General features: G+C 33.9%; 52 protein-coding genes, 1 long non-coding RNA gene and 1 pseudogene across 83 annotated transcripts in view; 24 read left to right on the plus strand and 30 right to left on the minus strand.

The window, feature by feature from the left end:
* LOC149491198 (ras-related and estrogen-regulated growth inhibitor) overlaps positions 1-2,209 on the plus strand; it is a 12,860-nt gene extending 10,651 nt beyond the window's left edge. Inside the window, exons 4-5 of the mRNA XM_089699105.1 lie at positions 1-82; positions 1,076-2,209. The exon at positions 1-82 is cut by the window's left edge and continues 95 nt beyond it. Coding sequence (XP_089555231.1) covers positions 1-82; positions 1,076-1,309 — 316 coding nt within the window. The 3' untranslated portion in view covers positions 1,310-2,209. The remainder of the gene's footprint in view (positions 83-1,075) is intronic.
* Positions 2,210-14,287: 12,078 nt separating this feature from the next.
* tll (nuclear receptor subfamily 2 group E member tailless) lies at positions 14,288-19,483 on the plus strand. The gene is made up of 4 exons (XM_089700180.1): positions 14,288-14,312; positions 18,100-18,336; positions 18,434-19,173; positions 19,295-19,483. Exons 1-4 carry the CDS (start codon positions 14,288-14,290, stop codon positions 19,481-19,483), a joined length of 1,191 nt encoding a protein of 396 aa, XP_089556306.1.
* A 13,668-nt stretch (positions 19,484-33,151) lies between these two features.
* Positions 33,152-61,178, plus strand: SCaMC (Short Calcium-binding Mitochondrial Carrier). 2 transcript variants are annotated; one of them, XM_089714356.1, is made up of 8 exons: positions 33,152-33,537; positions 34,718-34,841; positions 34,933-35,020; positions 36,675-36,786; positions 56,105-56,263; positions 56,718-57,294; positions 58,653-58,762; positions 60,562-61,178. In XM_089714356.1, exons 1-8 carry the CDS (start codon positions 33,364-33,366, stop codon positions 60,634-60,636), a joined length of 1,419 nt encoding a protein of 472 aa, XP_089570482.1. In that variant the 5' UTR covers positions 33,152-33,363; the 3' UTR covers positions 60,637-61,178. The 2 variants fall into 2 exon arrangements, with proteins under 2 accessions (XP_089570482.1, XP_089570490.1); XM_089714364.1 differs by lacking the exons at positions 33,152-33,537; positions 34,718-34,841; positions 34,933-35,020; positions 36,675-36,786 and adding an exon at positions 49,974-50,277.
* LOC149491201 (uncharacterized) lies at positions 47,103-48,169 on the minus strand. The gene is made up of 3 exons (XM_089714489.1): positions 47,999-48,169; positions 47,584-47,688; positions 47,103-47,367 (listed from the first exon to the last, which is right to left on the minus strand). The coding sequence occupies exons 1-3, from the start codon at positions 48,110-48,112 to the stop codon at positions 47,131-47,133; spliced, it is 456 nt and encodes a 151-aa protein (XP_089570615.1). The 5' UTR covers positions 48,113-48,169; the 3' UTR covers positions 47,103-47,130.
* A 5,661-nt stretch (positions 61,179-66,839) lies between the features above and the next one.
* On the plus strand, positions 66,840-81,315 carry LOC149491202 (ATP-binding cassette sub-family F member 2). Of its 2 annotated transcripts, none has more exons than XM_089714328.1 (12): positions 66,840-66,921; positions 67,145-67,312; positions 67,505-67,711; positions 70,179-70,367; positions 71,484-71,627; positions 73,711-73,834; positions 74,467-74,665; positions 75,501-75,680; positions 76,026-76,166; positions 76,615-76,806; positions 79,004-79,207; positions 79,736-81,315. In XM_089714328.1, exons 2-12 carry the CDS (start codon positions 67,165-67,167, stop codon positions 79,868-79,870), a joined length of 1,863 nt encoding a protein of 620 aa, XP_089570454.1. In that variant the 5' UTR covers positions 66,840-66,921; positions 67,145-67,164; the 3' UTR covers positions 79,871-81,315. The 2 variants fall into 2 exon arrangements, with proteins under 2 accessions (XP_089570454.1, XP_089570458.1); XM_089714332.1 differs by having other exon boundaries at positions 66,853-66,921; positions 67,150-67,312.
* A 13,012-nt stretch (positions 81,316-94,327) lies between these two features.
* Positions 94,328-95,652, plus strand: LOC149491203 (ADP/ATP translocase 1-like). Its single transcript, XM_089714414.1, has 4 exons — positions 94,328-94,523; positions 94,602-94,863; positions 94,940-95,174; positions 95,410-95,652. Exons 1-4 carry the CDS (start codon positions 94,328-94,330, stop codon positions 95,650-95,652), a joined length of 936 nt encoding a protein of 311 aa, XP_089570540.1.
* A 415-nt stretch (positions 95,653-96,067) lies between these two features.
* Positions 96,068-195,836, minus strand: Dhc1 (dynein axonemal heavy chain 1). Its single transcript, XM_089700618.1, has 48 exons — positions 195,804-195,836; positions 195,595-195,732; positions 195,236-195,507; positions 194,873-195,057; positions 194,234-194,394; positions 194,042-194,158; positions 193,582-193,863; positions 193,176-193,500; positions 192,771-192,994; positions 192,524-192,671; positions 183,638-183,819; positions 183,022-183,225; positions 182,386-182,659; positions 182,169-182,223; positions 181,947-182,086; positions 181,046-181,191; positions 180,248-180,380; positions 148,746-148,762; positions 110,942-111,094; positions 109,832-110,060; positions 109,534-109,733; positions 108,990-109,271; positions 108,643-108,902; positions 108,178-108,397; positions 107,908-108,107; positions 107,342-107,817; positions 107,002-107,213; positions 106,612-106,836; positions 106,359-106,531; positions 105,986-106,141; positions 105,421-105,631; positions 105,137-105,331; positions 104,752-105,048; positions 104,544-104,662; positions 104,112-104,473; positions 102,976-103,962; positions 102,272-102,764; positions 101,546-102,188; positions 100,680-101,474; positions 100,334-100,582; positions 98,693-100,261; positions 98,426-98,594; positions 98,178-98,330; positions 97,134-98,109; positions 96,900-97,056; positions 96,674-96,826; positions 96,438-96,570; positions 96,068-96,356 (listed from the first exon to the last, which is right to left on the minus strand). The coding sequence occupies exons 1-48, from the start codon at positions 195,816-195,818 to the stop codon at positions 96,103-96,105; spliced, it is 13,719 nt and encodes a 4,572-aa protein (XP_089556744.1). The 5' UTR covers positions 195,819-195,836; the 3' UTR covers positions 96,068-96,102.
* A 6,577-nt stretch (positions 195,837-202,413) lies between these two features.
* Positions 202,414-218,452, minus strand: RhoGAP15B (RhoGAP_ARAP and RA_ARAPs domain-containing protein RhoGAP15B). Of its 2 annotated transcripts, XM_089712225.1 has the most exons (12): positions 218,250-218,452; positions 216,643-218,161; positions 216,354-216,549; positions 214,833-214,950; positions 212,830-212,951; positions 212,544-212,667; positions 210,903-211,115; positions 209,565-209,755; positions 208,983-209,219; positions 208,083-208,442; positions 207,633-207,757; positions 202,414-206,417 (listed from the first exon to the last, which is right to left on the minus strand). In XM_089712225.1, exons 2-12 carry the CDS (start codon positions 218,154-218,156, stop codon positions 206,285-206,287), a joined length of 3,333 nt encoding a protein of 1,110 aa, XP_089568351.1. In that variant the 5' UTR covers positions 218,157-218,161; positions 218,250-218,452; the 3' UTR covers positions 202,414-206,284. The 2 variants fall into 2 exon arrangements, with proteins under 2 accessions (XP_089568351.1, XP_089568264.1); XM_089712138.1 differs by having other exon boundaries at positions 216,643-218,452.
* A 12,532-nt stretch (positions 218,453-230,984) lies between these two features.
* On the minus strand, positions 230,985-300,073 carry DIP2 (disco-interacting protein 2). Of its 3 annotated transcripts, XM_089713708.1 has the most exons (18): positions 299,868-300,073; positions 283,708-283,785; positions 264,273-264,353; positions 257,623-257,751; positions 257,085-257,294; positions 255,707-255,828; positions 254,331-254,631; positions 253,694-254,005; positions 249,477-249,669; positions 245,451-245,663; positions 243,408-243,577; positions 238,419-238,622; positions 237,431-237,652; positions 236,116-236,324; positions 235,637-235,868; positions 235,395-235,504; positions 233,709-235,315; positions 230,985-233,607 (listed from the first exon to the last, which is right to left on the minus strand). In XM_089713708.1, the coding sequence occupies exons 1-18, from the start codon at positions 299,959-299,961 to the stop codon at positions 233,355-233,357; spliced, it is 4,740 nt and encodes a 1,579-aa protein (XP_089569834.1). In that variant the 5' UTR covers positions 299,962-300,073; the 3' UTR covers positions 230,985-233,354. The 3 variants fall into 3 exon arrangements, with proteins under 3 accessions (XP_089569834.1, XP_089569888.1, XP_089569964.1); XM_089713762.1 differs by lacking the exon at positions 264,273-264,353; XM_089713838.1 differs by lacking the exon at positions 257,085-257,294.
* A 2,199-nt stretch (positions 300,074-302,272) lies between these two features.
* Positions 302,273-349,421, plus strand: Mbs (Myosin binding subunit). Of its 7 annotated transcripts, XM_089714285.1 has the most exons (20): positions 302,273-302,931; positions 317,478-317,608; positions 319,368-319,486; positions 319,847-319,995; positions 322,811-322,966; positions 323,286-323,472; positions 323,688-323,852; positions 324,632-324,710; positions 325,439-325,597; positions 326,295-326,411; positions 326,941-327,039; positions 327,965-328,172; positions 329,781-329,921; positions 331,757-331,901; positions 332,326-332,492; positions 334,914-334,970; positions 343,440-343,595; positions 344,410-344,493; positions 344,687-344,785; positions 346,636-349,421. In XM_089714285.1, the coding sequence occupies exons 1-19, from the start codon at positions 302,692-302,694 to the stop codon at positions 344,783-344,785; spliced, it is 2,658 nt and encodes an 885-aa protein (XP_089570411.1). In that variant the 5' UTR covers positions 302,273-302,691; the 3' UTR covers positions 346,636-349,421. The 7 variants fall into 7 exon arrangements, with proteins under 7 accessions (XP_089570411.1, XP_089570388.1, XP_089570359.1 ...); XM_089714233.1 differs by lacking the exon at positions 326,941-327,039 and having other exon boundaries at positions 302,274-302,931; positions 346,636-346,887; XM_089714262.1 differs by lacking the exons at positions 325,439-325,597; positions 326,941-327,039.
* A 3,800-nt stretch (positions 349,422-353,221) lies between these two features.
* fw (CUB and Sushi multiple domains furrowed) lies at positions 353,222-406,132 on the minus strand. Its single transcript, XM_089714165.1, has 18 exons — positions 405,820-406,132; positions 373,862-374,044; positions 372,751-372,960; positions 369,571-369,666; positions 365,374-365,496; positions 365,047-365,210; positions 364,556-364,682; positions 363,738-363,887; positions 362,959-363,135; positions 361,613-361,911; positions 360,160-360,394; positions 358,318-358,491; positions 357,726-357,905; positions 356,619-356,855; positions 354,812-354,991; positions 354,464-354,649; positions 353,949-354,237; positions 353,222-353,793 (listed from the first exon to the last, which is right to left on the minus strand). Exons 1-18 carry the CDS (start codon positions 405,902-405,904, stop codon positions 353,517-353,519), a joined length of 3,372 nt encoding a protein of 1,123 aa, XP_089570291.1. The 5' UTR covers positions 405,905-406,132; the 3' UTR covers positions 353,222-353,516.
* Positions 380,967-826,790, plus strand: LOC149491209 (uncharacterized). Its single transcript, XR_016318327.1, has 3 exons — positions 380,967-381,563; positions 802,051-802,447; positions 826,641-826,790. It is a non-coding gene; the product is annotated as an uncharacterized LOC149491209 (long non-coding RNA).
* On the minus strand, positions 414,086-433,230 carry LOC149491210 (type-1 angiotensin II receptor A-like). Its single transcript, XM_089712347.1, has 5 exons — positions 432,982-433,230; positions 428,218-428,309; positions 417,313-417,516; positions 415,292-415,461; positions 414,086-415,171 (listed from the first exon to the last, which is right to left on the minus strand). Exons 3-5 carry the CDS (start codon positions 417,500-417,502, stop codon positions 414,470-414,472), a joined length of 1,062 nt encoding a protein of 353 aa, XP_089568473.1. The 5' UTR covers positions 417,503-417,516; positions 428,218-428,309; positions 432,982-433,230; the 3' UTR covers positions 414,086-414,469.
* On the plus strand, positions 440,108-442,373 carry LOC149491211 (solute carrier family 66 member 3). The gene is made up of 4 exons (XM_089699117.1): positions 440,108-440,300; positions 440,432-440,660; positions 440,740-440,860; positions 441,900-442,373. Exons 1-4 carry the CDS (start codon positions 440,116-440,118, stop codon positions 442,085-442,087), a joined length of 723 nt encoding a protein of 240 aa, XP_089555243.1. The 5' UTR covers positions 440,108-440,115; the 3' UTR covers positions 442,088-442,373.
* LOC149491212 (uncharacterized) lies at positions 443,070-446,759 on the minus strand. Its single transcript, XM_089712443.1, has one exon. The coding sequence runs from the start codon at positions 446,490-446,492 to the stop codon at positions 443,070-443,072; it is 3,423 nt and encodes a 1,140-aa protein (XP_089568569.1). The 5' UTR covers positions 446,493-446,759.
* On the minus strand, positions 447,983-450,641 carry LOC149491213 (LETM1 domain-containing protein 1). Its single transcript, XM_089712503.1, has 4 exons — positions 450,381-450,641; positions 449,754-450,113; positions 449,390-449,678; positions 447,983-449,309 (listed from the first exon to the last, which is right to left on the minus strand). The coding sequence occupies exons 1-4, from the start codon at positions 450,479-450,481 to the stop codon at positions 448,986-448,988; spliced, it is 1,074 nt and encodes a 357-aa protein (XP_089568629.1). The 5' UTR covers positions 450,482-450,641; the 3' UTR covers positions 447,983-448,985.
* Positions 459,314-460,499, plus strand: LOC149491214 (uncharacterized). The gene is made up of 3 exons (XM_089712595.1): positions 459,314-459,491; positions 459,727-459,865; positions 459,938-460,499. The coding sequence occupies exons 1-3, from the start codon at positions 459,314-459,316 to the stop codon at positions 460,485-460,487; spliced, it is 867 nt and encodes a 288-aa protein (XP_089568721.1). The 3' UTR covers positions 460,488-460,499.
* LOC149491215 (rRNA-processing protein UTP23 homolog) lies at positions 462,409-463,547 on the minus strand. The gene is made up of 2 exons (XM_089699127.1): positions 463,428-463,547; positions 462,409-463,051 (listed from the first exon to the last, which is right to left on the minus strand). Exons 1-2 carry the CDS (start codon positions 463,545-463,547, stop codon positions 462,425-462,427), a joined length of 747 nt encoding a protein of 248 aa, XP_089555253.1. The 3' UTR covers positions 462,409-462,424.
* On the minus strand, positions 473,699-487,196 carry LOC149491216 (band 7 protein AAEL010189). 2 transcript variants are annotated; one of them, XM_089714451.1, is made up of 8 exons: positions 487,096-487,196; positions 486,673-486,782; positions 481,076-481,148; positions 480,957-480,970; positions 480,057-480,125; positions 478,543-478,802; positions 474,993-475,173; positions 473,699-473,887 (listed from the first exon to the last, which is right to left on the minus strand). In XM_089714451.1, the coding sequence occupies exons 1-8, from the start codon at positions 487,115-487,117 to the stop codon at positions 473,789-473,791; spliced, it is 828 nt and encodes a 275-aa protein (XP_089570577.1). In that variant the 5' UTR covers positions 487,118-487,196; the 3' UTR covers positions 473,699-473,788. The 2 variants fall into 2 exon arrangements, with proteins under 2 accessions (XP_089570577.1, XP_089570568.1); XM_089714442.1 differs by lacking the exon at positions 487,096-487,196 and adding an exon at positions 486,851-486,959.
* On the minus strand, positions 489,685-511,295 carry LOC149491217 (uncharacterized). 2 transcript variants are annotated; one of them, XM_089712709.1, is made up of 8 exons: positions 510,979-511,292; positions 509,714-509,866; positions 507,084-507,219; positions 506,079-506,206; positions 501,927-502,052; positions 501,527-501,691; positions 493,322-493,546; positions 489,685-489,814 (listed from the first exon to the last, which is right to left on the minus strand). In XM_089712709.1, the coding sequence occupies exons 1-8, from the start codon at positions 511,181-511,183 to the stop codon at positions 489,693-489,695; spliced, it is 1,260 nt and encodes a 419-aa protein (XP_089568835.1). In that variant the 5' UTR covers positions 511,184-511,292; the 3' UTR covers positions 489,685-489,692. The 2 variants fall into 2 exon arrangements, with proteins under 2 accessions (XP_089568835.1, XP_089568917.1); XM_089712791.1 differs by lacking the exon at positions 509,714-509,866 and having other exon boundaries at positions 510,979-511,295.
* On the minus strand, positions 516,331-540,405 carry TrpA1 (Transient receptor potential cation channel A1). Its single transcript, XM_089712906.1, has 21 exons — positions 540,238-540,405; positions 526,774-526,930; positions 525,682-525,772; positions 525,475-525,544; positions 524,251-524,376; positions 523,702-523,998; positions 523,344-523,583; positions 523,110-523,217; positions 522,640-522,818; positions 522,173-522,452; positions 521,855-522,024; positions 521,486-521,630; positions 520,221-520,319; positions 520,056-520,163; positions 518,591-518,864; positions 518,220-518,455; positions 517,895-518,101; positions 517,405-517,677; positions 517,118-517,277; positions 516,905-517,035; positions 516,331-516,766 (listed from the first exon to the last, which is right to left on the minus strand). Exons 1-21 carry the CDS (start codon positions 540,361-540,363, stop codon positions 516,632-516,634), a joined length of 3,612 nt encoding a protein of 1,203 aa, XP_089569032.1. The 5' UTR covers positions 540,364-540,405; the 3' UTR covers positions 516,331-516,631.
* LOC149491219 (otoferlin-like) lies at positions 589,068-605,432 on the minus strand (annotated as a pseudogene).
* LOC149491220 (LIM/homeobox protein Lhx2-like) lies at positions 615,240-636,990 on the minus strand. Its single transcript, XM_089699141.1, has 7 exons — positions 636,881-636,990; positions 628,419-628,660; positions 627,859-627,993; positions 625,528-625,761; positions 624,975-625,126; positions 616,409-616,644; positions 615,240-616,137 (listed from the first exon to the last, which is right to left on the minus strand). The coding sequence occupies exons 2-7, from the start codon at positions 628,499-628,501 to the stop codon at positions 615,907-615,909; spliced, it is 1,071 nt and encodes a 356-aa protein (XP_089555267.1). The 5' UTR covers positions 628,502-628,660; positions 636,881-636,990; the 3' UTR covers positions 615,240-615,906.
* LOC149491221 (protein apterous-like) lies at positions 691,844-743,755 on the minus strand. Its single transcript, XM_089714390.1, has 6 exons — positions 743,609-743,755; positions 736,492-736,814; positions 710,875-711,048; positions 709,690-709,946; positions 699,773-699,975; positions 691,844-693,596 (listed from the first exon to the last, which is right to left on the minus strand). Exons 1-6 carry the CDS (start codon positions 743,642-743,644, stop codon positions 693,390-693,392), a joined length of 1,200 nt encoding a protein of 399 aa, XP_089570516.1. The 5' UTR covers positions 743,645-743,755; the 3' UTR covers positions 691,844-693,389.
* LOC149491222 (putative NADH dehydrogenase [ubiquinone] 1 alpha subcomplex subunit 12) lies at positions 744,384-749,574 on the minus strand. The gene is made up of 4 exons (XM_089699151.1): positions 749,461-749,574; positions 747,399-747,524; positions 745,772-745,964; positions 744,384-744,433 (listed from the first exon to the last, which is right to left on the minus strand). The coding sequence occupies exons 1-4, from the start codon at positions 749,572-749,574 to the stop codon at positions 744,390-744,392; spliced, it is 477 nt and encodes a 158-aa protein (XP_089555277.1). The 3' UTR covers positions 744,384-744,389.
* On the minus strand, positions 748,447-749,367 carry LOC149491223 (uncharacterized). Its single transcript, XM_089700204.1, has 3 exons — positions 749,335-749,367; positions 748,894-749,127; positions 748,447-748,641 (listed from the first exon to the last, which is right to left on the minus strand). The coding sequence occupies exons 1-3, from the start codon at positions 749,365-749,367 to the stop codon at positions 748,477-748,479; spliced, it is 432 nt and encodes a 143-aa protein (XP_089556330.1). The 3' UTR covers positions 748,447-748,476.
* LOC149491224 (inositol polyphosphate-4-phosphatase type I A) lies at positions 758,574-779,772 on the minus strand. Its single transcript, XM_089712998.1, has 19 exons — positions 779,380-779,772; positions 779,150-779,305; positions 778,872-779,063; positions 777,649-777,800; positions 777,367-777,528; positions 776,802-777,157; positions 776,529-776,719; positions 776,148-776,304; positions 775,778-775,971; positions 775,586-775,701; positions 775,077-775,514; positions 771,996-772,155; positions 771,200-771,384; positions 770,597-770,808; positions 769,273-769,369; positions 766,039-766,225; positions 760,101-760,223; positions 759,496-759,631; positions 758,574-758,761 (listed from the first exon to the last, which is right to left on the minus strand). The coding sequence occupies exons 1-19, from the start codon at positions 779,495-779,497 to the stop codon at positions 758,629-758,631; spliced, it is 3,465 nt and encodes a 1,154-aa protein (XP_089569124.1). The 5' UTR covers positions 779,498-779,772; the 3' UTR covers positions 758,574-758,628.
* Positions 787,447-798,615, plus strand: msk (importin-7 msk). Of its 3 annotated transcripts, none has more exons than XM_089713098.1 (14): positions 787,447-787,606; positions 788,538-789,089; positions 789,162-789,346; positions 789,426-789,599; positions 789,678-789,823; positions 789,913-790,716; positions 790,800-791,023; positions 792,120-792,296; positions 792,462-792,598; positions 792,708-792,910; positions 793,188-793,333; positions 793,682-793,793; positions 795,119-795,262; positions 795,512-798,615. In XM_089713098.1, exons 1-14 carry the CDS (start codon positions 787,523-787,525, stop codon positions 795,565-795,567), a joined length of 3,144 nt encoding a protein of 1,047 aa, XP_089569224.1. In that variant the 5' UTR covers positions 787,447-787,522; the 3' UTR covers positions 795,568-798,615. The 3 variants fall into 3 exon arrangements, with proteins under 3 accessions (XP_089569224.1, XP_089569334.1, XP_089569283.1); XM_089713208.1 differs by having other exon boundaries at positions 793,188-793,327; XM_089713157.1 differs by having other exon boundaries at positions 793,191-793,333.
* LOC149491226 (uncharacterized) lies at positions 800,501-801,865 on the minus strand. The gene is made up of 2 exons (XM_089713286.1): positions 801,654-801,865; positions 800,501-801,522 (listed from the first exon to the last, which is right to left on the minus strand). Exons 1-2 carry the CDS (start codon positions 801,672-801,674, stop codon positions 800,995-800,997), a joined length of 549 nt encoding a protein of 182 aa, XP_089569412.1. The 5' UTR covers positions 801,675-801,865; the 3' UTR covers positions 800,501-800,994.
* On the plus strand, positions 803,785-813,584 carry Prp4k (Pre-mRNA processing factor 4 kinase). Its single transcript, XM_089714220.1, has 10 exons — positions 803,785-804,032; positions 806,394-806,428; positions 808,829-809,918; positions 810,181-810,321; positions 810,409-810,678; positions 810,906-810,994; positions 811,094-811,240; positions 811,351-811,619; positions 811,747-812,123; positions 812,370-813,584. Exons 2-10 carry the CDS (start codon positions 806,418-806,420, stop codon positions 812,574-812,576), a joined length of 2,601 nt encoding a protein of 866 aa, XP_089570346.1. The 5' UTR covers positions 803,785-804,032; positions 806,394-806,417; the 3' UTR covers positions 812,577-813,584.
* Sdhaf3 (Succinate dehydrogenase assembly factor 3) lies at positions 814,656-815,603 on the plus strand. Its single transcript, XM_089699164.1, has 2 exons — positions 814,656-815,040; positions 815,113-815,603. Exons 1-2 carry the CDS (start codon positions 814,864-814,866, stop codon positions 815,311-815,313), a joined length of 378 nt encoding a protein of 125 aa, XP_089555290.1. The 5' UTR covers positions 814,656-814,863; the 3' UTR covers positions 815,314-815,603.
* CalpC (calpain C) lies at positions 816,495-830,532 on the minus strand. 3 transcript variants are annotated; one of them, XM_089714299.1, is made up of 13 exons: positions 830,417-830,532; positions 825,294-825,442; positions 824,025-824,094; positions 822,928-823,039; positions 822,570-822,710; positions 822,219-822,441; positions 821,723-821,820; positions 821,243-821,475; positions 820,099-820,318; positions 819,390-819,729; positions 818,632-818,896; positions 817,786-817,844; positions 816,495-817,285 (listed from the first exon to the last, which is right to left on the minus strand). In XM_089714299.1, exons 2-13 carry the CDS (start codon positions 825,429-825,431, stop codon positions 817,259-817,261), a joined length of 1,926 nt encoding a protein of 641 aa, XP_089570425.1. In that variant the 5' UTR covers positions 825,432-825,442; positions 830,417-830,532; the 3' UTR covers positions 816,495-817,258. The 3 variants fall into 3 exon arrangements, with proteins under 3 accessions (XP_089570425.1, XP_089570435.1, XP_089570444.1); XM_089714309.1 differs by having other exon boundaries at positions 825,294-825,438; positions 830,417-830,502; XM_089714318.1 differs by lacking the exon at positions 817,786-817,844.
* A 2,681-nt stretch (positions 830,533-833,213) lies between these two features.
* Positions 833,214-841,662, minus strand: LOC149491230 (adhesion molecule nephrin-like). 2 transcript variants are annotated; one of them, XM_089699185.1, is made up of 14 exons: positions 841,594-841,662; positions 839,695-839,769; positions 839,240-839,393; positions 838,768-838,940; positions 838,414-838,527; positions 837,830-838,030; positions 837,267-837,421; positions 836,856-837,000; positions 836,290-836,441; positions 835,610-835,823; positions 835,118-835,333; positions 834,769-834,933; positions 834,556-834,647; positions 833,214-833,525 (listed from the first exon to the last, which is right to left on the minus strand). In XM_089699185.1, the coding sequence occupies exons 2-14, from the start codon at positions 839,759-839,761 to the stop codon at positions 833,424-833,426; spliced, it is 1,950 nt and encodes a 649-aa protein (XP_089555311.1). In that variant the 5' UTR covers positions 839,762-839,769; positions 841,594-841,662; the 3' UTR covers positions 833,214-833,423. The 2 variants fall into 2 exon arrangements, with proteins under 2 accessions (XP_089555311.1, XP_089555305.1); XM_089699179.1 differs by having other exon boundaries at positions 834,769-834,936.
* A 6,561-nt stretch (positions 841,663-848,223) lies between these two features.
* Positions 848,224-884,698, minus strand: roq (RING finger and CCCH-type zinc finger domain-containing protein roquin). Of its 3 annotated transcripts, none has more exons than XM_089714189.1 (17): positions 884,597-884,698; positions 883,026-883,188; positions 881,947-882,133; positions 881,458-881,618; positions 879,807-879,944; positions 878,694-878,801; positions 877,911-878,244; positions 877,421-877,579; positions 857,429-857,564; positions 855,178-855,374; positions 853,455-853,569; positions 852,291-852,886; positions 851,974-852,065; positions 851,596-851,655; positions 850,364-850,426; positions 848,909-849,028; positions 848,224-848,531 (listed from the first exon to the last, which is right to left on the minus strand). In XM_089714189.1, the coding sequence occupies exons 2-17, from the start codon at positions 883,185-883,187 to the stop codon at positions 848,463-848,465; spliced, it is 2,697 nt and encodes an 898-aa protein (XP_089570315.1). In that variant the 5' UTR covers position 883,188; positions 884,597-884,698; the 3' UTR covers positions 848,224-848,462. The 3 variants fall into 3 exon arrangements, with proteins under 3 accessions (XP_089570315.1, XP_089570305.1, XP_089570325.1); XM_089714179.1 differs by having other exon boundaries at positions 853,455-853,581; XM_089714199.1 differs by lacking the exon at positions 848,909-849,028 and having other exon boundaries at positions 853,455-853,581.
* A 724-nt stretch (positions 884,699-885,422) lies between these two features.
* On the plus strand, positions 885,423-889,719 carry LOC149491232 (putative protein 2). Its single transcript, XM_089714477.1, has 6 exons — positions 885,423-885,743; positions 885,816-885,940; positions 886,691-886,805; positions 886,984-887,112; positions 888,357-889,385; positions 889,582-889,719. Exons 1-5 carry the CDS (start codon positions 885,687-885,689, stop codon positions 888,396-888,398), a joined length of 468 nt encoding a protein of 155 aa, XP_089570603.1. The 5' UTR covers positions 885,423-885,686; the 3' UTR covers positions 888,399-889,385; positions 889,582-889,719.
* A 153-nt stretch (positions 889,720-889,872) lies between these two features.
* On the minus strand, positions 889,873-892,137 carry LOC149491233 (uncharacterized protein CG1161-like). Its single transcript, XM_089714466.1, has 5 exons — positions 891,958-892,137; positions 891,622-891,737; positions 891,313-891,427; positions 891,114-891,239; positions 889,873-890,019 (listed from the first exon to the last, which is right to left on the minus strand). The coding sequence occupies exons 1-5, from the start codon at positions 892,009-892,011 to the stop codon at positions 889,873-889,875; spliced, it is 558 nt and encodes a 185-aa protein (XP_089570592.1). The 5' UTR covers positions 892,012-892,137.
* Positions 892,138-913,445: 21,308 nt separating this feature from the next.
* Positions 913,446-943,360, plus strand: acj6 (abnormal chemosensory protein 6). 2 transcript variants are annotated; one of them, XM_089699197.1, is made up of 4 exons: positions 913,446-913,587; positions 933,356-933,412; positions 937,684-937,866; positions 942,638-943,360. In XM_089699197.1, exons 1-4 carry the CDS (start codon positions 913,465-913,467, stop codon positions 943,358-943,360), a joined length of 1,086 nt encoding a protein of 361 aa, XP_089555323.1. In that variant the 5' UTR covers positions 913,446-913,464. The 2 variants fall into 2 exon arrangements, with proteins under 2 accessions (XP_089555323.1, XP_089555329.1); XM_089699203.1 differs by having other exon boundaries at positions 942,653-943,360.
* Positions 943,361-955,944: 12,584 nt separating this feature from the next.
* On the minus strand, positions 955,945-976,785 carry LanB2 (laminin subunit gamma-1). The gene is made up of 29 exons (XM_089714513.1): positions 976,629-976,785; positions 966,145-966,263; positions 965,868-966,016; positions 965,664-965,781; positions 965,379-965,562; positions 965,082-965,287; positions 964,902-965,005; positions 963,861-964,046; positions 963,488-963,713; positions 963,151-963,365; positions 962,847-963,061; positions 962,348-962,711; positions 962,090-962,275; positions 961,599-961,796; positions 961,342-961,511; positions 960,864-960,988; positions 960,442-960,597; positions 960,168-960,288; positions 959,896-960,080; positions 959,694-959,811; positions 959,359-959,600; positions 959,075-959,279; positions 958,686-958,923; positions 958,348-958,550; positions 958,186-958,267; positions 957,980-958,068; positions 957,561-957,690; positions 957,254-957,347; positions 955,945-957,103 (listed from the first exon to the last, which is right to left on the minus strand). Exons 1-29 carry the CDS (start codon positions 976,758-976,760, stop codon positions 956,953-956,955), a joined length of 4,911 nt encoding a protein of 1,636 aa, XP_089570639.1. The 5' UTR covers positions 976,761-976,785; the 3' UTR covers positions 955,945-956,952.
* Positions 976,786-984,673: 7,888 nt separating this feature from the next.
* On the plus strand, positions 984,674-990,404 carry Tmc (Transmembrane channel-like). The gene is made up of 12 exons (XM_089700632.1): positions 984,674-984,769; positions 985,341-985,512; positions 985,589-985,727; positions 985,808-985,912; positions 986,007-986,195; positions 986,284-986,516; positions 986,663-986,854; positions 986,998-987,246; positions 987,329-988,583; positions 988,667-989,263; positions 989,410-989,626; positions 989,713-990,404. Exons 1-12 carry the CDS (start codon positions 984,688-984,690, stop codon positions 990,384-990,386), a joined length of 4,104 nt encoding a protein of 1,367 aa, XP_089556758.1. The 5' UTR covers positions 984,674-984,687; the 3' UTR covers positions 990,387-990,404.
* A 1,195-nt stretch (positions 990,405-991,599) lies between these two features.
* Positions 991,600-1,020,911, plus strand: LanA (laminin subunit alpha). The gene is made up of 62 exons (XM_089714526.1): positions 991,600-991,837; positions 993,600-993,746; positions 995,263-995,390; positions 995,471-995,579; positions 995,693-995,863; positions 996,161-996,377; positions 996,809-997,018; positions 997,168-997,361; positions 997,675-997,750; positions 998,116-998,253; positions 998,348-998,459; positions 998,723-998,898; positions 1,000,925-1,001,101; positions 1,001,269-1,001,391; positions 1,001,699-1,001,857; positions 1,002,077-1,002,330; positions 1,002,557-1,002,693; positions 1,002,968-1,003,106; positions 1,003,350-1,003,538; positions 1,003,821-1,004,162; positions 1,004,498-1,004,650; positions 1,004,780-1,004,954; positions 1,005,166-1,005,326; positions 1,005,424-1,005,583; positions 1,005,736-1,005,969; positions 1,006,233-1,006,395; positions 1,006,475-1,006,637; positions 1,006,746-1,006,868; positions 1,006,952-1,007,129; positions 1,007,225-1,007,528; positions 1,007,703-1,007,931; positions 1,008,044-1,008,171; positions 1,008,319-1,008,443; positions 1,008,737-1,008,910; positions 1,009,513-1,009,714; positions 1,010,350-1,010,429; positions 1,010,614-1,010,722; positions 1,010,954-1,011,068; positions 1,011,152-1,011,313; positions 1,011,419-1,011,638; positions 1,012,019-1,012,128; positions 1,012,211-1,012,332; positions 1,012,412-1,012,685; positions 1,012,844-1,013,005; positions 1,013,133-1,013,320; positions 1,013,488-1,013,684; positions 1,013,778-1,013,911; positions 1,014,073-1,014,270; positions 1,014,414-1,014,562; positions 1,014,658-1,014,936; positions 1,015,170-1,015,383; positions 1,015,596-1,015,919; positions 1,016,142-1,016,325; positions 1,016,518-1,016,656; positions 1,016,800-1,017,032; positions 1,017,473-1,017,577; positions 1,017,779-1,017,970; positions 1,018,050-1,018,222; positions 1,018,417-1,018,656; positions 1,018,901-1,019,062; positions 1,019,578-1,019,809; positions 1,020,490-1,020,911. Exons 1-62 carry the CDS (start codon positions 991,643-991,645, stop codon positions 1,020,750-1,020,752), a joined length of 11,025 nt encoding a protein of 3,674 aa, XP_089570652.1. The 5' UTR covers positions 991,600-991,642; the 3' UTR covers positions 1,020,753-1,020,911.
* A 2,886-nt stretch (positions 1,020,912-1,023,797) lies between these two features.
* Deaf1 (deformed epidermal autoregulatory factor 1) lies at positions 1,023,798-1,030,289 on the minus strand. 5 transcript variants are annotated; one of them, XM_089714568.1, is made up of 6 exons: positions 1,029,343-1,030,289; positions 1,029,156-1,029,221; positions 1,028,890-1,029,084; positions 1,028,646-1,028,678; positions 1,025,045-1,025,277; positions 1,023,798-1,024,146 (listed from the first exon to the last, which is right to left on the minus strand). In XM_089714568.1, the coding sequence occupies exons 1-6, from the start codon at positions 1,030,088-1,030,090 to the stop codon at positions 1,023,958-1,023,960; spliced, it is 1,464 nt and encodes a 487-aa protein (XP_089570694.1). In that variant the 5' UTR covers positions 1,030,091-1,030,289; the 3' UTR covers positions 1,023,798-1,023,957. The 5 variants fall into 5 exon arrangements, with proteins under 5 accessions (XP_089570694.1, XP_089570686.1, XP_089570679.1 ...); XM_089714560.1 differs by lacking the exon at positions 1,028,646-1,028,678 and having other exon boundaries at positions 1,029,156-1,029,215; positions 1,029,352-1,030,286; XM_089714553.1 differs by lacking the exon at positions 1,028,646-1,028,678 and having other exon boundaries at positions 1,029,352-1,030,286.
* Positions 1,030,290-1,033,159: 2,870 nt separating this feature from the next.
* LOC149491239 (putative peptidyl-prolyl cis-trans isomerase dodo) lies at positions 1,033,160-1,033,849 on the minus strand. Its single transcript, XM_089699217.1, has one exon. The coding sequence runs from the start codon at positions 1,033,743-1,033,745 to the stop codon at positions 1,033,275-1,033,277; it is 471 nt and encodes a 156-aa protein (XP_089555343.1). The 5' UTR covers positions 1,033,746-1,033,849; the 3' UTR covers positions 1,033,160-1,033,274.
* Positions 1,033,850-1,034,632: 783 nt separating this feature from the next.
* LOC149491240 (protein RCC2) lies at positions 1,034,633-1,047,047 on the plus strand. Its single transcript, XM_089714576.1, has 12 exons — positions 1,034,633-1,034,843; positions 1,038,660-1,038,846; positions 1,039,465-1,039,611; positions 1,039,719-1,039,794; positions 1,040,209-1,040,340; positions 1,043,185-1,043,284; positions 1,043,465-1,043,568; positions 1,043,702-1,043,868; positions 1,045,552-1,045,732; positions 1,045,914-1,045,991; positions 1,046,299-1,046,399; positions 1,046,787-1,047,047. Exons 2-12 carry the CDS (start codon positions 1,038,667-1,038,669, stop codon positions 1,046,955-1,046,957), a joined length of 1,437 nt encoding a protein of 478 aa, XP_089570702.1. The 5' UTR covers positions 1,034,633-1,034,843; positions 1,038,660-1,038,666; the 3' UTR covers positions 1,046,958-1,047,047.
* A 2,503-nt stretch (positions 1,047,048-1,049,550) lies between these two features.
* On the plus strand, positions 1,049,551-1,051,206 carry LOC149491241 (KIF-binding protein-like). Its single transcript, XM_089699229.1, has one exon. The coding sequence runs from the start codon at positions 1,049,551-1,049,553 to the stop codon at positions 1,051,204-1,051,206; it is 1,656 nt and encodes a 551-aa protein (XP_089555355.1).
* A 1,667-nt stretch (positions 1,051,207-1,052,873) lies between these two features.
* On the minus strand, positions 1,052,874-1,060,206 carry LOC149491242 (solute carrier family 35 member H1). Its single transcript, XM_089714589.1, has 5 exons — positions 1,059,793-1,060,206; positions 1,058,872-1,059,159; positions 1,057,125-1,057,377; positions 1,056,648-1,056,814; positions 1,052,874-1,053,710 (listed from the first exon to the last, which is right to left on the minus strand). The coding sequence occupies exons 1-5, from the start codon at positions 1,059,976-1,059,978 to the stop codon at positions 1,053,387-1,053,389; spliced, it is 1,218 nt and encodes a 405-aa protein (XP_089570715.1). The 5' UTR covers positions 1,059,979-1,060,206; the 3' UTR covers positions 1,052,874-1,053,386.
* Positions 1,060,207-1,060,482: 276 nt separating this feature from the next.
* On the plus strand, positions 1,060,483-1,061,812 carry LOC149491243 (uncharacterized). The gene has a single exon (XM_089714617.1). The coding sequence runs from the start codon at positions 1,060,643-1,060,645 to the stop codon at positions 1,061,396-1,061,398; it is 756 nt and encodes a 251-aa protein (XP_089570743.1). The 5' UTR covers positions 1,060,483-1,060,642; the 3' UTR covers positions 1,061,399-1,061,812.
* A 178-nt stretch (positions 1,061,813-1,061,990) lies between these two features.
* On the minus strand, positions 1,061,991-1,078,070 carry LOC149491244 (pyruvate dehydrogenase phosphatase regulatory subunit, mitochondrial). Of its 2 annotated transcripts, none has more exons than XM_089714601.1 (16): positions 1,077,632-1,078,070; positions 1,076,547-1,076,759; positions 1,075,242-1,075,405; positions 1,074,950-1,075,083; positions 1,074,772-1,074,874; positions 1,074,548-1,074,649; positions 1,072,061-1,072,233; positions 1,070,304-1,070,496; positions 1,069,861-1,070,010; positions 1,069,343-1,069,497; positions 1,068,829-1,068,977; positions 1,067,980-1,068,277; positions 1,067,353-1,067,532; positions 1,066,801-1,067,001; positions 1,066,345-1,066,451; positions 1,061,991-1,063,129 (listed from the first exon to the last, which is right to left on the minus strand). In XM_089714601.1, exons 1-16 carry the CDS (start codon positions 1,077,877-1,077,879, stop codon positions 1,063,000-1,063,002), a joined length of 2,700 nt encoding a protein of 899 aa, XP_089570727.1. In that variant the 5' UTR covers positions 1,077,880-1,078,070; the 3' UTR covers positions 1,061,991-1,062,999. The 2 variants fall into 2 exon arrangements, with proteins under 2 accessions (XP_089570727.1, XP_089570735.1); XM_089714609.1 differs by lacking the exon at positions 1,077,632-1,078,070 and adding an exon at positions 1,077,358-1,077,504.
* Positions 1,078,071-1,083,814: 5,744 nt separating this feature from the next.
* On the plus strand, positions 1,083,815-1,085,833 carry LOC149491245 (enkurin). The gene is made up of 4 exons (XM_089699241.1): positions 1,083,815-1,084,093; positions 1,084,173-1,084,463; positions 1,084,878-1,085,094; positions 1,085,428-1,085,833. Exons 1-4 carry the CDS (start codon positions 1,084,008-1,084,010, stop codon positions 1,085,596-1,085,598), a joined length of 765 nt encoding a protein of 254 aa, XP_089555367.1. The 5' UTR covers positions 1,083,815-1,084,007; the 3' UTR covers positions 1,085,599-1,085,833.
* A 3,599-nt stretch (positions 1,085,834-1,089,432) lies between these two features.
* On the minus strand, positions 1,089,433-1,099,875 carry LOC149491246 (uncharacterized). Of its 3 annotated transcripts, none has more exons than XM_089714629.1 (10): positions 1,099,771-1,099,875; positions 1,097,245-1,097,462; positions 1,096,955-1,097,160; positions 1,096,436-1,096,544; positions 1,096,123-1,096,340; positions 1,095,850-1,096,042; positions 1,094,254-1,094,343; positions 1,090,674-1,090,787; positions 1,090,271-1,090,456; positions 1,089,433-1,089,728 (listed from the first exon to the last, which is right to left on the minus strand). In XM_089714629.1, exons 1-10 carry the CDS (start codon positions 1,099,846-1,099,848, stop codon positions 1,089,719-1,089,721), a joined length of 1,422 nt encoding a protein of 473 aa, XP_089570755.1. In that variant the 5' UTR covers positions 1,099,849-1,099,875; the 3' UTR covers positions 1,089,433-1,089,718. The 3 variants fall into 3 exon arrangements, with proteins under 3 accessions (XP_089570755.1, XP_089570765.1, XP_089570770.1); XM_089714639.1 differs by lacking the exon at positions 1,099,771-1,099,875 and adding an exon at positions 1,097,543-1,097,701; XM_089714644.1 differs by lacking the exon at positions 1,094,254-1,094,343.
* Positions 1,099,876-1,106,728: 6,853 nt separating this feature from the next.
* Positions 1,106,729-1,110,217, plus strand: LOC149491247 (uncharacterized). Of its 2 annotated transcripts, none has more exons than XM_089714656.1 (3): positions 1,106,729-1,107,021; positions 1,109,106-1,109,196; positions 1,109,968-1,110,217. In XM_089714656.1, exons 1-3 carry the CDS (start codon positions 1,106,902-1,106,904, stop codon positions 1,110,144-1,110,146), a joined length of 390 nt encoding a protein of 129 aa, XP_089570782.1. In that variant the 5' UTR covers positions 1,106,729-1,106,901; the 3' UTR covers positions 1,110,147-1,110,217. The 2 variants fall into 2 exon arrangements, with proteins under 2 accessions (XP_089570782.1, XP_089570789.1); XM_089714663.1 differs by having other exon boundaries at positions 1,109,106-1,109,193.
* A 1,515-nt stretch (positions 1,110,218-1,111,732) lies between these two features.
* Positions 1,111,733-1,125,086, minus strand: LOC149491248 (uncharacterized). The gene is made up of 6 exons (XM_089714826.1): positions 1,124,991-1,125,086; positions 1,115,194-1,122,985; positions 1,114,370-1,114,722; positions 1,113,909-1,114,253; positions 1,113,529-1,113,834; positions 1,111,733-1,112,486 (listed from the first exon to the last, which is right to left on the minus strand). Exons 2-6 carry the CDS (start codon positions 1,122,981-1,122,983, stop codon positions 1,111,801-1,111,803), a joined length of 9,480 nt encoding a protein of 3,159 aa, XP_089570952.1. The 5' UTR covers positions 1,122,984-1,122,985; positions 1,124,991-1,125,086; the 3' UTR covers positions 1,111,733-1,111,800.
* A 570-nt stretch (positions 1,125,087-1,125,656) lies between these two features.
* Positions 1,125,657-1,126,747, plus strand: LOC149491249 (uncharacterized). The gene is made up of 3 exons (XM_089699253.1): positions 1,125,657-1,125,865; positions 1,125,953-1,126,129; positions 1,126,618-1,126,747. Exons 1-3 carry the CDS (start codon positions 1,125,657-1,125,659, stop codon positions 1,126,745-1,126,747), a joined length of 516 nt encoding a protein of 171 aa, XP_089555379.1.
* A 3,021-nt stretch (positions 1,126,748-1,129,768) lies between these two features.
* On the plus strand, positions 1,129,769-1,131,121 carry LOC149491250 (tubulin alpha-1 chain-like). The gene has a single exon (XM_089699263.1). It carries the CDS (start codon positions 1,129,769-1,129,771, stop codon positions 1,131,119-1,131,121), a length of 1,353 nt encoding a protein of 450 aa, XP_089555389.1.
* Positions 1,131,122-1,134,893: 3,772 nt separating this feature from the next.
* On the plus strand, positions 1,134,894-1,137,539 carry Blos2 (biogenesis of lysosome-related organelles complex 1 subunit 2). Of its 2 annotated transcripts, none has more exons than XM_089699273.1 (5): positions 1,134,894-1,135,043; positions 1,135,151-1,135,213; positions 1,135,294-1,135,424; positions 1,136,112-1,136,223; positions 1,136,828-1,137,539. In XM_089699273.1, exons 2-5 carry the CDS (start codon positions 1,135,171-1,135,173, stop codon positions 1,136,965-1,136,967), a joined length of 426 nt encoding a protein of 141 aa, XP_089555399.1. In that variant the 5' UTR covers positions 1,134,894-1,135,043; positions 1,135,151-1,135,170; the 3' UTR covers positions 1,136,968-1,137,539. The 2 variants fall into 2 exon arrangements, with proteins under 2 accessions (XP_089555399.1, XP_089555407.1); XM_089699281.1 differs by having other exon boundaries at positions 1,134,937-1,134,960.
* Positions 1,137,540-1,142,353: the final 4,814 nt, after the last annotated feature.

Raw genomic sequence — 1,142,353 nt, forward strand, 5'->3', positions numbered from 1 at the left:
TCGTCGCGCGAAACAAAGCTTGCAGCCCGATGTGCCCATGACTCTTGTCGGGAATAAAGCCGATATGGTACATTTACGGCAGGTAAGTCGATTCCCAAACTATGTATTTATAATGGGCAGTGTTGATAGTTTGTGTAAACAGCGTTGTTGGATACCGCAATGATTGATTCCAATATTTTGTAAAGATTAAAAAGTTTGAGATATTTTGTAAATTTTATTATTTTTAATTCCAAATTTTCCTGATTTTAATCTGCTTTTTTTAACAATGTTTGTTGACCTAAAATTAAACTGCTGAAAGTAGTAAACAAAAATCTTAAATCATAAAGGAAACAAAGCAACGAACCTGAATAGAAAATAATCCATTAAACCAATAACCATATTCTTTTTGAAGTGAAACTTCTTGGGGCGTTGAAAGTCAAATTTCAAGGTCGCGTCATGGCAATACCGTCACGTCATGGAGTAAGGCGACGATATTTTTAACTTTGAATCTTGCCAAAGAAGTTTCAGTTCTGACATGCACGTGTGCTCGGCACACACGCTTTTTTTAACACGCTTTTTTAATACAATCTTTGTCCTATCCTTGTAAATTGTAATATAACCCACTGACCACGCTAATTGGGTCATCAATATGGGCCAACCTGCTATATAGGACACAAATTAAAAAAAAACAACATACGATTTAATTCTCAATAGGTACTTATTTATTTTATGCTTCTGCTTTAGCCTTTACATAAGTGATTTAAGCTGTTACGACACAAGATCACGAGAGAAATCTATAAACACGTGATCCCGTTTAGTAGGTACGTACCTGCGCACTTCAACGATTTTCCAGAACCCGTTATTATAAAATGGATTTTCCTAATACCCAGTAAGAAGAAATTGAAATAAATAAACATTACGGAGAATAAGCATTAGGTACATTACTAAAATCTATTAAGAATAACATAAAACTTCAACCTCTCTCATTCGTAGAATTCTTTTAAAATACGACATTATTACCTGTTTCGAGTACACGACATTACATTTCTCGGAACGTCCTGAATAAATTTAATACATTATATGATTTGCGTTTCAGGTGAGCCCAGAAGAGGGAGAAATTCTCGCAAAGGACTTTGAATGCAGTTTCGCTGAGGTTGCGGCGGCCGAGCAAGTCAATCAAGTTGGCGAAGTATTCCACGAGCTTTGCCGGGAAGTTCTCACTCATAGAAGGAGAGCAAAACATAGCCTTTTGGACAGAATGTTAGGTTCGAAAACTGCTTATCGCGTATATTCACGCGGGAAAAGTGACAGCGCTCTACCAAAAGATTAACTTGGTCGCGGGCATTTAACATGATTTCAGTCATGATTTGGGTGTCGTTGGAGACTGATATATTATTATGATTATTGTTGTAATGACATGTTCACTCTCCCAATCAGAAACATTTTTCTGTAAGTGTGTTAAAAGGTGAACGTCGAGAAAAGATGAAATAGTACATAAAAGAAAAAAATGTTAATAGTTATTATCTATGCATTATATAGAACACGCTTCACATAGACAAAAGACGCCCTTTATAAACCATTTCCTTAGATACTTACTGTAAAGACCGAGTCTAAATACTTTATTAGTTTAATTATTGTAACTAGCTTTATGACAAAGAGTAACGAGAATTTTCTCTTCCTTAATGGAAGAAAAAGGTACATAGAAAACTTTTAAAGTAAAAAAGACGACATTCTATTATGTGTGACTTTATAAGGTATATGCATGCATATATTTATAAATACATTGAGATAATTATAATGTATCGGAATTAAAAAAGCGAATGTGATAACGGAATACGGATGGTATCACGTGCTGTGTGCATTTGGTGATTGGCATGATTCCTTAAAAGTATTTTCTTTTAGTTATTTTTGTCGCGTTAATTGCGTTGTTCATTATATTATGTTGTATAACAATAGTATAATAGCGAATGAATGGTGTAAATTAGTATACCAGGTGAAAGGTAAGACGTCAGACGAATTTAGACAGGAGCTTCTACTCATGAAACTGAACAACTTTTGTTCTACAACTTTGCTGAATTCGTAAAAAAAATTGGACTTTGTAAGGAAACTTCGCTAATCAGCTGACCGATTTCCATACAAAGTCCAAATTTTTTTCTACGAATTCAGCAAAGTTGTAGAACAAAAGTTGTTCAGTTTCATGAGAAGAAGCTCCTGTCAAAATGCGTCTGACATCTTACCAGTCACCCTGTATATGTACACTACACTACGTGTCATTGCGTGTATACCAAATCAGTACGTACTGTTACTGATTTGGTGTAAGAATGCAAATAAATGATACCATCGTCACCAAAATACGCAATTAGTACCCTATTCATTTATCCACGGGGCTCGTCCAATAATAACTAGAACAGAGTGCGTTTGTATCCGTTGTAAATGCATAGATATTATGTATGAGATTTTTCTTGTCAAGTTCATCGTGTAATGTGAAATGTGAATATTCGATATTTATAACGACTTAGTTTAATTATAATAATATAATAAATGTATTATCCTGAATTTATCGTTTCATTCGTTTCATCCTTTTGTTTACACAAAAATAAATCTGATTCAAAACATTTTAATAACGACAATAAAATATAATGAACTGCGATTAAAAAATGACTAGCTCACAAAAGGCAACCCCAGAGTCAGATAAAGAAAGGGTAATCTGTAAGTGGCCCCAAGTTAAAATAAAAGCGCCTCCCTTCGCTGCGGGGCGCACTCAGGCGCCGACCAATGGGGGCCCAATTTTGATTTGCGTTATAGATTTGACAGTTGTCATTATGTCAGATTCAAAGATGGCACCGCGACCGCTATTAAATTGTCTGTCCCTACTATTATTATTCAGTACTGACATGATAGGGTGTCATACTATACTTTTAGGAGGGAATTGAATGTTGAAAAGGACTTTCGCATTCATCTGAGTTGCGGTATTAAATAAAAATAAATACGTCCATTTTTAACTAGGAAATAGATACCTAAGTAATAAAGCTTTCTCGTTTTAAAAATAAATACTTTTATTAAATCTCCTCATTTAAAAATCACTAAAAGCTATATTAAAGCTTCCATAGCGTGTAGCTTTTATCTAAAAATGGGACATTTAGACCAGTGCCAATCCATTCCAAAATGAAAAGAACCTAAAAAAAGCTCCCCCCCTCCCACTTCCCGAACTCGGATTGTCTGTAATTTATTTTTCCTTTAATTTTTATCACATTCACCTCCTTTTCTAATGGGTTTCATCCTACTGTGATTTTTTTGTTTCAAAAATTATCGGCACTGGTCTAATTACAACGTAAGCCGTTTAGAAATTATTAATTACAGTATATACACTTCATTAATATCATATATGAAATGCACATTAGTAGTTTGAAAGCTTAATGAAATTTTGTAATGCTTTTAAAATATGTCCTCGAGACCGAGATCCAAGCACCGAAAGCCAATGTTAAAGCGTAGAGCAGGCACTAGTTATCGGGATAGGTGCGAACAGAGTGCACGCGTGAGTGGCCCCAAAATTAATAATTTTACATTGTTGTAAAATTACATGTAAAATAATCAAATTCTTCTTTTACATTATATTTTGTAGAATATATATTAATTCCGAGAGGCCCATTAAACTTTTTTATTTTCCGTTACGATATTTCAGAATTTATAATTGGCAGGATTAAAAATTGTTAAAGTAGCCATCACCATACGCTTTAATTGACCTTTTAAACCGATAACAGAATAAAAGCTTAAAAATAAATGTAATTAAGTTATTACAACAAAATTTAATTGTGGCTTCTGTTTCATATTAAACGTTTTCGCGGATTAAAAAAGGATATATGTACATATAATAAAACATTTATATCTAATTCTATGAAAAAAAATGTGCTGAATAACAAAGAAGATGTTTATTTATTATGAGTTTCTCACAATGGTATTAATAATTGCTCTCAAAAACTTCTTTTCGTTATTTAATTTACCCCAAGTGTCTAATAAATGTTCTTTAAGACATTGGGAATAACTTTAAATCCACTGATGAATTTTTCATAAAAAGCTGTCATTCAAAACCAGAAACAAAAGATTTCAAATTTTACATTACCTAAACATAAAAGCAACTAACGGCTATTGCAATTGAACGTAGCTCTCCAACATTTAATGCTTTTAGTATCGAAGCAAAACAAACACAGTATTTGAAAGGTTTTACCAAAGGGAAAAGCGTTTACATTCAATAATCCGAACCTCAGTAACGGTAATAGAGAGGTGTTAGTGGAACCGGGTGCACGCAATGTTCACAGAATTAGCAATTCAAATCTCTGTAAACCTATGAAAAATACTAAATATGAAAAATATTACTTGGTTGAAAATGGATAAACATACTGCGAAGCCCATCTCAAATCAATATAATGCATTTACCATAGTTGGGAAGAGCGCGCACGGTCGAAATTCAGTTTACAATATTAAAATATCGGTAATGCTTCCACAGGGTTTCACAAAACTGTTGAAATTATAAATTGGAATAACACTTAATAACATATCGGCTCTGTATCAATTAAATAACATTAAAGTTTTTATTTAGCAAAATAATTATAATCTTCCTCCTTAAATATTTAAAACTCTACATAGAGTTTTCTGCAGTCAAATAAATAAACATTTAAATAATGTATTAAAAACTCTTTACTGTTTTTCACTTTAATGTACAATAGTAAATTATATTACTTACTATACAATCATATAATAATACAAAGAAACTGGCCGTCCGCCCCGGCTTCGCCCGTGGTACATAATATTGTTTCTAGCACTCAGGGATCACGTAGATAACCAACCGTGAAATGTTTTTTGAAATCAAGTTACTATTTCCTGAGATAAGCGTGTTCAAACAAACAAACTCGTAGCTTTATATGTACATGTTATTACAAAAGTATTGATTAAACTCTTGAAAAAATCTCCAATTAGGACAAACACGTCATGTAAACAGAGAGACATAATCCCCATACAAGCCCTTACACAAAGAAATATACGTGAAAACAAAAACCTTGCGAAAACAATAGAATTATCGTGAAGAAAAACAAACAAACGCTAAACAATTTCATGAAAGCAATTCATTAAGACCGATCATATTTTTCAATAGCTTCACGGGAATTTCGTCGAATCTTTAATTAATTGTCGAGAGCTTGAATTCGAATAATAACAAACAACAACAAATAAATGTTGTATATTTCCATTTTCAGTCGTATGTAATACCGCGTTAAATAACTCGCAAAGGAAATTACATGTTTATATATTTTCATCGCTCTGATCTTCGGTGTAAAGGCAGCCTAACAGTTGACGGACGCTCGGGCGGCCCGACGGGCCCGCAATTCCACCCCTACCGTCGTCGCGGTAGCTCGCTGTTCGTCCCGACCGTGCTGCTGTGCCGCTGTGCGCCGGATTCACTTCGACACTGGACTCTCGCCCGACAGTAGCTTGTCCGTGGCAATGAAAATTCAATAAACTTACAAGTGATAAAACAGTGATAAAGAGTGCTTACTTCTTTGTGTCCAGGTGAGTTGTATCCCTTTGTAACGCGACTACGCAATTGATTTCAGCGCACTTTATTGCATTTGCGAAATTATTTATGAAAAATTTTGTAATGCGATGGGTTTCAAATTTTTAAATGTGGTTATTTTTTAATAATTAGTAATAAATATATAGGCAATATAATTAATAAGCATAGATTAAATTGATGTTGAAATATTTCAAATTACGACTATTCTAGGTGGTTACTTTTAGAAAATATTTGTTATGCTTGAATTCACACACTTTTTAGCAAATTTATAGCACTTGATTATCTTTCTGTTTAATAACTTTGCGGAGCTGTAAAGTTCTACCGACATTTTCACATGAAACTAAACGCCAAATATTTAAATAGAGCTATTCATAATGTATATAAGTAAATACATTTGGAAATGTAATATTTGTTTTGATGTTATATAATATTTGTTTTGTTTCCGTGCAAAATATGAACAGCTTTTAGTTTTATTAACTGCACAAAAGCTTTTTAAATTAAATATTGAATTTCTATACTGAAGTTTATACGGATTTTTAGATATTTGTATTTTACAATATATGTTCTGTGGAAAAATACTGATACTTCAGTTGGAAGAATTTACAATGAAAATGGTTTAATTAGAATCAATATCATATTAATATAGCATATTCATATATCTATATTGTGTGTATTTAGTGATTTATTTAAAAGTATGGGAGCTACGTATTTAATAATAGAGCGTTACGAATGTTTTAAAATATATATCATCGATTTAGATACTGTAATATACCCGTTTATATATATATATTTCTTTTTTAATATTCAGGACAATTTTCACACACGGCACGATCTGATCCCATAAGCTTTCGCTTGTGTTATGGAAACCAGATGGCTGATAAACAAACATATATATAATTTTAAATAAATACTTATATAATACTAGCGGTCCGCCCCGGCTTCACCCGTGGTACCTACATGTTTAAACTATCCTATCTCTCAAGTTGGATCGAACTGCACATGGTGTGCGAATTTTATTATAATCGGTTAAGTGGTTTAGGAGTCCATTGAGGACAAACATTGTGACACGAGATTTATATATATTAAGATAGATAATTAACACCGATTATGCATTCTAATTTGATTTTTTTTCTGAGCGTACAATCTTTTGGTATAATGTCCATTAATTCATGAACGTGATTTCGTGTGTCTACGCGTTGTGGTAGGTCGTAGCCGGCGTAGCTCGAATGTCAACAGCACTTAAAGCTCAAACGATGCGGGTTCGACAGTTTATAAAAAAATATACTTATAAATAGCAATATGCGATTATAATAATGTTCATATTAACTTATTTCGGCTCGCTCTGTGGAAAGAACGGGGTTTTTAAATTTAAATTCCGCGCAAACTTATTTTTTGTTGATGTTCAAAATTGTTATATAAATAGGGCAAGCAGCTTATTAGATACTAGCTTACCACCCGCAGCTTCCTCGCTTTGTCTAAAACCTAATAAATTATATACTAAAGCCTTCCTCTTGAATTACTCTATCTATAATAAAAACCGCATCAAAATCCGTTGCTTAGTTCAAAGATATAAGCATACATAGGGACAGAGAAAGCGACTTTGTTTTATATTATGTAGTGATTATTAAATCAATGTTAAATAAAATAACATTTTTGAAGGGTAGATATGTTAATAGAAATAACTAGTTTAAATAAAACTATATAAATAAAGTTATTAGGATATAAATTATATTATGAAGGCCGTATAAACATCGGTTAAACATGTATGCATTAATTTCAATAATTACACTTGAAATTATATGTTGAGCTCAACAAAATTTAGCGGTTAAAGGTTTCATGTTTTGTGGTTGATACGCTTTTTAACCGACAAGGCATAAAGAGAGAGGCACAAAGAGAGAGGTATTTTAACAAACTGTCTAGTGTCTAGGTACCAACAAGAAAAAAAGCCTATATAAAACTGCAACTTGATAAAATTACTAGTTAAAAACCCTGTCAATTTGATAAAATTAGGTACCTATATTATCAATTTTAATGTTCAAAATAATGCTTTGAATGCATCTCAAATGTAACTGTTATTCAATATAAAGTGTAATTATTATAGAAAGTGATCCAATATCTACATTTTTGTTTTCCTAAACTGCAAATAAAGTACCTATAAACGCAAGGTATCTATATTACACGGTGAAAAGCTTCGACAATTTGAGATTTATTCAATAACTAGCGACCCGCCCCGGCTTCGCACGGGTGCAATGCTGATACTAAATATAGTTAAATACACTACAGAAAAACTGTGAACGTTGTACATATATAAAAACATAGCGGCCCGCTCCGATAGATAGCCGGGCGGCTGGCCGGTACCGCCGCAAACGGTACGTCCCGCAATTTTTAAATCTGTAATATCTTCGAAAATATTCACTTAAATCATACGGTGTAAAGGGCCATATAGATCTATATTAAATGAACAATGTATTCAAGGTATTTAATTGGTTAAGGATTAATGCTGTATTGGTTAAAATCGCTTCGAAAATTAGCCATTATTTGTCGTAAAAAGTAAATGACAAAAAAAAGTTATTGTGGGTTATCCATAAGAGATAGACATATACCATCGCGGACTTTTCTGTAGACCTTTTCAATGTGTAAAATACTTAGTACATTATTTTGATAAAACTCGTAGGGATGCGAGTAAGTAGTAGTAGTTTTAGTTTTAGTTTTTTTTTAGTTTTAGTTTATTTATTTATTTATTTATTTATTTATTTGGTAATCCAACAGCTTTACATTTAACAAGACCACTATTTTGCTGATTAACTGAACAAATAGCCAATAAGGATTACAACATAATATCATTTTCAAGAATAGACTATAAACTAGTAACAATAATATTAATAAAAAACATAACATACTGAGTGTGTGTGTGTGTGAGAGTATGTGTGTGTGAGTGTGTGTGTGTATGTGTACGTGTGCGTGCGTGTAGGTGTGTGCGTGTGTGCTAGTGCTTGTTTAAAAAACCATTTATTTTAGATATTTCATTAGCAAAGCGTTGTTTAGAGAGTAGGAAAATGTCAGCACTTGTGTACTCTGCGTTGTATACACGCATAATGCGATTTAACACACCGTTTCGTGCATAATTAGTATTAACTTTAGGGATGTAGTTTTTTTTTTTTTTAGTAGTTTTTGCCTGCGTTTGCAATGTAAGCGGAAAAAATGTAATTTTTTACGACATCACTTTAGAAACCTCAAAAATAACAGTACTTCTCCACTATTTAATGGATATTATTATACATATAAACCTTCCTCTTGAATCACTCTATCTATTAAAAAAAACCGCATCAAAATCCGTTGCGTAGTTTCAAAGATTTAAGCGTACAAAGGGACATAGGGACATAGGGACATAGGGACAGGGAAAGCGACTTTGTTTTATACTATGTAGTGAAATAACTCCGCCTCTCGTGAAGTACGTACCTACAATAGATAAAGTTATTTGAAAATCCCTAACACTAAAAGACTAATAGACAACAAACAGCGTTAACGGATATTGAATGTTTTCGTAAAAATACGCTACGAATTAAGAACATCCATCGATTTTGGGATCATTGATTTCAGTTGCTATTGTTGCGAATGTGTGCACTATGAATCTGTGTAGTCTGAATAGCCTTTGAAGCGATTTATTTCATAAAATTTCAGTCTGGAAGAGATCGCTAGTAAGCGATAAGGCCGCCTTATGTACCTACCATATTAATCCTCGTTGTATAATTGTAAATATTACTTGATGTGGTATATTAAATTGTTAAATAAATAAATAAATAAAATTTCTACTAATTTGTCTTGTTCTGATTAGGTGTTCGTTTGTAATGTGTTTGAAATGATAGCAAAAAATACAAATCCATTACATAAAATCGTAAGTTCCATAATCTGTCGACGCGCTCTACAAACAAGTGAATGGGTTACTACTTACTATACTAGTATTTTACAGGTCGACGAGAGGGATTACAGTGAATTAATGCAATAACACGAACGTATAGGAAATATTATTTATGAATCCTAAAATCACGTTTCTATTGATACTAACTACTTTATCAGTGGCGTTAAATTAATTTAAAATTAAAATCGATAATGGCTCCCTGTGTTAATGTTATAAATTAATTTTCACTTACTTGTTAACTCGTAAAAATTTCGCCTTTAATGTGTTTCGGACACGGTAAGCGAGAGTTAATATTTGTTGCTTCTAACACCTGTAGCTTGTTTTTAAACTGTTGATTCTCGTCGCATTTATTGGCTATCTTACTTTTGTTTTTCGTGACAAGAAAAATAATACAATTATATTTTGACTGGGTATGCAACGTTTTGTACTAAACTATATTGCTTATGTATTTATTATTCATTGTTGCTATATAAGAAAAATTTATGCATATAGATACAGCCATATTCTTTAAGTTTTTTTCTAACATGTTATGGTTTTATGTGACGAATTTTATTTAATAATTGCCATTTTAAAACAATATTCTTAAAAATTAAATGCATTTGAGACGAATTATGTTCGTTTGTTGTTAATTGTGAACTCAATCGTTAATAACTAGTTGTCAATAACAGAAATCGTGATGCAAATAGACAACTTGTTTTGTTTATTAGACAGATTGAAATTTTGTACGTTCCGTCGCAGATATAATGAGACGCACACAATGAAGACAATCCATTTAATTGATTACCCTATATTTAGAACTAGCTGCTCCCCGCGGTTTCACCCCCATCATCACGCTACGACCAACAGGAGCGGATTCTGTTGGTCGTAGCCTGATGATATACCTATAGCCTATAACCTTCCTTCGATAAATGAGCTTTCTAACACCGAAAGATTTTTTTAAATCGGACCAGTAGTTCCCGAGATTAGCGCGTTCAAACAAACAAACAAACAAACAATCATTTAAGCTATCACCAATTTAATTAGTTTTGTGTTTCTTAAATAATAGGGTTTGTCCTCAAAATAGTAGATCTGTCACCAAAATGTAGTCACCAAACAATTCAAAATCAGTTCCACAATAAATCACCTAAAATCCTGAGATATAAGGTCTAGTACCAAATAAATGTTTTTGTATGTATTATAATAGGTGTGTCCTAATAAGTATTTAAGCAAACTAATTTAAAGAGATCACCAATAAATCATATTATGTTACTAGAAAATTGCATTAAGTTCAAATAAAAAATTAGGGTTGTCATCATCGTTTCAACCAAAAGATTCTGCTACTTAACTAGACTCCCAAGGTTCTAAATTTCCACTGGTAGTATAAATTATATTTAAATAAAATTTTTAGCAGAGTAGTAAATAAAACAATTAAAGTCAAAATAATCAATATTTATTGTTTAAAATAATTAATTACCACTGAACAATCAGCGCTGGTTTAAAATATCTGGCTTATGGCTAGCAGAATAGTAGATAAAACACTTAATTAAAGTTAAAATAATCAATATTTATTCTTAAAAATAATAACCACTGAATAATCATTTGGTCATCATTGGTAAATTTTTAAAGCGCGCCAATTTGTCTCCGCCCCTTTGATCATTTTTTCATTAAAATTATAAATTGATGTATTAAATTGGTAACGAATACTATTAATTTAATATCTGAACGAAATAAAATGTTACTACTGTATTGGTGACAAAATCCATACTAATATTATAAATGCGAAAGTAACTCTGTCTGTCTGTCTGTTACTCAATCACGCCTAAACTACTGAACCAATTTTCATGAAATTTGGTATGGAGATATTTTGATACCCGAGAAAGGACATAGGCTACTTTTTATCCCGGGAAAATGACGCAATCCCGGAAATCCCACGGGAACGGGAACTATGCGGGTTTTTCTTTGACTGCGCGGGCGAAGCCGCGGGCGGACACCTAGTATCAAATAAAAAGGAGTCGCAGTCAGGGATCGATAATCGATTTATTTGGTGACAGATCTACCATTCTGAGCACAGAGCTATTATTTAAGTAACAAAACTTTTATTATAAGAACGAAGTTTATATTCATGTAATGCAATATAATTTTATTGGTTATCGATCTCTTATTTTACACATTAATTTGATAATTCATACCTGGGAACAATTTATGTTTATCTGAGAACGAAAATATTTCGTGGTGATAGATCTATTTATTAGGTGATACAACTTGATGACAAATATAAATTTTGGTGATAGAAAATATACGCATATCCCATATAATATTACGTTGATCTATCTTTCGAAGATCTTATGTGTATTTAGGTCTTTATGTATCAATTTGATAATTTCATATCAGTGAGTATTACTATGGGGTCTTTTTATAGTCTACTTTCCGCACGCGGCTTTCCACGCGCTGTCCAAAACTTAAAAAAGTTAGTTTAGTACCTACCTTCCTTCCTCGAGAATCATGCAACTTATCAATTGGTGAAAACAGAATGAAAATCAGTGCAGTAGTTTTTGAATTTATTGCGAACAGACAAACAGAAGAGGCTTTGTTTAATAATATGTACCTAATTACTGAAATGTTTGTCAAAACCACAGTCAAAACACCTCATTATTTGCAGTTTTTTTGACGAGAGCTGAAATTAAGCTCTATAAAGGATATAAAAGCTGTAACCACTTTTAGTTATTAGTGGCTGATATAATTTATTCATCTACAGGTAGAATTACATTAAATTAGTACCTATACTCTGCTGCTTGATGAAAAGTTCTTTCAATTTAATTATTATAAGAGCTTTAATAAGAAAAGACGACGCTAGTATCTTTTAAAGTAGATTTTCTATGGATAATCTATTTCAGATGCTCATCGTTCGATGATACATCTGATTTCATTTAAAAGTAAACGAGTATCTATTACTTACGTTGAGATACATCGAAAGGGGATGTCCCCTTTCGATATATCTCAACGTAAGTAATACGATGCATCTCGGTCATCTTTGCTGGAATTCACAAGCTAATAAAATCGTGTCCACATGGTTTACGAATGAATATCAATAAACTGTGTATCTACTTATGTTTATGTGGCATCAGTAGGTATAGGAATATCATTTGATTTCTATCAATTGTATCTATTTGTACCATTTACCTATTTAACTTTAATATTAATAACGATAATATTTGAATACAAACGTTTGTTATTATTAACTTTTACAACGAGATACCTACGACCACATTACCGAATAAAAAAACATAACAAAAGTGCTCGGATATGTGAAAAACGTATTACCTACGAGGATTTTTTGCATCCCAATTTTAAAAGCAAGAAGCTACCGACTTTCCGATGTTATTATTGAAGTTGCCTTTGTTGACAACCCTCCGCTGAACACCGGGCCTTTCGATCCCGGCCGGTTCATCCGCACCATTGTCCGTCTCTACTTACAGGGATTATCCTCGGGTAATTACCTGTTTTGCGAAACTTAATAATTATGTCGCAAAAAATGCAACTTTAACATCTAAATGACCGACAAACAAACAATGAGTGCGAAGTCCATTGCTACTGTGGATGCATTGTTCTGTTTACGCAAACCTAATGCTCAATAACTTATAATCATTATTTGAATTTTCTCCGAATTCTTACTGATCTTTTGGTTACGTGTATAAGTATTGTACCATTTCATATATAATCATTCTTAAGTTTTATAATTATAAAAGTTAGAAACTGTTAACGTAATCTTATATTTTATATCTCACGATAATAATATGGTTTATACTATGGAGCAGTCCTTTTAATATTAGAGCAAATTTTAAGTCCTACAGTTTTAAATATAAAGATTTTTACAAATACTCAATTGTGAAATTGGCGCTTTAAATAGCAACGTGTTTGTCGAAGAGCACTCGACGTAAAAGCCGTTTAGTTTAACAAGTATTGTCGAACAATAAGAATAATTAATAAAAAATAAGTAGTGCTTCGCTTTATGCCAAAAAAGATGTTAGGTGAAATAAACAATAGTGCTTTATTTCTTACATTTGTTGCAATTATTTGCGATTCTTTACTTTTTCTTTTACTTCGTGAATGAATTTGAAGGGCCCTTGTAAAACCACAAGTGACTATCCGGCACTTGAGGGTTAAATTCGCACGTAGAGCAGTGTGAGAAAATTGGTTTACATTAATTTAGTAACAAATGAAGATGGCGAACTATTTTAATTCCATAAAATTATAAATAAATTAAATACAAAATATGCATTCCTGATAAATGTAGAGCTATGTGTATATATGTATTTTAAAGTATGAGTGAAACTATGAAATTGTTATTATTGACTCATATAAAAAATCATTATATTAACCGTTTATAGATATACATTAATTCATTATGCTATTTTGAAACTAAAATTTTATATTGGTGGCTATATATTACGTAATATGTATGGGATGATAGTTATTCTACGAATGTTTCGCCCTTTGTGTTAACAATAATGAACCCATCTATGCAGAATGCACGGGTAATTACATGAGAACAAAAAGACAAACATGATGTTACGTAACGTAAAATATTAATTGTATAATAAGCATAAATATTTCAAAACAACAATTTATATTGTAATCTTGTTTTAAATAAAAGTTAAAACCTGTATGATGACCGGCAAGATATTTTTTTATTTCCTATTTTATTGTACTTATTATATTAATATATATTTAATAATTAATTATGTTAAAGATTTAATATTATAGTATGTACCTAATTATATTATGAATTTATGTGACACTAAATATTTCTTTTTTTTCAGGCCTGCTCTGACGAGTGACGCAAAATGCACTCGGTTCCAAGCACGTCCAGTAAGTATAGATGTTCTATTTATTTATTTATATTTAGATATATACAATTTAATATATGTATTACGTCTTATGTTAATAATAAAAAAATAATACATACTTTATTTATTTATTTTACTACCTATTTATTGTACCACACCATTTAATATTACAGTAGGTACATATATTATAATATTGTCGTATCTAGATACTTTAATATTTCGTATTTAAAATTAAAAAAAAGTATTACCTTGTTGACTAATGACCAATGATAAATTGGTTAGATAAATAGTGGGAATGGAGCAGTGTTGAGATGACGTGTTACAGCTAATTTGGGCTTCAAAACAAAATGCTATTCCCACGCGTGCATATACACGCATCTGCCTCCGTTCACACCACACCATCCCGGCGAATTACCATGATACCGATAGTCAATTACAACATTATTAGTTCAACGAATGCTTATTAATAATACGTATCAATGTAATATCATTTGTTTTATTTAATAGTTAATTTAGCGATAAAAAATTTAGCTTAAAAAGTAGATTCTGCAAACCTGTAATATAAGAATTAATTATGTATATATTAATTATATTTAGATGGATCATAATTATGTTTGTTCTGTTACTTTTTGGCATTCAAGTGTAATTTTTCGGAACATTTAAGATTAATAACTAATTAACTAGTTTTCTATACTTCTGCTTGCAATCGGTAGTGAAATATACAAATGTAACTACATACCTATAATATGTATGTCTTATGTTGTTTTGTGTTTAAGATTCGATGGTTTTAATAAATAAATCAATCGATGAACAGAAATTAACTATGTACAAGAAGAATAAAGATTCAATATTGAGAAAATTATTGATGTTGCATAAAAGTGCGCTCAAAATAATTTTTAGGAGAGCTTTAATGAAAAGCTTGATTCAATTTCACGAAAACGTATCACTGCAAATTACATTTTCTGAAACAAATTGGAAATGTTATTCTCGTTAATTATGCAGATATTTCTCATTTATAACAGAATATTAACATGTAGGTATGAATTTGTACTGGAATAATTACGATGTTTTCAAACATCGTTCTTATAAAGGGCGGAGGTTCTCATTTCGTAGCGTTATTCTACTCTACTTCTCTAGCAGGATATTTATGTTATTCAATCTCAAGTGTATGTAAGTATATTATTCATATTATTATTATGTGTGTAATGTGTATAATTTATTATTATATTTTTAAGGTGTTCCAATTTGGTGATTATAAAAATATACCTAATTACCTAGTTATTTTTATCTATCCGTGTTGGTTTATATTGGTCAATTTTAAAACAATAAAAAACGATTCATAATTAAAAACCGACCGATGTCGTTATCAGTCGATTAATAGTCTCTCGTTAAGAGTTTTAACCCTGCGTACGAGTCACGCAATACTGGTCACAGGTGACAGGTCGCACGTTAGGGTTGATATTTATCGTTAAAAGGGATGAATGTTCCATACCCATCCGCTTCTGTAGACTAATAATAAAACAATAGATTTTCTATTTCCAATCTCTTTTACAACGCAAGAAGCTTTTAAAAATAAACTAGGTACTTTGTCAACTCAATAACAATGGCCGGTTCTATTTATAAATTTAGAGTACCTACAACACGAAATACTGGATATGGCAAAAAGAAAAAAAATAAAAGTCGGTATTGGTTTAATTGGAAATATTTCAACTATTATTAATAAAGTAGGTAAATACCTACATAAGTAAATACGCATCAAAAGGTACAGATGATTTCAGCTGTCCTACATGAGTGAAACTACGATTATACGTGGGTAGAATTGTAATTATATTGTAAAAGCGTGTCTTTTTGTTCCCATGCTAGGTATCTGTTCGAAATGTATGTAAATAAATCCTCTAATTTACCCTATTCAGTAACTTCAAACCTATACAATTTCAATGTACATGTTGCATGATCATAAATCAATATTTTCATCGACGTTTACTAGGAATTGCATTGATTTGATACACATTGTAGGATACTCGAACATTGATAACATTGAAACGTTACACCGCATCTCGTAAAGTTCTTTATTGAGAACGCATCTACATGTAAAATGTTATAAGTATAGTAATATACAATATGTAGATAATAAATCCAATGTTTTCACATAACTGCCCAATGTTGGAACCTGTCATTACCTTCAGTTGTATTGAGACGTCAATGTTCCCAAACCCCACTTCTTGGCTTTTATCCTATTGTCTATACTTACTCAGAAGTTTCGTGATTTTTTTATCATCATCATACATTCGACACCGCGTTTCCTGCTCCGCAAGTGTAGGCATTCATGTGCACCGTTTTATTCGGTATGTCTTATTGAATGGAAGTGCCTTTGTGCCTTTTCGACTGGGGTTACGTTTGGAGGTGTATTAATAAAAACGTTATTATCTCCTGATCTCTTTCTGCTAAACGGTTTGTTTTGTGCCGTGGGATAGTAGGTACTTTGGCAATTACAATTCAAATAAAAAGGGATGTTCTATGTACTTAGTGGTACTTACGTTAAAAATCTTGTCGTTAATACCGGCAATCTTACTTTCAATAATTGTTAGCCAATTAGGTAGGTAGGTACTGTAAAAGATATTCTATACGGTGTTCGTTACTAATGCCTGCATAATGGCGCAGAATAGTTGCCGTTAATTTACTCGTGTCCTAGTATTCATGTAAGTAGATACCTACATGTGAAACGCCGCGGAGAAAATCTTTGTTTCGCTATATTTTTTATTTCCTACAACGTTTACTGAGTAAAGGATAGAACTTTATTGTTTATCGCGTTCCTATTTAATATTCTATGACCAAGTAAACTTTTAAAGATTATAATATCTTGACAGAAAGGCCAATAAAGTAAAGGCGTGAATGCGGTTGTTAAATGTCGGGTGGAGTCACCCTTGCAAAGGGCGGAGTTTCCCGCAGCGGGTCCAATACAATTACTTTTCGCCTCCAACTTGACTTCAAAAGTTGGAATCGTCACGCTCTTGTAGGTCTTTGATTTATGACTAGTACCTACTACATTTAAGTAAATACCAATATTTTATATTTGCATCGCGCGCAATTATAGCATGTACCTTTCTTACAGTATTTTACCTAAAAATTGCAATCAAAGTAATTTTCTTGAAAATGTCAACTGTTGTTGTTTAGATAAATAGGTTAGTTTAGGCAGCTATTAAATGTAAACATACATAGGTAGGTATTAGCCGTGCGGTTTTCGAAATGCAGCTGCGGTTAGTTGAATTTCACCGAGGGCGGTAAAGCAATTTTTGCCGTGCACGTGAACAAATCGGAAGGTCGTCAATGGGACTCTGGGCAAAGAATTTTTAATCTGTACTCATTGAGCTTTCACCAATAGTTTACTCTTGGAAATTAAATTATATCGTATATTGGGAATGATGATTAGGTTTATATTTTCGACGTTTTCGAGCATCAAAGCGTGTGTAACCACAAATATTGGATATGTTATATTCAATATTGAAATTAAATTATCTGCTAGTAGATAATGGGAAATTATTAATTCAGATTTATAACAATTATGAAAAAAGTCTCGATGCATGACTTCGCAACAAGTGGTTATAGCTACTAAATGTAGCCTGACCTGCCTGACAAAAGCTTTTGTATCATGATACGGTGTTGTCAGAATAATTAATTCATTTAAGTAGGTCTATTTATTTATGTAGAAACGGGATTCGAATTTAATTTAAACTGCAAAGGATTTGTTCTGCATGTAAAAGCTTACGTCGTATAACGCTTAAACATAAATTTCCCCTGTTTTGTTGCAGACCGCATATTATTCGACGTGCCTTGCGTTGTTTGCAAGGATCACTCCTCCGGTAAACATTATGGAGTGTTTGCTTGCGATGGTTGCGCTGGATTCTTCAAAAGATCAGTGAGAAGAGACCGCCAATACGCTTGTAAAGCTCGGACCCCAGGCATTTGCCTCGTCGATAAAGCTCATAGAAATCAATGTCGGGCTTGTCGTCTGTCAAAATGTCTCAACGCCGGCATGAATAAAGATGGTGCTTACAGATCTTAATAATTACTTAATTACTAACAACAAGAGGGCCATTTGATTGAAACACTTCGGTGTTTATTAATGTATTTTTTTTGTTACAGCTGTGCAACACGAACGTGGGCCCAGAAATTCAACTCTACGAAGACAAATGGCGTACTACTATGTAGACCCAGCGCTCCCTCCCACAGATGTGGGCATGCCTCCACCCCCGCCGTTGGATTTGGTAGTGAACACACCACCGACTCCCGCTACTTCACATCCGGCTAATATGTTGCCTCCGCCACCGCCGCAACCTGTGCCTATACCAGCTGCTCCTATGGTCCCAATATATAATCCTTATGGACCTCTCTACAATGGTATCAGTCCGTGGCCTGCACCACCTCCTGTCGTATTGAGGGCGCCAACTCCACCTCCCATCTCGCTGCCCTCGATGTCGCCGGAAGCCTTAAGAGAAGCTGGTGCAAAAATAGTTTTCTTGAACGTCAACTGGGCTAGATATGTACTTGGCTTTGAGGGTCTGTCACTTTCCGACAGAACAATTCTTTTGGAAGAATCTTGGAAAGATCTTTTCATATTGGGTTTAACCCAATTTATAGAACCCATAAGCTTAAGAGCTCTTATAGGCCCGAACCATAGTATGTTTAATATGGTTGCGGTTGATGAATTTCAGTTAATCCTTAACGATCTGTATACCATTCGTCCAGATGGTAATGAATATTCTTGCTTTCGAGCAATAACTCTATTTAATTACAATTATCTGATCACTCAAAGGACAAGGCAGTTCGAAGATTTAACTGCCATATCTGCAATTTCAAGCTTTTACCAGCTCTCCTTGCATCAGGTAATTTTTTAATAAGCTATTTTTAACTTTTAAGTAATAAATTAAAAAAAAAAAATTATAAATTTATTATTTTCTGAACCTGCCTAGTATAGTGATAATTAAAAAATTTAATTTGTTACAGTATGAACTGAGCGTTCACCCATACGACGTGAGCCGGCTCAGTAACTTTATGCATATATTAGTTAAAATGAAAAGAGTAGAGTCCATCATCATCGAAGACTTGTTCCTGCGTGCCACAATTGGGCATACTTCAGTTGAAAAACTAATCATTGAGATGTATACTACGAAAAGGGAACTACAGATTTTCTAGAACTGTGGACCATTTTGGTACTTGGATGAAGAAGGGCGGTATTAGAGCAGAATCCCCTTCAAGTGCCAAAATAGTTACATGGTGGCATGTAACAAGATTTTCAAATGACGTCATGTCAAGTCAAGTCACTACGACTTCTGTGTAATCTGCTAATATTATGACGTCGTTGGCTAATATAGACAGATCACTGTAGTGCAAAATTATTAAAGCTGACATTTTTTTTCGGTTTTATTAGATGAAGAATATCAACTGATTTACCGTGCAAATATTATGTTAAAATAAGTACACTTAATTTATATTGCATGCATTTCTTGTTGGTATGCTTGTTATATTATTGCTTATAGGAGCTAAGTAATGTTCTAAATATAAGTGTTATCAGATGTTTTAACCGGCTGTCCTAAAAACGACAGGGGTTCCCATTTTTTGTGTAATTTGATGTACTCACTTATTTTCTTGAACTCGAACATTATCTTAGTACATATATAAATTAAATGTATTGTGTCAATTTAATCATGATAAAAAATATGAGTATTCATTAAAATAAACTAAAAGTATTGTTATCTAGTCAATTTATTATATATCTAAAGTTATATGGATGATTATATGTTAAGTATCGACGCATTTTATCAAAATTTCATCGTCTCACTTCTTAACTAATTATAAATTATTTATTAACGGTGAAATATCAGTCACTTGATATTGTAAACCTATTGTTATTGTTATTTTTCGTAAGACATAATTTAAATAGATATGTAGATGGTTGAGTATATACTTCATAAATAAACGTCTTCTAAGTTCTAGTGAATTATAACTTAACCATACCTAATAATTAATAATCATTAAATAGGATAACTAGTGAATAATATGCTATTTGTATGCTATTATAAAGCTCATCTATTACCTACATTCATCATTTTGAAATGCACTTTATGCAGAAGAATGTATTCTGTCAATTAGCTATTAGTAATGTTATCATTATAATAGTATACAATATTTTGGTGCAAATTATTTCTGTTGAAACTTAGAAATTCTTCAGTGTGACTTTTAAATTATATTTTAGAATACATATTTTTTGATCAAACAATCAATATTCAACTTAATTCAATTAGTTATGTTCCTCCTTTTCTTTATATCCTGATGAATATAATTTATGAATGGTAGGTACCTACTTATTATAATAAATATTAAATTACAAATTTGTTCTTTTCAATGGAGATAATTATTATGTATAACTACCTAGTGAATATATTCCAGAAATTCGATGTTATTGATGTTCCAATTACATTCCAATAAATGTTATGTAGTGAATATTTGTTTTATTTGTGAACATACCTAAGTTACTAACATTGAGTTTTTTTCCTCAAAAAGCATAATTAATGCAGGCAATGTCTCTAGTTTTCCACATTCACTTGTGTGGCGGCCAAATTAATTGAACGATAATAATTATTCATGGTCAAGACGCTTACCTTTACACAACAACGAAGAATTTTTTTTATTAATACATTGAACTTATATGATTATTATCTTAATATATATATATATATATAAATCTCGTGTTACAATGTTTGTCCTCAATGGACTCCTAAACCACTTAACCGATTATAATAAAATTCGCACACCATGTGCAGTTCGATACAACTTGAGAGATAGGATAGTTTAAACATGTAGGTACCACGGGCGAAGCCGGGGCGGACCGCTAGTTTTATTATAAAAGTATAAAGCACGCTTATGATTACAAGTTATTACAATTACCTAGTTACCGATCAAAGTGTAATTTCAAATCTATTTTTATGATGGATTTTATAGCAAGTATGTTAAAACTAAAAAGCCTTTATTTGAATCTCTCTATATCTACCGACCTTGTAAGTTGTAACGTACTAGTTTATTTAGTAAAAGCGAATAGTTTAATATTACAAATAGACAGTCCAATTTTATTATGATGATGACCATTTCCTTAACCCGCTTTGTGCCATAACATTTTCTAAATTAATTATCTGTGCATAGTCTGAAAGCTCACGTAAGTTTATGGTTTACATCGTGCGCCGATCACGCGTAACAATTTGCGTAGGTTCACCGAATTGCGACTATAGGATTTTCGTAGTGGATCAACACAAAGACAGTGTCCGTCGGCCGTCCGTAGTCCTGCAGGTGAATACGATCACACGCGCACGTAACATTAATGAAAACCTTTGTATAGAGTTCAAGTTTATACAAAGGTTTATAATAGAAGAAAATATGACATTGTAATTGAAAACCGGAAACCAAATATTATGTATTAATTAATAAACGCAAAAAAGTCCCTGAGTAGTAAATAATTACTTTGCGTTACTATCACTCCTCATTCCGTTGACAACGATAAATAAAGCTATAGGATCATCAGATCTTCTGCCCTGACATGTGTGCATCGTCCATATTGTGTGTAAATCCCCGATTAATCTACAACTTTTATAAGCTTTTGTTCACTCCCTTTCAACATTTTTTTATATCACCCCGATTTTGTAACAATGATATCACTGCGATCATTCTATTTGTCACTTTATGTAGTCCATTTAGAAGCGATTTTAAAATATGTGCATGTATTTGTAAAGTCGCGGGACTTTTTCCCTTAATGACGACTCAATAGGATTGACTTCGCAATAAACTCCAAGTGGTGGAGCCCGCATTAACTTCTAGAGTTTAGTCTTTCGGTCACGTCAGTCAATTTTTGTATTGTCATTTTGACATAATAGCAATGCCATCCCCGCGGATTTATTGGTTGGCATTTGACGAAACTTACCTCAGCTTTAGGGGCAAATAGTTTGGCTCTCGTTTTTACAAGTAGGGTTGTTCGCACGGGTGTACGGGATGGGAGACATAATATGAATTTGAAAAGCCTACTTAACTAAATATGGCCCGATTATTGAGTGAATTTAATAAAGGATAATAGAGCGACAGTCCTTTATGTCACATCATAGGGTTTGACTACGTGATGATATTTCTCAATGAAGTCACGATGTCTATTGTTGCAAATATAAGAATTTACTTATTCGTATTTTTAATACTTAACATTTTATAAACGTAATTATTTCAAATGGCTTAGATTACAAAATAAAAGGCAGATGGAGCATGTCAATCGTCCATCGCCTTTGTCAAAGAAAATACGAAATCAAAAACGAATACGAACCTCCGCCAGTGCTATAGCGATTCTAGTGTCATGCAATACGTCAAAAGGAGTTTGATATTTTAGTAAAAAAATGCTGTCTTGTGATATTAAAACGCTGTAAAATTTGTTCCCGAAAACAAACAAAAAGATAGAACATCGTTTTACAGGTTTTCTGTAGATTATTTGGCTTATTTAATTTTGTATACAAATTAATAATCCATACTAATATTACCTAGGAAATAATGGTAATACTGTGCTAATATTATAAATGCGAAAGTAACTCTGTCTGTCTGTCTGTTACTCAATCACGACTAAACTACTGAACCAATTTGCATGAAATTTGGTATGGAGATATTTTGATACCCGAGAAAGGACATTATAGGCTACTTTTTTATTGCGAAATATGTACCACGGGCGAAGCCGGGGCGGACCGCTAGTTTTACATAAACGAAGGAATTCAAAACTTCAACGTATGCTGCCAGTATTTTGAAAATGAATTTGCCATTTTTAGGGGTAAAACGGTAAAACGGTTAAAAGATCTTCGGGGTAGTGCTGTTGGATTTTTCGATCGTGAATATGATTATTTGTATAGTGCAATAAAGGTTCATGATCATTATTAGATTATTTTAATAAGCATTATACATTTTTTTGTTACCTACTTTTATAAAAAGCGTCAGTCGTTTTCGCTCGCGATTTAATTCATGTGAACTCCATGATGGATATGATGAAAATAAAATGTCCCGCATTCTCATACTAAAAACTGCCGCTATTCGCATTCATATGTTTTGAAAAATAAAAACTTTTTTTTAATGTAATTTATTTAATTAAAAATTGAATAAAATTATTTTGTCCATATATAACTTTAGTAGATAGGTGCTTTATGTAACAAAATATTTTTTACAATATCTATACTAATATTATAAAGAGGAAAAGTTTGTAAGTATGTATGTAAGTATGTATGTATGTATGGTTTTCACGCAAAAACTACTGGACCGATTTCAAAAATTCTTTCACCATTAGAAAGCTGCATTTTTACTGAGCAACATAGGCTATATTGCATTTTCAAAAAAATTAGAGATCCTTACCAAAAATGCAATAATGTAACCCAAGGTGTAAAAAAATCCTCAATAAAACTTCTGTCATCGCGTGCGCTGCGGAATCTATTGAAGATAGAACAAAAAAATGTTCTACAGTATTATAGAATGGATCAATATCTACAAGAAAGTCCGCGATACCATATGTCCATCTTCAGTAGTTATGTTACTACAACAACTTTTTTACGTTTTCAAAGTAAATAGAAGTGCCGACAGTAATCAAACCATGTTATCCATACACATATATTAATCCTTATCCCATTAAATGATGTTTTATTACAGACTGTTTCAATACCAGCAAAATACTTTTTAAATGAAAAGAATTGGATATTCCATTCAAAAGATATAACGAATTTGAAAGTGTCAATCTACAGAAAATAGTACGTATACTGTTCGAGCAGGCCGTAGTGCGGGGGTCACGGAGGAATTCTACCAATATGCGTCTTGACGGAACACAGTGGGGTTTTGGTCGGTAGGAATCTGACATAACCCACGGCCCCTCCCCCGGAGGCTGTGGGTATCTATGAAAGATTTCCCCACTAAAACAAAAAAAAAAAGAAAAAGGCCGTAGTGCGGGACGGGGTAAAGGTGATTTTCATGTGATTAAAAATTAAACCTATAGTCCGACCTATAGTAGACTTTTCACTGTAACGATATCGCTATCTATGCGGGTGAAACCGCAGGGCATTGCTAGTTATAAAATAATATCATAAACCCGAATTTATATTAAAATTAAAATTAAAACATGACTGCTAATTTATGTAGCCTACGTCACTACCACCACTACCTTCATAATTCAGATGATTGCAATGACACCTCACAACTCAAAATCGATCTAACAGTTTATACTGCAGGGCGTGTCAAAGAAATATTATACATACATACATACACTCGAAAAACATAACCCTCTTTCTTCTGTAGTCGGGCAAAAATTTGGGAAATTTTTCAATATCTGGTAACATAACACGCACACAGAAGCACCGTGTTCGTACAGTGCAGCGGCGAAATGACAGCACACATAGCTTTATGGAAATGACTTGGAAATGACGATATATCATTCGGTTTAGTTCGGCAACGCTCCATCTGTCTTTTATTTTGTAATCTAAAATGGTTACATAAATAGTAAGTACCTATAAGTAGCTATTAACAATCCCTGTAGGCTGTAACCACTACATACATATTTAAATAAACCTATTTTTTAACCGACTTCAAAAAAGGAGGAGGTTCTCAATTCGACAGTATTTTTTTTTTTTTTTTGTATATTTGTTACGCGATTACTCCGGCAATTATAAACAGATTTGAATAATTCTTTTTTTATTTGGTAGATCATACGTCAGAGGTGGTCCCATTGGCACCAGGTCAGGATCTGATGATGGGATCCCGGGAAAATCGAGGGAAACCCTCAAATTTTGTAGGCATATACAATATACACTGTTTATCAGAAATTATTTAAATTTGTACAATGTACATATAGGTATAGTCTTGAAGTCGGTTTTTGTTTTCTAAGCTAATATCGAATTAAAAAAATGTTATTATTGAATCTTTATTAATAGGAATTAAAAAATCTGAGTTTTATTAGGTATACCTATAGTCGTGAAAAAAAATATTTTGGAGAGATCTATATCACAGTTGACAGATATATACGTACATACTACATACAGTTAGGAAACTAAGCCCCTGCGATGAAATTATGCCGTTAACACTGTTATAGCTATAGGGCTGTTACCTTTTTGATATTTAACCGACTTCAAAAATAAAGGAGGAGGTTATCAATTCGGCCTGTATATTTCTGTTTGCTTTTTTTCACAGTCGATTTTGTGGTAATTTTGAGATTAAATTAGGTGTGCCAAGTTAGGTGTGAAAGGGACAAAAAACAAATAGGCGTCATTCAAACCTTCCCGTGACAAGTAAACGTTCATAGTGCAATCTCCAGTGTATTAGATATAAGCTTCTTGCTAGGTACCTATCTTTGTCATTCAAAATCTGTGGATGTGTCACCCGCTACTATCGATCCCCCTGAATACCCTTAGGCGCGGGACATATACAAGCGGCGCGGCGCGCCGCGGGCGCGCTGCCGGCGTGCATCGGGTGCGCTATTGGCATTTTGTATGAAAGGCGCAACCTTGGCGCAACCTTGGCACAACCGTGGCGTGCCGTCTCGACGCCTGTCCAAAATTCTTTCATACAAAATGTATAAGAAGGACGTGGTGCAAAACAGATTCAAGAGGTGCGCTTATGGCACGCCCGCGCCCGCGCCACTTGTGTTTGACCCGCGCCTTATGATTCTCGTAAACACGCTTGCTTGTGTGCGTGTGCCATTTCGAACGTTTTGTATGAAGTTTCCTTACTGTTGTGTCTATTTCAACTTGTCCCCTACATGATTCCAGAAGCTAATTTAGTACAATATTTTGCGCTGAAATAGGTACAACATAGCCGTGAATTTACTTTCATTGGAATTTGATTAGTTACCTTTGTCTGTTTACCAACCCAATATTTTAGTGTCCGATTGTTGTGAGCAATTTTCCAATAATTCGATGCTGAATTTATCGAAAACTCGCTTTTCATACCGGCTCCATTCTGCTTGTTATTTTTTATTTGTTTTTAAAATTTTATCAGTTCTATATCCTATAATCCCAGCGAAGATGAAGCTACTGAATCATCATGATGATGATATTTTATATATTTTAGCCCATATACGTTCGCACTGCTGGGACACGGGTCTTCTATGAGGGCACAGGCCATAATCCACCATGCTGGCCATGTGTGGTTTGGCAGATGCCACAATCACCTCGTCGAAGTTTTTGAAGGCTGATTTACGCTACACCGTGTCTCGACCGGGCCGTGCCACGTTTGTACCCCGGGGCTTGATCAAACATTATTGCAACTATACTTTTGTATGAAGTGATTCATGCCTGAACGTGGCGTTGAAATGTGTACATCCATATACATAGTCCATCTAAGTATATGGATGTTGTTTCGTGTTTAAAAGTCGTATAGCAGTTCTTGTTTTAATAAATAACTGTTATAGAAAATTAATAGGATGGTAGGTTTCACTGATTACTACCTATTATATGTGAGCCTTTGGCAAACTTGACTTTGGGCATTTTTTACAAATATAAAATCGAAGCGAACTGCGATATACGCTTTAATTACTTTAGTGAATTATTTTACAGCTATTACAGGCGATGTGCTTCCGACGAAATGTGGAATATCGATTTCTGGTGAGAGTGATACCTTACATTTTTACTTTTTTCACTAGATTTCAGCTGACGCCATTGTTTCTCTCACATCAAATTTTGTTTTCCCCACAAATGTGTACTAAGTTTATTCCCAAGTCTACCTCTATGCCAAATTTCATCGAAATTGTTTACCTAATGTAACTTACCTTCTACGCATTTATAATATTAACAGCCGCGAGAAAAAAAACAAACATTCAAAATATAATATAGGTATTCAATAGGTAAGCCGGCAATGATATTTTGTATATATAATACCATTGTAAGCCGGATTGAAACTTGAAAGATGACACAAGAAAATATTCACTTATAATACCACAAGAGCTTCAAAATTATCGGGTATTTTCCGATAGGTTCGTTGCAAACAAATGAAGGAGTCAAGTTTTTAGTCAAGGTTAAAAAATCACAAGCGCGAAGCGCGAGTGATTTTTCCTGAAAAACTTGACGACTTTATTTGTTTGCAGGGAACCTTGAGGGAAATGCCAGATAATTTTGAAGCTCGTTTGGTATTCGGGAGATTATTTTTCCGTCCCAAATGTCGGCCAATAATTTCACAATTGAATTGAACCTGTCAGTTTGACGTCAACGACCAGAGAAAATTTTCAAAAAATTATCAGTATAACCATGTATCAGTATTTTCCGATAGGTTCGTTGCAAACAAATGAAGGAGTCAAGTTTTTAGTCAAGGTTAAAAAATCACAAGCGCGAAGCGCGAGTGATTTTTCCTTGAAACTTGAAAGATGACACAAGAAAATATTCATCGTAATAACCAAGAAGCTTATATTATATCTGTGTTTAGATATAAGCTTCTTGGTAATAACGTAAATAAGTATAGATAGAAGAAGAGATAAATTTCTAACATAATATCAAGGTTTTAAGTTTTAACTTTACTTTGATAGGTATATATATAGGATATATTCTTATTATAATATGTATGTGTAGGTGATGTTTATGTCGCAAGGAAATTAGGTTACCAGCGATTTTACGATATCCCTTTATACTACGGATGTTGTCGATACTCTTGCTTATTACCTACGTCCTTTTACTATAAAGTTTAGTAACGTAATTGTAGTGAAATTACGAAGGAAATTCTAAAAAAATCTAATCGCTTTTCAGCAGTATCTTTAGTTAGTTAAGCGTAATACGAATAAACAAAATATCAAATACGAATAAACAAAATATCAAATATTTTCTCTTTTTAATATTAGTTTAGTTAAGTACCTACAATATTAGGTAAGGTATTTGAATTATATTAAGTACTATCTAATATAATAATATTTTTTCAGCTCATTGTATAAAGAGGTAGGTATAACCGTATAAATTATTTGAAAAAGCGTCTGAATCGCGCAAGCGAAATGTTTTCGCTACAGAGCTATATATACAACTTTCCGACATCATCAACAGGGGCCTTCTCGGCCGGCCAGTCGAGTAGATTGGTCGAGGATCCTCCCTTATTCGACGGAGGAATTCCACCTTCCTTCCTCCATATTAGTGACCCCGACGTGATCAACTCCTTCTGTCCATCTATGATGTCCATGCTCACCCATCCCTACGATCGCCGCCCGCCAGCCAGCGCACTCGGCTTCAAATGGAGTCCTGTCCACTAGCATGTACGATCGCGCATGCCTGGTCAGCTCCACAGCCATCCTCACTGCACACTCCGACTCACTGGAGCATTACACGCAGCATCACCGCACTCAGTTCCGACTCACTGTGAACTAGCGGCTTCCTGTTCCGACTCACTGGAACACATCTGGCATTGGCAAGGCAACTCGTTCTACGACCTCCGGTCTCGGAGGGGAGTGCTGTAGCGACAACACCTCGCTCTGAATCGCGCAAACGAAATGTTTTCGCTATAACAGAGCTATATATATACAACTTTCCGACATCATCCATTGGGGCCTTCACGGCCGGCCAGTTGAATAGACTGGTCGAGGATCCTCCCTTTTTCGATGGAGGAATTTCACCTTCCTTCCTCCATAAAGGTTACACAAATTAATACTTTCTACCTGTGCTTTCTACGTTATTTAAACATGTTGTCAGACCGACAGTTTGTTTCATAGGACCGTACTATGTAATTGAGTGACTGTAAATTAAAATTTTACTTGCAAAATATAACGCTAAGATATAACGTAACTAAGCGTGCGACTGACTGCGAGTGACGACAAAAAAGAACAGCATATTACAAAAATTCATTCGCGTTAAATGAGAAGTTTCATAATATTGAGCGAACTAGATAATAATTTGAGTTTCCATATTCCCTACGTCCTGCATTTTTCAATATTAGTATTTATAGTCTAAGATGCGGGACTAGGATAATATGATCATAATTATCTATTACTGGGAGGTAACTTTTTGAAGAAAAACTTCTTTAGGCGCCTTGAGAGTAAAATTTCAAGTTCGCATCATGGCAATACCGTCACGTCATGGAGTAAGTCGACGATTTTTGTATCTTTGAATCTTGTCAAAGACGTTTCACTTCTGACACGTGTGCTCGGCACACACGCTCTTTTTTATGTGATCTTCGGCAAAGGAGCTAATGGGGGCGTCTTTTGCTAAGCGCTAGCACCGCAAATGCACGTTTGCCTTATGCCTCTACAAATGGATTGCCGACTTTTATAGGTAAGGCATAATGAAAGGATTGATGATGTTACAGAAAAGGATCCGATAAAAATAAAACGATAACTACAACAGACTTATAGTAGCAGAGAGTAACTAAATATTTTTATATATTCACTAGCGGCCCGCCCCGGCTTCGCCCGTGGTACATATGAAAAATAGATGTTGGCCGATTCTCAGACTTACCCGATATGCACAGAAAATTTCATGAGAATCGGTCCACCCGTTTCGGAGGAGTATGCAGACTAACATTGTGACACGAGAATTTTATATATAAGACTAGCGGTCCGCCCCGGCTTCGCCCGTGGTACATATGAAAAATAGATGTTGGCCGATTCTCAGACTTACCCGATATGCACAGAAAATTTCATGAGAATCGGTCCACCCGTTTCGGAGGAGTATGCAGACTAACATTGTGACACGAGAATTTTATATATAAGATAATATTGAAATTAAAACCTTTATATGTAGGCAGTTTCAGTAATTAACAGATGAGAGTCTTATATTTTTCTAATACCAGATCTTAGACCATAATATGATTATTATTTGTAAGGATGACCTATATACGGCGTTTTATCACAGTATTACCATATTTCCTACAGTAGTGCGACGAATGTACTTGTGCAGAGAAACGGAGGGGAACTGGCGGGGGTCGGGCGAGGCGGGTCGCGTAAAGCAATCACGCTGAGATTGCTTTACCTATCGCGAAAGGACGACGCAGTCGTATTTTTTGTGTAATAATTTTATTATACATAGGTACTTACATATTCTATTATGGCGCGCACAAACTGTTCCGTTTACGGATGTAAATCTACATTGAAATCCCAGAAGGAAACAATATTTCAGAAAGATTGTATTAATTGTATCTGTTGAATTAAAATCAAAGCTATGTATATTATGTTGTCCTCATTATTTTCTAATCAGATTGTACATCCCAATGCGAATGCATTACTTAGTTACATGTTATAATATACAATTAAGAACATCCAAAAATAAAGTGTCCACGTAAATAATATTTAGCAGTGCAATATCTGTAATTATATATTAATGAACAAATAATTACATCAGATTTAATAATCGCAATTATTTTGAATGTACATATGAATAAATGATTTCATCATAATATTAATACATAATCACAATTGTTTTATTTCCCATTTGTTGCAACCCTAGCGTATTTTCGTGTGGCAGCGTAAGTACCTACGCTGGCGGCGGCATCGCGCGACATCAAAGGCGATTCCTTACTGTGTGGTTTTATCTCAAACGAAGTTTTTCTATTAGAAAATTCGATTTATAACACAACAAGATATGTAAAAATACTGACAGTTCGACTGGTCCACCAGGCACCAACTCAAAGTCACTCAGCGGGCTATGGAAAGAGCTATGCTCGGTATTTCTCTAAGGGATAAAATCTGGAACGAAGTCATTCGACAGAGAACTAGGGTTATCGACATAGCTCACCGGATTAGTAAGCTGAAGTGGCAGTGGGCTGGTCACATTTGCCGCAGAACGGACAACGGCTGGAGCACGTGTTGTAGAGTGGAGACCGCGTCTCGGCAAACCCAAGACACGATGGAGCGATGGCTTACGTAAGATAGCAGGCAAAAACTGGCGGCAAGAAACCAATAATAGGGCTAAGTGGCGTGCCATCGGTGAGACCTACGCCCAACAGTGGACGAACACAGCTTGAAAGAGAGATGCTACACCACAAATCTAAACTCCGACCTATGATCAGAAATTCTGAGAAATGAAATGTATCTACGCAGCAGCCATAGCATGATCAATATGGAATTATACCTAGCTCCGCCCGGATGGATGGACAATGTTGTACTTACTCACATTTTTTTGTAAGCTTTTTATACACAAACACAAGTATACCTACAACAAAACAAATCATTAAAATTCGCTCAATTGATATTGAGTTAAAGTTACATCTAACACGACTTACTTCCTTTTATATAGCCCTAAGCCCTATAGGTATATTCATAATCTCTATGAAAGTTAGGTATTCGCTGGTTTAGAGTTATAATATAATATATTATTACGAGGTATTTCGTATTATTGTAATAAAATATAAACCACCTGTTATTTTTATAACACCTACCTATTTCCTATATTTTCTTTTTACCTTGTTACAAAAGTAAACGCGTGAGTGTCGAATCGAGGGGTCCTGGGTTCGATTCCCGGAGGAGACGAGGAAAAAAAAGTCTCGGTCTGGCAGGAGACAGAAGCCTGATCAGTGATCACCTACTAATTGTCTCTACAGAAAATCGATTAGTGAATCAGGAACTCGCTCTCATTTTTCACGTTCTCGCTTTTCTCGCTTTTCACGTTACTAACAAATCCGTTCTTTGAAATGATGCAGTAGCTAAGATGTTTTGGATGCATCATTTTTAGTTTTAGGCTGCGTATACAAAGAGCAAAGCGGGAATCCTATTATTATTAACGGTTCGCTATTTGTCTGCCTATCTGTCTGTCCTTCGATCTGTCACGACTCACGACTCACCAGACATATCTCATGAACTTGTGAGATGAGATTAAGTATTAATTTATTATGTATTTCTGCTGCGACTATAACAGATGAGTGCGTAGGTAATTACTTTTTGACTGATTTTATATAAATAGATAAGGCCCATAAATAGTAGCTACTTATAGTTTATACCTACATAAAATATTTAAAGTACTTCGTATCACCCGATACTTCACTACATAGTATAAAACAAAGTCAAGTCGCTTTCTCTGTCCCTATGTCCCTTTGTATGCTTAGGTAAATCTTTAAAACTACGCAACGGATTTTGATGCGGTTTTTTTTAATAGATAGAGTGATTCAAGAGGAAGTTTTTAGTATATAATTTATTATTAGGTTTTAGACAAAGCGGGCGAAGCCGCGGGCGGTAAGCTAGTATCATATAAGTTTCTTACCGTCTACTGATATGGCGGAGTGCAGTATAGGTACTTATAAAAGAGTTTCAGTTACATCAAGTGGTGACAATATTATTCATTAAGAATGTGAATTAGTTACACCTTAGAGTATATATTACAAAGTTACACCCTTAATACGCCTATGTAGAAATAATTCTAAAATGGAGTTTTTTTTTTTCTGTTGGCAAGAAGATAACCATTTGCCAGCTTTTTGCCAGTGTCAAGTTAAAAAAAATGGAGTTTAAATTTACCGCCTTTTATTTCATTTTCTTTCTCTCAAATGGCAATTCAGGTATATAACATTCCATTTCACGTTTTCAAGGTGATTTTAAATGACAGATGGCTTATTCACCAATTCTTATATCGTAAATTATGAACTTTTAAATTACACACTAAAATATGTACAACTATCATCCTATAATAAATTAAAATATTTTAGAAAAAAATTAAATTAAAAACACAAAAATGATTTTTGTTATCTATTGTATTTCGCGTCTATGGTATTTGCAGAAAATGACATGAAAACAACAAACTGCTCACAGATGGCGCTATATCCTTATTGCAGATTGTTCATGGCCTAGAAAATTCAGCGCACTGCCGATGCCGTATTGTAAAATGTCTATGTGTGAATATGTTAAAAGTCTATGCCACTTTACTCACACTAAGATATTAGTCCGCATCCGCAAGTTGTAGCCGACGGCAGCTGTCAAAATTTCTCTCGGATGGGAAACGAGTAGAATCAATTAAAATGATTTTTTACAAGCCACTATTTTAGTTAGATTAAAGTTATGTATGCCCGCACGAGTTCGTACATAGAGTCATTATCTCGTTCCCTCAAAAGTAGTACTTACGCTAACTACAGACACCATGGTGCAGTGTCATCCACCGTTGGAATTGGAAGAATTGCCAAAAGAAGACGAAGAAAGACTGGAAAAATTGTTTTCTAAACTTGACGCAGACGGGAATGGCAAGATCGACATTCACGATCTTTCTGTAGCCCTCAAGGAATTGGCTCCACACATCAATCGAAGTTACGCAGAGGTTAGAATTTAAAACATCTATAAAAACTTAACGGTATTTTCACCGTATGGTTTATATCACGAGTGAATCACGCATTTGTTATAAACTCAAATTTAGAATATCGTCATGTAAATCTATGATGACGAACACTTTTCATACAACCTTTTTGTCTAAAGAAATTTGAAATAACTTTAAAAGTTTTGATGTTCTTTTTAAAAACTTTTTAAATTAAAAGTACTTTTAAGGAACTGTTTTTATGTAGTTAGAGTACTGATATAAGTGAAATTTGCTTCAATGAAAATAGGGAAATACTCAAATTGAAATTTTAAAAACATTTATGTAATGTATCTGTTCCATACATCACAATATTATCTTGATCTGTCAGTATTTTATCAATAGAAACATAAAGAGTTTAAAAATAAATCAAACATGTATGTATTTAATAAATAAAAGATACTAGTTATTATGCAATACTTAATAATATTGACTGCATTCTTGGTACAGTGGTGAATGCGTGAGGGTAGATATGAGAAGCCCTGGATTCACTTCCATGGTGCCTTGCAAAAAATATTTTTCGGTCTGGCAGGACACAGAAGATATTGATCACCTACTTGTCCATTAAAAAAAAGATCATATATGTAGAGGGTATCTCCCCATATCTCACAAAGGGGATGGGGCATCGTTAAAAATGATAGGATGAAATTTTTATTGAAATGTTATTTCTACTGCTGCTTAGAATATTAATGTTAATTACTTTAATTCATGTAAATGCACTGTGTTCAATTAATGTATCCTGTATTCAATTGGTTTTCTTGTTTGCATTATATAATATTGTTATTGCTACTGTTTGTGCATTTCTGGTTCAAATAATATTTCCATTGAACATTAATTATATTATGGATTATTATCATAATTGATGCAAAAACAGTGTAGCTCTTCAATCTTATTCAATGTCTCTTATATAACAAGAGTACATAACAGTTATATAAGTGAAGGTAAAATGATATTTTACAGTACATAAAACAATAAACAGTATATTTCTTTGTAAATTGTATGTTCACAGTCCATTTCTTAGCAAATGGATAAAAATAATGCTTTATAAATTGGCTATTTAAAATTAAAACTATATTTTTGCAACAATTAATAAAAACAATTATTACAAATCCTCATATATTCAACAAAAATCCATTTTATTTTACAGAAGTTTTTGGCACAAACAGGAAAAGACGCCGGTGATGTCACTCTGTCAGAATTTATTCATTATGTACGGGAACATGAGAAAAATCTTAAGCTTCAGTTCTCTCATCTTGATAAGAATAAAGATGGTATGTTCATATAATATATTGTGTATTTCCTTATTTTATAACTTTTATTTATTGAGAAATGTATGATAATAATTGACTGTTTTGATTACAGGAAAAGTTGATCTGGAGGAGCTCATATCGGCATTTGCTGATTTGGGAATCGCAATTGGGCGAAGCGAGGCAACAAACCTGCTCAAGAGGTAAGCATTGCATGCTCGTTAGGCAATGTCCATAACTACAACTGTGGTATATAGTTTTAGTTTCATTTTGTACAGTTTTGTTGCTACTCAGAAATAAATTAGGTTGTATAATAGTACTTAATACTAAGTGTATAGATATGGCTAGATTGTAGTAAGTTACATACCATTTAAAATTCATAATATGTATCAGTAATTCACAAATGTTAATAGGAATTCATTACAAGAATCTGATCCTTTACTCTTGAAACATCCCCAAAAGAGACATAAATCTAACCATAAGACAAATAAAATGTTTCAGAAGAGCTGTTTGGCCAATTTTAAAGTGGTAAGTGAAAAAATCACGTAGACAACAGCTTCGCTAATAAATGATGTACATAAAAGAAAATGGATATATTTGTTTTGTTGTCTCAATTACTAATCAAAGTACAAGAAGTACGAATGATTTGTCCAGTGTTGTTTTTAATTAGGTAATTTCCTTGATGTGTTCACGAAATACTAATAAATACATTTATGAAGAGTTTTTGTACCTAATTGTTTGTGTTTTATCTATACTAATATTATAAAGCTGAAGAGTTTGTTTGTTTGAACGCGCTAATCTCGGGAACTACTGGTCCGATTTGAAAAATTCTTTCGGTGTTAGATAGCCCATTTATGGAGGAAGGTTATAGCTGGCTATATATCATCACGCTACGACCAACAGGAGTGGAGCCACGGGGGTGAAAACGCGCGTAGCAGCTAGTTAAAAATATGTCCAGACAAGTTCTACAGCATTTGTGAATTGATTTTCACCTTCAGCACATGTAACATGTAGAAGTTTAATCTTCCTAGATTTCACCTAGAATTAGATTAACCTTCTTTAGAGATTATAGTTTATAGATGCAGCCATGATGTAGCGTTAAATGTTGAATGCTTTTGCATGTTACATGGTATGATCATAATGTATTGCTTTATTCATATTGTTTTTCAGCATACTGTCCATCGTGTGTTGCCAAAAATTATATGTTTGATGTTTCGTGTTTTTTCTTGGAATTTAAATGTCTTTGGCATTTTTGTTTAGAAATCAAATTCTATTCATCGAAATTCCACCCAAACTTGAAATTTAAGTATAATGAAATACTTGACTTCATTTTTGTCTAGAGCAAAGGCTTTTCAATTTTCATTATCATGGCTCTTTGAGAGTTGATATTTTTTGAAGTTAACTTTTGAATTTTTCATCAAAGAGTAGTCATTTCATATAGCACGTCTAGTTCGAAAGAAATAATCGCTAATCAAAAAGTATAATATGTTCCTTTTGTTTTTAAAATAGTTGACAAAATATTATATAACTCTATTTGGCATTCTCCTAGTATTCTGAATTTTTAAATAAGGATCCCTTATTTTAAGTACGTTTTTCTTTTACAACACTCTTCGTTTTTTGCGTTTTAGATAGTGTATGAAACAACCTTCTCAAAACGGTACATCAACATCAACTTAAAAACTGCAAAATACCTAAATTAAGATTTCTCACCGCGTTTTTCGTCATATTTTGGTTCTAAATTTGAATCATCCAAGTTTCGATCTACGAACATCTCGAATTTAGTGCGACGGATAAAAAAAAAAGAAAAAATACATAAATAAAAAAACGCATTATTAAGTTAAATCTATTTGTTGGCAGGATGGATCAAGACGGCAGTCTGAACATCAGCTACGACGAATGGCGCGACTACCTACTTTTGGCACCGGCTTCGGACATACACGCCCTAATCAGCTTCTGGAGGCATTCCACGGTAAGTTTTATATAAGTAAATACCATTTATTATTTAGTTTTCCGTCCATGGTTTGCTTATACTTTTTTAATGTAAGTAGGTACTAAATGAAAATAAACTTAACGAAGACAAAATAATTGAGTTTTTTGAGAATTTAATATAAATATATGCTGTAAAACTTGAAAATTAATAAAACCTTATTTGGCCTTCGTAAAATTTTATTTTCAACGATGAAAACTGTGTAATTAATACTCCTTAAATTTTATTTAGTTGGAAAATTCATATGAATCGATTCTGAACTAACGGAGCGTAAATATTAATATAGATTCTATTGTAATAGTATTACTGTGCATTTAGATCAAACGAGCGAATGCTCATTCTAACCCTACTAATTACTATGTAAAATTCTAGTAGTGTTAATAGGCGTAGAGCATTCTTTCGTTGTTCTTAGTGCGTTCAAAAAGATTCTATGCAATGTTCTAATACTGAACAACATTGAATACTAGTTTCCGTTTATACTAAAAGATGACGAAATAATGCTCTTACTCTAGCTCTAGCTTTATGTTCGTTTGGTCTAAATACACCGTTAGAGAAATGACTTGTAAAAGCGATTGCGATCTGCAATATTTATATATATAGCCGTTACACAATACCTATAAAGGAGGAAGTAAATTATTATTTAACATTTATCTTTCCTAAAATGTTGTGTAGTCGAAAGATATCCGAGAGTTGAATAAGACTACGTGGCGTGCCAAGTTTTCTGTAGAAATAGCAAAAGCCAAAGTGTGTGATTATTACGTTTTGTATACTGCAATCTCATCTACAAGTTTAATGTAAAGCTATTTAAATTATTATGTAACCTATTTAGATTTTGAAAATCATTTGAGGAAAATAAATATGGTTACAGCTAATAATGCGTGGGTTTTTGGATTTATGGTTATAGAAAAAGGTGACTACAATTGGTTTTATATGCAATTGATTTTAAATTTTAATTATGTAATGTAAAACTTTCTTAATTAAGACGTAATACAATATCATCACTATCATTTAACGTACAACTATATTTTGAAACGTTAACTTACGTATTTCATTAAAAAGGACATGCCAAGTAAGAAAATCATCAAGTTAATTCCAAAACCTAATTAATATTATCTATTTTTGGGCTCCATACACATTACACAAGGGGTACTAACGGAATCCTTACTGACTCCGCTATCGGTATATCTGTAAGATATTTGGATATGGAGTCAAAATTTAAAACAACCATGCCCTGTGTTTAAATTTCATAAACACACTGTAAAAACACTACAATAATTGACGTTAAGGGTCATTATACAAAAATGGGGTAACTTTTGAGGATATTTTGTTTACTATATTTTTTATATCAGATTGTTACAAATTAGGGTGTATATGATAGCTAATCTAATGAATATATTGTTCCAAATCGGGCCAGCCACTTTTTTAAATAGATTGTGAGATATTTTAAATTTTCTGGATTTGGCCTCCAGGGGACTGACGAGGCTAACATGGTACTGATAAAAAACTATAACTTGTAATATTCTTAAAGAAATTCAATGAAAATTACTACAAATCTCTCAGTTTTAATAATGGCACATGTATTTTACGTACTTAACATGTTTAAAAATGATAATTTATAATATTTGATACTGGGAAAAACAATGTCTCAATTTTCAAAACAGCCTTCTGACATTTAACGCAACGTGAATATTCTTACTCTCTTACTTAACTTTTACTACTTTGAATTAGTTTTACTTGATATTTTAAGTAATTCACAAACAATAGAAACAAAAAAACGGCCAAGTGCGAGTTGGACTCCTAACAAACCTATTGTTTATTATGTTTGTAACTTAAAATTTACACTTTTAGCAATTTTTCCTTTATCTGTGTTATAAGACGTTGCTATTTACCGAGTAGAAGTAAACTATAGTAGACTGTATACACGGCAAGCATCCTGTGTGTTTTTTTATTCCCTTGCGAATATTGAATTTTGTGGAAATTTGCAGTATTAACGGATGTACCGATGTAGGTATCTTTTGATTGCGTTGCGTTATAAGTTTGATTATTTTACATCCCCAAGGGTTCTTAATCTTGAGTATCCAATATAAATTTCAGATTGATACCTCCACGCGTTCCAAAAAAAACGTCTTAACAGACAAACGGACAACAAAGTGATCCTATAAGGGTTCTGTTTTTTCCTTTTGAGGTTCGGAGCCCTAAAAATCTACCAATATTTATGTTAAAAGTACTAATTATTATAAAATTAAAAACCAAAGGCTCGAATGAAAGTCTCATCTGAGTTTTCATAAGAGCCCCTTGACATTTTTATAATGTTATTAAGTATATTAATTAACTTTTATGTTATTTTGAGGTAATTTTACTTCACAGTATTATACGTATACGTATTTATCTGATAAATATAAAAAGCTATGCCCTGAAAGCATCAAAATCAATAATTAAAAGAAAATAAGATCTTTTTAATAAAATTATTAGTAGTTTGTTTCAATAGCTCTTTTCTTTGCTACTCTTTTTTAAATGTTTCTTCCCTAGTCAAATTCAGTTTCTTTTAGCGTGGCGCATGATGTTTTTAACTGAAATATAATATAGAAATGCTTATACCAATAGCAATCAAGATAAAAGTTCTCAAAAATGATAGAGTCATCAGTACTATGGGGCCCCGTCAGTCCTCTGGCGCGATATCTGACAAAGGACTGATGCCAGCGGATTGATGAATAGGGACTTAATATGAGGTTATAATCACAAATTAGGTTTTTTTGCCTAATTTCTAATATCAACAAACTATATTTTTACAAATCATAGTTAACCATTTATAAATGAAAATAAAAATCGGATTAACAATAAAATAACGACTCACCATAGGACTGAAATGTTGACTGGCGCAGCAAGATTTTAGAGGACAAACACAACCCTAGCGCTGGTACAGTTATGACGGCCGTCAAAATATGCGGTGCACAAGTAACTTCATTACCAACATTAATACTTAGACAGGGATTTGACCTCGACTTGGTGATATTTAGCGAGAATTTCGAATTTAAAAAACACACAACGGACTGACTAGTGAAAACGATGACAAAGTTTAATTTTATTTTTTAAATAAAATGGAAAACATTGCGTTATGAAAGTTGTAGTATATAATACTATGTACATCAAAGATTGTAGTGAATTAGTAAGTTTTCTTAAATCGATGACAATGTTTAAACGATAGTCACTTGATTGTTGGATTTCGGAGTTGTGACATGCCAAAGTACTGACGTTTGAGGTATTAATTTATTATTTTTATTCATTTGTATTTTAAATAAAGAAGTGAAATTGAGTGACCAAATAAAGGACGCTTCATTGTTTTAAAATAGATTGTTATTTGAATAAAATATAATAAGACTTTGTTTAAATTGGCTGATGACATCGAGTTACCCCATTTTTGTATAATCACCCTTAAGTATATTGACTTAGCGTTTTGGTTTAAAGTCCAAAAATCGACCTCAGTTCATGATTTTTTTCCAAAAAACCTGATTGTAAAATAAACAAATTAAAACAACCATGCCCTTTATCATTTTCGAAACTTTAATATACATTTTTTAGATATGTACATTAAGAATCTAAGAAGAAAAACGGTTATAACTAGTGTTAATTTTCGGTATTAAAAGGGAATTCTACCCGATTCAGGCCTTAATATTAAAAATAAAATAAAGTACCTACCTAAATACCTATTTAAGGATCGTTTCCATAAAGTAAACGTTATTTATAGAATATTATTAATAATATGCAACCTTTCGAACGCGGGTGTCTCGAATCTCGTATTAGTTATTTATTAGTGGAACACATTATATTTCAAGCTCTGTTGTTTATATTTCAATCGATATTGTTGTTTTTTTTACAATTTTTGTGCGTGTTAGAGACGACCTTGTCGCTACAAGAGATCTCTTCCAAAATAGTAGACGTTTTGAAAACTGTTATTTTTCGACTAAGTACTTTTCTTTCAATTAGTTGCTAAAATAATATTTACAGATTCAAAAAATTAACCATCTATTCAATTACGAGATTTTGCTTTATAATTATTAGAATAAATAAGAATAACAATTATATTTCAGACTTATTACAAGATTATAAAAATTGTTACGTTACATAACGTAGGTAATATTATTGTGTAATACGATCACTGAAACCTCTATAATGCGTGACCTCGACATTGCTAAAAAGGCATATATGTATTTTGAAATAATATGAAAAAAATCCAAATCACTTAAATATTTCCGACCTTAGTTTCCGACTTTGATAGCTTATCGATCATCTACTATCACATTTTCGTATGACAAATTGGATTACATCAATCATTTTCTTAACTATCATATGAAAAAATGTTTTTAAGAAAATTATCTCTGGTCATGAAAATGAAATACTATACATGAAAATACTCTCTAATGATAAAATTTTCTCTCGTATGGGTCATACTTTTTCACATAATAATTGTAACATAGCTGACGTAGACTAATGTATTTATTGTTTTTAAAACTTGGATACAAGTTTTTTGTTCATACGACTTTAAGCAATTAAGCATTTTATTAATACTGCGAAGAAGTCAGCGTCGTCTCATCATATTACGATTGTTTTGTCTACATCAGTACGCAAGAAATGTAGTATAAATATGCACAATTGTCTTCCTTTAATAAGGCAAAAAATGCAATGGAAAAATCCTGCATAAAATATTGCTTCAAACATAACGCAATAACTTCTATTTTCAGTTGTTATCTCATGCATTTATTGAAACATCTCTATTGTAAAGTTTGTTGATCTAGTTGAGATCGTTAATCTTGAAGGTTCTCTCCAATGTTACTGTTAAAATATTCACACTGCGATGTATCAGTGTGGGGATCAACGTAATAACAAGACTGACCTCCTTGAACTATCGCGTGATACTTTTCATGTAGGGTTGATTGTTTTTAAACGTTCTTATGTACTTTAAGCTCACACGTGCATTTTCTAATTCACTGTATTGCTTGCTATCTATATTCTATCTATAATATTATGTTCGAATAGTTAAAAGAGTCTTCGATCGATTTTTTAAAGTCTCCTTTTACATTGTGTAGAAGTGTAGGACGTAGGTAATTGTTTGAATTCTTTCAGTTGTAGAAAATAGTTGTGGGATGCGAAATTATTAACAGAACATTATATCGGTTTATGGTAGTAACGGAGTTAAATTGTACTTGTAGTGCCTTTTTGCGTTTTAAATTTCTCTATATAATATTATGTTGTAAGATGATTATAAAATTATATTTTATTTACGTGTAACGGTGTACGCCTGGTTTTATATGAATTTTGTTGACTCATTTTATAAAAAATTATCTTTGTATTATCTCATATTTTTTAAGTTCAGATATTGATAATGAATTTATTGCAAACATGAATGATGCAACTACTTCTAGCTTTAAGAGTTAGTTTATTGAAAATAAAAAATATTATTTACTAGGTTTCCGCCCGCGGCTTCGCCCGCGCAGTCAAAGAAAAACCCGCATAGTTCCCGTTCACGTGGGATTATCGGGATTGCGTCATTTTCCCGGGATAAAAAGTAGCCCATGTCCTTTCTCGGGTATCAAAATATCTCCATACCAAATTTCATGAAAATTGGATCAGTAGTTTAGGCATGATTGAGTAACATACAGACAGACAGAGTTACTTTCGCATTTATAATATTAGTATGGATTAACTATTGGCTCATATGATAGGCAACTTTAATTTTTGAGACTCCTAAACATGATGGGTCTGCGTTAGCGTACCTTTTCCTCGATTTAGATATTGATTGATTTAAAGGACTCATAGGAAATACATAGATGTTCAAGTAATATAATTTTACAGTAGAAGAAAACGACGATACTTAGAATGTGTCGATGGTCAATATATATTTTTATTATTTTTTTGTCTTGGATACATACCTAGGGTATATTGTAACGTGCTATTGATTCGTTCTATCAATCGGTATATCCGTTTGCGCACAAGTAACAACCCTGGTTCTTGTAATTCGATAATTGGATCATCCATTAGATTCGCGGGCTCGTCTGTGGGCGTATCCATACGTAGTTGCGTCGCGGGCGATACGTCACAGCGAACGAGTGACGGGCTAGCTCCGAATTGCGTATGAAGGCAATAAATTGAACACCGTTTATTTAGTACTCAACATCAGCTAGATTGATATGGTAGTTGTTAAATGATTGCATGATCTACACATTTTGCTTTGTCGATGTTAGAATGATGCAATAATGCCCTTGGGAGATTTTATGCTCATTTTTTGAAACAAGAAAATACCAAAGTATTTAGTCTTTGTACGATCCAGTTGATCTTGTATAACTGATTACAATTAGGCCAGTATATTCAAGTTTAAACCAGTTCAGCTTAACATTTTAGTGCAGTTAAACCACTGTGATAAAATGGGGATCAAAAACGAAAATAGTTGTCGAATCTTTCTCTTTAAACAAGGAGTATGATTAGTGCATATAGGTACTTCAATTAATTGGATTTACTACTAATACTGAACCTATAATAATGTAACATTGAATTTTTGTTACAATTAATACCCAAACTTGGTTTTATCAAACCAACAAAAGAGAATAAATACGTAAGAACCTAGTTTAGTAATGAGAAGTTTTAATTTCCGTTTTAAAACTCTACATAGAATTTAAATGAACTTTCACTGTTACGATATCCAATTTAAATCGAACTGTGTCTTAATTTGAGACCAATGTAAGATATAAAGTGCTAATTTTGAACTTACTGTTACCCGGATACATAGTAGACCTTATCTAACAGTCGGGTTTCTTTCCACTCTCAGAATATAACTATAAACATAACATTTAATGTTTTGTTTGCGTCTAAACCTCCCTTTGGTCTCATAAACGTTAACGTGTGTCATCTCTGTTCAATCCGATTGCTTTCCATAATCACCTAACCAATCATATTGTATTCTATAGCCGCTAATTAAACTATCGCGTCATTTTACTAAAGTCTAAAGACACACTGTTACATAGTTGCTTATTTTGTTTGAAAATTTTATATACATATGTAGTATAAACAAAATATGATGGTTAGAGAATGTGTATTGAATCGCATCATCTGTTTTTTTTTCTTTGAAATTGATAATTAGTACTATAACTTTTTGAAAATAATATCAAACGACCATTCTTTTCTTGTTAAATACGCACTTTCGAGAAGTAATACGATCTTCATGTAGTAAATAAAATTATCTGTCTGTATGTTGTCTATTTATTTGGAAAGATTTATAATTATTAAAATTAAAATAAAAAAACAGCACAGGTCTTCGATGTTATCATACTTCAGCGAACTTCAGTGTCATAAAGTGCCTGTGTCGTGATTACCTTATCGTTTTTATAATTGTATAAAATAACAGATAATATAAGGAATATGACATTATATTTTGTTCAATACGTAATGTTAATTTATTTTTTGTGTTAAGTCGAAGTCCATGCGCAGATTTCTGATATTTGTTTTTATCAGATTTAGCGACATTATGACATATTATTATAAGGGCCGATTTTGCAATGCTTGAATAAAACTTATTCGTCGAATAATGTATAAAACTACCATTTTAAAAACGTATTTTAATTGCCTTTATTTGACAATTTACGTGACATTTTAATATTATCGTGTAATACTTTATTGGACGGATAAGTTTTATCCAAGCATTGAAAAATCGGCCCTAAAGCAAGTAAATACGCATGTCCGAATTATTTGCAAAGACATTGTAATAATTACTCTGGGCATATTGGAGTTTGGAGCTCCATAATTATTGCTTACACGGGCTAATGATGATATCGCTAAAGTACGTTGACATAATTAAATGACACGTAGTTTTGATCTTGAACTTAGCCTTGTGATACTCGTACCTACATGATATAAAGATTAGCACATAAAAGACTAGCATAATATAAACATTGAACCTTAATATTACGCAATATCATATTATAACAAGAGTTATACAGATTCCGATAAAAACTATACTCTGCTCTTGTAAAAGCTAAATTCAACCTTGTCATTTGTAAATTTAACCTAACCTAGGCAAATGTAGGTGCATAATGATTACGTTTTCCAATTTATTTAAAAGATAACAATTTATACAGACTGAATAAATTAAAAACAGTAGGTATGTAAATGTATATTTATATTTGAGTAAAATATACAAGGAAATAAACGAAATAATTGCATTCATTTTAATTCTAGAAATAATAAAATCCACAATAAATTACCTCTTTCGACATTTGTTGGATTAACGTCACGTTTCTGGAAAATTTCTTATTTTACATAGCCCTATAATAATTCATTAACAATTGATCATGTATTTATGTTTACAATATCCTAATTTTATAAAATATGTTGAAGTCCATCTCAAAATTCATATTAAAATTATTGTAATTAATTGCTAATTGATATGAAACTATTAGAAATACATATGGAATAACCAATACAGATAATAATAGAGCTCGGAACAGTACAACTATTGATGTTGATAGCGGAAATTTTCTATTTAATTATGCCCAGTTGAGCCCTACTTATAGAAATATTCATTGAACATTTTATTGTATGTGTGGGAGCACACTGAGGAAATTCGAATAAGACTTATCAAATCTGGATAATTCTAGAACCTCCGAAAAGAAAATATACAAACGTTTCATTTCTTAGTTACCTTATACTTTTACAGGGATCTTTTACGTAGTTAATGTAACAATTCAATAAACACTTGTACAAAGACTAGTAAGTACACAGTAATTCAAGATGATGGTCGATACAAAACGTAATAAAGACGTCATCGATATACGCAGCTGTTTCTGTGTCAAGAAGCCAATTATCGCTTGTTATACTAGACATTATGTATGTCGGGCTATTGTTTGACTATTAAATTCTTATTAAAAAGGTATAACACCTTCATTAGTTTAAATATTACACCGTCTGAGATATAGGTATCATTTAAACAATATCACGGTGATAACACGTGTCCTAAAGATGTCGTTAAAAACAATTTAGTTTCGAATTAATTGTATGTACTATGAAGTGTGACATTTTTAATGAGGGCTATTCCGAGCTTTTATGGAATGTCTTCAAAAACAAAATATGTTTATATAGAAATTTTCAAACGCTATCTACGTATCGAACTTCACTTTTCACTTCTTGAAACATATTTAAAAGTGATTATTAATTACTTTCATCTCTGTAAAACAGCGCACACGATGTCTTTATTTATTTTACACATTATAAACAAAATAACATTTTTAAAACATCTAGAAAGATCTTATACATCATTTTAGTGTCGACTCCGAGATAATACCCGATATAGATATATACAAAACAAACTACAGTGTTACTGATTGCTATTCTAAACATAATTGTGTACAAATTATTCTGTAAAATAACAGCTAGGTATCATATTATTGTCGTAAAAATATATAAAATATTGCTACATGAGTACAGTACATAAGGTAAACATTTTTATAAAAATTAGTAATTCTACAAAGATAAATTATGAAACAATTTATTATAAATAATATAAAGGAGAATGGCGAACTCCCATAGGACTTTGGGCCTGATCGTTACACTGATGATTAATGTCGGGTTAAATAGATAAAAATATACAGATTCTATAAATATAACAATTAAAGATCTGTTCTATGGGATAGCAGAGATATTGAGCATGTAACGTCACTAAAATTGAGGTTAGGTTTGCTCGAGTTCAATGAATAGCTTTGTTTCTTTCTAAGTAGAGGTAAGTTTATATCCTATAATATATCTACATTATTTAGATAAAGAGTGTAACAGAAGAACAGTTAGGTAATAGAGATATTGGATCGAACTTTTATTCTTTTAGAGTACCTACCAAAACATCGTAGGCACTTATACAGGGTGTCCCGCTTTCGGTATACTAAGCGCGAAAGGACTTGTAGTTTTGCATACACTGATCACATAAAAAATACTTAAATAACAAAATTACGCGAAAAATTTTTTGCTAAATTTTTCCTTAAAATCCATGTACTCGTCTCTAGCTTCGCGCAGCCGGCATATACCGCTTCGCTAATGTGAGTATTTTGTCTATGAAAACATAATCTTAAACGATAGCTCGCATGCGGGTGGCAAAGTTGGGCGGTTTGCTTGTTGGGGGTGTACACATGGAATTTTAAGAATTCCTCTATTTAAAAAAAAATGCGTCTGGAATTTTATAATTATTTTTTACGTACTCAGCGTATGCAAAACTACAAGTCCCTTTGCGCTTAGTATACCGAAAGCGGGACACCCTGTATATAAAATAAAACACGTTTTTTCATAAATCGTTTATTCATCATTATCATCATAAACAATTAACACATCATCCAGAAACTGTGCTGGCGGCATTAAATCTGGTTGATACCTTGCCCAGCTAAGGTACCATATTATGCACATAACGTGACAGCAGCAACCTACAGTTCTTCTTCCTACTAAACAATTACAATAATAAACTGTTATTGCTTCCCTTCCTATGAGAGCCCTCACCCAGCAAGAATGACATAGATATGTTGCTCTATTTCCAATCTGTAAAGAAATACTTTGTTAAAACACCTTTCATTTTTACTTTGAGATTTAAAAAGAAGATTATTGGCAACTTTTTACTTAAAATATTATCAAAACACTCAATAACTTAAATGACGAGGTAATATCCACTGCTCTAATTCTTTGATCGCGTTGAGAATCAGTTCTTAGTAAATGAAACCGTGTGCGCAATACAGAACGTCCACAATAAATGCATACACGTTGATGACCCAGAGTTACAGTGTCATCTTCATGATTTTCAATCCTCAAAGAATCATTTGCAAGTTTCCAGCATGCATCACATATGTGATCAGAGTGAGTGATCTACAAATAAAGAATTAATATTACAATTGGACAAAAGAAAGTGAATATATATTATATTAATATAATATATAAATCTCGTGTCACAATGTTTGTCCTCAATGGACTTCTAAACCACTTAACCGATTATAATAAAATTCGCACACCATGTGGAGTTCGATCCAACTTGAGAGATAGGATAGTTTAAACATGTAGGTACCACGGGCGAAGCCAGGGTGGACCGCTAGTATATATATAAAACAATGTGTGTTTACGTTTTTGTTTGATTTCAATAGCTAGTACTAAATACCTTAGATAATACTAATCCACTAACCGTTAGAGGAGCAGCCCACCGTTGTATAATTGATAATATTGCGTTATCTTGTAACAAATGCATACGTATAGCATTGTTACGATTAGCATTAATACCACAGTTGATGCAGTTCATATTTGTAAATGAAAAATCGGATGCAAAGTCGGTGTCCAGGTAGGGTAGCAGTAGTGAGTCGTAAAGGTAGGTAATCAAAGTCCGGTGTGCAAGCGTTGGTTGGTTATAGTAATAACAGAGATCGTCAGTGTCCGTAATACGTAGCGAAAGTCGATAAAGATGAAGAAAATAAGTTAACCACGAAACGAAAAACCTCAATCAAATGTCAAAAGTCAAACGACAAACATGACATTGTAATTAAAATTGAAGCGGCCAGCTACATTTCAGAAATATTCTTACAAAGTGCGGCCGCCATGAGTAAAAATGTATAGAATTACCTAAATAAATAGCGTGCTAAAAAGTTAAAAATAAAATATGTAACGCAGTTAACTTATATTTATAAAACATTTGAATTTTATATAAAACTAAAAATAAAAATAAATATTCATTCGTTTTAATCGATATATCGACTATTTTACTCCTGACAGCACTGACAATCTCTGCTTGATAAGACCGGTAGTCATAGAAATCTAAATAACAATGCCGTTAGTGAACACATTATCTTTTTTTTTCAAACATTTGTTTTCCCATAGAATCAGTAGTCAATATTTTACCAAGAATTATTAAAAATAACATATTGAATTTTAAATATATTATGATTTCTGTAAGGCCCTAATTTTGTTAGGCCCAGTTTCGCCATTCTCCTTTGATTTCAAATAAAATGTTGTTTCTAAAACAAATGATGAAATATTTACGAAAGAAAATACAGTGTAAAGTTTTATCAATGTCCTTTGAACACGTGTCAGCATTTCAATGACATTTGTTTTCTTGTTGGGCAAGCTTTCAATTGTTTCATTTAATTACATTTTTTTGTAAGCATTCACTTTTCACGTGTCGGTAGTAGATGGTAGAATATTTGTGTATGTTTCGATTTACTATATTAGAATTTTTATTGCAATATCTACTTTTTCTACGTGATTAAACGTTCGAGGGTAGAGAATTAAAAAAAAATCAATGTCATAGCACAGCATCAATTTATAAAATACACAATGGATACGTCACACGGCCTTGCTCTTTCTTTGAGATTTCCTGGAGTTCCGTTTCCTACGCAGTGTTTAAACAATTTAAATACTGTTGTAGCATTGTATTGTATTGTAAAAGATATCATAATTCATATGCACCTAAGGTCACCCCCTGAACTTGTCTTGTTCTAAATTTGTGCTAATATATTCTGCCTTTTCACTAACAATACATATAGAGTGAAATATCTATTTTAAGAACTAAATAAAATTTACAACGTCTTTTTTAGGGTTCAATGCAAACAAGGGATTCATGAAATTCTTGGTAAAATGAAGATATATCTCACGCTTGAATGAAGAAATATTGAATTGGAATTACGATTCCACTTACTGCGTATAATGCTAATTAATAGTTATTTTGTGAAAGAATGACCTAGTTACTTGAATTAACGTTTGTAGAGATCTTCTATTATTTTAAAATATATAGCTTAATCTGAACAGGAATTTCCTCGAATTTCTTACTATGGTGCCAAAAAGAGTGCATAGAGTTAACGAAAAATTCATATAAAAATATTTATGAGTGATGTTTGAACTATGTATATGTTATGTACTATTTATTTCTACGAAGATAATGGTATGTACTTGTTTGTCAGGACTTCGTATTTTTTAATATGAAGGTCTCTTAAATTCTTATGTTCTCTGGCACGTATAATGTACTTCTAGTACGGAACCCTTTACTTCACATGGTCTGCTTTGCTCTTGGCCGACTTTTTATCCATGTGCCGGCAATGGTAAAGCGCCGTTTGCTACTTTCAGGCGACGATATGCGGTTTAAGCACGATGACGTCTACATCAGGTTTAGTCACTGCTCAGTGTGAGAATGTCCGTTGGCATGTCTGTACGCGTGCACGGTGTCGTTATCGCGCTCCTACATACTCGAATTAGTTAACTAAAGTTTAAATATTATATATTTATTATAGCTCGATCTGAAAAAGTTCCAAAGAAGCAATCCAACTGTGATTTATTTATTTTAGTTAATTATTTTATTTATCTTATTTGCGTTATTGTAAACTAGATAAAATGTCTCTGGAACTGGAAGAAGTGACGGGGGCTACGGGCGATGTTTTCGAGGATTTTCTGTTCGTGTTTCGTCGATGTTTGGCAAAGGTAATTATATTCTAAATTCGGGTTACCTAGACTGCACTGAGTTGATGCCAATTTATTCATCGCGGCGATTTCGCCTCGTACAGATCGAACTGTTAAAACATATTTTAAAAATGGATTTCCACGTGTATGGTGATATTTGGGATTGGATAATAAAGGTACTGAATGTTTCCATTTTCCAAATGTCTTTGTGGACTCTCACCGATTCATATTTTCATTCATAACCCGCGTACATAACCTACAAGGAAAAAGATTTACACACAGTGTGTGGCCACATGCACGCTGTTGCCAAGGCAACGACGAAAATTAAGTTTCTAGAATTCCTAGTTGATTCATTAAAATAATTATGTAATTATGCTACGATATTGAATGAATATTTTTTAAGTGACCTTATCTACGAGGAATCATGATAAATATTATTGCAAATTTATTTAATTTGATATTGTTTCCAATTTAATTATCATTTGAAAAAAGTGACTCAATTTTTTTTCTTATACAATATAAATCAAATACCTATATGTACTTTCAACATTTTTGCATAGCGAATTGCATGGCATGATTATGTTGAGCGAATTTTGTTTGACACTTGATATTCCATTCATGTCTTCCATTTACTTTCACTTCAATTATATATAAGTAAATTTTTAATTTCAAATATTTAATCATTGACAAATACCAATTGCTATGCGACTTTTAACCCGTTCACCCATAAATTAATGTTAGTGGATAACCGTGTTCATATACTATTTTAAGAGAAGCTACAATGCGTGCAAAGATTTATTTTTATCCAACCTCACGACACTTATCTAACAGCTGTATGTGGCCTCTCTGTCTTCCTGGATTGTGCACGTTACAAAGAACGCCACGTATAAACAATTAGGACAAAAAGACTAGACTACATAGCGATAAAGTGTAAATCCCAATATTTCGCACCATATTCGTCATCAATTTCGGCCTTATCGCTGACGTTGGCGAGTAGTTTTGGTAACAGAAACGAGGACACGGCGACTGTCTAACACATTCTAGGTGACATCCGGCCTATATATTTATATATCGTGCATGACATTCTTAAACATTTTACAATTTTCGTTATCTATATCTACTCCTCTAGAAGATGATATATGTAGGTAGCGACTAAGGAAATAGAAAAAAAGGAAGTCTCTTATGTACTGTACTGTAACTGTCATATGCAGTTAAATATGGGTTTTCTGATGGTAGACTTTGCCTTCTAATCATCGCCCTATAATAATATTATGTACCGGTGACGTAGCTGCGCACGCGCCGCGTTATTGGCGAGTTGCGTCATTCATTATGCTCGTGACAATATTATTTGATACGAGTACGGGGAAATCCTTTTTGATTTTTATCCGAATTCCAAGATTTAATGACTAATTTGTTTTTGAAGTCAGCTCTCTTAATTTTTTAATGGAATCTCTATGATAAACCAATATTACAATTGGATTTATAAGAGAAATTTTTTATAAATTTATCCATTGTTATAAAAAGATACACGTGTATTTATAGTTGATTAATGTACGTATTACTCTATCTGGCATCCTCGTGATTCTCAATGTTACATATTAAACATTCAGTTCAATACATACTAAACAGTACACGAAGCCAATTTCGAATTATTATTCTTCATAATCACCTAGTGACCGTTTTTGACATACACCTATCGAGTTCCTATTCAAAGCGATGAAGTAAATACTGACTCTTGTAAGTTGTAACATGTAAGGCAACATATTTTAGACTCGTGATTTAAATGTCATTGCTTCCTTTCTAAATTCAACATTTTTATTAAGATTGATTCAGATTTTTTTATCTACGTCTTGTGGTGCGGATATATTCAATCTGTAGGTATAATAATTATTATAGAATTTGTAATGCCAGACATTCTTATCAGATAAGAGTAAGGGCGCGGGCACACGATGCGTTGCGGCGCCGCACCGCAAAGATTTCACCGTGTCAGTGAGCACACGAGTGGTGCGGCGCCGCAACGTTGTTATGTCGCAGCGGCGTCGTAGCAGCGATGCACAGCGTGTCCTTCCTTGTGACGCAAAACAACTGAGCGGTGCCGCTCCGACGTCGCACCGCATTCACCCCTCCCCGCCTCGTCTTGGTGGTTACAAGTCTGGTGCGGCGCCGGAGCGCATCGTGTGACATGCCACAGATATTTCTATGTAAGATGACGCAGCGACACCGCTCCGGCGCCGCACCGCCGCCGCAACGCATCGTGTGCCCCCGCTCTAAAACATCATGGATAATTTGACTTGATAACGTCATGAAGTACCATTCAATGTTCTTTAAAGACTGATGATAACATGAAATTGGCACTATAAAACTAACTTATAAATTGAAACAAAACACACAGAAACATTTCATGAATTCAATTTAAATACTTAAGTTACTGAAAGTTTTTTGTATACCTATTTATAGTCTTTATTATAATCTAAAATCTTATATATAAAATTCCCGTGTCACAATGTTAGTAACATAGAGATCTAGAGAGATGCCAATCGCTTGCGCTGAGTACGAAACCTGGTGTCTCATTACAAATTTACGCACACAACAGTAAACAAAATAAAAACAATACTTCGCGTTGTGTGCGTGTCATCACACAAAAATTTGAGAGCGACTATTCGTTCGCACACTAGATTGTAAGTGACGTACGTATATAGCACCACTACAGCCGCAAGATATGCGTTTATGATAGGGATTGCTTGTCGATAAAATAAGAAATGATAAAATTAAAACAATTTATAGGCAATACAGTAACTAGGTAGAAATGGACACCTTGGTCCTTGATGGTAGCATTCATGGTGATGAAGTCCATAAACCATTGCCTATTGACTTATTGTAAAGTAAAATAAGTATGAAATAAGTGACTTCTTTTTTTAATCCATGTATAATAATTACTTAATACTTACTATAAAATTATTGCTCGAGTACCTATCAAATAATAATAATACAATCAGATATTAAGCTAATAGTAATACATTTTGATATAAAAATAAGGTAGTAAAAATCCGAATCTTATCGACATGGACACACTCGATTTGCATCCTTAACTAACGACCGCGAGCAGCGGCCGTACTACACGATTGTTAGCTTTAGTATGTTCATTATACACTGCGGTATTCGAACTCCGCGTTTGAATAGAACACGTACAGAAGAAGCATTGTAAACTATTTACATAAAGTATTGTGACTGTCGTTCTGTCACATAATATAAAAGATAATAAATCAAGAAATCAATCACTCTACGTAATATTGTTTTTGAAATTTTAGTAAGAAAATCGTATAATTTTCAGTGCTTACCGATGGTATGTGATTCCATTTGACTCAAAGATGCTGGTTTCACTTCGGTTTTTACAAACTTTAAGGGAACAACACGGCATTGTCAAATAATACCCGGCCGACGGTCGAACGTCAACTGAATGCAACAAACAGCATGTGTTCTTTTTTTGGGCATATTGCTGTGACACGGACTCCGCCCCCTAGCCATATCTCCCTTTAGTTTCTGTGATCTGTGGTTAGTAACCATACTCCTCCAAAACGGCTGGACCGATTCTCATGAAATTTTCTGTTTATATCGGGTAGGTCTGAGAATCGGCTAACATCTATTTTTCATACCCCTAAGTGATGAGTGAGTAAGGCAGAACAACGTTTGCCGGGACAGCTAGTTGTATATAAAATTAGATATCACTACATAGTATAAAACAAAGTCGCTTTCTCTGTCCCTATGTATGCTTAAATCTTTAAAACTACGCAACGGATTTAGATGCGGTTTTTTTAATAGATAGTGATTCAAGAGGAAGGTTTTAGTATATAATTTATTATGTTTTAGACAAAGCGGGCGAAGCCGCGGGCGGGAAGCTAGTAATATATAATTCCAAAAGTTTGTATATGCATGAATTCTACTCAGTACCGATAATGTTACGTTGCTGTGCGATTATTCTACAATTTATATCAGAATATAAAAAAATCGTTAATGTTTAACAGTTTTGTGTTCATAATTACAATAATTATCTGTTCCTGCAAGGCATTGACCTCGTTACGAACCTGAGAGAGTGTATACGATAGGTTGTTAAAGTCAATTAAAATTACATACATGTAATATATTGTTCATACAATAAGAACATCAAAATGCATTTGATTTCCTAGTTGATTTCGTCAACATGTCTGCCTTACGTCTCCTGTATTGCATGTTATTGTTAACTCGTAGGTAATAATCAATTGGGCTAGCAACGTGCCAATTAGACCGAAACACTAACGGAGAATGTAGTTATTAGCCAAATACTGAGCTATACTACCAAATTGGGTTTAATATCTATTAGTATACCACTTCCATTCAATTTATACTACTTATATGAAGTAGTTTTGGTCTTGTCATTTGAAACGACCTCGTCGCGTTCATGCAATCGTTCAAACGAATAGTTAGGCCACTATTAAGTCCTTGACATCAATTTTGGAACCAAACGTTAAAGAATTCGTGAAGCTTTTTTATTTGACCTCTGTAGACCCTGAATTTTCTTATGTTTAATTAAGCACAAATTAAAAAAAAAGTTAGTAGTTTTTTTTTTTTTTTTATTTGTGATAGGCGGACGTTTAAGTACTCATGTAGAGAACATTTATACCTATTTTAATTTAAATGCTACACAGAGGTTAGTTTCCTAAAATAATACATGAATAATACTTTCTATGCTTAGAAATTAAGATAAGAATTTCACTTTCTAATTATGACGCAGCGGTATTTTAAATCGCACGCAAAAATTTCGCGTATCGAAAGCGTCAAAACCGGAACTATGTTGGAACAAGGTTATAGGCTGTAAGTGTAAGTGCTTGTTCACACTAGAACAAATGATTTATACGTTTAGTACAATGATTAACGCTAAGATTAATGCTAAGAAATAGCTAATAAATTTAATCTAATCACAAATGATTAGATTAAATTTATTAGCTATTTCTTAGTTAATATTATGTGAGATGATAAGGTTTAATATTAGGTTAACTATAATATGAACCTCATTAGACCAAAGAGAGGGAAAATAATAATAAAAAGTACAATATGACACTGTCATACTTTGGCCATTAGGAACAGAAACGGATTACAAAACCAATTACTAAAGTTTTAGTTGAAATTTCAGGATTTTTTAACTATGAAAGCCACAGCACAAATCTTTATAAAATTTATCATTAATTCAGGTTTAATTAATATCAAATTTATGTATTGGAAGTACCTCGTAACCTTTCTAGTTATGTTGTTCGATATGGAAAGAAACTTCTTTTTACCCATGACGGTAACTAACTTTCATATAAATCAGTCATAATACAATACAATGGTAAATATAAGAAATTTAATTACCCAATTGAAATGAGAAACAAAAATTTATTTTATGAATTTAAATTATTGTCAGAGCGAGCAGTTAACCCTAAAGACGAAAGTATGGACCAGCAAAATAATGAAGCGTAAAAAACATAAGGAGTGTTCAAAGGAAGATGACCATCTGAACCCCGAATTAGTTAATAAGTTTTTATTCTTATAACACGTAGTATATATATTATTTGCTGTGTCATGTTTACGATACTAACCACTTTCGTCATGTATGTATCATTTTATTTCTACTTGTAGTATTTTCGAATTTTTGAAAGCGATAGACATCTAACCAAATCCAAAAACTGCGCATTAAAGATGACCGTGCGATTAACACGTAGTGATCTAATCTTTTTCGCAAGTTTAATTACGTTTGCTCTCGCGTTCGTTGTATTTATTTGATGAATTATAAATAGTTGCGGTAAATAGTAATGAATTTGTTATCTATTTACAGTACCTCGACATCGGGGAGGATATGAACGTACCCGATGACTTCACACAAAGTGAACTACAGACTGGGAAGTGGTGGCGACATTTGTTAGCTGGTGGCATCGCGGGTGCGTTCAGCAGAACGTGCACGGCCCCTCTCGATAGACTTAAAGTATTCCTGCAGGTAATTACATTACATTTGGTTACACAATGTGCAAATAATCAGAACGCGTCGTTTTTTCTTATAGATTCTTGCTTTTGATTACAACGTACATGCTACCTAAAAATAAGTCATTATATGTAAACAAATATCATCTTTGACTCTACTTAAAATTAATGAAATCATTCCAGTTATTTAAGGCTCATTTACACGACGCAAACTTTTTGCCTGTTCGAAACAATCATGTTGAAGCAATAAATGACTTGCGCAGTCTAAACAAAACGTAACATTATTGATTTCTTGGTGTTATCATTTATTTATTTTTATTTATACCTGTGTGTAAACAGTTGCTTACCATTATACATTACAATGTAAAAGAAAATGGCATCGTGTCACATAATTAACCAAATTAACTAAAGAGGTGTGTAACAATTATCATTCATAATATATATAATTTATCTAATTTCCATCGTTTTAGGTGAATCCAACCAGGGAGAACATGTCGAAATGTTTAGCAAGAATGATCAACGAGGGTGGCGTGACGGGGCTCTGGCGCGGCAACGGGATCAACGTGATCAAGATCGCACCGGAGTCCGCCATCAAGTTCGCCGCGTACGAGCAAGTGAAGCGGCTCATAAAGGGAGACAAGAAGAATCACCCGCTCGCTATATACGAGCGGTTCGTGGCCGGCGCGTCGGCCGGAGCGATTAGCCAAACTGTGATCTACCCACTAGAGGTGCTAAAGACGAGATTAGCTTTAAGGAAAACGGGTCAATACCACGGTATCATGGACGCGGCGCGGAAGATGTACGCGCGCGAGGGACTCAAGTGCTTCTACAAGGGATACATTCCAAATATCCTGGGGATAGTGCCTTACGCGGGCATCGACCTGGCGGTGTACGAGACGCTCAAGAAGAAGTACATTAGCAAATACCAAGCGAATAACTCGCAGCCGGGCATTTTGCTGCTGCTGGCGTGCGGCAGCGCGTCGTGTACACTGGGCCAGGTGTGCTCCTACCCACTGGCCTTGGTTCGCACCAGACTGCAAGCTCAAGGTACATTATTTGGCACAAGAATTTTCACTTTATTCATAGGTTACACGCTCAGTCTGGCGTCAGTTCAGTCCATCAGTTTGATCCGGTTTAGACTGTTGCCGGAATGATGGATGAAAAACACGGGTATTCTGAACCATCAGTCCGTCAGTCAACCGGTTAGACGATAATTCTCCCGTCATTCTGAGCAGACTGATGGACTGAACTGACGCCAGACTGAGCGTGTAACCTATGTCTTACATTCAGATTGCGATCTAGATTAGATATCAGTTCTGCAGAAATAGTAATCCACAAATACATTAATAAAATATAAGTAACATGTGTATTCGCTCACTTCCTGTACATTGCACGGTATCTCCTTTTCTAGAAATTGTAACACGTTTCCGCGTTTTTCTTAATCACTTATCGCAAGCGCTGCGTAGATAATTATTATTATGAGTCATCTATTTCTTCATAGCAGTCGTTAATTTCTTCTTATGTTTAATTGAGTAAGTTTTTTACGTATTTCGTATTAAAATAAATTGATATCTTTGCACTCAACACGATGATAATATTATGGAAAAATAATAAGTATCATTCGAACATTGAAACGAAATTTTAGGTACAAACGGGGTAAATGTGCTTCATAATGATGACATTATAATTACCAATAATGTCCAAGGCTAATGCAAATATTGCAAATATTGTGTAAAGAAATTCACGTAAATACCTACCGTTAGGTTTATTCACCGACACAAAGAAAGATATTCTTATTAGTCTGTTATAGACATTCTTTATCATACTTATATAAATACTAGGTTTCCGCCCGCGGCTTCGCCCGCGCAGTCAAATAAAAACCCACATAGTTCCCGTTCCCGTGAGTTTTCCGGGATTGCGTCATTTTCCCGGGATAAAAAGTAGCCTATGTCCTTTCTCGGGTATCAAAATATCTCCATACCAAATTTCATGAAAATTGGTTCTGTAGTTAAGGCGTGATTGAGTAACAGACAGACAGACAGAGTTACTTTCGCATTTATAATATTAGTACTTATAGATTTTTACATAGCTTCTATCGCGGGCCTTGAGCGCGGGGACCGAATCCAGAAATTGCGTAACGAAAAACCTCACGCTCCCAACTCCGACGGGCACGGAGGTGTGGCTTGAAGGCATAGCATGCAATAGCTTTACCGCGGCAGTCCCCGAGTGCCACACGTCTTTTTTATTTTCTATACCTAATCAACTATTGCGCAGCCGTGGCTTATTCATACAGTAATTGAAATTAAAAACAATAATTGACCATTTTGAATTATACATACATATTTTCCTTGTATGTATAAAAATTTATTCTTTACCTATTCAATATATGGTATATAATTTTACAGAGCGATCAGCAAAAGGCGCAGAGGGCACAATGAGCGGCGTGTTCAGAGACATTGTACAGCGCGAGGGCTTCCGTGGCCTTTACCGCGGCATTACGCCTAACTTCATCAAGGTAATTATCTATGTCAATACCACTAGGGGATTAAACAAATACATACGCGTTGTTAATTGTATTTACTTTTATGAAGGGTGAAGGAATAGTAAAGGTTTTGTGGAATTTATGGTAGTTATTGAAATGTATAGATATTTTTCGAGAGCAAATTGTTTTTTAATGCTTGACATTGTTCATAGATTAAAAGGATTTTACCGGCTAATGTAATAATCACAGAACAGTAAAAACATATAGAAGTGCTATAATGTCATAATTAGTATGAAAACCAGTGTCGCCAAACCCACACATTTAAACCGATAGTTATACAGTACACTACAAGTAAACTATGCCTTTGATTGGACAGCTTAATTTGAGTAAAAACTGACTTAGGTTATAAATTCAGCATTTCAATATGTACCCTAACGCACCATGTTACGGTTTATTTTAGTATAACATCCCTAGGTATATTAGCTGTTTTGTTTCTCATTGCACAGAAATTCCAAATTCGAAAATATTCAGCTACTCCACAACAGAGGGCGTTAGTTTTCGATAGATATAAATTTGAAACGCATCACATAGAGATAAGGTTGAAATTTGTGTCACTCAACATTAATGACATTAACTTGATATTTATCTGATGCTATGCCCTGAGGGATGTCAGCCTTGTTATCGATAATTCACAAATAAATATTTTTTGTGTATTTTTTTTCTTTCTTATATATGAGTATAGTATAATGTGTCACATTTTGGAGTATGTTTATAACTACTAAGTACGTCTCTTTATATTATTATTATTAAATAAAAAACGGAATAGAATAGTATTAATCTATATATTTTACAAAATACAAACAGAAAATATGCATTATTTTAAATCTTGGAACTGCCGTAGGTTTGCTGTATCGGTGGCCTTTGTTAGACCACTTAGTGCTGTTCAGCATCCAGTTAACTCGTCACGTTGCATTTATCCATTTCTCTTTTAAATTAGCCTCTTTGGGAAATCTATAAATAAATTGGACAAATGAAAGCTAAGGAAAAATAAAATAAAATTTAATATTTATAATGTTTGTCTTTTCTAAAGTATCGATACTGTCGATATGCGCCACAAGCATCACTAAAGCGACATTCGTTTGTTTATTGCAATAATATTCCAGAAAGTCTTGTTTGCTGTTCGATCTATAATAGTATTAATTTCTTACGGATTAAGGTTCATTTTGACTAGATATTTGTATACAATTTTGACAAATTACGACAAGCGAAGTTATAACATAAAATATAATTAAAATAAATAAAAATAAGACTTACCGATGGTATAAAATGCCTCCATTGCTGATATTATTTCCACTGCTATCATTTTTGCACTCTAATATCGAACAACACGTCCTAATTAATGAATAAATATGGAAAAAAGGTTTGACAGCTGACAACTGACTCGAATATTTTTCTGCGCATAACTGAGAGCAAGTTAGGTGATCTTACCTTACTAGTGACACGTGGGCCACGCCAACATCACACTTCTATCTGCTTTACTGTTCTGTGGTAATAATTGATAAGCGTCCGTGAATATCCGCTTCAAAGAGGATTTTGTTTGATATATATTTTTTTATCTGCTAAAACAATATTTATACATTTCAATTAATATATTTTTTATTATTTATTCAATTCATATTGATCGACATATCAGAGTAAGGTTAGCATCGATGTTATTGACAAATTTCGCATCAGTCAATTAGAATTTAAAACTATTTGCCGTTAATCGAATCTTACTCTGATATGCACGAAGCATGTGTAGCTCGTACTAATGATGTAAAAATGAACAAAAGGTGATCCCCGCCGTGTCGATCTCGTACGTGGTGTACGAGTACGCGAGCCGCTCGCTCGGCGTCAACATGACGTGATTCCCGCGCCGCGCCCGCTGCACTCGACCCACGGACCGTCGTCCACTCGCCACGCGGCCGGTTATATCGCTCTATCGAAACATCGCTTGAACGTGGACGCCCCACGCTGATTGGCCGACACAGCGTACGCGTCGCCGCAACAACGCTAGGCGCTGATTGGCTGAGCCGACACAGCGTACGCGTCGCCGCAACAACGCTAGACGCTGATTGGCTGAGACGGACGCGCTGCCGCAGTAACGTACGCTGATTAGCCAACGCAACAGTGCGCGTCACACCGCCATACCGCGCCACATCCGACCGGTGCCTCCTTAGAGCGATATCACTACTATCGACATTCTAATCGCATTAGCAAATTTTGCATTTGTAAATAGCTCTCCTCTACTCTAAGACTATTTATTGAATTTGTGACTCTTCGATTCCATTAGTTTTTGTCTCTTGACGTTGAATGTTATTTAAACGAGAACTTCAATTGGTCTGACTTTGGAATCCAGCGCAGTGCTGGATAATAATCTGTGATTATAATAAATTATGTATTTTTTTTAGTTTTTTTCTTTTTATTTATTGTCCTTGTCCCTTTCTAGCTTAAATGCCGTTTTATATTGCAATTTCGGCGTTAATTTAATTTTATGCTTGTTAAATATTTTGTTACGAATTTGTAAGTCTTATTTAACTGGTTTACGGTTTTGGCTGTTACTAAAAAATATATTAGCATTTCCTTTACATTATAGATTGAATTTATTAATAAGTAGTAGCGGTTGATTTGTTCATTGTCTACTGTATTAAACTGCCAACATTTTAGTTTTCGTCATTCCGTTTAAGTTAAATTAAAGAAACTCATATGCCACGTATACGTTATTTTGTATAACATTATCGTCGCGGTAAAAGCATGCTTTTGTTATAGTTATATATCGAACCATTGACCTTGGTCATTGAATCGCATTTAGTAACATTGAGCATGTAATATTGATAGTAACTTAGCCTGATTAAATGCTCTCTAATGCCTTGATTTTCATGTTAAGCAAATTGAAAGACAAGTGCTTCCGCGTCAAAGTAACCTTATAGAAAGAGCTACCCCAAAGAATCTCTTTTCTCTTAAATTTAGGTCTTAAGTAATGCATTAGATGCTAGTGAGACATTTAGTTAGAAATAAATTGAAATAATCTTAATAACTTATTGTGATTACTGTAATAAAAACTGTTTTGTTTCATTGTAGGTACGTACGTATTTGTTTATATAATTGGCGTTGAATTCGTTTGCAAAATATAATATCTTATTAGATATCTAATATTTTTATAATTCCTATTAAAAGGTGTAATATTAAATGTTATATACATATATATTTATAATTATAGATATTCAAAGAAATTTAGTGTGGAAGCTATAAGTTATAACAGTCATGAAACATTTGCCTGAATTAGATAAAAAAATAGAAACGTCGATATTTTCAATACTTCAGTCTCCCAATGGCCTGAAAAGCGCATTTCCATGTTAAATTAGTACAAAATGAAAGCATTCAATTCTCTCATGTGACTTATAAATATCGATCGATCGTCATAACGATTCCGTATTCTGATATTTTATATGCATTTTGCTATAATTTGTAGCCTAGGTACTATATAATTCATCAAAGCAATAATTACATTACCATGGTCTGTTATCGTCTCTAGCAACATTTTATAGCTTTTGCTGTCTTATGAGATATACTCGTTTAATATATATGGTGTTATTATACTGTAGTTATTAAGTGTGATATTTTGTGTTGTATTTTACTGTTTTTAATTGGAATCAAGGTTGTTTTATAGTACTTAGTAACGAACGAAGGAATACCATAAATTTGATTACGTTTATACTAAGATAAAACAAACAGTCCAAATTAAGTAAGAGTATACAATTAAAGAACTAAATTTTCTTGTAGCTAGGATGAAAATCGGTCTAGTGATATTAATTGAATTACTCAATTTTCTATAAACAGAAGCAATATAAAACATTTACTAAACATCGAACGCCAGTTAAAGGATGTAATCAAAATAACGTTTTAATATATGTATACCTAAAACAATTAAATTATTGAATGAGAGCGTATTTTTAATATGATTAAGCAATCTGCCTGATTGTGTGTATGATTTGACTGTTGTCTGTTATCACCAAATAAAGTTATAAAAATATATAAAAAAATATTTATCATTATATAGCTCATTTAAATGTGTGTTTTAAAGAATATTTATGAGAAGACCCTATTTTAATAGTTAATAAAACACTGTTGAAGATTAATGATACCTAGTTATTGAAATAGTCTCGTTGCTTAACTTTTTCTCATTCTTAAAATCTATTTCAAATTTTTATCTTCTCACATAACAAACGCAATTTACGGTGTCCCTCATAAATACCATAGATGTACCTATTTAAAAATAAAAATAAATAAATGTTTTGTTCCATACTGTATCAGAATAAGTGGGAAGACATCCTGAGCAAGAATTCCATTATAAGCGTTGCATGGCTATTTCAACTACTTAATCAGGATGTAATAATTATAGGAGCATTTACCACTGTATGGTGCCTTTTAAAGCATATTTTAAAATGTATCTCGCTTAACTCCAAAATTTCAATATGCAGTAACGGTGGAATCAACAATAAGAAACAATGATTAACCCATTTCAAATTATATAATGTTAACATGTGTACGAAATAATTAATTGCTTGGAAACTATTCAATGATAAGCTTATCCTTAGCTGTAAGTGCATACTGTAACTTATTACGTTTGTTGAAATGTTTCAATAAATTATTGTTTGTTGATTAAATCAATTTTCCTCTAAATGTTTTTAATTGTTATATCCCAAGACGTTTTAAACGTACCCCAACTATGAATCCTAAATCCTACATAATATACACACCTAAGCATAACAATATACTTTTTTATATTCTAAAGCTATATAGAATTGGAAAAGAAAATCATCAGTGCCAACGTTTATAAGAAAATAAAGCTCTTACATATTTATTGTCTAGACACAGAATACATAATAGTAGCTAAACGCTACAGAACGGACACTCCGCCTCTCGCCAAAATTAAACACCTCACCCCGCACGATCAGGCTAAAAATGGTCCGCATTTTTCTGCAAGGACGATACCCAACGAAGATTGACAACCTAAGCCTACATACATACTATAAATGTAAAGCACTGAATAGTCTGTCTATTCTTAATATATATAAATCTCGTGTCACAATGTTTGTCCTCAATGGACTCCTAAACCACATAACCGATTATAATAAAATTCGCACACCATGTGCAGTTCGATCCAACTTGAGAGATAGTTTAAACATGTAGGTACCACGGGCGAAGCCGGGGCGGACCATTCATAATCTATATAATACATATTATGTTTGAGCAAATACGAGATTGATTCATAAAATAAGATCTCTGTGATATCTCTCATATACCTACCTATTTATGTTCGCTTTTTCCGTTAATAAATGGTTCATTAATGTGGCCCTGCATTTCCAGCCGGAGCTATCAGAAAACCAATTATTGTCACATAATATACATGTTAAAGAAAACGATTTTTTTTTACAAACAATAATGGTTTCCGGCTGCTGGAAGTGGTGAGGGGTAACATTACCCCTCTTCCATCCCCACCTTCATACATTGATAGAGATAAACTACGGCTAGCCGCACACACAAAATAATATTGTCAATGCAAGATTGTCAAAAATCTTCATCAATATATGGTCCCCGCACACTACGCAATATTATTGGCAATTTTTCATGGTACAATCTGACTCAGTCGTTCCGCAGCTAGATTACGTGCGCACGTTTAACATAATGAATAGAAAGAAAAGAATCGAACAAGTGCATTGAGTATTGCATTAATTTTACTATCTAAAAAAAAGCAATCAAGAAAGAAACGATGGATTAAGGACTGGATGAGAAAAAAAATAATAATTTAATTTAATTTAATTAATTAAATTATTATTTAATTAAATTATTATTTAATTAAATTATTATTTAATTAAATTATTATTTAATTTAATTAATTAAATTAAATTAATTTAATTCAAAATTCAATTGAATTAAATCTTTAAGCTTTCCGAAAATTTGTTCGTAGGGAATTAATTTTTTTCTTTACGTCTTCTCTCGTGCTATTTGGTTTGATTTTTTGCTGTGATAACGTCTTTAAAATCATTTTAGTCGGGTGACATGTTCAGAAACTTGTGTCACACCAAAACCTCACGAGCGCGATCGCAGGTATAACGAGAGAGAGACGGACCGATCTCCCGTCTCATCTCGAGCGCTGCCACCAATAAGACGTTATCACGTAAACATCTCGATCGTAAACCTACTTTACAAACAACCAATTTTTTTATAATTAATATCGAGCAACTAGCATCATTTTTCGCGCAAGAGCGCATTATTTTTCTTAACTGTATCGCAATATGATTTGCAGGATGTATTCCATAATTCTGGATAAGTTTCCCATGTTTTAATAAACACTGACAAATAGTGTTTTTCCGTGAGACTGCTATCATCAACAATATTAACATTATTTTCGCTTTGGATACTGTTTTCGTCCTCCATTTTGAACAAAAAAACACGAACATCCGCCTGCCTTGAAATCTTTTTCTCAACTAAAATATTGCCGCGCGCCCGCACACGTCAATATTATTGTCAATACCCCTGCCTCCCCCCGATATTGACGTGACAAAATCTGAATTTCTGGATAATCCACAATAATATTGAACAATACCGCAATACAGGTCGCACACACACAATAATATTGACAATACGTACTTTATTGTCAATATTATTTTGTGTGTGCGGCTAGCCTACGATAACATGGCGCGCCCCTCCAAAATTCAAAACGTTTGAAAGTATTTGTGAAAGTATTTACAATGCACCACCAAGATTCACAACGCATGTGTGCGTAATGTGACGGCCGTCAAACAAAAACAAATCCACGGATTTGTTGCTCGACTAGTCACGCTCTAATCGCTCATTATTATTAGTAATGGCGCTGCACTGACGTATTCTATGAAAACGACACGTGCGTTGTCTTGGGCGCTCGGCAACTTATGATTAGTTGACCAACAAATCTGGACGTAAAGTACACACATTGAAACAGTAATTTGGAGGGGCGCCATGTTATCGTAGTTTATCTCTACATATAACCCCCAATAATGGCAACGTTTTTCTGTATCCTTTTTCGTTACCTACTCAAATATTATATAAGAATAATAAATCAATATGTTACTTATGTAATTTGTAAAATTGTAAAACTGACATGATTAAAAAGAGCAACTATGGAGTTTCTTGCCGATTCTTCTCCGTAGATACTGCTTTCCGAATCGGTGGTAAATGTTAAAAATATGTACCTAATGACGTTTAAAAAGTGCTTCTAGAAGAAGTATAATTGAATAAATAAATGTTTGAGTTTTGAGTTTGAATATTAATATAATCAATAGTTTCAATATCTTCCGCTTTTCCCAACAGAAGAATTCCAAAGGACGTGATAATGTGCTGTGATACTTGATTTAAGTCTGTAATTTAAGTCACGTAAGTAGTAAACTGATCTAGCTGTTTTTTGTCTAATGATATATTATTAATGAATTATTTACACAGTTAAATGTACCTACAAAGGACACAAAATACACCCAATGCATTATTTGTAGTTCTCCTACGCTTTATATATTACTAGCTATCCCCCCGCGGCTTCGCCCGCGTTTCCAAAGAAAAACCCGCACAGTTCCCGTTTCCGTGATATTTCCGGGATAAAACCTACCCTATGTGTTAATCCAAGTTACCCTCTATATGTGTGCTAAATTTCATTGCAATCGGTTCAGTAGTATTTGCGTGAAAGAGTAACAAACACACACACACACACACACACACACACACACACACACTATCCACACAACTTTCGCATTTATAATATTAGTAGGAAGGATGTCTGATAAAAGACCTAACTAAGCATCTGTGATCACAGATCGTGACCGAGGCCCCTTTAGGAAACCAAATTGTTTATTTTTACTTCTCTAATAATATAATCTCCAGTGTATTAGATACAAGCTTCTTGGCACTAATGAATGCAGCGCCCACAATTCAATTTATATTTTGTGATCCATGTTTCATAAAAATATATTCTGTGGTAATATACACTGTTGTCCATGGTAAGTTAGACATTTAGATTTGACAGTTAAATGACAATTCAGTGACTTTGTTAAATTGTCTTTCTTTTATAAGCAGCACGTGTAGACGCGGTTGACTTCATTATCGTCGCATGAAATTAATAGGTATTCAATTAATTTACAAGTTATAATGAGAAAAATATAAGTTTGGTGTTAATTTGAACTAAGAGTGATCTAAATTTTAAGTAATCAGTATCATAAAATCTAAAATCATGAATCATCTGAACATTGTTTTAAGTGTGTAACGAGCTGTGTAATGCGGTTTCAAGTAATCTTAAAACTAGCATGAAATGTTCACGTGCAACTTTTAATAGAAATCATTTTCTAGTTTAGGTTACATATATAACAATGCCATCTGACGCGAAGAAACGAGCACAGCAAAAGAAAAAAGAACAAGCGAGCAATAGAAATAAAAAACCCATCGCGAAAGTAAACGCGGATCAGAATGGTGCAGACACCAACGGTACTAAAGAAGAACGTGAGCTCACCGCTGAAGGTAATTTAGTCACGCCTTATGTTTTATTTTGAATTTAAAAAAGCGAAATAAAACACTTCCTTAGCGTATATTTTATTGATTTTCATTGTACCCACCTGAAATGAGTAGAAGTGTTTGAAAACAAATTGTTAAAAAAAAAAATAAACAACATAAATTGCTGATGAATTGACTTATTGTCTTATTGTTTTGCAGAGGCATTATGTCTCAAGTTGGAAGCTGAAGCAAAGATGAATTCTGAAGCAAGGTCATGCACTGGTACTCTAGCCGTCCATCCACGATCTAGGGACATCAAGATAGCTAATTTCTCCATCACTTTCTATGGGAGTGAACTGTTACAGGACACCCTGTTGGAATTGAACTGTGGCAGAAGATATGGCCTTGTGGGATTGAATGGATGTGGTATGTATATTCTCATCAACATTCTGAGTTAATTATCTTTTAAACATATTTTATGTTAAGTTATTGAAAATTGTAATGATCAATAATATTTTTAACATTGATTTTAATTACTTATATGCTATTGCAAGTTAGTCCATCTTATCATATTAAAGATAATATAATTAATTAATTACTTCAAACCACTACAGTATTAACTGTATATGTTAAACATGAAAATACAATTAATTTTGTCTTCAATATTCAATTTTAAAGATGTATGTAACTGCAACAATTTAGTTTTATTCTGTGACAAAAGCGCTACTTTCTAATATGATGACAGAAATGATTTTACAATTTGTTCTATAATTGTGTCAGCCTTTTGTGACCACTGAAGCATTGAACTCATTTTTAAAAGGTTGGTTTAAATTGTCATGATTATGCCCACTTATCTTTTCTCTCTTGTAATAATATGTCTTATTTATAAGACAATAAATATTATTTATTTATAGCCTTTATTGCCAATACAGGTTACATTTTTACTTATTAACTAAAATTAAATTGCTTTGTGTGTGTTGGCGTGTCCTTGTGACACAAAGGCCTCTTCCAACTTCTTCCACTCGCCACGTTCTTTTGCCTTCCGTAGCCAGAGCGGCCCTGCCACTCTCCTTATCTCATCCGACCACCTTTTTCTTTGTCTTCCTCTTTTTCTTTTAGCATCCACCCTGGGAGTCCATTCGGTTATCACCCTTGTCCATCGGTTTCCCTTTTCTCTGAGCATATGCCCTACCCACCTCCATTTAAGAATCCTTGTCTTTTTCACAACATCTTCTAGTTTTGTTATATTTCTTATATCTAAAGCTCTTTTTCTATGTTTTTTTGTATAACCTAGTATACTCCTCTCCATAGCTCGTTGGCATGTTACCAATTTTGTGTCATGCTTTTTTGTTTTAGCCCAAGTTTGGCAACCATAAGTTAGTATTGGCAAAATGCAGGTGTTAAATAGTTTTCTTTTAATTGTGATGTTGTACTGTGTATTTTTAAATATTTCTTTCAGTGTCCAAGTGTGACAATAAATATATGGCTATGCAAATGAATAATTTAACCTTTGTGTGTTTTGGCGAAATGTTCTATACTGTTAAAAATAATTTTTGTAATTAAAAAGATATACTTTTTTTTAGCTCAAAAACTTTTCATTTAATTTAGCAAATATATTATGATAAGTAATGTTGAGAAATGAAGTCAGGATCTATTTATATTATAATGTTACTATATTGTTATTGTTAATAATTTCTGGAAGCAATTGTGTCCAATTAGGTTAAATTATAGATCTAGAATGTAAGTACAATGCACAAAGGGTCTATAAAATATATGGTATATAGATAATAATTGGCATGTGGGTTGAACTGTGGAACATGAAAGGTTATATAAATTAGTATGGGGACTTATTTTAAATGTGCAGCTGTATAAGTGTGGTAAAACTCCCATGTGTCCATTGATTATCTTGTAGAGTTGTTGAATTTTAAATGCATTGCTTTTCAATAGGTTTCAAAAGAAATTTAAATATATCCTATCCTACTATATTATTAAAATGCGAAGTATGGGAGGTTGGATGTTTGTATGTTTGTTACTGTTTTACAAAAAAACTACTGGATGAAACTTTATAGTAACATATATAGGTTATATATATGTATTAGGATATATTAGTATAATACATGAGCTATATAAATTCTTGATTTTGAAACTGCACAGCTCAGCTAGTGTTTAATATTTTTATAGCTATAATTTGATTGTTTAAATATAAAATTTGGTATACTATGTAAATAATATTGTGTTTGCACTGCAAATTTAAAAATTTAATTGCAATTGCTTTCTTCATTTTGGTCCCTTGTGTAGGACTGAGCAAATGTACTTAACATCTGTTTCACTGATCAATTTTGTTTATGGACATGTCCAAGGCTAATCACCTTCTGTACCATCTGCCAGTTCAAGACCATTTTGTTTGTTTGCAACAGGAATCAAAACAAAGACTTGTTGGTTCTACACTCATGCATTAACTACATCACATATCCTATTCTATGTATATCCGATTTGCTTGCGAATTATTTTTTCTGGTTTTATATGTTCATAATTTGACATCTTAGTCTAGTGTCTAGCCCAGTCTAGTCATCTTGGCTCAAACTATACTTAATTTACTTTGTTAGCTTTATAGCTTAACTAGCGGTCCGCCCCGGCTTCGCCCGTGGTACCTACATGTTTAAACTATCCTATCTCTCAAGTTGGATCGAACTCACATGGTGTGCGAATTTTATTATAATCGGTTAAGTGGTTTAGGAGTCCATTGAGGACAAACATTGAGACACGAGATTTATATATATTAAGATGAGAAATGTATTGTATGCTCGATTAAGTAATATTTTTTTTATTATTTACTTTACTGCATTTTTCACGCGACAGGCGAATAATGAAACTAATGAACATTCATTTACAGGCAAGTCGTCCCTGCTCGCCGCGCTCGGTCGCCGCGAAGTGCCGATACCGAACCACATAGATATATTCCACTTGACGCGCGAGATGCCCGCGTCCGACAAGACGGCGCTCGAGTGCGTCATGGAGGTCGACGAGGAGCGCATACAGCTCGAAAAGCTCGCTGAGGAGCTAGCCCACTGTGAGGATGATGGTGAGGAAATTTATATCATCAAACTCAAACTCAAACATTTATTTATTAAAGTGAAACTTTTATTACATCGTCTCAAACTTTTTGGTCTGTGTAGCGCATGTCGCGTGACGGTCGGCTGCCGAGTAGGTATAAAGCAGTGTTCGGAACCGTACGATAATAATTATCGTACAAATACGATAATTTTGTGCCTAAGTTTCACTTTTACCGTGGTTTCATAAAACCACACAACATTTTTCAATTAGACTTCTTCTAGAAGCAATTTTGAAACGTCAATATGTACATATTTTTAACATTTACCACCGATTCGGAAAGCAGTATCTACGGAGAAGAACCGGCACGAAACTCCATAGTTGCTCTTTTTAATCATGTCAGTTTTACAATTTTACAAATTACATAAGTAACATATTGATTTATTATTCTTATATAATATTTGAGTAGGTAACGAAAAAGGATACAGAAAAACGTTGCCATTATTGGGGGTTATATGTAGAGATAAACTACGATAACATGGCGCCCCTCCAAATTACTGTTTCAATGTGTGTACTTTACGTCCAGATTTGTTGGTCAACTGTGTGTAACATCATATTTTATCGATTATAATGAATATCAAAATTAATTGAGAGAGGGTTGATTCGGGTAATCAGATTGACTTGTAATAAAGAAAATGAAATGACCCAGATAAAAAGCTTTGTTAAATTTAACATAGTTAAACAATACTAGATGCATTTGGTTTTTTGGAAAATTACAATGGGAATCAATTCTGCTAGGTAAAAGATACACTTAAACGTTATTTTTAAATAGCTATTTATCTTTTCATTGCTAGATAATACAATTTCCATTTACAAGGGCAAACAGGAAATATATTTTATCTTGATTATAAATACAATAAAAAAGGTTTGGTAGAACAACTTTAGAAATATGACAGGTATTTTCTAGTTTTATTTAAATTCTGTATTATGATGTATAAAACAACTTATCCACATAATATGTTTTTTTATCACTTATATAAGGCTAAATATATGATTAAATAGTAACTGAGGCCTATTTATGTTATTGTATTTTAATGGTATGTTTTTTTAGTGCGTTGGTATTAAATTCATGAATGTATTGTTGCAGAATCACAGGAACAATTGCTTGACGTGTACGACCGTCTTGAGGACTTGAGTGCCGATACCGCGGAGGCGCGTGCTGCTAACATCCTTCACGGTCTTGGCTTCTCTAAGGAAATGCAGCAAAAGGCTACTAAGGACTTTTCTGGAGGTAATTATGTCACTAACTATAACAATGTCTAATAGTAAAGGAGTATAACAATAATTATATTATGAACAATATGTGACTGTAAAGTAAGTAAGATATAGTCTTAATCATGTCAGTTTTTGCTTTGTGATGAATGAAAACTAATGAAACTTGGAAAGTATATAAAATTTAGAAAATAAACTTTCTTCAGTTAACAAATTAGTAAAAAAGGTAGGTAAGGTTCATATAATTAAGTAAATGCGAAGTAAAACAAAGCCTACACTTCAACATAGAAAATGTTGTTTAAAGTTTACAATACAGTTTATATAATATCATTGAATCTTAGAAATTTTTAAAAGAAATAATTAACCCTTAGAAAACAAACTTTGTTTCCCAAGGTTTCAACCAACAACCAAACTCTTAACTTAATTGATATAGTATACTGGCACAGAATACATAATAGTAGCTAAACGCTACAGAACGGACGTCTCCGCCTCCCGCCAAAATTAAACACTTACCTCACCCCGCACGATCAGTCTAAAAATGGGCCACATTTTTCTGCAAGGACGATACGCAAGATTGACAACATTAATCAAATTGACTTAAAGTAATTTTATTATTTTGGATTTGTGATTATCGTTTTTCGTAGAAAAAGGTTAGGTATTGTGCTGTTTACGGATGTATTTCATCAGAAAAACGCGAATTTTTTTTTTACGCTAGTCACAAATGTGCCAACCATAAAGCGTTAACACACACATTTGCAGTCTCTACAGTGTGACCAGAGGCGGCTCGCCCTAAGGAGCGCTGGTGCAGTGAACTCCCATAAATAATTATAATAAAATCATACTCCTTAATTTAATTATTAACATTAATTATTACTATTTAAAATCAATCGTAATCTTTAAAACTACTGTTAATACCAATGAATATATCCATCATTCCATCATCCCATACACCTGTATAATACCTACTGTATTATGTAACGCGCGAAGCGGAGCGCTCACGATTGCGCTCCAATGAAAAAAGATTTAGTACATTTCCTAATACGAAATCCAATAGGAGTGAAAGAGAGGGTTTTGCCAGAGCCCTGCGCGTGAAACAAAAGATTTTCTATGGAAAAGTAGCAAAATTCGGAGCGCCGCACCCGCAAACGTTGCCGGTTCGTTTTTACCGCCCGGCAGGACAGCGATTGCGCGCGACGTTGCCATTTGCCACTTCTATAATAATATAAACAAACACTCGAGTCAACTTCAATGCACGCGCGCGATTCATGCAATTTTCTAATTAAAATAATTATAAAATACGTGTTGAAATAGCCTGTAGTTATCAGTATTACTTGTGAGTGTTAAAATGAACAATAATTATAATGTGGCGTTCATTAAAAAGTGTGATAAAACGTTACAAATTCGGCTTGAATGTAAAGCTAAGGGACCGCCACGGCCTGAACTTGATCTTACGCAAAAATGTACGACAAAAACGAAAACATATACGCGTGTGTTTAAATCTGAACAATATGTGAAAACACCGTGGTTGTGTGGTTGTGATGAAAGCAACAAACTATTTTGTTTTCCGTGTCTTTTATTTAAAGCGGGCGCGGCCGGCGGAGGTGAGAGTGCTTGGACTGAAACGGGCGTTGACGACTTAGCTCATCTTTCAATCAAGATGAAAAAACATTCACAATCTCGGTACCATTTGTTGAATGAACTGCAATTGGCGTCTATCGGACGACAAGACATTCGTAAAGCACTAGATTCCGCGTACCGAAAGTCAATACGCGAGTTCAATGACCGTGTCGATGAAAACAGACATATTTTACGAAGGTTAATAGATTGTGTCGTATTTTGTGGTGCATTTCAAATTGCTTTAGGGGGCATGATGAGTCTTCGGAATCCCTGAATCCCGGAATCTATATATATATTTTTTTTAATAAATTGTACTGATTTACACCATGTATTTTCAGTGTTTTATTTCAAGTGAACACCCATAAAATTTTGTCACGAGCCGCCTCTGAGTGTGACTGTCAAAACGGTAATTTTGTATGGAGTGTCCGGGGTGTGATACTGTCCTAAAATCGAATACAAACCAATAAAATAACCATATCCCACAGGTTGGCGTATGCGTATCGCTCTCGCGCGCGCTCTGTACGTGAAGCCTCACCTCTTGCTGCTCGACGAGCCCACCAACCATCTCGACCTTGACGCCTGTGTGTGGCTCGAAGAGGAACTCAAACAGTAAGTCATATTAAACTCAAACTCAAACATTTATTTATTCAATTAGACTTCTTCTAGAAGCACTTTTGAAACGTCATTAGGTACATATTTTTAACATTTACCACTGATTCGGAAAGCAGTATCTACGGAGAAGAATCGGCAAGAAACTCCATAGTTGCTCTTTTTAATCATGTCAGTTTTACAATTTAATTTTACAAATTACATATGTAACATCATAATTTATAGTGATATGCCAAAGAACTGTCCTGTGGTTTTTACGCAACAACCCTCCATGGGTTTTTATCGTCGTATTACTAAGAGAATGACAATAAGTTACACAAATAATGTTATTATTGTCATTTGTTTGTAGTGTTGTCTTTTAAATGTCTGTCTATGTATGTAGGAGGTATTGTTATATTAACTTATTTAAAATCTATTTAACATGCAAACTATCAATTTCGCAGTCTATAAGCTTAAAGTATTGATATACCTATATTTAGTTGACCTATTTAAATATTTTAAAATTAACTCGGATATTTTCGAATTTGACGACTCAAACATTATACACCTTACGTTTATGAACACAATTACTTTATTAATACAGTCTATATGGAACAAACTAAACAACTAAATAAAACTACTCATTCTTCCAGATATAAAAGGATCCTAGTACTGATCTCACACTCGCAAGATTTCCTGAACGGCGTGTGCACAAACATTATACACATGAGCAAGCGCAGGCTGAAGTACTACACTGGTAACTACGAGGCTTTCGTGCGCACGCGCATGGAACTGCTCGAGAACCAGATGAAACAGTACAACTGGGAGCAAGATCAGATCGCGCATATGAAGGTACAGATAATAAAGTGGTATTTTGACGTGATAACGTCTTTAAAATCGTTTTAGTCGGGTGACATGTTCAGAAACTTGTGTCACACCAAAACCTCACGAGCGCGATCGCAGGTATAACGAGAGAGAGACGGACCGATCTCCCGTCTCATGACTCATCTCGAGCGTTGCCACCAATAAGATGTTATCACATAAACATCTCGATCGTAAACCTACTTTACAAACAACCAATTTTTTTTATTTCATCTTGAAATTAACACATAGACATACACAAAGATACAATATTTTAAAACGAGATACATTCACAGTGTAATTTCTTAAATTAGTGAACATTACATGCAATATTATTGTACAATTATAAACACTCTGTTTTGTACGGAGTGGATGGAATTAATACATATGGATATTGTCTGTCTGTGTCTTGTATGTTTATGATTGTATTCGAAGTTCGGTACAGTTTATGAAATCAAACACAATTTATTTAAAATATTTTTATGTAGTGTGTAATTAATAATTATTTTATGAGTTTAACAACATTAAAACAACTTTTGTATTTCCATCACAGCATTTAAAAATAGGGTTAAAAAAATTGGTTGCCTGTAAGGTCGGTATACGGGTGAAAGTTTTTCGTGACAACGACTTTTTATGTCTGTCTCTTTCGCTCTTAGGCGGGCTAACCATGCCCGAGTGGAAGGGACGCGTGCCTCTCACTCGCTCTCAATGTGAGCGCATAACGTGAGCGGAGCGTAACGCAGTTTCTTGAAGTGTCACCCGGCAAACCAATTTATAAGACGTTGTCACGTCAATAAGCGTCATTAATCCGATTTTATTCCCGCAGAACTACATTGCTCGGTTCGGTCACGGTTCAGCGAAACTGGCTCGTCAGGCGCAATCCAAGGAGAAGACTCTCGCTAAGATGGTGGCTCAAGGCCTCACTGAGAAGGTGGTGGACGACAAAATCCTTAACTTCTACTTCCCATCCTGCGGCAAAGTGCCACCACCCGTTATTATGGTCCAGGTAAATTATTGTAATAATGCTTTTGTTGTACATAAAAAATGAAAATTAAGTAAGTTCAAGTGTCGTTAGAACTTTTGTAAAATTTAAACTTGCACGGAATTATTATGTATAATTTAATGTTCTTTATTGATTCACTGATGCAAAAAAATAATTGAAGAGTGACGTCATGCAGTAAGACGACGATTTTTGTATCTTTGAATCTTGCCAAAGAAGTTTCACTTATGACACGTGCTCGGCACACACGCTCTTATTTTGGTCAACATTCTATATTTCAAATTATCTGCGTTGTTGATTTTATCATCTTATTAAGTTATTAATATGTTGTTAATGTTTTGTATTGTTTAGAATGTGGCGTTCCGTTACACGGACGAAGGGCCGTGGATCTACAAGAACCTCGAGTTCGGTATCGACCTCGACACGCGGCTCGCGCTCGTCGGCCCCAATGGGGCTGGCAAGTCCACGCTGCTCAAACTCCTGTATGGAGATGTGAGTGTTTATTAGAATTAATTTATGTACATTGAAGCACATAACTCGTTTATGATTTGAAAATAATTAAAAATTTTTTATTGTTTTACAATTTTGAAAAAATGGCTAAAAAATGCCTGCCTATTCAAACCGGAGACTTATCCACAGTATCCTTTAGGTATTCATCTTTAATATATATAAATCTCGTGTCACAATGTTTGTCCTCAATGGACTCCAAAACCACTTAACCGATTATAATAAAATTTGCACACCATGTGCAGTTCGATCCAACTTGAGAGATAGGATAGTTTAAACATGTAGGTACCACGGGCGAAGCCGGGGCGGACCGCTAGTTTGATTATATTTAGTAGATAAAAAATTTTTTTTACTACTTGTCTCCCATATAAATGGACCCAAAAGACAAAACTTCTATTCCAAATTCGAATACTAAACTAAAACCCGTTTCCAGCTGGTCCCGACCACGGGCATGATCCGCAAGAACTCCCACCTGCGCATCGGCCGCTACCACCAGCACCTGCACGAGCTGCTGGACCTCGACCTGTCCCCGCTGGACTACATGATGAAGGAGTTCCCCGAGGTGCGCGAGCGGGAGGAGATGAGGAAGATCATCGGACGCTACGGGCTCACTGGTAGACAACAGGTAATTTGTTGGAATAATTTCATAATTCTATTGATACAATCTTAATCTATACAAATATTATAAAGAGGAAAGGTTTGATTTTTTGTTTGTTTGTTTGTTTGTATGAATTGAATAGGCTCCGAAACTACTTGGCAGATTTGAAAAATTCTTTCACTGTTGGAAAGCTACATCATTTCTGAGTGACATAGGCTATATTTCATTTTCAAAAAAAATAGGCATCCTTACTAAAATTACGATAACGTAATCCAAGGTGTGAAAAAAATATCAAAAAACTACCTTACATCGCGTGCGCTGCGAAAACTATTGATGATAGAACAAAATGATATACTACATTTTTTTAGAACACACCATTATCTACAAAAAATCAGCGGCAGCATATCTCTAACTATTACAGTCATGTCACAATAAGCGTTTTTTTATTGAAAAAAAGAAATTAAAATACCACCGCTACAAAAAGCTCTTTATTTGTACCTTGGTATTAACCCTTATCAAAATAAACGATGTATTATTTAAGACTGCTTCAATATCTTTATATTACTTTTTGAATTATTCGATTCTGACAATCCATTCAAAAGATATCACGAGTTAAAAAAAAATTAATAAATAAACTGTATTCGGCTAGCTATGCGTTGTAGGCGTCACTCGGGCAGGGGTACGGGAGGGGGGTTAAGATCACGAAATAAACTTGCCGCGCGGCCGGCGGCTTACTCGCGCGGTCGGCTCCCTACGTGATGGACGTGTGCGGAATTTACGCTTGATAATAATTCGTTTAGTAAGTAACAAAACCGATTTAAAAAGTTCTTTTCAGAACTAAACCCATTTATATAAAACTAGCTTCCGCCCGCGACTCCGTCCGCGCGGATGTCGGTCTTCGCGTGGATGGTTTATTTCTCCATTTTGAGTAACTCTGACAATGACATCTTATAAATATCTATTGGACCCAAATACGGCTAGGCCTATAATAATACGGAACGTGTGTTCGCGGTTCTACACTCTACAGAACAACGTCTATGGATAAAACTGAAGAATTAAGATTAATTTATTTTCTACGTATTTTTCCAGGATAAAAAGTATCCTATTTTACGCCCAGGATAATAAGGTATAATTATACCAAGTTTCATCGAAATCGAACCGTCAGTTTTCCCGTGATGCCTTCACATACAGACAGACAGACAGACAGACATTTAATGCCCGTGCGAAGCCGGGACGGGCCGCTAGTACTATTATAAAGGCGAAAGTTTGTATGTATGGATGTTTGTTACTCTTTCACGTAAAAACTACTGAACCGATTACAATGAAATTTAGCACACATATAGAGGGTAACTTGGATTAACACATAGGATAGGTTTTATCCCGGAAATCCCACGGGAACGGGAACTATGCCTGTTTCCCTTTGAAAACGCGGGCGAAGCCGCGGGCGGAAATCTAGTCTAAAATAAAATAATGAGTGATTTAACCGATATTAAACACTTTGTGTCAAAGTGCTCAACCATACCGTCATTTCTTATTTCTCAATTAGTAGGCGTGTCCGTGCGGTAGGACTCGATTCGATTCACGTTAAACCGTGCCGGGAAAGGTCGTGAAACAAATGAAACAATATCCATCCACATGGCCAGTCTGTGCCATGGTCAGGCATGAATCACTTCATACAAAACGTAAACAATAATGTTTGAACGAGCCCCGGACAGAGTACGGCCCGGTCGCGACATGGTGTAGCGTAAATCATCCTTTACGGGACTAGGTGTTCAACATTCCATAAATCAACTCCAATACTAAACTCGTCCCCCACATTCCAGGTGTAGCCCACATACTAATTAAATAAATGAACATTATTAATTCCATACAATACAGTTAAATTACAATTAGGTACAATTTTTTTGAAGTGAAAACTTCTTTAGCGGCGTTGAGAACTTTTTCTGTAATAATGGGTATAAAATCTTAAACTCGCGTCAGGACACGTGACCTGATCGAAAAAGCGTAAGACGGATGGAGAGTAGACAGCTATCCCCTCTACTACGCGCGTTTTCACTTCTGCCGGCACTCCCGGAGTGCAACCCGTCTTTTTTTTATGGAACCTGGTCTTTGGCTGAGTGCGCCAATTTCTGCCCGCAGTGGCTACTATTTCGTCGGAGAAGACAATAACCGTTTGAAGTTCAATCACTAGATCTTCTATACTAAACTCGTGTCCACATTGCAGGTGTGCCCAATGCGCCAGCTGTCGGACGGGCAGCGGTGCCGCGTGGTGTTCGCGTGGCTCGCGTGGCAGACCCCGCACCTGCTGCTGCTGGACGAACCCACTAACCACTTGGACATGGAGACGATAGACGCTCTCGGTGACGCCATCAACGAGTTCGATGGCGGCATGGTGCTGGTCAGCCACGACTTTAGACTCATCAACCAGGTGTGTATAGCCAGCTGTATGACTTAGAGCCCACGAAACACCTGGACATGGAGACAATACACATAGTGACATAGAGAAACATGGCGCTGTTCAGCCATGACTGACTCATCAACCAAAAATTTTTGTTATATTATCATGTAATGTAAGTTTCTTACATTAACATTATGTTTTCTATGATTTGTATGCTTGAGAAATAGAAAAAATAGTAAATACCCAATATGTATTATTATGTTTATGTAAAATACATTTTATTACGTGTAAAATATGGTTGAGTTTTTTGATCCGGTGTCAAAACTATTTCAAATGGCTATAGTTGATCTATTGTCTAATTTGGCAAATTTTTTAAAAGGAGTTTTTTTAACATTACATCATTTAAGTCAACATAAATCGCGCAATTTTTTTCTCAGCTGTATAAGTAGCAGGAAAATATTAATATTTTAAGATTGGTATTGACTATTGAGTTCTATCCCTTTCAAATCGATATTTTTGTATTTGTCACGATTTTAATTGCTTCCTTGAACTTTCTAGGTTGCCGAAGAGATTTGGATCTGTGAAAATGGAGCTGTTACGAAATGGGAGGGTGGCATCCTTAAATACAAGGATCACCTCAAGTCGAAAATATTGAAGGACAACGCAGACAATGCGGCTAAAGTGCGAAAATAAACTTACTTTCAAAACCATCTCAATATTTCCCTAACAAAAACAATTAACTTGATCATTTAGATTCAATTATTATTTTAAGTAAAAAATCTGACTTTTCATGACTTTTTTTAATCCAGCCTGTAAAGGGTCTTATGAATATTTATCCGCTTGCTATTGCTTACAAACTTTAACAGTTTTAGATTGACATTCATTTTGATATTGAACGTATGTGCTATTCATAATATGCCTTTTTTAAATATGACAAGCATTTTTTATGTATTGCGGCGTCCTCTGCTTTAATAATATGAATTCTGTAAAATTATTTTACAAGCAAGCGGATTTTTAATTGCTTTTCACAATGATTATTCACTCAAAAATTGGCACAATTACGGCGAATGTTCGTCGAAACATGACTTTATTAATAAAAACGGTGGGATATCTTTTTGATATTTGAGAGCGACATAAAATCGAGCCTTTAATTGTTATAATTAGATAGCTAGCACTAATTATAATGCACTAAATTCTCGCTTGCACTGTACCGTGCAATATGTATACTTACAAATGGTGCACCAATTATAATTAATTGTTATGTAACTAGAAAATTTAGCCTCAAATAACTTACAGACGAAGCGAAATAGAAGTATTATAATGATAGTGATATTGTTTGTTTACTGTTAATGCTAACAACAATTTTTAGTAAAATATATACACGTTTAATCGATTAATTTGAGAGATACATAATATAGCTAAATGGGGATGTAGTAGTCGGTCCGTATTCTCTTAGTGTTTCTTGTTGAATGTCAATAGTGCGGACTTGGTGTGAATCCAGGTGAAAAATAATGTAGTTTATATACATTATGCAGTATCCGATGAAGGGTTTTTATAATTTTCGTCAATTGATTTCATTTTGATTTGAGTTAATCGTTCATATTTCAGTTGATTTGTTTGATTGTGATTTAATTTCGTCTTGATATTTTGTCTTCATTTATGTGCCTTATAATTCATGTTCTCAAATTATTATGCCTATACAATGTTGTATGCCTTGCGCGAATTACATCATGGGCCGGCTATGTTATGAAGTGAAGCGAACGATTAGAGCCTATACATTAAATTATTGTTCACGTTGGCTCTCTCGGCTGTAAGCTTTGCTTTCCCTTTTGTATTTACAGTGACATTGGGTTTTTGAAATATTTTAACACACGCTTTAGGTACCTAACCACGTGATTTTGAAATAAGTATATTATTTATGTTTTATTTATATTACTTACAATACAAACGACTGTAAAGCAATAATAGGTGATTAGATAAATATTTATTGTTAATTCAAAAACCCAGTTGTATTACTTATAGCTCCGATACATCATTTAAATAGTAATTGTAATTGACCAATACAGTGTGATCTAGGAACTAATTGATTTATTTGTGAATATAAATGATTGTGATTTCAATAAATTGATCAAACGGTGCATTTTTTTTTTAATTTCCCCTTGTGTTATACCCATCACAACTATCTTTAGAACTAATAACTACCTATTTAAAGAATTAGGTTTTTTATACATAAGTTTAAGTACCTATTTGAGATTTCAAAATTGTTATCCCGCATATTTCATCAGATGATTACTGTGTTTAAGGTGATTGCAACGATCTGTTCCCAGCCAATATCCCGCTAGATGGCGCTGAATTCTACATTTCTAGTTTATTTGAGTTTTTGCGTAATTGGAATAGTCATCAAACCTAGGAATAGTCATGGCGGTTACTGAATATTATATTTTATTGAAATATGTTATATCATTGCCTTAAAATCCACCCAATTCGGTAAAATTATGCGTTTTAACATCTGTCATTGCATACAGGGTCGTTTACACACACAGACGTATACAAAAATGATAAAGATTTAACTCTAGATGGCGTGAATGTAAAGCGCGTCACACACGGTGAAGATACTACCTATAATATTTTATCTAATCTAGTAATATTTTATATTACAGTATCTTAAGGTATCCGGTATCAGCGTTCTGACCATCATTTTTCTTTTTTCGCTGTAGAACCGCCATCCTGTTACAAATGACCCACAAAGGAGAATGACCACGGGTGGTATCGGTAAAATTTTAGTTGTGCCACGTATTCGTTATATTGTTAATTCCTATTTGTATTTATAATGATCATATGTATCAATATTAAGTCTTAATTAAACCGGATAAATTGAAATAATAGTAAAAGTAAAAGTTTTTCTTTTGAAACATGTATGACTACGTATGGAATCGGTAAAATACTAGTTGTGTCACGTGTTCGTGATATTGTTAATTCCTATTTGTATTTATAATGATCATATTTATCACTATTAAGTTGTAATTATACCAAATAAATAGAAATAAAAGTAAAAGTTTTGTTTTGACACATACCTATATCTATCTCTCTTGCAAACGTCATATGTCATAGTTTCTATTTGAAATGTCAAATGAATGTGTTCGACGCATTGTTCGATGTTATTTTGAAATAATGTTTAAATTACGATTTACTTTTCACATTTGTCTTGTAAATTAAAATATTACCTATGTAATAAATGTAAAACTTAACGTTCATCGTTAGTTTAAACTCGATTAAGTAGTTTTTTTAAGTGTTGAATAAAACTATTGTTTTATTTTTATTGTCGCGAACTGCGGCTTATTTACATAAAAACTTTAATCATATCTAAAAGTACTAACATCAAGCTTTAAATTGAGCTATATTTCATCTTGACACAATAAGTTTGATTGCGATACCAAGTGCCATAGTCACTTGGGCAATCTCCTGTGGTTTTCATTTTTCTGTATGGGTAGACAAAACTTCAAATCGCCACCTGCTACGGTTTATATTATTATGAACGATTAGCTTTCCGCCCGCATTTTCAAAAAAAAACCCGTATAGTTCCCGTTCCCGTGGGGTTTCCGGGATAAAACCTATTCAATGTGTCCAAGTTACGTTCTATATGTGTGCTAAATTTCATTGTAATCGGTTCAGTAGTATTTGCGTGAAACACACACATACACATCCTCACAAACTTTCGCATTAGTAGGAAGTAGGATTGTTATAAAAATAAAAGTTATATTTGTTGGCGTAAACTATTTTATTGTAATTTTGGGAAATAAATAATGTCAAAATTGATTACCTACAATAAAACGCAGTTTTATTTTATTACCTACATTACACTATTGTTTTTTTTTTATCAAAACATGTATTTGAAGTAGCAAATATGATATTATGCTGATCCAAGCATTTTCACTCAAAACTAATATCACTAATGATTTGTAAAAGTAAATTATTTCAAAATACATTTCATAACCAACAAGTAAGAATAATTATTCATACAACAACAAATCAAAAACACTATTTACTATGGAAAAAAAACCAGGAAGGTGAAAAACATATTTACGATTTCGATGCACTCGACTTTTAGTAAAATAATAGGTAAAAATATTATTATGGTTTTGATCACAGACATATCTGTGGTTTTGATTTTAGCTACTAGCACAGACTAATAATAATATACTACGTATAGCTACTAGTATCAGAAAGCTGCGTGTTCAATGCACGTCGGGGTCCCACAACTGTGGAGGAAGGAAGGTAGAATACCTCCATCGAATAAGTGAAGTTTCTCGACATACTCGATTTGCCGGCCGGCCTCAATGAAGATTGTCCGAAAGTTGTATATGTGCTCTGTAACGAAAAAATTTCGCTAGCGCGATTCAGAGTGAGGTGTCGTACAATATACCTAATGAAGTTTTTCATCTTTTTATTTTACTGCAAATACAAAATAAAAATTAAACAATGGTAATGTAAATTCTAAACAAACTACTACCAAAATACAATTAGAACAAAAATCATTTGACTTGTTTATTTCACCCAGAGGCCAGAGGCGGCTCGTGACAAAATTGTATAGGTGTTCACTTGAAATAAAACAACGAAAATACAATAGCGTTCGGGATGATTTATTACAAAAAAATGAGCACCACATTTTATAAATGTCTATAACACTAAAAATTACAAAGTACAGGCTATTTCAAAACGAATTCAATGACTAGGTATCAATAATTAGTAAATCACCGAATTTGCATTCGCGAGCGTAGGTATCCATAGTGTTTGTCACTGACGGTCACTGACCTCTATAACTTATAGTTATAGAGGTCAGTGGTGTTTGTTGTGTAAACATGTATGTATTTGAGTAGTTAGTAGCATATTATATTCTGAATTTCTGATCCATGCCTATTCACTCAAAACTAATAACACTAATGATTTGTAACAGTAAATTATTTCAATAGGTAGGTATTTGAACATTTCCCAACAAGACGTAAGAATAATTATTCGTAGGTATACAAGATACAATAACAAATCTAATACACTATTTATTATTTTATTATTTACTAGCGGTCCGCCCCGGCTTCGCCCGTGGTACATGTTTACGTTTTCTCTCCATAAGAAGTAATAGCTAGAGAGCTAGCGCAAAGCTACCTGTATGTATTTGACCAGACCTGGATTTTTGTGTGTTGATTCCCCTATACCTACTATACATGAGATGAGGAGTCACTAAGCCCAGAGTGGTGGACGGAGCGCGCGCTTAGGTAAGACAGGTGGAAATTTTTGGCGAACTTTGAAACCATTTGACCACGTCTGCCATTTTGATATTTGAAAATAGATTATTATTACTATCGGAAAATAACAATGGCAGACCATTATCACGCGGATAACATTCTGGCAGACACTTATGAAAGTGCTGAAAAAAATACAATTTTGAAAGTATTTGACCAGATCTGCCATTCATATATTTTATTTATTAGGGTCTTAAAAACTTATTTTCGAAACGGCAGACATTTTCATTGCGTACAGACTTCAGCAGACAACAAAACTTTACAGACTTCAGCAGTCAACAAGACTTAGCTTCTACATGGTCAGATGTATATATGTATTACGTTCCCTGACCTTACATCAATGATTTACTTTATTAATGTTTTTATGGTCATTTACATTTAATTTTGAAAACTATGGAATAAAATTTATAAATTTGATGATACAAAACTAAATATACATTTGTAAAGAATCTCAAATATAAAGTTGTGTTGCAAATAACAAATCATCATTTAAATATTTAGTTTATTTCTTTATTTAAGAAACAATTAACAATTACAAAACAACATAAAAAAACACGCATGCATTTATTGAAATGTTCATTCATCATCACTATCGTATGGCGTTGTGTGACTCGTCTTCATAATCCATTGAATCGGATTCTGTAAAAGTAAAACGTAAATTATATAATAAAAGAAATGAGTCATTATAAACTTACCTAGTAAGGCAATGCCTTTGATGTCGCACGATGCCGCCGCGCCGCCAGTGTAGGTACTTCTGCTGCTACATGAAAATATGCTAGGGTTGCAACAAATGGGAAATAAAACAATTGTGATTATTACTATTATGATGTAATCATTTATTCATATTATGTACATTCAAAACAATTGCTATTATTAAATCTGATTTAATTATTTTTTCATAAATATATAATTATTATTAATTACATAATATATTGCACTGTGAAATATTTACGTATCACTTTATTTTTGATGTTCTTAATTGTCTTTTATAAAATTTAAGTGACGCATTCGCATTGGGATCAACAATCCGATAAGAAAAGAATGGAGACAACATATACATAGCTTTGATTTCAATTCTACAGATACAAAATATACAATCTATCTAAAATGATACAACGGATGTTTCCTGCGTTTTCTCGTCAAAATACCGAAACAACGTAATTATTGTATAGTACATAGTTGGGCGTGAAAGTAAAAAAACAAATGAAAAGTGTTTTCCATATGATTATTTATTAAATTTACGCGATTAAGAATAATTTCAACGATACAATTTAGTAACCGAGAATTCAGAGGATTAAAGAAAATACCTGCCTGATCATTTTATCAAACTCTAAAAGAATTATGGTTATTTCGCATCACTCGGTTTATTAGTTTGGTAATAATTATTAAAGGTAGTTACAACCCTAGCCATTGAGTCGAACGGTAGGCAACACAATATCGACTTTGTTCGGGTACATATGGTACATTTCTTCTTGCTGTGAAGCGTAATTATTATTATTAAGATTTTTTAGGCTATTTTGAATCAGCTGTTTTAATTTAATTCTAGAAATTTATTAAAACGTGATTTTTTTAAAAGTATATTATGAGTTTATAAATACCTCAACCAATAGTTATTGTGTCCTATCCTCATTTCTTTATATCTTGGTAGTTAACTAAAGTGTTAAATTTACATAACCTCAACAACAACATTTACACTGCCACTGCACTAAAACTAAACTAACTAGCTCTCTAGCTATAAGAACCATCCTCGTACTTCAAGGGATATAATAAAAAAAGAATTATCGAAATCGGTTCAGCCGTTCTCGAGTTATGCGCTTACCAACACATTTTGCGATTCATTTTTATATTAGACTAGCGGTCCGCCCCGGCTTCGCCCGTGGTACATGTTTACGTTTTCTCTACATAAGAACCATCCTCGTACTTCAAGGAATATAATAAAAAAAGAATTATCGAAATCGGTTCAGCCGTTCTCGAGTTATGCGCTTACCAACACATTTTGCGATTCATTTATATATATATACTAGCGGTCCGCCCCGGCTTCGCCCGTGGTACATAATATTTACGTTTTCTCTACATAAAAACCATCCTCGTACTTCAAGGAATATAATAAAAAAAGAATGATCGAAATCGGTTCAGCCGTTCTCGAGTTATGCGCTTACCAACACATTTTGCGATTCATTTTTATATATAAGACTAGCTGGTGCGTTGTGCGCGGGCTGCAAGCAGCCCGCGAGCCCCTTTTGCCCCTGGGTTGAAGCAATAGGGCAGTCATTAGAAAATGTGTTAGAATTCCAAGTTAATTTGTAATTTTCTGCTAACAGCAATTCCACAGTCAATCGGAAGAACTTATAAATTCCCAATTCAAATATTTTCTATTTTGAAATGCTGTCGACCTTCGAGGGTGCGTGGTGCGCGGGCTGCAAGCAGCCCGCGAGCCTCTTTTGCCTCTGGGTTTAAGCAATAGGGCAGTCATTTGAAAATGCATTCGAATTTCCTGTCCATTTGTTACATCTGCTAACAGCGATTCTACAGTCAGTCGGTAATGCTTATAAATTCTTCATTCAAGTATTTTCCACTTCGGGAGGCTGCCCACCTTCGAGGGTGCGTGGTGCGCGGGCTGCAAGCAGCCCGCGAAGCATCCCAGGGCAGAAATCTTCAGTCAGTTGAAAATGCATAAAAATTCCCCGTCAATTTGTTAATATCTGCTAACAGCGATTCCACAGTCAATCGGAAGTGCTTATAAATTTCCCATTCAAATATTTTCTATTCCGGGGGGCTGTATACCTTCGAGGGTGCGTGGTGCGCGAGCTGCAAGCAGCTCGCGGCTCATCCCAGGACAGAAATCTTCAGTCATTTGAAAATGCATTTGAATTTCCTGTCCATTTGTTACATCTGCTAACAGCGATTCTACAGTCAATCGAAACTGTTTATAAATTACTTATTCAAATATTGGTTAAATTCTTGAAACGTGATCCCCGAATTTCATCATTTTGAGGTGTCTAATCGATAGCGGGCAGTGACTTTTCATAATAAACTGTTAAAGAGTTTACTTAACACGCTCGTCGCTTCGCTCCTCGCTACCTATTTGAATATTTACGCTGGCCTCTGACGTGACTTGCTCGCTTCGCTCGCTTGGCTAGTGCGGTAGTTCAAAAGTAACCTAACTCGCTCGTCGCTTCGCTCCTCGCTACTTCTTTGAGTATTTACGCCGGCCGCTGACGTGACTTGCTCGCTTCGCTCGCTTGGCTAGTGCGGTAGTTCAAAAGTTAACCTAACTGGCTCGTCGCTGCGCTCCTCGCTACTTCTTTGAATATTTACGGCGGCCGCTGACGTGACTTGCTCGCTTCGCTCGCTTGGCTAGTGCGGTAGTTCAAAAGTAACCTAACTCGCTCGTCGCTTCGCTCCTCGCTACTTCTTTGAATATTTACGCAGGCCGCTGACGTGACTTGCTCGCTTCGCTCGCTTGGCTAGTGCGGTAGTTCAAAAGTTAACCTAACTCGCTCGTCGCTTCGCTCCTCGCTACTTCTTTGAATATTTACGCCGGCCGCTGACGTGACTTGCTCGCTTCGCTCGCTTGGCTAGTGCAGTAGTTCAAAAGTTTACCTAACTCGCTCGTCGCTTCGCTCATCGCTACTTCTTTGAATATTTACGCCAGCCGCTGCCGTGATTCGCTCGCTTCGCTCGCTTGGCTCGTGCGGTAGTTCAAAAGTTAATAAATATTTTCTACTCCGGGAGGCTGTCGACCTTCGAGGTTGCGCGGTGCGCGGGCAGCAAGCAGCCCGCGGCGCCGTCTTTTGCCGTTGCTATTCAATTACCCTTCCTACTATGGAAATTTCCATACAAAATTTTCGAAAAAAAAAAATTCGCTTTTTACCAAAAATTTTTATATGCCTGGAAGCGGACCAGGTTTTGAAGCATTTTTTACTTCGGCGACCCCGACCTACCTGCCACCGGTTCAGAGAGCCGTTGAATTACGTGATGTATGGAAAATGGAAACCGGGGGTCGGAGAGAAATTCTGAGTATGCAGTTTTGTAAATCTGGCCGTTCAGAGCACAAAAGTCAATTTTCAGACCGATCGTAAAGTAACCGGCGCCACCATCTTGCTTTGAAAAATTGGCCATTTTTGAAAAAAAAATTGCGTCCAATTTGAAATTTCTCCATTGCCCTGGTAGCGCCCCATGTTTCTGATCATTTTTTAGTTCTACACCCCCCACCTATCTGGCGCCGTTTCGGAGAGCCGTCGAATTTCGCGTTGTATGAAACTCGGAAACCAGCGACGGAAACTCGATGATGAGTATGCCAACTTAATATGCGGCTCGATTAAAGCCCCTGTGCCAAGTTTCAGCGCGATCGGACCAGCGATGGCCATTTTAGCATTTGTATGGCGGCGGCCATTTTTTCCGCCATTTTGAATTTTTTTCACTATCTGTGGTAATTGCTCGAGGTCTACTCCAAGTTTGGTTCGAGCACCCCAGATGCAGCTGCTACCGTTTACGCGGGCCGTTGACCGTCTCCGCGGGTTGTGAGAAAGTTCAAAATTTCGGATTTTTCTGGATATCCTGGGAGCTGGGCGAGTATGAATGCATCATTGGTGTGTTTCTCCGTTGCGCCACCTCGTCTAAATTTACGTTTTTATGTTTGCGCCAAAAATGGAAAAATTCCAAAATCGAGCGTCCCACTATGGCTCCCTGGTAGCGTCCCAGGGTGGTGATCATTTTTAGTTCCGACACCCCCCACCCTACTCGCACCGTTTCCGCGGGCCGTTGGATTTTCCAATGTATGAAAGTCGGAAACGGGGGCCCGGAGCCACTCGAACGGGGCACCGATCGATTCGCCGGCTCGAACAGAGCACGTGTGCCAAATTTGAGACGTAAGGATTCATAAACGGCGATTTTGGCAAAGTACGGCGGCCATCTTGTTTTCGCGAAAATCCCCATTTTTCCACCTCCCCTGGTAATCGCCACCAGTTCCGAGCATTTTTTGTTCAGACACCCCCCCTCCAGTTACCACCGTTTTTGCGCACCTCCAGGGGTCCACTTGGTTTTCGAAGATGATCGAGATCGCTATATTTTTCCTCTGGTCACTCGGCGCACCTCTACACGATCACGTCGTTATCCCCCCCACTTTCCACGTAGTTTCCGAGAAAAGCGATGTCAGTGAGTCAGTGAGTCAGTGGTAGTGTAGCTTTATATATTATAATAAGATTATGTGAAAATAACCAGGAAGGTGAAAAACATATTTACGAAAACATAGTAACATAATATGGCTGTCGCTACAATAATTATATTTCAATTTTATCTTTTTATACCTAGTAGAACTGGCCGACGAATAAAAAAAATCGTATTAGAATAAATACAATAAATTACGGAACAAAAAAAGGATTGTAACTGAATTAGGTATGTTTGTTTCTGGGCGCACCGTTTTCGACGACGCGACGCGCGACGTAAGCGTATAGGTATAGGTACCTACTTTGCTAAAACAAACTAATAAAATTGTGTGTCTGTCTGAAAATTCGGAAAAGCATATTTTGCAAGTTTGTAATTACTTTGATAGTTTACCGATTTATAATAATTGTAATTGTAATTGTATAATATATAATTTGCAATGTGGTGAAATTTCATAAAAATCACGGGCCAATTTTTTGTTTTGAATCCCACCGAAAATATAATTGCGTTATTAGAATAATTAATTACTATACCTACCCACGATCAATTATTACAATATAGTCTCAAATGCATACTAGAGAAATATTGCAATTTGATTCAATTAAAATGCATAGCATACAAAAATAAATTCACAACACAAGAAATTCCGCGCGTAAATCATAGCGCGTGTCAATGAAATCAAGAATGTTTTATATCAAGCCGACGCGGACGACGACGCGACGCCGAACAAAAGTACCTACGACGGACGACCACGCTTCGAGTTGCCAAACAACATGAGTAATAAATTGTTTACAAAAAAAACAAGTTTTCCATTTTTCTGTATGAGTAGACAGAACTTCAAAACGCCACCTGCTACGGTTTATATCTGTGGTTTATATTATGAACGATTGTTATAAAAATAAAAGTTATATTTGTTGGTGTAAACTATTTTATTGATCAATAATTTTGGAATTTAAAATTGTCAACATTGATTACAATAAAACGCAGTTTTATTTTATTACACTATTGTTTTTTTTATCAAAACATGTATTTGAAGTACCATATAATATTATGCTGATCCAAGCATTTTCACTCAAAACTTATATCACTAATGATTTGTAAAAGTAAATTATTTCAATATACATTTCATAACCAACATGTAAGAATAATTATTATTATTCCTACCTACAACAACAAACCTAAAACACTATTTACTATGGGAAAATAACCAGGAAGGTGAAAAACATATTATTATTTACGATTTCGACGCACTCGACTTTTAGTAAAATATAGTAGGTAAACATAATATTATGGTTTTGATTTTTGCTACTAGTATAAGAAAACTGCGTGTTCAAACTACTTGTTTGTCTGTCTGAAAATTCGGAAGTACTTTGGTAGTTTACCGATTTATAATAATATTGTATATATCGTTGTTTAAAAAATATTCAAACACAATAAAATATGATATACTGATTTATCACTGGTTTCAGTGATGAACTGATGAGTCAATTATAGCCACTATACTTTCGTCATACGTGTGTATGATTGATGTGATTTGCAACGTGGTGATATTTCAGAAAAATCACGGGTCAAATTGTCCCACCGAAAATATAACTGCGTTATAAGAATAACTATACCTACGATAAATTATACATAATACAATATAGTCTCAAATGCATACTAGTGAAATATTTTATTTGAATCAATAAAATAAAAAAAAAATAAAAAATAATAATAATACAAAAATAAATTCACAACACAAGAAAATCCGCGCGCAAATCATAGCGCGTGACAAATGACAATGAAATCAAGAACTTTCGAGCCGACGCGACGCGGACGACGAAGGAGCCTAACAAAAGTACCTACAATCATAGGCGGCTCGTGACAAAATTGTATGGCCGTGTTCACTTGAAATAAAACAACGAAAATAGGTACCTACAATAGCGTTAGCAGTACAAAAAAAATGAGCACCACATTATGTAATGTCTATTTATACACTAAAAATTATAGAGTATTTCAAAACGAATTCAATTATTATTTAGCATAGTACATTCTATCTCGATGTTATTTAGCAATAATTAGAAAATCCCCGAATTTGCATTCGTGATCGTATTCATAGTGTTTGTCTACACTAATATTATAAAGAGGAAAACTTTGTTTGTTTGTTTGATTGTAATGAATAGGCTCATAAACTACTGGACATTTTACCAATGTTTGCAAGTTTGTGATTACTTTGATAGTTTACCGATTTATAATAATTGTATACTTATATCATTGTTTAAAAATATTCAAACACAATATGATATAGGTACTGATTTATCACTGGTTTCAGTGATGAACTGATGAGTCAATGTTAGCCACAATACTAATCACTTTCGTCATACATGTGTATGAACTATGATTGATGTGATTTGCAATGTGGTGAAATTTCATAAAAATCACGGGCCAATTTTTTGTTTTGAATCCCACCGAAAATACATATATTACTAATTGCGTTATTAGAATAATTAATTACTATACCCACGATCAATTATTACAATTTACAATATAGTCTCAAATGCATACTAGAGAAACATTGCAATTTGAATCAATTAAAATGCATAGCATACAAAAATAAATTCACAACACAAGAAATTCCGCGCGCAAATCATAGCGCGTGTCAATGAAATCAAGAATGTAATTTTATATCAAGCCGACGAGCGACGACGCCGAACTAAAGTACCTACAGTACCATTTACCTTCAGTGTACAATATAGTTTACAGACCTACGACGGACGAACAATAATGAGTAATAAATAAAAAAAAACATAGTTTCTAAGATCATTAGTTTTATTTTATTTTATTGTTATTTTCTTTGAACGATTGGAAATGAAATTACTCAATTTTTACACAGAACTTTGATTTATTAGAATTATGCTCATTATGCATAAGATAACGAACGCGAATGCACGACATCTAGCGCGTCAATGTCTAAACATCGCCTTTCGTTTAGACATTGACGCGCTAGATCTGTAATAAGTATATAGTCTATGCGCTAGATGTCGTGCTTTATGTCGTGTTTCGCTTGGCAAAAGTCACGCACACTACTGTAGAAGTGTCAAATTTTTCCGGTATTTTACTGTTGTTTTTCTAAGTAAATATTGTAAATTATTGATTAAAAAGGTCGAACGCGCACACATTTCATTATAGAGAAGTGATAAAATGATTAGTTTTAAAGAAATAGTGTCTGTGTTAAGTGTTTAGAGGTAATCAAAAATGTATGGAGGGACGGTCGGAACATCAACCTTAACTGAATACTATAACATTTTCTTATTAATTTTCCTCCGTCTGTCTTTCTAATTTCTAGCAAATTTATTATTAATCAATAAGATGCCTGAACCGATTTTAATCGAACTGTCATGATAAAAGTAGATAAAATCTTAGGGCGTATTCAGAAAGAAAGCTTGAAACTTATAAGCGCTTATCGGCGCTTGTCATGTTCATATATTTTCCTGCGCGGGTTACCAGCACTGACAGGAAAATATATGAACATGACAAGCGCCGATAAGCGCTTATAAGTTTCAAGCTTTCTTTCTGAATACGCCCTTAGGGTCAGCTCACACCGAGACGCGACGCGGCGCGACGCTGCGCGCACTTTTTTCATAGAGCGACTCAGAATATACTTTATTCACTACACGAAAAGATACACATTACATTGTGAGAATTCAGATTACGTTGCACCACGCAGCGCTGCGCCTCGAGGTGCCTCGCGGCGTAGCAATGTGTATCTTTTCGTGTAGTGAATAAAGTATATTCTGAGTCGCTCTATGAAAAATGTAAGCGCAGCGTCGCGCCGCGTCGCGTCTCGGTGTGAGCTGACCCTTAGATTACTAACGGAATGGAATCTTCGTACCTTTAGTTCATTATCCGATGTATATTATCAAAATTGTGCACATTCTACTAATAATAAAAATCCAAAACTGAGGACGGATGGAGAGATAGACCGATGGATGTTTTTTATTCTTTCACGTGAAAACTAGTGAACCGATTACAATGAAATTTGGTACGGAGGTACCTGAAGACCCAGAATAAGAGATAGGCTACTTCTAATCCCGGAAATCCCACAGGAACGGGGACTATGCGGATTTTTTTTTAAACGCAGGCGAAGCCGCGGGCAGATATCTAATATTCCTACTTATATTATATACTTTTACGAGTATTACATAATTTTTAATCTAGGCTCATTTTCAACACTCATTTGGAGAGGTATACTCATTAGTCACAGATTAGTAAAGTGCCAAAAATTAATTTAAAAGGTGTAACGTGGTTATAGATAATTGTTATAAAAATAATTTTTGGATATGATGTCCGAAAAGTAACAAAGATTATCTTCAAGAAAAACCAAGATAATATATCTCTGCTGACTAAAGACTTCTTGATGGAGTTCTAATTTCAAACAATAATGAACTTCTTTTATAACTCATAAAATCTGCCAAAGGCTGATGACAGAATTTTTCACAATAATAAATTAATGATTTCATTTTGAATTTCTGTTAATTAGTTTTCATATAAATAATGGATTTTGACAATGGTATCTAAAAGTGCGGTGTAATAAACAATAGTCGCCGCGGAATGTTCATGTAGCTCCTCGTAGAAGTGTTGAAGTATCGATTGTTTTGCAAGTTATTAATAGAAAAAAATCCATTAAGTATTTGGCAAAGAAGACAATATGTCAAAAGATGGCAAAGGTAAAGATGGTAAGGATGGTAAAGCTCACGATCCAAGCGCTTTCATGAAAGATTTCATAGCAGGCGGAGTTTCCGCCGCTGTATCAAAAACTGCTATGGCACCAATGGAACGGGTGAAACTTATTTTACAAGTACAACACGTCTCCAAACAAATAGCAGAGGATAAACGCTATAAAGGTAAACTTACATAAAGTACGAATTGAATTAAAATAAAATAGTAAAAGTAATAGAAAAAGTAAACACTTATTTTTGCAGGCATTGTGGACGCTTTTATACGTATACCAAAAGAGCAAGGGATAGGATCGTTGTGGAGAGGAAACCTAGCGAATGTAATTCGATATTTCCCCACACAAGCTCTGAATTTTGCGTTTAAAGATGTGTACAAAGGCATGTTTTTGGAGGGCGTTGATAAAAATACACAATTTTGGAGGTATTTTGCTGGAAACTTGGCATCTGGAGGTGCGGCTGGTGCGACGTCTTTGTGTTTCGTCTATCCTTTAGATTTTGCACGAACAAGGTTACATAATTAATATTTAATTATTTTCTTTATAATATTAATGCCTGATTGATATACTTATTTCATTTGACAACAGATTAGCTGCCGATGTCGGTAAAGGCAAGGCGAAAGAATTCAATGGACTCGTGGACTGTTTAATGAAAACGTTGAAGTCAGATGGTCCCATTGGCTGGTATCGGGGTTTTGTTGTATCAGTACAAGGCATTATAATCTATCGAGCTACATACTTCGGTTTATACGACACAGCTCGAGGTGTACTCATAACAGATCCAAAGAATACTTCTATATTCTTTTCATGGATTATAGCTCAGGTAATCTTTGATTTTTGTTTATATTTAACGTTTAATGTTATGTTCATAAAATCTACTAATACATATTACGACGTCATAGGTTCTTATAGATCTTACCTATCTTTGTTAATTAGTTAGTAATAGCGATCGGTTAAGTAGTATGTTCAGATGGATTCGTTATCTAAGAGGTAACAGCAGTGTAGGTGATGGAAATAAAACACCAAATTACAACATATTTATGCTTTATTTCTTACAGACTGTCACAACAATTGCTGGTATTGCATCGTACCCCTTGGACACAGTGCGGCGACGCATGATGATGCAGTCAGGTCGACCAGTAAACGAGCGCCTGTATAAGAACACGCTTCATTGCTGGGCTGTCATAATGCGTACAGAGGGGCCTGGTGCGTTCTTCAAAGGTGCCTTCTCTAACGTCCTTCGAGGCGCTGGTGGTGCATTTGTGCTCGTTTTGTATGACGTCATTAAAAATCTTCTCTAAAACGTGGTGTTCGATTTGGAAGTTATTTTATAAGTAGTTTTTTACTTTTGTTTGTTATCGAAGTGTTGTGGTGTTGTAAAATTCGTAATAGACTATTAGTACCTAATAGATATTAAAATTTTATTTGACTAATCTTCGAAAGGTTGAGGCTTTATTAGCACTGAATCACGAACCAAGTTTAATAAAAATATTATTGAACATGACGTGTGTTTTATTTTATAGTCGGTACCTAACTCATACCTCATAATATTTACCTTAGAAGGCTTAGAATTTATAGAGAAATCAAATTATTCTTAAATTGAAAGAGTTCAAAAATTTATTAGGATAATGCAACATAAGCAGGTGAATTAACATTTCTAGAGACAGATCATCAGATGTGCAACTTTACTTTAGGGAACTTTTCTTTTTGAAGCAAAAATTAAATTTTTTCCTTGATTTTTTTAATATCTTTTATTTAATATCACACAATAATGCCACCCCTCGTAATGTCCAATGTCTAGGATTGCTGTCTGTCTCAAAATCAATTGAGCCCACATATTTGGCATCGGTCCTTTGTGGCTTTCTATATATTGGACATTCATAGAGTCTGGGATCCTTTCCTGCTGTTGTGTTTATAGCAAAAATGTAGATGACTGGCATTTGCTCATATAGAACTTTCGGTTTTGATTCTATTAGCTTCCCAGTTTTTCGGTCCAAAGATGCTCCTAGAATTAAACATTTAAGAATTAACGTTTGGAAAGTGTAGTTGTATAAAAATATTTTTCTATAAGGAACGTTTAATTTACCTTCAAGGAATAGTCCGTACACATAGACCCCTTCAGTTGGTCCCTCATGAACATCTTCTCGATTCAATTTAGTTATGTGATTTTGTAGTACCACTGAATCTAATGCCCATCCTTTATGGCTACGCGTTACTTCCTAAAAATGTAGGGAAAGTAAATGAGGATTTGAGCATTGATTCGAGTCACCTCATGTTAATTGGGTCCATTAATTAAGTTTAATAAATATCTCAGCATTATACCTGTCTCATAGCTGTCAAAAACCCTTGAGGATTGAAAAAGCCCGTCATCCAAAACGTATTAGGCCTCCCGTTACGTAACCAAATACGGTACTGTTGCTCACGCTCCAAAAGCTCTGTGTACCAGAAACCTAAAGTCGCAGATTCCCAAGAGACCTGATTAAGAAAAAGAAAGTGTCAATATAACTTTTAACACTATTAAGAGACAAAAAGAAATATTTGATATGACCTTTAACCACTGTGATGGTATACGTGCGTCGTACATGGCATCTAGAGATTCCCTCAAACCTTGACTCATCACTATAGTACCGTCAATTGCCAATTTAAGATCACAAAGAGTTGTGAAGACGGTCTTAATAACTCTCTGTATTCGATCAATTTCTTGCCTAAAATAATATTTTTATTAGACTTAATTTCCAGGATGATATACTTAAATTGCATTACATAAAGCTATTTTCAGTACCTTAAGAAAATATTCATTGGAAGAAAAGCACCCATTTTTTGGAGAGCTTCTCGTACTTCAAATGTAATATATTGCTTGGGCAGTTTTTCTAACATATCATCTGCTAGACGATAAACTATACTTTCTCTAGTTTCTCCACCTTGGCTGCCCCCTTCTTTTGGTTGTACGCTTAAAATGGTATCTAATATGTCTTTAGCGCTGTTAATTTGATACGTAATATCTGCATTACCATGAAGACCGAAAACTTCTGGAGTATCAGTCAATGGTAGTTGGTTAATATAATCCACATATCCCTGAAGATTTCTCGTTTGAGGCACTTTATAGCCTTTATAGAACTCAAACCCGGGACGTAGGAGAACATCACAAAACCAAACGTTAGTAAACGTAGTCAGTAAACGCTTATCAAAATCATCTGTCACCCGACCACCATATTGCACTTCACCTAGCATGTAGCAAATCGTTGGCCAAGATATTCCCTTCTTCGGGTCGATTTCATCCAAGTGATTCTGTATGAACTGTACACTTGCAGCGTAATCCGCTTGGTTAAATTCGTACGGAATATTCCAACCCAACGGACCAAATTTTCTTCTCTCTTGTACTATTGTATGTAAAAATGCGACGGCGTACAGTAACGGTGGCCATTGTGGCAAAGATGAATAGTCTAATGTATCTTGAGTTATATTTTGGTACGTTCTCTTCATGCTAGCTCTTATCCCTTGAGGTGGTTCATTCGTAAATTTGATGGCCATTTGCAGTAACCCTATTGGGAAATCTGTATGCACTTCTGTGGTTAACCAAAGACGGAACGATTCTTGTATATGCTCAGTTTCAATCAAAGCATCCATGGCTTCCACACAAAATGGAAGAGACAGATGAATATTTTGAAGTAAAACCCAACCACCTTCATTCATGGAGTCCGAAATCATTTTACGTGCGACGATTTCTTGTCCTTGTCCCATTGAAACGGCCTTAAGAACTGTAAAACGAAAAAAAATAAGGATTGTTTTACTGGAAAAAGTAACTGTTCGTAGATTTTATGCTTACCAATTTCTTTAGATTTTGCAAGGGATGCGATTTGAGCTGATGGATCGGATCCAATAGACAAGATACAAATGAGTGGCGTCCTTGGTTCAGACTCCTCCCATGTTATCTCCAAGTTCAAAATGCGGCCTTCACCATATTCAGCACCGAGTGAATCTAAAGCACAATATATTTTTCAAGTCTTATCTATCTTAATGGATGAATTGCATTTTAAAACTATTATTTACGCGAATAAGATTGAAATAATTTACCGACAATATACTTTCTAGCTTGCGAAAGTGTTCTATCTGGACTCCAAGATCTAATGAGCAGTAATTTACGAAATACATCGAGACTTTCGTGGTAACCACTAGGAATTGTATCTTCTTCTGGTTTAGCTTTTTCGTACCATGTTCGCCATTCTTTTTCGTTTGTTGATATCTATCGAATGCAATATAGATGTACAATTGTAGGTACATACAAGAAAACACATAGAAAAGGATTTGAATGTTAGATAAATTGTTATGAATACTACTTACTTTACTAAGAACATCGGAAAATGTTTTCAATTTACTTATTTCAACCAAGTTTAGCCATGTTATATCTAGAATCCATTTGAATGGTTTAGGTGTAACTGCATTTAAGTCAAGTGATGCACCTCCTTTAACAAATGCCATGAACTCATCGTGTGATATAAGGCCACGATGACAATCTATTTTCATAGCCAACATCAGTGTAAATAATGCTTTATGTCTTTCATACAAACTTCGAAGTGTAAAAGCCCATACTTCGTGGGTTAAGTATTTAAGAATTATATTTATACGTTCTTCAGTAACGTTGCTTTTGGCCGATTTTGTTATAGAATTGTCGAAAATAGTCAAAAATTGTTTTAAGGAATTTTGATACATGATATTAACGTTACTCATTTCTACTATCAAAAAATATAAGATCGAGCCGCGAGCGGCGACTGCTCGAAATTCTTCTCTTGCTTTGATGATTTTCTTTTCTGTAACTTCAGCCACCTTCAGCTTTTCATTGACTTCTTCAGCAGTCGTTTTTGTTATTTGCAATACTTGTATCAAAGCTTCATCATCAACTAACGATCCTTCTGAAGATGTTAAACGGCAAAGTAAATTGCTTTCTAGTTCCTTCATACTCCTTTGATTTTTCATAACTGATTCAAATAGAGCGACACGTTCTTCTTCTAAGTCCGATTTTTCCATTAAGATAACACGACCGAGTAATTGATCTTCAAGCCCTTGCATTGTCACTGTGAAGTCGATTATTGAGGTTTTTGCGCTTATCTCAGGTGAATAAGCTGGGTTTGGTAACTTCGTAGTAATATAAAGCATGAAACCAGGCATTACATCGCATTCTTTATCACCAACTATTACTTTTTCGATCGATCCCGATTTGATAAAATTCTTTTCTAATACATTGTCAATAACTGGATCTAATTCAACTCCTACATCCTCAATTAAAAGAGGTCTGCCTAACGAGAGACTGTCTTCAAGATGGGTACGAAAATACTTATGATTTAATGAAGTTATTTGAAGTTCATTAGAACTTTCTTTATTTTTAATCCAATTTTTTCCTTGACTTTGTGGATCTACTAAAAGTGGATAGGAGCTAGATTTGGTGACGATTAGCGCATTTTGTACGGATAATTCATCATTGGGCAAGCCTTGAAGCGTCCATTCAGATATAGTTGCACTTTCTACTAACATGTTCGTTATATTTAAATTATCTGTAACAGGTATTTGTTTACTTTTTAAAATACCCATCCACGTATTGAACAGATTGTTTCTAAATTCCTGATTATATGGCCCACAATATGATAAAAATCCCGTAGCTAATACAACATCTCCAACTAATCTCCCTAATTGTTGCTTAAAATCTTTACTTTGCTGAGTCCATCTTATTTTTTCTCCGCCCAATCCATTAATTAACTGGGTTGCCGCAGTCATTTTTCTTAAACAAACATTTGCAGCATCTGTTAGTTGTTGTTTCTCGGAGACTGCAGATTCATATTGTTCCTTCACTTTTCTTAACGACATTTCACGTTCTTCCAGCTGTCTTTCAGCAGATGCTAAATCTTCCATAGCGACCTGAAAATTAAATTATATTATAGACTGTACATATATAAATCCTGTATAAATATAAAATTTTAATAATCATACCTTCAGCCTTGCTTCTTGTAGCATCAAGCTAGCTTTCAACGGCAATACTTCTTTATTTACACTGTGGAAGAATGCCATAGCTTTAGTCCATGAGAGCAGACCCGCCACATCACCACAAACACGCTTCGCTGTATCCATATTATAGTCTTCCATTTCAAAATAAGGTACAAGGTGCTCTACCATTTCATTGTTAATAATATCCTTAGGGTAATTTTGTAATTGCAGCAAAAATGTAGTACTTGCCATCATCTAAAAGACAGATGCAATACAGTCGAATACTTTTAAAAGGTCTCTATCCTTTTAAAAGTATTCGACTGTATATATATATTTGTAAAATAAAGTTTACCTTTAACGATTCAGCCCAAGAAGGTTTTGGACATGGTGCCGCCGTATCTGGAATGACTGGATGAAGTCTTCTTTGAAATAAGATTAAAACGCAATCCATAATCCTCATAATGAGGTGTGGAGGTCTACCCAGCTTTCTAACTGTAGCTATATGTGCTGGTTTTATTGTATTAAGGGCAGCTTCAGCTTCTTCAAGAGCTGGTTTCGCAGCTTCGAGTTTTCTTTCAGCTTTTTCTTTTTCCTCCGCTATATATGCAACCAAAGCTTCAGCCTTTTCTTTCACAACTTGGACTTGATTCTTTACTATTTCAGCTTGCATGGCTCTTTCAGTCACTTCAGTAAGTACGCGATCTGCTTTTTCAGATGCTAATGCTAAATCTTGTTCCATTACCGCTAAGTCTTTTTTTAAGACTTCTACTGATATCGACGCTTCACGTAACTTTTCTAAACCAGTATCCATGCGAAGTGCACCATCGCCTAATTCTTTTTGTTTCATTTGGTATATTGTTTTGTAGCCTCCTATGAAGCTAAGGTAAGACTTTGGCGTAACGTGTGACGAACGTCGAAATCTTGAGAAGTATTCTGTGGAAACTTGGGAGACCACATCTTGTATTGTACCAAGAACTGTTACTAACTCTTTTTTTACTTCTTTAGTACATTCGATCTCAAATTCAGCTAAGAAATGATCAGCTACTGAAACTAGAGCATCTTTTGGCCATGGTTGGAACCAGTCTATCGTGCAACCTGATATTAGTGCCGGGAATCTTAAAGCTCTATAACGGAAGGCTTCACTAACCTTAAAAAGTAAATGAGTATTAAAATATATAAAAAAATCTACAATATTTGTTTTTTTACTAATGTACTTACAGGTGAAAAACATAAGACGACATGCAAATTTTGGCATGTCCTATTGAGAAAATATTCCATAACCAATTCATTAGTTAAAGACCGCTTCTGGTTTTCTCTTTTCATAATTGGCGTTAATTCAGATATGATTTCCTGTTGTTCATCTTTGGTAAATAAGTTTGATATAACTCCAGAAGATAGTATATTATTTAAATATTCTAAAAATCCTTCTTCCTTTATGTCCAAATCAGTAAAGATGAATGTAGTGCCTTTACCTTGTACCCCACACGATCGGTATAACAGTTTTAAGTCTTCTAAGAAATTACCAACATTATACGATCGCGTCAACGCAATTTGGAAAGAACGATATCCAGCGATAAATGTAGATAATTTTGTTAAAGATTGTTTTCCTGAACCACCAACACCTACAAGCATTACATTTCCACGAGGATGTCTTATAACACGTGATATTTTTACTAAATGTAACATGGCGTCTGGGAAAAACACAAGATCCATTCCCGAACCTCGAACCATTTCATTAAATTGTGATAAGAACATTTCTAGACGATCCCTTAATTCACTGTAGTCAAAAACTGGTTCATATACTTTTGGCAATTCCATATCAGCATCCTCACCTTCCTCTCCAGTCGGCTCAGGAGCATCTCTAAAATAAGAAAATGATATGAAGTATTTAAAAATCTTGCTTTTAAAATTATATTAAAAAATAATGATTATATAGTTACTTACCTCATAAAGTCTACAAAAACAGGATCTTTTTCCATCATTTTCTTATACTCCGGTCCTAACATTTCTTCAGTGATGTCATATAATGCTTTGTTAAACCAGTTCTTATCTGTTTGATGTGTAAATCTATCCGAGAAAACCCTAGAACACTCATGTTTCCATAACAACATTAAGCATTTTTCGGATTCTATCACAGTGGGTAACGTACCCACCATACCTTGCCATACTCGCGATAGGTCTCTTATAGAAAATACATAGTGAAATTTAGCAGGCGTAGGAAGTAGATTAACTCTTGTTCTAGCCCACAGCTCTCGAGTTAAAGGGATTATTTTCTTTATGAGTGAGCGTACTTCAATTGTAAATCCACGTTTAGCATTATAATGTCCCTCTCCAATCACTTTAAATATTTTATCAATGGAGTCATTGTTTGGTAGGGGACAGTTGAAAATTGAGAATTGTCTTTTTAGCCTAGCTGGAATATCATTCCTACCACCACCTGTAAATTATTAGAAAGTAATAATTAGAAGATAATTTTTCGGTGTGATAATAATAATTGATTTTATAATTTATTTATTTTCATCACAAATCTTTTATTTATGACAAACATCTGTAAGAGACTGGTGCCCGAGACTTTAAACTATTTATGTTACGGGTCAACAGAGATTATGAACTGTTATACAAAACATGAGTTATAAGATGTCGTTTACCAGGTTGACCCATAGCTCCCAAGAATTGTAAATCAACAATGGTCGTGAAATCTCCGGGCTTCTCCAAGCTATAGAAACCTCCCATGCTCATGGTTTGTCGCACTATTTCATTAGTGATTTGATCTCCCCATTCATTGATTTGAGGCAAGTTAATATCATCAATGAACACAAGCATTCGTTTTCCCCCAGGAGGACCAAATGTCATTCCACTCCGTTTTTCGACGTAACTTTCTATAGTTTTTTGAAATTGATAAGGACTCGTAGCTGATGAAAAATTGAACGAGCGCCCCATGAACTGTTCTGGATTTGCATTTTTCATATAGGCTTTCATCATTACAGTTTTTGCAGAGCCCTGTTCTCCAAGAAGTAGTACAGCTTTCCCTTGTTTTGCTATGCAATGTATCAGGTAATTTATTCTGACATTATCTACGATCGGAACAAGAATGTTCGCGTAATCGGGAGTAGCTGTATCAGGGTATTGGTAATTTGTCATTAAGTCTTCCCATAATTCCCACTTTCCATGTTGCTTCACATAGAAGTCGAATAGTATACTGGGCTTGTTGTTTGGATGTTTGGGTATGTCCAATATTTCATTGAAAGTTGTTTTGATGTACTTATCATACTTATTTCGGTCATTTGTTTCTAGAAGAGAACCAAAACCCCAAACTAAACAAAAAACGTAGATTTTGTGCAGATGTTCAGGCGTGTAAAGAACGACTTCTTCTGTTTTTTCTTTCTCCTCGTCATCTTCCATGTCTCCATTGACCGATTTGCTTGCAGACGGATCTTCTGTTTCTACTATTTGTGGAGGTACAAGACCTTCCAATAAATTAAGCATTTGAAAAACAATGTTACTTTGAAGAACGCGCATGCTAAATAGGAGATTCTGAGTACACCAAGTGTATGTATTTGGAAAGGTTTGTTCAAAAAGTGAACTAAACACCTCCATTTCTCTTGCCGATCGTGTTTTTAACCAGGCATTTAAAACTGAAAGTAAATTAGTAGAATTAAGCATGTTTAATTACTCATATTTGTTTAATTGTGTTTTAATGGTGTAAAATAAAGTATTTTTCTTTCATTCATTAATTAATGATTAAAAAGTTATTTAATTCTTGTTTAATAGGATGTAATCTTACCAGGTTCCCAATCTAATCCCGAAGAACTCATGTATACCATTCCGTTTCTAGAAACAGTTGCAGGTGATGCATTATCGATGTTTTCTGGTTCAAATATTATTTTGGAAGTTGGGGACATAGTTAAACGGTCACCGTTTGCAAGAGTCAGAGTCTTATTATCGTCAAGCACTGAATTTAAATTTTCAATCCATATGCTGTCTACTGGGCCATCTAAAACTAGCCAAATATGTTCTCCAGTTTTAATTTTAAGCGTTTTCCGCCATAAAGCTGAGAAAATTCCGTCCGTCCAATCATTTGTAGCAACATCTAGTCGTCCGAACATTTGGGCTGCTGTTATTGCTTTTGGATTCATTCTCATTTCTCTGTAAAATACAATTTAAGTTAGAGTAATATATGTTTTCTGTACAAATTTACTTTAAGCTGTATAAATACCTGTGAGGATCCTCTGTGTCTGATAGAGCGCTCATAACTGTATGGATGCATGTTGTTTTTCCAGCTCCTGGTGGACCTAATATCATTATACCATGTCGTACTCTCTGAGTTTCGTACAACTGAAATTTCGTAAAAATGAATGTGAAAGAATGAGTGAGTACACAAATATACATATTAAATTATTTCACCAATACTTTATTTAACGTACTTGTATAATTTTTAAAACCCAAGGAGGATGATAAACTAAACCACTTGCGTCAACCTGTTTTCTAATGGCTTCTTCCAAGCCAGGGTAAGTTGTTTTCTCCAGAACTTGGTTAGGGAACAAATCGGCAACTAGAGAAATAAAAAGAGGCTCATCTTCATCGATTAGTTTTGATAAATTCATATCTCTTAAGACCCTCATAACGATAGTACTTTCGTTGTCTTTAGCATTCACTCGTTTAACAGCACCAAGAGTTCTTAGAACGGATAAAATATTTCTAAGCCCAAAGTCGTAGTGAACCTAGAAGTTAAAAGTATTATTAAGGCAAAACCTTTTCAATAATACCGTTATAACAGTAAGAGTACCAATGTGAGAAAATGGTACTTACCTGTTTAGTCAATTGTTCCTCACAGAGTTTGTATAGCGTGTAAAACTTTCGAGCAAGAGTTATGTTTTCTAAGAAACCACAAGAGGCGAGTTTCACACGAATAATGATTTGACGATCCGGCACCATCATAGCAACAGTCCTAAACTGTATTTTTAAGTTTTCTGGTAATTCTTTACGCCCAGCATATCCTGGATTCTTTTGTATAAAACAAAACACGGATAAATTATCAAATCACACGGTCTGAAAATTTTAATTTACTTTTGCTAAGCAAGCTAAATTCTCACCATAGTAATAAATATACCAAATTCAGGACACATTTCAGACATATCACCATCTGTGAATAGGAACGTCTTCTTCTTTTCTTTCTTAGCAGCCAACACAACAGCAACTTGTTGTGCAGCTACCGACAGCACGGGCAGCTCGATACGATTGAACTCATCGAAACATCCCCAGGAGCCAGACTGTGCAAGACCTTTGTAGATTCGACCTAGTCCTCTGTAAGAATTCACTTTAATGTTTAGGAATATATTTTTATTTTATCAGTACTTATAACTTTTACAATTTAACGCTTAGTTTTAACATACGCACAAACAACAAATGTTTAAAAGGGGAATTTACTCAACATAAATTCCACTCAACAAATAATTTTGTAGTTTATAACAAGATAAGAAACAAACAAATCATATATTATCATGTCTATCAAATGTTAAATTCCATAGCGTGGCATATCTAATTTGCAACTAATAAAAATGTGTCAGTAGTTTGAATATTTATTTATTACAATTAATGTTATACTCAAGAACTGTCTACAGACCAATTTGCGCATAGTAAATATCATAATCATTAGACCTATAATCCATTTGGTCTGAACAATTGAAGACCACCACGTATTTCGCAAGGGTCTTTCCCATGTCCTTCACAGTTTCCGTTTTACCCGTTCCCGCCGGTCCGCATGGAGCTCCTCCCATACTCATGGCTAATGCTTGAGCTAGTGTTATATAACATCTGGAAAACAAATCGTTCTTTTCAGTATCTGAATTATACATTGATACCAAACATTACAAAGTTGAAGTAGTGGGAATGTGTTTTAATTAAAGAGTAATATATCTTAAATATTAGCACGACTGGTCCTTCAATTTATTGATATTATAATTTTTTATTCATCTAATGCTGATCAAAGCATCAAGTATTAAAAATTCAATATAGCAATCTTTTAACTTACCTGTCTGTTAAAGGCGTAATTACGAGGCGTTCTGTACATCCCAAGTATTCGTTTTGATATGTAAACGTAACATCAGTTACGGATATCCAAGTTTTATCTGCATCTTCTTTGAAATAAAACCTACATTGCTTCAACCATTCGAAATCATTCGCTGAACGAACATTTAGGCGACACTGGAAGAGCAATTATTCATTTTACTTGATTACATACCACTACTAATAGTACTATTATTTTTAGTTTTCGTATACTTTACCAGCATGTCGAAAATATCTCGTTGATGTACATGAATGGTGATAAGAGTCTCAAATTTAATTCGCTCAATCTTCGTAAGATCTCTAGTAGTTTGGTCAATCAGAGTGTTGAGTAACTCCAAAAATTTGTTATTAGTTTCCAACATTATCTTTTTGTCTTGTCGGGCTTGCATCAAAGCAAGTTCTGCATCTCTTGTCCAAATGATTTGTATACCAAGAAGGCCAATCTAATTAAAATTTGATAATAACAATACATATTTTTATAATCATAATTCAAAATAAGTTATAATAAAATTCAAAAGCTTTAAAATTCAAAATTACAAAAACAATTAAAGCAATCAAAGCAAAATTCAATATAGATGATAATAAACATAAATGAATCGATTTCAAACCTGGGCCGGCATTTTATCGAGAAACATAAGAAGGTTAAATGTCGGATCATTGATGAATGATACAGCGTTACGTATAATGGAATGTAGGCTGCTTTGGGCAGATTGCAGTAGTGACGTCAGCCAGGTTTCCACAGAGCCCTCCGCTCGCACCGGCCTCTCTAGCTTTATTTCTTCACCCTCTGAAGATACTATTGATACCATTTTGTTGTACTCTAAAACATTTAGACATGTTTAAGCGAGGTATCAAATAAATAAGGGGCTTTATATTTGATGTTTGGTCCTAAAAAAATCTGAATGCATATAACAAATAGAACCGTTAATCTTAATATCGACACATTACCTATATCATGGAACTTAACATATCGTATGTTATCAAATATAGATAGCAGATGGTTTTGAATCGTATGAGAGTCAGAAGCTTGGCCGAGAATTTCAAGCAATGCTGGATCTGAGACAAAGAAGAAGCGCGGGAACATTGTCCTTTTCTTCTCTAAATATCCACTCAAACTTTTCTGGCAAAGTTCGAGTTGTTCTTGTAGATGTGGCAACAGTTGTTTCAAGAGATCATCTCCCACGCAACAAGACACGACCCCAGGAGTCTCGTGTGCTCTCTGCATGATCTTTTGCCAAGATTTATCAATCTTTGAGAAACGCTTGGCTTCTTTGGGCAACTGTTTGGCGATATCACCTCCAACGAATACAGCTTCTAAATAAACCCACATGTTTTGTACTAGGAGCCATCTTTCTAGAATTTCGTTGGTGCTTTGTAGATCGTATAACCATTGCTGGATCTGTTTTCTGAATGGTGCATTGTATCTGTAGAAATAAATATAATATGATGTAACATGACAATGATGAACATAACAGTATTTAAATAAAATAATTTTAGAGAATTGGACTTGTTACCGATTTGATAATAAGGAGCCTAATATCATAAGACTGTCCTCAAGCTGTCCAATAGTTTCAGCAGTCGTATCACCCCTCAATAGTAATTCACCTCTGTTATTGAAGGTTTGGAAGGTCAGTTCATGTACAGACCATTCGTTAGTCACTTGGCGAAGTTTCGCCTCTATATCTTTTTCTTTCATAGCTGAGATACAAATGTCCTATGGGATAACAATCGTGTTAGGGTGTTTCATGAATGAAAATTGTCTACTTTTTAGTTTTAAGATATACCTCAATGTCTTCTTTGTTTTGCAGGAGTGGAGCTTCAAGAATATTCTTTAAACAAAAGTCCTCATTGTCTAATTCGAATATATACTTTGTGACTTCCATAATTCGTTGCCAATGACGGGGTTTCATTGCCTTGTTGGCCATGAGCTCAAGTAGAGGACACATGTCGTTGAAGTCGTCAATGGTCTTTTTGAGTGCGTAGAAGGCAGGCCATTCTTTAAGGCTAAGAGTTTTTGAAAATCAGTATATTTTACGATATATAATGTTAGTAATATTTTTTAATACTTTATTCTAACAATGGTTGTTTCTTGGAAAAAAAGAATCCAGAATAAATTTTTTAAAATGAAAAAAAATTAGTAGTTTATGGACAGTTTTATCACATATGCAATACACCGGCTGACAAAAAAGTTGCCATTTGTTGAAAGTTTGAGATTAATAATATAAAAAAGAATGTCCTTAGTAACGTACCCCTTAGGAAGTTTTCTACATCTATTCTGGAACTCCATCAGTTCATTGTTTATTTCCTCAATATTAACTTCTCCCCATGGTATGTCATAGTAACTGCTTACTCTATCTATGACATCATTATAAAGCTTATATAGTTTTTGTAGAAGATTTAGTTCTTTTCTAATTTGAGCCAGCTCCGGATATTCAGTATGAGGAAGGCCAAATAGCTCCTCACCATTTTGATATGTTTGTAATTTGCGCCACATTCCATCAAATCTATTCTGTAAATTACCTCATAATTATGGATTAGGTAATAACAAAAATATACAAGAAATTAGTTTTAGCAATCTTGTTAATTGAAATCAAACCTGGAATAATATTAAACGATCGGATGCTTCTCTGGGACTAAGTCCCGATTGCATCGGACCTGCATGTCGGTATTCATGACAATAATCAGCATTGTCATCTCTGAATTTATCCAAATTGTTCTTCAAGTCTTCTTCGAATTGCGGCTGCATCTTGAGAAGCTGAACATGAGACGCTAGAGCAGTGGCTTGTAACTGTTGCCAGCTATACCTTAAGTTGTCGACTTGTTCCATATCCTCTTTGCTCACTGGCAGCTCATATCTTGTTATTACATTGAATGCTTCCTATGAATTAATATACAGTCAAGGTTAACGAATAGAATTATGAATATAAATCAAATTTGGTTATATTTTATTCAAAGAAATTATTATAGCATATTTTTTTATCGATTACATTTTGAAAGATTATTCTCAACCAATACTATTTATTGAGGAACATTCAGAAACAATTTTGCCTACTGAACTGTCGTTAAACTGGGAATAAACTTAAAATTGGACATTAATAATAACGTATAATAAATATCATACACTATTATAAGAGAAATACCTCGACTGGGTCTATTTTCAATTCCATATCCACTTCTTGTTCCCTTATCTTCTTTAATGTTTCCATGACTGTTCTTACATCATCCAAATCTCGTATCGGCCTTTCCAATTTACGTTCTAAATCGTTCATAATAGCGTAAACATAATCCATCTCTCGCTTGTATTTTTTTCGCATTGCTTGACTTATTCTATGTGTGCCATCTGAAAAGAATCATTTTCATTTAGTTTTGAGAAGTTATCCTCTTTTCTTCTAGATTTTACAATTTTAATATATATTTTCCAATATTAAATGTTCTTACTCTTTAATTCAGTTATAAGTCCTAGTTTAAGCTTCTCCGTAGAAACCGCGAGACAATTGCCAATGATTAGAACATCAGGTTCAGTGGTCAATTTAAGTTCAAGCTCACTGTGCCTCTTCAAAGCAAGCTCAAAATCGTTCAAATTCCAAGTTAAAAGTTGTCTTAAGGTCTTCTCACATTTCCACAAGTAATGGTAAGGTCGCCACCGTTTTACTAGTGTATTCAGTTCCTAAAATAAATCAATAACGTTAAAACAAATTCAAATATGAAGAACGAAGAAGGCTTTTCCATAAAATAAAAACCAACCGTTTTAATATTTTGAGTACACATCGACAAAAGAGTCAATGTCTTTATAATCTCTTTATTTTCCATAACGTGACTGTAAAAGCTTTTCTGTTGAAATGGGAAAACAGGTTTCTCTTCCGATTCCAATCTGTAATATTTCTTCTTTCTCATTTTCGCTGCTTCTATCATTTTCATGGATTTGGCCATGTTCACTGGCGCGACAGTTTGAACCTGTTCGTCAAGTTTTGTGACTACTTGGAAGAGCTGATTTGACTGGTGGCCTGTCAGTTTCTTCCAGCTAACCTATACATTTGGTCAAGCGTGCACAAAGGAGGGAGCGCAGCAAATAAACGAACAGTTAAATTATAATGGTTGTGTTATATACAAATGACCAACCGATAAAGCGACACCGAGTGTTTTGCAAACAAAATTGTACAAAAGCGTTTTAGCAAGAGGTAATATTTGCAGACGACATCACCGTCAGATCACATAGTTTGTGCATAGTATAGACACGACACAACAATGAACACCACAATTTGGAAAAAAAAGAAGTTTCTTATAAGTTTCTGTGATTTAGGTACATTCTAAATTGGTTAGACTAAATTGTATACACCTAGTAAAATGATAATTCACAGGTGAATAGTTTTGTTATCACCGACCTGGGTCGAATCTGTATGGTGAGCAGAAGGCTAAAATAAGAATCTTACTATAATATACAATCATTTATAAAACTTAAGACAACTGACAAAAAGTTTTGTAGATAATTATATATTTAATACAATGCTAGTTACTAACATCACTCACTACATTTTGTTTTTAACATACCCTGGAAGATTTCCCTCCAGTCCACTGGGCTACGCCTTTAGACAGGCCTGAAATGTGTTTTCCAGCTAGCACGAGCACTTCTTGTATTTCTTCAAGTGTGGGCTTGACGAGAACATTTGGTATTACCAAAGCAGCATTTAGCAAAAACATCGGCTTTTTTTGATATCCTGAAAATATAAATATTACATTATCATTATCAAGGGATGATGGCTTAGTGATTCAAAAAAAAACTTCCTTCTCAACTACTTCCTTCCTTCGAGAATCTTCAACAAGCTTTGGGGAGTTTGTTTGTTTACTCAAATCTACGAAAATCAATCGAATCAAAATGATTTTTACTAATGGATAGATAGAGAAGAATAACTTGATAAATAATCAAAAGTAGGTAACTTAAAATAAGGGTATAGAATTATTAATTAATTATTTTAAGTATTAACTTACTGATATTCTAAGATAAAACTTTAAATATGAAGTATTTCATATTCATATAAAAATTGTTGCAAAATGGAAAAAAATATTCCTTTTGAGAACGAACGAAGCTCAAAACTGCGTGTTATTTTTAAATTGTGTGTACCGGATATACACATATTTTTATGTAATTATAATTTTATAACTCTTATTTCACAATTAATTAAGTAGGTGGCACATCATAACTATGAATTATCTAAAAATATAAAGTGTTAATTTTGTATACGTCAAGCCTTTCCTTGTGTGATCGAATGTAATTAGGTATAACAATATGAGATAAATATTATATTATAATTGGTATCAATATAAATCAATAAGATTAAAATAATGAAAACAAAAACGCAATTATCTTAAATTCAAAACATACAAAATTTTCATATAAAAAAATAAAAACAAAAAATACACAACGGCCTACCGAGAAAATTTGTACGTGAGTGTACTAGGACATCAGAACATGATAGAAATTGAATTCCCATTATTTCCTATTACGCATGTCAGGATTTGAGACATGCGCATTCGATTCTAGAACCATGTTAGTACCTATTTTGCATGACTTTTGTCTTTCATTGTGTCAAATTGACGTGGCATTACACTCTTTCGTGCAATTTAGCGCAAGCGCTGTGGCAAATAGAGCTTTTGCGATTCATAACATCCTGGTACACGTGCGGGTATAATTTTCTAGCCGCAGATATCCCAAACCCTATTTTGTATGAAGAAATTGCCGCACCAAACAAACAAAATTGCGGAAATAGAGTACTATATAGTAGTACTCTAAACAGGAAATTAGTTAAAGCACAAAAGAAAGTGAATATTTTAATTTTTAATTTTCTAATAATTTATTTTATTCATTATGTGTGAAATAAGTACAGATTAAAGTGTTATTTTTAATTAATTATTATTATCTATTATTAATTAAGTAATTATTAAATTAATATAATTAGAACCCATTATTAGGTTAACATATTGTTATTGTTTAAATTGAAACAATTACCCAACTTGTAAAGTAAATTTGATGGACAAAATAATAATAAAACTTATAAAAATAAAGGTATGGTTTATATAAAATTTCATAAAATTAGAATTTAAAAAATAATATGAAAAATCTATTGTTCAAACTATTTTAACCTTACAACGTTATCATAACTAAACTAATAATTTAGGTAGGTACTTACCTTTAAATAGCAAAAAAAGAAAATTAAATAATATTATATTCTATTTATTATTAGTATTTATTATAATTTTGTTCGATATTGCAATTATTAAATACCTGAGGTTTTATAAAACAATATATTTGATTCATATGGCTTAGGCTTTGTCAAATAGAACGCTTCGGAGCGCTAACCAGATGCCGCGCTATGACGCTAAAATGTGTTATTACGCCGTAACATCATACCTTCCAACAGAGTGCTTATACGCAACGCTCTGTCACGGTGTTAGGATGCGATGACGTCGAGCATTGTATTTAAAAAGGTAATGGTTTAGCGTCGGATTAAAGGGTTAAATTACTCCATAATGAGAAGAAGATAACTCCACTATAATTATGGAAAACAGATAGAATTCGTAAGAAAACACCTATAGATATGTCACAATTCACAAACGAAGATATTCTCCTATATCTTTCCTCTTTTATTTGCGTCGTGCACCCATACTTTTGTCTATGACCAAGATAATCCATACTAATATTACAAATGCGAAAGTAACTCTGTCTGTCTGTCTATTACTCAATCACGCCTAAACTACTGAACCAATTTGCATGAAATTTGGTATGGAGATATTTTGATACCCGAAAAAGGACATAGGCTACCTTTTATTGCGAAATATGTACCACGGGCGAAGCTGGGGCGGACCTCTAGTGATATATTATAATTGATATAGAAGTAATAATACCTCCATATCCATAACAAACTTTTTTCAGTGATAATCCATACTAATATTATAAATGCGAAAGTAACTCTGTCTGTCTGTCTGTTACTCAATCACGCCTTAACTACTGAACCAATTTGCATGAAATTTGGTATAGAGACATTTTGATACCCAAGAAAGGACATAGGATAGGTTTTATCCCGGAAATCCCACGGGAACTATGCGGGTTTTTCTTTGACTGCGCGGGCGATGCCGCGGGTGGAAAGCTAGTATACAATAACTGAAGAAAATTAAGTTAAATTTCCTAAAAATTGGATGATCAGTTAAATGCTTTGTTTGTAAATTATCTGAAACAACGGAGATTTTTGCGTCACCAAACCTTATTTCACACCAAAGCCCTTCTGAAAGAGTTCATCCACAGGCCATATTACTGTTATAATGTGTGACATAAAAAGAGCGTGACATACTAGACGTTATATCACCGTAACATCGTGTTAAAATCTAATAATATTATTAATATTATTAATTTATATTATATTATAATTTATATTATTTATATTATATTATATTAATTTATATAAGGGCCGATTTTTCAATGCCCAGATAAACAGCTAGATAGACTTTATTCTTCAGTTAACAAAATATTCAATTTTTCAATAGACGAATAGGACTTATCTATCCAATAACTACGTTATTTGAGGAATAAATCTATTTGCCGCTCCAACGGCCAGATAGCGCGCTATTCGACTGTTAGGCGTTTGAGTTGACATCAAATTTGAGATATTTTCGTATGTCATAACATAGAGCGTAGAATTATTAACAATTAAACCTCTTTCTATATAATTATTATCAATTAAAATCATATTGAAATTGGTGTTTTTGATAGTACTGATGACCATGCCATTGAAAATTTGCCGAACGCTGCCTTTAAGTATGTCGTTTCCATCGTAAAATATATAAATTGAAACACAAATTAAACCAAACTCTTTACTCGAATCAAAACAACAATCAACAATCATAGAAGACAAGTGCACTCCTGACGTGAGTCATAATGACGGTTGTTGACAAATTGCAAGATTTGACTGTATCCCGCTCTAACTTGACTAATTTAATATGTTTGTTTCGCCACTCCGAGAGCAGTGCTGCCAATATGGAAATATTTGGTCAGATAGTTATTCATCAAATAAATCACGATTGAAAAATAGGCGAGCCGTAATGAGTTAGATAAATAATTGAATAAATCTATTCGATGGGTATCTATTAGACTGTTTATCTCGCGATTGAAAAATCGGCCCTTAGTAATATTATTAAAGTACGCGATCTATCTGACAAAGCATTTACTTGACTCAAACTGAGCGAACTTTAGCGCAAGCGCTGTGGTATGAGAGCTTTTGGGACTCATAACATCCTGGTACACGTGCGGGTACTATTTTCTAGCCGCAGATATTCCAAAACCGTATTTTGTATGAAGAAATTGTCGCACCATTAAAAATTGCGGATTACAAAAAATTAGAATAAATAAAAAACGTGAATATAAAATAATTTTGAATTTTTTCGACAATAATTTCATTAAAACCATTATTAATTTGGGGTTTTAAACAATCCACAAAATTTATACGCAACAGTGCGCCGCACGGAAAGCGATGTGGAAAAGATAAAGAAAAAAATGGATTTCATAAAATTATCATTTGAAATATGTAAATACTGATTTCTAATTTCTAATATTTATATAAATTATCTTTTATTAATAATTAATATTTTATTGATTGAAATAATTATTTATTTAACTGCAGGGTTAAAATAATTATTTGACATTCGTAATTTATAATGAATGTTTTCGTGAATTGCTAGCAATTCCTCTATTTTTTGTGTCATTTCACCTATTTTTAAATAAAAAAACCGTCATAAAGGTTAATTTGTTTTTGAACTGTAAAATGATTCATATCATGAATTATTTTAAAGTGGCCTCTTTTTACCATTTCGATTCAGATCCTATGATCATATTATGATTTACCGAAAATTATTAAATTATTAAATTTATTTACCATTTTAGCGCCGCACATAGACATAAATCTAAAGCAATGTGGTTAATATAAAAATTAAAAAAAAATATTGCATTAGACTTTAAATTAATTTTATGACACATCTATAAATAATTCGTCAAACAATTTTTATTTTATAAAGAAATACGCTATAAAAAATATTAGATATAATTTTTATTTCTCCGTTGGCATTTATTTCCTTGCGGCAAACTTGCGTATAGTTATTTTTGCGAAAATCCAAAAAACTTGAAAATCCCAACAACAAAAAAAAATTAATTAATGAAGTTTTTGTTTTTTAGTTTTATTTATCATTGTCCCATAATTTTGTGTTGCGGCCAAAATTATTCATGTGATTTAGAACGTTTGCGGATGGAAAACTATTGCCGCACGTGTACCAGGATACTATTAGTCACAAAAGGTTTTTACAACGCATGCGCTTAAATTGACTTGTTGATTTGTTTAGTGTGAAAATTCTCATAAAAATGATTTATATTTAATTAATATAATAAAATATTCATACACTTCAACCACATAAGTAAATATAAATAATACAGAGACAGAGTTTCAAAGAATAGGAACGTTCATGACCTTTATGTCTCAAGACATTTGAAAAATACAATTAAGCTAAAAATCCTTTTTGTTTTTTTTTTTCATTTATTCCATTATTATTATTAATATAAGTTTCATATTATATGAATTGGATCTGATTAGGTATTATTCTTCCTTTCACAAAATTTTCAGTACCTACTATGAAAAACATGCGTGTAATTTCTAACGTATGGTTATAACTAATTTATTATAATTTATCAACGATAAAGCATATATTTTTTCAGATGATTAAAATATATGTTTCTTCTTATATTTTATTTATTAACATATTATTATACCTACTAGGTTTCCGCCCGCAGCTTCGCCCGCTGTCAAAGAAAATCCCGCATAGTTCCCGTTCCCGTGGGATTTCCGGTATTGCGTCATTTTCCCGGGATGAAAAGTAGCCTATGTCCTTTTTTGGGTATCAAAATATCTCCATACCAAATTTCATGAAAATTGGTTCAGTAGTTTAGGCGTGATTGAGTAACAGACAGACAGAGTTACTTTCGCATTTATAATGTTAAAGTATGGAATAATAATTTATCAACGATAAAGCATATATTTTTTCAGATGATTAAATTATACCTATGTTTCTTTTTATATTCTATTTATTTACATATTATTATATGCTGCGGACGGCTGTATTGTGGCTGTATCATGAATAAAGCATATTCATAAAAAATTGCTATTATTTTAAATATTTGATTTCAATATTATTTCATAAAAATATATTTCTTCGTAGAGCTCTGAAATATCGAAAAACCTGATTTTTCAATATTTCATTAATTAAATAATTATCGGTGATGCCTACCTATCGAAATGTAATTGATAGAATTAAATATTTTATGAATAAATGTTTTTTTTCTACAATCCACAATTCTGTTTGGAGCGGACAAGGAGCGGACGTTCTCCATACAAAAGTGATTTTAGAACGTCTGCGGAAAGAAAATTATACCCGCACGTGTACCAGGATACAATGAATTTCAAAAGGTTTTATTTAAGAAGTTATTACAGCGCTTGCGCTTAAATGATCGAAAGGGAGCTAAAGTTCTGTTTCAAGTGGGCGGAGCTTTTGATGTTCGTAGCACGTTCGTAGACCGCTGAGACAGGAATATATTATATTTGTCTCTTCATTCATTCTTATGGTTTTAATTCATTTGTAATAAATAATTATCAATGTTGAATGAAGCATATATTTTTAGTGTGGATTGAATTATATGTTTCTTTTATATTTTATTTATAATTTATCTACATATTATATAGTATGCTGCGGACGGCTGTATTGTGGCTGTGTCCGAAAAATACGTAGCGAATAAAGCATATTGATAAATAAAAAAATGCTATTATATCAAATAAATTTTTTGCAAATATTAACAATACTATTTCAAAAAATATGCCTTCGCTATAATATTTTCCGTCCGTGCGTGTATTAATAATTTCTGTAGCCAAAAACCTGACATTTTTCAATATGTCATTAATTAAATAATTATCGGATATGCCTACCTTGTCCAACCTATTTGAATGTTTGATAGAATTAAATTAATGAATAAATTTTTCCTTTTACAATCAACAATTCTGTTTGGAGCGGACAAGAAGCGGCGGACCTTTTTCGCCATACAAAAGTGATTTTAGAACGTCTGCGGAAAGAAAATTATACCCGCACGTGTACCAGGATGTAATGAATTTCAAAAGGTTTTATTTAAGAAATTATTACTGCGCTTGCGCTAAAATGATCGAAAGGTTGCTACTAGTTCTGTTTCAGGTAGGCGGAGCTTTTGGTTTTCGTAGCACGTTCGTAGATCGCTGAGACAGGAATATATATTTGTCTCTTCATTCTATTGGTTAGTAACCGAAGTTTTTACTAAGTTAAAAAAAAATTATAATATAAAGGATATAAAATTAATTAATTCAGACCATAATTCCTGAAACTATGAGAGTTGGTACAGTTATTTCTTGAGGTGTCCAGATGAATACACAAGAGGGACAGGCCAGTGGTGAGAGGGGCGGGGAAAAACTTTCAAGTTTTTACATTAACCTATGCTTAGTAAAATATGTCATTGAATATATGTATTTTAATATTTTATAATAGCTATATCTAGCTATTATAAAATATTATCATATTTATTGCAAATATTAAGAAGCTATTATACATAAAAAAATATATAGATATAATTGAAATAAAAAATTATTATAATTTGAAACGATTTTTGTTCAAACATTAGTAACTTTCTTTTAACAATTATTAATTTCCCTTTATTCCGAAGTCTTTCGTGCTTGCGTGTATGTAATGGCTGCGGATGGTTAAAAATAAAAACCCGAAAAACTCACAATTCTTAACATTTTTCATGTTTAATCAATAAAAATATATTTAAAAAAAATTGTATGTTTTTCTTAAAAAAATAGTTCTATAATTTTCATATAATTTTCAAAAATCCATAAATTGGGATGAGACGACGACGCACTGATAAATCAAAATTTTATTGAATAAAAATTATTTACTTACCACAATTTAAAATAATTTTATAACAAATTTTATGTACTAAATTTTGCCTTCCTACTGAAGTTTTCCGTGCGGTGTACCTACTTGCATTTTATAAGAAATAGCTGCGGATGACTAAACACTCACAATTATTAATAATTTTATATTAAATCTATAAAAAAGAATCAGCAATATTAAAAAAAAAATACATATTAAATTTATTGTCTAATGATTATTAAATTTTATCTTTTTAAGTTATTTTAAATCCCATCATAATTGGGGACGACTCGCTACAATTTATTTGGAACGACTACGGATAGTTATACCCGCACGTGTACCAGGATATTATAAATATTAAAAGGTCTAGTTATTAGAGCGCTTGCGCTAAAATGATTGAAAGGGATATAGAAGTTCTGTCTCAGATAGGCGAAACTTTGATGTACGTAGCACGTTCGTAGACCACAGAGACAAATATTTAATTCTTAATTATATTGTTAGCTGAAGCTTTTTTTACGATTGTTATAAAAATAAATATGAATAAATTGTTGAAAATATTTGTATTAAAATGCAGCCATTTTTTGTGGCAATATAAAGCCAATTTAATTTAATAAAGCAAAGAATATGTGGAAAATAGTGTATAAATACTTTTTAAAACATTCCATAAAAAATACTTAATTATATAATGTTATTGCATATTTTCACAATGAAATTAATTTGGTAGTTATTTAAAAATACAATAAATTATTATACATATCAACAACAATTAATTTATAAATTTCCGTTCCATATAGCACACTCCATGCGGCACTCCTCACTCTTTTCTTATTTCCAGTTCTGAAAAACTTAAAAAAATCCTGATTTTTCAAGATTTAAAAAATAAAATAATATTCAGCAAAATTTAAAATAAGTTAAATCCACAATTTAGGAATTTTCTCTACTAAATTTTATTTGTAGCGGCAGTTTCTCCCATCCTAAAATAATTTTAGAATGTCTGCGGATAGAATGTATATCCGCACGTGGACCGGGATATTATAAATAGCAACAGGTGTAGTTTTTACTGCGCTTGCGCTAAAATAAATGAAAGAGAGCTAACGTTCTGTTTCAGGTAGGCAGTACTTATAACTTACTCATAAGGTAAGCGTCCACAGGCCCGCATCGCACGCAGCGGACGGATCGCATCAAGCGGATTAATTTTTCTTAATGCGTCCACTGTATCGGCAGCGATCGGATTTGCCGACGTAAGTACCAGCAATCTGTATGCATCGGAATGACGTCATCGGCAGGCATCGCAAAAGTTGCCTCTCGGAGCAACGGTGTCGGCATTGCCGATGTGTGATGCGTACGATGCGGACAGGTGGACGCACTTATATGAGTTTCTATACAAATAAAACTACGATCCGTTGCGTGCGATGCGTCCGAAGCGTACGATACCGACAAGTGGACGCTTACCTATAACCTTGTAGACCGCCTATAGAGAACTCTCTTACAAAATTATATTCATGAGAACCGAAGTTACTTCAAATAGAAAATAGAAAATATGTAAAGTACAACTTAATAAAATCCAAAACAGATTTTAGTACAAAATAAAGTAGGTAAATCATTATCGCAAACTGATTATAAACATCGCCATGACCAATTTGCTGCAAATGTTCATAAATTTCTTACACAATTGAATCAAAAATATGAATTGTTAGTGATAAGTGATAACAAACAGCTCATATAATATTTGTCCATGACAAAGAAAAAAATTAACAAAAATCCGACTTTTTGATATACTAATCCTACTAATTTAATATGGACTTCATCATTCCCTTGCTCACCTTCTCAAGTCAGGGTAAAATATAGGTAGGACTGGACAGTTTGTGTAAAATTAAAGGAAAATATATTGCATTAAGTAAATGTAGGAACGATTTTCCCCGGGGCATTTGGCCATTAATCCATACTAATATTATAAATGCGAAAGTAACTCTGTCTGTCTGTCTGTTACTCAATCACGCCTTAACTACTGAACCAATTTGCATGAAATTTGGTATAGAGATATTTTGATACCCGAGAAAGGACATAGGATAGGTTTTATCCCGGAAATCCCACGGGAACGGCAACTATGCGGGTTTTTCTTTGACTGCGCGGGCGATGCCGCGGGTGGAAAGCTAGTAAATAATAACTCAATAATTTAATATAAATGATTTTGTCTTTGATATTTAAATAATTATTATTAACCTTAATTATTATTATACAATTGAATAAATTATAATTAACTTTAATTTTCTTAAATCTACATAATATTCTCCAGCCGACAGTTTTTGATGCATGTTAAAGTTGAGAGACAAAATGAACAAAACTGATAAATAAACAATTTCATTGAATAAAAATTACTCTCCACAATTTAAATAATATTATTACAAAAATTTAGGTACCACACTTTCCCTTCCTACTGAAGTTTTCCGTGCGGTGTTGTAGTTTGCATATTATAAAAAATAGATGCGGATGGCTTAGTACTCCAAATTCTTAATAATTTTATATTAAATCAATTAAAAAAATATACAAAGTTATTTTTTTATAATTATTAATTTTATCCTTTTAGGATATTTTAAATCCCATTATAATTGGGACGACTCGCACTGCACGTCTATAAAATTGATTTGAAACGATTGCGGATACTTTTACCCGCACGTATACCAGGACATTAGGAATTACAAAAGGTCAAGCAATTGAAGCGCTTGCGCTAAAATAAACGAGAGGGTGCTAATGTTCTATTTCAGGTAGGCGGAGCTTTCGCTCTTTGTAGACAGTCTAGACAGCAATATAGGCTTTTCAGTTTAAGCACAGAATACATAAAAGTAGCTACAGAACGGACACTCTCCGCCTCCCGCCAAAATTAAACACTTACCTCACCCCGCACGATCATGTTATAAATGGGCCGCATTTTTCTGCACGGACGATACGCAACGAAGATTGACAACATTAATCAAATTGACTTAAAGTAATTTTCTAATTTTATTATTTTAGATTTGTGATTAACGTTTTTGGTAGAAAATGGTAAGATATTGTGCTGTTTACGGATGTATTTCATCAGAAAAACGCGAATTTTTTTTACGCTAGTTACAAATACGACCATAAAGCGTTAACACACACATTTGCAGTCTCTACAGTGTGACTGTCAAAACGATAATTTTGTTACCTACAACTTGAAAAGTTGCAAACAATTATCAGTAGAAAATATTCAGAATATTTATTACAGCAGCATATAAACATTGAAAGCGTGTCTTTAAGGTGGTTTTTCTAAGAGGCACTATTTCTGATATATAAAGAATGATTCCAGCTACACCGTGCCGGGGACGAGCAGGGCCGGAGCCGGGAAACAAATGAAACAATATCCACCAACATTTCTGCGCCGTGCCCCAGCCGGTGTAGCGTCATCCTTGATGATTCAAAAACTTATATGGAAAGCTATGGTCATAATATGAATACGTTTCCACATTGATAATCAAAGAAAACAACAGAAAAAACACAACAAAGAGTACTCCTCTGTGCTGTCATGAGTCAAGTGGACTCCTCAGTAGGAATATTTCCACAAGTTTATTGTGATTCTGAATCAAAAATTTCTTTCATTTTAAACTAATTTAATTTCATGCATATGCTGGTTACTACAGAACGGACTTACTACAGAACGGACACTCTCCGCCTCCCGCCAAAATTAAACTTACCTCACCCCGCGCGATCGTGATTAAAATGGGCCATATTTTTCTGCAAGGACGATACGCAACGAAGATTGACAACATTAATCAAATTGACTTAAAATAATTTTATTATTTTGGATTTGTGCTTATCGTTTTTCGTAGAAAATGGTTAGATATTGTGCTGTTTACGGATGTATTTCATCAGAAAAACGCGAATTTTTTTTTACGCTAGTCACAAAATGTGCCAACCATAAAGCGTTCACACACATTTGCAGTGTCAGTGGCTGTCAAAACGATAATTTTGTATGGAGTGTCCGGGGGTGTGGTTTAAACAATAAAATAATTTCAGAAAAAATAAACGTAAATAGGCTTTAAATGTTTCAATTTTATGTCTGAAACCAATTTTTCTGGTGCGGTAATTTTTTCGCCATTTTAATTTTTAAAGTGAAACTTTTATTACATCGTCTCAAACTTTTTGGTCTGTGTAGCGCATGTCGCGTGTATCGCGGCTGCCGAGTAGGTATACCTACTCGGCAGCCGACCGACACGCGACATGCGCTACACAAAGCAGTGTTCGGAACCGTTCGAACAGTTTCACTTTTACCGTGGTTTCATAAAACCACACATTTTTTTTTTAGTGATTTTAGAACGTCTGCGGATGGAAAATTCTACCCGCACGTGGACTAGGATATTATGACTTTGAAAAGGTCTCTACACAACAGCCCTTGCGCTAAAATGTACGAAAGGGTGCTAAAGTTTTGTTTCAAGTGGGCGGAGCTTTTGATGTTCGTAGCAGGTTCGTGTCTACGAACGTGCTACGCTGAGACAGGAATAAAATATATTTGTGTCTTCATTCTATTGTTAGTAACCAACTTAGTACCTAACCGAAGTTTTCAGTAAGTTTAATTCAGACCATATTTCCTGCAACTAAGGTGGGTATCGACTTCGCGCTCCAAGAGGTCGAACATTGGCGCGCGCTCCAGCCGCGTGAAATGGATACCAGTTTGGAACGCGCGCCAAAATGTTCGTTGGAGCGGTCGAACGCGGAGCGGTCCGTTCCGTCGGGTGTCGGTTTTTTACCGCGCATCAAACGTGGCGCGCGCGCCAATGGAGACGGGTTTGTCGTATTTTTTGTGTTTGTTGCGCTCCGAGTAATAATTATTATGGATAACCAAAGTTGCCGTAAATTAATTCAGCTATATGGTACGAAAGAAGTTTTGTGGAACAGTAAAATTTCTTCGTATCATAATAAATCGCTTAGAGATCTTCTCTGAGCGATTTATTGGTTGGTGAGAAATCAGTAGTGAAATGGGAGTCCCTGTGCCGGATTTAAAGAAAAAAATGGTGCTGCTGCTCGTACACGACTAGCTTCCATGATGAACGGTCAAACACTGGAACAGTTGCCACGCGCGCCAGGCGCGCTTAGTTGATATACTTCAATTATTTGGAACGCGCTCCGCGGAACGCACTCTCGGCGCGGTCATTCATGGCGCGCGCGCCAGGAGCGCGAAGTCGATACCCAGCTTCAAGAGTTGGTACAGTTATTTCATGAGGTGTCCAGATGAATATTATCTAATCACTAATGAATTGAATTAATATACCTCTATTTATGGTACAGTACAAATTTTGAGATATTCTCTCTTATAAAAAAAATGTTGTGTGGTTTTATGAAACCACGGTAAAAGTAAAACTGTTCGAACGGTTCCGAACACTGCTTTGTGTAGCGCATGTCGCGTGACGGTCGGCTGCCGAGTAGGTATACCTACTCGGCAGCCGCGATACACGCGACATGCGCTACACAGACCAAAAAGTTTGAGACGATGTAATAAAAGTTTCACTTTAAAAAAAAAACAAATTAATAAATCTAAAATTTAATACAAGAAAAATTACTACAATTTGGAAGGATTTAATATGTACTAATTTTAGGTACTTTTTTTAAACAACGAAATATTTCATGCGGATCTTATGTGTAAGTATCCAGGCTGCAGACGGTTAAAAATAAAAACCCCATACTACAACTCATTCTTCATACTTTTAAATTCTTATTTTTATGTTAAATCCACAGTTAAATCAAAGCAAAGTTAAAAAAATACGTAATAATATTTTTTTTATTAATTTTTTGTTTATCTGTCAAATCCATATTGGGGTGAAAGACGCGCACTGCGGGCTTTTGGATTTTGGAACGACTGCGGCTACTTATACCCGCACGTATACCAGGATATTATGAATTTCAAAAGGTCTAACTATTAAAGCGCTTGCGCTAAAATAAACGAGAGAGAGCTGAAGTTCTGTTTCAGGTTGGCGGAGTTTTTGATCATTGAACACCGCCTAGATAGCAATATAATATATATTTGTCTCTTTTATTACAAGTCGGAACTTTTAAAGACGAATCTAATTAAGAAGATTAGATTAGATAGCAATGCTGGACATCTGAAAACTGATTGCAGTTTTCAGATGTCCAGACATTGCTACGCTGGTGTATTAGGCATTCAGTAAATTATAGGAGCTTGTATATTTGATACGAATAGAAATACTAGGATAGAACAACTCAACAAAAAAAATCTATAAACAATAAAAAAAATACAAGAAATAACTGACCGTCTTCTATGTAGATAAAACTATACCTCTAGTCTGTACGCCATACGCTCATCCTTTTCAGAAAATTCATGAACTTTGTTTATTCATAAATGATTTTTAATTTCATTTTCATTTTTTCAAATAAAGTCCCAGTGGACTGTGAAAACTGTATGTACAATTTTACATTACATAATTTAAATACATATTATTTAAAGCAAGTACTCATAAACTCAATCCAAATAATATAAGAAGGCCGGTCGGGTAACAGGAGGCCCCTTTTTTCAAAAATAGGAGGAAAGAAAATCATTATTAAGAATACATTTTTATCAAATATCAAGAATAATAAATATATTTTATCTCTATGGATATTAACTATATTAGGTTGAGTATTTTTGTTTATCTGCAACATGATATTTTACAGATGTAGATTCCAATGCATGTAAATTAAAATTCATACAATATAAAACACCAAAGATTTTAGATAAATAAACAATAATTATTTAATATTATAAAAAAAATCCTTTATTTAAACCACTAAACGTTTACCGTGCGGCAAACTTACGGATAAAATGTTAAGTTCCAAATTTCATGTTTTTGACGTTTCACTTATTAAATAACATTTATTAAAATTACAAATAAATTAATATTCATTTTTTTTAATTTATTTTTCCTTATTTTTACTTGTGGCAATTTCTACGTACAAAATAGGTTATATTATTATACGACTGCGGATATAAAATTATACCCGCATCTCTACTAAGACATCATGAATCGGAAAAGTTCTAACTATTACCGCGCTTGCGCTAAAATGAACGAGAGGGTGCTAAAGTTCTGTTTCAGCACGTTTCAGGTAGGCGGTGCTTTTGATGTTCGTAGACCACCGAGACAGGAATATATTTGTCTCTTCTTTCTATTGTTAGTAACCCAAGTTTTTACACATTCTTACTAAGTTTAAAGTAACTTTAGATGTCCTTTTATGTAAAGGATCAATCAAAATCGTCGCCTTACTCCAGGAGTGCTCCAGGACGTTCCCGGTGTCCGGTTGCCATGACGCGACCTTGAAATTTTACTCACAACGCGCCTAAAGAAGTTTTACTTCAAAAATATATTATTGATTCCCTGTACAAATTTTTTGTGCGGCACATTGCGTACAATTTCTGTGGAGATCTCAAACAATACCTATACTATACGAATTCCTGATATTATTCAAAGTTATTAAAATACTAATATTTAACAATTTATAAATAACGATTAAATATATTTCCTTTTTGGCATAGAATTTTGTTAGTTGCACGTTGCACTATTTTTCTCTTACTACTTCCACAATGATAAATCTAAAATTTAATTGAAATAAAAAATTACTGTAATTTGAAATTTCCTTTCCTACCGTGCACTTGCGTGTAAGTAATGCGGCGGATGGTTGAAAATGAAAACAGACAAAACTCACAATTAAAAAAAGAACAAAATAAATATTGGCAAGACAAACGACATGATTACGACGCCGCACTGCGGCGCCTTCCCTATAAAATGGGTACTAGAATGACTGCGGATAGAAACTTATAGCCGCACGTATACCAGGACATTATGAATTAGAAAAAGTCTAGACTATTACAATTTACAGCGCTTGCACTAAAATAAACGAGAGGGTGCTAAAGTTCTGTTTCGTAGGCGGAGCTTTTGATGTTGATGTTCGTAGCATTTCCGTAGCACATTCGTAGACCAAAGATTCTACGTTGTTTATAGAAAATACATAAAGGACATCACAAAAGATCTTAGTTTTTTGTAATTATCGTTAAACTAATTCATAGTCCCGTCTTGAAAACAAACAAAATAATGATGCGATTTGAAAGAAGTATACATTGGACATAATTTTTTATCTTCTCTTCTCATAAACAATTTTGACTACTACCGAATTGAAATAATAGCATTTAAATTAAATGAAATGCTATAATTTCAATTCGGTAGATATATGAAAAATAAATTAAATAGTGTGGAAATTTACGATGGGCCCTGGAGGGAAAGTACTTGAATTACCAAAAGCGAATTTTGCTGAAAAGAAACATTCCTTTATTTTTAAAAAGAAATAGAACTGCATTCAAAGATTTTCGAAAAATTTCTTGCTTCGACCGAGAATCGGCACTAAGTGGAATTTCTGTGCAGTTTTGAATAATTTCGAATTTCTTTAAATAATATTCCACAAAATTTAAAATAAAATTATCTTAACTTTTTGGTACTAAAAAATACAAATTTTGTTTGTTGCGGCGATCTCTTCCATAACCAAAGTGATTTAAGAACCTATCTGCGGATAAAATTTATACCCGCACGTGGACCAGGTTACTATAAATATTGAAAGGTCTCTAGCTATTACAGCGCTTGCGTTAAAATAAACGAAAAGGGAGCTAGTTCTGTTTCAGGTAGGCGGAGCTCCATATCTTTGTAGACCGCCTAGCCAACAACACATTTGACAATAAATTGTATTCTTGGAAAGCGAAGTTTTAATTTTAATTGAAAAAAGTTACATAAAGTACAACGTCAAATGCATAATAAATGAAAGATAAATAAAGTCGTACTAATTAACCGACTTCAAAAAAAAAGGAGGAGGTTATCAATTCGGCCGGTATGTTTTTTAAACACTATTTCAGAAATTAAAGAAATATTTGCTATTGGAATAAAACCTAGTGGAATGTGTAAACTGTCCATATAAGTTTTACACTACACTGAGAAAATACCTATTACCTAGTTAAATATTTAGAAATTCCGTCACACAGTCAACATGCTCTAAATGCCGTGCTCATTACGTGCCGAGTAACACAAGTAAACGAGGAAACTAAACAATTATAATAATAAAAAATATATTTTATAATAATAACATCCAAGAAAAATATTTCATAATATAATAATTGATCAACTTAATTATTTTAATATTTTAAGTTTATTTATGACCTATTGAATCGTAAACAATGGACTATTGTTAATTATTTAAAATAATAATTTAAAAAATATATTCATGAGTTTTCAATCTATAGTGGTTTAAAGTTAACTCAAAAATGGAGCATTTTCGTAAATTTTCTAAAAAATCTTAGAGAAAGTGTAAGAAATGTTACAGTATGCTATATATTCGTGATCTACTCAATAAGCTCTTTCATTTGATACCCCATACGGCATGTTTTGGAAATTTTTATTTTTTTCTTTGTATGCCATATTTAATTACCGTTGTGGGGAGAGGGGGACCACAAAACTGGTTGGCAACATCTGTCTATAGGATGTCTGGGATCTATACAATATATATCAGAAGTCAGATTTAGGTCCGCTATTTTTGCAAACGAAACTCCACTGAGAGTCCGGTCTATAGCGTTGGGCGAGTAGAGGCAATCACGATAGAGTCAGAATAATTTTAACTACGTGTAGAAAAGCACCTTATAAAGCACATACCTTTTTAAAATATCTTAAAATGTAAGTAATCAAAAAAATGCTTTATTGTATAAAATTAATATGAAATATTTTATCTCTTTTTAAATTGATATGAAAAATTGTCTTCATTTATTTATTTATGATTCTATTATATTTGCCAGATAATGTGTAATTTTAAGCTGATAGGCAAACAAACAGTTAATAAAATATCTCATTCAATAAAATTCATATATTTTAATTGCAAATAGTAGACAGTTAGTTCTATGAAAAATTCATGATTTATAAACGAACTAGGTTTCCGCCCGCGGCTTCGCCCGCGCAGTCAAAGAAAAACCCGCCTAGTTCCCGTTCCCGTGGGATTTCCGGGATTACATCATTTTCCCGGGATAAAAAGTAGCCTATGTCCTTTCTCGGGTATCAAAATATCTCCATACCAAATTTCATGAAAATTGGTTCAGTAGTTTAGGCGTGATTGAGTAACAGACAGACAGACAGAGTTATTTTCGCATTTATAATATTAGTATGGAAGTATGGATTTCAGCTATTAAAATTTTAAAAGTATTAAAATGAATTTAACTAATTTTTTTTTAATCAAGAACTATTCTCGAAAATTTTTTGTTAGTGCGGCATGCATTTTTGTTTTAGAACATCTGCGGGAAGAATTTATACCCGCACTTAGACCAGGGCATCATGAATCGAAAAAGGTCTTGGTTTTACAGCGCCTGCGTTAAAAGAAACGAGACGTCAAGTGTAGACCGCTCTACGCGGATCTTTTAATCTATGATGTAGACCCACGTAGAGCAGTCTACACTCGACGGTAATATATTGGGCTCTTTTGCACATTAAAAGGCTCAAAGAATAGCTGATAAAACGAGAACCATCACCCACAATGTTAAAGGATAGCACATTTGCGGAAATGATTTCAAGAAATATATATCTTCTTAATATATATAAATCGTCGTCGTCGTGTCGTGTCACAATGTTTGTTCTCAATGGACTCCTAAACCACTTAACAGATTATAATAAAATTCGCACACCATGTGCAGTTCGATCCAACTTGAGAGATAGGATAGTTTAAACATGTAGGTACTACGGGCGAAGCCGGGCCGGACCGCCAGTATATACAGGGTGACTGGTAATTCGACGTGATCCTTCAAAGGGGTTATACTAGAGGTCATTTGCAACAAATTAAGTCCAGTTAACCAGGGGTCAAAAATGGATGGTTATTGAGCTATGACGGATTTTGATTTTTTTAAATTTTCTGCCTTTCTACTAAAAACAATTAATTATGAAAAAACTACTACACTGTTAACATTCAATTGATATTTTTTTGAAAGCCGAAGAATGAGCGATCACTCAAAAAAAAAAAACTTGCCCAAAACTTGCATCACCTCAAAAAGAAAAGGGTCATAGCTCAATAACCACCCATTTTTGACCCCTGGTTAGCTGGACTTAATTTGTTGCAAATGACCTCTAGTATAACCCCTTTGAAGGATCACGTCGAATTACCAGTCACCCTGTATATACAGGGTGTCCCAAGAAGTATGGATGAACTGAAGCCAGGAGGTGGAGGACCTAGAGGGCTATCCCATACACCCCCATGTATGTTATGCGATTTTTCGTAGTTTCGGAGTTATGACTTTTTTTCAATTTTTCACTTATCGCCGAGTACGATGAGATTTTTACTCACGGTGACATCAATTATTGCGGTAGATGCTTGCTTGATTTTTTTTGTGTGCTAAGCTGAACAATAGGCCAATTCAGTATGGTAACATTTACTATCGTAAGATCTTTGAATGGAATAAAAAAGAATTAAATGCCAAGAAAGATAAAATTACTCAGTATTTTCACAACTTCAAGGGCTCGTAAAAAAATAAAATCACATAAAAAAGTTTTCCGTTTGGCTTTTAAAAACTTGCACTATCTATCAGGTAGCTACCCTAAAAATTTCATTTTATTATTCAGAAGGCTTCAATCGAAAAATTGAAATCTAAACGTGGTAAGTGCAAAAATTTAATTAACATACAAGGTGTTTAATTACCAGAAATTTTTAAAATAACCCCGATGTTGGTCAATGCAAGTGCGACATCACCGTAAAAAGTTGTCTTTTAAATGACTGAATGCCCTTTTATCATTTTTAATGGTTTCTTTTGCTATTATGAATTTCGGGGTTATTTCGTCCAAATTGTGGCATTATACTTCTCCATTTATCTATGATTATTTTACACTGAAATAAAAAAAAATACTCGTAGTATGTATTCGTTTTTTTTAATTTATTTCCTTTTTGTATATGAAAATCCGCAATTTGTTTTTTTTTCATCATTAATTGAACGTCTGCGGATGGGAGTTTATACCCGCACCTGTACCAGGACATTATGAATCTTAAAAGGTCCTAATATATTACAGCGCATGCGTTAGAATAAACGAGATGGCACTCAAGTTTCATTTCAGGTGGTTGGAGCTTTTGATTGTACACCAAATTGAAACTAAAGTTTCTATTATAGAACTAAACTTGAAGTTACTGAATTAGTTTAAAGTTCCGATTCCAGGAGGCGAAATTTATTATGATCTCCATAAAAATAAGTACAATAAAAAAAAATATTACAAACTGTTCGCCCCGATTCCGCTCGAGTTGTCATTTGTTTTTGTTTTTCATAATTTTATCAAACGATTTTATTATATAGTTTTTAAAAACTTATGAGGATAAAATATAATGAAATGAAATCATGGTCCAACTCACTTTTTTATCGATATAAGATTGTACCTAATTTTTATTATTTTACTTTGTCTTGATAGCTTTACCTAGTTCGGTTTCCATGCGGCACTTGCGTGTACTTATTATCTGCTAAGTTTTAAAACTCCAAATTCCTAATGTTTTTCCAGGTTTTGTTAATTTTAATAATTTCATCAACATTTAAAATTATTGCATACGTATTATTTTTTTATTTTTATAAATAAATCCGCATTTATATTGGTGCGGCAAACTCCCGTGATTGCAGGGTCTGCGGATGGGAGTTTAAACCCGCACATGTACCAGGATATTATAAAAATTAAAAGGTCTAGCTATTAGAGCGCTTGCGTTAAAATAAACGAGAGAAAGCTAAAGCTCTGTTTCAGGTAGGCGGAGCTTAAATTGATCTTTGTACGCGGTATTGAAACGAAGTTTTTGTACTAGCTCAATGTAAGGTTAAAGTTGAAATATTCATAAGAAATAACTTCAATTATAAATAATTATCTTAAATAAAGTATTATCTACTATTTATTGTGAAACAATTGACTTCCTAGTACAGTTTCTATCCGGGACACAATTACGTGTTTTGCAGAAACAAACACAAACAAATCCTTTTTTTTCCATGCTTCTTTAATGAAATTAAATTTAGAAAAATTTAAAAAAAATATATAGAGGTATACATCCTAGTCTTTTTTTATTTATTACTTTTTCGCAATTTCCCATAAAAAGTGATTTCCGCAAGTCTGCAGATGAAAATTTAGTTAGATTGTCGAGCAATAAGAGCTAGCGCGCACGAGCAACTTTGTCTCCGCAACTATTTTGTCTCCGCAACTATTTTGTCTCTCCCACCTATGGGCCTTGGAATAAGGGTCTTCTGATTACTGTCCCGAAGAAAGGGGACCTCAGTCTATGTAACAATTGGAGGGGTATCACTTTGCTTTCTACACCATCTAAGGTTCTTACCAGGATATTACTTAATAGATTGATCAAAGCTGTAGAACCTATCCTGCGAAGAGAACAGGCTGGATTTCGCCCTAACCGCTCATACTGGAGGAAGCATCAGAATGGCAACGTGATATTTATCTCACATTCGTCGATTTCGAAAAGGCTTTCGACACAGTTAAATGGTCCAGCATCTGGTGCCGACTCAGCGAAATAGGCGTCCCAGATAAAATAATAAACTTGGTGAGAGCTATCTACAAGCGTTACGTATGTAAGGTCACACATGACGGACTTATCTCGGATGACATTGGTGTGAGTGCAGGTGTGAGACAGGGCTGTTTGCTATCTCCCTTGCTTTTCCTGGTGGTACTAGATGGCATAATGCATAAAGTCAACGAAGGTAAGCGACGCGGTATAGAGTGGGGGTTGACCGACCAGTTGGATGACCTAGACTACGCTGATGACCTGTGTCTGCTCAGTCACAAACACGTTGACATGCAGTCCAAGCTCGATGACCTTCAACGTGAAGCTGCTGTTTGTGGACTAAAAATTAACACCCTAAAGACCCAGGAAATGCGCACTGAGGGGAGAAATCCACAACCACTGACTTTAGGCCCACAACAAATAAAGCGTGTCCAGCAGTTTACGTACCTCGGCAGTATAGTGTCTAATTCCGGTGGAACCGAAGAGGACATCACTTCGAGAATCGCCAAAGCAAGGGCAACCTTCGCGCAGCTACGACCCATATGGCAATCGGAGAAGCTAGGGCGTGGAGTGAAATTTAAAATATTTCGCTCCAACGTAAAGAGTGTCCTTTTATATGGGAGTGAAACGTGGAGGGTGACCAAAGACATCACGCATAGACTTCAGGTCTTCGTCAACCGATGCCTCCGCCAAATACTGCGAATCCACTGGCCAGACAGGATTTCCAACGACAATCTATTGGAACGCTGCCACGAAACTCCTATATCCCGTCAAATCTTACGTCGAAAATGGACTTGGATCGGCCACACCCTCAGAAGGAATACCTCACATATACCTAGGCAAGCCCTGGAATGGACTCCGCAAGGAAAAAGGAAGCGTGGCCGTCCTAGGCAATCCTGGCGACGATCGGTGGCGGCGGAGGCTAGGGCGATTGGGTTGACGTGGCAGGAGGTGAAGAGCGTAGCCCAAGACAGAACGCAATGGCGGCGCACTGTGGACGCCCTCTGCCCCACATAGGGGCCACAGGACACTAAGTCAAGTAAGTCACCTATGGGCTAGTATGAAAGTGCGCGCACGTAGCGACGCAACTCCCCATACAATTGATGGAAGAGACAAAATAGTTGCGGAGACAAAGTTGCTCGTGCGCGCTCGCTCTAACAGCTAGAGGTTCTATTTCACTCGTTTTGATCTTAGTACACCGATGTCCGAACATGTGTCCGAAAGGAAGTCGAAGTTTTTATGTAAGTTTTAAGTTAGTTTAAAGTTCTGTTTCAGTCTTTAGGGTAGCAAAGTTTTTTTATCTTCGTTGCAATTTTAATGATAAAACTAATTTCTATTCTAAAAAATAATGCTATTAGAAATGTAGTACGGTTTCCGTCCGGAAACACTTGTGTTAGTTTTCTGCGGATAGTTTAAAGTTACAAATTCCTAAAATTATTTCATGCTCCATTAATAAAACCGTTGCAGCAAAATAAAAATAAAATATTTAAAAATCAGTATTTTAAATTTATTAGTTTTTAGTTATTAAATTCTCAATTTTATTGGGTGGCAAGGAAAATTTTCATAAAAAATGATTTCCGAAACGTCTGCGGATGTAAATTTATACCCGCACCTATACCAGGACGTTATGAATCTTAAAATGTCTAACAATTAAAGCGCTTGCGCTTAAATAAACGGGAGGATGATGGTTCTGTTTCAGGTAGGCGGAGCTTTTGATGCTTGTGTCGTGGCCATATCGTAGATTTGCTCATTTCATGAAATGGCCAATTTAGTTTGGCCAGATCGTTAAATCGTCAACGTTTCACGATTTGGTCATCCACATTTGGCCAGATCGTCGATCTGGCCAAACGTGGATGGCCATTTCACGAAATGTGACCATTTTTGTTTCTTTTTTATAAAACGATTCGCTTCTGGCACTCGCCGGCCGCTGCCGCGGCACGCTCGCTTTGCTCGCTCGGCTCGTGCGTTGTTTATTAAAGTCTAACCTAACCTAACCTAACTGTTTTCTATTGAAAAAACCATTCGCTTCTGGCTTCTGGTATCGCCGGCGCTACCGCGGCACTAACTTAAATGACAATAAACAGGTTCTTAAAATATTCTGAATTTTTTAATGTTTTATGGACTCTCTAAGATATTTTATACGATCTGGCCAAATGTCGATGACCAAATCGTGAAACGTTGACGATTTAACGATCTGATCAAACTATGTTGGCCATTTCATGAAATGAGCAAATCTACGATATGGCCACGACACTCGTACACCTTTGTACACCGAACGGAAACGTAAGTTTCATATTTGTACATTAAAGTTAGTTTAAAGTTCGTTTCAGAAAGTCTTGATCTTTTGATCTTCAAAAAAAAGGTACTATAATTTAAAATAATTATTTTATTACAAATATATTTATTTATTTATTTAATTACTCTTTGTTGTACAACATATTACAATGAAAGTACATAAAACAAAACCATTTAAAATGTACAAACGGCGGCCTTATGGCTCAAAGCCATCTCTGCCAGGCAAAAATATGTAATATATGTATATACCTACCTACTTTAAATTTCAAATAATAATAAATAATTTAGTATTTTTTTGTACGGTTTCCGTAAGACACACTTCCGTATTTTATGCGGATATTTTATAATTCCAAATTACCATTTTTTGTAGTCAATTATTTTTATATTTATTATTATAGAAAAATTATAAATACTGAAATATAGATTTTTAAAATTTATTTTTACTTTTATGTTATTTTTTAATTCGCATTTTTTGCATTTAAGTTCTTTCCCTCACCTCAGAAAACGTTTGCGGATAGGAAATAATAGCCGCACCTGTACGAGGACGTCATGAATCTCAAAAGGTCTATATGTCTATTACAGCGCTTGCGCTAACATAGACGAAAGGGCGCCAAAGTTCTGTTTCAGAGCGGAGCTTGGGATCTTTGAAGACCGCCGCAAAACCGAAGTTCGCTACTAGAAAATTCATAAAAAATACACCAATAAAGATTTAAATCAGTTTTCATATCAGTGCAGACATTGCAACGCAGATGCAGAAATATTCAGCACATAATAGGAGCACATTAATCGTTTGCGCAAAGTTACAATAATGATTCACCACTTCTTACCTGCTGAATACATTTGAATTTTGAAACACGGACTTAACATAATATTATCATTCTCAAGGCAGCATAGTACAAAAATACTGCATAAATATATAATATGAATAAAACAAAATTAGTTAGTCGTTGTTTGTTACTTATCATGGGTTTTTTTCCAATGAAATTTGGTGAGCCTATTGGGTAGATAGCGCCAATAACATTGTAATTTTTAAACAAAAAATAAAAATTGTTTTTTTCGTAATAAATAAAGTTTCTATAAAAATATATTTAGAAACTTTATTTATTATCTATCAATGACCAAATTACGTAAATATGCACAACAATGTACCTACAATATTATTGACGGATATTTCAGTCGCGTGTAAATTAAAGTTAATGTAATACAAAAATAAATACCGAATTAAATATATCTATATATATAAAATGAAACCCGTTTTCCTTGGGCACGGCATCACGCGTGAACGGGTGGACCGATTTCGATAATTCTTCTTTTATTATATTCCTTGAAGTACGAGGATGGTTCTTATGTAGAGAAAACGTAAATATGTACCACGGGCGAAGCCGCGGCGCACTGCTAGTTTATTATAATTATCGATGAATCTACAATTTCATTGAATAAGAACTACTATAATACAAAGTAATGTACATTAGAAATATAAGGTAGTTTTTATTTAAATACCTACGTTTGCCGTGCGACAGCTTGCGTGTAATTTCTGCAAGTACAGAATACTTCAATGTCTAATATTTTTCAATGTTTTATGTGGAAATGTGGGTTTTATCAATAAAATAATTTCAGAAAAATAAAAACTAAAAATATAATATTTAATTTTTCACCTTGTAAAATGATTATTTTTGATTGGTGCGGCAGTTTTTTTTTTCATAGAAAAATGGGGTTGTACAACATCTGCGGATGGAAAATTATACCCGCACGTGCACCAGGATACTATGAATTTAAAAAGGTCTCGATATAACAGCGCTTGCGCTAAAATGTACGAAAGGGATGCTAAAGTCCTGTTTCACTTTTCAGGTAGGTGGAGCTTTTGAACTTTAGAAACCGCCTACCTAGCTGAATATCGGACTAATGATTCTATTCTCAAAAAGTTTTAAAATAATTGATAAAAGACTAGTGTCATTGCAACAATCCGCCAACTGAGAATAATAGAGTATCTCAAAAAAAGCTGGGGAATTTCTATTAGCAAAACTGTGGAGGAAGGAAGGTGGAATTCCTCCATCGAAAAAGGGAGGATCCTCGACCAGTCAACTTGACTGGCCGGCCGTTAAGGCCCCATTGGATGATGTCGGAAAGTTGTATATATAGCTCTGTAGCGAAAACATTTCGCTTGCGCGATTCAGAGCGAGGTGTCGCTACAGGACTCCCCTCCGAGACCGGAGGTCGTAGTACGGAGTTGCCTCGCCAGTGCCAGGTATGTTCCAGTGAGTCGGAACAGGAAGCCGCTAGTTCACAGTGAGTCGGAACTGAGTGCGGTGATGCTGCGTGTAATGCTCCAGTGAGTCGGAGTGTGCAGTGAGGGTGGCTGTGGAGCTGACCAAGCATGTGCGATCGCACATGGTAGTGGACAGGACTCCATTTGAAGCCGAGTGCGCTGGCTGGCGGGCGGTGATCGTAGGCGGGGAAGGGATAGGTGAGCATGGACATCATGGATGGACAGAAGGAGTTGTGAACTGTCAGGGGTCCCCACTGTGGAGGAAGGAAGGTGGAATTCCTCCATCGAAAAAGGGAGGATCCTCGACCAGTCAACTTGACTGGCCGGCCGTTAAGGCCCCATTGGATGATGTCGGAAAGTTGTATATATAGCTCTGTAGCGAAAACATTTCGCTTGCGCGATTCAGAGCGAGGTGTCGCTACAAAACGACTACAAGACAAAGTTATTATTTCAAAATATCATAACGACACATTAAATTTATTTCTAGGTTATCCTTGCGAACATCTTGCGTCTAATTTCTGCGCATACGTAATATTTGAAAGTCTAATTAAGATTTTTCAATGTTTGGTGTGGTAAACAATAAAATAATTTAAGGAAAAATAAACGTAAATTGGTTTTAATTTTTTAAATTTGATTTTCCGTAAAACCACTTTTTGCCATACAAAAGTGCTTTTAGAACGTCTGCGGATGGAAAATTATACCCGCAAATATATTTTTCATTGATTTACAATATAAATAATTATTATCATTTAAGTTGGCTGTATATTACAATTTACAAGATGGATTTCGTACAAAAATAAATACCGAATGAAATATTATATGTATAAATTCACAGCATTGATGAACCTACAATTTCATTAAATAAAATCATAAACCAAAGTTATTTCATTAGAAATATTAGGTAGTTTTTATTTAAATAATGCCATATTAAAATTCCTTTCTACAATTTCCTTGCGACATTGCGTGTAATTTCTGCAGATAAGTACTTTCAAAACTTTTAATACCTATTTCAGTTTTTAATATTTTTGATGTTTTTAATAAGTGTTTATTTAATCGATAAAATAGTTTCAGAAAAAATAAAATAGATTTAATTTTTTTGAAGTGGAAACTTCTTTAGCGGCGTTGGGTATAAAATCTTAAACTTGCGTCAGGACACGTGGCCTGATCGAAAAAGCGTAAGACGGATGTTTTTTTTTTAGCCCTTTTATTCCATGCGTAAGACGGATATCATTCCAAAATATCAAACATACTGAACGTTAATAATCAAGTTTTCACTTCTGCCGGCACTCCCGGAGTGCAACCCGTCTTTTTTTTTATTCAATTTTCTTTTTTTTCACTCCTAAAATCAATATTTTTCTGGTGCGGCAATTTTTTCATAGAAAAATGGATTTTAGAACGTCTGCGGATGGAAAATTATACCCGCACGTGGACCAGGATATTATGAATTTGAAAAGGTCGCGTTGTGACAGCGCTTGCGCTAAAATATACGAAAGGGATGCTAAATTTCTGTTTTACTTTTAAGGTAGGCGGAGCTTTTGAACTTTTGAGACCGCCTACCCAGCAATTTATCCGCGAAAAACTGAAATAAAAGCACTTTTATCTAGCGCGTACTGATTACGAACAGTTGAACATCCTAGCTTCTAAATATATTTTAGACTATAACATCGATTTACACTATAAACTCGACAACCTCTAGTTAGTTATGTGTATTCTAGAAATAATATTTTAGAAACTTTATTTTTTAGTTGCTTTCGTACAAAACTAAATACTGAATAATTAATATATTATCATTTATCAGTATTGATGAACCTATAATTTCATTGAAAAAAAAATACCTACTATAAAACAAAGTTAACAAAAAATTTAAGATATAAATTCCTTTAGCTGCGTTTGCCATGCGGTAACTTGCGTGTAATTTGTTTAATCAAATAAAATAATTTCAGAAAAAAATAAAACTAAATTGCTTTAACTTTTTTAAATTTATTTTCTTATTATCACTTCCTAAAATTTTCCTATTTTTTCCGGTGCGGCAGCTTTTTCTGTTTTTTCATACAAAAATGGATTGATTGTAGAGTCTGCGGATAGAAAATTATACCCGCACGTTGTCTAGGGTACTATGAATTTGAAAAGGTCTAGTTATTTGCGCGCTTGCGCTAAAATGTACGAAAGGGATGTTAAAGTTCTGTTTCACTTTTCAGGTAGGCGGTGCTTTTGAACTTTATAAACCTACCGGCAGTATATCAGGTTCTTGATTCTATTTTCAAAAAAGTTTTAAGGTGAGCCATGATACTTAGATTGGATATTATAACTAATGAAAACTTTTTATTTTTCATATAATTGATCATATATATGACTTAACTTACAACAAAACTTTACGAGTGTAAATTAAAGTTAATTTCGTACAAAAATAAATATAGAATAAAATATTATAAGCATTGATGAACTATAATTTCATTGCATAAAAACAATTATAAAAGTTAGTATTTTAAGTTACGTTAGTAGGTATACTATTTTATTAAAAATATTAGGTAGTTTTTATTTCAAATCAAAGTGACTCATTAAATCGCTTTGATGCAACAACTTACGTGTGATTTGTGCAGATACGTTTTACTCAAAAGTCTAATAAGTATAAATCAATCTAAATATGGTTTAATAAAAAAAAAATATTAAGAAAAAATTACAACTAAGTACCTAGTTATAATTTTTAAATTTATTTTTCTTTTGTACATTTCGTAAAACCACTTTTATCTGGTGCGGCAATTATTTTTTCGCCATACAAAGAGACTTTAGAACGTCTGCGGATGGAAAATTATACCCGCACGTGGACCAGGATATTTAGTCCATTGAAAAGTTACATTTGGGGTTGCATTTTTTAGAGGACGCAATTTTATTTTTTTGATGTGTAGGGGGGGTCAGTTTGAAGCTATCACCAAGTTTGTGGGGTCGCCACCCTTGTCCCACGGCCGCCATCTTGAAAATAGCGGTTGATATCGTTTTTACGATAAATCTCTTAAACTATTTATTTGATATAAAAAATTTGTTAACATTATTTGTTGCAAATTAAATTCTCTACAACTTTGGTCCTGCTACTTTTTGTCTTAAAACTATAAATAAAAAAGTTATAAGCGAAAGTGTTCAGAAATTAGAGATATTTATATTTTTCAATAAAACTTTTTTTAATCATTAAGTAAATAGCTAAGGTTTTACAGCGCTCCGAAGTGAGTAGGTACTAATTTTCAGTACTGTGAACTATACAGTATACTTATATTATGTGTGTACTAATAATAATTTGTCATCAGTAATTGTTTTTTTTTTGTTATTATAATATTTTATTAATAATTAATTATTGAATCTTTTCCCCACCACCCAGGAGGTAGAGTCTGGAAGCGCGTTTTTTTTGTTACGTCGAAAAGCAGGGCTGAAATGTTCTGCAGTGTGCTTCCATTGTTCTGGAGTATGGGAAGAGCGAATAGCCAATATATGTATAGTTTAAGAGTACTGAAAAATAGTACTCACTTCAGAGCGCTGTAAAACCTTAGTTATTGACGTAATGAAAAAATGTTGTATATAAAAGTTGTTCCTCGAAAAACAATCTACAAAAATGGTCTGATATCATTTCTTCGTAAAATGATAAAAAAAGTTTTATTGAAAAATATAAATAGCTATAATTTCTGAACATTTTCGCTTATTACTTTTTTATTTATTGTTCTACGACGAAAAGTTACTGCACCAAAGTTGTAGAGAATTTAATTTGCAACAAATAATGTATACGATATTTTTTTATCAGGTAAATAGTTTAAGAGATATATCGTAAAAACCATTTCAACCGCTATTTTTTTTTTACCGCGGCCGTGGGAAAATGGTGGCGACCCCACAAACTTGGTTTTAGCTTCACACTGACTGACACTACATATCAAAAAAACAAAATTGCGTCCTCTAAAAAACGCAAGGTTAGGCCTAAAAAAATGTAACATTTCAATGGACTAATTATGACTTTAAAACACTTTTTAACAGCGCTTGCGCTAAAATATACCGAAAGGGTGCTAAAATTCTGTTTCAAATGACACACACAGTGGCGGGAGAAGTTTATTAAAACTTTTTCAAGTTTTTACATAGAATAATTAAAAATTTATCAATTTTTTGTCATTTACTAAAATTTTAATTATTTTGATTGAATATTAGGTAGCTATTATAAAAATAAATAATAATTTCCCTTTACAAAGTGTTTCGTGCGGCATACTTGCGTACAATTTCTGTGGAATTCTGAAAACCTAATTCCTGACATCCAGGTTTTAACTTTTAACAAACTTATGTTTAATAAAATGAAAAAAAAAAACATATTATTTTTTCTTTACTTTTCGCCATACTACAAATTTGGTTAGTTGCGACAATATCTCTTAATAAAAAAAAAGCAAACTGATAATCAAAAATTTTATTGAAATAAAAAATAACTACAATTTGGAATGATATAAGAAAAAATTCATGATTTTAATTAAATTAAATTATAGGTCAATTTTAATCACTAATTTTTTCAACTATATACCCACCTATATTGTCCCACATTGAGTGCAAATAGACCATAAAATTCTACTCATGCACGTAAATGCCGCGCATAGGGCACATCAAATAATCTACTATATACGTATAAAAATAAGTCGGGTTTTCCTTCCTGACGCTATAACTCCAGAACGCACCAACCGATTTCCACGGTTTTGCATTTGTTGGAAAGGTCTCGGGCTCCGTGAGGTTTATAGCAAAGAAAAGGTGTCTCTGGTGGCGAAACAGAGTTCACCGGGTTTGCTAGTTCTTTATATTTCAAACAATCTAATAAAGGTTAGTTTTCAAAACTTTACTTCCAAACTAACTGAACTTCCCGCGCGGTGTACTTTAATAATCATTAATAGAATACGCAACGTCAAATAATAAACTAAACATTTATATTAAAACTAGTGGTCCGCCCCGGCTTCGCCCGTGGTACATATTTCGCAATAAAAGGTAGCCTATGTCCTTTCTCGGGTATCAAAATATCTCCATACCAAATTTCATGCAAATTGGTTCAGTAGTTTAGGCGTGATTGAGTAACAGACAGACAGACAGAGTTACTTTCGCATTTATAATATTAGTAAGGATTTAAAATTAATATCAACAAAAATTTTAAATTAGTCAATTTAATTTTTAAAAATCCTTTTTGCTTTGTAATAAAATCAATTTTGGTAGTGCGGCAATTTTTCTCCATGCAAAAGCGATTTTAAAACGTCTGTGGGTATACATATACCCGCACGTCTACTAGGATATTATGAATCTTCGAAGGTCTATTTATTACAGCGCTTGCGTTAAAATAAATGAAAGGGTGCTAATGTTCTGTTTCGGGTAGGCGGAGCTTTTGATCCATTTGACCGCCTACCAGTCTACACTGGAATCCTTATTCTGTTCTCAGACACTTTAAATTTTATTGCGGAAATTCAAAAAGCACACTTGAAACTATTCCAATCAGTTCGCTTTATCATCCACTTGTTAAATGAATTGTTATTATTAATCTATCCCTTTATATGCATGGCCTAGGCCGCGTATAGTAATGTCACACCCCGAGCACTCCATACAAAATTATCGTTTTGACAGGCAAACTGTAGAGACTGCAAATGTGTGTGTTAACGTTTTATGGTTGGCACATTTGAAACTAGCGTAAAAAAATCGCGTTTTTCTGATGAAATACAGTAAACAGCACAATATCTAACCATTTTCTACGAAAAACGATAATCACAAATCCAAAATAATAAAATAACTTTAAGTCCATTTGTTTAATGTTGTCAATCTTCGTTACGTATCGTCTGTTTAATTTTGGCGGGAGGCGGAGAGTGTCCGTTCTGTAGCGTTTAGCTACTATTACCTATGTATTCTGTGGTAATGTGGCCCAGGGACCTGTAGGATTAAAAATTTCTCAAGTAGAGGACGAAAAGAAATAATATCTATCTAATATAAATCGGAACATCTTTATGTTTAGTTTATTTATTATTTTTTTATAAAATTCTCCAAACTATATAGTTTTCGAATTGTATACAAGTTGACACTTAAAAACAATAATAAACAAAAAGATGAATGAATACTGCTATCATCTCAAATAATTAAATATCCGCTATAAATATTACTTTTTATTTCAAACCATTATTAATTTCGTGTCGTGTCGTTTCGTGTGATTTCCCTTCAAGTTTTCCGTGCTTGTGTTGAGATATCTGCAGATAGTATAAACATTCATTATATTTTTAAGGGCTGATTTTTCAATCCTTGGTTAAAACCACAGAAATCTAAATAACAAGACACTAGAAGTCGTAAGCGCGCGTGACCTTGTCGCCACTCAGGTGACTTTCACAACACCAGCGTGTTCGTCACTGTTCAGTTGCTCTGGAGACGTATGTGTATAAACATGGTGTGTTTCAGCATATCCCATTGCGGAAATTCTTCCACAAGTTGTAATTATACTAATAAAGGAATAATATTTCATCGGAAAATATTTTTTTTTAGAAATAATGCCGTTTTTCCTTAAAATTATAGAATATTTACAAGTATTACGAGTGTCACCATAGTAATCGAAATAACAATGAATGACACAGTCTACCATTCTTATTATCACGTTTAACACAAATTTCAACCTTATTTCTATGAGTTTATGTTCAAAGTTATATCTATTGAAAATTGACAACTTCTGTTGTAGAAAAGCCGAATTTTTTCGTATTGGAACAAAAAGAAACAAAACGTCTCATATACTTAGGGATGTTATTCTAAAATAAACCGTAAATTCGTGCGTTAGGATACATAATAAAAAGCTTAATTTAATATTTAAGTTAGTTTTCACTAAAATCAAGCTGTCCAATAAAAGGCATAGTTTACTTGTGTGTACTGTTTAGCTATCTGTTTAAATGTGTTGATTTTGGCGACAGCGGTTTTCATATGAATTATGACATTATAGCACTTCTATGTGTCTTGTTATTTAGATTTCTATGGTTAAAACTTATTCGTCGAATAATGTATAAAACTACCATTATAAAAACGTATTCTAATTGCCCGTATTTGACAGTTTACGTGACATTTTAATATTATCGTGTAATACTTTATTGGACGGATAAGTTTAATCCAAGCATTGAAAAATCGGCCCTAAATAGTCAGTCAATTAATAAAATAATATTTAAAAAATGAACATTAATATAGCGTTAGGAATTTTTATAATACATATTATAAAGTTGTAAATTTTTGTGTGTGCAGCATTAATTTCATACTGAAAAGCGAGATCGTTTTCAGATCGAAAATTATACCCGCACGTATACCAGGATATTATGAAACTCGAAAGGTCTAGTTATGACAGAGCTTGCACTAAAATGAACGAAAGGGTGCAAGTCCTGTTTCAGGTAGGCAGGCGGAGCTTTTGATTATTTGAGACCACCTACTCAACAAGATAATTCTCTTTATTCCATACCCCAAAAAAAAAATATCGTGAGCCACACAGACAAATTAATGCCATAAGGGAATGCAAAAAGTATTCGTGAAAAGATTTCAATCAGTTCGCTTCATCATCCACTTACTAAATTAATTATATCCCTTTGCATGCATAGACCTGTGTATAATGTGGTCTTGTAAGCTTCACGTCTCTCAAGTAGAGGAGAAAAAGAAATAATACATATCTTATACATATATATATATATTCATCATCATATATATATTCATCATATATATATATTTCGAGGAACATCTAATTATATATTTTTTTGTTTAGATGAGGTATTTATTCTTTTTTCAGACTTCTCCAAACGATAGTTTTCGAATTGTGTTACAAGTTGATACTTGGACAAAGCAATAAACAAGAATATGTTTGAACAAATACTGATTAATAATAGGAATAGGAAATTTTAATAATATTAAAGTTAAGTAAAGTTGTAAATAAATTTTGTGCAGCAGCATTATTTCATACTGAAAAGCGAGATCGTTTTCAGATCGAAAGTTAAACCCGCACATATACTAGGATATCATGAAATTCGAAAGGTCTAGTTATTACTGCGCTTGCGTTAAAAGAAACGAAAGGGTGCGTAAGTCCTGTTTCAGGTAGGCGGAGCTTTTGATTATTTGAGACCGCCTACCCAAACAATATTATGTTGGTCCCTTTATTCCATTCTCATTATCATAGGTACTTTCATTATTATTAGTTTATTATTCTTTTAACAAAATTCTCCATCCATAGTTTTTTTAAATTGTATAGGTACAAGTTGATAAGAATTAAAAATTGATGATTGAATGAATACTGCTATCATTTCAAATAATCTTATAACACAAAAATGACTTGCAAAATTTGTCGATAACTGCACATAAATCGAGAACGGCTGAACCGATTTTTATTTCTTACCATAGTTAATTTCCCAGAAAGTTTTCCGCGATTTTAATTTATACTATAGTTGCTATAGTGGAGCCATTTTTATAGGCAACATTTCAACAAAATTCAACAACGTAACCTAATAACGACGTCATAAAATTTAAATAATATATTATATTTTCGTTTTGTAAGAACCACATTTGCATAACTTTTAACGAATGCGGATCTAGAAACGAACTAAATGATTATTTGTGAATAAATCCATACTAATATTATAAATGTGAAAGTAACTCTGTCTGTCTGTCTGTTACTCAATCACGCCTAAACTACTGAACCAATTTGCATGAAATTTGGTATGGAGATATTTTGATACCCGAGAAAGGACATAGGCTACCTTTTATTGCGAAATATGTACCACGGGCGAAACCGGGGCGGACCACTAGTATCACCATAAATAAATAATTACGCGTTGTGATTATAATAAAACAGAATTATAGGTAATTTGATATTCCTATAATTACCAACCTATAAAGTTAACTATAAAGTACACCTGAATAAATGCAATTTTTTTAAAGTAGGTATGTAGATATTTGTCTTTATTTTGCTCATTAAAGAACAATGCCCATTTTTCACCTGAACATGTATAGAAATGAAACAAATCTTAAAATTTAGCTTATTTTATTGTGAACTCATTACGCTTATCATTTTTTTATCAGAGACGTAGGAAAAAAAGATTTTTGTTATTTTTCTAAACTCGTACAAACTTCTTAAAAAATGAAATTATGGTTTTTGAACGTTATCTGTAGAGTTGCTACGTTCCGTTTTACTTGCTGGCGAGTGACGACTGGAGACTGACTTTTACTATTTTAACTAGTTTTATTACTGTTTGTTATATTTTAAGTACTTAATTCTTTTACCTAAATAGTAAAATATTATGAACATTTATTAAAGTCAAGTAAAAAATAATACGAACATTATCAGTTTACGTTTAATTATGATGATGATAGAGTGAAACGGATTGTTTTGACGTTTGACAGCCGCCTGTCATATTCGAATCGGCGCAGTCTCTTTCGTTTTGCGTTTGCGTCTCGTTGTGTACTGTGCGATTTTGTTTTGCGTTCCTGTTTTTTACGACCCATTTTACCGCCCTTGGACTCCGATACCTTCCCCACCTGACGACCTTTGCTTTTATTAATGGATTAACGATGCCGCCACTACGGAAACCTGACCGTATACTTTGCATAAACTGCAATGTTTGTGTCAATACATTTCGACGTTACCTTGTTCTCGAGCTCAACACAAGAGTAATTTCATTACTTAGCGAATGGATATCTGATATGATATATACTGCTGAACGGTTGGATGATGTTGTAGTAAGAGATATAGATTTCGATTTATGAATAAAAATATACCTTCTTATATTAATGTTTCATTTATGATTCCTGTTTTACCCAGATAAGAAAGTTGCTTTACTGTAGGCAAGACTGTAGGTCAGTATTTGATCCACATTATTTTCTTCGCGAGCGAATAACTAGTTCAGAATAAAGTATTGCAATCCTTTTAGTGATTACTCATAAAAATATATTTTTACTAAAAGTAGGTAGGTTCTTTACAAAATGTAGTGATTACCTAACCTACATACTCATTGGCACTACCAGCATAGGTACATTTTGCCTGAGTGAAAGCTCTCTGTAATTAATAGGTAGAATGATATAATTAATTAACTTTTAAATACCTACTTGGTACATATGTACTGCCTACATATTTCCATAGCTATTTGTGTTGATAATTTCCCCGCGACAATTCCTAACCTACAAAGTAGTAATTCGTATTTTTTAAAATTCCTGGCGTTTAACTGGTAAAAGTGAAAACAGGGAATTATTCCCTAATCAAGCACGCAGTATTCCTGCTATACTTGCGGTCTATACATAAACTTTCTTTATCAGGTTTTCAAATGTATGGAAGGTGGGCATTGTCATTTACAAAGGAAAATAAAGGGAAAATACTACTGAGAGAGTGATTTGCCTGATGATATGTCAATTAATAAAATAATAACATAAAAATAAAAATTAATAGTCCAAGGAAAATTTTAAAATTTATTTTTAGTTTGGAAAATTATGTATGTCTTTTTTTTTATTTTGTTTGTGCAGCTAGCTTATACAGAAAAGCGAGATCGTTTTCAGATCGAAAATTACCCGAACGTATACCAGGATATTATGAATCTCGAAAGGTCTAGTTATCACTGCGCTTGCGTTAAAATACACCCGCTTACCCGGACTGTATACTGGAATCCTTATTCTACCTCCCTCCGCCTACCCAACAATTTATTGGGCTCTTTATACCATCCTCAGAAACCGAAATTTATTTTTTAATTTTTAATTTCTCATGTTAGTTACATGTAGTAAGTTAAAACCGTCAATATTCTATATTATATATAGGTAAACCAGAATCTGATGGCAATTAGGAAAATCAAAATTTTGAGTGTGCAACCCTAGGGAAAATGGACTGAACGATCTTGATACTGCTTATTTTTTATTTTGTCCTCAATATCATTTAGACTACAAGCCCGCATAGGACAAAAATATGGGTCAAATGAACCACCAGGGGACATATCTAGAACGATAGCAGAGCAAAAAATAATAAGATTCATCACTATGCCGTCACTTGTAAGCTGTCCAACTGAGTGCAGATGAGAATTGAAAAGTACAGGTAGACTCGGTAAATTTTGGTCATATATTTTTGAACGGCATTCTTAACCATCGATAGATCCATTAAAAATAATAAGAAACCGCTCAGTGCCGTACAAAAATGGTGGTCCACCAAGTCGGAATTTTTATTTAATTTCCGAGAGTTACCGGGGGTAAATTTGGTCATTTGACCATGTACGGCATCTGTGTCATACTATTGCTATACTGCTTTTAATCCATTATTCCGCAACGCCGTACAAAAATCATGGGGACAAGGGGAAAAAATCGAGAGCTGTAATCCCCTCTCTTTCCCCACTCCAGGGGGTCATTTGACACAACACGAAATAAATTTATTTTTAAAGTATTTTATGCATAGATAATATTTTTTCATGTGCCGTACATTTTCGTTGGTTCAAAGGGGAAAAATCTGAAAAAGAAAAAAATCCATATAACGAAATGTTTGCTTTATATTTTTATAATAAAATATAAATATACATTAATATTAAGAAGCTCGAGGTGGTTAATTATCACCTTGGAAAGTCGGAGTCAGGTGGAATGGACTCCGTTAAATTGATGAACTAATAAAAAAGCTATGAACGAAAAGATGTGAATTATATGCAATCAGTCCATGAATACAGGTAAAGTCACAAGCAAATGCTAGTAATATATACATATTCAAAATGTACAAGTAAAGCGCTTTCAAATGATACCAAACACTGCATATTTATCTTAACTTTATTTTTTTACTCTGTATGTTTTGTCCGCTAGAGGGCGCCACATTAGATTTTGTGAAACCCCATATAGCCTTTAGCTAGCTGGTCGCTGGTTATCCAGTGAACAATTCAGACGCTTCTTATGATATGTCATTTGTCGAATTCTGATAAGTAGTTTAGAAGTTACGAGGGAATAGATGAACATACATACATGACCTGTAAACAACCATAACCCTCCTTTTGCTTTGCCGTAGTTGGGTAAAAATATGTTAATGCCGTACTGTATCAAATGGCCATAAAGCACCCTTAAAATTGTAGCTTTCGTCGCTTTCATCAGCCTAAAAGATGTGGTCTGCACAAAAATGTACGGCATCGTTTTTTCCTAATTTATCTATGTTAATACTATTTAAAACAACGGATAAAGTGTAGAAAACTATTATATTTCATTAATCTACGATGTTTAAACTTTAACAAAATTTCTGGTTTTGCATTTCTCTATAACTTTTTTTAGAACGGTTTCTTTTGAACGGCAATACTATACAACAATTGAATTTTACAATATCATGTTAAAAAAAAAGTTCCCGTACAGGGTCAAATGACCTTACAAGCTCTTTATATGAATTCGATGAAATTAAGATGATTATTGGTATACATTTAAAAGAACAATTATTTTTTGACGGCATTGCTTTTAATAGTACTTTTGAGTGCTAGATAATGTTTTGGAACCGAAGCCGTACTTAGTCAAATGACCCCCTGGAGTGGGGAAAGAGAGGGGATTACAACTCTCGATTTTTTCCCCTTGTCCCCATGATTTTTGTACGGCGTTGCGGAATAATGGATTAAAAGCAGTATAGCAATCGTATGACACAGATGCCGTACATGGTCAAATGACCAAATTTACCCCCGGTAACTCTCGGAAATTAAATAAAAATTCCGACTTGGTGGACCACCATTTTTGTACGGCACTGAGCGGTTTCTTATTATTTTTAATGGATCGATGGTTAAGAATGCCGTACAAAAATATATGACCAAAATTGACCGAGTCTTCCTGTACTTTTCAATTCTCATCTGCACTCAGTTGGACAGCTTACAAGTGACGGCATAGTGATGAATCTTATTATTTTTTGCTCTGCTATCGTTCTAGATATGTCCCCTGGTGGTTCATTTGACCCATATTTTTGTCCTATGCGGGCTTGTAGTCTAATTAGTCACATTACATAAGTGGACAATACTATACTTAATAATGAGATATCCACTTAATATTATGTAGGTACATACTTACATGTATAATATACATACATATTAGTTTTATATGTATATTAGACATATTATTATTTACACATACCTATATTTGTATATTCATTATCAGTATGCCATGTGAAAATATCGCTATAATGATAATGTAAATCAAAACTAGACTGCTTATAATTTTTTTAAAAATAAAATAAAACTATGTTTATTTTCGTAAGTATTAACAGATACACACATTATAAAATTGACTTGGACAGCTTGGACTTGACGAATAGCCGTATTGGAAACTCCTGTAATAAGTTTTCATAAAATGATATTATAATCAACACTATTATAGTTACCTATATCCTATATATAATATTTTTTAATTTAAAGTATCAAAACGGGTAAGTCCAATTTACCAATAAAATCTTCAAAATTGAAAATTGTGATGTGTTTGACCCTTCTTCATCGAATGTTTTTCTATACACATTATAAACTATACCTCTTGCTTGTGATCGCAGCGGCTTTTTCGACATTTTCGAAGATTTTTTAGACAAAATCCTAAAAATTATTCATCAATTGCAAAAAAGACAAATAATTTGACAACCAATTTGATAGTTGTCAAATAAGTTGCCACATGAAAATCTTTTATTTCTTAAATATAAATATGCCATCAGATTCTGGTAGACCTTATACCTCACTTGTACCTTAACATGTAAAATGTGACATAAGAAAGTAAAAATTATAAAATAAATTAGTTGTTAATTAATTAATGACTATTAATTGCAGCAGGCTTATTATGGCAGAGGTTATTTTTATAAATTCATGATGTTGAAATCAGCTTATAATAATTGTTTCATCTAAATAACAGATGAGGGTATATTTTTATAATCCCGGATCTTAGACTTATAGGAGCACGGCTTAGGCCCGCGTGTATTGTCCGAGATACACACACATATTTCAAATAAAGGATTAAAATATATAAAGTACATACTAGCTTTCCACCCGCGGCTTCGCCCGCGCAGTCAAAGAAAAACCCGCATAATTTCCGTTCCCGTGGGATTTTCGGGATAAAAAATATCCTATGTCCCGGGGTAAAAAGTAGCCTATGTCCTTTCTCGGGTATCAAAATATCTCTATACCAAATTTCATGCAAATTGGTTCAGTAGTTAAGGCGTGATTGAGTAACAGACAGACAGACAGAGTAACTTTCGCATTTATAATATTAGTATGGATTATGACAAACGAATGTTTTGTTTTGAATTGAATTGAATTTTAATTAAAATTACAATATTCACAAATAATAATTTACTTTCCTTCCAATGTAAGTAATAAGTAATGGCGAGTATATTTTCAAGTTTATGCCAGAAATAAAGGCCTAATACAAAAATATCGGTGTCAGGGCTAAGAATAATTATCTCTGCACTGTCTTTGTGTTTGACAGAATGAAAAATATGGCAGAAAATTCTTGAATCAGCCTCTGTGTGATTAGATTTGGCATAAACTTGAAAATATACTCGCCATCTTTGGATGCTCCCCCCACTCCCCCATGCAACTATTTCACTGTACGAACTATTGAATCGTAAACAATGGACTATTGTTAATTATTTAAAATAATAATTTAAAAAATATATTCATGAGTTTTCAATCTATAGTGATTTAAAGTTAACTCAAAAATGGACTATTTTCGTAAATTTTCTAAAAAATCTTAGAGAAAGTGTAAGAAATGTTATAGTATGCTATATATTCGTGATCTACTCAATAAGCTCTTTCATTTGATACCCCACGCGGCATGTTTTGGAAATGTTTATTTTTTTCTTTGTATGCCATATTTAATTACCGGGGTGCGGGGAAGGGGACCACAAAACTGGTTGGCAACATCTGTCTATAGGATGTCTGGGATCTATACAATATATATCAGAAGTCAGATTTAGGTCCGCTATTTATGCAAACGAACATCTCCTTGGAGCCTGCTCTATTAGGTTTTGTTTCAGGTAGGCGGAGCTTTTGATCTTTTGGACCGCCTACCTAATCGAAATCGTGTTTTAACGTGAACCACACAGGAATGGAAAACACAAAGTTAAATACACTATAAAAAGATCCGTCAAGTTGTAGTAAATTCGGGTTAAGGGCTAACCTAAGAACAAAATATATTGCTATGTTGGTGGACTGTAAAGATCAAAACCTCCACCTACCTGAAACAGAACGAAAGGGCCTTTCGCTTATAGCAAGCGCTGTTCGTTATATATATAGACCTTTTGCGATTCATAATATCCTGGTATACGTGCGGGTATAACTTTCGATCTGAAAACGAACTCGCTTTTCTGTATGAAGAAGCTAGGCTAGCTAGCTAGCAGCTGCATATAACTAACATAATTAAATCAAACATAGGTACTTTAATTTTCCATAAAGAAATTAAATTTAAAAATTTCCTTGCTCTATTAATTTTCATTTTAACACTATTATTTTTTTTAACAGATCATTGAAAAATATAATGAATATTTAAACTAAGCGCAGAAAATCACAACGGAAGCGCGGAAAACTTGAAGAGAAATTAATTATGGTAAGAAAAAAATAGTCATGTTTATGGATTACAAGCGGGTCACCCCGGCCTCGCCTGTGGCACATTTTTAGGTTTTCTCTCCATAAGAACCATCTTCGTACTTCCTTAAATATTAAAAAAAAAAGAATTAATGATATCGGTTCAGCCGTTCTCGAGTTTTGCGCTTACCAACACATTTTGCGATTCATAAGGAATAAGGTAGTTTAAGGGTAGGTTACAAAATTCCCTACTTCGTTTTCCGTTCAACATTTGCGAGGTATTTCTGCAGATACTTTAAAATTGTAAATTGTTAATGTTTTATTTATAAAATAATTGTATAAAAAACAAAACAACATAATTTTATTTTTTTTAAATTATTATTCTTTTTTTTTTACTCTGTTAAATCAGTTTTTTTTGGTGCGGCAATTTTTTCATACAAAAGTTAGACGTCTGCGGATAGAAAAGTATACCCGCACATGGACCAGGATATTATGAAATTTAAAAGGTCTCGTTATTTCAGCGCTTGCGTTAAAATAAACGAGAGCGTGCTAATGTTCTGTTTCAGGTAGGCGGAGCTTTTGATCTTTGTGGACCATCTAGAGTCTAGACAGCAATATATTTGGCTCTTAATTCTGTTTCACATTTTGATACGAAGAATAGCTCAAAGATCAATAGCTATCATCACTACATAGTATAAAACAAAGTCACTTTCTCTGTCCCTATGTCCCTTTGTATAATAAATCTTTCAAACTACGCAACGGATATTGATGCGGTTTTTTTAATAGATAGAGTGATTCAAGAAGGTTTTAGTATATAAAGGGTATCCGCCGGCAGATTTTACACTTTAAAAAATAAAATAAAATGAACCATGAATACTATCAAAGTCATTTATTAATTATCTTACAGAAGAATAATGCGGATTTTATTTTTTTAAAAGCACTCCACTCATATGGCGTCCTTCTAGCTGCAAACATTCTTGTAACCTTTCCTTCATGTTGGCGAAAACTCGCTTACAAAGTTCCGGATTGATCGCCGTAACCTCGCGTCGTATATTTTCTTGGAGGGCCGGTATTGTTGATGGTGAATTGCTGTATACGCGAGACTTTAAATATCCCCATAGGAAAAAGTCGCAAGGTGTCAGATCTGGTGATCTAGGGGGCCAGGCTATGTCGCCAAAGCGACTTATTAATTTTCCGGGAAAAAGTTCTCTCACTTTTGCTATTGAGTCCCTAGCAGTGTGTGCCGTGGCCCCATCCTGCTGAAAATTGGTCCTATTATTGTCACTAACATGACGATGCAGCTCCGGTATAAAAAAGTTGTCTAGCATTGCGCAGTAACGTTCAGCAATCTTCCGAATAGACTTACGCGGATTACGTAAAATTTCTCTTCTCACGTGTTCTACGTTTTCAGGCGTAGTAACAAACGTTGAAGGTCCAGGCCGAGGCTCATTTTGAGTGAGCCAGAACCTCTAAACTTCTGTACCCACGACCCTACTCAATCAGCCCTTTATGTTTTTGCAACGTCTGCGTATAGAACCTTGTAGCCGCACTTGTACCAGGACATTATGAATTTCAAAAGGTACTTTACTGGGTGCTGAGGTACTTCAGTTCTGTCCCTGTGGCGGAGCTTTTGATATTCGGACATCGAACCTTGTGACTGCTGTGACCGAACTGAAGCCGAAGTCATTTTGATGCGAGCTTAAAATTAGTTTAAAGTTTATATTATAAATATTTCGGTTTTCAGAAGACACCCTTCAGAATAAACCTAATTTTTTTTCAAAAAGCAAACGCGACCGATGCGCACGTCGTGTATGAAAATGTATGCCTCCCATAGGCTTTTATTTTTGATCTAGTTTCGTTTGGAATAAAAAAGTAGTAGTTTAACATTTGTTAATGTTTTCAATTATTAATTATTTTGCCTTTCTAGTATTGTTTCTGGTATGGTTTTCATGCGGCAAACTTGCGTTTACATTTTTACGTATAAATAAATAGGTTTAAACTCCAAATTCGTAATATTTTTCCTTAGATTTTTCCATAGTTCGTCAATTGTAATAATTTCAGTAAAATTAAAAAGTAATACCTATTCGTCTTTTTTATTTTTTTTCCTTTAGTTTTATTAAAATCCGCAATTTTGTTGCTGCGGCTTTCTCCCCCTTCAACGTCTGCGGGTGGAAGATCATACCCGCACCTGCACCAGGGCATTATGAATTATAAAATGTAGACATTTTCCCACTCTGGCTATTACAGCGCTTGCGCGGAAATAAACGAGAGGATACTAAAGTTCTCTCAGGTAGGCGGAACTTTTAAACTTTCACGGCTTTTTCTAGGCCAACTTAATTCTACTTTTAGAAATCGAAGTTCTTATGGAGAGTCTTAAGAAAATTCATAACGTTTTGACATCTGTGCAAGATGATTGTAATGCTGCTTCGCTGGTGCAGAACAGATTCAGAACACTCAAGTAGCATAATTAAAAAAAAAAAAATTGAAAAATTATTATTCATATCGGCATGGATAATAAGGCAAAGATAAAAGTTGAACTATATTATCATAGAAATCTAAATAACAAGACACATAGAAGTGCTATAATGTCATAATTCGTATGAAAACCGCTGTCGCCAAAATCAACACATTCAAACCGAAAGCTAAACAGTACACACAAGTAAACTATGCCTTTTATTGGACAGCTTGATTTTAGTGAAAACTAACTTAACTATTAAATTAAGCTTTTGAATATGTATCCTAACGCACGAATTTACGGTTTATTTTAGAATAACATCCCTAAGTATATGAGACTTTTTGCTCCAATACGAACAAACGTGATAATAAGAATGGTCGACTGTGTCATTCATTGTTATTTCGATTACTATGGTGACACTCGTAATACTTGTAAATATTCTATAATTTTAAGGAAAAACGGCATTATTTCTAAAAAAAAATATTTTCCGATGAAATATTATTCCTTTATAAGTATAATTACAACTTGTGGAAGAATTTCCGCAATGGGAATTGCTGAAACACACCATGTATACACTCATACGTCTCCAGAGCAACTGAACAGTGACGAATGCACTGGTGATGTGAAAATCACCTGAGTGGCGACAAGGTCACGCACGCTTACGACTTCTAGTGTCTTGTTATTTAGATTTCTATGTATATTTAATATATAAACCAAACCGATAAATGAAAAATTTCAATGCATAAAAAATTACAAAAATTTAAAATAATTTTGTATTCTTACTGAAGTTTATGACTGCGGATGATAAAAAACTTCCAAATTAATTATTAATTATAAATGCCTATATTTAAGCATAATAAAAAAATAAAAAATATTTTCCTTTTAATATAAATAAATAGCAATAACTTTTGAAAATCATAAATAAATTGGAGCAAAAATCCATACACAAAATTAATGTTTGGAGGGTCTGCGGATGGAAGCTTATACCCGCACCTGTACCAGGACATTATATGAATTAAAAGGTCTCTAGAAAGCTGTGTTATACAGCTTCCGCTAACACGAGAGGGCGGTAAAGTTCATTTTCTAGACCGAGCTTTTTCTCTTTCTAGGCCATCTAGATGTCATCTAGAAAGCAATATACTTATTTCGCTCATCATTTTACATTTAGTTTGTAAGAAACTGCTTACATAAAGAACAACTTAAAAGTGACAGTTACCTGATCCATATCCGCGATAATAATAAAAACACGCGCTGAGTACCGTCAAATGTGGCTACTTGACCTTTACTTGGCAACTTGACCACACCTTCCGTTTAACAACAAAATATCAAATTTTGTAGAATTGAAAGCAAATTGACCTAACGTATCGATGTTGGTAGGTTTTTAAAACATTAATTGGCAACATATTTTAATTTTAAAGCGGTAACGCTGTTGGTTCTCGCAATATAACGTATCGAAGTGTGACTGTGACTAAGGATCTTTTGCCGGTGTCAGTATTATTATGTTTGTAGAGCTTAAACTGCACATCTCAGGTGAGTACAGTTTTGATATGTTGTGTAATAAACTCTAGAGATTGATTTTACAGTGGGAACTATCCAATTTTAGGCTCATCTGTCGAAATATTTGCTTGGGCATTGATGCCTCAGGTTAGGTCAAGTTGCCATTGACCGCTGCGTGGCAACTTGACCGACGCCTAGGGTTGACACAAAAAATAACGTGACTGCATTTTTTCCTTTTTTTATCTGTTTCGAGTTTTGCATAGTAAAATCAATAAATTTGCTGCAAATTTCGGACAATCCAGATACTTATACTCTCTTTGATGACAACGATTTAGCATATTTATAATGAAAAATAAATGTTTCCTTACCTATTAATAAATACCTATAAGTATTAAGTAATATACATATACATATGTATTAAATTTAGTTTAATAAATAAATAGTTCATTAAAATTTGTGTCTTATTTGTGACAACCCTATCCGACATGTAATGCTTTGTATGAAATCATTACAAATCCCGTGGCAACTTGACCAGATAGCCAGAGCCTAACAGTTTATTGTAAAGCTTCGGGCTGCAATATTTAAAAAGTCGAAGACTTAAAAAGTAATAGCAACTTAGCCTAAAACAAGAATGTTAAGCATCTACCTATGAAAACTGATGTGCAAGGTCAAGATACCACATCAGTGTCAACTTGACCTGTATTACGTTTATTTGTAAATAATGTCAGATTCAATATATTTTAAAGAAATACCTAGTAAAAGTGAATGATGAAATCATTCATGACATGAACAAATCATAAAATGTTAATAAAAGTTTAACATAAATAAGTTAGCTAAGAAAAAGTAAAAAAAATGTGGTCAAGTAGCCACATTTGACCGGTACTTACTCAGCGTGTTATTTCATTTTTTTTATTATTACAATAATTTAATTACCAACTGTTATGTTAGTTACTGTTTCGAAAAGTATCTTTCACTCGCATGTAGTGAATCTGTAAATCTGAAAAACTTAAAATTCATATTTTTTCAATGTTTCTTTAGTTAAATAATTAATTATTATCAGTAACAACCACATGTTATAGCTATTGAAAGATAATAATTGATTTATATTTTTATATTCTTGCATTTCAGTATTTATAATCCACTATTTTGTTTGTTGCGACGCGGTTGCGGCAATTTTTTCATAACTTGAGTTGCGTACAAAAGTATATAAAATAGTATCTATAGAAGTAATATTCGCACGTGGACTAGAATGTTATGACTCTCAACAGGTGTTTCTATTACAGCGCTTGCGTTAAAATAAATGAGAGAGAGCTAAAGTTCTGTTTCAGGTAGGCGGAGCTCCATGGCTTTGTAAACCACCTTGATAGATATACGTATGACTCTTTTCATGGAAACAAAGTTGATGGTAAGTTTGTAGAACAAAAAAAACATATAAAGTACGGTACAACTTTAAAAGATTTCATAACAAGATTTCAGTAGAAAACATTCCGCGCAATACCGGTACAAGGAAATCGTTACCACACGAAAATATAAAAAATAAAGTTGATTCAATTATTTTTTTATTTTTATTTACATAATATTATGTAGTTATGCTGCTGAAAGCAGTATCTGATGCGTATTTATAGACGAAATAAAAAATAAATAGCAATTAAATTAAAAATTCCTCTGATTTCAAACAATTTTTTGCCAAATAATTATTGAAAAAAAAATCTTACCTACAATGTTTTTCGTCCGTGTAATTTCTGTAGAGAATAAATCTTATATATAAAAATGAATCGCAAAATGTGTTGGTAAGCGCATAACTCGAGAACGGCTGAACCGATTTCGATAATTCTTTTTTTATTATATTCCTTGAAGTACGAGGATGGTTTTTATGTAGAGAAAACGTAAATATGTACCACGGGCGAAGCCGGGGCGGACCGCTAGTAATATATGAATAAATAATATAAATCAAGTTCCGGATATTTTTCGATATTTCATAAATTAAATAATTATATCAGTAACACAATTTTGTTTGGAGCAGACAAGGAGCGGACAAGAAGCGGACCTTTTTCGCCATACAAAAGTGATTTTTTTAGAACGTGTGCGGAAAGGAAATTATACCCGCACGTGTACCAGGATGTAATGAATTTCAAAAGGTTTTATCAATCTGTTATTACAGCGCTTGCGCTAAAATGATCGAAAGGGTGCTAAAGTTCTGTTTCAGGTAGGCGGAGCTTTTGATGCTCGTAGACTGTTCGTAGAACCCTGAGACAGAAATATATATTTGTCTCTTTATTGATTTTGGTTATGGCACTACTTAACAATAGAACCGTAGTGCCGTAACCATGCCGTAACCGTAGTTACTAACAATAGAATAGTAAGGCCCTTCGCTCATGGAGCTACTCAAAAAGAACTAGTCACAAACTCAAATTACTAACGAGTTGCCTGAGCGTCACAGCCCATACATGTTCTATGGAGATTCGCACACGACGCAACTGGTTACTAACTGGTGAGTAACGCGTTAGCAACAAATCACGCGCGACGCGTCGTGCCGGTCTCCACGCTACTGGTTTCCCGAGTTTCTTTGTTTTTTATGATAAAAATGAACGAGCAAACATTGACAAGTGACTGAAACCTTTAACTTGAGTAGCGTTGTATGCGAGATACAATTTGTAACTGGTTTGTAATCGTAATTACTGATTAGTTCAGTCATTTTTGAGTAGCTCCATGAGCGAAGGGCCTAACTCTAAAGGAGTTTTCAAACACTACGATGGTAATTCAAGGTTTTATTAATAATTAATATATTTGAAGCTTATATATTAAACAAAACTATAAAAAAATACTCATCACTTTTTAATATTATGTCATTCATTTATTATGGTAGTTGCGAAATTCTCTCTGTTGAAAAAAAACAAACTGATAAATCTAAAATTTTATTGAAATTATAGTAAAGAAACACACAATTCACTAGTACTTTACTATAAAGTTTATTTAGGCAACGAAAAGCAAATTTCATGTTTAAATAATGAAGAAAATAGGTGTACTTATTAAAACATTCCTTAAAATAAACTTAATTATATAATATTATTGTTAGTTACTATTTAGTTTATTATTCAGTTAAAACATGATTCATTAAATCATCAATTTCCGTTCCACAATCCACATAGCTTTCCGTGCGGCAGGCACACTCACAATTTTCTTATTTCCAGTTCTGAAAAACTCTCAAATTCTTGATTTTTCAAGATTTAATAAATAAAATAATATTCAGCAAAATTAAAAATAAATAAAATCACAATTCTGGAGTTTTCCCTACTTTTTGGCAAATAAATAATCCAAATTTTATTTGTAAGCTGCAGTTTCTCCCATACTAAAATTATTTTAGAATGTCTGCGGATACAATGTATATCCGCACGTGCACCAGGATATTATGAATAGCAACAGGTGTAGTTGTTACTGCGCTTGCGCTAAAATAAATGAAAGAGAGCTAAAGTTCTGTTTCAGGTAGGCAGAGCCTCATAACGTTGTAGACCGCCTAAACAGATATACGTGGATTGTCATTTGTCTCAAAATTATATTCTCGGGAAGCGAAGTTTACGTCAAATTAAAACAAAATATGGAAAGTAGAACTTAAAAAATCCAAATCATATTTCAGTAGAAAATAAATTAAATCGTTATCGCAAACTGATTATAAACATGGCAATCCATGTTGCAGCAAATATTCATAAATTTCTTACACTATGAATCACAAAAGTCAATACGTACTGCAAATACAAATGAAAATCAGAAATCGTTAGTTATACCAGTAAAATTTCAAATGAAAAGTGATAGATTAAAAATATAAGACAAAGAAAACTCATTATAATAATTGTACAAGACAAAGTTCAAAAACCTTAGATTACAAAATAAAAGACAGATGGAGCGATGCCGAACTAAACCGAATAATTTAAGGTGCACTCACACACATCAGTCACCGTCAAGTCACCGATGACTGATCGGTGACGGTTTGTGTACGTATCCACAAACACCAGTCACCGTCATGTTGTCCGTCAGTCACGTCGCCGGTTTGACTGAATCATTGAACACATACATCAGGTTAGTCAGTGATTAGACGTGTGTCACGCTAGAGAACATGTAGCAATTGACGGTAGCACGACGCTGACTGAACTGAGACGTGACGGCACCGGGTGAGTGGGGATAAAAGTATGATACATGTATGGTAAGATTATTTGACGTGCCTGACCGGTGACGTCAATGATAGATTTCGTGCCGGCGACTGTCGTGTGGGAACAGAGTCATACTAGAACTATTGATACATATTTTTTTTTAATCCTGTCCGGTGACGTGCCGTGACGGTGACTGATGTGTGTGAGTGCACCCTTATCGTCATTTCCATAAAGCTATGTGTGCTGTCATTTCGCCGTTGCACTGTACGTACACGGTGCTTCTGTGTGGGTGTTATGTTACCAGATATTGAAAATTTTCCCAAATTTTTCCCCGACTACGGAAGAAAGAGGGTTATGTTTTTCGAGTGTATCTATGTATAATAATTCTTTGGCACGCCCTGCAGTATAAACCGCTGAACCGATTTTGATTTATGAGGTGACATTGCAATCATCTGAATTATTATGGTAGTGGTGTTAGTGACGTTGCAGTTGGCTACATAAATTAGCTGTCAGGGTTTAATTTTAATTTTAATATAAATATTTGTTTATGATAATTTTTTATAATATTGTAAAAATTCTTTTGTTACAAAAACGATAAATTTTTAATTAAATAAATTACATAAAAAAATGTTTCAAAATTACAATGATTACCTATATTATTTTTTATTTTCAAAATATATATAGATAGCGGTAGTTTTTAGTCTGGAACACGGGACATTTTATTTTTAGAAAGAAAGAAGGAAGAAACCATTTATTCCAATATGTACACACAAACACACAACAATAGCATTGTAAATAATTATTTATAATAGGTAATAGAAAACATAAATTCATGTATGGTTGCTTGCGCTAAAAGGACTCAGGATACCTGAGGCATAATACCTTAACACTGATTTTCAGTGACACCTTACGACATCCACATTGTCAGCTGCATTACTGAATAATAAATAAATATAATTCATGAATAATAATAATTTTGTCATATCCATCACGGAGTTCAAATGAATTAAATCGCGGGCGAAAACGACTCTGACGTTTTTAAGCTATATAAAAGTAACAAAAAAAAAGTATTATGCTTATTAAAATTATCTTATAATCATCATGAACCTTTATTGCACTATACAAATAATCACATTCACGATCGAAAAATCCAACAGCACTACCTCGAAGATCTTTTAACCATTTTACCGTTTTACCCATAAAAATGGCAAATTCATTTTCAAAATACTGGCAGCATACGTTGAAGTTTTGTATTCCTTCGTATATGTAAAATTATTATTTGTATACAAAATTAAATAAGCCAAATAATCTACAGAGAACCTGTAAAACGATTTTTTATCTTTTTGTTTGTTTTCGGGAACAAATTTTACAGCGTTTTAATATCACAAGACAGCATTTTTTTACTAAAATAGCAAACCCCTTTTGACGTATTGCATGACACTAGAATCGCTATAGCACTGGTGCAGCGACGTATTTGCTTTTGATTTCGTATTTTCTTTGACAAGGGCGACGGGCGGTTGTCATGCTCCATCTGTATTTTATTTTGTAATCTAAGTCAAAAACTATATAAATAATAACAATTGCTGTTCGTTTGTTTTGCGTAAGTTCGAGAATGACTGGACAGAGTTTGTGTAAAAGTAATGGAATATATTATATTAATTAAATGTGCGAGATACGAAGTTTACGTATACGGTACGGCAATTGTGTCATGAATACGATTTTTATACAGCCGTCCATCCATCCATTATTCCGCAACGCCGGACAAAAATCATGGAGACAAGGGGAAAAAATCTCTACCTGTACTGTCGAATTCTTATCTGCACTCAGGTGGACAGCTTACAAGTGACGGCATAGTGCTGAATCTTATTATTTTATGCTCTTATATCGTTCTGGATAGGTCACCTGGTGGTTCAAATGACCCATAATTTTTTCAACATGGGCCTGTAGTCTATCAAGTTTAAGAGGGTGCTGAAGTTCTATTTCAGGTTGGCGCAGCTTTCCCTCTAGTCGGATAGTCTGAACAGCAATATATGCTTTATACTTTGTATTGTTACTTCTTGATGGAACTACTTGGATGGAATGGATGATTTTATAGTAATAGAAACACACAATTCACTAGTACCACTTTATTAATATTTTTATTCTTTTATATATAAAAATGAATCGCAAAATGTGTTGGTAAGCGCATAACTCGAGAACGGCTGAACCGATTTCGATAATTTTTTTTATTATATTCCTTGAAGTACGAGGATGGTTCTTATGTAGAGAAAACGTAAATATTATGTACCACGGGCGAAGCCGGGGCGGACCGCTAGTTACAAATAAACATAAAGTGGAACTAGTGAATTGTGTGTTTCTATTACTAGCAATATATGCTTTAATTTTAAAATAAATTTATTACAAAACACAAAGTACTCCTTGAAAAGGTGCAAACAATTTTCAGAAGAAGATAATTATATAGAGTATTTATTACAGAAGCATATTATAAATATTGAAAACGTAAAAATTTCTTTTAGATTGTAAAAATGTAAATCAATACCTTTTTCGTAAGAGATAAAGAAAGATTCACGCTACACCGCGCTGCCGTCCTTTAACTAAAAAGCCGTTAACCAACAAATGGTCAATTTTCAGTTTTAAATGTAGGGTGACAGAGTTCAAAATTCTCTATCTTTCTGTCTAAGAATCATTTCTCTAGCGTTAATAGTTATAGAGATATAAAAATATTGTAAGCCGTTAAATAACACAATTTTCAGCGATTCCATAACTTGAAAGCGTCTAACCAACACTACTTCGCTAAATTTCCTTTAAAGTACCTTAACCGCCAGATTTAATAATTATTTTTTAGCTTTTTACTTGACTAAAAGTACGTTATCAGATTATACTTGACTATCGGGACGCAAAAGGACTATAACTGCTTTATGATAAGCTTTCATATAACTATTCCAATGGAAATCCTTACCTTATTTGCAGTTACTCGCCCTTAACGCTTTTTTAGTTAAGTAATTTTATTTAGGACAAATTCTAATAACACTTTTTTGCTTAACTACAAAGCAGCTAACCCTCATTTTTTAGCTAAAAGGCAGTTATCCGATTCTGGTGATGCATCAGTTTTGGGGATGAGAGTGATGATGAAATAATGTCGCCCCCAAGCGGCGTACCGATTGCTTTTGATTTTCTTTTACAAGACGTATTATTTCTGATCAAGTTTACTAAGTTTTAAACAATCTAGCAGCTAAATTACGGAAAATATAACAAGTCAAAGTTACGAAAATTTGGTAGATAATGGTTACGACATTGCGAACTTTCAATCGTATTTCTCTGTCTAGACTCTGATTTGTCTCTGTAACCGAGAAAGAGGACATAGGCAGTCTATACTATTTAATTTTTAAAACTATTTATTAATAATGTAATTTACCCCTTGGGTGGAATTAGTAATCGACTGTCAAGCAATGTACTAGAGATGGTGATACAAAAATTGTTATGAGTACACTCCCTTTAACCCGCTGACGGGGAGACCATTTTGCCACTATTGCTATTTTTTCTTTTCTTTATATTAGATTATTAAGATTTGTATTTTTTTACATGGTAGCAAATAAAAAGTTTTCTACCTCCTGCTATTTTCCACATATTCTGGTATATTATATTTTCTAAATGTGGATGAAAGAGTCTTCTAATCATTTGATAAGCGGTTCTACATTATTTATTAAGAGCATCCCACATGTAAGTCGAGCTTGAAGCCCTATTGAAACCAGGGTGTTTTTTTCAAAAACCTCGTGCACATCTTAATTTTTTTTCAGGAAACGATTTATGTTTACATTGTTTGTGGTTATATATGTATGTACTCACATATCCGTGACTCGTATGATGGCTTCGCAGAAGAGTATTTATAAAATAACGTTATAATTGCAATTCTAAATGAAAATACGGTTCCAAAAAGAAAAGCGAGAAGATTTATCTATAATCTTAACCCCTTAATGAGCCTCTGTAATGAAATAAACGTGAACATGACGAGAAATAAAGGTTAATTTTATCAACAACTTAAAAGAGTCATTTAGTAAAAGAGTTACAATACTTGTTTCTCACAAACAGACGCAAGAACCATTAATTTAGATAGTGTTTAAATCCTTAATACTTAAACCTAAAAGCTTTTGATCCTTTTCCTTTCCATTGGTTGACCTAGAGGATGTAATTCCCGAGAGCAAAGCCTAAGACAGCAGCAAATTTTTAACATTAGTAAGATTAAAATTTAGTACAACTATATAGAATCATAGTACAAAAGCATCTAAAAGCCCTTAACCGTTTATTATAAAGTTTTTGAAATTTAAATTAAAGCGAAAGTCATAGCTTAAAAGTAGTTATAGTAGCTTAACGACGTTTTAGGTAAGCATTTTATTACTAAATAAAAAAAAATCCCAAAATGAAAATAAAAATACTAAATTACTTAGCTAAAAAGTCGCTTTGGTATGTTAACGGCCGTCTTGTCCAGTAAATAGTTAAAATTTTCAGATTATATGCTGAACTAAACGAGAAAAATTGAATTTAAAAATAAATTATAACAGTTTATGGGTAAAAACTATTATTTATATATAATATAATTAAATTTCGATCGATGTATCTCACAATAATTATTCTAAGTGTCATAATTTTTAAGAAATAACGATTTCCGTGTTTTTTGCCATTTACTCGAAACTCACTTCGTGGGCTTAACGGCTTTCTAGTTAAAGGACGGCAGCGCGACCGTGCCGAAGCCGACGCGCCAGAGAGTTGTGATTCTGTATAAAAAATTTTTTACAAACATAATCTGGTTATTATTCCAAAGTTCCCTTATCCATGTGACAATTTTAAATGAAAATAGAGCAAAAAAAGCTTTCATGACGAATTTTGAAAAAAAATTAAAAAGAAAATTAAAATTACGTTAAAAAATTTAATTTCATTATTTTTTTTACGTTTATTATAATTATCAGTTATACCATTCTATTGAAAAAGAATTAATTAATGCAATATTTTTAAAATTAATATTTCCTTTTTGGTACATATTTTTAATCCACAATAGAGGGTGCGGTTATTTTTTGCCATACAAAACTTAATTTGCAAAGTCTGCGGATAGTAAATTATACCCGCAGGTATACTAGGATGTAATAAATTTGAAAAGGTTGAATAATTACAGCGCTTGCGCAAAAATAAACGAGAGGGCGTACAAGTTCTATTTCAGCACAGTTTCAGTAGGCGGAGCTTTTGATGTTCGTAGCACGTTCGTAGAGCACCGAGACAGATATTTAGTTCTTAATTTTATTGTTAAAAACTGAAATTTTTACAATTATTAAAGTTATAAATAAAATATTTCATTCACAGTAATTCAAAGTTTCTGAAGGATATTTCTAGTTGTAGAAGTTACTTTAAAAAAAATATTCTAAAATTATCTTAAATGTAATCATATATTTTTTTGGACAGGAAAAATAAATAACTTATAAATAACTTAACGTATAAAATACGTAATTCGATTATTATTTTTTGTTTTAGCAATAAGGAGGTATTTAATTTAAAAAAATGTGTGCGTGTACTATTGTACACACGTAAGAAGTGAAACTTCTTTATGACCTTTTTTTTTCAAAAAATAGTTAACTATATGCAACTTTACAGAAATACCTACGTCGAATCACGCGTGATAGGGATAAGAAAAAGATGGCGCGTAACGGAAAAATGTCACGCGTAACGGAAAAATGATACACTTAATTTTTTTCCAACCCCGATAAAGAAGTTTCACTTCAAAAATATATTAATTTCCCTTCACAAAGTTGTCCTTGCGGCACACTTGCGTGTACTTTCTGAATCCTAATATTTTTCAAGAGTTTAAAAAAAGAGCGTGAGTGCATGTGTTAGAAGTGAAACTTCTTTGGCAAGATTCAAAGATACAAAAATCGTCGCCTTACTCCATGATGTGACGGTACTGACATGACGCGACCTTGAAATTTTACTCTCAACGCGCCTAAAGAAGTTTCATTAAAAAAAAAGAATTTAGCAGAATTAAAAATATAGATTATAATTTATTTCAGTTTATCTATTTTTCTTTACTTTTTATCATTCAAAAATGCAAATTTTGTTTGTAGCGGCAATCTTACCGGGGGTACAAAGTGATTTTAGAACGTCTGCGGGTAAAAATTTATACCCGCACGTGTACGAGGATATCATGAATTTCAAAAGGTCTAGCTATTACTGCGCTTGCGTTAAAATAAACGAAAGAGCAAGTTCTGTTTCAGGTAGGCGGAGCTTCATAACCGTGTAGACCGCCTAGGCAGAAATATATTTGTCTCTAAATTAAATGGTTTGCAATCGAAGTTTACGCAAAGTTTACGTCAAGTTTTAACACACATATAAAGTACCTACAACTTAAAAGTCAGAATTAGATTTAAATAGAAAATATTCAGAATAATGCCGGAGCAAGAAAATCGTTATCGTAAAATTCTTAAGAAGCAGCAGCAGCAACAAATTGTATACAAAATTATCAATTTTGCTGGATTTGGAGAAGCTGGTGTCTGAATTGTGTTTTAATCGGCATCAAGATCACCAGGTTTTAATATATAATATAATAACCAGATTACAATTACAAAAAAAATTGTTTGACATGATCGAAAAGTTTGTGGTGAGGTAGTTAGCAGATTAAATTATATTTATTTTATTTGTCTACATAATATTCTCCAGACGGCACTTTCTGACGCATGTTAATAAAAATAAACCAAATTTGTTCAATAAACCAAACCGATAAATAAAATTGAATAATAAATTAATAAATCATTGAATAAAAATTAACCCCTATTACAAATGTTAGGTAACTTCACTTTGCCTTCTGCAATTTTTCGTGCGGCATAATATAATTAATATCTGCGGATGGCTAAAAACTCCTAATTCTTAATATTTGTATATTAAATCGATAAAAAAAAACAGTAAAATTTAAAAATACATATTTTAAATTTATTTTCTTATAATTATTAATTTTATCTCTTTGAGATATTTTATTTATCCCATTATAATTGGGATGACACCTCACACTGCATCTCCGCGATAAAATTTATATCCGCACGTGAACCAGGATATTATAAATATTAAGAGGTCTGGGTGTAACTGCGCTTGCGTTAAAATAAAGGAAATAAAACTAAATTTCTGTTTCAGGTAGGCGGAGCTTCATAGCCTTCTAGACCGCCTAGACAGCGGTCAAAGCTTCAAATTTTGGCGGTCACTTACGATAACAAATGGAAGTCGTCTTTTTTTATTGGCGAATATTATGGGCAGAAATAAGCTTTTTTATTTCTTGAAATTTATTCAATCCGAGCACGAATTTTGTTGGGTCATACATGTCCCCTGTGATTCCTCCCCTTCCCCTTTTCAAGTCGCGCATGCTAGACTGCAATACATTTGATTCTAAATAATATTCTTGAAACCGCAGTTGTACGTCACGTTTTAAGAAAATACATAGAACACAAACAAAAACTCCCAATCAGAGTTTCAGTCTATAATATTCAACACAATGCCGGAGCAAGTAAATCATTATGGGCCCACGCTTCCCATTGTGAAGGGGGCCCATTATTACAAACTTATTGAAGAAAAGGAAGCTATCCTTTATTCCTGAAAAGAAAAAACTGCATTCAAATGTTAGTGTCAGTCATATTAGTTAAACAAAACTTATAACTCAATCAGCTTAATGGATTTTAATTATTTTGGTGAGTTGGATTTAGCTTCGAAGGATTTAGGGTACAAAACTGTCAAAATGACAAAAAACTAAATTTTGCGGGGTCGGGGCGAACTGCTAAACAGATAAGTGATACGACACCCATTTACGTTCAATAAATCATTAATAAATACTACGGTATTAGTATAATCATTATTTAAATTATTTTGTATTTAATATGATTGATAAATACGATTATTATAATTACTAACTCACTTACTAACTCGTTTTATACATTTGATTAAGGGCTAATTTTTCAATCCTTGGTTAAAACTTATTCGCCGAATAATGTATAAAACTACCATTTTAAAAACGTATTCTAATTGGCCGTATCTGACAGTTTACGTGACATTTTAATATTATCGTGTAATACTTTATTGGACGGACAAGTTTTATCCAAGCATTTAAAAATCGGCCCTAAATTTTTTATGTTATTTTTATTTTGTTTATGAATACAATATCATAGACAATATTCTCCAAATAACAGTTTGCATGTTAATAAAAGTTGACAGACAAATCAAAACAAACTGATAAAAAAATTCATTGAATAAATATTTACTTTAATAGTAGTAGGTATTTTTACAAATATTTTTTTTATTTCTCCTCCTACAACTGAATGAAGTATAATAATTAAAATATATAGTTGCGTATAAATAATGGCTGCGGATGGTTAAAAACTCATAAAGCCTCCAATTTCTTAATATTTTCTGTGTTTATTTAGTCAATTAAGTGCCGATTTTTCAATGCTTGGATAAAACTTATCCGTCCAATAAAGTATTACACGATAATATTAAAATGTCACGTAAACTGTCAGATACGGCCAATTAGAATACGTTTTTAAAATGGTACTTTTATACATTACTAGCTGCTCCGCGCGGTTTCACCCCCGTGGCTCCACTCCTGTTGGCCGTAGCGTGATGATATATAGCCTATAACCTTCCTCGATAATTGGGCTATCTAACACCGAAAGAATTTTTCAAATCGGACCAGTAGTTCCCGAGATTAGCGCGTTCAAACAAACAAACAAACAAACTCCTCAGCTTTATAATATTAGTATAGATTCGACGAATAAGTTTTAACCAAGGATTGAAAAATCAGCCCTAAAAAGATCAGCAAATCTTTAATTATTTAAACAATTTTCAACAATTTTTTCCTATTACATCTATAATTAAAACTAGACAGCAATTTTTTTTTCTCTATAAAATTGAGTTTGGAACGTCTGCGGGTAAAAGATTATACCCGCACCTGTACCAGGATTTAATGAATTTTAAAAGGTTGAATTATTATTTCTATTACAGCGCTTGCGCTAAAATAAACGAAAGGGAGTACAAGTTCTGTTTCATGTATAGACCGGGAGATACTGACAGAAAATATTGGGTTATTTGTACGGCGGTACCAGTATGGCGGTTCTTCAGGGGTCAGTACGCAATGACAAAAAGAAAAATGATGTTCAGAGCGCTGGTACCGGCGGCCCAGTCGTTAGTCCAGGACGTTAGTCGAACTTGTCGGATAAATTACGAGTGTCAAACCATTTGTTCCACAAACATTTTAGGATTTTTCGTAGGCGGTAGTGTCATTATTATACACATTTGCCACCTCCCACAGGTATGGAATTATCATATCATTGTTTAAATTGTTTAAAATTTGTTTGGGGAAAAAATTGCTGATTTTCGGCGGTATGGCGACCATTTGGAACCGCCCGAAAACTGGGTCGCCGGTACCAGCGCTCTGACCATCATTTTTCTTTTTGACATTGCGTACTAAGAACCCCTGAAGAACCGTGATACTGGTAAAAATTACCCAATATTTTCTGTTAGTATCTCCCGGCCTAGTAGGCGGACCTTTTGATGTTCGTAGCATGTTCGTAGAACGCCGAGTCCGGTATATAAGTTTTGGTTCTTTGTTCGAACCCAAAGTTTTTACTTTGTAAGATAACTAACTATATCGAGTATATACCTACAATAAGGAAAGTAAAATTTAATGTATTTAACAAATAATAATAAAAGATAAAGTTAAATGTGTTCTTGGTAGATAAAGTTTATACCTAAAGTAGAAACATTCTTATAATTAAATTATTCTTAATGATTTTACTTATCGTAGAAATTACAGGATCGTACCTTTTTTTAAATCTTAATAAATAAATAAACATGACAAATATTTTCTAAAAAGCCAAACACATTTTTTTTGAGAACACAAAAATAAATAAATTAATAAAACATAATATGTTTTCGATTATTTTTCGAGTTTATTAAAAAATATATTAAATCTCTTCGTAAAGTTTTCCGCGTAATTTCTGATTTTTGGTTTATTTCAAGGTTTAAATAATAAAATAATATTTACCAAAATTTAAAATAATCCTTTTTTACTTTATAGCATTCAAAAATACAAATTTTGTTTGTGGCGGCAATCTTTCCAATACCAAAGTGATTTTGGAACGACTGCGGATAGAGACTTTTACCCGCACGTAAACCAGGATATTATAAATATTAAAAGGTCTAGTGATATTACAGCGCTTGCGCTAAAATAAACGAGAGCGTGCTACTGTTTCAGTTAGCCGGAGCTTTTGCTCTTTGAAGACCGTCTTAACAGCAATTTACGTAAAATTTTAAGAAAATAGACAAAGTATTGAAAACATTTAAAAGTTTTCGTCAATTAATTATTATCAGGAGAAAATATACACAATATGAAAAAAATAAAATTCTAGCCTAATACTTCCAACAAACATCGCCGTGACCAAGTTGCAGCAAATTTTTACAATTTTTACGCAAGCATCCATACTACAAAATATCTATAAAATCAGTAATCACTACTTATAGTTTATAACAAAATCGCTTTCTCTGTCCTTATATCCCACGGGCGAAGCCGGGGCGGACCGCCAGTTAAAATTCCTTTTTTTATTTTTAGTTAATTCGATTCCCGGTAGAAGCAAGTGAATTTTCGAAAATCTTTGAATGCAGTTCTATTTCCAATTAAAAATAAAGGAATATTATAAATTTTATAAAGAATAGAAAAAATTCGATCACGAGGCGGGACTCGAACCCGCATCCTTTCGCGCCATTCCGGGGCGGGCATAAAGGAATATTTCTTTTCAACAAAATTTGCTATCTCCAGTATTTCAGTTCTTTCCCTCCAGGGCCCATAATTTTGAGACATTTTTACAATGAATTGGAAGTATTCGAATCCGCGTTTAAAAATGTCTGATTAATTACAAAGAAAGATTTAAATGGCAATTGAAAAAAAATCACATAAAACTAAATAAAAAAATATATTTAACATAATATTAAATTTATTTTTCTAACTAGCTTCCGCCCGCGACTCCGTCCGCGCGGATGTCGGTCTTCGAGTGGATGGTTTATTTGTCCATTTTGAGTAACTCTGACAATGATATCTTATAAATATCTATTGGACCCAAATACGGCTAGGCATATAATAATAAACGTCTATGGATAAAACTGAAAAATTAAGATAAAAAGTATCCTATTACGCCCAGGATAATAAGGTATAATTATACCAAGTTTCATTGAAATCGAACCGTTAGTTTTCACGTGATGTCTTCACATACAGACACACAGACAAAAATTTTTTTAATCACATATTTGGGGTTGGTATCGATCCAGTAACACCCCCTGCTATTTATTTTTTCAATATTTTCAATATACAGAATTGACCCTTCTACAGATTTATTATATGTATCTTCTCTTATATATAAAAATGAATCGCAAAATGTGTTGGTAAGCGCATAACTCGAGAACGGCTGAACCGATTTCGATAATTCTTTTTTTATTATATTCCTTGAAGTACGAGGATGGTTTTAATGTAGAGAAAACGTAAATATGTACCACGGGCGAAGCTGGGGCGGACCGCTAATAGATAATAATAATGTATCATTTTGTATTATAAATCAAGTTTAATAGTAAATCTCATCATAATCGGGGTGACATTCGCACTGCGGCACCCCTATGAAATTGATTTGGAACGACTGCGGGTACTTATACCCGCACGTGTACCAGGACAATATGAATTACTAAAGGTATGGGTATTATTACAGCGCTTGCGCTAAAATAAACGAGAGCGTGCTAAAGTTCTGTTTCAGTTAGGCGGAGCTTTTGATCTTTGTAGGCCGTCTAGACAGAAACAGAATCCTCATTTTACATTAATTTTAAGAAAATAGATTAAGGACTTAATTAGTGTTTTTGCCATTACCAAAATGCAGCTATTACTTCCAAATTCCAATTCTTACACAATTGATTCTTAAAAGAAGATCCATGCTACAATTATAAACCAGATGTCATATGAGATAAAAACAACTACAAATTAATGAATATAAGAGGATAGAAAAATAATAAAATACAAAATAGTTCATTGCAATGCAGTTTTAGTACGACAAAGATCCAATAATCTTCTTCTTGATTGATACCACATTGATAGGCAACGTCCAATTTATAATCGACTTCTTTATTCCCGGACGCTTTAAGAAGAAGTAAGCACTATTATTTCTCAGGTTATATAACAATTTAATTACAAACATAGGCTTATGATATTTCAAAAAGTTATATTTTCCCTACAATATTTTCCATGCGACTCTTGCGTGTAAATTCTGTAGAATTAAAAAATTTAATTCATTGTATTTTTTAAGGTTTTATTTTTTTAAAGTCCAATTAAAAACCTATTATAATAAAAACAGATGTAAATTTACAAAATAGTATTCTCCAAATATATATATAAAACCATCATACAAATTTAAGTTAATAACTCTAATCTTTAGTTACCTTAATATCATCTGGAACATGTCTAGCTACCGCTCAGCAAGTTTCATACGCACGCGGTACGCAACGAGATTCTTCTGAGAACCTAATATGTAATAAGTTATTTTAAGAATTTTACAAACAAAACCTTGTTATTTCAAAGCATTATTATTTTCACTACAATATTTTTCATGCGACACGCTTCCGTGTAAATTCTGTAGAATTAAAAAATAAACAAAATTCATGATTTATTAACATTTCATCTTAATATGTATAAATCTCGTGTCACAATGTTTGTCCTCAATAGACTCCTAAACCACTTAACCGATTATAATAAAATTCGCACACCATGTGCAGTTCGATCCAACTGGAGAGATATCCCACGGGAAAGGGAACTATGCGGGGTTTTCTCTGAAAACGCGGGCGAAGCCGCGGGCGGAAAGCTAGTTTATTTATAAATTAACTAGTTTATTAATATTATCAGTACCTACCTATTGAAAATAAATTAATGCATTTTTTAATTTTTCCTGTTTTTAATTTTTTTTAATCCACAATTTTGAACAGAGTGCGGGAAGAGTGCGGGTTATTTTGCCATACAAAATTAATTTTGGAACGTCTGCGGCTAGAAAATTATACCCGCACGTGTACCAGGATGTTATGAATTCAAAAAGGTTGAATTATTACAGCGCCTGCGCCAAAGAGAACGAAAGGGTGTACAGTTCTGTTTCTGGTAGGCGGAGCTTTTGATGTTCGTAGCACGTTCGTAGGTGTTCGTAGAACGCCGAGACAGCAATATATACAATTCAATTTTATAGTTACAATCCAAAGTTATTAACTAGTTAAGTTTAAAACATCACAAAAGATCACTTTTCAGATGCAGACAGCATTCACTGCAATATACGAATATAAAAAATTAAAATTAAATATTTTAATATACTCGAAAAATTAAAAAAAATATTGGTTGTCTGTAAAGTCGGTTTACTGACGATAGTTGAATGTTACAACGTCCGATTGTGAGTCTTGGTCGCTCAATCCGCGCTCTCGCTTGCGCTTCAAGCATTACATGGAACGCCTCAGAGCGAGGTAACGCCGCATGAGTCATGTTTTTTCGCGCGTGCAGCCGGCTCTATCGAATTATAAGACGTTGTCACGTCAAAAAAACTGTGTTATTAATAGATAAAAAACTCAACCTTATAATTCATTTCTGAATGTTGTTTTCAACTCAGTAGAAGAAAACACAAGTCCGTACATACCTTTTTAAAGAAATTTATGTAATAAATATGAAAAAAATCTCTGCAGCTGGCATCAAATATGCTAATTTAAATTTTATTTTTTACTAGGCTTCGCCCGTGGTACATATTTCGCAATAAAAGGTAGCCTATGTCCTTTCTCGGGTATCAAAATATCTCCATACCAAATTTCATGCAAATTGGTTCAGTAGTTTGGGCGTGATTGAGTAACAGACAGACAGACAGAGTTACTTTCGCATTTATAATATTAGTATGGATGATAAGGTACCTTACAGCTAGTGATACAATTTTTGAGATATATAAATACTAAGCTACGCCAATTAAAAGGTACACCAATAGGTAGTAAAAAATAATATACGTATGTGAACAAAGACTAGTATAAGAATTTTACAAATGATAAGAGAAAAGATATAAATAAGAAAAAAGATATAATATTAAATTAAATATGGATTGTAAATTTTTCCCATCACTAAGTTTTCCTTGTAATTAATTTATTTTAAGTATTTCTGATTCCTGATTAAGGGTTAATTAAAACACATATTTAGCAAAAGTAAATAAGATAATAACTTATTTCAATTTATGTACTTATCTTTTTTTTTCCTACTTTTTCGCGTCAAGTTTGCAGCGGCAATCTTACCGGGGGCACCCGGGGGTACAAAGTGATTTTAGAAAGCTGCGGGTAAAAATTTATACCCGCACGTGTACTAGGACATCATGAATTTTAAAAGGTCTTGCTATTACTGTGCTTGCGTTAAAATAAACGAAAGAAAGCTAAAGTTCTGTTTCAGGTAGGCGGAGCTTCATAGTCTTGTAGACCGCCTTGTCAGAAATACATTTGTCTCTAAATTTTAAAGTGGTCTGAAATCGAAGTTTACGCAAAGTTTTCGTCAATTATAAGAACACACATATAAAGTACAACTTAAAAAAAGTCAGATTTATGCATAAAATATATTCAGTACAATGCCGCCGCAAGTAAATTGTTAGCGCAAACTGATTATAAACATCGCCATGACCAAGTTGCTGCAAATATTCATCAATTCTTACACAAACGTCCATAATAAAATATAAACTAGTGATAAGAAGTAGCAAGCAACAGTGTAACTAATTAAATACATTTAGTAATATGAATTTATCTACATAATATTCGCAGTACGGCAGTTTTTCATGCGTGTTAATTAAATTGAGAAGTTCCAATAAATCAAACCAATTAATCAAAAATGTCCTAAAATAAAAATTACCATCATCATCATCAGCCCATATATTATGTTCCCACTGCTGGGACACGGGCCTTCTGTGAGGATACAGGCCACAATCCAACACGCTGGCCAAAACTTATCATAATAAAAATGAATAAAATGTGACAGCTTTGACACAGGTTGTGACAGGGTTTAACAATTTACGCGAAGACGACGGACGTCTGATAAATGAAATAAAATTCATGATATTTTTAATATTTCATAATTTTTAAATTATTATCAGTAAGTACATTGAAAAATAATTCCTTAACGTTTTTTTTAAATAATTTTTCCTTTTTAATTTTTTAATCCACAATTTTGAATGGAGTGCGGTTATTTTGCCATACAAAATTGATTTTGGAACGTCTGCGGCTAGAAAATTATACCCGCACGTATACCAGGAAGTTATGAATTCAAAAAGGTTGAATTATTATAGCGCCTGCGCCAAAACAAACGAAAGGGTGTACTTACAGTTCTGTTTCAGGTAGGCGGAGCTTAATGTTCGTAGCATTGTCATAGGTGTTCGTAGAACGCCGAGACAGCAATACATATTAGGTACAAATCAACTTTATATTAGTTAGGAACCAAAGTTTTTAAGTTAAGTTTAAAACACCTATAGATCACTTTTTAGATCAGTGCAGACAGAATTCACTGCAATAAACGAAATATTACTCAAAAAAGTTTAACAAACTGTGTTCTTGATGGATAAAAACTCATCCTTAATATTCATACTTATAATTCAACATTTCTGAATGTTGTTTTCAACTTAGTCGAAGACAATGCGTTCCTTTTTAAAAAATCTTATGTAATAAATATAAAAAAAATCTCAGCAGCTTGCATCGAATGTTTTTTCCTTTTTTGGTAAATTTTCCCTTCAGAAAGTTTTCTTTGCGGCACACGTGCCTGTAATTTCTGATTCCTAATATAAGCCTAATATTTTTCAAATATTTTTAAATAAATAAGATTATAACTTATTTCAATGATTCTATCTTTCTTTACTTTTTAATCTTTTAAAATAGATACAAATTTTGTTTGTAGATCTTACAATAATTTTTAAAGCAATCAATAATAATAAATATTCTAAGATCTCATGGCTCTATCTCACCATAATCGAGGGGACATTCCGCACTGCGGCACCTTCAATATTGATTTGGAACGACTGCGGATAGAAACTTATACCCGCACGTGTACCAGGACAATATGAATTACAAAAGGTCTAGCTATCACATCGCTTGCGCTAAAATTAACGAAAGGGTGCTAAAGTTCTGTTTCAAGTAGGCGGAGCTTTTACTCTTTGTAGACATAATACGGCAATATCTTCGTTCTTATATTTGGCTCGTCATTTTACGTTAAGTTTTAGACAAAGCACTTAATTTGAAAGTTTTCAATTAGTTTTAAGTAGAAAATATTCAGAACATTGAAGGAGCATATAAATCATAAGATTTGCCATTCAAAACAAACATTTCCATTGCCAAAATGCAGTAATCATTAAATTCTTACACACTTGAATCCCAAAAGCAGATAGGTAAAAGAGTCCAATGCAATTCAGTATTAGTACGAAAGAGATCAAAAAATCTCTATACGCACCATCCCATTTAATATCTTATAAAATCCCGGACGCTATAAGTAGAAGTAGTAGGTACACAATTATTACACAGGTTTGAAGTGATTTTATATTAAACTAGCGGTCCGCCCCGGCTTCATATTTACGTTTTTGCTACATAAGAAATGGTTCCTCGTACTTCAAGAAATATAATAAAAAAAATATCAAATGTTGAAATCGGTCCATCCGTTCACGCGTGATGCCGTGAGAAGACGGGTTTCATTTTTATATATATAGATTTTTTATTTTTAAGTGAAACTTCTTCAGGTGCGCTGAGAGTAATATGACAAGGAGGGACAGGACCTTCAGGACCTTCACATCATGGAGTAAGGCGACGATTTTTGTATCTTTGAATGTTGACTAAGAAGTTTCGTTTCTAACACGTGTGCTCAGAACACACGCTCTTTCTTTTAAGAATAATTTAATAACAAACAAAACGTAGTTACTATTATTTGCAAAGAATTGTTTTTATTTTCTCTACAGTATTTTTCATGCGACACACTTGCGTGTAAATTTAAAATACAAACAAAATTATTCAAAATTTTATCAGTAAAAGTAAAGTGTAATCTATTGAAAAATAATTAAAGCATTTTTAAAATATTTTTTTTCCTTTTTAGTGTATTTTTAACACAATTCTGAATGAGCTACGGGTTATTTTGCCATAGAAAATTTATTTTGGTACGTCTGCGGCTAGAAAATTATACCCGCACGTGTACCAGGATGATACGAATTCGAAAAGGTTGAATTATTACAGCGCCTGCGCCAAAACAAACGAAAGGGTTTTGTTTCAGGTAGGCGAAGCTTCTGATGTTCGTAGCACGTTCGTAGACCTCCGAGACAGGAATTTATATTTTAGTTCTTAAATTTATTGTTGTTAGAACTCAAAGTTTTTGTTAAGTTTAAGCAAAATAACACTTTTCAGAACATTGCAATAATACAAACATATAGTTTACTTGAGTAAACTTCGACATTTTCAGATTCGAAATTTCAAATTCACATTGAGATAAGTAGAACAATAATAAAAGGCAAAACAGTAAATTTTAATTATTGTACACGACAAAGTACAAAAAACCGTCTTCTTGATAACACGCCGTCCAATTTATCACCGAGTTTTTAATTCCCATAAACGCTTGTACGCACGCAGTTTTCTTTCATTTAAAATAATGGAATGTTTTCTTTGAGTAAAAATATCTACCTACAGTATTAAGAGTAAGTTCTCTTTAGGAGATGTGACAAAATACTACTCTGTAGTCTGTACCTATACTTATAAAAATCTGACTCGGCCGATTGAGCTAAAAGTAACAGAATGTATTTTGCTCATAGATATTATTCTAAAAAAAATATATTCCTTCTCTACATTTTTTTTCTGTGCGTGTAATTTCTGTAAGAGTTCTTAAAAATCCTTATTCATGATTATATACATATAAATAATAATTATTTATAATATTTCCAATAGATAATTCTATTGAAAGATAACAATAAATTAAAACAACATTTTTTTTAATTACATTTTTCTTTTTTGTAATTTTCAAAATCTACAATTTTGAATGGGGGTCATTATGCCATACAAAATTGATTTTGGAACGTCTGCGGAAAGAAAATTATACCCGCACGTGTACCAGGATGTTACAAAATTAAAAAGGTTGAACTATTACAGCGCTTGCGCTAAAATAAACGAAAGGGTTGTACACTGTACAAGTTCTGTTTCAGTTAGGCGGAGATTTTCATGTTCGTAGCACGTTCGTAGACCGCCGAGACAGGAATATACATATTTTGTACCTTAACTATATTGTTAGAAACATAAGATTCTACGATACCTTTTAAAAAAATAATAATTTAATTTAAGTATCTATAAAATCACTATTCTTAATAATAAAAGCCCACAAGCAATTTTTTTTAGACAATGTAAGCTGCATACTACAGCTACCTAGATGTACAAAAGATCAGTGCAGAAATTGCTACATGGTATAAAAGAAACTTGCTGTCCCTGTCTATCTGTTTGGAAAAGTTTTTTTCGATACCACTGTCTATTTACAAAAAAAAACTTTTCTTTGCATCTAATTTGCTAAGTTTACTACAAAGCGGACGAAGCCGGGCGCGAGAAGTTAATAATAAATAAATAGGATTTTTTTTAATTGCAGCTATTTTGAAGTATTTTAATATAGCAACCATAACTAAGATTTATAAACATTATATGTATAGAATAAGTATATTGATAAATACACTTATAAATAATTGATAAATGAAATATAAATAATATAAAGTAATTGAATAAAATTTGATTATTTTTGTTACAAAAATTTCACAAAAATAATTATTGTTTTCGTCGTTTCGTTCTATCGCATAATTTCTGTAGAGTTCTGAAAATGTTTCGTTTAAAATCAATTATTATTTTTTTTTACTAATTCATTATCATCCCGTTTGGCATTTAACAACACAACTTTTTTGTGGCACGCAAATTTCTACGTGCAAAAATTATTTTAAAACGTCTGCGTATAGAAAGTTATACCCGCACAAGTACCAGGATATTATGAATTTCGAAAGCTTTAGTCATTAGGGCGCCTGCGCTAAAAGAAACGAGAGGGTGCAAAAGTTCTAGTCTAAGATCCCACAGCTGGATTAGTGCGTTCATAGTTTTTTTGATAAAACCAAAATTTTATGTATATTTATAATAAGGAAAATATATATCGACTAGGTTGCCAGTCAAAATTTGAACGAAATGTTTCCGAAAAATTGATTAGAATTTTTGAAGTGAAAACTTCTTTAGCGGCGTTGAGCACTTTTTCTGTAATGGGTATTAAATCTTATACTCGCGTCAGGACACGTGACCTGATCGAAAAAGCGTAAGACGGATACCATTCACAAATATCAAACATGCTCAACGTTAATAATCAAGTTTTCACTTCTGCCGGCACTCCCGGAGTGCAACCCGTCTTTTTTTTTATTTAAAAATGCTTGGGGCCAAATGTTGACTGGCAACCTAGTCGATATAATATATTCTCTTTATCATAAATATAAATAAAATTATGGTACTAATAAGCAAAAAAACTTTGAACGCAGTAATCCTACTGTGGGATCTCGTACTATTCTGTCACAGGTAGGCGGAGCTCTTCATCTTTGTAGACAGCCTAGACAGCAATATATTGTGTTCTCTTTTTCATGCCGCACCTTACCGCTTTTATGCCGCATTTAGTTTATACCAATATAAATTAAAAATACGTAAATCTTTAATAAATATCACTTTTTCATTTAATTTTAATGTCACAAAATTATTTGGGACTTATTTTATTATGTGTTTCACAATAAGAATGTCCCTAGCGATCGTATAACGGTAATTTTCAGAATAATTTTTAAAGAAAAGCCGCAAATACGCCGATAAAGTACGGCTTGTTAGCTACTGAGTTATTAGGAGAGTATGACAGCGTAGAAGATGGAAAAACAGGGGTGGGAGGAGCTTTTCACATGGAAGTTAAAAGGGCTTATGTTAAAATGTAGTTAACATGCTAAAGTGTGACGTATTGATAATTATGAAAAAGGTAATAGTTAAAAAATGGTAATAGAAGTTTATCGAACTTACCAGCAATTTCATTGTCTTGTGAAAATTGTTTGATAATGAGGTCCAAAGCCCGTCTTGTGACTTTGATGAGCACGTCGACAACTTTGCGGCTGTAGTAACGACGCATTTCGATGACAGCATTCTTGACCATCTCCTACGTAAAAAACAACACTCATTAGGAATATTTAATAGTTTAAAATTATCATTTATAGTGTGTGCATAAAGCTAAATCAAAATTTACTGTAATATTTGGTTAATTTTTATCTTTATATTGTGCTTGAAAATTGTCGCATGTAAAAATGTTTATTTCAGCACAATTTTATGGATTTTTTAAATATTCGTCATGTGCTTAATGTTAAAATTTATAAATAATGGTGACATTTCGCCACATCACTAAAAAAATATTTTTGAAGTGAAACTTCTATAATAGGCGCGTTGAGAATAAAATTTCAAGGTCGCGTCATGGCAATACCGTTACTTCATGGAGTAAGGCGACGATTTTGTTACTTTTGAAACTTCCCAAAGAAATTTCACACTGACACGCTCTTTTTAGGGTTCGGTACCCAAAGGGTAAAACGGGACCCTATTACTAAGACTTCGTTATCTGTCTGTCTCCAGGCTGTATCTCATAAACCGTGATAGCCAGAAAGCTGAAATTTTCACAAATGATTTATTTCCGTTGCCGCTAGAAGAACAAACACTAAAAATTAAAAAAAGTAAAATATTAAGGGGGTCCCCATAGCATGGAACCCTTCATGCGCGAGTCCGACTCGCACTTGGCCGGTGTTTTTTTCTATTTTTTTTTCTTTTTTTTGTCACCTGCATGCTCTTAGACAGCCCGCCAGCAGGTATGGACAGCAGGCGGTGCGGGCTCTCGAAGCACTCCCAGACCGCCGACCAGTCCTGCTGACCGCTGCTCGTGCTCTCGAGGGTGGACGCCGTACCGCTGCCCGTGTGCTGCTCGTCTATAGGGCATTTAAGGGTTGATTTTTCAATCCTTGGTTAAAACTTATTCATCGAATAACGTATAAAACTATTATTTCAAAAATGTATTCTAATTGTCCGTATATGACAGTTTACAGGTGACATTTTAAAATGTTCGTGTAATACTTTATTGGACGGATTAATTTTAACCAAGGATTGAAAAATCGGCCCTAAAAAGAGTAGATTTCAATTAATAGAACTTAATGGTATTTATTACCACAAAACAATTTACACGCAGTCTAAACCAGGTATCTGTCACTTTAATAGTTGTCTATGTGAAATACGACAAAACTAGATTAAAGAGAACTCGCGCTTAAAGATAAACCATGTCTAAAGATTTTTGTGATAAGACAGTACAACATTGGACATATTTCATTGAACAATGGAAAAGGAACATATTCCGAAGAATAGAAAAAAAATCGATCACGAGGCAGGATTCGTACCTGCGTTTTTCGTCTTGCCGGGGCGATTCACCTCGTGATTGTTTTGTTTCTCTTCTTTATAAAATATAATTTATAGTATTTGAATGCTATAAAATTAATTATTATCAGGAATATATTACAGTTTTATTTAAAAAAAAATATATGCGAATGACTAAGAAAAAGGGTGAATTAAATTGTGATTAAAAATATTTAAGTAAAAAAATCGGTGTTTATTTTGATAACCTAAATGATAAAATTAGCATCAGTTATTTTATAAAGTTGTTAAATTACTTATAAGTTGTTAAATATATTACCATCAGCAATAAGAAATTCGAAGTCGGGGTTAATTTCGGCTGGTTTTATTTGATGCGCCGCTTTTTTAACAAGATCCAGTACTTCCTCCACAGCTTCTTCTACCATTAAGCTTTTTCGGTTTAACTCCACACACGCATTTCTATTTTAAAAACCAATAATTCAATTTTAATTCATAATTAATACTAGTTTATCAATAATTTTAGAAATCAGTATTCACTGACCTGCAGTTAGTTTCAACGTATTCAATAAATTCCTCAACTGCCCACGGAGTTTCTTCTAAAAAAAATTACATATTTATGATAGAAAATTTTAGGTAATCTAAATCGATTAAAAATCCATTTTTTATGACTACGCCTAAATAACTTTAACATGTACTAATCAGGTATTATTAATTGATGTAATGTTTAACGACTACAATAAATTTTAATCAAAAATTACCAGGCAAATTAATCAGCGTGACCTCTTGCATCCCGGACAGGACGTAAATAATCCTGTTCGAGTATATATCATGTACCCTGGTTACCAGGACATCAAAGCTGTTGATAGCTGCGTTCGCTTTATCTATGAACAGTTTCCAGTCCTCACTCGTCCAGGTGACTGACTTCAAGCCGGGCAGGAGAAGAGACGAGAGACGAACAACTTGAGGTAAGAGGAGCGGACGAACTTCTAATTTTACTTGGCGGACACTGCGTAAGTAGTCTTCTAGCAGGAACTATGGGTATGGGACATGGGTATAATTTAATTATATCTGATTTTATTTATTCACTTATTTAAGCAAAAATAAATACAACAGATCACGATCTTGTTGGACCTATAGGCGTTACCAAACGCGAACCCAACAAAATGTGTCCAATTATTATATCATTGCGATACAGTTTAAGACGATTCAGGTGATACAGTGATTAAAATGATATGAAGAGTGTATGGTATAAGGTATGTGTGTCATTCAATTACGCTTAAGTGATCTTGCAGTAATGCAGTTGTATTAGTATTAAGTAAGTAAATATTTAAACATCTGAACCTTCAAATTCACTGTTTAAAATTAAACTTCACATAAATATTATATTTAATTACCTGCAGAGAATCATTAACTAGTGTGAAATAATGTTTCTTAGCGTACAAGGAATGGCAGACAATCGGTAAGTCGACGCCCATCTTGACGAGGCAGTCAGATTCACGTATCAACAATCTGATGGTGTGATCCAAGTTCACGCTTATTAGACCCGAGTCGTCGATTTTTAGCAAAGTATTGTTCAAGCTGTCGTCTACGTCCCATAGCTGCAACGTATACAGAATAATTGTATTGTATTGTATATTGCATAAATAATATAGTAATTTTCAGATGCTTAATTTTTATCTAAGAAAAAATTAAGCATCTGAAATGCTTAATTTTGCTTGATGCTTAATTTTTTTAAGAAAAAATCTTCTTAACTTTTTTTGTATTATTTTTTATAATTATTAACAACGTAGCTCTGAAAACTAATGCATAATCTGTATTGGACCTTTTTAATCATCTTATCTTTTTTAAACCTTCAAAATTATTACTTTTGCAATACTTAGGATAATATTTGTCTATACAATTAAATGAATAAAAATAAATATTTATTTTGCTCAAGTTCAATATAAGAATATTTCGTTTTTCGTTTAGTAATATTTTAAACAACTTTGAACTACGAGGAAGTAAACTAACATTCTGATTCATCCACACCGCGCTCATGGTGCCCTCGTAGTTGTGTATCAAAGTTTTCGTAGCCTGGTACTTCCGTAGCATGTCCGCGGCCGCCGGCAGCGCGCGTAGCACCGGGTGCGCGCACACGCTCTCCACCGTCTCCGTCATGTTGAACATCAGACATCGGGCCCATTTTATACGACCTGCATATTTGTTTTGACAAATTGTTTAAAACTTTGATAACTTTAGTACGTGGACGTGTGTAGTAACTGGAACTTACTTATAACTGGAACATTTAACAAGTTTGCTTAGAAATAAATATTCAGAATTATAAATTATCAAGATTCAGCACACCCTTACCCTTACTACCAATTAATAATATCAGTAATTAATTAATAAAATATTGCTTTAACTGATGATATAGCAGTAAGCTACGCTGCGAGTGCTACGACAAGGGTACGGTCTACGATAGTCTTTATTTCAAACATTTCTCGCAATAATTTATATTCGTTTGTATATCATTTAAGTAGAAGTCAGAAGTGTAGTAAGTAATAAAACGAGATATTTTTTAAATGACATAGCATTATTTGGGGGGGGGGGGGGCAAGTATCTCGCCTCGCGGCGGTGTGAAAAAAAGCTCCGGCTGAGTGGCCAGACGGCCGGAGTCTAGGGCGACTGAGTGAGGAACCTTCGGACTATCCGAGCGTTATCCAGAAGGACTGCCCGCTGTATCCGCACTGTCATGGGCTTTACCGGTAAATCCAACCTCCTTAAATATTGTTTTAAGGAGGCAGGAACCAGCCCATAGGTGGACACAACTATAGGGATTATCTCGGCAGATACACCGTCCCACATCTCGACAACCTCGTGCGCCAGATCCAGATATTTGAGCCGTTTATCTGACTCGGCCTTAACAAGATTGTCGTCATGTGGAATAGTGATGCATATAGCATTATTATTATTATTATTTGTAATTTGCTTGAGTTACATACAACCTAATAATAATTCATAACAAAAACATTAGACTTAAAAAATGGTACCATATAATTTGTAATATGGTTAGGGAGCCAGGTGCAAATTTGGTTAACTATTTCCTCTCAAGAGATAATTCGTCAGACGCATGAGAGTATAGTATTATAAAGCCTCGTGAACGTCAGCTGGCGCTCGGTTGGGGGGGTGAGCGGTTGTAGCCTCCCACGTACATAGGAAAAAAAATACATTCATTCATTCATTTCCTCTCAGCTAAAAATTTGTCAAATTGTAGCTAACCCAATATCTCAACGAAAAAAAATAGTCAGCTGGTTACAACATGGTGTATTATACGTCAGCTGGTGTCTCGAACATGAAAGTTAAATTTAAAGAAAAATTTATTTTCCGTTATTTCCTCTCAAACAAAAATTTACCTGATGATAGCTTATATGTAACTGTGGATAAATATATATGTCAGCTGGCTGTATCTTGGTGGAAAAACCGTCAGCTGATACGGAAGGCTACAACCGCTCTTCCCCCCAACCGAGCTCCAGCTGACGTTCACGAGGCTTCATAATACTATACTTTGATGCATTTTACTAATTACCGCTTGAGAGGAACTTGGTCATAAAATCTGCTGCTGGCTCCCGGACCAATAGAATAATACAAAAAAATTCAAAACGCCGGCTACATACGTTGGTTTCATACAACGCTATACGTAGGAGATATAGCTGTAGCTACATTTCCTACACGTGTAAGTACTAGACACGCAGAAACACATGGAGGTGGACTGGTGGAGGTATGTTATGTGAACATTGCGCGTTGCATGCAGTTATTGATTAATTTCCGGTGTTACTAAACAATCTATCCCAAGCCAAAAGTTACAACCATAGATGAAATAAACAATTGATTTATTGTCAAAAATGTACCCTAAATATGAGATTATTTATTTCGGACTTCATTAATGGTTATCGCTAAGCTAATATGTAGTATTAGCGGAAAATTTTCGAAAAGCACGTGTCGTCAATATATGTTCTATGCAACAACAATTTTTTTGTGGATTCGCGTTTATAACCACAACAGCAGCGCATAAGCCGTAGTGCGTAGTAGTACTGAACTTAATTAAATATATGAAACACACACTTCTTGCTATAAGAAAACAAAGACTTGAAATAAATTAACAATTGTGTAACTAACTGGGGTAATAACTAATATTATGCTTGGAAAAACTATTTTTTTCCAAGGGCTTTATTTTAATAATTCAAGCAACTTTCTGGTAACTGCAATAATGCCATAAATTATTAAATTTCTTAAATTAAATCATATTTGTAAGCATAATAAATTAATATTCATTATCTGTTTGTTACATGGTCGGTGGTGGCAGTACCTACTCCCAAGTCGTAACGACCTGTTTTCACCGTTGAAATAAAATTATAAATTATGAACGTAGAATTTTGTGCCTAGGACTATTTAATCAATTATAAGATTCTTCCTTTTTAAGTACCGTCAAATGTGGCTACTTGACCTTTACTTGGCAACTTGACCACACCTTCCGTTTAACAACAAAATATCAAATTTTGTAGAATTCAAAGCAAATTGACCTAACGTATCGATGTTGGTAGGTTTTTAAAATATTAATTGGCAACATATTTTAATTTTAAAGCGGTAACGCTGTTGGTTCTCGCAATATAACGTATCGAAGTGTGACTGTGACTAAGGATCTTTTGCCGGTGTCAGTATTATTATGTTTGTAGAGCTTAAACTGCACATCTCAGGTGAGTACAGTTTTGATATGTTGTGTAATAAACCCTAGAGATTGATTTTACAGTGGGAACTATCCAATTTTAGGCTCATCTGTCGAAATATTTGCTTGGGCATTGATGCCTCAGGTTAGGTCAAGTTGCCATTGACCGCTGCGTGGCAACTTGACCGACGCCTAGGGTTGACACAAAAAAATAACGTGACTGCATTTTTTCCTTTTTTTATCTGTTTCGAGTTTTGCATAGTAAAATCAATAAATTTGCTGCAAATTTCGGACAATCCAGATACTTATACTCTCTTTGATGACAACGATTTAGCATATTTCTAATGAAAAATAAATGTTTCCTTACCTGTTAATAAATACCTATAAGTATTAAGTAATATACATATACATATGTATTAAATTTAGACAGTTTATTGTAAAGCTTCGGGCTGCAATATTTAAAAAGTCGAAGACTTAAAAAATAATAGCAACTTAGCCTAAAACAAGAATGTTAAGCATCTACCTATGAAAACTGATGTGCAAGGTCAAGATACCACATCAGTGTCAACTTGACCTGTATTACGTTTATTTGTAAATAATGTCAGATTCAATATATTTTAAAGAAATACCTAGTAAAAGTGAACAAATCATAAAATGTTAATAAAAGTTTAACATAATTAAGTTAGCTAAGAAAAAGTAAAAAAATGTGGTCAAGTAGCCACATTTGACCGGTATGTACCTAAATTTTATAGAAATAGCCGCAAACATGTGTACTTTGTCTGAAAACTGTCTGAAGGTTGACGATGCGACCCTTTTTGGGGTAACGTGGATAAATATATAAATTTTACCTTAAAATAAAATTTGTATTATGTTTCCTAAGACGTCCGTAGTCCATTATGAGAGAGTACATCGCCTTTTTCCCCGTGAAGTCGCTAGATGGTGCTAGTTTTAAGCCCGTCACGTGGTACCGCCGCCAGCGCCGCGAGTGGTGGGAGACAAAACTCACCACAGTCCCGGCAAGCCACCAGAAATATTCTCATTGTTCGTCTCATAAATGATACGGAATGAATGGTGCAAAAATAACACCAGGAAGACCTTATCTGGACTACGGACGTCTTAGGAAACATAATACAAATTTTATTTTAAGGTAAAATTTATATATTATGTGTTCCGTTTGACGTCCGTAGTCCATTATGAGAGAGTTGTTTGATATCTCCTGGTGGCTTGATAAATAAGATGCAACAATGTGATAGAGTAATGCCCCAAAAAGCTTATATACATCCTATAAACAAAGTATATAATGTATAAAATCATGACTTTGATAATTATTGAAAATTTGTCTCAATACCATGCATAAAATACATCCATAAAATAATATACTACAAGTATATCTTGTCAACATTTTAATCAGTATAATATGCACTTAAACCTGAGTAGGCTGAAAAATCTCGATTGTGATTACTAAGGACTTCTATTTTGATTAGTATTAGATACACTACGACAATAATATAATAATAATTCCACCCTGTGGCGGAAAGACGGGGGTTCGAATCCCACCTTGTGATCGAATTTATTATATTCTTTAAAAATTTGTAAGTAAATAATAATGTTTATAAACATATCTAGATATAACTAGATATTTCTCCAAATAGATTGATGATGCTACTATAACTATGTAACATTACCCAGATTTCAAACTCGACTCTAAAAGAGCTCACTTTACCCTGCCACCTATGATAGCCGCTGTAGCTGGTCTCACCGGATGCTGTGTAGTAATAAACAGATTAGTCAGAGAACCTCTTATGGATTGGAAAATGCGCTCGAAACTGGATTCATATTTACATAATATGTAATAATTTAGCTAACTTGCGGAATGCGAGGTAAACGCGTCTTTACTCTCGACCCATTGTTTTGAATTGCAATGTAAACAGGAATAAATAGAGAACACGTCCAAAAGCTAATAACAGTATAGTAGCTGCGCGTTAATAAATGCAAACAATTTTTTATTAATTTTATAAATCACATAGTTAAATAATTATTTTTATTATGCTGATTTATTTTAAAAAAAAATCTCGATAAGAGTTTTTGAATAACCTTCCTTGCCTTCCGGATTTGTAATTTTGAAAGATTTGTTCTAGCTAAGGTAATGTTTGCTTAAATGATCAGATGAAATTTTAATATAATTTTACTTTAATACAAACCGACTGATTTTATGTATAAGAATAGTGTACTAAACCGTCAGTTATACATAATTTAGCTAAGTATATTTAGCATCCTTTTATAGCCTGGTCAGTGGCCACCAGCAGTCTATGTATGTTTATTTTTTTTTTTTTTAAGCTGCCCATCAAGGTGTACAACAGGTTGACCAATTCAAAATGAGCCATACTTTCAGCTGTAGGTTCTGTATTTGCTTTGGAGCTGAACCTGTGCCTGTTTGTCGGTGAACGATTGAGAGGACTTATCCTGATAGTAGCACGCCTCTTGAGGCCTGGGTGCAAAGAGGGTTTCTTCCACTTGGGTACTATTATAATGAACTCGAGGCAATAGAGCCGGTCGTTTAAGACTGTCTTACTTGAAATAACCTGTTTGAGCTGTGATTAAAATTTATTTGTAGAATTCCCCTCTGAATGGAAATGTTTGTGTAGATTGTTCGAGCACGTTGTAGTAGGAGCCGGTGCAATTGCGCGAGAATTCGGCTTCCTAGCTGTACAGCCCTAGAAGGTTGTGAAGTGTTCAAATGTTCAAACTAATAACTCTTGTCAAAGAGATTTCGTTCTGCCTTTGAATGAAATTTTTTCTTACTACCTCGACAGTCAAGATTAGGAAAGCTATTACTGCAAACATTTCAATGGCACTGGGTCCAAGGTCCTTTCATTCACTTCCAAGACTATCCTGTGAATTGGGTACGGCTGGTAGATATTATACTTGTTTTTTCACTTACTTGCTTTTAAAAGATGTTTTTGAACTAGATCTTTAACAAGAGCGGCAGTTCATTCTTCCCCGGAGGGAGACAAAGGTTTCAAAGTTGATTAACCCAAAGAGGCGTTTCTGTAGCGCTGTGGCGTGTGTCAGTACATCCTTCCCCGGAGGGTAATAAAATTTGCAACGATGACAAACCTTGATAGGCGTTCCTGTGGCGCTGCAGCGTGCGTAAGTGCTTCCATCCCCGGAGGGTGATGAAGGTTTCAAAATAAAAGGCCTGAGAGGCGTTCCTGTACCGCTGCAGCGTGCTGCGCCACTGCATCCATCCCCGGAGGGTGATGGAGGTTGCAAAAATAATAATAAGCCCGTGGGGCGTTCGTGTAGCGCTGCAGCGTGCTCCAGTGCATCCTTACCCGGAGGGTGATAGAGGTTGCACAAGTGATAAGCCTGTGAGGCGTTTCTGTAGCGCTGCAGCGTGCGCCAGTGCATCCTTCCCCGGAAGGTGATGAAGGTTGCAAAGGTAATAAGCCCCGAGAGGCGTTCCCTTGGCGCTATAGCATGCGGCAGTGCATCCTTCCCCGGAGGGTGATGAAGGTTGCAAAGTTGAGAAACCCTAAGAGGTGGTATGCCTGCTTGAGGGACCAACTGCCTGCTATTAAGCCTGTTTTTAGGCACTGACACTTTCAATTTAATTTCCATCGCCAATTTCAAATTTGCTTCCGTGCTCCAAACCATTCGTAGAAAATCTTAGCAACGCTCGGGTGTCAGAATAGATTCTATCGGATTGATATTCCAAAGTAGGTTAGAGACGAACTTTATTTCGAATTGAAATGAGTTGAATTGCAATTCCAAAGTCTCTGCAAGCCAATCAATTGACGATTTGTGCGGAATAATGAAACAATATAACATAATATGTAAATTTTTCACATTTCTTGCAAAATAAATCATTTCATTTCATTTCATTTCGTTTCAATGTGGTGTACATGCTGTTCTGGTGAACGCAAATCATTGCCCATGTAAATCACCAAGTAAAGGCCACAGTCCCTTGGTTCTTCAGCAGTCCAGTTTGTGACTGTTGCAAACATTCTTTGAGCTGACGCTAGCCCGAAGGGCTGATACGTTATCTTAAGTAATTGACCTTCGTTTATGATGTATTTATAATTATAATATCGATATGGTATACAATAGTGATACAAGGATATAGGAGGCGTCGATACGTACGGGTAGTCGATAGCCTCGCAAATACAAAATTTTATGATTTTATGTTGAGTATGTCATGTCACAGTTAACAGTGGGTGTGAAATTGAAAATTACTCTGAATTTGCAGAACTTGCTTTCTTAATTATGAAAAGGGGTGATTAACAATAGTCATGGTGTTCGTTTGACGAACCCCTGATTTTCAATAGTGACTTGAATCTTCAAAGACATAAAGTATGATGTCAGAGTTAAAGAATAAATAAGTATTATTACCTCTTAAGTGAAAACTATGGCTGGTTTTCGAATTACATGGTATTCGAGGGTGACGAGATTAATTTGAGCTTTTATTTGTTGAAAATCTCCCCCCCCCCCTTTTTTATTCTTTTGGTGTTTCCTTTTGTATTCATGAAATGATTTGAAACGACTTAAAAAGTCGATCTTAACGGTTATTGAATGTACTGGTAAAAACTGATTGTGACGAGTTTTAAACCAACTTATCAAATCCGCCTATCTGCATATGCTACTAATCATGTTAGTAAGTTAAAAATTCTTTCCACAGCGGGAGGAATTTTATATGACTTTAAACTTATCAATAATCCCCTTCAAAGCATCTCTATTAATTCTTAAGTTTATTTGTATAGAGAATAGAAGTCGCATTTAAATTTAGCTGTAATTAGGCACAGAGTCGCGGACTAATTTAATGCGTCAGGCAAAAATTATTAATAAATTTGTAAGAATTCGTAATAATTTACCTATTTCTATTGTGCTTACAAGATATAGGCAACTACATTCTACTTGATTCGACTCGTATCGGATGAATTTTCTAATCTAACGAGATTAAGAATTCGTTTTTGATATTTACCCTCACATACATTTAGAAAGTCCGCGAATACGATTCAAGGAGGAATAAAATCAAAAGATCGAAACACGTTTCGAATCTGCTTTCGGCAATTAATATACTATCTTAAAACCGATATTTGTGAAAATAGGTTATCTAACGCGTAACATCCAGTAATAACCATTAACGTTGAAAGATTTGTATTGAAATCATCGTAAATCACGTATAATGTATTAATAACATGACTCACCGTGTTGAGACAAAATCTCAAACCTGAACGCTGAACGCGCGCTGGCGGCGCCATACACGCTGCGCCGGCTCCTCGTCGTCGCTGGACTCCGAACAAGAAGAACTCAGCTCGGAACACGTAGAAAACGCGCTGTTAAGACGCTCGACACGATTCGGTAGGCCCTTGGCCTGCGCTATAGACTTATGGTCGCGATGCCACGCTCGTGGTTGCAGATTTATACTTCAAATAAATCCGATTTTCGTTATTCGTTTGAAATAACGATAACGCAGGTAACACTTGAATATTCATTTCACTATGAAACGTAACGGACTTAAATAAAAACTATTTAAAAAGAACAAACTGAACTTTCTACTTCAATCTCGAAAGTTCGTATAAGATTATTATTTAAATTTAAATTATGTATATATGTAATTTAAAATACAGTATTTTAAAATTACATATAATCTAACGACTTGCGTACGGTTTGAAAAACGACGCAACAATGAGAATATTTCTGGTGGCTTGCCGGGACTGTGGTGAGTTTTGTCTCCCACCACTCGCGGCGCTGGCGGCGGTACCACGTGACGGGCTTAAAACTAGCACCATCTAGCGACTTCACGGGGAAAAAGGCGATGTACTCTCTCATAATGGACTACGGACGTCAAACGGAACACATAATATCATTTTTATTAAATTTCCATGTGTCCCGTAGGTTGCGGATATTTTTCTACCGTCAACAGCCGCACCTGTACTAGGCTTACAGGAATGTTTAAAGGTACATATTTCTATCGTCCGTGCGCACGCAGCCACATTCTGCGCATGTGCAAAGCTGGACACAATCGACCAACGACGCGCCAACAATTACCAGGAGAGAATAAATATGAAGAGCTATCCATTATCGATTACACAGGCCGAGACAACGACGTCATAAGTTATGACGTCGCCATGAGCTGCAATAAATTCTTATGAGATCTTATGTATTAAATGCGAAATTAAACTTCGATTTACCAGCTACAGGTGAATAATTCCGCGGTAGTGGCGGGTCATCTTTTTGTCTTTTGAACATTTTCATTATTTTGTCAACCTCTTTCTCGCTATATTTTAACACTCGATCATACTTCTCACTAAGTTTAGTAATTTGGATCTTCTGGCTGACCTAAATTAAACAAACATGTAAATTTAATTCAAATGTACCTAAAGTTTGAATTATAGTGTATTTTTTCAAATCAAATTAAAGTTGTGGGGATTGTTTTACCTTTTCAAACCTTGTTAAAAATTTGATGCCTTGTGGCGTTTCCCAAACACTTGCGAAGTTTAGTTCAATCGTGTTACCGATAGATTCACGGAGGGCATTGGTTTTGTCCTGAAAAGCTCGGTAATCTTTGTCGAAGTCATTGTTACGATAATCGAGATAATCATATTGACAAGTGGTCACTGCTTTCTTTGCTTCTTCGAAAGCGTGCATTGCGTCTTCTAAATCTGAAGGATGAATGATAATGATGAAGGATTACGATTATTATGTATTATTCTTTACGATAGATATAGATTTATATGTAGATATAATTACTACCTAATGCTTGTAAAATAAATGACGTTTCTTTAATAAATTAAATTAAAATTAATAAATTAACTGTAAACACATTCAAATTTATACATTTACCTTCTCCAAGTAGCAGTCCTTCCATTCGCTTTTCAAAGAGATGATTATAATCATCCATTAAATTGAACATAGTTATAATTTTATTGAGACGTTTGCAAAAGGTATCAAATTTCCCAAACACATAATTTTCTGAGAAACTGAACTGTTCGGTGTTCGGCAGAAAGGGTTGGTTTTTGACGAAAATGTAAGTATCTCTGTATGTTTTGTTCAGATTGATGCAGTGCGTTAATTTGTCTCGAACCAAATCTCGCTCTTGGGACCAAATTGTTTCTTTGAAGCGACATGTTATGTACTGCTTGCATGTTTCGATCATTTGATTTGTAATCTATAAACCACAAAATTATAATTTAGACTTTGTATTTAAAAGTTATCTTACAATATTTAAATTGTCTTGATGGGATTATACCTTAACCATGAGCGAAGATATTCTTTCTGAAGTGTTATAAAACTGCGATACACTGTGAATAAGTCTTACAGTTTGCAACAAACTTAATATAGAGTCTTTGATTTTCACAGGATCATCCAGATACAGCGAATGACAACATTTCTCCATGGCTTGCACGAATTTTGCATTGTCCTTAGCTTCGTTGTAACAAAATGTAATTTTATGGTCAGTGTCGCGCCAGGTCTTTATTACTTTTGAATTCGCCAGTTGAAGACATGTCAATGTGAGTTGCACTTCTTGATCCTAAAAAGGATTGAATTTAGTAAACATTATAATGATTATATTTAAGCACTTTTTTATTGTTGTCCAATATAATAAGGTTAGAGGATTCATCCCGTTTATCAAAATTTTTCTTAAATTTATATGTATTGATAAAATGAAAAAAAAACGAAAAAATATCGCTAATACTCATATAAATTACCTGCAGATAAGACACGAGTTGCGAGAATTGAGCGCCTCTTTTCTTCCAATATTCAAGTTCGTCTTGAGGTCCACTTGAGTCTACTTCGCGTCTTAGTTGTTCACTTTCACTAAGAATCTTAAAATATAAACCAATTTATAAAATATGCCTTATAACAGTTAAAATATATTTTATTTCCAGAAAATCCTTTACCTCCATAATTTTTTTTATCCACTCGTTTACCCGGTCTTCTAATGTTGTAACTGTAGTGGGATTTTTTATCATTTCCTTTAATTCTGTATGATCTTGTAGCTTCGCCATCAAGGCTTGTCCATCATCGAAGAGGTTCACTTGGTTACAGACATCTTCGCACACTGCATGTAGAATAATAGTACTTTTGCTTTAATTACATTTACGGACTTAATAAAAGTTTAATTTTAATAACCGCCTAAAATAAATAAAACTTTTATCCAAGGTTCTTGCGTGCTTTAAATGTTTTAGAATGTTCTACTTTTTGGCGCACTTTGGTGATGAGTTGTTGATGGTGTCATGTTGAATTAAAATACCTATAACTTATTAGGAAAGAAAAATATTGTCAGATAAACGATAACATATACGATAACAAGATAAGAAACATACTATATACAATATCTATATATATAAATATAAAAATGAAACCCGTTTTCCTTGGTCACGGCATCACGCGCGAACGGGTGGACCGATTTCGATAATTATTTTTTTATTATATTCCTTGAAGTACAAGGATGGTTCTTATGGAGAGAAAACGTAAATATGTACCACGGGCGAAGCCGGGGCGGACTGCTAGTATTATATACTTAAATAAACCAGTACCTTTCAATGCGCTACAGAACGACCTCAATCCCGGGAGCAGTTGGTTCTTCACGATCGGGAACTTTGTCTCATCTTCATCACCATCAGTGCTGGGGTGAGCTAAGGCGTTCATATAGACGTGTTCCATAACCCGCTCGATCGCTGTCACCAGCCCCACTTTTTCAGCGTTTAGGATACCGCAGAATCTTTTGGAATTACATTGATAAATATGAGTAATTGGGGATTGTATTTTTATGTCGTATCATGACATTCATATAATATTATTAAAATTGGCGGAATTTATCTCCTAATAAAACCAAGATTGATCATTAAAGTTACGCTGAATTAATAAAAATTTCACTTCGATCCTATTAAAGTACTTACAAGTCTTTATGAAAGCCTTCTTCAGGCAACTGCTTACTGACATTTATCCTGAACATGTAAATACATACTCCAGTAAACTTTACGTCCCATCCATCAGACAAAAACAATTTTTTCTTAAGCGTGACTTGCGGTGGCGGTTGTTTCCCTTGCCCTTGTTGCCGCGGCTTCGTACCTTCGGGTACGGGCCGAGCTTCTATTTCTTCAACGTCTTGATAGTACCATAGTAACTTATTTCTCATATGCGGAAGAAAGAGTTGATTGATGTCATCCAACTAAAATAAAATAGTATTTAAACTATCTATAAGGATAATCCAGTTATTTGTTAGTTATTTTAAACTTTAGGCAATATCTGATTTTACCATATTGCCCTCGAAGACATGGTCCATAATAGCATGTCTGGGCAAACCAGTCCCATCGATAAGGAGCTGGAAGGTGAACTCCAGACGGGGGTCCATCTCCCCTCTCCTTGCTTTGCGCTCGCATTCTTCTCGCCTTTTCTAGAAGAAGAAATAATTTCTTAAACATCGGTTCGCTATATTTCGTTTCAGGTACACTTATTAAATTCAACCTGAAGGATGTCCATGACATCCTCCTCCTCTTCTTCCTCGCTGGAACCGGGTTTAATACCGTGCACGAACATTTTAAAGAGACCTTTTCATGTGACTTATCTGATCTTATAATGGCTGGTAATTTATGTTAATTAATAAAACTCGCTTAATTAAATCGGAAACATTAATCGGAATGGCATGATGACTCGCTTTCTGCACAGTCAAAGTTGAACTATGAGAAGACTTTAGTCAAAGCTATTAGAATATGTAAATTAAACGGACAAGTGACGGGGTGTCATTAAGAAGGGCGGGGACGGAGCGGCATCGTGCTTGTTCGTATTACCGCTGAAGACACGCAACATTTAGCATCCATCGGCTGCCACGGAATTCAGTTATAAACAGTGCCATTGTTCACCTTTTGCTATAAAGCTTTTATACCACAGTCTTTTTATGAGAGACTTGGGTATACGAAGGTGTTATTTTACTGCAAGGTGTTTCTTTTTCTATATCTCATGAGTGCGGTAATAATGTTAATTTCATCTAATTTAGATCGATAGTAGGATCAAAGCTCTGAGGTTTTTATTCCAAAACGCCTTTTTTAATGAATGCATACAATTTAAATGAACAATTCATTTTGCAGTTTGAAAGTATTTTGCACTTTATTAATATAATGAAAAAAAAAACAGAAAAAAATTGCATTTGAACAAAAAAATTAAGAATTCTTGAACTTATTGAGTATACAAATTATACATTATTATAATATTAACAAAATAATGTTAGTCTTCGTGCTCTATAATATAATTATACACATTACTTGGCTACTAGGGACAAAATATGATTTCGGTCCCAGCTCATAACATCTCGATAACACGCTATACGCAAGTTAAATGCGTATCTAGTATTAGTAGTTTCAAATATTATGTACCGTACCTGTTTAGTTTCAATTTTAAAGCATTGTTACAGTTTAAATTTAATTAAATGAATTAAAAAATTGAAATATTAATTTAAAACATATTTTTTAAAGACTACCATATTTATCAATTACCATGATATTATCATAAAGTAGTAAGCATTCCATAAAAATGATGTGTAATGATTGATTCGATTATAAATGTGCTGTTGTTTGTCAATAGTGGAATTACAACAAATTCATTATTAACTTTAATTGTTTAAAATGTTTTAATAACTCAGGCCCCGGAATCACAGACACAATAGAAAATCTATTGTGTCGTGGACCGATCGGGCCGTTCGGGGCTCAATAGGTTAAGGGACATGAATTAAGCGAAAATATCTATTTATTTATAGTAACATATGTTTTTATATAAAGTAGTGAATCAGGCATTGGTTTTATTCAATAATTTCAAATAATATACGTTATTTCATACGTAAATTATTACTATATTATAATAAATGTAAACCTTATTTAGTTTTTCATTAAATTAATCATCACTAAAGTAAAGAAAACATAGTAAAAAGATGTTATTAAGACCTAAATATAAATGTTAAAATTATACTTACAAAGTTACTGATGACTCTTCCTACCATAGACAAATCCATTTTTGTTGTTTCAAAATATTTGTTTTGTAAAGAACGTGATAGCTCAACAAATTTAAGTACCAAGGGTATCTAGAGAATTAGGTGTTTATATTCAACTATGACGATGGTATTTTCTTCTCTTGTTTTAGGCATATTTAAGTAAACTAATAACTACGAAGATTTTCCGTATACTATTTCATTTTATCAAGTCAACAGACCAATAATATCGTTGAATGCGTGCGAAAGAAATCTGTGAACTAACCGCTAGGAATAGCGACACAGCACGAAATGTATTCACATTTTATGCTCACATGACGAAAGATAAAAATCTATCGTGCTTTCTGAAAATAAAGTGGCATTTATCACGAATACAGTAAAAAAGTTTCATCAAAGATATGTCTTATAAGGCCCTATAACGGCGAAACTGTCGCAGTATTTATGAAATTTCTTTTTTCTCTACGGCTATTCATTATGTTGAGCCTAAACAATAAAAACTACTTCGCTACAGCGGAACGTAGCTGTAGACATTTGTAAATATTAGCTACGACGTAGAGGTAAACTACGCTCATGTAGAATGCTCATACTATTAATAAAGTATCTAACTAGTAAACTGTACATAAATTAGTGTTTTGAAATAAAAATACATATACAATATACGCTGATGTCCAATACATCGTAGACGAAGAATTAACTTTGTAACTTGTGAGTAGAATATTTAATTCTAAGATATGTAAATAGCGGATTATCCTTTTATATTAATATTTCAGGCATATATGATACATTCCTTTCATGTTGTGACTGAAAAGTTTCATTCAATATCAATCAAATAAAATTACGGACAATGGAAAATATCATGATAGAATGTATCCATCAAAACAGTTCTTACCTGACCAAATACAAAAGTTATGCAACTTCTGCAGTATAAAGTGATATAAATTCCATAAACACAAATATAACAATATCAATCGCATAAATATTGTTCACATACATCTAGGTATAATATAGGTAAGATTTAATACAGTACCTGCACTACCGTAGAATCGACCATTTTGCTAGTACCTACACTGTACACTAAAATTATTTTATGAAGAAAACAAGTGAATAATCGTGATCTGATTTCCGTGTTCAGCACATGTCGTGGAAAGGCCCCGTGTATTTTTTGACTGACTACCAAGTTGATTCGTATCATTTGTATGACAGGCCATATTCGATATTGCTGACATAAAAAGTACCGAGGTACGTTAGATTATCAGTTTTGGGCCAAATAATGAGATATCCAAGGCAATATGTCGTGTTTTACTGCGAGAGTCAAGGTCATATAAAGCATTTATGTTCGTTACATTCAAACAGATATTAGGTACCTACAATTGCTCTCAAATTGAAAGCAGTAGACGAGTCATGTTAGTGAAACATTGCAGTGTATATAATTATTAACGTTATAAACATTATATTTTTTTTTTACTTCAGAATACTCCATTTAAAAAAAATAGATATTAGTTTTGTTATTTGTATGCCGAATAGAGTAAACGCTTACTACTTATGTACCTCTGAAAACAGAACAGAGCAGAACGTACTTGGTGTTAAAAATTCTGCAAAGCACCTATCTACGTTCAAAAATCTAAATAGCTTACGGGCTACGGCGTTATATAAAGAGATTTGATTCGTGTATTAGAGCATACAATCAGATATTATATTGCAGGACTTTATAAAAACCTATTTGTTTATGATCGACAGGATTCTGGAGTTCCTCTGGTATGAGCAATCTAACCAGATCAGGCGTATTGCTGTAGGGGCTCTGGTGCGTTCTATAAGAGATCCCGGAGATTCTGGAGTAAGAATCTCACATGCTCTGCTTTTCCCTCAAAAGACGATTTCCTAAATCTTTAGATTATTTCCTCCCCGTACCTTATTTATCGTGTATAGTCCATGGGAGCAGCAACAGCGACCTGACTGCTTGGCTACTACTAGCAGGGAGACGGTAGTTCTCCGTTATGTGGTTATATTGATTTGCTCAAAAGGTTATATCATCACTTTTACAATGCTTATGAAATTTGTTTAGGGATACTATCTGGTTTTACAGAACTACTAGTACATCAAATCCGTAATGAGATACTAGTTAAAGATGAGGAATATTAATTAAAAATGCTTGCGGCCAAATCTTGACTGGAAATCTAGTCGATATATTTTATTCTCCTAATTATAAAAATTTTGGTTTCATCAAAAAAACTATGAACGAAGTAATCCTGCGGTGGAATCTAGTACAATCTACATCTAGTACTAGAAACAAATTTTATTTCGGTCTACTAAAAATCTACTATACGCTAAGTACTACTTTACAATTTACATAAAGATTATTTTCAAAAATCTAAGCCAATCAAAGTTTACTCTTTATTCGGAAATAGCCTGGACTATGAATATTTAGGAAGGGACTCTATGCATATCTCATACAATTTTTTAAGCATTTCCAGGTATTATATCATAATTTACAGACCTCCGTGTTATCTTCTTCGTCGTCTACATAATCATACTTTATGAACGCATATCGCAGTTGGTTCTCGAACTGCTGCCGCGCTTCCGCTTTTTCTTGCTTGCTTTGTTTCTCCATTTTATTCACGATTCTCTTACTAACATCACTTAAATGAAGCTCCATGCGAACGTTCTTAATACCATCACAATAACGTACACGGTAACTTTATTTTAAGCAGGATTATAATTTATGCAGAACGACATTTAAAACCCTTGTGTTTTACACTGTAAGTGTGAAACTATCGATAAAACAAGGTGTTAACGTATAGCGGCGCGATGGATATACATAACATGGATACACCTCAATTTAAACTCCCATTCGGAACGGTGTTATTTTGATGGACGTAAAAACTAGTTCGTTGTATGAAGCTACCGCTCACGAAGAAATATAAAGACACGACTCAAGAATCCCAAATGTTCATATGAAAGTACGTACCTAGCTATATTTAATTCGTATAGGAATCACTCATGAGCAATAAGATGCTGGTTTTTATTGTGATTCGGATACATAAAGATCCTACATGATACCCACGTATTTGTTCTAGATATGATAATTCAGCTGTCTTCAGCTCATCCATACTAATATTATAAATGCGAGATTAACTCTGCCTGTATGTCTATTACTCAATCACGCCTAAACTACTGAACCAATTTTCATGAAATTTGGTATGGAGGTATTTTGATACCCGAGAAAGGACATAGGCTACTTTTTATTCCGTGAAAATGACGCAATCCCGGAAATCCTACGGGAACGGGAACTATGCGGGTTTTTCTTTTATTGCGCGGGCGAAGCCGCGGGCGGAAACCTAGTAATAATATATTTTAGGTATTAATAACTTATATAATACAGTTGAAAAATGTGTAAAGTGGTGTGATTGTGATATGCATAGAGCATGCATAGAGACTACGCATTCAGATTAACGTATTTTTTATGTTAAAAAGATACTTTCGTATTCCAAACTAATTTGATTTGTGCAGTGCTAAATTAGTACCTTGGATTTGATAGTCAGTACTCAGTAGTCACCATTGGAATAAATAATAATGATTTTTTTAATAGTTGTTCCCTTACATAATGCATGCATTAGAGGTAGGTATGCATTTCTAATGTCCATGCCAATTTTGGACATTACATCCGTTTATCTGTTTTTTTAAATAACAACTGTATACCTACTAACGAATTAGTCGGAGAATAATATTTCGCCAACAGATTCCTATTACAGAAAATATTCGATTCAGTAGTATTCCAGGGAATATCAGATACCTACCTCTTATCTGATATTCCCTTGCCTTCTCAAATGATACGCGAAACCAAGACAGACAAAACCAATATACATATATTAAATAAAACGACAAACCATACCAAAAAGGACTTCTAAGCGACAGGCCAAAGCATGTTATAACACACCGAATACTTTCTTTTCTTTCGGTTAAATTGTACATCTTTTTGCGTCAATTAGGGACAGACAGAAGACAGGTTTATTTTTTATGAAGAGACTATAAACAACAATTCATTGAATCTTATCATAAAATAATTATTTTTGAAGTAACGAAAATTTTAAACAAATGAATTGGCGAAACGACTTTATCATGGCAAAATCTGGTAAAAGCTAATGCCAGGGGAACAAACAGTACAGTTAAATTAATAAATAATTAACGGAGCAATCGAGATTTCAGTCTCGGCACAAGAATAAAATCTAAGATCTAAATTAAGTATCAGGATTTAGTACGGTTGTTGAGTTCCAAGAATTTCAAAGTTAAATTAGGTACCTTACATTCAAAGATCAAACCCACCACTTCTGATCTTCAAAACGACGGAGGAAATTCTATATACCTCTAGAAATCGTAATAACATTTTTTTACAAGCTTTTATTTTTGTTAATTAACGACACAAACTATTAAATATAAATCTACGCTAAAATACTAAAATCAACATAACATTTCAGTATAATGAGTACCTACTCGAAGTTTTGAAGAAACTAAAAGCGTTTAAAATGGTAATGAATACAATTATTTCATAGCTACGTACCCTATTAATTTCTTCCTCAGAAATCATATTGGAGCTATGAGCGTCTCTATTATCCATCGCTAATTTTCAGTACCCACCGTCACGAAAACTTAATGTGCCTTAATTAAGGTACATGACAAGATTGTTCACAAAACCAATTATATTAAGTGATCGAACGAAAGCGAAAAATAAGTCAGCCGATGTTATGCGGTGGTAAAAAACAACTGGTACACATTACGTGAACTTTTCAAAGGTTTATTAAAAAGAAAGTAAAGGCAAATTAGAGTAATATGGTTTATTAATGTTAAAAGTAATTTTGTTAGGATGCTCCGTCTCCTGGCGTGCGGGCACGCTCGCGGCCTGGCACGACCCGGTACAGTCCCCGAGATATTATGCAAACTTATTTTAAATACCACCCTGTCCCCATGTTTACTGCCCTATTTTACAGCAAATTGTGCTTGTGAACTTGAGTTTTACCTAACAACGATTTTAGTAGTCAAGTAAACACAGATTCATTCGTTTTTATTACGAAAGGGGAGTATACTTTAAATAAAACACATTCATTTCAATTATATTTTATTGACTATAGACAAAAACACATGAGTATAATATTTCATACTTACATTTATGCTATTAGATGCACATAATATTTGCTGAGATATAATACTATCTTATGTATATTAAATTCAACGGAATGATAAAATATGAAAAACATAAATTGGTACATAAGATAACTATTTAAATATTTTATAAAATAAAAAGTAAAAAGGATCAGAAATACTTCATTTGCGGATATAAAAAAAAATACTACACTAAATATATGGGAACCCAGAACGAAAATCGGCTTAAAATACATCACATTCGAATCTTTTGACAAAATAATACTACACAATATATTGACAATCAAAAATAATAATATTGGTGAGTATACATACTTACATACATTTTTTTTTCATAAAATTTATATATTATATATTTACATTAATCGTAATAATAATATGAATTGACTCTAGAAATTGTACGAAGTCTTTTTTTAAATTGACCGGATAGTTAAATCTTTTAAAGTCATTATCTTGTATAGGTACTTTATACATGATAATGACTTATTATTCGGAAAGTTTCCTTTATACTTATTACCTAATAGTTCACTAATACCTGCGAATATGTATTTTTAATATTATAATTAACTTCCCTAAAGGACAGTTAGTTATCATTACAATACCTATTTCTATATTTTTTATTCATACGATATTTTTTATGTTTCATACATAAATTGACATTATTTAATTCCTGCAAGTTTTTATTTTTAACTTATCACGTGCTCAAATTTTCTAACTACTTCCTGGTTTCACAAAAGGGAATTGAAAATATCTAAATTCAGAAATATAATAATACATAAATTAATACATATAAATTAATACAATTAATACATAAATTTCAAATTCATTAGAATAGCAGAAAAATAATCTTTAAATCAACATTTTACCTGCAATAGTGTTCAAATTATGTATGTATATTGTATAATAATTAGTAAAATTTTATTAAAAAAAACTTCTTTTTACTGAACCTAGACTACGTATTGTTTTATTTTTCTTGTTTATCTTTTTATTTTGAGTATTGTGAAGTAAATATAATCATGGTTTCTTGACCTTAATTACCTATAGGTTAATTAAGAACACAATGATAATAATTTTGGTGGTTGTGTTAATTTTTCTTTGGTTCATATATATTTAAGTTAAACAATTTTAAACTATTTAGTTATTTTTTTAATAAAAATGAATATGCGTTTATATTGCTCCGTTATCTCTTTCTTAATAATGACTATAGAGATAAATTGGAGAGATTTTAGCGGTTTGAGTGGTATTAGTTATTTCACTAAAATTTCAATGTTATGTTCGCAGTAACCAAGTATATTTATTGTATTTGCGAATTGCGAAGGTGACTAGCCTTTAACTTATTAGAATCCATGATTACATATTACTTCATCTATCTCAATTTTTATAAATTTATATCTTATCGAGCCTACCATACACCTTACATTATACGAATAATTATTATTACGAATTTTTGTCATTAAAATAAACAGTGGATTGATTTTGATTTGGGAAAGAAAAATGTTTTGATAATTGTGATCTGCATTTTGAAAATAAAATATTCGTTAATAAAAAATTTATCTGTGCATGTATATAAAAAAAAGATATATAAAATATTAAACTTTAACGTCCATTTGTGATCAGAACAGTTAATATTATTTTCTGTTGGTAATCTATACGTATCATAATTATAGTTAATTCTACTACATATTTTAAAGGTATTTTATTATCTAACGTACATTAAATTGACATAATGTTCTGGGAGTAGAAGACAGCGCATGACTGGTTATTATACTGTTTTTATTTAATGAAAACACAGACAATAAAAAGAAACCACGTATAATTTAAACTTAATGAAATTTTAATAACATGTGTACTGACTCGATTTTTAGTATGTGTACCATCAAATGTTTTTTTATAGAATTAAAAAAATAGGACTTATTACAACTGAAACGCAAAAATTCATATAATCATATACAGACTTCGTTTAGAAATGAATATTCGTCAAGATAGTGAAAAATAATAACCTCAACCGTCAGTAAATTCCGCCGTAGTGAGATAAAATTCAAATTATTCAATATTTTGAAGATAAATTTTTATTGAATTAAAAACAACAACAAAAATGTTAATGTTGGAAAGAAACAGGGTTTTTGCAGTCATGGCTGTCTATAAATTGTTGTCTTATTTAAAAGGCACGCTTGTGAGTGACCCTTAGATAAGTAACTATCATGTACTCTTAGTATACTACAATCTAATTTAATGTAATTAAATAAAATTGTGCACCTAAAATGTAAAAAAGTCATAAACATTATATAACCCATTGAGCCCCGAACGGCCCGATCGGTCCACGACACAATAGATTTTCTATTGTGTCTGTGATACCGGGACCTGAGTTAATAATATGAAAAACAATAGGGAACAAATTAAACAAATGTAAACTTTCTCTGTGGATATTTAGTTTATAGTACTGATATAATTGAAAAAGATAAAATAATACATATATATTATATAACCTTGCTTACGATTATAACTCTTAATTAAATGATAATAATATATTATTACGTTATACACGTATAATAATTACACAGCAAATTAATAAAAATAACTATTCAATATATAGAATATACAAATCTACAGAATAATACATACTAAACCTACTGTTTAACTATGGTAATAAACTTCTCACATATAAACTTTTCAAAAGTAACAAATCATATAAAATATTATATATATTTCATGTATGCAACAAAAATAAAAAAATTGTGCTTGGCTTCAAAGAGAATTAATATTTATTTGGAGGTACGATCACAGGAATGTTAGATTTGTGCTACGTGGATTGAAAACCATCACAGATTTGGTTTTTATTTTTAATATTTATATGAAAAACAAATATTACTCTCGGTAAAACAATATTTCATTCATAAATTCAGCTGTTAAATCTTGCTATAAGTAAATTACAAAGCAAGATTATTCCATTTCATATTTTACAAATAAGTACCTAACACAATATTTGTGATATGAAATGATCTTTCAAATCATTTATGAAGGTGTAAAGGAAATACTAAAAATACTTAAACTGATTAGGAAATCATGAAAATATTACGTACTACATTTATATTCTACACTTATGTATATTTCTAAATAACTACTTACTTATATTTCTAAATAATATATCTATAATAATATTGTTATTAGTAGTCTTACCTCAGTTAAGAATAGTATTTTATGATAAATTGCCTGCAATTATTTTTAACCGATTCCTCCAGATTTTACCGTATTACGATAGATATAGTAGAACCGTAAAAACTTTTAATTTGAACCTTAATACAAAGAGAAAATAGGAATTCTTTTTCGATTGTAAAAAAAGAGTATGATGGTTCCGATACGCAAAAGAACATACAGGAAAAGTCTAGCACAATGACTTATACTTTATAGATACACGTTTTATAGTGGTAATACGTACTTAATTGTTAATTACTATATAATCTAAACAAGTGTCATACAAGCCACATCACATGGAGTCGAAACAGAGTGCATTTCGCTCCTTAAGTATCACCCACAACAATCACTTTTATTATAAACTAACAAAAATAATTTCGAGACTACACAAATAAAATGGCAAGTTTTTAGCGCAAGTTTTTAGAGAGTAGGATTATCTTTCAACACAGAATGCTACAAGACTAATTTTGATGTCACTTAATATGTAATAAGCACAAAGAATTTCAATTTTCTCAACTACATTTTTTCTACAAGTACATAATATTTCAACTGCAATTTTCTACAAGTATTAGAGAACAAATTCGATATTTTTGAATAATTCATATTGTAGTACCTTTTAAAGTTATGGGATAACAAGCCTAGGTGTGGGCAGAATGTTAGAATGTTCCCCGAACATTAGGGCGGCCATCCATTTCAGTTGATCTTCAGTGACCGCCCCTGCGATAGTGCATCCAAACCATGGACGATCTTTACCTCTGTAAATAAATAATTATTGAAAAAAAAAGACGGGTTGCACTCCGGAAGTGCCGACAGAAGTGAAAACTTGATTATTAACGTTGAGCATGTGTGATATTTTGGAATGGTATCCGTCTTACGCTTTTTCGATCGTCACGTGTCCTGACGCGAGCACAGAATACATAATAGTAGCTAAACGCTACAGAACGGACACTCTCCGCCTCCCGCCAAAATTAAACTTACCTCACCCCCGCGCGATCAGACATAAAATGGGCCATATTTTTCTGCAAGGACGATACGCAACGAAGATTGACAACATTAATCAAATTGACTTAAAGTAATTTTATTATTTTGGATTTGTGATTATCGTTTTTCGTAGAAAATGGTTAGATATTGTGCTGTTTACGGATGTTTTTCATCAGAAAAACGCGAATTTTTTTTTACGCTAGTCACAAATGTGCCAACCATAAAGCGTTAACACACACATTTGCAGTCTCTACAGTGTGACTGTCAAAACGATCATTTTGTATGGAGTGTCCGGGGTGTGACGCGAGTTTAAGATTTTATACCCATTACAGAAAAAGTGCTCAACGCCGCTAAAGAAGTTTTCAGTTCAAAAAAACCTTAAAATTTGTCCAAATTATAATGGGATCAGGAAGCCTGTTTAATTAAAAAAAGGATTATCTAAATACGATCACTCAGTCAAAAGTTCTGCATTAATAAAACCCAAAGAAACAGACAAATTGATCTACTCCTTTTTAAAGTCGGTAAACAAATTTTCAATGACAAAATTGATAAGTACTGTTTTTTGAACTCATAGAATACTTTTTGAAATATATTTTATAGACAACCTGATTCAAATATCATGTGTGTAGGTGCATGAGAACACACTTTACTACAAATTTGGCGTCGTTATAATTATTATATTATTTTTTTGGCTTTTAGCATAGTCTATCATTAAACATGTTATAATAGATACATCCTAATCCTAATCCTAATAAAGGCGAAAGTTTGTATGTATGGATGTTTGTTACTCTTTCACGCAAATACTACTGAACCAATTACAATGAAATTAAGCACACATTTAGACGGTAACTTGGATTAACACATAGGATAGGTTTTATCCCGGAAATCCCACGGGAACGGGTTTTTCTTTGAAAACGCGGGCGAAGCCGCGGGCGGAAAGCTAGTATTTATATATTTCTGTCTTTATATAAGTTTATTGGTAATCCTACCTCTTTTGTTTGTTGTTCTTTGGTATGAATGTGATCGCCCATCGCGACTGCGGGTTCCGTTTCGGCTCGTGCCCGTTGTACCACAGAATGTCCTTTATATTCCATTCTTCTAGCTTGTGTGATCCCTGTATTATGGGTAAAATTAGTACTTTGCTATTTTCAAATATATTTTCAAAGATAAATAAAGACTTTTCAAATCTATTTTCAAAGAGAAATAATAAAAAAAGATTAATATTATTGTCAATGATTTTAGTTAGGTAAAGCGCCTATAATATAACATAGCTGCATCATGATTAAGTAATCAGAAATAAGAAACGAAATAGAATACACAATGACATTTATTATTATTATTTAAAAAGACCAAAAAATGAAATCAAATTTTATCAATTTTTTTAACTAATATGCTTCGTGTACCTATATAATTATTCATAAAAATCACAAATTACTCACTTGTTTATCCTTAAAATAGCATAACTTAGATTTACCGCACTCGAACATGTGCGTCTTGAAGGTTTTAGTCGTTTCGTTAGCGATTCGCAGTTCGCCGCACACCGACGCCGAAGAATTTTTCAGATTATCTATATCGTAGAGAGTTTTATTATCTTTGATTATTAGATAATTATCTTTTCTGTCCTCTTCGTCCCAGTATCCCCAGCGTAATACAACGTCTAGCAATATTTCGTCCTTGTGAACAATTCGACGCAAAGACTCGTTGCAAATTACTTCTTCTATCATCATCAAATGCGACTCCATTTTGGCTTTTTCAGCGAGCTCTATGCAAATATCGGCGCTCGTTTTGCTTGGTGTCAACTGTAAGGAGATATAAATAAATAAAGAGATAAGACAATAAATAAAAAGCAAATACTGCAAGGTTTTCATTGCTTTAAAATAAAAAGGACACTGGCCGCATAGCATTAAGGCGTAAAAAGAGGGTATTGTCCTGACCGGTGCGTTTACACAACTTGCTATGATTAAAGGTGCGCTCCGCTCGCTTACAAGGCAGCATCACGTCACGTGGAGGAGAGTGGACAATCGTCCGTACGGAGCGGTCTGCATTACTCTAAAACGCTCCTTAGACCGGTTGCAGAGCTTCACTGACCATCAGTGGAAATGGAATGGATGAATGAATGGAATGGAAATACGCGTGCGTATGGTCGGTCTAGCTATGAACGGTTTTATGAATTTCCATACATATGACAAGCGCGACTGACGTACGCACTGATGGTCGGTCAAGCTCTGCAACCGGCGTTAGGGCCGGCGCTTATGCGTGCATGCGTGCGTGCATGCGTGCGTGCATGCCACGTAGGGGACTATAATAATCTATATAATAGTCTATATACTAAAGCCTACCGCGACGTGGTGGCAGTCGGAGCGGTCGCGCACGTAGAGCCAGGCGCGCAGGTCGCCGGCGGCGCGCGGCGCGGGCGGCGCGGCGCGGCCCAGCACGGCCGCCAGCACGCGCCGCACGGCCGCCTCGCGCCGCACCTCCTCCTCCGTCGGCTGCCACACCGCCGCGTACCGCGCTATCAGGTCGCGCACCACTTGCTGCTCCTTCGCCGACCACGCGGTTTGCAGCGTGTGGCTAGTCTGTTGAAAATGCATCGACTTTAGTTAACCCACGGTGAGGACAGAATCTATATTGTAATTTAAAAACTAATTCATCATCGCCCCATATATTTTGTTCCCATTCTCTCATAGGGAGCTGAGTTCCCATAGTTCAAACCATTTTACACCACGCTAGCCGAGTACGGGTTATATTTCGATAATTTGTAATACTGATGATGTATGAGCGTAGAACCGAGAAGATCTGAGTTATACAGTAGGGAACAGCTCACACATATCTGTATTTTTAAAAGAGTGAAGAACTGCTTAACTATGGCTATGGCCATAAAATTTTCAAAGCCAACACAATTTTTGACAAAAAATCCTCACCAAAGCCGTGGGCATGACAGTGGGCGCCCACACGGAGGCCAAGTTCTCCGCGTTCATCTTGTTCACATGCGCCATCGTGTGCAAAAAGTGCAGGTGCGCGAACAGCTTGCGCGCCGTGTTGCGTGCGACCAGCGGCAGCGACAGCATCACCTCCTTGTACGCTGCGTTGCGTTGCTGGTCGTCTTTTATGTCTGATGTAAATATAATAAGTAATTATATATTTTTTTGTTTTAATAGTTGAAGACATTATAGGTCCCTAATAAATTACTTCATTAAAGTAAAGTACCTCCCATACGCAAAGAAACGGAACGGAAATACATCCCAACTATCTTTGAAACTACTCATCCTATTTGACTATATATTTTGATAATATGATGTCGTTTTTTTTTAACATACGTTTTTAACGTTATAAAAAAACACGGCGAAACATATATGACGAAAATATTGAAATAATAAATACATATATGTCATTATATTAGACAGGAAATGTATAATCAATTGATAGGAAGATTCAAGAGCAATGCGTCTCAGATAATAAAATTGACACTGGAGATCAGAGGGCGATGTCTATTTTCGAATTAAGAGAAACCATTCTTAAATAACGAGAAAATAAATTGCAATCGTTGAATACTTTACAATGCGATATTGTACCACTCTATTATACATATATGTACTTACATGTATTCAATAATAAGCCGCTAAGTAGAACTAAAATTATTACATGAGCTCATCTATTTCGTAAATTGTTTCTTCAAGATATCCCCCAGATTAGGTATTATTTACATATACTCTATCGAAGTACATATTTCAATTCGTTTTTAATTGCCTGTTATATAACAAAAAAACGGCAATTAAAAGTAATTTTAATACTTTGAAGCAGTTGCCTTCTTTGTTAATTAACTCTGCTATACAAACCGAGTCTTGGCTTCCGACACGAGATTAGGTGATGAATGGATTTTATGTATATGATTAATACTTTGAAGAGATCACTCTTTAGTGATAAGGCCGCCCTCTGTGCTAGTTTAGCTATAAGTTTTAGTTTTAAGTAATTTGTATAACTAGCATAGTAAAGTGTTATAAATAAATAAATAAAAATACTTTATATTATGTACTCGTCCCAAAATTTGTCTCATGATTCAACGACATTTACACTTTTATATAATACCAGCATAAAGAAACGTTTGACACCTGTGACGTCATTATTTTCAGTAATTCGTGTACTTCAAAGGACAATTTTTTTTAATTTTTTGTTAAATATTATTGATTTTTTTCAGGTGTTTGATTGATTTTACTTCATTTTACTTAATTTATCCATATAAATGTCTCCATTTTACATACCCAAAGCGGCAGTCAGCGCCTGATGTTTGTCCTGCGGTACCAGGGCCTCAGGAAGGTCGCGGAAGAATCTCTTCAGCACTCCAGCCACATCGTGCTCCGAGTGCTCCGCGGGACTGAGCACTACTGACCACGCATCTCGTCTGAACCGGCCCAGTAGTTCAGACAGTACTAGACTACTGCCCGCTCTACGGTATATACCCTCGGAGAGGCTGCCTGAAATATCATTATAAGTATTTTACCATTTTATGGGAATAAATGTCTTTCTATTCTGTTCTAGATTTCTGTAGTATAGAAGTACAACCAGAAAGTATAATTTTACGATTTTTGATTGACTCATCTCTTCTCGCCGCCCGAGTAGACAAAGAAAGCCATATGCCATTCAAAAATAAAGTAGTGTAGGTGTGAGCTAAAGTGGTGAAGTAATTTTGAAATGACAAGCAAATTTGCAAAAAACAAAATATTTCTTGTCTATTGACAACGGACCACTTTGGTCACGACACCTGGTGTTCAAAAAAAGAACTAGTTTTAGTGTGCACTTAAGTACACAAGTATATTACCGAATCTATTAAAAAGAAAATTTTTTTTAAATTAATAAAAATTCTTTAAAATTTCGTACTAAAAATAAAAGTAGAGTTTATTGTGCGGTGAACGGTTGTGGTAGTAAATCTCATACGAATTTAGAAGTTAGTTTTCATGCTATACCTAAACCTGGTAGCAGTTTTGTTTATGTTGAAAATTATTTCGGAAAAAAGAAAAAGTAGATCGATGTAAAGCCTGGCAGCGTGCTTTAAAATTGAAAAATATAAATCCGCATATGAGAGTGTGTTCATTACATTTTCAAAGGAATGATTTTATTGTACCAAGTAAGTTGACAATGTTTAACCTCAAATATAAATGTAAATATAAATCTAAAACTAATTGAAAAATTTGTTTTTCAGGTGTTATTACTAAAAAGATGACTTTAAAAAAAACATGTGTTCCATCGTGTAATCTACCAAGCTCTGCTAGAGAATCAAATAAAGCTAAAAAAAATATAGAGGCACGACATCAGCGTCTAGTAAATCGGAGTTTAAAGAAGGATACTGCGAAAAAACATAATGATATTAATGAGGATTCATTAATCCATTCATGATCCAACAAATTGAAAAAAAACATTTATAGAAAACATAAATAATTAAAATTGATGACACTAATTCAATGTAAACTTATGGTTAATTCTTTTGTTGCACACAATACGTAGCCATGTTTTTTAAGCCCCGCCCACTGGTCCGTTGTCAATAGTATTGTTAGAGATAAATGAGTTTACATTTTCTCCAAGGTTTTCCTATCTATTTTACAATTGAATGCAGTCAATGGTAAAAAAAATATCTAACAATACAACAATAAATCTTCTTTGATACTTATATTTTAAAAAATAAATTTTAGTGAGGATACAATGTTACTTTCATTTTTATTTTCCCTTATTTCTAACGCTAAAGGAATTTTAAAAGATAAATTTAAAATTGTCGTGATATATTCTCGCAAAAATTTAAAAAATTACTGATATATACAAATCTACATAGCTTTGTCCAGAATTTCATCGAGTAAAGTAGAACTCGATACAATACTTGAATTAATGTATATTTAAAACTCAATACATACCATGCGCATAAATAAAACTAATACATTTGTCGACGATGGCGGGCACATCGTCTTTAGTAAGCTGCTGGTGGTGCAAATATGCCCCATTGTTATGTGCTGCTAATTTTAGCATATACTTCCAACCCTAAAACAGAAGCAGAAAGTTACTTTGCAAATTCAAAAAAAAAATAACAAATTTAAATTAATTTAAATATATTAAAACAATTGAATAGAAAACAACACAAAAAATCAAGAACACCTTTTGATGTTAGTCATATTTGACAAACAAAAAAACATTTTTTATTACCTTGAGTTCCTTTTCATGGTGAAAGTGTAAATATAGAGTGGCGTGTGGACAGTCTAGTAGCAAGTTCGGGCTGCCGTCAGAAGGACATTTCTGTTTCGTCTCTTCATCCGCATCTTGAGTGACTGAAAAATAGATTTTTTATCACCAAAGTGCACTGGCTGAATCTATCAAATCTTCATACAAACTTTGAACCTAACCTAAAGAACACCTAAGGTTTTAAGTTTTTTTAACCTTACTTGAAAATGTAGTCTTCATTAACTCCTCTTTATAATAAATTAGCGCAGCGGTCCGCCCCGGCTTCGCCCGTGGTACATATTTCGCAATAAAAGGTAGCCTATGTTCTTTCTCAGGGTCTAAAGATTGTCTGTGCCAAATTTCATCAAAATCGGTCCAGTAGTTTATGCGTGAAAACCATACATACAAACCTTTCCTCTTTATAATATTAGTATAGATATCCATACTAATATTATAAATACGAAAGTAACTCTGTCTGTCTGTTTGTTACTGAATCACGCCTAAACTACTGAACCAATTTTCATGAAATTTGGTATGGAGATATTTTGATACCCGAAAAAAGGACATAGGCTACTTTTTATCCCGGGAAAATGACGCAATCCCGGAAATCCCACGGGAACTATGCGGGTTTTTCTATGACTGCACGGGCGCGGGCCGCGGGCGGAAACCTAGTTTATATATATTTTGGATTATATTAGTAGCATTGTTACTACGACTTCAACATTTTTTGTACATTACATACGATGCGTCATTAAAATTATAATATAAAATATTTGAGATTCAATATTACAATATTTACAAATTGAATAAACAATATGAAAGGTGATATTTAGTGTCCACCGCCACCATTATCATTTTGTTATAACATTTCTTATCATTTGATTACATTTGCAATTGCATCGTTAACAACGTTGCATTATAATCGTAACTGTACTCATTCTGTGTATGTGTATTTAGCATTGCTATTCATCTATACCGTTGTCCGTTATGGTTTCAGTAAACACTAGACCCATTCTTGATAACAATGCGTCATTGTTGGACAAGAGCTGGTCTAAATAAATAAAATGCTGACAGGCGAATACGATACGCAGGATGAATCAACGGAGTACCGACATTTTCTGAGAAATCCTGCGTGACACAGCTTCCTATGTTTGTTTCCTATTAAGTCGCTAGTTATGTAAAGGCGTATCGCATTTTCCGTAGTCGACAATGATGTAAATCGATTCTTTGTTCTTTAAAATTAGAATTATGCTCATTACTTCAATTTGCTTATAAACAACACTTAACTCGTTATTTCATCTCAACGTTTTTAAAATTATCATTTTAAATTAAAAATTATCCGAGATTTTTTAATGATTTATTAAAATCTCTTATCGTTGAAATCAGAAGATAGAAGAATTATTATTATCTAGATTCTAGATTATATCTGATATTGTAAAAGAAGCCCTTAAAGCATCAATATAAAAGTAAATTCGAGAAAAATTCTCCAATTTACCAAAATTAGCATGCCACCCACGATATTATGCGTTTCCGTGTGATAAAATTATCATTTCAATGCAAGGTCACGCATGGAAAAATATTTACCGTGATCGTATTTAACATGTAATAAAGGAATTTTGGTCGCTAATAAAATATACTTTATAGTAAACGAAATATGTAACTATTTAGCCTGATAATAATTATAGATGGGACTATTTATTAAGCACATCATGTACGCTGGTTTCATGATGGGCCATTCAAGGATCATACGCGAAAGAATTTAGCTGAGGATATGTACTTTATGAATGATATCAACCAACAAGAGGAAAAAAAGGAATCATAATGAATACATAATACACATTTCCTTATTATATTCTTATCCTAATAGGGATTTAGGGATTTTCTATACACTATAATACAGTGGTAAACATGCAAATTGCGATACCTATTGTTATATACTAAAATAAACACCACACTATAAAATTGGCTTTAAATTGTACAATACATACCAACACATCTAGTTTTCCTCAGGTCTACGATACACAAGGTGTCAGGCCCCGTGCAATACACGAGCACTCGTCTCACCAACATCAACCAAGCGCCGCGCCACTCGCCTGTCACACCTTCCTATTGGCCAATGATTTACAATTACATTGTTTGTAACTAGATAATCCAAAAATTCGGATATATTTGTAACTAATTCCAAAATTGTCGGGTTGTTTTACAAAGGTAATATAGAAAGATAATGTTACATAGGTCGAAACTTGGTCGAAAAGTATACAGAACAAAGCTATATAATTTGCAGTATTTTCAAGAAAATATATGTCAACTAATGTACTTTAAAATAGAAAAATACGAACAACTTTTAGCATATAAGAGGTACAGGTAGCACAACATATTATTATGTAGGTATTCAAACGCCGGAAAGAGTAATTGCGCTAGTTTAGTGATATAATGTCAGGTGATGCATGACAGTTTGCATCATTATCAAGAAGTCAATATAAACTGATTTTCAAATCATTAATTTTTATATAAAGTTAATAAACTCGTATTTTTATTAAAAAACATTTTTCGGAAATAAAAATATTTAGATTATATTTCGTTCGCATTTCTTTATTATATATTCGCAAACGCAAAGTGTTTATAGCACTGACAAATATTTTATAAGCCAAAGCAATATTTCTCCCAATAAATTAAAACAAAATCTTTAAATTGTTTAGGTAAATTATTTCTTCTTGATTCCTTCCTTCCTGAATAAAATATCAAATTTAAATTTCTATCATCACTCAATCAGCTGTAGATCAAACAGACAATGAATCATCATTTCTGTATATATAGGAAACATATAAATAGGAACATAATAACAAATATTTCATTCATTCGCATCAGCAAATAATATGATAAGTATGAATAAAATATGTACATATTTTACAAAGACTAGCTTGTCAGCAAGTTCAACTTTAGATCTTGTATAGTCAGTGAAGTATTATTGTGTTAGAATGCTGTGCTAATTGAGAAGAATTTACAGTTACTGACACAGATTTTAATTCGCATTTTAGATAATAAAAGAAAACAGTTGCATGGCAATACATAGATTATAAGATTAGCCATAAATATTAAGGGCAGCATTTATGGTTTCATTTTCAAAAATTCAATGTTATGTATGTATTCAAATTCAATGACTGATTGTAATAAATCTCTATATTGTAAAATGATATAAGAACAACATTTTTGACATTTATATTGGCCCTTTCCTTCCTTTCTAATTACATATGAATTGAATAACTGTAAAGTTAAAACTAATTACCAGTAAATGATAAAGCACATAATTTTATTACAATAAAAATAAATGATGAGATAAGTGAAACAGTTGTGGGTAAAGTAAAATCAATACCATAATATCAGATACAAGATAAGACCTTATACAAATAAATGATAAATATAGCATTATAACTGCATATAAGATATTTCACTGTGTAATTAGAGCAAATCTAATTAAATGTATTAAATAACAGTAAAATAATAATTACCTTCATGTAACACCAGCCACATCTAGTAAACTCAGACATGTATTTGGTTGGGAATCCATTTGTCAAATGTTCAACAATCTTTTGTCCCCAGTTTCTCCTTTCTGAAGCACTACCGCAACCAAATAATACCTTTCTTGGAGTACTTTTTATTCCCATTGATATTGATAGTTCAAAACAGTAATTATTATTTGTAGAACTGAAAAAGATTATTTTATTATAAACTCATTTATGTAATCATGTATGCAATGCTAAATAAATAAAATGAAAATAAAATATAAATCATACTAACCTAGATGAGAGAGGTAAAGCTATTTGTACAGAGTTAATACTATCCAAAGTATATAATTCCTTTACAATAGAGTTGGTTGTGTCCGTGTAGCACATTAGTTTCTGATCGGACAAAACACAGTATCGTGACTGTGAATTTTTAAAGAAATCCTCAACCCCTCCTAACACTTCTTTATTTAATATTCCACTGAAATAAGACACTGGTAATTTATTGATTGGGGGTCTCTCTACTGTTTCAACCTTTGTAACAGTTTGTTTCGATGATTTATTAAGAACATTGTCCAGTTTCAACATATGTGAAAACCGTTGCATAACAGAATTGTTTGTTTTGACTTCATCTACAGTTTCAACAACAGAAGTGCTGTCAACTCCAACATACCAATTTGAATTATTATCTTTGTCATTTTTTGGGGCAGGTTGCTTAACTGAAGTTTCACCAGTAACCAGGCTATCAAAACGTTCAGGGGGTGTTGGTGGGTTAAAATAATCACTTTCCACAAAATCAAATGTTTCATCGTTGGCAATATCATTAGATACAATTGTTCCATAAGTATCTCCTATAAGAAACGATTCAAGCAATAACAACTCATTACTAACTCCGTCATACTTCTTTGTGGTTGGAGTTGTAGAAAAATTTAAGGGATCAAATTCATATATTGTACTTTTGCTGGGTCGTTCAATTGTTTCTGGACTTGGAGGTGGAGGTCTAGTGGGTGGATGAGGCAGAGTCCAGTTTTCATAAAGTGAGTTTTGTCTCATAAATTCAGCCTGACTAGCACGTTTTTTTCTTCTACCTGGTACTTCTGGAGCTGACCGTACACTTATAAAACTGTTTGCTCGTGATGGTTTTGGTGTATCATATGTTTCCGAATCAAAGTTGGAAATTGAATCATTTTGATCAAACTCTGTACCATCCTGAGAGATGTTACTTACACTATCATCTATAGAATCTGAATTGTTTGAGAGTAATGATTGGTTATCTAAAGGATTATGATGGGATGTTGGATTGTCCTTTGTAGATGGCCCTTCATCAGCTTGTAGTCTCTTCTGTTCCAAAAGGGGAGAATGAAATTGAATATTATCAAACAAACTTACGTCAACCGCCGGCATAGAGACACATCTTTGTGGATCTTCGTCTTGAGCATTGTCAAATTTTTTCGAACGTCTAATTTTTAACCCAGCTGTCTTTGTGCCTTCAATAACTGATTTGGTAACTGATGCTCTAACAGCTTTCGATGTATTTATCGTTTTCTCTAAAGTATCCTTGGCAAACTTCGATCCATCCATTATAGATTTTTCGATCTTTTCATTCGCTGTTTTAGCAGAACTGGTGACTTTATGTGCAACGTCTTCGGTAATCTGTTTTGAAACGGAACCAATAGATTTGAATAGTTCAGAAGCTGTAACTCTTTCATTATTTTGCACCTTTGTTCGCGGCAACGGTATCGGTCGCTTCAATGGGTCAGTTTGGGGATATGCTGTAGAACGTGGTTTTGGGACTGGTGGCGAATCCATAACTCCTAGACGAAATAATTGTATTATTTTACATGAAACCAACACATTGTTATTGCCCAAACACAAAATAAAAATAAACAAAACACTACCAACAGGGCAGTATATACGTGAGTCACACCATACATTTACAATTATTATTTGTTCTACTTAATCTAACATTAAAATATGATAGTGGTAAGTAATCATAATCAATTATTAAATAAATAAACAAAAGAAAATCATAGGGAAACTAAAAAAAAACTAAAAAAAACGAAGATCGAAGAACACAGTAATAACACAAACTAATCAAACCATAGAGCAAATAAAAATTGCAAAGCCAACTGCCAAATGTCAAAACCCTCGGTCAAAACCAGAATAAAATCCGTAGACAATAATAGACTCAAACGAAAATAGATCTGTGTAGACTTGGGCGATGACAGATAAATAATTATCAATTATATTATTTTTCGACACTATATTTTTTGTTGGCCATATTGTGGTGCAAGTGTGGGACCTGTGGGACCCTAAAAATTATAATAAATTTTTATTTAGGTACGCATAATGCATAATATGTCAAGAAGCTTATAATATGTAACACTGGAAAATATAGCGTCTAGGAATGTCGACTGAGCCCTGGGGACAAGTTCATTGAACCTTACTTATGTTTTTTATCCCTTTCACTTGCCAACAACATCATTTGAAGCATTATTGGATAAGACAATTATTATTTATGCTGAATTATTCAAGTATCTAAGCCAACCATTAAAAAGTCACACTCACACTCCCTTATTATGGCTACTCTCAGTTTGTCAATCCATACTTAATATTATAAATGCGAAAGTAACTCTGTCTGTCTGTCTGTTACTCAATCACGCCTTAACTACTGAACCAATTTGCATGAAATTTGGTATTGGTACGCAATTTGCGTGAGAAAGGACATAGGATAGGTTTTATCCCGGAAATCCTACGGGAACGGGTTTTTCTTTGAAAACGCGGGCAAAGCCGCGGGCGGAAAGCTAGTATGGCATAAAAGTGATAAAAGTGTCAAAAAAAATTGCGTCGCTTCCGTAGACAGAGAAACCGTCGCTTAGAATATTTAAACTTAAACAAAAAAGAAAGAATATTTAAACTAATGTTGCGTATTTAGTCAAGTTCCAGCGACCACGGGATGTCTTTCAAAAAAAAATATTATAATTGAAATGAATTTAATTGAGGTCTGTAATTACCTACAATAAGATGGTTAGTGTATTACTGATTTATTCTATGTTTAAACCACAGGTTTAAACAGTACCACGATCTGGAGATCGCGTCTTCTTAGAAAATGATTAGGGATGTCGTCGCGACGGTTGAGTGAGCGATTCTCCGTAATCACTTCCTTAGTTCCAGTTATTAACATAACTATTGCAACAAAGTGGATACATTGTTGCAAGTAAGTATTAATATAATAGGTAAACTACTAAAATATGGATTCAGCGGGTTTTGGATGTATAACTCCTCCCTCTGTAAGTTCGAGATTATCCATGGGGTTGGGGATGATTTCGAACATCGAATTACATTTTTATACGATTTCTGGCTAAACTGTACATTAGGGCGTGGAGTTGAGAGTTGTAAATTTTTTTGTGGTTAGCTATAATAATATTGTCCTATGGAACCTAAATCTGAAATTTCACTCTGAGGAAACTTTTAGTTTTTGAGTTACGAATTTTTGAAAATCGTAAAATTACTATAGAAAGTTAGTCCATCTTGTTTTTGTTACGCATATTTATTAATTCTCAATATGTAAAATTATTATTTTCCACTATTGAAATTTACGTCATGTATGTTACATATTACCAAAATATTAAGTACTATCTAAACATCTTTCATACCAAATGCCATTCTTAAATTTTTAGTCTATGAAAAATGACGCAAAATGGCGCCCGCCAAAAATTTTGCTCGAACCAAGTTTTAAAAATTAATAATTATCATGTAGTTACATACTTACCGATGAAAAGTTATTCCTTTGCACTTTTCCGTATTATTTGTGCAATATCGTAACACACACGAAGGCATATTTGATGAGTTTCACTTTAAAACAAACAAAAAATGAGCGTGAAATTCGCGCCAATGAGCGAGCAAACGACTGAGTGCAGATAAGCCATTTGACCTAGGTATGTTGAGCGGAACATAAGTGATGTAGGCGGTGTCGTCTCCATACGTAGTAAAAGTATCTCAATGCTCAAAAACTAAAAGTTTCCTCAGAGTGAAATTTTAGATTTATGTTCCATACATTATATTCTAACCAAAAAAAAAGATACGACTCTCACCTCCACGCCCTATAATGTAACTAGCGGTCCGCCCCGGCTTCGCCCGTGGTACCTACATGTTTAAACTATCCTATCTCTCAAGTTGGATCGAACTGCACATGGTGTGCGAATTTTATTATAATCGGTTAAGTGGTTTAGGAGTCCATTGAGGACAAACATTGTGACACGAGATTTATATATTATACTAGCGGTCCGCCCCGGCTTCGCCCGTGGTACCTACATGTTTAAACTATCCTATCTCTCAAGTTGGATTGAACTGCACATGGTGTGCGAATTTTATTATAATCGGTTAAGTGGTTTAGGAGTCCATTGAGGACAAACATTGTGACACGAGATTTATATATATTAAGATAAAGATTTACCCGATTCCTTATAACTTATGAATACAAGACAAATAATCACTACATATGTATATAAAACAAAGTCGCTTTCTCTGTCCCTAATCCTATGTCCCTTTGTATGCTTAAATCTTTAAAACTACGCAACGGATTTTATGTTTGATGAAAAATTGATAAGTTCTGTAATACATTCGTCCTGCAGCAAGGATGTGGTTTCCATTTCAGGACATAAGAAACGTGCTTCGTCAAGTTCTAAACAGGATTGCGTGAGCATACTTACTTTCAACCCTTTCACTAGGATATAAAGATATTTAGGAAGGATAATGGAAGTAAGATTATCAACATCACTTTGGACAGGTAGATAACTGTATTAATTTTTTTAATAATTGAACATTTCGTTATTAATTAATGGTATATGCATTATGCATGATATTAATTTAATCTGATTCTGTTTTGTACATATGCTTTAAGCTCAATACTTTGCTCTATTTTATTTAACAATATTTTCTAAGTTTACAGGATATAGTTAGGTACTAACTTATTCGTAACTATATAGCTGTGCCCGTGACTTCGTCCGCGTGGAATAGTGACTGCATAGTATAGAACTACTACATACTTGACATACAAGTATTGAGTAAACACGTAACTACTACCATGAACAATAATTAAAAGTATTACGTACCTACATATCAAAGAAAATGAAGAACCTAACCTATACCAAATAGTTACTATTGTATTTATTTATAAACTGGCCGACGCGCAGCGAACGCCTCTGCGTCTTTCCAAACTATACAAGGCCAGCACGCAACGGTGTGAAACTAATACGTATAGTTTGGAAATAACTTTTTTACAAAGTTCTTCCAATCTATACAACAGTAGTACCCAAATACTCGCGTATACTTTGTAGTGAAGTAAGTAAAAATACCGCTCCAAAATATACAGCGCCAATACGCATGCGGACTAATCGTGTATGTTTCGGAGTAAGCGCGCCGTCTTTCCATTGCTCGCATTTATATTATTGTATTATTAATTATTAAATCTATTATTAAAATGTATATATGTGTATGTAATGTTGCGTACTGATCGTAATTTTTTTGTATCGAGGATGCTTGTGTCTTTGTTCCCGACTATACTGCACGATTCACAATAGTGCTAAAATTTAAGAATCTAACAAGTCCAGTAAAAGACGGTTGCGACTTGCGAGGCGACGGAGCCCTGCTTCACGGGGCTCCTATTTTTGTATAGTTAAAAAAAACACGAACCTAACCTAACCCATATAGGTACAATTTATTTTCCTAAGCAATGCCTAATAATAGGTATATATTTATTCCATATTTTACTGAATCAATAATAATCAAGAAGAATAAAAGTAGATAGATATAGCTGTACAAGTCTTTGATTACCTATAAAATATTTATTATTTCGCTCCAGCGTAAGTGGTGTAGTAGGTATATTTTGCGTCTGATCGTGTATACAAAGAAGCAAGCATCCGCGTTACAAAGTATATATGTCGTGGCCATATCGTAGATTTGCTCATTTCATGAAATGGAATTTAGTTTGGCCAAATGTCGATGACCAAATCGTGAAACCGTCAACGTTTTTTAATTTAACGATCTGATCAAACTATGTTGGCCATTTCATGAAATGAGAAAATCTACGATATGGCTACGACATATGCATTGTAAACCACGCGCGACTGGCGACAGCATGTCAAATGTCAATGTGAAACTGTAGAGGCTGTCGAGGCCTACACTTACCTATAGGTTTAACCTGTGGGTTTAACTATTGATAACAGATTCAAATGGAGGATGCATATCGAAAAAGTGTGCAATAAATTGCGATCTTTTCTGGCAAACTTGTAGGTATATAATTAAAAACAGATTACCATATGAAACTAGACTGTAGTAATTGTACAATGCTTTTGCTGACTCCATAATATCATACGGCCTATCTAGCTATGGTAGGACTCACAAAACATATTTAAAAAGAATTCTGAATTTACAAGTTCGAATTCTTAAAATAATAGATAGTGTCACCACAAATAAAAATTAAATTTAAAAATGATAGGTATGATAGTTAGGTACATCAAAACTCTTTAAACACTGTAATGTCCTGCCAATTAATTTTAAATTTGAACTTCAGTTGCTCAAGGAAAACTTTTTCAAAACAAACAATCAAACAATAAACTCTAACTGCTACCACACACGTAACACAACACTTAAGAAATTAACTAAACCATTCTCAAAAAACATGTATGGTCAACGTCGTACCGCGTACTTGCTACCGGATAATATATTGAATGGGTTGGATATTAAACTAAGAAATAGTATTATAGTCCAGGATCCTTCGCCCATTTTTGCAAGTGATTACTATCAAGCTAATTTTCCGTGAGTAGCTTTATTTTGATGAGACGCCCAATAATTTCATGTACGAATCTCTCGAGTGTGGTAGCTAACAGAGGTAACAAGGATAAAATATTTCGATTTGATGGTTCTCAAATATTTATTACGCAATTTGTAGGACAATATGTCTGTTGAATTATATAAGTATTAAATAAGTGAAAATAAAAAAATCAGCTGGTTAGTAATCATTTATGATGACTTCGTTATCGATACACATTGGAAAGGGGGACTCTTTGATCAAACCATAGATTTTGTAGGACAAATATTTTTTCGAATAATTTAGATAATTATCTTGAGATTGAACAAAAAAAACATTCAGTTAGTAATTAATATTTGAGAACCATCAAATCAAAATATTTTATCCTTGTTTCCTCTGGTAGCTACCACAATCGAGAGTTTTGTACATGAAATTATTGGGCATCTCATCAAAATAAAGCTACTCACGAAAAATTAGCTTGATAGTAATCACTTGCAAAAATGGGCGATGTATCCCGGACTATAATGAAAAAATGTTGTAAATAAAAGTTGTTCTTCGAAAAACAATCTACAAAAATGGTTTGATATAATTTCTTCGTAAACTTATAAAAAAAAGTTTTATTGAAAAATATAAACATCTCTAATTTCTGAACATTTTCGCTTATAACTTTTTGTTTATAGTTCTACGACAAAAAGTTACTGAACCTAAGTTGTAGAGAATTTAATTTGCAGCAAATAATGTTAACATAGTTTAAGAGATATATCGTAAAAACCATTTCAACCGCTATTTTCAAGGTGGCGGCCGTGGGACAAGGGTGGCGACCCCACAAACTTTGATAGCTTCACACTGACCCCCCCTACACATCAAAAAAATAAAATTGCGTCCTCTAAAAAACGCAACCCCAAATGTAACTTTTCAATGGACTAATTAAAAATACGTGCGATAGCTCGTTTGATTCGGAATGACGTCTAGAAAAATGTATCGGAAATGTGTATTAGCACACAAAAAATTGCAAAAGTTATAAACAAATTAAGTTGCAAAAAAAGGTATTTCGTTTATTGTTAATAACTCCGAAAATATTAACATTTCAGAAATTCTGAAAAAAGATTCTTAAAGAGGAGGAAATTTCCAACGTAAATCTCCCGACTCCCGGAATTCTATCTCCATTATTTATAATTTTAATTTAACGCTGAAAATAGGCCTCCACGCGATATTTTTAGGTAGCGCGCGCGGCTTCAAAACCGAGCACGTCACACTAATTATTTTTTTAAGGTATTAAATATTAATTTAAAAATAAAAAAAAAAAATAAAAAAATTATGGTGTATTCCGAACACTTCAAAGAATTTGCTCCCGTTGGAAATTTTACTTAAAGTTAATTTTTCAACAAATAAGACAAATGTTAACTAACGAAATTTTTTCGAACTTCCGTCCTTAATGCACATTAAAAAAAGTGTTAAAATAATTATTATATTTAACAAGATCGCGCCATAAAAGTTTAAAAATTTTTAATACTTTGTTTATAATAATTTTTTCAAGTTAAGTAACTTGAATAAAAAACTAGAAATTTCTAGTTTTTTTGTTCAAGTTACTTAACTTAACTTATGTAAAATTTATGTGAACAAGAGGAAACAAGAGGATGCTATTGCAATTGTTTAAATTTATCACCTCGGGTTTGAGGCATTTTCCCGAAAATCCTCCTCACTAGAATTCAATTGTTCGACTTTATAAAGCCGCGTATAAATTAAGCGCGGCAAACCATCGAACATTGGCGCGCGTTGCGGCCGCGCACTATGTAGACGGGATCGCCGCGCGCGGCGACGCGAACATTGCCGCGCTCGAACGTGCCGCGGGGCGATCCGCTCGCTGTCGGTTTTTGAGACCGCATCAAAGGAGCTTCAGTCGTTCGCTCGCGCGCCGTGTGGACTGTTTGTAGTTTTGGTGATTTGGCTCGCGCGGCGTATATGTAAAAATGGACAACGAAAAGTGCCGTTTACTAATACAATTGTATGGCGCTAATGAATTTTTGTGGAACAGCAAATCCTCCCAATGCCACAATAAATCGCTGAGGTATGATGCGTGGGTAGAAATCAGTAAGAAAATGGATATACCTATTCCTGACTTGAAAAAGAAAATGACTACACTTTTGGCGACCTACAGAAGATATGTTCGTGATGGATCGCCTGCCGCGCGCGGCAACTACGTTCAACTTAAAATATATCTACATATTGGCTCGCGCAGCAAATGAACGTCAACTCTGGTCGAACATTGGCTCGCGCGGCTGCCGCGCTTAATTTATACGCACCTTAATATTCATTTTCATTACCAAAACTTCGGTTCGGTGGTTGTTGATTTAAAATAGAAGGTTTATTCTTTATTTATTATCCTTTATTATCCTTTATTTTGATTTGAATTGGGTTTGTATCCCTGTGGTTGGTTAGGAATACCGAATTTAAAATTATTACCTACTGGTTGATTAAATTTAAAATTAGGTACAAAAGTTTGCATTAGACGCATTTGATTGTGCGCGTTGCTTTTTATTATTTTATTTTTTTGCATTATATTGACTAAGGAAATTTACTTCCTCTGTAACTGTGCTTATAGCATCTTCTAAATTTGTAATTCCTTTTAAGCGGACAATTCTTATCAAATCTTCCGGTAAGTTATATAAAAACACATTTCGCGCTGCGTTATCATATTATATTATAGTTTTTGCGGATTTTATAACTGTGTCAGTTAGCCTATTAACTTAAGATGTTAAACAATTCTTATGCGACAAAACTGGTAGTATGATTTACCATGTTTAATTTATAAAGACTCTAGCTCTAGCGCTATGCACTCTTCGGATTTTGTAGTATCACCGAAATGTTGGGAAAGTATATTTTTTAACTCTTCTCAAGACACAATATCTTGATGTTCGCTTAATAAGTTAGCTGCTTTACCAACTAGGCACTAGCCTACTTGTAATTGCGTAAAATAGGTTTTGATTCCTATTTCCTTCGACTTTAAAATTTCTTATATTACTTAGATACATATTCGCTTTTTGCTATAAATAAATTCAGTAAGCTTTCGCTACCGTCATATTTTGGTATGATACTTAATATTTCCTGCGGAATCAATTCATTTTATAATTTATATTTTATAATATCAAAAACAATTTATTTTTCTTAACCTAGTAACTATACTGTACGATGTACCTAGCTATAATATGTAAACTAATTATTATTATGCAAGCCTATTTTTGTGCTAACAAAATCAGATTAACATATGGTCCAATGATGCTGATTGGAAATTGTGGAAAATGAGACAAAACAGGGAAGTGAAAAGGTTTACTCACAAGCTGCTCGTCTGAATTCTTCCTGAGTTACACACACTGCACGACACTTTCACACGATCGCACTTAACGAATTTATTTGGTTCGGAATTTTCGCATCTACGTATAGACACTAGACAGCCCTTTTACTTAGATATTCGCGTAAAACTAAGTTTGGAGTTTTTGCGCGAAAACAGTAGGTAATATAAGAATTACTGAATATCAGGATTTCCACGCGAAAATCCTACCGGCTGCGCCAGTCAAGTTCCAGCGACCGCGGGATGTCTTTTAAAAAAATATATTTTAATTTAAATGAATTTAATTGAGGTCTGTACATACCTTCAATTAGGTGGTTAGTTCGTAACTGATTTATTATATGCACTGTTTCAGTACCACGATTTGGAGATCGCGTCTTCTTAGAAATGATTAGGGATGTTGTCGCGATGTTGAGTGGGCGATTCTCCGTAATCACTTCCTTACAAATCATAACTATTGCAACAAAGTGGATACATTGTTGCAAAAATATGGATTCAGCGGGTTTTGGATGTATAACTATTTAATAAATATTTTCCGAATATAAAGAACTAGCTTTCCGCCCGCGGCTTCGCCCGCGTTTTCAGAGAAAAACCCGTTCCCGTAGGATTTCCGGGATAAAACCTATCCTATGTCCTTTCTCGGGTATCAAAATATATCTATACCAAATTTCATGCAAATTGGTTCAGTAGTTCAGGCGTGATTGAGTAACAGACAGACAGACAGAGTTACTTTCGCATTTATAATATTAGTATGGATAGTATGGATGTATTGTACGGTTGTACCTACTGTTTAGAATCATTTTCATGGCAAAAATCATCATTTTTATAATCATTTTAGTAAGCAATCATGTTAAATATCTTCTATCTATCTTCTTTTCCTAATAATTTCATCATCACTACATCCATACTATATCCATACTATAATATTATAAATGCGAAAGTAACTCTGTCTGTCTGTCTGTTACTCAATCACGCCTAAACTACTGAATCAATTTGCATGAAATTTGGTATGGAGATAATATTTTGATACCCGAAAAAGGACATAGGTTACCTTTTATTGCGAAATATGTACCACGGGCGAAGCCGGGGCGGACCTCTAGTATAGTATAAAACAAAGTCGCTCTCTCTGTCCCTATGTCCCTTTGTATGCTTAAATCTTTAAAACTACTCAAAGGATTATGATACGGTTTTCTTTAATAGATAGAGATTCAAGAGGAAGGTTTTAGTATATAATTTACTAGGTTTTAACAAAGCCGCGGGCGGAAACCTAGTTTTTCAATAAATAAATTTAACAAGTAAGGTAATCATGATGACGAGTTTTTACGGATAGTGAAGAGAAAATATTGTAATAACTAATAACAAAATTATGATGAACATTTAGAACACCATTTCAAAGATTTTTACACGCTTTATATTAGCTTCACCTGTATGTTTGTTTGTAACCGACTTCTTTGGGCGCGATTTTGACCCACTTTAAACGGCCAGATTTCGTTCAAACTTTGTAGATTTATTGAGGACCGATGACAATACACTAATTTGATAAAATTTTCTATTTTTTAGTTCGGTTTTCTATAAAAAGCGTGTTTTTTAGTTTTTTTAAACTATTATTATTATACTAGTAATGAAACAACGCACGTCATCGGTATTGCACTCACATGTGGTTTTAAGTTTGTTCTTTTTTACATTGAAATTTATACTTTTTTTTACTTTAACCTAATATTTGTTTGTATTACTGTGGTATTACGTAACTATTTCGGCTTTCTAAAAAATTAAGTAAATACAAATATATGTGCCTACTGCCCTCTACTGCCTATCAAGGATAAAATTACTGAGGATTTAGTTACAACCCAGAAAAAAATACCTTTTGAAAAATAAACTTTGTAAAGTAAGCTGAAATTTTTGCAAGGCAATAAACAGTTTTTCTTTGATGATTGTGTGATTAATCAAGTTTTCTGATGTTCTGGAATATTGCTGCTCGTTAAGGATATCTTATTCTTTTGTTTGAAGTTCCGATGCCTGAATGGATATTTCTTTTGATAGAAAATTAGATAGACGGTCTTTGTTTTCAGTTGAGTGTATGAATCTTTTCCATCTAGCAGGCAGAACAAGTCAGTTCTAATAACCAGCCTTGGTTTTTGTCAAATAACCTCAACGATTTACGTTTCGCCTGCATGCGCTAAGAGCTTAAGAGCCACTTACCACTACCAGGCATTATATTGGCAGAATGCAAACATAGTTGTGTATAAAAGTTGTTCCTCGAAAAACAATCTACAAAAATGGTCTGAATTTCATCGTAAATTTATAAAAAAAAGTTTTATTGAAAAATATATAAATACATATCTATACTTAGATATGTATCTCTAATTTCTGAACATTTTCGCTCATAACTTTTTTATTTATCTACGACAAAAAGTGACTGGAACAAAGTTGTAGAGAAGTTAATTTGCAACAAATAATGTTAACATTTTTTTTATCAGATAAATATTTTAAGAGATACATTATATCGTAAAGACCATTTGAACCGCTATTTTCAAGATGGCGGCCGTGGGACAAGGGTTGCGACCCCACAAACTTGGTTTTAAGTAGCAAGGTTAGGCCTAAAAAATGTAACATTTCAATAGACTAGTTGTGTATGTAGTGACATGAAACAAAAGTGCTTGGAAGGGATATGCCACGTCCGATACAAATGTTTTAACCAGTTTTTATTAAATTTTAGCCTTGTATTGAGTTTACTAAAAACCATTATTATTAATCTTGTAATTAATCTTAACTTAATCCAAGTAAAGTGCGCTGTCCTATGCTATTTATTATGCTGATCACATTAGAAAAACACACTGAAAATACTATCTATGTAATACGTTTCTGCTCACATATTATCAGGAAATTAAAATCAATAAAATTGGCGTAACTAACTACTTTTTATTCAGAATAATATTATTTTACACAGCTTTCCGCCAGCGGCTTCGCCCGCATAGTCAAAGAAACACACGCATAGTTCCCGTTTCCATGGAATTTCCGGGATAAAACGAACCCTATAACCTTCCTCATGTCTCAAGCTATCTCTGTTCCAAATTTGAAGTAGATAAATCCATACAGTACTTTTTGAGTTTAGCCCGGACAGACATAAAGCCAAGCAGACACAAATTCTAAAAACTATAATTTTGGCTTCGGTATATATTGTAGATCACAATTCACACCCCAAGTATTATTTTAAATAAATATTCAATGTACAGTTTTAACTTTCCAACGATTTTATTATATTTAAAGATAATTTCAAGATGATTCATACCAAAAAAGGGCTAATTTGGCGCTACAGACGCTCAATTAATAGGCTGTAATTTCGTTGTTAACTGCTCGATTGTCATTATTTAAGGTTCATTAGAAAGATGATAAAAGTAGCTGTATGTTTTATAAGCTAAATTCTAATAATTCTAACAGTCACCGAGATTTTTACATTAAAAAAAAATATGTATGCGTGTACTAGAGTACACACGTAAGAAGTGAAACTTCTTTATGTCCTTAAAAATGTCACGAGTGTGGCGTAACGCAAAAATGTCACGCGTACGGCGTAACGCAAAAATGTCACGCGTACGGCGTAACGCAAAAATTTCACGCGTACGGCGTAACGCAAAAATGTCACGCGTACGGCGTAACGCAAAAATGTTACACTAAATTTTTGTCCAACCCCGATAAAGAAGTTTCACTTCAGAAAAAATATGTATTTCATAAAATGTGGATTTTACTTTGGTACTTGGTACTAGTTTTACATTAATAAGATACATTAAGAATCAAATGTTTATTTAATAATCTTTCAATTGACACCCTTTTTAAGTAAATCGGTATCTAGATATACCGCACAATAGAACGGCTCGATGCGACGGCCACCTTTGCTACGTCATAGCTGCCCCCTCCATACCCTTAGGAAGTGACTACCGCGTTTTTTGTGTTCAGAAAAACATGCCGATTAAGTGGATATCAGTAGTCCGTATGACGGAGGTGAGTCCCACGGAAATGAATTTTATTTCAATTGGGGACTGTACTAAATTAAAGATAGCCATGTGCACTTTTTGAGATACAACATTTGTTAATAAGTATTATATTTCATTAAAAATACGTCTCCTCTGGTTATCAGATGGGTGAAGATCGATCTTAATTCGGATCTCGTTCAACACCGCGATCTGGCTCATTCTAAGAATGCTTTTTCACCAATAAGGTGCGAGGATTGGAAGGAGTAGCGAGGAATATATTTGTAAATATCCAATAGTATCGCTTCAAACGCTTTAAGGCTTCAAACTAAATTAAGCGATATGATTGGCTCTTTACAAACACATTCCTCGCTACACATCGGCGCACATTATTGGCGGAAAAGCCACTAAGGATCAGATGCTTCTTTATTCGGAAAGCCATTTCATACTTACTCTTCATCTTTAAGGTAGTAAGTATTTCTACTATTATTTAGATTGAAAATGAATAAAAACAATTGTTAAAGAGCAAGTTTATTTATTCATGTTCCAGAAAATAATCACAATTGTAAAGCGGATACAAAGTCCTAACAGGCCATTTTGGCGACGTAGTACAAACTCTGATACATAAGTAATGTCAATTTTCTAAAATATTTTTATAACAAGTTATTGCCGAAAAGTTACAATTTTGTGCGCACATTATTTGTATCACTTAGATCACATATGACAATTATTAATTTCAAAAATTTACAATACCATTATAAGTGATTGGTTATGTTGATTAAACTTTGTTCTGACAAACACTTTACAATGACTATGATTATGATATATAGATTGGTTAAATTTCACTGCCGGACCTCGTACCTACAAATTATGCGTAATAATAATTATAAGTTACGAAATAGGATTATGAATAAGACATTTGTTCATTAAACATTAATTTGAGTTATTATTATTAACTACTTGTATACTTACATTGTAAGATGACTATGTTTAAAATTATACGATAAAACATTCCTTTATAGTGATGAAATCAAGCGATTGTAAATAAAAGTTCTAAATCCTTTACATGTAATAAAATTCTAACACAACGGTGACCCCTATCAAAACAACATATTATGCTAAACAGAACCATTCAACGTAAAAATAAATAACAAAATTATATGTACAATTTATCAATAAATAATTAAATTAAATAAAATATGATTATAAAGAAATATCAGTAAAGAATTAATTAAATTTAATAATTCAATGATCTATAAAATGAAGTTCATTATCTGCTATTCAAAACATACTGGAATGGAATACAGATAACAAATAAAAATTATGCTACCCTTACACTACGCTACATTTATTTCACGTACAATTGCGAAAATTGCGTATTTTCTACTTGCAAATCAATAATATTATGTTTATTGTTCGAAGTGATTCATAACAGCTAAGTAGAGTCATAGTGTGTTTTTATATTAGTATTTTTTTTTGTCTGAATATCACACATATTAAACGTGTAGAAAAAATCTATATTGCAAGCAAGCTTATAAAATAAAAAGCTATAAAAAACGCTGCGTAAATTAACTTCAACACTAAGATTCCACTACAACCATTAGTACCTAAAAAATGGATGTATAAAATCCACATGAGCTATAATGGAAACTTGGCACAAGTTATGATTAAAAATAAATGTTAAAAGTAAAAATTGCTAAAGCTTTATGTAGACTACGACAAAGTTACCGCAAATAAAACTTCAAGTTTACTGATATTTACATTCACAGTAAAGCACAGGTAATTATTTTTGAGTACAGTAGGATTTTCAACAGTCGATGCTTATTCTAATTCCTAGGTGGCAAGTCGTAGTCTACTGGGCTCCAAGTGTCGAACTATTGTTTTGAATTGAGCTCAGTTCTTTATAACAAGGCCATTGTACTTTTTGCGCGGACCGTGAACCCTATCAGTCAAGTTTATTGTCTAAGATACATAACGCAAACGTGAAATCAATCAAGACATTAAATGCAATATATTATGTTTACACAATACTCACTAACGCTATTATATTTATCGGTAGTAATACATTTATATACGAACTAACATTAAAAATTACTTGTTTCACAATAATCACAACAATATAATTGTGTACAATAGAACGATACAAGCTGTATGTATGCTCAAAGACAATTACGATAATAATTTATATACGTCCCTACTTAAAATGCTAATAGAAGATACTTTAACATCATTTTATATGAAGAGCGATAGACGCCACTAAATTGGGATTTATGTGCCAACAATTGTCTATTTTGTGTTAATTTACTTCTTATTCAACATTAGTGAAATCCGGCACACAACGTGACACAAGATATTTATTGAAGTGATCTTAAATTAATATTAAACAAAGTATTCAGACTTTAATCAGTCTTGTGTCGATATCAGACAAATCACCTACTCTTACAGCTCGAGTAGTTTCTTTAATGACACCTAGAAACATTACAAAAAATGGATTCTGTTTCTAGACATGACTGATAATCGATATTTTTTAAAAGTGACTAATATGTTTCGCTTCCAAGAAAAATGTGCAGTAATTTTAAATTACGTAATCCAACAACACTCATTACAGATACATTAGAAAAGTCTTAAGGGATAAGATAATAAAGCTAAACACTGATTTTATATCGGCGGTATATCTATGCTTGACACTAATAATAACCGATGGGACACCGTAAGCTACAGTGTTGATGTGATCGAATCTTTGATTAAAGTATGGCGTGGTGGCGCAAGGAGATACACAAACAGTGACGCATTGATTCGGACAACCATAGACGATTGTGCGATCACTTTTTTGGTTTACGTTTGACTGTGTCGGACCGTTTGCGTATTCCGTGCTTGGGTGAATATTACATGTTGTATGCGATGTAGATGGCGTCTATTTGGTCCGAAAGGAAGCCATCTCGGAGGTGCATGCGTTGTTTCTCGCCGCGAGAGTTGATCGGCACGACTCCGGGGTCGACTACGACCACGACGCCGACTATGAGGTGATGTTCTTCGAGCACCGTGTTGGTGACTAACGGTACCAGATTGAGAGCTTCGCTATCGTTACCGTCTAGTTCTACCACGACTACTAGTAGATTGGTCCATGTGAAAACGGCACTGGAAATGAGATAATAAATTATTAGTTCGAGTAACTAAACTAAATAAATATGGAATAGCCTTTAATTGTTAACTTGAGAAAATAAACCTAAAATATATACCATTCAGCTATCTTCTTGTGGCATCGCATCACAGAATTCTCTATATCGATAGGATGGTAGCGCATCCCGCGCAGCATGATCGTTTCGTCGAGCGCTCCGACCACAAACACGGCATCGTGAGTGTCGTGCGTGTCGGACATCAAGCCTCCCATACTGCCACACGCGGAGGCCAGTGACTCAGTATCACTATCGCGTGATATGAGGGAAGTGTCATCGCCAGTTCCAGTGGTACTAATCTCAGTTCTCCTCAGAAAGCCCAAATAACCCGTTCTCGCGTACACCTCTCCCGTGTTGCCGGTTACCAGCTGCGCGCTGAAGTGGTCCGCGTAGTCGCTCTCGTCGCCGTAAATAGTGAAGTACCCGCTCGCGTTGTGCGGCGATTGCACCCATATCTCGCCCAAATGGGAATCCCCGCATTGACCCTTAGTCTCGGGATTCGCTGTGATCACTTTTACACCGGGTAATAGTTTTCCAGATTCCATAAGACAGAGGGAATGTGGGCTACCGCGCTCGACCAACGAAACGCGATCGTTTCGCAAAGCTCGCAGGTCTACGTAGACAGTTGATGGCTCAGGACTAGAAGCGCCTTGTAGACATATAGCAATATTCACGCGGCATCCGAAAGACGTCGACACGGCTCTCGGACTCAAACCGAGAGCTGAGAAGAGTTTCGAGAAGGAGTTCGTTAAGTTTATTCGAGGTCGTTCTTCAGCGACGACCACGCATGTTCTGACACAGGCAAGATTGATGCCTTTAGCTTTTAATTGATTCACTGAACTGCCCAGGCCCTTGGTGCACAATTCCATCACTCCATAAGAGCAGAAAGTGTCACGCACTTTGTATTGAGAGACAGCACTGAGCCATAATGCAGGGTTAATTTCAACCTCAGAGGGGGGTATGAGAATAGAATGATGACCAGAATAAATGCTACTGAGACACCAGAGAGCGAAGCCGAGGCCACAGTATGGATCGAGGCAAAGCGCTATATGACGCGAAGGATAGAGCTCGCAAGCTATTTTCATTGAACGACATAGAGATGTGACTGCTGCGTGCGACATTTTGATACCAGCCAGCATTCCCGTGGTAGATACGCTAAAGTCCAGGTAAGCTAACATTTCAGCCGTTGGTGCTCTGTATAGGATAGGTAATTTCTTTTTCGGCATATCATCCGTGTCCAGGGTAATGGGCCACGCCTTGCTATCGATTACGTTACTGGCTTCTTTTGAGCGCAGTAACTTTATCACAGATTGATTAGAGAGGACTAGTGTGGCTTTGCTGACATCTACGATCATTCGTACAGTTGGCAATGTCGTGTGGAGGTTTTGTGGGTGCGGCGGGCGAATTGTCACCGGAACTGCGCCGACGTAGAGACAGCCGTAGAATGCGCAAATGAGATCAAGTCCCGGGGGAAATATTAAAGCGACATGATCGCCAGTATTGACACGCCCCTTTTCTAACAAAAGATTCCCAATTCTCTCAGCCTTTTTGTGCAATTCAGCGCATGTAAGAACTTTAGTAGCTGCTCCTTTTGAATTCAGCAACGTGAATATAACGTGGTCCGATGTGCTCTGTGCGCGCCATCTTAGGATTTGAGATATGAATTGATACTGAAACAAATAGAAAAAAAAAATGTAAGAAGTAAGCTCAAATTAATATTATTGAGTTTAATTTAAGAAAGAAATATACCTTGCGAGCTGCATCCGAATCATCAGAATATCCCATATCGCGGCCTTGCGCAGATGCAAGGCGGTTGCCTTGAACAAGGTTGCCAACAATAACGGATGCGGGACCGACATCTACAAAATGAATACGTTTTAAACACATCACATTTATCCAAGAGCAAAATAGAAAGAAACCATTTATTTCAACACACAACAATAAAATTATAACAAAGACATAAATAACGAGTTAGTAGATTAATGGCATACCCGAGTGTATTTCTCTTGGTTTTGGAAGATTAGTGACGCACGTGTGTGGACACATCAACACATTGGCTGGGTGTAGAGTGCCCTCAAGGAATCTTCGCTTGCATTCGCTGAGATGTATACCACCGAGAGGTGTTTTGGGCAGATAGTTGGGCTGAACCAACGCCAGGCAATATATCCCCACTTGGTGAATCGAGTCCACCGCTTGCAAGACGCGTGACATCCATTGGAATGACTGCAAATTATAGAACAAGCTAATGAATGATGGAATCCGTATGAAATTAATCTTATTAAAAGTAGCTTCTGTTAATTTATACTATTACTGATGGGCAAATTTATTTAAAGTAGGTACATAAATTGAATAAACTAACAAGACAACTAACACAACAAATGCGAGAAAAGGGGGTAAATCTTACAATTACAAAAATAACTCGGTTATCAAACAAAACATCGAAGAAATACATCACAATGCTCCATCTCACCTCCTCCTCCCCACAGTCCGGGCGCTGTTCGGCCACTATACAGATCCGTTCATCCCGCAGCACCCGTACAGAGAACACCGCTATACGCCCCCGGTATATGAACTTCATCGGCTCCACGGCCAGCACGGTCGCTATGATGTCGTCCATGTTGTGCTTGCGGCCGGTTACCGTCATCAGCCCGTCGCGGGAACCGCATACGAACACGAGACCTGGGGAAATTGGTTTTTTAAATAAATAAATAAATAAATAAAAAACACTTTATTGTACAATGCACAGATATAAAATACAATAAATAGGTTAGTTAAATAATAAGTTTTTTGTGGAATACTTATTTTTAAATATGATAAAAATATTGAATTTGGATTATATCTCTATAGATTATTATATTAGTTAGATGAGTATATTTTGTGATAAAATTGCTATAAACTATGCATCTATAAGTATTTATAATTTATATACTTATGCATCTATATTTATAATTCGAATTTGGATTATATCTCTATAAGATAATCAACTACTAGTTAGATGAGTATATTTTCTGATAAAATTTCTATAAATTATGCTGCTATATATCTATAAACAATATGTCTAGTTTGCCTATGAAGACTCTGAATCAATAAAATTATTTGTCGTTCCAAACACTATATCAATACGTACACATAAAAATAATCCAAGTAATTAAAAAATATATTTGAATAGAACATTTATTATTATTTTAAACTATGTAAAACGCAAAATATATTACAGTCTTAACGTCGGATATAATGTGTAATGCCTTTATAGGGTTATGGGTTATCGCTGTATTAACCTATTGATTGACTTCTTAGGCAAAGCTTTCACTCCATGAGAAATTTATTGTATGGCACAATGGGCGTTTATAATAATTGATTCTTAGAATTAGAATAGACATAAGGGAAACTCTCCTATATGTTAGAACATTGCAAATCTTTGTATCAGATCGAATTGATAAATAATACGTATTAAAAACAAGAAAGAGTTAATTATAAGGCCTGAAGCATCAACATTACAAAGGTTATCAATATTCATAAGGATTATGTTACGCATAAGTGACGGAATAAGCATCAAAATGTATACAGGTAATTAAAAGTGGTGTCTCAGGTGAGAATGTCAATGACCTGTGTGTGTCACGTGTAAAATTACGATTTATTTAGCACATATTTTTTGGCATATAAATTATATATTTTAGTTTATCTGCCATTCCTTGTGTGTCCGGACCCGGTTGCCCCTCACAACACACAAATCTGTTCGTTCATTCTGTAAAGGTAGAATATTTTATACATATTTTATATCTCACCTCCGGGCCCCAAGAATCCCAGCAGGCCGCTCCTCACATAGTGCTCCTCGCCGATTGCTTCACCATCTGCATCCAGCGGTCGAACCCGGAACACCGTGTTGGTGAGCCCGGGCAGCCCCCAGTACCCGGATCCGGTTGCCCCGGACAACACGCAGATCTCGCCCACTTCGTCCGTCTTGCAGAGGTACGCTGGACCCTCCATTTTCACCACCACGATTACGCCTGTTGAAGTTAACTCGAGTAAGTATATTTTTTTGGAAATTTACAGTTTTCTTTTTAAAATGTGACATTAAATTTCATTTTCTTTAATAAATTTAGTACTATGTAAAGTATGTTTCAATATCATAATGTGTTTTAATTAAGTGAAATAAATGCAATCTCCTGAAGGCATTGTTATCTGCATGAAAAAACCGTATTCCTATTTTAAGATTTCAATACACCCTAGTATCACTCGCACGAGCGTAATCACAAAACCTCTCGAGCTCAAATCCATTAAGCCATTTAGTCGATAGAGCGTGCTATTAAGTGACTCGAAGCTCTACAGCTTAAACGTCTAAACCTACGTAATACATAATACACATACACATTATAGCAATGTTATACACATTGTATAAAACGAGTTATTTTTAATTTTTAAATGAAAACTATATACTGGTAACCTATATTTCAATCACCTATAAATAATTATTTCAATTTAAAATCACTATGTTACTTTTATCCTTATAGGCCTATAAAACGCTCCTCACAATGAGCAGCTTTGGGCGGGTAGAGGCGATCACGATAGTGTAAGCGGCGTAAATGTCTATGATCGGCCGTCATTAAAGATTTATAATACCTCAATGGCGGCAAACACCGACCAACTGGGCCAGGCAAGTTGGGCCAACTGCAACGCTGCAGCTGCCCATTGTGAATTTAGCCAATTACACAAAACAGATTCAAAAAAGGAACACAATTTAGACCACTACAATTATTCAAGAATCATACTCACACGACGGCATCACCTGTCCGCAGTCCTGCAGCGTGAGCGACGTGAGCGAGTTCTCCGCGTCGACACGCACGACCCCGTACGACAGGCCCGACATGGACAGCACGCCGCGGCCCGCCGACGAGCCGCCGCGGCCCGCGCGCCGCACGCACACCGACATCGACTCGCTGCTGCACGCGCACGGGCAGATCGCGTCGCCGCGGACACCTGATTTGTAAAACGTGCCAATAAAAAAGAGCGTGTGTTGAGCGCACGTGTCAGAAATGAAACTTTTTGACGTGACAACGTCTTATAATTCGATAGAGCCGGCTGCACGCACGAAAAAACATGACTCATGCGGCGTTATCTCGCTCTGAGGCGTTCCATGTAAGACTTGAAGTGCAAGCGAGAGCGCGGAACGAGCGACAAAGAAGCACAATCGGCCTTAAGACGTTGTCACGTTCAACTATCGTCAGTATCGTAAAAGAAATGGCTATTTAAACAAGTTTGACAATTTGCACAACTCAAGACAGGACGACGTCTGTTGAGTCAGCTAGTTTCTCATAGATGTATGAAAATGAATAAAATGTCCACTGGTTAAAACATTGGACATATAACTGAGAATATTGCAACGGAGGAAATTTCAAAAATATTTGGTTCCAAGAACGTTGTCTGCATGTCATACGTACATGACAATCCCAATGCGCATTTGAATGTACCTTGTTATATTGCATTCAGCATAAAATGTTTGAGTTTGCATTTGAGAACATTGCACCTATGAATTTTTAAAAACGTTCGGTGCTAAGAGACATATTATATACATATAGCAGCTGCAAAAAATGAAAATATTTTATTTCTATGATCTGGCGATATATCAAATAAACTGCAACAATCTTTGTTTCAGAGTGAAATCAAATATTTTTCAAAGTATTTTATAAAAAATAGTTGATCAAATAACTCAAAGTCAAAACAACTTGTGGAAAATAAACTAAAAAAGAAACTTTTCGGTTTTATATTCTATATATTATATGCTACATTTTTATCAATTTTTGCTCGAAACCTTATAATATAAAAATACATACGGGGTAAAATGTTTTCTGTTTCTATTTCAGTAACAAAAATAGAATGTGTAACTCATCTAATTCCTAAAAGAATTCATATATTTGTATATTTAACTACTCGGCGTTGCTTTTTCGTTCCTGAATAATAAATAAGCAGTGATAAATTTTCTACTAAATATACATTAACTTTCATAGTAAGTATTCCAGAATTGAAATGTAATCTTACATTACAGCTACAACACTTTATGAAAGAATGAGTATGTAAAAAAAAGCTTATAAGAATACTAGCGGTCGGCTTCGCCCGTGGTACATATGAAAAATAGATGTTGGCCGATTCTCAGACTTACCCGATATGCACAGAAAATTTCATGAGAATCGGTCCACCCGTTTCGGAGGAGTATGCAGACTAACATTGTGACACGAGAATTTTATATATAAGATAATATTTGATGAGATCATAATAAAGGAGTAAAACTAATTTTCTTCATAAGGGAACATTTTTAATTTCCATAAGAAGCGGACTGAAAATTCAATTTCACATATTATCGTCGTTTATTTTTTATTTTTAATAAAAAATAAGAATCTCGACGCTCCTTCGCTAAGTATTCGCGTCTCACTAGCTGAGCGCTTCTCTGAGAATATATTGGAAATTTAATCTCTAACATGCTGCATATTGAAGAAATCGCTGATATGGCTAGATTAAAAGGGGTTTTAGTTTTTTTTAGTATTTAGATTGCTTTTCAGAATATGTTCAATATTGATTTTAAACTCGATAAAGTACGATTAATAAACAGTTTCATGAAATTTTTGTGGCTGTTAAATGCAATAAAAGATAACGTTAAAAAATTAGCCTTCATTCTGTTGAAAGTAAGAAGTCGTATCGAGAAACTAAATCGGAATTGATAATTCACAAGTACCTAACCCTAAGACCTAACCTTACTATATATTTAGGCAAAAAAACTTAATATTTCCTAACGGTGTCTTACAAATAAACGTTATTTAAAAGTAGATAGTATATTTAGAGCAGGCTCCAAGGAGATGTTCGTTTGCGAAAATAGCGGACCTAAATCTGACTTCTGATATATATTGTATAGGTCCCAGACATCCTATAGACAGATGTTGCCAACCAGTTTTGTGGTCCCCCTGCCCGCACCCCGGTAATTAAATATGGCATACAAAGAAAAAATAAAAATTTCCAAAACATGCCGTGTGGGGTATCAAATGAAAGAGCTTATTGAGTAGATCACGAATATATAGCATACTATATACATTTCTTACACTTTCTCTAAGATTTTTTAGAAAATTTACGAAAATGGTCCATTTTTGAGTTAACTTTAAACCACTATAGATTGAAAACTCATGAATATATTTTTTAAATTATTATTTTTAATAATTAACAATAGTCCATTGTTTATGATTCAATAGTTCGTAATATAATATAAGTGAGCTATGTGGTGGATTTGATGAAAATAACTATATACTATATGAACTTGAAAATATACTCGCCATCTTTGAATGCTCCCCCCACTCCCCCATGCAACTATTTCACTGTACGAAACATTGAATCGTAAACAATGGACTATTGTTAATTATTTAAAATAATAATTTAAAAAATATATTCATGAGTTTTCAATCTATAGTGGTTTAAAGTTAACTCAAAAATGGACCATTTTCGTAAATTTTCTAAAAAATCTTAGAGAAAGTGTAAGAAATGTATATAGTATGCTATATATTCGTAATCTACTCAATAAGCTCTTTCATTTGATACCCCACACGGCATGTTTTGGAAATTTTTATTTTTTTCTTTGTATGCCATATTTAATTACCGGGGTGCGGGCAGGGGGACCACAAAACTGGTTGGCAACATCTGTCTATAGGATGTCTGGGATCTATACAATATATATCAGAAGTCAGATTTAGGTCCGCGATTTTTGCAAACGAAACTCCACTGAGAGTCCGGTCTAATTGTAGTTACCTACATGTTTATTCATGAAGTTGATAGCAACGACTATCATCACAATTAACGCCATGAACAAGCAATGAATAGATAATGACATCATTACATGCAAATTATTTTTTCGCTTCAAGTCTTCTATTCCGTTGTTAAGTGTTTACTATTAAAACTTTAATAAAATTTTAATAACAACGTAATAAGTAAGAAGAACAAAAAATATATACAACTTATTCTAATTGCTCGAAAATGTTTGTTGAGTATTTAGTAATTCCATCCGTAATTAATCTCGTTATTATAAATCTAGTTTTGTTTTTACTTATTCCACATTTTTTTAATTTAAGTCCAAAGATATTTAAAACCATTTAGAAAATTCTTTCATAAATTGAAAGGTACATACATTATTCACCCGACTTTTTCGTGTTCAAATGATAAGTTTGTAACAAGTACCCCAATTGTATTCAAATCTTAAAAGTTAAAATACTGTGTTGCGGAAAACAAGGTATATATAATTATTATTATAACTGTATACAGGGTGTTACGGATTTTGTACGGATGTACAGATTAGTGTATTGATCTTAGGATTAAGTTTCATTACATAACATTGAAATTGTCTGTAACCGCGGAGAGGTATATGCCGATTGCGCGAAATAGAAAAAGAGCGTGTGTGCCTAACAGACGTGTCAGAAGTGAAATTTCTTTGGCAAGATTCAAGATACCAAAATCGTCCTTAGTCCACGACGTGACGGTATTGCCATGACGCGACCTTAAAATTTTACTCTCGACGCGCCTAAATAAGTTTCACTTCTAATTTACATGTAAAGTAACTGCCTACTGAGCCGACGGTCCCGGTTCGATCCCCGGTCAGGGCAAATATCACACAAGATGAACTCAATTATTTGTTCTTGGGTCTGGGTGTTATCTATATATTATGTATTTATTAACACGTTCAAGACGGGGCCCGATTTTGGCTACTTATCGTTGGGCCGGCATAGGGCTTACAAGACCTGTTGTTGAACTTCATTTACGGCCGGCATCAGGTGGAAAGGACCTGTTACACCTTTTGACATTAAAATCAAATGTGTCATCCAGTTGAAGACTTTTTTTAATATTCTTTCTTGAAATGTATTGTTATTGAATCACTGCATAACAACATTAGACCCGTTTTTGAAAAAAATATCATTAAATGATGTTAAATAAGTAGTAAAATTATAGGATCTTATACACCTGATCCCGGCACTAGTGAATACGATTGCTAGTGATGTCAAATGAATCGACTATATAATTAAAAAAAATCAATTTATTTTTACCTCAAAAACAGTATGCGCTTCATTATAACAGTTATGACAATACGAGGGTGAATCAAAAAGTTCTTGGAATCACTATAAAAATGTAAAATCTATTTTCCAAAATTTGTTTTTCTCTTTGTAAAAAATGTTTTTTCTAACTATCAAAAATCTCAACCACGGCTACCATTGCCGCATCATAATCGTAAAATTTTGTTAGATATATAATAATAGATATCAATACAATATTGCAACGTCTAATTATTATGCACATCACTAATTAACTGACCTGTCACCAAGGGCCGGCTATCGGGTTATCAGGCATCGGGTCTTTTAGATCCGATATCCGTCCTGCAAGGACAAAATTTCTTTGCAGGCCGTATCAGGTCTTTAAGATCCGATACAATATTTTTCCTTTTATGGGTACTATTTAGTGGCAGAATACCAGTCAATATATCTGTCACACTCTCACTACAAAAAATCCTAAAGTAAACTACCCCGGCCCATGCGATAGCAATAGAAATCTCCCTCCGGCCCGCGCGAATAGTTCACTTCAGGTGTTTTCGACCCGATGCCGTACTGAACGTGTTAAATATTATATTTATCGTCGCCTAGTTCCCACAACACAAGCCTTAATTGAGCTTACTGTGGGACTAGGTCGATTTGTGTAATAATGTCCTATAATATTTATTTATTTATTTATATATACACCAACCTTTGCTCTGGAACACGGACAGGAACTGGTCGCACGAGGACAGCGACCACGGGTTGGCGCCGTCCGCCACGAGCAGCAAGCGCAGCGAGTTGAGCGATATCTCCTTGTGGTCGCGCGTCGCTAGCAGGCCCCAGTGCAAATCGCGCGACTTCACTATCGCCACTGAAGCCCTAACAAATATCGTGAAACAATTACGTAATGCTTTTACTCCACCCTGTATGTAATGGACCCTCTACACAATCAATGAGCAGCGTTGGGCAAGCATATTCAATCACGATAGTGTCTATGATTGAATAAATTTTAATGATGCCGTCATTGTAGATGTTTATTCATAATCGCAGTATTGGTGGCAAACACCGACTATCATTTGTTAGGCCAACGCTGCCCATTGTGTGGAGGGCCCATAACGTACTATGTAAATAGTCCGTTCGAAGAAAAATTTCGCTTTTCTTTAGAGAAAATATTATGTCTTGTTAAGAGATTTTATTTTGCAATAATTGTGTAGAGCAGTGATCGAACCGAGATCTTTAAGTTTCACAGATCACGGCATATTAGCCTAGTTCTGTATTTGTAACTTATATGGGAAATTAAATGGGAAATTCTATACAACATTAAACCACTATCGAGACTAAATATTATAAAGTGTGATTAATTACAATTTGAAATGCTTTGTATACATTTCAAAGCCGCTAAATGTGGTTTGTCAATTGTCGGGCTTCGTATGAAATATTCTACAAATTTAAGCACTTCATACACTATCAAGTGCTTCCCGCAACATTCATTTATGTGAATTTCATTGAAATACATTCAATGGGTTGAAATTTTAATTTTTAACCAAATCAATCATGGCGGCAATATTTCCGCGTGAAAATGTATCATCAATATTTGGTAAAACAATTAGCAATAATAATAGACATTTCAGATTTTGCCGCAACTGTCGTTTGTATTTTATGCATAATAAATGAATTGCAATATTGACACATCAATCATGTAATTATTCGTTGATGGGAGCTTAAATTATTTGGAAAGTTAAATTGTTGAGAACATAAAAATGTTCCTATTAAATAACAAATTTCTATAATTAATTATATTTTTCAATATGACTTCATCACCACATGACCTCGCGTGACGTCATCAAAATAGACTGCACTTTAACTTTTATTAACTACGCTTAATAATTATTGTTGTATAAAACATATTGCATGCAACCTTCGCAAAATATTTCCCATAAAAACTTTTCATTAGTGTGCTTTCCAGTTAATAACGTAACAACATTCAATTAACACTTCGATTGTGTTTCAGCGGAAAAATACAAAATATTTTATCATTTTCTCTGTACTTTCAATTACGAATATTAATTGTGCATGTAAAATGTTCGTTATATTTAATTTTAATTATGCCATGATTGCACAATTTCCAACAATTATCTTCATACAATTTGAAAATCCATACTTTAATATTATAAATGCGAAAGTAACTCTGTCTGTCTGTCTGTTACTCAATCACGCCTTAACTACTGAACCAATTTGCATGAAATTTGGTATAGAGATATTTTGATACCCGAGAAAGGACATAGGCTACTTTTTTCCCCGGGAAATAGGATAGGTTTTATCCCAGAAATCCCACGGGAACGGGAACTATGCGGGTTTTTCTTAGACTGCGCGGGCGAAGCTGCGGGTGGAAAGCTAGTATTTTATAAAACGTTAATGGACGATTCGAGTTCCCGATACTTGTTTACAAAATTGTACGATAAACATCTGAATTTGTTTAATGATAAGCATTTTCAACGAGAAATGTTCAAATATTTGTAACAGTTTGCCTCCTCCATTGCACCTCACCCCACAAATTTCACAAGCTTAGTAGAATGTGAATACTGAAATTCATACGTGGTAAATACCTTCCCCGGCGCCTGAAGCATGTTCCACGCCTCCGCACAAATCTACCCATACAAGTATTTTTGGTTCGATGGATTCGTCTCCGCATATTACTATAAAAGCTGTAAATTACTTTAGAAAAAAAAAGAAGTCAGTCTATACAACATACCTGTACTTGGTGATCATGTGCATCCAGGACGCGGGGCTGACCTTCATGAGCGCGTACGGTATGAATATCACGTGCATGCCGTTGAGCACGCTCGCCAGCACGGCGTGCCACAGCCCCGTCTCGCGCTTGAAGTCGAGCACGCACACCATGTGCTCGCCCTCCGTGTAGTTGCACGCCACGGACAGCATCCGACAGTGGGCCAGCATTGACGCCCTAAAGTGGATACGTTCATGTACCTACACTATTTTATTGTAAAGCCAACGATACAAGATAAATCTTAATCTTGTATCGTTAAGAAGAAGATTAAGAATATAAACAAACTAATGGGCCCTCTTCACAAAGGACAGTGTTGGGCAAGTAGAGACAATCATGATAGTGAAGAGGGCCTTAATGTCTATGATCGGCCGTAATTGTAGGTGTTTATTCCTAATCGCCGTAATGGCAGCAAACATCGGCGATATTAATTTGTTGTTTGTTGTTAAGAGGGCCCATAAGAATGTAAACTAATATCCATACCAAATGTCCCTAACTTATTTACCTGTACCACGCAACGACAGATGTTAGCTAGGCCTGGGCGACTTTGACTGGAATATTGAATACCAAAGAAGCAGTCAGAATAATCAGGCACTATAGCAGTGTTACTTGGTAATGAACAGACATTTTTTATCTCGTCTCGTTGGGCTCACGATAGATGAAATAAAAATGTCTGATTATTGCCAAGTCTGACGAATATTACTTCTGAATAGTCACTTTTGACGACGAGTACATGTAGGTTACCATGTACATGAATGTAAAAGTTTTATGTTTGATTCCCAAATGATCTTTCATATGACTTACAACATGATCTTTCAAATTACATGATTAGAAATACTTCTGATGAATTCATGGATTTAATAAAATTAGAACATGAATTACAAATTAATAACCTAAACAAGAAAAATAATCACAAATGGTTTTACGTTAACTAATGACTGCAATTATAATTGTCTAATAATTTGGATTGCATTGCCTCCCGACATTTGATATCATATTATGATTTAAATTCGCAATAATTAATCTTAGGTATCTCATATCTGGGAAGTGAACACTCTATTAAATATTAATGTAATACACTATAATACATTATTAAATGTATTTGCATTACAATTAAGAAATAATAAATGTTGAAATGTAATTAAAATTATTACAATTAACTATTTTAATTACACAATAGTTGAAAAATAATCACAATAAAATAACAAAATAAAAATATTCTTAGAGTTATGCCTCTGGTCGTTAATTAACGAAGCTAACGCTTTAAATCTTTATGATAAAAATATCGTTGAAGATTTAAGAATAAAAAAATATTAAATTCTAGTTGCCATAACCGGGTTAATTATACCCAAACATTTACACTACAATTTTATAAATAGAGTAACCTCGGGAGTTGATTGCAAGTAATAAAAATTTTAACGTTCTAAAGTCAATTGCAATGTTATATTCATTTGAATGGATATTTGCGATCAGTGCGAATCTATTAGTATAAAGTACAGCAGCATCGATTGCAAGTAATAGTCTTTTTAATGTCCAAACGACCCGGACAGTCCGCAATCTCCGATATCCGAAAATAAATTGCACGTTAATTTTTCACCCCCGTGACTGTAGTCACATTTCCAATTAAAATACAATTATGAAACGTCCCTATTTTTCCAACGTTTGTTTTTGAAGCGAAACGGTTAAACTTCAAACATCTAGCAAGATTAAAATAGCAGCATAAAAATAATGTTCTAAAAAGTTAAATTGAAAGTTTAAGTTGTCGCCATCGCAACGCTACGCTTTATTAATTTACGACTTTCATAAAAATTCTAGATGCACTCGAAACGTTTTATTTTTTAGCATTTCGAATAATGAGTTATATCCTTACTCTTTTATTAGAACTGTATTTCTGTAATGAAACTCCCTGCTATAGCTTCGGTAACAACAAAACGCTTACAATGCTCGTATTTGAGTTAAGTCTGCGACAATTGTACAACCGACTCCGGTATTATTAATCACAGGGCACAGACTCATTAACTGTTTAGAGCAATAATTACACCGAACGAGAAAGTATTTAAGACAATGTTTTCCTCTTAGAGTAAAAGAATTAAAAGAAGTGTATAGGGTAAAAAGTGTTTAGTTCTCTGCTCTGGTTCACTTTGCGACTACCTATTTTTTTGAGTTCGGTTAAGCGAATAAGCACGTCATACATGATGGTAAATTATAATCTAATTAGTGATACATTGATGTATTTCTTAAAGTTTACTCTTGCTTTCAATAACAGCAAAATTGATAGTAATTTTTAATACAGTAAATTTTGGTATACAGATGAGTGATGAGGTCTAATTTTAAGCTAGATCACCGTGTGCTGCTCAGACTATTCTATTTCTTGAATTCGTTTGCATAAAGCCTGTGCTTTTGTGCCCAACGCCACAAATTATTTGCGTAACAATAACTCAAGTAGTTCAGTAAATTATTTTCGTCTCCATTTGTTTTATTTAAAGACATCAGTCTCATTTTATTGAAGCAACGTGACTTTACAGCGAGTAGGCTTCGTAATAAATGTTCAGGTCGGTTTTAGAATTTTACAATTGCATAGTTAACGACGAGTCAAACTTCATTAAATCAGCTTTAGCGCTTATTGTCCACTGCCAACATGTCGTTGCAACACTTCATGTTATTGTTGGATGAATGCATAATTTAATAACGGAATATTATTTATATACTCAAAAAGTGGTTGTTGATGTCAATCATAAATGAAAATAGAAGTGTGGCGTTGAACATTTTGTGAAACTTCCAAATTGATTTGCTGTCTGAATACTACATTTGATGCGCTCGAAAAAGATTTGCCATTATGAAATCCATTTTCAGTTTATACATTTTAAATAATATGGAACGTGGTTAGAAAAGGTAAAAAAAACTAATTTAGAACTTTAATTTAGCTCGGGCGACGAATTTTATTCAATATTCTCTGGCATCAAATATTATTTTGAACCCACGTAACACAATCTACTTCCATTTTAAAACCATGCAGATTTTTTAGAATTCACTAACGTGAGTCTATAAATATCAAGTTTCATTTATATTCCAAATTCAAAGATGAATCAAAATGTATTTACGAAATTCCATTTACTTTAAAATAGCACTCGTTAAAAAGGAAAACTTGACTGGCTAGACTAAAAACTCTAAAATATTTCATCCATGATACAAGAGGATGTATTCCAAACAGTTATCCAATGAAGAACTCCAATAAAAACGCTTCAGAAAACAATGTTGCAAACAGTTTATGAATCGGCTTAATGAGCAATTGTTCTCTCAACTTTGGCAAAATAGTCTGCATCGGTCAAAAAGAGATCAAATGTGGAGTTCAAATCTATCGGTTTTGCTATTACATTTTGCTAAACGATTTGAAATGCAAATACGATTTGCTCCTTGTTGCAAAAATTGTTTGTTAACATTGAATAATCGAACGATAAATCCGACTGCACCTCGGACGTAAATGTGATAAGAATCGAGCTTCACTGTATCGATATAGAATTGAAATGCACATTTTCGAGAATCCCACGCTTTAGTGGTATAAAGATATTACATATATAGAATTATGGCATCTCTCACGGTATGGTCGTAACTTAGAAAATTTATAGGTCCATCTACTTTATGCAACCAGGGTATTGACTTTTTTAAGCAAAATAAAATAGAAATATTTCACAGTTCAATTTTCAATCGATAGAAACGTAACAAATTGTGTTGTTTATTATTTTACTCTAATTTTTGCAAAAATATGAACAAAACTTGACATGGGCATAATCTGTCCTCCGTTTGATTTGCGACCTGCATTTCGTACTTTCTATTCAAAAAGATCACTTTTCATTTCAAACACAGAAAAGCATGGAAAAATAGATACAATTTTTAATTAATATTTTCTCTCCAAGTATCAAGATCATTATTTCTTTTACGAAATTCACCTTTTTTGTATTTTTTTCAAGATTTTTTTTCTCCTACATCACTCACCTCGTAACAATAACGCCCATGGCCGAGCCGTCCGCGGCGGACGTGTGCTCAATGTGCGCCGGCGTGTCCTCCGCGGGGCGCGGCGGCGGGATCCAGTCGCGCGGCGGCCGCGGCAGCTTCTCAGTCGACACCCAGTGGAGGGACGGCCAGCCACGGAACGAGACCACGTCACCGGACGATGTTTTTGGCAGCCCTGTGCGGGGAGCGACGAGTTACACACAGAAGAAATAAAAGGATGGTTTACGCTATCGTGTCCCGTTCGGGGCTTTTCAAGATGGTACAATCATTGGTACAGCCTGTAAATCGCACAATCAGCGCTGTTTTTTGCAGCATTTTGCTGAGGCTGTGTCTATTTGCCTCATTAAATTTTAAGATAAATTTTGTATATAGTGTGTTTTGGGCAAAAAAAAATATTTTCTTTCTTTTTGTGTTGTCTCTCGATGTTAGCTAGAAGGGCTAATACATCTCAACGCGGACGTGTGGGTGAACGGAAGGTTCGCGATGGTAGCGACATGCGCAAGGGCGTCCCGATGAAGGGGATCACGACCTCGGCTTGAGCTGTCGCTTTCCGTCCGGGACACGATCAAACATTATAATATACTTTTTGTATGATGTAATTCATACCAGTCCAGGCACGGTGTAGCGTTAATCATGCTAAAATAAGTTAGAAAGGAAATAATTCCATTTTTTTTTCTTTTTTTTTATGTTATCAGATAGCAAACGAGCAGACGTGTCGCCTGGTGTTAAGCGATACACGCCGCACATAAACATCCACTCCACTGGGAAATGGATGTGTTGCTGTCCATAAAAAGGAAAGAGAGGGATATCGTAGGAGTTCATATTTGTATAAGAACGTTCGCCTTCTTTCTCAACATTTAATTCCACTAGAAGCAAGAGATCCAATGCGTACGCGCATCACCTATAATGTTAGCTCTTGATTATCATGTTAAAGCAAACGCTGCAGCTGTGCTGAAGGCACTCACAAGCAATTTATTTTCAAATATGAACACGCCTACCCCTGCACTAACCTAACCGCTTTTATCTGTTCTGTAAAACTGGTCCGTTAAAACTAGACAATTTGTAAATACCTTAACATAAACATGTTTTATTATCTCAAAAAAGCATCATTAAAATTATTTGTTTTCTTAATAATTATTTATTATTTACTAATTAATTATTGTTTATTTAGGTCATGTAGTGGGTGGTGAGTTCCAATATCCTGCCACCCCCGACCGACTCTAGGAATTGGCTTATTGTATTTCTTATTAATGTAGGATTGATTGTCACAGCGTGAAGCTAGTTATTTTTCTCTACAAGACACTTGTGATAAACAAGAATCTTTATTGATTCTAACTACTGGAATTCTCTCCTGTAATGTTTTTATTTCTAAAGATACGATACATACATAAAAAAAAAATTGTGCGTTACTAATATAAAATAAGCTTCTCATAAGTGCATATTATGATACCTAGTCGTAACGTACATGATATAACAAAACAATATTTAACAAGATTTATGTGCCCTTCGTTGGGTTCAATCTTCAACAGGAACGGTACAATTTCGTTAGTACCGTAGACAAATATGTAACAGCAAATCAAATTTTTGAAAAATTTGGCGTCTGTAACGAGATTTTTCACAAGACATATTACAGTACACTAGTACATGTGCAAATACAAGTGTACTCCCTATTCAATCAATCTGATGGACGAACATGATTTAATACTGCTATTATATTTCCTTCGTCCAATCATTCAATTGGAAAATATATATTCATTTCATCGTTTGGGGAAACATAATCTTTTTCATAGGGCTTCCAGAACTAATTTCAATTTACCGCTATCAATGAAGCAATTAATTAAGTTTCATTGGAAAACCAATCTGTGGAATACATAAAATCAAATATTAATATTCGACTCAATAAATATGAAAATGTTATCAATAATAACGTAAATAAAAATTTGGTTCGCAACAGATACAAGTTTCAAACCGAATTATTAACACGCAAATTGAGTAAACCATTTCAATTTCAGCACGATTGGTTTAGGTGAACGGTGAAAATGTTACCTGACGCATATTGAAAACGCAATCCAATAACGGCAAACGACTGGTTTCAGTCAACACGGTTTTACGTGAATTTCGCGGAATATGGCTAAAGCTTAAATGAAAATTCTGACAACATTTCACAGCAAAGACTGATTGCATTCACAAGAAATCCAGTTTCACAAACGATACTTCGGAGCTTCAAAACTTATTAAATTTCACTTCAATACGTAGCCGACATCCGCTTAGTTAGTGTAGATGAAATAATTTTTTTATTTTTGCAATAAGATTAAATGAAAACTTTATTGCATCGTTCTTTCAGTTATTCCAATAAAAACAATTATGAAAATGTTTACAGTTGTTAGGACGAGTTTATAGCTATTTGTTTATACCGAAGTATGTTCATTTAATAAATCAGTTACAGGTAAATTAGCTTGGAGAAATTTTTGCGTTTGTAGTAGTGTATGGTCAGCAAATAAAATAAAACAACATTTTATTTTTAGTTTTTATTTTATACAGGGTTACTTGTAAAACACCAGCAACCTCGCAGGACAAGATAGCTAACATCATAAATAACAACATTTGTTCTACGACTTTTGGCATAACGCAATAAATTATTTTTAAATGATTTTTTAAACTTTTATTGTACTCTCCTTACATTTGTAAGTCTATGTTCTATTAATTATCGGATGGACGACGCGACGCCCCCTTCCCCCTCTCGTTCGCTTTTTGTTTACGTAATTTTTGGGAGGCGTAGAGTTTATAATATTCAGACGGAAAATTAAATGAATATTTATTTTTGTATGAAAATAAAATCTAACAAATTATCAAAAGTCGAAATGTTGTTACTTCTGATGTTAGCTATCTTGTCCTGCGAGGTTGCCGGTGTTTTACAAGTAACCCTGTATATATAAGGGATTTTAAATTAAACTATATGTGTTTCTCCTCTGAAAAAGATGAGACTTTATTTTAATATTTGCACATTTAACATACATATAACTTTTACATTAACAATGTTACTAAAATGAAAAATTTACTAACCTGAAAAAGAAACGACATTTAAAGTTTAATTCTTTAGTTTGAGAAGTCAAAGGCTTGCCTCGACCATGTTTTAACACTGGAGCCATATTGAATTAACAATATAAAGTTACAACACTTACACACAAATTAAACACTAGTTATGGCCCTGCCTTCATACAAAACTGCTGAATACGCCGTTCGCACGGGAATAGAATGTGGATGCGATTTCCCTTATAGCATCCAAGCTTACGTCTTTATAATTATTAAACTGTATAAATTCATTCTTTAACTCCGGTCTGCATCGTGCAGACATGGGTGTAAAAGTCTCATTTTAGCTATTAAATGTAGTTTTTAAGTACATCTGAGTTTTCATTTGGGGCCTCCGGCTGCGGGACATGTAATTCACTTCAACAAATATTATAACAATAATAACAAATAATAACAACAATCAACAAATACAAAATTTATCAATTAAACTACGTACATAATAATTATAATTTTTGAATGAAATGTGCTTTATGTTCTAACGCTACCAAACGACTGCACGTGGCACCTGCGGACAGCGTAAACTGGTTTATTCTGGTTTTGTGCGTGTTTCCACTTTCCACTATCAAGTGACGATTTATTTATTTGTTTTGTTTCGTAATTATTATGGTCAAATATTAATTATGAAACAAATTATTATGGACACGATATTTTATTGTTTCACGGTAGTCGCCTTGTCGTTTGCTCAAGGACGTAAAATTGAATGATATATTTTTTTTTATAAAGTCAAAACCATTTTCTTTCAAATAAAAACTTGTTTTTATTGAAAACAAAAGTGTTGCTAGGAATAAGTATAAAGTTAAATAGTAATGTTAGGATATCGAAACATTTTTGTATAGGCCAGAACGATATAGTGGAAACGCGCTCTAAGATCTGAGTAATATACACACCACTACATATGCAAAAATTTCTCCAAGCTAATTTACCTGTACACCTTCATGTACACAATTGATACAAGTTGAGAAAAATTATGAAATCATATCATATCATATCATACATTTTTTTTTGTCCATTTTTTTTATTTTTTCTCGCTCTGATGAAATTCTTAATAACGAAATATCTGAAATACGCTACAAACCTAAGCACCAACTATCTTCAATGTAAGAACTTACCTTTCAAACACGCATCCGAAGTCAACGCGTACTGGATCCCACAGGATCCGAGCAGGAATCCCACTTGCTGGAGCCCCGCATCCCGCCTGGTCAAGGGCACCTCTATGGGCACCGGCACCACCCCTGCTTGGAGGCACCCATAGAACGCGCACATGAAGTTTATCGGATCATTGTTAGGGTACACTAGCGCCACTCTGTCCCCTGGCTTCAGGGTACTGTCCCCTGTTATGGGTCCACCGCTGCTGGACTTCGATGTAAAAGCTTTGTTGAGCAACGCGTACGCGATCTTCAGTGAGCGGCTGAGGAGCTTTCCTGTTGGACGATATTATATTGTACGTCAAGACTGTTTATAAATGACTGCCCTATTATAAGCCAAGACAAGTTCCTGCCAAAACTTTATAACTACTAGTTTTGAGAAACGTAAACTTCGACTAATTAAGAAACTTATTAGCAAACAGTTTTCCTCTTTCAAATAATTAAGTTATAAGAGAAGTGTACACAAAATGTAAACAATGTAATAGGAAACAAGAATTACTCACTGAATTAAAAATAAGCGAAAACGTCTTACACGGTAAATAAGATAAAAAACACAATCAAATTTTAATTGTAGAAATAAGAATATTTTAAGTCAGCTCACCATACGTCAAAGAATTGCTGAGTTTCCCATTCGGATCGAGTACGGTGGCGACATTCGCTTTAAATGAAGCCGTGCCATATCTTTGTAGTGCTGCTTCTAAATTCCTCGGCAACCCAGCCGGTACCACCAGCTGTTCACCGACTGCTGGAGTCATTGTACCACCCTCTGGTTTAGGGGCGTTAGGATCTTTTGGATTTGCCGCGATTTCTAATTCAATATCGTCATCTTCATAAAATTCGGGCAACGGCCTCCTCTTCGGCCGTTTGAGCGTGTTTAGAAGTTGTTGTATCTTGGCTGACACCTTTTAAAAAGTGATGAATTTATTTAGTGTCGCTAATGATTGCACATTAGAAATTAGAATAGAAACACTAAAAAACATTGATAAATACTGAAAACTTTTATACGCTATACTCGATATTAATTAAATTTTCAAAAGTCGCGTTCTGTGAAACGTTGTTTACTTCGTAACTGTTCTACGTTGCATCGATTTTAACATGTTTCGTGTAAATAAAACTTTAATTTCCCATGCTGCGTACAACACGACATACTTTGTGCAGACACGAGGGATACGTATAGGAAAATTTTAAACCGATGCAGAGTCTTATGATACCAGAAAAGGAAATTTATGTGAAATATGTTATTAGGTCCCCGAAGGCTTAAGTCATTTTGTAACCGTTTTGATTTCCCAGAGGTGAGCACACACTCATGATTATGCCAACTTCTACAGCTCGCCTCGAGGTATGATTGCCAGCAACAGTCATAAATCGAATTTATACTTGAGCATAGCTCGTCCCGTCGTATTGAAAAATCTGCAGCTTTTAAAGTGACCACAGAGTACGAAACAATACCTGACGAAAATATGTGGTTGCCATTGCACCAAATATCGTCCGAACATTTAAGCCCAAATAGCAAATTATCTAATATCTAATATATATTATAAAGGCGAAAGTTTGTAAGGATGTATCTATGTATGGATGTTTGTTACTCTTTCACGTAAAAACTACTGAACCGATTACAATGAAATTTAGCACACATATAGAGGGTAACTTGGATTAACACATAGGATAGTTTTTATCCCGGAAATCCCACGGGAACGGGAACTATGCGGGTTTTCCTTTGCAAACGCGGGCGAAGCCGCGGGCGGAAATCTAGTACAAGAATAAAATAATAAATTATAGACAAAAGTGATACTTAATTTTCTATTGAAGTTAAACTTTTTTCATCCCTTAAAAACCTTCTAAAATTTATATTTGTAATTAAAACCATTTACTATATAAAAGTATCCTCAAAGCTCTGTAAAAAAATATACCTCCAAACGAAAACTTCCTACCTTCTCCCAGTGCCCCACAATTAACAAATCAAACACGTATTATTACCTTCCACCGGCCGGTGCCAGTGCCGGTGTCCTCCGGCTGCGAGTAGCACTGCACCCGGTCAGCGACGAGCGCTCCCCCGCGACGGGCTCCCGCGGACGTGTGCGTCACATCAGGTTGGATATCTAACAAATATTACCACTTTTATTGTAACATGTTTTTACAAAGACAACACGAATGTCAATACGAAAGTCAGCTAATTGCCCGACTCATACAGGCTAATGAGCCAGATGTATTTTGTTTTTAATACACACTATTAGCTTTTGATACGTCATTGCGAGAGATTAAGGATATTGATTCGGCTGATTGATTCATCTCGATCATGTTGAATGGGGTTCAAACTATTTTTAATCGTCGATCCCAAATGACTTCCATTTCAGGGACGTTAGGTCAAAAATAAAAATAAAATTATTGTTCAATATAAAGCACCGTGTCAGTAAAACGTATTATTTTATACCTTAAAGTGGCAGGAAAGGGGTTTCGGTTACGACAATATTCCTTTAAAAGCTTCTTCTAAGTCTATTCAATCCCCCGATTACATAGGATCTTAGTATTACAAAGACTGTTCCACACCCAACAATTTTCAGTTAGAAGCACTTTGTTGAATCAAGCTTTACATCACGTCCAGGCGAAGCTGCAATATATTATCATGTATATTGTATAAACAGCTCATGCAGAGAGATTAAGTTTTGAGAAATGGGTGTTAGCGTCAATCTAAAGTTCTCCGTTCAGCAAAGTTGGCCGTGCGGTCGACGAGCAGTTTTTCCATCGTTATCTGATTCAAACTTTCCCTGTACATTCGTTAAATGCGTGAAACCAGCGCGAGCATTTTTATCGCTACCCTTTCATGTTTCTTTGTCGCTTTCCACTATTCTGTTGAAAATTCAATTTACAACTTTCCAGGTATCGGCGATTCATTTATCAACTTGTTGTTTGTCCTCTCTGTTTGCACGTGACGTTTGGCACGTTCATTATTGCTTCAACCGCGTAGGCGGACTATTTAATTTGCAAGGACGGGAATTTGCAAGGACGGGAATGATCGTTGCTAAATGAATATTTGATCTAAAACATTAAATTGCGTAGTTCACTGGAGGAGAGTATATCACACACAGGTCGTAGTTCAAGAGTTTCAGGATTCAATCAGCAACTACTAGGAATATCGAAACTTTCTGAGTGTAGTCTGGAGACTGATATTGACATCTACAAGTGGATCATGGGACCACTGCATTGATGCAATGTGAACCACATTCGATTATGCAAATCGTAGTTTTAGTAAGAAAAACATTGAAAATAAGACAATATATACTGAAAATAATGCAATAATAATAACTGAATGGTCTAACAGGTGTACGCTGAAAAAGCACCAACAATCACGACTCACAAGTGGGCAGGTGCGTGATGTCCGACAGGTCTATGTCCGTCTTCTCCCTGGGCGCGTGCTTCTTGTCGCGCGGGTGGTGAGCCTGCGGCAGCGGGTGCGGGTGCGCGCGGGGGTGCGGCGCGACCAGCCGGCGGGAGGGGGGCGAGCCCAGCTCCGGCGGCGGGGGCAGCTCCGAGTCACCCGCGCACGAGTCTTCGTCCGAGCTTGATGCTGGACAATTTTATAGCGCATCATGAAGATGTCAAGGAAATGTCCACTTTAATCGAATTATAAGAAGATACGTATTTTTAACGTCCCACGTAATTAATAGGTTCGTTGCCGGCATGCAAGATTTAAATAAAAGCGCGAATTGATTAATGAAGGGCCTGTAGAAGCTTAAAATACTTACCATTTTTTTTAAATACAAAAAATACCTGCTTAAAATAAAGTTTCAGTCTTGCAGTTCTACATAAAATTCTCAGATTGAAAAGTCTGCACTTTTCAAGTAAAAAAAAAGTCTTCAACATAACCGCAATAGTAAAAATAAATTTAAACTCACAGAGATCGTGTCTTTCCCTATCAGGGCTCTTCGCCATCATGGAGGTGCGTTTGGATGGCATAGGCAGCGAGGGCTTCGGCCTGTTCTGCATCTCCGCGAGCGCCTGCTGCACCGCCTCCTGTCTTACCTCTGTAAAACCAATCTCAATTAAAACATCTTTCACCCAAAGCAACTCAAAACGCATGCAACTCACACAAAACCATATTATACAAAAAATAACACTGCAATAGGCATGCGTATATACCGTTAAACAACTTTTAAACATAATATTATAAACATGCGCATAAAACTGGTAAGTTGATAAATAATTTATATAATTATGAGCAGTATTTATTATATGATAATTGGTTTAAAAAGCTTACTGAATATGTGGATAGTCACAAACACCTACGGCATGATATGAGATGGAATTAACATAATGAATTTAAGTGTACTTAATAGAACGTATTGTTATCCGACAATTCATGAATATTGAATAGTTATGGTATATGAAATTGCGTATGTGTAACGCGAAGGAAACTTCTGGAACATATTATGCAAATGAAGCGAGTGTAAGTTTGAAGTTCATATAACATTCGGAGGCAACAATTTCCATTTACAACAGGTGTTTACTTGTTCAGTTCTTTGCGGTTGACGAGCATCTTGCGGTCTACAGGATTACATATCGTGATAGTACAGAATATAATACTCAACGTATATTAATTATTATTAAGTATACATAAGATTAACTTGTTTGCTGTTTGCATGAAATATAAAGCTTCCAGTCGCAATAAAGTTATAAAGACAACAGCAACAATATCTATACTTCATATTTATATAATGATTTATCTACATATAAAATATTACGCCAGTATTCAAATTTCAAAGGTTACATTAATTAATTATTAATAGTTTGTTTATTATTTCAAGCAGAAATTTCACGAACCACAAATACCGCACTATCAAAGCGAATACAGGTTCGCAAACAATTCAAAATAAATATCCTGTGTATTGGTTATTTACTAAAAGGTCCGTTAATGCTACAATATTGATCACTAATGACTATCCAGCTATACTGCTGTTGTTTGTTGAATACCAAATGGCCGCCCAATATTGTCGCGTAAAGTGCTCTATATTAATTAAGCACTAGCATCAATTAACCATTCGCTTTTAACTAAAAATGCTACCTATAATGTAGTTAGTGCCCACCTTTGACGTCAAAAGCGACTATATTGAAAGCACAAAAGATAAAATACACCCATAGTACATCGTTTTATTACCTATTATAGACTCAATTTGAAACTTCCCTTTTTGAATGTTTTGAAATTAAATTAAAATATGTTTCATACATGTAACGTTATATCAGTGAGCCAAAAACACCCAAATAGGGTTATGTCTAATTTCATATTATGTATTAGCTAATAAAAGAATATTAAAAAGCAACAGAAAGCCCAATCGGACATCAACAGGTAATTACACAAAAGCTTGTTAAGAAGATATCATATTAAATGTGTAACATCCCCTCAAATATTTAAACAGTCAAACACCCTATCAATTCTAAGAACCGGTTTGGAAACACCCAGTAAGGTTCCCATCTGTTGTCACATTTCAATTTGAACAGCAAGAAATTTCATCAGTGGATTACTACATTCGTGTGTTCCTGCGAATCGGAATACGTTATTAAAGTTACACTGATAGTTCGATATGAAACGAGTACTAAAACACTATACGGTGCCTGTTAAATCATGGCATTCCATATCCAGTGTAATTAAAATAGCTGTGCTAGAAATCTCCCACAGAGATCGAGGTTAAGCGCTAATTCCATGCAATATCAGCAATCAAAGCATACACAAATTTACTTTCGATAATAGTCCACATGGAGCTTACAAATTCAGACTCATAAACAGATGATGTATTTATAAACAATGTTCAGTAAAATTTTATACGCGAATTGCCGCCCTTTTGAGTAATCAACTGCTTCATGCATCAAATGCTTCATGCATTCATATGGAAGTAACGAACATTTTATTATTATAGTGATCACGAAAATGCCTTAATCATAGTTTATAGGCCTAAATTATGCACAACCTAAAATTTTGGCCTCGTTTAGAAATTATGCAATGTTCAAACAAGTCAATAAATCTAATTTACTGTTTAAATTAACATTCCCTTTCAATGCACAACGAAATGCATAGATAAACTTCGAAAGTTGCCTTGGCTCGCCACAGTGTATGAACAATTTAATATTTATTATTACCTACAACTAAATAATTATGATATTACTCATAGAATATCTGTAATCATAGTCATTAGTGGTTCGTTAACCAAAAATGACAACGTTGTTGAAGTGGACAATAATGAACGGGGTAAAACAGTTTTTGGCAAAACCGCTGCATGTTCAGGTGAGAGATTAAACGTCATAGTCAGGGCGGATAATAAATGGACTATTAACATTGTCGGAAGTGAAGGCGCCAATTTCGAACAGTTCCTATTGGAAACGTTTCACAAAATGTTCAAAGCTATTTCGTCCTGTGGTTGACGCGTCGATACCACGATAGATTAAAGCACTATGCTGATTACTATTTTGCTTTGTTGTTCGGGATTATAAAGCAGTAATTATGATGTTAAGAGTTCTACAACTCATTGTTATTTTATTTTTATAATATGGACTTTATATAATGTAACGGGAAAGTTTTAAAAAAGCTATATAAATAAATGATTTCAACAAGGCAATCTTTTTCTCCTGTCTATTAAATTGTTTACTTATTCAGGTTACCTATGCGTACAGGTCCTGTTGCGACCGCATTACTTATGGACATTACTAGGGTATTTACTTAGATAATGAATTTATCGCCTAAACCAGAATCGTATAGTTATTTCTAAATATAACATTTCAATTATAGGGCTATAATTCATTTATATAAATAAATAAACATATTAGGCGATAATAATAACTGATAAAAGATGTTTTGACAAAAAAATACATTAGCTAATAATAATGTTTCTTATACTTAAGGATAAAAAGTCATATATAATATATATTATTATTATAGCTATAAACTATATTCATTGTTAGCCTTTGTGAGTTAACAATTAATATTAAAATTCATTTATACGTAGGTAGTCATTAGGACTATCGCTTCAATATCTAATCTATACTAATATTATAAAGAGGAAAAGTTTGTAAGTATGTATGTAAGTATGTATGTATGTATGGTTTTCACGCAAAAACTACTGGACTGATTTCAAAAATTCTTTCACCATTAGAAAGCTGCATCTTTACTGAGCAACATAGGCTATATTGCATTTTCAAAAAAATTAGAGATCCTTACCAAAAATGCAATAATGTAACCCAAGGTGTAAAAAAATCCTCAATAAAACTTCTGTCATCGCGTGCGCTGCGGAATCTATTGAAGATAGAACAAAAAAATGTTCTACAGTATTATAGAATGGATCAATATCTACAAGAAAGTCCGCGATACCATATGTCCATCTTCAGTAGTTATGTTACTACAACAACTTTTTTACGTTTTCAAAGTAAATAGAAGTGCCGACAGTAATCAAACCATGTTATCCATACACATATATTAATCCTTATCCCATTAAATGATGTTTTATTATAGACTGTTTCAATACCAGCAAAATACTTTTTAAATGAAAAGAATTGGATATTCCATTCAAAAGATATAACGAATTTAAAAGTGTCAATCTACAGAAAATAGTAGGTATACTGTTCGAGCAGGCCGTAGTGCGGGGGTCACGGAGGAATTCTACCAATATGCGTCTTGACGGAACACAGTGGGGTTTTGGTCGGTAGGAATCCGACATAACCCACGGCCCCTCCCCGGGAGGCCGTGGGTATCTATGAAAGTTTTCCCCACTAAAACAAAAAAAAAGGCCGTAGTGCGGGACGGGGTAAAGGTGATTTTCATGTGATTAAAAATTAAACCTATAGTCCGACCTATAGTAGACTTTTCACTGTAAAGATATCGCTATCTATGCGGGTGAAACCGCAGGGCATTGCTAGTACTTAATATTAGATTATTGTAACGTTTACCAACGTTTGCTTTAACTTGTATGAAAGTGTGTCAGCCGTTTTAAATATACTAAAACACAGGAAGGCCTAGTGTTAAAATTATACAGAATCCGCCGAGCATATTTAATACGTTCTGGTTTTTATTTGAGGTCTTTTGATATTCGTTTTGTATTTACTTTTTATCAATGAAGTATGGATAATTTATACTATCCATACTTAATAGGACTATACATAATTAACCTAAGGTTTCCCTTATTAAATTCAAATTGCAATGAAGGTGTACTAAAATTTCATAAGCGTGATATGAGCCAGAACAGATGACAAAAAACTGTGTTGCAGATAAAAAGAAACGCAAAACTATGAAACGCGATGCGAATATGTGATTCCTGGAAGTTGATATAACGGATAATCCTGTGCTCGAAGCGACTTATTGTCTGCTTTTCGTCGTATTGGCATAAAGGACGAATGCTGCGGGTTGCTCAATAGAAAACCTAAGCCCGTCACCTACACGATTCACCGACGAGAAAATGTATTTTCGTTAATGGTTAACGACAGATTCTTTCAGATCGCATTGGGTTTTATTTGAAAATTTTCAACTGAATTGCATGTATGTTCTCATCTTGTATTTTTATTAAACCGAAGACTTATTGGCCATACTTACATTGCAAAGCTTTTTTACTTATATAGGCTACATTTTAATACCGGTATGCTTTTACTTTTAGTTATATGAGATAACTAAAGTTGGTTAAAGGACCAACATTTATCAGCACAAAACAATCCAACTTAAAAAAAATTAAATCTCAATTTCTTCACAGGATAATTATCTTTAAAATTAAGCATCTTATCTTCTATATGTCTATCTGTTCCGGGAAATCGCAACACCTACATTATTTTGACACAAATTAATTGTCGGTATAAATTTGGGATTGAGGTCGCGCCGATACAACTTGCAGAAAACAGGCTTTGCAATTCTACTGTCACGATATCCAATAGCATAGCACCATAATACAAACATCACATAACTTTTTTTTTATTCTGACCGCTTTCTTAAGTTTGTTGAACTGACTTATTGAAAATTTCAACAAGTCATCTTTTATCCTAATAGCCATGATTATAATTTTTTAATTTATTGAGTATATTTTATGCAATGTATTTAATAAATCTGCACCATGGATAAGAAACATAGCAGAGCATAAGTTTATACAATAAATAATAACAATGTGGCATTCCGGCCATTAATGGTTCTTGTACCCGCCTCAGTGTTCCGATAGCAAAATATTAACACGCACAAATTTATTCTAAATTAATTCCGTTCGTACTTCGTTCTGTAACGATAACTTGAGGCTGGTGTATAATACATTTGCAAGTTTCGTTTACGATACGGATTTGTGAGTCATTTTCTTGAAACTTGTCATGCCGGTTCTTATTTATTGTAGAGTATACGATAGGGCAGTGTTATATAACTTGTACGCCGTACAGCGGCCCCAATGTATATAGCTTTATGAGCAGTAGAGGCAATCCTCTCATTAGGCAATTCTTAGCTTTTGCTTCAGTAAGAATACCCATATTTTGAATGGGTAGTCCAATCAGTGAATTCTAATACTGATGGTTCTACTTATTTCTCTTTCATAATGCTCGAATATATTATATAGTGTACGGGTGTATAATTGGCAATATTTCATAACAGCATTCTCCTTTATAAAGATGGCAATTACCAATATCAAAGTTCTTGCAAGCGTGTAACGCTTCCGTGTTCTTAGCAATGAGGTCGCTAACCTGCTACCGGAAAATAGTAGAATTACACATTCCACAGTAGTAAACATTTATGGTCCGAAAACAATTTTTGTTTTGTTTTAAGCAAGTTTTTGTCGGTTGTCCATTGTAAATCTTAATTAGTAAGTAGGTACATATAGTGATTTCCGCAGAAGTCAGCTTATAAAACGAATGATACGATAAATTACGCCGTATGTGTTAGCTAATAAATATTATATATTTTTTTATAAAGATATTACCAACCTGAATGTTTTAAACTAGCTTTCATCGCTATTTTTATAAGAAAGACACGAAATGTAATACTATTTTCCATATAAGAATAAAACTCAGTTTTGTGATAAAAGGTTATATTAAGTACCTTAATGAAAAGAAATATATAATAATAAATACTAATCATATGAGTTGTTAGCTAAAGAAGACGGTTAATGAAATAATACAAAGTGTGAAGAACGTAATTTATTATCAAAGCCTTTGAGGGCTCTTTGTGAGAATTTTTTCTATATTTGTATGTAATTTTCCTAACAAGTAAAAATATGGTCTATTTTAATATTTCCGTAGAATCTTAAAAAGAATAAGCTTCTCGTTGAGCAAACATGTTCACAAAAGCCTAACCAGACCATTACATAAAATGGAAGCACTTACGTTTATCGTTAACAATATCATGGTTTATGCATTAGATACATAGGTATATAATATATTTTGGCAAAGTTTCAGTAAACCAAAAAGGAAGTAAAGATCAAGATATGCAAGTGTCATCTGCAGATTGACCCGACACAAAAAGGAACCCAAGAATGACATCACACGTACATAACCAATGCAATACGTCTATGGAGAGCGATAGTTTCTTTATAGCATGACTCACCAGAATGGTAGCGGCTCTCGTTCCGCGTAAGTCGCCTGTTGGTCCTTCCAGGCGGCGAGCGAAGTGCCGCGGCCGATCTCACTGCGTCGCCATAAACAAACCACCGTACATGTTTACACACACGCGCGTCATGCAGACACCACAAAAAAAGAAACGAATTTCGAATTTGGAATCGTGTCAACTGGCGCCAAAAATTATATATAATCTGTACAATGTACATCTCCTGCTTTCATGAATACTTTTGAAAATTTGTGTGATTCCCAATTTATTCACAAGTTTAATCACCCGATTTGAAGGCAAACATAATTAGCTTCAATAGTTTTGTTAAGGATTGATCATGAAATAAACACATCGAGTGTTTAAACTTGTAATTTTTTATATTCGGCTCCCGAAGTATGAAGAAACACACAAAAATCGTCATGTTAAATATTCTAATAAAACGAGACATAATAAACCTACCTACAACCACACTCTATCAATATATGATATACTTAGCAAAAACAATATTTCGAAAGGACCATTTAAATGGCCACAACTCTTGGATGACGTAATACTCAAAATACGATAAACAAACTGTTTGTTTGTAATAAAAGTGTTCAATAAAATTGAATTGCAACACGATAGACTAAAAACGCATGCGGATAAAAATACGAAAAGCCGTGGTGTGCATATCAATATGTGAATCATTCAGTAAACCTTTAAGGCATGGTTATTACAATAATAAATAAAAAGTAAATATTAAAAAATAAACTAAAATAACCCGACCGCGTGAATTGTAAATGAATTTTGAAGATTCTGAAGAAAAAAGTTTCAGAATTGGTTTGGCGCCAAAAAGAGCCATGTTTTTTAATTTACTTCTTATTGCTTTCACGACTAAGATAAATTTAACAAAACTGTTTATGTCGGTTTGCAATTTGTAATGGTGTGCAAAGTTGTGTTATTAGTAGGTACCTTTTATTTTTTTCTATGAAACTTTTTTTAGGTGGCCAACCTCTTTGTTTAACATCTTGACACATTCGAAAAAAAAAAACGATATTTTTTTATTTGTCATTCCTAATACATTTTTGTGTTAGCATTATATAATATATAATTGCTATATATATTTTAAAAGTTTCAATATGAGTACCGCCATAAACGTGGCAAATATAGAAGTAGACGTAGAGCATTTGGATTCTGATATGATTGATGAACATCTTCGGGCATCGACAGCTGTATTGCACGACATGTTGAATGGTGATAACAGATGCTTAAACGAAGACGGTCACTCTTGTACTCAATGTGGTAAATCGTACAAAACAAAGAGCACTCTGCAAGCGCACTATTTGCTTAAACATCCTAAGGATCAAGTCGAGGTCTGGTGCACAACATGTGACAAGAAATACTCATCGTTGATGAGTTTACAGAAACACGTACGCTATATGCATCGCTATGATCATAGATGCAAAGCATGTTATCGAACGTTTGCAACAAAAGATATCCTAGATAGCCATGAAGTCGAATGCGTTAAAAGCGACGCATCTTGTATGGAATGTGGAAAAGTCTTTCCGACGCAAATAGCTCTCCGTAATCATTACAAATACAAGCATCCAGAGAGTACGAATTTCGTTTGTGAATTGTGTCACCGTACATTCAAAAGTAAGCGTAATCTTTCCAATCATATGAGCGCAATACATCCGCCAGGGGCAACAGTGTGCAACTGGTGTCAACGGTCATTCAATTCGCTGCCAGCTCTACAGAGCCACGTCTTGTATAAGCATACGGACAACGGGCTGCGTTGTTTGCAGTGCTGTAAAATATTCACATCAAAAAAGAACCTGAACCGTCATTTATTAAAAATTCATTTTTACAAAGGAGCCAACTATAACTGCGGCGTGTGCAAGGCAGATTTTTATACTTCTAACGCCTTAGTTCGTCATGTCATGACATCCCATACCAGCAACTGATATGGACCAGTGTATACAAATGAATATTATTTTAACTTTTTATGTCCTCTCACGAATAAAATAATAATAAATACCGTTAATCTTATTAATACAATGTGTTTTATTGAATAGTGCTTAGAACAAACGTAGTTAAATATATTTATGGAGTTATTGCACGCTCTAGGCGCGGTTGGAGCGAAGGCCATCTAACTAAAATATTAATATCTATTGCGGATGCGTTAGGCGATGCCGTTAGTTCTGCATCCAGTGGGCTAATGTGATCTTATCGTACTACAGATTATGTTGAGAGATATATTCATATAGTAAATACTGTATATGCAGAGTAATTTAAAATAATGAAAGTTGTAAGTTGTACAATATAAAACGAACTTATGCTTAATATCTCAGTTTTATATGAACTCTAACCTTTCTGCAACTTTTAAAGGAAAATAATATTCGTATTACCATTCATTATATTTTCATACTATAATGTATGAAATACGAATAAAAAGAAATACTATTGTACTGTAATGTATGAAAATCAATTATTTTTATTTTATATATCGATAATTTCTGTGTAATGTATAATGATAACATCCCGTATTTTTTGTTTAAAATAAGATGAAAAAAAAACTTATTATACGCTCAATAACGATATGTATGTATATCGTCGGACTAATTAAACAAATTTTCAATCAGAGTTCCAAAAAAAGGAAAGACGTTCTCAATTCGAACGTACGTATTAATTTTATGTACCAGAATGTTCCCTTTGATAACTGTATTTTGGTCACTGGTTACCTATACATGCATAATCTACAGCAGTGACAATCCTGTTTGAGCTAATAAGGCTTATCTGGAGAGGTCGACTCACGACAGTAGTGTCGGCGCCGGATATTGAACTTGCGCATCCCAAATCCAGACTCATCTAAACCGGGGAATAATAATTCAGCCATCTCTGATACTGATGCCCAATATACAGTTTCACGATTAATTCGATATACTATTTAGTAAATGTTAACAATTAACGTTGTTGCAAAAAGCGTTCCGGTATAATTTAAGTCAATAAAAGGGAGGCCATTAGTATATGAAGTATTATGAAAGTAGAGGCGAGGCCAACTCGTTACCTGCGACAGCGGATGAGCGTTATCACATTACATCGCATGTTCCCTGGGGTCTGGGCAAATAACGTAAAAAAGTGTGGCCATCGCTGGAAATAGTGAGGATATTCATTTATATGCTTCATCGCAAACGACTCGGTGATACGTGAGTTTTAAATGAGGGATTTCGATAAAATCTCACCAATATTCGGAAAAATATATTCACACAAAACCGACTTGGTGTCAGGTTGTTCATTTTAAAATGTGTGTGCTTTTCTAACTTATATCTAGATGACCGAGTTTAGCTGGGTATTGAATATTGTGAAGTGAATCCTGGCTAGATCGATTTTATCGCCCGCGAAACACCTTGCATGCTATATCATTAAAATCGTTCGAGTCATTTCTGACATTAAATTATACATACCTTTAAAAGAATTGTCGATATTTATTGTTAGATTTTCGAGAATTAAGATTATAAAATATAAAGTTAATAAATTAGATTGATAGATAGATTAAAAATTACTATGGTAAAGAAAGTACATAATTAAATTTTTCACAGCACTATGCGGCAAACAAATTCATAACCAAGCTTTATATATCACTAGCGGTCCGCCCCGGCTTCGCCCGTGGTACATATTTACGTTTTCTCTACATAAAAACCATCCTCGTACTTCAAGGAATATAATAAAAAAATAATTATCGAATTCGGTTCAGCCGTTCTCGAGTTATGCGCTTACCAACACTTTTTGCGATTCATTTTTATATATAAGAAGAAGAAGATTACATTTCGTAGTAGAGCAGGCTCCAAGGAGATGTTCGTTTGCAAAAATCGCGGACCTAAATCTGACTTCTGATATATATTGTATAGATCCCAGACATCCTATAGACAGATGTTGCCAACCAGTTTTGTGGTCCCCCTGCCCGCACCCCGGTAATTAAATATGGCATACAAAGAAAAAAATAAAAATTTCCAAAACATGCCGTGTGGGGTATCAAATGAAAGAGCTTATTGAGTAGATCACGAATATATAGCATACTATATACATTTCTTACACTTTCTCTAAGATTTTTTAGAAAATTTACGAAAATGGTCCATTTTTGAGTTAACTTTAAACCACTATAGATTGAAAACTCATGAATATATTTTTTAAATTATAATTTTAAATAATTAACAATAGTCCATTGTTTATGATTCAATAGTTCGTAATATAATATAAGTGAGCTATGTGGTGGATTTGATGAAAATAACTATATACTATATGAACTTGAAAATATACTCGCCATCTTTCAATGCTCCCCCCACTCCCCCATGCAACTATTTCACTGTACGAAATATTGAATCGTAAACAATGGACTATTTTTAATTATTTAAAATAATAATTTAAAAAATATATTCATGAGTTTTCAATCTATAGTGGTTTAAAGTTATCTCAAAAATGGACCATTTTCGTAAATTTTCTAAAAAATCTTAGAGAAAGTGTAAGAAATGTATATAGTATGCTATATATTCGTGATCTACTCAATAAGCTCTTTCATTTGATACCCCACACGGCATGTTTTGGAAATTTTTATTTTTTTCTTTGTATGCCATATTTAATTACCGGGGTGCGGGCAGGGGGACCACAAAACTGGTTGGCAACATCTGTCTATAGGATGTCTGGGATCTATACAATATATATCAGAAGTCAGATTTAGGTCCGCGATTTTTGTAAACGAAACTCCACTGAGAGTCCGGTCTATAGTACATTTTACAGAAAAATTTTAGTAGAATTTTCTTGAATGCAGATTTATTTGTATCGATTGATTCTTCAACATTCTATATAAGCCGATTGTATAAGATTAAATATTGCTGATGTACATTCGATTCCATTTAATTTAATATACCTTTGTAGTTACAATGATAATATTTTAATACCTATGAGCACAATAAATTCAATGGGCATTATAAAAACATGATTTAGCTAAACTATACTTCCTACTGACTATTGAAGAACTTTTAACATGCTATTAGACTACAAGCCCGCATAGGAAAAAAATATAGGTCAATTGAACCACCTGGGGACATATCTAGAACGATAGAAGAGCATAAAATAATAAGATTCATCACTATGCCGTCACTTGTAAGCTGTCCAACTGAGTGCAGATGAGAATTCAAAAGTAATCTATGTTAATACTATTTAAAACAACGAATTAAGTGTAGAAAACTATTATATTTCATTAATCTACGATGTTTAAACTTTTACAAAATTTCAGTTTTTGCATTTCTTTATAACTTTTTTTAGAACGGTTTCTTTTGAACGGCAATACTATACAACAATTGAATTTTACAATATCATGTTAAAAAAAAGTTCCCGTACAGGGTCAAATGACCTTACAGCTCTTTATATCAAGAATTCGATGAAATTAAGATGATTATTGGTATACATTTAAAAGAACAATTATTTTTTGACGGCATTGCTTCTAATAGTACTTTTGAGTGCTAGATAATGTTTTGGAACCGAAGCCGTACTTAGTCAAATGACCCCCTGGAGTGGTGAAAGAGAGGGGATTGCAACTCTCGATTTTTTCCCCTTGTCCCCATGATTTTTGTACGGCGTTGCGGAATAATGGATTAAAAGCAGTATAGAAATAGTATGACACAGGTGCCGTACATGGTCAAATGACCAAATTTACCCCCGGCAACTCTCGGAAATTAAATAAAAATTCCGACTTTGTGGACCACCATTTTTGTACGGCACTGAGCGGTTTCTTATTATTTTTAATGGATCTATCGATGGTTAAGAATGCCGTACAAAAATATATGACCAAAATTTACCGAGTCTACCTGTACTTTTGAATTCTCATCTGCACTCAGTTGGACAGCTTACAAGTGACGGCATAGTGATGAATCTTATTATTTTGTGCTCTTCTATCTTCTAGATATGTCCCCTGGTGGTTCAATTGACCCATATTTTTTTCCTATGCGGGCTTGTAGTCTATATGCACTTGTTTTGAACCTGAAGTCATAATTTAATATGATAAAAGTACGGTGAATACGGAACATCTTTAGGCTCATTGTAAATATAAAACAATCGATATTGTATGAACTAACTTTAGTCTAGCCAAAGCTTATTCACCTAGAGCGTTAAATAAAACTTCGATTTATCAAATAGAAGAGTCGCTATTCGATATAATTATAGAAATAATTAAGATTTGATTATGACTGCATTGCATTCGTTCTTTTAATACAGTGTTTCATATTAAAAATGTTTTTATTTGAATGAGTTTAATTTAGTAATGTATTAAATATTGTACTTATTTAGTACCTAATAATTATATTCTTTAAAGCTACTAGTGGATTAATTAATGGTTTTGGTGGATCGTAATGCTAAATTTAATATTCGTACTAACAGAAAACTTGTACTAATCGCTTGAAAAATCCACGATTATGATTAAAGAAAAACAAAAAATTATATGTAAACAATAGACTATTAAAAAGGTAATAAATAGAACACTCGAACGATTCAAAGTTAAAAACGTTTCTATAAGGGCAAAGAGTAAAGTCAATGACATTAGAGTTTCAGCTAAGGATGTTTTAGACGCCGGGTGTCTTACAGAGCGGGCATTGAACAGACAGTGGAACTATCATAAAATACCGACGTTTAATTTCTACATATCTGTTCGACTGGACTGAGTCTCGAAAAAGGGTTCTGTAACTTTTTGAGAAGGCGCTGTACCATTTATATGGGTTCCTTCAATCGGTTAAAGTATCTTTGTGGCGTGTCAATTTCTTCACAAGGCAATTTTGTATCGACAAATAATAGATACAATATACAATATTGGGTAATAAATAATAATAAAATCTTCTATATAGTTAAAGATGTAGAGAGAGAAGTATTTTCTAGTGTTTGATTTTACGCGAGTATTATACATTTAGAAATTAAAGACTTTTTACTCTCCCCGACGGGAGACTCTCTCCGTGACCACGCTCGCTGTAAAGTGTTCGAAACGTCGGGAAAATAATATAATGAATAAATCGCGTTTAAAATCCGTTAAAAAGTCTTTAATTTCTAAATGTAGAGAGAGTTATAGAGAATAGTAAACGCCATTATCACTTAGGATTTCCTACTACTACATCGTTACGAGCCGTGCTTCAGTAAAGCAAAGCATCAAGGTACAATGCCTAAAATTTTAGTCGAAAATAATGACTTGTATGATCCATACAGGACGAAAACTTAACGCAAGAATAAACATGGCTGCGTTGTTAAGACCTATATTTACATAACCTCACGCCGTCACCTGACATGACACCAAATTATAACGCCAAAGTAAAGATTTCAGTTGTAAAATCTATGAATAATTTAATATTGGATACTGTGTACCGCTTTCAATGCTTTCTTGTATATAATATTATATATAGTTATTAGTTATCCTATACTTTGAACTGTATCCTTGTTTTAATGAAATTTTTATAACTAATTTTAATTAATTAGTTAAATTAATTCGCGGAAATTATTAATCCATCACTTAGATATTTGCCTTCGTTTCTAATTATTATTATTAATAATATCCTTTTGGATAAGGTAGACTAAATGCACGATGCATTTAATCGTTTCCTTTGTGAAAGAGTTCGTCCGTAATCACTCCGTAGAATTTTCATTGCTTGAATTTTATATAAAAGTGAGGTAGGTATAATATTATTAAATTTATTAAAAGATAAATATTTTATGAAATTTATTTATTTTCCTGCAATCAACATTTTAAAAGATAAATTATGTTTTAGTATTTTCTGAAAAATATTTATATTTACTACTAGCGGTCCGCCCCGGCTTCGCCCGTGGTACATATTTCGCAATAAAAGGTAGCCTATGTTCTTTCTTAGGGTCTAAAGATTGTCTGTGCCAAATTTCATCAAAATCGGTCCAGTAGTTTATGCGTGAAAACCATACATACATACATACATACATACATACAAACCTTTCCTCTTTATAATATTAGTATAGAAGAACAACTCTTGGTGCTTTAAGTACAATCGTATTCTAGGTAACTATTAGTCATTGCGCTGAATATTGTCGTCACTTTACCTAAATTAATACGAATAGGAGCCGTTGTCAGGATTGACGTTTGTTATTGATTGTAGGCACGTAACAACTAACATTACCACCAAACTGCATTTCCGTGAAACAATTGTAGTTAATTTGTTCTTTACGGTTTTAATAAAATGTTAAATTATTTACTAGAATTAATTACCTATTATGTCTGGTTCAATTATTTAAAAGATTTATTTTTTTTATGTAGAAGGTTCACTAAAACATACTTACTTACTCTACGAATTTTAGCGATCGAACTCTACTGCTTTATTGAAAAACTTTCAGTATCGGAATTTATATTACTTATTTATAGTTTATACATTTTTAATTAACTAAAAAGCCAGTGGTCCTTGCATTGGTTCCAAATATGTATCTATTACTCACGTGTTTAAATATAATAAGGCTACTTTTGACATAACAGTACCTAGTTCATTGTTTGCAGCAATTGCGACAATTATTGCGCTGACTCATACATGAGGGCTATATAAAAGACTCCTTTATTAAGTCGAAGACAAATAAATCAATGTTATCTACACCGTACAGAGAAATGCTCGAATTATATTGCTTCAGTTAAAAAGTTATTGAATAACGAACGGTACGCATTTTAGAAATATGGTATACTCGCTTCTTTATTCCTTTGTGATACAACCCCACTAGTAAAGTTGCTATTCAAACACTCGCTCGGAGAGTTAGTTCTACGGTTATTTATTTTTAAATTTACAGACTAGCCTTGGAAATATTTGAACGTGTAAATCGTAAGCATGCTCAATAGCCGGAATATGAGTAAAAACATGAATGTTTTTCACTTATTGCAAGGAAACATGTTTTATTTACGTAACATACCTATGATTCACAAATAGGAAAATTTGGAAATCACGATTTACTATTCATATGAAAAGAATAGTAATAAACTTCGTTACTACCCGCGAAACATTAGGCCATAATATGGTAACTGAATGATCATAATATTTTACATCTACGGATGTTGAATTTCAATTTTCATAAGAGCAAATCTTTCTTTCTTTCTAACGAATTCCAGTAAGAGGATTACAATGTGGAACATAATGTTACATCTAAAATAGAATTTCCTAGAATCAAGGTATTACAGTTCGTATGGAATTATTTTAAAAGCATTGTTAAATGATATAGGTATAGTATTACAAGCATTTTATAAAATTTATAAAATAGCATTTGTCATTAAAAATACCATTAATGAAAAAATATTAATCCATCTAAATACAAATCAAAGCAGTAGCATAAAAGTCTAATCTACGGAACATTAAAAAATACTACAAGCGTGTGGTCTAATCTACATTAGCTACTAGCTACTAATAATAATTAATAACAAAAGCTTAATAAAAACTTATTTCACTAGAAAGTAGCTCAAACACATCATAATTGTTGGATCAGCAATAGATTTGCTGATTCGTTAACCCAGACTACCTGTTGTTATGTAATCTAAAACCATTGTTTTTATTTGTCCAGACAGAGCGCCACGTGCATTTAGCGTTAGCTATTATTTCACATAAACATTCATATTTTCAAAATATGTACATACCATTCTTGGATCTCGAATCTCGATACAAACGAACTAGAAGCGTTCGAGTATCAATATCATATAACGTGTATCTAATGATGCTATGAATTCGCGTGTCAAACTCAAAATCAGCGTGAAATATTCACAACCAAATATTTGAGCCCATACACGTAAAACGAAACTATCAATGAATCGTATCTTCGCTCCCTCTGGACAAGGTCTGCCAATGAAATCTCTACGTCGCCCTACACTCAAGAATAGTCATGCTAGAGCGATTAAATATAACAAAAGCAGAAAAAATTCAATGTCTAAAATGTTTTAAATGAAATAACAGCCCAGCACGACTACGTGATTGAATCGCATACAAGGTTGGAGAGAACCGTCGGATTGGAAGTAGCCACCACTTTTGTGTTTGCGAGTGTCGGAATAATTAATCGAGTGAATTCTTATGCAATATGTAGGTACTTTATACTCTTCACACGAAATCCCAACATTTTGATTCACCAATATAATCGAAAATAGTGGAATGAATGGTGGATCAATTAAAATATGCTTCGATCTTTCTATTAAAGTCGGGAGTAATATAGCTGTCCTACAAGAGACGTGGATTATGTTCACTATAGTGTAGTGAGTATTTGAAAAGAAATTTGACCTATAAGAGCATGTTTTCAATTGGAAAAATAATGATGAAATGTGTGAGAAAAATGTTTTGCGTTAATGGAGATAAATAATATGTATTAGGTATGTCCGTTCTAATCACAGGTTCTAATTATGTAATGTTTTAAAGTAAACAGGTTGTTGTAGATATATTTGGGATATGTTGTCGTATACTTACGACGATTCTATTCTAAAGTTGAAAATAATTTTGGATAATTTAGTAACGGCAAAAGTGTGTTTCAACTTCTTGTTAAACATGATTTCGGCTGTGTTTAATAATATTTGTTTCACTTAAAATATTTAAGGCACAGGTGTCCGGCGCACACGTCGCATTAGGCAACTTCCGCATTTTTATACGTAACTCCATAAAGGTAGCAGCCGGCTTTCGGCACAGCACCGTACAATAGCGTCCGAGGAACAGTTGCATTTTTCAAACAGGAATCGTTTGTATATCGCCTACAATAATTTCGCGTGCTGCAATTCGCTCCATTTCTCAACATCACAATTCTAACATAGCTTTGTACATTATCAATCTCACGTGCCTACCCCGATGTAAAATTACAGCGAACAACTACCGTAATGAGATATATTCGGCGTGATTCCGTGCTGGCACTCCAATAGACGCATGAAGATATTAATCAGTTGCAATTACCGGCCCATGCGTATGCACTCGTATTCATCGATGTACATACACCTTGCATACACCATGTTTACATTTATTTGCCCACATGATGTAGGTAATTACGCTTTGCATTATCATTAAATACGAGGCAATAGACAATAATTTTCGCATTGTTATATCGATTTCGACGAATAATCTCCCCGGTTATAACCGTTTCTCGTTTAATTTCAGTCTTAAATATCAATTAGTGTTCCAACAATAGATACTTGCGAAATGTTACAGGTCCGAGGATCCAAATAGCTTTAGCGGGAAGGGAAGGTCAAAAGGGAATGGCGGCTAAACGACCGGTTGAATTTTAAATGCAACGTTTAAAAGCAAATTGTTGTTAGTAAAGCCCGCATCGCTTTATCCGTGAAACCGCTGCCAATGTGCGTTGATGGAAAACCGTCGCTAACATTATAATAACCGCAGATAACTTGTACTTATGCCAATAACTTCATTTAAAATGGCCTACAATATTCGCATTTAATAATTGTTATTTTTCTAATCGAAATGGTTAAAAATATCTATCTTTGAAAAATATTACATAAGTAGGTTCTTTGGTTGAGAAAAATTTAGTTTTTATGAATGTATAAGTAAAATATAAAAGAGAAATCCTTTAACCTTGTGTCAAGTGTAATACAGCATCAATTGAAACCTTTAACCCGATTTCTTTAAAGTTGGGTAACACCCATCCGCACCAATTGTTGTGAAGTGTCTTGTGGGTATTGATTTACGAAACGTGCTTACAACGAACAATCCCACTAGCAAGCTTATAAATATTTTATGTAAATTACAAGCGAGCGAGACAACAAAGATAAACATTACTGCCGTTAATAAATTTTAATAACTTATCGAATGAAATATAGTCCGTTAATTGTTATTAATATAAGACACCATATTTCAAAATTTGTGCGACAAAAAATTTAACTAAATACGCTTGAGTTTTATTGCGTAACGTTTTTTTTTGGAGTAAGTATATTATTTGCTCTTTTTATTGACCAGCCAAATAAATGATTGTTAGGTAATCTCATAAAAAAGAGAAATTCAAGTGTGAAATTTTCAACGAAATGCCAGAATCCATTGTGATTTGTGACTTTGTTTTCCTTAGAGCTAGCGCGCACGAGCAACTTTGTCTCCGCAACTATTTTGTCTCCGCAACTATTTTGTCTCTCCGCCCATGGGCTAGTATGAAAGTGCGCGCACGTAGCGACGCAACTCCCGGGAGACTTTTTTGTCCGCGGGTTCGGAGACAAGCCCGCGACGCAACTGTCGCCCTATCTAAAGTCCGGTCGCGGAGCAGAAAGAATTTCGTACAATGACCTCTTTACCTACTGACAGTGGTCACAAACATTTTTGAATGAAGTGCAGTTTACATGAAATATTTGGAGGAGAAAATGTTTTTTACTAATTTATTAAATAAATGTCCTTTATTCATTTACAATACTTATTAGCTAGTTACATTTTAACTATTTCAATAACAACGATATATTATATAAAAAAAGTGTGTGTTATTATACATAAGAAGTGAAACTTCTTTATGACCTTATTTTTCAAAAAATAATTTACTATACAGTACAATATTACAGAAATACGTTAGTCTAACACGCGATTTCGACTTAGGCGGATTTTGATTGGACATAAAGAGTTTGAGGTTTATTCTTATAAATTTTGAATTCACAAAATCATAATTGAACACCTGACACCAATCAAGCAAACACAAACCTTACGCTCTCAGGTTAAAGGTTTACAATCCCTAAGGACGGCGGTCATTGCACCTGTGCGAGCAAGACACATTATTTTTACAAGGGAGTGACAGTGACAGCCGACAGGTAATAACAGGTTAATGTACGAAATTCTTCCTGCTCCGCGACCGGACTTTATTGGTTTCAATGCAAGTGCGCGCACGGCGACAAAAATGTTGCCTGTCGACGGCCGCCCGGCCAGTTGCCGCGTAACCGGCGTAGCGATAATACGTATTTATGTCAACGTATTTATTCTCGTACACAGTAGTTTTAAGTTTTAACCGACTTCAAAAAAAAGAGGAGGTTATCAATTCGGCCGGTATATTTTTTTTATGTATGTACACCGATTACTCCGAGGTTTCTGAACCGGTTTACGTGATTCTTTTTTTTTTTTGATGCGGAATGGTGTGGAATTGGTCCCATAAATTTTATTCGGATAAGCCCAGTAGTTTTTATTTTATGAGCATTTTTGTCTGGTCTCGATGACTTAATTGAAATGTAGCAAGTAACTTTGATTCATTTCCAAGTAACCGATTGAGCTGAAATTTTGTATACGCATGTAAATTGGATAGCGATGAAACATTATTATGAGATAGAGCTGATTTGATGATGGAATCGGAAGGTGGCCATAGGAACTTAGTAATATATTGACTCAACTTTATCGAGTTTGAGCTCGTTTGATTCGTGTTGAAAAATACACTAAAAAGTATTAAATAAAAACTACTTTACTTTTTGCAATTACGATTACATATCTATACTAATATTATAGAGGAAAGGTTTGTAGTTACATATGTATGGTTTTTAGTTTTCACGCATAAACTACTGAACCGATTACAATGAAATTTAGCACACATATAGAGGGTAACTTGGATTAACACATAGGATAGGTTTTATCCCGGAAATCCAACGAGATTGGGAACTATGCGGGACAAGAGCACAGACCACAACCGTTTCTTCGAAATCCATGTTGATAAATGCAGAAAATTTTAAAGAAAAAGTTGCGTTGCTGTCGCTTTCGTGAGCGCATCGTTCAAAACTTTGCGAGGAGACAGCGACAGAGACAAAATAGTTGCCGAGCAACTAAGTTGCTCGTGCGCGCTCGCTCTTACGTTAAACTTTACGTCAGCAATTGTTGTCAGGTGTTTTGTACCACGGCCCACTGACATACTTATGTGGTGGACAAAAACTATACGAGTGATGAGCTTGTAATATGAGTAGAAGCGGTCGACCCCGTCATTTATTTGTCTCGTCCATTAGCTACGATCAATTATAATATTATTGGAGAAATCGCGCACACTATATTTTCAGAACAACTAACAGCCGTTTGTTTCTATCTATATTATAGATAAATAAGAACTAGTATTTTTTTACAACGTTATTGAATTATCTTTCTATACATGTTTACTTATTATCGTAGCTAATATACCGTCATGGAATACGCACAAATTACATATAATTGAGCCAAGGGTAAAATGAAACGACACTATTAAAACTCATACGTCATTGTATAATTAAGTAAAAAAAAGGTAAACAATGGCCTTCCAGTTCAGGTTCGTTGAGGAGTACTATCTATCGCATTGTTCGCGGTATGCGATAAAACCAGCTCTAAGTCTAGTTTCAATTTAACAAAGCATGTATGACTGCGTGAGGTCAACACACGCTACTGAATACTTCATTTGTGATTCTGCACTTACATATTTGTAGTAGGCGCGATTTTATGAGTCAATCTTTAATTATATTGTACCAATTTTGAAGATAAGATATTGTTCGTCGAAGATATGTTTATTATACGAAATGTGATACTAATAAAATCGATAATTTTAACGACTGGGTGTATACGCGACTACCGAAATGGTATCTCAGAACGATCGCAATTGTTACGAAACAATGTCTACGAAGTACGAACACATTACGATGTACTCTTTTAGATCGACGCATGACCTATATTCGTTTAGCTGCAACAAGTTATCAAATACGACACACAATTTCAATTCATATTTAAATTTTACACATTTCACTTTACGTAGGAAAAAATAATGTTTGTAATTTGTATATTATCGTCTCTCTAAATATTGTAAAAGTTGCACGGAATTTCTATGTGAAAGTAATTAATTTTTTATGGGCAGCAATTCAAAACATGGAGCTTGTTTTGATGTATGTGTTTCTTTTTATAGAAGTGCTGACCGCTTGAGGCGAGCGCGTGGAGCAAATATTTTTAAACACACCGAGCTTCAATATCACACGATGAATTTGCCCCTTATGCTTACTTTTTAGACACCCGCGAATTTAACAATCGACGACAATGTTTGGAACTTAGGTTTGGAAAAGACTAAATTGCTTTATGGTGCTAACTTTCGTAAAATGTTAACATGTAAACGGCAGGTACATTGTACATATTTTGCGTTTAAAATATTTAAATTACATACTCTCATGAATGTTTATAGAGTTAGATAAATATTGACTGTTTATTAAATGCGATGTTTATTTGCTTAACCTGTGTGTGTGTAAATATGTGTGTGTTTATATGTATATTATAGGTATATTCAAGTCGTCGTCAAGCGACTAGTTCTTTGCCACCCGTCTGGACCGACTACCATATTAATTAAGGAGATCTAACAAACTGTTATCTATGTCTGGAAATAATAACTACGACGAGATTAAAATCGAACATGTTTAAAATTGAGTTAGCTTATATTTAATCCCCAATAATTACTGTTGTACACTGTTAAGCGACGTTATTGCTTTTTCATTAATAGTGAGTGTATTTTACATTTCAATAAACTATTCAATTTCAACTATTGATTTCGAGTTAATAAAACCGTGCATGTGTGCGTGTGTAGTGGGTAGTGTGTAGAAGTGAGCGTTGCATGTATTGTGTAGTGTGGTGGCTACTTCCTAGTGAACGGCTCACGTGGATACCTGAATGGTATCTCTTCTCATTGTGCGTCACTCGGCGGTGAGTTCGGCGGTTCCTTGTGTGCTGCCGACTGCTGCCGCCGTCGCCTCTCGGCCCGCGAGGCGGATGCCCTCCTGCTGTGTAATATGTAACACCTTATAAACCTAACTGCTGACCAATCATTGTTGCGCCTCTTTATTCGCTATTAGGAACTTTCCAAGGGTCAAATGTCGATATGTCGTTCAAATAATAATGGCTTAAAATAATAAAGCAAAACAATAAAAACCAAACTGATTAGCCTTAGTTGGTACAGCGTAAAGAAAAAAAAACAAAAAAAAAACATAGAAATAAATAGAATTCAAAGGCTGTAATGAAAATACAAGTTTCTTTACCCCAATTGCACACCTCCAATGTAGTTAGAAGAGTTCGTTGAACTCGCGTCTGATAAGGGCCGAGGTGAGGACGGTTATCAGGTGACGCAATGCAGGCCCAAAAATATTCGGCAAAGCCCTACCGTTTTCGAGAGCTAAGCGATCAATACCAGCCGTGAATCGCATGCCGGTGTTTCCCTTATCCACAGAATATACTATATTGGAAAAAGGACCTTAGCACCGCTGTACGTCTTTCTTTTAACTTAGGACCAATTAATTAGTGATTGCTAATGAGTCTTTTAGTAGAAAATAACATCTACATTATTTTTATCTATATTTTTTCAGTTTTACGCCTTATACAAAGATCGGAAAATTATATCCAAAAGTCAAATAATGTTTCTTAATATTGCTTTCAGAGTAATTTTAGAACATTGTTCGTGTCTAGGGACTGTATTGCTATTAAACTTGGGGCTTCCTGTCTTTCTATTCTTTTTTTCTTTTTGATTTCTCGCCATCCATTAAATTTCTATCTTTGCTTTGCTTCTTTCATTTCATACTGATATTTACGCTGAAATTGTATTTGTGAATTTAATATTAATATAATTTTGAATGAAATATCATTCTCTTAAGAGTATTAACTTCAATGTTTACGTCTGCTCAGTGTACTGGAAGCAGCACTTCAAGGTTGCCGCATTCAAATAGATTTCATTGTAATAATTTTGATAGCGTATACATTTTACATCATTATGTAGTTCTACAATGGGAAGAACAAAAACCTAGATAAGCGTCTCGATTGTTCAACTTTCAGTGTTTGAATTTAATTAATTAGTTTAACAGGCATATATGTATATTGAATAGACATAGCTAATAGACAAATAAATACACGGAGTTATAAATACTTTATACTCGTAACATCTCTACTCCTTCTTCGAAAGTTAATAAATAATGTTCACGGCAATAGAACGAGCTCTATACGATAGCTACGGGTATGCCGTATGAGGACCAGACAAATTGGACACTGGATTAAAATACATACATGTACCTACTCTACTCTACGTATATTAGTCATTGGAATATTAATATGTTATAAAAATCATAATTTTTTAATCAAGAATCTATTGTAGTGTAAAATTGTGTTGCATCATACATAATATCCGTTTTTTAATACGCTTTTTTGTGCCATCAATGCTATAACGATCCATTATTTTTTAAATAGTAAACAGTATTATGTTTAAATTGTTATTCACATCATGCAATGTTGCGATTGTACAGTGCGTAATGATAGACAATATTAAAAAATCTGACGAGCGTATCGTTCCGAAACGATGAGCAAGAGTGATCCAAAGGTACCTCACAGCTACTGGTAGCGGTAACAAACATAATATTTCATTGTTAACCGCAAGTTCGCTCCACGACTTGTTTAAATGTTTAATGAATCACAATAAAAATATTACGTTAATCACTTCACGCGAACAAATTCATTATTATTTTTTTCAGGCTTTTAAATAACAATGATCGATTAGCTGCTTATAACGGTTGTGAAACAGTAAATAGTTATTGCTAATTAACTGTAGAAAATCCACCCAAGTTATCGCAACTTCCATCATAGAGTAGCGATCTCAATCGAGAGTTTAAGCGGACCGGCATTCTTCATTTATTGTTGGATACAGGATACGTCTAGCCATTTCTAATACCTATTCTTTTCGCTTAGAGAAGTATCGATTTCATTTTTGCACGCCTCATAAGCGAAGCGTTGAGGTGGGTACTACTGTCACTTCGCGCAAAACATCTGATTTTTCAAACTTAAAATGTCTTTATGTATCATACATTGCACTTGTAAGATAATACATACACACACATATTAAGAAAAAACACTATTTTTAACGTTCATGATATTTTTGATGTCATTTTTGTTATTTAAACTAGTTAAAAAACAGTTTAAAAAAGTTCTGTCTTGGACGTCCGTGTGTCTGTATGTGCGGATCCTTTTTCTTGTTAACACGATAGCGACCGAAATACTTTACTAATCGAGTCTTTTTTTTTCTCTTACGCTTGAGTATGCTCAGGAATAGAACCCTTTCATTTTTCAGGGTCTGATTCGATGTGGTTTAATTGTTATTAAATAAACAAAAATAATAATTAATAAATATTTATTAAAAAAAATTATGAGGCGTGCACTTTTGGATTTTCCAAATTATTTATTTCTATTTCATCGCCTGGTTCATAGAGTAAATATAAGAGAAGTCGTGACTTACCTAACAGCAGTCAAACATTGTAAGCGTTCGTATGTACAGTTTTAATATTAGTCACTTATTAAAACTGATCACGAACGAATATTTTACTTTTTACATTTGATGCTTGGAATTATTAGTTATTACCTTTCGTAACTCAATTATACTCTGAATAATAATTCAACATAATATATTGACTTTGTTTTCTACTACTTTTTTAACATAATTTTGTTTTTATATTGCAAGAGTTAAACATAACGAATAAGCAATTACATGTTTCGTTTCAAAGATATGATTGTTGTAAAATATTTATACAGCCAAAACCATACTTGACTCGTGTTGTATGTCTGTGATTGATCGATATAATCATGCATTTAGAGCTAAATGGGGATGACTACATCAGGCGTTGGGCATGCCTATACGGTGGCTATAATCAACACCTTATCACGATTCATCTCGGGCCAAGGTTACTTTTTACATTAACTGTTTTTTTACAACGTTGCACCGCAAGCAAAAGCTGGTTTCGTTCGTGCCAAGTATTTAGTGTAGTTATTATTACGTGCTATTACGTCGTTATGGTACCATGGTGATAAAGTGTGGTTGAGGTGCGTGTTGGGTCACCAGCTAACTAAACCATTACACATAACAAAAATAACTAAAAGGGTTTACAGGGGGGCACATGAAAAAACAATAAATAATAACATTCGATAGACGCTGGACAAGGTTATTACATTAAATTTGCCGGATTGTTTAGACCGCGCATTAACTGGAGGTCAATCTCATTAAAATAATTTTAGGTAACGGAGCGATTCAAATTCACTAACCATTACTTTAAAAGTATATGAAGTATTTCGAAAGTGATAAATTTAAGGATAGTTCGACGTACTCGCGTTCTATATTCAAACAATCTAGAATCAGATTCACGATGGCCCCTCCGTTTGACCCTTGTTTGAAAATCGGGCCAAGCAAAGAGTGAGTGTCTCGATAGTTTCGCGAGTGTCCAGCATCCATCGAAGTCGACCAATTGACACTTGACCCCAGCGACGTTTTCGTCGCAACCTTGGACTCGTAAGTACTGGGGACCTTACGCCTGACACCTGACGTCACCGACTATGTTCCTATATTCATCGAATTTGGAAGCGAAGCCAGTACTCGCGGGTCATTAAAGGTAAATTAGATTAGTTCAGGCAAAATGGTTAGCGGCGTATAATTTTGGCAATATTGTGAAGTGATTGTTTGCATTCCTTACCTTGAGACTGTTGTTGAGCAATGTAGGGTGCCAGAAGACGTGTTCGCTTCTTCTCATATCCCTTTTGTGTGATGTCCCCTGCGAACAAGGCGCACGTTACAAAAGGGAATTATTAATACATGCTATGGTTTATAACGTGGATTCTGTACCTACATAAATAGCACGTGCATCTTTCAATTTGCCTCTTATTCCCAGATATTAAAAACAAAACTAATATTTTAAGTAAAATGACCAGAATGCTGGAATGGCTTTTGAAATATTGTTAAAAACTATTCGTACAAAACTCATTAATTAACCGACTTCAAAAAAAAGGAGGAGGTTATCAATTCGGCCGGTATGTTTTTTTTTATGTATATGTACACCGATTACGCCGAGGTTTCAGAACCGATTTACGTGATTCTTTTTTTGTTTGATGTGGAATGGTTTCGAATTGGTCCCATAAAAATTTCATTCGGGTAGGCCCAGTAGTTTTTATTTTATGAGCATTTTTGTCTGATCTCGATGACTTTATTGAAAATCTAGCAAGTAACTTTGATTCACTTCCCGGTTACCGATTGAGCTAAAATTTTGTATACGTATGTAAATTGGATAGTGATGAAAATTTATCATCACATAGAGCTGATTTGATGATGGAATCGGAAGGACAAGCACTAAGCACTTAGTATTAAGCTTGTGTAAGCCGGTAAGTTTTACATTGGCTTGGCACCGACATCAAACCTATTTAATAAATAGCACATCTAAATAATACGCAGTAATTAATAATATCAAATCTTTGTTATTTTTTACTTTTCCGTTTTTGAAGTCGGTTTTTTTTAACGTAGTTATTTTTTTATATTTATAATTATTATTGTATTTCCGACTAACATAGTAACATACACGAAAAATTTGTCAAAGATAAAATATTATATTCACCAACAATATGATCCGAACACAAAATTACATATTTCAAATATTATAATCCAATAATCTTTATTTATACACTCACTTCTCACTATTCACACATTCCCGCAATCATAATATTAACATTGAATATAAACACTGATAATAATAAAACGAGTTTTAGCGACCTTGTTTTAATTACAGTAACAAAAAGCCACGAAAATAAAAAGGATATATTGAAGAACTTTGTACTGAATACGAATCGAATTGAATTTACGGAGAAATAATGTATCCAGACGTAAAGTAGGTTTTTGTAACGAACCGATACTAGTTCGCGCGACGTCCAATTAGTCATTAGAGGAAATCTATAAGGTGGCTAAACAGTTGGCCCGTATTGAGCACACGATATCGCTCTTATTATAGAAATAATAATTAATAGAGAGTATTGAAAAGCATGCATTTTGAATTACAATTTAAATTGATTTACGGTATCAAATTTTGTACGTATCCTACTACAATGAAATTTATGTTATGAGAAAATATTATTTGTACATTTTATTTTCAAACTTTGTTGACCTGTTTTAATGAGTATGGTGTATGCTAATATCTAAATACTTTCAGCATCAGTTGCATTGGTGAATAAAACCATGAATGCCAAATCCATTTTAAAATACTATTGAATTTGGTTAATACGGCCATAGAATAGGGTTTGAGAAATTACAATATAAAAACTAATTTTTTCAGCTTCCATTTTTAATTTTACTTTGTTAAAGACATTTCCTTTATCCGTTATCATAATTAAAGTTAAAATCGCCGAGTATTCGCATGCAGAAAACGTTACACACTTGAAATTAACATTATAAAGGTAGACGACAACACAAGCTTACAGAGAGCCCCGCAACGTCTTTGACGATCGTTTATGATAGAATCCTCCGGTCGACGATCAAAATTCGCTGGTGTACGGAACGCGGGTAAAGTACCAAGAATATTAAGCCTTTAATCGATAAGCCATTAAATTGCTTATGCAGTAAAATTAATATTATAAAATATAGGTATAGTTATGAAGACAAATTAAGGTCAAGATCAAAATTCCAGTTGATTAGGCATAAAAAATTGTTAACGTATAAAAGATTAATTAAAACAAAATGTAATTATTTTTATAATAGTTTACACTCTTGTTGACAGTAAATAAATAAATATCCACTTTAATTAACTATATTCAACAATTGTGATGATGATTATGAATTATTATAAATGACAAGCTATTGTTGCATAGATTACAGTGAACGTACGAGCAGTCGTGTCAATATGTGATGCACGGCACATCGAGCTAGTGTCAACAGCACCGTCCACTAAGAATACAAACATGCGTAATAATGGTGCATTCATGGGATAATAGTCTCTATGCACCTAAACTTTATGTCTCTTTTATGGAGACACAGAAAACGTTGATAACTACGTGCACAATTTTGTTTTGATTGGCCTGAATTTTAAAACGACTGCCGAATTTGGAAGCTGATTAGTATAATTTTGGTTTAATCATGAAATGTTACATCAGAGCTATACGATTATAAATAATAACATTTGTAGTTTGTACCAACGATAAGTTGTAATCAATTCATACAACTTGTTAAAACGATATAATGTGTTAAAACAATACAGGACTTGTATTCAATCGAATAAAACTAAACTTTGATAAAGTTCGGATGAAATATTGCTTTTTCTATCATAGGTCTGATACGGACGTGCATACGAGCGTGTAAAAACTAAAATCAAAGTCTCTTAAAATAACAGTTTGTCGTATGGAACCTCCACTCTCCGGTGTCACCGAAGATAATTGAATTTTGGATCAACGCAACCCCGCTCAGAGAGAACTAGGCTTCTACCTGACATTTTACGGATAAACTAAATATCCAACCCAAACAATGAATATACGTGTAGGGATCGATAGTAGACAGACAGATTAGGGATAGGCAAGTTAACGCGTGGCTTTAATTAAATAGGATTGTGAAAAGGAGTAAGAGCTTCTATAATACCTTAATGCCTGATATTATAAGAGAATTGTCGTTTTCTTAGCTAATGATGTGATTTAACTAATTGGTTGTATTATTGACACCATTAAAATAAAAGTATGAAATAACATCAATATGTCTGAAATTAAATGAGACAAAAATTTACTAAACGGGATTCCGAATTGAAATGCAAAGACTAGGTACTTTTGATATGCTACCGAACTGAGCTTGACCATTGAAAAATAATAATATTGCATGAGATAGGAATCTATCTTACAACGTGATTTTTTTATGAAAGAACTTTTTTTACATTTAATTATTATTGAATAACTTTATTGATTCCGTCGACTCTTTCTATACCTAGTAAGTTATATTAAGCTTAAATTCCCTGTGTTGTGTTTATAATTCAACGCATACGTATTCATTCATGGCTTTAGCTAGAAATTGCAAATTTGGATAACAATGCAACAATTTCCTCAGGTTTAGCTGCAGGTGTGTCGCACCGTCGCACCCTCCGTGTCCTCACAGAGAATTATATTATGCAGCTTCCGACACTGTTGCTCTGTACCTATACTATGTAGATACAATAGCGACTAAATTGTTTTGTTTCATGTATCAGTACACAAATTCGTCTAAAACATTATTTAAGAAATTACTACTCTTGTTATATTTTATAATCCTAACTGATTCGTAATGTATAAATAAGCATACCGAGTTAAAAATTAAACAATCATTAGAATCCTTTATATCATTGATAAGATGCAGATAATTGCGTATTGCTGATATAGATATGACATCATTTCTTTGCATATAGATATAGATATGTTTGATGCAATGGAAAATATGAATTTATATTTTACGAAAATCACACTGCACACATTAAAAAACAATTGATTTTAATTTAACATTTACACGAACTTATAAAACATGTATGAACTGCACTTGATCAGAAGCTCAAAAGAGAATAAAACGATGATAAAAGAATATAGGATGCACTTAATTAACTGTCTCATATGTCTGGATTCTCACAAAGCTACTCCACACGTGTCAAAGACCGTTATATATGATACGAATACGACAAGTAATAGTGGAACTAAATGGCTAACTGAGCATATATGAATACAAACACATGTATACTATTCATAATTAAAAGTGACCAAGTGTGTAAAATAAATGGTCGCAATTAATAAGACATTTAATGCTTAAACACAATGTCAAATCACAAAACATGTACATATAAGCATATTTTTATTTTAATTTAGCGGCGTAAAAATCATTACAGCCAAGTCTAGTCAAGCAAAACAGCGATGCCTTCGCGGGCGAAACCGCAGACGGAAAGCAAGTTTGTTACAACGTTTATTATACTCAAATAGAAGTTGCGTTCAAAATCCATTTAGAACTATGGTAAAGTAGGTTGATATACGTCACTTGACAGCAATCGTTTCACTGCTTTAGCTTCGTCCTAGCTTTAGTGAGCTATAAAAATCGTCTCGGCACGCAACAGTAGTGCACTTGTTGTCGATGTCGACCAACCTAATTGAACATTAACCCATTGACGTAATAGCAAAAGGGGTCCGCAGAGATCACGTAGGATGCATTTATCTTATACTAGCTTTCCGCCCGCGGCTTCACCCGCGTTTTCAAAGAAAAACCCGCATAGTTCCCGTTCCCGTGGGATTTCCGGGATAAAACCTATCCTATGTCCCGGGGTAAAAATTAGCCTATGTCCTTTCTCGGGTATCAAAATATCTATTATACCAAATTTCATGCAAATTGGTTCAGTAGTTAAGGCGTGATTGAGTAACAGACAGACAGACAGAGTTACTTTCGCATTTATAATATTAGTATGGATATCGCTAAGTATATTAGATACTTTATATAAAATCATTTAACTGACATGGGAACAAATAAACAGAATATTTTTATAAATTACAAGATACATAATAACTAATAACATACTCGTATATACAGGGTGTCCCAAAAAGTAGTGATGAACGGAAGCTGGGAGGTAGAGGACCTAGAGAGCTATCCGAATCACCCCCATGTATGTTATGCGATTTTTCGTATTTTCGGAGTTATGACATTTTTTTCAATTTTTCATCTATCGCTGAGTACGATGAGATTTTTATTTATGGTGACGTGACTTATTGCGCTAGATGCTTGATTTTTTTTTGTGTGGTAAGCTGAAAGATAGGCCAATTCAGTATGGTAACATTTACTATCGTTAGATCTTCGAATGGAATAAAAAAAGAATTAAATGCCAAGAAAGATAAAATTACCCAGTATGTTCACAACTTCAAGGGCCCATAAAAAAATAAAATCACATAAAAAAAGTTTTCCATTTGGCTTTTAAAAACTCGCTCTATCTATCAGGTAGCTACCCTAAAAATTTCATTTTATTATTCAGAAGGCTTCAATCGAAAAATTGAAATCTAAATGTGGTAAGTGCAAAAATTTTATTAACATGATGATCATTAAAACCAAATTAAAACCCATAAATAGGTGTTTAATTACCAGAAATTTTTAAAATAACCCCGCTGTTGCTCAATGCAAGTGCGACATCACCGTAAAAAGTTGTCTTTTAAATGTCTGAATGCCCTTTTATCATTTTTAATGGTTTCTTCTGCTACTATGAATTTCCGGGTTATTTCGTCCAAATTGTAGCATTCTCTCAAGTAGCCGAGGTCTTTTTAGTATCCCCATTGAAACAAATCAATGGGGTTTAGGTCGAGGGACCGTGCAGGCCAGGCTTTAAGGCAGGCGTCACCAGCGCATGCGCAGGCTGCAACGACCAATCCATCTTTCAGGGTATCTTTGCCCTTTAGCCTGGCCTCGACGGTCCCCGGACATAAACCCTATTGATTTTTTTCCGTGGGGATACTACAAAGACGAGAGACTGCCACAATTTGAACGAAATAACCTGGAAATTCATAGTAGCAGAAGAAACCATTAAAAATGATAAAAGGGCATTCAGACATTTAAAAGACAACTTTTTACGGTGATGTCGCACTTGCACTGAGCAATAGCGGGGTCATTTTAAAAATTTCTGGTAATTAAACACCTTGTTATTGGTTTTAATTTGTTTTTATTAATCATCATGTTAATTCAATTTTTGCACTTACCTCATTTAGATTTCAATTTTTCGATTGAAGCCTTCTGAATAATAAAATGAAATTTTCAGGGTAGCTACCTGATAGATAGAGCAAGTTTTTAAAAGCCAAATGGAAAACTTTTTTTATGTGATTTTATTTTTTTACGGGCCCTTGAAGTGGAGAACATACTGGGTAATTTTATCTTTCTTGGCATTTTAATTCTTTTTTTTATTCCATTCAAAGATCTAACGATAGTAAATGTTACCATACTGAATTGGCCTATCTTTCAGCTTAGCACACAAAAAAAATCAAGCACCTTCCGCAATAATTGACGTCACCATGAGTGAAAATATCACCGTACTCGGCGATAGGTGAAAAATTGAAAAAAACGTCATAACTCCGAAAATACGAAAAATCGCATAACATACATGGGGGTGATTCGGATAGCCCTTTAGGTCCTCTACCTCCCAGCTTCCGTTCATCACTACTTTTTGGGACACCCTGTATATTTAAATGAAAGTCCAAGTGGAATGGTTACGTTTCGATTTGAAAACTGTAAATCCATTTTCGCAAACATATGGGACACTAATTGCTTTTCTTTGTAACGAACGAAAAACTCAAAGGTCACTAACATGCGCTAAAATTTCTTTTTCCCGAATACGACTCGGGCACGACATCTCATTTCGTCTCCGTACGCTTTATTTCGTAATTACAGAACAAAAGCCAGGCTTTTAAAGTTTGTATTGTCATATTATGTAATGAGTAAGTATATGTAAATTGTCTAGGTTTTCGTCATCTAAAGTCTATGGAATTTTGTATATCCTCTTTATACTTACTAAGTAAGTAATTTATTTGAATAAACTCCAAACATATAATTTCTAAACGATGTCTATTTAAAATGTATTCTAAGTAATAACGATGTTTATATTTTTCATGACTATCGTATTTTTCTGTTAAGAGGATATTGTTTATTGTTTACAAGTTAATTAACGTAAGAAAAGCTTGTCTAAAAGGCAATTTTATTTTATTTATCTTATAGAGACATTTCCAAGATCCAATTAATTATTTTCTGTCAATATTATTTGAAAGAAAAAAGGTAACTGACTCCCACTTTGAAATTGTTCACTCGGTTGCATCAATCGATTCTAATTAAATAATAAAACTGATTACATAAATAAATTTATGGCTACAGCCATCTTAGGAGACGATATGCAGCCATCACTCATCATAAACTAAGAACGTATCGTTGTTATAACAATGCCGCACTTAATTTATGTTTTCAATTTAACGATTGCAGGATTAGATTTCAAACTAACTTGTGGACATTCAACCACACGTTAATATTATTATCAACACACTTAAAACTTTAGACGAATTATTTTGATCGATTCATAAAAAGAAGGTTCTCAATGCGGCCGGTATTTTTTTTTAAATATTATACACCGATTTCACCGATGTTTCTGGATCGATTTACGTGATTGTATTTTTGTTTAATGCGAACATATTTTATAAATAACAGCTCCAATCATTACGAAGAATAATGAAAAAATAATTACGAAAATGTATTCAACCGAATTCCCAAACTAAATGGTCATATGATTGTGACCAGTATGTAAATGGACTTCGTCAGTGCTTAGTGCTGACAACTAATACTAAACATTGGGACTGTGTAAACAGAGAGATATGTGCTAGTATTACTGTATTAGTGTTGAAGAAATATATAGAAATGGATCTTTACTATTTTTTAATTTTTAGTGTTTGCAGTCGTTTTTTTAATTTTTATTTATTTTAATTGCTCTCTCAGTAAGTGGTAACGTTTAAAGTTCAAATACATCGTAGTCTTTTCTTTTTTACAAACAGGTAAGTTAGAAATGTTTAAAAACAGTTTATAATATCCCCAATGTTCATGTATATTTTGCGATACTATGTTTTCTACTGTTCATTATTATTTCTATTGGAGATTTTGCAAGTCATTTATATGGAGTAGCCGCGATAAAACGTTTCAGTATAATTACTACACTGGCTCTAAGCACATAGCTGCGAGCCAATGATATCCCTTCACTCTGTATATATAGAACATATTATCTTACAAGTCTTGTTCTTGGAAACCACTCCGAAGCTTAACAACCTCATCTCACTTGTTAATAATTGTCTGACATTTTTATTAACCTGTGACTCAGTCACAATCAATACTATTGTGGACACCTATGCGACCTCTTTCGTTGTATTACTATTTTCAAAGTAAGAAAAATTGATTTAATTGAAACACACAGTGTTCGTGATTTTTTCCCACACGTCACATAATTACTGTTTGTCGACAACCAACACGCAAGGAAACTAACAAAACACGTTTAAAAGCTAAGTAAGGATACAAATCAACTTTGAGTTAAGGCCTCTATGTGTCGCACATTATTTTATGGGCTCGTATTGTTTTGACGCGATGTCTATAATTACGTCTTTATCAGAGCGATATACGCAGCCATGTAGGTGGTAAGTACATAACATAAATATAATGTGATGAATGTATGTACTAAAATCAATATTATATTTCAGCTTCGATGCTATAAGCTTTTAGATTGTAAAATAATCTCAATGCTTAATGATCTAAATAAATTGTACAAATTTCAATTTAAGCATAGGTTTCCCCATAATTGTTTCATATATAGGTATTTTAGAATGGAGACAGCTTACGACTTTCAAAATTTTATAACACTGAACGAATATTATCAAAAACGCGCAGTAATAAAAAGTTAAAAAATATTATACCTAGTTTCTTTTGAAATAATAGATGATTGGGTTAAAGTTTTATCATTCAAGATTCCATTTCTGAGCAGTGAGCTACTAGACCAGAGCCGATAATTTTTGAAACAAAAAAAAATCGCAGTAGGATGAAACCCATTAGAAAAGGATTTGGTAAAAGCTCATTATCACACTGTTTGTATGAATTTCCTGAGAACATTTACTATGGTAATGTTTTTTTTTTTACACCATATGAAAGTAGAGATTTCAATGAACAAAGGGCTCCCCAAGTTTTTGAAAAGCTGATATTTTGACGGATGAGTTTTCGATTGAAAATTAGGTTGTTTTTTTTGGTATTTATTCAAAATAAACTCTGCGATAAACTACTTTTATCGTGACAAAACTAAACGTTTATCTCGAGAAAAAAAGAGCGCCAAAAGTGGTTTATCGCAGATAAAACCAAAACTAAAAGTAATTACACAAAATGCTTTGACAAATATCTTGCAAATGTTTTAATATAATTGTTTATGAAAAAAAAAATCATAATAAGTATTACCATGTCAAGTAGAAAACGTAAAAGTGTGAAAATTAGAGCTAACTTGGTGATTTTTTTTTATCGAGTAAATTTTAATATTTTATGTTTTTGATTAAACAGAATCGTTGAACATATCATCTAGTTTGATATATATTTTATTTTTTAGATTTGGTCTTGAATATTACACGTATCATCTAATAGAAGATTGGTAATTTTGCTTTATACGCACCCTTAAAGGTCACAGATTTCAACCACGTTTATAGTCTAGGTCAAGAGAAAATTCAACTCGGAATCTTATATGTACTACTGAAACCTACTACATTACACTTCACCTACTACATCACCTTTGCCATTAAAGATATTTCTTTGGATCTTAACATTTTTATCTGGAAATTGTGAAATATATAACTACATATATGAATGAATTTGCATTTAACTCGTAATATTTTATTTTAATTTTCCCAATTATGGGAATTTAAAAAATTAATTTCGTGGAATTCTATCTGGTCATCTATACCGTCCTATGGATTTCATATTGATCCTAACCTCTCGACGTGTGGAAACTAAGGACAATATTCCTTTTTTTGCTGAATAATTATTAATATTTTCATTATAAAAAAATATTTAACACTTGAAAATCACCCGTATCTAAGTGGTTGTAATATCATAGTCGGCGCAAGCGCACTTAAGGTGATGAATGAATTTTTCTAACATTTACGGCCCTTTTTAAACCTTCGTAATTTTTATATTATTAAAGTTGTCGTGATGAAAATTCTTGACAAGAAAGTTCAATAGTAACACAATACGTCTACCGTTTTAGAAACATGATTCCATGATATTTTCTCGATAGAAAAAAAATACAAAGTTGTCATTATTATTTTTTTTTAATCTCTGGCATCTTCGAAATAACAAACGTAAAGTTACGACTTTTTGGATATTAACTATAAAATATACAACCTATACGTCTACCGATTTAGAATTTTGAAATATGCGATGGTTTTGAAATAAACAAGAAATACTTGAAATTAGCGCGCGACCAGCCAATATAGCGAGAGCCGCCCTGTACCTTCCTACCCCGATCGCTGCACGAGTCATTCCCGCTACGGCCGTCACACGGGGAACTTGTGTCGCTCGCGCAATCGTAAAAAAGGGTGACAACACGATAAGACAAAATGAGACAAATGGGGACAATAAAGAAAATAAGAAGAAGAAACATAAAGGTTGGAGGAAAAAGAATGCTTACAATTGGAACAAATTAATGAAGTAAGTTGGTTTTATTTTAAACTAGCGTTCCGCCCCGGCTTCGCCCGTGGTACATATTTACGTTTTCTCTACATAAGAACCATCCTCGTACTTCAAGGAATATAATAAAAAAAGAATTATCGAAATCGGTTCAGCCGTTCTCAAGTTATGCGCTTACCAACACATTTTGGGATTCATTTTTATATTATAGATTTGATGATAATTGTATTATAGACGATGTTTGATATGTACCCCTGTTTTAAGTACATAACGAATGTGTAAGATTTTTTCATTTATAGCATAGATAATCTTTTCAGAAATCCGGAATCCAGAAGGAAAATAAACCCACAGATTGTTCACAATGTGAACCCACTCCTTCGTAATAGACTACAAGCCCGCATAGGACAAAAATATGGGTCAAATGAACCACCAGGGGACATATCTAGAACGATAGCAGAGCAAAAAATAATAAGATTCATCACTGTGCCGTCACTTGTAAGCTGTCCAACTGAGTGCAGATGAGAATTGAAAAGTACAGGTAGACTCGGTAAATTTTGGTCATATATTTTTGTACGGCATTCTTAACCATCGATAGATCCATTAAAAATAATAAGAAACCGCTCAGTGCCGTACAAAAATGGTGGTCCACCAAGTCGGAATTTTTATTTAATTTCCGAGAGTTACCGGGGGTAAATTTGGTCATTTGACCATGTACGGCATCTGTGTCATACTATTGCTATACTGCTTTTAATCCATTATTCCGCAACGCCGTACAAAAATCATGGGGACAAGGGGAAAAAATCGAGAGTTGCAAGATCCTCTCTTTCCCCACTCCACGGGGTCATTTGACTAAGTACGGCTTCGGTTCCAAAACATTATCTAGCACTCAAAAGTACTATTAAAAGCAATGCCGTCAAAAAATAATTGTTCTTTTAAATGTATACCAATAATCATCTTAATTTCATCGAATTCTTGATATAAAGAGCTGTAAGGTCATTTGACCCTGTACGGGAACTTTTTTTTTAACATGATATTGTAAAATTCAATTGTTGTAAAGTATTGCCGTTCAAAAGAAACCGTTCTAAAAAAAGTTATAGAGAAATGCAAAACCAGAAATTTTGTTAAAGTTTAAACATCGTAGATTAATGAAATATAATAGTTTTCTACACTTTATCCGTTGTTTTAAATAGTATTAACATAGATAAATTAGGAAAAAACGATGCCGTACATTTTTGTGCAGACCACATCTTTTAGGCTGATGAAAGCGACGAAAGCTACAATTTTAAGGGTGCTTTATGGCCATTTGATACAGTACGGCATTAACATATTTTTACCCAACTACGGCAAAGCAAAAGGAGGGTTATGGTTGTTTACAGGTCATGTATGTATGTTCATCTATTCCCTCGTAACTTCTAAACTACTTATCAGAATTCGACAAATGACATATCATTAGAAGCGTCTGAATTGTTCACTGGATAACCAGCGACCAGCTAGCTAAAGGCCATATGGGGTTTCACAAAATCTAATGTGGCGCCCTCTAGCGGACAAAACATACAGAGTAAAAAAATAAAGTTAAGATAAATATGCAGTATTTGGTATCATTTGAAAGCGCTTTACTTGTACATTTTGAATATGTATATATTACTAGCATTTGCTTGTGACTTTACCTGTATTCATGGACTGATTGCATATAATTCACATCTTTGCGTTCATAGCTTTTTTATTAGTTCATCAATTTAACGGAGTCCATTCCACCTGACTCCGACTTTCCAAGGTGATAATTAACCACCTCGAGCTTCTTAATATTAATGTATATTTATATTTTATTATAAAAATATAAAGCAAACATTTCGTTATATGGATTTTTTTCTTTTTCAGATTTTTCCCCTTTGAACCAACGAAAATGTACGGCACATGAAAAAATATTATCTATGCATAAAATACTTTAAAAATAAATTTATTTCGTGTTGTGTCAAATGACCCCCTGGAGTGGGGAAAGAGAGGGGATTATAACTCTCGATTTTTTCCCCTTGTCCCCATGATTTTTGTACGGCGTTGCGGAATAATGGATTAAAAGCAGTATAGCAATAGTATGACACAGATGCCGTACATGGTCAAATGACCAAATTTACCCCCGGTAACTCTCGGAAATTAAATAAAAATTCCGACTTGGTGGACCACCATTTTTGTACGGCACTGAGCGGTTTCTTATTATTTTTAATGGATCTATCGATGGTTAAGAATGCCGTACAAAAATATATGACCAAAATTTACCGAGTCTACCTGTACTTTTCAATTCTCATCTGCACTCAGTTGGACAGCTTACAAGTGACGGCATAGTGATGAATCTTATTATTTTTTGCTCTTCTTTCGTACTAGATATGTCCCGTGGTGGTTCATTTGACCCATATTTTTTTCATATGTGGGCTTGTAGTCTATAAGTACCTTTATTCAGTCCAAAATGTATGTTATCAACGCTCTACTTTTTTTATCGCATGATTCCATTTTTAGCAAAAAGCATCGCAAGTTTCGCATCAGTTTTACTGTATTAGTGATATCTTCCACTCTTGACTTTGACTGAGAAGAATTAGGGTTTATAACTTCTTTCAGAAATAGTACCTTTCATTTCTGGGCATGATGTAATATCTACGTCAGCATCAAATTCTATCTAAATCAATTCAGTAGTCCGCGTTATTGAGTACCATTTCATTATTTCAGAGTAACAATATTTTTTGTTATTTTAAAGATTATTTATAACCTGTATTATTTTGTAATAAAGTAAACATTACGAAATAATAATAATTATTAATAATGTCTAAGTAGTTGTTAAAAAGAAGATTATTTGTTTATAAGCAAGAAAATAAAACCAATAAATCAACAATTAAATAAATGTATAACAATATTATAACTGTATGACGACTCCATACATGTTTGTCCCGAGTCGGCCAGCGGCAGCGCGTCGAGTTTGCAAGAATGACTTCGCGCACACCCGCGTTCCCGATAGCGAACTATTAGACTCCGCCCGCCAAGCAGTGGATTTTTTTTTTGTGTATCGTCTTAACGTAAAATCTATTATCCTCCTTTGGCTGGGGTTATATTTTTCGAGTGTGTTTTTGTTTTATATGTATTTATGTGTGTTTGTGTGTGTTTATGTATTAGGCAGTAATCGCATCATAGATTTTAGCTTGAAAAATATCAACCAGGTACATATACCAAAATTTAATGTATCAATACAACGCACGCAAATGGAGGCGCCGATCCTCATGGACTTTTCTATATTTTCAATTCTTGCTTGGTTTAATTTTTTAACAAATAACAAGTGCAATAGCAACAATTACAAACGCTTCGGACAAAACAGCACAACGCTACATCGCGAGCTTAGTCAGATCGTGTCACGATGCGAACGGGTTTGAGTCGGTGCGTCATGCTTTCCCGACAAAATGGCTCAAATGCACGGGCGATGGAGTAATAACGTATTCAGGCAACGAAGGCGAGGATCTAAAAGCGATGTGCACGGTTCATCGAACGTGCGTCAAGGCCTTCGCGGGAGTTTGTTCGCGTGCAACTTCCATGTATTAGAAACAAAGTGGCGTGGACTGCACGTCTACGTTCTACAACTCATCGTAAATATTCATTGCAGAACTGTCCCCTGCTTGTACAAAGTTAGTGCGGGGCAACATTTGAAATACACTAATGAGTACAGGAGATTTGTATAACATTGTTTTGGTGGAGAAGATTTGGTTGGATTATTAATAGAAATCTAAGAAGGTAAACATAAATGCAACATAAAACAAAGAAACAATACAAAATGAATCACAATTGTTCTCATAAAATACTGACAATGGAAAGAAGATTTTAAGCTATTGCATAGCTTCTATCGCGGGCCTTGAGCGCGGGGACCGAATCGAGAAATTCCGTAACGAAAAAACCTCACGCTCCCCACTCCGACGGACACGGAGGTGTGGCTTGAAGGCATGCTATGCAATAGCTTTACCGCGGCAGTCCCCGAGTGCCACACGTCTTTTTTTATATCATTTGTTATAGTCAACCACACATTTTAATACAGATTTTAATCATTTTTTTTTTTGCTTATACTTCAAATTTCATTACATATAATGAATATCAAAGAAAAACAAATCTACACCTAAACACTCCTTGTACATATTTAAACAAGTAAGCATTGAATATTAATCTTATTCCATGACACTTGAACAAACAGATAAAATAGACACAAATACAGTATTGAGTATTTGTAGATAATTTGAAGGGTGATGTTATAAATAAACTCATTTTATATTATTAAAGGATGTTTCGAATATTAGAACATACATAACAATATATAACATTTAAGGTTGCTTGGAAGAAATTGCTTGAAGCAATAAAGCCACCCTTTGCATCAAATGTCCTGTGTGTGTGAAATTTGTATTTTATGTTTTGTATGCAATAAAGATTATAAATAAATAAATAAACATGTTGAAAAATGATAGACTATATTTAAAAATGGCATTAGTAATTACTACTTTTATATTAGGCATTAAAAAAATGACATATGATTATATGAATAGATATGAATTTAATTTAATTAGATTACCAATTATTCAAATGTAATATCTTATACTTACATTAAAATAAATTATTAAATTATTTACTAGGATTATTAAATCCTAGTAAATAATTTATTCTATCTATTAAGATCAGGTATTTTTTTTTTTTACTTTTTGATAAATTACATGGTACTTTCTTTCCATCCGTCAATATTTTAGCAGAACCTTTGCATTGAAATCTTACATAAAAAATACACTTTTGCAATGTCATAAAAATGGGATTCGCTTAGGCAATTCAATATAATTTATATTAAAGAATTTTAATTAAATATTGTATAAACTTCACTCTTAAACTCTCAACTTAATATTTCGCAATGCATTTTACACAGATTATGAGCTAAGCTTAAGTATTTTTTAGTAAAATTACAATAGATAATTGAACATTGTTAAATAAAACTTATATATACAATTTTATAGTATGCATCTAAAGTGTATAAAGTATTATTTTCAAACCTCAATATTCAATACATTTGAAATACTATAAGTCCATTGCGTCCATTCTTATATGAGTTTAAAATGTTTAAAGTTCATCAAAATCTGATCAGAGCCTTCTAAAAAGTTACATAAACAAAACATTAGAATAAGTTTAAGGTTCATTTAGTTATTTTAAATGGTAAGATCATTTTCGGATAATTTTCGCCAATAAAAAATTTATTGGATTTGTGTTTCGACCCTAAATATGTATTTATATGATCACACAAAATTTACAAAAAATCCTACATGGTGCAAAGAATATGGATTCCTTGACTGATGATGTGTAACAAAGCATGTAACGAATCATGCATGATAATTTGATCAGATATCTTATCAGAATAACATGAAATATTTCTCATCAATGCAACCAGTATTTACCGAAAACATCACATCAGCTGTCATTAGTCACGTCAGTAATATAATAATATTATAGACCTGTATAAATCCTTAAATTTTTTTTATAAATTAAACAAATAAACTAAAGTTTACAATTGAAAGTATAGTCAGAAAAGTTAAACTTCTTCGTTTGAAGTAATTATAATTTATCGATTTAGAATAAAGCGCAGAGCTAATGCACGCTTACCTTCAGATAATTCCAAGTCCAATTCTGCTAATTTGTCTCTGATATCATCCGGAAGGTTTGATATGTCAAGACTCTGGTATATTATGTCAGCCATTATGAAACACAATATATTTTTCACACAAAATAAATAAAGTTCAACGACAACACTCTAGGACACCATCATGACACCTGGCCATCTTGAATTTTGAATACTTTCTGTCTGAAGTCTGAACTTCGAGTCCAATTTTTGCTAATGACGTATGAGGCAGACAGAGGTCGCTGCTGTCAGATAAGTTAGTTTTCTATGCCACTAAAATTAACTTTTTAAGACTAGGGTACACTATAAAAAGCAGAAATATGAATGCGAAATTAAATGTAAATAAGTATGGTATAATATGGATATATTAATTCAGTCATTTTTAGTATTAAACGAATTAAATATAGGAGTATATAAATATTAGTTAACATTTAACAATAAACTTGTCATCTCAATGTTGCCAACAAATATAATTTATATGTACGGAACGTGTACGGAACCAAATAATGCGATAATAATATAATTTATTATTATCACTAACACATTTATCATATCACACATCTACTTAGTACATTTCATGAATTTACTTTTGTAAACATTATATGTTGTGAAGCGTAATTTTGGCTGCGTGTCATCCTTGCGGTAAGCGTATCCATATATCTCATGATCGTGCGGGGTGACGTAAGTGTTTACTATTGGCGGGAGGCGGAGAGTGTCCGTTCTGTAGCGTTAGCTACTATCACAGAATAATAACTAGTAGCTAGCTACAGAAGCTTTTCTTCGCAATGGTTTTCAAAGAAATATGTACTCAATCTGATATACAATATGATTTAATTTAGCTTCGCGTTCCAGTCGAGCACGTGTTCATTTATGTACATACCTACCAAATTTTTTTTTGAGGGAATATAGGCCGTTCACGGGAGAACGGTTCATAATAAGTTATATGTATGGTTATTTATTGAAAATAAAAGCCGCGGTCAAAAATATCTGGAATTGATTTTGTTTCGGACGAAACATAAAAACTATATCATTGTTACCTCACTAGTAAATTAATATCAAATTAACCCTAACTGATCTCTTTTGAAATATGCAATACTACTAATATTATAAAGGCGAAAGTTTGTGAGTGTGTCTGGATGTATGTATGTACTATGTAAGGATAGATAGACGTTTGTTACTCTTTCACGCAAATGCTACTGAACCGATTACGATGAAATTTTGTGTGTATGTAGCTGAAGACTCAGAATAACACATAGGCATAAAATCACGCCTCCTCACTTAGAGGGTAGGCAAGAAATTCTAATATGGATGTTTCTTAACCGATTTTGATCAAATAGAAACCTAATGTTATCCAATCAAAGTAGATTTTACCTGCCAGCGTCTTTAGGCAACCAAAAAAAAAATAAAAATTAAATTTCGATCACGATCCGTATTTAAACAATTAAATACTGCACAGTATCTTTTTGATTTTTTTCGTTTTGTGTCCATCTTGCAAGTTGAACGTGGTCGAACAAATAGCGCGCGCGCGTGTTTCTTTTTTCGCTTGCGGCAGCCTTGGCTAGATTAGTCCTTGCGCAATGGCCCTCGCCTGTAAGTATGTTTTTAATATCTACACGCGGAGATACACAGGCTTGCTACTATTAAGGGCGGCCGTACACGGACGGCTTCAAGCAGTTAAGACCGACGGCTTGAAGCCGCGACCGCACGGCGAACTGTGGACATTCATTCACTGCCGTACACGGACTGCCCTAGCAGTCGCGACCTCTTCAAGCCGTCAACTGCGCGGTTTGTAGCGACAGCTCGAGCAGTCAACGACCGACCGCTTGAGCAGTCCGTGTACGTCACTCAGCCGTTAACTGCTCGAGCCGCCCGTGTACGGCCGCTCTAAAGTCAAGTATTATGTATTCTGTGCTTAGAGCTATTACGCACTGTCGACCAGTCGCCGGCGACTCAGTCTCTCGGCGACCAAAACAGAGAAACTAGGGGCAGGAAACCAAGCCGAGCGACAGTATTTTAAGTACATTCGTGCTGAATCCGGTCCCTACAAGAGTCGCTACGACAGTTGCTTGCAGTGCGAACGCTCCCATTTGAAGCCGTGCTTCTATTGGTCGCCGGCGACCGCCAGTCGCCTGTGCGTCGCCACAACGCGGCGAGTCGCCGAGTCGCCGGGACGACTGACGACTCAGTGCGCAAGCCCCTATTTAAACTATAGTAAGTCACAGTCGCCGGCGACTGAGTCGCCAGCGACTGGTCGACAGTGCGTAATAGCTCTTATAGTTTGTGTCCACAGATAGTAGAGAAGAGTATGTTTTCTATTGTTAATGTTACCAATGGGATCCATAGAGAAAAAAAATTGTAGAAATAATTGTAAATTGACCGATGGCAACATCTCTCGCTAAACGCTCGTCCACCAGGTGACGCTAGGCGCTTTCTTCATACCGTCATTCTCAGCCTAGTTTTTCTTTTTATGTTCGTTTAGTGAGTAGTATAGTTGGCTGTTAAATTTATTCTTGTAATGGCTGCCACGCTAAAAGTGTAGTCTATTGGTTATGTCATGTTAAAACAGTCCGTACACAAGTGTGATAGACGAAAAAATCAACAAGTGTTCTGAACAATGATTGCTTGAAAGGTGTTTTACCTACACTTACCTCCCTGGAACGTTTCTTCTTTCATGTTTCCTTTTTTAGGCATTTAAGTTATGGACTCCGAGTTTGTGTACTCTAAATAACTAAAACATAATCTATGCTTCGTCAAAAGTGTTTATTTGGACCATATTGAGTGAAAAGTGTACCGTTCAGAAACGAAATTATGGATCCGAGATCGTCATCTGCCCTGTTCAAAAGGGCCGAACAGTTGAAAAGATGGGAGGAATCTGACACCAACAAGCAGTCGGCAATCCCAAAACGCGCCTCAAGAATACAATTCTCCTCTGGTATCGTGTTTTTAGCAGCGTGCACGGCTGGTGATAAGGATGAAGTGCAGCGGTTATTGAAATTGGGCGCTGACATAAACACCGCCAATGTTGACGGCCTCACAGCACTTCATCAGGTTAGTGTGAAATTTGTTATTTATAAAGCGTTTATACATATATTGTTATTAGGGCTGCCAATTAACCTCGTTAATGAGCCATAGTAGTATACTTCAAATTTCATAGAAACTAGAGAATGAAAAGCATAAGGAAAGTATGCCCAATTTAACAGTAGTTTAGTTTAACTATTAATACCTATATTTACTTTTTTACTTATTTGAATTTCTCAATTCTATCGATATTTTTCGTACTTTATTCTATTTCCTGTTTGTACAGCAAAATCAAATTTGTAAGTTATACCATAAGTATCATGGATATTCTAATTGTAACCTTTAAAGTGAATTAAATAATATGTACTCTTAGCTTATTAGACACATGTTTACTTTGGCTAACCACAATGAATGTTTACCTAGTCTTCAAGGTAAAACTATGGTTTGGCATTGTCACTGACAACTTACATTCAATGTGAATTGAGACGGTACAGTAAGTAATCCACATTAAAGATTACATAGAAATTATACGGGCCGAATTGAAAACCTCCTCCTTTTTTTTGAAGTCGGTTTATAATTTAGGTGTTATACAATATATTTTATGATTACAAGTATTTTTCAATGTTATTATCCATAAAAATCCATGAATAAAATGCACTTTTTCTACAATTGAGTATTTGAATAAAAAAATTTTTTGTGCTAAATGGAAAGATTATATATTAGTTTTATAACAAAACTGTTTTTTTAAGTTTCTTTTTGCAATAATTCAAAAGTTATTTCAAAATAAAAATTAGTCTTTGAATCCAGTACCGAAAACGCACCGACAACTCCCGAAGCGTCACCCGAACGCGTGTGACGTCATAATGTTAGTTTTCACTCATTGCAGTTGATAGAAAAACGTATACAACTATAACATTTTGACGTCACATCTATCGTGACCAGTCATGGCGCGTTTATAGTCACGTGACTTTAATTTAAATTTCATCAATTTTTAATTGCTTATAATTAATTGAAAAATAATTTTTTTGGAGATTTTTGCATTAAATATCAATATTATTAATAATAAAGTTTTAAAATACATAAAAATAATCAATATTTTTTTATTATTCAAATACTCAATTATATAAAATTTTCACACAAAGCATTGAGAATATAAATATAGATAAAAATAAATAATAAACATGCTTTAATGATAGAATTATCAATCAAGTAAATTGTCAAACTTGCTCTTATACGTGGTATACGTAAGGAGGCTATTTAATCCCGGGGGACCTAATCAGTATAATAAGACAAACTCGAGAACAAAATAATTTGGAAAATCCAAAAGTGCACGCCTCATAATTTTTTTTTAATAAATATTTATTAATTATTATTTTTGTTTATTTAATAACAATTAAACCACATCGAATCAGACCCTGAAAAATGAAAGGGTTCTATTCCTGAGCATACTCAAGCGTAAGAGAAAAAAAAAGACTCGATTAGTAAAGTATTTCGGTCGCTATCGTGTTAACAAGAAAAAGGATCCGCACATACAGACACACGGACGTCCAAGACAGAACTTTTTTAAACTGTTTTTTAACTAGTTTAAATAACAAAAATGACATCAAAAATATCATGAACGTTAAAAATAGTGTTTTTTCTTAATATGTGTGTGTATGTATTATCTTACAAGTGCAATGTATGATACATAAAGACATTTTAAGTTTGAAAAATCAGATGTTTTGCGCGAAGTGACAGTAGTACCCATCTCAACGCTTCGCTTATGAGGCGTGCAATAAATGTACAAAGTTTGAATTAAATCAACTCATTTAATGTAAGTCAAAGTTAAGTCTATAGCAGTTGGTTACATACAAGTAAAATAATAAGTGTGTTCAAAATAATAACATATTTTCAGTAGAAATAGACTATCTTTGATAAAATTTATTAAAAAATGGCAAATTGATATTCCACATTAACATGAAATAAAGATAAATTAACATGAAATAATTACACGATACATGCCATGTACAGCATTAATGAGAATCTAACAATTTTGCTGAAATATTTTGTCACAGAAATACAATTTTAAATTATATACAGAACAATAGATAGTGAAATTAGAATTTTACTAAAATACAATAATTTCTACAATACAGATGAGATAGATGTTTTGGGATCTTACGGGAATGGAATTTCTGTGATATAATATAAAATATTGCCTCAGTTTATTAAAATGCATAGCCGCCTGGAGGCAGGTGATTTCTTGCCATGCCTAACATATTAACTACGCTTTCACAGACATCAAATTAGCGATTATTAGCCAGCTATACTTTTTCTTGTAGGATTTCTTGAAGTTGCAGGTTTAAAGAGGTAATTCACATTCAACTGATGCTGTAAATGCAATTTTAACACAGGTCATTGATAAAATTCAAACAGATCACTTCAAGTAATGTTACTTTGTTCATATCTTAGGAGGCGTCTATTATTTCGATTTTTTTTATATTTTTTCCATATTCAATTTTTTTTTACAATTTCAACCCAAACCCTTCCCTTCCTTGACCTATGTGCCTTGACTGCCTTATGTAAGTAATGGGTACCCACTTTCTGTACAGTGTACACCTTGCAATTTTGTAGTACTCAATGAGGAGGGCGAGGAATAAATTGTATTTATATTTTCGATAGTACTAACGTTATATTAATATTATACAGGGTGTACCAAAAAGTAGTGATGAACAGAAGCTGAGAGGTAGAGGACCTAGAGGGCTATCCGAATCATCCCCATGTATGTTATGCGATTTTTCGTATTTTCGCAGTTATGACGTTTTTTTCAATTTTTCACCTATTGCCGAGTACGATGATATTTTCACTCATGCTGACGTCAATGATTGCGGAAGATGCTTGATTTTTTTTGTGTGCTAAGCTGAAAGATAGGCCAATTCAGTATGGTAACATTTACTATCGTTAGATCTTTGAATGGAATAAAAAAAAGAATTAAATGGCAAGAAAGATAAAATTACCCAGTATGTTCACCACTTCAAGGGCCCGTAAAAAAATAAAATCACATAAAAAAAGTTTTCCGTTTGACTTTTAAAAACTTGCTCTATCTATCAGATAGCTACCCTGAAAATTTCATTTTATTATTCAGAAGGCTTCAATCGAAAAAATTTAATCTAAATATGGCAAGTGCAAAAATTGAATTAACATGATGATCATTAAAACCAATAAATAGGTGTTTAATTACCAGAAATTTTTAAATAACCCCGCTGTTGCTCAATGCAAGTGCGACATCACCGTAAAAATTTGTCTTTTAAATGTCTGAATGCCCTTTTATCATTTTTAATGGTTTCTTCTGCTACTATGAATTTCCGGGTTATTTCGTCCAAATTGTGGCAGTCTCTCGTCTTTGTAGTATCCCCACGGAAAAAAATCAATAGGGTTTACGTCCGGGGACCGTGCAGGCCAGGCTAAAGGGCAAAGATACCCTGAATTAGTCGTTGCAGCCTGCGCATGCGCCGGTGACGCCTGCCTTAAAGCCTGGCCTCCACGGTCCCTCGACCTAAATCCCGTTGATTTGTTTCAATGGGAATATTAAAAAGACCTCGGCTACTTGAGAGAATGCCACAATTTGGACGAAATAACCCGGAAATTCATAGTAGCAGAAGAAACCATTAAAAATGATAAAAGGGCATTCAGACATTTAAAAGACAACTTTTTACGGTGATGTCGCACTTGCATTGAGCAACAGCGGGGTTATTTTAAAAATTTCTGGTAATTAAACACCTATTTATTGGTTTTAATGATCATCATGTTAATTCAATTTTTGCACTTACCACATTTATATTAAAATTTTTCGATTGAAGCCTTCTGAATAATAAAATGAAATTTTCAGGGTAGCTATCTGATAGATAGAGCAAGTTTTTAAAAGTCAAACGGAAAACTTTTTTTATGTGATTTTATTTTTTTACGGGCCCTTGAAGTGGTGAACATACTGGGTAATTTTATCTTTCTTGCCATTTAATTCTTTTTTTTATTCCATTCAAAGATCTAACGATAGTAAATGTTACCATACTGAATTGGCCTATCTTTCAGCTTAGCACACAAAAAAAATCAAGCATCTTCCGCAATCATTGACGTCAGCATGAGTGAAAATAATAAAATATCATCGTACTCGGCGATAGGTAAAAAATTGAAAAAATCGTCATAACTCCGAAAATACGAAAAATCGCATAACATACATGGGGGTGATTCGGATAGCCCTCTAGATCCTCTACCTCTCAGCTTCCGTTCATCACTACTTTTTGGTACACCCTGTATATAAAGTTATATTAATATTGCCATAAATAAATAATTTAATTAATTTACTTCCGTGAATTCATGTCTAGCATCGTTGAGAATGCGGCACTGCATATCACGTGCGTTAGGTTTAGCACTCGGAATAACTTTCGATTGTTTCGGCCGACCACTAAACGCCACTGGTCCAGATTTAGAATCTGACAGCGTCCATACTACTGTCCGAATGTATGGAAAACATTAGGATGTAACGCGTTAGATTTAAACTGTATAGATTCAGTCAGAACGCACGTTGCCACAGTTCCGATGTTTTATATTTGAGATACCCACACAGTCGTAGTAAATTCCACGATATAATTCGAATTTAGCTACTTTAAAAAAATTATATGCTTTATTGGTGCGAAACATTTGCAAGTAAAATCCACATGTGATGTCGCTGTGCCAAATAACTGTCTTGAAAATATTTTAAGGCATTATTTACTGACTTTCTTTGATTTATGTTTTATGTTTGAATATTTCAATAGAATTAAAAAAAAAAAAAACATCTTAAACTAATCTTTAAACTAATGACTGCCTTGTTAATCGGTCGATATTATTAATATTGTTGATTATTGCTAGTAGTCATACTTACGGTGCTGACTTCGGTAATCGGTCTATTAAGTACTTTCATTTCACAAGTACCCGCGTTCAGTCTTATTTGCCGTAATAAAAGCGGCATTTTTCTTCATCATAATCTATGTTTAACATGTACGTGAAATGTATTGCTTCCTTACATTAGAAAAAATGAATTTATTATAGTTATACTAGCGGTCCGCCCCGGCTTCGCCCGTGGTACATATGAAAAATAGATGTTGGCCGATTCTCAGACTTACCCGATATGCACAGAAAATTTCATGAGAATCGGTCCACCCGTTTCGGAGGAGTATGCAGACTAACATTGTGACACGAGAATTTTATATATAAGATATAGATAAAGGTTGCTCCTATTAGTTTACTTTATTAAACTTAAGCTCATTATAATTTTTGCATCTTTTGTAGTAAATTATATATAACTTCCTTTGCTCACATCGTGTGACGCATTGCAATACGATATTTCAGTAAACTGAGTTGCATAACCAATACCATGCCGCAGCTCAGAAAGTTACACTTATCTCCCATATACATTAAGCTAGTCTAATGCATTAGCTAAATATAATGTAAGATCTTCAACGTAAACTTTCCAACAATACCTAAACATATGAATGCTTCATTGAATTCGTGACGCCTTGCGTTGAAATATTAAAAAATCCAGTTTCTTTCAATAATTATGAACAAAGATAAGAAATTGCCACACCTATTAGGTATAATTATTTTGAAGTAACTAGTTACCGCCTTTTTATCCCACAACGAAAAATTTTTATGCGGCGAACAGCCATGTGGTGACATGAACTTTTTGTATTTAAGTTTTACTTATATTGATATGCCTATTTATTTTTATGCCCGAGTTTCCAAATACCCTTTCTAAGATATATGTATTTTAGTTGTACCTGTGTAGAAAATGTGTTTTAATTTATGCACAGTGTCAAATTAGACCAAATCATAGGAGTGAAGTTAATAAAAATTCCCATACACCTGAAAATTGGAATATTTGTTCACGTTTGACACGATTTTACGATAATTTTTTGAATCTTTATACCTACTACTAATATCTCAGAAACGGTTGGCTTCTAGGTAAAAGGTATTGATACCCTTTTGTATCTGTTTATTTAATGATCTGCAATTTTTGTCTTATGCTGGCCATACACCATACTTCCTATCGTCCATTCGGCATGACGCTACCGATTGGATCAGTTAGAACTGACCATGTGTGGGAGTGGATTGGCATTATGCTGGCCATACACCATACTTTCTATCGTCCAATCGGCATGACGCTGTAGCTTGATCCAATCTGCAGTTTGTCCATAGAGACCACACACACAACGTTTGAATTGTCCAATCGGCAGCAACGTTCAGTTGAAGCCATAGCGTCACCGGTGACAGACGACGATGTTAGCCGTTTTGGGCGTTTTATTCGTAAAAATGAAACAAAAAAAGGATTATATGCCGGGAAGATTGTTGTTATACTATATATGTACCTATTTAATGAGAAGTACCCAATGCGTTAAGTAATCTGGTACTTCATCTATTTCCCAAACAAATCTTATTCAAATCCGTAACCGTTGACATCTAAACATCCATATACTTTCATATTTATCCACCAAGCGAGCGAAGCGCCTATGCTTCAGCTTGGACGAAAAATGACCAGAAAATTGACCAGACTGAAGTGACGATTGCATACCGCCATACACGGTCCAATCGACATGATCCAATCGCCATGATCAAGCCAAAAGAATCGAAATTCGATTGTTCCGTCAAGTATAACTATCATGCCAAATAATGCCAATCCACTCCCACACATGGTCAGTTCTAACTGATCCAATCGGTAGCGTCATGCCGAATGGACGATAGGAAGTATGGTGTATGGCCAGCATTATTTGGCATGATAGTTATATTTGACGGAACAATCGAATTTCGATTCTTTTGGCTTGATCATGGCGATTGGATCATGTCGATTGGACCGTGTATGGCGGTATGCGATCGTCACTTCAGTCTGGTCAAGATTTTTCGTCCAAGCTGAAGGCTGAAGCATAGGCGCTTCGCTCGCTTGGTCGATAAATATGAAAGTATATGGATGTTTAGATGTCAACGGTTACGGATTTGGATAAGATTTGTTTGGGAGATAGATGAAGTACCAGATTACTTAACACATTGGGTACTTCTCGTTAAATAGGTACATATATATAACAACAATCTTCCCGGCATATAATCCTTTTTTTGTTTCATTTTTACGAATAAAACGCCCAAAACGGCTAAAACATCGTCGTCTGTCACCGGTGACGCCATGGCTTCAACTGAACGTTGCTGCCGATTGGACAATTCAAACGTTGTGTGTGTGGTCTCTATGGACAAACTGCAGATTGGATCAAGCTGCAGCGTCATGCCGATTGGACGATAGAAAGTATGGTGTATGGCCAGCATTATGCTGGCCATACACCATACTTCCTATCGTCCATTCGGCATGACGCTACCGATTGGATCAGTTAGAACTGACCATGTGTGGGAGTGGATTGGCATTATTTGGCATGATAGTTATACTTGACGGAACAATCGAATTTCGATTCTTTTGGCTTGATCATGGCGATTGGATCATGTTGATTGGACCGTGTATGGCGGTATGCGATTGTCACTTCAGTCTGGTCAATTTTCTGGTCATTTTTCGTCCAAGCTGAAGCATAGGCGCTTCGCTCGCTTGGTCGATAAATATGAAAGTATATGGATGTTTAGATGTCAACGGTTACGGATTTGAATAAGATTTGTTTGGGAGATAGATGAAGTACCAGATTACTTAACACATTGGGTACTTCTCATTAAATAGGTACATATATATAACAACAATCTTCCCGGCATATAATCGTTTTTTGTTTCATTTTTACGAATAAAACGCCCAAAACGGCTAAAACATCGTCGTCTGTCACCGGTGATGCCATGGCTTCAACTGAACGTTGCTGCCGATTGGACAATTCAAACGTTGTGTGTGTGGTCTCTATGGACAAACTGCAGATTGGATCAAGCTGCAGCGTCATGCCGATTGGACGATAGAAAGTATGATGTATGGCCAGCATTAGGTGATTTTTTTGTGATTTTTGAAATCGTGTAATCGAGAATATCCTTCATTTTTAACATTTGACCTCGAGTATTTTTTTCTTTTCAAGAACCGGAATACGGAAGTGCTGTTTTTCAATTTCATTGTAATTATGTTTTGGACAATTTTATCTATTTTCAGCTGAATGGGAATTTTTTGTACTATTGAATGTCGAGATTAACTGGACTCGATATGTTAACATATTGCAAACCGACTATTTGACTAACCTTTAAACATCGGTGAAAAAAAGTTAGTTTTGATGTTAATGTGATATATAAAGACAAACTGTAACGACAAAATGCTCTTTAAATATTTATGATGGTTCTCACTCGTAAATCGGTAAGATTTGTAATACATACTTTTTATCTGTAATGTTTTTGGCAATCATTCGGGCGCGGTCGACGATCACGACCATCGGCTTTATACCTACTACATTTAATAGTGTACATTTTCAAGGTACAGTACCTACTTCAATAATATTTTAAACGAAAAAAATATATGTTTATTATTCACGCTAAGATACCTATACTAGATTTTCACACGTGAAAACTAGAGGTCCCGGTGAACTTCGTATCACTCGTTACTTTTTATGTTTTCCACAAAACTTTCCCTGGACTTCGACAAACATTTCAAAACCAAATTCAGCTAAATTAGCCTAGCCGTTCTGCAAGTTTCAGCGAAACTAACGAACAGCAATTGATTTTATAAATATGTACAATATAGATTTTATTGTCCAAATAATGAAGGGTCTTCGGACGTATTCATATTTCCATAAAGTTATTTTATTTGGTTTCTGTCGAAGCAAATTATATGCACGCACACATCAGGAGCTACATTGATAAACGTTTAAAAATATACCATTGTTATTCACATTCTATTTATAATTTTTACACAGCTATGAATAAAATATTTGGTCTATTACCACAGATAGGTAACTTTTATAATATTTACGATATCTGACGTTTACTGTTTACAGCATCTGGTTGTTGTCCTATATTCTAGAGCCATATATAATTTATTATTTTCATACCTCACATATTGAAATGTTTATATATTTTTTTAACTACAGTACTTGATTCGAACGATGCGTTCTTTTCCTTACAGCAATTTTATTTAAAGATTTCTAAATAGGTGAGAGGTACATCGACGTTAGTGTTACAGTGAGCATCAAATAATTGTGCCATTTAATGACGTTAACCCAAAACTTTAGTAGCACAGAGTAAAGCCGGTATAGTTAGGGTTGCCAACATTTCATCATCAAAATATAGTATTTTCCAAAATAAGGTGTAAAAAATATAGTACATTTAAAAAAAATATAGTATTTAATGGGAAATACAAAAAAAATAGACAAATATATTTTATTACACGCTTTATATTAGCTTCACCTGTATGTTTGTAACCGACTTCTTTGGGCGCGATTTTGACCCACTTTAAACGGCCAGATTTCGTTCAAACTTTGTAGATTTATTGAGGACCGATGACAATACACTAATTTGATAAAATAAATAAAAGTTAAAAAAAAAATAAAAAATACGCTTTTTATAGAAAACCGACCTAAAAGCGTGTTTTTTAGTTTTTTTAAACTATTATTATTTTTATAAATACTATATTTTTTGCACTTCTTGCACTGGTTAACAGCTTTTTGTTTAAAATAAACTAGCTTTCCGCCCGCGGCTTCGCCCGCTTTGCCTAAAACATAATAAATATATACTAAAACCCTCCTCTTGAATCACTCTATCTATTAAAAAAAAACCGCATCAAAATCCGTTGCGTAGTTTTAAAGATTTAAGCATACATAATACATAGGGACATAGGGACAGTGAAAGCAACTTTGTTTTAAATTGTCACATTCAATTTTTAGATTAACTAGCGGTCCGCCCCGGCTTCGCCCGTGGTACATAATATTTACGTTTTCTCTACATAAGAACCATCCTCGTACTTCAAGGAATATAATAAAAAAAGAATTATCGAAATCGGTTCAGCTGTTCTCGAGTTATGCGCTTACCAACACATTTTGCGATTCATTTTTATATATAAGAAGAAGACAAGATATAAATCAAAAGCTCATTTTTTGTTCAATGTTGTGTCATTTTATTCATTTATGTCAATAAAGTTATTATTATTTATTTATTTATTTATTTTATCAATGATACACTACTTCTGTTTCTTTCTTCTCGCCACTGGTAGGTATATAATATGCGCAATAGGTTATATGACTTAGCCATCTTAACAATGAATAGGCGCGTTCTTATTTTTTTTTAGTGAAGGATTTGTTTGTTACAAATGTCGGTGTTGAAAATATAGTATTTTTGCGTACTATATATGTTTTCAACAGTATATAGTACGCAGACCCGAAATATAGTACAATACTATATATTATAGTACGGTTGGCAACCCTAGGTATAGTGTGTCAATTACCTATTGCGTCATCAGATTTAAAATTATGGTTGGATGCCGCTCGGGTTAACGCAGTCTGGCATGGAGGAACAAATGGCTAGAGGGCGTGTCTTGAGCCAATCTTCTGCTAAGAACTAAATAACACATAAAATAATGTCATAATATTCGTAATGTAAAAGTTGGGAAATTTTATTAAATATGACTTCTCTTTGTCATACTTCTAATAAGGTTTTTGCATTCTGGACGCTTGACCCAAATCTTACAATATTCACTACTGAAACTGAATACTTTTGAGATAATATTTATTAAAAGATTTTTTAATATTTTAAAGAGTATGATGATGAGAATAGAGTATGTCGGTATTCAATTTTTTCCAATTGCTGTGTGACTTGCATGATTTCATTACCTTATAATATTTATACATTTGAAAAAGTTTTTATTTAATTAGCATTTGTTTGTTTTATCCGTTTATAATTCATTATTTATTATTATTGTAAACAGTTGGATATCTGTTTTTGCGATCACAATTTGAGTTATTATTTTGGCAGCGTTTGATCACGGATGCGTTTTGTGTTCGTTGTGCGGCGCGTGTTGTTTTATAATAGTATTTATAGTGCGCGATACTCATCTCATTAGATAGATACCGAAAATTAGGTCGATGACTCCGTGAACTTTTTTTTTCATACATTGTTTCCAGTTTTCATAATAGGTACGTGATAATTTTCTTCAAATTACTGAGTATGAGGTGCGATGTAACTAACAACTTGCTAACAACCGTCACAGTATCCCTTGTCTTTGATTCTGACGGCTCGTTTGTAAAACAAATTAGAATTCAGATTTTCTGTACAAAATTTAGTTTTTCTTGACGAACGTCTTGACGAGCTGACGACAGCAGCTAGCTAAATATGTGCACGCCCCAATTTTATTGACCTGATACCTAAATGCACTGACTCGTACCAAAAATTTGATGCTGTCGTTGACCGACCTAAATATTTTGTGAAAAAATGGTGTGTTGTTGAATGATATAGCGCCATACAAATTTAGAATAGGAGATTTTTTCGAGGTCACGCTTGAGACAGCGGAGAGAGATCCGTTGATATTAGTTACGTCATAGGCTGCACACGCGCCTTGAATGTTTTATTTTAGTGTTAATTGTAGACGTAGGCACGGAGCTGACTGACGATTCCGGCTGTTACTTGGCAAGGGACTGTGTGTCTAATGAACACATACATATATTTTAGAACGTTATTCGTCAATTCAATACGAAATTGAACCGATCCATCGATTTTATTCAATTCGTATGAGAATTAGGAGGTAGTTACAGTATGTTTTTTTTTATTATAGAATCAATAGTGAATAATTATTGGGATTTTACTCATTAGATAAAGGGCTTTCGATATCAGTTTAAAGTTTTTTGATATATGCAATATCGCAATAGTTACGGAATAATCGCCTGTGCACACTTAACGATTAGTATGTAGGCATTTTTTTAATACCTATATTCTTTCTTTAATTTTTTTTGCCTATCCTGATTCTTCTCACATTTCCTTTCCTACCAGGTTGCCTGGCAGAGATTGCTGTGTAGCAATAAGGCCGCCTAGTGTGCAAAATTTTTGTACCTCATTAATTTGTACCACATTTCCTACATTGTTTTGTACAATGAAGTGTTATAAATAAATAAATAAAATAAATAAATAAACGATTACACCCTGTATAATTATACCTTATATTCTTTTGTCAATGCTTATATTTAGGTATTGAATTTATCGGTTTTATTTGCCTTTTAAAATACATAAATATAAAATTTATAGTATCTACTTATACTTGAGTTATGCATTGTTTAAACTAAAATAATGAATTATATTTATAAAAGTTGTCTACTTCGGCTTTGTTAGTTGTAGGTAATTGGCAGTCCTTAATTGTTTATGATTAAGTCCTAATAACGTAGGCGTACAGATGAACCGCTTAAATAGCTTTGAAATCATATGTTGTCAATAAAGTAAAATTATATCGTCATAACTGTACATTATATTGGAGCAATCACAACATCCGGACTTTTGATAAATATCTCATAGCTTGCAACATAATGAGTAATGCATTCAAATAAGTATCCATTATAATATTTACAAATGTTTGCTTCGCTGCTTTTTATCAGAAAAATAAGCATTGAGTATTATAAATTATTACACCTTTTCGATAATAATCTTTTATTTTCCTAGTTTTGTTCAGTTAGACTGAAACATAGGATCTTAGATTCACTATAAGTTGACCACACACAGCGATATTTTTTTTGCTTTGCGATTTTATTTAGTTTTTATTATATTACTTTTAAATAAATTTATGTACACTCTATAGTTGTATAAATTTTATTGTATTTGTGGCTTTGTCAACGTTAAGACGGGCAGTAACTATTGACATCTCACTCTGGGTACTTGCCAATGCTTATGTGCCCTTGAAAACATTGGCTCTACTTCTGGAACACAGTTGTCTTGTTAGTTATTATTAATATTGTCTAAATTATTAATATGTAATTAGGCTTATAAGCTTAAGTTAGTCAAATCCTCAATAAATTACATAATAGAAAGTCATTTAAGATGTTACTTAACAACTCAGTATACCTACCTACATGCAGACAAGTGAACGAAGAAGTATGTCACTGATAAATCTATTCGCCAATCTCACACGGAAGAGCTTCTGTGATAGCAGTTCTGATAATAAATGAGAAATGTAATGATTGTGGAGGTTGTGTGTTTATGTATATTTATGCAGTGCAAACAATTTTACCGCAAACACCTCAGTTACATTGGCTAGAGCTCGCCTCAAGAGCCGCGACATGCGCCAGCGAACGTGGCACTGACCCTGCCAGGGTTCCGTACTGTTGCACAATACGTTCATGCACCATTGAAATGCATAAGTGCTATGCAAAGTTTTTACGATTATCTTGTGTCCAATAAGAAATAGGAAACCGTATATGGTATGCAAAGGTATAATCTATGCATCAATATCGGTCCTGAGTATTTGAACTTTAAAAATGCTGCCAAATATGAAATAACCTTGCCAAAGCGAATTGATTTTTTATAAATTTGATTACATCAGCTTTCTCTTTACTTTTCTAGTTGTATTTTTATTTTGTCACTGCTATCGATACAGTGCCACAGTGAGTAAGCGCCAAAAGAACACCATCTTTAGAAAAAAATCAAGGAGGATTAGTTATTTGAATATAACTATCTGCAATCTGCATTGAATTTTTTATAACATTATTTCTCAAAAGGTCAGGAAATGTATGACGACCACCTAAAACAAATTATTGTGATCGCTGTTCGGGTATTTTTCATAAGCAAATGTTTGTATAGATACTTCCACGATTTGATGGCATCTAAACTATAAAATTGCTTTGCGCACTTGCAATCGCATTTTTCTGTATACCATGTGCTTAGCGAATTATTTTTCCAAATAACTAGTGCTTCAGCGATTGTTAAATATAAATGATATCTGTGCAGTGTGCTGTGTTCGATGGCAATTAGGTTCCGATATCGTATATTGTGTTGTGATCCTTATTCACTTAATTATTGCCGTCGACATTCTATTAATCGTTCATCCGAGACTTGCACGAGACTGCTGCATGAATTATCTTAATTGAAGATGATTTTCACTTCCGATTATTAGGTCTCTCTTGTAATAAGGTGCAGTCTACCGATAAAAATCTGAATTTTATTGAGAGATATTTGTCAAACCTGATTCCAATTGATATTAATGAATTCTTCGTCACCATTTTGTGTTATTAAATATCTGATGTGCTCAGTGCAGTATTTTTAGAGAATTAGCATTATGTAGTATTTTTTAAATATATCTGCATAAATTAGTACAGAGTATCAGTGTTTGTTTAAGCATGCATTCAAATGATTTCTACTCTTTAAAATATTAAAAAAAATATCAGGATGCATAACATAAATAAAATATTCTACAAATATTAGTAGAGATATACTTTTGATATGTATATCGATTTCTCTTCGTGTTTCGTGTATCTGTTTACAATGCCACGATTTTTGTACATATTTATAGATACATTAGGTCATGAGTGAAACACGCATATCGGCCCACTAGCGTTGCTGCTGTGAGATAAATCATCGAAATGACTTTTTGCAGTGATGCAAACCATTGAATATTTACCTACTAATATCTGTTGCAGGCTTGCATCGATGACAACTTTGATATGGTGCAGTTCTTGGTAGAAAACGGCGCAGATGTGAATCGTGGTGATAATGAAGGCTGGACCCCATTGCACGCTACTGCCTCCTGCGGCTTTCTAAGCATTGCTAGGTAACACTTTCTTTTTTGTTATTGTTGCACAAAATATGCATACCTATGTAAAAACTTTAGATTGTTAATATCTAAATTTAATTTTTTTTTATTTATTTCAAATACTTTTCTGCTTATGAGTCTAAGAAATGTGTAAAAGAAAACTTCTTTAAATTTTAACTTTACTACAAACCATTTATGTTTAAGTTCAATTAAGGAGAGTATTCATGAATCAATATTGTGTCGAAAGAAACAGAAGTTGCAAAATTCTATGAAACCAACGTGACACGTGTTTGGATGTTGCTCAAGTTATTACTTCTAATATAATGGTATTCCAGTATGGGTAATTTGTCATAGTAAACAACGCTGACTCAGTTGACCCTTATTAATCCTAATCATGTCTTTGTTTATTAAATACCGCCGTATTAAGTTACTTTAAATACCATATGTTAGGCGTTTTACAGATTTCTTTAAACTTCAGCACGAGAATAACATTTTATAGTCTTGTTTTTGTAATTATTCAGCCAAGTTTTTGTGTTTTTTTTTTATAAATAAACGAATTTATTTGGCTTCATGCAATAACGAGTTGACGCGGGACTCGTAATCTTCTTTTTGTAAATATATGGTAGTGAAAAGATAATTCAGGAAAATTCGTGACGTATCAGAATATAAAGGGTTCATAAACAACATCACATTAAACAGCAAAGAACGTCTACAATGCAAATCTTAATAAAATATTGTATCTTTTGCTTAGCGATATTACAGTTTCATCATTTCCACGGGTCTCGGCTCAAGTACTTATTGATTCATTTTGTTATTTGTTGTCTATTCCAAAATAATACTATTTATATCAATACGAAAATAAATCTTAATTAGAGAGAAATCTTCTTAATTGTGGTGAGTGCTAGCTTTTGGGAGATTATTTTTCTTCTCATAGTAACAAATAATTGTGTTTTGTCTAATGGTTTCTTGAAATATCTATATATATATATATATATAGTTTGATGTTATTTTGTAGATGGAATGTTACACATTTTTGTAGATGGAATGTTGAGATATCGTCAATTATATTTAAGCGTGTAATATCAATAACAATCAATATGGACAGAACAGCGAGGTGGAATTAAATTGAAGTCACTCATAAAACTAATGAATTATATTTCAGTAAAGTATTACAGTCTAGAAAATAAAGAAACGTTAAATTGCGAAATATTTTTATATACTAGTGCTACGTCATCATAGTAACATACACGCATTCGCGTTTTGCGTATCTACGATAGGGTCGTGCGCTTACTTGAGCCCTCTTTTTCCTCAACACGATATAAGTAGGATGACGTTAAGGATGCAGCGGAAGTTTTGAAGAGCAGTTGTTTCTAATGAGAGCGGATGTACTTTGTTAAAGACTCCAAGAACATTGTTTATAGTGTACTAAAAATCAGCTTTCAAAAGAGCTTATTCGCCAGCGTAGCTCTTTCTCAACACTTATCAGCCCTTAGTTTCAACCCACACAATTCGATCGATATAATCGAAGTCGACGTCTGGGTCGTCTAGGTAAGCTAGGTAATATAATACAAAATTAAAGGATGCTTTTTCGGTTTATGAGTTTGTTAAATGAAAAAAGTGTTACATACCAACAACATAATTTATTATTTTAATGATTACAAAGTTGTATAGACTATAGATCAAACGTAGTCTTTTTGGATAGATTTGATTTATTGTTTAGTTTCGAAAAGTTTTAATTTAATACTTTTTTATTTAAATATTATAATGACAATTTCAGATATCTCCTGGAAAACGGCGCGGATGTAGCAGCTGTGAACTATGACGGCGAGCTGGCTGTCGACATCGCGGATAGCGATGAAATGGAAGAACTTCTACAAAAGGCGATCGATGAGAAAGGTAACTATTGCCTTTAAATATCTATCTGATGAACATATAAAGGGTGATTGCGAATGGGCCATCTAAACCGGAGCCGCGGCCAGCATTTGCATGAAATCATTTTCAAACATTAAATTATATTGATCGTTCTATCGATTCCATTATAGATTACATCAAATTTTTCAATTTTTTGTTTTTTTTTTTAAATCAACTCCTATACCTCTTAAAAAATCACCCATTACAACTGAAAACTTCAGAAGTAAAGTTAAACATCGATAATAAACATGAGTGTATCTGTTGTGGAATTCACAAGAATTTTATAGAGATTTTCCTCTCGTATGTAAATGCGTGTAATAACTTGAGTAATATCATTGCTTTTAGGCATAGACTGTGAAAAGTCTCGAAGTGCTGAAGTAAGGACCCTCAGGAATGATGCAAAGAACTGGGCAGCGAATGGATATGTGGAAGTTCGGGATCCCAAGACGGGCGGCACACCGCTGCACGTGGCGGCCGCTAAGGGTTATGTTGATGTAAGATAAACTATCTATATCATATTATGTATCACCATTATCAAAAAATCCCGTCTAATGATCACCTTTTTTCACGTTTTTCTATTATTTATAATTTTACAAATATTTGTAAGCATAATATGAAACTAAAGATGAAGTAATGTAGTGATTAAATACTTCTTAAAGTACACACTTCTATGCTTGAAACATTTTCGTTTTAACTCAATTAGATATCTATGTGTTCTATATAGAACTAAAGTAGAAAAGTGCATTTATATCATTATAAATGGAAGAACATTTTCTTACAAATTGAAAATCAATACGCAGACAAATTACCAAGAAATTGTAAAACATCCAATTCCTTGGCTAAATTGCTTGTTGCAATGAATTTTAAATTCAGTAATGAGTTTGAAGTTGTTTGTGGAAAAGTTTAAAAAGACCCAACAGTACCTAATGACTGTAATTTATTGTTTACTAGTGGTCCGCCCCGGCTTCGCCCGTGGTACATATTTCGCAATAAAAAGTAGCCTATGTCCTTTCTCGGGTATCAAAATATCTCGATACCAAATTTCATGCAAATTGGTTCAGTAGTTTAGGCGTGATTGAGTAACAGACAGACAGACAGAGTTACTTTCGCATTTATAATATTAGTATGGATTTATAAACGTGGATGGGGACAAACGTTTGTTGTTTGTAGACATTGTAATGGGGTGCATATTATAATATGTATATCTATTTGTGTAGTTAGCAATTAGCATCGGTTAGGGCGCTTGTGCACTACAAGGAATTTTACTGTCCGGCATTCCGATTTTTTACGGTCCGGTGTGGCATGAAAAAACCGATGAATTGCTTGTGCACCTGTCCGTCTTTACTCGGATCAGTGCGGTACAGTTCAAGGAAGTATGGCGGTATAATGCTATCATAAATGATTGTTTTTGCATTTTACAAGAAACGAGTAAAAAATATAGAAGGTGAAATATTATATTATTTCGTTATAATAAAAAGTAAAGTTCCGTAAGAGATTTAAAATGCGTGTTTCACTTATTTATTTTAATCGGTGACGAGGAGCTAAAGCTATTCCCACTTGAACTTTAACTTACCAACACTTACTTAGATAATAATTATAGGTCAATGCTTGGTCAATGTATATAAAATAACAATACCGACTTCTCAAATCTCATTGCCAACTAAAAGAAAGTAAAACAAGAGCTTGCTTTCAATTGGCATATGCAGTAATAACAGTAAAATCCAAGCAAGTGGGCATTCGAAAACAATTATACCTACAGCGACTCGTAGACACAAAAAACCATCCGGAATAGGGAAAAGTAAAATGTCGGACAGTAAAATTACGTATAGTGCACAAGCTAGTATATAGATTAATGGCGTGCCATACCGGACCGTAAAAAATCGGAATGCCGGACCGTAAAATTCCTTGTAGTGGACAAACGCCCTTAGACATGTAATTTTCTACATTCTTTAACATGTCAAGTGTAGATCGTATGGTCCGGGAGCCAGGAACAGATTTTATGACCAAGTTCCTCTCAAGCGGTAATTAGTAAAATGCATCAAAGTATAGTATTATGAAGCCTCGTGAACGTCAGCTGGAGCTCGGTTGGGGGGAAGAGCGGTTGTAGCGTCCCGTATCAGCTGACGGTTTTCCCACCAAGATACAGCCAGCTGACCTATATATTTATCCACAGTTACATATAAGCTATCATCAGGTAAATTTTTGTTTGAGAGAAATCACGGAAAATAAATTTTTCTTTAAATTTAACTTTCATGTTCGAGACACCAGCTGACGTATAATACACCATGTTGTAACCAGCTGATTATTTTTTTTCGTTGAGATATTGGGTTAGCTACAATTTGACAAATTTTTAGCTGAGAGGAAATGAATGAATGAATGCATTTTTTTTCCTACGTGCGTGGGAGGCTACAACCGCTCACCCCCCCAACCGAGCGCCAGCTGACGTTCACGAGGCTTTATAATACTATACTCTGAGGCGTCTGACGAATTATCTCTGGCTCCCGTACCAGTATGTTAGCTTAAAAAAATTAAAAAAGTATTTATTTGCATTTTATTTAAATTTATTCAATATCACGTCGAAGATAACTTAAATCATTAAGTTTATAAATAAATTTTACGCGGTCGGTCACGTGAAAGCAAACTTTATTGGCGTTGTTTTATTACCAATTAAAGTTTGTGTTGATTTATGTTTAATCCACTTTTTATATTTTTAAACATACAATGAAATTACAAAAGTCTTATAAATAATCAAGCAATTTTTGTTTAAATTCTTTTTTAACGATTTTTATACATTGATTGGTGTAAATGACCCATTAAAAGTAATAAAACATGTACATGTGATACTTACCATCTGTCTAATTAGGAACAATCGTACATAATAAAACATGTCGTGGTTCAAAAAACTTTATTATATTTGACATTTCATACATAACTGTATTATTAATTTGTTTTGTGATAAAGCATACAACTAGGGAAGTGCGTGCCATATTAGACCACATCATAGTTTAACATCAGGCGAGATTGTGGTCAATGGCTTCCCTATAGACAATAAAAAAACTATGAATTGAATAAGTATATCTTTTTAGGGCTCGGTAGTGAAAGGGTACGTTAGACGAATTTTTAATTCTTTCGCTTTACCAACAGAAAATACAAAATATTTTCAAGTTTGTATCAATTGTCGGCAGTTGGAATATAGACTATATTTTCTAATATTTTCTCTGGGTTTATTTGTTAGAATATGTACCACCAATTTCATAAATAAACAATTAAAGTTTTTTTTTAATCAGTGTTACATTCTGTTGAATTAAGGTGGCAAAAACACTGCTAGAAGATTGTAATGCTGAACCGGATTCAGTTGATTACGAAGGCTGGACACCGTTACATGCAGCCGCGTTGTGGGGACAGAAAGAAGCCGCCGCGATACTGTTGAAGTTTGGCGCTGATCCTAATGTGAAGAACTATTCGGTAAGAGATTGAAAATATCGGTGAAAATATGTGCAATTTGTAAGCTATATGTGGAATGGGTCAGAGCTTGACATTGACATTTTTTGAGTGTTGCTGTTGCTATTGCACACCATTTATTAAACATGAAAGATAATACAAATTATTAACGTCCAAATGCTAGTGATGTTGAAGATGTGTTATTAAATTGAGAGCTGAATGTTGTGTCAACACTCATTAGCCGCGCTATAGTCAGTGTTACCAATTGTTATATTGTATTTTCATTATTGCATTAATTGTTATCTAAACACATCAAATAAATTATAATCAAATATTATTTTAGGGCCAAACTTGCATGGACCTCGTCGATCCCAGTATATCGGCGTGGCTCGCGGAAGCCTCGGTCAAGGCGGCCACGCGTCGCAACAACAACAACAATAACAACAACAACAAACGCAAACGAAGTCCACCAAAGGACGTCAAGCGGGTCGAGCTGCAGATCACCGGCCAGCCGGACACCATCGTCAACGGTCAGTACCCATACATTTCGCACGTTGTCAATAACCAACCCCATCCACGCCCATCATAACCTCGCATTCGCCCAGTTCTACTAATCGACGCCGGTTCCGTAAAGCCACGGTGCGTAGTGAACGCAACGGCTATACGGCCGGTGGATATGTTGATATAATTAGTGAAATTGGGCTCGTTCATGACTCATGTGCCATCATATATCGTGGGAACGCAGAGAAGCCGCCGGCGCCGGAGATAATAACAAAGGTGTCGGAGGGCAAACCGCCGAAGGTGCGCGCGCCGTCGCCGGAGAGCGCGGCGGGCGACGCGGCCGCGGACGACGACGCGCCGTCCTGGCGCCGCTCCGCCTCCTTCCGCAACCGCCTGCAGGACAAAGCGCGTAAGTGAGCCCCCCACCCCCACCACCCTCACCGTGTGTACCCGCTATACACGCTCCCCCACTGATACAGTGCCATACAAACTTAATGCCGGCGGACATCGTACGATCCGTTGCGCAACAATTTTAGATATCAGCGGGACTCGCAGTGCACTCGCAGCTAACTTCCGAACCGCCATTAAGTTTGATACGAACTGTACACTACTACAGTCGACATCCACCTAGATACTCTTCCCTCCTCCTGATTTGCTACGGTGGAAACGCTCACATACCTTTTTGATTGAGTACTAATTATAGTAGACATCTCCCTGCCCCATTGAGGTAATATTACAGTAGACACAGTCTTGTCTATATCCTCTGCTCCCAATGATGTACTAGAGTGGCAACTCTATTATTTATATTACACTGCCCTGTTAATTTCTAGATATAGTCACCCTGTTCCATCCACCTACAATTTAATAAGTTTTCACCTATACCAATAAACATATTGATAAACTGATACGATGGAGACATTTCCAGCTTTAATATCCCACCTTATTGAGTTATTATTACAATAGATACCACTTTCATATATTGCTACATATACGCGTATCTACTACATTAGTATAATGTTTTTTAAATGAATCATAACTCATAATTTAATCAAGTAGTTTAAGCTACATCTATTCTAGGATTATCTCTGTAGATAGCTGGCTAACATAATATCACATTGCAATGTGTTTGGCTAGAGGTTAATTCGGATGGTTTTCATATTATAATAATAAAATAATAATTCTTTCCAGGTGAAAATAAGCCGACGAACAATAACGTGGATAACGATACAATACTGCGAAGAACGCACAGCTTCGAAAATGATAAGACGTGAGTGGGATTCAGTGTTTACACGATTTTGGTATTTTTTATTTGCTAAATACGTGTATAGAAAGCACATATTCTTTTGGCATGCCTTTGTATCTTGATCGATGTTCAGAATCATAAAATTGTAAATATGGTGGTCTGTACTGATATTTTAGTAAACAAACTAATACAGATTGGCTTAAGTTTAAAATTCTAATAGTATAATTGCAATAACAAGGATTAATTATTAAACAGCAAAATATCAGGACAGTTGAATATAATTCATATTAAAATTTTAACGAGCAGTCATATTTAATTATTTTTTAACTTTTAGAGGATGCGTAGGGTTTTGGGAAACAATTACGATTGTTTATACTGTTGTAGTGCCTTAATTTGGTATAGTACATAAATTAGTAGTAAAAAATAAAGTATTTCTCATCATTGTATGAAAAGTTACATCCTTTAGCAAAATATAGGATATACAGAACATGAATAATACTTAAGGAATTAGTAATAGGATGTTTTATCCTTTCTTATACAGCATTTGTCACAATTTACAAGCAGTAAACAAGTAATATAGTTATCAAATAAAGCCATGTATGAATTTCAAAATAATTTTTACAATGGGTATACTTCTTACAAAAAAAAAATCATTATTTTACACCACATGTCTTAACTTAGTGTAAATACGTTCATACCGCCCATCGAATCGCCCCTCATATAAAACGCGCATGGCGTGTCTGTGTGAACAGTTTCTACCAGCGGTACCGCGACGTGACGGCGCGTATAAAAGCCTCGTCGTGCCCGTCGATACCGCCGCTGCCTCAGACCACGCTCGCGGCGCTCGAACTGAGGAAAAAGGGCCAGGAGACTAACAATACGGCTGAGACTAACGACGACGTTCACACAAGGTGCCGCGGCTTGATGCTTTTGACCGCTAATTTTGATGTGTTATTCACCATGATGGCTTAAAGCAGTATTAAATACAGTGTGCGAAAGAGATGGCGCTAGATGATCTCTATCTTGTTCCACACTGTAATTGATATTGTTTTAAGAAAGAAAGCTTGGTAACCCCGTTATATTGGTTTACGCGGTGTTCTATTTTTAGATTAGAGATCGCTTGTTTAAAATTTCGATTGGTTGGTTCCGTGATCGGTTTTTAAGAGAACGAATGTAGAACGCGTCTTTATTCGTTCGTTTGCGTGAAAAGCCGTTGTACTTTGAAAAAGTTCAAATATTTTAAAGGTACAATTATTATGTCAAAATTTGTGGTCAAAATTAAAAACAGGGTTCGCATATGGTAAACTTTACTTAAGAAGTAAGTTTTGGAGGAACGATTAAAATAGATGTACACCAACTTTTTGGTGAAATAGAATAAAGTTTATCATGTGTATGGATCCTTAGATTTACATAACATTTAATTTTTATTAACGTGCCGTATTCATTCTCTACTACGAATTCATATTCTAATGTCACATTTAATTTTGTTCTATTCAAGCTTTTTCTAGTTTTTGTTGTGTGTTGTATTGATTGTTGATGAGTTTTATAAGAAAAATCTGATATGTTGCTTATGTTATTATATATTATTCATATATTTTATGTGTATAGGGTAACTGCGAATGAAAGAAGGGAAAGGGAAGCAAACACATGGAGTGCGCCGGCAAGTACGAGCTCAAATGCAAATACTACTACCACTACAACCACGGCACAGACCACTGTTAGAAGGTATGAACAATTTTCTACATATAATATTAATAATAGATACCGTATATACTATATTTGTAAATATATCTCCTATATTTAGTGAATTATATGAGTAGTAGTGTAGACGTGCGGTGATAGTTAAGTATGACTTATATAGATTTGTATTTCCGTTATATTCAAAGGGTTAGAACAATGTAAACACGTTTTACCAATTTTTTTTTCTATTATGTACTTTGTAGAAAAAATTATCTCATATCCAGTGTAATAAAATTGTTTGAATCAGGAAGTATCCGTTGATATAATACATGTATTATAAAATGTATTTATCGTATGACTTAAAAAATGTATAAGTATCAAAATTCATGTTATTTATATAACGGAATTATTTTTGTTATTAAAGTATATGAAAATAAGGAAATAATTAAATATTGTACTCATTTAATGTTTACTTTGTATCGTCAGAATAGGTACATACATTAGAATAACTTTCGATAATAATAATTTATTATATAAATATAAGTTTAATGGAGTATATTTATGTATATGGCAGCGGTTCGGAAAGCGTAGAGTCGAACAGTAGCAATTCAACACCAAGCTCGGCGACGCCCACCAAACTGTCGCCTGGGAACATTTTCAGGAATTTCTTCAAGTACTCAAGCCCTTGTAGTATTGTGGTTGCTTGAACACAAGATAGTTTCATGTTTGCACTTGTTGTTTATATTTACATTGTTTGGATACTAAACGTTTTTGTCAGGTCTATAAGGAGGCTTCCATGGAGATCCCTCTAATATGCAAATGGCCCTCGAGAGAATTTTAATTTGCTGTTGTTTTAGTATTATAAAACATTAAAACTATCTCTATAACATTATGTACATAATATGATACAATAAAATAATCAGACAGTTCTGTTTAAATAAGAATTATCTTTTATTTCATGTCCATTTCAATTATTGATTTTTTAACAATATGATACATTCTATCATATTGTGTGAATTTGACGTCTTTTGTTCAAGCAGCACATAATTTTGTGTGAAGTTTATTTATTTAGAACTTATAGAGCTTCAACTGTTTTTGTGCTCAGACATTTTGTTTTGCTGCGTAGTAAATTGTTATTATTATTGTTTATTATAAGTTATATGATTAACAATATTTGCATGTTTAGAGTAGTCGTAGATCCAGTATAATTCATTCTGCATGTTTCCTAATTAGTTATAATTTTTTATTTATAATATAGCTTATTTATGTTTTCCTCGAGTTTTATGCGTCCACAATATAATGCAATATGCATGAATATGGTATTTTGTTTTTTTTTTATTATAAATAACTTTAGATGCTATTTTTATACTTTATTAGTATTATTTCAAATATACTAAAGATATATTCAGTATAGTAATGCAAAATCTTATACTGTAATTTTTCTGCTAAAAAACTATTTGTTGTGTAAAAATTGCTATATCCTCATTGCCTAAGAATAGATGTTTAATTATTTTGCATTACACTATACACGTCACAGCCAGTATTATTGTGATGATATAAAATATTTTGAACATGTACTAATAAATATACACAAATAGGTCGTTCGTGCCGCCCGTACGCGACGAAGAGAGCGAAACGCAAAGGAAAGCGCACGCAAAACGCGTGCGTGAGACCAGGAGGTCGACCCAGGGAGTTACACTTGATGAGATCAAATCCGCCGAACAACTGGTCAAGAAGAAAACTAATAATGGAACGACGGAAACACCCCTGAAGAAAACCGACGATAGCCCAGTAGAAAATAGCACAGTGCGTATAGATTCTTTTCTTACTTGTTGTATTGTAAATAAAGCGATCCCGACGCATCTAGCTTACATACTCCGCTTGATATATGATATAGGATTAGATTTGTATTATACCAATACTTTTATTATGTTTGTTCAAGTAGTTTTCAATCGTTATGGGTTAGCAATATGAAGGAATTCTATTTGCGAAAATTATACTCTAAACTTATTGGTATGTAATATAGGAGCTGAGTATTTAAGTTTTTTATCCACATATAATTAGTATTTGGTACTGCTGTGCTCTTAATACAGTTTTGATAAGATTTTTGTGTAAAAATAATTATTAGACAAAGAGAGTAACATTAGTTTTGTCCTATTTACAGACCCCGTCGAACAACCACTTGTTTTTATTACCTATTTGTTTTCATATACTTACATGTACATAAATACAAGATGTTTATAACATTTGTGGTAATATGTCGCATTACATAACAATTCATTTTTTGTGTAAAATTATAGCAATTTTTTTCCAGACAGACCAATTGATTGGGCTTAGAAATATGTACATTAATAAGGGGACTATGTAACTAAATATTAATTAGTTATAGTTTTTCATTCATACTAGAACGCCAAAATATTGAAAAAAAAGTCTTTGGGCAGTGGTGTATTAGCAGATTTATATTATTACGCTTTCCTAAACCAATCCTTCATATAAAAATCCAGATACAGTGCCGTGTAAGATGGCTTTTAAGATTTTATGTAAAAAGTATTTAAGAAACATTTTACAATTTGTGCCAGAGTCAAAAGGCATACTTATACACTATTATACAATAGCCATTATTAGACATGTTAATATTTAGGTTGCTGGGTCGCATAATCCTGCAAAAATTGACTAAAATTGTATTGGACGTTACGTTTAGAGTCGCATAGCACAACATCCAGGCTGTAGAAACAATGTAATAATAATAAAAAATGCTAGACCCGGAAGCAATTTTCTAAAAGCAATTTTGTTAAAATCTAGGTTGTAGAAGTAGTATCATATTTAAAAAAAAGCTGAAAAAAGCTAGACTCCGCAAAAATAGTTTAAAAGAATTTTTGTGATACATAGTTTAAAAGCCATGTTGTAGAAAAAGTGTCATAATAAAAAAATGTTAGACCTGGTAAAAATTTACTAAAAGCACTTTAGGGTTGGGCAGGGCAGTTTATAGAAAAAGTGTCATTATAGAAAAATGCATAAACAATTCTATACCCGAAAATAATTGAATAAAAGCAGTTTGGGTTTGCATAGGGTAACAGACTGACTGTAGAAACAGTGTCATAATAAAAATATGTTACATATAATAGAAACAATTGTCTAAAAGCACTTTTGGGTTGCATAGTTTAAAATCCAGGTTTCATTATAAAAATAAAAGAAATGCTAGACCTGGTAACAATTGTCTAAAGCACTTTGGGGTTGCATAGTTTAAAATCCAGGTTTTTTTTTCATTATAAAAATAAAAGAAATGCTAGACCTGGTAACAATTGTCTAAAGCACTTTGGGGTTGCATAGTTTAAAATCCAGGTTTCATTATAAAAATAAAAGAAATGCTAGACCTGGTAACATTATTGTCTAAAGCACTTTGGGGTTGCATAGGCGCGCGCGTTATCGTCCGGCGGCGGTGAGGTGGCGGTCTCGATGGCGCTGGCATGCGTGACCGCGACCGCGACCGCGACCATCGCCGCGAACAGTGAGCGCCGCCCCTCGTGGCGGCTGCGGCTCGATCCCGCTAACAAGGTGGACACGCCGCTACTGGACGCGACCATTTATTGTGCTTTCTGCCTTCTGAATATCTGTGGACATGTGGGTTTGTTGAAGCGATGTGGATGCTGGGGGATGTGCTGCGGGTTCGTTGTGAGTAGTGGAGGTGCAGGTAGAGATGTGATGTCGGTATGTTGTCTGTCGTGTGGGTGCTGGTGGAGATGCGTTGTGGGTATGCTGTCTGTGGTGTGGGTGCGGGTAGAGATGTGATGTGGGTATGTTGTAAGGGTGGTAAACGTGTTCTGGGTTTGTTGAAATTGATGTGGTGTTTGCGCGCCGTGCGGATGTGAAATGTTTTTTGGGTATGTTGAAATTTTGTTGTGGTTATGTTGTCTTGGGTATGTTGTCTGTGGTATGGGTGCGTCGTGCGGGTGGGAAATGTGTTGTGGGTATACTGTCTGTGGTGTTTCTGCGCCGTGTGGGTAGAAAATGTTTTTTGGGTATTTTGTACGTGGGTGCGGGTAGAGATGAGTTGTAAGTTCGTTGTGAACAGTGTGGGTGCAAGTATATTGTCTGTGGTGAGGGTGCAGAGCAGGTGTGGTGTGGTGATATACTGTGTATATTATGTGATATTCTGAAATAGATTACCACATGGTTGACGTTTGTTGCCTGTATGTAGTACGGGTGCGGACGGGGGAACATGATGATTGGGTATGACTTTAAATATCATCTATGGTATTGTGCTGGTATGCCTGTATATTGTCTATGGCATTGGTGTAAAATAGGTATTAATTGAGTGATTTTATTATGATCTTTATATGAAACAGTAGGTCGATAAAGCGACCAGTTGCAAAATAAATAGTACTTAAATGTGGACGATGGACTTATAAATCATAATAAAGTCCATTTTAATCTATACCTTTATACAGATAAATGCATGTGGTAATCATGAATGGTGAAAGGGATAGTTTGCAATTTAGTTTTAAATGTATTTTTTTTTTCAAATTTCGCGCTCTGTAATTTTTATACTAAATAAATCGTATCAAGTAACAATGAATGGTCGTGTAAACGCGTATTGTCGTGGTATTCAAAATCTCTCCGGCACTCGGCATGGTGTGAAAATTGTGGGGCTTTCAATTCTGTTCGTGGTATTCAGCGATCGATGTTGTGATATTGGAAATTTATATATTAATATTACTATTACTATGTCACAAGTATTGTTTGTTTAGAAACATTAACATAAATTATTTCGCGTATTACTGTTTTATTTCCAAATTTATGTGCTATTCTGTATATTCTATTCTGCACAGGTTTATGTTACATTGTTATCATTCATTGACACTTAACTATTCACTGCAAGAACTTCATTGCATGTTAGTTTGGTTTTATGTCCTCATTTATGTATGTATTTGCATGGGCGTGAATTACGTTAATTGAAGTGCATGTAAATTTGTGTACGTGTTATATGTCGCATATATGTTGCTGGAATAGTTTTAGCGTTGATTCCTTTCATAAAATGAAGAGACACAAACGTCTCGCCAAAATAGAAATGTGATTTACCAAACATATTGCGCAATTAATATTTTCTCCACTTATCCGCATTGTGGTAAATAAATCATGCGCCCATGTGTTTGCCTCTATTTTAAATCATATACAAAATGTACACAATCCGCAGAAACTACGCAAACTTGTCTCTTTGCCAATATTAATTATGGCTAAATTAGCTTTTGATGTTGTTTTGAAATCGATATTACATTTGTTGTAGCCATGTGAATTGTTGGTTGGTGTTATAGTTCAAGTAGTGGATGTGCAACACGTTCAAAATACTATAAATAACGATTAAAGTATTAATAAAAAATCTGACTATATAGTTTGAGTTGGAGGATGCGGCTACAAGCCCGCGGACGGAGACGGAGGCGACAGTGACGTTGCCGCTCCGACGCCCGCCGACCGGCGCCAACCAGATCGCAACCAACAACTCGGGCACAACCACGCCTACCAAGGAGAACCGTACCAGTTAGTTACCATTTTATGTCATGTAGGCTTGGAGTAATGACTAAATGTGAATCTTTTTGACTTGAAAATTTTGATTTTTCAGCAAAGCGCTTGTCATAAATGCGCACACGCCCGTGGTCTTAAAAGTATTCTAAAAATCGTATATAAATCCATGGTTAAAACTAAAGTTCGTTGTTTCCGATTCCATTCATTATTGCCATAACACGAATCGTTCATGTATTAGTTTTACAGTCGCCCTAGGACTTCAAAATTTGTCCACTTAACAATAAAGGGGTTTTGCTCATCACTACGTACTACAAAAAAGTCGCTTTCCGACGATCGTGTGTCTCTATGCTTAGATCTTTAAAATTACGTAACTGATGGAGGTTAATAAATATCGTGTTTCGACGTTTTAGAATATACTAATATGGTACAAAATGTACAGGTAACTCAGTGGTAGCGTCGACCGAGGAGGAGAAGGACCGCGAGAGCAGCGCCGAGAGCAAGTCGCCGAGCAACTCGTCGCCGAGCACGCAGGCGGCGCTCAACGTGATACAGCGCCGCCGCCGGCCCAAGCGCCGCTCCACGGGCGTCGGACATGTGGACATGGACGTGAGTGTACACGCTACCTATCTATACTTATATTATAAAGCTGAAGAGTTTGTTTGTTTGTTTGAACGCGCTAATCTCGGGAACTACTGCTCCGATTTGAAAAATTCTTTTGGTGTTAGATAGCCCATTTATCGAGGAAGGTTATAGGCTATATATTATCACGCTACGACCATCAGGGGTGAAGCCACGGGGGTGAAACCGCGCGGAGCAGCTAGTCTTTAATATGTATAAATCTCATGTCACAATGTTTGTCCTCAATGGACTCCTAAACCACTTAACCGATTATAATAAAATTCGCACACCATGTGCAGTTCGATCCAACTTGAGAGATAGGATAGTTTAAACATGTAGGTACCACAAGGCGAAGCCGGGGCGGACCGCTAGTATAATATAATGTATAGTTAAATGTATGAAATAGATTTTATACCTGACAAGAGAACGCATAAAACTACGTTTTAAAAAATACGTACTAATAACAGCTGTATCAACCGAAATCCGTATCATTTACGCGAATGTTCCAATTAGATAGTACTAAAACTTGATATCTAGTTCTTATACGTCATTAAAACGAGATGTAGAGCAAAAAGAATGGGTTGGTTTCGTGACGGCATATATATCATTTTAGAATGTAGTTGTAATAAACAATAATTATCTTTTGGGTATGATCGTCAATACATACGGTCGCGCTCTAGTTGTACACATAACTAATTATAATTTTCGATTGGTCTGTAAAACCAATGTTGTAAATATATAAGAATTATGAAATATCCATCTTTGATATTGATCCATTATACTAGCTTTCCGCCCGCGGCTTCGCCCGCGTTTTCAAAGAAAACTCCGCATTGTTCCCGTTCCCGTAGGATTTCCGGGACAAAACTTATCCTATGTGTTAATCCAAGTTACCCTCTATGTGTGTGCTAAATTTCATTGTAATCGGTTCAGTAGTATTTTCGTGAAAGAGTAACAAACACACATACACATCCTCACAAACTTTCGCATTTATAATATTAGTAGGATGATAAAATAATGTTTTACTTACGCAAAAATACTTTCATGTTAAATATTTGTTTAACCAATTGTTTAAGGAGTGATCCTATTTAATTATCTACATCTACTTTAAAGCAAACAAATTGATAAATTAATATCTTGGGCTTAAATTACGCTATAGTTAAACTGATAATGTTATAATAAAATAATGTCCTATAATAAAAAAAAAGAAGGCAACAATTATCCAAATCTTAATATATATAAATCTCGTGTCACAATGTTTGTCCTCCATGGACTCCTAAACCACTTAGGGCCGATTTTTCAATGCTCGGATAAAACTTATTCGTCGAATAATGTATAAAACTACCATTTTAGAAACGTATTCTAATTGCCCGTATTTGACAGTTTACGTGACATTTTAATATTATTGTGTACTTAATACTTTATTGGATGAATAAGTTTTATCCAAGCATTGAAAAATCGGCCCTTAACCGATTATAATAAAATTCACACATCATGTGCAGTTCGATCCAACTTGAGAGATAGGATAGTTTAAACATGTAGGTACCACGGGCGAAGCCGGGGCGGACCGCTAGTCTTTTTTATAAAAATGAATCGCAAAATGTGTTGGTAAGCGCATAACTCGAGAACGGGTGGACCGATTTCGATAATTCTTTTTTTATTATATTCCTTGAAGTAGGAGGATGGTTCTTATGTAGAGAAAACGTAAATATGTACCACGGGCGAAGCCGGGGCGGACCGCTAGTAATATATATATTTAAAGACGGTCGTGAACAACACTAATAAATTAACGTAACACATTGGTTGCGACGTGTGATTGTTTTATTACACAAAAGATTTGACGAATGCATCGCGTATTGACCTTCTGAGCTAAAATTAAATATTACCCAAGTGTGTACAGTGTTGTGGGAAACACGTGAGATTCTAATGCGGCCGGTGTATTTTGGATATCATGTGTTTTGGATATAACCAGATCGGTTTATAGTGAACTGTGAATCATAAAGATGATTCAAACATGGGTGGAGAATTTTATATGTTTTTCGAGTTAACAGTTAGCAAAGATGTTAACATCGTTTATTAGGTATATACTTAGAATGTGGTGCAAGAGTTTATGTTAGGGTAAACTATAAACTTTCTAATCCATTGGTATTTTAATTGACTTTGGTGGCTAATGATATAATGAAATTTGAATACACATTGAATGTTCTGTTCTTCTAGAAAGCATTCACACTTAAAATGATATACATAATTGAATTTGTTAAGACTTTTATATTTTGGTAACTGGTGTAAAATATTAGCTTTGAAAGCTTACTTATTAAATACATATTATGTTAAGCAAGCTTCCTGTAATAGTGAACGTAATATTTCTAACGGTATTAACATAAATATTAAAGGGAAATCCGTTTTGTTTAGGACATCGTTAACGACCGCGGAGGAGGCGGCGAAGGTGATGTCGACGCAGATGTACAAGTAAGTCTATCTTCTTATATATAAAAATGAATCGCAAAATGTGTTGGTAAGCGCATAACTCGAGAACGTCTGAACCGATTTCGATAATTCTTTTTTTATTATATTCCTTGAAGTACGAGGATGGTTCTTATGTAGAGAAAACGTAAACATGTACCACGGGCGAAGCCGGGGCGGACCGCTAGTATGTTATATTTATATAAAAAAAATCTATTCGATTACAGATAAATATTAGTACACATTTAACTTTTATGTATATGTATACGATTTCGTTAAATAACATGAGATAACATGAATAGGTAAACTGAAAATGTCATAAATATAAAAATGTTTCAGTCAAATCAAAAACAATAAAATGTCGTGTTCTGTATAGCAAGAAATAATGTGAGAACAGAAATACTGAAACCATATGCTATTGGAAGTATTTCAAAATCTTCAACTATTCCAATGAATTTACAGTGTCGTATAAAATATTAACCTATACTCGTAGAATTGTTTTGGCTTATAGCCTTTTATACGTATAGTGTAACATTGTTACATTCAAGTTTTGATTTTGTAAAACAAATTATAGATGATACTAAGAAAATTTATTTGAAAGATTAATAATACTAAATAAAATAAAATAAAGTCGAGATAGTTTAACACTTATAACTCTGTCTTCATTTAGATTAGGATAATAACTGGTAAACATTTGAAAACCTATAATAAATCTACCCGGGCGGAGCCAGAGAAAGTAACTAGTATATAATATATTAATCCTTTGTACTTCGCTCTTAATGACCTTAGAGTGTATTTTGGTGTATAAATGTAATTTATTTTGCAAAACATTGACGTGTCGACCCGTGTGAAGTATAAATGGGGGACTTAATTAAATTCGTTTATTTATGTCGCAGAATGCTTTGAGTTTGCAATTCTATAATACAGTGTATTTATATATCTGTATGATTTTAAAATCACAAAGACGATTAAAAAATATTTTGTTATCGAATATTTCTGTTTTCTCTATAAACAGTTTTGTCGAATGGTTTTCGACTTACCGAAAAATTTATCTATTTTTTTTTCCAATAAAAAAGCTACATTTTTTACTTTTTTTTCAAAGTACGTACAAGCCATTTAGAATTAAACCTAGACTCAACAATATTCTTACATTGTATGTTTAAGTTCCGGAATGAGTGTTTGTCTTAAGAGAAGTTCTTGAATACAATAGTTTGTTACGACAACACGAAAAAACAGAACATAGTAAAACCGTTTTAAAATAAAATATATATACCTAATATCACGTTTAGGGAGGATAACACTTGCAGTACTGGACATTCACTTTTTTCAGTGGTGCCAGAAAAAGTCAGTTTTGTAGTGTGTAGTGTAAATTGGAAAATTTTATTTGCACATATTTATTTTCGCCATTGATCCCATAATTACATCATAAATTATTTCAATTTTTTGATAAAGCTTTCGATAGAAATAATATATGATGCAGCAAGTTTGTTTTGATATTCACTGTACCTACACAAAATAATTGATCTTTCTTCCACTCCTTGCCAAGTGTTCTAGCAATGAGTGAATGCTAATAAAACAGCTCGTAAATAATAATTACTGTAGGCAATGTAAGGAAGCCCTTATAGTTTTTAGAATTGTATGTAAAGGGTAATGTATATGGGCCCCGACACGAAGCCCTATTTGATCAATATCTTATTTTGAGACGTATATAATTACAAAGGGTTGAACCTTATACAATTACCCTTACGCAATTTATAATTTCACTAGCTAACGTTGATATTCCCAAAAAATGTCTTGAAATAGTAAATTTATAAAAGCTTCGTAGTGTGAAAATCTATTAGGTATTATAAGATTTGTGCATCAGTAAATAAGATAATGTGAAGGATTAGTGCAATATAGTAATTAGTGTCTCGCTGCGGTTTCTATAGACGCTTATTAGTATTACCTAGTACTTTTGTACACAATTTTTCTTGTATTAAAGTATTTCTTAAAAAAATCTAATTTGTAATATTCTTTGATAACGGTTTTTGTAGATTTTTTTGTGATTATTGTAGTAGAAGTTGGAATGGTTGCAATGGAAAGTTGGAAGTTCATCCATATAAAAAAAAAAAAAAAAATGTGTGCGTGTACTAGAGTACACACGTAAGAAGTGAAACTTCTTTATGACCTTATTTTTCAAAAAATAATTTACTATCTACAGTAATATTATAAAGAGGAAAACTTTGTTTGTTTGTTTGTTTGATTGATTGTAATGAATAGGCTCATAAACTACTGGACCGATTTTAAAAATTCTTTCACCATTCGAAAGCTACATTATCCACGAGTAATATAGGCTATATATTATCACGCTAAGACCAACCGGAGCATAGCCACGCGGGTGAAACCGCGCGGCACAGCTTGTATACAATATTACAGAAATACGTTAGTCTAACACGCTCGTCATTTCGCTCCTTGCTACCTATTTAAATATTTACACCAGCCGCTGCTGCAACTCGCTCGCTTCGCTCGCTCGGCTCGTGCGGTAGTTCAAAAATCAAAAGTTAACCTAAGATGCTCGTCGCTTTGCTCCTCGCTACCTATTTAAATATTTACACCGGCCGCTACTGCAACTCGCTCGCTTCGCTCGCTCGGCTCGTGCGGTAGTTCAAAAGTTAACCTAAGATGCTCGTCGCTTCGCTCCTCGCTACCTATTTGAATATTTACGCCGGCCACTGCCGCGACTCGCTCGCTTCGCTCGCTCAGCTCGTGCGGTAGTTCAAAAGACCAAGGGAGACGCCAAAAAATTCGAGTTATATAGAGTTTTCAACTTATAAAGGATTTCGACTTAGGCGGATTTTGATTGGACATAAAGAGTTTGAGGTTTATTCTTATAAATATTGAATTCACAAAATCATAATTGAACACCAATCAAGCAAACACGTGTTAACGTGAGTCATAGATTTATTATCGTATACTCCTAAAATGTTTTCTAAGAAACAATACTGTACTTACATTGTCGGCAAGTTCTTAAAGGCGGTAACTTATTTTTGTTCGAACAATAGAGGTAATAAATATAAATTCCTAATGTCGAAATCTCGAAACAGTCAGAAATTAATGACGCACATAGTATATACATATTATGACAGAGGTTAAGCTTAAATAACTTGAACAAGTCAATAACTGCGTTAAAAACAACCGACTTCAAACTTGCACTTGCAACATTTACAAATACAGACAAAAATGCTCATAAAATAAAAACTACTGGGCCTATCCGAATAAAATTTTTATGGGACCAATTCGACACCATCCCGCATCGAACAAAAAAAGAATCACGTAAATCGGTTCAGAAACCACGGAGTAATCGGTGTACATACATAAAAAAAAAAAAAAAAAAAAAAAACATACCGGCCGAATTGATAACCTCCTCCTTTTTTTTGAACTCGGTTAAAAATAAATAACATGATCTCGCCCACGTGTTGGTGTTTTAAAAAATTCAATCAAAAACTGAGGTTAACTTTAAATACAATTTTAGAAAAATAAATACCACAATCAACATTCAAGTATTAGAAAAAATTGATACCATAATTCCACCCACGTGTTAGTGTATTGAAAAATACAATCAAAAAGTGAGGTTAATCATAAATAACTTAGAAAAATAAATACCATTATTACACCTAAGTATTAGAAAAATAGATGTAATTACTTATTTACTTTTTTTAGAAATTCACTGGAATTAGAATTAAAACAAACCCTTTGATTTTGCTGATCACTTTAATATAACATGTATAATGTATATAGTCACGAGTACGGCGTAACGCAAAAATGTCACGAGTACGGCGTAACGCAAAAATGTCACGCGCGCGGCGTAACGCAAAAATGTTACACAAAATTTTTGTCCACCCCCGATAAAGAAGTTTCACTTCAAATATCCATCACATAAAGAAAAGAGTATTTGTTTTCCGGTTTTATAATAAATTCATTATATTTGGAATATTTACTTAGACTTCAGTGATAAAAGCCATGTAATATAAGCGATAGTTTTGTGAGCAAACTTGTTGAAATACGATTTATCATATTTAAAAATAAACCAATCATTTTGACGGATTATACACGAACACATATATATTTTCTTGAATCTAAATTGTGGTTCAGACGATCAGTAATTGTAATGTGACAGATTGGCCGAGATCCAGTTGTTGTATAGTTTTATAAACGACGAATAAATTACACAATTTCATATTATATTTTGTGTAGATTAGTTATCATATAGCAAAAGTATCGAGCTGAAAGTAATTGAAAGTTAGCGACACTTTCTTTATTATTACAAAAATGTTATTTTGTTCTTAGTTCATAAATTATTAGTGAAGAAGTAAGAACCAAACTCGGTGCAATAGATAATGCTTAAGAGTTCACATTGTAAAGATAGATTGCTGAAATAATTTAACAGTTCAAAGCGAATTGTAGAATTTTGTGACTAGACAAATATGTGGGTTTGAGCTGTTAAATAATTACGAAATAGACCTTTCGGTTATGGTTATACTATGTGAAGAATGTTCTATATTACAATTTGTAAAAATTAACGTAAATGCGATTATATATTATAAGTATTATAATATTTGTCTCTTCTCAACGCGTGTACGTCGTTTAGACATCTTACGTTAAATAATTAATTTGCAAATAGTAATTTGCGCATTACATTATTTCATTAATTTTGCTCGAAAATACATTAGGAGATAAATTGATGGTTCTGAATAGTTTCAAGACTTTCCACGCGTAGGTTCCTTCAAATGACGTCAAATGTATTTATATCGACCTTTCTGTTTGAGTTTTGTTCAGCAACCCTTGACCGGCTTTAAACTGCAATCTTAAGAGTTGTTTTAAAATCATATTATTATAAATTAATTTTGAAACGCCATCAAATACGCCAGTAAAATGTAACGACTAAAACCACTTCATTATTTTGAATACATTTTTCAATTATATCTACATTTAGATTTTCAGTCTTACAAAAGTTTATGGGAGACTAGCTTTCCACCCGCCCGCGCAGTCAAAGAAAAACCCGCATAGTTCCCGTTCCCGTGGGATTTCTGGGATAAAACCTATCCTATATCCCGGGTTAAAAAGTAGCCTATGTCCTTTCTCGGGTATCAAAATATCTCTATACCAAATTTCATGCAAATTGGTTCAGTAGTTAAGGCGTGATTGAGTAACAGACAGAAAGACAGAGTTACTTTCGCATTTATAATATTAGTATGGATAGCTATTACAAACTTTTTAACCAACTTTCCAAAAAAAAAAAAACGATGGATAGTACTTGATTGGTATTATATTTGAAAGGACTTGAGTGATCGCTGAGGATGAGGCTAATTTATACGTAGGTACCTTTAAATATTTGTTCATAAAAGTTGAGAATAAAAATGCTCTAACATTTTTATGTTTTTATTATTATATTAATAAAATGTTTATGAGTTGCGTCAGTCAGTCAGTATAAAAGTAAGCATTGTGTAACACGTTTCGAAACTATTTGTGAGGGTGTAGAAAGTATCACACGAAATTCCAGTCTACTTCACTAGAGCGCTCCAAAATCAGTATTTGGGTCAGCGGACTTCTGAAATGAACACGCGTAAACTTGAAAATAGAATATATTTATAGCGAGCAACAAAAGACAAAATTCTAGCCCGTATGAATTAGCGAACGCGTTATTATAAAGCAATAATAATAATCATGACGACATGATTATTAATTATTATGATTTTAGATTACTTACGTATTTATTGAGTGTAAAATTAATCGATATCACTAAATATGAAGCATATACAGTACACATTATGTCTACAGTATGTTTGACTGACGTTTTATTTATGTTCGGTATAATTTACGACAATCGGTTTGGGAGGCGAAGAAATTATTTTTAGCGCGTGTGTACCTGTACAAGCGAGGCGGGTTACGGGTAACGCATTAACGACAAGGCGATACGGCCTTCGAAATCGTTTCTAATATTAGGTGAAGTATCACCGTATTGACGAGATGCTGTCGATATGAATAGTGTTGTGACCAGTAAATCTGTTATTTCGTCCTTGAGGGCTTTCGGGTCGCGCTCGCCACACGCGACCACCAAACGGTTTTGTTATATATTTACAGGTGATGATTTCTTCGCGTGTTCGTTTAGATGTTGCCGTCTCATCAGATCGCTTCAGTGCGTCACGCGTCTCGCTCGCACGTACCTATCTATGAACCACTGTTTGGTGTGTCTGTCGACAATATTTTCTCTCTGTCATTATTAGTCTCGGAAAGCAGTCAGTATGTTTTCACAACGCGGAGAGCTCGCCCGCCACATTGCTAATATTTGAACGCGTCTTAGAGTGACACATGTATAAAAATGAGTCGAAAACAGGATAGATATTCCTCGCGGCCTCGGAGTCTCACCTCTCATTATGGCTCCTCGCCGAGTATGCTAGGTTCGATGCTCGGCAGCCAGTACAATTCATATTCAAATAGTTACTCGAATTCATACAGTCCGAGCTCATACAGAAACTACAACCCTTACACTGTGGGCCTAGGCAGGCCGTCAAATTTGGGGATATACGGGGGGACCAGTTCCGGTTACGGTGGTGTATATTTAAGTAGTGCGACGTTGGGATCTTTAAATTTAATGACTCCAGTATTGAAAAAGTTAGATAAAAAAATATTAGCGAGTCAAAAGAACTTCAAACCGAAGCCGGTGCCCCCGCTGAAAGTGGCCGAGGTGCCCGTGGAGGCTCCCGCGGCTGTGGAGGCGCCGCCCGTGAGGCCCGAGAGGAAGTCGCGCTCCAGCAGCAGGAGCAGCGGGCTCGACAAGGAGCGCTCCAGGTCGCTCACGTCCCTCGACAGTGTCAACGCGCTCAATGCACGCTCCCTCAGTCTCAACTCCCTGGCTTCCGATGGCTATTGTGTATGTTTCCAATATATTCGTAAGCTACCATTTAAAGATAAAAAGCTTTCTAATTTGCTACACAAGCGAAATCGTCAGGAAGTTTTAGGAATTCTTAACATGGAAATATCTCGATTTAATTAATCACATTATTACATATATAAATGTAATGCGTTATTTACAAACATGCGCGGCAAAATAGTAAGTAATAGTAATGCATCAAAACAAATACATGATGCTGCAATGTATATTTATGCATCGGAATTATTAATGCCTTTGTTGCAGGTGATTAATTGATTAAGTAATTTTTATTTATACTTAATACGTTATCTATGTATGTTATTTAAATTATATAATGGTCTTGGGTTATATTATAAATACAGACATATATATTTTTTATATTATACTAGTTTTCCGTCGATCCTGATAAAAAATTATATCCATGTTCAAGTTTTGTGGTAATTTTTGCGAAAATGAACTCGTGCAAGGTCCTTTCTATCCATATGTCGAAATTAATCCTAAACTATCTACTTTCGTTCGCGTGATCTAACAGACAAACAGATATACTTTGGAATTTATAATATTTTTCTGGATTACGTATTTCCTTCATATTTTTTATGACGCGTTATTTATTTTAATGCCTGAGTCGTATTTTACACTAAGTTTATGTTGAAATTTTCTTCACTCTTACTCTTGATTCGTTTCCTAGCGCTTCATAATTGTAAAATATATTTATGAACTTTCAAAATTTACGTGCGATGTTTGTATTCATTTACGTCATAGACCTTGATGTTAGCTATAAACTTTCAGTCAATGTCGTTCTTTGGTTTCAATCTTTTCTGCGGTTTTTATACGATTCAGAAATACGATTTCTATGGGCAGACATCCTGTTTCTATTTTAATATTAACATGACATCATACTTAACTATACTGTCGGTCAAGATTATGAGCCATCGATTCGATTTATTGTAAAACAATAGAATTTATGCATGGATGAGACATGACAATGCATTTGGATACTGTTCAATGTATTTTACATACTGCATTCAAAAGAAATAATAAGTGACTTGGAAGCTTTCGTTGCATGGATAACAATACAATCAAGTTATCGTATATTCATTGTTATAGCACTATTTTACATTACATGCTCGATTACAGATCTTTTACGATCTTGCGAACTCAAGAATATATATGAGAAGAGACGATAAACCAACGGATGTTTCTAAATATCACTTGACTTCTATAGCAAACAATTCAATTTACGGTTCAATGACTCTGTTTTGATTGTACCTAATATTATGTTATTGTTAAACACCAGACTATTTAATTATCAGCTCCGCTCAGCTCATTCTAACTCTACAATGACAAATTCTTTTAATGTAAACAGACGTAGAGCATTCTTTACGTTTTCAGCACGTTTGAAAAGATTATATGCAATGTTCTAACACTAAATATTGAATACGATTTCGTTTACACTAAAAGATTACGAAGGCTCTTGCTCTAGCTCTATGTTAGTTTGATGCAAATGCACCGTTTGTACATTGTATACTGTACAAGGAATCTAAAAGTGTTGTATAACATTTCAGTCGGGCACGGAGCGGACGGACGAGGGCGAGGAGAAGGACTACAAGGCGCTGTACGAAGCATCGCAGAGCGAAGTCCTCAAGCTGCGTGCGCTTTTGTCCACCTCCGAGCTGCAGCTGCACGAGGCTCGCACCACCATCACTAGACTCACACAAGTGGTATGCCATTGTGTAAATACCCGCAAATTGCCCCAATATACTACTTTGTAGTAGCGTGCATGGCTCGTCAATGGGTGTCTTTATGTCTATAGTTGCCTGTGTACAGTTTAACGAACTCTTTAAAGCAGTTTTGCTAACGTTTCAGCACCGTTTTCGTAGTGCTAGAAACTAATGACCATTCTTAGAAATGATAAATACACCATCTTTGACAGCCATGTAAATTAGCCATTATCAGTAGCAACATTTTTGCTTTTATATTCTCATACAATATGTATAGATGCAAAGCGAATCCTACATTTTTGCTCTCACATTTCTAAGTCAGCATTTGCATGCAAAGCGAAATTAGTTTCTCATTTTTATCATGTAGCATAGAGAATCGTGTATTTTTACTTCTCACCGACCGAATAGTACAAGAAACTATAATCTCATAGAGCACATTAAACTACAATTTACTTGTAGTAACCGAGTTGCCCGTGACATTATGCGTCATTAGAATTTGCGTGCCCCCATTTAAAATGTTTGACTAATCCCCGCCCACCGGTTAACACTAATTATGTCCACAGATGCTCGCTGACAGATTGGCTCGTGTTTTGGCTATCTGTACTCGTTCATCACTGAATGTTCACTAGTCATACGTGTTTTGAAGCTAATGGTCGTTGAAGGACATTTATGCACACACGTTTCACTGTTATGATACATTATATTACTTATTAATTGCTAGCGATTTAATTTTACAAGCGAGCGACTGAATATGTATGAACACTTTACAAACACCTTACAACATAAAGCTACATAGTGTGCATTTGTTTCACAGAATCAAAATTCACTATCTGAGATAGAGAAACGCGAGAAGCGAGCCATGGAAAGAAAACTGTCCGAAATGGAAGAGGAATTGAAGGTAAATAGCGTTTTTAAACGTCCACTGACCCTACACAGCACACATATACAAATAAATATTTACAAAGAACAAATTGCATCTTAAATAACCGTTCGATGAGCTTTTACTTTGTTACGCTATGGCGGACATCAAGATGGCGCCAATGTTGCCGCCGAAATGAGAACGACTTGTAATGTTCGTGTTCGTTTTGTAGCAATTGCAAAAGTTAAAAGCCGAGAACGAAAGGCTGAGGGCCGAGAACCGTGCGCTAACGCGGGTCGTCAGCAAATTGACCAACTCCGCCGCCAAATAGGTAACTGTGTTGGAATGGGCGTTTGCTCAGTGGCGACTTGGTGCGGCGTTGTCGGCTAATACGTAACACCTGTTTCTCTCGCTCACTCACTCACACTCGCTTCCACTCGCACCGGAGCGTGAGAGATGGAAACATGCGTTTGACTGCGCCACTTTTCGTGTTCCCGCCGCGTTCCCACCAAACACTTAAAGCCTCGTATGTACTAGGAGATTGAAGCTATGGGAAGGATGTTATGATGTCGTTATGTGATCTGTTCAGTATTTCAATACTGTGTTAATCATCAGTTTTATTTTTAAAGGATTATGTCAATGTTATTGAGGTTCAGATAAATGTCAGCTGTGCACATAAAAAGCGATAGTTATTGTATTTTTGCGAGAGTTCTTTTTTTGTTATATCCCTCTTTATTTGCATTTTTATAGGTCGCTATGCGTTGGTGAAATCTAATGTCAGTTTTTTTTATATGTATAGTACATGACTGACTATTATTATGTATGATGACTATTCTATTCTTTATCTCAAAAAATAGAGTTTGAAGTAGATAAGATAGAAAACCGGTATTTGATAGATTATATTAAATCACGAATAATATTTGACTGTTAAAAAAATAGCACAGATTGTTTGTAATCTATTTATTATTAAATGTTCAATTCGGAAAACCTACATCCCATACAATTCTCCCCTAGGATTTACGAGTCTTTATTAATTAACTGTGTGCTATGCAAGCATGCTTTTATGTTCCTAACATTCGATGAATCAAAAAACTTTCATGGATAAATACATTTATAATGGAATAGATTCAATGTGAAATAAAACGGTCCAAAATGTTTTAGTAACGTTTAGAGAATTTTGATATGAATACAGCATATTTAAAGTTATATCTGAAAAATTGTAAAATGCATGATCTTTTACTGCTTACTCTGTTATTATCAATAACAAAAATACATCAAAAGCTTTTGGATTTTTAAGTCAGACCTTAATCAAGAATGATGTGTTATTATCTTGTTTCTATAACGAACACTTATACAAATATTTTCTACACATATACAAAAGAGCAATGATCATTTAAATTACGTATTAACGTGTTATGTCAATTGTATCCTATTGAATGATATTCCCGAATAACTATAATAATAGATATTTAACAATTCATATCGTTAAAGAGCGATCATTTTATGTCCCTTTTTGAAAGTTAATTTGAAAAAAATATAGACTAGAAATTAAAATATATTCATAAAACATTGTCGAATAATTATTTTTCAATAAATAATGCCAAAATGTCAGTCAAAATATCTAGTTTGGCTATCGATTCATCATTATAGTTTTTTCGTACAATGTGGGATAATCGGAAAAATAAGAGATTGTTGCGATTACAACTAAAATGATAGTGTAGTAGCATTTTTGCAACAGAATACATCATTTTCAGCAATAATAGTGAACTATGTGATGTCCCAAGTACTTTGAGTCCGCACTTTAACACTTTCATAACTTGTAAATATACATCGTGTAGTCTCTCACCCTTCTGTTCGACCAAGTTTTTATAGTTTTCTGTTAACTTTTAAATATTTTATGATTGTCATCTCGGTGATATACATTGTTGTTATGATAAACAACTCACACTATAAAAATATATCAAAAAGATTACGAAAACGCTCCTTGAAATATTGTATGTTTTATCTCAGTCCTTATTTAAAAATCTGGTCGAATAGTTAGTTCCATTGCATCATTCAACATGTGTGTGATTTTGAGGGTACTTCTATATCGTTGATTATTGTCGATTTTGTAGCACTCAAATATATCTGATAATTTCGTATGCATTTTGGTAATCTTCTTAATAATATAATTTATTTCAGTACCACCAAGCGCTTCAAGCGGAGAACCAACGGCTGAAAGACGAGAACGGAGCACTCATCCGTGTTATCAGTAAATTGTCCAAGTGAGAGATACAAGGGTTTCCTATTATATGTTCCCTTTCGGCCTAACGAATCGAGGTCAGCGATGGGACTACATTGTTATTATAGAAGGACATGTATTATAAATAAAATACCTTTTTGAAAATTTAACGTGTGCTTTGTGAAGTGGATTATTAGCCAAATATTTTTTTTTACAAAATATGCGATTTTTTATACGCTAACCAACGAGGCAAGAAAATAAATCATTCTTTGCGTGAAAATTATATTCCCCTCATTGCTTGGCTGAGGTTCTAGTCAAATTAACAATAGTGTAGTTATATACATATAGAATGCCTATATCACAACTTTGTGTTACGTTATTGTATAACGATGTCCAAAGTCACGACACCACGTGGTAAATGAAGTAAACTATTTATTTTTTTATGTCGGATCCTTTACATATTATAACATAATCTTGTTTCGTTGGTGAACATCGGTTTTGGTCCAGGTATTAGAAAGCATGATTAGGTTAATTTTATATTATTATTTTTGGTTTGATTGTTTTATTTGAAAAAACAAATGTATTCTAAATATTAATTGAATTTGCATGATTTTATTTTTATTTATAAACCTTTGTCCAGTTTAATTTTTTACGCCATGATTCAAAAAAATAAATAAAAAACGTAAATGTTATTTATTTAATTAAAACATTTCATATCTGCGGCAAACTTGTTAATTTATAACAAACACATTTGTTTGAAGTTCCTTTAAACTTTCTTTCAATTTAACTTTGGATTTTAATGAAATGACATAATATTTTATTATACAAATAATTTTCATCGCAATTAATTAATATGGATGACAATATTTTTAAAAGTTTAGAGCACCAATATAATAATAGTATATTAGATAATTTTTTTACAGAATTTATGTAGTTCCCGAGATGTCCTTTGTGTTGATATTTTAATATATTCCTGATGTTATAAATGTAATATAGATTAGTATTTAATGAAATGTTTTCGGCGTTCACGCTTTTATGAAACCGAAAACGTGTTATGTGTAATGATAGGTATTAGTTAATAATCGTCATATTACTAATGCGTTTATAAACTGTATGTAATATAGATTTTATTAAACAATAGTCACGAAATGATTGGAAATGTGATATATCGATTTACTAAAGTTTTGATCATGTGGATTTAGGTCTTTAATTAGGTGTTGTACTTTGTAGTGTTTTACACAATATGGAGTAAATCAGTTAGCTGTGCATTTTTCAGTTTTATATTCGTGTTCTTTATCACAAGCGTGTAATTAATTATTTGCATACAATAAGTATTTATATGTTCTAATGGATCAGAATTCGAACAACAGATCCCTTTATGGAATATTTGTTTGTGTGCATTTAGTTAATGGTGACAGCTAATATTTAAACACACACACGCACGCAGTCAGACACACAAATTGGTTTACTCGATATCGGTATGGCAATTTATACTTAACGTATATATAATGTGTTAAGTAGAAACATTACTTCGTAATAATCAGATGTTTGCGCTATAGGACCTTTTGTTGAATGTGATGTGAAAGTATTGTTATATTATGTGATGCTGACACTAACGCTTCATGAATTTTATTTTGTAGATAAATTAATGTTTCGAAATGTTACGGCAGACATCTTAGTAGTGTAACTTTTATTTAATGTGGAAAATGGGATGAAGATTTTTAATGTATTTTATATGCCATAGCCCTTAAAAAGGGTACTAACGTTTAAATTGTAATTATCATTAATTGTTATGTGCGGAGGCAAGCGTTTATTGTTGATATTTGTAATTATTATTATGATTCATTTACAGATATTGAATATTTTTATTTTTCGTCTTTTTGTAAAATACAAGTAATTTATGCGATTTTATGTAATTTATTTCACCCGCCACTATATTATTTTATAGAGCAGACGATATGTATTATAAGGATTGCAAATAATGTAAAACAGAGCAAAGTAAAATATCACCAATAAACATTGCCTTCGTGCACATATAATATTTATAGAAACGAAACTTAAACATATTTCTGATGGCCTATAGAGAAACTTGGAAAATATTCCCGCGCATAATATTGGCTAGAAGGTTTTGGGAACATGTCAATAAGTTTTATTTTTATTACCATTCACTGTACATGTATATAATTATATGTAATTAGATACTGATTTAATTTATTTAAAAATTTTACATTACATAATATATATTTTCAAATGTTGGTCAGTGTTTTAACGATTATTATTTGAAATTATAAATTTAGCTTCAAAATGACAGTTTAAAGGGTTATGTTTCGTATTATTGTTGCTGTATAACGAAGGTTTTATTCATGAAATGTTGCGTATTTTTGCTTTGTCGTTCTCGAGTGTTACAGTAATAAAATTAATGAATTTTGTCGTAGATGTATGTCCTTGATGTATCCCCTCGAGTGGGATGTGTTAAACTCATCTAACATTTATTATTTAAATAACTACAACGTTTTTATTGTTGTGCATACTCTTGTTAAGATTATGGATCCCGCACCGAACTATCTAAACATAATAACAATCGCAATACAAAATAATATTAAGAAAAAGTAAAATGTGAAAGTGGGGTCTAGACTTGATTGATCTTTATATTGTATCCCTATTTAATGTAAGCGGTCATTTTTGTTTATTAAAGTTTTATTTATTTCGAGAGTAAGAGTTAAACAAAATAAATATATTAATTAATTTTTGTTTATTTATTTTCCTTTCTTTTTATTATTAGTTAGCAAGTGTTTATTAAGATGAAGTTTTTAAATATGAATTTAGGAATGAAGTTCCGTCACATAATTATTACGCACTTTATAGTATGAGTTGTGTATGTGTGTTTATTTCATTAATAAACATATGAACTTCAGTTCATATTAGTATATAACTGAAGCATTATAAGTATTGTGTGCAAAAATTATTTATTTCCTGGTGCCTGGGATTTGATAGATAGTATATAGGGAAAGGAACTTCATTCTAAATTAGCTACTTAGACAATATGTATTTTTTGCTTTAGTAATAAATATAGATCACTTTGATCGGGCATTGCTGTGCCTTAAATTTGTATTATTTATGCAAATACAGTAGATAATTATATAAGTTCTATAACATAGCAGATTGTTGAGTGGGGTTATAGAAGATTCCACACTAAGTTTTAACTGCCATTTTATAGGTGGGATTTTTCATCGCAGTCGTAGGTATATCTAAAGAAGTATAGAGAGAATAATTTGACTTGGGTGTAAGGATTTGTAGATTGCCTTATATGGAAATAAATACTGCCATTTTATAACTTCTTTAACCGATACGTACTTATCTGATTAATACAGCTAGCCCACTTGTTTGTGCCGGTGTAGGTGTCGTAGGTGAAATTACTACGTAAGTAAATCGACCTAAATATGTTGCTAGGTTTATTTTGAATGTCCTACTGACTAATTCTAGGAACACTGAATTGGGTATCCTATTAAAAAAAAACCTTTCATGTTTTATAAATAGCGATTTTGTGTGTGTGCTTATATAAAATTTTATATACGCACGATCCGAGAATGTAAGTAACTAAATAATTAAAATAGTGCGTATTATTTTATACAAATGGCAAATGAAAATAATTTAGAGCTTGATTGGTGAATGTTACTTATGGTGCCGTTTTTACCTTATACACATTTAAAACAAGTGGGAAAGCTAATTTAAGTTATATATATATTCTACTCAATTCGGTAGACGAAACATCAAGTATATTATGCAGTTTGTTAAATTGTTATTTATATATATTTTGTATGTGTGTAGTATATAATATTGATAACAACTTTTATTACTAACGTATTATAATATAAGATGTATAATAAGTATCGCTGTAAAAATGTATATCTTTCAATTTTAACTTAACATAACATTTATCATATCAATTTTTTTTTCGGGTCAACTTTACAATTTATTGTAAAGAAGGAATATGCATCGATTTATTATGTGTGTAGAAAGTTCTAGATTTTCATTATTGCATATTATTAACTCATTCATCATATTATATATTAAGCTCTATGAATATATTTAAAACTAGATTGTATACCTATACTATATTTCATGTATAATTCTGAAGAACCAATAAAATATATAAAATTATGCGATTATAATAATTAAACTATTAATACGACATACTTCCTTAAATTAACGAATTATTATAATATATTTAATCTACTCACACCGTCTTTTATTTATTTACTATCAAATTTGAGTTTGCACCCCATGTTGCACCCTTGAATGAATGAAAATTCTTTATTGCTTAGAAATAAATAAATACAAATGCATAAGCACACAACACATAATATAAAACAAGCAAAAGGCGGCCTTATCGCTAGGTAGCGATCTCTACCAGGCAACCCTTAAAATATAGGAAATACACAGAACAAAAAGTGACCCACCCTTTTGAGAAAATACAAAAAAAAAGTTTTTGTCAATCTTTAATTTCTGATTGACAACTTGAAACTAAAGCAGCTGATGATCAACATACTAAATGATATACTTACCTTTAACACTCTACTAGTTATTAGCACGGGTCACGGAAGAAACTTGTCAGCAAATCTGTTGCTAGCTCGGTTACCATAATGACATATAGGTACTATATAAATTTAGTTTTGTTTTGCACAAAATCTAGTTGAATGATGAATATCTAAGAAATAATTAAAGGGCACCATGTACCTACACTCTACCTCATTAATATATTTCGCCCTAGATGTATGTTAAACTAAAACTATATCAATAGAAAAAATAATAGACAGTAGTAAACAAATAAGAATTTAACCATGGACAAATAGATTTAACATGAACATTAATAGGGTTAGTGGTTTAGGTGCCAACACTTCAATTTGAGATACCATTCATTAATTCACTGCGAAGACAATAGTCTGGTACCGCGAGGATTTCGGTTGCTTACATCATCATGTCATCCTCTAAAATATAGAGTTGATCTGTCCTATTATGTAATTTGTACCTACTTATGAAGAATATGCTATACTATCTTACTAATGAAGAAAATATTTGAGAATGTTTTTCGCAATTAAAGGGAAGATTTTTTACATAACAATCCTCCCATATATAAAAACCTCGTAAAGTTAGTAGGTATCAGACTTCTTGCAGAGTATTTTGCTACATGGTTTTTCTGAATAGACTGCTTTACAGGAACAGAATACAATGCATTTAGTGTTCCGTGAAAAAGCGTAGTTTCATTCTGGGCTGGCAAGTTCAGGCAATTCAGAACCGTTTAAGATTCAAGGCTGTTTAAATGAATTAATTGTATGGATATTTTTTTATTGTCTTTTAATGCAAAAATAACAACACGTACACCATAAATTTAGCCTATAATTACAAATTATTATAAAAATCACATTAGCACATACAGTGTTGAATTTTATAATTATAGAAATGAAACGATTTGTAGACATGTATCACAGTATAAACAAAAAGTACAGTGATCTAGCGACGTTGTTAATAGCATAGATATATAGAGCAACCATCTGTTTTAATACAGGTAGGTACTTACATATTAAAATTTAAGAATTATGCACAACGAAAATTACCCCCATGTAGGTACCTTTCGGCCGTATCTCAAAGTACGAGCAATTCAAAATATTTGCTTCAGAATTCAAAATGTTTGCTTCGACAAACGAGTCGGTTGAATGTCTATATGGATTGATAAACTGTGTGTGAAAAGGCAGTTTATTATTTTAAGTCAGGCGAAGTCAGGCTTTACGTTAGGTGATACAAGTGATAAAATCATTCATACAAATAAATCCCGGTAAATGCTGGTCAAAATTTATATTTTTTTTTTATAATAAAATGTTCTTTTTTTACAAAATATAACAAAGGAACAAACAAATAGCTCACATTTTCATTACAAACCGTTAAAAGAGGAATAAGCAGTGGAAAAATTATTTTGGCATCAAATTAATATATCTAACGTCACCTACGAATATTCACAAATAAATATACATATAAAACTTATTAGACTAATTATTTTAAAACTATTCAATAAAATTAATGTTCCTACTAAACTTAAAATAAACCTAACATGAAAATGTTTCCATAAATGAGACTTGTAGACAGAACGTACAAGGGCAGTGAAATAATGACTAAATAAAATATTTAAACTGAGATGTACCAAGGAAGAAAGTTGAATAATTGGAACGTTATGGGACAGGTACAGCCAATATATTATATATAGAATAATTAAACATATTCACAGACAAAGGCGTTTTGTCATGAGAATATATCATTTATTTTATAAGCTCATATAGCTAACATAAGCTCGTCATAAATTTGTAAATATCTTAATTTCTTAATTGATAAAATATAAACACGTATTTCATACAATTTCCAACTCTTTTTACATCTTTGGTTGTTTACCTAGTAAAGGTTGGTGATTAGAATACAATAGTAACAATTCATATTTCCGATAGAACACTAAAGCAGGTAATAGGGAGATTCAAATTTCAACAATTTATTACAATAATGTTGTGTTTCGTCTTCCGGTGAAGAATGAATTCATGAAGATAAAACTTTTACACGTCTTATTATGGTAACCATTTTGATTTTCCCAACAGCAAATATAAAACTCCAATTACCTAACTACAACCACTCGACGCTTTTGGACTAAACGCGTGACTAAGAATATGACACAAGTCACTGTTTATAAATAGGTAGGTGTATCGACTCGTATACTTTTTCTAAACACTTGGTTACCGTTTCAATATATAGTACAATCATGTATAGCACTGTTTGTTTAAAACACTAGACTTAATAAGTATCAACGGACAGCGACTCCATTGATAGTGACCACGGCATTCGGGCCTGTCGGTTCGGGTTCGTACGCACTGTCGGTGTCGCTCCTTCGACCGTATGCAGAATTTTCTGCCAAGCTTTCACTGTAGGGTGAATCGTAGAGGTTGTCAGTCACGTGATCATATATATGTCTTCCGTTAGTATCGTGTAGTGTGGCATAACTCATGACGGCAGCATTTTGGTCCTCCTTTCTTTCAGCGCCTTCTATATTTTCTGTGTTTTTGACGGGAGTAGCTTTTCGACTGTATGAAAAATGTAAATTAGTTTTTAAGACATTTTTTATGGAGTAAAACACGAACAACTTACGATTGTGACAATCTACAAAGAAATAGAAGACAGTGTAATATTACTAACGTTTGTAACATAAGCTTGGTTAAAAACATAGTGAAATACTTACAGCCGTAAATAAACAACTCCTAAAAGCATAAGTAGGAACAGCACAATGCCGCACCCCACGCCCACACTCAGTGGTAACGTGCCGCTTTCAGCCGCCTCGTTCTTTGCCAACTCACAGCGTGGCTCTTCTCCTGACCATTTCCCGTCATCTAAACATTTGCGCAGAAAAGGTCCAACTCGGTGATATTGTGGGAGGCAGTGATATTCTATCGAGCTTCCGAACAATGTAGAGCTATTGGATACTATGATGCGGCCGTTCTCCATATTTCCAGGTGATTTACAATCGATAGCTGCAAGGATTAATCTTATTTGAATATATATTGACCCTCAAAGCAGGATAAATTACAATACAGCGAATGAGGTTGGCATGAGATTTTAATATAATATTAGCTGTTTTCACGGGATTTTCGTGTTATGCTTTTAGCTCGCTTTTAATAATGTTCTAATCAATATAGGTAGGTAATTTTATTGAACAGTATAACTTATTAAGGGTTTGAGTTATATTTTAAAACTCACGTATGCAAACAGGAGGAGCTCCACCCCATTGTCCTTTCGGCATACAAGTTCTCGTCTGGTTTCCCCTCAAACTGTAACCTCTTTCGCAGCGGTAATGCGCCTCACCACCGACACTCAAAGTGGAAGTTACGACAAGCAATCCCGTGCTTCCCTTTATTTGGATTGATGGATCGTTGCAGGTGATTTCTGAAATTATTACAAGTACTTTAGTAACGGAAATATTGTTAAATATTTTTAATTAAAGTATGCACGCCAAGGACTTCTTTTTTAAGGAATTAATTTTTAGTGAGTACGTTAAATGAAAGATCCCACCGATATGTTATATGCATCACTATTATCAGTGTTTACCTTTACATACGGGAGCTTCAGAGCTCCACGTGCCGTTGTCCTGGCACAGTCTCCTGGAGACACCGTCGAGCTGCCAGTGCTCTTCGCATTCGTAGAGCGCAGCGGCGCCGTAGTATGTAGCATTTGTCGCGAGAGTGACCTTACCGTTCTGAAGCCGACCGGGATTTCCGCAATCCACGTCTATAAAAAATAAGAAAATTAATATCAAACGTGCATTATGACTGCAGTCCTTGTTCCTTATTAGAGACACCATCAATCGGTGTATGTTCGATTGATGGTTCGATTCGTTAGGAATTTTAATAAAAAATGTAATGATGAGATTTTTTCTTTTCATCAAAATAGGCCTGGCCTTGTGACTGGTTTTAACGTTTTACGATATTCTTCATAGTTTCAGATTTCACCTACGAGTAACAAGTTTCGGGACCCAGTAGAAAAATTCATCCTGGCTGCGATACTATATCGTATCTCTTTGACGTATTTATTTAATAAATAATAATAAAGAAATAAATATTCAGGACTATTTTCACACACGGCACAATCTGATCCCATACTAAGCTTTCGCTTGTATTTTGGAAACCAGATGGCTATACATATATACAGGGTGTCCCAAAAAGTAGTGATGAACGGAAGCTAGAAGGTAGAGGACCTAGAGGGCTATCCGAATCACCCCCATGTATGTTATGCGATTTTTCGTATTTTCGGAGTTATGACGTTTTTTTCAATTTTTCACCTATCGCCGAGTAAGATGATATTTTCACTCATGGTGACGTCAATTATTGCGCTAGATGCTTGATTTTTTTTGTGTGCTAAGCTGAAAGATAGGCCAATTCAGTATGGTAACATTTACTATCGTTAGATCTTTGAATGGAATAAAAAAAAGACTTAAATGTCAAGAGAGATAAAATTAACCAGTATGTTCACCACTTCAAGGGCCCGTAAAAAATAAAATCACACGAAAAAAGTTTTCCGTTTGGCTTTTAAAAACTTGCTCTATCTATCAGGTAGCTACCCTGAAAATTTCATTTTATTATTCAGAAGGCTTCAATCGAAAAATTGAAATCTAAATGTAGTAAGTGCAAAAATTGAATTAACATGATGATTAATAAAAACAAATTAAAACCAATAAAAAGGTGTTTAATTACGAGAAATTTTTAAAATGACCCCGCTGTTGCTCAGTGCAAGTGCGAAATCACCGTAAAAAGTTGTCTTTTAAATGCCTGAATGCCCTTTTATCATTTTTAATGGTTTCTTTTGCTACCATGAATTTCCGTATTATTTCGTCCAAATTGTGGCAGTCTCTCCTCTTTGTAGTATTCCCACGGAAAAAAATCAATAGGGTTTATGTCTGGGGACCGTGGACGCCAGGCTTAAGGTCAAAGATACCCTGAAAGATGGATTGGTCGTTGCAGCCTGCGCATGCGCCGGTGATGCCTGCCTTAAAGCCTGGCCTCCACGGTCCCTCGACCTAAACCCCATTGATTTGTTTCAATGGGGATACTAAAAAGACTTCGGCTACTTGAGAGAATGCCACAATTTGGACGAAATGACCTGGAAATTCATAGTAGCAGAAGAAACCATTAAAAATGATAAAAGGGCATTCAGACATTTAAAAGACAACTTTTTACGGTGATGTCGCACTTGCACTGAGCAACAGCGGGGTCATTTTAAAAATTTCCGGTAATTATATATAGCAACAGCGTGCTCAGTGCAAGTGCGACATCACCGTAAATAAACTATACTACTTATTAAATAAACTATAATAAATATTACTTAAGCTGAAGAATTTAGGATTATCATAAGCACTTACATTGGCACCGTGGCGTGACGCCGCTCCACTGGCCGTTGTCCTCGCACGTGGACAGGCTCTCGCCCACCACCTTGTAACCCCGTTCGCACCGGTACTTCACCAAAGCCCCAATGCGATACGTCTGTCCATTATTCGTGCTGACTGATGTGCGAATCAACGTACGGCCGTGCATTCGGTCGTTACCCGTCACAGAGACTATACTGTTTTCGGTTACAATTGGTTCTGGGCATCGGATTTCTGTCAATGGAGAGTAATCTTGATTAATTATTTGCTCCATCATGCCTCGATGGAATGATTTATGACTTCGTTGGTGATAATGTTTGGTGGTAATGATAACATTGTAGATTGTGGTTGTAGTTTGTATAACATTATATTCAACTAATACTAGGCTAAAATTCACAGTATGATGTATGCTACAATCCGTTTTGGATTTTTATAGTAAAATGTTTGCTCAATCACACCAAAACGGCTGATTTCATTTGGATGAGTCATAACATGCCTATAGTTTTAGTGCCTTGCTTAAAAACCTACCTATCTAAGCAAATGAGATTATTTTACACGTGCTAAATCGAGACGTACCTGTCCCTATAATTATTTTTCACGACTATGTAGCTTTAATGCTTTTACAGGGAATTCAATTATATACAGCACAGGTACAGAGTATCTTGTAATAGTTTAAATCGATTATTAATTGCAGTATCCATAATATTTCTCCTAGAATGAAGAGAAAGTCATCTATTCTACTTGACCGCCTCCTTGGTACAGTGGTTGACGCGAAGCGTACTAGATCCGAGGAACCCAGCCCCTTGTCTAGGGGGGCTGGGTTGATTACCGGTGGAGGCGGAAAGAAAATGTCTCGAACTGGCAGGACACAGAAGGCTGATCACCTACTTGCATCATGATAATGCATTTGCCCCTTAAACCCCACATGGGGTCACGGGACTTCACTATATTGAACTTCGTTACCCCTATTATTTTTAAACCTTCACAATATAAAAGTATAAACTTTTAATCATAACATAAAATTCCGGTAATACTATATCATTTAATTATCGTGACGTAGCCAAATGAGCCACTCTGTGCCAATTTTTTTTTTGTTTTACTTGCCTTCACACCGTGGCGACGAGTCACTCCACTGGTAAGAGTCCGTGCAGACTCGCCTCACCGGACCCACAAGTCTATAATTAGTGGTGCAGGAGTACTGAATGACGCTTCCCAAGTGCGTGGTGCCGTTGAGAAGTTCTGCCGATCCGTATGGCATAGGTGGTAGCTTGCCACAGTCCACATCTGTAGAATAATATGAATATTTAAATATTTGTCCAATATACTGTTGCGTAGTTTCGAAACTTCAGGATCAAAATAATCATTTATACGATTTATAATAAGGCAGTATAAAAATGTTCATATCGGGTGCGCGCTTTTGTTTGTACGAGAATTTCCCGATGAATTAATTTCGACCTTCACATTCTTATGACCTTTCCCTGCGTACTTGAACCGCGATAAAACACGCATCTGATGATCCTGCTTTTATTATAAATAAATACGAAAATATATGAAGATCATCAAACAATGGAGAGAGCACCCTGAAATACGTAGAAGATAATGCTAACGCCCACTGTATAACAAATACTCCACCATAAAACTGCATGTAAACTCAAAATGTAACCTTTGACCTAACATGAAGTATTGGTAAACTTACATTCACACTTCGGTGATTCACCGGACCACTCTCCGTCTTGTTGACAAATCAAACTTTGCTCCCCGACTAACTTGTGACCTTTCTCGCAGTGGAAATCGATAGTTGAATGCACATTATAATCGTAAGCTTCCATGTACCCTCCTGCTGGTACTTCTGGATCGGCACAGGTGATAACTGTAAAAATATTGTCATCAATAAGTATCCATATTCTATTATCAAGTAGGTATTCAGTAGATCTACGTTAAAGGCCTCAAAAAAAACAAAGATCGATCATCATTTTATTAAAGGTAATATAATATAACTATGTATATATGTAGGTAATGTTAATGTATTGTATAATGTGATCAAGCAGGCGTTTGAACACAGTTCTATGTACCTAATGTTGTTAGGTGGTATCATGCCTTCTATAAAGCCTATATTGAAATCGTACGTGGGCCACACTGAAAGTTTTGCGTAACTAATAAATAAAACAATTTATTTGTCTAATATTATATTTACTACTTTTTAAAGTATTCTCCGTTACATTTAAAACACTTTTTCATCCGTTCAAATCATTTCTGGAAACATGAGGACCATTGGTCCGAGGGTATGTTTTCTGCGTGCTGTTTGAAAGCAACCACTGCCTCTTCGGGCCACGTAAATGTCGAACCACTCATTGAATCATAGATTTTTGGGAAAAGGAAGAAATCGCAAGGTGCTAGGTTAGGACTGCGTGCGGCATGAGTCACGTGCTCTATGTTTTCAGAAGCCAAAAATGACTTTGTTTTGTTCGCGGTGTGCGCCGAAGCACTGTCATAGTGCAACAAGATGCGACTTCTAGGTCGCTTTTCTCTTATTTTTTCTAAGACATTGGGCAAACAAATAGTGGTGTACCACTCAGCATTAACAGTCTTTGGTCGCTCAAGTGGGATAGTGTAGACAGGATTCGTCTTAGAGAAAAATAATGCAATCATTTGTTTGCCGACCCTTATCGCCTGCCTCAATTTGGTTGGTTTGCTGTCACTTTCAAACACCCACAAAGAATATTGGTGTTTTCTTTCTGGAATATAACCATGTATTCATATTACATATCCTGTTACGATATTATACACGGCATTAGAATGTCCGTAATTGTACTTTAATAGCATTTCTTAACACTAATCTACTCGATGTCGTTTTTGTCCTGGAGTGAGTTTGGGAGCAATCCACCGGCAACCAAGCTTCCTAACTTTGAAATGTTCATGTAAAATATTCTGAATTTGGCTCATACCAATCCCCAAATGTCCTCGAATCTTCTAATAAGTGATATGGCTATTTTCTTAAATTAGTCGTCTGACGGTAGCCATATTTTCCTCCGTGATCGCAGTTGAGGGTCGACCTTCACGAATTTCATCATGGAGAGAAACACGGCCGCGATGAAATTCAGCATATCAATGCCTTAAAGTGCTCAAATGAGGTGCTTCCCTCCCAAAAGTATTTTAAAGGCGAGCAGTGCAAACTTTCGGAGAAAGCGAACTTTTAAAATCATCAAAACTCATCGCCCTAAAATTGTTTCGTGTTAGTTCCGTTTTTGCTACGGACAACGAACTTCAACTTGAGATAAAAAAAAATTGACAAGCGTTTTCCGCCAAATTTTTTTTCTCCTCAACTTATGAGACTTCATATGTTAAAAAAATATAACATTCGTAATATAAACATTTATGGGTGGCCAGAAACGCAAAACTTTTAGTGTGCACTAGGTATTCGTAATCGCACTAAAGAGAATCGTATCTAAAATGAATATAACGTTATCTATGGAAATGTAACAATCGATCTGCTGAACAAAAGAGATCGAAACTTCCGCATAAATTGAACAGTACGTACGTTCACAAGAAGGTATATCATGCGACCATTTTCCATCCCGATTGCATGTCAATATCTCTGCTCCAGCCAACCAATAATCAGGCTCGCAGTTGAATTGTGCCAGAGAACCATACGTAGTTGTCCCATTAAGTAGACTAAAGGATCCTTTGTAAATCTGAGCTGGTGTTCCACAATCCACGTATTTACATGAAGGTGCAGTTCCCGTCCAAACACCTCCTAGGTTACAGGTTACGCTCTGTAAGAAATATAATACTCGATTATTTAGTGTATTCTTTAATAAAAAATATACGAATCCATACTAATACAGTAGAACCTCGATAACTTAAACCTCGATAACATAAAAACTTCAAAAAATTATATGTTCCCTTCCCATCAGAGCCCAAAACCTCTTTAACTTAAAATACGCAACCTCTATAACTTAAATAAATAATCTCTGTATTGGCCCTCAGTAACTTAAAGAAATGTTTCCACAACCTCTATGACATAAAATTATTTGTCAATGAGTCATTTTGAAAGAGTGTCAAAACAAAAGGTTTCGATATTTATTGCTTGCACGTGTTTACTATGTATTGTTAACGTATACAATACATTACCTATTGTTTGCTTTATCGAAATTCTTCAAAGCTTTGCGGCGGATAGCTTTATGACAACGACTTACTTGCATCATAAGTTTTTGATAGTTGTCCTGGAAACATCGCTTTACTTACTGTGTGATAAAACTGGCTTAAAATGAGTCCAAAAAGAAAACTAACAACCCTCACCTACGCCGATAAATTAAAAGCTATAGAAGCAGTGAAAAATGGATAGACCCTTGATAACTTAAAACCTCTATAACTTAAAATATTTTGTGTTTCCCTTGGACTTTAACTTATCGAGGTTCTACTGTATTATAAATGCGAAAGTAACTCTGTCTGTCTGTCTGTTACTCAATCACGCCTAAACTACTGAACCAATTTGCAAGAAATTTGGTATGGAGATATTTTGATACCCGAGAAAGGACATAGGATAGGTTTTATCCCGGAAATCCTACGGGAACGGGTTTTTCTTTGAAAACGCGGGCGAAGCCGCGGGCGAAGCCGCGGGCGGAAAGCTAGTATAGAATATGAATAAACATGAGATTAATATATTTTACAGTGTAGGTACAATATGCATCTTTATTTATAAATATGTAGTAGGTATACATTACAACCTGAATTGATTATTATTTTTTTGGTTATAAAATCGAATCTAGATAATCTAGATCCATTAGACAGATTTCCTATCTAAAACGTTCATTAAAACGCCGTATATTGTCCAGTGAAGCGGCATACTCCGCAGACTTATGCAACTAGTGGACTGGAATTTTTTAAATAGATATTAATATGATTTTTAAGGAGGATGATCTTCAGGTTGTCATCTTTAAATCTTTTGGTAGTTCAATTAAATGATTATGGTCCTATAAAATGTATCATACCGGTTGTCCGAACAGAATAAATCCATTTTGGCAAGAATACGTTGCTAGCGAACCAGCTTTGTGGCCATTGACGGTGACGACGGCTCCAGCTACTGGCGGGGGCTCGGGACACCAATCGAAGAGACACTTCGGGGCTTCTCCGTCCCATATGCCTTCATCTCCACAATGTCTCTCAGGCTCGCCAACAAGGGTGTAATTTTCTCGGCAAGAGTACATAGCTTTGGCACCGTGCGTAGTCCTACCATCGACTAATGTGACGTCACCATCTTGAATCGGGGTCAAGCCGCCGCAGTTCACATCTAAATGTAAAGTGTTCAATAAATGAATGTCGACATATTCAAAGTTGTGAGAATTTATATTTATTCGTATTATTTCCTGTTTATCTCCGGCAAAACAAATTTCATAAAGTACACTACTCTACGGCACATCAAATCACATCGTGCAGTCGGCACTCGGCGGTTATAAGTAAGTTTGTGTTAGCAAACTAGTGATGGCTGGAAATAGTTACAGCCTCCGGCTGCGTGTTGTGATTCAATTGCCATAGGTGATTTTCAAGGGTTGCAGTTTTGCACCGAGCTTTTTTAAAGGAAAAATTTTTAGTTTCAAAATTGGATTATTGAAGATTATTTTTAGAAATGTTTACTTGATATTACAGTACATACGCAGTATGATTTTCAGTAACTTTTTCAAATCTTTTTCAAAGGCAGAATCCGTCCTCACTAGGATCGGAAAGAAAGAAAGTTTTTTTAAACAATATAATACGTTCAAATATGTTTTGGATTTACTTTTATTATTGAAACCAACAGCAAAATGTATTTTTGCACTGCATGAAGGCAGTAGCAAAAAGTACCTACCAAAACACAACAAGAAAAATACTTTATCGATTTGTTACACATTTATTTGCGTGTAATCTTTTCTATTGTATTGAAATCTCATGTTGTTTATACAAACTTGAAAACTCCTACGGACTATTAATAAAAAGAAAAATTTCTACATTAGCGTACATAATACCATATGATAAGGACGTACATTCATTTCCGAGAAGTGCTTGAATGTATAGAAGAATAGTCTTGCATAAAAATATTGTTCCAATTCATAGCAATTAAAATGGTTTTAAGATTGAAGAAAATATATTACTGATATTACCCTGAGAGTATACGATACACGTGTACAGTTTTAATGCGTTCGTAAACACTATTACATAACCTACTTCGTTAATATCACTTCATACACCGCACAATTTACAAAATATCAATACTGTACGCCCAATTAAATACTCATCTCTACAATCAAATACGTAATGATAATAAACTTAAAAGTAATAAACGTAATTACGCAATACTCACATTTACAACTGGGAGCTGTGCCTGACCAGAATCCGTCCTTTTTACATTCACGTGTTTTGTCCCCGAGTAACATATGACCTTCGGGGCATTTGTAGGCTATAACTGCCCCAACTTTATAACTGTTCCCTTCGATGGTGGTGTTCAAAAGTTTATCCGGGCTTCCACATGATGGTGGTACTGTTTTCAAACAAAATATTATTCTAAATACTTTACGAACAAGCAGAGGTGCTACAAATGAACTTTTCGCATATGCACGTTACTTAAAAAAACAGTTTCATGATGTAGTGCATCTGCTGACACTTTTTTTACAACAATAAACAATGCCAATGGTTACCTTATTGTTTCAAACCAAACATCACACAAGAATTATTTTTATACAATATTTCTTCATACATGTGAAGGAATGAGAAGTTGTATTTTACTTTCGCTTTGCTTGCTGTGCGAACAATATGACATTCTCACAATCTTGAGTTTTTTCCTTCCGAGATTGGTATATGAGATTTCTAGTGGATACGTATACCATAGTTTCACTTTTTCTCTCAATTTTATAGTGGTATTTAACATTGATAGGTATTTATGTCTTTTGTAAAATTATAAAACGGAAGCAATTGCATGGTATGGGATGGGATAAAATCGAATACGAATATTCGCTTCATAACACCAAAAAAATATTGTAAAATTTAATTTCACACAGTTGGGCAACATTTCGGCTGAGCAGAATTTCGCACTTGCGTATTTGAACAAAATTCTAGATATGTACCTATGAAGGTGACACTCACGGTACTGGCATATCCAGTGAAGGTAGTCCAGGTTGCAGCCCACGTCATTCCACAGCCACGCTCGACCGCCATCCAGGACAGCGCAATTTTGTTCCCCGTTGTAATTGTTCGGCTGGTCTTTACCCCACGTCGGTTTTGACACTATTTCGCCTGAACAAAGAATTCTTACAGAGATATCTCTCAGAAGAAGGAAGCACTAATGCATGGAACTAAAAGTCAAGTATTTTTTTTATATTATTAGGATTATTATTATTAGGATTTAATTTAGAAATGCGAAAATTACATCATGCTTGGTTAGTTTAGGTATTACTATATCGAAAAGCATTTTCATGAGAGAAATACTTTATTATAATACGATATTACGGATATATAGGTACAATATAAGAATGACCGTATAGGGTCAAGATATAGATGCTGTTGGCGTAACTAGTTACGTTGGTTAGCAATATGTATTTGATCGGAAATATTTTATTCCTTAGGGACATTTTATTTCTAAGTAACTACTACCTAATACATAGTACACAAGGTAATTTAAAATGACTTAATGACGTCTATGGGAAATGCACAGTTGAGCCAAGGTGTAGCGGCGACACGAAGTAAAAGTAGTTATAATTTTAAAAATTCAGAAGAACTGGTGCGATTGTAACACAAAGTTGTACGTTACTAAACACTTAATTGGCTAGAAAATAGAAAAAATAATATGCATTTGAATATAAATTAATTGAAAATCGATTTTTATGCGATGTACGTTCTAGCCTGTAAGGCGATCGTTTTAATATTTTCTAGAAGTATTCGTTCTAAATGTATATTTAGCTTACCATCGACCCATCTCCAAGTCCGTGACGTGAGACCGGGTTCCTTTTGTGCTCCTATCCATACAAGCTGTGTTTTTAGTTGCGACTTGCGCCGTTCCAGCTCTTGAATCAGATAGCTTGACGTGGCTCCCTATTTTAAAAATATCTGTCTTTAGTAACATTGCTTTATATTTTAATCTGCGTCATATAAAATGATGGCGTTATTATCTATCCTTAATTGATAAAGGATATGTTATAGTATAAAATCAAGAATGATGGTCAAATCTATGCTACGTCGTACCTATTGGCAGCTAATATTTATGCACCTATATCTAGAGTGATTCTATATGACTGACAATCTGTTAATACTGCCAATTTTAAAATGTAAAGCATTTATTACATCCATGGAAGATCCATTTCAAAAGTGATGGATTAATGAAAATAATTATTCCGTAAAATGAAATTATAATCCTCTTTCACACATCAGAGCAAAATAAGTGCTCTCAATAACTGACCTGAAAGCCGTTAATTAAATCACCTCCATGCGACTGGCACTGTTTCCTGGCGTCATCGAATGAAGCTCCTTTGGCGACATTAAATTCATAGCAATTTCTGGAAAAAGCCGCTAATTCGATATCCGCGGAGGCTCCGGCGGGGGCGCAACGGTCGTTGGAGAACTCTGTTTAAATATAGATTTAAAATTAAATTTTAGTTTTAAAAATATTAGCTACTGCAGCTGTTTATTAACTTCTTCTGTATCTATTAATTAACATTTTTTTAAAATAAACGTTGAATTGTTGAAATATTTGATTAGCTCGTGTTCATATGAAGAATATTCTGACCTTCAGTAGTGAAGACCTCGACTTCGCATAATGATAGGGATCCTTCGACTCCAACAAGCTGCAGGAACACATGTTGGCCTATGAGAGGTCGAGCGCATGTGAAAGTCTTTGTTATGCCTTCATCTGCGAAACAAAATACAAAACAATAAAAACATTAAAGTATTGATGCACGGTATGAAATCTTGCTTTCCCAAATATAAAATAAATATTTCAAAACGAGCCACGCAAATAAATAAGAGCTATTATGTAGTGGATGTATCTTTACTTTAATTTATCGTATCAAGGAGTACAGGTAATCATCTTATATTAATCCCTAGGTGGTATTGAAGACACGATCTCTCATAGTGAATATAACATTATTTGCAGCGAGTGATCATTTCTATTGATCTCAATCTCAAATGAGAAATAGCTTCTTAGTTTTTCTATTTGCTATAAAATCTAGATACATTTTTTTAATCCTAATTTTAGCCTGTGACCCAGTGAAGTTGTAGTTATGTTGGAAACAAAAACCTTTGCTAGGAATGTTGTGTATTGACATTAATCGAAGATAACTGTATATTGCCATAGGTATACAGGTATGAGGCAATTAGAATATCATGATTTAGTTTGATTAGTTATACTGCTATGTGAGAGGTTGCTAGCGGGAGATGAAAGTGGAACTTTGTCCTACAAATCGATATTTATTGAAAACTGTATTCAATCACAAAAAGTCATTGAATTTAGTTTAGCTATCAAACAGTTTATAAATAGCGTCAAGATAATAAGTCAGATATAAAGCGTGTTTAGGAACATTCACTCGTCCAGCTTAAGCCAAGGTCAATTTACAATAGGCATGCCACTTCCTTACAGACAATTAATGATGATGGTTATTGCAGATTATGGCTTCACATAGTTAAAGATGTTATGGGCAAAGACAAGTCAGTTTGCTGACAAATTGTTATTGTGTAAGTACCTATTTCATGCGTAGTAAAAAAAATAAATGGTTAACCTTGATATCCGTCGTACATTATAAGATATTAGAATCCATGATTTCTGTTATATTACTATTGTAGCTTGTCACCTTTGGTTTATATCAAGCCAATTCTTACTTTTGATTTGTATATTTTATTTATTTTACTAAACGTTATTACAAGATGACTAATAAGAGGTTTAACTCGTGAGATTAATTATATTTAATTGTAAGAAATTTAATTTTCATGGTTAAAGGTTCAAAAAAATTATAATTGACCTGTGCTATTCGCGCCCCATGACGTATTTCACAGGCAACTTCGCATACAACTAGCAATTACTTCAATGCTGTAACTTGCATTACACATCGCGTCGGTGTCAACATTTAAGGAGCCCCTAGTGTTCGTGCCACCATTACAAATGAGTGCAGAGTGTTATATTAATTATTGTGGGAATCGTTTGAAACATCAACTGTAATCAACGGGGTCGCGGCACTATCGTCTAGAAAGCGCAAGTTCATTTTTTACTTTCACACAGATTTTATACACCTACCTATTAAAGTTTTCATCTTTATATCACTACTATTTCTCGATATACGATTTCTGTCCATATATCTTTAAGGGCAAAATTTACATTTTATATGAATAATTTTAACCGGAATAGTTATATTTTAATGATAAATTGAAATTCAAATTTAAGTGTCGTATAATTTCGTAAGACTTTTGCGGTTTATCGCATATCATTAGCAAATTACGGCAGTAAAATATTAGTATAGAGGATGTTGCATTTTTTTATTATCGTTGATAATCTTCACGTTTAATTGTCTATTTTGACTTCAGGCATTCCCAAGAGTTCTTGGACTAATTAGCCAGTCTTTGTAACGAGTTAGATATTCGGTTACGCAAAGTTATTTTGTTTATAATTATATAATTGACGTGTGAGCGGTCGGCTGCGCGTCGTTTTTATTCATGGTGTTACTGTTGTACATATTATTATGTATTCTTTAGAGATATTTTGGTAAGGTTCTAATAAGGTTTGGTAAACAGTTTAGTATTAATGGCATGTATTAGAGAAGCATTGTGCCTGATTGAACCTATATAATAATATAATTCTGCTCGAATAATGCAACTTGAATAATTAATATATGATTAAGTAATATTCACAATTACTAATAGATTCTAATTGCAATTATATTATGCTCTTGTGTGGCTATTACAACATAAATTAACATTACGTGATTATAAACTGTAATTACGACATAGCAAGAGCAAAAAATACGATAATTTTGAATTTTATAAACAACATTTCGTTACCTACCTTACCACGCCCTGCTTGCAAATATCCGTCTAGTTTAACATTGAGTATGAATGCAAAATAATATTATAATTGTATTGAATGAAACGTGATTAGCTGAGACTATCTTGTGTTAATATTAGGTGTGCTGATTATAAAGCGCAGTGACAATATCAAAATGCACTAGGCAAATCATTAACCCGCTTCCACACCGGTTTCCAAGGCGCTTGAGAGAGCCTGTGAATATTACAGCGCGATTTCAACTTTCTTCGCATTGATGGATGCTACTGCCTACTGGAGACTTCATTCAAGGGAACCAGAACTTATCCGACTATGCTTTTTTTACCATTACTTTATCGAAACGAATACTTCTATACTAATATTATAAAGCTGGAGAGTTTGTTTATTTGTTTGATTGATTGAACGCGCTAATCTCAGGAACTACTGGTCCGATTTGAAAAATTCTTTCGGTGTTAGATAGCCCATTTATCGAGGAAGACTATAATATTATATCATCACGCTAAGACCAACAAGACCAACAAGTCTTAATATGTATTTTCTACTGTCTTTTGAAATCGGGTTATTTCAAAAATTCAATATGAAGTTGGGACGACAAATACATAGAATTTATATCCTTTGGAGAATCGCCAAGTAACCTACATCACTATGCGTATAAATTCACTGACTTATATGTAACTGAGTGGGTCGCAATTGTTTTATTTTAAAAACAAAAAAAAACAATACAATACGAAGACACGGGTTTGGAATATAAATAAAAAAATTGTAAAACAATAGACTCTTTTTTAGATAAAAGTTGGAAATACATAGTTTTTAGAGTAAAACGGAAAACTATTAACTATTCGACAATGTCTGCTATAAGTACTTATATCATTTTCAGAATATATTTATATGAATAAATTCTAAAATATTCCATTATAATATGTGATTACATCGCGAGGGAAACAACTGTTCATAATTATTCATAATAGATTCATTATAAATATTATAATTAATAATTGTCTGTTTACGGCAAAAAAATGTGAGTAAAAACGCAACGCGTTGGTCACATGATTTCTACAACTTTTATGAAACAGAACTTTAAAGTGTGGGTAAGTATCGAGCTCATTTCATCTTTATTTCGTCAGTGCTCCGGTTCCAGAACAAAATTAGAAACAATTGAGCCATATAAACAAACGCGGCGATTGTTTACGGCACATCATCTATGTCTTGAGAAACCTTTCACATTGAAACATTGATGTATTCATTTTTGAGCTATTAACACCAGGCGTATATTGGGTCAAAACAAAAAAGTACATATAATGTTTGATATAAATAAGTATTCTGACCGCATTCTTTATGTGAAGAATTTTATCGATGCAATCGAGCGTAGGTATTAGCGAAAACTATTGTTGTTGTGGTTTATTATTTAAGTATGACATCGTCATCAACTTTATAGAGATATTGATCGACACGTAGAGTACCTCACATTAAAGGTTAGTAAGTTGTAGGATAAGTTGTCATGTTTATTTCAAGAAGGAGGAAAAACGTTTAGATGCCGTTTTTAAATATAAAGTTTTATTTCCCGCAAAGAGACACCTTTTGTTCTACATAATACCGGGTAGATTTTTTCCCTTTTTGTTTTTAGTCTCTCTACCAGAGATTAAGCTCAGATAATGATGCGCTAACCACTAGACCATGGAAGCGGTATTTTAACAATTGAATTTTTATCTGCAATCTACATACCTATGTACTGTTTAGACTTTAGAGTAAAATAAATTTCTTAGGTTATGTTGCTTTTCTTTATCAACAACGCTCCATTGTATCATTGTTCACTTCATAATATTTATTTTTATAGATATAGTTTATAGCTGTTGGCCACAATCCAAGAGATAACAAAGATCTACAGGATATTGACATCTCAAGAGAAAAGCTAATTGATTTAAAACGTCAACTCACCTATAGTTCCGGGAAACCAAGCGCACAATGGATTCCGCTGGAGGTCTGTACTGCTGTTTCCAACTCTGATTTCAAGGTCCTGCAGAGGTTGGTGACCTGCAAATGTACAATTTTGTTAGAATTTACTTTAGAAACCTTGGACACGAGATGTGTAAGAGGGGATGAATTTATGTTTAGAACTAACCCTTATTCTTAATGGTTGAGTTCATGTTGAGTTATTATTTACAAAATCCAAAAATTAAGTGACTGATGTGATGCGAATTTAAAATGACACGGCGTTAATTGTGTCTGCGATTGTACAGCAGGCAGTCGTTACATACATCATGTGATATCTCACTAAATCATCATCTCATCTAAATTCAATTAAGAGTTTATAGTACGAGATCCCACAGCAGGATTAGTGCGTTCATAGTTTTTTTGCTAATTCAAAAATTTTATATATACATATTTATAATTAGGAGAATATATATCGACCAGGTTGCCAGTAAAAAATTTGGCCGCAAGCATTTTTAATTAAATTTTGTTCTAGTCGATTTTTCGAAAACATTTCGTTTACTTGTTTAAATTTTGGTTTTACCAAAAAAACTATGAACGCACTAATCCTGCTGTGGGATCTTAGACTATTATATGTATTTCGAATGTTATCACTACATAGTATAAAACAAAGTCGCTTTCTCTGTCCCTATTTCCCTATGTCCCTTTGTACGCTTAAATCTTTGAAACTACGCAACGGATTTTGATGCGGTTTTTTTTTAATAGATAGAGTGATTCAAGACGAAGGTTTATATGTATATGTAATAACATCCATTAAATAGTGGAAAAGTACTGTTATTTTTGAGGTTTCTAATGTGATGTCGTAAATAATTACATTTTTTTCCGCTTACATTGCAAACGCAGGCCCTACGAGTTTTATCAAAATAATGTACTAAGTATTGTACACATTGAAATGGTCTACAGAAAAGTCCGTGATTGTATATGTCTATCTCTTATGGATAACCCACAATAACTTTTTTTTGTCATTTACTTTTTACGACAAATAATGGTTAATTTTCGAAGCGATTTTAACCAATACAGCAATAATCCTTAACCAATTAAATACCTTGAATACATTGTTCATTTAATATAGATCTATATGGCCCTTTATACCGTATGATTTAAGTGAATATTTTCGAAGATATTACAGATTTAAAAATTGCGGGACGTAGCGTTTGCGGCGGTACCGGCCGGCCGCCATTGCACCCGTACGAAGCAGGGGCGGGTCGCTAGTAAACATTATTTAGATCGCTTGAAAAGTATGCGGCGGCCGCGCATGTCATATCGTGTCGCATGGTCACTCACTGCGTTCGCTGTTGCTACACTATTCTGTGGACTGTGACGAATTACGAATACGCTCTAGACACGAGAAACCAAATGTAATTATGTGCCAAAGAAATGCTGTAACATGTAAATTGCTCATTTAACTTGTTACAACCAATTATACGTACATTCGACAAAATAATTTTTGTGTAGTAAATTGCTTCAATTAACTAATATTACTGTATGGATACTTTTGCGTTCTACCAAATGAGCATTGTATTCACTTCTTAGTGGTTCTAATGTAAGATAAGTAAACTGCAGGCCGTATATAACAAGATTAGAAAGTCCATTCCGATTGCGGAAAGCACTTAGTTAACAGCTGACCTTGTCAGTTGTCACAATTCTCTCTTTTAATGCCGATTTTCAATTACCATATAATAGTAATAAGAAAGAGTAATTTAAATTTATAAATGTCAAATTTAATTGAAATAACAAAAAAAAAAGCTTTCATTATTAAATAGATTACATTGAATTTTATGATTGAATTAACGTTTATAGCTCATAATTACATTTGCGAATTAAAGCTTTCTGTAAAGCCGGTAATATAATAAATATAATTTTAGTAACGTTGCATTAATGGAAATTTGGAGTGAATTAAAATTTTTAAGCTCATGATTGCATATTCTCTCAGTGGCACGTGATGTTTAACTTAAAGCCTACGTATTTATTATTCAATTTAAGTAACAAATTATTAAAATTATCTTCCATTCTCGTATCTAATACTATTAGTTTTAATAATTCGTACAAGGCATAACGAAATTACAATAAGTTCCTGTAATCATATGCATGCAATGGATCGCTCCATACAATGAAGAGATAAATTTTCGTCTAGCATTGATTGTACTTTTGCATTCATTCGGTAGGTAAGCTGGAAACCACAGGGTTCCCTTTCAATAAAACTCTTTTAAACTTTCATATATTTAAAAATAAATCAAAACTTTAATAATTTAGTTGCTACGGGCGTAAAAATATTTTATTTGTATATTTACAACATCCTACTAAATTAATAACTCTCTTTTCTAAGAATTAAAGAAAATTGTTAAATATAAATGAGTACCGAGAACTGCTTTAATTCTGATAAACTGCATCAAAATCGTACCTCCCACCCACTTGAATATCTTTTAATAGCATAAAATCTATAAATCGTACTTATAATAAATACGTTTCATGGTATAATTGAAGAGCAAAATCGTGAAGAGCGATTTACTCAATCCGATATCTAATTGAAAGCAAAAGCATACATAAGAATTCGCAATTCTACTAATTGCCGACGGCTGCTCTTGGGAGCAATCGAAGAAAGGGTTGGAATTACATGTAAGGCGGATAATGATGCTTTTAACATCAAGTATCAACAAACATTCATTGTATTGAATTCAAAGCTGGATTACGTTTCAAAGGATTTTCTCGTTGTATTTTATCCGTATTTATTTTGATTGCAGTTTAATAGTTAAATACCTATGTTTAATTGGCTTTGAAATTGTGTAAATATTAGCATGGGCGGTTTTCAAAAATTGATTATTAAATATTTGGCAAAGATTTCGTGAATAAATATGTTTAGTTTTATAAATTTATAAAATATTAGTTTTAGTTTACATAACCGTTGAAATTTAATCAAACTATCTTGATACCTATATAAAATATGTACCTACCTAACCGAAATTTTGTGTACTTTTTTTGATGTAGCTGGTAGGGAGCCTGATGGTAAGCTCTACCACACACTATGCACATTTGCAGATACGTAAGATTTGCAAAGCTTACGACAGTTCTTAAAACCTATAAAAGCGGGGATCTTTATGCGTGAGTATATTATCTTAGATTCCCTACCACAGCATCCTCTGGTGGTCACTCTGACGACTTTAACAGCATAATGACGCAGCAGATCCACCTGCCACCACGGAGAGGCTTCCCTCTGCGTCTCCGTGCACCGCTTGCCGTCGTGTTCTGTGGTCTTTTCACCATCGTTCCCATTGCTGGCGTGGCCCCCACGAACAGTTGTGGACTGATTAGCAGGCTTCCTGAATGCAACGTTCGTGCCTGTAAAAAGTATGCTTATCACTCAAAAATACTAATGCAATATTAAAAAAGGAACAGCTTTTTCTAAACGATAAAGTAAGCAGTCATAGGGAATGTCAATAGTGAAAACTAATCTTGTACTAAAATTTGAAATCTGACTACGTGGGATGCGTGGAAGAAAGCAATAGGTAAGTTGCATTATTATTGTTTGTGATGCTAAGTTGTAGAAGTTACCAGCGAAATCTTTTTATCTGAGTTAATTTACCTAAGCATGTCGATGATGCAAACCCTTCATATTTTTCCCTACCAAAAAAGTGCGCAAGGGCGCCAAAGAACATTTCAACTCCAAAAAAAATTTAGATCTTAATAAAGCTTTATTTAACGCATAATGTGCACGTCATATTAACGATCACGGTGCAATTGAAACAAAACATAGGTACCTATATAGTTAATTAAAAAAAAATCAGACATGATAAAAGTGTAAGTAAACAAACTAGAAGATATTACAAACATGATAGCAAATAGCAATCTTGCCACTTTTAAAAAGTAAATATGATCGTATGATCCTTAGGGATGTTATTGCATTTATGTATTTCTTCTATTACTAGATAGATTTTCCATCACGCTTGATCTTATAGAGGTTCTGTTTATGATTTGCAATTTGTAACTTAATATCAGAAGGAAATCACTTGGGACTTGTATGAAAATGTTTATTCCACACGTGTAACCTATAATTTTCCAGACGTTCAAAGGCACGAAATAAAAATAACATTATTCACTAATAAGAAAATCTCCTTATGATTATATCTTATCGGAGAATTATTGTAGATGTCTTATAACCTCATAATATGGCAATCCGCGTAATATGAAAAAGAATACAGTCCCAGGAAGCTATTTTTCATATAATGGACATAATACGTACCACAAAAAGGTGATTCCGCCGTCCAGTCCCCTCGTAACGAACACTCTCGTTGACGGGACCCGAAGAGTTCGTAGCCATCGTCACATTCATACGTAGCCACTGTTCCTGGCACTATGTCACCATCGGTGGACAGAGACACCCTTGCGTTTGGCGGTACAGCAGGGTGCCCACAGCGTCTGTCGCCTGCAGGACAAATCTAGTATAAGCACAGATAATATTATACTGTATAAGATCCTACTAATATGATACATGCGAAAGTTTGTGAGGACCATCCGTCCTCATAAACTTTCGCATGTATCATAATATGGATGTTTGTTACTCTATCACGATTATACTATTAAACCGATTACAATGTAATGTAGGTAGCTGAAGATCCAGAATAAGACATGCTTTTTATCACGAAAATCCCACAGGAACGGGCACTATGCGGGTTTTTCTTTGAAAAAGCGGATGAAACCGCGGGCGCAAATCTAGAACAATATACAAATCGTAACCTTTAAAAATTGATTCAAGATTCGTTAAAGTTCACTCGTGTATCAATCTCGGATCAAGGCTAGTTATTTTTCAATATTTCAATTTGGCGTTTCAGTGGAGGAGGCACTCCTATTGAAGAGTCTGTAATATGCGAGCTATTTATGGAACCTATTATTATATTTTCCTTTATGCATTAGCAATATTTTCTGTCGGATTAAAATAGATATATGTATTATAAATACAGGATATTTGCAGTGTTTTATTTTTGCTTTGTTATAGACGTTTAGGCACTTTTTCAGTAAATTACAAAAAAACCGATATACCTCTCAACAAACACGTTCTATAAATTCGATAATATATTTATATTTATTATCTTTTTTAATAAAAAAATAAATACATAATTAACAAGACTCAAAATGTCTAACAATAATCTAATTCTCAATAGTTTTAAGAGTATTTTGTAGAAACAATCGACGGGGAAATCTACAACTGAATCATAAAGCTTTGTTTATATTAAAGATGAAATGCTATTGTACCATGTGTTTACTTTACACATGCAATAGTTACGTGTGATGGAAACGTTCACATAAACAGTAAACAATCACTATTTAACAAGAGCATTCAGGAGTAAATAGAAATTTAATCGAACTTTTTTATTTGCACAACACGTTTAACAAAAATACGAGGAAGCTTGTAAAAACAAGCTTTTTGCGAATTTTAATTAACGTTTAAAACTTTATTAAAAGATAATTACAATTAAAATTTTTCGTATTTAATATAGAGTATAGAGTAATCAACATTAAACTTGGAATTTAATATTTATTTTCTGCGAAATGTTGCTGCAATTTTTTTTATCATTACTCATTAGTATTAAGAAGTGTTACTGGATTTTAATTATTATACGTTAGTTCAACACACAAAGACTGATTAACAGGACTATCATGTGCCTCTTTAAAATTACCACTACATAATATCATTATTTCCAAAAAAAATCTAAATATTGTTAAGTGAGTGTTAGATAACAATCTTTGATTTTCTTTTTGTTTCCTCACCGTATGCGGTCAAAATTTTAATGAACACTAAGTATACAGTGACAATAGTTATGTATCCACGTGTCTTGCGGAACTGATTGCATATATAATCTGTAACGACGACGTGATCTGCCTATACTAGTGCAGTGTTGCCAAATATGTATGCAAAAGCATTAATTTAAAGTCCATACATATTTATTTGAAAGTAAATCATAAACAAGGTACATTTTGTTTTTCTTCAGTATCAAGAAAAATTAACAAAGAATTATATTCGACACTCGCCGACCGCCGTAAAAGCAAATGGACGTGCGTATACCTTTCCCTGATCTTGTTTACGATGCTTTAAAAGGTTTATTCAACCACGCAGTGTTTTGCAGAATTGAGCTCTAAATCACGAAAATGCCTTTATTGTTTAAGTCGTTGACGTATTTTTTAAGCAATTGAAATAAAAACACTTTGCACATTACTTAGCAATTTAGGATACCTATACCACAATATCTATATGATAAGCTAAGTTATAATGTATATTCGCAATCCAAAAACACCGATTTTCAAGAACACAATGACTTTTATACAATCTTGTAACACAGGTTTAGAATGTGGCGTAGGTATCATTTGACGATTACAAATAATACAGAAGTAGGTATCTGGTATACATTCTTGAAAGTTGCAAGAATAAATGTTTGCGTTTGAGTTCGTATTCTGGGTATAATTTGATATTATGTATTTCTTATACAGGGAACAATCTAAGAAACTTAAATATTTGATCGCTGTGTCTCGTAGCTTGAACCAACCTTGCACAAACGGGGTCAATCGGCTCACGTCTCTGTTTCGGACTCACAGAACTATCTGGTACGGATTTGAATTCAACCGCAATTAATTTTAAAAGAACATAGAGGAGGCAGCCACCTGTAGGGCCAAAACTATACTCTAGATATTCTGTAACGAGACGCTTTATATAAATTAGAGTAGATCTTCCGAATTACGCAATTTATTTTGTGACGTTGGAGGGGTTGTAGGTGGCTACCGATTGAAACGATTTAAATAATGCTTAACAATAGAAAATTACTACTTACCTAATTATAGGTTATAGGCTATATTTTTATTTGTATTTATCCCGGGTTAAGGGGGCGCATAAAGCAAAATAACCAATCTTCTATTAGATGATACGTGTAATATGCAAGACCAAATCTAAAAAATAAAATATATATCAAACTAGATGATATGTTCAACGATTCTGTTTAATCAAAAACATAAAATATTAAAATTTACTCGATAAAAAAAAATCACCAAGTTAGCTCTAATTTTCACACTTTTACGTTTTCTACTTGACATGGTAATACTTATTATGATTTTTTTTTCATAAACAATTATATTAAAACATTTGCAAGATATTTGTCAGAGCATTTTGTGTAATTACTTTTAGTTTTGGTTTTATCTGCGATAAACCACTTTTGGCGCTCTTTTTTTCTCGAGATAAACGTTTGATTTTGTCACGATAAAAGTGGTTTATCGCAGATAAAACCAAACCTATAAGTAATTACACAAAATGCTCTGACAAATATCTTGCAAATGTTTTAATATAATTGTTTATGAAAAAAAAATCATAATAAGTATTACCATGTCAAGTAGAAAACGTAAAAGTGTGAAAATTAGAGCTAACTTGGTGATTTTTTTTTATCGAGTAAATTTTAATATTTTATGTTTTTGATTAAACAGAATCGTTGAACATATCATCTAGTTTGATATATATTTTATTTTTTAGATTTGGTCTTGCATATTACACGTATCATCTAATAGAAGATTGGTTATTTTGCTTTATGCGCCCCCTTAACCTGGGCGGAGCCGTGATGAGCTACTGCCGGTATTGTATTAACTAATCATCTTAGCTATCCACCGTAAGATCCATATAATGATCAAAAACAATTTAAACGTACATAGTTACAAAAATACTCTCAATACAAATCGTTTACCAAGCTGAGTTAAATAACTAGACACAATGTGTAGTCCCGATAAATTTGATTCTTTTTGTATAAACAAATCTCGATGCTCCCTCGACTAAAGCTAGTGGATTATCATGCATTTTAATCTCTCAAATTTAAATCTCTATGTTCTGCGTAGACTCGCAAAATAAAGTGAAATACGTTATACATGTTACAACTCAGGTTGCTATCGTATTTACACCAATATCCTAATGGATATCCTGCACATTTTGTATCTGACATAATTGGTGCAGATTGCGTTAACGTATGTATATTTTTATAAAAAATAACATTAAATTTGATTAAGGTTTCTTGTGAAATTCTTTTACACTTGTTTCAGGGTGGCCGGCCAAGTGGGCGTTTCAATATTTCGAGACGTATTTCTTGTGAGATTTTGCAAAGTTTCAATGTACAATTTTCAGATCACCACGTGAATATGTTTGTACAATATTTTAAATATTTATATAACATTTTTCAAATATTTGTATGTAGGACCACTTTGATTGTATTATGCTTTATTAAGCTTAAAAATATTAAAAAGGAATATTAACGATAATATACTTAAATAAGATTTAAGAAAAATCCTTTGAATTAATTTAAATATAACGTTTTTTCATCTTGTTTATCCTTAAAAGCTCGTTGAAGTGTCACCAAGTTTAGAAACTACAAAATGTACCTACTAACCAATTTCGCAATATAATTAAGACTTCATCAGCATTAAAAATAAAATAAAATATTTTAATAAGACTCAGGGCGTCTATTATTATTAATTAATATTATAAATCAGAAATACATTCCGAGTTCAATTGCACCAATACGAAGTGAATGTTACGATCAAGGTGAACGCTATCCGGCAAATTATTATTTGGGTAAATTTTATACAAGTCGCTTTCATAATATCCTTAAGGCAAAACGTCCTCGACTTAATATTCGATGAGAACCAGTTTTTTGTTCAATGATTTTAAATTATATAAGACACGCATTTCAATTTCAATTTATAAATTTAAAACTCTACATTTCTATTTTATCCATTAGTTTTGAAACCTGAACCTTCATAAACAACATCTCAGGTTATAAACTTTCTAATGAAACTATTTGAAAACAAATTTAAAATAGTTTTGTAATTAAATAACTACCTACTTCATTAACAATTTTTGTAAGTTACACAGAAGCCCGGCGCATAGAAGCGAAAAGTTTATAAAATAATAACATCAAGGTAAAAGTTATACATCGCTTTTACCTATAGACCAGTGCCGATAATATTTGAAACAAAAAAAATCACAGTAGGATGAAACCCATTAGAAAAGGAGGGGAATATGATAAAAATTAAAGGAAAAATAAATTACAGTCAATCCGACTTCAGGAAGTGGGAGGGGGGGAACTTTTAAGGCTAGAAACTGTCTATCTCGCTTTGAGAAGTTACTTTTTAACACACACAATGAACTAAAATTCAAATAAAATACTTTAATATTGACATTTAAAAATTTCTGATGCAAAAAGCGTACTGTTCCAGGTTCCTTTGAAAAAGTGTAAATAATGTAACAAATGAATATGAAAGAGAAGAACAAGAAAGAAAGACAAGAAGTTCCCGGATCGATCAAACAAGCCGAAGGTAATTTTAACAAAAAGTGAGTTGTCCATGATTCCAAGTAGGCATTAGGTTACGAGTGTGTGGTATTCAGCGCAGTTGACGAGGTCGAGCGATTCCTCGTGCGTCCGAGATGCCGCCGGCTAACGGTTAGCGATTGTTCTAAAGACAAAAACCCATAGTACGTGAGCGCCCTACATGCATGCATCATAGTGGATCATATGTGACGGGAATCTATGCAGTATGCTTTATACGTGTCAATTTAGGAAGAGCTACAAGGTTTATGAGCGATTTGTTATTGTAATTATTTACAAATAACATAACTTACTTAGATAATTTTCGTAAGTTGATGTGTTCCAAAACTAATATAGAACGCTAACGAAGCGGATAACAGATCAAAATTACAAAACAAAACGATTGTTGTACACAACTTTAGCGTATTTATAAAATCTTAGTAATAGATCACGTATTGAGGTCACTTATTGTGAAATGGAATAGAACGTTTGCTAGCAGGCGATCAAAAGTAGGTAACTGAATTCTCTTGGTAAAGAGCGATTCTTAACCTTTACGTTATTATGCACCTAAAATCTTAAATAGGTACATATATTTTCGAAACATGACTAATAACGAATTAAATAATTGTTGAGACATAGGCTGTTACTTATTTGCAATATTGTATGTACGTGTAATGTTTTTTTATTATAAATAAATGACCGAGAAGTTTTTCTTTAGTCGTCGCGGTCGTTAAGATACTGTCGGCTGTCTTGGTACACGATTTGATCGGACGCTGATGATAATAAGAATGTATCGATATGATCATATGACTGGGTACAGTGGGTCTACTAGAATCAGTTAAAACAAAGTAAGAGGTAGGTAATTATTGATTTGCACGTAACAACAGATAATTATTAAGCGCAAATGTATAACATTAAAAACTAATTTGTTAATGACAAAAAGCAATACCTGTTTTGCCACCACAATGAAATTATTTAATATTCAATAATTTCATATTACAGTGTGCGGTGACAAAATAATGTTGATGAAATAATGTAACGTTTGATCCAATATAATTTTATTGAGGTTTGATAGTGAAGCGTATAAATATTACGCTTGAGTTATTGTAGCATCAATGTACTATTTCTGTATTGAGAGGACAATATCTAGTTATGTTATGACTTATGAGAAAAATATGAGGCTGATACTTTTTATTTTTATACATTCAATAATTGAAATAAGTTTCTTATCTTAACAATGTAGGTATCGATAGCCAGAGTAGCACCTCGTTAAGTCGAACCTCGATAAGTCAAAAACCTCCAAATCTCGAAAAAATGTTTTGTTCCCTTCCCTTCAAACACGAAAACCTCTATTACTTGAAATTTTGACCCTCTGTTAGTTGAAATAATCACCGAGTCCCTCCAAGCCATTTTGGTACATATTTTCACTCTATAACTCGAAAAATCAAATTTGACCTCTGTATCTCGAACATAGCAACGTTTTATTTTACAACCTTTATAACTTGATGATTTGGAATTTATTTCCTCTATTGTTCGAACAAAAATAAAGAACTTACCGACAGTGCAAGCAGAGGCGGCTCGTGACAAAATTTTATGGGTGTTCACTTGAAATAAAACACTGAAAATACATGGTGTAAAGCAGTACAATTTATCAAAAAAATTATTTATAAAGAAAATGCATACGTGATACGTCTTTCTTTTTGGTGTGCAAAAATATCTATAACTTAAAGCGACAAGACCGATAGACGCCAATTGCCGTTCATTCAACAAATGGTACCGAGATTGTGAATGTTTTTTCACCTTGATTGAAAGATGAGCTAAGTCGTCAACGCCCGTTTCAGTCCAAGCACTCTCACCTCCGCCGGCTGCGCCCGCTTTAAATAAAAGACACGGAAAACAAAATAGTTTGTTGCTTTCATCACAACCACACAACCACGGTGTTTTCACATATTGTTCAGATTTAACACACGCGTATATGTTTTCGTTTTTGTCGTACATTTTTGCGTAAATGTTTTCGTTTTTGTCGTACATTTTTGCGTAAGATCAAGTTCAGGCCGTGGCGGTCCCTTAGCTTTACATTCAAGCCGAATTTGTAACGTTTTATCACACTTTTTAATGAACGCCACATTATAATTATTGTTCATTTTAACACTCACAAGTAATACTGATAACTACAGGCTATTTCAACACGTATTTTATAATTTTAATTAGAAAATTGCATGAATCGCGCGCGTGCATTGAAGTTGACTCGAGTGTTTGTTTATATTATAGAAGTGGTAACTGGCAACGTCGCGCGCAATCGCTGTCCTGCCGGGCGGTAAAAACGAACCGGCAACGTTTGCGGGTGCGGCGCTCCGAATTTTGCTACTTTTCCATAGAAAATCTTTTGTTTCACGCGCAGGGCTCTGGCAAAACCCTCTCTTTCACTCCTATTGGATTTCGTATTAGGAAATGTACTAAATCTTTTTTCATTGGAGCGCAATCGTGAGCGCTCCGCTTCGCGCGTTACATAATACAGTAGGTATTATACAGGTGTATGGAATGATGGAATGATGGATATATTCATTGGTATTAACAGTACCTAGTTTTAAAGATTACGATTGATTTTAAATAGTAATAATTAATGTTAATAATTAAATTAAGGAGTATGATTTTATTATAATTATTTATGGGAGTTCACTGCACCAGCGCTCCTTAGGGCGAGCCGCCTCTGAGTGCAAGTACACTATTGTTTCTTAGAAAACATTTTAGGAGTACTTATACGATAATTAATTTATGACTCACGAAACACGTGTTTGCGTTAAGTATCTGATGACGAAATTATCGATTCAGTAGCTCAGAAAACTGATACTAATAATTAAGATGACATAGAAGACGTGAATAGTACATGTGCTCCATGGGTTTCCATCAAAGAGGCAAGAACCGCAATGAATAACAAACGAAATTTTATAAAGCAAACCAGTATCTTTGAAAAAGAAGAATTTTCTGCTCTTTATAGATTATAAAATGCTAGAGAACAACCAAATTATCTAAAGCAAAAAAAAAATGACTTTTTTAATGCCATATTTTTTATTTTAAAATTATTTGAAATAATGTTGATTTATAATAAATAAAAACATGTTTGTCACCTCTACAAGTTGAATTTTAGTTTATTTTACCTCTCTAACTCAAAATTTATAAGAATAAACCTCAAACTCTTTATGTCGAATCAAAATCCGCCTAAGTCGAAATCCTCCATAAGTTGAAAACTCTATAACTCGAATTTTTTGGCATCTCCCTTGATATTCGACTTATAGAGGTGCTACTGTATTATAATTAAGCCTTGATAAGATCATCAAATGTGTTACCATCATTATATTTCATTTAGCGTATAACAATGAAAATAGGATCTAAGTATGTTATTTGTGTTTAATCGGTACGAGAATTAATTGTGGGAATATAATCACAATGAACGAACTTACGCAATTGTCGGTCAGCCTTGATACCTCGAACTAAACTTAGAGAATAAACGTGGAATAAACTTTTTGTAGCTATATTATATTATGAAACTAGTTTCTACCCGCGGCTTCTGTTGTGACTTGTGATGTACACGGGGCCTATTTGCGGGGCCTAGACAATAGTATAAATTAGTAATCTATCACCCTGAATCTGTCACTCTGGAATATATCCCAAGTTCTCTTATAATTGATTTCAAATATAACCAATTGTTTCTAAAGTACTAAGGGCCGATTTTTCAATGCTTGGATAAAACTTATTCGTCGAATAATGTATAAAACTACCATTTTAAAAACGTATTCTAATTGCCCGTATTTGACAGTTTACGTGACATTTTAATATTATCGTGTAATTATTTATTGGACGGATAAGTTTTATCCAAGCATTGAAAAATCGGCCCTAAGTGGACTAAATAATCTTATCTTATCTTAATCTTAATCTTAATATCTTAATCTTATCTTATATCTTATCTTAATATATTATATAAATCTCGTGTCACAATGTTTGTCCTCAATGGACTCCTAAACTACTGAACCGATTATAATAAAATTCACACACCATGTGCAGTTCGATCCAACTTGAGAGATAGGATAGTTTAAACATGTAGGTACCACTGGCGAAGCCGGGGCGGACCACTGGTAATATTATATTACTATAATTCTAAAATATGGCCGTGATTTTACACGCACAGCACACCTAATATGTTTTCTTCCAGGAATTCTGCAATTGCGAGCTATTTCAATATCACAATATCACATATTAATTTTTTATGCAGGTTATGAATCAAATATCACCGGCATATTTGAGAAAATAAAATAGACGATATTAGAGACTTTATGAGTGAGACAGCGATGCGTGTAATTGATCTAGATCACGAAGATTTCAAATATTATTGCGATAAAATATTGCTTACCAACGTAATAAAATACGTTAAATAGGTGACAAGACAGGACACAATATCTTGATACTGAATAGGTACAAGAAACTTTTAAACAGAATTTTCTTTAATATTTACCTACACACGTGTATGTTTTCAATCTTCTACAGAGTATTTACAAGATATATTTTATCAGTTTATTTGAATACTTTGAATAAAATTTTCACTGTAAAATGTGAAAGTATAAAACGTTGTTAAGATTGTGGCATTACATATTTTAAAGCGAAGTTTTGTGTTAGATTTTATCTTAAATACAACATTTATTTAATCCTTTAATGTAGCACTCGAGTTTCTTGCTTTTAGGATTATTTTATAACTATGATTAACGCAAGCAAAGGGATCAGCAGTTTTTACCTTTCTTGCTAAATAAATGGATTTACGTTTATTATTAAAAAGTTGAAACTCGGTATCTATAATGCATACGTTTTTCACGATTGTTTAATTAATTTTACAAGTTTTTTTTTATACAGCTGGATATTAGTCAGCCGGTTTGTACAACGACGGCGTTAAATAAAAAACTAAACTATAATAATATCTACTAGGATATAATTAAAAACGTCTAATTAGGCTAGTTGGTTGCGATATTTATCCCTTAGCTGGTATCGCTAAACTTGGCCAACTTAACTGGTATCGGGGGTAAAAAAAGACCCCAAGAAAAAATTAAAAAAAAAAATGTTATAAAAACAGTTTTTTCACTTTTTAATACTCTTTTATTAATTAAGTAACTCTTAAAGTAAGCATTTAACGACAATATAGTGCTCTTTAAAGTAATTAACCATACTTATTTTTCAAATCAAATTATATCTTATTTTTGGTTTAATTTTAGTGATGTTCACTTTGAAATCCATAAATTCTACAAAAACTAAAAATTAACATAAAAAATATTCTAACTTTAGTTTTCTTATATAGTCTAAATAATAAAAAAATAAACTTTTATCAAAAAACATAGAAAACAAAAAAAATGACATCTTATATGTACCAGTAACAAAATGCTTAGTAAAATTTGTAACATTTAGAACATATGATCGCTGTTCGCCAGAGTAATGACTAGCTGCTTCTTCTTCATCATCATCTCCTTCGCTGCTACTATCAGAACTTGAAGTTGAGGAGTCAGCTTCTAATACACTCTCTGCAGAACAAGTAGCTATCTCTGCTTCCTCACAATCACTTATTTGTTCATCATCACTTACAGAAGCAGCTGGTCTGTTGAAGGTTTCCGGTTCATTTTCTTCTTTTCGTCATCTAATAATTCAGCTATTTGATCGTCAGTCAAAAAACTCTCCATAATGATCGTTAATAACTCAAAAAATAAAGAAAATAATTTTAGAATAAATTCAGACAAACTTACACAAATGGTATCGGGGGTGATTTTTGACCCCAGCAGTGTACGTACCTCGGCTCCTTGTAACAGAAAAGTAACACTTGTATGTCGTCCGTCTCACGCCTGAGATGTTATGAGATTAGCTAGATGAACAAGAGTATAAGTTATAACACTAAAAAGTTATGACCAAAATTTCGTTGCACTGGGGTGATTTTTGACCCCCGATACCAGCTAAGGGTTATAACCTAAGCAAGCTTCTTCGTTACTAACATTCATACTAACACCTAACTAACCTCTATAGAACAATCGTAACAGAAATAGGTCGAGATGCTGTAAATAACACAACTAATCTATTTAAAAGCTAAAACAATTTGTCATTGAAGATGTGGTCCTGTACCCTGATGTCATAGCTATATATAAAGGCAGTTAAATTTAGCCGCCTTCATTATAAAATAAACATGGCCTACATAGTTGATAATTAAAATGTACTTACTTAAAGACTATCTGTATTTACAATTCGTTTATCGTACGTAATAATCCATATGAAATACTTCTGACTGTACAGATAATTAACCTGTTGAGAGCTTATTTGCTTAAACGGTTTAAGAGTTAAGTATATTTATTGATTTTCTAATTTCTTTAATATTACAAACATAGTATAAATTCATTAAAATCATCTTCTCGTTACAATCATTGGCGACGTAAAAAATGTACCTTTGTACGTACTGTACGTGCCGCTCGTAGATTTATCGCTCCGATGTTTCTAGTTTATCCAAAGTATTTAACCAGAGTGCCAGAACAGCGTTCAATTATTTATTTATAATTACAAGATTATATATGGTATAATTGTAATTAATACTTATTCAGTATTCAAAGAATACATAATATAATGAGAGCATAATACCTTATTTAGTCGCAAACTCTGACGAAGACTGTAGGTATAAGAAAACAGGAATGCCTTCTTATAATATTATGTATGTTTTAAGATTATTAAAAAAAAACATTATTAGATAAATATTTTGAATTTAATATATTTATAATTATAAAGTTCCTCTTACATAATAACTAAAAGATACGAGCTACGGAAATAAATTGCATTTCTCATTATCTAAGCTTGACCGTTGGGTAACATACATATTATTTAATATTGCAACTCTTAATAATATTTCGTGGAAGTTATTTATATATTACTTGAAAAGCTGCGTTGCAAAATAGTTAAAATCAAAACGTAATATGATGAAAATCCAGCTGAAATGAAATTGAAATTCCAAGAACCTCTACGACAATTTATTTAATGTCCATACGGTGGATGTGGGCAAATCTCGCTGAAATGTCAATAGTTCAATATTATATGGAACCTATTTCGACGTGACATTTTGATGTTTGAGCATAAACAGATTACAGCGAAAACAGAATTTACATTTCACCGCTCGCTGGGCGGGGGTGGGCCGATCACCTTGAATCCCTGAACATAACCTGTCACATGTAATTATCGTTGATAAGTTTATGCTAAATAGTATCTCTATTTATTTCAATACTGTAAGCTAAAAAGATACCGAGTAAGTATGTGGATTCCAGCGCATAGCACCAGTCTACGCTCGTTGTTAACACCCAAATACTTCATCGATCTAATACGGATCGAGGTTTTAGCGTGTTTATTAAAAAATTAAAATGTACGATGAATTTTTGAAACAAATTGAAAACTGTTTTTATACGTGGATAATAACATTGTTTCGATACTTTATAAATTTCTTCTTTGTGTAAATTTTTGAGCGGCTTATGCTATATTGGAGGAAATATTTGAACGCAAAATAGTAATAGCATTTTAACGTTTTCAGACGTACTAGGACTACTTTAGTTGCGTTTTCATTTAAGGAGATACCGTTATACTTACTCTGAATAAGTACTAGTAGGCGTCCATAATATATGGTGATTTTTCAACACTTAAAATCAAATCTTATGTCTGACCATCGCCAATACTGTTTTGGAAAGGCCGTCTGTCCGACCACTTAATTATATTCATATGCCCTTGATGTACTTAAAACGTGAAACCGTAGGCGTGAGGACTATAACACATATCATATTTTATTTTATTGCTTAATATAATCTGGAGATTTTATACAAAAATAATCTTTAGAAACGCCTATGTATATCTGCATAACAATCTTGTACTAAAACTTTAATGTGTTTTTTTCGTGCGCCGAAAAGAGCGCAAACAAAAACCGGTTGAACCATTTTTGAAATAATTACTTGGATGATGATTTTTATATGCAGACATAATACAAATACCTATTTTTATTATCATCACTTATTATGTACCTAGTTTGAGTACTTAGTAGTAAGTAAAAAGCCATGACACGAGTGCATTACAATTCACAATAGCGACATAACTGGGAAGGATAAATACCGAATACTTATTCCAGGATCGTAAATGCGAAGGATTTTGTAAACGTGTATCGGTCACTCTTCACATGATCTGGAATGTTTAACGGATAAGCTACAGACCTACAGATGTCGTCAAAGTAACCATAGCGACGCCGATCGACTGATTTATTGCCCACTTGTAGCATGTGCAAGGTTTTTGTGGAGTTTTTTTTACGACAGGAAGAACTCGGGGCTTCAATGAATAATACAAAGTTTGTGTGGTCAGATTTACATTATTCGGTAACGGACGATGAAGACAAAACGTATATCACTAATTAACAGAATGCTATTACACGTCGTTTGTCCGATGCAATGGAATTTTGGTTGCATATCAATGGGTGAACAATGAGAATCGATGTAAAATTAATCGTATTATGATCTGATTCGGAGAATTTGAACAGTACTGCAATTATGGGGTTAATTGTGTTTAAGCCAATGCTAAACCAAACAGGAATTTATCAGTAATAGCTTGTGTGTGATTGAATATAACCAGTAATAACATTATGTGGTTTGTGCAAATTGATGAACATGATAAAGCATGCAACGAGATATTTTAATTTCGCGTAAATGTTATAATGTACACGCTAGGATAATTTCACAACTTAGTTTTAATAATGCAGTCTGAAGAAGCATCTTCAAAAATTCTGTAGAAAGAGTTGTAACAGTTATAACTTGAATATAACGATAATGGATTCCCGGAATCTTGATGAGTACCAACACTTAGTCAATACTATAGTCAATATTTTGTTGTAGACTGCATCTCGAAGGTGCTAGTAGTTCGCAGACACGTGGAAATTTCTAAGAATGATCATTTATAAATTCTATATACCCAACAAGTACTCAATAATATGTCCTCATAATTTCTGCAGTGTTTTCTTGTTAATTGCGTAGGTTTCGATAGCACAATTCCCATGAAAAAGAATTGGTCCTTTATAGGTTATTCGGTTTAATTTGAAAAAGTATTAGCGAACATTGTATAATGGAAATAAATTGTTGGGTAGATTCAGTTTAGTTAAATTAAAGAGACAAAGTCACAATTAATAAATTAATGTCCGCCCTGGCCTAAACCGAGTTCGTCGAACTCTTATAAGGTGGTTTCAGAAGTAAAAATCGTTTTTGCAACCTAAACACACGACTCAGACTTAAACTTAATCATATACTTGTACATTCATTTAGAAAGCTTAATTCCTTAACTGATAAAGTTATGAATATCAGAAAAATGTAATTATGTTATAAGCCCGATATTCTGGATTCTAGGTGCAGTCTAGATACAGTGACAGCTTGTCAGCTGTCACTGCATCTACGCAAATTGTGAGGCAAATTGTTAATTAGTTTATGTCTAAACTAATTAACAATTTGCCTCACAATTTGCGTATTTACTGGTACAAAAGGCATCTTGTTTTTAACCCCTGAGTAATGTTCTGTTTGTGAAAAATTTTCGCAACGTTATATTAATCGCAAGTTTAATATCTATTGTGTTTATTAGTTCCCTCTTTTAATTTAAATTCTTAGTTAATCGCAGAGAGAGCACAATTTTCTAATGTAATACAGGATTTGTGTGCAGCGATTTTATAATTATTAATAAGTATTTTAGTTATTTGTATGATTTTAATATTGAGTGAGGAAATGTACCTGCAAATATTAATCATAAAGATTTTTTGAAACCAATGTGTTGCGTGTATGAAGTATAGATTTGTAATAAGTCAGAAATAATTTACATATCTCTTTTAATTTCTCTTTGAACAATAAATTTTTTAAAGACATCATGTAACTATCAAGTTATTGCTTTAAATTTCCTGCCCTTAAAATAATATTTTAAATATTTGTTGTTGTTTCAGAAATGTCGACAAATTTAATGAAACGCATAGGTACTGTTATCGCAAATATTGAACACTGAAATATTTTTATAACTTGTCCAAACGGTGTTTTGGAATTCGATGCATGAATTCTTCATTCCTACGCAAAAAATTTAATATATTGGAATAGCTCTCTATTGGTCATATAAATTCTATTCGGCTGTGTATATGCGGTTACTAGATAATCGCGTTGAATAGAACACTATTTAACAATGGAAGTTAATTACAGGAATTGCTGGTTGTTTGATGTCAGCCCGACTTTGTTTGGCGTCAAGTTGATATTTACAGTTTAAGCTCTTAGTCGGAGCTTACTCATTACAATCCCGGTCTTCTGGTACGTAGACTCTCAAGGTTGAGAGTCAATACCATTGATCCATATCAAAGTACTAGTGAAGTATGTGAAAACGTGTAAAGCTCTTTGAGCGAGGCTTCGTGGCTTCACAGACCGACTTGATGCATCTCTGATTGTACGTGTGCACACTTTATTAGGATTTTAAGTAATAGTCCGGTTGGTAGCAAAAACTTTAGTTGTATATGGCTTCGAGTTTACTATTATATGAAATTCGATTACATGCCTCCAGGCTTACCGTAGGGTGACCCTAACGGCATGATTGGTGCCGGAGCACGGCCAGCTACCGCAAGCGTTGTTTGTTTATGGAAACACGAGTTGAATTTATATTAGAGTAAATAATAACAAATAATTAAACCAGTTATCCATAATGTATTATTGCTATCCTTCTCTCAGACATAACAATATCAGGTAGCCAGGTACCTACAGCGAGCGCTGTGAGCTGCAAACTAAAAGAGAATGCCATCAAAAGGATAGAGACAATTTTATATTATGAATATGAATTAACAAAATGCATTAAGCTTGCCTTTAAATTGTTATCCATTTAGTGACCTTTTCACGTTGGGTTACTAAATTAACATTCACGTTTAAAGTGCTCCTATTTTATGGTTTCTATTATGGAATCAAATAATGTTAACACTCCACCAATAAAGTGTAAGTAGTAAGTATAGTTGATTAAGGCACAATGCAATTTTATAAAGATTATTTAGTTTTTAATAACATAATATTCAATGTCGTCCGTTACAAATCTTATGCGATCATGTCGGTCACGCCCAAAAGTATTGTAATAATGGCAGTAAATTCCTTTGAGGTCTCAATGCAATGATAGCGTTTGCTATCTAATTTAATTAGCATCTGAGTTATATTATATGTACTTTCCAATAACCGGTCCATGCCCACGTTCATTTGACTGATAGGCATTCGATATCGAAGATTGAAATTGCGTTCCACTATTTGCTTCCACGAATTATTTGTAAATTCAAATACCTATGCTATGCCAAAGCAGATGTGAAAAATATTTTATTTAAAATTTTATAGTTTGTATTGTAATGTTGTTGTGATTTCCTCAAGTATGGGGAACTTGCAAATATGTATACGAATGTGGGCGTCATCGAACATTGCCCTCTTCAACAGTCAGTCTTCAACAAAATATCGTCATTAATCCTTGACTTTTGTCTAAGATATGTTGAGTATTCTGGGCTTATGGTTTGTGAATCCATAATCCAAGGTTCGGGGTTGCGGACACAAAAAATGTCGGCTAATTAGTTAACGTAACAAATGATTTGGTCCTTTTGTGGTTATACTTATATCTATGATATTAAAAGCATGTTAGATCATTGGTCAACACCACCCAAATGCTTGGAATTTTTACCTATTATAATACACATATAATATAATACATATTACTTACCTTTAGAAATTGATGTCAAAACAGTTATTGTATTCAAGATCATGTTTTGTTTATCATATTAAATATATTCATATGTGCCACATAGATTATTACGTCTCAGTAAATAATTATGGAATAACAATCTCGTTGAATATATTCAAGGTTTTACCTGCGTGTTTATTTAAATTGATAATAGATATTTTACGGAAAATTTTTTCATAATCGTTGAATTAAAAATAACATTCGGTTTAAAATGAGGATTGAAATTGATAAGTTAGTGATGTGTAATAAAGAACGGATTAAATATTTCACGACAACGTCGATATAACTAGAGAGTAGAAGAGAGAACTACCCTGTACTTATTCCAAGAGATTTCTGTGAAAATCGGGTTTTATTTTACGTGCTCGTAGAACGTGGATGCGAGAGTGAGAGTGGGCACGTTGACCCAGTGCCCTTAACCGCTCCATTCCTAATTCACCTAACCTTTACCTATTTTCTTCGTGGAACATACTAGTACTGTGTTCTTATTTTACGTATTGAAGAGAGAAGAGGCTTTTCAATTAAATGATCTTTTTATTTGATGTTTAATCATCTTCTTAATATATATAAATCTCGTGTCACAATGTTTGTCCTCAATGGACTCCTAAACCAATTAACCGATTATAATAAAATTCGCACACCATGTGCAATATTATATCAATACGTCTGTACATATTAAGCAGTATCGAATTATTGAAGTACGACACTCGAAACTATTTTATCGTTCGAACATATTGCAATATACAGCGTTGAACCGTAACAACTTGGTAAATACTATCCTCTCAGATCACGAGGGTTTCCACGTAGGAGCCAATCATCTTGATTCCGAAACTTTTCGCTATTGCATCTTGATAACTTGTGAAATTTTCAATATTTCAACGGTAGATGGAAATTCTGTCCCAACACAATTAATATAATTAATTTAACCTAACTATTTCAATTTCCAACAAATTCTTATGCTAAATGTTTGTTTACCAAGGATCCGTTTGATTTCATGCTGCTCATTAATTATTGGAGCTTTTTAATGAGGAGTTTTACGTAGTGCCGATTGATTAAAATTTTCTATTGTTCTCACATTTTTTTCTTAAGTTAATGAGGAGATCTTTTTATTTTCGTAAGAACGTATGTATATCATTAATTTGCGATAAGTAATATTTAATGCAATATTCACACCGTAAATCTTAGTTATATTTGTAAATGTGAGGATAATTTGTAAACACTGCTCCACAAAGCTCCCTGAGAAATGATTGGAAAGTTTTTTTTAAAACATGAAAGGTATGAATTATTATAAAGCGGATTAAAGTCTGAAAACATGTTTGTTTCATACGTGGACAGTGGACTGTAATAAAAACATAATTTGATGTGATCCGATTTGCTTTGACGTTGGGAATTAAATCTTTGTTTTACATTAAATAATTTCCAACCACTAACTAATTCATTAGGTACATAGGAGTAAACAAGTACATACTTACTAATTTTCAAATGTAACATTATAATATTTTAAGTTATAATCATGTTTTTAAAAGAAACTCAAAAAAAATAGATTTAATTGCCACGTACATAACAATTGTGTTATCTTTATTAACTCGAAGAAGATCTAGGTATTTGGTACAATGGAATTGTCAAGTTCAAGATGAAGGACGAAGTTAATTAAAATTGAACCTTAGTTCTTACCACCTAAGGTAGAATTTAACCATATCCATTCGAATCCACTAAGATGTAATTTAATGTGTAGGTTGTGTTATGATGTTTGATGCCACATAATTAATCATTAAAGCATTCTTGTTGGTTATAGGCTTACAGTAACGTTTTTAAATTTAATTTTAAAATATACTAACCACTATTATTTTGTATCTGTGATTTTAAATTTGGTGTTTCATGAATTTCAGTTTATTTAAAACCAGGTAGGTAGGTGTTGTAGTTATTTTGGCTGCAATTAAATGAAATTTTTTAAGAATTTTTTTATCTTGTTGATTTATACAACTATAAACTACGATTCAAATTCGAAATATAGATTTAATAATTGTACCTACTTATAATTTACAATAAATGTTCCGATCCTTGAAACTTTACAAGCTTCTTAGAAATGCAGAAATCTGTTTTAAGGGGTGCTTCTCTTTGTAGTTAAGATGTTGTTATTTTCTGTAATATTAAAAGAATTCAGTTTCAGAAGATTAATACTACAGGGTAAAAATATAAGAAATCTAGTCTATATATATAATATATATATCTTATAATATAAAAATGAATCGCAAAATGTGTTGGTAAGCGCATAACTCGAGAACGGCTGAACCGATTTCGATAATTCTATTTTTATTATATTACTTGAAGTACGAGGATGGTTTTTATGTAGAGAAAACGTAAATATGTACCACGGGCGAAGCCGGGGCGGACCGCTAGTATATATATAAAAATGAAACCCGTTTCGCGTTGTCACGGCATCACGCGTGAACGGGTGGACCGATTTCGATAATTCTTTTTTTATTATATTCCTTGAAGTACGAGGATGGTTCTTATGTAGAGAAAGCATAAATATGTACCACGGGCGAAGCCGGGGCGGACCGCTAGTTAATTATAAATTTCCAAGAAGGATTTATTTCTCAATCTTTGCAGAGGTAGCGTAAATGTTTTGCGCTGCACAGTGAAGATACTCATTATAAGTTGCTTAATAGTCTTAAAACAATACCTCATCTTCTTTCATAATCGTAAATGAAGCGTACTATTAGGTACTTTGGTAAGACTGAAATAGAGTTGTATCCGTGATGAATTAATCTATTGATGTAAATTCTAAATGGTCAGTAACCAATCACGTTGCAAGCCAAAGGCGATCGCGGCGTGCTCAACGCAATACCTTTGGAAACAACATTGTAAAGGTTGCCCGAAATAGAACCTGGGCTGATAGCTGCTATATTATGTTTTGCTATACGTTACAAGTACAACCCCAAAGCATACGGCTGTTTCAGTGTGTGTAACAAAGGGTCGGAAACATTGCATGTCCTAAATAAAAGGCTGGAACGCGCCTACGATCCCAATACGCGGAATAAAATATCGAACACATTTTTATAATCTTTCAAAGAAACGCTTGTTATGAGAAGGGAGCTTAAACTGGTATAAGTTTAACTTCGCGTTATTGGCATTTATTATTCTTATTAATCATGATAGGTAATTGTTATGCAATTATTATTATCAACAGTATTAATTTATATTTATAATGCTTATAAATTCTTCCGTAAAGGTTTTGAAGAGCCTAAATATGTTTTCATATTTTTATAAATTATTTAAACTGCCTCTGCGCAGACTCATTAGTGAAGTATTAAAAAATCCAAAAATTATTTGGAGATTCACTCAAATTAATTTTATGAATATTTGTTAATTTCGTGTGCGCATTATACGAACAATGGGATATTAAAAATAATTAACATGTATTTAAACTACGATAACATCTTCTACTTATTGCTATATCTAGGTATAGAGATGTTGTTTTCCAAATGTCTGTCGACCAAAGTCCGTGTGCAAATATTCAAGCTCAGTTTTAACTAAGTGTGCCTATATTTTTTTTACACAACACAAAGATTTCAAAAATCACGAAATTTTTAGTTTTTGTAGAATATAATTATGTTATTTGAGTAGCTAAGTAAAGTTAAAAGGGTTTTTTTATTTTACTTATGCATTTCTATTACGTTTACATGGCACCATACGATGAGGCCGCTACGTATTCTATTGAAATGAATGCGACGAAATGCATTTATTTAAAGGCGTCAAGATGTCGTCAACTCTTTGCTGTTATAGTCAAAGGATATAATATTATGAGACTGTAATGAATATTACACATTTTAATTTTAGGATTGTAACAAAATATTTTTATACAAGGAAATCAACTGCATTGATACTAGATGGGCAATGCATTTTGAAGAGAGATTTACATACTTCCGTTCTATACGTAATAAATTTTTTAAATGTATAAGTTTATGTAATTGAATAATGTTTATACAAAGCTTTAATGTAACGTAATAAAAACTATTGTCAGTTTCGACACGACCATTGCATTGTGTAATCGTCACTGCGAATGATCGTGAATAAAATGAACATAATTGGCGATGGAATATTGTAGACTAATCTGATAATGTTTTGCTTGTTTAAATTATTTAGATTATCTAATCATATTCATGTAAAATGAATAGGAATTTTATTCATGCGATGGATATAATAGAATTGGACGAAGAAAATATACGATTACGTTTTTTGGTTCATGTATATAAAAATAAAAATAAAAGTTACGGCATTGAAGTAATTTGTGTAGACTTAGCCACAGATTAGAGAATAGTTACTTAGCGTCGATTAAGCGATATTCTCAGTTCCTATTTAAGTAAAAGGTAGAAATTCTGTATCTCTTCCTTATTAGAGCGGAAGGCCACTTACTTTCAATAAACAGAATGAATATTGAATGGTATTCATAAACCTTCATTTCCTAATAATAATATAGATCGTTACGGGTAAACATTTTTTCAATGGACCCTATTGTTTCACTGCACTCAGCTGTGTACCCAATTCACAGCAGTGCAAAAGCTTATTTCTTGGGGTCACACTTGTCCAACATATGTTGCGGAAAGCGGCAACTAGTCGGCCTTCGCTCATTCACCACGGTCGACAGGACGGGGCGTAATTTTTATAAGTCATGCACATAAATGTGGCTCGTATCACATTTGATTTAAAAGTGTAATATTATATACTATGGCGGAAACGATGGGTTCAATACCGGTTTGGTGAATTAGTTATATACTATGTGTATGAATTTATGTTATTCGAATGGAAGTACAAAGAAAAATAATGTCTCTGCGCTCGCGGCACTTTTTAGTGGTTGGAACTCACTACCTATCGATCCGTACAGTAATAGCGTTCTGAAAATGTAAATAAGACTAATTTGTTTTATGATTATGTTATACGGCTCGTGCGGTATTCAGAAAATAAAACTCAGTATTCAATTTTTCAACTCTATTAGATTCAATGTAAGAAAGTAGAATTTCAAGCAATAAAACTAACTCGGAACTCTGCTAAGAGCTTAGAGGGCAAACAACGCCCTTATAGAATTTAATTTATGTTATGGACGCATATTTTCTTGATATGCGCATATTTCTTTCGAGTGTCATTTCTTATTTGTTGAACTTTACTATTCCAAGAATTTTATTCAAATGATTCTTAATTCTTTTTTCTTATTAGGACTGATACTGAGAAATATATTATCTAGTTTGCAATTATTTATATTTGCAAAGTATTTCGCTATCAATAGTAGTTTATCTGAATAACTGAATTATGAAAAGAACATATTATATTATACTTACATGTTTCACTTCAAAATAAAATATATAACCCAAGAGCCCACGACGGCCAGACATTCCTTATTTTAGAAAAGTTGAAAGTTTCTCTGTATATGTCTCCGATACAGATAAGAACGACTAGCGATTATTAAGTCTGGGTTGTGGTTACTTTGGCAGGAAACAGGTGGTAAGGGTGTATAAAATTGTACCTAACTTTCATTATAGTTTAAAAGCTAAATTTTATGTATGTTACTTGGGGACGTATAAAAAGATGTTCCCTCAAGAGCCGGACAGTTTTCATGGTTCTGACATCTTGCCAGACACATTTAAAAATAACTATCATATCATCAAATTCACATAACTAGGTACCTAAAAGTGTAACAAATATGAAATAACCCACTAACAACATTAGTTAACTATAATTTTTAAAAAAATAATAGTATAATATATAAGTAATAAAGTTATTACTTATCTTTTACGGGGTCTTATGTTGATAGAATTTCACGTATCTCGATGACACAATAACAAAAAGTCGTAGGCGTTATAAATCTTACACCTTTGGTCGAATGAAGCGGTCAGGTACCTAATAATAAAAATACATATAGGTTTTATAATACATCTGTCTATTAGTTTGTAGCTATATTATCGCCGCCTGCCATTATCGCGGCGATCGAAGAAAATTAATGTACGAAGACATTAATAATTTATATATCCAGATCCTGCATTCTTTACTTGTATATCTTTTATTTTTTAAATCATCAACCTTTACGTGTACGTGTAAAAGGAACCAATATAATAAAAATTAATAATCAATTTTGTGAAAGGTATAGTAAGCTCAATATTCCAGGAACAATTAACGAGCAATAAATTAAACCATGCATGTAATTGCAGACAAAGGTCCGTTTATAGGAAAAATAGTAATTTCAATATTGTAAAATAATCATTTTTCAGTTCAAAGAACTTTATGTGTTGGCGTTATTAATAAAGGATATTGTTGGGAGACTAATTAAAATAATTATGCACTAATGCGTTTCTCGTCATAATTTAATTTTCTCCTTCAATACTTCCCCGTTTCCAGTTTACAGCTTCGTCTGCATAGGTATCTCAATCCACAGTGCGATTGAATAATATGTTTCTATTTCTTCTCCTAGTGATCATTATCTCTTAAGACATTTACAAGTTACAATATTTTCGTCCAAAAATATTGTAACTTGACCTTCGAAATTAACACACCTCGTAATCGGTAGGTAACAAAACATTATATCATTCTTATGAATAATATTGAATGATGATACAAATTTTATTTAAACTATGCATAATGCTAAATAATAATATTAAGCAACACTCGCTAACAATTACTTAAAAATGTAATACATTATGGCCGTCGTACCGTAACTGATTAGTATTCTCGGCATAACGGTGCGGCTCTATTTTGCGATGTTAACACCTGTACGGTCCAATAGAGGTGAAGAGAAAATGCTAACCTTGATTGTAAGAGCCACGAAAAGTTAGCCGGACATCGAGGTCGTTCTCGACTCTTGTGTACTCGATGTAACCTACTTCTTAATTGTTGTCGTTTTTATTAAAACGCTGCAAGTGTTGATTAAATATTGTTACGAGATATACAGACACTCTCTTATATCATTTATAATATACCATAATGTGGGCTGAGACACAAAAATGTTTATACAAATAAGCTGACCGTGTGAATTTTTTTAAGTCTATTATAAAAGGAAGTTAGATAACCGCCATTTTAAGCATGCAAATATTGAGCAATTGTTGAATGCAACACGAAATAATGAGGTATATTTTTATATGTTTTGGCTGCTATAAAATTTTAATTTGTATGAAAACGTTATGTATACTGAATAACATGAATCATACAACTAATTATCCGCCATTAGCTAATCACATAACATTTAGCTACAAACCTGTGAACGCTAAATGTTAGTTATTTACCACAGGTTTGGTTTGCTGCGCCGCGGCCGCGCCGTGATACGGTGGATGTTCTCATGTGCACCTGTTGAATTTACCCTTTTAACGTAACTTTGCAGTTCGCACAAATCTCGGCCGCGGCGTCGACCGAAGTTTGATAAATTATTTTTAATTCTCTATTTGAGCACATAAAATATTAAAACATTAAAGTTTTATCTCAAAAAATTAGTTATGTGTGTAATATTAATAGTTATGAAAGTTATCGTCTCAGAAACAACCTTTTGACTTGATTCATGCGATTGTTAATATGTAAAAGGAAATGTCAGACGGAGTTCAAGCTCTATTGAATGTGGCGAGGCTTTGGTTGTATCATAGAGAGAACAATAATTAGGCTATATTCGATCGATATTGTATTACAATAATTGGATATGAATTTCGTTCACTAGACATGCTATGCAACTGTCATTTAACTGACGTACTACGTACAAATATGGGTAAATTGATATGGCGGAAGGATTATATTAGTAATCGAAGGTGCACTGCTTAGGTTACATTCACTGTCGATAATGTCAATAATTGATGAACTTCCGTACTAATTTGGAATTACTTTTATTTTTAGTATTAATAAGCACACTAGTTGGAAGGAAGAGATGTAGCTTGTTTTGGAATCATCGCCATTATGTATTATGTATATAGAATAAAAGTGTTTCAGTGAATTATGAGCTATAGAAGCCAACTGGAATAAACTCATGGGTATACCCCTAAATAAACAACCTAGCTGAGATAATAATCACGTTAAGGGGTACGTAGTACATACTATCTCTATGGTTAAGGGCCGATTTTTCAATGCTTGGATAAAACTTATTCTTCGAATAATGTATAAAACTACCATTTCAAAAACGTATTCTAATTGCCTGTATTTGACAGTTTACGTGACATTTTAATATTATCGTGTAATACTTTATTGGAAGGATAAGTTTTATCCAAGTATTGAAAAATCGGCCCATAAACTAATAAGGATACGTAGTTCCTTCAGTTTATTTTGAATGAACTATGAACTAAAATATTCCAAAATAAATATTATGTACTAAAACTTTTAAAATTACCACATCATAATACTAGCTTATAATAATATTGCTTGAATATTATTTTTAATTCCATGACGTAAAGTAAATCTTAAGTAAGGTCGTTAACTGACATTTAGTTAATTTAATCTCTGTATACATTGGTATTTAATCAAACTATTCTGGCTTATATTGCATACACATTTTATTATAAAAAGAGTGCAATATTGAATTTTAGTTAATAAATTTTATACTTGTTCTTAATCGCTACTTATTGATTTGGGTAATTATAAAGTGTTTTACATTTTCTTTATTATTAGACTGGATTGGTCACGATCTATTTGGTAGCTTATTATCCATACCAGATTTAATAAAAAATATAGGAACAAGCAAAGTTCCGAGTAGGTAATAAATGTTTATGTATAAATTAGCATTTAACGAGTTATGTAAACTGCATAATGTGAGTAGCCACAAATGAGTTCTTAACATATTTGTGGGTTTTGTTGTTTGTATGTCAAATTGCAGCGTTGGACTAGAAAAACTGGTTCAGGTGGTGATGACGTCACGATGTAGGTTGGCAGTCTGACAGCAGCTACCGAAGCACGCGACATGCGACATTATCTACCATAGCTTTCATGGTTTGATTTTCACAGTTCAGTCCCTTTCCCTTTCAGTCTACACGAATTTGTTGTCGGATTGGGGTTTCTGCAAACCCATTTCAATGGATTTGAAGAGCTCGAGAATTGATTTATAATTGGAAGTACGAAACAACGAGTAGGTTTTCAGCGTCCAATGCTAGAGGTATTTGATTGATAATTTAGATAACATGCTTACTAATAAAGTAGATTAGCATAATGTTAATTGTAACCACAATTAATACTTGAAATGTAATTTACTAAATAAATACAGTTATCCGTAGTGAAACTCAGTGTATTCACTTGAGCTGCGGATTTATTTCATGTTTATGTTCTATGTAACTAATATGGATTAGTATGGACTAATATTATAAATGCGAAAGTAACTCTGTCTGTCTGTCTGTTACTCAATCACGCCTAAACTACTGAAACAATTTGCATGAAATTTGGTATGGAGATATTTTGATACCCGAGAAAGGACATAGGCTACCTTTTATTGCGAAATATGTACCACGGGCGAAGCCGGGCCGGACCACTAGTGTTTAATAAGTTAGCTGTTAGGGTAAGAATTACTAAGAAGTATTGGCAGCTCATCGCCACTACTTTTAAGAACAACCCGTATTTTGCGAGACATTTAGAGCTTTTATCGAGAGCTTTTTGCGAGACATTTAGAAAATTTAAATACGATTTCGTTTACTATAGATAAAGTGGCATTTTAATTTTTTAAGTAAAAAGGTTTCTTTTTTGTGAATGTTGTTTACCCACCTGCATAAATTTTAGACATCTATTTTTTTAAGATTCTTTTTATTACTTTAGCGTCTTAAAAGGAAAATAAACGCGATCAACCTAATCATCAGCTATAATGCTATTCATACATATTGTCATGGCAATAAGCGGTCATCGCGCACTTTCTCCTGCCCCTTGTAGGTAATGACGACAACATAAATGTGACTCATTACAAGACACATCCGTGACTTTATTTGATAACAGGTTTTATGAACAAACTTCTTTTTATTCAGCCTTCGTGTGATATGTTTCTATAAAGTCTTAAAGTAATTATGAAATAATAAGTCGATCACGCGTCGTATTTAAGAATTAGTAGCGAAAGCTCCGCGTCCGGGATGATAAACAGGGTTATCGCTGTTATAATGAGATATTTTGTTATTTTATTTTAGCTCAGGTCCAATAAGGTATTAAAATATTATTGTGAGAAGTACCTAATTGTAATATCTGCTATAATTATACTTTCTAACATTATTAAACGTTCATGATTGCATATAGCGTGCAAGTATTTACGATATAGGTATCAATTAATTAAACTTTGTTATTGGCTCCAAGTGTACAAAATACAGTTCTCAAAGACTGTATTGGGTTTTATGAACACCAAATTTAGCTACGGTGATTATTTTCTCGTATTCCAACGGTTGCTTAATTGGACACAAAAGTACGGTATTCAATAAAAGTTTCTAAAAATTGCTTGATACACTATGAAGTAATTTGCCTTCACCGTACACGGCGAATGAACGTAGTGGTCGATGTAATATAACTATGGACAATTATTCATGCTAGACTGCCGAAACATGGCTACAGGTCTCAAATATCACGGACCCCTTTGCAAACTACCATTTAGGAATAGAGAAATTTGGATTTGCTTATTCTATCTAGGATGTGGAGATTTTGCATCGCATAAGATTTCACAAATTAAACTTAATTATGGTAATATTATTTATCGAGGATAATTTTCTTCTCTAATCGACTATTCCATTGATCGGCTCTACAGTAATCTGTGTATCGTGCCCATTCCAAGACGATGTCGTTCAGTAGCACACACCGACCGGTTCTAGCTCGCAAACTACGGTAAGATAGAGGTATACGAATATATATCGATGAGTGAAAGCGACGCCGCGCCGGCACAAACAATACGCATACTTCATATTGATATCGAATAATCTGTAATGAAAGTGAACTTACTAATGCGTACCTATGCATTTATGTACATAATTTAATAAGGTAACGAGCGAGCGGAGGTAAAAACTTTGTTGACACGTTACTTTGATCTGCTTTGATGTAGAAAAAAAGCAATGTCAACTGCAACGTGACGGACTCTTTTTTTTTTGTGTGGTGTTTCTCAATGTTAGCCAGAAGGGCTTCTACATTTTAACGCGGACGCGGGGGTGAACTGAAGGTTCACCCTGGTAGCGACATGCGCAAGGGCGTCCCCCCTTGACGGGGATCTCGAACCTCGGCTTGGGCTGTCGCTTGAGTGGAGGAGGCCAGAAGGGCCCTAATCGGACGGGTGACGGACTCGCTCTGAGGGATTTCTTAATATATATATTTTTTCAATTTTTTGTTATTTTGTGTGATATTGACTTAGATCATTAAGTAATGGATGGAGTACGCTGGCAAATGTTCTAACTAAACTTTCTGCTGATTTTGGTGCGGGGAGGGTAACTCACACTATTGAAACACAATCACACATTCACAAAAATAATTTGTGTCACGAAAGTCGTAAAAATTTACGACCTTTTAAACGACGAGTTTTTAAATTCAACTCTATCCCTAAGTTCATAAAGATTAAATTTGTATTTCATTCCAAGTTGTCTCGTGTGGTGTGCCGTTCAATATCGCGTTCTAAATTCAACTTTATAACTTGTAACATAAAGATTAAATTTGTATTTCTATAAAAAGATAGTCTCGTAAGGAATGCGGTTCATTATCGCGTTTTAAATTCAACTTTATCTCTTAGTTAATAAAGATTAAATTTGTATATTTTCTTTCCATGATAGTCTCGTCTCTCTCTCTCTCTAAACATGACTCGATTATTTGTCTTGATCATATCGCTAAACGATACATCGACGATTATTAGAAATTGCATTTAATTAGAAATGTACGTTAAAAAAATAAAAAAATATACACAAATTAAAGGTTATTCCATCTTTTTTAATATTCGACATGTTTGAATTGCTTCTGCAAGACTTGACAGTGCAAAACGGCATTTTTAGCAGAGCACTCGCAGACGTCCTTTCAATGTTTTACGAATACGCAGAGTGTTTGTAATCGATTACGCAAGTAGTTTTTATGAAAGCATAAGATTTTTCGATTCGAATAATCTTATACCTCGGCAAAAGGGGAAACGCCTGCGAGTGTTATCCATTACTTAATGATCTAAGGATATTGACATAAATGTTATTAAAGTTACTATAGAAATGGAGTTCTTACTGAACACCATTTTGATTAATGATTAACGATTACTTATAAAAGTTTGCTCAATTGAAAATATTGTATGGATACCGTATGAATACATAATTAATTATTTTCCTTAATATTATTATTTCCTCCAGTCCAAGCGCCTAGGTATAGAAACTGCAAGCTTTGAAAGACCGTTTGCAATTATTAAATACATAAGTAGATTAATGTTTAAGGAACGTACATATATAAATTACATTGCCAAAGCAGTGTTTCCAATGCGTTTGATATAATTCCAATTTAAAATATTATGCATGTGTTTACTAAAGTATCAACACTTTAACATACCTGGCTCATCAACGAAGAAAATCGTAGAAAGTTACTCTTTAGTCTTTACCAATGGGGCGGAAGCTTAAACGATATATAAAAAACCTTCCACCAATAGAAATATGGATAGAGCGAACTAAAGCTTGTGAACTTTTAAGGCTTTTGGTATGTATCGATTCCACAGCTTTTAACTTCGTTTGTGCCAGCAGCATCAAAGAGATTTTTGATCGCCCGCTGTTGGAACAATGGAGAGAGGTGGCGGCTTCCACAAGCTCCGAACATTATTTTAACATGAAAAATCTGTATTGGGATACTTTTTGAGCTTTATTGTCAGCTAGAACAATTTTGAATGTGAACTTTGGCATTTGTAATGTTTAGGCTCTTAGAAGTACAGGGTTTTACTTGATATAAACATCATCAATCTATTATTGCACGCCTCATAAGCGAAGCGTTGAGGTGGGTACTACTGTCACTTCGCGCAAAACATCTAATTTTTCAAACTTAAAATGTCTTTATGTATCATACATTGCACTTGTAAGATAATACATACACACACATATTAAGAAAAAACACTATTTTTAACGTTCATGATATTTTTGATGTCATTTTTGTTATTTAAACTAGTTAAAAAACAGTTTAAAAAAGTTCTGTCTTGGACGTCCGTGTGTCTGTATGTGCGGATCCTTTTTCTTGTTAACACGATAGCGACCGAAATACTTTACTAATCGAGTCTTTTTTTTTCTCTTACGCTTGAGTATGCTCAGGAATAGAACCCTTTCATTTTTCAGGGTCTGATTCGATGTGGTTTAATTGTTATTAAATAAACAAAAATAATAATTAATAAATATTTATTAAAAAAAAATTATGAGGCGTGCACTTTTGGATTTTCCAAATTATTTTTTCCAATCTACACTGGTGGTTGATTATTCGAGTTTGAGGACCTTAATCTAAAGCCATATGTTGCCACATTATAAATAGCAAATTTAATGAAAACAGGTATCGCAAATGGCTATAGAGTGAAACAGGTTTTTATTTTGTTTGACTTTTTGGATTAAAGATGTCAATTTACCAAAATATCACATGAATACATCGAGATAGTATGCATGAATATCACAATATGCTATGCACTCCCATGCTTCATAGTGAAGTTTGAATTAGGGGTTGTGAAGGGATTTATCGTAATTTGTATTGCACATTAGGTAGGTATTTCATTTTTTTTTGACGCGATCTCGATGATGCGAAGTTGTAAAATATTTTTTATCAATATAACTGTAACGCTTTCACCAGAAGCGTAGCGTGCCTTGCCCCTTATAAAAATTTGTTTGGGGGCCCTTAGGAAGGGTAAATGTCTCACAAAAAAAATGTTTGCATAAAATTAAAAGAAATATTTAGTTATTCATCATATTTATCTATCTGTCACTTATTCCAAAATTTTTACAAACAATTCAAATTGAAATATACATACAGGAGGCCAGAAAATTGCTTTTTTTGACTTTTATCATTTCTGAAAAAAAATTTTTTGGGAAGTTTTTAGTAATTTTTGCTTACGCACGTTGGGGGCCCCCTTGGCGCGGGGGCCCCGTATAATTGATTCGGCAGATACGGCGGAAGCTACGCGCCTGGCTTTCACTTATTATTTTTAACAACCATTTTAAAATGTAGTTTATTGGGGCAAATAAATTTATGCATATTATCGTTTTCAGATTTGATTATTTTCCTCAAGATTGTCTTGCAAAAGACGTTCGTTCAAAAGTTAGTAGTGGCCTTACAGATTGCGTGTGGCGTTTCTGATTTGTTCTCTAGTTGTTGTCTTTATTATTCGCATTCATATCGCTAATGTTATGAATGACCACGCAACGGAATATTCGAGTCCATTTCAATCTTGCATTCACTCTATAAAAGTAGCTGTACCTCTGTGTAGGTATGCAACGTCTACGCAATGTAGCGTTTTGGGAAGTTTTTAGTTTACTAAAGACTAGGTAGGTATATTGTTGAAATATATAGTAAAAAATCTAAAGTAGGTATGGTTTTTAGTTTACAAAAGACTAGGTAGGTATATTGCACAAGAATATATGAAATTATATTTTCAATTTTTCGCTTGAGACATACCTAATTACAACGACTAATTATTATCAGAGATAGAGCTTCCTCTTTATGAAATAAAGGTGTATCTACATACAAAGCTCTACAAAATTAAAAAGTGCTTTTTACATTATTTTTGTGCAGCGTTTAATATTACTTTATAATTTCACTATGAAGTGAAAATATATTTTGTAAAATTTCCATCACGTAGGTAGATAAATGAAAAACGTGTGTTTAATAAATATCTTTTTTAAACGAGGGATTACTACTCAATATAACGATGTATTATTTAAAATCAAATTGAGTAACTTTATTGAAATGAATCCACCCATATCCTGAATAACTTATGTAAATACAAAATAATCAAAATGAATATTTTGCTTCATTTAAGCAAAACTTATAGAGCGATATTATTTTGTAAAGCTCGAGTGAGTCCGAGTTGGGGTTGTCGTGTATCGCGATCGTGGTTTTCGCACAATAGAGGAAGGAGTCGCTCGATCATTGTTCAACTCACCTTGGGCTTGAGTCGGCACGAAGGCAGCGCTCCAAATAACAAGGCATAAACAGAGATACATATTGCAATTGTCTCCTTCGAACATAATAAAATATATTTCGTAAACTGTCACTGTAGCATGGTACAAACAAGGAACACAGGCACGTGCACACACATCCAAATGTACGGTGAAGTTTTTAAAGTTCCGTGCGAAAGTAAAAGTTTCCCATTAGTCGTTTCGAAGGGAAGGCTGCGCGCGAATTCCGGCTCGTTGGTCGTGTGAAGCATGCGCTCGCGGCGGTGGCGGCGGACTGGCACGCTCGCTGCGCCTGCCTCGCCCCCACCAGGCGGACACCTTTCACCGTTATAATTCGTAACCCGAAAGACTGTTGAGCAAGGCTATATGACGATTGACATTCAACAAAATCAGCATGCTTACCATACGGAAATAGCCTGTTTACACGACCATTACTATTATTATAGAAATGGCCGAACATTGTTTCAAAACAAAAAAAGACAATAACCAATAGTACACATTGAAAAATCAAGTCTGGCAATAAAGTATTACTATAGTATAATATAATATGTATATTTATGGAGTTTCTTGCCGGTTCTTCTCCATAGATACTGCTTTCCGAATCGGTGGTAAATGTAAAAAATATGTATTAACGTTTCAAAAGTGCTTCTCGAAGAAGTCTAATTGAATAAATAAATGTTTGAGTTTGAGTTTGAGTATAATATGTACTATCCTTTTAGAATGCTTCATCCGAATCGAGTCATGGCCAAGAGCCATGAAAGGGGAGTTTCAGTAACTCTTGACTTGTGAAAATAGCGATGTAAAATGTACAGAATTTAATCTCGACGTGCTGGTACTAGACGTGTTAGCTGTAAATTAAAAAGCCCCAGCGTCTCTAACAATCATTCAAATTGCACAAATATCATTTACCTACATGACGAAAAAGGTTTTTCTTTCAAATGCCATATCCTGTTTTCTTTTAAAATACTTTTGAATAATACGTAGAAACAATGTTAATGTTAATCCTTTAAAAATATATTTATAATCCATACTGAAATCCATGATGCATACATCCATAATAAAATGGGGATAATTGAATCTTTTCTATGTCTGGTATTAAAGTTTATTGTAACTTCCTTTGTAGCTAATAAAATATACAGGATTCATATATCACAAGTTAAACAGTAGGTACACAATGTTAGTATTCACGAGAAATCTCGCTACTTAAAGAGCTTAGTTTCCTTCAGAATTCTTTGTCAATACGAAGAAAGACGAAACGATGCAGTATTTAGAAAAATGTTCTTTGATTTAAAAATGCTGCTTTCACATTATTGCTATTATCAAAGCTTCTTACTTATTTATATACTACTACAATACAATTTTTCTATAATCCAATTTATCTTGAAACAGAAGTCGGAACTCTATCTTACGAATGCATGCAGATAATATTACAAAAATTATTTGTCAGGCCTTATTTGGGATCATTGCAGTGCGATATTATTACTTAGAAACGAAATATGAGAACTTAACTAGAAGAGTAAAAATGAACACAGAAGTAACAAAACGCGCAGTACGAAAAGCTCCATTGGACCTAGTTATTATACTTGGCAAGCTCTCGCCACCTGTTAGCATGCGAGGGTTGGCTCGAACCGGCAACACGCCTGAGAAAATCGACGCTAGAAATATTACTAAAATATCAGAGATTTATAAATAAATATTTGGTTCGATTGATGCCTAAATACTTTTGACATTTGACAAGTAGGGTAGTATGGAAAAAGTGAAGTTTTTTTTTCTATTCTCCTCGTAATTTTCACGATTTCCTCTCCACAAGAACCTTCCTTGTGCCTTACCAAAAATGTGAAATGATGCAATTTTTTTCAAATTCTGCACTCGTTGCATTTAGCAATGCATTTTCTTTAAATAGATTAGAAAATGTAGAGAAAAACTAAAAAGCAAAAAGCATCCAAGAATCCAGTTATTTAACTTTGCGTATGGCACGCTGTATTAATTATTTAGCGTTCGTAATCTCTGATCTAGCCTCAAGCAAGCTATTTTAAATTTTCCCGATACACCCAGAGGCGTTTGCAATGTAATTTCTTTTTTCACAATATCCAATCCGTTCTAAGATATCGTCCACAATTGTTACGAGCGTATATAGGTACTGACGACGACGATAATCGATTATTAATTATACTAATTAGTAATTGTTGAAACACGTCGGCTCCTTCATTCTTGGGTAAATTTGAAACGATGTGTGTTATGGTCTAGGTCCGAAATGAATGTGAGATAGTTTCGGTGAATTTTTCAGAAATACGTAGTTAGTTACTTATGAATAAAAAAGAAAAAAAAATGGATTAAGTTATTTCTACATATGAATTAGATTTATTTTAGATGTAAGTATATGTATATTTCATTTGTCAATTTCAATTGTGTATAAAGTGTAATAGACACATTTTCTTCAAAATCTATCGGTCGAAGATGCTCCTTCGCATGAAAAATGCCACTTGTCTAGGCTGTAAGTAATTCGTTACTTTTCATCTAATGAATTGGTTTAAAAAAAACAACGTCTCGGACACCAAAAATATTTATTTGAATATTTGAATAAGATACATTTAGTTACATCATAACAATACAACATTCAATGCAATATTATTCAGGTATAGGGGTTATAATACGGTATTTAATTAGCTTGTTAATCAAAAATGTATTTATTATTTTATTACAATGCTGCGCATATAATATCGCAAATAACAGAAGCTTTATTTTAAGAATTTGAATATGCTCGGGCGCCGTAGAACAGTTTTGTATCAATAATTCAATACAATTGAATACTAAGGCTTGCCTTAACATCACTTCAAATTACAATCTATTATAAAGGTAAGTATGAATGTAGTTCAAGCACAAAAAGTCAATAACCTGCAATAATCAAGAGTTTAAGGTAAATTCCATTTATAGTCGTAAAAATTCGCTATTAAGATTTTCAAACAGTTTTTTAATTCGTTTGACCATAGAGGTTACCGATTATTTATGTCGGTCGATGTTAGACCGAAGAGCAATGTAAAGACAATTACCGAATAAATTCATTTACACAGTCCAAATATTTAAACATCTGGACTTGACAATACTTTTTCTCAAAAATACTCCTAACACTAAGAATAAATAAGTACATAATTTACATAATAACTTAATAAGTAAATATGAATATGTTCCTGTAAATATAAAAGAATAGGTAGCGAACAGGATAGTTATAAATTCGTTAAAGTTTTAATACGCGAGATGAATCTCGTATATATAATATTATCATCTTAATAATTATTAAGTCTACATACATTATTTTCCATAATTATAGGTTGAAGGAAATAGGACAGTACATGAAAAGTTGGCTCCAGATGTAAACACACGAGATATTGAATAAAGCATTCAAATTTTTATTTGTTTCAACTTTGGCACCAATTCTTTGGTAAAAGCTTTAAAAAGCTCAGTTCACATAACGTTCAGCTTATAAAAAAATAAAAGTAGGAAAGGCAGCCTGCAATAACAAGATTGGATTTCGAGAACCAATACCTTATCCTGTAGATCTAAGTACTTAAAAATAAAGACAGTAAATATAATTATAGTTCCATTTTGATAGTGCAAAGCCATGTTATTCTCCAATGGAAAAATTTTAGAGAAGAAAGATGAGATTAAATAATAGATACCTAGAAAGTTCCAGACTGGCTGAACCAGAGGGATTTTAATTAGGTTATTACATAGATAGTGCTTAAGCGTTTATATACCTACAATAAATGAATGTCGATGACGGAGGGATTAGTAAAGCTTCGCTTTTTAATAGGTATATTTATTCTACAAATTAGAGTATTATTAGGTAGAGATAGCAAATACTACAATGGGACATTTCTATATCCATCAACATTCATTTAGTGTTTAACAAATTAACTAAGAAGTTCAATAAACTTTAAATATCTGTACAAAAAAATTACTAAAATGAAATATAATATACGAATATAAATCTTTTATTTTATACAGAATAGATTGGAGAAATAAATATTCACAAAAATATTATAATATTGATGCTAACCACAATGACAAATCCATTTGCTCCCTCATATTCTCTATATTTTATTGAAAGATTAAGGCAATTCTTATCAAGACCACTTCGCTATATTATCATTAAAGGCAACTTAATAACAATTTAATAGGTATAAGAACAATTTAATAGAATTTATATAAGAGCAAGATTTCCGTGTTGTAGGTACGTGTCGAAAATTATCATAAGTCTATTATCGGTAAATGCAGAGACGTGAAGAGTTTATCGCGTGTTATGTGAGAAATTAAGAATCTTCGCAAACTGATATTCTTTTAAGTATGGAACGAAGTTAGGCAAGCTTTTATCTAATAGTATAATATATATATATATATATATATATATATATATATATATATATATAATAGTATAATATAAATATATATTTTATCTAATCTAATTCATCGATGAATCTGCATCAAAACGTGTAATTTACGCTGATAAGTATTGAAAAGCCCTTGCAGTAGTGGAGTTATTCACACGTATATTGTCCTACTCGAAGCTGCCACGGACAGTTCACAAAACAGCGAAGTTCATCTTGCACTTACTTAACAAGCTTGATCTGAAAGCGGTACCCACTTATACCTACCAATTATATTTATGATGAGTCAGTGTTATGCAGACAAGAAGCTCTATCGCTCAATAAACAATATTGGATCTGGGCGAGCAGGTATCGCAAACACGATTCACAATATGCGCAATAGCTAGTTCGCTACGTAGCAAAATTATGTAAGGCGCGGGACATATACAAGCGGCGCGGCGCGCATCGGGCGCACCGCGGGCGCGCCAGCCGGCGCGCCTCGGGCGCGCTGCCGGCGCGCATCGGGCGCGCTGTTGGCGTCCGAAAATGATATTTATATAGAGTGGTTAAATGCATGCAATTATGTTTTTTGTGCTAAAAGAGATTTGAAAGTAACGTTAATTTGAAAGTAACGATTTTGTTTTGATAATTCCTTGTAAGTAAATAGCGAGGATAACCCCACGATTGCAAATATATCTTTGTTGGAAATGTTGGAATTTACTTGGAAAATTTTATAGTACTTTTAAAGTAATTTTAAAGTAGTACTGGTGTAATGATGGAAGAAAAGAAGGTTAAAATAACACAAAATTTATATTGTACTAGCGGTCCGCCCCGGCTTCGCCCGTGGTACATATTTCGCATTAAAAGGTAGCCTATGTTCTTTCTCAGGGTCTAAAGATTATCTGTGCCAAATTTCATCAAAATCGGTCCAGTACCTAGTTTATGCGTGAAAACCATACATACATACATACATACATACATACATACAAACCTTTCCTCTTTATAATATTAGTATAGATAAAATATGGTTTTCAAACACAGGTTTACATTTAAACCATATAAATCTTATCATTAAAATCTCAGTTCAAAAGTATTTACAGTACTGATCATTCCACAATATTATTACAATTACAAATAAATAAAAAACACAATCAAAATCAGGATTATCTTTATTTCTGACATTGTAAATACATGGGAACTTTCATTATGCTCTTCTTCATTTTCACTTTCCCTACTGCCATCACCTGTGTAAATCATTTCATCGATTAATTCAATTCACCTTTAAAAACAAAACGAAGAAGGGTATGTAATAGCAGCTCTATATAATTCCACACAGAGAGAACACATTTTTGACTGACAGGCTACCGTCTCCTATAGACCGGGAGATACTGACACAAAATTTCGAGTCATTTGTAACAGGATGGCGGTTCTACAGGGGTCTTAGTACGCAATGACAAAAAGAAAAACAATGGTGTGAACGCTGGTACCGTCGGCTTAGTCGCGTGGGCGTTAGTCGAACTCGTCGGAAAAATAGCGAAGTCAAACGATTTGTAACACAAAAAATTTAGAATTTACCGATAGCCCATAAAAAAGAAGTAGGCGGTAGTGTCATGCCATACTTTTCCGGTGTGACTTACAGCCCGCCATACCGACGCGAATGTGTTGATTTAAAAAAAACAATTCAACCATTTGTACCAGGCTAACTTTTGCACAGGTAACCATCGTCGTGCAGCCATTTACGAAAATCGCCATGCCATACTTTTCGGACGATTCCAAATGGTCGCCATACCGCCGAAAATCTGCAAATTTTTTTTTTGTAAAAATTGTAACAGACAAATGACTCGAAATTTTGTGTCAGTATCTCCCGGTCTACTACCACCCGATTTGTTTTTGATTGTGTATGACCGTGAATTGACCTCTATTTGGATGCGATGGGGGAAGCGCGCCTGCGGTACGCCTGCGGTACGCCCGCGGCGCAACCGTGGCGTGCCGCCTCGTCGCCTTTCCAAAATTCTTTCATACAAAATGTATAAGAAGGACGTGGTGCAAAACAGATTCAAGAGGTGCGCTTATGGCACGCCCGCGCCCGCGCCGCTTGTGTTTGACCCGCGCCTTAGGGTTCAATTGATTATCAAACATGTTCGTTCTCTATGTACACAAACAGGAACTATCGAAAAATAGTTTCTTGTGAGACCGCACCAAAATGATCGATGAATCTAGGTACCGAACTTGTCGGAATTATAAATAGCCATTTGTAGGTGGGATGTTCATATTAATGAAATCGGACATTGAATTCGCCACCGGCGCGAATCGATATTACTTGTACTAGAAATCAAAACCAGGGATCTGCATTTTATGCGAAATGGACTTATAAACCAGTTGACGGGGAAATCAAGATATTTTTGTATTAATAATTGTAAAGGAAGAAACATATAAAAGTTGCTTGGGAATGATAGAAGAGAATAGTAAAAATAAACATGTTAAAGAGAAATGAACATTGAATGTAGAAGTATATAATTTGTATTTAATATTCGTCCTATATTCATGGCGTATTGTATCTATCGTAATATTCCCGGATAGTCTCCATTCGTGGAATTGCTTTGCGGAATTCAGTCCTGGATCAATCCAGGTATCCTGAATCGTGTTCGTGTCTCGTAAGACGATTACCGCTAATTAGACGCAAGACGTTCCCTCTGTTATCTCATCAGTACCTACAACAATCCTATCATAATAATTTAATCAATTCTTTTTTATTAATTACATAATATCTGCAATATAAATCATCTTTAGATTAATTAAATAATTTGTACGAAAACCGTTCGAATTCATAAGTACTTATATTATTACAAAATATTTCATTAACCACATACACGACTGTTCCACAGTCCATTTATATACAAAAATATTGAACTATATCTACAAAAATACATTTTACCTTTTGTCATTGTGGTTAGATCAACTCGGTATATTTTACTTACTTCGATTATTATTTATTATATACAATGGATATTAAATACATCTTTTTTTGCATAGTTAATGATTTGTTATAATTTTCTATATTTTGGTTATTATTTATTAAAGTAATTTTTATAAAAATATTTTTTAAGCATTAGCTACAAAAATAATAGCGTTATTTGCGCTTATATAGATTTTATGTAAATTAAATTATAATTAAAATAATATAGAGAACCAGTAATATTTAAGCGAAATATTTAATTCTATTATTATTATCTGAACGCATGGACAAAACATTATATCGTATCCTTCTGTAAAATGCCATAGCTTAAAGTAAATAGTTTTTTGTGCTTAACATCAAATTAGGCGAAAATATATATATACAAAATAATATATGTAGATATATACACAAAAATATAGTATGTTCTCTAATTTGCTACAATTTATTTTGTTATCCTCCTCCATTATTAGTAAAAAGAAAAAAAATCATAATATTTATTTATTTAAGTTATAGTAAGTACATACTTGTTGTTTAGGTAGGTTTATATAATAATTATGTTATTTTTTGTTTGCTTTTGTTTTGTATTTATTTAATGTATTTGGAGGATCTACAGCTGTAATCTTAAATAGTCACATCACACATTACCTAATACAATTTATCAAAATATTTTAAGGCATTGGCCACAAAAATATAAAGCAAATATCCTTTGCATGTCTATACAAAATATTTTTTGGCATCAGTTTAATGTGTTATAAATTACTCCGAAATTTTCTTAACCTTTATAATTACTGTACAAAGTATTATGTCCAAAATTGCAAAGCAAATAATCTTTAAAAATATAATACAAATCTCGAAATATACCATTTTATTTACTAGGAAAGGCGGCGAAGATCAAAAAATACATAGAAATATATAACCCTCCATAGATTTATATCATGCTGTCTTTTTGGAAAAAATATAGTTTAGATTGGGTAAGCACGTTTCATTTATTTCATAGCATATTTTGATTTACTAGATAGGTAATAAGATAACATCGTACCAACTTGTTTAAAAGTTTTGCAGAATCTCGAGATACGCGGACGGAAACAGTGGGATACTTACAATGGATTCAGATTCTCTTTTTACTTTTGAAAGCGAAAATTAGAAGGAGTTCCAGTTGATAATAGTAATATTAAACACGTACGAGCTAAACATCAATGGTTTATATGGTTATATTTAGGTTTCTAACACCAATTCTGTAGATTTAGGGATGAAATATTTATAAGCTTTTAATTTATGCACATATATAGGTAGTGTAATCGACAGGATATGAGTTTACAACTCTTGAGTTTCGCGGATGGAAGTAATGGCTCGCTGGGGGGAGCTGGTGCTAACCGCCTGGTGCATGATGTGCACCCTTACATCACTGGTCCCTTGTCTATACTCCCTTCGGTGGCGGCTCGCGAGCGGTCCTGACAGTGTGCTCTTACAGCAGCAATAGTTAAATAGGTGAGCGAAGGCGCGGCGGAAGTTTCGGTTCAGGATACCATACATAAAGCTCGTAAACACCGAACGACCGACGCCAACCCAAACACTATTGTAGTACTTAGCGTTGCTCACGACCCGTAAATCAATGGAAGCGATCAAATACGGCATCCAGGCCGAGAAAAATAGTATGTATGCAATAATATTTAACATAGCGATAGAGCTGTCGCGTCCGTAAGCAAGGGAGCGCTTGTAACTTATTTGTTGCCTAGCGCGACGGCGGACTCCGAAGTACGATGAGATCAGACAGTATATGGTGCAAACGGATGGTAGAACGTGAAATAGTCCGGTTGAAAACACTCTGAAGTAGCTGTTGCCGAGGTGGACGCGCTTACAATAGTCGTAGTCGAGGTCCAAGTACACGCCAATGGCACCGAGTGTGAAGCTCAAGAGAAAAATAAACACCGCAATGAAAGCGGTGTTGCAGGCGACCAGCTTATCGTACGCAGCCTGGGAGCAGCACAGCCTCAGATAGTCTTCAACTGCCACGCACTGCAAAATGACAAATTACTGAAAACACCTCACCTTTGAGAAGACATTATTCCACTCGCACTGTGGGCTATTTGCATCGTACTCAGTACTGTAGAGTGTAGTGTATTAAAATAGACTTACCAAAAAGAATAGGCTGTAGCAGTATGTTGCAGAAACGGTAATGAACTGTTGTGCGTTGCAAACATACTGGTTGTCCCACTCTCCCGATAGAAGTACCACGGCCGATATCGGCATCACGCAAGCAGTAATACACAAATCTGCCATGCCGACGCAAGCGAGAAAGACGATGCCTACGACAAATAATTCAATATAATATGCTAATCACTTGCGATTGCGATTAATAGGGCGCGTTGCTACTGGCCTGATCCGAGGCAATTCTTAAAGATTTACACAAATATAATATATTACCAACTTAAAAATGTTACATTTCCGGATTCCTGTTTTTTTTTATTTTATTTGAATAATTCTTATTTGCTCACGTCCTGCTATCCTGGCAGTGCAAACTGCAAATACAAAGTTATGCCAAAGGATGCAGATTTTAATTACAATTTATGATGTCCAACTGTAACGTAATTTTCTGTTTATTTATTCAGAAATATAAATAATATGTAAAATATGTTGAAAAATATCTAAGTCCCATATAAAAAAGGGAAATAACTGTTCTACTTATGCTGGTAACTGGTGTAGGCTCAAGTTATCATGTTGTAGGTAAATAGCAATGCAATCACATTGATTATTATGATTTAAAGTACATATATATTTTAATTCGCAAAATTGCAACGCAAACTGTGCTGCAGCCTTTATAGGTAATTTAAATAAAAACATGTTAAAAAATCTAAAAAATAATAAATGATATAATTATAGTAATGAAATATAAATAAACATTTTATGTATTTCATTACAAAATATTATAACGTTCAATTAATTATATCCTAAATTAATCATAACAAGATTTCCCTTCGCCAAATTTGAAAACCATCGCTAGTACAGAAATAAAGGAGCTTAGATAATAATAATAAAATAAATATAGTTAAAAAAGAACTAAAAAAACACGCTTTAATAATAAATAATAATGTTGCCCCCTTGTTGCCATTCTCGGTAACCTTTTTGGGAGCCCATCGACCGAACTGGCGAGTCACCGTCTGCCATTATTTTCAATTTTTAATATTGAAAAGGCAGACGTCCATAGTCCCCATAGAACCAATATACCAGTCCATCTAACACCCCCTTCCATAACCCAGTTTTGTTCATTTCCATTTTTCTGCAATAGTCCTACATCGGCCGCGGACTGCCCAGGGCTGTATCTCTATAGTGCAGTCATGGGCAGGCTGCGGCTGGTGTCCCACAACACATTAAATTCTCTAAAGGGCCTCTGCGTGTTGGACCTGTGTAAGCCTTCCAAAGGACCGGGTATCTTCCTTCTGGTGGTACCCGTGTATTATGGAGATAAACAATAATAATAAACACTTTATTGCACACACAAAACAAAACAAAATCAAACAAAAATTATACACAAACAATGGAGCGGTACAAATAGGCGGCCTTATCGCTAAGAAGCGATATCTTCCAGGCAACCTTAGGATTTAGGAAAAGTTTGAAGAAAAATGAACAATTGGATAGTAGAAGGAGCATAGCGAAGCATTATAAAAGGTGCAGATAAAAGTAGGAAATAGATACATAAATACAAATATTAATACATATATATATGTACATAGCGAATAAAGAAAAACAAGAAAAAAAAAACAGGATAAAAGCTTTAATAAGAAACTTATCAAATTGTATTGTCACCCATCCTTGATAAGTTAACAAAGTTTGAATGAAATCTGTCCGTTTAATGTGGGTCAAAATCCATACTAATATTATAAATGCGAAAGTAACTCTGTCTGTCTGTCTGTTACTCAATCACGCCTAAACTACTGAACCAATTTGCATGAAATTTGGTATGGAGATATTTTGATACCCGAGAAAGGACATAGGCTACCTTTTATTGCGAAATATGTGCCACGGGCGAAGCCGGGGCGGACCTCTAGTCTAGTATAAAGGAGTGGAAGAGTCAAGTCGGTTACATACAAACGTACATGCATACAAACACAGGTGAAACTAATACAAGCGTGTTACAGATAACAAAGCGATTTACATACCGACTCTTCTGAGACTGTACTCGACGAAGAAGGAAGCCACGAAGAAGCCATTGAGGATGGTCCCGATGGTAGACAGCAAGACCATGAATATCAGTCGGCCCACCTTGGGCCATTCCCCGCTGAGGGTCACCGGAGAGTATTCGGTGACCGCTGAAATTGATGTTCTATTGAGCATGCCCACCCCATGCATGGGGCGAATCTTACCTGTTAAAAAATATCAATAGGTATATATCCCATAGAAAAATACTTTCAAGGCCGCGTCATAGCCCCCCCTCCCTCTTTTCCCCTATCTTCACCCTTCCCCCGCACCATGGACAAACGTATGTCACTTTGTCTAGCACCACATTTTATTAACACGTTTCTCACGAATTTATTATTTTTTAAACACCGCGGAAGCAATTAAACTAACATTACTTTTCAATAATAACGTAAGTAAATACGTAAATGATTGAATATCACTACATAGTATAAAACAAAGTCGCTTTCTCTGTCCCTATGTCCCTATGTCCCTTTGTACGCTTAAATCTTTGAAACTACGCAACGGATTTTGATGCGGTTTTTTTAATAGATAGAGTGATTCAAGAGGAAGGTTTATATGTATAATAACATCCATTAAATAGCGGAGAATTACTGTTTTTTTTGAGGTTTCTAATGTGATGTCGTAAAAAATTACATTTTTTCCGCTTACATTGCAAACGCAGGCTGAACCCTACGAGTTTTATCAAAATAATATACTAAGTATTATCATAGACTAATATATTCTATTAGTCCATGGTATTATACACATTGAAAAGGTCTACAGAAAAATCCGCGATGGTATATGTCTATCTCTTATGGATAACCCACAATAACTTTTTTTTGTCATTTACTTTTTACGACAAATAATGGCTAATTTTCGAAGCGATTTTAACCAATACAGCATTAATCCTTAACCAATTAAATACCTTGAATACATTGTTCATTTAATATAGATCCATATGGCCCTTTACACCGTATGATTTAAGTGAATATTTTCGAAGATAATACAGATTTAAAAATTGCGGGACGTAGCGTTTGCGGCGGCACCGGACCGGCTATATATTTATACCCGTGCGAAGCCGGAGCGGGCCGCTATGTTTTTATATACAACGTTCACAGTTTTTCTGTAGTGTATTTCTATTTAGTATCAGCATTGCACCCGTGCGAAGCCGGGGCGGGTCGCTAGTTATATATAATTGATTGAATTTTCAATATAATAAATCACAATACAAGATTTAGAAATAACAATCACTTTAACAATAAAACGATTTAAACTTAGAGAAAAGTTTTTCGCGAAACGCCTTAAAAAACTCTCGCGTTGTTTATCGATCCGAAAATTTACAAATACGACAGTAAAAATCGAGAAATTGATGATCACTCTACTTACATATTATGTGGGTACTTTTTTCAACTACTTGCGGACAGATTGACGCCCCCATGGCTCGAGTACGTGCGATCCTAGTGATGCGTTTTTGAAAATGAGCGGAGCCTAGTCGAAGCCGTACGCAGGGACTGCATCTCCCGCTGCCCATATTGTGTTTAAACATTGCAATTCAAGGTCGCGCAGCTCTACCTCAGGAAACTATCAGCCCTGTGTAAATTATTTTACGACATAACTCCGTCGAACGCGGACCTAACGAGCCATTATTTTCGTAAATCGTAAAAAGCGCGAGTTCATAAGAAAAGCACACCCCATCGCAACTGTGTCTTCGTTGAGTGAAATAAAGGTAAGTGCTTAGTTAACACAATATATTAATATTTATTTATTTATTTATTTATTTATTCATTTATTCAGGAAAACATTTACAATTCTTAAATACTAGACAGTTAAAAAGAAGAAAAAAAAAAACAAAATACACTTAAAATCTAAAATTAAATTAAACAAAAATGAAAAATGAATATGATAATTATTTGTGTTTGTTACATAGGTGGTTGATATTTGCGTCATGGCGCCCCGATCGGTTGATTTTTCCGCTTCATTTCCTTTTGATTTACAAAGACGGTATAATAGATTGTGTGAAAATATAATAATTATAACAAAAAACACGCTTAAAGTACGGGTAAAAAATATTTGTGAATGGAAAATTGTCTGTTTAAAAAGAGTTCACTAATTAATGTTCCATTAGCAAAATATTTATAAATAGAGCACCCCACGCTATTCCAATTAAATTATTCGGATTAAAAAGGATAAAAATTATGTTTTTTCAAGTCCAAAAATATTAATAGCTAATAAAAATCTATCTTTTAATTTTTATAAAACTTTAGGTTAGGCTTGATTAAAATATGAAAGAACATGTACACAAATAATATTTAATATAGGTACTATAGGTACTAGTCAGTAGTTACAGTTAATTTTAACATAAAACAGGTGTTTCGTATTTCACTTATATCTCGAAAAATATTCATATTTAAGAAATCTAAGAAAAATAATATCAAAGAGGAGGATATTTTTGATGGAATACCCAAATACCGGAATTCCAGGTCTTATATCGATAGTTTTAATTTAAAGTTGCAGATAGGACCTCGCAGTTTGTGGGGTGTGCCGTTAGTTAGCAAAGCAAGCATGTACCTACGTGACATATTAATATAATTTAAAGATGTTTATTTTTTAATTTAATAACTTGACTATAATTAATTACTTGAAAATTTTAAGCTATCTATACTAATAATAATAAATATAGTATGTAGGATAAAAAAAAACCACAAACGTTTGAATTGAATCTATGCGTTTAACTTAAAAATGGGTGAAAATCGAGTCGAAAGCGGTCGTTTACATGCTTAATTAATTAAAAAAGAGTCAGTAGGTTTTTGTTTTGACATTGTGTTATTGTTCTAATGTATGTAACAATTAAACTACTGGACCGATTCCAATAATACTTTCACTGTTAGAAGCTATATTATCATACTTAGTAACATAGGCTATATTATAATTAAAAAAAATTTTTTTGTCCTACAGAAATGGATGTTATCTACATTCGAAAATTTCAACCAATACCAACCAATATTTGCCGATCAGTCATTATTTGGTTTGCGCTGCGAAAACCATTAACCAAAATCTATCGAAGTGGCCTACAAAATTTTGTAGTCCATTCGTGGATTTTTGAAGAAAAGTATGACATATTATAAGACGCGTATAAAATCTTCTCAACTATTTATTAATAGCAAATACCTATATAGAAATCTCTATTTCTTATTTAGGGTTCCGTACCGAAAGGGTAAAACGGGACTAGTAGGATATTAGGTTATCATAATCTGTTCAAATTTCTAGAAAAAAAAGGTGGATTAACTGCGCTTAAATTTCTCTTATAAATATTCGAGTCGGACTTGCCGTTTAGAAATTATGATTGGTATGATTAAAACATCTGAGTTAGAAAAAACATTTTGAAATTAAATAAAATGAAACATGTTTATTACGGACACATAAAAAAATACAATGAAAAAGAAACAAGTAGGTAGTTACTTATGTATTCCACAATTATAGGCCTGCCACTCAGTGCAATACACTGATTTTTAGTGGTTTTGAAGAAACTTCTACGCTTACTCTTACCACTAAAACGGTTTAAATGAAATCTTGATAAAGATATAGTTTGAGAGCCAGAAAAAATATAGTTTTTTTACTGAAAATTCCCTCGGGTACTATGCGATTGAAGTCGCGATGACTGATAAACCTTCTCAAAGAAAAGTTTGGTCTCTACAAATACTAATTTACGTAAGTACCTACGATAAATAATAATAGTAGGTACCTACTGCCCGGGCACGGATAGAGCAAGTAGTAATGTAGTACATATCATATGTATGTTTGGAAGATTTAAGTCGATGGAATGTCGCCTAAAGATTTTTTGGCCTGATTTATATATTTAAAAGAAATATATTAAAAATCCGTCATTTCCTAGGATATATTCGTATAAGATCATTTATAAATAGCTTCGGAATTATATATATACATTTCCTAGCTTTAACAATCACTTTAACTGTATCGATTTGATTAAGTTGTGTAAAGATTTAAGATTTTTAACTTTCTAATCGATCTCTGTATTTTTGCGATTATACAAAGATTTTCGGGCGTCCCGATTTTATTGAATACTAGCGGTCCGCCCCGGCTTTGCCCGTGGTACATATTTACGTTTTCTCTACATAAGAACCATCCTCGTACTTCAAGAATTATAATAAAAAAAAATGTTGTGTGGTTTTATGAAACCACGGTAAAAGTGAAACTGTTCGAACGGTTCCGAACACTGCTTTGTGTAGCGCATGTCGCGTGACGGTCGGCTGCCGAGTAGGTATACCTACTCGGCAGCCGCGATACACGCGACATGCGCTACACAGACCAAAAAGTTTGAGATGATGTAATAAAAGTTTCACTTTAAAAAGAATTATCGAAATCGGTTCTCCCGTTCACGCGTGATGCCGTGACCAAGGAAAACGGGTTTCATTTTTAATATATATGACACTTTTAAAAATTCGTTATATCTTTTGAATGGAATATCCAATTTTTTTAATTTAAAAAGTATTTTGCTGGTATTGAAACAGTCTATAATAAAACATCATTAATGGGATAAGGATTAATACACAGGATTATGTATATGTGTATGGATAACATGGTTTGATTACTGTCGGCACTTCTATTTACTTTGAAAACGTAAAAAAGTTGACATATGGTATCGCGGACTTTCTTGTAGTATATTGATCCATTCTATAATACCGTAGAACATTTTTTTGTTCTATCTTCAATAGATTCCGCAGAGCACGCGATGACAGAATTTTTATTATGGAATTTTTCACACCTTGGTTATATTATTGTATTTTTGGTACGGATCTCTAATTTTTTAGAAAATGCAATATAGCCCCTATGTTGCTCAGTGAAGATGCAGCTTTCTTAAGGTGAAAGAATTTTTGAAATCGGAATTTTTGAAATTTTTGAAATCGGCACTACTGGTAGTTTATGCGTGAAAACGATACATACATAGTACATACATACATAATTACAAACCTTTCCTCTTTATAATATTAGTATAGATACCAGGTACGTAAAGCTGGCGATGAAAAATTAGCGAAATTAAAAAAAAACAACAACAGAATTTGTTGCTTATTTGTTGCTAATTAGTTGCTATAATGACGATTTTGTTGCTCAACCCGTTCGCTAAAAATCAGCAACAGTTCTAGCTTAACGTTAAGGTAGCGTGAAGAAATCAGAAAAAGGGATGGATCGGTGCAAAAATGCAGGTGAATTTGTTGCTAATTTGTTGCTGCATAAAAACAGTGAAAATTTTGATTTTTTTTCATTTGTTGTCGATTTTCGGTAGTGAAACATAAAAAAAAAAATTGTTGCTCCTCACATCGTTCACTGGCACAGTGTACAGAGCCAGCAACAAAATATAAACCGGAAGTAGAGTTAATTTTGAAACCGGTTTGCTAGAAATTCGTCCACGCCAGCTTAACTGTCAATTTTCGGTAGTTAAACATAAAAAAAATGTTGTGTGGTTTTATGAAACCACGGTAAAAGTGAAACTTTCCGAACACTGCGTTTACGTAACTTTCTTTCGATCTCCGCCAAAATTGCGTTAGCTCAATCCCTTCTGCTCCCCTTCCTTGACTACGCCGACTCCTCATTTCCTGATCTTTTTGAGTACCAGCTAGACATCCTTGAGAGGCTGCAAAATTTCTGCATAAGATTTATTTTCGGCTTGCGTAAATTTGATCATGTCTCGGAATACCGCAAAAAACTCAATTGGCTTCCCATCCGTCTTCGCCGGGATGCCCACATCCTTCAGCTTCTGTACTGTGTTCTGTTCGACCCTAAAACGCCTAGTTATCTAAAAAAGCAGTTTAATTACCTTAGTGCAAATAGCTTAATCTCTCTTCGCTCATCTAACCTTCTACTTCTTTCCACACCAGCTCATCGTACCTACTAATTTCTACAGCTCTTCATTCACTGTTTGCGCTATTCAGCTTTGGAACGCTTTGCCGGAATCGATCAGACGTGCAAAAACTATCAAGAGCTTTAAAGTGCTCGTTAAAAATCATTTCCTATCATTATAATGTGTTGCTTATCATAATATTTATTAATGAGTAGTATATTATTAACTAGAGATCTCCTTTTAGTACTTTTATATGTAGTGTATGTAGTTTATGTATACTTATAGGTACTTTTGTTTGTAGTGTATGTAGTTTATGTATATTATTGTATATAATATGTATATTAAATGTGTATTTTTAAAATATGTATTATCTATACTACCCATTTTATAGCACTAGTATATAATTAAGTACCTATGTATTACTTATTTCTATTCTCGTTATTTATTTTGTGCCTTCGCGTTCACGTTCAACATTCCGTGCCAACAGGGTTGCCTGGAAGAGATTGCTTTAAACTTTAAAGCAATAAGGCCGCCTTTTCGTACATATGTGCCTTCGTGTTGGTTTCTTTTGTTTTGAATTAAGTATTGTATCTTGTCTGTCTGGTATATATGTACAATAAAGTATAAATAAATAAATAAATAAATAAAATAAAAAGTCATACCTAATTCTGTGCACCACCTACGCTGATTTCAAAAGCTAAAAATGAAAACACATACCAGGCTCTATAATCTATTGAGTAAAATAAGTCTATAGGTTATAATTTAAAAATAATTTGGAAAATCCAAAAGTGCACGCCTCATAATTTTTTTTTTAATAAATATTTATTAATTATTATTTTTGTTTATTTAATAACAATTAAACCACATCGAATCAGACCCTGAAAAATGAAAATCCTGAGCCTGATCAGACCCTGAAATTCCTGAGCATACTCAAGCGTAAGAGAAAAAAAAAGACTCGATTAGTAAAGTATTTCGGTCGCTATCGTGTTAACAAGAAAAAGGATCCGCACATACAGACACACGGACGTCCAAGACAGAACTTTTTTAAACTGTTTTTTAACTAGTTTAAATAACAAAAATGACATCAAAAATATCATGAACGTTAAAAATAGTGTTTTTTCTTAATATGTGTGTGTATGTATTATCTTACAAGTGCAATGTATGATACATAAAGACATTTTAAGTTTGAAAAATCAGATGTTTTGCGCGAAGTGACAGTAGTACCCACCTCAACGCTTCGCTTATGAGGCGTGCAATAGATATTGAAATAATAGATACTACATTATTTATTGAATTGCTCATTATATACCAACAAATACCTAGTTTAAAACAATATACGTACTTATAATAAAACAGTAGCAAGACTCTCTATTGAAGTTAGATTATCTTTTTCATTTAGTTTGAGTGCCTAACTTGAGCACACTGAAACCGTGGCTTTTAATGAAATCTAATTTATGGGCCCAAACCCAGTACGACTTAGAAAAGGAAGATCGCGGACTACGATTGCTTACATATTTTTTCCTAGAAATATATATTACATAAATTATTCCGTAAAATTTGAAGGCGTACAGCTTTTTTTTACAACAGTTTTATTATTTAAGTACTTACAACAGTATCAGTGTGAAATCCATATTATATAAATTGAAACACGAAAGCCTGTCCCTTTGAGCGTACGGCTCATTTTAATCTGGCCTACGTACAGCGGTATAGGCAAATGACATGAAGGTAACTCTTTTGTCAGTTTGTATATATTATGCATTATACCATTGTTTCTGTCTATCTTTTATTTCTGTCGATTAATATAAATAATATTAATACTTATGTATATTGTTGTGCGTTTTCATTTTTGTAATAGAATAGGTTATTTCTTGGCTTAATATTTTAATTATGTGCTAAAAAGAAACCTTATTTAGTACTATTTACACAATAATATTATGTTATGCTCAAAAAACGAAACGCGTAATGAAGGGAAAAATAGTTCAAAACCCGTCGTGGTCACAGTAAAAGATTTACGAAGCGAAATTCATGTTGTGGCCCTAATGAAAACACTGAGCACTATTGATTCGACAAAATATATTGTAATATTTGCCACCGATTCAAAATGCGGCATAGAAACTCTACAGAGAAGAGACGACGGGAAACTCTGTACTTAGATGCTATTTTAGAAACATCACAATAATGATGCCAAGGAACCTTCCTCTTTGCATAAGCTTTAAAATTCATTGATTTACCTCTTCCATATACGTTTATTCATTAATTCCATAGTATAATCTGGTAACCATTTTTAAAACAAATTTTAATTTTAGTCATACTGAACTCTTTAATACAATGAGGAAGTTTATTAAAAAAACGTACCTATACATTGACCCATTAATTATTTTTTTACTTCAGAAAACCGGAAAACAGGCATTTGAATTTTTTTGTTGTTTGACAATTTAAATTTATATCAAGTTCAAAACGCGTCATGAATTTTCTACATCGCTACAAAGCGTCTTGGTCGAATAGCTGTGACCGTTTTCATAAGGTTTTCATAAGCGCCATAACACAAAATTTGTGGTGGATAAATTTAACTGTAACCACTACGCCTTGTGAGCTAATTTTTACTTCAACAATAAAAATAATAATCACATAATATGCCTGTCGCCATATAAATTTAAACTTCCTTATACAAAATTAAAATTATAACTGCTACATTTCGCTGCACATTTCGCTTTAACTCTAATTACATCCGTTCGCTATGTTTTTCGTAGGCAACATATTGGCCGGATATTGATCCGACCAATATGTTCTAACTGAATGTAAATAAAAGTACAATACATATTTGCTTTTGGATTTTCCCGAATTTAATTGCACATTATCGTCAAACTAAATTTAGAATGCTATTACGTTATGAATACCTGGAAAACTTGTTAAATGTTGAATAAATGAAAACACGAATTTAACAGAAATTTGTATTTCGTTTACTATATTCCCATACACGAAATAATTTAAATATGTTATACGTATGTTTCAATTTTAATAAATTTTACGTAATAATATCTTATATATAAAATTCTCGTGTCACAATGTTAGTCTGCATACTCCTCCGAAACGGGTGGACCGATTCTCATGAAATTTTCTGTGCATATCGGGTAAGTCTGAGAATCGGCCAACATCTATTTTTCATATGTACCACGGGCGAAGCCGGGGCGGACCGCTAGTTTTAAAATAATAGTTGCTAAGAGTGGGTTGACCAAATCGTTGAGGCTTTTGAGTAAATATTTAAACTTATTATTTATTTGAAGTTGGAGGTTCTAGGCTACGCAAGAATGCTTTTTTTATGAAACATACCTACAGACTAAAAGTTACTTAAGTTAGGTAAACTAATACGATTAAAAAAATCCTGTGATACTTAAGACTATTAGAAAGTTCAAGTTTTGTTAGCCATTTATAATCTATAATATAAAAATGAATCCCAAAATGTGTTGGTAAGCGCATAACTTGAGAACGGCTGAACCGATTTCGATAATTCTTTTTTTATTATATTCCTTGAAGTACGAGGATGGTTCTTATGTAGAGAAAACGTAAATATGTACCACGGGCGAAGCCGGGGCGGACCGCTAGTATGTATATAAAAATGAATCGCAAAATGTGTTGGTAAGCGCATAACTCGAGAACGGCTGAACCGATTTCGATAATTCTTTTTTTATTATATTCCTTGAAGTACGAGGATGGTTCTTATGTAGAGAAAACGTAAACATGTACCACGGGCGAAGCCGGGGCGGACCGCTAGTCTTATATATAAAAATGAATCGCAAAATGTGTTGGTAAGCGCATAACTCGAGAACGGTTGAACCGATTTCGATAATTCTTTTTTTATTATATTCCTTGAAGTACGATGATGATTTTTATGTAGAGAAAACGTAAACATGTACCACGGGCGAAGCCGGGGCGGACCGCTAGTAAGGAATATTTATAATAATCAAAGTACAGAAACTTACCGTGCCTGTCGCCTCCTTACCAAGGAAAAGTTTTATAATATAAATATATAATTAAACTTACAATGCTACATTTAAATTAATTCTATATTCTTCAAAAACTTTTCAACCCTTTGCTTTTGCGACTTATAAAATTTTTAACTTTGAACAAACATCATATCGATCGGGGAGACAGAGCTAAGAGGATTTGCTTGCATTAGGAACAGGGGGCGAATAAATAAATACGCTACAAATAGATGTCAAAAATATGAGCTTAATAACAAAAGATAAGAGGAAACTTCTGTCGAAACATGGTATTTTAATACCAATAAGTAACATGTTTTAGGGTTAAATGTAGTATTTATCCAAGTACTTTAGAATAGTGCTTTAGAACGGAAATTCTTTAATTATACCGAGGCGTCACGCAAGAAATAAATTTCGTCCATTCCATGTCCATTCACAATTTGGTGCACCGTGACACGTAGGTAGATGCAATGTCTTGTGACACTTTACATGTAAATAACTGTTAAATAACAACTAGCAACAAGTAAATGCTAGGCACATAATAAATACGTATCACTCTATTATCTATATAGGTAACATGAAATGAAATAATATATAATTATTTGTCCATTTATTTCTTACAATTAATGTACGACAGTGGGTCCCAAACTAAGTGAAATACTTGTGCCCTGAGACCTTGAAAAAAATAAAATGGTACACCTGACACCTCATAATCTTTTTGATTTGCAAAAACAATATAACCTATAACTAAGATAAACGTGGAAATGAATATAATACGGCCAAGGAAACCTACTAAAGTATTAATAATAAAGCAGAACTGCTTCTACTTGAATTATCATTTTAATTCTCCAAGAATGAAAAACTAAGTTTACAATACCCGGGAAATAGTAATCGGTAACCCGTAGAAATGAATAAAGAGGAATATCATATTACTTTAGATTTATACGTCATTTTTATATAGCCATTAAATGGATCACCAATTTCTCAACATACAACAAGTTTAGAACTAAAACTAAAAAGCGATTATTTTAAATATATTAAGTACTTACCGTATGCTCCACAATGATGAAATATTATTTAAAAGTAAACGTTGTGCGGTACGTTGCTTTCAAACAATATCTTCGTATCCTAATTAAAGCACCTATGGGAAGAAAAACACAATTAAAATCTTACAGTCAGTAAGTTATTTTGTCTCTGCTGTTGGGTTTGTCAGTGCAACTCCATTAAGTTTAGATCTTTTTGAAACAAGACACATGATTTATCAAAGGAATACATAGAAACCTCCACTTTTTATCTAGTTATAATCTATTTACACTATCCAAAAATAGCTTAAAAAATATTGATGCTCATTATAAGTCACGTGTAGGTTGTGATAAACAACGTTAGATGAATTCTGATGCCTGAAGCGATTGTTTTCGAACCGCAGTAAAATGAACTAAACTGCATTAACAAGCCCTAACTTCACTAGCCGTTGATTTCATCGACCGCTTTTAGGTTAAACCCACGGGTATTGGTAATGGATATATTTTGTACTGTCGTGTGATTCATAAAAATCTTTATTGTATAGGACGAAGTCCCTCTTCTAGGTACATTCCCGAAGTATAATTAGATTGACGTCTTATAATATAAACGTGGTTTGGATGCCTATCATTTTTCGTAATTTCTTGTACCTTATTTCACACCAAGCCTTCATTGAAATATATTTACTTAGTAAGTTAGTAATTATAAAAAATTATTTGTTATAATTATTTAGATACAATAACTATATAGTGAAGGTTGACAATAGGGATGTCGATTCTTTCCAAAAAAGATCGATTTTTAAATCGATTCGAATCGTTACTTGATAAATCGATTCATAAAAAAATCGAGGTCTAAAAAATCGATTTCTAAAAAATCGATTTTTTTCAAATTTGTATTTACAATGTAAATATAAATCCATTTTATGAAAAACAAGAATGGTACCATAATAAACAATCTCTGGGATCACTTATCAGTAAAATCAGGAATTTTTTAGTTCAGGGAATTAGTTACAATTATTTTTATTACCATGTCAAAATATCAGATCACATATAAAAGAAGATATTTATTTTCTAAATGTATTTGCTACATTAAAAATTTAAGAGAGTAGATAACATAGCTTATAGTTCCCAACAATTTGTCAAGTCTACTGGTATCCAAGCGGTTCCGCTCATCACTTGCGATGTTGCTGGCAATCGAAAAAAGGCGCTCACAGGGAACAGATGATCCTACGATACTCGTAAACATCACGGCTATTGAGTGAACATGGTGATAAATAGAGTTTGTTTGTTCTTGCCAATAAAGCATGTATATATCCGTAATATTGTGAGTACATTCAGCTAATTCTAAATATATTTTTTTTTTACCATAAAAGAAAAATCGAAAGTCGATTTTCAAGGGTAAAATATCGATTCACTGAATCGATTCAGTACGACATATCGATTTAAAAAATCGATTTATTTGGTCCGAAAAATCGATTCTCCGATTAATCGATTTGAGATCGACATCCCTAGTTGACAATCTCCTTACCACCACTAGCGCCATCTAGCGAAAAGCAACTTTTCTTGGAAAGTAAAGTCTCTGTTCTGGGCGAACTGCCTATATACATATAGCTTCATCTGTATATATTTATTTGTATGTAACCGATATGTTTGTATATAACCAAAATAATTCAGTGAAATACAAGAAAATGACATACCTATTATAAAATATATTGGCAATCATAAGACCCGTCAGTAGCTACTTCCAAAAGTAAAGATATACCTACTGAAGGCGGTAGGAAAAAAAAAATTTATAGCTAAATAAATTCCATGAATATAGACACCCTACTTTTATTTTTGGATTTTAATTATTGAAAAATTTCGGTTACATAGAAATTCAGTTCAATTAACAGCCGTCAATACCTACGTTTATAATAAAAACAATTTCGAGAAAATTTAATCAAAATATGTATTACGTAGGTGTCCATTTTGACAAGGCATTTTAAATAAATAATTATCTTTCTGTAAAATATGTGAGAATTTATTCAAGGTGCAAATTGGGTTCATTATTTCCTCTCAAGAGATAATTCGTCAGAAGCATCAGAGTATAGTATTATAAAGCCTCGTGAACGTCAGCTGGCGCTCGGCTGGGGGGGTGAGCGGTTGTAGCCTCCCACGCACGTAGGAAAAAAAAATACATTCATTCATTTCCTCTCAGCTAAAAATTTGTCAAATTGTAGCTAACCCAATATCTCAACGAAAAAAAATAATCAGCTGGTTACAACGTGGTGTATTATACGTCAGCTGGTGTCTCGAACATGAAAAAAGAACAATTATTTTCCGTGATTTCCTCTCAAACAAAAATTTACCTGATGATAGCTTATATGTAACTGTGGATAAATATATAAGTCAGCTGGCTGTATCTTGGTGGAAAAACCGTCAGCTGATACTTTGAAAGTTATTACATAGGAGTTAGACAGAAGCATCTATTGCCAATTTATATGCATCAGCTGACTAGGTTTTCCTCAACTTATTGCTAGCTGATTTTTTAACCGACTTCAAAAAAAAGGAGGAGGTTATCATTTCGACCGGTATGTTTTTTTTTATGTATGTTCACCGATTACTCCGAGGTTTCTGAAACGATTGACGTGATTTTTTTTTTTGTTTGATGCGGAATGGTGTCGAATTGGTCCCATAAAAATTCGGATTCGGATTTATTCGGATAGGCCCAGTAGTTTTTATTTTATGAGCATTTTTGTCTAATCTCGATGACTTAATTGAAATGAAGCAAGTAAAGTTGATTCACTTCCTGGTAACCGATTGAGCAGAAATTTTGTATACGTATGTAAATTGGATAGCGATGAAACATTATCATGATATTATAGAGCTGATTTGATGATGGAATCGGAAGGTGGCCATAGGAACTCGGTAATATATTGACTCAACTTTAGGTATCGAGTTTGGGCTCGTTGGATTCGTGTTGAAAAATACACTAAAAAGTATTAAATAAAAATAACTACGTTAATCATTGATCTTTTTTAGACGATTAAATCCGTACATATGGCAAACAAACTCTTCATTTAACATTTATTAACATTTACGAGAAATTATTTCAATCTGACTTTATGTTGACGTCCTGCAAAACTTACATCGTTGGTATATAACGACTCTGATAATGAATCGGAAAGAGAGGAAAGTGACTCAAGCCAGAGCGAAAACGAATAAATCATATTGTTCTCATTATCATTTTTTATCAAGTTTATATAATAAATATTATTTATCGAGTAACTAGTTCATTTATTGCTAATTGATTATTTAATTATTTAAATATATAAAATTATTTGATTACATACTTATTCGTTTCAAAAATATTGATACTGAATGTTTATTTCAACTTAACTCTTATATTGAAGCGCAATGTCGAATAATTAAAGATACGTCATTTCCTCTCAGATGAAAATTTGTGAGCTGATTGTTAATATACTGATGCGATAAATAAAAAAAATCAGCTAGCAATAAGTTGAGGAAAACCTAGTCAGCTGATGCATATAAATTGGCAATAGATGCTTCTGTCTAACTCCTATGTAATAACTTTCAAAGTATCAGCTGACGGTTTTTCCACCAAGATACAGCCAGCTGACTTATATATTTATCCACAGTTACATATAAGCTATCATCAGGTAAATTTTTGTTTGAGAGGAAATCACGGAAAATAATTGTTCTTTTTTCATGTTCGAGACACCAGCTGACGTACAATACACCACGTTGTAACCAGCTGATTATTTTTTTTCGTTGAGATATTGGGTTAGCTACAATTTGACAAATTTTTAGCTGAGAGGAAATGACTGAATATATTTTTTTTTCCTACGTGCGTGGGAGGCTACAGCCGCTCATCCCCCCAACCGAGCTCCAGCTGACGTTCACGAGGCTTCATAATACTATACTTTGATGCATTTTACAAATTACCGCTTGAGAGGAACTTGGTCATAAAATCTGCTGCTGGCTCCCTAACCATGAGTTCGGTTGCACCTCCTATATATAATATAGTACAGGACTCGAATATTCGTTATAAGTAATTTAATTTGAATAATACTTACGAACACGAGTTGATATTTGTTGAACAATTTGATTGATTATAAGTGGCAGGTTTACGTGTGCCTATTTCTTGAATAAATTTAAATATGATTATAGGAATATTATGAGCAATTGACTCATTTTATAACTAGGGTGATTTCGTAAGTTTTATGTGAAATTAATGATTTTAATTGCTTATATTTTGTCAATTGCTCATCATATTCCTATAATCATATTTAAATTTATTCAAGAAATAGGCACACGTAAACCTGCCACTTCTAATCAATCAAATTGTTCAACAAATATCAACTCGTGTTCGTAAGTATTATTCAAATTACATTATAACGAATATTCGAGTCCTGTACTATGATATATATATAGGAGGTGCAACCGAACTCAGACTTCAGAGCAGTAATGCAAGGGGTGGAAGTGGGAGTGGGTGGCTGCAGTAAACTATAAATCGTAAGGTACAGACATGAGCGGCAATGATCATACGAATGAAATTATTATTCTCTTATCTATTAGCTTTTGGTGAGTTGAAACAATGATTTTGTTTAATTTAAACATTATTTACCTATATGTTTTAGGTAAAAACTACCGACGACTATACGTTTTTAAACTGATAATAATGTATTAAACATAAATTATATGTATATTTACGTAAACTTCGGTAATATTTATTTTTACCGACAAGTACATTTTATTGCTTAAGTATATAAAAAAATATTAAAAACCACTTACCTCGATTGCAATTTTTCACTAAATTCATGCGGAGATAATAAACAAACCGCGATGACATAAATCCAATCAATTCGTATAAAAATATATTTATAAAATCACTAAACGTCCAATAAGACACCACAAAAATATTTATCATGCAATATATTATTAAATGTTATCAAAAATTTGTGCGTTAACATTGGAGCCTGCATTGATAATTATTATACTTCTACCGACTTCTAAAAATGTAAATAGACATAATTTATGAAGTTTTGCGTGATTGTTAGCGCCTACTGTATTTGTGAAGGTTAAGTCTGTACTGAGAAACGTTGTCACTTTCATGGGGTATCAGATCGAAATAAGAGGGACACAGACAAAAGACTTGTTAGGCAAAACATAAAAACCAACTTTTTTTAGAGTAGCTGTTTATTGTTAGGGCGTGGTGGGTGAGTGCATGGTGTGGGTATGAAGCTGCGCCCCTGCCTTGGAAAAATTTCTGCGCAGCGATTAAGACGATCTTCACGGCGGGTTTGGCGACAGTCAGCCGGCCAAATGACGTTATCAAGTTAATAATGACAACTACATACTTATTTACATTTATGAACTTTTTAAATAATTTTAAATCACGATTCTCTTAAGACTTGCATCCAATCGGCCAGTCGCAATATATGAAATGAAAAATATTATAAATGAAAAATAGCTTTGTATATTTTAGTGTCAGAACTTATTCTTCACCGAATCATGAATGTCACAAATAGGTAACGGTATTAGAAAGGTATTAGAGGAACATTATTAATTATGCATGTATCCCCTTTACGTATCGGCGCGCTATTACCATATATCTACAAACACTCAAATACCAATATGTACCCATTCAGTTTCAAAATAAATATTTTGCTATGGTTTTACGACTGTAGTACGTATTGTAGTAGTATAAGTAACATGCGTGGAGAGCTAATTATTATAATTTCCCATGTCTCCAACTATATTTGTACTGAATTTCATCCTAATCGGTCGAGTGGTTTAGGTGAGCAGAAGAGATCGACGGACAGAGTAAATTTCTCATTTATAATATGTACTATAGTTGTAGATTTTGTGCTTTGAAAATTATGAATGCGATACGTGGAATTTCGTTTTCAATTTTACGAAGAAAAGCTGCATAGGTAATTTCTAGACATATAATATTACTAGCGATCCGCCCCGGCTTCGCCCGTGGTACCTACATGTTTAAACTATCCTATCTCTCAAGTTGGATCGAACTGCACATGGTGTGCGAATTTTATTATAATCGGTTAAGTGGTTTAGGAGTCCATTGAGGACAAACATTGTGACACGAGATTTATATATATTACTAGTGGTCCGCCCCGGCTTCGCCCGTGGTACCTACATATTTAAACTATCCTATCTCTCAAGTTAGATCGAACTGCACATGGTGTGCGAATTTTATTATAATCGGTTAAGTGGTTTAGGAGTCTATTGAGGACAAACATTGTGACACGAGATTTATATATATTATAAGATAAGATAAGATAAGAAGATGTGCATTTATATTATGAGTTGATAATATAAACTTGGAGTAGATAAATGATTTAGCCTGAAACATTATATTAACAATACCGACCGAGCTTTATATTTCTTTATTCATAATATTGGACGTCAATCAATTTCATTTAAGTAAACAATTAATAGTGCATTCAATTACCTACGATTTAGATTGTACTGATAGTCTCAGAACCAAACCTGTCACAGTTACCTATATTATAATATTTGATAAAGTAGTGTACTACGAAATTGCATTAAGTATACTATATTATAGCTGTAGCTGTCCCAAACACGAATGTAGACACCTGGATTCCTGAGACGATCCATATGAAATTCCACAATCTCAAGGTGATATGTAACTTTATACTGAATTACAGAAAGCGTACCACTTATGTGTTATGTCATGTTGCAAATATAATATATAAAAGAAACCTCCGAAAATCAGTTTATCATCAGTAGGAATTAACTTACACCTTGTCGAATGACATTTTTAATAAAATAGACGTGTTGTTTTTGTGGAACTAAATATTTGCGTTGATGGCCGTTTGGAAATTAAATTTGTCAATATTATGTACGGGATTTGGATGTTGTTTTTCGGCACTGTAGGCTGTAGCTGATTTTCGTAGAAATGCTATTTCAAATAATTTAGTTGTCACAGGTTAAGGTAGCAGGTATTTTACTCGGAAACTGGAAAATGGAATATGGAGGATAGTTGGAATTTTATTAAAAAATATGTAATACAGTAGCACCTCTATAAGTCGAATATCAAGGGACACGCCAAAAAATTCGAGTTATAGAGTTTTCAACTTATGGAGAATTTCGACTTAGGCGGATTTTGATTCGACATATAGAGTTTGAGGTTTATTCTTATAAATTTTGACTTAGAGAGGTAAAATAAATTAAAATTCAACTTGCAGAGGTCACAAACATGTTTTTATTTATTATAAATCAACATTATTTCAAATCATTTTAAAATAAAAAATATGGCTTTAAAAGTTCTCTAGCATTTTATAATCTATAAAGAGCAGAAAATTCTTCTTTTTCAAAGATACTGGTTTGCTTTATAAAATTTCGTAAGGTATTCAATGCGGTTCTTGCCTCTTTAATGGAAACCCATGGAGCGCATGTACTATTCACATCTTCTATGTCATCTTAATCATTAGTATCGGTTTTCTGAGCTACTGAATCGATAATTTCGTCATCAGATACTTAACGCAAACACGTGTTTCGTGAGTCATAAATTAATATAATTATCGTATACTCCTAAAATGTTTTCTAAGAAACAATAGTGTACTTGCACTGTCGGCAAATTCTTAAAGTCGGTAACTTATTTTTGTTCGAACAATAGAGGTAATAAATTCCAAATCATCAAGTTATAAAGGTTGTAAAATAAAACGTTGCTATGTTCGAGATACAGAGGTCAAATTTGATTTTTCGAGGTATAGAGGGAAAATATGTACCAAAATGGCTTGGAGGGACTTGGTGATTATTTCGACTAACAGAGGGACAAATTTCAAGTAATAGAGGTTTTCGGGTTTGAAGGGAAGGGAACAAGACATTTTTTCGAGATTTGGAGGTTTTTGACTTATCGAGGTTCGACTTAACGAGGTGCTACTGTATAAGTAATAGGTATATTGTTACACGTGCTCTGAAAATACATATTATGAAAAATTATATTTATACGGTCCTTTCGGGAAACATTCAATGACGATTTTATCATGTAGAAATAAAGTATAGTAGACGATATGCGACAAGATAATATTATTTTAATTCTTTCTAGATACCTACCAGTATCAAAAAATTATGAATTTAATATGAATAAAAAATATATAATATGAATAAAAATTATAAATTATGAATATAAGTAATTGAAATATTTAGTAGCTTTTATTGCTAATAATTAGGCTAAGCAATTAGGTATATATGTATCTTATCTATGACGCTTTTACGTATATATCTAACTTAAAATATGTTAAAGGTAGGTATGTAATGTTATTTTTAAATGAGGCTTTGATTATCGTTCCTAGCTAAGCGATACATTATAATATTTTTACACCACATAAAATCATGCTCGACAGAAAAATAAAATACTTGCGCTACTCCTCGCACTGTTCTAGAATGAGCTTGAACATAATTTTCAATTTTATTTTAATGTAAACTCTTTTGAAATTGATTATTATGAGATTCATATGTACAGAAATGACAATTCTTATTATTCCTTTTCTTTTATCCTTAGATTTTTATCTTACTCGTAAAGAATCGAACAGATATGAACACTAAACGATGATTCATGATGATGCTGGCACCGTAATCCAGAAAGACGACATGTAGAGACCATTATGCCTGGTGTCAGCCTCACGCATACATTAAACTAATATGTAGGTAGGTACGAGACAGTGCGTACTTAAGAGTCCTTATCGATTTTAGAGTGATTTTGACTTGTTTCTGTAATTCTTTAGAAGCTCGTTTAACAAAACTAAATTAGTAACAACGTGTGATGATATCTTAAATTAAAGATTCATTCAATATGTAAAATATGTTCGAGACAATTTATTGATATTCAATGTCCAGTTTGTTTAATAGCCAATAACCTGAGGCGTGTTTCAATTTTTTCCATGCGGGACGTTCGTGTCTTTGTATTTTACACGGAATTTAATAGAAGAAGTTTTCTTATAAAATATACAACAGTAAAGTCACTGAGACATCCTAAAATATGTTCGAGGCAATTTAAGTACTTTTATTGAAAAATTCAAAGAAAATCTAAGTTAAAATAGCCTTACTTTGATTAAATTTTATGCGTATATGGCGTCGAATTTCTAGTTCTTACAACAGAGTTAAAAAAAAATAAAAATACACACTAAATGATAGGTTAATGCTTAAAAGTTTGCAATAAAAAAAATACATCTTATATGTTTTATGAAAGAAATGGAATAATTTAAAGTTCTCTAGAATTTTCGATTATATACGGGAGCGCAAACGTTGTTACGGCAGATCTATGTAATCGAATATTCTAGAGAATTTTAAATTATACCATTACTTTCATAAAACCTATGTTATTAACCTATGTTGTTAGTTAGTTTTTTAAACGAGCTCCTAAAGAATTAAAGAAACAAGTCAAAATCACTCTTAAAATCGATACGGCCCCTTAACGGTTTTCGAAACATACAACAATTTCTCCGTAGTTATCCTACCTATCAAAAAATGTGAATTTACTCAGATTGATTTTGAATATCAGTAGGTACCTACGTTTATTTTCAAGTATAAGTACAATTCATTGATATTATCCTTCATATATATAAATTTAATGAAGGGGTATCTACCTATAATATTATATTTCATTCTTACTTCTACATACTTAACTATAGGTAATAAATAATAATATGATAAATTCTAAAATAAATTCGCCTGTTAGTTGTTTACGCTTTTGCGTCTGAACCACTGAATTTTGATTTATTCATACATGTGACAGGAACCTTGTAACGAAGGTTACTTGGAATATTGTTTGTTGTGAAAAATCAAACCCGAACGGAGAAACAAGGGATAAAATTTCATCGCTTGTTTCTCCGTTCGGGTTTGATGGTATGAGGTGTGAGTTGCTATGGTTCTCGGCGTGTTCTCGGCCCTTTTACGTGAACTGCATACGAATGAAGGCAGTGGACGGAAAGATAATACCAGATAATTTTACGTCCTATATATCTTTGTTTGGAACTGTTTTTCTCACTACAGCTACAGTATTATTTACAATTTACAATCCTATTAACTCTTATTGTGGTGGTATAGGTTTTTCCTAGGTACGTAGGTACATAAATAAAATGAAAAGTACCTACTAGATAGGGAATATACATTTTTTATTGGTCGGATATTTGTTTTTTATTGGAAATAACTAATAAGCGTCTTATATTATTTTTGGTTCTATTAATTTTACATTAATTAGTAATGACTGTCGTGTTGGTTTCCGAAGACCACTCCAACTACAGACGTAGGAACTAGGAAGTAGATAATATGTAAATAAAACGGTATTGGTGAGAATTATTAAATAAAAGAATTTCTTGTATTTAGGTACCGAGTTACATTCATGAAACAGTACTAAAGCTCTAGGCCTACATCATACCTACCTACTCAGTCATTTGTACGATAATATAATACAATGATATTACTTCAATATAGGTAAGTACATATTTCGTAAAAGTTTGATTTTGTGATCATTATGTTTTTGCCATGTTGGGTTGAGAGTTCGCATTCTTCCCGTCGTCCTCACTCCTCCTGCGTGGTATTGCCTTCTTCAAAATTGGACAGTTGTCAAAATTCTTTTCTCTCTAGCCCACTATAAATTAACAAAAAATATTGAAATTAAAAAAAAGAAAAGATAAATGCTTCTCAAATAATATAATATAATGATGGGGTGCTTTGATGTTAAATATAATTATGTTAATCATATTAATATATAACTTGTAACAATATTCCCACAATTAAACCGATTAGGTTTTCAGAAAATTCATTATTTCGCCTATGTAACTAACTAAAATAACTATAATAATAATTAATAATTAGTAAAAAAGCTTAAAATTGTAATATTAATTAATGATATAAAATGAATGACTTACTATCATTTTTTTCAATTATTAGGTGTTTATGAATTTATTTGGTATGTGCCATGTACATGTTGTATTACTTTAGACCACCTTTAGACCCAAATTAAAACTACTACTATCATTTATGTATGGTGTGTCTCAACTCTCAATAATCGTTTCAATCTGTGGTTTCAATTTAGTTATTGCCTCGGATTTAGATAAAATAAATAATGAGGTAAAATATTTATATAAAAATATTTTACGCATTATTATCTTAAAATTAAAACGAACGGGTCATTATTCAAGTAGGTACCTAATAGTTTGCAGCTGGTAGATTGTCTAATAAATCCCTATTATTAAACTTACCTACTTAAAAAAAATATTACGAAGGTTTGCTTTTTTTCTTTATTTTTAAATTATGCGTACAATGTTTATTGTTTTAACGATAGGAGACGAATCGGTAGTCTTTTCAAAGAACTGTGGCCAAAATATATGTTCCCTACAGCCTACTGTCACGCAGTGTCAAATGTCATTGTCAGAATTCAACAATGCTTGCGGAGTGAAATGTATTTTCTATAATCATGTATAAAATATATTATATTTTAAGACCAGAATTAAGTAGATGACTAAAAAATAGCTGAAAATTCATTTAGTTACATAAATTCATGGCTACAGTGCGGCCTTGAGCTCGCTCGCATTGATTCAACCCGTACGCCGGAGCTCCCCCTGCCGATGCGCTCAGGTCTCAGGATTCATGTTATTTTTCCAGCGCCACTCCGCTCCTAACAGCCGACTGCATAGGTCGCTCTCTGCTCGCGTTCATAATAATACTTACGACTACAAGGTAATGTGTATTTTTTTTTACTTCAAAAATTTTAACTGTATAATTTTAAAACTTTAATAACTATTTAAGTATAATTTAAATAGTTTTGTTTACGATTTAAGTTTAGTGCAACTTGAAACATATTTTATAAAGTTTAAAATATTTTTTTTAAAATTACTTACAATTAAATCATTTTTTATTTATTATAGAAAAGAAACTATGCTCAGCCTAAGTGAAATGTGGAATAAGATGACCCAACCGGGGTGGTATTTGCAAGTGGTGAATTTGATTATCATCTCAGTATGCTTGATCTCCAAGATCCCCCAAATCTACAACTTACAAAATAGACGACCAAGTGAGATAAGAGCAGTGAATTGCTATGCTATCATCATGGAAATTATTGGGTATGTACATATTATATTATAAACAAATAATTAAAATTATAAGAAATATTAACAGTTTTTGAAATCCTGAAATCAACTTCAAATCAGTTTTATTTATAATAAATAAGTAAATAACATATTGATTATTTCAGATATACTATTATGACGATGTACAACATCAAGAATGACTATAGTGTCATGACTTACCTGGAATACCCAGTTTTGTTGGTTCAGATGTACTTCATGTTATTTGTGGTCCTGAGGGCCAAAGGTTACCTGATTCTCATCACTATACCAGCAACTGTGACCATGCTATATGGTTTCATTGTTATACTTTTTATGTTTGAAGTCATCCCGGTGGCATTTCTGAACTTTATAGTTGTAAGTATTTATTTCTTTTTCAACTGAATAACATACTATGTGTTTTCATGAAATGTTCTAACAATCATATATGTTTCAGCCGATATGTACACCTCTCAGTGGATTCGCAAAAGTAGGCTACATCATGGGCATATTGAAAACTCAAAATTCTGATGCTGTCTCTTTGGAAACTTGGGCTATGTCTGTGGCAACTAATGGTGGTAAGTAATTATTATTAAGGAATGCAAATGTCTATTTTAGGAATATATGAGCTGCTGCGCTGCAAATATCCTGTTTATTGTAATTATTGTATTATGTATTATAAAATGAAAAAAAAAAATTGATTTCCTACTTTCCTGCGAATTTCTGCAAAATTCATATATGATATGTATGTATGTATTTTCTGCAAAAGTATTGTTTATTCTTAGATACCTGTAAAACTTATATGTATGGTCTAAATGATCTGTAGGAAGAAGGCGATTGAGGCGTCATTACATGTCTACACTCTACAGTACACGCGAGTCCTGACTTGACGTCCAATATATATGTATAATATGTAAATCAGAGATTAATCCTTAGTCTTGAAACAAATCGCTTGCGACTAGCGAAATTGCGAAGTTGCGTTTTGTAATTTCACCACAATATCTGATCAGTTTTTCAATACCATAAATAAAAAAAATATATCTAAGTAATTAAAAATATATTTAATACCCAAATACATAAATGTCACAGCTTTCTCACCTGAGGAACAAATTCATAAATTCTGTATAGTAGCGAAATTATCGTAAATATTTGTTAAAATTTAACGTGAAGAACTCGTGTGGTCTTTGAACGGCGTCTGAGTCATTGAGGACGTGTATCTTCTGGATGTATACATATGGGCTATAGGCGATAACTTATTTAATTGAATTGAATGATATATCCCTTTGACTGTGCAGAGCCATCTTAAGGATCGTGAATTTTAGACCTGCGCAAAAAAGATCGATAGATCTGCAGGGATTCACAAACTATTTTCAAATCGAAAAAATAATTTGAATAATTTGACATCATTTGAAATGATTAAAAGAAAAGTTGTTTCAAAATCAAAATTTAAAATGTTTATAACTTTAATAAATTGCGCGTTGCCGGCTCGCATCATAATCGACTTGTACAAATTTTTCGTCAATTGCAATGCGACAGCACACATTTGTTCAAATGCAATATAAAAATTAAGGGAATGAAATGAACGAAAAGCACATCTCAAATTGTTTTCTATTTTAGCACGCTTCTTATGCGTTCTTGCGGATTCTGGTGACATAAATCTGCTGGTCAACTATTTCATCTCCATGGTACTGAGCGCCGGGGTCCTCGCAGCCGCCATCTACTACCAAATGTACCCTGTTCCCCGCGTTGTGATCAGCACCCGCCGCCGTGAGCCTTCTATCCGCCGCAGTTACCACATAGATTAAACATATAATAACTAATCGAGCGTCCGAAAACTCATTACTGACCCTAGCGAAACAATACAATCAAATAAAAAAAAAGTTTATGCAAATTCACACTTTAATCATAGAATATAATAACTGTTAAAGTTCTCTTTTTCTGCTTAGGTAGTATACATTGTCGTAGCGCAATGATATAGCTTAAATTTGTTATGTTTTGCTCAAACAAAAAAGACATCTTGATATGTTAATTTTTCATTATTTTTCTGTAATTTAAAAAAAATGTATATGATTATTTATAGAGATTTTATTTACTTCGTTTGGTCTTATCTGACTTGTTTATACAATTGTTTTAAGAATATTATTATTTTTTAATATTAGAGAACTTTTAAAATAAGATATTGTAACATTTTAAATTAAAAATAGCATTTTTCCCTATTTACCAGTAATTGTGCGACAAATTAAATATTAGACCTAGTCATTTGGTAGTTATAATGTTATGGATTGATGTAATTTTATTATAATTAATTGTATAATTATTTACGTTCCTTTTTAAGTTTAATGTTTATTCTAATTTTATTTATTCTGTGACATTGTGATCTGAAAAATTATATAATCTGAAAACTATTTTTTTACAATAAGAAAATATTTAAAATTTAAATAAAATATTATTTTAGTAGCCAATGAAAAAGTATTTTGAAAAATGGAATGTTATATATTTCTGTACTACATATTTCTTAAAATATATTTACAACAAATTAATATATTTCTCTTAAATATTCGTCAATATGTCGGCCGTTGCAATGTAGTCGTTGGAAATGAAATGTATAATTAAACAATAAATAAATTAATTGCGTTTTATTCAACCTTCTCCTGTCTCCTTATCTTAATATTATTTCTTAATTTAGAGGACCATATAAGTTATTAGTTAATATCATTGTTCCGAAAAAGAGTTAGTAAAGAATGCCATTTTCCTAGAAACCTAAAAATAATTGCTACGTTATTAAATCTAATCATCCATTGATTTTAATTCATGGAATTTTTGTAATATACGTTGACCAGGCGATAAATTCACATACGTAGATGATTTTATAGTCAACAATTGAGATCTGTTTGAAAGCTTTTTATTCCGATGAATCCTTTTGGACCGTAAACTTTCCTGTGAAGAATATTTAATTTTACTCATCAACAATCGCGCACAAAGGTGTCTCGGGGAGCTGTCTAAAGATGACGATGACGTTATTTTTGTTCCGGGTGATGTAATGTTCGAACCGTGTTTGGGAGAACTAACATAGGAAGGTTCGCATCGAAACACTTCATGGGACGGTTCAAGGGTTGCAGACTGGGCATCCGGCAAAGCAGGCAACGCCTCGGGCTCAGATTCTGTCCCTTCATCCACGGCAGAACCCTCGTCCTTATTAGTTGGCATTGCACCTTCCTGATCCTGAGCTGCGAAACTGATCTGACTTGCTAAATGTCTCGCTTTACGTTTCGCTCTAGCTTTCGCAAGTCTGACAGCGCTTTTACTGCCCAGTAAGTGCTTATTTTGATCGATATACTTACAAACAGCTTCAGCTTCTCTTTCAGGAGACATATGTGCATCACGAAAAAAACCATATCCATCGCGAAGATCGTGTATACCTTCTATTGTAAGCCATACTAATGTAAAAATAATAAGCGACACTGTTGTAAAAACCGCTGTTATAGTCGTTAGATCAGGTCCAGTAATGTCATTTTTAAATTGACCGATAACTCCATACGTTATGATGTTTCGTGTTCTTTTATTATAATAAGATCGACACGTGTAAAAACCTCGTAATTCATTATCTGCTTCTAATGATAATCTGAGAATCCTGCCGTCATTCAAAGACGTAATATTTTTATCCTTTACTATTTCATGAATAGCGGTGTCTAAAAAAATCCAGTAACTTAATTCTTGTGATGTTTTTATTCTTTTAGAATAGAGGCAGGTTAAATTGAGCTTGTTAGATTTACCCCACATTAATTCATGATAGGATCCCGAAATACTTGCTGTCCGTGAGGATAATTGTAACATGTTGCCTTTATTTCTCTCAATACTATAATCATGAAGATCCAACAATTCATTGTTGATTTTAAGGGAAGCGATAATTCCAGAAAAAGGAGGTATTTCTTCAGGTACCTTGTTTTTAATATAATGTGGAAAACCACCTACATAAAATTCTTCATTGCAATCAATTTGTATCATTGCTTCTTTGCAGTATTTTGTTAAGTTAGTTTCCTGACTGAGATCACACACTTCTTCATAAATAGTTGAATTTAAGTAAAAGGACTTATCATTATCAGGGTTTGTGTTCTCTGTCCTTTTACATCTATCATTTTCTAAAAGAATATGAAGTTTCTCGCCCGTGTTGATTGAAGCTTCTATAATATTAGCAGCCTTCTTTTTAGTAAGGGATAAATCTAGCCATTGATGAGGTACACATTCGGATGAGCTAAGTAGTTCTGGCTTGCGCTCGCCCAAGTTTAATTTAATTTTTAGTCTCAAATTTTGTAACGAAAGTAATATCCAATAATCATTAGTGCTATCAAAAATAAATAATATCATGCCAGTACCTGTATTTGGCTTTAATGTTAAATCTAGTCGCCAACTATTTTTACTGGTACTAAAACATGGTACACGCAGATAGTAATCATTGTCTAAATTGATAAAAGCTTCATCTAAATTTGCTTTGTCGTAGGCCATATTAGACGCGAATGTTGGGAAGAAATCTGATTTCTGTGTAAGGCGTTCTTTTTCTATTAACATACTCAGTGGAATAAAGTTGAGCATCATTTCTTGAACAGCACCATGATATCTATTTCCGACGAAAATTTGCGCATCATTTTTTTCTAACTCAGGATCGCAGGAGAATGAATCTTTAATTGGAACTTGTGCATCATCGATTCTAAGCATAGCTACATCATTTGTTAATGTTACTAAAACTGAATGCCAAGCTGCGGGATCTATTGCAGTTGGTGAACATAGTCGTGGAATATAACATGATTTTGACGAACCGCTCACGTCTAAGCATACGTGCCATTTATGCATGTTGAGTCGCACTAATGGATTATTTAAAGATCCTTTACGTACAAGTGTACCTGTGGGAGACAATGGCATAAATCGCATATAAAAATGAAAGAACGTAGAATGCTTTCTTGGAAAATTATACTGTAATACAGAATCGCCGTTAAATAACGCTATGTTATGAGAGTAAACGTCACATGGATTTAAATGACATGGTCCAACCTCGGTTCGTGAACCGTAGCACTTAGCCCCTCCACCAAAAGGTATCGGCCGTGTGCAAGATCTCGATCTAGACCGTTTTCCCGCTCCACAAGTTTGTGAACATGGACCCCAACCCCCCCAGCCTGACCAACCCCCATTAAGCTTACAGTTTTTGTTAGAACACACTTCAAGTTGGTCGTATTGGCCGCGACAAAATGTCCCCCATACAAATGATGACAAAGAAGCATGTTTTTCAACGCATTGTCTTTTCCGACGCCTTATACCTACACCGCAGCGTTCTGAACAATCCGACCACTGACCCCATTCACTCCAAGTGCCACCTGTCGAATACCCAAGAGCTGGTTCATCTATCGCACACTGATCCCCTTCACATTCTTCATACTGCAACGGTGCACCGGAGCACATAAGACGAGCGTCTGACGGAGCTGGAGAATCGCATTTTCTATACCTCCACTGCAACCCTTTCCCACAAAGCGCCCCGCATGCCGACCAAGGACCCCAATTACCCCACTGTCCAGTTAAGGGGCATCCCAAATTTCGCTTTACACATTGCAAAGCATTCCATAACGCTTCAGCACTTAATTGCCAGGTATTATCTGTTGTTAATGCTGCTTCAATTGCCTCATACGGACATTCCCTTTGAAGACATTGGTCTAACACGACAGGCACTGCTTCTAATTGCCGGAGTCCAATCATTCTTGTTGGATCATTTTCAATTAACTTTCTAAAGTCTGCAATGGTACAGTTGGTCAGAAAGCAGGGTTCAATTTCTTGCTCTGTTCCACTACAGGGTAGACCATCTTTAGAAGGAGGTGGATTCACGCAAGCTCTGGTTCTCGTCCGATGACCGGTCTCATCACATGATCCTAGACAAGCAGACCAAGCAGTCCAAGTTGACCATCCTCCATCTACAGGGCAGTCAGAATCCATAACAACTCCCAGTTCACAACCAAGTCGCCATGTGACCAGTTTGTTCTTATCATAAGGTTTGTTACTTTTGGCGGCACTAAATAATATTACTATACCAATTAATAGAAAAGTACATGGTGCACGTTTTTTCCCACGCAAGGGGAAATAATATATACATTTAATTGGAAGTTTCATTTTAATACCACTGAAAACCCACTGAAATATTGTCAGTGTGAAAATACATATTATTGACATTTATTTGTAATAGTTGCAGAGCTACTATACTTGTACTATAATACCATAAGGCATAGCGCATACATATAACTTATACATCGACTTGTGGACTAAACTATCAAGTTGCGTACTTCGTGTGCATTCCACATGATTTAAATATTTAGACGATGGAGGTGGGCAAACAATTGATTAGTCGATCGATCTTTGCAACGTTTATGACAATTAGAGCGCTACATGGGACATGGGTGTACATGAAATAGGGAGACTGACATTTGCGGACGACTGTTTGGTCGAGGTTATATAGACATTCAGTGTGTGGTCGAAAGTCGTTCAACATTTTAATCATCAACAAATCTATGAGGGTTTTACTGTTGCACAAAGATCACGTTCATAGTTTGCGCAAGTAACATACGTACCACCTACAAGTACAAGAAAACAATTTTTTAACCAAAAATAAAGGTTTAAAACCTTTATTTTACAATTGAAGTGTCTGTCTTCGATTAAAAAAAGAAGATACCTAACTACTTCGATAACTAGAATAGCTCAAAAAAGTTCCCAGTCTTTCTTTTTGTTTCGGCGAATAAGTAGGACTTTCGCTAAATGATAGAGGAGGTTGATGAGTAACATAAAAGCTACCTACTTTTTATTTCTGAATTCTCATGGAATTCCCACACTGACAAAAAAGGAGTCATTAATCACGATTTAGAGGTAATCTTTTCCATTTCATCAATTAACTGTATAACTTTTAAGTTATACAGTTAATATTCATATTTTATTATAATATGTACCAATTTGAGCATCTACAAGGAGGAAAAGTTACCTCATCTCTTAGGGCTGGTCGTACTCAGAGTAGAATGTTAGAATCATGTTATATTATAATAGGAATTAAATATGAGTAAATAAGCTGCTACTGCCCTCTGATAGACATCGCAGGGTAACTAACTTTTACTTTTGCACCCTGAAACCGCTAGAGTTAACGCCACTAAAAAAGTCTCAGAGCAATAAACCTAGGTTTATTGCTCTGAGAAAAAAATCCTACGGCGAGGCTATGAACTAAAATTGACAGGTCGGCCATATTGTAAGACTGTAGAAAAAAGTCAAAGGTTGCCAGCCTTCACTGTGAATTTGAACTTTACATATAAAATATGGACTCGGATGAAATGAAGGATTATGATTTTAAATAAAGAAATATTTCACTCATCCAAATTACCAAATGGACTACGGGTTCTTATTATACAAAATAATTTTGTAATTTTTCTCAATCTCATCGGTACTATTGCGTAAAATAAAATCAAAATCAATTTATTCAGTAACAATTTTGTTTCATATTTTATAGTAATTGATTTATCATGAAAGCATTAAAATGCCTGAGGTAGAACATGTCGCTCAATCCGCATGAATTATTATTGTTACACTAAAAACATTTTTCTTAATAGTGATAAATTGAGAAATATGTGAAAATGAAATAAATAATATAATAATATGTATATTGAACAGAACAAGTGTGTATATGTCAATAAACAAAGAAATATTCATACTCCGCACAAAAAACTAAGCCGATTTTCAATAACCCTTTTCACATCTATTTCCTTAACTTTGGGTACATTTCAATTAAATAATATTGGCAATTCTACGTCGTTTCGACTTTCGTGGCGCGTACTGTAATTCGGATTCGACAGCATAAACAGTATTTAATAGATCAAGAGTATTTACATAGATGGCGCTGTTTTAAAAAATAACTCCATGGCATTTTGATACCAACTAACCAACAAGATAATTATTCGGTCTTAGGGTGTTGTTACTAAAATGGTTTACTTTTAATTAATAGATTATTTCTTTACTAGTTAAGTGCTTTTTTACTGTGACATATTTTCATCTTTGATATTTCTGTAACATTCGCCTTTGTGAAAAATATAATATTAGCACAATATTAGGTACAAATTGCAATGCATATATTGTTGTATATCTGTTGCATAAATTATTAAATAATATTTTTTAATTATTCGCAGGGCAAATCAAAGAACACAAACTTAATATAAACAAATTCATATTATGTAACAAATATAATTTATTAATTATAAGCTCTGAATTAAAACATTCCAATAATTCTTTATAAGTAGAAAGTAAATATGTACTTTAAAGTCCAACAAAAGCAAAAATAAAGCTATCTTTGGGAATAAATAGTATGTTATTTTACACAGTATACAATAAATATAGAAAAGAATAGAATAGAAATGTAATTGAGCTAAATGTGAGTTTAATAAAAGATGTTGGTAATAATCCTTAGCATCAAAAGCCACAGTATAAAAAGTTACAAAGTGATTTGTGTTTCATTCTGATATTTATGCATCGTCAGCGTTTTATTTTATACATTAAAGTTTAATGCTGCTATTTACATTTAATTTTTTATAGAAAAAAAATAAATTATTTTTCTCAAAGTATAAATACATACTATGTTAATATGTATATGAAATTATCTAATTCAGGAATTAACTAATTTTTTTATGAAAAATTTTAATAAATCAAAACCCAATTTTGTGGGTGATTGTAGGCAAACAGTATTGGACAATGCAATAATAAAGAATATGAATTTGAGTCAACATTTTGTGATACTTGTAACCATTGCTGAAGCCAGTCCTTCATATTTTGATTTGACAAATGGCTACCATTTAAACCACGTATGTGACATGCATTTCTTAATGTATCTGAACCCAAAGAGTCAACACCACCCTCCCTTATTATCGCTTTATCCATTTCCAATAGGATTAATGCTCTGTATTTAAGTTTCTTCCTTCGAAACACACTTTTCCTTAGACCATGCATTTTTAAAAGGTGTCCCTGTAATATAAAAAATTTATATATGAAAATGTCTGTTATATTTTCTAATATCTATCCAAATATGTAAAATCTAAATTTACCACATGTGCATATGACAATTGTGCTAAATGATACGGCTCCTTCATAAAGAGTTCTTTACATTCAATAATATCATTTGCTGTAGGGTGAACTCCTGAACCCAGTAGAGCAATTATTCTTTCCCACTTCTCCTTTATTTGACCCTCTGGAATCAAATCTAATTTCTCCTGCAGAGCTCTGAATACTGAACGGTTATATTTCAAGCGATCCCGCAAATCCTGAACTGAGAATTCTACTCGCTGTTGTATTGACCAAAAATGTGAACTTAAAAGTTTTTTTGGCTTCAAAAATCTGCAATAATATGATATATTTTTTATAACATTTAAGGAAATATTTAACTGATGTATTGGATTATTTATTACTCACGCTAATGGGAAGATTATATAATTTCCAAAGGGAATGGCTGATAAAACTAAAACAGGTGCTATTTTCCACATATCTGAAGGCATCTTTTCATAAAGTTCAATGTCTTGCCGACTCATATTCGAAAAACCTTGATCCCTTGCAAATTTGATTCGTAAGGATATATATGCTTTAAGATCTCTGAGGAAGTCCTTTATACCAATACTAAATACTCTGTACATTCTCATGGCTGCAGGAAATCTGGTCTCGAGTACCTTTGTATAGTTTTTGACATATTCAATATACCGTTGAACAATGTATGTTCTGAATTTTGCACTCTCATTTTTTATGGCTTTTGTATGTTTTAATCTTTCGTTCGTAAATCTGAAAATATTACGCAATTACTTTTAAATGTTAGTTATGAAAATAAAATTAAGTAAATGTGTAGGTAATGATTTTAAATTTTATATTTATTTCATAAAATGACCAATATAGTAATAGTAGGGAAATATTACTTATTCATGTAATAATAATAAACAAATTATCACAAGTGCATAATTAGTTAATTAATAACAAAGAATTTAGAATTGTAAACATGTTTACTCACTATTATGCCATAAATTATAAATAGTTTGGCTAAAAAAAGCTTACCTGTTTCTGTCGATATCCTGATATTTTAAAGCTAATACAGAACTGGAGCGATTGCATTGCAACAATAATCTAGATACTGTAACAATTCTATAGATAGACATCTTATATTTTTTTATTTTTTGAATGCAATTTTCTATCGTTATGTATACCGCACCAATATTATGAGTCAATTTCAATGTCACTTCTTTCTTTTGACATTGATAAGACTTTGACAAACTAAAGTAATGCTTTGACAATTAATGACGTCAAGAGTTAATGTCCAATTTAACACGCCCACGTGCCCACGCTGCGCCGCGGCCGTAGTAAAAAGAAGTACATAAAAGAAACTTAGATCATTAAAAAAAGCTAGGGAAGCCTATTACGAAATGGGATCTTATTCGCGTTAAAATATTTATTAAATCACAAAGATTTCAGAATTTACAAAGAATTTGAAATAAAACTGAATATCAATTATTAAATTAAAATAAAATTTTATATTATATAATTGACTGACATTCCGCGAAATAGCCATTTTTTTAATTTCTCAAGTTCCCCATCCAAACCACAATTGAGCTTTTTTTGTCGTCAAAGGTCAAAATTTGGCTTTATTATTATTAGTCCATTGAAATGTTACATTTTTCAGGCCTGACCTTGCGTTTTTTAGAGGACGCAATTTTATTTTTTTGATGTGTAGGGGGGGTCAGTGTGAAGCTAAAACCAAGTTTGTGGGGTCACCACCCTTGTCCCATGGCTGCCATCTTGAAAATAGCGGTTGAAATGGTTTTAACGATATATCTCTTAAACTATTTATCTGATAATAAAAAATAAATAAAAATAAAAATTCTTTATTGACAATAGAATACAACATTTTGAAATACTGAAGTCTCTGACTCCCAAACTAGGTAAGAATATAAATATAATAAAATTAACCACTAATAAGACAGAGAATATTCAAGAAATGCCAATAAGAAAAACAAAAAATAAAAATGTAAAACAAACAAAAAATAAAAGTAGAAATTGTTTTTTACGTTGAAAAGCAGGGCCGAAATGTTCTGCAGTGTGCTTCCATTGTTGTGGAGTCTGGGAAAAGAGCCAATAGCCAATATATTATGTATAGTTACTACTGAATAGTACTAAATAGTACTCACTTCTGAGCGCTGTAAAACCTTAGCTATTGACGTAATGAAAAAATGTTGTATACAAAAGTTGATCCTCGAAAAACAATCTACAAATAATAATAGTTTAAAAAAACTAAAAAACACGCTTTTTATAGAAAACCGAACTAAAAAATTGAAAATTTTATCAAATTAGTGTATTGTCATCGGTCCTCAATAAATCTACAAAGTTTGAACGAAATCTGACCGTTTAAAGTGGGTCAAAATCGCGCCCAAAGAAGTCGGTTACAAACATACAAACATACGGGTGAAGCTAATATAAAGCGTGTAAAATAGACTTATATCATTTCTTCGTAAAATGATGAAAAAAGTTTTATTGAAAAATATAAATTGCTCTAATTTCTGAACATTTTCGCTTAATTTTTTTGTTTATAGTTCTACGCCAAAAAGTTACTGAACCTAAGTTGTAGAGAATTTAATTTGCAACGAATAATGTTAACATTGTTTAATGTTTTATTATCAGATAAATAGTTTAAGAGATACCTATATCGTAAAAACCATTTCAACCGCTATTTTCAAGATGGCGGCCGTGGGACAAGGGTGGCGACCCCACAAACTTGGTGATAGCTTCACACTGACCCCCCCTACACATCAAAAAAATGTTGGGTGGTTTTATGAAACCACGGTAAAAGTGAAACTGTTCGAACGGTTCCGAACACTGCTTTGTGTAGCGCATGTCGCGTGACGGTCGGCTGCCGAGTAGGTATACCTACTCGGCAGCCGCGATACACGCGACATGCGCTACACAGACCAAAAAGTTTGAGACGATGTAATATAGGTAAGTTTCACTTTAATAATTAATTTATAATGATGAAATGAATAATTTATTACTATATAATTAACCTATTCACAATAAAAATATGACTTACAAGAAGCTTGCATAACTTTTACAAGCCACTACGACTACGACAATCATGGTAGAGCAAATTTAACTTCCTTGATCTTAGGTTATTCCGATGCAAACTTTTCAAATCTTGCTGGGAAGCACATAAATAAGAAATCTTCAATTTTTCTGTCTTCGTGTTTACACTGAACATACATTTAACTATCATTTTATAGACCTGAGACTGCTCTTTTTTGAACTTGTTAGATTTGTCTCCAATTTTCGAATTAAAATAAAATTGTGTCCTCTAAAAAACGCAACCCCAAATGTAACTTTTCAATGGACTATATTGAGTTAAGGCGAAGTAATAGGTAGATTTGGTAGATATTAATATTTATATTTAACTAGCGGTCCGCCTCGGCTTCGCCCGTGGTACATATTTACGTTTTCTCTACATAAAAACCATCCTCGTACTTCAAGGAATATAATAAAAAAAGAATTATCGAAATCGGTTCAGCCGTTCTCAAGTTATGCGCTTACCAACACATTTTGGGATTCATTTTTATATTATAGACTAGCGGTCCGCCCCGGCTTCGCCCGTGGTACATATGAAAAATAGATGTTGGCCGATTCTCAGACTTACCCGATATGCACAGAAAATTTCATGAGAATCGGTCCACCCGTTTCGGAGGAGTATGCAGACTAACATTGTGACACGAGAATTTTATATATATAAGATAATCACTACAATAATCACTATTAATATTATGTATCCTTCTGGGTTGTAAAAATATGGCTATTTTTAAAAGTAATTAAAACTGTCAATTTAACATAATTTCAGACGTTGACTTTGGACGTTGATTTTAGAATAGTTGTATGACACAAACATTCTTATTTTTACTTTATAAAATAATAACGAGAATGATAAATTGTTTAAGTTTATTTAATTAAAATTGTAGATGTAAATTAATTGTCAACAAAATGAGTTTAAGGTATGTGCCATGGTTTTCGTTGTGTACGATAACTAAAAAATATGACAAGCGGCCGCCTACTGCGGTTGCCTGCCAAGCGATCGAAGACCGCGCGTGGCCGTGTGAGAGAATCATAACAGAGTAGTTGTTATGTGGCTATACCTTCCTATTATAATGTACTCTATTGTGTACAACATAATGTCGATATTGAATTGATATGAAATGCATGGGCTTACGGGCCATGCTATGGTTTATATTCCTTGAGTCAGTAGCTCGATGATATAGTCTCGGTACTACCATCGACCGCGCAAGGTGTGCGCACTGAGTCAATATTTAATATTATTTCACATATCTACCTAATTATAATTAATTATGGAGAGTTATTTAAATTCTCCGACACCACGCGCCGCGGCCGCGGCGGCCGCGGCCGCCCGCCAGCGCCCGCTCTATTCCAAAGTTAAGAGAGAAGTAGACCAACCGCGGCGTTTTGGCAGGTTCGACACAATCGACACGTCAAACGCTTGCAGTTTGCCGTCAACACAAAACTGCAAGCGTCGCAACTTTTCGACGGCAACCGTCGACGTACCTATTAACTGTTGCCGCCGACTGCCGTCGACATCGACATGTGGCGACGGCTGAAGTAGTTCGTGTGTTAGAATTACTCTTATAGAGCGCACGCTAAACTCGCGAGGAAATAATTGTATATATACATGAAAATAAACATTAGGTACATCATATTTTGTTAGGATATAATATTACATATTTACCTATTCTAATCAAACTTGCAAACAAAATATTCCAGAAGAAGAAAATAAATACGTTGGTGGGCATATTATGGATAGGTTTATTATTATTTATGAAGTGTGTATAACTATTTAAATATAATAGGAGTTGTTTTCGTGTTATGATGGCATTGGCCTGCTATTTGTTTTCAAACACTATCAATTCTATTTTCAGAGCTACACGATGTTGCTCGCATTGCAAAGCCTCCTGTCAGAGTGAATTCAAACAAGTGGTTAATTTAAAAATGTCTAGACTTTTAATTTATGTGTATAACAATGTTGATCCGGTATGTAGCATATAATATAACTTACTCTCTGGTATGGTAAAGATTATACTATATCTAAACTTACATAAAATAAAACCGTAGGAAAGTTAAAAAAAACTGTACATTGCTTATTTTTTTAAAACAATACTTGCGGCCGCGGCGTGATCTACAATAGATACCGAAGCCAATAATATAGTTTTTAGATTAGTTAGTTAGATAGTTTATAGTTTTTTTTTGTTTGTATGTCCGGGAAAAAAACTCACGGACATAGGATAGTTTTTATCCTGGAAATCCCACGGGAACGGGAACTAGGAAGCACGTTACCTACTGTAGCGTTCCTATAAATTAATTCAGTGCAGTGGCGCTGAGTGGAATGTGGGGGGTTTACTCTGCATATATAGTCACTGTCGCACTTGTAATACAATTATTATTACTCAGATAGGTACCTTATTTTTTTACTTCTGCAGGTTCCGGCCAGCGCTGCAGCGCTAAAAATATTTGCTGCTAGTTTAAGAACATATACTTAGTTACTTACATATTATTTTGAATATAAATATTTTAATTTGTTCGATTGTCCTCAAATTAGTTTAATTTCTATTTTGCTTGATTATCATTGTTCCGTATACTTCCGTAGTTATGTTATGTAGAATGGGAATATTATTTAAACAATTATAAAGTTTTTTATAAACTACATATCATGCAAATTATAATATAATTTCAAATTTCAGGTAATTAGTGCAAGCGGGAAGAATGTACGAAGCGTGGTTATCCACAATATTGGTAACAAAGAAATAAAAAAATTCGACTACGTAGTAGAACTATGTCAGTAATTTTTATTTTTAAATTTTAAACCTACACGCAAAAGAAGTCGCGGGTTCGGCAAGTTTTTAAAGTGAAACTTCTTTAGGCTTTAGGTGTTGAGAGTAAAATTTCAAGGTCGTCGTCGTCAGCCATTGGACGTCCACTGTTGGACATAGGCCTCCCCCAAAGACTTCCAGAACGGCCGATCACCAGCGGCCTGCATCCAGCGGCTCCCCGCCACCTTGATCAGGTCGTCTGTCCATCTTGTTTGAGGCCGTCCTACGCTGCGTCGTCCTGTACGTGGTCTCCATTCGAGAACCTTTCTGCCCCAACGGCCATCGGTTCTACGGGCTATGTGCCCAGCCCAGCTCCACTTCAACTTGCTAATCCGGTGGGCTATGTCGGTGACTTTAGTTCTTTTGCGGATCTCCTCATTTCTGATTCGATCACGCAAAGAAACCCCGAGCATAGCCCTTTCCATAGCTCGTTGAGCGACGCGGAGCTTGTGCACAATGCCCGCGGTTAGGGACCACGTCTCAGATCCATAGGTCAACACTGGCAACACACACTGCTCGAAGACTTTCGACTTCAGGCACTGCGGGATCTTGGACGAAAAGATGTTGTATAGTTTCCCGAACGCTGCCCATCCGAGTCGGATTCGACGATTGACCTCTTTCCCGAAATTGGACTTACCTAATTGGACAGTTTGTCCCAGGTAAATATACTCAACAATTTCGAGCACAGAGTTTCCAACTAAGACCGGAGTGGGCACAACATGGACATTCGACATGATTTTCGTCTTGTCCATGTTCATGCTAAGGCCCACTTGTTGTGAAACTCTGTAGAGGTCACCGAGCATTGTATTGAGGTCCTCCAGGGACTCCGCCATGACTACGATATCGTCGGCAAATCGAAGGTGAGTGATGCACTCGCCATTAACATTGATGCCAAATCCTTGCCAGTCCAAGAGCTTGAAGACATCTTCCAAAGCAGTGGTAAAAAGTTTTGGAGATATGACGTCTCCTTGCCTGACGCCGCGCTGCAGAGGAATTGCCTTCGTGCAATGCTTCTGAACCCGGACTGACATAGTGGCGTTATCATACAAGCTTCTCAACACTTCGACATACCGATAGTCAATGCGGCAACGCTGGAGAGACTTCAACACGGCCCAAGTCTCGATCGAATCAAAGGCTTTTTCATAGTCCACAAACGCTAAGCATAATGACAGATTATACTCCTCCGTCTTCTGTATAATCTGCCGCAGCGTATGAATGTGGTCCATGGTGCTAAAGCCTCTTCGGAAACCGGCTTGTTCGGGAGGCTGGAAGTCATCTAGCCTGCGTTCGAGACGATTCGTGATGATTCTCGAGAACAACTTATAAACGTGGCTCAGCAGTGATATTGGCCTGTAGTTCTTCAACTGGGTTTTGTCTCCCTTTTTGAAGAAGAGGACAACCATACTGCTGCTCCACGCTTGTGGCGCTGTGCCCTCGAGTAAGGTGGAAGTGAATAATCTCTGTAGCACTCTGAGGATTGGTTTGCCACCCGCTCTCAGAAGCTCAGAGGTGATTCCATCCTCACCCGGCGCCTTGTTGTTCTTAAGCTGTTTGAGAGCCATCCTAATCTCGTACAGGCTGATGTTCGGGTATCTTCGGTGTAATGTCGGGTAAGTCGGGCTCTAGGATCTTTCGCCGTCCTCGCAACAGGCTTAGCAACGGAGGTGTAAAGGTGTCCATAAAACTTCTCGACCTCTCCTAGTAGCTCCGGTTGAGACGACACAATTTTGCCACTTTCCGTCTTCAGCTTAGTCAGCCGGCTTTGCCCAATAGATCCATCTCTTGCGAACACTTTTGAGCCTTTGTTTCGCTGTATCGCTTCTTCAATATTTTTAGTATTGAAGGAGCGAATAGCGTGTCGCAAGGACTTTGTAATTCGTCTATTGAGCTGCCTATATGACTTCGCATCATCGGAAGTATTCAGTAGCAAAGAGCGTCGCTCTGCCAGGAGCTTGAGGGTATGGTCGGAAAGTTTTTGTGATTGATTCTTACGGGGAATCTTGCAGTGATGCAACCCTACCGTACGAATCGTTTCGATAAGCCTGTTGTTCAGATCGTCCACAGACATGTCATCGCCTAGGCAAGCGAAGCGATTTTGGAGCTCGAGTTGAAAGCTTTCGGGGTTCTGAATCTGGGTGCGGAACGGTCGAAGAGTTGACTTCATCAATCGAGACCTTTCGAGTTTTACATCTATATTCAATGTGCCTCTTACCATACGGTGATCGCTGCCGGTTTTCACCCTGTTGATCACAGAAACATCATTGAATATATGTCTCTTTGTTGTCATGATAAAGTCAATCTCATTCCTCGTTTTACCGTCGGGGCTTATCCAGGTCCACTTCCTATGCGGAGATTTCTGGAAAAAAGAATTCATCATAAAGAGTCCTTCTCTTTCCAGAAACTCAGCGAGCCTCTGGCCCCTCGGGTTGCGCTGCCCAAATCCAAATTGCCCCACTCTCAACTCATCATCGCCTCTTTTGCCCAGTTTCGCGTTGAAATCCCCCATCACAACATTAAAATGTATTTTCGAGGTGTGTATGGCTCTACTGATGTCCTCATACATTACCTCCACATCTTATCGTTCATTTATTTACTCTTTAACAATGGAAGAATTTAAAATATAATTCTTATATAATAGTGCAATGTACATTCTATTCTATCCCATGAATTACACATAAGTCCATACTTTTTAAATTGTTACCTAGTTACCTAATAATTATTGTAAGGCATACTTACTTATTATCACCATTTTTATTCAGGTCAATACAAAACAAAATGCTACCAATGTGAAAAGACAATACAATGTATTCGTAATTTATTGGATAATGTTAATATTATAAGGAAAAATGAAGTATTAGCTGTATGTGAACACTGTAAAAGATCTAATTTTAAAAACAAGTGTAAGAGATGCCTATATTTATTGGAGAAATTTATAACATGTAGTATAAAACAAAATGAAAGCCGACTTGATGCATACAGATCGTGGTGGTGTTCAGCAAAACATTTGTTGCAATCCTTAGTACAAAATCAGAACATATGTGGTAACAGACTAAGTTTAGATGAAAGTTCAGAAGCTGAGCTTAAAAAACTTGTGAGTTTAATAAAATCATCCTCACCTACAACAAGTCCTTGTATAGATAACGTTTCACTTCAAGCTGAGTTTGAAAAATCAACGGATAGTATGCTTGAGGTAGAAACTAAGAACAAAGTATTAGAAATGATGGATGACCTGAGTATTTGCAAAGAAGTCGCGTCTGCAGAGGAGGAAACCCCCTGTATGTGTAGATATTTTGTAGAGCATAAAAAGGACTTTCAACCGAAAGTTTCTTTAGAGATGCCCGTCATAAAACATATGCCCTGTCCACCATGTACGCAGAAGAAAACATTAACTCCACAAGTAAGCATAACAAAACCCGTTAAGAAGGGCACGAAAACATCACCTAAAACAATTTCTGACGATCGTACTATATTGCGATTGATAAAAGAAAGGAAGACCAAAAAGAGACAAGAAAAGCCTGATGAAATTGTACTTCCTCAGATTGAAAGCCTCCCAGCTCTTCCTAAGGCAAAAAAGCAAGTAGTTTCGGAAGATTCAGAAAGTATTCTAGAATGCGCACCGGAACATTCTGAACCGAATGAAATGATTCGTGGTACAAAAATAGTACATTTAGATCCACATTACAAAGTGACAAAACCTTCAATGGAACCACTAGTTTTTAGAAAACAATATAATTTTGCAATCCCCGATGATGAGGCAATTCAGCAAATGGATGCTACACCTTTAGAAGATCTGAAGGAAAAGCCCTCTAAGGTTTGTATGTTTTAAACTCCTCAGTCACGAATTATGGTGGCGACTATTGATGTATATTGCAATACAAACAAAGATAAATCTTTAGGTACTTATTTTTGCACTTACAGGATACTAAAGGAATAATAAGATACGAGCTTTCAAATAGAGAGTTTATAGATAAGGGCTGGACTAAGTTACCAATAATTAAAATAATGCGAAAGGTAAGTTGATGGTATTTAATTTTTTCCTTGTTGTTAAAAGGTAAATAATAGAAATGTCTATTTATTTAGATGAATATTTACAAAATGATACCTGCATATCCACAATTTGATTGGTTTAAAAATCATTGTAAAGAAAGAGTATTATTTTATGATTCCGGTGAAGTATTAGCCGAGATTTATGAAAATGGATGTGGAAAATGGTTTTACAAAAATGGGCTAATTGCCTTAGATTTTTTCAATAGTGAAGGTACGTAAAACACAATTAGAAAAAAAAAATCGAAATTCAGGACCTATAAATCATTCCTATCTACCCTTAGAGTATCTACCCGTACTACGATTCAACATAATATTTATACGACGCAAACGGGACACCCGTATATTATACTAGACTGTATAATATAGGATATCCCATACTGTAAAAACTGTTCCGAAATGGAAATAATTAGGTACAAAACATAAAAATTATAAATATTTCCTAACAGAAATAAATGTCAAGCAAAGATACATCATTTATGGCAATAATGATGAATATAAATTTAACACAAAAAGGCCAGTTACAGTTTTAGCATGTTTTGATCACTTGGGGCATGGGATTGTCTATGATCACACTGGTAAAGTAAGGTAAATAACAAAAAGAATAGTTATTTTTTTCAATTTCTTGTACAATTATTTGATACTGGTACCTTTTTTTAGGTTGAAATATAATCAATCTGAAGGTATAATTATTGATGAGAAAATTGCTCCGACAAGTCGTTGGAAATGGCATACATTAAATGAGCCACCTGTTTTTGCAAATGCCTATATTGACAACAAGGTAAAAGTCAATGAGGTTAAACGAAATTTGCTGTCCCCACATTTATTAGACACCTCAGAAAATGAAAAACCAATAAATGAAGAAATGCTTGTCATAGAGTTTGAAAATTTTGTCAAAGCAAAGGCTGCTAAGATGTTGCAACGATTTAAACCATTCCAAATAAGAATGAAAGTAGTAAAAATAAATGATTTCTTTTCCCTAAGAGTAATTGATCAAGCAAATATTTACATATTGTATAGAACTGGTCACATAAGTTTAAAGTTAAATATAGGGATGCATTTGAAAAGTGATGAAATAATTGATACTGAGATAGTTGAAATTTCAGAGGTTTCAACACCATATGATTCAAATATTTCAATGTCTAAAAGTGTAACTGAAATACATAAAATATTAGAAAATGCGAATCTTTTTTATAAATCTCGTAAATAAATTTTGATTGAAAAGCGCGACCTTGCACTAATATGTTTTTGTTTTATACATTACAATAATACATAATGCATATCAGAAACATTTTATCTGACTCTGTGTTCTAATTTTCTGTTTGTAAGTTTGTTTTGTTTTAAGGTTAAGTTTCAAATAAAAATTTGCTCTCTGAAGGTTTAAGTTTTATCATTTTTGAAGTAAACCCCTATAACAATATAAACCTATTTGCTTGCTTAAGATCAAGAGAGCCATAAGAATTATTTAAACTAGTCAAGGCATTTTAGACATGTATACAGGGTGTCCCAAAAAGTAGTGATGAACGGAAGCTGGGAGGTAGAGGACCAAGAGGGCTATCCGAATCACCCCCATGTGTGTTATGCGATTTTTCGTATTTTCGGAGTTATTACATTTTTTTCAATTTTTCATCTATCGCTGAGTACGATGAGATTTTTATTTATTGTGACGTGAATTATTGCGCTAGATGCTTGATTTTTTTTGTGTGCTAAGCTGAAAGATAGGCCAATTCAGTATGGTAACATTTACTATCGTTAGATCTTCGAATGGAATAAAAAAAAGAATTAAATGTCAAGAAAGATAAAATTACCCAGTATGTTCATAACTTCAAGGGCCCATAAAAAAATGAAATCACATGAAAAAGGTTTTCCATTTGGCTTTTAAAAACTTGCTCTATCGATCAGGTAGCTACCCTAAAAATTTCATTTTATTATTCTGAAGGCTTCAATCGAAAAATTGAAATCTAAATGTGGTAAGTGCAAAATTTTTATTAACATGATGATCATTAAAACCAATAAATAGGTGTTTAATACCAGAATTTTTTTTAAATAGCCCCGCTGTTGCTCAATGCAAGTGCGACATCACCGTAAAAAGTTGTCTTTTAAATGTCTGAATGCTTTTTTATCATTTTTAATGGTTTCTTCTGCTACTATGAATTTCCGGGTTATTTCGTCCAAATTGTGGCATTCTCTCAAGAAGCCGAGGTCTTTTTAGTATCCCCATTAAAACAAATCAATGGGGTTTAGGTCGATGGACCGTGGAGGCCAGGCTTTAAAGCAGGCATCACCGGCGCATGCGCAGGCTGCAACGACCAATCCATCTTTCAGGGTATTTTTGCCCTTTAGCCTGGCCTCCATGGTCTTCGGACATAAACCCTATTGAATTTTTTCCGTGGGGATACTACAAAGACGAGAGACTGCCACAATTTGGACGAAATAACCCGGAAATTCATAGTAGCAGAAGAAACCATTAAAAATGATAAAAGAGCATTCAGACATTAAAAAGACAACTTTTTACTGTGATGTCGCACTTGCATTGAGCAACAGCGGGGCTATTTTAGAAAAATTCTGGTAATTTAACACCTATTTATTGGTTTTAATGATCATCATGTTAATAAAAATTTTCCACTTACCACATTTAGATTTCAATTTTTCGATTGAAGCCTTCAGAATAATAAAATGAAATTTTTAGGGTAGCTACCTGATTGATAGAGCAAGTTTTTAAAAGCCAAATGGAAAACCTTTTTTATGTGATTTCATTTTTTTATGGGCCTTTGAAGTTATGAACATACTGAATAATTTTTTCTTTCTTGGCATTTAATTCTTTTTTTTATTCCATTCGAAGATCTAACGATAGTAAATGTTACCATACTGAATTGGCCTATCTTTCAGCTTAGCACACAAAAAAAAACAAGCATCTAGCGCAATAATTCACGTCACCATAAATAAAAATCTCATCGTACTCAGCGATAGATGAAAAATTGAAAAAAATGTAATAACTCCGAAAATACGAAAAATCGCATAACACACATGAGGGTGATTCGGATAGCCCTCTAAGTCCTCTACCTCCCAGCTTCAGTATATCACTACTTTTTGGGACACCCTGTATAAAATGAAATAATGTACAGTACCTCATATATAATACATAATTTATTTGTTTTGTAAGCCTATTTGAATTTTATTTTGTTTATTTTTCTTTCTCTTTCTTACTTTCCCTTCCTTTACACCGCTATCTTTTTTCATTTTGTTGGCATCTGGTTTTTTCTTCTTTTTGCAGGATAGCGGGTTAGGGTTGTGTGGTTTTTTAACAATTTTTTTCTCTGGTAATTTGGGTTCTTCAACACCGAGAGCTTTCTTCATATTCTTCAATATTTCATTTTGTGTTTCGCTTATAAATATGTGAGGGTCAGCTGTTAACACTTGTCCAGCTTTACTATAGCTGGCTTTTGATGGTTTCTGTAATGTGGGTGATTTGTTGTGAAGGTAGAGGAGTGGAACACCAGCTTTCCTTTGCAGTTTGTCTTGTAAATCTCGATCCTGAGTAGCGAGGATATAGTGCTTATCGTTACTTTTACCAATCATAGACATGATACAATCAGATCCTGCTAGAGGTTCTTTGTGGTCACACTCATGCAAGCCAAATTGTTTTAAGATTGTCAATGCTCCCTGTGCTTTCTTAGCTACTTTCTCAGTTTCCTTTATGATGCACCTAGTAGTCAGCAGTTTTACTTTCCCATTGAGGTACTTTGGTATCTGATCCTTTATGTTGATGTGCTCCTGAAATATAATCACAAACATATAAGGAATATCTATTAATTTGTTTTATGGAGTTATATATAACAAAGTACATTAACATGTGAATACTAAACATAATTCATACATTCAAATCACTCAACTAGCGATTGATTACTGGACAGATAATAAATAGAATTTGTTACTAGTTAGGTTCTATAGCTTCACTCATGTGTTACCTGGATTAAAAGTAGTATTTATATGCTAATCCAGACTATAATGAATTTCTTTCCATACCAAATATCATACACATCTGAATAGATCCTTTTATGTGAGGTAACTAACACATCCATGCACTTTAAAAACTTTCACACTTATTGGAATTGCATTAATTAGTGTACTTAATAAGTAAATAACTTACTTTGAACGCAGCAAAACAAAAAGTCCCATCAATCAACACCTGATAGGGTTGGTGGAACCCATAATTATTGTAGTAGAATTTTAAGTACTTTTGTGCTTTCTTATACCTTGCAATCTTCATGTTAAATGGCTCTGAAAAAATAAATTTATCGATATAAATAACTGCACGTGAGTATAAAAGACTATTTAGGCGAGATATATTTAATATTATGACCTTAATAATTATTCTGATAATTCAATTGTAAGGGTATATTTTAGTAAATATATGCCGCATGTGATTATCTAGTCTATATAGTTACTAAATATGTAAAAACAAGTCAGCAACTTAGAATGTATTTATTACTTACTTACACTGTATAAGCAATTGCAAATTACGAACTTTGTTATAGATTACAGTAGTATTTTAGATTAAGTGTATGCATATTATGATTTAAATATTAAAATCTACTGTAAACTGAGTTAATATATGAATAAAAATAGTACTGGTGACTGGTACTTCTATTAATCATAACCTCGTGTCAATAAGAGTATTTTTTTTTGTAATTGTATTCTATGCAATAAGTTGTGACAACTGACAGTCAGAATTTTTGAATTTCAATGCACTGTCAAACTCAGATTTGACATTAAGACATTGACAATTTGATTTCTTTTTTTGTGTTTCTTTGATAGGGCAATGGCGAAAACCACAGAGTAACTAATACTGCGTAGACTTTTTACTTTTTTTTTGTAAGTATCGAGTTAATAACATACGAAAATGTTTTTGTACAGGACTTAGAGTATATTATATACTATCTATAGAGTGCGAACAACGAAGTGGGAACAGTAGGCACAGGTGGGAACAACGCGACGTTCCCGCCGCGAGCGCTCGTAGTCGTGATTGAGTGCTATCGAAGAGCGTTTCTCTAGGGATTTTTTTCATATTTACGAATAAACATGGTGAAATGTGCAGTTCGATTTTGCAAGAACGATACTAAAGAAAACACAACATTGAAATCCAGTATCACATTTCATCGGTAAATCGATTGTTGTATTTATTTTTATGAAAATAAATCTATAATCGCGGGGGTGAAGGGGAAGTGGGAGGCGGACACGCGCAGGCTCGCTCGCGCACCCTTCGCGCGCCTCACTGCCGCCACGTGATCCAAAGAGGATATAATCACTACGTTTTACGTGATCGTAGTAATGTGACTTGACCAAGAAGCTTATATCGAAAAAGAAATTGAGAAATAATTAATTAAATTAATATTATAATTAATTAATTTTTAAGAAATTGCACTATGACCATTAACTTGTCACAAGAAAATATAACCTTGAATGACGTCAGTGTTGTTTTTTGTCTCTTTCGGTGGGTGACCACACTGGTTTGTATATTCACGATTTTTCGAAATAAAAAAAACTAAAAATCATGGTCTATAAATAATATCGACATATATTTTTAACAGTATTTATATTATAATATTACTGGTCAACTTACATGAATAATTATCATCTTTATAGGTACATACCATTTTAATTGGTAGAGAATGATAGTTTTAAATAACGCTTGATAACTTTTGATCTCATACTACGATTTTTTAATTAAAATGAGTGCTACATACATTAAAACATCGTTTTGGTTACCGTCATATCCTCCAACATTGCCCGCTTTTCACAGTGTTTTGATCATATACAAGAAAAAACAAAATATGGACAGAATTGATGCTGTTATTTGAGTAGGGAATTGAATTTAGAATGAATAGATATACTTGAAATAATCATATTCTTAATAGTTTCTTTAAAAATAAGGAAGAAAGAGGTGGGCGAAATAAGGTGGAAAAGTATACAACTTTACCCACCTTTATTATTTCAGCCATTTTAAGACTTACGTAGCTGTTTTTAAGAGACAAAGTACAAGACAAAGCAAAGATGCTGAATCTCTTACAAAAAATGATCCAAAATAAGTAGATCTTCATTAAATTGTATGGGCAAAGTTAGGTGTAATTTTCTCACAATCTTCATACAAAAATCTTTAGGGTTTAGGGTTGTCACAAAAAAATCAAATAGGTAAAGGATGAAAAAATTAAGTTTAATAAAATATGTAGGTGGGTAACAAGTAATAGGAAGGTACACATGCAATAATATTGCGTTCGTACTGTTTCTAGGTATATATTTAAAATGAAACTGAAATTATGAATATTTATTGTACCTATACGTAATTTCTACTAAACATTTATAAAGTACCTAGGTAGACATACATACTCGTACAATCCTACCTAGGTACCTAAAAGAAAAAACATGCTGTGTACTTAATTTATACCTAAAAAAAATTACCTTGCTACCTATTTGAGAAGTCTGTTAAAAATGTGTCAGCCCTAGCACCTCAAAACGGTTGGGCAATGTTGGGATAGGTCACACTACGTTTATTAACCTAACATTGCCCAGCTACAAAACTCCTATAATACTACGTATTTTTGCTTGGAAATAACAAATAACCTCCTTTTTTATATTCTAGTTTAATAAATAATAAGAAATATTCACGTATTCTAATTGATTCCCAGTGTTCAGAGACAAGTTTTTTTGAAAAATTTGGCACCACCAAAACACCTCCTACTTTGTCGACATGTAGCAGCAGACTGATTCACGTTATACATGTGCCATCTAATCAGTGTTGCGAGAAAAGACTTTAATTTTCTACCAAAAAACAAAACAAGTCTTAAATGTCATGCTACTCCACATAAACACTCGGGAAAGTTAAAATTTCTATTTGGGCAAAGATAGGCTGGAAAGGCAATGTTGGAGGATATGACGGTACTCAAGCTTCAGCTGCCCTATACCATGCCTAACCTATGCTTGTCAGACATGGAAGTTCAACAAAAGCGTCAAAGAAAAAATTATAACGTGCCAACGAGGAATGGAGAGGAGTATGCTTAACATTAAGAGAATAAATAAAAAAATTAGACATACAAAAATACGCAACATCACAAAAGCAACAGACGGTTTAGAACAAGCTCTGGCGTTAAAATGGAAGTGGGCCGGACACATAGCACGCCTGCAACTTGCAAGATCACAGGTGGACAAGAAAAGTGTCAGAATGGAGGGGGCCAGTGGGCAAAAGAAAGAAAGGGAGACCTTACAACAGATGGGAGGAGGAAATAAAACGCATAGCGGGTCCAAACTGGATACAAATAGCGCAATCCAGAGAAAACTGGCAACTTTTGGAGGAGGCCTTTACCCGCAGAGGGGTTCCTACAGAGTAATAAAACATAATACTACGTATTAAAAACGTGCATATAAAACCTGGAACTATCAACCTATTTAAATTTTTATTTCGACGATGAAGTATCAATACCTCCTAACTAACATTTTAGCGATTTTCGTTTTATAGCATTTTCGTACTTAAAATAGAGTAATACATAGGCCCATAAAGGTCATTTCTCTGTAAACAGTCAATTTGAGCAAATATTAAAGTGTAGCAATACCTTATAACAAAAGTTGCGTCATTTTTGCTGGCAATATATTCTAACTACACCCTGACGCGTCCGCTCTGTTTTTAAGCACGCTTTCCTTGGGCTCATTTATAGTTTATTCCTGGGTTAAAAGTGGTGAAGTTGGCATGCTTTCAAACCAAGAAGAAAGTATCCTAATACATGCTTCTCCATCAAACTCAACAAACCATCGAAAAATTGCCATTCTTGACGATTTTTTAGATGCTTTTCCAAAACTACCATCGCATTATGCGCGTAAAGATACCAATAAATTGTTCGTAGAGTCAATTAAATTACTAAGCATTGTACATGTTACTGGTATGACGAAACAGCTGCTGACCTGAGGTCTAGCACTTTTGTTTCGTTTGTAATTAATTACCTGGAAAAGCATTGTGTTAGCCAACAGCTGCCTATACTTATATTTTCTGATGGATGCCCTTACCAAAATCGCCTATTTTGCGTGAGAGATGGAGGTGGGGGAAACCAGCTAAAACTGAAACCACCCGAGCACATGAAGCCAAGCAGCTTGTGAGGGCTGCCGAAGGCTTCAGGGAGGGACCCGGGAGACCCCAGGTGTCTTGCCCTGTACTCCGCAACCCCCGTACATTCCATGATGACGTAGGCTGCCGTTTCCTCGGACGCCATGCATGCTCTGCATAGTGGACTGTCTGTGATCCCTAAATTAAAGAGATGTTTGTTGAAGGGGCCGTGCCCTGTGAGGGTCCCTGTTATTACACGTAGTTGCACTCTGCGTAGGTTGAGAATCCGACGTGCAAGTCTAGAGTCAATGTTTGGTAGGGCTTCTCTGGCTTGCTTGCAGTCAGATATGCTTGAACATTCTGCTTTTTGTGCAGTGCTAGTGAGCTGGGTAATCATCAGCCGGATCCAGCTTGCAGGTAGCGGTATAATGGGAAAAGGTCCCATGACCGGTGTTTGAGATGCCCTTCTGGCTAATATGTCAGCAGCATCGTTTCCTCGTGAGTTACTGTGTCCTTTTATTCATTGTAGTACTAGGGACTTTCCCAGATCACATACCCTAGTTAGAGCTAGGTAACACTCTAGAATTAACCCTGAAGTGATTTCATGGCTTTTGATTGCCATGAGTGCTGCTTTGCTATCCGATAGGATCCGAATCGAAAAGTTGTTACATTCCTTTTGATTATGGCTGAAGCTGCAAGTAGAAGTCCTAGGCATTCAGCCTGAAAGACTGTATTATGGGGTCCCAAGGGGTGCGAGATGTTAATGTTTAGGTCCTCAGAGAAGACCCCAGCACCCGTGCCATTTTCAGTCTTGGACCCGTCCGTGAAGATGAGTAAATCTTCGATGCTGTTGTGCTCTGATGTTCACGTAGCTGTATCTTATATTTCTTGACTTGAACGCCAACTTAAGAACAAAGAAATTTACGTTCCAAGTGATTATGCCACTATAACCAAAGCAGCAAGAAAATCTCGTCCATATGAAGTTGAACAAATTGAAATAATGTTTTATATTCAAATCACTATCTTCGAGCATAATCACGTGTAGTGACAGGATTTTAAATCAAAATTTTACTATAGTATTGATACAAAAACCTAATATTAAAATAAAAAAAATGTTGTAATCTTTAGAACAATTTCTTCTAAGTATATTGGCAATAAATTGTATCTTAAAAATACGGCTTTCTGTTTAAATACAATTACAAGCAATATCTAATATCTGCATGTTTTTTTTAAAAAGCTTTGAAGTTACATTTAATAAATGATTCCATGATATCTAATATCCTTTGATAATGAACGTAAGCTAAAATAATAATTGAAAACAGTAACGAAAAAGAAATAAAACGTTTTTTTTATCTACTGAAAAATGTAGTTTTTGTAGTTAGCATATATTGACACTTCATCGTCGATTTGTTATTAAAACTCTTGATACTATAAAAAACAACTAATTCTGTAAGTGTGTATTTTCTGAAGGAAATAAAAGGCTTTTTTATTTTTATTTATTTATTTTAATTCATTTAACGTTTTCGAGGATGCTTCGAACACAATTCGCAAGGCTGTAGTTGATGACTCCGCGCGTAAGGTGCGCGGTAGGTGGCCACTGGGCCTTAAGTCGGCGTGCGACACACAGGGTATCATAATTATGTCCGAGTTCTTTGTATTCCAATATGAATAGCTTATACTCGCGTTCATTTATTTGTTTTCTGATTACATAAATTAGGCGATACATTTAAGATTTTGATGCACCCAATTTTTCTTCGAAATTATCTTTTAAAGGTCTTCCTGAGATAGATTTAAAGTAAGATTTAGAGTAAGGTACATCCTTCATTTTCCATAACTGCTGGATGTTGCTATTTAAATTAAGATTACATTGATATATTCATTTTTACGGAGTATTTTTTAAAGTTGAGATTTGTGAGCACTGATCTAGAAGCGCTCTCGTGTTAAGGTGAGATCCATCTGATACCTTGATAATTGCAGTAGCGGGTAATAGTTATTTCGCTGGCGTCACATGGAAGGGATACTAATGTGTTCATATTTTCTTGTTGCTGGCGTAAAGGTTTCGAATGAGCCCCGTGTAACCTTGAACGTGAGGCTTCCGGTGTCATATTTCGTGACGTGAAACATTCATGTAAAAGGGTATTATGATTTTTATTACATTGCTTACACAATATCTGTGAAAAGCATTTCATTCCTTCGTGGTAATGTAGGCAGTTGAGGCAAAGTTTCATGTTTTCAACCGTTTTTCTTCGCTCATAAGGATGCATTTGTAATAACGTCGGACATGTATAAAGGCGATGTTTGCTAGAATAGGCATGACGAAAGATTTTGAAATCCTCTTCCATAATGTGTGTATACGTTTACTATACAAGAAAAACCCTATATTTCGGTAATATACTTAAATTTAACGAAGATAAAAGCCATTTTCCAAAAAATATTTATTAACTGTGCCAAAACAGCTCGCAGGTGTCATGGCGTAGGCGTGACGTCACACTTTGGTAAATACGTAATTATTTGTACGTATTGCGAAGAAAATTAAAAAATATTTATTTAATATGTGTTATAGAAACGAATTTCAAAGTTTATAAGTGGTGTGCAGTATTGCAGTGTGAATCCACATAAAAATAATGCTCAAAAATGTGTTAGTAATTATTTTAAGCGAGAAAATAATAAGAAATGATTGTATAAAGTTGGCGCGGAGAACCCCGAACCATGTATTCGTGAATTCGCAATTATATTTCTGTTCTGAGTCGATAAAGCATACGTGAAACAATAGAAAATAAATAAAAATGCGTATTCTCAACATATTCATAACAACAAAAAACATCTGACGTGAGTTGTTTACTTAAGCGTGACGTCACGCGTGTTTTAGTCAAAATGGCCAACTGCAGTATTTCAATGTTTTATTTTATTGATAATCTCATTAATCTTAATGTTTTTAAGATTTCTAAGTCACTATATGTAATTTATCTATTATACATTTTCCCTTAAAACACTAATACGATCATTTATGGATACTGTCGTCATGCCTATTGCACATTGGACACCGCTTGCGTTTTACATTTGTTATAGGTATTACTGGAATAAGTTACTTGCCAAATAGCATGATTTGTAGAATATGGATTATTAAAACTCTGTTTAAATTTATTATTATAATTTATAGAAAATGAGGATTGATTATTCAAGTTTCTTAAATGTGTAGGTATGCTGATTGGATGGTTGATTAAATGCTTTTGTTGTGTAGCTTTCATGCTTTTTTCGTGAGGTCTCTAGAGTCATAAACTTAGTTTCTTAATACTGTAGAAAGTCTTTCAATACAGGAATTTCTCTTGGCGACTTTAAGGATTGCATAATGCATATAATCATTGTATGTTTCTGTATCTAACTTTTGAGATAATATACAAACAAGAAAAGGGTCCCAAGATGATACGTTAATTCCAAGGTTTTCAATTGCATTAATGCTCTCATATGTAACATCATGAATCCGTTTAATATGTTGATACGACTGATATTGAAGATTAGGGATATTTAAGAGGTTATTAAGATGAGATGTAAAGATTAATCGTTTATTATCGTAACGATGACTGAGAATATTCAAAGATATTCAGAGATAATTGTCGGAGCTGATTTGAAGATGTTGGATCATTTTTTCAGGCTCACCCTTAACTTTACTCTTAAGAAACTGTAACTTTTGTGCATTAGACAGGGGCGGATTATTGTGAATAGTTTCCGTAAATAGATCTTTAAATGAAACCCATTTAATTTATTTCAATCATTTATTTAGTATATATTAATGACCTACCTTATTATTTGCAGGATATGTGTGAAATAGTACTGTTTGCAGATGATACCTCATTAATATTTAATGTGGATAGACATGACACAAATGTTGACGAAGTAAACTCTGCTCTTTTACGCATATCCAATTGGTTCACTGCTAATAATTTATTATTAAATGCAAAAAAAAAAACAAATTGTGTAGAATTTATCCTTCCAAATGTAAAAAAGGTGAAAAGGGATATTATTTTATTAAACGGGGAGGTATTATACCCTGTGGATTCTACTGTTTTTCTTGGTTTGACACTAGATGAGAAGCTACAATGGGGGGCCCATGTTGCCACCACCGCTGCTAAGCTTAGTTCAGCTGCATATGCAGTTCGAAGAATAAGGCATCTCACCGATGAAGACATGGCTAGATTGGTTCATTTTAGCTACTTTCATAGCATTATGTCCTATGGAATTCTGCTATGGGGCAGGGCTGCAGATATAGAAGCTATATTTATATTACAGAAAAGAGCCATACGCTCTATATATAATTTACGTGCTAGGGACTCACTAAGAGATCTCTTTAAGAATACTGGTATCCTCACTGTACCATCACAGTATATATTTAATAATATTTTATATGTACACAAAAACGCAGACTTACACACAAGAGTAGGAGATAGACACCGATATGGCACAAGGAACAGAAATAAAATTGAAATGCCATTTTACCGGTTAGCTAAAGTTAAAAATTCATTTATGGGCCAAGGTATACTTTTTTACAACAGAATTCCTCATAGTATTAAAGAGTTTAGTAGTGCTAAATTTAAAAATGATGTAAAAAACGTATTAGTTCAGAGAGCCTATTACAGCATTAAGGAATATATGGAAGATAAAAACCCATGGAGGGTTGTCGCGTAAAAACCACAGGACAGTTCTTTGGCATATTATGATAATATATACGTACAGTTACTTACATATTTTGTAAAATTAAAATTGTAATACTGAAATGATTTAAAAGAGCAACTATGGAGTTTCTTGCCGATTCTTCTCCATAGATACTGCTTTCCGAATCGGTGGTAAATTTTAAAAATATGTATTGACGTTTCAAAAGTGCTTCTCGAAGAAGTCTAATTGAATAAATAAATGTTTGAGTTTGAGTTTTGAGTTTATAGGTACTTGGGTAGTTGGATATTTGTCGTGAAAAAAAATCTCGAATTTATAGCTTTACTAGCTTTCCGCCCGCAGCTTCGTCCGCTTTGTCTAAAACCTAATAAATTATAGAAATACTAAAACGTCCCTCGAAAATCACTCTATTAAAAAAAAAATAAACATCAAAATCTGTTGCGTAACTTTAAAGACCTAAGCATCAGACGGTGGAGAGCGACTTTGTTTTATACTATGTACCTAGTGATAATATGTGTAGTAAGTACCTAGTACCTATATGTAAAAAATATGAAATGCTAATAAGTACGTGAAAATTTTATTATGTTTAAAATTAAAATATAAGTTGGTATTTCTAGAATATTTTTTATAAAGTAGGTATCTCATAAATCGTATTGTGTAAATTATTTTCCCATACTATCGTAAGATTTGTGTTTGAATTTAAATCGTAAAGTGTTATTTACGAATAATACCAAAAACACCAATTAGTATAACTTAATTTTATTTTTCATAAATAGACACAAAAATTACATAAATTATACATAGTGTTTACATATCAGTGGTGGGCTCAAACCACTGATGTAAAAACTATAATAATATATTATTAATCATACATACTAATAAAATGCATAAGTATATAATTCTACAGTAGACACTTATTACAATTCAAAAAGGCTATGACATTGAAATTCACAATCTATTTCTATTCAAACATCTGCGAATATGATATTCGAAATTAACTACATTTTTATTGTTACATCATTAATAATAATTACTTAACAATTTATAGAATAGTAAAAACTAAAAAGACAATTTGTATGTTTAGATTTGGATTTACCATCTCTACTTCTAAGATTCTTAGACTGTATTATTTGTATACCTATTGAGCTACAAATAGACAAAAAGCTACACATTCAGTTGATATATTATCTGTGTTATCAATTAAACATCGAAACATGTAAATATCTAAATAGTATAGTGCACTATCTGCTAACGACATACAACAAGAATAAAATTTTAGAACGTATACAATAATAATTTTATAATTATCAAGTTTAATATTATCAATATAACAAGCGTCTATGATTCTATTTTTTTTTACCACATTAAGAATTCAGTTTGATATGTAAATACGTGATTTCTACTCAAGTTTAATATGCATATAAATATAATATAGATCTTCTTAAATTAACATTGCAACTTTAAACTTTATAATATTTAACTTCTTAAGAGCATATTCAACGACAAAATATATCTTATATTTTTAAGTGCCTAATAGTAAATAGACATTTCGACTAGGTTTTTTTTTAATATTTTATTATGTCATCCTTTGATGATTAGCAACATTGTATTTTTTTCTACCATTTTTTAAGTAATCGACATCTATTTTCAAGTGCATATATAAGTACCTACGTCTGATAGATATATCTAAAATCAATAATAATTTATTAATTCTGAGTCATCATTTGTCGGTAATCAGACCGCGTCGTCGTTTAAGATTCTTCCTTTGCTTTTATAAAGTAAGTGAGGAGATCAATTGGCAGCGGGAATACAATTGTAGAATTCTTCTCAGCCGAGATAGTATTCAAAGTCTGTAAAAATGTATATTTTAAGTTAAAACAGTCCAAGTACACATAATCTGTTAGCACAATCCCAGAGACTTACGAGACTTCCTTGCTAAAAAAATATAGGTATATGTACAAATAAATAGCATGGATCTAGAATACGATACTTTAATCTTACACTCTTACAGTAAGGCAACACTCCTTCTATTAACGTGACCATTTTGCAATGAAGTAACTATAGTTACTCGACTCCCACGATAAAATCATTAACTAAAGGTCAAAAACAATTTGCTGTAAGTAAGTAATATAATATTGGTTCATTTAACAGATGTTCAGTCACACGAGTGTACCTAATACGAAAATTGCGATTTACAATCCCTTTATTGAACGCTACTACAATGAATGTAATTTGATGGAAATTTGCAATCCTGCAATGGGATTTAAATTTAAATAATAAAATATAGTATAAATTTGTACGTATCATAAATTATCAGCGAGCGAATTCTATATTATTATGTCAAACGACATATACCTACTAAATAATAGCGTTTCATTCATGTTTCATTAAGTAAACAACACAATTCTCTGATTTTTAACTAACTACTGTCAGTTAAATTGAAATTATTCACACTCTTCTGTTTATAGTCACTCATTAGGTATATTTAGATTTACTTACTATGTTACATAAAAAAAAATGATATACCTAAGTCAGTGTACGAATTTCATTGGCATGTTTTTTACTTTTTTGCATTAATTTAAAATTTCCTATAGTTACCCCAATACTAGGCATTAATCACTTAGGTAAATGAGAACAATTTGAAGCTTTAATTGCTGACTAATAATCCGTGAAAATTTTAATGCAACGAGGGAGTTCTGTTTTATCCTCAACTGTTCATCAAGTAAAGGTTTGTTCGGAAAGTTACAATGTAATATTCTATTGAAGTAAGAACTTCTTTCCAAGATATAATCCAGTCAGAAATATGTTCTTGCTTCTCGCTTCTATAATAATTGCGACGCCATAATATTGTAGTCCTATTAACTTCCACTGCTACAGATAATACGGCTACACATAATACATAACTGCACAGTATGTAATTAATATCATATACAAATATGTACAACAGAATACAACCTGCAGGTAACGCAGTTGAAGTGCGGCAGGGCTGTCGCCAATGACCTCGGAGGCTTCGCGTAGAGCCCTGGAGGCCTTCTGCTCCCCCTCAGCGGCTATCACTTTAGCGCGCGCCTCGCGAGCTGCCTCGGCCTCCGCTGCCATGGCGCGCTGCAGCTGCACGGGCAGGCGCACGTCCTTGCTATAATATAATATTTACCTGTGGGGTTGCTTTTCCACCAATAATGTGCGAGGAAAGTGTTTATAAATAACCAATAGTATCGCTTCAAACGCTAAACGCTACAAACTTCAAACTAAATAAAGCGATATGATTGGTATTTTACAAACACATTCCTCGCTACACATCCTCGCACATAATTGGTGGTAGAGTTGCACCCTTACACGCCAAGCCGGACAGGATTTCCAATACAGCTTGCTTTAACATCGACCACGCTCATTAATTTTAATGAAGCAGCTTGCAAAGACTTATTAATTTTCAATTTAATGTGAACTTTATACGTAGAAAAGTAAAATGTTAAAGTAATATATTATTATAATTAATATACTTAATTAACGTCTAATAAAATGACCTTAACTATAATATATTATATATCACCGAATCACCGAAATAACAAAGGGTAGTAGCGCATTTATTTATGTTCATAATCTGAATATTCAATTGTCATCTTCACCGTGACTTGTTTATTCCAACTGTTAAAGAGGAAATTCTCAAGAAACTTAAGACATATAAAAGCCGTATAAAAATCACCCCAACGTACTTGCCTGGAACATGATGGAGCCCACTCGCACTTTTAAGCGCATAAAACGGAGAGCTCCACAAGACCTCCTTCCACCGTAGAATCAGACTCACCATGATCATAGAAAATATTATATGGAGACGCCACTGGGCGTTTGCCATGCATGCCAACATTAAAACTTTTAACCACCAGCTTAATGCTTAATAAGGCAGATTGCAGGTTTAGAGGAGATTAAAAAAAAAAAATCTGAATAAACTTTATTTCAAATATACCTAAACAATGAACAAACGAAAATTTTTCGTCCTAAATGGTAACATCTTCAGAAAATGTGGAGAGGCTACTTTTGTTAGTGCCTCGATTAATTATTGTTGTGAGATGTCTGTTTTAATGATGTTGGCACAGGCAGCAGGCTACACCTGAATCTGCATTGTAAGTAGAGTAGCCGCATTACGCATTCTGCATAAAGGCATTGATTAATCCTCGCAGGTAGCTCCAATTTAAATTACCTATAATATAACTATTTATGCGATTTTCTCACTACCTTTCGATTTCGATCTTCAATACCTTGCGAATAAACGACAACTAAACTTTCCTAAAAACTCTAACTAAGCTAAGTGTTAGGTTCAAATGGCGTATTCACTAACAATTCTTGCATAATCTGTCAAACAATTACCTTAAAAAAGGTTGCACGAAAAAATGGTGAAACAATAGCATAGTATATCATAATATAAATATAGTACAACACAGTTTTTCGATTTAGGTCAACTGAGCGTCCCGGGAAATGGATGATTTCCATTTGTTATGAATCTAGAATATAGGGTATTGTACTTTGACAAAGGACAATTTACGAATGCAATATAAAATAATATAATAATAAAAATATACTGCATCTTATCTTATGTCTTTACTATAAATAATTAGGTATGTATTTATTTTTGTTATATAAACTCACGGAGCATGAAAACCCTCCGCCAGTCTATTATGTATTACTTCAAATATATATAAGTTTTGTTCTCTGCGGTCCGGTCAACAACCTTTGTTTTACGGGTAGGGAATTAGTTTCAGTAGCAATTAATAATTTTACGATGTACTGTATAATAATGCTTCTATAAAATCACATTGAAATAGTTGTTAATCAATATGAATGAACACTAAAAGCTTTTCCGAATAAAACATTTGCATCCATCATATTATTATTTCATACTACATGTTTATATAGATACTATGCGATATTCATAAAAGAAATGATATAAAACAAAATACTCGGAAGCCCATCGACATCGACAATATCTGCCCTGTTTCGTTGGGTATTCATTTTTAAACAATGGAGTTTTTAATGGGTTAAAAAGTATTCTGGAGTAAGTACATTTAATAGATTATCATATAGGGATATTTAATTCAATACAACAAATATGTATCTTTTTTATCTAGTATTTAACAGGAATCAAACATTCAGGCAAACATCGCCTTAAATATCAGAGCCCTTAGACCTAATTCTGTCAGATATGCTAAAGTTATGACAAGGATACATTTTGTACATTAAGTTACATTACATTTGAATGGGCAGCACCTTAATAAAAGAAGAGTAGTTTCTTACTAATTGATATGAACAAAATCAATACCGTAGTTTATACCTAGTGTTTGCCTCGCGTATATTTTAAAATGACGTTAGATTTTACATAATTTTCCTCAATGTCAGCTGTAATGAAACTTCATTAATTAGTGAACGATAATTGGAAAGAAAAAATTTTTTTTCATCTATTTTCATAACTAAGAAAAAAGCGTAAATCCAGTATGCAAGTTGTATTAAAGAACTTTCAGTAATTAGTGAACTAAAACTATTTTATTTATGGACGTCAATTGAGTTGACCAGATATCAATAATAAGTTCGTTATTTTTTACATTGTATCTTGTAAGTATTGATTTGCACGAAGCATTGAAAACATTTATGTTGGTGTCAGGGTGATTAATTGGCCATTGAAATCGGGAAGTAGCTACAACATAATGTTTATATTTATTAGCTTGATTTTGCGAATAATAAGACGTTCATTAAGTAAATTAAGTTTGAAGTATTTAAAATGTTATGTATATAATTAAACAGTAAGCTATTATAGTTATATTGATTTTATTGAAAAAACGATTTGAAATTGTGTATAAATAGTGATACATTCGCATCCATTATATTGTCAATAAAGTTAGATACATTAGGTACCTATTGACTTGACGAGAAAGCAATAGCCAATAACTTATAATATCCTACAAATGTAAATAATTTGTGACGAGGGTATTATGAAAATCCTTCTATGTTATTAACCTAGTTTTCCGACAAATGACAATTATTGATTCGTAAATAACACGTTGTGAGAAACTTTTGTTCTAACGTCGAACCACGTCGAACGTAAAAAACTACAAGACTATCGCTCTTTGTTTTCTGTTGATACTTTGATATTTATCTATAAATAAGTTTGATATTTTTTTTAATTTACTCTACCGAATTGGTTTTTTACGAAATCATAATATATTATCATTATCTGTAAATAACGAAAACCGTGTCTCTTTATTGGGTTTAAATTAGTCACATTGCAAGCACGTACTATAAATAATTTATAATACAATTTATATGTAGCTAGTTATAACAAAGATATGAAATACCTTAAATAGCGCATTAAGAATAGAGCTATTAATTGATTTATACATTGAAATTCAAACCTCCAATTATTTCTGGCTTAGTGATAATTGCTTACATAACATTAGTATTTAGTGCGATTAGAATTTAGAACACGACTTCTAATTATATAATAGTAGTTACGTACATTTCAACGCGCTCCACCTTGATGCCCCATGCCTCGGTAGCTTCATCCAAAGACAGCTGCATGTTGCCAGAAATGGTCTCGCGTTCGCTCAGAATCTCATGCAAGGGGCGGGTTCCCATGGTGTTGCGCAGAGTCGTCTGGGCCAGGAGCCGGGTGGAGTGGTGAGCGTTCTCCACGTTAGCGATGGAAATAGTGGCGTTGTGTACACGGTAGTACACAACGGCATCAACAGACACCGTCACGGAGTCCTTAGTTAGAACCTAGATTTGTGGAAAGACGAACACCTTATATGGATATTGGATACCCCTCTTTGGTATTGTTGTATTAATTTTCCTTGTCATTTGATGTACAATCAATTGGATAGATTCTAGATATAGCTAACAATAATACACACATAGGTAAGTATTAGAACAATAATTAATTATAATTCGATGTAGTCGATCGGTGCCGTCCATGTGCCGTCACTGATTGAGGTCGTGATATTACAATGTGTACGAAATTCGATAATAGACTCATAAATCCGGAAGACGGAAAGAATGTTTATCGCTGTGTGCAATTGAGTTGAAACTGGAGATAAATTTGTTAGCGCGTTAGCGCGTGGTGATGCTTTTCCACGTAAATTTAATTATCTAGTTACCTTTTAACATCAAATTATTAGCTTATATAATGCGTATAGTTAAAATGTATAATTGTAATATTCCTACATAACGAATTATCTTATTTAACGGTATTATTTTACTGAAGCGAAAAATATTTTATCTGTGAATAAATTGAACCAGACTTTGCTGAAAGAGCATTCAACGTTTTAAATGAACCTTTTCAGCTTATTTACTTATCGAGAGAGTATTGATTGCTGTGCAAATAATTAATTTATATTATATATTTTGCAAAGCGAATAGCTAAACTTCCTGCATAATAGGTATCTTGCATAAAAGTGAATTTTCAGTTGCAAACGTTAGCAGCTGGCAAATTATAGCGCATATACTGACGCCATTGTGAAACGAATACTGAATTTTATAAACCTATCATTACTGTCAAACGGAACATATTATCGTACCTGTGAATGGCGATGTATTTTTAGATTTAAGTGGTATGTTTGAAGTTTTAATTTATGGTATTTGAAGTTTGAAGTCGATTAAATATTTGAACTATTATAAAGCAAATAATTGTGGCCCTTGAAAATTTCTCTTTGTTTGTATTATATTTTAAATTAATCGTAGTCCTTGTAGGTTTATATACAGTTGAGTTTTTGCCTCAAAGTAATTAAATGCTTTCTTTCTTTCAAAGTTACCGTTACAGCTGTTAATATATTTTATTTAATATTATTTGACTCTATCGTAATGCCATAATCTTGTTTATTTTTAGTGGCTGTTACCGTAATCTTACATTTATGTTCAGGGACAGGATAAATAAAGCTTAGCATGAGATTCTATTAAAAGTAGATAAATTGATTTAAGTATATATATATATATATAACCTGAAGTATTTGATCTTGTAGTTATTTCAGAACTTACTTCCTGAGGTGGCACATCATACGTCCTCGTGCGCAGGTCGACTCTTGCGTAAGAATCAATACATGGTAATACAGTAGCACCTCGTTAAGTCGAACCTCGATAAGTCAAAAACCTCCAAATCTCGAAAAAATGTCTTGTTCCCTTCCCTTCAAACCCGAAAACCTCTATTACTTGAAATTTTGTCCCTCTGTTAGTCGAAATAATCACCGAGTCCCTCCAAGCCATTTTGGTACATATTTTCACTCTATAACTCGAAAAATCAAATTTGACCTCTGTATCTCGAACATAGCAACGTTTTATTTTACAACCAGTACACTATTGTTTCTTAGAAAACATTTTAGGAGTACTTATACGATAATTAATTTATGACTCATGAAACACGTGTTTGCGTTAAGTATCTGATGACGAAATTATCGATTCAGTAGCTCAGAAAACCGATACTAATGATTAAGATGACATAGAAGACGTGAATAGTACATGCGCTCCATGGGTTTCCATCAAAGAGGCAAGAACCGTATTGAATACCTTACGAAATTTTATAAAGCAAACCAGTATCTTTGAAAAAGAAGAATTTTCTGCTCTTTATAGATTATAAAATGCTAGAGAACAACCAAATTATCTAAAGCAAAATAAAAAATACTGACTTTTTAATGCCATATTTTTTATTTTAAAATGATTTGAAATAATGTTGATTTATAATAAATAAAAACATGTTTGTGACCTCTGCAAGTTGAATTTTAATTTATTTTACCTCTGTAACTCAAAATTGATAAGAATAAACCTCAAACTCTTTATGTCGAATCAAAATCCGCCTAAGTCGAAATCCTCCATAAGTTGAAAACTCTATAACTCGAATTTTTTGGCGTCTCCCTTGATATTCGACTTATAGAGGTGCTACTGTATAAAGAATATTCCTGTTGAATAGAAATTTGTTAAGGGTAACAACAAAATGCTTATTCAATATATATTATAATTGTTATTTTTTATTCTCATAGTTTATTATAATATGTAATACTTACCTGGGCCCTTAGCGCCTCCGGTAAGCAAACGGCCCAAACGAAAAATGACAGCCCTCTCGTACTCTTGAACGACCTAAAAATATTTACCATTTTAGCTTTTGTTTTTTTCATAAATGCTAAGAAAACCTTAAAATCTTTCAGCTATAGGTAGCCTTTAAATCTCCTAATAAGCTCTTAATATTATGAATGCACCACCACCTGCAGTGGTGGCTCAGTGGTGAGACCTCGGATTTCGAATCGATAAGTCTGGGGTTCGAGACCAGGCGAGCGCGCAGGAAATAAATTAATTTTTCAATTTATCTGCGCATGTTGTAACATCACCACTGCTCGAACGGTGAAGGAAAACATCGTGAGGAAACCAACATGTCGAAGAATTAAAAAAGTTCGACGACATGTGTCATCCGCCACACGCACTTGGCCAGCGTGGTGGATTATGGCCTGTACCCTCATAGGAGGCCCGTGTCCCAGCAGTGGGACGTATATGGGCTGATGATGATGATGATGATTATGAATCAAAACCTCGCCCCCCATGTCTGTCCGAAGGCTGACATAAAATGGAATGTGAAAAAAACAATATTACAATGACATGTCATTGGGTCATTTCAATTGGGTCATTTGAGTTATAATCACGTTATAATTCATTGGGGTTTTCTGTCAATTGGCCTTATGTAGCGAAGATCGTTAAAATATTAGAATAATTTATGCGATCGGCAGTTTTTGTGATGTGCGCTGCGAAAATCAATCCCTTTTCATTTATTTATTTCACGTCGTAACGAAGCGATTTTATGGTATGCTTAACTGCCCCGGCAGACTTTGTACTGCCCTATTCCCATACTATATCGGATATCCTCGTTTTCATGTTTTTTCTCCATAAAAACAATCCTTGTGCCTTAATAAAATGTTAAAAAATCTCGATTTCCATTAGCAACACATTAAGCGATTCGTTTTTATTTTAATATAGATTAGGTATTACCTATAGAGGCTTAGAACATCTAAGGCTACTTTAACGTGTAAATTACCATACGAAGGTAAGACAAAGAGAATTGTTTGCCAGTAATTTAATGTAAACAGACCAAATTTTATTTCTTAAATAACTCATAGCAAAATATTTACGGTACGGATATAGATATTATGAAATGATCTCATAATCTGACCATATCAATAAACATATCACTCAATTAACCGACCAAGAAATAACAATTTGCAATAAATAATATATTAAACCAGAAGAGAATATTGATTTTACTTGCATATGAAAAGAAAGTCCCTATCTTCATTTGAAACCTTCATCTATTAAAATTACCTTGTATCAAATCTCTGTCATATTTTCTGTAATTTCCGCTGTGATTTCTACTTTAATTGATGACTTTAAAAATAAACTCAACGCTTTAAGATTCCAATATCATTACTGAGAACTAATCTAACTTAGAAAATGAGAAAGCAAAGTTAAATATAGACTTTACCCGCAACGAACCTGATATCCACATTAAACCGCTGGATATCTTGCATGTAGCTATAAACCTAGAAATATGATGTTTTCTAGGATCGTGTAGGTGCTGCTGATGGGGTCACGGACGAATTCTACCTATACCCTTGGCCCCGTCCGCGTCGTTGATGCGGCTTGACGGAATACAGTGGGGTTTTGGTCGGTAGGAATCCGATATAACCCACGGCCCGTTCCCCGGAGGCCGTGGGTATCTATGCAATATTTCCCTACTTAAAAAAAAGTATTGGTTGTCTGTAAAGTCGGTTTACTGACGATAGTTGAATGTGACAACGTCCAATTGTGCTTCTTTGTCGCTCGTTCCGCGCTCTCGCTCGCACTTCAAGCCTTACATGGAACGCCTCAGAGCGAGGTAACGCCGCATGAGTCATGTTTTTTCGTGCGTGCAGCCGGCTCTATCGAATTATAAGACGTTGTCACGTCAAAAAAAAAAGGATCGTGTAGGTACTTCGAAGGTCTCAAGAATATATTATAATGTCAATAAATAATAATAACGCTTCAGAGAAATATACTTTTCAGTAGCGCTACGTGTCTTAAATTGTGGTTATTTTTAGAAGAAAGTTGTTAAAGAATTCTCTTTAAGATCAAATAATATTTTGTGTAGATAGATTATGTCACACCTGAAAGACTTTATTTTTTACCTTATAAAAATTATAGAAATAAGAGCCTTACATGGCTTTTCAATTTACTGAATAGGGTTTTCAGTATTCTTTTCATGAATAGAATATTGTGTACATACCTTCCCTAGGGACTAATTAAAAGCATAAATACGTGTAGAATGTTATTATAATTAATCATATTAATTCTTTTATTATATAAATAAATATGTTGAAAGCGTAAGTATATCTTTTATGCATAAGCAACTTTACTATTCAATTTAGATTGAATAAGATACCTCTATTTTGCAGGAGATACGAAGGGAAAATTGAAACTTGACTCAAAGACATAACGAGGAAACTTTCAACCTAGTTAGAATACAATTGTGATAGCGACTCGTTGTTTAAACCGTCTATCGCTGTTCTATGATTTCAGTTATAATAATAATATATGATGTAATATTATTTTTCATTCTAGAATTCACAATGTTTCGCAGTGTTCGAATGCAGGGATTGTACAAATCCCATTGAGTGAATTTTTCAATGTACTATTTTTCTATGTATCTAGAAATTTTGCATTGAGAGAATGAAATATGTATGTAAACGCAACCCCTTGACGATCTCCCAGTCAGTTAGTTGCATGAGACGGAAAACGCGAAAGGTTTTAAAGCCCTTAAAAATGTTTCATCCTTTAATTCTAATCGACGGATTTACATGATAAAATAGACACGGACATGTGAAATTTTTTTCAACGTGCATAAACTATCGAACAGTTTTCTCTTTGGTTGAAAGTGCTTACAAGCTAAACAGTTGCTTACAAGTAAAGAGTTCCTCGAATCATGCTTCGTGGAAATACCAAGAATTTTATCTACTACCATATGCGACATTGCTTATATTGATTATTTATTAAATATTATTGATTATTTATTTAATCGTGACAAAGCAATAGTAATAACTATTGCTTTGTCACGATTCACTATGGTACAAAATAGTTACATATAGACAGGAGGAACAATAATTATACCAGTATATATTATGTAAAACCAAATTAAGATTTATAAAAAAAAAAAACAATTACGTATCAGGCAATTTAAAAAGATCGACAAAATTGACTTAAATGATAATAATTTTAATTCTTTTGTCGTTTGCTTATAAATGTATAACGCGTATTAACTAAAATCTACAGTTATACCTACATAAAATAAATAAATTAAGGGTCTATACTGCAGTACATACATTAAAATACGCTTGCTTACATACTATTTTAATAGCTTTAATACTTATAAATCATCCAAGCGTACGATGTTAGAAAATGCCAATCAAAATTGCTAATGTGGTTTGAGCCGAGTGTCTATTCTTATACACTTTTTTATCATAATCGCGATGATAGATTTTAGATAAAGCATCTTCTACTTAATTCTCGTAGATGGCAGTATCAAACATGCATTTGTATTATGTAAAGGAAACATTGTCATTTGAAATTTTACTGTAATTTATTAAAACTTTTAAAAATAATAAATACATAGGTATAGTATATAGTATATAGTATATATATAGGTATATTGTACATTCTGCAGTACCTACCACAATATTTACGTTACAATTTTTTTTCAGGATTTTTAAATCGTTATTTTCAAATGCCTGATTGTTTTCAAGTTTTAATGTTAATTTAAAGGATTATCGTACCTACTCTGAATTATATTATAGTAATATAATTCAGCGTTAATAATATATTATTCACGCATAAGCGTTTTTGTTTCAGTAAAAATATATTTCTTACTACCTTATTAGTTACCCTATACAGTTTAAAAAACTTATAACTGGTCTGAAAAGTGTTCAAATACCAAATAATCTTGTAATTCTATTCAAAATTTTGAAGGGAAATCGCGGAATTTTCCAATATTTATTTTGAACAATATTTTTTTACAATTTCGCCTAAACTGTCTTGTATATTGAGTATTTTTATCTGATTATTCCCGTCAAAGGGAATAAACGCCTATAGTCAGTCAATTTTTCTCACCTTGAGTTTTTCGACGCTCTTCAAAAGCTCATTTTCAAGGAGTTTGTAAGTGAATTCAAATTAATCTGTTGTCAAGAACACAAAAATTGGTTCGTATAAAATAAAATATTATACAAACTCAGGAGTATAATTTTTTATAATGTACGAATATGAATTCGCCCACACCATTTTCACCAAAATTGTATAATAAGATACACTTTTATCTTTTACTAATGTAATTTTTTTGCTTGCATATTATTTTATATCATACTAGCGGTCCGCCCCGGCTTCGCCCGTGGTACATATTTACGTTTTCTCTACATAAAAACCATCCTCGTACTTCAAGGAATATAATAAAAAAAGAATTATCGAAATCGGTTCAGCCGTTCTCGAGTTATGCGCTTACCAACACATTTTGCGATTCATTTTTATATATAAGATTAAAAATGTATTATTTATTTTTTTATTCGTTAGTAGTGGCTTACGTAAAACGCATCGCTACGTGAATGCGAGAGGCCTCCCCCCATATTTTTTTTTTAATTTTTAATATTTACTAAATAATAACAAAATAATTAATTATAAATTTGCACTAAATGGCAAAATTACTAATATAAAAATTGGCTACTGAAATTACTTTGCTCAAATTATTCAACGAGCTTTTAAATCTTCCCTCTTTATTATGTTCAAATCTTACCATAATATTACAAAAATGCTATTATGATTGAAGACGGTATTGGAGAGTATCGATATTTGATATAAAGGCGATAAAGAGTCCACAATAAATATAAAATTTGGCACATATTATGACTCTATTGGCTTTTAAAAGCTCGCGAAGAAAATATATCTGTCCCCTGGGGTTTCAGCCTACGGGGACACCAGGAAATGTTCAACTGAATGCAAGTGCAATAAACATGTTACAACTCAATGTAAAGCTTCTGCAATAAAAAGTGAACAAAATCCGTAATAAAAAGGCTGTTCTCGCTGCTATACAAATACATACGCAATTTGCAAGTGCAAACAAAAATATTTTTTTAAGTTGTGACGAAATATAACATAAAATAAATATTTTAATAAATATTTGTTTTATATTTTACTAGCTTTCCACCCGCGGTTTCGACCGCGCAGTCAAAGAAAAACCCGCATAGTTCCCGTTCCCGGGGGATTTCCGGGATAAAACCTATCCTATGTCCCGGGGTAAAAAGTAGCCTATGTCCTTTCTCGGGTATCAAAATATCTCTATACCAAATTTCATGCAAATTGGTTCAGTAGTTAAGGCGTGATTGAGTAACAAACAGACAGACAGAGTTACTTTCGCATTTATAATATAAGTATGGATTACACTGCTAACTGAAATATAAAGTTTTTAAAATTTTATAACAGAAAAAATAAGAAGAGAGTAAGAAAAAAAAATATTTATTCAACACCACAATAATAAAAAAATATTGATTTAAAACAATGCCATAATTTAACGCAAAGCTTATAAAATGTTTATATATACCTTGAAACAAATGAAAAGCGAGAATGGCATAGTCACAATGACTAGAATCCATGACAGGACCACCAGGATCTTCCCGCAAGTTTTGGATTCGGCATCGTTATCGTCATTAGCTGAAACATAATAAAAGTTTAGAAAAGTTGTAGCGAACTAAGTTAATCGTAAAATTAAAATTAAGTACACGATGCTATCGTTGGATAGAGCTGCTGTCGGCTAGTCATTTCCAATATCGTCGTCATTCGGTCAAATGTAACAAATAATTATAACAATAAACGTAATACTCCGAAGGCAATTTATCGACGACTGACACGCGTATACTACAAGTGTGTTTCTATAAAAAATTCATGTGAGAATCGACTACTCGGGGGAATATTGTTTGTAATAGAATATTTCAAAGTGACGCAAAATACTGGCGAGTATACTTACTTGACGTTTCAGTCACCACCATAGTGGTCGAGTCGGAATAGCGAGCCAGATTGCGGCCCTTCCGCACGTCCGCCCGCCTCTACTGTCTGGACTTCACTGCCAGGAGGCTGCGGCGTCACAGACTAAATAAACCCTCCGTTATCAGAGGACGTATGGGTGGTTTATGCAAAATCAGCTTTACTGCCTACTCAGAAAGCTCGCTCAAAGGGAGACTCTCTTTCCATAATGAATTTTAAATCTTAAGACGAAAACGTACATTTTCAACTCAGGCGTACGTCTAGATTATAGCGTGAAAAACCCATCGAAAACTTTTTTATTATTAATTGATTTGAACTATGTGTTTTTGTTTAATTGTATATTTGCTAATTATTAATCGATAACAATTTTTATTGTAGAATGATACATTTTTACTGGATGTTTATATAAGTTTGAAAAGTTCAATGCTATTAATGTCAAAGACTCAATATGTTTTATGAATGAGAGATTAGATTGCGTACTTATTCTTTGAGAGAAGATTTGTAGCGTTCCTCCCCAAGCCGACGTTTGAGCAAGTGATAATATCTTTACTACGCTCGAACAAAGGATCAAGTAAACTGTTATGGGACAAGGGCTAACTTTTTCTTGGAGCTTATCTAGACCTACGTGCACCTTTAGTGGTTAGTGTGAAGTTATGTTCCAATTAAATACTTATTAAATTTGTTGATACTTAGTAGTGTTATATTATATGTATATGTAATGTGAAATCTTTCACAGTACTCATTCAATCATGCGAATAATGTAATCTTCTATCACTATGTTAAGTTAATTTTAAACCTTAGTGCACTTTTTAACTAAGTATATAGGGCTAAAAGCTCGCGCCAAATTGGCATTTAAGCGACAATACATAAAGCCTTTTTTGTTTCATATGCGAATATGGATATAATAAATCTTCCAGTTTTACTCCTTTTATTTCGGACGTCGTTAGCAACGACCGCGTGAGTGCTACTCATAATTATTTCTGGAATCAAGCTTCTGTTGTATGTATCTTCTAGTCCACTGGCGATCAAAGCAATGTACTGCGAAACAAATTTACATAAACTTGTGGTTTATGTTGTAGTCGTTGAGTAAGCATTAACTTTTGCAATATTCATTAGATCCATGTTATAGTTTATATTATACTCAAATTCAAATGTTTGGGTTACGAAATTGGCTACGCTAGCGAGAATTTTGTATTTTACAACAAACGATAGAAATACTAATAGTTTAGTTCGAGGTTCATGCATATAATATATTTGAATAAAACTAATTCAATTTAAAGTTTCACACAATAACATAGTGTTGCATTATGAAACGAGTTTTGAAAAGCCACATAAAAGTTTAAATAATGTTAGCATCGATAAAATGCAACTATGTCCTCTTGTAACTAGGATGAAAGGTAGCCTGTGTTTTAACTTGGCTCTTTGCCAAAGTATCATGTGTGTTTGTTCAAAAAATATAGTGGAAAAGTGTTAAGGATATGGGTGATTTGCGTCGATAAAAAGTAGACGAATAAAGATTGATGTTAATAAATATATGTTTCACTATCACTACATAGTATAAAACAAAGTCGCTTTCTCTGTCCCTATGTCCCTTTGTATGCTTAAATCTTTAAAACTACGCAACGGATTTTGATGCGGTTTTTTTAATATATAGAGTGATTCAAGAGGAAGGTTTTAGTATATAACTAGCGACCCGCCCCGGCTTCGCACGGGTGCAATGCTGATACTAAATACACTAAAGAAAAATTGTGAACGTTGTATATAAAAACATAGCGGCCCGCTCCGGCTTCGCACGGGTATAAAATAGATAGCCGGGCGGCCGGCCGGTAGCGCTGCAAACGCTACGTCCCGCAATTTTTAAATCTGTAATATCTTCGAAAATATTCACTTAAATCATACGGTGTAAAGGGCCATATAGATCTATATTAAATGAACAATGTATTCAAGGTATTTAATTGGTTAAGGATTAATGCTGTATTGGTTAAAATCGTATCGAAAATTAGCCATTATTTGTCGTAAAAAGTAAATGACAAAAAACAGTTATTGTGGGTTATCCATAAGAGATAGACATATACCATCGCGGACTTTTCTGTAGACCTTTTCAATGTGTATAATACTTAGTACATTATTTTGATAAAACTCGTAGGGTTCAGCCTGCGTTTGCAATGTACGCGGAAAAAAGGTAATTTTTTACGACATCACATTAGAAACCTCAAAAATAACAGTACTTCTCCACTATTTAATGGATATTATTATACATATAAACCTTCCTCTTGAATCACTCTATCTATTAAAAAAAACCGCATCAAAATCCGTTGCGTAGTTTCAAAGATTTAAGCGTACAAAGGGACATAGGGACATAGGGACAGGGAAAGCGACTTTGTTTTATACTATGTAGTGATTTATTAGGTTTTAGACAAAGCGGGCGAAGCCGCGGGCGGTAAGTTAGTTTAAGAATAATTCTGAGGACGAATTTTAATTCTACAATTCTTAACTAGATAAGTTTTTGAATGCGTTTGAAGCTAAGAAGGATAGTGGTCAATAGTAAAATCACAGTAAGATTTCATAAAGTTCCTTTATTTAAATCACATTGTTAGTGCAAGGTTGCTGCACATAATTGAGGCAAAATCCTCTGTTATCTACATCCACAGGCGCTTCGACGTTGTCAGTATGAAACCAAAGACGGAATGGTTTGACTGTGCCTGCAATGAAAAGACTTTATGTATAATAGAAATAGATTTATCTCAAACTAGCTGCTCAGCCTGGTCAAACATATTTTCCGTCAGATTTTACAAATAGAATATAATCTTTATCTTACTGGGTTCAAATCCAGGTACTTAAGATTCTGTTCTTTAGAGAAGTTCTTTAGTTATAGGTAAGTGGTGTCCGATTGAAGCTTTAATTTGAGTCGTAACTTAAGTATCGTACAAATAAGACTACACCAGGGTAGATCCCTTTAAAAATAATAATAAGTGCAAAAAAATCGCAGAAGGATGAAAATATGATAAAAATGTAAGAAAAATAAATTACGGTCAATCCGAGTTCGGGAAGTGGTAGGGGGGGAGCTTTTAAGAGAAAAAAATAGTATCTCGCGATTTCCGACAAAACTACAAGTCCTACGGAAAAACGTTCAATGGCAAAGTTGTAGGTAATAAAAAGATCTACAACTTTTTTATTTGCAATTTTTTCACATAACCTCAAAATTTAGGTGAAAAATTCAAAAAACCAAGTATTTGGTTTTTTATTTTTATCTACTTCAAAAGTTATTTTTTTTCTACGAAATTTGGTGGAAACTTACTTTATTATGTCCCAAATACCTACACTGTAATTTATTTGATTGAAAATATTTATTTTTTTGCCTTATTTTGAATCAATACCAAAAAAACAACGTAATTTTCAATCGAAAACTCACCCGTCAAAATATCAGTTTTTTTCAAAAACTTGGGAAGCCTTTTGTTCATTGAAATCTCTACTTTCATATGGTGTAAAAAAATAAACATTACCATAGAAAATGTTCTCAGGAAATGCATACAGACAGTGTGATAATGAGCTTTTACTAAATCAGGCAAATTTCTCAAACGACCTGAAATGTTTTTATCGACATCATTTTGCTTTTGAATATGCTGTAAAATATTAGTTGTATCGTTACTTACAACAGATAATTTTTTATCTTTTGAAATATTACCGAAAAGCCGATACAAGAGAAAATATAGAGTTCGAGAAGTGTGCCTGATTTAGTAAAAGCTCATTATCACACTGTTTGTATGCATTTCCTGAGTACATCTTATATATAAAAATGAATCGCAAAATGTGTTGGTAAGCGCATAACTCAAGAACGGCTGAACCGATTTCGATAATTCTTTTTTTATTATATTCCTTGAAGTACGAGGATGGTTATGTAGAGAAAACGTAAATATGTACCACGGGCGAAGCCGGGGCGGACCGCTAGTTTACTATAGTAATGTTTATTTTTTTACACCATATGAAAGTAGAGATTTCAATGAACAAAAGGCTTCCCAAGTATTTAAAAAAAGCTGATATTTTGACGGGTGAGTTTTGGATTGAAAATTAGGTTGTTTTTTTGGCATTAATTCAAAATAAGGCGAAAAAATAAATATTTTCAATCAAATAAATTACAGTGTATTTGGGACATAAGTTTCCACCAAATTTCGTAGAAAAAAAATAAATTTTGAAGTAGATAAAAATAAAAAACCAAAAACTTGGTTTTTTGAATTTTTCACCTAAATTTTGAGGTTATGTCAAAAAATTGCAAATACAAAAGTTGTAGATCTTTTTATTACCTACAACTTTGCCATTGAAAGTTTTTCCGTAGGACTTGTAGTTTTGTCGGAAATTGAGAGAAACCATTTTTTTCTCTTAAAAGCTCCTCCCTCCCACTTCTCGAACTCAGATTGACCGTAATTTATTTTTCCTTACATTTTTATCATATTCCCCTCCTTTTCTAGGTTTCATCCTACTGCGATTTTTTTTTGTTTCAAAAATTATCTACCCTGTTGTAGACGTGTACTATGTCTTTGTAAAAATCATCATTCGAGCTATTGCAATCTAAATTGAACCTTAGTGACCGAACATCAAGTTGGATAGTTTGCGATAACGAATACAATAGGCATCGGCCGGAGTGCAGACCTATTCTATAGAAAATGTTGTTTCCGAGTTCTAGACGTTTCGTTGCAATTGATTCGATACCTCCGAGAAAGTAAGTTATATTAATATGTTTGAAAGGCTTCGAAGGTACAAGTGACGTATAAAATAATAAAAAAAATATGAAATAATAATAATAATAAAAAAAAACATCTAAGGTTAACAGAAGACTACAATCATCAATTTGATTTTGTAAGATTTTTGGTATACGTATTGTAGCCCAAAATTTATTAAAACTGAACTGATATTGGACGCAATTAGTTTAAAGTAAAGCATTGTTTTATTACACTGCACCGTTCAGGCTCAAACTCACGAGCCTGAACGGTGTCATTGTAAATTTAAAACGTCTTTCAGAATATGAAGTAGAAGAAAGCATTCCATATTACACTAAGGTAAGACGTGAGTGATAAGCGAGCACTACTTCTCGAGCAAGGGTACCAACATCAGAAGCAGATTCATACCGTATCGCTCAAGTGAAGCAGAATCAGAATCTACTACAACTTGTGCACCACTTGGCATCAGTTTGCATAAAAAGCAAGAGAGGTGAAGGTGCTTAAAAAAGAAAAAGAAAAGAAGAAGAAAAAACGAATAAAAAGAGAAAAGAAAAGAATAAAAGACGAATTTAAGTAGTTTAAGTACAATTTTTGGTATAAAGATGAAATTATAGTCTAATTCTCACTACACACTGATGAGTCAGTATCATCGATTTTGCCTGCTTTCTACTAAGTCATGGAAATTTGTCGCTATGGCCGGACTTCTGACTTTTAAGGTATGATATGGGAAGGTTTAATGTAGGTATGGCATGTCATGTCTCCTTCACGGCTTCGTGTTTCTGTACGTTGGATTCGACCCTAGCACGTCAATATTTTTTTCATCTTAGCCGTTACCCCTGTATCTTAATATTTTCACGTACAAAGTGATTCTTTTCCAAAAGTCGGTTAACAAAAAGCCTGTATAATAATAGGTAATAATAATAAATTGTTTATGTATGCATTCGCCATACGGCCAATTAAACTTTGCCGCAAATTTTCACAGTCACAAAAGTTTAAACATAACTAGGGTCAATGATACAATCCCGTGAGACGCCAATATGGAAATTACCCCGCCCTTAATTTGTTTAATACACTAACACTCAAGGGTGTGGCATACGTAATTAAGAAACATTTAGTGGCATCGTGTAATTAGATCAAACAGTTCATGTTAATTATTATTCTTTGGAATTGTGTTAAAACAATCACCTAACCTTTTAATATTATCGTATAACATTGATGTGACATCACTTCATGTGACTTTCGCTACACTAGAATTTCACGATAGTTAATATGAATGTCTAAAAAAATAAAGAAGCTTTCCTTCACGATGTTTTTAATTAATAATTACCTTTCATTATCTGATCAGCTAGAAACCATTTTGACGAATTAAAGTGTAAGCCATGTGACTAAAAAGAAAGTTATTTTAGGTACATTTTAGTCACATGGCTTACACTTTGATTCGTCAAAATGGTTTTTAGCTAGGCTAGTTATGAGACGTTGTAATCTATAACTTACTCAGTACAGAGGCGGATTGCATAGACAAATCGGCCGAGAACGTTCCACCGCAGATTCTGTCCGTGCATAAAGCCTGAGCTGGCTGGATCCTACCCACATTAGCTGCACACGGTATGAGCAGCCAATCGTTGGCGCAATTGTTGGGCCCCACTCCGGATCCTATCATGGAATTGACCGGTCCGTTGCTGTTGCCACTCAGGGTGAATGACCGGGATCGATTGTTGACTGAAACATACGTAAATATTAGTTGACTGATATTTTGTGAGATAACATTGGAACGTTAAATTATGGTGTCGATTTATCGATTATATTTTGTTGATATTATTATTCCGTTATTATTGTTGTTGACGTTGCTATTTTTAGTAAGCTATTGGTTTCAGCCGCGTGCTCTAAGTAAATTCGGATGTGCAAGAAATATGAAAAAGCCTAAATCACTTTTTAGCCGAATTCAAAAAGGGCTCTCTCAATTTATACGATTTTTTTGTGTGTTTTCAAATATCTGCGCCGTATATTAACCGACTTTGTAAATGTTTTTTTGTTGGGAAATAGACATTCCAATTTTCAGGTTTTCAAACCAGATTATTCTGATCCATGAACCAGAATCTGATGATGGTAGGAATTATACCGGAAAAATTGAGGGAAATTTCAGAATCGTAGAAGCGTTAACAACTACTAAGCTTCTTCGATTGTTCATCCTTTCATAAAGTATTTTAAAGCTTTATTAAATGAACTCCTCTTCGAGTTTCGTCCGAATATCTTGTGGAGATACAGTTTTATCCTTTATGCGTTTCATATACTTTTGCGATAGTTTCGCCGCATAAGCTGGTGGCACATAATCACTAATTGTTTCCACAACCACTGATTCACTGCCATGAGAAATTGTTCTTCCAGTTCCAAAGACTTTCTTGATTTTGTCTTTTTGATAGTAATGGGTTCTAAGAACAATAAAGATTTGTTAGCCACAAAAAATGGTTAGCGTTGGTGGAGTGGCCTCTCCATATGCACACCACCGAATGAACCGATTTTCCTATGATTTCATCTAAATATCTTGTATGTAGTTCTGTCTTCTCATGCTTCATACATTATTAAACGAGTATCAATAATATCACACTCAATATCATTTTTCATATATATTCAGTGTGTGTTTCTTCAGCCTCATTACTTTTATTTATAGAAAACTGCTGTTCTTATTGTACCTTTTCCGTTTTATTGTCTCTCGTTATCACAGGCTAAAGTATCAAAGTGTTACGTTAGAATCTCCGTCTAGTCATTTATGTGGCGTGTCCGAAAATAAAAAAAATTGGTTGTCTGTAAAGTCGGTTTACTGACGATCTGTGCTGACGATAGTTGAACGTGACAACGTCCGATTCTGCTTCTTTGTCGCTCGTTCCGCGCTCTCGCTTGCACTTCAAGCCTATGGAACGCCTCAGAGCGAGGTAACGCCGCATGAGTCATGTTTTTTCGTGCGTGCAGCCGGCTCTATCGAATTATAAGACGTTGTCACGTCAAAAATAAAATAAAATAATTTCATTTCATTCAAGTTACAGGTGCAGTGATAGACAGATAAACTAGTATATGAAATAAAAAATGTAAAATAACTTCACTGTGTTTCAGATACCAGCGATGCTATTCTGTAAAATGCCATAGTTCACCCCGGAACGAAACATTGAAACTGCTTTTCAGTGTTCGAATTTAAGTTTTAGAAATTAATGAATACCATTTTCATATTAAAATTTAAGTTCCGCCTGCATCGTGGAGAAATATTTTATTGTAACTAGGTACATAATATTTGTATGTAGTAGAATATACGTTTAGACAAAACAATGTTAATTAAACAATGAAAGTAGGTAGGTAGGGGGATATTTTTTAGTGTAAGTACTAATATTATATTGTCTGTCATAGTTTAGGACATACATTTAAGTTGATATCTTCAAAAATTCTTAGTACCTAGACAAAAGGGTAGATATTAAAATGCAAGATACGAAATTAATTATAAGAAAGTTTTATAATTCCAATAACAAACGTAATACGAAATTACATGTTTTATATCTTGTATTCCAGACACTTGTATATTAGATTATTTAGAACTGACAGGTGTGTTTATTGCAAAACTTTTGATCAAATTACAATTAATAATCACAATAAAACATAGTGAACTTTCATCTTTAAAACGTTAAATTGTCTTATTGCTTTTCTTGCATCTTATTACAATCTTCAGGTGGGATAATTTGAAAACTTTTAAATTACCTCTTAATCTGTTCTCAGATATAACTTCTCAGCAGACTAGCTTTCAAAGGGGCTTATTTAGGTTTCCAACTAGTACATCTTAACAACTTTATGCGGGAATAAATGAGTTACTGTCGTGATTACATTTCATGTTATTTATAGTACCTACTAGCTTTCCGCCCGCGGCTTCGCCCGCGTTTTCAGAGAAAACCCCGCATAGTTCCCTTTCCCGTGGGATTTCCGGGATAAAACCTATCCTATTTCTCAAGTTGGATTGAACTGCACATGGTGTGCGAATTTTATTATAATCGGTTAAGTGGTTTAGGAGTCCATTGAGGATAAACATTGTGACACGAGATTTATATATATTACTAGCGGTCCGCCCCGGCTTCGCCCGTGGTACATATGAAAAATAGATGTTGGCCGATTCTCAGACTTACCCGATATGCACAGAAAATTTCATAAGAATCGGTCCACCCGTTTCGGAGGAGTATGCAGACTAAAATTGTCAAGTCGGGTCTTCCACGCAGGCCTTCACAGGCCTCGGGGTAACTGTTCGGGGCGACGGCCCCTTTCAGTGGTGGCAACGCCGCCTGCAACTACAGGCGGGGCACTGGGTGGGACCTAATGGTCCGAGGTGTCGAGTCCGGGAGGTGTCCTGCTGCAGTGCGATCGAGCCCGCGTGTATCGCGGGCGATCTGCGAGCTGCAGCAGGGAGGAATGTCCGTGGGTGCTTCACCGCCGCTTAGCGAGGTCGAGCCCGCCGGCAGAGTGCCGGGGGGCGCCCATCAGCCAGCGGCGAGAAAGTGGTCGTGTCCTAGGAGATTAGGTCACGTGGTAGGCCTCTTATGTCCGGCGGTCGCCGATGGTATGGCGCGATGCCCTGCAAATGCTGGGATCGCGCTCCGTCGGCGCGCGCGAACATAGAGGAACTCAGGCGACGAACGAAGTCGTCCAGGCTCTCCATGCGCAGGTCTCTGGAGATGACCTGATTCCGTACGAAGCGTGGTGCTCCGGAGATGGTGCGGAGCGTTAGCGACTGCTGCGCTCGCAGGGACTTGCGGTCCGTCTCGTTGGTCAGCGCGAACCACGCAGGGGCCGCGTAGGTGAGTCGCGTGCGAACGTACGCCTTGTAGATGCACAGCTTCGTACGGAGAGGCAGGTGAGACGCCAGCATGGGGCGGAGTATGTTCCGCACGGCGCGCGTCTGGGCGACCACGTTTTTCACATGGGGCCGCATCGAGAGGGTCTTGTCTATGGTCACACCGAGGTACTTGGCCTTCGGTGACCACTCGACGTTCTCGCCCATGAGAGACACCGGGGGTGGCAAAATGCGCGCCCGACCGATGGAAATCGCCTGAGTTTTACCCACGTTGACCTTGAGTCTCCAGTCCTCCAGCCATGAGGGAAGCGCGTCCAGTGCTCGCTGCATCTTAACAGATGCATGTTTGGCGTTCAGCGAGGTGGTGATAAACGCTGCGTCGTCTGCGTACAGCGCCAGAATGGCTCCGCCTGCGACTGGGATGTCGTCCGTATATCTGCTATAGCAGACGGGCGATAGGCAGCTTCCCTGGGGCACACCGGCTCGGATGGGGCGCTCAGTGGACAGAGCATCTTCAACCGCCACTTGAAAACGCCTGTCTTGTAGGAAGGTGGCCACAGTCTTAACTACTCGACGCGGAGTAGTAGACGTGGACAGCTTGTAGATGAGTCCGGTGTGCCAGACGCGATCGAACGCTTTCTCCATATCGAGAAATACTGCGACTGACTGTTCTCGCTTGTTGTAGGCGGTAGCGAGGTGGTGCAGTACTCTCGTCACTTGTAAAGTGGTGGAGTGTTCAGCACGGAAACCGAACTGTTCGTCGCGTGGCTGAAGATGAGGCGTGATATGCAGCAGCAGTAGCTTTTCGAAGACTTTCGAGGTAGACGACAGAAGAGTGATGGGTCGGTAGCTCTCAGGTAGCATTATATTCTTGCCTGGCTTGGGGATCAGGATGACTCGGCCGAGCTTCCACGGAGATGGGAAGTGCCCGGTACGGAGGATTCCGTTGAAGAGCCGCGTCAGCGTCGCAATGGCTCGCGGAGGAAGGTGACGCAGCGCTTCATTGGAGACCCGATCGGGACCGGGAGCTTTGCGTAGTTTAGTTCGTCGAATCATCCTTTGAACTCGTCCAGGAGAGAATACGACGGGGTCTTCTGTCGGCGGAATCGGCGATTCGAAGTAATCCTTCACGTGTCGCTCGATGGTTTCTACGTGCTGCACATTCGTAGTCGGGTTAGGCATGAACTGCGTCTCCAGGTGGTCTGCAAATATCTCCGCTCGATCCTCGGCGCGGTAACGTGGGGTACCGTCACCGGCCATGAGGGGTCTAATCGGAGACGGCTTCCCGGAGAGCAGGCGGCAAAGGCGGTGCATGCCGGACCAGTCGTCGCCGGCTCGCTCGATGGCGGTGTGCCAAGATTCGACTGCTACCGTTTCCAGTGCGTCGGAGATCTTGGCTGCCAGAGCGTTCAGCCGCGTCTTCATGGTCGGACATCGCAGGTTTTGCCATAGTCTACGCAGCTTCCTCTTCTCCTCTATCATCGCTTGTATGTAGGCAGGGACCTGGGGTTTCTTACGAGTAGATGCAGCGTCGAGTCTGGACTCTCGAAGCGCCTGGGACATGACTGCGCTGAGGTCCGTTGCGAGTCGATCGACGTCTGCAGGGCTCTCTACTTTGAAGGACGGCGAATGTTCAGCCATGTGTTTTGTGAAGATTCTCCAGTCCTGGCGATGCTTTGGAGAGGGTAGCGATGTCGTCAACGGAGTCGTTGCCAGTGTCAGGAGGACGGCTTGGTGGTCGGAGATAAGGTGGTCATCCAGGACGTCAAGCGACGGTGTGGCGACGAGGCCACGAGCAACTGCTATGTCGATGACGTCCGGAGTGTGGGCTGCATAGTACGGGTAGTGCGTTGGGACCTCTGGTCCTAGCACCTCGTAGCCGTGGCGGTCTGCATCGTCCAGGAGGCGTCTGCCGTCCGGATTCACGGTGTTAGAGTTCCACGCCGTGTGTTTCGCGTTAAAGTCGCCAGCGAGGATCGTAGGCAGTGGCGAGTCCAGCAAGATTCGGACATCAGCCACTGCGAGCCGATTATGCGGCGGCTTGTAGAAGGCGAACACACGGGTGGGCTGGCGGTCTATGCAGACTTCTACGCCGAGGGCGTACGACGACTGCAACTGAGGTACTGGCAGCAGTTGGTGGATAAGATTCCGACGTACCAGGACTGCTAATCCCCTGTAAGCAGTCCCGATCGGCGAGGAGTGGTCCTCCCGGTAGACATAGTATCCGGAAACCTTCAACTTGTCTACTGGTCTGAGGTGCGTTTCGTTTACCAGGCCGATGTCCACTTGGCGCTGGGAGAGCAGGGTTTTGAAGAGACGGGCTTTTTGAGCTGAGAGCCCGTCGGCATTCCAAAAGGCAATGCGAAGCTCAGCCATATGTGGCGCAAAGCTCCGCGATACAGCCCAAGATCAGCGGTACTGGGTCACGCTGCTCTTGGATGGCTATCAGCACCTGGTTAAGGGTGCTGATTACTTTGGTTAATCGGGGGTCCAGCGGCATCACTCGCTTCGCCTTCGTCCCCCGTACGGGGGCGGCGACCACGGTGGGCTTGGACGTTTTGCTACGCTGGGTAGGCTGCGGCGCAGCGGGCGGCGCAGAGCGTGGCCTAGAGGTGGTTGCTGCAGGCGGTATACTAGGCGGTGCAGTGACTGGCGCTGCAGTAAGTGGCGCGGAAGGTTGTGCAGCTGGTGGCCGCTTTTGTGTGCGTTTGCCACGTTTACGGCGGCGTTTGCCCGACGGCCCTGGCTGGTTGGCGGCAGCCATGAGCGAGCCAGGTGCATCGACTTCTGTTGCGGGCGCACGGGCATTTGTGGCAGTGCGTGCGACGGTGCCTGCTCGGCGGTTGCGCGTCTCCTTGCGGAAGATGGGACAGTTCGCATTATTAGCCGTGTGGGCGCCGCCACAATTGGCGCACGTTGGTGGATCCTCGCGCGGACGTTCACACTCCTTCGCCGGGTGGTTCTCACCGCACCGCACACAGGCTATTGGCCGGTGGCAGTTTTGGGAGGAGTGCCGAAATTGCTGGCAGCGATGGCATTGTGCGGGCCCCTTTCTGCCGCGCCAGGCCTCAATAGTGATCCCAGGCATACAGAGCAGTTCGCTCACCTCATAAATGCCTGGGATGAGATCCGGGGTCCGCTGCAATTGCGCGAACATCAAACAGCCCGGCCTACCTGGACGAGCGGGGATTGCGCGCACGTGCTCTGGGATGAACCCGAGCTCTCGCAGCTCTGTCTCCACTAGTGCCGGTTCTGTGTTAGCCGGCAGGCCGCGGATCGCTACTTTAACGCTTCTTTCAGCGGGCAGCGAGTAGCAAAACCAGGAGATTCCGGTATTGCTCTCCAGCTGCGTAAGATAGCGCTGGATGAGTCGGAACTCCTGGTCCGTCTTTGGTATGAAGCGGACGCCCTTGCCAAATGGACGTCCGTTTGGGGTATGCCCGAGGACCTTCTTTAACTCTCTAAAGTGGGTGGGCCAGTCAGGCAGCGTCTCCACGATAAGCGGGGGGTAGCGGTTGGGCTGTTTGGTAGGGGGCGCGGCGCTTGTGGCGCCGGCAGCAGCAGAGGTGGAGGCATAGGCAGTAGTGTCGGTCGCAGTCGAGGTAGAGTTGGTCGCGGCGGGCGCAACGGCGGCGGAGGAGGTGGAGGGTGTAGGTGCTGGGGATTTTTGAGACGCGGCTATGTTCGCGTATGAAGTGCCAATTGTCCCGGTTTCCATAGGAGAACCCGGTGACATCATCGGCATATTCAGCGTGGGCGGAGACGAGGATGTTGTGATGGCTTTCTCTCCTACTCTATGTGGAGGGGAGGGAAAGCGTCCCACCGGAATACCCGGTAAAGGGGCGGGGAAGCGCGGAGTGCGCGGCAGTGGTGCCTGTGCGGGGCGCTTCAAAGTGCCCGGATTTGGTGTGGCGGCGCTTACCGAGGCCTGTTGACGACTCGGTGTGAGCGAGCGAGTAATCGACGATACTGATTCGGTGGATTGGGCCGGCGACAACGTCAGGGGACTCGCCAGGAACGATTCATCGCCGGCACCTGACAGAGGTTCCGGTATCAACGCAGGACGCCGGCCGGTTGCTGTTGAGCGGGCCACGATTGCAGCCTGGCCGGAAGCAGCAATGGCGTCCAGGCCCATTTCAAGTGCGGCAACCGACCGACTATAGACCCTGCGGCCCAGTGCGCGCGGACGAGTCGCGCGTCGCTGCGGCAGCAGCGGCACGCTCGGCGGCGGCATGATCGCAGGATGTGTTTATTCACATCTGGCCGCAATAAAATTCTAACAACTCAGAAATAAACAAATTATTTATGAGTTATTAATTTATTTAATTAATTAATTAATTAATTTTGATTAATCAATTAATCAATTAATTATTGATCAGCGAGCAGAACGCTGAGAACGAGAGACCAAACGACCAAGAACAAACAAACACGGCCCCTTAAAATTGTGACACGAGAATTTTATATATATAAGAAGAAGATGACGTGTGAAATAGTCTTTAGTCTATACTGACTCCATTATCCCTCAACGATTTCTTAAATATATTTAATATTTAAGAAATAATAATTACTATTTATTTATTTAATCGGTACCTACTTAATTCGCATTATAATCGGTACCTACTTAATTTTATAAATATAGTTGTGAGGAGAAAATTTCTAGATCCACTGAACTGCTGTCACAAATAGTTTAACAAATATATGGGCATTTGTGAGTGTTATATTTTCCCCGAACGAAACCAGGAAAAGCTGTTACTGAGTAATATTAATCATACTTATTCATTCTTCCAATATGTTAAAAACATTCTAAACAACTAAACTATGCGTGAAAATAATGTATCATGGTACTTTAGTCTTCTATAATTTTTGCTTATTATTACCTGTATCTGGACAAGCAGTATATTGTATGCCACAGAAGTTTCTTTCCATCCGTATACAAATGCCGTAATCTTGGTTACTCAACTGCAGACCTGATGCGGGGTCGTAGTTGAAAGATTTTATCTGACCAGACACTCCGGTGTGGTATTGAAGACAGCCTTCGACCGCTAAAACATTTATATAATTAAATATTTAATGTACAATGAATATAAAAAATTGTACCTACTATAATAATATAATAGCAATCGCCATACATATGACTTGTTTGATCTTATAAATCATTGTTAAACTGTTTCTTCTATGCGTCGAAAACGTCTTCCCCTAATACACTTACACCTAAACCTTGTAAATAATCAAATAGTAGGTAGTCCGCATGTAGATTTAAGATTTAAATTAATTTACCTTTGTAAATAGTGTCGCACGGTATCTGCGTCACTTTTACCTTCCATATTCTCTCGAACGAGTTGCCGCTTGTAACAAATGTCAACTTCACCGGATTTGTTGTTCCTATACCGGCGTCGACGTACACTGAAATTAGTTTTGTGTCGATACATCATTGAATATACAGAGGAAATTGATTTATGCCATGGAATTAGGCTAATCGCTACATAGTATAAAACAAAGTAGCTTTCTCTGTCCCTGTCCCTTTGTATGCTTAAATCTTTACAACTACGCAACGGATTTTGATGCGGTTTTTGAAGTGAAACTTCTTTATCGGGGGTGGACAAAAATTTTGTGAGACATTTTTTGCGTTACGCCGCGCGCGTTACATTTTTTGCGTTACGCCGCGCGCGTTACATTTTTGCGTTACGCCGTACTCGTGACATTTTTTTTCTTATCCCTACCACGCGTGATTCGACGTATACTTTCTCCAGCGGAGTAGGGATATCGTATCGTTTTAACGTACGTCCTACCACTTTACTTGACCGTTTTTCTATTGCACTCGTATTTATTTCCAACGCTCTATGGTGACGTGATAATATTATATTAAAGTGATCAGCACAATCAAAGTGTTTATTTTAATTATTCTAATTCCAGTGAATTTAAAAAAAAAGTAAGTAATTACATATCTTTTTCTAATACTTAGGTGTAATTATGGTATTTATTTTTCTAAGTTATTTAAAATTAACCTCACTTTTTGATTGTATTTTTCAATTTTTTCAATTTTATTATAATATGTATAGATAATATGTATAGATACACTAGCACGTGGGTGGAATTATGTATAAATTTTTTCTAATACTTGAATGTTATTGTGGTACATATTTATTTTTCTAATTCTAAAATATTTACAGTTATTCTCAGTTTATGATTGAATTTTTTAAAACACCAACACGTGGGCGTGATCATGTTATTTATTTTTCAAGTTATTTAAGCTTAACCTCTGTCTTAATATGTATATATTATGTACTATGTGCGTCATTAATTTCTGACTGTTTCGAGATTTGGTGCAAAATAAAACAGTGTGTAAATAAAATTAAACAATCGAGTAAAAGTATAATTTCATAGATAACACGTTGAGAAGTTCCCTGTATAAATATATAATATACATATTATCTTGTATAAATACATACACAATATGCCTATAGATCTTTACTCGATTGTTTTATTTTATTGATTTTTTACAAATTTTATTTACACACTATTTTATTTTGCACCAAATTTCGAAACAGTCAGAAATTAATGACGCACATATTATATATACGTTTTAATATAGAATATTTTTTATTTTACAACCTTTACAACTTGATCATTAGGAATTTATTACCTCTATTGTTCGAACAAAAATAAGTTACCGACTTTAAGAACGTGCCGACAATGTAAGTAGGTACACTATTGTTTCTTAGAAAACATTTTAGGAGTATACGATAATAAATCTATGACTCACGTAAACACGTGTTTGCTTGATTGATGTCAGGTGTTCAATTATAATTTTATGAATTCAAAATTTATAAGAATAAACCTTAAACTCTCTGTCCAATCAAAATCCGCCTAATTCGAAATCCTTTATAAGCTGAAAACGGCAGTGGCCGGCGTAAATATTCAAATAGGTAGCGAGGAGCGAAGCGACGAGCATCTTAGGTTAACTTTTGAACTACCGCACGAGCCGAGCGAGCGAAGCGAGCGAGTTGCAGCAGCGGCCGGTGTAAATATTTAAATAGGTAGCGAGGAGCGAAGCGACGAGCATCTTAGGTTAACTTTTGAACTACCGCACGAGCCGAGTGAGCGAAGCGAGCGAGTTGCAGCAGCGGCCGGTGTAAATATTTAAATAGGTAGCGAGGAGCGAAGCGACGAGCATCTTAGGTTAACTTTGAACTACCGCACGAGCCAAGCGAGCGAAGCGAGCGAGTCGCGGCAGTGGCCGGCGTAAATATTCAAATAAGTAGCGAGGAGCGAAGCGACGAGCATCTTAGGTTAACTTTTGAACTACCGCACGAGCCGAGCGAGCGAAGCGAGCGAGTTGCAGCAGCAGCCGGTGTAAATATGTAAATAGGTAGCGAGGAGCGAAGCGACGAGCATCTTAGGTTAACTTTTGAACTACCGCACGAACCGAGCGAGCGAAGCGAGCGAGTTGCAGCAGCGGCCGGTGTAAATATTTAAGTAGGTAGCGACGAGCGTGTGACTAACGTATTTCTTTAATATTGTATATAGTAAATTATTTTTTGAAAAATAAGGACATAAAGAAGTTTCACTTCTTACGTGTGTACTCTAGTACACGCACACATTTTTTTTTAATAGATAGAGTGATTCAAGAGGAAGGTCTTAGTATATAATTTATTAGGTTTCAGATAAAGCGGGCGAAGCCGCGGGCGGTAAGCTAGTTAATAATAATTAAGGAAATATATTTACTTCCAATATTGATTAGATCTGAAATAAATGAACAGTGCTTCCTAATAAGCAGTTTGATACAATTTATATACGATACGATATAGTAATTTCATACATAGTACATTAAACTCGTGTGCGATGGAAAAATTCCTGTATAAGAAGAATAAATATTAGTTTTACTGACATTGCTTGCATTCGTATCCATTTCACTAAAGCAAACTTGTGGAATTTATTCCCGTATTCGCAGTTTTAAAATTCCATCTGTTTTTTCGGATTTACGAATTCGGATTAAAGAACATTCTGTGAATGTAAGTCGTGGTTGGCCTCAATAAACTATCGTCGATTTATAGCGTTTAATTCATAGTTTTTTGGGCTTCAAGACAATTTTTTATTAAACAATAATTATAAATTTCATTCATAAAATAATAATTTTTTTTCATTTTCATTTATTATGGTACATATGAATTATTATAAATGAAATTTATAATTAAGTACCTATTGTTTTATAAAACATTTCAATGGAAGAAGAAGAAAATTAACTTTAATGCCAACCATAATAGACCGGGAGATACTGACACAAAATTTCGAGTCATTTGTAACAGGATGGCGGTTCTACAGGGTTCTTAGTACGCAATGACAAAAAGAAAAATGATGGTGTGAACGCTGGTACCGGCGGCTTAGTCGCGTGGGCGTTAGTCGAACTCATCGGAAAATAGCGAAAGTCAAACGATTTGTAACAGTATGGCACTTATTTTTCCTGTAAGTTTGGGGATCAACGAATATAAATACAAAATTTCAAAGATCTAGGTGTTGGAAATCTTCACTTATATAAATTAATAATAAATTTATTTTTCAAGTATGACAGCACTTTTTCCCCCTACTAGAAGTATGGCAAATATAATAATGGTCACATTTTATCAAATACTCTCCAAAAAGCCAAATGCAATACTGGTACAAAAAGATAGGCGAAATAAAAAAATTTTGCAGATTTTCGGCGGTATGGCGACCATTTGGAATCGTCCGAAAAGTATGGCATGGCGATTTTCGTAAATGGCTGCACGACGATGGTTACCTGTGCAAAAGTTAGCTTGGTACAAATGGTTGAATAATTGTTTTTTTTAAATCAACACTTTCGCGTCGGTATGGCGGGCTGTAAGTCATACCGGAAAAGTATGGCATGACACTACCGCCTACTTCTTTTTTATGGGCTATCGGTAAATTCTAAAATTTTTGTGTTACAAATCGTTTGACTTTCGCTATTTTTCCGACGAGTTCGACTAACGCCCACGCGACTAACCCACCGGTACCAGCGTTCACACCATCATTTTTCTTTTTGTCATTGCGTACTAAGACCCCTGTAGAACCGCCATCCTGTTACAAATGACTCGAAATTTTGTGTCAGTATCTCCCGGTCTATAAATATTCACACGTTGAAAGAGGCTTTAGCTCAGCAAATATTTATCATACTTACCTTCCTAGTGCTCGTAAAAATATGATACAATAATATGTAACTCCTCAAATGCATCATTCACACTGCCTTCGGCTTTATTACGATTATATTTAACTATTGATTAAATACAATAAAGAAATAAATATCCACAAACCTTCGATCACGTCATAATATACTTAGGTATTATGTTCATTATATTGTGTTCTTCTGTAATTCCAGTTTATAGACATTTCTTGATTAAAACTGTGTGAACTGTATTTATAAGAATACTCAACTGTGATTTCCTTGATTCGTCCCACATATAGCCGGGATCGGATTACCACCGGACACAATGAATTGGTCCTGATTACACACGTGGTTCATTTTCTCTGGACCGGCGATTGTAAAACGATCGAAGTCCAATCTGGATTGAAACAAAAGAATTCGCTAGAATGTTACGAATGTCGCAGTTTTACAGTCGAGTGCGAAGTAAAAAGAATTAAAATCTACGTAATATAAGATTTATTTTATTCTATAATGTTATAAAAAGCCTTAGAATAGTGAATTATAAAACTTCACAGGGATAGGATAAGAGCCAACCTAGAAATAACACACGCATAAAAGCCTGTCTTGGAGAAGTCAATTTGATCTTGCAAATCGCAAATTATGTAATGACGCTGACAGTGAGTATACGATACAGTACCTAATACACATGATATTAAAAAAAATAGTTTGGAAAATCCAAAAGTGCACGCCTCATAATTTTTTTTTAATAATAATTTTTTATTAATTATTATTTTTGTTTATTTAATAACAATTAAACCACATCGAATCAGACCCTGAAAAATGAAAGGGTTCTATTCCTGAGCATACTCAAGCGTAAGAGAAAAAAAAAGACTCGATTAGTAAAGTATTTCGGTCGCTATCGTGTTAACAAGAAAAAGGATCCGCACATACAGACACACGGACGTCCAAGACAGAACTTTTTTAAACTGTTTTTTAACTAGTTTAAATAACAAAAATGACATCAAAAATATCATGAATGTTAAAAATAGTGTTTTTTCTTAATATGTGTGTGTATGTATTATCTTACAAGTGCAATGTATGATACATAAAGACATTTTAAGTTTGAAAAATCAGATGTTTTGCGCGAAGTGACAGTAGTACCCACCTCAACGCTTCGCTTATGAGGCGTGCAATAAACTCAGCATATTAAACAAATGTAGTCTTGTCCGTACACAGTAGTGCACCGATATAACAACGATAAATAATGTAGAACGTGACATACTTTGGTTAGTTACCTGATTTGGCAAACACTCGGATGGGACTTGTTGATAGTAAGTTCGCAAGAACTTGTGCCGTCGTATGGCGAGGGGTATCCGGAATTCACGAAGTATGTTCCGTTTTCCGACGTTGTACTCCCGCAAGATGTCATGACTGGTAAATTGTGTGAACATTATATCGAATAGTCTGAATTATCTGCATAATAATCTAACAATAATTTGATCACTGTGAAAGTCTGTTTGTTTAGTATTCGTACAGCACCAAACGATTTTCCGTTAAGAAATGCATGCCATGATAACGGAGACTTTGATTTTGATAAAATAAGGGAGATAGTTAAATATGTAGGTCAAAGTTGTTTGAACAGTGGAAAGAAAATGGATGGAAGATTTGTCGAAAGCTAGTTCTATTTACATTGAATATTGAATTTATAATTTGAAGAAATAACATAAGGCTTCTTGTCAGGAAACTGTGTAAACAACCCTCACTTCAGGGAAACTGTAACTCAGCGCAGTTGGAGCGTATGAAACTTCTGGAAAATCATGAATAATTGCTATGCAAAGGCGCTAACTGCAGCTAGTTCTACGAACTGTGGAAGCTATTAAATCAATACAGATGTAATATTGAAAAGTACTGAGCTTTGTGGATGTGCGGTTTGTACGATATGAGTTGTTGGTATTCATATAAGTTCTGATAGTAAATATCAACTGTAAAGTTATGAGGATAGTTTTATGGGAAATTAAATTTCACTGTATTATGCGATTGACCTATTTTACTGGGAGTTATGTTTTACTTGTGCAAGGAGAAGTGACAGAATAAAAAATATTATTTTAGAAAAAAAAGTCATTTACCACTACACCATTCTCCATAACTATGAAAATGACTACACGAGAAGAGACACGAGTATATATATATATCAACCGTTGCCCTTTGAGCTGTTTTTCTGAAGAGTATTAAGATATGTAATTAAATCTCCGCGTACTTTTCTAATCTTACTTTTGACTTATTTTAGTTTTCGACAACCAAAAGACGAGAATGAATTTTATGCAACTGTATGTGTAGCTATAGACTATGGCTTCGCAAACGAAAATAAAAGAGCAGTAACTGTTCAATAACAGCAGAATATCAAATAGATATGTTTAATGTATATTATCACACTTTTATTTGGATATGAATACAAAAGATTTATGTGTCCCTGGTTGTTTGGTGACGCCGAATTGCGTGGTATGAATAGATTATAATTAATTTGGGTCCTATTTTTTACTTGAATATCATGCGAGCAGCTAATAAGTTGTTTAACGCGAATTCGCATGAAATTTCGTCAAAAATGATTTTTTACACTTTCATAATAGTCCGGGATACATCGCCCATTTTTGCAAGTGATTACTATCAAGCTAATTTTCCGTGAGTAGCTTTATTTTGATGAGATGCCCAATAATTTCATGTACAAAACTCTCGATTGTGGTAGCTACCAGAGGAAACAAGGATAAAATATTTTGATTTGATGGTTCTCAAATATTAATTACTAACTGAATGTTTTTTTTGTTCAATCTCAAGATAATTATCTAAATTATTCGAAAAAATATTTGTCCTACAAAATCTATGGTTTGATCAAAGAGTCCCCCTTTCCAATGTGTATCGATAACGAAGTCATCATAAATGATTACTAACCAGCAGATTTTTTTATTTTCACTTATTTAATACTTATATAATTCAACAGACATATTGTCCTACAAATTGCGTAATAAATATTTGAGAACCGTCAAATCAAAAATTTTTATCCTTGTTACCTCTGTAAGCTACCACAATCGAGAGTTTCGTACATGAAATTATTGGGCATCTCATCAAAATAAAGCTACCCACGAAAAATTAGCTTGATAGTAATCACTTGCAAAAATGGGCGATGTATCCCGGACTATAATCCACATCTTTTATAATTGTTATTCTATATTTGTACAAGATTTGTACCTAAATATGGCATTTCTAAATTAAAATTACTACTATTCAAACAACTCCCACTATATTAAACTATCCATATTTTAGAAGAAAACTAGCTTTTCCCCGCGGGTTCGTGCGCGTAGTCAAAGGAAATTCCCATGGGGAATGTATCACGTGGATGAAAATGTCATTCGTTGTAATCACCTTGTTGCGACGCGAAACAGACATACAAAGTAATAAACAAAAAGATTTCGCATTTATAACATTAGTAAGGATAAGGATGCATTTATTCCATTTACGAAATCAAATCAAAATATAAACTAAATCTGGAACATTATTAACATAGATACTTAGTTGTGACATATTATCATAATAGGCATTCTATGAAAATACTTCGCAAGTAGTAACAGCATAAGATCCACTTCGCTGGCCAAGTGCGGGTTGGTAGATGTCTCATGTCGTCGAACTTTCGATTATTCGACATGCCACTTTGCTCATGATGTTTCCCTTCACCGTTCGAGCAGTGGTGATGTAATAGATGTGCAAATAAACAACGTAAGTTTGTTTGTTTGAACGCTCTAATCTCGGGAACTACTGGTCAGATTTGAAAAATTATTTCGGCTATAGGTATATTATCATCTTGCTGAGACACACAGAAGGGGAGTAATGCGGGTAAAACCGTGGAGCACAGCTAGTAGAGGATAATACGTACAAATGCAGCATAAGCCGTAACCATTCGCGCAGTAGCCATTCGCGGAGCCGCCTCTCGCGGAGCATTCCCTCGCTGTCATGCAGGTCCCGTTGTCCCCAGAAGCACCAGAGCATCCCCCGTTCGGGAACGTCACAACCGTGAACAGGGATAGAACTATGTAAGAAAGGGTTTACGTAAGCATGACTAGTAAATGTGATGACTCTTCACAATGGGCGGCGTTGAGCGAATAGAGGCCATCACGAATAGTGTAGGGCCTAAATGTTTTTCATTATAATCGCCGTAATGGCGGCAAACATCGATAATTATTTGTAAGGTCTTTTTTATTGTCTGCACTGATCACATTTATATTCTTCGCGCAAGAGATCTACATTAGCATTAAATTTTACGCAAGAGAAAATGTTACATCGATATTAAATAATTGAGATATTGTTAATGAAGAAAATAAGCTTTCGCTCCCATATTCTGTTCAATTCCATCATGCATGCTAATGAGGGACGGAGGTCAGTCAGTCATATAAAGAGACTCGCAATTAAGTTAAATGCATGTAAAATGTAAGTACCTACTCCATATTAACATCATAATTCTAAATGTGCAGTGGATTTTAATTGGAAGGAAAACATGAGCAAAGTTTCTTGGATCGTCAGTAACTATGCATGAAATCTAAATTGCTAAAGGTAATGTAATGTAATATGAACTAACGTAATAGGTCGATTAACTACCTATAGTAGAGCCATTTTAATAGGTAACATTTGACAGTTCAACAAAATTAAACAACGTAACCTAGTAACGACAAAGAATAACATGATATTTCTTTCTGTTAGATCTGCACATTTGCTTAACTTTTTTCAATAACGATTACATATTTATAATAATAATGACCGATACAAGTAATTTTAAGATTTCATTTTACTGATAAACCATTCTAAACATAATAAACAATTTCTGAATTGAAGAACTGACGTCCCTACAATTTTGTGTCAATAAACCTTTTTTCTTTTTAAATACCAGAGATGTTACTCTAAAAATCGAGATCTGACATCTAGAATCGAATGCATTGATTACTTGTGAACAAAAATCATCATAAATTAATAAATTCGATTTACAAATGTTTCAAATCCGTATCGATTAATTCACTTTAATCGATGTTTTTAAGCAGGTTACCTCTCTTCGAAGATAAAATTGATAGACGTCAAATGTTGCCTATTAAATTGGCTCGACTATACATGTATTTGCCTACGTGTTGTGTATCAAATGGAAATACTTACACCTACTTTCCTTTTGCGCAGGCGTCCAAAACCGGAAATCCATGCGTCTGTCGCGAAAACCTCTTTTAAAGTCACTCTGATTTAAATTCGGGATTGAATTCAAGAGACCTCTATTAAACGCTGCTATGTTATTTTTATTTGCCTCGATGCAATAACAGATATGCAGAAAAACGTAAAACACGAATAAACATTTTATTCTCGTCATAATGTGCACGTTTACTTAACAATAGAATATTATGAATTTGAAATGAGAAAAATATTCCGCGTTCAATATATAATATTACAACGGAAAGGGGAACAATGGTGTTAAATTTCTCCTATTATCATTGGATGGTGACAATGCGTACTTGATGACTATTTCTTTGACTGTGTGTTTATTGCACGCATCCGAGGTCACCAGTTCGGAACGCTGGCTTTTACCGCTAATTGCGGTCTCTGCCAGGTAAAATAATACATTGTGTTGGAAAACACATTAGCTACAAAGGATTTATAAGCGAGTCAACCCACGCATCTATATTTTTTAAAACAAGCGGCTAGCGGTTATGATTTTTGTATGTTCCGAATGATTAATGCCTTTTCAATGCATACATTTTAAGATTTAAAGTTTTATAGATAGGATACGGTTAGAGAGCTAGCGCAACCTACCAACGCAAGCTACCTGTATGTATTTGACCAGACCTGGATTTTTGTGTGTTGATTCCCCTATTCCCCTATACATGAGATGGGGAGTCACTAAGCCCAGAGTGGTGGACGGGGCGGGCGCTCAGGTAAGACAGGTGGACATTTTTGGCGAACTTTAAATCCATTTGACCACGTCTGCCATTTTGAAATTTGAAAATAGATTATTATTATTATCGGAAAATAACAATGGCAGACCATGATCACGCGGTTAACATTCTGGCAGACACTTATGAAAGTGCTGAAAAAAATAAAATTTTGAAAGTAATTGACCAGATCTGCCATTCATATATTTTATTTATTAGGGTCTTAAAAACTTATTTTCGTCACGGCAGAGATTTTCATTGCGTACAGACTTCAGCAGACAACAAGACTTAGCTACTACATGGTCAGGACTCAGATCTATGCATGTACTATCTCTGTAGCTATCTTTTTTCCCTATTTATCACTATTATTCTCACTCTAGCCTACAGTATCAGTATAGAAAGCTGATCAAGATGATCATATAGATAGATGTCCGTGAATAAAATCGATCAGTGACACAGGTGTAATCTAAGGGTGTAATAATGTATCTGCCCACGGGGATATTTATTTATTTATTTATTTATCAATTTAATATACCACACCAAGTAAAATATTTACAATCATACAAACGGACACGGGAATTCCACACATTTAATAACACAAAAAGACCATTTAGTATACTTAGGTATTTTCTGCATAGGTATATCATCATACAAGTACAATAAATGATTTTAAAATAATAACTTTATAAATGGAAAATGAAAAATTATTAAAAAGTAACAACAATTTCAGTGCATCTTGAATCGCATCAAATTGCACCAAGGCACACCACAACAAATTCTTTAAAGACTGGATACAGTTTGTTGCTAATGTTCATCATATTTTTCTAGTATAGTACATACATAGGTAATATTATGTGTCTAAAACATTGCAGGTTTCTCAATTATTAGACGTATTTGATATATTTATTTATTTCGGTTAAAATAGGCTTTAACTAGAAAACGAATGCATGACAAGAGTTATCATTTGTCTAGGGCCCCTTATCACTTATAATTTTATTTAGACTAGTAAATATATATATATATAATTAAGTATTAAAAATAAATGTAGGAAAAAGACATGCAAGCGGTAATAATGATGAAGACAGGTGGATAGTCAAATAACATAAAGATTAAAAATCATACTTTATTGAACAACAAACAAAAAACTTAAACATATACATCGAGTCAATAAATAATATTATAATAAACGATGAAAGACTAGAATATACAAATAATTTAAACTTATTTTAATGTGCTCGACGACTTCATAAGTATAAATTAAAATACAATATTTTAAACAACACAGGAAATTTTTTAAATCAACAATAGGTATTATGGCTGACGTCGGAGCAAAAGTATCAAAAGAAACAATAATATATGCTTAAATAAAACTACTAACTTTATAAATAGGACACATATTTTTCTACAACATTCATTGTTATTAACATTAAATTACATTTATTCTTATATCAAACGAATAATGAAAGAATATAATAGACTATCTCATGCTTAAAGTTTAACACTGACTTACATATTTTCGTGTGCTCTCTTAATTTAAGATTAAGACAAAGAAATATGTAGCCGAGGAAATGTTTAGGTACTTTTCCTCACAATAAGTGATCAATTTCCAAAAATATAATCAAGAGCAAGGATTGTCTTGTGTTCGTATTATAAGTGCCTGAGTAATATTGATGATATTTATTACCTTATAGATTTTTCTACGTGACTCATCAGGCATTAATTTTCATTTACAATTTAATTTTAGAGCGTACTAAACGAATAAAGATTAATAATGGATATTCATGGATATAAAGCTAATATTTTAAAGGAAATGTACTTAATCTAAATAAAATTACATCGATAATAGACATCAATCTAAAAGCTCTTACATTTAAATTCAATTTTGTACAACACCACAATTGTATAACATTTAGACATTAATTGACGACATACAAACAACTAGAGAAAATAAACAAATATCATTTATGACTAAATTACTATTAAGTTTAATATTACAATGTAATTTTAATATAATTCGTATGTATCAGGTATAATTATTTGGCAACTACATTCTATTTTTTAATTAACATCAATGATACCTAAAACACAAATATCAGGAATGAAGGGATCTAATGACATATTATGTATCATGTGAAGGTTCAGTTAAATAAATTATGATAGTTATAAAATTATAAATATTCAAATCCATGTAGCATTTTTTTACAATTTTCCAATAAATAAATAATATGTGGCCAATATTATAATTAATTTGATTCACTATCAAACTGGCCGGACATAAAGAAGGTACATATATATTACATTATCTCTATATATATAAAATTCTCGTGTCACAATGTTAGTCTGCATACTCCTCCGAAACGGGTGGACCGATTCTCATGAAATTTTCTGTGCATATCGGGTAAGTCTGAGAATCGGCCAACATCTATTTTTCATATGTACCACGGGCGAAGCCGGGGCGGGCCGCTAGTAATAATATATTAAAAATATATATTCATCACAAAAGAGGCCAATCATACTTCCATAATTCTATAAATAATATAGGTAATACTATTATATACTTCATTAAAAGTACAATAATGATGTCTTTATTATTTCTAGACATTTACTTTAAACTATCTACACTTATCGTTACATATATTATTCTTATTTAAAATCTCGTCAAAAGGGTTTCATTTTTGTCTTAAGTTATGTTTTTTTTTTTCATTTTTTATTATTGTAAACACATAGTTATTCTTATTTATATGATTCGAGTCGTGATTTTTTTTTCAGCGTGATAAATGGTATTAATTTTCTCAAAATTAAGAACACCGAAAAGCTTTTTTAAAATACAAAGAACTTAGAGTTCGCTTATCACAAATCCACGTATAATAATCGTTCTCTCAAAAATACATTCTCTACAAAGGCACACCCAAACATCCACATATAAAAATTATAATTTTTTTTGTAATATATGCTCATTTTAATAATAATAATCATCAATCACTTATCTCTTACTAATATAATCAGTTATTTACAATACTTTTTTTTTTTATTGAAGTGAAACTTCTTTATCGGGGTTGGACAAAAATTTAGTGTAACGTTTTTGCGTTACGCGCCATCTTTTTTTATTTTACATCCTTTACAACTTGATCATTAGGAATTTATTACCTCTATTGTTCGAACAAAAATAAGTTACCGCCTTTAAGAACTTGCCGACAATGTGAGTACACTATTGTTTCTTAGAAAATATTTTAGGAGTATACGATAATAAATCTATGACTCACGTAAACACGTGTTTGCTTGATTGGTGTTCACTGTTCAATTATGATTTTGTGAGTTCAAAATTTATAAGAATAAACCTCAAACTCTTTATGTCCAATCAAAATCCGCCTAAGTCGAATTCCTTTATAAGTTGAAAACTCTATAACTCGAATTTTTTGGCGTCTCCCTTGGTCTTTTGAACTACCGCACGAGCGGAGCGAGCGAAGCGAGCGAGTCGTTGCAGTGGCCGGCGTAAATATTCAAATAGATAGCGAGGAGCGAAGCGACGAGCATCTTAGGTTAACTTTTGAACTACCGCACGAGCCGAGCGAGCGAAGCGAGCGAGTTTCAGCAGCGGTCGGTGTAAATATATTTTAAATAGGTAGCGAGGAGCGAAGCGACGAGCGTGTTAGACTAACGTATTTCTGTAATATTGTATACAAGCTGTGTCGCGCGGTTTCACCCGCGTGGCTCCGCTCCTGTTGGTCTTAGCGTCATAATATATACCTAGCCTATATTACTCGTGGATAATGTAGCTTTCGAATGGTGAAAGAATTTTTAAAATCGGTCCAGTAGTTTATGAGCCTATTCATTACAATCAAACAAACAAACATACAAACAAAGTTTTCCCCTTTATAATATTAGTGTAGATAGTAAATTATTTTTTTGAAATATAAGGTCATAAAGAAGTTTCACTTCTTACGTGTGTACTCTTGTACACGCACACATTTTTTTTATTATGCTTTCTACTTGTCTTAATTAAGAAGATCTCTTAGGTGTTTAAAATAAACAAATGTTGCCAGAAACATATTTTGTATGTAGCAAGGTCATTTCAAACATTTAACATTTAAGGATTATTTTATTATAAGTAATTATTATCCTAATGATGTATTTTACCACGGTGGGCCAATTATATTATAAATATTTTACTATTTAACTACTATTCTACTTTTTTATTTTTGATGTTTTTGTTTTTCATATACAAAATAGGGGCTATTATCATGAAAGAAAACATGGAAGAAGATCTGGTAATAAACATCGATTAAACAGGTATTATATTGTATACTGGAAATTATAAAATAACATACTAATACATATCCATTAAAATACTAATATGTTATGATAGAATTAACTATCATAACATAACATGCAATATAGGTACCTATTTTTAACATTTTTTTAAATTACACATCTACACTAAATCTATTTTTTTTTATATTTTTTGTGTAAGATGATCTCTACTAATTGAAACTAAGAAGGAATTAATAGATAGAAGAAACACTTAATTGTTCTATAAACGTATTCCATACTGAGAGGTTAAATTTCAGATGAAAATAGCATCTTAATATCATAAATGGCTGTCTGATTTGAGACAAGAAGATATTTTACACTTTTTTTTGTTATTAAGTTGTTCTTCTCTCATTACGGGATACTAACAGTATGTAGAGAAAGCGATTGTATTTTAAAATTTATATCAAGATGATATTATTATGTTTAAATCATTTCATTATCATTTAACATGCCGGTCGTCTGTTTAGACGCGTGACGGTCCAAAGCCGTTTATTTTTCAGGTACAGCCTACCGTATTATATGTAAATTTGTACAAAGTACTAAGTTACGGTTAGGTGTATTTAAAATGTACCATCAGCCTATACGACCCTATTGGTGTTAGTTGGAGGGCGAGCATTCTGGCGGAGCCGAGGGGTGTTCCAGCGGGGAAAGCGGGACTCGCCTGGTATGATTCCTTCATCCACATCATCCGCCTCAGTTTTTATTTCCATTTTCTAAAACAAAAACACAATATGCTCTTTGTTACATCATACCTACTAATAAGGATCAAACTAATAATTATATTAGCTTTCTTTTACATCTTCAAAAAGTAAAATAAAACAAGGAAGCGAGCACAGAATGTGAAAATATACCTGCACAATAAGTCTCAGTAACATATACTGTTGTTCCACTACACGATTTATTTCCCGGAGACGAAATTTTTGTTTCTCTAATTGACATGCCATGTAATCATCACTGCTTTCAAGTACAAGATCCAAACCAGCTGTAAAAATATAAAAAAAAATCTTGGTAATGCTTCCAATTCTTATGAAGTTTTCAATATGATGTCTACCGTGCTAACTTACCGTCTTCGGTAAAAGGATTGCAGAACCACTTACGCAAAAGAGTGTCGAGGAAACCCAGTTTACTCTTGCTAGTATTGGGATACTCAATCACCTCGGATTTATCTACTTTCTCCAAAATAAAAGCGGGTAGTTTTCTTTCCAGCTCCGTGTGCAGGACAACCTGGAATCACGAAAATATCATAAAAAATTAATATCTTACAATATTATAGACTAGTCTACGAACAAGTGAAATGATTGGCGGTAAATGAAATACATTTTTATGAATATAAATGCAGAAGTTCACTCACTTGCATAGCTAAACGCTTCAACTGAGCATTTCGCCGAACGCTCTCAATGTCACCAACAGCCAAACCGATGAGCAGATTCATTAGCAGAATTGGCATGAGTACCATGAAAAGTCCTAGTATTACAAACGTCATTAAAGGATATGGTAGAAACACCTCAGATTCAGATTTGTAGTACGGTTGCACATATGTACCAACGAAATCAATTTCACCAAGCATCATGGCAAATGTCCTCAACAGCGACATGGGAATGCTTCCAAAAGAAAGATGATTTCCCTGAAAAGGCCAAAAGGTACATATTAGGTCTTTCGCTAAGCCAAAAATATCACTTAATTTCGCGGTAGCTATTATCATTCGCATCACGCTTTTAAATTAGAAAAGTTGTACAAAAGTTCATGACGTCATGAATAAAAAATTCTTTGGAAGAAAGGGATTCAATACTGGATACTTTATTAAGTGCAGTGCAAAAAATAATTCGCTAGTGGGTAAATACCGTAAGAGCCAAACCAACTTTTGACAGCAGTACGTAGAATGACAATCCAAATGCAATAATTAAAATGGAAAAGACCATAAGCACTTTGATCAGAGTTTGTAGGATTTCCAGGAACATCACTACGTAGATTCCGATCTGGTCGAAGCGTTGTAAGAGCAGAAGTAGTCCAAACCAGGATAAAAACATAGTTATCGATGCAGCAGAGTACTGTAATAACAAAAAAGACTAATATAGTAATGTCTTACATAGAGTATTGTGTACTTTATAGATTATAATATTTATTGTATTTAAGAATGTATAAGGGAGTATGCATAATAATTTTTACCTGAAGATCAGTTGAATGAGAAGCCAGGCTGGGGCAAACCATCAGAGTGGAGCTGACGTATAATATCCAGGAAACAAAATTGGAAGGATCAGCAAGGTAATGCCATTTCTGTTGCTTTATGTTATACAGCTCTCGAATCAGGCAGACACAGTTGTAGGACAGGATCGTAACCCTGCTTACGTAGAATGCCACCATGGTTTCGAATGCAAAGGTGAACGGAAATATTGTTATTTTACCTGAAATACAGTTTCAATATAATATTGGTGTCAATGATCAATCAGAATTTATACTTATGTGTGAATCTTTTATTCTTTTTATTTCACTAATACCATACACATTGTAGGATAATGATAGAGGTATTATATACTTACTTATGTTGTTGTTCGTATTATTTTCATTCTCGATCACAAATTCACCGCTTAGTGTTTCGTTTATAACTTCCGATAAGTTTTTCATCTGTTTCTTATTATCAGACGGTCCTTTCATTAAGAGATAGCCATAGAGGGTCACAAACACAAGAAATATGCAATAGAATAACAAATTCGTCAGATGAAAGTATTTTCCATACGAGTTCCATTTCATTTGTAAGTACTTTTGGCTAAGCGGATGTGCTAGCAATTCAACGCGACCATGAGCTACCATTGCCTGAAATGTTACGAAAAATTTAATGCTGTTCTCAAGAATAAACGTGTGTTATGTGTATCGCCAAAACAAAATATCAGTTAATAAAACTAAAATAATGTATACCAAAGAAAATATTTTTTTCATTATTTTAAATCTTGCTCTGGCGATATAATGGTTAGGGAGCCAGGTGCAAATTTGGTTAACTATTTCCTCTCAAGAGATAATTCGTCAGACGCATGAGAGTATAGTATTATAAAGCCTCGTGAACGTCAGCTGGCGCTCGGTTGGGGGGGTGAGCGGTTGTAGCCTCCCACGCACATAGGAAAAAAAATACATTCATTCATTCATTTCCTCTCAGCTAAAAATTTGTCAAATTGTAGCTAACCCAATATCTCAACGAAAAAAAACAGTCAGCTGGTTACAACATGGTGTATTATACGTCAGCTGGTGTCTCGAACATGAAAGTTAAATTTAAAGAAAAATTTATTTTCCGTTATTTCCTCTCAAACAAAAATTTACCTGATGATAGCTTATATGTAACTGTGGATAAATATATATGTCAGCTGGCTGTATCTTGGTGGAAAAACCGTCAGCTGATACGGGAGGCTACAACCGCTCTTCCCCCCAACCGAGCTCCAGCTGACGTTCACGAGGCTTCATAATACTATACTTTGATGCATTTTACTAATTACCGCTTGAGAGGAACTTGGTCATAAAATCTGCTGCTGGCTCCCGGACCATAATATAATGGCGTGTACTTAAGTGTATATATATATATACATGTGAACGATAAAAAGCGAAAAAAAAAACAATCCACCAATAAACCTTGCCCACACACAGGTGATGAAAGCTTGCTATTGTGGTCGTATCTGAAACGGCACATTGATATTTACATATTCTGCTATTTGATTTGTATTATTTATAAAATAGTTAGAAATAAACCGTGTTCCATGTTCTTTTGTGCAATTCGCTAAGGTTAATAATTGAAGTTAGTGACTTTAAAAATATGTGGACATACTGCATACATCGATATTTCATTTCCATAGACCAAATATGAAGTCACGTTAACATTTTGGAGTTATTCGGGTGGGGTCGATGAAAATAAAACCAGTTTGCATGTGACTATACATTTAAAAACGTTAGTACTGATATAAAATTTTGAGTAGATTATAATCAAGCAAAGCATCATCGTGTGTTGGTGACAGCACTCACGTTGATTACACACAACGGTTCAGGCCGAAACTTTGGGTCATTGAGCGCCTGTCTGAGCGCTTGTATCTCTAGCTTCGAATGTTGGTAGTATTCGAAACAGTATTTTATCTGTGGCGGAGCAAAAAATATTAAAAATGTATTATCTACTTCAAATATAGAACTTACGTTTAGGGCTGGTAATGGTGATTTTATAGCGCTATCCGGTTTCTTATTCCCATCCTCAGGTTTTAACGGAGGACATAGGGCGGAGAAGCAGTATTTGATCTAAATTTTATAAATATCATTATTTGAACATTGAATAGATTGTTGTTTATAATGCATATTCACATTTTGACCTAAATCAAACAGAGAACCAAAACTACGTACTTATAATAATTATGTGAAAATTACACAGAAGCAATATCAACATTGTTTGTCCGTCCGTCCGGGACAAATGCTTGTTCTTTATTCAATGTTGTTTAGTTTCATGAATAGTTACACACTTTACTAGTTCTGCTAGATTAAATTTCCTTAATATCTTGACTGTCGACCTTGAAGTCTTACCTCTTTAGAGATCTCTGCAGTTCTGGGTACCTATAACTCTTCAGGTATGGCAGTTGCTCGACAAACATAATATATAAAAGTTATAGATGTGATAATATGGAAAGGTTGTATATTTTTATTTCGTAGTTAATAATGTATTTATTATTTTCAGGACAATTTTTACACACGGCACAATCTGATCCCATACTAAGCTTTCGCTTGTGTTATGGAAACCAGATGGCTGATAAACATACATATATAATTTTAAATAAATACTTATATAGATAATTTACACCCAGACACAGGGCAAACATCTATGTTCATCACACAAATATTTGCCCCGGGTGGGAATCGAACCCACGACCACTGGCTTGGAAGGCAGGGCCACTACCAACCAAGCCAACCGGTCAGTCAAATTATTAATATAATTAGTATTCAGGTAACTATGTTCTCTTTTATAACCATACATTTATTTATTTATCTCATTTTGTTTTCGGTATACATTACAATCCATTATGAACATTACATCCATTGGTGATATTTTTCTATTCCAAATTAATCTATAAAACAAGCTACGAACACAATTAAAAAAAAGTTTATGCGTGTAAGTAAGTATTTCTACATATGTCTGAAACCCTTAATATCAATTTCTACACTTATAGTCCTCTTAATTGAATAATCATAACGGAGAAAAACTTAATCGTTATAACTGTACAAAGATAATAATACGAAAAGCTCCTGTTATTCTCCTTTTTGATATGTTTGTAAATTTCCATATTCACATATTATTTAGATATTAATTTTAATAAATGTGATAACAAAATTAATTACTACATATGAATGGTCATCAAAATTTATCAGAAGTGGTTGAGGTAGCCGAATTATAATTTCGTATCACAGATACTCACATAGAAACTCTTAGAATCTTTCTTGCAGTCGGCTTTAGTGATACATTTATCTTGAACTGCTTCAAACACACGGGGCATGTAAGCTATCAATGCTAGGGTCACGCAGGGGTGGCGATGAGATCGTAGGGCCATTACTTCTTGAGCCCTGGAACATTTATTTTCTTTTGTGGGGTAGTGTCAAATGAGTTATAAATTGTTTACCCACATCATAGATAGCCCAACTGGGAACTCTTGTATGAATTATCTATGTATGTGTGTTTTATTAATATAACAACTACATCACCATGTTCTATAAAAGGAATAGGGGATAGGTAAAATAATTTATTACACAACAATTCTTTATTAAAACTTTATAATGATATGTTATACCTTTCTTCATGAGTGACCATTGCGAGTGCAGCTTCAGGGAATTTGTAATATATAGCGTAGTCAATAGCACTCATCTCACGCCTATTGTAGCCGAGACGACATCCCATGGATAGCAGAAGCGCTATGGAATTCGGTTTGTTCTCCATCGTGGCCAAGTGAAGCGGGGTATTCTGAATCAGATCAATTTATTAGGCTCATAGAATCATAGACGTTCGAAGGCTTTCCTTATAATTTTGAAGAAATTATTGAAATAATCGAATTGATACTGTGGCAATAGTTGTCTAATATTTTGTAATTACAAGCATTTTTGAGACTTACGCCATCTTTATCCAACTGGTCTAGAAGGTGTGAATGCACGGAATGTAGGAGCTCAATAGTTTGCGTGTATCCACTCATGGCCGCTAGATGGAGCGGATTGCGACCGTTGTGGTCTCGGTGAAGTAAAGCCCCTCTATTGAGCAGCAAATGAACTACTCGGGTGTGCCCTTCCCGCGACGCAATGTGAAGCGGTGTCAAACCTTCACCGTCACTTTCATTGATGATAAACGTTCCTTTATCGGAGTCCAGCAACTGACAAACAGTGTGGAAACGGCCATACCTGCAATTAGGTTTTACAATTACGCTTCGGCCTTTAAAATATGCCAAAGCTAATTTGTATTCATAAACGCGGAAAAGCAATATTGAAAGTTTATATTGACTTCAAAGCCTTATGGAAGCTAATTACTAATTTAAAACTTCGGAACTTTTGTGAAGTAATAATTTTCCATGGAATAAAATTTCCTCACCTGGCAGCGAAATGCAGTGGACTCTCATTGTTATTGTTCTTGGGGTTAATACAAGCGCCCAGTTTGATTAAATTTTCGAGGGATCTAATGTGACCTTCACGGCTGGCGTAATGAAGCGGGGAACACCCGGTATTATCTTTTTCATTTAAGAGGACTTCCAGACTCCTCTCACTACGTTCCTTTAATGAATCAAAATGATCTATTACTAACGTATCGATTTACTTTGTTTGTGTTAAGATAGTTCTTTAATATTACAACACACCTTGATTATTCCTAATCTTTTTATGTTATTAATTGTTTGCAATATTCATAACATTTATTAATTATTATAAAGCAATAGTTTATCGGTTGATAAACTTATGTTTAAAACACTATTAAAAATATGTTAAAAAATAACCAATATTTTATACATAAATAATATATAAATTATAAATTGCATCTATCATTTGTGTTTTACGCAAGCGTCTTACTTTGCATTTTTTAGCAAAATCCTCAAGTCGTCCCCCATTTATTACGACCAAATGTAAAACATTTCGCATGTTAATATCTTTTAATTCGAGATTAGCGCCAAGTTCCATCTGAAAATAAGAGGTGGTGTAATAAAGAAAACAAAAGTGGCTGAAACATAATATATGACTTCTAATGAACTTAATCTGAAGTATTGTTAAGAAAAGTATTGATAATATTGTTCAGTATATTATTACCAATAAATGGACGGTTCTCCAGCCGCACCGGGAGGCGGCCAGCAACAAGGGGGATCGCCTTTCCTTGTCCAATGGATTTATGTCTGATCCCTCAGAAATGAGGTAACTAACAATGTCAGGATGGTCAAACATGGCTGCGCAATGTATGGGTGTCATTTTTTGAACGTCGCACGAATTTAGACACACCATTTTCTCTTTTGGTTGCATTGTGAACATCAGTTTCACGATCTCAAGTGCACCCTGTAAATAGTGAAAATAATTTTCAATGCTTTATTAAATTATTTTTTCAATAGGTTTTGTTCTTAATGAAATACGATGCCTTTCCAACTGTTACATAAAATTAAGACATGTTTAATACCTGAGAGCAGGCAAGATGAACTGGGGTAGATAAATCATGGTGCTGCGTAGAAATTTTTGCCCCAGATTTGAGACAGAGTTCTACGGCCCTTATGTCTCCGCCGTGGACCGCGGAATGCAGGGGCACATTGCCCTCGTTATCATGTAAGGAGAGCATTTGCTCTCTGGTGCAGCCTTTGGACTCTGCCCACTGCAGGAATACTTCCATGGTCCTAGATGAAGCGTTCTTGGCAGCTTCGTGAATTGGGTAGTATCCGTTGTTGCAGGGGCGTTTCGACTCCGCATTTAAATCGGATATCTATAAAGGAGGTTTACTTACATTTTTACGAAAACATAAAGGAAGAAAAGAATGTTTTGATTCTAAAACACTAATAAAACAGGTGTTGTAACATTGGTTGTATTTTCACTAAATAATACGGTTTGACCTAATGTCCAATATCTATCCAGATACATAATGGCAATTGGCTCACTTGTAACTTGGTAACCCACGCAGAAAAATCGATTATACTGATCAGACAAATCTATGTTCCTTAAAATATAGTAAATTTACCAGAATCTGAGCACACAAGTCGTGGTCGTGTATAGCAGCTACGTGCAGTGCGGTACGACCGTGCTCTCCACCAAGGTCCGCGTCGAATAATTTCTTGTACTTTGCAAATGCTTGAAGCGCGGCCACCTAAGAATTTAAGAAGTTGGTTTGTAATGAAATTTATTGCATGTTACCTGATTATATATATGATTAAAAAAGACTTGTGGCACTCGGGGACTGCCGCGGTAAAGCTATTGCATGCTATGCCTTCAAGCCACACCTCCGCGCCCGTCGGAGTGGGGAGCGTTAGGTTTTTCGTTACTAAATTTCTGGATTCGGTCCCCGCGCTCAAGGCCCGCGATAGAAGCTATGCAATAGCTTAAAAATAAGACGAAATTTAGATTGCAGCTCCAGCCTGTTGCTGGCGGAACGAGTTTAAATTAAATAGAAACTTATAATATGTCGGTAACATGAGGTAAATTCTGAATTGTAACACTCCTTAGAAGTAAGTTTTGTTTTGTAATTTTAAGTTTTTCTTTAAAATGTTATGTCAATGTAAAGTATTTGATGGTAATTATAAGAAGTGTTGAATTGAAAGTTGTACCAATATTTTTACCATATTCAGTAACTTACAACATAAAGTTATGAAAAGCAAACAATTACCCAATAAAGATACGCACGAAATTTTATCACAACAATTTCAAACAATTTCAAACAAAGGCAGCTTAAAATTTCCATGTCACCATTGTCGTATTTACGCAATATATAATTTTCTATACTCATACCGTTGGAACTGTACCTACAGCATAATTATCTACACTAATATTATAAAGAGGAAAGATTTTATTGTTTGAATTGTATAGGCTCTAAAACTACTGGACCGAATCCAAAAATTCTTTTACCAACAAAATCCTACATTATGCCTGATGAACATCCATACTAATATTATAAATGCGAAAGTAACTCTGTCTGTCTGTCTGTTACTCAATCACGCCTCAACTACTGAACCAATTTGCATGAAATTTGGTATAGAGATATTTTGATACCCGAGAAAGGACATAGGATAGGTTTTATCCCGGAAATCCTACGGGAACGGGTTTTTCTTTGAAAATGCGGGCGAAGCCGCGGGCGGAAAGCTAGTAGGCTATATTTTATGATGTTTTTATACTGGGTCAACCCGGGCAGAGCTGGGAGGAGCGGCTAGTAAAAAAATAAAAATTAAATAATTCGATAAAATTCACGAACCTTGTTTAATTCAGTAGCATAATGTATTGGTGCCTGCTGTCTTCCGTTCAGCACGTCTGTTAAGACGCCCCTGTAAACATTTAATGGATGAGATAAACGTGTACTTAATTTATGTATGTAATTTAATTATAAACCAGGCAATTATTAAAATTAATTGTACATTTCAAAATAGATTCGAATTGTTCTTTGACATTAAATTATACTTACGCGTCCAAAAGGAAGTGAATTGCATCAAGCGCGTCGTTTTCTATAGCCACGTGAAGTGGTGTGTTTCCAGCCTTGTCTTGGACGTTTAAATCTAAAATAATTAATTCAAATAATATCGCAGTACAATTTTATCTTTTTAGAGGAACTAAATTAGTGTTATAAATTAAAATAAAATTAACGGTATTTAAAGCTAAAGTTATACCAAAACCACAACGAAAATAACAAAATGTAAGTAATGTACTCATTGTAAGTTTATTATCGATCGTGACCTGCGTCTGGTTTTAAGGTCTTTCAGATTTGTCATGTAAAATTAATGGAAAAAGTAGCTACGATACCCCGATAATAAATTTAAAGCTTAATCGAAGAACAAGTCTAGAATATTAAGAGAGTTCGAAGGTTATAAATAAGAAATATGAATCTAATTACGTGAGTCAAAACCTATTATTTAAGAAGAAAAAATTTGATGAAGATTTTTGGTTCTAAGCTCGTATCTAGGAGGTATAAATAGCGCCCTCGTTATCAATACAGCCTATATCGTAAATTGGAATTTATGGAATAAAATACAATCCCTACATTGTAAATATCTTCTTTTTCGCAAAACAATGAGCTGTTATAATATTATAAGATCAATTAAAATCATAACTTTTTATTTCTGAGAAAACATTTTTTATTGTTTGTTTTACTTCTACTTGATTAGATTCATTTTGGAGCTTTTTATCTTTAGAAAAACTGGATAAAAAAATTAATGAATGAAAAAATAAATGAATTGATATGTGAGGTCTACCAATGATTGTCAGTGATTGCCAAAAATCAAGCATTTATGCCGTTATAAAAACTTAGGTGACAGATTGCTTCAGCACCATTTGACTGTATTATGTTGTGGCAATTGCTGTGCGATGCAGTTTGGCCAGTGTGAACGAGGGTCATCTGAGGAAAGGTGTTCGCTCTGTGGAATCCGCCTATTTAAATATACCGGACAGAACATTTCATAGTACCTAATCGTTCAAATCGTGTCCGAGGATTTTGTCGACACTGTGACACGAGAATTTAATATACATACACCTATAGATTATAGAAATACTCAGTACTCACCGCCAGAATAGGTCTTGATGAATTGCAGAATATTGGTGTTATTTCGAGCGGCGGCTTGATGAGCGGCGCTGCGCCCGCGCGCGTCCTGTACTGTCAGGCGGTTTGGGTCGCCAATGTACAGGCGCATGAAATCCTCGACATTACCGCTTTCTGCAGCCTATAATACAAAACCCTGGTTAGTTTAGGTACATAAAATATTATATGTGAACCTTCATACATGGCTAATATGTTGAAAGTTATTAGGGTTCCGTAGCCAAAATGGCAAAAACGGAACCCTTATAGTTTCGTCATGTCCGTCTGTCCGTCTGTCCGTCTGTCCGTCTGTCACAGCCGATTTACTCGGAAACTATAAGTACTACAGTGATGAAATTTGATGGGAATATGTGTTGTATGAACCGCTACAAAAATATGACACTAAATAGTAAAAAAAAGAATTGGGGGTGGGGCCCCCCATACATGTAACTGAGGGATGAAATTTTTTTTTTCGATGTACATACCCGTGTGGGGTATCAATGGAAAGGTCTTTTAAAATGATATAAAGTTTTCTAAAAAACATTTTTCTTAAAGTGAACGGTTTTTGAGATATCAGCTCTCAAAGTCGTAAAAAGTATGTCCCCCCCCCTCTATTTTTATAACTACGGGGTATAAAATTCTAAAAAAAATAGAGGTGATGCATGCTAATTAACTCTTTCAACGATTTTTGGTTTGATCAAAGTATCTCTTATAGTTTTTGAGATAGGTTGATTTAACTGTAATTTATTATATTTGCTGCTACGGAACCCTTTGTGCGCGAGCCCGACTCGCACTTGGCCGGTTTTTTTTAAAATATAATTTTGTGTGGTGACCCGATCACGCAATGTCCACCTGGCAAAGCGGTGACTATACTCAACGTATTCATTTGATAACTATTCATGAATGGTAATGTTTTTAATGATGTTTGTTGTTCTTGCTCTACTGAACGATTGTACATCTGTATGAAATTGGAATATAGTTGTAGCAGTAGTATCTAGTAGGCTAGAAGTAACAACACGTTGCCTACATTAGAGAGTACCAGAGAGGGTAAAGCCATCTGAAGTTATATTGCTATAAATTCCGTAGGTACGTAGATTAAAGGCTTAACCCATTCGTATCGAATGAACTCAACGAACCGCTGATGCATGTTTAGGATGGTTCTATAAGCTCATATTTAATACATTTCCAAAATATGTTATAATAGAACAACACAAGCCATAAAATGGGTTGGTCTTTGTAGGTCAGGACAGGATAAATGTGGTCGAGGACAATTTCACGGGCAGTAGATTTACTTTGGTTATATTAACATTTGGTTTGTTTATTGGTACTCTGTCGAGAAATATCAGATTTATAAAAATAATTTTTCGCCCTATATTGTCAGGGATTTAGATTTATTATATTTATTAAAGTTATATAAATAGGGTAGCTGTTTATTTAAGAAAAAGATTATCCAAACTGAAAAAATCATACAAAATATTTCCATATCTTTCCAATGTAAAATGACAAGCATTGCAGACCGTAACGTCTATAAAATATTCTATCTACAATACTGACTAATTGCATGGCTTATTCCCAAGTGGGTAGCATTTTTTTCCAGCAATTCTACGATATGTAGTTGATAAAACAATTTCACTATCGCATGATGTGTATCGATTGCACATTGCATGGTGCCAAATGACTGGACGCTATTACAGTAGAATCAATTTTGTAAATGCGTAACTGAGACATCTAGAACCTATAGATTGGTTATAGATGTAGAAGTTGTTGCGTACATAAAATTCACTTATTTTTGCAGTCGACTCTCTATTGCTAAATCGAACACAAGTTTTATTATTACAAAAAGCACACACGGACATAATCTTTCCTTTAATACCCAGGTATACCAGGTAGGTTTAATACCGAAATGTAAAAAAGGATTGTGTCAAAGATAATGAGATCCGAAATTTCCATGAATATTTTATTCCTTCATCAAGTGTCACCTGAAATGTGCGTGGACATTTTTATATTATATTTTACGTGAATACGAAACGACGTGAACTCTAAAAATTGCCTTCTTGTAGGATATACTGCGTAACTATATAAGTAACAAGTAATAACCTAATTATTTGCAGATTTAAATATGCTTTACTTTACAAAGAAGTCAAATACTTTTACGAATCTATCAATTGAGACCCCGTAATTAGGTAGATCAAAAGCTTATCAAAAGGTTGTTGTTTTGTAATGAACGTCGTCGAATTAATAAACATTTATAAAAGTTTTGGGGGGGAATTTCCAGAGTTTCAAAACTTATTGTTGTTATTAATAATAATAAAATAATATAAAAAGTATACTAGAAGACAGATCGATCTACATTATAGAAAATTGTAGTTATATTTCTATTTAAAATAGAATCTCATATTTCATTTTAATTTAGCGATAACGTAGCTTGAGATGCTTTCAATTGAAATATCTGTAATCTGGTCAGGTCAGAAGGCATTATTTTCTAGAAACTTGCAACTGGTTTCAAGGAGCGACAATTATTTTCCATAGAAATAGTGCAGCGCTTAGTGCAAAGTTTAAAGCTTTCCTAGAGAAGTTTTAATTGAAGTTTATTTCTTATTTTTTAAATTTAGTTTGAAATCAGTAACAAGAAATGTATTTTACAGGCTTTGGCGACAATCCCCAGCGGTTTAATCGGAAATGTGGCAAAGAAAATCAGAGTCAAGTAGAGGAAATTTAAATATATCCGAGTTTCTTATCTCTGGGTACCTAACGAACATTCCACTCCTTTGTACTGTTCCTTGAAGTAAATCCTTTATTCCTTGGTTTATTTACTAGCACATGGCAACTCGTTAGGGGTAGATTAATTTAAGTCTCAACTGGTCAAGTATTTGTCTGCTACAAGAGAACTAATCTTGTTAAAGTTCTACTCAATCACACCTATCTTTTAAAGAGAAGGGGCCCAAATCAGATTAACGACACACTCCTAAACTGCCATAATTGTTCATGGGTATGCTATGGTATAAGCAGCTCTTATTCATTTTACGTAATAGCTGATGTACATTACTATTAGGAGGTATACTTATTACCGGTCACTATCACTATTAATATATACGTAAAAAGTTATCTCTCAAAAGTCAAAAGACTTAATAAGTTTCTAAGTATTCTCGTTTCGCAAGCAAAACATCCCTTATTGTTGCTATCTGGGCAAACTCTTCTCTAATGTGGTCAGTAACTAGATAGTTATTGTAGAAAATAACGATAAATGTCTAAACCTTGGTCCAAGCAAGCCATACGTGACTTCCGGTACATCTATATGTACGATATTAAAGTTAATAAACGTATCCGAAGGTCCAATACTGTCATCCTGAAGCCTTGACCGCGAAGTGATAATATTTTATTGGCATTCGTGTCATTTCTAAAAAGGTCAGAGATCCTCGACGTTTCCATTCTTAAATTTAATCTTATTATTGCATTATGTATATTTGTGATCGCTTTTGTAATTAAATAGTAAAGTAGTAGTTAGTAAAGTAAATTTTTACATTTATTTATTACACCGATTTTTGTTGGTTACAAAAGTATTAAAAATTATCCTGAGTTTTATTTGCACATAAAAGCTATCGAGTAGAAAATAGACATTGTAACTTACTTCTGAGTTCTGGAAGCGAATTGGCGATTGTTGAAAGAATAAACGTTTGGATTGGAGTACATGAAATGTTTCTATATTTTTGTAACAGAGTAAATTTTATTGCACACAAAGACTTGAATCTTTTTAGGTCTGAATATTGGATAGAGAAATTTCACAGAAAATTTCAAATCGCAAGGACTCCAGACACCGAATTCTCACAAGTTTAGCTTTGATTGTTTTCTCGAATTTATCCTATAATACTTATATCCTGTTTAGTTAATAAAGGGAAACAAGTTCCTTGGTGTGTTTGATTTACAATATACTAGTTGTTTAATTATTATTCATGACCCACTATAATACATACCTACCTAAGGGCAGAAAAGGTCGACGCATGGTCGAAACTATCTAGACATATTATTTTGTTTTCCCTTCATTGTTATTTTGTCCTCTATTTTTCCTTTGACAATTCACATTCTCCGCATATATCTTTTGTACCTACTTTCTTAGTTTTAAAAGTTGTGATTTTTTATTATTTTCAGGAATTGCTATTTGAGTAAATTTCTACTGAATATTGGTAATCTTTTGTCCTTAAATATCGAGAACGCTTTGTATATGTTTTATTTAAACATCTTATTGCTGTAGATATATCTAAAATGTCTAAAGAAGGGACACCAACAAACAAAGGCAATGCCATATACCTTCCACCATAAATGTATCTGCTCAATTGAATACAATTTATGGCATGAGAATTATGGCCCAGAATGAGGTCTCGGTTAGTCATTTCGAATAATTTCTCTATATCCTATAGTGGAAAACGCACTATTTTCAACGGAAAAAGTTTTCTTTACATCCAAAAATGTCTTTCAATACATACTTTAATTCTGAAATAAAACTTTTATAAAGAAAAAAGGAATGGCAAGCACGTTCCAATAAACTGTTGATCATATATGCTTAGCAGAAGCATGAAAATGTTTAAGAATTTATTGGTTCTACCGCTGTCACGTCAAGGGTGGAATTAAATATATCCTATACCGAAGTCACACTGAATAATGTGGAAGTCTTATTGAAACGTGATGAAGGCCGGTTGCTACTTGCTAGAGGGCCTTTCCTGCTTAGGTATATTATTCATTTTCTAGTCCAATTTTTTGTAATATACATATCTAATGCAACGAACTTATTTCTTTATGTTGTAATAAAACACACTTGAAATAAAAATGAATGATCAGAATAGCCATTTTAAATTTTTTATTTTTTTTTGTTTACCTCTTCTTTTATGGATATTATAATATTGTATATTTTTATATGAACAATTATTATAATACAATTTAAACTGAAATATTTGGAAACCGCAAGGCAATTAAAGGTTCTACGACGCCTCAAAACATTAAATAGAAAAAACTAAAAACCTACAAGAAAGAAAAATTAATGTTTTAAAGCATTTTGTAGGACTTAGATGCAAAGGTTTAATCATATTCCTTGAATGTTTGAGTTAAACTGCGATATCATAACAACAACATAAATAATCATTATCTATACTAATATTATAAAGAGGAAAGGTTTGTATGTATGTATGTATGGTTTTCACGCATAAACTACTGGACCGATTTTGATGAAATTTGGCACAGACAATCTTTAGACCCTGAGAAAGAACATAGGCTACCTTTTATTGCGAAATATGTACCACGGGCGAAGCCGGGGCGGACCGCTAGTTTGTAATAAAAGGAAACATGAGACTCTATGCTTGAAAGTAATGTAAGATATGACGCTCGGCACTTTCTATCAAAAATATGGTTGAGTTCAAGGTTTGAACCAACGGAAATCTTAGCTACTGTTTTTATTGACTTATTATTGTTAGTTGGAAAGTCCTTTTATTGAAGAAGGCTATATACTATATTATAGGCTGTATAAAATAACGTTCCAACCAATTTGAGTGGAGCTACGAAAAATGATGCAAAAGTCGACAGAAATAATTCTTGAGATCTTCCTTTGTGTAAAGGTTTATGTACCAATTGTTATTTATTCCTCAATTAATGCAAGTATAACCGCGGGGCATCGCTAGTCTAGGAAATAATACGTAATCGTGGCCAAATATGGCCGAGTAGTTCCTAGTGTAGGTATTCTACAACGGCTTTTAATTATTTTCTTTTCGAAATTACGATTGTATGTAAAAAAGCGATGATAATAATTATTAGAATTGTAATACTTAACGTGATCATAATAAATCATACCTACTAATCGAGATATTCTCGCATCTCTTGATAAATGACTGAGATTTTCCTACCGAACAGAAATGGAAAGACTTGTAATTCAATTACTGAGGTAAACTGAAATAAGTCGTCCGGTAAAACGGAAGACGAGAATCCTGCCTCCCTGTGTTTAATATATTTCACAATTAAAAGAAAACACTAAATCCTTGGCACTTTCAAAATTGTAAAGTAAAAATACCGATGCATTGTTTGTTCCATTATGCCTCTTTGTAATTATTATTTAAATGGAAATTTTCTTTTATAGATTGATTTGAAGAAACATAGTTGAATTATCCTAACAGTAATTTACTGAACCCAAAAGAGGTCGACTTGAACGTGAAACCATTGGTTTTATAGGCTTTTATTTTATCTGAAACGGTAAAATATAAGGGAATCGAACTAGGCTTCCAATTACAATAGTCGGGAGGCTTTTAAAAAAAAAAAAAAAAAAAAAAAAAATAAAAAAAAATATCTTTATTTCACAACCACAATTACAAAATATACAAAAACGATGGTCCCGTACTAGACTATAGTCTGTATTACGGGTACCGATGTCCTTCCATGTTACAGTTGAGAAATATAGTGACGTAATTTAAACAGAGAATAAAGTAAAAAAAAATATATATATATATATATATATAATGTAAAAGTTGTGTCTGTGGGTGTGTTTGTGAGTGTATGAGTGTGTGAGTGTGAGTGTGTGTGTGTGTGTGACATGTCTTACGTGTGTGCATGATTGGAGGAGTGTGGGTTCATGTAATGGTAGAAGAGCATGAGTAGAATGTGTTTACGTTTGAATAACTTATATAGACTCTCACGTTAACAGCGGGTCTTAGAGATAATTACATTTTCTGTGTAGTAGTAATCCTTTGAGAGCAGCCATTTAGTTATAGTTTTTTTACTTTTATATCGTGATAAATTAAATATTTTCAACTCTTTATTTATTACATTATATAAGTGTGGTCCCAAATATAGAAATTGCCTACGGAAAAAGGTCGTATTGAAAGTTTGATGTTTTACTACATCTCTAGTTGAACGCTGAGTTAAGTTTATGTTAGAGAAACTTACATTAATGTTTATTAGATTATGGAATTTAAGGACAGTGTCTAATATATAGAGTTGTCTAATAGATAATACATTGAATAAATTATATATATCCTTTGTGGGAAAACGAACTGGCTTAAAAGCTGACACCTTAAGTATTGACCTCTGGCATCTCTCTAAAGGTAGAAGAATAGTTTTATGAGTGCCACCCCAAGCTACAATACAATACCTAAGTATACTCTGACAGAGAGAAAGATAAACAGTTTTAAGTAGGTTAAGTTCAGCTACCTGTCGTAGTTTTTTAAAGGTCCAGATCAGTTTACGAGTACGAGAACACAAATTATCGATATGCAATTGCCACGTCAGACGGGAGTCTAGAATAACCCCTAGGTACTTAATATTATTAGCAATCTCAATTGTATGACAAGAACACAAACTTATGTTGTTATAATTACAAGTATGAGCTTTGATTGAGAGGTCGATCGGCAAAACATCATTTTTTAAACTGAAGTTAATACACTTAGTTTTTTTAAGGTTTATTGTGAGCTTATTACAACGAAGCCAGTCCAGTATGATTTGAAAACCACTTTGCGCGTTGTGAAAAACATGCCTCCAACTTATACCATTAAAAAGCAGGACCGTGTCATCCGCGAATGTAATTATTTTACAACAGTTTAAATTTAGAAGACACAGATCGTTGATGTAGGCTAAGAATAGACTAGGTCCGAGTACACTGCCTTGCGGAACGCCATAAAATACAGGCATATCGGTGCTCACAAGATTATTTATTTTAATTCTTTGGGTTCTGGCAGTTAAATAATCAGTAAAAAGATCAAGTGCAAGCCCGCGTATTCCAAAACTTTCCAATTTAGACAAAAGGATGGGAACAGAAACAGTGTCGAAAGCCTTGGTTAAGTCGAGGAAAATACCTATACATTTTTCTCTTTTATCTAGCCTATTGGTTATATAATTAGTTAAGTCCAATACTGCTCCCTCTGTAGATTTATCCGCCTGAAAACCAAATTGATTTTGAGCTATAAGCTTGTTAATAGTAAAAAAGTTCATTAATCTCTTATTTATAATTTTCTCGAAAATTTTACTGAAAACTGGTAAAACTGATATAGGTCTATAGTTTTCGACACTGTTCCTGTCACCGCCCTTAAATACCGGGGTTATGAGAGATTTCTTAAAATAGTTAGGGAAACTACCAGTTTCAATGGATAGGTTGAAAATTTTAGTTAGTGGCTTAGCCAAAATATGTTCGAAGTTTACGATTTCCTTACTTTAAGTAGGTACTCTTTTATGTTTTAAAGATAACTTATAATTCTATGATTTTATATAATAATAATAATAAAGGCGTAGGGATGTGACGACCCCATCGCCCCCGGTTGGCATATCTACAATAGATATCCCAACCGTGCAGTCAGTCACCCCGCAGGGCACCTTGTGGCGAGGTGTCGGGGAGTAGCGACCCCGCGGGAACCGAGCGCTCCCAGGGGAGGTCCCTGTCCTCACCTCTGGACTGTCCCAGTGGCAGTTCGGAGTGAACAATGACGAGGTTCAGGATCCCCCACCTCTGGCTTGCCTTTGTTGGCCGTCCAGAGTGGAGCCGCCAGAGCTATATGCTCGGGGGTGGAAGTGTCTAATGGCGTAATAGCGGGGAAACCCGCTCCGGGCCCGCGGGCCCGCGATGGTGAAACCGGTGCCGCACCTCTCTACACCCCTAGCCGTTCAGCTGATGTTGCCCCCTTGTTGCCATTCTCGGTAACCTTTTTGGGAGCCCATCGACCGAACTGGCGAGTCACCGTCTGCCATTATTTTCAATTTTTAATATTGAAAAGGCAGACGTCCATAGTCCCCATAGAACCAATATACCAGTCCATCTAACACCCCCTTCCATAACCCAGTTTTGTTCATTTCCATTTTTCTGCAATAGTCCTACATTGGCCGCGGACTGCCCAGGGCTGTATCTCTATAGGGCAGTCATGGGCAGGCTGCGGCTGGTGTCCCACAACACATTAAATTCTCTAAAGGGCCTCTGCGTGTTGGACCTGTGTCCCCACGTAAGCCTCCCAAAGGACCGGGTATCTTCCTTCTGGTGGTACCCGTGTATTATGGAGAGAGACATAATAATAATAAATTTCTTTATTTCAGAACAATTTACAGTCCCATAATTTACAAGTTATGTATATAATTATAATTATAATACGAAAAAAACAACTAACAAAAATAGCCATTGATTATTACAGTGATTATTACATTATATTACAATTGAAATCCAAGCTTTATATAAACTACTAGTAATCATTCTGTCAGGCAAACTGCGTACAATTTTATTTCTACACTTGTCAACTCTGGACATAAATGTAGCAATTCTGTGTCTTTGGATGGCATTGAAGGATTTCGGAAGCGCTGCAAAATTTGTCGAGCCCCATCAGATAACGAAAGATGTTATTGTGCTCTACTCGAATGCCATCATGTGCTTTTTTGGTGTAATTAGTCCAAAGTTGACAGGTATAGAGGGACTGACAGAAAGTCTTGAATAAATGAACTTTAACGGAATTGGATGCCCTACGAAATTTCCGGATGATCATATTGCCGATGACACAGAGGGCACGTCGTTGTCGTTCTATATCGGCATCATCTTTTCTTTTAGATGTAACAATGTGGCCAAGATACTTAAAGCTATCTACTATTTTAATAGGGTGGCTGTTAATGCAGATTGGCGGAATATTATCTGGTCCCTTTCCCGATCTAAACATCAACATTTCTGTTTCCTTGACATTGTACTGTAGACTATGTGAAAGAGCATATCTTTCACATATGCCAACCACTTTACGTAGCCCTTTGATTGAGGGGCTGAGCAGAACCATATCATCAGCATAACTCAAATTATTGACATATCTGTCATCCAATTTAAGTCCAACTTCAGTCCTACTCAGCTCCACAATCAAATCATTCATATGTAGGTTAAACAGATCGGGAGAGGTAACTCCGCCCTGTCTAACACCACACGGGAGAGTTTTTGCCCCATTTAACGCTGTTCGTCTGATTATCATACCAATATGTAAAAAGACCAACAACGTCAGAAGAAACATCACTGCTGCCAACTTTTTTCCATAATATATCATGGTTCAAGGTATCAAATGCACGACTTAGGTCTAGAGAGCATGCATAGACACTAGTACTCTGATTATTATAACAGTTTACAATTTCCTTTTTTATGTATAATGTATATATAATTATATAGCCATATCAGTTCCCACATCAGGTCTAAAACCGAATTGGGCATCGTCAATATTAATATATGGTGACAGTTTGGGGTGCAAAATTTTTTCAAGTATCCTGGCCACAATTGTTGCCAGCGAGATAGGTCGATAATTAGCCACGCATGAGATACTACCGGTTTTATTCTTAGGGACAGGGATAACTATAGTTTTAATTAAATCTTTAGGTAAATAGCAATATTTAAGACAGAGAGTATAAAATTGAGCCAGAACCGGGTAGATGTTTTTACCAGCATATAAAACGTGTTCTATACTAAGAGCATCGTGACCCGGTGACTTTCCGCGCTTCATATTTTTAATCACCTGAAAAACGTCCTTAGATGTTATGGTATTATTACATAGCTTACGTCTCTCATTTGAATGTACGATCTCAGCTGAAGTTGATACATTACCATTGACATTTACATTAGCTGTAGGGTTCGTATTAAACTGTGCCCTGAAAAGATTAGCTATTGCTTTAGAGTCTTGTTGTCCATCTACGCATGCAGGTAAAACGTTTTTGTAATCCATTTTCTTAGTTTCTTTCCAGAATTCAATAAAATTATCGGTAGAATGACTTTGAGCTAAAATATCTAACTTTATTTTGTCTTGATTATTTTGGACATATTTTAATGCAGTCTTAAATTCTTAACGTGCCGAGAACATAGCATCGAAATAGTATCCCGAACGCGGCTTACCGTAGGACACCCATTCCAAGAAAGTTTGCCTAGCGAGTAAATGAAAATGTTTAACGTGAGCATTCCAACCAACTATCTTATATTAACATTTTTTCCTATTATTAAAACTTCTTTCAGCTGATAATTGCATACACGAGATAATATCATAGTAAAATTGATCTAATAATTTAAAATGATTATTGTTTATACACTTGCTATCACAGTCTTTACATATAAAATTACATTCATTATAATATTTACTTTGTATATTTCTAAATTTTAGTTCACACATTTTTGTATAAGTAGCTATATGCTCTTCATCTCGAATACCCCACATATATTTAATATTATGGTTCACATAAGTATCACATTTTTTAGGTGTTATCACATTTAAATTACAATTTAGGACTAGAGGTAAATGGTCTGACCAATAGGAGTCATATTTAATATATATGTTAGTGACTAGAATTTCAGCAGCCGCCGTTGCAAGACAGTGATCGTGTAGTGATCGTGTAGATTTAGTGTATTTCATCTCTAATATTTTTAAATTTGATGTTCCGCCATATGAAGCTAGATTTGAGCCATAATTGAGCAATAAGTAAAAACGTAACCGTACCTAAGTTTGATTATGTAGTATGTATAATATAATTAATGAGAACGTCTCAAATTATATCATAATTTTCATTTTAATTAATTTTTTTAGCATCCGATAAACACACATGCAATTGTATCATGTCAACCGTGCTGATGCATAGGAATGTAATGATGCATGCATGCAAATACTTGCATGCATGCATCATTACATTCACAGTATATTTGTTTTATACAAACTTGCATGCATATGCGCTTGCAATATTGCATGCATGCATGCGCAAGGACGGCTTATAAGCATGCAATTTGTACTCCTTAAATTGTATTCATCAAATTGAAAAAAAAAAACAATGCTTCTATTGTTTGCTTCTATACTCCAATAAATGTTTGCCTTTAAGTCTGCATGATTGTAAACGTGCATGTTTGATGGAATGCCTCAATATGCCTTCATGCTTCTTAGTTATTTGCATTACCGTTAATTCTTTGTACGTTTTATGGTCTCGCATGGTTGCGGGCATGTATGTACCTTATACCTATGCACAATATTTTTCAATATAAGCTTAAAAGCCAGCTGTCTATAAACTGTACCACGATTTCATTTCATTTGCGTTTATGGTTGCATGCACGTATACTTCTAGCTTGCATGCATGTTGCTTGCTTTTGTTATTTAATGCAACATATTTACATGCACGAATGCCGTTGCTAATTGTGGTCCTTGCAGTCCTATACATTAACATGTTTGTATACGATGCATGCTTATATGATTATGCACCGCATCTATGTAATTTACAAGCTTGCATGTCCATGTTATCCTTGTATCCTTGCATGTTCGCGTGATTATATTTATTTTTGTTGCAAGTGACATGTTCATTGTTTGTATACTAAGCATGCTTACATACTTGTATACTAGACGTGTGAAAATTAACATGGTCGCATGTATTCTTCATAATTTGCTTTAATGTTGACGCTTTCTGTTCATGTTTTCCATGTAGCTTTGTATGTTCGCAAGGTGGTATTCCTTTTTTATGTTCACATGTTTCTATACTAAGCATGCTTACATAATACATAAAGCGTTGTTTGTATGCTCCTTAAATGCTTGTAAGTGTATTCATTAAGCTTGAATGTTGATATTTGTGGTGCTTGTTACTCTTGTAATCCTACGTGATTGCTTGCTTATATTGCTTTTAATTTCTTGTTAACATGTTTGTTTATGAGGCATGCTTCTATAGGTAGACGCTGAATGTATGCAGCTTACAAACTAGCGTGTATATTTTATGATATGATTCAATGTTGATTCATGCATGCTTGTGTTGCATGCTTTTTGCATGATTGCATGCTAACATGCGCTGCACGTGTACATGTTACATGCTAGCATATACATATAAATATGCTTGCATATTCATCTGCTTCAATGTTGATACTTGCATGCTTGTGTCGCATGCTTTTTATTGCGTGTTTAAACATGTTTGTATACGAAGCATGTTTACATACTTATGCATTGGATGTATGCATGTTTACATCTTTGCATGACCATGCTTGCATGCATGTGCATCTGCATGTTGTTGTATACATAAGTTCATGCATACAGGCCAGCGTGATTTATTTTCTATGCAGAGGTAACACAAATTTAATTAAGTACCTAGTGTTAAGTAAATTGCAAACATTAAAAATGTTTAAGTAAATAACAAGTTATCTATCAGTTATTGTTCGTCACTTGATAATTTAATATAATACTAATCCGGGAAAAAGTTATAGGATGGACTGAAAATAATTTCTAATGTAAAAGTTCGCGCAAAAATATTGAAGAAAATTAAAAAAAATCTTTATTGACAAGTAAATCTATGAAATATTGAGCTTTGTACTTTACTGTTTTAAACAAGATATAAATTAAATTAATCACACAATAAAAGATTTCAACGCAATTAAACATGATATGTATTACTTCATTAGACGCTTCAAACAATTCGCAGCAGTTTTTTAAAAGCACCCGCAAATCACACAAATAGTTTTATTTTCCTTACCATTAGTACGTCTTCTACAGTTGGCGTAGGCTGAAGTTTGGCGGCTATGTGAGGGGGCATTTCGGGGGTGCCGTTTTCATTTTCCCTCACGGTCGCAGTGATTCGCCTTCGTATGTGTGGAATCATTTTTAAATTCACTGAACAATCACAGTTTTTCACTAAGTCACATATAAACAGTTCGTATCGCACAGAGAGTGATAGGACACTAGTTGCACAAGTTTACTCCGAGAGCTCGCTCCTGAGGACGACCGCTCGGGGTGGCTGCATGTCTCCGACTGCAGTCCGCGCGTCTCTCCCCGGCTTCACGCCCTATCCCGGCTCCCGGTATTTCGTCACGTTCCAGCTATGGCTGACTGAAACTCTAGCCCGGACTCGCGTTTTAATTACTTGACTTGATATGCACAATTTTTTACTTCAGGTTATGTTTTATGGTTAATTTTTTTTTATATAATCGTGTATTATGCATTAAAATGTTACAGTGCGTATTTAAAAACGGTTAAATATTTAAATTTATCTTATTTTATAGATGTAAATTTTTGTTAACATTTACAAGTACCTACATTTTTTTAATAAGTTACATCTTAAAACAGCAAATACGTGTCATGGTTTCCATGAAGTGAGTAGTGATTAGCGGATATTTCCTATTACAGCAAGTATAGGTTTTACAAACCATAATGAATTACTTACCTAATTCGATAAATAATTGGAATAAGAATAATGTTTGGAACCATTAATTTTGACAACAATGAAATATATTTATAATATATTTACCCTTAGTAACGTTGTTCGTAAAACTGAAATTGATAACTAAATTACAAGAAATCAAAATTAGATTTGGTTAATTCCTTAATTTGACAAAGTTTGACTCGTATCATTTTAATTTACTTTGCTTTAATAATTTCCTAGTATTCATTCGATAGATTAAACCGACATCATAGCCACATTTCAAAGTTATCTGAAATATGACTATAAAAAAGAAAGTCGTTTTAGTTACATGACTTTTGTGTATTCTACATTTGTATCAGGATAATGTTAGTGAAATCTTTTGAGAACTTTCAGTAAAGGTCTACCCGGGTGTAGCTGAAATCATAGGTACTGTAGGTAGGTACTAATATACGTCTATAAGTCATTTTATTAATTATTTTATAATCAAAATGAACAAGTATTATTAGTGATGACATATTCAAATACATTTAATAATTTTGTGATGACGAAAAAGCTTTAATTATGCCACAGATAATAATATAATACTATACTAATAATGCTACAACATAATATATCTGAATGCGCGTAGACGCCACGTAGCACATGCTACGTTATATCACGATATATTATGCTACATGTTTATATTATAAAAAATAAATAATTGAATCTTCAGCTACTTTTGCATTATTATTATTAATATCTACATATTATATTTATAAATTAACACTTTTGATTATATTATATAACTTATAAATATCTAAGCTATACATATGTGAAGGCAGCAGTAAGCGACTGTCTTTTATACTATGTTATAGTCTATAGTGATACAATAGCAATTTAATTTGAAGACTTAAAGCTCTATCGCTAAAGATGCTTAACTCCTCTTAAGTAGTAACTTGAAATTAAATTAGAACATAGTTTTGTAGCTTTAACTTGACTATGCGCTAGTGCTACATGTCACACATGTCTTTGCTGAAAGCTAGTCTGAATAAAGAAAACCTTAAAAGCAGTTAAACTATAACTTTAATTTTTTCATTTTACTTTTATTATATACTAGATTTCCGCCCGCGGCTTCGCCCGCGTTTTCAAAGGAAAACCCGCATAGTTCCCGTTCCCGTGGGATTTCCGAGATAAAACCTATCCTATGTAACAATGAAATTTAGCACACATATAGAGGGTAGGTAACTGTTAATCCAAGTTACCTACCCTCTATATGTGTGCTAAATTTCATTGTAGGTAATCGGTTCAGTAGTATTTGCGTAAAAGAAAAACATACACACACACATCCTCACAAACTTTCGCATTTATAATATTAGTAGGATTATTAGAAAAATCTTACAGAAGCTGCATAAATTTGTTCAAAATACATGTGTGTAGACACGAATAGTAATAGGTCAATGACCCTACTAATTTTATTAATCCGAAAGTATCTTTAGCTGGAAAGACGTTGTTTTTCTTTGTCGCAAAACTTTTAAAGCAAGTAGGTATACAAATATTGATCTCTGCAAACATAGGCAAAACTAAATTATACATTTCTTTTATGAGGATACTATAAGAGCAAGGCGTTTAAGCCAATGTTAAATCAAAGTAGTGAAAATGAACTAAAAATGTAATTTATTCTTTTTTTTTTTTGCTATCAAGTTTCCAAGTATTTTTTTATTACTTTTACAAATTTTCTTTATTTCTAATGAAATCAAAGTAAAAGGTTACAAGTAAAGTATTAATTAATACTTTTTATCAATGCAACGTAGCAAAGTATATTGGCAAACATTATATTAGAAGTTGTAGATTATATTACAACTAGCTTTCCGCCCGCGGCTTCGCCCACTTGTTTAAAACATAAAAAAAATATATACTTAAACCTTCCTCTTGAATCACTCTATCTATTAAAAAAACCGCATCAAAATCCGTAGCGTAGTTTTAAAGATTTAAGCATAATTAAGGACATAGAAAGCGACTTTGTTTTTTACTATGTAGTGATTAAGTTCCAACCACATTTCAACATACACGTTTAGCTTTTCGATTAGATGATTTGGGTTTTAGAAAAGGTATAAAATTACAAATGTAATAATATTTCAGTTTTACACATCAAATATCATTACTTTATCATAGCGATCTCAAAAGGGCGTGGTGTTACGATCCTTAACTTTGTATCAACAAAAAACTAGTACTATTTCTCATAATCGTTATGTACTAGTATTTATAATACCAATATTATTCTTTATTTGATCTCACGCTATTCTTTTATCGATAAAACTCGAAGATTTCAACAAAGCTTTGCACTTCAATGGAACCTTTTGCCTATTTTCTCACTTCCTAATGAGCTAACATTCCTGTTATATCGCTCAATATTTTATCGTCGTAATTCTTTCTTTTTCCTATCTGTTCGTTATCGAATGGATAATGATTAAGTAAATAATATGGAACATGTATCGGCGAAGGGACTTGGGACATGGGTTCGTATTTCGTATGGAATTTCTTAATAAAAGTAGCAAAACTGTACAAAAAGAAGCTTCTATTTTATCACAAGCAGCAAGTTATGTTTATTTTTAGAGATATTTAAGAGCGTTAAATTTTTGTTTGATTTTAGCTTAAAAGTATTTGATTGATAGTCAATCCGACTTAATTTAAAGTGGCAGATTGGTAAAAGATCACAAAAGAAACGTTATTTTTTAGAGTTGATTTTAAGGACAAACTTACAATTAATTTTTTTCAAAACACGGAGAGTTTTATTCTTTCAATAATTAAGTACCTATTTGTTACCAACAAATTAAATGCTTAAATATTTTGTATAATTTTTATAATCGCGTTTTATTTATGATAAAAAATGTAAAATTATTTTAACAAATAATTTAAAACCATTTAAATTTTGAGTAATTAAAAGCAAAAATAAAAGTCCAATATGATTTCTGAGAAGAAAACAAGAGCAGATGGTTGACAAAGTAATTAACAACACCGCGTAGTTTAAACTGAGTCCATTTAACTTTCTATGCAACCGAATTACAAGTCAAGAATAACTTATATGCGAAAAGTATTTGTTCATACATAATATGAACTTACAGTTTTAGTTGAAGAGAACTTGTTTTTCGATCACGATACGTGTCCTAGTTGAGATAAACGGATAAAAGTTGGTCTGTCCAGAAAAGTCGAGAATTCCATTTGCACGTGTAAGTGTAAGACAGTTTTCGAGCGCTTAGTATGATAATTACTTAGTAATTAAAGAAAAAATAAAGTTTATAATATTAGGAGTAGTTGCGTAGGAAAAAAACCTTAAGTTTGATATTTGTGTTAAAATATACATAATCTTAATATTATTGTGGTAAAAATTTTCAAGAATATAAAAACTAACCTCACTTAACGTCGCTGCTCCCAAAAATAGGCAGGGTAGTGTTTGCGCTCGACGAAATTTTAACATAATTCTTCGATGGTTCACATCAACACATATTTGACGTTTTGTTTCATGCCGTTCCGTGAGTTACATAGATATTAAATGATTCCACGCATGTCAAGTGTCCGCTAGTTCTAATCGTAAAACCCGATTAGTCCATTACTTGTGCAAATAAACCTTTATCTAAATGCTAAAGCTTTATGTTAGCTATAAATCGATGAATGTTTATCAACGTATTTTTCTCATCAATACTGCATAATACGTTTCGTTCTAGTAATTAGACTGAATAAACAACAACAAGCTTACTACTGGATCTTAAAAGGCTATACAGGTAAACAAAGTGAAGTATCTTTTTCCCTCTTCTAGTTTAAGGCTGGATTTAAGCGCCTTGTTTGAGCACTAATGTAAAGCTAGTTAAATAATTGTAAAAAGGAAGTTAATCGAGAATCGCAAATACGACTTATAACGAATATTAAATTTATTTTTTTTATAATCTAGCAACAAAATTAACATCGTTCAGACTTCAGTGTTTAATCCGCAACGAATTTTTATGGAAAATAACAATTATACAACGGATATTTAACCTTCCGTAGGTAAAATGCAACATACCTAAAAAAAGTATTGCCGATATTATTTTTGTATTCTATAACTTTAAAGTCTAGTGGTGCGTTACGAACTATCAAATTCTATAAATCTCAACTTGGTATTTTGTAAGTATTTGGGAATATAATCGATATGACTACTCATCTTCTACAGTTCAACATCCCTCTCTTTGATTACATAACCTAGAAATTATCTTCATTTCTCCTTAAAAAATTAAAATTTTCATCGTATCACGCAGTTCATTATAACAATCAGAATCTAAACTCTATAAAATAATAGTCTAAAGATTCAATTGTGTAATTGACACAGTTTTCTTCAGCTACGCATGTCATTTACGTTAGATGGTATTGCTATCGAGAAATATCGATCCTTTAATGAACAGATTTCCCATTAATATGCAAATTTTATTTCATTAAAACTTCCTTGGCCTGCTAGCAAGCGTACTAAAAATGTTGTTTCATTCAATGATTGTTAGATTAACCATTTACACTTATCGTTAATACAGTTATGTTTTTGTAAGTGAATACCTAGTTTATCTACACTGCATCTAGGAAAACCATCTTGCGGAATACTCGTTATATATTAGACATGAAAATTAATAGCCGATGTTAATAATATAATCAATCCTAAACTAAAATTCGCAAGCATAAATTGATCAACAGAAGGATTATTTTTGTATTGACATGCATATTAGATATCGGTCGAAAAATATAATATAATAATCGAGGATTGATTCAATCCAAGATAGGAGACACATTATTACTTTCGGTTGTAGTAAGTAAGTAAGATTATAATCTTGTAATTTTAATAAGACATGACTTACCCTCAATATTCTGTAAGGGCTCTCGGTCAATAGACACACGTCACCGGAATTAACTCTGTCTTGTGTGGTCAGCATCACCTGCATCTCTCCACCGGGGTCACCCATCTTCTCTCGGCGTTGCCGGCGACGCCCGGTCAGGTTCCACAGCCAATTCTATAGAAAAGTTTATGAGTATAAATATCACACTGCTCTTTACAATTCTTTGAAAAAATATACGTATAACGTAAAGGAAATAATTAACGTCAGTACGCAGAATAGGTACTTGTAATTATGATAAAACTATCTTCATTTAAAATAAGGGAAATAGTTTTCAAAATAGCAATATTTTCGCACGAGGACATTACACGTGCACGTCGGTAAAGCAAATCTATTTCCGTGATTCATTAAAATAATTAACCGTCAATTTATTTGTGTAAAATTGAACGCAACATTCTGATGACAATTTGACATAATATAACATGGATGCGGTCAGGCATGTTATTATTGGAAACAATGAAACTGATTCAATGTTATTATTATACAACTGTAATGGTTGCCAGCGCTGTTAAAACGGATAGATTTATTTTAATATGTTTTTTTTATACATTTCACTTAAATTTATTTATTTATTTATTTTTATTTTGAATTTCCAACAAAGAATACATAGTTTGAAAACTCTTAATTCTAAAATTGCTTACGACAAAAATCATTTATGTATCTTTACTTACAGGAAATTACAACGATCATATTACTAATATTATTTGAACGGATGACAATATTATTTTAAGACATTATAGTGTAATAAGAAAAAGAAAAGATTGTATCTCTTATTATAATAAATTTCTCATAAGTACATGAACTTTTATAAATGTATATATAGTGAAAAAAATGACTAAATGACTAGTGTACGTCTTGCTGAAAATACAAAATAATTATTAAATACTGATTTGCATGGTCAATTGGTCATCTAAATATATTTTATATGTCGTTTCGTAAGTATTGTGAAGTCTTATCCGAAATTATATTATCGCAATATAATATTATATAACCATCATAAACAGAATTTCATGAATTAATAATTTATTATGAATGATTAATTAATGTGGTAACTAAGTAGCTGAGTTTATATTACGAAATTAGTCGTTATGAAATGACATGTTTTTCTTAGTTTATTTCCCCTTAGGGTGGATAGAGATAAATTGAGCAGAAAACAATGAAAACAATCGTTGGTACAACATTTACAGGGTCGTACAGTCGTACACTTTTTATTATTTTGCTTTACCCATTTTCATGGTGGAATGTTAGTCCATTGAAATGTTACAATAATAAGACCAAATATTGCATTTTTAGAGGGCACAATTTTATTTTTGAGTTGTGGGGGCGGTCAATAGAAGCTTAACTCCAATCTTGTGCGGTCGCCACCCTTGTCCCCGGACAATAAATGCAAAGCTCATGTCATTTCAATGGACTATGTATGTCTACTCACATGATTAAGTCCATACCTTATAGAACTGATGGCTCAAGAATCAAGTGCCGATCGTAAATTATAATGGACTAGTTTACTTAGAAGTAAGGAGTTGGTAAATTGCTGTAATAAATGTTTATGTAACCCATGGCAAATATCCAATCCAGAATGTCGAGAAAAAAATGTTGTGTATGACATATGTGTGTGTGTTTAATCCATACTAATATTATAAATGCGAAAGTAACTCTGTCTGTTACTCAATCACGCCGTAACTACTGAACCAATTTGCATGAAATTTGGTATAGAGATATTTTGATACCCGAGAAAGGACATAGGCTACTTTTTATCCCGGGAAATAAGATAGGTTTTATCCCAGAAATCCCACGGGAACGGGAACTATGCGGGTTTTTCTTTGACTGCGCGGGCGAAGCTGCGGGTGGAAAGCTAGTTGTTTATACGTGGTTAACTTTGATATTGTTTTACTTTGTCCTTTTATTTTTTATCGTCAAAAGTAGCTGAAATGATATGATATGCATGATAATATTGTACAATACTATTTGTGTTTGAATCTATGTTGTAAACCGTACTGAAAAAGTTTTAAGAGTCTTACAATATTTTCATGTTTTAATTCTTTTTTTTATAAGCATGACGTGAAAGAACTTACTGACGGAGCGATGTGGAAGTCGCGTCGGAGAAAAAGCCAATGGTGTTATAAAAGCGATTGCTTCTATTGTTTATGAGAGTGCTATCTCTCGACTATAAATTGAGGCATAATAAACGAGGTACTGCGAGAATTACTTTAGATTCTGTTTATAATAAAACTTATTTTGGCTTGGGTAAAATATTGTTTAGTTTACTGCCCTGCTTCACCCGTGGTATATAAAATACAAGGCCAGGGATCACGTGCCTACAAATGGTGAAAGAATTTTGGAAATCGGTCAAGTAAGTCCTGAGATTAACGCGTTCAAACAATCGAATTGTTCAGCTTTATATTATAAAGTATTAATATTTTTCTGTGTAACTAAACTAATATCAACAGTATAAATATTATTCTTGTAATTTATGATCTGGCTATAAATAAATTTGAATGAAACCTTTGTATCTGGATACTTGGTCAAATCGAACCGTAGGAAAGGGCTTAAACAAATTAACTTAACAATATGAATAATCGCTATTGATGCTAAGCTGAAAATAATTATTTGTATTCTTTTTATTCTACTGCTAATTGCTCTGTTACATTATTTGTTAAAAGAAAATATCGAGGTTTTTCTTTAAGTCAAAATATTTTTAGTAACAAGAAGTAAGAACGGAATAAAGCAGACGAACGGTTACGAGCGTGCAATTAAAACAGGATCCAATTATAGATTACCGTAATTAACAATGAAGAAATTCCGAAAAATGAAAACGTAAAACGTGTATTACCCATTGTATAGCGATTTACGACGAAATACTCAGTTTAAATAACGACTCACTGTTTGTAGAAATGATATTTTTATGGACACGATTTTCTTAAAATAGCACAATTCGAATCTACTAACAAAATAACTTCAAGATGAGAAAATTGAAATATTTTTGACTGACCGGTTGGCTTAGTTAGAAGGCAGGCACTCGAAGCCAGCCAAGGGTTCGCCATGGAAAATATTTGTGTGCAAAGCTTAGTACGGGATCACATCTTGCCGTGTGTGAAAAATGTCTTGAAATATTTTATATTATATATTATTTTAAATAATACATATTATAGATTGGAAATAAAATAATTATTTTATTTTAGACTCTTTTCATAACTACCGTGCGTCAAACTTCATGTCATCGTGATAGTAAATTATCTCTTTTCTTCTCTATATATAAAATACAAGAGGTCCGCCACGGCTTCGCCCGTGGTACATATTTCGCAATAAAAGGTAGCCTATGTCCTTTCTCGGGTATCAAAATATTTCCATACCAAATTTCATGCAAATTGGTTCAGTAGTTTAGGCGTGATTGAGTAACAGACAGACAGACAGAGTTACTTTCGCATTTATAATATTAGTATGGATTTTACTGTCACAGTAGTTACCATACTCCTCCCAAACGGCTGGATCGATTCGCATAAAATTTTGTGTGCTTATTGGTTAGATCTGAGAATCGACCTACATCTATTATCACACCCGTAAGTGATAAGAGTAAGGCAGAACAACGTTTGCCGGGTCAGCTAGTCTTAATATATATAAATCTCGTGTCACAATGTTTGTCCTCAATGGACTCCTAAACCACTTTACCGATTATAATAAAATTCGCACACCACGTGCAGTTCGATCCAACTTGAGAGATAGGATAGTTTAAACATGTAGGTACCACGGGTGTAGTCGGGGCGGACCACTAGTATTATACAGGGTGTCCCAAAAAGTAGTGATGAACGGAAGCTGGGAGGTAGAGGACCAAGAGGGCTATCCGAATCACCCCCATGTGTGTTATGCGATTTTTCGTATTTTCGGAGTTATTATATTTTTTTCAATTTTTCATCTATCGCCGAGTACGATGAGATTTTTATTTATGGTGACGTGAATTATTGCGCTAGATGCTTGTTTTTTTTTGTGTGCTAAGCTGAAAGATAGGCCAATTCAGTATGGTAACATTTACTATCGTTAGATCTTCGAATGGAATAAAAAAAAGAATTAAATGCCAAGAAAGATAAAATTACCCAGTATGTTCATAACTTCAAGGGCCCATAAAAAAATAAAATCACATAAAAAAGGTTTTCCATTTGGCTTTTAAAAACTTGCTCTATCGATCAGGTAGCCACCATAAAAATTTCATTTTATTATTCTGAAGGCTTCAATCGAAAAATTGAAATCTAAATGTGGTAAGTGCAAAATTTTTATTAACATGATGATCATTAAAACCAATAAATAGGTGTTTAATTACCAGAATTTTTTTAAATAGCCCCGCTGTTGCTCAGTGCAAGTGCGACATCACCGTAAAAAGTTGTCTTTTAAATGTCTGAATGCTTTTTTATCATTTTTAATGGTTTCTTCTGCTACTATGAATTTCCGGGTTATTTTGTCCAAATTGGGGCATTCTCTCAAGTAGCCGAGGTCTTTTTAGTATCCCCATTGAAAAAAAATCAATGGGGTTTATTCGAGGGACCGTGGAGGCCAGGCTTTAAAGCAGGCGTCACCGGCGCATGCGCAGGCTGCAACGACCAATCCATCTTTCAGGGTATTTTTGCCCTTTAGCCTGGCCTCCACGGTCTCCGGACATAAACCCTATTGAATTTTTTCCGTGGGGATACTACAAAGACGAGAGACTGCCACAATTTGGACGAAATAACCCGGAAATTCATAGTAGCAGAAGAAACCATTAAAAATGATAAAAGAGCATTCAGACATTAAAAAGACAACTTTTTACGGTGATGTCGCACTTGCATTGAGCAACAGCGGGGCTATTTAAAAAAAAAATCATTTTTAAACACCTATTTATTGGTTTTAATAATCATCATGTTAATAAAAATTTTGCACTTACCACATTTAGATTTCAATTTTTCGATTGAAGCCTTCAGAATAATAAAATGAAATTTTTAGGGTAGCTACCTGATCGATAGAGCAAGTTTTTAAAAGCCAAATGGAAAACCTTTTTTATGTGATTTTATTTTTTTATGGGCCCTTGAAGTTATGAACATACTGGGTAATTTTATCTTTCATAGCATTTAATTCTTTTTTTTATTCCATTCGAAGATCTAACGATAGTAAATGTTACCATACTGAATTGGCCTATCTTTCAGCTTAGCACACAAAAAAAAACAAGCATCTAGCGCAATAATTCACGTCACCATAAATAAAAATCTCATCGTACTCGGCGATAGATGAAAAATTGAAAAAAATGTAATAACTCCGAAAATACGAAAAATCGCATAACACACATGGGGGTGATTCGGATAGCCCTCTAAGTCCTCTACCTCCCAGCTTCAGTATATCACTACTTTTTGGGACACCCTGTATAAAAATTTATATGCAGTTACAGCACTCAAGACGCTTATTATGCATACTTCACCCACAATATTTAAAAGTTCTTCACAATGAAGTCATAGCAAATCCATTCAACGATAATATCACACTTTAACAAACTTTCATAGCAGATTATGTACAAGGGGCTTAAACCTTAGCGATATAGAACACAAGAATAAAATGAAAAAAGCTTCTCTACAAGCTTCGTCATTATTTATATCTAGAAGAAAGCCGAATTAGTAACGACACGTATTTTTTTTTATATATCGTGCCAATATATATATATATATATATATTCTTATATATAAAAATGAATCGCAAAATGTGTTGGTAAGCGCATAACTCGAGAACGGCTGAACCGATTTCGATAATTCTTTTTTTATTATATTCCTTGAAGTACGATGATGGTTTTTATGTAGAGAAAACTTAAATATGTACCACGGGCGAAGCCGGGGCGGACCGCTAGTAATATATATAATTCGTATAAAATATTTATTTCGATATCAAGCGAACTGTGAAACTCGATCTACGTGGTACAGAAAAGAGGTAAAGACGGGAACACACGGCGCATACCTCGATATGTTATGATGCAAGATGGAGTAGCGTCCAGGAAAACGACAGCGTGCCACGTGGTTGAGGGTCCTACAGCTCGCGCCAGGCACACCAAGTCCAGTACAACACTTCACATTGTAAATTATGCCGCGGGAGCTTAATAGCGCGCGGTGATTGGTTGTGCTCGTATGTAGGAAATTTAAATATGTAAATGTATGTAGGAAATGGGAATACTCCACGAAGTAATAAATAATAAATTTCTTAATTTACTATTTTAGTAATAGTAAATTAATAAATATTGGCGTTACAAAAATTTAAAAAGCAACAAACAGTTAAAGCTCTAAGCATAATGTTTAGTTTGTGATATAAAATATGCAAAACACTAAAACTTCTAGAATATTTAAGAATCCAGTAGAAAAAATGACTCAATTAAAGTAATATACAATGTTAAAGCCACCGTGACCTCATTGTTGGTATTATTGTGAAATTAAGTCAGGGTTAGCGGGATATAGAGGGAAAATTACGAAATGTATGAGATTTTCATGTTCACCTGTTGCAAACATTTGTCCGAAGCAAGACAGATCGAACAAAATGCATTGGCAATTTTCTTTGACGAATATTAATCAACTGAGTCTTTTATATGGGATTAACTAAAGCTTTTTAAAGATATTATTAGTAGACCTTGACTTCTTTGCTGATAAAAATAAAAACATTACCAAGCAAGCAATGCTTTAACTTTTTAAAAAGACTCTTTTTATTTATATAATGTACTTATCTTGTTTACTGGGCTTCCCGTCTCGGCGGAATCGGAATTTAATATACTATTTTCCGCCTTGATTATGCCTCTTATTCAATAAAAAATGTCATTGAAATCTACCCGATTCTTTGACGTAAATATCATTAAGACTTAGTATCGATCCTACAAAAGTACAAATAGGTATCAATATTGTTGCAAATACCATTGATAAAAATATATGACAGTCAAAAATACTTCTACTTTTTTGCGTTTTGAATTTTGTAACACTATTCTATAATAATCAAAAAAATAAATATAATACTTTGATAATGGTTTTATTCAGTGTATCTAACAATTTAGAACAATAAAGAAACAATATAATTAAATAATCAACCCAGACCTCGTTCCATACCGGCCTGAAAACTAGCGCTGTATTAGTTTAATGAAATCAATTAAGCTTACCCGAGGGTTGTTTTGACTTTATGGAGTTATTTGGTAATTTATCTCTACTTTTGTATTAAAACTAACCGTGATACAGTTGTTGAGAGTTGTTTCAGGTCTGTATCGATATACTAAAAATCGTTTAATATCTTTTTAAGTTTCTAAAACATTATCAAAAGCAGGGATAAATAAGTAGTACCTAAGTAGGTAAATGAAGACCCGCTTCCCCTAGTGGAGTAAGGGGCAGATGCATTATTCATACACCTGTTTCACTGATCGATTAGGGGCAAGTAGGTGATCAGAGATATTTTTTTTCTTCGTCTCCACCGGGTATCGAACCCAGGACCCCTCGATTCTACGCACATGCGTCAACCTTTGTACCAAGGAGGCGGACAAAAGCAGGAAAATAATAAGAAAACCAAATGAATAAAAAAGACGTCAATTTATGATATTAGAATTTAGCGAAAAATAATTATCAGTTTAGAATGTTTAGACTGATTTAATACCACTGTAAAAATATGGACTCAGTATCACGTGTAACTATGAAAAACAAGACCTCAATATTTCAAAAATACCCCGCTATTTTTTATCGTTCCGAAAATATCGTCCACTAACTAAAATCGTTTGCTGAAACGGTTAGAGCAATTACGACCGTTTTAGAGCAGAATTTATTTTATATCGCACGTGTAAACAAGTAAATCACGTGGATAAAGATAAAATACTTCAATGGTTTAATTAAAAAATGATGCCCTTGAAATGAGAAGTTTATTACGTCTTTGTAGGATTTCTTTAAGGAGCCAACTTGCAGAATGTACTTGAAGTGATTCTGGTATTATCGCGAATAGTTGTTTGATATGAAATGCTATGACAAGGAATTTATAATAATTGGAAAAGGATTCAATAAACATTTTTTGTAGATTCTAATTAAGTACACTTAATCTGTACCAACTTAGAGATTAAAAAAATGAATAATAAAATATAAGAAATATAAGTATAATAATAAATAGTATAATAGTAATATAGGTAGGTATAATAGTAGTATTAACAGTAAATATAAATATAAGTATACAATAGTATAAAGACTATGATAATACCAACATAAAAGAGAAAAGTAAATCGATAACGTTTGGTAGTCTTGTATTGCCCGTATCCAGCATAATATTTCGTGGATATTATGTAGGTATTACAATTCAATAATGCTTTCGTTCAGCGAAATATACGTATGAACATATTGCTTCGCATAATCTATACTAATATTATAAAGCTGAAGAGTTTGTTTGTTTTTTTGTTTGAACACGAAAATTCTTTCGGTGTTAGATAGCCCATTCATCGAGGAAGGCTATAGTCTATATATAATCACGCTAAGACCAACAGGAGCGGAGCCACGCGGGTGAAACCGCGGTTCGCAGCTAGTATATATTATATGGGATTGAGATCAACAGGAAAACCCTTTACTAATTCAATTTTATATCTCCAATGTAATTATGCCAGTTCTTATTCTCATGCAAAAGTACACAAGCTGTATCGTGATCAGTTAATAGAAAAGCTATAGTTATTTCCTCCAACGTGCACCACCTGGTCCCGAGTATCTTCATAAATTCTTTCCCTATATTCCTTTCTTCCAAATTCTGGTGGAATTGAATTTTCAATATCTAAATTGTGTTCATTGAAAAGAACGAAAACATTTAAGCGAAATTCATGAACAATTTTGTTTTTTATGTCACATCTCCAAAGAGTTTCGTAATTTTGTGAGTTGATTCGTTTAGTTCCCCAACCTTATCACCAGCAATTCAGATTTATGTAAACAACACATTGAATATTTATGAAATCCTAGTATCAGGAAATATGAAAATTTATAGACAGCCGGACAAGATGTTTATTTTAAAGAACGTATGATTTTTATCCATATTCATTATATCATTATATTATGTATACTACACATAACTAACATCTTATATAAAAAAAGTTTCAAAATGTATACAATATATACATGTAGGTACTGGGTAGGTGCTCTCTTTTCAAACAAATTATTGATTACCTAGTTGTCTAGTTTTTTATCTTATGTTCATAAAAATATATAGTTTTAAATAAAATAAACGGGATTACGCTCTCAAAAACAAATGATGCATTGTTAAATATTCATTGGCACTCAGCCTGACTTTACGATGTTGTTTCATTCGCTCGATAGAAGACGTCGAATATATTTTGAAAAACACGTGCCATTTACAATTATCCTTCTCGAGGTTTCTCACGTTAAAATTAAAAGTTATCGCGAGTTTCGCGTGTCCACCGAATAGCAATCGAATATGCAAGTTAATTACTTATTACTACTGTTTACGCTCATATTATGTTAATGAAACGAAAATTCAATCGGAAAATTACCGACTTTACGCTTTTCGTGTTCTTCTGCTATACTTATGTTTCCTCATTCATTCGATAAACGAAAAGCTCTCATGATTGTTTATTTCTAGTCATATGAAGATTTTACAAGATAAGCATGAATGTAATAAAGTTATCAACCAATCTCACAAGATATGATTTGCATGCTTTTCCGAAAATATTTCATATTCCAAATATTGGATCAAATTTTAAAACCTTGATCAAACTGACTGTAATATCCCTACATACTTTGATTAAAGTTTAAAAATAGGAGTGATATTGCAACTAGAAAAATGATGTTCGAAATAGATTATAGAGAGTACACGTGTAACAGCCTGCGGCTATTTAATGCAGATAGCGGCTAATTTTCAACGAAATTCGCTCAGATGGCTGCACATATTGGTTTATTTAGCCATACCACATAATATCTAACCGCCTACTAGATAACGTATGGATCGTTCATTTGATTACGATCCGAACTACGTGTTGATTACTTAGCGATTTGTGGCCAAGGGACGTAGATAGACAATCAGGGGTTATGCAAAGGATAGTACCCACCTATGGACCAGTGATTTGATATTACCACAGACTAATAATAATATACTACGTATACAAATATTACTGTGTTTTAATTTTTCAAGGTCAAACACTTCTACGTATTCGTATTGTGTGGCTTTTATAGGTGCCATTTGTAATTGTTCTTGTGTCGTAAATGATGTTTTTTAGCTTAGTGTAACTCGACACAGTTAGTACCTACTAATTACAGTTAGTTAGTAATTATATAAACAATTCTTTAATTACTGAAATTAATTTGTACTTTAAACTTTAAAGTATCTGTTGAAAAGAAATAAGTACATGACTAATATCTTCTCTAAAAGTTTATTTAATTTTTGGAGTCACTTTAAAGTAAAAAAGAAACTTTAAAAAAAGCAATAAAGTCTGTCTCGATAATCAATCATCTTCATATTTCATAATATTATGTTTACTTGATAATATATTATTTTAACACATTTTCCATAATCCTCGCTTGTGTGGGAGATTACCCATACAACATGATTAATTGCTAGGAAAGTTACTCCCGGGACGTTATATATTTATTAGGTTTCAGAATTAAAAATGTAGCAAAACAAGTTTTTATTTCGCATCAAAGTATCATATTTTTGACACTTTCATTAAGAGTCTAAATCATAGTCTAAATCTGTGGTCTAAATACAAGTTAAATATTATTATTTACGAATGGTTGATAGCATATTATGACCATAGGTATTTACCAAATAAAAAGTAAAAACACTGCAAAGAGTTTGTTGTACCTTGATCTTAATTTCTGAAGGTGAAGACGATATTAATGAAGTTATCCTCTAGTGGTTTATAGTCCTGTTTATTATAAAATATCGATTTGTCCTCCTGATAAGACCTTCGACTTGTTTTCATCGAGCGCTGAGCCTGAGATATTTTGGTTTTAGTTCTAATTACTGTTATTTCGTATTGACATCTCAGGATTGCTACGTATTATTCATTCGATGTCTGTGGGTTCGGACGAAATTTGGACATTAATAAACTGCTTCAATGCTCAAACTCTCTTTGTTAGCAATTAATAAGTTGCTAACAAAGACATAATAATATGATAAACAAACGTATTTTAGATTCAAACCTTTGCTCATAATGCAGTTAACTATTATTATGTCATTTTAGTGTCGTGCTGCTGTAATATCTATTAAACGGTAAGTACAATATTTATAAACCAGAACTTCCGAACCGAAACTAAAATAACCTAGCACTATATCTTCGCTATACCTAACTATGCACCGATGCGATGCAGTGACTTACGGCTATACCAGATTTCCTGGACGCTTCATTGAACACATTATTGGTGGCGACTTGTGCGGTCGGCGCGTCCGCTGACACGATAGCTGGCCCGTTGCAAGGACGAGGAGGATCTGGCTGCTGCATATTACCACCTCGGAACAGCCACATAATCACATCCGCACCTGTAGATATAAATACAATACGCGATAAGCGATCAGACCGTCAATTGTTTTAATTTATTATGAACAAGGTTTCATTGTTTGAGCATTAAAGTATTAATAATTTAATCAATAAATTTATATCGCAGTTACCTGGTTGAATCTGCTATTCGATTGAATGACTAGACCAATAATAATTATTGAATTGCGACATTTAATTGGTTGACTAAAGGACAACTCGTTAGTTCGAAATAGGGGCTGGTCTAATCATTCAATTGAATGTAGTCATTAAATAAACGCGCTAGTCATTCCATCAAATAGCAGATTCAAACAGATGACGGCGACATAAATATTACATCGAGCTGTTATTTTTAATTGATAAGCTATTTATGTTTGGGCCTTTTATCATAATAAGTAAGGGTCGTTTTTTCAACCTTCGGTTAAAACTTATTCATCAAATAATATAAAAATATCACCTGTAAATTATGTGAAAATACGGGCAATTACAATAGCAATTTGAAATAGGTGTGTAATACAATATTAGTCATATTAGCTTCTTGGTCATATTTATTCACAAATTACTAATGACACAAGATACATGGTAACTAAAGTCACTGAACTCTTCTCCTACGCATATTTTTTTACACCTAGGTACATGAATAAGCGAATGAATAATTAGTACAGTTTTCACGTCTAGACTCAGCCAGACAATGATATATGATGTTCATTGTAACTCGAAGGACATTATATGGGGTCGTGAATAAAATTAAGTACAGCGCAAATGAAGAAAATACAAATTAGATCTCTGTTGTTATAGACGAGCAATGGAACATTTTATTGCTCGCCGCGGGATGACATGATTCATTATTATTGGCCAAATAAAATTAATGTTGATAAACAATGGGGCTATATTTACCGGCTTGTTATAGAAAGCAAATTCTGATTATGTTTTTCAAGAGAAGGTACTACTATCTTAAAAGTTTTAGTCAGAGTATTGACTTGACGTGGTTCTGCCGAGAAAAACTCGTATGCTGTACAATGTTCTTCGGAAAAGCCACGTCCACACTGACCCAGCTGCTTCGCGTAGCAATTCCTTCGTGAGGCTGATTGCTCTGTGTGGATACGCCTTTTTATTGTACTGTATTTTTGACGATTCCAAAACGCGATTCATATTACACGTGCTTTTTATATAAAAGGTGCACATTCCATATTTTTCATCCATTAAGAACTTTTGTTAATCAGATTTTTTGCAATTAAATACTAGATATTTTCCAATTATACTGAATAAAATATATATTCAAGGGGTAATAATAATCCCGAACATATTATAGTATAAGATCCCACCGCAGGATTAGTGTGTTGCGGCCAAATTTTGACTGGCAACCTAGTCGATATAATTATATTTTCCTAATAATAAATAATAAATATTCATAAAAGTTTGGTTTTAGCAAAAAAAAACTGTGAACGCACTAATTCTGCGGTGGGATCTTAGACTATTATTTTAGATAGATTAAAAAGAAGACATGTCAAATAAATTAAATTTCCCATATATAATTATTATAACTACATGTTCATATTATTTTCTCCGACACGGCTTTACTCCAGGGACTTGCCAACAAAATAATTACTTTCATATTCAAAGTGAACTTCACTGAAGTATTTGTTAATTAACAGGTAATTTAGCATGAAATAGTCTGTGGTGCGTGGCTCTACTCGTAATAGTACATACAAGTGATACAACGGAACTGACCTACATAAGAAGAGCCGAGACTACTGGTGGACTATTAATTAGTTCAGTATCTTGTTTATCATTTAGGGAGTCAAGTTAATATATTTCATTTCGTAATGAATATAAAATATTTGTCTCAAAAAGAGACAATATTATTGTTACAATCTATAAGATATATGAAATCGATATGACAATGAAATTCTATTATGAACTCCACCCTTAAGTAGTAAAGCCAAATAATTCTTACGGCAAGTATCATCGTAAGGAGTTAATTAATTACGAATATTCACATGTAAAAGCACGCAAAACACATGTTTCCAGACACGTGGTCTCTAGTTTCTAATAGGCGTTGGCCCATTAACCCGATGAGTGATCTTTTTGCTGATACTCAAATTACGTAAATTGGACACAGTTACCGAGTCTATAACAATTGTTACCAAGATATTCTATTTGGCAAATTGATTATGATCACGTGAGCTGTATACACGGTTATGGAAAAATAGTTGTACTGTTATTGGATAAATTCTTCTAGAATTCTCTCTTTTATGTTGACTGGATAGGTTTAAATTGATACATCTCGTACATTTTACACGTACCACATCCTTCATCCATCACATCCTCCACCTTTTTTGTAAATTATATCTTACTAGTTACTAGCTTACCGCCCGCGGCTTCGCCCGCATTGTCTAAAACCTAATAAATTATATACTAAAACCTTCCTCTTGAATCACTCTACTATTAAAAAAAACCGCATCAAAATGCATACAAAGGGACATAGGGACAGAGAAAGCGACTTTGTTTTATACTATGTAGTGATTAATTGGCGATATAAATAACAACGACATTTCTGGATACTTCTGAAATAAATCTCATGCATAACTTTGTTCCAAAACATGCAGATTTCATTACATGTTTTAACATTTTGAAATTTTATTAAAATAATTATTACAAGAATGACGAGTAGTCTTATTCTTGTAAATATATGTTTATTGATCGCACGGTTAGTTTGGTACCTGTACTTAACGCAGGGAACTTTCTATCCTCGTACCTATATGAGAAGAGCTTAACCGGTATATGGAACCACTTAAAATATACGAACATCATATTAAGTAGAGCTAACGTGACATGAAAGTAAAGTAATAGTCGTCCCCGAGTAAAAGCTTAGTTATAATTATACCGTAGCAGACATGTTGCTACGATGACGTAGCTCCGTAGCATATAAATTCCGTCCTTCGTAGCATGTATCAACAGTCAATTTAGAAAACAGAAGAATTTATATTGTTCGATAGAAGCACATAGAAGTTTAAAACTGATAAATATATTTCTCTGTTTCATATAACTTTATCTAACTCAGGCGTAGTCAGGCGGTGGAATAAAAAACTAAAATTCCTCTTACAAATCATCGTCAATCATTTGTGTATTAGCTTAGTTAAATAAAAAGTAAAGACAGTGAAATCACTATTACCAAGAGAAAAAATGCAACTGGATTATACCACAAGATAGAGAGAGAAATACTATTATTATACAACAAAATAGAAAGAGAAGGACTAGCATACAGAAAAACAATTTGCTTTGCCTCCCTATCTGTAAAAAAACGTTGGTAAAAAAGATTGATAGACGGATGTACTGTAATTTAATTGAGTAACAATGCACTCATCGGAGGAATACACGCAAAACGTGCTTTTGAAAGCTTTCGCCGTAATCCCGCTTTTGTACGTACGTTGTCACACATATGTTATGAATATTGATTGGCTTGTGTTTTTTGTCTTTTAAGTTCCATTATGGCGAACATTCGATGATACACTGATATATTTGTAAAGGATTTTTTGATTACTGTTTTAGATTTAAAAAATTAACTTACTTCATGTAACCGTTGTAGTTTTTCTAATTAAATTAAAGTTTAATAAAAGTGGAGCCAGTAAAGCGAGCTAATTTTATTTTAGATATCTCTTAAACGCAAAAATTCAATTCCACATATTCTATTTTCAATGTTATTTTGTAATTCAAATGTAAGAAAAAGTAAATTATACAGAGAAGTCAAATTGTACAGCAAATTATGTCAGTATTATATTATTTAACATTCAATCTCAAGCAACAGTAAAACAAAAATAATACGTGAAGGAACTGGACAAATATACTCAAGCTATTCAATTACAATCAGATTTTAATCGTATAGGAGCTACCGACGTTGACAAGTGAGAATTTTAGTATAGTTGATTCTTTGATATACTGTTCCTCTTGCTATTTCGGTTAGAGTCCGGGCTGTCTGGCTGGTCGCAGTGGTTGCGTTTAGTAATGCGCATCTTATCTGTACAGGATAATTTCCTTAATTTTAAGTCATTTTATAACGCGTAATTTTTAATATTTTGCCTTTAGATAGATCCATCAGACATAGTTTTTTTATTGCAAGACGTTTTTTTCGTTGCTAAATAGGTGCCAGACGCAATTTTTTATTTCGTTTTTATAAAAAATTCAAATTATTTTAGAATGTCTGTAAATTTCATATTATGTTCTTCAAACATAATATAATCTAAAATTAATTAGCCAGACGCTAATTCGATTGTTAAGTATTAAATAATGTGTATAAATAAAAAAAAGTAATGAAGCATGCAGCTCATCAGCTAGTGTATTTTAATTATGCGACAGGAAATAATTGCAAGAATACAATATTATTTACACTTGTTCTTATAAATAAAAGCTAAAATGAAAAAAAAACATAAAAGTGAAAAATAAAATATTAAAGTTACCATACATTGAAAATAGAATAAAATCTATATCAATGAAGGTTAAACAATTACATTGTTAAATTTAAAAAGCCATCTTCATAATCATCATCATCATCATCTTCCCTCACACTGTCAGAATTATTTATGTTATCGTCTAAGGAATTGTTATTGTTTTCCAATATTCCATCATCTGTAAACAACTAGAAAATTAGTTTCAATAATGATGTACACACATACACACACACAACACACACACACCACACCACACCACACAAGACACACACACGTGAACACACACACACTCGCATGTTTAAGTTTGTATTGAATTTAGCTAAAGTAGTTAGCATGAATTTATATAGCTAGTATACTAGCGGTCCGCCCCGGCTTCGCCCGTGGTACCTACATGTTTAAACTATCCTATCTCTCAAGTTGGATCGAACTGCACATGGTGTGCGAATTTTATTATAATCGGTTAAGTGGTTTAGGAGTCCATTGAGGACAAACATTATGACACGAGATTTATGTATATTTATTAAGATTAATAATTCATAATTCTTTATTCACGTTAAACATGGTATTTTTAGATGTTACATTTTTACTTATAGTAGGTACAACATGTTTAGCCGTCATTAAAAAAACAGCATGCAAATTTTATAATTGTATATAAAACAATGAATAATGAATTAATATTGTTATCATCATCACTACATAGTATAAAACAAAGTCGCTTTCTCTGTCCCTATGTCCCTTTAAATCTTTGAAACTACGCAACGGATTTTGATGCGGTTTTTTTAATAGATAGAGTGATTCAAGAGGAAGGTTTATATGTATAATAACACCCATTAAATAGTGGAAAAGTACTGTTATTTTTGAGGTTTCTAATGTGATGTCGTAAATAATTACATTTTTTCTACATTTAGTGCAAACGCAGGCTGAACCCTACGAGTTTTATCAAAATAATGTACTAACTATAATAGTGCACATTCTACATCTACAGAAAAGTCTACAGAAAAGTCCGTGATGGTATATGTCTATCTCTTATAGATAATCCACAATAACTTTTTTTAGTCATTTACTTTTTACGACAAATAATAATGGCTAATTTTCAAAGCGATTTTAACCAATACAGCATTAATCCTTAACCAATTAAAGTCCTTGAATACATTGTTCATTTAATATAGATCTATATGGCCCTTTACACCGTATGATTTAAGTGAATATTTTCGAAGATATTACAGATTTAAAAATTGCGGGACGTAGCGTTTGCGGCGGTACCGGCCGGCCCGGCCGCCCGGCTATATATTTTATACCCGTGCGAAGCCGGAGCGGGCCGCTATGTTTTTATATTCAACTTTCAGTTTTTCTGTAGTGTATTTAGTATCAGCATTGCACCCGTGCGAAGCCAGGGCCAGGCGGGTCGCTAGTTAGTTATAAAAAAAATTGTTTTGTATAGAAGATTGTTGATGTACCCTAATAGTTTATTTTTTAGCCTAAGGAATAAAATGTACCAATGGAAGGTACCTACTTGTTCCCACAACACAGGGAATCCTAGAGTAGGAACAATTCAATTTCTATGCATCGTATATTTTCGAAAAAAAAAAGTTATTTTTTATTGTTATTTAATTTTCGCGGCCGACCCTTTCTATCTCTCTTGCACTTTAAACTATCTCTCCATATACACAATCACCAAATTGTTATACTTACCTACTTTCACTACGTTTTTATTTGTACATATTTAATACTTAACAATCGAATTAGCGTCTGGCTAATTAATTTTAGATTATATTATGTTTGAAGAACATAATATGAAATTTACAGACATTCTAAAATAATTTGAATTTTTTATAAAAACGAAATAAAAAATTGCGTCTGGCACCTATTTTACAACGAAAAAAACGTCTTGCAATAAAAAAATTATGTCTGATGGATCTATCTAAAGGCAAAATATTAAAAATTACGCGTTAAAAAATGACTTCAAATTAAGGAAATTATCGTGTGCAGATAAGATGCGCACTAAAAAACGCAACCACTGCGACCAGCCAGACAGCCCGAACTCTAACCGAAATAGTAAGAGGAACAGTATATCAAAAAACCAACTATACTAAAATGACTTTTTTTTTAACGTTAATAGCTCCCGTACCATAACAACTTAGTGCTAATACTGGCATATGTCCAAACTAAGTGTCCAAATATAATATCTTCTTCTCTATCTTCTTAATATGTTCCGCTTATTAATAAATATTTTAATTATATAACTAACTATAATTGTTTCGAATTATTAGAAGTATTCATCAAATATATTTCCAACTGTTAAAATGTGAATAACAGCTGTATCCCTTTCAGTCATTGACAGTTTAGGCTGTAACTGACATATGCACATGTTTGGTTGAAAACTATTGTAGTCACAATCATCACATCTATTCAAATGTTCTAATAGTGATTAGTAAACATTTAAAATTTGCATAAGATTGAAGCTATTGTTGTATTTCACAATTCCATAATTAATGCAGACAAGTGATAATTTTTTTTCTGATAATTTAAATACCGATAAAAATGCTTCAATTAAGTGATTATACTTCCAGATTGAAAATTCTCTGTATATTTAAAATATACTTAAATGGTAGAGAGGCTTTGATTCAGGAATTCTGAAAACATAAAAATACTCAGTTCCGTGGCTTTCCGTGATGGTTCCACACCAGAGCAATAATATCGATGATGAAGTAGCTTGTGATATATTCATTATTCATGTCCAATATTATTTTGTTAGATTCCGTTCGTCCCCCCTTAGAGAAGGAGGAGGGGTAAACCAAATTACTCAAACTGATAAATCTAAACATTGTATGCATATGATATTCATTTCTACAGTTTTGGTTGGTAACAATTTATTTTCTACTAGTTTTCCGCCCGCGGCTTCGCCCGCCCAATCAAAGAAAAACCCGCGTAGTTCCCGTTCCCGTGGGATTTCCGGGATTGCATCATTTTCCCGGGATAAAAAGTAGCCTATGTCCTTTCTCGGGTATCAAAATATCTCCATACCAAATTTCATGAAAATTGGTTCCGTAGTTTAGGCGTGATTGAGTAACAGACAGACAGACAGAGTTACTTTCGCATTTATAATATTAGTATGGATTTTTTCCAAATTCCATCAAACAGAATCTCGTTCCTGTTACACGTGTCATCATATCAAATAATTTCCCCAGCAGGTCGCATAAGGTACGTCGTGATAACGTATATTGTACAAACTTTAAAATTCTCAATACTTTAAACGTTCGATACTTGAAACATGTCTATTGTCTATGTAGTCGTTAAGTATTCGTAAAGTAGTGTAAAATCAAGAAAAATGTATTGTTCATTTCTCTGATCGGTACGCTATTGTTGATATTCAGTTTGTTTTTCCTTCTCGTGTAAAAGCTTCAAATGATATAAGCGGAGCTTTTCTTTATATCGCAGACTCTTGAATGCGCTCATAATGTTCAAGGAGTCCGGGTTACACGCGCAAGCAAATATTCTATGAAGTACTCATTATATGCATATTTTTTATATTTTCTACGAAGAACACTTATATTACGTTTGTTATCTGCTTCAGTTTCTTTAAAATTTATTTCAAGTACCACTTTCTCGAAGCACTATATTATAATAAAAAATCCTTGTGAAGTGGGCAATATATTTCTAGTTTATGAAGGGAAAATATTAATTTCTGCAAAAAAAAAATTACAGCAAGGATACGATTGTATCTATATTAATGTTTGTTTGTTTGAACGCGCTAATCTCGGGAACTACTGGTCCGATTTGAAATATATTCTTTCGGTGTTAGATAGCCCATTCATCGAGGAAGGCTATAGGCTATATATCATCTCTCTAAGACCAACAGGAGCGAAGCACTGCGGGTAAAACCGCGTGGCACAGCTAGTAAATAATACTACCAAATATAATTAGAAAAATAAAGGAATTGTATATTCAGTCTTACCGGTTGACATATTCAATAATATTCGTAGACGCGCTTTTTGAGAAGTGTTTGCTACGTGACCTTAAGGGCTTTTACATTACAAGCAGTATCTACGTGACAGACGTACAAAATTCTTAACATTGTGGCAAGAAATAAGATGTTCTGAAGAAGATTAAATGTCTCAAAATGCCTTCAACTTATTCTATTTTAAACATCTTCATTTAAAACGAGGAATACCAAATATATACTAACACACGGAATGATATACAAGAATTAAGAATAAAATAATTAACATAATGATTATCAAAGTAAATAAGTCTCAAAATTGTCGTTATAGCAATGTAAATTTATCTCATTCTCGATTGGGACAATAATAATGATCTAACCATCGCAGGCTTCTCCCTGATTAAGCCGTTCGATTACTCCAAGTGTTCATGTCTATTTATAAGAGTTATTCACTGTTAAAACGTCGACTTTTACTCCTTTTCTCTTTTATTGAATCAGTTGCAGTGTTTTACCAAAATGCGCTGAAAAAATAACTGCTTAATTTTTATTTCTTACCTTAAGATGAAATACAATGTTTTCATGCTTCTTTGTCTAATTTAATAATATACAAGGCAAGGCAAGTATACGAGTAGTATGTGTATTAAATGCTAGTGTATTATAATATATTGTAGCATATTATTCGTTATATTAAAACAAATGAAACTCTATGAAAACACAAGATTTTATAAACACTTTTATCTTATTTTTACGAATTCCTCCATACTATAGCACTGTACTGATTTGCTTACAAACCAACTTGTTATTGATTCCAAACTGGGATTTGTGTTTTTTTTTTTGCAATCACAATACTATTGTGATACTGCAAAGAAAGTACAGCGACGGAATGTACTTAAGTTAAAATCCACACGAGATCATATGTTTTTAAAGTTAGCTTTTATTGTAATATCCGACCATTTGGTATAATGTTTTTGCATACATGGCCTTTATTTATGCTAACGCTTTATTTACGCTTTAAATTTTAGTAAGTTTTGCTTCTGTCTCGTAGTTAAACTAATTTTCTTGAAGCAAGTAAATAAGCGTATAAATACATGGTTAAAACCACAAGGACAAGATTTAAAACGACAATTAAACAAACTCCACAGTGCCGATCTTGACGACGTAATTTTTCTACCGTGAAACCTTTTTATAGATGAAGACAAAGAAAGCGCGCCATTTTCTACCTACTAAGACAATAGTTATAAAAAGCTCTCATATTGGTAAGGCCCCTAACGCGATGATTAAATAATAAGAAAAAATCCTCCGAAGCATTTCTGTTCATGGCATTTTAAATCAAGGATCAAACAAGCGTCATTTCAACCCATTATTACGTACGATTACCTCGTTTATTGAATCATGGGGTCAAAATCATTGAATTTTCAGTCAAATCTCTGGGCCTTTTATCTGTTTTATAGTGGGATAGAATGCAATTACAAAATTATATCATAATCTTTTAATCTTGTAAGCTACAGATAGATTAGGAAATAAAACAAATATTTTTGGTCGTTACTTTAAATGATGACTTCAAAAAGCCTGAATGCTCAATTTTTTTAAAGATAAATAAAATTATAAAATTCTATAAAAATTCAAATGATAATACCCAAATTGATAATCATTGCTTACTTTATACCTTAATTGATTATTTTCATTAAAGCAAATAAAATGAAATGAAATGAAATAAAATGATTACATCTTAATGATCTTTTACATAATATTACAGGCTATTTCCCAGGAGTATTCGTCAAAAGCGTAGTTACAATAATAATATACTATGTATAACGTGGTAATAATATGATGTAAGGTCGTTTTAGTGTAGTCCTCACTCCTCAGTGAAACTTTATAATGAAGTTACGAAGGTCTTTATTGATAGGCTCTGTTTTGACGTTGTTAGCAATATTCCCAAAAGCGATATTTACGTCTTTTTCTATGTTTAAATACGTTACTTGTTTATATTTAAGCATTTTTATTGTGGTAACAGTGTAAAAATAAGTAGGATGCGTCTTAAATATAATAATAATAATGTAGGGACATATCACGTGTTGTAAGTTGAGAATGGATACCTACTTTAAAAGACTTGAAATTGATATTTATTGTTTTATGGCATTCAAATGCTTTATAAATATAAATTTATAAAGAATAGAAAAAATTCGATCACGAGGCGGGACTCGAACCCGCATCCTTTCGCGCCATTCCGGGGCGGATGCCTGACCAATTCAGCCACTCGTGACCCGCCAGAGCAATCGAATTTATTCTATTCTTTCAGTTTTATGTGTCTCTGTGTAAATTTATATTTAAAAGACTTATCGCGTTTGACCGTAGTAGGAGGAAGAACGAATTTGCAAGGAGCGTTTGGAACCAGTAAAATTATATTCTAAATTTATATAATGCCTCTATTTACATAAAAAAAAAAAAAAAAAAATAGTTTATTTCGTTTCTAAATTTTACACAATTTGGAGTAGTAAGTTCCTCCTAGTAAGTTTAAGATAAAACCTGTGCCACTCTTCCTTAACTTAAAATAGATTATCTACATGAAAAAAATAAACTGTTTATAACTAAATAATTATTAATAGTTAAGTGTGGAGTGTATGATTGTGTGTTACATGCTATATCCTATTTTTTAAATTGTGTTAACATTGATTTTCCTTTAGTAAGAAATATTTATTAGTAGGCAGTGTATCTAGAATATTACATTTATACTTATAAAAATAATTACAATATCTCATCGAATTATTTTAAACGAAATATTTTGGGACAATTTAACTGTTGATTAAATAAATCTATTTATAATATAATTATGTCGTCATCGGAATTTTAACCTGTAATCAAATTATTCGAACGAAATTGTATTATAGTCTAAGATCCCACCGCAGGATCATTGCGTTCACAGTTTTTTTTGCTAAAATTAGGAGAATATATATCGACTAGGTTGCCAGTCCAAATTTGACCGCAAGCATTTTTAATAAAAAAAATTTAATCAATTTTTCGGGAAATATTTCGTTCACTACTTTATATGTAATTGACGGAAAATAATAGCTTTAATTTGATATATTATGATTCATAAATGTGCATTATGATTTATTATGAACGTATAAATGGATCGAAATCATCAACCTGTTTGTACCAGGCTGCGAAGATGTTACGGCCAGGTGAAAAACGGCAACCGTGATTTTTTAGAATCTTTATATGATTTGCCATGATGTAGAATACATTTTATGTAACAAATGAACGGAAGTTTTTCCGAAAAATCAATAAAAAAAATAATTATAAATGCTTGCGGCCAAATTTTGACTCGAGTAATATATTCTCCTAATCCATACTAATATTATAAATGCGAAAGTAACTCTGTCTGTCTGTCTGTTACTCAATCACGCCTTAACTACTGAACCAATTTGCATGAAATTTGGTATAGAGATATTTTGATACCCGAGAAAGGACATAGGATAGGTTTTATCCCGGAAATCCTACGGGAACGGGTTTTTCTTTGAAAACGCGGGCGAAACCGCGGGCGGAAAGCTAGTTATAAATATACATAAAAGTTTGGTTTTAGCAAAAAAACTATGAACGCACTAATCATGGATCTTATACTATTACTTGTATTGAACATAATTGTTCGTAATAATGAAATTTCAAAATAATTAATAATAACAAAAGGAAAATATTGCACGTGTCAAAATTTTACACGCGTCGATTCCATGAAACGAGTTTAATCTATTTTCGTTATTTTAATTATAAAGGGTATTTATATTCGCTAACCGCTGATGTATTTTCGTGCATTGTAATATTCCGAGAAAATTATTAAAGCCTAGGTTTAATTAAATCTAGGAATTATAGTTTAATCATTCAAGCATTAAAATATATATAAATGTATGTACTTTTATATTGATTTAAAATATAAGATTGAAGAATGATTTGTAAAATTGCGATCGTATTTTGAAAGTTTCGATAAACAAGACTTTTAGAACTGCTATGCAAGTGAATACAATGCGATATGAAAACCAAAGGTTTCATCATCAAGTATTTGAAAATTAAACAGGAATTACTTCAGGTTTGATAATGAACAAAAGCTATATGAGAAAAAAAATCTTCTAGTCATTAGCAACATTACAATAATGTTATGAAAAAAGCCGTTATAAGGATGAAAGTATAATTAAATGAATAACTAGTAAGTTTCATCGCCGTTCGTATAATGAAGGTACATTATTGTGCAATTTTTATATCATAAATTGGATTTTATAGGGAATACACGTTTCCTATTATATTCCTCGATCCTTTTATTAGATAATGATGCACCTATTTAAATGGATAATCTTAAGAATATCATGTGAAAAGACAGATGATATGTATTCTTGTGACATGAAAAGGGTATTGTTTAAACGAAGTTTATTATTCTGCTATATTACCTATTGTATAGATTAGTTCTCGCTTACATGACGTTCTTTGTTGAAGTTCAAAGAACAGCCTTACAAACTTAGACTATTTTGTCAAAATATTACGTACAATCTGTATCAATTCAACTATGTGGCAGATGATTATGATATAGTCCATAGCGCTAATTATATAGCACTATCTCAATACAAAGCCCAACAGGCTCCTTCCCCAGGGGCTGTGGGCATCTATGCAAGATTTAACCACTATAAATAAAGAGCGTGTGTGCTGAGCACACGTGTCAGAAGTGAAACTTCCTTAGCAAGATTCAAAGATACCAAAATCGACGCCTTACTCGTGACGTGAAGGTAAATTGCTAAGACGCGACCTTAAAATTTTACTCTCAACGCGCCTCAAGAAGTTTCCCTTGAAAAGGTTTATACGGTTCTGCGTAGGGTGTTGTAGTGCTGTAGGGGTGTATCTGAACACTCGCCTACTTTCCAGTTTTTCTAGGAAATGGATACACGTGTAAACTCTTCGTGGGAAATGCAGAATTTGTATTGATGCTTGAAATCGGAGGACTGGAATTGTTTTGTTCTAGAATTTAAATTAAATATTTGGATAATACCTATTTCATTTAATTGAGTCCTCTCTCGTTGTTTTAATAGGCGAAAAAAAGATTTTTATTCATAAAATCTGTCTTCGTTATTTCACAATTTTGTTAAAACGTACGTATGTAAATATCTTTAGGTATATAGTTCATCAGTCCATAGAATTTGATGTTATAAAATTTTATGTTTTGAAAAGTACCTAATAAAAATTTAATAATAAAGCAATTCTTAAGGAAAATTAACGAAATGAAAAATCAAATTTAAAAATATTAAAAACTAACTAGTGCGAAATAAATCCAGTTTAATTGCGTTTTTTCATGAAATAGTACTCAATATTCGTTGCTTTAGTATCAATCTGATAATGGCAAGATTCCAGTTTCGCCTCGGGTTTGATTAGTCGTTAAAACATTGTTTTGAGTTTTCCTACAAATATAAGAAATGCAGATGCAAACCTCATAACCAATATTTCCTGGTAAAAACTATGCTATGTCCTTTGTGCAGCTAATTTCATTGAAATTAGTTCAGTGTGAAACGTACCTAACAAACACACATATAGAGTTACTTTCGCCTGTATTATATTAGTATAGAGCCTAAGTATAATAAATCAGTACTTTACAATGTATGTACTTTCAATCATAATAATTCGACTGGCGGCTGCATTATTATGATGCCCGATGCCATGATGCCTTATGGCACAGATGATATTATTGTATATAGTCAAGAACGAAAATATAACAAATTCTTCTATATTAAACTTGACACTGGCAGAAAGACTTCACTTAGATTAAAGTAAAGAAATAAAATGAAAAAAAAAACTATTGATCAAATGAATGAAATACACAATGCTTAATTATTACAATAATAAAATATCGAGAACAGAGAAACGAATCGAAATTATAGGTATTAGGCTCAGCAGTCAGCAGCCTTTAATATGATCCTACCTAAATCGTAATAATAATTCACGAACTATAAAGTAACAAAAAATAATACCGTTTTATCTGTGGTTTAATCATTCAATATTTTGAAAGATTCTGGCCACTAATAAATTATGCATGTTAAAAAAAAGGATGAAACAGTGTTCTAAATTTGAAAGTCTGAGAATAAAATGTTATGACCATGGACGTATAAAAAAAGACGGACGGTATATCGCCTAAACATTGAGTGAAGCCTAGTAATGGCGGCGAAACATCCATGTGTGTGTGCCATGTTGCCATGGCAACAGCTGTCATGATGACAATGGCGGCTGTATTTTTTTCTATAAATTTTGCCGTAATAATTTTGTCATTAAAACATAAAAGAAATAACTTGCTTCCCTGTGGAATGTAATCCCTTGTGTTTTGTTATTTAAAATTGTAATGTTGCGACACCATTTAACCACGCAAGACGGCATTTTAAATATTTTTTGTGAAACAGTGACGCAGTTAATCAGTCGGTATTTCACGACGTAATGGCGGCCGACTAGCTTACTATGGTGAGAGTGTGTGCGTGATTATTGTCTTTACACGATCGCTAGCTTACTATGGTGGCTTCACGTTGTTTGTTCGTAATACGGCGTCCGTCTTTTTTTATACGTCCATGGTTATGACATGTATTGTTCTCAATTTACTTCACTAAAGTTTTCGTGATAATTTTTATTTGGAAAAAAGTCATCTATAGTTATATGTAGATAGTTATAGATAGTTTAGTAAGGAATATGAATAATTCATCGCCTGCTTTAGCTGGAGGAGAGAAAGTGGCATCTCTATATCTGGTTAGTCACTAAATTTCTTATATTTTATTTATCATACAAAAATTACCTTCTTTAACGTATTTTTAAGGATAATTTTCAATACATTGAGAGAATCTTCTACCAGTTACATAAAATAAAAACTAGATAAGCGAATATAATTTTCTTGGCACAATTTCAAGTTTCAGTTAATCAAATTAAAATCCTAGTGATTAACTTCATGCTGGTTCCAATGCAGAAGTTCTTTGTCTTTTATGCCTGATCTCTTTACTATTTTGATTAAAATTTATGAAAATTAAATATTGTAATTGAAGTAGGTACTTAATTACATTAAAATAAACTACATTAAACAATTTTTTCTGAGTGAAACAATCACACGAACATAAGTATAATTGTTAAAAAATGCACCAAAACCCAATGATATTTTATGTAATATATATAATATCATTGCCAAAACCGCCGTTTACGTGGAAAGTTTTCAATATCCTCCTCGGTTGCGGCGTGAAAGAAAGTCAAACAAACAAACACACTTTGCATTTATTATTATAAACTTGTTATGTTATTTTAAAGAAGGATAAACGATATTATTTTCAATTATTTTTCCCAATAACGCATCAAAGTCAGACGTAGTATAACCCTGTGCATTAACCACTATTAACACAAAATCCGACTGTCGTTACCACGGAACGAAAACTCATACTCTAAATTCTAGTTTGAAATTCATCTAGGATTCGATTTGAAACCAATCCCGACAATCTACATTTGACCGACTCGGAATGGACTGTCGGTACAGGTTATGTGGAAAGTCATGGTCGTGATAACTGCACGATATTAAGTAGGTATGGAAGTGACACTTTTACATAGATTTTGTTTTATTTCAAACAGGATTGGTATTCACGATGTTTTCATAAGTGTGGTCGAAAAATGTGGCAGCTCGGACGAAATTTGTCGGGAAATATTATGTTGCTAACTCTGGAACCCATATACTATTCTATTTATATAATGCATTATAAACAAATACACAATATAGGTAGTTTCACTCAATAAATTTTAGGATATTTAAATATAATTAAATTAAATATTGATATTTAAATATAATTTTACGATACCGATTTATAATCCACAGGAATATTCATTTTATAAATGAGAGGAGATAGATAATGATATCGGTTTTACGGCGAAAATAAAATGGGAACGTCATTTGAGCAACAACTTGAAATACACATGAGTGAAGCCGTGGAAATATACGCTTAAATGAATATCACTTCCATTAAAAAGCAGATGCATTTACTTTTAGGATGAATTTAATAAGAAAAAATATAAACATCAAATTAAATATCATCTTTCAAAGCGAAACCTTAAAGAAGATTGTAACTTGAATGTTAAGAAATGCTAACAAGCTTTGGCTTTCGAGTTGAAAGAAATAAAACTCAAATGAAAAAATAGTGGATATTTTTCTTCTTTCATTACAAGAAATTTTAGTTCTCTTGGGAAAAAACAACGACTTTTCCTGTAATGCAGTCAAAGTTTTCTGCTTTCATCTCAGCAATAAAACTGAAATCATAATATCAGTGTATGAGAAATCTTGGAAACAGGCTATGTTTTATAGCCTATTTCCAAGGATTAAATTAAATTTATCGCGGCTTCTTTCCATGAACCTGAACGATTTTCAAACGTAAATATAATTTAGTAAATGCTAGTGAGTAGAAAATTCATAGCATCAAAGTCAACAATTTTTATAAATATTTATCACATATCACTAGCTCTCCGGCTTACCGGCTTACACGGGCTTAATACTAAGTGCTTAGTACTTGTCACCGACTTTTTTTTGAAGTCGGTTAAAAATATAGCTATCGTATAAGTGATAAATTACGTGCTCAAACTAATCTAATTTAAAATTGTGTTTATAATCTCCTGTCTGTACTGAATAATTATTTTTGTTATCATATTAATGTACGTAGATTAACAACTGAGACGCCTTAACAAAACACGGCATCAGTGAGCGTATAATATAGAGGTAGATAACAAAAGTTATGAAACAGACACTGGACTATAAAAAAATCATAAACATAAGTGCTCAAGTGAGTAAGAAAAGGAATAAGGACGTAAAAAGTATTATAGAACATTGGGACGTGAGGCTAGTACGGCGATAAATCTTGCAGTTAGGTAAGCATCGATGCAGTCGTTTTATTCTTTTGAAATATGGCGTTTTAATGTGTTTTTCAAGGAGTTTTAGTTCAAAATGTGCTATTGAAAATTTAACGCTTCAAAATACCTTTCACGAGAAGATAATATAACTCATGGTGATAATGGGAAAAATACGATCAAATTCTTATGGTTCTATACATTTTTGCAATACCTATTACCTATACTATAATAATTATTTATTATAATGCTTTCAATAACGTCACTGCGGTAGCACAAGAATAGATATTATCATATACATATGTATCTATAGGTACTTAAGATCATTTATCATTATAAAAAGCCTTAGTAGGTAATTAAAAATAACAATCAAATTCAATTTCAACCTTTGGCATGTAATCACGTAATTGGTTTTACTACCTAAACATACAAAAATTAGAAACCACATCACAAACTCTACATCGATGTTTTTTGGCTTAGTGCATTACCCATTATAATGCAGCCTCTTCTTTGTACCTAGATACTAACTAGGTATACCCTTATCTATAGTATAAGATCTAGTAATATGGATCACCACTATCATAAGATAAGAATAATTAAGAGTATTGATATAGTTATACTATCGATATACATTTAAATTACAATATGCGCGAAAATGTATCAACATTTTTTGTATTTTATAAAAAAAAAACATTTTCATAAAACTTCAGTTTAAGTATTCGCAACTTTATAAAACTTCCTTCAAAACGAAAATGATCGAGTTAGAAGTTTCTATCTAGTTTGATGGAATGCCTTTAATGCTTTTATGACTAAATAGCTAATAGCTATAATATGTATTTCAAGTTAATCATAGTAAAGAAAGATGAAAGAAATCGTGGGGATTTCTTTCATCTTTTATGTCGGCAATTCTCGTGTGGAAATAATATTTAATTAATTACACCCTTGGCCTTTAGACAAACGTACCTAACGCCATGGAATAGAAACTGCTAACGCTAATTATTGACATAAGCTCATGAGATTTTGGTAATGGTTCGTTCACACTACCAAAGACGACGACGACCACGACCAATATTACAATCTTGCCGAAATTTGTTCAAAATCAAAATTAAAATCTCCCGTCATTCTAGTACTCGGAAATAAAAAATTTCGAGGTCAATTAATAAAAAAAAATAGGTTTTTTGCGATTTTCGCCGAGACGGTAAGTTTATCATACAATCACCTGAACCAAAATTGTAGATCATCTAATTATCTATAAAAAAGGTTAAATACATTTTTTTCTAGGAGCCACCGTTTCTATGAAAAACCTGTTTGTTTATCCATTGATCACAAAGATTTTTTTACAAAACACCAATACGACAGGAAATTCTTAAATTTCATTTTTAATTGTGTTTTGCACAATTTTATTTAATTGCGACTGGATGAAAATTTTTTTCGTGGTCGTCTTTGTCGTTGGTAGGGTGACCGAATCCAGCGACTGCCACGCACAGTAGTCAAACAGCACTCAGTCAAAATAATAGTCAAATATACGAAAGCGAGAACTCGTGAAGAGACTGATAGAGGACGAAGAAGAGTATGATCAAATAATGTTGGTCTTACTATCATCAAAGAGGAATAAAATCGATTCATTATATCATAACATTATCCTTATAGGTTTTGAGTCGAGGATCGTAAAGTGGTAGATTTTTAGCAATTAATTCAACTAAAAACTCGTCGTTTTCATCGGTAAACGTCGCCAGCAGCGCGACCGTACTGCTCCCGGAGCGGCCTGGCGGCGCTGCCAAAGTCGCGAGCAGGTCGCGCCCCTCGGCCGCGCGGCTCGGTCGCTTGCGTCGGTAACTATCGCATACAATTCCCTACGAAGCGGTATGGCGCGACCACGGTCGCGGCTGCGGGGCAGCGGCTGCCGGGTCGCGACCGCCCAGATCCGAATGCTACCTTTAGGCAAAACATCATACGCTTAGATGTCAATTTCTATCGATAGCGTATTCTATTCCTTGGCGTTTTGACGTTCGTCTCGGCCTGCTTGTCAAGCTTTAAATTCTATTAATGAAATTATAAAACCACTGTGCGTATAAGTTATATATAGTGATAAATACTATTCTGTTCATTTCTTATTCTTGATTACGTCCCGTTAAATCTTACAATACTCTTAAAATGATGTCGATGAATTAGTTTAAACCGGCTACTTACATCCCAAAGCAGGGGCAATTTATAGAACAACTGAAACTGCTCCGACCGCCGACTAACCAAGATTGTTAGAATATTGCCCCTATGCCCCGTGAGTAGCCGGCCTTAAATAACATCAACATTGATTTCCTATCAAATGCCGCGTCTCTTTATCTAAAGAACATCTTAACCAGCTGTTTCTGATAACGCAAATGTATATAATGCTCGTAATAGTGCAATTCCGTCGACAATAACAGAGAAGCCAAGTCACATAATGTTCTAAGTGTGCAATATATGATGATATAATAGCAATAAGTACACATAATACGGTCTATTATAGATGTCCAACCAATAGGAGTTGGTTACATTGCTGTGTGCTGTTACATTGTGGCTTTCATTGTACAAACATTTAAAATGTTATTTCGACTGATATATGTAGTAGTTTAAAGTTGCTGTTAGATATAATTTACCTATATTTAGACACCATTATTATGATGTTTACAATATAAAGGTTTAAATACACTATAGGTATTATATTCTTTAACGGAAACCTTCCCAGTAACTTAAATATCAATTTCAACGGGAAAAAATATTTTCATAGTAATATAATGCAATGTAACTTTTTTCATGTACCTATAATTATAAAATATATTAATTACCATTCCACATATTACTTACTTATTTCTTTGTCATTCTTGACTTTGTTCGGACATTGACATTTTGAATCTGTGTTGGCTGTTGAGGGGCTTGTGAGGGGCTTCTCAATATTACTTATCTGAATCATATAGCATCGGTGAATGATTAAATGTGTATTCCGATTTGATAATGCGAAGGATTTGCAGATCTTGCACGTATTTTTGGACTTAATATTTTGGAATATATTAGAATTAATATTTCGATTCTTAATTTTCTATATTATTATAAGCTTCCATTTCTTTACTTGTTCTTGAATGAATATAATTCATTCAATTGTGAATTTAAACACAAACTCGAACTATATTTTGTTCATCTGTACAATAATATAGAGGTCTAAAATACACTACTATATTTATGCATCTAATATTTAAAAAATATTCAGGCACTTATCTGAAAGTCAAGTAAGTATTATATTTCAGAACGTGTCCTCTCAAAGATCTAGCAGGAGATTAAAGAATTCTAAAGTTTCAAAGTAATCTGCATACGGCAACAAACTGTTCATAAGGTATCCAGTAACTAACAAGAGCATGAAACTACTTCGTAAATGAACTTTGAGACTTAAATCTTAAACAACTTATAGCAGATATAGAATAGAATGCTATGTAATAGTTTTCAAGGGGAACGAGATTTCATTTCATAAAGTTATAGAGCAAAAAGTATTTTCCGTTTTCTTTCACATAGTAAACTGTTATGGTAATGTTTAAACGTTCATGTTATTCATAGAATGATTAATGCTTTAAAATGGCGTTAGCCATAGATGCTAATGATATGCCTACGTCATTACATTAGCTAGATACTATTATGTATTCTGTGTTCTAAGATAATTATGGCTATTTTACTTTAATGTCATTTTCTCGAACCTAATTACAAGGAAACATGTGAAACGAAACATATTTAATCGCTATGGTTATTATAATAATTAGCATATTTATTTAAAAGATAATAGCAAAGGTGTAAATATTTAGAAAAAGTCACTTCAGTCTTGCAATCAGAATTAGGTTACTGAAACTCATATCTTTGGCCCTGTTCTTTACAGTTAAATCAGTAGAGACTGTTTTCACAATACTATTTAACATAAAATACTGAAATAAGGCCTTAAAAATATATTATCGTTCAGCAGTGCATCACCTGATTTTTTTTCATAGAAGATCACTTTCCATAATTAAATAATTGCAAATTTATAGTGCCAACACCCAATAAAGTTTGTAGCTCTAATTTTACGAGGTTTGTCATTACCACTCGAATTTTGATTTCTGATTATTGTGTAATAAAAATTAACAATACTATCTAATAACACGGGTACAGAAAAGTATAACAGAAACCCGAAAAGTATAACAATAAGCTGATACATTGTAAGACTTTTGTAAGATCATTATTTTTCTAGCTTCTTACAGTTCTGGGCCAATTAAACCTTCCCAAATTTCCAACTGTTGGAGTATTCTTATGTCAAAAATTCCGCAATTAAAGCTTCCACCTTTTCTTGAGTATCATGTCTAGCCTGCTACCAGTATTCAATAACATATTCGACAAATTTCAGAACTATATAGACGGTAAGTATAAAAAATATATTTTTCTTATTAGATTGGCAATTTTAAAACATAGCTGTATTTGATAGGTATACATTGAACGTCAAAGGGGCGTCGTAGTCACCTAACAACATGTTTGTAATGAATTCAAACACCCTCACTTTCTTCAATTATTTGTAAGAAACAACGCTCATCCTTACATACCTATTATTATCTCCCTCTCGTCTTTCTTGTTTGCATAGTTACGTTTCCTTTCTTTTTAAATGAATTTGAATTTGAATTAAAAAAAATCAAATACGATGCGGTTTTATCGGCAGTAGTCAACTCATACGTCGATAAAATTCGTTTACTAATTACGTTAGCTTGAGTTTCGGAACCATTTGAACTATCTTCCACTGTCTATTTATTTCGAAAATAAAAAAGTATTTCAAAAATAGATAGCCTTTCTATAAAGATATTAAAATTAATTAAATATGCGTTGAGTATTCTCAGTGAATTTAAAGGCTAACCCGTCTTTATTGAGAACTTAACAAGCCAGAACTCTTTGAGAGAAGTTGCGAATATTCAATTTGTTTTAAGTACATATAAATCCCATTCTAGATGTTCTAGAAAATGGCCAATTAAAACGCCAACGGTAAAGTAAACAACAAAGAGATAGGTACGATAATATGTATCCATTGATTTTATCCACATTTTATCCTTCCAACTAGCACCGACTGCATTGCGATGCAGTTGCAGCTTAAGAGATATAATAGCACTGCATTGCCCGCTCGTATCTTCTCTGCTTTTGTATCGAAAAATATTTTCGTACACTTTTAGAGGTAATAATGTTATAAAACCTTTTCCTTTTTTATTTTTTATATGCGCTTTCTATTTAACCCGGCGTCATTGAGGTTGGGTCAAAATGACCCGGCTTGTTTATAATTTACAATATCTTTGTAATTAACTAATTACGTGCACGGTTGTGCTGTTCTTTGTAGTAGCTGGAGCTAACAATGTGCATTAAACGTTTCGGAAGTGAAATCCTTTCGAAGTCGAGTGTACTGGGAGCTACATGCGTGTATTTTCGAAAAAGGTAAATATGACCCATCCTCACAATTGATGTAACAATTTCGCGCCATGGCTAAGTTATCGATTTTTACTGTTGTGTATGATTTCTTGGTGTCTGCAAACATTTTTTTTGCTTGTTTATGTGAATTTAATGTTTTTGTTTGTCCAACAGGTACTTATTATAAAATAGGTACTTTAAACGGATAGAATAGAAAATATCACGTATCATGGCGGGTTTAGACTCTTGTCTGACTCAGACTTACCTTATTATGATGATGAAGTTGAAGAAGAGGATCATATTAGAGTGTGGAGTGTGTTTTAAGCGGAGAAAAGCGAAAACCCGAATTCAATACCTTTTACAATAAAACTAAATATGGGGTTGACGTCGCTGATGAACTTTGCGCCTCATATGATGTGAGTCGTAACTCCTAAAGGTGGCCCCTGACAATTTTTATGCCATGTTGGACACACAGGAATTAATGCGCTTATAAAACGTCGCATAAATAAAAACAAACCAAGCAATAACAGACGTAATTTTTTGAAAAACTACGGTCTGCTCTGGTCTTAGAACATTTGAAAATTCGTCGGGAATTGAATCGATAGCAACGACAAATGGGCAAAAGCATCAGAGAATTTATTAGTGGATCATCAGAGGAGCCACCTGCGATTCCCGCAAAAGGTGTTAAGAGTCTCCGGAAAAATAATAATAATAAAACAAAACATTTTGGTCAAGCTTTCCCTAAATTTATTGGTCCTGAACGCATCATGTCTTTCTGTATTGATTTCATTTACAACGAAGATTCTGATTAGCTCTGGTAAAGTTTTTTTCTAATATATTAGACTTATGTTTATAAAAATGCTATTTGTAACCAAAATTACTGGTTAATAGCGTAATAATGACATGAAAACGTAAGATGTCTATATTTTGTTCCTATTTTTATGAGTTTATGTCAAAGTTGATTAAAGTGAATAAAACGTTGGTTAATTATTATTTTTATTTTATATTATCAAAACCAGAATACCTTTATCCTATAAAAATAACACAGAATACTAATTTTCTTAAAAAGTTAAGAAATACCAACAATAAAATATATGGGTAATTTTGACCCACCTCAACGTTCGTGTATCTGTTTTCTACCACAATGACGCCGGGTTAAATAAAGAAGTGATATAGCTTACAGCTGTCAAAGGACATATTGTATTCGCCACGTATTCGCCAAGGCTATGACGTCACATCACTCTAGTTAATAGTTAGCGATAAGCGGGAATCCTACTAAATCGAAGTTAAATAACGGTAATGATCATGTGTTTTTCTTGCGATAACAACAGATAACCCACAATTTAAATAAACCTGAAATTTAGTTGCACAATTGTAATCTAGGATTGCGAATAAAGAAGAATTAATATCGGAAAATAGTTGATCTGCAATAAATAGGTACTTTTTAGATTAAATGCTTAGACTTGAGAAGTAATGAGTGGAGGTGCGAAGATTACATAGCTCAACAAAAAAACAATTCTTTTTTGTTGCCCTGGATATTTCTACAGATTTATATATTTCAAGTACCCAGTTTGCGAATGTAATCATTAAAATTATTTAATTGGCTCTAGTTTTTTTTTAATTTGGATTTTCATATATTAAATTTTCTTACGGCCCTTCAGAATACGGGTTACTAATAAGTGTTTATTTTTTTGGTGAATTACGTTTTCTGCACATTTCTTCGCTCAGACATAACCCTTTTCTATAAAACTGACTGTAGAATATCAGAATAATAAATGGTTTCTGTAAAAAAATCATTTCTATGAACAACAATGTTCGGTTTGTATTGAGTTGAAGAAACCCAGTAGCACTTGGTCAGCAAAGTGGATAGGTATACGAAATTCCCTTGATGTTTTTATTAATAGAATTAGACAAAGCAAATTCATTAGGAATAATTAATAAATATGAAAATTTATTTTGAGGGAATCTAGAAGTATAAGAAGAATACCCGACGGCCCTACAGGACGGGCGTGTCGAAAATTCATAAAAGATGAAAATTTAACAAAATTTTATAACTGATGCTGAATGTAAATTATGGAGAGATATAGTATTGGTTAATTTAAGGTAAATTTAAAACACCAAATTATAAAGAAATTGCACAACAGTTGTTAAAAACTTCATTATTTTATGAGCAAATACGAACATAAAGCGACACTTTCCCCACAGTCTCCTGGACAGATGTCCAGTAAATCTGCGAAATTTCTGTGAGAAACAAGAAGAACGCATCGAAAAAGAAGTAAAAATTATGGAATAAAGGTATCAGGGTATATGGGACCGTCACATGACGGCAGATTACTGATGGTCCATAACAAAACTTTTGTCCCAAAATTAACTAAGAAGAGAAGCTTATAAAATCTATTTCCTTGTACTATTTCATAAGTTTTAATGATTTTTCTCTATTTTTAAATCCATTTGAATTAATTAAATACTAAAACAAAACAATAAATAAAACTTTGTAATAAATAAATGATGTTAAACAAATATAGTACCTTCTATTTCATACTGCGTTTTAGTCTAATTAGAAAATTAGGATTAAAAAAAAACTAGAGCCAATCTATCAAAACCATTAATAGTTTTATATATAATATGTATTAAATTACTCGAAACCACTTTCACATCCAGGGCAACAAAATCATTGTTGACCAGTGATTATCCAATACAAAATTGTTAAACAGAACAACCGTTATTTTAAAAGTAATGAAAACTGTATGCCATTCAATAAAATCGATTGTAAGTCTATAACTAAAATGGAGTATTGTCTGATTCTTTTTTTTAACAAAGAAAGCTCCTCTAACCATAGCTAAATAAAATTATGAAATTAAAACATATTTTATTTATTAAAAGAAAAACAACAAATCGTATTTCCAGTATGAACCTAAAAAAGTACCTAAATAATACGATCGCTATGCAAACATGAAACTTACCCCGCGGATGCGTAGAGTTCGCATTTGCATGCACGCTTTATACCTATATTTCTTTTTAAATGAAAACGGTTTCGGAACGCCACGGAAGCGTGTCAGGTTTGGTCATCGCGACGCGAATGTCAAATGAGCTGTCATTCGTGCCACCCGCTACACATGCGTGCTGAGTTTGAATCGAACTATTTCAATGGATTCTTTATGGAAAAATCCCGTGGTTCTATGGACGTGGAACATTCTTTATAGCACACGAACTGGGTAACCAATTTGAAGTCTAGAAATTTCTAGTATACCTACGCGTTTATAATATATATTGTTTATTTTAGGATGTAGAGACACCTACCTGTTATTATGAAGAAAAAGGAATAAATATTATGTTAATTGTTTATTTATTTTCAGAAAGGTTAGAAAGTTTAAGAAAAATATGTACACAGTTATTTTATTACGAGAAAATGCGACATGTGATACAAAATTAAATGAATCCATTTGTCAAGCGTCGCGTCGCGTCGTTACCGCTAAGTAGAAAAGTGCAGTCAAAGCTCATTTTCCAGTCTAGTCATAGTGAAAGTAGAGCAGAGTTATTGTGAAATTAAATTTTATTAGTTATGTAGGTATGTTATATGATAACATACTATAATATCACATCACATCACCTTAGTTTAATAGTCTTTAATTTTAAATTGTTATTCTGCTAGTTAAAGATACTCTGTGAGCATAGCATTATGATATGATAGTATTTTCTAGTGTTTGATGATTGTCTCCCCGTGACCACGCTCGCTGTAAAGTGTTCGAAACGTCGGGAAAATAATATAATGAATAAATCACGTTTAAAATCCGTTAAAAAGTCTTTAATTTCTATTATGATATGATTCCATCGTTGAGAAAGGAAAAGTCATAAATTACATTTTGTAGGGTAGGTAGATACACGACAAGTGACTTCTAGTGGTCACTGTGAATAAAAAACTGCTCAACTCAACTCAGCTCAAAGACGAAAAACACCTCGCGATAATCCATTTAAATTTAAAGCCTAATGCTAGATTTGCATCCCTGTTTATTTTGTCAATATGTTGTATTAATTGCATCATATCATTCAGTCACAATTAACACTTTAGTTGCAACATTTCCAGACAAAAACAACTGATTTCAAGACAAAGGTTCATTCCAAGAGTAATTATTCACTACACTCACCGTTCGGAATCGTAGAATTTCCTTTGCATAAACTTTTAATTTCGGATTCTTAGATTACAAAATAAAATACAGATGGAGCATGACAACCGCCCGTCGCCCTTGTCAAAGAAAATACGAAATCAAAAGCAAATACAGTAGAACTCCAATTATCCGAACTCCGACTATCCGAATCGCCGATTATCCGAATCACAAAAAATTGTCCAAAAAAAGTCTAAGTGCGCTATTATTCTTCCCCTAACAAGAATATGGAGAGGATGGTGATGATAAAGATGCGTTGTCACTAGAGGAAATAAGAAAAATGATTGCAAAAATATTTATAACATGTGAAAATTTCATGTTTCTTTCATTTAATTCAATAAAAAAATAGTGCAATATCAAAACGTAGCTTTTATTCTCTCCAATGGCAATTTTTTTTTTAAATCCGATTATCCGAATATTTGATTATCCGAATGGGTCCCGGTCCCCATTAATTCGGATAATTGGAGTTCTACTGTACGTCGCTGCTCCAGTGCTATAGCGCATATAGTGTCATGCAATACGTCAAAAAGGGTTTGCAATTTTAGTAAAAAAATGCTGTCTTGTGATAATAAAACGCTGTAAAATTTGTTCCCGAAAACAAAAAAAAAAGATAAAGCATCGTTTCACAGGTTTTCTGTAGATTATTTGGCTGATTCATTTCTTTATACGAATAATAATTTTACAGATACGAAGGAATACAAAACTTCAACGTATGTTGCCAGTATTTTGAAAATGAATTTGCCATTTTTATTGGTAAAACGGTAAAACGGTTAAAAGATCTTCAGGGTATGCTGTTGGATTTTTCGATCGTGAATGTGATTATTTGTAAAGTGCACTAAAGGTTCATGATCATTATTAGATTATTTTAATAAGCATAATACATTATTTTGTTACTTTTATAAAGCTTAAAAACGCCATGGTCGTTTTCGCTAGCGATTTAATTTATGTGAACTCCATGATGGATATGATGAAAATAAAATGTCCCGTATTCTCGACTAAAAACTACCGCTATTTGCATTCATATATTTTGAAAAATAATATAATTATTATAGTTAATATTGAAATTTTTTTAAGTGAAACTTCTTTATCGGGGTTGGAAAAAAATTTAGTGTAACATTTTTTCGTTTCGTTACGTGCCATCTTTTTCTTGTCCCTACCACGCGTGATTCGACGTATTTCTGTAAAGTTGAAAATGATTTTTTTGAAAAATAAGGTCATAAAGAAGTTTCACTTCTTACGTGTGTACACTAGTACACGCACACATTTTTTTATGTAATTTATTTAATTAAATATTTAATACAATTATTTTGTCCATATTATATAACTTTAATAGGCAGGTACTTTATATAATAAAAGATTTTTTAAAATATTATAAAAAAATATATATCAACAAACCCGAAATAATATTAAAATAAAAATTAAAACTTGACTGCTAATTTATGTATATAGCCTACGTCACTACCGCCACTAACATAATAATTCAGATGATTGCAATGAAACCTCACAACTCAAAATCGGTCCAACGGTTTATACTGCGTGCAGGCGTGTCAAAGAAATATTATACATACATACATAAACTCGAAAAACATAACCCTCTTTTTTCCGTAGTCGGGGAAAAATTTGGGAAATTTTTCAATATCTGGTAACATTACACGCACACAGAAGCACCGTGTACGTACAGTGCAGCGGCGAAATGACAGCACACATAGCTTTATTGAAAATGACGATAAATCATTCGGTTTAGTTCGGCAACGCTCCATCTGTCTTTTATTTTGTAATCTAAGTTCGGATTATAGCGGTTTCGGAACGTTACAAGAGCGTGTCAGGTTTGGTCATCGCGGCGCGAATGTCAGTTGGAGCACAGATAATATTATAACAGTAGAGCTGTCACAGGCGCACACATGCGTGTTGCATTTGCTAGCCGATTGAATAAATTCAAAGGACTCTTTTAGTTGTTGTCTTTCTCCCATGATAAAGTTAGAGTTGCGAAGCATTTATTTTTTTTCTTCAGATTTATGGAGTATGACCTCTGAAAATTAAATGACGTAAATCTTGGTAATCATTTCAGGTTTTATTTTCCTGTGATTTTGGTGAGTATTATTAAAAAAAATATTTTTCGTAATTTTTTTAAGGAAAATCACTGTTGCTACTTCTTGAGACTTTCTCTACCTCCTTTGACATATATACAGCCTAATGTATATTTTAATTCGAATGGAGAGAAAATAAAAAATTCTATATCTTTAAAACAAATTGAGGTATAAACATTGAAAACAAAATAGCTATAAAGTAGGGATGTAACGATACATGATTTTGCCGATACGATACCGATACCGATATTTGTAGTAATGTATCGGCGATACCGATACCGATACCGATATCGATGGCTTGGTAGAAAAATAAATTGTGAATTATGCATAAAAAGTTACCAACATTTAACAGAGACAACTGTTAATCGTATTCTTTTAAATAAAAATGCCAAATCAAAAAACAACAAAACCATTTATTTTAGTATTATTATTTTACGAAGTCAGTTAAACTTTAAGTAATACACATACAATCAGTACCTAATAAAAGTTTACTATTGGTAGAGTTTTTTCAGAAAACAAAGTGCGCACGCGCGGGCGGCCTCCCGCATCGTTCATTGGGCGCGGGTTTTTGAATTATTTGATATCAAAAAAATTGGTTGTTTGTAAAGTAGGTTTACGATCGAAATGTTTACGTGATAACATAATGCAGTGGCAGCGCTCGAGATGAAACGGGAGATCGGTCCGTCTCTCTCTCGTTATACGTCTGCGATCGCGCTCGTGAGGTTTTGGTGTGACACAAGTTTATGAACATGTCACCCGACTTAAACGATTTTAAAAACGTTATCACGTTAAAAATTAAAAAAATTCAAAATTATTTATTTCTTTCCTTTACATAAACAAATTTGTGATTGGAACACTCCTAGTAAGCAAATAAAATGCTTGTGTCAGGAGGTTCCGCTCTTCCTTAACACTATTACAGAAACAGAAATAAAACAATATGAATGAATACAATGCAAAAACATAAAAGAAAAGAAAGAATTTAATAAAAAAATATCGGTATCGGTTGATTTATTATCGGCGATACCGATATATCGGCTTGCCGATATATCGGCCGATATATCGGTATCGTTACATCCCTACTATAAAGGATACAACTTCATTTTAGTTAAAGTATGAAATGGTTCCTGGCTTGGATTCAAATGGTGTTGGGTAACGGCATCTGTGTGAAAATTTCGGAACTCTATTCTACAAAGTTACTTCGAGTCTTTACTCGTAAAATCATATTGTTCAAGTAGGTACCAAAAATATACTATTCAAGTACTATCAGAATATAATATTTATGCGACACGCAAATAAAACTCATTCGGATGTGCTCGAATATGAATCACATAGTTTTGGATATAGAAAACAAATCTGCTTATGTTACATGTCTTTCAATACTTTTCTTTCACTCATGTTCGTAATTTTGCAGCATAGAAAAATAAATGGATTGGGTTTGTATTGTTTTAAGTCCATTTTAAATAGGTACTGTATCCCAATTCTTCAAAATTTCGATAATATAGAGACGAATATAATAGTAAGGATTATAAAAAAATAAAACAATAAATAAAAACGGAAGGCATATATTTAACAATAATACAACTATCTAATAATACTTACATAAAAATATAATTATTAAAAATGTTATTTATATCAATAGCCTATCTAGATAGTCCATTAATAATGTTGTACAATCAAAATATAATATAGATGCTATGATAATGGCAATTAATATGAAAAGAAATAATATAATTGGTATTTTACAATCTTCACTTTTACATATTGCTTTCAAGCATCGTATTAATTTTCCGAATGGGTTCGACCATATATCGGAATGGCTGTAAAATAAACTGAATTAGAAATGTTTTCTTACTAATTAGATTAAATCTGAATTGACTTTGTGAAAATGGTATCAGTACATTAACGTATGGTCAAGCTTAAATTATGTCAAACAAAAAATACGTTAGTCACCTGCCGTATTTGGAAATCGACATTAAAATTTTTCAGTAAGTACATTCATGTTACGATATAAAAGTTTTAAATAAAAGGAAAGTATTCTCTATTATCTTTTCTATATTTAACTCTCATTACATTATTTATATAATACACAAAACTGAAAAATTAGTTTTTATGAAACCCTGTATTCACATAATATCATGGCACCATTATTTTGCAACAAAGATGAATGAACACGTTGAGGAGTTGCAACACTGTGATTTCAGATTATTATGCATGAAACACAACATAAAAATATAGTTTTCAGTAGCATTGTTTATCAATTGTTGCTGATAAAATTGAGTTGTGCCTTTGTATTGATCAACCTTACAATTATACCTTACGCCATCTAGTCTTAGTAATGGAAAACTTATTATTACTAATAAATGCCAACATACAATAAGAGGAGGGTTTGGAAATAGAGTAACACTCTATGTAGTATGTACTCGTAGCTCTAATTGAAATTATGTAAACAGCGAAACATTGCTTTTGTCTAGAAAGCCATGAATACATATTAAAAACCATACCATAGAGTAGGCTTATTATTTTTGCATCCTGGATTATTTATATAAATAATTGTGTGACTAATTACTAGATTATATCATTCCATCATTTATTCTCCAAAATTGTAATCATTACCAACAAAATTAACACTATATAAAAAGAAAATTTTAAGATTATAATCAGAATAATTAATACCTACTCGTACCTACTTATATAAAATTATAAGAACTTTAACTAAAATTCATGGGAGAGAGTGATAGAGCTTCCGATTTTTTTAATAATTACTTATTAGAACTATACCTACTTGCAACACAAGAGAATTATTATAGATGTTTAATAAGTATTGTATTCAGTAGAATTACCTTCGTTTGGGTAAAGCAAACGTTGGCTTTCTTCCCACACCAATGGGCATCAAAATAGCCTTTTCCATAGATAATAAATCCATTTCCAATTCTATGATGCCCTATGAGAAAATATTATCAAGAATCTTGTATATTAAAATCTACCCACGACCTTTGATATTAAAAAGATTATTAGATTGAGCGACATAGAAATTTTACATCTACTTCTCTGAATTTAATTTTGCAGTTCATTTTTGAGCGAGTAGGTAATAATATATTGGATAATATTGAGATCTGAGAACGAGACGCGTATTATAAAATGCAATATGAAGATTATTGGAATCAATATATTTTCCAGGAAATCTGAACGTACTGTTTGTTTGGTATTTCCAATATTATCTTCTCCGCGTAACGGCCACCAACCACGGGCACAACCAGCGGCGAATAAATCAATTTTGGAAGTTTTTTCATCATTTTCAATGCTACAGTTGCTGTAGTTAGTCCATCCTCGTGGCATTTCGTTCAAATTGAACTGTAAAGTACCTAAAATTATATAAGACTTATAAAGTGGATGATATTTAAGTTTGTACTGTTTTTGCTTCGCTTAATCATTGCCTTTTTATAACAACGCAGTCATTTATCTGATGTGCAGTGGGATTAGTCAGAAGATTGAGGTTGTTTCAATTTTAAATAGAGGTGCGATTAAAACTCCTTTTTTATCAAATTATCAATATTACGATTATATTAAGTCCATAATGAAAATTACACGCTTTTTAGCTTAAAATTTACACGGTAAAGATAATAAAGTAAAATTAGTAAATTAATACATACCAATGCAATCGTTAATAGGATCTTGATTATTCATTAACTGTATAACCAATGTGGGTGATATGCGCTCTTCGTATTCTGTAAATGGACCCATCTTCCTAAGAAGCTGCAAATAAATATGTTTTATAGATTAGTACTAAAAAAAATTCAAACTATCGTAATGCCTGATGCCATGATTTTTTTAAATATCTATTAGCTTAGCAGGAACGTTTATTTTTTTTTTTTTTATTAACGTGATAACGTTTTTAAAATCGTTTTAGTCGGGTGACATGTTCAGAAACTTGTGTCACACCAAAACCTCACGAGCGCGATCGCAGGTATAACGAGAGAGAGACGGACCGATCTTCCGTCTCATCTCGAGCGCTGCCACCAATAAGACGTTATCGCGTAAACATCTCGATCGTAAACCTACTTTACGTGATAACGTTTTTAAAATCGTTTTAGTCGGGTGACATGTTCAGAAACTTGTGTCACACCAAAACCTCACGAGCGCGATCGCAGGTATAACGAGAGAGAGACGGACCGATCTTCCGTCTCATCTCGAGCGCTGCCACCAATAAGACGTTATCGCGTAAACATCTCGATCGTAAATCTACTTTACAAACAACCAATTTTTTTTTACGAAATAAATATTAAAACAAATCATATTATTCGTATTATACGACATATTCGAAACAATACCTTTCTCTCCGCTTGTTGATAAATTAAAGGGAAAATCATTCGACAATTCAGCTTCAATACACCATTCCCATAAGGACGGTAAACACCACTGTCCTGTGTGGTGTCACTCGTGCCAACCCACCTGATTGATATAGATGATTGATATATATATAATGATATAGATTTTAAGTTGCGATAAGATTTTATTTTAGCGTTTTAGCTTATAAAACAGCTAACATAATACATGCATATAACTATTGGGATATAAAATTTGAGTAAGTTCCCCCTTTAATTTTTAAAGTTAAATAAATATTTTAAATAAATAAATATTTTCAGGACAATTTTTCACACACGGCACGATCTGATCCCATACTAAGCTTTCGCTTGTGTTATGGAAACCAGATGGCTGATAAACATACATATAGCAATCGGTCAGTCACAGTCAGTGTGCAGTCAAATAGAAAGAATGTTACAATCTTTGGTGATTTGGTATTAAATGGTACCAGGGTTGTAAAGAAAGTAGGTAGATACGGAAGGAGCGGAGTAAATCACAGTTGAATCAAACCCATTATTAAGCTAGATTGTTTTTTATTGGCCAATAAACTAAGATGTGGTATAAGCCGCTGCTTACCTCTTACCTCTTTTATATCAATCTAACTATTGACTTACACCTTAGAGTACAGTTCCAAGTTTTCTGAGCAAGACCATTCATCAACACCCCGCAGAGTCAGAATTGTAAGTCTTAGCTCAAACTCGTCAACACTTCTGGGCGTAATGTCTACTGATGGTGGTATTGAAGTCTCACAATCCAGTGGAAATATATCGACCCACATGTGGAGTGCACCCTTAATGCAAAAATAATTATTAACTATATTACTTTTCCTTGGGTTTAGTTCGCTTTCAAATTGTTCCATTCTCCAATACATATTATGATAACACACAAAAAAAATATAATTAGTCCAGCCGTTTAAGAGTAGTTCACAACCAATCGGACAAAGACGAGTAGAGGCAATCACGATAGTGTAGAGGGCCTAAATATCTATGAGCGGCCGTATTGTAATTATATTTATTCATATTCGCCGTAATGGCGTCAAAAATCGGCGATCATTTGTTGGGCCAACGCAACATTGGGAAGATGGTCCATTAAAAAGTGTTAAATAGACTTACCGTCACTTTGATATCAAGTCTTCCATAAATTTGGCCCTATTTAATGTGTTTTCTGGTGGAGTATTCCAAATTTAAAAATACATGGTTAGTTAATATTGTACCTGAAAAACTCCAGGCTTGTCTTCCTTATACAAAACTCGTGTTTCCACATGCTCCGGTACCAAATGGTAGCCACATACTGGTATAGTATGCCATTGATGCAAAATACTGAGACAAAGATTTTCTCTTCGTTCTGTCGATGATAAGTAACTTCTATCTGTGACAATAATGACACTTGTATCAAAATAGTTTAAATGTTTCTTTACATTTTCTAATATACTATCCAATTTTTTTTGTCTACCCTCAGCGTTACCTTCCAATTGAAATAGAGATTAATATATGCTCATATTATTACCCTATCTATACTATAATTTATTACTTTAATAACATCTTTAAAAATATTATACCTTGCTGGCAATTATCAACATATTTTACTCCATTGACTAATACAGTGGATGAATCAGGAAATATCGGTGGTGGAATGTGATTCTTTACACATAGTTCTTCGAGAATCTTCGAGGGTTTATAACTATCGCGCCATTTGAATGGTTCACTCCTTGAAATTATTTTAGTCATATACTGTTTGAAGACTTCCTAAATATACTCGTAATCAACGTTATAATTTACAAGTATGTACAAAACAGTCAATACTTGAAGGTAAAAGGAACAGTATTGAAGGTTCAGAGCCAAGTTTTTATGGTCTGTGGAGTATAAATTAGGAAATAAAGATGAAGGCAAATTTATTGGCTGATAAACTTGGATATATAAAATAAATAATTTTCACTTACAATCTAAATTCACTAGCTAAACCAACACGAGCTCTATGCTTCGAATAGATTCGATCTTCCAAATCTATTGTAGTGAAACCAATCAACTCATCTGGTGGAATCGCATCATAATCATACAATGAGACGGTCACAAGATAATCTTCTGGCAAGTTACATCGCAACTCATACATCCTGAAAGGATTTTTGAATCAATTACATTAGTTAAAGGAATTTTCTCCAAGCTTTCGCTCAACGCCCTCTACTGCCAAACTAAGAAAGTTTTTAGGTACTATGAATACTAGGCTTCTGAAAAACGTTCATGCCATCTGCCAGCTGCCATCTGTACAATATTCAGCGAAACAAGAGCTATTCATTATACATGAAGCAAAAGCTTGATTCAAGTTATTTTCTCGAATGGGTAGATGCCTCTTAATTAAAATGAGACGCTGGTGAGTACAACCCAACTTTTATAGGGCAACGGTGAAGAATGGTTAGCTTAGAAAACAATGGAATTCTAAAAATTATCAATAAGGTGTTACGTACGTCAAATAATATTCTACAAATATGTGAATGCCAATTAACTTTTTACAAATTTATAAGTGTAATTATCCATCAGGAGACATACTTTCCAAAAACAGGATTTAACGTATTCGGAACGTAATTAGAGCGGTCTCCAAAATGTTTCTTGCCGCAACTCACTACTGTATATGGATCTGACTTTCCCGTTAGCTCTTTTGTTTTAAGATTCATTGCTCTTATAATATATACCCTTACTAAGAACTTCGCTGGATCGTTATTGGGATGATCATCAAAATATCTAAAAGAAAATACATAGACAAATGATCCACGATGAGTCGCCCAATATAATTTTAATAAATTTTTGAAATTAATAAAGAGCATAATAGGAGAGTATGATGCCGTTTATATAAAAAGTTATCGATGAGTCGATGAACGACAGTTCACTAAGCAAAGCGATATCTTACAATCCGGGAAGCGTATAACAGTTTAATATTAATATATACCCTTTCTTTAAATCCACACCACTCGGACTAACTGCATCTGTATTATCTGGCGGTGGCCACCTGTATATAGCCAAACCAGCCTTTAAAAGACCACAATACAGCTGTTCATCTTTCTCCCGAATTCCACTCTTCTTTCCATTATAAAGCTTGAGGGTCGTACACCAGTCCCTAAACTTTGAGAACTGCGGCTGTAGTTCTAGTTCCGAATCGTATATCTGAAAATAATATGATATACTATAGTCCAAGTATCGAACATTTAAAACAAAAATTTAATAAATTAATTCTTACCGTCAGCCTGTCAGTATCTTCAGGATCGTTGCAACCACTATCCTGCAATATGTTTAATATTATAATACAATTTAATGGAAACTATACCTAACATATTAAAGTATCTTTAAAACAGCACCTCCTCTGAATACAGATATCGTGTCCACCAATCCTTTTGCTCAGTAGAGGAAGATTTGGTTAGATATGTTTTATTTTTGCTAGTCATCAATGGGAGCAGTGTATATTCTTCTTCATCAGGTTCTCCCCTGAAACAGTTGCAGTTCCACGCAGAGCGACGCGTTTGCCAATCGCTAATGCAATCAACGCTGCTTAGCAATTTATTGTCATTCTGGGATAACTCATTTCTTAACTGGCTTGTCCTCTTTAGAACTAAACTTTGATTAACTGGAACAAGATGCGTTTTTTAAGATTAGTCTTTGATTTACTCCAACAGTACCAACAAAATATCAGGCAAGATACCCAGAAGAAACCTAGTTAAGCTATTAAATTATTGTTACTTGTAAATTTTCTTGCAATAAAGGCATTCATTCAACAATACCAACAGATTATATTGGTTATCAATAAATCATATTAAATCATATTAATAAATCTAAAAATGTTCTATTTTCTGGATCTTTTTAATCTTGGCTATTGGTGATATAACATTGTTTTTAGAATATTATAGAAATTGGTCAGTGCCGTAAAAATAATCCTGCATGGAAATATGAGGAAGTTAAAACTAAAAATCCTGCCTTGTACGAAATCAGATGACATAATGGAAGCTCTATGTAAAGACGCATCCCTTTCGTTCTTTGGAAGCCAGTCCACGATGTATTTATTTAGATTCTTTACAACATTCGTGCCAAGGTACAAAGTTCGACCAAAAGTACTACTGTCATAAAGTCGTATTTTCAGCAAAGGAGAGTAAGCTTCGTGCATCGGAGCCTCAAATGTCTGTGAAACTCGTCCGTTTGGAAAGTTACAGTTAGCTTTCTTGTCTACTATAACTTCTGATTTTAAAGTCATATCATCAATTTCTAGGATGACACAAGGTTTTCGGGTTATATTCACATCACGAAGACCCCACCAATATACGTCGACTCTGAAAGGTTCACTTAATTATATTCATTCGAAAAATTAAATGGATTTAAACAATTTCAGTAAGATCTATAGTAAACATAAAAAAATTAAATAAAAAAATACTTGTAAGTTGTAGAAACAGGTATCAAATTTAAAGGTATCGGTTCGATTTTGTCCGATAAATCCAAATCTTTAACACCAGTTACTATGGACTCTTCAATTGATGAATAAGCTGTAGTCTTCATTAATCGTTCTGGAATCTAGTTTATAAAAGAGACATCTATTATGAGCCAGAGAAACTATTAGCACATAATATTGTCATAATGACAGTTCAGCACCTACTCACTATGCGTTCGTGCTACCCTTGCAGTAGTATGAACGACGTAGTTCTAGGTTTTATAACTAGAGGGCGCTTAAAGCAAAATACCTAATGCCTATGCAAAAAAGACTTTTTGCATCTAAGACATTAGGTAGAGAAAAAATATTTGGTAATATTATGTAATGTACTTATTGTTAAAAAGTTAGTGGGGGAACTTTTTTTATATTCTTGCATTTTGAAAGCTAGATCACAAAATATACTTTACACAGAGTTCCAACCAAGGCTAGATTTCACAAGTAGGTAACTATTGACATGAAAAAATATCTATCGAAACTTTCATATTTCAGAAACTTTTGCGACCTTGGTTATTTAATACCTACGAGATCTCAGATAAAATTTCAATGACAAAATTCTGCTTGTAAGTAATCTCGTCTAAGTTTCAAAATTCAAATATTGGAAACTCGCACTCTTCCAAAAAACACAAATTAATGTTGTGACTATAATATACCGTATAGAAGTGCTATTTACCGCAAATTATAAGAGAAACATCAACCAAGGATGTTTGCTGCTGAATTCAACTACAAATTTAAAATTCAAGACCACGCTAACATCAAACTATGATACGACGAAAATAATAACCTGCAATAACTGTATAGACATATTCACTTGGCCGACATATTCGATCCCTCTATGCAGCCCGTACCACTGGAGTCTCGGGGCGGACTCGTAATCCTGTCTATCGTCGACAATGCACTCGCATTCAAAGCGACCAACAACTTCAACTTTACCCTGGAACATAATACATACCTGGTTTAAAGCACGTCGTTACCAGTTAAAAAGGATAGACGCGGAATTCAGAACACAATTCAGAATTCAGACTGTAGTAGAGTGGAAAGAAAGGATATTTCGTGTTCGAGTCTAAGTAGTTGCCGTTGGTATAGTACCTACGTACTTAATTATTTAGTAGTATGTAGTAGTGCCGTTGTAGCGTTGATTTGAGTTCATACTTAACACTAAAAATAATTATGTAACTGTAGAAGATTTATGGTCGTATGAAAATATATAAAAATATATTTTCGAGCACGAATATTATGACATGAAAAATGATAAATGACTATAATTTTCTAATACAGTAGCAGTATAGATACCAATTAAGCGCCAAGAAGGATTTATGTAGAATATAGGATACAAGTTCCAATAAGCAATACCCCTAAATTTAAGATTGCAGACAGCCACACTAGATATTTAAATTTAAAAATATTCGCAAAATTCCTGAAATCTAAATATTATAAAACTTGGCTAAAATAAACTAGGTAGTAGATATTTGGAAAAAAATCAAGTCTCAACAAGCGCAAGTGCAGATAACGAAGCCGCAATTTAAACCCTACCAAGAAGACAATAAATTGCAAATTCATAAAATACATTACCGCAGCATCAACATTGTTAACTTCTATAGTTGCGGTTGGAGGACAACTCGTCAGGCGTTCTGGCGACATGAAAATCATTTTATGCACCTTCAATACTTGGTTCCAGATCGGTGTCAGGGTATCCTTCTTCGTCTAAACGTATAACATCCATTGTAATAAATGAGACATAAGTATGCAACGAGTACATTACAACGTATTTAAAAAGAGATTTCATCACTTTGCTTTGAGAAACGACGCGTGGGTAGACAATTTACATCAGATAAATAATGCCAGAAATAAATAGTTCTTATTCTTTATAAAGGTTTTATCTAAACATATTCATAAAAAACACAAAGAAAACTTTACCCTGGTTTCTTTAGACGCAGTTAAAATATTGACGCGTAGAAATGTATTTGCAGGATTAGCACCCAAAGCGCTGCTTAGTAATTTAGCTTTATATACAAAAGCCCGACATTCCACCATCTAAAATATTATACCAAATATCACTTTTATCTAATGCTAAGAGGTTTGTAAAGATTTCCCATATGTTTTTTAATAATTCACAATAATAAAAAATAATAATAATTATTCATAATTTTTTATGTATGTCACCTATTAAAAAAATAGTTATTTCATAGATATTCCTCTGCCCTCGCACTATGAGAGTATTTAAACTTCACGCTTTTGTACGTACAACAGCAGTACAAAGTCTTTTGAATAAACATATACGAAATTATTTACCATTGCCGAAGATTTCAAACACATATCATAATCTTTGATCTTTAGTTTGTAGCCAGCCGGTATGTAAGTATCGAACACTGCTCGCTGGCGGTAGGAGCCAAGCCACATTAGTATTTCCACCTTTCCAGCGGTACAACAGCAGTGGGTGGAATTTACGTGATTTGGACATTTTAGAGGCTAGAAATAGTAATATCATTTGACTATTATTATCCCCTTGACCACCGATCGGGCCGCGACACAATAGATTTTCTATTGTGTCTGTGATTCCGGGGACTGAGGGATTAAGCGGTTATAAAAATAATATTCACTTCACACTTCACTATTGGATAACGGATATTATCGGACTTACCAAATTTCATATGTAAATTAACATCTAATTCCAAATATTGCATTAAACTTACTTTCATCTGTAAAGTTTGTAAACGTCCACAACATCTGCCTCTCTGCTCGGGTATTACAGAATATATGATAGTCTCTGCGGGTAGTTTTGCATATGCGACTCTCGATCCTTCATTCAGAAACCAGACTACGATATCTGGCCATCCATGTAACTGCACCTTATCAATAATGATATTAAAGAAATAATTACATAGGAATTAGCATTCTGAACCCGGATAAAAAGTACCAGTACATGCTACTTCCGATTACAATCAATATCTCTACCGCATTTCACCAAGATTGTATCAGATATTACACGAACAAGTTGAAACAATCAACTGTATATTATCTAGTGAGTAGTGGTTAACGCGTAAGCGTAGAAGTTAGTGGTCTTCGGTTCGATTCCCGTTTCTGTCTGTCAAGATACAAAAGGCTAACCTACTTGTCTGTAAGGAAAATCGATCAGTGAAGCCGATGTATAATGTATCTCACAAAGGGACACGAGACTTCTCACACAATACCTACATCCTCACAGCTTTGCGTTTACATATATGGTAGCCTAGTAGGATATAACCTAGGCGAAATTCATCAGATGGAAAACAAATAACTTTCTTATCTGACACCAAATTATCAATGCTATTTGGCCCATTACGCCGAATAACGCCTTCCAGCTAATCGATTTGGTATCACGGAGGTTATCAGAACGGATATGGCTAACAATAACGTTTTCCTATTGAATGTTTTAAACGCAAAATTAAAAATTATATTAATATGTAAACTAGTTTATCTTTAATTTATCTTTAACACCTATAAAGATTCTGTTCAATTATATTTTCTCCTTAGCACTCTTCGGTCATTACAGAGACATGATAAAAATCGAATAAAGATAAATTCAGTACATCACATAAAAGTTTGCTCAGGCTTTCCTTTATAAGTCTGGTCTCCAATAATACAAATTTAACTGATTTTCTTGTAACTGAAGGACTGTCTTTACTTATTTTGCTGCATTTGGGTTTAATACACTGCATAGATATAGACGACGATGATCGTGATATTTCATGGTATATTTTATCCTAAAACAAAGGTTAATTTGAAACTGCTGTTTTAACGAAACAATCACAATTATGATATATTTCGAAACGCCATGATAGTTATTGCTTTAAATTTTAGTTTCAATATCAAAGCAAATAACAAGCTGGTATTGTATCTATGTATGTATATTATAACATATTGAAGTAAAGGAGGATTGACAAAATACCACAGGAATAAGTAGAAGAAACTTAATTACGTTAGAAATTATAATGAACAGTTTTTTTTAATTAAGGCAATTTCAGATGTTAAAAATGCAATTAAAATAAATTGATATAGGATATCCTGCAATCTGAATGATTGAATTGAAAAAATCAATACAAGTATCGAAATAATTGAAAAGGAAAAATGAATGGAAATGATGTCCAGAGCTAAAAGTATGACATTTAGCCCGGTTTACACGCACGCTCTTTCGCGCGCGATTCGGCTTTCACGCGGGAAAGAGCGAGCATTTAAACGATGACAGAGAGAACGAGATTGCGCGTCCACTCCGCACACACTCCAACGCGCCATGCTTTCCTTCGTTCAATCGCGCGCGATTATCGTTTACACGCACAATCTTTCCTCTTTCCTCAGCGCGCGTGCTTTCCCGCGTTCAATCCCGCGCACTCAATCACGCGGTAAAGAGTGTGCGTGTAAATCGGGCTATTAATTAAAACGACGAGACGCTTTAATTGTTCATCGCAGTACCTGATATTTAAGTTTTATTTAAATGGGAAATTTTAACTGAGCTTTCCTATCTGCGAAACTAAAATATGCCGCTGCTTGCGTCCATAAAAGCGCTTTTATTACAATTTCTAACAGTTAAATTGTTAATTACTTACAACTTCTTCTATTTGTAGAGCAAGTTGTTTTTGATCCAACTTTGTGTTACATTGTTGAAATAAACTTTCGTTGCTCCGCGAATTTTGTATAAAGTTCATAAACTTGAGAATGTTACATGCCGCATCATTTCGGGCACTATTCAATTCGTCCAAAAGTTCATTAGGAGTTTCATAGTCGTAACTTTGTAATCTATGCTCAATATTTTTTACCGCAGTATCCTTAAAGAAGTATTACAAACCTTAATTATTAAGTTTAACGATTGAACAAGATGTGATCACACTTATCCATTTATGAACGTTTGACTGGCCAAGGCAGATTTTTAACTTTAAATTTAAGACGTATGTATGTATGATGTATGTATGATGTAGCTTGTAACAGTTTTTATACGACAACACATATTAATGAGACATGTAAAGTAATACCAAGTCAAGGATAATCGCCTGCAGCATATTATTTTTGTAAATCCTGAATCTAAAATCTGGAAGTCGTGTAGCCAGTTGAAGTACAGGAAAAGAGTTGCAAAAGTCTAAGTATCCATATGGTGGTATTTTATTGACATTTAAACATCCAGTATAGTGTAGTTTTCGGATACCTGTGAAGTAATTCGCATATACATAGTAATTCACGATGCCAACTATACAGTGAATTAAGAAAATAACTTACGTGTTTCTTTCAACATTGTAATGAATTCTGAAAAAATAAAAACATTTTGTGCACAGTATTTGGTTAGGAAATTATAATAACTGCGGTTGATGGATTTTTATTAAAAAAATCATCAACTTAACTAAGTATTTGGTCAGAGACAATTTTATTTAACCGCTTACCCTCATCCGCAGGACTTGTAGCCGGGATTTCACCAAGTGTTATTGCCACACCACAATACTTTCCTGTAACTCGTCGATCTAGCATAGAAACTTCTAGAATGGGACAGAATAAACAGAATTCGTGGATCTGCCACAAACTTTCCTAGAAAACAAAAATCTTCTTTACATTCAAAAAATACTCTTTGCGTTTACTGCCATGGTAATGTGCACATAAAAAGATCGTAAATTTAAATCCTACTCAAAAGAAATGGCTCTATTATGTTCATTTTATGAATGATATTTAATGTCTGACCTTTGCATACAATAACAACTGCGTGTACAACTGTTTACTGTACACTGTACAGGCACGTTTCACGAACGCGGCACGGCATAAAGATACAGAAGGCGATATAGATTTGATTGATTGCAGTGCCTATTTAGCTGCTTTGATTTACCTAGATTCAACGCAGTCTTAAATTATTTGCACGTCCGGTCTTAAGATATTTCTAGATAAACATTACAGACATTATGGAAAATGTTACCACAATTCTATCGCAATATTGAGTTGTTGGTATGTTTGATTGTTTGCGTAAATATTACGCTTCACAAAACAATGCACATTTAAATAAATATATTTGGATATTAAATATTGTATTACATGGTGAATAGGATTGGCCGGCTCCACATTGACGCTCCGTATTATTTGTTGATAATATGGGACAATAGTATTCAGGGCGACGAGTAAGCAACCGCGGTGATATGGGCCTTCTTCTCCTGCTGGGCCTATGACACCACTATTGGACGAGCCGTACATGTGTAGCAACGATGGGCCAAATGTAGGCAAAAATCCTGCAATTTATTATATTGTAACGTTTGAAATGAAGAGATTATACTATCAAATTATTAGCAAGATAAACTCATCAGTTATTACTATAGCTGATTATTTCAAGTGGTGTCGAAGAATTTGATTACCATTTTCTCCATCATGTGAGATGTTTTCGAGTTTCAGGTGAGTGCTGGCTAGAACCTTATTGAAACATCCATCCGCTGTGCACACCTCTATACGGATCAAACGGTTCATGTTCGGGAACATTTCCACAATCGATAAATGCTCACTGTACACTGGATTGCAAGTTTTGTGCTGAACTGCTGTTTTCGCCTGAATAAATTGTTGTGTAGAGTTCTCAGTTCTCTAACAGGATACTATTAGAGAACTGTAACATTCTCGAGTTTATGAAGAAATTTTAAACATAATATTATAATAATAAGTGCGAGCCTTTAAGATATTAAAGGCTCTCACTTATTATTATAATATTATGCTTAAAATTTCTTTCTCTTACCACCAATCCACAAAAAGTGACCTTTACAAAGGTACTTGGTGGTTTCCCAAACCGTCTCTCACCCTGGCTCTGAGTGCCACAGGGGAGGCCAAAAGCTTCGTAAATAGTTATCTGGTAGTTTGCACATTGTTGTTCTAAACCCGATGGCAGAAGAAGATTTCTATAATGAAATTAACAATTTTGAGAACTTCAAATAGAATGAGTTCTTAATAAATATAATTTTTAAATGTATAATTTTATTTAAATTAGGTGGTGGTGCATTAATGATAAATTTGGAAAAAGGAACATATTATTATTTAAGCGTAAGTAATTACTTACTCTTCCAGTTTTTCGTTTTTCACGACAGTGGACATAACTTGAATTTCTCCTCTAAACGCGATTGATATGTTTAATTTTAGAAACCCAACTGGTCCTAGCGATGGATCTCGGGGTTGGTATAATTGGGCCCATTTATGAATAACTTGGTGGTCTACAATATTGAACTTTAATAAATTATAATAATATCGCGAAATACATATAGAATAAACACCTGCAGATATGAGTCCACAATTTGTAACTGTGCCTACTACTACTACCGAGCGAACCCTAAACTTTAAAACCCTTCTCCAGAGTGGATTCAAAATATCAGTGTGTACCAAATGCTATTTTGCAACTTAACACGTTCGCTGCGGCACAGATATATCTGTACTTTCCATTACTGCGTTACGGGTCGTTTTAAACCTTGTCCTATACCAGAGATTGTGGCGGCACGAGGCATATTAAACCCCACCGCCCGTAGGAGACCAAAATCCTTTTTTTGGCGCCAAATAAGACAAAGTGTGCGGCTTTTGTCGTGATTATTATTAACAATGAGTTCATTAACCTAAATCTACCGCCGCCCGTGGTTAGATTAGTTAGTTTAGATTCTATGGGTAAAATAAAATGTGGGGTCTAATGTACCCCATACCGCACTGAACAATAGCAGTTTTTCATATAATTTAGTGATGGGAAAAGAAATATCGATTTTATTTAATTGTATTTATTTATCAAACTTATGGATGTTTTTTTATTGAAACAGGCCAAACCAGAATATTGTTTGCAACCAGTGCATTCTGTGAGAATTTCCTTTACTTTTTTGTTAAGAAGGTGCGGAGTTTTTCGTAACATCCTACACATCTCCTCTTCTTTGATCCCTTTAAGAGATGATGTGCCTTGTTTGTTGGCTTGTTGACTTAGGCAAGAGTTAAATTTTGATGAGCCATACACCGATTGCCGGGTGTTTTGGATTTGCCGCTAGTTGATTCAATGAACAAACACACTAATAGTAATCATGATTATCAACCTATTTGTAGAAAGTTACTCAACATGTCACATTCACTTTTCTATTAACGATATTTATTATAACGAGTAGTTAGGATGTTTGAAAATTACCTGTATCCACATTCAGGTCCTTCTTTGTAAAAGCTTCAATAAGTTGTTCCACAAATAGTCTCGAATGCGTTGCACAACACTAACCGCGTGAAGCTAGCTTAAGGTGCGGTACGAGGTGCGCGGTGGTACGAGGTGTTCGCAACCTCGTTCCGCACTGTGTTAGAATTTTTATTTGTTCAGTGCGGCACGAGGTCTAAGAAACCCGGTATTAAGGTCGGTATACCATTGAACTAGGAATCAATAGCACATCTCAGATATATAGATATCACTTTCCTACACTGAACCAGATGGAAGTTATGCCTCCCGCACGACAGAGAAGTTTAAGTTTTTTCCTACCGCTATAACGACGAGACACGGACAGGGTGTTTCAAGCCCTGTTTCGCAGCGAACGTGTTAAAAGAGGGATTGGTCCTACTTTAAATTTGATGTAATTTTAATCTACCTTTAAATGAAACTGGCCTTCGACTGGTAGAAAATAATTATCTTTTTAAACAAACAGCAACATAAGTTGCAGATAGATCAATACATACATAGATAGATGTAAGCGACCTTAACTAATTTACGTATTAAGTATATACGCAAACTCACTTGGTTGAGACCAAATGAGCCCCAAATCAATGGTAGTCTCGCCCAGGATTCGAGGCGCAGCACAACATCGTAATTCCATCACTGCCAGCCACAGATTAGTTCGTTGGAGTACTTGTATACTAGAGTACATATCCAGGATAAAATTCTACGAACAGAAAGTATTATGAAATATACAACGTATAAGACTTACATGCGTCCTCTCAAGAAGTTTCATTTTAGTTATAAATTTCGAGCTTCTCAATACCCCAGATATATTTTAGTAACAATAAGTTGCTATAAATTACCGCATTGAAACGAAGAAATTTTTTAATCTGAATATACTTAATTGACTTCACATCAATATTTCGATATTTAAATTATTTATCAAATTTCTCCTGGAGTATCTGCTATCTGCTATACATTCTAAATTCTGAAAAACGTATTCTTTTCCGGAGAGAACGGTAGTTTCCTCGAATTCAACGTATATTGGAATCGCAAATGAACGATCATAGTGTCTGATCAAAGCTCATGAGTCATGACGGCATGGTCTCACAGTTTCAATGCAGTGATGTGGCCGAGCTTGAAGGATCCATACAATCCATTTAAAGACTACATCCGCGACTATTTTTTAAGACCCCTTTTTATGGGCACATGGTCATGTGCCACATTATTGAGTGAACCCTTTGCCCTTCTGACTCACTGCAAAAAATCTACAGAATGAAATCTATCCTCGAAAAGGAGACGTGGAATCTTGAATTATATGTCAGTTTGCTATCCGTAGATATTTAATGGTGCTGTAGCAAAATAACATAGCCAAAAAGGAAATGCATTAAAATACGCGTAATTTAGTTAATTAGGTTCAATTCTTCAAATAATTAATTTAATTTAAAAAATTAAACTTAATTTAATTAATTAATTTTTTGAATTCAAGTTAAGGCGTGTTATAATTAGCTGCTCTACACTCTACAGTATACGTGGTTCTTCGCAATACATTTCACGTAAGTATGTTTAATCTTCATGATCATATATAAAGTTAAATGTTACTTTCTTTTTCTCAAAAAATGTAATTAACGAGGGTCAAGTAATAAAACTAACTAGATAACATAGATTAAAAGTTATTTTCAAAAGTTACTTCACTTCATTATAATACGGTTCAATCATGTGTCTCCTTATACTAGTCCTATACTTCTTTTTCCCAAAAATAACTATCACGTAGGAATTTGCTGAGTGCGGATTAGTCCATGCAAACTTCCTTCCCTCTATAATACCAACTGATATCTGTAAATAATATAGACTTTCTATAACTTAACAACCTCCCACAATTATTTTGTTCATATAGAAGTTTATAAGATAACAACCAAACCAAACGGAGGATAAATACAGTTGTGAAGTCTCAGAGTTACATATTTTGAGATATGCAGTTAAACCAGCAGCGAGTCATAATTTACATCAACTGTAGTGGTCGGCACGACATCGGGCGTCTATTGTATTCCGAGCAAAAAGATAAACGCGTGCTCCGACCAATAAGGGGCCGTAATAAATAATTTATAAGAATTGGCTGTACATAACCTGAAAATACTGAGGCATCGCTTCCGGATTGTACTCGTTTTCGACTCTGTAAGTCGGCGGTCCGACCGCTTTTTGTCTCCCGAGCTGCGCCGACTGCGAGAGCATCTTATATATTTTTATAATGAATCAACGCATTGAAACTGTGTACGCCGTGCTTAATAAATAAATCAGATGGTAAGACGAGTTTCTTTTGTATTGTCATCGGAGACGGGTTGATTGTGGTGAATGACAATGAGAGTTTGACGGTTTTGACATCGTAGTTTTTGGTCAGACAATTTTTTCGTCGATTAATGTACAGTTAAATTTCCAAATGTCACCTTTTTAGCGCGAATAAAATATTGTAATTATGTTCGTCATATACACATAATATATATATCGATTTAAATTTTATTAACGAATGCTATGCAGGTCGTTGGCCTTAACTTTAAATAATAATAATTATAAAATACATAATGTCCTCTTTTGTCTTGTTTTGAAAATAAATATTGATTTAGTGCGTTAAGTTTTTATAACTTGTACTTTGTGATTAAATAATCATTTATATTATAGTTGTAAATTTTGTGAATATTAAGTGAGTAAATAGGTAAGTACCTAGATATCAATATCGTATTTACTTGGCTTTATGTTGTATCAACAGGCTAATAAATATTTTGTTATATTATCATATCATAATATAGTTATATTAATGCCTGAATATAAAAACCTTATCGAATCAAAAATAATTGGTAATAATATGTTAGTTACATATTGTAGCGCCTTATCAGCGCTGTAGTTATCAAACAGAGTATTTCTAATATTTTATAATTCAAAACTTATGTAACATCAAAGTTTTGAAAATCGGCACTTTTACAATACTAAACTAGAAGATTAATAAATGCCGATCGAGACATAAATCGAGTGCGACTATTTTGCGAAATCCTAATGAAGTTTTACCGAAATGTTTGAGCAGCCACACCGATCGATACCGATCGCCGTCAACATCATTAAAATACCATGATACTTCTTAATCTTGATGTCTCGATACCACGTGGATGTGAATCGAAAACTTACCGAGAGGTAACTCAAAATCCGACGAAAATCGCTCGCTATGGCATCTTGTTAAAATACTTTTAGCTAGATTTATAACGGGACGTCAATATTTTAATGAATTCCATTGCTACTGTAAAGAAATAATAAAAACATGCTGCCGACATTAATTGATTTATTACGTCACGCGATACGATGACCATGACTGTACAATACTACGTACCTATGTGCTATGGGTAACTCTATACCAGGGATGTAACGGAGGTAGTTTTATCGGAACCGAAATCGGAATCGGAGTTTTCAAATTTGGTTTATCGGAATCGGAATCGAAATCGGAGGCAGGGTCAGTTTGTTTAAGGACAAATAAAACATGATTTATAGTCAATTCTTTTCATTTTTATTTTTTATTATAAAATAAAAAACAACTGTGAAAAAAAATTGGCATAATTCCAAATGAACAAAAGATAAAATTAATGAATTTAAAGTTTAATTAAAATTAAAACCCAAAGTAGCGTGTTACATTTGGTGACATTACAATAAATGAACAATAGCTAAAGCAAATTAGATCAAAATGGACTCCAAAAGTAATGTATTGTACTTTATGAACAAAAGCTTTGATGCTTTGTAACAACTAACAAGTGAAAAAATAATTGATGATAGAGTGCACGTAGTGGGGGTCGGGGGATTCCCCGCGCGACATGTATGAACCTGTTCGGCACAGGCCGCGCCGTCGCGCGCCGCCCGCTTTGTTTCGTTCGACCTCCGATTAACATCCGATACAAAAGTATCGGAACCGAAGTCGGAACCGAAAGTGTAATAATAATCGGAAGTTCCGACTTAACGGAACCGGAATCGAAGCTCCGTTACATCTCTGCTCTATACCCATTGTTAGTAGGTATATAATATTGTATTATTGCAGTAAATAACGTCTTACATAAGCTTCAATATTTTATATAATCGTTGGTTGATTGATGACCTCAGAAATGTAGGGAAAGCTTTATTGAAGAAGAAAATGTCATATTAAGAATTACTATTAATTGTAACATTAATAATTATGATCGCAATTCGATATGTGCTTGTTTTGTTTAGTGTCAAGTAAAACGAGTGTATAACTGTATAGTTATTCACACATTATATCTATAAGAAAATAATACCAAAATTAAGGTCGTATTCATTTGTGATTAAGCATGGTATTTATAAATAGTGGTAAAAACATTTGTGATAATATATCACGATTCAACTAATAAATGTTTCTAGAGCTAAAATTCGAGTAAATTTTTCTAAATGTTTGACTGTCGGTTATCACTTAAGTTATGCATGCTGTCTTCAGTATTGTAATACGGCCCTGTTATATCTGCAGTGTATTTTTAAATCGTATTTAGTAAATACTAATAATAATTCATATTTCAAATATAAATATAAGATAAACTCTTATTAAACACTTGACCGTAATTTGAAGCTTACTTATTGAGAAGGTACCTAGCTTTTTCCGCCTATTTTCCCTCTCTTTCTCGTTGTATATATGCTATCTCTCTCGCACACGGCACACCTCCCACCAGGTGGCGCGGCCGGCGCACGATAATGTGCAGGCGCTTGATCTTCTTCATTGGCGTCTAGCTTCCGCCGCGAGAAGGTTGTCTACAAGACTACAACCTTGGTGCTATTAAGTATTAAGTATTGCTTAAAGCAAGTGCTAAAAGTGTTAAAAAGTGTATCCCGTCGGATCGGTACAGTGAGTTATTTTTACATCTATTCTAATAATATTTTACTTAAAAATGAGTAAAAATCTTTAAAGTCAACGGTATAATCGTTGGACTTTATTTAAAATGCTGAGGTTTTTAATGTATCCTTCAGCAATAGTTTATTTTTCAATATGCTTAAATACTTAATAGCATGAATAAAGATATTTAAAATTAACGATACAACCGTTACATTTTACTTGAAATAGTAACTTTTCTTTTGAAATATTTCATTATGCAATATGTACTAATTAATATTTGAATTTTTAATACTGTGAGTAAAGCTATTTTAACGGTGTTACCGTTCGGCTTTACTCGAATCGTTAATATTACTTTTGTGATTATTTGATATGATATATCAAATACCCTCTCTTGTATATAGATATTTTTAATATTTTATTTCATTTTTAATAATGTGTTTTTATTACAAGGGTACAAGTGAATTTTTCGTGGAAAAATTACAATTAATACTTAGTATGGATATGAGCCAACTCAAAGCTTTACAGGCATACAATCCATTGCTACGACTTTATTACATTGTCGTTATCGCTAGGAACGGTTCGGAATTCCTATCATAGTTTATTACTAAAAATTATCGAACGAGATGAGTCAGCTCCAAGAAGTCACGACATGTCAGAACACGTTGTGATATTATTTTATAAATCGTACGGGAGTTACCGCTCAACTGAATAATGATGGAATTCGCTCATGTATAGTAGATACGTACCATGAATGTTCCACACATTCAAAACTATCCGTAGTCTATACGTGTCCTTTTATGAGTATTATTCTGATCCGTTTTTATGTGAAAATAGACATATTACACACGGCTAATTTGATTGAAAATTACGTTTCCTATGTTCAAATGATGCAACTTTTTTGTTAAAACGAGTAAGTACCAAAAATTTTACAATTAAATTCTTTGGTTTACTGAACTTGTGCTGAAAGGGTTATCGTATAATAATTATCGAGATATCTTAATATAATTAATTAGATTTAGATACACTTATTTCAAAGGATTTACAATTCACTTCTAACGTTTTAGAATAATATTATAAACTTGTACACCTTGACAAAAAGTAAAAAATTGCGGGTGAGTGGAGATTATTTTGTGCAATTAAATATTATAACGTCCTACGACGGTATGGTTGCGTTCGTAAGGAATGTTAACGGATATAAAGCAACTAAATGTTACATCGATTGCATGAACAAAAATAAATATGAATCGAAGTTCATTTTAAAATTTAGTGAATTGATTTGAATTATGAAGTTATTAAATGTCGCTAACATTGGAAAATAAGTTAAAGGACCTTGTTAATTGCTATATTATTTAAATGATTATTTACTGCTATTTTTATATTAGCACTAAGGTGTATTCTTGCTCGAAGCAGAATACATAAATGTGGCCACTACTCCTCGCAGGGGTTAGCCAGGTCAAATTCACCCTCGCAGGGTGTCTCTTAAGCATTTTTTGGCAGGCCCTACTTATTTCTAGTTACAAACATCCCTCGCGCAGCTGTCGCTCGCAGGGAAATGGTGCAAATATATATCGGCCCTCGCGGGGCTTTGATTACAATCGTCCCTCACGGAAAAGATGGTGCGAATATATATCAGCCCTCGCGGGGCTTTGATTACAACCGTCCCTCATGGAGAAATGGTGCAAATATATATCAGCCCTCGCGGGGCTTTGATTACAACAGTACCTCACGGAGACATGGTGCAAATATATATCAGCCTTCGCGGGGCTTTGATAACAACCGTCCCCACGGGGAAATGGTGCAAATATATATCAGCCCTCGCGGGGCTTTAATGGCGATTGGTGCAAATATACAAAGGATTGATCATTAAAATGATCATAGATATTTGCTTTTGTCAACGAGGACCCACGAAAGAAGTTTTGGATATGACCGTATCGGATCTTCACTCTTCTAAGGTAGGTAGAAAAAGGTTTTGAAATCTACTTCACAGTGGGCAGTATAGTAAATGACCTAATAAAATACAATAAAGGTTAGATACGTCAAATAATGGGCGCATGAAATTGATACTTCGTATCCTAAAAGTTTACGCTTCAGGAATCAGGAAACCACCATTGGTTTACCAATTATGGAAATTGGAATTGAACAAATTGTATTTACCAATGCAAAGCCTAATCACAACAAAGGAAGGCGAGTCGGATCAAATATCATCTCGCAGATGATTTGTGGCGGTGGTTTCGAGGATTGTCACCAAGCCTTGTGTCAACGGTATGTTTGGTATCGTAATTAAATGGCACTAGCCGACCAATTTTCATATACAAACATCGGAAGAGATTTTTTAATCGCAAAGCGATTGAATGTAACAAATGACGATTGATTACGTATAGTTGACCTCTCATAGGCCTATTTTAGTTGCCCGGTCTTGTAGGCAATTTATTTGACTCGTTTTTCAACCCATTTGACCTCATTATTGCACCCATGAGATTTTTCTTCGGGGCTCAAACAATAAATCGCTGAGGGATTAGGATAATCGTTTGTTAGACAAGTTTTTTGTCATCCCACCAGGATTATTATATTGTATAATAAAGTTATATACAACTATTAACGTAAAACGTTTAAGTACTCAACGAATGCTGAGAATACTGACTGTTGAGTTACATAGGATAGAGGATAAATAACGGAAAGTCAATCTTTCCAAACAAAAGCCTCTTATTATTAGATATTACTTGGAACCCCTACCCTTAACGAGAAAGCTCTGCCAAATGACTTCTCATTTCTTTGCTTTGAGGGGGGGGGGGGGGGGCAATAAATGAAATGTACAGGCTATACGGCTTTTAAAATATAAGTCTGGTAATCGAACTAAACTTTGCTGGTTTAGTTCTTGCTATATCGCTATCCGTGCCTGCTTCTCGTGTTTACGGGTGAATTAAGTTTATCAATAGTCATAAATGCAATGCTATTCAGAGGATATACTGCATTTAAAACATGACAAAGTCTGGTAAGCGAACTAAACTTTGCTAGTTTAGTTCTTGCTATATCGCTGTCCGTGGCTGCCTCGCGTGTTTACGGATGAATAAAGTAATGTCCTGTCTTCGCATCCACAGCTAACTGTCCTATACTGTCATAATCTTAACACAGATTCATTCGACATAGCTCCCCACGAGCTCAGTTCTTCATTTTTGCACTCGCACAACTGTGGACAACACAAGAGCAATGCCTCCATTGGTAGCAGTCACAATCAAGGGATAACTAACCTTAGGCTAGCCATATTACGGATGTTGGAACAACCGACTATATTCAGGGCAATTTTCTTTGTTCAGTGTAACGTTTAGACTGTCGTAGCATTCCTACGGAACAAAGATGGGATCAGATCTGCATCCTTAATGCAGTTAATCGAAAGGAGATACTTTCAGACGACGATAGTATTCAAAACCCACCATATTCCTTAACATAATAATGCATAGTTAAGCTTATAATCTCTCTTGCCATTATGTCAGTTAGAGACCTGAACGACGCGATAGAGTACCGCTATTTCAGTAGTAGTAACACCTAGAAGGGTGAAGGTATTCTGGAAAGCGGAACTGAAGGCCCGGTCAGCAGCATCAGCCACCTAATAGACAGTGTTCAGTGCTGCACCACTATAATCTGCAAAATGACTCTGACGGTATGAAAATGTGGAGTACATTTTCAAAATATCAAATGATATAGTTGGAATAAAAATCCTATTTGCCTCCGTCTATCCAAAAGACATACGGAGTAGCTAGTAGCAGTTGGTTGAATTAGAATAAAGTAACTATAGTTAAAATCCTTTGTTACTGACTGGATAAATTTGGCTCTTTTCCTATCTGACGTTCATATAGCTGTTGACTGCCTAGTGTTGTGCACAAACACTATTATTATAAACTAGCGGTCCGCCCCGGCTTCGCTCGTGGTACTTACGTTTTCTCTACATAAAAACCATCCTCGTACTTCAAGGAATATAAAAAGAATTATCGAAATCGGTTCAGCCGTTCTCGAGTTGTGCGCTTGCCAACACATTTTGCGATTCATTTTTATATAAGTATAAGAATAAGAAGATAAGTCACGTTATGTAGTCCCGAGGCTTTCGGTATATAAGTTCTGATGTAAATCATAATTATATCTTAAAACCGAATTGATTAAAAGTAACGTACTTGGCTGTAGTAATTGCAGTTTTGGGACACAGATAAGCTCCTTATCATTTTAGTCTCTTAAGTTCAGTATATTTGTTTCCAGTACAGAGTTTATGACCTATCAGTTTTAAATAAATAATTCATGCATTGTACTGAAAGTACTAGCCATGTTTAGATTATGATTGGTGGCGTTGGCTCTAAACATTAATAGATACCGCACGGTTTGGTTGGATGTTAAAAATCTGTATTATAATTAAAACCGTTTACCTGTTTTGATATTTTATTGCCTTATTCAAGGGGTGACCTTTTAAATTTATTTCTGACCCCAAAAGTAAGGACCAAGTTCTCTTCTTGTCCGCTTGTAGCAGGTTGGGTTAAAACTGTGTGAGTTGAGACAGGTGGTAATTCTATGTTAAGATGATTCAATTGTGCTTCTACAGAGTTCTAATTGAATAAATAAAGGTTTGAGTTTGAGGTATTTTTGCCTCGTCGGGATCAGCTGTTGCTTCATTTTGTAAGTAACATCTAAATGCGTAATTGAAAGTCGTTACTGGCGCTTTCGCAGATTTACGCTAAAGATAGTGAAAATTGTAGTAACTTTAACTTTTCAAGCCCAAAAGGTTAACTAAGGTACGCTTGAACCAATCTCATAAGTTCTAATACTTTTAATCATTATGATTAACTTTTTGGTTCTTATTTGATTAACTTTTCATCTGGGATTGTTAATATAAATAATATAAAAATTTGTGTGATTTATTGGTATACTATCTGCACACCTTACTCTTTCAAATAAAGAAATAAGTAATTACTTATGTACCTATTCAAATTCACATTGGCGTCCATATATTGTACACCAGGTGGGTAACAAACAGGTCTCAATAAGTAAGCTTCAAATTACGGTCAAGTGTTTAATAGCTGTGTTTTACCTGAAAATAAAACACATATTAAATACTTACCTATATTTGAAGCTTACACTTAACGTCCACCTGTTGAGGATTTCGACTCAATGAAGAAGATCAAGCGCCTGCACATTATCGTGCGCCGGCCGCGCCACCTGGTGGGAGGTGTGCCGTGTGCGAGAGAGATAGCATATATACAACGAGAAAGAGAGGGAAAATAGGCGGAAAAAGCTAGGTACCTTCTCAATAAGTAAGCTTCAAATATAGGTAAGTATTTAATATGTGTTTTATTTTCAGGTAAAACACAGCTATTAAAGCTGGAAAATGGAAAATCACTCTTAAGTGTTCCATAAATAGCATTTGTAGCTAGAGCTCTTCTAAATAATTAACATCTTCGTACATTTCAAGAGTAATAACTATTATGTAATATAATTAGCTTGACTAAATATCAACATAATATCTACTTTCGCAATTGTATTTCATTTTCATAAAATAACAGAAATTAGATTTAAGTAGGTAAGTACTTAAATTATCACTAAGGTAAATAAAATAATTAGTATTTTTCATTTATATATTAAGGTCTTTTCGGTATATAAATAGGTTATACAATTACTACATATTTATAATTATAGTTTTAAATAATATTAATGTACAGTTAACATAATCCAACTATCGAGTTAACATCTATGATAATACATACCTACATACGATTGTCTGGTGGCATAGCGAAATTATCAAAATTAATTTTTATCGTACATTTTAATTAGATAAATAAGTATTTTAATATCTTAACGAAATTTCCCATCTTCAATCAGAAGTAGGTATTTTTAGTAGTTTCCAATAGTAACAAACTAGAATTTTTTCGCATTCATCGATCCTTGAACCCGACATTTAAGAGTACCTACACACAAAACATTGATACATTTTTATAAAAAATAATCAAATTATAAAGGCGGGTATTCACTAGAGATTGCGGCCGATATTAACCAAAGCTTTCACACCGCTTGTGGCGAACTAAGTGAGCATACAGCTTTATGAGGGCATATTGTTTTGATACAAATATTTCGTATTAAAAACCTGAATAAGGTGTGTTGCAACTACATACCGGATGCTCGAGTACGCTAACTCGTTCAAAAAACTTGAATTACATTAAGGTCTAATTGATTTGTTTTTTTCGGTTTTAAATATTCAGCTATTTGGAGCGGAGACAAATCGAATAATCAGAGGTCGTAAAAATCGATTTCATTCAGTTATAAACTGACTAACCCATTTTTATGTGTTTTTACGCATAAAAATGGTGTGTTATGAAGCTTTTTGTTACAATATTATGCAATCGTTCGCTTTTATAGCATCACGACAACACAATAATAATAAGAACGTAAACGAAATCAAGTATAACAATATATGAACAAGTTTAATTAAAATGCAAATTTAATAAACACAAAGTGAATTAAGAATAAAAGACTTACGAAGCTTTGCAACTCATCTGTTACCGCATAAGTGTTGTTTACGTGAATTCTTAATGGTTTCGCAATTAATTGTTTTAGGTTTAAATGTGCGGAATATCATACAATTTCCAGGTAATAACTAATTTCCATTTGCTTCATAAATGAATTATTTTTAATGCTAACCACATAAGTGATGACGTTAAAACTATTCACATTCAGAACCGATATTTTATACCTATTATAATTGTTAAAATGTTTAAATCCGGGAAACATATTAATTTATGAAATTGGTCTACCAATCTTGTGTAACCTTAATTAAAATGTCACGAGATATTTTATTTTCTTTAAACGATTAAAATCTACGGGTAATGGCTCATGCCTCTTTTTATTGAGCTCTAGTTCTAAAATATCGTAAATAATACTCATTTTCATTATTTTAATCACAAGTAAAATAACACATGTCACAAACTTTGCCAGAAATTATTAGAAAGCAAAAAAGGAACTGAAAAAATGACCTATAGTATAATTTGATATGATTGCGATTTGCGAGTACCTATACTAGTAGAATCTTTGTATCTCTTACTTCATATCAATAGTTGGGAAATTATCTTAAACCACCTTGTCAAAAGTAAAGAGATATCAATCGATAGTAGATAGTAGTTTTAATTTATATACCTCCTCGCCATTTCATACTCACATATATATAATTTATATTAAAGATATGTTCAGTAACTACTGTTATTATCTATACGATATCCATGGGTATTCATAGAAATATACGTTCTGAGTCCTACTTACTACAAGTTTGACTAGTATCACTGTATTTACATAGAGATAAAACCTTATACTAAGTCTACGGAATGCATAATTCGGTAGTTATACAATATACACTAACTCTAAAACTAACTATAAATAAAACATTTTCACATACATTTAATAATAATAGATAACAATAACTTAGGAGCAAAATAAAGAATCGATTATTTTTAAACTTAATAAATAGTAGAGCTACGTAATAATTTGAACTTAATTAACTTTGCCATATAAATATCTACGTGGAACTTAAAACAATTTCAGAATATAGTTATTTGGTTTATAATTTAATTATACAACATCATATTAATATCTACTTTGTTTACGATAATAATAGGGGTCGCATGTACCTTCCTATAACTAGTAACTACGCAGTTAAAGAAAGGCTGCGAGATTAAGAAAATATTTCAAAATTAGATTTCTATACGGTTATTTTAAGGTGCAGTTTTCACATACTTCTATTTAGTTACGGGAAGGTGCAAACAAAAGTTTTCTGAGTTCAGTATTATGTGACTACATCTACGAATGTCAGTACATCTCATTGAAAGCCATCGGGTGAGGTGTATGGACGCGCAGGTCTTCAATGGATTGGAGTGGTTCTGGTATCATCATGGGGCCCACGTTAGGTGGGACAGAGCCAGCCACCAGGTTCCCGTTGACGTGAGCCCCATTGCCATTAGGAGTCATCTGGCCGTGAGCGGTTGTTTCTTGCCTCATCATGTTTCGACGCCACTTTGCGCGGGCGTTTTGGAACCAAACCTGTTTAAAAAAGATCACATATATTGTTTGATATAACTTTAATTAAGTATAGCTTATTTTTTCGAAGATATTCACGATACAAATTTTTAAAAAATTCATTAAAAATGGCTCTATTAAGAGCCGCCCGGAATACACATATCTGATATCTTATCAGAGCATTAAATATCTACTTTGTATCGTGGTTCTCTATCTGATCTTTCCTCAGAGATCTTTATTTATTGTTATATTTAGATATTTCAACAAATAAACACTGCTAAAAAAATAAATTTACCTGTAATACCCGTTTCGACAGGCCCGTCTTCTGCGCCAACTGCTTCAAGTCCTTAGCATCAGGGTTCTGGTTGATTGCGAAGTAGGATTTCATAGTACGCAATTGGTGATGCTTGAAGCTCGTGCGCATGCGCTTCGTGCGCTGCGTGTGGCTGGACACGCTCCCGGGAGATGCCACAGACGAGTCATAGGCCAACGACTCCATGGAAGAGGATAAGTCGCCACGGTGTAGGATATCTGCAACAAAGAGACAATATCTATACTAATATTATAAAGCTGAAGAGTTTGTTTGCTTGAACTCGCTAATTTCGGGAATTACTGGTCCGATTTGAAAAATTCTTTCGGTCTTAGATAGCCCATTTATGGAGGAAGGCTATAGGCTATATATCATCTCGCTAAGACCAACAGGAGCGGAGCACTGAGGGTAAAACCGCGGAGCACAGCTTACTTGATATTGGCCGGCTAAAGGCCAACGAGGAGTCCTTTATGCTGGAGATTCAATTACGTCAGGTTTAGTGTGCTTACCTAAAAGTACTGTACGTACGAGTATAACGTATATGTTAGAATATCTGAAGCACAATTATTAATGTTGCCGTATTAGAAAAGTAAAACATTATTCATACAACAACATTACAATAATTGTAATACATCGAAAATGTAAATCAAATAAAGTTATAGTCTGAAATGTTGTAGTGCTAGGTACCAATCTATATATATTTATTATATCATAATAGTACAAACTAGGAAATTTGGATACTTTCGATTCGATTTAATATTGTAAAAAAGGCACAAGAAATCTATAACCAATTTCCAATAAGTATGTCATAATTATTTAAATAAACTCCATGTTCAATAATTTGTTACATTTTAAACAACAAAACATTTTCAATTACAAATTAGCAATGTAATAACAATTACCAATTATTATTGATGAAATAACTCGTATTAATTACAATACATTTGATCAACTGAACAACTAGTTGAGATATTGTTTACTAATACTCCGATCGGTAGAAGTATTCTGTGTTGAACTTTGATCAGTGAATAATTGGATAACACGTTTTGGAATAAAAGCCTGCAAATCCTCCATTATATGACATGAATATAAAATGAATGAAAATAATATTATATTTATAATATTTCACTCCGAACTTTAATACCTATATAAAAAGGTTTTAGACCCTAAATAGTCAATTTTAAAGTGAAACTTTTATTACATCGTCTCAAACTTTTTGGTCTGTGTAGCGCATGTCGCGTGTATCGCGGCTGCCGAGTAGGTATACCTACTCGGCAGCCGATCGTCACGCGACATGCGCTACACAAAGCAGTGTTCGGAACCGTTCGAACAGTTTCACTTTTACCGTGGTTTCATAAAACCACACAATATTTTTTTTATATGAAAACCAAATAGACAAAAATCACAGTAACTACTTCTTATTTTTCGCTTTTTTATAGACCTCATTTGTTCAATTTGTTTCAAAAATTTATACGTAGATACAACAACCGATAGTTTAAATTACGAAAAGTTACTCAAAAATCAACCCCACTGCCGGAAAATATCAAATATAATAAATACATCAAATTCATATTTGAAAAAACATTTACCATCAGAAAATTTCAGTGTCACTCCCACAATCAAATGAATCTAACGATATCTCTATATCTCTAAAATCCATCAACCTGTTTACATTAGAGAAGCTACCAAAAATATTCATACATATCATGCTTAAAAAACCTTCCAAGTAATAAAATATTATTACGCCAAAGTTACAGCATAATGGAATTCCATCCTTAAAGAAACTACGAATGATATAGAAAATTAAATATTTTTGCAGTCCGATGTTATTCATTGAACAAGGTTTAAGTGCAATGTTGATGTGTTTATTACAGATGCTCGAGATTTCTCGGTTACTTATTATCTTCAATAATACCTTAATACCTTATAACGGTGAACGAGTAAAGTTTTATTTAACATTCTTTATTTGTTTCATATTATACAGGCTTTTACTCTTGACTTTTTACTATGAAACAATATTATAAGGCTTGATTTATTTGCATTTATTCGGATTTAAGTCTTATTTATTTCGAGGTGTATTGTTTTAAAATATCGGGAATATTTATTTGAAATTCCTATTTCGACGGCTTTGATCAAACGAACAAAACTTTTGAACAGTAGACAATGCAACTTGTTGCTTAATAGAAGGCAATTATAGTAGTACTCAAGAGTTGTACTACTATAATTGCCTTCTATTAAGCACACTTAATTTCCTCATAATAATAATATTTCCTTGCATCGCTGGTCGCATAGGCCGCGTGCAGCCTGTGTCATCCCACCCGTTACTATCACGAATTCAATTTAGTTGGGGAGAACATTTAATAAATGGTATTTTTAGCTCCACTGTTTTGTGGTATCGTCGGAAATCAAGAACATGTCAAATTATCATCGCATTTATCATTTCGTGCTATTTGTTTTGACAGGCATATAAGTGATGGTTAGGTGCCTCGCACGTAAATGTAGGATCGATAAGGGAATCCAAAACTTAGACAGCTTTTGTTTTATCAATTTACATCGGAATTGTAAAATGCTATTAAATAATTAAGGTCCATTTTGTTAATGTCTATTAGCGCTGCACCTAAGATAATGTAATATCCAGTTAGTTTATAATAGTTTGGTACTGCGTCAGAATGATACATCATATTTCATAAATTTATTCATTCAAATTAAATATAATTTAAGGTTCTGTTTCAAAGTTCTTTAAAGATGTTATTAGGGCACCGGTACTGGCATTTAAAAAATCATAATTCCTCACGTTAAAGAGAAATTGAAATAAAAAATAGAGTGCAGTTTTTTTCGATACAGTCTATTGATTCTGCGAAGAGCCTTCTGAAATCTTAAAAAGTTTGGTACAATTTACTCCGCGATAGTTTACCACAACCGGATCTACAATTGTAGCGTCGATCTAAATTTCCTGTCACCAAGAAAAAACCTATAGGATGTGGCTTCGCAGGCGACACGCTAGATTTGGCAACGTTCTAAATAAAAATTCGTGCCTTTGGATGCAAATCATTCATAAGAAATAACAGAAAAAACATTATCTGTTCGTTCTTAAATTTCAATTTTAATTTACTCTTCGCAAGTACTTGTCAACATTCTAAATTCTTGATATTATTAAAATTGACTTTACTTTAAAATAACTGTTCGAATTATATGATTGCTAAATAAGTCTTCCAACCATAATCAAGTATTAACATAAAGATTAACCAAGATTAACCAAGCTCGAATCGATGGGAATCAGAGCTATAAATACATATCATATATATAAGTATATCTGTAAGGGACAAGTTATATACCGAATAATTATAAATTCTACGTGACCGTTCGATTTAAGAACTCAGATAACATGTCGCTATCGAGAGCAGTTATCCACGCTATAAAATTGACGAATTAGATTCAAACGACTGGATGTTGATGTTTCATTTTATGGGCCGAATTAACATGTTACCGACTTTACGTAAAAGTGTTCTTTTTTACTCTCGAAAATCCAGTAATAAAGCATCGCGGTCGTAAAGGCTTCGATATTAATGACTGGTTATAAAAAAAATAAAGGAGCTTTAGAGGCATACGTGTTTTATTGCGCCGACAGGCGCCCCAATGTTATGCCCTCGTTGACGAGAACTAGCGTGTATAAATTATGAAAATAAGTTGGTGCGCGGTCTTTGTTCTGATTTCAATTGTGTATTGATTAGTTTAAGGACTTTGCATTGTGTTGAAAATTTAAAAATTCTTGCTAATGATTACGAAATTTCTACATATGTCATTATCTATTATTTAAATTAAAAGTTGATTTTACGAATTCATATGTCATCAATAAGTGAGATTTTTATCAGGTAGGTAGGTAGATAGATACTAGGTACCTATGGGAATCAGAGCTATAATACTAATCAGATTTTGATGTTATTTTTTTTTCAATAATATTTGTTGCGGCGCCTTTATTGATTTTATCCGCTTCTTTCTATAACTTCGGACACGAAGTCTCATAAATTTTTGGTAAACCTTGTAAAGAGTTATTGATGTGAAACGAAAGCCGTCCGTCAAGTCACTTATAAATAGAAACAAAATTTTATCATGTATGTGTATCAATCTTTATTTACTTCCATAAATGAATCTCAATGTTATGTGTAATTTTTTACGCACTTTGATTTAAGTGGTTTTTTAATATTATTATATTTCACATCTTCGCAAAGAAATTGCAGCATTAATATTTGTATTATAAATCGACACCTTGAACTTTCCACAAGCTCATTTATTTCTATGTAGAGCGAAAAAACTACGTCACTTTTTAATCCTATTAAGTTTTGTTTCGTTTACTGTGGTTAAACATTGACATAAATTTTAATTACGATAACATTTTTTATTTATTTGCCTTACACTCGCTTAAGGAAAACATTCACACAAACGTGGATATAAAATATAACTAATCGCGCTCACTGGCTATAATAACTGAACATAATCCAATTAATTACAACTAATAGTATACACAGCTAATTATTAATTTGTTGATTAAAAAGAAAGTAACGGAAACGTAGTTTTTGTGGCACGACAGGTGACTGGGTATTTAACTATCTTTGTAAAGTCAAACGATTGATGATATTGAATACAGTTTTTGTATTGGCGGCTCTTTAGACACGATTAATTCTTAACGCAGTGTGGGTGGAAGGTTAATCAAGATAAATGTAAACATGAAAATGCCGGGCTTTATAACACGTTACAACTGTACAGGTCGTTTGGAAAATGAACTAATATTTCCATTTATTTATCGTTTAATCTTTTGATGTAACATGTAAAAACAAAATAACATTACATTTACAGCATGCAATTTATTGTAGATATAAATTGATTTTTTTGTTGGTCTTGCACTAAGCAACGAAGGAACCTACTTGCAGTTAGATATTTCATATAGAGTCGGAAAATGATTATTATTTTTCATCTTGTTGCAACATAGCAAAAATAAAGGTACGTAAATGATGTCCAAAGAATAAATATTAACTAACTTTATTAATTAATGGAAAGTTGTTTGTGAGTTATGCTTTTTTCTTACAAAGCGTCTTTTAAAAAACAGTTTCCGTTCTTGTTATCGATAAAATTAATTAAAGTTGAGAAAAATTTGCAGAAAAATGTATAAGAATGTTCTTTGTTGTTTTTCTTTTGATATTGAACGAATTTTAGTTGAAATAAACTTGTCAGTGTATTTATTATATTATATTTGAAGTTTTTTCTTGGTCATTTTAAAGTTTGTTGAAGAAAATTTATAACGTTTACGTTTAAAAAATTATTAACAATAATTTACAACATTCTTACAAATCACTTACAAATAATAAAATTAATATGAAAAAGAGAATCCATACCTACTTATATTATAAATGCGAAAGTAACTCTGTCTGTCTGTCTGTTACTCAATCACGCCTTAACTACTGAACCAATTTGCATGAAATTTGGTATAGAAATATTTTGATACCCGAGAAAGGACATAGGTTAGGTTTTATCCCGGAAATTCTACGGGAACGGGTTTTTCTTTGAAAACGCGGGCGAAGCCGCGGGCGGAAAGCTAGTAAATGATAAAATAAAGAATAAATAAATTGTCTAATAGTTAACATTTCAGTGTAAGTGAATTAATGTTATTAGGGCAAACTATAATTTTCACAAAACCATTTTTTCGAAGTTCTGTCTAATTAAAAAATACTGAAGTTTTCAAATTTACCAAAAACAACAAACAATTTTAATCATTTTTGTGCAATATAAATAATAATAATATACCTAGTACACCAATACAAATACCTAGTCAATAATAGCAACCGCAACTATGTATATTTAGATCGACAAAAGTTAAATCGGACTTCCAATAATCGCATAAATTCTTAATGACCGTATTTAATTATACAGTTAACTTTAATTTAAAAGGAATACCCAATTTTCTGTTCCTATTCGTTGATCAGATATCAGATAAAGTTAAGAATGTCGTTCCTAGTTCCACGCAACGTTTGGTCTATTACACAGTTTTATTAAATTTCGTTAATTAAAATTTCGACTTAACTTATAGTCCCGGTTTCGCGTAATACAACGTGCATCTGCTTTTGTTCGAAGGTGATGGCCTAATTATTAATAAATTTTGGGCTAGTGGGAGGTCCACAGTTATGTTCTTATAATTGATTGTTAATGGGAAAGCGAAGTGTGTTACTTTGTTTGCATACGTTTCTTTGTAGTTTAAAGACGTTTAGTTATTAGGTATTTGATACAAAGATATACTTTCGAGACACAGATGTAAGTAGTTTTTGAATATTTGTAAACTTTAATGGGTATAAAGTTTTTTTTTTTGTATAATAACAAAGATTGCCTTATTACCTAGATAAGCGTGATAAGCGAATATTAAGTCTGGATTTAGAGTAAGTCATGTTTATGCCAAATTCATCAAGGTCAAATACCCAGTTATTAACAAATAGTTACTATCCATATTGCCAAAAATTCGCGCTTATTGATAAGAGTATCTTTTTAATTGAGTCTAGTCTAATATCTTGACTGCTCGGCCAGTAACGATAGGGTTTTTATGCAAAGGTGCAAAATGAGCATAATGATGGCACGATAACAGATAGGGCACGAAACGTTTTCAAGGGTCAGTAAGTTTGCATTATCGCTGTCACGCGCGCTCTTCGCTGGCGTTGTTTTGTCAACATAGCGCGGGAAAATTTCCGCCCACTTTTTTTTTAAATTCTTAAATGTCTATGGAATTTAATATCTGTATTCATTTATTATTTTTATTGATTATAACAATGATGATAAATTCATTGGAATTAAGCGTGTAGCATTGTTTTAGCTAAGCTTTACGTACCTAGTTATTTAATTTGTAGCGTTTATGTTGATTATAAAAATATATTCTATCTAGGGGATACTTCTTTAGCATTCCAAAAAAAATTAAGATACCTTCAATACCTGCAGGAGAATGAAAATAAATCTCTACAATATCTAAAACTATTATGATTATAGGTACCTAGATATTAAAATAAGTTAAATACTACATCTGCCGCTCATTCAAAGCTCAGGCATTAACTCGTTTTATACAATCAGAATATAAACCGACACTTCAAAACTAGTTTAAAGGTTACAAATCAAAAGAGAGTAGGTACCTACCTATACAACTTTTTAAAATTCAAAATTGTGCCAAGTCCATATGCAAAACGTAAAAGCCGTGTCTTCACGCAGCAAAAAGTTGTAGTGACATCGCATACAACTGTCGCTGCGTCTAGACTGCTATAACGAAGTAACGTTCCATGGTCCATTCAGGCTCGCAATGATTAATCGGGGTCGAGAAGTCACACAACCTGAATTCACCTCGACGAGTGCCTCGTATTTCAACGCTACAAAGAATAATCCAAACGACCCCAAGAACGGGCTGAACATTTTCGACCCTACTTTTCTCATTCTATCCTGAGTGGAAAAAAGCGCGCGGGAAAGAGACGATACCACTTTTGACAGCGCGTCATCTATTCATTAGTCGTGATTACGGTCGGACTGGGATGAATCGAGGGGAACCCGTCGTGTTTTCCCTTCTGAGGTCTCTGATAAATTTTAAACGACTGTCAAAAACTGAAAATTTCCCCAAGCTCATTCGTAATATAGCAATATTTATTTATTGGCTCGCTTTTTAGGGTTCCGTAGTCCGACAAGGAACCCTTATAAGATCGTTCAGTCCGTCCGTCCTAGTCTGTCACAGTACAATATCTTCTACGTTTATGGATCGATTTGCATGAAACTTGGTTCAAGGATATTTTGGATATGGATCTCAATTTTAAAAATACAAAAAATGAAAATTACCCTTTTTTAGGGTACATGTAAAGGGGGGCTGAATAAATTTTTTGAGCGCATTCCCTTTTGTGGGGTATCGTTAAAAAGGTCTATGTAAATGAGGCAGAGTTTCCATACAACACTTTTTTACCAGCTTTACCATTTGCGAGATATAATAGCCCGCCAAACTCGTTACCGTTGTCGTCCCCCCCCCCCTCATGTAATTTCTAAAGTCTTGGGCCTATAAACTTCAAATCATTCACGTAAATAAAGTGGCGCGGAAACTCGTAATTAAAATTGTTTTGAGTATCTTATGTCACAATACCACAGACATGTAAATATATGTCTGTGGTGAATACTTTTGAAATTATAAATAAAATAAAAATAGCCATTAATGATGATGATGCAAAAAATACAAAACAGCGCAGTGACAAAACATGACTACGGAACCCTACTTTATGCGTGGTCCGACACGCACTTGGCTGGTTTTTTTTTTCATTCTCTGTGGCCATCTAAGTAGTACGTCACTAAAAACGGAAAATAAATAGCGAAGACTTGAATTTAAGACGAAATGAGGGAATTAAATAAGCTTTCTAAAAGAAGCTTTCGATTAGACGAGAAGTATAATTAATAAACGGTTTTTAACTACAGTAAGTTTTTGTAATAAAAATTCGCAGAAGAAATATATTCGCAGGGCTTAGCTTTGGTGTAAGTAAGAAACGTGACTTACCTAATGCTGTGCTCGCCATTCTCATGGTTTGTACTTGCATGTCTTCAGGAGACCCTTGGGCGACTTTTCTTTTTCTTGGGCGTCCTTTTTGGCTTGGCCCACCTGAGTAGTACTGAGACGGGGAATCGCCTTCACTATGCATTTCTTGGCATCTGTAGTACAAATATAAGCTTAATATGTTGAATTTAATTGAACGCTTGCGTTTTCATTTCCCGAATAAAAATTATAAATGTGTAGAGTACCTACATTTAAAGACCGAGAATTACAGAAGAAAAATTGAAAGTTGCATTTAGATGTCGATGAACTGTTTTGTTATTATTTACTTTAATTCGTGCAGAAAAGCTTAACAAGCGACAATTAACTTGACGACGACCAAACAACACCTACACAACACGTTTCAATATTTAATGTAACAACAATTTCATCAAATAAATGTAACATTAAATTCAACGTGAGCACCGGGGATGATAATGAATAGCATCCCATAATTATGGTTTGAACCTCGTGTTTAATTACGCTTAGCGCTCATTAGACGATATTGTCTGTACTTCACCTATACATGTTCATCTCCTCGTCGCAATATTCGTCCAAGCATGCGCTGTCGTAGTGCGGTCTGCAGTACACAAGGCCGTCTCGCATGCCGAAGACATCGCCCTTGGACAGCAGGCTGCCGCAGGCCACGCACGTGAAGCACGTCAGGTGGTACACCATGTCCCTGGCTCGCATCACCAGCTCATTGGCAGTTATGCCGTTCCCGCACCTAGCGCAGCGCTTCACACAGAAAAGTCTGGAACAAATGAACCTCCGTTGTGATAATAACAGGGCATAATTGCCTCTAAAAATGTCTATTACTATGTTATAATTAATTATTTGGAATTATTATGCAAATAGATACAAGTTTTAATATTTGCAAACGATTGAAATATTGCCTTATTATTATGAATTAGTTTATTAATCAAGTCAATCAAATAACGCTCTAAATTATGAATAATTATTATTGACCAATAACCGGATATTTTTTAATGATTTGGTATTCTATTTCTTGCAAAGTAGGTATTGCTTATTATATATGTTTTATGATAAATAATAATCGTTAATGTTAATGATGAATGGTTTATTATTTGATTAAATATTTGCATAGTTGTAAGTTAAGTATTCCGCATAAATATGGGCTGCTGATATTTATTGGTTATAATAATTATTGTGTGACAATTTAAAGCTCATAGTGGCTTAAACATTGGGGTTAGTGTGCATCAGTGAAAGCATATGGAATTCTTGACACTGTTGACGTTAGGGGTTAAATCTGACATAATTTGGTAAACAATCACTGGCCCTCGGTTTGTTAAGGGCATATGGTGTAATAACCCAAACTTCAGGGTGCGGTTATGTCAAGAAATTTGTCAATAAATTTATTATTATATCGGAAAAGAGATGACAGTCGATAAATATTTATGTTTTGTAAAAATGTAAGAGAGTTTACTTTTGATTAGGCAGGTGTTTTCTTAGGTAAAATTTAAAAGAATCTATTGATCAAATTATATTAGGTATATATAATTTGATCAATATAGAACGCAACATGTAGCCATCTAAAGACGATAGTACGTAATAAAATTGAAAATACGTACGTAATAAAATAAAATGAATTGCTCAAAAACGATCACACTTCCTTCACATTGTATTCCCATACAGACTTATAATAGTTTGAAAATGCAATTACTTCATGACCATCCCATCTTCGTAGCAAAAATTCGAATAACTAACATAGCTAACATGCTCGTCTATTTTCATTTAAATGAGGTGCATAAGTGCAAAATAGTATCACGTATATCATTTTCCTGGTAAAGTGTAGCGGGACGCGAGTACAAAAACAGATGTAAAAAGTATTTGGTTCGACAGGTGTGTGAAACTCACAAGTGTGTTCGGTTTGACGGACAGCACAAACGCACTTCACCATAATTACGTGAGTTGACACGTGACAACTGCCACAATGTGCGTCCGACTCACTTGTATGTATACTGTATAGTAGGTATACTGTATAGTTGGGTAATCATCACTTGCTATCGTTGACGATAAGCATTACTTACGGCTACACGGTAATTTTCATATATAAAACAAATAAAAAAATGGCATAAATTTCGAAGAGGGCCATAGTAATTGTTCAAAAATCTTATTTTAGTTTAATAAGATTTTTGAACAATTACGATAATATTGTTGATTGTTGAACAATTCTGAAACCATAATGAAGTTACGTCAATTAATTAAATGAAAATTCCATTATACGAGTGTAACCAATACTGGCTCTTTTACAAAATAATTGTGCAAACCACAAAACAAAAGGTTAATACAATATTCCATAACGTGGAATAAAAGTAGTTAAATGCGTTTTGGATTACCTGAAATACATCATATTTAAAGGAATATCGTATCGCTAGCACAATAATTAATGCGACCATAATGACGTCTGAATAAATATAATAAATTCGCTATTTGCTATCCACTTTCGCAGTTGCAGAAAACATCAGAGACTGGTTAATTAAGGTTTCGCCAACCGCTAAATATTGGGAGAACATACGCCGTTTCAGTGATATTTGAGGCTTACCTGTGCCAACCACCTAAATAAAATAACTTACCTTCGACCGGTTTCACTGAATGAGTGTCTAATTAATTGCGTCTTGTTAAAATCACAACTGTGAAAATCTTGTTTTGTTTTAGACGTACTCAAAGGGTATTTTCATAAATGCTTTTAATATTCATAAGAGGATTTATACCTATAAACATCCTCTACAAACATCTAAATTTATCACTCCTTATATTTATTTAGAATCTTTCTGGAAGAATCTTAATGGAAAGTTCTAGAACATACTGGGATCACTGAAATTCTTACCTGTAATAGTCTTCCTTGCAATAAATATTGCCATCTCGCGAAAAACAGGTTAATTCTGAGTCCAGAGGCAAACGACACTCACAGCATCGCAGGCAGGAACCATGCCACTGACGGTCCACGGCGAGGAGGTAATACCTGTACAAATGTTTTCAAATATCAAACAATAGATAGTTTTAATTGGTAAAATTTATTAAAATTTTCACAATAAACAATTTATTTACTTAAAAAACAGGAAAGGAACGCTATATCCTACGCATTAATGATCTAAGATCAAAAAGATAACACATTTAAGAATTGCTAAGAATGTAGCTACTTTTTGTATTGATCTTTTTTAACTTAAAACAATTAAACCCAATATAGCCTTAATCAACATTCATGCTAGAAGATAATTAAAATACGGTATACCATAACAGACGTCGTCATTGTGTTAATTGTTAACAAGCTATTTTTGTTCTGTCATTAACATGTTTGATAATTTGTGTATGCTTTCGTACGTAGTCCCACGTTTTCAATAGCAGAGTTAATAAATATACAGTTAACAGCTGAATTGGTAATCTCACCTGTCCTGTATCCTGCCCCCGCAGCCCGCGCACTCGTCAGGGGTAGCGGGCGACCCCTCCGAGCTCTCCCGCTCCTTGAGCATTGTTTCTGGATCCGTCCTGCCTTCTGGACACGACTCTTTGTCTCAAATAACAAGGCTCATTTCATCTTGCATCATTCCCTCTTCGACGGAGTTTGGGACAGACATAGCTGTTATGTTTTTGCTTGATTGAATCAGGGCTGGATTCCTTATGGATGGAACCTGTTAGGAATCAACAAAACATACAATGTTAGGTATATATGTGATGAGATATGATTGCAATATGATTCACCATCAACACAGATCTAGATATAACAAGATATCATGTGTGATCGAAAATTGAAGTAACATTTTACTTTTTATAAAAAATTAGATTTTATCGATTTTCTTTAAAAGTTTTCCATAAAAGAATTGCACAATTTTCGTATCTATAAGCAAGCGCGTCGCAAAAAGTTGAAAAAGAGAGGCAACATGAATATTGTAATATGTATACGCATGTCCTGACTCCTGACATTTGAAAGAAAAACACAATAAAATATGTTCTGCAAGTTACATTTGAATTGTAAACTGTATGGTTTCCATATAAACGGGAACACATAGCGTGTTCCCTCTTAGCATATCATTTATTATTCTTCGCTGTTGACTGTAGAAACAGTATCTGTATACAATGGGTTTTCTAAAGATTCCTGTGCAAGTCTGCGCCGCCGTTTTATTGGAAGAGACAATGGGACTTAGTTCTTTTTTCGTTTTTTTTTTTGTAATCAGCTCCTGCGCTGCTATGTCAAATATTAAAACTCAATGGTTTATATTGCGATACCGGTTTTATTATGTTCCAGTCATATTTACCTACCTTTACTTGGTAAAAATATAAAATGATAAAAAAACGCACAGAACAATCTTAATCATCATAAATAATAAATACTGTTTTTGAATATTTTACTTAATTTGATTATACTATACCCTCATAGGAGGCCTATAGCTGTTCTAATTGTTTTTGTTGTATATTTTATTTGATTTGAGTAACTAACTGTATCCTCATATCCTGCCTATTTACCAGTTGTGGGAACAACCATGGGCTATATTTTAAACTATTTATTTATTTATTAATTAAGATGTTCCAACCGTATTTTAAAACTAATATCCTCTTCTATAGAATCTTTGTCTTTGTCGCAGATAATTTTTTCGTAAACACAAGGCGAAAGTCGTGACTGCCACGTCCACGCTAAGCCGTAAGCCGTACGTCCTTATTTTACACTATGTTCACATCAGACTTTCAATGAGATAATACCTAAACAAATCTAAATTTGAAATACCTTTGTAATCACTAATCAGCAGAGATTGTTTGAAAACTGCAAAATAAAAAAATTACAATCCTTGTTATAAACACACTGTTAAAAAAAGGCAATTATACTATTACAATACCAATTCAGAACACGTAAAATTTTCAAAATTACTAATTTGAATAAAAAAATATGCAAAAATAACAGCACCGTACCAACTTCCACGTAAACTCGGTACACTGCAACAGCAAAAGGAATTTAATAAATCTTACACGGGAATTATTCCATGAATAGGCTGCGAAACGCCAAAGCGTAACAAAGAGGCAATTAATATAGCAATTTGCAGGGCCGTAAATGACCAATCGAGCGATATATGCTGTCGTGCTAACTGCATGAATAGCTCTGTACGCCAGAAACGGGAATTCAATAACTACTTCCACGTAGTTAGGTATAACTTCAATGATATTGAGAAAATTAATGGACCTATGGGAGTCGATTTCTACACAGGAATTCGGTAGATATGGTCGTGGCGTTAATGTTGAGAGTTCGCATGTTATAGGTAAGTTTGGAGAGATAACATTACAGAGAATATAATAAAGATAGTATTGGAGTGGTGGAATTCGAAGGGCATAGATATTAAATTGGGATATTTTCCTGAGCTGAGTTTTAATAGAGATAACTTGACATTTTTCTCCACAAGTTTTATTGTACCCCAAAATTTGGTGCGATTACAATTTATTAAAACCCACCAAAAGAATCAACTCCCGGTGGCTTTATCCCACCACTAACCGACTGTTCACAATAACTCATAAATTAAATGTTTATTCCGTTATATGCCCTTTATTCTACTCGGAATGAAAGCTACGCATTTTTCAGACTTCAACTCAGAAAAAATATATAAAATTTATGACTCATTGTTGCCACACGTTTCCACATGCACATGGATTACTAATTAATAACTTATCGTGTACAAGAGACGTGTTACCGTCATGGTAACACTTAAAGAATGCAACTACTGAAAGTCTTCGAGCTGATACCCACAAAAACCGACAAAGTTTGTGATATAGCTAATTAAAACTGACAAAACTGGTCATAAATAATATAATTATACGATTCTAATTAAATGTAATTCATACCGTCGCTTTCGGTGCGTAACGGGCTGACATTTTTAATTACAGGATGAAATCTTACGTACAAAATTATAGGTACGAATTGTATCTACGCGGGTGTGAAGTTCGACAATCGACAATTAAAAGAAATGAGTAATATATGGACGGTTTTTCCAAAACTATAATAGATGTGGCTACTAAAGTACCTATATATTATTGGGTCGGTAGCAGTGGGTGGTACATTAAGTCCAAGGAGCGATCAAGTTTTTCATAAGCAGGTGCAATTGTTAAAGTATCGCGCATTATAACGAATTAATCATAATAAAACGCAGTATTAACGCAATATTTTTTATCTCAATTCCGTTTGGGGATTGGTTGTTGGTTGGAAATAACAATTGCTTATATTTTTGAAAATATTAAAGCAATAAACCTTTTTTCATAATTTGCATAACATAATTTATAAAATACATTCTGCATTTTTATTTCTCTACACTAAATCCCAGAATGGTTCTATTAAAAAAAATCCTTACCTTCTGTTGAAATAAAGCCAATTAGGTATGCCGTGACTATGAATAAAGACGTAATTGTAATACGATGGGCAATAAATGCAGAAAAATAGAAAAAGCGAGCCGTACAGGAATTGTTCGTACATAAAAGTTTCAACCTTTATCTAATCAAAAACAAAATAACTCCTAAAATTTTATCATTTATTGCGTTTATTAACCGCTGACCGTTAATAGTTTTATGGCCGTTGTAACTCGTGGTTTCGATATCGGGGTTCTAAAGTTTCGGTTTTAAAATTAAGTGCAATAAACTCGTAACGTTTACTGTTCTTTTGTTCTGTTTTATTAATAGCAATACGCGTTATTTACTATCGACATATAATTAAAGTTTCGGTTCCGTTATAGATATCGTTGTGTACGTATAGTTCTGTGGTGTACAGTGAGTACACCATAGAACTATAATATGTGCTGACTTTTGAAATTAATATTTTGTAATTACACTGCACAGCGGCTAAAGGAAAACGTTAACAAAATATATAATTAAAACTCGGCGTTACCTGGAGATAATGGTCACATAATAAAAACATTGCTTCATTAAAACACTGTCACTACAGCTCATTGAAAAAGTTCTATGTGCACACACTGGGCTTAGAGCTATACAAATCACTTTACAGCGAAATTATTACGGAGGGAAATGTATAAAATATTGGAGTACGCAATTTGCAACTGCAACGCATTCGCGCGAATGAGGGTTGCAAAAAGTACGCCCTCGACCCCTTTGGGCGGAATCCCTCGCAGCCTCCCCTCCTCACCACTCCCTTCGAAATGCGAGAACTGAGCGCTTGTTGCTAAGAAAACCCAACGGTTAGAATGGGGTAACTTTCCGAGAGCGACTTGTTATTTCTGATAACGCTGTGCTATCTACGACACTAATGTTATTAGAAGTTATGCAGCATTTTAATCCTGTGCAATAGAATTTATAAGTTAGTAGATTATTATCGTTTGCAGTGGAACGCTACCACTGATACCTATCTATTATATATTAGCTTTTTGAATGGTCAAAGGTACCTCCTTCATGTGATGAGACAAGTAACAGTAATAGTCAAAGTAAACCTACCATAAAATTAGTTTAGGTACTTACATAAAACGTATGAAAAAAATATATTATTTAATAAGTGACAATTATGACGATATAGGTAGGTATTTATTTATAAGGTATTTAAGTAAACATGAACAATACAAATTATCAAATAAATACATAATTCAAAGGATACATAAATTATGGATTATTGTGATTATGTAGAATATGCGAGGACAAAAAATAAAGGTATTTTTAATGATTATAAGCAACGTTTAATCATTATGTAGCAGGTACATAATATATTATATATTGAATCCTTTGATATGTTTAAATAGGCTATACTTATTTAGGATTTATTTCATCTTCGCGTATTTCGTCAAATCAAAGGTGTTGCTATGGTAAAACCCTTGGCGGTAAGCAGATTAGTTTGACATTACATAAACCCTATCGATGTTCCTCTTTGTAGGCTTAACATTACATAACAATTATAATATATTATTGAAAGTAGATGGTAAAATTCCGGCCATTATCGTTAATACCAAAGAGGAATCATAAAATATTCGCGTATGTAGATTTATGGAATGTAATGATATTTTACCCGGGTAACGTGTAAGCTTACAGCAGCACGATATAATGAGTCTAAGTATATCTATTGATAAGAAAAAAATATAATAGGTACCTATCAAAGCATATTTGGTTGTTACGTTTACGCTCCCAAGCATGCTATAGGTACAATTAACGGCATTTTTTTTCACTTAGAGTTTAGGTACCTACAGTCAGCTTCAAGTCTCGATCAAACGGAAAAAACCTAACTCAAATGATGTCAAGAATTAAATGAACTGTTCGAAGCAAATATAACAATTGTTTATTATTGAATAAAAAATAACAAAAGAACGTGAACATCAAAAAATCAAAACAAACGTTCAGTAACTTTTTAATTATTAACGAGATAACGAGGAAGGGAATACAGGAATGGCTAAAAATAAAAATAAAAAGTTTATTATCAGTCTGTGAAACGAAAACAAACCGTGTTCGAGGATTTTTTTCCTATTTCACAGCGCAATTTACATAGTTTCACTGTTTGAATTTTATTTCACTTGTTTTATTTTTATTTGACTAACATTCAGACAAAATTATTTTTAGTTAATTGTGTATAAATTTCAAATAAACTCAATTTCTGTTTGGAGTCTTCAAACTAACCTTGGTTTGGAAGCACTTTTGAGTCAAAATACAGAAAAATAATAATTTTCATTCAAAACGTAGGTATAGGTGTCTACTGTCATCGCTATGTTAATTAATTGTAAAGTTCCTTATAACACAATTATATTTTAGTACCTGAATTAGTGTGGAAAAATAAATACCCAACTATAAAATGAACGACTATAAAATTGAAAGAAAAAAAAAACATTTGCATCATGAGCTTTTCAAAAACTTTGTAAAGTTATAGCAAGGTTAGGAGTTAGGACGACTTTGAATGTAGGTATCAGTGAAAGGGATGTCAATTGAATCTGAAATTATAAAGTAAACAGCTAGTTTTGGTACTTTACATGTATTTTCATAAGGATCATAGGATCATCTCAAAGATTTTCATATAAACTCTATCAATAGGTATATGAAAGTGAGAGCTTTTCTGATTTCTTTTTTTATTCTTATTGCTACTAATATTAAAAGTATCAAAGTGGTTTTTTTTATTTGTTTCATGTTGTAGCAGAGATGTTGTATGATATTATGCTGCCTGGAGCTAGTTAGGAAGCTAGAAAGTGACTTTGGCTACTTTTTGCCGCATTGAAGCATCCTATTCCCATGGGAATTCCTTTGAACTACGGGAGAAGCCGCGGTCGGAGAGCTAGTATTACTTTTTTAAAGGGAATAGGTAGATTTACTTGACCGACTATAAAATTAAAATAAATTATAATATTTATATCAATTATCATGAAAGGGTGAAGAATATTTCTAAGTAAAAATAAATTTTTCTTTACCTTTATCTTTATTTAATAAAAAAAAAGAAAAAAAAACACCTACACAAAATTCTCGTAATAATAATATTAACAGTTTTTACAAGCATCTCGATACTCGATACTCTCTGTGGGTGTTGAATCAGAGCCGGATTAATTACGATTTTAAGCTTCTTCAGAAAATGAACCAAAATATTGTGATACCGTATTTTACATTTTAAACATTTTACTCTGTTTGCAAAATGGACGTAATTAATATACCTCTCATGAGTAATTAAAATTGTAATTTTGGACACTTAACACAGCTTACGAAATGTTAACTCCACGTCGAAATTAATAGCACTTTCATAGCATGTATTCAGGGAATTAAATTCTGCATAAAGCTCTCAAACTATTTGCCATTGAAAACTATAATTAACGGATTAAGCCTTGAGATTAATTACAGCTTAGCACTTCAAGATAAGCGGCAACTCTCATACAGTTTCAGACTCGATCGTCTATTCTTACAAATCTCTTTTACACATGTGTTTATTTTAAAGCTCTCATACCCTTCTGGCATTAAGCCCCACATCAACGCAAGATGGTAAGTGAAATAAATTTTATAATCCGTATCTTTTTATAGGTATGCTGTTACATAATTGCATTCGCACGAGTAATTAGATTGTTAAGGGACATAGTACAAGAGTTTACATCGTAATTAACAAGCCAGTAAGTGTTCTTCAATTACATGTTGGTATCCAGCAACAGAATGCCTTACTTTACTGAATGGGACAGTGAGCTTACACTGTGGGTATATATACCTACTAAATTCGTGTAGGTACGCTTACAATGTGAACTCGGCTTATGTCATATTGCTATGTATGTCTGTAGGAGGTAGGTATTCTAGTAATTTTTTAAATACAATTGAACAAAAATACTCGAGATCTTCCCTGAATTACGACTTTGTATTTGTTTACTCTTTCAATGTTAAGTGGATAAGTGGAATTGAAATTTTTCGTTTGATCTTTTTGTAATATTCGTGTTTTTGTAGTAGGTGCATACTTAGGTATAATCTGAGGTCGGGATGTGTGTTGTTTGTGTAAATATATAGATACTTATGTGAATAAAAATTGAATATTTTTTAGTAGTAGGAATATTTTTTGGGACAGTTAAAAGTCAATTTTACACTGAAAATTACTGCGTCATCAAAAAATTAACAGTGAAAATTTATAACGTGAATAATTGAAATTCTCTACTCGAATAGGTAATTTACATTCATTTAAAAAAATCCCATGTCAAAATGAATTGTTTTCCTGAAAACATCCACTACAAATTCAATATATTATAATTTTTGTATCTCTATTTACCTACATCGTTATAATAATAAAACTATGGAAATAGCAATATGGAAATAGGTTTGGAAAAACATGGTAGGTAATAATATGTCCTGGCTTTGCAATCAATGTCATTAGTACATATTTTTGTCCTTATTCTTCTCACATTTCCTTTCCTACCATGTTGCCTGGCAGAGATTGCTGTGTATCAATAAGGCCGCCTATTGTGCAAATAAATAAATGTCTGCTTATATTTCCACAAAAGACCTATAATTAACTACATAGAAAGAAATCAAAGCAGGTGAAAGTTTGGTATTTACTATTGATAAAATTTTTATTCTGAGAAAAAAACATTTTAAGTATTCTTTTTTCTATTACCTACTATAAGCCTATCGGTATATACCTAGTATATAACTACCCATAGGTACCTACTTCAGATTAATAATACAATTTAACTCCCTCCCACAATAAAAAATTATCTCTACCGATACAGACATCTATAAGTGGGTATAGACGAACATAAGATAATAGCTGAGTAAGTACCTACTCAGTACTCAGAGTAAGATATGCACTTTTAAAAAAAGTTAGCTAAATTATTCATAATCCAAATTTTTAAATTTCAAAATCTCAAACAAAACTCTAAACTCAAATTTTCAATTCAAATTTGTCCAAATAGTAATAAAGAAATAAAATAAAAAGTTCATTTATTTACCTTCACAACTTAAAACTATTACAAACGAACTAAATATGTAAGTATGTAGCATTTTCGTTGTGAAGGACTACAGTGTCTGAAATAGGTCTGTAAAAGACCTATAGTGAGATTATTATCTATAAAATTAAATCGTCAAAAAAGCTCTATCTAACCTCACCTCTGTTCTTATCTATTCAGTAGCCACTATCCTGAATATTATTAAAAAATGATCCACTCTTTATGTAAAATAACAAAATAATGTGATTCTTTTTAAATCTTATTTTAAATAAAATGTAATGAAAAATTTTCGCAGAATATTTCGAAAGTTCCCATAAAACGAAATTATTTTCGCTGGATACAATAAATTAACGTTTGTTTAAACACGTTGTCAACCCACGCATTTAGCGAAGGAATTAAATCGGCATTGCTACTAACATAACTACAGCATAACACTTAAGACAACCGCTACTAGCAGCATGAGTATTAAAATATCGTAATTCAATTAGTTACCTCCTAATTCGAAGCGCGAAGTGGCAACGTCGCGCGGCACGTTAAAATTGCCGCCAAACAGTTACAATACGCATTCAACTGTTCGAAATTTGAACGCGGCACTGCAAGAGTTTGTCGGACATCTGAGGAGGCGAAACGATGCTGCGACGTTGCCACGCCTCTTTCCCAGTGTACACCAATCGCATCCGTCACCTCATCACATGTGGTTCTGAATACAAACTGGTTCGTACATTTTGTCTCTTTCAGCGTTCTCGAAAATTGACATCACAGAGCGAGATGACATGTGCTCGCTGTTTGAAATTAATTTCAAATGTTCGAATTGACGTCGTTCAAAACGGCCTATGGCTAAAATCGGAGTTAGATATTTGCTACTGTAAGGTGTGGATATAGGCGTGATTTTATTTTGAATTGATTTGAGTTATAAGATAAAAGTATCAATGTTATGAAATGGCAAGTTTAAGTATAATATGCCTCCACGCGGTTGAGCATCGATTATGCTTAAATGCGAGTTAGAGTTCCGGAGTCTGCAATAGTATAAAAAGATACTCTTTGTTATGAAATGATACTCTTGTATGATCGTTTTATTATACGAATAACTCTACACAAATGACAAAATATAAGCCAGGAATAGATCGTTACTGCCAGTACAATAATATTACTAGGCAAATATTATTTTATTTACAAAATGTCATTTGTAAATAAAATAATATTTGCCTAGTACAAATGACATTTTGTAAATAAAATAATATTTGCCTAGTAATATTTGCCTAGTAAGACTGGAAGAAAATAAGAATTTTTGTAATAATTAGATTTTAATTGTAAGTTAGGTAGGGACCTAATATTAGATAATTTTAATAACTCAGGCCCCGGAACCACAGACACAATAGAAAATCTATTGTGTCGTGGACCGATCGGGCCACTTGGGGCTCATTGGGTTAAAAATAAGTTAGGCTGTAGTTCAAGACATTTACCTACCACAACAAAATTTAATTACCTATATGTACTTGGCTATCAAGTAAATTCAATTCAATTCCTCGAGTTACAGTAATTAATCCAAATGCATATAATATAGATTTCATGCTATTGTAGGTAACACAATACGTTTACCAATTAATGGTTGACAGTAGATTGTACATGCACATCATTACCAAAATGCAATTTGATGATGACATAATATAGTATGACGAACCAATATATCTATCTTAGAGTATACCATTTCTCAGTATATTGTGTCCAACGCAAGTCATGGTAATAATTAACTATAGGCACAGATAATATAAGACTATATAGGTAAGTTTCTATAGAAGTCAACCCTATTGAATTTATTTTACTAAGTAGATAAAAATACACAGAAGTCATCGACTCAATGATAATTGACTAAACTTTACCTAATTTACCGGACATTTATAGATATTTATCGGTTTTCCTCAATGGATATAAAGGTAAATATAGTTTGGGAATGAGTCTCCTATTAGAATGGTAAATAAATAAAATTTCAACCAGCGCCATCTATAGACGAACTATGTAAAACTCAATTCCTTCCATACATTTCATATAATATTATATGTACTACGCATACATATTATAGGTATCTACATATCACTGAAAGCTATATACATATACCTAAATGATTGGTAATTTTATTGAAATAAAAATATCGATGTAAAAATTTATATATTCACAAATTAAATTATAAACATGTATAGGTATATACATATTTTCTCTACATTTGCATGAGCTTTGTAATTTTTTCACCCACTTACTTACTTTGATTTAAAAAATGAGAATCAGTGAACATTTGGCATTTCAAATATGTATTTCAAATAATTATTTTCAATATAGAGTCTGTCTAAGAAGTAACAGTAAATATTATAGTTCTTTTAATCCCCGCTGTGGCAAATGGCGCCACTGTATAACATTTCAACTGGGAAGAAAGAGTCCCTCTGACGGTTTAGTTCTAGTTCTCTTTTGCTAGTGTTTAGCGCAATAGTCAAAATATAATAAATAAAAACTATCTAACCTTTTGTATTATACAAACTAGACATTAATAATTTCAGTTCAGTACCCGATTAATAAATGGGCAAATTTAATTTCATTTTGTGAAGAACGCACAAGAAATGACATAGTTAAGTATAAAAATAAAGTTATATCTTTTATTAATTTACCTAGGCTTTGTAACGTTACCTCTTAATAGAACTGAATTTTATAGTTAACATGTTTAAAAAAAACACACAAATCACTTGTTCCACTCATTTTTCTTTTATTTAGATTTTTTATTATAAATAAAAAGTAAATTAGTGAATAAAGATAATACAGTATAATACCAGCAAAGCTTTCTATACAAAATACAAATGTACCTACAGTAAATACACGAACTTAGAGGTGGTAAATTTCAAACCGTAAATCACTTCTCCAGTGAGCGATGAAACAGTTCAGAGTGTACGCAATATATTAATGCATATTGATGTTACTCTAATCCATACCGAATCCTCACCTAATTATGCTATAATTCTATAAATCTTAATATATATAAATCTCGTGTCACCATGTTTGTCCTCAATGGACTCCTAAACCACTTAACCGATTATAATAAAATTCGCACACCATGTGCAGTTCGATCCAACTTGAGAGATAGGATAGTTTAAATATGTAGGTACCACGGGCGAAGCCGGGGCGGACCACTAGTTATAATATATATCCTGTGGTACGTCTAATTTCCCTACATTAGTGGCTTGGAACTAGAACTAATCTTTAGTTATACGCTTAATAATATAACCATCTAATTAGCTTATTTTCTTGTGTATTGACAACGTGGTACAAATTAAGCGATACAGTGTTATAAAGAAACTGAAATTTTGCAAACTTATCACAATCAAATTAAAAAACAAGGAAATTTAATGATGTGGATGAAATAGAGATAAATATGGCTTTTGAGTGATATTATATGTAATATTTTCGCTTTTTACCTATTTTCTAATTTCAATATTATAAAATATTTCTCATTATCCAAAATCCAATTGAAAGGTTTTGTCACACCTATATCTCTTTATAATCTACATTAATAACAGTATATAAATTACAACTCTACAACTCTACAAATATATTTTCCATAACTAAAACGAAATTTAAAAAAGTATTCGTAATCAATTATCTATGTTAAAGCGTGGTTGTATTACGTATTGAAATACTGATATAATACTTTTTAGTCATCTTGACTCGACCAAAGTCGGTACAAGAATGACTCGCAACTGCAGACGACCGTTATTTATAGGACGATTATTCGAGTGGCGTGACTGTGTGAGTCAGCGCAGGTGTTATTTTTGTTGTTTTGATCGTTATTTTGAATATGACATGTAATATTATTATTATTTGATAATTAAATGATTATTAATACTGTTATCCATTCGATTATTATTAAAATAATTAATTAAGTTCATCAATTGATTTACTTTTAAAATATAATTTTATCTTTAAATTAAACGCGCTAACACGGCCATTCTGAAAAAAGCTCGTGCTCTGAGCGGTAATTCAAAACTCAAAATATCAATGATATGATTCACTTCAGCTGGTGACATTCCGACTTGTTTTAAGTAGTACATTATATTCAAATGATTTGTTTCTTGGTCCAGTTGTCAGGCTAAACCATGTCTGGATCCATACTGACAAGTGACAATCAGGTTATTATTATTTTCCGCCCAGTTGTAAGACTAAGTCACAGAAAACCCGTACAGACAAGTGGCATTCAATTCTACTATTATCTGCCCAGTTGCCAGCCTAAGTCACAGAAGACCCGAACAGACAAGTGGCATTCGGTTGTATTATTATCTGCCCAGTTGTCAGACTAAGTCACAGAAGACCCGTACAGACAAGTGGCATTCGATTGTATTATTATCTGCCCAGTTGTCAGACTGAGTCACAGAAGACCCGTACAGACAAGTGGCATTCGATTGTATTATTATCTGCCCAGTTGTCAGACTAAGTCACAGAAGACCCGTACAGACAAGTGGCATTCGATTGTATTATTATCTGCCCAGTTGTCAGACTAAGTCACAGAAGACCCGCACAGACAAGTGGCAGTCGATTATCATAATTAGTTTCCATTACCGCTAGCACGGTCATCTAAATTTGGCTTTGGTACTATTCTTACACGTACATAGGACACAATAGTAGTCTAGCAATTGCTTGTACTTTTTGCTTCATAGCAATCATTGTCGAGTATTATTGTGATTTACATAGGATTCGATAGCTCAACGAGTTTTTCCAGCTGCGAACAGCGGCTTCTGTATCTCATCTGTATCTCAACTCTCAAGTGATAGCCATAAGTCCTGGAACATAATTAAAAGTTAAAACAAGTTATATCCGGCTTGGCCATAGTAAAACAATAACACAATAACGTCCTCGTATGTTCATTTGAAATGAGTACGGTAATTTATCTTGTGATGTCAAAACACAATGTATTATAACACAAACATAACCGCTCGGCCAAACTGACCATATAGAACACCATCACATCCACTCGATGAACTCAAACTCAAATATTGATTTATTCAACTGGACTTCGCTTAGAAGAGTTTTTCAATCGTCAATATACAGAAATATAATAATTTACCACCACAATAGCTTACACTGGGCGCCATCGAAGGCACCACATTGGATTCAAATTGCCTGGGATCAAAAACTTATTATTTGTGATATAAACACCTCGTTCGCTTACCATAATTAAAGGCTCAAATATCCTGGACAACCGCCCGGATTGCACATCACATTATAATATTGATGAACTACATTACCGTTATTCCACACCACAAACATTTACTTCACACAACGCACAAGAAAACACACATTGTGCGAGTTCCTTCATCCTTGTATAATTGAAGTCAATTCAATCCAATTTTTTTCGAAGGTTGAAGTCCACAGTGGTATACTGTCATGAATCATGATGGTGACAGTGACAGTTGCACACTGTCACGTAGTATGATGGAAGAATTTGTGCCAGCCTGTCAGGATTCCGAGTAAGGGCTGGTTCATCTTCTACTTCTGATGTTAAAGCGTGGTTGTATTACGTATTGAAATACTGATATAATACTTTTTAGTCATCTTGACTCGACCAAAGTCGGTACAAGAATGACTCGCAACTGCAGACGACCGTTATTTATAGGACGATTATTCGAGTGGCGTGACTGTGTGAGTCAGCGCAGGTGTTATTTTTGTTGTTTTGATCGTTATTTTGAATATGACATGTAATATTATTATTATTTGATAATTAAATGATTATTAATACTGTTATCCATTCGATTATTATTAAAATAATTAATTAAGTTCATCAATTGATTTACTTTTAAAATATAATTTTATCTTTAAATTAAACGCGCTAACATCTATATTCTATACAAATATAAAACAATTGTGTACACAACAAATCACTCTCTCAATATTTCAGATACGCAACAAAACTTCGAATTCATTGCCAGGAAAAATACGAAAACATATAATTAACATCCCTAACACTTGTTCCTGTGAATTTACTCACTTCTTTACAAATAAAACTACACAATGTCACGTCCCAACATCGCCGACAGATTTATAATAATTAGAAATACCACACACGGTCGCTGCCATTGAAAAATAAATTTTATTAATGTGACCCATCGTTATAATAACGTATTGTTTTCATTTAGAACGTAGGTATCGGTCGCATCTCATGATTAAAACTGTTGAAATATTAACTATGCTAAATGACTTTAATATGAAATATGTGGATTCATAAATCCTTTTGACAAAGTACCTTTAATGATATATTTATACGTTTAAGGACTTGATAATATTTGCAATAGGTAAAGCTCATCAAACTTAGAGGACATGACGTGTCGTCGCTTATCTAGTTGCCTAAAATAGACCCCCCTCGCTTTCATCTCGTTCTACATCGACAATTATTATGCCCCCGTTGACTGACGGCGCCACTTCTATCCCAAACATACGACATAAAATAGATCACCCGCTATTTTTACACTAATTTGTAAATAATTATTGCACTTTCGTACACAATAACAAATTAGATAACCATGTTATTTATTGGCAACGTAAAAAAAGTTTTATGTATTAAGTGATAGAACTCTAAATAAATTAACAACGGATTCATACTTTACAAATAGGTAGGTAGTGGGCAGTGGTGCTATTAAGTCACGTACAACTACCATACACGAAGCGGAATAATCGAGTATTAATCGGGATTGTAGCAAAAACAGAACATGGCTATCTTGTCATCATTCGGCCGCTACGGCCGGGGATTTTTATTTCAATATTACCTCATGAAATTAATATCAATTATGGACCCGCCTTTCACCATGATGGTATAAAAACAAGTCTTCATTGTGAGCAGAGCCGATGCCGACCGGATTGCGAGGTTTGCCTTTAGGAAATTCTGATGCTGCTATGAGTTATGATGCACAGAGGCTGTTCTTTTGACAACTTGAAGGTACAATGACCGACAGCTGTCAATCGGAAGCCTGCTTACATACGAGCTTTATAAACTGCAATGTACCCAAGCTTAACGAACTACTGGTAGGTATCTACAGGATAATAATTGTGGTAGAAGGTATATAAGGTCAAAGGTGGGTGGACCATGGAAGGCCATGTTCCTTCGAAGGCCAATTATTAAAATTTCGTAGTTATTGCCATATGATGACAAATTCCTTCTATTTACACAAACACCCATCGAACTAGAAATCACAGACGCGGCGGCGAATCGCTCGCGCCACTATTTTGGCAGTACGGTCCCTCGCTTCATTGATATCGGAAATCGACGGCGTTAAAATAAGATGGGTGTACCCATAGAAATCTAAATAACAAGACACATGTTATTTATATTTCTATGCGTGTACCATAGAAGGCCACTCTAACAAATAAATAGTTATTATTCGTTTATTTGCTGGAAAAATGAAACTAACAAATATTTAAGTAATACTTTGTTTTATTACGTAACATATAAACCACTTCTTTTTATTGTAGACTAGTGGTCCGCCCCGGCTTCGCCCGTGGTACATATTTCGCAATAAAAGGTAGCCTATGTCCTTTCTCGGGTATCAAAATATCTCCATACCAAATTTCATGCAAATTGATTCAGTAGTTTAGGCGTGATTAGGTAACAGACAGAGTTACTTTCACATTTATAATGTTAGTATGGATTTAATCGCTATTTATTAACTTTTAGTGTTAAATGACTGATTTATTATAATGGCCTTCTAAGGAGCCTTGTTTCTAGCAAGGCCATTTGGAAGAGTTCTATGAAACTTAAGTTCAATCAATATTGATCAAATCTGAAATTTAAAAAAGTGGTTTACCTATATGTTACGTAATAAAACAAAGTATTACTTAAATATTTGTTAATTTCATTTATCCAGTAAATAAACGAATAATAACTGTTTAATTGTTGAGTGGCCTTCCATGGTACACCCACCTTACCTAGTGAAATATATCTAGTAATTGCTGTGATTCATGTATCCTGGTAATCCGATATGAACATGATATGTACCTAGTAGTATAATAATAAGTATACAGTATACCTATTAATGAAATAGATCAAGATTGATTTATAAGCAGCGCGCAAATTCAACTTAAAAAAGTACTAAATTATTTCCCACTAAAATAATGTTACATTGTATCACACAAATTATATATACCTTATCATAAATGACCACAAAGACTACTAAAAAACCACCTACCAATGTTGAAGCTCAGTTGTTTTAGCACTGCGATGCTATATAGATAATATACAGGAATGTTCTTTTTTATCACTCCCGTATGTTGTTTCAATTTCTATGCAGATGGATGCAATTTTAAATTAATTAGGAATGTAAACGAGCTCAAAATGATATTAATTCCAGTTCCATTTTTCTATAACCTCTAAATCGTCTAACTAATGGATAATTACTAGATACATATCTAGCTTTCTTATCATCTTTGATATCGATCTGAACAGGTGACACATATTCTCAATTCTCATGTAGGTACCTTCCAATAATACCAACTGTAGGTAGGTATACATTGTTTAACGACGCGGACATTCCTAATTATTTTATAGCTTATGAAGTATCATGACATCGAAGAAGACATAGGAAACAAAAAGAGAAAATTTAGAATTACCCGTTGTAAATTGTAATGAATCGAACAATAGAGATTTCCTCCTACCAGAATGTTCTAGACAATTTGTCAAGTCCAGGCGCTTTAATTGTTAAAAGCTTCTTAAAAAGTAAAAGGTATTGTCTTTTTCTCGAAATTATATTTACGATTTTCGTTGTATTGAGTTTATTCGAAAAATTTATAAAAATAGTAATATTTTACAAGTCAATTTGCCAGAATAATTTAATGAAATAAATTATAATGTTGATTGACTTAACTTAAGTTTATTATTCTAAATCATTACGTTGCGTCTCTATTGCCCTCAATTAAATAAGGAAACGTGTACAAGATAAACAAAAACTTCACTAGACCACCAGTTATTTTCCTCGTGATAAACTCTACCACACCAATAAAATATTCATTCTAAACCAAACAACAAAATTAAGGAAAAACTAAATTAGTAAATGACATTGATGGACTTTTATTGCTGATAATAGTGAAGTCTGAAAATAATTTACCTCATTCGTAAACACGTTGCGCTAACAATAAAATTTACAGGAAAATATTCAATTTATATATGAAAATAATATAAACAGTTTCATAATATTTATATATTACTATAGCCGCTTCTTTTATAATGGGCCTTTGTTTCTCGTACCATCCTTCGTCCAACAATAGCTTGTATTTCAATTTAAATTTTAATGCCGTTTTCATGAACTTTCAGTTGTGTTTCGGTAAACATGGCGTTTATCAGAAATAAAATATATCATATTATATGATCACCATTATGGATGGAGCACTCTTTGTTTTAAATATATTATACAAAGTTCTATGCCCATATAAAAGCCTGCTTTATTCCAAAAAAGATAATGGAAAATATCTGAATTAACATCCAGCTAGTAAGTTTTATTTAACTTTCAACGTAAATTAATTTTATATATGTATGTATGTAATAGTTTTAAATGTGAACGTTGATATCTATGATGATAACAATTGAATACTTGTTACTCAATCAGCCAGAAAAGGGTGAACTGATATCGATGAATTTTTTTAAAACAAGTAAGCAACTAAACAGAGTAAAAACTGGTGCGTATTTTAGTATGACTACAATGACAATTGACATGACATAATAGGTATTATATCTACCAAAAATTACTTTTGACGTACCTAGGTACTATAAATCTTACATCATTGTTCTATTCATTAAGTTGTTTAGTCAATTACGGTATCTATTTTCCTTGTAACTAAATAATTGTAAGGTTATCCTGTAAAATATTTGTGAAGTCTGTAAGACGATAAAAATTTTTAATCCATAGCACCTTCTTCTCCTGTAAGTACATAAAAAAGTTGAGTAAATAAATACCAAAAGCTTAAGGACCATTAAGTCAAAACATTAATTTTTATTTTCATTATGCTGTCTTTTAAAACGTAAGATAAAAATATTACCTATACTTATTTTTGTTGAGCGTATAAAATTAAAATCTCTTTTTGTAAATGTAGGTATATGTCAACAAATTTCAAATAAAAATTCAATTACGTCCTACGGATGGAATATTAACTATTAAAGAAAGAAAAATTACTTTTACATCTCAAGCTCCAACATACAGTACATATACACATTTCTTCAACGCCTATCAAAAAAGCGCAACAAATATTCAACTACTTATTTCCCGAAGCACGAACACGTCGCTGAGATATTTCTTTCAGCCGGTGTCTTCAGTCAACACGTTTACAACGTCAACACATCGCTAACAAGAGAAGGTGTCATTTGGACATCTGATCTCGTGTTACTAAAGGGCGGCACATCAAAGGCCACGGTATACGCATCGTATGACGAGCATTGCTCACCCCGACATAATGCACGCGCTGTTTATAATAAGCAAAGGGTAATGACGTATGGATTTGGTGACGTAATTAATTCTAAGTAGGTAATTCTATAATTAGGAGGTAGGATAATTTTCAGTGGAGGCAGGATTAGACGCAATCGAAAAATATTCTTTCCTCGTATTCAAGTACTGTTCGTTAGTTTATATAAATTATACTTTGTATTTTTAATTTTGATGAGACCGCATTTTATTCGGAAACGGATGGTACCTACCTATATTTTGAATTCTTAAAAATTAAAACAGTTGAAAGTGGTGAAGTGTGTACTTAGTTCATTTATTTTGAAAATCGAATGGTCATTCATTTTTCTCTTTCTATATCTTCATAAAATAAATATACTTACTACGATATTTCGGAGTTAATACTTAATCGTTTACAGAAACTTTACAGAGTAGGTAGTATTTAGAGTTGATTATATCAAGGTAGTTAATAAAAGTTTACAGAAACTGTAGAAAATGGTAAAGTTAATTAAATAAGATATATATCAACTCATTTTACGTGACATTGTTCTAACCGCTTACGTAACCCCTCGGTATGAAAGCGAAAAAGCAAAATAAAGGCATAGAAAAAAGGCATTTATAAAGATCTCAAGCATGCGTTCCATTGTTGAGTTATACGATTTTAATTCAACAGAGCTTCCCTTTCAATTCTCCCTAGGGCTTGAAACAATCGCCTTACGGAAATATTTTTCCGATTAATTTAATAAGATAGCTTAGAATCGTGCACAGACTTCTCATTCGTCATAAATAATTGGAACATTTAAAATCAGTCTGCTTTGCTTGTGTACTTTCTCCAGTCAAATGTTCTAAAGAAATGGAAAAGTATAGAAATGAATTTGCCTAGCTTTAGAGCACTACAGTCTAGTCTGCATAATCATAAAGAAATAAAGAACTATTGGAATCGTTACCATCGACAAGTGAGTGTAACCCGTTTTGAAATTAACTGGCTAAAATACATCCTAAGGGTGTTTGCAAAAAAAGGATGTAACGTACAACAATATGGCAAGTAAAATATATTTCTGTAATAAATGAAACATTCTATCCACTGTCAGATTTCTTTGAGCTTTCACTTCATAAAATTAGCCACATGTGTAACGAAATGATTACAACAAACGTCCTAACCTGCAATTATAGTAAAAGTTTAGATTTCAGCGATTTAGTGTTAACCAATAAAGATTCCAAACACCATTCAATTACCATAACGTTAACACGGTGCCGTGAGGTGGCGTTTAGCACCTATTCTATTAACCGAACGTATAAAACAAAAAGTTCTTTGTCCGAAACACCTGCACATTTTCCAACTAAATTGAGATATTCACACCTACAGCGTTGGGACAGTTGATCAAATTCAAATTGGACAATGCGGCACTGGAATTCTCACTTGAAATAAAATACGGGAATAACATCGAATAGAAAACCGTTAGTAACAAAAGTGGAAAACGGATTGTAAAAGTTCCATTTTATTGTCAGCTGTTTGTTTATTTGGGCGTAATTGCGTGGTCAAAAGCAAAAACAACGACACACTTGCCAACTATTTTCGGCGTATCTTTATTCGTGAAAAAATATAGTCAAGTTAAAATCAAAATTCATTGGCTTTACGGCATAAAAATTTGTTTTTGGTAGAACAACTTTTGCAATGAATTTTACAAAATCGTTTAAAAATTAAAGCTACTTTGACATAATTGTAATTAACTTCTACCTTATTCTTATCGTAAGAATCAAATATAAATTTTATCCTCATAATAGAGGCGAAGATTTTAAAAAACATTTATATAGCGTCACTTCTCTTTATTCTGAAAGAAGACTTCTGACAATCATAAAGTAAAAATAGCACGAACGATAGCAACATAACAATACAACATTTCAAGATATTTTTCCTAATAATTTCTCCAAGTCAACAAGGTGAATATCTCCATGTACCTTTTCAACTCTTGGTACCTACGTATTCATTATAAATGACTCTACTTTCGCACAAAGCAGAAACCCAACCAATTATAACGACTAGACGCGTGATTATGTTCATTATAGAAATTGAATGGAAATAATAAAATAGTATATTTAGATAAATATCGATAAATATGGCTACAAATGAATTCGAGAACAAAATTCTCCGATTAATTTAGGTCGGGTAAGTTGCTGACCAGTTCTAATACCTAGATCACTTTCCTATAGGTGGTATATTCATTGAGTATACTTTAAGAACTAAACGCAACGATTTTTAATACGAGGAATAAAAAAGGAACTAAAACGGTGCCAATAAAAGCAACTAATAAACACTTTAGTGTTTCGTAGCGATAAAGCTTTTTGTCGCGATTGAACTTTTATAATAATTATATCATTTTTTCACATCATTTTATAAACTAATTTTTGGCGCAGATAATTATTATAAAATGTTTAGCGCAGAAAATCCAATTTGCTTTTCAAATTGAACTTTATTCGTAGTCCAACAATTTATTCCACACAATGCACTCAATTCTCACACAATTTTAATTAATATCTCTTTTAGTAATATTATCATTACAATATTATATTGTACAAGTGTTAAATATCCCGCCACATTTGATTATACGAAGGTTTTCAAGCGGGTATTATTGAAGTATTTACCATTATTATTTCGAAGAGGTTTTTCATTAATTTGATTCATACCATAATTATTAATGTGTGATGTACCTATTCTAATAACAAAATAAATATCAATACATTATGTTAGTGAAGTCCCGCGTTTCCCTAGTAGGCTGTAGGGTATGTAATGGGGCAGATTCATTATAAATGATAACATTCTGTATCACTGATCGATTTTATGATGGACAAGTAGGTAGGTGCCGTCTGTGTCCTGCCAGACAGAGACATTTTTTTTCCTTCGTCTCCAACGGGAATCGAACCTAGGACCCCTCGATTCTATGCTCACGCGTTATCCACTGTACCAGGGAAGGCTGTCATCAATATACATTATACATAGCTTAAATTGTAAAACAGAGAGGCTTTCTTATCTATTTACTCTTTATGACCACTGAGTGTCTCTGTTTTAATTGCAGCAAGGCAATTTCGAACTAAATGTATTTTAACGCCCAAACAAAATAAGAAATGCATCATATGCATAAGTACCAACGCATACAAGTGCATTTATATCCATCATAAAACATATTATATACCTTTACGGCCCGACGACGGTTACCCTATAATCAACGATTTATTACCGGTAACTCTATCAAATGCGAGCGTATGTCTTTATTTACTGCCCCGTGAGAAAACAGACCGATCACTTCCAAGAACTGTTACCTTTTAATTTCGAAAATAAAGACGAAATCCTACAGATTTTATTGAAGGACTATTGGGTGCAGTATTTTAATTTTTTTCCGGTGCAAGAGAGGCCGCTTCTTGAGTGTTGTTTTTTTTTGCATCGAGTGTTTTTGAATTCCGTATCGGTACTATTGAGTGTAGTAAATTCACGGTAGCGAGGATCTTAAAAAAAATAGTAATAACGTCGATGAAGTGTTATGTTAGGATGAAACAAAATCCACGGTTGAAGCTGTTATATTTTAATGGTAGTGCGAAATTGCAAATGAATCGTGGAAAATAAATAACAAGACTCACACTATAAACTAATTTTTAGCGCAGATAATTATTTTAAACTTGATGGTTAAGGTTTTTTAATAGTGTACTTTGTAAGATAAATATAAATATAAAAGTTATAATCAATAATTATTTGACACGGACCGAGGTAACGTAAGAAGTTCTGGCGTAATAAGTTCTACTGCATATTCACAAATGCTTTAGATACCTATATTTACTAGAAATAACTGACAAATTCTTTATTCCAAAAGGAATATAAAAGCAAAATAACAAATACGAATATATTTTCACGAGTTCTAAATGCAGTAGACATCTATAACCGAGCTTTTTAATCATAATTAATAGCAAAGAAATGGTAAGATTATCTTAATTAAAATTATAGTAACATGTGAACGTCTTAAACTATATAACAATACCAATTACCAAAAGTCTAATCCTTCGTCGCAATGTTACGAAACACTTACGAATACGATTCACATACTCCTATTGATTTATCGACAAAAAGTGTAAGACTGCTCGCTAAAAGCTGATACAATTAATCGCGTATCCCTGACAATTGTTTACACCTCATATTTAAGGGCGATTGCAAAATAAAACAATGGTGTTTGACAGGAAATTCATTTAGCGCCGTCGAAGCATACATCACACTCTAAGCACACAGTCGGGTCGGGATTCCAATAGTTATGCAAATAGCGATGGAGAATGTAATGAGTGGCCGGCAGTTATTTAGAACCGCCTCGTAAGTCAAACGCTGGTCCTGGATTGAACTCAGAACAGAGACCAGCGTGGAACTGCTGTTGATGTACAAAAATATTTTTCTATAGTTATCTTGGAATTAGGCGCCTTAGTATATAGAAACCAGAATCGAATATCAGAACCTACATTTGTAATCGTTTACCTGATTTTTACATTTCGACAAATTCGAATTAATATTTCACACACACACAATTGATTCTAAATTTAGTGTGAGAAAGATTTATAACATATAACGTGTCCATTATATATTTTCCCAAACATTCTTCAAATGCTAATCCGGGGAACATACCTTTTTTAATTATCTGTACCCAATCCGTGTAACATCATCAAATGCAAATGAATTCAATAAAACCAATGCATATTCATACTGGTATCCATATCAAAAGTAAGCATTACTAACAATATTAGAAATAATTAATAAGCTTGTTGCACTAGTTCTAAAAACATAGCTTACATAAAAGTACAGTTCTCAATAAAATAACAAATCTATTAGCATTTTTATTCAAATATAAAGTATCAGGTAGATGAACTTAAAATAAAATGAAACAATAGCGTTTCTAATCACGCCTCTGTGATCTCATCTCACACCTCAACCGAACACAAAATTAATAACATGTTGATTTTTAATTTCGGTTCTGCTCTTGCACTTATTATTATTTAAACTGAATTTCGAGACATTATTTATGGCTATTTATATAACGTATGTTGATCATTTTTCAATGTTTCCACACAATTAACACTTCATTTCACTGTTAATCTCCTTTGGTCAGACTTTTTGTTTAATGTATCGTATATCGTAATTATTTTTGCGAGTCGTATAACAGTATTTTGTAATGTATTGTTATTTTACGAATGGCGAAAAAAGTTAATATTGTTTTTTTCCATTTTTAATTAGGATTTCTGAAATTATTTTATAGGTATAAAAACTCTTTCAAATCTTTGAATGATGTCACAGTATGATCGATATCTATGTGCAATCTTTTATTTAAGTATCTATAATAGCTAGATTTATACTAGACGGTTGTTTTTAGAAAGCCATTTTTATAATAGAGCATTGAAAAATTAATATAATATTATTTTAGTGAAATCCATAACAGGGAAACAAAACTCAAACATAATAATTAAATTATGTTTTATATAAATATCAGTAACATTATAAAATACTAATTTTATACATTTAAGCTAAAATAACGCTCTAGATAGAGCGTTCAATCTTGTTTTGTTCAAGGAAAATGAACATTGAAATTTATATGAGCGAATTCCATTTTAGAAGTTAGTTCAGTCACCGCTCTCCCCGTGTTTGATCTCTAGTTGTAAATATCCACAAAAACCGCGGTAGTTATCGAATAGAGGACCGTCCGTTTATGACACAACAATTATATACTTAGTTTTTTGTTTTTATTACTGTTTCACCGTCGGCTTATTGTTGGTTAGTAAACGCGATCCGATCCGATTTTGTTACGCTGTAAAATTTGATTGTTTGATTTTTAATTGCTTTAGTGCGGTTTCGATTATAGAATGCGTCCGAAACAAAATATAACATATCAATCTAAAGTTTGGTATTATAGCTCTTAATGATTTTAGTTTTAACTACATTTTTATGTAGGTCGTTAACGTTACGTCCATGGATAAATGTACTTCTCAAAAATGACATCATCTTCATCCGAATATTTTTTACCGACCTTTTTTGACATAGCAGATACATAATTATTAATAACAAACCTAGGGTTTAGGTTTAGGCACAGTTTAGGTATGCCATATTCCATTACGATTTACGCCGGTTGTCCTGACACATGTCATCAAACTTTTGACCGGCCTTAACCTCTGAGTCATCAACTTATAGAAATAAATTTAATTAATTCAAATTATTCATTACGTCAGTTTGTACGTTCGTACAAAGCTATTTCAACATTTCTATACATTCGGCCCGTAATACCTTTTTAATTTGATCTTGTTTACTGTAAATAAACTGTACACAGACAATATAAAACATAATTCCTATTCCCTAATAACTTGCCAACCAGCAAACCAAATAATTTCATTCGTTTCAAAAATTGGAAAAAGCCTATTAAAATCTGGCTGCGTATTACACCGTTAGCTTTATAAAGTAACTTTATAAATAATACATGCATGGTTATGATAAATTGTTAAATTACGCTTAAGTATTAAATTTAAATTAAAATATTTAATTTCTTAGCGTTTCCTAAACAAACAATAAAATACCGGGACGCCGTATGATTTATTATTTTATGCATATTATGATGATTCATTTATCGCATTTTAATGTGAGGGGAAGCAATTTAAGGAACTGTACATTTTTGTGTCTATTTATTTTATATCTTTTAATACAATAAACTGAATTATTCTCAATTCTTTTTACACTTCCTATAGAATAAACGCGAATATAAGAACTGAATTGGCCAAAACAGTCCCGATATAATAAAAGTGTAAACATAATGAAATAGTATTTAAATTTTGAACAACTAAAAGTACGTTTGTCGTGGTAATTGAGAAATGTAATTAGAAAGACAAATTGACCTCCGAGATGAGTTTGTTAAAAGTCGATGCGTCAATTCATCGATGTAAGACGAAGGTCGAGTGTTCGATTCTCATAATCGACTTTTTCTATTCTATTACAGTTCTTAAAGTATTCAATAGAAATATTTTATTTATTTATATTATGCCGTTACAAAGAATAAAATATAATCGTCCACTTAATCTCGAATAAAATAATTCATTTCGAAATAAGCTTGTTTAAACTTTGCCAACGATTGAAGTGCATGTTTCATAACAGAAAAAACTTAACAAATCAGTACTGTAAGAGCATGAAGCCATTAGTTGAAAAACTTGTAGAAAACTTAGCTTGTTACGAGCACAGCACCTAGGTAATTTAAAAGCTCCGGGATTTCTAGATGTTTGTTATTTTGTTATAGAACGAATAACAAATAGAAAAGAGAAAGGGGTAATAAAGAGCCATCCTTCATAACGAAATTAATTATATTTATTTTCATGTTTATTTAAAAAATGCCTTAAGAGAGAACATATGCGAGATGAGTAGGTAGGTAATTAACTGAAGTCAAATCTGTATAATGATTTATCTGGTTATTTATTACTTACTTTATTTGTATCTAGCGGTTTCAGGTTTATCTCGTTTCGGTCTAGTGGATTAAATGTAAGGAAGAAGGTAAAGAATAATAACTATGTAATTGTACTTTTGACGCTTAAAAATCTGTATTGATAAAAAGAAACATTTCATATGAGAGCTATTATAGTATCAAACCTGGTGTATCATTAAAGATATATAACTGATAGCATAAAAATTTTAATAATAATGCATTGATATCAAATATAAATATCAGGTCAAAAAAATTACTCGACAAACACAATTGCGGTGTGAAAGGATATATATATCGTTATAAATATAATTTATGGTTAACGAGACACTTTAGTAGGCCTCAACGGTCAGATTGGTTAATTAACATCGTGCAAATAATGAAAATCGCTTTTTGAAAGAACGATTTTCGATAAAAATAATTAAAGCGTAAACAATAAAGATGTTTTCTCAGGCCCCGATTGTTAATGTCCATGACGTAAAAAATATATGGTAATTTCATGCGAGTACACCGAGCAAAAAAGTATATAAGTATATTATAATATTATAATTTAAGCACAATTTTTATTAGATCAAGATCGTCTTAAGATCGTGTTATCCAACGTATATATAACTATTAAAACGATCTGATAGCGACGTACCTAATAGAAAAAATTCAAATTATTATCCGAGTGTCCATACAAGTTCTCGTTGAACAATGTCTTGAATCCAATTAAAATAACTACATATATAGGCATAAAATATATTCGCCATTCAAATAGACTATAATGGACATGTGCCTAAAACCTCCTGCAGTTTTATTTTTGGCGCCTGGCTGTATCTCGGCCATTTATCTATTATAATCGTCGTGTGTAACATTTCGACCACCTGTTATTCAATTTTTGTAATATATACGAGTATGTATGCTAGTATGTGAATGTTCTGTGTCTAATGGCAGACACAGAACATTGATCCTATCATCTGTGAATATTTCAGAATGGTATTGCATAACCGCAGAATTGATAGAGTGGCCAAGTCATTAATTCAAATCCGATTTATACACATTTTAAACTATCAATTAATGTAATAACATATTTTATTAATGGTCTTCATTTATTTCGCATTGTTTTGCCTTTTATTAAATGTTTAAAAACTTCAGTTAATTTCTAAAAAGCTTTTAGATTTATGTTGCTATTTTAGACATTGACTCCGTAATAGAATTAAATAAATGTTGATAAACTTTACGAGAGTAATATGTCTGTTAAATGAGGCCAAGCAACAAAATAGATATTGACTGATGCAGCTCAGAGAAAAGTAATAGTAGCCTAAAGGGAAATGGAATAACGTCAGTATATCTTTTATATTGTACACATGTCTCCCCGGGCAGAGGCTCATTAACAAACGTCAACGTATAGTTATGTATAAATGTTTATTGAATGTAAAACATAAATCTGTGGATATTTTTATGGGCGTGGATGGCGATGGGAAATAGGTATCTAACGCTGAATAGGTATGACTTGAATCTGTAATTAATTTATTATGATTTAGGCATGAAATATGGAAATAGATTTTTGGTTTTTTGTTTGACTAGTAGTTGTAGTTTGTAGAATAGTATTTAATCATTATTCGAAAAGGTTGCATAATGCATTAACTTATTCTGCTCCTTTAAAAAGTAATTTCGATGTGTTTAGATTTATAAACATTACTATAATTAAACCATATGAATCCATTTATAGCATAAACGTCTATTTTGCATGCATTACGCGAAGAAAGGAATTTATTTACGAGGTTTTATTAACATAATGAACTTGAATAAAAGGTCTTAATATATTTGGTGTTCTCCCGTCTAAAGTATCAGTAACCAACAAAGCGTAATACAAAGTGAAAATGTTGTGAATGTTAACATATTGCGATTTCAAAGTAGATACTAAGGCCACCGGCAGCGGAGCGTGATAACAACTCACAGTTGTAAATAAAAATTATTAGTATTTAAACACTGACTTTCTCACTAACGTATACTTTATCTTCATACGTATAATTTTATGCAAGCGTTGCTTTAAATAATTCACGCTAAAACAAAACGTAAATGACTTCATAAATATGAAGAGATATTTTTTTTAAAAAGCAAAATAATAATGCAGCAACGATACTTTAGTGAAATGAATTATGATTTTTGCGTTAGTTAAAGTAGGTTCTTTAAGTTAAATTAATTTAAAAAACAATCATTGCAGAATACGTTTAAATGTTGTTTATGTTCTCTTAAGTTCATACATTAATGAAATTTATAGCTCGCACTCACATGTTTGCTATCAATGGTAAATAAATTATAAGTTATCGGTCAAACAAGAATCGTAGCTAGAAAATTTACTTTTGCATCATTAAAAAGCCACATTTTTATCTTTAAATTCATTTTTGTTAATGCCAATGGATACTGGCGAATGTAATACTCTTTTATTTTAAAAGCTTTTACTTGTATTTACAAAATTTTATTTATTCATTCTTATTTTTAGAAGGATATTCGTTACTCTATTACATCGAACAACTTGCAAAATGTATGCAGCAATTTGCTAAAAACTTAGATTAGTAGAAAATCAGGAGCAGTGTAGAATTATAATTATAGAGCATACAAATTATGTCAATTAAATTACTTCCAGTATGTCCAAAAACATTAATTAATTTCATACCGATCGTAAAACAACAGAATACTTTAAACCTTCAATAATAATTAATCCACAAATGCAGTTGCGTTCAAGCATATCCGATCTCGATTCAGCCAGCTCTGACGTATACAAACGATCCCATAGGCAATATTGCTCGTCTCCGATCCCCTTTGGTCTTCAATCAACAATTGGGCATAGTTCAATAGCTTCACACTCAATTTAACTGCGCACCAAAATCGTAGATATGAAATTCGATGACTGAATCAATTTGCAGTGACTTTCGCGGGCGTGTGTTGGAGTCATTACTTACGCTACCGTTATTCTTTTTACTTGAAACTGATCACAATACAAAAAGAGCAAAAAAAAATGAAGTATGTACAGCCAACTGTACAAAATACTGTACGCACTAATATTTGAAATGCTCTGTTTATATTCCCGTTGTTAATGTGATTCAAAGTTATGGCTCGTTAACTTTGTGAAATTTAGAAAAATATATATTTCGCATTACAAGGTAATAATATAAGAAAGTAAATATTGACGATCATATTTTTATTGTTATGGGTGATGTACTTCATATAAATATTTCCTTGTACAGATACACTGTTAAATGTCAGAATTGCAATTTAAAAACAATGTAAAATATTAAATTATATAATTAGGTATAGGACTTGCAAATATTAAATAATATTAAAAAAAATTGTTCCCGTATATGTTTGTGTCATATATTTGGTATTTTTATAAGACATTAGACAACCATAGGTATATCAATAGTTTTTAAACAAAATGAAATACAATTTTGAAAAATATCAATGGACCGTTGATTAGAAAAAAATAATTATATGTTGTATGATATTTCTTGAATTCATTCAACTAGATTTACAGCGTAGTTACTATGCTGTAAATCTAGTTGAACTTCATATTATATTCAAGAATTTAATATTAACAAGGAAAATTAATAATTCAGCTAGTTCTATAAATCAACGTGTCTGCGAAAATTAGTTTATAAATTAAAACCATAGAATGAATTAAATTAAAATAATTTTCAATATGTAAATGTAAACAAAATATACAACGTACATATACAACAGAAAATGGTTACATACCATAAATTATAATACACGACTTTAATTTGCTTCACGTATAACAAAGAGAAATCTTGGATTTATTCATTATATCTAAATGAAATAAATTTTTACTTTTGCGGCATACAAACTTCTTTAGAGGACAACAAACACACATTAGAATTTAGTCACGCGACTTTGAAATTTTACTCTCAACGCGCCTAAAGAAGTTTCACTTCAAAATCTTAATCGGATATCGTTTGCTTGCAATTTACAAAATATTGTGATGAACATAGATTTAGATTTGCTCTGTGTCTGGGTGTTAATTACCTATGTATCTATAAAAATATTTATTTAAAAACTAGCGTTCCGCCCGCGGCTTCGCCCGCGTTTTCAAAGAAAAACCCGTTCCCGTTGGATTTCCGGGATAAAACCTATCCTATGTCCTTTCTCGGTATAAAAATATCTCTATACCGAATTTCATGCAAATTGGTTCAGTAGTTAAGGCGTGATTGAGTAACAGACAGACAGACACAGTTACTTTCGCATTTATAATATTAAGTAAGGATTATATATCTATGTATGATTATCAGCCATCTGGTTTTCATAATCATGAAAATTGTCCTGGAATATTTATTTATTTTATTTAATATTTTGCAAACTCAAATGATCGTATGGGAAAAAAATGTGTACCACGATTATTTTGAGGATGTGATGTTTTTGCGACGTCGCGCATGGTCGCAACGCGGCGCCTCGCAGGTCTCGTGTTACAAAGCGCCCGAAGCGAATGGACCCCATGTGACTCAAATGAGATTTACCATTCCTGTCCCGATCCGTTTATTGAAAAAAATACGAGGTTAAATATCAGTCAATTAAATTTTTGTACGGTACAAAGTCAATTGTAGATTGAAATGCTGTTGTTTATTTGTGAGAGTTTTTTACCTTTTAAACGTTATTTTCTAGGTTTTACTAACTTGATTCATATTTACAAATTTTATTGTTCTGCTTTCAGTCATAATAAAAATATATTTTATTTTGGTATATTTCTGTAACAGACGATATAATACGTGACTCTTTAGGTATATTAAACTTAAATTAATATAAGAACACTCTTAATTTAATAAAAAATAAAATAAGGTTTTTAATTACATTACTTTTTTAGTATTAGGCAATTTATCAAAAAAATCAACGTAAAACAGTAATCAGGAATTGCTTCTGCTCTAAAATTACGGAATCCTGAAAGTCTAAGAACTTGCTATCATTTACTATACCACGGAATGGGTGTTGCGTGTCATAATTTATTATACATTTTTGAAGAAAAAATACGCCATTAAGAAACCTAAACGGTAAACCGAAGATTTAGTTTCCTTCCAAAAAAGTTACAACTTACAAACATACGTTGGGTGAGTTATTAGATTTTGGGGCGATTGTGAACTCTATAGCTTAATTAATAAGGGTCATAGCCTGGTGAATGGTTGTTTATATGAAGTTATGTGGTCCAATAATTCATTAAGCGGTGCGAGGGTCGCTCAGTCGTTATTCAAAGTATATTTTTGATGGATTGCAATGGGAAGTTGCTCATACTTAATTCGGTTTCACTTTCATCTTATCGTGTTTGACATGTTTTAAAAAAATAGCATTTTAAATGATTTGTATAAGTTTTTTGCTTTGGTTACTTTGAATAGACTTAGCGTCAAGTGTTTAAATAACCTTATATTATAAAACAAGATTATATTTACTGAATGTGCTAAAGCCTACAAATTGGATTTAGCAAAATTTTTAAATTAATGTTGTTTTTTAATTTCTCGAGTACATAATAATTGTGAAATTAATTGATAAGTAATATCTTTAACTGCAGTTTGCTTGAATACTTAGTATATTATAGTACCTACAATCTACATATCACATTAATAATATAATATAGTAAGTATATTTAACAATCGTTTAATAGTCAAGTTTGTTAAGTTTATATTTCGTTAAAGTTAAGTATCTTTTTAATTGCTTGCATTATAGAGGCAGCCCTATTCCCTTTCGGTATAAATGCCTCCTTCAGTCTATTCTTATCGTGTTGGTATTCAAAGCATACACGGTGGAATTCGGCAACTGTTCTTAAGCTGGGTGTAGGAAGGATGACGGCACAGAAACACCGCGAACAAGTGGACAGCTCGCTGCGGTAACGTTTCAATCGTCACTCGGTAGTGCCAAGTCATAGTCAAGGAGCAACTAAATATGGATGTGATATAAATTCAGGGTCTCGTAATAAACAAAATAGAGCGTGTGTGCCGAGCACACACGCTCTAGATACCAAAATCAAAGATACCAACACAAAGATACCAAAATCGTCGCCTTACTACATGACGTGACAGTATTGACATGACGCGACCTTGAAATTCTCAACGTGAAAGATGTAGAAAATATAGGATAACAAAGAAAATAATGAAGGGAATAAATGAAATAAGAAACATAGGCAAAGCAGGAAAGCAGACTCTAAGTTAAAGCTCAAAAAAGAGACATTGACATATTGGAAAGATTAGATTTTATTTGTGTTTGCACTACCTATATATTGTCTGTAATGTACCTACACCTTCTTTCATATAGGTACATAATTATCAAAATTCTAGTAAGTGTGGTAGAATCAGTAGTTAAGTACAATATTCCTGAATCTTAGTAGCAATTAAAATATAAAATAAATTCATTGTAAAATATGATACGATACAATTAATTTAAAAATAAGCTTCTATTGTAATCAAAACAAAACATTTTAACAAAACTGAAGATTTACGATAGAGTAAACAAAAGTTATTAAAATAATAAATTTTAAGGCAGTAGGTATTATAACTATCCATCGACCGACAATCAAACGAAACAATTTTTATTCATAAAAATATGAACTTGTGACATAATCAACCAACTCGAGCAAGGAATAGAGTACCTCCTACATAATATTCTATCTCTTCAAACATCTGAGCTGTCATATTCTGCTGTGGTTTGATAAATGACATCAGCAGTGCTACTTCGACGCGTCTTCATTTGTGATATTCAATCGGATTTAGATCTCAGATGTTGGTGTTTGGTTCAAACGAATTTCTTTTTAAATGACAACCAATAAACCGGTGTTAAGAGTGTTTATTGAATGTGAGTTCGATTTTTAAGTTTAAAAATGCATTACATTTATTGCAGACTATATACCTACCTATAAAAACTTATTGGACTTTCCGCTGTGAAATAACAAGATTATTATTAAAAAAACAAAATACCCGACTGCACACTAAATAAAGGGAAATTTAGAAAAAATATTATTATGTCTTTATCCCGTGGGACTTTTAGGATAAAATGTATCCTATGACACTCCCGTAATCAAGACAAATCTAACGATACCTCATACATCAAAACCCATCAAGCCGTTTAGGCTACAGGTGGTCACAAAGGAAAAGACATACATACATACTTACATACACTCGAAAAACATTACCCTCCTTCTTTGGCAGTCGGGTAAAAAGCTGAACCGAACTGATATGAGATCTTAAAAACCACGGAACGTGTCTTCACACGCTCCGCTCTACCGCTCTTCCTTACACCAGACCTAAATCTGGACTATTGTTATCAATTTTAAATGAACAAGCAGCAATCACGTTGCCTTCTCAACGTTTCAACATGGCTTTTGTTCCTGTAATACTGGTAGTCTGACCCTACTGTATATACTTAACAATCGAGTCTTATATTTGGGCAACATTTTTTATGAGGTTCCGCGGTACAATGAATAAATCTTATAAATAATTAACGATCGCGATGACGTAGCTGCGTACGCGCATTCACGCGTGATGCAACGATTCAATCGGCGCTTTTAACAAATATCATTTAGCCTTTAGGCAGTTAGTTAAAATGGTATTGAATGGTCAAACTTAACTCTCCATAGACAGGAAAGTAAGACAAATGATAAAACTGAAGTCATATAAGTAGACAAAGCTTTTTATATTTCATTACTAGAGGTCCGCCCCGGCTTCGCCCGTGGTAGGTACATATTTCGCAATAAAAGGTAGCCTATGTCCTTTCTCGGGTATCAAAATAACTCCATACCAAATTTCATGCAAATTGGTTTAGTAGTTTAGGCGTGATTGAGTAACAGACAGACAGACAGAGTTACTTTCGCATTTATGATATTAAGTACGGATTTACAAGGAACAAAATATAAAATAGCAAAAAAGTACAAACATCTAAGCAATATCTGAACAGTGAACACCTTAAAAATCCTAAGAAATACATGTTTAGGTAAATGAACTACACACACTACACATAATATTGGTTATGACAAATTCTCAGGAAAAGTACTAAGTGTAAAAGTACTAACCTACTGTAAATATCCTGCTATCCATACTATAATATTATAAATGCGAAAGTAACTCTGTCTGTCTGTCTGTTACTCAATCACGCCTAAACTAATGAACCAATTTTCATGAAATTTGGTATGGAGATATTTTGATACCCGAGAAAGGACATAGGCTACTTTTTATCCCGGGAAAATGACACAATCCCGGAAATCCCACGGGAACGGGAACTATGCGGGTTTTTCTTTGACTGCGTGGGCGAAGCCGCAGGCAAAACCTAGTATACAATAAATATATAAATATATTGCAAAACACCATGAGGAGTTTATAATTTTAATGGCGAACAACGATTAAGAAAGAAGAGGAAATGAAAGTCATTTCAATATTAGACAGAAATAAAAAGAAATAAGTGGCAAAGAACAATTTTTGAGTCATCGTCAAGATATGAAACATCCCAGCGCGCTGATCGTTGTAAAGATATCGAAATTCGTAACATCAGTGTTATAACATTCGCGTTTTATTACAAACTAACTCGCGTATAATTCAGTGTAATCATCATCAGCCCATATCCGTTCCCACTGCTAGGACACGGGCCTTCTATGAGGGTATAGGCCATAATCCACCACGCTGGCCAAGTGCCGGTTGGCAGATGTCACATGTCGTCGAACTTTTGATTCTTCGACATGTCGGTTTCCTCACGATGCTTTCCTTTTGATCATTCTGTAAAACAAATAAAACCGGCCAAGTCGGACTCGCTCACGAAGGGGGGTACCTACTATGGGGGTTCCTTATATTTTATTTTTTTTTAATTTTTAGTATTTATAGCGGCAACGGAAACACATCATTCATGAAAATTTCAGCTTTCTAGCTGTCACGGTCTATGAGATACAGCTTGGAGACAGACAGACAGACAACGAAGTCAAAGTAATAGGGTCCCGTTTAACCTTTTCGGTACGGAACCCTAAAAACAACAACCCCATAGTGTAACCTCAAGTAACTAAACTACAGTAAAAGTTCCTTATTCGCGGGTAATAGGTTCCGTAAATGTGCCGCGAATAGAGAAACCGTGAATAAGGAATGGTAATTTGTATGGGGTTATAGGGAATACGTTCTTAGGTGACGAAATAAAAAAGCAAATACATAAAGAAACCAGTTTAATTTAAGTTTTTGACCAAACATATTTATTAATTACCATTTAATTAGGTATTATCTTCAGGTTTAGGCAATGGCTTGTCACTTTTTACTCGTTTTTCATTTTTTTTAGTCGACATTATAAATTCGTAGTTGTAGTTCAAGCGTTTACTAAGGATAACGAATGGTTTTTATTTAGGTAAATACATATATGTATGTACCGATGTACCGATTCGATCCGCGAATAACGAATTTTAGGCCGCGAATACAGGATTTAGGTCGCATTTTTTCCATCCGCGAATAGTGAAACCGCGAATGAAGGAAGCGCGAATAAGGAACTTTTACTGTACGTAACAACACAAAGACACAAAACAAAGAGACACACATAAACAGTGGCACCAAGTCCAGCTCAGTCCCAGAGCTGTACCTATCATTCGCACGTAACCGTTATCAGGACGACGTGCGATGCCGAGATACGGGACTACGTGGCGCGCTATAGCGGATCTCAAACTTTACTTTTTAACTTCAATATTTAACTAGATAAGACCGCGGCTTCGCCCACTTTGCCTATATTAACAAATTACACTACATAGTATAAAACTACAAGTGTGTCTGTATTAGATATTTAAAATAACACATCATATTTTGACAAAGCTTTTTTTTAATAGGTATTCGATACTTGTGTATGGTGCACTAATACATAATTAAATAAATGATTCAATTTAAAATCCATGAAACGAAATGGACATCAAATTCTATGGTACCTTCAGCTTTCAAGGAATTTTCTATAGATACGTACTCAATAGAAAAAAGCTGCCTTTGTATTTGACTTGGAAGAATATGTTGAGAACCTGTGTGAGATGGACCTCGGATGGAATATGTTACGGGAAATAAAATAAAACCAACATCGAAATGAACTTTTTTATTAAAAATTTTGGCCAATAGTGTGTTACAAAACCTGTCTCGATTATTTATTTCAAAATTGCAACTTTTTAGGTATCTTTTTTAATTCGATTAATATTATCAATAAGCCTAATAAATATTTCATATAATGCACACAGTTTGCAAAGAAAACAAACTCCAGTTAACAAAAAAGGAAGGTTTTCTTTGCCACACCGCGCGGTGACAAACAAACAACGTGGTATAATGTAAGAGATACCAACAAAATTGCATTCAGGCATGACATACAAGCCATACAGCGTAACGTTTCGTTACAATCCCTAAGAATGTATGAAATTATAATTAAGAGGCGCAGAACACAGACGAGCAATGCTCCAAGACTAGAGTACGAGTTTTTTAAGGATGAGTCGTGGTTTTTTACGGACACTGCGCGGGAAGCCCTATTGAACTAGTCATTTCACACTCGTAGAAAACATACATAATTATATTATTCGACAGTCTTGATTTTTTGTTAACCACAAATTATGAACGAACGAAATTATCTCGAAGAGGCCATGATTGTAGGCTGACGCGTGACGATGCAGTTTTGCAAGTCGGTGTCCCTATTTTCAAATCTTGTAGTTTAAAGTCTTCGCATAGCTTTTGCGTTGAGATTAGATTTAAACAGATATGACTTGTAGTATTTCTGGACTTTAAGTACCTAGTTATATAGGTATACATAAGTTCTCTAAATATTATATATACCTACGATACATAATTGCGTTAGGACTTTACATTATTTTTTTATTAATTAATAAAGACGACAAAAAGAATTACATTTTCAATCGCAATATTGTTGGTCTTAACAAGGGGCTAATAAGAACATATTTCATTTTAGCCTTTCTGGTGGACGGCAGATATGTTTTCCTCGTCTTAAATAAATTGGGTTAACTTTTAATATGCCCAACATTTATTTGTTACACATGACTACCCACGTGAAACAAGCCCTCTTGATATCGATATGAACTTGTTAATTAGTACCAACAAATGAGCAAATATATTAACCACATTACTAGAATATCGTAATATCTCTCAATATTAATTAATGTTAACATGGGCCATGTACTGAATTATATCAGTGTAGCGTAAAAACTGTGTTGGAAAGTCGTGCGTAAATATGTCGAAGGGTTTTAAGAATAGGCGTGCGCGGGTCAAGTCGGGAGCTTTAAAGCACGTCATTGTGTCGTTGTTTGAGCATATGCAGGTGGAACACTAAATATCGGGGCCGACGTTTCTAGTTACAGTGCTCGAATTCAATTATAGACATCAATTTATATCAATAAATTGGATTTATGTAACAGCGTATGGAATAAATTAACGCTATACTTTATAATTGTATTTGCGATGCTTCTGTAATTTATTTATATATTAACAAATGTGTTGATGGAAATAAAAATTATGTAATCAACGACATTTTTATTAATACACAATTTATAAGAAAAATGTCGATTAACTGACCCGGCTGACAGCGCTATTACTTATGAGTTATGTCAGAACAAAAAAAAAACTTTAGAAAAAGACCAAAACTACACAGATAATATTTGGGTAAGTATATTAAAAACTAAGTTGAGTCGTTTCCAATTAACATACCTACAGGTTACATAGAGTGTGAAACAAAACCTAAAATTTATCTATGCATAATGATATTTTTCTTATCATTTCTAAAAACGTAGGTACCAGCCGTTTATTTCAGAAACAAGGAACCTACGTGTACACCAAATGTAGCTATCTATTAACATTGTTTTAATTGCTATAATTAAAAGGCGCTTAGAATAAAGCGATCGGATCACATTTCACTATCACTAGAAACTTCTGTAAGCTCTTAGAATCTAATGAATTAAAACGGCAACAAAACGTAACTGAGGATGCATTGGTTTATAGCTGCGACTTGTGTAAAAATAAATATGCCCTCAAGACATTTGCTATACACGGATATGTTATTTCAAGTTCGCATGTCTAAAATTGCCACATTTTTCTTCCAATTCCATTTCGACATAATTTTAATATTATTTTCAAACCAGTTAACAGCGGTCATATATTATGCTGGAACGTTTTACCGTAAATATGCCTGTGTCGAAATAGAGTAATTACAGGAATTTTTAATTTATTGTAGACGTCACCAGGTATTATTTATTAAAATAGTCCTATTATTTACTTCGTATTTTCATATGTAGACATGTATATCCCTTATTCATTAACAAAACTATTTCTTAACTACTGCCCTCCTACGTGGAACCATTTTCCTCTCAAACTAAATATGCAAAATACAAAACTAATGTGCAATAAGTTAATACTATCCTATACTCCAAACGTTACATACAATTAATAAATCATTGGTCATTTTCTGCATGTTGATTATAGTGATCAGGTGGCAGGGGCCGTTTTGTAATTGGCTAATCCGTAAAATCTGCGTCAAGTGATGCTTAACTGTATTGTGGGGATCGGAAAGGGTCCTCACCCTCGCCGGTCGCGACTTGCACATCGGAGCAAGATTACACACGTTCCGATCGCGCACCTGCCGCCCCAGCTCGTCGCTACTCCGATACTGCCAGTCAAGATAACGTATCGCTCGAATGAAACACAATAAACATTGCATTTGCATAGATAAAACACTTTACCAGACTGCATGACTTTCTATTCGAACATATTACCAATATGTATCGCGCAACACTTTTTCAGCGCCGCGTGCGATTTCGTATGAACAGTAGCGTTAATTCAATTACCGCTCGCACTCAACAGTCGCAATCACACCGTCTACAGTTAATGATAACGATGTTTGTTCTGTAACGAGCCTCGGAAGCCGGCAATAAAGGCGACCGACATCATTACCACGCCGGCAAACACAAATTGACAAGCAATATTTCAAACTCGATGATTATCATATCGGGCAGCGAATACCATAAAATTAAATCGCTAGGGTTGAGCTCAGTGAATGGAACAATTACTCGGCTAGAGTGCATGTGCCGGTGTCGCGACAATGACTTCATTAGTGGCAAATTGTGCTGTGTGCGACCGGCCTTATGATATTCGGTACTCCTAATGTGTTTGGGGTGTCGCTGATTGCATTTATTGTAAACATTACTTTGTTTAAAATAACGATGGGCAATAAAACATACGTGTTGAATTATTGTTGGAGTCAAATTGGTGAACGGGTTTGTTGCCGCAACTAATTTTCACGCATTGTAACTTTAAATGATAAAAAGCAGTTATACTTATTTATTAACACTGTCATAAAGCATAGCTATACAAATACAAATCAATTATATAATTATTGTTGATTGTGTAAAATTACCTCTCAATAAAAAAAGACAATAATAAAATTACACAAAACAAAAAAAACGCAAATTATTTTATTATCATTAAACAAAAACAACTCCCAAGTTCCAGTCCGGCAAAAGTGAAATTAATAACTTGTTTAACAAATGTAAATTCCGCAAATTACACGTGAATAAATGCTAATTTCACAGAATTATCGTCAATGATTGTAGCTTGCAAAATAATAAAAAAAAGTGTAAAATTGACAAGCATGTTTTCTGGCTGATTGGAGATAATGATCAGGCCGAAGCCGGCATATGTCAGTGATGATCCTCCACCCCTTGCCAATTAGAGAGGCACGTCGGAGGGGCGGATTATTCACTACGGATTTACGATATAAGTATATTTGTTAACTTCGTAAAATACGTCACCTGGAAAATGTTCTTTTAATTACTGTAAATATGCTTTTGTATTTTGGTTAAGCTCGAGGCTAATTAATGAAAAAATATTATTTGTGCCTCGAGCAGGATCAGCTAAATTAACTTTACAGTTAAAAAACCGATTTATATATTATAGTATTACATATTTTACGGATACAATTAAAGACTCTACCCTTCTCTTTCATAGTTCAACCAATTTAACTGCACATATTACAAGCGTTTTAAAGATAAATATTTGTAAACAAATACTAAAAGGCAAGTATAACGCTGCATTTAACGCTGCTCTCAATAGTCAATCCTCTCATAACACTCAAACCATTGTCGACTTTTGTGCGAAATCGTTGTAAATTTAAAAACAAAGCATCTGCCCACTCCTTCCATCAAAGCTATAAAAAGGAAAATACATAAAAGCAAATAATATTCTCGAGTTTTAACAATTGACAAACACTTCAACCCTTACTTTCAATATTTTAACGTCATCTAAACACTTCTAACATACGTGGTGTCCAAGTTATAAGATTACTATCAATTTTCAATTTAGTAATACATATATAATCGGCTCTATTATGGACATAATAACTTCAATTTCATGTAGTTCATGTACTTCTCTCATTTTTTCTCAAGCAAAACTTATGCCTGTAAATAATAAGCTACATACCATAATTTGTCTCTTGACAAAAATAATATATAATTGCAACGAAATTAATGTTTGTAGTATAGTAATAATTTGTACATATACTTAATTTATAAATTTATATCGAATAAAATATTAAAAAAATAATTTGGAAAATCCAAAAGTGCACGCCTCATAATTTTTTTTTAATAAATATTTATTAATTATTATTTTTGTTTATTTAATAACAATTAAACCACATCGAATCAGACCCTGAAAAATGAAAGGGTTCTATTCCTGAGCATACTCAAGCGTAAAAGAAAAAAAAAGACTCGATTAGTAAAGTATTTCGGTCGCTATCGTGTTAACAAGAAAAAGGATCCGCACATACAGACACACGGACGTCCAAGACAGAGCTTTTTTAAACTGTTTTTTAACTAGTTTAAATAACAAAAATGACATCAAAAATATCATGAACGTTAAAAATAGTGTTTTTTCTTAATATGTGTGTGTATGTATTATCTTACAAGTGCAATGTATGATACATAAAGACATTTTAAGTTTGAAAAATCAGATGTTTTGCGCGAAGTGACAGTAGTACCCACCTCAACGCTTCGCTTATGAGGCGTGCAAAATCAAATAAAACTACATACATATTATTATCAAACAGTAGACAAGCGTAGGCTTTTTATTGACACTCGCTCAAGCTTGCGTTTTAAACCCGGAGCGAAGTCAAATACTATAAAGAATGATTAAAAAAATATAAACATGTAGGGTGGAAACAATACAACTATCGGGGCATTGTAAGTTAGCAAATAATATGAAATATTATCAATTTCACGCTGCTACTGATGTTTGTTAAAGGTTTTTTATTTGAATAATTTCTTAATCCCACAGCAGTTGGAAAAACTTTTATAGAAAAGCTTATTTTTAGCATTTTTTATTTAGTTTTCACTTAAAGTTTACAAAAAAGTAAAGGCTTGGAAAAAAAATATTCTGCAATGTTTTTGATAAATTGTTGTTTTTTTTTTCATAACCAGTAGGTATAATATAGAGAACAATACCGATAAATGCATCGATAGATTAGAATGATTTGTGTACGTACGTTTATGAAACTTCCTATTTTAAAATTGATAAAATTATTTTTCAGGGCAAAATGGCGACTCTATGTTTTAGCTAAATTATACATACGACTAAGAAAATTGGAAATCATTTGCGTATAAACAAATATTATCTAGGTACCTAATTCTAAAGAAGTAATAACGACAATCTAAAACGGACATCAAGCTTTAAAATGAGAACAGTTGCCGAAAGCGTGTCAGGGTGTCCCACTATTGGTATACTAAGCGCGAAAGAACTTGTAGTTTTGCATACACTGATCACGAAAAAAATACTTAAACAACAAAATTACGTCAAAAAATATTTTGCTAAATTTTTCCTGAAAATCCATGTTTTCTTCTCTAGGTTCGCGCAGCCGACATATACCGCTTCGCTAATATGAGCATTTTGTCTATGAAAACATAATCTTAAACAATAGCTCACGTGCTGGTGGCAAAGTTGGGCGGGTTGCTTGTTATGGGTGTACACATAGAGTTTTAAGAATTCATAAAAATGCGTCTGGAATTTTATAAGTATTTTTTAAGAACTCAGCGTATGCAAAACTATAACCTCGTTTGAGCTTAGTATACCAACAGTGGGACACCCTGTATATTAAAAAATACAGTTATATAATATTGATAATTAAATACCCTTAGGTATAATATGTAACACCTATAAATGATCACAAACAATGAGCTGAAGAATGCAAGTACACCTGCCTATTGTTTCCATTAGTTCTGTTATCTCGACGAACAACTTTATCATATCATGTGTGAATGATTTTCGAGGCGACCTGTCATCATCACTTACAACACTTATAACCCTTTTTTGAAGATGCCCCGGTACCGATAAATCGAGGCTGGCGAACAAAATGTCCGTTTATATCTAATACTAAAAAAGGAGAGTGTGGACATTTAAATGTGGCCATGCAACGCGCTTCTTATAAAACATTCTTGTGCTTTAATATGCGGAGTTGGGTCCTTATGAAGTGACAAAATCCTTGAAGTGCGATTCTTGCTGTATATTTATTTTTGGTATAGGTATGTTACTTTTACCACTAATTTCATGGTACAACTCTCGTGAATATAAATTTGAAATAATACATTGACGCGTTTGTACATAATATCTATTTTGATAATTTTAATAATTAGTTATGCTTACTATGGCTATTTCCTTCTAGCAATAATTGTTGTCCATATGAGAAGTATATACATTCAAATCAAACCTTAAAATGTAGGTAGGTGCATTATTGATAAAATATCAAGAAAAATTATTATTATTTTGTGCTACCATTCATTTTGCTATATCGGATAAAACATATTCGCTAATAAATTGTTTTTCTTGTTTCTATTAAATAATATTAAAATTTAGTATTTCACAAATATACTATTTACAAATAATCCGTGGTTTTCATAGCCACACTTTATATAAAACCGGTTCGAGCGCTAAGGCTGCGACAAAACCGTTGTGTCGTCATAGTACTAGTTACATATTGAAGTATGGTGATCACTTTTATTAATCGTTTGTTTTACGACAATTATTAATCTTTGTAGACATTTTTATTTCATTTCATATGATCATTTGTTTCTTTTTCACTAGTGTTCATTTTTACGCAAGATTCTTATTTTTAAATTTAAATCAGATTAAAATTATTATTATAATATGTATGTACTAGCCTTTAGAATTAGTTTTCCGGCCGCGGCTTTGAAGAACCCGCGTAGTTGTAGTTCCCATAGGATATCCGGAATATAACTTAATCTAAGTATGTTCTTTCTCAGGTCTTAGGCCATTCCTGAAGCAAATTTCATATTTCTGAAATAAATTTCATAGAAATCGGTTCAGTGGTTGAGGCATGAGAAGAAACAGAGAGACAGATAGAGTTACTTTTACATTTATACTATTACTCGTTAGGAGTTAGTATAAATTAGGATTATATCTACTAAAAACATACGAATTATCCGAGGCGGCTTCAGCCACGTGGTTTAAGGACATTATCATGATGATATACCCGCCTAAACCCCAAAAATTATACGATGAAATCTCACCATTGCTACCTGAAAATGTTGTAAGAATAAAAAAAAAGTTGAAATTGCTGCAACATAATATTATTCATGACCAGAATATTTATCGATATATTTTTATTTCATTTCACAAATTATTGTGGGATATATTATACTCTTAAAAGCGAAATAACTATTAACATTGTAATAATTAATTATGAAAATTATTTGTGGTTAGCGAAGTCAAACCACCCAGGAATATGAGCTATAGAGCTTAAATAATTAATTTATTCTATAATTTATTATTCATTTCTTTTTCAACTTTGATAAATGAAAAAGTAAGAAAGATGGCGGTGGCCTTTTCTAATACGATTATTTCAATACTACAGAAACTTAATTATTATTTTAATGAACGTTGGTATTTTTGTGCATAAAAATTAAAAACTATTTAAAAACTTACAATTTATGCAATAAATATCATATTTAGGGCTGATTTTTCAATCCTTGGTTAAAACTTATTCGTCGAATAATGTATAAAACTACCATTTTAAAAACGTATTCTAATTGCCCGTATTTGACAGTTTACGTGACATTTCAATATCATCGTGTAATACTTTATTGGACGGATAAGTTTTATCTAAGCATTGAAAAATCGGCCCTTAGAGATTTAGATTGCGAAAATAAATAATACATTCTTATTTTTCAGTAAGTTATTACATATTGGAATTTGGAAGACTAAATAAACATTGAAATGCATTAAATTTTTAATTCATAAGTTTAATAATACTTTTCGTTGACTTTATAGTGGCTATTTCATAGACTTAATATTGCTGTGATTGGATAGCTACCAAGAATAGCTTTCCCATCGATTCCTCAAAAACATAGTATGTATAATAAATAAATGAGTGAAATAAAATCTCCTCACAATCACGCATGGAGTGCGTAGTGCGGGCCGGTTGCGCGGGTCCCAGGGCCCGCGCTGCGGTCGCGCGCACTCATTACGGCGCACGGCCTCGCACGCGCCGCGTCACGCGCCTCTCTTCATTACCAACCTCTTTGCCAACTTTATTATTTTTCGCCACGTGCTCATTATAGCGGTTTTTATTATATTTTTTGTTATAAACTCCTCTTAGGCCGTGTAATCGGATCCCGACGCAAATAGGGGCGGATTAGCGAAGGCCTAATAGAATACACCCGATCGTGGGTGATATGTGATTCGATCAACATAAACAAGCTATTTAACGGGGCTCGAGAGGTTAATGGTGGTATTAGTTTTATGATTTACTGAACATATTGAAGGCCCCGCCGAACTCGTTTATTAAATGTTGCACAACTACGTCCGATAGATTCAATCTTTGTTGTTACACAAGTCGTGCTTTGAAGTTTCTTTGATACGCTCGCAAATACTAGTCACATATAATAATATGATATGTTGTAGTATCGCAACTTGCTTGACAGTACACATATAGAATTTAAGATTTATTAATTAACTAGCGACCCGCCCCGGCTTCGCACGGGTGCAATGCTGATACTAAATACACTACAGAAAAATTGTGAACGTTGTATAGGTATAAAAATATAGCGGCCCGCTCCGGCCTCCGGCATCGCACGGGTATAAAATACATAGCCGGGCGGCCGCAAACGCTACGTCCTGCAATTTTTAAATCTGTAATATCTTCGAAAATATTCACTTAAATCATACGGTGTAAAGGGCCATATAGATCTATATTAAATGAACAATGTATCCATGGTATTTAATTGGTTAAGGATTAATGCTGTATTGGTTAAAATTAGCCATTATTTGTCGTAAAAAGTAAATGACAAAAAAAAGTTATTGTGGGTTATCCATAAGAGATAGACATATACCATCGCGGACTTTTCTGTAGACCTTTTCAATGTGTATAATACTTAGTACATTATTTTGATAAAACACGTAGGGTTCAGCCTGCGTTTGCAATGTAAGCGGAATAAATGTAATTTTTTACGACATCACATTAGAAACCTCAAAAATAAAAGTACTTCTCCACTACTTAATGGATCTTATTATACATATAAACCTTCCTCTTGAATCACTCTATCTATTAAAAAAAACCGCATCAAAATCCGTTGCGTAGTTTCAAAGATTTAAGCGTACAAAGGGACATAGGGACATAGGGACATAGGGACGGGGAAAGCGACTTTGTTTTATACTATGTAGTGATTCAACCTTCTACAGTTTTAGTTTAACTTAAGCTTAGAAAAATAACTTACAACTAAAAATAATTTTTAACCTCTTTCAACACTAAACGTTCAACGTTCATTCTTCCCTGATCCATAAAACAAAGCTGAATACAAATAGAACTAGTCTCGTTCTCACTGTACCAACCTTCGGCTATTAGCGCCAAGCGCTGGGGCGCTCAGCAGGGATCCTCAAGGACCCGGTCCCTCCGGAAGACTCACGCTCATTAGAAAGGCCTGTCGGCTTCCTTTCAATGGCCGGTACATTTATACGCCTGAAATCGAGTAGGATTTGTTAGCACGCGTGCCCCGCGCGTGCTCTATTCTACGCTCGCTTATTTGCTTTTACATGATTTAACATGTTTATTGGGCGGGAATATTCGTAGTTTTTGTTACCGTGGTGTTTGTGTGCAGTACTGATTAGAAAGTCCGATTTGTTGATTCGCAAATATGCATGCGCTTTATTTATGTTGAATTTAATTGGTGTTTATATAGTGTTATAAGCTTGGGTACAAATATGTACTTAATGTATAAACAGATTAGGTATAAATCTTTATGTTAACGCACACGTTCTGCATCTCAATATTTAATTTTACTCAATAAGGTATTTCGTTGTTTTAATGATTTTCTTTGTAATATGAGAAGAAGTAGAGCGAAGAAATCGGTATACGTTAGCACACTGTTACAATTCGACGACATATGGTCAACGTATGACTAGCTAGCTGTATCTAGACTAAAATAAAAATCCAGAGTCCGTAAAAGCTCAAAGTAATATAAATTTATTGTTCCAGTACTTCTAAGAAAACCTATTGAAATAATGATAGAGTTGTAATTTGTAATATATCTGTATTTTTAAATAATAAAACAATATAAATCACATCGTCTACAATGTATTAATCTAAGACATAATAAGTCATTTCACCCACAATCCACATTGAACACGTGCTTGTACAAGATATTTCTCGCTAATTGCATTAATATCAATATGGGATTATTCCGCCCATCGAACTCCGCTAGCGACGCATTATATTACCGCTTCGCAAATGCAGGTGTTTTAAATACATTATCAATAGACCTTAAATACATGTGTAATTTACTCCCTGTATTGCATCAATATTTGGTAATATTGTTAGCTAATATTAATAAACGCGTTTTCTCTTATTGACGCAGTAAATTAAACATTTCGGTGATTTAATAACATAATTAACACATTAACTTAATTATACGTATTTAATGCAACGTTTACCTATTTATGTAAATAAAATTATGTTGGTTCAATTACCACTTATGACACAAGAAAAAGGAAATGATATTTAAAATTAATTCTTTGGAATTGAGTTAACACTTGGAGATAATAATTAAAAAAATAATCTGCAAAATATCACAATACACGGTCAGAGCCAGAGCGAGCAGCTAGTACAAAATAAAAATTTAAAAATAGATTACGCGGCCGAAAATGTTTTAAAAATAAAAACAACAATGAGGTCCAATAACAATACCTGCTGTCGAAACTCTACAGTTTTTTTCCCAAGAATTCATTCTTTTGTTAGCGAGAGGGGTGAAAAGGTACGTGAGCTTTGCTCGCTATTGACCGTAACAATGAGGCGGGAGATGGCCCAGGGAGGGTCACGTGGCGGAAACTACTCCTGATTAACCCGGGACTCGGTAACGAAAAAGAGACCTTTTGCCCTCAGCGCAATTTTTACTTTCGCTTGATGATGAATTTTAGAGATTTTCGTTTGCACGCGGTACGATATCGCTCGCGAGTCGTTAGATATATATGGTTGTCATTTTATTTACGTATAATTGTATAACTACGCTAATTATTGCTATGGATTTGACACGCCACCAATCTGTATCAATCGTCTGAAAATTCTTTTCTTATCATCAAACGGACTAATTATAAATACAATTGGTGTGACAAAGTGTTGGAAAGTGCTCTGCTCTGTGAAAGTTCCCAGTCACATTAATAAAATATTGTATTAGACTATTTTTTAAGTAACTTGACTCTACCCTCGACTTCACTCGTGTATTACGAGAGTGTATGTATGACATTATTATATTGGCTGTATATATATCTCGGACAGAAAATGTTTTTGGGAACTATATTTTCTATCACCAAAATTTATATTTGTCATCAAGTTGTCAGATAAACAAAAATTGTTCCCAGGTATGAATTATCAAATTAATGTTAATATATGTGTAAAATAAGAGATCGATAACCAATAAAATTATATCGCATTACATGAATAGGTATAAACTTCGTTCTTTTAATAACAGTTTTGTTACTTAAATAATAGCTCTGTGCTCAGAATGGTAGATCTGTCACCAAATAAATCGATTATCGATCCCTGACTGCGACACCTTTTTATTTGATACTAGCGGTCCGCCCCGGCTTCGCCCGTGGAACATATTTACGTTTTCTCTACATAAGAACCATCCTCGTACTTCAAGGAATATAATAGAAAAGAATTATCGAAATCGGTTCAGCCGTTCACACGTGATGCCGTGACAACGCGAAACGGGTGCAGACCCGCCGCCTTTTTATAGCTCCCGCCGCGAAGCGCGTCGAACGCGGCAACTGATACACAAAAATAATCCTTATGGCATGATTCTGTATTCACGCGCGATGACTTATAGCGTATTTCATGTATAACTTTGGTGTTTCTACACCGATTTACATGATTCTTTTACTATAACCTGCCCAGGAGTATGAAGAATAATTGTGCCAAATTTGGTTAAAATCCGTCGTGTAGTTTCTGTTTCTATAGCGAATATACAGACAGACAGACAGACAGACAGACAGACAGACAAAAATTTTACTGATTGCATTTTTGGCATCAGTAGCGATCCCTTATCACCCCTTCATAGTTTTTTTTTAAATATATTTCATGTACAGAATTGGCCTCTCTACAGATTTATTATAAGTATAGATTTTGTCACCAATACAGTAGTAACATTTTATTTCGTTCAGATATTAAATTAATAGTATTCGTTACCAATTTAATACATCAATTTATAATTTTAATGAAAAAATGATCAAAGGGGCGGAGACAAATTGGCGCGACAAGCTGATTATTCAGTGGTTATTATTTTTAAGAATAAATTAATATTGATTATTTTAACTTTAATTAAGTGTTTTATCTACTATACTGCTAGCCATAAGCCAGCTATTTTAAACCAGCGCTGATTGTTCAGTGGTAATTATTTTAAACAATAAATATTGATTATTTTGACTTTAATTGTTTTATTTACTACTCTGCTAAAATTTTTATTTAAATATAATTTATACTACCAGTGGAAATTTAGAACCTTGGGAGTCTAGTTAAGTAGCAGAATCTTTTGGTTGAAACGATGATGACAACCCTAATTTTTTATTTGAACTTAATGCAATTTTCTAGTAACATAATAATATGATTTATTGGTGATCTCTTTAAATTAGTTTGCTTAAATACTTATTAGGTCACACCTATTATAATACATACAAAAACATTTATTTGGTACTAGATCTTATATCTCAGGATTTTAGGTGATTTATCGTGGAACTGATTTTGCATTGTTTGGTGACTACATTTTGGTGACAGATCTACTATTTTGAGGACAAGCCCTATTATTTAAGAAACACAAAACTAATTAAATTGGTGATATCTTAAATGATACCCAATGTTTTTGTAAAAAGTCTTAATTAAACCTTTGCTTCAGCGCCCAATAATAAAGCTCAAACACTCCTTCGCATTAAAATTAAAATATTAAACTTATTCTTCTATAATAAATAGATAATTAATAAAAAAATATATTGGAAACAAGAAAACAAAAAAAGAACGAAGTCGAACGTCCGTTGTAAAAATAAACATTTGACATTTTATCGCATAAAATGCGCATTATTTTTCTAACAAGATTTGCAGAATATTATGTACTAGCTGTGCCCGCGACTTCGTCCGCGTGGAATAGTGACTGCATCATAGGACTGCATAGTAGTTACTACTTAACACACAATTTATTGAGTAAACACGTCTTGAAACACTTACTACCATAAACAACTAAATTATAAGTACTTACAGATTATTTTACAGTTAAGAAATAAAATAAATAATAACACAAAATAACTGTTAGTAAAATTAAAACTAAACTGAGCTATAAAACTTTGTTACAGAAGAGTTCAAAATTTTGCAGGATGTGGCTATCCTCCCGCTCCCATATCCTTCTACTTTCACAGACTTTCAACTTTTCCCTTTCACCCCTAGTAAATGGCAGAACCGATTTTGATGTAAACCATGTCTAATTGTACTTATATGTACACGTCATATCACGTTTGGTGCTCCATTTGGATTATTTATCCCCACTATATCAACCCTAAGGTGCCCTATATGCAATAAACAGATGAACCGATTTTGATAAAACATGACTAATTGTAATTTACACGTCAATAATTGATATGCCGCTTGAGTATATTGTTTGACCACATTCGATTATTCATTCCCACTTTTACCGCTATAATCCAATAAATGGATGAACCGATTTTGATTAAATATGCCTCATTATACTTCTCACGTCATGTCATGCCCTTTCATTTGATATGCCACTTGGGTATATTTAACAAAATTCATTTTCTTATTACCACTTTTATACCTATATCCAATAAATGGATGAACCAATTTTGATAAAATATGTCTTATTGTACTTTACACGTCATATCTAATTCATTAGATACTTCACTTGAGTATATTTGATAAAATTCATTTATTTATTCCTACTTTTACCCCTATATCAAATAAATGGATGAACCGATTTTGATAAAATTTCACTATTTGTTTCTGACAGGTCGTCTATATTCATTTTATATATCACTTGGGTATAACCGACAACATTCGTTTTTTTCATTCCCACTTTTACCCATATATGTATATAATAAATGGATGAACCGATTTTGATACACTATATCTAAGAACAACTAATGTAACAAAAAAAAACGCATCTTATTCGTATTACCCGTTAGCGAGCTACGGTGGCACAGACAGACACGCAAACACACATAGCGGACGTAACACCCCTCTTTTTGCGTCGGGGTTTAAAAATATAATATCTACGACATAATGGACCCCCCCCCCCCCCTACCGCGTGGGGCCTTTCGATATGATCATCTGGACATGTCAAGAAATAACTTTAGCGTATAATTTACGTAATAAAGTCATTCATGTATAGAATGCCTTAGCAAATGTTCGCTGTGATTACTTAAATGGTCATAACTTTTTTATTTATGAACCGATTGACATGAAATAAACACTAAATGTTAAATGAAGCTTACCACAATATATTAGTGAAAACCGCATCTAAATCGGATAAGCCGTTTCTGAGATTAGCGTGCACAAACATACAGACAAACAGACAAACCGACAAACAGACAAAAATTTTTTTAACTACACTTTTGGGTTCAGGATATGGTAACGCCAATATAATTAAAATAGTAAATGTAGAAATTAAACGTTTATTGTTTGTGGTGTGTTCCTTCATCCTTCCCTACATACGAGCACAACCAATCATCGCGTGGTCACTAACCACGTGACACGTCCAATAAGACGTGAACGCGACGTGTTTGTCGCTGGAGTCAGTCGAGTTCGCTCCGTTCCTTCGCGAGGTTCGGGACTCGGCCACCGCCGGAGAGCTTCCACGAGGCTCTCTAGATCATCAGGCATTGTGCCCTTGTAACACCACCGGGGTATCCCGTGCCCCGGCCCCTTGGTCGCGCTCACCGCCGCGTGTGTGTTTGTGTGGAGTGTGGGACTGGACGCCGTTCTTGCCCGCCGCGAGCTGGAGGACCCTGACCGCGTGGCGGCGCGTGTGTTCTGGACGCTACTCCCTCCGACGAGGTACGTGCCGTATGATCCTGTCTATCCCTCTTTGCGAACACCACGTAGATCAAAATACAGTCCACTTTCATATCGAGAATATATTTACGTATATTTTTATATTGGCGCGACCATTGAGTGGTCCTTCGAGCCGGATAGTAACCATTGAGTGGTCACTTCGAGCAGGATAATACCTGATGATTCCACCGCCCTTATTAGGATACTCATTGTGTAGGACCTAATAAGCGATTAGTAGTATCTTCAATGCGAAATACTATTTAATATACCGCATATAATAGAACGACAATGCGTCTTCTACTATTCATATAAAATATATTTTAAACCCGCCCTTATTAGGATACTCATTGTAGGCCCTAATAAGCGATTTAATAGTACATTCATTGTGAAATAACTATAATATACCGCATAGATCGACATTGCGTCATCTATTATTTTTTGCTTAAAATATATTTTATTCCGCCCGTAACATTAAGTTACGCGTATATTATTATTAAAATAGTTAATTAAAACTATATTCATATCGTTTATCCGCAGTTATAACGCTAAAATCATTATAAATCGAACATATTTCATCATATTTATTTACCCGCTACCCGCACTCGAAATTTATAACGTTATCTAGGTCATTCCGCGATCCGCTGTTATAATCCGACCATATTGAAAATTTATACTCGGTTCATATTACGCTTGCGTCGCTGACCTACTTTATTTAGTCGTATTACTTGTTATTGTAACTTGTATTGTAACATTCTCTGTTTGAATATATACTTTTGTTATTAAAAATGCCGCCTAAGAAAATGACTAAGTTACCTGATAGTGACGCTTCGGATGTTAATGATTCGGAAGATATAAATGATTCGCAGTTATCCATGTTATTAGCTAAACGCGAAGTTATATTCGAAATGGTGCAACAAATGTATGATTTGTCTTTAAACGTTCATAACAACGCCTCGCTTATGGAAAGTTTCCTTGACGAGTCCGCGCAGATAGAATCATTACGTGAAAGATTTGAAAAGTGTTTAGACGAATACAATACTCGCTTATTATTATTAACACCTACCGCGAAACCTGATTATAAAAGCCTCGTTGCATTCGAGTCTTTATATAGCAGAGTTATAAGAATTAAATCGCAATATTCGCAACCAAGTCCGTCACACGGAGATATTAATAATTTGCATAAAAATAGGCCTAAATTACCGCCTATCGAATTAGTACCATTTTCGGGTGATATTCGCTCATTTCCGCTGTTTCTTTCGAATTTTGAATCAATTGTTCACAACAATCCCGGCCTTACAGATGCCGAGCGTTTATATTATTTACTAGGTAAATTAACGGGGAAGGCCACAACTGTTATAGCTGGTATAACCCCCTCCGCTGAAAATTATAATTTAATATTACAAACTTTAAAAAATAAATATGATGATAAACGTATGTTGGTTTCCGCGTATTTAAATCAAATGTTTGATTTTAAACCTTTGCATTCTCCGTCCGCAACAAACTTTGATTTATTTACAGATAACTTTATTAGCGCAGTGCGCGCCTTACAGAATATAAAGTTAGATAATATTACAGATTTAATGATTGTTCATATCGCGTTGAAGAAGTTAGACTCAGATACTGTTCGCGCTTTCGAGACTAAGTTTGGAAGTGAAATGCCTACTTTTGATAACTTAGTTCAATTTATTCAAACTCGTGCGAAGGTATTAGAACGCATTCATCCTTCCACAAATTCGGGAATAAATAAACCGCCTCGAAAGTATAATAATAATTATAACCGCAGTTCAAATAATATTTCTTCCGCACCGCCTAAGACGTATCAGTCTTACGTAACAACCGCTGATTCCGCATATAGTTGTCTTTGTAAAAATATTACGCATCAACATTTATTTAAATGTTCGAGTTTTCATAAAATGAGTCCGCAGGAACGTTTGAAATACGTAAAGGATAGAAACGCGTGTATAAATTGTCTCAGTATTAAACATCGAGTTTCTAGTTGTTCGTCTAATTTTAATTGCCGCATTTGTAAATTAAAACATCATACGATGTTACATTTGAAACGCGAATCGTCCATTCCCGCGCCTGCGTCTCACCCCCCGCCGCGCAGCACACCGCCGTTGCCTGCGCCGTCACCGCCGTCGGGCGAATGCCGCCCTGACGTAATTGCGCTATATACCGCTAGCTATACAGCTGATACTGATAACGCATTTCAATGCAACGCGCCCGCGAATAAACAACATACTATTTTATTATCAACCGCTGAAGTCGTATCTTATAATTGTAAAGGCGAACGGCTTGTTATTCGCGCGCTTTTAGATTCCGCTTCGCAAAGTCACTTCATTACGAATGAATGTTGTGAACGTTTAGGTATTAAACCGCAGAAAACCGGACGTACTATTATTAAGGGGTTCGGTGGTTCAGAAAAAATTATAAATAGTAATTCTATAAATATAAAATTTTATTCGCGTCTTGACAACAACATATCTTTTAATATTTCACCGCTAGTTGTTGATCATGTTACGGATTTATTACCTACCGCTGTTATAGACACTTCTGCCTTATCGAATATTTCGCATTTACCGCTCGCAGATGAGAGTTTTGGTACGCCAAATAAAATCGATTTATTAATCGGTGCTTCTCTGTTCCCTCATCTGCTTCTCCCCGACGTAGTTCATGCATCTCGTGACTCGTCGGCGCCCGCTGCATTGCGCACGGTGTTAGGCTATTTCATGTGCCTCGAAAGAAAGCTTCAAGCTTCACCTAAATTAAGGTTGGCATATGATGACGTCATAAAAGATTATCTAACGACAAATTATATTTCACCCGCGCCTCCGTATGATCCGCGTGACCCTACACCTATTTATATTATACCGCATCACGCTGTTCTGCGCGAGGATAAATCGTCGACTAAGCTGCGCATGGTTTTAGATGCTAGCATGCCAACTTCTGGAAGCCAGCGTTCGTTGAATGACCTTCTGCATGTTGGGCCGAATTCACAAGGCAATTTGTTTACAATAATTTTAGGTTTTCGTCTCCACGCGATTGCCATGACCGCCGATTGCCGCCAACAGTTTCTGCAGATATTCGTGCGTGAGTTTGATCGTCGTTTTCAATGTTTTTTATATCGTTTCAGCCCGCAGGATCCGCTGCTTCTTTATCAATTTAATCGAGTTTGCTTCGGCATCAAGTCTAGTCCTTATCATGCACTGCGCACGGTAAGACAGCTCGTAGAAGATGACGGCGCGAAATATCCGCTCGCGAGTGGCATTGCGTCTTCCTCGTTGTATATGGATGATATCGCCTCCTCTATTCCCACGGAATGTGAAGCAGTTTCGCAGCAGCTCATCGATTTGTTTAAGGGAGCTCAGTGGGATCTTATTAAATGGAATAGTAATAGCAAAAATGTGTTAGATAATCTTCCCGCTTCGCACAAACTTTTACCCTCCGCGGTGGAGTTTGATAAGACCGTGCAACATAAATTACTTGGTCTGCATTGGTCTACCGTTGATGATTGTTTTTATTTTAAAATTACCGCTCCCGCCGATGTGATGTGCACTAAGCACTCCATCTTGTCAATTGCCGCCCGTCTGTGGGACATGATGGGCTTCGTTGCTCCCACAGTCGTGTATAACATCCCATCAGATAACTTCTACCATATTTCTGGTATTGAAATTCCCGCTGACATTCTTTCGCGTGGCATTTCGCCACAAAATCTCGTACCGCACCCTCTGTGGTTCCACGGACCCCAGTGGGCTCGTTCGGACCCATCTGAATGGCCTCTTAGGAGTCTCGATGGTGAGTCTATTGCAGACATTCCCGAACGAAAATTATTAGCGCACACTGTGCTCTCGCCTATAAAGCATTGCGCTTTATACGATACCGCCCTTCGCGTCTCGTCGCGTCGTGTATTTTATATTTATAGGTTCCTTATATTATTAACCCGCCGCGGTCTTATGATGACCGTAGAGGACCTTAATTTCGCTGAGAATAAAATTATTCCCGCCCTGCAAAATAAATATTTTGCAGAGGAGTATTATAATATACTCTTTTATAAATTTTATTCGCAGGCTCTCAACCGCTTGAGGCCTTTTATTCGCAACAGACTTATCCTCATCGGACGTCTAAGCGATTCCGCCCTGGAATATGCACGTAAGCATCCAGTGATATTACCGCGCAATGATCAAATAATTATCATGATCATTGATTATTATCAGATTAAATATTTTATGAATATTATAACACACTTGTTTCGTGTTATTTTAATTACCGCGCTTTTATTAGCTTTACCCGCGCCGCAAGTCAAATCTGATCACGTCAGTTTGCTTGATAGGCATTCGCTACTGGACAAGTTAGTTCAGTCGTTTTGGAAACGTTGGAGAATGGAATACTTACACGGTTTGCAGGTTAGGCAGAAATGGAATACGCCTTCGACACCTATTACTCCTGGAACGGTCGTGGTTGTAATAAATGATAATGCACCGCCTCTAACCTGGCCTTTAGCCGCCGTAGAGAAAGTACATCCTTCAAAGGACGACGTCGCGCGCGTTTGTACAGTTAAAACCGCCAAGGGAACTTACCTTCGCCCGGTCGTTCGTTTATGTCCGCTTCCAAGACAATAGTTATATCGCATTAGTATATTACCGCAGTTAGTTAAGTTTAATTTTAAGTTTTTGCACCGCTTTCGTTTATAATTTCTTGGTTATAATACCGCCGTGACTTTAGGAATTTTTTATACCCCGCTCGCTTTACGCGATCCTAGAGTCATAGAATTTGTTAGTTGTAATACCGCCGTGACTTTAGGAATTTATATACCCCGCTCGCATTACGCGATCCTAGAGTCATAGAATTTGTTAGTTATATTTCCGCCGTGACTTTTAGGATTTTTTATTATCCCGCTCGCATTTTGCGCTCCTAGAGCCATAGAACTTGTTATTTATATTACCGCCGTGGCTCTTAGGACTTTTATCATCCCGCGCGCATTATGCGATCCTAGAGTCATAGTTTTTCGCTGTATCTTATGATTGGTTTTAAATGGTGACCCATTTAGGGCGGGTGGATATGGTAACGCCAATATAATTAAAATAGTAAATGTAGAAATTAAACGTTTATTGTTTGTGGTGTGTTCCTTCATCCTTCCCTACATACGAGCACAACCAATCATCGCGTGGTCACTAACCACGTGACACGTCCAATAAGACGTGAACGCGACGTGTTTGTCGCTGGAGTCAGTCGAGTTCGCTCCGTTCCTTCGCGAGGTTCGGGACTCGGCCACCGCCGGAGAGCTTCCACGAGGCTCTCTAGATCATCAGGCATTGTGCCCTTGTAACACCACCGGGGTATCCCGTGCCCCGGCCCCTTGGTCGCGCTCACCGCCGCGTGTGTGTTTGTGTGGAGTGTGGGACTGGACGCCGTTCTTGCCCGCCGCGAGCTGGAGGACCCTGACCGCGTGGCGGCGCGTGTGTTCTGGACGCTACTCCCTCCGACGAGGTACGTGCCGTATGATCCTGTCTATCCCTCTTTGCGAACACCACGTAGATCAAAATACAGTCCACTTTCATATCGAGAATATATTTACGTATATTTTTATATTGGCGCGACCAGGATCGATTTAATAATAACACCTGCTAATTTTTTTTTAAATATTTTCATTGTACAGACATCACTTTTCTACAATTTTATTATATGTATGTATTGATTTGCTTTCTTATTTGTTAGGAATTGTTTGCAAAAGCTTCACTTTGTAATGCAACCTTATTATGCATATTAATCAACAGTATATTAGATAGTATATACGTATACTATCTAATAGACGCTTCTAAAAGTTAGTTTCTCATTTCGTCGAGTATTTTTTTAAGAATTCAGGCGTGAGTGATAAAAAATATTTCCTAAAGAAACGAAAAGTCTCTTGATACCAAAAAGTAGAATAAGTTTATAGTCCGGGATACATCGCCCATTTTTGCAAGTGATTACTATCAAGCTAATTTTTCGTGAGTAGCTTTATTTTGATGAGATGCCCAATAATTTCATGTACGAAACTCTCGATCTTGTTACAGAGGTAACAAGGATAAAAATTTTTGATTTGACGGTTCTCAAATATTTATTACGCAATTTGTAGGACAATATGTCTGTTGAATTATATAAGTATTAAATAAGTGAAAATAAAAAAATCTGCTGGTTAGTAATCATTTATGATGACTTCGTTATCGATACACATTGGAAAGGGGGACTCTTTGATCAAACCATAGATTTTGTAGGACAAATATTTTTTCGAATAAATTAGATAATTATCTTGAGATTGAACAAAAAAAAACATTCAGTTAGTAATTAATATTTGAGAACCATCAAATCAAAATATTTTATCCTTGTTTCCTCTGGTAGCTACCACAATCAAGAGTTTTGTACATGAAATGATTGGGCATCTCATCAAAATAAAGCTACTCACGAAAAATTAGCTTGATAGTAATCACTTGCAAAAATGGGCGATGTATCCCGGACTATTATAAAAGCTTCAAGTCTGAAGGCCATGAAAAAAGATATAAAAAATATATTCTCCTATACCTATTGAGATAAATGCCGTTTCAATTCTCACACAAGTATTTCACTGATATGTCATACAACTAAAAAAATATCGAACATATATGAAAGTGACAAAAACCCGTGTAGAGATGACAGGGTTGACAATGTCATCGCGGCCACGCCGGCGCTCCATCAATTATGTTTGATTCATTGACTGCATCTGACATAAGGCATCGGATCTCTCGCCGCCTCTAAATATTGTGATTTAGATTTTATCTGACTGGAGCCAAATTAATATGGCCTATCGATGCCCTCGACTCCACAATGCTTAATCGGAAACATCGAGATTAATGCCTCGATACTAATGGTTATGACTCGGAATATGTCCCTTGATTAGCACGTTCGGGCCTCGCCTCCCTGAAGCACTACATACTTGTGTATATGTGTATACTCGACGTGGGAAATAATAAAATATTCCTGATAAAATCCAATACAGCAAAATTAAAAATTGAGTAAAAAAACTGAAAATACGCTACGAATTAATCACCTCCTCTTGTGGTATGGATTTTCTCTCGTTATTTAGTTTGTTTGAATAACACGCAACTGGTTTAAATTTAGTTATCAATAGGAAATAAAAGTGGTTTAGTAAATTAAGGATTTGATCCTTTTACAAAAGCGCTTTCGTATATTTCAATTACATATTTTGAAACGGACTTCGTTTTATTTTTGTTTTTTGGTATAGGTAAGTATGTAGGTACTTCTTGTTTAGCATAGAGATCCTAACCAGAGTTTTAACTTTATTGTAATACTGTTTGCGAAACTAAGTACTATGGACATAATATATTTTCAAACTTGGAAATAAAAAGATCACCTATATACCTACCTATATAAAAGAAAGTCGTGTTAGTTACTCTACTTATAACTCAAGAACGGCTGAACCGATTTAGCTGAAAATTGGCAAGGAGGTAGTTTAGAGCCAGGAAAGGACATAGGATACTAAATATGTATCACGGGCGAAGCCGGGGCGGACCACTAGTAGTAAAATAAAGAGAAATGTAAGCTCAGTTCTATTATAGCTTGACAACTAGCTGTGCCACGCGGTTTCAACCAAAGAAGAAACCGCGAAACAAAATTAAGTATTTATTTAGCTCGGTTTACGATGTATATACAACTTATGTACGTATTAAAGCATTATTATAAAGTTTAAACTTTAATCCAACTCCTTACCATAGCTTTTTGGTGAAGAGTAACAAACATACACATCCATCATCACAAACTTTCACAATTATAATCATCATCATCATCACCGCTTTATATTCCCACAGTTGTGACACGGGCCTCCTATAAAGAATCTTAAATAAATAGGAAAATAACAAATTATTTTCTTACCTTTTTTATCTAAAAAGCAGCGCCACCTACCTTGTTGTAGTCAAATCGCATTGATTGATTACCAACCGCAAACGACACAAGCATATTATAGCTGTATGGTTATGAGTTGTCAAATAAATTATTCAAATACATTACAAGCTGAATATGTGTGAACATTGAAGGTCAAAGTTTTATATTAAGCATTGATTTTATATCATTATGTCGTTATGTTTATATTAGATATACCTAAATATGTGTAAGTAAAAGTAATTTAGATATTAGTGCCTACCTAAAAATGCGCATTTCATTTGTTTATTACAAACTATAGATAATTATTATAAAAACAAGAGTATGTGTGTGCCGAGGATACATGTCAGAAGTGAAACTGCTCTGGCAAGAAGACCAAAATCGTCGCTTACTCCATTGCCATGACGTGACATTTTACTCTCAACGCGCCTTAAGAAGTTTCACTTCAAATTTCATAAAGCTTAAACATTTAAATATGCAGTTAGTTATTTTCAGCAAAAGCTAAAGTTATAACGTTCATAGAATATAATCAAATAAATTGTTAAGGAAAACAACGAGAAATGTTTAATATTTATAACCCATTATAACGAATATATAGTGAAAAGTTTTTGTTCCCGTCACCCGTCATTTATAAGCAGATGGGCAATGGGGCTAAATTAGACGTACACTACATATTTTAGTTTATTTCCCACACTATTGCTTCTACTAAATTCAAGATGAGTTGCGATACAGTTTATAATTTACACAATCTTTTTTGTTACCTATCTACTCGATAAAACAACGCATGAGGAAGCGAATTCGAGAATTAGATTAAAAAAAATTGTATAGTCACGATATATGTATTCAAATTGTTGCTACACTCCTCAAACTATAAAAATGACGTTCATAGTTCATTCAATTGTTATAATTTAATGTCAACGTACACGTAATGTAACGTACACGTGTTACTTCACGTACTAATAACTACATCTTTTTTATGTTATAATTAGACCTAGACACAACTCAAGGAAAAATTTCCTTTTTCCCAAAACAATAACTTTTTTACAATAATCGAATAAATTCAAATGTATTTTGCATATTTCAATATTATTCCAACAAGCTTCCAACTCAAACCGATGGTAATCAAACATTGATTGACACTTTGACGTCTATATTTCATTGACAGAATGCTAATATGTATTAACATAAGCTTTTAGTACTATAAGGATACTAAGGATATGATAATTGTTTACATCTAATTTAGAGTTAAATTAGAGTTATACTGAACACTAAAACTGATAAACTGATATTCATAAAAATAGTGGCTTAGAAAATCTCAATAATAACACAAAAAAGTAACACCACACAACTGTGCAGTTGAAACCAGTCCCCGACGAGGTAGTGTCATATAAAAAGTAAAATGAAAACACAAAAATTTATTCAGATAATTTAATTTTGAAATGCACCTTTTTTGCCGACCATACTCGATACAAGCCAAATGTGGCACTAACGCCCCACAGTTTTAAACTGCACGGGACATTGCATAGGCACTTGATTTATAATTACGGCCACATAAAAAGGACACCGAAACCCGTCGTTACGGTTTCGTCTCAAAGTAAATCAATGTCTCATCCATTTTGTTCTGTATGACACATCATAATATAATAAACATTTTGAATATCGTTATTCATTGTGATTGAATTGTTTTATAAACGTTATAACTGTGGTTATAACGCAATTTAAGAAATGTATATTTTTTTTATATTTGTATTTTAATAACCGTTTTGCCCTTTTTTGTGTGGTGCCTTTAAGTTGTTATTACATTTATGTTAGTTATTTTGTGATCTTTTTTCTGTACCTATGTTTGGGTTGATGTAAATAACTATGGAGTATGGGCCTCAAATAAATAATTATTCTGGGCGGTTTTTCAATGTATGAAAAAACTATTTCATACGGTAGGTACCCAATACCATGTCATATATGTAACCTTTTTAAGTAAACTTCCTTAAATACTAAAAACTAAACCTTATACCTTTTTAAGTAGACTAGGTATATAATTCTGGAAATTTCAAGATGACTCAGTGTACAATTTCTTTTTTATATAGGTACGAATGATCGGAAATTGCAATCATCGATGAAATGCTTAATGTATATAGGAGTGATACTTGAGATGTTCTTTCTAAGAAATTATAGTAAGTACCTACCTATATATTAATGAGAGGATATTAATCTAGGATTCACAATTTCAACGACTACTCTTAAATGTATCGCTTAAATAGATTATTTAAATAAATTACTGAATTTAAATTAATTATTAAAAAAAAATGTCTATTGGTAATATTTATTTCACAAGTTAGATACTGAATTATTTATATAATTGATATCTTAATTTATTCTTTAATACTCATATTTGCAATGAATCACTATAATAAATACCTCGTACTCAATATGGCCTATTAAAAATTCGATCAAAACCCTTAAATCGATTCCGAGAATTATTTATGTCAATAAAACAAAAGCTCGCAAAACTCGGCAAAGTTGTCGTCCCGTTATGTGACTCGGTACGTCTATCTCTCTCACTGCCGCAGTGTCTGCAGGATGGCATCTCTTTCATCCTTGAATGGTGAATACCACATTACGAAGAGGTCGATACCAGTTTTGGTACACAACAAAGACTTACCTCTGGATCCGAATTCGCAAAGATGGAGTCACCGCTTAAGGACTTATGTAGTCTGTACATGGATACGGAAAGGTACCTACATATTATTACATAATGACGCATCGTCATCGTATAATGTACATCTGTGCCAACCATATCTTATTTCAACAAATACTATTCTATTTTTAATCTCAATGTGGTGAAAATATATTTCTATATAAAAATAGCTCATTATGAGAGTAAAAATAGCCACAAGAAATGAAATATAATTAACCTCGTGACGTCGATCATACTAATAAGTATTTAGAACGGTATCACAACAGTTCACAGTTGTAGTTGAAAAGAATTTGTGGAAAATTTCAAAAGATCTTCGCAAAAAGTTACTTCTATCTACATTCTTTTTAACTTTTTACAGCGATACTTGTACAGTTTTATTTGCACATTTTGGTGTAATTAAAATACGTCGAGTTTTTATACCTTTGGAATAGCGTCATTACGTGTTTTCCTATTTTGTGACCGTTTAATTAGTGATCATATTAATGGCATATTATGAAGGTATTTGTATGTGTAACAAGATTCCCCGAACTTGTTAAGTCTATAATACCTTGTAGGTTGTTTGACGCCATTGAAGGTTGTGTTTTTAATTTTAGTACCTACGCATCTATTCTATTCAGAAAAGGTGTTTCTTTAGTATCATAAACAAAATCTGATCCGGGAACTAATTATCCAATTACTTTGATTATGATCCTAATATTGAAAGATTCGTCACGAAAGCAGAATAAATAAATGGGTTCAAATATACGTATTATTAGTGGCATAAGAGCTGACCAAAAGGTAAAAATTAGATATTTACAGTCACGCGAAGGTCAAACGAAACATCGGTAGGTAGGTGTAAGGTAATGTTGATCTGCTGTATATCGATAATGTGGGGAATTTTGGTAAATGGAATCCATCGGGACCACCCAAAGGAGCAGCTGCCCCGCTCTTATTTATTGTTTTAATTAAAACAACATAACTCAGGCTGGTCCGCCGTACGCGCCTATGTGACAGCTCGTAATTCTAAAGTTTAGCTTCTGAATCCGATCCTTATTAAATGAGAACTCCATCATGATAGTGATCAAGGTCAGGGAACCTATGTGTCAGCGACGATTGAGAGCTTTACATTCTTCCGGTCTATACCTACCAGCTACCTGTTATAAGTCACCGTTTATTAATTAAATGTTGTTTGAATGAACAATTCAGTTATAGGATACACGTTTTTTGGTAAATTCACTCTGTCTATACCTTCCCTTTGGATTCTTTATAATATGTATTAAGATTTTAACAGTTGCTGAGGAGGCCATGTGTTGTGGTTGATTGCTTTATAGGTTCAATGAAATAAAACAGGATAAAAAATGTAATAGTTTTTATTAACAGATCATTATAATTTTAGTGACATGAGGAAGTTATCCGAAATGGAAACAACTTTGCGCGCGTCGGTCGAACGCGCCACCTGTCTATGCCTATTCGTTATTTAGTGTAACCGTTATTCTAAATTCTACTGAATGAATGAGAAGTATCGCTTACATATGTGGCTAACACATTTTATTTTCGCAAGTTATTCACTTTCAAGATTACATTATAAATTTATACAAAAAAGGAACTACCAGTGCGTGTACTTATCTGGCATAACTTTCTACTTACAAATCTAAAACTATACGATCATTACTCGTTACATCCGTTCTACGTCATTTTCAATATGTATAATATTACCGACACGCTTGTTCGCTGTATGTGAACTCTCACACCCGCGCAAACGCAATCATACCTATTGGAATTATTGTCAATAGTTTTGCATGTGTGCAGGCGCCATGTTACATCGTTCACTCTTGCAGATTTCACAGTACGCGGGATCTCATAGAATATCGTTCAATGTTATTGTCGACACTATAATAATATATGTAGTCGATTTATTGCGTGTAAGTGAGCGGCCATAGCCAATGTAATTTCTTAATACTATGTCATATCACTAAAATATTTATATTATGGAAATTTTTGCATATACCTACATCTTACACTAAATTTACGCTTTAAATTAAATTATTAATTAATTCAATAAATAAATAGTATATATTAAACACCGCTTCGGTCGTCGAACTTTACATAATATCTTGTTATTAAATCACTGACCACAATCTTAATGTTTTCATATAACATTTTTTACCAAGAACAATACACATTCATCTTTCTATATTTTACAATTTGACATACCTACATTATTTTTATGCGCACAATGAGGAATATCTAAATTTATAAAATAATAATTTACATAGGTAATTATTAAAAATTTGCCAGGGTAATTTGTCGCCATCATCACAAATCAACAAATTAAACATTCTCAAATATTTAACTGTTTGTTAAAACATTTATTTCTTAAGGAAATTAAATTTAAATTTATAATATAGATTTACGAGATTATCATGTTCTACTCGTTGCCATTATGCTACATGAGTTTTCAATAAATAAGACAACAGAACATAATATTACCCAGATACAAATGGACGGATGTGCGAAACTAATGAGATTTTTGCCGAAACATACATACGGTTGATCTAAGGAACCAAAATCAAACTCTTAATCCAAGAGACTGCAATGATATTGTTTTTCACCAAATTTCAAACATCAAAAGTTCAGATGGCATCATCATTGATATAAATATACAACCTTTTTCACAATCAATGTAATCCACCGCACTACATAACTCACAGGACCTAAAGTATGCTAATTTAACGACGACGAATTTCAGTCAGTTTCACGTAAACTACAGTCGATGTAAACAGTCTCATAACGTTGCGTTAGAATGTTTCACTAGCTTCTGTACAGTTTGGTAAGAGCGCGTATCTTGGAAACACATTTTCTAACTAGTTTGATGGCGCTCATAAGGCGCAGAACTGGGGCTACGGACAGTCCATCGAGTTGGGGCTCGGCGGGCCGCCCATGACGCTGTAGGGCGGGCTGTGCGGCGGCAGCGACTGGATGGAGCCCATGGGCCCGTGGTACATGTCCATCTCGAGCGACGCGTCCGGCGAGCACTTGTCCGCCATCTTGTTCTCCTGCTTCGTCACCATGCGCCGCCACTTGGCGCGCGCGTTCTGGAACCAGACCTGCCGACAAAAAGAGGAACGTTAATACTGGTAAAAACACCGCTATCGAAATTCGCCAGCAGAATGTAAAACCGTGCTACAAAAGGTAAACGTCGCATTGCGAAATGAGAAAAAATTCACTACTGAATTTAATGCGTCCATAGCGTCTTCCATAATAAGCTGACGATTTCGGCGTAATGGCCTACCGACTAGCGCGGCCTGGATGCGGAAGCCAGTTTTTTTTTTACGAATCTTAATTCCATTTTGTAAGACACGTTAAAGCGTGCTGGAGATATTCGACAATTGTGGTTTGCATTCCGAATGCAGATTTTATCTCTCATTAGCGAGATTAATCTGTTGAGCGCTTGAGTGGTCCGCTTGGTGCGAAGGTCGCTGTCGCCACTCGCCTGCGTCGCCTGCTCCTTACCCCAGCTTGTAATAAGGCTCCCTCCCGTACGTCTTTTTGCTAATTATTTCTTCTTCCATTTCTTGTATATCTGCGCAAAGAACATGCGTCATGTATATATTTTAGTTTTAACGAATAATTATGTTTCCAAAATATATTAAAAATAAAATACACATGCGGTTTTTCTTAAAACTTCGCTAATTTTCTTAAAATATAGGTAATACAATTTTTTTTCCTTTTGGCGCGTTATTTGAACGTGGAACGCTTTCAGAACGCGCGAATTCATGACCAATGGCGCGCAACTTTATCGATGCCCCGCCTCTCATGTCATGGCCGCTGCGAATGCCTAATGCCAAATTTAGATGATCATTCAATTACTCCTAGAAAATAAAACATGAGTCACACAAATATTTACACTAACAAATTAGCATTATTGTTAGCGGTATGATCTTAAACAGTATTCATATTTACGCAACATATTATTTTACGTTAATTAGTACAGAAGGTAGGTACGGAAAAGCTGTCAGGCGCGTCAAAAAATAATCATCAAAATGTGAGTCGATAGCAAATGAGAAATGGGCGAAAAGCGCAGGAGACGACGGGCGGGATTGATGATCCTACGTCCACACGTTGTTTGAGATAAGGGTCGCACGGTGGTCTACAAAATATTCGTGTTATGAATGACGTGACTTATTTTTACCAACTCCCATTCATCGTTACCTGTGGAGACTATAAATGCCCGACCTTTCTGAATGAAATTACAGTGTTACAAGATAATAGAATACGTATTTAATAACTTCAAAATGCGCCAGTTAAATACAAACATATCTACATGCAGTCAATAAAAGCGAATAAAAAAAACAAATAGCTAGATAAATTAATTGTACTTATAATTTAAAACATTTACAATTTAGGATATTAACTTCATTTTAGTCAAGTGTCATAAAATAATGAGCGTGCCGCCCAAGGTGCCGCCTATCCCTCGTTATCCTGACAGCGCTATCAATTACACGAATCGAACAATGAGAAAAATCATGTAACGAAAAATGTTTTCTATTGTAAATTCTGGAGGAATATTGGAGATTTCGTTCGCGAACATAATAGCTGCAAGCGACAAGCGCTCGGCGTGTTGCGATATTTCAACAATTGAGAAGCCGAGCTTTATTATCCTTGCAATACTTTGTTCCATTCTGAAGCTCGGGCTATAGTTGAATACCGCGACATTTCATTTTAATGATATCTCGTAATGATAATACATTTTATTATACATATTCAATTTTATGAATTCGAAATAACTCTTCCCATACTTTAGTCGATATCAATGTCGACAATTATATTTTTTTTTGTTTAAGCCATTTTATATCTATTTATATCGAAAAGTATTGCCAAATAGAAAGTATAGCGTTAATGTTTTAATTATGCAACAAATAGTTTTCGTAAATATTTTGTAGCCCGATCACTATTCTTGCCAGTCGCTCGCTCGCTGGCAGACCCGTCCCATCGCACGATATCATTTATTAATATGCCGTGACGTGTTACAAATGATATTTGAAAATAACTTTTCTTCACAAACTGTACGTCTCAATTTGCTCTAATATTATAGTTGCTATAAAAAGTAGCGCATGTCAAGAGTAATTTTCAGACAATTCATGTGATTTGTATCACTTTGTATGCAGAGCCACATTTTATTGTATATTTTTATGACACTAACTTCGATTGCTTTATTTCTTATAATCTAATAATAGCGTTGTTACATATGCTAATGTCGTGCTTAAAAACGCCTGAGATAAACAATAGAGCAACGAAAATGAAGACTAAAAATCAAGCTAACTTTCAAACAATTCCTTAGGTATTCAATTTATATGTTGATAACGTACCTACCTACATAAACAACGTAATAGATGTCAATTAAATAGAAGACCGGTGCATTTTTTAATAACAACTTTTACCCGACCTTCTCAAAAATATTTAAATTTAACTTATTTGCCTATCTACATTTTTACTGTTCCCAATAAAATTAACAAGTTTAACGTTCAGACATAACACAACACAATTTGATGTGTATAAAGCTAAGCGTCCCGTCCCGTAACTAAAAGAAAAAGTCCCATACGTAATAAACTTCAATAAACAACTGAACAAAAACGTGATCAAAGACATTCAAACATTCCATTTATGTGTAAATAAAACTGAAGAGATGTGATTAATAGTACCCACGTTTTCCTTATATTAATAATATTTGAATAAATTAGGAGGTAGACGCGCCACGTCCGCTCGGCGCGAGGACGCGCGACTAAATGACAAATGGTCGTCTTTTGAAATCGCGGCGGAAATTATCTGCCCAACCGAGCGTCTCAGGGCGATGCGTTCGTACTAATTACTAGGGCGTTTGATTGTGATCTCAATTCGTCACACTCAGATTTGACTCTTAATTTGTCGTCTTAAGGACACGATTTAATTGACTACACCCGTTTATTATTAACTCAAAATGTACTTAGAAAGTAAAATTATATGCGACCAAATGTCGAGGTGTGACCATCCGCTTCTAATTGCTGGGGTTGTGACGCCTTCTGAATCTTCAAGTTTATTTGTGTCGCCTTTTAAGAATAGTCGGTGTTATAGGTATACATACCATTAAGTATATTTTTTAGGATAGACAGATAAGGGAATATTTGTTGTACTTTAATTAAAATTCTTCTTTCCTTTTCAATAAGAATAACGGAGGCATGGTCTTTGAAAAAAAAGTTACTTAAAATACTGAAACGACAGCTTTTTTTAATGGAATTACTTTAGTGTTGAACTTAAGAATAATTTAAAAACTGGTCATTCCTGAATCATTGTTTTAATATATGGAAATGTCAATAAAATTGATAGTTCGATTAAAAAATCCAGTAGCAATTACCGAGTACGCGTGGCTTGATGGCGCGGCGAAGTTGAACAAGAAAAGGCACTTTTTCAATCAACTAATTACGCAGCGCTTCTTGAACCCGGTTCATTTTTCAGTGAGAAAAAAAATACAAACGAAGCGAGTGACAAATCACGCAATTGCGAGCGCAACGGGAGAAATATGGCTCGGTTTGTTCTAAATGCGCCCGCGACGATGTTCGCTGACGCCGCGCGTAAGCGGGAGGCGGCGACCCAACATTATAATATCTATGTATTACGCGGACTAAACTCTGCACCTGTTTCATTGTTATTTATTCATATTATATTTATAATCACATTAAGACTGATATGTTGCTCTATATCTATGGAGTTCTAGATTAATAGAGGTTTGACGTATACCTATTAAAGATAAATTAAAAATTTATTAGTTATTTCCCATCATAAAACTATCCATTAGACAAGAGCAACAAACCTTTATCCTTTAATATCCTAGTACTAAAACAGGCTTAGTGCCGCATCTTTGGGTACTAAATATTTCTAAGCGCAATTAGTATGCTCATAAATAGCGCTAGGTGAGAGATGTATCATCAGTCTCGTATTTATGCGAAACTCGAGCTTTTAAAATAACGTGCGCAGTTTTATTAACAGAAAATTTAAATAAGAATTTATTACGCTATTCATCTATTGCGAGTCAGTTCGAAATCTGCATTTACACGCGTCATATTTCATTTCCTATAAGAATTCTTATTGGAAATTATTAGTACCTACTAGTTTACACTTTTTCTTCTCGTATTATAATTTTAATTGGTATTTATTCTAATACACAGTTTATAAAATTTACTTTGTTTTTTTCTCAACTACCCTCTGACAAGATTCCGTTTAAATTTAAATAACCGGTATTTTCCGTTTTTAAAGTTAAGTTGACTCTACCAACTAATAAATAAAAAATATATAAGTAATCATTTATATGAAAGCAATAAGTCCAGACCAAGAGGTCTCGAAGTTATTTCAAAATGCAATATCTCTTTATATAATCTGAACTTTCGCTATTTGTAAAAAAACTCATCCGACGAGATGTCCTTTACGGGAGCGTTTATCCCAAAGTCAATGCGCGCAAAACGAAAAAATACTTATCTTAGCAGAATGGCGAGCGCAAACCGTGCGCTTTTTTTCCAGAAAAAAATTCTCGATCAATATTCGGAGGACTAAGGGAGAGGGGTCCTTTGCCTTCGTATAATTGGTTGAGGGAAAATTTATGCGGCGCGCGCTATCTACATTCGGGCCCGCTCGGCTCGGCTCGGCCGACGATAAATACTGAGCCGCAAAGCCTACCGTTCGTGAGCCTGTCCCCGGCTGATCCTTGCTCGCTTGGAACACGCGTGACAAAGGCCACCGATACAATTAACAGTTTTTCAGGCAAATCTACAACTTTCCTCGTTATCTCGATTCGTGCCCGAGCAATAAATTAATTACAACATAAACGTTTGGTCTTCCACGAACATAAATTTTTAATCATAAATACTGAGAATAATTAACGACTGAACAGCAATTTATTTGAAGTGAGCTTTTAAATAAAACCAGCAGCTGCTAACAAACTTGAATTCTACTAAGCGGAAATTAGATGTGATTTAGTTTATTGGTAAACATACTTTTATTGCACCTGTATTCGATGACTTTTACTTGTTTGTTGAAAATTTTAAAGATTTTAGAAAGGACCTTTATCTTGTATGCGTATAACAAGAGAACAGTGTTCCAATATAATTCTTACGTAATGTACAAAAAACGTTGTAGGTAATTACGAAAACAAAGGAGAACTCTTTGAAGAGGCCGTGCGAGATACACATTAAAGGGCCGCTGCTTCAAATAAATTAAAAGCAATATAGAGCTCTAAAAGGTAAAGATACACCGAAGTGTGTTCAAGTTATTAGTAAGCGCTCCTTCCAGCAGCGGGCAGATGTGCCAAGTGAAACCGTTGCCTTTGAAGCCGCTCCAAATGTATGACCCGTGTGTTCATGAGCAAATATTGACGTCATCAATCATTCGTGTTCACAGATCTTTTGTCTAATCCATCTCGTATACTTACCTTTTTCATCAACGGCGACCCAATCCAAACTTCTTTATTCCGTGTAGGCGTTAGGTACCTTGGTGTTAGCCGTTAGGTACCTATCCTATACCTTATATTTTCATAAATCCTACAATAAATAAACCAGTAGGGCGACATTCGTTAAACACAAATTTATTGATTACTTACCTCTTGCGCACTTGCCTAGAAAATATATGGCTGTAAGAAGAAATCTTAATCAGAAACGAAAAAATAAACACATGGTTCGAGTGACCCAAAGTGTCGGATAGAAGCGCAGATAACGCGACTGCAGGGCACAGACCACAGTAAGTTGAAAGAGGAATAAGTATAAAAATAATTAAAACTTAACTGACTTGAGCCGATAACCTTGTGAGTACCCCACCTTCGTTTATCTAGATACGTGACACAATTCCACATACCGTCTCGACAATTTTGATGCTAGTAATCCGATCCCATTAACATATTCACCGTACACCATGTTTCTAAAGCTTGAACACAAAAAGTAGAATCTTATAGTCTAATAAGATTATAAATTAGTATGGAAGTGGCGTTCGCATTGCATTAAATAATGATAGCGCGGTTCAACAAAGCCGTACAGGGATCGATACATTCAATTCGCAAGACTTATAGATAGCACTAACCAATCATAAATATTAGCAGTTATGTTCTAACACTGTCTTATGTTTTAGCAATATAACCTCTGCACGATAACATGCATTTATTATTGATGTCATAGAGATACACATAGACATAGATTGGTGTGAAGAGACTGCTGATGCTAGAACATACGACAAAAGAAATGCAGAAACTCGAATAATTAATTACCTGCAGCACTCTTTTTGGCAGGCCGGTTTTCTGGCTGAGTTGCTTCAAATCCTTCGCGTCTGGATTGTGGTTGATGGCAAAGTAGGACTTCATCGTTCTCAGTTGGTGGTGCTTGAAGCTGGTGCGCATGCGCTTCGTGCGCGAGGTCGCCCCCAGGGCACCCCCTCCCCGGAAACCCATCTCCAGGTAATCAGCGTTCAGATCTGGTATGAGAAGAGAATAGTCATGCTGCTAAATGATAAACATAACGTCACATAAATGAAACATAGAAATATACACACTATTCTAGGCACTTAAATCTAGACGTGTTTTATGGCATGTTTTTATAGTTATTATGAGTCATATATTTCTATATTTTAATTATTATTAAACTTCATACATATAAATAAAGCAATATAAGGTCAATAAGTTGATATAAATAATGTTGAGATATATACGACATTAGTAATTCGCGATGCAAATTCGCAATGATTTACAGTAAGATTATTACACTATTAACATTAATGTAGACATCATTGCAGACCATTGAATAGAATATGTTAATTTTTCTACACACTTGTTCTTACCAGTATAAATATAAGAGTTTAAAAAAAGTAAGTTTCAAATTCACATCGATTTCAAAGTGGAACGTTAACAGTGCCGCTACTGCTAATGAGTAAGTTAAATAAAATCTTATTTTTTTGCCTTGAAGTGATTCGTCGTGTTTTTGGGTCGTAAATCGATTGAAACACGCAGCCAATTCATTGTTTTCATTTACAATTTCTCAGCTTCGCCGTGACGTATCCGTGACGGGAAAAGCACGCTGCCACATCGCGTCGCACGTTTAACGACCAATAAAAAGTGTTGCCAATAAATATTCCGAAACCGAGAGCATACCGCACGGGACATAGAAATGCAATGAGTATCATTGCATTGACATCTTTCTAAACCTCCATCGCCATAACGCTGCCCTATAAACGCGAAGCGAAACTGTTTTAATGAACTAAATTTACACCGGCCGCGATAAGAGCGTATTCCGCAGCACAGTTAGAAAAGATCTAATGAATTCAAATCTCGTAGTGAGATACCAAATAAAACAAATAGAGATGAATGTAGGGTCATGATTACGTTAAAATAGTAAAATTAGCAACGACGCCTCCGGTTCCGAGGTCTGAGCGCGAACAATTAGCGACGTAGGTAATTATGCAGGGATTCGTTGGAGCATTTTACTCAAGAGCTAATGGCGACCGATTCGCGTTAAATGGAACGCTTTAGACGTGCCGCTTGCGGTTACGCATACAATTGTTTTATGTTTACTTTCCAAATCGACGCACAAGGAATTCAACAGTCTCCCTAGGACTTTATTTGTAATGCTATCGCTTAATGGCATCATATCGCATATAGAGATGATAAAAATGTTATATTAAAAGGATTTGTAAAGGTTAAATAATTATTAATTATAGATACCTTCCCTATCTCAGTAACGTATCTCTATCAAAGTTCACTGTTTACCTGGTAAAACATACTAAAGAAGACATTAAAGATAAGAATGAGATATATGTATAGAGTAAGATAGCGAAATGAGTACGAAGTTTTATGTACAAATTTACAAGATGATAACGTTCGTGCAAAAAAATAAATTCAAAGTAATAAAGGTGATCCCACACCGATCGAAGTGCAGATCGGCCGCGCTGACGTAACGTTTGTATTTGCTCGACATGATTTACGCACCCACTGTCAGCGATAAAACCAGCCACCAAATTACCTAGATATACGGCTGCGTATGAAATGACCTTAATCATACGGACTTTAGAAAAGGCCAGGTGTCCGCAACAGTTCAATTAAAACTGGCCGAGGAAGACTCGCCCCGAGCGCTCGTGCATCGCCGCGGTGATACGGTCTCTCGGTGAGCAGAAAGGATTTGCATACAAGAGAATTTCCATGTTTTACTCGGAATATCTAGAAGTTGCTGAACCGAAAACTTCCCACTCATTATTATTAAAGATATAGCTGTTTGGAATATTTATAACGTGATGCGGCGTTTTTACACTGAAATGCGTGTATATTAATGGATTACCAATGTTAAATTTTTTTTAGGGTCACGTCAAGCCCGGGACACGACAGACGTTGGACATCCTTCCTTTTTCTGTCCGAAACGGAATTTTAGCAAATAAGATAAAAATCAAATCTCAAACGATGCACATTTGGTGATGGTTAAGCTTTTATCAACAAATAGAATCAGTACAGAAACGTCGCGCCCGCTAAAAGAAGACATTATTAATAGATTGAGACACAAAACGTACCCTTGTAAAGGTAAGGCGTAAGGAAAGTAAAAAATTAACAAAAAAACAACGTTGGTTGTAAAAGATCACTGTGATCTCATAAATCGTACGCACCATTCATGTTTAAGGCCGGCAAAAAAATGGAGATTTCCTACACGATAGAGCCTCGTCCGGTGGCCACTAAATTCTTTTGGTACATAAAAAATAGGAAAATTAGACTATAATAATTTTAATTATTATTATATTCTTATAATTCACTATTACATTACATATTTTATGTTTATTAGTTTGATTCGTGCATAATGGTGTTTTAATAGCGCTACCACTAAAATTCTTAAAAATTATTGATATCTTTATCAGCTGTATAAGCTTTTGATAACCAAAATGAATAAATGTGAGATTTACGTAAATGGTAGCATATTATGTCGTTTCAGCAAGCAGCAGGGGGCGCTACCGGGCCGTCTAACTTATACCACGTACTACGTATACGCGGCGAACCAGCCAAGCGCCGCTCATATTTCATTTGTTATTACTACTTAAAACTGTGGAGTTATACTGCGATTGATATCAAAAGGAACATCAAAAACGGTGTATAATATTTTTCCAGTTTAGTGATGCTCATAGTATTCGAATTAATGTAACCGGCTCTCTGGTCGTAGACTTCTCTATTTTATAATCGTCTGATTGATGGCTGTGATTGAAATTGTTTACGACATTGAACCTATATCACTGATAAAATATCCAACTTCGAAATAGGTATTTCATATTCCACGAATAGCGGTATAATAAACACATGAGTGATAAAATTAACAAAGGTTTACACAATACTTATGTTAATTATTTAAAGATGAAAGTGAGATTACATTTTATAGCTCATAGCTGTAGCAGCATTAAAAGACGATAAAACATTTAGCAATTGTATCGATAACAAATCACTACATCACTATTTTTATGACACCCCGCGTTTTTACCAGAACCTTTAATAGCCATACTGATATTAATGTACATTTTTATTTGGTGACATAAAATATGTAAGTTATAGTAATTGTTCGCTTAAAAAATTGTAATTGAATATTTATAAAGCTACTTTTATCATTTCCATAAAAATATGATTTAATTATAACATTAAAATGCGGTGTCGGTCGAGAAAAAGTCCGTTCATAAGGTCGTGTATTCCTATTAATAAAAATAACATCCTGATTTTAATGCCATAAACAAAATGTCGTTATTCTTAATTCGAGAAGGGTTTGAGTAATAAATAAGGCTTCAATATAAAGCTATTGGGTCGGTGTGCCACTGATACAGATGTCTTGTGAGAGATAGCGGCGTTTACTAAACGAAGTAACATGGATATCACATTAGCGGACTGACGGGTAGTGAGACCATAAGTGAAGGTATATTGTGAACCATTTTGTAGCTGTTTTTAAAACCGACGTAATGTTTTTAGGTAGCGGTGTATAACGACGCATCACCAGCGTTCAACATATTCATTTAAAAACTGATATACTTGTGAAATAAACAACGTTTAATCGTGATAAAATGCATTGCAACACGAAAACTTTTTCTTTATCCGCTTTATTAATACAAAATTTTACTCGAACTCTTTATGTATGCCAGTGGTATTTTAACAGTTATAAATAAACAAAATGCTTCGTTTAACTTTCGTGACATCGTTATCTTTTATCAAGACAAAAACGAAGAGAAAAGATATAAAAGTATCCAAACAGCTTTTTGTTTCAGCAAAAATAAAGTGTTCTTTTTTTAAAACCCACTACCGTCGGCCATGGAACGCGAGCGTCGTATCTGTGTGATCGTTGGACGCTACTCGAAGTGTCCAAAGCCGAAAAGAAATTATAAAAAAATAAACTGGGTACATATTTTGGCAGGGAATAAATCACATTGGCTGTAGATTCGAGACGCAACCGAACTAAATTTATGGCGGTGCCGTAAGCAGGACGACTGGTAGAAAACTACTAAAAACAAAATAAAAACGAAAAGGTGATACCACGTGACCCCCGAAGCAGATGCGACAACTTCATTACGACATATAATTTACTTCGCTCCCGTTATTGAAGTAGGAAGTGTTTTTTTTCCTTGTCCGCCCGTTATTAGGTAATTTATGGCCATACGCATCGAAATGTTGGGCCACGCTGACGGCTTCTTATTGATAGTGAATGGAAAATATAGGTGTAATCGTTACCGTGGCTTACCATTCATTGAAAATTAATGCTTTTGATTTGATTTGTAAGAAAATGTTTGTGATACCAATGGCAATTTGAAAAAGTGATTTATCTGAAAAAATATGGGTTTATTAATTTAAAAAAGTGATGTTGAACATAATATTTTATATATAAATGAAAACAACATAAATCAATTTTAAACTTTTTATTTTGAAGTGAAAATAACGGTCTATTGTTTATAATTATTTGTTTGTAAAGTTTATTTTTAATTTTTCGTTCAGTTCAATAGGTAGGTGTACACGTACAAACACGGTAACACAGCTAATTAAAAGAATTGATGAAATATTATGTAAAAGAGGTTATATAGATTTTATAGAATATATAGAAGAGAGAGATAATAAAGCACGGAGAGAGACATTTAGAGACTAAAAACTGAATAAAACGAACATCTAAGGCTCTAAGCTATCCAAAGCACCAACCGATAGATCTAATCATGCAAATACATCATCAAAAATTGGATCTTCGTCAGACATATTCAATAATGTTTAGATAAAGTAGATTATTTAGTCGAGTGGGTGCGGCTGGCACGCCCATCCGACGCCCTCGTCACGCGCGTAATGCGTGTACGCAACTTCATTGATCATTGAACAAATTACTATTACTAGCTGCCCTTCGCGGTTTCACCCGCGTGGCTCCACTCCTGTTCGTCTTAGCGTAATCTATAAGAAAAATTATTTCGATGTTAGATAGCCTATTTATCGAGGAAGGCTATAGGCTATCATCACGCTAAGACCAATAGGACCGGTGCACTGCGGGTAAAACCGCGGAGCACAGGTAGTGACATATAAGCTTATAGCCTTCCTCGATAACATGGACTATCTAACACCAAAAGAATTTTTCAAATCGGACTAGTCATTCCTGAGATTAGTGCGTTCAAACAAACTAACAAACTCTTCAGCTTTATAATATTAGTATAGATAGATTGCGGGTTACACTTGTAGACAAGACTGCGCGCGGTCCAATATAACCGAACTTTTTGACCTGGCTTTAGAACACTGAACAATTTTAAGCAATTTCGTGTCAAGGGCATAATTAATTTTAGAATTTTAGATTATTAGTAGTTTTTTGGGTAATGTTCTTTTTTATATTGATACTGTGATTTAACACGTACTAAGGAATTCACTTAAAAAGTTTTAAAATGTTCAAATTCAAATCAAAATCAAATCAATCAAACAGTTAAAAAATGGACGCCGACGACCACCAAAACAATTGATGTTGCGGAAACAAATATTTTACTAATCTATTAACTCCGTATTACTAAAACTTCCTAAAACAGCAATACTAAGTATATCTTTTTGTTTATAAATAGAATAATGATAACTCATAAGTTATCATTATTTTTATACATAACCGAGTTTTAGTGTATACTATCTATCTACACGTGTCTAATGGAAACAAATACAAGATTATTATTGTATCTTATCATATTCAATAATAATTCTATTTGGAATTTCAATTCACGAGCGTTCATATTTTATTTTTAGCTAGAATAATAAAATTATAAATGCGTATACGGTCAAAGACATTAATTACCAACTGGAGCAATGTAAAAACTCACAAGTTGAAAGGCAAATATCGCAAATACTTTGAATTAGCATAAAGAGGCCTATTACAATAAAGATAAATAATTTTAAGGCGTGCCGAATGGTAAAAAAGTACAATTTTAGACTTAATTTAAGTGCTCCTTACTTGGAAAGTTGCGGCCGTGGCGGGGGAGTCCAGAACATTGCGCCTTTCACTGGTTATGCAACCAGACGTTCCCTTATAATTGATATGGCGGCCATGAGGGAAGAAAAAGCTTTACCGGATTCGCAAAAATGGCCACCCCAGCAAAAACCAACCTGACCAAATTCGTGACTTGCGCCGCTTACGAGAAACATCTCGCCACGACGAGTGTCGCGTAAAATAATTAGTATAGTCAACATAGCGATACATGTATTAGCTTCATTTGAATTATTTCACCTAATCACCTATTATCTGCATGATCATATGCAACTTAATCAACTTAATCGGTGAATGTTTATGAATTATTGCAACTTAATCGATATAGACATCAAGCTCTTACTCAATTATTTAACTATAAGCACAGAATACATAATAGTAGCTAAACGCTACAGAACGGACACTCTCCGCCTCCCGCCAAAATTAAACACTTACCTCACCCCGCACGATCAGTCTTAGAGCGTATACGCACTATGCGGGTAGCCGCATTGCGGGTAGCCGTCCGGCTGACCCGCAATGCGGTTACCCGCATAGTGCGTATACGCTCTTAAAATGGTCCACATTTTTCTACAGGGACGATACGCAACGAAGATTGACAACATTAATCAAATTGACTTAAAGTAATTTATTATTTTGGATTTGTGATTATCGTTTTTCGTAGAAAATGGTAATCGTAGAAAATAGAAAATGGTAATGGTATCCGTAAACAGCACAATACAGCTAATATTGTGCTGTTTACGGATGTATTTCATCAGAAAAACGCGATTTTTTTAACGCTAGTCAAAAATGTGCCAACCATAAAGCGTTTGCAGTCTCTACAGTGTGACTGTCAAAACGATAATTTTGTATTCCGGAGTGTCCGGGGTGTGCTATAAGGCGCGGGTCAAACACAAGCGGCGCGGGCGCGGGCGTGCCATAAGCGCACCTCTTGAATCTGTTTTGCACCACGTCCTTCTTATACATTTTGTATGAAAGAATTTAGGACAGGCGTCGAGACGGCACGCCACGGTTGTGCCACGGTTGCGCCGCCTTTCCAAAATTATTTCATACAAAACGCCAATAGCGCGCCCGATGCACGCCGGCAGCGCGCCCGATGCGCGCAGGAAGCGCGCCCGCAGTGCGCCCGATGCGCGCCGCGCCGCTTGTATATGTCCCGCGCCTAGGTAAGTATGTGACAGTAAACTCGAGATTAGCAAGGTATCTATGATTAAATATTCAAACATTAATCTATATACGTATCAGATATTTTAAGTCATATTTGGAATTTTAGAATTTTATAAATACTTTGGAATTTGGGCAGGGAAAATGATGGTTTGAAAAATACAGTAGTCCGATCTATCATTTGAGAATCTAATTATGAATGTTACAGGACTCTTATGCTCATTGCTCACCACATTACGATTCAGAAAACATCGTGCATAAATTCTCTTGTAATTCAGTGGGATAATCATCTCTATAGCTGCCACTATCTCATTAATCAGGAAGATAATTGCATTATGTTCATGTACTTACTGCAGATTACCTGAGGTGTATTTAATTAAATGACGTGGCATGATCCATTATTCAGTTTTCGGTAGCGATTATTATTATCTTTATATCGTTATGAAATATACCCATAGTTCATTAAGGTCCTCGTTAATTCATCGTACATACAAGGGCGGACAAAAAATTGTCCCGCCCCATCCGGAGTAAGATTAATGCGTGTTCATGAAACTAGAATCGAACCTCATATTTTGGTTTCGAATTGCTTAGGGTGTAATCCTAGATGGTAACTTACAGTTTTATCAAATTATTTTCAAACGTTTTCTCTATACCAAAGGGTAGGCTTTATAAAGATAAAGCAGCGCCTATATGGTATTACTTATAATGCTTGTACATATTATCGTTAGAAAATTGAACTAATCTCTGTAGTTTCCTAACTAAAATTAACTTGATAGAGCATAGCATTGGTAAACATATTTTAGCTAATTTGTAAAATGCTAATATCTATATAATATTATCTGCTATATCAACAAATAAAAGTTGAAAATAGCAACAGAATTATACTCAATAAAATATTATATTCTGATTTATGCTCCTTGCCGTTAAGCAATGTTATGAATTTTATTCGTTAAAAACAAAAGTACAATCGTATATTCCTGTAAATCGCAAAAAACAATGATGTTTTGTGCAAATTAGAATAACTACTAATAGGTATGTGGCTAATTTAGTAAACATTTAGGCATTCCAATAAAAACAGGTAGCATATTACACTAGTAAGAATTAATGCTTCAGTGTCTACACTAAAGACTCTGTTTGTATAAAATACAGTGTATAAAAATACGGCTTTTATTTTTTTCATAGATATCAAGTAGCAGACAGTATAGCAGTAGTTAATTGCGCAAGTGTCGGCCCCTTTATACCTCTCGATGCATGTGTTAAAATTAATTATGTACTTTTTAATTCCAGTATGTTCTAGATAATGTCAGGCTCTAATACAACATGTTATTAAATTTTAATTATAAACATACAGGATTGATAGCCTTAATTGAGCTTACTTTTATAAATATAGAGCTTTAGCATAGTTGTAGAAAATAACATCAGATGATTGAATATTTTAGAAAATTTAAGATTGTTAATGTTTATATTAAAGTATTAAAAGTGGTTCGTGTAATATTTAGCATGTGGCTCTGAGTAGCAAATACATCCGCTAGGCCAAGACGTTCGGTTCATTGAAATGTACAGAGTATGATGAACTTTGGATTGCGTCCGACACGCGAATGCTTCAGGCAACACGTGAAACAACCTGTTCGGGCTATTTCAAATATCCAGAATGGCGCTCTTACTGTAACCTAATAGAACGACTACAAATAGACCTACCTGAACTTTTTATTAAAAAAAACACTCAATGTTATGATACAAGCCAACCGTGCATAAAATTCTCGCAAGACAATCACTTGGTCTTGGAAAATAAATGCGTCAAGAAGTATGTTCGCAACTCATTCAACCATTAACAGAAAAAATAAATGTTTCTGTAATTTTTATTAGACTTTGTGTCTACTCAGATACTTTATTAGATGCGATCGACATAACGATATTGGAGTAACATGCGGCATGAATTATATCGATAGCTGGTGTTCCGCTGACCGCTATTTTATTTCTATTTGGCATTCGGTCGGAATATTATGTTTGCAAGCACATGGATACCTTAAATAATCTTAGTTTTTTATCGGTCACCGTCGACACGCAACGCACTAATTTCAAAATTAAGAAGGGATTCTCGTCAAGGCACACGGCGCACGAAGTCGCCCGCACCAGAGTCGACCAGGTAAACGGACTGGTTTCGATATCTCGAAAAAAAGCGAAATGTTCTCCTTTTATAAAATACTCACACGGGATGTTGCCTCCGATAATCTTCCGAGGTAAGTGCAGTTTTGACTTTAATGTGTTAATAAAATTGTAACCGTTTTGTCGGAGAGAACGGCCTGCGTTCGTATTAATAACAATTTAGAAGTACGCAATTGCAGATCGCTCCGTCGCGTTCCAATATCGAGCGACGTCCTGCCCTCGTGCGGCTTTAACAAGGTGTCAAATGTTCCTTTTAGTGCGTAATAAAGACAAATAAGGAGCTAATGATTGGTTAATGGGAAGTAACAAAATAAGATCAAACGATTAACATTTCGCTTCTGCGTAATCGCACATAATATTAACTCACCGAGATTCGCCGTCATTATATCTTGGTCTTTCGGTTTCTTTTTTCTAGGTCGTCCTTTCTGTCGAGGAGGTGGTGCCGCCGCTCCGTTGAAGAAGGATCCTTTAGGAACATCGGGTTCGACCCGCGCGAAGTCGGGCGAGGGGTAAGGGGGATAGTGCGGCCCCGGCGGGGGCCCGGCGTAGGGCCCCGGACACATTTGCGGCGGCCCTGGCATGGGCATGTGGGGCCCATAGTCCGGCATGGTTTCATAATGTAGCCTGTAAAATATCGTTCTTATTTTTACCCTTAATTCTTTTATCACGGCGCTCGTGACGTACTCGCTCCAACGAAACGTTATTGCGTCACGCTAGATAAATTTAAATTATTATGATAAGGTGCTTTAATCCAGTTAGATACTCATTAAATTAAATAAAATTAAACTTGATGAATTTATTTTAATCAATTTGATATAAATAGACAAATTATATATGTAGGTAATAAAAGTATTCTATTTTGATAAAATATCACTGTAGTACCTAATAAAGAAAAGATTGTAATAAACTGCCGTAATAGCACTGGTCTGGTAGCTCTTGGAGTTTATCATATTTTAAAAGTAATAGCCGACCTTCATTGTGACATGATCGTGCCGGGAACATACAGAAAACGAACTACAGTCTACAACGGTACATTAGCATTAAAATTAAACTGAAGTTGTAATAAGTTTACCTAAAGTAATTTTGATTTACTATAGATACCTAAAAATAAAAATAAACCATGATTTTTACATAGGTACATATACTATGCGGTCCAAATAAAAATAGGATCGATTGAGGTCCATTTTGTGACGTAAAGGTCTTTGTCGTTATTTTTCGATCGCTTAGTACTTCCGTGCAGACATTTCTATATAATGTACGTACAGTGAATATTTGCACTCATACAGGGTAAAGAACATTTGCAAAAGCCTCTTGTGGGTTAACATAGTCGCACGAATATGAGTGACCCGCATAATATTATGGGCCCTCTCATAGGGCCCTCTTCACAACGGGCAGTGTTGGCCCAACATAATATGATCGTCGATATTTGCCGCCATTACGGCGATAATGAATAAACTCCAATTCCGGCCAATCATTTAGGTCCTCTACACTATCGTGATTGCTTCAATGCTGCCCATTGTGAAGTGCCCATTACAGTCATAACATTGCTTACCTGCAGTATACATTAGAATCCCTGATGCCGAACGTGTCGCCCTTCGTCAGCCTTGTACTGCAAAGAGCACAAGAGAAGCAGTGGACGTGGAAGACGAGGTCCCGCGCTCGCATCACTAGCTCCGAAGCGGATATTGGCGTGTTGCATCGCGCACACCGTTTTGAACCGTATAGCCTAGGGAATAAGAGTTTATTTTAATTCTTGCATGTTATCGACTCGTAGCATTTTGAAGGGATATTGCATGAATATTGGCATCGCGCACGCAGTATTGAACCTTATATCGTACAGAATAAGATTTTGTTTTAAATCGTGTATGTTCGCATAGCTTTCGGGTTACAGCTTTACTAGTATGAATATCTATGCTATTTCCTACAATATTCTATCGCTGTGCTAAGTTTCTTCCACATCCAATCAGTTGTTCTGGCGTGAGTGGGGAACAAACAACCATATTATTGATATTGCTAATAAATATAATGTTATGTTTTGTTCGCATACTTTGATAGTAATTTGTAATACATCTACTTCAAATTTTTAAACAGGAAACAGAATGTTCATGGTAGAGTAATACTAAGTATGTAATTTCAATATTAATTATTTTTCATTCATTGTCTAGGTATATATAAAATGTAGGTAATATTATTGAGTGAAGCTAAAATACCACTTTCAAGTAAGTTCAACAATTGTCCTTTCCGTCCACACGTTCGAAAAAATGTCAAAGCTTCTTCCAATTACAGATATAATTCAAAAATAAATAAATGCACCTACTTAAATTTATCAAAGTAACATTCGTCATTTCGCGTGTGGAAAATCTAATTTAAATTTTAAAAAATGTACCGTTCAAATAATTTCACACCTGCCGTACTAATAAGACGTTGTATTTAAGTAACAAATATGCACCTCTATAAAGGCACTCAACAAATTCTATTTAGATAATTAAAACCGGTATGTGACCGAGATTGAAGATAGGCGTTCGACTCCCGAGTGAGACATCCCGGTGTGGTCCCATTTCCACGACTCGCCCGTATCGCGATCAAACAACGCTGAATTATTCTCTAAATTATAAATAAAATGGTACCATCGGTATGTCTCCTATACGGAAACCTTACAGGATTACTTTTAATTACCGAGAGATCGACTCTTCAACACAATTCCAATACCATTAACTATTGACAATCTAAACGTTGCCACAGATAATACAAAAACAATCAGCTAATTACAGCACTCTTCGGACCACGTTTCCAGTTTGAAATTCGAATAACAAATAACGGCATTTTCATATCATACAAGTTAATGTTTTTGTTTAAAAAGAAACAATTGTTTATTTTATCATTAATACGACAGTTCTCACACCTAATATATTTTTTAATTAATATTATAAAGCACATGGCTATATTTTCTACGTAGCGTGACGGGAAAGTTCACCGAAATGCTAAAATATGTGCTAACATGCAATTGTTCATACTATTTATTGTTTTATATCGTGGACATTTTTAAAACACACTGTTAGCTGCAATTCTTTATCATTTCCAATGTATTTATAGGTCTTTTAATAGACAATTATTTGCTAAAACAGAAAACATTACAATGATAAAAATGGAATCAAAATACAGTTAATTCATTGTTACCATATATAGTGTGTTATTATAGTTTAATGAACTATTTTTATTTAAAGTGAAGAATCCAAGGTAACATTTTATCTTCAAATATATTACTTTAATTATATTTTTTCCTTTTATAGTACATTCCACATATTTTTGAAAATATTATCCTCGTCTGCAAAACTTTGTGAAAATACTTAAAATTTCAAAAATTTTAGCGCAAATAAAAATATTTTTAAAAGCAACTTGAATTTTATATTTTTAAAGTTTGGGATTACCGATTAGGATCTAAAATATTGAAAGCAAGAGAAAGACTCAAATTTATTTATACATTGTTCGTTTCATTAGTTCAAGAAGAAAAACAACTGTCCTGGAGGCATGAGGGTGCTTGTCCACCAGAGATGTGCTTTGTAACTATGCTACGAAAATGTAAGAGCTATGCTATGAAACTATGTCACCGTTTCCACCAGTGCTAAACTATGTGCATTATTGAATATGATTGGTAGATTAAAGCTGGCATAAAGCCACCGAGACATCTTGGGTTCGAGTTTTGGTGCAAATTGGAAAAAAGTTGAAAATTTTCTGGATACAGAAAAAGGAATATCCCCACAGTCTAACACTGGATCTATCATGATTGATATATTAGGTATGTAATTGTAAAAAAACCTGTTTGAAAGACATAATACGCTTTAAAAGTATATGGCATCGTTTAAAAGGATTCATTGATTTGGCGAAATGCAGTCACGAGCGATGTTATCTCTGGCCACACACCCTCTCTAGTCTCTAGTCTCTAGTTCTTACTTCTTAGCACTAAAATCTAAACCCAGTTTGAGGTAGCTAAGTTTCTAAACGAATATACTTGGCATAGTAATAATAACAAATTACTTAACGTAATGTCCAATATAATTTTAAATAAGGATGAAACATAGTGTGTAAAAAATCTCTAAGGAAAAATACTTCACATTCCATTAAGTGTTATTTTGCGTAATGTTTCAATTATTTAAGGAAATAAAATGAGGAGAGTTTATCAATAAACTAACTAAACTAAAATTGAAAATAATTTCCTCATTCGTCGGCATTTACATATTTTCCTTTGTGTTGAATAATAATTATTTATTGTGCTACTTCTCAGGAAACGATAAGGGTTCAACCGATAGTGTTTAATGAAATAAGTTGAGCGAGTTAACTCGTCGACGCTACGTTTAATTACTGTAAGCGTTTAAATGAAAAGCGATATTTACATTTAAAAGGGAATGCAGGAGAAGCAAATAATATTTTAACAGACCGAACGAGTTAACATAACGAGCATCAAATTAAATATTTGGTATCCGAAACCGATGCCCTCTAAACCCTATATAACTAATTCGTAAATCTGTGCCTTTCACGCAAGAAACGAGCGGATTCGACACGGCTTCACAAACAATAGCGAGCGGCAAGCTTTATTTGTTAATAATGTGTCACGCCACACGAATGTAACACGCCTATTCTGCGCCAATAACGTCGATTCCTAAATTGCTATTCGATAAAAACTACGTGAAAACTGGCACGCTTTTAAGTTCTGAATATTTAACCGCTCCGGCTGGTAACGGAAATCCAACGTTTAGATTCCGAACGATTGTTGATTGCTTACCAATCTATGAATACACAATCCTTTTTGGTTAGTATAACTGCTAGGGCTAAGATAAAATCCAATCAAAAAATGAGTAGTTTAAAGTAAATAACGATAAAAAAATCGTCAACCACTATAATTTATAATATACGTATATCTCAATGTTATCAAGTACATACATACAAGCTATTATATACTTACCTACCGTTACATGCTTCCATTTCATAAAAAAAAATCAACGATAAATATCCCATTCATGGTGTCGAGAGATACTCGGACTACCAGTTACGACATGAAATTAAATACATATCAATAATTTTCGCGATCTTCGCTGTATTTTTTAGCAATTCATTTATACAGCCGACCAATACATATCATTCTCCACAGCAACTTGACGTCGCCACAAAAAGTTGCCATACGTGTTCGCAATTACCAATCACAACTCTGTCGCCTTACACGAAAAGAATATATAAAGAAAACGACCAGTATCTTAGTACATAATAACACCTGTAACCCTTATCTGGTCGGCTTAAGGCGCAAAGATCCGATTGGAGATCGATTATGATGTACTCGGAGACCGGCAATACTAATCAGTATTAATTTTTAAGCGGTGAATTAATTTTTATGTCGTACATGGCGAGTCGAGGCTTTCCAGCCTCTGCAATAAAAATTTCTCGACAATAACCGGGGCCGTGAGCTCTCATCCGCAGCACCTAATTATTGCTACGGCATATCTTCTCCTTGTTCACAAGCCAATAATATTTTTAATGACTATATGAAATTGATATTAAATTGTTGCGTAAGATAGCTGGAAAAACTGTCGAACCGCATTAAGCAAACTCAGACGTCAGTGGAAAACGGCCGCACAAAAACCAGTTCGCATACTGTAAAAGGAAAGCCGTCGTTACCGCTTCGAAACATCTTTTTAGTGGAATTCTTCACCCCAAATGTGCTATTTTAGGTTATACACGACAAATGAGTACCGTTCCGACGCTGCAAGATTGATAGGGCGTCACCGATAGATGGCGATGTTGCCATTAATTAACACCAAACGTTTGAGGTTGAACCCTCAGTCGACACGGTGTCGCTTCGCAATCGGCCGAAACGCACCGCGACGCCCTTACTAACGGTACACTGAATTCTATTTCACAATATGCCCTACCTCGTCCTCGACTTTTGAGAGGGATGCATGGAAATTATACACTCCCTAAAAATAGACGCCAACCTTTTACGCTTTCTGATACTTATTATTATGACCTGCATTATTATACCGGCTATTAGACAATACCTAGGTACCTACGTTTATTTTCGTTTTAGTATCAATGATGCCAATTATTTATAAGTAGTTATGTACAATAGAATCCTGTTTGAATGAAAAAGCGAGATTGCATGTCACTGAGCCGGCTTAACTAGATTCCACCTGAAGACTACTAGATACAAAAAATGCGAAATTTTTCCGATCTTTGAATCAAGTTTTTCCTCGTGGAAGAATGAAATTTAACAGGTATTGAAAGATTTATGCTCGTAAAAGAAAATGTGTCTTTTACGTTATTAAATACAATTAAACGGAGGTCCACTGCTTTAGTTAATGAAGGCCATTCCGAAGCTTTTTTGTAATGATTAATAAACTATAGCACACAGAATCGATTCAGCGTCATTTCTTTGAAGAATTCGAGGGATACTGAATTTCCGGTAAATTCCGAACGAGTATCAAGTCATCAATTTTCAATTAATATTAATATTTACACAACTACACAACACTAATAAAATAATTCGAAATAAAAAGGAACCTTATACTTTAAATTAACCAGAGTCGATATCATTAGTTATATCATAACTCAGAAGTATGTTTTTCAACCGCACAGAACACGTGTTAGGGGAAATTGAGAAGAGATTTATTCTTGGGATCACAAAATTAGACACCGCAGAGCTAAATTAGAATGAATTGATGACACAAAATTTACCTGATGTGTGTGCGATTCAAATTTATAGTCGCCACTTATTTTCAGAATGTCAAACTATATTTATACTAGCTTTCCGCCCGCGGCTTCGCCCGCGTTTTAAAGAAAAATCCGCATAGTGCCCGTTCCCGTGGGATTTCCGGGATAAAATCTATCCTATGTGTTAATCCAAGTTTCCCTCTATATGTGTGCTAAATTTGATTGTTTTGGGTTCAGTAGTATTTGCGTGAAAGAGTAACAAACACACACACTGCATCCTCACAAACTTTAGCATTTATAATATTATTAGTAGGATTTTATAATATTATGCCGAATCAGTGGCACGCAAGGTTAAATTATGACAACGGATCGGACTGATGAAGGATCCATTTTAATTGCAGTTACGTTGAAAAATAGTAATCATTGTTCAATTAACCCAAGGCAACATGCTCTTTTCACAAACCGCTGCATACATTTATACCAATATGTGTATAAGTGATCGGACATACTCAGCTACTTTGTGATGAATATGTTACCAATTTCAAAATAACTGAATTACTCCTTCGAAAATTAAAAAAAATCTAGTTGAAGTAAATTCTTCATAAGTAGGTACTTTATTTTACAGGTTTCTATATGTTTTTCTATATTTAGCATAAAAATTTAAGACGTGGGAATTTCCCATGAATGCTAGATTGTTAGACTTACACTTTTTCTCACTGGACAGTGGACCGAATTAAAATGTCCACACAGGTAAAATTAGCTTTAACTATATAGAATCATCAAAATCAATTCACCCAGAGGAAAGTACTGCAGCATCGAACATAAAAATTAAAAAGGCTGTAATTTTAAGGCTACGCGCAGACATACAGCGTTCTGCGTTCCGCGTTCTGCGTTCTGCGTTCGTCAGTTCTGCGTTCTGCGTTCTAGCGCACACAGGAGCACGTTCAAGACATTTGCGTTCTATTTCGCGACTCTCCGCACGTAAAACATGTCTCTCGAAAGTTCATCTTCCGAAGATGAAGCCTTGCTTTTGTGGAGTCTAGAGGAGTCAAAAAAAAGTAGAAAATGTTGGGTACACCCTATCAACACGAAACGAGATGATATGGGAGAATTTAGTATTCTTATCCCTGAGTTGCTTCAAGATGAAGAGAGATTTTATATTTATTATCGAATGTCAATAAATAGCTTCAATGAGTTACATGACTATGTAAAATCTGAAATAGAAAAACAAGATACCAATTGGAGAAGACGGACCAGCCATAGCGAGAACGCGAGTTCTTTGTAATTCTGTACAGAGAACGCGAGAACGCAAGCGTTCCGAATGACCGCCGCGGTCTAACTGCGTTCTGTGTGCGCCGGCGCTATAGATCCTTCACATTACAAAGAACGCGGAACGCAGAACGCAGAACGCGGAACGCAGAACGCTCTCTGTCTGCGCGTACCCTTAATCAAAAACCTCCTTTTTTGTCACAGGGGCTTAGTTTCCTAATTCTATGTATCTGTCAACAGTGCCTCCTTTTTTAAATCAGTTAAAGAGAACTTACATTTGCATTAACTAAAATTAAACAAAAAAAAATTAAAGACATAATGACATACTAGATGACGTGGGTCAAGTACATCATTTACCTTACGATATGCATACAAAATGTCTACTATGAGAGCAATTCTTACATCCATTGTGCAAAAGAGAGTCTTATCGCAACACGTACATAGGAGCACGTTGATGCGATCAGTCGCCCACAACCAGCCAATTTGGGAGACCGTACGTTCCGTAAACATAAAGACAAACGTACGTACTCCAGACGTGTTAGAAAGTTACATCTCAGATCAAGACGATAAGCAACATTTACATGTACTCAGAATTTTAATTCCTCAAATTCTCAAATTATATTTACTTTTTGACATTTAACATTTGTGAACGGTGCGTACTCGTTTCAAATTAGAATATTTATTGTTGTTTTATTATTTAATACAGAATGAATTAGTGTTTTTGTAAACATTGCTTTTGAAATAGTTTCTAAATATTCTGTACTATAATGTCGTTAGTTTAAAACTATGTTATTGAAATATTGTAGTAAACATGAAACGGGAAATTACGTGTCCAGTGAGTAGAGATAATTTGCAAATTATTACGCGTCAACGTCATACATAGCACACTTCGAATCTATGAAACGGCACTGTATTATACCTACATATTGTATATTAACCACGTATCGCCATTTACACACTTGGTCAGTCTGCTTAATAGTGGATGAAATGCGTAGTTTTTGCGTGCACGTGTCAGGGTTTTTCTGTCAGCAAATGGCCTGGAAAATGGTGCATGAGAAAATTGATATTATATCAGGAATTCTAATTGTCGTTCGAGATAAGTTCAGAGCTTTTGTGATACTCGTGTGCAATGAAAGCGTGATGCGAAAACAATTGCATTCAATACGAACGCTTTGTATAATTTACGGCAATCGGTTATTAATTTCAAATACCTGTTTAACTGATACGTATATCAATGACCCTAATATTACAGTTATTAAAATTCGGTGTTATCTATGCATGTAACGCCCTCACTGATATCTACGTTTCTCACGAAATGATCGAACGCTCGTCTCTTCGCCATTACTGCGATATGCTTTATCTTGTCCAAAAATTATCTCACTCTGTCAGCTAGTCATGAGTAGTTGTTTCCTCGGCCGAATGCAAGAACAACCCAAAGATATTACGCAAACACTTGAATTTTACCTAATAAACCGCATGTTACATATACGGTTTAGATAATTATTATTAAAAGTAAGTCATGTGCGTTTAACCTGTTATAGAAAAAATGCTGGCATGTAAATATCAACTCATATCTTATTCTGAGTTTATGCAAATGTATGTTAAAATATCTAATAATTTTACATACATTTATTGCTTACCGTATACAAAATGATAAATGTGCTAATCAAATAGAAAAGTTAGCCAGTATACCTAGATATTTATTATAATTAACTATAACATAATATTTGTAGTTGTGATTATTATTATTCTTAGAATGATATTTTTATTTTTATAACATGTTGTTTGACGTCGCAGCCGATATAAAGTTTAAAAGCCATGGAGGCTAACATCGGAAAGTCACACATTAATAAAGGACTCATTCACTTCCCAGTGCTTTGGTATTTATAGCAGGCTGTATTTATAAGGTTTTCCAGTTTATATTGACAATAATATAGAGTTATAAACCAAAATGAATTAAATACCTTATAGATCAAACCGAGAAGATTTGTCAATCCAACTTTACAACGTCTATTAAATTTATCTAAATGTACTTTTTACTTCTCCATTTGTTTCCTACCGTTTTTACAATTTTATGGATGTGTAATGTTGATAAAATTGAAAGCCTTCCACGCTATGATATGTCCAATTTTAGAAGGTAGCTAATGGAACTATCAACTAGTAAAGAATGTATGTATTTACCTACCAATCTGAATTATAAAGAAGGCTATACACAGATAACTTTTATTTTAATAAAGGTATGTATATTTTTATCGACACAAGCATCTTTTAAAATAGCGGCAAGATACCGTCGAGGCAGTCTCATTTCACTGAGCAACCCGCACAAGAAACCCGATCCCAGTTTTCTATATTTTGTAAGCCGTACAAATCTTACCAGTTCCCGCCCCACCCCTAGGACTGACAATGTAACGAAACCAGGAATACAGCGGAGCCACCCGCGTATCGTGTTACCAAAATTTGTAACAAATTGCGATATCGAGCCACCGAGGGTACCGAGCCCGGCGGGGGGCCGCGCGCCGTGTTTGCAAATAAACAGTCGACAGTATCCCGGGGTACACAATGCAGCTCCTACCTCGGGGTTGTACAATTGTGACCAGCGTGACGCCGCCGGCCCGCGGAGACTCGCCCCGCGATACTCGTTCTCACGCGAAATAGGAAATACACTATGGGAATTCCTCTCACTCAGTTTATAGTCAAAATTATTATTCATAAATACCACCGATCACCCGCTGATCAGCTCCCGTTGATTCTTGTCTATACTCGTACTGCGCGCTACCAAAAATGAGAACGATTGAATTCATAATTTTACGACAAACATTTACTGTACCTAACGGTGAATAAACTTATACGGTTGTATGTTTTTGTAATGTCGCCTCATACTTTTAGACACGTAATAATAGTGTTTGATACTTAAACATACTTTGAATAATTAAAAATTATAAATAAACAACAAACCTTTCATCGAAATATATTTATGAATAAATCCATTCCAAATAAAAAAAGTTCTATAAAAATATAAAAAAAGCCATGAATGACTTTTTGATTTTGAATTATGAATTAATAAAAGGTCGCATCTACTCGTTTGATTGTTTAATAGAAGCAGTGATAAGAGGAGGGCTTTTGATCAAGTGCACTCACATACTCGACGAATCATAATACACAAAAACTAAACAACACTCAAAAACAATGTTTTTATTTGACTAACACAAACACGTAAGTATTTGAATGGGCCTTGATTTTTTAAAACTATTCTTTGAAATACAATGGTTACAATTATTCCGGATTAAACACAAATATTCTACTAATTTTATGCGAAAGTTTCGAGGACTACAAAACAAGGTATTGTTCGATTCAACAGGGATATAATATTATATGAAATTCATATCATATGACAAACTATTTTTTCCACGATATAGAGTGATAGCGGAAATACAATATTTAAAACGAAATTTTTATGTATGTATTTTTTTTTTCAATTTGTGTACTTTTACATTAACATAGATATCACAACAAAAAAATCAAACAAAAGCAAAAAAACTAACATCAAATTTGAAAGCACACAGCGTGAATTTGCCACAATGATTTTACAAGGGAGGTTCATTTAAAATTAGTGAACCGATAAATCGCATTATTTAGCCAACCACGGTGGTTTTAAAATTTGTTATCATATTTATGATACAATCTAGTGTCCATAAAAACAACCACATCAATGATATCAATTGTAACATCAGCGTCGATAATTAAATATTGTTTTATTTAATGTAGATCTTGCTTGCACAATTTTATTCCAGTCGTGAGCTTAATTCAGACATACTAAACATTTAGGAAGTGACTATATCAAAAAAAGCAATAAACGATACCACAAGCGTTGGGACAACAATATTGAGACGTCATTTACACAATAGAAGCAACCACACAATAAAATTGTCATCATTCATTTGTCAACAAATCCTTACAGTGCACACAAAGCTCCCGATGACCCTTATTACAAGCACATAGGGGCTTGACTTGCAATAACAATAAAAATTCCGTTTCCGCTAAGACCATCTGCGCCGACAAAACATAAATAGGTCAAATGTTTTTGTAAACAAGTATTGTGTTGCGATTTTAAATTTTCTGGGATGTTAATGCGAACAAACGATTATAGAAACGCATCGCCACGTAACGTCAAAAAAAATTCCTTGACATCTTGACCTACTGTGGAATCCATTCGATGTACTTTCTATACTCGTATGTCCAGTTAAAACACTAGATGTGCACAGGAAAGTGGATATTATATTACACGTAGATCGCAATAAACATTTTGTTGGTATTACACCGTGAAGGGACGAGCTTACGCCACCGTTAACGAGATATGTAGATTGTAGATACATAAATATTTAGATTTATAGCAGATAAAATAAATAGCGATACAGTGCCGCATTATTACACATGGATCGAGTTCAAAAGTTTATCAATCAAAGTGAGTAACACGATTGCGAACTTCTTTTTTGATAGCGAGTGGAACTTAAGGTTTCAAAACTAAGTGGACACGCCAATGACACGACCGTGCCCTTGCTTATTGCTCCACAATAAAATCGATTCGCAACACAATACTTTACTTATATTCAGATTATATGAAATTGCCACACCATTGACTTTTCATTATACACCGTAAACGTCGTCACTTGATAACATTCTTAACAAATGCATTGCGAATGGGAGTATTAACCCTGAAAGGCATTATTAATCACTTGTGACGGCCACATGCATAAATCAATGTATTCTATCTTTATTCAGTACCTACGTTCGCTATCGTTGGAATCTATGATGATTACATTAGATTTTAGCACACAAATAACTAGTTATGAAATTTTTGATAAAATAATAGAATTATACCGTAATCTATGTTAGAAATAAAACAAAGCTTCAAATGAAATTGACTCATTATGGTAAAGGTTATCCAACATACCAGTCATAGTCATAATTACAATTATTACGCATTTAAAAACTACTATTACTTACTTTCACTAATTGATGTAACCATAGCACTTTTTTACAACGTATAAAATAATTCGCACTTATGAAAATTCATACCATATACGGGTCGAATACATCACGAGGACAGAGGCAGGTGCTAAAACTAGTTAATTAAGAGAAGGTCGCGATCGTTGGTAAAAACGTAGCGGAGTATTTACAAATGTGCAGCATGATGTCACCGCGCACCGCGCACGGCGCCGCAGCGTCGCATGCAAGTAGTGGCAATATTAAAATATATAATAGGTATTCCTCTGGCCCATATCGGACTAGGCCCGGCTGACCCGGACGCGATATCGATAACTCCGTCTGTTGGACGCGTGACAACGCTGTTTTGTTTACACTGAGACTCGTGCGACATTTCGATCGTACCTACAGTTCAAAGTTCTAATACGATGTTTATTCTTTGATAGTAATTACGCTATTAAATCTCGGCCATTTCTGTCAGGTTCACGACGTGAACTTCTAACACACACTTGCGTGTTACGATTACAATGCTAATTAAATTATGCATTATTTACATCGCCTCTGTCCTCGATACGAACAGGAATCATATCAACGTTGACGTTACTAATTCTTATTGATGCCAACGTATTTAATGACTTACGAAATTGTATCATTAATTGTTTGATTTTCGATCTGTTTTTTTCTGTCAATTGCCTCAATGCTAAATCAATTTCATAAATATGCACAACTTATTATACCTACGCGAGCTACTCTAGGAATGAGGCGTAGCTCTAGCCAAATAAAGAGTGTTACATAGAAATAATAAATAAGATTAGTTTTATGTATAAACCCCGCATTCATACAATGAACTGCAAATTCTATATTATAATACGGTAAATCTCTACAAATACCTATGAGTTCTACACGAGTAACAGCAAATAACATAAAGCATAAAATAGCGAGCTAATTCATAATTACTTCAAGCACTTTTATTTATATCATAATTATTAATTACATTATATGTAGCGAAACGATTATTTTATAACGACATAATATACATATATCTATAACAAAATTCAACTTCCACAAGTGGCGGTGAAATTAATTCCGTTCTTTTGTTAAATAATATAGGTACCTAAAAGCTTCGCTGGAAATTTAAACTGAATTTTTTGTTACTGAGAAACTGTTATTGTTTCGGAGTTGGGGAGATGTGAGTGAGTTATCTATACTAATATTATAAAGCTGAAGAGTTTGATTGTTTGTTTGAACGCGCTAATCTCAGAAACAACTGGTCCGATTTGAAAAATTATTTCGTTGTTAGATAGCCAATTTATCAAAGAAGGCTATTAAGGCGCTATCATCACGCTAAGACTAACAGGATTGGAGCACTGCGGGTAAAACCGCAGGGCACAACTAGTTTTTTAATAACTACAAGAACCGTAATGTGTTGACAATGTAAAATGTGGATAGTGGGTAGTACATACAGTACCTACACAGTTGGGTATTTCGGCGTCTGGTCATCGCCCCAGTGAGAATCAGGGACACAATGCAGCGACTCACATACGATAGCAATCACAATGCTTATGAATGGACCCGTGGTGGAACGAACGATTGCACACTAGATATAACTACTTAAGCAATGGATTACGGCTATGGCTAGCACTTATTTCTTTAGCGTGTTTTTTAAGACGGTAAATCTTTATATAAGTGCTATATGAGAAGACAAAATAGAAAACAAACACTTTTTACAGTTTAGTATGGCAATTATTCACTAGGAGTCATCTAAATTAAATTGAGATTGGTGTTTTCTATGTTTTAATTCTATAATATTATAACGAAAGATTATTACAAATGAAAATTTTTTGCTAAAAATAACTTATTTAAATTCATTTCATATTAGATGAAGTTTTGTAGTGCATTACAAAGAATAAAAATAAAATTATAAAAATATGTCTTCTCATATTCTTATAATTGTTACTTAGAGCTTACTATTGTAATTATTAACAGGTCATTATTACTGTAACAATCTACATTTTTAGTTTAAAGTATAATATTATTCAATTAATTATTACATACATTCCCGACATGATTATAATTATAATGATTCATAATAATATTATTTGTATGTAAATAGGAAAGCAAAAGTACAGACGATTAAGTGCACTATAGAGTCTTCACAAAACGATAGGAATCGTGTAAACATCTACTTATTTGTTACAAGTTATAAACTACACATATCTAATAATAATTAGTGTACCTACTCAAATTTATTTTTAAACGCCACTATAAAAATCAATGACTCACGTCATTATAATAATTAACTATAAATAATATAGATAATTTTTATTATACAAATTAAAGATAAAATTGTAACTGAGGTAGAAATATCTAGTCGCGAAGAATACACAACATTTTTAATGAATCTTCATCGTGTAAAAAGTGATTATTTATGTTAATGAAGGTTCATGTCTAACAAACGAAGAACAAAACATAGACGACGATCATAACATGACAAAACTTTGAAATGTAAAAAATGGTTCGCGTGATCGGCGAGAGTTTGATCGTACTAATCCGTCAAGCTATGCGCAAGAGCATGGGCCGTGACATCACGCGAACTTCCGACGGGAATACATTTTTTCTGCGATGAAATTGTTTCCACGACCGAAAATACACAGAACATGCAATTTCATACTCTTGCGCCGCGGCAGAAGGCTATTAGAAAATGCCGGCCGCAAGTTTATTGACGATACGGTCTGATACAGTGACTGATCTCGGGCTCGTACTGAGGAATTATGTTCGGCTAATGCGTTCCTGTGTTTTATTCATATCATGGATGTGTCCTCGAAAGAGTGCAATTACCAGCTGATGAACTAATTGTTTATCGTGAAATTAATCGATTCGTACGTGAACACAACATTTACGCACGCATGTTAATTTACATGGATGATAAAGTTTCGTGAACACAAAAATATTTTTTATAAAATAAATGGATGGATAAAGATGACGGTGATAAGGCGCCGAAGCCGCAGGAGTGAGTAATAAAATACGACACGAGTAATTAAGCTCTACCTATACATATTAATATTATCTTCAAACTATACGCATTTCCTGTATTTCTACATTACATTCAACTGTGAGTTTTATACTCATATTTATATTTACAACCGAGCAGTAATATTTGAACGAAAATAAAAAGCTCATGTTTATTATTTCATCTTACTTTTCACATACAATACTTTTATTTTGAGAAACATATATAAAATAATTATATTTATTTTTATTCCTTTTGATTGAATTGATCGTGCAATTATTAAAACGCAAGTAATAAACTGTGGTTATTGTGATCATGCAAGTAAGTAGGTATATGTTCCTTAAAAATATAATTTGATAATTATTATAACAATATTGTTCGATTTATCTTGATTTTGAAATGAGCTCATTTTCTTTATGACAAAAAAATATTCTTTAAAAAGTACGACTAAGAAACAAAGATTCGAGTCTACATCTGAATATTATAATTTATAATACGAGTTATATTTTTTATAGAGCGTTATAATGTTAAGAGTTCATTCTTTCCATATCATACAATAGAAAATATTTCGTGAAAAAAATTTATCCTCCATTGTCATAGATTTTTTCACAGTTATAAGTGGACAGCATTGAGATTACCTTTTATCTAAATTATGCATACTGCGTAAGACTTTTAAGCGGCTGACGATCGCTATTTCTCACCTTTGAAACAAAGGCTTCTGTATATTTAAGAGCGTGACACCCACACAATTATAACTTATTCAAAAATATGGTATTTCGCATACATAAACAGGTATACAATGGGAACTATAAAAGTTTCTCTCGATGCGGGCTGAGTGATTGTTTACAATGTTCCCAGTGTTGAGAACTCAAACAAAAAACATAGATACAGTCCCAAAATATAATTTTGTGGTAAGTGTTGATTAAATGTAACAAACTCATCAATATTAATATGCGCAGTATTATTGAAGAGATAACGTTTGTGAGATTGTAGCATTATCTCTGCATCTTCTGAACTGATTCTGAACATTATTTTCCCCAAAGAGAGGCATATTTGTGAGTGTCATATAGGCTTGTTTTTTTCCGAAGCCTTAACAAACGATTTTTGGGTAAAAACCCATATGCATATGCATAATCAAGAAAAAGCACCCCACTATCATAAAATACAATATTCGTATAAAACTAAATCGATTAAAATGAATGTGAAATCAAGTTTAATATTGCAACCTTTATTTAGAATACCTATTCAGATTGCAAAGATCATAGAATAGACTGTAAATAAGTTGAAATCTTGTAAAAGTAAACAAACATTTATCACACTCAATGAAATGAGTATTGCAAAACGAATAAAAATTATAGGATTATTTTTACATTTTAAGATAAAAGAGCTTTTCATTTTCTTTTATCGTAAAATGTAAAACATTTAAAATTGTATATTTTGTTTGTAAATTTATTATTATTCATCGACCTTAGAGTGTAACAGAATATTATTATAAAAGAAAGGTGCCTTATTTATACTAATATTATAAAGATGAAGAGTTTGTTTGTTTGAACGCGCTAATCTCGGGAACTAATGGCCCGATTTGAAAAATTCTTTCGGTGTTAGATAGCTCATTTATCGAGGAAGGCTATAGGCTATATATCATCTCTCTAAGAATAACAGGAGCGGAGCAATGCGTGTGAAACCGCGAGGAACAGCTAGTAAGTTGTAAATAATAATAATACCAAATATACTTGAATTATTATTATTCAACTTTCGCTACATAAAGTTTTATCAATATTATAGAGTTAATTGTAAAATATTTTTTTAGTCATAGATTTTATAAGCCTCTCCTATAAAGTACAGAAATTTTTCGGGATGATTTCATAAAACTTATAACCTAAATTGGTTTCCACTAAAAACATTGCAAAACATGCTAAATAAAACCACTAAAAACAAATCTTCAATCGACTGACCAAATTGATATTGATCGAATGACATTCGATATTGAAGTCACCTGTCACAGTATACTTCTGAAATGAATGATTTGGTTTTGATAGTAAACGTGTTCAAGTTCGTAGACGACGCCGGCGCAGTCGATGGCCGTCGGACCAATGAAATGCGGTATTGCATCAGTCCACCGATCCCATAAAGCGGCTCTAATATACGCATAGCCGTTGCCGTTGAAGACTTTTATGAGCAATTTAACAAGTATCTCGTTGCCATGGCCAGATTTGATTTATACTCGCATAACTGACGTTTACGAGATGCGTTTGTCTCTGGTATTCTCCCGCTGTAGGAGCTGAAAGTTTTATCTGAGAATAGATGTTACGATAAAAGTCGATCCGTTTTAAGTAAACCGTTCATGATTTATACCAAATACTAATCGATAAGAAACCCATTTTTAATTCCAATTGAAAAAATAAGCATAATATGATTAATATCATAACATTTTAAGCAATGATATTTAACATTTAGCTCTTTAGTCACCATAGCGTCAAACCCGATCTATCGAGACATGCGCCTCGTGTCACCAATTATTAATGAATCGATGCACATTTTGTATATCTGTAGATATTGATTTACAAAGTGACAGGGAAATATGAAACAAAAAAATTAATGTGTTTATTTTCTCTCTTGTTGTAGTGTTAAAAATAATTTAAGTAAGTTTAATAGCTTAGTTAGTTATTTCAGAAAGAAATAATTCTACTAAGGGCTGATTTTTTAATCCTTGGTTAATACTTATTCGTCGAATAACGTATTAAACTACCATTTCAAAAATGTATTCTTTGCCCGTATTTGACAGTTTACGGGTGACATTTTAATATTATCGTGTAATACTTTATTGGGCGGATAAGTTTTAACCATGGATTGAATAATCGGCATTGAAAAGTATTTTAACTTCATTGTTGATTATGTTAATTGTAAATTAAAACAGATCTTGAAAAGCAATGGGTATGCTCAATGAATTCAACAGTGGAATTAAAAATAATTTTAAATATAAAGTTTTATGACTTCATCTCACATTTAATACTATACACAGAACGAATTTTCGCAAGGTAAATAAAAAAAATGTTAAAAAAATAGAAAATCCATAGGTTTATAAGTATATAAGAAACTAGCAAACCGGGCGAACTCCGTTTCGCCACCAGAGACACCTTTTCTTTGCTATAAACCCCATGGAGCCCGAGACCTTTTCAACAAATGCAAAACCGTGGAAATCGGTTCTTGCGTTCTGGAGTTATAGCGTCAGGAAGGAAAACCCGACTTATTTTATATAGTAGATAAAGCGCTTTCCTATCAATGAGCACCGTTAAAAACTATCGCATTCTGTAAAACACGAGAGTAAGTTTGCGTTATCTATTTACAGTTGTACCCTCTTACAGATTATAATTATTGGTAAGGAAAAACTTTTTCACACAAGTTGCCGCTGCGTGTTAAAACATGCTCTAGATGTGCATGTTTTTGATGAGTTTGTATATAGATACCGATCAGATTTAATCAGTTTCTCACCTCATTATAGGCTGTATTGAAGTTTAACATACCCCTGCATGACACATAAAAGGAGTAAACCGAAAGATCTGAGAACTTCGCTTTTTGCTGCACGGCTTTGAATTTAATCGTTGTTAAACTGTTATAACGACTTTTCTTTTATTTACTTTATTTTCAATTCATGTGTATATAGTTTTATCTGTCCAGGCAAACGTTCTTCTGCCTTACTCTTATCACTCAGGGGTATGAAAAAAGACGTTGGCCGATTCTCAGACCTACCGGGCTACCGGATATGCACAGAAAATTTCATGAGATTCGGTTCAGCCGTTTTGGAGGAGTATGGTAACTAAAATTGTGACACGGGAATTTTATATATTAGATGTATATCAGGGTTATTGACAGAGTTATATGCACTCAATATTCGAATAATTTCAATGTTATCTCCTCTTAAAAATTAAAATGGAATATATTAAAAATCGTGTATAATATTATGTAATAATTATTGCGTCATTACTATGATAGACTTATCGTTTATCACCCAATAACATAAAAAGCGAATGCCTTCGCAGCTGGACGTAGTCAGCTGTAACTCTATATCCATACAAACATATTGACCGATATTGTCGCTTACTTTTATAAGCAACTTCTGAATAATAAACAACTTTATCGTTCGTGTAATTGTGAAAATTGAATTGTGTTGTACATTTAAATAATTAGATTAATCAACTTTCTTTTTTAATATTTGCACACCCAATCGATGGGTAGAATGTATTAGCCACATAATATTGTAATTAAAACATCTATAATTTGTAACTACATTCTTGCAAATAAATACATATAATTTGAATTTATTAACTAATGTGATTTTTGCTTTAACTTATCCTATAATATTCTACACTCTACATTTTTCTGGTACACTTTACTAGTAATTAGTATGGTACACGTTCGGTACCTGTTGTATTATCTGTGTTTTTACTAAGAAAATATGACACTTTTAAATTTAGTATTTTAGTTGCTTTTATTCATATCTATATAGATGTTTTATCAATCAAAATAACGTTATTGTATACACATTACAAAAATAAAGTTTTAAACCTACGCGGACGCTCATATAGCGCTTTTTGGTGCTTTTCGCTAGTAACATTGAATAATTAAAATTACAGTACACGTAATCACATTTTCTCCAATCATCTATTCCCCACGCATCCTGCAGAGATGTGCCATAGAGATGTGAGCGTGACTGATACGAGCGTAGTGATAATGCCAGCTGACTTGTGACCAGGGTGGGCTGTAAAACGTACATCAGATAGCCCAGATGGGTGACGGCCCACATCATGAGCTCGGCGCCGAAATGTAGCCGTGTACGCACGAATATCACGCTTCGAACACGTACCAAAAACCGTTTAAGATATGCAGATATAACCTTGTCCGCTCCTCTATCCATAAAAAAGCTTGTCCACACACAATTAGACGCAATCAATTCCCGAATGTTTTCAAAAACTTTTTATTCAATGCGAATACCGCACAATACTTCATTTAGATATGGAACTGCGTTGTTTTATTGTGAGATATGATATTCAGTTTCTGTAAATAACGTGCGAAATAACACAAAATCGCGTCGGGATATTTCCACTCTAAAAAGAGTTTTTTAACTTTTCTGAATGCAAAATATTGAAAATCCAACGAGTAAATGGACGTTTTTTATTTGGTATTTGATCCTCTCCAATGGCTACGTAACAATCTAGCAAAATCAATTTATATAACCGCTACTTGAAATGAAATTATACTTAAAACAATTATACATAAAAATTAAAATATTAATAAACGCTTATTTTTGCCTTCAACAACCAATCAGCGACTAAAAATATACAGCAGAAAAATTTATCCAATTTTTAAAACAATGAATAGCAAACGACTGTACAATTAAAAAAATGTGTGCGTGTACTAGAGTACACACGTAAGAAGTGAAACTTCTTTATGTCTTTATTTTTCAAAAAATAATTTACTATATACAATATTAAAGAAATACGTTAGTCACACGCTCGTCGCTACCTACTTAAATATTTACACCGGCCGCTGCTGCAACTCGCTCGCTTCGCTCGCTCGGCTCGTGCGGTAGTTCAAAAGTTAACCTAAGATGCTCGTCGCTTCGCTCCTCGCTACCTATTTACATATTTACACCGGCTGCTGCTGCAACTCGCTCGCTTCGCTCGCTCGGCTCGTGCGGTAGTTCAAAAGTTAACCTAAGATGCTCGTCGCTTCGCTCCTCGCTACCTATTTGAATATTTACGCCGGCCACTGCCGCGACTCGCTCGCTTCGCTCGCTTGGCTCGTGCGGTAGTTCAAAAGTTAACCTAAGATGCTCGTCGCTTCGCTCCTCGCTACCTATTTAAATATTTACACCGGCCGCTGCTGCAACTCGCTCGCTTCGCTCGCTCGGCTCGTGCGGTAGTTCAAAAGTTAACCTAAGATGCTCGTCGCTTCGCTCCTCGCTACCTATTTAAATATTTACACCGGCCGCTGCTGCAACTCGCTCGCTTCGCTCGCTCGGCTCGTGCGGTAGTTCAAAAGTTAACCTAAGATGCTCGTCGCTTCGCTCCTCGCTACCTATTTGAATATTTACGATTTCGACTTAGGCGGATTTTGATTGGACAGAGAGTTTGAGGTTTATTCTTATAAATTTTGAATTCATAAAATTATAATTGAACACCTGACACCAATCAAGCAAACACGTGTTTACGTGAGTCATAGATTTATTATCGTATACTCCTAAAATGTTTTCTAAGAAACAATAGTGTACTTACATTGTCGGCACGTTCTTAAAGTCGGTAACTTATTTTTGTTCGAACAATAGAGGTAATAAATTCCTAATGATCAAGTTGTAAAGGTTGTAAAATAAAAAAATATATTCTATATTAAAACGTATATACCTATAATATGTGCGTCATTAATTTCTAAATTATACTTTTACTCAATTGTTTAATTTTATTTACACACTGTTTTATTTTGCATCAAATCTCGAAACAGTCAGAAATTAATGACGCACATAGTACATAATATATACAAATTAAGACAGAGGTTAAGCTTAAATAACTTGAAAAATAAATAACATGATCACGCCCACGTGTTGGTGTTTTAAAAAATTCAATCATAAACTGAGAATAACTGTAAATATTTTAGAATTAGAAAAATAAATATGTACCACAATAACATTCAAGTATTAGAAAAAATTTATACTGTATAATTCCACCCACGTGCTAGTGTATCTATACATATTATCTATACATATTATAATAAAATTGAAAAAATTGAAAAATACAATCAAAAAGTGAGGTTAATTTTAAATAACTTAGAAAAATAAATACCATAATTACACCTAAGTATTAGAAAAAGATATGTAATTACTTACTTTTTTTTTAAATTCACTGGAATTAGAATAATTAAAATAAACACTTTGATTGTGCTGATCACTTTAATATAATATTATCACGTCACCATAGAGCGTTGGAAATAAATACGAGTGCAATAGAAAAACGGTCAAGTAAAGTGGTAGGACGTACGTTAAAACGATACGATATCCCTACTCCGCTGGAGAAAGTATACGTCGAATCACGCGTGGTAGGGATAAGAAAAAAAATGTCACGAGTACGGCGTAACGCAAAAATGTAACGCGCGCAGCGTAACGCAAAAAATGTAACGCGCGCGGCGTAGCGCAAAAAATGTCTCACAAAATTTTTGTCCACCCCCGATAAAGAAGTTTCACTTCAAAAAAAAAAAGCCAACGATTGCAATAAGAATCGTTGAAGAATCAGTGGACACTAGACATGCATTAAACAACGACATCATTTCAAACGAAAATTTTGAATAAAAATATATACCGCAATATAATATGAGAGTTATGAGGGAAAAGTCCTATCAATAATTCCAGAATTTTTTTTCATACGTATCCTTAATAACTACATCTTAAAATATTATTGTCAGTAATTAACGAGCATTACAATCAAATTTGCGAATCAAAAATAAAGAATGTATGCAAATCTTAACTGCTATAATATAAAATAAAGAGTGTTCTTTATCTCAATAATTAGCTGTAAAAAATAATGCGTGTTCTTGTCGCGAACAGTGTGAAATATTAAATTATTTAAATTAATTACTCCATATAAAGAACGGATAATATTTAACAAACAATCATAATACTTTTCCGTGGAAACGTGCTAATAAAAGGTTTTATTGGCGGGATTAAAAGTTTATCTGCAATGTTAATTTACTGAAAATGATCCAGAATTGTTTTTTAACGTTGTAACATTAATTGGGTTTATTGGTGTTACACTGAAAAAGTGTTATTTTATATTTGGCTTTTTAACTTTTGGAAACGATATTTATGGGATACTAAGTAATAATTAATTTAAGATTCATTTTCACATGTGCCTACCGATAAGTTTTGAGCTCTACATCACAACGCACCGTCTATAGGTATATAGTGCCACTAGCTGTGCTCCTCGGTTTTACCTGCATTTCTCCGCTGCTGTTGGTCTAAGCGTAATGATATTTAGCCTATAGCCTTCCTCGATAAGTGGGTTACCTAACACCGAAATAATTTTTCCAATCGGACCAGTAGTTCCTGAGATTAGCGCGTTCAAACAAACAAACAAATTCTTCAGTTTTATAATATTATGTATAGTATAGATTATATTTGCTTACATAGTGTTTCACTGCAATAATATTCCATAGAAGCGAATAGCAATACTACGTTTTACATTGTTATCACCATCGCTATGTTAAACCACAATATACAGATACATACAGTAAGGAAACTTCATACAAAACGTCCGAAATGGCTCACGCACACAAGCAAGCGTGTTTACGAGTATCCTAAGGGTATTGAGGGGGATCGATAGTAGCGGGTGACACATCCACAGATTTTGAATGACAAAGATACGTAGGATAGAAAAAAGTTTGTATGTGTTGGTAATATTTTCGATTTGTGAAAAAAGTGATGTCAATGATACACTTTACATTAAATAAATATCGATTGTTTCAGTTTGTAGCCCTTTCAATAAATATATTTGTAAATACCTTATTTGACTACAAGTTAAAAAGAGACTATTTTTAATTTCTATAGATATGGCAGCATGAGTTTTAAATAATGTTGACATATTTTCTACCAAAATGATAGCTACAAAAAGTCACTATTAGGAGTCCAGTCTGTTTAAAGATCGCATCTATTTTTTACGCAATCTAGAAGAGCACACAAATAAAAAAAAATGGAAACCTTAAAAAAATCTTGTTTAAATTTATGTGCATAATTACGTAAATATTAGGGAAGAAAAAGATAGATATTATAATTATTGTATTTTTATCGATACGTGACGTCACCACTTTGTCAAGCACTAAGCCTGTCAAACTATTTTCTTTTTCATCCTAAAACAAAAAGGTGGAGGGGTTCTATGCTCGTATAATAATAATTTTAATTTATTTTTGCATATTTTGTGTTTTTTAATTTAATTTAATTTATCGTTTTAAAAATAATTTAGTAGGTATACCTACATACAAGTATTGTAAATTCTGGTTTAAAATAATTATTGTATATATGTATAATACAAATATCAAGCATAATAAATAATTTAGGTACATTAAATAGCCTTCGGCGTCCATAACAAAACAAGATTTCGAAGTATAGCACTGATAAAAACGTATTTACTTTTACAAGGTGTATTAATTCGGATTGTTTCTTCTTGTAAATTCATATTTAGGCTACACCATTTTTGTATTTTAACGGGTTTTAATCTCAAAATTACCACAAAATCAACTGCGAAAAAAAAGCAAACAGAAAAATACAGGCCGAATTGATAGGTTATCAATTCGGCCTGTATTTATTTTTGAAATCGGTTAAATATCAAAAGGGTAACAGCCCTATAGCTACGTCATAATTTCATCGCAGGTGCTTAGTTTCCTAACTGTATGTACGTATATATCTGTCAACTGTGGTTAAACGTTGCTTGACTATCTCAAAGTCCGTAGTTCTCTGTGTAATTAAGACAACTGCTTTGACCGGCGAGTTTCACAAAGCTTACCTTGTGCAAATATTTAGGGAATTGTTTCAATGCTATGACCCGAAATGTGATGGTATTTAATACAAATTGGCGAGAAATGTACAGTTTCCTGTAGGTCTAGGTATACATTTTATATCTAGAATAAATATTTCAAAACCTATATTTCAAATGAACTGATAAATTAAATTTGCTCTTATTACTGTTTATATGATGTGATTTGGCTTTAATTTGATAATTTTATTATTTTTTAACAAACGATAGATATCGAATACAATTTTTTATCGTATACCAAAAATGTTATATTTAAGTTGTTGTATTTTTTATCTTATTTACCATGTTGCTTATTTATTATCATAAACATTTATTGTAAATAACACTAATTCCCAATCTGTAATTATGTTCATGAATCTGCTTAATTATGACGATCCTTTTTAAATACAGTCGACAACATTACTCGATTCGATAGCGGTTTTTACGTTATCTTTGTAAAGTGCTTAGAAATAATAATAAAAGCTTCCTACGCTAAAAGCTGTGATTACATTCTGCGATATACAAACAGCTCGCTTACATCATTGCATCAAACGATGTTAATTTCGGTAGTAAATAGGACTCAAGCGCGATAAAATATTCTCTAAACCCGATATTCGATAAACATTCATTAGAACATTACTAACAGATGCAAATCACGAATTTAATAAGCGCTCGATACAGTGTGAAGACGCAATTAATGCTTACAAATTCATTGGAAATAAACTAATCGTTCTATCGATAGATTGTTAATAGAATGAGCATTTATTCCGATATATTTTTATTTGGTTTTTGTACTCACTTACTTTCATAATAATAACAAGTTATATGCCCATTTCTGAACATAATTATTATTGAATAAACGAAAGAGATTTTACGCACCATTGGTGGTATCAATCATAGGCAATTTACTCACTTGTGTTGTTTATCGAATTATACAGGGTGTCCCACTATTGGTATACTAAGCGCGAAGGAACTTGTAGTTTTGCATACACTGATCACGTAAAAAATACTTAAAAAAAATTGGGTCCAAAATTTTTTGCTAAATTTTTCCTGAAAATCCATGTTTTCTTCTGTAGCTTCGCGCAGCCGGCATATACTGCTTCTCTAATATGAGCATTTTGTCTATGAAAACATAATCTTAAACGATAGCTCACGTGCTGGTGGCAAAGTAGGGCAGGTTGCTTGTTTTGGGTGTACACATAGAGTTTTAAGAATTCATCTATTTAGAAAAAAAATGCGTCTGGATTTTTTAAATTATTTTTTACGTACTCAGCGTATGCAAAACTATAACCTCCTTTGAGCTTAGTATACCAACAGTGGGACACCCTGTATATATGTAATTTCATTTTAATTAATGTAATAACTTTAATATTTGTAGTTAAAAAATTGCTGATAAAAAATGTAATGATTATATTGTTTCACGAATCTTCCCCATTTGGAGTAATCGAGTGAGGAATATCAGCTCTATCATGCTGCGTAGGTATTTATTACTAGATTCAAAACATATGTGTGTATAAAATTAGCAAGCTCTAACCACCTAACTAAAGAACCACTTGAAACTTCTGTTATATTACGTCATAATCGTCAATAGAAGATTTGATAAACGTTCACGTTTAGCGTTCAGGCCGCGTCTAAGGAAACTGCGAAAGCTCACCTGAAATAATCGTTCTTGCAGAATATATTGCTGTCCCTAGCGTAGCAGCGCTGTTCGGAGTCGAGCGGCATCTTGCACTCGCAGCATCTGAGGCAGGGGGTGTGCCAGCGGCGCTCCAGCGCGAGCAGGTAGTAGCGGTCGGTGATGCGGGCCCCGCAGCCGGCGCACGCGTCGTCGGCCGGCGGCGGCGGCGGCTCGTCCGGCGGCTCGCGCTTGTGGCACGAGGTGCAGTCGCGCGGTGAGCCCGGCGACGCGGCCGGCGCGACAGGTGACAACTCGGCGCCCGTGTCGTAGGCCGAAGTTAGGTACCGCTCACTCTGTTGCTGCAAACATACCCGCCTTTACATATTTGGTTGGGGTGACGACAGCGTTGCATAATCCTATTCGCGCTATTACCGCAAAGCAAACCGTAACCGACCGTAATGTGCTCGTATATAATTTGAGGTACAAACATTTATCACACAAAATATGTAATCGTTATAATATTCATTAACCGCTTTATTAACAATGCACATATTTATATTACACGCCTTTATTGAAAAAACCCAATTAACAAACGGAGAATAATTGGATCAAAATATACAGTTCTTAATAGCGAAGAGGAAATAAAGCAAATATGCATATGTAGTTGGGCAAATCCCATAAATATAAATAGAAAATATGCATAAATAACCGGGAAGCGTTGGATAGGGACAATACGAGTTACATTCCAACTGTTTGTGGTTTGTAACCGCAATGTGATCGACATTTTTGAGTTTATCCAAGCTGTCCATAATTAAACACTGATGAATTTTTCTTAGCGATGTTTAAAAAATAATTTTACAAATAAATATGGTGTTATTCAAATCCTATCTTTTATCAGCTATCCTTTCTTATACTACCTATCTTATATTAAGTATTTTATGGCTCTTTCACCAAAAAGATTTGATAAGCGTGCGCAATAGGCTTCCGTCGGAATAGGCCATAGCATAGGTAGGTACAACAGTAGAATATATACCTGTATATAAGCTGACAGAAAACATGGTTTTCATCTGATCCTATAAAAGTAGGTATATAATTTATTATACAATTATCCAAACAAAATTTAAAATACAGATTTCTAAACTACTGAACCGTCTTCAATAAAATTTTGCACTCTGCCGATTGGGTCAACTTGATTTTCTGGAAAGAAGTTCCGGGGGGAACTGGGGCCAATGGCTAGTACCTAATCATAACAATATAATAATCCAATACCTAGTATGTCCGGATTTAGAAAAGTTCTAATATAAAATACATTTACTTCCTTACCTAGGACAAAATATTGTGCGGAAAATTAAACAAAAATGTGTACTAATTGTCTAATTGATTGTTGTAAAATTGTCTGTGTACTATTCATGATTGTTGAAAAAATTGTTTGAATTTATTTCTAAAAATAATCCAGCCCAAAAATAAAAGGTTTACCTATTTCCGTTTAGAGCCCCGAGCATACCTCGGTCAATTGAACAATACCTACTCATCGATTGAATTTATACGACTATCACAGTTTCGCTAAATAACACGTTTTTGAAATTGCGTGTATAAAAGTTAAACTACAAATATGTAGGTATGTATCACCCTTTCCCACAACTGGATAGAACATTAAAGTGCCAGTAAATCAATTTAGGTATAACTTTATGCACAGATATTTCACGAAATACGCCTTACGTCATAGAAATTTATAGTATCATAATATTGCAAGAATTTCATAACGAACGAACATTAACACGTTCGCTGCGAAACAGGGCTTGAAACACCCTGTCCGTGTCTCGTCGTTATAGCGGTAGGAAAAAACTTAAACTTCTCTGTCGTGCGGGAGGCATAACTTCCATCTGGTTCAGTGTAGGAAAGTGATATCTATATATCTGAGATGTGCTATTGATTCCTAGTTCAATGGTATACCGACCTTAATACCGGGTTTCTTGGACCTCGTGCCGCACTGAACTAATAAAAATTCTAACACAGTGCGCAACGAGGTTGCGAAAACCTCGTACCCCGCGAACCTCGTACCGCACCCTAAGCTAGCTTCACGCGGTTAGTGTTGTGCAACACATTCGAGACTGAGCACGCGACGAATTACGACTGCTGCCGATTATGTCGAAACGTTGCCGAAAAAAGTTAATCAAGGAGGAAGATGAAGAAAAACCGGGTGGTGAAACTCTAAAATCTGAAATCTGACAAAATATTATTGCTTGGCCTGTTTTAATGAAAAACATCCATAAGTTTGATAAATAAATACAATTAAATAAAGTCGATATTTCTTTTCCCATCACTAAATTATATGAAAAACTGCTATCGTTCAGTGCGGTATGGGGTACATCAGATCCCACATTTTATTTTACCCATAGAATCTAAACTAACTAATCTAACCACGGGCGACGGTAGATTTAGGTTAATGAACTCATTGTTAATAATAATCACGACAAAAGCCGCACACTTTGTCTTATTTGGCGCCAAAAAAAGGATTTTGATCTCCTACGGGCGGTGGGGTTTAATATGCCTCGTGCCGCCACAATGTCTGGTATAGGACAAGGTTTAAAACTACCCGTAACGCAGTAATGGAAAGTACAGATATATCTGTGCCGCAGTCAACGTGTTAAAGGGCTTAAACTTCAATGAAAACTAAATTAAAATCTGCATAATAGGTCCGCTTTTGAAACAATGCCTAGAAATAACCCCACAATTTTTACTGGAATATTTACAATAGGAACACTATAATAATTAAATTTGTATTGCTAAACATAAAACGAGGATGTTTTAAAATTGAATACGAAAATATTGTTTCGATTTGAGGTTCTACATAGGTAATATTCGTTCAATAAGACCATTTCAATTTAACCAAGTCGATCCAAAACTAATTTCATATTCGATTTAAGTACTAAACTTATAATCATTACGCAATACAAATATAAGATTTGCAGACAGGATAACGACCGCGACTGTCTATTTACTATCAAAGTGATTTTCGCGAATGTCGGATGCATTCAAAGGATAAAGTTAATTGCATACGCCCAGAAATACTTTCACCGTATTATATATTTTCTCCGAGCCACAAGCCAATGCTGTTTGAATACTGAATTTCAATGGGAACGCCTTACTAGGAAGCGGTTTTCCTTTGCAGTCCTGCACTCTATCAAGTACAGGGAATCAACACAGATATCAATGAGCGGCATCCTTAGCGGTGGACCGCTCTTACGTTTGAATACCTTCACAATATTAATATTATCGCCGAGTTATATCCCATTCATACGTACGAAATACCTTATTTATCGTTTATTTATTTAGCAGTTTATTTAGTGAGCGTTCCAAGGATGAAAATTATCTATATTTTTGCAAGAGCCGTGGGCGCTAATTCTATCCTATTATTTTAAGAAGTGGCTTAAGCCCATTCTTATATTAATTTAGTATTTTTAGCGTTCCTTTATATAGTCAGGCTTTTTTTATGCACGGAGGCGTATATCTTAAAAATATGATATACTTACCTAAGCATTTTAAGCTATAAGTTTTTATATTTTCACATCTGTTAAAGCAAACGGCCGAAATTTATATTTTAAAATATAAAAAAGTGATACAAATCTAATTAAAACGTTAATTGGCCTCATGTAACCTTGTAGGTACTCGCTAAAATATTAACAATAAAACATTTTTGTTTTGTGTTTGTAAAAACTCTGACTTTTTACTGTAATACATCAAAAAATACTTTAAAAAATAGATAGTTACATATTTTATGAAAAGACGTGGCATTTAATTAAATATGGCATATATTTATAACAAAAAGTTAATAACAAATATTTCTTAAAATGAATTAAAATAGGAATTTAATTTCTTAAGATGATGCAAATAACTTAAAACTATTTTGTATGTAAGTAATAAAAAATTAGATACACATCATATTTACATAATTTTAATAACACAATATACAGGTCTCTTTAATTTTGTAGAATGAAAAAACCACACCCGTACCTAGGTATAGAAATTAAATGTAACATAGTAAATTCAAAAAAACCTAACTTTTAGTTTTTAGTTCTAGCATCATATGAAACGAAATATTTGTAAATAACTATGAAATAAATAAATGAAAGAACAATTAATCCAGCACTTTACAACAATAAAAACTAACCTATACGCAAGACATCAGTGATCAGATAGATAATGAAAAATATACAGATAAACAGATTCCATTAAAATAACAAAATCTTGTTTTAATTTGTGGTTTAACTCATTTATAAACTTAATGAACAAATAGTTGAAATGCAGCCTTTTTCTTTGAAAGTCCATGGAGGGTTGTCGCATAAGAACCACAGGACAGTTCTTTGGCATTTTATGATATTATGTATAGTTACATATTTCATAAAATTAAATTGTAATACTGACAAGATTTTAAAAGAGCAACTATGAAGTTTATTGTCGGTTCATCTCCATATAATACTGCTTTCCGAATCGATGGTAAATTTAAAAAATATGCTACCTATGACGATTCAAAAGTACTTCTAGAAGAAGTCTATTTGAATAAATAAATGTTTGAGTTTGTGTGAGCTTTGTAAGATTATTTTTAAGACCTATAACCAACTGCAACTGTAATGCAATGTAAGCTTACAATGTAAGTATAGTACATAAGTACTGTGTATGTGTAATGTACTGAACTTTATATAAGAAGCAATAATTATGATATTTTTTTTATTTATTATAAATATAAAATTAATAAGTCGTGTCGTTATTTATCGTCGTGATAAATAGATATTTATAACGACGCGACGATAGACCCACTTAAGTAGGTACTTAAACTATTATAATACAAGCAAAAAAATAAATTCCATTACGTAGGCTTTTCATATAATTTTCTTCAATATGGCCTAATTTGTGAAGAACCAAATATTAATAAGTATAATAATAATTTAATTCACTAAAAAGTAGAGTTAAACTTTTTACCTTTTTTTGTTTATACAATATGTATAATATATTAAACTAATTATTATTTAAAATAAATATAAACGAATGATGTAGGTATGTATTTGTATGAATACTACAAAGCTTTTAGAGGTTCTCTTTATACTATACATATATATATCACTGTACGTACAAACTTATTAATTTAATAAAATAACTACCATATTGTATAGCTTAAATTTTAATTCTTTAACCATACGAACGAAAAAGTACCTACAATAAAATACGGTAAAATGTTATTTATATTCACTTATTGTTAAAACGTATAATTGTTTTTAATTAATCTTCTCTCAAATGTTCTGCGCATTATTTCATATGGAGATAAGTATAAAAGGAACTAAAAATAACTTTAACTATTTTTTTTTTGTTAATTCTAGAAATAAATTTAATTAAAATTTTGAAACAACGTAGGTATGTACGGTGAATTGAGTCTAAAAACGTACGTAGTTAGTAAAATATAGTCACGATACTGTCTAATCTATTGTGAAGTAATTAGTCGCATACCACCTTCGAGTCCAATAACATGTAATTTATATATTTGATTAGTTATGTATATATATATATATGGGTATATAATAAGTAGCTATAAATCTTTAAAATGGTGTCCGGTAAACACCGTAGCTAGTAGCAGCGCGCCGACGGCGACTGATTATCTACCACAGCGATAAAAACTAAGGGCTAAATTGAATTCTTATGTCAAAGGTTTTCAAAATTTATTATACCTACTCCTGATATTGATATAAACTTTATTGAGACCACTTGCGTTAATGGGAATCCACAACTATTAATCAAAATATACATTTCGAATGTCACTTTGGCGGGCCCCGAAATTTATGGAATTCTTAAGTGCGACTTCATATTTGTATCTGCCGCTTTATTTTTGGAGATTAAAGTGTTTAAATAAGCTGTATGTGGATTTAGATATAATTAGTCAAATTGTAAATTCCTTGTTCAATTTAAATCGATTTTAATGTGTTGTTTTCTACAATACTTAGAGTAATATACCTAAAACTAATTTTGTTTTCTCTTCAAACCAAAATTTATAGCTAATTAACAAACGAACAATCACATGCCCTTTAAAAGATTTCAACGATAACCTATTTCCTATGATCTATCTTTTTATTATTATCAAAAGGTTTTAGCTTTTATAGGTATAGGTAACAAAATCACATATTATTATTATTTGAAAAACACCTCATTCATCAAAACCTATCCAGTATCCACGTTGAATTTAACAAACTTTTAAATATAATATTAATTGAAAGATGTGAAGTAACAATAAATAAACTATGTAAATATAATAACGGATGTGTTGTATTAATTATATCTACTTATAAAGAATATTTATTATTTATAACAAATATGTACCTAACGGTCATCACTACATAATTAGTATAAAACAAAGTCGCTTTCTCTGTATGTCCCTTTGTATGCTTATTTCTTTAAAACTACCTACGCAACGGATTTTGATGCGGTTTTTTTTAATACATAGAGTGATTCAAGAGGAAGGTTTTAGTATATAATTTATTAGGTTTTAGACAAAGCGGGCGAAGCCGCGGGCGGTAAGCTAGTTATGAATAAACGTTGTCATTACTCGTTACTGAATTGTAGAGCGCGCGTTTTTATTAAAAAAAATGTCTGATTCGACTCAATATTATCAAAACAAATTCATTAATTTATAAATACAGTACCTAGTACATTAATTTTCAACTGATTCAATAAAATCTAATAAAGCACATTTATTTTATTAAGGAATGTTATCAAACTACTTGCTGAGTTCAAAATATTCCCATATTGAAGCCTTAACAAACATTAATTCACTAAAACCTTAATGAAACTAAATTAAAAAGAGTACCTACCTATTGTAAATGCTAATTACTTTATTTTTTCTGACAACTTAATTTGCTATTTAACATTACAATATTTTTTATTTATATTAAACCAACACCAAGCTAATAATAATAATAACTACCTACATAATGTCTTTTATAGGTAAATGTATAACAAATTTACTTTATACCTCTATGAAAAATTAATAAAAGCAGAACCTATGATAAATTGTGTTGCTTTACTTTCATGAAAAATCATAAACAGTTACTTAAAAAGTAATTTCGACAATTTCGCGCGTAAACGTAAACATAAACAAAATACATACCCAGTGCATCGCTCCCCTCTCTTCGTACACTCCCATCTGGGGGTCAATTTTTCCGTTTTGTATTTTCGAACGTATGGGCCTCTGCCCCACTACACTGCGGCACTCACACGCGGTGCATACTCGTGCGCTACGCGTCGCGTCCGACGGGCGACTGTCGCGGCGTCAGCGTCGAGCCGACGGCCGACGCGATGGGAAGGAAGGCCGAGCCCCGCCCAGCCCCGCCCCCGACACCGCGAGCACGCGAACGAAAAAAAGAATTTTTCTTTTTTATGAAACTTGCTATTGAATTTTTTGTCGCGACTTTTTTCATTTGCAATATTGCAACGAATTGCGCTCGAGTGGCTCTCTGAAAATGTTTTCGACAAGTGATATGTTGAATGCTGTTTTGTAATGTATCGATCGCGACGTGTAAGCTTATTTAAATACCTACGTAGAGAAATGGAGGGAAAAGTTTCAATTTAAAACAATAAAAAATATGTCATAAAAATATTTTTACGTCGGTAGGTATTTGTATTTAAAGGAATCATTTCGAACATTATGTAATTAAGTTATAATATAATATTGTTTTGGTATTTTTCATGTTTTACAGCTGGGGTGAAATTTAATAAGATGTAGGTACAATTTTTATTCACTAGACTTTACCTATCATATATAATCATAGGTATAATTGTATGCTTATTAACAGTAAAACACAATTATTAGAGTATTGATTGACTTTTATTTTTAAAAATAAAACATTTATTTTAACCTTTGTAAAAAAGCCAAACAATTATTTATTAATTCACGGAGAAATAGTTTTGCAACCGCGTCTTGCAGCTGTGCAACCTGAAAATAAAACATCCACTATCAAGACATTTAAATAAAATAATATAAAATTAGTGTAACTTTTCATTTCCCATATTATAACAACTTGCGCCATCTAGTCGTCGCGGTAGGAACTACGATTCCGATAGCTCTATCGCTCTACCAAACTTTACTCAGGCCGTTCAGGCACGGGCGACTGAATGTGAACGTACCAAATTTATTTTCATATAACGCGAATCATGTAAAAAGAACGCTGGATGAAAGTGATGGGGTGTGTTTTGGCATGTATCGAGTTTAGCACGAAAGTTATTTGCTGCTTATTTTATTTTTGAAGTAGGCTCTCGAGTCGTGGCTTCGCAACTAGGTACATAATATGTACAAATATTATTTGTTATTCTTATACCACCTCATAACACCAAATAGACCAATAAATCGCCAATGCGCAGCTTAACCGTCAGCGTTCTTTTTACATGACGCGACCTATACTAGAATTTAGTGTTAATTTTAATATATAAAAAATATATAATTTATTTGCAGTCATAGGTACCTATTTCATTTCTTTTAATGAAATGAATTTAATGGAAGAATTAACTTAATATTGAAATCCCATTTCCAGTAAGTATCTACCTACATCAAAATAAATTGTCGCACAATTAACTAATCAATACTTCACACAACACAATCATTTGACAAACCTTTTATTAGAAAAATAAATAATATTTCTTCTTTCATTTAACTACTGCAAAAACATTCCGTCGATTAATAAAAAACCCCATTCAATCCTTTTTTGCATTATATTTACATAACTGAACCCTTTCTCATATCAAACTGTTACATTATAAGTATCTTGAGTATGAATGAGTACGTATTCTGAATGCAAGAACCTAATTACCTAGTATGCCGTAGGTACTTGTATGTCACATAAGTACCTAGCTATTATAGAAATCTCTTGACAATTATATATGAAATGTAATAAGGCTCTTATGTTTAATTTTACGGGAATGTTGCTATTTTTAATACGCTTTTTTAGCTTCATATGTATGTTTGTATGTAACCGACTCGTTTCAGACTCTATTTGACCCACTTTAAACGGACAGATTCAAACTTTGTACCTACACTTATCAAGGATCGGTGGAATAATTTCATAAGTTTTAGCGATTTTTTAGTTTATTTACTATATTTATTAATTTCATTCTTCAATAACTACCTATACCTACAAGACTTACTGATTTACTACTCTGACGTAACCAAAAGTACCTATTTACGAGTCAAATACTCAAAAGCTCACACTCAGCTCATAATCGATTGATAAGAGGAGAATCTAAAAAACCGGTACTTCAGAGTAGAAATACATATTACCATCCCAAACATAGATATGCGCTCTTGTAGTACTGTACGGGTAGAATGCCTTATCTGTGCCCGTCATGTTCTCCTCGTGAGGCAGCAACCAGCATCGCGTCCAGGGGCAGCTCATGAGGCAGTATTTGGCGCAGTCCTCGTTGGGCAGCCGGTCTGTTTTGTAGTGCAACCATCCGTACCATTCCGCAGTCACCTACTTATAATATTTTATATCTAAGACCAAAAATTCATAATCTCATAAAATCTTTAGGTATATTCTAGTAAGAACTTATTAGATCATCAATTTCGTATTTTAATAGGTAGGTACTCTTAACATCAATGAACATCATCAGCCATCATCAGCTAGTGATATATTATAGGAACATCTATAGTAAGGCCGACTGATTTGTAAAATGAAGTGTCGATATTTAAATATTTTTCAGTACAATTTTCACAGACGGCACGATCCCATACTAAGCTTTCGCTTGTGTTATGGAAACCAGCTGGCTGATAACCATACATATGTAATTTTAAATAAATACTTCTATAGATAATTAACACCCAGACACAGAGCAAACATCTATGTTCATCACACAAATATATGCCCCGGTTGGGAATCGAACCCACGACCTCTGGCTTGGAACGCAGGGCCAGTCAAATTCAAGTCAAATTAATTCCTAACCTTTTGTACCTGTGTTAACGTTAGTTACTAATTACTATTAAGTATTCTGTGGCTATGTCCTGCACCACAAAACCGGTACCTACGCAACGACAGGATCACAGGAGTAAACTACTAACACAACAAGATGACACGACACACACGACTGACAGTAATATTACAGAATATTCGCTCACTACCGCACACCTTCTTGAATGGTAACTGTCAGATTAAAAGATATAACCTACATAACTTCTACGCGACCTAAGCGATACAAGATCGATTTTGATCATCTAATAAGAACTTATTAGATTATTACTAGAACATAGGTACTAAAATATTCTACCGACGATCGCTATATCTGCTTAATAGGTGCCTATCTACAGTCTATCATCAGCCTATTATCCAAATATGTACATATTTAACCCATGTCAAAATAATAGTAGATAGGTATCTAGGTAATAAGATACGCTTGACTTGAATTTACGAGAGCTGCTAAAAAAATCTATACTTTTTAATTTTACATAGTAAAAGTCGAATGCACGTGTGCATATACGATACCCACGTGCATTCCTTGCATACAGACCTTGATATATTATATCGTTACACTGTTGGTAACAGACGTTTTCCTTTCAAGTTTGAAACTTTACATACAATGCTAACAACCTCAATGAAAGGCCGCCACTCCAGGTACTATTAACGATCAAAAATAGGCTCCAACTATTTCCAGTTAGGTTTACTTATAAATATTTCAAACTATAGCTTTCCGCGCGCGACTTCAACTCTAAAATCCGCATAGTTCCCGTTTAGTTTCCGTTACTTCGGCTTTTCCGGGATAAACCTATCCTATGTCTTTTCGATGTGGGTTTAAGGCACATACCTACACTACCTACTCGGGCAAAAAAGCAATTTTGAAAATATAAGTAGTTCGAAAAGGAAAGAGCCAGTAAGAAAATCTGTAGTCGCTCTTTTGCAGTCATAATATTATACCTGACTTGCATCATAGTTCCACTTGACCATAGGATTATATTCCACCCAACGGCTCCTCCCAATCATGTAATACGTATTCTCGAAATATTTATTTCCAAAAGCATCTGTCCCTACCAGCTTGCCTTCCTATAAATACATTAAAATTAATAATACCGGACAAGTAGGTACTCGAATGGAATCGTGCTTTTTGAATAATACATTTTTCTCGTAACTATATTCTTACCCCACAACAGAAAAGGGATTCCTAATTCATGTAAATACATGAATAAAATTGTTTTTACATTTATTGCCCCAGAAATGCATTAATTTATTAATTAAAAACTAATAGTTAATTGAAATACTAGGGGAGATGGGCCCAAAGGGGGCACCTTACGGGAAAATTAAAAAAAATGAAGTTTGAAAAGAAGTTAATCCATTTATTTTTTTGCCAAAAGTTCCATTAATAAATACTTTTGAATGCTAAGTGGTTAAATTTGTCAAAAGTTAAAGTATATAATAATTATTAACAGATTACTAAAAGCCTACGATTGCCCGCTTTGCCCGAAGGGGAGGCCTAAAGCGGGCTTTCGTTTAGGGCAAAACGGGCAGTAGTTGGGTAAAGGGGGCAGGCCTGGATTTAAACAGTAGATTTCAAAATAAACAGCCACAAATAATATATACAATAATAAATAGAGTAAAAGACACAAAAATATTTTATAAGTTATGTATTTCAAACAGTCATACAATTATTTTTAAATGAATATATGAAACAAAGGAACTTCTTAGGAGCTTTAAACTTTTAGGTACAATATTTCCAGATATATCTGAAATAATATTTAAAAAATAACGCCCTGTTTACAGTCTATCATTATTTAGTCTCTAATAAGCGATACAATTATTTCATATACATATATTTTTTTTTATAAATCCTAAAATAATGTAATAGGTAGGTATACAAGTTCCAAAAATTCTTGTTTAGACAGCCCGTAAAATAAAGAGTCCATATGGAATACGTATTCCAAAAGCTCCAATTCTTGTTCCGTAGAAAAGACAATAAGACGTAGTAAACCTACCAAGCTTTACATTACACGAACCCAATTTAAGATGTCTGCAATGTCGTTCTTGGAATCCCATATTTAGTTGTTACTTTTTTGACAGGTTTTCCTAACTCTTGCACTTCTCGTTTTGCTTGCTGCATAGTTGAGCATTGCCATGAGGCTTGTGAAGTTTTACGCTTATATTTACGCCGGTTATAAGCGGTCATCTGAAAGGAAAAAGCAAATTAACAAAATAATGTAACATTTTAGCGGACGGGGCAAAGCGGGCGCGTGCCCGCTTTACCCTGCCCGCTTTGCCTTTTTCGACATTTGAAAGGTTCAGACGAAATTCTACCTCAAAATTTTTAGACACGTGGATTTTTATGGAACCAAAATATGGCCAGATAGCCACTTAATAACTAACAAATTTTGATTAAAGGAATGTAAACACCAAAATAAAAAGAACACATATTACATACCTTGCAATATTTTTCAAAAATCGTCGAAAAACATTTATTTGTTGCAGCTTGTAAATGCGTGCTCGCAAGCGAATCCAACGACTGCCGCGAGGTGGGAGGGGTGTGGGGATCGTGCTCACGAGTCGCGCGCGCGCCATTATTTAAAATTCCGATACTATACTGAGTGCCCTCTTTAGGCTCTGTGCCCACTTTAGGCCCCTTTCCCCTATACCTTTGGATTATATCTGTCTCTGTCTATTTATAACATTTATACCTAATTACTTAGGTACCAACTTCGTTTCAGTAACTTGTGAAAAGAACATGTTAAAAAAGTGACCCACTTTTTCACTTTTACACGTTTGGTGTAAGTGTTAAATCAATCAACCCAATCATCGAACGAAACACGGAAGCATTCACATGCTACTCCATTCGACTATATATTTGTATTTTGTGCCATGGCACCTTCCTCTCCCGCCCCGGTGAGTGCTGGCCCATTTCATGCCAAAGCATGGACTCCCAAATGCAGAAATTTCCTATATACGTATATCTAAGCATAATATACAATGAGTTATTGTAATTGATACTTACTTTCAGTGTATCGTGCCTCCATAGTTTCCCTAAAGACTTAATAGGGCCCCCATTCTTAACTATTATTTTAACGAACCGAGCCCATTTGTCTAAAGCTAAGTAGTTGAATACCATTTTGTATAATTAGTTTGGTTTCTTACGTTATTATGTAATTGTTTGTGTGTTTACAAACATGAGTTACAATTTTAGACATATTACAAATTTTGATTGATTATAATAGATTTTTTTCGATGTCAAACTAAAGTAGGTAAGTATATAGATGTGATTTTTATTTGTAGTATTTTGGAATTTATTTTACTTGATCTATGAATTGTGCTAAATAATGTAATTTTTAATAATTTTTTTTATCCCCTCAACTATGCTGTGTGTAGATATACAATTTGGTTGGCATTTTACCGCAACATGTGATTGTTCTATGTAAAATTGTGTATAATCCGTCAAAACTGTCACTGTGGTGTGCACCTTTTTAAATAAATAAATAAATATACCTACCTCTGACCAAGAACAAGTTTTATATTATTCAACGATTTACTGTACGACTCTTGTACGACTATACTATCATTGAAAATCATAAAACAATATAAATTCTTTTACCCATCAATGTTTCATGGAAGAATTGATTGAGATGTCGACGTTAATTCTGGGATGTATAAATAAATAAAACAAATTTTAAATAAAAGCAACGTTTTATTTTACCGGTCACTTAAGATGTCACAGCCAATGGTAGAACAGAAATTTACAATTTGACATAAAATGTACTAATGTGTATACCCGGCTCGGCGAGTGATGATTCCTATGACACTGACAGTTATTCTCAAGAGACAAACTTGTAATGGCGTCACATTGAGATAATATTACTACGTATGGAGGAGACACCACGAATAAAATCTGTGCGCCATTTTTTTGCTCTAACTAAGTTTTAAAAATTATTATCTAGTTAGGTACTTAACGATGAAAGTTATTCCTTTGCACTTTTCCGTATTATTTGTATTATTTGTGCAATGTGGCGTCACCATTCACCAAAAGAGTGCATATTTTTGAAACCGGAAAATATAAGCTTCTTGGAGCAATCACTAAGAGGAACTGTCATAGGGATCATGGTTCGCCGTGCCGAGTATAGTTAGTACCGGAAAGAATGAGTACAGTTTATTTGATATCTGTCGATCCATATTATAATTCTGTAATTCGAAATGAATTTTGCAATATATTCAAAAGACCAGCACATTTTATAAATTTTAATTATTCGTTGGGAATCAAGTCATTAATTCATTTAAAATTCCATACCTACATTATACACTTATAAGATTGTATACAGAAATAACAACTCATAGTATATCATACTTTTACTTGTGAGTAAAAAAGGTGTGTCCATACAGAATTAAATGACGTCACTGCTACTAAATACAAACGGATAAAATCCCGTGCATATGTTACTATTTTTAAACAGTTACCGCAAAAGTACATATCACAAAAATAAAGTACTACTCAATCTACTAACAATACTAATATCGTGGAGTGCATCTTACATACGGCTACTGACACTGCCACTGACTGACACTAATTTATATACGACAATCCATTTATAAAAATCTTTACCCTATCCCATTTTGATTAATATACAGAAGTGTTTTTGGTAGTTGTGCTACTGCTACTTTACTAGATTGTTCTATTGCATTCAATTCTATACAGTACAATTCAACGGATTCACAATTCGTATATCTGTAGTACACTATGGAACCACCACAGAACAATGTTCACACTAAACCCTTAAATGTGTCTTAACTTCAAACGATGATGCAGAGTACCTCTTTAGCCATATAAAAAGCTGCATCAATAGGGGAGCTATTTTTCAATCCATGGTTAAAATATATTTGTCGAAAAACATTGTAAACAACCATTTCAAAGTGTTTTCCATCGCAAATTGACAAAGAGAATATTTTTAGATTGTGGCATAATACTTTATTGGTCGGATAAGTTTTAACAAAAGATTGAAAAATCGCCCCTAAATCACTTTAAAGCCGTATAAATGTAATACATAATTGAATCACTGATTTAGAAAATGCATGACCATCATATAGGTATAAACACCATACCTAACAAAAACCTCGAATGAGTAGGTCCTAGCAACTTCTGCTTAATCAGACAATAGATAACTTTCAGTAACCGAGTGTATTATATCTAAACAACAACTTCGTAATTGAACTGCTACTGTTTTTCGAAGGAAATGAACACCATTTAGGTCCTAACGCTGACCCTTTTAACCTAGAATACTACTTAAGTACCTAATAACTATTGATACTACGGGATACATCGTCTAGAAGCATTCATATTCTGTACATATTACAGATGAAATGACATTTGTTTTCAGTATCGAAGACTGTATTAATCCCGCAATCCTTAGCGTACTATAAACAACTAGACTCACGATCGCCTTTTAAACAATTGTCAAAAAATGTCCGACCAGTGATGTTTAAAAGGCTTATTAGACCACCCAATTTTTAGGGACCCTAACCCTAACTAAGAGTGGTGTAATAAGACTTAGGGAGTTAGTGTACCGATTTAGGGCGATCGGGTCTGCCCGATCTGCCTAGCTCCCTAAGCGCCCTGCAGATTGGGTAATGTAATAACGTTTAGGGCGGTTTGGGAGCTCAGTTGCCGCGCGACTAGTGCGTGGAGTGGCTGCTTTTGTATGTAAGGTGTCACCAAACTTCCCTACTACAGGTTTATATAACTTAAAAGGGAAGTTCCAAATGTTTGTGATCACACCGCCATGTTAACAAATAAATAAATTGTTTAAATCAATTGTTTATTTAATTGTTTTAAAACTCAACAAGTGTTCAAATTGTTCTGCACCTACTCTAATTAATTCATTAAAACTCCCGGTTCAAGCACGCTTAGTATTTGCATATTTGAAAGCTTTTCACGTAACCGCAAATACTCTTTCACCCAGATCTTTCTCTTCTTTTTTTAATATTTGTTATTGCGTCAACGGTTGCCACTGCTACAGCAACTTTTTGAAGTTTCGATACTGACGGCGGCATAATGTAAAATGCAACAATACGTTTATCTCTCTAGACATTCGCGTATAAACTGAGTTAGGGCCCAATTCGCAGAGAAGTGTAATAAGCGCCACACTAACTAGGGAACACGCCCACCCTAGATGCAGGGCCCTTCATATCGGGTAGTGTAATAAGCCTTTAAAACGTTCGTTGAAATAAACAGCGTAGGTATTTCGTGGCAGTATTGTTCAGTCTCTTGTATCGCTCATCAGAAAACTCTGCCTAAGGCCATTCTCCCATTGCGATACGCACAGGCGATTCAAGTAGGTATCCTGCAAGTCTCGGAGACTAGTCGCCGCAGAGTATCTCACATACATTTGTATGTAGGCTCGCACACTACGCTACCGGTACAATGCGTGCGTATCGTAATGGGAGAATGGCCTAATACACGCGAAAGCAGAGTTTTTCTTCGGACAATTTTTGGTCAAAATTGTGAGTGTACTCGATTATTGTATGTCTATGCTCGTTATATGTAAATTCAATAGAGAACAGATAGACTATCATCCAAAATTCAGCGAAAAGTTTAGAATTTTTAACTATTGCTATTTTGTTACCTTTTTAAACAACATACATAATAATATATAGGTACCTATTTACTGAAGGATCTGTACAGGAATATTTAAGTATTTGAAGTAAATTAAGTACATTTGTCTATATATAAGAGCGATAGATTGCACCTTTACTTATTAAAGATATCAAAGGTATTTTGTTTTCGACTTTCGTTGTCGTTTTTCGTTCATTTCAATATTAATCTCTAATTTCACTCGTGCGCTCATTATAAAACATCGAATTACTTTGAAAACATAAATATTTTTAAATAATTAAGAGTAAAACATAACGGATATGAAGCTTTGGTTGCTTATTTTTAAACAAAAAATATAATATTTTAATAGAGAAAATAGTAGAGCACACAACACTATGGCATACGAATATATCGTCGAATCGTCAAATTTTTAGGATAATATATATTTTTTTTTATAATTGTGATATATTATTACTATGTATACTTAAAATCTAACTTATATTGTACAATCAATAATTATAAAACTATTAAACATAACATGTTCCTTATATGCTAGTACAGGCAAACATAGTATACTTATTGAAAATCTGAATAATACACATTCACCAAATATTGTATTGTAAACGTATAAAATACTATACAACGTCGAATTAAGGGTTAAATTATTACAAAAAAATAATAATATATATTAAAGTACTTCCAATCATCTACGTAAATTATAATTGCTTTCTTGATATTATCAAAAGAAACGCCCATCATACATTTTAATCCCACTTCTGATATAGGGCATTTGTATAAGGCAATGTGTATTTTAAATAGTTCAGTAATAAATTACAACAAGCCAACCCAAAAACATGTTAAACTATTGGAAGTCAAATGTACTTCAAAAAATAAAGCTCAGCTATTAATCAGATCTAGAACTAAGAACAATTTCATATCACAAACAAGAATTCTTATAGATAAATACGTTCCACAAAACACCCTTATAAAGTTAAACTATATGAAAATAATACGGTTACGGTTTATAGTAATATTGGTTGTATACTCTATGAATAACATATGGCTGTATAACCTAACTATTGTCATAGTATAAAGAGAACAAGTAGACCGTCTCCCGGCGTTTAGAAGCGAACGGTACCTAAGCTCGCGAGGCGCAGGGCTGTCACTTGTCACGTTGATAGTTTAAATCACTACATAGTATAAAACAAAGCCGATTTCTCTGTCTCTATGCCCATTTGTATGCTTAAATCTTTAAAACTACGCAACGGATTTTGATGCGGATTTTTTAAATAGATAGAGTGATTCAAGAGGAAGGTTTTAGTGTATAATTTAGGTTTAAAACAAAGCGGGCGAAGCCGCGGGCGGTAAGCTAGTAATAGGGAATATGCATAAAATTTGAAATGGCCTAAAATATTTTTTTCTCGAATACTTATTATGGTAATATTATAATGAAAAGGATTTTTTTTTATTTACTTATTATTTAAACCCCTAAAATAATATTCAAAAAGTGCAAAATAAGGGAGCGAAATTCAAACTTCCAAAACGCGCCACCACTGGTCGAACGAAATGTGACGTCATCTGTCACGACATTGTATTCATCAATCCACTTAGAGCCAGCGCGCACGAGCAACTTTGTCTCCGCAACTATTTTGTCTCCGCAACTATTTTGTCTCTCCCACCCATGGGCGAGTATGAAAGTGCGCGCACGTAGCGACGCAACTCCCCATACATTATGATGGGAGAGACAAAATAGTTGCGGAGACAAAGTTGCTCGTGCGCGCTAGCTCTTATTCCACAGTAAACACTAAGGTAAACACCCACTGGACGTGTCATGTGACGTCACGCAAAGCGCGGGCAAAATGGCGGCGTTTGAACTGCTTAAATTTTTTAAAAGTTTTAAATTTCATTTTTAAAAATATCTAGAGTATTTAGAAGCCCATTAATATTTTTTTCTACGTTATAAAATAGTAAACTATTAATTTAAGACAAAAAAGAAAAACATGAATATTCCCCATTGCATAAACAAACAACTCCGACCGCTCAAAGCAATGGCGCAGCCCTATCGAGAACGGTCCATGAGAAGTAACCGAGCGGCGTTGTGTGCGTGTGTCAATTTTTGGAAGATAACTTACTTGTTCTATTTATACTATGCTATTAAATAGAAAAGAAAATAAACATTATAAAAATATTGACATAAATACATGGCTATGGGAAGACAATACGGATCATATTACTATGTCTATTGCTTTCATGTTAGGAATTCCGGACCAAATTTTCAACACCTAACTAAATTTTATATGTTTATAAATATTTTGTCTCTTTTTTGTGCAATGAAATGAGATAGACCGGGAGATACTGACACAAAATTTCGAGTCATTTGTAACAGGATGGCGGTTCTACAGGGGTCTTAGTACGCAATGACAAAAAGAAAAATGATGGTGTGAACGCTGGTACCGGTGGGTTAGTCGCGTGGGCGTTAGTCGAACTCGTCGGAAAAATAGCGAAAGTCAAACGATTTGTAACACAAAAATTTTTGAATTACCGATAGCCCATAAAAAAGAAGTAGGTGGTAGTGTCATGCCATACTTTTCCGGTATGACTTACAGCCCGCCATACCGACGCGAATGTGTTGATTTAAAAAAAACAATTATTCAACCATTTGTACCAAGCTAACTTTTGCACAGGTAACCATCGTCGTGCAGCCATTTACGAAAATCGCCATGCCATACTTTTCGGACGATTCCAAATGGTCGCCATACCGCCGAAAATCTGCAAAATTTTTTTATTTCGCCTATCTTTTTGTACCAGTATTGCATTTGGCTTTTTGGAGAGTATTTGATAAAATGTGACCATTATTATATTTGCCATACTTCTAGTAGGGGGAAAAAGTGCTGTCATACTTGAAAAATAAATTTATTATTAATTTATATAAGTGAAGATTTCCAACACCTAGATCTTTGAAATTTTGTATTTATATTCGTCGATCCTCAAACTTACAGGAAAAATAAGTGCCATACTGTTACATATCGTTTGACTTTCGCTATTTTCCGACGAGTTCGACTAACGCCCACGCGACTAAGCCGCCGGTACCAGCGTTCACACCATCATTTTTCTTTTTGTCATTGCGTACTAAGAACCCTGTAGAACCGCCATCCTGTTACAAATGACTCGAAATTTTGTGTCAGTATCTCCCGGTCTAAGATGCTTTCGTATAAATTTGGATGTTGAAAAATCAGGCCTTGTTAATTGTATACTTGTATAATGTTTGGCACAGTATTTATAAACTACTTTAGAATATATGAAAATAAGGTACATAGGTTAGATATCAAAACATATATTTAGTACATAGTATACTTGGCATCTAATATGGAAGAATCGTCTAGTTATGCATGTTTCATGAAATATAAGTAGGTATCATAATATTTTAAGTACATAAACTACTAAGTAAATTGTGCCCATAAAGTGAAGTTTTCAAGTAAATTATAATATCAATAGTAAACTATGAGTACTATTAAGAATGGGTATTAAGATACGTCGAATATAATAATAAATACAGTTACTTTTAGAAATACGCTTAATCAAAATCATCTCTAATCATATTTCTTAAAGGCTTATGAAAATTAAACATGTGTGATGCAAATAGTTTATAATAAGGCCCTGCGCAGACGGCGCACTTTTTGTGCGATCGAGTCTGCGGCGCACAAAAAGTCTGCATGGCGCGCAAAAAGTCGGTCGCGGATTTTTCACAGACTCAACGCACACGACGCACATTTTCGATCATTTTGTCGGCAGAGCTGTAGGGACGTAGACGCTATGGAAATCGTGCAGAGATCGCGAAGTATTATTTTGTACATGAAGTACAGAAAAAGAAAAAGAAATAGAGAATTTTGGGTACATCCTATACTTTCGGAAAGATTACTGAAGGGACAGTTCCATAATAAACATTCAATTCTGAAACAACATCCGGCAAATTTTTTCAAATTTTATAAAATGTCTGTTATTACATTCTACCTATACCTCTGGCGCCATGATAATAGATCGCGTGCGTTACATCCACCCCTAGCAAATGCAGATTGCCGACTAAAGTGTGCGCCGTCTGCGTTAGCGCGCGTTGAAGCAAACGTTCAATTCTTTTCACACACTTTTTGTGCGGAGCGGCGCGCCGCGGCGCGGTGCGGTCTGCCCGAATTGCAAGGATTTTTTGTGCGCCGGACTTTTTGCGCGTCGTGTGCGTTACTGCATATAATTTCATAGGTTCTATTTTCACAGACTAAAAAGTGCGTCACGGATAGTCTGTCGTCTGCGCAGGGCCTAAGTTTCATATTATAATACATATTATTTAGTAATCAAAACAATAAGTTTTTGGTATTGATAAGTGACGTTTGATTTTAAAGTCTGTTTTTTTAAGAAGTGCCTAAAATGTATTTTAAGTAGAAATAAGTACGTTTAAATAAATATATTATAGCTCTCTAAATCAACAAGAACACAACATTAAGCGTACCATTTAAGTACCTAATTTATTTCTATTGTAACATACATACATATTCAACAGCGAACCAGCACAATTATAAAACGACGTTAAGAATAAATTAATAACTAATAATTTAGTAAGACGTTACGAAAATAAATTTTTTAAATTAAATAAAGCTTACAACAATTATATTTATTGTAACCGGTTGAAATAATATAAAAAATACATAATAGAATTACTTAATTATATTAAGTTACGGCACATTATTATTAAGTATTGGAACAATGAACAGTGTTCCAGAATCAAGAACCTTCAAAATATCAAAATTTCCCCCAAAATTTTGTAAAAATTAAAATCAAACAATTCTTAATCAGATCAAAATCAACGAAATCACCTTTTTTGGTAGAGGTATAAGTAACATTAAGCAAATGTCTCACTCAGATGTAAAAATTGTAAAAATGAAATGAAAAAAAATCGCGATGGCCGTAAAATTTGTCACCTTAGCAACTGTAACCATAGTAACGAATATGCTTCATTAGCTGAAATATTGGCTCCATCTTGAATCTGGTTATTATTTCAGGAAATTATGTTAGAGCCAAAATTGCGAATGATAGTTCGAGAAAGCATAAGTGAAGGCTGTGGGCTGAATGCCTTTATATGGGGAAACTTTGTGATGATAATTCTCTTCTTTTCGATTTACGCTATGAATGGCACTTTACGTTATGCAAAACGTGAAAATTCCTTATATAACCACTTTTGCAATGACACTTTGAGATACTAATACAATAATATGAAATTGGCATATTATTATTGTACAGAGAGAGACACAAAATACAAAGCATTTTTGTGTGACAAGTTAAGTACAATCCTTGCTATCCGACTTTTCGATACATGTTATCTCACTCGCACTGGTAGAAACAAATCGTTTTGTCTCTATCATTCCACGTGTAGGTGTATAATACGTCTTCATTTATAAATTTTAAGAGTGGTAATCGTTACATTATGTAGATGGTATCAAAGCCGGAACTATAAAATCAAAAATAAGATACCAATAAAATAAAAAAAGGAATTAGTTAACGTCGTCATGGAATGCTGAAAGAAAAGGATATATATTATTATGTCTGCGAGGATCCGTAAGTACCAGGCGGTGGTCTATACTCTTCAGGCAAAGCCATAACTTGCTTCTTTGTGAACGCGTACTTTTTTACGCCTATGTTCTTATATGTGTTTTCGCGACGGCAACCCTCGCTGAAATATCATTTATTTTTGTATTTAATATATTATGAATCTTAAACTAAAGTAGGGTTTATAATAAATTCAAATACGAGATCGTATGGGTATGAGATTTCTTAAATTTAAACAATTTAGGGGCAAACTTAATTAATTTTAGAACCCACTATCAGGAAATTTAAACTTGACGTCTCGGTTATAATATTACACATTAATCACTGCGTTTAGAAAAAGTACAAACATTCTTGACATGTTAGTAGTATTTTTATATATATTTATTACTAGCTGCGCTCCGCGGTTTCACCCGCGTGCCTCCGCTCCTGTTAGTCTTAGCGAGATGATATATAGCCTATAGCCTTCCTCGATAAATGGGCTATCTAACACCGAAAGAATTTTTCAAATCGGACCAGTAGTTCCTGAGATTAGCGCGTTCAAACAAACAAACAAACTCTTTATATATTTATAATATTAGTATAGATTACAATATAAGAACACATTATTTTGCATATCATTCTAATATAAACACGTGAGTTTTGAACAATATATGGATGAATATTTGTTACTCCTTCACACAAAAACTGCTGAACCGATATCCATGAAATTTTGCACACACAGAGGGTAAATTGGATTAGCACATAGAAATACTTTTTATCCCGAAAACCCCACGAGTACGGGAACTTTGCGGGTTTCCTTTTGACTACGCGGGAAAACTGGGGGCAAAAAGCTAGTACAAAATATATAATATAGCATACCTCCTCATAATATTAATAGCTTTCTTCATCTCATGTTCCGCGAGATGATATTCGGCAGACAGTATGGAACACTGTTCTAGTGTAACTGACATCCCGGTCCTGTCTTTGGCACTTTTGCACGATGTAAACCTTATACCTGAAACATTGGGATTATTCAAATTCTTAAAAAAATAGTGTTCATATTGGCATTTAGATTAGACTATGTTTAGGCCTCGGTTTCACTCACAAACAATGGGATAACTGTTTAGGCGTGAACGCGTAAAAGACAGACAGTTATTATCGCATTATGGTTTTTGAAGTGGAACTTCTTTAGGCGTGTTGAGAGTAAAATTTCAAGGTCGCGTCATGGCAATACAGTCATGTCATGGAGTATGGCGACGAATTTGGAATATATGAATCTTGCCAAAGAAGTTTCACTTCTGACACGAGTGCTCAGCACACACGCTCTTTTTTACCAATATTTGTGTCTAATGTTAAATTTTTGGTTCTAATGTTTGTCTGTTCACGTTCACACCTAAAACCACTGGATCGATTTTAATATAATTACTACAATCTAGCTGCTACCGAAACGAAGTCACAGGTAAAAGCTAGTTTAAATATATTACCGTTCATATGACGTGTAGCGAGTGCAGCTAAATGCAACACTTCTATATTCTTTGGCACTTTCTTATGCACGGCTATCTTGAGAGTCTCCATTACTTCTTCCAGTGGTTTCAGTCGAGATGAAGCTGTATTAAAATAAATAGATAATATAAAAGGATTATCGCCATTTATTTCAACAATATTCAAGTTAACTTTTGCCACAGTTGTGCATTCGCATTCCTTCTGATTGGTTGTGTTTGTACTAGCTTTGTCTTATCTTCGTACGTACTTCTTTGCACGGCTCGACCCGCGGCCGGGTCGAGTCAGCGCACTATGGAAAACGAGCCGTATGACTTAGACAATACGGGCGAACCTGGTGGAGTTGATATTGCGGAGATTAATGGAAGCGGATCGGAGGAACGTATTATTGAAAGCGGTGATGTATTAGATATGGGAACGGAGGATGTGAATAGGAAGAGGTCGAGGATACGGGAGGAGAATTCGTCGGAGGAGGATTGGAATATTGTTTCTAGAAAGCGTAAAGTTGTACGTGCAGGCAGCATAAACGAGTTGGAGGAAAAAATTGAAGTAATTGTCACAAGCAGTTCTGTGTTACCTAAACAGTTCACATTAGCTCGCTTATTCAGCGAAAATAAGATTGGCGGTATATGTCGTATTAAATATTTATTACAATATAAAATGAGCATTACATTCGAGGAGGAGAGATTTGCAAAGCGTTTTGTCGAGTGCAAGGCTTTTGAAGATTTGGGATGGAAATGTCAAAGGTCATCTGAGGTGGGGATGTCATATGGAGTGATTAAAAATATTGAATTGGATGTTTCTGAGGAGGAATTATTGCGTAATATATCAAGCAACATCGAATTAATTTCTGCAAAGAGATTAAATCAGAGAAATTTTAATGACAAGGGTGTGAGTTCTTGGGAGAAGTGCGAAGCTATCCGACTGTGTTTTAAAGGGTCAGCTCTTCCCAGTCATGTATCCATTTATGGCTTACGTATCAATGTGGATCCTTATGTTTTTTCTGTCACACAGTGCTCTCGATGTTGGAAGTTTGGCCATAGGCGTTTGGTGTGCCCTTTTAAGAAAGTTGTTTGCCCTAAGTGTGCTAAAAACCATGAAAACTGTACAGTTACATCATTCTGTTGTGTGAACTGTTCTGGTAACCACATGGCACTACAAAAAATTTGTCCGGTGTTTAAAAAAGAAAGAAGATTACGCGAGATAATGTCAGAATTTAACTGTACCTATAAAAAAGCGCTTACTATTTACGTGCCTCCTAGCCCATTACCTGTAGAACTACCCGAACCTACCCCCGCTATTTTAACTGACACTATGGAGAATCAAGATGTTGTGGGTGAAAAAAATGAACATCTAATGTCTCATCTGTTTGCTACCCCCCAGCCAGCTGCATCGAGAAATATTGGTATCCGCCGGAAGCAAAGGAGACAGAAAAATGCCATGTCTGGACGGGATACGCCATTTCCCTCGATGGAGGATATATCTTCAGCACAAATGGATATCCAAGACCACACACATCAAAGACAACAACAGCCACAGCCTTCAAGACTAAGTGAGGAAGGTAGAAAGGAACTGGTGGAAGGATTAAGTTTCTTTCGCCTCTTGGCCAAGTTGTGTAATGTCGCATTTAGTAAACAATCACTTGACGAGAAAATTCATCAGATAGTTACAATGTGCACGCAGTGGATTATATCTAAGGTAGTGAGTAGTTTTTCAATTGAAGATTTATTTGAGTCATTAAAAAATAATGGATGATGACGATCGAGTTAGCATTATTAATATTATACAATGGAATTGCCAGAGTTTACGCCCTAAGCTCATTAGTTTGGAATCTTTACTTAATCATGAAAAAATTCATATTGCTGTGTTAAGCGAGACATGGCTTATGCGTGAGTCTGATTTGAGAATAACAGATTATAACATTTTTCGCTCCGATAGAATAGATGGTTATGGTGGAGTAGCTATTCTCACGCATAAGTCTGTTAAGTGTATCTATAGTAGTCATCAAAGTTCGAATGTTGGTATTGAATTGTTGCATATTAAAATTCTTAATTGTCGGCATATTGAGCATATTTTGAGTGTTTATTGCCCATCTACTGTCCCGACTTCTCAAAATGATTGGGATTATGTGTTTTCTGGTTTCGGTGGTAAAACTTTAATTCTGGGTGATTTTAATGCACACCATGTTGGTTGGTCTTATAAATCTGATCAAAGAGGGGCACAGGTTCTGAACGCATCGATAGATAATAATTTTATTTACCTAAACAATGGAAACTTCACAAGATTGCGGCTCGTTGATGGTGTTCTACAACAATCCACTCCTGATATATCTTTTGTCTCTACAGATTTGGCAACTTTGTTTTCTTGGAAAGTCACTAACGAGTCATTGGGAAGTGACCATTTAATTATAAAGCTGTCATCGTCCACATATGATAGACGATCGTTTATTAAACGTAGGAATTTCAATAATTGTGATTGGGATGCCTATACTTTATTTTTAGAACAATCATTTAATAACTTTAATGTTCCCTCAAATTTACAAGACTTTTATGATTTATTTGAACATACTTTGGTATCTGCTGCTGATAGACTAATTCCGTATAAGAAAATACCCCAATTCTTTTGTGATAAATTTAAACCTAAACCCTACTGGAATGCAGAAGTTTCAAAGGCGGTTGCTGAACGTCGTTTAGCTCTGTCAATTTTTAGAAGCTGTCCTTCTCCTGCAAATCTAGACGTACTCAAAGAAAAGATTTCTAATGCTCAAAAAATTATTCGGATCGCAAAAAATAAATCTTGGCAGCGCTTTTGTACTTCTATTGATCACTCCACCTCATCTTCGGACATGTGGCGTAAAATGAAGTGGCTTAAAGGGCATCATGTTAGATCGACTGGATACATGGTAAGTAAAGATAGGGCGGAGGCTTTACTTGTAAATCTAGCGCCTATGTATGTGTGCCCTGCACAACCTACCTTTTCGTCCAGGAATACTAAACTAGAATCAGCAATAACTATTCAAGAACTAAATAATTCTATTAAAAAATCGGATACTGCCCCGGGGTGTGATGACATTTCATTTTCAATGATGCGACACTTACCGATGGTGGGGAAGCTTTTATTACTTCAATTATACAATGCCTTTTTATTAACTGGTTTTGTGCCCTCCCAATGGCGTACAGCAAAGATAATTCCTATTCCTAAACCTAACTGCGAAGTCAATACTCCGCCTGCATTTCGTCCTATCGCTTTATTATCGTGCATTTGTAAAATTTTCCATTCAATTCTAAATAAAAGGCTAGAATGGCATTTTGAATCGAATGATCTTTTCTCCCATAGTGTTGTTGGTTTCCGTCGTTCTCGCGGTTGTTTTGACAGTCTTACATTTCTTGTGTCTCATATTCAATCCAGTTTTTCAACAGGCGCTGCAACTGTAGCCTGTTTCTTTGATATCAAAAGTGCCTATGATAACTTGGATATAAGTGCTGTGTTAAAAACTTTAGATGAGGTAGAAGCCGGGTCAAAAATTTGTAATTATCTTTGGTCGTATTTAAGTGAAAGGCGTCTCAGGATTGAAGCTGAGGGTGGAGTTGTGACGAGATCTACCGGACGGGGCTTAGCTCAAGGCGACCCAATTTCACCATTGCTTTTTAACGTTGCCACGTATCAAATTTGTAAAAATATTCAGAGTGTTAAAATGTCTCAATATGCCGATGATTTTGTTCTATTTGCGTCAAATAAAAATTTGTTTCGTGCTGTACAGGATGTGCAATCAGCGGGAAACATTTTTATTGATTTTCTAAATAGTTTGGGTCTTTCAATTTCAACTTCAAAAAGTAAAGTGTGTGTGTTCAAAAGGGGAACTAATAGAACGTTAGTAGATTTAAGTTTTGATAACGATTTGTTACCTGTAGTGAATGAAGTCAAATATTTGGGCATGTGGTTGGATTGTTCTTTAAGATGGAAAAAACACATAGAGGAGATGGTTGTTAAAGTGTCTAGGCATATTAATATTCTGAAAGTATTGGCTGGCCCCGGTTGGGGGATTCATCAAAAACATATAAGACGGCTTTATATTTCTCTCATTCGTAGCCGAATAGATTTCGCTTGTTTTTTATATGATAATGCAGCTAAAAGTACATTGCTCAAATTGGATAAAGTTCAAAACCAGGCTTTGCGTGTAATAGGTGGCTATATACGTAGTACCCCTATTCATGTTATGGAGAATGACCTTTGTCTTCCTCCTCTGTTTATTCGAAGAAGGTATCTGGCGGGGAAGTTTTGGCTAAAGTGTAGGTCGTGTAAAAATAGTTTAGCAACTACGGCGCTAAATGAACTGTTTTCACTGAGTCGATCAAGGTATTGGAATAATAAAAAGCTTCCCCTTCTTGTTCGATCGCAAGCCGGATTATCTTCGTTGAGTTTACAGAGTTGTGGTCGACTTGAGATGTTCTCGATAGACACTTGGGTTAGTAATATTAATGTTCAGGATTTTATTTCAGATACCATCCCGTCAGTAGATCGTGCCAAACGCACTTACCATCATCGTACTCTTGAGGCTATTTGTTCCCAATTCATCCTTAATAAATATGGAGCACATCATAAAATTTACACTGATGGCTCTAAATGCGCAAGTAGTGGTGGTGCGGCCGTGTTGGATTCATTTCTTGGATGCAGCCTTAAGTTCAAAGTTGATTCAGAGATATCCATTATGCATATGGAATTGATTGCTATCGCGGAAGCTTTGGCTTATATTCAATCTTTAAATTTCGGACATTTTGTCATTTTAACTGACTCTAAAAGCTCATTGCAACATTTGGCTCGCTGTGCCTCTCAAGTGAGAGGAGTACCGATTGCCTATAAAATTTTAGAGTTAATTTTGAACTTAAAAGCTAATAATAAGGAAGTAATCTTACAATGGATCCCTTCTCATATTCAGCTCAAAGAGAACGATGAGGTTGATTTATTAGCCAAACAAGCAGCAATAGATGGGGTACCCTTGGAGGTCGCTCCATTGTACTCGGATCATTTTAAATATGTGAAGGATAAATGTCTATCCGATTGGCAGGAATATTTTGATGAACGATCGCGGGAGAAAGGAATTTGGCACAGAACAATCCAACCACATGTACCTCGGTACCCATGGCTTGATGAGATTGTATGCGATAGGAGGACGTTGACAACTATTTTAAGATTACGTTCGGGACATATTCCATCGAATAAGTTTGCACATTTAATGCAGAAAGCCGATTCTCCGTTGTGCAATGATTGTGGTATTGTAGAAGATGTGCAGCATATTCTCTTGGAGTGTGTTCGGAACGCGCAATTTAGACAACAAAATAATGTCTTCCGCTGTATTAACAATGTCGGTTGTGTGAACAGCATTCTCACTTGTCCCTCGTCGGCAGAGGTGCGGGTGCTGGTCAGACTGACCGATGTTGGATTACAAAATTGATTGCATTGTTTACTGTAGTTTGTACTTATATTTTTTATATTTAAGTGTTGATTGTTAATGGAATTTACGGGACGACGTGGTCGCTAAGCGACAAAGTCCCTTGAAAAATAAAGAATAAAAAAAAAAAAAAAAAAAAAAAACTTTTGCCAATTTTAGTACATTTATAAGTATAAATTATTGGATAGTAGATGCACGTTGTATATGAATTTCACGACAAACTTATAAGAAAAATCTTTTTTTTTTCTCAATCATTAGACAATTTTTTTACGAAAACATAAAAAATCAAAAAACCATATTACATACTTAAATTAAAACATACAAGATTGAAATTTGATTATAATGCACTAGTATATTGTATTAAATTTTCAAATCCATGAATTACAAATGACAAAACATACCTACATACAAACTAAATATCTGGTAAATTAAATATCACTTTACCAAAGTTAAAGTATTAATAAAATACATACCTCTATTAGCAGCCAGATAATCAGCTGGGAATATTTTACAATACTTATGATAGTATTTGTTCAGCCGATCCAAATTATCGTTATTAGAGTGATACTGGGGCGTGGTCTCGCCGAGAGCTTCGGCTAACGTCGCTTTCTCGTTTATACCGATGTTGAAGAACACCGCCGTTATTGTGAAACTTAAGTGCTGTGGAATTAATAAAATTTTTAAGCTAAGCTAAGCGCGGGGACCGAATCCAGAAATTGCGTAACGAAAAACCTCACGCTCCCCACTCCGACGGGCGCAGAGGTGTGGCTTGAAGGCATAGCATGCAACAGCTTTACCGCGGCAGTCCCCGAGTGCCACACGTCTTTTTTTTATACTTTTACAGCCGTACAAATAAACGAGTTATAACATTTTATGAAAAGAATAAACTAAGAATAAGGAAAAATCATACAAATAAACACGTAATAAATGAAACATAGTATAACGTCGTAATAAGTATTCATACTAATGCTATTTCGTCCTTATTCCGGCTACCACCCTAGTATAAGTCTGACATAACCGAGTTATAACCATTTAGAACCTATCTTTTAGTACATTGTGCTGTGTTTTACTAGTTTTAGAAGCAATTTTCAATCTAAATTTGAGATAATAGCAATGAGAGTAATACGAGAAGTAGAATAAGTTGAGCAAATTAATAATTTCATTACGTATTGAAATGGAAAATTTTGTATGAAATGTCAAAATCTTAGGTCAAAATATACGAAATTATGAAAAACCCTTTTAATATTTATAATGATTTATTTATTTACGGCATGCGCCAAACCATACATACATAAAACTTATTTCTAAACTTATCACAATAATATAAACTTTCGTTGAAAATATAAATCTTCTAAGTCTGGAGTTGTATGTTTTGAGTACATGTGTTATTTGGCAACTCTCTATCTCAATGTGGGTTTATCTTCTGTTCTCCAGATATTGGATAGCGTTCTCTTTCATTTGCTTGCATATTTAATGATATATTTAAATTATTTCCAATAAATATTAAAAAAATAAATAAACAGAACATCGTATGATGAAACTTCACAACAAATTCGACGAAGTCAAACGAGCGTCAAAATGACAGCACCAAGGCTTAACCGTAGACAATTTCAATGTTTTTCATAATTTTATGAATGAATTGCTACGTTGCCGCTTCGCGCCTATTGCATAGCGTGAGCATAGTTACATCGACGTTATTCCAAATATTATTATTTTGTAAGAAATTATGACATCCTTATTCTTTATTTATTCTTATCATATCTATTCATTGCATAAGGTTTGAATAAGCAAGTTTTTATTTGTACGGCTGTTGAAGTGAAACTTATGTAGGTGTATTGAGAGTAAAATTTCAAAGTCGCGTCATGGCAATACCGTCACGTTATGGAATAAGCTGACGATTTTGGTATCTTTGAATCTTCTTAAAGAAGTTTCACTTCTGACACGTGTGCTCAGCACACACGCTCTTTTTTATTATGATCTACTACCCGACGTGGTTCCGGGTGAACACGCGGGCAAAAGTAAATGTTTCATTAAGGTGCATTGGAATAATTCGCCCTACAGGGCAAAAACAATTCTTATTATTAAATTAATACGTTACTAGTGATTTATTAAGCAAAAATGTATGCTAATATTATCAAACCTATATATCTTTCTGCAATACCTTCACGATACTTGCAATAAAGCGATACTCTAAAGTAGGGTTGTAACGGAACTCCGCCTCCGCCTCCGTTACTGCGGAACTTCCGCAAAGAATTTAACCTCCGCCTCCGCAAAATTTATGCGGAGTCATATCGGAAGTTCATTTACGATCACAAACAACGCGCAAGGAGCGACGCTAGGCGACGCGGCCGCTCGGCTGCGTGTTTTCAAGTGAAATGGTCGAGAGTTTGCTTAAGCCGCGGGAACACGGCCAAGCGGGTGGTGGGAGTGTGAGTGAATGAATAAAGCTGGGTATCGACTTCGCGCTCCTGGCGCGCGCGCCATGAATGACCGCGCCGAGAGTGCGTTCCGCGGAGCGCGTTCCAAATAATTGAAGTATATCAACTAAGCGCGCCTGGCGCGCGTGGCAACTGTTCCAGTGTTTGACCGTTCATCATGGAAGCTAGTCGTGTACGAGCAGCAGCACCATTTTTTTCTTTAAATCCGGCACAGGGACTCCCATTTCACTACTGATTTCTCTCCAACCAATAAATCACTCAGAGAAGATCTCTAAGCGATTTATTATGATACGAAGAAATTTTACTGTTCCACAAAACTTCTTTCGTACCATATAGCTGAATTAATTTACGGCAACTTTGGTTATCCATAATAATTATTACTCGGAGCGCAACAAACACAAAAAATACGACAAACCCGTCTCCATTGGCGCGCGCGCCACGTTTGATGCGCGGTAAAAAACCGACACCCGACGGAACGGACCGCTCCGCGTTCGACCGCTCCAACGAACATTTTGGCGCGCGTTCCAAACTGGTATCCATTTCACGCGGCTGGAGCGCGCGCCAATGTTCGACCTCTTGGAGCGCGAAGTCGATACCCACCTTAACAGGAATCAACTTGTCAAAGCGTTCGGTACAGCGTAGTTGCAATTGAGCCGTGATTGTTTTAAGTAATTTTGTGCGTAATTATTAGTTATTGTTATTTAAATAACGTGATGAAGCCGAAAACTAATGTACACATTATCTATGCTAATATTATAAAGAGGAAAGGTTTGTATGTATGTATGTATGTATGTATGGTTTTCACGCATAAACTACTGGACCGATTTTGATGAAATTAATATTTAATGAAATTTGGCACAGATAATCTTTAGACCCTGAGAAAGAACATAGGCATATTTTATTGCGAAATATGTACCACGGGCGAAGCCGGGGCGGACCGCTAGTATACATATAATATAAATAAATGTTGCTGACTCTATTAATCATAAATTTATTTATATTTTCCCAACAAATTTCACCTCCGCCTCCGCCTCCGTTAACCTCCGCATCCGCAGAGGCGAACCTCTTCACCTCCGCATCCACCTCCGCCTCCGCTAAGTAGGCCTCCGTTACAACCCTACTCTAAAGTGGTATTCACAATTTTCCGAAATTACCCCACATCCAAAATACCCCCAATGCACTATACTCATATACCACACAATATTTATTAAGAATTTGAATAGACTCTAAATAAAAAAAAATATTAAAATTATTGGTACTTTGACTTACCTCTTTTTTGGTAAATTTGGAATAAAGCGCGTCAGATACTGGAATATTAACCGTCAGACTTCCTCTCGCTCCAGATACTTGCGGTGTTGCAGTATTGCTATGAATAATTATTATTACATTAAAAATTATATTATTACAAGTGAATTGTCCCATAGAATATTTTTTCTACAATATAGTTGAGGTCCTGTGCACTAATTGGCAAATTATAGACGCATATGGCTGTAGTTATTTCTGACAAACATAGAACGTGGCCGCCCTTTGTGCAAATTATGCATTTTGCATACTATTATTTCTTATATTTTGAACAATAAAGAATTATAAATAAATACATAATATTAAAGACTTTTTTACGAATGGGACTTTTTTACTGCCCAATAAGTACGTAATCTTGTAAATTTCATAAATAAAAATTTTACTTTAAGCTTGAGCTAATTAGAAAAAAAAAGCTAAAAATAAATATGGCCGCAACACAAAATGGGTTCGAGGTTATTTTAAATGAAAATTAATTGTTTTCATTTTCATAATATAAATATTATGTCACAAACATAGTAAGGTCGTCCTTGACAAAGTTCCAAATCAACAGGCGATTGAACAAATAAATACATTCACAAGTGTTTTTCAAATGCGTACAAACTCCACGAAATGAATTTTACAATTACGTATTTTGTTTAAAATTCAGAACTAAATATACAATTAAACACACTGGAGAATAACTCAAATAAACAGACAAATTAATTTGAGAATAAAGAAGAGAACTGGGAAGAGTAAGGAAACGGGCCTCCGGCTCGCGAATTTCCAAAGCCTATATGATAATTTGAGTCATCGGACTCAAATGGTTGAGTTTTTGTTTATGCATATTACTCGACAAAACCAAATCTATCTCAGTAAAAAAGTGACTCATTTGTAATCCATTTGATTAGCATTCGTCGAGATACGAACAAAACCTAGTCGAGTAGAGTCCGGCTCCCTTTACACACTGGACGAAATATAGCAGCATTCGCATGCTACTATTTCACGCCGATTTTCTGTGGGTACCTTCCCTTGCAAGCTTGCCCAATACGTGCTGAAGCGTGTTCGAATCAACTCCCACATTCAAAGAGTGTGTGTGTATGTGTGTATATTTATTTTTGAAGTGAAAACTTCATTAGCGGCGTTGAGCACTTTTTCTGTAATGGGTATAAAATCTTAAACTCGCATCAGGACACGTGACCTGATCGAAAAAGCGTAAGACGGATACCATTCCAAAATATCAAACATGTTCAACGTTAATAATCAAGTTTTCACTTCTGCCGGCACTCCCGGAGTGCAACCCGTCTTTTTTTACCTGTGCCCAACTTTAGTAAGCGTGAAGAGAACAGTCTGCAGATCCTCCACCGCAACCACCATATCGCCCCACATCGCTTTCTCAGTGGAGTACAAACTCAACAGGCCCTCGAATCCGCACAAGGGTCCTAGATCCGAACTGAGCAGTTTCACGGCTATGTCGTGTGGTATCGAGTTGAACCAGCAGAGCAGGCCGGATGTCGCGGTTGCCAGCTGAAATAAAACATTCATTAAATAATTCCTTGCCTTCTCTGGGTTGGTTGAAAAATAAGATCAGGAATAATGTAGTGATTTAATAATGAGTCCAATAATTTAAGTTCGTTTGTAACCTTCAAAATATAAAAGTTTTCCTTTCATAAATTATTTGGTAGTAATAGCTAGAGATAAACTGGAATCCAATAAAAATTACATTAATTTAATGGAATTGTTTAAGCGGACGAAGTAGCAGTCAAATGGCAAGAGCTGAAAGTATCAATAAAAATCCATGCATGAATAAGAAACATAAATGGAATATTTCCATTAATTATCTTGCTCTGTTATATTACAAGTATGTTCGAAAATACTTGTAACCCAATAAAATCCACATTAAATACAAGAAACACACCGCCTGTGAGAAACACGTGTCTCTTCGTGTCTGCAGTGCGGCATGGTCCCGTGCCCAAGCGGGCGACTCGCAGCGCAGACGCAGCGCCGCGTGAGATATACGCGCCCAGTGTATGAGGCACTCGGCTTTACGACGGAACTCGTCTGTGAGCGCCCTTAGCGGATCTAATTGTTCCTCCAATCCATCTGCAAGCGAGAATACTTTTTTAACGTGATAACGTTTTTAAAATCGTTTTAGTCGGGTGACATGTTCAGAAACTTGTGTCACACCAAAACCTCACGAGCGCGATCGCAAGTACATATAACGAGAGAGATACGGACCGATCTCCCGTCTCATCTCGAGCGCTGCCACCAATAAGACGTTATCACGTAAACATCTCGATCGTAAACCTACTTTACAAACAACCAATTTTTTATTCTAAAAAGGGAAGCGCTTGACCACAGGCTAGCCTGATGGAAAGATAAGATGTGGTCTAAGATGGTAAGCGTTTCCCTAGTAGGTACAGGTTCACTCTTCGCTTGAACACGAACATCTTAACACACTTTTCTTTATTGAAGTGAAACTTCTTTAGGCGCGTTGAGAGTAAAATTTCAAGGTTGCGTCAAGGCGATGCCGTCACATCATGGAGTAAGGCGACGAATTTGGTATCTTTGAATCTTGCCTAAGTTTCACTTCTGACACGCGTGCTCGGCACACACGTCACTCTTCTATTTAAATAAGATACAAATGACAAATTCAAATCAATCCTTACATTATCAATTGTCATACATTTAATATAGTATATGACAAAATTTACCTTTATTCGACTCGATTATTTTGATAACAGACTCAACTACGTTTGCTAAACTAGCTTCGACATCCGCAGCGAAATTCTTCAAATAGGCCAGATTAGTTTCTCTAGTACTCGAATCGATCTGACCGATACTCGGTAGAGGTGACTCTTTAGGATCGGAACTCTGCAAATAAACGTCTTGTTACAATGTCAAGCTATTTGTATTTACAACATACAATAATAGTAGGGCAGTTAGAGCGGCCGTACACGGGCGGCTCGAGCAGTTAACGACTGAGCGACGTACTCGGACTGCTCGAGCGGTCGGTCGTTGACTCAAACTCAAACTCAAACATTTATTTATTCAATTAGACTTCTTCTAGAAGCACTTTTGAAACGTCATCAGGTACATATTTTTAACATTTACCACCGATTCGGAAAGCAGTATCTACGGAGAAGAATCGGCAAGAAACTCCGTAGTTGCTCTTTTTAATCATGTCAGTTTTACAATTTTACAAATTACATATGTAACATCATATATTATAGTAATATGCCAAAGAACTGTCCTGTGGTTTTTACGCGACAACCCTCCATGGGTTTTTTATCGTCCATATATTCCTTAATACTGTAATAGGCTCTCTGAACTATAGTCGAGCCATTTTAATAGGCAACATTTGACGTCTATCAATTTTATCTTCGAAGAGAGGTAACCTGCTTAAAAACATCGATTAAAGTGAATTAATCGATACGGATTTGAAACATTTGTAAATCGAATTTATTAATTTATGATGATTTTTGTTCACAAGTAATCAATGCATTCGATTCTAGATGTCAGATCTCGATTTTTAGAGTAACATCTCTGGTATTTAAAAAGAAAAAAGGTTTATTGACACAAAATTGTAGCGACGTTAGTTCTTCAATTCAGAAATTGTTTATTATGTTTAGAATGGTTCACCAGTAAAATGAAATCTTAAAATTACTTGTATCGGTCATTATTATTATAAATATGTAATCGTTATTGAAAAAAGTTAAGCAAATGTGCAGATCTAACAGAAAGAAATATCATGTTATTCTATGTTGTCGTTACTAGGTTACGTTGTTGAATTTTGTTGAACTGTCAAATGTTGCCTATTAAAATGGCTCTACTATAGTACATTTTTTATATTATTTTAAAATTTAGAACAACTAAACTCTTTAATATTATGAGGAATTTTGTTGTAAAAGCGTATACCTTGACCCATAAATGAATTTTTAACTTTAGCTAGCCGACTGCTCGAGCTGTCGCTACAACTGCGCAGTTGACGGCTTGAAACGGTCGCGACGGCTCGAGCAGTCCGTGTACAGCAGTGAACGAATGACCATAGTTCACCACGCGGTCGCGGCTTCAAGCCGTCGGTCTCAACTGTTTGAAGCGGTTCGGGTACGGCCGCCCTTAAACGTTTTCATACAAATAATCTTACGTCTGATTTTATAATCATGAAATCACTTCGCTCGCATAAAATTGTGTCACACTCGAACCTTTCCTTATACAAAGTTTTACTTTGTTTTGTTTTTCTCCTTCTTTATGATGAAATAGGAAAACAGAGAGATTCTAATTTTAGTATAGATTCGCCTGACACATGTTTTTAATGAAAGATTGTTTTAATGAAAGATGATAGTATTTTAATATTAAATTCCCTAGTCACAGTGTTGGTTACCATAATACTCGGAAACTGCTTGACCAATTTTTATGAGATTTAATATTTATAGATACCCCTAAGTGCTAAGCAAAACAAATTTTGCCAGATTGAATGGTGTTTTCATTAAAATAATTAATTGAGATTTGGAAACAGACAGTTAATATATTATATGGACATCGCAAAGCTTGTAATGAAAAAATATGTACCAACAATAGCTATAATGTTAATCAGTGATTATTTAGCTTTCTTATAAGAAAAGTTAAAATAAATCGATCAACTATTTTTGGAGATATAACAAACAAACAAGAAATCAATTGCTTTCTGTTTATTACACCTATTATTTTAAGTACATAATAATAAATCTAAATAAATTATAATAGCATTGTAAATATTAATAGTTTGTAGGCATGACTTAGTACATTTGACTGGTAAGTACATTAAACTAGGATCTCTTTGCAGTCTGTTTAATATCATACATTTTATAAATTCGCATTATATTGCAGCAATAGCATTTCATCGTATCTATTAAATAAATAAAAGAAAGTCGTGTTCATTACATCACGTATACCTAAAGATCGGCTAAGTGGATTTTAATCATTTATGGTTAGTTGGACTGGACTCTGGGATTAGGATAATAATATTATATAATTACAATAATAATTACTATAACAGGATAAATATATCAGAAGGAAAATACGCTTGTAAATATATTACACGAATGGTTTCATGAATACTTTATATTAACACATTCACAGTGTACCATAAATGGAATATTGCCCGAATATTACCGTATAAATACGTAATGTACATATTTGATATTTCATATATTCTTATATATAAAAATGAATCGCAAAATGTGTTGGTAAGCGCATAACTCGAGAACGGCTGAACCGATTTCGATAATTCTTTTTTTATTATATTCCTTGAAGTACGAGGATGGTTTTTATGTAGAGAAAACGTAAATATGTACCACGGGCGAAGCCGGGGCGGACCGCTAGTAACTTATAAATATTGATACGGTCGGTCTGTAAGATGTGGTCAAAGTCATAAAACAATATTTAACAAAAAGCTTTTTATGAACTGCACTGCACCAAAACAACCTAAAGAATCGCATATTTCAAATTAATATTCGCATTGCTTTAAAATACCATGTATGCACTCCTGACACTCCACAAAAAAAAACATACCATACAATCGCTCCGCTACGTGAAATAAAAATAACAAATACATTTGCATTTATAGAAATAAACATATTCGCATAATCTTTACAATAATCTTACGCTTTGAATATAAATAAAGTTTTACGCAAATCAATTACATCTATAGGTACTGAATAACAAATTTATATTATATACAAGACGTATGATCGAGTAAATCTCAAAATAAAATTTATATAACGAATTCACAAAACAATAAAAGAAACATTTACCTTTCGCTTCATGCTTCCGCTCAAGCTTTCCATAAGACACCGATACGACACTTGTTCTAGTGACGAGGCATTTTTGAAATCATGTCTTAAACTGCCATGTCTCGGTCTATTGCCGTCGAACTTGGACGAATCCTCTTTGCTTTTAACAGGCGACCTCACTGATCTGAACGAGAGGTTAAGCTTATTCCTTTCTGTGCTATTGAAGTAATCGTGGTTGAACTGTAGGTCTGATGGTTCTATGATACTTTTTATGGAGTTTTGGGGTTTGGAACACCTATTGTGACACATGTTGGGCACACTGGACGATAAGGAAGGTCCTTCTACCGTCGGAGTTGTTTCCTTGGAACTGGAACTCGACGACGCATCCATTGTATCACAATCCGAACCGGTGTCGAAGACGCCCAACTGTTCCGTAAGTTGCATTATCGTGGATATTGTCTGCAATCAATTGAACCTTAAGTACAATAAATACTAATTGTACTATACTAACATCAATTCCAATTAATTACCGGCTTGTCACCATCCTCGCTGCAACCGTGTTTAGGCCAACCGATGATGGCTAACGACTCTTCTATTACTTTAGGTTCCCATAACGCTAACATCCCTTTCGTTTTAGTCTTAATCACTGAAAAGAAATACCCTATTAGTTCATCTCTTTCCAAACTCGATCAACCAAAGAATTAGACACAAAATATACAAACCTTCCGTAATATGTCGCACTTCGATACATTGGTTCGCTTGTATCAGAACGACAATTCTGTCCATGTCAGTAACGATCTCATCCCGGAGCGTCCTCAAAGCCATCACGTTATCATATTCAGTCTGTATTTTATTCGCCGCCGCTGAATTCAGCGCTGCTTTAGTACTGTTTATGTCCTTAACTTGTTGTACTAATCTGAATGTGGAATATTTATTTAAGAAAATTATCTTTCCTTTTCCAATTTAAGAACTTCGATTTTTTTTTCCCTATTTAATAACTTCGGTTTTAACCAGTTGTTTTAAATCTAAAAACTAGTTGATATTCATATCATGACAAAAAAAAACTAACAAAAAGACTTGAAAAAATCGAACCTAATAAGGCCCCCAGTTCTTTCTGCTTTATGCGTATGCGCAGCGAACGCACCAGCCGTGATAATGTCATGAAATCCAGTTTTATTCAGCGTGTCATTGTGTACCCACATCCTTTGAAGGTGTAAGTTAACCGGTGCAAATTCTAAACTCGAATCATCTGTATTGGAATAAAATAAAAATTGTGTAAAAATGGTCAGACAATAAAATTTTATTGGCGGAGTTCCAACTTATGGGGTGGAGCCATTAATTAAAAGAAGAACAAGAAAATAAAATTTGTTATGTTTCAATTTGGTAGAACCAAATATGGAGGAATCTTCTATAAATTATCTTAGCATCTGTAACATATAGTCCTGTCTAATTGTGTTATGTATCTATACTAACCTTTCTTACAACTTGCTTTGAAGTACGCATGTTCAGCTTGTTGCAAACATTTCTTGGAGTGTGAATAGTGCTTCAGCAAGGAAACGTGTATACTGGCGAGATCTAGCTGTTTATTTTGCCAATTACTACAAATATCACCCACAGATAACAATTCGTCCAACAATTCCTTTTCTCTTTGAATGTAAATATCCCTAAAAATATACAGATATGAATTCCGCTTTCGTGTCTCAAAAAACATTTACTTATAATTTCATTTAAATTGAATAAACTTACAACAATTGCATCGGCAGTTGATAACAAAGTTTCGGTTCCGCCATTATTTCGTGAACATTAATATCGCCACCCAGTCCCGAATGAAACTTGTATGTCATGTGGTGACTATTCACAAAATTTTGCTTCAACATACTCCCGTACGAAGGGAATTTCAATTTCAACCCCAATCTCGGTGGCAACGATTGAGATCTTCGATGGCACTGTACTTTTTGTGGGTTGTCTAAGCAATTTCGATCGTTGGTGTGACACGGGCTGTTCCCAGTACATGACGGTTCGAGACTCCAGCCGTTCACAGTTACAAAACCGACTGTTTTATTATCACGTGTTTTTAAAGCTACTCGAAGTCTTTGTGATTCCTAAAATAACACGTTAATTTAATGCATTAACATGTACCACAATAATGAGTTGTTGAGGCCAAGGTTCAATGGCATCTAACTATGTTAATGCACAGCAACAACTGTTGTTTTGTCCCATAGTTATCACTTATCACATTACAGGTTATTGTAGTCTACCTCCAAATGACTATAAATAGTTACAATAAAAAATCCAATTCTATTCTGCTTACCTGTATTGTACTCAATTGTAGAGTTGTATATCCCATTGGAACAACAGTTTCCGAAACTCGTTCCTTAACATCATACACCACTATTCGGACCATAGCTTTCCCCGTGAGACCATCACTGGCCCGAAATAACACTGTCTTTGAAAAGCAAGGATTACTGCAAGTCTAAAAAATATTTTTTTCTATATAACTCAATAGTAGATTGCACAAAATATTATGAAACAATTACCATACACATAATGTAATATGTTATTGAGGTACATAATAATCAAAATATATCCTTACTTCAACTATTTCTGTTGATCCATATTTAATACACAGCTCTTTAGAATATCGTACATATATAACAATAACTGGAGATGGAGGTCGTCCATAAGTATCACATAATAAATTATCACATGACAAAGCCAACTCACATAATGGCACTTCATTCATATCTGGAATTAAGAGATAATTTATTTTTTTAATTAAACATATAGTCTTTTTGTATGTTATGTTTTCATACTTAAGCGTAAAGAAAACAAACAGACAAAGATTCATACAACCGCGTCGTTGAGTATACAAAGCGCTGTACGCACCGCGCCGTCACCGGTGATGTGACGTCCCGGTCGGTCCCGGTCGGGCGGGATTCACTACTGTGAATCACGCCCGACCGTTGCGTCCAGAAAGAAAGTACCAACGTGCGAGCATTTGGGGACGACTTCGATTAACGACGACACGACGCGACATAGGTTCTTTCTCAATGTCTTTCTATGAAACTGTATGATGAGAGATGATATGAGGTATAACAGACCACGCGACACAGAAACTACGCGCCACGAATTTCGGCGAATTTGACCATTCGGCAAATGTGTCGCGCCTTGTCGTGTCGTGTAGTTACGCCTACTGCGATTTACTGGTGACTAGTATCTCACTAGCGCGCGAATGAAGTCGCGGAACGATTCGCGACGAATTCGCTTCTTCTGGACAAGATCTAAATACTGGCTTACAGACTCTTGGCCCGCAGTGTCATATACTATAACTTGTTATTCATAAAAGTGTATAAGTCGCAGTCATCTTGTTGAACCTTTTATTTAATTGAATGACTAGCGCCTTCATTGAATGACGACATTTAATTGAATGAGTAGGCCGAACCAACTTTGATTTAATAAACGTCACCCAATGTCCAAATAGTTAGGGGATTGTAACATAGCTTTTTATACACAGCAGATATAATACCCGGCATATTGTTGAATGACTAGCGCGTTCATATTGAATATGACTGACAACCAAATTAACTAGTCATTTATTGTTAAGAAGTAATTAGAATGAGTCATGAGTGAAGCCTGGCTTTGAGTGTCTGAAAAATAAGTGATTTGTGCTTCTCATGCAATAGCAAAAAAAACAATCAATAATTTTTTTTTCATTTCTAAAAAACTGACTGTGAAGAAAATAGATTTATCAGTACAAATAATATCTTGTATATGCATATATATATATAAAAATATATAAAGCATTTCTACACTTACCCAAAACTATGCCTTTCTGAGATCTATAGACAGACACATCAACAATAGGCCTTATCCTATTCAGTTTTTCTCGTAGTGCTACAATTTGTGAACTAATTATATCATAAGGTGCCATTTGCAAAGATTTTACCCAGAGGGTTCTTTCAGATTCTTGAAATGTTGCTAGCCTATAGCACACACCATTATCCCAAACTGTATTAAGAACAAAAAAAATATCATTTGATTTATTGAGCACAATCAACAATATACAATTAGTATTAAAATTAAGCAATATTTACCAATGTGAAAAGGCCAATAGCCATTCTCATCACATGCCTGAAGTTTTATAACATGTTTTCCAAGCACAATTACACCAATTGGCTCATACCATGGTTCAGAACCTTTTAAATAAAATAGAAGATTTCCTCTTAAACGAAACCACCTTATGGAACATCCTAAAAATTATAAATTTATTTTATGAATGGCCAGTATACATTAAATAACATAAAAAGTTAAAAACGTTACTGACCTTCGGAGCGACGAAAGAAACCGTCTTGTTTTTCTTTCATCACCATCACACCTTCACGATCGAAGTTCGGTGAAGTCTGAGATGCTATAGAAGCTAACTCTTGCTTATTGTATCTCATGATTGTCACATAGTTTTGAAAATCAAAAAATAGGCAATACAATAAATTTTATGAAAAATAATCTCGGAGATTGGGTGTGTACTTGTTTATTCGAAAATAATATTGTACGAGACATACTAAACAAACATAAGAAAAACATGAGACGAAAAGATGGTGCTGTTTCTAGAATGCAATTATAATTATTTTAATGTAGTCACGCATTGGTTTGTTTTAATTTCTAATCACTATTCACCTCACGCTATGGTCAAAATAAACTACATAAATCTCTATGACAATCACTTCCCCGAGTACTGAGCAGATGACATTTCAGCAAATGAGTATGACATTTGACAGTTGACTTCCACAGAGAAGATAAACCCCCTACTACAGTAAAAGACAATAAATCAAAATAGGTAGGTACTTCTTGGTAGGTACAATCAATTAATTATTAATAATGCTAATAAATGTGTCTTTAATGTGTAGGCAAGAGTTAGTTATAAAAATGTGAGAAAAATTATACGGACCTCGTATCTGGCATTGACTGTTTTTATTTTAACTTGTTAAATAATTCTATATTCAAAAACATTTCACACATTTTTTATTTGATATCCTAAGGATATCTAAAAATACACTGGAGATTGCACTATGAACGTTTACTTGTCACGCGAAGGTATGACCTTGAATGACGCCTGGTTGTTTTTTTGTCCCTTTCACACCTAACTTGGCAAGTTGGTGTGACCGGTAGACCGGGCTCCAAGGAGATCTTCGTTTGCATAAATAGCGGACCTAAATCTGACTTCTGATATACAGGGTGTCACACTTTTGGTATACTAAGCTCAAAGGAGGTTATAGTTTTGCATACGCTGAGTACGTAAAAAATACTTATAAAATTCCAGACGCATTATTTTTTCGGATAGATGAATTTTAAAACTCTATGTATACACCCCTAACAAGCAACACGCCCAAATTTGCCATCCGCACGTGAGATATCGTTTAAGATTATGTTTTCATAGACAAAATGCTCACATTAGAGAAGCGGTATATGCCGGCTGCGCGAAGCTAGAGAAGAAAACATAGATTTTCAGGAAAAATTTAGCAAAAAAATTATGACGTAATTTTGTATTTTTTACGTGATCAGTGTATGCAAAACTACAAGTCCCTTCGCGCTTAGTATACCAATAGTGGGACACCCTGTATATTGTATAGATCCCAGACATCCTATAGACAGATGTTGCCAACCAGTTTTGTGGTCCCCCTCCCCGCACCCCGGTAATTAAATATGGCATACAAAGAAAAAAATAAACATTTCCAAAACATGCCGCGTGGGGTATCAAATGAAAGAGCTCATTGAGTAGATCACGAATATATAGCATACTATAACATTTCTTACACTTTCTCTAAGATTTTTTAGAAAATTTACGAAAATGCTCCATTTTTGAGTTAACTTTAAACCACTAAAGATTGAAAACTCATGAATATATTTTTTAAATTATTATTCTAAATAATTAACAATAGTCCATTGTTTACGATTCAATAGTTCGTACAGTGAAATAGTTGCATGGGGGAGTGGGGGGAGCATTCAAAGATGGCGAGTATATTTTCAAGTTTATGCCAGAAATAAAGGCCTAATACAAAAATATCGGTGTCAGGGCTTAGAATAATTATCTCTGCACTGTCTTTGTGTTTGACTGAATGAAAAATATGGCAGAAAATTCTTGAATCAGCCTCTGTGTGATTAGATTTGGCATAAACTTGAAAATATACTCGCCATCTTTGGATGCTCCCCCCACTCCCCCATGCAACTATTTCACTGTACGAACTATTGAATCGTAAACAATGGACTATTGTTAATTATTTAGAATAATAATTTAAAAAATATATTCATGAGTTTTCAATCTTTAGTGGTTTAAAGTTAACTCAAAAATGGAGCATTTTCGTAAATTTTCTAAAAAATCTTAGAGAAAGTGTAAGAAATGTTATAGTATGCTATATATTCGTGATTTACTCAATAAGCTCTTTCATTTGATACCCCACGCGGCATGTTTTGGAAATGTTTATTTTTTTCTTTGTATGCCATATTTAATTACCGGGGTGCGGGGAGGGGGACCACAAAACTGGTTGGCAACATCTGTCTATAGGATGTCTGGGATCTATACAATATATATCAGAAGTCAGATTTAGGTCCGCTATTTAGGCAAATGAACATCTCCTTGGAGCCTGCTCTACAGTGTATTAGATATACAGGGTGTCCCGTAAGTAGTGGACCAACGGGTTATGGGGAGTAGAGGGACTTATTACACGACTCGACAAAAAAATTTTCGTTCTTTGTCCTAAAGTTTATACTATTATTTTCCAGTTAGTTATGCACAAAAACGAAAAGAAAATACCTTTTTTCGGTATAAAGTTTGCTTTTGTGATAGTTATAATAATAATACAAATTTTTCAATTTTTTCATAAATTTTAATTTTTTAAAAAAACCGCGCGGTGAGAGTGGGATATTAACGTTTACACTGTGCCGCTAGATGGCACCCGAGTGATAAACAACCATCAGGTATTATTTACAAGCCCAGAATAACTTAAAATGTCGTCACGAAAGTGCAAATACGATGCTGATGCATTTTGTTTTATATGTGGTCAATTTATTAAAGTTCGAGACGTGAAATATGAACTAAAGACATCTCACGTTCTCTGTGAAGCCTATGAAGCATATTTTGACTGTCCTGTACGGAATCAAGATAAGCCATGGGCTCCACATGTTGCTTGTAGATATTGTAAAAGGTGTTTGGAAGGTAAGGCAAATTCCAATTACAAATTTTAAGGCCATGGGCTGCAGGATGTCATTAAAAGTGCATATGCTGCATGCTCATTTGGATAAATTTAAAAACAATATGGGAGCCTATTCCGAAGAGCAAAGAGAACGTTTCCATCAGGACATCATGAATTTTGTACAACGCTATCAAGGCCAATACAATGAAAACATGATGGGCGCCTATATTTGGGGTTTATAGAGAGAAAGTAGCTATGAACATAAAAGAAAAAGAAAAAGTGTGCACTTTTAAGTTATTTTCCACTTCTCTGTAAGCTAATTTGATAGTAAAACTTAATAAAAATAATAAACATTTTTATTTCAATAGTTTTATTTTCAATAAAAAATTAAAATCCGAGATTTTTAAAAATTTCCTTCAATCAGTCTTCTAAGCACAAAAGCAAAGTTTTTCATGCCATATATTTTTTTTCCGTCTAATTACGACCTAAACTACGAAATTTAATGCTTTGCAATCAAAGTCAAATTTCATGGTGACCCGTTGTTATCTAACAAAAATACTAAAATTTATTGTCCTAAACCATAAAGTTTTTGATTTATGCTTTATTTTCAAAATTTGATAAAAATATCATCCACGTAAGCTTAATATGAACTTTTACCATTTCTGTTTTTATTTTATTCTTATTTTTTTTGTTCAAGGTTGTTACGAATACATAAGTCTTCCTAATTAAAATGATACTCAAGCAAAATTAACAACAACAACAAAATTAGACCAAAAAATAGGTAAAATTTTAAGTTTTAAAAATTTACGGACTGAAGTTTGAACAAAGCTGGTGTAAAAAAAATGTATGGTTACCCTGTGGAACTTTATTTTAAAAACTTCTACATCTCATAAAAATTACAAAAAGGTATAATTGTGTGGTATAAAGTATTTAAAAAAATGTTAAATTGGCGTACAACATTCAAATTAGAAATTATCAGGTAGTCAACTCATTAAGTTATTCCGAGAATTATTGCCTTTATGGGCGCGCGCTGGAATTCTTTTGTATTGTTTCTGGCCAATCATAGACGATACTTGAACCCACTATTATTTTCTTTGACTTTCAACTATTTCAGTGACTTGCTTATAGCTCGGAACTACACGCGTGTTTAGCTTGAATCCGTCATTACGATATTATTCTTTGTTGAAGTGCGATTGAATTGGACACTGATTTTGCTTGTGATTTGGATGTTGTTCGACTTTGGTTTTTTGAAGAAAAATGCCTAATACATACACTCCACGTGAATATGCAGAAATGTTAAAAAAATTATTGAGTAAAAAAAATTTTGATCCAAGCATCAAGCATCTCTCGACAAAAAATTAATTCGTCATTGATAATCACCTGGTATTAATGCTTGCTCACTCATACATGATACGGGTGTAAATCACTTCTCTTCAATATGCGATGCACTGTACTTCTTGGTACACCAGTGCGTCTAGCAATACGGCGAGTACTAGTTAAAGGATCTTCTTCTACTTCTGTCAATATTAGACGATCATCGACTCATCTCTAGGCCTTCCTATTCGATTTCTAATTCCAGGAATACGACCTTCGTGGTATGCGTTATTTAATCTGAGAAAAAATCGGTGATCAGGATAGCAATCCCGATTGGGATAACGCTCACCATAAACACGTGTTGCTTGTCGAGCATTTCCATCACTGAGTCCATAAATAAAAAACATTTTTCTGCATATTCACATGGAGTGTATGTATTAGGCATTTTTCTTCAAAAAGCCAAAGTAGGACAACATCCAAATCACAAGCAAAATCAGTGTCCAATTCAATCGCACTTCAACAAAGAATAATATCGTAATGACGGATTCAAGCTAAACACGCGTGTAGTTCCGAGCTATAAGCAAGTCACTGAAATAGTTGAAAGTCAAAGAAAATAATAGTGGGTTCAAGTATCGTCTATGATTGGCCAGAAACAATACAAAAGAATTCCAGCGCGCGCCCATAAAGGCAATAATTCTCGGAATAACTTAATGAGTTGACTACCTGATAATTTCTAATTTGAATGTTGTACGCCAATTTAACATTTTTTTTAAATACTTTATACCACACAATTATACCTTTTTGTAATTTGTATGAGATGTAGAAGTTTTTAAAATAAAGTTCCACAGGGTAACCATACATTTTTTTTACACCAGCTTTGTTCGAACTTCAGTCCGTAAATTTTTAAAACGTAAAATTTTACCTATTTTTTGGTCTAATTATGTTGTTGTTGTTAATTATGCTTGAGTATCATTTTAATTAGGAAGACTTATGTATTCTTAACAACCTTGAACAAAAAAAATAAGAATAAAATAAAAACAGAAATGGTAAAAGTTCATATTAAGCTTACGTGGATGATATTTTTATCAAATTTTGAAAATAAAGCATAAATCAAAACTTTATGGTTTAGGACAATAAATTTTAGTATTTTTGTTAGATAATAAGTCCCTCTACTCCCCATAACCCGTTGGTCCACTACTTACGGGACACCCTGTATATAAGCTTCTTGGATTAAGACACAGACATAGATAGACTACGCAAGTACCGCGATCTGTATGAAAACCAAGCGTGTCATATTTTTTGTACTGACCTTGACGCGTTATGACGTCACGAGCGCTTTTTAGTGATGGTAATTTCATTTTACGCTAAATCGATTAGGACGCCACTCGCGCGGCGATTCTAGTATCGTCCTATCCCATCGAAGTAAATCGAAAGAAATCAGATCAAACTAGATCTATGTCTAAGAGGTAATTAAATAAATGAATCGTAATCGATTACTAAATCGATTCAAGACAGAAAAATGATAATTACCATAGACAGAGGAATGATAAAATAAATTTATAAACCTTTTAATATTCTAACAAGTAAACTAATGTGTTTTAGCTTTTTCTTACATATGCCCATTGAGTTACCGTGTACTACGTACTAGAGAGGCCATCGAAAGAAAGTAATGAAACTGTCAATCAATCAATCTTTATGTCCCGTTGCATCAATCCATTTTTCTTTTATGTTCGGGTTACTTGGAAAACTGAAAAAACAAACATAGTCTAAGCAATAAGGAGTTTTCTTAAAAAACTCCCAAGATGACACTTTAACTAATGGCGTCCATGTCATAATATTTATTTTTAGTACCTTTGTATTAAAATACTTAAAAGTTCTAGGTCAAGTCGTATTAAATGACAAAAAAAATCTATGCCTTTTTTTCTGAAAAATTGCTCCTTCAAATTATCATTTTTCTGTTCGATTATAAAATCGATTAGAATCGAGAACTGTTGCATCAAATGAACATCACTAACCACAAAATTGGACAGAAAAATGAGAACAGAAAAATGAGAAGACGCTATTCATTGCTTGTTATCATACGACTCGATCTTTACCGTGCCAAGTAAAAGCCGCAATGTATTCCGAATCATTTCGTATGATTTGGTATCCGTGTTTGTCACGATCGTTTTCCACAGATATTCTTTATTTGATTTTAAAATAAATAGTGCATATTCTGATTAGAAAATTACTTACCGGTGGAAGGAAACATCTCTGCTAACTCGGCCACTCACAGCTGTGGAGTTTCTACAGTTTATAACGGCGTAATTCGGCATTTTACTTTATTCAGCTTCACGTCTTTCCTTGGCGAACTGCAAGCGCGGACTGAGTGTAGGCCAGCGTCAAGTAAGTTTCATAATCTTAGTTTGGACACGGGAAGTACATACACTCGCTTAGAGCGTATACGCACTATGCGGGTAGCCGCATTGCGGGTAGCCGTCCGGCTGACCGCAAGCACAATTATGTACGGAATATTCATTTCTATGCGCACTGCGATGCGGCTACCGCAGACCGCACAGTGCGCATAGAAATGAATATTCCGTACATAATTGTGCTTGCGGTCAGCCGGACGGCTACCCGCAATGCGGCTACCCGCATAGTGCGTATACGCTCTTAGTCTATCTTGATACATGTCTGTGGATTAACACGTTCAAGACGGGGCCCGATTTTGGCTACTTATCGTTGGGCCGGCATAGGGCTTAGAAGACCTGTTGGTGAACTTCATTTACGGCCGGCATCAGGTGGAAAGGACCTGTTTCACCTTTTGACATTAAAATCAAATGTGTCATCCAGTTGAAGACTTTTTTGAAAATTCTTTCTTGAAATGTATTGTTATTGAATCACTGCATAACAACATTAGATTATTATTAACCGTTTTTGAAAAAAATATCATTAAAGGAGGTTAAATTAGTAGTAAAATTATAGGATCTTATACACCTGATCCCGGCACTAGTGAATATGATTGCTAGTGATGTCAAATGAATCGACTATATAATTAAAAAAAATCAATTCATTTTTACCTCAAAAACAGTATGCGCTTCATTATAACAGTTATGACAATACGAGGGTGAATCAAAAAGTTCTTGGAATCACTATAAAAATGTAAAATCTATTTTCCAAAATTTGTTTTTCTCTTTGTAAAAAATGTTTTTTCTAACTATCAAAAATCTCAACCACGGCTACCATTGCCGCATCATAATCGTAAAATTTTGTTAGATATATAATAACAGATATCAATACAATATCGCAACGTCTAATTATTATGCACATCACTAATTAACTGACCTGTCACCAAGGGCCGGCTATCGGGTTATCAGGCATCGGGTCTTTTAGATCCGATATCCGTCCTGCAAGGACAAAATTTCTTTGCAGGCCGTATCAGGTCTAAAAGATCCGATACAATATTTTTCCTTTTATGGGTACTATTTAGTGGCAGAATACCAGTCAATATATCTGTCACACTCTCACTACAAAAAATCCTAAAGTAAACCACCCCGGCCCATGCGATAGCAATAGAAATCTCTCTCCGGCCCGCGCGAATAGTTCACTTCAGGTGTTTTCGACCCGATGCCGTACTGAACGTGTTAAGATCATTTTTGACACAAAATTCTATTGATGGGGTGCTAAATTTGCATAATATATAATTCCTATAATTACATAAAGTGTTACTTGAACTACCTATTATTAGTTACTAAATATCTTTTCCTATCTTTTCTGTCCTGTGATCTTAATAATTAATGTAAAATGTAGCTTTTTATCATGGTTTCTGACCGACTATGTAGACAAGGCTCAATAATCTATTTTTAGTCACGTGACCTGTCTCCAAACCCAACCACAGACAATTTGTCTCTTTCTATCCACGCCCGGTGGTGGCGGCGCATGCCTTCATTTAGAATTTTATAAATTGAGAAGGATAAATATCAAAAAATGGATACCCGTAAACTAACCGAAATTTTAGGTGCTACAATCGACCCCAATCAGAGGCAGCAAGCTGAAGAACAACTAGCTCAGGTAACTAAGATCTATCACCCACATGTTCTCTAAATTACAACACTGCAAATTTGTAATGCTCCGGATCACCCATATTTTACAATTGATATAAGTACTTTCGTAGTGTTCCAATTGATTCATCCTCTCGGGATTGATCAAATTTAAATGCATTGAACGGATGAATTGTTAGCAATTATTATAACCTAGAAATTTCTAGACTTCTCAACTTCTCTTGACGATCGCTAAAAATTTATACTACCCACTAATCTTATATAAGAAATGTGCCTGATTTTGTAATATTTATTAGTTTAACGGTCATAGTGCCTTGAATGGTTCTCTTACAATAACAACACAATGCTGTAGAACTATTTGGATGATCATCAATACTAATTTACAATTTTTGAGGCATCAGAATTAAAACAGATTTAAACTATCTATGAACTCTGTTTTTTTATCAAATCATTGTATCTTTTATTATTCAAACACACTTCCTTATTAATGTATAAAACATAGTCATTTTATGGAAGTTTTGTTAAGTTAATGAAACTCTGTCTGCTCTAATCTCACTAAAAATCAAATAACATGTTGATATCTACAAAAATGTTACTTTACCTATATTTCTATCAGTAATATTATAAAATTTTAAAGGTTCTGTAGAGAATCTTAATTTTATCTCCAATTCATGCAAATAAGTATATTTTATTAAAATGGTGTTTCTGATTCAATTCAAATATGAGAGTTATACAATACATGCACTTTTTTAGTGTTATGCAGTTATACAAAACAGTGTACGTATAAAATTATTTGCGTGGAAGGAATTATAAATAGGGGTACTTATATTAATAGCAAGAGAATTATTTAGTAGTTATAGTTCACCAAAATAGGAATACATTACATTCATACATACAAAGGTACACATTACATTCACATATTATTTTATTTCTTGTTACAGATACACAAAATAATTGGTTTTGCACCATCTCTGTTACAAGTTGTTATGTTAAATGAAGTTTCAAAGCCTATTCGACAATCTGGGGTAGTCTATTTGAAGAACATGATCACATCAGGATGGCAAGAAAAAGAGGCAGAAGAAGGGGAGCCAGTACCTTTCAGTATACACGAACAGGATCGTGCTATGATAAGGGACATAATTGTAGATGCAATTGTCCAAGCACCAGACCTAATAAGGGTCCAGCTCTGCGTTTGTCTCAAAACTATAATCAAACATGACTTCCCAGCTAGATGGACACAAATTGTTGACAAAATACACATATACCTACAAAATCCTGAACCCAACAATTGGATGGGTGCATTGTTGTGCCTCTATCAGTTAATAAAGAACTTTGAATACCACGTAACTGACAAGAGAGCACCACTGAATGAAGCGATGAACCTGTTGCTGCCAATGATGTACAACATCATTGTGAATCTCCAGCCCGACCAGTCCATGGAATCTGTGCTCATTCAGAAGCAAATACTCAAGTGCTTCCATTGCCTCGTAAAGGTGATTATTATCTTAAAATTATTGTTTATATCATGTGAATGTAAAATCTAAAACAATTATTTATTTCCATAGTACATTTTACCATTGGATTTAATAACAAGGGAAATCTTCACAAAATGGATGGAAGTTCTCAGATCTGTAATGGAAAGGCCTGTCCCAGATCACACATTGCAAGTGGATGAAGATGAAAGGATGGAACTACCGTGGTGGAAGTGTAAGAAGTGGGCAGTGCATACACTTTACCGATTATTTGAAAGGTATTCAAAATTATTATAAACTTTCATATTTTACCTTTGTATTTTCTACATGCAACATAAAATGAACTTTATTGTTTAGGTATGGAAGCCCAGTAAATGCCAGAGAAGAATATGTTGAGTTTGCTGATTGGTACTTGACAACATTTACTGGCGGTATTTTGGAGGTTCTATTGAGGGTGCTGGACAACTATAGAAACAAAATATATGTCTCGCCTCGAGTGCTGCAACAAACTATTAGTTATATTGATCAGTGGTAAGTTTAGAAATAATTTTGATGACACATGATGTACAGAAGCTTAGAGATAATTAATCATGTTCCTTTTGTTTTTAGCGTTAGTCATGCTTATGCCTGGAAGTTATTGAAACCACACATGTTTGCTATCATTCAAGATGTGCTGTTCCAACTTATGTCATATTCAGAGGCAGATGAAGAATTGTGGTTTAATGATCCATATGAATATATCAGAATTAAGTTTGGTAAGTTGAAAATAATTACATAAATACAGCTTAATAATGTGTATATCTATAAAAAAAAATTATTATATGATTTTTTTTTTCTATTTCAGATATATTTGAGGATTTCATATCTCCAGTAACTGCTGCACAAACATTATTGATATCATGTTGCAAAAAACGGAAAGACATGCTGGAAAGAACAATGCATTTCTGTATGCAAGTCCTCACTGGTCAAGGTGCGGAATATGGCCCTAGACAGCGGGATGGTGCTTTACACATGGTGGGAACTCTAAATGATATTCTCATCAAGAAGAAATTCTATAAAGAAGAGATTGACTCCCTTTTGAGCCAATATGTTTTTCCTGAGTTTCACAGTCAATTTGGATACATGAGAGCAAGAGCCTGCTGGGTCCTTCATTGCTTTGCCAGTGTTCACTTCAAGAATGAGGCCCTTCTTGCAGAGGCAGTACGACTTTCTGTCCATGCTCTTTTAAATGACACAGATCTACCTGTTAAAGTTGAAGCTGCGATTGCCATACAAATGCTTCTGACATCACAAGAAAAGGTCCACAAAATGTTGGAGCCTCAAGTTAAACCAGTGACTTCGGAACTATTGAAAGTCATCCGTGAGACAGAAAATGACAATATAGCCAATGTACTGCAAAAGATTGTACCAGTATACACTGAGCAATTGATGCCAATGGCATTTGAAATTACAGACCATTTGGCTACAACTTTCAGTAAAGTGATAGAGACTGACTGTGGAACAGACGAAAAAGCAATCACCGCTATGGGTCTGCTTAACACCATGGAAACTGTTCTCAACGTAATGGAGGACAATCCCGAAATTTTGGCACAACTTGAGAAAACGGTTTTACGCGTAGTGGGCCACATTTTACATCACAACATTATTGGTTAGTATAATTTGTTACTTTCACTTCATTTACTTTTTATAATATTTAAAGAGGTATTATTGGAAAAAATTATATAATTTTAGAATACTATGAGGAAGCAATGACTTTGCTTTGTACTCTGACGTCAAAGACCATATCAGAAGACATGTGGAAGGTACTGGAGATGCTATACCAGGTGTTTGAAAAAGAAGGCTTTGATTATTTCACTGACATGATGCCTGTTCTCCATAACTACATCACTGTTGACACAAATGCTTTCCTATCAAATGAGAATCACATTTTGGCTATGTTTAATATGGTGAAAGCTGTAAGTATATTTCTTATCCATACTATATTAATATTATAAATGCGAAAGTAACTCTGTCTGTCTGTCTGTTACTCAATCACGCCTAAACTACTGAACCAATTTTCATGAAATTTGGTATGGAGATATTTTGATACCCGAGAAAGGACATAGGCTACTTTTTATCCCGGGAAAATGACGCAATCCCACGGGAACGGGAACTATGCGGGTTTTTCTTTGACTGCGCGGGCGAAGCCGCGGGCGGAAAGCTAGTTACCAATAAATATATCTTGCTGTTGCAATGCAATTTCATTATTTATTGTGTTTTCTTTTAATTTACAATCAATTATAAGACTATGTTTTATTGTTCACTCTTTCTTTGAATTATATATTGTTCAATATATTCATAGTCTATTCTTCTATGTACATGTACATACAAAATAAAGATTATATTTTCTTCATAAACTTTACCATACAATTATTTATAGAATTAATAGTCCCTATTGAGCAATAGACAAAAGAGTGCCTTCTCTATTTGCTTTGTAATGGCCACTTGCGATCTAAGAACACAAATTTTACTATATCTAACTTTATATGTATTTGCTAAATATTTTAAATGTGCCTCATGCATTTGCAATGGTATGCAGCGAATTGACAATCTATACTATCTATACTAATATTATAAATGCGAAAGTAACTCTGTCTGTCTGTCTGTTACTCAATCACGCCTTAACTACTGAAACAATATGCATGAAATTTGGTATAGAGATATTTTGATACCAGAGAAAGGACATAGGATAGGTTTTATCCCGGAAATCCCACGGGAACGGGAACTATGCGGGTTTTGATTTGACTGCGCGGGCGATGCCGCGGGTGGAAAGCTAGTTAATTATATATGTACAAATTGAGCAAAATCCCTTTACATATTTAAGAAGTTAATAATTATGTCAACTCAATGGATAAATATGCAATGCCATGGTATTTCTATATTTTGTTTTCCTTATGTTTATTTTATTGTAAAACTATCTAAGTGAAGCACAAACTGCTAATGTTTTAGCAAAAGTACAATCAAATGTTTTAATATGAAAACTAGATATTTAATTAACTTTATTGTATCCAGGTATTGAACTCAGACGCAGAAGATGAGTCTGAGGTGTATGCTGCAAAGCTACTAGAAGTGATGGTGCTCCAGTGTTCTGGAAAAATTGACAACTGTCTACCCTCATTTGTGGAACTTGTACTGAACAGACTTACAAGGAAAGTCAAGACTTCAGAATTGAGAACTATGTTATTACAGGTTAATATTTTTCCTCCCTTTCATTTAGAAATCTACATATTTATGCTGGTAGATATTGTGTAAGGTTTTCAGTTATTTAGCTATTTAGATTTACTAAAGGAAAATATAGACGTAAATGTAACCATTTGTAACCAAATTACTTATAAAATAATATTTTTATTGCAGGTTCTAATAGCCATACTTTATTGTAATCCTCACTTGCTGTTCAACATATTAATGAAATTACAAGAATCAGTACCCAATGCATCTATCACACAACACTTCATTAAGCAGTGGATTCATGACACTGATTGCTTTATGGGGTAAATATGCACATCATTTATTTTATATAAATCTGTATTTTAGCTTGGTAGTTTTTTTTATTCAAGGTTTTTGATGGTATGTTTTAAATATTGTTTTTTTGTATTTTAGATTACATGACAGGAAACTGTCAGTACTAGGCATTTGCACACTGCTAGAAATGGGACCTCAGAGACCAGCCTTAGACGAGGTTCTGCCAAAGATATTACCATCATGCTTAGTGCTCTTTGATGGATTGAAACGGGCTTACGAAGCAAGGGCTGAAGCTGATGATGACTCCTCATCAGACGATGATGATGATGATGATGATGAAGGTTAGTGAGATTTAAAAGATATAGCAATGTCTTGAAATTGTAGCAATATCATCTTTGTATAATTAATAACTCAGGCCCCGGAATCACAGACACAATAGAAAATCTATTGTGTCGTGGACCGATCGGGCCGTTCGGGGCTCAATGGGTTAATATTAATATTTATTTCTTAATATAGTTTACAAATTAAATTTAAAGTCTATTTGTTTAATTTTATTAAAATTTACAATTTCATATAGTCTGTTTAAATTAATAACAATTATATTTATATAATTTACAGAAGTACTTTCGTCTGACGATGATGACTTCGATCAAATGAATAATGAATATTTAGAAAACTTGGCACGCATCACAGCTCAGAAAAGTGCCGCCCAAGACATTACAATAACCACCAAGATTGAGTTTGAGAGTGATGACGAAGTGAGTGTTAGTATCTCATGCTAACAATACATTAACATTAGTCTGCTAAATATTTTTCAGTTCCCGCTTTTAGATGTTGTCATCTGTTGAATATGTTGTTGTTGAATCATAGATAGAATTGCAGTTCCGTTAATAGTTTATGAATAATATTCATAACTGTAATAAAAAATGATATACATATTTCAGTTACAAGATAACCGTATAACATCATTGTGTGTATGTCTGTAGTTTAGAGAAACCTAATCCTAATATGCTAAATCTAAGCCTTCGCTCAAATATTGCTCAATGTTTTTATTCAAAGATTAATTTTTGAATTATTTAATTAATACAATAAATATATTCTAATTTATACAGGATGATGATGATTATGAACAAGATGAAACTGCAATTGAATGCTACACCACAGTCCTTGACGACAAGGACTGCCCAGTTGATGAATACATCAAATTCAAGAATGCACTGTCTGGTAAGTTGTATATTAATAAATATACATACAATTGTAGGATCAAGTACTTCAATTATCTACTACATACTGTATATAAAAATAAGTCGGGTTTTCCTTCCTGACGCTATAACTCCAGAACGCACCAACCAATTTCCACGGTTTTGCATTTGTTGGAAAGGTCTCGGGCTCCGTGAGGTTTATAGCAAAGAAAAGGTGTCTCTGGTGGCGAAACGGAGTTCGCCCGGTTTGCTAGTTATTCATATATTTAATATAATAATAATAGACGGGCATTTCTCCGCAACTCGACGTCAAAAAATTACATTAAATAATTCATGTATTTAAATATACATTAAATAATTTTGCATCAGATTGGTAATTGGTAGTGAAACAGTAAACATTGTAATCTATACTTCTATACTAATATTATAAAGAGGAAGGGTTTGTATGTATGTATGGTTTTCAGTTTTCACGCATAAACTACTGAACCGATTATAATGAAATTTAGGACACATATAGAGGGTAACTTGGATTAACACATAGGATAGGTATTATCCCGGAAATCCCACAGGAACGGGAACTATGCGGGTTGTCCTTTGAAAACGCGGGCGAAGACGCGGGCGAAAAGCTAGTAGATCATATTGCCATGTATGGCAAATTTTAATCTTAACCCATTGAGCCCCAAACGGCCAGATCCGACCGCGACACAATAGATTTTCTATTGTGTCTGTGATTCCGGGGCCTGATGGATTAAATGCCTCTAAATGGTAATCCTAAGCATAATTAATTATTGTGACTAAACATGAAACTCACCATAGAGCCACAAAGAAAAGCTACATCCAATTTTACTACATTAATAGTTTCCCAATACACTTTACAATATATGTACACAATTGGCAAAATTACTGTCTTTTTATATGACGTGTGTTTTATTTGTGTGTTGTTGGTGTTCCATATATATATATAAAAAGACGTGTGGCACTCGGGGACTGCCGCGGTAAAGCTATTGCATGCTATGCCTTCAAGCCACACCTCCGTGCCCGTCGGAGTGGGGAGTGTGAGGTTTTTTCGTTACGGAATTTCTGGATTCCCCGCGCTCAAGGCCCGCGATAGAAGCTATGTAATAGCTTAATTAAAAAAAAGTGTGCGTGTACACACGTAGGAAGTGAAACTTCTTTATGACCTTATTTTTCAAAAAATAATTTATTATATGCATATCTACAGAAAAACGTCGAATCACGCGTATAGGGATAAGAAAAAGATGGCGCGTAACGAAAAAATGTTACACTAAATTTTTTTCCAACCCCGATAAAGAAGTTTCACTTCAATAATGCGAAACGAATGTGTAGGTCTGTCAACGAGCGAGCCAGCGCTGTACCACGCGCTCACGAGCGTGCTCGACGAGGAGCAACAGAAGCAGCTCAACGCTGTGTTCGTGCTGGCCGACCAGCGCAAGGCGCAGCAGGACAGCAAGCGCATCGAACAGAGCGGAGGTCAGTGTCGCCCACATGAGTAGTTATAGTACACATTTGAACTAGGTTTTCCTAGGATTTAATTAGCAAACTAATTCAATATATAATACATATACATATTATACCTGGTGAAGGACTGACCAGTCGTATAGCTTTTATCACTAATAAAAACAGTGACATGTATGATCTATAATCAGTAAGATATAATTTTAAACTCAAAATTTTGTATTTTTAACGTTTAAATAAACGTTTGTATTTTTATTGTTACAGGCTACTCTTTCACGGTACCAGCACAAGTACCTACAACTTTCAAATTCGGATCATAAATGGTTAGATAAAAGACTAAATTGACTAATTTTTATCACATTATATACATTTCTTTATATACGTTCTTTCAGCTCGAATTGCGAAACATTATAAATGTTGTTACTCTGTGCGAACTATTTATTTTACTATTTATTTGATGTGTTTAGTTCCTGAATGAATATGATATATAATTTTTCCCAAACAACCGTGGTCGCTGATAACAATAAGTATAAGGGCACGGAACTTACGATGCTTGGATTTCGACGCCTATCATTTTCGGTAATACCAATTAAGTCGAGTTCCCTCCCCCTCCCCCCGACACACACACACACACATCTCCCTGCTTTAATAACGGATATTGAGTTTAAACAGAGGAATAATGAGTAGTGTAATACCTCAGGTATTGCGGAAGAATATCTTCATTCATGTAACTATTTGTATTTAACGATCATTGTAATATTACATTACATACGCCGACAAAAGATTTTGAATTTATATCATCTATGATCTAATGGCAGAAATTGAGAAAATAGTACCTTGGAAAACGTCGTTATGTATATATCCAAAGTGAGCAAATCCGAATCTATGTCGAGATCATTCGAGCACGACAAAAGTTCTAATCGTGATACCGTGTCACTGGCGACTACAAGTGGAATTAAATCAGCGCGTATTTGCAATGATTCCAATGTATCAATATTACCATTATCGATAAAATGTAAAACATGTCATCAGAAATGCATGCAAACAAATTGACTACCTTCGTTATCAATGTTTAGTATTACTTGCACATTGAATTTTTATTTCATCTGCAATTTTATCTATAAATTAATTTGTCTATAATAGATTTACATTCCATCCTTGAATGTTGTCAATTAAATATTTAATTTGCATTGCAGGATGATGAAATTGATATATTGTGTATATTTATTTGGTGATACTGAATGAAAATTTTCCATGTTAATAAGTCACGCTAATCATGTTATTTAAAGATGCAACAATCTACGTGATTCGTATTTTTTATAGTTAATATGTTAATAATTGTTGATGGTAGAATTATACTGATGCAAGTTAATTATTCAAATGAATATAATATTATATATTATATAGATATTTTTTGTATAGGTGTTGAAAAATATGAAATATTTTACACCTAAATATGCACTTTAAAAATATTAACATTGTTAGTTAGTTCATTCCATATCCCTGTGACTCTTCGTCGTGACGTGCTTTACAATAAGTATAAACTCAACAACTTGACTCTGCATGTTTCTACCATCTTTTTCTAGGAATTGTTGTATTGATAAGATTCCCATTTGTAATTAAATTTATTTTATTATCATGAAATCACAAAAAAATGAATGCCTGATTTGCATTTATTTATTATAAAACACATTTAACTCATGATATTGTTTACCTTGGATGTTATTTCTCTTTAATTATAAAACAGTGTATTCATAAATCCCAATGTTAATGTGTTAAGATGTTTTTTTTATCCAGAGATTGGGCTTTAGAGTTATATGTAAAAATTGATGTTAATAATCTTAGATAAAATCAAAAAGAGGAAGATACGGCACTCGCTAGCCGCGCGTGGTCGGTCTAACGGACCGGCCTTGTTTCAGTTAAAACATCGAGTTATTTGCATGTGCTGCGTGTCATTGTAAAAACGATTTTATTAGATAAAAAAATGCCTTCCTGTTTATTTAATAAGTGCACAAATTACTCAAGACATAAAACAAGACACATGGAATCACTTTTCATGCGTCAGTACACTAAAAAAGGCAAAATATTTTTAAAGAAAATTCTTGTGAATTTATATACGTTCCGACATAATGGTGTGATTGAGAAAAAATGTTTTTTTCCCAATGACAAATTGTGAAAGTGAAGTCTAAATAGCTTGTGGTTGTTCGAAATGAAAGGCGTGATCATGACTGGATACCTACAGTAGGTACATAGTAGAGTATGTTAAACCTGACGATTTGTATATATAAGACCAAGAAAGGATTAACGAGAATAATAAATGGAGCTGTACTTTATTTTCTGATATTTACAAACTTAAAATAAAATTCAATATTTTTTAAATTACTAGCTGTGGTACCCGACTTCGCTCAGGGTGTTGATATGAGATAATACATACTTGTTTATAAAAAACATTTTTTATTTTGTCATTGTGGGGTATTATAATACATATATAATATGCAAGGTAATCAATCAATACAAATATAAAATGGCTTAATAGTACCTTGACGGCCTTTTAGAGAAATAATTTAAATATAAGAAGTTTTTGTAACCCATACGATGATTATGATTATTAAATAATGAAAATCTTGGACTGTGTTATTATTTTCCATTTGTTTACTTGCTGACGCTACTGCATTCGATATAGATAGGCCGAGCAGATCGGAACGCGGTTCTCTCACTTGCACTGTTGCTGTTGTTGGTCATCATCGTTCTGTCTTTGTCGTTACGTGTGTGAATTCGTATGTACCTATGTAGTTGTGGGCGCGGTCACGCGCTGGCCCATTTTTTAGTTGACAATTGTAATAACGTACCGTATCTTCCTCTTTTTGTTTTAATCTAAGTTTAAAATTAAATAAAATTCTATCATTAGTAATCGTAACTAAATTGATATATATGTGTACATCTTGGTAGATATACGATGTTTGTTAAGGGGTTTCAGATATTAATGAAACCCATCTGCAGGCTTTTAATGTTGTTGTAAAATAAATTATCAAATTAAATGTAACTACACTCAATATATGTACTAGCATTAACCAATGGCTACTTTTATTAGCCATTGTATTAAAAAAAATGATTGTATTATTTATCTTCATTACGAAAGAGCTAAAATTAAAGGATGTTTTTAGTTTGATAACTATTTGTAATTAAACTGAATGGTACCTACTTTATTACTCTATGCATATTTTAACATTTTTTCAAATCTAAATATTTACTCATTTAATACACCATGACGATTTTCTATATTGTTTTCTTTGAGCGTTAGTATGTAACATACATAATATTATAGTATGGCGGCTTAGATGTTTACACATATAAAGATGTATTTTCAAGTAATGTGGTTTTATTTATTACCCTGATCATACCAACTCATTCATTTTGTTTTAATACGTTAAATAGCCAGACATTTGACTGCATGAAATTAAAAGGCATGCCTGCCTAGATAGAGTAATCGCTCTTTCTAGTCTTGAATAAATTTAAATTGTAATCCTCTGGGAAGGCGGATATTCCTTTGCTACTTGCTCTTAGATTGAACAAAGATGTTTCGTACGGCACGTAATAATATGTTCTACGACATGGCTAACCATGCGTGAGACATTTTTTTTTCACAAAAATGTAGCATAGTAACTAGCTGGACTTCATTTTTCTATATCACCATATAACTTTTTTTTAATCTACCCATGTTTTTTACGTGACTGACGCACATTCACGTACATACAAATTACAAACCCGAAACAGCCGCTTCCCCTTAGTACGCTTATCTCTTTAAAATTATGCAACAGGTTTTGAGGTGGGATTTTTGAATCGAGAGGCAGCTTTTTTATGTAGGTATGTAAAGTTTTTGTCCTATGCTAAAGAAATATTAATTAATATTTTTTTCGCATAATTCTTTGATGATAAGTATTTATTGGTTATTTTACGTGAAACTCCGGTTTTATTAACGGCCACGATAAAGAGGCCTTTCATTTCCTGTAACACCTACAGGAAAGATTTTATTTGTACACTAAGATTTCTGGCCAATAAATGAATTTATGTAGCGCAAGGTTTTAATAAAAACCGGCCAAGTGCGAGTCGGACTCGCGCACGAAGGGTTCCGTCCTGTGGGGGATACTTAATTATTTTTTTTTAATTTTTAGTATTTGTTGTTATAGCCTTCTATCTATCACGGTTTATGAGATACAGCCTGGAGAAAGACAGACAACGAAATCTCAGTAATAGGGTCCCGTTTTACCTTTGGGTACGGAACCCTAAAAAATAAACAATTAAATTCCTTAAATCGCATGCGCTCCGAAGAGTATTGATGTTCTATTGGCTATAAATATAAACGTATACGTAGGTGAAACAATATCAAAACCTACATAGGAATTATATACCTAAGTGTCCAACTTTTTTGACACTAAAATGTGACCGCGACTTATTCCGCGTTGAAGCCGATATATAAGGTAACTTGCGTGCTTATAATCTCCTCCAAGCTTGTGAAAGTCCTATTAAAATAAGCTTAGCCATTACAGCGTACATAATGATTGAACAAGAAAAGGCCGAAAATATCACAGATATCGACATCGTAGAGAGAAATGCAATCTAATATCAGATAAATCAGTCTATTCCTAAATTGAATTTCTAAAATTGGACACTGCATTCAAAAGATACATCAATGGCTTAAATTTAAATACCATACTAGTGCACCAATAGATGAGCTAGGCGATGAAGAAACCTGGCAACTTAATTTTTTTTAACTATTTTACCCTGGGATACGAAGTGATCTGTGACATGTCAATAATGGGTATAATTTTTTCATTATTCTTTTTGGTAGTAAGTACCTAGTTACACTTAGAATGGACCTGCTCTTGAAGTTTAATATAAATGAATTTGCACTATATTACAGTAACTGAACTCTTGACTAGCAAAAAATTCAATTTATAATGCCATTATGAAGTTTATAATTAGAATTAACTTTTTAAAGAAACTGTAACTTAGGTTTATAATAGTTAAATCATTTAAGTATTTTCAAATTGTTAGGTATATGAATTTTGAAAAGGATCTAGGATGAACTTCATGATGCAATGAAACAAAAAAATTCACATGATTTTTTAATAAATATAACATAATAAGACAAAACAAAACAATAATCCCTGCACCAAACAACACAAACCAACACCCTGACAACCATAGTATAATTACGCATAAAAAAATATTTTCATAAAGTCTTATTTCTCATTAGAGAGCATTATACAAAATAAATCCACTGATACAGCATTTCAAAACAAAGCAGGAGTAGTTAAATTTGTTTGAGATTCCCTTCCCAAAATGTACTACTACTAATTTATTAGTCTTTTAAATATTTTGTCACTTTAATAAAATTATAAATATTTTATTCAGTAGAAGTAGAAGAACAGTAAAGAAATAAAAACAGTAGAAAAACTTTGTTAAGAGTGATTCACACAAACATACACAACCATTTTCAACAAGACCCTTGGGGAAAGCAAAGAGGTGAAAAGTTTTGTTGATGCATATGTTTGTGACAGTGAGCCATTTCAAATTATTTTTATGCAGTTTCGCTTCTGTTAAAATCTGTTTTTACATGAAACTTGTGACAAAGGCCAATAAAGGTAATAAGAGTTTTAAAATCTTATATATTGTGTCATAAAAGAAATGTCTACATTAAGATACCAACACATTTTTTAACAACTTATTTTATACTAATTTGAAAGTTATAGAGCATGAAGGGAGCCTTTAAAATAATCATAGCGATAACGTCTTTTATCTTGCAATGCTGTTATTTTACTTGCTGTATCACAATCACGACAAACTCCACAAAATATGCTGGTAACAACATGAAAAGGACTTCGGTAGTATAGATTTGGATTTTTAAGTATCTTGTTCTTTTTGTGACAGCGAACATGGAGAAATATTTCTAGTAACATAAGTAGCACACAAACAAGGCTGGGGAATATCATGAGTGTGGGTATTATGAGTAGCAGCCTGTGACTTATAGTATTTGATCCGGCCAAAATGTTTGCTTTCAAAGTTTGGAATTTTTTGGTTTTACTCATATATCCACGAGGAAAACGAACGGGCTTCCGTGATTTTCTCGACTCTTGAATAGCATAAATTGGCGCATCTTTAAAAACCATAGTCGGTTCTCCAGTTTCTTCATTGACATGATAGGTGATTATTTCCCCAGTTTCCTCATCGCAACGAAATCTTTTAGATGCTGACATTGTAACGGGTTGTCTGATCTAAATGGCAAAACAATTATTATATATATAATATGTAGTGTAATATATAATATGTAGTACTGACATTTTTGTTTATTCTAAAACTAAATTACCAGTAAAAACAAAATAAAACAATAATTCCAACTTCCTACCTGGCAGGGGCAATGATTCATAAGCGTGTAGTGATGACAACTTTTATTTGGCGAAAATCAATTCAAATTTTTGTAAGGTTTTGTTTATACGCATCTTAACGATACGTATAGAAATTATTAAAAAAGCAAGGAATCTTTAATGATGAATGAATGTACAAGTACAGAGCAGGAAACAGCGATTCCTGATTTTATTAACAGAACATTATAAATGACAGTGAAATTTGACATACGTCAGCGTCACTAATGATCAAATGTCACCGAGTCTGACTGTTTCATTCTCAGAGGAATAAACCTAGTTTCATTAATCTACGATGTTTAAACTTTAACAAAATTTCTGGTTTTGCATTTCTCTATAACTTTTTTTAGAACGGTTTCTTTTGAACGACAATACTATTAGATCAAGAGCCCACGACGGCCAGACTTTCCTTTCTTTCGGAAAGTTGAAAGTTTCTCTGTATATGTCTCCTATACAGATAAGAACGACCAGCGACTATCAAGTTTGGGTTGTGGTTACTTTGGCAGGAAACAGGTAGTGAAGGTGTATAAAATAGTACCTAACTTTCATTATAGTTTAAAAGCTAAATTTTATATATGTTACTTGGGGACCTGTAAAAAGACATTACCTTAAGAGCCAGACAGTTTTCATGGTTCTTACATCTAGCCAGACACATTTAAAAAATAACTAACATATCATCAAATTCACATAACTACCTAAAAGCGTAACAAATATGAAATAACCCACTAAAAAAATAAGTTAACTATAATTATTAAAAAAATAAAAGTATAATATATAAGTAATAAAGTTATTACTTATCTTTTACGGGGGTTTATGTTGATGAAATTTCACGTATCTCGATGACACAATAAAAAAGTCATCGGGATACGTGAAATTCCATCAACATAAGTCTAAGTAAAAGATAAGTAATAACTTTATTACTTATATATTATACTTTTATTTTTTTAATAATTATAGTTAACTTATTTTTTTAGTGGGTTATTTCATATTTGTTACGCTTTTAGGTAGTTATGTGAATTTGATGATATGTTAGTTATTTTTTAAATGTGTCTGGCTAGATGTAAGAACCATGAAAACTGTCTGGCTCTTAAGGTAATGTCTTTTTATAAGTCCCCAAGTAACATATATAAAATTTAGCTTTTAAACTATAATGAAAGTTAGGTACTATTTTATACACCTTCACTACCTGTTTCCTGCCAAAGTAACCACAACCCAAACTTGATAGTCGCTGGTCGTTCTTATCTGTATAGGAGACATATACAGAGAAACTTTCAACTTTCCGAAAGAAAGGAAAGTCTGGCCGTCGTGGGCTCTTATATTATATACAACAATTGAATTTTACAATATCATGTTAAAAAAAAGTTCCCGTACAGGGTCAAGAATTCGATGAAATTAAGATGATTATTGGTATACATTTAAACGAACAATTATTTTTTGACGGCATTGCTTTTAATAGTACTTTTGAGTGCTAGATAATGTTTTGGAACCGAAGCCGTACTTAGTCAAATGGCCCCCTGGAGTGGGGAAAGAGAGGGGATTACAACTCTCGATTTTTTCCCCTTGTCCCCATGATTTTTGTACGGCGTTGCGGAATAATGGATTAAAAGCAGTATAGCAATAGTATGACACAGATGCCGTACATGGTCAAATGACCAAATTTACCCCCGGTAACTCTCGGAAATTAAATAAAAATTCCGACTTGGTGGACCACCATTTTTGTACGGCACTGAGCGGTTTCTTATTATTTTTAATGGATCTATCGATGGTTAAGAATGCCGTACAAAAATATATGACCAAAATTTACCGAGTCTACCTGTACTTTTCAATTCTCATCTGCACTCAGTTGGACAGCTTACAAGTAACGGCATAGTGATGAATCTTATTATTTTTTGCTCTGCTATCGTTCTAGATATGTCCCCTGGTGGTTCATTTGACCCATATTTTTGTCCTATGCGGGCTTGTAGTCTACTCGTTAAGCTACTCGTTATGCTCTGTAATTGGAAAACAGTCCTACTATTCACAGATATTAATACTAAGTATTAATATTATATTCTTTGTGAGTCTGTGACAATCATTATCTATGGTGGCATGTTCCGTCTGTGGTTAGTAAATTATTGGCAGATTGGTACATACTGTGGTCAAATACCTACGTAGAATTACTATTACCTACACATTACCTACATACAGCTAGAAGAGAAGTGAGGTGTACCAATAATTGAATTGTTTGATACTTAAGTTGTGACTTGAAATCTTCATACTTCATAAATTGTAATATATTTATCTACTTTATTTAGTTTGATCACTATATTCTTTAAAAATTTGTATTCAATCCCAGGGTGGAAGCAGTTAGCAGTACAGATCAAGTATGTATTCTTTTTGATAAATAACAATGTAGAAACTATAATCAGTCTTTAAGGTGTATTATAAGAAGATGTTTAGATAAATATATTGAAAACCGCATGACGTTGATTTCGCGACTCAGGAACCCACCTAAATCTGCATAGGTATATTAAATTTCCGATTACCTGCATTTTTTCCTACCTCATTTAGAATTGGATATTCATGAAACATATAACAAATTTGTTTTATTTGTTTCGTTAGCCTTACAAAATAATTTCGTATAAGTTCTAAACTCATATCTAAAGCGGCCATCAAATTATTTGGTGTCATTATTAAAAATATTAATTTGTTTATGAGGGTATTTATTAAAAGAAACATATCTTATCTGAAACAATTCAGTCTTCCTTTCCCATAAATTACATACTGTACATAGTGACAGAATTTACAAAGAAGTATTAGGTATGTGTTTGAAATTTAAATTGTAGGTTATACTAATAAGGAATCATGTTTATTGTGTTTATAAAATATATTTTATAATAATGTATTATTGGTCCAGTCATTTAAGGTTAAATTAGGTAAGAATCTCGGAATTCGAGATACCCAGCTGTAAGTCTGTAAATACTTGTTTAATGACACCCTAAACGTTGTCTCAAAATCTGCCATTACTTACACCCTAGTGTAAGCAACTAAGTATTAAATTTCAAGGTCGAAGGTCACAAAAATCGGTTTTATGCGCTTTCTTTTGAAATATCTCATTTCCTATGGGTTTATTGCTATTTGTTTTTGTTATCAATATTAAAACAAACAAATTTTGTTTAAAAAATTTTTTTGTATGCGCCATATATAGTTGAACTATTGATAAATCAATGATTATAAATATTTGTCGATTTTTATTAACTATTCCTTATATTATATTTTAGCATTATTTTCCTAACTTATCCCCTTTTTATTCAGTATTAATTTATTTAACAAAACTTACCTGCCCATGTAATTGTTAATGAAAATATAGGAATTATATTTGAATTTTAACCTAATTAAAATTAATAGTTGCTTACACCCTACCATATGTAGGTTTTGAGAACTTAAAGGGTGTCAATATACAAGTATTTACAGAATTACAGCTGGGTATCTCGAATTCCGAGGTGAACTTACTATAATGACTGGATATGTGACTATACGGATTTGCATCCAGTTATCAATGTCAAGGGTCATTTGTGTGAATATAAGGAAGGAAATAATATAAGTTAAGATTTTAAATACTCCCATCCTATCTATGAAGTTTAACAATTTGAGAGAGCTCCCAAATACTTTATGGTGGGACCAAGGAGAAACCAAGTGCTTTGTCTTGCACTCTGCAACCACCGAATTTTGCCTGTGATTATTATACATGTTTTGGACCCATTTCTGAAGAGTAATAAGTTTTCACTGTAAATGCGTTCTTGGTACAGTGGTCAACGTAAAAGCATAGAACTATGTCCTGCGTTTTTCAACTTAATGTTCCTGTGGGAATATCAGTATATAAATAGCCTTAATTACTCCTTGTTACATAAGCTATCTGTCAGTAAAAGTTCAGTTAAAATAAGACCAGCCATTTTCCAGATTGGTCAGAATAAACATAAAATTGCATTCAGTAAAAAGTTTTAATAATTAATTCTAATATTAGAAACAGGCATTTACATTCTATCATGGTATAGATAAAATACATAGAATAAGGGATAGGTAAACTAAAATGTAATGCCTATAACACTATCTAAAGCAATACCAAATCAATTAGGGTCAATGTGGGTAATTGTGAACAGGGTTGATTGGATACAACTCCGCTTACTTTTATAACCTATTCTAAAAAAATGTACTTATAATAATTTAAATAATATTTTATAATTTAAATAATATTTTATTTCATAGTACTGATTCCGGTTTGTCAAATGTTTGGAAATTTATCTAACTGATATAGTTAATAGAAAAAAATCTTGTTAGTTGTTTACAATCACCCCTGTTGACAGTTACCCACCCTGACTATAAATAAATAGTTGGTTAGCATGGAATGAAGGTCAGTTATACAAAATGGTACACATTTTATTAGTAACACACTATTTGTAACATACTGAATCATAAACACAATAAACATGTTTTTTAAATTTTGCTTTTGGGTGAATTTTATACATTTTAATAATTATTCTAAAAAAGTCTTAAAAGCACACACAACACAGCAAAACCACGCTCACATTCTGTTCCCATGCGAACGGCGTAGTCAGCAGTTTGCTGTTAAGGCCAGGATGTAACAGGTGGATTATTGTTTTTATTTTTTTTTGCTAATCAGACAGATAAAATTTCAATAACAACTCAAGACTCAAATGTTTTTAAACATTGTTTATTTCTTACAGGTATAATTTGCTTCGCCAAGAACTATGGGCAAAGAGTAAGTTTTTAATTATCATTATTTACTACTAACTAGCTGTGCCCTGTGGTTTTACCCAGTGCTCCACTCCTGTTGGTGATGATATATAGCCTCTGGCCTTCCTATATAAATGGGCTATCTAACACTTCCTGCGATTAGCGCGTTCAAACAAACAAACTCTTCAGCTTTATAATCTATACTAATATTATAAAGCTGAAGAGTTTGTTTGTTTGTTTGTTTGAACGCGCTAATCTCGGGAACTACCGGTCCGATTTGAAAAATTCTTTCGGTGTTAGATAGCTCATTTATCGAGGAAGGCTATAGGCTATATACCATCACGCTACGACCAACAGGAGAGGAGCCACGGGGGTGAAACCGCGTGGAGCGGCTAGTCTATAATATAAAAATGAATCCCAAAATGTGTTGGTAAGCGCATAACTTGAGAACGGCTGAACCGATTTCGTTAATTCTTTTTTTATTATATTCCTTGAAGTACGAGGATGGTTCTTACGTAGAGAAAACGTAAATATGTACCACGGGCGAAGCCGGGGCGGACTGCTAGTATTAGTATAGATATGAGCGACATGAAATATAATAATACATGGCATAGTGTAACTGGCGGCGAGAGAGAGTTTATGTCTTGGTCATGAGATAGAAGCATACTTTGGTCTCTTTAATGGAGAAAGAATGTAGTGCCTATATCAAAATATTGAGTAGGTACCTACTAGCGACCCGCCGCGGCTTCGCACGGGTGCAATGGCGGCGGGCCGGTACCGCCGCAAACGCTATGTCCCGCAATTTTTAAATCTGTAATATTTTCGAAAATATTCACTTAAATCATAAGGTGTAAAGGGCCATATAGATCTATATTAAATGAACAATGTATTCAAGGTATTTAATTGGTTAAGGATTAATGCTGTATTGGTTAAAATCGCTTCGAAAATTTGCCATTATTTGTCGTAAAAAGTAAATGACAAAAAATGTTATTGTGGGTTATCCATAAGAGATAGACATATACCATCACGGAATTTTCTGTAGACCTTTACAATGTGTACAATAGGTACTTAGTACATTATTTTGATAAAACTCGTAGGGTTCAGCCTGCGTTTGCAATGTAAGCGGAAAAAATGTAATTATTTACGACATCACATTAGAAACCTCAAAACTAACAGTACTTTGCCACCATTTAATGGATGTTATTATACATATAAATCTTCCTCTTGAATCACTCTATCTATTAAAAAAAACCGCATCAAAATCCGTTGCGTAGTTTCAAAGATTTAAGCGTACAAAGGGACATAGGGATAGTGATGATGTAAAAACACCAAATAGTATATTATTAACCGAACATATCAGTTTTTATTTACTTACTAGTATTATGATGATATGTTTTTCAAAATATCTATCTATGATACCAATATGATCAAGGTGATTTCAGTTTCATCCCGAAAAACATTCATTCTGAAATAAAAGAGTGAGTCTGTATTTCTTCAAATGTAGCCTTTGATAACTTTTATATGAAGAAATATCATGGTTGCAAAGTTGTTGTTTAGTTCTTTAGATTCCTAAGATTAGTGGAAATGAAAAAGAAACTGCTGGTAATAGATGTGAAATTGTCACAAAAGCTTCAATCTCTAAGTTGTGTTATGGCTGTTTAATATTTAAACATTTTTAACCTGAATTTTAAATATCTTTGCAAGTTGTATGTTCTATATACATATTATTATGCTCAGGGTGCTTTTTCACCAGTAATATTCTATGAAGTTATGCTGTGAAAATGTAATAGCTATGATGTAAAACTATGTGACTGTTTCCACTGATGCTATGCTATGTAGTGGTTCGAGTAAGATGCGCAGCTCGAGCTATGCGGTGTATTGACAGGAGGCTCCGCGCTGAACATAGTTACCATAATTAGCAGAAGGTTGAAATTTGGATATCAAACGCTTCTACAGTAACGTAGCATATGTGAAAAAGCACCCTAATGCTAAAGTTTCATGATTTTTGTGTTCTGAGCTACAAATGCATCCCACTACATTAGCTGATAACTTTCTTCTAACCTAGATATTACTCGAGAATATACTTGTTACAATGTAACCTCTTTTTAATATATTTCTAATGGTTGTACTTGGTACTGACATTGTCAATTAATTGTTAAAATGATGGTATGATAGCAAAGCATGTCCTAAGACAAGAAAATGAGTAAACTCTATATTAATATATGTATTAAGCTAAACGCAGGAATCACTAAAAACCACAGGCAAATAACCTAAATAATGTGTAAGTCGATAAAATTGTAATGTTAAGAATTAACATATTTGAATGGTTCCAGAATAGTAAAATATTTTGTGAATGGAACACCTGGAGAAAAGCTCGCGTCTTATTCTTCCGTAAGTACATACAATATTATCTTATTTGTTTCAGAACAAAGAGTGAAGTTGAAAATTCAAAGAACGGAAGCACAAATGAAGAGTGCGCCAAAAAGAAGAAAAAGAGTAAAAAACATAAGAAGCACAAGAAAGAAGTTAACGACGTTGAGAAGAGACATAAAAAGTCAAAAAAGTCGAAGAAGGATAAGCGAGTGAAATCTGAGAGTGAAACTTCTCTATCTGATGTTGAAGACCTGATTAGGAAATCTCGGCAATGTAAATCACACGCAAAAGAGCCTCCAATTGAGATTATAAAATTAAGCTCTCCAAACCCTAATAATGGTAATACTAGTGTCCATACTGTAAATTCGGGAATTAGCAGCAGAAGTACACTACAGTTGTATAAAAAATATAGCAGTAGTATAGAAATAATTTCTTCCACTTCAGAGACTGAAAACTACCAAGAAGATTGTGCTAGTCCAGAGCTCACGATGATAGAAGATGATCTTAATTTAGAAGAGTTAATGCAACAAAAAGAACTTCTACAAGCGCGATTAGTAGCATATTCTTCAGATACAAGTGACGAAGAAGCGAAAAAGAAGAGGAAAAAAATCGACTATATACATATTAATGATGACGAGGTCGGGTCTACACGTCATAAACGAAGTCATAAAGAGTACGAAACAGAAAAGCGACGGAGCAGCAAACATAAATCATGCAGAGAAGAACGAGAAAAGCATAAACATAGATTGCATCGCGATCAAAATAGCGAACACCGGAAGGATTTGGAAAGAAGGCTAGAAGATAGAGCAAATCGTGAACGCAAGGATAGAGAAAGACGTAAAATAGAAGAACGTGAACGTGAGAGAGACAGAGAAAGAGAACGAGAGAAAGAACGAGAAAGGGATAGGGAGAGGCGAAAAGAGCGTGAACGAGAAAGGGAACGCGATAGAATACGAGAAAGGTCATCAGAACGACGGCGAAGAGACAGGGAAATCGGCCGCAGCCGTCGATCCCAGGATCGCTCGCTGTCCGTGCGCCGTGATCGCCGGTACATGGACCGGGACAGACGATCTCGAGATAGAAGTCGTGATCGCCATAGAGGACATTCACGTGATAGAGGATCAAATGGCAGAGAGAAACGAGTAAGTTAAATGTGTTTTATATTCCCATACTAAACGACTCGGGTTAAAAATCATCCACTCGGTTCGGCAGTAAATGCATCTGCGTTACTTCAACGAGAAATCATGGATTTAGAGGTTAAACCCTGGTCACTATTTCAAAGACATTATTAGTGATATCTTATTAGTGAAACTGAGACATGGCAAAGCAACAAAATTATAGAACTAAGAACTGTTCTCCATTATTGCATATTAATAATATTGTATTGATATATATTCTTTGTAGGGCTCACCTACGGCTGTTTCCCACATCGTCCCAAGTTCAAGTGACGAAGAGCTTGATATATCTATTAATACAGATGAGGAAGAAGAAACTGAAGAACAAATAATTGAAAAGAGAAGAAAGCAACGAGAACTTCTATTACAGGTACCCTACATTTATTTATTTTGTGATATCTTAATTTTAAATAAGCTTTGAATGTGTGCTTATAACTAAATTTAACGTGTTTTTTAGCGTTTGGGTACAAACAATAACAATGACGGGAAAAAAGAAGAAAAAATTGAAACAAATACAAAGAAGACATCAACATCTGATAGTAAACAAATTAAAGAAGGTTACTCTGCACCAATTCATAAGGAGGACTCTAACATTAATAACTCGACTGATGTCAATAAAGAAACAAAAGATCAAGGGGTGGATAATGATTCATTTAAATTAGAGAAATCAACAAAAAAGAGCGAGTGGGATATGTTTGCAGACCAAGATAACTTTGATAATGTTGACGTGAGTTTTATGGTGTATCCTAATTTTATTTTTTATAATTATATTACATAATTTCCCCCAATATACACTAAAATGGTATAAAAATTTAAATTATTAGGCCTGAGGGCCTTGTTTTTTAGTCATAGTCTTTTTGAACCTATATAAAATTTTACTAAATGACTGGGTCAATAAATACAAGATATTATTATATGCTATTATGTGTAACATTTTTCTAATTTTCCTTTTAGACACCAACTGCTGGAAAACCTAGGGGTAAATTGGCTCAAGAGAATCCTTCCCTGACAGACAATTGGGATGATGCAGAGGGTTACTATAGGTAAGATAATTCTTAAAGGTTATTGTTAAGGCTCAAAAGTTTATTATATCTATCTAATCTTGTATCCCTTTATTACAATATTTTAAAACAAAATTTCAGAGTTCGAATCGGCGAAATTCTAGACAATAGGTATTCAGTTTATGGTTACACCGGCCAAGGGGTGTTCTCGAATGTGGTTCGGGCCAGAGATCAAGCACGCGGTAACACTGACGTGGCTGTAAAAATAATCAGAAACAATGAAATAATGTAAGTTTTAATGGTTTACGATTTATTTACCTTTACGACCTTTAAAAAATGTTTAAATCTTTGAAAATACTCTTAATATTAAATTGTATATATTGAATTTTTTCTTACAGGCACAAAACAGGTCTCAGAGAATTGGAAATTCTTAAGAAGTTAAATGACGCGGATCCAGATGACAAATTCCACTGCCTTCGTCTTTTCCGTCACTTCTTCCATAAACGCCATTTATGTATGGTGATGGAACCACTGTCAATGAATTTAAGGGAGGTTCTTAAGAAGTACGGAAAGAATAGTGGAATACACATAAAAGCTGTCAGAAGCTATACTCAACAAATGCTATTAGCGTTAAAATTATTGAAGAAAACACGAATTTTACATGCAGGTACATATTTAAGAAGTTTAAATTTTTTTATATTTTTTCACCAAGGGACATTTACTAAACAAAAATATCATTTCTTCGAGCTTGCCACAACATGATTTTGTAACATCCTTTTTCATATTGTTCCCAGACATAAAACCTGACAATATTTTGGTCAACGAAAGTAAACTTTTGTTGAAGTTGTGTGACTTTGGTGCTGCTTCGCAAGTATCGGATAATGACATTACACCCTACTTGGTATCAAGATTCTACAGAGCGCCCGAAATTATATTAGGAGTTCCCTATGACCATGGTATAGACATGTGGTCAACGGCTTGTACAATTTATGAGCTGTCTACTGGAAAGATTATGTTTAGCGGTAAATCAAATAATGAGATGTTGAAATACTTTATGGACCTGAAAGGCAAGATACCCAATAGAATAATTAAGAAGGGTCACTTCAAAGAACAGCACTTTGATGCCAACTTTAATTTCATGTATCATGAGTTGGATAAAATTACTGAAAGGGTAAGTTGATATAAAGATATGTTTTATATGATACTAGAGGTCCGCCCCGGCTTCGCCCGTGGTACATATTTCGCAATAAAAGGTAGCCTATGTCCTTTCTCGGGTATCAAAATATCTCCATACCAAATTTCATGCAAATTGGTTCAGTAGTTTAGGCGTGATTGAGTGCATTTATAATTGTATTAGTATGGATATGCTGCTTTATTCACTTTTCGTTGATAAATGAACCAATTGCTTGCATTGCAGGAGAAAGTGGTAATAATGTCAAGTATAAAGCCAACACGAGATTTGCTCTCTGAATTGGCACCACCATTGCATCGGTTGCCCGCTGCAGAAGCTAAGAAGGTGACCCAACTGAAGGATCTCCTCGAGAGGATGCTCATGATGGACCCGACAAAGAGGGCATCTGTTAATCATTGCCTTGCTCATCCCTTTATCCAGGAAAAAATTTAAGTTTAACAGACCTCATTCACAGACAATAACAATTATTTAATACATGTACAATGTTTAGTTCAGATAACTAGGTTAGTTGGGGAAGCCCGTCCGTGTCTTTAGTAAAATATGCATAAACATTTGTTAGTGTGTTAAAATGGTAAAAAAATTGTTCATTGCATTACAAGACACGAGATAGTGTGAAATAGTAAGTAATTTATTTTCTGGTTATTCGGTTATTTAGCATAGTTTTGTTTTTTTTTTTATTTTTCATTGCAAGGGATAAATGACAAATGAATGTCACCTTGCCTTAAAAGTTAAAATTTTCTGTGTCAAGCATTTTTTCTATTATTACTTTGTTATATTTACGTGAATATCAAATTTGATTAAGAATACTAAATAAGATGTTTAGATTAATCACATTCCTAATCCATTGAATTACCTGGTTTGTTAGGTATTCTAACAAATGACATAATTTGTTATATGCAATGTTAATCCCTATTTGTCAATGGTAAGTCACATATTATAGTCTATTGAAAAGTTACATTTGGGGTTGCGTTTTTTAGAGGGCGCAATTTTATTTTTTTGATGTGTAGGGGAGTTCAGTGTGAAGCTACACATCAAAAAAATAAAATTGCGTCCTCTTAAAAACGCAAGTTTAGGCCTAAAAATGTAACATTTCAATGGACTATTAGTGGACATCAAGCTCTTGCAAAGCCAAAAAGGGCAGTTGTTTCAGTTACATATTGATAATAGATTTTTAGTAACAATTAACAAAACTGTAAAGATTAACACTGACAAGTACAGATCAACCCTAATGGTATCCTATTGGTTATTATAAAAATTTTGGAAGATTTAAACACTGTGCAATAATAATTACTTACTTGTAGGTAATTATTGTATTGCATTTTGTATGTTTAGCATAAAATTAAGGTATGTAATTATAGAAGCCTCGAATGAGGAATACACCTTTGTGAACTCTTTAAAAAATCTTTAAAAAATGTATATATATTATCTAAAGACAAATTGGTTTTATTTTTATTCCATACGTTCCTGTTTATGATTTCAAAATAACATGTCTCAAGTGAAAGATTTCTTCAAAAGAAAGTTGTGTATGTACTTACATATTTTTCTGTTCGGAATAATCTCAAGAACAGTTGAACCAATTTTGAAGACTGGGGAATTTAACAAATTATTCTAGATTCAGATAGAAGTTGGAACTGGTCTCCTCAAAGGTAAATAAACTAGCTTTATTTGACAAAACATGTATTTTGTATAACAATGGCGTGGACTGTGGTAGATCTACAATAGATGTGGTTATAAATTTTCTCTATTTCCCATCTAATCAAAGTACCCATATAAATGCATAATTAGTAATTACGCAATTAACATTAAAAAAAAATGATTAATAAAATTGGAAGAGCAACGCGCCTTTTTGTTTTCTGAAACAAAAGAAAAGTCTGGCAGGTTTAATCGTCTACATCCGTAAATCACCGAATAAATAGTCTGGCTACGAAAGATGAGATCGGAAAAAGGCGGCAAATTCAAAAATTATCATTTATTATGGCAACTTATGTTATAGTTGGGTGGTTGGAAAAATTTTGGAAATATAGTTTTGATACTTGTAAATATTATTTTCTCAAACGAGCAAAAAAAAAAACAACATACTCTTCATCTTTAAAATATTATGTTTTAAGTAGTATAGATAAAAAAGAACACCGAGTGAAAACAAGAAATTATAATAAAATTTTGTTTATGTTAATCAATATAATATTAATTATTTCACGAGATAGAATAATCTATCTCGTTTTTTGTACTGCTCTTCAACATGAATAACATGGTCCGATCATAGACGAAATCTCGTCAAGATACCTACTATAGTTCCATGATACCTACTGATTTTGTGTCTTTAAACATTTTGAACGGAACAGATCATATTAAATTATTGAAGTGAAAACTTCATTAGCGGCGTTGAGCACTTTTAAAATCAGTACGCTACACTCGGACGCTACATAAATAAATGCCACTTGTTACTCTTGTCAGTGTCACTTGTCAGTTGTCAGTACTGCCAGTGCCAGTGCGGCAGTGCCTTCCGATCACGTCTTGGTTGTTGTGTGGTTGTTGTCTTTTTGTATGCAAAAGAAGATTTTAGAAAATGTTATGAGATAAAGATAAGATAATGTTATACATAAATTAAGTAATCATTTCTCAAACACTATTTAATCAAAATAGAGATAGTGAGAAATTTCTCTAAGTAGGATAAATGTAGAATAAATGACTGGTTTAGAATAACGCGTGATTATATAAAATGTTTAATTTAGAGCATGTATCCCGCGTGAGAAAATTATATAAGCTAATATTTCGGGTACACCGCGCATTGCCACCAGAGCTACGGGTTCTAGGTGATAATTACGCGAGAGAAGAATTTAAAAGGCATAAAAATTGTAATCCTCAGGAGGCGAGAATTTTTCTGAGCGAGTGGACGGTAATACATTTATTCTATATTATTAAATTAATTGAAGTTTATCTTGGAATTCTTATGTGATTTGTTTTACAGGATTATGCAATAAATGTAGCTAAACAGACAAAACCATTAAATCAAGCAAAAACCAAAGTTGTTGGAAAGTATCTACAACCAGAAATGTTAGATCATATGACTGATGATCAGCTTGTGCAACTGTATGAATTGCACAAAGCAGCAGCTCATAAGACAAATGAGGACTCAGGTGCAATAGATGTATCTAAAGATGTCAAATAACGACTACTTGTAAACCATTTTTAATAGGTAGTAAGTAGGTAGTAAAAGTCAATAAGCAAATAATTGAAATCTTCAGAATATGTAGTCTTTTAAACACATGTTGTTAACATGATCATAAAGATATGGTCAATAAAATTGTTTGAGTTTCTGTTTTTGATCTTTAGGTACTTAAGTATATCTTTAGTTGTATTCGATCAATTGCCTCATTTTAAAGAACATCATCTTAAAAAATATTTTATTCACCCTTATTTATTTGTCAGTTCAATTTATTTATTTCATATTTATCATCAATTATTGCACGCCTCATAAGCGAAGCGTTGAGGTGGGTACTACTGTCACTTCGCGCAAAACATCTGATTTTTCAAACTTATTTTCATAATATTATGCTGTTATAAAATAGTCTAGTCAAAAAATTTTAACAACAGAAATAATTTACATACCTACTGCATTTTTGTTTTATCATTTTTTTATAATGGATTGCTTTTACAATTTTATTGAATTAGATAATTATTCATATTTTCTTGCCACAATTTATTTTTTTTCTTTTATTTTATGTAAAATATTGTATTATCAAGTTTATAAATACAATTATTACTTAAATAAATGCAATGTTTATCAATTCTATAATATTTTTATGTAAATGTGGATTTTAAATAATAAATATTATGATGAAATTATTTGACTTTTGCATTTTCTATGAGGAGGGATTTTAATTTTATTTCATCTATTAGTTTAGTGTTCTGAAAATATTATACCTATGACAGAGATCATAATATATATTTACTGTATTTAATAAGTCTGCTTCATGCAATAGAATAAAGAATATTATATTGGATGTCAGAAAACTATGTAGCTACAAATAGTTTGTATATGGCTTTACAGGTTTGCTTTTGATAAAACTACTGCCTTGTTTGATGAAAGCAATATCACAATTTGTATTGACTGACTTATTGCTGCCATTTTATTTTGGATTGGGCAAGATAAAATTGCAATAGTGAGTGTGAGTGAAGTCGCGTGTCCCCTAGTGGGGTAAGGGGCGGATGCATTATAAATATGTATATATATTTCACTGATCGATTTTCTTTAGGCAGCCTTCTATGCCTGCCTGTCAATCTTACTAGTTAACCATACTATACCCAGAGTTGTACGCTAGTATCATTGTGATGATTAAAACACGTTAAATAAAAGTAATCAGGTTTATTTGCTTTTCAAAAATTTTATTTATTCACATTCAAATAAAGAAAAAAAGGATGGATACCTACTACATTTTTATACATTAATATGTACTCTTAGATAACTAGGTATTTTTATAAATGCAACCTTAATTTTTATTTGAGTTTAATCTTTTTTTAATTAGTAATTATGTTATATATGTTACAATAGTATTATAATCTAAAATATATGTTATATGTATGTACAATGTGAAATTTCATAGAAAAAGGTACACATATACATACATACTTAGTTTTACCACATTAATAATAATGATCAATGTTGCCAGACAAACCAAAAAATAAAATAAAAATATGTTACGTTTATAAAAAACTTTTATTTTTACAAACAATTAAAAAATGTCCAAAATACGGTTTTCTCGAAAATCTGTTGCAGTTGCTGGTTAATACTAATTTAGTAGATACCTATTTATGTTCTAGGTAATATTATATAATAATATAATATGTACATGTACATACTTCATAAAGTCATATCAATTTAATAATAATTAAGTCCTACTTTTGTAGATTACATTCAAAATATTTACACTATAGTAAACCTATAATAATAAATGCATATCGTATGTTTACACCACAAGTACATTCTCAATTCAAAGTCACAATTCATATAATATCGTTTCGTTTATCACAAATGTTTTATATTTTCTAACCACCGATTTCTGCTTATTTGGCACTTGTAGGTATTAGCAGCAACTCTTATCTGAATCCTAATGTTAGCACGTCAAAGCCAACTTCAGCCACTGAAAAACAAATTCAACAATATAATAATTTAAAACAATTTTTTTAAACCTTCGATTTGTATGTTCTTATGAACATATTTTAAACAATCTATACTTTTAACCCCTGACACAAAAACAGGGCCGTTATAATGTGAACGTCTGTTTGTGGCATCGTAGCTTTCAAACGGATGTACCGATTCCGATGGGGTCTTTCCGCAACAACTTCAATATGGGTATCAAATGAAAGACCTTGAATCATCAAAAGAAATAAAACACTTCAGGTTTTTAAATTCAAGATACCTGTCAAGAATATGGTGTCGGGGCTTTTTTATATTTAAATTTTATACTTTAAATAAAGTTATAAATCAGAAAGTATTGCGTACTTAGGCTTACATTTATCAAGACTGTTAGGATGTGTCGACATAAATAAATTAAATAAATTATGCATTACAGAATGTTTAAAAGCGAATGATAAATTGTTTAATACCTACTTATAAAATAAACAATATTATAATACCCACCTCAGAAAATGTTAATTGCATTTTGTATGTACTCGTTGAGCAGTTATTGCAGAACATATCTGAAATGGGAATATAAAATATGGTACTTCGTGAGATAAACCATTAGAGCAAGTAGTCCATTATATTTGTCTTTTATTCGTACTACATATATTATATTCCGATTAAAGAGAAAAATAAGCGACAATTTTGATTAGTAACCAAAGCTGTTTTATCAATGAGAATAGGTACGATAATGATTAGTTAATGTTATTGTTAGATATAGATCTAATTGAATATTTATGTGGCAGTAGGCAATTTATTAAAAAAATGGTAGTTAATGAAGAACCGGTAATTAAGATCTTTTTCTTATGCATACCATTTTATTTTTAATAGGATGAATTTAAATTGCACTAAAATGGATGCAAATTTTAATACTATTTTTAAAAAGATCTCAATAAGTATCTATCATTACAATAATTGAAAAAAAAATGCTTGAATTAAAATTGCAATACTTATTCCTTTTTATTTATTAAAAGTTAAAACCATAAATTTAACCATTTTATTATTTTTTTCGATAATAATTTTGGTATGGTAGGGTATTTAATGTAACTTTTCAACAAATTTCAAAAAAAGGAGGTTCTTAATTCCACTGTTTTTTTAATTGCTTGTTACCCACAACTTGCGTGTTAGTGAACCGATTTTGATATTCCTTTTTTAATAAAAAGCCGATGCTTCACTTTTGGTCCCATTTAAATTTGGTCTAGTTCTGACGATGGAAGGTTGTACGGTGGTTAAGAATAATAAATTATTATTGATGTAAATTCATGCCTGCATTCATTGCTTGTCGTGGACGAACCCGTTACTTACCGAATGCCCTATGCAAAAGGACGATTGCAGATACAAAATCCCCAAATCTCAGCATGCCATCCTTTCTCATGTATTTGAGCACCAGAAGAGCCATGACTCTCTCGGGCACAGCAAAGCCGACGTCACGGAGCGCATCACGAAATCTTTCTACTCGTAACACTCCCATTTTCTCGGTGGAATATCGCTTGAAAACTTCTTGCCAATATCTTAGACTGTATATTAAATTCTTGAAGTCGTTTAACGTTATACGTCCCAATCCATCCTTCTGTTATTTAGGGTTGAGAAAATTATTAACATTTATAAAAAAAAAAAAAACTGCGGAACCTTTGAAAGTTAAATTAAATTGCTTGTTAAATTAATCTGCTGTATGCAATTGTATTGTATTGTATTTTTAGGAAAAGGTTCATAACACGAATTACGATGTTATGATATTGATTTGAGTTTTTCTTTTCTTGCAACGTACATACTTACTTACGTAGGTTATCATTATACTAATGCATCATTGATATCAGTAAGGTTCTAAGGAAATAGTTCATAGAATGTTATGAGTTGACGTATTATCATTATGTAGTTATTATCTGAAAGACGAAAGTAAATATTTATAATTTTATAATAAATCCGTCTCGCTCACGTTTCGCTCATATCTCAGTGTCAGTTTACAGTTAGTTTGGGTATAATTTCTGATCTTAATAATTAATTATATACAACACACGTAGGTACATATTTAAGCTACAAATTATAACTTTTAAAAAGGATACTTCCATAGACAACACGACTTGCCGGCACGTTTCTATCGTTGCGCAGCTCTTAATGTAATCATTGGGCAAACATCTTTCCAACAGTTCTTGAAGTTCAAACGCATTTATAGTTTTGTGTTCGTCTGCTAATTGAAGAAATTGCGAGTCGTATAGTTGAAAAGTATTGGAATTTATTTGAGATGGCGGTTTTAACAGAGCCATTTTTAATGTCTGTGGAAAACAATCTAATAAATTGACTTTGTGTTGCTTTATTGAACAAACTCGGAGTGTGAAATTTCCCTCTTGTCGTGGTTCGAAGGTTGTAGGTATAATTAAATAGGCACCGGTTTCTAGGTTACATCTGAAATATATTTATTTTTATAATTTGAAATTTGAATAGCTGAAACAAATTTTTACTGTTACCGCGCATGCATGGATAACTTAACTACTATTAGTTGTAACTAAATATGAAAAATGGATTTCTACTTATTCTCAATTAATTAATTTTGATATATTAAAAAAAAACAGAGTGTGTCAGAAGTAACATAAATTAAATATTCATGAGAGAAAATAAGTCGCTTCTTCAATAATATTTGATATTTATACATTTATTAAAGTAAGAATATTCGCTTTGCCCTTGAAAATAAATTCACAGAGAAAATCCAGATGGGTCGTTACTTGAAGTAGGTAATTGTATTTATATAAAAATAGACAAAATTAATATATTTACCGTTCGCTAACTTGTCTGCTATTAGTGTATTTAGAATTAATGGAGCTCTTGATTTTCTTAAATAACGTGGATGGTGCAATTTCCGTAAGGGGTTTTGAAATTCTATAAATACTAAAGCCTATAACTTTAGGTTCCATTATACTATGTTGACTGAGAGATACAAACACTGTGTCCGGTTCACTAACCAATATTTGAATTTGTGGATTCATGTGGAAAAATTCTGAAAATATCAATGTGAGACTTAGTTAATAGAAAATATAATAAAATAAAAAAGACGTGTGGCACTCGGCGACTGCCGCGGTAAAGCTATTGCATGCTATGCCTTCAAGCCACACCTCCGCGCCCGTCGGAGTGGTGAGCGTGAGGTTTTTTCGTTACGGAATTTCTGGATTCGGTCCCCGCGCTCAAGGCCCGCGATAGAAGCTATGCAATAGCTTAATAAAATAATTTAAAATTTCATGTTTTCTTTAACTATATCTAGTAAGCATGAAATTGTTAAAGTAGCACTTTCTTATTTCACTCTTCCTTTCTCACTACATTCCTCTCATATTATTAGTTTCTGTAATAAGTCTAAATGTACTGGAAACATTTATAGTCGTAGATAGGTTAAGTACCTACATTAGAATAGTGATTAGTTTAACATTAGAATCCATATTTCTATACATAATATTATAAACCTGAAAAGTTTGTTTGTTTGAACGCGCTAATCTCAGGAACTACTCGTCCGATTTGAAAAATTATTTCGGTGTTATACTGGGTGAAAGGTAAGACATTAGACGAATTTAGACAGGAGCTTCTACTCATGAAACTGAACAACTTTTGTTCTACAACTTTGCTGAATTCGTAAAAAAAATATTGGACTTTGTAAGGAAACTTCGCTAATCAGCTGACCGATTTCCATACAAAGACCAAATTTTTTTCTACGAATTCAGCAAAGTTGTAGAACAAAAGTTGTTCAGTTTCATGAGTAGAAGCTCCTGTCTAAATTCGTCTGGCGTCTTACCTTTCACCTGGTATAGCCCATTTATCGATGAAGGCTATAGGCTATATTATATATCATCACGCTACGATCAACAGGAGCAAAGCCACGCGGGTGAAACGGCGGAGCGCAGCTAGTTGAATTATATGTTTACAATAATCTTACCAGTATGATTTCTACAGCCTCCGGCAGTGACTCCCTTCATCCACCTCCCTTGATGAGACCTTATCAGCCACTTTTGTTTATCTGCCAGAGTAGCCTCTATCTGACTATTTTCTCCACTAATGTGAACTAAATCCAATTGGGCGAACATGCTTATGAAATCCGTATAAAGCATCCAGAAACCCGTAGTAGTAGATGTTAATCGGTCTCGCTCTGATATTGGTATTGAATTCCATCTTAAAAATAAGATTGAATGTAAAGATATCTTTTTCGCCACCAATTAATTTCGGAGTCGAAAATGAAATTACGCATCAAGTGTTATTCATGATTATTGTTTCTACCCAGTAGGTACAAATTTGTATTAGGAGCAGCTAACTCAGAAAAATCTAGACCTTAGGTTTAAAGGTAGGTACTGATCAAGATAGTAAGTATTTTAAGTAAGTATTAAGTATTTTATTTGGTCCTTTGTACATTTATACTTACGTTGTTTTGTCTAATACCAGATGGTTAAAAGGCTTTTCTCCGGCCGCTAGAGGTTTTCCCAAGCGTACTAAGTGTATGTAACCTCCCGGGGTTTCTACCTGAACAGTTACGACAACAATATTATGTTAATTATTTTGCTATTACCTAACTGTTACAGAGCACATCGACTTTATAGTAGTAGCAAAATGTTTTTATAATAAAATGTGTAAGTACATGAATATATTGTTTTTAAACGGATTTAAATATTAATTACAGTAGGTAAGTATTGTTTTATCTTTCTGCCTTCTGAGATACAGGTAATTACCTAGTTCAGAAGGCAGAGCAATATTGTACCTATAATGTTATATTTGAAGTTGCTAATAAATTTTATTTTATCTTTGTCCAAGGTAAAGGCGGCTCAATCAGCTAATAGGTATCGATAGTAATAATAATTATAAGAATGGAAGCTACGATATAAAAGATATATATGTAATTTAAACTAAGTTCATTTACGCACCCTTTCCATATTATACAGTCTGTAGCGTATTCCAGATTCTATATTTTTAACAGAATTTGCAGAATGATACGCTGTAACAACACTTGTGGTCTGTAATAAATTGTGCAATCTAACTGGATCTTCTATATCTGCGAGTGGGATAGTCTCTGTTATACCCCCCGTTAACTCGACAAGTCCATCGTGAAGATTACCGTATTTCAAAGCTTCATACGATCCGTGCATTCTGCAATGGCAAAATAATTTATCTATACTAAAACACAAGCTCAAGGCATTTGTTCAACTATACAGTGGACTACATCATGCAATAAGTTACAGGGATGAATGGCAGGTTCTAAAAAGTGGTATACTGACTTAGCATAAGCCTTTTCTAATAAGGCTGGCCACAACTGCTCCGAATGGCTGCAGTGCATGAAAGCCAGCTTGCCGTGCACTGTGGGCAGCTGGTCATCAACTAATACTTCTACCCATTGCCCACACCACCATATACAAAACCTGAAAATTGGTCATAAAGGAATATTAAGTCTATTTTGTTAATAGTAGATACACATGCCTCCTTATAGGGTTGATCAATTGCGTGTTTAGATATTAATAGATACAATTTAATTTTTTAGCCGTTAATATTCAAATACAATACAAACAAAGTCAAATATTATCTACAAATACGGTGTGTATCAAAAATGTGGCTTGAAATAAATATTTTGCAACTAACCGAAATATGCCAGCATAGTTAGTATCAAGCCTCTGTACTCCGGGAATTACTCGAAAAAATAGGCCTTTATACATATGTAATATCCCGAAACACGATAACAGCCATTTGTCACCTGAAATATTGAATAAAAACATATGAATTGGTATAAGCAAGCTATATTTTTATTATTTACTACAATAGCGAGAGACATGCACATAATAACACAGTAGAACTTCGCTAAAGCGCAAACGCGCATTTCGCGCTTTGATACATAATTTAAATTTACGTTTTACCACAGACTAATAATAATATACTACGTATACAAGTTTTACATTTTAGACAAGCAGTGCAAAAGGTTTATTTCGCTTAGCAATTAGCAAGGCATATTAACATAGGACTATGCCACTTTTGAGACTCGTAGGTATTCAATATTACTTTGCGGTCTTCCAAATTTAGTATTTATGGGTATTTAATGTATAATACATTGATTTCGCAGGAAGCAGAACATATTATAATAAACAAATGCCGATTCTAATTAAATTGTTCGTAGATTATAGCGGTAATAAATCTTTAAGCGTTGGCAAACTAGTCTAGTTTCCTTATGTAATTAACAATTTGCCTACATTACACACCTACGTTGCATAATAATAATAATATAGATGCATATAAAGAGAACCTGGTCCCTTTCCTACATAAACAATTAGCTGTGCCACGTGGTTTCACCGTAAGTACATCTGTGGTAAGTACGTAAGTATTTCTGTAGTTCACGTGTTCCATCAACCTATATTCCTGTAAAGTTTCATCCAAATCCGTCCAGTCGTTTTTATGTGAAAGAGTAACAAACATCCATAACATTCGCGCTTATGCTCTATATAGGTACATTTATTACTATTTTTATAAATCCTTACAGCCGAATCTTATAAGGTTAGGGACTAGGGAGGTAAGGATAAGGATAATTAGTATAATGATATACAATAATTTCATAAAATTACATAACGCCTTGATACTAAGGTAGTACATGTATATTAAAACAGTCAAGCTTATAAGCAAGCTGAAGTCGCGACAGTTTGAGTTAGTTTGTAATCTATATGTTACGAAATAATTTCACAATGCCTTACCGAGTGTACCGGTCACCACGTCGAAGCCCTCGTATCCTTCGTGAATAAACTTCGGATTGAGATATAGTTCCTGCAGAAGAAACAAAACTAGTTTATTCATTATATAAACGAAGGGAATTAACAGATTTCTAATCAACCTTATTTGGATTTATCTCCATAATATGTGAATAAACAAATAAATATCTACCTATACGTAGGAGGTAGACCTTGCCGCCCAGACAAGGCAGTATTTGCAATCGTCATCGGTTAAAATATGAGTTGCAAAATATTATTATTGAATCTATTACAGATAAAGGAATTTGTATAAGAAAAACCTTTCATACAAATCGGTAACAGCTATTGGCTTCTCAGTAAAGCTCCTAATGTTAGTTGCACTTGCTCGTTAATTAACAATATAATACGTAGATAATCTCTATAATTGTAAAATAAAAACGTCAACAAAACAAAAATGAAAAGTATATATTCAGTATCCCGACAGACAATTTATATACATTTTAATAACGATTTCTAGGTATGTGCCCTCGTTGGCGATAGTTGAAATTATAACAAATATGTACTTACTATATTTATAGGGTAACAACTTTCACTTTACAAGACTGTATCATATTGTGTTTCTGGGTTTTAATGATAAGTATTTATTATTCAGTTTTATGCAACGATAGTTATTGCAAAAAAGTAAAAGTAGGTAGTACCAATATTATGTGTATTATTTAATATTGTATATGAATGAAGTAACCTTTAAGAGCCACCTACGTTAATTTTATGTGGCTTTTAACTGTTTAGCAGCTAAACGTTGTTCAGCAAACATTATAAAAAATAACTTAGTCATAAAAATTTAAACACGTTATAAATCTATTTTAGATAGTTCGGTATTATTTTATCTAGTTGTTCATCTTTTTTGACGACCAATTCGTTATTGATAGTAGGTAATGTTTGATTTATTTTTCTCAAAACGCAAATAATACAATCTGCTTTATATGAGAGTTGCATATTCTTTGCGGCTTGGCCTTGAAGTACTTATTCAAAAAATATAATAATCACCTGTATGTTTGTAAGTAACCGACTCCTTTAGACTAGATTTTGACCTACTTTAAACGGACAGATTAAATTCAAACTTTGTACACTTATCAGGGATCGGTAATTTTATACACTTATCAAGGTTTGGTGAATTTCATGAGCTCAAGCGTGTTTTTTTATAATTATTATTTTATCGTCTTCTTCAGGCTCATTGTTAAGGAAACAGGACAGTTTTTTTTAATAAATACTTACGTGTGGTCTTTTCCATTCAAATTGGAAAGGTGGGACTTGATGATAGAACACGGAACTTTGTGTGGCGGGGAAATCAGGGTCCTCCCATAGTTGGAACTTTTGCAGGCAGTTCGTCTTTATTTCTGTATAATCCGCCATGCCCCGGCTTACTGAAACAAATACATGTTGTTAATGTATACCACCTTTGTTGTATGTAACGTATGATATTGTTTTTTAACTGTATTATAATATTTCACTCTCATCTTTATTGCAAAGAAAGTCGTGTAAGTTACACAACTGAAGGAATTTTAATAATATATTCGATTGACGATTTGACGTCCTTGTAAAGAAAGAAAGAACAACATTTATTTATTTGTATAACAATAACTGAAAAAAATTAAAAAGTGCATCCGGCTAGAGGGGTTGGCACCTATCTATACTTATATTATAAAGCTGAAGAGTTTGTTTGTTTGAACGAGCTAATCTCGGGAACTACTGGTCCGACAAACAAACAAACAAACTCTTCAGCTTTATAATATTAGTATAGATATTGCTTATTTCGGTGGCATCTTTTCTTTCACAGACCGTTACTAAACGGAGTCACCTACCAGACGGCCGGTTGTATGAATTCAAATTGTTATAATATGTTAATTTGTAACGTGCACAGAATGCTGCAACATTATTTTTTTTATATCACGTGTAAATAAAATTTCTTTATACCTATACGTGAAACCGACCATCAATTAAATACCTACTACGTATTATTAATTCAGTGTTTTTATCAATTGTTACTCTAAAGTTCATTTGCTCATAAGACGCACAGTATTTTTTTCGATTTTTTAACTGTGGGTTAAAATTATTACATAGCAATTATTTTTGAACGAAATTGTAATAATGTAGCTAAAATATTTCTTAAAAGAGACATAATTTCAAGAATATTTTCGATGGATAGTTATCGATAAACCTTACCTTACAAAAATGAGGCGTGCAGCCTTCCAGGCCAAACTTATTCAGTCAAGGTTGGTCAAGGTCATGACGTGTTATGGTCATTAAAGTACCTATTCCTTTTTATTCTAAATTTACTAAATACTTATGTGCAGTTTATGTGTGCAGTGTGAGTGATTAAGTTTTACTTCCTAGGATGTCCAGGTCCTAGGAAGTAAAACTTAATCACTCAACAAAAGCGTTACATCTTAACACTTCCTTACTTATAAAAAGTTTGTTTATATTTTGATCGCACTATAAGTATGTACTTATATACTACTACGGGGTATGGGGACCCCCCTCAATATTTTATTTTTATTAATTTTAACTTTTAAGTATTTGTTGTTATAGCGGCAACGGAAATACCTATATACTCCTATACAGGGTGTAATCGTTAAGTGTGCACAGGCGATTATTCCGTAAATATTACAGATATCAAAAAACTTTAAACTGATATCGAAAGTACTTAACCTAATGAGTAAAATGGCCATAATAAATTTTTAAAAATAAAACGAGAAATAACCAAAAATGTTACATTAACGTTAATGTTATCCCGTTTTACCCTTCGGTACAGAATCCTAAAAATGACATGAATACCAATACGTGTAGTGTCATGTATTGTCACTCAAATCTTTATAGTTTACTAGGTTTCCGCCCGCGGCTTCGCCCGCGCAGTCAAAGAAAAACCCGCATAGTTCCCAATCCCGTGGGATTTCCGGTATTGCGTCATTTTCCCGGGATAAAAAGTGTCCTTTCTCGGGTATCAAAATATCTCCATACCAAATTTCATGAAAATTGGTTTAGTAGTTTAGGCGTGATTGAGTAACAGACAGACAGACTGCATAGTTTCTTTCGCATTTATAATATTATTAGCATTAGTATTAGTATTAGTATGGATGTTGGTAGGTAAGATCATTCCTATTAACGTAGGTATTTATTCTGTATTCAAGATTCAAGAGCAACAAGAGACAGTCGATGTCATAACGTAACGTTAGTGATTAGTGACGCGAAGAATTTGTGTAGTGTTGGTGAAGTGTAATTTAACTTATTTCCATTTAAATATTTGCACACCCAGAAAGTGGGTAGAATGTATTAGCGCGTAACATTGTAATAACACCTTTTTTGTAACTACATTCTTGTAAATAAATGAAATTTGAATTTGAATTTGAATTTGAATAAATGATCATCAATATCTGTCATTCGATGACAAAAACATAAAGACGTGATTTCCATTGTCAAGTGGAACAATCGACAGTATTTTCTATAGAGCAGAGAGAAAACTATAATTGTGTTCGTAGTTGACATACTTAGCAGCCTTATTTACCTACCCAGTATTTTCTCAAACGGCCGCTACAAAAATTGAGCAAAAGTGTGAATTTTTGATGAACCAACACAACATCATGTAGGTAGTTTTGTAGTATTAAGTAATTATTGGCAGTTGGCAGATATCACATGTTGTCGAACTTTTCATTCATGCCGGTTTCCTTTAATGTTTGAGCATTGATGAATTAGATAATGTAAAATCAATTTATTTTTTGCACGAGTTTTGTCTCGAACCCCGCAACTTTTCGATTGAAAGTCCGAACTCCGAAGTCCTAGCCAGGGAGCTTCTGACCTTCCAGTAAAGTATTATACATAACTGTCATGATACTTTTAACCAACTAAATATTATCTAGATCTTGATTCTTGTTTCATATTTTGCGAAAATATCGTTATAGTTAAGTAAGTTCCTTTTAAGTACTGAAAAATCAGAAAACATAAAATCGCAAACATCAGTTTTAAAATACGCAGTGCCTATCATAGAAACGCTCGTTTCTTTGTTCTTTCTACTTTGTTATAATAATGATTATTTTTCTAAGCAATAGTATTATAGGTACAAACAAGTCTACATGTCAACTTTTATGGAGTAGTGTGCTGTGTGACTCAGTCAGAAGTACATATTATAAGGATCTTTATAAAAGCAGGGTAACTTGTTTCATGACGTAAACGCAGCTAGATTTTATTATTACACCTCACTAAACATCTTCCTTAAAGCGAATAAACATAAATAATGTAACAAACAAATAAGCCATTACAATATCGCTATTTATAATAAAACAATCTATACAGAAATACTGCTACTCCATTTTATTTTGTGGCAGATTTAAAGATAGCTATTATCTTCTCGACGCAAAACTAGGACGTTTGTTTGCAGTGGCGCAATTACGTATAAAATAGCAGCGTTTACCGATTTTAGTTGATATAACGAGCGTGTCGGATGCTGGCTAAAACAAGATTGTTCAGCGTTGCGTTGTTGAGTGCGGAGCGAGGGACCTGTCTTGACGCTAGCCTTATTTCAATAAACGACAACGGGTAAACAACAATTGACGATACAAAAACACATAAACGTTTATAGTAATTTTCATTTCGTTACTATATGTATTCGCTTTCATTTTCAACATAATTGTATTGTATATAAATTATAATAAAAGAATAATATTATGTTTGGCGATCTAGACGGGCGGTGAGTGGTACACGTCATGGCGACCCACTTGCTCAGCTCTCCACTCCGCATCCATGTGTGGAAACGAAGACTAATGCCATGGTGCTAGCCAAGTGCAAGGCTCCGACTGACAGCGTGTTATAAATAAATTCATATATCGCTTGTTATTTTAAACTTCTATTATAGGCACTTAATCGTATCTACAGTTTTCGGATTATCTTAAATATGTCCAATTCTCAAAAGTAATTTTGTTCTCATAATTCAAATCCGCCAATTCTGATGGCAATAAAGATTTAAAACATTGAGATAGATAATTGGAACTTTTATTCGACCTTGAACAACTAGTTATTTGACTTAGTCATGTTCGCGGATACTGTGCATCGGGCATGACGAGAGACTTTTATTATTATACACTTTTTGTGTTAATATTGGCAGTATCGGTTAACTTGGGTTAAAGGTGAATGTCAAAGAACGGCCGATCGTATTTCGCCTGCATCATTTTATGGTACAAATATCGCCGTCGCTTGTGATTTGTTTATTTCATAACAGAGTAAAACTACCGGATGTACGCACACGTGCTTTTCCGATGGTTCACTTAACCATTCACAATTATTTTGTATATCGTTAGATACTTATTTTTAGCCTTTTAGGGCAAAGAAAAATTTCACACGCTTTGCTTGGAACGAAAGTATAGAGTAGGTAAGTAGAGTTCATTGTTAATGTATTTTTTTCATTTTTTTTTCTTTTGGTGTGTCTTTGTTTGTAGAATTAAGATTCCTATCGTTTATTTGCTTTCAATACATTGTTTTGTTCTATTGAGAAATTGTTATTTTATAAATCAGTTTGTTTACAATATTTGTGAGTAGGAAAGCAAACGATGCATAGGTGTTTTATTGTACAATCCTTTCTTTCATTACTCAGTCCATATCGTATTCTAATTTATACACTACCTAGCAATTTTTATATGTATATCAAATAGCTAAGCCATTGTTGTGTAATGTTATACCTAAATCTAGGTGTGTGTGTAACACAATCCTAAATTGAATAGATATAATATTATGTATTTGTATATGTAAAGACAAGAATGTTGAAGCTAACAGCTTGTTATTTTGTGGTAAAATGTAGCACGATATATAACGGCGAATACGTGCATGTAATGGTTTACAGGATCTGGTAAGAAAGTAAGTAAATACTGTCATTAACCGTAGTAACATGTTACTTAATAAGAACTTGACATTTCATTGACATGCCTAAATATAAACAAACAAAAGAATTATCACAAGTAGAATTTTCATAGGTAAATATTTTGCTCTCCTTTCCTCCACATAGTCTCAGTCAAATTCCAGCTAATACCTAATTCTTATCTATTTTTTTAGTCCATATTAAAACGTATGAATTTTCGTATTATACAAGACTATACAAACCGTACAACATTAACAATTTTTAAGTATGAGGAGTTGCCTGACATTCCTAATCCTACAAAAAAGTATGTTGAACCAAACGATGTTCTGATTACTCGTTTTCTTGATCTTCCAAAAACAAAACACTCAAGTGCCACTAAGATGCTCAGTACAAGACCGGAGCACATTGCACAACAGTCCGTGGCTTCATTGAATCAAGGTGAATAGTGATGAAAAGGTTCACAAACTCCACTCAAAGATGCACGTGTAATTCTTACCTTAGCGAAGTACACACACAACACAATACCCTGTATATTGGTATTTTCACTACACGCTCGGTTGACCGTACGCCAGTGCGCGGCTGTGTAACTGGTTTCTTTAGCGAAGTCTCCACTTCTCGAAAGAGCCCCCCCCTCCTCAGATAAGGTTGCGGCCGCTAACCAAAGAAAGCGAAAGCACGCGCTGTTCGAGCACTCAGCACAGTGGAAAGCACGGACCTTTAAATATTTCAAGTTACTGTCTTAGTTTTATTATCTATCTAGTTGATGGCTTCGTTATATCTCTATAAAATTTAAAAATTAGACAACAACTAACACAAAAGTAAAAGATAGTGATGAATGCTATAGTATAAAATAATTACATATCACATATATAATATCTTGTTATAATTAATATTGGTATAGAGCTTTAGTATTATAAGTGCTTTGTATTTAGGTTATAAGGTATCATTGAAGATAACAGAAGTCAGAAAGTACAACTGGATTTGCTTATTTTCCGCTATGTTCATTAACATGATCTAGGGTTTGTTGCACGTGCCCTGGACTAAAAGCGATTAAAGCTTCAAGCCAGTATTTTGTTGGGACTACCCTTCAACTTTCTAGAATGGTCTAAATTTCGAATGCAAACTTTGTATAAGTTGACTCCAAACATTTGTCATTCGTGACCAATACAGGATCTGAACATGATGCAAAAGTGTGTGGATATTTTTATTTATTCATCATATATTTTTTAAATATATTAACAACATTTGTCTGTACTAATTTGATTGTCTAATTTCTCTTGTAATACATGACATGTCTATAGTAAGTAAGTGTATTAATTATCTATTACAATTTTATTTCATACTAGCGGTCTGCCCCGGCTTCGCCCGTGGTAGATATTTCACAATAAAAAGTCCTATGTCCTTTCTCGGGTATGAAAATATCTCCATACCAAATTTCATGCAAATTGGTTCAGTAGTTTAGGCGTATTGAGTAACAGACAGACAGAGTTACTTTCGCATTTATAATATTAGTATGGATGAATATTTAACTATTATAGGAAATCAAGCGTCTGGTAATAAAGGTATTTTAGTAAACCTAAAAGTAATAAATGATAAAAATAAACCGATAACTACAAATATCATAATTATATTATTATACTAGCGGTCCGCCCCGGCTTCGCCCGTGGTACATATTTACGTTTTCTCTACATAAGAACCATCCTCGTACTTCAAGGAATATAATAAAAAAAGAATTATCGAAATCGGTTCAGCCGTTCTCGAGTTATGCGCTTACCAACACATTTTGCGATTCATTTTTATATATAAGAGAATACAAATAAAAGTAAGATCTCTATAAGTAAAGACATCAACGCGCGCAATTGTAAGAATTGCGTAAGAAACGGTCAATCTTAAGATAAAGATTTTATTTATTTTTACATACATACAAGATCATGAACTTCATTATTTTTATAAATATTCTTTTAAACTTTCGGATAAAATTTGTACTTTTTATTTGAAAGGCAAATTAAACGGACAGTCGACACTTAAGAGCTTTTGTGTGATTAATCTGCGAGATAACCGCAAGGTTAGGAATGTTTTTTTTTATTTCATTTGCAATTCGAATGCTAATGTATATTATATGTATATATACTTACAATTAAAAAAAGAAGATTTTTTTATATTAATGACACATGTAAATAAAAAAAAACAATTTTTATATGCAATTATGAAAACTTGTTCTTAATCTCTAATAATTTATTTAATTTTAGAAAATCTTAGACTTTAAAGTAAAAATGTAAATTTCAATTTTAATTTTATTACTCACTAAGTATATCAAATTAGGGTATGTCAATAAAAATACTGTTTTATGTAAAATTGTATTAAATCATCATTATGACTAACACTAAAGAGTAATAGCTAATAGTCACGACAAATTATATCAGATTATAACATACATGCTACTTGGATATAAAATTATCTATAATACAAATACAGCGCGAAAAAGCAGTACAATATACAATGTAACAATATTAAATCTTAATCTAAAAATTGTAAATGATAATAAAATTACAAAAACCTATTTGATATCGCTTTGAAAACTTATTAATAAGCTCTCTAAAAATGATTCATAATTTTTTAATAATTCATAAATTTGTACAAATCTTCAACTCTCCCAAAATGTACAAGGCATTTTAATAATCTCCAATGTGAAAAGGTCTAACATATTTATTGACTCATGCACTGTCACAGTAACTAAACAATTGCATCCTATTCACACTTATCGTTTAGCCCACAGAGCGAGCAGCCTTGCGAAACAGTTTCTGCGTGAAGCAGTTGCTGCTTGAAGCAATCGCTGCGTGAAGCAGTTGTTGTTTGAAGCAGTCGCTGCGTGAAGCAGCTCGATTAGGGTAGACGTGGCACTGGCGAGAAAGTTTCTGTTGTTATTTTCCTTGGTCTTATTGCTTATTTTAATTACTTCGCGAGGCTGCTCGCTCTGTGGAGACCCGCCTAATCGGTAATTTCAATTGACATTTGAGTTTCATTCAAATTAAAAGCGACATTGAAATTAAACTGAATAACAACATAATTACTTTTACAACAGTAACATTAATGTAAGCTATTTATTTTTATTATGACAATGAATTGATTGGCGTTTTACAAATGTATTCGTTTGCATACGATAAAACTAATATACAAGATACACAGTAGGCATTTTATATTAAAAAAAGAGCGTGTGTGCCGAGCTCACATATCAGAAGTGAAACTTCTTTGGCAAAATTACCAAAATCGTCACCTTACTCCATGACGAAATTTTACTCTAAACGCTGCTAAAGAAGTTTCATTTCAATAATATAATAAAATTTACAAAAGTAGTAAAATGAAACATGAAATTATATCCGTTGATTCATTCGTTAATATCGATATGTTTAAGTAGTAATAATTTTATTGAAGTAGACTAGTTTGACTAGATGTCTAAATGTAGGATACATTAATTAGGGTCGTTTATTATGTTCGTTTATTATTTATACGAAATACGAGTGTTGTGAAGTCGGGCAAGCGTCGGGCGTCGGGTGCGCGCAGCCGACGAGCACGCGGCATGAAGGCACTGGGGATGACGTGTATTGCTGCAAAAAATTCAGCTTATTTATATACTTTTGACGTTATCTTTATAAATATAAGTTTATGATTTAATTCTAATGTTAGTTGCTATACTCCTCGGAAACGGCTTGAAAAATATTTATGAAATTTTATAATATGTAGGTCATGAAGGCTCGTCAAAAGCAACACGGTGCAGTTCAGACGGTAAGAATCCGACATAGCCCATGGCCTATTCCCCGTGGGCTATTGGTAAAGAAGAGCGTGTGTGCCGAGTACACCTGCCAGAAGTGAAACTTCTTTGGCAAGATTTAAAGATACCAAAATCTTCGCCTTACTCATGACGTGACGGTACTGCTATGACGCGACCCTGAAATTTTACTCTCAACACGTCCAACGAAGTTTCACTTCAAAAAGAAGAATGTGGTGTTCTATAGGTTGTGTAGGTACTGTTTTTTTACTCCAATGTGAAATGACTGGCAGAACAACGTTTATCGGGTCAGCTAGTAATTATTTGCATAAGAGGGTATTATGGAATTTGATACGGCAGATCAACTACGACAATATTCGAGGACAACTTTCGAGGAGGAGTTGAAAAGGATTCAAGGAATAACCATTCAAATAAAACTTCTACGTAGTATAGTAGAATATATATGTAGTAGTAAAAGTATGATGTAACACGGTAGGCATATTCGACCCGCGAACATAATATGCCTAGTCATGGTTAATTGTAGTTCAATATTTGTTAATATAATGACGAGAAGGAATTGTTAGTTGTTTGATATGTGACTTCGCAATAAACTGTTAGTTAAAGAGGGTTAAGAGCTTTGGTTTAAAAACAAAAAGCTCTGTACTTAAAGCATCGTTTCTAACAGCAATTATAATATTTTCTACGTTAAGAAACTAAAAGGGTTCAAATTAACAACATATGAAGATCATCAAATAGCACAATTATATCATCTATAATTATACATATAACAGATTTTTAATACGCACTTTTAAAAAAAAAATGTTTAAGAAAAATCTTATTTTATTACTAAAATAAAGCATAATACTTACATTTTGACAAGCAGCCAATTGATTTACAGTAATATTCGTTGTACCTAACAATCTTTCTTCTCGGGTAAAATCTGGTTCTCGGTGGAATGTTCCTAAAACAGTTACGTAGTTTTGATATGCAAGCAAAATGAATCTAAGATATTAAATAGTTTTTCTTTATAAATACATAAGTAGGTACTAAATTCGTTGTCATTAATATTATTTCATGCTTACCATCAGAACGAGGAACTAAATCAGGATTTTGTTCGAGGCTATCTCTCTTGTTTTTAAATATTTTAATACATAGAACTGTTCCGGTGAGAGCAGCCACCACGGCTATTATTCCTGCAGCGGCTTCTAAACACTTCGTCCAAGTTTGCGTGTGCGCATATTCTTTTACTGCTGCAAAAACGATATTAGAAAAAAAACATTATTATGTACCTTATTAGCTTGAATATCGATTTTTATAAATAAACTTAACGCTCGGACGGTTTTATCGCTGCGTTACGCTGCATTATAAAATATTGAAATTTATTTTAATCACTAGCAAAGCAAATTAATAACAAATAATTAGGTTTTTTACCAGATGCGCTCAGTGGAGTAATTGTCTGAAGATGTAAGGTCTTTGGTTCACTGCGTCCTCTTGAATTGCTGGCGTACACCACTGCTGTCAAGTTTCGCTCATCCTCCATATCAGGGAGCTGAAAGTGACCGGCTGCATTCGATACATTGTGGATGACTGTACCATCCGTGTTCAAAAGCTCCAAATATACAACCTGTGGTCTTCCTCCGTTCCAACCTGTTTTAAATAACGTTTTATATCAAACTGAATTATGACATTACAATAAAAATAGATATAAGATATTTTCTGATTAATTGATACGTATGTAATTGTTACATAAGGGTAAATACTTTTTCCGATATTTTACACAAGCTTTAACTACGGAATTAAGAAACTAAGAAGTTAGGACCGATTATAAATGTAAAAATATCCTTAATTTGTCAACTTACTCTCGTTATTTTACTTACACACGTTGTCAAAATATGTGAACGTTTAGATTACCGAAATATTTACCTTTCTGGCACTGAATTCGTACAGCATTAGGGTAAGATCGCAGCACTACACAATCCGGGGCCCTGGGAGGGCCTCCAGGTGCAATAGTGTATGAGCAGGGTCTCTTTTGTTCCCCAAACGCGTTGGTCGCTCTGCAGAGGAGCAAGCCGACATCGCTGTCGCGCGGCAACCAGGTAAGGGTGGACGAATAGCGGTGGTGGTGTCCAGACACTTTCTAGATATCATTATTGTATTTGTAGTCCATTGAAATTTTACAACTTAAGGATATTGCATTTTATAGAGGACGAAATTTTATTTTTGGGTCATGTAATGTAAACTGTAAATAGAAGCTTATCTTCAAGTTTCTGGGGTCACCGCAATATTGTTGAGTGTATACGCAAGCTGAAGTTAACAATCACGAGTTGAAAAGAGATGTGCGAAACCGAATATCTATTTATCTGGGGGCACGGTAGTGCCCCCGCCAAGACGAGCCAAGCGAAACGCACGGGCACTACCTACCTTTTCTCGAAGCGTTTCGACGTTTTTTTGAACCCTCATAACTTGGGTTTGGATTATGCTAGATCAATATCTTATGTCATGATTTTACTTTATATCTTCTGAAAAGACATTGAAACAATAACCTAAGCATAAACGCTAAAAATAATATGGCCAGTAAAGTGATATAGATATTTAATTTTTACCTTTACACTAGTGTAAAGAGTTCTAGAGTCAGCAAACGTCCAGCTAAACTGCAGAGGTTCTGGAGAGGCGTCGACGACACAGGTAGCTGTTTCGGCCTCACGTTCCACCGCTCCTATCGTTTCTTCCTTGCTCGATATACATAACGGACGATCTGTTTGAAGAAATATACTTATAAGTGAATAGAGAATAATAAGATGGAAAACAAAAGATTTTTTTGAAGTGAAACTTCTTTGGTCTATGTTAAGAGTAAAATTTCAATGTTGCGTCATGGCAAAACATCACAATCACATGGCAAAACAAAACGTCACATCTTGGAGTAAGGCGACGATTTTGGTATCTTTGAATCTTGCCCAAAGAAGTTTCACGTCTGACACGTGTGCTCGGCATACACGCTATTTTATATGTTTTTATTTCAGTGTACCTACAATGGTATCACTTAGTGATCGCATCACTATGATCACTTAGGCATATTTTATATAAGAGATTTTAAAGTACGTAGTACGTCTACGATACATTTGCATGTTGAATGCGAAATTAGTTAAATAAAAATCTTGAATTAACTTACATCCAACATTGAGCGTAACTTTATCCTCGTAAATACCAGCTGGTAGATGCGAGTTATGGGCCCGGCACACCAAGTCGTGCTTGCTGTCGCGTAACGACGGAGCGAGCGTTAGAGACGACACCGTGTAGTTACCGTCGTGCAGTTCCTATAATTTAACATTTATATAAAACCATAATAGTGTAACTAAATATCTATACTATACTAAATATCTAATAAGTTACACTTTTATAGTATATCTATAAAGTTATCTATAAATTATGTATTAACGAAGTCACTTTGATCGGTAATTTAAAAAAGTCGCTACGTTTATGGATTCAATTGACCAATTCGGGTAGATGCTCGTTCGTTCTCGAATCAAAAAGTTATTGTTAAGAAATTTGTACCTAATTATTGGTGACAATTATTACGCACCTTATGAACACTGGGTCTAAGTAAAGTATCTCCCAGATGCCAAGTTATGGAGGGAGGGGGGACGCACCCTACCACAACGCAGTCGACCACCCGTGGCTGGCCCGCTTCGAAATCAAAGTTGTTGTTCAAACGGATCTCAACTTTTATTGGTGGCACTGTGGTAGAGAAGATTAATATGAGTTCACAGTTTTAATGAATGCGTATTTGTACAGCTTGTATGAACCAAACCATATCTAGAAATTATTATTTTTATCAATTACTAAACACTTATTCGTTATTCGTATTTAGGCGGCTTCGGCCTCGTGTTCAAAGCACCACTGTAAGAAGTAATCTATATCACTCTCTAGCCTCCTCATTCCTCTCCACACACAAAAATCATACCATATTGCGACTTGAAAGTGAGAGAAACAAACACACTATCGCATAAATAATATAGTTAGGAAGGACTAGTAAGGATTGTTTTGATCAGAAGACGCATCATTACGAAGTTCAGACGTACACAAATGGGTTATTGTCGCATCACAGCATTATTCGTACTTATTTACTGGGCCAGTTGTACTCACGGTACATCTTGATGACAACGCTCGCGCTGAGCGGCTCGGTGACGTCAGCGTTCTGCGCCAGGCACTCGTAGTGCGCGTCCAACTCGTCCCGCGTCGCGCCCCGCACGCGCACGTCCGCGCGCAACACGCCCGGCTTCACCGAGTGGGCGCGCTCTATCACCACCCCGTTTCTACGCCAGTACACTAGTGTGTCCGGTTGGTCTGTATTGGAAATACATGTAATTACAATTGCTATGTCTAGATTTAATTATTTAATAAATGTCTAGATTTAAGTTGAGAAGAAATTGATACAAAGAATATTATTTATTTTAATATGGTTTTACAACATCTGGATATATTGTGTGTCAATTAAAATAACAAATAATAGATTTTTGAATAGGCTTTCAGTGACTTTATCGAATTAACAAGTCGTGACATTGGTCACCTATATTGCGCTCGCACAATACATATTATAATTTCGTACATTGGCCTATTAGCATATAGGCAGTAATCACAAACATTTTCCGAAACTGTACTTTTATAACAAAACCATGAAATATATTTGTTTAATTAGAATTTACGATTTTTTTTTCTGTGCCACTTACCGTCATCTACTTCACATATCAAAGTTAAATCTGATCCAAGGCTGAGCGGACCCACATAACCTCTTTTGATTTCTTCTTTCGCATCGTTAAATATCCGTGGAATGCCAGGCGAATCTAGGAGCAAAGATCATCATCCTAAGTATATTTTTACAGACGATAAGTATCGAAGTGAAATTTATATTTTTTGCATTTTACCATTCCTGATTCCATAAACTTAAAACCTAAGCTTAAAACTATTTAATAACTGTTAAGCTACATATTACTTCATGACATAAAAACTACATCATTTCAGAGTTATAAGGCTTTTTTTATGTAGAACTCTAACTCTTAGTGTGAAACAAACAGTCTACTTACCAACTAACCTCACGTCGATCACATAGTCCAGAGAGGGCGATGCTTGGTAGTGCACCCTGCATCGGTACAAGCCGCTGTCCTGTTCAGTGACCCTCTTTAGAAGCAGTGAAGTGTCGTCGTAGCACGCCCCGGTGTCACACGACGTTCCGAATATACGATCGTGGTTTAATACCCTGCGCCAAATTTATGGAGAATTATAAAGAAAAACAATGTTGGATTTCAATTGATAGCAATGCGGCCGAATCAAAAATAATATAGCTTAAATTTTTGATTAAAGATTGTTTCATTTCATTATTTATTTGCCTAAAAAGGTAATTACGTACAATACAATTTCATAAATTGTAGGTAATAAACATAGGAATAATGCCTCACTACAGCTCTAGGTAATTCACTTTTCACTTTTTAGGTAAGTACTTTTTGATAAGTTCCAACAAATATACCAAAAACCTACGTATAATCAATGTCTATTTACCTTCTTTCCGTCTCTTCATTGGGAAATCTATAGAGAAAGTCTCTATCGTTCTTAAGCCACAGCACGTACGAATCTGGCCCGTCAAGGAACACTTTACCCTGTCCGCACGGAAGCCGGGCGTCTCGGCCGCGAACGGCTCGGAGAACTACGACTTCTGGACGGAAATATATACCTTTGATTATAAATAATATTAATATTATAAACGCGAAATTTTGTAAGTATGTAAGGATATATGTTTGTTAGTCTAGTTTCTAGATTACTAGAGAAATATGTACTTGGTTTTGCCTTTTGACATAGCAAAAAAACAACATAATAGTTTATATTAGGTATGTATAAAGGAATATTTAGTCACATTAATTTAACAAAACAAATATAAAGAATGAGGCTGCTAACAAGAGGTAGTACTTCAACCTTCCTGCGGAAGTATATAAACAACTGTAAAGAAATTGAAATACCTGGATCTATACAAAAAGCGCCTTTGAAGATATTGTAAAGGCAGAAAAGCACTAGTCTTGAAATCATGTTTAGGGCTGAAACAAAAGGTTTTTCGTTATATATTTTACGCAAGATGTTTCATTGTGTTCTTTTTCAATATCGAAATTGAACGAATAACAATACGAAAATAAACGGCCTCTTTTAAACAAGCACAAGTAAAACAAATTCTTAAGTTAAAATGATAGTTAGTAGATACAATGTGGTGTAGGTACGTATGCTCCCAATTTCCTAAAGTATGTACTACCTATTGATGCACATTTTTTAAATATACAAAAAACACAAAACTAAACAATTATAGTTCATAATTATTACAAATAGCAATGATTAAATATCCGATAGCATAGAAACCTAATTTATTTACCACACATAACCCAAACATATCAATCATGAATGAACGCAATGACTCATACAAACAAAAAATAAAATAATACAATCAGACGCACAGCCCTATCTACGTCGCACAGCCAGTGTTAGTTGAGCTACTGTTTATGTTACGTTAGGCGCTCGTTAATAGGAGTCGCTCGGAAAGTCACGCGGGTGAAAGGTCAATTTATAGTGGTAGTTTAGAAATGCATCCATACACGCAACCTCCCTCGGCATGACTCACGTGTAGTATTGTGCTATAAACTAGGGTAGGAATAGAAGAAAAGGTCCTTATGGCGTTTTGATGACGTTTTGTAATTAGTAAATGTTTTTTCAAACAAAAAAATTCAGAATTTTTTCTTTAAAATCGAGTTTTCTTCATTTTACAGAGAGCGTAAGTAAATAATTGTTATAAGATGGATATAAATTATCGTATTAGGTATATATTCAAAAATAAAACTTTGTTAAAATTAAGTTTATAAAATATGTCCAGAGGACACATGCTTATGAAAAAGGGTAGGTATATAAATTAAAGAAAATTTTGTCTCTAAATTAATAAAAAAAATTGTAGCTAATTGTAGGTAATAAAATACATATCCTATGAAATCAAAACTGCGAGAAGTAATTAACGTTTTGTAGTTCTTTATTTTATATTTGTTGTTCCTGTATTGTATGCTGGTTGTCTTTGAATCTTTTTTATAAAAATTATACTATGTGTAATTGTGTAGGTATTAATTTAAGCAATTTTGTAAAAATTAGTTGAAAAATATCTAGTTATGTAGGTACTAGGTACCTACCTATATCATAAAAAGTAATTTAATTTGTTTACTAATTAATTTGTAATAGCTTTATTATAATATTAAATTAATAACAATTATATTATGCCGTTTTTATTACTTTAATTTATCATGTACTAGCTTACCGCCCGCGGCATCGCCCGCTTTGTCTAAAACCTAATCAATTATATTATACAATTTCCCTCTTGAAATAATTGAATCACTATCTATTAAAAATCGCAACAAAATCCGTTGCGTAGTTTAAAAAGATTTAAGCATATAAAGGGACATAGGGACAGAGAAAGCGACTTAGTTTTATACTATACAGTGGTACGTCTTCATAATAAGACATACCTAGATCTACTTATTTAATCAAATCCATACTAATTTTATAAATGCGAAAGTAACTCTGTCTGTCTGTCTGTTATTCAATCACGCCTACTCAACCAATTTGCATGAAATTTGGTATAGAGATATTTTGATACTCGAGAAAGGACATAGGATAGGTTTTATCCCGGAAATCCTACGGGAACGGGTTTTTCTTTGAAAACGCGGGCGAAACCGCGGGCGGAAGGCTACTACTTCATATATTATTAGTACACACACGTAAATGATTACTTAAATTAAAAAATTAATAAATAATGGTCAAAACATTCGCTAAAAATAAGTAGGAATTAAATTAAATTCGCTCAGCTCTAAAATTTGAAATAATATACATACCTCAAAGTTACTTCACAAATTAATAAATAATAGTAGTTCACTCAATATGCGTGTACCTCAGTTAAAAACTTTCTTACAAATAAACTTTTCACCTCTGCCTTTTCATACCTGGTGCTGTGGGGTTGGGAAATAATAACGTGGACATACCAAACAATTTTGTGGTGGATTTTTTATTTTTACTTTGTTTTTTGTTTTGTTGCTTTAATTTTAAGAAATTAGAATTGAGACGACTAATCAGCACATCTCTATGGAAGTTTTTTCTTAGGTACTTCGCGTTTATCAGTTCGTCGTAGTTCAGTCGGCTTTAATATTTAAATATTTGATTACATTACTTTCCAATTATAGTCAACACATTTTTAATACCTTGTAGATTTTTTGAGATTCACTAAGATAAGAGAAAAAGAAGTACATAGATGAAAAGGTACTCCTTTATGGCAAAATTATTCTATTATCTAAATATAAAAAGAATCGAATTTGTTGAATTTCATATGTAGAAAATAATAAAATACCATTACCACACGGCAATAAAAACAAAAAAAAAATCCATATTAAACTTACCCAGAATGAAACTTATGAATGTCGCGTAACATAAATTTTTTTATTTGTCCTTTTTATTCAGAACACTAAGGCGACGATAATAAAGTTGTTTTAATTCGTATGCCGTATTGTACTTAGGCCCTATATTAATAAAAAATGTCATGATATTATCCGACAAAGATTAGGGATCCGCATTTATTTGAAAACAGACCGTCGGGATGGGCCTACAAATACTGGCGTTTAATATTGGGGTGTTTGCTGTTCCCCCAGAGCCACATATCGCCAGTTCATTAAAACCCTTTTCATTAAGTGTGCATTCGTGCAATTACCATTAGGAGGTCATGTCAGAGTAGGTACATTTCTTGCGTAATAAACGTTTAAGGGTCTGTAGGAAATAGCTTGTTTTACAATGACAAGTTGCATCATCACGGCACGTGTAGTTAGGTGCCTGCCCAGTGTCGATAAGTTATTTTGATAAATTTTTGATTTAGTATCAAACAAATTTATTAGTTTGTTTGGAGTTAAACAGACTTAATTGGTGAATTTGATTGCCAACGGCTTTTATTGAAACATTCCTCAATTTTTTTTAACATATTTATACTTAGTAGATATCTACATATGGACTAGTTACCATGAATATTATATTTTGTTGTAAATCTAATATATAAAAATTTAAACATAATTAAGGTATTGTGTATTTTACACACTTAAACACGCACGCATTGAGCAAATGCTTGTTTTTATAATTTAAAAGGGAAAGACTTATTGTTTTTTGACGTCTCTTTCTGGAGTAAGACATTTGCGGAACCCTTCTAAAGGAACGGAGGGAAAGACATAATGAACTCAAGTGATTGCTTTGACGTTCAAATCAAAAATATGTTCGGATTTTAATTTCATAAGGACCCCGAGAACGCTGGATCACGTCTTCTCGAGGGTGCAGATTGCGTTCAATAGCTACCGATACGGTATACATCTAGGTATTATAGAATATATGTATAGATACGTATTTGTTTTACCATGGCTGCAAATAAAAAGTATTTATTTGTATTTCAATAAAAATGTTTTTTTTTTGTATGTCTTTTATAGAATGGTAAACTCGCAAGGGTAGACTGTGCCTTCGATTATGTCATGATCTTCAGAAAAGTATTGTAAGTTGGCTGTATGTTTGTCGCGCAGCTGTAGCCTGTACACTGGTATATTATGTGTATTGCTACATTGCTTCGTGTTTTCAATCAACATAGAAAATTAACTAAATACAAAATTAACATAATATGTAATTTAACAGGACATTGCTATTAAATATAGGACTTGTCATACATCTTAAAAGTGCAACAATTACTAGGAATGCAGATCATGATATAATAATAGGTATATAAAATATTTATCTGTTATTTATCCGCTGTAGACTCCTAACCAACTCCTCCAACTGAATCGTATTTAATAAAATTTAACCTACCATGAAAATAAATGTTCAGTTCAGAAAAAATATGAAAATTTATTGGTCAGAATAATTGTGGTTTGTAGCTATGAGTACTTATTATTGTAAGTATAAGTATAATGCTATCACATTAGCATGTCTATTAGAGCGTGATTCATACATGAGTCACTTATCACCCCTTATGATAATACTGCGCCCTATAAAGCCGAATCGATTCCTCGAATTTCATACTTAACACTCATTGATAGGAGTAAATTTCAATTCGATGTAAAATATAGTATGTGTCCTCCATAAAATGGCAGCATTATAAAATAATATAGGTACCTATTTAAAACGCCTTTCTTGAGCATTGGACTGATTTGATCGTTTTTGATCGCCTTTCGTTCTTTCGCCTATGGGTTCTTTTTCTATTCGTCGTTCGTAATATTATGATTTTTTTCAAATTAACTTGCCTTTTATAAGGCTTTGGTCTGTGAGATCTAACTAACTAAAAATTGTTTCAAGTAGGTATCTGTAAATAAATAATAATAGGCTGTAAATCGTGTAAGGGTAAACCAATGAATGTTCAGAACGAGTCATGGCTTTTCTTCCTTGCCATTAGTCATAAGGCGTTGTGCTGGATTGCGGTTTTTATATGATTTTCAAAACGAAATTTCCTCATTGAGAGTTAGACTAATTTTACGTGTCTCCAATATCCATCGTGACCAGAGTTTACTGTTGAATCATGAGTGTTGCCACTTAAATCTCATATTATAACTACGATATACTCTCATAACTATAGATACTGCAGATTTCTCTCAATAAAAAAAATCATATTTTTTATTATTTATTTAATAGGGATAGCGCAATGAAAATCAGTATATACCACAAAAAATCTTTTTATTTTGTTAAGAAAAAAGTTTTAACAAAACTTAAGCAAAAACTAATAATATCGCAGAAATGCATCTATATAGGTCTTCGGTACGTTTAAAATACACATACATTGTATATCGAAAGTGTTTAAGGTCGCTGAAATGTACTCTAGGTATCGACATCATAGATTTTATTATGTATTATGGATTCACAAGTTCACACAATGCTTTAAACACCAACGATTAAGCGAGGGACACTAGATAATTCTTACTTGATCGCGTCAACAATATAACCGACGTTTAAATAAAAACACCAGCCATTGACTAACACTACTTCATATGTAATCAGTTATCTTGACGACGGGATCAGTTCACAGTTATTGTACTATAACCTTAAAAATCACATGATAAACTTAGTAGGTATATAAAATACAGTAACGATACATCTGTATGTAGTAGTAGGTTACAACTAGCGCTTTCCGACGCCATTAAATATATTAGATAAATAGTTAAATCAAAATTAAATTTCTACGCATTCTTAAACAAATGCAAAGGTTAACTGGAGACTGTTGGCCTCCTATATTTATATTTTATACTTCTATAAAAATATAACCGAAAGATGCAACCCGACGCCGGATCACACTAACACATCAGTGTTATAAATAATATAATAAATACATTACATATGTATATATTCAGATAAATAATCACAAGGTGAAGTAACGCAGTTGGTAGCGACGAAATGATCAACACAATCAATGCCTTTCATACACATGAAAATGACTGCATAACAATTTCCAACAATACAATAAAACACAGTAACGGAGTTACTCGATATTATATAAAAATAGTATTTAAACATATGATTGATTTAAAAATAATTAACTTTTACCTTCACGATAATAAATGTAACAACATCGGACGAGTTATTTAAATTTCATTGTAAAGAAACATTAAGCTTTTCGATTTTTAAATGTAAAGCATTTGGCGAAGATAGCTGAATTATAATAAAACCTTTGGGGTTTAAGTATAACACTTAATACTCTAAAAATAAATACAACTAAATTCAAAATAAAGACAATATGGTAGATGAACATATTTATTAAAATCTACTATACGCATCACGCGTAACTTACAAAAGCGAAGTGCGGAGATGACGGCCGCATCGCGGTCTTTAAACAGACCATCATAAAACACAATTGACTAACTTTTCCTAGGAAAAAATCAACACCAAAGTCAATTTGGTATAACTCAGTATCATTAACATATTACATTTATAGACTAATTCACGAGTGAAATAAAAAAAACTATCTGTCCAGAATTTACAAATAAAACCATTTCGATTTTTTACACAAATAAAATTAATTGATACATCATAAATAAAATATAGGAGTAATTCATTGATTTGTTTAGTAAAAATACTTTTAGTCATTGCACTCCATGTTAAATTGCACTAAATGTACACTTGAAGTCATCACAATTATTTTTCCAAATATACAAAAATTCAGAACAATCCGAGATCAATGTATATTGAAAACATTTCATTCTTAACAGATATCTAATTATATGACAGTAAACTATAAAACAAACTCATTTGAGAACTGCACAAAGTTACCTCAAACACGCTTACTGAAAAAACGATAAAAATCATTCGAACAACATTGTATAACCAACAATTCATGCATATTGTTTTTATAACGCGTTTTGTATATAAATATTAAGGTATATAACTAAAACGTTCGTAAACCAACTGGTAAATATTTTATAACTTGGTAAAAAAAAAGAAAAGCAAATGTATTTCATCGTAGGCAGCACGGCGTTGAGTTGAATCTCCCAGCTGCATGTATATTACAGCCTTACATTATTTTTATACATATACATCTATATATATAATTATATAGACGCATCACCAGCCTTAAATATCGCTCCCGATATATCAATTTTTTTACACCCACCATCATTCTATATAAATGTTGTTCACCGGATGGAAATTTGAGTTCCACTCGGAGCATTCGAATGGTAATAATAAAATACGTATGCACAACGCCCAAAACACATCGCGGATTATATTATTCCCCTGTTATGACATTATATTATAAAGCACAAGAACAAACTTGCGAATTGTTCTATTATCCTACTCTCCAATCCATCTCGTGTTAGATACTAAGTGTCATCTCCTATCACTTGAATCAGTTAAAGTCGGTATCGATAGAGATTTGTCACCGTCAACGTCCCTTCTTCCTTCGTTAAAGAATGGTAGATATATATCCTTAAAAAAATTATTCGTCTCCGACGAGAGCTGGTTTACTAAAATCGATAAAGTGAAGGTGAAGAGCGAAGGCGAAAACATAGAAGCACGTTAAATAATACATCTAAAACTTATAAAACTATAAGTGAACAACGTTCGAAAGGAAAATCGCCCCTCAGTAAAGTATCAACGCGTCGCGACCAAAGTGAATCTAGCGATTGTTGGGACCACGTGATAGCGCGACATTTAGTGGAACGGAACATCACGCTCAAATATATGAACTCTGAAATCCATATCTGCTCTTGATTTGAGGTATTTGCAAAGCAAACGTAGAATCGGAATATAAAATTGACTCGAGAGGCCTAGTGACACCTAGGCATAATGATAGCTAAAACACCGACGACGATAAGATTACGAGCTAATGTTGTAACTGCCTACCGATAGTAATGACAGAAATGCTTAGGAAACACTTAATATTAAACATGTATAATATGATATATTTTCAAATACTACTAAATAGAATTTTGATGATTGTCGCGGTCCGAGTTAATCCGCCTCTCTTTAGGCCTATACTGATGCTACGTTTTACGAATAAATTCACATCGAGATAAATTATAGATCGTCAATCGATCATGCAATCGATTCACGCTGCTACTATACAAACTTGAATAACTATTACACCAACAAGTTACACTCAGTTGTGACATCGAGATGGTTAATAATTAATATTAATCTTAGGTCTAACACAGGGTATGAATGCAATTATATTTGATCTACGATCGCAAAAATATCATAAATTCAACAAATATAATAAGGTAGATGTGGAATTTGATTGGAGAGGTTAAAGTTAATAAATGTTATCAAAGTAAATTTTGGACGGCTTCCCTAGTCAAGTCGATATAATATATGAACTCTTAGTTCCATAAACGACACGGGTCTGCCTGCAGAGCATCAATTTGAATAAATATTAACAATTTCAAATTTGGAAAAACTTTGAATCTATCGAGGAGGATGTATAAATTTCCATAGGTCACCATTACAATCCAGGTGTGAAAAACCTTTATCCAACCGCGCTTGCAAGAAAATGCTAAGGTATCGGATGAATGAAACATCTGCCCCTATTCATTTGAGATAATCAAAGATCTTCATTTGATGATTTCGAATGAATAGGGGCGCAGTTACTTTTCTATGTTCCATTGCTGTAAAAGAAAATGTTTTTCGAGTTAATGCTGTTTTAATTTGTGAGTATAATTTGGTGAAACCGATATAATTGCTTTTTGAATTATTTTACTGCACAAAATAAAAACAAAGCTCAAAACGTATTTTTGTTGGTAGACGCGGGACACAAAGCTACTTTTCACACTTAGCTTATAAAGGCGACAATACATTACGCGCGTGAATCGCTCCAACATGGGCTCGACTGCCACGCGTTTTTAGTCCTATGGAAATTTATGCAACCTAAAATATCTATTTCGATGAATTATTAATTATTAGAGCCATGACGATAAACTGCATCAGGTTAAAAAATTCATAAAGTGTATACTTAGATAAAAAAATTACAATACATGGAAGAAACTGGAAGATACGTTATAAATAATTACATATTCTGTAAATATAAAACTATAAAAATAAACAAAACAAGAAATGTAAATAGACTTAATAAAACTATAATAAAGTACAAGGATTCAACCGATTAGGTTGTAAAATTAATTGCACCACATTTGACTTATACAAAAGACAACAAAATAAATCAACAGAATTCCCAGACTGTGTCAAGACGTAACAGGTCTTCAATTTAGTCGGTACTCTTAAACTCAGTATCGATGCGGCGCTCCAAGGCCATCAGCTCCTCCTCGAGCTCGTGCTACAACAAACAGATTCATATCAAACATTCAAATGGAAAACAAGGAATAACATTAAAAATACAAAGAAGAAGGATATCAGAAATAAATGTTAAATTCGAGACGTTTAGTAGATCTAATTGAATAAAGAACAAAATTGTTATTTTATTAGTTAAGACATAATCGAGAAATCCAAAGTGTTCCATATGGTCTCTTCTCCGTTCCGCTTCGGTACGGCCCTGAGCCTACAGGCAAACTTGTTTCCATAAAGTGGGCTGAGAACGTAAACAAACATAGGTCGAACGCTTCGTAATCCACAAAACCTTTTCGATAGTAAAGGAGCATGTAGATGGGCATATTTTTGTTTACATTTTCCGCCATGAATGGTACGTTTGAATACCTCGTCCTCATCCTCGTTAGTAGTGTCCTCCTTGTCTGGGATGGAAACCAGATCCCTAAGCAACACATAGTATCTGTCGGCTCCCACCACGCGCCTGTCGCCCGCCATGTTGTTGTTCAACTGCAAGCATTCACAATAAGGGCCACTTGTCCACCAGACCGAATATGCAACACATCTCTAAACAAACATTGGCTTCGAACGCTCATACTATACTCTAATTGTCATCAAAATCACACTAAAGTAAAGCACACTACTGAAGCGTTTTAACACGAACCAATAAAGAAAAGAATCATTAATGCCAGGTATGCCGTCTCGCTCGCACGAAGGAGGGACGACTATTGCCATCTCTCTCCACTCGTGATAAAACAGTACATGAAGAAAAATTTACAATTCTATTCTTTAATGATTCTGGTATTACATGCTTAGCAGGGCTCGCTACTTCCTTTGTTGGAATTAAAATAGTTCATTATTAACAAAAATAATTATATTGACACGGCTAAGCTGTAGCTATACAAAACTCGAAAAATAAAATAGGAAAGCATTGAAATACGTACAAAATTAAACCTCTGCTATTTCCGAAACATTTTTTCTCTTTTGATCTTAATCTTTCGAGTCGTTTTATACGAATTAAAAGTGTATTGGATCGGTAAATTCTTTATGGAATAAGTGGAATACCACTTAGATTAGAATATTACAAAAAAATCTACTGCAAATTCAACTTTAATAAGTCAGACATAATATTATCAAAAGTTGTTAAATCTTGAATTCAGTTATAATATAAACTCTGTATAAAAAAGGTTATTCTTTTAAAAGATTCAGTTCGTCTTAAAAACTGTTTAATAAATTTAAGTTTGCTATCATTAACTCGTCGCTATTTCGAGGTTCTATTCTCAACCATCCATTCTTCCTGTTCCATCCTATGATGGAATAAATTCGTTTTTGTATAATCGTAGAAAATTCATAATACAAAGAAATGAAATCAGTAAAAGTGGAGACTCAACAGGATTTAATTAAAATAAACGCTTCAAAGGCAGTGACTATTACACGGTCTATTTTAAGAACAAAAGAAGGAAGGATCCTGGACGCTGGATTGTTTCAGCATGCGCTCTAGAAAGATACATTGCGAAGCTTCAAATCGTCGTTTCTGAGCACACATTCGTTTCGTTCTTATATAATTGTGAAAATTGAATTCTCAGATGTCGTCTTGTTGATTGTTCCGAGATAGTCAAAGTCTTTATGATATAATTAATAGATAAATATCGGCAAGTCGAGTGCCTATACTAAACGGACAGGAGAAGAGATATGAAAAAAAGCTAAATAAAAACTTAAAGAACCACAAATAAAAGTGCATTATTAACTAAAAATATTAGTAACACCCAGCGCAAAGAGTAGGAAAAATTGCAACTAAAGATTCAGAAAGAAAGTTCACAGTTTAATATAGTTTGTTTTACATACATTTTTATCAGATGGTCCAGGAATTACTGGCAGAGCATCCCTCATGAGATTGAAATCGTAAGCCTGCAATAAAATATTTAATTTGTTGATAGTTTCTTAAATGAAAATTTATTTTCTAATATTAGAACGGCAGAAACGTTGCAAAAATATTCCTTATAAGAGCAGATGAAATTGCGTCGGGGATAGATATTTTTTGTCATCAATTATTATTCATTTAGTAAAAAAATAAACATGCTCGTAATAAACATGAGTTGTAATTTCAGCAGAGATGTTTATAATTTGTGTAATAAATGGAAAGGAACTGCAATATTTACTCAAACTTAGTTTATTTTCTCAATTCATGTGGGACGATCGTTTTGAAAATATTTTCCAACACCCACATAATTTCATAATATAAAATAAAATTATTAAATGCAAAGTCTGCGGGCGTTATTGAGAAATTCACGACTACCCACGCAGGATTAAGAATTAATTGAGAGGATTTTCTTTTATTTGCCAACTAATTGGAAGACGCTCGTTTGCGTCTAAATTAAAAAAAAAAAATCACTATAGTCCGTTCTTGGAAATTGTTGGCGCAATGAAGTAAAATAGAAAATTAATTTATCAGACAGTATTGATCGCACGCGTTGCGCTCGCGTAGCGTCGACCAATCACAGAGCAGCTCAGTGAATCGATACAGATAGCGAGCAAAATTCCCGGTAAACAGATTTTGCAATGCATTTTATCCTCATAATTTCAGATTTTACAATTCCGAGAACTGGGATGCAGAAACGTGATATACCTGGGTAAAATTGCGAGAACATTCTATGAAGCGTAATTGAAAATTCCTGGTATTAAAGCTGATGTTGAATTTATTTTTGTTCATAAGACGGGTTTATATGAAATATTCTCGAAAGGAATATAAAATACAAATTTTCCATGGAAAATCTGATGTACGAAAGCATCGGAGATAAAATTATATTTTGAAAAATTCTCTGAAAATAAAAATGCAAAATCATTTCCAATAAGAACAAAGTATTTTTCTATAAAAAAGGGAATTATTATACACAAAATAGTAATTTTAAAGACTTTTACAAGCCTTACTTTATCAAGTTTTCACTTTTTTATCAATTGCTTATAGTTGCATGATAAGAAAATATGATACAAATTACCTTTTTTGGCTTTCACAAATATAATATACTTTTTTTTAAGCTATCATTTATCAAAAAGATAAATAAAATTTAACAACTTACATTGTCAGTGGGCGCTTGCATCTGCGGCATGGCCTCGGTCATCGAGTTGTAATCGAAATTCTAGAACAAAATGAATGTGGTTAATAAAAACAATTTTACAAAGGCAACATATTTCTAGAAGTTTCTTTTGTACTACTCACATTTAATATCTCACAGAGGTCAATAGTGGATATTTGTTTCATACTAACAAAAGTGGATTTTCAAGAGTATGTATTTACAAGCGAGCCAATTACACATGTACATTTTGAAATTTTTTATATTTGTGTGAATATTACTTTCCCGAACATCTTTTTGTTTTTTTTAAGTGAACCTAATTGTGTAAGGTATAATGCGGGCAAAATGACGAATAATTTTAATTAATTGATATATTATATTTACCGAAGTAGTCGGCCACGAGTCGACGCGGCGGCGAGCAGACATCGGCGGGAAGCCGGGCGGGCTGCGGAACTGCATGTCAGAGCCCAGCCCCACTAGAACAAACATTATATTATTTTATTTTATTTTGTTAACAAACAAAACCATGGATGTTTTGGTCTTTCTCATTCGAGTCCCCAATAAAATCGGTATTTTTCTTTAATTTTTAAAAATCCCATCGAATTTACAGATGAAACCCCAACCCACCAAAACCCACAGTTCACCTTAAAACATTTATTAATTTCATCATTATAAAATAATCCCTTATAAAAAATACTTACAATCATCATAGGAGGAGAACGCGTTTTGCTCCGGCACGTTCGCGAAGAGGTTCGACACGGGGAGCTGCACATTAGCATTGCGGTCATGCTGGTAGACCGAGTTTGGCACGCCGACCGAACTGGGCACTCCAACCGAGCTTGGCACTCCAACCGAGCTTGGTACTCCAACCGAGCTTGGCACTCCAACCGAGCTGGGCACTCCAACCGAGCTGGGCACCCCGACCGAGCTTTGCACGCCCATCGTGCTTGGCACGCCCATAGAACTTGGCACACCCATGGTGTTGGGAATGCCCATAGAGCTGGCTACACCCATCGTGTTAGGAACGCCCATCGAGTTGGCTACGCCCATAGAGTTTTGCACCCCGACTGTGCTCTGCACGCCAACCGAGTTGGCCATAGTGGCCGAGCTGGCCATGGAGCTGGCCTGGTATATAGCGCTCAAGTAATCCGGCCGGTACTGCTGGTTGGCCTCACTGGCGATGGTCAGCAGCCCGCTATAGCGAGGGCAGTACGGCCGCTCCTGCTGCATCATCACGTTGCCCTGGTTCATCCCCATCGGCTGCTGCCCGGTCAAAATGCCAGTTGGTGTGTAGTTCCTGAAACGTGCGGGGTGATAGATTTATTCAGATATTATTTTAAGACTAGCTGTGACTTTTTTGACTGACATTGGCTCCATATTTCCATGGTCTTTTTTCTTAATCCGTTCATTCGAATATTTTATAATTATGCAGAATTTCAAACCGTTAATTATATATTCGCTATAATTCAGCGATACTTTGAAATTAGTAATTGAATTCCATAACAAAATTATTCCAGTGCCGAAGCGAACATATTGGTAGAATTTCCGAGTATCCAATTTAATGTTCATCAATCGTTGGATCAATCCATAAATACAATTTGACAAATACTCTGAACAATGCGCAATAATGACATTAAACGCGCTAATTCATTTTGTCAACTGTAAATTATCGACGAATGTATAAATGGTTTATAGGATATATAAATCTACTCTGGAAGTCTTATTAATCTTGTCAATCTATGGCAGAGTATCAATGACATTTATTAGCATAAATTAAACTATTGTAACATGAGCTGTATACTCAGAAATTTTCGAAGAAAAATTGTGTATACATATAAATTGAAAAAGTAAGATTGTACAATTACCTCGGCTGCATATTGTCGTTCCTCGCCGCGTCCGCCATCTGATTGGCCAGCGGCATCTCCTGCGACATGGGCGCCGCTTGCATCGCCGGCATCGGCGACGACATGGAATGGATCGCTGCCAACGTAACTGTCATGAGTTCGCGATTGTTCAAGTGGTGTGATTGTTTGCGATTGTAATCATTTAAAAACGTCTAATTCAAAGATGAAATAAAATTAAGTTAAAAGAATGGACTTTATTGGGTTTAATGATCGACAAATATAAATAGAGCTCATCCATACTAATATTATAAATGCGAAAGTAACTCTGTCTGTCTGTCTGTTACTCAATCACGCCTAAACTACTGAACCAATTTTCATGAAATTTGGTATGGAGATATTTTGATACCCGAGAAAGGACATAGGCTACTTTTATCCCGGGAAAATGACGCAATCCTGGAAATCCCACGGGAACTATGCGGGTTTTTCTTTGACAGCGCGGGCGAAGCCGCGAGCGTAAACCTAGTATTTATATATGTTAGAAATCAAAGGTCGAGCTGAAAACTAGTTTGAATGTAATAATAATGTATTCTACACAACTGCCTAATTGATGTAGTCAGTTCTTAACAAATCACAGCCAGTCGCAAAGGGTCATAGTAGTAGTTAGGCTTAGGTAGTTGGGTCGAACGTTGAATAAACAACGTCTGAGCACCAAAGCTCAATCCGTACGAATACGCCACGTTTCAAAGCGTTTCAACATTTCATAGGATTCGATAGCTCAACGGGTTTAAAAGTTCAAAGAATTAGGTCATAACAAAAAAAAAATAGCTCTTAGTTTATTACCTTCTATAAATATACATAATTCATATTACAAATACTGCTACTGCTATACCTTCCATTTTCGATTTCATCATATCCAAACTTTAATATAACAAATATGCTATCCAGTATTTGAGACCTATCGAAAACCGTAAACTCCTGAAGCTAATAATATGTAAAATTCATCTTATGACGTATTTTGTAGGTTTTTTTATTCTTATGAATTGCTTCTGATTTTTTTACTCGTGGTCTAAATTCAATATTTAAGTTTTAATCTAACCTTACCTATACCCAAATTGGAACGAAACATATATTCGTTAAATCTGCTTTGTGATACCGAACAATGATTTCATCGGGATAGGTGGACAAAACTCTTTAAAATTCGTCCAAGAAAGTGATCCTACGTATTTAAATATCCTAAACTAATAGGTGTATGTAAAAAAGTAGTACTTAACTTGAAATACAATAATTACATGCGCAGTTTCTATCTAGAATATCCCGATAACCTTGGTGAATAACAAACTATCCTTGGCGAAATATTAACTTAAAATACACTCGTGGCCGAGCCGCCCTGCCTCACGCCCACACGAGTACACGGCCGCCATTTTGTCGTGTCGCTCTTTGCGTGTATCTAATGTCTCCCTGATAAATCAATATAACCAACACAATCCTATACATCCCGATTTTTTTTAGTAAGATCGCTGTTAACCCAAAAGGGCTTCTACAGCGTAACAGGACTAAACATCCCGATAAATAGATCATTCGCAGACGTTTTATAGAAGATCTCGGAGTTCCTGCTAACTTGCTTTGGGAGTGGCCATCGAGGAAATTTTAGTGGATAAGCGTCCCATATACTGTGATTTCACCCTATGGAAAATGGAGTATCTTCAAGGAGGGGAAAAAAAGGATTCAATGAACGTATACTCACTCGGCACAATGTTAAACGCCTCCAGGTGCTGGATGACGTGCTGCGCCTGGGGCAGCGGCGGTGGGGGGAACCGCTGGTACACGTGCAGCGGCACCTGCCCGCCCATCGTCGGCGGCGGGAGCGACATCGGCGGCAGACTCGATATATAGGAGTAGTTTCCGTTCGTTATTGTGGTGCTCGTTTGCACCGTTCGGTACCTATTGACAGGCGGGACGTGCAACAAACATACAATGTGTACTGTGTATCGTGTGAATCTATGTGTAACTTGGTGTAACTGTGATTGTACTGTCTTTCTCTGATATGTTCTGTCTGACTCTGATATAGTTGTCATGATACGTTTGCTGTTATTTTTTTTAGATGCATAGCAGCAATGTGACCAGCCAAGTTTTAGTTATCCAGCACTCACTGCTGGTCTGGTCACTATTTGCTGGTGTAATGTTTTTTGTTAAAGAATAATAATTGAGTGTTTAATGTTCAACTCTTTCATTGAAACTTTGAAAAAGTAACAAAACAGCTTTATGATTCTAGATGGTCTTGTACTGTGAAATTATGCCAATTTGAATATTATGTAGTTTATAAAAGTATCCAGTGTATATTTTCAAAAAAAAAATAGCAACATCTACATATCCGTTTTTTGCTCAAATTCAGTCTACTACCTACGACGGTTTTCCATCAACATTCAAAAATAATATGAAACCTAAATAGAAGAAGCTGAACCCAAAAAAATATAAAAAATTTGTTGTTGAGTCATACAACGAAACAACACTACAACAGTAATGTTCCGACATCTACCATTCGTACACAATGATGTATCCATTCTTGACAATTAAGCAGAATTAATATTTAAATAAATAACATAATATAACGGCAACATATCAACTTAAACCGAATTAATTATGCAGTCATTGCACATTCATTGCTTTCCAGAAATAATCCAAAAAAATATTCGGACAGAATAACAAAAATTTTATAATATATAATTCGCATTCCCACATGGATAAAATAAACTGAAGATTGATCAACACAGAACGAAAGATTTACGTCAGCCAATCAAATTTTGTACACTTGCATTGCGGACTCATCAAAATAAAAACACATAATTTTCCAAATTAAAATACGTTGACACAGAATTCCATATATCCTAGAACACCGAACATTTATACATCGATATGGTTGAGGGAATATGCATGTAGTATATTATGTAAGATCACGAAAGAGATAAATCATTCGAATATCAGTCCGAACGTCGTTGTTTTCAACAAGTGAACCTGTTGATCTTTGCCGTGACGTCACATGCAAAACAGGAAGCTGTTTTGATACATCTTGAAAAATTTTCCTTTCATAGTAATGTATCAGAATTATAATTTTAAATGTTCTGTTCATGTCGCATACCTTTTATTATGGATCATATTTTGAATTAATTCAATCGACATTTTTATCATCTCTTTCATAAAATTGTGACGAGATTTATTTAAATACCATTTTGTTGTACAGAATTCCATTTAGGGCCGATTTTTCAATGCTTGGATAAAACTTATTCGTCCAATAAAGTATTATAATAATAAAATTTCACGTAACCTGTCAAATACGGGCAATTGGAATACGTTTTAAAAATGGTAGTTGTATACATTATTAAGTTTTATCAAAGCATTGAAAAATCGGCCCTTAATCAAGTAAAACAATGAATACAAAAATAGCTTTTTTTTATTGTTCAATAGGGAAGCGCGAACTCTTAGCGTTGATATTTTTAAATAAGCTTAAACATGTGACGCTTCAAAATTTCGTTTCTCAATTAATTATTTAATATATATGAGAAATATTTAAGTACATACATGCATATACCCTTGCAACAATTTAAATTCATTTCTGTTTCAACTTACCTAACCGAAATTATCGTTGTTGGGAATGCTATGATGAACCTTATCAAATAATAATATTATTTTAGCGAAACTGTAAAATATTAACTAATCTTATGTAAGTTAAGCTTACTTCTATTAAGAATTAATATGGTTCCCGTCCTATTCTTTTACAATAACATTGTAATATAGTTACTACTAAACAACAAATCTGGTCTACCGAATAAGAAACTCATAGAATAATTACAAGTATTTCATTGGTATGAATGTTTGATTGATGATTTTAAAATGTATAAGGAATAAACTTCTATTTAATTGAAATAATTTCGAAAACAAACTTATATTCATGTGATTAAATACAAAATTAACTAGAAATCTATAATTCAAGTCCTTACCTGTCCATATCGTCTTCGAAATGCGAAAAGTTGCAGTTATTACCCCTAGGACACCCACTCCTAGTGTTCGCGTCCCGGCAGAAAGCTGCTTTTATTTTATGCGGAGGCGTTGTACCACCCTGCGGCGACGATTGACCTGACGACAAGTGATGTTGATGAGCACTAAATATACTAGATCGAAAACAATATCGAAATCCGTACAATATGATCACTAAGTGTCGACGCTCGTCAAACGCATTGGCCAATATACCCTCGTTTATGTGCGAGTGTGGCGTACGCAGAGTTGAGAATGCAGGGCAAACTGATTTTTCAAATCACGTGCGGCCGGCGCGGTCACCGCGTACGCGTATGCCGGACGGGATCCATTACGCGTAGCACCCATTCGCACAGGATAACGAATGATCTGTACTAAAGCTTATCAATTAGCATGGGGGTACTTAAATCTGGAAACTATTTGCTAATTGACGATATTGAACGTGTTATTGACGCAAAATTCAAATGTCTCAAAAATAACGAAAAATAAATTAGATATTATTTCAAATTGAAATATAATACAAGTATAAATATTAAATATATTATACTATCAATCACAATGAAATTGATAAATTAACATAAACCACAAACTTTTTCTTTTGGACTTGAAAGCTACCATTCGAACCAGAGGTCTTCAATGGAGAAATTTTGCAAGATACTTATGACCTATTTTATCTACAACTTAGTTTCCACCTACTTACAAAATATTATTCAAAATATTTTTATTTAAACTTTGGATGGTGGTGAAATAGAAAAAATCTATTTATTTCAAAAATATAAAATGTTATAAGTTATTTTAAAATATTTTGTTACAGATTAATGCCAGCTATGATAGGAAAATTCATGCGCGCCACCCGCTCGAGGGGGGTATAAATCAATAGTGCAAATCCTGCGTGCACTGTATCATCGATCCTGAGCGGACATGAAATAAAATAATTGTTCGCAGATTACATCTCGCATTTTATAACGAGTTTAATCTCCTCTCCACTCGATACGGCAAGCACCAATTAATCATCAACGATGCTATGGGGCAATTATCGAGACAGCCGTTGCAAATCGCCAAATAATTAAAATCCTTAAACTCGTCCACCCTAATTAAACAAGCAATGGAAACAAGAAACGAAAAATAATTCGTCATCATTTCTTCCTGGCCGAAAGAAGCTTGGCAGATTAATATTTTTATGATTTTGTTTTAATTTTACAAATAAAAATCTATTTAAGGGGCTGACAAGACCCAATTTAACAGTGATTGCGCTCTCGTTTACTCCCATACAATTGGACAGTGTGCGCAAATGAGAGCGCGATATCACTGTTTCTGGACGGGGCCAGGTCGTAGAAGAAAATTATAAGAAATTATGTGATTTAAGGAAAAGTGTGGGTCATATGCGAAATATGACTCGTTAGAGGTTCAGGTATGAATATGTTGACTTCGTGTTTTAAATTGCAGACCCGTACGTCAAAAAAATAAACACATAGAATAGTTTAATGATGATTTTAAGACCAATCTTTGCAATTATTTTCTATAGAGCCGATTTCGTCCAATTATGTATCGAGTCCGTCCACTTTCTTCGAAATATGATGAATATTAACATATATTTTTTTTGATGGGCTAGAATAAATATCTTTTCTTAAAAAACTGCTCAAATAACTTCAATTTGGTCTTGTCAGCCCCTTAAGATAAAGCCCACTATTTTAGATACAGAAAAAAATGTACCTAACATTTAACAACAAATAACAACGGAACGCATTATTTTCTCTAAGTGACATGACATTTCCAAGGTTTATCCTTAAAGATTTTCATATTTAATTTTTTATTAAGTGGGCCTTGTCAGCTGAACATTTTAAGATGTTTTTCATGTATAGATGCTACCTTTTTTTTTGTCAACTAATTTCATGTAAGGAATTTTGCGATTATTCTCGTACTGGTTGGGATAATTATTGGTGACCAACAGCTGCAGATCGATGTGGTCCGGCCACTTCTTGGAATTACATAAATGCCTTTTTCCATAGGTTTGAAAATTTGTCAGATTATTGTCTTGTATCTTGAAGAAATTAAAAAGTCAGCTGGAGGTACGGCGCATGATCAGCAAGAATATTTTTTCACAGCTTTGTGTGACCACCTGACGCAGTTTTTTTGTAACTGGCTTGCCTGATCTAAAGCGCTCATAAGCAGCTGTGAACATTTGCAAATGGGTTGCCTGCTTTAACGCGTAAGGATGAGGTTAGTTTTGAGGACAGGAAAGTAGGAATGGATTAGGGAGCGCCTAGAGAAGGAAATGGACCTCCGGGACCTCCGCTCACCGTATGAAACTTAGTAGCATTTGCATGCTACTATCTGACACCGGTCTTCTGTGGGGTGTGGAACCGTGGTGCAAGCTGGCCCAATACGAGACGAAATGTACTCCACTCTCAAATCATCAGTGGTGTGGTATAATCTGACAAATTTAAAAAAAAAAGTCATTTCTTCCGGCATGATCCTTTTTACCTACCAAAGCTCAACTCATCAATGGATATGAAGCTGACGGTCACCATGTATAATGATATGCTAATCTCAAATACTGTACAAAACTTATGACTTTTATAAGTGATTGACGAAATTTGAGGATGGACCAGCCATTGTGGACCACTACCTTAAATTTGTAAAAACTGAAGTGGCCGACGATATCACTGAGCTAGATTTTCCGCACCTATTCCTAATTTACTGCGAACGGCTCTAACTTCTGTTCAACACGTAATAATATACAGTAAACTAACTTGAAAACCATCTGCACGTAAGGAATATTTTTTAATACATATTTTAATATTTTTTACTTTGTAATCATATGTATATCCATATAAAGATTTACCACCATTTGGGGCGGTCCTACAAACAATCACATAAGTGTACCTCACAATAAAAATACGTAGCCGTATTGAGCAACTCAAATATTCACTGACAGGCAGACAGTTATATACATTTAGATAACAATATTTTGCTAAGCCCCTCACCCCAAAAGGGTCTAAAATCCAGACAGGATCCAATTGCTGGCGTAGCTATGACGATAACGATATAGGTCTCATACTGTATCTATATATTTGTCTGCCAGATCGTAATATGACTTTTCAATGGGATTCTGCATAGCTGTTTAAAAGGGTTTAAGAATTTACATTTTGTTTACTCAAGATATCTCAGTGTGTAATTTCACACAATAAAATTTAAGAGGTGATTATGATGATGATGATTATAATCTAAATCAAAAATGCTTATGATTCGACAATCTTTATAATAAAAAGGAATCGCCAAATGCGTTGCTACGCGTAAAACTCCAATAATCTAAATATATAGTGTGGAAATTTTCGATGGGCCCTGGAGGAAAACTGCTTGAAATACTGAAGTTAGCAAATTATGCTGAAAATAAATATGCCTTTATTTTTAAAAAGAAATAGAACTGCATTCAATGATTTTCGAAAATTCACTTGCTTCGATCGGGAATCAAACTTACTTATAAATAGAAATCCGATCGGTTTAAAATTGACAAAGTTTCATCCCCTTGGGGGTAAAATTTATCAAAATCTTTCTTAGCGGATGCCTACGTCCTTACATCAACCTGCATGCCAAATTTCAGCCCGATCCTTTGAATGATTTGGGCTGTGCGTTGATAGATCACTATGTCAGTCAGTCAATCAGTCAGTCACTTTTGAGTATTATACAGTGTGGAAATTTTCGATGGGATTGGATTAGATTTAGATCGAAACCATGCTACTTTGACGTATACAAACTGTAACAAATTTAATTCCATTTAACTGTAAATACACCTTCCTTGAATGTGATAATTATCGTTGAGCAGATCACACATATGAAATATATACGAGATACGCATATAGTATTCCATTGGTCAATATAAAAGGAATACCTGCAAATGTAAATGAGAAATTTTGATTAAAATATTCCCTTTGACAGAATTCTAGGAACAAATGAATGCATTTTCAGGTATCTGAAGTACGTAATACATCATGTTAGTATTAAAATCCGTATCGACACAAAATATATTATATTTTGCATGGACCTTTGTAATGAATACAATACGTGAAATGAAAGGATTTTCCTGAAAACATATTTCATATGATGTAATTCAATATTAAGGTATATTATTTATTATATTATTATACAGCAAGCAATGTATAATTATTAATTTTTATTTAAATAAATCTTTAATGTTTATAAAACAAATATCTACAAGGAACAATTGTTTATATTTGTTCTTACAAGTCACCCTTTAAACCAGATTCTTTCTTTGGTACGAAATCGATAAAATTGAGGTACGTAGGTACGCATTAGACAATTGAGAGGAAAGAAAATATGCAAAAGCAGAGGCAAGACGATAAACGCCGAAGACGGTCACCCGTTAGTTAATGTTGATTTTCAAAAATGCTAAAATAATATGTACTGGCTGACCCTTCCTGACGATAGTCACTTAAAACTTTAGAGCTCTTAATAATATTTTAATATGAATTAATAAATCGTAATGTCTTGGGCAGCAATGTTGGAGATAGCTACTTACTTAAAAGGTCCTTCTTCGTTTCATTCAGACATAATATGTATTAACTAGAAAAAATGGAATTGGTACGACAAAGTAATAGGATATTTGCGAACTTTAATAAAATTAATAATGTAGTTTAGGACAGTATTAAAGGAAATGGGCAATAGTGACACTGGTCCACCCCTACCAATGCCTTTACAATACATCAGACACGAAGGAATAAATGGTAAAGATAAAAATGTATATCAAGTCCGAACGCTGCGCATCATAGGAAACAGAACTTTTTACAGAACTACAGGAAACTCAGTTGCCGTCTCCACAGCACAGTCTGGAAATTTGCTAATGCTGTTTGTGATTTGAACAGTCGACTTATTATTCTGCTACCCACATTAAGAATTGTGGAATTTATTTCTCTCCAAAAGAGTGTGTCCGCGTAGGGTGGACTTACACGAGTAAAGGATAGTATACTTATTAGAGACAAGCGTGGAAATTTTTGGGCGTTTTGATAATGGTAAATTCTAAATATAATAAAAAGTCAAGGTGAGAAATTAATTTGGATGGAATCAGAATATTGATTTCAATCATAAAAGAAATTAATAATATACCTTGAATATACCTAATCAGATTAAATATCTATGCGTTGGTTGTTGTTGACTTCAAAGATATTAGTGGGCAGAGCTCATAATAATATTATACTAATTTATTTTTCGACTTCACTCAGCGCTTATTTGTGGTTTCGAAGGCGGTTTAATTCTTTGAAGAAAATAATTTATTTTACCTTTTTAGATAAAACGGGATCTTTAGACTTCGTTGTCTATCTGTTTGTCCGTCCGTCTGTCACCAGGCTGTATTTCATGAACCGGGATTGTTAGACATTTGAAAATGTCAGAGAATATGTATATTTCTGTTTCCGCTATATATACAGATAAGTACTAAAAATTGGAATAATATAAATATTTAACACCCGTACAAAAAACTTAGAACGAAAACATCTTTTTCGTTCCATATTGATAACGACAACATAAGACGCTTGAAATATTCACAGACTCTTTATAATATTCACTTCTTAAAAAAAAGAATATATCAATGATTATTTTTCCGACCCAAATATCGACCAATAGAATTGCACCATTCGACGTCACGTGGTACAACCTACATGGTGTTATACTGATAATTTTTTTTAAATTTTCTCTGGTCGTTGACGTCAAACTGACAGGTTGAATTCAATTGTGAAATTATTGGCCGACATTTGGGACGGAAAAATAATCCCCCGAATACCACACGAGCTTCAAAATTATCTGGCATTTTCCTCAAGGTTCCCTGCAAACAAATAAAGTCGTCAAGTTTTTCAGGAAAAATCACTCACGCTTCGCGCTCGTGATTTTTTAACCTTGACTAAAAACTTGACTCCTTCATTTGTTTGCAACGAACCTATCGGAAAATACCCGATAATTTTGAAGCTCTTGTGGTATTATAAGTGAAAAAAAAAAATATTCAGATATGAAAAACTTGATTTTACGTACCTAAGTTTTTGCTGGTTATTATTAATAATAGCGAGTTGTCGCTATTATATATATGAGGGGAAATTTTAATGTTTTATTTTGAACAAATTTTGTCTGGATGGGAATTTTGGTCGTGGTCGTCGTCGCCGTTGGTGGTGTGACCGAACCATTACTAAAATGTCATGAGCTTATGTCAATAATTTGGCGATAGCAGTTTCTATTCCTTAGCGTTATTCTATTCTCTGACATTCGTCTCACCCTGCACAAATGAATAAAGGAATACAAAAAAATAGTAAGGAGTGATAAGAGAACAAAATAAAAGTGTGAGATATTATCTGATTTTGTTATACCTTCCGTTATCAAATATCAGACTAGCATATATTTCTGGACAGACGCAGTCATCGCAGTAGCCCTGTAGTATTTACAAGGGATCTCCTTATCGGACATACTCAGATTACTCAGCTGAAGACCGCAAGCAATGTTCTTGTTTTTTTCGAAGCTAGATATAGTAATAATTATTTTTGAAAGGAAAATTAAACAATATTTTTTTAACCCTAGGCGACGTCGATATCACAACTGAATTACTTAAAGCTGGTGGAAAACCAATTCTTCAAGTCCATAGATTATTCAATTCCGTTATTCTGGAGGCTACCCCAGAGGCGTGAATCAAAAGCGTAGATAAAGAGAAGAAGGATAATAATACCCTCCTAAAGAATTATAAACTTATCTCACTAGCTTACGTTTGAGCTACATAAGGTATACAAGCTATTCTCGATAATTTTAACAAATTGCATAACACGGAAGGTAGGTGACTCCCAATCTCCCGAGCAAGTCGGTTTCCGTAAATAATTTAGTACCATGGATCATATACACATGCTGCGCCAAAATTATACAAAAATACGAAGAGCCGCTCTGTTCAGCGTTCGTGGACTACGAGAAAGCGTTTGATTGGGTGGAAACCTGGGCTGTATTTCAGGTTTTCAACGATGCAGAATAGATTGTATGTATATCGAAGTACTGAGAGTATTGTATGACAAGGCCAATACGACGACAGCTCGACCCCTAGACCAGAACACAAAATCAATCTCTATAGGAAAGAGCGTACGACATTGAGATGTTATATCGACCAATGTCTTCCTGGATCGGAAAGAAATGTACTAAAAAATGTACTTAGTGATATGGGTATCTAAACCTTGTGCTCTAAACGTAGTTTCTAAATATGTACGAGTTTTGCACGCGGTACACGTGCAAAACTCGCGAGTCTCGGACATGTTGTATTTTTGTTTGAATTGAATGTATCTACTCGTACCTATGTTGGAAATTTGGCGCAGGGCAATGAATATTACAAATAAATAAATATTTTTGATCGACCAATGTGACATGAACACGCAAGTCACAAATGTGCCAACCCTAGAGCGTTAACACACACATTTGCACTCTGTACAAATGTCTAATGCTAGTGTGACTGTCAAAACGATAATTTTGTATGGAGTATCCAGGGTGTGATATTAGCACAGAATACATACACAGTTGACAGATATATACTACGTACATACAGTTAGGAAACTAAGTCCCCCCCATGAAATTATGACGTACAGCTATAGGGCTGTTACTTTTTGATATTTAACCGACTTGAAAAATAAAGGAGAAGGTTATCAATTCGGCCTGTATATTTCTGTTTGCTTTTTTTCACAGTTGATTTTGTGGTAATTTGGAGATTAAAACCCGTTAAAATACAAAAATGGTGTAGTCTAAATATGAATTTACAAGAAGAAACAATCCGAATTAATACAGCTTGTAAAAGTAAATACGTTTTTATCAGTGCTATATTTCGAAATCTAGTTTTGTTATGGACGCCGAAGGCTATTTAATGTACCTAAATTATTTATAATGCTTGATATTTGTCTTATACATATATTCAATAATTATTTTAAACCTGAATTTAGAATACTTGTATGTAGGTATACCTACTAAATTATTTTTAAAACGATAAATTAAATTAAATTAAAAAACACAAAATATGCAAAAATAAATTAAAATTATTATTATACGAGCATAGAACCTCTACCTTTTTGTTTTAGGAAGAAAAAGAAAATAGTTTGACAGGCTTAGTGCTTGACAAAGTGGAGACGCCACGTATCGATAAAAATACAATAATTATAATATCTATCTTTTTCTTCCCTAATATTTACGTAATTATGCACATAAATTTAAACAAGATTTTTTTAAGGTTTCCTTTTTTTATATTTTCGTGCTCTTCTAGATTGCGTAAAAAATAGATGCGATCTTTAAACAGACTGGACTCCTAATAGGTACTATTTGTAGCTATCATTTTGATAGAAAATATGTCAACGTAATATAAAACTCATACTGCCATATCTATAGAAATTAAAAAATAGTCTCTTTTTAACTTGTAGTCAGATATGGTATTTACAAATATATTTATTGAAAGGGCTACAAACTGAAACAATCGATATTTATTTAATGTGAATTGACATCACTTTAAACTTTTTTCCATACTATATTCAAAATCTGTGGATGTGTCACCCGCTACTATCGATCCCCCTCAATACCCTTGTAAACACGCTTGATGGGGGGGGGAGCCATTTCGAACATTTTGTATGAAGTTTCCTTACTGTATGTATCTGTATATTGTGATACATAATAGTAGCTATACCCGGCGCGGCCTAAGATGATCCCTATGACAGTTCGTCTTAGTGATTGCTCGTATGATGGATCGTGTCGATACTTTACTATTTTATAGGCTAAGGCGTGGTTTGCATTCAGCCACGTCGGTAAACATGTTTTTACAAATATTATAAAATGAATTTTTAACGTCTATTATGCAAACGAAACGGTAAGTAAAACGAAAGTTTTCCAAAACATAAAAATGCACCTTATCATTTTCTCGTAATCTTTAACCCGTTTAACACAGTGTATATTATTTTATCATGAAAATGGAATCCCCTATTTAATTTTTCTAAAAAACTTATATTATCATAGGTAAGTAAATTAACGCGAACGGTAATTAATTAATTAATTATGCTGCGATCTTCTGTTCCATTCAATAGAGAATAAACTATAGCTTAAGCATGGAAAAAATGTGAACTCGTTTCCATTATCGAAATTTGTTTATCGATACTTTCCGCACTAGTCGATAAATGCCAACGATGTAAGTTTTGAAGGACGTAAACGTAAAGTCAGATTGATATAATTTCTCGTAAATGTTAAGAATTGTTATAATTCCAACGGAATATCATTGTAATGGCATAAAGCTACGTAAAAATTAATAAATGCCATTTTTAGACGCCTCCAATACGTTTCTAATTTAATGGTGACGCCATTACAAGTTTGTCTCTTGAGAATAACTGTCAGTGTCATAGGGATCATCTCAGGCCGCGCCGGGTATAAACGCTATAGAACGGACACTCTCCACCTCCCGCCAAAATTAAACACTTACCTCACCCCGCACGATCAGTCTAAAAATGGTCCACATTTTTCTACAGGGACCAAATTGACTTAAAGTAATTTTATTATTTTGGATTTGTGATTATCGTTTTTCGTAGAAAATGGTTAGATATGGTGCTGTTTATGGATGTATTTCATCAGAAAAACGCGAATTTTTTTTACGCTAGTCAAAAATGTGCCAACCATAAAGCGTTAACACACACATTTGCAGTCTCTACAGTGTGACTGTCAAAACGATAATTTTGTATGTAGTGTCCGGGGTGTGATATTAGTCTAAATCCCTTAACAAGAGACAGTTGCTTGCTTATTGCACATTTCACAAATTATCAGATCATTTTGATATAAATATTTTAAGCATGCAATAATCAACTTGAAAACTCACACTGGATATCCCGAAAGCAGATTATACAACTTTTTTTGCACGAGTATGCCGACTTATCAGTCAAAGTGGGAAATGGGAGCTGCATTAATACATGCTACTAGGTAAACAATCTCTAACCACTAACCACAAATAAGACTTACATCGGCAATAAATTTAAGCTTACAACGCACCAGGAATAGTCGGATCAAGATCGTTATTGTTTGCAAGTTTCCGTCGATTTCTCGCTTTCAATCAAGAGGCAGTTGTCTCCAAGTCTCTCCTGTTCTTGACGAGAGTACTCTATCAACAGGATGATTCGTAGGAGGAAGGGAAGAAGGACCTGGTTTGGTACAAGATTTCAGAAAAATATTTAAAATAATTCGAATTCTGTTATATTTTTATCAAAGTATCATGTATGTATCGATTGTAAATATATATGTATTTAATGTATGTATTATATTGTATTTATTTATTATGTAAATTTTATATTATTGTGTTTGTGTTATACCTATATTATTTCAATCCTTATATTATATATTTATGCTCTGCCCTACTCCTTTCCTTTAATTTAATTTCTCTCCGTACGTCTGGTTGTCTGGAAGAAATCGCTGCATAGCGATAAGACCGCCAATTGTTTGAATGTATTCCTAGGTTAAGTTTTATTGTAACTTTCAATAGCAAGCAATAAAGAATAAAAAAAAATAAAAAAAAGTACAAACAATTTTATTCTTATTTTTATAATGCCCCATGCCTTATCCCATCCCACAAAGGCGACTTGTGATTTGTGGAATTGTGACTTGAGGATTTTTAGTAAAATCAGATGCACACCTTTGCGAATAACTGCACCAAGTTTTAAAACAACTGGGCCTTTAGACAAACGTACGTAACGCCATGGAATAGAAACTGCTAACGCTAATTATTGACATAAGCTCATGACATTTTGGTAATGGTTCGATCACACTACCAACGACGCAGACGACCACGACCAAAGTTCCAATCTTGCCTAAATTTGTTCAAAATCAATATTAAAATCTCCCGTCATTCTGGTACTCGGAAATAAAAAAATTCGAGGTCAATTAATAAAAAGAAATAGGGTTTTTTGCGATTTTTGCCGAGACGGTAATTTTATCATACAATCACCTGAACCAAAATTGTAGATCATCTAATTATCTATAAAAAAGGTTAGATACATTTTTTTCTAGGAGCCACCGTTTCTATGAAAAACCTATTTGTTTATCCATTGATCTCAAAAAATTTATTTCCAAACACCAATACGACAGGAAATTCTTAAATTTCATTTTTAATTGTGTTTTGCACAATTTTATTTCATTGCGAAAATTTTGTTCGTGGACGTCGTTGTCGTTGGTAGGGTGACCGAATCCTTAGGCAAAACATCATACGCTTATGTCAATTTCTATCGATAGCGTATTCTATTCCTTGGCGTTTTGACGTTTGGCTAAAGGGGCAGGAATAATTTTGGTCCGAGAGACGATTTTAAAGCGAATTATCTACTATGTATTAACAATCAAGACGTGGTTCTACAACTAAATTGAAGAACGAAGAATTCTATTTGCCATGCATCTCAACACTAATTTTATACTCAAAGAAGTCGTATTTTTTAAATACGTTAGTAGGATAAAAAAATTGCAGTCGAATTAAAAGTGTAGGAGTGTACAATTGATTTTCACCAGATTGTATAGTTTGCGTCATTTCAAGTAATTTCGTAAATAATTCGCTTTCGTTCTGCAGACTCTGCATTTGTCAACTAGCCGAGAGATCGTATATATACAGGGTTACAGGTTAAGTCGACCTATTCCTGTTAAGAGCGTGTAGTAGGGGTCAAAACAAACTGATTTGATCTTATAATAGCATATCCAAAAGTTAGCCGTTGAAGAGTTATTGCCATTTTAATTTTTTTCTTGAAAATACCACTTTATCTTCGCATTTAGCGTTTAATTTTTTATTTTACTTATTTGGTCTGGGTTTTTTTGAGTTTTTATGTAAAGGTTGAGTTAAACAATAATTCTCAGCAATAAAAATCCATATCGCTGCAAACAATTCAAAGAAATGGCTTTTAAACTAAAAATAATAACATTAAAGTAATTAAGTTAACTCGTTTTAAACAAAGATATTGAAAAAAATCTCTATGAAAATGTGTCTGCAGATGTTTTTAAAAACATGTGCATGTTCTTAGCTATGTAAAAAGGTATGATAACCTCAGGTAGCATTCGTAGATTCCAAGAAATCGGGGATAAACTTGGTATGGGGAAATAATTCTTAGAATAGCTCATTAACATCGGTCTAGTTATTATCTGCCTATGCGAACAATAAAGGGTTGTGCCGCGTGATTATGATGTCTCACTCACACGCTGCAACTATCTCGCTTCCACCTACTGGAGAGAGCGAGCAAGGTGATGGACGAAGCTGTATGGGGCGAAGGATGCCGCTTTGTATTTTTTAGTCTGCTTATGTGATTCGTCCGTAGTAGATGCGATTTCTGTACTCCTCTGTGTATTGACAACGCGACTTGGCTTTCTTTTTGGACTGATTTTCTTCCGATTCTGTGACCGTGGCTCGAAACTGGACTTTGATTTTTGTTTGCGATTTGAATTTTCAAGATGAGTTCGTATACTAACGAAGAATATGCTGACATTTTGATGTGTTACGGGTTTTGTCAAGGTGTATCTGCACATGCTCGTGCGGAATACATGACCCGCTATCCTGACCGTCGTGCACCAGATGTTAGTGTCTTCGAAGGGACCTATCGTCGCCTTAGAGAAACTGGTTCGATTCTAAGACGACGAACAGACGTCGGTCGGCCATCTGTCCGGGATGAGGAAGACGAAGAGGAAAATGAAATTAAGCGATTTTTTCGAATGGATCCCACGACATCAACAAACATTGTTGCCCGAGAACTTGGTCTGTCTCAGTGGAAAGTATGGTTCACAATGAACACTTCAGGATATTACCCATATCACTACACGCCCGTGCACGTGATGGAAGAAGGAGATCCTTTAAGAAGACTAGATTTTTGTAGATTCATGTTGAATGCGGATCCCTCGTTTTTCAAAAAAATTTTATGGACAGATGAGTCCAAATTTGATCAAGACGGTATCACAAACTACCATAACGCTCCCTATTGGGCTCCGAAAGCACGTGGCAATCCTAACAAGAAGATTCCAAAAAAATCACAAAGACGATTCAGTCTTAATGTGTGGATGGGGATAATTTCAAATAAATTAATTGGACCATACTTCCTTCCGGACAACCTAAATGGTGAAAATTATGAGACCTTTCTGCGCCAACATTTAAGCGACCTACTTGAAGACATACCCCTGACTTTGTTAAGAGACATGTGGTTCCAACATGATGGCTGCCCTGCACATTACAGAAGAAGTGTTAGAGAATGGTTAGACATCAACTATCCAAACAGATGGATCGGAAGAGGTGGGCCCATACCATGGCCGGCTAGAAGTCCAGACCTAACCCCTATGGACTTTTACGTATGGGGGCATATGAAGAGTCTGGTGTACAATGAGCCGAACCCGATTCCATCTGTTGATATTTTACGACAAAAAATTATCGATGCAGCCAATAAGATGAGGAACCAATTAACAACTGGGGTAGTCAAGAGTTCTCTGCGGAAAAGGTTTCGAATATGTGTTCGCAATAGAGGAAGACATGTTGAGCAGGAACTGTAAAGTTTTTAAGAAAAATAAATTATGACAAAATTTATTCTGATGTTGTACTTTACTAACACTGTCCCATGTTTATCCCCGATTTCTTGGAATCTACGAATGCTACCTGAGGTTATCATACCTTTTTACATAGCTAAGAACATGCACATGTTTTTAAAAACATCTGCAGACACATTTTCATAGAGATTTTTTTCAATATCTTTGTTTAAAACGAGTTAACTTAATTACTTTAATGTTATTATTTTTAGTTTAAAAGCCATTTCTTTGAATTGTTTGCAGCGATATGGATTTTTAATGCTGAGAATTATTGTTTAACTCAACCTTTACATAAAAACTCAAAAAAACCGAGACCAAATAAGTAAAATAAAAAATTAAACGCTAAATGCGAAGATAAAGTGGCATTTTCAAGAAAAAAATTAAAATTGCAATAACTCTTCAACGGCTAACTTTTGGATATGGTATTATAAGATCAAATCAGTTTGTTTTGACCCCTACTACACGCTCTTAACAGGAATAGGTCGACTTAACCTGTAACCCTGTATATATATCGGTTTAAGCCGGTGGCGGCGCGTACTTGACATATCGGCTAGTGGACACGGAAACATGCGCTGTATGCTTGTGGTAATTTATAGCGACGCATGAAGATTTTTTATGTAGTTATTTAAACTGTAGACATTGCTAGACAACTGTCTATTCGTTCACATCTTTTCAACCGTGTTCTGTGTTCGGTGTTCCGTTTTTTTGGGTTTGCTACCTTAGAACTTTATACTGGGTGAACCGATTTGGATTTTTCTTTTTTTACTTGAATGCCTGCCGGTTAAATGTTGTCCAATTCTTACCATTTGAAGGTAGTTTCATTTTTTGTTAAAATTAATTAACATATAACATAACCTTATCATTTACTCGGAAGTTTCTCACTTTTTATTTTGTCGCAGCAGCATTTTCTAGGCACAATATTTGTACTTCTTCTTATCGAACTTGAATCTCAACACCTCAAGACGCAAGTTAAAAAATGCCCGAGACACGAGGCCTAAACTTAGTGTTTTTTTTTAATGAAAATTTTCTGTGCGGTTAGCGACTTTGTTTTGAACTATGTAACTACATTCTTAATCACGGGTAATAACACAATCAGAAGTGTACACCTCTGTCATAACTTGAGTAAGAGTTAGGGAGGAAAAGAATTTTAAATTCAACTTTTTTTTTATTGATTTACTGAATTCAAAACGGATGCATGAAAATTTGTTTTTTAAAATACTATCCAAAAACCAGAATCCATAACAATTGAGAATTGAAAAACAGAAGTACAAGAGGAATTCTTCCAAACAGGATACAATGGTTATTGGATTTCGTGTTTAATATTTTCCAGAAATATACATGCTACCCACTTGTGCTACCCACAGTTTGTGCACAGTTTGTGGGGGATGGGTGCAACGCCTCCTCTCACCACCCACTTGTAATACGCCATTTTGAAGATATACTTTATTTAAATTCAACCGCCATCCTGATAATGTATATGTATGCTTAGTATATATATATATATATATATATATATATATATATATATATATATATATATATATATATATATATATTTCTAATCAAAGATAAATAACACATTAAATTAGTAATATATGTAATTGTCTGATATAAGTTATTAAAAAAAAACTGCAAAGGACCGGTAAAAAAATATACTATAAAAAATCTTAATTTTAGGCACTCACACATAATGATCTGCACTTTGATAGCACTGATTTTAAATTTATACAGAAAGTCTTTGTGCGCACTTCGATCAATAAGTGCAGGGGCGAAATACCGCCAACCCCGTGTTCAACGAGACGGCTGGGCGCCGAGCGCAAATACGAGGTTTTATTTATTTATACAGTCAACAAGTCCTTTACGTATGTTTATTACGTAACTTATCACTCAATAACAACCGCCGTTGAATATGTTGAGCCGGCTCGTTGCGATGCACTTCAACCGTAAACCATTATTGATCCATTCTAGCTGTCAGTTAAGTGACAGATAACGTTTCGTTCGTAAATCGGAACGTTTCAAACGCCAGAAACGCGCGTTTGTTTCACACTTTATGAATGCGTGAAACGAGCATACTTCAGGTTTTTGTTGTTATTGGTTACACTTCAACTTCTTATCTCCGTTAGGTACTATCATCTTAATATATATAAATCTCGTGTCACAATGTTTGTCCTCAATTGACTCCTAAACCACTTAACCGATTATAATAAAATTCGCACACCATGTGCAGTTCGATCCAACTTGAGAAATAGGATAGTTTAAACATGTAGGTACCGCGGGCGAAGCCGGGGCAGACCGCTAGTATTTTTATAAGTACTCGTGTAATGTATGTTATTCAGTAATAATATATTTTTTTTTAAATTTCTATGTGAAATAATTTTCAATAATTGCTTGTAAAGTGAACCTAAAATGTTAGATTGAGTTTCATTAATTGTACATTATTATTATGTTATAAGCATCAAATTACCTAACTACTTTTATTACTTTTTTTACGTCATGGCTTTTCTTCATTGCAAAGGATAGTTATAGTTAGCCACAACTCTGTGACCATCAGAACTCCTCGTAAGCATTTTCGTTAGAGCCATGACACGAATTACGCTATGTGCATATTTTAGTGTGATCACGACGCGCTATGGGCTATCTAACGGAGCGTTAGCGAATTTCCAAAAAGAAATTAAAGAATGCTACGATCTGCCGTTATATCAAAATTCAAATAAGTAATAATAACTGCCTAGTATTCCAGCCTTTTATTATTATTATTGTATCTACTAATTCATTTTACATTCTCATAACAAACAATGTAATTTTGCGTCAATTATAGGTATCTGTTAGAGAATCTGGAAAAAACACTATGCTGTTAGTCTATTTTAACGCACAAAATCAATAACAAGGGTTCCATAGCATGCATTTGATCCTTGTCATCTAGACCTATTAACCTAGTACATATTGTATTCAGCATTTTGTATGCACAAGTCTATATCGATCGTATACGTCTTGTAACGGCGTATTGTTAGGCTATTTAAGGCTTATTTATAATGCATTTCTGAACATCCTATCTATTAGATCTCATTTTTTTTGCACTTCGTTTTTTTTTTCGTTATGTTAAAATATATTTTGAAGATATTATGTACTATATGACAATGAAGAAGTGATTATTCGTATTTTATTTTAAATTATTAAATGTATAGATAACCTGGATTACTAAAGACTAACATATTTCAAAAAAATATCTCAGCTCATAGACGAAAATCGGGCTTTTTGTAAAAAACAATTAACTTCGAATATAATCTCGAATACTATTAGATTTCATATTTGGTGAAATCAGTCGAAACGATGTACATATATAAGTTATAACAATACCCTTAATGGGAATTTGTCGACATACTCAGCTACCGTGTGTATGATTTCTTTTTTATAATTCAGTACCTATACAATATTTTCAAATAAAAGAAATGTATAAATATACCCAGACAAAATACTTTTACTTTTAGTTTGTATTCTTAATAGACGGGGATACGTAGACCATTTTAATATTTTTTTGTTCTATGGCATTCAAATATTTTATAAATGTAAATTTATAAAGAATACAAAAAATTCGATCACGAGGCGGGATTCGAACCCGCGTCTTTCACGACAAAAGACGTGGCTTGAAAGACGCGGGTTCGAATCCCGCATCGATTTTTTCTATTTTTTATACCTTGAACATTTTAATAATTTATTATAGTAATAATAATATGTAGTTTAAAAAAACTAAAAAACACGCTTTTCATAGAAAACCGAACTAAAAATAGAAAATTTTATCAAATTATTGTATTGTCATCGGTCCTCAATAAATCTACAAAGTTTGAACGAAATCTGGCCGTTTAAAGTGGGTCAAAATCGCGCCCAAAGAAGTCGGTTACAAACATACAGTCGGTTACAAACATACAGGTGAAGCTAATATAAAGCGTGTAAAAATAATTTCACGTGTTACTTTATTTTGTCGATTATTTCATTCGATAGATAAAGTTCGAAGTTATCGTTTTATTTCCTATGATCGACTTAAATAAAGACAAACGCTACTAATAGAGAACCTCCACCAATTGTATAAAGGTCAGAAAAATCAGCTGAAAGGAGCAGCTGTTAATGATTGCGTTTAATGGAAAATAAAAACCAATACAAGGTATAGAAGAAACTCAAAATGTCGTCAAAGTTCGCTATTTTTTTATAATGTTAAGGTAAATTTGAGATAAGTTCATCCTATCCTACTATCCTACTAATATTATAAATGCGAAAGCATGTGAGGGTGGATGTATGTGTATGTATGTATGTTTGTTCCTCTTTTTCGCAAATAGTCGCGGGCGTAAAGCTAGTACATATAATGTACTCGAAAAACATGACTGTCATTGTCGCGCATTCGGGTAATAACGAGTACTGTTAAAAAGTTTGTTAACTATATTATAATATGTATAAATTTAACGAAAATCGAGTTTGATTTTAATCAGTAAATGCTTTGGTAATAATGATCCCATCCGACTTATAATTAATTATCAATAATTATATACGAGAGGTAATCAAACAACTTTAAAAATTCGCTTTGCTCACACGAACGCTTATGTTAATAGCGGATGGAGTATAATTTTCTTTATAAAATTAAAATTTTATTTTTGACATAAAAAAGTACATATATTATTAATAAAAAATATTTTTTTCGCTGTTGCTATTCTGACTAATTTATATACCTTTAGATTATACATATTACAATATTATAGTATTTTAATATCACACAATTTTATTAAAACTGGAATATAATAAACAGCAAAAAAAAATTGGTTGTCTGTAAAGTCGGTTTACTGACGATAGTTGAACGTGACAACGTCTGATTGTGCTTCTTTTTCACTCGTTCCGCGCTCTCGCTTGCACTTCAAGCTTTACATGGAACGCCTCAGAGCGAGGTAACGCCGCATGAGTATTGTTTTTTCGTGCGTGCAGCCGGCTCTATCGAATTATAAGACGTTGTCACGTCAAAAATAACAGAAATGAAAAAAATATGTATAGTGCCACAAACTTATCTGACCCGGTGACAGTGTCACTGATGTCGCTTTCTTTTATATAAACAAAATATTCCGTATGAAAAGTCTGTGAAAATGTGACATTTCAAAATGGCGGCACGTAGTTCCAGTTTTTGCCACCGGGTCAGATAAGTTTGTGGCACTGTATAATATATATAATGTAGCACTTATAACCAAGTTTATATTTTTATTGCTTTAAATTCAAAATACATCATGCGCTTGCGCAGCCGCATCAATATTAAAGAGAAATAATTTATTGGCATAACTAATTTTTTAACTTTTAACCGTATATTTTCAAATCACTATATTTATTTCATTTTTTTTAAGTGCCTATACGAATTAAAATAATTGGAATGTAATAAGTAATAATTAAACAAGAAACAAAACTAAAATTGTCTGAAAGCGTTTATCACTCGGACCACCATCGCTTCAAATCAAACGATGTTGCGTGACGCGTCTTATAATACAATTTTACAAGTACCCGCATTATTTTATAAACATTGTGGCTTTCATGATTGTAATATCATGATTATAACAAATCCACAAAATTTATAACTCAAAAACGTATGAACGGGTTTTAATGATTTTTGGTTCCTTGGATTAATTATTACAAATTTGAAAAAGTACAAAAAAGCGCAACTGTAGTAAAATTATCAATCTAAACGATGGTATTTTCGAAAGAAATGAATAAATCGCATGGCTTGCAGGCATTTTTCATTAAATTAAAGAAGTAAGTCGCTTCTGCGGAATTGTAAAGTTTTTTTTTCTTTGTTTAAGATGTTACGACGCAGTATCGTAAAAATCAATACACAAAATAGCACATTATAATTAATCGAGAATAAAATATATCCTATCGTAGTTAAATATTTCCTTGCAACCGACGTAAAATGATTTAAAATAAATAATTCACGTTTCTTTACTAAACACTTGTTGCACGTCCATTTCGGCTATGCATATTTTATTTCAATGTAAGAACGAAGAAAACACAATATATAATTAAAATCGCAATTGCAAAAATGTCAAAACAATTCGCATAAAATTCGCAAACTTACCTTTGATGTTGAAAATGTTCACGTACAACATAATATTTAAGCACAGGTAAATTAATTTCAATCAGAATATTAGCGAGCGTCACACGTGCGGACACCACGACCGACGGAAGCGAATTGGTTCTTCCCCAATCGTGTGGGATACTTTATTATTGCGCATGTCAAAGCGCCTACACGTTCTGACGTGCTTTTAATGCATAGACTATACAATAAATTCGAATAGTAGTACTAAAATATTCGTAATTTGAAAAATTCGTAATTCAAATAATTCACTTACTTGCTGATGAATCCGATTTGTCTTGGATAGCGTGCTTTTGGTTGTGATTCGAGTCGCGGCCCGTCGTCTGTTGTTGTAAATAATTAACTAGACCGGAGACCACTTCTTTTACGGCTGTTATTATTTCCGCTAGCGTTTGCCAAGATGGACTTGTTGCATCTAAACAATAAAGGTACGTTTTTTGTTTCCTTTGCAAAATAATAATATTAATAATATACATATTTTAGGACACATATTCGACTTGTGAACGTAATGCAATATGTCATCATAATGTCAAGATGGAAAATTACGATTTTGTCGAATTTTCCTGTCAGATTTATAAATAGAACATTTTTTATGGTGATCATTTATTAGTCCAATTGAAAAAAACATAGTTACACGCATTTTTATAGCAAAATCAGTGCAAACCATTAGGGGAAAATGAAAAAAAACGAACTGTTTATACAAAAAGTCGTCATTTTTTCTCTAATTAGTGACCAAAATTAGATACCTGGACTAGGATCGATACTGGCAAGTCTATCTAACGGCATGCTCATAACGACTAGCTGTGCCGGGTCTCCCGACCTCTGCAGCGCTATGAACAACTCTTGAACCGACTGACCGAACGACTGTGGGGTTTGGAGTTTATCTATAATGCTTTGCATGTGGCTCTTATGCGCTGTATCTCCGTATAGCAAGGCACTCCACTGATCCGGTGCGATCCTGAGCCCAGCCTCCGTCGCGATCTGAACGATCTGCGCGTCGTGCTCGCGACGTAGAGATTCGTACGTGCGGAACTCTTCCTTGAGTTGCATTAATGATGAGTCACACTCGCGTTTCGATACCTGGACATAAGGTAAGGTTTATTATTATATGGCATTCACTGTTAATTGATTTTGTTAAGTTATTTAATTATTTATTCAGTAAATTGGCTGATGATATTTTGAATAGTAAAGTAGATGTACTTTGCGAATGTAGATAATAGTGTTCTCGGAAAATCACAATTATTGACCCGAATATCATCTATATTCTAAAAATATAGTTTATCAAAGTGGGACAGTATGCAGATGGCACAATACAAGCAATTCCTTTTAAGAGCACTACTTATGCTTGATCTAATTTATTTATTTGGACAACAAATAAATATATTTGTTGCCCAGAGATGCGAAGAATACTAAAAATGTCTCAAAAATTATAATATGATACCAATACCATTTTGCTGTTTCACAAAACTTTCTCAAGCATTCTGGACTTTCTACTTTAGTTCTTATAATAGATAAAAAACGATATTTACCTTAAAACAAGAGGCTCTGTACAACAGTTGAACAACATGACCTATGCTTGTTTTAGACGCTTGAGGAAAATCGCCTTCTAATCTTTGGACTACGAACATCACTAGGACCTGTGGAATTAATGTTATATAAATAATATGTAAGTAATCACAACATTTAGAATGTACATCATTTACTGAAATTACAAAAAAATTACCATTGATAACACAAGCTTAAAAAATGAACATAAAAACTAGCCACTCAAACTCAAACATTTATTTCTTCAACTAGACTTTGTTTAAAAGCGCTTTTGAACCATCACTTAGGAAGTTATACCCATTCACTACAGGCCATTGGCAGAATTGTGTAGAGTTTTGCCATAAATTAACATATTGAATTGAAATATTCACTACGGAAGTTTTATAAATATGCCACAATTCCTTAGTAGAATCTCTTTTCAGTTATTTTAGAACACATTGCTATGATACATAATGTATCATAATTTTCGTTTGTTCGATGCAGATTTGTAAAATATAGGTTTCCTTACAAAACAACTACGAAATACAGCTGAGAATAGTTAGAACACTATTATTTAGATTGTCAAATTGCGGACAATTCTAATAAGAATTAAACCTACACTCTTTAGGATACAAAGATCAAAATTTCAATTATTTACTAATGAAAGTGTGGAAAATACGGTGTTTCTTACCTGGCCTGTTCTATAGAGACGACTTTCAAAACCAGTTGTAAATATTATAATACTAGCAAACCGGGCGAACTCCGTTTCCGAGCCCGAGACCTTTCCAACGAATGCAAAACCGTGGAAATCGGTTGGTGCATTCTGGAGTTATAGCGTCAGGAAGGAAAAAACGACTTATTTTTATATAGTAGATTTTTTCTATTCTAATAATCTGCTATACGCACTAAGCAGTCTAGCTGAATGAATATTTGAAGTATTTAACACTGTAAGTGAGGATTAACCTTATTGCCCGGTCTGCCCTGTATAGACGGCTTTTCTACTGGTGGTCAATATTACAATATTTTGTCTATTCTAATGCGCTCCGGAGTCTAATCGAAAGAATATTTTGAGTTTGAGTTTAAGTACTCAATATTGAGTTAAAATACTCAATACATACCTTCCGCGATAAAGCAGAGCCATCTTCAAGGGCTAATAAAACTAATTTGAGAACTTCCTCCTGCATCGCCGGGCCAAGGAACTGACAACCTCGCGCTCGCACCGCCGCCCATAAGTTGGCACTCAACTGTTGCGGATTCTACAATAATATACTTATTTAATATATGTATATGTACTAAAATACCTTAAACTACAAAACATATTTTAGACATTATTAATTATTAATATATTTTATTTATTTATTTATAACACTTTACTATGCTAGTTATACAAATTACTTAAAAACTAAAACTTATAAGTAGCTAAACTAGCACAGAGGCGGCCTTATCACTAAAGAGTGATCTCTTCCTAAATATAGTTAAAAATACACGCTGAAACTCATGAAATTATGGCATTGCCACTGATCCTTGATAAGTGAAAAAAGTTTGAATTAAATCTGTTCGTTTAAAGTGGGTCAAAATCGAGTCTGAAGGAGTTGGTCACATAAAACTTAAAAAACTTAACTTAACTAACTGAATGGTTATCTTTTCTAATATTATAAATGCGAAAGTGTTTATTTATTTTTCCTTCCTTCACATAACAACAAAGCGATTTTACGATATTATGATTTTTTTGTGTGATGGGAGTAGAAACATTTTATTGCAATGGTAATTTACGCGGACGATATACTAGTTTTAGAATAAATGGTCATATGAACGTCCAAACACTCTTGTTTGGGAGTTCATGTAATATTGTTAAACATCCATTGATAATGATTCGATTCTTAATCCATTTGAATCCTAGTATAATTTACACATTTTTGAGTGTTTTAAAATTGAGTACTTTTATGGTTTTGGCAATATCATGGGGACACTTGTATTTTTATTCCAGATGTTCAAATTATAATTTTAACATACCCCCAGTTCAAACAATTGGAAATATGAAGTTTTAGGTGTAAAGTTTATACTTTTGAAGTATGAGCATGAGACTTATTTGTTGAAAAACAGAAATAATCTTTCTTTTCTCAAAATAGCATCCAATAAGATGTTTAAAAGTTTTTGTTAAAAATACAGAATTTTTAATTCAATGGGGGCAAGCCAGATATTTCCTATTTATGTCGCTAATGTGAACATTGGTTTCCTATTTGTTCAACTAATTAAGTGTTAAATAAATAAATAAATAAATTAACTTACTTATATATTTTACTCCCAAACACCTAAAACGTTCTTTGTGTGAAAAAATAGCTCACAACGCTATTACTTACATTACTATATACACTAAACGGTCGAAATTCTCGAATTTATATATCTTTAGCAGACACACAATGTCGACGGCGACATGAACGAAGCACAAATCTATTATCGCATTTATAATATTAGTAAGGATTCCTACTTTTAAGTAAATTTATTAGGTAAATTCAATAATGCCTGCAAGTAATAGTAGCTAAAAAAAATTGGTTGTCTGTAAAGTCGGTTTACTGACGATAGATCAACGTGACAACGTCTGATTGTGCTTCTTTGTCGCTCGTTCCGCGCTCTCGCTTGCACTTCAAGCCTAAATGGAACGCCTCAGAGCGAGGTAACGCCGCATGAGTCATGTTTTTTCGTGCGTGCAACCGGCTCTATCGAATTATAAGACGTTGTCACGTCAAAAGCTGCAAATGTAGCAATAACCTGATGTTGCAGAATAAGTTCGGTAACAGATCTCTCTCCCAAGGAGCGGGCGGCCCGAGCTGCCCTCCCGCGGCCCTCTTCATCTGTTATAGCGCACTGCAGTAGAGTGACCAGCTTCCTTTGCATCGGCCGGGATAGACGATTTCCGATACTGCTGTTCGCTGTTCAAATGATACAATGTTGATTTTGTGTACGCTAACAATTATTTGAACTTATTGAATTTTAACAGATTGTGTACAAATATTAAATCAGATGACAAATTTGATTTATACAATAATTATGACAATATGAAACTAACATTCTGTAGCAATTAATTCCTATAGATTACATTTTTTAAAGAAATACACAAAAGTGTTCAAACAATTGTTGTTGTTGTTGTGTTGTTAATTCTATGGCATTTGTTCATATTGGCTTATTTCTTAAAAGCTATTGACTTTTATTTTAATTTGATGTGTAATCTTGTTTAACACATATAAAAAAGATAATTACCACATAATTTAAGGTAAATGGCGAGGTGCTCAAGACTCCGGACGACGACATCATATGCATGGCGGTCAGTCTCGGATAAGGCCTGTATGCTTGGCGGGTGGAAGGGCTGCGGCGGGGGTGTGTAGCCCGCCAACTGTAGGAGTGCCGTGTTGATGGCCAACTCCTCCGGATCTGCTTGAATCGCAGCCTGGAATATTGAACATGATCGGTAAAGTTTATTTACTAATACAATCGTATCGAAATAATAGGTTAGATTACATGATAGTAGAGATTGTCTAATCTAAAAACGCTGGAGGAGGGGCCACTAAACTTAATTGTTTCAATGTGTGAGGACAAATAATTATTGAACCACTTTATATGTGTGCGCGCGGCGATTCTACTGCAAACTTTGACTGTCTCGCGCACTGATTTGTCAACTAATCGGGCGATCAGTTCAGGTGCCTAGCATTGTATGGCGGGGAGAGCGCGCTATGTACGGAATGACACGTCCGTTCTGTCGTGCATCGCGTCATTTATGCACTAGTTGGCCAACTGGTCCTGTCGTTCGGGCATGGATTGGACTGGAGGACTGAACGACCAATGAGGCAGACCAATTTGTGTGTATTGCGTCTATACACATACTTTGAATGTGAGCGTAAACACAGTGGAGGGGCGTTCATTTTTAGATTAGACAATCTCTACATATTGTTATGACAAATTTATCTGTGCCAGTAATAATACATTCTATAAGCAACAATAACAAATATATCCAATCATACAATCATATAGGCTTTCTTTAATTCATATTTATATTTATCTGGAGGTAGACAGGATTTCTATTTAAAACTTACTTTTATAGCATTAAAATGTTTTATAAATGAATGAATTTTAAAGAATAAAGGATTTTTATTGTTGTGTTTGTAATGGCTAAACAAGTAGAAAGCTGGTCTATTCATGAGTTAAGTTGGATATATTTCTTTATAGTATTTTCTTGCGCAGCCTGAGCAAGCTATTAATAGCTTTTAAAGAAAAGACTAGTACATAATTATTTATTATAATTACAATTACAGTAAAGCAGTTGGTTGCGCCCTATACATTACCTGATCGAAAGGGCAATGTTTTCTATGCAAATGCTTCAGACAGTGTTCACAAAGGGTGTGGCCACAGCCGAGACTGACTGGGCTACGTGGTGAGGGGCCAAATTCTCGGCAGCACACTGGACAATTGAGATAGTCCGTCCAATGCGGCGCCTGGATTGGCATTCTGGAATAAAAAAAAGTAAGTAATATACAAATTACACCTCAATCTATTTACGCTTAAGCATGGCTTTAAAGTAATACCTTTTAATGTGTAGAAACCTTCTATGTTTTACAATTAACATTTAAAATGCTTTTTTTAATAGTGATTCAGTCAGTCAACATGTTATCTCAAACATTAATAATAAAAAAAATAAAGTAGTAAAACAAAAACAAAACCTTATCTGTAACAAAAATGAATAACCAACCAATATCATTGAGAAAACAGAAATGAAATTACTCAATAAAGATTAGAAATTGTAATGAATAATTTTTGAGAAATCCCAAAAAGGAAAAGGCATAATAGTAGATATACCATCAAGGTATGAAACAATATTATTTTTAATATCTCAGTCTTTAGCTTTGTAAGAAAATAAAATATATATTTTCCAACAATGCTTGGTTAGGCACTAGCAATAAATACATTAAATAATATTTGCCATGCAACATAAAAAAAAAAATATTATGCCATCCAAGAAGATCCACCACCAGAATACAACTCATTTAACACCTATTAGTCTCAGATCTTTAATATTGTCTTTGAGAATTCATATTAAATGTTGAGACAGGTAATTTGGAGAAGTAACCTAGATCCTCACAACAAATTATATACATTTTCTAATATAAAATTAATTAAAAATAGCACATAAAAGAAAACAAAATTATAATCATAACCTACAAACATGAAGAAATAATAGAAATTACCATCTTTCTTTGAACTCATTCAAGAAAGTTTACATATATAAAATACTGAGTAACTCTACCTATTTATAGCATCCATTCTAATTTAAATTGAAGTACACAACTTCTATCAGCAACATAATATCACTTTGATATATATGTATTATTTCCAAAATAAACATAGACATTTAAAAATATTCACTAAATTTAATAAAAACATCCAACATCACTAATTATTGATATAACATGTATAAACAGCTAAGTTGCAACTTTTTTTACTGTCATTTAGCAATATGATTTAAAGAATCGGGTCTATGATTTTAATTAAATAAGGTAAAAAGTAATGCAAAAGCAGCTGTATTTATTGTAATGTCGTCTAAAATTTAGCAAGCATCTACTATTTTATACAGTTTATATATGGCATGTGTGTGTGCGTCGCACGTACTGACGTAAGGACTAAGTTTAACTCACTGTAGATGTGTTTAATTTAAATATAATAATTTTGTTAATTTTATCTCGGAGTAATCTGTAAAGAAAATAAAAAAGGCCAGAATCTTCTAAAAATTTGACATCATAAATTTGCCACCTAAGCAATCGCTATGACACTGTAGATAGGTTAAAAAGTAAGTATAACAAAAACATGTTTTTTGCTGTAAATTTGGTTGTTTCAAACATATTAAAATTTCTTCAATTACCTTAAAAGTTATAAGAACACTCATCACAAAAATAACACATTTATCTTCTACCCACTTCAAATCATGATCCGTCATCAGTATGTCAGCAGTCATCGAAAAACCAAAGACAAGAGTTAATGACATTTCAATTTTCATACATCCTCTTTTTATGCCAAATTATGTGTACTTATGGATCTGAGACGTGGTCGCTAACCGCGGGCATGGTGCAAAAGCTTCGCGTCGCTCAACGAGCTATGGAACGGGCTATGCTCGGGGTTTCTTTGCGTGATCGAATCAGAAATGAGGAGATCCGCAAAAGAACTAAAGTCACCGACATAGCCCACCGTATTAGTAAGTTGAAGTGGCGCTGGGCTGGGCTGTGGGCATCTAGCCCGCAGAACCGATGGCCGTTGGGGCAAAAAGGTTCTTGAGTGGCGACCACGTACAGGACGTCGCAGTGTGGGACGGCCTACAACGCGATGGACAGACGACCTGATCAAAGTGGCGGGGAGCCGCTGGATTCAGGCCGCTGGTGATCGGTCGTTTTGGAAATCTTTGGGGGAGGCCTATGTCCTGCAGTGGACGTCCTGAAAGGCTGGAATGATGATGTGTGGCTACAAGTAATATTTATATATCTGTGGTGGCTACACGGTTTCAAAACGTGTAGAGACGTATTAAAAAACCACTATTTGGAAGCGACTGATAGTGGAATAATTATTTGGCAGGAGAGTTTAGTTCACCCACTGTTATCGCCATAGCGATCTTTTCTTTTGGAATTTCAAAACTTTTTCTTTAGTCTGTACCTGTAGAGTGTAGAAGTGTGTAGTTTATGGTCCGTAATCTTGTTGACGTTGGAGTTTTGACATTGCATTGCGTAAATCATTTTCAAATTTGAATAGGCTTTATTTAAATTCTGTGTTGTTTATTTTAAATAAAATAAAACTATTACATGGCCATAGAAATTGACGAAAAACAAGTCGGCTATGAGCAAACGATAGTAAAAATATACCTAGTAATATTTGCAATAAAATCGCATATAATGAACAAAAAAATTCTGGATCCAATTCTGTTTTACTGATTATGTCGATTTAGAAATTTTATAAATTTGAAGATGATTAAGAACACGTGTTATTTGTTAGTTTTAATGTGTTGTTATTCTGGAGTTCGGGTAAATTTTCACGATTATAATTTGAACTGTAAAATAACTGTAACTGTGTCATTCGTCCACTTCTTGTTGTAGGCTCAGTTTTATGAGGATCAAAGATGCCGCTGTGTTTGTCCAAGTCCAGCTTCTGTTTTTAACAACACCCAGAGTAAATTGACAGATATAAAACTTTATAGTGCATATGTGACTCCAAGTAAATGGTGAGTCTATGTTCCCTGTGGATGTACTTTATACCATGCCATCATACTGGTGTATAAAGCTTCGAGAATTTATTTCTATATACGCATGGAACAATTAAGAAATGTATAATTTAAAATGGAATTAATTCTTATGAAAATAACTAGATATATTGTTTTTTTGAATGGATGAGTATCAAGTACATCAATGAACCATATGGTAGCCATAAGCTATATTGATGACAAACCACAAACATTTATTTATTCATAGCTCAATATTTACTGTTTGAAATCAGTTTCACCTATAAGAGTTTGCAATAAGCGATAGCTCTCATCAAATTATTTATTTTATTTATTTATTTATGCTTTATTGCTCTAGATAAATTACAAATCGAGACTTAGCCTAGGATACAATATAACAAACGGCGGTCTTATCGCTAAATAGCGATTTCTTCCAGACAACCGGTTGTACAGAGAGAAATTAAGTAAAGGATAGGAATAGGGCAGAGCACAAATAAATATATTTTTTAAAATTACAAATTATGTAATTTTATTGTACAAATTTATGTCAAAGAACTGCCCTGGGGTTCTTAATTGGTACTATTCCATGGATTTCATTCTTCATACAATACAGGCACTAATACTACTAATAGTAAGCTAATAATACTGTTTGCTTTACATTCTATGAAACAATGTATATCAAGTTCTCTAATGATTATGCATTTATACATTAAAATATGATTAAATTTTACTTAATATTTATTTGTCTTTCAGTAACTGTGGTGGTGTTGTTTTGCCACATGTAAGTGATGAAATTAGGGACAATGCACAAGTATTTTGTCCAAGGTGTGATTGCAAATATGAATCTAGAAATACAACTATTATAATGGTAAGCTTAAATAGTATTTTACTTTATATCTAGAAAAAAATTAAAATAATATTCAATCTTATATTTATTTACGACAAGAATGTTAATGAAGTATCTTAATTGATAATTTAATTAATGAACAAGTTATTTAACTTAGTTTGGTAAAATATATGTTAAATGATGATATTTGTTATTTCAGGTTGTTGTTATAATGGTTTTATGGATCTTAATGCTACTTTCTGCTTATTTACTATTTTTAATCATCCTTGATCCGTTAGTAATAAGGAAACAACAAACAATATATATAGATATTAATCCTGCTGATGAAGTAAGTATTCATATAATTAATATTGATTATTCATATGCTGAGTTATTTATGGTTGATAAGTGAAGTCTGACATGCTAATTGCTGCAATAAAATTAAGCCTATTTATATTATAATTTTGAAATTCAGGTAATTGTTGGTTATTGTCTGGAAAGATAATTAATTATTGATGTATTTTGAAAGAAAAAAACTTATAGTATCTTGCCCTGGTCCGACCTGGGCAGTGGTAATTTTTTATCATATTTGAGAAAAAAACTATCAGTTATTATGCTTATTTAAGACATAATCAATGATAATTAAAATCCATTATAATGTTCACTTCATTACATTAATTATGATGAAAGGGGTTTGGGTAAAGTTGGCGGTGTGATGAACTTTCGCGGCCAGTAATGAAACTTGGATATTTTAAAAGAGCAATATATTGTGAGCAAAAGTTATTATGGACCTAAATCTCGAAACGTAATAGGAACAGAGATATTTGGTTTTGTATTATTCATTTACCTAGATGATTTATAGAATCTGCATGATTTATTATAAGATTTTTGAGTTTTTTAGGTTTCTCCTTTATTTATTTAAGAATTCTAATCAAAACGATGTATATGAACGCTTATATACGCAATAAACTGCTTTTTTAAAATGTTCAAGTTTCATAACTGGCCGCGAAATGTCATCACAACGCCACTAGCCCATACAAAAGTACCCAAACCCCTTTGGGGCCGTCCATTAATCACGTGATGTTTTTTTTTGGCATTTTTTGACCCCCCCTCCCCATTGGTGATACGTGGTGAGGTTTAAGACTACCCCTCCCCCCTCCCCCCTATATCACGTGTATTTTTTCGTACCTGCAAAGAATCTATTTTTTATTTATAAAAAAATACTGGTATAAGTATCATCTAATTTTATTATAGAAAATTAAAGGCTACTATAATAAACGTTCAGAGGTAGACAGAAAGATTGCAGTTTGTTTTTGAATGACATAAAAATAATGAAAGAAATGCGAAAAAGTTGTACGCGTTTGACTAAAAATAAATACATAATATGTAACGCCGCTTTTCGGTTGAGTATCGCGCGCTTGCCGAAAAAATAAATACACGTGATATATTACTTTACCCCCCTTCCCCCTGGTGATATTTCGTGATTTTTTGATGCACCCCCTCCCCCCCTTTTGAGCCTCACGTGATTAATGGACAGCCCCTTTACAAATCTAATTTCTTGCGAATGTTAATGCAACTATAACATTTTTTTAGGCTCAAATTTCCTTAATCAATGGTGAGGAACCAGAAGACTAATTAAGAATTTAAGAATATTATTTGGATGTGATATTAAATTTAATGTGAGAATTTTATTTTTATAAAAAATATAATCTAGATAAGTAAGATGTTTTCTATTTTTTTAATTTTATATAAACTATTTAAAAAAGAAATATTATTCAACTGTTACAAAGTTAATGTATGCTTAAAATGTTACTATTTTGTATAACTACCATAACAGAAAATAATAATAAATATCTAAATTCTTGCAAATGTTTAAAGGAGAATGGGCATTTTACTATGGAAGTTGGGCCTGAACCCTTGAGTTGGACCAATACACATGAGATATTGTTTTTATAATAGATCATAACACATACATAACGGGAAAAATATATATAAAAAAATAATCAACCGGGTTTTTGTACAGTCACATCAAGTTTTATTACTTTGTGTATAATATTTTTTGCAATAAATAACTGTTATAAGACAATGACAATATCTTTATGTTACTCCAATTCACTTTCACTTACAAATACGTACTAATCTTAAGCCTTCTAATAACCGAAATACACTAATATTATGTTTTGTAACAGGTACCTATACCGTGTTTATTATAATTCAGCGTAGTTAGACGTTTTTTGTGGTTAAACTCAGTCACTCCAGTGACATTTAGATTTATATTTACTTCACTCGAATTAAAAACACCGTTATTGTGCGCAAAATAATAGCCAAATAAATAAAACTTTTTGCCTTGACTGTACAAGAACCCGGTTGATTTATTTTTTTATTTTATTTTTTTCGTAAGGTATGTGTAATGATCTATCACAAAAACAATATTTCGTGTGTATTGGTCTTAGCCCAAGTTTCAGGCCCAATTTGCCCATTCTCCTTTAAGTTAGTGATGTATGCACACAGACTCCCTGACTTGATCAAAGATAGATAGAAATAAAAATACATATGGTAAGAAAAAAGTTATTTATTGGTTTTTATAATAACACATGGTTATTATGTTAGCTATAATTAATTGTATAAGGGCCGATTTTTCAATCCTTGGTTAAAATTTATCCGTCCAATAAAGTATTACACGAGCATTTTAAAATGTCACCTGTAAACTGTCAAATACGGACAATTAGAATACATTTTGTAGTACAATTAAAAAATACAAATGGTAGTTTAATATGTTATTCGATGAATAAGTTTTGACCAACGATTGAAAAATCAGCCCTAAATTGAGTAACTTATTTGCCTTATTGTAATTAGTAATTACAAAATACAATAATATATTATTGCATTACTAAACATTAGCCTTACTGGATTTTACACTGCAAGGATACAATGATGTATTGTGATGTATCTATCTCTAGATGTCATCAGCAATTCTTATCTTTTTATCTAATAAACAAATGATAAATACATTAACATGCATGGATATATTGACTGATAGTTATATGATACAGTCAAGAGAATGCTTGTTAAATGGAATTTATCATTATGAAGATTAGACAACCGTATCCTAGTTGAGCATAGTATGTCTATCGTATATGTTGCGTCGCTGCTCACGCACTTGGCGCTTCCACTTGTCTTGCTGATGAGTGACGCGGTTCAGAACGTTCCCGCGCGGCCCGGCTTGTTGAGACGGTCCGCTGATAGCACTCTCATCCTGGAATAGGTTATAATAAGGTCATCATTTATTTAGATGACAGTTGTAATGTAATAATTATGTACCTGTATAAGTTTGATTAGTCATTGTGTTTAATTAAATTAGAAGAGTTGTTTAATTTGATGTCACACTTATAATTGCTTTAAAAGTGAATAATTCATTGTTTAAATTTGTTTTCTTTATATTAATTTGTTTGTTTAGTTGATTAGTTTAACATATTGTTACACAATATCAATGCATAATATAAGATTAATTAATTAATGATTGATAAGTCATTGTGTTTAATTAAATTAGAAGAGTTGTTTAATTTGATGTCACACTTATAATTGCTTTAAAAGTGAATAATTCATTGTTTAAATTTGTTTTCTTTATATTAATTTGTTTGTTTAGTTGATTAGTTTAACATATTGTTACACAATATCAATGCATAATATAAGATTAATTAATTAATGATTGATAAGTCATTGTGTTTAATTAAATTAGAAGAGTTGTTTAATTTGATGCCACACTTATAATTGCTTTAAAAGTGAATAATTCATTGTTTAAATTTGTTTTCTTTATATTAATTTGTTTGTTTAGTTGATTAGTTTAACATATTGTTACACAATATCAATGCATAATATAATAAATAGTTGAGAAATAACAGACTTTGTTTGTTTCTAGAAAGATTGGGCTAAATCGATTGCAGCTGTGAAATTTTGAACTTCTTTTCTGACAATATTAATATTTTAACAAAGTTCCTGTATAAAAGTAGAATTTGTGAAAATAAGCTCTTCCCACCCTAGCACGTTGTACTAAATTAAATTTTCTTTTATTGATTGTTAAAAAATTTAACAAATGGAATTACTCACCATCATCATCATTATCTAGTTACATATCTATATAAATAAGTAGTGGTCCGCCCCGGCTTCGCCTGTGGTACATATTTCGCAATAAAAGGTAGCCTATGTCCTTTCTCGGGTATCAAAATATCTCCATACCAAATTTCATGCAAATTGGTTCAGTAGTTTAGGCGTGATTGAGTAACAGACAGACAGACAGAGTTACTTTCGCATTTATAATATTAAGTATGGATTATAAAAGTTAATGCTTACATCTTCATTGGTATGTTCTTGGTATGATGCCTTTGCTCTCTTGTTGATCAGTGGGTCAAGGCAGATCAGGAATCCCATGTAGGCTACAAGTAGCATGATCACCCACACAACTATTATAACAACAACCTGAGGAACAAAGTGACATTAAGTATGGATTTTTAATAAAATATAACAATTAATATCGAGTTTTGAAGCTAACCTGAATTATTGTTGTGTTTCTGTTCTCATAAATACATTCGCAGCGTGGGCAAAATTCTTGTTCTCTACCTTTAATCAGTTCGCCAACTTTGGGAAGAATGATACCATCGCAATTGCTGAAAATCAAAAAATATACATAGTTAAAAAGCTATAGTGATTTTTGCATTAAGGTAAAAGTAAAAACTATATAATTTTGGTTTATATTTATAACATCTATAAGATTTAGGAGTAATGAAAAAAGAAAATTAATAGCAAGATAAATAATAAAAGAACTAAATAATTAATAAAAGATAAATATAGGTATACATACCATTTGTTTGGTGGCACATTACCAATATAGAGTGTACGATCTGAATCTACAGTATTATTTAGTACTGCAGCCGGTCGTGGACACACACATTTGCATCTTTTATCATCATATGAACCCTGTAAGTGAAGTGTTATTAACTATAAATATCTTGCTCAAATTGATCAATGACAAGTCCGTGTAAATTAAAAATGGACGAATGAGATGATACGGAATTTGCGATCAAAACATAGCATGGAAACTATTTAAAACTGCAAACATACCTTTATTTCAATTAAGATACAAGATTTATTTTCAATAGATCGATTTAATTTATGTTTAATTAAAATTAATACTCACAGACACAGAGCCGAGGTAAATTAAAAAGCACACGACTATATGTTTTACATACATTTTTACGTCTGTTTATATTTTATGATTATAACAGAATGTAGTATATGTAAAATATTCACTGGGAAAGCTAATGCATATGCTTCAGTTTTTATTTTCTTAGGTATGCAATTAGAATACTAGTTTTCGTTTCTATGGCAGATTATCATCGCTAACAATTAACAAAATATCAATAATCTTGACAAATGACAGCTATGCTATTTGACAATTGACATTTATGTGTCAAGTAGCGTTTTTTTTTTAATAGAATTTGTCATGATGAATGGATATTGGTCACGTATACAAGAAAATGGCACAGATAATAACTTGGCAATAAAGGAGTTAATCAGCTTCAGCTAATAATAAAACAGATAGATTCCCAGCTGTGAAACTTGGGTTCTATGATTATCACATCACAACGCACCGTGAGCGTTTTCGTTAAAGCTTATTGCGATGTTGATCTTTTACTGTGACCACAGCACGATATAAGAATTTTTCTGATTGTTTTTAACAATTAATATCTAAAGTGACATATTAAAATATGAACACCAACTAAATCTTTTACTTTTCAAATGTGGCTTAATTTTTTTGGTAAAAATGGGTAACTAATTGCTGATATCTATTTCACCCTTCTTTCACCACTATAAGATTCCACCATATACATAGAAACATAGACCGCCTTGGTACAGTGGTTTACGCGTGAGCGTAGAACCGAGGGTTCCTGGGAACAGTCCTGGGTTTGATTCCCGGTGGAGACGAAGAAAAAAAAAATGTTTGTCTGGCAGGACACAGAACGCTGATCACCTTGTTACTTGTCCCTAAAGAAAATTGATCAGCGAAACAGATGTATTATGCATAATGCTGCATAATGCATCTGCCCTTATTATCTAATTAAGGTTTAGATAATCTTATTTTGTACTAATATAATAATATTGTTACCTAATTGCGGCGCACGCGAAATAATCACTTTTATTGACAAAATTTTTACCAATTGGGATACATTGTTTTAATCTTAGGTTTTAATATTTTTTCTGAAATTAAAATATAGTCTGTGTTATTATTATTATTACTCTTTGATAATATTAGTTTAGATCAAGAAGCTTATATCTAATACACTGGAGATTTCAGTATGAACATTAACTTGTAACAAGAAAATATGGCCTTGAATGACGCCTGTATGTTTTTTTATCCCTTTCACACCTAACTTGGCAAGTGGGTGTGAAAACTTTTCTATAAATATTATTTTAAGAAAACGACCTATACTATATCATATAACATCTACCTATAGTTGCTCATATAACATCTACCTATAGTCTATACTCTATACCATTCGTAGTTCCTACTTGCTATGCAATAAAATTGGGCAAAGTTTCCTTTCATAACCTCGAGTGAAATTAAAAATTGGCCCTGGCAACATTGTATAATGTATATTCAGTACGTAGTTTTTATATACATATATACTTAAAGCAATTTCCCTTTTGCGGCAACAAAACCTTCTTGGAAGCATGTTTACAGGTTTACAGGTTTCACTTTTTACTGTCTATATACAAGCTAGAGCCGCTAGAGCAAACATTGTGACACGACACAAAGGAAGTGGTCACAGGAGTACGGCGATGCTATTCAAACTCGAGGTCGGTCGTGCATGGAAATATGACAATGCTTCAGTAAACGCCGATGTGAACACACCTTTATATACTACTAAAGAGTCCTAAAATGTTCGTTAAGGAATTTGCAATAACTATATCTGATAAAAAAGTGTATATTTAGAAGCTGGAGTGATCCTAATGTTCTATGGATAACGGAGAATATTATGTTATGAGTGGTGATTTTTAACTGTTATACCTATCTACTATAATTTTTTGTTAGCCTCACATAATGTATAAAAATATTGAAAAACAAAAAATCTGTGCCTTCGGCGACTTAGTACCTACTAATGATGCTTGTATAAATTTTTTTACCTGTATCCCCACGTATAACCGCTTTTCTCTCAATTAACTCTATCTGACCCTCCACTTATCTCTAACAGATGCCTTAAGATTCAAATCTGATTAGGATTGGATACCTATGTTCATAGCTGTTACTGTGTGAATATCCCAAATATTGCACCGACTTTATATTATTATATTTAATTTATTTATTTGTCAGGAATTGTGTTTATTATCTTAGTTCAACTTATAGGTAAGTATTTCTTATATTTTTTACAATATAATTAATATTTAAATTGCAGTTAAATCTAATCTAACTTATAATAAACACCATGATCTACTAGTTTAATTTTTTTAAATGTTTCACATGTAAGTTTGTATATGCATGTCGTTTAAAAACCATCGATTGATTTAACTAGATAACTGGTAAATTATAGCGAGTCAACAAAAACGTGTTAAAACAGTATGACCTACATTATCCAGTTAAACTGGGAATGGTCAAATATTTGGCGAATTGTAACATTTTAGCGCCGCTGCGGACCGTTATTGTTCCCAGCGGGGCGGGCGCGCGAATTTCAGCGCAAAGACTACCCACCTACACCTCCAAAGTTTATTGCGCACAAATTGTATGCATTATTTATTTAATTTAAAAGCGAAGAAGCCCGAACGCGATCATACGGCTCTACGAAGAAATGAGAACGCAAAACAGTGCAGAGTATAAATAAGTCTGATACGTAAACGTAGGAACGGTCGCTTCTTATTTTTTTACTTGAAATGCCTACGCATGGGAGTTACCTACGTAACTCCCTTGATATGTGAGAAACTTCGAACAAATAACATAACTTATTATCTTCTATAAAACAACTTTATTGTTCACACTATATTATATTTTTTCATCTTGACTATTTTAAGAGTTGGAACAGTGTTTCGCTTAAAGCTATTTTTATAGATACAAGAATTTCTTATTTACTTTATCGTAGGTGTTTAATAGCATTATGAAGACTAGAACTTATTTTTCTAAAGAAATAAATTGGGTAATCTATGACGCTGCGACTAATCCATACTAATATTATAAATGCGAAAGTAACTCTGTCTGTCTGTCTGTCTGTTACTCAATCACGCCTTAACTACTGAACTAATTTGCATGAAATTTGGTATAGAGATATTTTGATATCCGAGAAAAGACATAGGCTACTTTTTATCCCGGGAAATAGGATAGGTTTTATCCCGGAAATCCCACGGGAACGGGAACTATGCGGGTTTTTCTTTGACTGCGCGGGCGAAGCTGCGGGTGGAAAGCTAGTAGTTTCTATTATTCAATGTAACGTTACCACTATAAATGGTTTAGTTTAGGCCATCATTGAGAAGACTATCTAGTATCTAGTCATATATCATTAATATAATACTATATAGGTATTAAGTATTTCAATTATTATGTTTCTCATCTCCATAATACTCGGGTACCACCAGAAGGACGGACCCGGTCTTTTGGAAGGCGTGGGGACACGGATCCAACACGCAGAGGCCCTTTTGAGAGTTTTAATGTGTTATGAGACACCAGCCGCAGCCTGCACATGACTGCACTATATAGAGATACAGCCCTGGGCAGTCCGCGGCCGATGTAGGACTATTACAGAAAATGGAAATAACTGGACTATGGAAAGGGGTGCTATGTGGACAGGTTACTGGGTCTATAGGAACAATGGCGTCTGCCTTTATAATTATTATATTATTATCACACCTGATTATGAGTTTTATTTGTATATAATTCATAAAGATTAATTCGATCTAAATATACCCGCGTAGGACCATTTGTATGGAATATAGGAATCTTAATTTTCTTCTATTGTGATGATTCTAGGTACAAAGCAGCGTTGAATATTTAATTAGCAATCAATTTTCTACACAGTAGGAAGTTGGAATTTAACTTTATAAACCTAAAAAGTAGAACAATATGAGATTTTTTTAAAGAATAGAAAAAAATCGATCAGGTAGCGCATTTTTTTAATAGAAAAATTCGATAGCAAGACGGGATTCGAACCCTGGCCTTTCGCCATGCCGGGGCGAAATTCGATTGTTCAGGGGGGATCATGGGTGGCTGAGGGACTAGGCTGTAGCTGGTGGTCGAAAGACGCGGGTTCGAATCCTGCCTCGTGATTGAATTTATTCTTAAAATAAAATACTTTTTTATGGCATTTCAAACTAAATATCAAAAAGTCTTACGACATTATAAAAGTTGTATCATATATAAAAATTCACATTTTATACATTTATTCCAAGACTCAAAGGCATTATTTTTATATGTATACGTATAATAAGTAACTACTAATAGAGGTACCTACAATATATATTTCAAAAAGATTTCAAAGTATCAATTATGCTGTGAAAGGTCACGGATCGTTGACAGATTAATAATATTAATATTGGTACAGATTAGTCCCATCTAAGTTTATATATCTTTAAGAAATGACATAGAGTTAAGCTGAAGCTTCGTCAAATAAAATATTATAAGTTCCAAAGATACACGCTAACTTTATTTATCAGAACAATAAATCTTTTCTATCTCAGTATTTATTGGACAAATACATATTTTATTAACATCCTTTGTGTTGCTTTACATAATAATCTTCCAGATGGCGATACTGTCGTTCGTCTTTATCAGAAGATATTCGATAGAAACTTTCATAGAAATACATTTTTATAATAATAGGTATCATGATTCAAAGTATGATTATCGCCACTTATAGAAATTTGATATTGTAAAATGGATTATAATAATTCATATAACCTGAATTATGTGATAATTTTTTAATGCCTTTTACCTAAAGTATCTATTAAATGTCCAGATTTATCGTCCAAGCAGTAATAATGAATTAATCTTTGTTACCTAATGGCTATTCCATATACAAACATTAGGTATTCCATATCGGTTACCATTTTGGATTTAAGAAAACCCTAATGTATTATGTAAGTAGTTAGAAATTTCAGTTGTGTTATATCACTTTAAAAAAAAGTAGTGTTAGATAAACCACACAAAAAGGCTGCATGGATTATAATGATTTTTGGTACGCTGGATTTATATCAAAATAAGTTATAGGGCGGTGTCTGGACAAGGAATATATGACACATATATTTTTCAATACAAATAGTCCAATAGTGTTTAAGTCAAGAGTTAACTTATTTGGAATTCTATAGAGTTACGCACTCCAACCACGTTCACAGGCTGGATAGCCGGATGACAAAATGTCGTATGAAATACAACAGTACAGGCTGTTTTGCATGTTTCATGCACTACGTGATGTATATGTTTAGTGACTGCTGTGCTATGCGAATAGCTGGAATATTAATGGGGAATTCTTGTATTTTATCATATATTTTGAAGATTGGGAATCGTTACCATATAGTCAAAGTACCATATAATCATATTATTGTGCAGTTTGTTGTGATGTAATCCAATGGAAATGGTGGTAATCTAGTAATGTTTGGAGAGTTTAAAAAAAAACAACATAAAAGCATTGAAAAACATACAAAATTTAGCGTATCTTCACGTCAATTATTATACAATTATTGTTATGTTAAAAGATTTTGCATTAAGCGTGGATTCGTTTCTTGTAATATAGTTTTAAAATATCACCAAATTAACATTAATACGCCATTTTATTAACCGATAAATATTATTTTATTACTCATAATATTAATATGTTTTTACTATACGTTAAATATATATTTTATTTCGTTACTTAAACTAAAATGAAAATTGAAAAAAAAAATACAATGAATAGCGAGGTAAAGCTCTACCATAAAAGACATTTGGTTTCTCTACGGCGTAGAGCGTATGAAAGACTGCGTAGACTCTACTACGCCGTCTTTCATGAAAGGTCAAATATGTCGAAAGCTGTTGATCTTTGCTAACATTATTCATAACTACAAAACACATGTACAATATTCTTATAGCTAAACTTCTAAAATTGATACGAGTAATAAACAACATCATTAGGTACCCACTTAGCAAAAAGCTGTTAAACAGTGCATACTTAAATATTTTTGAACCAATAAACAAAATTATTCAAACCCGCAAATTGCACAATGAAAATAATGTTAGGTCTATTAATTCCCTCGACATCCTATTAACAAGGGGTAGCAGTCGTATTAAAATGATAAATGATTCTAATCATTGTTTCTCCTTGGCCATTTGGCCTTGAGCTGCCACTCCCGTCTCGTTACTAGCAGCGTTCGACGAGCATGGGGTCTCATGGTCGAGAACGGAAGATCTATTTAAACTGGTGTTATTTACCCCAAGTTGGTCGCTTCATGCGTTAACTTTAACAAATTACTGTAGCAATGAGAGTTGAGTTACGTAACTCAGTTTTGTCTAGTAAACGTAGAAAAGATGAATCGTTCTTTTGACCCTTTTTGTAAAAGTTATTATACTCATTTATACTTAGTTACTGAGAAAAATTTCCCGTAAGAGAAAATAAGCGGGACCAATTGTTTTGGAAAGATGATGATTAGTATATACTATATTAACTTAGGAACTGCTGCACATTATACCTAAGTCTTTTTTAAGAGGTCGAATAATAAATAGCCTCCCGTCGCAGAAGTTTTAAACTGTAGGTGTTGTTTTATTTACAAATGGAAATCCATAAAATTTCTGCTGTCGAATTGGGATTTTAATTCCCCTAAAAGTTGTGATCGTTATTTATTAAAAACTTATAATATTATTATGGTTTTTAAATTCACTTATTACATAGGTTGTATTATGTTCATAGTGTTAATATTATCTATTAATTCGTATTCTTCATGCATGGATTATGAGAACTAATCTGATTAGCCCGACTGGTTGAGTGGAATATATATAATATATATATATTGACATACCTATATTGATACCTAACGGTTCCCCTTCCAGCCTAGAACATAATATGTACATATAAATGTGGTATAGGTACTTAGGTAGGTTATAATGACAACAGTAACATGTATAATAATTAATTATTACGTTATGTTAATCCAAAACCTACCTAATTAGTAGGTTTGATTACAACTTTTGGTTATAACAAAGACGGTTAATTTTATTATACGAGAATGTTTTCAACATCTTAACAAATATCAGCGTAGCCGCTAAACCTGAAATTCTAAAGTTGTTCTCCCGAAAGGGTTGCCATTATTAAAATTAAAATTAGATTACGTTTTTCGGTTAGAGCGTTGTTTAGCGAGGTAATTATCTTTGAGGGAGTGCGGTGGGTGATTAACAGCGTACGGTCTAATTCGATAGCTGTTGTAATATTAACAAGTATCTCGCTGAAGCAGTTTTTGGTACGTTTTTGATTGCAGTTTAGTCGTGATGATAATTACTTTTGGGAAAGGGTTGGAGCAGCCGCCTATACAGGTGGATTGTATAGGATTATACTTTGTAACGTCAATTCCTAAATTATTTAATGAAAATACATTAAATATTATCATTTAGTAAAGAATAAATGAACTGAAATAAATAGCATTGAAAATTGTTATAAATACATTTGAAATGCATTTATACGGTTATTATTTAGTGCTGAAATTGCATTGATTACTTCGTAGTAAATAATTACATACAAATGTTAAAACATTTGCAACGTTTTAAAGATTAGGAACTATTAAGCGCGCTCCTATTTATTGTTAGGTCATTGTGAATCAATACTCTTAAGTTGTCTTTCGTAGTATTTTCTATCGAACGGATGTCCGTTTAATCTTAAATATATACTCTAATAATTAAAATCGTACTGATTTCGAAGGAATTGGACATTAAAAATAAATACCTACTTAACAAAATCGTACAAATATTTAGATAATAATTACGGTTACCTTACATTATGACATTCTTAAATGTAATTCACCTTCAATAATATAACACCCTGTAACAAAGGTACATAGTCGTTGTTATTGTGATTATATTCGGGGCTAAGTTAACGGGGTACGATGTGACAGCGTTTTGTTCATACATTAATAATAGAATTACTTACAACTTGTATGCCCTCGCTGATAACTTGTGCTAACACACTTTAAGTTGCATAAGAATTTCGTTACACAGTGTTAAGGTTAAATTTCTTGCTTGATTAAGTGAAAATCGACTCATAGTTCATATATTAGCTTTAAAAATGTTAGATAATTTTATTTTCTGAAAATTTCAGACATGAAAACTTTTAATTCTTATTTGGAATGCTATTGGTGCTGTATTGTAGGAACCTAATTGTGTAATACACTATTGGTAAAGTAATTTAAGAGAAACTTGAAAATTATTCGGATGACTAGAGTCATGTATAGGTATGCAATTTATAAATTGATTGATTAATAAAAAGTAGAAGACTGAAGACTGTGTCGAATTTTCCGGTCATTAACAGTATTTAATTTAATTAGATATGCAATTTTTATAACTTACGCAACTATATAAATGATAATTATAAATGTTTATTAATAGGTACACCTACACAATATTTCAAGCAGGCGAAATCGTCTTATCACTTTACTTTTTGCCTTAAATTATATTGCCAAAACAAATAACAAAAAAAGAAGAATCGTAGAAATCCAATAGATTCCATTACATTAAAAAATAGGTTACACAAAGTGCACAACATAAACGTCAAGTTGTAAAATTAAATTACCACTGAACGAGCGGAACGGTCGACCGAGAGCCCTAAGACTCCCCTTACTAGCACCATCTAATCGGCATCCTATGGTCTCTATAAAATCACATTAAGGCCACAGTATACGCCTCGGGGTCGCTACAGATGTATAGCGAACACTTACTGGATATGACTCTATTGTTCACTTGTTAATGCTTTTTTAAGGAATTTTTGTAAAATAGCTTGACTTGTTTAGTAGTTAAAAAATGTTAAATATTGATTTGCTAAAATTATAAATCTTGTAGCTGTAAGATTAATATGGATTTCAAATGCAAATCTTGTTGCTCCTTATAATCTAACAGCAATTCTATGTCAACTATCTCATTTAAAAACACTAAAAAATATCACGACTAATGCGAAATTGAGCTAAATTTATATTTACACAAATCGAATTAAATTATGGATGTAAAAAATTATTTCCATTTAAATAGTGTAGTGTTATTTTGGCTACATAAGGATATCATTTAGATTTGTTTATCTTTAATGCTTTACCAATGAAATGTTTTTAGTTAATTTTAAATATTAATTAAATTATGCAATCCTAGATATCGTTGAATGTAATGTAATATTAAAATGACAATTATGTACTCACAGTTACTTTGTGGTCGATAATTATAAATACTTATGTGATGGACACGAACATTACTTGAACTGAATGTATTTCTGTAATTTTATTGAACAAAACATTTAACAAAACATTTTAGGACTTAAAATCAAACAATATTATAATGTGTAATATCGAAAGTTAAAGTTCTTCCAGACAATTCTACATCATGGTAATCCACTTTCTGCGCACGTTTGTGTAGATTAAAAATGTAATTAATTTTTTATTGCGTACTCTATTGGCTTGTGCAAATGTTGTTTTTATTTTTGCAGACAAACATGCCTGCAGGTTGTTCCCCGGATTATATAGTTTGTATTGTCTTGAGGCTCCCTATCGGTTACTTTGCTGGGGTAAGGTTTAGCCTAACTTTAATATAATACCAGAACAAGCGTTAACAAATCATACAAGAAAGGAAAACACAACGATAAGAAAATGTATATAAATACTACGTTCTTTATTATTATTTTTGTCAATGTTTATCCCGAATAATGTTTGTTTTGTAAACGATGTATCAATATTACTATAAAATATGTTATTAAATTTTTTTCAGAATAAAAATATGTTACAAATTAAAAAACGATCGAAGATTATAAATATACCTTTGCATGAATTACTTACTGTTAAAGGCGTTTTGATGTAGCAACAATGAAACGTCACCCGTTGCAACAAAAATAATCAGATCAAGGGTACAAGTGGAAATTGAATTAGGGAGGACTTGACCCATTACTAACTATCCCATAATCCCATATAACGAAAAAGCGTCTTTAAGTGCAAAGTATAGAGTACTTATTTCTGTATGTATAATGTTGAAAAAGGGACACATTAAAATAAGTAATATTTTGGGGTTCACAAAGTTCATATTTGAATGAACAGATTGGCGTAAACTTTTTGAAGGGTGATCGTTGAGATCAATGCTTATTTGTATCTAATAGCAAAAAACCAACAGATGCAGACATTTTAAGGGTATAATAATGTACTTATCTGGACTTATACGGCTTTGCTTTGATCTCGGCACTGCACTCTCGTGCCACCAACATTTTATTGTCAGGTGACAGCTAGGATAACTTTGAATCCGCGATGGATTGGCTTATGGTGTGGACTGCCCTTTACAGTAATAACTTGTGACGTAATGCTGTTTATGATGATTATTGTTATTGAAGGGTGTGAGCCAATTTGAATGACACTATTGTGATTTGAATTTATACGAAAGAAACGATTTTTTTCTATAGATTTGTGTATAGAGCTGGCAAACTGATTTCATTCCGTAGCGACTATAGCATGGATATGTGCATGTGTAAGCTAACATTTTTGATCTCAACATTGATGAGATCTATTTAGTGTTTGGAGACAGTTTTTATTAACTGAGCGGATTTGTAAATAGAATGATTCACGATTAGTCAGTATCAACGTGGTGTCAACCCTAGTAAGTAACTTAATATAGTATCAGGTAGTACGATGTAAATGTTGCTAATTCTTATATTAATACTTAATGTTTTTTTGTGCTTAGAATACGTTTCATATCATACTTAAACTATGTACTCTTTAATGAATGAACCAAGAATGGATGCCTAGTCAAAATCTATAATAATAACCTCGTAATTTAATACATGATTATTATGTAGTCTTTTTTCTCAATTATTTGTATTGTTATGCTTAAACTTATTATCTATATATTTTTTGTGAGATAGAAACATTCTTTAAAATATTGCCTCGAGTATAACGTGGACTAAGCTATTTGCAGATTCAGCTTTTTTTCTATTTCTCTCTTTCCTTTTTTTTTTCCCCTTTAAAGGATTTTCATTTTCCATTAATACATTCGTTCAACAGGTACCTACGATTTTAATGATTTTGATAACCGAATATTACCTACATAGTGCATGCAAATTAATATTTTTCCTACAATATTATTTCACAACCATAAGTAACACAGAACATAAATTAATTATTATCTCTTATCAGCTCTACAAAAAATGCTATTAGTATTTTATATTCGATCATTGCTTATATTTATGTTAAGAATAAATTAACTCAAAGCTCCCAGACAATAGCAACATATTTCTAACAAACAATTGACATGATCCCTTCAAATTTTCAGTTATGACTATGATCCCATGTGTAACGAGATATTATACAACATAATCGATTATACACCCCAAAATTATTCGCTTCTACTCTTTGATTAGCAGCTTCGTTCGGAGCAAATTCGCGTGTGCCTAATTGTAACGTGCACTAAGATTCATAACTCTGTGAACAGTAACAAGTTAATAACGTTTTGTGTTGGTCGTTACGTTGTTCCATGAATTTAGAGTTCGACGGTACGCGTTAGGCGTGTGTGCAAGCGATTTTAGTGTCTGTGCATATAGTTCAAGTGCCAAAGTTGTAGTTAACATCTTGGATACATGTTTGAGTATGTGTAATATGGTTTGCAGGCCCATTTGCCGGGTTTGATCCTGGACCCTATCTGAGTGTTTGGGCGGAATGTTGTCGGTGTTCGAATCTAATTTTATTGTTATTTCAATTCCATTTGCTCTACCCCAAGTATCGCGGGGCATTTTTTGCTAATCATTATTTGTATTGTTGACGTTTATTGTTACTTGATTATAATCGATTGTCGCTTACAATTGAATCTGCGAATATAATATGATAAACACCTGCTTGGTTTATTCAATATAAAAGATTCATTAATATATTACGGGCTACAAAATAAAACATTTTTTTCTTATTTTATCATAAGGATTTGATTTAGCTTTAAAGTTTTACCTATTATTGTTTTTGCTAAATAATTATATCTGAATATATTGGCACGTAAAAGTTAAAATGATGTTAATCAAATATCAATGTCCATTTGCTTATTTTCGACTGATATTATTATTATTTTCCTCTATTCCTTATTTTCCTTTTTCTTCGTTTTAGTCTTGCAAACATAAAACCTAAACAAGTATACTCGTTCAATTTTGGCAGACGCCGACCACGTCTCAGGAACATTTGTCAGGAGTCTAAATGGATACTACCATAAAATAAATACAACCTAAGAGAGAGAAACTTCTTTAATTTTAAAAAGAGCCGTTTAAAAATTTTACACATGGTACCTACCTACCTACTTTAAGTTAAATCAATAAATTCTAAAATATGCTTGCAAACAATTTTGACAATAAATGTAAGTAATTTTATTTTCACACTTTGTGTTTAATCTAAATTAAGAATAATACGTTCATAAACACCAGTTGATAGGTTAACGACGGTGGTCCCATTTGTATTTCACAAAAAATATTTATAGCCAAACTTCCCGGGCCCTCTTTGTAAAAAATAATTTAGCAAGTTGCCGAAAAGCGTGGACTGTCAACAATTTTATGTGCTGGTCGAAGTTACCATGCGAAATAGTATCATAAAGTGGCGTAATGGACAAAAGACGCTCTAACGATGCGCCGCTGCGAAACCGGCTTAATCTCGTAAATAAAATATTAAGAAGAAATCACTGGAACAGAGAGGGGAAATGGCTTAAGTTTACGGCATGGAGATCCTACAATATATTAGCTATTTGTTTTCCAATTGTACGGAAAGCGTTTCCCCAGACGCCGCTAGTCCTTGCGATATGTGCTTTGTTATGCAGAGTATAACATTTAGCAATATTATTGACGTTTTAGCGAGTCTATTTAAAATCGAATATTAGATATCCGTTATTGAGGTTCACTTGAACTATTTTTTAAAAAAGGCAACAAACAATTTAAGTAGGAACTTAGGTACCTATAGTGCCAATAGATTATGAATAAGGAATAAGGTATTGAAGAAGTGATATTTGAAATAGAAATGAATTGCAATTGCATTATTAATAAGACTTCTCACAGCGAATATTCATGACAATGAGGCATCATAAAGTCAAACTTTTGTGACTTCGAATGTATATGGTTATTCTCGAAGTTTTTCGGTTCCAAATCTATGCAATTCTTCCAAGGCCTCCCTTAGGTTTTTTCTCATGAATTATTAGCGCACTTTTTCTTTTACAAAGACATAATTAAACCCCACGGATAACAATTCGGTTAAACGGGCTTCTTATCCTATATTCCCTTTGGATTCCGCTCGGCTTGAATTTTAATGCGCAAGAGTGGTTGGTAAGTATTGTGCTATATATATTACTTTGATTGCTCGAAGAAGCATTTCTGCCATGTTAATTTGTGCTTATGGCTATCACTTAAGAATTTTTACCTTGTAATTTGATACTTAATAAGTGCAGTTTCTGTAATATGTAATTTAATCAACGATGAGACTAACCTGTAAATTTCCAGGCCCTAGGCCATTATTAGGACTTATTAAGTTATTAGATGAAAATTGGAAACTTAATGAAAAGTCTAATTCTGTATAATCACAAATCAGTTCAGCGGCTATTGACGAATTTTTAAAAGCCAAAACGCGGTAAAAAAATTATTTGTAATTATGTTAGGTAACTACTCCTGTATTTTTAAATTTAATTTGTGTGTAATTTGTTTGAATTTAAAGCTACGTCACAATAATATCTACTTTTAGGTATACCTATTGGAAAATACTAAAATAAAGAAACAGTTAACTGTGATCAATTGGGCACACTATAACAACCCACACAACTATGTTCCCGAGTAAATTCACTTTATCTTGTATTACTAAAGAGTTACTTTTTGTAAAGGGTGTACACTGTATAAGTGTACAGTTATCCCCAAAATTTGCCGCGTGATATACACGTGCCACGAATTTGGGCCTGTCATGGCGGCTAAACTTTGCACGACATTTTGTAAAGTTACTATGTCACTAATTGTGGACAACCCTGAAGAATTAAATATTCGACAAGTTTTCGGTTTCACTTAAAGTTTTGTTACCAAAGGTCGTTTCAAGATGAAAATGTTACCTAAAAATATCTAGGTACACATTACCTGCTTTTTATGACGACAAGACTTAATAATCACGCTGCTTGGAATATGCTTAACTATTGAATTAAATACATTACAGAATTAAATGTACATAATATAATACTATAACATTATTTAATTATCTCTAAATAAAATTACCTTTACTTGAGAGACTGACTTTATGATTGCCTTCGTCTAGCCAAATCTATAGCACAGAATTCTTAATAGTAAGCTAACCTATAGTTAAAAATTTTACAGGTATGATATGAACATTCAATGGGTTAAAAGATCTTGCAGAAATTGAGTACAGAGGATGCATAAACTAATCTATTTGCTATAAGTCTGACACGTGCGACGTGCACGCGCTGTCCCTAGAGACGGGCTGACATTCATTTTACGTTTTATTTGATGTCCTAGACGACCCAACGACCTTAGTTAAACTTGATAAATATAAATTGTAATTTTGTAATCGTAGTTTTTGCTGACTTGGATAGACATGTCAAAATTATCAATTGCACGACTGCTCGTAGGCGCATTGAAATATTCTTGTAATAATTTCATACCGTTTGCATAATCTTATATTTCTTATTCAATATCTTTGCTCAACATTTTTAAGAAAAAAGCTACTCAAATTACTCATTTCTTCCTGCTAATTTTCTGTTAAAAATAAATTATTTCGTTTAGTTACTCCTACGTTGTTTCCGTAAAAAAACTTAATCTAGCTCAAATGGTGTTTCATTAGGAGAGCTATCATAACAATCGTTAGTTTTACGCAATTCACAATATGTACCTACATTTATAACGGCAGCTCAGAATACAATTGTAAACGTATAAATACGTTAAGAATGTCCCAATCGAGTAGTAAAATAATTTGTTCCCCCGCCACGTGGCCAGCAATCATACAAATTGGGATACGCTCGTTTGAACCTGCTACGTTCTCGTAGGAAATAAACACAATTTGTCGGTTTTAATTCGGTAAGTTATTGGTATTAGTGGCATTTTCATAATTCTTAATGTTGTAATGTTTTGTGATAGTTGAGGAAAATATCTCTGCTTGTAGTTTAGAGGTAAGGTTATAATTGAAAAGTTACACTATCAGTGTAGGTATTTTTTATGGAATCCTTCGTTACTAAAATTATATACTAAAACCTTCCTCTTGTATCACTCTAGCATCAAGTAGGTATCTATCGAGAACACCCCATCAATATCTGTTGCGTAATTTTAAAGATCTAAGCCTACAGGCACACAGTCGACGAACAGCGACTTTGTTTTATATTATGTAAGTATGTAGTCTATATTTTCAACCTTATAGTTCTATAATGTTACACTAACAAATATATCACCTATTCTAATAAAATGCAAAGAATTGTATTAGTAAAAAATCGTTACACACACTGTTCACAAACTGAAAGTTTACCGGTAGTTACATAATTGTCACAGTTTTTATAAAGGCATTGGATTTTGGAATTGCGGTCGAATATTTTGTCTGTTGGACAGCGGCACGTGCTAGCTACCGTTTAAGATTGTAATCGTAGTTTACAAAAATATTGTTGCCGTTCCGCCAAATGAATTAATATAATGTAGTGTAGTGACGAGTGGAGTACGTATATTTGTAATGCATTTTTGCTATAAAATATTTCCTTAATATCATAATTATTTTACCTTTTAGCCTAGTGCATAGCGTTGTTAAGTATGATAACAGTTACAAATATATAAACGTAGTATTATAAATTGAGGGATAAAGTTCAGATAAGGTGAGGGCACCCAATTCTTAAGGTTTCCTGAAATCTCACCTAATCCCGATGTAGGTATATGTAGGTATGTAGAAAACGGCGTTTTCTGAGCAATTTAAACGTTCTTACTGTCGGCAAGATAAATTATTCAATGTATGATTTATCAGCTCATGTTTATATGTGCAAAGGAAAGCTTTATTGAAAGTAGATTTTAAAATAAGCGGTCGGTTCGACGCAAACGATTGACTCGAACATACTCTGCATACATTCGTTATAATTATGTGAATAGATCTTTTAATTTTTCCGCACTACTTGTAGTTTTTCAGTAATTTGGAATTTTGATTTTATAAAGTAGTAAACCAAAAACGTACCTACAAAAGCTCACCACCTTCTCACCAATAGAAAAACCACCAAAGAATTAATAAAAATGTGCTATTATAACCAGTCTATTATAATTATGACATGAACGCATAGAACATACCTACTCTTTCCTAAGTAGGATACTAATTAAATTATATTTTAATAAAGCATTTTTAGAGTATCATGACCAATTCTTCTTGTGACTAATAATTTCAAAATGTGTATTATTGAGTATGCTTTTAGTCTTAGTTATTTTAAAATATTATCGATGTGATATATTATGTATTATAATATAAAAACTTACAACAGAACAATACAAACAAAGAGAGTTATAATTGGGATTAGCGCTCGCTTTTAATACAACGTTAATTATGGTTTTAATTGAGGGTTCGCGAATAACATATTTTCCCATTTTCATGAACTGCACTCAACATGTAGCATCAACATAACAGTTTATTTTACTGTATTGTGTGTATATTTTAAAATATAAAAATAAACAAAGATCAAATCAATTTTGATAACTACAAGGCCCAAGGTAACTATTATGTATTGTTGTTTTTTTTAATTTACAATCAACTATAACGTATACTTAATGTGAATATTAATGAAATGTTTGTACGAATAATAAGGAGAATAGGGAGAGCCGTTACATTTAAAGTTATTATAAACTAAAAAAAAACACATTTTAATATTTTGCTATTAGCATTCAAAAACCAAATCAATACAATCTTACGCTAGCTGCCTAAAATAACAAGGCCGAGGTAAAAATGTGACTTGACTTAAGTTCATGTGTCCCCTAGCTTGGGCAGAGCCCCATAGTGCTCCACCTGGTGTCCTATCGAGACCGTTTCTTTTAATTTCGCTCCAGGTTTTCCTCATTTCCTTGGCCTGAGCTATGGTTGTCCACTGACGCTATCCGTAAATCTCTCTTAAAAAATACAATAGTGAATTTGATTCAAAATAGAGGTTATTTATTACTAGCTGTGCCGCGCGGTTTCACACGCATTGCTCCGCTCCTGTTGGCTAGTGTGATGATATATTAGCCTATAAACATTCTCGATAAATGAGCTATCTAACACCGAAATAATTTTTCAAATCGTTCACCACCAGTAGTTCCTGAGATTAGCGCGTTCAAACAAACAAACTCTTCAGCTTTATAATATTAGTATAGATTTAGTTTCCTAGTTAAGCACCAGTATCAAGCTTAATCCTATGTATTTTCTTTTATGTAACTAACACATGCGAGAAAATAAACTTTTTTTTTCTAACTGTACTCGTATGCGTACAAAGGCTCGGGCGCTTCCTGTGTGAGGTAGAGGCCGCATCCGCCGGAAGTTCGTCCCCCTCTGTATGTAAAGCCTACTATTGTCTTGTTGGCCTGTATGTGATACAGCCGAATAAATATTTTTTTCAAGTTAACCTTAATAAAAAGGTACAGTTTTTGGAATGATGGTGAAAAGTAAATTTTAGTTCTGTCGTAAATTCCTTTGAATAATAAGAATTAGAAATAATTTTAAAATACATATAATAATAGAAATATAGTAATATTTTAATTCTTATATAAAACAGTTTACTTATTACGAAATATTATATAGTGAATAACGGTAACCTCTATTTCAATAAGTTTATGAAAACTTTGAGTATATGAAGCATGCAGAGTTAACTTGCATAATATTTCATTTTAATTTACGTGTGTTGTTTGTTAGTATGGTTTATTTAAAATTTAGATAGATTTCAACTTTATAAATCCAATGCATATTTTTTAATACCGGGTTAGTTGGCTGGTGCATGATATTAATATATGTGCCTAATTCAAATAAAAAAGATAACATAACATTACGCGAAGGAAACCTTCGTGCGCAATTCCGACTCACACTTGACGGATTATTTATATTTATAAATTCGAAAAAGTGTTCGTGTTTAGTGTTCTTAGTTTATATGTTAGCTACGAATAAAAAGAGTTATGTACATTATTTTTTAGGATGAACTAAATATTAATTAAAGTATTATAAAAAACCTTTTTATTGTACATCAATATAAGTATTACATCTGTTACTTCATTATTTTTTGTAGGTGAAATGCATGGAATTAATGCCAGTTATGCAAGGTGAACATCTTGTTATTAGTTTTGTTTGTTATAAGAATAATAGGATAATTCTGTATTTGTCAACCAAAAGTTATATAATTGGATTGCTTTGATGACAATATTTTCAATAAAAGTTTAAATATTAAATAATTAATGAATTGATGAATCTAAATAACTGTCAATAAATTCAAACACAAATCAATAAAAAAACAATAAACTTAAAAAGGTACTAATATTAGAAATGTAAACATCCTAAATTTACAATGTCCATACATGTTAAAATCAATTAAACTGTATAATTTGACTTATTACCAGAACATTGTATGTACTTGTATAACAGTGTACTGCAGCAAGAGTTCAGCCGGTAGCGTATCGCTCGCTCGCGTAACTTGATCCGATGCCGGCGAACTCCCGAAGGAACCACGGCAAGCGATAAAAGCGTCATGCATAATGTACGGCCGTCCGAAATCGAAAAATTAAAGTCCCGCCATCTGCCGGTCGAGGCCGGGTAATTACGTGAAGGGTTGTTCTTGTTTTGACGTATCCGTCGGTTTGCACATTGCCGGGATATGATCTTCGCTAATTTCGCTCACGCTCGACATATATCATCACTGCCCTCCCCGTGGACCTGCGGAAACCCTTTTAAAATCCCGTTTTTGTGCTTTCATTGTTAATTGAGTATATGAATAATAATATTTATATTAATGGACTACTAAAATGGTCTTCAGTTACGTTCTCGTTCGGTGGAAGAGAAGATTATTCACGATTATTCACGTTATTTTAAACGATATCATGCGAGTTTTCAAGTGAATAGCGATGCAGAAATATTGCTGTTATGTTTGAGTTGTTGATTTTGAAGTGAAACTTCTTTAGGCACGTTAGAGTAAAATTTCAAGGTCGCGTCTTGGCAATACTGTCACGTCATGGAGTAATGTGACGATTTTGGTTAATCTTTGAATGTTGCCAAAGATTTTGCACTTTTCTGTTTTTTGTATTTTAAACTTATTAGCTTCCAGTCAATGACCAGGTAAGTAGATAACAATAATTAGGTATAATACCTACTGGATTTATAAGTTACCTACTAGCGACCCGCCCCGGCTTCGCACGGGTGCAATGGCGGCCGGCCGGTACCGCCGCAAACGCTACGTCCCGCAATTTTTAAATCTGTAATATCTTCGAAAATATTCACTTAAATCATACGGTGTAAAGGGCCATCTAGATCTATATTAAATGAACAATGTATTCAAGGTATTTAATTGGTTAAGGATTAATGCTGTATTGGTTAAAATCGCTTCGAAAATTACCATTATTGACCATTATTTGTCATAAAAAGTAAATGACAAAAAAAAGTTATTGTGGGTTATCCATAAGAGATAGACATATACCATCGCGGACTTTTCTGTAGACCTTTTCAATGTGTACAATACTTATTACATTATTTTGATAAAACTCGTAGGGTTCAGCCTGCGTTTGCAATGTAAGCGGAAAAAATGTAATTATTTACGACATCACATTAGAAACCTCAAAAATAACAGTACTTCTCCACTATTTAATGGATGTTATTATACATATAAACCTTCCTCTTGAATCACTCTATCTATTAAAAAAAACCACATCAAAATCCGTTGCGTAGTTTCAAAGATTTAAGCGTACAAAGGGACATAGGGACATAGGGACATAAGGACATAGGGACAGGGAAAGCGACTTTGTTTTATACATATAAAATGTAGTGATGTAGTGATGCCGTAAGGCTTTGTAAACATTAGACTGGAACACTAAACGGAAAACTTTTTCGTTTTATATGAAAATATGTTCCAATTATTTAATCTGTGACCTATATTTGTATATAAAACTATTTTTAACTAAATTAACTGAGTGTTAACAAGAGAAAATAACTGTTCGAGAGTGGAAATACAATTTAGTTGTTGTTAGAAATATACTTAAATGGATTACCTACTTAATTATGATAGACGTGTACTCTTATAGTAATTTAACTAAACTTAAAATCAATTAGCTAGATACCTAGGGGCTAAAATGTAAGGAATTTAATATCCGTTGTTCGTATCTTTAGGTTTTTTTCCAAAGCGGAATTATCTGGCGCTTTCATAGCAGAAATAGCGAAACGGGTGACTTTGATATATATGTCTACCATTTCAGTGCAATCTAACTATGAGTAGAAGTATACTGTGCTATACGTAGCTCTCATAGTAACTCTATATAAAATACTGTTTTTAAGTCTAGGGGAAAAGCTTGTTGATGCTGTGTAGTGTGCATTCGGAGTTCGGACTTAGTGTTACCAATATTGATATGTGTTGACTACTCGATTCATGTTTTTAGTAAATGTTCGATACAATTAATTAGTCAGTTCATGGGACTTATAATTATGTTGAATATGACGAGTAACAATAATATCGAATGTAATTAATGTTCAAAGTAACTCAGCTAAATGAATGAAAATAATTAATGTGTCCTACTACATTACCTAATAATTATTTTCATACATTCATACATTGTATTTCATACATTGTAGTAGGACACATTAATTATTTTCATACATTCAAGACATTTTTTAACATATTGTTGAGTTGTAAAGTTAAGATGCTGTTATTTAATTTTGTAATATTAGGTTAGTGGATGGAATAAATAAATTAACTATTTTCTTTTTCTTAAAGGCGTAAAATTTAATATCCTTTATTTTTATATAAATGGTAACATAGGCGATATGAAAACTTTAATAGTCATACTTCTGTTTGTCTCTGTAAACCTGAGATGCCGCTGCCAAATGACCACCGGCACGACAATATCGTGTCGAGCGTATATGACGGCCGGCGTCCGTCTGATATCTAATAAGCATAATGAAGGGCTGTGCCAATCGCTTCACGGGTGATCCGTCAATCTTTCCGAGTTAGAAGCGTGAAAAGGTAACAGACACGAGAAGTGAATGGACCAATTAAATAATTCAGTTAATCGTGAAGCCGCCGGCGGCGACGTAAACATGCGTGAGAGGGACGACGTGTTGCCGGAGGAGGGCTCGTGGAGGGGCGAGGGCGTGGCTCGTGACGTCATGCGGCACCCGACTCAGTCGGTTATCACCCGGCGAATAGAGCGGTCGTGGCGACGCGTCGCCGTTTTCAACCCCAAAGTACGAGAAAGTCGCCAAAATTTTCGACCGGCAGTATCACTCACCTTCCAAGGTGCTGAAGTTGGAGGACGACCCGTGGGGGTCATGTGCCATGTACTCGCCGGAGAAGATGAAGTCCGGCGGGGGTCTCATGGCGCCCCCGGGCTGCTTCCCGGGTCGGTACAGTCCCACGTACCGCAGCACCGACCCGCGCCGCTGCGTCCCCAACCCCTCGGTGAGTCCATTCTGCTTCTCTTCCACTACCTTCCCGCATCGATAGATCGTCCAAATACTCCATACATTGACACTTAGGTTCAGCTCCGACAGGAGTTGACATAAACAATTTTTAAACACATTACAAATACACAAACTAATTCCTTCCTTTTCAGGTTATTCGCTGTGCGTTTATGTCTAATGTATGCTTGCTGCTTATGCGACTTTTTGGAGCTCCATTTACCTCGTGCCTTGTGATGCGAATTATTAATTTCTGATTGCATAATTTTCAAAGTTTAATAGTTATTATAAAAGTAAAAGAATATTGTTGTTTGGAAAAATTACAATAAAATATTAAATTGAAATGGCATTAAAATAAATATAAATTTAAATTACGTCAATATTATTTTAATAGGACATCAAAATGAAAATATTATTTATTAAACCGCATATAATGAATCTATACAAAATTATTCTTAAATTATTTTCTTAAAAAAATGTTTTTAAATTATTATTAAATAGTTTAATTAATGCAATGCAATTCATGCATTTATATAGCAGGCTTATCGTTTTGAAAATTTTTAAATTTAAATTGGTATAACTTGGTCGGCCGACGGCGGCGGAGAACCCGCCGTTAAATCCCGTCGGCCGTCGCTCTTATTGAGTTAAATTACTTTCTTCACCTCTGAAGGAAATACTAATATATAATATTCCAGACTTGATACGTATGTTGATAAATTGTTTTGCAGCGTTTAAAAAGCTGGATATTGTTTTTTGCATTAAATTATCTAAATGTAAATAAATATTGAAACTGGAAATATACTGTCGTTTTAAAAGTGTATAAAAGTAACATTCGGGTTAAAATAAATTGTCCCAATAAATTTTCACGGATGAAATATGTATTTAATTTAAACAAAATATAATGTAGGGCAAAAGCTTGAATAAATAATTTAAAGTTTAAACTTTACAGCTACGGATTTGAATAATGTGCAGAATAGATTGCTGATGTCTACGCTCGTAGATGCGTCTACAAGCGTAGCCATTGGAAGTCTACACATCTGATGCGTAGCGGGTCTACAGAATTATCAATTAATTTAGTTATGGACAAATATAATCAAATAAAATGAAGTTATAATCGTTAAAAATTGTCTTAAAAATTCGGGAACTAATAATCTTTTGTCACTCACACAGCATTAAAATATACAAATATAAAAGCATAAAAATCACGGATATTTGAAAGTAAGAAAATAAATATTCAATACAGTATTTTACAGCTTAAAAAACACTGAAAGTTATGCATTCAGTTATTTGTATGATATTAATAAATTTCTTTTTAGGTGATGTTGGAAAACTCGTGATTGACTCTGGTTCTGCAAGACAACGTATTTATTATTATGTTTATTTAAAGTTATGTATTTCAGATTTTTATTATTAATAACTGTGTCCTTTTTTCTACATTTCACCACAATTACACACACACACACACACACACACACACACACACACACATAATGATACAATTAAAATATTTCAGTTGAAATTCAAGTTATACTGTTATAGGATAAAAAAATTGGTGTAAAAATTCAAAAATAAAATAAAAAACTAGCTTAACCGTATTTCATATTTCGTTATATAATAATAATTATTTTTAAATTTTAATAGCTTCTAACATTATCTCTTTAAGCAGATTTTTCAACGATGACAAAGTGTATAAAGTAGAGTCATTAAATATTAACGTGAACATGCTTCCTGTTTTGATTGCTACTTAAAACGTTAAAGTACACTAAACATATCTGTATAAAGTCTCATTGTATTATAAAATATTATATTTTGTACTTAAATTTTAACGAACTCTTAAAATTTTAGTTGAGGAACAAAACTTTGGGTTTGAACTTATTATTTTCTGAATTACCATTTAGTTACTTATCACTACATAGTATAAAGCAAAGTCGCTTTCTTTGTCCCTATGTATGGCTTAATCTTTAAAAACTACGCAACGGATTTTGATGCGGTTTTTTTAATAGATAGAGTTATTCAAGGGGAAGGTTTTAGTATATAATTTATTAGGTTTTAGTTTTATTAGTTTTTAGGTAATAATTTCGAGAAATATTTATGTGGGTACCTATATATACTTTTTATATTACTCGCCGTCCGTCGAGGCTGATGAAGGAAATTGCATCAATCAGGTTTTCTTTCGCAAACTTTCATTCTTTAAAAAACTTGTCCTTAGAAGTTATAAAAGAAAATAAAAGCCAACATAATTCTTGTTCTAAAAGAATGCTTACATGCGCTTACATTAAGGCTTACATTATAAAAATGTCAAATAATTTCAATTTATATTATAAATTTATTATTTATTTTCCTAATTACATATGTGGGAAATTACTTAAAAAAACATGGATGGACATTTGTGTTATTGTATTAAAGTTGAGATAGAATAACTTTAATAATTTTCAAAATGTTTCACAATGTTACAAAAAGAAGGATTTAATCATTTTTTACGTATATCACATCGGATATATTATAAGCTTCTACTTAATTCTTACATCTAGAAGAAATATCGCATCATTATTATTAAGATTTTTTTCTCATTTCACAGGTTATTATAATTTCTTCACACTCAATTTTTGCCAGAAAATAGCACATTTGCGTGCTTGTATTTGCGTCTGATTAAATTATATCAATAAATTATTTCAATTTGTTATCAAAAAGCCAAAAATATTTATCAAATTCGTATTTCTAATAATTATTTTAGTTAGGTACCTACAATGAGATAATTCTTAACAAATATAATAAATCTATTTAGTTAAATATTTCTTATTTTATAAAACTAGATAAGTTTTATTCATATTATCGTATAAGTATTTTATTATTCATTGAATGTTATCCATAAATTTAATACGCAATACATTAAATGTTTATTCTTTGTAAAGGCTCTTGAGATATCACGGGACATTTATTTTATTGTTTCATTTACGTAGATTATGAAGTATTTTAACTATCACTGAGACGCAAAGATTATTGGAATAAAAAAGGGATTAATTCTATTTGTCATAATCCGAAGAAAATTTCAGTATGCTTTTATAATTGGTATTTAATTAAGATTATCCTTCATCTTTGTTTTAAATCCACTTCATAAGTTCATAATTAAATAGTGATTAAGATAACTTACTCTAACAAAAAGTAATATCCAGTTTGCATTTTAATATTTTCCGTAAGTCAAAGATTATGAGAGTTTTTTAGTCGTAAATGGTATTGGTTTATACGAACAAATACAGTTGATCGCTAATAGCTTATACATATAAATATTACAATAAAAATCAATTAAATTGTTACGCTAACTTTGCTTTCAATTGTTGTGATTGTATAAATAATTACTTTGTAAGTTGAAACCAGATTTAAATTATGATGTATATTTTTTGAACGCAGGTTTAGATATGAAACAATTGAATAAACCGTTAAAATAAACAGTGAAAACGAAACGATGAATATAAAATTTTTATGGAATAAATTTTATAAAGTAAAATATAAATTATAATTGTGAATAAAATACAAAATATAATAAAATTACATAATACGGATAATAATATTTCAATATACCGCTCTATCTGTGTTTTCCTTCATATGTCTGACTGACAAAATGTGCTTATAAAAACTGAAAGTGAAGACTGGGAATTCGATTCTCGTTGTAACGCAATTTGCTAGTAACATTTTACTTTAGTATGTTAGTAGGTACCAATACATTATGAAACCGAGAATTTAAACAAAATATAAACTTGATTCAACATTGGAAAGAGTAAAAATTACCTCGACTAAAGGTAAATAACTAAAGGTTAACGAAATTTCGAGCAAAAAGTGTCTGTAATAAGTGTAAATTATTGATTTTAGGTAGTTACCTACTTGTAGTAATACATATAAGATACATACATGTAATTAAAAGAACATATTTCTTCAATTCTCGTTTTACACTTATTTTCAAATACATGAATAATTTATAGATAGATAACTAATATTTCTTATATTTATTATAATAATTTCAAAAGCATCAAGTATATTTTACTTGCCTGTCTAAAAAGAGTTTTTTGAAGATATTACAAAATATATAGAACATAGGAGGCCCATAATAATGATACATATAATGTATCTAAGGTTCTTTTACCTTTGTTAAATGAACAAATGAAAATATGAGTTTTAAAATTTATTTTGCGTTCGTATTACAAATTCTTACATCTTGAAACTTTTTCTATTCGTCTGAAAATTTTACAAAGTTAAGTACAAGAGTTAAAAAGGTTAATTGATTTAGATAGGATGAAATTGTTATTATGGCTTACTAAGTCATTGTGTAAATTTCGTCGAAAATTAATTATACACATTTACCTTGACATTCTAAAATAATTAACCAAAATTTAGAGTTTTTCAAATTCTGCTTTTCAATCGTTGTTTATTACATTCATACGCCTGTTCTATTCAAAATGAATTTTATGATCTATATTCTTGAAACTCATTTAAAGTCCATAAGACAATAGGTACAGACATCATCGTAGAACTAAAGATACACATTTGTATATTTAATATGCCTTAGAAAACGCTCAAAATAAATCAATAGTACCTATTCTAGACATACGACGAAAACAAACCACTCTTGTAAAGAAAAACCCCCAATTAGACACACGCCTTAAGCCTCACGAAATAGGTACCAGAAATAGTTTACGTAAAGTGACTTAAACACAGAAAATATACTTGAATGTAATTTCATTCCACATACGTTGATATAGAACGAAAAAAGGAGCTATTATAGGGTATTATGTCGTGTAGGTATTGTATTTATGTAGTCTAGAATACGTCGATTAACGTCGCGATCCGCAATTATTACTGAGTCTAATTTCCATTGTCTATAATATGTAAATGTTCAGGGGTTAGCTTATAAAGACAATTTACGTCACTTTTAGATGGTAAATACGTAGTTAAAGTTCCACCTATAATGAAGTCTTTTATGTGGAACTAGTTAAATCAAATGTTTCTTCGAATTAGTAAAAATTATACTTTTCATTTTTGTTAGTACAATTTTCTTGAAATCTTTTGACATGACTTTTCTTATAACTCCTGACTATCATTTATCAATACATAACTATATTTTTATGCCACCGTGGGCATCCGAGATGGTGGGATGGGATGGTGGGATGCTGGAAATGTATCCGCAAAGTGAAAATTTGCTGCCAGTATTTTGGATAGCTAATTGGGAAAAATAAAGGAATGATGGTGGGAATAAAGGATTGGGCTGGATTATTGAGAAAAAGTATACGTGACCTACTCCAATCATAATAATAGAAGAACAAAAAATATAGTAGTACGTATTCGCGTGCAACTACTTAATGCCAATCTTCTGTGAGGGTGTTGTAGCTTTTCCGGTGCAAGCTGGCCCAATTTGTGCCGAAGCAAGCTTGACTCCCGAATAAAAATCGAATTTCTAGTTCTCCAACAAAAAAAGTAAATTATGTTCTATTGTAGACTTCTATCTTTCTTCTTCTGCTAAATATTTAATTCGCGATCAATATCCATAATAAATCAACAAAACAATGTAAACCACATTATTAAGCAGTAGGTATTAAAATCTTCTTATAATCGTCTTAACCTTATTTTCATTATAAAACCTAAATACCTACATTTAATTAAAGTTACAGCTGACTTATAAAACAAACGAATAACGTTAAAATGTAAGTTCCTACTTCTTCCACACATTAAAGAATTACGAGTATATCGTCTCCACGGGTGTTTAATCGTGCTATTTATTATGTCCGTTTAGTTTACAATAAAAGACGCCTTGCAGACGACAAGCGCAGGTACAAAAGGCCATTAACCAACAACTGTAAGCGATGTTTAACCGCCTATTGGCGTGACAGAACCGTTTTAATGAACTATGAACGCGAAATTGATTCCCCATTAGTGATCGGAAAACTATATAAATATAAAACAATATTTCTCCAAACCGCCTCTGTTTATATCTTTTCCATTTTAACAAACATAAAATAATTTATAAAATAAACACTAATAAAAATAAACGCCACCGCAGAATTTTTACCACGGAAGGCAAATCAAATAACTAACGTCATTATCCAAAATTAAGCGGAAATTAACACGTACGCGAACCGTCTGTTAAACAAATAAAACAAAACATGGTTTCGTAGTATAGCTCGAAAGCTATACTCTACATAGCGGCAAATCTCACGTATAGGCGCAAGGTTTTATTGCATTTCTGCTTCGGATCTACACCTATCTCGTTTTAGCACGTAGTGTATTTTGCAATAGGGAGTGAGACAGGTAGAGCGAGCCGGTGCTATCTTATTTTATTCATGGAGGCGAGAAGCACACCGTACAGTGAGACAGACGTATGGAGAATTGTTCGCGAGGAGCAAGGACGGACGATGCCTCTCATGACCGACTGCAAACAAAACATAGACGAGGGTGAGAGGCCACCGACGATTGTTATTCGACTTATATAGCAACGTCTACGTTCATAAAGGAGGAATGATAATAATAATAAAAAAGAAAATGCATCTATTGAATCGTTTGATCATAATATGCAAATCAATTGCGTTAATAAATAATAAAACAAAAAAAATATTCTGCTCTTTAAATGTATATTTCATTCGAATTTTCTCTGAAATATTGATAGATAAAGTCGCTACATAGAGTCATCAGATAATACTATACATATTAGCAAGCTTACTATACATATAGCGATAATACATCGCTTTAATTCGATTTTAAAAACTTTTTTATTTTATTTTATTATTGCGTCCGACTACTACTAAATTTTTTAGCGGTTATCTCAGTTTCTGTAGCAGCAGTACCTAGTTTATCAACAGTATAAATTTATAATGAGTGATTTTGACATCTAATATTTTTTTTAAACTCACAAAATGTTGATAGAACAAAAATCTCTATCTCTTGCATTGCACGTTACATACTCTGAAAAATTAAATTAATGTAATATACTCTTAAGGCATTAAATCAACGTGAAAGAATAGCAAAAAACAAATTATTTCTTATAACATGAATTCATTCATTAGTTCTTATAACTGAAGGGTATTATATTAATGCCATAAAAATGTACTTACACTTACTAAAAACTAGGTACACTAAAAAGCAGGACATACATTATTAATGCTATTTTAAGAAATTGCACCACAGTTTAGAATTCAGAAAGGGGCTGACATTCTGTTTGTATACAAGTTGCATACAATCGCTCTTCCCGTGTACGGATTGTCGTGTAAGGAGGACGTTTAGCCCGCATTGTACATTATGCATACAACTGACCATTGGATGACAGGAACATTCAGACGTCGCAGTGTAAGATCTGTACTTGCATATCTTATTTAGCATCCAATTCTAAAATAACACACAATAAACGTTACGATATATGGCCACAAGAAAACATCATACATTATACAAAAATGCATGTGCGTCACATTTCTTAAAATAAACACACAAAGTACACGTTTCAGTCGGCTCACGATATATTGCGATTAATGGGTCTCACGTTAACTGAGTAATAAGTGTTTCTTATTAAAAAGAAAACAAGGTGATGTGCGGCGCAAACTAACAATTCGGTTAACGTTACACACTCAATTATGAGTTAACTGCACCACGAGTTAACTCGGAATGTGTCGCTAACTACAGGTTAAATATTCAGCAACTAGCCGTATTGTACGGTACCTACTAGACGATAGTATGGAAATACGCTCAGTGTTTGGTTTGCCTTACATATTATTGTGTGGCGCTTATCATTACACTTTCTTGGTTAATGCTTCTATATTATATTTTTTATATTATTAATTTTATAAAACTAATCCATACTAATATTATAAATGCGAAAGTAACTCTGTCTGTCTGTCTGTTACTCAATCACGCCTTAACTACTGAACCAATTTGCATGAAATTTGGTATAGAGATATTTTGATACCCGAGAAAGGACATAGGATAGGTTTTATCCCGGAAATCCTACGGGAACAGGTTTTTCTTTGAAAACGCGGGCGAAGCCGCGGGCGGAAAGCTAGTAGGTATAAACTAAATAAAATTCTGTTTTACTTTGGAAGCATGCCTTTGTTAAGCGGTAAACACGTCAGATTTTTATAATTTTTGCCATCATTATGAAATGAATGAAGATATTTTTAGAAACCCCTTTTATTTCTAGATGTCTCTTGAGCAATTTTTTTATATCTTACCTGCAGACCGAGACGAACGTCAAAACGCCAAGGAATAGAATACGCTATCGATAGAAATTGACATAAGCGTATGATGTTTTGCCTAAGGATTCGGTCACCCTACCAACGACAAAGACGACCACGAAAAAAATTTTCATCCAGTCGCAATTAAATAAAATTGTGCAAAACACAATTAAAAATGAAATTTAAGAATTTCCTGTCGTATTGGTGTTTTGTAAAAAATCTTTGAGATCAATGGATAAACAAACAGGTTTTTCATAGAAACGGTGGCTCCTAGAAAAAAATATATTTAACCTTTTTTATAGATAATTAGATGATCTACAATTTTGGTTCAGGTGATTGTAAGATAAACTTACCGTCTCGGCGAAAATCGCAAAAAAACCTATTTTTTTTTTATTAATTGAGATCGAAATTTTTTATTTCCGACTACTAGAATGACGGGAGATTTTAATTTTGATTTTGAACAAATTTCGGCAAGATTGTAATTTTGGTCGTGGTCGTCGTCGTCTTTGGTAGTGTGAACGAACGATTACCAAAATCTCATGAGCTTATGTCAATAATTAGCGTTAGCAGTTTCTATTCCATGGCGTTAGGTACGTTTGTCTAAAGGCCCTGGGCCTTTCTCTTTCTTCTCTCACTTTCTCTAAGATTTTTTAGAAAATTTACGAAAATGGTCCATTTTTGAGTTAACTTTAAACCACTATAGATTGAAAACTCATGAATATATTTTTTAAATTATTATTTTAAATAATTAACAATAGTCCATTGTTTACGATTCAATATTTCGTACAGTGAAATAGTTGCATGGGGGAGTGGGGGGAGCATTCAAAGATGGCGAGTATATTTTCAAGTTCATATAGTATATAGTTATTTTCATCAAATCCACCACATAGCTCACTTATATTATATTACGAACTATTGAATCATAAACAATGGACTATTGTTAATTATTTAAAATAATAATTTAAAAAATATATTCATGAGTTTTCAATCTATAGTGGTTTAAAGTTAACTCAAAAATGGACCATTTTCGTAAATTTTCTAAAAAATCTTAGAGAAAGTGTAAGAAATGTATATAGTATGCTATATATTCGTGATCTACTCAATAAGCTCTTTCATTTGATACCCCACACGGCATGTTTTGGAAATTTTTATTTTTTTCTTTGTATGCCATATTTAATTACCGGGGTGCGGGCAGGGGGACCACAAAACTGGTTGGCAACATCTGTCTATAGGATGTCTGGGACCTATACAATATATATCAGAAGTCAGATTTAGGTCCGCTATTTTTGCAAACGAACATCTCCTTGGAGCCTGCTCTAGTAATACCTGCTTTAATTGTGTCGAGGATTTGCGCTTCATTTTGAGTTATTAATCATAAAAAATAAGAGGTATTTGTAAACTTTTAAATCTTATCTATAAACAAAACAAACAAACGAAAATACCTACTTTCATCAAATTCCTAAGTGCATAATCAAGTATAGACTTGAAACTAAATATTATGTTGAGTTCTGCCTTTACTCTTACTTAATGTAGGTACAACCCCCTAATAAACCTATAAAATAAGTAACATGGTAATTAAAATAAAAGATTTAACGTTGACTTTCACCCTGTTCTTTAAACAACATCAAAGTTAGATCAAATTTGATGTATGAATTTGATTATTTAAATAACAATACGTTGTAAGAGTTTCCGAAACACTCTCATACGTTCAGCGGTGTTCAGTTGTCCAATAGATAGTTCATTAGGCAGTCTCAGTGAAGCAAGCTTGTCGGAGTGGCGGCCGACTGTACCAGTAACTGGCGGTTTTACTAAATTATTAATATTTCACTGGGTTTATTCCGTGATTTAAATCGCGTTTCTATAGTATTTTGGTTTATGATTGCATATCCGATTGTGCGATCAAGTAGTTGTTGATTTAACTTTTATTTTAATGTAATATTTATTTCATATTTTATTTTAATATTATTACATATTATTTTAACTCTTGTGAACAAAGGGGATATGCATGACATGAGCTATGAAATTGGAACGAATCAATGAGTTTTTCCTTATTTTTCTTGACACCTAGGTATATTCCGTTCATTTACAACTTTACCTTAAAAACTGAACATAATTATTTTCTTTAAGCTATATTGAGGTTTTTAAATTACAAATAACTTGAATAATATAGAACCATACGAGCAAATAAATGTGTTTTAAAGTGGATAATAAACATACGTAAAAACATAATAGAAACATTAAAGTGAATGCCAAAAGCTTAAAAGTAAATTTAAGGTATCATCAAGATCATGTTATGGCGACTCGTAATTTGAGACTTAAACTTTTCCTCTATAGAGTAGTTCCCAAAACCTGTTAAGCTTCAAGACTCTGGTATTTTAATAACTGAGAGCGCGACGGCGCTGCTTCGTAAACTTGAAATTAACTTGGTGCCCACGGGAGAAATATGCACTATGCTATGAATACGGGTTCTGCTTCTATTGTTACGCGCTGTAACAAGGTTCCATGTACCTACTTGCGATAGATACTCACCTACTCTCTTGGGTATTACGCTGCGCTACGCGGTACATATTGTAGGCTGTAAAAGCTAAAATAGTTATACAATTTAAAATCGTAAATGTTGAATCAATTTACAGAGGGCAACATCTTTTTTTTAATAAAAATCTTTTACACTTCACTCTCTACCGACGAAATCAAATATGATAATAAATATGAAACCGTAGAGAATATTTCAGAACGCGGGAATCACGCCGGTGTGGTTCGGTTGCATATTATCATATCTACATTTTACGGTTAAATTTACGCGTGCTATCATTTTTACGAGTAGCCCGTGGGAGCTCATAATCTGTCAGCCGGCTCGCTTTCAAGAAACGATCGATTCGATTACAGGCCGTTTCATATCTGTATCGATAACTCGCAGACAGGGAATGTTTGTAAATTATAGCATAGACTTCAGCTCAACGGTAATGATAGGCACACTTAATAGAAGACGATTTCAAAGTTGTAGTTTTGTAATATTTCTTTGTGATTTAATGGTGAATTTTTTAGTAATCTCAGTAATTTTACACTTTTATTTTATCGTGACTATTTGAAGCTACAAAGTAGAATATATTTAAAAAAAGTCCAATTATGATCTATTTTTTAACGAATAATAAAAAAATTAGGTATTTCTGATTCATACAAATGAATTGTTATTCATTATGTTCATATTTCGACAGCTCAACAAATGTATTTGAAAACATATTTGTGCAATAAAAAGCAACCCTTTTGAGTTTACTAGGAGTATCGATTCATGCCGTGGTTGTAGTAAATTGGCGGTGTCATTTTAGGTTATTATTGTCGTTGTTTTACTTGTCCCGGTGCCACATGCTGGTTCTCACGGGCGGTCACGTAGTCTTAGCTAGGAAAACGTTTACTAGATACATGTGCATTACTAATTATAATTAATTACTCCTGTTACGAACACGCCGACATGTGATATCACAACTGTGTTTGCTAGTTTGTGCTTTATTCGTTACAGTTTTATAAGACTTTCGACATTTTACTATGTAATGTTGTGATATCAATAAGTGGAGCATAAAAGGCCTTGTTACAGCTTTAATTCGTAATATTTTTTCAAATAACATTCAATAATACGCTGCGAGCGTGAACGAAGAAAATAGTGAATAATATAATACATAAAAATATGTACCTAATTATTGTTTATAGTCTTTTTAGTTTTGTTTGTATTTATGTTAAAGCATTATGAACGTTGAAACGTCGGTTGTGGATAAAAAGACACGTGGAAAATTCTAGGCCAGATAATTAATACATAATGCGTTCAATTAATTAACAAAAAATATATTCGTATTTTAACGGAAGCTGCGAGCAATTACAAATTGGAACGTAATAAACTGAGACTTCACCGTATACTAACTTGGTCGAAGATATCTTCTTGGAAGATTACTAATCCTACACTACCTACATGTATTTCTCGTACCTACTTTCAACTTATAATATATTTAAAGTAAATATATTAATTATTATCTGAGACAAGATAGAAAATGTTTAAAGTAGACACAAAGTTTTAAGCTGCATCGATTATAGCAGCGCTGAGTAAAATAGAACCTTTATATCTCCACCCTCTGGCTATGTACTTTCAGGGGTTACAGGCTTTTCCTTATGTCGATCGTCAACCCTTCAATACAGAGATCATACGAAAAGAAACCTTATGAACAACATCTTAAGACTTCCTTTGTAAATATAACCGCATATTTTATGTAATGTTTGTCTTCTAAAATCCGAAAATTATATCGTCGATTACTTAAAATTAGAACAATAATAAATGTTAAAATAAACACGTTAAAAATGAAGCTAGAATAGGTTATTTTTAATAAAATCAGAAGCTTGAAAATTATCAAAGTAAATTTCAATATTAGTCCTTCGATTTGCTGGTATTAAGCGGCCTGTAATCTAGTATACTTAATTACTGTGTAATTGAAACGCTGCTCGTATAATAACAGTAATGACATGATACGTAGAGCTATCATTGCATTAAGTTTGTATGCATTTGTTCAAATCACGGCGCGTCGGTTAGTGAACCATGCTATTTAATTATTCTTAAAGATTGAACCCTCATTGAACCTCTATGGGACTTTACTTACGTATAAATCGTTATAAACTTTGAAGTGTATTCGCTGATATTTTTATAAACATAAGAGTTATATTATCATTTTATAGACAGTTAGTCTCCTATCAACGATGATATATCAGCACAAAAATGACGACAAGTATAATAAAATACACATCTAAATCATTTCGCAAAGCACAGATTGTGTTTGTGATAAAATATTGAATAATTTTAATGCACTTATCCAGCCCTCGGCACTTGTGGATGCGAAGGTGCGATTAAAACTCATTGAGTGGTTGTAATTAGACGCACGTGCTTCTGTGGGCACTCGCTCGGTGTTTGGGGACACTGCTTCCGGTGTAAGGCACGCGATTTCACCAGTCTCTGACAGTTGTCACCAACATTGGTGTAGTACACTATTTAAAAAAAAGATTTATATCAATCACGGTAAAAATGTTGTCAAATATATTTTTTTTGTAGCTTAGAAAATCATAAGTCAGAGTCGTTTATGATTTCAGAATTGAATAAATAAAAATCTAAATATGTAGAGAGCCGAAGTATTTATGAAGTTTGTACACAATAAATAAATTACGTAATAAGTTAACTGATAATATCTTATTCATCCTAATTTCGAACCGCGAATTCTCGATCGTCGGAGAGTAAACTTCAAACGACAGTATGTCAATAAAGCCAATAAACTCGTCGGAACTTTCTTAAGTAGGACCCGAATACAATTTATCGATTTGAGAAGGCCTCTGCTACCCTATACGTCACTTTACAACAGATATTGATAGTCGGTGACAGCAACCTTACTGACGTCCCCTACATCAGCTTATCCTGCTAAATTTGTAGGCGTTAAATTTTGGGGACGCGGCAATTTCAACCTTAACTCGATACAATTAGAAGCAGCTTTTATTTTCACCACCGAATACCAAGTTTGTATAGTCAAGAAAAACTTACACGACATCTGGTAAAGTACCGTATTTTCTTTGATAAAACGTGCTGAGGTTTTCCCGATCGTAAGCTTAGGTGCATTTATTTTTTCTCTCGCTCAAATATCTTCTTTTCATAAATGTCGGGGCTCGATTCGGTGAGATTTGCCTTAAACCCACTTTTATTATTCTGCAGATGCGGATTGTTCGATTGAGAGTGAAAGTCTATCTGGGTTGCAATTTGGTTTATGTGGTTAAATTGACAAGCGCAGACACAGCGCTCCTAAATCTGAGTAAAATTTTTGGTACAATATGTATTTAATTTCAATGAATTTAATGATAATATAATGCGATAGAATCAAAGGTTCAATAAAGCAATTTCAAATTAATTTATGTAAGTTGTATTGCATTATTAATAATGTATATAAATTTTCCAAAGGTTGGTTATCGCTGAATAAAATTACGTACACCGGAACGGAAGTTTATAGTTAAGCAAGATGGCGGCCGGTGGGTCACGTGACCGCGGGATTCACCCCGGCTTCCGGCGCTCATTCACAAACATGTCAAGTGTATTGCGGGTAGTTAGATAATTATCGGCGTCATTACTTCAACCCCTAATGTTTTTATGAGTATTGTATTATAGCGGTGCATCTGTTATGATTTTACTGTTACGTGTAATCTGTGTACTGTGTCGTGCAAGCGGAAATTATTTTCACTTGAACTCATTATTGTGATTACAAAATTTCAATCTTTTTTATTTACAATTTGTGAAAGCGTTTCTTGTTGTTATAACTTATGGATTGTTTGAAGTTTACTTTTATTGTGTTGATAGGTAGATATACCATGTTTTGAAAAAGATTTCAACGATTTATTGAACAGTTAATAAAAAAAATCTAAAAAGTACCTATCTGAGAAAATAGAGCAGCGAAACATAAACCCAAATACCAAACCAAACCCTAAATAAAATATATTAAAAACGTAGTTATACCAAAACCAAAATGAATAATTCCGTTCCATCCGTTTCAAATATAAAATCAAATTGGCGTATCGAAAGACAATAATTGTATAAAATGAATCACCATTACATTTGACCAGTGGCCCCTGTCCCTCAAAGGGCACAATAAAAAGCCGCCAAAACGTTGTGCGTCTGGCTGTCAGTCCGTCTGTGTCAATCAATTAGACTGGCGTAGAGCGCACTCTGGTACGCAGCGTCAAATCTGAGACCCCGCCCTATATTGATCAGGCCCGCCCCGTTGCGCTGAAATTCGTGGAGCGCTTTGCCGGTTGCCCCTAATCACTCTTTCGTGAGCTCTCTTGCTATGTTCTTCGGAGGCACACACTGGAACTATTTTTCACATGACAGTGTGTTGGTTTTAAACTTGTAATACTTTTTAAGTTATTTAACGGATGATGTTTTATAAGCAACAACGTAAATAATTAATATAGTGTAAAGTTAAATTTGTTTAATGTTACTTTTTGATAAATTTAAAATGATTTTTGATTACAATTTTGTCAATTTTATACAGTAGAGTCTTTATGTAGAGTCGTTTTTCGTTAGGTTAGGTTAGCCACTTTATGAAATCCTATTTCATTAAAACAAAGTTCTTAAAACGCTTGTTACGCATATTTTCTAAATATAATTTATTGTTTACAAAATAATTAATGCAGACGATTTTTATACTACTCTTCAATAACTAACAACATAACACTTACAATATGATGAATAGTATATCCGCTTATTAAAAAAGTAGTAGCTGTATAAAAAATATCAAAATTATTCATTAACCTTTAATAAAATATATTTTATATTAAATAAGTAATATACCATTCCGGTCGTGGCAGGAAGTAAGTGCCTTAAGATCACTTTAAGGAAAATCGTCTAGCTTCTTGCTCCGAGTGTATCCTATTCCCCCCTCCCTTTGTTTATGATCACACTCTTAATGGACTTTTATTATTGTTAGTGGTTGTTCCGGAGAAGCTACTTAAGGGATATCCGCTAATTTCTGGTCTCGCTTAAGTGAATAAGGAAGCGGTTACATCTGCACCTTAAAATCTTGCCTTCCCTAGAACCCATTGACAATAACAATTAACGTTTTACGGTTATTGTTACAGCCGCGAGCTAATGTGGCGTATTATTCGGTTTTATACCTTCCATTAAGGGATATTTAGAGTAACGTGTACATATTTTTTGATCGTATCAATTACGGCGCGGAGGCGGCGGCTTAATTTTCGGAGGCCTTCGCTCATTACTGCTGTTAGAGAGTTGTTCAAATCATGATTACAAACAGTAATTTTGTATGTTTGCGTTACATGGGGTTTGTTTGAAGTGTCCGTTGGGCGGTGATGCTAATTCAACTGATTAAAACAGCCAATCGGAATATCAAATTAGTTGATGGAAAACTGAAACATATTAGATATTTTTAATAAATTTTAAAAAGGGATATTATATATAATAGATAAGTAATTAATCATATGTAAATTCTACTTAAGAGTTTAATGTACCTATACAATACATGGTAATTATAATTTATAATTAACAAAAAATAAGTATATTTAAATAGGTACTAACCAGTATTCACTATCATAATTTTTATTGTTAGGATTATAATAACATGAACAGGTATAATGATTTTTTTGATTTGATGATAAGAATGATAGCTTATTTTAAAGTCTTTTAAAAAACAAAAACTTTTTGTTAATTATTTTTTGTTTTGTTTACATTTGGATCACTTGTCAGCTTCTAGTGTTAAATTATTTCGTTAAATTATAAAAAAGTACTTCATTTAATTGGATTTATAGTATTTTACTTATATGTATATTTAATTCCGTTCCAAGTTACCGATCTCTGTTGGCTTTAAAATTGGTAAAGTTAAAACGTTGACTATTTTCAAAATAATTATTATAAGTAAATACAAAGTATTAGGCTAAAGTCTAACCAATAATACGATGGCTTTTATGATATAAGAAAGTAAATTACTTTGTTATGTATCGTCTGTTTAACAAATTTAATCGTGCTCTATCTACATTGCGACAATTAAAGATTAACGAGAGATATAGAATAAAAATAATTACAGTTCCCCGTTAAATACGTTAATATAAAAGCAGTTCTGAAATAACAAGTGTGCCCATAAGTGTTTTAAATGTACTAAAAGGCTTTACTGAGGGCTGTCGATAGAGTGCACCCCAATTATCAATTCACAAAATCCAGCTCGCATTCGAGTCTTTTACAGGGCCCCTCCGATCCCCCTAAGCCCCGATGACGCCCCCAAACGACTCCTCTTCGAAACATTAAATACAATATCTTTAAATTGCTTCTAAGTACCGCCACCCTCATTGGGTATTTTTATCGTCATTACCATAATCTTTGGCTAGTCGTCTCATTCTTACTTTAATCATTGTCTATTCCCCTCTCGCTCTCATAAAGCCTTAAAACTCCGACAAATTTAAGGCTCATTCTCTCATGATTTAAGCAAGATTGTTCGGAGTTCGTCGGCACTTGAGATGCGATTATGTACGTGTAATTGTGGGAATTGAGTGCGAGTACTTACCGCTCTAAGCGAACATTTTTGTGTCGATGTCGTGTGAAGGGGTTCAGGTGGTCGCGATAATTTCCGAATGTAAAATATACATGTGTGATATGAAAATTGGCCGTAACTATTGTAAATTAACTATCGAACTAATTGTTTAGGTCTTCATATGTAGGTAAAGATAATAACACATAACTGTTTTAATTGCAAAAGTAGATCGAGCTGTATAATAAAATATATCTTATTATGTAAAATATAAATGTCTAGAAGATAATCATACTCCATTCTGTATTCAAATTGTTTCGTTTATGTCCTTTCGTCTGACATTTAACTGGTCTAGTTCTAAAAGAATTGTGTATAAGTTTTGCCTTGCAATTTGCGATCACTGGGTATAAAATAGTAACGAGAATTACATGAATGGTGGTTTTGTCCTAGATACGGTAATGAGTACTTACCCTTTGTATCGTGAAATACTTGAAAATTATCATGTTAAATCATTTTATTATTCATTGAACGAACTGCGCTTTTTCCGTCTTGTTCTATTATTATCATTTTTTTAATGTACAATCGGCCGTATATTTTCTTATTAAATTGAATTATACCTAAGAATAGCGCCCTATAGCTCTAAGCCATCTCTACCAGGCAACCTTCAATATTAAATACGTATATCATCTACTGATACACTAAGATAAAGAGCTACAATTATTAAAGCAAACATTAATTAATAATGCTTCACTTTTAAGTTTTAAACAAGTTTTTTTATTGGGAAATCAACCACAAGAAATCTTGTTATTAATTTGTCTATTTCACTTTGAAATAATATTAAACCCAACCTGAATATTTCATTTAGTAAAACTAAGCCCTAATCCCATCTTCTTAAAATCGGTAAGACAGTGCACAAATTGCCATATACAATTATACATACATTACATATTTATATCCATACAACACTTCCATTACTGTCATTTCCCATTTCGCCATTAGCACTGTAGGTGCTAACTTCGTCGAACGCCGAAATATACTTAACGGAAGACAGCATTGTCGCAGCACTCAAAATTATCCGAAAACAAACGTTCAGTATTAAAAGTTTTGAGCGATCTCGCAGGGTAGTGGGTGGAAAGGGCCGACCCACCCTTATTTAGTCACGCCATTTAACAGGCGCGGCAAAGGGCTAAGAATTAATTATTAATACGACTAGGAGTGGAGTCGTGCGGAAGATGTCAGAGCCATCTCAGGTCGCCTATATTTTCAACGTTTTTGAAATTGTGTAATTATGTACGTTGTTTACGGAATTATTATAATGTACACTTGAAAAGGTATATTAATTATATAATTTTTAACAAAAACTTATATAAACGTATACTGTATGTTTATATGTATCTGCTATAAAAATATTTATACATATAACTAATGAGTAATTAAGCGGGAGTCGTTATTTTTGGTAAATTTGAAAAGCACACAAAGCGAGACTTTATTTTTGAAAACATTTTTTTAAATATGTATTGGAACAAATATAAAAAAAAATTGTTAAACACATTTTCATTTATCTAATATTTTTCTTACGGAACAAGACGTTGGTACATGTCGCATTGAGGTTTAGAATTTTCATGAAACATGAAACAAATCGGATTATACTGCGATACAAAAATAATCATAAAATGTATTTACCAATAAATCAAACCTAATGACTGAGCATAATTTGCAGTAAGTAGTTGCGTTTATAGAAGTGAATTAGTTCCAAGTAAATGTTACATGTACCACGCGAGCAGTCGGCATTTAGTATCAATATTGAATTTAAACGGTGAATATCCGAGTATGAAAACACAATGAGTACTATTCCATCGTCGACTTCACTTGAAGAAAATTACAGTGCTTATCGAAGATGAAACGATACAAGACATTTAAATTTTATACCCACCGCCACTTTACGTTTATTTACGGACCTAAATGTCAGTCTATATGACTAAACTTTCTTTATGATGATAGGTTTAAAATGTTAGGCACCGCGGGGTCGCTCTACTTCTGACGAGCCCTGTTTGCATACATATAATTGTTACACTCTTTGTTTACGACATAAAGAAAGTGCTAACAACCGTCGCTGTACATCATTATTTTTCCCTCTTTGAATATTTTCGGTAGAAACTATGACTTTTTTCAAATCGTGGAAGGATTTGTAATTAGGGTTACATTTTTCTAAGTGGGTTACGAGAGCAAATAGTTAACAAGGTTTTCAAAGCAAAATACATTTCTTGTCAAAAAAAAACTTTATTTCTTAGTTACATTATAGGTATAATTATTGTGACTTGAAACTTTATAAAGACACTTGACTTTTTCCAACACAAAACACCGAATTTTACATGAACCTACACACGTTTTTACACGTATTCATTCATATATCATTTGAAAAAAAATCATCAGAGACTTCAACACTCGCATTGACGTTGTACAATCCATGAAAGAACAATTCATCATAGTATAATGAAAATTTTCTTTACAGAGTCGCATACTCGAAGATGCGTCGTTGATGTGCAATTCTTGGTCACCACGACACAACGTAAGTAGTTACATATTGAAAACAACTAATGTATGAAAATGATTTATGAATTAACCTAAAATTATTGACATGTACTGTTTCGGATGCCGCCTTGCGAATGTGCTTGCGTTTATCTTTGGCCAAAGATGTTGTTATTTTATTCATTTAATTTTATTTCATATTGTTTTTATTATACATTTATTAACACCTTATTTTTTACAGTAATTGGAAATTGTATCACCTATTACACGTTTCACATCCTTCGTCTCCGTGAATACGATATTTTAGGTACACAATATTCGATATTACCTTCAAAATAATAAACGTATGGCAGAAAAAATCAACTGTCAAGATTCTTTACAAAAATAATATCAATTTCATGAACGTTAATAATATTAAAACGAATAAAAATGAAAACCGTGAGCGAAATAAAAGAGGTGATAAGTTGATATGAAAAATTTTCATCCGATAAACTCTAATTAAAAGCATTTTCGCGTAACACGCTCGCAATGTGAATTTTTATTTATAAAATGGGAAAAAGAACAAGTCGCGCGAAATAAAGCTCTTAGTAACAAACACGGAAAAGAGATAAAAATACGACAAAGCGTGAATTTCTAAATTTACGTTCGGAGGTTTAGAATAGACTTAGGTCACATGTTGAAGTTTATTGACTTGTTTATTTGCAAATATTTTTAACCGTTACACTAAGAGAAAGTGAAAGCTTTGGATTTCTGTCAAAATAGAAACTATAAAAGCTATTTCAAAGCTTTCGATGCAACAAGGAAATAGTAGATACGTAATTAAGGTTCACATTTTCTTTGACATTTCACTGACCGAGTTTCCTGCGGCCAGTGAAAAAAGTTAATTAAAAACAAAGTAGGCAATCGTATCGGTTATCGTGATATGTCAGAACAATGTACGGCGATCCAAAAATATTACACAAAAATAATTGTATTAAAGCAGTCACGAAGTTATTAAGAGGTAAGCGAGTACGGCACTGATTAAAACAAGTAATAATGGACAATGGTCCGGGAGCCAGCAGCAGATTTTATGACCAAGTTCCTCTCAAGAGATAATTCGTCAGACGCATGAGAGTATAGTATTATAAAGCCTCGTGAACGTCAGCTGGAGCTCGGTTGGGGGGAAGAGCGGTTGTAGCCTCCCGTATCAGCTGACGGTTTTTCCACCAAGATACAGCCAGCTGACATATATATTTATCCACAGTTACATATAAGCTATCATCAGGTAAATTTTTGTTTGAGAGGAAATAACGGAAAATAAATTTTTCTTTAAATTTAACTTTCATGTTCAAGACACCAGCTGACGTATAATGCACCATGTTGTAACCAGCTGACTATTTTTTTTCGTTGAGATATTGGGTTAGCTACAATTTGACAAATTTTTAGCTGAGAGGAAATGAATGAATGAATGTATTTTTTTTCCTATGTGCGTGGGAGGCTACAACCGCTCACCCCCCCAACCGAGCGCCAGCTGACGTTCACGAGGCTTTATAATACTATACTCTCATGCGTCTGACGAATTATCTCTTGAGAGGAAATAGTTAACCAAATTTGCACCTGGCTCCCTAACCACAATGTACGAACAATCGAGTGCATTAAGCCGCTATATCGCTCGGAAATTTTTCCATTTTAACAATTGTATCAATCTTCGATTATTTAATATATTTGAGCTTTTATATTTTTTATCATACAACAATATTTCTTTAAATACTTGCTTTCATCGTAATAATCGGTATTAACCTATATGCCTAAGCAGACATAGTTAATGGTGTAACTTAGTATTATTTTTCGTTGTTGCTTGATTAGGTAAGAGCGTTTTCGATTTACTAAATAGACTTATATAAATTAAACATACGTACCTAAGTAGCGTAAAACATAGATAGTGATAATTTTAGTTTTATGGTAGGTATGTTCTCATTTCGTATAAATTTCATATAAACAAAACAAGAGTCAACATATTCAAAGGCAACATAACAAAGGATACGAGTGCAAGGATTTTACGGAAACGTGACACATAGGCCGTCAGATAAATAATTAAGTATGTAATTAAATTAGCAGAGTACTGTAGCATGCAAGTGTATGCGAGCTATATCCGCCTAATCGTGCGCAAAGGCCCCACGCCGGCTTTTACATCTCTATGACACTTGATATCATGAGGCACAGATGTATCAGGGGATCAGGAGATGTCGCCAGTTAACCCTAAAATGAGAACGTTGATGAGTAATAATAGTAATGGATTATTTTAGTAGCGTCGTGTTGTGTCGGCGAGCGCTTTGTTGTGCGCTCGTGTCACGCACTATCGAATTAAACAGTTACTTTGCATCGCAGTTAAAGCTTGAGGATTAATAACTAATGAACCTCGTTCGTACAGCCTGAATACAAGCATTTTATGCAATGATAGTCAACAAGTGTGAGAGTTTAACACTCCCAGTGGAGTTAAATGACTCATTTAGCTACATCTAGACGTAGTGCTTCTAAAAGTATCCCTTATCAAAGATTCATAGACGCAGACTACAGCAGTGGGGTAATGTCAATCGCACCAATCACACCGTCTAGCGATATCAACGTATTTCTAATTTTCTAATATAAAATAAATCAGACAGTTTAAATGTGTTATGAATTTTATTATCTTTATAAATGTTTTATTTATTAAACGACATTTTAATTATAGAATATTCAGTTAAGTGTGAGCGTCAAAATAAGTACAAATACGAGATAGCATAACGTTTTATAGGTGTATCTACTTCGGTAATTAAGATCTATGTATTTAAATATTCATAATCTGAATACCTAGTATATTTATTAATCAAGTAACGTAACATAATAATCATGACACAACTTCAATCATAAACGGTAAACGATTAGCAACCACGATTATCTAAATCATGAATAAACAAAACACTTAACAAAGACACTTAATACATTGAAATTTCACGCACAATTCGGCGGCACGCGCTTCGCTCGCATCAGCACAAATAATTATGTAGCTCACAGTGAACCGGGGCCGATTTGTTTAGCAATTACAATTATTAGACGGCCGGCTCCCCGGGAACTCTGTAACGCGATGCTAATGATTCGTGAAGGGTAGATACAAACTTTTATTCTCACGCTCGATTGTCGTGAAGTGGATTACACATGACAGTAAATCACACTTCAGATTGAGTGAGTGATTTTGAGCAAGTGTGACGTAAAGTGCACGTTGCATTGCATAGGATTTTCGATATTGATACAGGTGCATATTTTTTGGAAAAGCATAATTTTAATAATTAAATAATCAAAAATTTATAGTGAGCTTTTATCGTCATCTTTGACAGCTGTGTAGCTAAAGAGAAATTTACCTTCTGCACTCATTTACAAACGCAATCGATGAGCGTGTAATTAAAATTATTTTCAGCTTTAATAAAATAAAATAAAATTACTAATTTTAAATTTCATGTTCTCGATGAATAGCTCGTTTATATTTGTAGATAGATATAAATTCGAAAGAAAATTCGCAATATTAGATTTAAAGTCTTGCTCTATCAGAATGAACATTTTTCTTCGTTCCATCTAAATGTACTGATACAAAATAGTAAAAACCCGTTTCGAATTGGGAAGGCAAACCCCAAAGTCTATTGCATCGTGCGAAGCGGCGGTAAATCGAGATGCGGGCCGATCACTTTAAAAGTGTTCTCGGCGTCAATAAACCTCCTGTTTAAAAGTCAGTTCGCGCAAGGAGCATCCGTCCAAAGCTGAGAAGAAGGCGTGCCAAATAACGAGTTGCTCGGTAACACGAGGTCAGAGTCACTCATAAATAATTTAAAGTAATCCGGGAAAAACCCCTGTCCGCGGCGTCGGTTGATCCGCCATGACTATTTGATGTGGGCTACGTATTACGTCTCGCGAATTAGTGTTGCCCCTTTGAAGTTTCCACTAAACTCCTTTCACGGTACCGGCTGTGGGGCCGCCATTTTATATCGTTATTTGTTTAATCTCCAACTTGCCAGGTCTGTGTATAATTCAAATAATTTACATATACCAAAGGGTCTTCGAACTTTTGAGTAACTACATAGTATTTGTTCTGTGGTTAAAAAACATGCCTGCATTGTTCTAAAGGCGATCAATTTCAAGTATCTCAATGCTCGCCTTTTCGTTTTATTAAGTTCGTTCTATATACAGAAATATATTTCACAATATTTCACAATATTAATTAATTTAATAATTTTTATATTTTATAAAATTGAATGCTACGCTTGTAAACCTCCAATTAACAGTAACACATTCATTCATCAGGGCGATATATTCAGTGGTCTAAACGATGGTCTACTGAGTAGAGCCGAGGCGCTAGCTGCGGTCGACATCAGCAAGCACCAGTCGGGGCCTCAGCCGGGCCCTCCACTGCCCCAGCTCAAACATGACATGGTCTACCACCATGGCGTCGGGGGACCACCGCCGCATAACACCCGGCCGCATCAGGTATACAAGTTTCTAACTTGATCATGCATTATTGATTCATATCTTAACATTCAAACATATATATAAAATACTCTAGAAGTTTTCAACTGCTCTAATTGCCATTGTAGGATAATGTGTCTGTTGATTACAATATTAATATGAATTGGGTTCTAAATTTTGATTTCGCCTTCACGCCAGTATATGATAAACGCGTTTACATTTTTGAATATAGCAATAAAAGTTCCCTTCGTGTAGACTCGCTAGAAATCCATACACATCATTTCAATCGAATTTCAAGAATATAAAACTAAGGTACACTCATAAAATTGTTGTTAAATTGGTACGCTCTGTGCCACTACTGAGACATAAATAATAATAATAAAGGTAAATGCATTTCTCTATGCCCCATACACCTTGGAAAATCTTTTAGTCTTCCTATATCGGTAACCGTCGAGGGTTAACTCCTTGGGGAGTCCACTGCCTTAGGGTAGCCGGGAGGGCTCTAACATGTAAGAAATATATGCGTTCTGTTATAAAAATGAGGTAATTTTATGCACTATTCGATGTAATGTTGTCGATTGTATTGCCGCTTTTATATTCTCCATATTGTGCTTGCTTGTACTGGGGGATCGAAGAAATTGAACATGCTAATACATATGATATTTGTCTCACTATATTAAACGGGTGACTTTTTAGTTTTTGATTAGAATTATTGGTACATACTTGAGTATAATCCAACTTGACACAATAAAGTAGGCACTTAAAATACAGTCTCATAATAAACGAACTCAAACATTGTTTATTCAACTAGACATATTTTAGAAGCTTAATTTGAATCATTGTTAATTTGAATCAATAATACCTGAAGTGATTTTAATAATATTAAAACAATTATAAAACTCGTCCTAACACAATGTAGGTTTACAATTTGTTGTTTTCGAATTTTAAAAAAGGCACATTTGCCAAAATTCGATACCATCAGTTTAGTTATCGTTTTCATCCCCTCAGCAGTAAGGGTAGTTCGCAACCCACGTAATGTGTACTTTATAGCACTGGAAACCCAAACACCACACCCATTGGGGTCTCAATCGTCCTTAATCTTTTCAAGAACATCTGTAGAACTTGTTTTGAATTTATTTTAAGAAATTGTGTGGGATAAGGGAGACTGGCTTTCTTCGATAAGTACTTTTTTTAGTTTCACATTATATTGGTCTATAGCAATTAGCATAGGTAAGTTCTTTTTGAAATTTTTATTTTTATAGATGATATATTATGATATCTATAGTATAAAGTTTTCGTAAGTTATTATGTTTCGATAAAATAACTTGTTACTTAGACATGAGAATATATTTAACTATCCCCAAAACATATTCTAATAATTACGAAATGATAATATGATTAATTACATTCACTGCAAAAAAAACTTTGAGTACTTACACCATTTTGGAATTACATAAAAATAAACATGTAAGCAGATATTAAATATAAAATACAAAGGGGCCAAAGAAAGAAATTATTTACCCATGGGAGTACAAGGCATATGAGCATTTTTACTCACTAGCAATTGTCACTGAACTCACTTGGGATATCTTTAGAAGGGTCGATGTTAACAGTGTTGAATTTTTTTTAACTAGCGTGACATAGTTTGCCCTACGTTCGTACTTTGTTTAACAACTGGGCCCTACATTAGAGCCATTTGCATTAGATAACAGTAGATATTGTATTTGCTTTTGCTTTAATCACCAATAAAATAGTATGCAGGTATGAGTTCATAGCTACACGTAAAAATAGAATTTTGATAACGACGATGATGTTTATTTATTGAAGAAAAGACAAAAGATATGATATCAAATAAATAGGTTATGAAAATTACATTTAATTGGCTAAAATGCTGAAACGAAAATAAGAAAATAGTTTTACCTCCCATTAATATTAAAATCAAAAGTAGGTATTTTGTAAATTAGAAGATATCATGTTCAAGACTTTACTTATATTAATCAGATCAATCGGATGGGAAAACGATTGCACATGCATAACATTTTACTAAATGAATTCAACCCCAAAATATATGTGACAAGTATGGGTACACTATACGTATTACAAAAACAAGGTGCTATACAGACGAATAAAACTGCCCAAATTCGTACTAGAACAAGTAAATCAAAAGACAAAGACCCCGTTTTCCTTATGTTACGTGCAGCACGCATCTTAGTGTCTGGATAATTGTAATCTACTGTTCCCTCAGGATGCGCCGGTGCCCAGTACCCTGTACCCACTGCATTACATTGTCCCCTGTAACGTCAGAATTGCGTCCATGACTTACTGCCTGGACAAGCTAATAAACGGCCAAGTTAAATTATAGCACAATTTGTCGTGTTACTTTCGCATTAATCAAAATTTGGGATGTGTTACGGTTTCTGAATAGATGGATTGAATTAAACTTTATTGAAACGGTTTGTAATTGACGAGATGTAAATAAAATTTTATTAATTATTAATATGTATAATTTTAATAATTAACTAGCGGTCCGCCCCGGCTTCGCCCGTGGTACATATTTACGTTTTCTATACATAAAAACCATCCTCGTACTTCAAGGAATAAAATAAAAAAAGAATTATCGAAATCGGTTCAGCCGTTCTCGAGTTATGCGCTTACCAACACATTTTGCGATTCATTTTTATATATAAGAAAGATAATTTATTAATATGAAAGTTAATATGTATCAGCATTTGAAAAATAAGTAAGTACCTAAAGATCGTTATTAACCAAAGTTTTGTTCCATTCTATTGGAGATATTCATAATGTTAAATGTTTTGAATCACAGCTTATCTATTAGAATACTATGTAGGTACTTTATCTGTACTGGATATCTAGTTAATACTTTCAATAAAAATAAAGCTAAGCGACGACGACTAAAAATAAACGACAAGGATAAAATGCAGCTTAAGATTATATTAAACTTCATATAAAAAAATACAAACAATGTGTTGTTGCAGCAGCTTTTATTTTTAAATTAAAGTCATAGATTAATCAAGCATGAAGTGGTCGCACAATCGCCATAATCTTTGATCATTATACCCACAGAAATATATATATAGTTCTGTGATTATACCAATAAGCCATTCCGCTTTCATTCGTATTATTTTGTACTAGTTTTCCGCCCGCGGCTTAGCTCGCTTTGTCTAAAAGCTAATAAATTATATACTTAGGTACCTTCCTTGAGAATCAATCTATCGTTTCGTAGTTTTAAAGATTTAATTTATTTACATACATAGGGACACAGGGACAGAAAACGTGACTTTGTTAATTTTTTTATACTATGTAACGGAAAAGTAATTGATTGTCTGACTATCTACGACTATTTGCATCATCGTCAAATATTAATTATTAGGCCGCTTATTTTTGTAATTTGCAATTCAATGTATCCCATGATTCCAATTCATACTTAAGTTTACCAAAAATAATTCATAAAATTTCACATTAGAAAATGATCTCAAATAATACTATAGCTGTACGTTATTCTTACTTACATAAGGACATAAAAAAAAGATTTTGGCTGAGTCTCAAATCTACCCATCAAGCAAACAAAGTTTCATAAGAATCGGTCCAGGCTTATCAAGGGAGTACGATATTTTACATTGTGATAATAATTTTATATATCTACATAAGAGAAGAGATACTACACTTATAAATGTATCGGCTAATAAATCAAAACACTAGTTTAACAAGAAAAGCATCGAATTGGAACATGAGAATGTGTTACTATTTCAAACTACAATGTTTCATTGTGAGTTATCGAAACGAGTTATTTGTGTCCATTTAAAGGTATAAATAGATTAGTTGAGATTGGTATTCGTCAAAATTAAAGACAGCCACATAAATCTAGTTTAGAATTAGATTATTAAAAACTGGAAATATTAGTTTAAATAACGTTATTATTTAAAAATACATTCAATACATAATTATATATCTAGATTCAGATTTAAAACAAAATATTTGAGGTACTATTAATATAGTACCTCAAATATTTTGTTAATACTATAGCTATACGTCCGGCGTTAATACGCCGGATAGCAAATTGGGGAACCTATAATTTGTTTTAAGATGTTTTTAATAATTAAATACTTGCTAAAATATAAAAATACAAACAAATAGAAAAAATCGTTTACAGAAAAATTATATTAATACGAATGATTCGTATAGAAATATGCTGGCTCTACAATGTTATTCAGTTTAATCACTTCTTTGTAAAATACCTATGCTACAAACTGAGATTTGTAGTTGTTTTTCTTTCTTTAAGACAAATCTCACACAATATATCAATATATACTACGTACATAAACATACCTATCAGCAGAAATAGAAAAATAAAAATATTATGTTGCAACCAATTATATTGTGATCTATATATGCTTGTTTGTAAATGGGTTCTAGATACTGCAAACATTCATTTTAGCGACAAAGCCGGTCAACAACGTAAGCATATTGGTAAAACACTCACATCCAATCAACATCACAACAGACTCACCCTCCATGCAAAAAAAACAAGTGTTTGCACTCATAAAGAATGAGTGCAAATCTGTGCACAAAGATGATTGTTTGTTTCTATATCGCCCGCAAGAGGAGCCATTGTTAACGTCCCTGCTTTTATATTCAAAATAGAACCATCAATTAATATGAATGCTAAAGATTAACAAAAATATTGTTTCTCTTATTTCTATTGTAATTTTAATGATTATGTGTAACCTTTCATCGTTGAGAATTAGGCAGTACCATAAACCAATTACAAAAGGCTTTCTTCTCGCAGATGGGTCATCACGGGATGGAAGGTTTGGACATGCTGGAGCCGGGTTCTGCGACTTCCATGACGACTCTAGCGCCTATGGGAGAGGGGGCTCCACCGCACCATCAATTGCACGGGTACGGCGCCATGAATCATGTCATGAATCATCACCACCACGCCGGAGGCTTAGCCCACGCACCGCCAGCTCACTTGGTACATCCCGCTGCTGCGTTGCATCCAGACACCGACACTGATCCACGAGAGCTCGAAGCTTTCGCTGAGAGATTCAAGCAGCGACGAATCAAACTCGGGGTCACACAAGCGGACGTCGGTAAAGCCCTAGCGAATCTGAAACTACCTGGAGTCGGAGCCCTGTCACAAAGTACAATATGTCGATTCGAAAGCTTAACCCTAAGTCACAATAACATGATAGCACTCAAACCTATTCTACAGGCGTGGTTAGAAGAGGCAGAAGCGCAAGCAAAAAACAAAAGACGAGATCCAGATGCCCCGAGCGTGCTACCGGCTGGTGAAAAGAAAAGAAAAAGAACATCGATAGCGGCACCCGAGAAGAGAAGTCTCGAGGCATATTTTGCGGTTCAACCGAGACCTTCCGGTGAAAAGATTGCTGCGATTGCTGAAAAGTTAGACCTGAAAAAGAACGTAGTTCGAGTTTGGTTCTGCAATCAGAGGCAGAAACAGAAACGAATGAAGTTCGCGGCGCAACACTGACCGTCGGGAGGCGGCGCCGCTCTGCTGTACCCAGGAGCTGGGTACGGGTACTGAGCCGTCTGCCGCTTGCTCACTGGCCCGGGCCATGGCTAAAACGGCCGCTGTAGGAACTCTAGCCCACGTACGCTTGGAGTGTTCTATTGTAAGCAATAATATGATCTCATTTCCATCTCGTTCTTTTAATTCCTTTTGAAATTGTTCGCGATTACTTAATGTAGATAATATTGTTAAAAATAGTGTTTTATTTCTAACGACTTCTTTTATATTTTCAAAACACAGGGTACATAATTAATTATTATTATTGTAAACATATCATTATCATGATAGAAGTCGCTTCACATACTTTTTAATTTATTAAAATCAGCAATACTTTTGTGATTTTAATCTTGAGATTTTACATGGAAATTTGGAAATCAGGATTTTTAAGAGAATGTGCCTTGCAAATATTCAATATTCTGTGTTTAATATTAGTAATTTCATTGCTGCGTCTCGCAGACTCGAAATGGATACTTTAGAAATTGTAGGTGTCCAATTATAAGTACATCGAAGTAATTAAAGACAAAGTGTATTTTAGACTGTGACTAGATAAAGTACTATATCGATCTTATATTATTAGTTCTGTTCTGTTATACACATTTGTTTTATATTTATATCTATATTCTGAATGTGTTCTGAATATTTGTTCTGTACAAGAATATTTATAACGTTTCTAGTCATAGTCAACGATAAAGTTTTATATTATGTATAAGGATTTTGTTTTTACATATATTACTTGTACAATATTATTATAATTTTAAGGAGAACAACAATATACTGTATACTTTTATACATTTTTATGTTATTTTAAAACATGTTAATGAAATAATATTAAAGATAACAAATCACAAAATGGCACAACTTTTAGAGTAAGGAATTAGTAGAGAACTTTAGCCAAAATAGTAATTAAATCATTGTAAATACGTCACATTTCAAACACTAGTATACTAGTCATAAACGATATTGTAGTTCAAAAAGAATCACGACGTGGCTGGGTTTTATTATTACATACACTAGCTAATAGATTACGTGGCAGAACATAGGCACAAAGGTACAATTACACCCATCTCAGATATAAGATTGCATTGTGATTTAAATAATTAACATATTTCCTGATACACTTTCTCTATGTATTAAATGAAGGAAAACGCGAATTATAAATAATATTTTAATACTAATATGTAAATATAGTATAGGAAAAATAAAATGTGCAATGTAACTGCTAGGAATATGATAAAATTTTACGTACGAAAGTTATAGATATATTATTATTATATGTTTATCTCATAGTTACTTTTTAGACAGTATTTCGTTGAAAGTCTTGAGAACTTACTATCTGGAGGGCTTTAATTCTAATGAATCGCATCGCAAATTTGCTGCTGAATCTTATTTTAAAACTAAATAGTACCTAATTAACTATTGTGCGTTTTTGACCATACATTTGTTATTGTAATAATTTTAAGGCATTTTAACACTTCATGAATATAGAAATTAACACACAAATGTTTGTTTCTGAAGCTTTGTATATTATGTAATTTATAACTTTTGGCACGACATAAAGGGGCCAATATCTATATCTCATATGCCACCTTACGCAAATAAATCGGTCTGACAAAACCTGGACGCGGTGGTAAATCGAATTTATATGAAAGAGATGCACAAACACGACATATCTACTATATTGATACCTTAATAGCCAAACGTTGCTTTTACCATGTGTGTTTTTGTATATATTAAATTTAAAATAGTAAATAGGCCGGTATTACCACAGCATTTACATAATATATATTAGTTCCAAAACTAAGTCAGTACTAAGTTTAAGTAGTCATTAGTAGTTTCTCTTGCAATTTAATTATTATTAATTGTATTATTATTAAGAAATGGAGAAAGATCTTGTTTCGAAAACCATAAACAATAAAAATAGAATTATTAGTAATTCATTGTTTTATTTTTCGTAACCTTTATTTTTCCTACAAGACACCGAAAAATAAATTTACATATATATTTGCCACCATAGATTATGTACGCAAGCAATCATTTTATAATCGTATTTTGGAATATTCTGTGTTCTGCCCTCTTTCGAGTTTTATGGATGGTCATATTCATATTTATTACAATACGCTATGTTCAATGTCGTGACTTTCGTATAAGCTGTACTAATAACTACAGTGGACGTGCCAATTTGTTGTAAAATGCTTGTACGCACATAACTTCCAAATGACTGCACCAAATAAGATAAGTACGTGTTTCATTATATAAGTATTTGTTATTGTTAGGAGGAAGATTGTAAAAAAATACTTAAAAATAGTAACGGACAATTTCAACCCCGGGCATGCAAAGTGGTCTTATAAAATCAATATCATCCTTGCAATTAACAACCTACCCTATTTATTTAACGACACCGTTTAACTAACCGTCTGATTGCCATAGGATACAATTATATGCAAATGGCTTACACTGGATGTAACTTGAAATACTGGTTTGGACAAGCAGTTTTTATAAATCCAAATAATTTGTCTAGCTTTTTTATTTATTAGCTAAATGTCTTTTAGGTTGAAGGTACGTTTAATAAGTAGGTTAGGCTTAATTGAACGCCTGATTAAGCTGCAACAAATTGATTTACTTTATTTATTTATTTATATTAAGGCCTGGAAGAGATCGCTACCTAGCGATAAGGCCACCGTTTGTACACATTATTTTCCTCTTAGGTATGTACTTTATGTGTCTCTATTTCTTTTGTGTGTGCAATAAATAATTAAATAAATTAAATAAATAAGAGGAGGCAACAGAGCAGACACTTCCCCGGATGGTAAGTGATCAGCGCCGCCCATACTCACAATCAATGCTGGGGACATTGTGAGTGTGTTGCCGGCCTTTAAGGTAAGAGTACGCTCTTTTCTTGAAAAAGTGAAGTCCCGTGTCCCCAAGTGGGGGGTAAAGGGCCGATGCATTATGCATACATCTGTTGCACTGATCGATTTTCTTTAGGGACAAATAGGTGAACAGCCTTCTGAATCCGCCAGGCCGAGACATTTTTTTTTTCTTCCTCTCATTGTTTGGAAACACCGCATGAAAAATCGGTACAGTAACGCCACCTAGTTTTAGATGACGCAATATGTTATATGGGACAGTACCATAGACAGTACCTATGTTATGTGGGATTTTTTTCAGTATGTGAATAATTAACATGAATTCTTCCGAAAATCAAAGCAGTAGGTATTATTATATTTGAGAAAACCATAACCCGTAACTTATTATTTATGTTTCTAACCTGTTTAAACCTTCCCTGCAGCCTTTCTCGACTTAGTGCCATTGGGAGGGTCCTTAAAAGTCAAATACTGTTTTCTTTATACATAGTAGTTAACGCCAGCGAATTCGCGAGCGGAAAATCATAACATTTATATTAATATGTATAACATGTCTGAAAATGCAAGCCCCATGAAATTCATTAAAAATATTTTTCCTTACATTTCTCGATAAGTTGTTATTAAATTCCTCACGATCATCAAACGAAAAGCATTTAAATTGAAATTAGTAGGAAAAAATAATCAATTACACTGTTTGAACTAAAATGCTGTTGAAGCGGTCGGCGCCTCAAGCGTTTAACTTGTTTCGTGCTGTAGTGTTTACTTGCTCTTAATTCACCCAAAATGTTTAAATAGAACCTAGTTTGCACGCCAAGTAAATCAATAAATTTAATTAAATACTGCCCGTTGTACATGTGGCCAATTTGAGCTTTATATCTTTACTTTGTTAACAGCTTAATTTATGTGCTAGTGTAGTGTGTTTGTATGACTTATAAATCGGAAAAAGGGCTTTAGTGTTCTTAGAGCGTAATATTGTATATACCTACGTGTACGTATGAATTGGTTGAAATAAGGATTATTCGTTCTACCTATATAAATACATCGGAGCTAATAACTCAGTAAATGGAGATTTGCAGTAGATAGTGAGATGGAAGATAGAATATGCATATTCTCATTGAAATCTTGACGGAATATTCACTTCCATCTACGCTTCAATCCAACAATAAACGTTATAATATCTACTGCTTAGAATAGCAAGAGGAATGATTATTATTTTACTATCATTAGACTTAACACTGAAAACGTAGAATGAGATAAGGTAACTCGCAAATTTTTTATAAACTTTATCGTTTTCCTATTGTATTATTAGTATGTATTGGGAAGAATACCTATTATCATAATCCATACTAATATTATAAATGCGAAAGTAGGTAACTCTGTCTGTCTGTCTGTTACTCAATCACGCCTAAACTACTGAACCAATTTGCATGAAATTTGGTATGGAGATATTTTGATACCCGAGAAAGGACATAGGCTACCTTTTATTGCGAAATATGTACCACGGGCGAAGCCGGGGCGGACCTCTAGTTACCTATATATTTATTATTTCTACAAACGATTTCAAATAACATATAGATAATTATTAGGTACAATATGATTTTACGACTTAACTTTTACAAAATTAAAACTCATATTTTAAATACAGTGATCAAGAAAAATATTTATTGTCCATTTAATTTATTTATCTATATATGACAATGAAAACACATGTAGAAACATTAATTTGATTAATATAAGATAAGATAGTCTTAAAAAGGTCGTTATTATCCAATTGTCAGTCTATACATACATACAGTATACATATACATGAGTAAGTAGCTATACGTACCTACTAACTATTTAGTCAAATCAGAGCACATGTATGCGCATAGACTATTGACTATTCATACTATGCAAATACATTGATCCTTTCGCTCAATACGAAGGTATTAATGTATTCATGGATAATTTACTTTACCTGAAAAGCTCTACATATATAGAACTATAGAAGTCAATAAATGTTAGTTTCAGCAAATTATTGTACTAGTTGCTTCACCATATAACCCGACCCGAAGCCCAAAATTTAAGGGTAAATAATAATATTGAATTATAACAACAAGTAATAATTAAGTATCATACACTCTTTGCACGGATATGTATGTATGTTGAATATTGGGAAAAATGTTCAAATTATAAATCCAATTTTAAGTTCCAGTGTGATATGCAGTCAGACTGCTTTTTCGCAGAATTTTTTTCAATGTACAAAATAGTTAAACTCTAAACTCAAATTCAAACAATAATTTATTCAATAATTTTTTCTAGAAATACTTTTGAATTGTCACAACATAGTTTTACCATTAACCACCTGCAACGGTATATGAACTGTAAGCATTTTTTTTCTTACTACATACTTATCTATTTTATCAAGTGAGGTGAAAAGAGTGCTTACAATGCTGGCTATAACAAACACTCTGGTTAGAATGCGAACGGTAAGTAGATCGTGTACATAATATAGTTTAATTATTGATCATTTGACGAATCACAAAATATAAATACGTCCGACAAGAAAGCAACACTTGTAGGTGAACATAAAAAGCTCGTGTTGTTGGCTGGTCCGTATTTGCACTGATAAGGTCTGCAGTAGAGATGGAGGCAGAGCCGTGTTTAAACAAGCCGTCACCGGAGGCAGATTCTCCCCTATGTTCCATGATTGTTGCTGCCTAATATTAGATGTATAGAGATTGGTCTTGTATTGTGTAACACAAACAATATTTGGCTAATCAAACTGTTGGTTTAACGTTCTAATTGGATGAATGTTTGCTTTCGCTCGGACTGATTTGCCTGGCTAAAGGAGTTCATGGATACTTGAGCGCGTGTAATAGAGCTAACAATCGATTGTTTCAACTTGTTTAGAAAAAATGGTTTTTAAACATTGTGGTTTCGTTACATATAAAGTCTTTTTACAGCTTAGCTTAGCTTTTCACAGATGTCATTGAATTTAAAACTAAATTATTATACATATTATTATAATGTGAATTTATATGTACCAATACCTGTACAATAATCAGTTTAAGAATTATTGTATTTTTAATTTATATTGAATTTTGATAAACACTAATTATAACGAATACATGAATAATAGATATGTGTGAATTTCATTTCTAAGATTACCTTAGCTTTGCAGAAAGATTTTATGGTCTCCTAAATTAATATATTTTCGATCTTAAAAAGAAAATCCAAATACACTGACCGGCTAAACGGTATACCTGATACAATATCGAAACACACGGCGGGCTATAAATAAATCAATTCAAACCGCGTGGGGTGTCCATGTAGCCTGGGGAACCCTAAATTTCGCTAGGGTGTCACTAAATCACCGTTATTGTTAAATGTAGTGTCCGAAGAAATACTGTTACCCGCACCTACATATATTATCAAATAAACGTTGTTAATAATTTTTGATTTAAGTACCCTTTTATTGAAACACCTTACGGTGCGGATTTCTCTTCGTTTTGTGTCGAAATTAAATTAAAGCAATAATTTGCTCTTTAACGTTCGATAGGAATACCTTATTAATGTATATTAAGTGAGCGCATGTATATGCGCTCTTTTTTATTGTCCATTCATAACGCTCATTATCTCTTGCAAGCAATGAGGTATGTAAACGTTGACTGAATTGTAAACTAATTTAGTATAATAATGGGAAACCGAGCTAATACAGTTGGCGGAAGTGGAAACAATCTTACAAAGCTAACTCGAAGACAAAGGAGGTAGCGGACGGAGGAACAATAGCCCGCTCCGAAAGGAACTACTTACTCCGAAGAGACTGCCTACGGAGATATTTTCCTTATAAACCGACCTATACTGCGAAATCTCTACCTAGCGAGATCTGAGCTTTCCTATTAGGTAGTATAATTTGTTATTAATATGTTTTAGGGAACTAAATAGATATTAATATAAATAGGTATGAATATTTAAAAGTTATAATAAATTCAAATTACGTAATTTTCACACGAATTGAAATCGTTAGTGTTTGTAACGATGTGCAAAATACAGTAAAGTACATTGTACGTACATTGTACCCTGTAGCCTTCCTCGATAAATGCTATCTAACACCGAAAGAATTTTTCAAATCGGACCAGTAGTTCCCGAGATTAGCGCGTTCAAACAAACAAACAAACAAACTCTTAAGCTTTATACTATTAAGTATAGATATGTAAATAAATGGTGAAGAGACAAAGATTCAAACAACGTGGCTAATGGCTATATCTCAAACAAATTATCAATAAATTCTTAATAAAATATAGATTATCTATGATACAAATTTTAGATCAAGATAAGTTTAAAAGTATAGTTAGGTAAGTATATTACTTATTTCAGAAAAGTTACCAAACTGATAGACATTTTGCTTATATTTTACGCAAAATGTAGATAACAAGGCACGTGATGGTCACTGATGGACGGGTCTACGTAGTAAATAAAATAAGAAACATAGGAAACGTAACAATCGACATACGAGATTATATTTACATAATAGGTTTTACCGTCTATGATTTTACCTATTGTTGTTTCTATATAGATGTACATCTCAGGCCAATTCAGGTTGAAAAGTAATTAACTATTCCCCTTCAATTTAAACTCGTAAAAACTTCGACAAAGCAGCAAAAGTATTCCCACACGGAGACGAATTTTATTGCGTGAGAAGTAAAAAAATTAAAAATTACCATCTTTTTACGACACTTGAAGGCAACTTAGAGAGTTTTCCCCCGTCTTCGGTTTCATTAGAGCGTCCCCGGCTAATTAATTTTTTTAAGTCCAAATTAAACAAGACTCGAATAATGTCCATTCGTGCGAAAATTGAGAAATTTATTCGCTATTTTATTAGCTGAAAAGGTTTTAAAAATTTTGTGTAATTTTGGAAGGGTGAAATTGCTTAATTTAAACTTATTTTCCTTCTTAAAGATTGGCGATGGCTCCGTTATTTTATTGTTGCACTTTATGAACTGAATAAACCTATTACAAAATAGCTGCTGTCTGCGACTTTGTCTATTATTTTATTTTATTTATTTACTAGCTTCCGCCCGCGACTCCGTCCGCGCGGATGTCGGTCTTCGCGTGGATGGTTTATTTCTCCATTTTGAGGACTATAAACTCTGACAGGACTATAATACTCTGACAATAACATCTTATAAATATCTATTGGACTCAAATACGGCTAGGCCTATAATAATACCCAACGTGTGTTTGCTGTTCTACAGAACAACGTCTATGGATAAAACTGAAAAATTAAGATTATTTTTTTTCTTCGTATTTTTTCAGGATAAAAAGTATCCTATTTCATGCCCAGGATAATAAGGTATAATTATACCAAGTTTCATCGAAATCGAACCGTTAGTTTTCATGTGATGTCTTCACATAAAGACAGACAGACAGACAGACAGACAAAAATTTTTTTAATCACATATTTGGGTTTGGTATCGATCCAGTAACACCCCCTGCTATTTATTTTTTCAATATATTCAATGTACAGAATTGACCCTTCTACAGATTCATTATATGTATAGATTAGACACACCAATAATGACTCAATTAATACAATTTACAGAAGTACATTAATAATTAATTATCTATTATAAATCAAGAATTTACTTTTTACCCGACTGCGAAAGAAGGAGGGTTTTATTTTTCAAATATAATATGTATGTGTGCATGTGAATGTTCTTTGGCACGTCTAAACCTACAGCCCAAACCACTGGAGGGATTTTCACTTACGAAGTGTCGTTATAATAATCAGAATTGTGGCCTTTGCCCAGCTTATGTCTCTACATAGGCTATATATAGCAGTCAGGTTATTTGTTTTCATGATGATAATATTTCTTGTTACAAGCAAATAATATTATGTAAGAAGATATCTAAGTAATTATAGATAAGGTTTTTCTGTTCTTGTTGTTTGTTTTGGAGTACAATTATAAACATGTAGTTCAATTAGTTTTAAAAATACCCTGAGAGCATTGATTATTTCGTGTATGTAGAGTCATTAAATTCCTATATATTTTTAATTAATTTTCTGTTTTTATTTTAAACTTTTGCGAAATCCATAGATAGGTACTTTGATGGATACCGTGACTGCTCTTGTAAATTAAAATGGGAATTTTCAGGGGGTCTTATTTTCAACTATAGCTAACCTTATCAGTATTGGTTGTCAACATATGAAAAATATTTTGACGACGCGGTTGGCGCAGTGGTAAAGTAACTGCCTACTGAGCCGACGGTCCCGGGTTCGATCCCCGGTCAGGGCAAATATTTGTGTGATGAACTCAATTATTTGTTCTTGGGTCTGGGTGTTATTATCTATATATGTATTTATTAAATATTATATTTATCGTCGCCTAGTACCCACAACACAAGCCTTAATTGAGCTTACTGTGGGACTAGGTAGATTTGTGTAATAATGTCCTATAATATTTATTTATTTATTTATTTATTTATTTGTTAATTAAATCCATAACACCTAATGAACTGCTCTCACCTACTTCGAGTACTTAATAAAATATTAGATCAACAAATTTTAGTTAGCTAACCAGTGCAACAGAAAATTCATTCAAATTTATTTCAGTATAGGCTTAATTCGTTCTGGGATGTAGTTTGGTACGAAACTAATTAAGGAAACTTTTCGGATTATCCCAGTTTTTCCAGTGGAAACGACCAACGCGTGATGATATCACTCTCCCCTTTTTATATTCATGGAACGGGTGGTGCAGAGGGCGCTCAGAACCGCCGCTGTGGGTCTCAGTACGATGGTCATTCGGACGACTTTTTCGGTCATTTATTTAGTTCTAGTTGATCGCCGTATTTCGAAAACCCAAGCCCTCCGACAGTGAGATATTCACTAATTTCCTCGCTGTAAATTCGTTTTGTTAACAACTACTTAATGTGTTGCAAGAAGAATTGCTTTTGCGAGTTACGTAGAATTGCTCGCGTCCTGCTAATTTTGTTATAAGTACATAATTGCTTCACTGCTTTCTTATACGTACTGTTATTAAATATTTTTATCATGAAACTAATTGATTTTTAAGGACTTTTTTTTAATTTATAAAAAAGTTTGGAGGTGAAATTAAAATATATTGACGATTAAAATAATTTAAAACAAAAGATAGTCACATCAGGTAGTTCACATATTATATCACATTAATATCTAGATGATGTAACTGTACGGTTGAAAAATCCAAAATAAAATGTACAATAACAAAGGTAATGCAAATTCAAACAATTTACGTAGTTGCTCCTAAAGAGGATTGTGCAGGTTTTCACAAAAATATTTCATATTATGTAAATATCAGTAATATGGCAAGAGAGATACATGTAAAGCGCGTTACTTTTCAAAAAAACAAAACAAAATTCAGTAGAATGTTTGCCATAAATTGTGCGGCTCACGGGAGCTGTACCGTTTGCATATCACCCGAGTAGTGTGTCCATATTTTAAACTTATTCCCATTTTGTCGCAGCTCAATTTTGAACACTCAATTTTTAGGTAATTTCGGAACTATGCCGGTATTTATGAATATTGCTGCATATTATAGGGGGAAGTCTTCTTTGTATAGTATAATGCTATAGAAAGTATGCTAATTTTTATTATTTACAGATTGTATTTATTGATTTTACACCACAAGTATAAATCAATAAATGATATATCTATAAAGCTATATAATAAGCATACATCCAATAATCCATGTGATCCTAGAACAATAATGTTATTTTGATAAGAGCTGAAAAGAGATGCATGGAAATTAGTATAAACAACTTAGACTTTTTTCATAAATTATACTTTGTCTATCTCTTGATGGAACTGAATTTTATATAGAAACATATAATTCATTAGTTCCACTGTACCTTTATAAACTATCTTTTTCCCTAAAAATGTATATTAGCATAGTACACAGCAAGCTGTGGTCACAGTTTCCCAAAGAATTCTCACCCTTCTATGAACGCACACACACGCACTGCTCAGCCCAGAGCTCAACTACTTGCACATTGAAAGCACATTGTTATTACTACCGCTATTCGCTACCAGCATGATTTCCCGCGTGGTAACGCCTTATATCTGCGAACCATTAAGATTTGCCTGGAGCCTTCTATGTAAAACGTAATCGACATTTAACGTCTTTTCGTTTTACAAGTGCAAATACCTAAGTCTAATTAAAATAATAGAATTTTAAAATAAATATTATAAGATTGAAAAATTAATATTAAAGCAGGATTTTGCTTTTCATATAAGGATGTTGATTGATGAGCTGTTGTAACTATTACTTACTATTATGTTATTTAACGAAATCTTTAAAGATAAGCTTTTTTGTGGCAAAGTTCCACGTGGCTCCACCATACCGCAAGCTGATTTCACGCCCGGTCGTTTTACTGATATTGTCATATTATGTAAACATCATATTTTGAAACTATTCATCTATATTATATTACAGTAGCACCTCGTTAAGTCGAACCGCGATAAGTCAAAAACCTCCAAATCTCGAAAAAATGTCTTGTTCCCTTCCCTTCAAACCCGAAAACCTCCGTAACTTGAAATCTTGGCCCTCTGTTAGTCGAAATAATCACCGAGTCCCTCCAAGCCATTTTGGTACATATTTTAACTCTATAACTCGAAAAATTAAATTTGACCTCTGTATCTCGAACATGGCAACATTTTATTTTACAATCTTTATAATTTTTTTATAATTTGATCATTTGGACTTTAACAACTTGCCGACAGTGCAGTACACTATAATTTTCTTAGAAAACATTTTAGGAGTATACGATAATAAATTTATGACTCAACTAAACACGTGTTTGCATTAAGTAGGTATCTGATGACGAAATTATCGATTCAGTAGCTCAGAAAACCGATACTAATGATTAAGATGACATAGAAGACGTGAATAGTACATGCGCTCCATGCGTTTCCATCAAAGAGGCAAGAACCGCATTGAATACCTTACGAAATTTTATAGAGCAAACCAGTATCTCTGGTGAAGAAGAATTTTCTGCTCTTTATAGATTAGACAATGCTAGAGAACAACCAAATTATCGAAAGCAAAAGAAATACTGACTTTTTTAATGCCATATTTTAAAGTGAAACTTTTATTACATCGTCTCAAACTTTTTGGTCTGTGTAGCGCATGTCGCGTGACGGTCGGCTGCCGAGTATAGGTATAAAGCGAGGTATAAAGCAGTGTTAACCGTACGATAATTATCGTACAAATACGGTAATTTTGTGCCTAAGTTTCACTTTTACCGTGGTTTCATAAAACCACACAACATTTTTTATTTTAAAATGATTTGAAATAATGTTGATTTATAATAAATAAAAACATGTTTGTCACCTCTGCAAGTTGAATTTTAATGTACTTTACCTCTCTAACTCAAAATTTATAAGAATAAACCTCAAACTCTTTATGTCGAATCAAAATCCGCCTAAGTCGAAATCCTCCATAAGTTGAAAACTCTATAACTCGAATTTTTTGGCGTCTCCCTTGATATTCGACTTATAGAGGTGCTACTGTATATACAAAATAAAATCTGATGTCTGTTATATCGGAATTATTAAAAAACCACTTAGTTACAATATATTATGTACAAAGATAATAAGAAACCGCGACCACTGTTCCTTGTAATTAAGCACTTATAACAAAAATTATTAAAATAAAACACAAATTAAATGGCATATTAATTGTATTACAAATAAATAATCTCTAATAGGCACAAACCTCTGTGAAATGCAAATGATGTCACAAAAATTGCGCTGTTCAATACTCTAACATTCATCCATTTATTTCTTTGGCGAAACTTGTGTAGGAATAATTTTGATCCAAATAATAAAAAGGTTCTTATATTATAAAAGACCTTAATCTATTTAAAACACATTATTTTTACTAATTGTAGATATTTATAAGTATTTACACAATGTACCACTTAAATAAATATGGCACACAAGGCATATTGTCATTCCCTCTACATAAGTACATATAATTGCAAAAATCTTATTGTTTCCGTTTCCTTGAACGATACTAAGGCTAAGTACAAAAATGTTGAAACTACGAAAGCGCGAAATTAAAGTCTATACTGACCTAAATAACTGTAACAGATACGGGCACATAATAATGGTTAGCTATTTTGTTGTAATACTTGTGTGTCATATTATATCATATATATTTATAAACCTAACAACTGATTATTTTTTGCTATTTAAAAAAAATGTCTAATATATAAGTAAATGCTTTCTCCTTAATCAATGTACTTACATCTAAATACGATAAGCGTTAACAAGTCCATTCCATTACAATATATGCTTAAGTCACACAAATTAAAATTGAAAAATAAACCTTTTTTCAGACATATTATGACGAAATGTATAATTAGTGTAAAAATGCTTCATAAATATTATAATTAACAGATTAAAGCTGACCAGAATATCGATCGGTTCTAGCCTCTGAGGCTTATTGAAGTCTTTAAGTACAAAGAGTGAGGTTTGAATCTTGACTAACTGTTTTGCTGGATATTATGTCTAATTTAGTCAGATATACATAAGTTCATCCCGGAAATCGTTAATTGTTTCATTTATTTATGTACTATAACAAAGTTTATAATAGTCCATTAAAAATAATCCAACAATCGAATGTTTCATGTCAACAATTTTAATTATACAAATGAAACAATACGGTTTTATCTGTAATTAACTGGTCTACTCGGACCCTCAGTGGGTTCAAGGACGATCCTCTTGAAGCAACCGTCGGGAAGTTGGTCCAATATATCTTTAATGTTGTTCACTTCCCCACGAAGTAGATCATGTTCATCTTGATACTGTTTAATCCACCTATTGGCAAAAATCATGAATTAAATCAAAATTTCTTAAAGAAACACTAGTAAGAAGATTACTAATTTACTAATATAAAATAATTAAAAAACAAAAAACGCCTAAGGTAAGGAAATATTTTTACTAATTTATAAATTCAGTTATAAATACCTTTGATGGTTATTTTTAGCCTCAACCAATGACTTTATTTTACCATCAAGATCTTGTTCTTTAAGGGCTCGTTCGGCGTTGTCAAGGCTTTGTTCTGTAAATACAAAAAAATACGATGTAGAACGGATCGAAGTCGCAAAAATTTCATAATTTATTCTGATAATGAAGTGCAATAACACTTTTATATCGATATAAAGTTGAATGTATGTGTACGTGATGCAATGTACATTTTGCATTATTACAAAATGTGAGAAAATGTGCAGTGGACAATAGTTATTTATTCTGTTACCGCAGCAAATGTACTCACGTAATCTGTCAAGCGCCTCGTCATCCAGTGTTGGTAGATTTTGCAATTCATCCATTATTACTTTAAGATCTTCTAGTCCTTTAGTGACTTGCTTTTCAGCCTCTCTTGCATCCGTATCTGCTTGTCCGACCTAAATTAATAATATAAATGTTAGTAGGTAATCGTAAAGTTGTCTAAACAATCACTTGTTTAATACTTGTTTTTTGTATAGCAGCAAAGTCCTATTCAAATAATAGGCTATTCGTCTCAACTCAACAAATCAACTCAATCAAACAAATTCAACAAACCAAAAATCATTAAAATCCGATCAGCCATTCTCGAGATGTAAAATTTTTTAACATGAAGTTAACGAGTCATACACATGGATAAATAAGACTGTAACATAAATGAAAAATTTTATACTTTACGTCATGACTTACCTTCATCTTCGCGTCCTTAGTGAGTTGCATATTATCTTTGGCCTGTTTTTCTAGGTCTTCTATTTGTTGAGCTGTTCCTTTTACCCGTGCTAAAATAAAAATATAGCGAATGGTCGATTATTCATATATTTATACAGTTTTTATTTATAACTAATAAAAAAAAATATATTTTATAAAATTTACTTAAAAATTCTACTGATACTTACTGGATAGTTTCTCAGCTTCATCCCTAAGTTTACCAGCTTCAGTGCGCGATGCCGATGCTTTCTTTCTTATTTCATGAGCTGCCTATAAAAAAGTAGTATTGTGTGAACTTTGCGTCTTATTGCAATAACATTAAGAGTCATTTTTATATTTATTATCTTTACCTCTGATGCTTTGTCCGCATATTCTTTTTGAGCTTGTTGCGCCAAGTCTCTCGCTTCTTTAGCTTTGTCGCTGGCGGTGTTCAACTCTTCAGTAATGCTTGAAATACTTTCCTCAGCCGCGGCTACCTTGGATTGAACTTCTGGAACATCGAATGCAGCTTGTTCGGCAAGTTGACGAGATTCTGTCACTTGGTCGCTGAATTCTGCAATGATTCGATTATTATAAACTTCCTTGATGTCTAAAGGTTAATTAAAAAGTCAAATACTAAAAAGTAAAGATAAATAAGAAAATGTAGATAAACAACGTCAATATCCACTAATCTAAACAGTTAGGTCACCTTTTAATGTTTGATATATTTCATTAGCGTCCTTCAACGTTGCATTTGTTAGTTCAACATCATTTTTCGCTTGAGCCTGCAATTCATCCAATCTTGCGAGAAGATCATTTAATTCGTCCTGTCGGTTTTGACCTTGATCTAAAAGACTCCTGCCCTGATTAACTGCGTTTACTATGGCCCGCAGAGTTTCTTCATTATTTGCTATCAATTGGTCTAATTCTGCTGACTTTTCGTCGATCTAAAATAAGTGTAAGAATGTAATGCTTAAAACTTCTTTCGATGTATTTGTTGTTAAAATATAGGTACATACTTATTTTGGGTATTGATATTTTAGTTAACATAATTAAAGTTATGTTTATTATGAAAGCCAAGAATAAATAAATACTTACAGTTTTATTCATTTCTAGCGAATCGTGGTGCAATTTGCTAAGTTTTATGTCTGGTAATAAAGTTGTATTGACTTCAGCGTAAAGACCTAAAGCTTCCTCGTATACGGTCTTTGCTCGCTTAAGAGCTTGGTCTGCAAGCTCCGAAAGACTACTTAATTTTCCAGATGCTGCGTTTAATTCATTCGCCAACATTTGTACTTCATTACTGAAATTAATACCTTTGTAAGTATACAATTATATTATAATTTTCCTTCTAATCAATGTAAATTAATAAATCTGCTAACCTTATATTAGCTTGTTTAGTAATACCATCTTTAGCGATTTGATTAGCTGCTATGGAAGTGTTGAACGCCTTCTCCGCTATATCTCTGATATTCTTTGCCTCGTTTTCTAATTTTTCTGCGAGGAGCCTGGATTCTTTCGCAAGTGCAGACATATCAACTGACTGCTTACCAAATTGATCAGATCTGTTTCGTGCCTTAGCTAATGCAGCTGCACCTTCGCCGTCAAGATATTCCAAAGCACTCTAAAGAATACAAACATAGCCCTTTAGTAACGAATCAAGCAGAAAATAATAAAATACAATGTACTCTGTACATAGAATATGAAAAACCCTCACATTAATTTCTTTCTGTGCTGCTTCTATTGTATCTTCAGCTTTCGATACATTACCCTTACTTCTTTCAACTGATTCATTGCCTTCGTAACTTTCGTCCTCAATTTTGTAAAGCATATTTCTGTAAAAGAAAATGTTATAATTTTCCAAAACATATAATCAGGTATTTTTCAAATTATCTATGTATGGTGTTTATTTTAATTACCTAACATCTGAGAGTCGATCAGCAAGCTCCGCCAAATTATGAGTGAGGCTTGTTCCAGGTCCATTTCCAAGTTGGTCTTGAGCTTCTTGCACCAACCTATCGATTTCTTGTCTCACACGTTGCAATTCATTGTCAAAATCGGCATTCTCAACAACTGTTGGTGCTTTCGAAATTTTCGCTAAGATCTACAATGAATTTTTTTTATAAATTCCATAAGTTTTATTATATCATAAATAAATAAGAGAATCTATTCAAAATAATATTTTACTCACATCATCTAATTCCTTAAGTTGCTGTCTATGTTGATTAACGGCGTCTTGAACAAGATTATAGCATGGCGGACAATCTTCGCAACCCTGACCGTCTGCACGTCGCTTTTTGTTTTCCATACATCTTTAATTTTAATTTTAGTTCATATAATTTTTTTACTTAAAATTTTAATTCACAGTCACTTATTTAAATACTACCCTTTTTGTAATATTAAGAGTAGGTATAAAATATATATACATATTTTTTCATTGAGGTTTTTCATAAAAGTAATCTCACCTGTCACATCGGCGCCCTTCCACATTCTCTTGGCAGGAGCATTGGCCAAACTTATCACACTGGTAGTCAGTTGATCCCCACTCATCGCAGTCACAGTCACGACAGCCCTCTGTCGAGAACCCGTAGTGATACGCACGGCAGCGGTCGCAATGAATCCTGATAAAAACAAATTAACTGTAGTCTCTGGTCATATCTATACTAATATTATAAAGCTGAAGAGTTTGTTTGTTTGAGCGCGGTAATGTCAGGAACTGCTAGTACGATTTGAAAAATTCTTTCGGTGTTAAATAGCCCATTTATCGAGGAAGGCTATAGGCTATATATCATCACGCTAAGACCAACAGGAGCGGAGCTACGCGTGTAAAACCGCAAGGCACAGCTATTTATCAATAAATTAATATAATCAATAGATTTATATTTACCCATCAATACCAGGTTTACAGTAACATTGTCCAGTTGCGGGGTGGCATGAAGCGTTGTAAGAACCTTCGAGATTGCAATCACAGGCCTTGCATCCTTCACCAGAATTAATGTTGTAATAGCCATCCTATAAAAAGTAAAAATAATATTTATCCTAGTCTACTTAATTAATTATTGCGATCAACGTAATATGCTGTAGGTACTCTGAAAGCCTATTTTTAATTATGCGCCATCTTTTGTGCAACGTCAGTACCTCTTGGTATCCTGTGGTATCCACAGTATGGTATGGCGCCAAAAAGCTTGCATTAGTAGTGACACCTATGCCTCAATAGCTAAACTACTATAAAACCTCGAATGATATTATAAATTTTATTTACGTAGCTATAACGTATATATTATATGTTTATCCTATCGAAGTTCGTTAATATTTTATATTTTAACGGAATAATTTTCAGATTAAATAATTTTTATTCTAATTACCTCACACTTATCACAATTTCTGCCTATAACATGAGATCTACAAGAGCAGAATCCGGTTAAACCATCACATTGTGGAGGACCTTCGGGACTCTCCAGAGTTCCAGCTTCATGACATTCACACGGCCTACAATCCCCTTTTTTCTTCTGATCTAGCGCGTCTCCGTAATAACCTTAATGAAAATTAATAGCAACATGATAGTAATTTGTGTATTTGCTCGGGAAGTAAAAAAGAATTGTTTTGATAAATATACACTTACCACTTAAACATTTGTCACAATGTTCGCCTGCAGTGTTGTAAATACATTTAAGACATTCACCAGTAGTTCTATTACAGTTCCCTACTGCATTTGGATCTACATTTCCGTTACAAAGACACTCTTCACATTCTTTTGGAGCTCCAAATTGGCCAGTTGGATCACCGAAATGTCCGTCAGCACACACTTCACATCTTGGTCCTAAAAAAGAAAAAAGTATGGAAAATCTAAAAGTGCCGTAATCTCTGTGTATTTTTTATATGAACTATATTATGAACTTTAAAATAAGTTACCATCTTTTTAAAATAGATGTTTGCTATAATGAATACCGAAAATAATCTTACATAAAATCACATTTTATAAATCTTTATTTATATTTGTTTTTGTTGTCGTTTAATGATTATTTTCCTTTTTAAGTGGAATATACCTAGGGTCCCGTTTTACCCTTTCGGTACGGAATCCTAAAAATGACTGTGGGTAAACTAAATTCTTACCAGCATATCCATTAGGACAATCCGTACAAACTATGCTCTGGTCCATCAATTGAATACAGCCACTGTCCTTTGGACAGGGACAAGGCTTACAGTCATCGGGTGTGCCCGCTATAGCATTTCCATAAAATCCTTTTGCACACAATTCACAGTTACTACCAGTTGTATTATGCTTACAAATACAGAAACCTGAAATAAATTAAACAATTAAGAAAACCACAAATTTACTTTTGTATACTTATATTGTGAAAATATACTCACCAGTTGCTGTATCGCAAATATGAGCGTGACCATTACAATCACATGGAATACAGGTCGAGTAAGGCCCACCGTTAGCTGGTTCATGTTTAAATCCAGGAGCGCACTCCTCACAGTAATCTCCGACGTAAGCTTTAGGACAAGAACACTTCTCAACCCAATTTGCCGGATCGGAGCCTTTCTCACGTCCTATCTTTGCTGTGTCCAGCTTGAAGTTCATGAGATAACCCTGACCACCTTTATTATATGTTCCTCTAATTTTAATAGCTGTAAGATTTTGCAAAATCGACATGAACTCGAAGTTAGATAGCGTTGGAGTCCAGCCATATTTCGGATCTTCGTGTAGTCTGAATTTGTATTCTTGTTCCTATAAGAAATACGACAAAATATAATGTCTTCACAAAAGCTTAAGGTTGCAAGTATATAATTCGCTCTTATTTAATATCGCAATCGCTTAAGCATAGATAGAGTCAATCGCTGAGCAGTAATGAAAATTATATACCTGATCTGAAGGCTCCGGATTGTTTTGGCCATAAATGTTCATTGATATAGAACTGTGAGCACCTTCAAGAATTATATCTTGTGATGAAGGGTAACCTCTGTTTTCTCCCAAACGTAGTGTAAATTTAAGGTCATGATTATAAGACAGTCTCTGATCTCCCAGAAATTGATTAGAAGCAACGAAATAGACAATTTCTGAACCCAATGACGAAACGGCTAAAAATAAATATTAATAAATAAAATATTTAGTATTAGTATCTAAACTACAGGGACAACGTGACAAAACGATTTTCTGCTATATTTACCTATATTTTGGGTGTTAGCATTAAATTGGAGCTGAGAAGATTTTCTGTCACTATTTTCTGCAGACCATTTTTCAGCATCTCTAATAAAGTGTGCACTTAGCTCATGTGCCTGATATTTAGGTGCTGAGCTACATTGCGAAGAATGTCCAAAACAGAAACAGGGAGTACAACCGAACTCATTGTCCAGGTCTAAGTTGAAAAATCCAGGTTTACATCTACAAACATTACAATTATTAATTATATCACATTTTACAAGCGTAGTCAAGTTTGTTGTTCTGTAATACTCAATACCATTAAAGTCACTTATATTAATTGTTTGCTTCAATATTTAACTTACTCTCTACACTGTTTTCCTTCCACGTTCTGCTTACAGAGGCAAATACCAGTAATCGGGTCACATTGAGGGCTGTTGGCATAGGATCCGGACTCATTGCAACCACAAGGCTTGCAGCCTTGGTTTGTGAAATCGTAGTGATTTGGTGCACAGACGTCACATTTTTCACCGGTAACACCAGGTTTGCACTGACATTTACCTTCCGAATTACATTGAAGACTACGTGAACCTATAAAAAAATAACTCTTTAAATTCGATTCACTTTTTTTATAATTAGCCTTACGGACAGGCATTAAGTTATAATAGGCATGTAGTCAGACTGGGTCCAAAAGGTGGTACCTAGGTGAAAATAAATCGGTTCCAATAAGCTATTTACCTGTTGGGTTGCAGTTACAAGGCATACAGATATCTTCAGTTCCTTGGAAGTAGTTCTCCTTACAACGTTCACAATTAGCACCGTCTCTGTTTTCAGAACAATCTATACAGTGACCACCGTGTCCAGTCCGTTCATATAAATCTTTATCGAAGTAACATTTGTTTGAAAATCCATTGCAATTGCACGCTGAAAATAACATGTAATGCTCAAAGTTCACATATTTCTGACACAGTTATTAAGAATTTTCGCAAAGATAAATAATAACTAGTTACAATACAAAAAAAATATTATTAATAAATAATAATCATGGTGTTCATTTTCTGATTTCATATTTGTTTTGCAAGGTCATACATTGGTCATAGAGTTCGCGCTAAATCACTTGACTGTTCGAAAGTATGAACTATTATCTAATTATTGTTGTCATGTTATATATAAACACAAAATTTTGAGTCAAAGAAATATCAATGCGAATATAACTTTTGAGAAATTAACATCATAAACTTTGAGGTAACTATATAATCAGATTTTCGTCTCTAACTTTTACACAGAGAACAAAAAATAAGGACAATTTATATTATGAGTAGCTGGTGCTGGATGCGCGGGCTGCATGCATTCCGGAGGGAGGGGGGGGGCTTTTTAAATTGACCAGTTTTATCAACAGAAATAGCAGGTGCGCAATGCAGAGGATCTTCTGCCATCGGGAGCAGGATTGTAAAGCAGTTGGTGCGCATTTTAAGCAGCTCACCAGATTGTTTGCGTAGATCAGTTTTATCGATACAGTAGGTAATGCTGGTGCGTAGTACTCCAATAAATAACAAAATAAAATTACAGTTTTAAAATTACACAGCCGTCCAACGACGTCTAGACGGGATAAATATATGATAAAATGTTGTTTTAATATTTAAATAAAAAATAAATTTTCTGCCCCAAGGATGCCCCAAAACTATATTCATCAACGTGTTTATTACTCAAACCCTGTAATGATAAATCTATTCGCAGTCGCCAACAATCGCATAGTTTAAGGAATCGAAAAGCGCATACCTTTGCATTCATGTACGTTAGTCGGAGAAGCGCGGCCCCACGGAGCGTCGTTGTAGAAGTCCAAGCACCTCTCGCACTCTCGGCCAGCTGTGTTGTGTTCGCATCTACAAAGGCAAAGGATGAATCAAATTAGATGATTATCATCTCTGTCATTTACTTAGATATTTAAGCCATACACACCTGCAGTATCTGGCCCTGCTTCCATCCGACAATTCATGAGTGTCACAGACCGAAGCATGACCGTTACATTTGCACCGAGCGCCGACCGCGACGTCCGCTATGGCGTACCAGTAGGATTGCAACACTTGAGTATCGCCAAATATCTCGTCACCAAAAGTATTCAGCCGATCGAGCGAAATCCTTATATCTGTCGCTGTTACCCATTCCTGAAAAATACATTTACGTAAAAATTTCGATAAAAATTGAAAACAACACGGTATATAAGTAGGTACCTACGTAAATTGCAAATTGTCTTACCTGTAATTCCGGGCTACTATCGAAAGTATAAGCTGAAGGCCTTCCTTCGAGAGTGGAGAAGAGTACGTTTCCGCCAGATAGAGGAGAAATGTCAGAATATTCACTGGTACAAAGGGCTCTGGTTTCTGCGCCCATTTCAGCGGCACGCTGTTCTTGGACGCCGTATGTATCACGGCATGATGCACTAATTGAAGAAGTAGGAGGTTAGTGGCATAAAGATGTGTTTATTATGTCATGTTATTTTGTATTTAATATTCATGAAATTAAAATAATTAATAAACTAACCTGAAATATTGATAAGGCTCCCAATCCGAATCCTCGCTAGATTTTTTATAAATAGCAAAACTTTGTGGCCTCGGTGAATAGAACACTATTCTGACGTAAGTGATATCGTATGCCTTGCCTAACAAAAGAATAAAAGACTACATTAGTACTTTAGTTACAACTACTAATTGTATTATAATGTAATGTACTACGTTCTACACTTACCCAAATGTAAGGTCAAATTCACTTGATTGGGATATTGAATGCCTTCCTTCATAGTTTCCGATTGCCACCAAGTCAGGTTATCTTGCTCATAATGTAAATCAGTGAGGTAGTAACTTGAAAACTGACCCGATTGACAATAATCACAGGACCTAAAACGTACAAGTTTGTTGGAAAAATTAAAGGAAACTTCATAAATATTCTTCTACAATTACATTACTTCGTTACAAACTAATGATGAACACAAATAAGGTACATATATATATTCTGCGCTAATTACCTAGAAGACGTGCCAGCAGATGTTTGGATGCAATACATCTTTACACCATTGTCTCCGCAGGTGTTGGTTGCTTCCATTTGAACCATGAAAGCCGCATTTTCGAATTCTGGTATACATCTCTGGAATAATTCATATTGTTTAAGTATTGTGTTAAAAAAACTTGGATAAAATCAGTGAATTCATATTTCTAGCTTATTCGAATTCATATTTTTATTATCTTGCAGATAAGAATACACAATTGCAGAAAATCTATACATATAATAAAATCGTAGGAAAGTCAAAACTGTACATTGAATATTTTTTTAAAAGAATACATAATCCATGATCTATAATCGATATAGAAGCCAAAAATATAGTTTTTAGAATTTTTGTCTGTTTGTCTGTTTGTCTGTTTGTCTGTTTGTCTGTATGTTTGTCCGAGCTAATCTCGAAAAGTACTGCATAGATTGACTTCAAATTTTGCATGAATATTACTAACAGGTCGTGTGAGGTTTTTTTAAACATATTATCATGCTATCACCTCCGGGGGAGGAGCTGTGAACCTTTACTTTTCTTACGTATTCCGTGAACTACGACAGCGTACAATCTAAAGACTCATGTTTAAATGTTGTTTTTGAGTAAGCCATGCTATTATCTAGCTTTACACTATAAAAACTACGTCATTTACGTAATTTGGGCAGAGAAACTGTTTAATGAATCTTAGTACTATAAAGACAAATTTGATTCAGCGCCATCTATGAGATTTCGTAAAAATCAAATCAATTTACATGTTAACACTACTGAACACAATGTTAAAAATTAATAATTTAAATATAATTATGTTATTTATTTATTTAACTCTTTAACCCATAATAAATCTTCCCTTCCCTATAAGGTGCGCTTATATAATTCGTGTGAATATACTACATTTTTAAAAGTGAGGGTAGATGTATATTATTTTAAGTCAAACTAGACACCATTACAGTTAATCTAATATTGATTGTGTTCATTGGTTACATTTTTAAAAATCTTCGTGATTTAATAATTCGATCACGAGGCGGGACTCTAATACAAAAAGGTTAGTTCGTTGATAATTATTATTCCTTCATCATTTACATGTTGTTAGTAAAAATATACTTTGACTGTTAATACTTTTGTTCAGTATTTATCTGTATGATTATTGCTTGGTAATTAATATATTTTCATGTCGTATACCTAATTAATAATTATAAACATAAGTGTGATGTGAAACTAGCTGGATTTATTTTTACACACTCACAGTCTTATATTTTGTGTTAATGTTAAAATAGTATTAATAGTGTAAATCATAATATTTTTTCAAAGTTAAAAATATTTCCTTTTTTCTGATGGTGTTGCCATCGAATTAAACCGCGCTGTCGTTTCGTTCACAAAAAGTCATGTTATTAGGACCGAATATGTAGCCGCCTCAACTTACGGAAACGAGAGTAGACTAGAACTTACGGAACGTTGTCTGTTAGTTATTATATAGTCGAATTTAACGTTACATGGAAATTGGAATCTAAATATATGTATACCTACTTATATTAAATCTGTAGAGGTCAATTCTGCACATGAAATATATTTCCTAAATAACTATTACGAGGTGATTAGAGATCGACATCGACGTCAAAAATGTTTGTCCGTCTGTCTGTCTGTATAACCGTTATAGAAACAAAAACTACTCGACGGATTTAAACGAAACTTGGTACAATTATTTTTCATATTCGTGAGCAGAGCAGCAACTCCATTTTTAAGCTTTCGTCGCGTGTGCGTTCTTAATGCGTGTATCTTAATGGTTAAAGCTACACAGAAATCAAGTATGAAAGAAATGTTCTCCATATTATATAAAAAATATCTCCCGACATCATAAATGTCTATCTTTTATGGTTGAGCTTAGGAGTTCAAAGCTTTCTGATTATATTTGTCTACTAGCTGTCCCCGCGACTTCGTTCGCGTGGAATAGTGACTATGGGACCTATGACCATGGGCTCAGGGTGGGGCAACAATAAAAAATCATTTTTATTTTCATGCTCCCACTCCCGCGCCCACTCGCACTCCCACGCCATATGCCACGTTCAGTCCCAATCCCACGCCCACGCCCACTCCCCTTCACAATTAGTACCTACCAGATCAAAGGGTAAGCGCCCCACCCAGCCCCACCGTGGCTACGCCCATGCTGAATTACTACTTAACATACAATTATTGAGTAAATACGTACAACCATACTGTACTGTTGTACTACCATAAATAATTAAAAGAATTGTTATTAAAATTTCTTACTAAACTGAGCTAAAAAACTTACCAAATTATTAAAGAAAATCAAGAAATGAAATGCCTAACCTATACCAAATAGTTACTACATATTGTAATTAAAAATTATGATTAGTATATAATATCGAAAATCAAAAAAGAAATGCCTAACTAATTCTACGTAAAATTTCTTTTAAATTATGTCATATTATTTTTTAGGAACCAGGGGGGGGGGAGAGGAGCAAATTCTATTTCCTTCCTTTCTTAACGGATGTTTTTAATAATCTATGGTGTAGCCAGTAGCCACTGATCAGCTTAATCGATACTCAGTTTTTATCAAATCCAGAAACAAATCCAAATTAGATCTTTCCTGTCTCACGCACGTAACTAAAGGCTGAAGAGAGAGAGAGCACGTAACTAAACCGTTTAGACGAAGAAAAGTGTATAGAAAAAGGAATAAATAATTTCATAAACTTCCCGACGATCTTTAAAAATAAATTATAACTTTCATTTTTTTCATTCCCACTTTTACCCCTATGTAGGTATAATAAGTGGATGAACCAATTTTGATACACTTTATCTAAGAACCAGCGTCGGAAAATATTCTGCCTAACAAAAAAAACCGCATCTAATTCGGTTTACCTGTTAGCCAGCTACGGTGCCATAGACAGACACACACACACACACAGAAATACATAGCGGTCAAACACATAACACCAGTCTTTTTGCGTCGGGGGTTAAAAATATAATACGACATAATTTAAAGGACATTTTATGTGGAAAATTTACCTATACACCAGGGTAGATAATTTTTGAAACAAAAAAAAAATCGCAGTAGGATGAAACCCATTAGAAAAGGATATGATAAAAATGTAAGGAAAAATAAATTACGGTCAATCGGAGTTCGGGAAGTGGGAGGGGGGGAGCTTTTAAGAGAAAAAAATGGTTTCTCTCGATTTCTCGATAATAATAACACCTGCTAATTTTTTTCTACATATTTTAATTGTACAGACATCACTTTTCCACAATTTTATTATATGTATTGATGATGATGATTGAGATTATAACACTCTTAGTCCGTTTTAATTTTTATTCACCCGCATCAGTGCCACCTAAAAAATCTTTATATATCGAAATTCGAGCAAAGTTAAGAAAATGAGAAATAAGAGTTCTCAAGGATCGTTAGAGATAAGAGGCTTACTATTGACCGAAAACAACATGTGTTATGCCGAACCTGAAACCGCTTCACAACGAGAATTGCGGCTCACAGCTGACCGCGAACGGCATGTACTATCCTGTGAGACCGAAACCTTCACTGAGGGTATATATAACGTCTCACAGCTGATCGCAAATGGCATATTGTACTATCCCGTGAGACCGAAACCCTCACTGAGAGGGAATTACGTCTCACAGCTGATCACGATCGTCATATTTTATCTCGAGAATTCTGAAACTTTTACTCAATATGAAGACCGTTTGACAAATAATAGGGTGCACCATAATATTATTCGATCTCTCGAAGATGAACATGAGCATAAGCAATGACTAGAGTAGGGACGCGAATATTACCATTATTTGAGACAAGAACGATTAATAAGTTTGTTTAATGAAAGATTAAGAATTGAAACTATTGGTCTCTTTAAACGGACGAATAGCGAGAGGCCCGTCTTATTGCAGACAGATTTCGACATAGTCTTAATGACTTAGAGGTAAACATAGAAGATCAATCTACAAATTCGGTGGTGTGGTCCGACAAAATAATATAAAAGTGGGTTTGCTTATAACCTCACAATTGATTACAGATCATCTTCTGTATAGGCGATATTAACGTAGTATGTTCTTTTTGTAATGCTTTAAAGTGGAGTAAGGAGTCGGCTTTCGTTTGAAGATACGCCGGAACCTTTGAAATCACTACTTTTAAGTTTTAGAGGAACATGTGCAATCTAAACAGTTCTTAGACAATATTAGCTCTTATAGTATTGCGTTTTAAATGATCCTTTGGTGCTCAACAATTATCAGATGCTCCTTTCATTCTTACTTTTAAGATACAAGGTCAAGTTTATCATTTGATAGGATCCCTTTTGCCTGAAGGCCAACCTAAGTTTCTTTAAATATATTTTGTATTCGACTACGACGAATAATCGAATACAAGAAATCAATATTTCTCGAATTTAAAACTGAACTCATTTCACAATTTTAGAACATGTTAATTCATCAGGTTAATCCGTATATGGGGTGTAAGGGAGCACAACAACATCTCAGTGCTCCAAAAGTCAACCTCACCTTCACGTGGTGCATCCTGTTAATCAACGGACGAGGCTCTGACGACCGATTGATGGCGGTATAACCATCCAAAAAGTGGCATAGTTAAATAGGTTACGCCGGTAATGGGCAGCAGCATCACCGGTGAGAAAAGGCTATGCTCTGCGGTCGCCAACCCGCATGCCCAGCGTGGCGACTATGGGCATTTACCTCCAATGGCTTGTCAAATTCAACCACGGCCCCCAGTTCCCGGTAGTTCTACTATTCCCGGCTACGGCGGCGGTCGTGGTAACGGTAGAACAGGGGGTGCGAAGAATCCCCGGGCTACGGTAGGCCGCCAAATCCAACTGACCCTTGCAACGTATAACGGACGCACGCTACGGCTTGACGAACATCTAATTCAGCTTGAAGAGGAGCTTAAACACATTAAGTGGCATATTCTTGGGCTATGTGAAATCCGAAGAGAGGGAGAGGATACCATAACACTTGAATCGGGCCATCTAATGTACTACAGAGAAGGAGATCGTCGTTCCGAAGGTGGAATTGGGTTTTTGGTCAATAGAGTCCTCCTTGACAATATTGTAGAGATATCCAGTGTGTCATCTAGGGTAGCGTACCTGATAGTTAAGCTTACTAAGCGATATAGCCTTAAAGTTATACAGGTTTACGCACCGACATCGACATACTTGGACGAAGATGTTGAAAGCTTCTATGAAGACATCTCAAAGGCTCTACATAACACCAAGAAGGCCCACTTTAATGTTGTCATGGGTGATTTTAACGCAAAAGTGGGAGTACAAAATTGCAATGAATTTGTGATTGGGCCGCATGGTTTTGGATCTAGGAACCAAAGGGGCCATATGTTAGTCAACTTCCTAGAAAAAGAGGGACTATTCTTAATGAATTCCTTCTTCAAGAAGAAGACTCAAAGGAAGTGGACGTGGCAAAGCCCTGATGGACAGACAAAAAATGAAATCGACTTCATCATAACAGACAAAAAGCGAATATTCAGGGATGTCTCTGTGATCACAAGGATTAAAACCGGCAGTGATCACAGGTATCTAAGAGGCTCTCTGAATATCAATTGCAATCTTGAACGCTATCGTTTGATGAAGTCGACACTTCGGCCCAACAAAATCCAAACTGATGCGGAGCCCGAGTTTCAGCTAAAACTGGAAAATCGCTTTGCAGCTCTGGAAACCACAGACGATGTTGACCAAAGACTCGAACAAACTGTTGATATACTTAGGCGGGAAGGAGCAGCCTTCTTCAAAAGATTGCGCACTGGCAGAAAATCAAAACTCTCGGAGGGGACTTTGGAATTGATGAAACAACGACGTGAAAACCCACCGCTAACTTTGTCAGAACAACGGGCTCTAAATAAGAGAATCAGCAAGATGGTACGATACGACCTCAGATGCTCCAACACCATTGCAATTAAAAAAGCAATCGAGGAAAATCGAGGCTCGACAGTATTCGCTCGAAAACTCAATAGAAGCCACTTGACAAAGTTAACAACATCCATGGGGAGCGTCGTTACATCGAAGCCAGAGATTCTCTCCGAAGTTGAAGATTTCTATAGCCGTTTATACGCTTCGCATGCACCGCAGCCTGAGTCCACCTGCAGTCAAGACCCGAGAGCCACCTTGACACGACATTATACAGAAGATCTGCCTGAAATAAGTCTCCACGAGATCGAGTTGGCTCTCGGACAACTTAAAAACGGAAAGGCCTCAGGTGAGGATGGAATAACAACAGAGCTCCTTAAAGCAGGTGGAGCTCCGATACTTAAAGAACTAGTTGATCTTTTTAATTCTGTTCTCTTCACCGGGAGAACTCCGCAGACGTGGAGCAAAAGCATTGTCATATTATTTTTCAAAAAGGGCAATAAAACCCTTTTGAAAAACTACAGACCTATATCGCTTTTGAGCCACGTCTATAAGTTGTTTTCTAGGGTAATCACAAACCGCCTTGCGCGCCGCCTCGATGAATTTCAGCCTCCGGAGCAGGCCGGGTTTCGAAGTGGTTATAGCACCATAGACCACATCTTCACAGTGCGGCAGATTGTGCAGAAGACAGAGGAGTACAATCAGCCCCTGTGCATTGCTTTTGTGGACTATGAGAAGGCTTTTGACTGCATCGAGACCTGGTCTGTTTTGGAATCCTTGCAGCGATGTCAAGTTGACTGGCGATATATACAAGTGTTGAGATCCCTCTACAATGCTGCTACACTAACTGTCCAAATCCAAAATCAGCAAACTAACCATATCCCTCTACGGCGAGGAGTGAGGCAGGGTGATGTTATCTCACCGAAACTGTTCACTACCGCGTTAGAGGATATGTTTAAGACGCTGAACTGGACAGAAAGAGGCGTAAACATCAATGGCAATAAAATCTCACACTTGCGATTTGCTGATGATATCGTCATCATGGCTGAATCGCTGCAGGAACTTCAACTTATGCTGAATGACCTTGCTGAATCCTCCCAACGAATCGGTCTCCGCATGAACACTGATAAGACTAAGATCATGATCAACGATCGCATTACACCGGAGCCGATCACTACTCAGGGAGTCATTCTTGAAGTTGTTCCAGAATATGTATACCTAGGGCAAACGCTACAACTAGGTAAGAACAACTTTGAGAAAGAAATTAGCAGGAGAGTACAATTAGGGTGGGCAGCGTTTGGGAAACTGCGTGGGGTCTTATTATCGTCAATCCCACAATGCCTAAAGACAAAAGTCTTCAATCAGTGCGTCCTACCTGTCATGACATACGGAGCCGAGACGTGGACACTCACAGTGCGGCTAGTCCACCAACTTAAAGTCGCTCAGCGTGCTATGGAGAGAGCTATGCTCGGTATTTCTCTGCGGGATCAAATCCGAAACGAAGTCATTCGCCAGAGAACAAAGGTTACCGACATAGCTCAACGAATTAGCAGGCTGAAGTGGCAGTGGGCTGGCCACATTTGTCGCCGAACGGATAACCGTTGGGGCAAACGCGTTGTAGAGTGGAGACCGCGACTCGGCAAACGTAGTGTAGGACGCCCTGTAGCAAGGTGGAGCGACGATATACGCAAGATTGCTGGTACAGAATGGCGGCGAACAGCTGAAGACCGAGCCAAATGGCGTGCCTTAGGAGAGGCCTATGTCCAACAGTGGACGGAGAAAGGCTGAAGAGAGAATCCGTATATATGCGTTTTAAATCGACATTAGAAGCTTTTCCTCAAGATGGTGATATTAATATAAAATTGGTATAAATGCCGATAGACGGAAGTCTATCAGCACTCAGGAATTCCCTGAGCGTGTTATAACGCCCAGGCCGCAGTATTACAATTTTTCCTACAGTAGGGCGACGAATGTATTTTCGCATAGCAACGGAGGGGAACTCGTGGGGGGTAAAGTGACGCGGGCCACGTACCACAAACATGTTTAGTTTGTGGTACCGAGCGCGAAAGAAAGTCATCGTGTTTTTAGTAAAGTTACTATGTAAACTAACGTAATTTATTACTTAGGTACATATTCTATAATGGTGCGCTCAAACTGTTAATCTACATTTAATTTAGATTATTATTTTAATTACTAAGAAATGTAGAATTTAAATCACATTCATTCATGTTTTCCTCAGATATTCGATGTCTATGATTTTCGATGATTTTAAGATTTTCTTATCAGAGTATTCAATTTTAATGTAGTTAAATTTTATAAGAGACAATTAAGAACATTCAAAAATAAAGTGTCACGTATTTTTTTTAAACGACGAATGACGAAAAACGACCGAATCGCGGACGAAGTCGCGGGCAACAGCTAGTGAATGAATATTTTAAATCCTCAATGGAGTAAAGTAGTCACAGATTATGCATAATATTATCTCAGTAATATTATTTTTAGCATATTTCCGTTGTAACATTATGGAAGCATGTAAAAAATATCCTCGCACATGGATCGAATTAAGAACAACTTAACGTTGTTTGTAGAGTAATTTAATTCTTTACAGATTATCGTCATTCCATAGGATTATGTTAGGATTAGTCATTCTATTTTAAAATATGCTACAAATGTAGATAATAATTGCTGTGATTATTTTTGTAGCACATCTATTGTTAAAAAAATTGAATGGGCTTGCTTGCCAATGAAGACTAATTTCAATTTTGTTTTGTTTTCATAAGTATAATGTAAAAGAATAATGACATAATGTATGCGCACACAGAGATTGACAGAGAATACGGAAACTGGTTTACGATCTCGTTCCATATGGTGGATTTGCCTCCAAAATAGTTTTACTATAAATAGCAGGCGTGTTGCAGGACATTCACATCGCTAGAACGTAGCTGAAGTCTACTCGATAATGATAGGTTTTAAATTAGCAGAATAGTTTTATAATCAATGGAAAACTCTTGATATAAAAATAAATAAACCAATAATTCTATGCCCTAGCTGAAAGTGTACCTGTTGTATACAACATGAATGTAGAGTTAACGTTAAATTTTGTCTTTTGCTTTATTAAGTATAAATATTATAATCTTATTTATCTAAATAAGATTTTAATATTTATAAGTACTTAATAAATAATCAAAATTTCACTTCCTTGAACTTTCATTTGCGAAAATTTCGTCTAAAACGGGAACGGAGAGTATGGCAGAAGGGATGCATAGGTACCACAGATTACTACGTCCTTACTGGACCTTTTTATATATTTTAATGTCTCTGGTTCACACGACCAGGAAAATTAGTCATCCATACTATATTAATTTAATATTATATTTACGGCTATGGAATCACGTCCGAGTTATGACCTAATTAGAGTGTGAAATTTATTTTTATCGATACAAAAAGATTATGTTTACAAAAACCTACACCGTTATAGAAATTTAATCGCAGATTTAAAATAACAGATATTATATTCTATACTAACAAGTAACAGTATAAAGAGGAACGATTATTAGTTTGTTATGATTTAAAGGAAAAACTATTCGATTTATTTTATCTTTAAGCAGGGCAAGCGGCTGGCAGTAAATATCAGTAGATAAATAGAAGAGAATAGAAGGTTCATCGTAGATTTAATCAGTACTCATAGGATGACAATACTTCTGTACACGTGAGTTAAGTGCGAGTCGGTCTCACGATACAGCGGGTTCCGTAGAAACATATTTAAGAAAAACAAATTTACCCATACAATTTATTGCCAAGCCAGACGTTACTTATACTCTTTTATTTATTGTTGTAGCTTCAATAAGAATACATCATAATATATGAAAATTTGTCTATGAATATATGTATTTTTGTATAATTGCGGGTATTTTACAATTTGCGGAGCTCATGTGTCAGACTTTGATTTAATGATGTTAAACTCAATTTCATTACAATATTTGATACATGCGATGATAAATGAAAGAACAACGGATGCGATGATAAGGCGGTTCCGCCAGCCCCTGATAACAAAACATTAGGGGCCCAGAGTAAACGAACTCTGTATGTATCAATGGACTTACAACATTTATTGTTCTTAACTTCGATAACCTCAAGATAATCTACAGCACCGAATAGCTACTACTATTATTATCTTGTACACAATTAAACACATAATAAATAGAATTACTCTATAACTCTATTTTACATAGAGTACCTAGGTATGTTAGATCAACTAGTTTCAATAATTTATGCGTGTTTTTTTTCAAAACATTTAACAGAGATATTTAAGTAATACCTACCTACTCTTACATTGAAACCCAGATTCTATATTGGAGTCAGGTAATTTGTAAATTTCGCAATTATCGCAACAGGCATGCAGGTACTTTACAGAATTACCTAAGTGCGAAAATTACCACCGTACAATGTCAAAAGGTCATTAACCGCTTATTTCTAATGAATCACAGAATAAATCATAGATTAACAATTAAAGCACAATATCGTACAAGATGTGGACACGAACGTAAAAGTTTTAAAAGCTCCACTTAAAATGATTGCACTCACTTGCGGCTGTCCGTCGTTCTTATAGCACGAAGCGAGTTTCTGCGATCCTATCCTGGGTGTGTGGTAGTAATCCTGCGCCGATGTGATCGCCATAAACGTTAGAAAGTGTATATAAATAAAAGTCCGCGCCATCTTGTAGAGCGCGTGGAGCTCGCGTCGACGCGCGTGCTGGCCGACCGAGCACTGACGCTCAGCTTGTTTCACAACAATACGTCACAGATCTGGCCACTGTTCATTACCAAACAGACCCATGCCTCACAGAGGCAGAGGAAAAATTTGTAATGTGTTTTTAAATATTGGCCCTTTTTAGAAGTTCCTCGTCATAAGTGTTCTTTATGTTATCTCAAGTTTTATATTCATTTAATTTAAATTATTCGTTACATTATACAATTTTAATTCTTAAATACAGTAAAGACAAGATTTTTTTTATTAAATTGTAATAAAGTAGAGTCTAACGGAGACTGCAATTGTCTGAGGCTAAGACCCACTTTTAGTTATTGTGCCACGCTAGTAAAAAATAATAACCATATATTTACATATAAATAAATTGTACTAAAATGTTATTCTAGCAAAATTAATTTGAATCTTGATTCTTCTCTAAAACAATGAATCCGTTCCAAGTTCCATCATTCAAAAAATAAAAACCACATGCGACGCCTATATTAAAATAATAATTTAGCTTTTTTTAGTTTTTCGACTTTATAATTAAGGTCAGATACTTCGTTCTTCTTTTTCTAATTACATATTCTTTGAGCCAGTTTCGGAACGCATTTCTAAGCGCAGCGCGGTGGCCTCATAGCGACCGTTTTTTGTGAACAGGCCTGAAAAGGTCTGAGCTTTTGTTTTCTGCCAGAATGCCACCATGTGCGGTCATTTGTAAAGGGACTGGGATGTATTTGATTTTATTAAAGACTAATATTCCTATTTACATGTACATAAATAGTACAACGCTGGTAAACCTAATGTTAGTTCCAGTAAATAAACAACTTTTAATTGGTAATGACAATCAATTTTCATGCGCATTGCGCATACCTGTATTATTACAAAGGTATACCTATCTAGACATACATATTCGTGATTAAGAACCGCCGACGCATAGCTGACGCAGACGCGTGCATTAGGTCATTCAATACTCGACTGTCCGATGCTGTCTGTCTCTCTCTTTCATAGCGGCATATTTGGTGGTCGGGCCCTTTGTGCATACGCTACCCTTAAAGCCTAATGAAGCCCATAATATGTTCAGCGGTGATAAATACTGATATTGTTCCTTGTAGGCTGTTTTAATTAAACAAAAGAGCAAAGTAAGGTTCCTAGCACAAAAACTATTGGAAGTCATGTCACCGTGAGACCTTATATTTTTCAATTGAGAGGATTATATGTATATTAATTCCTTGGTATGAAGTGATCTACATAAATGATAAAGCAGTAAAAGTAAAATAAGAGCCAAATCGTACTGTTTTGAAGGCTATATTAGGTATGTTTATTTTGTATCATTCTACTTTCCTCTATTTTTCACACTCAGAATTAGGAACCAAATACATCGTTATTAAAATTTTAGCATTGGAATTAGGGGCCTCTATCTTTTTTATAATTAACTAGCGGTCCGCCCCAGCTTCGCCCGTGGTACCTACATGTTTACACTATCCTATCTCTCAAGTTGGATCGAACTGCACATAGTGTGCGAATTTTATTATAATCGGATAAATGGTTTAGGAGTCCATTGAGGACAAACATTGTGACACGAGATTTATATATATTAAGATATAAAACTTTTTATATATTTCTACCTAAGATTTCTACATATTGTGAACATATTTCAAAAATAAGATAAACAACACTTATAAAAATATTCAATTCTACAGAAAGGTACATAAATACCTAATAATGTACGTTATTTTGAATTGGAATTGGGTGCCTTTGCCCTTTACCATTAGTTCAATATCTATCTTTATTTATGTTTATTATAACTGTAAATGATACATTATCTAATTATTATACAAGTAGAAACAATTTTCATATAGACTAAATCAATTTTTTATGTTTTATTAAATAATAATAATATATGAATTCACAGGAGAAAGTGTGTTTCCCTCATCCCCTTTGTTTCAAGAAGTCGCTGTAAAAATAGAAAATATAATACAACAAAAACAAACAAATTACATAATAACTATTTTAAACATATACTGTAATGCTGTAATCATTGTCTGACATAGTAGGTACTTAACTCAACAAAATAAAGTAACACATGTCCAAAGATTCGCTCTAAAGATGTTCAGATGGCCAATTATCTTAGTTTTCAAATGGCAGACATCTGTGGTTCACACGCCTAATTTTAATTTGATAGATAAATATGCTATATTTGACCTTGAAGCGCGTCTTTAATCATTTACATTGCATTCGCGATTTATAATTTTGATAGTTAAAAAATATTTTGAATAATAAAAGATTTAACATAGCCAATAAACATACTCGATGATGTTGTGCATATAATTTTATTAGCAACGAGTTTATGAATATCATGAATGGTTTAAAAATAAACTTATACATAATAAAGTAGGTACACTTTTATCTATACTTTTGATTATTATTAAAGGCCAATAGAACAGGTCATGCGATAAACTATGTTAACTGTTAAAAATCGTGAATGTTGAATACATATTTATATTGTTCTATGTACCTCTCTTTATAAAAATAATAGTTAAAAAGTAATAGATATATTGAGAAAGATACATATAATGTTAACGAAATAGTTATTAAAAATGATAGGTACCTATATTGCTAAACAGATGAACTATGATGACATTGAAATCATGAAAACGTTCAAAACACGTGTTGGTCAAATATACACCGATCGCGATGGAAGAATATTTAAAAGTTATAAAATATAAATTATAAGTATCCTAACTAGTAATTGTTTAATTTTAATAACGGCTTGATAACGCTGAACTAAATTTTTGTTAACACGGAAGCTTATACTGTACTAAAAACGTTTGGGCGGTACATCCATAATTTAAGATAGCAGAGGTCAAAGAACCTTCTTCAAAGGAGATGACGGTTGTGATATCGTCCTAATTCTTTAGTACTTTACATAGGCCCCACGATATTGTCATGTTAAAGTAGGTATCGTTAACTTGTTTTGGAATACAAGCGAATGCACAATAAGATTTTAATCACATTTAGTTTTAATTATAAATATCAAAACTAATCTATCGCCCAAAATTAATAATGTTTCTCCTAGACATTCTTCAATTTTTTGACTGACTTTTTTGGTAGTGGCTAGAGGTGGTAGTGGTAGTTGACTTGGTTGGTAGTGGCCCTGCCTTCCAAGCCAGAGGTCGTGGGTTCGATTCCCACCCGGGGCAAATATTTGTGTAATGAACATAGATATTTGCTCTGTATATGGGTGTTAATTATCTATATAAGCATTTATGTATTTAAAATTATATATGTATGTTTATCAGCCTTCTGGTTTCTATAACACTATAACCGTATGGGATCAGATCGTGCCGTCTGTGAAAATTGTCATTGTCCTGAAATAAAAAAAATATTATATTTCGGGAAATCTTTTGTCTACATACCAATACGCAATACTTACGTGATATTAACACACTTTAGTAAATATACAATACAAAATAATACCAAAAAAGTGATGGTGATTCAGACACTTTTAATTCGACTATATCTATCTGAAGGGGTGGTACGTACACATACCAATGAAGGTGTAAAATGACCTGAGTCGTTTCACCCCTTTTAACAGCCCACCTCGGCATGGCTTTTCTGACTAATTAATACGAACATTCAGCAAAACAATATATCTGAAAACTGGATATTTTTGGTAAGCAGTGATTTTTTATGAATTTTAATAATAATTTTATACTCAAACCGATACTTTTAGTATTATAGAGACAAAAAATATCTTTATGTATATTTCAAAGTTTGTATTAAAAATCGATTTCAAAATTTTATCATAAGAAGAAAGCTGCACTATTTTACGTGAGGATAGGTATATTTATTTTTGTTTTTACCCCTGATCCACCCGGTAGAGCCACGGCGAGCAACTATTTATGTAGTAAAGTTCAAATTATCTGGTCCAAAGTATCTACATATTAAATTAAACAATAAAAGTAAATGTATAATAATTAGAATATTATCTACGAATAAAAATGTATGTAAATGTAAATATGTATATCCGTAGGAACCGCAATGACTAAAATGACAACGATGCTAAAAAGCTACGGTATTTAAAACCCAGTTTAAATATCGTACATCAACTTAAAAAAGTAATCATAATATTATTTCGCTCAACCTTTTAATACATTAAACTAATTTAGTATAATAGCCGTGGATGAAAATGTACACGATAAAGGATAGTTGACAAGATAAATGGCGTTGCGAGTTTTTCCCAGAGGAGCGAAAGGGGCAGGCGACAGGTGACAACGGGTTTCAGACCAGTTGCTGTGTGCGGCTGAAGCTGGTCGCCGGACACCATCATCATGGACTCCAAGGTACCTTTCCTTTAAATAACACTAAACAAACTAGCTGCATTTTGATGTAGAGTAAGACAGTAAGAAAGGAGAGTGTGATCCAAGGTACCAAAGCCCTTATTCCAAAGCTGGGTAAAACTACCCTGATACCATTTTGATGTAGATTCTTGAATAAAGGTGTCTGTAAGTGGACGAAATCAAATTTAAATTCAGACACTAAAACATCCGTTTAGTAATTACTAAGACGTTTTGAATTATTTTTTGTCCTCTATTATAGTTATGCTCTTAAATCTGTACCAAAGAGGACAAAAAATAATTAGCCTTAAATAACGGCTATATACATATATTTCTTCTATTAGATATCTATTATTCTACGATCTGACTGAACGAAGATTAAAAAAGTTTAAGAACTGGCCAAAGAAAACTTACTGAATTTTATGCCTTACTAGCGGTCCGCCCCGGCTTCGCCCGTGGTACATGTTTACGTTTTCCCTACATAAGAACCATCCTCGTACTTCAAGGAATACAATAAAAAAAGAATTATCGAAATCGGTTCAGCCGTTCTCGAGTTATGCGCTTACCAACACATTTTGCGATTCATTTTTATATATAAGATTATAATATGTTATTGTTATGGTAGATACTTTAATTTATCTGTAACGATTTTATTTTCCTCACTGCAATCAGTTACTTACTATTGTTTTCATAACTATAACTAATCATATTTCATAACTAATAAATAATTTGCTTACAGGGTAAAGAGAAAGGTATCCTCAAACTAGACCCTCGCCCCAAGATTATTGTCGAGCCAAGATTGGTGTTGACTCCACAGGTAAGAAATCGTTATACTTAATAGATTTTATTTGTAGGAAATTTCAGATTATCATAGATATGATTTTCTCTCCAATTACCTATGTAGGTACTTTTAATGGATTAAATAAACATACCCAGATTACTGAATTAATCCAGAAAATTTAATAACTTTGACTGCATGTCCACGTTTACTTAACAGAAATTGTAATATAGAACATAATTGTAGCTTTTTGTTATATTTGTTAGAATGGTTACTGTATCACATGTAAAAATGGCTTTTATTAAAATTACTTTGTTCAGCGAATCAACCCACTATACAAAATATGTATAGCACAGTATAAAAACGCGTTATTTACGAACACTGTTATAAAGCCCGGTGTAATAGTATATGTAATTACAGGCCAAATCGGGGCACGGCCTTGCGGACACCGAACCTCAATTAACGAAACAAAATGTTCTTAACATACACTATCCAAATTTCACCAAACAGTTTCTCACTAGTAATTAGACATTGTTATTTACAAAAATATTGTTTACTAGAATAATAATGTACCTTTAAAAGCAGTTTAATCTTTTAACGATGTGTGCATATTTTGTTTGTTTTGTTATTGACGCTTAGGCTGCATGCTCGTACTTAAAATATGCAATTTATGATTCTATTTTATTAAAATACCAAATACATCTGTGAAATACATATTATGTTGACCAATCATATCTATGACCCATTTATTAGGTATTCCTTTTGTCGGGGTTCAATTTTTAAATGGATTTTTGCTATTTTAATTAATTATACGTTTTATACTTCTTATCTAAAATAGGTTAATTACAAATTAAATAATGTTGTACAACAGCTAGATAGATACCTATGGTGAAAAATCGTTTCTTAATTATAACGCTAGGTGCCGTCTTTGATGGAGGCTCTTGTTAATGGAATGAAAACATAGGGCTGTGACATTGTACATTTTAAAATTTAATTAACGGATAAAATAATTTTTAGTAAGTTTAAAATTTCGATCATTTTTATAAATGCTCACATGAGTAGTATAGGTACATACCTAATGTTAACATGTGTGTGATAGTTTTATTACCTATAATCTATATAATATATTCGTTGGATTAAGACATTGCAACATAAGTTAAAGGTTTTTACTAATTAGTCTACTTATGACTTGGGGTAAATTTCAATGCGATACAAATGATAAAATATCGCGTTTAAATGTATTTGCATGCAATTTTGATGCCATGTTGTAAAAAAAAAGTTACGAATAAAATAATATAATTAATTATGATGTAACAACCCTAAACGAAATAATTAATCAGAGTCAATGATTGGCTGGCACTTATTGGCGAACTTACTGACTGACTGATCCTTGTCACGAGAAACAAAGGCGTGGAACCTACTTAATACTATATATATATTATTATAAATACATAATGAAAATAATACTATTACTTACATATTCACAAAAACACAATATATCAGATAAACATCGAAATTTCGCTAACCAGGATCTATCGAATACCTACATTCGTGATAGATTATTACCTACTACTTTCATTATTTCTGCCGTAGCTACAATATTGAAATTTAAATAAAAAAAAATATATATTTTTCATGAAAACATGTTCAGCACTTACTTTTAAACACTAATTCGGAAGGTCACTTCTTCTAACTTACTCCTTCCATACTTACATTCTTACTATCAAGGTATTCGTTTATTGATGATAAAGCTTTTTATTCGTGTTAGGTTCAAAAAATAATTAAAAAAATACACTGAAATGAATAGAACTAGAAATAATTTTTTTTTTTTGCAAAATGCAGGTCCACTTTCAGCTCTTAATTCTGGTATGTCTTTAGTCCATAGATTCATTTGAACAGAATGTAGAGAGATAGAGCCCATTAATTTTAACAATTTTCTATTACGGTTTAATTATATTATAATAATTAATTAGTTATACAATTATTTATTTTTTTGGTTGTAGGGTATATACTTTTGCAATCAAACAGTTGCAAAATTTGATATATTTTTATCAGAAATAAGAAAATTACTTCCGGGCCGAAGAGAAAGAAAACAACGATTTTAACGAATTAATTTCTACCTGTATACGTGACACAGATCTATTAAACAGGAACGACTACGCAAAACACCTAAATAGGGTAATAAATTGTTTAATTTATTGGTCATTCCATAACGAAGTGTGCTTTTTTCTTTGATTCCCAATCGCGCAGTCCTACTGCCGGCGTCCTGTGGTGAAGTTGCTTGCAATGTAACTTACGGTATGGTTCACATTGTTTTCGGTCAAAGTGAGATGTTACATTTAAAATACAAGTATTAAAAAATATGACTAGCAACAGCACAAATGACCTTTGAATTGTTTGCTGAAGATAAGTAATGAAATGGCGTATTAATTGCACTGCAAATTAAAGTGTTTCGTTTAGTGCCTTTCATAAACATGGGAAAATGTGCTAAGAATATTTATGTGGCAAAACTCGTCTGCATAATTCCCAATTAATTTTGCTAGATACTGCTTTTAACACGAATTTTATTTTCTTCATTGCATAATACATGAAAATTGTGTGTCCAATTGTAACGCAGATTTTAACTACTTTATATTCAATCTTTATACCTTAAGCAGCAATTTAGAAAAACATTATTGTTTGATATCTCATTATTACTTAGGGTTCCTGTGATCGACCCCCGTGTTCACCTCAGCCGTCGATAGACCGCCTGTCCGTGACGTGGGCGGATCCAGACTCCAGCATGACATCTCCGGGAGTAAATCTGTTTCACCTGCCCTCAGAAACACCTGTAAGCAGCGACGTCAAGTTTTCCTCGGCTGGAGGTTTGTATACAAAATCTATATCGATATATATTTTATATGATTTTACTGATTACTTTTATGTTTTAATATTATAAATATTGAGATTGTATTGATTTACATTTATTTCATCTTAATGCGATATTTTTTATGAGTAAAACGCAATTTCGTTTGAAATATTAATTTTTCAAGAGCCTTAAGCATATTATGCCGTTAAGTGGATGCTGAATGCTGATTGTGCCTTTCAATATCAGCTATCAATATTATGAATTTTATGGTGGTAAGATTTTTATACAAAAAATCTTATAATTATTTCCTTAATGAATTTACATACTATAAGTTTTTTGTATTTTGTAATAAGCCGTTAGCCCCGGTTTGATGGAATGGTTCAAGCACCTAGTATTTTAGTTAATTCGTAACAAAGGTACAAAAAAATCAAATCGAGTTTACTTATAATATGAGATTAGATAACAACAAATTTTAATCTATAATAATAAATATTGATTTTTCACGTGCCGCTCCTTAATAGTAAACCCATAATAAGTTAAATATTCAGAATTTATTATATTTTCTATGGTAAAATATTATATCTTAGATGTTTCGGAAGATGAAGATTACTCGGCTAGTTTGAGCGCGGTGTTACGGCAACGCCGCGCGAGCGTGCGGCGATCCCGCAAGGGCCGAACTAGGCGACCCTCGTCACCGTTCCTGCCTGAAGACACTCGTTCTAGACGTAGATCTTCAGTCTTCACCACCAGTTCCGGAGAGTAAGCTACATGCAAAGCCTAATAATTCAATTGTCCGTTTTTTTTTTATACTGCAAATAACAACTTTTGTTCGCAGCACAGCAATATCGATTGATGAGACTCCAGCTATGACACAAGAGCAAATTTTCGAGAACATACATCTTCATAAAGAAGTGTTAACGTCCGTAAAACAGCAACCATTAGGCATGCGACGCAAATTAAAAATTGTTCATCAAGTAAGTACCAGTTTAAGATTCGTGGTTAACTATAAGAATATCGAATAAAAATTTACCATTTTCATTGTCATAATATATAGGCAAAAGCTTACATCAAGCGGCACGAGGGCCAGCTACAAGAACGATTAGCACAATCGAAATGCACAAAGGACATATACGCAAGATTTAGTATTCTCTTAGCGACTGTAAGTCATAATATTATATTTGAACATATTATAGTCTGTACGATTACGATATTGATAAATATTTTACTGAAATATATCTTTATTATACTTTAAGAAATGGCAGCAACTGAAACGAGAAGCCGCAAATACTTCTAATTTGTTGATACCCTGGGAACTGCGTATAAAAGAAATTGAATCACACTTTGGATCAGTGGTCGCTTCTTATTTCACGTTTCTAAGATGGCTGTTTTGGGTCAACTTAGTTATCGGTTTCATATTACTGGTTTTCGTAATTGTGCCAGAGGTGAAGTATCGCTTTACATCGATTACCCATAGTTAATATTTGTACGTTAATCAATTTGACTCATTTTTATTTCTGTTTACATTTTTAGTACCTCACGGCAAACCCCGTACAAGATGGGGAAAGAAAGATAATTATGGAGGAGGAACGCCGTAATGCCACAAATCTTTTAACTTTATGGGAATTCGATGGTGTTTTTAAGTATTCTCCTATATTTTACGGCTATTATAGTAACGTAGAACGATCAGAATACAAAATGCCTTTAGCTTATTTTCTGACGGGCTTGGTGGTCTATGTATATAGTTTCGTCGCCATATTGAGGAAGTAAGATATATTTAGAATTTATAAAGACACAGTGCAACGTCCTTTGAAATAGCGTTGTTTGTAAATAATTACAGTATTACCTAACAATCATAAAATGTTTAATTCAGTTTTAAATACCTGTTGTAAAACACATTATACATTCGCAGAATGGCGGAAAATTCACGCATGTCAAAACTATCGGAAAAAGAAGATGAGTGTATATTCTCGTGGAAGCTATTTACCGGTTGGGACTTTATGATTGGAAATGCAGAAACAGCGCATAATAGGATTGCTTCAGTCATTTTAGGTTTTAAAGAGGCGCTACTGGAAGAAGCAGAAAAAAAGAAAAATTTGGGAAAGTAAGAACCGTGACTGTACATATTATGGAATAAATAGTTGACGTTTTGTTAAAGATTTTTAAGTTGATTAAAGTCTTAACTTTCGTACTCTTTAACAGGTAGGTAGTTTATGTAATAAATACTAATTATTTATTTTATTTTAGTTGGCGAATTATTTCTCTAAGGGCAATAGTAAATATTTGCGTAGTAATTCTCTTAGTAGTATCAGCATTTGCTGTAGTTACTGTAGTGTCGCGCTCTGACGATATTGACAAATCACCCAGTTGGTGGCGTGAAAATGAAACAACTACTGTGGTAACTGTTATATCCATTACATTTCCAATATTTTTTGAACTATTGGGCTTTTTAGAACATTACCACCCCCGAAAACAACTAAGATTACAATTAGCCAGGTAAGCGTAATATAAGAAATCAAATAATTATTACACTTATTCGTAATTCTTTTAAAATACATAATACATTTTCTATTTTCAGAATTATGCTGTTAAACTTGCTCAACTTATATTCTTTAATATTTGCTTTGTTTAGCAAAATAGAAGGTATGAGCGGGGCATTAGTAAAACTACAGCCACAGCTCAATATGAATGATTCTGCTCCGTTTGCCAATAACCTAAATATGGATGAACTATCAACCACTCGTATTCCTACTAAGTGTCTTGAAATTTCTATTCCGTGTCTTCCTTGCCATATGATGACACTCCCAATAGCAAATGACATAATAAAAGAATTTAACGCTATTGAAACCACACCAATTTACAATACACCCAAGCTTATGTCTTTAATACAAGAAATGGAAAATAATATTAATTTTTATAATAATGATGAAATACAAGAGACCACTGTCATTAGTGTTTTACAAAAAGAATTAGAGCGACTTAGAAATTTAAATGGAGGAGATGACGCTGATGAAAGTGAATCTGACGCTGAAGAAGATCACGCTGATGACTACGAATTTTACGATACAAGCATTGACGTATCGGAATCTACGACAGTTTCTGACTCACCTACAGAGATCTTAAGTACTGAGGAAATGATTACAGGCTTCGCTTCTACTGAATTTGAAAATCAATCGGATCTAACAGTTAGTGACACTACAACTGAAAGTTACTTCTCAAATACAATACAAAGTACGAGTAGTGAATCAAATACAGAAAACACTTATTCTTCATCACAAAGTACTTCCAACACCGAATTCACATTGCATACTTCATCAGAGACAGTTTTCAAATCTACCGAATCTAAGATGGAATCAACGGAACTTTCAATATCAGTTTCTCCTGTAGTTCAAGATATCACAACGCAATTTCAATATATTTTTACTACAGACAGCAGTAACACATATGACGCTGGAACAGAAGATGTTAATCCAACTGAAAAAACTACGTTGTATCCAAATAATACTACACTTGCATATTTTTCAAACAATGCTAAAATGTGTCCAAATATATCATTTAATTGCTCAATTGATTGCGGAGGAAATAATATTACTCAAATATTTTTTATATCGAATTGTGCGGTTGTAGATATAAAATGCTTTGTGACTCAATGTGTTACAATACCATCAGAAAGTAAAAGCTTTTCCAATGAAACGTTACATGATACAGTATACTATGATAAACACAAACGAAAAATGTACAATTTAACAGTGACAACGAGAAAAAAATTACTGAAGTTATGTTGGGAAACTATGTTTGGACAAGAATTAGTTAAATTAACAATGATGGACTTGGTAAAATATAATTTAAATAATAAGTATTTAATATTGGCCACAAGTAATATAACAATTATTTGAAAGAAGTCTTTTCTTTTTAGGTATTTGTTCTGTTGGGAACCCTTTTCATGGATTTTTTTCGAGCTCTTTTTGTAAGATATATGAATAAATGTTGTTGTTGGGATTTAGAAAAAAAGTTTCCTGAATACGGTGATTTTAAAATTGCAGAAAATATCTTACATCTAATCAACAATCAAGGCATGGTTTGGATGGGCATGTTTTTTTCACCAGGACTTGTAGTTCTTAACGTATTCAAATTAATGATAATGATGTATCTTCGATCTTGGGCAGTAATGACCTGTAATGTGCCGCATGAAGTTGTATTTAGAGTTTCTAAAAGCAATAATTTCTACCTAGCTTTATTGCTAACAATGCTGTTTCTATGTGTTCTGCCCGTTGGTTATACTATTGTGTGGGTTAAACCATCATGGCATTGTGGACCCTTTTCAGAATATGATAAAATTTATAAGATATTAACAACAAACATATACAAAATCCTTCCGGAAACACTTAACTTTGCATTGGAATACATTGCTTCACCAGCTATTGTGATACCGTTGCTAGTGCTGCTCATATTAATAATATATTACCTAACATCTCTCACGAACTCACTGAGAGAGGCTAATAATGACTTAAAGGTAAAATAGTATACATTATTTAAGTAGGCTTATGTTATATAAATTAACAAGTTCATTAGGTTACAAAACGATGATTTTGTTTTTGTTTTCGGCTATTTAGTTGATACGTTTTTGTTAAATAATTAAAATGTAATTTTTAACTCCAGATACAACTCCGACGGGAGAGAACGGAGGAAAGACGAAAAATGTTTCAATTAGCTGATACAAGAAGACGAACTGGATCATCATCTATTGACAATACTCCATTTGGGAGATGGAAAAAGGCATTACCTTCACTTCCAATAAGTAAATCAATTGATTCCGATGATCGTAAAACTACCATGGGTGAAATGGATATAAAGGCACCAGAAAAAATTAAACGAAGTATATAAATAGTGGATTAATAGAAAATATGTAAAATATATAATGTGAAAGCAAATGTTTAATCAATTTATTGCATTAAATTTCAGGAGGAATATTTGCTAAAATAGTTGGACTAGCTTTGGACAAAAAAATTCCTACTAAAGAACCATCTGATATTTTACCATCAACAAACAATGACGACGAAACTGATACTGATTTTCACGAATCGTTGCCTAAAGAAATACTAAAGATGAAAGACATCATAGCGACAAAAAAAAGGGAACACAATATTAAAAGAAATGTAGTAGATTTTACCATGAATATAAAAAAGAACGTGACTGATGATAAGAACTCTAAACAAACTGTTGAAAGAAGTACAAAAACAAATGGAAATAAAGAAAATAACACTAACCCTGATGTTAAAAGTGCTAATTTTAATGCAGACAAGAAACTTCATAGAAAACAAACATCGGAGTCAAGCAACCAATCCAAACAATCTGATTCAATCAGTTCAGTAATACCAGTAATAACAATAAGCACAACCGAAAGTGATGAAGAAATTATACAGAATTCAAATATTACTGAAAACAAAGAGAAAACACAAGAAATTCACCCTGAAAACAAATCGCGTACTCAAAAAGACCAATTAAGAAAAACAAAAAATTGTTCAGATTTGAAATCATTACAAAGACAAAGTAGTTTTGAGAGCATACACGAAAACAAAATAACTACTAATGATAAATTTGATAAAGGAGGACATAAATATCAATACTCTCTTTAAATTTCGACATAAAAACTAGGCACTTATCACAGAAATAAATTAATATTAAGTGATTTCCCTTTTCTCCAATTGAATAGTCTTTATTTCTTAATAATAGAAATAAACAAATTTAACAGAAGATAGATAGTATTTCTTGTATTCCCTATGTTTTTAATTTTTTATAGTTTATTACAAACATCCATCTGTGTAGGTGTAAAATACTCGAGTTTTAAACTCTTCTGAAATGGCTTGACTATCATTTAAAAAAAATTAAATATTGGGTAGATTAAGATTAGATAGAAGTCACTTTTAGACCACTAAGCGATAAGGGTGTCTTGGTAAAACATAGCTAGAAAACAATATAACCTAGTGCTTTGCCATGCTAACAAGTTGTTTAGATACAGTTTATAAGTGATTTGCTGCTAATAAATAAATGTCGTCGGTATTCACCTTAAATTTGTTTATCTGTTTATATATATTTTCTTCTAGCGCAATTTTTAGGGTTTTCCAAAAAGGTATACGGTGCCCGTTTTACAGTAGACTTCGCTGCCTGCCCGTCCGTCTGTCACCAGGCTGTATCTTGTGAACCATTATAGTTATACGATTGGTTATACGTTGGAAATTTTGAGAGAATAATATTATGTATGTCGCTTTACCAACAAATATTGCTAACGCTTGAAATATTCACAGAATCTTCACATAAAAATAAAAATAAGTATTTAAATGAAAATATTACAAATATTTAAGAAGAAAAAAACTTGATTTTATGCAAGTTATAAATTTATAAGTTATTTCCTATTAACTTTAAAAATCACTTATTTTGAATTTTCCTCGATTGGTACTGATAATAATGTGATGCTTTTTAGCAAAATCTATAAATATGTAACATAGGGATATGAGTAAAAATATAAGGTAGGTATCCATTACCTACATAATATCTAGCAAAAGACAAAATTTTCAAAAAGGGTTAAAAAGTCATAGATATTATAACTTTCTCTATAATATGTTTATAATAAAATAATAAAAACATAATAAACTATACAGTATACAGATTGCCAAGCCAGAGAATTAATATAGCTTCTGGGATTCTACAAACAAAATAATGACATCGGAAACAAATAGGAGCCGAAACAATAGTTACAAACAGGTCGAACGAACAGTAAGCTATTATATTTCTGTGAATTTGTTTGGAAAAAAATAATCTCGCCACCCTTCCCGAAGCTCGTGGCGTAGCGTAGTACGAACGTCATTCGGCGGCGGGACAGCGCTCGCGCAACATGGCGCGTGTCGTCGCGCTCCTTTTATTGTGTACAAGCGTCGTGCGCGCAGAAATATTAACACCCCCGTACTTCAACTTAGCGCTCGGGAAAAAGATTACGGCGACCGCGACATGTGGAGATGAAGGAGAGGAACTGTATTGCAAGCTTGCCGGCGCCAACGCTGATCACGATGAACATGTTATTCAAGGACAGGTAATATTATTGTTTTAAAGCTCCGCTGCAGCATCTTTCGGATACTCGGATATTATGCAAATTGTGTTGAGTTTAGGACCTTATTAATATGGAGGACAATTTTGTTTCAAATATTCCATTAGTTTTGTTATTTATGAGGAATGAATAACAAAATTTAGTAGTAAGAGTTTGAATGAATTCAATATAGAGAGAACTTTTAGGAAGCTCTATATAGAGACAGATATCATATAATTTATGTATGATTGATAAATTTGTATTTTTTTTTTATTTTCAAGTATATTTTTGTCATAATTTTTAAAACATTGTATTAGTAAATGAGAGTACATGGACCGGCAAGATAAACGGGAGTTTGATAGGCTCTTATCGTGCGTCCTGTTGGCTCACCATCCCATAGATAAGAGAATTTATGTCTCGATTACAAAATACTTACATCCGTTTTTAATTAAATTTATTTAAGTATATATTTAGGTTTAATATTATTTTGGGAATGTTTGAAGTAATCTCCATCTATCATATAGCTTAGTAACGCCGGTTATAACTACAGAATCATGGATCGAATTAAACAATTTTTCTTAGTAAAAGCTGAAAATTGTACAAAAATGTTACCTATTATATGTATAGGCAAAGAGACCGAGACCCGGGAATAGTATTTTTTTTTTCATTTCTTTCATAATACATATTTCATGTTCTTATTTGGTGATTGTAAGTTCATAGGTCACATTATCAATAGAAAAATACGTACACTTTGATAGTGTAGAGCTATTCTTATCATAAAAATTCTTATGTGTATTTTGATCTATATAATTTAGGTACACATGATATGTATATGTAGGATCATAATTCATATTATCCCCCGAATGTATTGGTAATATTTATAGGTATAAATGATAAAATACCTCAACCACAATTCTTTTTATTAAAGAATTCTTTTTTTTTAAAGTTAGGTAATGTACATAAGGTTAAATAAAAAGAAACAACTATGATAGACACTGTATGGTCCTCCCAGTAATGTGCCAATTAGTTTTACAATACACAGCAAATTAATACCATACCGCTGTGAAAGCAATTCGAACGTGTGCTTGCAATAATATGATTCTAAGTAGTAAACAAAACAAAATTTGATGAAGTAGACCATTTGTGCCATTAGCATAGCCTTTTTCTTTCAACGCGCACACATTCGTTTATTTTCGACAAAGTTCGGCAAACGTCGTGGCGTTTTTATGGACATGTGGTAGCCAAATGCTCATCTCAACTTTGGATCGCTTTTATTTCTCTTGGATGCTGAACAATGAATACTTAACATTTTTATTTTTTGCAGGCGCATGCTTATTGTAGGCTTCATAAAAGAAAAAATGCCTGAATGAATGGATTTACTTCGATTTTTTATGATTCTTTTGTCGTATGTTCATTGATGTTTTACTTGGTAAAAATAGTATTTATAGAGTATCTTCAACAATTAAGAATGTTTTAAATCTTTTGAACACACGTAAAAATTAGGTATATACATACCATGCTAATTAGACTATGCTATAAAAGCATGTTAAGTGAATATGTATAACAACTAGGTATTTGTCTGACAAAATTGACCACGCACTATATTCTTATAATAATGCTACCTGCGCCAATTTATGATGGTACTTTAAGAAAGTAATATAACGACTTTCTATCATTCTTTAAAATGACAACCACTATCTTGAATGTAAAATAATACCTACTATTTTACATTCAAGATAGTGGTTTAATCATATTCCAACGGCTCTAGGTGTGCGACATTTGCGACTCAACGAACGACGCAAAGAAACATCCGCCAGAATATGCTGTAGATGGAATGGAATCCTGGTGGCAGAGCCCCCCCTTATCCAGGGGTATGAAGTACAACGAAGTCAACTTGACCATTGACCTTGGACAGGTAGGTACTCCAATTATATGAAATTGTCTATAATTAAACCAAAACTCTACGTTGTTAAAAAAATAGTTTTAAAACTTTTGATATACTTTTTCTGAGAATACAATAATGTATAATATTATAGATATGTATTACTTTTAAGAAAAAGAAACACATATACATAATACAAATACACAATATATCACCACGACTGATGGGTTTGCTTTTGAAATACACATCTAAACACTCTACACCACGGATGGAGACATTTGAATAACATACATGGGACATTCTGCAGTTCAGCCATCCGGGTTACGCCATTTTATCCTTAAAATAGTCACACTGAAAGTGCATCGACCCGCCCTATCTCGCAGGAACCTACTAGTTTCTGCTATGAGATATTCAACAAGAAACGCATACATATATGCTCTAATTTTTCAGATTTTGATTATCTATCCGTAACCTTCCATTTGGGTCTTGTTATATTTATCATTTTGTTGCTTTGCGATTTTGTATTGTCACTTGTTAAATAAAAATGCCATTGCTTCAGCCTTTGCTCTGCGACATTTGAATACTTGTGTTCACACATCTACTGTGATTGTTATGAAAACAATGTAAAACAAAAATATATACGAATGGTTTGATAAAATATTTAATAGGATTAAATCCTTGTTAAGTGAAGCAAAGCGAGAGCGTATAGTTGCTATTGTAGTAAATAATGATTAAAATTAAAAACATGTCTCAGATAGTAGTAGTATATAGTAGATTTAAGTTGCCATTGATATTGATTTGATATTGCCATAACCTCAGCATATGCGAATATTAATTTATAACCCAATGGAAGGTTACGATTTTTCACGAATGCCTACAGTGCAAATCCATACTAATATTATAAATGCGAAAGTAACTCTGTCTGTCTGTCTGTTACTCAATCACGCATAAACTACTAAACCAATTTTCATGAAATTTGGTATGGAGATATTTTGATACCCGAGAAAGGACATAGGCTACTTTTTATCCCGGGAAAATGACGCAATCCCGGAAATCCCACGGGAACGGGAACTATGTGGGTTTTTCTTTGACTGCGCGGGCGAAGCCGCGGGCTTAAACCTAGTATAGTATAAATTGATTAATTCATTGAACTATATATTCAGCTATAATCATCTCTTTATATACATTATTGCGTCATAATCGAGTACAATTTATTGTAGCGTTGCTAAGGCAGGACAGCGTGGGTGTTGATAGTTCCTACAGATAATAAAATTCCGCGAACAGCCGATGAAAGGGCCGGGTCATCATAACTTTCAGTCAACGTAACGACAGACTCATAAACACATAGATTTGATGAAAGATCGTGTTGTTATTTGGACTAAAGTGTATAGTTTGAGTGTTCCTTTAGTTGCACCTATACAACACATCACACGATATATCTACTTACACTACACACCCTAATATTACTAAAATATTCCTTATTATCTTCGTTTCATTATAATATATCATATACATATAGAAAAATGAATACATATTATACTTTTAACAGGAATTCCATGTCGCATACGTTTTCGTTCGTATGGGTAATTCGCCACGCCCCGGACTTTGGGCGCTAGAAAAGTCTACTGATTACGGAAAGACGTTCAAACCATGGCAATATTTCTCCGATTCACCACAGTTAGTAAAACAATCTGTTCATACCTAATATTAAATTTAATCTAAGTTATAAATTATTTAATTTAAAATTTTTATTTTAGGGATTGCGAACGTTACTTTGGAAAAGAAAGCTTGCAACCCATCACAAGCGACGACTCAGTGATTTGCAGTACTGAATATTCTAAGATTGTCCCGCTAGAAGGAGGAGAGGTCAGTTTACACTGCATCCCTGTATAATATCTTTTGTCTATAATATTATAATCAATTACTTAAACACAACTTTAAAAAAAAAGATAGAGAGATAACATTTTAATTTTTTTTAGATACCAATATCATTATTGAACTATCGGCCATCAGCAAACAAATATTTCAATTCATCAGTATTACAAGAATGGACTAGAGCAACCAATGTTAGGCTACGTTTGCTGCGGACCAAGAACTTATTGGGTCATCTGATGTCTGTAGCAAGGCAGGATCCTACAGTAACTAGAAGAGTAAGTTATCTGCATAATCTCAATATATATATTAAAGAAAGTCGTGTTACTTACATTGTTTTGCGGTCTGGTTGTAAATGTACGAGTCTGAATTGAAACTGTAAAATTGTACCAGTTCCTCAAATTATGTACAATTAAGTCTTCGTATCCAAACATTTCTATTGCACTTCAATGTATTACGATTGCCATATCACTGAGAGGAAAATAAACTGTGCCTCACGCGGTCCTTTTAAATTGTTTTAATTAAAGTTTTTTCTCTCTTTCTGTCTTTGAAACGGTAACCTTCGCACCCCGCAGTACTTCTACAGCATAAAGGACATCAGTATCGGCGGTCGCTGCATGTGCAACGGGCACGCTGACAACTGCGACCCCGCGGTGCCGGGCAGCGACGCCAGCATCCTCGTGTGCCGCTGCCAGCACAACACGTGCGGCCCGCAGTGCGCGGCCTGCTGCCCCGGCTTCGAGCAGAAGAAGTGGCGCATTTCGCAGCATTGGGACCGTTTTGCTTGTGAACGTAAGTTTGTTATGCGACCTCTATACAATGGGCAGCGATAGACAAGTAAAAGCACGCACGGTCCTAAATGTCTATGTTCGGTCGTCATTGTAGATGTTTTTTCATGATCGTCGTAATGGCGGCAAATATCGACGATCATTTGTTGGGCCAACGCTGCCCATTGTGTAGAGGGCCCATCATATATCTCGCAGTGAATAGACGTTGAACGTATTTTCATTTTAGGAATGTGAGATGAAAACCAAGAGAACCATAAAATTAAACAAAACTTCTTTATGGTAATTTAGTTATTTAAAATGTGCACACTTTAAATGAGTGATCAGAAAAATTAGCGTCTTTCAACTCACATTAATTGGTCAGCGTGGAGGTCTTTGTCACCGCAGTGTGAACATTTATAAACTGATCGTAGTGATGTATCTCTAATTAATTTTTAGCTTGCAATTGCCACAACCACACGACTGAGTGCGAATTTGACCCAGAAGTTGATGAAAAGCGATTGTCTCTGGACATACATGGCCGCTATGAAGGTGGTGGAGTTTGTAAGAACTGTCAAGACAATACAGAGGGTATTAACTGTAACAAGTGCAAGCCTACATTCTACAGACCTTATGGAAAGAAATGGGATGAAATTGATGTTTGTCAACGTAAGTAAGAGAGAAAAAAATGTAATTATACTAACAAACTAAATACTATCAAATATATTAATTTATCATGAATTATTTCTAATATTTTTATTTTTTATCATTTGTTGTGTAAGTTAAAGTTCCTGCTTTTTTCAAAATACACAAAACAGCGTGTAACTGCGACCTCCACTACTCGACTGGCAACTGCGAAGAAGAGACCGGGCGCTGCGAGTGCCGGCGCGAGTTCAACCCACCAGACTGCGACTCGTGCGCGTTTGGCTACTTCGACTATCCGGACTGCAAGCCTTGCACGTGCAACCTGAACGGCACTGAGGGCCAGCACTGCACTCCTACTGATGGTGTCGTGAGTAGATAACTACATTTGAGATTCAATAGTTTAATGTCCTTAAAATATACGTTCTTTGACGTGACAACGTCTTATAATTCGATAAAGCCGGCTGCACGCACGAAAAAACATGACTCATGCGGCGTTACCTCGCTCTGACTCATCTGAGGCGTTCCATGTAAAGGCTTGAAGTGCGAGCGAGAGCGCGGAACGAGCGACAAAGAAGCACAATCGGACGTTGTCACGTTCAACTATCGTCAGTAAACCGACTTTACAGACAACCAATTTTTTTTTGTTCTTATAATCATAGCATTATTTTGTTTTGTGGCAGTGTCCTTGCAAATTCAACTACGCTGGCAAATCGTGCGAGATATGCGCGGATGGATATTACTCGCCTGAATGTAAAAGTAAGTGAACTATTTTATTTGTGAAATTAATATTATAAGCAATTTCATATTTTTTTCTTTAATTAAATCCGCGTGTATCCCAAATTTAAGAAAAAATATAATTTGGACATTACCGGTTCGTGTGTCATGTGCTTGTATAGTAGTGGAACCGATTGGCGTGGTTGTATGAATCTTTGTCTCTGTACAAACAAACAAACAAAAATACTTTATTGTGCAGCACAGAGAGAAGTACAAGTAAGGACACATCACACAATACAATAATTAATAAACTACTGTACTATTTATTTACCCATGTGCTAATAGTAAAGGCAAACCAAAAGCTTCCTATAGTATTCTGTGCTTATCACACAATTTTTCTGTAACAGACTGCGAATGTAACTCCGTGGGATCAGTATCACAAGTTTGCGATAAGGACAGCGGCAACTGTACGTGTAAGAGCAAATACAGTGGACGCACCTGTAACCAATGTGAAGCTGGCTACTACAATTACCCTACATGCAAACGTACGTATATTATATACTTTATTAATATTTATTTATGTTTTGACCATAATAAATACGAATAAGAACTGTTCAATACTTTTTTTGGGTTTTTTAGATTGCAACTGTGACACGAGTGGTACAGAGCCAAACATTTGTGATGACGTCACCGGTCAATGTATCTGCAAAGTTGGATTCGGTGGTTCCCGTTGCGATCAATGTTTGTCTGGGTAAGTTTACATAGGTTATATTAAATGGTTCTTATCAGTGAGTGCCTAAACCATACACCTACTTCAGAATGAGAATAATTTAAAGATAGATTTCGTACTAGATTATCATCAAATAACAATCGATGTTTTACTTGAATATAATCTGTTATTTAATATATCAACTACGTTCAACAAATGAAATAAATTAATGTGATTTTTTTTAATTTGGAACATCAGCTGATCCCAACTGTGAGGTATATAATATATTACTTACTCTGTGACAGTTACTACATGGAGGTGCGCGGTCGCGATCGGTCGTGCGTACCTTGCAACTGCTCGCCCACCGGCTCCTCATCCACCAGCTGCTCCGCGGACGGCAAGTGCAACTGCCTCGCCAACTTTGGCGGCAAGCAGTGCGACCAGTGCTCGCCGGGCTACTACAAGTACCCGGATTGTTTGGGTGCGTCACCCTTTGATATGGTTAGGGAGCCAGGTGCAAATTTGGTTAACTATTTCCTCTCAAGAGATAATTCGTCAGACGCATGAGAGTATAGTAAACGTCAGCTGGCGCTCGGTTGGGGGGGTGAGCGGTTGTAGCCTCCCACGCACATAGGAAAAAAAATACATTCATTCATTCATTTCCTCTCAGCTAAAAATTTGTCAAATTGTAGCTAACCCAATATCTCAACGAAAAAAAATAGTCAGCTGGTTACAACATGGTGTATTATACGTCAGCTGGTGTCTCGAACATGAAAGTTAAATTTAAAGAAAAATTTATTTTCCGTTATTTCCTCTCAAACAAAAATTTACCTGATGATAGCTTATATGTAACTGTGGATAAATATATATGTCAGCTGGCTGTATCTTGGTGGAAAAACCGTCAGCTGATACGGGAGGCTACAACCGCTCTTCCCCCCAACCGAGCTCCAGCTGACGTTCACGAGGCTTCATAATACTATACTTTGATACATTTTACTAATTACCGCTTGAGAGGAACTTGGTCATAAAATCTGCTGCTGGCTCCCGGACCAATACTGTTGAACTAGAACATTGTGATGTTGCGTTCCATAGAACTATAATAATAAAAATACAGGATTATGCGAGAACCGTGCTAATTAACCGACTTCAAAAAAAAGGAGGAGGTTATCAATTCGGCCGGTATGTTTTTTTTTTTTTTTAATGTATGTACACCGATTACTCCGAGGTTTATGAACCGATTTACGTGATTCTTTTTTTGTTCGATGCGGGATGGTGTCGAATTGGTCCCATAAAAAATAAAAAATTTTATTCGGATAGGCCCAGTAGTTTTTATTTTATAAGCATTTTTGTCTGTATTTGTAAATGTTGCAAGTGCAAGTTTGAAGTCGGTTGTTTTTAACACGTTCGCGGACAGTACTGGTTTACAGGTTGCAGCTACTGAGACACTACTTTTTTTCATACATTGCCCAGGGGCGTAGTGTTACAACACATGGTTAAAAAACCATATGATATGACAGAACGGATATAGGCGTAAACGTCGTAAGTACTCAGCGTCAGATTCATAGTCACCATCATCAGCAAATGGGTATGGACTCGATTCAGGGGTAGACGCTGCATCGAACAGGTCTTGAAGACGTTTTTGTTCTTTTTCGAACGAGTCTCGAGACGCCATTTGCAAAAATATTCGTTACAAATTTAGTTCAACAAAATCGTGTTGACAACAAACAATAGCAACATAAATATGTTGTTTACATAAGCAACTAGACTTGAATTAGTACATCCAGTATGAGTAAAACAATTAAATTACGTTGGAAACAAAATACTCACTTTCTAAACAACAATTCACATGCGGCACGCGGGATCACCGCAGCGGCGCAGTACTCGACTAACCGTATGCAAACATGACGCCCACGGGCGTAGTGTGCGCGGGGAGAGGGGTAAAAAAATATGAATGTATGCGTGGAAGTACCTTCCTTTGACGAATTTTTGTAAATAATGCAGTGACAGTACAAAAGTCGTAATTATACCTGTGATGACAGTACAACATGCCGTTCTTTACGATAGTATGAAAAATCGCTCGTCGTTTGGCGTACTGATTTTATGCAAGTAAAAACTGATACGTCGACAGACGTACTGTCGTATCACTTTTAGCTGTCTAGACGCCTGTGGTCGTTACTGTCCGCGAACGTGTTAACGCAGTTATCACTTGTTTAGATACATAATTTTCTGCTGTTTTTTACTCGTTATTTACTTTTAATATTTGTAAGCTTGCTTTTTCTTACCATCCACCACCATCTTAGTGTATGTATTTTATCACATTTAAAGTATTATTTACGCGTACAAGAAATTCATATTTATACACGTATTTGAACAATACAATTATTCATTACTGCTACATAATTTTCATGCTCTTCTAGAAAGTGTTATGTAATTTCACAGTCAATACAAACTACTAAATATCACCATATACATTAAGACTTCCAATAAGTCAAATAAATTCCTTACAGCCTGTAGCTGCGACGAGTCCGGCACCATCGGCTCAACGTGCGACGACGCCGGGCAATGCCACTGCAAGCCTAACTTCGACGGTGTTAAGTGCGACAAGTGCAAGGAGCAGTTCTACAACTACCCCGCGTGCGAGGAATGCAATTGTGACCCGAGAGGTGTGATCGCGTCTTTTGCTGGTAAGATATAATAATTATTTTTACTGTCCTAACTGTTATTTAAACTCCAGCAAAAATTGTTGAATGGACATATTGTGTAATCGAAGGTATACTTTATTATTATTTTAAATGTTTGAAAATTGATTTTAGTAGGTACTAATTATATATTAATCATAATTTCATTTTAGGATGTGGATCAGTGCCAGCAGGAGAGCTATGCCAGTGTAAAGAACGTGTACAAGGCCGCATCTGTAACGACTGTAAAGCATTATTCTGGAACCTTCAGGAATATAATCCAACTGGATGTGAAGGTGAATATCATAAGTTAAAATTTTCTTTTATTGGTCGTTTGTTAAAGAGATTAAATTTCTTAATGACCTCATGCTTTTTCATGAATAAAAATCCGGTCAAGTGCGAGTCGGATTTCCACACCGAAGGTTCTTTACAAAGCTTTTCGTATTTAATAGAGAGGAGGAGAGATAAGGCCGTTTCTGCTACGACCTATGGAAGCAGAGCAGCATTGACAAAATTTACATAAATATTATTTTTGTTAATTTTTATATTGAGAGCAGACGAATAGCGTGTGTCAGCTTGTGAATAATATAACACTTTCTCCAGAATGCAACTGCAACCTAGCGGGCACGCTAGGCGGGCTCGGAGCGTGCGACACGCGCAGCGGGCAGTGCACGTGCAAGATGCACGTCGGCGAGCGGCAGTGCGACCAGTGCCAGGACGGCTTCTATAGCCTGCAGTCACAAGACATGTTCGGTTGCACTGGTAAGTTTATTTATTATTACTTATACATATTGTATTTATTAACAAATCAAGTAGTCAGGATAGAAACCTCGATTTGAAGAATTATTTCACTTTTCGATATTCCATTTATCGAGGAAGCCTATATATCATCTCCAATATGAGTGGAGCAATGCGGGGAAAAACGGGGCACAGCTAGTATAGTAAAGTTATCAAAATCACAAGACACATGACACTCCGCAGCCTGCGAGTGCGACATCGGCGGCTCGACCGACAACACGTGCGACAAGAGCACAGGACAGTGCAGCTGCCAATCGCGCGTGGAGGGCCGCCGCTGCGACCGGCCGATCCGCGCGCACTACTTCCCCACGCTGCACCAGTTCCACTACGAGGTGGAGGAGGGGCTCACCAACTCCGGCCCGGTGCGCTACAGGAGCTCGGAGGACGTGTTCCCGGGGTACTCGTGGAAGGGCTACGTCGTGTTCTCGTCATTGCAGGTAATGAAAATTCTAGAAAGAATTTCCATGTGACACTAACATAATTATTATTGAGAACATATTTGACTTTTACTTTTACTATCTCAAATTTTCGATAAACATAATGTAACATTGTTACTTATTCTAAATATGATACGAAATTTTCCCTGGCCTTCTCTCTGGTTGGAATAGACACCTCAACTAATCCACCTTATACAATACCCAATAATCAAAATAATTTCCACAGAATGAAGTAATAAACGTGGTGCAAATATACAAGTCGTCTCTGTACCGAATGGTGCTGAAGTACGCCAACCCACTGAAAGACGCAATCACCGCAAGCATCGTTATTACACCTGAAAGTGTACTCGACACACAACAAAGGTATGTTAGATAATTAAAAGGAAGACGTTAGTTGTATATCCCGGATTTTAATTATTTTCCTTTTTTAATTATTGTAATAATCTGATTGGATTAATTTATAGTTGAATGAAACGAATTTCAAAAGGAAGAGAATGTAACAAAAATAAGTCACAAAATGTATCTGTACAAAACTTTGGACAGTACTTTCCTATAAGTTATATAAAATTACTTTCTAAGATAGTGATATATATTTTTTTTTATTTGATATCATAACACTTAAATAAAATTGAAACAGATTCAACGTACATTTGCGGCCAACAACACAGCCTCAGCTCATCACAGTGCAACTGGAAAAAGGCAACGCACCAGCGCCTTTTGTCATGAACGCTGGCAACTGGACAGTAACCATCAAAACTACTAAGGAAATTATGATTGTTAGTATTTACTGCTTAATAATATTAATCACTTTATAGCCTTTTAATAAATATTTTGTCGTGAAGAATAACGAAAATGATGTTCGAAAATATTAACGAAATGAACTAAATTCAGAGAAAGACACTAGACAAATAAATATTGTTATTATAATACATAATTTGGAAAAAATGTGGTGTTTTATAATTATAATTTCCCTTATTATCCCATTTACAAAACGAATCTTAAAACACTCCTTCTTCCAGGATTACTTCGTGCTCATACCGGAAGCGTACTACGAGGCCACAGTCCTCACTAAAGTGGTCGACAAGCCTTGTATCATTGGAGACAGGAAACTATGCAGACACTTTGCTTACCCTAGCCTCAGTGGGAAACCAACTGCTGATGCGTCTGGCCTTATAACCGCTGCTGATGAATATATTACTGACCCTGTGGTAATTACTTTAAATACAGCCGCGTAAATAAAGCTGGCACTTTCAGTCATCACACTTATATAATTTTTTTACAGTATGTTTTGAAAATTTAAATTTTTTAAGCATCATTGAAATATAATTTTTTATCTCCGTCTACTGTTTTATAGTAAGCTTGGGTGCATTACATAAAAAAATTATATTACATAATACATTATTGTATCAAAACACATTTTAATGTCAATTCGTATTACTCGTGAAAAAGTAAGTACCTTAAAAAAATTGATTGCCTCAATTCTCTCACAGCAACTCAAGGAATACAACGCGGGACCGAACGACATTCCTCTATTAAACGAAAGTGAGCTCCAATACAACCTGAAGATCGACCCCAGTGGGCCTTATATCCTGCTCATTGAATACGTCACACCAGTGAACCACGCAGCAGCCACCAACGAAGAGTCATACCAGTTCTCACCCAATAGCATCATCGACCTAACCTTCCAATCCGGAGATGGAGAGAAGAACTATGCTTCCGTAGACCTGAACGACTGCCCCTTCACAACACCCTGTAGACAAGTGGTCCTGGACGAACTTTCAAAAATATACGTCTTCGACATCGAAGATGCGAACAATGTCGTTTTCCTCAACGTAAGTGTATATTTACTGAAAATTTAAAACACCAATTTATTTTCTTTCAAACAATTATATGTAACTAGCTTTCTACCCGCGGCTACGCCCGCCCAGTCAAAGAAAAACCCGCATAGTTCCCGTTCCCGTAGGATTTCCGGGATAAAACCTATCCTATGTCCCGGGGTAAAAAGTAGCCTATGTCCTTTCTCGGGTATCAAAATATCTCTATACCAAATTTCATGCAAATTGGTTCAGTAGTTAAGGCATGATTGAGTAACAGACAGACAGACAGAGTTACTTTCGCATTTATAATATTAAGTATGGATTCATATGACGACTGTGAATTGTTTCAGGGCGCTACAGGAACGATGGCGGGAGTAAAATCAATAGTTGCAATACCGGAATCAGAATGGCATTTGGACTATATAACGCCGCGTCCATACTGTTTACGCCGCGATGAAAAGTGTATTCCCGCCGTATTTTCTGCTGCGGTTGACTCTAAAAAGGTAAATCTTACTACTAAAAATATCCATAACAGTGAATGAGCATTTTATTCTCCTTCTACTCAATACGATTCATTTAAGCATTTCATACAATTTATGCCAATTTGACAATGATCTACCCTTCACTTGTAGGTTGAAATAGAATCAGGAAGAGGTGGTGACCGCGAAACTCGTCCACAAATCCTGGACAACTCAACCGTTGTGGTGTACCTCACGCCTGATGCTGAAAACATCGAAATCGAGTCCAAGGTTCCATCTCCCGGAAATTATATGTTCGTTATACACTACTACCAGCCCAATCATCCAGGTAAATTGAAATTGAATTATATTCTATTAAATTTAACGACACTTTGTCTACTCATTATGTAAGGTTATACGTACACTTACATTAATGAATTAGAAAGCTAACACTAACTACATACATTGATTTTTTTAAGTCATCCCTATTTCTACTTTATTTAACAATTTTTATCTTAAACGTGCGAAGATGTACTTTACACCAAAAGTTCTGCTTACAGAGAGTAGTAGCGACGTGTCTGTGCTCGCTGACGGCCAGAATTATGAAGCTAAGTTGCCGATAGAACACTGTCCTTCTAATTCAGGGTGTAGAGCTCTTTTAACATTGCCGGACGGATTCACTCAGTTTGTCATTACTGAAAACTTTACTATCCAGTTTAAGGTTTGTTTATCTTTTTTTATTAAATTTATTTTATTCTTAAACAGCTGGATATAAAAGAATAATATTTTTCTCAGCAGTGCGATTTTGATCTTTTTAGGGTGGTAACAGCAAAGGCGTCTGGCTTGACTATGTTCTGGTTGTTGCTCAACCAGACTTCGTTGACTCTGCGCTTAAAGAAGCTAACATGGTCGATTACACTCGTGAATTCATTGAAAAATGTGCAATGAATCACTACTATATTAGTCCTAACGAAACAGGTGCGTACCGCATAATGCAAATTTTAACAAAACTAATGTTTAAAAAATAAACAGTGCATTAGATGAATTCAATCTATGTCTGTCCCATATTTTTTTAATTATGGAAAATACATATTTGTAAGAATTCTTTAAAACTTTCACCATTCCTCTAGGTTTCTGCCGCGACTCGATGTTCTCAATAACGTCCGAGTACAACAGCGGTGCGCTCGCGTGTCTCTGCGACTTCATGGGCTCTACGGAGCTTGAATGCGCGACTTTCGGCGGGCAGTGTCCGTGCAAACCTAACGTCATCGGACGCACTTGCAGCGCTTGCCGCACCGGGTACTACGGTTTCCCCAACTGTCTGCCATGCCATTGCCCCGCTACTGCCATTTGTGATGACCATGGTGAGTATTAGGACAACAGCCAACGTCCCTTGTTCTCTCATGTTATATCATTTTAACCTTATGATTCGTGCAATAGCGCATTGTTTTACTCCATCGTACGTAATATCCCATCCCAAACATGTTTTAGAAGCTAATATAGTCACTTTTTTACTGGAAGTTTAACAGCTCCCATAATTCACAACTATGTAATTTGATCTATTTTTATATCCTATTTCCACCGTTTTTTTTTTTCTTTACTTTTACACCTTGTATCTCGTCACTAGGTCAATGTATCTGCCCAAAGAATGTCGAGGGCGAGAACTGCGACCGCTGCAAACCATACACCTTCAACTTCGACGTGCAGCGCGGTTGTGACGACTGTAACTGCAATCCTTTGGGAGTCATTGGTAACCAACTACAGTGCGAGGCCGATAGTGGAAACTGCGCGTAAGTTTGGGGCTAATAAGACACACGATATCATGCCCAAATCTCGTCCAATTTTATAAAAATTGATCTATATCCTCAGATGTAAGGAGAACGTGATCGGTCGCGTGTGTGACCACTGCGTTCCTGGACATTACGCGTTCCCAGACTGCTTCCCGTGTACTTGCGATCTGGACGGAACCACTGATGACGTTTGCGACCAGAACACTGCGCAGTGCTACTGCAAGAAATATGTTAAAGGACAGGTAGGTATACAGACTAAATTTTTTGTCTTACATATTCACTATTTCATAATATTATTGTGAACCTTCAAAATTATTATGATTTAATTAATGATCTTTGTTCTTTTCTAGGCTTGCAATACATGTAAAGAAGAATACTTCAATCTACAGTCAGACAACCCCGAAGGTTGTACTAAATGCTATTGCTTTGGAAAAACAACCCGATGCAGCAGCTCGTACATGAGTTGGGCCGAAGTATGAAAACATTATCTTTAACAGCTTTGATTTGAGATAGTGCTAATATTTTATGATTACTTAATTTTGTTAATAATTTGCAGATCAACGGCATGTCAGACTGGTACCTCGTGAACGTGGAAGCTAACCGAACCCTCAATATATTCCCGATTACAGTGGCACCAACGGTTCTCAACGATTCCGTTATTGGTGCAGAACTGGTTAGCAATGAAGACGGGACACAGAAAGTCGTCTATTTTGGAGCACCCGATTACTATCTTGGTATAAACTTCTTTGCATAATTCTAACAACTCCAGGATTTTTTTAATGTATGTATTTTTCACAAAACATTAACAATATCTCAATGTTATTCCAAGGTAAACGTCTCACTTCGTATGGTGGGTATCTAACATACTCCATCTTCTACACGAGTCGAGAGGACGGGCACGCCATTGCGGCTGCTGACGTCATCATTGGCGGGGCTAACGGCTACATCGTACACAACAGCGTTGAACAACCGCCTTCTCTGGAAAACTGGCTCCACAGCGTCAGGATATCTGAAGACGAGTTCACTAACATAGACGGTTCAGCGGTCACTAGAGACCAGTTCATGAATGTGTTGGTCAATGTCACAAGTATATACATCAGAGCTACGTACTGGCATGAAGCCATAACCACCAGGTAAGAAATTTATAGATGATTGTCATTAACAATTGTCGTCCTTTGCTGAGAATTTAACAATTCGTTTGTCATCAACTGCTTCCGTTTTGTTCAATGTCTGTGAGTTTTTGATACGATAAATAACTTTATTTTATTCATCATTAATTAGTTACCTAATTAACAAATATTTCACAGACTTATCGGCGTGACATTGGACTACGGTGTGGAAGAATACGGAGAGGGCAACAGAAGGGCGTCCTCCATAGAAGAGTGTCAGTGTCCCAAAGCGTATCGAGGACTGTCTTGCGAACAATGCGCTGAAGGGTACTACCGCCTCAGTACCGGACCTCACGCGGGCTTTTGCGTTCCCTGCCAGTGTCATGGCCACTCAAAGGAATGTGACGTCAACACTGGAATTTGCTTGGTAAGTAAAATGAATAGTAGTTATAATTTTTCAACAGCTCATTACAATAAATTATTATAATGTAGCATATAAGGAAGCAAGTATTATTTATAACAATGTGAAATAAATGCAGGAATGCACGGATAACACAATGGGAGAGCACTGCGAGCAATGTATCCCGGGTTACCACGGAGATGCTACGGTTGGAACTCCGCGGGACTGTCTTATTTGCGCCTGTCCAATGCCATATGTTTCAAATAAGTAAGTGTCTCTGCTAATTTATCCATACTCCAAATATTTTGTTGGTAATTTTGCATGTTTAATAGATATTTACAGCTTGATATTTAAGTTTATGCAATATTTTATTCATAAAAAAACATGTATTTAATAACTAACATGTTCCCTTAGCTTCGCTATTGGCTGTGACTTGAGTGAAAATGGATCGCTCATATCCTGTGTATGCAAGCCAGGATATGGTGGTGCTCGCTGCGAATACTGTGCCGCTGGTTACTACGGCGTACCTGAAGATATAGGTAATGTTAAATAGTTATTGCACGCCTCATATGCGAAGCGAAGTGTGCTTCTACTCTTGTTTAAAGAAATACAAGTGATTTTTCTTTCAATCTCTTTTTATTTTTCGACTGCAACAAAAGTAGGGTTATGTTTTTCGAGTGTATCCCTAGAGCCTAACACTCGTAACATTGATGACGAGATTATTCTGGTTATATAATATTTTGCTCTTCGTAATCCTGAAAAAGAAACATTTTTTATATAACCTCAATAAGTCAAAAAGTAGGCTATGATTAGTTGCACATTTGCGATACAGGTGACTACTGCAAGCCATGCAACTGCTCCGGCAACATCAACACGGACGACCCGAGCTCGTGCGACAGCATCACGGGCGACTGCCTCAAGTGCGTCAACAATACCGCCGGCGCTGCGTGCAACCTGTGCGCCCCCGGCTTCTTCGGTGACGCTATCTTCTCCAAGAATTGTACTGGTAAGTGTTGCATTCTATGTAGCTGCAACAATCATAAAATAATTATTTATAATTCTCCTTTGCGTTTCAAATAAAAAAGTATCTTTCTTTAAAATCGTAGTTTTTACATGATTTGATTTAGAAAAGCTAAATTACAGCAACTAAATTGTTACGAGAATAATAATCTGAATAGGAATTTAGGGACATAGTAATGAACTAAAAATCTTATATTGAAGGAAATATTCTTATAGCTTGAGAAAAACTACTCAAAGCTATAAATCGATGTTTAATTGACAACTTCTTTGACGAATTGTAATTAACATTTGAACGCTGTAATCTTCTTATATATAAAAATGAATCGCAAAATGTGTTGGTAAGCGCATAACTCGAGAACGGCTGAACCGATTTCGATAATTCTTTTTTTATTATATTCCTTGAAGTACGAGGATGGTTTTTATGTAGAGAAAACGTAAATATGTACCACGGGCGAAGCCGGGGCGGACCGCTAGTTTCCTATAATTAAAGGTGCAGTAGATCATGATGTAATAAATGTAATCTGTATCCTTAGTCGGAAATGCTAAAATAAATAAATGAACGTCAGTTTGAGTTGAAATACTTTACAGCTTGCGTGTGCGACGAGTTCGGTATGGAGCGCTGCGACCCGAGCACCGGCACGTGCGTGTGCCGGCGCGGCGTGCAGGGCGAGCACTGCGACCGCTGTGAGCCCGACCACTGGGGCCTCGCCACTGGCCGCGGCTGCGAGCCCTGCGACTGCGCGCTCGCCAGCACGGCTTCGCAGTGTGACGAGGCCACGGGACAGTGCAAGTGAGTTGATGCTTTACATCTATACTTCTATACTTATATGTATTATAAAGCTGAAGAGTATGTTTGAACGCGCTAATCTCAGGAACTACTGGTCCGATTTGAAAAATTCTTTCGGTGTTAGATATCCCATTTATCGAGGAAGGCTATAGGCTATCATCACGCTAAGACCAACAGGAGCGGAGCAATTCGGGTGATACCGCGTGGCACATCTAATATATAATAATTAGTACAAGAGAGTGCAAGTGAGTTGATGGTTCACGTAAATAGTAATGAGTACAAGAGAGTGCCAGTGAGTTGATGGTTTACTTATAATCAGGACAGACGAGTGCAAGTGAGTTGTTGCTTCACATTTATCATAATGAGTACAGGAGAGTGCAAGTTGTTTCACATATAATCAGCATAGAAGAGTGCGAGTTGATGCTTCACATAATATAATGATAACAGAAGAGTGCAATCGAGTGGTTGCTTCACATATAATCAGCATAGAAGAGTACAAGTGAGTCGATGCTTCACATATATGACGTAGAGCAATGCAAATAAACAGAAAGTAATATATTAACCCTACAAACTCAGGTCGCAAATGTTCCTAAATATCAAATCATTAATTTATATACATATTTTTTTATTTACTTTAGATGTGCTAAGGGAGTAACAGGAAGGCATTGCGATCAATGTGCAGCTGGTTATTGGAATTACACCAAAGAAGGATGCGTTCGTAAGTACAGCTTTATTCGCGAATTATTAATCAGTAATCAATAAATATAATTAATATAACGTACCTACAATAATTAATTATAATGTCCTCAAAATTTGGTAATAAAAATGTATTAAAATATTGTCTAAAAATATTATTTTATTATTTATATCGATATAAATGAAACATCAATTGAATGCCTCAGACTGCAACTGCAACACGGGCTACTCGGTGGGCTTCATGTGCAGCGCCACGGGCCAGTGCGAGTGCCTGCCCGGCGTCGTCGGAGAGAAATGCGACCGTTGTCCAGAGAGGTTCGCACATTCAATTTTTTTATGTTATTTAAATCTACATCTACACTTATACGATTCTGACATACATTTACAATTTTAATTAACAAAATTTTATCTGCAAACCATCACCGATGTTTTAGACTTTCCATTAAAAGCTAATCTGTGGTTGTACGATGTTAAAAATTTAAATTTTCGCTGATGGAATTTGAGCAGGTAAAGAATCTTAAATATAAAATATTATTTTGTATTCAGATGGGTGCTAATACCTCAAGAAGGATGCTTGGAATGTGACTCTTGTACGGATGCACTCTTGACTTCCGTAGAGGACATGCGAGATTTATTAGCCAATGAAACTATCGAATTTAAGGTAAACTGCAACTCGTTTAAAAAATATAATGTATAAATATAAAATATAAACATACATTAATTTATTAATAACTTCCTTCACAGGACAAAGCGGATTCATTCTTTACAACACAACGCCTTAATTATATTGCGAATCAAACAGAGCAATTAAGACCGAGGCTAGCTGAATTGAAAAATGTTGATGTGGACGAAGTTACGTCTAGAGTTAAAACGTTAGAGAACAGTGCCAAAAACCTCTTACGCTCCGTAAGTTTACAACAAAGTTAACGTACAAAGAAACGCTTTCTCTTTAAAACGCAACTCAAAAAGCTCAATACACATATACATAACCAAATATATTTTTTTCGTCAGGCGGAATTCGCGGCAACAGACAGCGACAAACAAATAACAAGAGCGGCCGATCTCGCAGCGGATGCTGACAATGTGTTATCTCAAGTGCGGCAACACAGCGACAAGACCAAGGAGTTGGTGGCGCATGTCGCAGAAATTGCAACCGGCCTCGAGTTGAGTCAGCAACCGAAAGTGGACAGCGCTCTTACTGAAGCGCGCCAAATTAAGAGTGACATTGCCGGTAGGAACCAAAAATATAACCAGCCACAAAAAATAATTCGTTGGTTTATATCCTTAATTTTTAATCTTGATGATGGCTTCAAGGCATCAAGATAAGGGAATCAAAGATTATAGTTTATCCATGTGTATTGTCATTTATATCCTATCCTGAAAGTAAATCTGGCTAAATATTGCGTTCTCTTAAATCTTAATTGCATTTTACTTTAATTAACAAATGCAGTCATTAAGAGCGCGTATTCTTTTATACAGAAATAGGTGGAGATAGTTAAAAATAACAATTTTTGTATGAGCATGTAAAATCTCTCCCCATGTCAAAGATCTCTAAAAAAATTTAATGCATTTAATATTTGTAGATCTAACCAGTATATATTTTTCCTACAGACAAAGATCTAAAACCGAAGGAAGAACAAGCGTTAAGTGCTTTCACAAATGCTACTGATCAAATTGAAAGAATGAACGTATTCGTCGAACCAGTGAATGATCAAGTTAAGGTAATTGCTAAAACGATTTTTGTAAAATATTTAATAATATTATATCTTCATTTATTCATAAGTGATATGCATTCTGACACAGGAGTTTACAAAACTTGTCAACGCAACGAATGAGCTCAAGGAAAAATTGGATGAAATGTTGGAATACACAGATATAGCACAACAAAAGGCATCAGAGGCAGAAAAATTAAATGAGAAAAACAAGTAAGCCTATTTGCATATTATTTAAATGTATTACAGTCTAGTTTAAACAATGTTAATTAGCACAGAAAATTTATTTCAGACAATCCAAATTTGGAAATAAAGTGATGTCAGTCACAAAATTGAACAGTGCTGCAATGAAGGATCTCATAGATGCCGCTATTGACATAAACAATGCCACCTATTACAATACAATTGCGAATGGAATTGTTCAGAACTTGACAGCAGTTCTAGAAGATTTGAACAATACCAACGAGATAATGGAAGATAATTTAGAATCAATCGGTGACGAATTGCCCGAACTCGCGAATTTGACTGATGTAGCTTTGAGCCATGCTAGTGGTTTAAGGAAAAGGGTGAGATAATGAGATTTTTGCTTTAATTATAAATGGATCCTCTGGTTTCTCCTCATTTAGGTTATTGAAACAGTAATTTTTAGAAGAAACGAAACTTATTTTTCTAGTTCTAAATCAGATCCTAAAAGAATAGGACTAAATTAAAAAAAATGTTTCAGGCGGACAACCTCCGCGCTTTAGCGGAGAGAGAAAACAACAACACTCGCACGCAACACGCATACAGCGCCGCTTCGGCTTACTCGTCTATTGTTCAAGAGATCGGAGATGCTAAGAAAGCCGCCGATGATGCAGGAGAAGCTATGGACACTGTTAATAATATTGTAAGTAAATATGACATACTTTGCTTATTTTAAAATGTATTATTGTGTGATTTTAGTTGAGTATTGTTATTAGTTATGATTACAGCTCCAATTTTTTGAACGGATTATAATCTTTTTTTTTTTTCAGAACACTGATTTGAATGACCGAGTGGTGCCAGCGCGCGATCGTTCTCTGACTTTGTCAAAGAGCGCGTCAGAAGCTCTTCTGATGGTAGAACAAGTTTTGAGACCAAACCTAACACTTGCTGAAAAGAAACTGAAGGATGCTACTGCAACCCTTAACTATGCAGACGATGAAGACCATGCGATACAATTGTGAGCATCAATATAATTACTTCATTCAGACTCGTGAAAAATATTTTATCTACATCCCTTTTATTTACCCAACGAAAAAATCTGTCTCTCTTAACAAAGGTTACATATCATATTATTAATTTCTCTACTTAAAACTTTAAACTTTAATTAATTATGAATTATTTTAGGGCATTACCCAAAGCGCCGCACACATCTTTAGGAGAGGAAACAGACAAAGCGGACACAGTGGCAGCAACTGTACAATCGACTGTGAACATAATGTCGGCACTTGGCAACGACCTTGCAGCCAGCAAAGAATGGGCGCAAACCTTACCTAAATTAGCTGACGATGCGCAAAAAATGATGTTGAACGGACAAAACCTGGGTAAGCTGTTATTATAATGAATGACAAACAATATATATGCACATAATGATGAAATATGATAGTTATATTCTAATATATTAATTGTATTTACAGTAAGCGATATCGGAACAATGAATCCAAATATTGAGTCCACATACCGCACGGTGAAAATGCAACAAGAGAGCTTAGAGGATCGACGCAAAGAGGCCGATGAAAAGTTACAAAAGCTGCGAGAATTAATTGAACAGGTAAAAAGTAATGTTGGTGTTGATAAATCTAGATTTACAGAAAAATTAGACTTAAAAACTGCCTTGATATTTGGTTGTTATATGAATCATGTAATTGTAATTGATGGTAAGCTATGACCGAAGACGGAGCGCGTTTCATTACATTTGAACCTTTCTTCCAGGCTCGCACAGTCGCAAACCGCATCCCCGTGGGAGTGACGTTTGACCGCTGGTCTACGCTGCAGCCGCGGCTCCCGGACACCGTGGACGAGATGTCCACCTCCACGCACGTGTCTGCGTACTTCCGCACCAAGGAGAAGAACGGCTTCATCCTCTACCTCGGCAACCCGAAGGACACCATGTTAAGACGTACTAAATCTGTAAGTGTGACATGCGATAAAAGCATTCCAAAAAAATTTGGATATAAAATAAATAATAAAATTTATTTTGTCTTAGGGATGCAGATGATATAATTTAACTTAATCATAAATTAGTAAAATACTAATTATATGTATATACACAGGATGACTTCATGGTTGTCGGTGTTCAAAATGGATATCCTTACCTTGTCATGGATATTGGAGACAGTGCAGAATCTGGCAGAGAACCCGCTAGAATTGGAAGCGACAAATTTGTTGCTGACAATAGATGGTACCAAGTAATTGTGGACAGGTAAGATTTTTTTTCTTTAGTTTTGAATGTTTGTTGTTTGTTGTCATGTATTGTAATAATTTATATGACATATTTAATTTTTTCATTAAATTCAGAGTTGGCCGTAATGTGAAACTGTCGATTCGGGAGAGCTTAGACAATGGATCAGATAGCGTGAACGTAAAGGAAGCCGTACTTCCCGGACAACACACAATATTCAATCTCGACCGTCAGAAGTCCAAACTATATGTGGGAGGAGTTCCTTCAGACGCAAAATTGCAAGGCGTTAGTTTCCCAGCATTCGAAGGACAAATCGAGGAGCTCATGATTGGTGATACTCCTGTTGGTTTGTGGAACTTCCGCACTGCCGCCAACCTTAAGGGCGCAAGACAAAGGTACATACATATAAACTTATCTCTTGTGTGCACTTTAAAGTATTTATCTATTCAAAGACGAAATCAGTTCTTTTGTCTTAATTTTTTCAAAAAATTAAGACAAAAGAACTGATTTGTCTGTTGAAACTGACTGAGAAAAGAACAGATCTATTCCACTTACATAAGTTTATGAATTGGAGTTGTGATAATATGAAGTATTCATGTGCAATATGAAGAAAATGTACTGTTTTCAGGGACAAGTTAATAACATCCCAGTCCGGACCACAAGAGTATCGCTTCAACGGTAAATCGCATGTGACGATGCCGGGACGCGGTTACCTTGGACCACAGAAGAACCAAGTGTTCTTGTTCTTCAGAACTTATGCTGCGGATGGACTTATCTACCTCGTTGGAGAAAATAAACACTTCTTCTCGCTACAGATGCAAGATGGACGGGTTTACTTGCAGGTATGATTTTTTCGTGAATTTATCTGGATTAAACTCACTCAAATAATTGAACTACAAACAAAATATGACTTAAATAAAATTTTAAATATTTGGTTGACCGAGATAAAGGTACCTGAAACCTTTTTGCACTATTAAAAATTCACTAAACCAATTATTTATCGTAAAATATGTCTCTACGTGGATTTAACTAATATTTCACTTATTGGTAATAGGTATCACTCGGAAATACTGACGACATGGTCATACTCGGTACCACAAAGACCTACAACGACGGTAAATGGCACAGACTGGACGCTGCGAGATACTTCAGCTCATGTTCCCTAAAAGTAGATAACGAGATATTAAAGATGGCGTCAAGTTCGGAAGTTAAAGAAATACCAGCGCTGGATACAATGAACTTCGGTGGAAATAATAAGGGAATAATACAAGTAACGGACAAGGGCTTCGACGGTTGTATCAGGCAAATCAGCATAGATGGAATCAACATAGATTTAAGTGATAATGTGGAGTCCGTCGGTATTGCATACGGATGCCAGGTAACTATTTAAAATTCACTATAATAAGTTAACTGAAATTCTTAAAGTGTTTTAAGTAAATTTAACGTATAGACGTTAACGATTTTTTAACGATTTTTGAATCACGGCACCAAGAATAAATTTTAATGTAATTAAAATATGGTATTAAATACATCTAAATCATCTGAAACTGCAATTTGACGATTGACTTTTACTGAAACTAGTTACTATGTGTTTACCCAGTTCGCATCATTGGTGTCACTATCCGGCGAGGACAGTTTCCTGCGCTTCGTGGACATAACGACGGAGAACTTGCAGCTCACGCTTAAGTTCAAGACGTCGAGTCCCGACGGCTTGCTCTTCCTCTATTTGAGCAGAATGCAGACCAATACTATGCCTGATAGTATATCCTTGTCACTTATCAAAGGTAATGTAATTTTATGAAAGTAGTAAGTACAAAAGTTGTGTCTCTCACGAAAGAAATGTAAAAAGTAAATGTATAGAAATGTACAAAATCTTTTAATCTGTTAGAATTATTTAAATATTTTATATAGCTACGTTACAATTTATTTCAATTTTAAAATACTACCGTTGTACTAAGCCAATATAACAATTACAGGAAGTCTAGTACTAATGAGTCAACGCGAGCGCCTCGACACAGGCATCAGCACGTACAACGACTCGCAGTGGCACGTCGTCACCGTCACGCACAGCAACAAGGCGCTGCGACTGGTGGTCGACGATTTCGACTATTTCAGGTAATTTTGGACGCTAATTACATTTATGTGTGTGATCTGTATAGACTGCCTAGCGCGATCTCTAACTACACACTACTCGAAGACGTCACAGTATCTCCCCTGCTTCCTAATTCTTCAGCACTCATTACCTATTGGAATTCCAGCACGGACACAGCACCAGCGCCACTCCACATCCTGGACGGCGTGCTGTTCATGGGCGGCGTGCAGCCGGGCTACGTGGTGGGCGGCAAGGTGGGCTCCAAGCAGCCGTTCCGTGGCTGCATAGCGGACGCCACGCTCAACGGCCGCGTGCTCAACCTGCTCGAGCCGTTCACAAACCACAGCGTCACGTTTGGCCGCTGCGGCACCACCACCACCACGGGCGGCGTGCCGCCAGGTAAACAATCTAAATTAAACAAATAAATAAACGTTTATTGCTTCTTCTATCACATTACATCGGATTAGACAGTGCATTACAGTTGGTTATAGGACTAACAAGAAAGCAAAAGACTACGTCTCAGCTGTTTTCCAGGCGCCTCTGATAATTGTAGGATACAATATAATCCATTCTTGTTATTCTTTCATTATATTTTTACTTAACTGTGTCCAAATTTCTAAGAAATACCAGGTATACCTGAAGTCGTTAATAGTTATTGCGCTCTTGTTAAATAGGTACCTACCATAACAATTGAGCCATTGTCTGTTAGACAATCCGTCTCAGGCACACAGTTGAATTCTGCTTATTTTACAATAGAAATTAAGTTAATGAATAAAATGTACGTTAAATGGTAAATATTTATCAAAATAAATTGACTCTAATAAATATTAAATATTCAGACCAATCAGCGTGGCCAGCACCGCACGGGGAGGACGTGCTTCCAACACCAACGCTCACTGCTGTCCAGAATGTACCAGATAAGAGCGGAAGTGTAACAGATAGAGGTACTTATTGCTCATTTTTCAACCAACTTCAAAAAAGGGTCCAACGGTCCAACCCGCCAAATAAAGGTGCCGTAGTATGAAAGGTAAAGGTGCCTTCACATTCCAATGGTTACAGTGATCCCCTTCAAATTTGGTCTAGTTCTGACAATTAGAATAACCAAAATAATACCAAATCAATGTTAACATATTTGTTTGAATCAGGTCCTGCATCCGTGCCCGTAGAGAGCACGACATCAGCATCATCACCGCCGGCACCGCCCACTACAACACGAGCTCCGTTCACTAGTGCACCACCCACCACCAGAAGACCGCAACCAAAACCAGAATCGGGTTGTGCTTTGGCTTACGATCCACAGTACAATATCGGTGACCCACAGGAGGGTTATAGATTCGGTATGTTATCTCTGCACTCACGACTTAGCTATATTATCTTATACTGTATACTTAACAATTGAACGTGTCCACTCTCCAGGTACTCGCAACGACAGTCGCATTGAGTACGGCAAGTTGCCCGGCCGACAGCTGGAAGGCTTCGACCTCACGATCACGTTCCGCACGTTCGACCGCCACGGCGGGCTCATCTTCTACGCGCAGTCCGAACGCGTGCCCACCGAGTTCCTCGCGCTCTATATGCGAGATGCTCAGGTAAATGTCTAAATAATAAATGTGCCCACGCTAAATTTAATTTTGTAAAAAAATCTACTAAATTGAACTTAATTCATTCGCACAGGTAATGATAACCACTATCTATACAATTTCGTAGATACTTTTAACTAATTCTGATGTGACCTAAAGAATCACTTAAAAGAGTACATGTTAAATGAGCGTAATCATTGCAGCTGCACTTCGCGTTCAACTGTGGCAGCGAGAACGCGTACGTGTCGTCCACCCGCACGTACAACGGCACGGACTGGCACACAGTGACGCTGGTGCGCGCCGGCGGGCACGGCAAGCTGACCGTGGACGCGGACCACGTGGGCGAGGCGAGCGTCGCCTGCGAAACGCCCCAGCTGCTCACCCCGCCCTACTACTACGGTGGCCTCGCTAATCTTACTACTGATATGGACCGGAACTTGGGGGTTAGTTGGACTGAGTGATTAAAAATGCTCTTCTGAATCGTATTCTCTCTTCTCTTCTCAGTAGTATTCATGTAGTTACAAAAAAAAATTGTTACAGGTGTAACCCATATTTTTGTTTAATTTGAATATTAGATTATTCAAAAATATTGTTGTTTATTCTAATTTATGTAAGTAAATCCACTAATAACTAGCAGCCACATGCCCACATTCAATCAACAATTATTAAACTCGATCGTTGTTCCAGAAATTCTACCAGCCGTTCAAAGGTTGTCTGAAAGGCCTCATGATGAATGGTCAGTACGTGACCGACATTCGAGTTCAAGTCAATTCTCTGCGCTGCACTGACAATGTTGAGGATGGTGTCTACTTTGGACCTTCTAACAATGCCCACAGCAATTATTTGAAGGTACTATACTAATCATGAAGTCCAAACAATGTTTTTAAACAAGAATTACAGTAAGATAATTTTATGCATACCTAATAGTACAGCATAAATTTAAAAATTATTAAAATGTTTTGAATATACACTCACCAGTACAAAGTTACTTCATTTCTAAGTTACGGAGGCTTAAGATTTATCATATTGAATTTGATATTTTATGGTTTTATGGCATTCAAATGCTTTATAAATATAAATTTATAAAGAATAGAAAAAAATCGATCGATCGAATTTTTTCTATCCCTACTATAATAATATTATAAATGCGAAAGTAACTCTGACTGTCTGTCTGTTACGCTTTCCCGCTTAAACCTCTCAACCAATTTTGATGAAATTTGGCACAGACAATCTTTAGACCCTGAGAAAGAACATAGGCTACCTTTTATTGCGAAATATGTACCACGGGCGAAGACCGCTAGTTCTTTATAAATTTATATTTATATTTATCATATTTACAAAACACTTAAAATGTACTTTTCCAGTTGATGGAGAACTTCAAAGTCGGCTACGAAATCTCTATATCAATGGAGGTGAAGCCCCGCAACTCCACCGGGCTGCTGCTCAGCGTGCACGGTAGGAGGGACTTCATGATCATTGAACTGCTGGAGAACGAAGTCGTGGCTAATGTTGAGAACGGCAAGGGACCGTTCCACGCTAGCTATAAGTTGGGCGACAAGTTCTCTCTGTGCGATGGCAACTGGCATAGAATCAATGGTAAGTACATTTTTGTTTCGTTTAACATACGTAGTATATTGTTATTAGTCTGTGGTTTAACTTAAAAAAAAAATAAAATTTCATACGGATATAGATAAATAGAATTAATAATGCATATAAACATAAAATATATACAAAGGTATAGAAAATAAATTTGCTCGCAAATCAAGTGTGTCAATTACTGAATGTTAATAATGGGGGTGCTAAATATATTTTTGTTGCAAATTTATGACCTTGAAATTTTAATAAACCTTTTATATATTTTTTTTGTGTACATGACCAAACTATTGACTAATTTTTCAATTCTTCTTAGCTACAAGAATTTAGTTTTTAAATTGCAAATTTTAGATTTTGGGCCACTCACAAAATTTGATTGACCTTGAATGTCATTATTTTGCTAATAATATCGCTGACCAATTATTATTATAATATACTGACCAATCATGACCAATTAGTGACCAATTCTCTACTCAAATTAAGTTCAATTTTACACAGGCGTATTCAAAGTACTTACATAATATAAGTGTTTCGAAACATAATAAAATTATTATTCGAGCCCGTCGGATACTATTTAAACACTTACTGTAAACAAATGCAGGAAAAAAAGTGGAACGACTTTCCACCATTCCTTCTCCTTAAAATTGTTAACCATTAACTGATGAACAATTAAAAACCCGCAGCGGTAAAATCCCGGCACGTGGTGTCTGTGGGCGTGGACGGGCACCTGTCGGACGCGGGTCTGGGCCAGTCGGGCTCCACGGACACGCGGTCCGCGCTGTACGTGGGCGGGCACGAGCGGCTCGTGTCCAAGGTGCGCGGCGTGCGCTCGCGCCGCGGCTTCACCGGCTGCGTACGCAACATCGTCATCAACGAGAAGCCCGTGCACATCCCGCTCTCTGCCGCTAAGCGCAACACCCACATCGGCGTCTGCCCCAACGACTGATCGACGCATCCAAATTTCATCATTTGCAACAATACTTCTTAAGCATTTTCAATACCAAAGAATACATAATTTTTATTTTTTACTCAGTTTTTGTAACTATCTACCGATCTTCAGGTTCTGTATTTGTTCTGAATTATCTTGAATAAATGAAATCAATTATTTTGGTGTTATCATTTTATATTTCCTGTACCTAATTTAAATTTATAAAATGGTTTTTCTCGGGAGTATTTTTTGAACAAAGGGAACTGCTTACACGAATTCATCGCCTTCAAATTCTGTATTTCTTTCAATAATATTTTCAATGAATGTGTACTATCAAAACTCCTTATGTAGAATTGTTTTTGAGAATGCTAGTTAATCATAAAATAATAACTAAATAAAATATGTAATGAGAAACAATTTATTCATTCTCTAGCCACACAGACGCAAAGAAAATAAAGAAATTGCCTATTGTATAACAATTACAAGTTTCTTTACAACTTATTCTAAAACCTCCGAATAGTAAGAAAGAAAGAAATGCTATTTTACACCACAATTTTATGAAAAGAATACTTAAGTAACTAATATAAAATTGGTAAAAATAAAATAAAATGGTAGATTTATGACTTATCAGTGTGGTGCTAAAAAGTTATTTTTGAGAACTTAAGATTCGAAAACCATATTAATACTATTATTTCCAATTGCTATTATCGATTAAAGACTGTATAATACGAAAATATATTGGCTCACCTTTTCGTATTAGACTGTGTGACGCGCTTGTACCACATGAGTAGATAAACTATACAGAGACAAAGCTTCTAAGAACGTTCTTGTTACCTTATGTTGTTACAGTAGTATACATTACCAAGCTATAGAGCTTTTTACATGCCTGCATGAAGATATTTTTCAACAAAGGCCTTGCATTAATCATTTTGTACATTTGTTACGTGCTGTGAAATATGTGGATATAAAAATAAAGTACCTAATACGCAAAAGCAATATGATGACAACAGCAAGTGTTGTTGATCATGTAGACATCATTAGCTAGAGCTAATCCCAGCGGTGTGGGGGGCAGAGACGCACATCCAAATGGAGTGCGTCAAAACCAGGGTATGGGAAAGCTAGACCCAGAGGGCTGTCTGCGGTAACGTCCGTAGACAGCTTCATGACAGTCGATCGGTTGTGGGCTTTAGTCGAGCCGCTCAGGCTCCTCGACAGACGAAAGGCGAACGCGCACCTTACAAGTGCCAAGAGGGGCAGTGGACAACCGTCAACCACCGGAGCGAACATGAGCGCGACTTCCGCGAGGAAGGATCTGGCGGGCAAGGAGATTGAGGCCCTCTGCAAAGAGGACTTCTTACCCTCTCCCTAAGGCCATTAAAAGGGCACCTGCGAAACTGACGTGTCGGTGCAACCTAAAGGGCAGGCCATTATAGGCAACAGAAATCAGGAGCTGCAAACAAATCTGTCCAAAAGATAGACATCACACACCACACATGAACTGACGGTCACGGCAGATTCGCCTTCTATTTGAACAGATTCAAGCTGAAGAGAGATTAATGGCAGGTGCCTTTAAAAAAAAAGTGATGTTCGGCCCCAAGCAAAAGTAACAAAAAAGGGAACGGTCCGAGAAAACATTTCATGATTTTTTGTACTTTCCTTAAGAATGTTAATATTTCTCACGAAGGTGGAATCTTGCATGATAAGGATATGGATTTCTTGTTAGAAAACTCTTATATAATTTACTTCCGGGCCTCATACCGCAATACATTGGTATTCAATTTTAAGTATTTTAAGGCCATTCTCCCATTGCGATACGCACAGGCGATTCAAGTATACTGCGGAGTATCTCACATACATTTGTATGTAGGCTCACACACTACGCTACCGGTACAATGTATGTGAGATACTCCGCGGCGACTAGTCTCCGAGACTTGCAGGATTCGTATAGGAGCTACCAACGTTGACAAGAGAGCATTTTAGTATAGTTGGTTCTTTGATATACTGTTCCTCTTGCTATTTCGGTTAGAGTCCGGGCAGTCTGGCTGGTCGCAGTGGTTGCGTTTATAGCTTGGTAGCTCCCGTACCAATACTTGAATCGCCTGTGCGTATCGCAATGGGAGAATGGCCTAAGTAAAACAACCGATATCTTTGGTAAATTAATGTAAATGCTGACAAATCTGATGATTTATAATGAGATTTTTGAAAAAAAAAACAAGAAATGCATATCCTTATCATGCAAGATTCCAAGAATAAAAAAAAATCATGAAATGTTTATTTATTTATATTATTAAAGACCTTAAAATGAGCTATACATAATTCTTCCATTAATAATATCACCAAATTCTTCATAGATATTTGTGCAATACAAAATATCCCTAGACTTTGTTGATGTGTGTATTATATGTTCAAAATTTTAAACTTGGAGAAATTTGTACACATTTCAGTCTTATTATACGATTGATAAGACTATTCTTCTAAATCTGCCATGAGAGTATATTAAATAATATGTATAAATAAGTAAAAATAGCCGTAAATTAATTTATTTTTGTATATTTTATAAGTTATACATTATCAGAAATACCATAGTTTGCAGAATACCCAATTTCAGCACCACACCAATGCTCAATCTATATCTAATAACAATGTCGTTTAAAAACTCAAGAATTAACGAACTAAAACTATTATAATAAATCGCGATCATAATTTTTAAAATCTAGGTACATCGTGATAATTTATTCATTACATATTTCTTAGATAATAATAATAAAAATTCATTAAAATTAAAATCATTACTTACACAAAACACTATCTTTGAAATGTCTTTGAAAATAATTATGTTCTTGAACATACATAAATTAACTAAATTTTAAGTTTTAAATCCCATAAGCTTTTTACAGGATAAAAATGTCATAACTTTTTTGTGTTACAAAAAATGTATCTTGATCCAATTAAAATATCTTTATCACATGGTGAAGAATTCTCACAAAACGCAAATACGGTTCATTTATGTATGACAGAAATTGTTATGACGAAAATTTACTAAGTATAATAGCTACTTACATCTATATTGGTACTTTGGGAAAAATTTTTAACTGTCGAAGACTATCCGCAGGGGGCACAGAAACAGAGCAACCGAAGACAGTAAAATAGAAATTAGGTTGTATGTATGAACAAGTGAACAACAATAAAACTATAAATACAAATATTCACTTATTCAGTTTCACTAGTGTTGACTCTCTACGATAAGCATTATGGATTGGTGTTGAGAGCCGTCCGTGTGCAAAGCTGGGGCGTGGCGCAGGCACTCTATCTGATGTGCAGCCCAGTCTTTTTTCTGGCACCAAGTAGAGCAGTATGGAGTTCTACGGCAAAGAGAACATTCAGCTGACGCTTCGCGGTTGCAATTTGCGCACTGAAAAAGAAACGAATTATTATTAATCAGTACCATCACTATTACATTATTGTCTACTTGAAAGCAACCTTTTTTTTTTTTACCCATTTAATTACTTAATAATATTTTAGTACTGTTTTGTGTTTTAAAATGATAAAGGGAATAATGATTGTATTTGTCGCATCAGTCGAGGGATGGCCAATGCTGGACAAAGGGTGTATTTGTCGCATCAGTCACGGGACATCCAATGCTGGACAAAGTGCTCCCTAAAGAATTTTCGCCACGACCGGTGTCCGGAGGCCTGCATCTACCAGCTTCCTGCCACTCGATTAGGTCGAACTTGTGGGTGTGTGATTCTTAGTAACCCTTGCCAACAATTACCATGGCTGTTATAAATAGCGGCGCTGTCGGGTACTAAGGGCCGGGTTCCTGGTATGCAATCCATGAGGGGATAAATGCCATTTACTCGCCACGCTTAGCGAGTTGAAATAGACCAGTGCGAAACGGCACATGAGAACCGTCAATGATTCCATTCACAAATTTTTTATTTAAACATTTTCAAATAATCCTACTGATGATATAAATAAAATGTATTGTGGGTTGCCCAAAATATAATTTTACATTCTTTACACAATAATATAAAATATAGCAAGTAGACTTTAATTTTTTTACACTTAATTGTTATTTTCTTGTATATATTTCAATAAGGAATAAAAAAATATTGACCAGTTGAGAAATATCAATTCCTCCAATATGACACTGGATTTGCCATTAGCAACATGCATTTATACCATCAGTAGGACCATTTGAAGAGAATGATATAAAAAAATTGAGTTGCAATTGCTGTCTGTACTTGGCAAATGCCAATTCGTACTGCTCTAAATTGGAAGATTTACCAAATAATTAACTAAAATATTACCGATTTATTATCTTCATCTTCAGCATTTTGCAAGGACACTTGATCAGATTCAGCTTGTGCTGGTACATTGGTGGTAGGTAATGAAGAAGCGCGTTCTTGTTCCAACCGCTCAAGAAATCTACTAGTTATAGCCTTAATATTCTCTTTACATTGGTTTAATTCAGAATAAATTTTCATTACTGCCTCAGATAATTCTTCCATTTTTCTCTCAACTGGCACCAATTCTTGCACATCTGGAAATGATGTATACATTATCTTAAAAGTTACAACTCATTTTTCAAGATAAAACATAATACATAAATATGTAGGATCAATCCAGGTAATTGTGAACATGGGTGATTGGAACTCCACTTACACTAGTCTAAATAACTCTTATTTTACAACTATAAATAATATTTCCTTTTCTAGATCCGACTCCGGTTTTTCAAATGAATTCATTGATTTTAGAAAAAAATCTTGTTAGTTGGTTACTACCACTCATGTTTACTATTACCTAACCTGACTATATACAGAGTTACATTGTGAGTGAACCAATTCCCATTAAAGGTGTATAGTTATCATTGTTTCCGACTGATTTGACCATATAACTTCAAATAGGATATCTTACCGATTTCTAGATATTCGAAGTTAATTGAAAAAGTACTCTGATTTCCGACTACCATTTTAGACATTTTGATTTTTGTTAGTCTTATTATAACTATAATACAATTTTTAAACATAGTATAAGATGCTTACAATCTTGGTTTTTGAGTCATAAACTCCAACCAAAAACCAAGACCTAAATCTGACTTCTGATATATATTGTATAGATCCCAGACATCCTATAGACAGATGTTGCCAACTAGTTTTGTGGTCCCCCTCCCCGCACGCCGGTAATTAAATATGGCATACAAAGAAAAAAATAAACATTTCCAAAACATGCCGTGTGGGGTATCAAATGAAAGAGCTTATTGAGTAGATCACGAATATATAGGATACTATAACTTTTCTTACACTTTCTCTAAGATTTTTTAGAAAATTTACGAAAATGCTCCATTTTTGAGTTAACTTTAAACCACTATAGATTGAAAACTCGTGAATATATTTTTTAAATTATTATTTTAAATAATTAACAATAGTCCATTGTTTACGATTCAATAGTTCGTACAGTGAAATAGTTGCATGGGGGAGTGGGGGAGCATTCAAAGATGGCGAGTATATTTTCAAGTTTATGCCAGAAATAAAGGCCTAATACAAAAATATCGGTGTCACTGTCGTTGTGTTTGACAGAATGAAAAATATGGCAGAACATTCTTGAATCAGCCTCTGTGTGATTAGATTTCAAATCGGTAACTTCAGTGAAAGTTGCGCCTTGCAATTTAAAACATTTTGTGGGGTCAAATCCACCACATAGCTCACTTATATTATATTACGAACTATTGAATCGTAAACAATGGACTATTGTTAATTATTTAAAATAATAATTTAAAAAATATATTCATGAGTTTTCAATCTATAGTGGTTTAAAGTTAACTCAAAAATGGAGCATTTTCGTAAATTTTCTAAAAAATCTTAGAGAAAGTGTAAGAAATGTTATAGTATGCTATATATTCGTGATCTACTCAATAAGCTCTTTCATTTGATACCCCACACGGCATGTTTTGGAAATTTTTATTTTTTTCTTTGTATGCCATATTTAATTACCGGGTTGCGGGGAGGGGGACCACAAAACTGGTTGGCAACATCTGTCTATAGGATGTCTGGGATCTATACAATATATATTAGAAGTCAGATTTAGGTCCGCTATTTTTGCAAACGAAACTCCACTGAGAGTCCGGTCTAACAGTCAAAACTTAAATTTTAAAATAAAATTTGAATGCTGTTTTTTTAAAGATATCCAATAAATATTATGCTACCAAAACATTTATATATTCTACCACCTTCGGCCTTAGTGTTCCATGTTAAAAACAAACAAATCTACAATCCTTTAAAACAACTAGATACACAATCCTATAAATTAACTTAAAATGTGTTTGTCAAAATTGAAGTCTATAAAACATTATAGCAAATACATTAAGTTTACTACTTTAAGTCTACATCTACAAATGAACCCAGCCTGAATCTGCAAATGTACCAAGCATTAAATTTTAACAGCCTCAATTAGCTGGTCAAAGTACTCCAAAATAAATTCAAATATATTAAGAATCCTTATCGATTTTAGAGTGATTTTGACTTGTTTCTGTAATTCTTTAGGCGCTCGTTTAACAAAACTAAATTAGTGACAATGTGTTTTATTACCTTAAATTAAAGATTCATTCAATATCTAAAATATGTTCGAGACAATTTATTGATATTCATTGTCCAGTTTGTTTAATAGCCAATAACCTGAGGCGTGTTTCAATTTTTTCCATGCGGGACGTTCGTGTCTTTGTAGTTTACACGGAATTTAAAAGAAGAAGTTTTCATATAAAATATACAACAGTAAAGACACTGAGACATCCTAAAATATGCTCGAGGCAATTAAAGTACTTTTATTCAAAAATTCAAAGAAAATCTAAGTTAAAATAGCCTTACTTTTATGAAATTTTATGTGTATTTGGCGTCGAATTTCTAAAACATACAACAGAGTAAAAAATAAATAAAAAATACACATTAAATGATAGATTTATGCTTAAAATTTTTCAATCAAAAAAATACATATTATATGATTTATGAAAGTAATGGAATATTTTAAAGTTCTCTAGAATTTTCGAGCGCAAACGCTGTTACGGCAGACCGCGCTCCGCGCTTTAGGGAGTAGGACGTGTTGCGCTGCTCCGTCAGACACAAAATTACTAAAGTACGTTTTTCCCGCGCGTAGTAGTCGGGAAGCCCACGATACTAGATTAGAATTGGTAGAGTAGACGATAACGAGATAATAATTAATAAGGTCCTATAATGTTTCCACTTTGAGCGCTTTCAGCCTTTGCTACTCGACTACACGATGATCGCGTTCAAACGTAAAAATACTAGCTTTCGTCCAGCGCAATTTTGTATTAGGACTCTTAATGGATTAATTAATAATATCAGACTTAGAAAGCTCCAAAACTTCACCCGGGGTGGATGTTTAGTAGGAACAGTTTTATAATTGCAGATTGTGTATCCATTTGTTAATTATTTAGCACACTGGGTGGCCTATTTCATCCAAGCAACTCAGTGTATATATTTATAGCGGAAAGGAGAAAAAAAGGTTATTTTTATAAAAATATTATATTAAATTAGATTTAGTAATTCTGGAGCCACCTGAATACATACAAAAAATTCCATTAAATTATCTATTTAGGAGTTCAGTGGCAAGCTATCTGAATACTTGGACCCTGGAGGATTCCTATACTGGAAATACCGGAAAATTTTGGTGAAAGAAATTACAGTAGGTATTGCTAGTATTGCTTAAGTGCTGTTCCTACAGGGTTCATAAAAAATTCATGCATATAATATGATTATGGAATTTATATTATAAACAAACAACTTAAATAATACAAATGATAAATTTAATAAAAAGTTGTTGTCATTGAAGGATATTATAATAATTATATGGTGTAGTAAGACATGTAGTACTATATATTACAAAGTGATCACCTACCTATTTCCTTTAGAATTGGTTCGGTTATTGCAGCTAAAGGAACGGAAAAACAAATTTCAGTGCATATAAAGATATAATTATCAGAACTCATTCAATAGACGGTTTTCACTCTTTAATGCTATTAGCTATTGGACTTTATTGGACAATTGATCCTATTATTAAAATGAAAACTTTGTATATTATAAAAAATAAGTTGCCATGCTAATGTTATTTCTTTAGTTATAAAATGAAGTAGTTGTCTTACATGCATTAATATCTTGAGGAGGTCCAGCAGTTGCTAACAAATGATAATTAGTAGTGTTGTCTAGTCCCTCAGTTATTGCCTGCCATGCTTCTTTAGAGTTACTGTTATTGTTGGTTCGGTGCATATTATCCACTTCTGGCTCACTCATTACATCTTCATGTTTTACTTTAACATTCTTTGGTTCAGCTACGCTATCTACATATTTACAAAAAACATGAGTTAAAATATTTTAAAAAGGAAAACAATTTGTGATTAAATATGTATACCTTCTCCATCTGTGTTTGACCGCTTCTTTCTTTTGTATGGAACGAACAATCTCACCGGACCTGTGGCTTTAATAAACAAAAACATACTATTTATTGAACTAACTAAAGTTGCAACTCAAATGTTATAATAATATAAATTGTGTAGCAAAATCTATATTTAAGCAATAGTAATAAATGTAGAACTAACAAGGATCACCTGAAGGGTCATCACAGCATGCACTACAAGTACAGCTCGTAGCATGAGGTTTTAATATGCCTTCTTCGATTAATGCCTGTATGCTCCTTCCCCCATATCGGATGGATCTTTTCCAATCTTTACTCGAGGCACGTCCACAGAATGCTTCAAATTCACTTGGTGTATACCAAGACGAGCCGTGTTTTATACATTTCCCACGTCCACCAGAACCTAATTTGTTTTTATGCAATTCTGCTGAGGTGTTTTTACATCTTATCGGTAATACAGGCATGTTGGCGGTCTCTGTCCATGACCGACTACTGGAAGGAGATGACCTCGAACTGGTTTCTTGCTCCTTTATTTCTTCAATTGAAGGCGAAGGCGGATTTTGAATGACGATATGTGTAGCCTTGATATCATCTGCGAGGGTACTAGTACTCGAGATGAATCCATTATCTACACATAGCATCGGTTTGAATTGCGGTAGTTGATCCGATGTAATAACATTGAAGGTAGCACCTGCCACGAGGGTACCGACTGGCAATGATACAGGAACCGTAATAAATCCATTTGAATCAGTGCAAATCCGAGCTGATTTAATTCCACTTGTAGTCGCCACTGACACGGTATCACGATTAGAACGATCGTTCTCGTGCTCGGATGATCTCGACATAGATTCGGCTTTGCTCACTTCGGATATGTCCGCCATAACGACGTTTTCCGAACTACTAATGTTTCTGACTTCTGTCATATCATGCATAATATAAATTCAAAATCTTTCTCTTGTCAGCGTATTTAATATATTACAACGGTCGATAAACAATACAAATGATAAGTTAAAATAATGAAGATAATATTCTTCTTCAGTACGGACGTACCTAGTAGGTATTATACTTGAATTATACTACTCTTTGTTCCTCTGTCATGACTCATGATCCGCCATTAGAAAATAATGATTGTTGGTTCAGCTTGCGTGGCGGGAAATTCAATTTATAATTTAAGTTGTTTACATGTACAGTAAGCTGCCTGTTACCGCTAAAATATTATTACTAAAATTTAATATTATTTTATTCACTTACTTACATTCAACTATGTAACTACTAAGCATGGCTACTAAGTATTAAATTTAATGATACCTATGCTTTGGAGTTTGTTTAGTCCACCGAGGCGGTTTTAATGGATAATATTTAAGTATGAAAAAAAGGATAAGTTCTCTAGAAAATAAGTTTCAACCACACGTTTCAACCATCGCTCGTCGCGTTCATTATAAATTATGATTGACGATTGTATAAATATTAGATACCTAGATCACTATATTTCCTATTGTAATACTGAGCCTAGGTTGTGGTCAAGTAAAAAAAGAGACATTCAATAAAATTTTTTACTTAAATTTAACTCCCTTATTTTACAATGTTACTCACAAAATTATAAACTTGAAAAATTGCGAACAGTGCGAAATCATTTACAACTAAATGGATACATAATTTAATATTTTTTTATAATCAGTCTGTTCTTAGGAATTATCGTCATTCATCAAATTCTTTTTATTAAGATTCAGCACAGAGATTCAGGCTAGCCGGGCCTTAAAACCATAGAGAACGTCATCACTCATCACTAGGATGAATAATAAATCACCCTTGTATTTTCCTACATATCATTATTTATTATTATAGGGAATAGGGATGCAGATACGTCGACATCAGACATGAAGAACAAGTATTAGGTAGGTACTATAAAAGTGGTACCCAGATCATTCGACCTGAAATTAGAAAAGAATGCCGTCATTTTGTAAAAAATCAATAAATTACAGATCATTGAATGTGTTGTTTGATTGCGATTATAATTTTCCCCTATAAAAGTAGGAACCATAATTTTACCCCAAACTACGTGCGTAAATTTATAATTACGTAATTTTAAGACATAGCTTCATCGCTCATGCACTACAATATTAAGTAGATAGTTTCTTAAAAAATTAGATCAGGAGCCGTATTAATACCTCGTTATTCGTATACCTCTTATTTCCATAATTTACCATGACCCAGCCATATTGCGATCATAATATGAATTTGCCAGTCAGTTAAATTCACGGCGTTATCTGTCTGGAAATAAGAGGTCATAATACGGCTAAACGCCTTTATTGTAAATTCTCTGAAACAAAGTTAAGCTTGATTAAAACTAAAACCCCCTCTGGCGACAACCCAGGTCCCAAGCCGAGGTTCGTGATCCCCGTCAAGGGGGGACACCCTTGCGTATATATGTCGCTACCAAGGTCGCTACCAGGGTGTTCGCGTTAAGATATAGAAGCCCTTCGGGCTAACATCGAGTCACAACAAAAAAAAACTGAGCGAGATAGCTAAGCATTATTTTAGTTTGAAGTTATGTAATGAGTACTGCCTGACATACACATTATGGGTACACCTGTACGGTGTACAGGTAAAAAAGTTTTAGCTGAGCTGTACAGTAAATCCACCCAGTACACCGTAGCATGTATGGCTTACATTACTTAATAACAATTTAGTACCTTCATGAACATGATAATTGATGATAGATAAGTACTTTGTGTGAAAAAGACATAGGTAACTAGGTATTACTCAAAAAAAAAATATTACATAGTTATATATTTTGAATATTTCAAGTTGACTTGAATGTTATATTTTATTTAATATAATGATCTATTTTGGGATGCATATTATGTTCAGTTAGCTAATCTAATTAATCTAAAAATAATAGTACTTTAGGAGAAAATTATAAGAATTAATGTAAAAGAGAATAAGGGCGGCCGTACACGGACCGCTCGAGCAATTAACGGCTAAGCGACGTACACGGACGGCTCGAGCGGTCGGCGTCAACTGCTCGAGCCGTCGGTTGTTGACCGCTCGAGCTGTCGCTACCTATGATATATAAAAAAGCTAGATACGTTACCCGCTCTCTATTTTGGCAAGAAAAAACTCAGCTAAGTGCCCGAGTTTCACTTAGTCACGCACCATTCAGCGTCGTGGCTGGACGTTCTTTTTATATATTAATCGGCAGTTGTTATTACGAAGTACATGAGTGAGACATGTATTATGTCTCGTGCGTGAGAGTGAAAGAGAGAACAACTGTATTGGTGATAATGCGTTAGTAAGTAGGTATGCATTAATTACGCTGTTTTTTAGTGCAATGATGTTGGCGTATGCCGCGTCTACTAGTATAATAGGTCATTGGTCGCTACCAACCGCTCGAGCGGTTGATTTTTTTGACCAGTCGAGTCATTGATTTCAGGTTGTCAGGGGGGGTGGGAGCTGTCGACGGCTCTAGCGTAGTCAACGGCTCGAGCAGTCAGTGTATGCCTCACGACCGCTCGCGAGTCGTCGACGGCACGATGAAATTCCATCATGCAGTTGACGGCTTGAAGCGGTCGCGACGGCTCGAGCGGTCATGTGTACGGCGGTGAATGAATGTCCATAGTTCACCGCGCGGTCGCGGCTTCAAGCGGTCGGTCTCAACTGCTTGAAGCGGTCCGTGTACGGCCGCCCTAAGACTTCATGTATGTAGTTGAAAAGGAAATATTAGAACAAAATATAAAAGAAATATTTCATTTCTGCAAAGTAGAATGTTCCTTGAGTGATATACTTTTTCCTAGGTCAAGCCAGCACAAGCAGCTAGTTATATAATATTTAAAAGTATGTCCATCTATTAGTAAGAATTAATCCATCAGGCCCCGGAATCACAGACACAATAGAAAATCTGTTGTTGCGGTTGGATCTGGCCGCTCGGTGGTTGTAATAATATTAATTATTATGTTGTAATATTATTAAAAGCAGAATTTTAAATGTAGAAATGAAATATCTTCTTAAGTTGTAAGCTAGTTTATTATGTTTATTCAAACATACAAGATAATTAAAGTGCCTTATCAAGTGTATAGGAATAGAAAGTTATATTTTAGTTAAACAAAGAATAATAATTTAAGCAGTTCTAAGAATGATATGTACTCCTGAATCTGTTTCAACAGGCTTGCTCAATTGCCCGATCTTTAATTTGAAAGCTTCCTCTTCAAATGGTTTCTGCATTTTTCCATGCCCAAACAAGCCTAAATCACCACCACGTTTAGCTGAAGAACAATCAGAGTACTTTGATGCAATATCTGAGAAAGTAGCTTCTTCGGCAACAATTTGCTTTCTATATTTCTCGAGAATCTCTAATGCTTCCTCTTTACTGCGAGTAATGTTTTCTTCTCGCCACGATGATGGGCGTCGGCTCTGTGCATGCTTCACCAAAATATGGCTACACCGTACATCGCCGGGATCTGCGGGCGAGTCAGGGCGCTCCCATTGTGATTGTTTTGTATACGTATTCAGAAAGTATGCCATGCCGGTAGACCTACTTTTTCTCATTTCCCACCCTTCAGGCAAGGGGTCTTCCTTTTCATTGGACATTATTTATCTATAATTTACGTTTTTTGACGTAAATCTACTTAAACTTATTTTTTTAAATTCAATTAAACATACACCGTATGAGTAAACGAATGAAAGAAAATAGAAATGGCCGAAATCGATTATCGAATGTTAATCAGAAAATGTCATTTGTCATCGTCCTGCGTCCACGTCTTTTTTTTATCATCAGTCTGACCAACATCAGAGCCTAGGTAAATTGTGCAATAATACAATATTTGTTAGGGCTGGTCCACACAGCGATATTTCAACGCGGCATTTTTATTCTCGCGTATTAAATTTAGTAATCAGAATTGTACCCAGTACGCACTGCAAATCCAATTTTGTGCGATTTTTGCAATTTGAGTTTAGTTTATAGCTGAGAGACATATTGGAATTCTTAATAATAGCGCTGTCGAACAACGAATAACTGAGCGAAACGCGTAAATTTTATTCCGCAGTGTGGATACAGCTATACTTAAAACTGCACGAAATATTTGAGTGGAAATAGTTCGCACCGTTTCGCTTTCAATTTGCTTCAAAACACAGAATAAATTTCTGCATGCGGATAAGTCCTTTAAATTAAACTAGCTGCTCCGCGCGGTTTCACCCCCGTGGCTTCACTCCTGTTGGTAGTAGCGTGATGATATATAGCCTATAACCTTCCTCGAAAAATGGGCTATCTTAAACCGAAAGAATTTTTCAAATCGGACCAGTAGTTCCGCGTTCAAACAAACAATATTCAAATGTTCAATATTGCGGAAAAATTCCTCGCGGTAAAATATCGCTGTGCGGAAAACTGTGCGGACAAGCCATAAACGCTAGAACCCCAGTCGCAGTCGCCAACATGTTGCTCTAGAGACATAGAGTATAGAGCTGACATGTTTTATGAAATCTTCCATTCTAATTTTTTCCCGCAAAACTGGCAATATTTGTGATACAATTTTGGCTCATTATTTTATAGAAAATGTACGGTTATGGGTTAATAAATATTTTTTTACGGTATCCCCAACAGCGTTCCGCTAACAGCTTTGTGATTTGTCACAGAAGTGGGTAACGGAACCATTGTTATTTAATTATATATTTTAAAAGCATAATCAAGCGGTAAGTAAAAACTGATCTTTTTATTTCCATTAAAATGATTTAATTGTAATCATGTATTACAATATGTATATGATAAATTCTGAGAGTATTATATCAAATATGGCACGTGTCGTGTTCTAAAGCGAATGTTCATTTTATAAATAAAATTAAATGATTTATATCTTGAAATGATGAACAGGTAATTGTTTATTATATAGAATATCTTTTAAAGTGTACTATTATGATTAAAATGTTAGATACTTTTAACAGTTAGTTATTTTTGTGTAATACTTATAAATCAGACTAACGAAATGCTCATTGTTTGCATTTGTTGTCTCTTTAACATAAAAATGCAATACAGCTGTTTCGATAGTTATACGTTATGCAAGGAAGCAATTATGGTTATATTAATTTATGATTATAAATAAGTGCTGCCTATAAATTTATATACATCAGTCAGAATCGACATTCGAAATCGAAAATTTAACAATAATTCCAAAAGTTTTCAAACTTCGGTCAATTGAATGGTTCATTGGGACGACAATAAATCTCATTTTGCAACCTTGTCCGCAGTCCGGAACATTGTTAAAATTGCAATTAAATTATTTTTTTGCTGTATGGTCGTGAAAAAAATTCCAAAAGTTCTGCAAACTTGGGGAAGTCTTCGATATAATATTTCATATCACGTATTAAATTTGCAACCAATCTAAGTGTACAGAACATTGTTAAAATTGCAATTAAATTATTTTTTGCTGTATGGTCGTGAAAAAAATTCCAAAAGTTCTGCAAACTTGACACAGATATCGGAAATATATACCGAACGGTTGTATAAATTTGCAACCTTTTTTGTTGACCGGAACATTAATTATTTTTAATTCATGGTCATTTTTTCGAGTGAGGTGGTCTCGGAATAATTACAAAAGTTTTGGAACTTGGTTGCAAACTTCGAAAACATCTATTCTGATGCATTTACAAATTTGCAACCTCATTTAGTTTAATAAAAAAAAAACATTAATATTCAATATTAAAAGATGTTCCGTACACTGAGATTGGTTGCAAATTTAATACGTGATATGAAATATTATATCGAAAACTTCCCCAAGTTTGCAGAACTTTTGGAATTTTTTTCACGACCATACAGCAAAAAATAATTTAATTGCAGTTCCGGACTGCGGACAAGGTTGCAAAATGAGATTTATTGTCGTCCCAATGTACCATTCACTTGACCCAAGTTTGAAAACTTTTGGAATTATTGTGAATTGAATGTCTTAAATGACTGGAGTAATAAAGAAGTGCTGCCTATCACCTTGCTCTAGCGAAATTGTTTTTTTATTCCCCTCTGTCTTATGTCAAAAATTATTGTGCTTGAAAATGGCTTAAATTTAGAAAATACATTTAAACAATACTAGGATCACTCTCTTATGAGGATATATTCCTCAATCAATTTTTTTTTAATTATGGTAATATATGAACTATTGCCTGTTGCGTTTATTGTTAACTACCTTTCGCCCGCGTATCCAAAGCACCACGCATAGTTCTCATAGGTTTGAAGCTATCTCAAATATCATCTATATTGGTTCAATGGTTGAGGATTGAAGAAAGATACATATAGAGTTACTTTTGAATTAATAATATTATATATACAGGTATATATTATATTATTATTAGGTTCAGCTATAAGTTATAGTATTGCAGTCTTAATTATTGCATTCTACCCTCTAAGGCTAAGCTACAATCCACAATCTGCATCAGGCATTAAGGAATTTAAATTTTCTTATATTTAACATCTTTATGAACATTATAATAGGAAGTAGGAACATTTTCAATTTGAACATAAGTTTTTTGTTCCCTTTTTCATAATCCTGTTGCTTGGTTTATACTAATTATTATAATATTTGGTCTATTAGTTTGTGACTGTATTATTGTATCCATATAAGTTTCTTTACTTCCATTATTTTCTTATGATGTTGTTTAAATTTATGAAAGAAGACTGACCAAGCTCAAAAGTAGTTACAGGACTTTACATTAATCATTATTCATACTGTTTACACTCCAGCAATGTGCAAACTAACTCTATTCCTATTCCTAACATTTATTGAGTTAGTTGTATTGTAAATCAATATGTCAACAGTCAACACCATATTTATTACATTTTTACATTTTTTAATCAGTTTCTGTGCTTAGAGGGACAAGAGCCACCAGAAGGGCAAATAGTCTATATTGTAGATAGAAAATCACATTGAAGAATAGATTATTTTATTACTAGCGACCCGCCCCGGCTTCGCACGGGTGCAATGCTGATACTAAATACACTACAGAAAAACTGTGAACGTTGTATATAAAAACATAGCGGCCCGCTCCGGCTTCGCACGGGTATAAAATATATAGCCGGGCGGCCGGCCGGTACCGCCGCAAACGCTACGTCCCGCAATTTTTAAATCTGTAATATCTTCGAAAATATTCACTTAAATCATACGGTGTAAAGGGCCATATAGATCTATATTAAATGAACAATGTATTCAAGGTATTTAATTGGTTAAGGATTAATGCTGTATTGGTTAAAATCGCTTCGAAAATTAGCCATTATTTGTCGTAAAAAGTAAATGACAAAAAAAAGTTATTGTGGGTTATCCATAAGAGATAGACATATACCATCGCGGACTTTTCTGTAGACCTTTTCAATGTGTACAATACTTAGTACATTATTTTGATAAAACTCACCTGCGTTTGCAATGTAGGCGGAAAACATGTAATTATTTACGACATCACATTAGAAACCTCAAAAATAACAGTACTTCTCCACTATTTAATGGATGTTATTATACATATAAACCTTCCTCTTGAATCACTCTATCTATTAAAAAAAACCGCATCAAAATCCGTTGCGTAGTTTCAAAGATTTAAGCGTACAAAGGGACATAGGGACAGAGAAAGCGACTTTGTTTTATACTATGTAGTGATTTAATATCTCATTCAAAGATACTGCCATTAGAGCCGTATCAATGATACTTAATGTAATACATTGTGTTACACATACTATGTGTTTTAAACCAGAAATTCTCAGATTAATTCAAAATTGAAATGTTATATGTTTTTAATTGTCATAGTATTTATCGCCATTTTAAGTTAAGATAAATGGTAAATAGGGTCTGAAAAGATTTGAAGGATGCTTTTTTAAACTTGATTAGTACATAAAATTACCTTAAAAAATCTAGTTATGTTCTGATTTTTTAATGTGTATTTAAATAAATGATATATTAGCTTATTGAAACAATCACTGGATCTTAAAACTAAATCTATGGTCTCAGTAGTTCTAATAAAAGACAAAAGTATTTATGTTGTTGTTAGATTGGTCTGATTAGTGTTTATACTAGAAGTAGTAGTAGTTTTAGTTTTAATATACATTCTAATTGAATTGTCAAGTAGACAAGTGATCTACTTAAATTGTCAATTTAAATTGATGGCAGCTGACAATCATATCATCAGATATTAATACATATATTGAAATGTTACAATTTTAGTACCAAATATGTATTGCATTGGCTTCTCTAAAAATTGCAGAACTTAACCATGTAACATTTCACTGGAATATGAGTAAGATGGATTTTTTTTACTGTTGCTGCCATTTAACAAAAAACCTCTGTAAGTTAGTGTTGCCACTCTTTAGACTATTATTAGCCCTTCAGACATTCTTTTAATAACTATAGTAGACTATATAATATGCAGTACCTATCGGTTTTGTGTGTGTTGTTTTGTTTTTAATGTGGTATATATATTTTTCATCAACAACAAAAAAAAAGAAAGAATAACAGTTAAATCCAAAAATCTTGTCATCAGGTGAAAGATGTCGAACACCAGCCGTAAAAGACCTTTGTCTCTGCCAATGAGATCCAAAGCAAAAAGGAAACCAAAACATGTGTCTGAAGATGAAGAAAGCAACGATTCCTCACTCTCGGAACATGAACAAGATAAACAAAGGACTCCATCTCCTATGCCTGATGAGCCTAAATTGAAGTTACCTGAGGTATTTTATTTATTGATATAGATTAGAGCTGGTTGGCTCACAATTTGTTTTGGCCCGGCGACGGGCAGCCGCTGACGGGGTCACGGAAGAATTCTACCATACCCGTGGCCCCGTCGTTGAAGCGGCTTGACGGAACACAGTGGGGTTTTGGTCGGTAGGAATCCGACATAATCCGACTATGCAACATTTCCCCACTTAAAAAAAAAAAAAAGGTAGATCTCCAAAAATATTGCATCACTGCTTAACGTCAGGCAGGTCAAACATCTGCCTATCTATACTAATATTATAAAGCTGAAGAGTTTGTTTGTTTGAACGCGCTAATCTCGGGAACTACTGATTCGATTTGAAAAATTCTTTCGGTGTTATATAATATATAGCCCATTTATCGAAGGCTATAATATATCATCACGCTATGATCATCAGGAGTGGAGCCACGGGGGTGAAACCGCGCAGAGCAGCTAGTTTAATATAAAAAGTAGTCTCGATCCTGTCTTGTTTTTATTTGTCTTGGAAAGTATTCAATGTCATTTTCTGCTTTTCTTAATAATTTTTTATGTTCAATGGAATAATTAAGGTAATTGTTTTGTTGTATGATTGGTGTAATTTTACTTGTTTCAGGAACTGCTTCAAACATTTTACAAAACGCCAGGCGTCCTCATGATAGCTGGTCTAGTCTCCTGGGATTTGGTTGCAAAGAGGGATAATAATCCCAGTAAACGTACCCACCCGAATTTATATACTTTCCACAAGTTTACTGACAAAAAGGTAGTGTATTGTTAATAAAAAATAAAATCCTTTGATAACTGCATTATGTATATGTACTCACAATATACAAAGATAGCAGAGGTTGTAACTTCAATTAATTGTTTCAGTATCGTCTTATAATAAGTGGATGCAGTGCTGGTCACTCCATTCTTGTCTCGGAAGAGGGTGATGCTTATACTTTTGGTAAGTAATTAAGTGTCTTATACATGTGTGTATTAAAAAAAAACTGATGAGAGTGGAATCAATTTAATCAATCTTAACATATTGAAGCTTAGTGTAACATAATAATTCACTTAACCCTTAATAATCCAAGCGTCTGATATCTCCAGTCAACTTGCATCTTCCACTAATCAGCAGAGTGCTCTTAAGTTCTGTAACTATTTCAATGGGAATGCCATTTGAAATCACAACCACAAACTATCAAAATATATCTTGCAATTTGGAATATAACTGGCAACATTAATGTTTCCACAGTCAACCAACATGGTCAAACAGCTGACAGAATAAAGTGTAAATAATGCTAAATATATTCAGAACGATTACGCATTGTTGCTGAAATAGGTTATATAGCATGATATATTGGTAATTATTCATTAGGTCGCAACACATTCGGCCAGCTCGGTTTCGGAGATACAAACACGCGTAATGTGCCAGAGCTCGTGCCAACTTTGAAAGGGCTCAACATCATCCATGCAGCTGTGGGCAGGAATCATAGCATGTTTGTGACAGGTAAACCTCGTGTACGAATATAATTCGTTTTTTTAATATTCGACTAAGGGCTGATTTTTCAATCCTTGTTTAAAACTTATTCGTCAAATAATGTATAAAACTACCATTTTAAAAACGTATTCTAATTGCCCGTATTTGACAGTTTACGTGACATTTTAATATTATCGTGTAATACTTTATTGGACGGATAAGTTTTAACCAAGCATTGAAAAATCGGCCCTAAGATATTATAAGGACGCTTGTGCACTACAAGGAATTTTACTGTCCGGCATTCCGATTTTTTACGGTCCGGTGTGGCATGAAAAAACCGATGAATTGCTTGTGCACCTGTCCGTCTTTACTCGGATCAGTGCGGTACAGTTCAAGGAAGTTTGGCGGTATAATGCTATCATAAATGATTGATTTTGCATTTTACAAGAAACGATTAAAAAATATAGAAGGTGAAATATTATATTACTTCGTTATAATAAAAAGTAAAGTTCCGTAAGAAATTTAAAATGCGTGTTTCACTTATTTATTTTAATCGTTGACGAGGAGCTAAATCTATTCCCACTTGAACTTTAACTTACCAACACTTACTTAGATAATAATTATAGGTCAATGCTTGGTCAATGTATATAAAATAACAATACCGACTTCTCAAATCTCATTGCCAACTAAAAGAAAGTAAAACAAGAGCTTGCTTTCAATTGGCATATGCAGTAAAAATAGTAAAATCCAAGCAAGTGGGCATTCGAAAACAATTATACCTACAGCGACTCGTAGACACAAAAAACCATCCGGAATAGGGAAAAGTAAAATGTCGGACAGTAAAATTACGTATAGTGCACAAGCATAGTATATAGATTAATGGCGTGCCATACCGGACCGTAAAAAATCGGAATGCCGGACCGTAAAATTCCTTGTAGTGGACAAACGCCCTAAGGGCGCTTGTGCACTACAAGGAATTTTACTGTCCGGCATTCCGATTTTTTACGGTCCGGTGTGGCATGAAAAAACCGATGAATTGCTTGTGCACCTGTCCGTCTTTACTCGGATCAGTGCGGTACAGTTCAAGGAAGTTTGGCGGTATAATGCTATCATAAATGATTGTTTTTGCATTTTACAAGAAACGAAGGTGAAATATTATATTACTTCGTTATAATAAAAAGTAAAGTTCCGTAAGAGATTTAAAATGCGTGTTTCACTTATTTATTTTAATCGGTGACGAGGAGCTAAAGCTATTCCCACTTGAACTTTAACTTACCAACACTTACTTAGATAATAATTATAGGTCAATGCTTGGTCAATGTATATAAAATAACAATACCGACTTCTCAAATCTCATTGCCAACTAAAAGAAAGTAAAACAAGAGCTTGCTTTCAATTGGCATATGCAGTAAAAACAGTAAAATCCAAGCAAGTGGGCATTCGAAAACAATTATACCTACAGCGACTCGTAGACACAAAAAACCATCCGGAATAGGGAAAAGTAAAATGTCGGACAGTAAAATTACGTATAGTGCACAAGCTAGTATATAGATTAATGGCGTGCCATACCGGACCGTAAAAAATCGGAATGCCGGACCGTAAAATTCCTTGTAGTGGATAAACGCCCTAAAAGTCGGTATTGTTATTTTATATATACATTGACCAAGCATTGACCTATAATTATTATCTAAGTAAGTGTTGGTAAGTTAAAGTTCAAGTGGGAATAGATTTAGCTCCTCGTCAACGATTAAAATAAATAAGTGAAACACGCATTTTAAATCTCTTACGGAACTTTACTTTTTATTATAACGAAGTAATATAATATTTCACCTTCTAAATATATTTTTACCTACTCGTTTCTTGTAAAATGCAAAAACAATCATTTATTATACCGCCATAATTCCTTGAACTGTACTGCACTGATCCGAGTAAAGACGGACAGGTGCACAAGCAATTCATCGGTTTTTTCATGCCACACCGGACCGTAAAAAATCGGAATGCCGGACAGTAAAATTCCTTGTAGTGCACAAGCGCCCTAATTGTTTTCGAGTGCCCACTTGCTTGGATTTTACTCTTTTTATTGCATATGCCAATTGAAAGCAAGCTCTTGTTTTACTTTCTTTTAGCTGGCAATGAGATTTGAGAAGTCGGTATTGTTATTTTATATACATTGACCAAGCATTGACCTATAATTATTATTATCTAAGTAAGTGTTGGTAAGTTAAAGTTCAAGTGGGAATAGATTTAGCTCCTCGTCACCGATTAAAATAAATAAGTGAAACACGCATTTTAAATCTCTTACGGAACTTTACTTTTTATTATAACGAAGTAATATAATATTTCACCTTCTATATTTTTACTCGTTTCTTGTAAAATGCGAAAACAATCATTTATGATAGTATTATACCGCCATACTTCCTTGAACTGTACCGCACTGATCCGAGTAAAGACGGACAGGTGCACAAGCAATTCATCGGTTTTTTCATGCCACACCGGACCGTAAAAAATCGGAATGCCGGACAGTAAAATTCCTTGTAGTGCACAAGCGCCCTAAGTGTGTGATTTCATTTAAATCGTGAAACTTTTGGCGTGATGGCGCGAGGACAGACTTTCGCAGTTAAAACATTAGTAATGATGAATTTGAAGATTGAACATTATTGCAGTGCATTAGGGAAGAGTTTGAATTGAACTTACAATTCTTTTAAAACGTTTATCCTCAAATCTCGAAATTAAATAAAAATGCCATCACCTGCATCTATTGAAAAAGTTGGTATTTCCAATACCTTTGTATGGAATGAGACCTCATGCGCATAATAATAAAATATGGTAGTTGTACGTTATTAAAATTTTGTATAATATAGTATTTGTGTACAGACACGGGCACCGTGTACGCGTGCGGCGAGAACAAGTGCGGTCAGTGCGGGCTCGGCAACACCACGCCGCAAATACTTAAGCCTACACGCATACGGTACAAGTAAGTATTTCATACACTATAGTCTATACTATATTGTAATCGTAGACATAACGAGATTAATAAATTTCTTGTGTTCTACTGACTGTGGCAAAAGAAAGGTCATGTTTTTCGTGTTCATCTATTTCTTATGATCGTACAAAGTATAATTCGATATCTATTATATTATGTTGTATTTTTTAGGGGTGCTCCAATAGTGAAAGTGGGATGTGGCGCCGAATTCTCCATGATACTGGATTGCAATGGCGTCCTGCATTCATTTGGCTTGCCTGAGTTTGGTCAATTAGGTAAGTCAATGTTAATACAATCTGTAAAGTCGTTCTTAATATTTGTATTGCATCAATCTTCACGACAAGACGAATAAAAGTTATATAATATACGGAAGAAACATTATTTATTTATTTTTTTACTCTTATATAGGCCACAATACTGACGGCAAATACTTTGTCACATCAACCAAGCTGTCGTACCATTTCCAAACCGTGCCAAAGAAGATTGAGCTGTTTTTCGAGAAAGCCAAAGATGGCCACATGATACCAGTGAACGACGTGATCATTGTAGATTTCTCCTGCGGCAATAATCACACTGTATGTATATATTCATTTTTCTTCAATTTTACTCAGTTATTGCACGCCTCATAAGCGAAGCGTTGAGGTGGGTACTACTGTCACTTCGCGCAAAACATCTGATTTTTCAAACTTAAAATGTCTTTATGTATCATACATTGCACTTGTAAGATAATACATACACACACATATTAAGAAAAAACACTATTTTTAACATTCATGATCTTTTGATGTCATTTTTGTTATTTAAACTAGTTAAAAAACAGTTTAAAAAAGTTCTGTCTTGGACGTCCGTGTGTCTGTATGTGCGGAGGATTTTCTTGTTAACACGATAGCGACCGAAATACTTTACTAATCGAGTCTTTTTTTTTCTCTTACGCTTGAGTATGCTCAGGAATAGAACCCTTTCATTTTTCAGGGTCTGATTCGATGTGGTTTTATTGTTATTAAATAAACAAAAATAATAATCAATAAATAATTATTAAAAAAAAATTATGAGGCGTGCACTTTTGGATTTTCCAAACTATTTTTAATCTTAGCATCAGCACATGCAAGTAAATACGGGACATTAAGAAAAACAGGGGCTAGATTATTTGTAACGAAACATTTAAATTTTAAACTAATATAATTTAGCTGTTTATTTATGACAATTTTCATCATAACTATGGCATTTGATTTTTCCAGTAATGCCAGCAAAAAAAAGTAAATAAAAACTAAAAAAATTTTTTTAGTCTAATATATATTATTCTTCTGACCACAATAAACTTTACATAAACTGTTTGCTATCAATGATTAGAATTTCTTGTACGATGTAGGTGGACGATCTCCTCTACTAATAATAATTTGTTGTACGATGTAGGTGGACGATCTCCTCTACTAATTAGAATTAGTTGTACGATGTAGGTGGACGATCTCCTCTACTAATAATAATTAGTTGTACGATGTAGGTGGACGATCTCCTCTACTAATAAGAATTAGTTGTACGATGTAGGTGGACGATCTCCTCTACTAATAAGAATTAGTTGTACGATGTAGGTGGACGATCTCCTCTACTAATAAGAATTAGTTGTACGATGTAGTTGGACGATCTCCTCTACTAATAGGAATTAGTTGTACGATGTAGGTGGACGATCTCCTCTACTAATTAGAATTAGTTGTACGATGTAGGTGGACGATCTCCTCTACTAATAAGAATTAGTTGTACGATGTAGGTGGACGATCTCCTCTACTAATTAGAATTAGTTGTACGATGTAGGTGGACGATCTCCTCTACTAATAAGAATTAGTTGTACGATGTAGGTGGACGATCTCCTCTACTAATTAGAATTAGTTGTACGATGTAGGTGGACGATCTCCTCTACTAATTAGAATTAGTTGTACGATGTAGGTGGACGATCTCCTCTACTAATAAGAATTAGTTGTCCGATGTAGGTGGACGATCTGCTCTACTAATAAAAAAAGTGCTTCTAGAGGAAGTCTAATTGTATAAATAAATGTTTGAGTTTGAGTTTGAATAAGTATTTGTTGTACGATGTACGTGTACGATCTGCACTAATTAGAGTTTCTTGTACAAATGTACGTGTACGATCTGTTCTAATTGGAGTTTCTTGTACAAATGTACGTGTACGATCTGCTCTAATTAGAGTTTCTTGTACGATGTACGTGTACGATCTGCTCTAATTAGAGTTTGTTGTACAAACGTAGGTGGCGATCGACTCAAAGAAGCGCGCGTTCAGCTGGGGCTTCGGCGGGTTCGGGCGGCTCGGGCACGCGGAGCAGAAGGACGAGGCGGTGCCGCGGCTGATCAAGTTCTTCGACTCGCAGGCGCGCGGCGTGCGCTCCGTGCACTGCGGCGCTACTTACAGCCTCGCCGTCAATGAGATTGGTGAGCTCATTTTATTATAGACCTTTTAATATAGGGAAATGTTGAATAGATACCCACGGCCCCGGAGAAGGAGCCGTAGGTTCTTTGGTCACCGCCGCCGACTAATAGAGAAATTAAAATAATTATTTTATTTATTTATTGTGTTTATATGATTGAAACATCACTGTGTAATTTTTTTCAGGCCTACTCTTCTTGTTTGGCCAAACTAAGCGCACGGGCGAAGCCAACATGTATCCGAAGCCGGTACAAGATCTTACAGGTATGTTTATTATAATATCTATTATTTATTGTTTGTTGATTTAAAAAATATATATATTTGTAATTTATTCAGAAAAAAAAAACGATTTGTATTCTTGATTATATTCTTGAATTACTAAACAAATGAGAGATACACTTAAAAATTAAAATTACGTAAAAATAAATTTTGACAAAACGGAATAAACAAAAAGAGGAAAAAGAATAACAGTATGGTGACAAGGAAAAAAATTAGTTTTATACATAATTGTCATTCAGAAAAAATCATTCTCAAAAACTAAAACACATATTTATTTGTATTTTTTTCGCAGGTTGGCACATCCGTAGTGTGGGAACAAGCAACACATCTATCGTGATCTCTGCAGACGACTCGCTCATCGCTTGGGGCGTGTCTCCCACTTATGGGGAATTGGTCAGTTGATACATGAATGTTTTAATATAAAATTGGGGTTGTAAGATAAAAATCTTGTGTAAAATATAGTAATGGTTTTTATGAGAACTCAAACTAATAAAAATATTGCAAACATTCAATTTTCATGACTTTATAGATCGAGTATACATTAAACAAGAATAAGGTTGAGGTTTTATACACAAACTGTACAGTAGCATTTCAAAATTATAAAAGATAAGTTAAGGTTATATAAATATTTTGTTTAAATGTATTTTAATGAAATTTGATATTCGAATTGCTGTACCGTAATATTAATTTATTAGATTAAAAAATAATACAACTATATTTTCAAATGGTGTTTAATAAAATTGATATTCGACACGTGTTTATAATGGAACATGTTAACAGGGCATGGGTGAAATAAACCGGTCTACCGCGAAGCCGAAGGAGGTAAACCGCATGGACGGGCTGAACATCACGCAGGTGGCCATGGGCTTCTCGCACACGCTGCTGCTCAGCGACAACACCTCCCCGGAGGTGCAGCAGAAGTTGGCCACACTTCCCACCTTCTCCCCTTAAACGCCACCCATAACCTCCCCGGAGGTGCAGCAGAAGTTGGCCACACTTCCCACCTTCTCCCCTTAAACGCCACCCATAACCTCCCCGGAGGTGCAGCAGAAGTTGGCCACACTTCCCATCTTCTCCCCTTAAACGCCAACCATCAGCCCATATGTTCCCAGTTCCCTCTGCTGGGACACGGGCCACCCAAGAAGCTTATATCTAATACACTGGAGATTGCACTATGACCATTAAATTGCAACAAGAAAATATGACGTTAAATGACGCCTGTATGTTTTTTTATCCCTTTCACACCTAACTTGGCAAGTTGGTGTGAAAGGGATAGACACCTACGCCACCAAATGCGTTGGTAGATGTCACATGTCGAACTTTTTTTTCATTCGACACATCTATCACCGTCAGCACGGGGCAATCATTAAACCCACTTTAATTTACCGTCCGCGACGCCTGGATACCGTCCGCACTCAGTCCTCACTTTATGTATGCTCCTTCAGTATTGAAACCTATCGTTTTGCCTCATTGACCCATTTATATTGAGATAGAATCTTGAAGTATTGGGAATCTCGCATAATGGAAGAACACGGCTCGAGATAATTGTAACACCTATGTTGTAATGTTTCTATGTATCCATCACATTGTTTAGGATTAAAGTTTTATTTTATTGTGAATGCTTAAAGCGATTTTACATTTGTTTGTTCTCGATTTAAATTGAAGTATATTAGATGGCTCCCTGGCCCTGTCTACCTCATTTGAACCTCATCTTACGTGGAGTTCGCTAATGTATTTTAATCGTGAATACAATGAGCACAAAATTAAGAATTCTGACTTGTGTAACTTCACTGTGTACTTACTTTAATTTAATTAAGACTTTGCAACTGCACTGCCTGTCGTGTATCTGATCGTATGTGACGTAGCGGACGTGAATTTAATGTAAATAATGTGTAACTTTAGCTATTAGATTTTAATTGTAATTTGTATGAGACTGTGTAGGAGGTATTTAATTTTCTTTTGTAAAACCTTAAATAATAATGCTTAGAAAAAGTATTTGTGTTTGTAAACTATGCGATGTCGCGGCGATTATTTCGTTAATACAGGGAATTGATTATTCTAGTGAAGATTATTTTCTTCGATACGAACATAGCATGCTCTTGGAGTCTTCGCCTAGGCAAGTGCTACCCACCTCCAATAATTGTTTTAAGTATACGATGTTAGCATTAATAAATTCCAGTATAGAACCGATAAGATTAATGAATCTTTTCTTTTAACTAATTTTATATTTATATGGTGATTTTTCACTCTACGGTTAAGGGATAGGATAAGATTGTACTTAATTAAGACTTTTCGTAACAAACTTGAACGTATTATAAGTTGTAAGGTGTACACTATTTATGCAGTACTTTAAGTTAGTGAGAATAAACATTCCCATTCATTGAAATATTGTTCGAAATTTACTCTACTCTATCTATGTCATAAGTGTGTAAACGACAATCTGATAATGTTCTCGATTCTTTTTTGAATATATGTGAAAAAGAATAACTTCTAGAAAGATTCAAAATGTCTCAATTTGCATGTTGAAATTTAAGAATTTCATTGATGCAAATAAATTCAATTTGTAAAATAACTTATTGCACTTTTATATATTTCTATTTTTATCGTGTAGTTGTCTATTATCAGCTTTCAATTGAATCGGTGTTGAATCTTGAAAGGAGTCACTGGAGTTTAAGTGAATAGTATTTGTAATTTAATGTTAGCGTAAGTTGAACAAACAATCATGTTAGAAAGTACTCATAAATATACAGGCCTTGCCAAGATTTATTCATTAATAAACTTTTTTCTTGGATATTGGTGTTTTATTAATTGTATATGTATTATTTACATCTTACCACTTCCATTCTTAACCCGGTTAATATAGACATTTGAAATTACACAAATTCCTGGAGAGGCAAATATTGACACAGAGCTGATGGTCATCATGATTTGTTTCCTAGTATTTTTTAAAACGGATTTGAAAGCAAATTAGGCAAACTTACTCGAGTTCTAGTATGAGATGCATTTATATTGGAAGTATATACTTTCCTTCTCTTCCTCATGTTGTCTTCTTACTGCAGTCATAACAGTTGTATGATTTTCTGATATATTGCAACCATAATTGCAACGGATTGTAGAGTCAATAATTATAAAAATATATAAACTTTAAACGCTTGTCTACAAGTGATGTCAAAAGGCAACATTGAGGGAAGATATCGCATAACTTAACTTCGGTAATCCGTTTGCAGAAGCGTAAGGTCTGCAAACGAGCTTAGGCTTTTGCAAATGTTCGAGGGCGGTGTTAGCGCTAACCATCAGGCGCGCCGCGCCCACCAGCTCCGTTGCCGAGGATAGCATAAAAACTTACATAAAAAATGTCAGAGATGTAGGTATCTAACCTCCTCGAATGAGTTTGGCAGAAGATTAATTAAACATTTAAAAATAATTCCTAAATTCGACGTACAATAACAGCAAATACTTCAAACATTTTCTATTCAAAAATTTCATTTTCAAAAATTCAAGGTAATATTTTACTAAGCTTACAAAAATTGTATGTGAAAATATAATGGAAGCTACATTGAGTCGGATAGCTAGTACTTTTGAGAATGTGCGAAATACTATAAAAAATAAACATTCTTCAGAAAGACTTCAAAGTTTGAAAAGGGACATTCAATTCCTACAAACAGAACTTATTGTATTGGGTAAAGAGAATCATGACCTTTATGTACGATCCTTGGCAATGGAAGGATATTTAGCTCTGTTAACAGCTAAAGCAATGCCTATATCATTAATTGATAAACGGAACATCCTTCAAACATCATATGATAAACTCAAACCTTACGAATTAAGAGAATATTGTCTTTTCATATTACTTAGAATACAAAATTTACTATGTTATTATCTGATACAGTTAGATCAAACAACTTTGGCCCGAGAAATACTTGAAAATATAGAAGAGATTTATGATAAGATCAATGAATTTAAGCCAGATACATTTTTGGACGCTGAAGATTTATTTACGACTGAACCCATTAATACAATTAAACGAATCAACCCGGAAAAAATCGATAAAGTTATTACAAACAATATTCAAATGCAAGCTTTTTTATACAACAAATTGAATTTACCAGATAAATACACTCTTTACAATCATACAGCATTAAGAAGACAGTTGGAAATGAAAGAGGGTACTCCGCAAGACTGGGCTTTACGAACTGCACGGCTTGGGAATTATTTTACATATCTGAATCAGCTCAATCATGCTTGTCATCATTTATGTGCTGCCTATCATGTACTACGTACTTGTCATGATAATTGTAAATTAATGCCAGAAGAATTTATACTTCAGAAAGCAGATTTTGAAATACAGTTCCTTGAGTTGAGTCATCATTGGGTCAAATATGGCTTAGCATTATTTAAGCTTTCCCAGAAGAATATTTTAAATAAGTATTTTACACAACCATCATCTAAAGCAGATTTATGGAAAACTATGGATGTTGTTAATGAAGACATAGAAAATCTTGAAGAAAACGGAAAGGATATCGGTTCAGAAAAGACTGGTAAAGGAGACTGTTCAACAGAGAATATTTTTACATTCCCTTCTTTGGATCTAAGAGATATAGAGAATAGAGTTCCAAAGGAAACTGTAAAAACTTCGGAGGAAGCTCGAAAACTTTTTGCATTTACACATAAATGGTTGATGAGAGCCAAGCATTATTATGACTTTGAGCAACATTCTGCTCAGTACATAACATGTTCCTTGCAACTAGCTGAACTATACGAACACCTAGCTTTCTTCGAAAAGAATATTGACAGTCAATACAGTATTCAAAAGAGAAGAGCAGATGTTCTGGAGGCATTAAATTCTTTACTAAAAACGTGCGATCATGCTATGTCCGTACAGATAGATGTGATTCGGGAATTATCTCAAGTGCAATTGGAACTGATGGCTTTAAATTTGCAAAAATTATGGCTTGAAGAATCTCAAACAAATATACTCAATTTAGATATTGATGCAGATTCAATAATTCATTCTTTAGATTCGGAATCGAATAAGACGCTAACTGAAAAAACCCTGAACGCCAGTTCTAAAAATGCACTTTTGAGGAAAATGGAAGCAGCGACGACTTTAAATGGAAGATTGTTTAGACTTAGTGGGCAATTGAATGCTAATCCTCCGTCTGAAGCAAGTTTTGAATGGACCTCAAAATACAACAACTAGTAGTTAGCCGTTTTTTTAATGATGACCTCTACCTACTTGAATACATACCATACCTACCTACATACCGGTTGTGAAATATGAAACAAAATCATTTTAGATTAGATAAAATAAAATAAAAATACAAGAAATGAGTTGTTTTTATTACAGTAGATGATGAAGATTACAGGTTGTACTTCATCACGATGTTTTACTTCCATTTGAATTATCAAGTTTATTAGAGATTTCATCTTTGTAATTAGCCCGATCGATGAAATAAAAATAGGGTATAATTATAGCAATTTTTTTGTTACCAGTTGCATGTTGCCGTATTATGACCTCTTATTTCCAGACCAATTCCAGGCAGTTTACGCCGTGAATGGAACTGACTGGCAAATTCATATTATGAACGCAATAACCAGCCATAGTTATGATTTGTATAGTATAAATTTTCCAGTTAGTTCAATTCACGGAGAAAACTGTCTGTAAATAAGAGTTCATAATACAAACACTGGGCGTGACAAATTAAAGTGCACACGCAGATTATCCACCATTTCTTGGGAACTCCAAAACTATTCTTAAAAATAACCTTACAAACAAAAAAAACAAACTTTGCTTTTAAACACAATTTATTCACTTGAACATAATTACATTATACACAAAAATATTTTCTATGTCAAAAATAAATATTCCACATAAATATATTAAATTTATTTTACAATACAAATGCACATAATCCGGAGTACACATTACGAATTTCATATAAATGCGATTATAAAATCAGAACCATATCTAGTCGTATAATTTATTTGGGAATCATATATCCACTTACTAAATTAGATAATGTATGGTTTAAATGCATTATTATTATAATTTAACCAAGCAATTAAAATTTTGTTGTATATCAAATTGACTTTATATTCACTTTTATTGATATAAAATGGTTTATAAAACACTACTGTATATATTATATAAAGCTACTACACCTAGTAAAGTGTCTAAATATCTGCACTTTATTTTGGTGTTTAATATTTGCAATTTATTATTTTAGTCTCACTGTACTGTTTAATGTTAATCTAGTATTACTGAACACTTAATTGTGTGCGTTTGTGCGATTCATTATAATTAAAGGTATATAATTCTACAATGGATTAGGTAATGGTATTTATTATAAGTATTTATCAAATATTATAATTAATAATATTTTTTTACAACAGAAATGAAAAAAGAAAAAATATCACATGTTGTATACAAGCTAAACTAATACCTGACTTGTAAAAACTGAAAATAATTGTCTTGGCATTAGGATTTAATTATTCAAAGAAATAACAATTTTATTGTATACCCTGTAACAAATAAACAATAGAAAACAAATAACATAATTAAAATGAACTTATGAAACATCTAGTTACATAGCCTTTTTAAATATACTTTGACTTTTTAACACACAAATATACTAAAGCGTAAAAAACAAACAAAAAAACTTTGATCTTCGTAATTAATAAATAAAATATTTTTAATAGCATTTCTTACATTAATGGAATGATTTATGCAAAGTTAAAACTAAAAAATACTAATATACTAGCTTAATCTTAACAATTAAAATAAAATACATTTTTTTTAAACACGACAATACATTTTTTTTCCTTTATCTAAAGGATTTTGTAATTTACATACAAAATAGTAATGAATATTGACTTGTATTATATTATGTATAATTTTTAATTTAAAACAACTCAGTTTTAGTAACGAGTTATAGTTATAATAAGTGTATATACATCATTTATTGTGAATAGATTTTTTTGTCATTATAATATATGTGATAGAGCACAAGTCAAATAATTAATAAATTTACAGTCAAAATCAACTATTACTGCAATTTTAAAACAGTTATCATCGTTATAATATAATAAAGAATATATTTTAATATTAAATATTATCATACAGGTGTAAAACTGTGTGTATGGAAAAAATTGAGATACTAAAATACTTTCGTAGATATATACAATTACATTGTATCATACAAATAATTCTTAATTCGCGATAACAAAAGATAATAAATACAAAACATAGGTGGTATTGTTTATCGCGCCTTATCATTATTGTAGAAATTACAAAATCCACATAAATACGTCTTTTGGTTTGTTGATAATAAATATTTATGAAATGGTTCAATGATACAGACTTACAAATCATCCGATATTCTAACTGCCGTCTCGTCGTTGTAGTATTTCGTATATAACGACATTGCTGTCGATATCGCTTTCATCGCTGGGAGCATCTTCCCACTGATCGTCCAATAAAGGCTCGTGCCGTTCATCTTTTCTCTTGGGTTCTCTGGTCCTTCCTATTTTGACAAAGTCGTCATTTTCCAACGCCTGGACAGAGCCAGCTACCGCTTTAATAAATAAGACTTTGTGTATAATGTGGCCAGTGATACCGGTCAGACAAAGGACCAGACCCACAACGTTGATGGGACTCAATTGGTCCCCGCTCACTTCTACCGCTAAGACTAGAATACACAGTTCCTGGAAGAGAACGAGTAAGACGTGAGATAACTATTTACGTGATTGCTTCACTATCTAATATATATTATAAAGGCGAAAGTTTGTAAGGATGTATGGATGTTTGTTACTCTTTCACGTAAAAACTACTGAACCGATTACAATGAAATTTAGCACACATATAGAGGGTAACTTGGATTCAGCGGCGGCCTTACCCATTGCGAGGCTCCGGGCGGCAGGCCCTTTGCGAGGCTCCGGGCGGCAGGCCCTTTGCGAGGCCCTTTGCTCTTCGTGAAATGTATGTGATGCGAAAGTAGGTCTGGTTGTTTGGTTTAGGTATTTGTCATGTTTGAGGAGAAATGATAAAGTTATACATACAAATGAATAAAATTTGAGTTTTAAAATATTTATATACTAGCGGTTCGCCCCGGCTTCGCCCGTGGTACATATTTCGCAATAAAAAGTAGCCTATGTCCTTTCTCGGGTATCAAAATATCTCCATACCAAATTTAATGAAAATTGGTTCAGTAGTTTAGGCGTGATTGAGTAACAGACAGACAGAGTTACTTTCGCATTTATAATATTAGTATGGATTTACCTATACATAGAAAGATTTACCAAATTAACAAATACAGAGATGATAAACTTTTAAATTGATGTTTGCGGCTTTTCCTAAGGCTAAAATCTTTAATTAAAGCACAATAATCCAACGAATGAGCTACGTCATTTTCGATTGAAAGAATAGCAAGGGCTGAAAGCCGATCTTGTGTCATTGAATTCCTCAAATATGTTTTAATAATTTTAAGCCTCAAAAAACTCCTTACAGCAGACGCAACTGTCACAGGTGTGGTGGCAATAATTCTCAGGACTATTTCGATAGTGGGGTAAACTTCAGTTAATTTGTTTTCTATTATGCATTTCAGCACCGAGATAATATCGTCGTTTCCTTCATACACACGCATGAACATACTCAGTACACGCACACATTTTCATTTTTTTAAATTTGCTTGGGTGGGTTGTTGCGCGAGGCCCCTGCAAGAGCGAGGCCCCGGGCGATTGCCCTGTTCGCCACCCCCTAAGGCCGCCGCTGCTTGGATTAACACATAGGATAGTTTTTATCCCGGAAATCCCACGGGAACGGGAACTATGCGGGTTTTCCTTTGCAAACGCGGGCGAAGCCGCGGGCGGAAATCTAGTATAGTATAAAACAAAGTCGCTTTTTCTGTCCCTATGTCCCTATGACATAGGGTCCCTATGTATGTATACATGTATGCTTAAATCTTTAAAAATACGCAACGGATTTTGATGCTGTTTATTTTAATAGATAGAGTGATTCAAGAATGCTTTGGGGATATTCTGCGACCTTTCTAAGGCTTTCGACTGTGTAGAACATTCCACTCTATTACGGAAACTAAATTTTTATGGTATCAAAGGTTTATCTCAGGACCTCATAGCTTCATATCTTCAGAACAGGGTACAGACCGTTGTTGTTAATGGAGAGAAATCTTGCGGTGCGCCGATTAACATTGGTGTTCCGCAGGGATCTATCTTAGGACCGTTTTTGTTCTTAGTGTATATTAATGACCTACCTTATTATTTGCAGGATATGTGTGAAATAGTACTGTTTGCAGATGATACCTCATTAATATTTAATGTGGATAGATATGACACAAATGTTGACGAAGTAAACTCTGCTCTTTTACGCATATCTAATTGGTTTAATGCTAATAATTTATTATTGAATGCAAAAAAAACAAATTGTGTAGAGTTTATCCTTCCAAATGTAAAAAAGGTCAAAAGGGATATCATTTTAAACGGGGAGGTATTATACCCTGTCGAGTCTACTGTTTTTCTTGGTTTGACACTAGATGAGAAGCTACAATGGGGGACCCATGTTGCCACCACCGCTGCTAAGCTCAGCTCAGCTGCATATGCAGTTCGAAGAATAAGGCATCTCACCGATGAAGATACGGCTAGATTGGTTTATTTTAGTTACTTTCATAGCATTATGTCCTATGGAATTCTACTATGGGGCAGGGCTGCAGATATAGAAACTATATTTATATTACAGAAAAGAGCCATACGCTCTATATATAATTTACGTGCTCGGGACTCACTAAGAGATCTCTTTAAGAATATTGGTATCCTCACTGTACCATCACAGTATATATTTAATAATGTTTTACATGTACACAAAAACGCGGACTTACACACAAAAGTAGGAGATAGACACTGTTATGGCACAAGGAATAGAAATAAAATTGAAATGCCATTTTATAGGTTAGCTAAAGTTAAAAATTCATTTATGGGCCAAGGTATACGTTTTTACAATAGAATTCCTCATAGTATTAAAGAGTTTAGTAGTGTTAAATTTAAAACTTATTTAAAAAATGTATTAGTTCAGAGAGCCTACTACAGCATTAAGGAATATATGGAAGATGAAAATCCATGGAGGGTTGTCGCGTAAGAATAACAGGACAGTTCTTTGGCATATTATGATAATATATAATATTATGTAGTTAGATGTAAGTAACATGTAATGTAAAATTATATTGTATATGGACATGACTTTAAAAGAGCAACTATGGAGTTTCTTGCCGGTTCTTCTCCATAGATACTGCTTTCCGAATCGGTGGTAAATTTAAAGAATGTAATGACGATTCAAAAGTGCTTCTGGAAGAAGTCTAATTGAATAAATAAATGTTTGAGTTTGAAAGAGGAGGGTTTTAGTATATAATTTATAAGGTTTTAGATAAGGCGGGCGAAGCCGCGGGCGTTAAACTAGTATATATTAATTATATAGTATTCTTGCATGACAAATATTGTTTTGAGATCTGAAACACTATCAGGTGGAACAAATAGATATTTATTATCAAGTAATTTTACAACTATGTATTTCATATGAGCAGCGATTATGAATTAATTTATTATTTTATAGTACTTATAATATTAATATCTTACCTTGAAAATACCCGCAATAGATAATGTAAGACTAGATGTGTATGTAACAACCAGGAACTCACTGATCTCCATAGCGAACGCTATTGTGGCTCCCACAGACACTTTTAGCACTGTGGGTGTTAGCTCACCCGGCGGCAGACGCATCAAATCATCAAAGCATTTGAAACCTACAATATATTAGGTACCAATTACTGTCTGGAGTTTTATTTTATTATTATTAGCTAGCCTATGCAACTGCATTTCAGTGAAAGGGAATATCTTGGCAAGATTTTCGTTGCCTTACCTCGATAAATGCAATATAGGCACTAAGAATAACAATAATAATTTTCCAATCAATATAATACTTCCTGAATTAATAAAGCTTTACAATACTCTATGTCTATAGTATAAATTTCTATGTTTGTAAAATTTTCAAAAGTCAATCTTAAATGTATTCTTCTAAATTTTAATTATGCTATCTATTAAAAAACCATTTACCTTCAAATGCAATCATGAAAGGTAGAAGGGACAAAAACATCCAAGGTTGTACATGAAAAACCATGTCTACTGGGTTATGTAGGCCGAGCTTTGATTTTTGCATCAAGAGTTGGGCGAATGTCCATCTCAGGCCACCAGCGAACGAAGCGAGTAGGAGGAAATCAAATCCCAACAGATTGAACTGAGATGCATTGTAAGTGAACATCATCAAACCCGCTGCAATGGTTAGCACGATGCCAACTAATGACCATGACTGAAAAAATTATCTTTTTCTTTATACATGGGATGATAAACATATTATATAAATATAAAAATATATGTAAACAAATAAGTTGATTGTTATAATTTCGCTGTGCTTTTATCGATTTCCAGATATATATTTGAGTTTATATTCGCAAATTATTCTTGCTTTGCAATATTCGCATATAATATTAATAAAAATGTCATTCGCTTTGCTTTTAGGGTTATTATATAATTTATCAGCACATTATAGTAAAAACATCGCATATTGTATATTTGTGAACATAGTATGAGCGTGAGTATTTCATTATTGAATCTATTAAGTTACTCGAGAAATTGGTCAAGGTAGGCATATTGTGGGCTCTCATAAAGAGAAAACCGTCAGAGAAAACCTTGATTCAAAACCTGTGTGTATAATAAATAAATAATTTTTGTTTATGAAATGTAAATGCCCAACGAAGATTTCATCTCTTTGACATTTTAATTACAGAGATTCTTATTACATATATGTACATATATTAATTAAATTATGGTTTTCAAATTATTAAGGATCAAGGTTGTTGAAGTTGCATTAAGAACAAAAAGACAGTTCAGTGAGACAGTTTGGTTTGTGAGAGTTGTCTTTGCTTGGATATGAGGCAACTAGCAGCACTTCGCGGTTTCACCCGCGTGGCTTCGCTCCTGTTGGTCTTAGCGTAATTATATATAGCCTATAAGGCTATATAGCCTTCCTCGATAAATATGATATCTAACACCGAAGGATTTTTCAAATCAGACCAGTTGTTCCTGAGATTAGGGCAAACAAACAATTTGAAAACAAATGTTTTTGATCGTTATCAAATATTCAATAAAAGCTAAAATTTGCTAGGCAGAGTACATAGTAATTCAATACAATTAGCACAACATTTAGCATTTGCAGGCTTGCTCATTTCCCATTCGCCTTTTTTGGCACCACATTTCTTTCGCAAAGCATTTAGGTAATTAATTAACATATTCAAGTGATAAATAATAAAAATACTGAATACAAAATTGCTTGCAACATACATCTTAATAAACTATATTAGAAACCAAATGCAGAAACAATCCTTTTACACTGTGCATTAAAAATACTAATTAGAATTTGCTGGTGCTGTAATCAGGTGATGTAGTTTCAATAATGCTATGAAATATAAAATAGTTTTTTTTTTAATAATCCAAATTCATTCTCAATTAAATTAATATTTATTAATAAAATTTGCTTTAAATTCTCTAAATACTACAAAATAAAATACTATACAATAGGTAGGATTTCTAATTGGTATTTTTAAGTTGAGCTTCAATAAAAATGAAGGCATAAGACAAAAAACTATGTTTTTGGTCTAAATATGAAAGTGATGACAAATATACAAATTCAACATAAAAACTTCAGTACTTTTTTTTGATAGAGTGTCTCATTCATGTAAAAAGTACTACACTTATTAGAGCATCCTCACTAAGGTTTAGTTGTTCATATTCCAATGATACACACCTTCTTCTCCAAGCCTAGCAAAATGGCAAATCCAAGAATGAATATGATTGTAGTAGACTTTGTCATTGTATACAAAGATATTGTAACCAATTCCAAAGCCCAGTTAGAGAAGCCCACATCAATCCCACTAGCTAAGCCAGTAGGACCAACGGATCTAAGGCAAGTCAAGAACGATAGCATCAGTTGCGGCTGCCCAGTTATCAGTTGCAATATGATGCGAACAAATACAGACAGTATCCACTTTATTATCAAGTGATACATCACCACTGTTAGGGGATAGTGAAAGTCCTGCAATAAAATAATTAAGTTTAATTTAGGTTTTTCTTGGTACATTTTTTTGAATTGCTACTAGTGTTTCGGTTTTGAGAGTGATTATTTGAAATTTTGGGTTACATTTGAGAGATGAAAAAATGTTAATTCAATTTTGAAGGAAATTATCTAAATGTTTGTCTTATCAGTGGAGTATAAAGTATAAACTTATCTCTCTAAAGCCTAAATCATAAACTTAATACCATTAAGTTTCAACATTAAATCTAATTGATCATTTAGCAATTAAAGTTTCAAAATGTAAGAATCTAGTGAAAATTCTAGTGAAAAAACTAAAGTAAGCAAATAGAATTAATAAAAAAATTGAATATGGGTTACCAGAGGTGGTACAAGATAAACAATACAAGATTGAAAAACATAATTTACGTATCTTGAAGGTCAATTGCAATTAGTATTTACTGAACAATGATCTATATAAGTAGTGGACAGAATCCAAATTGAATATAGGTGTGTTTATACATATTTAAAATATTTGGGTTATAAACTTGAATAAATAATTTTGAAACTTTATTTTCTTAAAGACTAATATTATTGCACCTCATATGCCCATTACATGTAAAGTATAAAAGCTTAAACAATAAAATAATTTCTTACCTTTAAAAGCCATCTCTGATAAAAAGTAAGGCCTATCGATAGAGAAAAATACAGCAATATCAATCCTAGGGAAAGGAGACTTTTTTGAAAACAAACATCAAACCATTTGCCTTTAGGTTTAGCAATAAATTCGTTTTCTTCGGCATCGGTCTTGACCGACAGCTGTTCATATTTTGCACCCGACATGGCGAGCGCTTTTAAAGCCGATCTAAAGATTTACCACGTAACTACATAGCCGTAATAGTAGGGGTTACAGATTTCACCTAAAAAGCTCCGTCTACTATAATATTCAATCTGAATTCATTCAATTTCAATGATAGTAAAATGATTATGATAGAAAATACTGTCCATATTTTTGAAGGAAAGGCACCAAACAATACTCTTCACCACGAGAGAACGACGTGTCAATGTCATTAGATAATCACAAAAAGATAGCCATAGCTTAAAATTCAAACAATCTAGGTATGTAGAACTACATGTACATCTACTTGGTCATTTAAGTTATTATTTGCTTTTCTAGACACTTACATTGGTATATATTTTTGTTATTAAATGAAATATAGTTTATTCAAATCGTTAAACTTTTTAACATTACAAATTACAATATCGTGTTAAAATATCTTAGATCATTATAAATATAATACTAAACTTTTTGACATTATTCAATAGACAGTAGTGCTAGAGCTAGCAACTCTATGACACAATCTCAGTTGTCTTTGTCTCTATTGATCCAAAATAATCAACAAAGAAATTGGAAAACTATTTTACAAAATCGTTACCTAAGTCGTAACATTTAGAATTCCGAGAAAAAAAGGTTTTAAACTGCATTAAGTGTTCAAAATTCAGGAATATGTCGGATTCAGCTGGTTTTTCTTCATTATTCGCGCTAGTGGACAGTCACTTATCCAAGACTACTGTAAAGGAGAGCAATTCAGATGGAGTTTCCAGAAGTCCGTTCCAAATCCCTTCTTTGCGAGATGGACCGGATGTTAGATCTTCAGAAAGTCGGATATTTTTACCTATGTGTCCAAGGCTACCTATTCCATCATTAACTTTGAGTGATACTCCAAGTCCAATCACAAATATTTTAGCTGAGCAAGTTGCTAATATGCTGAAAGCAAAAGAAAAAAAACAACAAGAAGATGAAGAAAAAAGGAGAGTGGAGGAAGAGATGAAAAAATTAAAACTTAATGATGAAAAAGATGATTATGTCATAGATTTGATGAAGGCATTACAAACACCATATAAACCTGAATTGCGAGTTAAAGAAGAGGTGCTTAGTAGTAGCAGTTCATTTGAATCGCTGTTTGGACCTAAATTTACAGATGAGGATCCGTGCACATTAAAGACCCCTGAACCACTATTACCATGTACAACAGATATGTCACATATGTTAGATGTAAAGGTCCGTAAAGGAAAATCATCAACATTTGGTAAAGTCCTATCATCAAGATTGAGACCTGTGGCTGCTCCATATATACATAAGAAGGTTGAAAATAACATTAAACCTTTTGATTTTTCGACTCCTTCACCTTGTGATGCATTCCGAGAAAAATTAAGGAAGCCTACAATGTCATGTACCTATACTGTAAATATAGAGCAATAGATTTAAAAAACTTTTATTTGTATGTGGTTTGTAAATTATAAGCTAAGTTAAGGTGTAGGTGTAGATACAAGTTATCATTTATTTATATCTATTATTCCTAAGAATATTAATTATTAAGTTTAAGTTAACACATATTTGCACAAATACTTAAAAATGATTGTAATAGAAAAATACATCTTGAAATACACTAATGTATACAATATACACTTGTATAAAAATGAAGAACAACTACATAATTTTATTTCAAGGAATAAAAATAGGATACCATAGAATACCTTTTGATCCTTTTTAAATTAAGTAATAAGAGTTGTAATTATAATATTGAATTGTAATGATTGTATTATTCCTCTTATAACTTGAAGTAAGAATACACTTGTTGGAATTTCATCATGCAAAATGTAGTTCAAATGTAATTGACGAAATAAAAGACATTATTGAATAGAGAATAATTTTATTTCTTCATATTTAAGTAAGATTCTTAAGAAAATAATAAAAACAAGTTACATAAATATACATTTATTGCTGTTATATTGATTATATTAAAACAATGTATTCATTTTATAAAAAAATCTAAGTACAAATTTTTGAAAAATTTTGTTATTGATTTCCAATTTACTGTTCTAAACTTTACAAAATACTAGCTGTCCAGTGACCCGTGCGGTTTGGCCTACGGACGAACCCGTGTGCAAACTTAAGTATTACTATAGTTCACATTTTATTCTGATGTATAATATATAAACATATATATAACTAATATTCCTGTAAAGTTTCATCCAATTCCGTCCAGTAGTTTTTATGTGAAAGAGTACCAAACATGCATCAATTCCATCCATAAATCTTTACTTACAAACTTGCGCGTTTATAATTTTATGGTAAGTATGATTTAATAACATATAATATATTTCTAATACTAATAAAATACTTCCATTCCACTTTGAATACTTAAGTTAATGCAAACATTTACTAAGGGCGTATTCAGAAAGAAAGCTTGAAACTTATAAGCGCTTATCTGCTTCCTTTGTGTAGAACAAACCAGCAAGCGCCGATAAGCGCTTATAAGTTTCAAGCTTTCTTTCTGAATACGCCCTTAGGCCTATAGGTTTTAAGGGTTGCAAGAAAGAGCTTTATATGTTATACTAGCGGTCTGCCCCGGCTTCGCCCGTGGTATATATTTACGTTTTCTCTACATAAGAACCATCCTCGTAATTCAATGAATATAATAAAAACAGAATTACCGAAATCGGTCCACCCGTTCACGCGCGATGCCGTGACCAAAGAAAGCGGGTTTCATTTTTATATAATATATAAGACAAAGGTAAGTAGAGTAATATAGTAGTTGATTTTGTAGAAAATTTAATTATTACAAAATTGTATAACCTTGATCTACTCAAATCTATCTACTTGCTATTATTATCAATGTTTATTGTAAGTGTTGCCCTTATATGCGCTTCAATAAATTAAAAATATTACTATTAAGGCAAGGTTTTCGATAAACTAGTCATTTTAAACACAGCAAGAATTACCAATCACAGTAATGATATATGAAGTATACATGTTTTATTGACACTTTCGCGAACTTGCTGAATACTTATACTTATTATCTAAGGCTGGTAATGTCTTCCCAAGTGTTGCGATTCGTGTAACTTCCTTGTGGCTTGGTAAACATCACGTTCCTTGTCGGGATACTTTGTCGGCAAGTTCGGAGAGTGCAGATTTACTTTTGCTGCGTATCTATAAAATATAAATAATACAGTTAAAAAGAAACACTAAAAACACACACTTTAATAATATAAACTAATAATGCAATGCTGATAATAATCTGTATTCCCTTAGTACCAAAAAATACAGATTAAAAAAGGGAATGAATGAATTTTCGTATATTTAATACAATAAGATTAGGAATCACTGCAATACACTATGTAGAGATGCTCAGCGGCGCCATATCTATAATTCAGTCGAGGACGGCGACACGGCCAAGGTTTGGAAATTTCTAAAATCCTTAGGAGTTGGTAAACAACAGCAGCCTTCTCTTCCAAATAACATCAATATCGATCAGATGAACCAACATTTCACAAAAAATCTTGTTAACTTCGATTCAAATCATAAATCACAAACTTTAAATAATCTTTCTTCTTATCAAACTCCTAATTATCAACCGTTCCATTTCAGGCAATTCTCCGATTGTGATGTTAAGAAGAGCATTTCATCGATTTCTTCTAAAGCCGTTGGTGGTGATTGTATTAGCCGCAGTATGATCCTTCCTATTATTGATATCCTTACACCTGTAATAACTTTCATATTTAACTCTTCCATCTCCTCTGGCATATTTCCGGATGCCTGGAAAAATGCAGACGTTCTACCCTTACCTAAAAAAATCCATCCTGCATCCTTTTCCGATTATCGTCCAATCTCCATCCTCCCTTTCTTATCCAAAGCACTGGAACGTTTAGTCCACGAACAGTTAACCCGTTTCCTCAACAAAAACTCCATCTTAAATCCTTGTCAATCTGGCTTCCGTCCTGGGCATAGTACGGCTACTGCACTCACTAAGATCACTGACGATATTCGAGCGGGAATCGATGACAAGCAGCTCACTATTCTTACCTTACTGGATTTCAGTAACGCGTTCAACACTGTAGACTTTGATATCCTAGTGAGCTTGCTTCGCTCCATTAACATATCTCCAACGGTGATTGCGTGGTTTCAAAGTTACTTGCTGGGGCGTCAGCAACGAATCAAAGTTGATAGTACTTTCTCAACTTGGTCAAGCATCACTGCTGGCGTTCCACAAGGTGGCGTCCTTTCTCCTCTCCTCTTTTCCATATTTATTAATAATATCACTGTTTCCCTTACTTCGCTCTCACATATGTATGCAGATGATCTCCAAATCTATACTCGTTCAACTCTCGAAGATTTACCATCTGCTATTCGATTGATGAATAAGGATCTTGCCTCGATAGTAGCTTGGAGTAGATCATACGGTTTGGGAGTCAATCCATCAAAGACTCAATCTATTATCATCGGGAGTCCCAGTTTCATTTCGAGGATTGACTGGTCAATTCTTCCTCCTATTACTGTAGATAACACAATTATACCGGTAAGTGATTCGGTTAAAAATCTTGGTGTTATGTTTGATCGCACTTTATCTTGGCACAAACAAATTAACGAACTGAGTAAGAAGGTATTTGCTGCATCACATTCGTTAAGACGTATTCGGAATTTCTTACCCATTCCAACAAAAATTTCTCTTGCACAGTCCCTCCTCCTTCCCATCCTCGATTATTCCGACATTTGCTATACTGACCTTACTGAATTGCAATTGGACAAACTTGAACGGCTGCAAAATGTTTGTATAAGATTCGTATTTGGCCTCCGCAAGTATGATCACGTCACAGAATACCGTATGAGGCTCAAATGGTTACCCATACGTCTACGTCGCAACATGCATATACTTACATCTTTGTACAAAATCCTTTTCTATCCTCAAGCCCCTGTCTACCTTAAAGAAAAATTTGAATTTCGTTCGAATGTTGATTTAAATCTGCGCTGCACTGGCAATTTGCTATTGAAAATTCCTCCCCATAAATCAAAATTTTACCACAAATCCTTCCATATACAGTCGATACTTCTTTGGAACGCTCTGCCAATTGAAATCAGACGTGCGAAATCGCTGAACATATTTAAAAATTTAGTTTTCAACCATTTCTTCTCCCAAATAAATTGTTAGTATCCTTATATTTTATTTAATAATTGTATTGTATAGGTATATATATTATGTATTGTATGTATTGTATATTATGTGTACGTATATATTAATATGTATATAATGTATAAGTAGGTATTCTTAAATTATATTTATTACATATTATTATGTATTTATAATATAAGTAGTTGTATGGTTTAAATATACTGTAATTCATTTTCATTGCTGCACCACCTATTGTTTTCACCTCTTTCTTATAATTAAAAATCCTACCCATAGGTTGCCTGGTAGAAATCGCTTAGTAGCGATAAGGCCGCCTTTTTAGCTTTATAATCATATTGTCTGTTTCTTTTTTTACGTGTATTTACATGGTGCTGAATAAAGTGTATTTATTATTATGTTTCTCTGTTCCATAATACTCGGGTACCACCAGAAGGACAGTACCCGGATCTTTGGAAGGCTTACGTGGGGACACGGATCCAACACGCAGAGGCCCTTTCGAGAATTTTAATGTGTTGTGGGACACCAGCCGCAGCCTGCCCATGACTGCACTATAGAGATACAGCCCTGGGCAGTTCGCGGCCGATGTAGGACTATTGCAAGATAAGGAAATAAAATAAACTGGGCTATGGAATGGGATGTTAATGGACCGGAATTAAGGACTATGGAAGACTATGGCACCTGCCTTTCTACTAAGATATAGCAAAAAATTGTTGGCAGGTGGTGACTCGCCCTCTCACTGTATGGGCCCCCGAAATAAGTCGCTGCTATAGTGCGACAAGGGGGCAACATATTGTGAGCAGCTAAGGGTGGAGAGGCGTCCCTGGACTTTAAACTACGATCACGCGCTCCCTGAGGGTCCAGCATCACGTGCCCACTCGCCACTTACGCTTCGCATCCACCCTTCGAGCTGAAAGCTCTCGCGACTCCACTCTGGCCGGCCGGTTAAGGCAAGCCAGAGGTGGGGGTCCTGTCCTCGTCAGGCTTCACTCCGACCGGCCGGTGAAGGCGAGCCGGAGATGAAGACAGGGGCCTCCCCCGGGAGCGCTCGGTTCCCGCGGGGTCGCTACTCCCCGACACCCCGCCACAAGGTGTCCTGCGGGTTGACTGATTGCACGGGTGGAATATCTATTGTCAAGTAAACAATAGATATTCCAACCGTGGGCGATGGGGTCGTCACATCCCTACGCCCTTATTATTATTATTATTATATTTTAAACTGTGAATTTATTAAATTGTTTACCTTATTCCAGCAATATCAATTTCGTAATGACCACTCAAGATGTATTCGTTCGTAACCTTTTGCGGGATGCCATTCTTATCCAGATTTTGAACAAACCCAAGGCAGACCTGAATAAAATAATTATTAAGGTTATTTCGTCATAATAATAAATCAACCAAAAACAACCGAATTGTAAATGGCAACGCATTTACATCAGATAATCATCATCATAATCTACCACACTGGTCCAGTGCAGGTTGGCAGATGTCACATGTCGTGGAACAGATTATACAAAAGCAAAAAGTACCTGTTTCTTGAACGTTAACCCATAGCTCGTGGTGGTGGTTTGTCCGCAGTTATTGCCGTCCCTGTATATAGGCTCTCCGCCCCACGACCACAGGTCCAGCTCGTGGTCGTGGTCCGTCAGCAGCTGCACGTACTGCTCTTCAACAACAGATAATACAAGAGAAAAAGTACCTGTTTCTTGAACGTAAACCCATAGCTCGTGGTGGTGGTTTGTCCGCAGTAATTGCCGTCCCTGTATATAGGCTCTCCGCCCCACGACCACAGGTCCAGTTCGTGGTCGTGGTCCGTTAACAGCAGCTGCACGTATTGCCTGTGCACGCCCTCCTTACGCTGTTGTAATAAAGCGTCCCGCCCGATGAACGGTATGTGTTTCTGTTACAAAAAAAAATTGTGAATACGATTTATAATATATACTAGTGGTCCGCCCCGGCTTCGCCCGTGGTACATATTTCGCAATAAAAGGTAGCCTATGTCCATTCTCGGGTATCAAAATATCTCCATACCAAATTTCATGCAAATTGGTTCAGTAGTATAGGCGTGATTGAGTAACAGACAGACAGACAGAGTTACTTTCTCATTTATAATATTAGTATGGATGGATTTATTTATCTTCGCCTGGTTAAGGAATATAACTGTTAAAATTGTGAAAACTTACCTTTCAGCGTTATCATATACATCGTTAGCCACATAAAATGAATTTTTACTTCTTGGAGCGATACTCACGTCGAACTTAACCCGCCACGTGCGCCCGCACTCTAGCGGCGTGGTCATAGTGTCCAGGTCTTGTCCCCAGAACGCGAAGAATTTCTCCACGCGCAGCGACCGCGCCGCGTAGTAGCCCACGTGTGTGATGCCGTACTTCTCACCCTCTGTTGTGAGCCGGTTGTATACGTGCAGCGCGAACTGGTGACAAATTATTCCTTTTTGAAGTGAAAACTTAGGATAAAAAGTAATAAAAAAAAATAGTATAAAAAGTATCCTATGTTTAGCTATTTTCAACCAAATCAGTTCGGCTGTTCTTGATTGACTTTTTTACTTATTAAGAATTTCCAATTAACCGTTTGTTTGAACGCACTAATCTCGGGTACTATTTTTGGGATGGATTCAAAAATTCTTAAACCACTGGATATGGAAGTTAACAATGAGTTCTACAGACTACATGTTATAATTATCTCCAGTATCCTTCAAGCGAAAGATATCAATGTAGTTTTTACTTTTATACATAACTACATAATTTCACATAACTACATAAATAGTTCTCTATTTGATACAAACAAAAAACACTTAAAATACCCCTGATTTAATATCGTGTCGATGACAATAAATTTATTTCTTCTACACTGAAATTACCTCATTAGGTATATAGAGCACGTAACCGAGTTCACCCGTGTGCGTGAGATTCATAGCGCGAACACCGTTAGCGAGACCCACGTCTAGCTCCTTAAATGTGAAGAAGGGAAAGTTGGACGGAGACAGGTCCGTGTCCGTGAGTTCAGACAGCAGGCTCCTGGTGAACGGGCCTAGTATGCAGATGGCCGTGTACAGTGACGTCACGTCGGAGAGAGTCACCGAGCCGTTGGGCGGCAGGTGACGTCTGATCCACACCTTGCAGCGCGTCTGTTGGATCGTTGGCGCGATCATCATGTAACTGAAATAATGCTCGTTATCTATAAAGTCGTTCAAACTTCAAAAACATTTTTTCGACACGTCCTTTGGAGAGTCTTTTTGTACAGATGCTCCTTCAAAGCATGATTCACGCTACACCGTGCCGCGGACGGGCCGTGTCGGAGCCTTTTTTTTTTTTTAGTCGGGAAATCTTGCATAGACATCCGATTCCTACCGACCAAAACCCCACTGTGTTCCGTCAAGCCGCATCAACGAAAGGGCCACGGGTATTGCTAGAATTCATCCGTGACGCCATGTCGCAGCCTGGAATCAAATGAAACAATATCCATCGACATTTCAACGTCGTTCCCCGTCTGTGCAAGACCGAATCACGGTCAGGCAGGAATCACTTAACTGTTAACACAAAAAGTATCTAGCCGCGGACGGGGCACGACCTGGTCGCAGCACGGTATAGCATAAATCCTCCTCAAAGCAGCTTGACCGATTTTAATTATTTCACCGATTTTAAATTTTAATTCGGTAGGTAGGCCGGTAGGCCTGAGAATCGGTCTTTAATTCTATGCTAATACTCACTGATTCTCCGAGATACGCGCCAAGCTGCAATCGTTCTCATATCCGCCGCGTTCGTTCTGCATCCCCGTGTGTATAATACTTCCGATCGGCACATCCACGTCGTTCGAACACAAGTACTGTAGCAGTTCCACTACTTCGTTGCCCTGAGACTATAATATGAAATCGGAAATACAATTGTAACTCAGGCCGTGCAAATATTAGTATGTATGTAGTACGAAAAATTTAATAGTAGAGGAGACCGTGGCAGATCGACCTTCACCGATCTGATAACCAGATGAGACGTATTTTTTTATGAAATATCATTTATAAATAAATATGCCTATGATCAATTGCCTGTCAAAACATGCTCTTGCCTGTCAAAACATGCTCATGGCTATTTTTAACTTTTTTTTTATTTACACATAATTATTTGACAAATTAAAGTGATCCCAGAATGCATGTGAATCATTTGCCATTTGAAAACAATGTAAGTGTAATTAGATATTGTATTTTAAATATTATTTAAGATATGTACCTGTAAATCAATTTTGGTAAACGACGAATAGTCGGCTAGACCGATAGCTTCTCTACAAGCCCAATATTCCCTTTGCACTGTTTCGAACCAGTGCGGCTTGCCGAAGGTTTTCGTATAGGCTGTCTTGAACGGCCTGGGTTTGTCTGCGTCTTTATCTATAAATATGTTGGAAAATTTATGGACAGTATTTTAATATGAATACTGTCCATAAATTTTTCAATTTCAAATCTGTTTTTATATTATTACTAGCTGTGCCGCGCGGTTTCACTAGCGGACGAACCCGCGGGGCGCGGACAAAATCAAGTATTTTTGTAGCTCATGTGTTATTTTGCGGCGTTTTTTTGAGTTTTTTTTTTTTAATAATAACAAAGAAATCTATTATATTATTCATCCACATAAAACTTTGGCACTTATGATTTAGAAGGATAGTATTTGTGAAGTGTGAAGGTGTAATAAACAAACAAACATACAAAATTTCGCATTTACAATTATTAGTAGTATAATACATGTAATCTTACCAACAGGTTCGAACCAAGTGGGCCGCTCGTAGCCCATCACCTGTCCGAATACAGCGCCCTTGTCCCTAAGCGTCGGGTAGATCGGAGACAGGCGAAGATTACGGCCCGTCTCAAACTCGTGGAAGGGATAAGATAGACCATAGTGAACACCTAAAATATACCTTTTCACAATCTCCGTACAAATATTTTATTGAATACATTAAATTTCATGTTTTGTAAGGTCAGACAGACTATTCTAAGAAATAAAGACAGTTTTGCAAAGGCAATATTAAAAGCTTAATAACCTTTATTTATCAAATACATAATATTAGTTATTATGTTTGTAGACAGACATTTTGTAACATGAAATTAAAGAAAGGAAGAATGTATTGCCCTGACATTAAAAAAAAAACAAATAGACCTTTTTTTATTTCTGATAACTGCACACAGTCCAATTTCGTTACCTGGGGCTTCTTTAACCCGATCCCTCAGGAATCGTTTATTATTATGCAATCCGAGGAAGCGGCTGATGTCTAGCTCGTACATGTCGTATTTTGTGTATCCTTCGACTATTTCGTCCACAGTCGCCTCAGCCACCCCCCCGGCGGCCGATATGCCAACCGTCTTCATACCAGCCGCTACGTGGTAATTGAACATCTGATCAAAATTCAATTCCTTAGTACACGAATATTCAAGTGGAATTACGTTGGAATCGAGTGGACTAGTAGTAATATTATAAATGCGAAAGTTTGTGAGAATGTGTGTGTGTTTGTTACTCTTTCACGCAAATACTACTGAACCGATTACAATGAAATTTAGCACACATATAGAGGGTAACTTGGATTAACACATAGGTTTTATCCCGGAAATCCCACGGGAACGTGAACAATGCGGGTTTTTCTTTGTAAAACGCGGGCGAAGCCGCGGGCGGAAAGCTAGTATCTATATAATTTAACAGATGATATGACTGTGTGACTGTACTTCATCTAACTTCTATTTTATCTTTTAAGATTACTTCCTAGATTGAAGAATAACTGAAGTTAATCCTTATTTATGAGAAAATGATGACAGTTCTTTATTTACCATTGTCTCTTGATCTAAATGTAAATTTATGACTTTTAAACTGCAAATCCTTGTATTCATTGCTTGCTTCAAAACGTGTAAATTATATACTTTTGGTTAAATTACTTATAGATGAGACGCTAAACAAATATTTAAAGACTTACCAAATCCATCTTCGTTGTAGACTAAATAGATGATAATGTCTTCGCAAAACGTTGAATAACACGAATTTAGCTGCCTCATAACAGCTTCATTCATGATATTCAACGATTCGAAAAAACACAGTTTTCTGCATAGTCGGCGCTTCTTTTGTACTTCCTTCCACCGTTGCAATTATCATGAACTTTATGCAGGGTGTCTCAATAATGGTGGATAGTCTAGTTCGTGCGTGTGCGGGAGGGAGGGAAGAGCGGTGTCAACACCACCCGTTGAAAATTTCTATCCAAACAACTTGCGGGTTACTCAATTTTTGTAAAATTTAGAAAATTCCTAATATTTCTCCAATTTGTGGACATCACGTCTGTAGTTCGGGACGTAACTGCGGACGTGGTGTCCACAAATTCCAGAAAACGTCGAATATTTCAAAATTTCCAAAAAAATGGCGTATACCGCGAGCCGTTTGAGACACAATTTTGTCAGCGGGTGGTGCTAACCCCTCTCTTCACATCTCCCGTACACGCACGATTTAGATTATCCACCATTGTCAGGACACCCTGCATACCGCCCTGTACAATGTAGATCATAACATTTCCATTTACTGCTAGTGTCAGTACTTGCCATTTTTTCTTTTTAATTTTTAAAATATACTTACTTCTTTTTTAATAAATCTTTCTTACAGCAGTCTAAATATGAATACAGAATAAACATTGCTACGCATTTTTATAATATAACTAAATATAGTCAAAAATAAACTTGAAAAAAAAATACGCTTCCATAAGAGAAAAAACCTCCATCCAAACTTGTACATCTTTAAATTTGCAATATCTCAATAATTATTAGGTAAATAATTATTGAGATATTGCGATTCTTACTAACACTTTGTACAATTTGTAGACAGCCAATTTTACCACTAATATTTATTGTATGCAGTATAATCATGAGAAAATAGTATCAATTAGCTACAAGGTACAAAATTAAGGGGGATAATGTAAATAACTACCTCAGGTGCTTCCCCGACAATCCACTTGCAATCCGGTGAAAATGCTTCCAGACCATTGCAAAGTTTGTGCAAGACGGCTTGGTTCAAACTGGGTACGCGCTTCAGCAATTCTTGGAGGAGCACGTGGAAGTGGTCCCAGTCCTCTGGGAGACACCGTTGGGCTGAGTTCTCAACTGTTTATATACATTTACCGTTCAATAATGTACGATTAAAAAAACTTTGCAAGTAAAAAAAATCGCTTATTTGCACAAATATCGTCTTGCGAAAACAGTACACGGTTGTTTATAAAAGGAAAAAAAAAAACTAACGCATATAAATTTCCAAAAACAACAATTTTTGTAAGTTGACTCGCATCGTCGCGTCGTGCTGTAGCTGTAGGGGATAAAGATTGATTATTCATTATAATATTATGTATATTTTTATTTCACTTTAGATTTTATTAAATTATAGGTTGCTGGTGCGCATAGCGAAACTTATTTCCTAGTAATAATAAGTTGCATGAAACGTTAAAAATAACCTAAAGAAAGGGGAAAAAAACATAGTTTTTTTTTATTTATTTTTTTTTTGTAAGTCTATTATACTAACGAAGTTATTTAATATAACCAGGTACATAATGAAAATTGCTAAAATTTATAATATGATAGCCATGCGATCTGTTACGCGAGGTGAATGAAACCTCTTTTAAAAAAAATGATTTTATTATTTAAACTTGATTTTAACACAATAATTAAATTTAGAGAATTAATACACAGACTTACTATATGAATTTGCCGGCAACCGTACTCTGAGGATGTTGGATGTAGACTGACTGGATGAGGGACGCATAGGAATCATGGCGGGAAAGGAATGTGCTGACAGTGAGAAATATCAAATGGAGTTACAACGTCTAGATAACCGGTGTTGATCTTTAATTCTCCAATTGGATCAAAATAGAGTCCTGCACTACGGGTGATTGGATGAATAAATTCTTGTTGATACCGATCTGGAGTTGAACTGTAACTGAACTTTCTTGCAGTTCAGTTAAAAGATGAGAATAATGTTTGCGTTGACTGAACTGCGTTTTTAAGAATTCTTTTAATTGTTCCCATGTCCCGAATTCTTTAATGGAACAAGCTACTTCCGCTCTACCGCTTAATTGACTTAAAATATATTTGAATAATATGGGCTTTTGTTTATCTGATGCATATTCGTATGCGTTATTACAATTGACGATAAATGAATTTAAAGTTTCTCTATTCCCATCATACTTCATAGGGCTTAACGAATTTAAAAATAATATTAATATCTAATTCAGCCATGGCTAATGCGGCTGCGGCTTGTCTGGTAATTCGTGGTGAGCCCACGGGAGATTTAACAGATTCACTATCACTAGGAATTTCTTCCGGAACGGGAATAAACAATTTGCTATCGTCGACACGCGATTTAGACATAATATTTTAGGTTTAATATTTTATATTTAAAAATGAGACGAAACAAATTAAATTTAAATGGATTTGTATAAAATAACGACACATAGAAAAAACACAAATAATTATATACGGGCTCTCTCGCTATGTTGATAATACAGTTAAACAATAATAAACGACTTACAATGTATAAACGGCGACGATAAGCGATGCGGTGACAAACATCCGGTACATTATCAATGTTTCTTAGAATACCTATGTTTTGAACTTCGGTTTTCGGGAACTTTCTCGGGACACGACGCTACTCCACGGACAGGAACAGGCAGGTGTCCAATTTCAGGACACGCGCAGGGATGATGAGTGCCTGTAGCACTCCGACGCAGGAAGAAATCATGTCGATGGATATTCAATATAATATATTCTTTCGATAATTGGATCTTTCACCAAATATTTGTAGATTTGCGCTTTATGGGACACTAGAAACCTTCCGGTTTAGCACTTTATGCACCTTGGATTTTTACCCTTTGGATTGACGCACTTTACAGTTTTCGGACTGTAGAAAACGAAAACGCGGAAAACGGAGTGAGTCTAGGGTTTCCTGGCACTGGAATATCCGTATCCCACCGCTGCCACCAAAATGTTACGCGAGGTGAATGAAACCTCTTTTAAAAAAAAAATGATTTTATTATTTAACTTGATTTTAACACAATAATTAAATTTAGAGAATTAATACACAAGACTTATATGAATTTGCCGGCAACCGTACTCTGAGGATGTTGGATGTAGGACGGATGTAGGATACTGGATGAGGGACGCATAGGAATCATGGCGGGAAAGGAATGTGCTGACAGGATAGTTTAGGGATGGCTGTGCCTGTATGCATTAGTGCATACAGTCTTGAGATATAACAGATCGCTAGCCTGTGCCATTAGAAGTATATTCGCAATGTTCATAACAATAGCATAAGCACAAAATAAAATTAATAGAATAATATATTTTATGAAAGTATTGTTTCCTTTTATATACCTAAAAAAATGCATTTCTTAGCTACAATTTTTAATTAATATAAAATAAAACTTACTCTCTTCTTCATAAACAGGTTTGGCTATCGGCTCAAATCCTCCAGCTAGGATACACCCATCCCTTTCACGTAAATATATATAGCCATCTGGATCGCGCACAACTGTAACAAATAGAAATCATTGTGTTTTTAATAGTTTTCAATTTTGATAACATTAGGTATGTTATCATATCTTCTTAAGTTCTTTAACAATTGATAAATATAAAAACATTGGATATTGATACCTGGTGTCATTGGATCCAGATTTTCAATACGTTTAGTGTGCAAATAATAATGTTCACATGGCAGTAATGGTACTTTAACTTGTGGTTTGGCGAGTTGTCCAACCTTGAAAAATATACTTGATTAAATTTCCATTTTGAGTACAATACGTTTGGAATATAAAAATAATGATTCACTTACCTGCCTTGCCCAAAATCCAGCACAGTTAACAAAATATTGACATTCGATGGACCCTTGGGTGGTGTCGACTCCGGAAACCCGACCGTTCTTAGAATGAACTGCAGTTACGGAACATTCTTCCATTATTCCTACACCTGCAAAATTTCACAACTTCAAATCCCAATTAATCATTAAGGTTTAACATGGGCTGGTGCATGAAGTTCAAAAAGCAATGCAAGAATCTATAAAATTAGAAGCTTAAATCTATGTAATATATTTTTATTTAACAATTAAGTGCATAATTGCTAGTCACCATTGTCAGTAGCTTCCCTCATGAGTGACATGCAAAAAAGGTATGGATCGCCAACACCATCGCCTGGTATCCAAAGTCCACCAAGGACGTCCTCAACATTAAGCAATGGCCAAATTTCTTGACAGCGTTTTGGACTAACAAGCTCACATGGGATGCCCCAGGACCTATCTGAGGCAAATATACAAATTGTCTAATCTGGTATTATAACTTAGATTGAAATAAATGGAAAGGATATAAACACTTACAATACTGTTAAAAACTATGAAACCAATAAAAATCAACAAGTAATAACCATTCAATGTATGTATCCATCGCGCCTAACTAGACTATAATGCTATTATGGTGGAAGCAGGCCCATTAAATAGTGAAGATGGTACAAGATTACATTTAAAGTAATGCACATAAAGAACAGATAGTTCAATAGATACACAAAACTGTATTCATCTACAAGGTGATGGTTGTGTTTATCATTGTAACCATCTTCTAATATGCCATCATAGGTGCATACATGTTTACATTATGTTTTAAATTATTATTCACCCTATTCATACCGAAATAATCTGTACATTTTTTGTATTGCATCGTTTGTATTATTAGGAACACAAAACCCTTTTATTTAACTGCACGTCATTTACTAACTTATGTGAATACAGGGTGTATAATGAAACATATATAATGAAAATAACTTATGGTTAAAATAATTCAGAAAAAAAATATAAAAAATCTATCCTAAGTGTTAACTTTAATAAGGTTAGGTAGGTTAAAAACAAAAATACCAATGTTTTTGGGAATCAAATGCCGCGACTGTGAATGGTAATAAAAATAAATGAACGATAATAATATAACAACTGAACTGCTTAAAATTTAGTTGTTTATCCCTATAGGCTTGAATTTTATCATTTGGATGTTTTTTTTTTTTTTTTACTCTAGATAGGGAAGCGCTTGACCGCAATCTCGCCTGATGGAAAGCTAAGATGCGGTCTAAGATGGTACGCGCTTCCCTAGTAGGTACCGGTTCCCTAGGAGTACAATATGGGGGTCTTCGCTTGAAGACCCCCATATTGTACTCGTCGGGGAACACAGATTGAGGAAGCGCGTTCCAGTCCCTCGCGGTTCGGATGAAGAATGTGGAATCGAACCGCATAACCGAATGTTATTTGTTAGTAAACTACTTTATGTAAAGAAAAAAAAGGAATGTGCTAATGAAAGTATAAAGTGACATAGGGATAGAAAAGGAACTCACACAATAAGGGAATATGCATCTGGGAACATTGAAGGTAGGTTAAAAATAAAATTGTTACATACACTGACTGACTTTTCATTCGCCTATAGACAGTCATTCTGTCCCTAGTTCTTGCCAACAGAAGAGATCCACACTGCTTCCAGCCAGTTTCTCTCCCACGCGATTCAAGATCTTTAAGAAGTTGTATGGAAGACTGAGCAATTCGTACTTGGGCTAAGGATGGCTTAAAAGCACCAACTAGACCTGATGAATGCCACCGACTCCCTGCTCCAATCCTAAGAGATATTGTTACTGGTTTTTTTATCTGTATAGATTGTAAAGACTTGCATCATACCAGATGGATCACATTTGCACTATATATAGTACTAGAGGTCTGCCCCGGCTTCGCCCGTGGTACATATTTTGCAATAAAAGGTAGCCTATGTCCTTTCTCGGGTATCCATACCAAATTTCATGCAAATTGGTTCAGTAGTTTAGGCGTGATTGAGTAACAGACAGACAGACAGAGTTACTTTCGCATTTATAATGTTAAGTATGGATATAGATTAATAATCGTCAAATGCATTATATGAAAACTGAAATAGCCCTTGATTCTTGAAGAAGTAGAATTCGATATAAACCATATTCCTACCTATTTATTTATATAGGATTCTCAGTGATATAACCCAATATACCAGTATAAATGAACAATTAATAAAATTCATTAAAAGTAATTACATATTTAAACTTTGGATAATATTGAATACATATCATTAGGTGTTTGAAATAATAAAAATGTAAAATATAAGATTTCAACATCAACAATTATCAACTTCTATGTTTTGAAGCTTACCCAAGCAAGTAAATAGGTAGGAATGAAAAATCAATACTTACCTAATCCCTAATGACTACAAATTATAGTAAGTATTCATCTTTAAAGAAATGTATATGATTTTAGTTGATAGTTTGTAGTGCTTGATTTATTGAGCATGTATGCTATAAATTAAAATATGAAATGTCATTAACATAACAAAGGATCATGTAACTAGAACATTTTGTGACTCGCAGATATACTTTATACAACTGTTTTATTTCTAAATTTAGTCAGTATTAATTGCATTTATTAGAGCAAGACATGAAAATCAATAGAAGCGTTAAATTTTCTTACCTTTCTTTTTCTATGACGATGGTTTCTCCACCCCATCCCCGTTTTGATAAATGATAAGCCACAGCGGCTCCCATAACGCCTCCGCCACATATTACTACCTTGGCTTTGGTAGGCAAAGTTGTTAAGCAATTGTTCAGATTTTCTGTCTGATCCAATGCATCAATGCTAGATAACGATCGTCGTGCTATACCCAAGTATTTATATGCACTATATTTATATACACCATGTCTGAAGCGATTAGACAACATCTCGAATCGTTACTGCGCATAAACGCGATTGCACTACAGGGTTCAAAACCACATCAATAATTTCGAATTAGATAGGTACCTATCTATAAAAACATTGTATGCGCCGAAGTTTGAACTGCGCTAGGTGTCTGCTTAGATTCGGATTTGATGTAAATTGTAATATCGACGATCGTTCGATATAAATAAAGAATTTGACCCAAAGACTACTATGTATATTTGACCTGTGAGTTTGAACTTTGACAGATTAAAACTAGTAGAGAAATAGAGAATTAGAGATTATAGACAGAATAAACATAAACATTATTTATTTGACATATTGACACTAAACCGTAGCTGCGTAGCTATAAACCCTTCTTGTATAAACCCCAAGAAGATTATTTATATACTGGAATTTTCAGTATGAACATTAACTTGTAACAAGAAAATGTTCATACTTACTGAAATCTTCAGTGTATTAGATATAAGCTTCTTGATAAACCCATAAAGCATTATACCAACATAAACCTAACTAAATTAAAAAAAATAGTAACACTATTTCGGGGATATAATAATTATTATTTGGTCGTTGGATGAAACTGTGGTAAGTCGGGCGTTTTGGGCGTTCGCCGTTGGTGTGAAAATATCACAGCTACATCTTAATCATCATAATACTATTATAAAGCATTGTTATGCTAGGCGTCCATTAGAGGCGGATCGGGCCGGGCCGCATCGCAACGGGCCGTCTCTAATGGACGCGCTGTTTGCTCCTGCGTCCACCTGTACGGGGCGCGGCGGACTGCCTAGGCGGATTTTATCTAACAGACGCTTGCCGCTCACATCCGCCTGCCTGCGTCCACTAGACGGGTCGGGGCGGGCCGGGCCGCAGCGCACCGCCGGCAGAAATCCGCCTGCGAAGCGATATCCGCCAATGCGTTGCGGCCCGCCCCGGCCCGATCCGTCGCTAATGGACGATGTTTCATACAAAACATAGGCCGGCGTATTTTTGCGTTGCGATGCGGCCCGGCCCGATCCACCTAGTGGACGCCAGCCATTATAAAGGCGAAAGTTTGTATGGATGTTTGTTACTCTTTCACGTAAAAACTACTGAACCGATTACAATGAAATTTAGCACACATATAGAGGGTAACTTGGATTAACACATAGGATAGGTTTTATCCCGGAAATCTCACGGGAACGGGAACTATGCGGGTTTTCCTTTGAAAACGCGGGCGAGGAGTTTCGTTTGCAAAAATAGCGGACCTAAATCTGACTTCTGATATATACTTTAAACCACTATAGATTGAAAACTCATGAATATATTTTTTAAATTATTATTTTAAATAATTAACAATAGTCCATTGTTTACGATTCAATAGTTCGTACAGTGAAATAGTTGCATGGGGGAGTGGGGGGAGCATTCAAAGATGGCGAGTATATTTTCAAGAAATAAAGGCCTAATACAAAAATATCGGTGTCAGGGCTTAGAATAATTATCTCTGCACTGTCGTTGTGTTTGACAGAATGAAAAATATGGCAGAACATTCTTAAATCAGCCTCTTAACTTCATCAGCCTCTTCTAAACTTGAAAATATACTTTACGCTAATAGAAAGCCACTTGTCTAGGGGGGCAGCCCCCCTTTCAATAGAATAGATTATGAATGTATGAGATTGACGTTTGATTACGACGACGACGACGATTGATTACGTCAATCTCATACATTCATAATCTATTCTATTGAACTTTACGCTAATAGAAAGCCACTTGTCTAGGGGGGCAGATGTATATGTCGTGGCCATATCGTAAATTTGCTCATTTCATGATATGATTGGTCGCATTTCGTGAAATGGCCAATTTAGTTTTGCCACATCATGATGTGGCTTGAGCAGATCAATTATAAGAAATTGTTTCACGATATGGCCAACTAAACGCGCGGTTTTTTCATGAAATAATCAAAAGTATTTGATCATATCGTAAAATAGTTACATTAATCATTGGTAGAGGCGCTGCAAGCTCTGTGTTTATGTGATAAGATGGCGGCCGCTGGCGAAAATTTAATTAAGTATTCGCAGTTAAAAACTTCATAATTCGTTTAATAATAATATGAAGAAAGTCATAGCAAAGAATTTACGACGGTTCGAGTACTATGTAAAATGTGGATATCTTATATGTATTGAAGAAAAAATGCGTCTTAAATAAAATAATTTAAGACGCATTTTTTCTTTTAGGATATATATTTATATACCTATCCTACTATAGTAATATTATAATTGTTTGTTTTTTAAAAAGCGATCCGCTTCTGGCGCTCCCCGGCCGCTGCCGCGGCACGCTCGCTTTACTCGCTCGGCTCGTGCGTTGTTTATCAAAGTCTAACCTAACCTAACTATTTTTTATTGCAAAAACGATTCGCTTCTAGCATTCGCCGGCCGCTGCCGCGGCACTAGAATATTCTGCATTTTTTTAAATATTTTATGGACTCTTTATATTTTATATACGATCTGGCCAAATGTGGATGGCCAAATCGTGAAACGTTGACGATTTAACGATCTGATCAAACTATGTTGGCCATTTCATGAAATGCGACCATTTCGTGAAATGATCGATCATATCATGAAATGAGCAAATCTACGATAAGGCCACGACGCGTCTTTCCAAACTATATAGGGCCAGTACGCAACGGTGTGTAACTAATCACGTATAGTTTGGAAATAACTTTTTTACAAAGTTCTTCCAATCTATACAACAGCAGTACGCAAATACTCGCGTATACTTTGTAGTGAAGTAAGTAAGAATAGCGCTCCAAAACATACAGCGCCAGTACGCATGCGGCGTATTTACAAACTATACATAGCCAGAACGCAACCATAGGAAACTGCTCGTGTATACTTTGTAATGCTGTTTTTAAGTTTGTTATTACAAAATATACACGAAGTTTGCGTACTGATCCGTGTATACTTTGTAACGCGGATGCTTGCTTCTTCGTTCCAAACTATACACGATCAGTACGCAAAATATAACTAATTAATATACCTACTACACCACTTACGCTTGAGCGAAATAATAAATAGGCGTAGGCAATCAAAGACTTGTAAAGCTATATCTATCTACTTTTATTCTTCTTGATTGATTCAGTAAAATATGGAATAAAAATATTATTAGGTGAGCTTAGAAAAATAAATAGGTAACAGATATAAGGGTTACCTATGGGTTAGGTTAGGTTCGTGTTTTTTTTAACTACACAAAAATAGCCGTCGCCGTCCGGCCGAGCCGGTCCGGGCACTATTAATAATGGCCGGTCTGTATTGATAATGCCCTACTCAACTATTCGATTCTATAAATAAACAGTTTCCTAGTAAATAAATTTAAAAGAAGTATTTTCGATTGTTGGTACCTATTCTAAAAATTACATACATATCTGTGATACATATAGTACCTAATCGATGTGATTATGAATAATACCTTTATTGTAAAAAAAACTTCATATACTGTTTCCAACTGTGATTTCCAACGACGTCATATCGTATAGGAGCTACCGACGTTGACAAGTGAGAATTTTAGTATAGTTGGTTCTTTGATATGCTGTTCCTCTTGCTATTTTGGTTAGAGTCCGGGCTGTCTGGCTGGTCGCAGTGGTTGCGTTTAGTAGGTAGTGCGCATCTTATCTGTACAGGATAATTTCCTTAATTTTAAGTCATTTTTTAACGCGTAATTTTTAATATTTTGCCTTTAGATAGATCCATCAGACATAGTTTTTTTATTGCAAGACGTTTTTTTCGTTGTTAAATAGGTGCCAGACGCAATTTTTTATTTCGTTTTTATAAAAAATTTAAATTATTTTAGAATGTCTGTAAATTTCATATTATGTTCTTCAAACATAATAGAATCTAAAATTAATTAGCCAGACGCTAATTCGATTGTTAAGTATTAAATAATGTGTATAAATAAAAAAAAGTAATGAAGCATGCAGCTCATCAGCTAGTGTATTTTAATTATGCGACAGGAAATAATTGCAAGAATACAATATTATTTACACTTGTTCTTATAAATAAAAGCTAAAATGAAAAAAAAAACCATAAAAGTGAAAAATAAAATATTAAAGTTACCATACATTGAAAATAGAATAAAATCTATATCAATGAAGGTTAAACAATTACATTGTTAAACTTAAAAAGCCATCTTCATAATCATCATCATCATCACACACCACACCACACACGACACACACACGTGAACACACATACACTCGCATGTTTAAGTTTGTATTGAATTTAACTAAAGTAGTTAGCATGAATTTATATAGCTAGTATACTAGCGGTCCGCCCCGGCTTCGCCCGTGGTACCTACATGTTTAAACTATCCTATCTCTCAAGTTGGATCGAACTGCACATGGTGTGCGAATTTTATTATAATCGGTTAATTTAGGAGTCCATTGAGGACAAACATTATGACACGAGATTTATGTATATATATTAAGATTAATGAATTAATATTGTTATCCTCATCACTACATGGTATAAAACAAAGTCGCTTTCTCTGTCCCTATGTCCCTTTAAATCTTTGAAACTACGCAACGGATTTTGATGCGGTTTTTTTAATAGATAGAGTGATTCAAGAGGAAGGTTTATATGTATAATTAACACCCATTAAATAGTGGAAAAGTACTGTTATTTTTGAGGTTTCTAATGTGATGTCGTAAATAATTACATTTTTTCCACATACAGTGCAAACGCAGGCTGAACCCTACGAGTTTTATCAAAATAATGTACTAACTATAATATACACATTGAAAAGGTCTACAGAAAAGTCCGTGATAGTATATGTCTATCTCTTATGGATAACCCGCAATAACTTTTTTTTGTCATTTACTTTTTACGACAAATAATAATGGCTAATTTTCGAAGCGATTTTAACCAATAGGTACAGCATTAATCCTTAACCAATTAAAGACCTTGAATACATTGTTCATTTAATATCTATAGATCTATATGGCCCTTTACACCGTATGATTTAAGTGAATATTTTCGAAGATATTACAGATTTAAAAATTGCGGGACGTAGCGTTTGCGGCGGTACCGGCCGGCCGCCCGGCTATATATTTTATACCCGTGCGAAGCCGGAGCGGGCCGCTATGTATTTAATATTTATATTCAACGTTCACAGTTTTTCTGTAGTGTATTTAGTATCAGCATTGCACCCGTGCGAAGCCAGGGCCAGGCGGGGCGCTAGTTAGTTATAAAAAAAATTGTTTTGTATAGAAGATTGTTGATGTACCCTAATAGTTTATTTTTTAGCCTAAGGAATAAAATGTACCAATGGAAGGTACTTGTTCCCACAACACAGGGAATCCTAGAGTAGGAACAATTCAATTTCTATGCATCGTATATTTTCAAAAAAAAAAAAGTTATCTTTTATTGTTATTTAATTTTCGCGGCCGACCCTTTCTATCTCTCTTGCACTTTAAAGATAGAGAGAGATAGCTCTCCATATACACAATCATCAAATTGTTATACTTACCTACTTTCACTACGTTTTTATTTGTACATATTTAATACTTAACAATTGAATTATCGTCTGGCTAATTAATTTTAGATTATATTATGTTTGAAGAACATAATATGAAATTTACAGACATTCTAAAATAATTTGAATTTTGTATAAAAACGAAATAAAACATTGCGTCTGGCACCTATTTAACAACGAAAAAAACGTCTTGCAATAAAAAAATTATGTCTGATGGATCTATCTAAAGGCAAAATATTAAAAATTACGCGTTAAAAAATGACTTAAAATTAAGGAAATTATCCTGTGCAGATAAGATGCGCACTAAAAAACGCAACCACTGCGACCAGCCAGACAGCCCGGACTCTAACCGAAATAGCAAGAGGAACAGTATATCAAAAAACCAACTATACTAAAATGACTTTTTTTTTAACGTTAATAGCTCCCGTACCAATAGCTGTTTCCGATGATGATGATGTGGTACCAAGTGTGGTACAAATGTGGTAATTCGTGTCGTTTCCATGACGACACATAACGTCAACTTTGTACCGTGTATTCTTATAAACTTCTTATTTCCAATAATCATACGTATAATAAATGATACGTCTTATGACTAACTATTTCAACAAAATTGAAAATTAATATTTAAACGATGTCAATCGTGGAAATTACACAACATGATGAAGTCATATACACGATATTGGATGAACCTCCTCCTGAACCCCCCAAAACACCCAGGTAGGGAAAATTAATCGAAATCGTTTATTAAACATTTTTTTTTCATGGTCATAATGCACTGATACAATATATTTTGTAGATATGAGTCTAAATTAGAAAAGCAATTAAAAGAAACCAAGATTCCTCCAACCCGCCGCGATTTTGGATATGCTGAAACACCTTTAAAACAACCTGATCGGTTTTTGAAAAAAGGTGAGGGAATTGGACAGCCCTTAAAAAAATCGGACCATAAATGCTTCGTATCTGGAAATCTCCCTCCTGTTCCAAAACGTCCTCCACCCGGGAAGAACCCAGAAAAGCCTAAAATCAATTTCAAAGTTGTAAATATTAAAAAGGCGATAAAAACAAAACCTAAAGCCGTTGAGCCCAGGTAGGTAATTTCATGTGACTACTACCTATTTATTTATTTTTTCATGTGGTTATAAGGTACCTAATGCATATCACTGCATATTCGAATAAATGCATATTACAATGTGTTGATCATTAGAATAGGACAAATGATCATAGGTATATTTTAATAACATTTCTTAATTTCACCATAGTTATAGGTATACGGTTTTTATGCATTACTTGGTTTATAAATTATAATATTATGAAGATATTAATTTTCAATGTATTAATAAACATGTAAAAATTATTAACCAGCAAAAGGTTATATAACGGGAATTACCATGACGCCTTAAAGCCATTAAGTAATTCCAGTAAGGGAAAATGTGATCCAGTAGTATTTTTCGGTTACGTTCCTAGAATCATTGAGTTTTAAAAGTTTTCACATTGTTTTTAGACTAGTGGATACTAGAGATGGCCACGTGAAAAAAATAAAAGGTTCAGGAGAAGTTCCAGAATTCTGTTTACGATCTGATTTTGGAAGAATGCCTGAATACTTAGTTAAAAGAAATAGAAAAATTCAGAGAGAAATTGAGAAAATTAGATACGCCGAGGAACACAAGGAGAGCCTTTGTAAACTTATTAATGAAGAAGAAAGAAAGAAGCTTTTGGAAGTGAGTTCTAAATCTTTATATTTTTAGTCAATTATATTATAATGATATAAATATAAGTATGTACATTGTTCATTCAAACTATTGCGTAAAAAATATCGTTTTTATTTATAACTAGCGGTCCGCCCCGGCTTCGCCCGTGGTACATAATTACGTTTTCTCTACATAAGAACCATCCTCGTACTTCAAGGAATATAATAAAAAAAGAATTATCGAAATCGGTTCAGCCGTTCTCGAGTTATGCGCTTACCAACACATTTTGCTATTCATTTTTATATATAAGAAAGAAGATAATATAGATAGGTATACTTAGATACCTTCATTTTTTCGTTGCAGGACCTTAAACACAATTGGCAGATGATGCAGAAAGCTTTTCTACAACTGCCAATGCTAACAGACACTATTCCAAAAATTCTTAAAAAAACAAAGATGGAGCAGGAATTGCGACAGCTCGAAAAGGATATAGCGCTCGTAGAATCGAATCCTTTCATTTATATTTATGAATAAACCGACTAATTTGTTGAGTGTTCCGTAAATTTTACTAGTTTTGAATTTTGATATTAATTGGAAGTGCACTCTCATTAAAATTACAATTTTTACGCTAGGTGACTTGATTCTAGGGATTTTATTGCGGTTACAACGGCAAAAAGTGCGAAAAGTTATTTCCAGTTTATTTATATTTCTTTTCTATTGGCTGTTCATGTGAGACTGAATAAAAATTTCTAATTATTGAAAAAAAAAATGTCAGTTATTTTAACCTGAGATTTTTCGATTGAAAATTATGCAACATTACATTACATTATTTATCATGCTTATTACATAATATGAAATCTTGGCTTCATGAACTATCCTACAGCGATTCCGAAGATCTGGTTAAAACATAATAATTTAAACTAAAACAATAAGGATAAATTTTATTCTGGTTAGTTTTCAGAATATAAAAGGTACTCATTTACTATAATATAAGATTAAAGTATTGATCACACACACTCACTACCACACACACACTACAACACTCACCCTCACACACACACCCTCTTACACTCAACTCCACATTTGTTAAATAATTACGTTTTTTCCTATTCTAATGACGATGTGTTCCTATAAAATTCAACATAAATGTATACCGTTTCTGAGATCCAAGACACAGGCAACAGCCTAGTTTGGATCTCCAGTAATACTGTAATGTTCTACACTTATGGTTAATAAAGATTTTTATTATTATTTTTTTGAAATTTCACCAATTGATAAGATATATGTACTTACTTAAATAAAAAAATCCAAAAACTTGGTTATTTGGATTTTTCCATTTCGTGCAATGACCCGATGGTCATTTCCATTCTTGTAGGTGTCACATAAAGATAAAATAAAACAAAAAGTAATCCCAACAACTTTAATAGTCACCAAAATATGGAATGTTAAGTAAGACTACAAATCTGAAAATAATCTATTTGACTAGATCACTAACTAGAGTAGATTAGACTACATGAGATCATTATTAATACAGCAATATTAGGTCCTTATTCATTAACTTTATTCGTATTCATTCGTGTTTGTCAAAGCAACATTAGAATAATTAAACAGACTAGAATAAATGAACATAACACCTTTAATTTGGCACAGTAGCAGAACTGTTCCTTGAAATACAATACCTTACGTTAATATTACGTCTCGATAAAACGAATAAGAAAAATACACTGGACTATCATTACGATATATTGCACTTACATATTTAATCATAATTAAATACTTAGGTATACCTAATTAGAACAAAGATATTATATGTATAAAAAATAAATAAACTATTTTTAAAACCAATAATTAAATGTGATATAACATTTTTGGATGGCATTTACATTAAAAAACTTATTACTAATGTAAATGTAAATGGAAGTTATCCATTTTAATTTTTAAATATTTATTAGAAAATGTTCATATCCTAATTGTATGAGATATGAAGTTAATCCTTTTTGAAATATTCACAAAAAGTTTGTTTTATTCAGTAAAAGCTTTCGTTATGAGATAGCCGTATTAATTTATGTAAAGTACTTCTAAGGGCACCTTTTCACTATGCGGTTAGCCGCAATGCGGTCAGTCGTCTGGATGCGGTTGCGCTTGCGGCTAGCCGCAACCCAAACCGAAAGGTGCGGTTTTAAAGACAAACGTAGTCGAAGTTCGCGTATTATGCTGATAACTATGGATTGCTGTTCAGTAAAATTTATAATTGAGATTCAAAATAGCCCAGCAATCTGGAATACTAAAATCCAGAGAATAGGTACGCGGATAAAAACTTACGATCAACAGGTAGTTTAGAGTGGGTGGAGATTAATGGAGTTGATTTTTCATTGGATATAAAATAGAAACGAGTTTCATATTGGAAATCTATAAATATAAAACTCAAAGGTGACTGATATACTGATCTATCAACGCACAGCCCAAACCACTGGACATATCGGGCTGAATTTTGACATGGAGGTAGATGTTAGGACGTAGGCATCCGCTAAGAAATTCTTGCGGGAACGGGGATAAACGGGGATGCACGTACAAAGTCGTGGGCGGAAGCTAGTAATAAGTCGATCCAACCGCTTATCATTTCGCCTTTTAACCGCACTTTCCTGTTAGGGTTCGCGGCTATCCGCAACCCGGCTAGCCGCATAGTGCAGAGGTGCCCTAAGGAGTTTACGTTGAACTTAATGAAAATTTCCTACATCAAAGTTACAAGTTACAGTTTAATACGCTTTTTTAATCGAATGATTGATATGCATAATACCTACTTAATTTCGTTTTATTAAATATTAAAAATCTACTAGCAATACTTATTATCTATATTTTAACGTAGTTTCAACATGTGCGAGAAAATAAACATATCCAAATGGTTCGTGTAAAATTACACACGGCTGCTGCTCGCCAGTTCTCTTCGCTTGAACTTGGCATGACACGCTGCCGCGTGTCTAGATTCTTAAAACATAATTTAATATCAAATATTTAATTGAGCATATTTCCTGAGCTTTATGACTAGTTTTTACACTTTAAGACGGCATGAATATCGTTGAAGACTTTGTAGCAAAATATTGAACGAACATAGCTATTACATAGTTACTTACTTCATTTTAATGAAACTAAATTCCTAATAAATAAAATAAATAAATTTATTCCTCAACACAATTAAATAATCTATTAATAAAAATGTATGCTGGAAGTATTTCTATTACTCATACTCGAACAATTTAGGCAACATGTAACTTTTTTCCAAAATTTGGCACATGATAATAAAGAATATAAGAGATCCAAGTTTTTATATTGACAGTATAGTATCAATATGTACATTGTACAGAGACAAGTAAGTCCCTTTAGTCTTATAGTCCGGGATACATCGCCCATTTTTGTAAGTGATTACTATCAAGCTAATTTTTCGTGAGTAGCTTTATTTTGATGAGATGCCCAATAATTTCATGTACGAAACTCTCGATTGTGGTAGCTTACAGAGGTAACAAGGATAAAAAATTTTGATTTGATGGTTCTCAAATATTTATTACGCAATTTGTAGGACAATATGTCTGTTGAATTATATAAGTATTAAATAAGTGAAAATAAAAAAATCAGCTGGTTAGTAATCATTTATGATGACTTCGTTATCGATACACATTGGAAAGGGGGACTCTTTGATCAAACCATAGATTTTGTAGGACAAATATTTTTCGAATAATTTACATAATTATCTTGAGATTGAACAAAAAAAAAACATTCAGTTAGTAATTAATATTTGAGAACCATCAAATCAAAATATTTTATCCTTGTTTCCTCTGGTAGCTACCACAATCGAGAGTTTTGTACATGAAATTATTGGGCATCTCATCAAAATAAAGCTACTCACGAAAAATTAGCTTGATAGTAATCACTTGCAAAAATGGGCGATGTATCCCGGACTATTAGGTATATTATTTAGTGCGATAAAACACTTGAGAGAAATAAAGATATATAAAAATACATCGAGTACCTTTAAGATCATAATGCTTACTTCAAAAATCTACATTACATTTTAACAATATTGGAGAGGGGAATGCATTAAATTATTATCAGTGCTATAGTCAAACGTCAACATACAGACACTTTCCGATATGACTAGATTATTTTGGATTTGAATAAAGCCTTTGGCCATACATCGAAATAAATGCCAAAAATTATAACGTGCTTAAAAAAGGAGTCTCGAGATTTGACTATAACAAAAAAGGAGGATGTGATGTAATGGATAGATAACATGGTAACTATAGATAGATGACGTTGTGGCGGTTTATAAAATTGATAAAATGATACATATTTGTGTTGTGAATGATATTTTTCAAACTATTTTGGCATAGCATACCTGGATGGATGCACTATCGAATAATAAACCATAATTAGGAGGGGCGTAAGCGTATATATTTTTTAACAAAGAGAGAAATAAAATTTTATGTTTTCCTTATTTTCGTCTCTAAGTTTATACGAGGTGTAAAAAAATTATGGTCACCCGTGGGCCGTGAGCCAAAAGGCAATACCCCAACGTCTTCTATCACCAGTTACCAGGTTATCCACTCATTACGCCACAGCCTGTATAAAGACGTTGGACGTTAACTCGAAGCGATTTGATTTACACCACACTGAAAATGAAATAAATTACGAGTTAAATACTTAACAATTTAAGCGCTCATATAATAATATATCCCAAGGACAGAATAACGAGGAGGGAAAAAGACATTGGTGCCCTAAATATGTATTATTAGGGGGAATAAATATAACATAACAATAAACCTAATTGACCCATATGAAAACTAATAAACCAAACAATATAACATCTACTATTGATTTTAAAAACTTACGTAACCTATTGTTACAGACGACGGCACTTATAAAGTCAATGATACATATATTTATACTTGTTAGATATTTAACCTTTTAGCAACACTACTAACTAAATTATAAACATGTAGTTAGGATGAACTTAGTTGGTTTAAAGTTTAAACCATGACACCTGGTGCCAAAATCTAAAATACATATTTTACAGTGGCTTTCGATGAAACTAAACAAAATTACTGCTTAGAATAATTAATACATATTAGCTCAAAATAATAATTGTCGAGACTATTTTAGGTGTTTGTCACATGCGTGAGTTGCATTCATTCATTTTTTAAATATTACTTACATTTTGGCAGATTTCTTGGTTTGTTTGTATATGGAGCCTTTAGCTAGTCCCATGGGTCCTTTAGCGGCGCTGGAAGGTCCCCGAGCTGCTGATATGAGCTTCTTATGCGAGTCAGGCCCTTCAGCTTTTACTGTTTGGCCGACACGCAGTTGCGGGTTCGGTCCATTCCAGGTCATGTAATCCTCCCTAGAGATTTTTTAAAACGCTTAATTTTGTTGAATAGTTGTGTTATTGCAGTAACAGAATTAGAATTTTCTAAAATTTGTACAAGATACCAAATATTTGTGATTACAGGTTCAAAATATAAAATGAGTGTGAAATTGTATGACGTGAACATAATACATATATTGTTGTTAATATATTATTTCAATATATCGATATTAAGTATACCTACGATACTTACAGTAAAAGATTGTCCTTTGGACCTTGACGAAGGGACGGATTGGGTCCATTGTTAGGTACCGAATATTCAGATTTATATTTCGGTTCAATTTTCGTACTTGACTTAAGGATTGGCCTGTAAAATTAAATATGTATAAAAGGAGATTAATTTCAAGGTTTTAATGCAATAAATTATTATACTACGTCACATCTATACAAACAACATTTAAAAAGAACACAGAAAACCATGCCATTAGAAGCTAGTCTAAAGGTAGCATTCGGATCTGGGCAGTCGCGACCCGGCAGCCGCTGCCCCGCAGCCGCGACCGTGGTCGCGAGGCACCGCTTCGTAGGGAATTGTATGCGATAGTGTCCGACGCAAGCGACCGAGCCGCGCGGCCAAGGGGCGTGGCTTGCTCGCGACTTTGGCAGCGCCGCCGAGCCGCTCCGGGAGCAGTACGGTCGCGCTGCTGGCGACGTTTACCGATGAAAACGACGAATTTTTAGTTGAATTAATTGCTAAAAATCCACCACTTTACGATCCTTGACTCAAAACCTATAAGGATAATGTTATGATATAATGAATCGATTTTATTCCTCTTTGATGATAGTAAGACCAACATTATTTGGTCGTCCTCTTCTTCGTCCTCTATCAGTCTCTTCACGAGTTCTCGCTTTCGTATATTTGACTATTATTTTGACTGAGTGCTGTTTGACTACTGCGCGTGGCAGTCGCTGCCCGGGTCGCGGACGCTGTTATCCGTAAGCTTCTGGCAGCGCCGCACAGCAGTGACAATTTTCCCGGCTGCAGGGCCGCGGCTGCCAGGTCGCGACAGCCCAGATCCGAATGCTACCTTAAGGGCGCTTGTGCACTACAAGGAATTTTACTGTCCGGCATTCCGATTTTTTACGGTCCGGTGTGGCATGAAAAAACCGATGAATTGCTTGTGCACCTGTCCGTCTTTACTCGGATCAGTGCGGTACAGTTCAAGGAAGTTTGGCGGTATAATGCTATCATAAATGATTGTTTTTGCATTTTACAAGAAACGATTAAAAATATAGAAGGTGAAATATTATATTACTTCGTTATAATAAAAAGTAAAGTTCCGTAAGAGATTTAAAATGCGTGTTTCACTTATTTATTTTAATCGGTGACGAGGAGCTAAAGCTATTCCCACTTGAACTTTAACTTACACTAACTTAGATAATAATTATAGGTCAATGTTTGGTCAATGTATATAAAATAACAATACCGACTTATCAAATCTTTTGCCTCCTTACTGTTTGGAATAGTGAAAACAGCTACACCTCAGTATCTCCATGATAAATTATCGTGGGGACGTGATACAAACAAAAGATATAAAACAAGGGCATCTTCGTATATCTTGTATCCACATAAGTTTCGAACTGAGGCGTTCAGGGGGAGCTTTAAGTACAATGCAACTAAATGCTGGAATAACTTGCCGCCTCCGTTTCGCAATATTCAATCGTTATCAACGTTTAGATTAAAGTACAAAAACTATCTTATTCAGACGCAGTTAGATCAGCATTAGTTGCATTGTAACCTCTTCTACCAACTAATCACTTTTAAGCTAGGATGGTGCCCTTCACTCGTCGAAACATGCTTTCCTTGGGTTCACGTCCATGGTTGTCAGTTTATATACCTATTGTAGCAGAATCCTTTTTAACTTTCATTGCTTTGTTTTATTTATATATTTATTTACCAATTTAGTGGTTCTACTTAATGTATTATGCATTAAATTCTTTTATATGTAATATATTATAATACGTGTATGTGTGTATATATATTATAGTATATTATTATGTCTATATTTTTCATTATACTATTAATATTGTATTTATTTTCTTTTCTTTAATTAAAATATATTATGACGAAGTATTGCTCTCGGGGCTCACTGAAAATCGGTGCTGTGACGTTTTTTTTTGTTTACGTCACAGATGTTCACCGAGTGATTTCCCCTTTTAATGGCATCATGCTTCACAGACTACACACTTCAATGTGTATTTTTAAGTATGTATTGTAGTAAGTAAGTATTATAAGTATTGTATAAATTGCTTTGAATTATGTACGTGTGAGGCTATGTGCCATTAAATAAACGTTTTTTCTTTCTTTCTTTCTTTCTTTCAAATCTCATTGCCAACTAAAAGAAAGTAAAACAAGAGCTTGCTTTCAATTGGCATATGCAGTAAAAACAGTAAAATCCAAGCAAGTGGGCATTCGAAAACAATTATACCTACAGCGACTCGTAGACACAAAAAACCATCCGGAATAGACAAAAGTAAAATGTCGGACAGTAAAATTACGTATAGTGCACAAGCTAGTATATAGATTAATGGCATGCCATACCGGACCGTAAAAAATCGGAATGCCGGACCGTAAAATTCCTTGTAGTGGACAAACGCCCATACACACACGCTAATTTATATTTAGTTTTAAGAATTACATATTATGTTACGCAAAATTAACGTTTACTAAGGCTAAAATAATAAAATGACTATGAAAATGATAGCTATGAATTTTAAAATATAAATTTTCACTTCAAACAACCATATGATTATTTTTACCCTTTTATCTGTAACAGAAAATGATCAATTTATGTCTATGTGTTACAACACTACGTTTCGACACAACGTCAGTTACGTTGTACTTATCGAATGTGTCTCCTCTAAAGTGTAAGCTCAAATTCGCACTCATTTGTTCAATTAGACTTATTTAGTACCAAAAAAGAGGTTGCAGATAAAGAAATAAATTCTAGATAAAGTTAGTAAATAGTAGCTAAACATACAAATATATTAAAAATAATTTGTCACTTTTATTGTCTCCTACCAAATAGCAATCCAACACAGGAACATAGGAGTAGCCAAGGTTACTTAAATATATTAACATGGAGCGAATGTAAATAAAAATAAAACTAATAAAGAAGCGGACATTTCAAAACACAATACACAATAAAAAATTGTAAGTTTTGTTACGTTACATTGAATCTATTACGAATGTAATCGATAGACATCGATTGATGGAGAGGTACCTACCTATGAAAACAGCAGGTATCTCGCTTGAACACACGACAAATGAAAAATTGGTCAAAAAAAATTTAATGTCAGGCAGTATAACTCGCCGTGCACGTGTGTTGAATATCGGATATGTATGAATTTATATCCGATATTACATGATATCGTCGTGTGTACAAGTCTAACAAATAGGCGGGTTCACACAGAGCGAGCAGCCACGCGAGGAAATTGTTGCTCGAAACATCACGGAGAATGCGTCTCGGCCGAATGGAATGGCAGTGCACATAGACCGAGTTGCTTCGCGCAGCAATCGCTTCGCAACGCTACTAGGATCCGTCGAATAGCGTAAGGCGCCTGTTACACGGAAAGTATTTATCGTGATTCATAAGTTCAGTATTTATTGATTTGAGAATATGGAAGAAATCTAGAAATGCATTATTGATAATATTGACATTCTGTCACACGTTCAATAAATACCATGATACACGGCTATTTACCACAATAAATACTCTACGTGTAACGGACACCTGCAACACAGCAGGGTTTAGCATAGCATGCAAGGAACATACTTCAGATGCTCGGCCCAAGTCTTGATGCGGCGCGCTACGGGCGGCGCGGGCGGCGAGCGCGGCGCCGGCTCGGCCGCGTGCTCGCACACACTGCCCGTACGGAATGTATGAGAGGGGGCGATGGGTTACCACGCTTATGATAACATTACCACATAATAACCAATTTAGGCTCGGTTGCACCGTGTTTTAGTTATACTAGTTAAGGCACACCCCGGACACTCCATACAAAATTATCGTTTTGACAGTCACACTGTAGAGACTGCAAATGTGTGTGTTAACGCTTTTTGGTTGGCACATTTTTGACTAGCGTAAAAAAAATTCGCGTTTTTCTGATGAAATACATCCGTAAACAGCACAATATCTAACCATTTTCTACGAAAAACGATAATCACAAATCCAAAATAATAAAATTTAAGTCAATTTGATTAATGTTGTCAATCTTCGTTGCGTATCGTCCCTGTAGAAAAATGAGGACCATTTTTAGACTGATCGTGCGGGGTGAGGTAAGTGTTTAATTTTGGCGGGAGGCGGAGAGTGTCCGTTCTGTAGCGTTTAGCTACTATTATGTATTCTGTGGTTAAAGTTAATGTTAAATTTGACTTTAAAAATGACTACGTTAAGTTAGCAGAGTTGCAAATAACATCTTATTTTATATTTGACGCTTCTTACAGTTATATAACATTAAGAATAGCTACCGATGAGGCGATAAACGCGAATGGTTATGGTTAGTGTTAAAATTAAGACGACATCTATAAAATTGTCAAAACTAATATTTTCCCTAGCGTTACTTCAACATGTTTGCTATTGCTAAAGTAACATGGTAGAACTCAGCCTTAGTCACTTATTAGTTATAACTATAAGTGTTGTTATCGTATCCTAATGTCCACCGACATCGAGTAGGTATAGTAATTGATTGATTAATCTTTATACCCTCAGAAAAAAATTAAAATATTTTTATATAAAAATGTAATGTATCATAAACGTTGAATGATCATGTTAGTTGCACATTTCGCAATAGTACCAATTTAAAAGTTAAAATAAATAAAAATTCTGACTTCTAAATTCTCACTTACGCTACAGTAGTATAAGAAACATTGAATAATTGAATAAATTTATATATGGACCGAAGCGAGTATCTGATTCTGTTTGAAGAATTAAGTGTGAATAAAAATCAACTTATTGTGAGACATTACATAGATAGATTGAGTAAAGTAGGCGTACAATAAAATGCAATTAAAATTTGATGCATATTATATGCAGAAAAGAAACCTCATTTAAGTTCAATATGTATTTTTTTAATAAGATTGCATGTCCCGACAAGCCGTCAGATTTTTTATTTATATAAAATGTTGTATTTGAGGTAATATTTGAATAAAATTTTATTTAAAGCGATGAATGTACAGCTGTGCGTATGAGAAGCTAAGAAGCATTTGTAGATTATAATTATTATGGAGTCAATTTAACATTCTATTAATTATATAGATAATATAAGTAGTGTTACAGGTATGAAATAAAGTATTATGAGGAGGTACTATTACGTATAGTTTAACGAAATAGGGTTTAAAACATTTACATTAAAATATTTATATGAATTACCCTTTGGTGTATTTTGTCTCTGGTCGTCTAGAATCTTTTAAGGGCACTGGTTTGACTTTAGGCGCCTGATCCTCTTGAACTACAGCATTTAATATTTGTTCTGCTCTATCTTCATTATAATCTACACTCTCCAAAGCAATTGCAACCACTCTTTCTGCAATGTTGTTGTACTTCTTTTGTAATTTAAGTTTCACTGAAAAAACGGAACAGGTCATTAAAACAAACAAATAAAAATATAAAAAATAGTGTTGTCAAAATAATTAAATATATTACACTCATTTTTCTCCTCTATAGTCTTGATAACAGGAACAGTTTTCTTCACTGGTTGAGGGGTTTCTTTCTCTTTTTTCTTTGGGCCTATTATTGTCTCCTTCTTGTTAAATCCCATAGTGATAAGCTCTTCGCTTGCCATTTGCACATTATTATCTTTATTTGCTAGCACATCTAAAATCAGGGTTTCTTCTGCCTTTGGAAATACACTCTTGAGATATCTAAAATGATTCACACATTTAGTAAACAATATTTCTAATGCATACATATTTTAAATAACAATAAATTAACAATTGGAAGGTAATTGGATACTTGCTTTAGTTTCATTTTGGGTGACTGATGCCTGGCATGTTGGCCGTCCACAGATTTATTTGTTCCGTAATAACTAGACGCCCCGGACGCTGGACGCAGTAATAGTGGGGAACCTTCAATAAACAATGACTTCATTAATAGCAATTCTTATCTAATTTTACAATGTATCAATGTATTCATGAAAAAGTAAACTTCTAATGTGGATGGCGTTCCATATAAGTGCCGTGAATAAGTTTTTGTATTCTAAATTTTACATTATCGTAAGAAATGTCCAATCTATACTAATATTATAAAGCTGAAGAGTTTGTTTGTTTGTTTGAACGCGCTAATCTCGGGAACTACTGGTCCGATTTGAAAAATTCTTTCGGTGTAAGATAGCTCATTTGTCGAGGAAGGCTATAGGCTATATATCATCACGCAACGACCAACATGAGTGGAGCCACGGGGGTGAAACCGCGCGGAGCAGCTAGTGATCCATAATATTTACAAGACGTATGTACAGTAAAATCATTGTTATTAATACCTTGCGGTGTCAATGTGAACGGTGTATGAGATGAGCCATGAAGCGATCCGGACACTCCTTTGGCAAGTTGTAGCGCGGAGTACACCCCAACTGCACCTTTGTGGAGTCGAGCGGCTGACGGTGAAGCAGTGAGAGGTCCCGGCGTTGTTATTGGATGCTTCTCCACTTGTAACGCACTTATCACTACTGCTTCACGGTTGTAGTACCTGAGGATATGCGTAACATGATATGTATATTATTTTGTTATTAAAACTAACTCTGCACTGAAATATTTAATAATATTTACTTACTTTTTTAACAATATCTTAATGTGGGTTTCACTAACTGTCGGAAACATGGCACTTATTTTGGCCACTAAAGCGTCAGTATCTGAGTTTAGTGTTAGAGAGTCCTGAAATTTTTCATTCAAGTGGGAGACTCGACCTGGCAGCGGACTGCCTCTCGGTGTAAGACATAGTGCTCTGCCCAAGATAGGGCTTTCGTTAGGTGTCCCGTATGCTCTGGGATCCTATAAATATATAAGTTGAAGTAGAAACGAAAATACAATAACATTTATATATACAGTTCGTAAAGGTGAAGCCAACTTACAAGGTGTGCTTTAAGCCCTTTCGGATGAAACATCTTAGGGCTAGGTTGCGCTTGAAATGCGTGTTGTAGACGGACAGGAGAAGGATATGGGTGTACATGGTATGGAGATCCATGTGCTGACTGTGATATCCAAATGTACAGACATAGATGAACAAACCACACTGTAAACAAGTGCTATATGTGTCACACATTATATAAATATATAATAGTAATTATGTATATTAATACAGTAATGAATAACATTAGATTCCTACATAAAGCGCGTCACACACGGTGAAGATACTATAATATTTTATCTTAAGATACTGTTATATTTTATAAATGACCCGAAATTTTGTGGGTCATTTGTAACAGGATGGCGGTTCTACAGGGGTCTTAGTACGCAATGACAAAAATAAAAATGATGGTCAGAAAGCTGATACCGGATACCTTAAGATACTGTAATATAAAATATAACAGTATCTTAAGATAAAATATTATAGTATCTTCACCGTGTGTGACGCGCTTAATACAGTAAAAGATATTGCTGATAAATTAACAATTAAAAGAATGACATATAATTAACAGTTACCAGTTCCCATCAGCTTCCCATAAGCAGACTTTTTAATTTGAATTAAATTGGCTTGATTTCATGAAAAAAGAACACTAAGATATTTACAAAACTTCCAGAAATTTTCAACTAAAATTATGTTAGCACAATCTCTCTTTTTGCCTATTATTGATTTAGCTGATACTTGTTAATCAGATCTTACAAATTTAACATTTAATAAACTAGAAAGCTTTTAAATAACATGTACCTAAGAAATTCTTTCAGAAAGAAATTATTAGTCTAATAAGTCAATTCAACCAGATCTACCTGAGATTAGCGCAAGCAACAAATTCTTAACCTTATGTAAATTAGATAAAACATGAATATAAATTGTATAATATACAAATTTAATTTAGATAATACACATATCTTTTAATCCATGCAATTCAACTAAAGTTCGGTTTACATTATTCTTTGCAAAATAGATGCTCATTGATTTGCAGAAACATGCCCATATTATTACATATAAACACACAAGAAAAGCTGGGTTAGACTTGTACAGTTAACATTATTCCACTTGCACTGAAGTAATTGCAATGGATTTAAAAGTGTCATTCCAGTAACAGGGCTAGATTACATACATTTTTTAATAGATCTGTTCACCAGACTTTGAGAACAATGCATCAATGGAAATATTTTTTTTTACAAACTTTGTTACTCAACAACAAGTTTACTGCCTACACAATTAGCAATGACAAAATAACCATGTTCATATTACAGTAGAACGCCGCAATATATTGGGACCGGGGTCAATTCAAATGATTGAAAATTCTAATAATCAGTATTAAAGAAAATCGAAATCTAACACAAAGAACAAACTTTTTACGTTTTACAAAAAAGGTTCTACAATACTAGATACAATAATTATACAGTGTAAGCAAAAAAAAAACATAACATTTGAAATAAATCTGTACTCCAACTTGTTATAACAAGACAAAACAAAAATGTATCAGTTTTAATTTTTTTTTTATTAATTGCTTAGGATTGATTTGATTAATTGGCATTCGGTTAAACACACACACACAAATGTTTATACATTTTGAACACAATATTACAGAAGCTGTGCAATTGTGGGTGCTACTAGCCTCTAGGCTCTAGTTCACTCAGTATAATTATTACAATATCTGTACAATACAAATTATTAGCAATGAGCATAGTGAGGCAGACAATAAGTAGTAATAGAATAATTTTGTTGAAACAAAACAATTGAAGGATTTTTTGCCATAAATTTCTTTATAGAACACCTTGTAGCCTAACAGCTATAACATTGACATATAAAAGCAAATGCTATAAAATGCACATGCCTGAGAAATTTTATAATTAGTATGTAAAATTGTCACCAAGCAATCTGAATGAGATGTAATAATTATTTTGAATTTTCTCAAGACAACTGCTATAGGTAGTTAATTTGAAATCTTTCCCTTATGATGATTTTCTTGTCGAGTTATTTAGAAAAAGCTTTGTAAGTATTGGAGACAATTGTTTCTTAACTATAATATTATATTTTAATCGCCAAATACTTAATTGAATATTTCTAGTTAGGAATTTGCTTAGCAAAAAATATATAATTCAATAATATATAGACGAGAATTCAAGATTTTTTTTTTTAAACCGTGTTTACAATTCTATTATAATTTACCTGTGGATGTATACAGTCCAAAGCAATGTGATGTGCAGCATTTTGCATAGCTTTATGTTTTGTGCGTAATTCCTCCATTTTTTGAACTTTTCAGTTATGTATACAAAATTAAAAAATAATATAACACAAAGATACCGATCATTGATCAATAGAATTTACACCACAGATAAGGTATTAGTACGAGTAAGAGTATACAGGGGGGGACACTTAGAACAAAATGACATTTATTAAAGAAAGCGACGCCATCTATACTTTGGCGAGTAAAAACGTATTTTAATCAGTTTATATTAAATCCCCAAAAGATGGCATCGCACTTTCCAAAGTTATTGCAAATTGTTTATAGATATTTAAATAAATGGCAGGTATTCTTGAAGCATTGTTTTATTTTATTGGATCGAATGCGAAGCTTACCTTTTTTCAAATGCCATTAAATGATTTTGCGATTTAAATCGTTTCATATGGTATCAAATTAATAAACTTGCAACATCTTCTGAAAGCTTCTCAGTGTTGTCATAATGAAATCAAAGTAGTAAAATAAGACAAATGAAAACCTTTCTGTATTAAAAGTTTAAATGAATTAGAACAATAATCTCAGATTTTTATTTCAGTATCATATAGAAATGTAATTCAGGAAAATATTTTACATAAAAAATACTGTTTCTGGCTAAATAAATATTAGAAACATTTTATTAATTTACATGAAAAGTGTTAAATATGATTTATTAATTGGTAACATTGACTAACTGAAAATATTTTGTTTGTAAACATTAAACAAATAAACATCACAATTGCTGTCATAAAATGGCGGCTACTATACGTGAAGTTTATTTACTTATTTTGTTTATTTTGTTGATAATCGTGTGAAGTTTCTAGTTCTCGTGAAAGTGTGGTGAAAGTGCGTTTAATCGAGCCCTACGTTCAGGCTTTCAAAACTTTCTACTTATAATTATGTGCACGGACAGTTTTGTTTTAGGTATATAAAATGTAATACATATACAATAAGTGAAAGCATTTAAAAAATAAAGTACTAATTTCTTTTATTGTCGTTTTCTTCATTATTCTTAGTAAGTACTTCAATATGTTTTAAGAAATTGGACTGAATAATATTTAGCACTTCCAAATATTATCTTATTTTTAGACTCCGTAATATTCATATAATGAAACTAATTTATAATATACTAATTATCTTATAATTATTATAAGTGAAAAGTTTTTATAAATCACCTAAATCTTTAAACACCATCCATTTCGTAATCATTTAGAACTCTAGTCTTATTTCTTAAATGTTGAAAATAAATGATATTTCAGTTGTATTCTCTGAAACAATATCGCTCTCCTATTTCAACAACGACGCAAATATATGTGAGCATTTATTCCAGGCACATATTATTTTGAAGTTTGATTTCAACTATCAAGTAACAAATATAATTATTGCCTGAAATGATTGTTCACATTAAATTGCGTCGTTTGAAAAATATAAATATATTATGTACGTATATGAGCGTATATGTATGTAGGTATATAGAATTAGTTTTAACCCCAAAATCCAGAGGGCGCCACTCAAAGTCAAATAGGTTTGCTTTCATATGCTTCAAGAGGGCTCTCTATTGGTACTATAATAATTGCCAAGTACCAACGTAAACTTGGAGTCACAGACTGTCACAGACAGATTACTCGTACTAATACCTAATCTGTGAGACAGATTACTACTATTTGGATGTGATTTGGATCGATTTGGATTGATTTGGATTTTCCAAGAAGCTTATATCTAATACACTGGAGATTGCACTATGAACGTTTACTTGTCACGGGAAGGTATAGGTAAACCAGAATCTGATGGCAATTAGGGAAATCAAAATTTTGAGTGTGCAACCCTAGGGAAAATGGACTGAACGATTTTGATACTGCGTATTTTTTATTTTGTCCTCAATATCATTAGTCACATTAAACAAGTGGATAATACTGTATTTAATAATGAGATATCCACGTAATATTTTGTACGTACTTATTACATGTATAATATACAATATATTATTTTCTAAAGGTAATAAATAATAATATTATGTATTTACACATACCTATATATTTTGAATCCCCATACAGTGGACATCAACTACCATTACTCTCATTCACAAAAAAGGAGACAGATCTGAAATAGGTAACTATCGCCCAATTAGCCTGATGTCGAACGTATATAAAGTGTTCTCGAAGATACTGCTTAGCCGTATTACCAAAAAGCTCGACGAAGAACAACCGAGGGAACAAGCAGGGTTTAGAGCAGGATACTCTACAGCGGATCATATTCATGTGGTGAAACAGTTGATCGAGAAAAGTCATGAATACAACTATCGACTATACATGGCATTTGTGGACTACAACAAGGCATTTGATTCACTGGAACACCAATCTATATGGGAAGCTTTGAAGAATCAAGGAATAAACAATAAATATATAAGGATCATACAGAATATATACAAAAACAGCACAGGCAGAGTAAAACTGGAAACCGAAGGTGAAGTATTCCCTATAAAGCGAGGCGTGAGACAGGGAGACCCACTCTCACCAAAACTTTTCTCCTCAGTATTAGAGGGAATCTTTAGAAAATTAGACTGGGATAACTTCGGCATAAACATTAACGGAACAAATTTAAATCATCTCAGATTTGCTGATGATATCATACTCATATCTGATAACCCTGAAAACCTTCAAACCATGCTTCTTCAACTGGCACAAGAAAGCAAAAAAGTAGGACTATCGATCAACTATGGAAAAACCAAAATTATAGCAAATAGAGTGCGAACCCCAATTACAATAGAAGATAAGTTAATTGAATATGTCAATTCCTATATCTATTTAGGCCAACTAATAGCTTTCAGCGACCAGATGGAACATGAAGTTGAGAGACGCGTTGCCCATTCTTGGAAAAGATTCTGGTCGCTGAAAGAAATATTTAAAAATACACAGTACAACATCACAATTAAAAGAAAACTATTTAACACCTGCATTTTGCCAATACTAACTTATGGTTGCCAAACTTGGGCTAAAACAAAAAAGCATGACACAAAATTGGTAACATGCCAACGAGCTATGGAGAGGAGTATACTAGGTTATACAAAAAAACATAGAAAAAGAGCTTTAGATATAAGAAATATAACAAAACTAGAAGATGTTGTGAAAAAGACAAGGATTCTTAAATGGAGGTGGGTAGGGCATATGCTCAGAGAAAAGGGAAACCGATGGACAAGGGTGATAACCGAATGGACTCCCAGGGTGGATGCTAAAAGAAAAAGAGGAAGACAAAGCAAAAGGTGGTCGGATGAGATAAGGAGAGTGGCAGGGCCGCTCTGGCTACGGAAGGCGAAAGAACGTGGCGAGTGGAAGAAGTTGGAAGAGGCCTTTGTGTCACAAGGACACGCCAACACACACAAAGCAATTTAATTTTAGTTAATAAGTAAAAATGTAACCTGTATTGGCAATAAAGGCTATAAATAAAAATAAAAATAAAATATATTTTGAATATATGTATATCATTATGGCATGTGAAAAAATGGATGTAATGATAATGCAGATCAAAACTTATTTACTATATTAATTAACGATTGTTTATAATTTTTTATAAAATAAAACAATAATAAAATAAAATCATGTTTATTTTCGTAAGTATTAACACATTATAAAATTGACTTGTACACCTTGGACTTGACAAATAGCCAAGAATGGAAACTCCTGTAATAAGTTTTCATAAAATTATATTTTAATCAACAAACAAAATTATAGTTACCCATTTTTAACATTTTTAATTTAAAGTATCAAAACAGGTAAGTCCAACTTAGCAATAAAATCTTTCACGCGCTTTAAAATTGAAAATTGTGATGTGATTGACCCTTCTTCATCGAATGTTTTTCTATACACATTGTAAACAACACCTCTTGCTTGTGGTCGCAGCGGTTTTATCGACATTTCGAAGATTTTGAAGACAAAATCCTAAAAATTTATCATCAACACCTTGATCAACACAATAATTTGACAACCAATTTGATAGTTGTCAAATAAAGTTGCCACATGAAAATCTTTTATAATATAAATATGCCATCAGATTCTGGTAGACCTATATGACCTTGAATGACGCCTGGTTGTTTTTTGTCCCTTTCACACCTAACTTGGCAAGTTGCATATACAGACGCTCCGATTCGGTTGGTGCCAACCATCCGTCCACGACCAAATCGGAAAGTGAAGAGAGCGGTCGGTCCGACATAATTATTATTAATATTGGTTGGACGTGGTCGGATGCGCCGGCGATCCCGACCAAACCAACTTCCTATCCGATCCAACCAAATTGGAACGTTTGGAAGCTTTGTTCCGACCAAATCGGCTCATTCGCATTCGCAACGCCGCCGGTGTAGGACCTCAACATGAATGCCGAGGGAGACGGTCACCAAACGTGACATAATAATAAAGTTACTTGAACTTTATAAAGACTTTCCCTGTTTGTGGGACTTATGTGACAAAGATTACCTACTCTTAATAGAGATGCCAGAAATCAAGCGTATTTTATTATGCTAGAAGTTTTAAAAACTGCCGCGGTAAAGCTATTGCATGCTATGCCTTCAAGCCACACCTCCGCCCGTCGAGTGGGGAGCGTGAGGTTTTTTCGTTACGGAATTTCTCGATTCAGTCCCCGCGCTCAAGGCCCGCGATAGAAGCTATGCAATAGCTTAAAAAAAGTGCGGCTACTTTAAGAACATTGAAAAATAAGTTGGACAATATTATACATCCTATAACGCTATTTTAGCGTCGTCCGTAAGACGTCCGTTCACTACTTCATAGCAAACACAGAGCAAGTAATATAGTAATAGCAAAGTCAACTGATAGCTGGAAGGCCAACCGTCGGACAATCTGTAGCAATGTTGGAATGGTTGTGTAAATAAAGTGGTATGTACATAATAATTGGTTGAAAAATATTTACGGTTATTTTAAGTAATTTGGATTTTGATTATTTCATTAACATTTTTTTCAATGTTTGTACCTTCATCCATACTTATATTTACTTTTTTAACACAATTTGAATTAACTTTGATTATTTCGAAAAAGCTACAATGAAACGAAAGCTTTAAAATTTTTTCCAACAATTAATAATTACTAACGATAAATCGATTGCACGCATCAATTCACGCGCATTACTTTTGAGTGCTCGATTGTGCGTAGCGTTGCTGTAGTTGGAACATTCAACATTAAGCATTATGCCGCATAATGCGCTCTAGTGCTGTAATTGGAAAACACGGATTATTTAGGATTAAAAACTTATTGATCTATTACTCATTAGACATGAGCACTATTAAAATAATTGAAACATTTCTACAATAAAATTAATTTTTGCGTCTTTACAATAGGCATGACGACAGTATCCATAAATGTTCGAATTAGTGTTTTTAAGGGAAAATGTATAATATATAAATTAAAAATAGTGACTTAGAAATATTAAAAACATTAAGATTAATGAGATTATCAATAAAATAAAACATTGAAATTCTGCAGTCGGCCATTTTGACTGAAACACGCGTGACGTCACGTCTACGTAAACAACTCACAACAACTTCGCGGCAGGTGTATTTTGTTGTTATGAATATGCTGAGAATACGCATTTTTATTTATTTTCTATTTTTTCACGTATGCTTTATCGACTCAGAACAGAAATATAATTGCGAATTCACGAATATGTGGTTCGGGTTTCTCTGCGTCAAATTTATGCAATCATTTCATATTATTTTCTCACTTTAAACAATTACTAACACATTCTTTGGGTATTATTTTTATGTAGATTCACATTGCAATACTGCACACAACTTATAAACTTTGAAATTAGATTCTATAACACTTTATAATTAAATATTTGTTTAATTTTACTTCGCTATGCATACAGATAATTACGTATTTACGTACGAGTGACGTCACGCCTACGCCATGACACCTGTGAGCTGTTTTAGCACAGTTAATAAATATTTTTTGAAAAATGGCTTTTATCTTCGTTAAATTTAAGTATATTAGCGAAATATAGGGTTTTTCTTGTTTAATAAACGTATACACACATTATGGAAGAGGTTTTGAAAATCTTTCGTCATGCCTCACACTCCATAGTAAGTCTAATTCCGCGTTTCCACCTGCAAGTAAACAAGCAAGCTGCTGTCAGACAGACTGTCGGACATTTCTTGCGCAAGTTTTCTTGCAGATGGACAGGCAGCCTTAGATGTTATGAATAAACTCATTTAAGTTAAAACCTGAATGTTAACTTATTTATACTTATAAATTTTACAAACAAAATAGTTCTATTACAAAAATAATATTAATTGATCCTCTTTTTATAATATGTATACAGTAGCGGGGAGTTTACCGACTCCTTTCGACCCGATTTTGACCCACGTAAAACCGATAGATTAAATTTTGTATGCTGATCAAGGGCCGGTGACAATGCAATATTAGTTATTGGTCATTTACTGTGTTATTTTGATTCAAAGACGTTAAAAACTAGACCGTCTAGACCACACTAGACCTAGGTATTTAGTATTTAAAACGTCTAAGTTGGGTCGGACTCGGAAATCATTCATTCAGTATATTACTTACTCTGTGATTTATAGTCTGTTCATCATTTTCGAGATTTTATAAATGTCATTCCTTTGGCTTGGCATTGATCTATGAATTCTGTGATCAATAGACACACAATACCTCTCAATCCGAAAATCATAATATTGAAAAGTTTAGAATGTGTTCTTAACTAAAATTTATATAAATTGTCTGAGGAATTCGCCCTTGTCTAATCTGTTTTACGTTAAATTTTTTAGTGATTACATATACATTTTACTTGATTTCCATCTAGAATCTGTAATACGTTGTTTCCAAACCGAAAATTGAACTCTTACATATTAAAATTATGAAGTGAATCGAAGATTTTGCTGCCAGAATCTCCAACTTGTCATAATTAGCTTTCTAATTTGAATTCCTGGAAATCAGTATTAAAGATACCCTTATTAAATTCTTTATAATACCTATGTTTATGGCCACTTGTAAAATAGACTATTTCATTACATATTAAAAATATATTTGCGGATTCATAATAAAACAATAAAAAGACCTAAGATGGATATACCATTTCCAGCTTTAAGGCCCCTTCTAACATTTGCAGACTGGTTTAATGCAGATAATCCTTGTGATGAGGATGCAGAATTAACTAAGCTAGAACAAGCACATCGTCGATGGGTATGATTGTCTCGTATCTGCTTCTATTACTTGGTTACATTTATTAGAGATCATTCACTATATATACATGTTAGTTAATGCAACATTGGAATGAAATTCCTAGCAGTTTCTTTTAAGCTTCCTATTTATATTATTTTTTCCTTTGTAGAGTGAAAGCTGTAATATGAATTATTCTTCCAATAAGATATATGTTTTTTAGTAATAAGATGAATTTGTAAAGTTCAACTTACTGCGATACATTCTTATAAAAATATAAGTAAAACATAAAATTATCCAGCATTCACTCTACATACATAGTAGTTGAATAATTCATATTTCTATTAAATTAAACTATTTTTAGATGATTCATGTTATTTCCATTCATTTATTTTTCTTTTTTACATTCTGCATCCTCTTCATTTTATTGTAAGAATCTTGATGCACTAGTAAATTATATTAATGTCTCAGCATGTAATGTAGTTTTGTATGCATATTATTACACAATGTTTGTGTATGTTTATGTAAATTTGCAAAGCCTTGTATTTCTTTATTTGGTTAAGACATTTTTTGACCCTGATTATATATCTTGTTTTATAGTTGTATGTACCTAGTCCAAGTGTTATCATTGATTGAAGGATCATAAAATTCTAAATTAAATAAAAAAGTGTGGAAATTTGTATTTCTTCAATGTAAAAATTATGATGATCGTAAGTGTAAGCAGTGAGGCAATTTGATATTCAACTTTATTGTAATATCAACAAAATTAGTTATGAGTAGGGTTACTTTATCATTATGGTTTTATTTTTATATAAAAATATGTATTTTATTATTGAGTGTGAGATTTTATTATGGATGATTAATAAAATTGGATTACTTCCGTATTTGGTTTGTGAAAAAATGTTGCTTTAATTTAATTGTATAATTAATTTAAATTTAATTTAATTGTAATAATGTTAAACCTAATATTTTGATTACAATGTACTATCTTAAATATTGCTTTTTATTTTTGTTCTTTCGGAAAATTTGGGTTGTCTCTTGCTCTCTATAAAATGATCAGAATAATTTTTCTTCGTTCTTTGATGTTTGATTATGATATGATAGTTAATTAAAACAACTGTTGTGTCAAAAAACATTACCTTTCAATATATCATCATCTTGATATAATTTAAGCCATGTTTTTCACTGGTAACTATAAACTCATAATTCATAGTATCAATTTATGTATGTACCTATGGGAATTCCTGATAAAATTTTGTAAAAAGGAAATAATAATTCTATTATCTTTATGGTTATAAAGCAAACTATAATTTTTAATAACTGCATGTGTCTTATAACAGGGTTTTAATTGCCATAAACATTCCCTAACATTCTTTTAGATTTATGTTCAAAATTATAAAAGTATTTTATATAGGTGCCTTTTAATGGAACATACAATGCCAATATAAAAAAACATCTTTGGGACACATACTAGGTACACTTGTATCTATAGACATATAAATTTGTCAATGTTCCCTAATTCCTGATATGCAATATAAACGGTAAGTGCAAGTTCCTGATTTATTATTGATTTTCTTTAACAATTCCCTAACTTGAAGAAATTTGAAATTTGTTAATATTTTAATTAACAAGAACTTAAAAGTGGGAAGTGAACCTGACACGATTATTTAAACAATAGTAATAACTAATAACCTACCTATATGTTCAATTTATATTTTATGTCAAGCTTTGGGAATGGCTTTTGTCCATTAATGCCCCTTATAATATTTTTGTTTTAGTGTAGTTATATCAGATTATTAATTATAGTAGTGTTGAAGCTTATTGTAATCATAACAAGATGTGTTTGGAAAAAAAATGAATTCTCTCACAACTTGTATAAGGTAACTTCTAGGTACATATCTATTCCATAGTAACTACGGTCGTGAACTTCAAAGAATAGGTATTGTAAATTGCTCTGGTATGATCTATCTCTGTCGCTCTTGCATAAAAAAAAAACAAAAATAATATTCTCGTGAACCTCCTGAAAATCCTTTGAACCGTGGTTTTCACGAATGTACTTTCCACACATATACATAGGCTGGCCATAAATATAAACTTTATTTTTTTAGCTAAATTCGTTTACCAAGAGATGTGTGAAACATGCTCCAGTAGAAAAGTCTGATCCAGAACCGATTGATGATGCAGAAACAGATGATGGTGGTATTTATAGCCCGGTCTATTTACACATAAAATAACCAAAATTATTGTAAAAGAATAAATCGCGATACTTATCTCAGGAATGGAAACTGTAGAAAAAAATCTTGAAGACAATTTTTGTAGCGAAAGATAAGGTTACCTAACTACTAAGATATATAGTTTTTTTTACCATTTTCGAGAAAAATCCCAGTTAAATGTTCTGCTCCTCCACCTTACCTCTCCGGGAATTTTGGTTATTTCAAATGTCTAAATTGACCGGGGCCTATTTTTTATAATATAAAAAATAGATTTTCAAAAAAAACTGTAATTTTCATGATACTTTCTAATATTATAAATGCGAAAGTTTGTAAGTATATGTATGGGTGGATGGATGGATGATAATGGATGTTTGTTACTATTTCACGCAAAAAACTGCTGAACCGTTTTTCATGAAATTTGGCAAACATGAGACAGCAGAGGGTGACTTGGATTATCACATAGGATAGTATTTTTCCCTGAAATCCCTCAGGAGCGAACTTAGCGAGATTTTCGTTGAAAACGCGGGCGAAGCCGCGGGTGTGAGCTATATAGTAATTAGGTACATAATTTTTTTACATCAAGTGTTTGCTTGGTAAAGTTCCCCAAAAATCGGCTCAACCGTTTTGGACGGTAACCTGAATAGATAAAGCTATATTCATTGAAAATGTAGCATAGCCTCTTTTTATTAGCAAAGCAATAAGTAGAAGTTAGTATGTACATATTATATTGATTATAATGATATGCCTCTATGTGAAGGTAATGAAGACGCCGATGAATCGGAAGACTCGCACGACGTTGACGAGGAGGAGCGCATCCCTGCCACAGATTCACCAGAACACAATGAGCAAGAACAGAACAATCTAGATGACGATTTTATTCCCGATGTCGAAGTAGTTGAAGCCAGTCTGTGGCCTTACACCATCTCAGACCCATAAGCTATTTGTAATTATGAAAAGACAAACATAAGCTTATTTATTTTCAGATGTTTAAATTATTCGAAAGTCAAGTTATTGTATAATTATATATATATTATTATTATATAATTATTATCATTCGCCCGCACAATTTAAATTGTATCGCAAAGATTTTAATTATTTTGATCCTGTATAAAGTGTAATGCTTTGTGTACTGACCGTGTCCTGGGTACAGTGGTTGACGCATGAGCGTAGAACCGAGGGGTCCTTGGTTCGATTCCCGGTGGAGACGAAGAAAAAAAAATGTCTCGGTCTGGCAGGACACAGAAGGCTGATCACCTTCTTGTCCCTAAAGAAAAAAATCGATCAGTGAAACAGATGTATGCATAATACATCTTCCCCTTACCCCACTAGGGGACACGGGATTCACTTTTTTATAAAGTGTAATAGATAACACAAGAGATAATACTATACTAGATACCGTTAAGATGACAGTTCACTTAAAAAAACTAAAACATGTTACTGCTGCAGCCTGCAAGCTGGTATGATGGTAGAAGTAGTTGCGAATCTTTAGCATTGCGAAATTTACGCTTATTTTATATTGTGTATTGTGAATTAGAAAGTACATATTATACACATACTTTCCAATTATGTCCGTTTTTAAACATATAAGTCTAGAGCTATATTTTACGCTCTATTTTACAATTGTTTTTTTTTCGTATACCTACTTGTTTATTTGATAAAATTCATCGAAATTTGATGATATGACGGTTTTAAGAATCTTAATAATTAAATCAATTTAGCTAATATACCACTTGGTAACAATACTTGATACAAGTTAATACATTTTTAATACTTTTGTAACATATGACATGAAAAAGTCAACAAACAAGTTAAATAATGATAGGTACGGAGTTGACTATAGTATAAGGTTAGGTATCTACATTGTCGGACAATTTAAAATTTGTTACGTAATTCGTAGAAAATTATACATATCCTAAATATGGTTTTTATTGGGACAATAATTGATTTACCGTTTTGATAATTTATGTATTTACTCATTTGATAATTGATATTAGTAAATGTTAATTGATGCTTCAATATGCGTACGGTGAAAAAGTATCCATCATGTAAATACATGTTAAAGCGAGCGCGCACGAGCAACTTTGTCTCCGCAACTATTTTGTCTCTCCCACCTATGGGCTAGTATGAAAGTGCGCACACGTAGCGACGCAACTCCCCATACAAATTGATGGGAGAGACAAAATAGTTGCGGAGACAAAGTTGCTCGTGCGCGCTAGCTCTTAGAACTTATAAGACAAAATCTTGTATAATTGATTACCTATATTATTTAGCCCATCATAATTTTCACTATAGATGTATTTATTATAAAGTTAGCTATGAAACGTAGGTATTTAGGATAAATGTATGAAATGAAATTGAAACGAAACTAGGCGATTATTATAATGTCAGTGTTATAATAAATAAACTATATACAAAACTTGCACTGGTTTTATTAAATAGGTAAATTTTTTGACAATCATTTCTTCATAATACACGCATTTCATGAACAACGATAAAAATATTTATTTACATTCGTTTTATAGGCGGATGACAATATACAAAATAACACATTAATTTGTTAATGAAAATGATATAAAGTATCTTTACAAAATCAATGTTCTAAAAGCTCAAAACATAATACGCCGCTCAATCCCCTTGACATAGAGCCTTTTCCTGTCATACGAAACTTTATACCTCGGAAAGGCTCCTCGGGCGGTTCTTCTGGGGGAGGTTCTTCTACAGGTGGACATTCACATTCCGCTAATTTCTTTTGTTTCTTTTTCTTTTCTTCGCAAAAGCATTGCTCTGACTGAGCACCTGTTACTTCATCCTGGTATAGTTCAAAAAATTCTAGGGCCTCCTGGAAACTCATTTCAGTTTCTACATTTTGGCGCGGTTTGATAAGTTTGAATCCTGACATAGCGTGGGTTAAATCTGACCTCATTTTTCTTAATTGCCTTTCATCTAACCAGGCAAAAGGTTCCATTTCATCTTCAGGTGGTTCCTGGGGACATTCACAAATTACATTCTTACTCTTTTTACTTTTCTTACATTTACAATTTGATTGTGTTTCATATATTATGGGATCGGGTTTGAGTGCGGGTTTTGGCGCAACGGGCAATTTGTATTCATTTGCAGCCGCATATTCTTCACAAGGACATTTCTTTCCAATAGTTATTTTCTTTTTTTGCCCTCTACAAACGCACAATAGCTCTCCTGGTTCTACTAAATTGGGTGTGTTACACGCGCTGCAATCGATTTTTAGCACTTTTGGCGGTTCCTGTGTTTTTGCTTTCTCTAAAATCAGGAAGTGCGTGAAATTAGTTACCAAGCTTGAATTTTGTATTACAGATTACATAGAGACTTTAAAAGAAATAGCTCTACTTTTGTTATTAAATTGCCTCACTTGCAATGTCCTGAAAACAGATTCGATGTATAGTGCCATTTTGTTTTAGTTTAGAATGTTTTTTATGCAACTAACTTTAAAATTTTGTCAATTTATAATTATTTTAATTTTTTTACATAATAAATCAATACCTAGCTATTTATGTGAAACCCCATTCGGTACCACATTAAGCACAGTTTCTACTATTTTTATAAGTTTATAAGCATAACCAGAATGTTCATCACACACTATTATCTCAGTAGGTAGTAGAGAATTAGTGCAATTGTTAAGGTCTCCTACCACTTGTTATTCTGACTAACAACGCGACCCCGCCTCGCATGGTTGAAATTATGCTTCTTTTATACCTTCTTATTATAAACGTTATTCTTGAATATTTATTAAAAAATCTCATCTAAAACTGTTGCGTAATTTTAATGACATAATCCTGTGCATATCTACATAGGAATTAGAAACTGACAGCGCGGCGGGAAGCGATTTAGTTTTATTATGTAGTGATATTACTTGCAATCGTTGTATATTTACTACTAGCTGTGCTCCGCGGTTTCAGCCGCTTGGCTCCGCTTCTGTTGGTCTTAGCGTGATGATATGTACCCTATAGCCTTCCTCGATAAATGGGCTATCTAACACCGAAAGAATTTTTCAAATCGGACCAGTAATTCCTGAGATTAGCGAGTTCAAACAAACAAACGCTTCAGCTTTATAATATTAGTATATAGATTTGTAGTAACTGTCACAGTTTTGGCTGTTTTAAAATAACAAATTATTTATAGGTACGTAGAATGGCAGCAGAGCTATCGCACGATGTGATGAGTGGATGGGTGTTATTATTTATTAGTATGTGAAATATAGGTAACTACTTAATAAAAATAAAAATATTTTTAGTATTTTGTTTTTGTTGAAAAGTTTGATAAATAAAAAGATTCTTATACTTACTTAAAATTGGCTTTGTAACTTCAACATTTACATTATCTCGCGATGTTCCGCATGCTGTGGACACGTTATCCTTTACTATTTTCTCTATAGCTGCTATCATCTTGTCGAAGTCACATTCGCATTGTTTACTTGTTTGTTTTTGCTTGTGGTGTAGATGTGAACAGCCACTTGAAGTGTAATGATACGATCCAGTTGGATGGCAGATCCTGCAGTGACGCACTGGTGTATCATGTGCACATGCGTTCCTTGTAGAATTTACTCTTTTATTTGAATAGTTTTTAAATCCAGTAATGTCGTGATTGAAGCCTAAATGAAGACGAAAATATCAATAAACAATAACTATAAAGTGCCCCCAATATTTTATATTAAATCGAAGGTACCTTGGGCTAGTGCCTCATTTAAAATGAATGGGGCTACCACATCAGAAATGATATTTGACGGTTCGTTGATAGAATCGTCCAAGACTTGAAGCACGATATCTTTATTACTCTCGATATCACAACAGCAGGGCCGGTCCGTGGTATCAGTACCAATGTCATAGTATATCGATCTATGTATCTCTTGTTTTCCAATAGCTAAGCAATCCGAATAATGATTTATGTCTGGTTTATTATAATTTTCTGTACATTCATTTCTAATACATCTTTTTCCGTTTGAACGATTATTCCTGCCTTTTGCTGCTATTCTTAACCCGCAGGAATTTCGATGTTTTTTGTAACACGAATCTAGAAAAAAAAATGGTTAAGTATAATTTAGATCTTTTTTATTTACATATTAAAAGAGAGAGATCAATCATCTTTCCATAAGAGTGTAGATAATAATAAATAATTTTAAAACTAACTGTTTATCTGTGGGTCATATTTGCTGTTCCATTTCGTACAACTTTCAGTTAGTTGGATACATATAGTAGAACTTTGTTGGCCCTCTATGGAATATAAAGAATCATCGTCATCCGAAGATGTTGGCATTAATACGTACAACGATGACGATTCTCTTAAAGCAGGGTCTGATAATATTTTTCCCACTGCATCGATTAAACTTGTTGGATCCTCTGTATAAGTGTAATTATCCGGGGCACTATAGTTGCGAATATTTTGGACTACTCGAAAAATCGTAGGATAAAAAAATTTTTGCTTTTGGATTTCATTCATGCTGCTGCCGAACGCTGATGAATATTGATATAGATTTACGTCACTGCAAGTAAAAGTACAATTTTATATAAATAAATATACACAGATATAAGGCTGAAGCATTTGTTTGTTAGCCAGAACTCGCTAATATCAGTAACTACTGCCCCCCTAGTCAAGTGGCTTTCTGTTAGCGTAGCGTTCAATAGAATAGACTACGAATGTATGAGATTGACGTAGGCTGTAGATAAACGTATCTACAGGTTACGTCAATCTCATACATTCGTAGTCTATTCTATTGAACGCTACGCTAACAGAAAGCCACTTGACTAGGGGGGCTGGTCCTATTTGAAAAATTATTTCAGTGTTATCATTTATTGAGGAAGGCTATCATCACGTATAATTCGGAAATTAATCAGAGCAAAGCAGTGCGGGTAAAACCGTGAGGAACAGCTAGTGATAAATAAAAATTAAACGAATAAAAAACATCGCTTTAAAGTTTTTTTTATTAAAAATATGGTTTAATGAAACAACAAACCTGTTTATCCCGCTTTTTCTTATATATCCAAATTGCAAATAGTCCAGATCATCTGTTGTGCATTCTTCCGATTGAAAGGATCCAATACTATTTGTCTCAATTAAATAATTAGAATTTGATGAGCAATCGGCGAGGGAAAATGAGATTAAGCTTATAGTATGTGAGAGTATGCTAAGATTAGAAGATGTTGTAAAGAGCAACGAAGAATCGATGCCATTTAATAAAGCTGATAATCTGACACTGAGATCTGAATCTGACAAGATCGAACATGATTGAATTAATAAAAACGTATCACTCATGCTTGAAGCACTTAAAGCTTTGTAGTTTTTTTTCGTGTGATAAGATGAAGACGGCTTCGTGATGTTGTTAATATAAATTGTATTTTTTATGTAGGAACCAGTATATGATGTAGAAACATCATGAACACTTTTTTTACATCTGCTTGATACATCGAGTGCCGTATCGTTTGTAAAGTTAGTGTTTTTGGGAGAACTAATGATTTCGTTGTGAAGTTTATCTCTTGACTTCAATTCTTTAGACGGAAAAGAAGGTATTCCAGTAACCTGACCAACTGTCACTTTTATACCTTCGTTATCCGTGAAAACGCCCCCTTTTACGCCCGGGAGACATTCTTCAGGGCAAGGACACAGCGACGATATGTCTGGTGACGTTACTCTTATTTTAACGTAGCTATGCTTAAACCTTATTTTCTTTCTATCGCAACCACAACCGCGATCACATGTTGTGGTTTTAATAACATCCTGAAACTCCTCCGTTATTCCTAACTTGGATTTACCTACACCAATCGCACTTTTTCTAACTTTAGAAACGCCAGTTTTTTTAGATTTTGTTTTGATCTTTCCTTTTTTCTCGGATGGGGTCGGTTCAAGTGGAAGACCAAGTGAAGTCCTAACTTTTTCTATTAAAGCTTTCTCAGATGCTGTCTTAGCTTCTGGCATAGGAAGGCCAGCTTCAGCTAAGCCCTTAAGAATTTTTTCTTTCTGCTCCGGTGTTTTACCTTTCAGGGGAGTCAATAAACCTTCAGCTTTGGCTTTCCTTAGAACTTCTTTTTCTGATGAAGTTTTAGCTTTTATTGTTTTTCCTCCGATTTCGGCTTTAATTTCTGATGGTGCTTTTTTTGTAGTTGCTCTGATCCGATTTATGAGGTCCTTTTCAGACTTTGTACGACCTTCAGGTAAAGGTACACCCATTTCAGCCAATTTAGTCAAAATTTTTTCTTTTTGAGCTGGAGTCTTACCTTCAAGAGGTGTAACTAATCCAGTTTCCAGAGCTTTACGATATTTTTCCTTGGTAGATGGTGTTTTAGGTTCTGGAGGCAGTCCCATATCTCTACGCACTTTATCATGGAGCTTTTTTTCAGAAGCTGTTTGTGGTGGTGGTAAAGGTATACCGTGTTGCGCCAAGCCTCTGAGAATTCTCTCTTTCTCTGCTTGCGGTTTACCTTGTAATGGAGTAAGAAGCCCAGCTGCTTTTGCTTTTCGCAATTTTTCCGAAGGTATTTTTTCCAAAGGCGTTACATATCCCGTTTCAGCTTTAATTTTCTTTATCACTTCCTTTTCCGAGGGGGTAACTCCATCGGGTAAAGGCAAACCTGCAGCAATTCTACCCTTAAGAATCTTTTCTTTTTGTGCAGGAGTTTTTCCTTCCAATGGTGTAATAAGACCGGCTGCTTTTGCTTTTCGAAATTTCTCGGATGGTATTCCTTCTAATGGCACTCCCATATCTTTTCTGACTTTTGCAATTAGTTGTTTTTCGGACGCAGTTTTAGGTTCCGGTAGGGGCATTCCTTCTTTAGCGAGATTTCTTAATATTTTTTCCTTCTCTTTGGGTGTTTTTCCTTGAAGAGGCGTCAATAAACCAGCTGCTTTTGCTTTTCGCAATTTCTCCGAGGTGACTTTTTGAGGAACTCTTGACACTTTTTCTGACTCTGGTGTTAGAATGTTACAAATGCATTCATCGCTTGGCCCTTTGCCTTCTTTCATTACTTTTGCAGTTTTGGCATCAAGTTGTTTTATTTTTTCGAGAGGCAAGGGTTTTGCCCGTTTCGCTTTCTCAGCTTTAATTTTTTTAATTAAAGCTTTTTCAGACGCCGTTCTCCCTTCTGGCAATTCAAGACCCAAGTCAGCTTGAGCCTTAAGAATCTTCTCTTTTTGTGCCGCCGATTTTCCTTCCAATGGCACTATGATACCTGCGGCAACAGCTTGTTTATATTTATCTTTGTCTGCTTGTGATTTTGGTTCTGGTGGAAGACCTAGATCACGCTTTACTTTCTCTAAAATTTTGACATCGGAAGCAGTTTTCGCTTCCGGTAATGATTTTCCTTGCATAGCTAAGTCCTTTAAAATTTTTTCTTTTTCTGCCGGTGTAATGTCTGGTCCTCTTGGCATTGACGCCACTTTGCTAACTCTTTTCCTTTTTGGGGTAACATATCCTGTATCTGCTTTAACTTTTTTAATTAAAGCTTTATCAGACGGTGTAACTCCTTCAGGTAAAGGTAAACCCAAAGCAGCACGCCCCCTCAATATTTTTTCTTTCTGTGCTTGTGATTTTCCTTCTAGTGGCGTAATTAGACCTTCAGCCATAGCTTTTCGTAGTTTATCTGATGGAATCTCTTCTATTGGTAAACCCATATCTGCCTTTATTTTATTTATCAACTGTTTTTCAGATGCAGTTTTTCCTTCAGGCAATGGCAATCCCGCCTTAGCTAGACCTTTTAATATTTTTTCTCTTTCTTTGGGAGATTTTCCTTGTAAAGGTGTTAATAAGCCAGCTTCTTTTGCTTTTCGTAATTTTTCAGACGCAATTTTTCTCGGAACTGTTTGGCGTATACGATTTATAAGATCCTTTTCAGATTGTGTTCGACCTTCGGGTAAAGGTATACCCATTTCTGCTTGTTTCGCTAAAATTTTATGCTTTTGAGATGGTGATTTGCCATCTAATGGAGTAATAATCCCAGCATTTTGTGCCAAGCGGTACTTATCTTTTAAAGCAGATGTTTTTGGCTCTGGTGGTAGCCCTAAGTCCTTACGAACTTTATCAAGAATTCTTTTTTCGGATGGGGTTTTTGCTGGGGGAAGAGGAATGCCATGTGATGCCAAGCCTTTTAGAATTTTTTCTTTCTGTGCGTCTGTTTTCCCTTCCAATGGTGTAAGAAGTCCAGCTGCTTTAGCTGCTTTTAACTTTTCAGGGGATGCCAGTAAAACTTTTGATTTACCCAAGTCACCAATAATTTTATCAATTATTGCTTTTTCTGATGCTGTTTTGGCTTCTGGTAAAGGGATACCTTTTTTTGCTAAATTTTTTAATATTGCTTCTTTTTCTGCCGGAGTTTTTCCTTTAAGAGGGGTAAGTATTCCTCTCTCTGAAACACCTCTCCTTTTTTCTACGGAAGGTGTAACATATCCCGTTTCAGCTTTAATTTTCTTTATCATTTCCTTATCCGATGGGGTAACTCCTTCGGGTAAAGGCAAACCAGCAGCGATTCTGCCTTTAAGAATCTTTTCTTTTTGGGCAGGAGTTTTTCCTTCCAATGGTGTTATAAGACCAGCCGCTTTCGCTTTGCGCAATTTTTCTGATGATATTCCTTCTAGTGGAACTCCCATGTCTTTTTTGACTTTTGCTATTAGCTGTTTTTCGGACGCAGTTTTGGGTTCGGGTAACGGCAATCCTTCTTTTGCAAGATTTCTTAATATTTTTTCTTTTTCTTTTGGTGTTTTTCCCGCAAGTGGTGTCAGTAAACCAGCTGCTTTCGCTTTACGCAGTTTTTCTGACGTGATCTTTCTTGGGACTGTTGCGCGAATTTTGTTTATCATGTCTTTTTCCGATTGTGTCCGGCCTTCGGGCAAAGGTATGCCCATTTCAGCTTGTTTGGCTAGAATCTTCTCTTTCTGAGCACGTGATTTACCTTCTAGGGGCGTTATTAGTCCTGCATTTTGAGCGTTACGATATTTTTCCTTAAGAGATGGGGTTTTTGGTTCTGGAGGAAGTCCTATGTCTTTTCGTACTTTATCTATAACCCTTTTTTCCGATGCTGTTTGTGCCTGTGGTAGTGGAATGCCATGCTGCGCTAAGCCTCTGAGAATTTTTTCTTTTTCTGTATCTGGTTTTCCATGTATTGGTGTAAGCAATCCGGCTGCTTTAGCTTTGCGCATCTTCTCTGATGGAACAGCTTTCACTGCACCAGGCATTCCCATTTCAGTCTTAATTTTGTCTATTAATTGTTTTTCAGATGCAGTTTTTGGTTCTGGCAACGGTAATCCTTCTTTAGCTAAGCCTTTTAATATTCTTTCCTTTTCTTTACTTGATTTTCCTTTCAACGGTGTTAGTAAACCAGCTGCTTTTGCTTTTCGCAATTTCTCTGAGGTGACTCTTTGTGGGCCTCTTGACACTTTTTCTGACTCTGGTGTTAGAATGTCACAAATGCATTCATCGCTTGGCCCTTTGCCTTCTTTCATCACTTTTGCAGTTTTGGCATCAAGTTCTTTTATTTTTTCGGGAGGCAAGGCTTTTGCCCGTTTCGCTTTCTCAGCTTTAATTTTTTTAATTAAAGCTTTTTCAGACGCCGTTCTCCCTTCTGGCAATTCAAGACCCAAGTCAGCTTGAGCCTTAAGAATCTTCTCTTTTTGTGCCGCCGATTTTCCTTCCAATGGCACTATGATGCCTGCGGCAACAGCTTGTTTATATTTATCTTTGTCTGCTTGTGATTTTGGTTCCGGTGGTAGACCTAAGTCATGTCTTACTTTATCTATAATTTTTTTTTCTGATGGAGTTCTACCTTCTGGTAATGGCTTGCCTTGCATTGCAAAAGCTTTTAACATCTCTTGTTTTTCTTTATCTGGTTTACCTTCAAGTTTTGTAAATAAATCAGCTATTTCACGGTCAGATTTTTTTTCTTTGGGCGGTCGAACAGTTTGTTTAATTTTTGCAATTAATGCCTTTTCAGATGGAGTGCGACCCTCGGGAAGAGGGAGTCCCATTGCAGCCTGTTTTCTTAATATTTCTTCTTTTTGTGGAGCAGATTTTCCTTCAAGTGGTGTTATAATTCCTGCAGCTAGTGCTTTTTTGTAATTATTCTTTTCTGATGACGTTGTGGGTTCTGGTGGTAATCCCAGATCTCTTCTTACTTTATTGGCTATCTGCCGATCGGACTCAGTCTTTGCTGTTGGGAGTGGTATTCCATTCATCACCAATCCTCTTAGAATTTTTTCTTTCTGTTCCGGCGTCTTTCCTTCTAAGGGTGTTAAAAGACCTGCTGCTTTGGCTTTTTTCATTTTTTCTGACGGCACCTTATATACAGACGGTGGCTTGACTGTTTGTTGAATTTTTGCAATTAACGCCTTTTCAGATGGTGTGCGGCCCTCTGGTAGAGGAATTCCCATTTCAGCCTGCTTTCTTAATATTGCTTCTTTTTGCGGAGCAGATTTTCCTTCTAATGGAGTTATAACACCAGCAGCTAATGCTTTTTTATAATTATTTTTATCCAATGATGATCTAGGTTCCGGCGGTAAGCCCAGATCTCTTCTTACTTTATCGACTATCTTCCGGTCTGAATCAGTTTTTGCTTCTGGGAGAGGTATACCGTTCATAGCTAATCCTCTAAGAATGTTTTCTTTTTGTTCCTGTGTCTTGCCTTTAAGGGGTGTCAATAAACCTGCTGCTTTAGCTTTTCTTAACTTTTCAGACGGAACCTTATATTCAGAGACTGGGCGAACTGTTTGTTGTATTTTTGCAATTAAAGCTTTTTCAGAGGGTGTACGTCCCTCTGGAAGAGGTAGTCCCATCGCAGCCTGTTTTCTTAATATTTCTTCTTTTTGTGGAGCAGATTTTCCTTCAAGTGGTGTTATAATTCCTGCAGCTAGTGCTTTTTTGTAATTATTCTTTTCTGATGACGTTGTGGGTTCTGGTGGTAATCCCAGATCTCTTCTTACTTTATTGGCTATCTGCCGATCGGACTCAGTCTTTGCTGTTGGGAGTGGTATTCCATTCATCACCAATCCTCTTAGAATTTTTTCTTTCTGTTCCGGCGTCTTTCCTTCTAAGGGTGTTAAAAGACCTGCTGCTTTGGCTTTTTTCATTTTTTCTGACGGCACCTTATATTCAGACGGCGGCTTGACTGTTTGTAGAATTTTTGCAATCAACGCCTTTTCAGATGGTGTGCGGCCCTCTGGTAGAGGAATTCCCATTTCAGCCTGCTTTTTTAATATTGCTTCTTTTTGTGGTCCAGATTTTCCTTCTAGTGGTGTTATAATACCTGCAGCTAGTGCTTTCTTGTAGTTATTTTTTTCTGAAGATGTTCTGGGTTCTGGTGGCAACCCTATATCTTTTCGTACTTTATCCATAATTTTTTGGTCAGACTCAGTTTTAGCTGCTGGAAAAGGGATTCCATTCATAGCCAACCCCTTTAGAATTTTTTCTTTCTGTGCTGGAGTTTTACCTTTTAAGGGCGTCAGTAGTCCTGCAGCTTTTGCTTTTTTCATTTTTTCAGACGGAACTTTAGATTCGGATGGTGGTCGTACTGTTTGTTTAATTTTAGCAATTAGGGATTTTTCAGATGCTGTACGACCTTCTGGAAGAGGGATACCCATTTCTGCTTGTTGTTTCAAAATTTTTTCTTTTTGTGATCGAGTTTTTCCTTCCAGTGGTGTTACGATCCCTGCATCCATAGCTTTTTTGAAATTTCTTTTTTCTGCCGTAGTTTTTGGCTCTGGGGGCAAACCCATATCAGCCCGTACTTTGTCAATTAATTTACGTTCCGATTCTGATTTTCCTTTCGGCAAAGGAACACCATTCATGACTAGCCCTTTTAGAATTTTTTCTTTTTGTTCCGCAGATTTGCCTTCCAAAGGTGTTAATAAACCTAGTTCTTTAGCTTTACGTAGCTTTTCGGATGGTATTTTTCTTGCTGACGGTTCAGCAGGTAAACCTAATTCAGTTCTAACTTTTGTCATGAGTGCTTCTTCTGACTGCGTTCGTGGTTCAGGTAAATCCACACCAGCTTTTACCAGTTCCTTTAACGTTTTCTCTTTTTCCGCTTGAGTTTTACCTTCTAACATGGCTAACATCTCCTTACTTGTTACTTTTTTCTTCTTCTTTCCTTTTCCCTTGGAGATTGCAGATAAGTCAACACCTGCCTTACGTAATTCACCCAATCGCCTTTCCTCTCTTGGTAGATGGCCACAAAGTATACAGTTACAGTGATCACAATTCTTTTTTTTGTAACAGTCATAAAGACTCTTCATAACTTCAAACATTGCATCAGAATTACAAGAACAACAACAACTTTCTTCTTGTGTACTAAACTGACATCGATATACTTCACAAGAAGTATTTCGTGTTTTAGAAAATAAATGTCTGGATGCTGTCAAATTATTATACGATTTGTAAGTGGATCCAGGTGTAAATTGATTATGGCGAAAACTTTCATAGTAAATTATAGAATTAGTATAATAATTTTTGCAACATAGCAAAGGTGAACTTTTCGGCTTGACTAAATGTTTGTGTTTTTTTGAATTGTTTAGTGAATCAAATATAACGTTTTTATAGCGATGTTTTTTCTTCTTTTGCAATACTAAGCTTATATTATTAAAGCAGCTTTGTTTCCCATGTTCTATTCTATCCATAAATTTTAAATTACGCCGCTCTGTTGATTTATTGGCAAAATCATCTGATCTAATATACGTATTTAAATTGCTTAACTGTGACGTTTGTGTTTCTGATGTCTTGTTGCGTTTGGAATACATAAGATATATTAATTCTTTGTCATCCGCCATCGCTGCAAGAAAAGACTATTTTAAAAATTAAAATATATGTCTCTTAAGAACTAAGGACTAATTAGTTTAAAATATATTTTAATTTATTTTCTTGAAAAGGTATGCTAATTTTTGTACATAATATCCATAAAACTATTAGCGTACCTGTAGGTACCTACGCAATCGACAACTGAATAACCAGCAGTTGTTTAGCTTATAGTAACAGTAACAAAAGGAAGCGTTTCAATTATAAAATATTTAAAAAATCGGATGAGTTGGTTTTAGTTAAAAATCGTGAGTAACAACTAGTAATTTAAACTCAAATATCTATGTAAATCCTATGTATAATATTAGTTCAGACAAAGCTAAATATGTACTGCATAATAAGAATATCACTGATGTGCTTATATGTATGTCCTAGTCCTTAAAATATATAGTATAATAATATAATTTAATGTAAATATGAGTACAGGATTTCCCAGAAATAGTGGATAATTGCGAACGTGCTGTGTGTGCGTGTGTCTGCCCTATTCCCAATTTTTATATATTTATGGCATTTCGTAACAAAATTATCAAAGATTAATTTATTATCCCTCTACTACATATTTCAATCGTGGTAGTTCGACTTCGAGAGCGACATAGGTATAAAACCTGTCTTATGCCTATGAAACATTACCGAATTTATCAAAATCACTCCAGCGATTGAGGCGTGAAGATGACAGGCAGTACAGACAAAAATAAGAAAAGAAATTAAATATTAGAAAACAGCTAAATGCGGCAATAACTGTCTGTCTGTCCACGTTTTTTACCAATCCACAATTTCTGGATCAATCCATACTAATATTATAAATGCGAAAGTAACTCTGTCTGTCTGTCTGTTACTCAATCACGCCTAAACTACTGAACCAATTTGCATGAAATTTGGTATAGAGATATTTTGATACCCGAGAAAGGACATAGGCTACCTTTTATTGCGAAATATGTACCACGGGCGAAGCCGGCGCGGACCTCTAGTCATCTATAATGGGACTAGTCTCACAAATGAGGTTTATGGCAACTAACATGGTGACACGAGAATTTTATATGTACCTACATAATATATACAGGGTGTAAACGTTAAGTGTGCACAGGCGATTATTCCGTAACTATTGAAGATATCAAAAAAACTTTAAACTGATATCGAAAGTACTTTACGTAATGAGTAAAATGACAAAATAACTTTTTAAAAATAAAACGGGAAATATCAAAATTTTTACATCAATCACTCCCATACATTTAGTATGAGATATGACTATCCCAAACATGTAACATGAAAAATTTTGATTCTTTTTTTTGTTTTCTGTTTAAAATTACTTCGTAAAGTTTAATGAAATTTCATTTAGAAACTGTAAATAGAGCTGGATTTGGAATACAAATACCATTTAATACCTTCCAAAACGAGGACGTCACTTCGAACATTTGCTTTGAATACAAAATGTATGGGAAATTAAATGTATGGGAGTGTTTAAAGTTAAATTTTTAGATATTTTGGGTTATATTTTTAAAACGTTATTATTGCCATTTTACTCATTAGGTTATGTACTTTCGATATCATTTTAGAGTTTTTTGATATCTGCAATAGTTACGGAATAATCGCCTGTGCACACTTAACGATTACACCCTGTATATATACAATATATATTTAGAAATAAGGGAAGATTTTAACCAACCTTTACCAATTACAACATCGCTATAAATTATAAATTCATATTATCTTAAACTTTTACATATTATTTTATTTTACCTGTATATATACAATATATATTTAGAAATAAGGGAAGATTTTAACCAACCTTTACCAATTACAACATCGCTATAAATTATAAATTCATATTATCTTAAACTTTTACATATTATTTTATTTTATGCTTCCGTGGTAAACATTAATTTACATTTTTTATGATGATTTTAAGGTCTATTTTACATAAAGGAGTAAAAAAGTTATAAATAAATAGTTTAATAAAATTTACTTTGACAAACAATACATACTAAATAATTCAAAGAGTCTGATAGTGACAGACAGTTGGCCAGCACATTACACTACGTTTCATAAAAACTTATTTGTTGTAAGAATATTATCGTGACATGTATCAACTCATATAAATAATTAAATATACCTAGACAAGTATGATAACTCTTATTTTTAGATGTAGATATTAGTTTTCTTTGTTTAATAGTTAGTTACATTGAATATTTTTTCGAGATATATTTTTTGTATAGAAAATGTATGTAAGAAATACCCAGATTTGAATTGCTGTGGTAATTGCAATGGTAGGTAATGCAGTGGTAAATGGTAATGCACAAAAATTGTCTTGTTACTTGCTTGTTACAGATCAAAGAAGAATAATTATGTCATTATTCTCTTTCTCTTTAAATTATCTTTTACTGACATAAAAATAATGTCATTGTAGATTTTACAAGCAATCTTTAGTCACAGAGTACTTTGTATATACAGGTCCTTCTTTAGTCATTGTTAATGGTTTTTATCACACTCAAATGGTAAATATTACCTAAACACACCCAATGTTAGAATAAACGTAACGAAAAACGTTTTTCTTATGAGAGAGGCTATGGCTATGGCTTAATATTATTATTAAATATTTATTTTCACATACCTGTTCGCAATATTGGTCGGAAACTTATTGATTTTTCAAAATGAGTTCTTGTTCGTGTGTTGGAATAAAAAGGGACTCTTGTAGCTGTGCTATCTTGAGCAATACATATCTTCGAGAAGCAAGCAATTCTAATATTATATTTGTACCGACTAAACGAAATCTCGAGTATCCTTATGAAAGAAAGAAACCGAGTATGTTTAATAAGATTTTAGAAGAAGTGTATGATATGTGTGTCGCCTACAATATAAGGTAAACTTCTATATTAGTACCTAGTACCTACTAATCAAGTCAAGAGTGAAGATGCAACGCTAGATAATATCGAATATTTTTTTAAAGGCACTGTGCATTTACTTCTCTATACAGCAAAGAGAGGAATGTGAAACATGCCCTTAAGGATTGTATTCTGCTTTTGTGCTTCCTTGTCGCAAATACTGTGGTTTTTCTAACACTGCTTACACGAACAGTCTATCACATATCGGGCATTATATTAAATTTATTTAACTGGATACAAAGGTAAGCTGTTGTAAATATGTAACAATGATTTAGTATTCTGCGAGTTTGTTTGTATTCAGCATAAATTACATACAGACTACAGTCTTAACTCAGGGCATTAATTATTATTATAAATTGATGTTACATCGCAAAGCGTTTATTACTATTAAGTTTTGTCTAAACTCTAAGGACTATGGTTTTCCTAAACTAAACGTGAGGTAAGACTTAGAGCGGTCGTACACGGCAGCTCCAGCAGTTAACGACTGAGCGACGTACCTACACGGACTGCTCGGGCGGTCAGAGTCAACTGCTCGTGCAGTCGTTTGTTGACTTCTCGAGCCATCGCTACCAACCGCTCGAGCAGTTGATTTTCTGACTAGTCGATTCGTCGAATGTACCGTCATTATCGTCATTCATCTCCTGAATGATCAACCAAGGAAAACAAAATATCAAGTTCTATGTATAATATAAAATTCAAATATGTCTAACCACATTTTATACATTTTCAGAACTCTGTCTAAAAATTTAAAAGTGTACCTCAACAATGAAAAAACTGAAACAGATTGGATGTCGTCTCTGGGTTCCGAAAAATTAAATATTGTAGAAAATTCTAGAAAAATAGAAAATGTTGCAACTTGATACCTAGATGTTTAACTTTGTATAATATAGTCCCTAGACGGTAATGCAGCATGACATGTTACATGGTGTCATGCACGAATGATCGTATATTTTATTGATTTCTTAACTGCTTCTTTTTTCTATAATAAAATGACTGACATGCCGCATGATCGTCTAGTTTTAATATACGTTATTGAATGCCATGCTTGCGGTACGGTCTAGGGACTACTTAATAAACTATTTATTGCTTTTTAGTTTTTGCATGCATTTTCATATTCAATGCCGTTTTTATTTTTTTCGTCTATTTATTAAACCAACCTTTAGAAACATTAATTCATTTTTTTTCATTTGTTCCTCTATTTGAAGTCACACCACTGACTACGCTCATAACTTATCTCGCTGAAACTATAGAATGGATTCTAATAAAAGTTATCGATATTTCTCTATTGATGGAGGGGACGACCTTGACTGTAACGAAAAATGCCAAATTAAAGCTCAATAAGCCACAAAAATAAAAATCGAAAAAACGGTCTTGACACCCCTTCTTCAAATATTTTTCAAACACTCATCCAACAACACCTATCAAGACTATGTAATCCATTCAAATAAGACCTAAAAATAGTATAGAAACAACGGAAATTCCTACAGAGCTAAATTTTGGGGAAGGTATTTGACCATAAAAAAAATCAAAAGTCCTCACTAATTGTCCCATGGTTCTATAATCTATAGGTATTCGGGGTCAAAGGTCCAAATTTCAACAACAGCGTTTTTTATAAAGTCAACCTCAAAAAAAGTTCTAGACCTTATAATTCTCTACAAAAATGGTCTGCATGATTTCTTTCCCAAGAGTTACCATTGCTTGGATAAAGGTGGGTTTCCACGGCCTGATTTCTTCACAGACCTCGGCAGCGACAAGCGCCTGTCGCCATCCGTCGCGATCTGAACTGAGCGTTCCCACGGCCTGTGTGCGTCTGGCGAGGCCTTTTTTTTTTTAAGTGGGGAAATCTTGCATAGATACCCACGGCCTCTGGGGAAAGGGCCGTGGGTAATGTCGGATTCCTACCGACCAAAACCCCACTGTGTTCCGTCAAGCCGCATCAACGACGGGGCCACGGGTATGGGTAGAATTCTTCCGTGACCCCATCAGCAGCTGCCCGTCTCCAGGCCAACACAAACTATGAGCCCACCAGCTCTGACCTCATGGGGCGGCGTGAGCGGAACACGTCTCACGCCGCCGCGCCGTCTCAAGTCTTGATCAAGTATAATATTTTTTTTAAATACATGTCATAAAATAAATTGAATCTAAATCATAGTAGAGATGAATATCACATCCTAAGATCACATCAATATAGCTAGTTACATAACATTCAATCACATAAAATAAAATTCATTACATTCCATCACAGTATAACGTGGTTTATCAATAATTATGTCTAAACAATCAGTAAAGCGCAGTAAAGTATCTAAGATCTTTTGAAGTCAAAGATTAAATTATCAACAATTCATTCAAACAATTCAACAATTTTAATAAATATCATGTAAATATATCAAGTAAAATATTTGTTTTAAATACATTCATAAAATAAATTGAATCTAAATCATAGTACACATAAATAGCTACAATACATTAAATCATGATTAAATCACATAAAATACAGTTAAATCAATAAATACCTACTTACATTACATTCAAACACATAAAATAAAATAAAAAATTCATTAGTTAGGTACATTTCATCACAGTATAACAATTAATCTTAGCAATTAATCATGTCTAGAACTTGTAGAAATGATCTCTTAGCAAAAGTTGCTTAGTCTGATTTGCATTTTCTGTTGACTTTTAAAAATCAAAGATCTGGAACATTTGATTTGAAATTCAGAGCGCAGCTACAGAGTAGGTACAGTTACACCGAAAAAATCGATCGCGTAGTTTTACAGTTCTGAGCAAGCTTACCTATTATAGCATCCATACTTTTATATTATGCTAGCAGCTAGCTAGCTAGTTGGATCGAACTGGACATGGTGTGCGAATTTTATTATAATCGGTTAAGTGTCCATTGAGGACAAACATTGTGACACGAGATTTATATATATTAAGATTTTAAGATGTACCTTGAAATCCTCCATTTGTTAACGTCTATTTCACGCGAACGAATTCGCGGGCACCAGCTAGTATAGTTATAAAAATAGGTGAATATTTAACATAATATGTAGTTAAACCTTGAAATTGAAATTGTAACGTTAGCTAATTAATTTGTTACTAGACAACTCTACAGGCTACATATATATTGTACCTATTTGTGAAGAATATTTTATCTTTTTCTCACTTTCCTTATCTATATCAAAATTAACTTATTCAGTAAAGCATGGGCAATTCTCGAACTTTAGCAAAACAAACGACTAGTTATCGATTTTGGAATTGTATTTAAATGACTATCGGTCCGCCCCGGCTTCGCCCGTGGTACTTACATTCTTACGTTTTCACTCCATAAGAACCATCCTCGTAGTTACTTTAAGGCAGCCTTTCCCAACTGGTTTAGTTTTTTTAGGGGTCCGCGCATCATAATTAGGTGACGTTAGGGGCATCCACGGGCCCCATGGTAAGGTGGCGCTATTGATCCGCTTTTGGAAAAAGTTGGGAAAGGCGGATTATAAAAAAGAAAAGAATTAACATTTTCAATTTTTATAATCATAATTATCAGCCTTTTGTTGTCCACTGGTGGACCTTTCCTAGTAATGTTCACATTTTTATAATATTAGATGAATCAAATAATTAATGTGAATTAATCTTATATTATAAAAATGTGGCTATAGCCACCTCTAGCCACAATTTTATAATATTAGATTAATTTATAAGCTTAACTCTTTTTTACATAACTTATTGGTTTATAATAGCAAGAAAATAAAATTTATAATTCAAATTTGGAATCATTGTGGAAAAGAAAATTTTATTTTAAATCATTTTAAAGTTTGGTCCGTACGGAAAGGAGCTAGTCAGCGATCCATAAAATATATTTTAAGGTTGAGTTTTTTTTCTAAAAAATGCGTGAGTGCATATCCATACATGGTGGGCAGGCAGGAGTTCAGATTGGTAATGCTTGCTGGGAATTATATTGCTTAGAACATGGAATTCAGCCTGATGGGCAAATGCCATCCGACAAGACTGTGGGTGGAGGAGATGACTCTTTCAACACATTTTTTAGTGAAACGGGTGCTGGTAAGCATGTTCCCAGAGCAGTATTTATAGATTTGGAGCCTACAGTTGTTGATGAAGTACGTACAGGAACGTATCGTCAATTGTTCCATCCAGAACAACTTATAACGGGTAAAGAGGATGCTGCCAATAACTACGCTAGAGGGCATTACACTATTGGTAAAGAAATAGTAGACTTAGTTCTAGATAGAGTGAGGAAATTAGCTGATCAATGTACGGGTCTGCAAGGCTTTTTGATATTCCATTCCTTTGGTGGCGGTACTGGATCAGGTTTCGCTTCACTTCTAATGGAGAGGCTTTCAGTTGACTATGGCAAGAAGTCCAAACTGGAATTTGCGATATATCCTGCGCCGCAAATATCTACTGCAGTTGTAGAGCCCTATAATTCAATTTTAACAACTCACACTACTCTGGAGCATTCTGATGCGGCTTTTATGGTTGATAATGAAGCTATTTATGATATATGCAGAAGAAACTTGGATATTGAGAGACCCACCTATACTAACTTAAACCGTCTAATTGGACAAATAGTTTCATCGATTACCGCGTCTTTAAGATTTGATGGAGCATTAAACGTAGATTTAACGGAATTTCAAACCAATTTAGTGCCCTACCCACGAATCCATTTCCCTTTAGTGACTTATGCGCCAGTTATTTCTGCAGAAAAAGCGTATCACGAACAATTATCCGTAGCAGAAATTACTAATGCATGCTTTGAACCTGCCAATCAAATGGTGAAATGTGATCCTAGGCATGGAAAATATATGGCATGTTGCATGCTTTATCGCGGTGACGTAGTTCCTAAGGATGTAAATGCAGCCATTGGAACCATAAAAACAAAACGTACTATACAGTTTGTGGATTGGTGTCCAACGGGTTTCAAAGTTGGAATAAATTACCAACCTCCTACTGTTGTTCCTGGTGGCGACTTAGCTAAAGTACAACGAGCTGTTTGCATGTTATCCAACACGACAGCGATCGCAGAAGCGTGGTCTCGTTTGAATCATAAGTTTGACTTGATGTATGCCAAAAGAGCATTTGTTCACTGGTACGTCGGCGAAGGTATGGAAGAAGGTGAATTTTCAGAAGCTCGTGAAGATTTAGCTGCCCTAGAAAAGGACTATGAAGAAGTTGGGATGGACTCGGGCGAGGGTGAAGGAGAAGGTGGTGAAGAATATTGATTTATTAATTTTAGATGTTTTTAATAGGCTTTTGTATACTTTTTAATTAATAAATACATTTTGTTTGGATTCTAATAAATTAAATTTGCAAGTACATAATATTTATATTTTAAAGAATATTCCCTCTAGTTACTACCTACTAGAAAAAGCGCAGCGCGCTACCTTTCGCATGTGTCTCTTCGATACTTCTCGGGAATAAATAGTTTGATTTTGAATTTTAATGAGGACATTGTCGATAATAGTTCGATAATGAAAAAAGCACTATGCTGCGCTGCGGCATATCTGTACCCACCCGAACATAAAAATGCTCTGCGCTGCGCTCCACCATATCTGCGCTGGCCCTATTTTTTGTATGTTTTATGCTCGATAAGCTCGTTCATAATTTTATAATATAGCGATATTACCTACACTATGGTATTTGTAATTGAAAAAAGGCATAAGGGTGCACTCACACCATAGAAATCTAAATAACAAGACACTAGAAGTCGTAAGCGTGCGTGACCTTGTCGCCACTCAGGTGATTTGCACATCACCAGTGCATTCGTCACTGTTCAGTTGCTCTGGAGACGTATGAGTGTATACATGGTGTGTTTCAGCAATTCCCATTGCGGAAATTCTTCCACAAGTTGTAATTATACTTATAAAGGAATAATATTTCATCGGAAAATATTTTTTTTTAGAAATAATGCCGTTTTTCCTTAAAATTATAGAATATTTACAAGTATTACGAGTGTCACCATAGTAATCGAAATAACAATGAATGACACAGTCGACCATTCTTATTATCACGTTTGTTCGTATTGGAGCAAAAAGTCTCATATACTTAGGGATGTTATTCTAAAATAAACCGTAAATTCGTGCGTTAGGATACATATTCAAATGCTTAATTTAATAGATAAGTTAGTTTTCACTAAAATCAAGCTGTCCAATAAAAGGCATAGTTTACTTGTGTGTACTGTTTAGCTTTCGGTTTGAATGTGTTGATTTTGGCGACAGCGGTTTTCATACGAATTATGACATTATAGCCCTTCTATGTGTCTTGTTATTTAGATTTCTATGACTCACACACATCAGTCACCGTCACGGCACGTCACCGGACAGGATTAAAAAAAAATATCTATCAATAGTTCTAGTATGACTCTGTTCCCACACGACAGTCGCCGGCACGAAATCTATCAGTGACGTCACCGGTCAGGCACGTCAAATAATCTTTTCCATGATCTTTCCATACATGTATCATACTTTTATCCCCACTCACCCGGTGCCGTCACGTCTCAGTTCAGTCAGCGTCGTGCTACCGTCAATAATTGCTACATGTTCTCTAGCGTGACACACGTCTAATCACTGACTAACCTGATGTAGACTACAAGCCCGCATAGGACAAAAATATGGGTCAAATGAACCACCAGGGGACATATCTAGAACGATAGCAGAGCAAAAAATAATAAGATTCATCACTATGCCGTCACTTGTAAGCTGTCCAACTGAGTGCAGATGAGAATTGAAAAGTACAGGTAGACTCGGTAAATTTTGGTCATATATTTTTGTACGGCATTCTTAACCATCGATAGATCCATTAAAAATAATAAGAAACCGCTCAGTGCCGTACAAAAATGGTGGTCCACCAAGTCGGAATTTTTATTTAATTTCCGAGAGTTACCGGGGGTAAATTTGGTCATTTGACCATGTACGGCATCTGTGTCATACTATTGCTATACTGCTTTTAATCCATTATTCCGCAACGCCGTACAATAATCATGGGGACAAGGGGAAAAAATCGAGAGTTGTAATCCCCTCTCTTTCCCCACTCCAGGGGGTCATTTGACACAACACGAAATAAATTTATTTTTAAAGTATTTTATGCATAGATAATATTTTTTCATGTGCCGTACATTTTCGTTGGTTCAAAGGGGAAAAATCTGAAAAAGAAAAAAATCCATATAACGAAATGTTTGCTTTATATTTTTATAATAAAATATAAATATACATTAATATTAAGAAGCTCGAGGTGGTTAATTATCACCTTGGAAAGTCGGAGTCAGGTGGAATGGATTCCGTTAAATTGATGAACTAATAAAAAAGCTATGAACGAAAAGATGTGAATTATATGCAATCAGTCCATGAATACAGGTAAAGTCACAAGCAAATGCTAGTCATATATACATATTCAAAATGTACAAGTAAAGCGCTTTCAAATGATACTAAACACTGCATATTTATCTTAACTTTATTTTTTTACTCTGTATGTTTTGTCCGCTAGAGGGCGCCACATTAGATTTTGTGAAACCCCATATAGCCTTTAGCTAGCTGGTCGTTGGTTATCCAGTGAACAATTCAGACGCCTCTAATGATATGTCATTTGTCGAATTCTGATAAGTAGTATAGAAGTTACGAGGGAATAGATGAACATACATACATGACCTGTAAACAACCATAACCCTCCTTTTGCTTTGCCGTAGTTGGGTAAAAATATGTTAATGCCGTACTGTATCAAATGGCCATAAAGCACTCTTAAAATTGTAGCTTTCGTCGCTTTCATCAGCCTAAAAGATGTGGTCTGCACAAAAATGTACGGCATCGTTTTTTCCTAATTTATCTATGTTAATACTATTTAAAACAACGGATAAAGTGTAGAAAACTATTATATTTCATTAATCTACGATGTTTAAACTTTAACAAAATTTCTGGTTTTGCATTTCTCTATAACTTTTTTTAGAACGGTTTCTTTTGAACGGCAATACTATACAACAATTGAATTTTACAATATCATGTTAAAAAAAAAGTTCCCGTACAGGGTCAAATGACCTTACAGCTCTTTATATCAAGAATTCGATGAAATTAAGATGATTATTGGTATACATTTAAAAGAACAATTATTTTTTGACGGCATTGCTTTTAATAGTACTTTTGAGTGCTAGATAATGTTTTGGAACCGAAGCCGTACTTGGTCAAATGACCCCCTGGAGTGGGGAAAGAGAGGGGATTACAACTCTCGATTTTTTCCCCTTGTCCCCATGATTTTTGTACGGCGTTGCGGAATAATGGATTAAAAGCAGTATAGCAATAGTATGACACAGATGCCGTACATGGTCAAATGACCAAATTTACCCCCGGTAACTCTCGGAAATTAAATAAAAATTCCGACTTGGTGGACCACCATTTTTGTACGGCACTGAGCGGTTTCTTATTATTTTTAATGGATCTATCGATGGTTAAGAATGCCGTACAAAAATATATGACCAAAATTTACCGAGTCTACCTGTACTTTTCAATTCTCATCTGCACTCAGTTGGACAGCTTACAAGTGACGGCATAGTGATGAATCTTATTATTTTTTGCTCTGCTATCGTTCTAGATATGTCCCCTGGTGGTTCATTTGACCCATATTTTTGTCCTATGCGGGCTTGTAGTCTAATGTATGTGTTCAATGATTCAGTCAAACCGGCGACGTGACTGACGGACAACATGACGGTGACTGGTGTTTGTGGATACGTACACAAACCGTCACCGATCAGTCATCGGTGACTTGACGGTGACTGATGTGTGTGAGTGCACCCTTAATATGGCATAAATAAAGTATAATCTGTGAGTATAGTGTGTAATAATTTCTATTTTTTTTGAAATTGCTTATACAATATTCAACCCACAACCACACATGAACGCTGTTTTCAGTGTGTGGAAAACACAGGAAAACCACAGAGGAAAACGCTGTCAAAAATGTCACATTGTTACTAATTGTCAGATGTCAAATGTCTTATGTCAATACTCAATTGTCATTTCCCAGTTCCAAAATTTCTACTTGGTGTATTATTTATATTCATTCCATATTCATTCAAAAGGTATTTTTTAACAAATAAGAATCGATATTTTCTTTTTCATATAAAATCTATGTGAAAGTTAAATAGTGAGATAAATTGTAAAGGTAGATTCAATCCGTATTATAAACATCGTAGGGAAGGGGCTAAATTTCACTAAATTTTATGCTTATTTAGATAATCACTAATTTTATATAATTTTCGTTAAATTCAGTAGGATCAGACAACACCAGGATGTCAGAGGAAGAAAAGTGGTCAACGGAGGAAAAGAATATTGGTTTGTTTACATATTTATTTATTCCAAAGATAATTTCATAATTCATTCAATGATCAATATTTTTGCATCTTGTCTTTCAGATCTGCAAGTATCTCCGAGCTGTTCAAGCTTCGAAGTATTAGATCCACATGATCCAGTCATAAGCCGATTAGCAACACAACTTTTCAAGCGTACCAATGACTACTTGCAGGGGGAAATGTCAGCTGGACAGGTATGTAAATACATATAAGGTTTATGACTATTTCCTCATTGTATCAGCCTAATTCTATGTAGTTTTAAAAAATCGATCATGTTTCTTGCCATCTTCAGTACAGATGTTATCTATTTAATAAAAATGCATCGCTAATTTTAGTAAGCGCAACACTCGAGAATGGCTGAACTGATTTCTTTCTTATAATATTCCTTGAAGTACGAGGATGGTTCTTATGGAGAGAAAACGTACCATGGGTGAAGTCAGGCCGGGCCGCTAGTTATTATATAAACGCAATGAGAATTTTATAATAGCATGTGTCTATATGAGATAAATTATTTTCTGTTAGATGTAAAAGCTTACTTTAAAGACAATTAATAACGGTATGTGCCTCTCCCTTACAAAAGATTGGCATGAATTAGAATCATGAGAATCATTACATAGTGTAAAACAAAGTCGCCTTTTCTGTCCCTATGTCCCTTTGTATGCTTAAATCTTTAAAACCACGCAACGGATTTAGATGCGGTTTTTTTAATAGATAGAGCGATTCAAGAGGAAGGTTTTAGTACATAATTTATTCGACAAAGCGGGCGAAGCTGCGGGCGGTAAGCTAGTATATAATAATAAAACCATATATTTGACCACTAACTGAATATAAATAGTGAAACGAAAATTACTATTACCCTAATGAATGTTTATTGTTTTTAGGATCACTATGTACTACTTGAAGAGATCAATAGATTGGCTATAACTAAATATGCTGATCTCAAAAATCTTACTGTCAATTTGGCGAAGACTTTGAATGAATACAATGAAATGTGTAAGTTATGTCTTATCGACAATAATTATTATTTACTAGGTTTCCGCCCGCGGCTTCACCCGCGCAGTCAAAGAAAAACCCGCATAGTTCCTGTTCCCGTGGGATTTCCGGGAATGCGTCATTTTCCCGGGATAAAAAGTAGCCTATGTCCTTTCTCGGGTATCAAAATATCTCCATACCAAATTTCATGAAAATTGGTTCAGTAGTTTAGGCGTGATTGAGTAACAGACAGACAGACAGAGTTACTTTCGCATTTATAATATTAGTATGGATTATGGTTAACAATTTAAAGCTGAATAGTGTTTGTTTTTTTGAACATGCTTATCTCAGAATTAACTGAGACCTAATCTTTATCTTTCCTTTTTTATATTGTTGGATATAATGTCATCCCAGAGTGCTATAGGCTATATATTATGTATCACAAGCGTAGCCTGCACTGACAAGTATTATAAAAAGCTTGGAAACTCTAGGCATAACAAAATATAGCTTATGGTCTATTCTCAGACCTATTTAATATTCATGTTAATCATTTTCTAAATCAATTGGGTTATTTACTGTCTTTAAATTCTAATGTCTTTTAACATAAATTTTAAATTATTTACAGATGAAACGGTCCTCAAACCTCTATTATCGCAAATTGACCATATTGATGCTCAAGTGAGTCAGTTTGAGGCAAGCGCGTATAGCTTGGACAGCTACACAAAGCAATTGAAAGCAAGATTCAAGGAACTAGAAGAAAAGTAGTTAAATAATACTTTATAGAAAGGAAAATTTCACATTAATTAAGATTGTAACTGTGTAATGACCAGTTTACATGGCTTTAGCAATTAAGTGCTTAGTGCTTGTCACTATTACTAAGAATCAATGTGTAAACTGAGAGATAAGTACTGTTCACTAATACCTTGTACTAGCTCCTATGTGAAAACAGTTAAGTACTTCTTATTGGTCAATATTGTGGCTTAGTGGTGTGACAAGCACTAAGTACTTAGTACTTCCTGTGTAAACCGCCCATAATTGATAAAGAATCATACAAAATATGTCACTTTGTGACAGAGTTTATTACTATTATAATAAGTAATTGACATTACACAATCTGATGACAAAATTAAAATGGCTGAAGATAATTTGATTTATAATTAGTTAATAATAAAAATATTGACAAAATTGTTTAATCATACTTAAAAGTAATTGTTTGACATCTCATAAAATATATAAATTTTGTATATTATAGCTTATCAGAATGATTTATTGTAATTTAATAAACAAATAAATATTCAATTTTTAGAATATTAATAATATAAAGTTGATTCCAATTAAAAGTGTTTTTTTTTTTATTTCACACATGTAGTTGAACCAAAAAATATTATTTAAAAATTGTATTATAGTGCCATCCTTTACTCGGAGAGGTTGAGCATTTCTATTTTTTTTTAAAGTTCATGTGACTGCACGATGCTCAGTCTCAGATGTTTGGAGCAATTTTCATCTGCAAAATCTCATTCCATTGCACCTTGTGTTATATTTAGGAATCTTTAACTTACTATACTAAAAAAAAACTCCAAGAAAGGATCGTGGGTTCCTTAATGATTGTGTAATTACGTGTTGTCTTAAGGAAAACCCACATAGGTCCCGTTCTTGTGAGATTTCTGGGAGAAAACCTATCCTATGTACTTTCTCAGGTCCTAAAATATCTGTACACCAAACATCCAAATCGGTTCAGTAGTATAGGTGTAGTACTAATATATTCTGTGGTATGGGCTATTAAGTAGGATTATATTTTGTAGACCAGTGCCGATAATTTTTGAAACAAAATAAAAATCACAGTAGGATGAAACCCATTAGAAAAGGAGGGGAATGTGATAAAAATTAAAGGAAAAATAAATTACAAACAATTCGAGTTCGGGAAGTGGGAGGGGGGGAGCTTTTAAGGCTAAAAAATGGTTTCTCTTGATATCCGACAAAACTACAAGTCCTATGGAAAAAAGTTCAATGGTAAAGTTGTAGGTAACCATTTTTAGCTTTAAAAGCTCCCCCCCCCCTCCCACTTCCCGAACTCGGATTGACTGTAATTTATTTTTCCTTTAATTTTTATCTGTGATTTTTATCATATTCTCCTCCTTTTCTAACGGGTTTCGTCCTACTGTGATTTTTTTTAGGTTTTTATCATTTTGGAAGGGATACACAAGTTTCAAGTGTACTTACTTACTCATAGCTGAATGATATGACACACCTTACACTACGTATTGAACGTTTTGATTAAAATTGCACAGTGCACTTTGTGTTGCCAGTATTCATGTGAGTAGAGGATTAATATAGGGGTGGATATACTATAGCATTTGCTCGAGCATTTCTATGTACCTAATGTAACATGCCTATGTTCGCCGCATGGTTTCGCGTAACATGGGCGTAGCAGTTTTTGTACCTTGTTCACTCTAGGTTGAAATGTTGATTGTGTGTAGATACTACATTTGCTTGATGAATTGTATTAAAAGTAAAAAGTAAAAGTGATATTGAAGATGGCGAAAAATTATGAATATTTACAAATCATTATAGGATCGTGTCACATCACACACATGCGTATCACCCTCGTTCGTAATTCTAGGTACCTACTCGGTAAAATGTTTCATCATCTTTTGTTGGTAATAAAAGCAGGTTATTTACAAAAACGTTGAACGTTATATAGCGGTTCCTTATAATTCCAAAAAAGGGCTGCTCAAAGTCTCTATCAGCATGCTAAAGCTCTTATAACCGTAACTAGCGCGTAGCTCTAAAGGAATAAGGGATTAGGTAAGGATTGACGGTACGTGCAGGCCCTTTCATAATGTTGTGTCATTATTAGTGCATTTCAAATAGTCACTAATAAAAAATAAGATAAACAAAATTTCAGAATTTGAAATGAAACACGTTTGTTTTATTTTTTAAGTTTTTATAACAAGTATTAGTTCCAATAAAATTTTACAAGTTCCTTTTGTACAAGTACGGGATAATCTCCGTGACGAAACTTAAAAAAATTCAGATAATCGTGGCAATAACTGTGGATAGTGCTTTAGAAGATTTTTTAGGGTTTAATTTTCTAGCGAATGGGGCTTGGCTCCCGTAAGATCTGTCAATCCGTGCATCCTGCGCCGTTACGCGACTGACTACAGCTTACTTCAGTAGGCAAAGTATAGCACGATGGCTACGAGCTTGGGTCTTTTAGAATTTTTTTATTCAAAATCACTCTAATCATAACAATAATTTTGGTAAATTGTAAAAATGTTTCAAATATAATCTAATTGACGTTTTGTTACAATCTCCAGTTAGGTACTTTCTATTTAATAAGTTTTCAGTCGCATTCATTAACATACCTTCTGTACTGGACTATATTTAAGTTTTAATTTTAAGAATTTATTTGTATGCCAGCACAATAAAGTGTTAATAAATAAAAAAATAAAACCTATTATAAGTTTTTTGATGACATGTATACCTACTTATTAGGTATAATATTATTGCGTAACAATTTGTTTTTTTTACATAGACTATTTTACCAAGATTAACGTGACTCACTTCCCATACCAAATCATTTTTGAATACTTTCTAGACTTATCCTCGGAGATATCTATAGACCATAGAAACATAAACATAATTAATTATTCTAGAAGATCCAAGCTAAACTATACCTATAAGTAAATTACTAATTCCAAAACAAAACCTTAAGGTGTTCCCGCTATCGTTTGGTATGTTTCAACGAGATCACTTAATTTAAGGTCTGATAGACAAGGTTCATTTTCATTCAAAAGCGTAACTTTAAACTAAATTTAATAAATAAATAAAATAACCTTAAAATACCCTTACATAATACGATATTGCGTAGGAACACTTTCTTTTCGTTACAAAATAACAGTAGGTAGGCAAAGTTTAGTTTTTCTACACATAATTCAATAACACTTATAAAATATTATAAATTTGTGCAAATCTGTAAATTATGGACATTTAGATGAATAATTTAGATATTTAAGTTATATTGTGCGTAAAAAGCAGATGGTTTAACTTTGTCATAAATCAGTTTGTGCGCTATGCAATGATATAGGTACCTAACATTAAAATAATATGATAATTTATGAAAAAAATATTTGCCTGCTTTAACCCAATGCATTTTTAGGATGGGCTATTATTGGACTCCATTCAAATAATAAATAACTATTAAGTATATTTTATAAATGCATCATACACATAAGATAGAAATATGAAGTATACATAAACATATTAGGAAGTAATTTTATAAAATAAATGCTAACGGACTATATACATTCCCTTTTTTACAGCTTTTAGTATTGAAATAATTATTTACATCGCAAATATCGATCAGTCATCGTAAGGACGCATGTCTAGTTACACATTTTAGGCCGTGTTACCTTTACCGATCACGACAGGCTAGCCAGCCTTCAAGTCTCTTGAATTGAGCAGTTAGGAGATACACGGATAGACAGACGTCGACTACAACCCTGTAGTAACTAGTGAACCCTAGCTAATAAATAATTAAACATTTTCGTCTTCTAGGGGCGTACTAGGTTTATAAGCTTTACATTCTTAAAAGTTTTCACAATTTGTATAACTTACCATACTCTATTTTCCTCAATCGAAATTAATACGATTTTTTATTATTACCTCTTAATACTACAACTTAAAAAATCTACTTGCACGTGGTAAGATAATTAAACAAATTAACATTAATAATTGCGCAAAATGTTGAACTCAACGATAGATACAGAACATAATATAAAAAATAATTTTTCTATGATCAATTCCCGCAACTGCTATAAGTAATATCTCCCGACCGGAATAATATTTTATTTATACTGTTAATACAATATTTATAATTATGTTCGCCATTTTAGATATGACATTAATTTACCATTAAGTATAACAATAATAATCATGAGCAAAAGAGAATAAAAACTTTCGTAAAATAATACATATCATTTATAAAAATCAACAATAAAATAGAGTCACAGCATGTAAATATCTTTGTTAGAACATTTCAGTGACAATCATTATAATATTTATCGTTTCTGTAAGCACTAGAGCATCGGTACTATTGGAGGCGAAATACGAGATACCTATTGGAAACTGTATTCTTGGTACTTTCCATGTACACAAATTATATTTATCAAGTATTTAATCAGTGCACTTCTGAGAAATGTTTATAAGTGATCTTTACCGACCTAAAACAGGTACTTAGCTTACATTTTGTCGGTAGCTAATTAAAATTTCGAGGCTTAGCTACACGCTGCAAGCCTTCGAAACTTATTGACTTTATATAGATCACTGACGGGAAATTTTAATTAACCAGCTCTAATAAATAGGTGTAGGTATATTATACTAAATAGCTATTTTTCAGGAAGAATATCAGTATTTTAACCCCGATGTGATATTATCATATTTATCTCGTATTTCTTTCTTAAATTACGGTAAAGTGACTTATAGATAAGTAGTAAACAGGATGAATTTAACATTAAAGTAAGTAAAAAAACAATAATTTGGGAAATCATACGGTTAAAAGTATTTGTTTTTTTAATTTAATTTAGTCCGATTTGCACTTGACATGTGATAATTGCAGAAATAAATGACATTATATTTCATATGTTATTTTTCAATTATTTTTATTATATCCTCCTATATATTCAAGAGTATGTACATTGTACATTCTGTTTACATTATAGTATTGAACGTACCGAAAATACTGTGGCTACAATACAGTACCGACACCAGTCCCTTGGCAGTAACCGGGATGCATGCTCTAGTAAGCACATGTACTCGTCGTACCCATTTTACATTATAATTTATTTATTTTTACTTTTCGAATTTCTTGGCATAATAATAATATGACATCTTACGCGTTGTTGCATACCCGAATATAAATTTTACAATCATCATTTTTATACAGTAACTATAGTCTCGTTGATAATCAGCTTTTTATTTAAATAAAACCTTTTATAATAATTCCAAAGCTTGTGTGATTTTCCAACCGCACTGTATCCAAAATCAACATTTTAAAATATCAGAAGATGATTTCGTAGATTGTAACCGTCTGAACACTTATCTTTTCAAACATCTTTCACCTATCTTTCTATCTTGTCAAAATTTTCAATTT

This window comes from Colias philodice, chromosome 1, assembly GCF_061535455.1.
Source record: "Colias philodice isolate Cphi_HAF_F1 chromosome 1, ilColPhil1 Martin Lab GWU primary, whole genome shotgun sequence".
Lineage (NCBI taxonomy): Eukaryota > Metazoa > Arthropoda > Insecta > Lepidoptera > Pieridae > Colias > Colias philodice.

Bases quoted from the DNA above. Each gene is read 5' to 3' on its own strand.
- Dhc1 (XM_089700618.1), bottom strand. The intron at 180,381-181,045 runs GTGACAAAAAAA...TTTTTTACGTAG, and splicing joins GGCTGTCTAAGAGCATGCAG to GAGATGGTCAAGAATGCTGT. The intron at 107,214-107,341 runs GTAATGTGTCGA...TAAATGTTTTAG, and splicing joins TGTTAAGTTCCATGATATAG to AGTACAACAAAATGGTATCA.
- LOC149491211 (XM_089699117.1), top strand. From the start codon at position 440,116: ATGCTCAGCCTAAGTGAAATGTGGAATAAGATGACCCAACCGGGGTGG. The intron at 440,661-440,739 runs GTAAGTATTTAT...TATATGTTTCAG, and splicing joins CATTTCTGAACTTTATAGTT to CCGATATGTACACCTCTCAG. The intron at 440,861-441,899 runs GTAAGTAATTAT...TTTCTATTTTAG, and splicing joins GTCTGTGGCAACTAATGGTG to CACGCTTCTTATGCGTTCTT.
- LOC149491215 (XM_089699127.1), bottom strand. From the start codon at position 463,547: ATGAAGATTGCAAGGTATAAGAAAGCACAAAAGTACTTAAAATTCTAC. The intron at 463,052-463,427 runs GTAAGTTATTTA...ATTATATTTCAG, and splicing joins TTTGTTTTGCTGCGTTCAAA to GAGCACATCAACATAAAGGA.
- roq (XM_089714179.1), bottom strand. From the start codon at position 883,187: ATGCCAATCCAGGCGCCGCATTGGACGGACTATCTCAATTGTCCAGTG. The intron at 853,582-855,177 runs GTGAGTATACGT...AACTCATGACAG, and splicing joins GGCGTTTAACATTGTGCCGA to TTACGTTGGCAGCGATCCAT. The intron at 848,532-848,908 runs GTATTCAAACGT...TGTTTGTTGTAG, and splicing joins CTAACGAGGATGAGGACGAG to CACGAGCTCGAGGAGGAGCT.
- LOC149491201 (XM_089714489.1), bottom strand. From the start codon at position 48,112: ATGAACTGCATCAACTGTGGTATTAATGCTAATCGTAACAATGCTATA. The intron at 47,689-47,998 runs GTTAGTGGATTA...CTTTATTTGTAG, and splicing joins GGTGGGCTGCTCCTCTAACG to ATCACTCACTCTGATCACAT. The intron at 47,368-47,583 runs GTATGCATTTAT...ATTTCTTTACAG, and splicing joins TAACTCTGGGTCATCAACGT to ATTGGAAATAGAGCAACATA.
- LOC149491203 (XM_089714414.1), top strand. From the start codon at position 94,328: ATGTCAAAAGATGGCAAAGGTAAAGATGGTAAGGATGGTAAAGCTCAC. The intron at 94,524-94,601 runs GTAAACTTACAT...TTATTTTTGCAG, and splicing joins AGAGGATAAACGCTATAAAG to GCATTGTGGACGCTTTTATA. The intron at 95,175-95,409 runs GTAATCTTTGAT...TATTTCTTACAG, and splicing joins TTTCATGGATTATAGCTCAG to ACTGTCACAACAATTGCTGG.
- Prp4k (XM_089714220.1), top strand. The intron at 810,322-810,408 runs GTACCCTACATT...CGTGTTTTTTAG, and splicing joins AACGAGAACTTCTATTACAG to CGTTTGGGTACAAACAATAA. The intron at 810,679-810,905 runs GTGAGTTTTATG...TTTTCCTTTTAG, and splicing joins ATAACTTTGATAATGTTGAC to ACACCAACTGCTGGAAAACC.
- LOC149491214 (XM_089712595.1), top strand. From the start codon at position 459,314: ATGAATATTTACAAAATGATACCTGCATATCCACAATTTGATTGGTTT. The intron at 459,492-459,726 runs GTACGTAAAACA...ATTTCCTAACAG, and splicing joins AGATTTTTTCAATAGTGAAG to AAATAAATGTCAAGCAAAGA. The intron at 459,866-459,937 runs GTAAATAACAAA...ACCTTTTTTTAG, and splicing joins GATCACACTGGTAAAGTAAG to GTTGAAATATAATCAATCTG.
- LOC149491226 (XM_089713286.1), bottom strand. From the start codon at position 801,674: ATGAATCATTGCCCCTGCCAG. The intron at 801,523-801,653 runs GTAGGAAGTTGG...TTTGCCATTTAG, and splicing joins TGAATCATTGCCCCTGCCAG to ATCAGACAACCCGTTACAAT.
- LOC149491222 (XM_089699151.1), bottom strand. From the start codon at position 749,574: ATGGTATTCAACTACTTAGCTTTAGACAAATGGGCTCGGTTCGTTAAA. The intron at 747,525-749,460 runs GTAAGTATCAAT...ATGTATTTATAG, and splicing joins GGAGGCACGATACACTGAAA to GAAGGCAAGCTGGTAGGGAC. The intron at 745,965-747,398 runs GTATAATATTAT...TATTATAAGTAG, and splicing joins GGAACTATGATGCAAGTCAG to GTGACTGCGGAATGGTACGG.
- LOC149491223 (XM_089700204.1), bottom strand. From the start codon at position 749,367: ATGGGCCAGCACTCACCGGGGCGGGAGAGGAAG. The intron at 749,128-749,334 runs GTGCCATGGCAC...TGTTATAAATAG, and splicing joins CACCGGGGCGGGAGAGGAAG to ACAGAGACAGATATAATCCA. The intron at 748,642-748,893 runs GTATGTAATATG...TTTTCCTTTCAG, and splicing joins TTTTTGAAAAATATTGCAAG to ATGACCGCTTATAACCGGCG.
- Sdhaf3 (XM_089699164.1), top strand. From the start codon at position 814,864: ATGTTTAATTTAGAGCATGTATCCCGCGTGAGAAAATTATATAAGCTA. The intron at 815,041-815,112 runs GTAATACATTTA...TTTGTTTTACAG, and splicing joins TTTTTCTGAGCGAGTGGACG to GATTATGCAATAAATGTAGC.
- LOC149491233 (XM_089714466.1), bottom strand. From the start codon at position 892,011: ATGTATGTAAAACATATAGTCGTGTGCTTTTTAATTTACCTCGGCTCT. The intron at 891,240-891,312 runs GTTAGCTTCAAA...TTTGTTCCTCAG, and splicing joins GAAACACAACAATAATTCAG to GTTGTTGTTATAATAGTTGT. The intron at 890,020-891,113 runs GTAAGCATTAAC...AACCTATTCCAG, and splicing joins AAGAACATACCAATGAAGAT to GATGAGAGTGCTATCAGCGG.
- SCaMC (XM_089714356.1), top strand. From the start codon at position 33,364: ATGGTGCAGTGTCATCCACCGTTGGAATTGGAAGAATTGCCAAAAGAA. The intron at 36,787-56,104 runs GTAAGTTTTATA...ATCTATTTACAG, and splicing joins GCTTCTGGAGGCATTCCACG to TACCTCGACATCGGGGAGGA. The intron at 56,264-56,717 runs GTAATTACATTA...CCATCGTTTTAG, and splicing joins GACTTAAAGTATTCCTGCAG to GTGAATCCAACCAGGGAGAA.
- LOC149491244 (XM_089714601.1), bottom strand. From the start codon at position 1,077,879: ATGTTGTCTAATCGCTTCAGACATGGTGTATATAAATATAGTGCATAT. The intron at 1,070,011-1,070,303 runs GTAACGAAATTG...GGTATATTTTAG, and splicing joins TCGGGTTAAAGAAGCCCCAG to GTGTTCACTATGGTCTATCT. The intron at 1,068,978-1,069,342 runs GTACATATCTTA...TTCATATTATAG, and splicing joins TTACCAAAATTGATTTACAG to TCTCAGGGCAACGAAGTAGT.
- LOC149491217 (XM_089712709.1), bottom strand. From the start codon at position 511,183: ATGACGAGAATAAAATGTTTATTCGTGTTTTACGTTTTTCTGCATATC. The intron at 507,220-509,713 runs GTACGTATTATC...ACAATTTACCAG, and splicing joins TTACGGCTTATGCTGCATTT to TCATGACATCTTGCGGGAGT. The intron at 506,207-507,083 runs GTAACTAACCAA...GTTTCAATCCAG, and splicing joins CCGAGTGTTTGCCAAATCAG to ATTGGACTTCGATCGTTTTA.
- LOC149491213 (XM_089712503.1), bottom strand. From the start codon at position 450,481: ATGTCTATCTATAGAATTGTTACAGTATCTAGATTATTGTTGCAATGC. The intron at 449,679-449,753 runs GTGAGTAATAAA...ATATTATTGCAG, and splicing joins TATATAATCTTCCCATTAGC to ATTTTTGAAGCCAAAAAAAC. The intron at 449,310-449,389 runs GTAAATTTAGAT...TTTATATTACAG, and splicing joins AATTGTCATATGCACATGTG to GGACACCTTTTAAAAATGCA.
- DIP2 (XM_089713708.1), bottom strand. From the start codon at position 299,961: ATGGCTGACATAATATACCAGAGTCTTGACATATCAAACCTTCCGGAT. The intron at 257,752-264,272 runs GTGAGTCATGCT...TTGGTTTTACAG, and splicing joins CGAGAGCCGCTACCATTCTG to AGGTAAGACAGGAGGCGGTG. The intron at 237,653-238,418 runs GTGAGTATGATT...TAACTTCAACAG, and splicing joins CGGACAGGTGATGCCGTCGT to GCGTAATCGTGGTGGTGAAA.
- LOC149491202 (XM_089714328.1), top strand. From the start codon at position 67,165: ATGCCATCTGACGCGAAGAAACGAGCACAGCAAAAGAAAAAAGAACAA. The intron at 70,368-71,483 runs GTGAGGAAATTT...GTATTGTTGCAG, and splicing joins AGCCCACTGTGAGGATGATG to AATCACAGGAACAATTGCTT. The intron at 75,681-76,025 runs GTAAATTATTGT...TGTATTGTTTAG, and splicing joins CACCCGTTATTATGGTCCAG to AATGTGGCGTTCCGTTACAC.
- LanA (XM_089714526.1), top strand. From the start codon at position 991,643: ATGGCGCGTGTCGTCGCGCTCCTTTTATTGTGTACAAGCGTCGTGCGC. The intron at 1,005,970-1,006,232 runs GTGAGTATTAGG...TCTCGTCACTAG, and splicing joins TGCCATTTGTGATGACCATG to GTCAATGTATCTGCCCAAAG. The intron at 1,008,172-1,008,318 runs GTAAGTGTCTCT...ATGTTCCCTTAG, and splicing joins ATGCCATATGTTTCAAATAA to CTTCGCTATTGGCTGTGACT.
- Blos2 (XM_089699273.1), top strand. From the start codon at position 1,135,171: ATGTCAGAGGAAGAAAAGTGGTCAACGGAGGAAAAGAATATTG. The intron at 1,135,425-1,136,111 runs GTATGTAAATAC...TATTGTTTTTAG, and splicing joins GGGAAATGTCAGCTGGACAG to GATCACTATGTACTACTTGA. The intron at 1,136,224-1,136,827 runs GTAAGTTATGTC...AATTATTTACAG, and splicing joins GAATGAATACAATGAAATGT to ATGAAACGGTCCTCAAACCT.
- Mbs (XM_089714285.1), top strand. From the start codon at position 302,692: ATGGATCCGAGATCGTCATCTGCCCTGTTCAAAAGGGCCGAACAGTTG. The intron at 328,173-329,780 runs GTGCGTATAGAT...GGGGTTGCATAG, and splicing joins GCCCAGTAGAAAATAGCACA to GCGCGCGCGTTATCGTCCGG. The intron at 343,596-344,409 runs GTATGCCATTGT...TTTGTTTCACAG, and splicing joins TCACTAGACTCACACAAGTG to AATCAAAATTCACTATCTGA.
- LOC149491246 (XM_089714629.1), bottom strand. From the start codon at position 1,099,848: ATGGAGGAATTACGCACAAAACATAAAGCTATGCAAAATGCTGCACAT. The intron at 1,097,161-1,097,244 runs GTAAGTAAATAT...GCATATCCTCAG, and splicing joins ATTAAGATATTGTTAAAAAA to GTACTACAACCGTGAAGCAG. The intron at 1,096,341-1,096,435 runs GCAAGTATCCAA...GAATCATTTTAG, and splicing joins TCACCCAAAATGAAACTAAA to ATATCTCAAGAGTGTATTTC.
- LOC149491224 (XM_089712998.1), bottom strand. From the start codon at position 779,497: ATGAGATACAATAAGCAAGAGTTAGCTTCTATAGCATCTCAGACTTCA. The intron at 775,702-775,777 runs GTTTGTATATTT...ATTTCTTTTCAG, and splicing joins AGTGCGACATATTACGGAAG to TGATTAAGACTAAAACGAAA. The intron at 758,762-759,495 runs GTATGCTATATT...ATGATATTTCAG, and splicing joins GCTATTAATATTATGAGGAG to CGAGGGTTGCCGTCGCGAAA.
- Tmc (XM_089700632.1), top strand. From the start codon at position 984,688: ATGACATCTCCGGGAGTAAATCTGTTTCACCTGCCCTCAGAAACACCT. The intron at 985,728-985,807 runs GTAAGTACCAGT...CATAATATATAG, and splicing joins AATTAAAAATTGTTCATCAA to GCAAAAGCTTACATCAAGCG. The intron at 985,913-986,006 runs GTAAGTCATAAT...TTATACTTTAAG, and splicing joins TTAGTATTCTCTTAGCGACT to AAATGGCAGCAACTGAAACG.
- LOC149491243 (XM_089714617.1), top strand. From the start codon at position 1,060,643: ATGTCGGATTCAGCTGGTTTTTCTTCATTATTCGCGCTAGTGGACAGT.
- msk (XM_089713098.1), top strand. From the start codon at position 787,523: ATGGATACCCGTAAACTAACCGAAATTTTAGGTGCTACAATCGACCCC. The intron at 792,599-792,707 runs GTAAATATGCAC...TTTGTATTTTAG, and splicing joins GACACTGATTGCTTTATGGG to ATTACATGACAGGAAACTGT. The intron at 793,794-795,118 runs GTAAGTTGTATA...ACGAATGTGTAG, and splicing joins ATTCAAGAATGCACTGTCTG to GTCTGTCAACGAGCGAGCCA.
- LOC149491230 (XM_089699179.1), bottom strand. From the start codon at position 839,761: ATGATTTCAAGACTAGTGCTTTTCTGCCTTTACAATATCTTCAAAGGC. The intron at 837,422-837,829 runs GTGAGTACAACT...TCTCTACCACAG, and splicing joins CGTTGTCATCAAGATGTACC to TGCCACCAATAAAAGTTGAG. The intron at 835,824-836,289 runs GTAAAAATTAAA...AATGATATCTAG, and splicing joins CTCTTTACACTAGTGTAAAG to AAAGTGTCTGGACACCACCA.
- CalpC (XM_089714299.1), bottom strand. From the start codon at position 825,431: ATGGCGGATTATACAGAAATAAAGACGAACTGCCTGCAAAAGTTCCAA. The intron at 822,442-822,569 runs GTCAGTATACCA...TTGCCATTGCAG, and splicing joins TTAGAAAAGGCTTATGCTAA to AATGCACGGATCGTATGAAG. The intron at 821,476-821,722 runs GTAAGTATAAAT...CTTATTTTTAAG, and splicing joins CTGGTATTAGACAAAACAAC to ATGGAATTCAATACCAATAT.
- LOC149491221 (XM_089714390.1), bottom strand. From the start codon at position 743,644: ATGGGAGTGTACGAAGAGAGGGGAGCGATGCACTGG. The intron at 711,049-736,491 runs GTGAGCTTTCGC...CTTATTCCCTAG, and splicing joins TGCAAGAACGATTATTTCAG to GCTATACGGTTCAAAACGGT. The intron at 699,976-709,689 runs GTGAGTTAATAT...TTCTCATACCAG, and splicing joins TATAATGACGGCGAATCTCG to ATCTGAACGCTGATTACCTG.
- LOC149491240 (XM_089714576.1), top strand. From the start codon at position 1,038,667: ATGTCGAACACCAGCCGTAAAAGACCTTTGTCTCTGCCAATGAGATCC. The intron at 1,043,285-1,043,464 runs GTAAGTATTTCA...TGTATTTTTTAG, and splicing joins CCTACACGCATACGGTACAA to GGGTGCTCCAATAGTGAAAG. The intron at 1,043,869-1,045,551 runs GTATGTATATAT...GTACAAACGTAG, and splicing joins CCTGCGGCAATAATCACACT to GTGGCGATCGACTCAAAGAA.
- LOC149491241 (XM_089699229.1), top strand. From the start codon at position 1,049,551: ATGGAAGCTACATTGAGTCGGATAGCTAGTACTTTTGAGAATGTGCGA.
- tll (XM_089700180.1), top strand. From the start codon at position 14,288: ATGCACTCGGTTCCAAGCACGTCCA. The intron at 14,313-18,099 runs GTAAGTATAGAT...GTTTTGTTGCAG, and splicing joins CTCGGTTCCAAGCACGTCCA to ACCGCATATTATTCGACGTG. The intron at 18,337-18,433 runs GTGCTTACAGAT...TTTTTGTTACAG, and splicing joins CGCCGGCATGAATAAAGATG to CTGTGCAACACGAACGTGGG.
- LOC149491250 (XM_089699263.1), top strand. From the start codon at position 1,129,769: ATGCGTGAGTGCATATCCATACATGGTGGGCAGGCAGGAGTTCAGATT.
- LOC149491242 (XM_089714589.1), bottom strand. From the start codon at position 1,059,978: ATGTCGGGTGCAAAATATGAACAGCTGTCGGTCAAGACCGATGCCGAA. The intron at 1,057,378-1,058,871 runs GTGTGTATCATT...TAATTTTTTCAG, and splicing joins TGCTAGGCTTGGAGAAGAAG to TCATGGTCATTAGTTGGCAT. The intron at 1,053,711-1,056,647 runs GTAAGATATTAA...GTTCTCTTCCAG, and splicing joins CTATTGCGGGTATTTTCAAG to GAACTGTGTATTCTAGTCTT.
- acj6 (XM_089699197.1), top strand. From the start codon at position 913,465: ATGTACTCGCCGGAGAAGATGAAGTCCGGCGGGGGTCTCATGGCGCCC. The intron at 913,588-933,355 runs GTGAGTCCATTC...TTTTCTTTACAG, and splicing joins GCTGCGTCCCCAACCCCTCG to AGTCGCATACTCGAAGATGC. The intron at 933,413-937,683 runs GTAAGTAGTTAC...TTCATTCATCAG, and splicing joins CTTGGTCACCACGACACAAC to GGCGATATATTCAGTGGTCT.
- LOC149491210 (XM_089712347.1), bottom strand. From the start codon at position 417,502: ATGCATGGGGTGGGCATGCTCAATAGAACATCAATTTCAGCGGTCACC. The intron at 415,462-417,312 runs GTATGTAAATCG...TATTTGTCGTAG, and splicing joins GTACAGTCTCAGAAGAGTCG to GCATCGTCTTTCTCGCTTGC. The intron at 415,172-415,291 runs GTAAGTCTATTT...GTCATTTTGCAG, and splicing joins GCTACAGCCTATTCTTTTTG to TGCGTGGCAGTTGAAGACTA.
- Deaf1 (XM_089714568.1), bottom strand. From the start codon at position 1,030,090: ATGCATGATATGACAGAAGTCAGAAACATTAGTAGTTCGGAAAACGTC. The intron at 1,029,222-1,029,342 runs GTTAGTTCTACA...TGTTTATTAAAG, and splicing joins TGACCCTTCAGGTGATCCTT to CCACAGGTCCGGTGAGATTG. The intron at 1,028,679-1,028,889 runs GTAAGACAACTA...CCGTTCCTTTAG, and splicing joins TCCTCAAGATATTAATGCAT to CTGCAATAACCGAACCAATT.
- LOC149491239 (XM_089699217.1), bottom strand. From the start codon at position 1,033,745: ATGTCCAATGAAAAGGAAGACCCCTTGCCTGAAGGGTGGGAAATGAGA.
- LOC149491247 (XM_089714656.1), top strand. From the start codon at position 1,106,902: ATGGATATACCATTTCCAGCTTTAAGGCCCCTTCTAACATTTGCAGAC. The intron at 1,107,022-1,109,105 runs GTATGATTGTCT...TTATTTTTTTAG, and splicing joins AACAAGCACATCGTCGATGG to CTAAATTCGTTTACCAAGAG. The intron at 1,109,197-1,109,967 runs GTATTTATAGCC...CTCTATGTGAAG, and splicing joins TGCAGAAACAGATGATGGTG to GTAATGAAGACGCCGATGAA.
- LOC149491220 (XM_089699141.1), bottom strand. From the start codon at position 628,501: ATGCTCAAGGAGCGGGAGAGCTCGGAGGGGTCGCCCGCTACCCCTGAC. The intron at 625,762-627,858 runs GTAAGAATTTCA...CATTTGTTCCAG, and splicing joins TGCAAGGAAGACTATTACAG to ACTTTTCTGTGTGAAGCGCT. The intron at 616,645-624,974 runs GTAAGTCACGTT...TCTTTGTTGCAG, and splicing joins AATGGCGAGCACAGCATTAG to ATATCCTACACCGTGGCGAC.
- LanB2 (XM_089714513.1), bottom strand. From the start codon at position 976,760: ATGGCGCGGACTTTTATTTATATACACTTTCTAACGTTTATGGCGATC. The intron at 964,047-964,901 runs GTATGCGCTTTT...TGTTATTTTCAG, and splicing joins TAACGTACATGAATGCAAAG to CGTGCAATTGCAATGGATTT. The intron at 963,366-963,487 runs GTAAGTTAAATA...TAATGTTTGTAG, and splicing joins GAAGGAAAACAGTGTAGAGA to ATGTAAACCTGGATTTTTCA.
- LOC149491245 (XM_089699241.1), top strand. From the start codon at position 1,084,008: ATGTCAATCGTGGAAATTACACAACATGATGAAGTCATATACACGATA. The intron at 1,084,094-1,084,172 runs GTAGGGAAAATT...TATATTTTGTAG, and splicing joins GAACCCCCCAAAACACCCAG to ATATGAGTCTAAATTAGAAA. The intron at 1,084,464-1,084,877 runs GTAGGTAATTTC...CATTGTTTTTAG, and splicing joins CCTAAAGCCGTTGAGCCCAG to ACTAGTGGATACTAGAGATG.
- fw (XM_089714165.1), bottom strand. From the start codon at position 405,904: ATGTTCGAAGGAGACAATTGCAATATGTATCTCTGTTTATGCCTTGTT. The intron at 358,492-360,159 runs GTACGTACTGTT...ATATTTTTACAG, and splicing joins TGATATACCTTCTTGTGAAC to TTATCACCTGTGCCGATCCA. The intron at 357,906-358,317 runs GTAAGTTTACCA...ATTATTCTACAG, and splicing joins TGAATCACCGAAGTGTGAAT to ATGTGGACTGTGGCAAGCTA.
- LOC149491248 (XM_089714826.1), bottom strand. From the start codon at position 1,122,983: ATGGCGGATGACAAAGAATTAATATATCTTATGTATTCCAAACGCAAC. The intron at 1,113,835-1,113,908 runs GTACCTTCGATT...GTCTTCATTTAG, and splicing joins AAATGAGGCACTAGCCCAAG to GCTTCAATCACGACATTACT. The intron at 1,112,487-1,113,528 runs GTAAGTATAAGA...TCCTGATTTTAG, and splicing joins AGTTACAAAGCCAATTTTAA to AGAAAGCAAAAACACAGGAA.
- LOC149491216 (XM_089714442.1), bottom strand. From the start codon at position 486,908: ATGACGACGATATTGGAAATGACTAGCCGACAGCAGCTCTATCCAACG. The intron at 481,149-486,672 runs GTATATATAAAC...AAATATTTTTAG, and splicing joins CGCTTTTCATTTGTTTCAAG to GTCGTTCAAGAGTACGAGAG. The intron at 478,803-480,056 runs GTAAGTTCTGAA...CCACAAATCTAG, and splicing joins ATGATGTGCCACCTCAGGAA to GTTCTAACTAAGGACTCCGT.
- LOC149491249 (XM_089699253.1), top strand. From the start codon at position 1,125,657: ATGAGTTCTTGTTCGTGTGTTGGAATAAAAAGGGACTCTTGTAGCTGT. The intron at 1,125,866-1,125,952 runs GTAAACTTCTAT...ATTTTTTTAAAG, and splicing joins TGTGTCGCCTACAATATAAG to GCACTGTGCATTTACTTCTC. The intron at 1,126,130-1,126,617 runs GTAAGCTGTTGT...ATACATTTTCAG, and splicing joins TTATTTAACTGGATACAAAG to AACTCTGTCTAAAAATTTAA.
- LOC149491232 (XM_089714477.1), top strand. From the start codon at position 885,687: ATGATTAAGAACACGTGTTATTTGTTAGTTTTAATGTGTTGTTATTCT. The intron at 885,941-886,690 runs GTGAGTCTATGT...TTTGTCTTTCAG, and splicing joins TATGTGACTCCAAGTAAATG to TAACTGTGGTGGTGTTGTTT. The intron at 886,806-886,983 runs GTAAGCTTAAAT...TTGTTATTTCAG, and splicing joins GAAATACAACTATTATAATG to GTTGTTGTTATAATGGTTTT.
- RhoGAP15B (XM_089712225.1), bottom strand. From the start codon at position 218,156: ATGGATTCGCCACCAGTCCCAAAACCACGTTCTACAGCATATCCCCAA. The intron at 209,756-210,902 runs GTATGTAAAATG...TATTTACATCAG, and splicing joins GGCGCTGACTGCCGCTTTGG to ACATAAAAGACGACCAGCAA. The intron at 209,220-209,564 runs GTGAGGATTTTT...CATTTTCAACAG, and splicing joins CTGTCATGCCCACGGCTTTG to ACTAGCCACACGCTGCAAAC.
- TrpA1 (XM_089712906.1), bottom strand. From the start codon at position 540,363: ATGATTCCACACATACGAAGGCGAATCACTGCGACCGTGAGGGAAAAT. The intron at 526,931-540,237 runs GTAAGGAAAATA...TTTGTATTATAG, and splicing joins CTGTAGAAGACGTACTAATG to GCTGCAGAAAGCGGTAATGT. The intron at 522,819-523,109 runs GTAAGACGCTTG...GATTCATTAAAG, and splicing joins ATTTTGCTAAAAAATGCAAA to GAACGTAGTGAGAGGAGTCT.
- LOC149491212 (XM_089712443.1), bottom strand. From the start codon at position 446,492: ATGTCAATAATATGTATTTTCACACTGACAATATTTCAGTGGGTTTTC.